The sequence below is a fragment of the Corythoichthys intestinalis genome, chromosome 2 (assembly GCF_030265065.1).
Source record: "Corythoichthys intestinalis isolate RoL2023-P3 chromosome 2, ASM3026506v1, whole genome shotgun sequence".
Lineage (NCBI taxonomy): Eukaryota > Metazoa > Chordata > Actinopteri > Syngnathiformes > Syngnathidae > Corythoichthys > Corythoichthys intestinalis.
Window position 1 is genome coordinate 9914463 of NC_080396.1, and position 1147813 is coordinate 11062275.

At 38.9% G+C, this 1147813-nt stretch overlaps 12 protein-coding genes across 23 annotated transcripts; 5 read left to right on the forward strand and 7 right to left on the reverse strand.

Moving 5' to 3' along the window:
* Positions 1–231: 231 nt before the first annotated feature.
* Positions 232–96174, reverse strand: LOC130912336 (FERM domain-containing protein 4B-like). Of its 3 annotated transcripts, XM_057830360.1 has the most exons (24): positions 95994–96173; positions 73244–73309; positions 67872–67966; positions 67701–67793; positions 64553–64637; positions 62564–62620; positions 62450–62472; positions 57114–57197; positions 56953–57018; positions 53819–53876; positions 53669–53755; positions 41103–41179; positions 40854–40992; positions 40627–40768; positions 34382–34515; positions 29553–29669; positions 22219–22447; positions 20533–20586; positions 20324–20462; positions 20039–20188; positions 15261–16036; positions 9299–9437; positions 7414–7539; positions 232–2410 (listed from the first exon to the last, which is right to left on the reverse strand). In XM_057830360.1, the coding sequence occupies exons 2-23, from the start codon at positions 73307–73309 to the stop codon at positions 7416–7418; spliced, it is 2934 nt and encodes a 977-aa protein (XP_057686343.1). In that variant the 5' UTR covers positions 95994–96173; the 3' UTR covers positions 232–2410; positions 7414–7415. The 3 variants fall into 3 exon arrangements, with proteins under 3 accessions (XP_057686343.1, XP_057686345.1, XP_057686344.1); XM_057830362.1 differs by lacking the exon at positions 20039–20188 and having other exon boundaries at positions 95994–96174; XM_057830361.1 differs by lacking the exon at positions 7414–7539 and having other exon boundaries at positions 95994–96172.
* A 19534-nt stretch (positions 96175–115708) lies between these two features.
* Positions 115709–314338, forward strand: LOC130930795 (microphthalmia-associated transcription factor-like). The gene is given in 10 exon segments (XM_057858946.1): positions 115709–115921; positions 187374–187605; positions 262120–262402; positions 262405–262502; positions 265592–265709; positions 269661–269753; positions 269830–269883; positions 269964–270039; positions 281838–281985; positions 301077–314338. Coding segments are annotated over 10 exon segments (1605 nt in total). The 5' UTR covers positions 115709–115817; the 3' UTR covers positions 301476–314338.
* Positions 314339–318637: 4299 nt separating this feature from the next.
* On the reverse strand, positions 318638–319176 carry mdfic2 (MyoD family inhibitor domain containing 2). The gene is made up of 3 exons (XM_057829802.1): positions 319155–319176; positions 318976–319101; positions 318638–318900 (listed from the first exon to the last, which is right to left on the reverse strand). Exons 1-3 carry the CDS (start codon positions 319174–319176, stop codon positions 318638–318640), a joined length of 411 nt encoding a protein of 136 aa, XP_057685785.1.
* Positions 319177–336279: 17103 nt separating this feature from the next.
* LOC130907570 (forkhead box protein P1-B-like) lies at positions 336280–405814 on the reverse strand. The gene is made up of 16 exons (XM_057822826.1): positions 405707–405814; positions 384574–384714; positions 367257–367394; positions 367089–367178; positions 352211–352322; positions 352022–352130; positions 351796–351900; positions 350269–350356; positions 349984–350061; positions 342137–342329; positions 341967–342043; positions 341795–341896; positions 341589–341716; positions 341416–341458; positions 341180–341343; positions 336280–336643 (listed from the first exon to the last, which is right to left on the reverse strand). The coding sequence occupies exons 2-16, from the start codon at positions 384697–384699 to the stop codon at positions 336487–336489; spliced, it is 1710 nt and encodes a 569-aa protein (XP_057678809.1). The 5' UTR covers positions 384700–384714; positions 405707–405814; the 3' UTR covers positions 336280–336486.
* Positions 405815–414282: 8468 nt separating this feature from the next.
* On the reverse strand, positions 414283–422900 carry LOC130912225 (eukaryotic translation initiation factor 4E type 3-like). Its single transcript, XM_057830146.1, has 7 exons — positions 422372–422900; positions 418384–418456; positions 415711–415805; positions 415559–415619; positions 415409–415475; positions 415159–415314; positions 414283–415079 (listed from the first exon to the last, which is right to left on the reverse strand). The coding sequence occupies exons 1-7, from the start codon at positions 422542–422544 to the stop codon at positions 415033–415035; spliced, it is 672 nt and encodes a 223-aa protein (XP_057686129.1). The 5' UTR covers positions 422545–422900; the 3' UTR covers positions 414283–415032.
* On the forward strand, positions 422880–443424 carry LOC130912224 (serine/threonine-protein phosphatase 4 regulatory subunit 2-like). 2 transcript variants are annotated; one of them, XM_057830144.1, is made up of 9 exons: positions 422880–423042; positions 423542–423623; positions 427539–427709; positions 427850–427943; positions 430361–430398; positions 430476–430550; positions 430674–430826; positions 433808–434091; positions 442407–443424. In XM_057830144.1, exons 1-9 carry the CDS (start codon positions 423009–423011, stop codon positions 442682–442684), a joined length of 1209 nt encoding a protein of 402 aa, XP_057686127.1. In that variant the 5' UTR covers positions 422880–423008; the 3' UTR covers positions 442685–443424. The 2 variants fall into 2 exon arrangements, with proteins under 2 accessions (XP_057686127.1, XP_057686128.1); XM_057830145.1 differs by having other exon boundaries at positions 430677–430826.
* A 7222-nt stretch (positions 443425–450646) lies between these two features.
* Positions 450647–463676, forward strand: guca1b (guanylate cyclase activator 1B). The gene is made up of 4 exons (XM_057830613.1): positions 450647–451037; positions 451120–451269; positions 459508–459622; positions 463227–463676. Exons 1-4 carry the CDS (start codon positions 450834–450836, stop codon positions 463349–463351), a joined length of 594 nt encoding a protein of 197 aa, XP_057686596.1. The 5' UTR covers positions 450647–450833; the 3' UTR covers positions 463352–463676.
* Positions 463677–465688: 2012 nt separating this feature from the next.
* Positions 465689–472945, forward strand: oard1 (O-acyl-ADP-ribose deacylase 1). The gene is made up of 5 exons (XM_057829521.1): positions 465689–466081; positions 466179–466344; positions 466471–466529; positions 470952–471064; positions 472716–472945. The coding sequence occupies exons 1-5, from the start codon at positions 466064–466066 to the stop codon at positions 472861–472863; spliced, it is 504 nt and encodes a 167-aa protein (XP_057685504.1). The 5' UTR covers positions 465689–466063; the 3' UTR covers positions 472864–472945.
* A 12313-nt stretch (positions 472946–485258) lies between these two features.
* Positions 485259–736043, forward strand: LOC130912138 (synaptotagmin-2-like). 3 transcript variants are annotated; one of them, XM_057830001.1, is made up of 11 exons: positions 485259–485415; positions 485500–485556; positions 600264–600331; positions 683638–683856; positions 684167–684327; positions 703847–703984; positions 709517–709684; positions 714797–714964; positions 716425–716542; positions 723319–723452; positions 725945–736043. In XM_057830001.1, the coding sequence occupies exons 4-11, from the start codon at positions 683658–683660 to the stop codon at positions 726158–726160; spliced, it is 1302 nt and encodes a 433-aa protein (XP_057685984.1). In that variant the 5' UTR covers positions 485259–485415; positions 485500–485556; positions 600264–600331; positions 683638–683657; the 3' UTR covers positions 726161–736043. The 3 variants fall into 3 exon arrangements, with proteins under 3 accessions (XP_057685984.1, XP_057685986.1, XP_057685985.1); XM_057830003.1 differs by having other exon boundaries at positions 485260–485415; positions 703856–703984; XM_057830002.1 differs by lacking the exons at positions 485259–485415; positions 485500–485556; positions 600264–600331 and adding an exon at positions 628292–628456.
* A 13107-nt stretch (positions 736044–749150) lies between these two features.
* LOC130908665 (protein phosphatase 1 regulatory subunit 12B-like) lies at positions 749151–841399 on the reverse strand. Of its 2 annotated transcripts, none has more exons than XM_057824351.1 (11): positions 841375–841399; positions 837633–837729; positions 837432–837563; positions 831082–831178; positions 830884–831005; positions 777799–777815; positions 777245–777371; positions 776988–777092; positions 774108–774158; positions 770993–771043; positions 749151–749487 (listed from the first exon to the last, which is right to left on the reverse strand). In XM_057824351.1, the coding sequence occupies exons 1-11, from the start codon at positions 841392–841394 to the stop codon at positions 749401–749403; spliced, it is 906 nt and encodes a 301-aa protein (XP_057680334.1). In that variant the 5' UTR covers positions 841395–841399; the 3' UTR covers positions 749151–749400. The 2 variants fall into 2 exon arrangements, with proteins under 2 accessions (XP_057680334.1, XP_057680327.1); XM_057824344.1 differs by lacking the exon at positions 749151–749487 and adding an exon at positions 757442–759019.
* Positions 841400–846643: 5244 nt separating this feature from the next.
* Positions 846644–876660, reverse strand: zgc:66479 (uncharacterized protein LOC327541 homolog). Of its 3 annotated transcripts, none has more exons than XM_057830031.1 (5): positions 876356–876660; positions 857840–858282; positions 854905–855067; positions 851620–852025; positions 846650–848484 (listed from the first exon to the last, which is right to left on the reverse strand). In XM_057830031.1, exons 1-4 carry the CDS (start codon positions 876635–876637, stop codon positions 851627–851629), a joined length of 1287 nt encoding a protein of 428 aa, XP_057686014.1. In that variant the 5' UTR covers positions 876638–876660; the 3' UTR covers positions 846650–848484; positions 851620–851626. The 3 variants fall into 3 exon arrangements, with proteins under 3 accessions (XP_057686013.1, XP_057686014.1, XP_057686015.1); XM_057830032.1 differs by having other exon boundaries at positions 851583–852025; XM_057830030.1 differs by having other exon boundaries at positions 846644–852025.
* Positions 876661–884772: 8112 nt separating this feature from the next.
* LOC130930273 (immunoglobulin-like and fibronectin type III domain-containing protein 1) lies at positions 884773–945548 on the reverse strand. Of its 4 annotated transcripts, none has more exons than XM_057858129.1 (26): positions 945457–945548; positions 938678–938735; positions 932172–932231; positions 930293–930415; positions 930039–930178; positions 921127–921226; positions 920742–920793; positions 917042–917192; positions 916813–916900; positions 913410–913682; positions 913033–913332; positions 912383–912454; positions 912090–912182; positions 911688–911792; positions 907997–908121; positions 906191–906332; positions 905820–906116; positions 905420–905716; positions 901050–901229; positions 900842–900970; positions 900448–900747; positions 899197–899282; positions 898920–899112; positions 894831–895127; positions 888449–888775; positions 884773–884896 (listed from the first exon to the last, which is right to left on the reverse strand). In XM_057858129.1, the coding sequence occupies exons 2-26, from the start codon at positions 938712–938714 to the stop codon at positions 884892–884894; spliced, it is 3972 nt and encodes a 1323-aa protein (XP_057714112.1). In that variant the 5' UTR covers positions 938715–938735; positions 945457–945548; the 3' UTR covers positions 884773–884891. The 4 variants fall into 4 exon arrangements, with proteins under 4 accessions (XP_057714112.1, XP_057714102.1, XP_057714121.1 ...); XM_057858119.1 differs by having other exon boundaries at positions 945434–945533; XM_057858138.1 differs by lacking the exons at positions 900448–900747; positions 900842–900970; positions 901050–901229 and having other exon boundaries at positions 945434–945533.
* Between the last annotated feature and the right edge of the window lie 202265 nt (positions 945549–1147813).

Genomic DNA, 1147813 nt, shown 5'->3' on the forward strand with positions numbered 1-1147813 from the left:
GCTAGTAGTAGTACTGCTGACCAATTTATTAAAGTCTATGCGGGCCAGACGTTATTGATTTTATGACAGAGGCTGGGGGCCGGATGAAATTTGACCAGGGGCCGCATTTGGCCCCCGGGCCGGACTTTGGACATGTCTGTCTTAAAGCGATCCATGGATAGAAAGACTTGTAGTTTTTCTAAAAGATAAATGTTAGTACAAGTTATAGAAATTTTACATTAAAACCCCTCTTTATGTATTCGTTTTATTAAAATTTGTAAAATTTTCAATCAAAAAATAAATTAGTAGCTTGCCATTGTTGATGTCATTACACCATGCTCACTCCCCAAAGCCATAAAATCATTTGGACCCAAGCGCCAGCAGAGGGCACCAAACAACAAAAAACAGGTAACAAGTAACAAGCGGACATTACACTGCTGTCATTTTAATCTGAGCGGGGCATGTGCGTTAATTGCGTCAAATATTTTAACGAGATTAATTTAAAAAATTAATTACTGCCCGTTAACGTGATAATTTTGACAGCCCTAATATAATATAATAATAAATAATAATAACACTATTAATTAAATAGATAATAACCAAATAACCCTCTCTGGGTTCTTTACAGAAAAAAGCCAGTAAATAAATAGCACTATTTGGGAAAAAAAAAAAATCAAAATTCTCTCTGGTATTGTTCAGGGGGCGAACCAAATGTGGAGGCGGGCCATATTTTGGGGACCCCTGATTTATGGGTTTTCATATTTTAATGAGGATAGCATGCAAACAATGACAGAAGGGGGAAAATAAGTAAGTGAATCCTCTGCCTAAGGAGACTTAAAGATTGAAACCAATTTTTACCAAACAATTTAAGTCAGGTGTGTGCACAATCACTGATGAGTGGTTTAAAGCTGCCCTGCCCACTATAAAACAAACACCTGGTAAGAAGTGTCTTGATGTGCATCATGGCTCGGTCAAAAGAGCTGTCTGAAGGCCTGCGCTCAAGGATTGTTGATTGGTATAAAGCTGGGAAAGGATACAAACCCATCTCTAAATGTCTGGATGTTCATCAATCGACAGTCAGAGAAGTTGTCTACAAATGGAGAAAGTTTGGCACTGTTGGTTCTCTCCCAAGGAGTGGCCGTCCACCAAAGATGATGCCAGGGGTTCAGTGCTGAATAGTCAGAGAGGTAAAAAAGAACCCTAGAGTGTCTGCTAAAGACTTACAGAAATCTCTGGCACAGACCAAAATTCTGGCCAAGAAGGGTGTTCATGGGAGGACTCCACGGAGGAAGCCACTGCTGTCGAAAAAAAACAAAAACATTGTTGCTCGTATAATGTTCGCAAAAAAGGCACTTGGACACTCCACAGAAGTTTTGGCAAAATATTTTGTGGACTGATGAAACCAAAGCTGAATTGTTTGGGAGTAACACACAATGTCATGTGTGGAGGAAAAATGGAACAGCTCACCAACATCAACACCTCATGATTGGGGGCTGTTTTGCTGCCTCAGGGCGTGGACAACTTGCATTCATTAATGGAAGAATGAATTCAAAAGTTTATCAGGATGTTTTGCAGGAAAACCTGAGGCCGTCTGTCAGACAGTTGAAGCTAAAAAGAGGATGAATGCTGCAAAAAGACGATAAGCCAAAACACAGAAGTAAATCAACTTCGGAATGGTTTAACAAGAACAAAATGCACGTTCTGGAGTGGCCAAGTCAAAGTTCAGACTTGAACCCCATTGAGATGCTGTGGCATGACCTAAAGACAGCGATTCATGCCAGACATCCCAGGAATCTGACTGAACTACAGCAGTTTTGTAGAGAAGAATGGGCCAAGATTAGTCCTGATCGATGTGACAGACTGAGCTGCAGCTACAAGACGCATCTGGTTGAAGTTATTTCTGCCAAAGGGGTGCCACAAAATATTAAATGTGATGTTTTACTTACTTATTTTTCCCCCTTCTGTCATTGTTTGCTTACTATAGTCATTAAAATATGAAAACCTGGAAATGTTTGGGTGGTTTTAGTTAACACTGTTTTTCCATCTGTGTGATTTTGACAGAGATCAGATCACATTTGATGGTGATTTATGCAAAGAAATGTGGTAGAAATGAAAGGTTCACATACTTTTTCATACCACTGTTAGACATGAGCTATTTTGTGTTTGCTAGTTTCAATGTCAACAAATTGTTGCCTTCGTATTTCACAAGTCATTAAGGTTGTGCAACATTTTGAAACACAGTCTGTCTCGCCTCTACTGTACAATCCACTGCAATTGAAGGCACCCTGGGATCAGAGTTTAATTTTAGGAGGGAACGCCTAGGTTTGAAACGTCTTCCTCTTCATGCGCTGCTCGCCATGGCTTTTGTGTTCAGAGGATCTGATTCAGTCATCATCATCGGATGCTTGTGTAGCTGCTGCCCAAGTAAGATCTGAAAAAAAGAAATTGGAGTCAAAAATCAAAAGGGTATTCAGTAAATTATCTATTTGGACTGGATGATGAGAGGAATGATAAATAAATGCTGATGGCATGAGAGAGGGATGAGTGGCTGGAGCACCCTATAGACCCTACCCACCGACGTCACAAAATCACGTGCTCGCTGTATGGTTCCGCCCACTTGTCCGTCATTTTGTGTCTGTATTATCAATGGTCTCAATAGATCGAGCAGTTTATAATGCATTTCATGGAAGACCCGGTGCTTTCGGATGCCGTAAACTCACTTGATGCGTTGCATAAAAGGCGTTACGTGGAAAAGCTTCAGTTTATCCATTCGCCAGATCCATATTTGATGCCTAAATCGATGTTTTTCGACCCGCTGTCTCTGCCGTATTTGCCTGACATCTGCTAGCTAGCCTGATATGTACAACTATCTTGTCCACACAAAATCAGCCTATTCTCACGAAAGTTTGAAAAACTTTAAGAGCTTGGAGGCTTATAAATACTTCGTTGCTGGTTGGGTGAAACAGGTCCTCGTCCACGAAAATTCGGCAGGAATCTATCTTGTGCTTGGAAAGGTGAGTTACGAAATTTTCAATTCAAAATCTTTTGTGATTGCTAACATCCACTGTCAAGTCTAATGTATTTCATGTTGTTTGTCAATGGAGTTAGGGCTTTTAATGTTTATATGGTTTAGCGATAGCACTCTCACTACATACATATGTGTATGTTGTCGGCGATTAGCCTAGCAATGATCTTAATTGTGGTTGTCAGCCCAAAACCCTCTAAATATATATTAAATGCATCTTGCCAGATATAAAATGACTACTACATAATCTGTGGTAATCGTTTGGAGCCCAGTTTTCTCGTCGAATTGCAGCAGCCCGTCTCGCTCTCTTCTCTCCGGGTCTCTCGGAATCCGGTAGAACTTCAAGTCTCTCCGTCTTCTCCGTCTATCTTCTGTTATTGCAACCGACCGCCACACACGCCTTCACCCTTTTGATTATTAATGTTAACGAGCAGAAAAACACGTCGTAAATAGGAGGAATGTACATAGCCGTAACAGGGAAACATGATGTGTTGACGGACAATTGGGCGGCACCAGTCAGGAGGAAGGAGTTGTGACATCACGTGGGTAGGGTCTATAGGTTAGTTCAGGATTTTTGACATCAGAGTTCATCTTCGAGTTAGCGAAGGTTTAATTAGTCGGTGGAGTTGATTTCAACAAATTCTGTGTTTTTTTTTTAGTTATTTGTTAGTTTCAGGACTCCAGAGGGGCTAAGCATGTCAATTGGGCCGACTTAGCATGCGCTAGCTTAGCTACCCTGGAGCCCTGAAACTAACAAATAACTTGCAAACTGCACGGAATTTGTTGAAATCAACTCCACTACTAATTAAACCCCTGCTAACTGGAAGATTTAGCCTAATGTCAAAAATTCTGAACTTCCGGTTTATCTCTGGCTGGCATTGACGACGAAAGACGTCAAACAGAGGTTAGTAACAATGTGTTACATTGAGATATTCATTTCGAGTGATGACGTGACTAGCAGCCAGTGTTGTTATTCTTACTTTAAAAAAGTGATTAATTACAATTACAAATTACTCCCAAAAAGTAATTGAGTTAGTAACTCAGTTACCTGAATGTAATAATAATTAGTTACTTGGCAAAGTAACTGGTGTTAGTTCTCATGTTTTGTTTTTTTTTTTCATTTAAAAAAAAAAAACAAAAAAAAAAACAGGTCACACAATGTGAAGTTTAAAGGGTTTTTTTCAGACGATTAGCCCTAGCTCAATTCTTTACCCTAAACTTAGCTAGACACAGGGGTATTGCATACCTGTTAAGTTGTAGAAATTGCAAATAGGGAGATTTCTGTTTGCCAACCCCGATGACGCGCGCGCGACAATCGCTAAGACAAAATGCAACCATTTTTTTTCAAGTTCATTTTGGTCACAACACTTGTGTAAAAATTAACTACACTGTCAAAGAACCTCTTTTTGGTGGCATCAGAGATAGTCTTCAACTTGCTCCATGTATTGTCTGGCATCATGTGATACTGCTATGTTGCCTGTGTCATGCCAGTTCTCCTTGTTCCTGTAATCAACATCTAGGATATCCTCAGCTTTCCTGATCACATCCATTTGCACAAATTTGGACATCAGCTTCCTCAGCAGCCTCTTCATCTCATCAACCATCACTCCAATTAGGGTTTCGTCAGACTAAATCAGCAAGATTAAAAACATTAATTACATCATTTAGAAAATTAATCATATTTGTTTTTAAAAGTATCTTTGTCATGGCAGTTTTTTAATTGAATTGTAACCTAGAATTGAAACTTTATATTTTTTGTTTCAGCACAGTAATAATGATATAATGTAATAAAGTGTATAGTATACACTTTAGCTTTAGCATAATAGCGAATCTAAATGATTAGCACTTACTTCAAGTAAGTAACGATACGCTTTCTCACTTAAAATTCATATATTGTGGGGGTAGGACCGCAGTGGTTTAATATTCCATGATGTTTGATCCACGAAAACACAGAGTAAAGCAGCGACTTCTTCCTCGTCATCGTTCTCCCATCATTAGCTCTAATGCTATTAGCATTAGGCTAGTTAGCTATCGCTGGCAGGTAAGACTTACGGCAATTACGTTGACGAACGTCGTTTTTCCCGAATACTGGAGGCCGACCAGGGTCAGCTCCATCTCTTCCTTCCAAAATAAAGACTTGAACCAGTCTAAAAGCCGGTTTATTAGTGCCAGCATCTTGGGAAGTCGGTGGTGCTTCGCCTCTTCCCTCCCTGTCAGATGTTTGGTTGGGCTTTTCCAGCTCTGAAGGGGAGGGAGGGCAGGGAAGTCGGAGACGGCCAGGCTATTCGTTGTTGGTCACTTTCCGAATTGTGACCAAAATTGTATCGTTACAAAACAGTGACAAACAAAAAAGTAAAAAAAAAATAAAATTGACATTTTTGGAAAATCGGGAAATTTGGCTTTCTAATCGTGAGACGTGAGCATTGGGGTCAAAATCGGGAGTCTCCCGACCAAATCGTGAAACTTAACAGGTCTGGTATTGCGGATATTGCGATAACTAGATAGTAACCTTTGCTATGTTTGGAAGTCATTTAATGTTTTGAATCAACTGTTGACATTGTTAAAATTGCTCCTGATATTGCATTAGTGCCCTTCTGTCTATTTTCGACATGTGAATGTTTTAAAACGGTTTCATCTAGGGCTATCAAACGATTAGAATTTTAAATCTAGATAATCACAGCTTAAAAATTAATCATAATTAATTGCAATTCAAACCATCTCTAAATTAGACCATATTTTTCTGTAAATTATTGTTGGAATGGAAAGATAAGACACAAGGCGGACATAAACATTCAATATACTGTACATAAGTACTGTATTTGTTTATTAAAACAATAAATCCACAAGATGGCATTAACATTATTAACATTCTTTCTGTTAAAGGGATCCACGGATAGAAAGACTTGTAGTTCTTACAAGATAGAATTGAATACAAGGTATAGTAATTTTATATTAAAACTAGGGCTGTCAAACGATTAAAATATTTAATCGGGTTAATTACAGCTTAAAAATGAATTAATCGTAATTAATTGCAATTCAAACCATCTATAAAATATGCCATATTTTTCTGTAAATTATCTGAAGGTGAGAGCATGCGAGAGCAGAATTACAGACGCCATGACTTTAACAAGATATTATCGCGTACTTACCTTGTTTCGATCCCAAAACTCTATGTCGCATGTATCACTGAGTGTCAAGACACAGGTGTGAATGGCCACAGCTGGATTTTTGGGTGATTTTATGGTGAAACATGGTAATATACCATGGGTGGCGATGCAGAAATCGTAGACATCAAGAAATGGTCGAGATGTTCTTTTTCAAATATTTACCCTTTTAAACTTTTTTTCCGTAATTTTCTTTGTATGGATCGATTATATATCATCTAACATATTGGGGAAAATGCGGCAGCAACAAAAAAATATACAATTTAGCGATAGTTATGAGGTAGATATCTGTGAATTTTTTACAGATGCCATTTTTTTCATTGTGACGAAATTTTTGTTTAAAAGTTTAAAATATGCGAGTGAATACTTTTTTTAAAGTGTTTTTTTTTTTGTTTTGTTTTTTTTAAACAAAATATTAGACATCAATTCGAAGCTAAAAATGACAAACATTTTGAATAATAAATATAATTACTTGTTTTCATGGCTGGGTTGAAACAAAAACAGTTGCGTGACGTCTGTAAACGGGGGTTTCCAGGGTAAACTGGGCAAATTAAAAATAGTTCGGGGGCATAATACGCCATGAATCTGCTATGGCAGCATATAGACATATTGTTCTATCAAACACAACAGTTGCTTTGGCTTAAAATACAGCAGTTTCTTTTAAGGAGGAGTGCGAGAGCAGAAACTGCTATTTCAGTCTTGTCTGTGTTTTCCGCCATATCTCAGTGAAACCTGCCATGATGCTCTGCCTGGCCCGGCATCCTACGGGATGCCGTTCCGCAATGACTGTAGAAGCTGTCTCGTCAACTCTATGGCTAATGCTAACGGCGAGCGTAGTCTTAAATTCTCGGTCAACTTTTTATACTTACAGTTCGTGGCGTCCTAATGGGTATAACTAATTGAAAATAATGCAGGCCTTATGCGTTCCTGCTGAGTGTGTATTATCACCAAGTTGGCGTTGTCCTTGTGGATAGACGCTGCAATATGTGCTCGTCTGTCAGTGTTGGTTAGAAATAGTTGAAAACCTTTATTTATTTTGGGAGTATTTTGTTCGTCGACTAAAACTAGACGAAGACAAACACATTTTGAGATGACTAAAATATAACTAAGACTAAGTGTTATTGTCCAGATGACTAAGATGAAAATTAAAAGGGCTGCCAAAAACAACACTGGTGAAAACACTGATGAAGATGGGCAAATGGACACGAGTGGCAAGACGACATGAAGCCACCTGCTTGGTCTCACCCTTAAGTGCTAGAACGGCTGCCTGAAGCTTCGTCCATTCTAACGGCTTCAGTGCCAACCACCTCAACTGACTCACATTTATTAGGCTTTGTGTCAGAGCCCAATACTTTGTTTTCTGGAGGACATCTGTGCACATGAGTATTAAAAGTCAAAAACTGACGGAGGAAGAAAAGTTTGGAATATTATGCTTTCTTTGAGCATTTTTAATTTCTTACTTTGCCATTAAAAAAAAAATACAGTCCCAGACAAAAGTGTTGTCGCTTATCCATTTTGTTGAAACGACTGCTTTTAATTATTTAATTGGTTTAAGAAATGGCTCAGATGAAAGCTAAGGCCTTCCCAAATGATGTTGAATGTACATAAATATATTTGTTTCACTGAAAAAAGATTTATTATTTAATGAAGACATAAAGGTCACATTTTGGCAAGACAAAAGTTTTGTCGCCTACAGAAAGTAGTGTGAAAATTGAACAAAAAATGTATTTCAGATACAAAAATATGTTACATAACATAAGCAAATTAAGTAGTGTTGCTGTAAGATCCAAATTTAATATTTTGTATGACTTCTTGAAGGACTGCATCCATGCGGTTCGACAAGGATTCATACAATTTATTGATGAAGTCATCAGGAACATCAAAGAAAGCAGTCTTGCATGCCTCCCAGAGTTCATCAACATTCTTGGATTTCGTCTTCCATGCTTCCTCTTTCATCCTGTTCATGTCTGGTGACTGGGCTGGCCAGTCCTGGAGGATCTTGATCTTCTTTGCCTTGACGAACTTGAAGTATGCGATGGAGCACCATCCTGCACCATAATTTGTCCCTTTTTATGGTTAGGAATGTAAGAGACAGCTAAGATTTGTTGATATTTCAGACTATTTATGTTTCATTCCACCCTGCAGATCTCTCGCACACGCCCATAATGGATGTAACCCCAGACCATGATTTTGCCACCACCAAACTTCACTGTTTTCTGAGTGAATCTCGAATCCATGCAGGCTCCAGTAGGTCTCCTGCAATATTTGCGGTGACTGTGGTGTAATTCAATGGAAGCTTCATCTGAAAAATCCACCTTTTGCCACAAAACAGTGAAGTTTGGTGGTGGCAAAATGATGGTCTGGGGTTACATCCAGTATGGGGGTGTGCGAGAGATCTGCAGGGTGGAAGGCAACATAAATAGTCTGAAATATCAACAAATCTTAGCTGCCTCTTACATTCCTAACCATAAAAAGGGACAAATTCTGCAGCAGGATGGTGCTCCATCGCATACTTCAAGTTCCTCAAGGCAAAGAAGATCAAGATCCTCCAGGACTGGCCAGCCCAGTCACCAGACATGAACAGGATGAAAGCGGAAGCATGGAAGACGAAACCCAAGAATGTTGATGAACTCAGGGAGGCATGCAAGATTGATGTTCCTGACGACTTCATCAATAAATTGTATGAATCCTTGCCGAACCGCATGGATGCAGTCCTTCAAACCCATGGAAGTCATACAAAATATTACATTTGGGATCCCAAAGCACCACTACTTAATTCGCTTATGTTATGTAACATATTTTTGTATTTGAAGAACATTTTTTGGTCAATTTTCACACTACTTTCTGTAGGCGACAAAACCTTTGTCTTGTCAAAATTTGACCTTTATGTCTTCATTAAATGCTAAATCTTTTTTCAGTGAAACAAATATATTTTTGTACATTCAACATCATTTGGGAGGGTCTTAGCTTTCGTATGAGCCATTTCTGAAACCAATTGAATAATTAAAAGAGAGGTTATTAGCAATTGTTTCTACAAAATGGATAGGTGACAAGACTTTTGTCAGGGACTGTATAATGTAACTTTATTCTCTTAGGTAAACAAACAAAAAAAACCTTTTAAAAACCTCACCTGTTGTGTGTGGGGCTGCGATTATATGGCGATGAAGGAACTGCATGTTGAGAGTATTGTGGTGTGTTGGGTGTGTCGTAGTCACTCAGTCCGACTGCCAGCTGGTTCCGCCAGTTCCCTGCACTCTCCACTGAGGACACTGCAAGTGAGCCCAAAACAAGATTACTTAACAAACTGCATTATAAAGCTGTTTTATTTACTTTTGTTAATTACACTAGGCAACCATATTGAACAAAAATAAAAGTTGTTTTAGGTCTGACAGCTGCTTTTATGTAATTTCCAGGACCCAATCCAAAACTGAAATCACTTTTTATAACATTAAGTTTTTTCTTGCCATCTTACCCACTGACTATATTAATATCACATACACACAACTATCTACAGTTGTGGTCAAAAGTTTACATACACTTGTGAAGAACATAATGTCATGGCTCTCTTGAGTTTCCAGTTATTTCTACAACTCAGATTTTTCTCTAATAGAGTGATTGGAACAGATACTTCTTTGTCACAAAAAACATTCATGAAGTTTGGTTCTTTTATGACTTTATTAAGGGTGAACAGAAAAAAAGTGATCAAATCTGCTGGGTCAAAAATATACATACAGCAGAGCTAATATTTGGTAACATGTCCCTTGGCCATTTTCACTTCAATTAGGCGCTTTTGATAGCCATATACAAGCTTCTGGTTGAATCTTTGACCACTCCTCTTGACAGAATTGGTGCAGTTCAGTTAAATTTGATGGCTTTCGGACATGGACTTGTTTCTTCAGCATTGTCCTTAAGTTCTCAATGGGGTTTAAGTCAGGACTTTGGGAAGGCCATTCAAAAACCTTAATTCTAGCCTGATTTAGCCATTCAATTACCACTTTTGATGTGTGTTTGGGGTCATTGTCCTGTTGGAACACCCAACTGCGCCCAAGACCCAATCTTCGGGCTGATGACGTTAGGTTATCTTGAAGAATTTGAAGGTAATCCTCCTTCTTCATTATCCCATTTACTCTCTGTAAAGCACCAGTTCCATTGGCAGCAAAACAGCCCCAAAGCATAATACTACCACCACCGTGCTTGACGGTAGGCATGGTGTACTTGGGGTTAAAGGCCTCACCTTTTCTCCTCCAAACATATTGCTGGGCATTGTGGCCAAACAGCTCGATTTTTGTTTCGTCTGACCACAGAACTTTCCTCCAGAAGGTCTTATCTTTGTCCATGTGATCAGCAGCAAACTTCAGTCGAGCCTTAAGGTGCCGCTTTTGGAGCAAGGGTTTCCTTCTTGCACGGCAGCCTCTCAATCCATGGAGATGCAAAACACGCTTGACTGTGGACACTGACACCTGTGTTCCAGCAGCTTCTAATTCTTGGCAGATCTGCTTTTTGGTGATTCTCGGTTGAGGCTTCACCCTCCTGACCAATTTCCTCTCAGCAGCAGGTGATAGCTTGCGTTTTCTTCCTGATCGTGGCAGTGACAAAACAGTGCCATGCACTTTATACTTCCAAACAATTGTTTGCACTGTTGCTCTTGGGACCGGCAGCTGCTTTGAAATGGCTCCAAGTGAGTTTCCTGACTTGTTCAAGTCAATGATTTGCTTTTTCAGATCCATGTATGTATATTTTTGACCCAGCAGATTTGATCACTTTTTCTGTTAACCCATAATAAAGTCATAAAAGAACCAAACTTCATGAATGCTTTTTGTGACAAAGAAGCATCTGTTCCAATCACTCTGTCGGAGAAAAATCAGAGTTGTAGAAATAACTGGAAACTCAAGAGAGCCATGACATTATGTTCTTCACAAGTGTATGTAAACTTTTGACCACAACTGTATATCTTTTACAAAAATACAATAATGTTCTATCAACAATGCAGTCATGTCTATCTCGAATATATGTGGTTGCCCATCGTATGCAGTTACAAGACAATAAACATCCCAACCAAACAAATTTTAAATAATCCACATGCAAAATACTAATACTACTACCCTTTATTTGTATTGAGATTTTTTAAAAGTAAAATAATTCTTTAAAATATGTTTAAAAATACCAAATATATCAGGAGTGCATCCTAAGATGGAAAACAATGTCAATGTGCCCATTACAGTGACATGCAAAATACAAAAACATTAAGTTCATATGAGTACGTTCATTTAAATTAAAGCAAGAAAAGTACGCTTGAAAATACAGTGGGGCAAATAAGTATTTAGTCAACCACTAATTGTGCAAGTTCTCCCACTTGAAAATATTAGAGAGGCCTATAATTTTCAACATGGATAAACCTCAACCATGAGAGACAGAATGTGGAAAAAAAACAGAAAATCACATTGTTTGATTTTTAAATAATTTATTTACAAATCATGGTGGAAAATAAATATTTGGTCAATACCAAAAGTTCATCTCAATACTTTGTGATGTACCCTTTGTTGGCAATAACGGAGGCCAGACGTTTTCTGTAACTCTTCACAAGCTTTTCTCACACTGTTGCTGGTATTTTGGCCCATTGTTCCATGCAGATCTCTAGAGCAGTGATGTTTTGGGGGCTGTCGTTCGGCGACACGGACTTTCAACTCCCTCCTCACCCCGTGGCATCAAAATGATAACAAGAACGGTGAGCAAAAATCCCAGAACCACACGGGGGGACCTAGTGAATGACCTACAGAGAGCTGGGACCATAGTAGCAAAGGCTACTATCAGTAACACAATGAGCCGCCAGGGACTGCACTGCCAGACATGTCCCTCTGCTGAAGAAAGTACACGTCCAGGCCCGTCTGCGGTTTGCTAGAGAGCGTTTGGATGATCCCGAAGAGGACTGGAAGAATATGTTATGGTCAGATGAAACCAAAATAGAACTTTTTGGTAGAAACACAGGTTCTCATGTTTGGAGCAAAAAGAATACTGTATTGCACCATACCCACTGTGAAGCATGGGGATGGAAACATCATGCTTTGGGGCTGTTTTTCTGCAAAGGGACCAGGACCACTGATCTGTGTAAAGGAAAGAATGAATGGGGCCATGTTTTGAGACATTTTGAGTGAAAATCTCCTTTCATCAGCAAGGGCATTGAAGATGAGACGTGGCTGGGTCTTTCGGCATGAAAATGATCCCAAACTCACAGCCAGGGCAACAAAGGAGTGGCTTCGGTGGTCCTGGAGTGGCCTAGCCAGTCTCCAGATCTCAACCCCACAGAAAATCTATGGAGGGAGTTGAAAGTCCGTGTTGCCCAACGACAGCCCCAAAACATTACTGCTCTATAGGAGATCTGCATGGAGGAATGGGCCAAAATACCAGCAACAGTGTGTGAAAATCTTGTGAAGAGTTACAGGAAACGTTTGGCCTCCGTTATTGCCAACAAAGGTTACATAACAAAGTATTGAGATGAACTTTTGGTAATGACCAAATACTTATTTTCCACCATGATTTGCAAATAAATTCGTTAAAAATCAAACAATGTGATTTTCTGTTTTTTTCCCCACATTCTGTCTCTCATGGTTGAGGTTTACCCATGTTGACAATTACAGGCCTCTCTAATATTTTCAAGTGGGAGAACTTGCACAATTAGTGGTTGACTAAATACTTATTTGTCCCACTGTATGTTTAAAAATACCCCCCAAAAAAAGAGTTAGGAGTAACAACCCTAAGATGGACTACTTTACCACTATGCCCTTCATATTGACAATAAAAACCCTTTGAAACCTTTTTGACTATTCAGAATCCTTTAAGTCCTCTTAATAATATCATATCAGACAAATTGCTTCAAAAATACAAACACACTTTCACTACTCAATGTAAACATCTATTGATTTTGCACCCAAAAATTAGTTAAAAGCAGCTGCCAGACATAAAACAACAAATAGTATGACTCTGATTTTATTCTTAAAGAGTACACGGAGTCCTCGGGTTAACATGTCCCTGACCTACAACGTCACCCAATAGCAGGCGACTGCATGCCGTATCCGGCCTCAGCTCACCAGATCCGCATAGCAATCACACCCGCTTAACCAGATGTGGCCTGGATCAGCACTATGACTGTCCAAATGATAGGTTACGCACTGTTCCGGGACGGACCGTGCAGACCGGATGCACTCAAACTCTGAGATTTAAGGGTTTACATGTGACGTAAATATTGCGAAGTATAATGCCAGTGCTGTAGCAGCTAATTTCTCCCATTGATTTTTTTTCACAACGTTTCAAAATGCATGCATGGTACGAAAAATACCATAATTGCCTTGAATCTTCGAATGTCAAGGTAACGCTCAGGCACGTGCAGGGGGGCGGAGGCTGCTTGATTTTCAGGTATAAAATACAACAATTATAAGCATAATTACAATGTTATTGTTTTATAACATTTAATGTCATTAATTTATTAATTATTAGGTGCTAGAGTTGTCAAATACAGATAATAATGAAATAATAGTAGGGCTGTCAAACGATTAAAATTTTTAATCGAGTTAATCACAGCTTAAAAATTAATTAATCGTAATTAATCGCAATTCAAACCATCTATATAACATGCCATATTTTTCTGTAAATTATTGTTGGAATGAAAAGATAAGGCACACGACGGATATATATATTCAACATACGGTGCATAAGTACTCTATTTGTTTATTATAACAATAAATTAACAAGATGGCATTAACATTATTAACATTCTCTTAAAGCGATCCATGGATAGAAAAACTTGGAGTTCTTAAAAGATAAATGTTAGTACAAGTTATAGAAATTTTGTATTAAAACCCCTCTTAATGTTTTCGTTTTATTAAAATTTGTAAAATTTTCAATCAAAAAATAAACTAGTAGCTCGCCATTGTTGATTTCATGACAACATGCTCACTCCCCAAACCCATAAAATCATTTGGACCCAAGCGCCAGCAGAGGGCGCCAAACAACAAAAAACAAGTAACAAGCGGACATTACACTGCTGTCATTTTAATCTGAGCGGGGCATGTGCGTTAATTGTGTCAAATATTTTAACATGATAAATTTTTAAAAAATTAATTACTGCCCGTTAACGCGATAATTTTGACAGCCCTAAATAATAATTTTGAAAAAAGTGTGCTGATGGTGGCTCAATGAACATCTGATGCGCTTTGGTGATGAACAACAAGTTGAGGAAGGACGTTTTGATGTAGAAGTTGAAAGAGGAAAAGAGGCAAAGACTGACTGAGTCACAGCCAGAAAGTGTTGATGACAGTGTTGATTTCTATTCCCTATTCCCCCCTCACAATTAAAGTATGTCATAGTTTCAGCCAATTACCAGATGTTGTTGTAAGGTGTATTTAAAAGTTGTTCATCTTTGCATTTATATGGTTCTGTCTCCATTCGAACAATGTCGCAATTCCGCATGAAAACAATGTAGTATTCATGCCAGGCTCTCGGGGGCAGTGCAGATTTACAAGGCGACAGCGAATGATGCACTTTGACCTCCTCAGCCCGGAAGACAACATGCCCGCCTACTCCAAGCAATGGCATTTTCTTTTGTTCAAAAAGGCACAAAAATGGAAAAATTCAACCTACAGTATTTAATGTAAAAATATTATAAACACAGTAAATTAAAGCCGACGTTCCACCATATTTGCTGTTGCAAACGCCCAAAGTGACGTGTACAAGTGCTGACGTTATCGGCGCGGTCCCGCGTCGCGGGAGCTTTTGATATGCATGCGGAGCAAGCCCCCCTCAAGCCCCCGCAATCAAATTCTTCCACTTTGGAGGCAGGATTCCAAGGTTTGCGTCTTTGGTGTATTTAAAACTTGTTCATGTGCCCCTTTTGATCTATGAGCATCTGCCCCTCCATCAGTGTGTATTTTAGTTTTTTTATACAAAGTATTTTGATGTAAATTTCGACATGAACAGCACAATTACGTCACAAGCGTAGGAACGGAACTGGTCTGTAACTCGAGGACAATGTGAGGTAATGAAAGGCGATGTCATTCTGCCTTGATTTATAAACAAACCACTTAAGGAAGTGATCTTACCAGAAGAGAAAGAGGTCGTTCTGCTTGAGTGGCTGAAGGCCGCCGGCATAGTCTGGTAGCCTAAACTGAGCTGAGAGCCGCAGTCAAAGTCATATCCTGCCCTATCTCCTTCCCTCGGTCCACGGTTTCGATGGTACCACCCCCTCAGATGTTCCGCCACCATAGCTTTCTGCATGTTCTTGGCCAAAAGTTCATTTCTGGGTCCCTCACGGCTCCGCGGCGGCCTCACGGTCGCGTAGGGATTCTGGGAAAGACTGTCCTTTCGGTCGGAACCGTAATGCCTGAATCTGTCATGTCCGTGATAGCCGTTCATTTGATACGAGGGGTTCACGTTGTAGTGGCCTTCAATGTCATTCTCGTACACGTAGGCGCCGTTAGCGTAAGGCTCCATGTCTGGACACGGGCAGCCGGAGCCGTAGTAGGCACTCGGTGGATAATGAGCGGAGGTCTCGCAGGCGTAACTACAGCCGGAATGGTGCTGAACAAGGTTGGGCATGCTCCCCGTATTCCCATACACTTCTACGTTGCGGTGGAGACGATGCATGGTGGACGTTCGGGAATCTAATGTACTGTAGTGGGAACTAGCGGGCCCGCAGAAGTCCAGACTGGACTGGCTGGTGTAGGAAGAGCAATCCTCCAACACTTCTGTGCTGTTGCTGCGGTGGCATGGTGACAAGGTGAAGACTGGCTTCTCTGGGTCGGCTTCCTTCCTCAGCTGGGGCTCGGATTCCAAACTTCCGCTACGAGCCCTGAAGCCGTGAGGCATGCCCTCGCACCTGGAAAGAGGACACACCTTGCTAATCATTGCTCATTGTTGTTATTTCGGAAGTAGTGCTGGACGATGTGATGATATGTATTGCCAGAACAAAAGTAAATGATGTAAAGAATTCCTTCAATTGTCACTTTCATCATTTTTTAATTGACGGGTTTTGTAGACTAGAAGTCATCCCTTTTTCTTAGTTTGGCTAGGCCTCCTACTTATACTCAGGTGCGGCTAATATATACAGTGGTATGAAAAAGTATCTGAACCTTTTGTGATTTCTTACATTTCTGCATGAAATCACCATCGAATGTGAGCTGATCTTTGTCAAATTGGCACTTAAGTACCAAATAAGTATTTAGTCAACCACTAATTGTGCAAGTTCTCCCACTTGAAAATATTAGAGAGGCCTGTAATTGTCAACATGGGTAAATCTCAACCATGAGAGACAAAATGTGGAAAAAACCCCCAGAAAAATCACATTGTTTGATTTTTAAAGAATTTATTTGCAAATCATGGTAGAAAATATGTATTTGGTCAATACCAAAAGTTCATCTCAATACTTTGTTATGTACCCTTTGTTGGCAATAACGGAGGCCAAACGTTTTCTGTAACTCTTCACAAGCTTTTCACACACTGTTGCTGTTTTTTTGGCCCATTCCTCCATGCAGATCTCCTCTAGAGCAGTGATGTTTTGGGGCTGTCGTTGGGCAACGCGGACTTTCAACTCCCTCCACAGACTTTCTATGGGGTTGAGATCTGGAGACTGGCTAGGCCACTCCAAGACCTTGAAATGCTTCTTACGAAGCCACTCCTTTGTTGCCCTGGCTGTGTGTTTGGGATCATTGTCATGCCAAAAGACCCAGCCACGTCTCATCTTCAATGCCCTTGCTGATGAAGGAGATTTTCACTCAAAATCTCTCCATACATGGCCCCATTCATTCTTTCCTTTACACAGATCAGTCGTCCTGGTCCCTTTGAAGAAAAACAGCCCCAAAGCATGATGTTTCCACCCCCATGCTTCACAGTGGGTATGGTGTTCTTCGGATGCAATTCAGTATTCTTTCTCCTCCAAACACGAGAACCTGTGTTTCTACCAAAAAAAATCTATTTTGGTTTCATCTGACCATAACATATTCTCCCAGTCCTCTTCTGGATCATCCAAATGCTCTCTCGCGAACCGCAGACGGTTCTGGACGTGTACTTTCTTCAGCAGGGGGACACGTCTGGCAGTGCAGGATTTGAGTCCCTGGCGGCGCATTGTGTTACTGATAGTAGCCTTTGTTACTGTGGTCCCAGCTCTCTGTAGGTCATTCACCATGTGGTTCTGGGATTTTTGCTCACCGTTTTTCTTATCATTTTGACGCCACGGGGGGAGATCTTGCATGGAGCCCCAGATCAAGGGAGATTATCAGTGTTCTTGTATGTCTTCCATTTTCTAATAATTGCTCCCACAGTTGATTTCTTTACACCAAGCGTTTTACCTATTGCAGATTCAGTCTTCCCATCCTGGTGCAGGTCTACAATTTTGTCTTTGGTGTCCTTCGACAGCTCTTTGTTCTTGGCCATAGTAGGGTGAGGAGTGTGACTGACTGAGAGTATGGACAGGTGTCTTTTATACCGATAATGAGTTAAAACAGGTGTGGAGCCTCATGGAGCCTCGTGAGACCTCGTTAGAAGAAGAAGAAGTTAGACCTCTTTCACAGCCAGAAATCTTGCTTGTTTGTAGGTGACCAAATATTTTGCACTCTAATTTGGAAATAAATTCTTTAAAAATCAAACAATGTGATTTTTTTCTTTTTCCACATTCTGTCTCTCATGGTTGAGGTTTACCCATGTTGACAATTACAGTCCTCTCTAATCTTTTCAAGTAGGAGAACTTGCACAACTGGTGGTTGACAAAATACTTATTTGCCCCACTGTATGTATATATACCTCTATATACTGTATATACAGTATATATATATATACATATACTGTATCCTGAATTTTCTTTCGTAACAAGAGGCAATATTTTCCCGTTGAGGCGTGTCTTAACCTGAAAATTTTGTATTTAGAGACGTTTGTAAGTAGAGGTACCACTCTTATTTTGATAAAAAGTTACCAATGTCGCCAGCTGGCGAGTGCCACCTAACTTTAACTGTTACCTCAGTCGGTCCCTACAAAAAAGGTCTAGTAGTCTAATTAGAGCTGCATTTTCATTTTAGTTAATACTTTCAACTTTCAAATGCTATGATTAAAAAAGCCTTTTTGTTTTTCCTGTTGCACTGAACCTGTACCGAACCGTGACCCTTTTACCGAGGTACGTACCCAATCCTGACTTGTATGTACCGTTACACCTCTAGTACTACCCTAATTTTTGGACTATAACCCGCTACTTTTTTCCCTCATTTTGAATCCTGCGGCTTATAGTCCAGTGTGGCTTATTTGTTGATTTATTTGGGTTAATAGGTAACACTTTATTTGACAGCGGCATCATAAGACTGTCATAAGAACATCATAATTATGACATGACACTATCATGGGCATTACTGAATGCTTATGACAGATGTCAATATGTGGCATATTATGTCACTAAATCCATTTATGTCCAGCTCAGATCGTTTACGTCCATTCAAAAGTGAGATAATTTGCTGGATGACACTAACCAACATCTATTATAAGCATTCATTAATGCTTATGACAGTGTCATGTAATAATTATGACTGTCTTATGACAGTATTATGGCACCATTATCCAAGAAAATGTTACCAAATACCATAACTAGCACTTAACCCTTCTGCGCCATCATCTACCATTTTGGTAAATTCGGGGAATTTTATGTTTAAATCAATGCAAAAGCATAAAAAACACAACCTAAAAAAAACACTAGGGGGCTAAAATTTCCCGGGAGTGCGTAAAATGTGCTGAAGTTCCAAATGGCACCATGCTGACGTTTCTAAACCATTGCAGCTGGGAGTTTGAAAAATGTATTACGTAACGTACAAAATTTACCAAAATGGTAGCATAGACTTCTATTATAATTCATATTATTTGATCTATTGTAAACCTGATGTGTAAAAATGCATTTCCCGCGATTACTACATCAATTGCTTCAGTTGTGTCTCAAATGACGTGTGCATGGCAAAAATGTTGCTTCAGAGTTATTAGACCTCTACACCATGAGGGGACGCTACATATTAACTCATGATCGTACTTCGTTGCATTGGGAATGCAGAAAAAAAATGATGTTGTTATTACTTTTTGACTTATTCAAGGCTCTAATTATGCCAAATGGAAAAATATATATATATTATATCCGCCATAATTGGTTTTGGTCATAGCACAATACTGCTTTTATTGTCCATAGAGGGCAAATAATAAAATAAAAAAAATAAAAACAATATGTGTATGGATAGCTCTGACTCCAGTGAACATTTTGAGTGATTGAAAGTAAAAAAATATTCAGAAATGACTTAGATATTACACTTCTAACACATCTACCATTTTGGTAAAATATGTACGTTACGGGTTTTTATATGTTACCACAAGGGTTAATGAAACAACTGGAACAGTAACTGAAGAAATAATTAGCACAGAACATGACTGTTATTTACATCTGTAGCGCCGCCATGCATGCTAGGAGGAATGTTGGATGACAACAGTATTGAGAGCAGGTGGCAGCAGAGGTTGACTGTCTACCCCAAGGAAGCAGTGATGGCCAAATGAAGCTTTTGGTGACAATAAGGCTTTGCAGCCAATTGGTTCAAAGCTTAATGGTGGTTCATTTGGTCTCATGACAGTCTTATGGTGCCATTGTCAAATGAAGTGTTACCAGTTAATGTCTTTTGGTGTAAATATCCCATAATACAATGAGGACAACTGCGGCTTATCTATGAACAAATGCCGTTTTCATGTCAAATTTGATGGCTGGTGGCTTATAGTCGGCAAGCACTAATTGCAACATTAACTAAGGATTTGAATAACTTCAATAAGCAGTATGATGAGGGAAAACAATGTTGGGAAGCCATGACCAAACCTGAGCTGGCTGCTGCTGTAGGCATTGCGGGTCATAGCCGGTGTGGGCGGCATGCTGCGGGGGTCTCTGGGAGGCCTGGGGAGGGTTTTATAGGGGCTACTGTGGGTGGAAGAAACCTCTCTTGGATTGTGGTGGTAGTGAGAAGGCTCTCTAAAGGGTTGTGACAATGTGATTAAAAAGAAAGACAAAAATAATAATGTGTGCAACAGAAAGAGGGCTCAAACACAAATTTAAAAAAAGCAATAAATGTTGAAAATGCGGGTAGCGGGTGGCATCAAGCCTCACCTTTTGTTGTGATTACTTTCTCTTGGAGATGTTTGCCTCTCCGCATCGTATTCCGCCCCCAACGAGCGTAAAGGACTGAATTGAGGGGAGTCTTGCACGGACTGCGAGCGTGGCCTCTGACTGGCACTATCTGAGTCGTCTGAATACAAAAATAGGATGACGCGAAATCATGATCTGAACATGGTAAGAATTTGAAAAGACAAGCTCACCATCTTCCAACGGGAGGCTTGACAGGGAGCTACAGTCGGATTGCATGAATTCATCTGGACCAAGAGAAATATTATAATGAATATAGAATAATCGTAAAACGTTACAGTGGTATGAAAAAGAATGAAGTTTTTGGAATTTTGCACATTTCTGCATAATATTACCATCAAATGTTATATGATCTTTGTCAAAACCACACAGATGAAAAAACAGTCTCTGCTTCAACTAAAACCACCCAAACATTTACAGGTTTTCATATTTTAATGAGGATATTATGCAAAAAATGACAAAAGGGGAAAATAAGTACGTAAACACTTACATTTAATGCAGCAATAACTTCAACCAGGCGCTTCCTGTAGCTACAGATCAATCTGGCACATCGATCAGGACTAATCTTAGCCCCTTCTTCTCTACAAAACCGCTGTAGTTCAGTCAGATTTCTGGGATGTCTGGCAGGAATCGCTGTCTTTAGGTCATGCCACAGCATCTCAATGGGGTTTAAGTCTGTACTTTGACCTGGCCACTCCAGAAAGTGTATTTTGTTCTTCTGAAACCATTCTGAAGTTGATTTACCCCTGTTATTTGGATCATTGTCTTGTTGCAGCATCCATCCTTTTTTTCAGCTTCAACTTTATGACAGACGGCCTCGGGTTTTCCTGAAAAACATCCTGATAAACTTTTGAATTCATTCTTCCATTAATGATTGCGAGTTGTCCAGGCCCTGAGGCAGCAAAACAGCCCCAAATCATGATGCTCCTTCCACCATACTTCACGGTGGGGATGAGATCTTGATGTTCCATTTTTTCTCCACACATGACAATTCAACTTTGGTTTCATCAGTCCACAAAATATTTTGTCAAAACTTCTGTGGAGTGTCCAAGTGCTTTTTTGCGAACATTAAACGAGCAACAATGTTTTTTTTTTTTTCGACAGCGGTGGCTTCCTCTGTGGCGTCCTCCCATGAACACCATTCTTGGCCATTGTCTTACATATGGTTGATGTGTGCACCGAGATATTGGACTGTGCCGGTGATTTTTGTAAGTCTTTAGCAAACACTCTAGAGTTCTTCTTTACATCTCTGAATATTCTGCGCTGAACTCTTGGCATCCTCTTTGGTGGACGGCCACTCCTTGGGAGAGAAGCAATAGTGCCAAACTCTCTCCATTTGTAGACAACTTCTCTGACTGTCGATTCATGAACATCCGGACTTTTAGAGATGGTTTTGTATCCTTTCCCAACTTTATACAAATCAACAATCCTTAATCGCAGGTGTTCAGACAGCTCTTTTGACCAAGCCGTGATGCACAGTAGACAATGCTTCTCATCAAAACAGTTCTTACCAGGTGTGTGTTTTATAGTGGGCAGGGCAGCTTTAAACCACTCTTCAGTGATTGGGCACACACCTGCCTTAAAATGTTTAGTAAATATTGGTTTCAAGTGCTCTTTGAGTCTCCTTAAGCAGAGTGTTCACTTACTTATTTTTTTCCCATTCTGTAATTGTTTGCATGATATCCTCATTAAAATATGAAAATCTATAAATGTTTGGGGGGTTTTAGTTAAAACAGACAATTTTATCTGTATGATTTTGACAAAGATCAGATCACATCTAATGGGGATTTTATGCTGAAATGTGAGAAATTCCAAAAGGTTTAGATACTTTTTCACATTACTGTATTTGAACTTGTTACCTGCAATGATGACTGACGCCCGCTGAGTTGGCCTTTTTCCCTTCTTGATTCGGTAATGATTCATCTCATTCTCAATCTGCTGAAGTTTGTGCATGGCGTCCAAACAGTTTCTCCTTCTTTTCTTCTTGACCGTCTTACACAATTCCGGCTCGTTGGCTAGTTTTTTAGCTGCCTCCACAATCTTCTGCTGGAGGGCAAATCGGCTCTCCAGATTTCTCAGGATAGGATCCTGTAGTTCAAACAACAAAGGAACGGACTGAAAATGCGTGTTCCAATTTTCACCTTATACCGAACCTGGGAATTGTTATTAACCCTTTTAAGCAGGGATAAGGATTTGTCTTTTTTTTCTAAAATGGTTTTACTTCATTCACATTCATATACAAAATATGATTTTAATTCACATAAAAATGCTATTTAATAATGCTATTTAAGATTTTTTAATGCTGTCACAGGCACTTTAGGGGTTCAAAGGGCCCTGTTTTCGTCCACTGACTAAATCTAGGCCAGGCATTGTGTTATAACAGGTTTCCTCCATTTTACAGACTTTATTCCATTTATTTCATCTACTAGCCCTCTATCTAATGCAGTGCTTCTCAATTATTTTCTGTTACGCCCCCCCCCAAGGAAGACGTAAATGTTTCGCGCCCCCCCCAAACTCTGCCGCCACTGTAAATATTATCATCTGTCTATAATATTACTATTATAAGTACGCCTCTGCCTCACATTGTATCCTTTTTTTCTATTAGGGGAAAATAACAGAGATCAACTTATAAAGTATAACTTTATTAACATTGTTTTGTTGTAACAGAAAAGACTTAACGCGCATCAATTGCCTGAAAAAAAAAAAAAAGTCACATCCAAACTGTAAAAATGCACTCAAAGTACCGTAATTTCCTGAATATAACGCGCACTTTTTTCCCCCAAAATCAACTTGTAAAATCATGGTGCGCATTATAAACGGGTACATGGATGGAGACAGAAATATATATATATTACGTATATATATATATAAACCGATTTTTTTTAATTGACATGGCCACGTTGTGTTGAAGAAACATATGCGGCGACCCGTTGCCGACCATTACGGTCCGTGACGTCACCATTTTGTTTCGGTAATACTTCACTCTAATCGGCCGAATGCTTTTGTCTGTGTTAAATTCTGCTTTTTTCACTCTTCATAAAGCACGGAATTTAGTTTCTTGAACTCATTTGAGTCTACGTTTATTGCAGCTCCGCAACTCGGACCATAACAAACGTAACAACACACTTCCTGTGTGTGTCCATCAACTATATCTGTCCGTCGGGAAACTCAAACCCAAATAACAATAGTTCCTATTGTTACTGTCGTGTTGACAGCGATGAGCTCTCACGGATTTCAGACTTAAACGTTCTCACTTTCATTTTACTGTATCAATCCATGGAAGAAACATTTATTCATCATCACGAGCAAGTTATACAGCAGCCTTTAAAAGAAAAGTCACATCTGTTTTGTTTTCTCCTAGATTCTGGTAAGTTGGAGAAGTTGTCAAATATTATTACCGTAAATATTGTCAGTTTATGGTAATGTTTTGAACTACCAATGTGCTATGCCTGTGCTGTGTTTCACCAGTCAGTGAAATGACATTTCTGTATCTGTACACGAGCTCTGTTTTCTTGTTTTCTTCTATTTATTGGTGCTAAAATTAGGGTGCGCGTTATAAACGGGTACAATAATTTTCCCTAGATTTTACAAGTAAATTTGGGGTGCGCATTATACACAGGTGCGCCTTATTATTCGGGAAATTACGGTACATTTTTGACCATTTGATACTGAAAAATAAAATCAGTAAATAATAACAAATTCAAATTGATTAGACACATTAACTCATGAGGACAACATCCCAAAATATTTGACCGAAAAAACAAAACTGAATAGAAGAAGAAAAAAAAAAGTGTCTTTGGACAGAAGGACAGTTATTATTTTCGCTGCTCCCAGTATCACCTCCAGTTTGCAATGATGTGGGGTTATTTTGCACTGAGCATGCTAACAGTGCTCACTGGTTTACTGATATCACACTGACAAAGCGGGACGATTGTTGGCAATTGTTATGACCCTGTGGGTCAATTGTTCTTTTACTGCTTTTTCCACTGTGTGTGTGCGTGAGTTTGGTGGCTAATTGAATGAATTAGGTGCAGGTGCTGCTGATTCAACCACTCCTGATTGGTGACCCCTCATTGGCCAAGGTGTGGACTTCCTGGCCTATTTAAGAAGCCTGCCACCAGCACTCGTCCTCCTCGCCAGCCAGACCAGCATTCAGAAACGCCAGTTCGTGTGTTCGGTTCAGCAGTGATTCCTGTTCGAATAATCTTTGTACATATTGTAAATAGTTGAGCAGTAATGTAGGAGGGAGATGCCTTTTTGTTTTGCACAGTTTTCTCCTGTTTTTGTTGCAAGGAGGTAGGTAAAGGAAATGTCTTTAATTTGACCTTTTTAGTTTTGTTAGGGAAGACAAGGTTTTCATAGATTGTTTTGTTTGTTATTTTGGCGACTGTCTCCCTCTGAGCCAAATAAAGAAACTGCTCTTGACTTTTTTTCGTTTTCACTGGCTTTTCTGGGTGAGGGTTTGACGGGAGGAGCACACCCCATGTTGCGTCCTGAAACCCCTAGACCGGGGCGTAACACAATATTCCGCACGTTTTCGCTGAAAAACAACCAAGCGGCTTATCAATGAGATTAGGGTCTAATGTCTTTAAGTGGCGTCTTAATTGATTTGGCTTCCGGCTGTCCGCTATAATCATTTTTAGACACAGTAAACAGTAGTTTTTCCTCGTCCACCACTGTATTAAATGTCAAAGGCAAATGGCCCGGAAAAAGCGCATTCTCGGCGGCCGAGGGAGAACCGTAGATGAGGGCGGTCGTCGTGACGATCCCAAGTCGAAAATGGCACTTCTCGAGCGGACACGTGAGAACCGGAGAAGACAGTGGGTCGCTGCGTGAGTCCGGCCGGAAAACGGCTTTCGAAAACGGCGCACAGCTCTCCAGCTCTTCATGAGTCTCTTCCGTGAATCCGTGTGCTCTTGCTTACTTCAAAAATACTGTGCGCACTTTGAAAATGAGAGCACCACTGCCACCCACTGAGTGGATGTGCAAGTACACTTTATTCTAGTACGGCAAAAAAAAAAAAAATGTTCCCCGAGGTCACACGCGCCACCCCTGGCATCGCTCTGCACCCCCCCCGGGGGGGCGCGCCCCACTATTTGAGAAGGTACTGATCTAATGAGATGAGAAACTGGTTTGCTCAGTGGAAGGTTGATTTGCACTGGGTATGAGGAAGTACAACAGACCTGCCGTCAGCGTGGACTCAAATTTTGACATATTTGAAGAGGAATTCGCTTAGTGATTAGCTTTCTTACGTAGATATATCAGGTTTAGATTGTTTTTTTTAAAAAATTATTTTCCTTTGTCATGTAATTCTGAAGTGTTCGGTGAATGTACATGTGAAACGCGTGGGGTTCAGTACCTGTAGCAAGGTTAAGAACCACTGACAATCCATTTTGACTGGGAGGAGCTAGAAGTTAACAAATGATCTAGGGCTGTCCCAAATGACTAATTTTCTCCAGATTAGTCAGCCGACTATTTTTACGATTAATTGACTAATCTGATAATAGAGCTGGGAATCTTTGGGCACCTAACGATTCGATTACGATTACGATTCAGATGGTCCGATTCGATTCTAAAACGATTATTGATGCACCCCCCCCCCTTTTTTTTTTTTTTTTTTTAAAATATTTTGTACATTTGTTCCAAAATTGTTCAAAAATACTCTCAGGCTAAACCAAACTACTATTTCAGTATCAAGTTAACATATAGCAGTAAACAAATATACAAAAATAACAGTAAATAAAAAACTCCAGTCCCCATTCTGTATCAGCAGCTTTAAACTACATTCAATTAATTTAATGTTGTGAATCAACCGTTAAAGTTGTTAAAATTGCTCCCGTTAATCCATAATTTCCCTTTTGTCAACTTTCGACATGTGAAAGTTTTAAAACTATTTTAAAGATAGATTCAAGTCAATATTTTACCGATTTAGGAGTATTTTAGATAAAAAGTTAATTAGGTTTGCTTGGAAGGTTCGCTACAACAGCCTTGCAGAGAAGTGTACTGCTTTAAGATGGCGGCCGTTTACTACGTCTGCATCTAGCTTTTTGTAGATGTGCTGCAAACGCTACCGCTACCGTAATGCATCTAGTCTTATATAAATGATATCTACCGTAACATTATGTGGATGACGTACTTTTGTAGCAGCTTCAGGTATGTTGTTGTGTTTTTTTATCTTGTGGCATGAGTTGAGCTAGAGCCGTGAGTTGAGCATTGGCATTACCCGAGAGGCCGGGTAATGAGAAGCATGATGTTTAGCTACTCTCGCTCCGTTGCTCATTGACCGCGCGGCGCGCTGAGTGTGTTGTACTTCCGCTTTACTTGGCATATTTCAATAATCGGAATTTGGATGTTTGTGAATCGTTCTCGAATCTTCCACGGCCGAATCGCGAATAATCTAAGAATCGGAAATTTTGCACACCTCTATCTGATAATTATTATTATTATTATTTTTTTTTTTAAACTAATTTAGCAAAGACACTTTTGTTGACGCTTATTAATTTACAAAACATTTTGGAACACTTAAATTCTTTATTAAAGTACAAATAACCACGTAAATAACAATAATAAATCACAAATAAACAATGAGGTCAAATGCTGATAGCAATAACTAGTGCAAAAGAATGGAATGTAAACAGATTCAGAACACTGACTTTACCTTTCCAACATGATTCAAAACAATTCTTAAAAAAAACAAAAAAACCTAACATTAATATTATAGTATTCTACGATATATAATAGTAACATAATAATTGCCAATCAGATTTTTCTAAAAGGGTGTCATTTTAAAGCTATTTTTAGTGTAGAATCTGAATTCTGAAGTATGTGGGATCAACTCCAGAAATCGTTATTTATATGACGAACATGACGTGCTTTTATTTTGAAATGTTCACCAGACGTATGTTCGCTGAACAGCTTTACACGCCGCAAAAAAAAAACCAAACACTTTTCGTCATTGCATGTAGTGTCAGTAATAGATTTTTACCCCCATTTTTTTGTTTGCAAATGCTGTTAACCAGAGATTTTTCATGTTTGAAGTGTCACCTTTTAACCGCAAGTTTGCGTTTTGGAGAAGACTGCCAATGTTTTATAGCAGGCTAAAGTAGGTTCTTTTTTTCCCCCATTAGCCTCATTTTAGCAATGCTAACGTTCACAGTAGGGCTGCAGCTATCAAATATTTTAGTAATCGAGTAATCGACTGAAAATTCTATCGATTAATCGAGTAATCGGATAAAACATTTTTTTTTAGGAAAAGAGCATATACATGAGAAAAAAAGACATTTAATCCAATATTGAACCATTTTCAGTCAATCAATGTCTTTATTTTCGATGTACATTGTTGAAAACAGCCAACAATTGCATCTAAGATGTGACTAGAAAAAAAAAATCACTGGCTTCACTCAAAAAACCTCAAGATCTTATTTAAAAAAAAAAAAAACATATTTCTTACCTAAAAATGTAATTACGCTTGATAACACACATCACTTGAAAGCTACGTGTTTTCCCCATGTGTTTCAATTTAATTTCCATTTGTGTCAAGCTATTTTTAAGTTTTAGTTAAGTTTTAAGTTAGTCTAAACTGTATGTACTGGTAGGATTTTGAGTTTTTGCAGTGTTCAAAATAAATGTATGATACCTGCTGTATTGGAGCATATTTATTCAGTAATGACTACTGAGCTAAAACTGACAGTTAGCTTTATTATGTTTTAATTTTACACCCTCATCACTCTACAGCGCTGTGTTTTTACAGATTAAATAAAGCCTGTATGTAAGAGACATTAGCCACGCATCGAGAGTGGTCATAATCAATAGAAACCTAGCCCTCCGAAGCGCTAACGTTACGTGAGCGAGACAGTAACGTTATATTTATTAGCGATGAGAAGTCTACTGCTTAAAGATGGCGGCTGTTTACTAACGCTGCCCAGACGCGGCTGAGGCTGTCATTTTGCATCTACTCTTAAATGCATGCGATATCTATGAGACGCATCGGACACTACCTGCTGCCAAACTAGCATCATGCGGGCGTAGTTTTTAGCAACGTTGGTGTAGTTTGTAGCGGCTGTCGGCTGCGGTAAGTTTAAAAAAAAAAAAAATTATTGCTCCTTCCTCTAAGCACGTGACATCAGTGCGTTGTCCCGCATTAAAAGTAGTCCGGGCAAAACGTGATGCTTAGAGCTGGCAAAAGTAAACAATTCCTCGAGGTGAATAAAATTACTCGGATCAGTTTTTATACTCGAGTTACAAGAGTTGCTCGAGTATTAGTTTCAGCTCTAGTTTACAGTGTTTAAAAAAAATGTGTTTCCTTATTTTGTAGCCCTGAACTTTTATTGTACAGCGTGTTGATGACCAATAAACATCTGTGAAATGAACTGGAGTCTCATATGCCATCAACACGCTCTCACAAATGTACGCACACGGCGATAAAACGCAGCCATGAAAATTACCGCCTTCATTTTCATTTACCGTGCGATAAATGGACTCATTGCATATCGCGACAGGTTTAGCAACTTCATTAAAACATGTCGTTAGTTAGTTAGATGGACTTACGATCTGCCAGCTTGTTGTCTCCTGCCGTCTTCCAAAATTACAACTAGGTGACGGCGCTTTAGGTGTTCATTCACAGCCCACGTGCAGCCTGGTATGCAAGCATGGCATTGAAGAGACAGGACACAACAGTGTACCCTCCGATGTTTCGTTGAAATAAGTCAATGTTTTGGCCACTCTAGTGCACTTTTTTTGGCTTTGTGCGGATTTCCCCGCTTGCATACCGAGCGTCCGACATTCTCAACTTTCCACACATATATTTTATTAACCCTTCATTAACCATCAACGGGATGTTGTGCTCGTTGACGCATTTACGTCATCGATGACGTTGACTAGTCGGGACAGCTATAGAATGATCACTTCCAGCTCCTCCCAATTGAAATGGATTGGACGTCTATTCCTGTCAGTAGGTGTTTTTAATATCGATTTCCCTCTTTTTACTCACTAACACGACACATACTCTGTGACCTGAGCTGTGAATGAGTTCCGCTCATGATAACTTTTGAATGGGAGTGCACTGCAGTGACTACTGTCCTTGAAGGGGTTAAAACCAAAAACCTTGCAATGTAGGTGGCTTCAAAATGAAAACTAAAAGACAGATAATTTTGACCAAAGAGAGTTATGTGTATAATTAAAGTGAAACACAGACCTCATTGTAAGGGAAAAGGTCATCCAACTTGAAAGCGGTGCCAACTCGCCGTCTAACCTGTGGTGGCTGTTCATCTGAAGACAAGGGGTACTCCTTGGGCAGTTTGCCAGTAAGTTCCTGCCAACAACAAAAGCTTGAAATGAATGCTGGAACAATCCATCACGCTGCATTTTAATCAAACACTTTGAGACAGACCAGAGGACTTTGGGTTACAGAAACCCACCAGCAAATTCCTTTCGTTAACAAATTCATTCTCTTTAACAATGATGACGATGAATCAACAACTAATTGATGATCAAACTTTTATGATAGCCAGTGGCACCTTTAGAAATTTTTCATAAGGGTAAAATCTCGGGTTGGCACACGAAAACTAAAAACCATAATTTCAGCTTTTGATTATGTTGTTGGAGTAAACAGGCCACTAGAAAACTGTCAGAAAGACTTCAGGACATGCCTATTGATATACTTTGGTTTATTGTGCTATATTTCAAGTTACTTATGATCAGGGGTGAAAGTGGGCCAGAACGGTCAGGAACGCAGTTCCGGTATAAGATTCAGGGCCTGAATGCTGTACATGGTGCTTTGATTCCAAAAATATGACGGCAACTATCAAAACGCTATGTAAAAAAAATGCTAAACTGCCAGACATACATTTCATCTATTTACTAACATCAGATTTACATACAAAAGTGTTAACAACAAGCATAATAAAGTGCTTGTGAAGCGTAATCCGTTTCCACCGTTATTTATTATTTACTTTAATCCACGGACGGCATGGAGGTTTCCCCAGCTGTTGCAGTTATTCAAGTCTGACGATGATGAGTCACGTCAATATGCCAATGCACGCAGCAAAGCAAAACGCCTGGACTCATTTATCCGTTCAGTTGGCTGACATACTGACATGTGATCAGCAGAGATAGTTAGCTCTGATTGGTTCAAATGTTCATGTTTTCTGGGACAGCAAAAAAAAAAAAAAAAAAAAAAATTTATACTGTAGTTTTGCCGTGACCACTGCTGGCCACCTACTGGTGGTGCCATTGGTTATAGCTAATGAACCCTTTAAGAAACATTTTTGACCTAAAAATTGTCCAAATAATTTTTTTTTAATCATAGGATAAAAGTAAATATTTATTCATTTAATTTTAATGAATTGGAAGGTTTTTTAAAAATTTTTTTGTTTATTTAAAAAATATTTCAAATTCCATCCATCCATCCATCCATTATCTTCCGCTTGTTCCGGGGTCGGGTCGCGGGGGCAGCAGCTTTAACAGGGAAGGCCAGACTTCCCTCTCCCCAGCCACTTCAACCAGCTCCTCTGGCGGGATCCCAAGGCGTTCCCAGGCCAGCCGAGAGACATAGTCTCTCCAGCGTGTCCTGGGTCGTCCCCGGGGCCTCCCGCCGGTGGGACATGCCCGGAACACCTCTCCAGGGAGGCGTCCGGGAGGCATCCGAACCAGATGCCCGAGCCACCTCAGCTGGCTCCTCTCTACGCGGAGGAGTAGCGGCTCGACGCCGAGTCCCTCCCGGATGACCGAGCTTCTCACCCTATCTCTAAGGGAGAGCCCGGACACCCTGCGGAGGAAACTCATTTCGGCCGCTTGTATCCGGGATCTAGTTCTTTCGGTCACGACCCAAAGCTCGTGACCATAGGTGAGGGTAGGAACGTAGATCGACTGGTAAATCGAGAGCTCTGCCTTTCGGCTGAGCTCCTTCTTCACCACTACGGACCGGTGCAGAGTCCGCATTACTGCAGACGCCGCACCGATTCGCCTGTCGATCTCCCGCTCCCTCCTACCGTCACTCGTGAACAAGACCCCAAGATACTTGAACTCCTCCACTTGGGGCAGGATCTCATCCCCGACCCGGAGAGGGCAGTCCACCCTTTTCCGACTGAGGACCATGGTCTCGGATTTGGAGGTGCTGATCTTCATCCCAACCGCTTCACACTCAGCTGCGAACCGCTCCAGTGAGAGTTGGAGGTCACGGCTTGATGAAGCCAACAGCACTAAATCATCTGCAAAAAGCAGAGATTCAATGCTGAGGTCACCAAACCGGACCCCCTCAACGCTTCGGCTGCGCCTAGAAATTCTGTCCATAAAAATTATGAACAAAATCGGTGACAAAGGGCAGCCTTGGCGGAGTCCAACCCTCACTGGGAACGAATTCGACTTACTGCCGGCAATGCGGACCAGACTCTGACACCGGTCGTACAGGGACCGAACAGCCCTTACCAAGGGCAATATTTCAAATTAAAACTGTGAAATGTCACTTTTTTATTTTTTTAATCTTACAAAATAGCATATTTTCCGCACTATAAGGCACACCTAAAAACCTTCACATATATGTTTGTGTATGAATTTGTAATTAAGTTTTGAGCTACAGTTTGTGGAGTTACGTGTGATCGCTTTGCTATGAGAGTTGTAAAATGTTAGCATTTGTAGCATTTAAGCTAGCGGACGTACTTTGTAAGGCAAATTAGGCTCATTTAATCTACTATATTTACATATTAATCAGAATAAATGGATTTTTGAACACAAATTATTTTGTGTCAATTGTTTTATTATTAAAAATGTGTGTAATTTTGAACATAAGTGTGCAAATGTGTGTTACAGTGTTGAGTGAAGGAAGTAAAAAGCTTTAGTCGATGACTGTAAAGCTAAACAACTTCACGTTTAATGAGGACAGAACACGTCATATTAATAAAGTAAATTTTAAAATATAATACTGTGAGGTTCAATAAGGTACTGTTTACGCGACAAAAAAAACCCCAAACAAAACAGGCGGATGAGACTCTAGCGTTGTAAAGTCGAAATCGCGGAAATCAAATAAGTCATAACCCGGGACAACCTGTATAGACCCTACTCACATGACGTCACAACCACGCCTCCGCGCCATGTTGTCCGTCTACTTGTCGTGTATACGCATTACCGCTACGTAAATTCCTCCTATTATGGCGTGTTTTTCTGCTTGTTAACAATAATAATCATCATGGTGAAGGCATGTGTGGCGGTTGGTTGCAGTAACAGAGAAGATAGACGGAGAGACTTGAAGTTTTACCGTATTCCGAAAGACCCGGAGAGGAGAGCGAGATGGACTGCTGCAATTCGACGAGAAAACTGGGCTCCAAACTATTACCACGGATTATGTAGTAGTCATTTTATATCTGGTAAGATGCATTTAATATATGTTTAGAGGGTTTTGGGCTGACAACCACAACTAAGATCATTGCGAGGCTAATCGCCGACAACATACAGTTTCAAATTCAAGATGCTTATTTCTTCCACCATCATTACATTTTGAATAATATTTAGGTGGTACCAAGTGAAAGAAGCTGGCCTCGTCTACGGATCATCAGTTAAACAGGTGTGTCCAAACCTTTTGCAAAGGGGGCCAGATTTGGTGTGGTAAAAATGCGGGGGGCTACCTTGGCTGATTTACATAGAACAATATATTTAAACAAATGTTAGCAAGCCCTTCTGTGTGTCACATTTACTTTATTATTTTTTTTCATTAATTCATAATTTCAACAATCTCGCCTTTGTGGCATTCTCTTTCGACACTCGGGCTCTTGCGAAATACTGCTGCTGTGAAATTAAACTAGCTTCTAGTCGCAATAATTTCTCGCTGCGTATCTTCCCTGTAATGTTGTCGTACATGTCAGCGTGTCTTGTTCGGTAATATTATCGCGTCACATCGAACTCTTTGAAAACAGCGATTGTCTCTTTGCAAATGAGGCAGACACAGTTGTTACGTGTTTTATTGAAGCAATAGTCCAATATCCACCTATCCTTGAAGCGTCGGCCATCGCAGTCAACTTTTTTTTTATTGATTGTCACCATTTTAGAAATCACACAGGGTAATGTTGCTTAGAGTGCTGCTCTTAAAGTTTTTCAAACTTTTGTGAGAATAGGCTGATTTTGTGTGGACAAGATAGTTGTAGGTATCAGGGTAGCAGATGTCAGGCAGAGAGGGCGAAGACAGCGGGTCGAAAAATATCGATTTAGGCATCAAATATGGATCTGGCGAATGGACAGACTGAAGCTTTTCCACATAACGCCTTTTATGCAACACATCCAATGTGTTTACAGCATCTGAAAGCACTGGGGCTTCCATGAATTGCTCCATAAACTGAACGACTAATTGAAACCATTGCGAATAGGGCTAAACAGAGACGGACAATATGGCGGCCGGATACAGCGACACGTCATTCTGTGACGTCGGTGAGTCGGGTCTATATGAAAACAGTTTTAAAACAGGCTAATCATTGAAGATGCGCCTTATAGTGCGGAAAATACGGTATTAAAAAAAACAGGGAGAAAAAAACTCATCAATGGCAGCCAATGATTCAAAAATTTAACAAATGCAACAAAGAAAAGGGAAGTGTTAATTTATTATTTAATATGTTTTGAATTAAATACAAGGAAGGAAATGTTCTCTTTTTATTTATTCTTTTTATATTTGGAATAAATCTATTACAAAAAGTGGGGGTCAACTGCCATCAATGGCAGCCAATGAGCATAAAATGTAACAAATGTAATTGAAGAAAAAGGATATTTCAAATATTTTAAATCACTGTTGACCTTTTTATTTCCTTTTTTAATTTGGAAAGAAACTGCTGTCATTAACAGACAATGAGTCAAACATGTAACTTGCAGGAGAAAAAAAAAGGAAAAAATATTTAACATTTGAAAAAAGGTGTAAATTTTCTCTTCTTTTTTAAATTCAAAATAAAAAACAAGTAACAAAAGGGAAAACAATTGTTGTCAATGGCAGTTCAAAATGTAACAGATGCAGCATAAAGGAAATTTGATTCATTAAAAAAATCTCACCGCTTCCCGTAAGCAAATCTTCTTGAGTTCCTTTGTTTTCTTGGCCAGAATATCTTGAATATCTTGCTCCTTCTTTCTCAACTCAGCAAGTTTCTCTTTCTTTTGCTCCTCACTCATTTCAGAGTCAGCGGAACCTTGAAAATGCATAATCATTTTAATTGCATACACTGTGTATGCCCTACAGTCTTTTGAATGAATATGCTACTTAAATCCCTTGATGCCTGAATTTACGTTTAACAAATATGTGTACAGTGGTAATTCTACTTACAAAATGAATTGGTTCTGGAAGTAGTTTTATACAGTGCCCTCCATAATTATTGCATTTATAATAATTATGTGTTTTTTTTTTAGCTTGTAATATATATATATTTCTCTAAATAATATGGGACCTTAATGGAAAAAAAGAGAAAAATCCAACCTTCAATACAAGTGCATTTATTTATTGGGGAAAAAATCCCACATAAAGAAATAATTATTGGACATCAAATAATGTGTGGGTCAGTGATGCTGTAGGGCTGTTTCGCTTCCAGAGGCCCTGGGAACCTTGTTAGGGTGCATGGCATCATGAGTGCTTTGAAATACCAGGACATTTGGAATCAAAATCTGTTGCCCTCTGCCCGAAAGCTGAAGATGGGTCGTCACTGGGTCTTTCAGCAAGACAATGACCCTAAACATATGGCCAAATCTACACAAAAATGGTTCACCAGACACAAAATCAAGCTCCTCCCATGGCCATCTCAGTCCCCAGACCTCAACCCCATTGAAAACCTGTAGGTGAGCTGAAGAGGAGAGTACAGAGGAGAGGATCCAGGTCTCTGGATGATTTAGAGAGATTCTGCAAAGAGGAATGGATGAAGATCCCTCTTTCTGTCTTTTCCCATCTTGTGAAACATTATAGGAGAAGATTAGGTGCTGTTTTGTTGGCAAAAGAGGGTTGTACAAAGTATTAACACCAGGGGTGCTAATAACTGTGACACACATTATTTGATGTCAAATAATTATTGCTTTATGTGGGATTTTTTTCATCACTGAATAAATGCACTTGTATTGAAGGTTGGATTTTTCTCTTTTTTTCCATTAAGGTCCCATATTATTTGAATATAAAAAAATATACACACAGTGTACACAGTGTGTGTGTATATATATATATATATATATATATATATATATATATATATATATATATATATATATATATATAAATACACATGGCAGAAAACACAGACAAGACTGAAAAAGCAGTTTCTGCTCTTGCACTCCTCTTTAAAACAAACTGCTACATTTTAAGCCAAAACAACTGTTGTGTTTGATAGAACAATACTGTATGTGTATATGCTGCCATAGCAGATTCATGGTACATTAAGCCCTCGAACTATTTTTAATTTGTCTGTTTTACTCTAAAAAAACAACCATTTACAGACGTCACGCAACCGCTTTTGTTTCAACCCAGCCATAAAACAAAGGTAATTAATTATATTTATTATTCAAACGTTTGTCGTTTTTAGCTTAGAATCATTAAATGATGTCTCATATTTCGTTTGAAAAAAAAAAAACGACTTTTAAAAAATTATTCAGTCACATATTTTAAACTTTTAAACAAATTATGTCACAGTGAAAAAAATGGCGCCTGTAAAAAAGTCACCGATATCTACCTCATAACTATCGCTTAATTGTATTTTTTTGCTACTGTCGCATTTTCTCTGATATGTTAGATGATAAATAATTGATCTGGACAAAGAAAAACTGAAGAAAAAAAAAGATGTTTAAAAAGGTAAATATATGAAAAACAAAATCTCGACCACTCCTTGATGTCTGCGATTTCTGCATCGTGAGCCTTGTTATATCACCATGTTTCAACCATAAAATCCCCCCAAAATCCAGCTGTTACCATTCACAGCTGTGTCTTGACACTCGGTGAAACATGCTACATGGAGTTTTGGGATCGAAAAGAGGTAAGTGCAAGATAATATCTCGTTAAAATCATGGCGTCTGTAATTCTGCTCTCGCGTGCTCTCACCTCCAGATAGTGTTTTGCTGTTTAAAAAAACAAACAAACAAAAAAAAAGCCCTCCTGTTCAAAATTTTTCTTCCCCCAGAAAATTAAGATTTTAAGCTTTCCAATGATGTATCACTCATGTGGATCTGCAGCTATTGAATATTTTAGTAATCGACTAATCGACTGAAAATCCTATCGATTTATCGAGTAATCGGATAAAACATATATTTTTTAGGTAAAAAGCAATTATAAATATACATGAGAAAACAAGACATTTCATCTAATATTGAACCATTTTCAGTCATTCAGTGTCTTTATTTTCAATGTACATTGTCGGAATCAGCCAACAATTTCCTCTCAGATGTGACTAGAATAAAAAAAAAAAGACCAATTCACTGCTTTTACTCAAAAAACTTTTAGATCTTATAAAATATGCTGTATATGTTTATATATATACATATATATATACATATATATATATATATATATATATATATATATATATATATATATATATATATATATATATATATATATATATATATATATATACGTATATATATATACGTATATATATATATATAATATATTTCTTACATAAAAATGCCATTACGCTTGATAACACACATCACTTAAAAGTTAGGGTTTTTTCCCCACGTGTTTCAATTGAATTTCCATTTGTGTCCTGATACGATTTTGAGTTTTTGCAGTGTTCAAAATAAATGTATTGTAACATATCAGGTTATAATATGGCGGGGATATTTGCATGCGTTCCTGAATGCACCGCATGACGTGCGGGGGTGAGGGAGGTGCGGGAGAGCGAGAGACCTGCCATTCTGCTGTTGTTGTCGTTTCACAAGTTCCCAAAACAATAAATAATTGCAACCTAACGAAGCGGGTGACTCTTTGAAAACGTTACATTATGATACCTGCTGTATTGAGGCACATTAGGGACCAGTGCTACTTGGTGTTTTATCCAGCTATGACTACTGAGCTAAAATTGTCAGTTAGCTTAATCATATTTTCATTTTACGCCATCATCACTCTACAACGCTATGTTTTCACAGATCAAATAAAACCTGTATGTAAGACACGTTAGCCACGCGCAGGGCTAACGTTACGTGAGCAAGTAACATTAATCTTATTTATTAGCGCTGTGAAGTGTACTGCTTTAAGATGAGGGCTGTTTACTAACACCGCTGACTCTGTCATTTCGCATCTAGTTCAACATACATGTGATATCTATGAGATGCATCAGATGCTACCTGCTACCGCGGTAGCATCATGCGGGCTAGTTTTTGGCATTGTCGGCGTAGTTTGTAGCGGCTGTCGGCTGCAGAAAGGTATTTTATATTTTTTTATTGCTTCTACCGATACGCACGTGACATCAGCGCGTTGCCCCGCATTAAAAGTAGTCCGGGCAAAACGTGATGCTTAGAGCTGGCAAAATTAAACGATTCCTCGAGTGAATAAAATTACTCAGAGCAGTTTTTAAACTCGAGTTACTTGAGTTGCTCCAGTATTCGTTTCAGCTCTACACACAAGCATATCGGACAATTTTGAAAGTTGTCCAAATTAGGGGTCTCAGAGCAGAACTTCAAGTCACCTGAGTGTTTTTCCGCCATATTTACATTTTTTTGCTAATAAATATTGAGTAGATCATTAATAGATTCCTCCTTTTTTAATTCATTTTTAAATCAATTTTCCATATTTAAATTTCTTCTTTTTTTTTTAACGATCTTTTTACGATTTTAGTTTAGAATTTTAGATTAAATTCTTCAATTCAGTTTTATATATTCAGCATTTTCTTGATTAATATCATTTTTATATACTTACCATAATTATCAGACTTAAACTGCTACTTTTTTTCCCCTCATTTGGAATCTTGCGGATTATAGTGCAGTGAGGCGTATTTGTTGATTTAGTCGGGATAATAGGTAACACTTTATTTGACAACAGCGTCATAAGACTGTCATAAGACTATCATAATTATGACACTGTCATGGGCATTAATCAATACTTGTGTCAACAATAATCGATGCGGCAATGCATCCCGATGCGGGGCATGGACGATTCGATTCGATGAGGGCAACAAGCCGAATCGATTCAGCGCATTTTAAAATATATAAGACTAATAGCCTAGATCTTGAGCCCGAACCCGACCCAACCCGACCCGAATTTCGGGCCGAGTCGGGCCCAAAATGTCAATGATTTACGTTCGGGTTGGGTCGGGCCGGACTTCTCACTTGCTTTTTTTTTTTTTTTTTAAATAAATATATATTTGTATACTAAGACGATGTATGGATGTTAAACTAAGGAATATTAGTTATAAAAATAAATAAATTGGATAAAACAGAGAGAAGGTGCTTTGGTAATCCCAAAAATGAGCCGCATCTGAGCCAGTGCATTGTTTGCGCACATGAACGCCGTGGCCCCACCCTCCTTTTAATCTTCCCCTCACGCTTTGGCCTCCCTGCGAGTCTGCAACTGCATCCTCGTATTTCCTTTTCGAATTTCGATATAAAGCAGCAAGAGGTGAAAAGCAAACTAAAGACGGGGGGATTGAAAAGGCAAGAATCCACGAGTGGTGTGTGGAAAGGATTTAAATCGATAGTGGAAGATGCTACAGAAAACCGTGTCGGCCTTGCCGAATGCAACAAATGTGGCGCTTTTCTCTCATACGAGAGCAGAAAGACTGGCACCTTGACGCTGAGCAGGCATTTTAAAAACTGTACTGGCCTAAAAGATGATATTTGTCAGACATCGTTATTATCATTTGTTTCGAGGGCTGCACCTCTTCGTGATAAGCAGGACATTGTGGTGTACCTTTAAATCAGGGGTAGGCAAACCGGTCCTCGAGGGCCGCAGTGGGTCCTGGTCTTTGTTCCAACTGATCCAGCACAGAGCTTTTAACCAATTAGGTTTCAATGAAAATAAGAAGCACCTGACTGCAATCAACTGATTGCACTCATAACACACCAGATTGGTGAAAAGGTGTCCTCTTGATGGGTTGCAGCAAAAACCCGCACCCACAGCGGCCCTTTGTGGAATAGTTTGCCCACCCATGCTTTTAATGCTATTATTTTGTTTCAGTGCTCCTTAAGGCAGGTTGTTCTGTTATGTGTTCTAATGAGAGTCATTAAAATAAAGACCGTTGTTTAAAAGTATTTTAGTTTATTTTTGTATATGCAGCTGTTCCTCTCATTGTCATAGAGGCGCGTACTGAGCAAAATATCCCACACAGAAATATATTTAACAAACCTTTCTAGCGTTATTTCGTTGTGTAAATGCATTTATAATGATCAGAAAAATAGGTAGACTATTTAAACATTAAGAAAACTTCCGTTTTTTTCTGCCAACTCGAAGAAATTAAAATAAATGCCTATTGCATTTTGCCGAGGAAATGACGCATGAACTATCCACCTGATAGAACAGACACAAAAATCTAAAAGATATAAATGTTTATTGAATATACATCTTACAGTCTTGTTTAACTGGGAGAATTTGTTACAAAAGACGGGCTTTAATTTGTTATCATTACGTATGCACATGGCATTGTCACAAAAAATGATTTGGTTTCCCCATTTGCATTATTATTCTTATGTTTACCTGTAGAGGAAGCTACTTTATATTCAAAGCAATGCAGGGGGGACGAGGAACCCAAATCTGCTTCCTCAACGGAGTAACGTCACAGACATGCCCAGTTGCAATCGAGAGAGCAGAGAGATAGGACATAACATAACAATGGCTGAAGCGGAGAAAGAGAGAGTGCTACTGTGTGTAAAAAAAAAAAAAAAGAGAAAGCCCTGGTCTCATTCAAAGCACAAATGAAATGCTGTGATCTATTTTTTAAAAAAAATATATATATGAAAGTATACTATTTTCATTTGACTTCAACCAGGAGTGACACAAAAGCCAATAAAAAGTTGTTTAATGTCTGACCGCTTGTGTTGCCACATGATTCACAAAAAATATGCTTTGCTTTAGAATTTTAATGCATCCAAGGCTTTAATGCATCGCGATGCATTGCCGAATCGAACCGAATCGAATCGTGACCCTCTGAATCGAATCGAATCGAGGCCCTCCGAATCTTAATCGAATCGTGAGGGCAGTGCCGATGCACACCTCTATTAATTAATGCTTATGGCAGTTGTCATTAAGTGGCATCCGGCAGATTTTATCACTAACCCCATTAATGGACATCTCTGCTCTTTTATATCCATTCAAAAGTTAGATAAGTTGGACTAACCTGTTGACACCAGACTCCCATTGCTCGCTGTGATCAAGTTATTTTTCAAAATGGACTCTCCCAGTTTGTTTATCTTTCCCCCTGCGTGCTCTGTGAGATCCATCGCGATTTCTTCCAAGCTTTTGGAGGCTCCCAGTTTAGCCTAATGGGAATAGGATGTCGTATCAGAGGTTATTGAATAGATTTTTGGGTGTTTTTGTTGTTGTTATTGTAATACTGACACTCACTTTGCTTTGCTTTCTGTCCAAGTAGAATTGATGTTGGCTAATAGCCATGACCCAAATAGTTTTGATCAAAGAATGGCTCGCATACCAAGTGTGGATGAGGAGACCAGTTTGTCCGAAAGTGCGCTTTGTTACCGCTCTCCTGAATCAGCAAGACATCAGTTGTTAACTCATAGACATCTATCGCCGTCAATGACAGTGAAAGAAATAAACTATATGACTTATTGAAGATAAAATTTGATAAGCGCTCACCTGTGCGGATCGTTAACCTCCACTGCAAATTTTTTCTCCCTGAAGTACAAATTTTCCAGTTGCTTCCACTGATAAAGCTGGTGGTGACAATAAAAAAATGACACATAGGAAAGAGTGTAAAGGCAATTGTATTCGTATGGCTTCATGGTTTGGTGCACGCAGTCAGACGGCGAATATATTTGAGTAAAAAAAAAAAATCATGTAGGAATTAGTCCTCCTCCACTCCAGGGGGTGGTAGAGTTAATGCACATAAACCAACTAAGAACATTACGGGAAAAACAAGACAAACTCACTAATAGGAAAGTTATGGTGAATGTACGAAGTGGGAATTATCAAATACAGTATTACTAACTTTTTTTTAAGTGTATTTTATATTTTCAGATCAGGAAATGTTTATTTTACTCTAGCCCGAGGCTGGAGTCATTGAAACACTGTGTGTGTATTTATTTTTGCAGTATTACAAGAGATGTTTTTTTGGTTTAGGAACAATTTTGCAGGTTTTTTTTGTTGTTGTTGCCAATATAAATAAAGGCAGTCTCCGAGTTACGACGTATCCGACTTACGTGATTTTGACTTTACGACTCAGGAGTCTCGTCCGCCATTTTGTCTCCTGTCGTTAGTTTTATTCATTTATTTTTTTCGTTGCGTAAGCAGTACCTTATTGTACCTCACAGTATCTTTTTTTTTTTTTTTTTACATTATTGTTTTAACTCATTTGCTCCACAAAACGTACAAATATGTTCTATTTTTAATTGTTCCAGTGTCCCAAAGACGTATCTTTTACGTTTTTTTTTCTCAAGTGACATCTCTAGGTTCTGATGCAACTTCGCTCCAAAGCACAATGGTCAAAATCCATTTTAAAGCAATAAAACTGGGCACTGGAGGTCAGTAGCACATTTGGTAAGAAGTAGGACCATGAAACTAAGGCTACGTTCATACTACAGGTCTTAATGCACGAATCCGATTTTTTCGTGTTTTTCCGACTCGAGTGAGGCATTAACTTGACTGTCTGACCGTGACAAGTCGCATAGAACTGGACCATTTCAAATCCGATCTGGGTCACTTTCGTATGTGGTTCAAATCCGATCTGGGCCACATTTTTCCAGACTGTCGCGGCAGTCTGTACTGTCCACTCTCCCAAATCGGATTTCATGCAGCAATTACGTCATCAAATAGCGAGAGAGACGCTACCGTAGCATGCAGCTGTGCGTTATTAGCGCCTAGCTTGCAGTGAACTTGGCTTTTGGGGAAGGGCTGGGCTTGATAACAGTCATAAAAAATAAAAAATGGTTGAGGATAAGCCTGAGAATGCTCAGTTTTCTCTCTGCTCCAAGTGAGCAATATTTCAACATTGCTGACACGGCGGAGAGTCGGGGCAAACTGCCCGTTTGTGTGTGTGACATGCACGGACAGTGCGTGCATGCTATCGATCCATATAAACTTTGAATATAAGCCTAAACGGGGATTATTTATGTCTGTTATTTGTGTCCTCCTTTTGAAAAGCAAAATGATATCCCTGGAATGGCGGATGACAGCCAGCATGTGTGGCCATTTGTTTTGATGCTTCTTGCTCAGCTTGCTCGGCGCGTGTCGGACTGCAAATTACTACGCATGCGTAATACTTGTATGGTCTCAATGGACAAAGGCAGTCTGAACGGGCACGCCAAAAAAACAGATATGACCAAAAAATTGTATTTGTGCATTAAGACTCAGTTAAAATATGCACTAATGTTGATATATTTGGTTTAATGAGTAAAACTGTTAATTTTTGTTGTTTACCTGCAATTAAATCACTTAAAAAAAAAAACAACAACAAAAAAAAAAAACAAGATCAGACATTGAGATGTGACCATTTCTTAATAAAGAGCTGTATATTTAATTGGGGTGGGCTGATATTTTTCACATAACTGTAGATGACTTTGTGCTGAAAAAAAAACCTATTGTTTAATAATTAAAAAAAAAAAAATTAAGCATCTTAAGCAGTTACTCACAATGTTACTCGTTACTTGAGTATTCTTTTCACCAAATACTTTTTCACTTGTACTTGAGTACATTTTTGATGACTATTTTTACTTTTGCTTGAGTAATATTATTTTGAAGTAGTGCTACTTTTACTTGAGTAAAACATTTTGCTACTTTATTCACCTCTGCTCATATATGGAAAAACACTTGTCGAATTAGCTGGGTGAGGCAAAAGTCAGGTGCGGCTTATAGTCCAAAAATTGCACTACTGTATTTATCAGTAATATGGTTAAAATGAATGGAAATATGAATATTTATTGTACTTGGTGGCAAGTTTTACAATGTGCACCCCTAAATTTTCTATTTGCAACTTGCAGAATACAGTTAAAAAAAAAAAAAAAAAGGTCTAGACTGTCGAGTGCCATGTAATTCGCTGCTTATATTTGAGATAAAACGAGGCAATCGTACATTTATATTCGTTAGGAGACAAAACGGCCTTCCTAATGGAACTATAAGTACAAAGATGAGTTTGACACCACTGTTGTAGAAGGATAAAGAACTCATTCACTACCATTTACAGTGATAGACATCAAAATCATAAGGATTGGATTGGCTGGCATTGAGTGATCATGTTTCATTGCCACGGACGACAATAGAAGTCCAAACCAATTTGGCTGGTGGACTGGCCTCAAACACTTGGTCGCTGCCGGCAAAAGCGGATCTTTAGGGGGGGTCTGGGTGGCCGAAAAAGTGTCATTGCATGTAATTGACTTTCCTATATATAGATAAAGTTGTAAAGCAATAAAAACTGCAACAAAAAAGAATGAAATGAACAAAAAAACATTTTTATAATGGTCAAAATGATTTTTCGAGCACCTTAGACAGTCATTTGCTTTGTATATAATTTAAAAATATATATACATTAGAGAAAAAATATTTTTTAAATGATTTTTTTTCTTTGATTGAAAATATATTTTTTTTGATTGAAGCAACTTTTTTGGTGATTGAATGATTTAGACACAAATGTCCTAATCATAATATGGCCCAAACACAAAAAAAGATTGCTTCAGTCAAAGAAATTTTTTTCAATGAAAAATGAAGTGTTCAGATGCAAATTTTTCAATCTCAAATATTTTTTCGCATTCAAAGTTTTTTCTATAATTGAAAATTCTTTTCTCTCTTTTCAAAAATCTTTTTTTGATTGAAGTGATTTTTCTTTTTGAAAATCTATATTTTTTGAAGCAACTTATTTTTTTTGGATTGAATAATAAAGAGAAAAATGTCCTAGCCAAAATGTGTCCCAAAAACAAATCAGCATTACTTCAATCAAAAAGTTTCTTCAATCAAAAAAACTTGACTTCGATCAAAAAAACAAAAACAAAAAAAACAAAAAAACAAAAACAAAAAATCAAGGAAAAATAACTTTCATATGCATTTTTTTTTTGAGTTTCAAATTTATTTTTGCATTCAAGCACATATTTTTTTTGATTGAAGTGACTTTTTTTTGGTTGAAAATCTATATTTTGATTGAAGCAACTTCTTTTTTTTTTTTATTGAAGCATTTTTTGGGGGGGATTAAATAATAAAGACCCAAATCTACCTCCACATGGCTCCGCCCAGGGGATACAATTTTTGACTACATTGGCATAACACTGGCAGGCGTACCAAATTCAATGGATGACGATCTTGGCAAAAAGTATTGCCTAAGCAGCCTGATTTAGAATTCCCCTCAAAAATGATGGGAAACAAAAAATGCTCATTGTCAACTTATTATTTTAAATATTCTTGTAAGGTAATTTTACTGCTGACACTGCGTTTTGGGATCATCAACATATTGTGCCCCCCTGCTCCAAAAGTCAAACTCCGCCTATGACTGCCGACCTTCCCGGTCAAAATGTATTGGACGTTTAGAGCAGCCAATAGGTTAAAACACTCGTGCTAGTTATCATCAGAGCGTGATGTACAACAATTCAGGTGTTCAGAAGAGACGAGACGACCACATTAGACAATCATAGTCATCACTAAATGTTCCATGGCTCACCGACCAGGTGCTTAATGACAACAGACAGATTTCAAGTCATTAGTGACTAAACGTTAAGTCTCGTCGAACGGTGAATGACAAACGAAAGTTGACAGCATGGAAAATATGACACAAAAAAAATACGCTCAGAACTGCATTAAAAATACTATATTGTAAGCGTAAAAAGAATCAAAATTCCACGTCTTACCCCTACAAAACGTCTTTGGCTTGAGGTCCTGTTTGTCGTTATGAAATCCTTTCAGGCCTGACTGTCAACACAAACTACGTCCGCGTCATGTCAGCTCCTGACTTGCCTCCTCAGGTATTCTCATGCATGTTAACGCCCAAAGCCATCCCCTCTTTTCCTTCTGCTGTGAGCAGCGCCCTCCCCTTCACTCCCCTTCAGACACTTGCACAATACAAGCTGTCAAAGTAAAACCGCACCAATGAGTGCATGTCACTAGAATGCATTGTCTTCATGTGACACATATTGCAGTATTTTCACTTCTAATTGTTCCCTTGTGTATGTGTCACTCTTATTTAGTACAGTACGTCTCTGTCTCTTGGCACAAATGTGTCAAAATCAAGGAACTGGGGCCAAATCATGGCCGCCAAGTCATGCCAGCCAAGTCAAGTCTGACAATAGTGGAGATAATGTTGAACTATTTTAGTGCCATAGCAATGACATATCGAGTTATGTGGCTTTTTTCATTGTGCTGTAAACTGAAATGAGTTTCTTACTGGTAGATGTCAATCTATTTGAACTGGGGCTGTGACAATATATCGAAAAGGTGATATATCGCGATACTTTGCGGCCCATATTGGTTATCGATATAATCCCACCAAGAATCGATATATGGTGGAAAACACAGACAAGACTGAAAAAGCAGTTTCTTCTCTTGCACCCCTCTTTAAAATAAATTAGGGCTGCAGCTATCGAATATTTTAGTAATCGAGTATTCGACTGAAAATTCTATCGATTAATCGAGTAATCGGATAGAACATACAGTTGTGGTCAAAAGTTTACATACACTTGTGAAGAACATAAAGTCATGGCTCTCTTGAGTTTCCAGTTATTTCTACAACTTTGAATTTTCTCTGATAGAGTGATTGGAACAGATACTTCTTTGTCACAAAAAAAATTCATGAAGTTTGGTTCTTTTATGACTTTATTATGGGAGAACAGAAAAAAGTGATCAAATCTGCTGGGTCAAAAAATATACATACAGCAGCGCTAATATTTGGTAACATGTCCCTTGGCCATTTTCACTTCAATTAGGCGCTTTTGGTAGCCATCCACAAGCTTCTGGAAAGCTTCTGATTGAATCTTTGACCACTCCTCTTGACAGAAATGGTGCAGTTCAGTTAAATTTGATGGCTTTCTGACATGGACTTGTTTCTTCAGCGCTGTCCACAAGTTTAAGTCAGGACTTTGGGAAGGCCATTCGAAAACCTTAATTCTAGCCTGATTTAGCCATTCCATTACCACTTTTGATGTGTGTTTGGGGTCATTGTCCTGTTGGAACACCCAACTGCGCCCAAGACCCAATCTTTGGGCTGATGACGTTAGGTTATCTTAAAGAATTTGAAGGTAATCCTCCTTCTTCATTATCCCATTTACTCTCTGTAAAGCACCAGTTCCGTTGGCAGCAAAACAGCCCCACAGCATAATACTACCACCACTGTGCTTGACGGTAGGCATGGTGTACTTGGGGTTAAAGGCCTCACCTTTTCTCCTCCAAACATATTGCTGGGCATTGTGGCCAAACAGCTCGATTTTTGTTTCGTCTGACCACAGAACTTTCCTCCAGAAGGTCTTATCTTTGTCCATGTGATCAGCAGCAAACTTCAGTTGAGCCTTAAGGGGCCGCTTTTGGAGCAAGGGCTTCCTTCTTGCACGGCAGCCTCTCAGTCCATGGAGATGCAAAACACGCTTGACTGTGGACACTGACACCTGTGTTCCAGCAGCTTCTAATTCTCGGCAGATCTGCTTTTTGGTGATTCTCGGTTGAATCTTCACCCTCCTGACCAATTTTCTCTCAGCAGCAGGTGATAGCTTGCGTTTTCTTCCTGATCGTGGCAGTGACAAAACAGTGCCATGCACTTTATACTTACAAACAATTGTTTGCACTGTTGCTCTTGGGACCTGCAGCTGCTTTGAAATGGCTCCAAGTGACTTTCCTGACTTGTTCAAGTCAATGATTGTTCAAGTCAATAATCACTCACAAGAAGTTGCTAATTCGTGTTGCTCTATGTATATTTTTGACCCAGCAGATTTGATCACTTTTTCTGTTAACCCATAATAAAGTCATAAAAGAACCAAACTTCATGAATGTTTTTTGTGACAAAGAAGTATCTGTTCCAATCACTCTATCGGAGAAAAATCTGAGTTGTAGAAATAACTGGAAACTCAAGAGAGCCATGACATTATGTTCTTCACAAGTGTATGTAAACTTTTGACCACAACTGTATATTTTATTATGTAAAGAGAAATTATAAATATACAAGAAAAAACAAGACATTTCAACTAATATTGAACCATTTTCAGACAATGTTTTTATTTTCGATGTATATTTTTGAAAACGGCTAACAATTGCATCTCAGATGTGACTAGGAAAAAGAAGAAAAAAAACAAATTCATGGCTTTCACTCAAAAAGCTTCTACTGTAGATCTAATAAAAAGAAATCTTATTTCCTACCTAAAAATGTTATTATGCCTAATAACACACATCACTTAAAAGTTAGGTGTTTTTCCCATGTGTGTCAACTGAATTTCCATTTGTGTCAAGCTATTTTTAAGTTCTAGTTAATCAAGTTTTAAGTTAGTCTAAATTGTAAGTAGGGCTGCAACTATCGATTATTTTAGTAGTCAATGAATCGATTAACTAGTTAGTTCGAATAATTGAGTAATCGGATAGGGAACATGAAAAATTCAAATACCTGAGCTGAGCCTCGAATGGTATATATATATATAAGAAAAAAAGAATAATAAGGCTCTATGTACAACAAAAGAACAATGGCTAACTTACATAGCAAAGGTCCACTAGCTTAAATGCTACAAACGAACATTTTTTTTTTTTTTTTAACAATGCTCTTAACAATTGTTCAGATGCACATTCCAGCAAAAAAAAAAACAGCTAAATAAACCTATAAATTAAATTACGAATGCATTGAAAAAAACATTAGCTCAAACAAAAACTTGGCGTATGTTGGTCTTAACATGGAGCAGCTGGAGTCAGCTATGAGAGACTAGAGGGCAGTGTATCCACCAAAATCTATGAAACTAAATGCAAACACTTTCAAAATAAACATTTACAACGCCACTTTAATTAAACGAATACTCGAAGCAGCAAAATTTAACTCGAATCTTTTTTTCTAATCGAATACTCGAGTTAATCGATTAATCGTTGCAGCACTAAAACAAACGGCTGTATTTTAAGCCAAAATAACTATTGTTTGATAGAACAATATGTCTATATGCTGCAATAGCAGATTCATGTTGCATTAAGCCCCCGAACTATTTTTAATTTGGCCGCTTTACCCTGGAAACCCCTTTTTACAGACGTCGCGCAACCGCTTTTGTTTCAACCCAGCCATAAAAAGAAGGTAAGTAAAATATATTTCTTATTCAAAATGTCTGTCATTTTTAGCTTAGAATCATTCATTGATGTCTAATATTTCGTTTACAAAAAAAAAAAAAAAAACGACTAGAAAATTTTTCACATATTTCAAACTTTTAACCAAATTACGTCACAATGAAAAAATGGTGTCTGTAAGTAAGTCGCGGATATCTACCTCATAACTATGGCTTTTAAATTTTTTTTTTTGTTACTGTCAAATTTCCCCCGATAGGTTAGATGATAAATAATCGATCCAAACAAAGATAATTGGAAAAAAAAGTTTAAAAGGGTAAATATATGACAAAGAAAATCTCGACCACTCCTTGATGTCTGCGAATTTTGCATCACGACCCTTGTTATATGACAATGTTTCAACCATAAAATCCCCCCAAAAAACAGCTGTGGCTATTCACACCTGTGTCTTGACACTCGATGATACATGCTAGTTTTTGGATCAAAACAAGGTAAGGACGCGATAACATCTTGTTAAAATCATGGCGTCTTTAATTCTGCTCTCGCATGCTCTCACCTCCAGTTAGGGTTTTGCTGTTTATTTATTTATTTATTTTTTGGTAAAAATGCCCTCCAGTTTAAAAAGATTGAGATTTTAATCTTTCCAATGATGTATCACACATACATATAGGACCATTTTGAAATTTGGCCAAATTGGGGGTCTCAAAGCGGAACTTCAAGTCACCTGAGTGTTTTCCGCCATATTGTTTTAAAAAAGGTGTCATTGTTTAATTAAAACAGAAAAAATGAACCAACAGGTTGCTACCAAAATCTTCAATTAGAATTGTGTCGACGTAAACCCGCTGGCTGCCATTGACTGATCTTGACATCCAATTTATTTTGACTGGATTGGACGTCGAGTGCCGTCAATGGCACTGAAACCAGAGCATTCACAGCCAGTCTCTTGTGGGCTTTTACAGGTTACTTGAAAGGATTTTTCTGTTTATTACCTTGTAAAGTAAAATATTGTAGAATGATTTCCTAACCCATGTATGGATAATTGTTGTATCGCCATATCGTGAGCCTTGTATCGCAAATCGTATTGTATCATGAGCTACCCAGAGGTTCCCACAGGGTTCTTGCACGATTTTAAGTCAACATTTTTAAATCTTATTTTGAAACAGTACAGTCCCTGAAAAAAGTCTTGTCGCTTATCCTGTTGTAGAAACAATTGCTAATAACTAGGGCTGTCAAACGATTAAATTAATCGAGTTAATTAAGGCTCAAAAATTAATTAATCGTAATTAATCGCAATTCAAACCATCTCTAAAATATGCCCTATTTTTCTGTAAATTATTGTTGGAATGGAAAGATAAGACACAAGATGGATATGTACATTCAACATACGGTACATAAGTACTGCATTTGTTTATTATAACAAATCAACAAGATGGCATTAACATTATTAACATTCTGTTAAAGCGATCCATGGATAGAAAGACTTGTAGTTCTTAAAAGATAAATGTTGGTACAAGTTATAGAAATTTTATATTAAAACCCCTCTTAATGTTTTCGTTTTAATAAAATTTGTAAAATTTTCAATCACAAAATAAACTAGTAGCCCGCAATTGTTGATGTCAATAATTACACAATGCTCATGGGTGCTGAAGCCCATAAAATCAGTCGCACCCAAGCGCCAGCAGAAAGCAACAAAACTCCAAAAAACACAAGTAACAAGTGGACATTGCACTGTGCTGTCATTTTAATCTGTTTGAGCGGGGCATGTGCGTTAATTGCGTCAAATATTTTAACGTGATTAATTAAAAAAAATAATTACCGCCCGTTAACGCGATAATTTTGACAGCCGTACTAATAACCCGACTTTAAATTACAAAATTTGTTTCAGAAATGGCTCATATGAAAGCTAAGACCCTCCCAAATTATGCTGAATGTACAAAAATATATTGGTTTGACCGAAAAAAGATTTATCATTTAATGAAGAAATGAAGGTCAAATTTTGGCAAGACAAAAGTTTTGTCGCCTACAGAAAGTGGTGTGAAAATTGAACAAAAAAATATGTTACATAACATAAGCGAATTAAGTAGTGGTGCTGTGAGATCCAACTTTAATATTTTGTATGACTTCCTTGGGCTTGAAGGACTGCATCCATGCGGTTCCGCAAAGATTCATACAATTTATTGATGAAGTCATCAGGAACATCAAAGAAAGCAGTCTTGCATGCCTCCCAGAGTTCATCAACATTCTTGGGTTTCGTCTTCCATGCTTCCTCTTTCATCCTACCCCAGACATGCTCAATGATGTTCATGTCCAGTGACTGGGCTGGCCAGTCCTGGAGGATCTTCATTGTGTCAGGAATACGCGGACAGGCAGGTGGTGTGGACCCAAATACAGGGAAACAAAAAGCAGCCAGGCAGGTGGTGGTGATCTAAAAAAATGTTTTAATAATAACAAAAACACAAAGTACAACCAAAAGTACTGGGGATCAAAAAGGCAAGGTTCAAACAAAACTTACTTTATCGGAGGGTTGAGTACACGGGGGCTTGGACAGGACCTTGACTTTGACACAGACAATGACGCAACAAGAAGTGAAAAGAAACTGGGAGCTTATATACACACAGAGACGAGGGGTAACGAGACATCCAGGACCAGATGGGGGACACAGAAGGATGCAGATTGTCGGATACTCTAGGAGCAGGCACGACAGGTGAAATCAATGGGTATTCACAGGAACACACTAGGAGGGAACCAACTCAAAACCTAACAGATTGAAGTATGCGATGGAGCACCATCCTGCTGCAGAATTTGTCCCGTTTTATGGTTAGGAATGTAAGAGGCAGCTAAAATTTGTTGATATTTCAGACAATTTATGTTGCCTTCCACTCTGCAGATCTCTCAGGGTGCAGACAATTAAAAAACTGCGTGGCCTTTGCCAAGGCCCTCAGCCTGTCAAAAGGATGGATGCTGGAAAAGTGGCAAAAGGTGGATTTTTCAGATGAATCTTCCAATGAATTACTCCACAGTCGCCGCAAATATTGCAGGAGACCTACGGGAGCCCGCATGGATCCGAGATTCACTCAGAAAACAGTGAAGTTTGGTGGTGGTAAAATCATGGTCTGGGGTTACATCCAGTATGGATGTGTGCGAGAGAGCTGCAGGGTGGAATGCAACGTGAATAGTCTGAAATATCAACAAATCTTAGTTGCCTCTTACATTCCTAACCATAAAAAGGGACAAATTCTGCAACAGGATGGTGCTCCATCGCATACTTCAATCTCTACCTCAAAGTTTCTCAAGGCAAAAAAGAGCAAGGTCCTCAAGGACTGGCCAGTCCAGTCACCAGACATGAACATCATTGAGCATGAGCATGGAAGACGAAACCCAAGAATGTTGATGAACTCTGGGAAGCATACAAGACTGCTTTCTTTGATGTTCCTGATGACTTCATCAATAAATTGTCCTTCAAGCAGTCCTTCAAACCCATGGAAGTCAAACAAAATATTAAATTTGGATCTCACAGCACCAATACTTAATTTTCTTATGTTATGTAACATATTTTTGTATTTGAAGTACATTTTTTGTTCAATTTTCACACTACTTTCTGTAGGCGACAAAACTTTTGTCTTGCCAAAATTTTACCTTTTTGTCTTCGTTAAATGATAAATCTTTTTTCAGTGACACAAATATATTTTTGTACATTCACCATCATTTGGGAGGTTCTTACCTTTCATTATGAGCCATTTCTGAAACCAATTGAATAATTAAAAGTCAGGTTATTAGCAATTGTTTCTACAAAATGGATAAGTGACAAGACTTTTGTCAGGGACTGTATGTAAATATCCCATGCTAAAACATGGACACCTGCGGCTTATCGTCTGGTATTGCAAATATGTGGATTTATTTCTAAAATTTAGTGAAATTTAGCCATTGCACTTTATAATCCGGAAATAACGGTAATTAGTTATACTCTAACGCCATTATTAACAACACTGTCCCCAATACCGATGACGTAATTTTAGTGCCGTATCGGTATCGAAATCAGTGCAACACTATTGACAAAAACGATGAGTTTGAATACACTCGGTTTAGCAAGTTAAACTAGAAACTGCAATTTCTGGAGAAATTACTCTGTGTGTTTGCTCTGTGGTGATACAGATCTTAACCCCGCCCAGGTTGGCTTGGGGACATTTCGGGGACAATATCAGGTCACTTCCTGTTGATTTGGGGACATTTTTTTTTTTTGCCATTGAAAATGAATGGGAAAAAAATTGGACGTCCATGGATGTCAATGGTATTGACTTACATAGGCGTCAATGGAATCCAAGTACATTAGCATCAACAGAATGAAAAAACATGATTAAATGCCATTGGAAATGAATGAAGTTTGGACGTCCATGTACATCAATGGCAGCACCTTCTATAAGTGTCAATGGAAGTGGGGAAGTTTGGGGGACATGTCCTATTGACATCGTGGTCATTTTCTGTTGATTTGGGGAAATTTTGTTTTTTCCCCATTGAAAATGAATGGGAAAAATTTTGGCGTCTTTGGCTGTCAATGGCATCGACTTACATAGGCGTCAATGGAATCCAAGTACATTACCATCAATAGAATGGACAAACATGCCCGCCGTTTGCGGCGCAACGGAAAATTTTTCGGAGCCGTTTGAAAAATTCCCTGCGTCGCGCAAAAATTCCGGACGTGTCGATACTTGAACAGTGCCGATCGGTCAAGCGGTTCGAGCTGCGCGGCGCGCCGAAGGAATCCCATTCAAAAAAAACAAAAACAGAATAACATTATCTGGGTCTTTGAAAAGACCCAGATAAGTATCTGAAATATGCTCCATATTCCACAAAAAAAAAAAAAACAATTTTAGTTTCTTAAGCAATACATTTAATCTGAAGCAGAAAGGATGACTCTTCGCATTGAAAATGTCCTGTTAAGTCATCTCCGCAGACACGCCCATTTGAATAAAGAAGTGTCAGATGATATTTACCTTTCTAGGTTTCAATTTATCCTGTAGATCATACTGGCCAATGCCTTTATAGCTGATCCCAAGCCACCATGGAATCCCTTGTTTATCCTGTTAGTTGGAAAAAAATGTGAGCATCTGTTCAGTTTCCAATATAAGGACATTTACACCTACCTTCACTTCATAATAGTGGACACCATATGTCGGCAAGGATTCCACAAGCGTCAAATACCTACGATGAAAAGTGTTATTAAAACTTTCTAACATCTAGACGTTGGTATTAACACGTTACATTTACTCTGTTACATTTACTTGAGTAAAATTTTGAGAAAAATGTACTTCTACGAGTAGTTTTACTAAGCCATATTATTTACTTTGACGTGAGTAGATTTGCGAAGAAGAAACACTACACTTACTCTGCTACTTTTGGCTACACAAGTCGTTACATTTTTCCTGTTCACTCTCCATATTAGATGTACCTTTTTTTCCAGTGATGCCAACAGTAGCTCTACCAATTTCACATATGAGACTTGGCAACAATAATCACATGACTCCGTTATTCTGTGCTGGCCAAAAGTATTGGCACCCCTGCAATTCTGTCAGATTATGCTTAATTTCTCCCAGAAAATGATTGCAATTACAAATGCTTTGGGAGTAATATCTTCATTTATTTTGCATTCAATGAAAAAACACGAAATAGAATGTAAAAAAAAAAAAAAAAAAAAATCATTATCATTTTACACAAAACTCCAAAAATAGGCCGGACAAAAGTATTACCACCCTTTGAAAAATCATGTGATGTTTCCCTAATTTATGTAATTAACAGCACCTATTACTTACCTGTGGCACATAACAGGTGGTGGCAATAACTACATCACACTTGCAGCCAGTTAAAATGGATTAAAGTTGACTCAACCTGTGTCCTTGTGTGTAACACATTAAGCATGGAGAAAAGAAAGAAGACCAAAAGACTGTCTGAGGACTTGAGAAGCAAAATTGTGAGGAAATATTGGCAATCTCAAGGCTACAAGTCCATCTCCAAAGACCTGAATGTTTCTGTGTTTACCGTGCGCAGTGTCATCAATAAGTGTAAAGCTCATAGCACTGTGGCTAACCTCCCTAGATGTCGACGGAAAAGAAAAACTGACGAGAGATTTCAACGAAAGACTGTGCGAATGGTGGATAAAAAACCTCGACTAACATCCAAACAAGTTCACACTGTCCTGCAGTCAGAGGGTACAACAGTGTCCACCCGTACTATCTGTCGGCGTCTGAATGAACACGAACTCTATGATAGTATAACCAAGAAGACCCCACTTCTGACCCAGAGACATAAAAAAAACCAGGCTGGAGTTTGGCAAAACTTGCCTGAGAAAGCCAAAAACGTTTTGGAAGAATGTTCTCTGGTCACATGAGACAAGAGTCGAGCTTTTTGGCAAAAGGCATCAACATCGAGTTTACAGGGGGGAAAAAAGAAGGCCTTCAAAGAAAAGAACACGGTCCCCACAGTCAAACATGGTGGAGTTGCTTTGCTGCCTCTGGCACTGGACTGCTTGACCGTATGCATGGCATTATAAAGTCTGAAGACGACCAACAAATTTTGCAGCATAATGTAGGGCCCAGTGTGAGAAAGCTGGGTCTCCGTCGTCCGGCAGGACAATAACCCAAAACACACTTCAAAAAGTACTAGAAAATGGCTTGAGAGAAAGCACTAGAGACTTCTAAAGTGACCAGCAATGAGACCAGACCTGAATCCCATAGAACACCTGTGGAGGGATCTGAAAATGGCAGTTTGGAGAAGGCACCCTTCAAATCTCAGAGACCTGGAGCAGTTGGCCAAAGAAGAATGGTCTAAAATTCCACAAAATATTAAATGAGATGGTTCACTTACCGTATTTTCCGGACTACAAGCTGCTACTTTTTTCCCTCAGTTTGGGTCTTGCGGCATGTGCAATGATGCAGCCAATTTGTGTATTTTTCTGACGGCCGCCAGGGGCGCTCGCGCACGGAATGTGGGAGTGAGACACGTGGAATATATGTGTCGAGGAAGACGCTAGTTTGCACTATTACCGGTAGTTTAACTTTGTGCGTTGTGCATGAATAGAGGTGGCGGACCCTAGTCTTTGTGCATGAGTAGAATTGGCAGACCTGCATCATGGAAAATGCTAGAAGAAATTAAATTGGCCATCCGAGTTGTATGGGAAGCTTTGATGACGAGCGGCGAGAGATCGTTTGCCAAGACTCACCGCATGTGAAGAGCAGTTTTTGCACAGGTTTGCCGGGGGAGCCTGGCAGCGTGAAGCGCGAGGAGGACGGCACAGGCTGGGAGTGAATTTGCCTCATTATGGGAGACATTGAAGGTGACAGAGAAGGAGAGACTGAGTAGGTGCGTGGCGAAGTGCATCTGAGTATCTTCATATCCAACACTGAGGGTGAAGACTTCCATGGTTTGAATGCACAGGAGGAAGATGAAGATTGCTAACAAAGACTTTTATGTTTTTATTAACCAGCACAATTAGTGCTGCACCGCCATGCTAATGCTATGTAACTTCCGTGCCGCTGCTATATAACTGCCGTGTTTGCCGGTGCTGTATGGAACGAAAAGTTAAGGTGTGTTATTAAAATTTTGAAAACTGTGTATTTCTTTTTCAATGTCTCTTGTTGCTAAGTGGCCACACGCGGCTTATAGGCAGGAGAGGCTTATGTATGTACAAAATGGTTTTTCCTATAAAAATGTACTGGGTGAGGCTTGTAATCAGGGGCGCCCAATAGTCCAGAAATTACGGTACTTATTTTTCCCCCTTCTGTCATTTTTTTGTATACTATCCTCATTGAAATATGAAAACCTATCATTGTTAGGGATGATTTTAGTTAAAGCAGACACTGTTTTTTCATCTGTGTGATTTTGACAAAGATCAGATCACATTTGATGGGGATTTTATGCAGAAATTTAAGAAATTCCACATGATTCAGATAATTTTTCATATCACTTTAACTGTCAAGGAAGTGGCCCGAAAGTGACTCGGAATGGCCTCCAAAATCAACACTAAGCGACAAAAGTCATCAAAAGTAAGTGAGATTGAAATTTCTGAAGACAAAATAGCACATTGTCATATAACGGCTCCTGTGCGATTCCCATATTGATTCATCTCTAACCGCTGATGGGAAAAGGGATTCCAGCAAGACAAAATGAAAAGAAGGCTTGTGCGCGCGGAGGAGAGTGATTAATGAGCTGAAACCTTTCCAACATTAATTAACGTCTCAAGCGTTTCAACAAATCAATGTTTTATTTTAACTTCAACACTTACTGAACAATGGCCTGTCCTCTGGAGACTCCTCGGAGCTGTTTATAATAGTCAATAACGCGATCTTCACTGTATTTGCATAAAGAAAAGGAAAGTTTATTCAAGTTTAATTTGAAATTCAATTAAAAGTGTACCGCTCTAATCCAGATTAGCTCGAAACATACCAGTAGGCAAGCGATGGATGCTCTTTGAGGACTTTAGTGGGAAGAGTGGGAAGTTTCTTTAAATCAGCTCGAGTGGCCTCATCGCTGTGGAAGACAAGATGAATGAGTTGACTTGGAACATTTTTCTTGAAGGATCATTCATTTCATTTTGATCGATATAATCCAGCATGCTTGCAGGAATTATTGTACACTTGCTTTTCGTGGGGAATAACAATAAATAGTCTTTGGTATCTGGTTGGTAGCCATAAGTGAAGTTTGACTTTTGGGGCGGGGGGGGCACAACATGTTGATGACCCCCGAAACGCAGTGTCAGTAATAAAATTAATTTACAAGAATATTTATAATAATAAATTGACAATGAGCGTTTTTTTGTTTCCCATCATTCTTGAGGGGAATTCTAAATCAGGCTGCTAAGGCAATACTTTTCGCCAAGATCATCATCCGTTGAATATGGAATGCCCCTTGATGTCGTGCCAATGTAGTTACCCCAGTCAAAAATTGTATCTGCTGGGCGGAGCCATATGGAGGTAGATTTGTGTCTTTATTATTCAATCCAAAAAAAGTTGCTTCAATCAAAATATATATTTTCAATTAAAAAAGGGTCGCTTTAATAAAAAAAAAAAAAAAAAAAAAATGTGAGCGCAAAAATAAATTTGAAACACAAAAAAAATGCATGTGAAAGCTATTTTTCCTTGATTTAATTATTTTTTTGATTGGAGTCAAGTTTTTTTTTTTTTTTTTGATTGAAGCAACTTTTTTGATTGAAGTAATGTTGATATATGTTTGGGCCACATTTTGGCTAGGACGTTTTTGTCTTTATGATTCAATCAAAAAATAAGTTGCTTAAAAAATATATATATATTCAAAAAGAAAAATCACTTCAAAAAAAAAAAAAAATTTTCAATCATAGAAAACATTTTTGATTGCGAAAAAATATTTGAGATTGAAAAATTTGCATTTGAACACTTAATTTTTCATTGAAAAAGTTTTCTTTGAAGCTTTTTGTGTCTGGACCATTTATGGGTAGGACATTTGTGACTAAATCATTCAATCCCAAAAAAAGGGAAAAAATCAAAAAGTATTTTCATTCAAAGAAAAAAATCATTTGAAAAATAAAATTATCGTGTCCTAATTTTTTTTCTTTTTTTTCTTCTAATTTTATGCAAAGCAAATTAGGACACGGCAATTTTATTTTTCAAATGATTTTTTTCTTTGAATGAAATGACCGTCTAAGGTGCTAGTCACATGATCTGTTCGAAAAGTAATTTTGACCCACTATAAAAATATATTTTTTTGTTCATTTCATTCATTTTTGTTGCAGTTTTATTTATGTCCGTCAGAAGGGGTCACGTCACGTCATTTTCAAAGTATCGGCATCGGCAAAAAAATATCGGACATGCCTTTTTTTAATATATATATATTTTTTATTTTAATCGTTTTCTAATTGCATTTAACGTTACAGACAAAATGTCTTACACGCATCCAGAGTAGTTTTTGGCTTAAAGTAGGGCTATCAAGTTTATTGCGTTAACGGCGGTAATTAATTTTTTTTAATTAATCACGTTAAATGATTAATGCATGTGCTGCACAACCCACTCACGCATTGTCACGTTCAATCTATAAAAGCACCGTTTTACCTATAGATAGCGCTAAAAGGCAGCATATAATGAGTAGAGAGAATTTTGACAGCCTTTGGAGCCATTTTTTATGTGGCTAAAGCCTTACAATACCTCTCTCCGCAATTAAAAATTAACGTGGGAGGCAATGTGGGGAAGAAAGGTAATAGTTGATCATTTTCTTAACACCCTATCTTCTTTCCCAACACAGAGAAGATATATAAATTGGTGCCCCTACGCACAGTCATGGTTGCACTTCCCATCATGCATTTGGGCTTAAATGGCTGCAGTATCATTTACTGAAAGCGCAGCAAATACACTAGATGGCAATATTTAGTCACAATATACAAAGTCACATTTATCCTTTAAGAATTACAAGTCTTTCTATCCGTGGATCCCTCTCACAGAAAGAATGTTAATACTGTAAATGCCATCTTGAGGATTTATTGTCATAATAAACAAATACAGTGGTACCTCTACATACGATCGCTTCGACACACGAACTTTTCGACATCCGACGTAAAATTTGACTCGCCATTTGTTTCTACATCCGACGACATGCTCGAAATACGACGACAATGGCAGCACCGCAGACGAATGCACGGCGGATTTTCTTGTGTGACAAATCAACACAGGTTTCAGAAAAGGTTGGTACAGGTGGTGAAACAAGGAAAAAGTTGATGCTTACCTTCTAAATGAAGATGCAAATGACAGAAAAATATGAGCGTGGGGTGGGCATCCGTGAAATGGCTCAACAATACATCTCCACGGTCCTCCTCCGACCATCGTTCGCCAGTCTTTATAAGTTAAGCTGACAATTCTTATTGTGGTAACATCTCCAAACAAATCGCCAGCTTCGCCAAGTTTTCATCATTTCTTTCACAACTTATTCAATACAAAACGCCTGCTGTCTGCCGCAATTGACGGTGTTCTCAAGAGAACATTCAAAGTGAAAGTGAAACTCAAGCTCACCGGTCCGTCTCTGGCACGTCAGCCCCGCGGTGCGTTCAGGTACACAAAAAAACGTCCGCCTTATTAGAACCCGATTCGTTATACTATTACAGGAATTATTATTATTCTTTTTATTATATTATTCCAATTTTGATTTATAATTTATTTGTTTTGCTACGTGTAATTGCCATTTGTAATAACACCAGCAGTATTTTTTAAGGATTTAGTGCCGGTTTTTGGGCTGTGGAACGAATTAATGGAATTATAATGTATTCCTATGGGAAAATCCTGCTCGACATACGACCATTTCGACCTACAAACAAGGTCCTGGAACGGATTAACTTCGTATGTAGAGGTACCACTGTACAGTACTTATGTACTGTATGTTGAATGTATATATTCGTCCGAGTTTTATTCGTTTTTTTTCTCAATGCATTGACAAAATGTATATGATTGGGAAAAATTATCGGGAATGATTGGAATTGAATCGGGAGCAACAAAAAAAAAAAAGCAATCAGATTGGGAAATATTGGGATCGGCAGATACTCAAACTAAAATGATCGGGATCGGATCGGGAGCAAAAAAACATGATAGGAACAACCATTGCTTTACAACTTTTATATATAGAGGAAAGTCAATTTCATGCAATGACACTTTTCGGACACCAGAGGGCCCCCCCCCCCCTTAAAATCCATTTATGTTGGTATCTTATATTTTGAATGATTATTTCTTGATCTTTTTATAGATAATCACATCACATATTAACACCTCAGACTGATGCAGTACTTTTCTACACCGATATTGTTAATTTACTCCCGCCATTGAAAGAGAGTGACAGAGTTGCTTTAAAAATGGAAATGTTTTTACGTTGACCACACAGTAACTTGGCCATATCACCACTTAAAACATTGAAATTAGGGAAACACATCAACGACCTTCTAATGACTTTAATGTTATCTATTAAACCAGAAATTGCGATGGTAATTTTGCTGTGATGTTTAGTATATCGGGTCACTTCCTGTTGATTTTGAGGCATTTCGAACTTCCTGTAGACATCGGGTCACTTCTTGTTTTGTTTGGGGCTTTTCAAGTTCACTTCATGTTTATATTAGGAGGTTACTTCCTGTTGCTTTTGAGGCATTTCAGAGTCACTTTTTATTCATTTGGGGGCATTTCAGGGTACTTCCTGCTCATATTGGGTCACTTGGGTCGGAAATCAATAGGAGTGAATGGAAGTTTTTGTGCTATTCAAATGAATGGTGAATACGGCTATTGGAGAGCATTGGGAAATTTGAGCCATTAGAAATGAACGAGTATGTTTTTGACAAATTTTGGCTGAACCGTACGTTTTTGTTTTTTTTTTGTATCGAAAGCTGAATAGAACTTTTGTGCCCTTTAGCGTCCTAAATTTGTTGATGTATAAATTATGTGATATGGACGAAAACAGTAGGGCAGGAAGGATTTTGAAATGTCACTTTTTTCCTCCCCAAAAATACGATCAAACGGTTTTGGCCGTTACGCTTGATAACACACATCACTTAAAAGTTTTTTCCCACGTGTTTAAATTGAATTTCTATTTGTGTCAAGCCATTTTTTAGTTCTAGTTAAGTTTTAAGTTAGTCTAAACTGCAAGTCCTGATAGGATTTTGAGTTTTTGCAGTGTTCAAAATAAATGTATGATACAGGCTGTATTGGAGCACATTAGGGACCAGTGCTACTTGGTGTTTTATCCAGCAATGACTACTGAGCTAAAATTGATAGTTAGCATGATTGAGTTTTTATTTTACACCCTCATCACTCCACAATGCTAGGTTATGTTAAAGCCTGTATGTAAGACACGTTAGCTATGCATCGAAAGTGGTCATAATTAATAGAAACTTAGCCCTCCGCAGGGCTAACGTTACTTGAGCTAGTGGCAGTAATATTAATCTTATTCATTAGCGCTTAGCGCTCTACTGCTTTAAGATGGCGGCTGTTTACTAACGCTGCCCAGACGCGGCCGAGCCTGTCATTTCGCATCTAGTTCAACATACATGTGATCTCTATGAGACTCATCAGACGCTACCTGCTACCAACGTAGCATCGTGCGGGCCAGTATTTAGCCACGTCGGCGTCGTTTGTAGCGGCTGTCAGCAGCAGTAAGTTTTTTTTTTTTTTGCTTCTTCCTCTACGCACATGACATCAGCGCGTTGTCCCGCATGACAGGTAGTCCGAGCTAAACGTGATGCTTAGAGCTGTCAAAATAAAAGATTACTCGAGGTGAATAAAATTACTCGGATCAGTTTTTAAACCCGAGTTACTCGAGTTGCTCGAGTATTCGTTTCAGCTTTAGTTTGCATACTATCCTCATTAAAATATGAAAACCCATAAATGTTTGGGTGGTTTTAGTTTAAGCAGACGCTGTTTTTTCATCTGTGTGATTTTGACAAAGATCAGATCACATTTGATGGTGGTTTTATGCAGAAATGTGAGAAAATCAAAAATGTTCAGATACTTTTTCATACCACAATAACAACTGTATCTGAATTCAAATAGTCTTGAAGCTGCTCGCTCCTTTTTCCTGCCATGCCATGTCTCCCCTTGCATCTGTCAGCACCCTGAGATTCATTAGTAGACGGGCGCGAGTTTCTCATTGCACTATAGTAAGCCTCACATTACATTGCTATTGATTGTTGTTGTCCTTACTCCTGAGAAACAAGTGACCTATTCAGTGTTTTCTCTGAAAGATCACCGTGCTGCGAATAAATGTTGATTGTAACAAGCTTTTACCTTGTGTAGTCTCCTTTAGACTCCTAGTTGATTAAAAACAACAAAAAAGAATGTCTCATTAGCCTTTGTTCTAAATAATTTATCGTTGTTCCAGAAAAGAGTAAAGCAACCAACCTGCAAAGCATTTGCTGCCAACTTGAAGACATTCTCACTCTCAACTTCTATAATTCCCTGAGAGAGAGAGAGAAAAAAACAAGTTAAGATGAACAGTATTACAAAGTCCCACCACACTTAATCTTTTTAGTATCGACTTTAATATCAGCCTGCTCTCAGAATAAACCTGTGTTTTTCTAATGTCTTCCACACATTCCTTCTAATTGAGCGAAAACTGCCTGGTGACTCATCAGTAGGCTTCAGCCAAGTTTTAAGGCTGTTCTCAGTTATTTTCTGTTACGCTCCCTCAAGAAGACATAAATGTTTCGAGCCCCCCCACAACTCTCTGCCGCCATTGTAAATAGTATCACTGTACTAGAAAATTGTTATTATTATACACTGCTGGCCAATAGTATTGGCACCCCTGCAATTTTGTCAGATAATGCTCAATTTCTCACAGAAAATGATAGCAATTACAAATGCTTTGGTAGGAATATCTTCATTGATTTTGCTTGTAATACAAAAACAAAATAGAGAATGGGGGGAAAAAAAATAAATCATTATCATTTTCCACCAAACTCCAAAAAAGAGCTGTGTAATCTTGTATGGCTCAAAAATACTGCGCGCACTCTGAAAATAAGAGCGCCACTGCCACCCACTGAGTGGATGTGAAATTGCACTTTATTCTAGTACGGTAAAAAAAAAAAAGGTTCCCCGAGGTCACAGGCGCTGCCCCTGGCATCGTTCTGCGCCCCCCACAATTTGAGAAGTACTGCACTAGCAACATGTCAGTGTGAAAAGCACAAAATGGGAGGAGCCACATTAACTGACGTAGATGCTGTCAGGAAGTGAAAAATGGGTGAACTCGAGCAAGCATATTTACTGTAGTCCCATGCACCAATGCATTTATTTTTTATTGTTGCGCAAGAAAACAGTGACTTTTCCCTATTTCAAGGAGTACCGGAAACTATAATAAAGAGTTTTACTACTTTTAGTAAAAAGATGAATTGTTTTTTTGTAATTCGTGAACTAAATTTCCACTCAAATCCACAACGAGATATCATTTAGCTTAGCAAGGTTAATAGCAAGGGGAATGTGACAGCTATTTTTCGAGTGTCCCAGAGCTCGCCAAACTTAAAAAAAAAAAAAAAAAAAAAAAGCGCATTTATCAAAGTTTCATCGGCCAGGATTTGTGTGTATCCATCTGTCGAAACAGCCTGATAGCACAGATATCAGTATGCCCGCCCCTCTGCTATCAGATATGTAAAAATAGAACAATTTTGGGCACCACCCCTTAGCGTAAATTCACTCATGACTTTTCGCTTGGTCCCAAATGGCCACCACCGCTCACTTTTGCCGAGAAGCCCCCCTCCCACATACACAATGAATGGGTTGCCACGCATCCTTTCAGCTAGTGTGAAACAGCCTTTGAAGTAGCCAAATATTTTAGTCAACTAAGAGTTGCATTATTTCAAAATGAAATTACTCAAGTAAAAGTAGTCATCCACAAAATGTACTCAAGTACAAGTAAAACAGTAATCCGTGAAAAAATTACTCAGCTAATGAGTAACTGCATACGATGTATGATTATTTTTTTTTAAATGGTATATTGTTTTTTCTCAACACACACATTATCTATATGAGCTGTTATCATAATACTGTACATTAACCTATTGCATGACCATATTAGGCCAAAAAAAAAAAAAAAAAAAATCATTGAATTCCGACTACAAAAGTGGACAGAAATGAAGCATCACCGTCCAAAGAGCACAATTGCAATCCAGTGGAGAAAACATATTTCCTACCATGAAAGTAAAATTACTCTAGTGAAGCCCAAATTAGCAGAGTATGAGTATCGTTCTTCTCAAATCTAAAACTACTCGTAGAAGTACATTTTTCTCAAAAAGTTGTAACGAAATAAGCTCATTACTACCAACCTCTACTCATCAGTGGGCTTCAGCCAATTCTTATTTGTATCACATTCGATGAGAAAAAATACAAACTACTTACGTTATAGACAGCAGATTTTGCATTCAGAAAGAATAACTCCACTGTTATGATGTCCTTGAGCTGGGTTATGTTTTCCACATAAAATCTATGATAGAGAAATGCACAAGGACAAAGCATTTTTTACAGAACTTGCTTTCAATATCAAGGTCTTTTATATATACGCATATGTTTTAGACAAATGGGCTATGAACAATCATAATATTTCTTTTTTTTTAATGCTCAACCATCAACTGTACATGTAATATAGTGATATGAAAAAGTATCTGAACCCTTTAGAATTTCTCACATTTCTGCATAAAATCACCATCAAATATGATCTGATCTTGGTCAAAATCAGACAAATCAAAAAACAGTGTCTGCTTTAACTAAAACCACCCAAACATTTATAGGTTTTCATATCTTATTGAGGATTGTATGCAAAAAATGACAGAATGGGGGAAAATTAAGTAGATGAAAAATCACATTTCATATTTTGTGACCCCGCCTTTGGCAGCAATGACTTCAACCAGACGCTTCCTGTAGCTGCAGATCAGTGTGGCACATCGATCAGCACTAATCGTGGCCCATTTTTCTCCACAAAACTGCTGTAGTTTAGTCATATTCCTGGGATGTCTAGCATGAACTGCTGTCTTTAGGTCATGCCACAGCATCTCAATGGGGTCAATGGGGAGTCTGGACTTACACTTGGCCATTCCAGAATGTGTATTTTGTTCTTCTGAAAACATTCTGAAGTTGATTTGCTTCTTTGTTTTGGATCATTGCCTTGTTGCAGCATCCATCCTCTATCTATCTTCAACTGTCTGACAGACAGCCTCAGGTTTTCCTGCAAAACATCCTGATAAACTTTTGAATTGATTCTTCCATTAATGATTTCAAGTTGTCCAGGCACATCGATCATCGATCAGGACTAATCTTGGCCCATACTTCTCTACAAAACTGCTGTAGTTCAGTCAGATTCCTGGGATGTCTGGCATGAATCGCTGTCTTTAGGTCATGCCACAGCATCTCAATAGGGTTCAAGTCTGGACTTTGACTTAGCCACTCCAGAACATGTATTTTGTTCATCTGAAACCATTCTGAAGTTGATTTACTTCTGTGTTTTGGATCATTGCCTTGTCGCAGCATCCATCCTCTTTTTATCGTCAACTGTCTGACAGACAGCCTTAGGTTTTCCTGCAAAACATCCTGATAAACAATGCAAACAATGACAGAAAGGGAAAAATAAGTCAGTGAACCATCACATTTAATATTTTGTGCCCCCCATCCCATTTGGCAGTAATAACTTCCTGTAGCTGCAGATCAGTCTGGCACATGGATCAAGACTAATCGTGGCCCATTCTTCTCTACTAAACTGCTGTTGGTCAGTCAGATTCCTGGGATGTCTGGTATTTATCGCTGTCTTAAGGTGCCACATGCCACAGCATCTCAATGACTTGAACGTGTTTTTTGTTCTTCTGAAACCATTCTGCAGTTGCTGTACTTCTGTGTTTTGGATCATTGTCTTGTTGCAGTATCCATCATCTTTTTAGCTTCAATTGTCTCACAGACGGCTGAGGTTTTCCTGCAAAACATCCTGATAAACCTTTGAATTCATTCTTCCATTAATGATTGCAAGTTGTCCAGGCCCTGACACCGCAAAACAGCCCTAAATCATGATGATCCCTCCACCATGCTTCACGGTGTGGATGAGGTGTTGATGTTGGTGAGCTGTTCCATTTTTCCTCAACACATGATGTCGTGTGTTACACCCAAACGATTCAACTTTGGTTTCATCAGTCCAGAAAAAAAATTGCCAAACTTCTGTGGAGTGTCCAAGTGTCTTTTTGGGAACAAAAAGGGTTCTTTTTTTACCTCTCTGAGTATTCTGCGCTAAACTCTTGGGGTCATCTTTGGTGGACGGCCACTCCTTGGGAGAGAAGCTACAGTGCCAAACTCTCTGCATTTATAGACAATTTCTCTGACTGTCGATTGATGAACATACACACTTTTAGAGATAGTTTTGTATCCTTTGTCAGTTTTATACAAATCAATAATCCGTGATTGCAGGTCTTCAGACAGCTCTTTTGATTGAGCCATGATGCACATCAGACAATGCTTCTTATTAAGACAATTCTTACCCGGTGTGTGTTTTATAATGGGCAGGGCAGCATTAAACTACTCATCAGTGATTGGGCACACACCTGACTTAAATGTTTGGTGAAAATTGGTTTCAATTGCTCTATAAGTCTCCTTAGGCAGAGGGTTCACCGACTTATTTTTCCCCCTTTTGTCATTGTTTGCATTGTTTCCTCATTAAAATATGAAATCCTATAAATGTTTTGGTGGTTTTAGTTACAGCACCCACTTTTTTTCATCTGTGTGATTTTGACAAAGAGCAGATCCCATTTGATGGTGATTTTATGCAGAAATGTGAGAAATTCCAAAAGGTTCAGATACTTTTTCATACCACTGTTAACTAAGAACAAGTCGTTTATTGACGTCACTGGCAGCCAAGCAAGGTTTTAAAAGGTGCTAATATATTTTTGCTCAATTGTACACAGTTTAGCTCTGTTAGCGATCAGGCTTTACCTTTTTAATAAAACTTAATATGTCTTGCATTTCACATATTCCATTACATTCTGAAAACAGTTGAGAAATATGAAAAATAGATATATAGATTTAATAGGTCTTGCTATGGTCAGAGCCATTACTGGAGCTTAATGGCACAATTTTTGCTGAGTCATGCATAATTGCTAAAATGGGAATAGCAGTGTTATTTAAAACACATTACATGGAAGAAATCAACTAAATATATTTTGGGTTATATTTTGTTTTATATTTGCATTAGTCACTATGACATCAGAGAAAAAAAAGTTGCTTTAGGTTATGCTCAATAGCTACTTGGTACTGCAATTATTGGTAGTCTCGTTTATTGCAGATACAATCTATTTTTGTCATTTATACATTAATGAATTCATTAATTTCCCCCCAAAAATATAATATCAACATTTTGGCAACCAAAATTAATGAAATATTTATAGGGCCCTCTAAATCTACAATGTGGCCCAAGACAAAAGATGAGTTGCTCTTCTATATCTTTATTTTTTCGAAATCCAGTGCTGCACCCTGCTGGAGAGCGTTGGTCAAACATGTAGAGGTTTCATATTACCTGACCAGAAAGTTGAGGGCTATGGAGCCGTGCTTCTTAGAAAAGTCATGATCAAGAACTCTGCGGTCCATCTGCAGCCATTTACACTGGCCACTGGAAAATCAAGCATGGCAAAGTTAACACATCTTATAAAGAACACCATCAATTCATTTTCCAAGAATAGTTACATACTTGTCACTGAAAAAGGCAAGACCGAAGAATTCTTTTTCTTTCAGGTTGAAATGGGAGGAGACCAGGTCGACAAGTTCGTATGACAGCAACTTGGGCTGTGGAGAAAGATTATTCAAAATCAGAGGTATCTTATAGAAAGCTTTAAAAAAAAAAAAAAAAAAAAAAAAAACATTGCTCTTTGTACATTTGTCCTATGACCTTTCTGGCTGAAATAAAGCCAAGAGCACAGTAATAGCACTTTTTTCATTGATTAAACCTATGCCTGCGATTGACAGCGATAGACGTCCAATCCATTTGGATTGCAGGGTTGACTAAACAGCGCTGTCAATGGCATTGAAATACAGTGCCTTGCAAAAGTATTCGGCCCCCTTGAATCTTGCAACCTTTCGCCACATTTCAGGCTTCAAACATAAAGATATGAAATTTAATTTTTTTGTCAAGAATCAACAACAAGTGGGACAAAATCGTGAAGTGGAACAACATTTATTGGATAATTTAAACTTTTTTAACACATAAAAAACTGAAAAGTGGGGCGTGCAATATTATTCGGCCCCCTTACTTTCAGTGCAGCAAACTCACTCCAGAAGTTCAGTGAGGATCTCTGAATGATCCAATGTTGTCCTAAATGACCGATGATGATAAATAGAATCCACCTGTGTGTAATCAAGTCTCCGTATAAATGCACCTGCTCTGTGATAGTCTCAGGGTTCTGTTTAAATTGCAGAGAGCATTATGAAAACCAAGGAAAACACCGGGCAGGTCCGAGATACTGTTGTGGAGAAGTTTAAAGCCGGATTTGGATACAAAAAGATTTCCCAAGCTTTAAACATCTCAAGGAGCACTGTGCAAGCCATCATATTGAAATGGAAGGAGCATCAGACCACTGCAAATCTACCAAGACCCGGCCGTCCTTCCAAACTTTCTTCTCAAACAAGGAGAAAACTGATCAGAGATGCAGCCAAGAGGCCCATGATCACTCTGGATGAACTGCAGAGATCTACAGCTGAGGTGGGAGAGTCTGTCCATAGGACAACAATCGGTCGTACACTGCACAAATCTGGCCTTTATGGAAGAGTGGCAAGAAGAAAGCCATTTCACAAAGATATCCATAAAAAGTCTTGTTTAAAGTTTGCCACAAGCCACCTGGGAGACACACCAAACATGTGGAAGAAGGTGCTCTGGTCAGATGAAACCAAAATTGAACTTTTTGGCCACAATGCAAAACGATATGTTTGGCGTAAAAGCAACACAGCTCATCACCCTGAACACACCATCCCCACTGTCAAACATGGTGATGGCAGCATCATGGTTTGGGCCTGCTTTTCTTCAGCAGGGACAGGGAAGATGTTTAAAATTGACGGGAAGATGGATGCAGCCAAATACAGGAACATTCTGGAAAAAAACCTGTTGGTATCTGCACAAGACCTGAGACTGGGACGGAGATTTATCTTCCAACAGGACAATGATCCAAAACATAAAGCCAAATCTACAATGGAATGGTTCAAAATTAAACGTATCCAGGTGTTAGAATGGCCAAGTCAAAGTCCAGACCTGAATCCAATCGAGAATCTGTGGAAAGAGCTGAAGACTGCTGTTCACAAACACTCTCCATCCAACCTCACTGAGCTCGAGCTGTTTTGCAAGGAAGAATGGGCAAGAATGTCAGTCTCTCGATGTGCAAAACTGATAGAAACATACCCCAAGCGACTTGCAGCTGTAATTGGAGCAAAAGGTGGCGCTACAAAGTATTAACGCAAGGGGGCCGAATAATATTGCACGCCCCACTTTTCAGTTTTTTATTTGTTAAAAAAGTTTAAATTATCCAATAAATTTTGTTCCACTTCACGATTGTGTCCCACTTGTTGTTGATTCTTGACAAAAAATTAAAATTTTATATCTTTATGTTTGAAGCCTGAAATGTGGCGAAAGGTTGCAAGGTTCAAGGGGGCCGAATACTTTTGCAAGGCACTGTATGCATTCACAGCCAGGCCTCCCAGTTTAAGTCTATTGGACGTCTATTGTTTTTTTTTTTTTTTTTTAAAGTGGAAGCCAAAGCGTTATATTTGGGTCACTTCCTTGCAATTTTAGAGTATTTACAGGTCACTTCCTGTACATTTTGGAATATCTCAGTGTAACTTCCTGTGCATTTTGGATAATTTCCTGTTGATTTTTAGGCATTTCCGTGCCACTTCATGTTCATTGGTCATTTCCTGTTGAATTTGGGGCATTTCCAAGTTACTTACTGTTGATTCCTTTTGGTTTCGGGCAATGGTGTAGTAGGTTTTGTCATTGGTACAACATTGGTAAGGACGCTATAACAGCATAACCTGCATGTACACTTGTTCCTGCGGACGGGACATTAATAAAACCAAACAAATTGAGTGAGCGAGCGTTAGGGCTACATTTCTAACGAATATGATAATGCGTTTCCTACGTAAAAAGGTTAAATTGTTATTTTGATGGGAGAACGTTTTTCAAAATAGGGGAATTCCCAGTTGCTTCAGATAAAGGAATTTTACAGTGGTTGTTTTTTGTGTGTTTTGGGGGGAGGCGCGGAGGAGATACTACTTAACCTCATTAGTGGAGTTTGACCTTTACATAAAATATATATAGGCTACAATATGTACAGTGGGGAAAATAAGTTTTTAGTCAACCACTAATTGTGCAAGTTCTCCCACTGTAAAATATTGGAGAGGCCTGTAATTGTCAACATGGGTAAACCTCAATCATGAGAGACAGGATGCGGAAAAAGAAACCCAGAAAATCACATTGTTTGATTTTTAAAGAATTTATTTGCAAATCATGGTCGAAAATAAGTATTTGGTAAACACCAAAGGTTCATCTCAATACTTTGTTATGTACCCTTTGCCGGCAATAACGGCGGCCAAACTTTTTCTGTCTCTTCACAAGCTTTTCACACACTGTTGCTGGTATTTTGGCCCATTTCTCCATGCAGATCTCCTCTAGAGCAGTGATGGTTTGGGGCTGTCGTTGGGCAACACGGACTTTACACTCCCGCCACAGATTTTCTATGGGGTTGAGATCTGGAGACTGGCTAGGCCACTCCAGGACCTTGAAATGCTTCTTACGAAGCCACTCCTTTGTTGCCCTGGCTCTGTGTTTGGGATCATTATAGTGCTGAAAGACCCAGCCACGTCTCATCTTCAATGCCCTTGCTGATGGAAGGAGATTTTCACTCAAAATCTCTCGATACATGGCCCCATTCATTCCTTCATTTACACAGATCAGTTGTCCTGGTCCCTTTGCAGAAAAACAGCCCCAAAGCATGATGTTTCCACCCCCATGCTTCACAGTGGTTATGGTGTTCTGACACCTATACCTGACAGTTGCTTGCAATCCCCCATAAACATAAAATTGGGAGCTTTTGATCTTGTTGAGCTTCTGCAGTCAATTTTATAACTTTTTTTCCATTCTGCACGGTGAGGCAATATATTCATATTTAAATTATAAAATATACATTTCACATTTTTGCATCAATAGAAAATACTTTTACGTTTTACTAGGGCTGTCAAACGATTACAATTTTTAATCAAGTTAATCACAGCTTAAAAATTAATTAATCGTAATTAATCGCAGTTCAAACCGTCTATAAAATATGCCATATTTTTCTGTAAATTATTGTTGGAATGGAAAGATAAGACACAAGACGGATATATACATTCAACATACTGAACATAAGTACTGCATTTTTTTTATTATAACAATAAATCCACAAGATGGCATTAACATTAACATTCTGTTAAAGCGATCCATGGATAGAAAGACTTGTAGCTCTTAAAAGATAAATGTTAGTACAAGTCATTGAAATTTTATATTAAAACCCCTCTTAATGTTTTCGTTTTAGTAAAATTTGTAACATTTTCAATCAAAAAATAAACTAGTAGCCCGCCATTGTTGATGTCAATAATTACACAATGCTCATGGGTGCTGAAGCCCATAAAATCAGTCGCACCCAAGCGCCAGCAGAGAGCGACAAAACTCCCCAAAAAACACACAAGTAACAAGTGGACATTGCACTGTGCTGTCATTTTAATCTGTTTGAGCGGGGCATGTGCGTTAATTGCGTCAAATATTTTCACTGATTTATTTAAAAAAAAAAAAAAAAATTATCACCCGTTAACGCGATAATTTTGACAGCCCTTCTAACAACCTGATTTTTAATTATTTAATTGGTTTCAAAAATGGCTCATATGAAAGCTAAGACCCTCCAAAATGATGTTGAATGTACAAAAATATATAGGTTTGACTGAAAAAAATGTTATCATTTAAGATAAGACACAAGACGGATATATACATACGACATACTGCACATAAGTACTGTATTTGTTTATTATAACAAATCAACAAGATGGCATTAACATTATTAACATTCTGTTAAAGCGATCCATGGATAGAAAGACTTGTAGTTCTTAAAAGATAAATGTTAGTACAAGTTATAGAAATTTTATATTAAAGCCCCTCTTAATGTTTTCGTTTTAATAAAATGTGTAAAATTTTCAATCAAAAAATCAACTAGTAGCTCACCATTGTTGATGTCAATAATTACACAATGCTTATGGTGCTTAAACCCATAAAATCAATCGCACCCAAGCGCCAGCAGAGGGCGACAAAACTTCAAAAAACACAAGTAATAAGTGGCCATGACTTGTGCTGTCATTTTAATCTGTTTGTGCGGGGCATGTGCGTTAATTGCGTCAAATAATTTAATGTGATTAATTAAAAAAATTAATTACCGCCCGTTAACGCGATACTTTTGACAGCCCTACTTTTTACTTGTAAAGTACATTTTAAAGCAAGTACTTTTGTATTTTTACTTGAGTATATATTTTTTCTGAGGTACTTGTACTTTTCCTGAAGTATTTTTCTTACCTGTATCTGTGTAAAAAAAAAAGTACTTCAGTAGTAGAGTACTTCATTCACCACTGCCCCTATTCTAAACCGTTTATTAACTATCAAAATAGAAGACAATTCATTTGCTATTTGATGAGTCAATTAATTGTGGCAGTCCTAGTTAACCTGTCATTGACCACGCTAGATGACTAGTCCATTTTGACCGGGAAGGGCGAATGAACATTCGTTAACTATTTGTAAAAGTAACTTGGCAAACATAATAGCCCTCCGAAGTAAACCCTGCTCTAACCATTCAACTAAATCTTCAACACAGTAACAGTTTTTTTGGGGGGGGGGAATGGCCCCAAACACAGTGAAATAGACAGGAGGTGCGATGAGAGCTAGTGCACAGTTGGGTGTGAATTCTCCACACATGGCTGACCCGGAGCAACCCTCTCAGGTTGCACAATGAGACGTCTTAGTTATTATATAAATATTGACCATCTCCACGTCATTCTTACCTGAACCAGCAGCTCCAACTTCCTGTCATCCAGCAATTGCACTTGACACAGTCTGCCCTCGGTCATCTACAGGTAAAAAAAAAAAAAAGAAATTCCAGCATGAGCAGGGGTTAAAGTGGGTCGGAGCCTCGTTTGTCAAATAAACAAATAATTCAATTCAAACCAATAGTCGTGTCCATTGACTGTATATACAGTGGGGCAAATAAGTATTTAGTCAACCACCAATTGTGCAAGTTCTCCCACTTGAAAATATTAGAGAGGCCTGTAATTGTCAACATGGGTAAACCTCAACCAGGAGAGACAGAATGTGGAGAAAAAAAAAACAGGAAAATCACATTGTTTGATTTTTAAAGAATTATTTCCAAATTAGGGTGGTAAATAAGTATTTGGTCACCTACAAACAAGCAAGATTTCTGGCTGTCAAAGAGGTCTAACTTCTAACGAGGTCTAACGAGGCTCCACTCGTTACCTGTATTAATGGCACCTGTTTTAACTCATTATCGGTATAAAAGACACCTGTTCACAATCTCAGTCAGTCACATTTCCAAACTCCACTATGGCCAAGACCAAAGAGCTTTCGAAGGACACCAGAGACAAAATTGTAGACCTGCACCGGGCCGGGAAGACTGAATCTGCAATAGGTAAAACGCTTGGTGTAAAGAAATCAACTGTGGGAGCAATTATTACAAAATGGAAGACATACAAGACCACTGATAATCTCCCTCGATCTGGGGCTCCATGAAAGTTCTCACCCCAAGGCGTCAAAATGATAACAAGAACAGGGAGCAAAAATCCCAGAACCACATGGGGAGACCTAGTGAATGACCTACAGAGAGCTGGGACCACAGTAACAAAGGCTACTATCAGTAACAAAATGCGCCGCCAGGGACTCAAATCCTGCACTGCCAGACGTGTCCCCCTGCTGAAGAAAGTACACATCCAGGCCCGTCTGCGGTTCGCTAGAGAGCATTTGGATGATCCAGAAGAGGACTGGGAGAATGTGTTATGGTCAGATTAAACCAATATAGAACTGTTTGGTCGAAACCCAGGTTCTCGTGTTTGGAGGAAAAAGAATACTGAATTGCACCATACCCACTGTGAAGCATGTGGGTGGAAACATCATGCTTTGGGGCTGTTTTTCTGCAAAGGGACCAGGACGACTGATCTGTGTAAAGGAAAAAATGAATGGGGCCATGTATCGAGAGATTTTGAGTGAAAATCTCCTTCCATCAGCAAAGGCATTGAAGATGAGACGTGGCTTGGTCTTTCAGCATGACAATGATCCCAAACACACAGCCAGGGCAACAAAGGAATGGCTTCGTAAGAAGCATTTCAAGGTCCTGGAGTGGCCTAGCCAGTCTCCAGATCTCAACCCCATAGAAAATCTGTGGAGGGAGTTGAAAGTCCGTGTTGCCCAACGACAGCCCCAAAACATCTAGAGGAGATCTGCATGGAGGAATGGGCCAAAATACCAGCAACAGTGTGTGAAAAGCTTGTGAAGAGTTACAGAAAATGTTTGGCCTCAGTTATTGCCAACAAAGGGTACATAACAAAGTACTGAGATGAACTTTTGATATTGACCAAATACTTATTTTCCACCATGATTTGCAAATAAATTCTTTAAAAATCAAACAATGTGATTTTCTGTTTTTTTTTTTCCACATTCTGTCTCTCTTGGTTGAGGTTTTCCCGTCTTGACAATTACAGGCCTCTCTAATATTTTCAAGTGGGAGAACTTGCACAATTGGTGGTTGACTAAATACTTATTTGCCCCGCTGCATATGTGTGTGTGTGTGTGTGTGTGTGTGTGTGCGCGTGTGTGTGTGTGTGTGTGTGTGTGTGTGTGTGTGTGTGTGTGTGTGTGTGTGTGTGTGTGTGTGTGTGTGTGAGTGCATACATACATACATACATACATACATACATACAGGGTGGGGCAGAGCAACTTGCTTATTTAAATTTGGCGCCCTGAAGTGACGGTTGCTCTGAGGATGGTAGGGATGGACTTATTTAAGAGGGTGGGGCTTAAAGTTTGGTTCTTAATGTGCGTTATTTATTTTGTGTTTATTTTTCAGGAACCCCAGTGAGCATCATGGAGTGGACGAAGTTGAAACACGCTTTCGCTGCTGAGGCATTTTTTTTAAGCGGTCGCTCAATCGTTCGCAACGCAACGTGCATTCGTAAACATTTCAATATTGCCTCTTGTGGTCATGTTCCTGGCCGGCAGTCGATTGCTTCATGGGTAAACAACTTCAGGGAAACGGGTGATGTAAAGAAAAAGAAACCTGGCCTCCCAAAGCGCCTCACATGCATTTTCACAAGCAATAAATTGCGGGGATTAAGTTCCTGCACCATAGCTAATTTGTAGGGATGAAATATCAATTCTTCATGGAGGATTCATCTCACAGAACGAGCAGACAATCCAAGAGCAGATGCGGTTTAGCGGGCAGACCGTCGGAGAGATCTCAAAACAGATTGTCACACCGTGTTTTGAGGTGTCCTTGCTGTTCGTGGGAGGCCAAGTTTCTTTTTTTACTTTAGTTTTTAGTTTAGTTTGGTAAGTTTTATTTTACACATATCTTCCCAAATTATACAGGTTTCATGTTGTATAAATTTACTAAGGATCGTCTATGTGGTTTGAGTGTCACATGCTTTACATACAAGTTCCATATAAAACATATATGAAGTTTATACATTTTATACATATCTTTTCCATGTGGTAACCACCGAGCATGAGCATAATTTTCAATAAAAATGGGAACAACTGCACAATAGAGAATGAGTTTGAAGTCCAAAAAAGATGAAAACGCTCCAGCTCAAAGTTGCCACTGTGAACTAATACCCAATTTGTAAATGCAATGATCCTTCTTAAAGGGGAAAAAAATTACAAATGTCATGAATGACAATGGAACCATTGTTGAAAAGATTTGTTGCTCTAAGAACCCGGGGAAGGATTTGAGGAATTTTGTACTTCACATTAGGTTTCTTAAGCTTTGATTGAAAAAATATATTTCAATAAGTAAACCTTTCTGTTGAACGTAAAACCTTTCTTTGTGATTCACCAGCAAGTTTTCTAAAGTCAAATGCCTGGAAGTTATTGACCACTGTTGGATTTTGTTCCTTGTAGAACACATTGTGCTGTCAGTTTAATCAAATTGTCAGATGAAACGACAGTGAATTCAACAGGCCAAACCCAAAATATCTTGGAAAAAAGCCACATTTGCAGGATTTAACAGTTCTTTTATCTGACAGAATGAGGCTGATCACCACTTGTCCAGTTCTATCATAGAGACGCGAAGGATTCTCATACCTGGTAAAGTTCTCCAGGGAAAGTGCAGCTGCGGATACATTCTTGACTCATTCTTTCATTGTACTCTTCTTGAGGATGTCAAAAGAGGTCTGGCAAGCCGTTTGTATGCAGGCTTCTAAGATTGTGACAGCTTAGTGGCCAATTCCTATGAATTCAGCGGTGGACTTAACTCATTGGCTGCCATTGATGAAAGTAGATGAACTAGATCTATTCTAGAGATGAACTATTTTAAATTGACCACACAATGACTTAGAAGATTAATTTGCTTTGATTTTTATTTTAAAATTTAAAACTTTTTTTGGGCTGGAACATTTGATTTAATGCGGTCTACATTTCCCCAGACTCTATCTCAGGGGTCAGGAACCTATGGCTCGCGAGCCATATCTGGCTCTTTTGACGAGTGCATCTGGCTCGCTGCCAACCTTTAATCTTAAATGTGGAACTGGTAGGCTCGCTTGACATGAACAAGCAGTGACGGGCTCATGGCGCATTCTCACATCGATCTTGGACACTTCAAACTTACGTTGCAATAATATTCTTCAATTCAGTTCCGATTGGTGGTCGAGGATTGCACAGAGATGGGCATTACAAAGCTCGCCTCGCGCGTTACGTCTCCGCTCCGCCAGCAACGTGGCTATAACATATAGTATCGTCAATAAAAATGCATAGGGGAAAATGTGTACACTAAGTCACACAGGCAGGCGATCGGTTTCACTTTCATGACTTTTTCGCCTGTCAAATTGTTGCCACTTCCAGGAGAGTGAGACTCATGACACTGCTGCCCTGAGAGACTCCACCTTTCTCGGCCACTGTGATGCATACGTCTCGCTGGTTGTGGATTCCACTTCCAGGAAATACTGTATACGCAACCCCAATCCATGTTTCTATTTGTTAGGTTCCAAGTGGTGAGTGCGCAACTGAGCAACGATTGCACCATCTCAAGTGACGATGTTAGGCTTACGTTGTTGTTTTCTCAAGATTTTTATCAATCACAACTCAACGACTTTATAAAATGTATACACACAAACACACACGCTTTATGGCTCTCGTGGAATCACATTTTGAAATATGTTGGGTGTTTTGGCTCTCTCGGTCAAAAAGGTTCCCGACCCCTGCTCTATCTCAAGTGGCCTCTGGATAAATTGAGTTTGAGACTGGAGTTATCCAATATTATCGGGTAGCTGATGATCTTGACCGATAAAAGCATTGTAAAAATGATATCGAATGATAAAGACATTGGTTTTTTATTATAAGTTGAGGGCAAATATCCATATGGCAGTGCTGTCATGTTCACTTATTGCCTGCCTGTGTTTCTGGTGTTTTGACGCTCCCTGCTGGCGCTAGTTGTAATTAGTTTTGAAAAGTTCCAACACTTTCTGCTGACGTCATCATATGTTGATGCGAGCTCATTGTGAATAGAGAGAGCTAAATGGATGAGCTAAAGTCTGCAGCTAATGTACCATAGTAGTTCTTGCCATCTCACCACGTTATTCGTGCCTCACACAAGCATCGCTTGTCAGTTATATTCTTCTTTTGATTTATATCCATGAGGGTTGTGTAGTATATTGAAGATGTGTATACTGTATTTTGTTTTGTTTGCATTTGTGGTGAAATGTGGTTATATTATTTCATAGCTTGCAACTGGCAAGCTGTACTACCAGTTGCTATTCAAATTGACACGTGGCGTCTACTTTGCTTTATTTACTTTATTTCAAGTTATTGACACAATGTTTTGTTGTTTTTCATTTTACAAAGAAGTATCACTGCTCTTGTCAAGAGAAAAATGACCAAAGTAAAGCCAATTTACTTTAAACCGTCTGACTTCTCTTCATAGGCTGATTTGTTCGCTAACTGTCGATTTATGCACCCACATACACACAATGAGGACAAAATAAGTGACTTATTGGCACTTTGCACCTGCAAAAAATTGATGTTTGCACAATGTATTTTGATTTGAACAATAAATATAATGGTGCATACAACGCACTTTTCCATAACTTCAGTTGAAGTTGTTTTCTTATTTTTCTCAGAATGTTTATTTGGAAAACCTTGAAGTTGTTACATTTATCATTATTAAAGCATCCAGTAGGGCATAATACAATTAGCCATGGGCGTCGTCATGGCTAATGGAACATTAGCTACAGTACCCCAATATAAATTTCACCGGTAAAAAAATAAAAAATAAAATAAAATACTTTGGAGTTTTAAGTGTGCATAGCGTAATCTACAGAATGTGCCTATTTAATATGGTCATATTGCTCTATTCACTCCATATTTCTGTCTTTTTGTCCTTAATTCATATGATAATTAATAATAATTCATATTCTTTGTTCCATGTTTAAATCATCATTTTTACGATAGTTTATTATGTTTTGTCATGCCGTCTTGAAACAAACATTGCACCTTCCTCTGTCTAATAGAATTAAAGATATCTGAAAAAGAGGAATTTGGCTTAGACTGTTTTTGCAGTAAAATATTTCTTTTTTTTTTGCCCTCTTTATGACTCATACTTGTGCAATGTGTAAAAAAGAGATGCAAAATGACTGTAAAGGTTTCGAAATGTTGGTCTATGACCGCCTGCAGCAATGCTATTTATGGATGAAACACAAGAGTGGTGCGTACTGGGATTTAAAACTGGTCGATATGCAATCAAAAACACATATAAAACTAATGGTAATCAGGGGGATCCTCATTTAAGATTTGACTAATGAAAAAAGTATAGTCAATTCAACCATAATAAAAGCCAGTTTACCACCAGAGATTTAGATAATTAAGGTTTCAGTCAGAAATGTGCCCTTGTGGCATCATGGGGACTGAAGATAAGGTCTGAAAGGAAAAAAAAAAACTGGAAAATTTAACCTGTCGTTAATAAGGGACACCAGCAAGTCTGATCTGTTTCCACTTTTCATGCATTATTGATGAAGGTTGGTGTTACACAAAAGAGTGTTTTCTTGAAGACACCCAATTACAAAGGAATACATCCTCCCAACGTATTGCAATGCCTGTACATTACAATTCAAGAGAAAATAAAACCAAAGTCTGCTGAGATAGGCTGCAACGCAGGGTCAAGGTATAGAATATAAATGGATGAATGAATACAATGTAATTTTAGGAAATCTGGATACAGGAAGTGTTTGTGCAACTCAGTGAGGAAAAAAATCCAGATTGTTCACAGTAATACAATCCCAGACAAAAGTCTTGCCGCTTGTCCATTTTATAGAAACAATTGTTAATAACCTGACTTTTAATTATTCAATTGGTTTCAGAAATGGCTCATATGAAAGCTAAGACCCTCCCAAATGATGTTGAATGTACAAAAATATATTTGTTTCACTGAAAAAAGAGTTACCATTAAATGAAGACATGAAGGTCAAATTTTGGCAAGACAAAAGTTTTGTCGCCTACAGAAAGTAGTGTTAAAATTGAACTCAAAATCTTGATCTTCTTTGCCTTGAGGAAGTTTGAGGTAGAGATTGAAGTATGTGATGGAGCACCATTCTGCTGCAGAATTTGTCCCTTTTTATGGTTAGGAATGTAAGAGGCAGCTAAGATTTGTTGATATTTCAGACCATTTATGTTGCCTTCCACCCTGCAGATCTCTCGCACACCCCCATACTGGATGTAACCCCAGACCATGATTTTGGTAATGATGTAGTCACTAAACTTAACTGTTTTCTGAGTGAATCTCAGATCCATGCGGGCTCCAGTAGGTCTCCTGCAATATTTGTGGCCACTGTGGTGTAATTCAATGGAAGATTCATCTGAAAAATCCACCTTTTGCCACTTTTCCAGCATCCATCATTTAGACTGGCTGTGGGCCTTGGCAAATGCCACACAGTTTTTTAATTGTCTGCACTCTGAGAGATAAATAGTCTGAATTATCAACAAATCTTAACTGCCTCTTACATTCATAACCATAAAAAGGGACAAATTCTGCAGCAGGATGGTGCTCCATCACATCCTTCAATCTCTACCTCAAAGATCCTCAAGACAAAGAAGATCAAGATCCTCCAGGACTGGCCAGCCCAGTCACCAGACTTGAACATCATTGAGCATGTCTGGGGAAGAGGAAGCATGGAAGACGAAACCAATTAATAAACTCTGGGAGGCATGCAAGACTGCTTTTTTTGATGTTCCTGATGACTTCATCAATAAATTGTATGAATGCTTGCCGAAGCCCATGGAAGTCATACAAAATATTAAATTTGGATCTCACAGCACCACTACTTAACTCGCTTATGTTATGTAACATATTTTTCATATTTGAAGTAGATTTTTTTGTTCATTTTCACACTACTTTGAATAGGCGACAAAACTTTTGTCTTGCCAAAATTTGACCTTAATGTCTTCATTAAATGATAAATCTTTTTTCAGTGAAACAAATATATTTTTGTACATTCAACATCATTTGGAAGGGTCTTAGCTTTCATATAAGCCATTTCTGAAACCAATTAAAAAATTAAAAGTCAGGTTATTAGCAATTGTTTCTACAAAATGGATAAGCGACAAGAGTTTTGTCAGGGACTGTAAATTATGAAAAGTAAAGAATTAAAATTAAACATTGGTTTTGAATTGCAGTTCAATACATTTTTTTTTAAAATGGTACCCTATTGCTGCACAAATCTTTTTTTTTTTTTTTTTTTTTTTTTTAAATATTTCTGCTGTCTTGAAATGTAAAAGCAATGTTAAAAATATAATTTCCATGATATTTTCATGAAAAAACAACAACAACTAATTGATTAAATCGATTAATAAATTAGATGCCAACTTGCTTCACGGTGAATAAGCGACACAGAAAACGAATAAATGTATTCATGCTCAACAGATTATAATGACGCCTTATTTTGCACATGAGATCTAAGAGGCAGAAAAAGGCGAGTGGACACATTGGACCGCGCCATTTATTGGCATATGCTTTAGTAACTCCTTCACAACAAACATAAGTTAGGCCTATCATATATTCAATATACAACAAAAATAATATTCACATCTCTCAAAAAAACAATGTTCACAAAAAGAAAAGCGCTTCAGTCTGTATTAATGAGGACCTATTTGCAAACAGTTAAACAACAATGCAAAGTGAACTGGCATTCTCAATCAAAATAGATATACAAAATACACATAAAACTTAGACTTTGGTCGAAATCTATTTAAACATTTTAGCAACTCGTTTAGCTCAACAAATACACTGGATGGCAATATTTTGTCGGAATATACAAACTATGATGCTGGGAGCCATTATCAGGGGTCTTGTACGTTGTGAAAACAAAACTCAAACGAGCGTAAGATACAATGGACCTGCAGTAAACAGGAAACTACGGTGTCAGTCGAGGGACAAAACGCACTCATTGGCTTAATCTCTAATTCATTTAAAACTTGTCATTGACACCTTGTGGTGTATTTAATTCACTACATTACATGGTTAAAGAGTGACACTGTGGAAGTACGGCAGGGAGCCCATGTGATGTGAGCTCATGTGAGGGGCCTTAAATAACTCGGTGTCAAAAATAACTGGTGACCATTCAGAACTTTACTAACAAAGCCCTGAACATGACTTGTATGGAAGGCACTAGTTCATCACTCTAATTACCTCATTGCTCATGATTTTTTTTTTTTTCTTTATCGTTAACAAGCGCTTTACAAAGGGGCCTTAAATAACTCGTCACAACGCCAACTGGCGACAATTCAGATCCCAACTGACGTTCGCTAACTTTACTAGCAAAGCCCTGTGTGAAAGGCGCTAGTTAGCCCCTCCGCAGTTAGAGCTACCTCGAGTAACTGTGTTCTACGAGGCGGTGAAATATCGAGGACTATCTGAAGTCAGTTATCAAAAAATTAAGCGAATACTTGTGTTATAGACACCATTACAAGCGCAGGAATTGATCGAATGACACGATTGAATGATTTATGAAGATTATTATAGGCCATCACTCAAACTTTTTGCTTTAAGAAGTTAACAATTTTTGACATTAATCCCTTGCCTTGCCGCAATTTCCAACGGGTTCGGTGTTCTGCCAAAATCTGCTACATCGGCGAAACGTCCTACATTAGTTGAATTTGACACCCAAAGTACTAACGTGCGCTCTAAATTTGTTTTGTTTAGATGCATACAGGTATAACGTACTAAAAAAATGCCTGAAGAAAATACTTAAATGTGTTTATATCAAATAATGGATGGTTTAAATTCGCTACGTAACTAATGTGGTCAACCGCTTCAAAGCTAACACAAAAAAACATAATGGTTAAAGGTATTAGAGGGTAATACAACCAAAAAGTATCTTTGAGGCAGTGAAAAGCTTCTAAAAAACGAAATAAAAACAAAAATAGTGAGTACTCGCCGCTTCTAGCCGATGTGCGCATGCGTGCGGATGCTTGCGCAAGCGCGCTGAGCATTGTGTAGGACGTTACTAAGGAATGGCCGAACACCGGGCGAGAAGCTGGGATGGAGAGGGGTTCGGCCTCCTCATTGCTGATTGGTGATAACTGTGCTCCCGTCTCTCACGCTTGTCAGTTATTTGTTGTTACGAGAAGAGAGTGGCAGCGCTAGGTCTAGGTCATAGGACTAGAGCACAGGTGTCAAACCGATTCCAGAAAGGGCCAAGTGGGCGCAGGTTTGCTTTCCAACCAATGAAGAGGACACCTTTTCACCAATCAGATCTTTTACATGCGTAATCAGTTAAACTTTGTCAGGTGCTGCTTGTTTCAGTAGGAAATTCATTGGTTAAACTCTCTGCACGGTATCGGTTGGAACAAGATCCAGCACCCACTTGGCCCTTTCTGGAATCGGTTTGACACCTGTGGACTAGAGTGTAGTTTTGAGTATAACAGAGTTATTATGGAATTGGGTGATTCCACTTGTCCCCATTAGAAGGCACAATAGCGCCCCCAACTCATGTGGTGACTATAAATAGCTGGGCGCACCGCAGATGGTGCCAGTTGTAATTTGTCATCAGCAAAGGTGAGTTGGATAGCATTGATAAGTTGCTATTAGCTTAGCGCCAAAGAGCTAACCATTTTCAAATATTCTTTAGCATGTTGTGGCGAGGCCTGTGAGAGTGACCAGCTCGCATCGTGTGCGTGTGTTATGCAGGTACAATTATTGTTCATTATTATTGTTCATGCCAGTTGTAATTTGTCATCAGCAAAGCATGTTGTGGCGAGGCCTGTGAGAGTGACCAGCTCGCATTGTGTCCGTGTGTTATGCAGACAATAAAAAGTCGAAACCATCCACGTCTCCTGGAACTAAATTAAAACACAACGAGTCCAGGAGTTCGACGCTCCAAATCGCAGCAGACAAAGAAAAAGGGGTTACATTGGTGCCGTGACCCGGATCGGCAGCGAAGGTTTTCGGGGGGTGAGTGTGACGGGTACATGCAGGTCCGCGGGTGTGAGGCGGTGCGTGGAAAAACCTTCCCTCCGATGCCTTCAAGTAGGGACGCTGACGGCTGTGCCGTTGGCTCGGGCTTCTTTGGCGCAGTGGTTAGCATCCCTGCACTGTTGACGTGGAGCGCGTCGTGGAGCGCGTCGTTCAGCGCGCCGTGGCTTCGTGTCCCAGCCTGGTCAGAGAGGTGGGAGCGGATCGCGTCGGGGCGCAGCGCGTTTCAAACCGGTTACATGAGCATGGACTACGTTTTTGAAGTTAACTGTTTCACTCGCTCGTTGACATGCCCCCCCCCCATTTTTTTCTCCTTGGATCTACGTGATTCAGAAGAATGACCCATTTTGATTTCAAAATGGAGAAATTTCGCTGAAAGGTGACAAGTTTGCATGCCTGCACAAAAGTCAAACTCTGCCTATGTTAAAACGAATACATCATGAGGGGTTTTAATATAAAATTGTTATAACTCGTACTAACATTTATCTTTTAAAAACTACATGCCTTTATATCCGTGGTACCCTTTAACTCAATACCTCCCATTGACACAAAAGACGTTTAATTCATTTAAATGGTTAGCGTGAATCAGAGGTTGCGCTAGACTTTTTCGTTGTCTGTCATTTTGACTGACAGGGTCATAAAAATCCGGTCATAATCTATTTTTACCCGTCACTTAAATTTTTAAAATGACTATATGTTGAAGCAGTCACTATATGTATATACACAATAATACAATAATACTTTATAATATAAAGTAACTAAAATTAGTGCAGTCATGGATTACAGTAAGCAGGCCAGTGCTGTGTTTCCATATATATTTTCCTTATATTATGTATATACAGGATATATATATATATTCACCCCCCCCGCCCCCAAGTGCGACCTTCCATGATCCTAATACATTTAATAATAATAAAATATTATATAATTCCATTATATATATATATATATATATATATATATATATATATATATAATATATATATTTAATTTATTATTATTATTAAATAAAAATGCACGTTGATACCACACACATAAAGGCAACTTCTTTTTTTTTTTTTTAATCGTTAGAAAGTTGTATGGACTTACAATCTGCTAGCTTGTTGTTTCCTGTTGTCTTCCGAAATACACCTGGGTGACGGCGCGTCAAGTGTTCGTTCATAGCCGACGTGCTACGGTGGTATGCGAGCTCAGCTTAGCAAAAAGAGTACACACAGTGGTGGCACCCTCCATATTTTCCTTGAAATAATTTCAGGCTCTGGCTAGTCTGGTCCGCTTTTTTGGCTTTACGCCGCTTTCACCGTGTTACCAATTCTGCCCTTCTTGGTAATTGGCGGTGTTTTCAAAAACTCGCCGCAGTGAGGAGTAAACCGGCGATTCACTTGATTCGTTGTCCACTGCATCAGTCCCTCTTTTTTCACCTCTTTTATCAACACCATCGTCGTTTTGGGGCTTTTTGAAGAAACTTCGGACCAGGCCCGGATCTAGGTTTACCCACCAGAGTGGGCACTAAGAAATCTTGAGGGGGCACCCCCAATGCAGGCTTTTTTTTACCCTCTGCATTTCTTTATTTTTTCTTAAATCTAGTCGAATAATTTTCTCCATCTTGTTCTGAGAGTTAACGGCTGGTTAACAGATTAATGCATCAGATTCTTCCACTTACTTTAAGTAAATATCACTCTTGCTACAGTATTTGTTCTTATTAAGGCCATACAACTACAAGTTGGTCATTTTTCACCTAAATCAAGAGAAAAATGGTTTCAAATAATGTTTTGAACAATATCTATTCTTGAATTTAAAAACATTTCTGACAAGTTTTTTAAGCTTATTTTCAGCTAGGTATTTTTCTTATTTCAAGAAATCTAAGTGAGTAAATTTAATTGAAGCACTCGCAGATCATTTCACTTATTTCTAGTATACTTGCACTGAAAACAAGGGAAGCTTTTCTTTTTTTTTGGTTTGGGTTTTGCAGTGCATATGTAATGGTTTCATTGGTACACCGTTTGATTAAACCTTTGTTTTTAAAAACTACTTAAGAAACATTTTGAAAACTTCCAGAATAAGTGTCTGGATTTTATAAGCAAATTTAAATTGCAATATTTAAACGCAGAGGTGGGTAGAGCAGCCAACATTTTTACTCAACTAAGAGTAGTGTTACTTCAAACTAATATTACTCAAGTAACAGTAAAAGTAGTCATCCAAAAAATGTACTCAAGTACAAATAAAAAAGTATGCAGTGAAAAGAATACTCAATTAAGAGTGACATTTTGAGTAACTGCTTATTTTTGTTTAATTTTTTTTTTTTTATTACAATGGTATATGAACCGTTGTTATAATGATACTGCAGGACAATAACACATTACATAACCGCATAAAGCCAAAGAAATACAATAAAAATGTATTCCAATGAGAGGAAAAAAAACATAAACGAGGCATTCTTCGTCCAAAGAGCACGAGTGCCCTCTGGTGGAAAAAAATAGTTCCTAGTTTGAATAGTGAAGAGTTTCTTCATTATTACAATTTAGAAATGAAAAGGAGCATATATCCGGTTATCCTTGGTCAATCAATGCCAAATAAAAACTGGTATAGAGGTTGAAATCCACACTTTTCAGTCCTGTTGAGAGCAGAGCTCAATATAAAATACTTCATTTTTTTACGGTACTAAAGACCACATGATTGAGCAGGCTGGCGTGAAGCTAGGACGGCAAGCTTGCGTCTGATTTGTATAATGGAGTCATGTGATTATTTTTGCGACGTCTCATTGGTGAAATCGGTAGAGCTACTTGGTACTACTACAGCTTTTACAGCTACTCGGCATCGCTGGCAAAAATCCTTTTTTATGTTCTGTCGGGAGGAAAACGGCTGCCCACCCAATAATATGGTATTGGTACAGATATTGTGATATCTTTTTACTTTCTATGACCGAATATTTAGTGTAACGACCCCACAGTATTATTGCTGTTCTATCAGCTTCCTACCGTCAGCGAACGCCTCTGGTACGGATGGGTGTGTGTGGTTGGATGAGTAGGAGTGGGCGGGGTAAGCGGAGGTGTATGTGCCTGGAGGAGAGAGAGGAAGCGCGCGGATAACAAACGAGGTTGGAAAAACAGCTTGTTTAGGTGATTGCTTGTTCGGCGTTGTTGGGGCCAACAGTAACCGTTAATCCTGCTATAAAAAAGTAGGTGAGACCAACTCTCCGTGCGTTCTCTATATCCAGTGCGACGCTACAATAGATATTCCCGACATTTTGATTGGGTGGGCACGACTCACGTCTGGGTGGGCCGTGCCCACCCCGGCCCACCCATACATCCGGCCCCGCTTCGGACACTCAGTTGCCTTGACATTTTTCCGAGTAAGGCCAACGACGTCATGCATCAAGAGAGACATTAGCTAATTAATATGCTCACTCGTCGCCACCCTGTGCTCTGGGGTGTGAATTGCAACCTGTTAAAATGACAGATGGACTTCAGTTTTTTCCGTCACCGTTTTAAAAAACCGGTCAACGACGGAAAATATTCGGTTAACATCTAGCGCCGTCAGTGGCAGCCAATGAGTTAAATAAATGAGGCTGTTCAAGAAACCTTTCTCAAGCACGGAGAGCATATGCAAAATCCACGTATGCAAACCTTAGCTGACATTCGAAGCTACACCTTCACCATGCTGCCTTTTAGTTTTTATGACTAATCAGATATGAAGACATTTTCTACAATCCAATAGATAACGTTGTAGATTGGGGTTATAATGTCATTTATTTTCCTTCTTCAGAAAAAGATCCAGCTGAATATCGGTTCTAGTTGCCATTGGTAATGATAGTGGCCGACGAACTCGGAAGCCTCTGGGTGTTTGTGTTCAAATATTTAGTCTCCACGTGAAGCGAGCGAGTCACAGTACATCATTACCTTGAGGGGGATATGACATCATTTTTATTAGTTTAGTTTGAAATGTAAGACTGTATCATTTGGGCAAATAGAAATATTGGCTTGCATGTCAATGTCACCTTCGCATTTGCTTCATTGGGTTTGCTAAAACACTCTCATGTATTTGTATAGGACAAACAATTTACTGTAGCTGAATGTCATGTCGCCTCTCATGTAAGTTTGACAGCTTGATGACATCATCGACATGAATTCCTCCGCTGTAACTGCACCCCCAATTACACAAAGAGAATTTCTGATGACATCATCTCAAGCCTGACATCAATTTTCTGGATATCACAGGTTTTCAACATGAGAGGGTTTGAACATTATTGACAATATGAGCCATCTAGAGACACATGATCAGAGAGATAATTGAAAATACTTCCGTTTCATTCATCATTAATTGTGCTTTGTAGTGCGCTAGTGTCATGTGTCCAAGGTCTGTCACATGAGCCACCAAGCTCTATCAGCATACAGCATAAGCTAACTCAGGTAACATCCATCCATTCCAACAGTGAATAATTGACCTACACATGTACAAAAGTGTTAATAATTATTATGACAGTGGTACCTCTACTTTCGAAATTAATTGGTTCTAGAAAAAGTTTCGTAACTTGGAAATTCTTTAAGTAGGGACGCATTTTCCATGTAAATGCCCTAATCTGTTCCAAGCCCCCTAAAATTCAGACATAAATATTTTATAATGCATAAAAAATGTATCAAAACATGTAACAAATAAATGTTACAATTAGAAAATCAGAGTTGTGCCATAGACTTCATAATGATATTGACGGGACAGGGGGTGCGGGGCCGATTAATAGGGGGCCTATCTCCGTCAAAGTTGACCAAGTGGAAACACAGACAAAGAGCTTTTTACGTTGAAAATTCTTGTGAATAAATACTTAAATCCCTCAATTCTTTATAGATATTGCCGTAAAACAGTTACGATTCTTGGTTAAAAGCAACAACAACAAAAAAAAAGGCTAGTTAGCATTTATTTATTTTAGGTAAATATGTCGAATGTGCTGCTAGTCTTTAACTCACTGTGGCGCCGCCTTACCACAACAAAGAGCTTTTTACGTTGAAATTCTTGTGAATAAATGCCTAAATCCCTCAATTCTTTATAGTTATGGACGTAAAACAGTCTCAATTCTTTGTTAAAAGAGCAAAGAGCCGGGCAGTTAGCATTTATTTTACGTAAAAATGTCGAATGTGCTGCTAGTCTTTAAGCCACTGTAGCGCCGCCTTATCATCACAAAAAGCTTTTTCTGTTGAAAACTATTGCGAATAAATGCTTAAATCCCTCAATTCTATATAGATATTGGCGTAAAACAGTCTCGACTCTTGGTTAAAAGCAAAAAAAAAAAAAAAAAACGGGCAGTCAGGATTTATTTTAGGTAAATATGTCGGATGTGATGCTAGTCTGTCAGCCAATGTAGCGGCCCCCTTAGTACAACAAAGAGCTTTTTGCGTTGAAAATTCTTGTGAATAAATGCTTAAATCCCTCAATTCTTTATTGATATGGACGTAAAACAGTCTCGATTCTTTGTTAAAAGAGCAAAGTGCCGGGCAGTTAGCATTTATTTTACATAAATATGTTGAATGTGCTGCTAGTCTTTAAGCCACTGTAGCGCCGCCTTATCATCACAAAGAGTTTTTTCCGTTGAAAATTCTTGTGAATAAATGCTTAAATCCCCGAATTCCTTATAGATATGGATGTAAAACAGTCTCGATTCTTGGTTAAAAGCAGAAAAACGGGCAGTGAGCATGTATTTTACGTAAATATGTCGAATATGCGGCAAGTCTTTAAGTCACTGTGGTGCTGCCTTACCACAACAAAGAGCTTTTTACGTTGAAATTCTTGTGAATAAATGCGTAAATCCCTGAATTCTTTATAGATATTGGTGTAAAACAGTCTTGATTCTTGGCTAGAAGCAAAAAAAAAAGAGCAGTTAGCATTTATTTTACGTAAATATGTCGAATGTGTGGCAAGTCTTTAAGTCACTGTGGCCCCGCCTCTTCACGACATAGCGTTTTACGTTGAAATTCTTGTGAATAAATGCTTAAATTCCTGAATTCTTTATAGATATGGACGTAAAACAGTCTCGATTCTTGGTTAAAAGTAAAATAAAAACGGGCAGTTAACATTTATTTGACGTAAATATGTTGAATGTGCTGCTAGTCTTTAACTCACTGTGGCGCCGCCTTACCACAACAAAGAGCTTTTTACGTTGAAAGTCTTGTGAATAAATGCTTAAATCCCTGAATCCTTTATAGATATGGATGTAAACAGTCTCGATTCATTGTTAAAAGAGCAAAGAACCGGGCAGTTTGCATTTATTTTACGTAAATATGTTGAATATGCTGCGGCTGCCTTATGAAAACAAAGAGCTTATTCCGTTGAAAATTCTCGTGAATAAATGCTTAAATCCCCGAATTCTTTAGATATGGACATAAAACAGTCTTGATTCTTGGTTAAAAGCAAAAAAAAAAAAAAAAAAAAAGCGTGCAGTTAGCATTCATTTTACGTAAATATTGCGAACTATGACGCCAGTGCAGTAGTGGCCAATTTCTCCCATTAATTTTTTTTCACAAAGTTTCAAAATGCATGCATGGTACGAAAAATATAATAGCTACTTTGAATCCTCTAAATCACTCCTGAGACAATCCTTCCTGTTTGTATGTGGTACAGCTTTCATACTTTTTCAACCTAAATGTGTTGTTATTAGACTCGCCGTTTGCGTGTGTTTGAGAATAACTCTTCTTGATGTGGATGTGACCCGTCAATATCATTATGAAGTCTATGGTTGTGCATAATGTAAAAACCGAGAATAAAGAATACAAGTTCATACACTCATGTATAGCTGTCGGAACACGACGGGCTAATGAAGAGGACGCTGGGATACACACATACACATCTAGTAGAGGTCCCTCTTAGCCAATTGGATGCTAGGAATGCTAGGCAAGAGCCAATGACAAAGCCGCTATAAGTACCGAATTGGCCCGAATATAAGACAGTGTTTTTTGCATTGAAATAAGACTGAAAAAGAGGGGGTTGTCTTATATTCGCGGTCTTGACATTATACCCATTCACGACGCTAGATGGCGCCAGATATCATTGAAGCGATGTTCTGTCATGACAGATCTCAGCTACTCTCCCCTTTCACGACGCTAGATGGCGCCAGATATCATTGAAGCGATGTTCTGTCATGACAGATCTCAGCTACTCTCAAGTGTAACCAGTTTGCATTATTTTATTGCAATGTTTTTCCTTATTCAGATTTGTTTCAAGACTACCGTTACAGTTAGACTTCACTTTGATGATTAATGCAGTTATTGCAATTTTGTTGTTTTATCACAATAGATTGGTTTATTTACATTTCAAAAACCAGTCAAGCCATTCATTTACGAATGTGATTGCACTTTAGTTTACATATTTAAATGTTCTGATATTAAGATTTGAATGCTTTTTCTCTCAAATATATTGTTATAATCATTTGTTTCGGATGTACTGTAATTATTTTCTGTATAAAAATTAATTTGGTGTTCAAAAAGTCTTTTTTCAAACTTGAGTCTTGAAAAAGAGGGGGTCGTCTTATAATCAGGGCCATCTTTATATTCGGGCCAATACGGTATGTTACGTTCAGTAAAATCTAGGAGCTGCGAGTACCAGCCACACTGTATTTTTGCCTTTCGTATCCTGAAATTTCACTCATAACAAGACGCAATATTTTCCTCTTGAGGCGTGTCTTAACCTGAAAATTCTGTATGTAGAGACATTCGTGAGTAGACGTAAAACTGTACAGTATTTTGCATTGCAATGCATAATATTGTAATGTAACGCCTTTGTTTATTTTTAATAACCATGTTCATGTAAAGAATTCAGTCAATCAATGTTATTATTCTTGCCTCTTCTACCCACGTATGTGGACGCTAGGTCTTGATGGAGTTTAGCTTTTTTTTGTTTTTTTTTGTTTTTTTTTTAAATTACCAAAAATAGTCACTTGCCCTATAAAGTGTTAAGTTCTTATGATTTCCTCCCATATTCCAAAAACATGAATGTTAGGTTCCTAGAAAAACCCATAGGTGTGAATGTAAATGTTTGCATAGTATAAGTTCCCTGTGATTGAATGATGAGCCCTGCCTCTTGCCTAAAGTCAGCTGGGATTGCTCAGTCAAGTTTACTACAACAGTATGTCCTACATAAAAATGTTGGCATTTGCCTTTGTACTCTAAGGGTAGCAATGTACAGTGGGGCAAATAAGTATTTCGTCAAGCACTAATTGTGCAAGTTCTCCCACTTTAAAATATTACAGAGGCCTGTAATTGCCAACATGGGTAAACCTCAACCATGAGAGACAGAATGTGGAAAACCCCCCAGAAAATCACATTGTTTGATTTTTCAAGTATTTATCTGCAAATCATGGTGGAAAATAAGTATTTGGTCAGTACCATAGGTTCATCGCAATACTTTGTTATGTACCCTTTGTTGGCAATAACGGAGGCCAAAGGTTTTCTGTAACTCTTCACAAGCTTTTCACAAACTGTTGCTGGTATTTTGGCCCATTCCTCCATGCAGATCTCCTCTAGAGTAGTGATGTTTTGGGGCTGTCGTTGGGCAACACGAACTTTCAACTCCCTCAACAGATTTTCTATGAGGTTGAGATCTGGAGACTGGCTAGGCCACTCTAGGACCTTGAAATGCTTCTTACGAAGCCACTCCTTTGTTGCCCTGGCTGTTTGTTTGGGATCATTGTCATGCTGAAAGACCCAGCCATGTCTCATCTTCAATGCCCTTGCTGATGGAAGGAGATTTTCACTCAAAATCTCTCGATACATGGCCCCATGCATTCTTTCCTTTACACAGATCAGTCGTCCTGGTCCCTTTGCAGAAAAACAGCCCCAAAACATGATGTTTCCACCCCCATGCTTCACAGTGGGTATGGTGTTCTTCGGATGCAATTCAGTGTTCTTTCTCCTCCAAACATGATAAACTGTGTTTCTTCCAAAAAGTTCTATTTTGGTTTCATCTGACCATAACACATTCTCCCAGTCCTCGTCTGGATCATCCAAATGCTCTATAGCGAACCGCAGACGGGCCTGGACGTGTACTGGCTTCAGCACGGGGACACGTCTGGCAGTGCAGTATTTGTGTCCCTGGCGGCGCATTGTGTTACTGATAGTAGCCTTTGTTACTGTGGTCCCAGCTCTCTGTAGGTCATTCACTAGGTCCCCCCGTGTGGTTCTGGGATTTTTGCTTACCGTTCTTGTTATCATTTTGACGCCACGGGGTGAGATCTTGCATGGAGCCCCAGATCGAGGCAGATTATCAGTGGTCTTGTATGTCTTCCATTTTCTAATAATTGCTTTCTTTAAAATTCTTTAAAAATCAAACAACGTGATTTTGTGTTGTTTTTTCCCACATTCTGTCTCTCATGTTTGAGTTTTACCCATTACAGACCTCTCTAATCTTTTCAAGTGGGAGAACTTGCACAATTGGTTGGTGGTTGACTAAATACTTATTTGCCCCACTGTATTTCCGAGAATCCTGTCTCGGACTGTAATAGTGCAGTTGACTGCTTCTGCTTCTATGAAAGGGGCTGAACCGGGGCCGGATGTATGGGTGGGCCGGGGTGGGCACGGCCCACCCAGACGTGAGTCGTGCCCACCCAATCAAAATGTCGGGAATATCTATTGTAGCGTCGCACTGGATATAGAGAACGCACGGAGAGTTGGTCTCACCTACTTTTTTATAGCAGGATTAACGGTTACTGTTGGCCCCAACTGTTGCCGTCCTAGCTTCACGCCAGCCTGCTCAATCATGTGGTCTTTAGTACCGTAAAAAAATGAAGTATTTTATATTGAGCTCTGCTCTCAACAGGACTGAAAAGTGCGGATTTCAACCTCTATACCAGTTTTTATTTGGCATTGATTGACCAAGGATAACCGGATATATGCTCCTTTTCATTTCTAAATTGTAATAATGAAGAAACTCTTCACTATTCAAACTAGGAACTATTTTTTCCACCAGAGGGCACTCGTGCTCTTTGGACGAAGAATGCCTCGTTTATGTTTTTTTTTTCTCTCATTGGAATACATTTTTATTGTATTTCTTTGGCTTTATGCGGTTATGTAATGTGTTATTGTCCTGCAGTATCATTATAACAACGGTTCATATACCATTGTAATAAAATAAAAAAAATTAAACAAAAATAAGCAGTTACTCAAAATGTCACTCTTAATTGAGTATTCTTTTCACTGCATACTTTTTTATTTGTACTTGAGTACATTTTTTGGATGACTACTTTTACTGTGACTTGAGTAATATTAGTTTGACGTAACACTACTCTTAGTTGAGTAAAAATGTTGGCTGCTCTACCCACCTCTGCGTTTAAATATTGCAATTTAAATTTGCTTATAAAATCCAGACACTTATTCTGGAAGTTTTCAAAATGTTTCTTAAGTAGTTTTTAAAAACAAAGGTTTAATCAAACGGTGTACCAATGAAACCATTACATATGCACTGCAAAACCCAAACCAAAAAAAAGAAAAGCTTTCCTTGTTTTCAGTGCAAATATACTAGAAATAAGTGAAATTATCTGCGAGTGCTTCAATTAAATTTATTCACTTAGATTTCTTGAAATAAGAAAAATACCTAGCTGAAAATAAGCTTAAAAAACTTGTCAGAAATGTTTTTAAATTCAAGAATAGATATTGTTCAAAACATTATTTGAAACCATTTTTCTCTTGATTTAGGTGAAAAATGACCAACTTGTAGTTGTATGGCCTTAATAAGAACAAATACTGTAGCAATAGTGATATTTACTTAAAGTAAGTGGAAGAATCTGATGCATTAATCTGTTAACCAGCCGTTAACTCTCAGAACAAGATGGAGAAAATTATTCGACTAGATTTAAGAAAAAATAAAGAAATGCAGAGGGTAAAAAAAAGCCTGCATTGGGGGTGCCCCCTCAAGATTTCTTAGTGCCCACTTTGGTGGGTAAACCTAGATCCGGGCCTGGGCTGAACGTAGAATTGAAGACATACTGCATAATGACAGTTCTGGCAGTACCAATGACAGCGGTCCGTTCACACTACTGCAGTGGCTCTGTGAACAGCCTGCAGCCTGGTGGAAATAGTAGCTAACAATGACTAACGCATTGATCAGAAGTCCTCCTTTTTTATTTGATTATAAATAGAGCTTGCATCTAATCTTGTCATCTACTCCCCTTTATAGCAGGCCTCGCACGCTGACCAACAAAGATGCACGTGGGAGATAACAGCTAATGTATTGTTTCAACATAGTTTTAGGGTTATTTACAGATCTTCTGACCAGTGCTCCCCAAGGTCCATTTTAGTGATAAATGACACAGGACATCCGCTGCAACAAATGGGAAGAATGGCAAAGTTGGACGTGTGTGTCCAAGAGACAAAAAAGTCTTCCTGTTTATGGTCCCTTTAAATACACTCAGATAGGCTTTTCCTACCAGATATAACATCAGTGGGTCAATGTCTACTTGCACCATACTTTTTTTTTAAAATCAGCAAATAAAAATGCTTTCACCAGAATCACCACCTTTAAACATGATTTGTGTCCAACTGCTACTTTTCTACTTCATATGCATTGCAAAAATTTATGAGTTCATAATTTAACCATCCTCACGTACCCTAAAATGTTCACCGCTTGAATGAGTGCTGCAAAGTGAACCCTGTATGGAACTGATGATTCATCCACCATTTTTAATATTCGCCAAGTCACACTGCCAATATCACTGGATTAAATTACACACTACGTTAAAATTGGCTCAGATATTGCCTTAACATATCCCAATAGTGGCCTATGTGCTTTATCTATCTCTATCTGTAGCACATTGAATGGGGACTAGCCCACCTCAGAGCTACTGAGAGAACAATGAATGTGTCTGTCAAAGTCTATAGGCGGTATCCACCTGTGCTCCCATTTCCAAACACACATGTCGGATAAACACACGCTTTCTCTGTTTTTTCCCCCTTCACTTATAGCCACGCGTGTCTCTCAGGTGAGAAGCCAAACCACGGTTAGGTTGACACGCCGGGGTCTACTTTTTGTCTCATCGAAGCCCGGCACAGAGGCAGCGTGTTTCATTTCCATCTCAATGTATATCTTCTTACCTTGGCGTTTTTATATCCTTATGAGTAGATAAAGCCCAGCCTCCCCCCGCGCACGCCGGTCGCTCCCGATCAGCCGTCTCGCCGGTCGCGATCGCCGTGGATGGGAGTCGCCCCGCAGCCGCTGTCCATTCTCATCCCCCCGGTGTGCTGCTGCCTGTTGGTACTGCTGTACGCGCCTTGTATGAGCCACACGTACCACGCCTTCAACCGCCGCCCGGCTATTATGTGAACAAGCAAAGCATCCTCCCTCCCTCTTCTCTCCTCCCTCCCTCGTGCCCCCTCCTCATCCAGCAGCTGCCGGCCGGTCTGCTTCCCACTCAGTAGCCTCAAGTGAGACGACCTAGTCTACGGAGGGATACATGTGCTCTGCATCCCTCATTATGCAGGATTACCTCTCACATATTATAAACATCATTCAAGGGTTCACAGTTTAAGAAAATTGTTTAGAGTGAGACTGCGTGTGTGTGTTTGTGTGTATACAGTTTTTCCTCTGGGATTTTTTTTCAGCAGCGACAGAAATACATTTTTAATAAACATGTATAGTTATTTTAAATGTATTCTTTTTAATACAGTCCCTGACAAAAGTCTTCTCGCTTATCCATTTTGTAGAAACAATTGCTAATAACCTGACTTTCATGGTCCGATATGAGTTCTTACCAAAAGCGCTACTGCCCTCCAGTGGCCAGTTTTATTGCTTTAAAATGGATTTTGAGCGTTATGCTTTGGAGCTAAGTTGCATCAGAACCTAGAGATGTCTCTTGTGAAAAAAAAACAAACATAAAAGACATATAAATACGTTTTTGGGACACTGAAACAATTAAAAATAGAATGTATTTATACGGTTTTGGGAGCAAATGAGTTAAATACACCACAAGGTGTCAATGACGAGTTTTATATTAACCCTTGAGAGTCGTCGGATGCGCCGGCGCGTCCTCAGCGCACGTTGTCTTTGAAGCGCCCTCACGTTTTAATTACGTCACCCACATGCCGTTGGTTGGTCTCGTTTTAAAGTGCGGAAGTTGCGGTTTACTCTCGTTATTATTTGAAGTCAATCGACCAACTAAAACGTGAGATATTGTCATTTAAGTTTTATAGTTTTATTGCCCTCTCAAAAAAACATTAAAACGCTGCATGGATTGTTTATGTCTATATTTCCATCATTTCTTGTCCTTTTTCAAAACAGAAGCTCCATAAAAAAAACACAAATCAAACGAACCCTTTCGAAGTCACAGTGGAAGCACAAAATGCTTTTTTTTTTTATAAATATAACTGCCGTGCGAGGTTCCACCGAACGACAGGGAGGAGTGTTCTGAAGCAGCGAAGTGGCGAGCGACGGCCGTTTGGATCCAGCGAGCGACTTTGTGTGACTTTGAAAATGAACGGAAAACTAAATTTAGCGCAAGCAATTGTGCTTTTTGATCAACTTGAGGAAGAGGATAGTCCAAATTCGTCATCATTGTCTTCTTCGGAAGAGTCCTCGAGTGAAGATAGTGACGGATTTGAACACGTGGGTGACGCCATCGACGAGCAGAAGTAAGCCAACTCACTTTTTTTTTTTATGCTGAAAAAGTTTCTTTTGAAAGTTTCTTTTGATATTGCAAGGCAAAGTTAATTTTGATGCAATATAAGTTTGTGTTTGTGTATATAATAATAAAATGTGCATATCAGATCAAAGTCGTACGTGCACTGTGTGTATCCCAGGCAGGAATTTATAATTTGTGGTGTTCTTCTTCCTATATGAAGATTAGGGATGTAGCACATATTCAGCTATGGTATTCTTTCTATTGTCATACATATAGATTTCCATTATTATTTATTGCTGTATATATTTTTATTTTATACTTTATTATTTTCATAAATACTGACTTTTTTTTCATGTACATTTATAGTGACAATGAAAGTAAAGTAAAATGAAAATGGAAGGGTGGAAAGAGGACCGACACCCCATGGAAGTGTGGGCTGTGTGATGTAGCCCTGTGTCCAATTCCAGGACGAAACTGCTTTTCGGAGTGGCATGCCTGAAAAAAATTTAACTTGTTTATTGTAAATATTTTTGATTTTTTTCCCCCAGTGTTATATATATATATATATATATATATATATATATATATATTTTTTTTTTTTTTTTCCCCACAATCAGTCTTCTCAATTTGTGTATATAAATGTGTGTTCAAGAAGCTTGATTGTGTGTACATAGTTTTCATCAGGTGATGGGCCGCAATACCTAAACTCATAAAGAGATGGCCTCTAAACACTTTTTGTGTTAGATGGTATATATTTTTTTCACTGTTCTTCACTGTTTGGTCTGCTGTATATAACCTGTTTTGACTAGAGCATGTATAAAGGCAAAAAATGGCTATGGCTATACCTGTTGTTTATGTTGAATTGTCAAATATAAGACTATTTATTCTAAATTTTTTTGGTTGAATGTTCATCCTAACATGTTGAATAAATATTACAAAGTTTCAAAACGGTTCGTTACGCATGTTTGGTTGTCAATTGTACATCAATATTAAAAATTTTGACAAAACGATTTTGGAATTCTTAGTCTTTTTGGGCCCAAAATGATGATTTATAATTGGTCAGTGAAGGAAACAACAGTTTGGACATGAAGTTCAAGGTGTCACAAAAAAAGGGACCAAACCAGGCCATCGTAAACAATTCTTTCTTTGAAATATAAAGGCAACTTCAAAGGCATGCAAAATCAGACAAAATAGGCCCAGACCTTAAAGGGTTAATTAGAGATTAAGCCAATGAGTGTGTTTTGTCCCTCGATTGACGCCGTAGTTTCAGTTTACGGCGGGTCCATTGTATCTTGCGCTCATTTGAGTGTTGTCTTCACAACGTACAAGATAGCTGATAATGGCTCCCAGCATCATAGTTTGTATATTGCGACTAAATATTGCCATCCAGTGTATTTGTTGAGCTAAACGAGTTGCTAATAAGTTTAGAGTTTGGCCAAAGTCTGAGTAAGTTTTATGTGTATTTTGCATATCTGTTTTGATTGTGAATGCCAGTTCGCTTTGCATTGTTGTTTAACTGTTTGCGAATAGGTCCTCATTAATACAGATTGAAACACTTTTCTTTTTGTGAACTTTATTTTTTGGGGAGATATGAATATTATTTTTTTGTATATTCACTATATGGTACTTATGTTTGTTGTGAAGGAGTTACTAAAGCTTATGCCAATATATGGCGCGGTCCATTGAACGCCTGTGTCCACTCGCCTTTCTCTGCCTCTTAGATCTCAATGTGCAAAATAAGGCGTCATTGTAATCTGTTGGGCATGAATACATTTATTCGTTTTCTGTGTCGCTTATTCACCGGGAAGCAAGTTGACATCTAATTTGTTAATCGATTTAATCAATTAGTTGTTTTTTTTTTCTTCATGAAAATATCATGGAAATTATATTTTTAACATTGATTTTACATTTCAAGACAACAGAAATATTAAAAAAAAAAAAAAAAAAAAAAAAAAAAGATTTGTGCAGCAACAGGGTACCATTTAAAAAAAAAAAATTTTTTTATTGAACTGCAATTCAAAACCAATGGTTAATTTTAATTCATTACTTTTCATAATTTACACTCCCTGACAAAAGTCTTGTCACTTATCCATTTTGTAGAAACAGTTGCTAATAACCTGACTTTTAATTATTCAATTGGTTTCAGAAATGTCTCATATGAAAGCTAAGACCCTCCCAAACGATGTTAAATATACGCAAATACATTTGTTTCACTGAAAAAAGATTTATCATTTAATGAAGACATAAGGGTCAAATTTTGGCAAGACAAAAGTTTTGTCGCCAATAGAAAGTAGTGTGAAAAAAATGAAATGAAAAATGAAAAAAAAAAATGTACTTCAAATACAAAAATATGTTACATAACATAAGCGAATTAAGTAGTGGTGCTGTTGCCTGGCATGGCCAGACTGTTCTCCCTGTATTTTTCAAACACTGAGAGAAAAGTCTGGGACCTAGCCCATTAACGGCCTCTCAAGCAGGTACAAAATCAATCGACAAATCAGATTTCTTTATTTGCGTGACGTGTTCTTAACGAGCAACGTCACTCTTGCGCGTCGAAAGTCGTCTCCACAACAACACAGATGGTGAACAGGAGAGCCGAGAATATGTTCCAATCCAAGGTAAAATCAGTTTTAAATTACCAAAAACACATCGACACGAGTCATTGACAACAGTCTGTCTCGCGCTAGCCATGTTGAATAAACTCCGCTATCCTCGTATGATTACTTCCGCGTGCAAGTCCCTCGTCCTGCCCTCGTCGTTTTACTAACGTTACGGCTGCCCGTCGCTGATTGGTCCACTCCGGTGTCTGTTTGCTGTGGCTTGCTCCGCCCTGGAAATTGTATCCGCTGAATGGTGGCCAGACTCAATAGCTGGAACAATGGTGAGTCTGGTGAACCAGGCAAGTGGTGCTGTGAGATCCAAATTTAATATTTTGTATGACTTCCATGGGCTTCGGCAAGGATTCATACAATTTATTGATGATGTCGTCAGGAACATCAAAGAAAGCAGTCTTGCATGCCTCCCAGAGTTCATCAACATTCCTGGGTTCCGTCTTCCATGCTTCCTCTTTCATCCTACCCCAGACATGCTCAATGATCTTCATGTCTGGTGACTGGGCTGGCCAATCCTGAATGATCTTGATCTTCTTTGCCTTGAGGAACTTTGAGGTAGAAATTGAAGTATGCGATGGAGCACCCTCCTGCTGCAGAATTTGTCCCTTTTTATGGTGATTCCGTGGGTTCCTCTGGCTTGATTTTGCAGTTTTAACTTTGTCAACACACTGCTTACTTCAACCGCAAACCCTGTTATTCTTTCTCAACCGTAAGTTCGGAGCAGAAATTATCAACGATGGCGCAGCCCATATTTCACTCAGGAAACTGATAAAGGGAACACTAATGTAACACATTGTAGATATAAATGAATGGAATGGATTTTTCATCAAATACTTTGTTTGATCCATAGTTAAATGTGCTGACAACAAAAATACACAAAAATGATCAATGAAAATCAAATATATCAACCCTCTCGCACACCCCTATACTGGATGTAACCCCAGACCATGATTTTGCCACCACCAAACTTCGTTGTTTTCTGAGTGAATCTCTGGAATCCAGTAGGTTTCCTGCAATATTTGCGGCGACTGTGTTGTAATTCAACGGAAGATTCATCTGAAAAATCCACCTTTTGCCACTTTTCCAGTGTCCATCCTTTTGACAGGCTGTGGGCCTTGGCAAATGCCACACGGTTTTTTTAATTGTCTGCACCCTGAGAGATCAGCAGGGTGGAAGGCAACATAAATAGTCTGAAATATCAACAAATCTTAGCTGCCTCTTACATTCCTAACCATAAAAAGGGACAAATTCTGCAGCAGGATGGTGCTCCATCGCATACTTCAATCTCTACCTCAAAGTTCCTCAAGGCAAAGAAGCTCAAGATCCTCCAGGACTGGCCAGCCCAGTCACCAGACATGAACATCATTGTGCATGTCTGGGGTAGGATGAAAGAGGAAGCATGGAAGACGAAACCCAAGAATGTTGATGAACTCTGTGAGGCATGCAAGACTGCTTTCTTTGATGTTCCTGATGACTTCATCAATAAATTGCCAAACCGCATGGATGCAGTCCTTCAAAACCCATGGAAGTCATACAAAATAGTAAGAGTAGGGTTTCTTTTTCTCAAATCTACTCAAATAAATGTAAACAGTATGGTGTGGGAAACATAGTCTTGGAAGGCAATAAAAGAAAAAAAAAAGGTATGAATAATTCTAAATAAAATGAATTAATTGAAGATTTTTTTTTTTAATCAATTATTTTAATAGTAATACGTGAAAAGGAATACCCTCTCCCTGTAAAGTAATAAAATAAAATTTATATAAATTAATTGAAAAACATTTAACTAAAAAAAAATGGTAATAAATAGAAATTAAATGAAGAAAAAAATAAAATAAATGTATATTTCGCCCTCAGAATTTTATTTATCATTTATTTTTTGTTCTGTTTTCTAAATCTCATGTCACCTCACGACAGCTCAAAGGGAGTGGACGTCTCTTTCCGTTAATAGGTGTTTTCCTCCCTCTTTTACTAACTACCACAGCACCTACTCTGTGATCTGGGCTGGCAATGAATAACCTAAGCTAATGATAACTTTTGAATGGATGTACATTGTAGTGACCACTGTCTTACCACTTATAGTGTATCACAAAAGTGAGTACACCCCTCGCATTTCTGCAGATATTTATCTTTTCATAGGACAACACTGACAAAATGACACTTTGACACAATGAAAAGTAGTCTGTGTGCAGCTAATATAATCAGGTTAATTTATTTTCCCCTCAAAATAACTCAAAATACAGCCATTAATATCTGAACCCCTGGCAACAAAAGTGAGTACGACGCATAGAAACTACTTACATGTCTAAATGTCCAAATTGAGTACTGCTTGTCATTTTTCCACCAAAATGTCATGTGAGTCGTTACAGGAGTGCTGTCAGCATTGCTGCAGAGATTGAAGAGGTGGGGGTCAGCCTGTTATTGCTCAGACCATACGCCGCACTCTACATCGAATTGGTGTGCTTGGCTGTCACCCCAGGAGGAAGCCTCTTCTGTAGACGGTACACAAGAAAGCCCGCTCGTCTCATCAGACCATAGGATATCGTTCCAGTAATCCATGTGCTTTGTTTACATGTCTTCAACATGTGTTCAACTGTTTGCGGGCTTTCTTGTGTACCGTCTTCAGAAGAGGCTTTCTCCTGGGGTGACAGCCATGCACACCAATTTGATAAGGCATATGGCCTGAGCACTAACAGGCTGACCCCCACCTCTTCAATCTCTGCAGCAATGCTGACAGCACTCCTGTAACGAGTCACATGACATTTTGGAGGGAAAATGATAAGCAATACTGAATTTGGACATTTAGACATGTACGTTTTTTCAAAGGGGTGTACTCACTTTTGTTGCCAGGGGTTTAGATATTAATGGTTATATTTTGAGTCATTTTGAGGGGAAAATAAATGAACTGTATTTTATGAACTGCACACAGACTACTTTTCATTGTGTCAAAGTGTCATTTTGTCAGTGTTGTCCCATGAAAAGATATACTTAAATGTCCGCAGAAATGCGAGGGGTTTACTCACTTTTGTGATAGACTGTATTATAATTGATTTTAATTCCTTGAAAAATGTTTTGTTGATATTTGAACAGAAACAGAAACTGAACATCATTTATAATATAAAGAAAATACAAAATACATTGAAAAAGGGTTTAGAAAACAAAACAAAAAAATCACTATTATCAGTGTGGTTGAATGGTGAATCAGAGAAACGCGATAAACCTAACTACCTTTATGTCGTATATCTCCTCTGGGAGACAGGTGCATCACTTAACCAAATACAATACTCGGGCACAGCAGAGCACTGGCAAGCTTGGGGGGAAAAATGTAGCACTTATGTATCATAAAAAGTCATAAATACCACTTTAAACTATATACTGTATGATCCAATCAAAATACAAGTTTCTGTAAAAAGGGACGTTTTTTTAGTTTTTCAGCCATCAGTATTCAAACTCAAAATTGGGACATCTTTTGTTGATCGTCAATTCACCTCTACTCATCCTCGTCGACTTCCATCTCTCCTTCACCTCTTCCTACACTCGTCTGCTCTACTTTTTCTGGACAGAAATGGAGTTGTATCACTATACCTGTTATGCAATTAATCAGTGTTTCTCAACTGGTAGGTTGTGACCTCAAAGTTATTTATGTTGCCTAGGTGGGTTACCTAGGTTACCTCTCTCATTCCTCCTTGCTACGACCAAATGACTTTCTAATACCTGTTTGCAAGAGTAATGCCATTTGAGTCAAATATGAATAAGAAAATAATACAAATTGAAACAGATTACAGGAACTGCAGTAACAAATAAAATGCTGGTAAAACAGCTCGAAATTATGATGGCACACATACAAAATTGTTAGAGGCTTTAGCCCAAAGATAGGCAATTGATTAATACAATTTTAATTCTATTCATTTTGGTCATATAAACAAATGACAATAAATAGCAACAGTATTGATACAGTTCAAATACCACATATCATATCAACACAATATTAGATAAAGCTCTTGAGCGAGAGCCTCTCACTCAAATTGCAATTATCATTGTATTCATAGCCAGCTTGCTAAAAGACGGCAGCTAATCTGCTATTTCAATTTGCGACCAGTGCTCTGTCAAAATGTCTTACATCGGCGAAACGTGCAACATGAGGCGAATTTGACACCCAGAGTGCAGTCCTTGACAAAAGTCTTGTCGCTTATCCATTTTGTAGAAACAATTGCTAATAACCTGACTTCTAATTATTCAATTGGTTTCAGAAATGTCTCATATGAAAGCTAAGACCCTCCCAAATGATGTTGAATGTACAAAAATATATTTGTTTCACTGAAAAAAGATTTGTCATTTAATGAAGACATAAAGGTGAAATTTTGGCAAGACAAAAGTTTTGTCACCTACAGAAAGTAGTGTGAAAATTGAACAAAAATGTACTTCTAATACAAAAATATGTTACAAAACATAAGCGAATTAAGTAGTGGTGCCGTGAGATCCAAATTTAATACTTTGTATGACTTCCCTGGGCTTCAGCAAGGATTCATACAATTTATTGATGAAGTCATCAGGAATATCAAAGAAAGCAGTTTTGCATGCCTCCCAGAGTTCATCAACATTCTTGGATTTCGTCTTCCCTGCTTCCTCTTTCATCCTACCCCAGACATGCTCAATGATGTTCATGTCTGGTGACTGGGCTGGCAAGTCCAGGAGGATCTTGATCTTCTTTGCCTTGGGGAACTTTGAGGTAGAGATGTAATATGCGACGGAGCACCATCCTGCTGCAGAATTTGTCCCTTTTTATGGGTAGGAATGTAAGAGGCAGCTAAGATTTGTTGATATTTCAGCCTATTCATGTCGCCTTCCACCCTGCAGATCTCTCAGGGTGCAGACAATTAAAAAACCCTGTGGCATTTGCCAAGGTCCACAGCCTGTCAAAAGGATGGACGCTGGAAAAGTGGCAGAAGGTGGATTTTTCAGATGAATCTTCCATATAATTACACCACAGTCGCCGCAAATATTGCAAGAGACCTACTGGATTCCGCATGGATCAGAGATTTACTCAGAAAACAGTGAAGTTTGGTGGTGGCAAAATCATGGTCTGGGGTTACATCCAGTATGGGGGTGTGCGAGAGATGTGTAGGGTGGAAGGCAACATAAATAGTCTGAAATATCAACAAATCTTAGCTGCCGCATAGGTTCCTAACCATAAAAAGGGACAAATTCTGCAGCAGGATGGTGCCCCATGGCATACTTCAATCTCTACCTCAAAGTTCCTCAAGGCAAAGACGATCAAGATCCTCCAGGACTGGCCAGCACAGTCACCAGACATGAAGATCTTTGAGCATGTCTGGGGTAGGATGAAAGAGGAAGCATGGAAGACGAAACCCAAGAATGTTGATGAACTCTGGGAGGCATGCAAGACTGCTTTCTTTGATGTTCCTGATGACTTCATCAATAAATTGTATGAAGCCTTGCCGAACCCCATAGATGCAGTCCTTCAAGCCCATGGAAGTCATACAAAATATTAAATTTGGATCTCACAGCACCATTACTTAATTCGCTTATGTTATGTAACATATATCTATATTTGAAGTACATTTTTTGTTCAATTTTCACGCTACTTTCTATAGGCGACAAAACTTGTCTTGCCAAAATTTCACCTTTATGTCTTCATTAATGATCAATCTTTTTTCAGTGAAACAAAAACATTTTTGTACATTCAACATCATTTGAGGGTCTTAGCTTTCATATGAGCCATTTCTGAAACCAACTGAATAATTAAAAGTCAAGTTATTAGCAACCTTTTCTATAAAATGGATATGCGACAAGACTTTTGTCAGAGACTACTATCGTGAGCTCTCAACTTATTTTGTTTGGATGCATACGGGCAGAACGTACAAAAAAAAATGCCTTAAGAAAATTCTCGAATGTAGTTTTATCAAAAAAGGATGGTTTAAATACGCTACGTGGCTACGCTACGTGACTAATGTGGTCAACTGCTTTAAAGATACCACAAAAAAACACAATGGTTAAAAGTATGAGAGGGAAATAAATGCAAAAAGTATTTATAAGGCAACGAAAAGTAATTAAAAACAAAAATAGTGAATACTCGTAGCGTTTAACCGATGTGCAGATGCGTGCGGATGCTTGCGCAAGCGCGTTTGAGCATTTCCAAATTGTCTTTTTTGAGGTATTTTGATGAGTAATGTTACCAGATCCCCTGTTGTTTTGGATGGAGAAAGTGTAAAACAGGAGTCGTGAGTAGAAATGCGGAAGTAAAGCAGAAGTACTTTGGAAAATTGTCTATATAAGGCTCATCTGAGTATAAGGCGCACTGTCTGCTTTTGAGAAAATTCAAGGCTTTCAGCTGCGGAAAATATGGTAATAACAAGGAAGCAAACAAACTACATTGTAACATACAAGTGGAAGTGTCATAAATCCATTGATCCAAAACTTCAAACAGGTTGTTTACACAGCACGCTATAAAGACATACACTTCTTTGTAAAGAAGTAATAGATGAACTAATTATGTGCATGTGGCTTCTGCAAAGTCGTAAACATTCACCAAACAAGAAAATACTGCCAATTAAGATTGCTTCGTTTCACATTGGTTAGTGCTGAAGCTGCTTAAATATACATGACTATCATTTACAATTACTCCAATGGTCATTTCCCTGGTTACGTTGCCGCAATTAAATCAGATAAACTCATTTTGAGCTAATGTACTATAGGTCACATGACAACAAGACTGTACGCAAAAAGCCTTTATGCTGAGTGGGGCTTCCCCGGCTCACCACCCCCTTCATGCTCTTGGCATTGTAATATCAGACATGAATAATTATCTCATTAAAATCCCCCAGAACCATCTGTCCAGTCAGTTTCCTCCTAAAGAACACAAACAAAACAAAAGACCCTCGTTGCCCTCATTAGGAATTTAGGCTTTAAGTACATTCTGGCAAGACAACTTGTTATATTTTTTGATAAATAAATTGAAAAAAAAAAAAGGTATGAATAGTGCGACTATGTACATTACTCGTTTTTAATTATTTTCCAATGCCTCAACAGAAATTATACAGTGGGGCAAATAAGTATTTAGTCAACCACTAATTGTGCAAGTTCTCCCACTTGAAAATATTACAGATGCCTGTAATTGCCAACATGGGTAAACCTCAACCATGAGAGACAGAATGTGAAACCCCCCCCCCCAGAAAATCACATTGTTTGATTTTTCAAGTATTTATCTGCAAATCATGGTGGAAAATAAGTATTTGGTCAGTACCATAGGTTCATCGCAATACTTTGTTATGTACCCTTTGTTGGCAATAACGGAGGCCAAAGGTTTTCTGTAACTCTTCACAAGCTTTTCTCACACTGTTGCTGGTATTTTGGCCCATTACTCCATGCAGCTCCCCTCTAGAGCAGTGATGTTTTGGGGCTGTCTTTGGGCAACATGGACTTTCAACTCCCTCCACAGATTTTCTATGGGGTTGCGATCTGGAGACTGGCTAGGCCACTCCAGGACCTGGAAATGCTTCTTACGAAGCCACTCCTTTGTTGCCCTGGCTCTCATTGTCATGCTGAAAGACCCAGCCACATCTCATCTTCAATGCCCTTGCTGATGGAAGGAGATTTTCACTCAAAATCTCTCAAAACATGGCCCCATTCATTCTTTCCTTTACACAGACCAGCCGTCCTGGTCCCTTTGCAGAAAAACAGCCCCAAAGCATGATGTTTCCACCCCCATGATTCACAGTGGGTATGGTGTTCTTCGGATGCAATTCAGTATTCTGTTAGAACCCACTGCAGGCCTAATGCCTTTTCCTCCTTTTTTCCCCTCCCAGTCGTCAACACTAATTTCACACACTTGTCCTGCACACCTGGTCATTACCTCATCCTCCCAATATAAACACCCACAGCCCTCTAAGCCATTGCGAGTTTGTTAGCCCTCACTGCAACTTACGAGCGTTTCTAGTTACCTTGTCTTGCCAGACTTTTGATACACTTTTTGACCTTGTGGATTTTTGCCTCTAGCCTGCTTCTCGTCTGTGCCTCTGCCTTTTCTCTGTGACCTGAACCCTGCTACAGGACCGGATCTAGACGCATCATGCCTGGGCCGTCGACTTGCTTGAACCCCCCCCCCCCCCCCCGCTCGAACAGCCCTCTGTGCCTCACCAAGAGCCAAGACTTCTTCCTCTAAAAACCATTGTCAATAAATCTGCTTTGAGCACTGCATTATTTGGTCCGTTTGTTCTCTGAGCCCTGTCATATTCTTTCTCCTCCAAACACAATAACCTGTGTTTCTACCAAAAAGTTCTCGTTTAGTTTCAGCTCACCATAACACTTTCTACCAGTCCTCTTCTGGATCATCCAAATGCTCTCCAGCGAACAGCAGACAGGCCTGGACGTGTCCTGGCTTCAGCAGGGGGACACGTCTGGCAGTGCAGTATTAGAGTCCCTGGCGGCGCATTGTGTTACTGATAGTAGCCTTTGTTACTGTGGTCCCAGCTCTCTGTAGGTCATTCACTAGGTCCCCCCATGTGGTTCTGGGATTTTTGCTCACCGTTCTTGTTATCGTTTTGACGCCACGGGGTGAGATCTTGCATGGAACCCCAGATCGAGGGAGATTATCAGTGGTCTTGTATGTCTTCCATTTTCTAATAATTGCTCCCACAGTTGATTTCTTTACACCAAGCGTTTTACCTATTGCAGATTCAGTCTTCCCAGCCTTGTGCAATTTCTAAAGTTTTGATGTCCTCAACAGCTCTTTGGTCTTGGGCATAGTGGAGTTTGGAGTGTGACTGACTGAGCTTGTGGACAGGTGTCTTTTATACCGATAATGAGTTAAAACAGGTGCCATTAATACAGGTAACGAGTGGAGCCTTGTTAAACCTCGTTAGACCTTGTTAGAAGAAGTTAGACCTCTTTGACATTCAGAAATCTTGCTTGTTTGTAGGTGACCAAATACTTATTTTCCACTCTAATTTGGAAATAAATTCTTTAAAAATCAAACAATGTGATTTTCTGTTTTTTTCACATTCTGTCTGTCATGGTTGAGGTTTACCCATGTTGACAATTACAGGCCTCTCTAATCTTTTCAAGTAGGAGAACTCACACAATTAGTGGTTGACTAAATACTTATTTGCCCCACTGTACATGAGCCATTTTGATGATTGTCAGGATGTGGAACTCTACAGTTGGCCAGTCAGCAAAAAATCTGTGGTAAAGTGATCAGCACCGAATCAAAAAAGAACATTCTTAACAGCAAAAGTAGTTCCCAGAAATGTGATGTCTGTTTTGACAGCAAAAAAAAAAAAAAAGAACACTCTCCATCTGTTATCTCATTACCCATTTGTCACTGTTCATTAATACTGTACAAACAGTGTTTATGGGTTGTGTATTTCTCTTGGACTTAATTTGCCTCATGTTTGCATGGGCAATAAGCAGACTTAAACCAGTTGTGCAGGGTGAGATGCAAATATTGATTTTTCATCTCAAGAAGGCAAGCGTCCCGAGTGGCCAATACTGCCACCAAGCGTTCGGTTACCGTCCAAGGCTCAATCCAAACTTTACATGAGATACAACATTGTCATCAGACAGATTTTGTGTTAACAAGTTCTTGGGTCATTTCATTTCTAAGGGTGCCATTTGTGTCCCATTTGAGTCTAAACTAAGTTGTATTTTCACAAAAATTAGACAAATACTCATTCAACTTTGTGTGTGTGTGTGTGTGTGTGTGTGTGTGTGTGTGTATGATCAATGACTGTCTATTATAAATTCAAGGGTATAGGCTTCTAGATTCTAGTTTATTTAATTATTTTCCATGCCGCTTTTCCTCACGAGGGTTGCGGATATTTTATTCTATTTATTTTAGGGCTGTGAAACGATTAAAATTTTTAATCGAGTTAATTACAGCTTAAAAATTAATTCATCGTAATTAATCGCAATTTAAACCATCTATAAAATATGCCATATGTTTCTGTAAATTATTGTTGGAATGGAAAGACACAGGACGGATATATCCATTCAACATACGGTACATAAGTACTGTATTAGTTTATTATAACAATAAATCAACAAGATGGCATTAACATTATTACATTATCTTAAAGTGATCCATGGATAGAAAGACTTGTAGTTCTTAAAAGATTAATGTTATTACAAGTTATAGAAATTTTATATTAAAACCCCTCTTAATGTTTTCGTTTTATTAAAATTTGTAAAATTTTCAATCAAAAAATAAACTAGTAGCTCGCCATTGTTGATGTCATTACACCATGCTCACTCCTCTAACCTATAAAATCATTTGGACCCAAGCGCCAGCAGAGGGCGCCAAACAACAAAAAACAAGTAACAAGCGGACATTACACTGCTGTCATTATAATCTGAGCGAGGTATGTGCGTTAATTGCGTCAAATATTTTAACGTGATTAGTTTAAAAAATTAATTACCGCCCGTTAACGCGATAATTTTGACAGCCCTAATTTATTTCTGTTTATAGGTTGTTCTGAAATTTTGCTATGTCACCAATGTGTTTCATTCAAATTCAGTCTGAAAATAACTGGACTACTTTTTAGCTGACAATCTTTAACTGATGTCTGATATTTTGTTTAAAACAAAAAAAGACTTTGAAAAATTATTAAACAAAGTACGTCACAATGAAAAAAAAAATGGCATCTGTAAAAAAGTCACGGATATCTACCTCATAACTATCGCTAATTGTATTTTTTTTTTTTTTTTTTTTTTTTGCTGTTGCATTTCCCCCAATATGTTAGATGATAAATAATAGATCCAAACAAAGAAAAATTGAAAAAAAAAAAACCTTTATAAGGGTGAATATATGAAAAAGAAAATCTCGACCACTCCTTGATGTCTGCGATTTCTACATCGCGACCCTTGTTATATGACCATGTTTCACCCATAAAATCCCCCCAAAATCCAGCTGTGGCCATTCAAAGGTGTGTCTTGAAACTCAGTGTTACATGCTACATGGAGTTTTTGGATCGATACAAGGTAAGTACACGATAATATCTCGTTAAATTCATGGCATCTGTAATTCTGCTCTTGCGTGCTCTCACCTCCAGATAGGGTTTTGCTGTTTAAAAAACAGTTAAAAAAAACAAAACAAAAACAGACAGACAGAAGGGAAATTATGGAATAACGGGAGCAATTTAAAAAAATTTAACGGTTGATTCACATCATTAAATTAATTGAATGTAGTTTAAAGCTGCTGATACAGAATGGGACTTGACTATTCTATTTAATGTTTTTAACTGTTAACTTGATACTGAAATATTAGTTTGGTTTAGCCCGAGAGGATTTTTGAACAATTTTGAAACTAATGTACGAAACATTAAAAGTGCGGTGAGGGCGGATTGGTAACATCAATAATCCATTTCTAATCGAATCAGAGCCTTTGAATCGTAATCAAATTGTTAGGTGCCAAAAGATTCCCACCTACAGCCATCAGCCAATCAAACGTTCGCATGGGGGGAAAAGTTCAGCAATTGATTCAGCATTCAGACATTCAGCAAGTGAAAAGGGGTCAATGTAAGTCTGAACGTAATGAAAATACAGTAATTCACTTAATAATGGAAGGGTCAACTCTATTTTTACAACCAGGGCCGTTCCTGACCAATTTGGTGCCCTAGGCAACACATTTGTTGGCGCGCCCCTCCCCTCATTTTCACCACATATATTTAAACATTCACACTGAAAAAGCACATTATCTCTTTGTAATTTATTATATAAAAAAAGACAATGAACAAGTGCAGAAATTAAAAGAAAAATGCTGTAATAATTATTTAAAAGTACCAATAAAACCACTTCAAAAACAAATGCATTAAATAAATTACAATTGTTATTACAATATGATTAACACCCACCCACACAAACCTATATAAATACACACAGAACACTTTAAAATGTAACTTTTTTTTCACCTTGACCTATAACAGGATGTACAGAGGTAGAAGGAAAATATTTCAGAAGAGCATTTACAGAGAGAAGAAAGTGGAATGTTACATTACATTAATCCAATAGCTGTTGATTGTGAAACCAGCATGACATAACCGTAATAGCGCCTAAATTCTTGCAGCCTACTGTACCGGTCCACTCTATTGGATCAGGCCACTATCTTTGATGGGCGTAGTTAAAAGAAAATAAATTCTTGAAGCATGGCAACTACACAGCAATATCCAATAATAATGAATAATATATGATAGCAAAAAAATAAATATATTGAATACGTTTTTACATGAACGTGATCGCCATTTTAATGAAATAATGACATTTAATAACACATGTTTGCATTTAAATCCGTGGCACTTTTAGTCCCTCATACTTATACTTACTTATTTACCCCCATATTTAATTTAATTAACCTTGGCACTTTTAGGCAAGGCAAATTTATTTCAAAAGCACCATTTAACACAAGGTAAAAATGGTTCACATCACATGAAAATAAGCGAGACAATTTTAGTCCCCCGTACACTTTGTCCAAATTTCTCTAAAATTGGAGGGGGAGTAAATTTATCTGAAACTAATCCACAGCTGGCTGAATACTGAAAATATTTCTAAAACAACAGCCTGGCTAATAATACAGTATAATTTTGCTTTAGCACTAAGTCATAGAAACTCTATGTAAATAACCGCTAGCTTGCAGTTGCGCTAAGTCTAATTGCTTATGCTGTTGAAAAAAATCATCACAACAAACCTCTGTTTTTCTTCGTCTTTGCTCTCTTCTTTTTCTTCTGACCCAGAAGGCTTTTGTCCTTTTATGTAGTTGACTTGTCTCTCAATTGCGGAGGCTAAATGTTAGGTTTTGTGTTAGTTTTCTCCTAGCGTGACTTGTCCCTGTGATTGCCCATTGATTTCACCTGTTGTCCCTCTTCCTAGTGTATCCTCCAATCTGCATCCTCCTGTGCTCACCTGTTCCTCGTTGTGTCGTTACCTCTTGTCTGTGTGTGTATATAAGCTCCCAGTTTCTTTTCACTCCTTGTTGCGTCATTGTCAATGTCCATGTGCATGTCCGAACCTGTTCTCGTCAGTTTTCTCCAAGCCCTCGTGTTCGTTTCAGTAAGTTTTTAATACCCACATTTTTGTTAGTGACCTGAGTTTTGTTTGCTGCGTTTTTTGGGATCGCCATATTATTTGTTGATACTTTGTTTTTTTGCTTGTCTTAAAGGGTATGTAGCTGCAAAGGGGGTGTGAGACATTAATAGAACCGTTATGTGCCAAGATAACAAATATTGATAAAGTTAACAAAAAAATCAATCACATTAATGAGCAATTATCGAAAATAGATCGAAAATGACGTACATTCCCGAAAGTGTTCCGGAAACAGCCCAATGGGGCGGCGACATCACAACAAGTGATTGACAGTCGAGGCGGAGCCAGGTGCCATTGTTTTTTAACGACGAGAGAGTAGCGTTGGGGTTTGTTTGACCAAAACATCTCAAAAATGGTTCAAAACTCCTGTGCTATGTGGTGTACAAATAGCTATTTATCGGAATATAGTATCCATGAGTTCCCGAACGCGAAAAAAAAAGCTGGACTACGCAGACGATGGGTAAAGTTCGTCCGTGCAAAGAGGGCTAATTTTCTAGACACAGCCTCCGGCACGCTTTTCTGTGGTGCGCATTTTCCACCTGAAAGCTTCTCGAACTATGGACAAGTGAAATCGGATTTTGCTAAAAGATTGCTGCTCAAAGGAGATGCGGTGCCGACCATACATGCGCAGCGACCTAAATGTCCCGAGATATCAAGAAAGAGGATGATGACTAGCAAAGGAGGCTAAGGCTAAGCAAAGGAGGGGAGCAGCCAAGCTCGAAATGGCCAGAGTGAGTACTCTTTTATAATAAAAAAATGTCACGCATTGGATACAGGACTGGACACATGTATACATTATCGTTCGTAAAATATATAGAACAAATCCTCTGATCCCATTCATATTTGTGTCTGTTGGCAGAGCGAAAAGCTATGATAGCGCGATAAATGATAATTATTCAATGCATTCCTTTATTTTGCAGTCACGGTGTATCAGCTTCACAAAAAGAAATGCAAAACAAATCATCGGTGTTTCCCACACGATCTGCTGCCGATGTTTCATCAGTGTCATTGCTCCCTCAATGACCGTTTCATTACGCTGCATTGGCGTTCGTTTGGGCTCAAATTGGTAACCTAAAACACCGATTAAAGCTTCGTAACTCTCCTTGTCACCATTAGATGAACATTCATTACGTCCTTCTACGTCGGATTCGTCGCTGAAACTAGAAACGAAATTGTCTGCCATCATCGCCGCCATTCAGTATTAAAGCACTGAGCCTTTTTCTTGTTGAAGAAACAATTCTGAATTCTCTTTTATTGACAACGAGGGGTGTTTCTTCATGAGGGAACCTGGAATATGTGCAGGACGAACACAATGCATCAGCATAAACAGCTCAAAACACCGCTAATTCTCCCCTCACTAGAAGGAATTCTATCGATGCAGACAGGCGCTGCCCCCCTAGTGGCCGGTGGCACTCTCTTCACTTGTCGTGACGTCACGCACACAATCTGCCAGATCTCGGACGCCGGTCGTTTTAGCTTGACAATCGAGCCAAATTTCTCTCATTTTCTTGTGTGTAATTACACGAAGTGGCATGATATGAATACAAAAGGCATGCGTTTATGGATAAATGATGGAATATTAAAATTTTCCCAGGGCACTACATACCCTTTAATTAAATCATTTTTGCACCGTCTACCTGCCTCGCCTCCGTTTCCCTGCATTTGGGTCAACACACCACCTGCCTGCCCGCGTTTTCCCTGACACCAAAAATAGCACCTTCAGGTACCTCGCTGGTCTGCTGGGTGGTGATTGAGACTAGGGTCTGTGGTGAAATTGTCGCATCACAGGAAAAAGTGAAACGGGCAGAAGGCACACTAGAAAAATTATTTATTATTTAAAGACTTATTATGAACGGGTTTGTTGTTTTTTTGTTTAAATGTTTTGTATATTTTTTTGAATACTGCCATCATCAAATATTATTTGAATATTTTTCTTGACGCCCTTTTGGACGCTGGTGCGCCCTTAGGTGGTTGCCTACCTTGCCTTATGGGTGTGCTTACAACATATTAATAGACATTATCAATTATTATCATTCAATCATTAATAATTATCATCAATTGGAACCATTATATAATTTAAATAAGGTTGCTTAAAAGTTGGTGGGGACAATTTGAGCAGCCTGAAAAGTTGGTAGTGTTATGTCCCTACCGTCTTTATGCAAACCTACGCCCTTGTATATCACCCACCTCTGATTATTAACACAGTAAAATCGATAATTAAATAATAAAATTTAAACATACTGTAATTTTAAAGACTTGAGTGTATGTAAATCTACTTTTGGTCACTTTTATTGTATAACACACAACCATTAGCGTGGCTGAATTTCTGTAAAGTAAAAAATATACGACGTCCGAATACATCCAATCGGACACAAGCTGACATTGACAGCCGCAGTGCATGATGGGGGTTGCAGTTTGCTGGCTTCTGACAGCGCCGGCAGTCAGTGAGCGGCTCCGCGTTGTGGACTACATAGCTCCGGGTGCCGGACAAATACAGTTTGCACTCGCAGCGCTTCACAGGGTCGACGTACGGCGCCGCACAAAGCTGTTTTGACAAGTTCTCCCCCGCTAAAAGTTGTTTTCGTTGTTGTTCTTCAAACATGCAGTCGGAATCGGGAATTGTTCCCGACTTCGAAGATGGAGAGGATTTACACGAGGAACCCAAAACGTACTACGAGCTGAAGAGTCAGCCCTTGAAAAGCAGGTCAGTAGTTATTTGGCACGCTGAGGTGGTTTTGGTGTTTAGGTGATAATGAGGCCGCACAACTCTCGCTAAGTGCTGTTCGGGGCGAGTTATGGGCTTCCCGCTGACACAGAGTGCCTTTCAATGTTGATAGTTTTTTGTCTGGCCGCACGCAGTTATGCAACGTTTGGGTGTTGTCTTGTTAACATCCACTTCAAATATTAGCTCGGGAAGAGCAGACTGGTCCGAGTACCTCAAGATGCCTCACAGCCACATTAGTTAAACATATAGCATTGTAGTGTTTGAAATGTCACCAAATGCAGAATGCAATTAGCTCATTGGCCGCCATTGACAGCTCTAGACGTCCAATTCATTTTGATTGGCATCCCAGTCATAATGAATTGGACCTCTAGCACAGTCAGTGGCGTTAAACATGAGCGTTCGCAGCCAGCACTCCTGGTTTAAAGGATGAGAATTGAGCATGAATCTCCTAACCTGTGCAATAAACTCTCTATGTGGACACAGTGGGGTTCTGTCCTCACTTAGTCTTGCTGTGACAATGGGGTCATGGATAGGGTAATCAGGCAACATTCTGCTGCAAGACGTCACTATTTATCCACAAAATCATTGCTGTCATTACATGGGCATGCAGATATGCTTCACAAGCATCCAAGTTACATCACTGGTTACGTGCCACCCTGGGGGAAACCATGTTTTTCTGACACAAAAACAACTCTCCTTTTAGAAAGCCTCCAAATAGGGAAATTAATTTTTCTCATCAAACTACAAATTTTTAATTTTCATATGAATTACTCACGAATATGGGCCATACTAAATGAGTTGATGGCCACAGAGAGCAAACGTAATTTCTACGTGGAAAAAAGACTGCATCCTAAACAGTTTCGTTAACAAAAAATGGCTAATTTGCATGATAACTTCCCCTGTGCTTTCCGGTTTTTTCAAGTCATGGCTGGACTACACTCTTTTACGAATATAGAATCATGTCAAATGTGTTTTTGTAGATATTCTTTATTTGCAACATGGCTTCGTCCCTCAAATTTGTATGGTCAAATCACGCCAAATTAGAAAAAATAGTGCTGTACGATATGACCCGATATATTAACTAGAGCTGGGAATCTTTGGGCACCTAACGATTCGATTACGATTATGATTCAGAGGCTCCGATTCGATTATAAAACGATTATTGATGCACCCCCCCCTTTAAATTTTTTTTTTTTTTTTTTTTTAATGTTTTGTACATTAGTTCCAAAATTGTTCAAAAATACCCTCAGTCTAAACCAAACTACTATTTCAGTATCAAGTTAACATATAGCAGTAAACAAATATACAAAAATAACAGTAAATAAAAAACTCCAGTCCCCATTCTGTATCAGCAGCTTGAAACTACATTCAATTAATTTAATGTTGTGAATCATTATTTAAAGTTGTTAAAATTGCTCCCTTTATTCCATAATTTCCCTTTTGTCTACTTTCGACATGTGAAAGTTTTAAAACTATTTTAAAGATAGATTCAAGTCAATATTTTACCGATTTAGGAGTATTTTAGATAAAAAGTTAATTAGGTTTGCTTGGAAGGTTCGCTACAGCAGCCTTGCAGGGAAGTGTACTGCTTTAAGATGGCGGCCGTTTACTAACGCCCGCATCTAGCTTTTTGTAGATGTGCTGCTATGGCTACCCAATCTATAATGCATCTAGTCCTATATAAATGATATCTAGCGTAACATTATGTGGATGTACTTTGTAGCAGGTTTTCGGCAGCAGTCAGATATGTTGTTGTTGTTGTTTTTTTTAATCTCGTGGCATGAGTTGAGCTAGAGCCGTGAGTTGAGCATTGGCATTACCCGAGGGGCCGGGTAATGAGAAGCATGATGTTTAGCTACTCTCGCTCCGTTCCTCATTCCGAAGACCGTGCGGCGCGCTGAGTGTGTTGTACTTCCGCTTTACTTGGCATATTTCAATAATCGGAATTTGGATGTTTGTGAATCGTTCTCGAATCTTCCACGGCCGAATCGCGAAGAATCTAAGAATCGGAAATTTTGCACACCTCTAATATTAACGGTGTAACCATGGGCGTAGGTTTGCATTGGGACTAGGGATAAAACACTAACTTTTCAGGATGCTCAAATTGTCCCCACCAACTTTTTAAGCAACCTTATTTGCATTATATAATGACTTCAGTTATATAGGTCATTTAGATTGTCTCCCTACATCAGGGGTCGCCAAACTTTTTCCTGTGAGGGCCACATAACTTTTCCCTTCTCTGATGAGGGGTCGGGGTCAGTTTGTAACAGAAAAAATGTGACGATTGCAGGAGTGCCTAAATGTAAAAAAATATTTGTTTTTCAGAAAGCCACAATCAAATAACCCTTTCTGGAACCTTCACGGAACAAAAGTAAATAAAATAAAATAAATAATATAATATAATAGTAATAACTAATAATAACACTATTAACGAAAGAGATAATAACCAAATAACCCTCTCTGAGTTCCCCAAAAAAGGCCAGGAAATAAATAACACAATTGGGAAAAAAAATTAATAAAAAAATAAAAATGCTTTCTAGTATTGTTCAGGGGGCCGGACCAAATGTGGAGGCGGGCCGTATCTGGCCCACGGGCCGTAGTTTGGGGACCCATGCCCTACATGTTTTAATTGCTGTAACTGACCCCACCATTATTAATTTAATTATTTTCTTATTATTAGAAGTTTTTTTTTTTTCAGCCAGCAGCAGCCACTGTAAGAAATGTAAAAAGACTTCAATGTTGTGGAAGTGGGGAACACACCACTAATTTTACTACTGAAAGTCCAACCTGCCTCAGAGTTAGCATAACATTAAACTGTGTGAACTTGCTAACCTGCAAAACTCTACTAGGAAGCTGCTTCGAGAAAATTGTCCTCCTCTATGTGTTTTCTACTGCTGAAGTGAAATAAACTGAGAAATGTATGTGGTCTTAAAGCATCCCACAGAAGCTTTCATCTTTTTGTTGAGTTTCGCTGTGCTTGTGGACAAAAGCAGTAGTGTTTTACCTGAAGGACAGCTCCATTTTTATTTATTTTTGTTATTGCCTGACAAAGAAGTTTTATTATATTATTATATTTAATTTCTTTAATTAGACAATGTTGAGTGGTCTTAAGACAAATATTGGTATGTATTTTCTTTTTGCATTCCTGTATAGTTAAGAGATGATTAACAAGCTTTTATTTATTGTTTATGGTAATATTATTTTAATGATGTTCAAATAATGCAATTTAAATTTGCTAATAAAATCCAGACATTTTTTCTGGCAGTTTTCAAAATGTTTCTTCGGTGTTTTTGTCAAGTCAATACAGATTTATTTTGCATGTATAATTACAAATGTCCCGACCCCAGCAAAAAGTCTACGTGCAGATAATGCCATATCGTCCCTACCAATGTTGAGCCCAAACCTACGCCCTTGGGTGTAACAGTTCACATATTGAACCGTTTCAGTTTTGCATGATTGGTTTGGTTCACATGGGTACCGTACGGTTTTGTTTTATGCATATTTTTTCCTCATAAAATGTTTTAATAGCACGGGTGAAGCGCTGCGTGTTGAACGGAAGTCCTGTTGGAGCTCCCGCACGTACGCCTTACGTGTTGGACACTCTGAATTAGTAGTTTAGACTTTACCGGCTGTAAAGACCTCGGTGAAGTTGACCACCCATCAGAGGCAAATTTATATAAAAGTGATGTCAATCGTTTGTGCTTCGTTTGTGCTGTAAAAAGTTTTGTTTGTGCTGCTATCCTTCTTAAGATATTTACAATTCTTATATAGGTTAATCTGATCAGGTCGTTTTTAATGCCAATTCAAAAATAAAATGAGTGGGGGGAAAGGTAATATGATTGTTCTACAGTCCCTGACAAAAGTCTTGTTGCTTATCCATTTTGTAGAAACAATTGCTAATAACCTGACTTTTAATTATTCAGTTGGTTTCAGAAATGGCTCATATGAAAGCTAAGACCATCCCAAATGATGCTGAGTGTACAAAAATATATTTGTTTCACTGAAAAAACATTGATCATTTAATGAAGACATAAAAGTCAAATTTTGGCAAGACAAAAGTTTTGTCGCCTACAGAAAGTAGTGTGAAAATTGAACAAAAAATGTACTTCAAATACAAAAAATAAGTTGCATAACATAAGCAAATTAAGTAGTAGTGCCGTGAGATCCAAATTAAATATTTTGTAGGACTTCCATGGGTTTGAAGGACTGCATCCATGCGGTTCGGCAAGGAACCCCAGACCATGATTTTGCCACCACCAAACTTCACTGTTTTCTGAGTGAATCTCGGGTCCATGCGGGCTCCAGTAGGTCTCCTGCAATATTTGCGGCAACAGTCCTGTCATTCAATGGAAGATTCATCTGAATAATCCACCTTTTGCCACAAAACAGTTGTTTGGTAGTGGCAAAATCATGGTCTGAGGTTACATCCAGTATGGGGGTATGCAAGACATCTGCAGGGTGGAAGGCAACATAAATAGTCTGAAATATCAACAAATCTTAGCTGCCTCTTACATTCATAACCATAAAAAGAGACAAAGTCTGCAGCAGGATGGTGCTCCATGGCATACTTCAATCTCTTCCTCAAAGTTCCTCAAGGCAAAGAAGATCAAGATCCTCCAGGACTGGCCAGCCCAGTCACCAGACATGAACAGGATGAAAGAGGAAGCATGGAAGACGAAACCTAAGAATGTTGATGAACTCTGGGAGGCATTCAAGACTGCTTTCTTTGATGTTCGTGATGACTTCATCAATAAATTGAATGAATCCTTGCCGAACCGCATGGATGCAGTCCTTCAAGCCCATGGAATTCATACAAAATATTAAATTTGGATCTCACAGCACCACTACTTAAATCGCTTATGTTATGTAACATAATTTTTTAGGGCTGTCAAAATTATCGCGTTAACGGGCGGTAATTAATTTTTTTAATTAATCACGTTAAAATATTTGACGCAATTAATGCACATGTCCCGCTCAGACAGTATTCTGCCTTTTGGTAAATTTTACAGCAAGGCTTTTTGTGCTAACAGCGAACTCTTGTGGTCGCTTTGCGACATGGTTTATTGTTTTCTTGCCAGTTCAGTATGGCTGCACGACGTCTCGGGCTGACGCCTACGTTGTAATGTTGTGCTTATATGATCCTTGGACAAGATTTGTCTGTGAGTATGGTTGTTGTAAAGAATGTACATATTATGTTAGTAAGCGAAATGTTCTATTTTTTTGTATGAGACGCTTTTTGTTTGTTTAGTGAACCTGTATAGCGTACTAAGCTAACGTTGTTGCTAATGCAATGCTTGTGTACTTTTTGTTGTAGTTTTACGACGGTCTAAAGAGGACAATGGTTTGAGGCCATTTTATTAATAAATCAGATGAAAAAGGAAGAAGTCTGATTATTAAGGCGTCGTTCACTAGCTGTCTAGCTTTGGAAAAAGTAGACGCTTCGGAGTGAGGACAGCATAGACAGATTTAAATGACAGTAGAGTGAAATGCCCACTACAGTCCTTATGTACCGTATGTTGAATGTATATATCCATCTTGTGTCTTATCTTTCCATTCCAACAATTTATTTTACAGAATATATATATATAATTTACAGAAAAATATGGCATATTTTATAGATGGTTTGAATTGCAATTAATTACGATTAATTAATTTCTAAGCTGTAATTAACTCGATTAAAAATTTTAATCGTTTGACAGCCCTAATATTTTTGTATTTGAAGTACATTTTTTGTTCAATTTTCACACTACTTTTTTATAGGCGACAAAACTTTTGTCTTGCCAAAATTTGACCTTTATGCCTTCATTAAATGATAATTCTTTTTTCAGTGAAACAAATATATTTTTGTACATTCAACATCATTTGGGAGGGTCTTAGCTTTCATATGAGCCATTTCTGAAACCAATTGAATAATTAAAAGTCAGGTTATTAGCAATTGTTTCTACCAAATGGATAAGCGACAAGACTTTTGTCAAGGACTGTACAGTACATGCCCATCAATGGCATCCCATTAGAAATTAATAGGAAACGTTTTGGTTAATTTTGGGGGTTCCGTAAGTTTTTGGCAAATTCTGCATAAAACTTTTATGCCCCTTACCGTCCTGGAATTTTTGATGTGTAAATTATGTAATTTGAAAAAAAAAAAAAAAAAAAAAAACATTTTTGGTGCGAAAGGTAATTTTTTGGGGGGGCTTTCAATAGATTCCCTTTGTTGCACGAGAATTCCAGTCATTTCTGTATTTGAACTGTGGTGGTCAGTCAAACGTTTCGGGCTGTCAGCGCGCGGGAATAACAACAAGAACAAGATGATGAAACGGGAATAATAACATTCAGGGATTTTAATTAATTTACTGTTTAATTTATTGATGGGCCTTTGCCTTGCAAAACCCCATCAATAAATTAAACCTAAAACTTTAAACAACCCTTATGCGCCATCATCTACCATTTTGGTAAATTCGGGGAATTTTATGTTTAAATCAATGCAAAAGCATAAAAAACACAACCTGACTGACTCCAGTGAACATTTTGAGTAGTTGAAAGTAAAAAAAATATTCAGAAATGACTTAGTTATCACACCTGTAAAACATTTACCATTTTGGTAAAATATGTACGTTTCAGGGTATTTGCCCCAAAAACTGCTATTGTCAAAAAATGGAAAGGCAGAAAAAAATGATGTTGTTATGACTTTTTGACGTATTCGAGGCTGTAATTATGCCATATGAAATTTTCCAATTCAAATTTGTTTTATATATACAGTGCCTTGCAAAAGTATTCGGCCCCCTTGAACTTTGCAACCTTTCGCCACATTTCAGGCTTCAAACATAAAGATATAAAATTTTAATTTTTTGTCAAGAATCAACAACAAGTGGGACACAATCGTGAAGTGGAACAAAATTTATTGGATAATTTAAACTTTTTTAACAAATAAAAAACTGAAAAGTGGGGCGTGCAATATTATTCGGCCCCCTTGCGTTAATACTTTGTAGCGCCACCTTTTGCTCCAGTTACAGCTGCAAGTCGCTTGGGGTATGTTTCTATCAGTTTTGCACATCGAGAGACTGACATTCTTGCCCATTCTTCCTTGCAAAACAGCTCGAGCTCAGTGAGGTTGGATGGAGAGTGTTTGTAAACAGCAGTCTTCAGCTCTTTCCACAGATTCTCGATTGGATTCAGGTCTGGACTTTGACTTGGCCATTCTAACACCTGGATACTTTTATTTTTGAACCATTCCATTGTAGATTTGGCTTTATGTTTTGGATCATTGTCCTGTTGGACGATAAATCTCCGTCCCAGTCTCAGGTCTTGCGCAGATACCCACAGGTTTTCTTCCAGAATGTTCCTGTATTTGGCTGCATCCATCTTCCCGTCAATTTTAACCATCTTCCCTGTCCCTGCTGAAGAAAAGCAGGCCCAAACCATGATGCTGCCACCACCATGTTTGACAGTGGGGATGGTGTGTTCAGGGTGGTGAGCTGTGTTGCTTTTACGCCAAACATATTGTTTTGCATTGTGGCCAAAAAGTTCAATTTTGGTTTCATCTGACCAGAGCACCTTCTTCCACATGTTTGGTGTGTCTCCCAGGTGGCTTGTGGCAAACTTTAAACGAGACTTTTTATGGATATCTTTGAGAAATGGCTGTCTTCTTGCCACTCTTCCATAAAGGCCAGATTTGTGCAATGTACGACTGATTGTTGTCCTATGGACAGACTCTCCAACCTCAGCTGTAGATCTCTGCAGTTCATCCAGAGTGATCATGGGCCTCTTGGCTGCATCTCTGATCAGTTTTCTCCTTGTTTGAGAAGAAAGTTTGGAAGGACGGCCGGGTCTTGGTAGATTTGCAGTGATCTGATGCTCCTTCCATTTCAATATGATGGCTTGCACAGTGCTCCTTGAGATGTTTAAAGCTTGGGAAATCTTTTTGTATCCAAATCCGGCTTTAAACTTCTCCACAACAGTATCTCGGACCTGCCTGGTGTGTTCTTTGGTTTTCATAATGCTCTCTGCACTTTAAACAGAACCCTGAGACTATCACAGAGCAGGTGCATTTATACGGAGACTTGATTACACCCAGGTGGATTCTATTTATCATCATCGGTCATTTAGGACAACATTGGATCATTCAGAGATCCTCACTGAACTTCTGGAGTGAGTTTGCTGCACTGAAAGTAAAGGGGCCGAATAATATTGCACGTCCCACTTTTCAGTTTTTTATTTGTTAAAAAAGTTTAAATTATCCAATAAATGTTGTTCCACTTCACGATTGTGTCCCACTTGTTGTTGTTTCTTAACAAAAAAATTAAATTTCATATCTTTATGTTTCAAGCCTGAAATGTGGCGAAAGGTTGCAAGATTCAAGGGGGCCGAATACTTTTGCAAGGCACTGTATATGTATCCACTATAATTGGTTTTGGTCAAAGCACAATACTGCTTTTATTGTCCATAGAGGGCAAATAATGAAATAAAAAAATAAAAACAATATGTGCATGGATAGCTCTGACTCCAGTGATCTTTTGAGTGATTGAAAGTAAAAAAAAAAAATTCAGAAATGACTTAGATATTACACTTCTAACACATCTACCATTTTGGTAAAATATATACGTTACGGGTTAGTTTTTATATGTTACCAAAATTAAACAACCCCAAAAAAAAGGTTGTAAAGGAAAATAAAGGCAAATTCAAATAAGTGTATTTTGCTCTAGAAATTTTAGTTATTCATTGTTTTTTGTTTGTATCATAAATCTCTTGTGACCTCACAAAGATGCTTTGGCTGCCATTGACGGCGGTAGACGTCCAAATTCATTTTAACTGGATCATTGGATTGCTTCCAGCCCCTCCCTGTTGAAATGGATTGGACATCTATTTCTGTCAATAGGTGTTTTCAAGATCAGTTTCCCTATTTTACTAACTACCACAACACATAATCCGTGACCTGTGTTAGCAGTGAATGAGTTTCTGTCTTTCGAGTAGCTGTCCACTGTCCCTGAAAGTGTTCAAATCATCACTTTTTGTTCTGTTTTTTTTTGTTCTTTTAGTTGTCTATGTGTGGTCAAAAACTCCACTGTCGAGAAAAACTGCCCATATGCGCTGTCATAACCACTTACCCACTTCTACATATTTAGAGGCAATTTCCTAATTAGTGAAATGGCAATACTTTTTACATACACGTGGAAGTTAATAGTGTCACTTTGTTGTCGGTAGACAAATAGCAGCATGGAACAGAAATGTAGCACAAGAAGACCCGGCAAGCAGGGCATCACAGATAATTTCATCTAATGTCATTTTATTTGGCTCATGTGAGCCCACTTCCTTCTCGGATCACATGACACTAACCCAGCATGAGGACAGTCCGATGATTGTTGAGAGTTGATACAATAAGTTGGAGTGCTCACAGCGACCTGTCAGATACGTTGTGATTGATGCACCTTCTGTGCTGAAAATTTCATCTCACATCATATCTTTCTCCCTTTGTTAGTTTGAGGAAATGTTCTTACACCATCCAGACTTTGTGCTTAAAATAGATGTGACAGCCTGTGGAAGTTGTCTTCTATGCAGTGTAAAAATCATGTTTAAATTTAGCTTCAAATGTGTTATTTCTGAAAAGCAGTGAGGTTGACAGTAAGGTTCTCTGATATGGAAAGGCTTACTTTAAAGGTGCTATGAAATGGTGACCATGTCTTTAAAAAAAGACAAAAAAAGATAACAACACTAAGGCTGCAACAACTAATCGATTAATAAAATAGTTGCCAATGAATTTGACAATCGATTTTTACCGGCAATTATGCGCAGTCCCATTTGGGTCCTTGTTTGTGTGCAACGTGAGGCTGCTCGTGCGTGCCACTGATTAAAACGAGAGAGAGTTTACTGCTACACTCAGGTCGGGTGGCTGAATCAATAATATTATGAAGTGTCAAGAGTTAGATTGTCTTTTGTGTTGTTAGATATAGTATGCCTTACGCCTGAACGATATTAGAAAAACTATCGTTACGATTTTTGGGGCGTTTGCGCTATATTGCGATATTATATTGCAATATTTAAAAAAATTTTTTGAATTTAATTTTAATTTAAAATTTAGCATTGGAAAGAGATACATACAGTATAAGTCATGTTTTTTCACCCCCCCCCCCCCCCCCAAAGTATGATTTTAAAAAATGTATATGGCGGAAAACACTCATGTGACTTGAAGTTCCGCTCTGAGGCCCCCAATTTGGCCAAATTTCAAAATTGTCCTATATGCATGTGTGATACGTACATCTATGGAAAGCTTAAAATCTCAATTTTCTGGGGGACAAATTTTGAACTGGAGGGCCATCCATCCATCCATCCATCCATCCATCCATCCATCCATCCATCCATCCATCCATCCATCCATCCATCCATCCATCCATCCGCTTAGTCCGAGGTCAGGTCGTGGGGTCAGCAGCTTTAGCAGGGAAGCCCAGACTTCCCTCTCCTCAGCCACTTCAGCCAGCTCCTCCCGGGGGATTCCAAGGCTTTCCCAGGCCAGCCAAGCGACATAGTCTCTCCAGCGTGTCCTGGGTCGTCCCCGGGGCCTCCCGCCGGTGGGACATGCCCGGAACACCTCTCCAGGGAGGCGTCCAGGAGGCATCCGAACCAGTTGCCCGAGCCACCTCAACTGGCTCCTCTCAACGCGGAGGAGTAGCGGCTCGACACCGAGCCCCTCCCGGATGACCGGTCTTCTCACCCTATCTCTAAGGGAGAGCCCGGACACCCTTCGGAGGAAACTCATTTCGGTCGCTTGTATCCGGGATCCTGTTCTTTCGGTCATCATAGGTGAGGGTAGGAACATAGATCGACCGGTAAATCGAGAGCTTCACCTTTTTGGCTTAGCTCCTTCTTCACCACAACGGACCGGTGCAGAGTCCGCATCACTGCAGACGCTGCACCGATCCGCCTCTCAATCTCCCGCTCCCTCCTACCCTCACTCGTGAACAAGACCCCAAGATACTTGAACTCCTCCACTTGGGGCAGGATCTCATCCCCGACCCGGAGAGGGCATGCCACCCTTTACCGGCTGAGGACCTTGGTCTTGGATTTGGAGGCGCTGATCTTCATCCCAACCGCTTCACACTTGGCTGCGAACTGCCCCAGTGAGAGTTGGAGGTCACGGCTTGATGAAGCCAACAGCACCACATCATCTGCAAATAAGCAGAGATGCAATGCTGAGGCCACCAAACCGGACACCCCTCAACGCTTCGGCTGCGCCTAGAAATTCTGTCCATAAAAATTATGAACAGAATCGGTGACAAACGGCAGCCTTGGCAGAGTCCAATCCTCACTGGGAACGAATTCGACTTACTGCCAGCAATGCGGACCAAACTCTGACACCGGTCGTACAGGGACCGAACAGCCCTTACCAAGGGGCTCGGTACCCCGTACTCCCAGAGCGCCCTCGACAGGACTCCCCTAGGCACACGGTCGAACGCCTTCTCCAAATCCACAAAACATGTAGACTGGTTGAGCGAACTCCCATGCCCCCTCGAGGATCCTGCCATGGGTGTAGAGCTGGTCCACTGTTCCACGGCTGGGACGAAAACCACACTGCTCCTCCTGAATCCGAGATTCGGCTTCCTGATGGACCCTCTTCACAGAACAGGAGGGCATTTCTAAAAAAAAAAAAAAAAAAAAAATTTTTTTAAACAGCAAAACCCTATCTGGAGGTGAGAGCACGCGAGAGCAGAAATAAAGACGCCATGACTTTAACGTGATATTATCACATACTTACCTTGTTTCGTTCCAAAAACTCCATGTAGCATGTATCACTGAGTGTCAAAACACAGCTGTGAATGGCTACAGTTGTATTTTTGGGGGATTTTATGGCTGAAACATGGTAATATAACAAGGGTGGCGATGCAGAAATCGCAGACATCAAGGAGTGGTTGAGATGTTCTTTTCATATATTTACCCTTTTAAATGTTGTTCTTCAATTTTTCTTTGTTTGGATCGATTATTTATCATCTAAAATATTGGGGAAAATGCAACAGTAACGAAAAAAAATAGCAATAGTCATGAGGCAGATATCCGTGACAATTTTACAGACACCATTTTTTTCATTGTGACGTAATTTGTTTAAAAGTTTAAAATATGCGAGTAAAGTTTTTTGTTTTTGTTTTTTTTTTTTAAACAAAATATTAGACATCAATTAATGATTCTCAGCTAAAAATGACAGACATTTTGAATTCTTAATATAATTAATTACCTACTTTTTATGAATGGGTTGAAACAAAAGCTGTTGTGCGACATCTGTAGATTAAAAATTAAAAATAGTTCTGGGGCTTAATGTGCCATGAATCTGCTAGGGCAGCATAGAGACATATTATTCTTTCACACAACAATTCTTTTGGCTTAAAATAGAGCAGTTTATTTTAAAGAGGGTTGCAAGAACAGAAACTGCTTTTTCAGTCTTGTCTGTGTTTTCCGCCATATATATTATATATCCTTATATATTTTAATAAATGGTTTTTAAACACTATTAATGTAATAATTATGATCCGTTTTAAACATTACTGTCCCACCGAATCATTTTTAAACAAGAATAAAGTACTGTAGTAGAAAAATGCTTGGCTTTATTAAATGCTTCTGTTTACCTACCTTGGCTGTGATTCTTGGAGTGACATGTACAAATGACAAACTCCTCAAGATCACTTCTAGCGTTTATTGCCACAACCTAACATGTCCGGCTGGCTCGAACGTCTCGACACACAGACACATTCATTCCAGCGTGCGCTGAGCGGCTGTCATAAAGTTATGAGAGAAAATCATCCTTTTTTGAACCTTTATGAATCGTAATCAATTCGCCACGTGTCAAATCGCGATGCATTTAATAATCGATTTTTGGGAACTCCCCTAGTTGTAGACTAAAGTTAAGTCAGGAAGCGGTAATAAAATATTATTTTTGAAGGAAATAGTCATCCATGTTGTCTTCATTGTTACTTACAACTAAAACAACTTCAAGTTAAAATGTGAAGGTAATTGAAAAAAGTCATTTATCTGATTAATCGTTTAATTAATCATCCAATTAATTGTTGCCCCAAACCAGGGGTACCCAACCTTTTTCGCACCACGGACCGGTATGATTTGGGTCTTTTTTTTCACGGACCGGTGTTCTGTCAAATTTTGCACCCCTATAAAATTTTGCTCCCAAAGCTTTTGTGGCGGTGAAAAAAGCCCTCTTTTATTTTCAGTTGGACTATCAATGTTATCCAACGGTGCTAAAAAGCTATTTACATCATAAACATAAACGTGCAACACGAACTTAACGACACGGCAAAGTCGTTAAGTGAGTGAGCTGAGTGCAGTTGTTGTGTGCAGCTAACATGGCAAACGTAAGTTAATATTCCTTTCTTTACAGAAAGTTTGTTGTGTGTACTTTGGAATCGCTGCATTCGCGGTCATTTTTAACGTTACGCGCATGCCAAATTTGTCAGAGGACTGGCAATGGGCGGCAGAAAAATACAGCAAATATGAAATAACATTTGTTTTTAGCCCCGTCGTGTTAAGTGCAGGGAAAATACAACTCACCCGCTGAATAAGTGGGAGGCCTGAGCTTGTTTCGTTGAGACGAGATGGTCCCGAGGTGGGAGAGTGAGAGAAGCCCACTTCACAAAGATACGATGTTGGAAATTTTAGCAGTTTTCAGTGTTCTCCTAGCGATGTCAGGATATTCCGAAATGACTTTAATCCAGCTCCTCGGTGGAGTTGTTGTCTCAAATGTACGTTTAAGGTCACCGTGATTTGCGATCTCTACAAGCCGATAATTCTGTTGCACAGACATGCTCGAATCACTCAGTTTATTCACATAGAGGTCACGAATCCACTCCTTCGCAGTTCGTGGGTCTTTAGCGATTGGGAAGTAGCGTAGATTTTGTTTTCTTCGAGGTTGTAGGCTCATCTTCTGGCTCGTCAGGTTCCCTTTTCCCCGTAAAAAATCTGTCCAAAGACGTCCGTTTTTCAGTCACTCTAGTGTTGAGATGTACCGATCCGATATTTGGATCTGATCGGACGCCGATATGGGCAAAAAAATGTGCATCGGTATTGGATCGGAACACGGGAAAAATTCCGATCCAGACTTTCGATCCAGTTTTTTTTTTTTTAAGTCCGGTCTGGGTTTTCCAGCGCACCGATTTAGATAATCCATTCCTGTTTTTGCTTCGGTTTCCCTAAAATCCGGTCCACATTTTACGGCACACCTTCAACACACTACATTTACATTACCGTCTCCCAATTTACCGAGAGACTTTATCGGTAAAAATGTCAGCTGTGTGGGATCATTTCACCTTAAAGGACGACAACGACGAAGAGGCAGAGAGCAACATATGCCACAATAAAGTCAAGCGTAGTGGTAAAGCTGTAAGAAGTTTTAATGCAACCAACCTAATCAAGCATTTAGCGAAATACCACCACAAACAATATGAGGAGTATGTTAAGAAAACCGAAGACAAAAAGAAAGGTCCTACGCAACTAACACTGGCAGAAACTTTTGCTATGCGTGACAAACTGCCACTCGACAGTCCCAAAGCCCAGGGAATAACAAGAGTCATTGCCGAAGAATTCATTCTGGATGACGAGCCATTACCTCACGTGAGTAAAGACGCACCATCCAACACGCGATTCGGCCGCTGAAGATTCGAGAACGATTCACAAACATCCAAATTCCGATTATTGAAATATGTCAAGTAAAGCGGAACTAATACACAGCGCGGTCTTCAGGACGCCATGAGAAACTGACCGCATTGCGTCCCGAAAGTAAACATAACTTGTCTTAGACCCGGGTAATGCCAATGCTCAACTCACGCCTTTAGCTCAACTCATGCCGCTGGAAAAGAAACACAAGAATACCTGACTTCTGCTGACAGCCACAACAAACTATGTCAACGTTGTTTTACTGGAGATAATAGATATCACATGTATATAGAACCAGATGCTACACGACAGACTCGACTGCGTTAGCAACATTGAAGTATTGAAAACCAGATGCGTTAGTAAACAGCCGCCATCTTAAAGCAGAAGACTTCCCTAGTAGGCTGTTGTGAACCTTCCAAGCGAACCTAATTAACTTTTTAGCTAAAATACTCCTAAATCGGCAAAATCTTGACTTGAATCTATCTTCAAAACAATTTTAAAACTTTCACATGTCAAAAGTAGACAGAAGGGAAATTATGGATTAACGGGAGCAATTTTAACTTTAACAGTTGATTCGCAAAATTAAATGAATTGAATGTAGTTTAAAGCTGCTGATACAGAATGGGGACTTGAGTATTTTATTTACTGTTTTAAAATGTTAACTTGATACTGAAATAGTCGTTTATTTAAACCTGAGAGGCTTTTTATACAATTTTTGTAACTAATGCACGAAACATTAAAAGCATCTAATAGCTTGGGGGATTTGTGGGATTTTCCACTGAGGTTGTTGGTGTGTTTTGCTTTTTTAAGACAGTTTACAATATTATTTGCACGTTTTACTGACTGACTATGCCATTTCTGTTTGTTATTTATAATGTTTTGTGTTTGTCACTGAATAAACAGGTCAGTTTCTTGTTACCAAACTCACCTAATTCAGCTGGCTAGTTGTTATCAAGGGTACTAAAACCTTTTTCAACATAACTCTGACAACTAAGTAAGGAGGCTAAATAACTTTAAACTTTAACACATGCTCAGACAGGTCGGTATCGGCCAGTATCGGTATCGGATCGGAAGTGCAAAACAATATCGGTATCGGATCGGAAGTGCAAAAACCTGGATCGGGACATCCCTACTCTAGTGCAGGGCTAATTATTTCCAGGAACAAATGTGATAGGCGAGGACCTACGTCATACGTTATTATCGAGGCCAAGCGCACATAGATATACAAAACAAGATGTGCTGCCAACAGTCCAATCAATGCATTTCTATGATGACCTCCTATCCTGTAGTTGTATATCTAGAGTAGACAGGGATATTGGTGTGTTAAGCGGCACAGGCCAAAGTCAATCGGCCAGAATGCAGTCGTTAATAAATGATTTATTATTTCTGCGCGGCCCGGTACCAAATGCGCCACGGACTGGTACCGGTCTGCGGCCCGGTCGTTGGAGACCCCTGCCCTAGACTACACCAATGTACTGTAATGTTAGTGTTCTGACAAGTTTCAATCAAATGCTGGTAAGGAATTTTTAACGCGCACTCACCCAACACACCCGTGACTCTCGTGAGGATAAGCGAAAGATGGAAAAAAATGAATATTCGTTATTAGATGATACAGTAGGCTAGTGCTTGATTTTGTAGCTCGTCAATCCTGTTCTCAATTATGTGCATTAAAATAACAAATTTAAAGAACAAAGCTAAAACAAAATATCTATACTTGTATAAAAAAATGGAACTTTGTCTGTGTGTGTGTGTGTTTGTACGCTATGGACTTTGAAACTGCTTTGCGAATTTTGACGAAATTTTACACAGTTGTACTTCGTATCTGAGAGTGTTCTTAGATGGGTTTTTTTCTTTGTAGGCCTCCATTTAGTGCAGAAAATTAAGTTGAAACTCGAAAAATGAGCATAGAAAATCCCTCATTGTGGAGGCGACAGCACCATCTCTCTTGCGATAGCAATCGCAGTTGGCTTTCAAACTTCAAGGTTTCATTTACAAATTTTAATTCTGCTGCGATGATACGTTGTGGCTTTGAGTACCCCACAACAAGATGCTGAATTTAGAAAAAAAATGTACAATTTTCAGGAATATTAATAGGGGTTCATTTCGGCTAGATATCTTAATCTCTATAAAGAGTTTGTTTTGTGTGTGTGTTTTTGTTTTATGGACGACAAAACGGCTGGGCAGATTTTGACGAAATTTTACACAGTTGTACATTATAGGTTTGGGAGTGTTCTTGGATGGGCTTGATCTCTGTAGGCATCCATTTAGTGCGGAAAATTAATTCTCAAACTCAAAAAATTGGCATAGAAAAATGCCAATTTTCACTTTTTTCACCGGAGCAAAACCGGGCCATCCATCTAGCATACATTTTTAACAAAAATTATGGGGAAGCCCTGATTTTGACGATTCTTCGATTCTTATGTGACGTTTTAAAGGGATCCTCTATTTTTAAGACAAGTAATTCTTAAAAGATACATGTTAGTATGAGTTATAATAATTTGATATTAAAACCCCTCTTTTTGTTTTAATAAAGTTTGTAAAATTATTTTAAGTGATAGGTCCCCATTCTTGTTACATCGCAGTGCGTCACTGGTCCCGTGGCCGAAATTCCAGCGTGCCACTCGTTAGCTTTCCCAACATGTCATCAGTTCTACCCTTCCTATTTGAACCAGATCTGAAAAGTGAAGAGCAGGACAGCACTGTCGGTCGTTCACAAGACGGGCTTCAGGGAAAAATGCGTGCAGCAAATACCTGATAAGACAAAAGTTGGGCAAAACTGGTGATGCGAGAGAGTAAGTCCGGTTGGGAGCGAGAGTGTATGCTGTCCGGTTTTATTAGCAGATATTCAAGGTAAGCATATTGCGTTTTCAAACTTATCCCAATATAATTATGTAGATTGTTAGCATCCAGAGCTGTCGTGTGCTTTACATACAGTACAGGCCAAAGAGCACACCTTGTGTAATCCATGTCTTGTACATTGTAATGCGTGGTAGCTAGGATACGTGTATAAAAGTACCAAAAAGGGGAGAAGCTTCGACTATGCACATTTATTCACAAAAAAATAATATTTCCACCTTGACCACTCTTCACTCGGGAGCTCAGCAGTAAGCAAACAAGCGTTCCCTGACGAACTCCCAACATTGTTGTGAGGTCCACGTCAGAGTCACTGTCGTCACTGTAGCGTGTCATAGTGCTTTAATTATTTAGTATGATTTGGGGATAACTCCTACCAAGAATAGTCAACATAAAAGATAGCAATAGTAATCCAAATCCGCGTTTTTTACTCACTCGAAGATCCAGGAATTAGACCGATCCCTTGGCAATGTCGCATCCATTGATTCCACAAATTTGACTAGTCCGAAAAGCCGTTGTGGGACTGACGAATCAAAAAATGGACAAATCCGAAACCAATATTGCAGACGTGGTGGGACCGTCAGATCCAGAAAATAGACGGATCCCTTACTTGACTGAGGATCCAGGAAACATGCGCCGGTTGTAACGCGTGGTGGGTAGGGTACGTGCATACAGGGACCAAAAAGGGGGAGAAGCTTCCACTTATGCACATTTATTCACTAAAAATGACTTTTGATCGAAATGCGTAAGACTATGACTGGACTAATACACAATATGCTATTTGTGCGACCCGGGCTGATGGGGGACGGGTTTCCGATAAGCATTTGCTTTTCCCGTCTTCCTTGTCTGTCTTCGTCTTGGTCTTTCCTTCGGGTAAACAAATTCCACACTCTGAAACTGTTAATGATTTTGATGATGATGATGACGATGACAATAAATAAATTCAAATTCATTCAAAAATAATAATTCCACCTTGACCACTCACTTCACTCCCCTTGTTTCCATTTGACTGGAAATTGCATCCAAAAGCAGCACATCGTGGCATTTTACTTCGTGAGTTTAGGCAGCAATAAGCAATTGTTGAATACGCTACACATTTGGAACGATACCAATGACGTCATCACTGCGAGCCCGCAAACCATGGTGCCAACTAACGGTCAAAATAAGGACTAAATATTATAAAATATTGCTGTTGATTTAACATTTTATGTGTTTCTAAAAACATATTTTAGTTCAAGAGAACAATTGTGGTTTATTAGAGCCTACATTTATTTAAGTCAGAGGATCACTTTAACAAACCTTGGCCCCAAAAAGCCAGCACACCATACCGCTATTTTACCATAAATATGAAACATGTGAACTGAAAACCGAACTGCACTTTGCGTCATTTCACTTTAATTAAAACGTTTTAATGAGTTTAAATTACTATTATGAACAATGCCGCTCACCACCCCTGTTACTGTGAATGGGGACAAAGGCGAACAGAGATAACGTGCCAATTTGTTTGCATAATGCGTTACATCCTCAATCTAACAGTCACGGAGCCTCAGGGAGTGACTCGTGGCTTGGAAGCGTGTCTGTCCTTCAACGCTTCTCAAGTGAAAGCGTATCAAGAAATGGCAGGAAGCAGTGCTGTCCTTTCTGTAACAAACGATGGAAGCTATGCAGTGAATGGTCGAAAGTAAATTAAAGGATTAGGTTGTGGAAATTGTAGAAAGAAAGAACGTCTTGAAGACTTGAACATTTATGAATGATTAATATCTACAAAAAATGAGTTGATCAGTAATATTACCAAAAGGTAATGCTTCTTCAGCAAGTAACTATGGAGTTTGGTGTGACAGACCTGTCCAGTCCTTTGGTAAACACAGAACTTCCCCCTACAGCTGTTTGTAAAGTCTCATCTTTTTCCAACAACCATTACATACCCATTTTTTCACACTGCATTGCAACAGTGAGCAAAGCTTTAAAAGTGATTTTTCAGAAAGTATTTCACACTAATTCTTGTCATCTTGGACTGTCTGTTGGAAACCCCATAGCCAGCCAGTGGGACTGTAGCAACTAGGGGTGTGACAAAATATCGAAATGGTGATATATCGTGATACTTTGCATCCCAAAAGGTTAGCGATATGCGCCTGCCAAGAATCGAGATATCGTTTTAAAAAGGTGTCAATGTCTAAAAAATAAAAATAATAAGGAACCAACAAGTTGCTACCAAAATCTACCACCATAATAGTGTCTCAGTTAACTGTAAAGGCCGAGTTATACTTCAGCATCAGACCTGCGCCGTCAAGGAAGACCCGATTTACGACTCTGTGCCGTAGCCTGAGGCGGTCCTATTGATTTTTCAAACCCTAGCATCATGTCAACGCATATGACGTGGCGGAAATGAACTGTGATTGGTTCGCTCAGACTGTTGTTTCCGGTTCAGCACGAAATCACCGCCATTGTAAAACATTATTTTTCTAGACGCAAAAATGGACCAAGCCGACGGAAGTATCATCGAGGAGCAAATCTCGTCAAGACATCATAAAGTTTGCCAAATGGCAAGGTCAGCGATTGAATAAAAAAATGGAAGAACCACCGAGACTTATGTGTTCGGAATCGAGTGGCCACACGAAGCGGTGACCCAGTCGGCCAAAAACTGCCAGCTTTTTATCACTTTATGTCGTATTTTTGGTTGGTGCACTTCATAATTTATTGTGTACATATGTTTGCTGTGAGTCTGTGACTTATTTACGTGTCACACTTCAAGTATATGAAGAATAAAGCACAGATTTGATGTCAAAAGAGTTGTTTTGATCTTTAATTTTCAATAACAGACAGTTCACACACGATACATCATCACTGACTGAAAGTGCCTCGGTGCTTTTTATGATAACGTTAACATCAAGGCTTCCGACGCAGTTTGGGAAGTTCCATAGACGCCAGAAATCTGCCATGGCTTCCCGCTGGCTGGTTGTAGGACACGGCAAATAAATCGGGCTGGATGGCTTTGCAGACCTCGGACAAAATGCTGGACGCTCGACGCCAGTTTGAAGCTAGCCGCCACAGCTAGCTGGTTTTCACCCGAGGCTAGAAGAACTCTACGCGGCATCAAAAGATGGACAGACCGCCTCTAAACCGTCTTCTGCGTCGCCTGCGCCTCAACATTTGTATGATCAACATTTATTCAATGTTTATGAGCTGAAGATCCACATTCAAGCGTTCCAGTTTGCATTGTTTTTTTTTTCTCTGTTAAACTAGACAAGAGGAAGTCAACAAGCATGCCCCAAAACCGTACAAACATAAGACAACACCCCTCGAGTGGCTTGGCGATGAATTACAGAGCAATGCGTCACCTGGCCGGAGAACCATCGAATGTCAAATGACGCCGCAGTCGCTGCGCCGTCACCGCAAAGCGGGAGCATAACTCAGGCTTAAGGCTGCATAGACTGTGCTCGACACCCAATCCATTTAGACTGGGAACGTTCGTTCATTCGAAACCAGAGCATTCACAGTCATTCTGTCTGATTTTTAGGCCATTTACAGGTCATTTGCTGTTCATTTTAGGGCATTCACAGGTCATTTCCTGTTGAGTTTGAGTCACTGCCTATTCATTTGGGTGATTCCCAGGTCACTTCCTGTTCTGTAACTCAAAATATACAGGAAGTGACCCATAAAATACCCCCAAATCAACAGGAAGTAACTGAAAATGAACAGGTAAATGACCTTAAATGGCCCAAAATTACCTCATCGCCTGGCATTGGCTGCCACTACCGGCCATAGACGTTCAATCCGTTTAAAGTGGGAGGGATGGCAGCGAGTTCAACTGGATTGGACGTCTAGTAGTGACAAACACATTCCAATTCACAGCAGAAGCTTGTTTTTCTGTTTATTAGATGTTTTTAGAATATCCTAGAATGATTTCCTATTGATAATCGTTGTATCGCCATATCGTCAAATCATCGTTATCGTGAGCTTTGTATCGCAAATCGTATCGTATCGTGAGGTACTAAGAGGTTCCCACTCCTGGTAAACACACTAGCAAATGTTGTGACCAATAGGGTGGGTTATATTAGAAGAAGTGTACTGTACACAGTAGGAGTGTGACAATATATCGATATGGTTATATACCGCAGGACGTAAGTTTTTTTCCTCTTCGTTGGGGATTTTATGGCTAGTGCGACTTATACTCAGGTGCGACTTATAGTCCGAAAAATACGGTACTTCACAATATTACTCAAGTAAAAGTCATCCAAAAACTCAAGTACAAGTAAAAAAGTATTCAGTTTAAAAAATACTCAAGTAATGAGTAACTGCTTACAATTTTTTAAAACATTTACAGTGCCTTGCAAAAGTATTCGGCCCCCTTGAACCTTGCAACCTTTCGCCACATTTCAGGCTTCAAACATAAAGATATCAAATTTTAATTTTTTGTCAAGAATCAACAACAAGTGGGACACAATCGTGAAGTGGAACAAAATTTATTGGATAATTGAAACTTTTTTAACAAATAAAAAACTGAAAAGTGGGGCGTGCAATATTATTCGGCCCCCTTGCGTTAATACTTTGTAGCGCCACCTTTTGCTCCAGTTACAGCTGCAAGTCGCTTGGGGTATGTTTCTATCAGTTTTGCACATCGAGAGACTGACATTCTTGCCCATTCTTCCTTGCAAAACAGCTCGAGCTCAGTGAGGTTGGATGGAGAGTGTTTGTGAACAGCTCTTTCCACAGATTCTCGATTGGATTCAGGTCTGGACTTTGACTTGGCCATTCTAACACCTGGATACTTTTATTTTTGAACCATTCCATTGTAGATTTGGCTTTATGTTTTGGATCATTGTCCTGTTGGAAGATAAATCTCCGTCCCAGTCTCAGGTCTTGTGCAGATACCAACAGATTTTCTTCCAGAATGTTCCTGTATTTGGCTGCATCCATCTTCCCGTCAATTTTAACCATCTTCCCTGTCCCTGCTGAAGAAAAGCAGGCCCAAACCATGATGCTGCCACCACCATGTTTGACAGTGGGGATGGTGTGTTCAGGGTGATGAGCTGTGTTGCTTTTACGCCAAACATATCGTTTTGCATTGTGGCCAAAAAGTTCAATTTTGGTTTCATCTGACCAGATCACCTTCTTCCACATGTTTGGTGTGTCTCCCAGGTGGCTTGTGGCAAACTTTAAACGAGACTTTTTATGGATATCTTTGAGAAATGGCTTTCTTCTTGCCACTCTTCCATAAAGGCCAGATTTGTGCAGTGTACGACTGATTGTTGTCCTATGGACAGACTCTCCCACCTCAGCTGTAGATCTCTGCAGTTCATCCAGAGTGATCATGGGCCTCTTGGCTGCATCTCTGATCAGTTTTCTCCTTGTTTGAGAAGAAAGTTTGGAAGGACGGCCGGGTCTTGGTAGATTTGCAGTGGTCTGATGCTCCTTCCATTTCAATATGATGGCTTGCACAGTGCTCCTTGAGATGTTTAAAGCTTGGGAAATCTTTTTGTATCCAAATCCGGCTTTAAACTTCTCCACAACAGTATCTCGGACCTGCCTGGTGTGTTCCTTGGTTTTCATAATGCTCTCTGCACTTTAAACAGAACCCTGGGACTATCACAGAGCAGGTGCATTTATACGGAGACTTGATTACACACAGTTGGATTCTATTTATCATCATCGGTCATTTAGGACAACATTGGATCATTCAGAGATCCTCACTGAACTTCTGGAGTGAGTTTGCTGCACTGAAAGTAAAGGGGTCGAATAATATTGCACGCCCCACTTTTCAGTTTTTTATTTGTTCAAAAAGTTTAAATTATCCAATAAATGTTGTTCCACTTCACGATTGTGTCCCACTTGTTGTTGATTCTTGACAAAAAAATGAAATTTCATATCTTTATGTTTGAAGCCTGAAATGTGGCAAAAGGTTGCAAGATTCAAGGGGGCCGAATACTTTTGCAAGGCACTGTATGTAAGTTTTTCTCAGTACAATGTCATCTATATGAATAGTTATTACGGGGTTTCCCCTAGGATTTTTTTGAAGCTGCGGTGGTGGGCTGCATCGGAGTCGGACTGCCTCACCATGTCGTGCCACGGCAAAATTGTGTCATATCATGACATTTTTTTTCACATTTTGCTTCCCAAAAAAAACATAACAAAGATCTGTTTGAAATATTTCATGAGCCAGGCTAATGTTGTAGCTCTCAGGCAAGGCAAGGCAAGGCAAGGCAAATTTATTTATATAGCACAATTCAACACAAGGCAATTCAAAGTGCTTTACATCACATGAAAACCATAAAAATCACATTTAAATCAACACAACGTAAAAACCAAGACAGAAGATCGCATTTAATCACAGAATAAAAATAAATAAATAAAAATAAAACAAAAATAGAAATAAAGCAAAAACTACTACTAATAATAATCATTGAAATCAGCAATGGAGATAAGCACAAGAGGAATAGAAGGCAGGTAGATTGAAATATATAGACAGTTATGGATATGCAGTGCTAAACAAAAGCGTTTTTAGCCCTGATTTAAATGAGCTAACGGTTTGAGCATACTTCAGACCTTCGGGTAACTTGTTCCAGAGGTGAGGAGCATAATAACTAAATGCTGCCTCACCCTGCTTGGTTCTTGTTCTTGGAACATGCAGAAGACCCGTTCCAGACGACCTTAAGGGTCTAGATGTCTCATAGGAATCTAACAAGTCAAGCATGTATTTTGGTCCAAGGCCATTAAGTGTTTTGTAGACGAGCAGTAGTATTTTATAGTCTATCCTTTGACTCACTGGAAGCCAGTGTAGCGATTTCAAAACCGGTGTAATGTGGTCCAGCTTCCTTGTATTTGTGAGGACTCTGGCTGCAGCATTCTGTACTAGCTGCAGCTTCCTGACTGATTTTTTATCAAGACCTGTAAATATACCGTTGCAGTAGTCCAATCTGCTGAAAACGAATGCATGCATAAGTTTTTCCATGTCTTGTTGAGTCAGAAGCCCCTTAATTCTGGTTATATTTTTTAGGTGGTAATAAGCGGATTTAGTGACGGACTTTAGATGGCTATCAAATTTTAGGTCTGAGTCAATAATTACGCCAAGGTTTCTGACTTGATTTGTAGCTGTAAGTGACATTGTGCTAAGTTGGCTGCTTATCTTTGACCTTTCCTTTTTTGGCCCAAAAATGATCACCTCTGTTTTCTCCACATTTAACTGGAGAAAATTCTGGCACATCCATTCATTGATTTGATGAATGCATTTACTCAGGGAGACTAAGGGACTATAATCATGTGGGGACACAGAAATGTACAGTTGTGTGTCATCTGCATAGGCGTGATAGGAGATGTCATACTGTTCCATTATCTGAGCTAACGGAAGCATATAGATGTTAAATAAGAGTGGTCCAAGAATTGACCCTTGAGGGACTCCACACGTGAATTTGGTTCGTTCTGACTGATAATTTCCGATTGACACAAAGAAATCCCTATCATGTAAATAGGATGTGAACCACTGAAGAATAGTGTCAGTAAGCCCTACCCACTGTTCCAATCTGCTGAGTAGTATGTTGTGATCAACCGTGTCAAATGCGGCGCTGAGATCCAATAGTAGCAGAACAGATGATTTGCCTGCATCGGTATTCCGACGAATATCATTTAGGACTTTGATAAGCACGGTCTCGGTGCTGTGTTGTGGCCGAAATCCAGACTGAAATGAGTCAAAAAGATTGTTTTGGATCATAAAAGTCTGGATCTGTTCAAACACAACCCTTTCGATAATTTTCCCCAGGAATGTCAGATTTGATATTGGCCTGTAATTACTAATGGTTGAGGCATCCAGATTAGGTTTTTTTTAGGAGAGGTTTTATTACTGCAGTTTTTAAAGTCTGAGGAAACTCTCCTGTTTGGAGGGAAGTATTTATAATCTGAAGTATGTCTGGGGCTATGCAATGAAAAACAGTTTTGAAAAAGTTTGAAGGAAGGATGTCAAGGCAGCATGTTGTGGGCTTTAGTTTCGACACAATTTCTGTTAAAGTGGCATAGTCCAAGAGGCTAAACTGTCTAAGATTGACGTGGGGGACATGTTGGGAGGCATTTAGTGTAACATTTGTTAATCCGGAGTTGCACACAGTCTGTCTAATCATTAGTACTTTGTGTGTAAAAAATGCTGCGAAATTATTACAGGACACCTCAGATGCCAATTCCTGAGGTATTGATGCTTGTGGGTTTGTCAGTTTGTCAACAACAGAAAATAGTGTGCGAGTATTGTGGGTGTTTCTACTAATGATCTCTGAAAAATATGATTGTCTAGCATTTTTCAGTTCCTGGTTGTATTTGCGAAGACTCTCTTTGTAGATATCATAAAAAACTAGGAGTTTGTTTTTTCGCCATCTGCGTTCTGCTCGTCTACAAACTTGCTTTTGTTTTATAGCTAGTATGGCATTTCTCCAGGGTGACCTCTTCTTTCTTGACAAGGTTTTTGTCTTAATCGGGGCAATAGTGTCCATTACAGTCATCACACCGGAACTGAAACTATTTACAAGTTCTTCCACTGGAGCTATTGTAGGGGTTAATAATGAGGCATAGGCCTGTGTGAATAACGCACATGTGTTATCACTTATGTAACGCTTCCTAATAAACTCTGTTTCCCTTTTCAGAGGATGGACAGGGGTGGTCATTTTAAACATAATGCAGTAGTGATCAGACAGAGCAACATCATTCACTGTGACCTCAGAGATGTTAAGACCTTTGGATATTATTAAGTCCAGTATGTGCCCTCTGTTATGTGTTGGAACTGTGACATGCTGAGATAAACCAAATGTATCCAAAATATTTAAAAGCTCTCTAGCACATCCTTCTTCAGGATTATCAACATGAATGTTAAAGTCACCCACTAAAACAACACAATCAAAGTCCATGCACACGGAAGACAGTATTTTGCTAAACTCATCAAAAAACATTGTGTTATACTTCGGTGGTCTGTAAATTGTTACCAAGGCAGCTCTGCAAGGGCTTTTTAGCTGAATGACAATATACTCAAAGGAATCAAACTGACCACATGAAATATTCGTGCATTGAAAACTGTCCCTGATCAGACTGGCAACCCCACCTCCTTTCTTATGGGTTCTTGGCGCACTAAAGAAATTGAAGTTTGCGGGGGTTGCCTCGATCAGAACTGTCGAACTCTTATCTTGATCTAACCAAGTTTCTGTTAGGAACAACATGTCAAGGTTATGTTTGCAGATAAAATCATTAATTAAGAAAGATTTGCCAGCTAAAGATCTAATATTTAGCAGAGCCAATTGGAGATGCCAGACTGGATTCACTGGTGAGCTTTGGGATTGACATACTATGTTTAACAGGTTGGCAGAATTTATTGAACGTTTTTTATTTCTCACCAGTCTAGCCCTTTTTTTGTTGTTTATCACCACTGGGATTGTTGAGCATACATACTGTACGCCGTAAGGCCCTGGCTTTTGCTGGGACAGAAAAGTCTTTGTAATGTTTTCACAGCCTGGACCCGGTGCACATCATATTGGTGTCGCAAACATGGCTCCCTCCATAGAAGGATAATACCGTGTAGTTCCAGAGTTGTAGTGCTTTGGCTTTGCCCCGAGAGAATTCCAGTGGAGGCTGGTTGGTTTGTTGCCATCTTCCCCTGGCACCTGTCGGGTGTGGCAGGTACAGGGTGGAAGCGAAGACATGAACTTGAGGAGATCAAGAGACTGGTTAACCTTGCTATCTAGACCCATGGAGTCCCAATCAGGTTGACTCATTATTCCATCCAAACTAAGTCGTCGGCGGGGTGGCTTCCGGGACTGTGGGGATTTAGGCCTTGATGAGGCCTTAGCCTGACTGAGTCGGAGGAGTGGTGGCGTCTTGGAGTGTGAGGATTTGGTGCTGGATGGGGCCTTATCCTGGAGTCTGCGGCGTGGTGGCGTCTTGGAGTGTGAGGATTTGGGGCTGGATGGGGCCTTAGCCTGGAGTCGGCGGCATGGTGGCGTCTTGGAGTGCGAGGATTTGGTGCTGGATGGGGCCTCGACAGCAGAGGATTGCACGGTCGGGTCGTTCTCCTCCTGTTGAGCTGATGGAGCCACTTCTTGAGTCTCGTCTGAAGGGGGTCGATCACCTGCTACCAGGGTCTCCTTCCGTTGAGGCAGTGGAGCCTCAGCAGAGGAGGGTTGGTCACAGCCTGGCGGGGCTAGCTTTGTCACTTCCCCTTCAGCGACTATCGGCTCCATTTTTGGAGGAGAGATTGATCCTGCGTGCACACTGTCTGATTCAGCACTCATCCCAGCCATCATGTTTATCCGATGTTTTGGGACAGCTTGCCTCCTTTCCTCGAGATAAGCAGACTGTCTGTGCCTCAAGAGATAAAACATGCTGCTGCTTAGTAACCGCACTCCTGACTTATTTAGGTGAAGGCCATCGTTCTTAAAGAGGTGCCTGCGCCCTGAAAATATGTTGAAATTGTCAATGAAGTACATCGATTGTCCAGCGCATGTTGCTTTGAGCCATTTGTTAAGCATCATCACTCTGCTGAAACTTTCATCCCCCAGCCTGGGCGCGGGTATGGGTCCACTGAAAAACACCTCAGTATTTAAAGTTCCGACTTTGTTTATCAGTTCAGTGAAGTCTTGCTTTAAAAGCTCTGATTTTTGCTTCGCAATATCGAGGGCTCCTGTGTGTATTATCAGACTAGTGGCTGTTGGATGCTGAGCAGCAATGCTCAGGATACGTTCAGAGATAACAGACACCGTAGCTTTGTTTAAACAACATACTCTGGTATTGTTGCTACAAAAGTGTTTCATCCCATTCACAGCAAAGTCGCCCACTATCAGAGTGCGGGGCCCATTGGGTCGCTTTCTCTGTAGCCTGCTAGCACATGCATTAGCATCGTACCTCTCTTTCGAGCTGGGTGTTCCAACTTTCCCTGGGTCAGGAGTCTCGGAGAGTGGCGTAAATCTATTTTCCAGTAGAATTCCAGCAGCTTGAGGCACTTTGCTTTGAGCCTTTGTTGTTGCCTTGATCTGTGATAATTTTCCTTCTGGTGCCGGAGTAGATGACGCATTCTTCTGCAGAGGTGGCCATTCCTTTTCATCGTAAATCTGCCAGTGCTGGGTTCTGCCAGGGTCCCGTTGAGTCTCGATTGTGTTTGTTTGCATTCTATGGGTCCGCTCCCACTCGCTGTTTTGGGAGATCGGCAGAGTGGTTTCATTCCCGAGCTGTCCGTTTACCTCCATATTCACTTCAAGCCGGTAGATTTTTGTTTCCAGTACTGCTATCTTCTGGAGCAGTTTGTGGTAATCATCCATTGACAGGGGAGGCATGTTGCTGCTACTTAGCTTTCGTTAGCCGAATTCCTCAGCTCCGATAAGGCAGACTTGTGTTCCAGTAACGACAAAAAAGCACTTTAAAAGGCTCAAAAATGCTCAAAAAGCCTTTGTTTGAATATAAACATGATTAAAAGATAATTCCAAGACCTCCTGAGTAATTTAGAGGTGTTTAAAAATGATTAAAAAGATGATTGAAGCTTGAGAAGCAGGAGCAAAGCAGAGAGACGTCTGCACAGTTGCGAAGCAGCAAGAAAAGTCAGCTACGGTTCATTTACGTAAAATGCGTAGCTGATTACAGTTACATTAACCTACGTAATAATACGACTTGTGTGTCGTAGCAATAGTATGACTTACATTTCGTAGTCCTTTTTTTTCCCTTTTATTTGGCCCCAATATGTACTACATTAACACAACAATAATAGTACTTCTGTTAATGGACCAATGGCGTAGGTTTGCATAGGGATGTTAGGGACGTAACACTAGGAACTTTTCAGGATGCTCAAATTGTCCCCACCAAATTTTAAGCAACCTTTTTGCATTATATAATGAGTTCAGTTATAGAGGTCATTTAGATTGTCTTCACATATTTAATAAGGATAGAATTTACCCTACCGTTATTAAGTGAATTACTTTCATTATGTTTAGACTTACACTGACACCATTTTTTTCCCTTCAAACGCACGTTTGATTGGCAGATGACTAAATTCCCTTGTTTACAATCTACTAGAAAAAAAGTGGAAATTATCTGCCAGTGCTTTAAGTAAATTTTTATCACACTTATTTTAAGCAAAAAAAAAAAAACAACAAAAAACAAACAAACTTTTTTTCATCAGGAATGTTCTTAATTCACCAAGTGATATTGTTCAAAACATTATTTGAAAGCATTTTTCCCCTTGATTTTGGTGAAAAATGACCAACCTTTAGATGTATAGGCTTAATAAGAACAAATGGTAATATTTACTTAAAGTAAATTGAATATTTTTTTTTTTTAAAACATCTCTTTTGCACGGCGTGGCGACTTTTATTTTTGTGTGGCGGTGCGCCACAATAATTAATGTGTAGGGGAAACCCTTTATGATACTGTACATACTACATGATCATATGAAGCAAAAAAAGGCACATAAATCATCAAATTCCAACTAAAAAAATTTACAGTGATGAAACATCACTCTGCAATAGGAAGTGACTCAAAATGAACTGGAAATGACCTGCAAATGCCCTATATAAACAGAAAGTGACCTATAAATGCCCTTAAAATTGAATATACTGGCTGCAAATGCTTTGGTTTCCAATTACCACTCCCAGTCTAAATGGACTGGGTGTCTAGCGCCGTCAATGGCAGCCATTGAGTTAACAGAGACACTCTTCGAGTAGAAGATTTTGGTAGCAACTTGTTGTACGTTATTTGGTTTTTAAACAGTGATACCTTTTTAAAATGATATATCGATTCTTGGCGGGGGCATATCGTTAACCTTGGTATACAAAATATCACAATATATTCCCATTTGGATATTTTGTCACATCCCTAGTGTGGCAGCAGAGGTTGTCTGTCTGAGCAGTGATAGCTAAATGAAGACGAAATGAATACAAGGAGCATGAGTGCCCTTTAGTTGAGAAAACATACGTGTGTTCTAATTTCGTGGTAAAAAAATATCTCGTTGTCAGTTGTCTATCGGTGCCAAATTATAACTAGGAGAGAGGTTGAAATCCGAGCTTTTGACTAATGTTTAGATTGTTTCATTTTTACCTTGCTTTTAAGATGCCACATGATTGAACGGGCCGGTGTGATCATAAGACTACCCGACTGCAAGCTTTTGTGTGGTCATTTGACTAGGGATGTCCCGATCGCATATTTTTGCACCCGAGTCAGAGTCACCCATAAGCACAAACAACAGTCAGGACCCGCCCCCCCACCTGAAGACTGAGGGAGGCTGCCCTCTCGTCTACTGTGGTAAACCCCAGCGAATAGGCGCCAAGCCAGGGGGCAATAAGTATGTCCACACCTGCTCTGCGCCTCTCACCGTGGGCAACTCCAGAATGGAAGAGAGTCCAACCCCTCTCGAGAGGATTGGTACCAGAACCCAAACTGTATGTGGAGGCAGGTATGACTATATGTAGTTGGAACTTCTCTGCCTCACACACCTGCTCGGGCTTCTTCCCCGCCAGAGAGGTGACATTCCATGTCCCTAGACTTAGCTTTTGTAACTGGGGGTCGGACTGCCAACTCCCTACGCACCTGACCCTTTTGGCCCCTCTCACTGGTGGTGAACCCATGCCTTTTTGGGCTGTGCCCAGCCGGGCCCCATGGGTACAGGCCCGGCCACCAGACATAGTACACTCTCTTGTATGACAATTTACCGTTTGAATGGAAGTTTGTGTTGAAAGCTGTTATATGAATGGGTTTACAGTGTATCACAAAAGTGAGTACACCCCTTGCATTTCTGCAGATATTTAAGTATATCAGTGTTTCCCACAGGATTTTAGGAGACTGTGGTGGGAGGGTCTCTGACCATAGGATTTTTTGAAACTGTGGTGGTGGGCTGCATCGGAGTCAGACAGCCACACCATGTCGTGCCACGGCGATTTTTTTTTTTTTTTCCCATTATTTTTTTCCCCCCAAGAAGAACCATAACAAAGATATATTTGAAATATTTCATTAGCTAGGCTAATGTTATAGCTCTCAGCTACGGTACATGTATGTAAAATGCGTTGCTGATTACAGCTACCGTACCCTATGTAATAATGCGACTTTTTTTCTCGTAGCAATAGTACAACTTACATCTCGTAGTGACTCAGGGTTGGCAACCCAAACTGTTGAAAGAGCCATATTTGACCCCCCCCCCCCCAAAAAAAAAAAAAACTGATACAGTATGTCTGGAGCAGCAAAAAATTAAAAGCCTTGTACAAGCCTTATAATTATCAATACTAGCTATATTAGCCTACTATAAAAATGACTAAGTTGGCTAGAAATACATAATTAGCCTTCATGATTAAATGTTTATTTTCCCTGCAGTGGATCCTATAGCGCACCACGTGACTACCCTGTTGTACGAGGACACCACTAGTTTAACTTCATTACAATATTAATGAATTGAAAGAATGTTTGTATCATGTTTGTCCTCCTAGAAATCCTATTAAAACAGAAAATATATTTCCCTCCCCCATCTTTTTCCATTAAAAAAAAAAAAAAAAGCTCCGAAGCAGCACTAAAGAGCCGCATGCGGCCCAAGAGCCGCGGGATTCAGACCGCCGTCGTAGCCCTCCTTTTTCCTTTTTATTTGACCCTCATAAGTACTACATTACCACAACAATAACAGTCCTTCTGTCAACTGACCCATTTACAGGACTGGGGGAATTCTAATGGCCGTGTAAAGAGTTTTTCTTGATTCGGTGAGAAGGTGAATAGTTTTTTCCCCGTTGTTCGTGAACTAAATTTCCACACAAACGCACATCGAGGTACCATTAACTTAGCAAGGAGAGGTATGAGAGTCATTTTTCGAGTGTCCCAGAGCTCGCGAAATTGGGGGGGGGGGGGGGGGGGCGCATTTATCCAACTCCTGTCTGAAGTTGGCGCGTCGGTGTTGTGCCGAAAAATAGCCACTCCACGCGAAATGTCCCCCCGACGGGAGCGCCCACACGTCACTCGTACAAACAGCCTTTTCTTACCAATCGATGGACACGGAAACGACGTTCTTGTACCGTGAATATGTATCATTTTACTCTGCTTGAACTAATAAATACTTTACTGTGACCAACGCTCTGAAAATAGAGCAAGGCTTTATTTTGGGCCCCGCCTCTCCGCGCAAGTTCAATCAAAGTTTGCTGTCCGTCCAAGACGGCCGTCCACCGCTCACTTTCGCCGAAAAGTCCGATCCAAACTATTGTAATGCCCCGGATATGGGGAAGAAGGAGAGAAGTCTGTATTTGCTTACCCACTTGATTGTGGTAACAATAATAAAGAAAAACAATAACAAAATAACAGCGGGCTGCTAAGACATGCGACCGCTATCTCTCGCTATCTCGCTCGTTCTCCCATTCTTCCTACTCGTTCCCCTTGCGTCTCTTAAATAAATAAATAAATAAAATACTACTCTAAAATGCTGCTTTCGCTCGCGCGGGTGGTAGAGTGGAGTGGGCTACAGCTGTGTAATCGGCTGACTGACGCATCTGATTAGCCCCCCCGGCGTTGGGGGGGTGGGGGGTGTCAAACGAGACTGTGGCGGGCCCAAACGAGACTGTGGCGGGCCGCCACAGTCTCGTTCATTGGTGGGAAACACTGTATATGTTTTCATGGGACAACACTGACAAAATGACACTTTGACACAACGAAAGTAGTCTGTGTGCAGCTTATATAATAATTTATTTTCCCCTCAAAATAACTCAAAATATAGCCATTAATATCTAAACCCCTGGCAACAAAAGTAAGTACACCCCTTAGTGAAAGTTGTTAATATTAACATTCAACATGTCAACTGTCAATATTTTGTGTGGCCACCACTATTATCCAGAACTGCTTTTACTCTCCTGGGCATGGAGTTGACCAGAGTTTCACAGGTTGCCACTGGAATGATCTTCCATTCCTCCATGACAACGTTGCAGAGCTTCTGGATATTTGAGACTTTGCGCACCTCCACCTTCCGCTTGAGGATCCCCCAAAGATGTTCTATTGGGTTCAAGTCTGGAGACATGCTTGGCCAGTCCATCACCTTTACCCTCAGCCTCTTCAGTAAAGCAGTGGTCATCTTGGAGTGTGTTTGGGGTCATTGTCATGCTGGAAAACTGCCCTGCGACCCAGTTTCTGGATGGAGAGGATCATGCTCTGCTGCAGCACAGTACATGTTTCATTCAATGGAATGTAACTCTCTAACACCTGCAGCACTCATGCAGCCCCAGACCATGACATTTCCACCACCATGCTTGACTGTAGGCATGTCACACTTATCTTTGTACTCCTCACCTGGTCGCCGCCACTCATGCTTGAGACCATCGGAACCAAACAAATTAATCTTCGTCTCATCAGACCATAGGACATGGTTCCAGTAATCCATGTGCTTTGTTGACATGTCTTCAGCAAACTGTTTGCGGGCTTTCTTGTGTACCGTGATCAGAAGAGGCTTCCTCCTTGGGTTACAGCCATGCACACTGATTTGATGTAGAATGTGGCGTATGGTCTGAGCACTAACAGGCTGACCCCCCCCCCCCCCCCCCAACCTCTTCAATCTCTCCAGCAATGCTGACAGCACTGCTGCGACGATCTTTCAAAGAAAGCAGTTGGATGTGACGCTCAGCACGTGCGCTCAGCTTCTTTGGACGACCAACCCGAGGCCTGTTCTGAGTGGACCCTTCTCTTTTAAAGCGCTGGATGATCTTAGCCACTGTGCTGCAGCTCAGTTTCAGGGTGTTGGCAATCTTCTTGTAGCCTTGGCCATCTTCACGAAGCGCAACAATAAGTCTTTTAAGATCCTTAGAGAGCTCTTTGCCATGTGTGTGCCATGTTGGAACTTTCAGTGACCAGTATGGGAGAGTGTGAGAGCGGCACTACAAATTTGAACACACCTGTTCGCTATGCACACCTGGACCTAGTAACACTAACGAGTCACATGAAATTTTGGAGTGAAAATGTGCTAATATGTTTCTCCAAAAACAATACAAACAGACACTTAAGACACAGATTAGCATAACTGCTAAATACTGGCTTAGCGCTCTGTGCTAAGTAGTAACGTCCCATCAACAGAGAATACAAACAGTACAATTGGCTTTCTTTACTCACCTCTGAAGAAGGTTTACTGGATCTAAAAAATGTATGAAATAAATGTAGCAGTGAACGCTTGCTTTAATTCGTTGGCAACCAATTTATTAATCGATTTAATCGATTAGGTGTTGCAGCCATAATTTTTTTGGTTTCTTTTGGCGATATCTTTGTACATCTTGTACATTGTTTTCCAATCACGTGATCTGATCGCGGACATCCTTAATCGTTATGCCTCTGGATTGTTTTGTTGCTTGTGGCCCTTAACTCATTCACTGCCATTGACAACAATAGGGGTTAAATATACTGTATTTTCCGCTTCATTTACCATTTACCATTTATAAGGCACACCTAAAAGCCTTCAATTTTCTGAAAAGCCGATAGTGCGCCCTGTAATGCGATACTCCTTATATGATCAGTATTAGGAGTGGGAACCTCTTGGTACCTCATGATACGATACGATTTGTGATACAAAGCTCACGACAACGATGATCTGACGATATGGCGATACAACGATTATCGATACATTGGTCAGGAAGTCATTCTAGGATATTTTACAAAAAACTAACAGAAAAACAAGCTTCTTGTGTGAATTGGAATTAGGTTATCACTAGTAGATGTCCAATCCATTTGAACTGGGAGGGTGGCAGTGAATGAACAAATGTTCATTCACCCCTCCCAGTTCAAACGGATTGAACGTCTATGGCTGTCGGTGGCAGTCAATGCCAGGCAATTAGGTAATTTTGGGCCATTTAAAGTCTCACTGGAACGGCACCAAACAAAAGTTCCAGCATCATCACCTTGTCCAATGCTTGTCTCTTGACACCTTGTCCAATGCAGATTCTTGACAAGGTGATGATGGTGGAACTTTGCTTGTCTCTTGACACCTTGTCCAATGCAGATTCTTGACAAGGTGATGATGGTGGAACTTTTGTTTGGTGCCGTTCTAGTGAGATTTACAAAGATGATTGCCTGAAGAAGACATCAAAATTCCCTTAGTAAACATTGACACCTTTTTAAAACGATATCTCGATTCTTGGCAGGAGCATATCGATAACCTTTTGGGTTACAAAGTATCACGATATATCACCATTTTGTCACACCCCTAATCAGTATTGGGCAATTATGGCACGACATTTCCTTTAGTGCAGCTTCATCTAGTGGATGCATAATGCAACCTCAGCAACTACTACTACTGCACCTTATATTGCGGTGCACCCTATGTATGAAATCAGTTTTAAAATAGGCCGTTCATTGAAGCCTTTAGTGCGTAAAATACGGTATTTGAAATGGGAAGCCTGGCTATATGTGATCATGTTGCACTGCCATTGATGACAATAGATGTCCAATCCAATTTGACTGGGGGGCTGGCAGCGAAAACAATGGCTGCCAACCCTCTCAGTGAAAATGGATTGGATGTCTATTGCCATCAATGGCAGCTAATGAGTTAATACATAAAATAAAAATAAATACATTTTAAAAACAGTGTTTTTCACCCGATTCCGATCTTCTAAAAGTGACTTGATCGGCTCGTTTTTTTATTCACCACTTGTCGACTTACAAAATTGTTACTACAATCGTTTTAAATAAACATTGCAGGTATGCCTGTTTCTTTTGTATATCACTGTATGGTAATATTTGTTAATTTTTATAAAACATGCACCTATTTTAAGTATATTATTTCTTATTTTAAAAGAACATTGATCTATTGTTCAATTTTTGGATTGGATTGAGTGGATTGGAGTTTTGGATTGCGCACCCAAAATTGGTTTTAAAATAGTTTATCAAACCTAAAACAACAAAAATTGTGTTCCCCAGAGAATGCAAGCAACATTTTAGCTCATTGTGCAACAGTGACCTCTGCTGGAAAGAGAAAAAAGTTGCATGATTACGTTATGTGACAGATATAATTCATCTAATTTATTGACGTTTACATATTGTTGCAGTGTTGTTTATGTAATACAATAAAGACTGATACTTTTTCATTTGCGAATATTTTTTCTCTCTCCTTGGACCAGTATAGAAATGAATAAAAACAAAATACAACTAACTGATGCGCTGAATTAAGTTGTAGCTACTTTTAATGTCATTGTGCTATGTATTATGACAAATAATATCAATTCTATTGAGTTCTCTTCGATATTTGTTGTTTAACCTCATTTACCCTCGAGAATGGGAGACACCTGAAGCGTGTACCTTTACAAAGGTGGTGGAGTTTTTGGTTGCCAATTTTTGTAAAAAAAAAAAAAAAAAAAAAATCCTTCTCCAGAAAGACAGCATGTTTGCAATTAAATAGTGAATGAAAGTATCCAGATTTTCATTGGCAGTTTTTAAGGTGCCGTCACCTCAGTTTTGAGCCTGATGCTACAGACATTATTACACAGAGTGGGCTTGCTACATAAGAATTACCTGTAAACATGAAACTGTATTTTAAAGTAAAGTATGATCTTCTGCCTCATGATTTGGTTTTTCGTTATCGATGAATCTTGACAATGACGTTTGTATGTTGACTTACATTTTTGACACAGGTGTATGCACTTGATTTTAAAATGAAGTTCATTCCAACTGATTCAGAATGTCCAACAGACCTGTACAGTAATGTTGTGTTTACGTTGCTTCACTTCCAACCAAATAGCTCATTGTTTGATAGTAGTTTGTCACCTGATTTTGAGCTTGGTTGTCTCCAACCCGATCACGTGATTCGAAATTGGGCAGATATATTATTTATTTTTTCAAAGTAACAAGATACAGGTGGTCCCTGGTTTACGAACGAGTTCCGTTCACACGCTGGACTTTGGGCTGCAGCTATCGATTATTTTAGGAGTCGATTAATCGATGAACTAGTTAGTTCGAATAATCGGATAAGAAACAAAAACAACTAGCCCTGCAAGCAGGACTCAACGGGCCCTCAGGAGTCCTGTGTTTATTTCTCTAAGTTCTTTTCAGTTATTTTTTTTGGGGGGGTCATTAGGTTTTTTTCACTTGAAGTCGAGTTCAGGTAGGGATACATCACATACATGCCTAATATGAAAAAGAATGAACGTTGTATGGGGGAGTTATTAGTCATTTTCTTAATTTGGTGTTTTGTCAAAAAAAATGTCCGACTTTGGCACCCCGTCGACTTTGACACGATGAAAAATACATCATATTGTTTTTTTCCCCTACAGATGAAGTAGCAGAGTGTGAAGCAACAGCCTTAATGAGTCAAAGCAGTTCTTCACTGCTGTCATCAGATGAACCTATTTATCCCTAATATATTTCATTGAAAAGTACATAGTATTTTTTTCTCCCACAGTAGTTTTATCCCTAAAATATGTCATTGAAAAGTACATAGTATTTTTTTTCTCCCACAGAAGAAGTAGCAGAGTGTGAACCCTAAACCCTAACCCTAACACAAAAAAACGCCCCGCACAGGTCGGCCCGTGAATAAAAACTCACCATTTTGATATGTGCAAATTTTTGTGAGTTTTCGAGCTTGTTCAGAACTTCAAATTGGCAATTTTCATTTGCCCTGAAGAAGCCCTAACCCTAAACCCTAACCCCAATCCCCAAATAAGCCCGAATTTGGTACTCCGCCCAGGTCAGGCCTGTGAATGAAAACTCACCATTTTGATAACTTGACATCTCATATGTCTCATGAAGAGTCTCACCAATTTTGACGAGGATCCAACTAACTGCCTCGGCGCAACGGTCTAAAACGTGCATCCTGGTTTTTGACAAAAATGGCATGTTTTTCAATATTCAATCCAAAATACCCGATTTCCTGTTGGGTTTGGAATATGGGTGCAAGAGACTTTTTGAAGCATTTTGGCCCAAGGTATCGACTCCCCAAATTTCATCGCTCTACATTGAAAAAACCTAAATGGAGAGGCCTTTTTTAAAAATTTCAGGGGGCGCCACTGAGGCATTTTTTGACATTTTTCACAACGTTGCCAAATTATCGAAATTTTCGCGAATCCGCATGTTTGTGCAAATTTTGGTGAGTTTTTGAACATGTTAAGACCTCCAAATGGGCCATTTTCATTTGCCATGAAGACAGAATAATAATAATCCTTTGTAGAACAATAGGACCTTTGAACACCATGTTGGTGCTCAGGCCCTAATTAAAATATATGACCTGAGCCTCAAACGGTATAAAAAACATGAATAAATTAGGATACGCGTAAACAAAAGAACAATTGGCTAAATTACATTGCAAAGTTTAGTTTAAATGCTATAAAATGCCAACTTTTTTTTCAAATGCTCTTAACAAATAGTTCAAACACATATTCCCACAAAAAAAAAGCTAAATATACCTTTAAACTAAATTACGAATGCATTAAAAAAATCATCAGCTCAAATAAAAACTTTGCTTATGTTGGTCTTAGCAGGGAGCAGCTGGATTCAGCCATGTGAAATGAGGCAGACTGGACGGCAGTGTATCCACCCAAATCAATGTAACTAAATGCAAACACTTTCAAAACAAACCATTACAACAACACTTTAATTAAACACTCGAAGCAGCAAAAGTTAATTCGAATATTTTTTTTCTAATCGAATACTCGAGTTAATCGATTAATCGTTGCAGCACTACACAGACTACTTTTCATTGTGTCAAAGTTTCATTTTGTCAGTGTTGTCCCATGAAAGATATACTTTAATATCTGCAGAAATGCGAAGGGTGTACTCACTTTTGTGATACACTGTATATGTTTATTTTTTTGGAATACCCTTATACCTCTAGAATATGCTTGTAGCCCTTAACTCCTTTACTGGTATTGACAGTTATAGACATTAAAGTGCATGTGACACGAAAAAGCATGTTTATTTCAAAATACATTTTATTTTATGCTCCTGAATGGTATGGACCGCTTGGATGTGTGTGGAAGCGATCGCTATATTTATTTAGTTTTTTTAATCCCGCGCTGTGAAAATGAGTGACTTCCGGCAACAGTCTCGAGTTGAGAAAGAGGGCACTGTGACGTGTACGGTAGAAGGAGTCCTCTTCACTATACAGCCGTACTGTTGTATGAGAAGAACTAAGGATTCAGCTGATTTTGCGGATTAATACATTTATTTTTCGCATCACGCCAGCCAAACGGCTGCAGAAAAATCTTGGTGTATGAGGGAGAGGCGTGTGCGCCTTTTCGGAGTTTCAAAAGGTTCCTATTCACCGTGGATATTGGCCAAAACAAGCCCTACTACTGTGGGACCATAGGACTTATGAGGAAGTGAGTAAACATCTTGTTTTGTATTTTGTCAAATACTGGGATCATTTTAATACGGAGGTGGCTTGCATTTTGTGACTGACATGCTCCTTGTCGCACATACCCCCGCCGGGCGAGCACTATACTCGCCTTTTCCACTGTTGGTGTGCCCGATGTTCTGTCAAATTTTCCACCCGATCAGAAATTGCGACTTTGTGTTAAAAATAGCCGCGAATACAGCGATTACAAAGTAAATACTACAAACTTTCTTTAGATAAAGGACTACTTACGTTTGATCATTGGATAGGCATGTAAAATGCTCTACTCATGCACATTAGCTGCACGTTGGCTGCAAAACAACTGCAGCCGCCCTCCTCCGGGGAATGAACTGTATATTGCTCTCCGCCGGGCAGTTTGCCGATCAGCGAAGACAATCGACAACCCAGTCGTCATGTCAAAAGTTCCAGGTTAGTTATGTGTGATTTTCCGCTTCGAAGACTTTGAAACATCACTCGGTTCGGGTTAGCATGTCAGCTAGCTGTCACGCCTCTTGGTTTGTTTACATTCTCCGAAGCCGGGGAAGGGAAATGACATAAGTTTGATTTAGGTGTCATAAAATATCGTTCGGGAGGTGCGACAGTAAAGGTGAAGTCGACAGTTTTGACCATTATGGAGTAATTTTGCCATGTCGTCCTGAATAAGTGCATTTTTATTATTTCATATTCCACTTTGCACAAGACTGTTATTTGTCATGACCATGCCATTTATTTAGCAATTGGGGAAAAATACTTGGATAAAAATAATATCTTGTAAAAATATTGAAGTAGAGAGACAGAAACAATGACATTTTGCGGCTCTTTTCGTCGCGTTTTCCTCGTTCGGAATAATTCCCCCTCAATGGGCTGAATAGTAAAACCGATGAGCCCATTCTCCCGCTGACGTCATCCACCTGTAGGGGACGCTAGAGCCCTATAATGGTAGGTGTGGCTAACCGGCAGATTAAAAGACTAATTTCTCGTCATCTGTGCTTTGTTACGTTGTTGTACATAGTCGAATCGTCTCAAAATATGATTCTAATTCACATAATAATGCTATTTAAGACTTTTTTTTCTCATGTCATATGCTCTTTAAAGGGTATGACAACACCTGGGGAAATGCTAATATTCCATCATTTATCCATAAACGCATGCCTTTTGGATTCATATCATGCCACTTCGTGTAATTACACACATCGCAACACCAAGAAAATGATAGAAATTTGGATCGATTGTCAAGCTAAAAGGACCCGCCCAAGAGATCCCGGAAATCTAGCATATTGTGTGCGTGACGTCACGACAAGGAAACAACCGGCTCAGTGCTTCGTACTGAATGGCGGCGATGATGGCGGACAATTTTGTTTCTAATTGCAGCGACGAATCCGACGTAACGAACATTCTTTTAATGGTGACGAGGAGAGTTATGAACCTTTCTTTGGTGTTTTGGGTTATCAATTTGAGCCTAATGAAAGGATCATTGAGGGGAGCAATCACACTGATGAAACACCGGCAACATACAGTATCTTGTGGGAAACACCTAATGGTTCGTTTTGAATTTCTTTTTGTGAAGCTGATACACCTTGACCGCAAAATAATGTAATGTATAGAATAATTATCATTTATTGTGCTATCATAGGTATTTGCTCTGCCAACAGACACAAATATGAATGGGATTAGAGGATTTGTTCGATATATTTTACGAGCGATAATTTATACATGTGTCCAGTCCTATATCCAATGCATGATATTTTTATTATAAAAGAGTACTCACTCTGGCCATTTCGAGCTTGGCTGCTCCGCTCCTTTGGTTAGCCTGGGGTGGTCTCATCAGAGCCAGTCGTCCTCTTTATTGATATCGCGGGACATTTAGGTGGCTGCGAGTGTATGGTGGCTGCTTTCATCAGCAATTTCTTAGCAAAACCTGATTTTATTTGTCCATAGTTCGAATAGCTTTCAGGTGTAAAATGCGCACCACACAAAACCGTGCCGGAGGCCGGGTCTGCAAAATTAGCCCTCTTAGCACGGACGAGATTTACTCATTGTCTGCGTAGTCCAGCTCTTTTTCTCGCGTTCGGGAACTTATGGGTACTACATTGCGACAAATGGCAATTTGTAGACCACATAGTATGACAGGTTTGAACCATTTTAGCGATTTTTTGATAAAACACGAATGCAACTCTCTCGTCGATAAACAACGATGGCACCTGCCTCGACCTTTCGTTTCCTTGTTATGACGTCTCCGCTCCATTCGGCTGTTTCCGGAATACTTTCAGAAATGTTCGTTATTTTTTATCTATTTTCGATAATTGCTCATGAATGTGATTTATTCTTTTGTTAACTTTATTAATATTTGTTATCTTGCCACATAACGGTTCTATTGATATCTCACAGCCCCTTAGTGTTTTAATACCTTTTAAGTCAGGGGTGTCCAAACATTTTGCAAAGGAGGCCAGATTTGGTGTTGTAAAAATGTGGGGGGCCGACCTTGGCTGACGTCCTTTACCTAGACCAATATATTTAAGCAGGGGTGTCCAAACTTTTTGCAAAGGGGGCCAGATTTGGTGTTGTAAAAATGTGGTGGGCCGACCTTGGCTGACGTCCTTTACCTAGACCAATATATTTAAGCAAATTTTAGCAAGCCATTCTGTGTGTCACATTTGCGTTATAATTTTTTTAAACTAATAATTTCAACAATCTCGCAACTAGCCTTTGTGCCGTTCTCTTTCGACTCTCGGGGCTCTTGCAAAATACTGCTGCTGTGAAATTAAACTAGCTTCAAGTTGCTTCAATTTCTCGCTGCGTATCTTCCCTGTAATCTTGTCATACATGTCAGTGTGTCTTTTTTGGTAATATCGCCTCACATTGAACTCTCTAAAAACAGCAACTGTCTCTTTGCAAATGAGGCAGACGTATTTTAGTGAAAAAATAGTCCAATTTCCACCTATCCTTGAAGTGTTGGCCGTTGCAGTCAACTTTCTTTTTTTTGTTGTTGATTGTCGCCATTTTAGAAAATTGGAAGTCAAGGCTCACACGGGGTAATGTTGCATAGAGTACTGCTGCCTTTTAGTGGGTAAATGAGGAGCAGCATTTAGTGTGTAAGCTACTTCATTTTCTGGTAGCAGTACTGCTGACAGATTTATTAAGTCTGTGTGCAGGCCAGACGTTATTGATCTCATGACAGAGGCTGGGGGCCGGATGAAATTTGACCATGGGCCGCATTTGGCCCCCGGGCCGCACTTTGGACATGTCTGCTTTAAGTCCATTTCAACTTGGAAAATCAGCAGCTTGTGATGACATTTCACTGCCTTTCACGGCGATAGATGTTCAATCTAATTTGACTTGGGGATGGCTGACAGCGATAGTTCGAACGTAAAAACAAACAAACAAACAAAAAAAAAAAACTTTTATTTTTACCCGATTTAGATCCTCTGAAAATGATATGATTGGCCCGATTTTCGATCAGGAGATCAGATCCGGGACATCCTTACAAAAAGAGTCCCATGAGAGAGACTGTAGAAATGGATAAACCTTGAATAGAATCTTCTTTGGAGGGTTTTCAATGATTAGCACTGACTACATCCTCCACAACGACCGCTAACCAGCAGAGACTTACATCAGCAGGTGAAACTTTATCTGTGTGTGCTTGGAATCTTTGCTTTGGTGGGTAGAGTGTCATGTGTATTGCGCGCTTCCCCTCAACTCTGAGCTCGGGTGTGCTCGGATGGGGGCCGGTCCTCCGCTCGGTACTCTGCGCGGCGATTGGAGCGCGCGGGCAGGGCCAAGGAGCCTCCCCCTTCTGACACACTTTCAGGGCTGCACCAAGCGCGGCATGACTTTCACTGGGCTCCAAGGGCGGGCGGTGCACCTTCAGGAATAAACAAACAAATATGGAGGCCGTCGGAGTGCAAGTATACAGACCCTGCCCATTTGACCGTGTGTGAGTATGGCGGCACAGCAGCTCCGATATTACAGGCATGTGTTAAAGCAACGGATTTTAAATTCATGTTGCAAAAATGCAGTCAGTTAAGCATGTGCTGTTTGTGTTGAGAAAGATCTCCTCCTCCTGAATCCTTATTAGATGTTTACTGATCACTAATCTGTATACACAAACTTATAAACACAGCAAGGCAAAAGTCTAATGTTTGGATGCTTATTTTTTAGCTGTTGTACTATCACTGCCCAATAGATAGCACCTGTCGTCAGGGGGCTCATATGCCCCCTCTTATAGAAGTTTCCCTCGCATATCACATCCATGGGAAAGCTACAAAAATGCTCTGACAATTCATCTTTTAAACGCTGCAGTTCTTCCTATCATTAATTTGAAAAGGACTGACTCAGCTAATTTCATATTTGAATTTAATCGTCAACCTTGAATTGGATTTACACACAGGTGGGTTGTAAACGCGTTACATTTACTCCATTACATTTATTTGAGTACTTTCAAGATAAGTTTTAGCACGGCATACTTTTTTACTTGATTTGTGAAGAAGAAACACTAATCTTATTCTCCTACTTTGGGCTAAACTAGAGTCGTTACTAGGGATGTCCTGATCTGATCACATGCTCGGAAATGGGCCTGATCGTGCCGTTTTCCAGAGGAACAGAATAGAGTGAAAAGGATGAAATTACCGTATTTTTCAGACTATACGTCGCACCTGAGTATAAGTCGCACCAGCCAAAAAATGCGCAATGAAAAGGGAAAAAAACATATATAGTCGCACCGGAGTAGAAGTTGTATTTTGGGGGGGAAATTTATTTAATAGAATCCAGCACCAAGAACAGACATGTCATCTTGAAAGGCAATTTAAAATTTGCCTGGCACAGCCAGACTATTCTCCCTGTATTTTTCAAACTCTGTGAGAAAGTCTGGGACCCAGCCCATTAACGGCCTCTCTAGCAAGGTACAAAATCAATAGTCCAATCAAATTCGTTTATTTGCGCGACGTGTTCTTAACGAGTAACGTCACTCTTGCGCGCCGAAAGTCGTGTCTACAACAATATATGTTTCAATCCGCGGTAAAACCAGTTTTAAATTACCATAAACACATCGAAACAAGTCATTGACAACAGTCAACATGGCTCACGCTAGCTATGTTGAAGAAACTTCTCCATTCCCGGCTCACGCTAATTACTTGTCGCTTTAACAACGTCACGTCTGCCTGTCGCTGATTGGTCCACTCTGCTGTCTGTCTGCTGTGGCTTGCTCCGCCTTCGGAATTTGACCTGCCGGACGGTCGCCAGACTCTATCGCTGCAACAGCGGTGAGTCTGGTATACCAGGCAAATTTAAAATACAATAGAGAACAACAGGCTGAATAGGTGTACGGTATGCTAACATTAAATGACGCTCGAAGTTAGATCGGGCCTAAAAAATCCAGCCTGACCCGACCAGCACGTGGGTATTAAAGGCCGACGCAAATTAAATTAAAGCCTGTGTTTTGGAACAAATTCTCACAGTTAAACAAGATTGTAAGATGGATATTCGGTAAACATTTATGTCTTTTATACAGTGGGGCAAATAAGTATTCAGTCAACCACCAATTGTGCAAGTTCTCCTCCTTGAAAAGATTAGAGAGGCCTGTAATTGTCAACATGGGTAAACCTCAACCAGGAGAGACAGCATGTGGAGAAAAAAAAAACAAGAAAATCACATTGTTTGATTTTTAAAGAATTTATTTCCAGATTAGAGTGGAAAATAAGTATTTGGTCACCTACAAACAAGCAAGATTTCTGGCTGTCAAAGAGGTCTAACTTCTTCTAACGAGGTCTAACGAGGCTCCACTCGTTACCTGTATTAATGGCACCTGTTTTAACTCATTATCGGCAGTGGCGCCTCTAGAAATTTTTCATAGGGGTGGCCAGACGGGTCCACTTAAAATCTTGGAGTGGCACACCAAAACTAAAAGCCATAATTTCAGGTTTTCATTATATTATTGCATTAAAAAGGTCAGGGGGAAACTATCAGAAAGACTTAAGGACACGGCTACTGATATAGTTTGGTGTATTGTGTAATATTTGATGTTACTAATGATTTAATGTGCATAGTCCATAACTGTCCAGTAAACATTTTGAGTTCCACAACAATTCTGTTTTATTGTGTTATGTATATATTAGGCATAAGGTGTACATTTAACAAAACAAAAAATTACTGGGGAAAAGCAAGTGCTGGCAGATTTGCATTTGGGATGAAATGCATAACTGATGCTACAACAATCTAACGATATACTGGCAAGCGGGGTGGCCAGTGGGGTGGCCAACAAATTTATGATTATCGGTATAAAAGACACCTGTCCAAAATCTCAGTCAGTCACACTCCAAACTCCACTATGGCAAAGACCAAAGAGCTGTCGAAGGACACAAGAGACAAAATTGTAGACCTGCACCAAGCTGGGAAGACTGAATCTGCAATAGGTAAAACACTTGGTGTAAAGAAATCAAAATGGAAGACATACAAGACCACTCATAATCTCCCTCGATCTGGGGCTCCATGCAAGATCTTACCCCATGGCGTCAAAATGATAACAAGAACGGTGAGCAAAAATCCCAGAACCACATGGGGGGACCTAGTGAATGACCTACAGAGAGCTGGGACCACAGTAACAAAGGCTACTATCAGTAACACAATGCGCCGCCAGGGACTCTAATACTGCACTGCCAGACGTGTCCCCCTGCTGAAGAAAGTACACGTCCAGGCCCGTCTGCGGTTCGCTAGAGAGCATTTGGATGATCCAGAAGAGGACTGGGAGAATGTGTTATGGTCAGATGAAACCAAAATAGAACTTTTTGGTAGAGACACAGGTTCTTGTGTTTGGAGGAGAAAGAATACTGAATTGCATCCAAAGAACACCATACCCACTGTGAAGCATGGGGGTGGAAACATCATGCTTTGGGGTTGTTTTTCTGCAAAGGGACCAGGACGACTGATCTGTGTAAAGGAAAGAATGAATGGGGCCATATATCGAGAGATTTTGAGTGAAAATCTCCTTCCATCAGCAAGGGCATTGAATATGAGACGTGAGGAGTGGCTTCATAAGAAGCATTTCATGGTCCTGGAGTGGCCTAGCCAGTCTTCAGATCTCAAACCTGTAGAAAATCTGTGGAGGGAGTTGAAAGTCCGTGTTGCCCAACGGCAGCCCCAAAACATCACTGCTCTAGAGGAGATCTGCATGGAGGAATGGGCCAAAATACCAGCAACAGTGTTTGAAAAGCTTGTGAAGAGTTACAGAATACGTTTGGGCTGTGTTATTGCCAACAAAGGGTACATAACAAAGTACTGAGATGAACTTTTGGTATTGACCAAATACTTATTTTCCACCACAATTCGCAAATAAATTCTTTAAAAATCAAACAATGTGATTTCCTGTTTTTTTCCCCAACCAAATTCTGTCTCTCATGGTTGACATGTTAACATTTACTAGCCTCTCTAATATTTTCAAGTGGGAGAACTTGCACAATTAGTGGTTGACTAAATACTTATTTGCCCCACTGTATATGTAATATAACTTGCCTTTCATATAAAGACATTGTCTAATTTCTACGTAAAATGTCCGTGGACGGAGTGCTCGTAATTAAAAAAAAAATTTTTTTTAAACTTTTGAGTTAAGGCTAGTCGATTATACTCACAAGAATGTCTAAATTTCATAATGTAAATATCATCAGTCATCCAACCAGTTAATAATAATTACTAAAACATACACACATAAAAAAATATATATACATTACTAGAAAGATGTACGTCATTTTCCAAGATTGTAGTCAACATTTAAAAAAAAAATTAGTCATGATGTATAAGGAAAGGTATGTCTGAGAAAATTGCGTTTGTTTTTACCAAAAATGAAACATAAAAATATTTATTGACAACAGAAAAAAAAAATCCAACTAAAAATAAGTCGCTTACATTGTCATATTTAAATTATGGAAAAATACAATTTGTGGCAATAAATGATTATGCCGTGCTTTATAAATGATAATTCAAAAGCATTACACATCAAGGGTAAATCAATTCTACCATTAAATGTTAAAAGCAAACTTTTATGCAAACTGTACTTGGGGGAAGATATTTATTGAGCTACCACGAGAGGGAGCTCGCGTACCACACTTTATGTATCATTTAAATAGCCCAATTACCAAACACAAAACGCTATCAAAATCATGCATGTTTTAGAACTCAGGAGGAAATCGAGGTAATCACATAAAACTCAGGCTGAACCTAAGAACTATGTGGTTGTTGTGCTAACCACTACCTAAAAACATTTTAAAAAATTATACTACTGTAAACTAGATTGAACAAAAGAGGGATCTACACAATGGTAACAAAACTACCAATACATTCAACATTACAATTTTGGATCCAGTGACTTGGATTTAAAAATTGAGAGATGAAAGAAACACAATTACCCTTGCAAACAATAGAATTATGCATTATGAGCTTTAAAGCTGCTTTTTAGATTTTGGATGCAGTACAAAGAAAAATGAAGTAAGCTTAAAACTAAAAGTCTCATTGAAGGTCTTTGTTTAGCTGCAGTTCAGTTAGATGTTACTAATCTAACAATTGATTCGTCAATACAAAATATTCCGTATCCTACCTGTCAATGTTTTTCTTATGAAAAATGGCTAATTATCTTAATACTAACAAACCCTTACACATCTCAAATTGAAGTGTGCATGTGTGTGTGTGTGTAATACACATTAATGTGACTTTGTTTTACAGTTCCTATTTTTTTAAATTAAATTTTAACACAATATTAAATGTGATTGCAACGCACAGTACAAGTAATATGAAGTAAAGTAGAGCTGCAGCTATTGAATATTTTAGTAGTCGATTAATCAATGAACTAGTTAGTTCAAATAATCGAGTACTCTGATCAAGAAGATAAAAAAATTAAATACCTGAGCTTAGCCTCAAACGATTAAAAAAAAACAAAAAAACGAGGATGTAAGTACAAGAAAAAAACAATTTGCTTACTTACATAGCAAAAGTCAGCTAGCATAAATGCTATTAACTCATTCTCTCCCAGCCATTTTCACCAGAGCAAGGCCCTTCGCTCCCGGCCGTTTTTCTGGATTTTGACTGATTTTGCAAGGCCCACAGAAAATTCTGTTCTCTTGCTATATCAACATGGAACCCACCAAAAGAAAGATTACTCTCTTCTTTCAGCAGAAAAAAAAGTAAGTTCATATCTTTTTCAATTCTTTAGAAATCAGCATTAGAAAATAGCTTAGTTTGAGCAATTTTCCAATTTCTGATGAAAAAACGGAGAAAATGAGCTTTTTGTAAACGCATACATTTCAAACATTACTTTCACTTTAACAAAGCTATTTTTGCATCAGTTACATCCCAAACATCTGAATAATGTTTTCCTTTTACAAAATATCATGAACAACCAGACAAATAGCTTTTGATAGCAAAGTAACGATTTACACTTGACTACTGAGAGATGACGCTTTGTCGCCGAGATGACGCTGTTGTCGCCGCGTCAGCCGTGTAAACTTTTCCCTCATCGTTGTCTGTCTCACAAAGATGGATTATTTTTGCCTCTCTTCGGTGTCTGCGCGGTGAGCCACTGCACTGGGGGTCCCACTCGTTTTGCTCGGAAGTCCAGCGCCTGTCCTCCCAGGCGTCCTCTCGGATGTTTTGTTCGGTCGGAGCGTCGCCTGGCATCATGCTGCCGGCGCTCCGACCGTGCTGCCCGGCCGTTCATTGCTGTTGAATCAGGTTGTGGGTCTTTACAAAATGCGCTACTGCCCTCCAGTGGCCAATTTTATTGCTTTAAAATGGGTTTGGAGCCTTGTTTTTTGTTTCTCAGATAGATTGCAAGCTATAGATGCTTCTTGTAAAAAAAAACAAAAAAAAAAACGCAAAAGACGTATAAATATGTTTTTGGGACAATTAAGCATTTAAAAATAGAACGTCTGGGAGCAAATGAGTTAAAGGCTAACTTTTTTTTATTTATTTATTTATTTTTTTTTACAATGCTTTTAAGACATGGTTCAAACACATATTCCCACAAAAAGGCTAAATATACCAATAAACTAAATTACGAAGGCATTAAAAAACTTGCCTGGCACTGCCAGACTGTTCTCCCTATATTTTTCAAACACTGAGATAAAAGTCTGGGACCCAGCCCATTAACGGCCTCTCGAGCAGGTACAAAATCAATCAACAAATCATTCGTTTATTTGCGTGACGTGTTCTTAACGAGCAACGTCACTCATGCGCGTCGGAAGTCGTCTCCACAACAACACAGATGGTGAACAGGAGAGCCGAGAATATGTTCCAATCCACGGTAAAATCAGTTTTAAATGACCAAAAACACATCGACACGAGTCATTGACAACAGTCTGTCTCGCGCTAGCCATGTTGAATAAACTCCGCTCTCCTCGTATGTTTCCTTCCGCGCGTCCCTCGTCCTGCCCTCGTCGCTTTACTAATGTCACGTCTGCCCGTCGCTGATTGGTCCACTCCGCTGTCTGTTTGCTGTGGCTTGCTCAACCCTGGAAATTGTGTCCGCTGAATGGTGGCCATGGTGTACCAGGCAATTTAAAAACATTAGCATTAGCAAGAGGCATAACGGCAATAACTAAAGTGGTGGAAGGAGGCAAGCTGCAGAGTTTTGAAAGATTGAAGCAGAGATTTGGATTGGAAGAGGAGGACAATTATAGATACATACAATTGAAAGACTACTATGACAAAGAGGTCAAGGGTGTAACTGAAAATGAGATTATCAAGGTATTCAAGAAAGTTTATGATGGGAAAAAATGCAAAGTTATTTCTGAACTCTATAAAGCACTCATGTCATGTCAGACACACACATCTCTGTACATTAAAGAAAAATGGGAGAAAGAACTTAAAGCACAAATAACCGAGGGAGAATGGTCAAAGATGTGTGAGACACAGAGCACATCCACTAGCTCCAAGGTTTGGAGAGAATTTAATTGGAAAAATATCGTACGTTTTTTTATAAGTCCTCTGCAAAAGAAAGAAATTATATTCACTCAACAACCATGCTGGAGAGCATGTGGCTATAAGGACGTGGGACACTTGCATATATTCTGGTCTTGCCAGAATATAAAAGAATATTGGAATATAATTTGGAAAGATTTGCGGAAAATAATAGGATATGCTATTCCGAAAACATTCAAGGTGCTTTATTTGGGGAACTTAACTCGGGAAATGATTCAAAAGGAGGATGAGTACCTTGTTAAGGTGTTGCTGACTGCAAGTAAAAAAGCAATCACGAGACTGTGGTGTAAAGTGGATCAGCCAACTGAGGAGCAGTGGATGTGCACGGTGGAAGAGCTATGTGAAATGGAAAGAATTGCGTTTAGATTAAGACTACAAGAAAGTCAATTTGAAGAGAAATGGAAGAAATGGAGAGACTTTAGAAAATAAAAGAGGGCACCAATTTCAAACGATAAACAGGAACTTTGATGTGGACTGGATTATTCAGGAGAGATTGAATGCTGGGCCACGATACTGTAGACTAGTGTTATTTATATTTATTTATTTTTTTTAAATTATTGATTTAACTTTTATATGCATGTTTTTCTTTCTGATTTGTTGGTGTATTTTGCCTAGGTTTGTTGTTTGTCATTTCAATACACTGGGTGTAAATGTGATTTGTTTTGTAAAAGGGAATAAAAAACAAGTGGGAAAAAAAAACATTAGCTCAAACAAAAACAGCTTATGTTGGTCTTAACAGGGGGCAGCTGGATTCAGCCATGTGAAATGAGTTATGTAATATTTACTGTCACCACTAGAAGGTAGTGTATTCACCCAAATCAGTAAAACTAAATGCAACACCTTTTAAGACCATTACAATGCCACTTTTATTAAGCAAATACTCGAAGCAGCAAAATTTAATTTGAATCTATTTTCTAATTGAGTGACTCGAGTCAATCGATTAATCGTTGCAGCACGAAAGTAAAGTTTAATGAAGTATCTGTGAAATTGAATATTCTCTACTACTAAAAAAATCATTCAATTGTTGAGTCTGGAAACAGTTTTCACCAGGTCAGTGAAGTGGTCGGCTTTAGAGAGTGGGACGTTGTGTAAGGGTGCTAAATGGCGATATATCACTTATCCCAAAAGGTTATCGATGTAACCCAAAATATGCCACCAGAATAGCGTTTATGTTAACTCATTGGCCTAAGCCTAAACCAGGGGTCCCCAAACTTTTTCCTGTGAGGGCCACATAACTTTTCCGCCGGGTAGGTTTGTAACAGGAAAAAGTGTGATGATTGCAGGAGTGCCTAAATGTAAAAAAAATGTTGTTTTTCAAAAAGCCACAATCACATTTCTGGATTCTTCACGGAACAAAAGTAAATAAAATAAAATAAAAAATAATACAATAATAACACTATTGATTAAATCGGTAATACCCTCTCTGGGTTCTTCACAGGAAAAAGCCAGGAAATAAATAACACTATTGAAGAAAAAAAAAAAAAAAAGTTCAGTGGGCCGGATCAAATGTGGAGGCGGGCCGGGGGCCGTAGTTTGGGGATCCCTACCCTAAACCCTATTGAACAAATGTTCATTTGCCCCTCCCAGTCAAAATGGATTGACGTCTAGCACCAAAAAACCAACCAAAGCATTCACAGCCAGTCTTTCTCCTGGCTTTGTCATCATTTACAGGTCACCAGAGGTGGGTAGAGTTGCCTGGAATTTTACTCAAGTAAGAGTAGAGTTACTTCAAAATAATATTACTCAAGTAAAAGTAAAAATCGTCACCCAAAAATGTAATCTTGTACAAATAAAAAAGTATTAAGAATTCTCAAAAGAATACGTCGCACCTGAGAGTATAAGTCGTTCTAGCCAAAAAATGTACAATGAAAAGGAAAAATACATGTATAAGTCGCACCGGAGTATAAGTCGCATTTTTGGGGGGAAAATTATTTGATAGAATCCAGCACCAAGAACAGACATGTCATCTTTAAAGGCAATTTAAATTACAAGAGAGAACAACAGGCTGAATAGCTGTACGGTATGCTAACATTACATGACGCTAGAAGTTAGATCAGGCCTAAAAAATCCTGCCCGACCCGACCGGCCCGCGAATATTAAAGCCTGACGCGGCCTGAGCCCGATCAATTACCTTGATTTGCTTGCCTGAGCCCGAGAAAAAAACAGAAATTTTATGTTTTATTTGTGAGGACTCAGGAGAAGGAGGAAATGCGTGGTTGCGTTTTGTGTGATCACGTTTGTGATGATTCCAGTGCAAATATGCATAATAATTAGTGTTGCACCGATACCATTTTTTGGCCCTGATACCGATACCGATACTTGGCTGTGCAGTATCGGCCGATACCATACCGATAACACCCTGATTACATATATATAATTTTTTTTTAAAAAAAAAAGCTACATAATTGGATGTGAAATCATTGCTATCAAGGCTTTGTCAGGCTGTTGCTTACCTTTGCAAAATAGGAAAAAGACTAGTACAAAGTATAATACTAGCCCAACAGTAAGAAAGTAAAAATAAGTTCATAATAATAAACTCTGAATGAACTGAGTAAACTTTTTTTAAACCTCTCAAAGGCCAAACAGTGCAACTTTCATGAAATTATTGTCACATTCTGCTGCTGGTTAGATTGTGTTTTGTTGCTGGGCTGTTAGTGGGGGCGTTCCTGACGTCACACCTGAATCCAATGCGGGCTCATCAACGCAGCATTTAAGCACGGGTGAGCTCAGAGAAGGCTGCCGAGATATTTGCTTTGCTGATCGCCGTTTAACATCTCGCACTATAGTCTCGCTACAGTTGCTTGTTACGCCCCTGCATTGGGTTTTTTCTGGTAGTGTGCTGCACTCATTTGTAACCTCTACCCTGTGCAGGTATTTGAGTGTTTTTATTTTGGCTTTTTGGCTCGCTGCCTATCGTCTTAGTTATTAAATCTTCGAGTTTGTAGTATTGAGCTCCGTCGACCTGCTGTCACGGACTCCTTTTGTTATTTCTACTATCCTGCGATCGCGTGTTATTTTTTGTTTGCAATCATTAAACCCTTGTACTTATCCCCCGCTTGTTGTCCGCTTCGAGGTCCAACCTTGTTTCCGCATTTGCGGACGCTCACAATTATAAGTAATAATAATTGACCACAGCATCCCGTCTCTCTATTAGCCTCGTTTTTTCGGGAGGGGGTGGGTCCCTTATTTCTATTTCGGAAAGGTGGCAACCCTACTTTGGAAACAGTTTCCAAATTACTGCAGCATTTCTTTCAGTAAAAAACAATCAAAGTTAAGTAGACGTAGTGAACTGACCAGAGATTGTTGCACCTGTCCAGCGCCCTTCCTCTGGATAGCAGTCCTGCACTTGCAGGCACAAACTCGTTGTGTTCGTTCACGTTTCATCTTCACATGTTTTATCAGGTTCGAGGTATTGAAACTGGCCGATTTAACTCCACATCTCGAAACTTTCAGGCCGCAAATTTTGCACGCAGCCATTGATTTTAATTGACGGGATTTCTATTTTGAAATATTTCCCGACTGCCGCCATGTCGGCCATGTCATTGGTCAGAAGTGGCTATTGGCCAGTTCTCATTGGTCTGGAGCAGGCCAATAGCGATAGCTATTTGGTGGTCACGTGTCATCACACAACACAGAGACAAAGTGTAGTGAGCGCCAGGAGGAAAAAAAAGGCTGCGGTCAAATGTTATAATAATGGACCGGTAAATGGTATCGGCGCCGTCTTTGTTGGTACTCGCCGATACCGATACCACCATTTTGGGCCGGATCGGCGCCCCCTGCCGATACTAGTATCGGTATCGGTGCATCTTTAATAATAATAACAAATTAAAGCCTGACTTTTGTAACAAATTCTCCCATTTAAACAAGATTGTAAGATGGATATTCAATAAACATGTATATCTTTTCTATTTGCATGTCTGTTCTAACAGGCGGATAGTGGATTTGACATTTATTTGAATCTCCTCGAGTTGGCAGAAAAAAACCGCATGTTTTCTCAATGTTTAAATAGTCTACATTTTTTTAATGATCATTATAAATGCATTTACACAACAAACTAACGCTGGAATAGTTTGTTAAATATATTTCTCGTATGAGACCAAAGCGCCACATTCGTTTACATTCAGCGAAGCCGACACAGTTTTCCGTATAGCGCCTTCAACAATCAATTTGAATCCAGTTGTTTGCTTTTCAATTCCCCTGTCGTTAGTTTGTTTTTCACTCCTATAGCTGCTCCATATCGAAAAGGAAATGCCAGGATGCGCGCGGGAGGGGAGGATTGAAAAGAGAGCGAGGCCAATGCGTTCACATGTGCAGGCATGCAAAGCGCCTTCTCTGTTTTATCCAAATTGTTCATTTTATTTAACATCCATACATCATCTTAGTATAGCTATATGAATACATATTTATTTTTAAAAAAAAGAGAGAGAGAAGTCGGCCCGACCCGACCGTAAATAATCACACATAAGGCGCTCCAGAGTATGACGCACCCTTTGCCAAACTATGAAAAAAACAACAACTGTGACTTATTGTCCGAAAAATACGGTAAATAGTAACATTGTGAGTAACTGCGAACAATGTCTGATTTAAAAAAATGTATATTTGTTTTCGCAGCACAACTTAATTTACATGAACTGTTATTATTATTATTATACTGTACTATAACCTATTACATGACCATATTAGGCCAAAAAGATGACACAAAAATCATTGAATTCAGACCAGAACCAACACTATAAAACATCAACTGTCCAAAGAGCATGAATGCTCTTTAGTGGAGAAACATTGTTACCACTGCTTGGTATAAAGGAGCCATGTGGTTATTGTTGCGACGTCTCATTAGTGAAACTGAAACAGCCACTGTCGACATCTTTGGCAAAAATAAAGTCAATATGTAGACTTAAGATGAAAAGTGTAACGACTAGTGAAGCCCAAAGTAGCGAAGTAAGAGTTCTGTTTCCTCTTCACAAATTTACTCAAGTAAGAGTAAAAAGTATTGAGTTTCAAACTCAATGGTCAGTAACCCGAAATCAAGAGGAAGTGACCTGTAAATGGCCCAAAATTGACTAGAAGAATCAGTAAGGAAGGACCCGAAATGCCTCAAAAATAACTTTATGGCTGCCATTGACGGCCACAGACGTCCATGCTTGTATACATGTTGTCACAAATCGGGTTGCATGTATTCTTCAGGTTGCAATGAGAATGTGGAGTGTTGTGTTTTACATGCTGTCCCTAAATGCACCTTGTGACTTGCTGGAAAGCGAGAGGAAGGGCTGATGTTTTATTTTGATTTGATTGATTACTTTGAAACGATTTCTTTCCGTAGTAAACACTTATCCTCAGTCTATAGTCATTATTTCAATCAACGGGGATGATGGCGACGCATGGTGGTGGAGACTGAAACAACTGTGTCTGATTTACTGTAAATCATATTTCTCATGATTTTGAGGTTCTTTCTACTCCAAGCGTTTTAAGAGTATAAGCGTTTACAGTGACAAAGGATATTCTATTCTATTGGTTTTTCTGTTCTGTTTGACGACCGTGGATTCATAGTAGGGCTGCAGCTATCGAATATTTTAGTAATCGACTGAAAATTCTATCGATTAATCGCGTAATCGGATAAAACATTTTTTTTTAGGTAAAGAGCAATTATAAATATAGATGAGAAAAAAAATACTTTTAATCCAATATTGAACCATTTTCAGTCAATCCATGTCTTAATTTTCGATGTACATTTTTGAAAACAGCCAACAATTGCATCTCAGATGTGACTAGAAAAAGAATTCACTGCTTTCACTCAAAAAACTTCTATCTTATAAAAAAAATATTTCTTACCTTAAAATGTAATTACGCTTGATAACACACATCACTTGAAAGCTACGTGTTTTCCCCACGTGTTTCAACTGAATTTCCATTTGTGTCAAGCTATTTTGAAGTTGTAGTTAAGTTTTAAGTTAGTCTAAACTGTAAGTACTGATAGGATTTTGAGTTTTTGCAGTGTTCAAAATAAATGTATGATACCCGGAAGTAGACATGTGCCGGTTACCGGTTTCACGGTTTACCATGGTGTGAAAACGTCGCGGTTTCAAAACCAATAAAATTTTCTGTCAGACCGTAGTACGGTATTTGCCATTTTTCATGTGTCAAAAATGCAGCCAGAAGTGGCGTGGCGCGGCAGCGCTCACCCCCTCCCGTTTGTTGCTGTGTGTGATAGTGACTATCGGCTAAACAGCCAGCGAACCCTAAACAAATAATCCAGACTTAAGGCGTTCTTTTCTTCAATTTATTGAGCTCTCAAATCGTTGTAAGTGGAATATACAAAATGAATACATTTAAAACGTTGTACAATTGTATTTTTCCATGTGTGAGTAGCTAAACAGATTAGCACTATGAAAAGGTTCGCCAAAAACAAAACACATATTTTCCTTTGAAATTCGATATACAAACTAACTAAAAGCTTATAAAAGACAAATGTTAGCCTAGGCTTAGCTGGGAGAGCAACTTCGTCGAGTGTTACAGCCGCAGAGTGAGAAAACAAGCTTGATTCACTTGAATGAAGGGAAAAAAAGGCATAGCATCAAAGATCGTTAATTGAGGAAAGATGATCTTGCCCTAAGCACAAATCCACGTTCGCTGGATCAAGGAGAGGTCTCACTCCCAATTTTTATTTTTTTTAGGTGAAACCTTTCCACAACAATATTTACATTTTAACTAACTCATACATTTTTAACTAACTTATTAACTTTTGAAATCTTTGTTCTTTCTAACACAAAGGCATGGCATCATGTAGACTAGAGTTGACACAGTGGCTAAAAATGGCGAAACTTCACTTGAGCTTTTCAATCCTCAAAAAAAAAATTATGCAGTATAAATTTTTAAAAATTTTATTCAGAAGAGTTTTTACTTTTTTTATAGAAATTATTTTGTTCTTGCTCTAAAGTTGAGCAACTTGAGCTGTGGCTGTGGGTATAGTCTACGTTATATTTTCATTTTATTTAAAATATTTGTTTTTTTTATTGATAATTTATGTATTTTAACAATACATTCATATTCCAATTTGCAACTATTTTCTGAAAAAACAAATCCTGTTCAATGGAAAAAAGTTATTCATTTTTAACCCATACATCTCAAAATAACACATTTTGGAGCTATAATTGCAATACCGTGATACCGTGAAACCGCGGTATTTTTGCTCACGGTTATCGTACCGTCAAAATCTCATACCGGCACATGCCTACCCGGAAGGCTCTGATGTAGAGATCCTTCCTAGCAAACCTTTTAGCAAAACTTTTTTTTTTTTTTAATCTAAAATGCTCCTAAATCAGCAAAATCTCGACTTAAATCTATCTTTAAACGATGAAACAGTTTTAAAACTTACACATGTTGAAAGTAGACAGAAGGGAACTAATGCAATAACGGGAGCAATTTTAACAACTTTAATGGTTGATTTACAACCTTAAATGACTTTCACACAAAGCAAAGGTTACTATCTAGTTATTGCAATACCCTTGTGTCTAGTTAAGTGGAGGGTCAAGAATTGGGCTTGGGCCAATTGTCCCCAAAACCCTTTAAACTTCACATTGTGTGACCGTTTTTTTTTTTTTTTTTTTGAGATAACGCAATTACTTTTTGGGAGAAGTAATTTGTAACTGTAATTAATTAATTTACTTTTTTAAAGTAAAATTAACAACACTGATCGTGATACTTTGTATCCTAAAAGGTTATCGATATGCTCCTGCCAAGAATCGAGGTATCGTTTTAAAAAGGTGTCAATGTCTAGAAAAAAAAAAGGAAAAAAAAAAAAAAGAACCAACAAGTTGCTACCAAAATCTTACACCATAATAGTGTCTCAGTTAACTCTAAGGCTATATTGACGGGGCTCGACGCCCAATCCATTTAGACTGGGAATGTTCGTTCATTTGAAACCAGATCATTCACAGTCATGCTCTCCGATTTTCAGGGCATTTACAGGTCACTTGCTGTTCATTTTAGGGCATTTACAGGTCATTTTCTGTTGAGTTTGAGTCACTGCCTATTCATTTGGGTGATTCTCAGGTCATTTCCTGTTCTGTAACTCAAAATAAACAGAAAGAGACCCATAAAATACCCCCAAATCAACTGGAAGTAACTGAAAATGAACAGGTAAATGACCTTAAATGGCCTAAAATTACCTCATTGCCTGGCATTGGCTGTCACTGACGGCCATAGACGTTGAATCCGTTTGAAGTGGGAGGGATGGCTGCGAATGAACGAATGTTCATTCGCTGCCACCCTCCCAGTTCAAATGTCTAGTAGTGATAAACTCATTCCAATTCACAGCAGAAGCTTGTTTTTTTGTTTATTAGTTGTTTGTAGAATATCCTAGAATGATTTCCTGACCAATGTATCAATAATCGTTGTATCGTCAGATCATCATTATCGTGAGCTTTGTATCAAGAGGTTCCCACTCCTATTGGTGACCTCAAAATTGTTAAGCCTAATTTCTTAGGGTTTCAAAATTCCAACCTTGAAAACTACTAGCACCATTTACGACACTTATTCCACACATTTAGAGACTGTCCATTCATTTTGATTGATGTTTGAAGATAATTGCTGAAAAAGCTTTTTTTGTTTTGATTTCTGCCCTGATTTTTTTTTTTAGGCAGGTCCATGGATATAGTCATTACACTCATTTAGCATCTGTCAAACTTTGAAGCTACTGATACAAATGCATGAAACGAGTATTGCTTTTGTTGCACCCAGAAGCAGTGCTTTAGGACTAGTGCTGCAACGATTAATCGATTAACTTGAGTATTCGATGAGAAAAAAAATATTCAAATTAAATTTTGCTACTTCGAGTATTCGTTTAATTAAAGTGGCATTCTAATGGTTTGTTTTGAAAGTGTTTGCATTTAGTTTAGTGGATACACTGCCCTCTAGTCTGCCTCATTTCACGTGACTGAATCCAGCTGCTCCTTGTTAAGACCAACATAACCTAAGTTTTTGTTTGAGATAATGTTTTTTTTTATGCATTCGTCTGGGTATATTTAGCCGTTTTTTGTGGGAATATGTGTCTGAACTATTTGTTAAGAACATTGTAAAAAAAAAAAAAAATGTTAGCGTTTTATAGCATTTAAGATAGCGGCCTTTTGCTATGTAAGTTAGCTAAATGTTCTTTTGTTGTACATAGATCCTTATTCTTTTGTTTGTTTTTTTGGAAAAGCGCTATATAAGTATAACACCATTTACCATTTGAGGCTCAGCTCAGGTATTTTTTTTTTTTTTTTTAATTTATTTTTGTTTTATGTTCCTTATCCGATCACTCGATTATTCGAACTAACTGGTTCATCGATTAATCGACTACTAAAATAATCGATAGCTGCAGCCCTATATAGGACACTCAACAAAATAAGCTGCTACTCAGTGTTGCCAAGTTACCATCATTGTCACTAAAATTAGTGACTTTTCCGAACCTTCTCGGAGCTATTAACTTTTTGGGGTTTTCTTGGAGATTTTGGTAGATTCATAGACACCCTTGAGGCAAAATATGCTCACCCTTCCATGCTCATACTGCAATAAAAAAATAGTGCTAACTTAAAGCAACCATTGGCTAATTTAGCCTTTCGGTCCAATGAACTGCTAGTTTTCCAACATAATGGACGGGGATAAAAATCCATATAATTTTGCAATATAGCAAGTGCATTCATATTTAACATTTAATAGGGCACTCATTTAACTTATTTCCTACCATTGACAGCACTAGATGTCCAATCTATTTTGACAGGGAGGGCTGTCAGCCAAGGACGTAGGTTTGCATAGGGACGGTTGTGACAAAACATTACCAACTTTTCAAGAAGCTCAAATTGTCCCCACCAATTTTTTAAGCAACCTTATTTGCGTTATACAATGACTTCAGTTATATAGGTCATTTATATCCTCGTCCTATTGCCTATTGTCGTCCCAGTCGTTTTGCTTGGTCGTCCAGCGCCTGGCATCCAGGCGTCCTCTCAATTGTTTTGTTCGGTCGTCCGCCGCCTGGCATCATGATGCCAGCGCTCTGACCGTTTTGCCCGGCCGTTCATTGCTGTTGAATCGGGTTGCGGGTCTTACCAAATACGCTACTGCCCTCCAGTGGCCAGTTTTATTGCTCTAAAATGGATTTTCAGCTTTGTGCTTTGGAGCTCAGTTGAATAAGAACCCAGAAATGTCTCTTATGGAAAAAAAAACAAAAAAAAAAACGTAAAAGATGTATAAATACGTCTTTGGGACACTGAAACAATTAAAAATAGAACGTATTTATAGGTTTTTGGGAGCAAATGAGATAAATGCATTTAGGGCTGCAGCTATCGAATATTTTAGTAATCGAGTAATCGACTGAAAATTCTATCGATTAATCGAGTAATCGGATAAAACAAATATATTTTTAGGTGAAGAGCAATTATAAATATACATGAGAAAACAAGACATTTCATCTAATGTTGAACCATTTTCAGTCAATCAATGTCTTTATTTTCGATGTATATTGTTGAAAACAGCCAACAATTGCATCTCAGATGTAACTAGAATTTAAAAAAAAAGACTAATTCACTGCTTTCACTCAAAAAACTTTTAGATCTTATTAAAAAAAAAAAAATATATATATATATACAGTGCTGCTCAAAAGTTTGTGAACCCCCTCAACATTTTGGAATTTTCTATTATTTCAACCTGATTTCCTAATCAATCAATTCAGTAGTTTTTTTTTTGTTTTTTTAACAGTTGTGTTGTCGAGACTAAATTAAAAAGAGTTTTCATCAACTGATGTAGGTGCAAAATTGAACTGTTTGGTCACAACCAAAACCGCCATGTCTGGCGAAAAGTCAACACTGCATACCACCAAAAGAACCTTCTCCCAACAGTGAAGCATGGAGGTGGGAATGTCAAGATCTGGGCTTGCTTTTCATCCTCAGGACCTGGACAACTCCACATAGTCCAGGGAATCATGAATTCTGAGGAATATTGTCAAATCCTAGAACATAACCTGACGCCATCTGTTTTGAAGTTAAAGCTTGGCAGAAGGTGGATCATGCAACATGATAATGATCCAAAGCATTCCAGCAATACAACCAAGGAATGGCTGAAAAAGAAGAAGATTCGTGTTCTGGACTGGCCCAGTCAAAGTCCTGACCTAAATCCCATTGAAATGCTGTGGCGGGACCTGAAGCGAGCAGTTCATGCCAGACGCCCATCAAACCTCTCTCAACTGACTGCGTTCTGCAAGGAAGAATGGGCAAAAATCCCCCAAAGTAGATGTGAGAGGCTGATTAGTCACTACAGAAACCGTTTGGTTGAGGTAATCTCTGCAAAAGGAGGCGCAATATCCTATTAACTGAAGGGGTTCACATACTTTTGCACACATGATATCTGAGTTTTTCTTAAATCAACCACTTTTGTTAAATAAAGAATGACAATATAACTATTTCTTTTGTTTCAGTCCATTATTTGGAATGTCAGTATTGTGGATTTGGGTATAACTTAACATTTAATAAGGTTATTTTAGTTTTTTTTACAAAAAATCTGACCATCGCTGTGGGGTTCACAAACTTTCGAGCAGCACTGTATATATATATATAATGTATATATATATATATCTTATCTAAAAATGCCGTTACGCTTGATAACACAAATCACTTAGGATTGATAGGATGAAGTTAGGATTTTTCCCCACGTGTTTCAATTGAATTTCTCTTTGTGTCAAGCCATTTTTAAGTTCGAGTTAAGTTTTAAGTTAGTCTAAACTGTAAGTCCTGATAGGATTTTGAGTTTTTGCAGTGTTCAAAATAAATGTATGATACAGGCGGTATTGGAGCACATTAGGGACCAGTGCTACTTGGTGTTTTATCCAGCAATGCCTACTGAGCTAAAATTGATAGTTAGCATGATTAAGTTTTCATTTTACACCCTCATCACTCCACAATGCTATGTTATGTTAAAGCCTGTATGTAAGACACGTTAGCCACGCATCGACAGTGGTCATAATTAATTGAAACCTAGCCCTCCGCAGGGCTAACGTTACGTGAGCTAGTAGCGACAGTAACGTTAATCTTATCTATTAGCGCTTAGCGCTCCTTATTAGCACTTAGCGCTCTACTGCTTTAAGATGGCGGCTGTTTACTAACGCTGCCCAGACGCGGCCGAGTCTGTCATTTCGCATTTAGTTCAACATACATGTGATCTCTATGAGATGCATCAGACGGTACCTGTACCAACGTGGGATCGTGCGGGCTAGTATTTAGCAACGTCGGCGTCGTTTGTGTCGGCTGTCGGCTGCAGTAAGTTTTTTTTTTTCCCCTTCTTCCTCTCCGCACGTGACAGCGCGTTGTCCCGCATTAAAAGTAGTCCGAGCAAAACGTGATGCTTAGAGCTGTCAAAATAAACGATTACTCGAGGTGAATAAAATTACTCGGATCACTTTTTAAACTCGAGTTACTCGAGTTGCTCGAGTACTCGTTTCAGCTCTAAATGCATTATTGCTCTTGTGAAATGAAAGTGCAATTCTGCATTGCTTGAAAAAACACTTGGGATTTTTTTTTTGTATTTGCATGTGATGCTCTTTTGTTCTAATACCTTTGTTTCTCATCCCCAAAAATGCATTCTGCAACACATTAAATGTTTCTTATCCAATTACTTGATTATTCAAACTTATAGATTTAAGATTTTAATAGATGTTTAAATAATTGATAGCTGCAGCCCGAATCTGAAGTGTTCGTTTATGATAATACTGCAGCCACACTGATGAAGGATAATAAATTTCGAAGCTCAAATTTATCATTACTGTTTTACACTGGTTCATAAAAGTGATTTCTCTGCACCTTATATCTTGTATTTTTGCGCTTATCCAAGCTTCAGTGGGTGTGTCTTCAGACAATGAGATTATATTCATTGCCGAGAGAGAAGGAGGGGAATTATGGTATGTTGAGGGCCCAACACCCACTAAATACACGGCAGAATGAAGCTGTGTTTGACTCTGCCGGCTAATTAGTCCGATTATTGCACAGCTGGATTGGCCAGACATTTTGCTGAGTTTTATCAAAAGGATCACTCACTCCATGTAGGCTTCATCCCGACAACTTCTGCTTCAGCAGAGCCCCTCTATTTTAGGAGCGCAGGACTCTGTCTGGGGAGTAGCCGTCTAGGCTTGAAGAGAGTGGGAAAACTGAAACAGTTCTTGTTCCTCTTTCTTGTTGCTTGATGTTAGTTCTCCTTATCTGTTTCATCATCTTGGAGTGGATTTTAACAAAGATGTGATGTATTTTATAAAGAGCTCAAACCGGAGGTGTCACTATTGTAGAACACAGTAGTGTTGCGCTTATAGATTTTTTTTTGTCCTCCGATACTGAATCCGATACCCGGACATATGTCTTATTGGCCTTTAGCAATACTAGACCGATACCACGTTTCTTGAAAAAAATCTACACATTTTTTTTTCTTTTAATATGAGATTATTATTACGGCTGTCAAACGATTAAAATTTTTAATCGCGGTAATCACAGCTTAAAAATTAATCGTAATTAATCGCAATTCAAACCATCTATAAAATATGCCATATTTTTCTTTAAATTATTGTTGGAATGGAAAGATAAGACACAAGATGGATATATACTGTGGGGAGAACAAGTATTTGATACACTGCCGATTTTGCTGGTTTTCCCACTTGCAAGCCATGTAGAGGTCTGTAATTTGTATCATAAGTTCTCTTCAACTGTGAGGGACGGAATCTAATACAAAAATCCAGAAAATCACATTGTATAATTTTTAAATTATACATTTGTATTTAACTGCATGAAATAAGTATTTGATACATTACCAACTAGTAAATATTTCGGCTCTTAGTTCTTTTTAAGAACCCCTCCTGTTCTCCACTTATTACCGGAAGTAACTGCACCTGTTTGAACTTGTTACCTGTATAAAAGACACCTGTTCACATGCTCAAACAAACAAACTCCAACCTCTCCACAATGGCCAAGACCAAAGAGCTGTGTAAGGACATCAGGGATAAAATAATAGACCTGCACAAGGCTGGGATGGGCTACAGGAAAATAAGCAAGCAGCTTGGTGAGAAGGTAACAGCCAAGGCAACTAAAGAGTGGCTCCGTAAGAAGCATCTTAAGGTCCTGGAGTGGCCTAGCCAGTCACCAGATCTGAACCCGATAGAAAATCTATGGAGGGAGCTGAAAGACCGTGTTGCCCGGCAACAGCCCCGAAACCTGAAGGCTCTGGAGAAGATCTGCATGGAGGAGTGGGCCAAAATCCCTGCTGCAGTGTGTGCAAACCTTGTCAAGGACTACAGGAAACGTTTGGTATCTGTAATAGCAAACAAAGTTTCTGTACCAAATATTAAGTTCGATTTTTGTGAAGTATCAGATACTTATTTCATGCAATTAAATGTAAATTTATTATTTAAAAATCATACAACGTGATTTTGTTTTTTTGTATTAGATTCCGTCCCTTACAGTTGAAGAGAACTTATGATTCAAATTACAGACCTCTACAAGTGGGAAAACCAGCAAAATCGGCAGTGTATCAAATACTTGTTCTCCCGAATGTACATTCAACATACTGTACATAAGTACTGTATTTGTTCATTATAACAATAAACCAACAAGATGGCATTAACATTATTAACATTCTGTTAAAGCGATCCTGGATAGAAAGACTTGAAGTTCTTCAAAGATAAATGTTAGTACAAGTTATAGAAATTTTATATTAAAACCCCTCTTAATGTTTTCGTTTTAATAAAATTTGTAAAATTTTCAATCCGAAAAAAAAAAAAAAATAGTAGCTCACCATTGTTGATGTCAATAATTACACAATGGTCATGGTGCTGAAACCCATAAAATCGGTCACACCCAAGCGCCAGCAGAGGGTGACAAAACACCAAAAAAACACAAGTATCAAGTGGACATGACACTGTGCTGTCATTTTAATCTGTTTGAGCGGGGCATGTGCGTTAAATGCGTCAAATATTTTAACGTGATTAATTTTAAAAAATTAATTACCGCCCGTTAACGCGATAATTTTGACAGCCCTAATTATTATATATCCAAATTGCTGTCATGCCTTGGCCAGACACTGCCTAACATTGCCTGACACTGGCAGCACTAGATGTCCAATCCATTAGGCGTGGGTGGACTAGCAGCGAATGAACGTTCGTTCCACCCTGCGGCTTCAAATGGATTGGACGTCTACAAGTGACAACTATTTGACATACACAACCGAAGGATGATTCAACATCACACGATTGGACGTCGATCATCAACTTTGAGAGGGCGACAAGTGCTGGCTGCCGTCTTGGGTAGGATGTCCAGCGGTGGGAAAATAGATTTCAAAAAATACAATTTGCACAGCATCGGCACAATATTTCTTAGTACTCTCTCCGATACTGATGACGTAATTTTAGTGCCATATCATGCAACACTAGTACACAGGTAGTTAAAATTTTGCGGATTATTGTAATAATACAATTTTAATAATTATTTGATTTATCTGACCATTATCTAACCAGCATTCTTTCATTTCCAGTGGTATGAAAAGGTATCTGATTCTTTTGGAATTTCTCACATTTCTGCGTAAATTTACCATCATATGTGATCTGATCTTTGTCAAAATCACACAGATGAAAAAACAGTGTCTGCTTGAACAAAAACCACCCAAACGTTTATAGGGTTCCATTTTTTAATGAGGATAATATGCAAAAAATGACAGAAGGGGGAAAATAAGTAAGTGAACCATCATATTTAATATCATATCATATCCCCCCCCAACCCCCCCCTGCCCCGTTGGCAGCAATAACTTCAACCAGACGCTTCCTGTAGCTGCAGATCAGTCTGGCACATCGATCAGGACTAATCTTGGCCCATTCTTCTCTACAAAACTGCTGTAGTTCAGTCTGATTCCTGGGATCTCTAGCATGAATCGCTTTCTTCTGGTCATGCCACAGCATCTCAATGGGGTTCAAGTCTTAACTTTGACTTGGCCACTCCAGAACGTGTGTTTTGTTCTTCTGAAACCATTCTGAAGTTGATTTACTAATGTTTTTTTTTTATCATTGTCTTGTTGCAGCATCCATCCTCTTTTTAGCTTCAACTGTCTGACAGACAGCCTCAGGTTTTTCTAAAAAACATCCTGATAAACTTTTGAATTCATTCTTCCATTAATGATTGCAAGTTGTCCAGGCCCTAAGGCAGAAAAACAGCCCCAAAACATGATGCTCCCTCCATCATGCTTCACGGTGGGGATGAGGTGTTGGTGAGCTGTTCCACGTTGTGTGTTACTCCCAAACAATTCAAATTTGGTTTCATCAGTCCACAAAATATTTTGCCAAACTTCTGTGGAGTGCCCAAGTGCCTTTTTGCGAAGATTAAACGAGATTTTATTTTTTTATTAGACAGCAGTGGTTCCCTCAATGGAGTCTTCCCATGAACACCATTCTTGGACATAGTTTTACATATAGCTGATGTGTGCACAAACATATTGGATGGTGCCAGTGATTTCTATCAGTCTTTAGCAGACACTCTAGGGTTGTTTTTTTTTTACCTCTGAGTATTCTGCGCTGAACTCTTGGCCTCATCAATGGTGGACGGCCACTCCTTGGGAGAGAAGCAACAGTGCCAAACTCTCGCCATTTGTAGACAACTTCCCTGACTGTCGATTGATGAACAGCATGCACACGGTCAAGCAGTCCAATGCCAGAGGAAGCAAAGCAACCCCAAAACATCAGGGGACATCCGCCATGTTTGACTGTTGGGAACGTGTTCTTTTCTTTGAAGACCTCATTTTTTTCCCTGTAAACTTGTTAATGCATTTTCCAAAAAGCTCTACTTTTGTCTTATCTGACCAGAGAACATTCTTCCAAAACGTTTTTTGGCTTTCTGAGGTAAGTTTTGGCAAACTCCAGCCTGGCTTTTTTATGTCTCTGGGTCAGAAGTGGGGTATTTCTGGGTGTCCTACTATGGAGTCCCTTATCATTCAGACGCCGACAGATAGTATGATAGTACACCGTTGCACCCTCGGACTGCAGGACAGCTTGAATTTGTTTGGATGTTAGTCGAAGTTGTTTCTCCACCATCCGCACAATCTTTCGTCAAAATCTCTCGTCAATTTTTCTTTTCCGTCCACATCTAGGGAGGTTAGCCACAGTGCCATGGGCTTTACAGTTATTGATGACACTGCGCACGGTAGTCACAGGAACATTCAGGTCTTTGGAGATGGACTTGTAGCCTTGAGATTGCCAATGCTTCCTCAAAGTTTTGCTTCTCAAGTCCTCAGACAGTTCTTTGCTCTTCTTTCTTTTCTCCATGCTCAATGTGGTACACACAAGGACAGGTAGAGGTTGAGTCAACTTTAATCCATTTTAACTAAATTTGCTGCTGAGCCTCCTGAAGCACTCTCTTATCTTAACCGATAAGCGCTCAGGGCCAGCAAGCTCGACTTCCAGTATGGCTCTAAAGAATTTGAAACCTGGAGACTTGGATGAAATAAAATCCTCCTTACAGAAGTTGGAGGTCTCCTTGACTGGCTTGATTCAAAAACAGAATCAAGAAATCGTCAGAGAACTCCAGTTACTTTGCGCTGAAAACGAGAAACTCAAGCAGGCGGTCGAGGAGAGAGATGTTCGCATCAAGAGGCTGGAAATTTTGGCTGACGATCTCGACCCTTTCCGACGCGCAAATGAGCTCATCATTTCTGGATTACAACTGACGCCTAGCCCAGGGGACACAGTGGCGCAACTGGCAATTGCTAAACTGAAAGAGTATGGAATAAACATGGAACCGCTGGACATCCGTCGCTGCCTTCTGCTCCCATCTGGGGGGAGAGGACCGGCGATGGTGCTCATGAAGCTGGCAGACCACAAGACCAAGACTGCCCTGCTAAACCAGCGCCGCCACCAGAAAGGGTCGAAGTTTTTTTTGAATGACAACTTGACTCGCCGAAATGCCGAAATTGCAAGAAACGCACGTCAACTCAAGAAAGCTGGGAAAATAGCCAACACCTGGGTCTCGGATTGCAGGATCCTTGTCAAGACGCAAGATATGAAGATAAAAGCTATCACGAGTCTTGACCAGCTGACTATAATAGCTGGATAACTGTAAATACTACACAGCGGACCAGTATTACAACTCGTAGATGTGGACGGTAAGCTGAAACCTATCAACGGCAGGAGTCTCTACGAGAATCTCGAACACACTAAGGATTATCTACTAAAGATAACAAAGGCTCTGACTTTAATTTGCACGGACATAACATGACACGAATGAATCGGGCATCTAAGGGCGAGGGTGTGTTGCAATTATGATTGACAATCTCCTGGAATGTACTACAATTGAGCTCCTAATCCCCAATTGTAAAAACATAATTATCTGCTGTGTCTACCGAGCTCCTGATTCAAATGTCTAGTACCGTATTTTTCGGACTACAAGTCGCTCCTGAGTATAAGTCGATCCAGCCATAAAATGCCCAACGAAGAGAAAAAAACCATATACAAGTCGCACCGGAGTATAAGTCGAATTTTTGGGGGAAATTTACTTGATAAAATCCAACACATAGAACAGACATGTCATCTTGAAAGGCAATTTAATATAAAAATACAATAGAGAGCAACATGCTAAATAAATGTACAGTGTACAGTGTATGAACAACGAAATGTGAATATACTGTCCTACGTTACGGCTCGGTCCTGGCTATACAGCGAACTCCCAAAAGACAATGCTGGACGTCCGTATAATTTGCTGAATCAATTTGGTCCTCGATAGAAAACAGGGTCGCATCAACGTAAATAAATGATAATTAGGTCCTATTAGTAATAAGTAACAGTTTAGCATGCGTTTGCTATCATTAGCACATCGTTCAAACAACCACACAACTGGCTCTAAGTGTCCGATCGCGGGTGGAAGACACACAACAATAACAGAAAAGATGATACACGCAGGCGTTGCCTCTAGAGATGATTTAAAAGCATAAACAATGAAAGTAGGTTCGCAGCCGTCTATTCTCTCTCGCTAACTCGCCCACTCACTCACTCACTCACTCACTCACTCACTCACTCACTCACTCACTCACTCACTCACTCACTCACTCACTCACTCACTCACTCACTCACTCACTCACTCACTCACTCACTCACTCACTCACTCACTCACTCACTCACTCACTCAGAGTCAGAGCTACGTAGCTGTCCGTCTTCTTCTGGCGTGTGAGCACTCTTCTTCACGTAAACAAGTGCGAGTGCGCCCTTGCGTGGGCGTGAAAGCGCCACAAACTAAATGCATCCATTTCAAGATAAAAAAGTCAATAATACAATTGAACATACACTGCCAAAGGCAGAACGCGAACGTGGCCATAGCTATAAAGAGTTATTCAGATAACTATAGCATAAGAACATGCTAACAACTTTACAAAACCATCAGTGTCACTGCAAAACACCAAAATAACATGTGAAATTATATCATAATGTGTTAATAATTCCACACGTAAGTCGCTCGTGAGTATAAGTCGCACCCCCAGCCAAAATATGAAAAAAAAAAACGCGACTTATAGTCCGAAAAATACGGTATATGGAAAAGATACTGTATAAAACGAATAATAAGCATGTTTTCGTTGTGGAGACATTAATCTTGGGATAAAATATGTACAGCATGTTGTTTGATTTTATACATTCATGTCTGATGAAACTGTTACAGTGACCTTTGTGTGCGCCAATTGTTACAGCTACTCACACCAGCTGTGATAACACATAATCACTTTTGCCACACACATAGCCACAACAAAATGTTCCACAGCAAACAGATGCAAAAATGTCAGGGACATGACTAAGCCATAACCTTGTACGCCCTGAAATTAACTGAGCTGCTTGACTGGACGCTAAGTTACTAAACTCAGATTGTTGATTGTGTTATTGTACAGTTTTGATGTATGTTCCATGCCTGAATGTGCGTCTTTAGTTGTATGGGGGACGGGAAACTGATAAGCATCTGCTTCATCCCGTCCGCCTTCGTCTTCTTCTTCGGTTCCTTTGGGCAAATCATATCACATTTTGTAATTGTCAATGATTGTCAATGATACCGATGATGATGACAATAAAATCCCCCCCCCCAAAAAAACCTGGCTGCAAGTGTGATTTAGTTATTGTCACCACCTGTTATTCGCACAGGTAAGTTAGGCAGGTCAATTACACAAATTAGAGAAGCATCACATGATTTTTCAAAGGATGCCAATACTTTTGTCTGGCCCATATTTGGAGTTTTGTATAAAATGCTAATGAAATTTTTTTTCATCCTCTTTTGTGTTTTTTTCATTGCAAGCAAAAATAAATGAAGATATTCCTACCAAAGCATTTGTAATTACAATCATTTTCTGGGAGAAATTGAGCATTATCTGACACAATTGCAGGGCGTGCCAATACTTTTGGCCAGCACTGTAAGTCAGAAACGAGACTTGGACAAAATTTTGTGGTATAGCAATTTTAGTGTGGCCCCACACCAAGCAACTAAATCCCAGCGGCGTGTGTCCAGTTAATCAATACTGCTAATCTCACACCATCATCTTGCTTGACCTCTCTCCCTTCACTTGACCTCCCCATGCCCTCTCTTTTCATTTTTTAAGATTCTGCTCTTTATTTCACCTTTTCAACCCCTCAGTGCTTTTTTGGCATCGTCTATCCCGCTTTAATCACCTGTTCTCCCCTCCTCTTAGCCCGTCGGAGCGGCGCGATGCTTCCAAGCCTCCACTCAGCTCCTCGGCTACAACTTCGCGCATCCTTCTGCGTCAGCAGCTGATGCGCGAACAGCTTCAGGAGCAGGAGCGGCGGGAACAGAGGCGGCAGCAGGAATCCCAGTACCCGCAAACCACAGCCGCGCAGACCCCCGCCATCAATGTCAGCGTGTCCGCACCGGCCGCTGCCCAGGTGCCCATGGAAGTACTGAAGGTAACACCCTCTCTGGTTCTAGTGCATGATGCTGGAGAATATGACACAAACATAAAGTAGGATTATTCACTGTAATATTTCCATCTCTGGAATCAGCGTGTGTCATTGCAGCAGTCTGAGCTGTATATTTATAGACTGTATTGACTGCGGTGTGTGGACAGACAGGCAATCACGGAATTACTATGAGTGTGCGTAAAAAAAAAAAATAAAAAAAAAACAGGAGTGAGTGAAGTGTGTTAGAATGTGTATATGGGGATTATCTTTCCTGAGAGAATTCCTCTTTAATGCATGCTGTGCTTCCAGCCATTTGGATTTAGCCATCTTTAATCCTATTTGCTCAGCTACATTCACATCTTTTCATAGCTTTGATTCCCTGGCAGTGCGAGGGCCGGGAGACTTAAGTTTTTCTGTACGAGTCGAGCACGTAAAGTTTGAAGGGGACATTTTTTTCTTGGGTAAGTTTTCTGTTTTTCCTTGATGTCTTGGAATTATTGATTGTTTGAATTGATTTTTCACATGATTTTAGCTATTTCTTCATTAATTTTAGGAAGAATCCATTGTTTTTTATGTATGTTTTTATATAATGTATATACTGTGTATATTGGCTACAGTACCAGTGTTATTGCTGAGCGTTGGGGGTATCAAACTCATGTTTACCGTGGGTCACATTGTCGTTAGGGTTTCCTTAGGAGTGTCGTTATCGACCAGTCAACAACTAATCGATAATCAAATGAATTTTTGAACTATTTTGATAGTGGAAGAATCAGTTGGAGACACTGTTGATGTAAAAAGCATCCAAATCCTCTTTTTTTAATTAGTTGTTTTCCGTTGAAAGCAGTGAATGAGTTAAAAACTGCATTTTATGTTTACTCGGGTCATTTTTGTTACGTTTGTGTGACGTCTGTCGATTGCAGCCAGAGTGTTAGTAGCAAATATTCTCTTAAATATTTTTAATTTTTTAATTGTTTCATATTAATGTACTTACATGATTAAATGAAAAATATAATGGGCAAATGAGCAAATGTTATAATTTTTAATGATATAAGGAATAATCTGTTAACATTAAAAAAATATATATATTTGTGATTTTTCATTTTTATTTTATGTATTTACATTTTTAATTTGAAGAAGGGGAATAACTGTTTCAAATGATTTTTTTAATTGATTCTTTGATTTTTCCATTATAATAAAAATGGAAAAACAGTAAATAATCTCTTCATTTTTAAAAAATAATTTATGATTATACACATTTTATTAAAAAAAAAATATATATATATATATATATATTTAAATCATTTATTATACATTTAAAAAAAAGAAGAAAAAACATTATGTGATTGAGGACAACAGACACTTTATCTAAATTCTACTTTATCCATACTGTTACTTACTTATATGGGCCACACAAAATGATGTTGTTGGCCACATCTGCCCCACGTACCTTGAGTTTGGTACTACAGGTGTAGATTCTCTCCTAAATGTCTTTTTTTGTTTGTTTGTTTGTTTTTCATGGTACATTTTCAAATGTACTCAATACTAAACCAGTCAAACGATTTGAACTACCTGCCACTGACAATGACATACGTCCGATTCATTTCAACTGGCCGCTGAATACCGTATTTTTTGCACTACAAGTCGCACCTGAGTATCAGTCGCACCTGAGTATCAGTCGCACCAGCCATAAAGTGCCTAATGAAGAGGGAAAAAAAACATATATAAGTCGCACCGGAGTATAAGTCGCATTTTACTTGATAAAATCCAACAAATAGAACAGATATGTCTTCTTGAAAGGCAATTTAAAATAAAAATACAATAGAGAACATGCTGAATGCTAATGTTATATGATGCATGAACAACAAAATGCGAGCGTGGCCGGTATGTTTATGTAACATGGCTATTAAGAGTTATTCAGATAACTGTAGCATAAAGAACATGCTAACAAGTTTACCAAACCATCAGTGTCACTCCAAAACACAAAAATAAAATGTGAAATGATGTAATAATTAGGGCTGTCAAAATTATCGCGTTAACGGGCGTTAATTAATTTTTTAAATTAATCACGTTAAAATATTTGACGCAATTAACGCACATGCCCCACCCAAACAGATTAAAATGATAGCACCGTTTAGTGTTCGCGTGTTACTTGTTTTTTGGTGTTTGGCGCCCTCTGCTGGCGCTTGGGTCCAACTGATTTTATGTGTTACACCATGAGTGAGCATGGTGTAATTATTGACATCAAGAATTATTTTTTGATTAAAAATTTTACAAATTTTACGAAAAACGAAAACATTAAGAGGGGTTTTAATATAAAATTTCTATAACTTGTTCTAACATTTATCTTTTAAGAACTACAAGTCTTTCTATCCATGGATCGCTTTAAGAGAATGTTAATAATGTTAATGCCATCTTGTTGATTTATTGTTATTATAAACAAATACAGTACTTATGTACCGTAGGTTGAATGTATATATCCGTCTTGTGGCTTATCTTTCCATTTCAACAATAATTTACAGAAAAATATGGCATATTTTATAGATGGTTTGAATTGCGATTAATTACGATTAGTTAATTTTTAAGGGGTAATTAACTCGATTAAAAATTTTAATCGTTTGACAGCCCTAGTAATAATGTGTTAATAATTTCACACATAAGTCACTCCAGAGTATAAGTTGCACCCTCAGCCAAACTATGAAAAAAAAACTGCGACTTATAGTCCGAAAAATACAGTACCTGCCACTGACAATGACATATGTCCGATTCCTTTTAACTGGCTGCTGAGTACTCAGTTCTCATAACTAGAGAGCTCGCAAGTAGCTATAAGAACCATCTTTCGCCAGGCAGTTGTGTTCGCATATGAGTAGGACGCCTGATAAGAACTGCTGTGATGTTGTCGTCTGCGCCAGTTTCCTCGCCACACCAATCAATGGCAAAATAAAACGGCGAAGACAGCTGAACGGAACACAATGAATTATGGAGAACACAGCGGTAATTATTGCCCCTTTGAAGGAAATAGTATGAGAGACAAGAGGTTTAAGCGAAGCTTGAGTCAAAATCATGTTCTAAATGATGATAGTTTATCTTCTTGGTTTCACATGTACCCCTTCTGTGTACTCTATTTCCCCTAATTGTATTGGATTTTTGTGTTCTCTCAGTTTCATCTGCATTTCCGCATTATAATTATGGTAATCATATGCGAAACTGTTATTGCCGATGGGACATTGAATGCACCTTGGTTGTAAAGAAATGAGATAGCTTGTTGCACATGGGAGATAAAGCAAAATAATCGTTTGAAATAATATTGAAAAACAACTTGTCAGTCCCGTGTTTGTCTTTGAGCTGCAAAATACCGTACTTTTCTTACTATAAAGTGCATCGGTGTATAAGGCGCACCTCCAATAAATGGCTTATTTTTAGGACTGTCAAATTTATCACGTTAATGGGTGGTAATCAATTTTTTTAAATTAATCACGTTAACGCATGCGTGGAACGACCCACTCATGTATTGCCGCAAACAGACTACAATGACGCCGTTTTATGTATATTGAGAGCTAAGAGGCAGAGACAAGCGAGTGGAGTGGACACAGGCATTTATTGGGTCTGCATTATTTATTGTCATAAGCTTTGGCATCTTTTTCCACAACAAATAACTATTGTGGCGAGCGACGTGGAGAAGATTGACAGGAGATGATCTTTTTCTTAACACCCTGTATTGAACACAACTCAGAGAAGATATACCATTTGCAGCCACCACTGACAGTCATGGTTGCCCAACTTCCCATCATGCATTTGGGCGGAACAGTTAATTCAATTCAATTCAATTTTATTTGTATAGCCCTGGATCACAACAACGTTGTCTCAAAGGGCTTTGCAGAGGCAATATGATACACAATCAGAAACAGCAAACGAAGCAACAAAGAGGAATAAATAAATTCAAGTCCTGGGTATCCCCCATCCTTAGACCCTCCATGTCGGCAAGGGAAAAATCCAAAAACTGAAGAGTCTTCGGGAGAAAACGAGAAACCTTGGGGAGTACCACCGTCAGGAGAGATCCACTCCCAGGACAGATAGACAGGAAGCCCCAGGACCGCTAATGGGAATTAGCAGGCGAAGTTACAGTCCGTAAAAATGCGGTGGAGTAAAGGAACAAGAAAAGGTCCATCTAGCCAGATGAGACGGGGGTAGCAACAAGGACGTCCATCCAGCTTGGGGTCCGGACAGTCAGGAGGCTGCAGCTGAAAAATAGCCCCTCCCCAGAGGGGAGGGGGGAAAGGGGACACTGGGTGACTAGTGATGAAGAGACTAGACAACTAGATATTAACATTGGAAAATAGAAATAAAGTAAGATAAGTGGTAGGTAGAGTGAGAAAAAGGAGATAGAACTCAGTGGCTGTACTTCCCCCAGCTTTATAGCTTCTAGTGCAGCTTAGACTAAACTTTGAGTCTACTCCGACTTCAACTAGCCTGACCATAAGCTTTGTTGAATAGGAACGTTTTTAATCTAATCATAAATGTGCAGACTGTCTCGACTTCTTTAATATTAGCTGGAAGCTGATTCCATAAAACGGGCTTGGTGGCTAAAGGCTCTAGCTCCGACAGTACTTTTAGAAACCCTGGGAACTACCAGTAGACCTGTATTCTGAGAGCGGAGTGTTCTGTTGGGGCGGTATGGAACCAGAGCATCGGAGAGATAAGATGGCCCCAACCCATTAATGGTCTTAAATGTAAGACGGAGGATTTTAAATTGAATTCTAAACTCGACTGGAAGCCAGTGAAGGGCCTGGAGCACAGGGGTGATGTGCTCTCTTCTATTGGTTCCTGTTAAAAGTCTTGCTGCTGCGTTTTGGACTAGCTGAAGACCTTTTAGAGAACTTTTAGGACAAGCTGCAAGTAGGGAGTTACAGTAATCCAATCTCGATGTAACGAACGCGTGAATTAATTTTTCTGCATCGCTTTTAGATAAAATATTTCTAATTTTGGCTATGTTGCGCAGGTGAAAGAAGGCCGTTCTGCAGGTTTGTTTAATGTGAGCTTTAAACGATAAGTCAGGGTCGAATAAAAGGTTTTTAACTGTGGTGCTGGGGGCTACACTTACATTGTCCAGAGTGACTATCTAGGCAGCTAAATAGTCTCTCACACTTTTCGGGCCTATTATAAGGACTTCTGTCTTTTCAGGATTAAGTAGAAGATAGTTAGTGATCCAGATATTTATATCTCGGACGCAGGTGCTTAGTTTGCGCTCAATGCAAAGAGAACTGGCATTCCCAATCAAAATAGCTATGCAAAATAATATTCAGACTTTGGTCAAACTCTATTCAAACATTTCGTTTAGCTCAACAAATACACTAGATGGCAATATTTAGTCACAATATACAAACTATCAGAGGTCTCGTACGTTGTGAAGTCAACACTCAAATGTAGATTCCTTTCACAGAAAGAATGTTAATAATGTTAATGCCATCTATTGTTACAACAAACAAATATAGTACTTATGTACAGTATGTTGAATGTATATATCCGTCTTGTCTTTTCATTCCAACAATAATTTACAGAAAAATATGGCATATTTTAGAGATGGTTTGAATTGCGATTAATTACGATTAATTTTTAAGCTGTGATTAACTCGATAAAAAATGTTAATCGTTTGACAGCCCTACTTATTTTAAAGCTGTTTTTATATTAAGGGCTCAACGCATTATACAGTAAGGCGCAGTAGTAGTAGCAGTAGTGGTTGGGTTTAAGTCAATTAACCGCACGGTAAATAAAAATGAGGTCAGTGATTTTTCCGGCTGCGATTTATCGCCGCGTGGGTGCATACATGCATGCATACATTTATGTGTGGGTGCGTTTGCGTGCATTCAGCACACGTGCATGTTGAATGCATATGAAACTCCAGTTCCTTTCACAGATATTTATTGGTATCAACACACCTAAGAATTAAAGTTCAGACATACAAAATGAGGAAACAATCTATTATAAACATTGTAAAATGTTAGCATTGCTACATTGAGGCTAATGGAAAAAAGAAAATGTACTAAGAGTGGGAATCTTTGGGTACCTAACGATTCGATTACGATTCAGAAGCCCCGATTCGATGATTTAATGTTTTGTGCATTACTTCCAAAATTGTTCAAAAATCCTCTTGCTAAACCAAACTACTATTTTAGTATCAGGTTACCAGTTAAAAACAATAAATAAAATACTCATGTCCTGATTCTGTATCAGCAGCTTTAAACTACATTCAATTAATTTAATGTTCTGAATCAACCATTAAAGTTGTTAAAATTGCTCTGTCTGCTTTCAACATGTCAAAGTTATGAAACTGTTTCATCATTTAAAGATAAAGTCAAGATTTTGCCGATTTAGGAGAATTTTAGATAAAAAGTAATTAGGTTCGCTACAACACAGCCTTCTAGAGAAGTCTACTGCTTTAACATGGCGGCTGTTTACTAGCGCCGGCAAGTCTGTCATTTCGCATCTAGTTCTTTGTACATGTACTAACGCCGCCGTCGTCTGTCATTTCACATCTAGTTCTACATACATGTGATATCTACCATAGCCGTATGTTGCTATATGTTTGTAGCAAATAGCAACTGGGCGCTGTTTGTAGCGGCTGTCGGCCACATTCGGATATTATTGTTTTTTTTTTATTTTTTTTATCTAGCGCCATGAGTTGAACATGATATTTACTCTCGGCCCATTCCTCATTGCGTCCGTAAGCCACAGTCACCGCACTGACTGTGTTTTATTTCTGCTTTACCTGGTATAATTCAATAATCAGAATTTGGATGTTTGTGAATCGTTCTCGAATCTTCCACGGCCGAATCGTGACTAATCTAAGAATCAGAAATTTCGCACGCCTCTAGAATTAACCAATTTAGCTTGCTATAAAACATTGGCAGTCTTGTCCAAAACACAAACTTAGGGTTAAAAGGTGACACTTCAAACATGAAAACTCGCTGGTTTACAGCATTTGCTAACGGAAAAAAAGGAAAAAATTTATTACTGACACCACATGCATCATGAAAAGAGAAGTGCATTTTTTCCCCCTTTTTTTTTTTTCTTTTTTACTGAGTGTATAGCTTACGGTTAGCGACTTAGCAAACGTACTTCCGGGGAACTTTTCAAAATAAAAGAACGTCATGTTCAGTATGTAAATAAAGATTTCTGGAGTTAAATTCACATACTTGAGATTCTACACTACACTTTCAAATGACACCCATGATGAACATTTTGTTTGGCAATGAATAATTTGACTTCAAACTTGCTAACATGCGCTTTGCAGGACAAGATGACAATCATTTTGGGATCAAATAAACACCTATTGATAGAAAGAAAAAAACTGGCGTTGAGTTTTTCACCTATTTCGTATTCTCCACTTTCTGAAGGGCTAACGTTACGTGAGCATGTGACAGTAACGTTATATTTATTAGCAATGAGAAGTCTACTGCTTAAAGATGGCGGCTGTTTACTAACGCTGTCCAGACGCGGGCGAGTCTGTCATTTTGCATCTAGTCCTAAATGCATGCGATATCTATGAGACGCATCGGACACTACCTGCTACCAAACTAGCATCATGCGGGGGTAGTTTTTAGCAATGTCGGCGTAGTTTGTAGCGGCTGTCAGCTGCGGTAAGTTTTTATTTTATTTTATTGCTTCTTTCTCTACACACGTGACGTCAGCGCGTTGTCCCGCATTAAAAGTAGTCCGGGCAAAACGGGATGCTTAAAGCTGGCAAAATTAAACGATTCCTCGAGGTGAATAAAATTACTCGGATCAGTTTTTAAAGTCGAGTTGCTCGAGTATTCATTTGAATCGTTTCAGCTCTAATTAATATCGCATATCGGGAATAATTTAGGAGACAATGTATTGCCTACTATAATTATTTATAGCCACAGGCCTAATTGGGGTTAGGTTGTGCATCCAATAGATAGCGGCGGGCTAAAGGGAATGTCATACCATGATTAACTAATATTGATCCATAAATAAGGATCATCGGATTATAAGCGGCACTGTCAGCTTTTGAGAAAATGGGAAATTACAGTCATTTCCCATGAATACGTGAATACGTTGAGTGTCTAACGGCGAGACTGGAAGAGCACACAGGTTTATTAAGACTACAGATCCAAAGGCGACATTTCTTCCTGTCATGGAGGAGGAAAGAAGAGCAGACAGTAGAAGACAATAGGGAGGCAACGTGTAAGTGTAATGCAGGGTGACCCACCAAAAAATGGGAACTTTTTAACAATCCAACAAAACCAAGAGTGATGGAAATAGAAATATTTTATTCATCGTAATTGAAACCTTAAAACATGACATTTAAGAAACAATAATGGAATATTAATTTTTTCTGAATAACGTTCTTTCAATGGTTTCCTCCTTTACGTATGCATTCTTGAAATCTGCTGTTGAGATGAGCTAGGATACTGTGAAATTCATGCTAAATTCACCATGGTAACAAAAATGGCACATTGTCTACTTGCTCACGGTCACTATCTCCCAGTGCTGCCGCTTGCTCACCTCTGCCAAGTTGGCTGCAACTCACGACTATTTTTATAATCGAGTAATTGGGCGAATTATTAAATGATTAATCGATTGGATGAATAATTAAATGATTAATCGATTAGTCTGATAAATGTCACTTTCTGCAATTACCTTCAAGTCATTATAGGCCTGTTGTAAGTAACAATGAAGACAAAATGAGAATTAGAATAAGAATTGCTTAGTACACAAATTAGACAAATATCCTGTTCATTCAAATAAAAAAAAGTAGGGCTGTCAAACGATTAAAATTTTAAATCGAGTTAATAACAGCTTAAAAATTAATTGCAATTCAAACCATCTCTAAAATATGACATATTTTTCTGTAAATTATTGTTGAATGGAAAGATGAGACACAAGACGGATATATACATTCAACACACTGTACATAAGTACTGTATTTTGTTTATTATAACAATAAATCCACAAGATGGCATTAACATTATTAACATTCTTTCTGTTAAAGAGATCCACAGATAGAAAGACTTGTAGTTCTTAAAAGATAAATGTTAGTACAAGTTATAGTAATTTTATATTAAAACCCCTCTTAATTTCGTTTTAATAAAATTTGTAAAATTTTCAATCACAAAATAAACTAATAGCTCGCCATTGTTGACGTCGCCAAGCGGTGACATCTCATGGGCTCCCTGCCTTCCTTCCACTGTGTCTTAGTGTTGTATCGGTCGCGAACGATTCGTTCTTTTTGAACGAATTGTTTGGGTGAACGAGACCGAACTAATCACCATCTGCACTGATTCGTTCTATGAAGTTGGTGGCGCTTGTTCGCTGCGTGGGAGGGCGTTGAGCAAGCGGCAGCGTCTTCTGACATCGCACACGACCAATCAGACGCCAGCCTCATCGCGGGCAGGGGAGGGAGCGGAAACAGAATCATGGCGTATGTCACTCATTTCCACGTGTGGCCAATAAGCAGCCAGCGTGCAGGCAGGGGGGAAAGACTGAGTTTTGTCACTTCCCGTTCAGTGATTCGGTCCTCCGGTTCCTGACCTAGCTTGCTGCTAACTTGACTTTCCAGTAATGACTATGCGGTGAACGAGTCATAAAATGAAAGGAAACGACTTTGTCACATATTTGTTAACGTGGAGCCTATCAAATGCTGCTCAAAAAGACAAAAACACCACACAAATCTAGCGAGCATGGTTTAGTGTTCTACTTTTCTCAACAGACTCGGGACTGTGCCTATGACGATATACTATCAAATTTACAGTAATTTAAAACACGCGTAGCTACGAGGCAAGCAAAAGCTGAGCTGCGGTCGCGTGACGGCAGTGAAGCGGGCAGAGAACTGTCACTATATGGAGGCTTCATGGCAGCGATATGTACCTCATATGTGCACAGAAAAAAAATAATATTTAGTATGATCACCATAATACTGATTTGCAATGAAACTGTATATACATGTCAATTTTTTCCGAGTGTTTTTTTTTTTTTTTTTTTTTTTGTGTCAGAGGGTGTCGGTTGGTTTGACAAATTATGTCAATCCGTCCATCATGTGCTACTCAAGCGCCCCAAAAACAAAGCGCGCGGACACGGGAGATGTCGCAATATGTCTACATTTTTCTTAACAGACTAATGAGAGTAGAAAGGCGAAATCATAAAGCAAACAATTATTTCTCGTCAGCATTTGACGATCTGAGATGCGGGGACGACAGGGGAGCTGACCGGATTATTTTATTTATTAATACCAGTGCAAAAATTCAAAACGATCATCTTAATAATAAAAAACAAAAATACAACAGAGCGAGAGGTTAATATGATGTGTTGGCCGTTCCACAATTAGAAATTAAACTTTCGATTTATTTTTATTTTCGTGACAGCAGGCATGCCGCGTTGGCTGTTAGCAGCAGCATTGTATATGTGAGCAAGATCATGCTAAAGAAAGTCCGTGCACCCCCGACCCCAAACCCCGACTTCCCCCTCAAAAGGAAAATGTTTAACCGTGTCCTAATTCGAAATGCAAGCACGAGCCATGACTTTGAGCCCATAGAACTAGGACAGACGACGCGGAAGTTCTCCCTCGCTTTTGCAGCAGCGGGAGGGAGACGAGGCTGTCTCTGAGAGCAGAATGATATCGCCTGTCACTCATTTCTGAAACTACGACGAGTGGTCAATGTGCAAGAGAGGGAGGGACCAAGCAATGTCACTTCCCGTTCAGTTATACTGCGAAGCGGTCTTTGGTGATTCGTTCGGCAACGTCACTTCCCGTTCACTAACCGAACGATTCATTTGGGTGGGGAGGGAGATGAGGGGGGCGAACGATTCGTTGAACGATTCGTTTGAACGAATCGTTTTACTGAACGAACCGGAATGGATTCGTTTACTCAAGTGAACGACAGATCCCGTCACTACTGTGTCTTTAACTACGTAAGGTAGTGATTGAAATACACCACAAGGTGTCAATGCCGAGTTTTAAATTACTTAGAATTAGAATTACTTATTTCTTTTTGTGAACATTATTTTTTTTTTGAGAGATAGGCATATTATTTTTGTTGTGCTTTCACTAAATGATGCTTATGTTTGTTGTGAAGGAGCTTATGCCAATAAATGGCGCGGTCCAATGAACGCCTTTGTCCTCTTGCCTTTCTCTGCCTCTTAGCTCTCAATGTGCAAAAAACGGCGTCACTGTAATCTGTTTGAGGCATTGCATGAGCGGGTCATTCCACACATGCGTTAAATGCGTCAAATATTTTAACGTGTTTAATTAAAAAAATTAATTACCGCCCGTTAGCGCGATAAATATGACAGCACAAAAAAAAAAAGTGCTGCTAATTGACATTTTTTTCTTGTGGGCAAAGTGCTAATATAAATTGTGTCAATGACTCATTTATTTTCCTTAAAAAAACTAAACATCAAAATAGAATGAGGAGGAGGTGGCAGATAGTTTTCGTTATCCAACAGTTGTTCATAAATCCAATCAAAATCAAATTTCAAAGCACACTCTCTTGTATGACAATTTACAGTTTGAATGGGAATTTATTTGCAAATCATGGTGGAAAATAAGTATTTGGTCAATACTCAATACTTTGTTATGTACCGTATTTTTCGGACTACAAGTCGCACCTGAGTATAAGTCGATCCAGCCATAAAATGCCCAACGAAGAGAAAAAAAACATATACAAGTCGCACCGGAGTACAAGTCGAATTTTTGGGGGAAATTTACTTGATAAAATCCAACACATAGAACAGACATGTCATCTTGAAAGGCAATTTAATATAAAAATACAATAGAGAACAACATGCTAAATAAATGTACAGTGTACAGTGCATGAACAACGAAATGTGAATATACTGTCCTACGCTACGGCTCAGTCCTGGCTATCCAGCGAACTCCCAAAAGACAATGCTGGACGTCCGTATAATTTGCTGAATCAATTTGGTCCTCCATAGCAAACAGGTTCGCATCAACGTAAATAAATGATAATTAGGTACTATTACAGTAATAAGTAACAGGTTAGCATGCGTTCGCTATCATTAGCACATCGTTCAAACAACTACACAACTGGCTCTAAGTGTCTGATCGCGGGTGGAAAACACACAACAACAGAAAAGATGATACACGCAGGCGTTGCCTCTGTAGAGATAATTTAAAAGCATAAACAATGAAATTAGGTTCGCAGCCGCCTTTTCTCTCTCGCTAGCCCGCCCACTCACTCAGAGCTACGTAGCTGTCCGTCTTCTTCTGGCGTGTCACGTAAACAAGTGCGAGTGCGCCCTCGCGTGGGCGTGAAAGCGCCACAAACTAAATGCATCCATTTCAAGATAAAAAAGTCAATAATACAATTGAACATACACTGCCAAAGGCAGAACGCGAACGTGGCCATAGCTATAAAGAGTTATTCAGATAACTATAGCATAAGAACATGCTAACAACTTTACAAAACCATCAGTGTCACTGCAAAACACCAAAATAACATGTGAAATTATATCATAATGTGTTAATAATTCCACACATAAGTCGCTCCTGAGTATAAGTCGCACCCCCAGCCAAAATATGAAAAAAAAACGCGACTTATAGTCCGAAAAATACGGTACCCTTTGTCGGCAATAACGGAGGCCAAACGTTTTCTGTAACTCTTCACAAGCTTTGCTGAAAGACCCAGTCCCGTCTCATCTTCAATGCCCTTGCTGATGGAAGGAGATTTTCACTCAAAATGTCTTGATACATACATACATTCATTATTTCCTTTACACAGATCACTCATCCTGGTCCCTTTGCAGAAAAAACAGCCCCAAAGGATGATGTTTCCACCCCCATGCTTCACAATGGGTATGGTGTTCTTCGGATGCAATTCAGTATTCTTTCTCCCTCCAAACAAGAGAACCTGTGTTTCTACCAAAAAGTTCTATTTTGGTTTCATCTGACTATAACACATTCTCCGAGTCCTCTTCTGGATCCTCCAAATGCTCTCTAGCGAACCGCAGACAGGCCTGGACGTGTACTTTCTTCAGCAGGGGGACACATCTGGCAGTGCAGGATTTGAGTCCCTAGCGGTGCATTGGGTTACTGATAGTAGCCTTTGTTCCTGTGGTCACAACTCTCTGTAGATCATTGACTAGGTGCCCTCGTGTGGTTCTGGGATTTTTGCTCACCGTTCTTGTTATTATTTTGACGCCACGGGGTGAGATCTTGCATGGATCCCCAGATCGAGAGAGATTATCAGTGGTCTTGTATTTCTTCCATTTTCTAATAATTGCTCCCACAGTTGATTTCTTTACACCAAGCGTTTTACCTATTGCAGATTCAGTCTTCCCAGCCTGGTGCCGGTCTACAATTTTGTCTCTGGTGTCCTTCGACAGCTCTTTGGTCTTGGCCATAGTGAAGTTTGGAGTGTGACTGACTGAGGTTGTCGACAGGTGTCTTGTATACCGATAATGAGTTAAAACAGGTGCCATTAATACAGGTAACGAGTGGAGCCTCGTTAGACCTTGTTAGAAGAAGTTAGACCTCTTTGACAGCCAGAAATTTTGTTTGTTTGTAGGTGACCAAATACTTATTTTCCACCCTAATTTGGAAATAAATTATTTAAATATCAAACAATGTGATTTTCTATTTTTTTTCCCTCCCACATTCTGTCTCTCATGGTTGAGGTTTACCCATGTTGACAATTACAGGCCTCTCTAATCTTTTCAAGTAGGAGAACTTGCACAATTGGTGGTTGACTAAATGCTTATTTGCCCCACTGTAGACATTAGAGGTGTGCAAAATTTCCGATTCTTAGATTATTCGCGATTCAGCCGTGGAAGATTCGAGAACGATTCACAAACATCCAAATTCCGATTATTGAAATATGCCAAGTAAAGCGGAAGTACAACACACTCAGCGCGCCGCACGGTCAATGAGGAGTGGAGCGAGAGTAGCTAAACATCATGCTTCTCATTACCCGGCCCCTCGGGTAATGCCAATGCTCAACTCACGGCTCTAGCTCAACTCATGCCACGAGATAAAAAAACAACAACATACCTGACTGCTGCCGAAAAGCTGCTACAAAGTACATTCACATAATGTTACTGTAGATATCATTTATATAGGACTAGATGCATTATAGAAAAAGGGAAATTATGGAATAACGGGAGCAATTTTAACAACTTTAACAGTTGATTCACAACATTAAATTAATTGAATGTAGTTTAAAGCTGCTGATACAGAATGGGGACTGGAGTTTTTTATCTACTGTTATTTTTGTATATTTGTTTACTGCTATATGTTAACTTGATACTGAAATAGTAGTTTGGTTTAGCCTGAGAGTATTTTTGAACAATTTTGGAACTAATGTAAAAAACATTTATCAAATAAACTAAAAAAAAAAAAATATATATATATATTTAAAAAGGAGGGGGGTGCATCAACAATCGTTTTATAATCGAATCGGAGCCTCTGAATCGTAATCGTAATCGAATCGTTAGGTGCCCAAAGACTCCCAGCTCTAGTAGACATGTTTTCTTATTTTGTATTTCTGAAATTTCAGCGTATTGATAAGAGAAAGGAACTGGAGTCTCAGCGTTAAAACACAGTTTATCCCCCTCATTTTTAATTGCCTTGCGATAAATGGACTCATTGCATATCGCGACAGGCATAGCAGCTTCAATAAAACATGTCGTTAGTTAGTTAGATGGACTTACTCCTGTAGTCTTCGAAAATTACAACTGGGTGACAGCGTAGGTGTTTATTCACGGCCGACGTGCAGCCAAGCTTGGCATTGAAGAGACAAGACACAGCCGTGTACCCTCTTTTGTTTCTTTGAAATAAGTAAATGTTTTAGACACTCTCGTGCGCTTTTTTGGCTTTGTGCCGCTTTCCCCACTTACATACAGAGCGTCCGACATTCTGAACTATATTTTTTTAACCCTTCATTAACCGTCAACGGGATGTTGTGCTCGTCGACGGATTTACGTCATCGATGACGTCGACTATGTCGACTTGTTGGGACAGCTCTAGTCCCTAGTTCCTACATGTGAGAACACAGCAACTGACGTCATCGGGTTTCAAAGCATTATAGGAACTGCAGATGGTTCCTACAGTGCGAAAGCTCCTAACAGTACTACAAAAGGTGCATTGATTATAGAACGCATCAAAGTTGTATAATCTCACATTGTGCGTTGAGAATGGCCCAAACTCTGGCAGCTATTGAGTAATCTTTGTTGAACTAAATCCACCCACAGCACATTGAGAGATTTCATGGTTGCTTGCTCAGCCACACTTTCATCACCCCTGGATGTGTGTGGCATGGGCCAGCCATGCCGCTCAACTTTCAAGTACAGTATATGGGCCACAAACACTGGTCCTCTCATGCCGCATCAACCTAATCTGCGCAGAGCTTTAGGGCGCCCCCTCCCCAAACCCTCACCGTGTGTACAATATGCCGCGTTGGGGTTATTTTTCTGGTTTGACAAGAGCTTACAGACATTCTTCACTGACTGAAGTTGTCAAATGAAAAGGCCGTTCCAGCTTGGTGCTGTTGAGCTGGGTTAACCTACTCCCCCTGTCTGTGGCTAGATTAGCAAAGGGGTACCAGGCAGAGCTGCTGGACCTCAAAAAAGTGCAAACATTAAGCTCAGATGAGTTTATCTAAAGACTGATTGGACCCTTAATTAACCAAGTGACCTATGACCTCCCGGGGTATAAGCAAGGGATCAGTTTAGGGATCAAGACAAAGGAGAGCACAGCCTTGCCACACACCAAACACTAATTCAGTGAAGAATGCTCGTAATTAGCCCATGCCGCTTTCATTCCACTGCATATTTAAGATTTAAAAATCTTTGAAATGTTTGTAGGATAACTTCCTAAAACGGTGAGATATGATTTCTAGATTTTTTTTTCCTTCCTGGGGATTTATGGAATCACAAAAAGAACAAAGTCCTGTACATTTTCTCTTGGATTATACAGTGAGTAACCCGTGACCCGTATGCTTCAAAAAGTATAGACAAATTGTACACTGACTTCTTGGTAGGAAGATGTATAGAACCTTATAGTGCTGTAAGTGTCAGGCCGAGATGACAAGGCGGACTCAGCTGCAGAGTTCAGGAAAAACTTTATTCTCAAAAACAAAGGTTCTTCAGCTTGCATTTGGGAATGAGGGGGTAAATGGAGGAAAAATACAGGATGACTGTGAACTAGGGCTGTCAAAATTATCGCGTTAACGGGCGTTAATTAATTTTTTAAATTAATCACGTTAAAATATTTGACGCAATTAACGCATGCACTGAATGACCAGCTTGCGCATTGCCTTAAACAGATGACAATGAGGCCGTTTATGGACATTAAGAGTGAAGAGAATGCCACCGGCCGCTTGGGGGCGGCGCCGTTCCATACTAATGTTATTTCTTCTAAACGTGGGAGAATTAGTATTTGTGAGATGTTTATGCTGTATGCACAACGCAATGCAAATTGCTATTTGTTCTCCAAACATATTTTGGTAAGTTTTCTTTCTTTTAGTGGCAATTATGTGTCTCTTGTTGTATTTTGGGTAAGATATGTACAGATATATGTTATACAGCAGGGGTCCCCATCTGCCGGGCCGTGGGCCGGTATCGGTCCGTGGCGCATTTGCGACCGGGCCACAAAGAAAAAATAATTTAATAAAGACCGCATTCTGGCCGAATTAACCCTGTGCCCCTGCTTAACACACCAATATCTCTGTCTACTCTAGATATAATACTACGGGATAGATTACAATGTCGTCATAGAAGTCCATTGATTGGACTGCTAACAGTACATCTTGTTTGTGTATATAATATATCAATGTGCGCTTGTCCTCGATAATAGCGTATTACTAGGCCGCGGCGCAGCACATTTGTTCCCGGAAATAATTAGCCTCCACACGAGCGAAGATAACAGGAAAACAGACGTCTTTGGAAATATTTTTTCCGGCGAAAAGGATATTTTTACGGCAAAAAGGGCACCTGATGAGCCTACAACCTCGAAGACCCACGAACTGCGAAGGTGTGGATTCGTGACCCGTTTGTGAATAAACAGAGAGATCGCAAATGACGGCGACCTTATTAAACGTACATATGAGACAACAACTCTACCGAGGTTCTGGATTAAAGTCATTCTGGAATATCCTGACATCGCGACAAGAGCGTTGAAAACCTTGCTACAATTTCCAACATAGTATCTTTGTGAAGCGGGCTTCTTAATTAATGTTTAACGACAAGGCGAAGTCGTTAATGGTGAGCGCGGTGTGCAGCTGTTGTGTGAAGCTTACATGGCAGGATGAATCTGAGGAGAACTTTTCTACAAGTCCTTCCATGATCAAACGTAAGTTAATATTCCTTTCTTTCAAGAAAGTTTGTTGTGTTTACTTTGGAATCGCTGCATTGGCGCATTTTGCGGCTATGTTTAACGTTACACACATGCGCAGAACCGCATCGTTGGAATTTTGGATGGGTTGCAAAATTTGTCAGAACACCGGTCCGTGAAAAAAAAGACCCAAATAACACCGGTCCATGGTGCAAAAATAGTTGGGGACCCCTGTTATACAGTAAAGGCGAGTGGACACAGGCGTTCTTTGGACTGCGCCGTTTATTGGCATAAGCTTCTCCTTCACAACAAACATAAGTATCGTTTAGTGAAAGCACAACAAAAATAATATTCCTATCTCTCTCTCAAAAAAAAAATAATGTTCACAAAAAGAAAAGCACTTCAGTCTGTAGTAATGAGGCCCTATTCTCACAGTTAAACAACAATGCAAAATGAACTGGCATTCCATATCAAAATAGCTATGCAAAATACATGTAAAACTTAGTCAGACTTTGGTCACTCTATTCTTATTATTGTTATTTTTATTCTTATTATTATTAACTCTACTTTTGATTCAAAATTTTACAAATTTTGTTAAAATGAAAACATGAAGAGGGGTTTTAATATAAAATTACTATAACTTGTAACTATTACATTTGTCTTTTAAAAACTACAAGTCTTTCTATCTGTGGATCACTTTAACATAAAGAATGTTAATAATGCCATTTGTGGATTTATTGTTACAATAAACAAATACAGTACTTATGTACAGTATGTTGTACGTATATATCCGCCTTGTGTCTTATCTTTCCATTCCAACAATAATTTACAGAAAAATATGGCATATTTTATAGATGGTTTGAATTGCGATTAATTGCAATTAATTACGATTATTTAATTTTTAAGCTGTAATTAACTCGATTAAAAATTTTAATCGTTTGACACCCCTACTGTGAACACTAAGAAACAAGACTGACGTGAGCGACATGGGTTGTAAAACACACAAGGAAGACTCGGACAATATACAGGTCCTTCTCAAAAAAATTAGCATATTGTGATAAAGGCCATTATTTTCTGTGATGTACTGATAAACATTAGACTTTCATATATTTTAGGTTCATTACACAGAACTGAAGTAGTTCAAGCCTTTTATTGTTTTAATATTGATGATTTTGGCAAAAAAGTCAAGAAAAACCAAACATCCCTATCTCAAAAAATTTGCATATTTCATCCGACCATTACAAAAAAGTGTTTTTTAATACAAAAAAAGTCAACCTTCAATTAATTATATCAGCTATGCACTCAATACTTGATCGGGAATCCTTTTGCAGAAATGACTGCTTCAATGCGGCGGGGCATGGAGGCAATCAGCCTGTGGCACTGCTGAGGTGTTATGGAGGCCCAGGATGCTTCGATAGCGACCTTAAGCTCATCCACAGTGTTGGGTCTGGTGTCTCTCAACTTCCTCTTCACAATATCCCACAGATTCTCTATGGCAGGGGTGTCCAAACTTTTTGCAAAGGGGGCCAGATTTGGTGTGGTAAAAATGTGGGGGGCCGACCTTGGTTGACATCCTTTACGTGAACAATATATTTAAGCAAATTTTAGCAATGTTATGACCCTTTGGTCATTCTGTGTGTCACATTTGCTTTATTATTATTTTTAATTAATAATATCAACAATCTCGCAACTAGCCTTTGTGGCGTTCTCTTTCGATTCTCGGGTTCTTGTGAAATACTGCTGCTGTGAAATTAAACTAGCTTCAAGTTGCTTTAATTTCTCGCTACGTATCTTCCCTGTAGTCTTGTACATGTCAGCGTCTCTTGTTTGGTAGTATCGTCTCACATAGAACTCTTTAAAAAAAGCGACTGTCTCTTTGCAAATGAGGCAGACACAGTTGTTGCGTATTTTAGTGAAGTAATAGTCCAGTTTCCACCTATCCCTGAAGCGTCGGCCGTCACAGTCAACTTTATTTTTTGTGTTGATTGTCACCATTTTAGAAAATTGGGAGTTAAGGGTCACATGGGGTAATGTTGCTTAGAGTGCTGCTGCCTTTTAGTGGGTAAATGAGGAGCAGCATTTAGTGTGTAAGCTACTTCATATGCTGGTGGCAGTACTGCTAACCAATTTATTAAGTCTGTGTGCGGGCCAGACGTTATTGATTTTATGACAGAGGCTGGGGGCCGGACGAAATTTGACCAGGGGCCGCATTTGGCCCCCGGGCCGGACTTTGGACATGTCTGCTCTATGGGGTTCAGGTCAGGAGAGTTGGCAGGCCAATTGAGCACAGTAATGCCATGGTAAGTAAACCATTTACCAATGGTTTTGGCACTGTGAGCAGATGCCAGGTCGTGCTGAAAAATGAAATCTTCATCTTCATAAAGCTTTTCAGCAGATGAGAGCATGGAGTGCTCCAAAATCTCCTGATAGCTGGCTGCATTGACCCTGCCCTTGATAAAAAAAAACAGTAGACCAACACCAGCTGCTGACATGGCACCCCAGTCCATCACTGACTGTAGGTACTTGACACAGGACTTCAGGCATTTTTGCATTTCCTTCTCCCCAGCCTTCCTCCAAACTCTGGCACTTTGATTTCCGAATGACATGCAAAATTTGCTTTCATCTGAAAAAAGTACTTTGGACCACTGAGCAACAGTGCAGTGCTGCTTCTCTGTAGCCCAGTTCAGGCGCTTCTGCCACTGTTTTAGGTTCAAAAGTGGCTTGACCTGGGGAATGCGGCACCTGTAACCCATTTCCAGCACACGCCTGTGCACGGTGGCTCTGGATGTTTCTACTCCAGACTCACTCCACTGTTTCTGCAGGTCCCCCCATGTCTGGAATCGGCCCTATTCGCTCAGAAATTTCTTTCTGTGTCTTAGCCTCTTGCTTGAGGGTGTGAATGATTGCCTTCTGGACAGTAGTCAGGTCGGCAGTCTTGCCCATGATTGCGGTTATGAGTAATGAACCAGGCTGGGAGTTTTTAAAAGCGTGAGGAATCTTTCGCAGGTGTTTTGAGTAAACCCCCCCCCCCTCCCCCAGGTAAGACTAATGCCCACCCACACCTGGCATCCTGGTAACACCACTGATAATCGTCATTGTTGACGAAAACAACACTTGCTTCCATTGCCTCAAACAGATTACAATACAATGTTTTTGCACATTGAGAGCTAAAAGGCAGTGATATGAGAGTGGACACAGTGGTTAATTGGACCACGCCTTTTATTGGCATAAGCTCTGGCAACTCTTTCGCAACAAACAAAACTATCGTGGAGAGCGACGTGGGGATGAATGACAGGAAATGATCTTTATATTAACACACTTTATTGAACACAACACAGAATACATACCATTTGCAGCCACTACTGACAGTCATGGTTGCCCAACTTCCCATCATGCAATTGAGCGGAACAGTTAAGTCGCTAGAGTATCATTTAGTGAAAGCACAACAAAAATATTCCTTTCGCTCAAAAAAATAATGTTCACAAAAAGAAGAGTTCAATGCAAAGAGAACTGTCATTCCCTGTCAAAATAGCTATGCAAAATACACATAAAACTTACTCAGACTTTGCCTCGGCCAGATCTCTAATTAATTTAAAACTCGCCATTGACACCTTGTGGTGTATTTCAATCACTACCTTACGTAGTTAAAGACACTGTGGAAGAAAGGCAGGGAGCCCATGTGACGTCCCGCTCGGCGACGTCAACAATGGCGAGCTATTACTTTATTTTTTTGATTGAAAATTTTACAAATTTTATTAAAACGAAATCATTAAGAGGGGTTTTAATATAAAATTACTATAACTGGTACTCACATTTATCTTTTAAGAACTACAAGTCTTTCTATCCGTGGATACCTTTAACAGAAAGAATGTTAATAATTAGGCCTGTCAAAAATAACGCGTTAACGGCCATGATTAATCTGGAAATATTAACGCATTAAAAAAAAAAAAAAAAACGCAATGTACCGCTCACACTAAGTTTGGCCACAACTGCCTCCTGTAGTCCCACACACTGATGTTTACATTCTCCGCGCGGCAATGCAGGACAAACTGCAGCCACCCACGATGAGTGAGGATGATGACCCAGGACTGCTTCATGGCAAATTCCGTTTTAAAAAGCTGCCTAATGGAAATCTGGATAAATCCAAAGTTGTGTGCACATACTGCTGTAATGAACTGTCCTTCGATCGAAGCTCAACCAGCCTAAAGTACCACCTTCGGGCAAAGCATATCTTCGCTAGTGTTAGCAATGATGCTAACACTGCGGGAACAAGCCGCAGTCATCAAGCTACACTGGCAGCGTGCGGACTCGGACTTGTCAACAAAAAGAGAACTAGGTTGATTACTGCTATCGCTATTTGGGTAGCCAGAGACTGTAGAGTGTAGACCCATTATCATAGTCAAAGACGAGGGCCTTGAAAATCAAATGACAATAAACAACAACAACCAATGACAAACCACTAGACAGGTACAAGGCAGTGCTAGCATCGACTTATGTCCACTACAGTGGTGATCTGCGCACAGTGGTGCCCTCAGTAAGCTGGCCCACCTTGCAAAAAAAGTATCTGGTCACACCTGCCACAACCGTTCCTTGCGAGAGACTGGTTTCTTTGACAGGGCACATTGTTCAAAAGAAAAGGTCTGCTCTGTTATCTGAAAATGTCAACAAGCTAGTTTGCCTGAGCAGTTGGTTAAAAAAATATAGAGTATGACTGGCTAACTTAAGCAGTGTTTCTAAAAACCTTGACACACAGTTTAGTGCAGGAGTGTCCAAACTTTTTGCAAAGGTGGCCAGATTTGGTGTGGTAAAAATGTGGGGGGCCAACCTTGGCTGACGTCCTTTACGTAGAGCAATATATTTAGGCAAATTTTACCTAGCCATTCTGTGTGCCACATTTACTTTTTTTTTTTTTTTTTAAATCAATAATTTCAACAATCTCACAACTAGCCTTCGGGCTCTTGCAAAATACTGCTGCTGTGAAATTAAACTAGCTTCAAGTTGCTTCAATTTCTCGCTGCCTATCTTCCCTCTAATCTTGTCGTACATGTTAGCGTGTCTTGTTTGGTAATATCGCCTCACATTGAACTATTCAAAAACAGTGACTGTCTCTTTGCAAATGAGGCAGACACAGTTGTTGCGTATTTTAGTGAAGAAATAGTCCAATTTCCACCTATTCTTGAAACGTCTGCCATCGCAGTCAACTTTCTTTTTTTTTGTTGATTGTCGCCATTTTAGAAAATTGGAAGTAAAGAGTCACACGCGGTAATGTTGCTTAGAGTGCTGCTGCCTTTTAGTGGGTAAATGAGGAGCAGCATTTAGTGTGTAAGCTACTTCATATGCTGGTAGCAGTACTGCTGACCAATTTATTAAGTCTGTGTGCGGGCCAGACGTTATTGATTTTATGACAGAGGCTGGGGGCCGGATGAAATTTGACCACGGGCCGCATTTGGCCCCCGGGCCGGACTTTGGACATGTATGGTTTAGAGTGATGTTTTTCAGTTAAGTGAGTGAAAATGTACAGTTTATTTTTTTTATATCTCACACAGCTTTCAGGCCATTTAGTGTAAAACTGCAAATGCTACATTTATTTGTGTGAAATGTTCAATTTAACAGACAAAATGTTGACACATTTTTTGAAACACTAGCTATTGTTACTGTATTGTGCTTGTCTGCTCTTTACATTTTTTCGTTAATTTTGGGTAATATGTCAAACGGTACTTGAGCCACATTGTTAGTCTGAGGCACTTTAATCTGTTAAAGCTCTTTGCTGTATAATACAGAGAATTTATTTTATTTTTTATTTTATACAAGCTGAGTTGTTAAATAAAATTTTAAAACTCTATTTGGGCAAGTATTAATTCATTCACACATCACACATTTCATCTTAAAACAATTTTTAAGTCAATTATAGTATTTTCTAGGGCTGTCAAACGATTAAAATTTTTAATCGAGTTAATTACAGCTTAAAAGTTAATTAATCGTAATTAATCGCAATTCAAACCATCTGTAAAATATGCCATATTTTTCTGTAAATTATATATATTCTGTAAAATAAATTGTTGGAATGGAAAGATAAGACACAAGATGGATATATACAGTGAGAGAACAAGTATTTGATACACTGCCAATGGGAAAATCCATTGGCAGTGTATCAAATACTTGTTCTCTCCACTGTACATTCAACATACGGTACATAAGGACTGTAGTGGGCATTTCACTCTACTGTCATTTAAATCTGTCTATGCTGTCCTCACTCCGAAGCGTCTACTTTTTCCAAAGCTAGACAGCTAGTGAACGACACCTTAATAATCAGACTTCTTCCTTTTTCATCTGATTTATTAATAAAATAGCCTCAAACCATTGTCCTCTTTAGACCGTCATAAAACTACAAAAAAAAGTACACAAGCATTGCATTAGCAACAACGTTAGCTTAGCACGCTATACAGGTTCACTAAACATAAACAAAAAGCGTCTCATACAAAAAATAGAACATTTCGCTTACTAACATAATATGTACATTCTTTACAACAACCATACTTACGGACAAATCTTGTCCAAGGATCATATAAGCACAACATTATCAGCCCGAGACGTCGTGCAGCCATAATGAAGAAAAGAAGAAAATAATAAACCATGTCGCCAAGCGACCACAAGAGTTCGCTGTTGGACAGCGCAAAAAGCCTAGCTGTAAAACTTACCAAAAGGCAGAATACTTTCTGAGCGGGACATGTGCGTTAATTGCGTCAAATATTTTAACGTGATTAATTTTAAAAATTAATTACCGCGCGTTAACGCGATAATTTTGACAGCCCTAGTATTTTCCTATTTTTATTTTCCTGAAGAGCAACTTTATTCATCCCGAGGGAAATGTGGTTAATCATGATTAATCACACAGTTGACGTATGATTAACTAGATTAAAATTTTTATTCGTTTGACAGCACTATTAATAATGTTAATGCCATCTTGTGGATTTATTGTTATGATAAACAAATACTGTACTTATGTACAGTATGTTGAATGTATATGTCTGTCTTTAGTCTTATCTTTCCATTCCAACAATAATTTACAGAAAAATATGGCATATTTTAGAGATGGTTTGAATTGCGATTAATTACGATTAATTAATTTTTAAGCTGTGATTAACTCGATTAAAAATTTTAATCGTTTGACAGCCCTAATTTATTATAATTAATTTAAATATGTACTGAAGATGACTGAAGGTTGCTAATCTCACTATAATCTATTGGTTCTCCTGTTCGAATGCATCCCACACACGTTAGCATATTGCCTGTCACACAAAGTGGTCCATTCTTTTAAACATCCTGCAGGAACATCATGAAATGCCCAAAAGCACACACGTAAAAGAATAAAAAAAAAAATCACACGTCCCCATCCCCTTCAAAATACAACAGTATGCTTTGTGCATGTTTCTCTTAAATGCTTCTGACTTTAAATGTCTTGTGTTACTGATGTCCTGAGGGCCTGCTAAAACTTCTAAACTATCCAAAAAACAAAAACCTGTTTTGTTTGCTGTGGCTGCAGATCAGCTCAGTTAGTGGATTCAAAGAATACATTCAGGCTACGTTCCCACCGCAGGGCGTGATGCCCAATTCAGATTTTTTTTTCTTAATTCCGATATTTTCGTGTAGCCGTTTATATTGCATAAACATTTATGCGACTCGTAATGTGAACGGAATGTGTTCGTGATGTCACACACTTGTGCACTGCAACACATGTGTCACTTTATCACGTGCCGCAGTGTTTACGGAAGCAAATATGGTCCCTTTGGGCTGTCTCAGCCGTCACGCTTTTGTGGCAATTTTGAGGAGGTATTTTTTGCGCCTTTATCAGCCATTGCTCGTCTGCATCTGTTGTTTATTTATCGAACAGCGGTGACCTATTTTACTTGTTGATGACGTAGTACATGGGACAGTGGTACCTCTACTTAAAAAAATGATTAGCTTCTGGAACTAGTCCCATAACTTGAAAATTCTGTAAGCAGAGATGTGTTTTTCATGTAAATACCGTAATCTGCTCCAAGCCTCCCAAAATTCAGATATAAATCTTTTATATTGCATAAAAATGGCAACAATAACATGTAACAATAAAATGTAACAAATACACATTACGTTTATGTATATATATATATACAGTCCATGACAAAAGTCTTGTCGCTTATCCTTTTTGTAGAAACAATTGCTCATAACCTAAATTCATTATTCAATTGGTTTCAGAAATGGCTCATATGAACGCTAAGACCCTCCCAAATGATGTTGAATGTACAGAAATATATTTGTTTCACTGAAAAAAGATTTATCATTTAACGAAGACATAAAGGTCAAATTTTGGCAAGACAAAAGTTTTGTCGCCTACAGAAAGTAGTGTGAAAATTAAGATATATTATACTAGGGCTGTCAAAATTATCGCGTTAACGGGCGGTAATTAATTTTTTAAATTAATCACGTTAAAATATTTGACGCAATGGCGTACCGCACGCTGGCTATTTTTAGACCATGACGTCACATCGTAAAATGGAAGTAAAGCCGAAGTGGGACATTATAGACCCGCCCTCGTATAGACCCAACGTAAAAAGTGCTACTTTTCTCCAGTAATCTTTCAAAAACGAACATGCCGATCACGCATTGCTTTTTTGGAACTTGTAGAAACGACTCTAGACATTACGACACATGAAGGATGTTTTCTTCATACGTTTCCGGAAACCAAAAACTCGAGAGGAAAAAATGTGAAGAACGAATCAACTTGCGCGGACTTTAACACCAGCTCGGCAAATCCATTCACGTTTTATATGCAGTAAACATTATGTTGGGTTGGCATGGTCTTTCAGAGGACAAAGAGGTAAGCTTAAACTTATTTTTTTAGCGTAACGTTGTGCCGTACTGCTTCTGTCTAACAATGAATGACCTAAAAATGATTACCATGATATCTGACTGCCACTGTTACCGTTTCTGTTATATATATATATAAAAAAAAAAACTTTAGTAAGGGGGAAGTGTAAATAAATTATAGGATTAAGATGTGTTATCAATGAAAAAATTTAAAGTGTTCGTTGGCTTTTACTGAGTAGCATTTGCGATCGCTACACAAAGCTAACTAAATTACCCCCAAGAACGGTAAGAGACGTAGGACAACCAGAGGATATATAAGAAAGACTGGGCTGATGGTAAAGGATAGCTTGTTGAAACAGGAGAATGTCATTGTCAGTCGTGTCGATAAAAAAGCTAAAGCTATGCTTAGGTCGGCTTGTTTTTTTTCGTCTTTTTCAGCCTTCGACACTAAAGCCATCTCTTTAACTGAACATTTTTATGTTCTTCCACATCTTTGCCAGTGAATTTGGCACCAGGCACATCATTTTCGGAGAGAATTGGTAGGTTTAACTCTGTAAACATCTCCTTCGTACACGATTTCCATTTATTTCCTATTAGGGACAAACGGTGGCTTGTCCTTACTTAGCAACAGTAGCTAATGTCATGAATATTAATGAGCGGAAGTGACGTGTTGCTTGCAGTACGCCATTAACACACATGCCCCGCTCAAACAGATTAAAATGACAGCAGTGTAATGTACGCTTGTTACTTGTTTTTTGTTGTTTGGCGCCCTCTGCTGTCGCTTGGGTCCAAATGATTTTATGGGTTTGGGGAGTGAGCATGTTGTAATTATTGACATCAACAATGGCGAGCTACTAGTTTATTTTTTGATTGAAAATTTTACAAATTTTAATAAAACGAAAACATTAAGAGGGGTTTTAATATAGAATTTCTATAACTTGTACTAACATTTATCTTTTAAGAACTACAAGTTTTTCTATCCATGGATCGCTTTAAGAGAATGTTAATAATGTTATTGCCATCTTGTTGATTTATTGTTATAATAAAAAAATACAGTACTTATGTAACGTATGTTGAATGTATATATCTGTTTTTTGTCTTATCTTTTCATTCCAACAATAATTTACAGAAAAATATGGCATATTTTATAGATGGTTTGAATTGCAATTAATTACGATTAATTAATTGTTAAGCTGTAATTAACTCGATTAAAAATTTTAATCGTTTGACAGCCCTATATTATACATAAGTGAATGAAGTAGTGGTGCTGTGAGATCCAAATTTAATATTTTGTATGACTTCCATGGGCTTCGGCAAGGATTCATACAATTTATTGATGAAGTCATCGGGAACATCAAAGAAAGCAGTCTTGCATGCCTCCCCGAGTTCATCAACATTTTTGGGTTTCGTCTACCATGCTTCCTCTTACATCCTACCCCAGACATGCTCAATGATGTTCATGTTTGGTGACTGGGCTGGCCAGTCCTGGAGGATTTTGATCTTCTTTGCCTTGAGGAACTTTGAGGTAGAGATTGAAGTATGCGATGGAGCACCATCCTGCTGCAGAATTTGTCCCTTTTTATGGTTAGGAATGTAAGAGGCAGCTAAGATTTGTTGATATTACAGACTATTTATGTTGACTTCCACCCTGCAGATCAGTCGCACACCCCCATACTGGATGTAACCCCAGACCATGAGTTTGCCACCACCAAACTTCACTGTTTTCTGAGTGAATCTCGGGTCAGTGCGGGCTCCAGTAGGTCTCCTGCAATATTTGCGGCGACTGTGGTGTAATTCAATGGAAGATTCATCTGAAAAATCCACCTTTTGCCACTTTTCCAGCGTCCATCCTCTGACAGGCTGTGCGCCTTGGCAAATACCACACGGTTTTTTAAATGTCTGCACCCTGAGAGATATATACAGTATGTATAAATTATAGCTGTCCCAACTAATTGATGTAGTCGATGTCATCAATGATGTAAATGCATCGACGAGCCCAACATCCCATCGACGGTTAATGAAGGGTTGAAAAATTATATGCGTGGAAAGTTGAGAATAACGGACGCTCTGTATACAAGCGGCGAAAGTGGCACAAAGCCAAAAAAGAGCACCAGAGTGGCCAAAACACTGACTTATTTCAACGTAACAAAGGAGGGTTTGTACACTGTCGTGTCCTGTCCCTTCAATGCCAAGCTTGGCTGCACGATGGCCGTGAATTAACACTTAAAGCGCTGTCACCCAGTTGTAATTTTGGAAGACGACAGGAGACAAACAGCCGGCAGATCGTAAGTCCATCTAACTAACTAACAAGTTTTTATTAAAGTCTATTGAAACGTAAATCAACGTCATCATCAACGTAAATAAATGATAATTAGGTGCTCTTATAGCAATGACATAAACAGTTAGCATGCGTTCGCTAGCATTAGCACATCGTTCAAACAACCACACAACTGGCTCTAAGTGTCCGATCGCGGGTGGAAAACACAACAACAACAGAAAAGATGATACACACAGGCGTTGCCTCTGTAGAGATATATTAAAAGCATTAACAATGAACGTAGGTTCGCAGCCGTGTTTCTTTCTCGCTAACTCGCACACTCACTCACAGCTACGTAGCTGTCCGTCTTCTTCTGGCGTGTGAGCGCTCTTCTTCAAGTAAACAAGTGCAAGTGCACCCCCACGTGGGCGTGAAAGCGCCACAAACTAAAAGCATGCATTTCAATATAAAAAAGTCAATAATACAATTGAACACACATTGCCAAAGGCAGAACGCGAACGTGGCCATAGCTCTAAAGAGTTATTCAGATAACTATAGCATATAGAACATGCTAACAAGTTTACCAAACCATCAGTCTCACTCCAAAACACCAAAATAACATGTGAAATGATATCATAATGTGTTAATAATTTCACACATAAGTTGCTCCTGAGTATAAGTCGCACCCCCAGCCAAAATATGGAAAAAAAAAAAAAAAAACGCGACTTATAGTCCGAAAAATACGGTATATATACATATATATATTTGTACTAATAGATTATTGCACAATAAACATAAAATCAAAGTTGTGTATAATTTAAAAAACCAAGAATAGAGCAAAGAGTAAAAGTTAACACTCATGTAAAGCTGTCAGAACACGGGGTTGAATGAAGACGACACTGGGACACATACAGTTGAGGTCCCACTTAGCCAATTGGATGCCAGGAATGCTAGAGAATAGCCAATGGCAGAGCAGCTATAAATATGTTACGGTCAGTAAACTCTGGGCACTGTGATTACCAGCCATACTGTCTTTTTGCCTTTCGTATCCTGAAATTTCTTTGACCCAAATATTTTTATAACCCTTCATTAACTGTCGACACATTTACGTCATCGATGACGTCAACTACGTCAACTAGTCAGGACAGCGCTAGATTTGACCTGCCGTGAAGTCTCTGTTGACAGCCTCTGCAGGTCCTTCGGACTTATTCTTTTATATGTTTCCCTGCAAGTAGGATTTGTCTGGTAATTCTTGGCCTTGGAATCCACAATGAAAATTGTATCTTCTCTCCTTAACCTCAGTCCACATAGTTTTACCAATGATACAGTAAGTGTATTGACAAGACAGGGACATTCCAGTCTCAAGTCTGAATCCCCCCCTAAGGGGCTCCACTAAACCGGCAACTGAATTTTTCATAAGCGTTTATGATACATGAAGACAACTTTGAGGACGGAAATAAACTCGAAAACCTCAAATTCTGATTTTTCCACATTATACGGTATAGTCAATAGACATTTAGTTGGGAACATTTTATTCAAAGGTCAGTTTAAACATTAAATGTAGATGACAGTTTGATCAGTGGGGCATAGCAGCTAAAGGATATTTACTTAAGTGAAACGCTAGTTAAGCTGGAAAACGAAGTACCTACCTGAAATATAGTAAAACCCTTTGAGTTTCATTTGATGATATATGACTAATCTGAAAAATCAATGTTTACTGACAACACAAGGCTCTAGACTGCAAGCAAATGGTTTCCATTTTGCGGCTAAAATTAGAGCTAGTGCGAGTATTTTTTTTCATCTGCCTGCACATGCGTGACCAGTAACATTGCATTTTTTTGGAGGGGGGCTAACAAACGCCTTCATGGTTAAATCCACTAGTTGGCGGAAATGTAACGAGTTGGTTTGCCAAGGGAAAATACCACAGAAGAAAAAGAAGGTGGAGGTGGACGATGTGTGGACTCTGGAGCGGGTTATAATTGGGGTAGCGCAAAAACTTGACAGCACTTGCGAACAATGATGAAAAGGACAATAAGTGACTACTTTCTTTCCAACACAGCCGCCAGCACTGTTTTAAAGGAGGCCGGCGGGGGGAATAAGTCCGACTCAGGGGCTCGACACACAGGAGGAGATGAGCAATGGCCAGTGTTGTCACAGATTACTTGAAAAAATAACTACTAATTACGACTCAAAAGAGTAATCTAGTTACTTTACTGATTACTTTATTGTCAAACTGTTACTTTAAAAATAATTTATCAGTTACTTTTTACCAATTTTTCACCATTTGCCGCCTCAACATAAGAATGACAACAGAAAAATGTTATCGCATGTACAGTGGGGCAAATAAGTATTTAGTCAACCACTAATTGTGCAAGTTCTCCCACTTGAAAATATTAGAGAGGCCTGTAATAGTCAACATGTGTAAACCTCAATCATGAGAGACAGAATGTGAAGAAAAAAAACTAGGGCTGTCAAACGATTAAAATTTTTAATCGAGTTAATTACAGCTTAAAAATTAATTAATCGTAATTAATCGCAATTAATCGCAATTCAAACTATCTATAAAATATGCCATATTTTTCTGTAAATTATTGTTGGAATGGAAAGATAAGACAAGATGGATATATACATTCAACATACGGTACATAAGGACTGTATTTGTTTATTATAACAATAAATCAACAAGATGGCATTAACATTATTGACATTCTTTTAAAGTGATCCATGGATAGAAAGACTTGTAGTTCTTAAAAGATGAATATTAGTACAAGTTATAGAAATGTTATATTAAAACGCCTCTTAATGTTTTCGTTTTAATAAAATTTGTAAAATTTTCAATCAAAAAATAAACTAGTAGCCCTATTCTGTCCTCAATGTGTGTGAGTACACAAATTGACAGATAGCGAACATAAGTTCCAAAAAGAAATCAGACGGTGTGGCAAAGTTGCATGGGCTTTACTGAAGTCATCTCTTTTTGACAGGAGCACATTTCATGTATTTTTGTAAAACTGAAAATAACAAGGCAATGTGTCAATAACTTGCATGAATCACAAAATAACATAAAATGTACACACACGTGTCCATTTGAGCAGTAGCACTAGCCAATTAGCTCACAAGCATCTAACAATGTAACTGCATTTCACCATACATGTGAACAAATTCAAATACACATCATCAATAACTATCTAATGCTCATGAATATAAACAAAGGAGGAATATAACTCACAAGCGATGCATGTATTAGACACAAACAGTGTGATGGGGCTATGAGAACTGCCACATAATACTGGATGCGGACGTTAGCTGGTCTGAATAGCACTGTCTATTAGTGTGAGTTCGTGTCGACATATAATCACGTCAGAAAAGCGCGCCGAAACCCAAATAATCCGCTGCACTGAATCGCCAGCAGAGGGCGACATTACGCCACATCACTAATGCAAGTCACACCCAAGCGCCAGCAGAGGGCGGAAAAACTCCATAAAACACAATTAACAAGTTGGCCTTTCACTGTACTGACATTTAAATCTGTCTGAGCGGGCCTAGTGCGTTAATTGCGTCAAATATTTTAACGTGATTAATTTTAAAAATTAATTAACGCCCGTTAACGCGATAATTTTGACAGCCCTAAAAAAAACAGAAACTCACATTGTTTCATTTTAAAAGAATTTAAATTGTTGGCAATAACGGAGGCCAAACGTTTTCTGTAACTCTTCACAAGCTTTTCACACACTGTTGCTGGTATTTTGGCCCATTCCTCCATGCAGATCTCCTCTAGAGCAGTTATGTTTTGGGGCTGTCGTTGGGCAACACAGACTTTCAACTCCCTCCTCACCCCGTGGCGTTAAAATGATAACAAGAACGGTGAGCAAAAATCCCAGAATCACACAGTGGGACCTAGTGAATGATCTACAGAGAGCTGGGACCACAGTAACAAAGGTTACTATCAGTAACACAATGCGCCGCCAGGGACTCAAATCCTGCACTGTCAAACGTGTCCCCCTGCTGAAGAAAGTACACGTCCAGGCCCGTCTGCGGTTCGCTAAAGAGCATTTGGATGATCCAGAAGAGGACTGGGAGACTGCGTTATGGTCAGATGAAACCAAAATAGAACTTTCTGGTAGAAACACAGGTTCTCCTGTTTGGAGGAGAAAGAATACTGAATTGCACCATGCCCACTGTGAAGCATGGGGGTGGAAACATCATGCTTTGGGGCTGTTTTTCTGCAAAGGGACCCGGACGACTGATCTGTGTAAAGGAAAGAATGAATGGGGCCATGTTTTGAGAGATTTTGAGTTAAAATCTCCTTCCATCAGCAAGGGCATTGAAGATGAGAGGTGGCTGGGTCTTTCAGTATGACAATGACCCCAAACACACAGCCAGGGCAACAATGTAGAGGCTTCATAAGAAGCATTTCAAGGTCCTGGAGTGGCCTAGCCAGTCTCCAGATCTCAACCCCTGAGAAAATCTGTGGAGGGAGTTGAAAGTCCGTGTTGCCCAGCAATAGCCCCAAACATCACTGCACTAGAGGAGATCTGCATGGAGGAATGGGCCAAAATACCAGCAACGGTGTGTGACAAGCTTGTGAAGAGTTACAGAAAACGTTTGGCCTCCGTTATTGCCAACAAAGGGTACAGAACAAAGTGTTGAGATGAACTTTTGGTATTGACCAAATACTTATTTTCCACCATGATTTGCAAATAAATTCTTTAAAAATCTAACGTTGTAATTTTCTGTTTTTTTTTTTTCCACATTCTGTCTCTCATGGTTGAGGTTTACCCATATTGACAATTACAGGCCTCTCTAATATTTTCAAGTGGGAGAACTTGCACAATTAGTGGTTGACTAAATACTTATTTGCCCCACTGTAATTGGCTTTCCAATAATTAAATTTAAAGGGGAAGATCAGAATTTTTCACATAAGGCTTGATTGATTGATTGATTGATTGATTGATTGATTGATTGATTGATTGATTGATTGATTGATTGATTGAATTTATTTCGAAAACATGCATCACATTATGGATATACAAGAATACAAACAAAACATAAGACTCGAAAAGCAGTAGGAAGAAGTAAAAAAAAAAAAAAAAAAAAAAAAAAGAATCCTACCTTTGTCCGCTACATAATCATCAGCAAGAATCAGACAAAACAAATACAATTCACAACAGTTCAATAATGCCTAAAGAACAATGGTTGGCATGAGTCAACTATTTCTCAACATAAATACTATGATTCATTTCTATAATTACAGAATACAAGATCTTTATGTTTTCTCTTAAACACGCTCAAACTAGCATTTTTCTCTAGGTCCTCAATAAGTTTGTTCCACAAGTCCACACCACAAATTGAAGGACAAAAGCTCTTTTTTTGTTGTACGGTGATATTGCTTTTTGAAGTTTAACTCCCCTCTGAGATTATACTAGAGCTGTCCCGACTAGTCGACATAGTCGATGTCATCGATGACGTAAGTCCGTCAATGAGCACAACATCCCGTCGATGGTTAATGAAGGGTTAAAAAAAATATATGCGTGGAAAGTTCAGAATTTCGGACGCTCTGTATGCAAGCGGGGAAAGTGGCACAAAGCCAAAAAAGCGCAGCAGAGTGTCAAAAACATTGACTTATTTCAAAGAAACAAAGGAGGGTACACTCTTGTGTCCTGTCTCTTCAATGCCAAGCTTGGCTGCACGTCGGCCGTGAATAAACACCTAAAGCGCTGTCACCTAGGTTTTAAGTCCATCTAACTAACTAACGACATGTTTTATTGAAGTTGCTAAGCCTGTCGCGATATGCAATGAGTCCATTTAGCGCACGGCAAATAAAAATGAGGGCGGTAATTTTCACGGCTGCGTTTTATGCTGCGTGCGTGCGTGCATACATTGGTGCGTGCGTGCTGATGGCATATGAGACTCCAGTTCCTTTCTCTTATGAACACGCTGTAGAATTAATGTTCAGACATACAAAATAAGAAAACACATCTATATTAAACACTGTAACGTTAGCACTGCTACACTGAGGTGAATGGGGGGGAAAGGCAACCTACTTTAGCCTGCTATAAAACATTGGCAGTCGTCTCGTGAAAGCAAACTTGCGGTTAAAAGGTCACACTTCAAACATGAAAAATCGCTAGTTAACAGCATTTGCAAACGAAAAAAAATATATCACTGACACTACATGCAATGACAAAAGGTGCTTTTTTACGGAGTGTAAAGCTGAAGTTAGCTGTATAGCGAACGTACTTCCGGTGAACATTTCAAAATAAAAGCATGTCATGTTCGTCATATAAATAACGATTTCTGGTGTTAATCCCACATACTTCAGAATTCAGACTCTACTCTAAGAATACCTTTAAAATGACACCCTTTATGAAAAATCTGATTGGCAATGAATAATTATTATTATAATACTATTATATGTAGTACGATACTATAATATTAATGCTAGGTGTTTTTTAAGAATTGTTCTGAATCATGTTGGAAAGGCGAAGTCAGTGATCTGAATCTGTTTACATTCCATTCTTTCGCACTAGTTAATTCTATCAGCAATTGGACTCATTGTTTATTTGTGATTTATTATTGTTATTTACGTTTTTATTTGTACTTTAGTAAATAATTTTAGGGTTCTAAATTTTTTTGTGAATTGATAAGCATCAACAAAAAATTGCTAAATTAGTAAAAAAAAAAAAAAAAAAAAAAAAAATTCTTTTTTAATTATTAGATTAGTCGACTAATCGTAGAAATAGTCGGCTGACTAATCGGGAGAAAATTAGTCGTTTGGGACAGCCCTAGATTATACCCTTCTTGTCAATTTGAAAACAAAACTTGTATATTTCCAGGTAATGCGTTTTTCCGTGCCTTAAACATGATTATCGCCGTTTTGAATTTGACTAGATCCAGGAATTTTAACTGCTTGGATTCCAAGAACAGTCTATTTGTATGTTCAAGGTATTTAGCCTTGTGCACTATTCTTTTTGCCTTTTTTTTTAAGTACCACAAGTGACTGTAAATTGCTGGGATATATATTGCCCCAAACCTCCACACAGTAGCTGAGGTATGGCATTACTAATGAAGAGAACAATATTTTGCGTGCTTTATAACTTAAAAAGAGTTTAGTTTTGTTCAGTAGTCCAACACTCTTTGCCAGTTTTGTTTTTATATTCTTTATTTGTGACTTCCCATTCAACTGTTCATCCAGTATTACACCTAAAAATGTAGTCTCAGTTACTAGCGCAATTTCGCTATTGTCTACAATTATCTTTTCCTCAGTTTTTTTGTGTTTTTATTTCCAAATAAAATATATTTAGGCTTTAATCTTCAAGTTAGCAGAGGTTTGATTAGTCGAGGGAGTTGATTTCAACCACCATTGACTCGCGCTACCTTAGCCCCTCCGGAGCTTCTGCATGGAATTTGTTGAAATCAACTCCACCGACTAATTAAACCCAGCTACCTCGAAGATTAAGCCTAATGTCAAAAATTCTGAATTTCGGTTTAGGGTTAACAGTAGGGGTGTGACAAAATAAATATCGTGATACTTTGTATCCCAAAAGGTTATCGATATCCTCCTGCAAGAATCGAGATATTGTTTTAAAAAGGTGTCAATGTCTATAAAATTAAAAAAAAAAAAAAAGGAACTAACAAGTTGCTACCAAAATCTTCCACCATAATAGTGTCTCAGTTAACTCTAAGGCTGCCTTGACGGTGCTCAACACCCAATCCATTTAGACTGGGAATGTTCGTTCATTCGAAACCAGAACATTCACAGTCATTCTGTCAGATTTTCAGGGCATTTACAGGTCACTTGCTGTTCATTTTAGGGCATTTCCAGGTCATTTCCTGTTGAGTTTGAGTCACTACCTATTCATCTGGGTGATCCCCAGTTCACTTCCTGTTCTGTAACACAAAATAAACAGGAAGTGACCCATAAAACACCCCAAAATCAACAGGAAGTAACTGAAAATCAACAGGTAAATGACCTTAAATGATCCAAAATAACCTCATTGCCTGGCATTGGCTGCCACTGACGGCCATAGACGTTCAATCCTTTTGAAGTGGGAGGGTGGCAGCTAGTTATAAACTCATTCAAATTCACATCAGAAGCTTGTTTTTCTGTTTATTAGTTGTTTATAGAATATCCTAGAATGACTTCCTGACCAATGTATCGATAATCGTTGTATCGCCATATCGTCAGATCATCGTTATCGTGAGCTTTGTATTGCAAACCGTATCGTATCGCTAGGTACCAAGAGGTTCCCACTTCTAATCATAAAGTATATGCTGGTCACTGCTAAAATGATACACTCCTCCATGTTTACAAAGTGTGGCCTGTGGCTATCAATTTCCGGGTTGGCCAGTGTCCTCACAGGTGATTTGTCGATCAATAAATCAGTCTTTGATTGGTTGTAGTGCCCGGTGACAGCGACTGAAATAGAACAAAATTCCTATGTTTATTTCTAAGCAGTATACTGGTTGATGTCAAAATTGATAGGGAACAAAATATACATTCATAAGTTTGTAGGTTTATGCAATGAATGTAGAGCTGTAATGATTAATCGATTAACTCGGGTATTCGATTAGAGAAAAATATTGGAATTAAATTTTGCTGCTTCGAGTATTCGTTTAATTAAAGTGGCGTTGTAATGGTTGATGTTGAAAGTGTTTGCATTTAGTTTTATTGATTTGGATGGATACACTGCCCTCTAGTCTGCCTCATTTCACATGGCTGAATCCAGCTGCTCCGTGTTAAGACCAACATAAGCCAAGTTTTTGTATGAGCTAATGTTTTTTATTTATTTTTTAATGCATTCATAATATAGTTTATAGGTATATTTAGGCGTTTTTTTTTGTGGGGAAATGTGTCTGAACCATTTGTTAAGAACATAGTAAAAAAAAATATATATTTTTTTTAAAAATAGCATTTTATAGCATTTAAGTTAGCGGACTTTTGCTATGTAAGTGAGCCACCATTCTTTTGTTGTACATAGATCCTTTTAAAAAAAAATTCATACTTTTTTATACTATTTTTTCAATATTTTTATAGGTATTTTAATTTTTCATGTTCCTTATCCAATTACTCGATGATTCAAACTAACTAGTTCATCGATTAATCGATTACTAAAATAATCGATCGCTGCAGCCCTAATTTGATGTGAAAGTATTTACCGGTAAATAGTGAAAATTAGAAGAAACCTTTGCATGTCAATTTACAGTGTGCGCCCCTGAATCTTCTGCAACACCAAAACAACTCTGTGGCATAAAGGAAAAAAATAGTCAAGACAAAAATGGCTTCTTTAGGTGGTTTTTACAGTTTCTTTAATTCTCCTAAATGAATGGAAGATGATGTCACACAAAGAATTACGAATAAAACATGGGGGAAAAGTATCAAATTAAATGGTGAATCATACGCGGTGGAAAAATACAAAGTGTAAACAATAAATTCCTACATCCCCTTATCATACTTTTGATAGGAGATTGCAAATGTTTACAAAAAGGAGAACAGGCACTTTGTGAACAAGCCCTAAGACTGTAACAGAACAGCAATAATTGAAAATGTATACCGTAGTTAGACATAATTATATGAAAATGAATGAATCAAGTGCAATGAACAAATACAGTGCCTTGCAAAAGTATTCGGCCCCCTTGAATCTTGCAACCTTTCGCCACATTTCAGGCTTTAAACATAAAGATATCAAATTTAATTTTTTTTGTCAAGAATCAACAACAAGTGTGACACAATCGTGAAGTTGAACAACATTTATTGGATAATTTAAACTTTTTTAACAAATAAAAAACTGAAAAGTGGGGCGTGCAATATTATTCGGCCCCTTTAATTTCAGTGTAGCAAACTCACTCCAGAAGTTCAGTGAGGATCTCTGAATGATCCAATGTTGTCCTAAATGACCGATGATGATAAATAGAATCCACCTGTGTGTAATCAAGTCTCCGTATAAATGCACCTGCTCTGTGATAGTCTCAGGGTTCTGTTTAAAGTGCAGAGAGCATTATGAAAACCAAGGAACACCCCAGGCAGGTCCGAGATACTGTTGTGGAGAAGTTTAAAGCCGGATTTGGATACAAAAAGATTTCCCAAGCTTTAAACATCTCAAGGAGCACTGTGCAAGCCATCATTTTGAAATGGAAGGAGCATCAGACTACTGCAAATCTACCAAGACCCGGCCGTCCTTCCAAACTTTCTTCTCAAACAAGGAGAAAACTGATCAGAGATGCAGCCAAGAGGCCCATGATCACTCTGGACGAACTGCAGAGATCTACAGCTGAGGTGGGAGAGTCTGTCCATAGGACAACAATCAGTCGTACACTGCACAAATCTGGCCTTTATGGAAGAGTGGCAAGAAGAAAGCCATTTCTCAAAGATATCCATAAAAAGTTTAGTCTAAAGTTTGCCACAAGCCACCTGGGAGACACACCAAACATGTGGAAGAAGGTGCTCTGGTCAGATGAAACCAAAATTGAACTTTTTGGCCACAATGCAAAACAATATGTTTGGCGTAAAAGCAACACAGCTCATCACGCTGAACACACCATCCCCACTGTCAAACATGGTGGTGGCAGCATCATGGTTTGGGCCTGCTTTTCTTCAGCAGGGACAGGGAAGATGGTTAAAATTGACGGGAAGATGGATGCAGCCAAATACAGGAACATTCTGGAAGAAAACCTGTTGGTATCTGCACAAGACCTGAGACTGGGACGGAGATTTATCTTCCAACAGAACAATGATCCAAAACATAAAGCCAAATCTACAATGGAATGGTTCAAAAATAAACGTATCCAGGTGTTAGAATGGCCAAGTCAAAGTCCAGACCTGAATCCAATCGAGAATCTGTGGAAAGAGCTGAAGACTGCTGTTCACAAACACTCTCCATCCAACCTCACTGAGCTCGAGCTGTTTTGCAAGGAAGAATGGGCAAGAATGTCAGTCTCTCGATGTGCAAAACTGATAGAAACATACCCCAAGCGACTTGCAGCTGTAATTGGAGCAAAAGGTGGCGCTACAAAGTATTAACGCAAGGGGGCCGAATAATATTGCACGCCCCACTTTTCAGTTTTTTATTTGTTAAAAAAGTTTAAATTATCCAATAAATTTTGTTCCACTTCACGATTGTGTCCCACTTGTTGTTGATTCTTGACAAAAAATTAAAATTTTATATCTTTATGTTTGAAGCCTGAAATGTAGCGAAAGGTTGCAAGGTTCAAGGGGGCCGAATACTTTTGCAAGGCACTGTATACCGTAGTTAGACATAATTATATGAAAATGAATAAATCAAGTGCAATGAACAAATATGTGTAATTACTAGTATATGTGAATAAATGAGAATATATCTACAGGTAAGCATGGTGGAAACATTTATAAATATGCATTGTGGCAAATAACTGCACGTTCAGTTGGTGTGGAACTGTGGCTAAGTGTGTATTTAACACCTTTGGGGTGTAGGGAGAGAAAAAATCCTCAAGGTGATTTAATTAACTCGTGGAAATATGAACCATTATTGACTAAAGTAGGACACATCATCCCTGAAGTTCATTACATTTTTTTCAAGACCGCATTATGTAGTGCGTCGACATGCCTGACCTTTAAAAATTGCGTGCAATACTTTTAATAGTACATCAGTTTGGAATTTACTGAATAGTGTCTCTGTCATTGCTATCGGTGTCTTGGGTTATCAAACTTGTTTTTTTGTAAGTAGTTAACTGAAAAGTGAATCCATCATTTCATTCATTGAGCAGGTCAAAAAACACACCCATTAATATTTAACCATACTTCACAAATTGCTTTTAAAATACTTACACCTACTTCAACCAACTAATGCACTGAATGTAAAGCAGAGCATGAAGCTGACTACTGTTTTCACAGTACTAAAAATTTCAACTCGACATCGATATTCAGAAAAATACTCGCTCCTGGATATAATTTTTGCTACAACATAAACAAAAAAACAAAACAAAACAATGTTAACTCTTTCAGTATTTCTCTATTAGGGGTCATTGTTTTTTGACTCCACCCCAAAATAACCTGAGAATAACCCAAAATCATCAGTAAGTGATTCAAAATCAACAAGATGTGACCAATGAACAGGAAGGTACCCAGAAATACAAAAAACAACTGCCAACATGCCCAGGTCTGGCCGTCTAAGCAAGGTCGGCCTGAGAGCAGACAGCAAGATGCTAAAATAAGTCTCCAAGAACCCTAAAATGTCATCACGGGACCTACAGCAGGCTCTTGCTACTAAGGATGCAACAATACTCTGTTTTATATTGAATCGTTCGATACGCCGTACAAACTCTGCCGCTAGCAGCCCCCCTCCTCCACTCCTCCCCTCCCCCAAACTGCATAAAAGGTGGGAGCTATGACGAACGAGAATCATTACTCGTGAGGAAAGACAGACACTTAAGGAGGCGGCTTGCCGACTTCAATATCGTACAGATCCGTTGTTTGGCAGCATGTTGGGTGAGCTGATATGCTATCCCCATTCGAACATGTTAAACCAGGGGTGTCCAAACTTTTCGCAAACGGGGCCCGATTTGGTGTTGTAAAAATGTGGGGGGCTGACCTTGGCTGCATCCTTTACGTAGAACAATATACATAAGCTTATTTTAGCAAGCATTCTGTGTCACATTTGCTTTATTTTCTTTTAATTAATAATTTCAACAATCTTGCAACTAGCCTTTGTGGCGTTGTCTTTCGACTCTCTGGATTTTGCGAAATACTGCTGCTGAGAAATTAAACTAGCTTCGAGTTGCTTTAATTTCTCGCTGCGTATCTTCCCTGCAATCTTGTCGCACATGTCAGCTTGTCTTGTTTGGTAATATCGCCTCACATTGAACTCTTTAAAAACAGCGACTGTCTCTTTACAAATGAGGCAGACACAGTTGTTGCGTATGTTAGTGAAGAAATAGTCCAATTTCCACCTATACTTGAAGCATCAGCCGTCGCAGTCAACGTTTTTGTTGATTGTTGCCATTTTAGACAATTGGAAGTCAAGGGTCACACAGGGTAATGTTGCTTAGAGTGCTGCTGCCTTTTAGTGGGTAAATGAGGAGCAGCATTTAATGTGTAAGCTTTGTATGCTGGTAGCAGTACTGCTCAGTGCTGACCAATTTATTAAGTCTGTGTGCGGGCCAGACGTTATTGACCTTATGACAGAGGCTGAGGGCCGGATGAAATTTGAACACGTGCTGCATTTGGCCCCCGGGCCGCACTTTGGACATATCTGTGCTAAACAAAGACTGTCTTCACGGACACCTACTTCAAAATCTGCTTATATTGTTGCCGACTTGACTGCTACGAATAACCTTGCTGTGACAAAAGACAGGTTAAGACCGTGGGTCACAGAGAGCTAACTTACGGTTACATGATGAACAATGAGTGGCAAATTAAGAGCGCTGTACTTCAAACTAGTCCTTTTTATGAAAGTCGATTGTCAAATGCTGGTGTTGTGCAGTAATGAGCAGACGTGACTTCTGTTGCGTTTGTTTACTTTTTTTTTTTTTTAATGCTCGACAACACTCGCGCGCACACACTAGATATCATCAGAGAGCTACCTAGATGTGCTACATTAGATCCCATGCCATTGGCTGCGTGAGCCCAGAGTGATCATGGGACGCGTAGTTCATACATCGATTAATTAAAAACCACCATGACTGAATGGAAGTTAAGCTGGCTGAATCAATCCATACCAGTGACTATAGATAATGCTGCAAATATTGTTAATTCACTACGTAACACAGATGGACTCGGACCACAAATGGGATGTTTTTCTCATATGGTAAACATACTTAACTGTATCACTGCATCCCTACTTGCTACTGTTTTAACATTCATGGGAGGTGCGCAAGGGTTAAACCTTTGTTCTCCAAGAAGAACATGAAGGCTAATCTGAAGTTTGCCAGAGTGAATGTAGACAAAGACCAGGACTTCTGGAATAATGTTCTTTGGACAGATGAGTCTAAAATTGAATTATTGGACTCCAGAACAGAGGCGTAAACTAAGCTTGAGAACGATAAACCGATACTACCGGATATCCGGTTTTACCGGTGAGAAATACAGCTGTACAGTAAATTTACCATTTGACAGTAATTAGCCATTAAATATTCAATGAACCGATAGTAGAGATAGAATTCGGCTGTCGTGAGCACAAGAATGGGCTTCTAATGCCTAATTCAATGCATTGCTTAATATGATAATAATGTAGCTTTTACCTCACATGCTGCGTTTGTGTCATTCACCACACACTGCAATTACATTGTGACGGCCGTCGTGGTTGCCTCAACTTCCCATTCATTTCAGCAGAACCGCTAGTTGTCGCCGTCATTACCCGATCGTCACGGGCGTGTCATAACAACACGAGAGCTAACAAAACCACTATAACGCACGCTTTGTAGCGTTTTCTTCACAGCCCAAAACGAAACTAATAGTGGCAACGAAGCAACATGCTAAAACAATGGACAGTTTGCTCACCACGCCAGCGACGTGCAGCGATTGATTTTCAACGCACCCAGGACAACAAAAGTCGGACTTTGAAGTGACGAAGGCAGCTAGATCTGTTCGCATGGGACAGAACTAGTGTGAAGTGTGAAGCGGTACAGAGATCGTGAGTTTTTAACACTGAAAAATAACCCACTACAATGGTGGCAAGGGCGGCATATTGTTTCCATGAAACGCAGTCGACTTAAACATGTGGATCCGTTGATCTTCCTCAAGAAAAATCTGCCCTTCAAAAAAGATATAGACAATGATGAGGAATAAAAAAATGTGGAAGCACAGGCATAAGTGAATGACTTTGCTGTGTATAAGGTTAAAGTAATGATTATAGAACTGTCTGTCTAAAATGCCATGTTTTTATTCTCCCAGTTATACCAATGGTAAAGTATAATTTGTTATTTATTTATGATAACACTAGCAGGTTTAATTCTTTTTTTCTTGAGCTGTTGCATATAATTAATATTTTTTGCTTGTAAGATGTTTACGTTGAAAGTTTGCACTTAAATTACTTACCTATTATGTTAAAAAACACCAGGAAATGCAGTAATTAAATTACTGCACTTTATTGCTGTCCGTCACTGGAGTTTTATTTTATTATCAATCCCATCCAACAAAATGGCGGTCATATAGTAAGCCTTTTTTTTTTCATAAAAAATAAAACATAACACTGGTATGAAATTTTGTTGTTTAATTTTGCTATTAAAAAATGTGGTCTTTTTTATATTTTTAAAATACTGTACGAACACAGACAACAAATGTTTACTATCGTATCGTTTTCACTCTGTATCGAACCGTATAGTTCTTAAACCGTATCGAATCGCTCGGCCTTAAAAATGAATCGTTTTTTAATCGAATCGTAACCTGTGTATCTAGATACATATCGAATCGGATTCATGCCAGATATTCCCAACCCTAGCGTAAACCCAATACAGCATTCCAGGAAAAGAACCTCTTACCAACTGTGAAGTATTGAGGTGGAAGTGTCCTGGTTTGGGGATGCTTTGCTGGAGCAGAACCTGGCCAGCTCACCATCATAGAATCCATCATGGATTCTATTGTGTATCAGAGGGTGCTTGAGGAACGTGAGATTATCTGTGAAAAATTTGAAGCTGAAGCGAAACTGGACCCTGCAACATGACAATGACCCAAAACACACCAGTTAATCCACCATGGACTGCCTGAAAAGGAAGAAATGGAGAGTACTGGAATGGCCGAGTCAAAGCCCAGCTCTTAATCCCATTGAGATGCTGTGGTGTGGCTTGAAAAGCCCTGTACATGCAAGAAACCCTTCAAACATCCCACAGCTGAAAGTATTCTGTGTTGAGGAGTGCGGCAAACTTTCTTCGGACAGATTTCAAAGACTGGTAGATGGCTACAAAAAGCATCTCACTGAAGTTATTTCAACCAAAGGTGGTATGGTGTCCTAACTTTTTCCTCAGTTAGAATATGCATTTTTGTTGATATATTTGGTTCAATGAGTAAAAGAATGTTATTTTTTGTTGTTTACCTGCAGTTAAATCACTTTCTTTTCCAGAAATAGTAAAAGAAGATCAGACATTGATATTCGAACATTTCGAGAGTCGTGCAAAATCAAAGTTACAGTGCCTTGCAAAAGTATTCGGCCCCCTTGAATCTTGCAACCTTTCGCCACATTTCAGGCTTCAAACATAAAGATATGAAATTTAATTTTTTTTGTCAAGAATCAACAACAAGTGGGACACAATCGTGAAGTGGAACAACATTTATTGGATAATTTAAACTTTTTTAACAAATAAAAAACTGAAAAGTGGGGCGTGCAATATTATTCGGCCCCTTTACTTTCAGTGCAGCAAACTCACTCCAGAAGTTCAGTGAGGATCTCTGAATGATCCAATGTTGTCCTAAATGACCGATGATGATAAATAGAATCCACGTGTGTGTAATCAAGTCTCCGTATAAATGCACCTGCTCTGTGATAGTCTCAGGGTTCTGTTTAAAGTGCAGAGAGCATTATGAAAACCAAGGAACACACCAGGCAGGTCCGAGATACTGTTGTGGAGAAGTTTAAAGCCGGATTTGGATACAAAAAGATTTCCCAAGCTTTAAACATCTCAAGGAGCACTGTGCAAGCCATCATATTGAAATGGAAGGAGCATCAGACCACTGTAAATCTACCAAGACCCGGCCGTCCTTCCAAACTTTCTTCTCAAACAAGGAGAAAACTGATCAGAGATGCAGCCAAGAGGCCCATGATCACTCTGGATGAACTGCAGAGATCTACAGCTGAGGTGGGGGAGTCTGTCCGTAGGACAACAATCAGTCGTACACTGCACAAATCTTGTCTTTATGGAAGAGTGGCAAGAAGAAAGCCATTTCTCAAAGATATCCATAAAAAGTCTCGTTTAAAGTTTGCCACAAGCCACCTGGGAGACACACCAAACATGTGGAAGAAGGTGCTCTGGTCAGATGAAACCAAAATTGAACTTTTTGGCCACAATGCAAAACGATATGTTTGGCGTAAAAGCAACACAGCTCATCACCCTGAACACACCATCCCCACTGTCAAACATGGTGGTGGCAGCATCATGGTTTGGGCCTGCTTTTCTTCAGCAGGGACAGGGAAGATGGTTAAAATTGACGGGAAGATGGACGCAGCCAAATACAGGAACATTCTGGAAGAAAACCTGTTGGTATCTGCACAAGACCTGAGACTGGGACGGAGATTTATCTTCCAACAGGACAATGATCCAAAACATAAAGCCAAATCTACAATGGAATGGTTCAAAAATTAACGTAGCCAGGTGTTAGAATGGCCAAGTCAAAGTCCAGACCTGAATCCAATCGAGAATCTGTGGAAAGAGCTGAAGACTGCTGTTCACAAACACTATCCATCCAACCTCATTGAGCTCGAGCTGTTTTGCAAGGAAGAATGGGCAAGAATGTCAGTCTCTCGATGTGCAAAACTGATAGAAACATACCCCAAGCGACTTGCAGCTGTAATTGGAGCAAAAGGTGGCGCTACAAAGTATTAACGCAAGGGGGCCGAATAATATTGCATGCCCCACTTTTCAGTTTTTTATTTGTTAAAAAGTTTAAATTATCCAATAAATTTTGTTCCACTTCACGATTGTGTCCCACTTGTTGTTGATTCTTGACAAAAAATTAAAATTTTATATCTTTATGTTTGAAGCCTGAAATGTGGCGAAAGGTTGCAAGGTTCTAGGGGGCCGAATACTTTTGCAAGGCACTGTACCCCTTGACAACACATTTCCGCTGACCTCGTGGGGCAAAAACAAAGAACTGGGTATCATCAATACTTTTTGCAATCAAATATCATGTCCGAATACAACCACTTTTCATTACTTTTTACCAACCTACTTTTAACATGATAAAAGAGGCGTGGCCGCATTGTTTGGCCTTCTGGATGGAAAGATGTACTTTTTTTCTCTCAAACTGCCTAAATGAAGCGTGAAGAGCATGGTTGTATGCAAATTGGGCAACAAAGACTTATCAACAAAGCATATCAAGCCTATGGCGTCCCCTTAATGCAAAACATGTTGCACCCGGCATGAACGCCAGAAAGCTAGTTTGTCTAAGTGAGGAGATATTATGTACAGTATATGGAAGTAAATCTTGCCACCGGAGTTTGAATTTGAACTACTAACAATGAATCATTTTCATCACTGAATTTCTGACGCTAAACTGTGCATTTAGGCATGTAGACATAGTTTAAGACAATCTCCTGCAGTTCAAACCGAGCATCAGTATGGGGAAGAAATGTGATTTGAGTGACTTTGAACGTAGCATGGTTGTTGGTGCCAGAAGGGCTGGTCTGAGTATTTCAGAAACTGCTGATCTACTGGGATTTTCACGCACAACCATCTCTAGGGTTTACAGAGAATGGTCAGAAAAAGAAAAAATATCCAGTGAGCGGCAGTTCTGTGGGTGGAAATGCCTTGTTGATGCCAGAGGTCAGAGGAGAATGGCCAGACTGGTTCCAGCTGATAGAAAGGCAATAGTGACTCAAATAACCACCCGTTACAACCAAGGTAGGCAGAAGAGCATCTCTGAACGCAAAGTACGTCGAACTTTGAGGCAGATGGGCCACAGGAGCAGAAGACCACGCCGGGTGCCGCTCCTTTCAGCTAAAAACAGGGAATTGAGGCTACAATTTGCACAAGCTCATCGAAATTGGACAATAGAAGATTGGAAAAACGTTGCCTGGTCTGATGAGTCTTGATTTGTGCTGCGACATTCGGATGGTAGGGTCAGAATTTGGCGTCAACAACATGAAAGCATGGATCCATCCTGCCTTGTATCAAAGGTTCAGGCTGGTGGTTGTAGAGTAATGGGGTGGGGAATATTTTCTTGGCACTCTTTGGGCCCCTTGGTACCAATTGAGTATCGTTGGAACGCCACAGCCTACCTGAGTATTGTTGCTGACCATGTCCATCCCTTTATGACCACAATGTACCCAACTTCTGATGGCTACTTTCAGCAGGATAATGCGTCATGTCATGAAGCTGGAATCATCTCAGACTGGTTTCTTGAACATGACAATGAGTTCACTGTACTCAAATGGCATCCACAGTCACTAGATCTCAATCCAACAGAGCATCTTTGGGATGTGGTGGAACGGGAGATTCGCATCATGGATGTGCAGCCGACAAATCTGCACCAGCTGTGTGATGCCATCATGTCAATATGGACCAAACTCTCTGAGGAATGCTTCCAGCACCTTGTTGAATCTATGCCACGAAGAATTGAGGGCAGTTCTGAAGGTAAAAGGGGGTCCAACGCATTACTAGCATGGTGTATCAAATAAAGTGGCCAGTGAGTGTATATATATATATATATATATATATATATATATATATATATATTAGGGCTGTCAAACGATTAAAATTTTTAATCGAGTTAATTACAGCTTAAAAATTAATTAATCGCAATTCAAACCATCTATAAAATATGCCATATTTTTCTGTGAATTATATATATATTCTGTAAAATAAATTGTTGGAATGGAAAGATAAGACACAAGATTGATATATACATTCAACATACGGTACATAAGGACTGTAGTGGGCATTTCACTCTACTGTCATTTAAATCTGTCTATGCTGTCCTCACGCCGAAGCGTCTACTTTTTCCAAAGCTAGACAGCTAGTGAACGACGCCTTAATAATCAGACTTCTTCCTTTTTCATCTGATTTATTAATAAAATGGCCTCAAACCATTGTCCTCTTTAGACCGTCGTAAAGCTACAAAAAAAAGTACACAAGCATTGCATTAGCAACAACGTTAGCTTAGCACGCTATACAGGTTAACTAAACATAAACAATAAGCGTCTCATACAAAAAATAGAACATTTCGCTTATGAACATAATATGTACATTCTTTACAACAATCATACTTACGGACAAATCTTGTTCAAGGATCATATAAGCACAACAGAGACGTCGTGCAGCCATATACGTAGAACTGGCAAGAAAAAAATAAACCATGTCGCAAAGCGACCACAAGAGTTCGCTGTTAGACAGCATAAAAAGCCTTGCTGTAAACCTTACCAAAAGGCAGAATACTGTCTGAATGGGACATGTGCGTTAATTGCGTCAAATATTTTGACGTGATTAATTTTAAAAATTAATTACCGCGCGTTAACGCGTTAATTTTGACAGCCCTAATATATATATATATATATATATATATATATATATATATATATATATATATATATAGGGCTGTCAGAGTTAATTACAGCTTAAAAATTAATTAATTGTAATTAATCACAATTAATCGCAATTCAAACCATCTATAAAATATGCCATATTTTTCTGTAAATTATTGTTGGAATGGAAAGATAGGACACAAGATGGATATATACATTCAACATACAGTACATAAGGACTGTATTTGTTTATTATAACAATAAATCAACAAGATGCCATTAACATTATTAACATTCTGTTAAAGCGATCCATGGATAGAAAGACTTGTAGTTCTTAAAAGAAAAATGTTAGTACAAGTTATAGAAATTTTATATTAAAACCCCTCTTAATGTTTTCATTTTAATAAAATTTGTAAAATTTTCAATCAAAAAATAAACTAGTAGCCCGCCATTGTTGATGTCAATAATTACTTATGGGTGCTGAAGCCTATAAAATCAGTCGCACCCAAGCGCCAGCAGAGGGCGGCAAAACTCCATAAAACACAACAAGTGAGCGTTTCTCTGTACTGTCATTTAAATATGTCTGAGCGGGGCATCTGCATTAATTGCGTCAAATATTTTAACGTGATTAATTAAAAAAAATGAACGCCCATTAACGCGATAAATTGTTACAGCCCTAATACATATATATATATATATATATATATATGTGTGTATATATATATATATATATATATATATATATATATATATATATACAGTATATAATTTTTTTTTTCAATCAAAGAAAAAAATCATTTAAAAAATGAAATTGCCCTCCCCTATTTTTATTTATTTATTTTTTAATTATATGCAAAGCAAATGACTGTCTAAGGTGCTCGTCACATGATCTGTTTAAAAAATAATTTTGACCCATTATAAAAATAGACTTTTTTTTTTTTTTTTTTTTTTTCATTTTTGTTGCAGTTTTATTGCTTTACAACTTTTATAAATGTACATGAAAGTCAATTTCATGCAATGACACTGGCCCCCCCTTAAAATTCGCTTATGGTCACAGGCACTTCAAGTATTTATTGAAAGATGTGTTATATTAAGGATGTGTCGTTCCATTTGGTCCTCCATATGTTGGAAGTCTAACCCAATTTGAATTTATGAACTGGAATGGATTACTTATGAGAATCCGCTGTTTGTTTACGCCTGCTTACACTAGGGCATGCACATTTAAAGGGTCAAGCACAGTTTATTTATTAGGATTAGACTTCTGAACAACATTCAGTCTATTTTCAGGATTAATTTAACAATGTTGGAGTGCTTTCTTTGTTGTGCAAGGCGATTCCAAGATTCTTAAATTTATACAGTTTATTTATTAGTAGTGGACCAGTGAATCAGTCGCAAGATAAAAAAGAACTCATCTAGGTGTTGCAGTAGAGTAAATCCCAAATTGCCATAGGGTTGCTGAACTCATACATAGATGAGCCGTAATTATCCCAATCCCCCACCTCTCCTTCAGTACTGTCGTTTTTACAACCCTGTAATTGCAATTTGCGACCCAAGGTGAGACCTACCTGCAGGACGTGTGTTAACGCACCTCACATGGATGGTATTTGGTATATTGCATGCCAGCTCAAAGAAAAGCATGTTTGTTCTCTCTGGAACACAAAACCTATAAGAGGATACTGATGCGAAAAGACGGATAAATGTTTAATTTGAGGATGTCACCGAATTGATCATGTGATTGGAAATCGAGTCATTGTTGAGAATCGGACTCGGGTAAAAAGATCATGTTTTCCAAATGCATTCATTCATTAGTTGCCATTGAAGGCGAGTTCGATCGCTGCCAGTCCCCCAGTCAAATTTCATTGGATCTCTCTGACTGTGAATGGCAGTGAAACATCATCTATTTCAATGGCATTGACTCAAGTAAGGGCTACAAGCAACAAAATAATCCAGACATTCTGTATGTTGTTCTGTATATACTAGAGAGGTGACCAAATATTTGGTGCTGAAAACAGTTAAAATTACAAATTTGGTTTCTGGTTAAAAGACCAAAAGTTTACCACTGAGTAGTGTAAAGAACTGTAGTCCTCTTGTGATGACGCAATCAAAACACGGCGAGAAGCAACGTTGCTCCTATCGAGTACAGTGCATTTGAGCCCGCATGTGAGTAGTTTGGAGTTTAATCAAGCAAGCTGCATACAAATAAAGTACCCTAATTTTCCGACTATTAGCCGCTACATTTTTCCCTCATTTTGAATCCTGCGGCTTATAGACCCTACTCACATGACGTCACAACCACACCTCCGCGCCATATTGTCCGTCAGCTCGTCGGGTTTAAGCATTACCGCGACGTAAATTCCTCCTATTATGGCGTGTTTTTCTGCTCGTTAACATTAATAATCAAAATGGTGAAGGCGTGTGTGGCGGTTGGTTGCAATAACAGAGAAGATGGACGGAGAGACTTGAAGTTCTATCGTATTCTGAGAGACCCGGAGAGGAGAGCGAGATGGACTGCTGCAATTCGACGAGAAAACTGGGCACCAAACGATCACTACAGATTATGTATTAGTCATTTTATATCTGGTAAGATGCATTTAATATATATTTAGAGGGTTTTGGGCTGACAACCACAATTAAGATCATTGCGAGGCTAATCGCCGACAACATACAGTTTCAAATTCAAGATGCTTATTTCTTCCACCATCATTATTTTTTGAATAATATTTCGCTGGTACCAAGTGAAAGAAGTTAAACAGGTGTGTCCAAACCTTTTGCAAAGGGGGTCAGATTTGGTGTGGTAAAAATGTGGGGGGCTACCTTGGCTGATTTACATAGAACAATATATTTAAACAAATTTTAGCAAGCCCTTCTGTGTGTCACATTTGCTTTATAATTTTTTTAATTCATAATTTCAACAATCTCGTCTTTGTGGCGTTCTCGACACTCGGGCTCTTGCGAAATACTGCTGCTGTGAAATTAAACTAGCTTCAAGTTGCTATAATTTCTCGCTGCGTATCTTCCCTGTAATGTTGTCGTACATGTCAGCGTGTCTTGTTCGGTAATATCATTATCACGTCACATCGAACTCTTTGAAAACTGCGACTGTCTCTTTGCAAATGAGGCAGACACAGTTGTTGCGTGTTTTATTGAAGAAATAGTCCAATATCCACCTATCCTTGAAGCGTCGGCCATCGCAGTCAACTTTTTTTTTTAATTGATTGTCGCCATTTTAGAAAATTGGAAGTAAAGGGTCACACAGGGTAATGTTGCTTAGAGTGCTGCTCTTAAAGTTTTTCAAACTTTCGTAAGAATAGGCTGATTTTATGTGGACAAGATAGTTGTAGATATCAGGGTAGCAGATGTCAGGCAGAGAGGGCGAAGACAGCGGGTCGAAAAATATCGATTTAGGCATCAAATATGGATCTGGCAAATGGATAGACTGAAGCTTTTCCACATAACGCCTTTTATGCAACGAATCCAATGAGTTTACAGCGTCTGAAAGCACTGGGGCTTCCATGAACATCATAATTATGACATGACACTATCATGGGCATTACTGAATGCTTATGACAGATGTCAATATGTGTCATATTGTGTCACTAAGTCCATTTATGTCCAGCTCAGATCTTTTATGTCCATTCAAAAGTGAGATAATTTGCTGGATGACACTTACCGACATCTCTTATAAGTAGGGTTGTTCCGATCATGTTTTTTTGCTCCCGATCCGATCCCGATCGTTTTAGTTTGAGTATCTGCTGATCCCGATATTTCCCGATCCGATTGCTTTTTTTTTTTTTTTTGCTCCCGATTCAATTCCAATCATTCCCGATAATTATTCCCGATCATATACATTTTGGCAATGCATTAAGAAAAAAAATGAATAAAACTCGGACGAATATATACATTCAACATACAGTACATAAGTACTGTATTTGTTTATTATGCCAATAAATCCTCAAGATGGCATTTACATTATTAACATTCTTTCTGTGAGAGGGATCCACGGATAGAAAGACTTGTAATTCTTAAAGGATAAATGTGACTTTGTATATTGTGACTAAATATTGGCATCTACTGTATTTGTTGAGCTTTCAGTAAATGATACTGTAGCCATTTAACTGTTCTGCCCAAATGCATGATGGGAAGTGCAACCATGACTGTGCGTAGTGGCACCAATTGATATATCTTCTCTGTGTTGGGAAATAACATAGGGTGTTAAGAAAAAAGATCGACTACCTTTCTTCCCCACATTGCTTCCCACGATATTTCTAATTGTTTAGAGAGGGATTTTAAGGCTTTAGCCAACTAAAAAAAGGCTCCAAAGACTGCCAAAATTCACTCTACTCATTTTACGCTGCCTTTTAGCTCTATATATAGGTAAAACGGCACCATTATAGATTGAACGCGACAATGCGTGAGTGGTCGTGCATCGCATGCGTTAATTGCGTTAAATATTTTAACGTGATTAATGTTTAAAAAAATCAATTACCGCCAATAACGCGACACATTTGATAGCCCTACTTTAAGCAGACTCTGGATGAGTGTAAGACATTTTGTTTGTAACGTTAAATACAATTAGAAAACGATTTAATTAAAAAATATATATATATTAAAAAAAAGGCATGTCCGATATTTTTTTGCCGATTCCGATACTTTGAAAATGACGTGATCGGACCCGATCGATCGATCAGGACATCTTTAATTATAAGCATTCATTAATGCTTATGACAGTGTCATGTAATAATTATGATTGTCTTATGACAGTATTATGGCACCACTATCCAAGAAAATGTTACCAAATACCATAACTACCAATTAATGAAACAACTGGAACAGTAACTGAAGAAATAATTAGCACAGAATTTACATCTGTAGTGCCGCAATGCATGCTAGGAGGAATGTTGGCTGACAACAGTGTTGACAGCAGGTGGCAGCAGAGGTTGACTGCCAAATGAAGCTTTTAGAAACAATAAGGCTTTGCAGCCAATTGGTTCAAAGCTTAATGGTGGTTCATTTGGTCTCATGACAGTCTTATGATACCATTATCAAATGAAATGTTACCAGTTAATATCTTTTGGTGTAAATATCCCATAATACAATTCGGACAACTGTGGCTTATAGTCTAGTGCGGCTTATCTATGAACAAATGCCGTTTTCATGTCAAATTTGGTGGCAGCTTATAGTCAGGTGCGCCTGATGGTCCAGAAATTACGGTAGTATTTCAATGCATACATGCGCATTTGCTGTGTAGACGGACACAGTTATGGTTTGAACCTAAAAAAAATGCAACAAAAAGTTTCTCAAATGTTTTTTGTGCTATTAGGTGTACTAAATAACATAACAAACGTTTACCAAAATATGACCACCGGAAATCTCAAAATTTCAAGATGGCCGCCGCACGGGCTTTAAAAGATCGTTATTCCTCCATTAATCATCCTAAATAAGTACTTGTGGTCAGTGTTGTCAGCAACGCGTTACTAAGTAACGCGTTACTGTAATCTGATTACTTTCTTCAGTAACGAGTAATCTAACGCGTTCATTTTTCCAAGCCAGTAATCCGATTAAAGTTAGTTTCCCTTGTGCCTGTGCGTTACTATTTTGTTTTTGTCTCATAATGTATGTAGAATGAAGAATACTGTAGTCATGTACGCAGAACATTTCTCATCGGGGGAAAAAAAATGGGTCATTACGTATTACGGTGCTGTCTGAGGCTGAGCGCTGTCTGCCACAGCGGTCAACAACATAGCATTCTGACGAGGCAGCGAGGCTAACAGTGAAAGGCAGGATATATACCGCAAATGGATGCCTTTGCTCACTGGAAATACAGCCATTACTTCACATTTCTGTCCAGTAAAGATGACAAAAATATCTCCGTGCGTTGCAAACTTTACGCTGGCTGAAAATGACTGTCGGTCGCTAAATCAACAAAGAAGCACTTGGAATTACAGTATAACGCGACAAAACTCGAAACAGCCTACAGGTACCAAGACAGCCAGCACTTCTACAGTTTGTAACCAGCCTTTATGCACATTTTATTGTCAGTGTTTGTAACCATAGGCGGAGTTTTACTTTTGTGGGGCTGGGGGTGAAGCATGTTGATGACAAACAAAAGTCAAAAGTTTGGACACACCTAAACATTTTTACGTTTTATATATTTTCATTACTATTGTAAATCCTCTCTGAATACATCAAAACTATGAACGAACACGTGGAATGGCAAAAAAAAGTGAAATAACTGAAAACAGGTTTTATATTCTACATTCTTCAAAGTATCCACCTTTGAGGTGTCGCCAAACTTTTGGCCAATACTGTATATATACATATTAGGGCTGTCAAACGATTAAAATTTTTAATCGAGTTAATTACAGCTTAAAAATTAATTAATCGTAATTAATTGCAATTAATCGCAATTCAAACCGTCTATAAAATATGCCATATTTTTCTGTAAATTATATATATATTCTGTAAAATAATTTGTTGGAATGGAAAGATAAGACACAAGATGGATATATACATTCAACATACGGTACATAAGGACTGTAGTGGGCATTTCACTCTACTGTCATTTAAATCTGTCTATGCTGTCCTCACTCCGAAGCGTCTACTTTTTCCAAAGCTAGACAGCTAGTGAACGACGCCTTAATAATTCTTCTTCCTTTTTCATCTGTTTTATTAATAAAATGTCCTCAAACCATTGTCCTCTTTAGACCGTCGTAAAACTACAGATAAAAGTACACAAGCATTGCATTAGCAACAACGTTAGCTTAGCACGCTATACAGGTTCACTAAACATAAACAAAAAGCGTTTCATACAAAAAATATAACATTTCGCTTACTAACATAATATGTACATTCTTTACAACAACCATACTTACGGACAAATCTTGTCCAAGGGTCACATAAGCACAACATTATCAGCCTGAGATGTCGTGCAGCCATAATGAACTGGTAAGAAAACAATAAACCATGTCGCAAAGCGACCACAAGAGTTCGCTGTTGGACAGCATAAAAAGCCTTGCTGTAAAACTTACCAAAAGGCAGAATACTTTCTGAGCGGGACATGTGCATTAATTGCGTCAAATATTTTAACGTGATTAATTTAAAAAATTAATTACCGCGCGTTAACGCGATAATTTTGACAGCCCTAATACATATATATATAAAACTGTTCAAGCTCAGTTGTTGTTGGTTGCGTTTGAAAGCTTAGGTTTACAGAAATTCTAAATATCCATCTTGTCTCCACAGGTGTAGTTTTGGCTTAGCAAAGCAAAAGCTAGTGTCTTAGGTGCTAGTCGAATGATTTTGACCCATTATGAAATACGTTGTAGGATTCTTATTCATTTCATTACTTTTTGTTGTTTGTTTTATTGCTTTACAACTTTTATGGACAATATTTTAACAGCTAGGTCTTTATTTTAAAGGGGAAGTTCAGAATTTTTGACATTAGGCTTTATCTTGGAGTTAGCGGGGGTTTATTTAGTCGTTGGAGTTGATTTGAACAAATTCCGTGCAGTTTGTCAGTTATTTGTTAGTTTCAGGGCTCCGGGGTGGCTAAGCTAGCGTGAGTCGATGGTGGTTGAAATCAACTCCATCGACTAATTAAACCCCGCTAACTCAAAGATTAAGCCTTATGTGAAAAATTCAATTACATGTGATGACATTTTTTTGTTGTCATTTTTATGTTGAGGCAGCAAAAGGAGAAACATTGGTAAAAAGTAACTGATAAGTTACTTTTAAAATAAAGTAATCGGTAAAGTAACTAGGTTACTTTTTTTTAGGTGTAATCAGTAATCAGTAATTAAATTACTTTTTTAAGTAATCTGTGGCAACACTGCTTGTGGTGTCTATTCCTATGTTTTGGTCAACCAGGAATCAAATTAACTTACATAAAGTATAGAGAAATGATTACAGGTACAACAATGTATTAATATTTGCATTTAAGTTAAAAATTAAGGTTTTCCAATATAACCGGACATTTCCCAATTTTCTACGTCCCATAATTTTCCCAGCATTGGTGAGTTTACTTATACTTCAAATTATGTTAAAGCTTTCAACATTATGTTGGGAAATTAATGTATTATGACTGTGTGGTACAGTGAAATTAGTCAAAACAGGGCCGCCATGAGAAGGCTCAGTACGGCTAACTCCCTATTTTTTTATTAATTTTTTTGTATTTTTTTTTCTGTCATGCTTCTGCATTTGTTTATTTTTTGGTATTTTTTATGTTTTGTTTTTACCCGCACCAGATTTAAAAATCGTCACATTCCCATAGAGATCGATTTTGCGGATTCTCACAATTTTCGACTTGACATGTTCCGCAAGCAGGCATGCATGGCAATCGTGCAGTTGCAGTGGACCATGTGCAGGAGGCTTTCTGGGGCAGCAGTTTTGGGAGCAGAAACCCATTTGCGTCGGTCTGGATGTTTGAACCACCTTTCACAAGTTTTTGGAACGCAGGCTTTTCCTCCATGCATGATATGCGTCATTCCCTGCCACCCAGGGGTTTCTTGCTTGAAGTTTAGCAACATTGGACTTAATATCACTTTTAATAAACCGTGCTGCAAATACTTTTGTTTGGCCCATTTTTGGAGTTTTGTGTAAAATGATTATGATTTAATTTTTGTTTTCATACTATTTTGTGTTTTTTTTTCCATTGCAAGCAAAATAAATGAAGATATTATTACCAAAGCATTTGTAATTCCAATCATTTTCTGGGAGAAAATGAGCATTATCTGACATAATTGCAGGGGTGCCATTGCTTTTGGCCAGCAGTGTATATGATGTTTAGTAGAGGCGTGCAAAATTTCCGATTCTTAGATTATTCGCGATTCGGCCGTGGAAGATTCGAGAACGATTCACAAACATCCAAATTCCGATTATTGAATTATACCAGGTAAAGCAGAACTAAAACACTGTCAGCGCGGTCTTCGGGACGCAATGAGGAACGGACCGAGGGTAAATATCCAACTTCAAGCAGAGGTGGGTAGAGGAGCCAAAAAATTTACACAAGTATGAGTAGCGTTACTTTAAAATAATATTACTCAAGTAAGAGTAAAAGCAGTCATCCAAAAAATCTATTCAAGTGCAAGTACAAAAGGATTTGGTGAAAATAATACTCAAGTAATGAGTAACATCGTGAGTAACTGCTTACAATGTTTTTTTGTTTTTGTTTTTTTTAATCAATGTTATTTTCTCAGCACATAGTTATCTATATGAACTGTTATTATGATACTGTACTATAACCTTGTCAGGGAATGCGCGGGAAGGCAGGTTGTATGGACTCAAAAGCAGTGAAACAAAAAATGCAAGGCAGGAGGCAGTGAACTCAAAAAAACGTTTTAATATTAACTAACAAAAATCACAAAGTTTAAACAAAAGGACTATGGATCAACAAAACTTACGTAAACGGATGGACAGGTACGCGAGGGCTTGGACGGGTCTTGACTTTGGCAAGGACAGACATAGACAATGACGCAACAAGGAGTGACAAGAAACTGGGTCATTATATACGCAGACAAGGGGTAACGAGACGAGGAACAGCTGGGTAACACAGGTGGATGCAGATTGCAGGATACACTGGGAAAACACACACAGGTGAGAGCAATGGATAGTCACAGGGACAAGTCACACTAGGAGAAACCAACACAAAACCTAACAAACCTATTACATAACCAATTCAAGCCAAAGAAATACAAACAAAAAAACGGCGGGGGGGGGGATCAACAGAACTGAAGCATCATTCGTCCAAACAGCATAAGTGCCCTCTAGTGGAGAAAATAGTTCCTAGTTTGAATAGTTGAATAGTGAATAGTTCCTTCATTGTTCCTATTATGAATTTTAAAGGATCATATCTCAAGTTTTCCGAGTTCAGTTGGTTCCAATTAAAAACTGGAAGAGAGGTTGAGTCATGTTAATGCCAGCACTCCATGTCAAATACTTTTTTTAAACTACTTTATTTTTTATTTTTTATTTAAGCGCTTTAAAGACACCACATGATTGAACAGGCCGGTAAAAGCAGTGTTTCTTCTTCACAAATCTACTCAAGTAAAAGTAAAAAGTATGGCTTAGTACAACTACTCTGAGAAGTGACTTTTTTCTAAAAAGTTACTCAGGTAATGCGGTAAAATAACTACTACTAACTAATTACTACCCACCTCTGACTCTAAGCAGCAAAACAGTGCATTACTTTCAATTAATTATACGCACCTGAATGCCACATACTGTGTGTAAAAAAAGTTGTCAGATAGTTTAGGAGGATGCTTGGCGTTAGCACTGGCCTTAATGCGCCATGAAACTGCTATGGCAGCATATAGGCATATTGTTCTATCAAACACAACAGTTCTTTCGGCTTAAAATAAAGCAGTTTATTTTAAAGAGGAGTGCAAGAGCAGAAACTGCTTTTTCAGCCTTCTTTGTGTTTTCTGATGTGTATATATATATATATATATATATATACAGTGCCTTGCAAAAGTATTCGGCCCCCTTGAACCTTGCAATCTTTCGCCACATTTCAGGCTTCAAACATAAAGATATAAAATTTTAATTTTTTGTCAAGAATCAACAACAAGTGGGACACAATCGTGAAGTGGAACAAAATTTATTGGATAATTTAAACTTTTTTAACAAATAAAAAACTGAAAAGTGGGGCGTGCAATATTATTCGGCCCCCTTGCGTTAATACTTTGAAGCGCCACCTTTTGCTCCAATTACAGCTGCAAGTCGCTTGGGGTATGTTTCTATCAGTTTTGCACATCGAGAGACTGACATTCTTGCCCATTCTTCCTTGCAAAACAGCTCGAGCTCAGTGAGGTTGGATGGGGAGTGTTTGTGGACACCAGTCTTCAGCTCTTTCCACAGATTCTCGATTGGATTCAGGTCTGGACTTTGACTTGGCCATTCTAACACCTGGATACGTTTATTTTTGAACCATTCCATTGTAGATTTGGCTTTATGTTTTGGATCATTGTCCTGTTGGAAGATAAATCTCCATCCCAGTCTCAGGTCTTGTGCAGATACCAACAGGTTTTCTTCCAGAATGTTCCTGTATTTGGCTGCATCCATCTTGCCGTCAATTTTAACCATCTTCCCTGTCCCTGCTGAAGAAAAGCAGGCCCAAACCATGATGCTGCCACCACAATGTTTGACAGTGGGGATGGTGTGTTCAGGGTGATGAGCTGTGTTGCTTTTACGCCAAACATATCGTTTTGCATTGTGGCCAAAAAGTTCAATTTTGGTTTCATCTGACCAGAGCACCTTCTTCCACATGTTTGGTGTGTCTCCCAGGTGGCTTGTGGCAAACTTTAAACGAGACTTTTTATGGATATCTTTGAGAAATGGCTTTCTTCTTGCCACTCTTCCATAAAGGCCAGATTTGTGCAGTGTACGACTGATTGTTGTCCTATGGACAGACTCTCCCACCTCAGCTGTAGATCTCTGCAGTTCATCCAGAGTGATCATGGGCCTCTTGGCTGCATCTCTGATCAGTTTTCTCCTTGTTTGAGAAGAAAGTTTGGAAGGACGGCCGGGTCTTGGTAGATTTGCAGTGGTCTGATGCTCCTTCCATTTCAATATGATGGCTTGCACAGTGCTCCTTGAGATGTTTAAAGCTTGGGAAATCTTTTTATATCCAAATCCGGCTTTAAACTTCTCCACAACAGTATCTCGGACCTGCCTGGTGTGTTCCTTGGTTTTCATAATGCTCTCTGCACTTTAAACAGAACCCTGAGACTATCACAGAGCGGGTGCATTTATACGGAGACTTGATTACACACATTTGGATTCTATTTATCATCATCGGTCATTTAGGACAACATTGGATCATTCAGAGATCCTCACTGAACTTCTGGAGTGAGTTTGCTGCACTGAAAGTAAAGGGGCCGAATAATATTGCACGCCCTACTTTTCAGTTTTTTATTTGTTAAAAAAGTTTAAATTATCCAATAAATGTTGTTCCACTTCACGATTGTGTCCCACTTGTTGTTGATTCTTGACAAAAAAATTAGGTTTCATATCTTTATGTTTGAAGCCTGAAATTTGGCGAAAGGTTGCAAGATTCAAGGGGGCCGAATACTTTTGCAAGGCACTGTATATATATATATATATATATATATGGCGGAAAACACTCAGGTGACTTGAAGTTCCGCTCTGAGATCCCCAATTTGACCAACTTTCAAAATTGTCCGATACGCATGTGTGATACATCATTGGAAAGCATAAAATCTCAATTTTCTGGAGGAAGAAAAATTTTGAACTAGAGGGCATTTTTTAAAAAAAAAAAAGTTTTTTAAACAGCAAAACCCTATCTGGAGGTGAGAGCACGCGAGAGCAGAATTACAGACGTCATGATTTTAACGAGATAATATCGCGTACTTACCTTGTTTCGATCCAAAAACTCCATGTAGCATGTATCACTGAGTGTCAAGACACAGCTGTGAATGGCTACAGCTGGATTTTGGGGGGATTTTATGGCTGAAACATGGTCATATAACAAGGGTCGCGACGCAGAAATCACAGACATCAAGGAGTGGTCGAGATGTTCTTTTTCATATATTTACCCTTTTAAACTTTTTTTTCCCAATTTTTTTTGTTTGGATCGATTATTTTTCATCTAACATATCGGGGAAAATGCGACAGTAATAAAAAAAAAAAAAATACAATTAAGCGATAGTTATGAGGTAGATAGCCGTGACTTTTTTACAGACGTCAAATTTTTCATTGTGATGTAATTTCTTTAAAAGTTTAAAATATGCGCGTGAATAATTAAGTCTTTTTTTTTTTTTTTTTTTTTTAACTAAATATTAGACATCAATTAATGATTCTAAGCTAAAAATGACAGACATTTTGAATAAAAAATATAATTACCTTCTTTTTATGGCTAGGTTGAAACAAAAGTGGTTGCGTGACGTCTGTAAACGGGGGTTTTCAGGGTAAAACGGACAAATTAAAAATAGTTTGGGGGCCTATTGAGCCATGAATCTGATATACCAGTATATAGACCCATTGTTCTATCAAACACAAAAGTTGTTTTGGCTTCAAATACAGCAGTTTATTTTCAAGAGGGGTGCAAGAGCAGAAACTGCTTTTTCAGCCTTGTCTGTTTTCCGCCATATATAAAGGTATGTTACATTTTTGCATCAGGAAAAAATACTTTTACTTTTTACTGCAAAGTCAATTTAAAAACAAGTACTTTTGTACCTTGAGTCATTTTTTTTATTACATGCTTGTATTTTTACTCAAGTCTTTTTATTTTGCACCCTTATCTGTTCATTTACTTAAGTAAAAAAAAAGTAAGTACTTCATCCACCACTGGCAACATTATTCCCTTTTTAGAGGAATCCATGATGCGGCCCACCCCCAGACTCTATTTCCAGCGGCAATTTGATAAATTGAGTTAAAGACGCTTGCTTTGTGCTTTCAAAATATATGATTTATTAGTCTTGTGTTTGTAGCCTAAAAATGGTAGCCGGATCCAAAAGTTCAACCCCTGGCCAGGACCCTTTTAGCCAGTTCCTAATCAAAGCAAATATTGTACAGCCATGCCAAAAAGAACAAAAGTTTCACTGGTTGTTGACTGTTTCAGTTTGTACAAAATAACATTCAAAGTTGGACATGGGGGAACTGAGGATATGGAGAAGAAAGGTTGAATAGACTTCACTTTGTCGGCCGTGCTGACACGACCTCACTTGTCGAGCATCTACAGGGTTAAACAACTGGATGGGGCCAAGTAAAAGCCCCAGGCCAGTTTCATCCCAAGAGGTTGCCCTCGCCAAACAAAGGCACTAACTGTTAATGCAGCAGCCACACATCAAGTGATACGCCATAAAGGCATAACTTTAGTTTTTACATGAAACAACACAAATTTGAAAAGGCTCATTGTGTCCGCCGGCATTCTCTAACAAGCATAACTAATGACGGTTTTTTTCTCAGCATTTAAAGACAAGCCGGCAGTGGCTTCCCTCGCAGCCGTCTCACTCTTGAGAAAGGAAGAGTTGTCGGTCCCATCGTAGTTTTATATATTGTTTGGACTCTGAAATTGACATATTCTGCTTCTTAGAGTGGGCGTATTGTAGGATAGGAGTCATAATGCTTGAAATGCTTGGATATCACCCTAATGAGGTATGTTTGGTTTTCATTTTTCTCGTCAATGAGGTTGATGAGAGCTTTTCATTGTAATGAGTGGAAAGGAATACAGCAGCAGAAAAATACTCGGCTGTTTTCCTCCCTTCAGCTAGTTTTCCTCTTTACAACTGTTTTTGTTGATTAGTTGCTTAAGCTTGTTAAAAATAACAACTATATAAGATCACGTTGCTCATACACTGGCTTATCATAATGCTAATAATGATCCTGGACTGGTATATACATCTTGCTTTGTGTTAGCATTTGCCTTTATGCTAACGTTGTTTAGCTCTGTGCGCCGCTGTCACCGATAATATAGGGGCGCGTTTGCTCAATTTCAAGGCGGCAAGCATCGGTTGCGGGTGATTGTCCGATACGACACGATTTGCGATACAAAGCTCACGATAACGATGATCTGACGATATGGCGGTACAACGATTATCGATACATTTGTAGAATATCCTAGAATGATTTTCTTACTAACAACTAATAAACAGAAAAACAAGCTTCTGCTGTGAATTGGAATGAGTTTATCACTAGTAGACGTCCAATCCATTTGAACTGGGAGTGTGGCAGCGAATGAACGGATTGAATGTCTATGGCCGTCAGTGGCAGCCAATGCCAGGCAATGAGTAATTATGAGCCATTTAACTAATTTGCTCCTAAAAACGTATAAATGCGTTTTATTTTTAATTGCTTCAGTGTCCCAAAAACGTATTTATACATCTTTTGCGTATTTTCTTTTTGACAAGAGGCATCTATTGGTTCCTATGTACAGTGGGGCAAATAGGTATTTAGTCAACCACTAATTGTGCAAGTTCTCCCACTTGAAAATATTAGCGAGGCCTGTAATTGTCACCATGGGCAAACCTCAACCATGAGAGACAATGTGGAGAAAAAAAAAAAAACAGAAAATCGCATTGTTTGATTTTTAAAGAATTTATTTGCAAATCATGGTGGAAAATAAGTATTTGGTCAATACCAAAAGTTCACCTCAATACTTTGTTATGTACCCTTTGTTGGCAATAACGGAGGCCAAACGTTTTCTGTAAGTCTTCACAAGCTTTTCACACACTGTTGCTGGTATTTTGGCCCATTCCTCCATGCAGATCTCCTCTAGAGCAGTTATGTGTTGGGGCTGTCGTTGGGCAACAAGGACTTTCAACTTCCTCCACAGATTTTCTATGGGGTTGAGATCTGGAGACTGGCTAAGCCACTCCTTTGTTGCCCTGGCTGTGTGTTTGGGACATTGTCATGCTGAAAGACCCAGCCACGTCTCATCTTCAATGGCCCTGCTGATGGAAGGAGATTTTCGCTCAAAATCTCTCAATACATGGGCCCATTCATTCTTTCCTTGACAGAGATCAGTCGTCCTGGTCCCTTTGCAGAAAAACAGCCCCAAAGCATGATGTTTCCACCCCCATGCTTCACAGTGGGTATGATGTTCTTCGGATGCAATTCAGTATTCTTTCTCCTCCAAACACGTGAACCTGTGTTTCTACCAAAAAGTTCTATTTTGGTTTCATCTGACCATAACACATTCTCCCAGTCCTCTTCTGGATCATCCAAATGCTCTCTAGCGAACCGCAGACGGGCCTGGACATGTACTTTCTTCAGCAGGGGGACACATCTGGCAGTGCAGGATTTGAGTCCCTGGCGGCGCATTGTGTTACTGATAGTAGCCTTTGTTACTGTGGTCCCAGCTCTTCTCCCTGCAGATTCAGTCTTCCCAGCCCGGTGCAGGTCTACAATTTTGTCTCTGGTGTCCTTGGACAGCTCTTTGGTCTTGGTCATAGTGGAGTTTGGAGTGTGACTGACTGAGTTTGTGGACAGGTGTCTTTTATACCGATAATGAGTAAAACAGGTGCCATTAATACAGGTAACTAGTGGAGCTTCGTTAGACCTCGTTAGAAGAAGTTAGACCTCTTTGACAGCCAGAAATCATGCCTGTTTGTAGGTGACCAAATACTTATTTTCCACTCTAATTTGGAAATAAATTCTTTAAAAATCACACAATGTGATTTTCTCTTTTTTTCCCCCACATTCTGTCTCTCATGGTTGAGGTTTACCCATGTTGACAATTACAGGCCTCTCTAATCTTTTCAAGAAGGAGAACTTGCACAATTGGTGGTTGACTAAATACTTATATGCCCCACTTTATCTAAGATACAATGCACAAAGCTCAAAACCCATTTTAAAGCAATAAAACTGGCCACTGGAGGTCAGTCGCGCATTTGGTAAGAACTCATCTCGCGCCAAGAAAAGAAGTGAAGAAAAATAGTCAGGAAACGGAAGTTGGAGGGATATTGTGAAGACGCGTAAGAATTTGAGAAAAATGTGGGGAACGATCGGAAAAAAACCCCATAGAAGAACAGGATTCAACAAAGAAGGATTCAAAAAAATCTATCTTGATGAGACAGACGGTGACATCCACAACAGCGTCAGGTTCCACACGCGTTCTGAGGAGCTCACGTTGCGTGACTCCTTAGCTCGAGATTGAAACCAACGATGAAGATGATCAAAAAAGTGAGACTGATCATGATCCGGACTCATCAGAGCCACCTCATTCAACCGGGAGCAGCCGAGAGCCTTCCCCGTTGTTATGTGCGCAAATAGTTCAAAAGTTCAATAGTTTAGTTATGTGTAAATAAATTGTTATTTTGCGATCAAAAGCTATATTTGTCTTGTTTTTTGTTATTTTGTAGAACGAAAACATATTCAGATGTTTGGGATGTCACATAAGCGAAAAATAGCTGTGTTAAAGTCAAAGTTATGTTTGAAATGTATGCTTTCACAAAAAGCTCAATTTTTCTGTTTTTTTATCAGAAATTGGAAAATTGCTCAAACTAAGCTATTTTCTAATGCTGATTTCTAAAGAATGGAAAAAGATATGAACTTTTTTTTTCTGCTGAAAGAAGAGAGTCCAATCTTTCTTTTGGTGGGTTCCATGTTTATATAGCAATAGAATTTTCTGTGGGCCTTGCAATAGCAGTCAAAATCCAGTAAAACAGCCGGGAGCGAAGGGGGTTGCTCCGGTGAAAATGGCTGGGAGTGAATGAGTTAAGGTCATTTACCTGTTAATTTTCAGTTACTTCCTGTTGATTTTGGGGTATTTTATGGGTCACTTGCTGTTTATTTTGCGTTACAGAACAGGAAGTGACCTGGGAATCACCCAAATGAATAGGCAGTGACTCAAACTCAACAGGAAATGACCTGTAAATGCCTTAAAATGAACAGTAAGTGACCTGGAAATGCTCTGAAAATCGGACAGAATCATAGGCGGAGTTTGACTTTTAGGGCAGCCGGGGCACAACATGTTGATGACCCCGAAACGCAGTGTCAGCAATAAAATTAACTTAAAAGAATATTTATAATAATAAGTTGACAGTGAGCGTTTTTTTCCCCCCCATTATTCTTGAGGGCAATTCTAAATCAGGTTGCTTAGGCAATACTTGTCGCCAAGATCGTCATCCATTGAATATGGTACGCCCGTCGGTGTTATGCCAATGTAGTTACCCCAGTCAAAATTTTGTATCCTCTGGGCGAAGCCATATGGAGGTAGATTTGTGTCTTTATTATTCAACCCCAAAAAATGTCGCTTCAATTAAGAAAAAAAAAATGGGAATGCAAAAATAAATTTGAAACTCAAAAATCAAACAAAAAAAATGCATGTGAAAGCTATTTTTCTTCGACTTTTTTTTTTTTTGGATTGATTGAAGTAATGTTGATTTGTTTTTGGGCCACATTTTAGCTAGGACATTTTTGTTTTTATTATTCAGTCAAAAAATAAGTTGCCTAAAAAAAATATAGATTTTCAGACAGAAAATTTCTTCAATCAAAAAAGAAAAATTTCAATCATCGAAAAGTTTTTGAATACGAAAAAATATTTGAAATTGAAAAATTTGCATTTGAACACTTAATTTTTCATTGAAAAAGTTTTCTTTGATTGAAGTAATTCTTTTTGTGTTTGGGCCATACTATGATTAGGACATTAGTGTCTAAATCATTCAATCCCCCCCAAAAAAGTTGCTTCAATCAAAAAGACTTCAGAATCCAGAGATTTTCGAAAAAAATCATTTAATTTTTTTTTTTTTTTTCCTATTTTGGGGGGGGCGGGGGGGTTGCAAAGCATATGATTTACAGAACAGGAAGTGACCTGGAAATCACCCAATTGAATAGGCAGTGACTCAAACTCAACAGGAAATGACCTGTAAATGCCCTAAAATGAAAAGCTAATGACCTGTGAATGCCCCGAAAATCGGACCGTATGACTGTAGATGCTCTGGTTTTGAATGAACGAACGTTCCCAGTCTAAATGGATTGGGCATCAATGGCAGCCTATTGGTGTTTTTTTTGGTGTTTTTTTTTTTTTTTAATTGACACCTTTTAAAACAATATCTCGATTCTTGACAGGAGCATATAGATAACCTTTTGGGATACGAAGTATCACGATTAAGGGTGTAACGGTACATGTGTTCTTATTGGACCGTTTCGGTACTTTGCGTTCGGTTCGGAACGGGGGCGGACCGAACGAGTTTCTGACGTAATGTAACCCTTACTTTTCGAGGCTGTGAGTCGATCGGGTTACAGTTTCTTTGTGTAGATTATATATACTTCGTCTTCCCTACTATAATGAGGACCAACACGGTAAGAAACCTCAACGGCGCAACAACGTGGCCGCCGCGAGAATGCAGTGAAACGCGGCCGTTAAAGTTAATCAGCGAATGCACACCAGTCGCAGTGCGGACGGTGTTGCGTCCCAGAAGCGGCTCAACGCGATGCACGCGAAAACAACGGCAGAGTTTATTATTTGACGCGAGACACGGCCCTCCTGCGTCAATACTACTAGCTAGCAGACCGGGCAGACCGGAAGTCACTTGTGTAAGAATACAGTGGATCCAGTCGATTTTCAAACTAATATGCAATCGTAACCCACTTTTTTAGTCCATCAAATCTCTTGAGTGGTAGATCAGGGCACAATTGACTTGTCTTTGTTGATTTACAGTTGTCTTCTCTGCTATAATAATAACCAACACGGTCCATATTCAATACAAAACCCTCCTACCACAACAAAACAAGTAGGAACTAATATTCACATAGGAACTAAAGTTATACAACATGAAATATACAATACAAATGAATACATCACATTTGTAAAATACAAACACACAGTAAAATAAATAATAGCCCATTTAAATAAAATAAATTGAAATGAGCTAAAACACCTGCATTTAAATAATAAGAATAATATACAGATCCTGCTTACACAATTAAATTGATTAATTTCTGAGTGGCGCTTTAACTTGAGAAAATCCACCAATAAAGCTTTTGAAAACCGTTCATAAGAAAAAAAAATTGAGGCATTTGATTTGTAAAATACATGTTAAAATCTTTGTCATTGGGATTGCTTTTCTCTTTAGCACAGGACTTTTTTCTTCTTGCTTTCAGAAAGAAAGCTGACCAATACGCGGGGTCTGAAAGGCAAATTGTTGTTGGATTATTATCTTTAAATACCCGCTACTTTTTGAGCAGAATTCTAGCTTTGTATAGGCTACTGTTCCTATTGTTGAAAGCACAAAAGTGTGTAATAATCAACTAGCACATTTATATTTTGCATTTTGTTTTCTTACTGTACCGAAAATGAACCCAACCGTGACCTCAAAACCGAGGTACGTACCGAACCGAGATTTTTGTGTACCGTTACACCCCTAATCGCGATATATGACCATTTCGATATTTTGTCACACCCCTAGTCACTTCCTGTTGATTTTGAGTTACAGAACAAGAAGTGACCTGGGAATCACCCAAATGAATAGGCAGTGACTCAAACTCAACAGGAAATGACCTGTAAATGCCCTGAAAATTGGACAGAATGACTGTGAATGCTCTGCTTCCGAATGAACGAACGTTCCCAGTCTAAATGGATTCGGCGTCGTGCACGGTCAATGCAGCCTTAGAGTTAACTGAGACACTATTACGGTGGAAGATTTTGGTAGCAACTTGTTGGTTTCTTTTTATTTATTTATTATTTTTTTAGACATTGACACCTTTTTAATATGTTATCTCGATTCTTGGCAGGAGCATATCGATAACCTTTTGGGATACAAAGTATCACGATACATCACCATTCCGATATTTACTCAACACCCCTAATTGTCCGTCTTTTTACAATCCCTGCGACTGACTGGCGACCAGTCCTAGATGTAGTCTGCCTTTTACCCAAAATTGGCTTCAGCACCCGGCAATGATCGCAGTCTTTTTCCACAAAAGGCAGAATATTAGTGTTGAACCGATACCATTTTTAACTTCCAATACGGTGTGGTATCGGTCGATACTGTATGGACACCAAGTTTTTAAAACAAAATATAAAAAATATACTCTAAATTGTTATTCTTTTAATACTACATTTCTGCATAGTAATTCTATAATGTCTAGGTGAGACACTGCTTAATAGAGGCGTGCGAAATTTCCGATTCTTAGATTATTCGCGATTCGGCCGTGGAAGATTCGAGAACGATTCACAAATATCCAAATTCCGATTATTGAATTATACCAGGTAAAGCGGAAGTAAAACACAGTCAGCACGGTCTTTGGGACACAATGAGGAACAGACCGAGAGTAAGTATCATGTCCAACTCATGCCGCTAAATAAAAAAACAATCATACCTGACTGCGGCTGACAGCCGCTACAAACAACGCCCAGTTGCTAGTTGCTCCAAACATACGGCTACAGTAGATATCATATATATGTAGAACTAGATGCAAGATGACAGACAACGTCAGTGTTAGAACATGTATTATTGAACAGAGATGTGAAATGACAGGCTTTCCGGCGTAAGTAAACAGCCGCCATCTTAAAGCAGTAGACCTCTCTAGAAGGCTCTGTTGTAGCGAACCAAATTAACTTTTTATCTAAAATACTCCTAAATCGGCAGAATCTTGTCTTGAATCTATCTTTAAATGATGAAATAGTTTTAAAACTTTGACAAAAGTAGACAGAAGGGAAATTATGGAATAACAGGAGCAATTTTAACAACTGTACCAATTGATTCACAACATTAAATTAATTGAATGTAGTTTAAAGCTGCTGATACAGAATGGGGACTGGAGTTTTTTATTTACTGTTATTCTTATATATTTGTATACTGTTATATGTTAACTTGATACTGAAATAGCAGTTTGGTTTAGCCTGAGAGGATTTTTGAACAATTTTGGAACTAATGTACAAAACATTAAAAAAAAAAAAAAAAAAAAAAGGAGAAGCGTGCATCAATAATCGTTTTATAATCGAAACGGAGCCTCTGAATCGTAATCGTAATCGAATCGTTAGGTGTCCAAAGATTCCCAGCTCTACTGCTTAACTCAACGGCTGCTATTAACGGTGCCAGGCGCCCAATCCATTTGAAGTGGAAGGGCTTCAAAATAAACGTTCAGTCGTTGCCATTGTCCCACTTCAAATGGAATGGATGTCTACTAGTGATTTAAATTCACAGCAGAAGGTTGATTAGATGGTTGATTGACCGTCTGTCATCATTTTGGGATAGGGGACAAGCTCTCCTTTTTTTTCGGCGGCATGCGTGGCTTGTGGCCATCTTGGGTTGGGCGACCCAACAAACTAGTTCTCAAAGAGTACATATTGTGCAGCATCGGCACATTAATTCTTAGTACTCCCCGATGAGGTAATTTTAGTGCTGTATAAGTACCGATACTTGTATCGTTTTCGATGCAACACTACAGAATACATGTTTCCCCTCGGATTTTTTGAAGCTGTGGTGGTGGGCTGCATCGGAGTCGGACAGTCTCACCATGTCGTGCCACGGCGAAATTGCCGTGGCATGACATGGTGAGACTGAGACCATATCTGAGACCATATCAATGACAAATGAGATTGTTTTTTCCCCAAGAAGAACCATAACAAAGATCTTTTTGAAATATTTCATTAGCCAGGCTAATGTCGTAGCTGGTTTTCCCCAAGAAGAACCATAACAAAGATCTTTTTGAAATACTTCATTAACCAGGCTAATATCGTAGCTCTCAGCTAAGGTACATGTACGTAAAATGCGTAGCTGATTACAGCTACATTACCCTACATAATAATACGACTTTTTTTCTCGTAGCAATAGTACGACTTACATGTCGTAGTCCTTTTTTTTTCCTTTTATTTGGCCCTAATTTGGAATGAGCTCGACGACAAGCTAAAAGTGTTGAAATCTATCTCTACCTTTAAAGCAATGCTAAAAAGCATTCTGATCAGTAAATATAAAAATTCCAACATACCTAGGTTATATATTCTCCTCTTCTAGGGAACGATCTCCTTTTTGTGTGTGTATTTAGTGTTTAATGTTATTTTTTTTGTCAGTATGTTATTGTATGAGGATACTATAATATGGAGGAGGTGCACGATAATAATCGGTCCAATAATTATCGGTCCGATAATAAGAATTATGACATCATCCCAATAAATCCAATAGCATTATATATTATCGGGCCTATTAATATTAATTTTGGCACTGTATCGGTGAATTTGGACGTGTGCGTTTGTTTCCACTTCTGTTTTGTTACTGTTCTAGAGGCCTTATTTTTCCATCACTGAGTAATTAACTTTACTATGGCAATTAGCAAATGTTAGCATTATACAGTGTTATGTTTACAAGTTATTGAGTGGCCTTTTGGTTATTGATAGGCTTGCTGTCCTATAATTGCCAGGTTAAGAAAGTTGTTTCATGGACCAAGATGACAAAAGTCTCCTCTCCTGTTGCACCAAATGTTTTATCCGCTGACAAAGCACAATACCTGTTGGGTTTATATTTGTTTTAGTTCTGTGCTTAGTGTTCCGGGGAACACATCGTCAATGATATTGACTGATTGTGATTGACTCTAATTTAGGGCTGTCAAACGATTAAAATTTTTAATTGAGTTAATTACAGCTTAAAAATTAATTAATCGCAATTCAAACCATCTATAAAATATGCCATATTTTTCTGTAAATTATTGTTGGAATGGAAAGATAAGAGACAAGACGCATATATACATTCAACATACGGTACATAAGTACTGTATTTGTTTATTATAACAATAAATCAACAAGACGGCATTAACATTATTAACATTCTCTTAAAGCGATCCATAGATAGAAAGACTGTAGTTCTTAAAAGATAAATGTTAGTACAAGTTATAGAAATTTTATGTGAAAACCCCTCTTAATGTTTTCATTTTATTAAAATTTGTAAAATTTTCAATCAAAAAATAAACTAGTGGTTCGCCATTGCTGATGTCAATAATTACACCATGCTCACTCATGGGACTAACCCATAAAATCAGTTGGAGCCAAACGCCAGCAGAGGGCGCCAAACACCAAAAAACAAGTAACAAGCGAACATTACGCTGTACTGTCATTTTAGTCTGTTTGAGCGGGGCATGTGCGTTAATTGTGTCAAATATTTTAACGTAATTTTAAAAATTAATTACCGCCCGTTATCGCGATAATTTTGACAGCCCTACTCTAAATATATTTATTTGAAAAAATTAATATGGGCACTTTATTTGGATTCAAAACTGTTCTTGTCTTTGTTTTGATCATTATAATAATGTTCATGTCATCATGAAAATTCTGGTTAGGTCAAAGGCAAATCTATGCTGAATCCACCACTAGTATTTTTGACCTACAGGTGTTCAAAAACTCAGGTGAATATACATTGAAAAATTATTTACAGTATACATGTATTATAGGTTATCATATCGGTATCGGCCTTAAGTAGCAGGAAGTTATCGATATCGGTATCGGTTTCAAACAGTGGATATCGTGCACCCCTAGCGATAATTCACCCTTCTCACTCTTCTTCCTATATTTAATTCATCTACTGTTTTTGACTGTGTATTATATTGCCTCTGTAAAGCCCTTTGAGACAACCTTGTTGTGATATAGAGCTATACAAATAAAATTGAATTGAATTGAATTCTTATCATTTTTCTTATAATTGTTTTAATGCACGCAGGCTCCTGGCTATAGGCTATGAGTAGCTTCTTAAGGAGACCTGACTCACACATGATCCTAGCTCAGCATTATGAAATGATGTACACTTTGTGAATGTGAATGTGTGTGTGTGTGTGAATAAATTGAAACCGAAATTGATACGTACTACATTACCACAACAATAATAGTCCTTCTGTTAACGGAGCCATTTCAAGGGGTAGGGGGAAAATCTAATAGCCGTGTAAAGAGTTTTTCTAGTTTCGGTGAGAAGGTGAATAGTTGTTTTTAGTTTGTTTTTTCCACATAAATGCACGTCGAGGTATGAGAGTCATTTTTTGAGTGTCCCAGGGCCCGCGAAACTTGGAAAAAAAGCGCATTTATCAAGTTTTCGCCAGGCGTGATTGCGTATATCTGTCCGCTGAAACAGCCTGATAGCACAGATATAAGTACGCCTGCCCCTCTGCTATTGGATGTGTTGTTGACGTTAGCGCGGTGGTGCTCTGAAATAGAGTAAGGCTGTATTTTCGGCCCCGCCTCTCGGCGCAAATTCATCCAAACTTGGCATTCCGTCCAAGATGGTCGTCCACCGCTCACTTTCGCCAAAAAGTCCGGTCCAAAATATTGTAATAGACTAGTATCTTTATCCAAAGAATCTCTATCATATTGTTATAAAACTGCTGATTTACATCCTTGATGTTTAACTATACCTTTGGCCAATAAATCGCTCCAGCTCAACTACTGCATTTTGACTTCTGTCACAGAGTACACATAATTTCACTCTATTGTGCAATTACATAAAATAGTTTTTAATACTCATGCCTGGATAAAAAAAAACTCAACATGAGTGAAATTAAGAAATAAATTAAGCCTGTCACAATATGCAATAAGTCAATTTATCGCACGGTAAATAAAAATGAGGTGGATAATTTTCGATTTGTTATCGTTGCAGGCCTACTCTAAATGAGAGATTTTTCTTCCAGCTGTTTAATAACAAAGCAAAAATAACAAATCTAGTTTTAAGCTCGCATGCAGCTGGTTGTGATTGGGCGCGCTCGGGTGAGGGGTCCCGATGCCGGGATTGGCGGTGTGGCGGCGTAGGGTCGGTTGTCAACGGGCTTACACTCACAAGTGATTCACACAGTGCTGATTTGTGTACACTCTACCCCTCCCAATCACTTAGCTTATAGTCTCCCCCATCCCGCTCCCCTTCTTTCCCTGGTCAACAGGCCCCCCACATGGTGTCAACCGGAAATACATCTAGTTGACGATAGCACCAACATATTAATAGTTAGTGTAGGCGTTCAATGTATTTCCTGTTGTTGCTTTTCTTTCTTTTCTTGTGTTTCTTTTTTTTTTGTTCCCCCATAACTCCTACCCCTCCCAATCACTTAGCTTATAGTCTCCCCCACCCCGCTCCCCTTCTTTCCCTGGTCAACAGGCCCCCCCACATGGTGTCAACCGGAAATACATCTAGTTGACGATAGCACCAACATATTAATAGTTAGTGTAGGCGTTCAATGTATTTCCTGTTGTTGCTTTTCTTTCTTTTCTTGTGTTTCTTTTTTTTTGTTTGTTTCCCCATAACTCCTTCCTGTTCGCTGCCTTGTCATAATAAATGAGTTAGGTTGAATGATCACAACGGGAGTATGTCATACTCTCAATATGAAACATTAAAACTGTTCAGACCAACCGAACACTTAGAATTCCATTCTCTGTGTCAAACAGCTGAACAGGACAGGTTTAAAAAAAAATTTTTTTTTAAAACAACTAATTTTAACAGTGTTATCTACTGTTATTAGACTATGTCTATCCAGTGTATTCCTTTTGAGTTTTAGCTGTATACCTGTCATCCAAACTCATGGATATGCTGTCTTGTTGTGTTTAACAGGTGCAGACTCATTTGGAGAACCCGACCAAGTACCACATCCAGCGCTCCCAGCAGCAGCAGGTCAAACAGTACCTGGGAAAGCTTGGCTCACAGGTATTGAGCTTGCCCTGCCCCAACCAGTCCTCTGACCACGGGGGCATGCCGCCAGGGCCGGGCAACAGCGCCCCTAACAGCCCTATGGCCTTACTGACCCTGAACTCGAACTGCGAGAAAGAGGTTCCTGCTCTTATTCTCTCTATTTCTAATGAACGCCCGAGCATTTACTTGAACGCATCCTTTTGCCTTAGATGGATGATGTCATCGACGACATTATTAGTCTGGAGTCCAGTTACAGTGATGATATCCTTGGCCTAATGGATCCAGGACTTCAAATGGCTAACACGGTATATTCCTAACAGCCCACACTTAAAGTGGACATACTGTCAAGTGAAAAAATTAGGACACCCCATTAAATGTTCAGTTCTTTGTTAAGAAATGATCACATATCAATGTCTGATCTTGTTTTTCTTAATCTCTTGAAAAGAAAGTGATTTAATTGCAGGTAATCAACAAAAATTAACATTGTTTCACTCATTAAACCAAATATATCAACAAAAATGCATATTCTGAGGAAAAAGACACCCTACCACCTATTGGCTAGTGTTCCCCCCTTTGGCTGAAATAATTTCAGTGAGACGCTTTTTGTATCTATCTACCAGTCTTTGACGTCGGTCTGAAGAAAGTTTGCCCCACTCAACGCAGAATACTTCCTGCTGTGAGATGTTTGAGGGGTTAGTCTTTGGTGGATTTACTGGTATGTTTTGGGTCATTGTCATGTTGCAGGGTCCAGTTTCGCTTCAGCTTGAGTTTTTTCACAGATGATCTCACATGTTCTTTAAGCACTCTCTGATACACGATAGAATTCATGGTGGATTCTATGAAAGTGAGCTGGCCAGGTCCTGCAGAAGCAAAGCATTCTCAAACCATGAGACTTCCACCTCCATGCTTCACAGTTAGTATGAGGTTCTTTTCCTGGGTTTACACCAAACTGTTCTGTTTTAGATACATCCTCAGACTTCATAATGATATATGAAGATGATATATTATGAAGTCTATGATACATCTGTCCAAAGAACATTATTCCAGAAATCCTGGTGTAGCACCTCTGCTGTTAGGCAGAGGGTGATGTGGGCTACTGGACCAGTTCTAGGTTTGGGGAGTGGTACATAAAAAAAGAAGGAACCAGAGACGGATGGAACTTGAACACAAAGCCGGCAATTTTAAATACAATAAACAACAAACAATTAACGAATAAATCATGTGCATCAATTCTTAAGATGTACCTGACGAAAATTATTTTTGTTATCTTATTCGTTAATTTTGTGTTAAGAATTATAATAAAATTTATAGCTTCAATCTTTTTTTTTTCTAATTTATGTTCAATTTTCTGACCACTCAGGCTTTCTAAATATTGTGATTATTCTATTTTGTTTAGTTTTAAAGCAAAATCACAATATTAAGCAACTTTCAATTTGTAACACTCCAAATACTATTTGAAGGCACTTTGGATGTTCAAAATTCTTAAAAGAAAGTTCAACATTCAAAATCAAAAATAGAACAATTTAGCTTGTCAGTTAATTGTCCTCTAAGGATCCAATGGGTTTGTGGTGTGTAGGAAGCACACCATTCAGTTCAATCCATTGAAAAGGAAAACAATAATCCAACTCCAGCTGCAACCTTGGTTGTGATGGTAAATCGTTGTTCAGAAGGGAAAATCCAGCTCTTGGGTTGGCTCGCCACTCGGCTCTTACCGAGAATCCTGTTGTCCTTCTTGACGTCGTCGTCGCTCTTTCAATTGGGGGGTCTGAGTTTCAGGAGAAACTCAGTGGCTTTTCCCAAGGGGGAAAAAAACCTGGCCTGTTATCAGGAGAAATAAATTTTAGACATTTGTACAACAAAAAATAATAGTTTTACCCCAGTCTTGCTGTTAGGAAGGCCGCATTTCGAGACCTAAAATGGCGGCTCGAACGTAGCCGTTAGTTGACCGTGGTCCGTTTATCCACAATACGGCACATTTTTCACATCAAATGAGTTTGTCACAAAATAAAATACGTCATCACTTTTTCATTAAAATAAAATACTAACAATGACACTTGCAGCCAATATAATTCTACGTTTTGTAGTATAAGTTGAGGCAGCTGAATGTGCCTATTGCAAGGTAGCTCCGCTAAAACTAACTTCTCAAAATAAGCATTTTAACAAAATTAAACTTACCAAAACGCATCTGGTTAAAGTTTTGAGCCTTCCAAAGGGTTACACCACTCATGTAGTAAGGCTCAGGATCGGCGTTTTGGGAGAAAAAAATTATTTAATTTGTCTCTTTATTAGCGGTAGCTCGTAGCCAACTGCTACGCTTCCCATTGGTCTCCCATTGAGATTCGTGGGTAGGGGAGGGGCTCTCTCACTCTTAGAAAAAACTTTATTAGTGAAAGCAAAAATTCTTAACCTATTGAATATTTATAAATGTTAATTATATAGAAAATTACCATTTTTATCACTTTAATATGCAAATGACTCACTTGTTCGGTAGTTTATTTATTACTTATTTGCTCTTTCTTTTTTTTTTTTTTAAATATAATGTAATTATTTTAACTGGGGTTACATTGGTCTTTGTCTACATTCACTCTCGCAAACTTCAGTCTGACAGTCATGTTCTTCCTGGAGAGCAAAGGTTTTCTCCTTACACACCTCCCATGAAGGTTAAACTTGTGAAGACTCCTTCTGATTCTAGAGGCATGCACTTTCACATCAACAGTAGCAGGACCCTGCTGTAGGCTCGTGATGACATTTTGGGGTTTTTGGAGACTTCTTTTAGCACCTTGGGGTCTGCTCTCTGAGTTGTCACTTGTTTTGAATGTTCTCCTCTTGTAGACTATTTTCCGGACAGTGGAATGGCTGATTTTATATTCTTTTCAGATCTTTTGAAATCCTTTACCAGACTCATAAGCGTCTACAATGTTCTTTCTGAAGGCCTCAGACAGCTCCTTTGAACTTACCATGGTGTTTTCACTCACTTCAACAGTCAGTCACTGTTGAAAGTATTCTGCGCTGACGAGTGGGGCAAACTTTCTTCAGACCGATGTCAAAGACTGGTAGATTGCGACAAAAACTGTCTCACTGAAGTTATTTCAGCAAAAAGGGGTAACACTATTAGGTGGTAGGGTGTCCTAACTTTTTCCTCAGTTAGAATATACATTTTTGTTGATATATTTGGTTTAATGAGTAAAACAATGTTCATTTTTGTTGTTTACCTGCAATTAAATCACTTTCTTTCCCAGAGACAAAGAAAAACAAGATCAGACATTGATATGTGAACATTTCTTTAAAAAAAAAAAACTGAATATTTAATGGGGTGTCCAAAGTTTTTCGTATGACTGTATAAGGTAAAGTAGGAACCATCTTGCCCATTCAGCTTTCTCTTTGTGTGCCACAGATCCCGGTGCCTGCCAACCTCATGGACATGTATGGAAATCAGGGTATGTCACAACAAGGACTGCCTATCAGTAACTCCTGTCCTGCTAACTTGCCCAACATCAAAAGGGAATACTCAGGTAAGAGAGTATACAGTAAGGGTAAGTCGTCACACTGTTATTTTCTTTACCACGGTGTGCAACAAAAGTGGAATACAGTAGTACCTCGAAATACGATCGCATTGACATACGATCCTTTTTTAAAATTATTATTATTATTATTGTACTGATTTGTATTTCTAGTTTATTTGTTTGGCTATGTGTAATTGTGATTTGTATTTGTACCAGCAGTATATATTAAGGATTTAGCTTAGGTTTTTGGGCTGTGGAACGAAATAATCGAATTAGAATGTATTCTTATGGATAAATCCCACTCGACATACGACCATTTCGACTTACAAAGCAGGTCTTGGAATGAATTAAATTCATATGTAGAGGTACCACTGTACTAGGTTTAAAACTACGTAAAAGTATGTATTTTTAAAATATGCTTCATTCAGAAAAGTTATTTATACATCCACTCACTCATTACTCTGATTTAAGCCAACGTTCTTAACAAATGTTAATGTACTGATCTTAACAGTTGTGCTAATGCTGAAGCTAGCATTAGCAAACATGGTAGTTTGGAACAGGTCGTCACAGTCATTTGGGGAAAAGTTTCACACATGACACCATGCCAAAACGTACATTTTTAGTTGTCTTTAGTTCAACCCTTTATAAGTCAAGTGACTATTTTGGATAATTTTCCCCAAAAATAATATGAAATATTATTATATTATTTCCAGTTAATTGTTCTTGTATTTTATTCCATACTGTATTCATATTTTAAAAAAAGATAAGTTCAAGTTTTTTTTTTAATTGCTATTATATATTTTTTTATAAATAGATATTTTTATCAATAAAAATGTTAATAATTTTAATAAAATTAACTCCTTCTGTGCCATTGAAAATGCTAGACATTCAATCATGGGGTTCTTTTTATCCTCCTCCTGAGAATTTTGATTTGTTTACCACTAATAGGGTGACCAAACGTCCTCTTTTGCCCGGACATGTCCACTAAATTCATGAAAATGGCGGGTTATCATTTTTCACGGTACCAATTAGCGTGTGTTGAAATTGGCTAACGCGTTGCACAGAATACTAATGTAACGGGTACACACACAGTGTATCCGTTGAGTGTATCCGTTGTAGCACGTGGAAACCTCCCCACCGATTCCTTCATGTAAGGACGCTAACGGCTGCGCTGTTGGCTCGAGCTTTAATGGCGCAGTGGTTAACGTCCTTGCCTGCCGACTAGATTCGTCGCGGCGCGCGGGTTGTACTGTGCTGCCTGTGACATGTTCCCAGAGTAGTATGAGAAAAAAAGTTGAACTATTACTACGAGAATAAAAGTCGTATTATAACGTAATGTAGCTGAATATGCAGCTACAGTACCTACTTTAGATCGTGCGTTGCCGCCTCCATTAAAATCAGTAAGGTTGAAAGCATCTCGTGTTTTAGAATCGGTTTATAAATAAGGAAATCCTTAATATTTTGCTTTATCTATATCAAATTATGCTCAATAGAAGGATTTATACTAATGCTTCGTCGTAACTCCCAGCGAAGATACATTTACAGTCCCTGACAAAAGTCTTGTCGCTTATCCATTTTGTAGAAACGATTGCTAATAACCTGACTTTTAATTATTCAGTTGGTTTCAGAAATGGCTCATATGAAAGCGAAGACCCTACCAAATGATGTTGAATGAACAAAAATATATTTGTTTCACTGAAAAAAGATTTATCATCTAGTGAAGACATAAAGGTCAAATTTTGGAAAGACAAAAGTTTTGTCGCCTACAGAAATGGTGTGAAAATTGAACAAGAAATGTACTTCAAATACAAAAATCTGTTACATAACATAAGCGAATTAAGTAGTGGTGCTGTGAGATCCAAATTTAATGTTTTGTATGACTTCCATGGGCTTCGGCAAGGATTCATACAATTTATTGATGAAGTCATCAGGAACATCAAAGAAAGCAGTCTTGCATGCCTCCCAGATTAATTCCATGCTTCCTCTTTCATCCTACCCTAGACATGCTCAATGATGTTCATGTCTAGTGACTGGGCTGGCCAGTCCTGGAGGATCTTGATCTTCTTTGCCTTGAGGAACTTTGAGGTAGAGATTGAAGTATGCGATGGAGCACCATCCTGCTGCAGAATTTGTCCCTTTTTATGGTTAGGAATGTAAGAGGCAGCTAAGATTTGTTGATATTTCAGACTATTTATGTTGACTTCCACCCTGCAGATCGCTTGCACACCCCCATACTGGATGTAACCCCAGACCATGATTTTGCCACCACCAAACTTCACTGTTTTCTGAGTGAATCTCTGATCCATGCGGGCTCCAGTAGGTCTCCTTGAATATCTGCGGCGACTGTGGTGTAATTAAATGGAAGATTCATCTGAAAAATCCACCTTTTGCCACTTTTCCAGCGTCCATCCTTTTGACAGGCTGTGGGCCTTGGCAAATGCCAAACGTTTTTTTAATTGTCTGCACCCTGAGAGATAAATAGTCTGAAATATCAACAAATCTTAGCTGCCTCTTTCATTCCTAACCCTAAAAAAGGGACAAATTCTGCAGCAGGATGGTGCTCAATTGCATACTTCAATCTCTACCTCAAAGTTCCTCAAGGCAAAGAAGATCAAGATTCTCCAGGACCGGCCAGCCCAGTCACCAGGCGTGAACAGGATGAAAGAGGAAGCATGGAAGACGAAACCCAAGAATGTTGATGAACTCTGGGAGGCATGCAAGACTGCTTTCTTTGATGTTCCCGATGACTTCATCAATAAATTAAGGCTGTCAAAATTATCGCGTTAACGGGCGGTAATTGATTTTTTGATTAATCATGTTAAAAATGTTGACGCAATTAACGCACATGCCCCACTCAAACAGATTAAAATGACAGCACAGTGTCATGTCCACTTGTTACTTGTGTTTTTAGGTGTTTTGTCGCCCTCTGCTGCCGCTTGGGTGCGACTGATTTTATGGGTTTCAGCACCATGAGCATTGTGTAATTATTGACATCAACAATGGCGAGCTACTAGTTTATTTTTTTTAATGAAAATTTTACAAATTTTATTAAAACGAAAACATTAAGAGGTGTTTTAATATAAAATTTCTATAACTTGTACTAACATTTATCTTTTAAGAACTACAAGTCTTTTTATCCATGGATCGCTTTAACAGAATGTTAACGCCATCTTGTTGATTTATTGCTATAATAAACAAATACAGTACTTATGTACAGTATGTTGTATGTATATATCCGTCTCGTGTCTTATCTTTCCATTCCAACAATAATTTACAGAAAAATATGGCATATTTTATAGATGGTTTGAATTGCGATTAATTAATTTTTAAGCTGTGATTAACTCGATTAAAAGTTTTAATCGTTTGAGAGCCCTACAATAAATTGTATAAATCCTTGCCGAACTGCATGGATGCAGTCCTTCAAGCCCATGGAAGTCATACAAAATATTAAATTTGGATCTCACAGTACCACTCTTAATTGGCTTATGTTATGTAACATAATTTTGTATTTGAAGTACATTTTTTGTTCAATTTTCACACTACTTTCGTAGGCGACAAAACTTTTGTCTTGCCAAAATTTGACCTTTATGTCTTCATTAAATGATAAATCTTTTTTCAGTGAAACAAATGATTTTTTTACATTCAACATCATTTGGGAGGGTCTTAGCTTTCATATGAGCCATTTCTAAAACCATTAGAATAATTAAAAGTCAGGTTATTAGCAATTGTTTCTACAAAATGGATAAGCGAAAAGACTTTTGTCAGGGACTGTACATACGTTTAAAGAGTGTGACAACATACTCTGGTCTCCCAGACATGGAAACATTAATTCTGAGTTCTACTCCCCAGGCAGACAATAATACAGCAGTGTATTATATAGAAATGTAGAACGAGTCAATGAGAACAATTGTATGTGTTCAGTCCATCATGATTCTGAAAACAACTTTATCTGCCATGCAGCGTCACAATCACCGTCCGTAATGCACATGTTGGATAAGTCTGGGTCATGTGGCAAATTCGACAACTATCAGAGGACCGAAGGGTTTCCTGTTGGTACGTGTGATTTGTGACTTGGAACAGTTAGCTCTATCTCATCTGGACACGTAATGACCTTTGTGTTTCCCGGCAGCCGAAGTAAGAGCTCTTGCAAAGGAGAGACAGAAGAAGGACAACCATAACTTGAGTGAGTGTTGCTCTTTGGGTCAAATTTACTCAGACATCAATTGAGGATTATGGTTAACAGAATCTACTTTTTTCTCGCAGTTGAGAGAAGACGACGTTTTAACATCAACGATCGAATTAAGGAACTGGGAACTTTAATTCCAAAGTCAAATGACCCGTAAGTTACTCCTTTTATCTACAAAGGCTTCCGGAGCTGGACTAGTCCCAAAAAGATTTGTACTGCTTGGTAGCAAAAGAGCTCATGGAACCATTATATTATTTTTTTTTTGACAACAAATTATGAAAATTTTATTTTGTTTGCATTTCCTGCACTGATAAAAGGATTATAACCAGAGGTGGGTAGTAACCGGGGGTGAAAGTGGCTAGAATTGGTTGCCGGAACTGCCTGACACAAAGGTTGCCAGAGAGCCAGAATTTTTGTTTTTGTCAAAGAATTTGCATGCCTTTGATGTTGCCTTTATTTTTCAAAAAAAAAAAAAAAAAAAAAAAAAAAAAAAAGGTTCACAATAGCCAGATTGGCTCCCTTTTTTTCAGGACACCATAAAACCTTCATGTCCAAACTGTTGTTTTCTTCACTGACAATTATAATCAACATTTGGACCCTAAAAAGACGACAACAAACAAACAAACAAACAAAAACAAAAAAATCAAAGATTTGTCAAAAGTTGTAATATTGATGTTCTATTGACAGCCAAAAATGCTCAACCAAATATTTTTGAAACATGGTAATATTTATTAAACTTTTTAGGATAAACATTCAACAGAAAAAAATTATATTGAATTGTTTTATATTTGATAATTCAACAAAAACAGCAGGTATGGTCATATGCGGTTTTGTCCTGTCTACATACTATGTTCAAAACAGGTTATATACAGGAGACCAGCAGTGCAAAATGGTGAATATACTATATACTATATACTAGTGCTGTCAAAACTATCGCGTTAATGGGCGGTAATAATTTTTTTTAATTAACCACGTTAAAATATTTGACGCATTTAACGCATGCGCGGAATGACCCGCTCATGCATTGCCTCAAACAGATTACAATGACGCCGTTTTTTGTCCATTGAGAGCTAAAAGGCAGAGAAATGCGAGTGGACATAGGCATTCACTGGACCGCGCCATTTATTGGCATAAGCTTTGGCAACTCTTTCACAACAAACTTTACTATTGTGGCGAGCGACGTGGGGAACAATGACAGAGATGATCTTTTTCTTAACATGCATTATTGAGCACAACGCAGAACATATCCCATTTGCAGCCACCACTGACAGTCATGGTTGCTCAACTTCCCATCATGCATTTGGGCGGAACAGTTAAGTCGCTAAAGTATCATTTAGTGAAAGCACAACAAAAATAATATTCCTATCTCTCAAAAAAATCATGTTCACAAAAAGAAAAGCGCTCAATGAAAAGAGAACTGGCATTCCCAATCAAAATAGCAATGCAAAATACACAAAAAAACCTACGCCGACTTTGCCTTGGCTAGATCTCTAATTAATTCAAAACTCACTGTCAAGTTAAAAAATAGAACCTTAGGTAGACATTTGTAAAATTACCCAAAAAGAAGGAGAGAAGACACTCAGTTTTCTTGGCCAAGGAGAGCAAGGAGGGACTAGACAGTGAAATGCTAGATTACGCTGTTTAGTCACCAAAATTGATCTAAAACTAAACTCCTTGCTCTTTCTTTTATTAGGGGCTTGTCCTAATACAGAAAGGTGCCGCCCTCAAGGGAGGGGGAAAGCAAGCTGGAGACACCCATGTGATTTTGATTGGCTATGTGTGAGCATGTAGGCGGAACTAACTAAATACACGTGTGTAAGCAAGGGCATTTAATTAAAGTGGTCAGAATGACCCAGACACTTCAGTTATGCAACGCTGCGGCCATGGAAGATGTCCTCGAATGGAAGATGTCCTCGAAAGTCTAGACGTAAGATGCTGCAGATGTCCCAGAAGGTCCAGTTATGCAATGTTGCGGCCATGAAGCAAGGCAGTTGTCACCCCGACCCTCTTTAACTCTTTAAACATTACACTACAACCTATTATAGCAAGCAATAATCATTTACTGGTTATATCAATAAGAAAAATATGTATTAGGTATATATGAGCACAAGCAAATATTCAATCAACCCTTGATAATTAACTCAACACTCACCATTGAAACCTTGTGGTGTATTTCAATCACTACCTTACGTAGTTAAAGACACTGTGGAAGAACGGCAGGGGGCCCATGTGACGTCTCGCTCGGCGACGTCAACAATGGTGAGCTGTTAGTTTATTTTTTGATTGAAAATGTTTATTAAATTTTAAAAATGTTATTAAAATTAAAATAATAAACAAATACAGTACTTATGTACATTATGTTGAATGTATATATCCGTCTTGTGTCTTAACTTTCCATTCCAACAATAATTCGTTGTCATATTTTAGAGATGGTTTGAATTGCGATTAATTACGATTAATTGATTTTTAAGCTGTGATTATCTTGATTAAAAATTTTAATCGTTCGACAGCCCTAATATATACAAAAAGAATATACACTACTGGCCAAATGTATTGGCACCCCAGCAATTCTGTCAGATAATGCTCAATTTCTCCCAAAAAAATGATTGCAATTACAAATGCTTTGGTACTAGTATCTTCATTTATTTTGCCTGCAATGAAAAAATAAGAAAGAGAATGGAAAAAAAATTAAATCATTATCATTTTGCACACAACTCCAAATATGGGCCGGACAAAAGTATTGGCACCCTTCTCTAATTTGTATAATTAACAGCAGCTGTTACTTACCTGTGGCACATAACCGGTGGTGGCACTAACTACATCACACTGGCATCCAGTTAAAATGGATTAAAGTTGACTCAACCTCTGTCCTGTCTCCTTGTGTGTACCACATTGAGCATGGAGAAAAGAAAGAAGACCAAAGAACTGTCTTAGGACTTGAGAAGCAAAATTGTGAGGAAGCATGGGCAATATCAAGGCAACAAGTCCATCTCCTCAAGACCTGAATGTTCCTGTGTCTACCATGCAAGTGTAATGTGCTGTAGCGTAGTGGCTAACCTCCCAAGATGTGGACGAAAAAGAAAAATTGACGAGGGATTTCAACAAAAGATTGATAAAGAACCTTGACTAACATCCAAACAAGTTAAAGCTGTCCGAGGGTACAACATTTTCACCCATACTATACGTCGGCATCAGAATGAAAAGGGACTCAATGGTAGGATACCCAGGAAGACCCCACTTATGACCCGAGACATAAAAAAAAAACACGCTGCAGTTTGTCAAAACTTACCTGAGAAAGCCCAAAAAAACGTTTTAGAAGAATGTTCTCTGGTCAGATGAGAGAAGTAGAGCTTTTTAGGAAAAGGCATCAACATAGAGTTTACAGGGGAAAACAAAAAACGAGGCCTTCAAAGAAATACACACTGTCCCCACAGTCAAACATGGCGGAGATTCCCTGATGTTTTGGAGTTGGTTTGCTGCCTCTGGCACTGGACGTCTTGACCGTGTGCATGGCATTATGAAGTCTGAAGACTATCAACAAATTTTGCAGCTTAATGTAGGGCCCAGTGTGAGAAAGCTGGGTCTCCCTCAGAGGTCATGGGTCTTCCTACAGAACAATGACCCAAAATATACTTCAAAAAGCACTAGAAAATGGTTTGAGAGAAACCACTGGACACTTCTAAAGTGGCCAGCAATGAGTCCCATAGAGAGACCTGACCTAGACCTTAATCCCATTGAACACGTATGAGGAGATCTGAAAATGGCAGTTTGGAGAAGGCACCCTTCAAATCTCAGAGACCTGGAGCAGTTGACCAAAGAAGAAAGGTCTAAAATTCCAGCAGAGCATTGTAAGAATCTCATTGACGGACACCGGAAGCGGTTGTTCGCAATTATTTTGTCTAAAGGTTGTGCTACCAAGTATTAGGCTGAGGGTGCCAATACATTTGTCCAGCAGTGTACAGCGGGGCAAATAAGTATTTGCTCAACCACCAATTGTGCAAGTTCTCCTACTTGAAAAGATTACAGAGGCCCCTAATCGTCAACATGGGTGAACCACACGGGTGGGGGGACCTAGTAAATGACCTACACAGAGCTGGGACCACAGTAACAAAGGCTTCTATCAGTAACATAATGCGCTGCCAGGGACTCAAATCCTGCACTGCCAGACGTGTCCCCCTGCTGAAGAAAGTACACGTCCAGGCCCGTCTGCGGTTCGCTAGAGAGCATTTGGATGATTCAGAAGAGGACTGGGAGAATGTTTTATAATCAGATGAAACCAAAATAGAACTTTTTGGTAGAAACACAGGTTCTCGTGTTTGGAGGAAAAAGAATACTGAATTGCATCCGAAGAACACCATACCCACTGTGAATCCTGGGGGTGGAAACATCATGCTTTGGGGCTGCTTTTCTGCAAAGGGACCTGGACGACTGATATGTATAAAAGAAAGAATGAATGGGGCCATGTATCGAGAGATTTTGAGTGAAAATCTCCTTGCATCAGCAAGGGCATTGAAGATGAGAGGTGGCTGGGTCTTTCAGCATGACAATGATCCCAAACACACAGCCAGGGCAACAAAGGAGTGGCTTCGTAAGAAGCATTTCAAGGTCCTGGAGTGGCCTAGCCAGTCTCCAGATCTCAGCCCCATAGAAAATCTGTGAAAATCACTGCTCTAGAGGAGATTTGCATGAAGGAATGGGCCAAAATACCAGCAAAAGTGTGTGAAAAGCTTGTGAAGAGTTACAGAAAACGTTTGGCCTCCGTTATTGCCAACAAAGGGTACATAACAAAGTATTGAGATGAACTTTTGGTATTGACCAAATACTTATTTTCCACCATGATTTGCAAATAAATTCTTTAAAAATCAAACAATGTGATTATCTGTTGTTGTTTTTTCCCCTACATTCTGTCCCTCGTGGTTGAGGTTTACCCATGTTGACAATTACAGGCCTCTGTAATATTTTCAAGTGGGAGAACTTGCACAATTGGTGGTTGACTAAATACTTATTTGCCCCACTGTATGTGCACATAGAAGAATTATAATTTATCGGTCGGAGTGATTGTACATTATAATATTCTCTAGGATACTTATACAATTTATTTTGTTTTGACCAGACAGTCCCCTTACTAAAAATGTAATCACTGCAGTACAAATCAGACAGTCATCATCCATGCCCCCTTTATCCCTCTGCAAGTTTGAAAGAAGCTTTTCTTTCTGCAAAGAAGTCGACCATTGTTTTTTTTCCTCAAACGGATGTGAAATGGGCTTCTTCCAATAAGGCTGCACTGTTCTTGTTTTCCGTAAGCATAACAAATGGGAAACAAAGTAAGTTACACTGATAAAGCAAGCACTAGGCGAGGTAACAACAGTGCCGAATTGATGTCTGAGGGAAATAAAGAGGCCCCCGCAACCACAGGATGTCTCATTTTAGACATGAGCCTGTAATATTGTACGTCACAGCTGTTACAAAAGACCAGAATATTCTAATATCTCATCTTGTGGGTGACATACTGACTTTTCAGTGTCGAACAAATACGGGTTATGTTGGAACATTGTCCAAACAGAAAGCTCTCTAATCTGCTACACACCAGATTATCAATATTGTCTGCTAAATGTCATTAGTATCTGAAATAAATTAATTGGCTACCACTGATGCTGATAGACATTCAATCCATTTGATCTAAGAGGCAAACGTGGGTAGAGTAGCTGATAAATGACTCAAGAAAGAGTAGTGTTACTTCAAAATAATATTACTCAAGTAAAAGTACTCAAACGTTTTACTCAAGTACAAGTTTTTAAAAAGTATTCGGTGAAAACAATAGTCAAATATTGAATTATTGCCTACAATGTCTGAATTTTTATTTTATTTTTTTTAAACGCTGGTATTTTTTTTTTTCTCAGCACAATGTTATCTACAATATATAACTTATTATATATTGTTATACTGTACTGTAACCTATTACAAGACCATACCATTAGTCACCAATTTGTAAAGGCATAAGTCACTATTTGTAAGATTGCCAACGGCCTAGCGTTGAGAGGTATGTGTATCGTTGGAGCATTAAAGTGATCCTCTGATTTAAATACATGTAGGCTCTAATAAACCACAATTGTTCTCTTGTACTAAAATATGTTGTTAGAAACACATAAAATGTTAAATCAATGGCAATACTTTATAATATTTAGTCCATATTTTGACCGTTAGTTGGCGCCATGGTTTGCGGGCTCGCAGTGATGACATAATTGGTATCTTTCCGAATGTGTAGCGTGTTCAACAATTGCTTATTGCTGCCTAAACTCGCGAAGTAAAATGCCACGATGTGCTGCTTTTGGATGCAATTTCCAGTCAAATGGAAAAAAGGGGAGTGAAGTGAGTGGTCAAGGTGGAATTATTATTTTTAGTGACTACATGTGCATAAGTGGAAGCTTCTCCCCCTTTTTGGTCCCTGTATGCATGTATCCTAACCACCACGCGTTACAACTGGCGCCCGAACATTTTTCCTGGATCCTCAGTCAAGTAAGGGTCCCATCGCGTCTGCAATGATGGTTTTGGATCAGTCCATTTATTTTTATTCGTCGGTCCCACAGTGGCTTTTCGGATCAGTCTATTTTGTGGAATCGACGGCCTAATCGCGGCTACGATATTGCCATGGAATCGGTCTAATTCCTGGATCTTCGAGTGAGTAAAAAATGCGAATTTGGATTAGTATTGCTATATTTTTTGTTGACTATTCTTCGTGGGAGTTTTCCCCAGATCATACTAAATAATTAAAGTACTATGGCGCGCTACAGCTACTCCTTGTTGGAGTTCGTCAGGGAATGCGTGTTTGCGTACTGCTGAGCTCCCGAATGAAGAGTGGTCAAGGTGGAAATATTATTATTTGTGAATAAATGTGCATAAGTGGAAGCTTCTCCCCTTTCTGGTACTTTTATACACGTATCCTAGCTACCACGCGTTACAATGTACAAGACCTGGATTACACAAGGTGTGCTCTTTGGCCTGTACTGTATGTAAAGCACACGACAGCTCTGGATGCTAACAATCTACATAATTATATTGGGAAAACGTTTGAAAATGCTATATGCTTACCTTGAATATCTGCTAATAAAACCGGAGTTCCCGAAACCCAACAGCATGCACTCTCGCTCCCAACCGGAGTTCCCAACAAGACTCTCTCGCATCACCAGTTTTGCCCAACTTTTGTCTTATCAGATATTTGCTCAGGCATTTTTCCCTGAAGCTCGTCTTGTGAACGACCGACAGTGCTGTTCTGCTCTTCACTTTTCAGATCTGGTTCAAATAGGAAGGGTAGAACTGACGACATGTTGGGAGAGCTAATGAGTGACAAGCTGGAATTTCGGCATTCGGGGTCAGTGACGTCACGCACTGCGACGTAACAAGACTGGCGACCTATCACTTAAAATAATTTTACAAACTTTATTAAAACAAAAACATTAAGAGGGGTTTTAATATCAAATTATTATAACTCATACTAACATTTATGTTTTAAGAATTACTTGTCTTAAAAATAGAGGATCCCTTTAAAATAGGCTACTCTTCTTTGTAGCAAGTTAGCATGGTTTTCCAACTTGGGAACTCGGATCTCCCGACACACATGAACGCAGCATATCTCCCGAAAGTGCTTCGCGGGATTTTCAATTTATATGCCTATCACAGCCAAAGTTATGCGCATAAAGTACCATAATAAGGAGCATGTGCAGATTGTGTAGTATATGGAGTGAATCGAGTAATAGGACCATATTAAATAGGCAAGGTAAGGCAAATTTATTTATATAGCACAATTCAACACAAGGCAATTCAAAGTGCCTTACATCACATGAAAATCATAAAAATCACATTTAAATCAATACAACGTAAAAACCAAGACAATCAAAATCGGAAATAAAATTATACATAAAAATCGCATTTAATCACAAATAGAATAAAAATAAGTAAATAAAAATAAAACAAAAACTACTACTAATAATAATAATGATTGAAATCAGCAATGGAGATAAGCATAAGAGGAATAGAAAGCAAGTAGATTGAAATATATAGACAGTTATGGATATGCAGTACTAAATAAAAGCGCTTTTAGCCCTGATTTAAAAGAGCTAACAGTTTGAGCATACTTCAGACGTTCAGGTAACTTGTTCCAGAGGTGAGGAGCATAATAACTAAATGCTGCCTCACCCTGCTTGGTTCTTGTTCTTGGAACATGCAGGAGACCGGTTCCAGACGACCTTAGGGGTCTAGATGTCTCATAGGAATCTAACAAATCAAGTATGTATTTTGGTCCAAGGCCATTCAGTGTTTTATAGACGAGCAGGAGTATTTTATAGTCTATCCTTTGACTCACTGGAAGCCAGTGTAGCGATTTCAAAACCGGTGTAATGTGGTCCAGCTTCCTTGTATTTGTGAGGACTCTGGCTGCAGCATTCTGTACTAGCTGCAGCTTCCTGACTGATTTTTTATCAAGACCCGTAAATATACCGTTGCAATAGTCCAATCTGCTGAAAATGAATGCATGCATGTTTCTCCATGTCTTGTTGAGTCAGAAGCCCCTTAATTCTGGTTATATTTTTAGGTGGTAATAAGCAGATTTAGTGACGGACTTTAGATGGCTATCAAATTTTAGGTCTGTGTTAATAATTACGCCAAGGTTTCTGACTTGATTTGTAGCTGTAAGTGACATTGTGCTAAGTTGCCTGCTTATCTTTGACCTTTCCTTTTTTGGCCCAAAATGATCACCTCTGTCTTCTCCACATTTAACTGGAGAAAATTCTGGCACATCCATTCATTGATTTGATGAATGCATTTACTCAGGGAGACTAAGGGACTATAATCATGTGGGGACACAGAAATGTACAGTTGTGTGTCATCTGCATAGGCGTGATAGGAGATGTCATACTGTTCCATTATCTGAGCTAATGGAGGCATATAGATGTTAAATAAGAGTGGTCCAAGAATTGACCCTTGAGGGACTCCACACGTGAATTTGGTTCATTCTGACTTATGGTTTCCGATTGCCACAAAGAAATCCCTATCATGTAAATAGGATGTGAACCACTGAAGAATAGTGTCAGTAAGCCCTACCCACTGTTCCAATCTGCCGAGTAGTATGTCGTGATCAACCGTGTCGAATGCAGCGCTGAGATCCAATAGTAACAGAACAGATGATTTGCCTGCATCGGTATTCCGACGAATATCATTTAGGACTTTGATAAGCACGGTCTCGGTGCTGTGTTGTGGCCGAAATCCAGACTGAAATGAGTTAAAAAGATTGTTTTGCATCATAAATTTCTGGATCTGTTCGAACACAACCCTTTCGATAATTTTCCCCAGGAATGTCAGATTTGATATTGGCCTGTATTTACGATTGGTTGAGGCATCCAGATTAGGTTTTTTTAGGAGAGGTTTTATTACTGCAGTTTTTAAAGTCTCCTGTTTGGAGGGAAGTAGGCACATTTTGTAGATTATGCTGTGTAATCTTAAAACTCCAAAGTATTTTATTTTATTATTTTAGATCAATACTGGGGTACGTGCACCAGTGAAATATGTCTGGCGATACCCATGCTCCATGCCTCCGTTTTTACAGTAAAATTAAAAATGAGCCCAAATTTCAGACTTCTAAAAGGACTAATCCGAGCAACAACAAGAGCAAACATACTCAATTCCCTACTCAGATTAGTCCAGTGTTGTTGTTACTTTAGCAGACTGCAAGGAAATGCTGCTGTGCACTGCCACCTACTGGACAGAAGTAGAAGTACAGTCACTGAATTGTTTATTTCCACCAAAAAGACACATCGATACAGACGGATTTTGAATTGATATTAGAATTGTGTGACGTAATATCGCGATATATCTCAATCATTTTTTTTTTTTTTTTAAACCCCATTTAGTATTGTTACGTACATCTCAATTGGTAAAATGGAGTAATCTGATTATTGTTGCAACGTCTCATTGGTGAAAGCGGTAAATCTATAATAGAGTGCTGGCCAAAAGTATTGGCACCACTGCATTCTATACATTCAACATATGGTACATAAGTACTGTATTTGTTTATTATAACAATAAATCAACAAGATGGCATTAACATTATTAACATTCTATTAAAGCGATCCATGGATAGAAAGACGTGTAGTTCTTAAAAGATACATTTTAGTACAAGTTATAGAAATTTTATATTAAAACCTCTCTTAATGTTATCGTCTTAATAAAATTTGTAAAATTTTCAATCAAAAAATAAACTAGTAGCCCGCCATTGTTGATGTCAATAATTACACAATGCTCATGGGTGCTGAAGCCCATTAAATCAGTCGCACCAGCAGAGGGCGACAAAGCTTCAAAAAACACAAGTAACAAATTGGCATTGCACTGTGCTGTAATTTTAATCTGTTTGAGTGGGGCATGTGTGTTAATTGCGTCAAATATTTTAACGTGATTAATTTTTAAAAATTAATTACCGCCCGTTAACGCGATAATTTTGACAGCCCTAGTAATTATTGACATCAACAATGGCGAGCTACTAGTTTATTTTTTGATTGAAAATTTTACAAATTTTATTAAAAAGAAAACATTAAGAGGGGTTTTAATATAAAATTTCTATAACTTGTACTAACATTTATCTTTTAAGAACTACAAGACTTTCTATCCATGGATCGTTTAACAGAATGTTAATAATGTTAATGCCATCTTGTTGATTTATTGTTATTATAAACAAATACAGTACTTATGTACCGTATGGTGAATGTAGATATCCGTCTTGTGTCTTATCTTTCCATTCCAACAATAATTTACAGAAAAATATGGCATCTTTTATAGATGGTTTGAATTGCGATTAATTACGATTAATTAATTTTTAAGCTGTAATTAACTTGATTAAAAATTTTAATCGTTTGATAGCCCTAGTAAAAAGGAGAAGCCTCATGTGTTACGTCATCGCCCGCGCGGTTTACCTCTGAAACGAAAACTCATTCCTAGCCCGCGGAAAATTTTGAAATTACGACACCTTCTAGACTGTCATTGTTTTGTGATCACTGTTTTTTTTCGTGATCGCAATCAAAACGCATAACACAGGAGCGAGAGTGGAAGGGAGAGCACGCTCTGCTTATACGAGCAGGCGCCGTGTTGTGAATGAAATAAATCTTTATAAAACAACGGAAGCCTGACATCATTACTTTGGATGTTACAATCGATGCTCAGTTGCGCTCTCACCGCTTGGAAAATAACAAATAGAAGGATACGGTCCAGCGCTGAGTATATTTCCTGGAAGCAGCAACCAGGACTGCTTGTGCATAAAAGTGGCGATCCTGGAAGTGGCAACAGTTTTGACGGGCAGAAATGTCTGGGAAAAAAACTGATCGCACGCCTCCTTGACTGGGGCTACCACGCAGGTCACTTTTCAGGGTTTAATTTTCCTCTACGCATTTTCATATACAGTATTCATGTTCGGTCGGCATTGAGTTGGGAGGGGCCAGCTGGCTGATTGGAGACAACTCTGGAGACGAGCTCTGTTAAAAACGCTCATCTCCACCTCATCCGCTATGGGAGGACCCCAAATGGGCACTGAATTGAACCATATTACTGAGACGTAGTTTGAAGGTTCAAGAAATATCTGTGGGAAAAAAACGGAGCAAGAAAGCCTCGTCGTGATCGTCCGCCTCCATTGTTTATGATGCTGTCATGCCGTACTAAAAACAGTGATTACGTCCCGTCCTAAGTATCCGAATGTTGTACGGAAACAGCAGTCCATATTAGGCGGCGTGGCGCGTATGCGGCGGGTAACATTACCCGACTACATTATCCGTCTAACAAATAATCCGGATTAGAGGCATACTAGTGTAGCCGACATGTCGTATAGTCCAACTAATTACACGTTTAAGGCCATTATCCGTCCTAGTGTAGACGTACTCTAAAGCACACGGTTTACTGTTGGTTGTGTTTCACAGGGACATGCGCTGGAACAAGGGCACCATCCTCAAGGCGTCCGTGGACTACATCAGGAAGCTGCAACGCGAGCAACAAAGGGCCAAAGAGCTGGAGAACTGTCAAAGGAGGCTTGAAAATGCCAATCGACATCTCATGTTGAGGATACAGGTACAGAAAGCACCTTGATCTTTTCTTTTTTTATTTGTCTCACGCCCCAAACCAAAAAAACCAGTTAGATAGTCTCAACCTTAAACTCAACATTAATGGCAATCGTCGTCTTGAACTGGGATGGCTGGCAATGAATCATTTGACATCCATCTGTTGATTTCTAGACATGATACAGACCTCGCCTGATTGGTCACATTATGTTGGCTTTCTTGCTTGAAGCAATTCTTGGTACTTCACTACAAAAAAAAAAAAAAAGCCTTGACAGCTTCTATTGAGAGCCACGTGAATACTTGTGGTTAATAGTTTTGTATTTCTTTGTGTGCTTTGAAAATTTCACAAACACTGGCCCGAAGAGCCGCAATGAAAATTCCACTCATGAATTGATGAATTTATCAGTGGGTTTACATCTACATGCTGCTTTAAAGACCAAATTTGAAGTAAGGTTGGCCAACCATGTTTCTGAATAATATCAATGGCTAAACAATTATAAGCATATTTTCGTTATTTTTTTTCACGCAACCCTTCCAGATTCTTTGTTTAACCCATAGCAACGCCCTTGACAACGAAAATGCTTTTCTTCAACAAGCTTTGGAAATCTTCGGAAATTACGTCACACAGAGAACTGCGAGGAAGTCCGCCATAGAACAGTATTATTGTATTGCTTCTCGGTAAGATGCCACGGCGATGTGTGGCGATGTATTGTTCTCAATCTAAAGAAAAGTTGTGTGAGTGGCCAAAGGATAGCAGGGCACGTAAATTGACATGTTTTGTTGGCACGAAGCGAATGAATTTCACGCCATCATCGAGTAGTGTTCTCTTCTACAAACACTTCGAAGATGCCTGCTTCCTCAACCGGTCTGCTTATGATCAAGGATTTGCCAAAAAGTAAGTGTGATTTTTGGATAGATGATGATGACTTTGTCAAAGCAGAGCTGCCAACTGTTGTGGAATGAACAGTAGAAGGTAGCGACGCCAGCCGAAAGGTAACTCGAGGCAAAACCCCGATCGTGCTGCGGATCGAACAGCAGAAGCCAGCGACGCCAGCCGAAAGCTAACTCGTGGCAATCCCCGATCATAGTTGTATTGAGTTCATTTTGCCTACACTTATAAATTCGTCAAAACTTTTCTTTTATCCCAGGGAAGGCAAGGCAAGGCAAATTGATTTATATAGCACAATTCAACACAAGGCAATTCAAAGTGCTTTACATCACATGAAGATCATAAAAATCACATTTAAATCAATACAACGAAAAACCAAGACATTTAAAATAGGAAATAAAATTATACATAAAAACCGCATTTAATCACAAATAGAATAAAAATAGATAAATAAAAATAAAACAAATACTACTACTACTAATAAGAAATCACCAATGGAGATAAGCACAAGAGGAATAGAAAGCAAGTACATTGAAATATATAGACAGTTATGGATATGCAGTGCTAAACAAAAGTGTTTTTAGCCCTGATTTAAAGGAGCTAACAGTTTGAGCATACTTCAGACGTTCAGGTAACTTGTTCCAGAGGTGAGGAGCATAATAACTAAATGCTGCCTCACCCTGCTTGGTTCTTGTTCTTGGAACATGCAGGAGACCGGTTCCAGAAGACCTTAGGGGTCTAGATGTCTCATAGGAATCTAATAAATCAAGCATGTATTTTGGTCCAAGGCCATTAAGTGTTTTGTAGATGAGCAGTAGTATTTTATAGTCTATCCTTTGACTCACTGGAAGCCAGTGTAGTGATTTCAAACCCGGTGTAATGTTGTCCAGCTTCCTTGTATTTGTGAGGACTCTGGCTGCAGCATTCTGTACTAGCTGCAGTTTCCTGACTGATTTTTTATCAAGACCCATAAATATAGCGTTGCAATAGTCCAATCTGCTGAAAATGAGTTTTTCCATGTCTTGTTGAGTCAGAAGCCCCTTAATTCTGGTTATATTTTTTAGGTGGTAATAAGCAGATTTAGTGACGAACTTTAGATGGCTATCAAATTTTAGGTCTGAGTCAATAATTACGCCAAGGTTTCTGACTTGGTTTGTAGCTGTAAGTGACATTGTGCTAAGGTGCCTGCTCATCTTTGACCTTTCCTTTTTTGGCCCAAAAATGATCACTTCTGTCTACAGACACTGTGTAGAAGTGTAGACACTTCTGTCTACACCTACTATTACCTACAGGCAATAGTAGGTGGTTTATCCACCTGACATGCCTCGGCGAACACCCCCGCCCCCATCGGAGGGTCCGAAGGCTGAAGTGCTCGCCGAAACATGTCAGGCAAACAAAAGCCAACGTCACTAGCCTCCATCGCCCACCCCACAACACGATCGGGGATCCGTGAAAACTCTTCTTTTATCCAAAGCAATAGTAGGTGGTTTATCTACCTGACATCCCTCGGTGAACACCCCCGCCCCCGTCAGAGGGTCCGAAGGCGGAGGTGCTCGCAAAAACAAGCCAGGCAAACAAAAGCCAACGTCGCTAGCCTCCACCGTCCACTCCACAACACGATCGGGGATTCGTCAAAACTTTTCTTTTATCCCAGACAATAGTAGGTGGTTTACAGTGCCCTCCATAATTATTAGCACCCCTGGTTAGAATGTGTTTTTTAGCTTCTATTTTTTTTTTTTATTAAAATAATATGGAACCTTAATGGAAAAAAAGAGAAAAATCCAACCTTCAATACAAGTGCATTTATCTAGTGGGGAAAAAATCCCACATAAAGAAATAATTATTTGACATCAAATAATGTGTGTCACAATTATTAGCACCCCTGGTGTTAATACTTTGTACAACCCCCTTTTGCCAACAAAACAAAGTCTGGGGACTGAGATGGCCATGGTAGCAGCTTGATTTTGTGTCTGGTGAACCATTTCTGTGTAGATTTGGCCATATGTTTAGGGTCATTGTCTAGCTGAAAGACCCAGTGACGACCCATCTTCAGCTTTCAGGCAGAGGGCAACAGATTTTGATTTAAAATGTCCTAGTATTTCAAAGCATTCCTGATACCATGAACCCTAACAAGGTTCCCAGGGCCTTTGGAAGCGAAACAGCCCCATAGCATTACTGACCCACCCCCATACTTCACAGTGGGTATGAGGTGCTTTTCAGCATGCGCATCTTTCGTGGCACGCCAGACCCACTTAGAGTGTTTGGCGGCATCTTTCGTGGCACTTAGAGTGTTTGGTTCCAAAAAGCTCAATCTTGGTCTCATCTGACCAAAGCACACGGTCCCAGGCTGGGACAATGACCCTAAACATATGGCCAAATCTACACAGAAATGGTTCACCAGACACAAAATCAAGCTCCTCCAATGGCCATCTCGGTCCCCAGACCTTGTTTTGTTGGCAAAAGGGGGTTGTACAAAGTATTAACACCAGGGGTGCTAATAATTGTGACACACATTATTTGATGTCAAATAATTATTTCTTTATGTGGGATTTTTTCCCCCCACTGAATAAATGCACTCGTATTGAAGGTTGGATTTTTCTCTTTTTTTCCATTAAGGTCCCATATTATTTGAATTAAAAAAAAAATATTAGAAGCTAAAAAACACATCTTAACCAGGGGTGCCAATACTTATGGAGGGCACTGTAATTTACCTGACATGCTTCCAATCATAAAAATAATAACAGCCTATATCTTACCAATCTTGTAATCTCAATGGGTCTTGTCTCCATTCCATCTCAGGTAGTCTGGGCACATTGTTTGCATCCTGATTAGCGTCTGGCTAATACATGTACGGTCCAACATAAAATTCCAACCTCCTCCTCTTCCTCCAACTCTTCAAAAACTTGGATCTCCTCACTTGCGCTCGATCTATCGCTTTTATCGCTGTTTGAATCATTGTTTGAAGGGGCTTTGTAGGGTGGCCGTATGGAGCGCTGCCATCGCTGTTCTTGGTGTGACGCATCACTTCCGGGTTCGTCCCCTTTCAGGCTCGAACTTCGGAAACGCGATTATTTTGTCAAATATACAACATATAAATTATTTTTTTCATGCTTTATTTGTTGGACAATGTTTAATTACGTTAATTGTGACCCTATTTGGCATTTTATGAAATTACTTCACATTTGGTCTTTAAAGAAACAAAAACTATTTCCACTACAGGTGCATCTCATACAATAGAAATGCAAATGCCAATACCGATATCCAAAGCCGATATTTTAGGCTGATACACATTTTTTTAAATTGCTGCAACAGCTTCAAATTTACAATGATGACCTAAGACTGCTATCAAACCTGCACTTTTTATGATTATACACACTCGGCAAGAACAGTACATTATTTTTCAAATAATTAAACCCACGAGGACGTCACGACGAGATATAAACAAGTGAGAGTTTAAGAAGATGCTCGCCATGCTAATGCTAATGTGAATGCTACGCTAATGCCATGAGTTACATTTAGAGTGTCAGGATCCCTCAGTAAACACCTTAAAATGGAAGTTCAAAATTTTTTAAATTTGGCTTAATCTTCGAGTTAGCGGGGGTTTAATTAGTCGGTGGAGTTGATTTCAACAAATTCCGTGCAGTTTGCAAGTTATTTGTTAGTTTCAGGGCTTCGGAGTGGCTAAGCTAGCGTGAGTCAATGTCGCCAACTTAGGATGCCAATGAAAAAACGATACAGATCTACGAACTGATCAGACATAGTCAAATAAATTAAAAACACAGATCATTGTTCCAAAACACACATGCGGCCAAAACAATGTCACACCGAACTGCCGTAATTCATTTCATTCTGCACGACTATTTTTTTAGATGTGTAATACGACCACAATAGAGGGGACTGCTTCGGCCACTCGTGGTCACGCTGCATTCAAGGAAGATGGGAAGTCGGACTTATCCCGCTCAGATGGTACCAGTTGCGACCTCAAAGCGTTCCAAGCGAATGTAAACAGCAAAGATGCCTGATCGAGACTATTTATTTTTATTTTGGCATTCAAAAGAAATTTTGATAGTGGTGGCATTCCAATGATGTTTTTCAAGATCGGAGATTGGAAACTCTGAATTCCCACCTTCCTCAAATGCAGCATCAGTCCGATGAGTTAACTGACGGCCGGCAAAATGTGCATTTAGAGGCTGTGGAAACAGACAGAAGAAATGGGCAAAGGAAGTTTCCACAAATTCCCTATGAAGAACGAGGAACAATAAAAACTGGTTACTTGCTGACATAAATCAGCCGTGAAAAAAACAATGTTATATCACTCCGCCCTGCTCCTGTGCAGAGCTTCTAGATAACAAATGTTGCTGTTCACACTGCAATTTTTGACATGCAATAGTAAATTTTATTAAGTTTATCCTGAGAAGATAGCCAACACTATTGATTGCATGGGAAATCAATGATTTTCATGTATGCATGTGTTCATTTTTATTGCCATGCTAAGATGGCCCAATTGACTCGTGCTAGCTTAGCCACTCTGGAGCCCTGAAACTAACAAATAACTAACAAACTACACAGAATTTGTTGAATTCAAATCCACCAAATCAAGTCTAAGATTAAGCCTGATGTCAAAATCCTGAACTTGAACATTGCATATTCTCTCATGCAAGATAAAAACAATTTTTGAGTATTCACAATACAGGCAAGCCACAAGCTTTCCTGTAGCAAGCTGCCTTCAAGCTGCTGCAGGGTCCTTCAGGGGTCCTACTGTCAGTCAGTTGACCACACAGATGCCTGATCAAAATCCTTTGTTATCAGCTTTTTTTTTTTTGTTTGTTTATCAGCTGATGTCAGAAAATAGTCTACAGTCCCCTGACAAAAGTCTTGTCGCTTATCCATTTTGTAGAAACAATTTCTAATTATTCAACTGGTTTCAGAAATGGCTCATATGAAAGCTAAGATTCTCCCAAATCATATTCGATGTACAAGAATATACTAAACTTCACTGTTTTGTGGCAAAAGGTGGATTTTTCAGATGAATCTTCCATTGAATTATACCACAGTCGCCGCAAATATTGCAGGAGACCTATTGGAGCCCGCATGGATCCGAGATTCACTCAGAAAACTGTGAAGTTTGGTGGTGGCAAAATCATGGTCTGGGGTTACATCCAGTATGGGGGTGTGCGAGAGATCTGCAGGGTGGAAGGCAACATAAATAGTCTGAAATATCAACAAATTTTAGCTGCCTCTTACAATCCTAACCATAAAAAAGGGACAAATTCTGCAGCAGGATGGTGCTCCATCGCATACTTCAATCTCTACCTCAAAGTTCCTCAAGGCAAAGAAGATCAAGATCCTCCAGGACTGGCCAGCCCAGTCACCAGAAATGAACAGGATGAAAGAGGAAGCATTGAAGACGAAACCCAAGAATGTTGATAAACTCTGGGAGGCATGCAAGACTGCTTTCTTTGATGTTCCTGATGACTTCATCAATAAATTGTATGAATCCTTGCCGAACCGCATGGATGCAGTCCTTCAAGCCCATGGAAGTCATACAAAATATTACATTTGGATCTCACAGCGCCGCTACTTAATTCACTTATGTTATGTAACATATTTTTGTATTTGAAGTACCGTAATTTTTAAAGCTGTCCCGATCGATCGGCTCGGGTCCGATCACGTCATTTTCGAAGTATCGGAATCGACAAAAAAATATCGGACATGCCTTTTTTTAATATATATACTTTTTTAATTAAATCGTTTTCTAATGTATTTAACGTTACAGACAAAATATCTTACACTCATCCAGAGTCTTTAGTTTGGGCTTAAAGTAGGGCTATCAAATTTACCGCGTTAACGGCGGTATTTTTTTTTTTTTTAAATTCTTAATCACGTTAAAATATTTCACGCAATTAACGCATGCGCTGCACGACCCACTCACGCATTGTCGCGTTCAAACTATAATAGCGCCGTTTTACCCGTATATAGAGCTAAAAGGCAGCGTAAAATGAGTCGAGTGAATTTTGGCAGTCTTTGGAGCCTTTTTTTAATTAGCTAAAGCCTTACAATCTCTCTATCAACAATTAGAAATATCGTGGGAAGCAATGTGGGAAGAAAGGTAGTAGTTGATCTTTTTCTTAACAACATAGGTCATTTCCCAACGCAGAGAAGATATATGAATTGGTGCCACTACGCACAGTCATGGTTGCACTTCCTAGCATGTATTTGGGCAGAACAGTTAAATGGCTACAGTATCATTTACTGAAAGCTCAACAAATACACTAGATGGCAATATTTAGTCACAATATACAAAGTCACATTTATCCTTTAAGAATTACAAGTCTTTCTATCTGTGGATCCCTCTCCAAGACAGAATGTGAATAATGTAAATACCATCTTGGGGATTTATTGTCATAATAAACAAATACAGTACTTATGTACTGTATGTTGAATGTATATATTCGTCCGAGTTTTATTCATTTTTTTCTTAATGCATTGCCAAAATGTATATGATAGGGGAAAAATTATCGGGAATGATTGGAATTGAATCGGGAGCAAAAAAAAAAAGCAATCCGATCGGGAAATATCGGGATCGGCAGATACTCAAACTAAAACGATCGGGATCGGATCGGGAACAAAAAAACATGATCGGAACAACCCTAGTAATTTTCCATACTGTAAGCCGCCACCCACCAAATTTGGCACGAAAACGACATTTGTACACAGATAAGTCGCACTGGACTATAAGCCGCTGCTGGCTTCACTCTATTATGTGATATTTACACCAAAAGATATTACCCGGTAACATTTTATTTGACAGCGGCATCATACGACTGTCATGAGACCAAATGAACCACCATGAAGCTTTGAACCAATTGGCTTCATTGCTTCAAGAAGCTTCATGTGGCCATCACTGGGCCCTTGGGGGAGACAGTCAACCTCTTCTGTCACCTGCTGTCAACACTGTTGTTGTCCAACATGCGTCCTAGCATGAATTACAGCACTACAGATGTAAATGACAATCAAAATTCATGTTCTGTGCTAATTATTTCTTCAGTTACTGTTCCAGTTTCATTAATAACTAGTTATGTTATTTGGTAACACTTTATTTGACAGTGGCGCCATAAGACTAAGGCAATCATAATTATGACATGACACTGTCATGAGCATTAATGAATGCTTATAACAGATGTCATTTAATGTTATCCGGCAAATTATCTCACATTTGAATGGATGTCAAAGATCCAAGCTGGACATAAATGGAGTTAGCGACATAATTTGACACTTTAATGAGATATGTCATAAGCATTTAGTAATGCCCATGATAGTGTCACGTCATAATTTTGACGGTCTTATGACAGTCTTATGACACCGCTGTCAAATAAAGTGTTACCTATTAACCCAAAACAAATCTACAAATAAGCCGCACTGGACTATGAGCCGCAAGATTCAAAATGAAGGAAAAATGTAGCGGTTTATAGTCCGAAAATTACGGTACATTTTTTGGTTCAATTTTCACACTACTTTCTGTAGGCGACAAAACTTGAGTCTGGCCAAAATTTGACCTTTGTGTCTTCATTAAATGATAAATCTTTTTTCAGTGAAACAAATATACTTTTGTACATTCAACATAATTTGGGAGGGTCTTTGCTTTCATATGAGCCATTTCTAAAACCAATTGAACAATTAAAAGTCAGGTTACGAGCAATTGTTTGTATAAAATGGATAAGCGACAAGACTTTTGTCAGGGACTGTATATATCGGCCCGATAAAGCGGCCAGCCGATATATCGGTCAACCTCTAATGAAAAAGTTTATTTTCCATGAGACATGTCATAATAGTTATACAGCCCGCCAGGCTTATAACGCGCTGGAGGAAACCCTGAGACATTCGTGACACCGAGTGAAACATTTCTAGCTTTCATTTGTTGTAACTTTGAATTCAGAAAATTAGAATATTACAAGAATTGTTGTTTTAAGCAACATTGTTAGGCTTTTGAAAAGTATTGTCATTTCTTTGCATTCAAGACATGTTTATTTTTAGGGCTGTCAAACGATTAAAATTTTTAATCGAGTTAATTACAGCTTAAAAATTAATTAATCGTAATTAATCGCAATTAATCGCAATTCAAACCATCTATAAAATATGCCATATTTTTCTGTTTAATTATTGTTGGAATGGAAAGATAAGACACAAGATGGATATAAACATTAAACATACGGTACATAAGGACTGTATTTGTTTATTATGACAATAAATCAACAAGATGGCATTAATATTATTAACATTCTGTTAAAGCGATCCATGGATAGAAATACTTGTAATTCCTAAAAGATAAATGTTAGTACAAGTTATAGAAATTTTATATTAAAACCCCTCTTAATGTTTTCGTTTTAATAAAATTTGTAAAATTTTCAATTAAAAAATAAACTAGTAGCCCGCCATTGTTGATGTCAATAATTACATACACAATGCTCATGGGTGCTGAAGCCTATAAAAATCAGTCACACCCAAGCGCCAGCAGAGGGCGGCAAAACTCCATAAAACACTATTAACAAGTGGGCATTTCACTGTACTGTCATTTAAATCTGTCTGAGCGGGGCATGTGCGTTAATTGCGTCAAATATTTTAACGTGATTAATTTAAAAAATTAATTACCGCCCGTTAACGCGATAATTTTGACAGCCCTAGTTATTTTGCATAAATTCCTGCATTTTTGGTTCTGGTGTCTCTTGACAACTGTCAATAGATTTTCTATGCGGTTCAGGTCAGGGGAATTTCCAGATAATTGACCTTTCGCAAAAGCGTCGCCCTACTTAGTTACGGTTGCTAAGCCGACAAGCTCCATGACTTCAGTCATATACCGGAGCGTTTTAAGTGATTTATCATGGCACAATACCAGTGGAACATCCTCCAGATTGAGGCAATATGCTTTTAAAAATGCAGGGATAGAGTATTATAGTCGCAACCGAAAATGTTAGGAGTAAAATTGAGTGCAATACTTGTATAAGCAATTTTTTTTCTCATCTAATGCTGACAAAACAAAAGTGTTTCTTTTTAAATAGGTCTCTGCAATGTTTATTCCTCGCAAGTCCATTCCCTGGATTGTTCCATCGGAAATAATTATTCGTGAAATCCTGTCACAAGAAGTACATTGAATCATGTGTGTGAGGCCTCTGACGTGCTGTCTGATACCATTTGAACCATGACAACATTAAAAACGTCACCATTCGTCGCTCTTCTACAAAATATAACACGCTTAGCAAATGTATTCATCACTCTATACATTGCTTTCTGACCGTGCAGTGATATGCATATAATAGGAACTGGGTTGGTTGTCATACGGGTGCGGCTTGCCAGACTTCACTCGCACAAAGAGTAGGGATGTCCCGATCCAGGTTTTTGCACTTCCGATCCGATACCGATAGTTTTGCACTTCCGATCCGATACCGATACTAGCCGATACCGATACCGGCCTATCTGAGCATGTATTAAAGTTTAAAGTTATTTAGCCTCCTTACTAGTGCCTTGCAAAAGTATTCGCCCCCCCTTGAATCTTGCAACCTTTCGCCACATTTCAGGCTTCAAACATAAAGATATGAAATTTAATTTTTTTGTCAAGAATCAACAACAAGTGGGACACAATCGTGAAGTGGAACAACATTTATTGGATAATTTAAACTTTTTTAACAAATAGAAAACTGAAAAGTGGGGCGTGCAATATTATTCGGCCCCTTTACTTTCAGTGCAGCAAACTCACTCCAGAAGTTCAGTGAGGATCTCTGAATGATCCAGTGTTGTCCTAAATGACCGATGATGATAAATAGAATCCACCTGTGTGTAATCAAGTCTCCGTATAAATGCACCTGCTCTGTGATAGTCTCAGGGTTCTGTTTAAAGTGCAGAGAGCATTGTGAAAACCAAGGAACACACCAGGCATGTCCGAGATACTGTTGTGGAGAAGTTTAAAGCCGGATTTGGATACAAAAAGATTTCCCAAGCTTTAAACATCTCAAGGAGCACTGTGCAAGCCATCGTATTGAAATGGAAGGAGCATCAGACCACTGCAAATCTACCAAGACCCGGCCGTCCTTCCAAACTTTCTTCTCAAACAAGGAGAAAACTGATCAGAGATGCAGCCAAGAGGCCCATGATCACTCTGGATGAACTGCAGAGATCTACAGCTGAGGTGGGAGAGTCTGTCCATTGGACAACAATTAGTCGAACACTGCACAAATCTGGCCTTTATGGAAGAGTGGCAAGAAGAAAGCCATTTCTCAAAGATATCCATAAAAAGTCTCGTTTAAAGTTTGCCACAAGCCACCTGGGAGACACACCGCAACCACAACATGGTGGTGGCAGCATCATGGTTTGGGCCTGCTTTTCTTCAGCAGGGACAGGGAAGATGGTTAAAATTGACGGGAGGATGGATGCAGCCAAATACAGGAACATTCTGGAAGAAAACCTGTTGGTATCGGCACAAGACCTGAGACTGGGACGGAGATTTATCTTCCAACAGGACAATGATCCAAAACATAAAGCCAAATCTACAATGGAATGGTTCAAAAATAAACGTATCCAGGTGTTAGAATGGCCAAGTCAAAGTCCAGACCTGAATCCAATCGAGAATCTGTGGAAAGAGCTGAAGACTGCTGTTCACAAACACTCTCCATCCAACCTCACTGAGCTCGAGCTGTTTTGCAAGGAAGAATGGGCAAGAATGTCAGTCTCTCGATGTGCAAAACTGATAGAAACATACCCCAAGCGACTTGCAGCTGTAATTGGAGCAAAAGGTGGCGCTACAAAGTATTAACGCAAGGGGGCCGAATAATATTGCACGCACCACTTTTCAGTTTTTTATTTGTTAAAAAAGTTGAAATTATCCAATAAATTTTGTTCCACTTCACGATTGTGTCCCACTTGTTGTTGATTCTTGACAAAAAATTAAAATTTTATATCTTTATGTTTGAAGCCTGAAATGTGGCGAAAGGTTGCAAGGTTCAAGGGGGCCGAATACTTTTGCAAGGCACTGTAGTTGTCAGACTCATGTTGAAAAGGGTTTTAGTACTCTTGATAACAACTAGCCAGCTGAATTAGGTGAGATGGAATAACACACAATGGTTGGTAACAAGAAACTGACCTGTTTATTCAGTGACAAACACAAAACATTATAAATAAAAAACAGAAATGGCGTAGTCAGTCAGTAAAACGTGCAAATAATATTGTAAACTGTCTTAAAAAAAGCAAAACACACAAACAACCTCAGTGGAAAATCCCACAAACCCACCAAGCTATTAGATGCTTTTAATGTTTCGTGCATTAGGTACAATAATTGTATAAAAAGCCTGTCAGGTTTAAATGAACGACTATTTCAGTATCAAGTTAACATTTTAAAACGGTAAATAAAATACTCAAGTCCACATTCTGTATCAGCAGCTTTAAACTACATTCAATTCATTTAATTTTGCGAATCAACTGTTAAAGTTGTTAAAATTGCTCCCGTTATTCCATAATTTCCCTTCTGTCTACTTTCGACATGTGAAAGTTTGAAAACTGTTTTGAAGATAGATTCAAGTCAAGATTTTGCCGATTTAGGAGTATTTTAGCTAAAAAGTTAATTAGGTTCGCTTGGAAGGTTCACAACAGCCTACTAGGGAAGTCTTCTGCTTTAAGATGGCGGCCGTTTACTAACGCATCTGGTTTTCCATACTTCAATGTCGCTAACGCCGTCGAGTCTGTCATTTTGCATCTAGTTCTATATACATATGATATTATCTACAGTAAAACGATATTGACGTAAATTGTAGCGGCTGTCAGCAGCAGTCAGGTATTCTTGTGTTTTTTATCCAGCGGCATGAGTTGAGCTAAAGCCGTGAGTTGAGCATTGCTATTACCCGGGTCTATGACAAGCATGATGTTTACTCTTGGGACGCAATGCGGTCAGTTTCTCATTGCGTCCCGAAGACCGCGCTGTGTATTAGTTCCACTTTACTCGACATATTTCAGTAATCGGAATTTGGATGTTTGTGAATCGTTCTCGAATCTTCCACGGCCGAATCACTCAAGGATGTAATGACGGCTGGGCGTGTTGTACCGTGGTTCTAAGTGTTGGATGGTGTGTCTTTACTCACGAGAGATAATGGCTCCTCATCCAGAATGAATTCTTCGGCAATGACTCTTGTTATTCCCTGGGCTTTGGGTCTGTCGAGTGCCAGTTTGTCACGCATAGCAAAGGTTTGTGCCAGTGTTAGTTGCGTAGGACCTTTCTTTTTGTCTTCGGTTTTCTTAACATACTCCTTATATTGTATGTGGTGGTATTTCGCTAAATGCTTGATTAGGCTGGTTGTATTAAAACTTCTTACAGCTTTACCACCACGCTTGACTTTATTGCAGCATATGTTTCACTCTGCCTCTTCGTCTTTGTCGTCCTTTAAGGTAAAATGATCCCACACAGCTGACATTTTTACCAATAAAGTCTCTCGGTAAATTGGGAGACGGTAATGTAGTGTGTTGAAGGTGTGCCGTAAAATGCGGACCGGATTTTAGAGAAACCGAAGCAAGAAGTGCAATGGATTATGTAAAGCAGTGCGCTGGAAAACCCGGACCGGACTTTTTAAAAAACTGGATCGGAAGTCTGGATCGGAATTTTTCCGTGTCGGCCGATCTGATACCGATGGGCATTTTTTTTGCCCGTATCGGCATCTGATCAGATCCAAATATCAGATTGGGACATCTCTAACAAAGGGCCACCATTGGTCAGTGCGTCATCTATTGAGGAAATGCAGGCCTTGTAGGGAAAAAATGCAACAATTGCGTGATTTTGTTGTTGTTGTTGTTGTTGGACCATTTCGGCGGCCCAAATTTTTTAAAGTTATCCTCTACCTTAAATACATGTAGGCTTTAATAAACCACAATTGTTCTCTTGTACTAAAATATGTTGTTAGAAACACATAAAATGTTGAATCAATGGCAATATTTTATCATATTTAGTACATGTTTTGACCGATAGTTGGCGCCATGTTTTGCGGGATCGCAGTGATGACGTAAGTGGGATGTTTCCAAATGTGTAGCGTGTACAACAATTGCGTATTGCTGCCTAAACTCGCTTAGTGAAATGCCACGATGTGCTGCTTTTGGATGCAATTTCCAGTCAAATGGTAACAAGTGGAGTGACGTGAGTGGTCAAGGTGGAATTATGATATTTTTGTTTTGTGTGTGAATAAATGTACATAAGTGGAAGCTTCTCCCCTTTTTGGACCCTGTATGCTCGTATCCTTCCTACCACACGTTACAACTGGCGCCCGAACATTTTTCCCGGATCTCAGTCAAGTAAGGGATCCGTCTAATTTCCGGATCTGACGGTCCCACCACGGCTGCAATATTGGTTTCGGATCTGTCTAGTTTCTGAATTCGTCGGTCCCACTGCGGCTTTTCGGATCAGTCTATTTTGTGGATTCCACGGCCTGATCGCGGTTACAACATTGCCATGAGATCGGTCTAATTCCTGGATCTTCGAGTGAGTGAAAAAAAACGCGGATTTGGATTACTATTGCTATCTTTTTTGTTGACTATTCTTCATGGGAGTTTTCCCCAAATCATACCAAATAATTCAAGCACTATGGCACGCTACAGTGACGACAGTGTCTCTGACATGGACCTTACTTTTATGTTAGAGTGACCATATTTTGGTTTCCAAAAAAGAGGACACTCAAGATACTTGAATTTTACTCGAAGTTCACTCAAAGATGTCTATATCAATTTAATATATTTAAAGTGTGCCCCCTCACTCTGGATGGAAAAATCCAGTTTGAAAAAATATATATATACATTGAATGCAGACCCATGGAAATGACAATTGTCCTTGACTAATTGTTATTCCCATTCAATTGATATTCTCGTTCAATGTTCTAGATTGCACACAAACAATAACCGAAGTAAACTGACAAACTATTCAACCAGCATGTTTCCAAACGTAGCAGTTCAAAACTACATTTCCCATAATGCCTAGCATGGTTTAGCTTACTGATAGCTAGCTGAGGCAAAAATCAAACTTTGCTAGAAAATTTTACAATCATCGACAGCGCAACGATGCGACACCAAATAGGATTTTACAGTCAAAGCCCCGGACAGAAGTCAACATTTGCCATTATTTACGTATTTATCGTTAAAAACTTAACAACTGGGCAGGCGTTGTGGCCAAATTGTCAACCCAGTAGATGGCGGTAATGCCTCATGATAGGGGTAAACTGCCAACAAAAACAAGAAGAACTACTCCTTCCCTCCCTTCTAGTAGGAGCCATGTCAACTGCTGCCACCCAGCGGCCGGAGGGATTCTCTTCAAATTGGTCCCGTGAAAAATCATAAAAACCGGACATTTTTATGAATTTATAAAACACGCCCAGACGACGAGGATACTACTTGAAAGTAGGACTTGTCCGGGCAAAAGAGGACGTTTGTTCACCCTATTTTATGTTGGAGTTCGTCTGGGAACGCGTGTGTGCGTACCGCTGAGCTCCCGGGTGACGAGTGGTCGAGGTGAAAATATAATTTTTTTGTGTGAATAAATGTGCATAAGTGGAAGCTTCTCCCCTTTTTGGTACTTTTATGCACATATCCTACCTACCACGTGTTACAATGTACAAGACATGGATTACACTCGATTCCAGGATTTGTTCCCGTCAAACTGTTGGCTTGTACTGTATGTAAAGCATACGACAGCTTTGGACACTAACAATCTACATAATTATACTAGGATAAGTTTGAAAACGCAATATCTTACCTTGAAGACCTGCCAACTAAAACCGGAGTTCTCAACAGCATACACTCTTTCGCTCCGTTATCATTGAGACGCACTTGCAGCGAGTACAACACCAGTTTTGCCCAATTCTTCTCTTATAAGGTACTGTATTTGCTGTTCTCATTTTGCCTTTGCTGCTCGTCTTGTGAACGACCGACAGTGCTGTCCTCCTCTTCACTTTTCCGATCTGGTTCAAATTGGATGGGCAGAACCGACGACATGTTGGGGTAGCTAAGAGTGACACGCTGGAAGTTCGGCCCGGTGACGTCACGCACTGTAACGTAACAAGAATGGCGACCTATCACTTAAAATAATTTTACAAATTCTATTAAAACGAAAACATTAAGAGGGGTTTTAATTAGGGCTGTCAAACGATTAAAATTTTTAATCGAGTTAATTACAGCTTAAAAATTTATTAATCGTGATTAATCGCAATTAATCGCAATTCAAACCATCTATAAAATATGCCATATTTTTCTGTAAATTATATATATATTCTGTAAAATAATTTGTTGGAATGGAAAGATAAGACACAAGATGGATATATACATTCAACATAAGGTACATAAGGACTGTAGTGGGCATTTCACTCTACTGTCATTTAAATCTGTCTATGCTGTCCTCACTCCGAAGCGTTTACTTTTTCCAAAGCTAGACAGCTAGTGAACGACGCCTTAATAATCAGACTTCTTCCTTTTTCATCTGGTTTATTAATAAAATGGCCTCAAACCACTGTCCTCTTAAGACCGTAGTGAAACTACAAAAAAAAGTACACAAACGTTGCATTAGCAACAACGTTAGCTTAGCATGCTACATACAGGTTTACTAAACATAAACAAAAAGCGTCTCATACAAAAAATATAACATTTCGCTTACTAACATAATATGTACATTCTTTACAACAACCATACTCACGGACAAATCTTGTCCAAGGATCATATAAGCACAAAATTACAACGTAGGCGTCAGCCCGAGACATCGTGCAGCCATATTGAACTGGCAAGAAAGCAATTAACCATGTCGCAAAGTGACCACAAGAGTTCGCTGTTAGACAGCACAAAAAGCCTTGCTGTAAAACTTACCAAAAGGCAGAATACTGTCTGAGCGAGACATGTGCGTTAATTGCGTCAAATATTTTAACGTGATTAATTTAAAAAATTAATTACCGCGCGTTAACGCGATAATTTTGACAGCCCTAGTTTTAATATCAAATTATTATACCTCATACTAATATTTATCTTTTAATAATTACTTGTCCTAAAGATCGAGGATCACTTTAAAGTCGATTTCAAAATATTAAGGTCGTCAGCATTGTTTTCATGAGCTACTCAATAGGTTTTTAGTTATGAAATTGATGCCATTTAAAAAGGTTGAGGGCAAAGCTACAGTTCTATTCACATTCTCTAGTAGTGACCCTGTTGTCACTCTTATTTAACATCTATATGCTTCCGTTAGCTCAGATAAAGGAACAGTATGACATCTCCTATCACGCCTATGCAGATGACACACAACTGTACATTTCTGTGTCCCCACATGATTATAGTCCCTTAGTCTCCCTGAGTAAATGCATTCATCAAATCAATGAATGGATGTGCCAGAATTTGGAGAAGACAGAGGTGATCAGTTTTGGGCCAAAAAAGGAAAGGTCAAATATAAGCAGGCAACTTAGCACAATGTCACTTACAGCTACAAATCAAGTCAGAAACCTTGGCGTAATTATTGATTCAGACCTCAAATTTGATAGCCATCTAAAGTCCGTCACCAAATTCGCTTATTACCACCTAAAAAATATAACCAGAAATTGTGTTGAATTGTGCTATATAAATAAATTTGCCTTGCCTTGCCTTGTTGTCTATTAACTCATTCACTCCCAGACATTTTCATTTTCTTGGGAAAATGACAAGCAGTACTCAATTTTGACATTTAGGGATGTAGTTTCTAAGGGGTGTACTCACTTTTGTTGCCAGGGGTTTAGATATTAATGGCTATATTTTGAGTTATTTTGAAGGGAAAAGAAATGAACTCTATTATATAAGCTGCAGACAGACTACTTTTCATTGTGTCAAAGTGTCATTTTGTCAGTGTTGACCCATGAAAAGATATACTGAAATATCTGCAGAAATGCGTGGGGTGTACTCACTTTTGTGATACACTGTATGTGCATGTCTGTCAGTGTTAATTTAAAAATAATTGGAAACTGTTCTTTATTTATTTTTGGAGTAGTTTTTTAATTTTACAGACGAAATTTTTTTTAGTAAACGTCGACTAAAACTACATGAAATTAGTCTTGAGTTTTCGTCATTAAAAACTAGACGAATATGAGCACATTTTGAGATGACTAAGTCTAATACGTAGGGTTATTCCCATTATGTTTTTTTGCTCCCGATCGTTTTAGTTTGAGTATCTGGCGATCCCGATATTTCCCGATCCGATTGCTTTTTTTTTTTGCTCCCGATTCAGTTCCAATCATTACGATAATTTTTCCCGATCATATACATTTTGGCAATGCATTAAGAAAAAAATGAATAAAACTCGGACGAATATATACATTCAACATACATAAGTACTGTATTTGTTTATTATGACAATAAATCCTCAAGATGGCATTTACATTATTAACATTCTTTCTGTGAGAGGGATCCACGGATAGAAAGACTTGTGACTTTGTATGTTGTGACTAAATATTGCCATCTAGCGTATTTGCTGAGCTTTCAGTAAATGATACTGTAGCCATGCTCAAATGCATGATGGGAAGTGGAACCATGACTGTGCGTAGTGCTACCAATTGATATATCTTCTCTGCGTTGGGAAATAACATAAGGTGTTAAGAAAAAGATCAGTTGCTATCTTGCTCCCTACATTGCTTCCCATGATATTTCTAATCGTAGGGAGAGGGATTGTAAGGCTTTAGCCAATTAAAAAAAGGCTCCAAAGGCTGACAAAATTCACTCTACTCATTTTACACTACCTATTAGCTCTCTATATAGGTAAAACGGCGCCATTACAGATTGAGCGCGACAATGCGTGAGTGGGTCGTGCAGCGCATGCAATAATTAATTACCGCCGTTATTGGGATAAATTTAATAACCCCACCTTAATCCTAAACTAAAGACTCTGGATGAGTGTAACATATTATGTCTGTCACGTTAAATACAATTAGAAAACGATTTAATGAAAAAATATATATATTAAAAAAAGGCATGTCCGATATTTTTTTGCCGATTCCGATACTTTGAAAATGACGTGATGCCGATCGATCGGGTCACATCTCTACTAATAAGTATTAACGTCCAAACGACTAAGACGAAAATTAAAAGGGATGCCAAGAACAACACTAGATGGGAAGATATTCATGAAAGAGTGAAAATCATGACAACCCACCCATTCTTTCTCGGTCAACACTTTGTCTGTATGTTGTCCGTAGGAGTTGGAAATGCAGGCCCGCGCTCACGGCTTGGCCGTCACGTCGTCGGCCCTCTGCTCGGCTGACCTGGCGGGCCGTAGGATTAAACAGGAGCCCCCTTTGGAGGACTGTCACCAGGACCTGTACGCACTCCACCCCCGCACGCATCAGCAGCACCACCGCGCCTGCACCCCGGAGAACCCCGGCGTGGCGGAGCGAAACGAAGGTCACCACGATTTCTCCGACGGTCACTACGTTCACGGCAGGCCGGCCTCCAAACTCAACGACATCCTCATGGAAGACAACGTGTCGCCCGTGCGAGGCGGGGACCCTTTGCTCTCCTCCGTTTCGCCGGACGCCTCCAAGGACAGCAGTCGGAAGAGCAGCGTAAGCATGGATGAGCACGAGCAGGGCTGTTAGCGCCCCACACTGGATGATCACGTCCATGCGGCTGCGTTCTGAGCTGCCGTTTTGTTTTTGTTTTTCTCCGTTTACACGTCTTCGGCTTTCTCTTTTTTTTTTATATATTATAATATGTGTCTTTTCAAGTTCTCCTCAGCCTCGGACTGATTTTAAACTCTGTTTTAATCAAAGTTTGATGACAATGAGCTACATTTAGAATTTTTATATATGAAAGAAAACTTTTATCTTAGGGTAGATGCTAAATATGTTGATTCCAAAGAATCTGGGGGAAATCACAAACGAAGGTAGCATACCGCTGCTTTTTTTTTTTTTTAAATCACAAGCAATAATAATAGAAATCTATTACTGTAGTGCTTTACACTCCTTGTGTCTTAGAAGTCGATTGTGCCGATGCCTTATTATGAGATGAGTGTTGTGTCGCTGGAAGTCATCTTCACATTTAAAACTCTTTCTTAACAAATTAAAGAAGTTGTAGATTCAAGCCAATGGATGAATCGAAGAAATTTGTACATAAACTTTCCCACTAACATAGAGATTTCACCATCACACATTTTTGCACCCGAGTCACATGATTTTGAGGATCTACCAATACCAAGTCCCTATCCGATACCTCAGCAATGTATGAGGAGGGGTGTAGGAGCCACATCCAAATTATTATTTTTTTTTTTTTAACTTGAACAAAACTATCCCAACATAATCGTCATATAACAGGTAGTACTTAGTGCAGCAGTGGTTCAAACCAAGTAAAAAAAAAAAAAAAATACAAATCCGTTTTTTTGTTTGTTTTGCAATTCAGTTGTGCAGCAGAAAATATAGTTGCAAAACAAATGAAAATTCAGTTTTACAAACACACTTGTATAAATAATAAAATGTGTTACGTTAGTGTTCCCTTTATTTTTTTTTAAGCAGTGTATGTACTGTATTATACAGTATATTTAGTACAGTACAGGCCAAAAGTTTGGACACACCTTCTCATTTGTGTGTTTTCTTCATTTTCATGACTATTGACATTGTAAATTCTCACTGAAGGTAATAAAACTATGAATAAACACGTGTGGAATTATGTAGTTAGTAGGGCTGTCAAAATTAACGCGTTAACGGGCGGTAAATAAATTTTTGAATTAATCACGTTAAAATATTTAACGCAATTAACGCATGCGCAGAACGACCAACTCAACCATTGCCGCGAACAGACTACAATGGCGCCATTTGAAGTATATTGAGAGCTAAGGGCAGAGACAAGCAAGTGGAGTGGACGCAGGTGTTACCGGCACCCGCCAAGGGGACCGCTGTTATTTTCAATGTGACCGGCATTGTCAGATTGAGCAGTGAGGAAGAAAGTGGTCGAGCGAGAGAGGGAGCGAGAGAGTAGAGAAAATGCGCAGTTAGCGGCAGGCCCAAGTGCTGCTTCCCCACATGCTTTTGTTTTGTTAATAAAAGTGTTCACAAAAAGCAGTCTAACACCTCTCGGTGTTTATATGTTGGCCGCCGTCTTCCTCAGGAGGTAAGAGAAGGAACCGAGCCATCTGACGACAGTGAGCCAACATTAGGGTGACCATATTTTGATTTCCAAAAAAGAGGACACTCAGCCCGGCCTTAAGATACTTGAATTTTACTCGAAGTTCACTCAAGATGCCTTTATCACTTTAATATATTTAAAGTGTGCCCCCTCACTCTGGATTGAAAAATGCATTTTGGAAAAAAAAATAAAATAAAAATAATGCAGACCCATTGAAATGTAGTCTAGTCAATACAATACACATACACACAGTAGGCTATGTGTCAACTAAACATTTGTATAAATTACTATAGCGACAATTTTCCTTGACAAATTCTTATTCCCATTCAATTGATATTCTCATTCAATGTTCTAGATTGCACACAAACAATAACCGAAGTAAACTGACAAACTATTCAACCAGCATGTTTCCAAACGTAGCAGTTCAAAACTACGTTTCCCTTAATGCATAGCGTGGTTTAGCTTACTGATAGTTAGCTGAGGCAAAAATCAAACTTTGCTATAATAGTTTATAATCATCGGCAGCGTAACGATGCGACACCAAACGGGATTTTACAGTCAAAGCTCCGACAGAAGTCAACAGTTGCCATTATATACGTATTTATCGTAAAAAAAAATTAACAACTGGGCAGGCGTTGTGGCCAAAACATCAACCCAGTAGATGGCGGTAATGCTTCATGATGGGGTAAACTGCCAATGAAAAAGAACTACTCCTTCCCTCCCTTCTAGTAGGAATCATGTCAACTGCTGCCACCCAGCAGCTGGAGGGATTCTCTTCAAATTGGTCCCGTGAAAAATCATAAAACCCGCCCAGACGACGAGGATTCTACGTGAAATTAGGACTTGTCCGGGCAAAAGAGGACGTTTGGTCACCCTAGCTAACATGATTCACCGGTCCAATGGGGTCCATAGCACTACCATTATCCTAGCAGGATGAATTGGTAACGCAGACATTTATTGTAGCCGCATTATTTAAAGGGTTACTCAGTTGCATCTCTTCTACATTTGTTATAACTATTGTGGCAAGCAACATGAGGAAGCATGACCAGGGATGATCATTTACTTAACACCATGACTTGTACTCAACACAGAGAAGATATATCCTTTGCAGCAACCACTGTGACTCATGGTTGCTCAAATTCCCATCATGCATTTGGGCAGTTAAGAACATTTAAATCGCTATAGTATCATTTAGTGAAAGAACAACAAAAATAATATTCCTATCTCTCAAAAATAAATAATGTTCACAAAAAGAAAAGTGCTCGATGCAAAGAGATCTGGCATTCCCAATCAAAATGGCTATGCAAAATAATATGCTATTACATTAAGTTTAGCTAAAAAAATACACTAGATGGCAATATTTAGTCACAATATACAAACTATCAAAATTACTATAAGTTGTACTCACATTTATCTTTTATGAATTAAAAGTCTATCCGTGGATCCCTTTCACAGAAAGAATGTTAATGTTAATGCCGTCTTGTGGATTTATTGTTATAATAAACAAACACAGTACTTATGTACAGTATGTTGAATGTATTTATCCGTCTTTTCTTTCCATTCCAACAATAATTTACAGAAAAATATGGCATATTTTAGAGATAGTTTGAATTGCGATTAATTACGATTAATTAATTTTTAAGCTGTGATTAACTCGATTACAAATTTTAATCATTTGACAGCCCTAGTAGTTAGCAAAAAAAAAAAAGTGAAACTGCTAAAACCATGTATAATATTCTATTACATTTGCTCTGATTACTTTATTGCACACTCTTGCTATTCCCTTAATGCACTGGTTCTTAACCTGGGTTCGAGTAAGTGAGGGTTTTGGCGAAGGTAAAGAAGCGCAGAGCCCTATTTTCGTACGCTGATTAAATTCAGGCAAAGTGGCTTTTTAGACGAGGTTTTGGACTGGTTTGCTCCCAATTTAAAGCTGTAATCCATTTCCTTTAAATCCTAGTCCTCAAACTAGGGGTGCACGATATCCATTTTTTGAAACCAATATCAGTAACTTCCTGCTCCTCAAAGCCGATACCGATATCGATAGCTGATAATAAATATATAATTTTTTAAATGTATAACCTGAGTTTTGAACACCTGGAGAGTTTAAAAAAAAAAAAAAAACTAGTGGTGGATTCAACATAGATTTGCCTTTGATCTCACCAGATTTTTCATAATGACATGAACAAAACAGTGCGTTTCACTTATGCACTCCCCAACAGTGAGCTAAAAATTAATGCACTTCCCATAAACCACAAGGCTTTGTCTTTTTTTGCTTTTATGGGAAGGCACTCGTCTTCATATTGTGAAAGTACAACAGAAAAATACACACATTCAATACTCAATATACAACAAACTGCACAATACACTTATACACACAACTGTTTTATGCATAGCATAGCACACTAGCTTGAGCGACTAAAGCAATGGCTGGCTTCTATAACACTACAACTCATTAAGTTCTGTACATATGACCCTTCACCACAGAAGTAAACATATGTTGCACATCCATATGTTATCGTAAACATAAAATACTTACAGACATATATTTCCGAGGCGGAAAAGTAACAGAAAGCATTCACGATTGTCAATGCTGACGCTAGACACCGCAAGGTGTAAGTGAATTAACCAGCTAGACACCGCAATGTGTAAGTGAATGAACCAAACTACTGTAACAAAAAATAGAAGCAGAAAATTATTTTGACCAGCAGGTGGCAGTAATGCCCCGCAAATGGTCAACTGATTTCCCATACTAGTGTGTAAACTGTAAAGCCAGCACAGTACATATTATCGGTCCTATTCATAATGTTATTGGATTTATCGGGATGATGTCATAATTCCTATTATCAGATCGATAATTATCGGACCAATAAATATCGTGGACCAGTACCTCAAACTAATTGGGGGAGGAACTGGTTTGCTCAGTGGAAGGTTGACTCGCACTTGATATGGGGAAATACAACAGACCAATGGGCGGAGTGGTCTCAAACTTGGACCTGTTTATAAAACATGCTGTCAAAATAAGAATTTTGAAAGGGGATTTGCTAAATAATTAGCTTACTAACTTAGATATATTGGTTTTGAATTCGAAAAAGAAATGCTTTATTTTCTAATTCCGAAGGGTTCGGTGAATCCACATGTGAAACTTGTAGGGTTCGGTAGCTTTAGCAAGGTTAAGAACCACTGTCTTAACGAGCTTCAAGAGAGAGTCACCTAAAATGATTTTTGACTTCACAGATTCCACTAATCAACCCTGAGAAGACATACCTGTTACTGTCCCACCGTGCCACCTTCATAATGTGAATTATTTTTAAACAACAACGTAGAAAAATGCTTGTCCTTATTAAATGCTTCATTAAATGAGTCCACTCAAATCCGCTCACGCTGCTCTCTTAACTTACACAATGAGTTGCCACAGCACACTTATGCAGGTTTTAAGATGATTGACACATGCGTGCCTTTGATCATAGAGCTACCAATCTTCTCTGGCAAGATCAAAGCTGCAAACCTGTCAATTATCATTAACTTTAAGTACCAAACACAAGCTGGACAATTTGGCCGCAGGAGGGAAGGTGATAAGCTGTGGCGCTGTACGAGCATGAAGCAGAAAAACATAAATAAATTTTTACATTAAAAACCCAATCCTTTGCACCGGATTCCGATCCTCTGAAAAATGATGCGATCGGCACTGCCTTTTCAGGGTTGATTAGTGGAATTAATTGTTTTATCAATGGGGTTGGGACCTTCATTTGTGTTGCATTGAATGAAGTGTGTCCAAACTTTTGGCCTGTACTGTATATGTATACAGTGGTATGAAAAAGTATCTGAACCTTTTAGAATTTCTCACATTTCTGCATTAAATCACCATCAAATGTGATCTGATGTTCGTCAAAATCACACAGATGTAAAAACAGTGTCTGCTTTAACTAAAACCACCCAAACATTTATAGGTTTTAATATTTCAATGACGATAGCATGCAAACAATGACAGAAGGGGAAAAAATAAGTAAGTGCACCCTGTGCCTAAGGGTATTTAAAGAGCAATTGTAACCAATTTTTTACCAAAAAATTTAAGTCAGGTGTGGGCCCAATCACTGATGAGCTGCCCTACCAACTATAAAACACCTGGCTGTCTGAAGACCTGTGATCGAGGATTGTTGATTTGTATAAAATTGAGAAGGGACACAAAGCCATCTCTAAAAGTCTGGATGTTTATCAATCGACAGTCAGAGAAGTTGTCTACAAATATAGAGAGTTTAGCACTGTTGCATCTCTCCCAAGGAGTGGCTGTCCACCAAAGATGATGCCAAGAGTTCAGCGCAGAATGCACAGACAGGTAAAAAGAACCCTAAAGTGTCTGCTAAAGACTTACAGAAATCACTGGTACACTCCAAAATCTCTGTGTACACATCGACTATATGTAAAGCTATGGCCAAGAATGGTGTTCATGGGAGGACTCCACGGAGAAAGCCACTGCTGTCTAAAAAAACATTGCTGCTTGTTTAATGTTCGCAAAAAGGCACTTGGACTCTTCACAGGCGTTTTGGCAAAATGATTTGTGGACTGATGAAACCAGAGTTGAATTAGTTCTGAGTAACACACAACGTCATGTGTGGAGAAAAAAATGGAACAGCTCACCAACATCAACACCTAATCCCCAACGTGAAGCATGGTGGAGGGAGCATCATGATTTGGGGCTGTATTGCTGCCTCAGGGCCTGGACAACTTCAATCCTTAATGGAAGAAAACATTCAAAAGTTTTATCATGATGTTTTGCAGGAAAACCTGAGGCCACCTGTCAGTCAGTTGAAGTTAAAAAGAGGATGGATGGTGCAACAGGACAATGATCCAAATCAACTTCAGAATGGTTTCAGAAGAACAAAATACACTTTTTGGAGTGGCTTAGTCAAAGTCCAGACTTTAACCCCATTGAGATGCTGTGGCATGACCTAAAGACAGTGATTCATGCCAGACATCCCAGGAATCTGACTGAACTACAGCAGTTTTGTAGAGAAGAATGGGCCAAGATGAGTCCTGATTGATGTACCAGACTGATTTAAAGCTACAGGAAGCATCTGGTTGAAGTTATTGCTGCCAAAGCGGGTGCCACAAAATATTAGAGATGTCACGATCCATCGGCATCCCGATCGATCGTGTCCGATGACGTCATTTTCAAAGTATCGGAATCGGCAAAAAAATATCGGACATGCCTTTTTTTAGTATATATATATTTTTTAATTAAATCGTTTTCTAATTGTATTTAATGTTACAGACATAATATGTTACACTCATCCAGAGTCTTTAGTTTTGGCTTAAGGTAGGGTTATCAAATTTATCCCGATAATGGCGGTAATTAATTTTTTAAAAAATGTATCACGTTAAAAGATTTAACACAATTAATGCATGCGCTGCACGACCCACTCACGCATTGTCGCGCTCAATCTGTAATGGCGCCGTTTTACCTTTATAGAGAGCTAAAAGGCAGCGTAAAATAAGTAGAGTGAATTTTGGAAGCCTTTGGAGTATTATTTTAATTGACTAAAGCCTTACAATCCCTCTCCCTACGATTTGAAATATCGTGAGAAGTAATGTGGGGAAGCAAGGTAGTAACTGATCTTTTTCTTAACAGCTGATGTTATTTCCCAACGCAGAGAAGATATGTCAATTGGTAGCACTACGCACAGTCATGGTTTCACTTCCCATCATGCATTTGGGCATGGCTACAGTATCATTTACTGAAAGCTCAACAAATACACTAGATGGCAATATTTAGTCACAATATACAAAGTCCATTTGTCCTTTAAGAATTACAAGTCTTTCTATCCGTTGATCCCTCTCACAGAAAGAATGTTAATAATGTAAATGCCATCTTGAGGATTTATTGTCATAATAAACAAATACAGTACTTATGTACTGTATGTTGAGTGTATATATTCGTCCGAGTTTTATTCATTTTTTTCTTAATGCATTGCCAAAATGTATATGATCGGGAAAAATTATCGGGAATGATTGGAATTGAATCGGGAGCAAAAAAAAAAAGCAATCGGATCGGGAAATATCGGGAACTGCAGATACTCAAACTAAAACGATCGGGATCAGATCGGGAACAAAAAAACATGATCGGAACAACCCTACAAAATATTAAATGTGATGGTTCACTTGCTTATTTTCCCCTTTCTGTCATTGTTTGCATACTATCCTCATTGAAATCTGAAAACCTATAAATGTTTGGGTCGTTTTAGGTAAAACAGTTTTTTCATCAGTGTGATTTTGACAAAAATCAGATTACATTTGATGGTGATTTTATGGAGAAATGTGAGAAATTCTAAAAGGTTCAGATACTTTTTCATACCACTGTATATGTATATATGTATTTATACATTATGTATATACATTATATAAATTGAAATGTCTGAAAAACCTGATGAAAACTATATTTGCGTTTCTTTTAAATTCACACACTACCATTACCAGATTTTCACATCGAAATTTCTGCTTTGCGAATTACAAGGGTTAATGGAATCGCAACTATTGATAAACAGTTGACCACTTAAAACATTCAAACTAAGACAACACATTAATCTTCCTACTTTTCTAACTGCTTTAATATTATTTCATCATTTAACACTTTGGCACTGAAACACGGTCATTAATTATCAGCCATCCCAGTTAAAATGAGCTTGAATTTCAAAGAAAACAAAACACTGGAATTTCTTCTGTTAATCAAATCATATTTTGTTTTTATTTTTTTGTATCTAGGCATTAAGTCACTATTGTTCTGGTTTCTCTGAACACTTACGCAGTAATGTATAAGATTGCTTGTTTTTAGCCATGTATGACTATTGTGTATTTGATCTCCAGCACTTGTAGCACATTAAGTAAGCATGATTTTGTTCACCTGCCCTGTTACAACCCAAATCTTCATGTTGGTTAACTATGTGCCTGTCGTTCGCGTCTTGACAATATGATCTTTTGAAATCATTTAAGTGCCTTTTAGTGGTTTGTGTTACCCTGCTGACTTAAGAGGAACTGTAGATACTGGCGTTAACTTTGTTTCAGAAATACTGATGTTTCGGGAGAATCTGAAGCTGCTGTATAAAGTTTTTGCAGTGATTAAAAAAAATACCAAAATGGTTGTCGCATGTAGAAGAAGAGCAGATAACATAAAGAAACCAATGACTACTTAGAATGAATAATCCTGGAATGAAGTGATGTACGAGAACATTTTTGAAGAGGGGTGTCCAAACTTTTTTTCTCGGAAAAATTGAAGGATACAAGGGCCAACTTGAAATCCCTCCACATGACACTATATGTTGTCGTATCGTAACGCACTAATATTGTTGTACCGATACAGTATCCGTACCGATACAACGCTAAAACGACGTCTTAGGTATCGTGGAACATTAAAAATAACGTGCCGTTGCTGCACACTTTGTCGTTTTCGAGCGCTAGTTTCCAACTGCTCGTCGCCTTGACCAAGATGGCCGCCAGCTACACACGTTACTGTAAAGAAAAAAACTCTTCTCGCCTTTCCCAAAATGATGATAGACGTGTAGCGTTAAATCATCTTTCTACTGTAAATTGAAACAAGTTCACCACTTATCGTTGTCCAATCCATTTGAAGAGGGAAAGCCGGCAGTGAATGAACGGAAGTTACTTTACATTCAATTAAATTTGCGGTAATTTGGGATTAAAAGAATTGGTCTTTTCCTGCAAAAAAAAATGTATCGGTACAGCATAGACTTCATAATGTATTGAGGGGACACAGCGCCGAAAAATAGGGGGCCTGCTCTGTTGGCGAGGCTGTTAAAGTTGACTGAGTGAAATCACAAAGAGCTTTTTCTGTTGAAAGTTCTTGTGAGTAAATGCTTAAATCCCAGAACTCTTTATAGATATGGATGTAACACAGTCTAGATTCTTGGTTACAAGCAGAAAAAAAAAAACAACGTACAGTTAGCATTTATTATACGTTAATATGTCCAAATACAATGCTAGTCTGTTAGTGAATGTAGCTAGCGGCCGCCTGATGTAAACAGAGCTTTTCCGGTGAAAATTCTTGTGAATAAATGCTTAAATCCCCGAATTCTTTATAAATATGGACGTAAAACAGTCTCGATTCTTGGTTAAAAGCAACAGCAAAAAACGTGCAGTTAGCATACATTTTATGTAAACATGTCGAAGTAAAATGCTAGTCTGTTAGCGAATATAGCTAGCGGCCGCCTGATGTAAACAGAGCTTTTCTGGTGAAAGTTCTTGTGAATAAATGCTTAAATCCCCAAATTCTTTATAGATATGGACGTAAAACAATCTTGATTCTTGGTTAAAAGCAAAAAAAAAACAAAAAAAAAACATGCAGTTAGCATTTATTTTACAGAAATATGTCGAAGTACAATGCTAGTCTGTTAATGAATGTAGCTCGCTCTCCACCTGAGCTTTTCTGGTGAAAATTCTTGTGAATAAATGAGAATAAATCCCCAAACTCTTTATATATATATATGGACGTAAAACAGTCTTGATTCTTGGTTAAAAGCAAAAAAAAAAAAATTCCAGTTAGCATTTATTTTACGTTAACATGTCTAAGTAAAACGCTAGTCTGTTAGTGAATATAGCTAGCGGCCACTTGATGTAAACAGAGCTTTTCTGGTGAAAATTCTTGTGAATAAATGCTTAAATCCCCGAATTCTTTATAGATATGAACGTAAAACAGCCTCGATTCTTGGTTAAAAGCAAGAAAAAAACGTGCAGTTAGCATTTATTTTACGTAAACATGTCGAAGTACAATGCTAGTCTGTTAGTGAATGTAGCTAGCGGCCACCTGATGTAAACAGAGCTTTTCTGGTGAACGTTCTTGTGAATAAATGCTTAAATCCCCGAATTCTTTATAAAAATGGATGTAAAACAGTCTCGATTCTTGGTTAAAAGTAAAAAAAAATGTGCATTTAGCATTTATTTTACGTAAATACTATGATGCCAATGCAGTAGCGGCTAATTTTTTAACAACCTTTCAAAATGCATGTATGGTACGAAAAATATAATAATTACCTTGAATCCTTCCTGTTTGTATGCGGTACAGCTTTTGTACTTTTCCAACAGAAATCCGGCGTTAGATCGCTGCGTGCGTGTGTTTGTGAATAGTTTCTCTTGATGTGGGCGGCCTCCTACTTGAATGGGAGGAGCAGTGCATGACCGATCTGACCCGTCAATACATTATGAAGTCTATAGGTACAGTATAGCCAAAAAAATGGTATCGGTGCAATACTAATTTCAACATGTCAGGTTTTGACATGTGAGCAAATGGAGAGACACTGTTAAAGTGACTAGCGCCATCTGGTGTTGAAGCTGAGAAGCGCAAGATAATGTAGGCTGACTCAAGCTTCTTGTGCCTCATATTTAACGATATTTTCACAATTTGAAGCAGTTTAATAAAAGTTTGGGCACCCCTATTTTAGAAGAATGGCTTTTAATGTATGTGTATCTCTTAAATGTGTATATTTTACACATTATCATCTTATTCAGGCAAATGATTTCTTTAAAAAATGGATGCAATGTGTACAACTTTTTTCTAAATACTTTGTCTAATTGTGCAACAAAGAACTGCACAACAATCGATTGAGGACTATTCTGAAATATGGCAATTTATTATCCTAAAAAGTGCTTTTGTCAAAATGGAGGTCTAATTGAAAGTTGATTTTTACATTCTTGCTAAATGATACATCTCGGCTAAGTTATATTTTCTATATTTCGGACGTTATTTATTTTTGTGTTGAACACATTGAGGTCAATCATCCCCAAAACTAACTTGAATAGCACAATGTTACTTCACTGTTATTTCTGTTTGCCTGAATGTAATTCAAATATACTGTAAAGCCAAAAATGTGCTGCCAGTGTGCCAAAGTTACTGCAATGTAGCTGTAATGTGTGTTACAAGCTGTCAAATGTGCCTGAATTTACACTGAACTCTTTCGGTGGCATTGACGACACTAGACTTCCAATAATGTGTTGTTCAATTGTCATTCTGCTGTGAATTGAAATGAGTTTGTCACTAGTAGGCGTCCAATCCATTTCAAGTGGACTTCAAGAAGCCCTCTTGCTTCAAATGTCAATGGCAGCCCAACAGTTAACAAATATGCATAAAGATTTGGAGGAATACTTAAGTACAGTACATAAAAAGTAAACTGTAAACATAGCTACAAATTATTTTCTTTATTTTCCCTTCAGGCATGACAAATCCAACAACATACAGCATTTATATGTGTTTACAATTAGTTCAACCCGAAAAGAAAAGGGCAGACGGGAGAAGCCGAAGCTTATTGAGACCCGCTCCCAATATACCATAGGACGCAGAAAATATCGTATAACAATTTTTGACATTCAGATTGCGTAGTGATTACAAGGTTTTTTGTTTTATTTTTAATTTAACCATCCCCCTTGATTGTTCATTTTCCCAATAGTCCATTGTCGATCGTGTCCATGTGATTTTTATGTTGATTAGATCCAGTAGATCAGTTCATAATTCAGTTGTTAGTTTATTCAGTTGATTCGATCCAGAGAAAATGAATAATTCATTAAAAGAACATATACAATTTTTCGACTGAAAATTAACAAATCATTCTAAATAATTTAAGTATTTTTTACATTTATTTTGCATATTTTTTTCTATTTTTTTCATCTGTATTCTTCAATTTAATTTGTTATGTATTAGGGCTGTCAAACGATTAAAATTTTGAATCGAGTTAATTAGAGATTAAAAAGTTAATCGCAATTTAAACCATCTATAAAATATGCCATATTTTTCTGTAATTTATTGTTGGAATGAAAAGATAAGACACAAGACGGATATATACATTCAACATACGGTACTTAAGTACTGTATTTGTTTATTATAACAATAAATCAACAAGATGGCATTAACATTATTAACATTCTCTTAAAGCGATCCATGGATAGAAAGACTTGTACTTCTTAAAAGATAAATGTTAGTACAAGTTATAGAAATTTTATATTAAAACCCCTCTTAATGTTTTCGTTTTATTAAAATTTGTAAAATTTTCAATCAAAAAATAAACTAATAGCTCGCCTTTGTTGCTATCAATCAGTTGGACCCAAGCGCCAGCAGAGGGCGCCAAACACCAAAAAACAAGTAACAAGCGGACATTACACTCTGATGTCATTTTAATCTGTTTGAGCGGGGCATGTGCATTATTTGTGTCAAATATTTTAACGTGATTAATTTTAAAAATTAATTACCATCAATGCAATATTTTTGACAGCCCTAGTTGATTCGATCCAGAAGAAAAATAATAATTCATTAAAAGAACATATACAATGTTTTGATTGAAAATTAACGAATCATTCTAAAGAATTTAAGTATTTTTTACATTTATTTTGTATATTTTTTCTATTTTTTCATATGTATTCTTCAATTTAATTTGGTATGTCTATATATATATATATATATATATATATATATATATATATATATATATATATATTTTTTTTTTTTTCAATTATTATTTTCATGTATTTATGTATTCCCCCAGTGTTTTTTTTTTTTTTTTTATGTATATTTGTTTAAAGTAAATTCAGGCATCAAGGTGTTTAAAATTAGTCTTGGTGACCATTTGGACCAGAATGAATGTAAATCATCGGAAAAGTAGATTTAAGTAACTCTTAAATTTGATCATGTTGCAAGTCTAACTAAGCTTTATTTGACAAAACGTTGGCCCTTAGGAATGAAAAGTATTGAGATGACATTTTTTTAAATAAACCTAGCTACCCAGAAATGTGATTCCATTATTAGTGATACAATTTTAACCTATTGGCTGCCATTGACGGCGTTAGACGTCCAAACCTTCTTGACTGGGAGAGTCTGACAGCCATCATTCAATCACTGCAGTCGAATTCGATTGGACGTCTAACACCGTCAATGTCAGTGAAGCATGATCAATAAATGCCAGCCATCCCAGATTAAATGGAATTGATGTCTATCGCTGTCAATGAGTTTTGTGATTTGATGGTACATTTGCATATGAGGCATGAAACATTGTTAGTTATGTTCTTATTATGTCGCAGTTCATACCAATTGCGTTGTTCTCTTCATTTTGTTGAGTGTGGTGAGTTTTACTGTACACACTCCACTCTGTGAACCTGAATTAAATGCAGAAAACATTAAAAAGTGTATTTAAATTGAGGTGTCTTTGTTTTCAATTTACGCAGTATAAAAAAACAACACAATGTCAGCCACATTGAGAACTATTTTCTCCCAATGTGTTGTAATTTAATATACAGTAATGTAACTATTTGCTTTAGCCAAATGTTCGAGCAAATATTCAATCAAATCATTTTTATACAACATTATAAAACATGATATCGTGTGCAGAGGTGGCTAGTTAGGCGTTACATTTACCGTATTTTTTTGGTCTATAAGTCGCAGTTTTTTTTCATAGTTTGGCAGAGGGTGCGTCTTTTACTCTGGAGCGACTTATGTGTGATCATTTACGTTCGGCTCGGGCCAACTTCTCTCTCGCTAGCTTTTTTAAAAATAAATATTAGGGCTGTCAAAATTATCGCGTTAACTGGTGGTAATTATTTTTTTTAATTTATCACGTTAAAATATTTGACGCAATTAACGCACACACCCCACTCAAACAGATTAAAATGACAGCGTCATTTCCATTTGTTACTTGTGTTTTTTGGTGTTTTTCCGCCCTCTGCTGGCGCTTGGATGCGACTGATTTTATGGGTTTCAGCACCATCCATGAGCATTGTGTAATTATTGAACTCAACAATGGCGAGTTACTAGTTTTTTGTTTGAAAATTTTACAAATTTTATTCAAACGAAAACATTGAGGGGTTTTAATATAAAATTTCTATAACTTGTACTAACATTTTTAAGAACTACAAGTCTTTCTATCCATGGATCGCTTTAACATAGCGTTAATAATGTTAATGTCATCTTGTTGATTTATTGTTATAATAAACAAATACAGTACTTATGTACAGTATGTTGAATGTATATATCCGTCTTGTGTCTTATTTTTCCATTCCAACAATAATATACAGAAAAATATGGCATATTTTATAGATGGTTTGAATTGCCATTAATTACGATTAATTAATTTTTAAGCCGTGATTAACTCGATTAAAAAGTTTAATCGTTTGACAGCCCTAATAAATTTATATTCATATATTTATACTAAAACGATGTATGGATGTGAAATAAAATAAATAATTTGGATAATACAGAGAAGGCGCTGTGCATGCCTGCGCACGTGAATGCATTGGCCTCGCTCTCTTTTCAATCTTCCCCTCCCGCGCGCATCCTGGTATTTCCTTTTCGATATGGAGCAGCTATAGGAGTGAAAAACAAACTAAAGACAGGGGAATTGAAAAGCAAACAACTGCGGTAAGAGTGGGATATGGAAAGGATTCAAATTGATTGTTAAAGGTGCTCGACTGAAAACTGTGTCAGCTGCGCTGAATGTAAACGAATGTGGCGCTTTTGGTCTTATACGAGAAATATATTTAACAAACTTTTCCAGCGTTATTTCGTTGTGTAAATGCATTTATAAGGTTCATAAAAATCTGTAGTCCATTTAAACATTGAGAAAACTTTTTTTTTCTGCCTACTCGAGGAGATTAAAATGTCAAATCCACTATCCGCCTGCTAGAACAGACACGCAAATATAAAAGATATAAATGTTTACTGAATATCCATCTTATAGTCTTGTTTAACTGGGAGAATTCGTTATAAAAGACAGGCTTTAATTCTGAGCTGCATTTTGCATCGGCATCATCACGAACGTGATCACACAAAACGCAACCACGCATCGCATCCCCGCATTTCCTCCTTCTCCTGAGTCCTGACTTCTCACAAATAAAACATACAATTTCGTGGGTTTTTTTGGGCTCGTGCCTACAAATAAAACATAAAATTTCCGTTTTTTTCAGGCTCGGGCATGCAAATCAAACGGGCTCGGGCCACGTTGGGCTTTAATACCCGTGGATCGGGCTGGATTTTTTGGGCCCGATCTAACTTCTAGCATCATGTAATGTTAGCATACCGTACACCTATTCAGCCTGTTGTTCTCTATTGTATTTTATATTGCCTTTCAAGATGACATCTCTATTCTTGGTGCTGGATTCTATCAAATAAATTTCCCCCCAAAATGCAACTTATACCCCGGTGCGACTTATATATGTTTTTTTTCCTTTTCATTGTGCATTTTTTGGCTGGTGGGACTTATACTCAGGTGTGACATATAGTCCGAAAAATACGGTACTGTTACATTTACTTGAGTAATTTTTTAGGAAAAAATTACTTCTAAGAGACTTGCTCTGGTTCTTTGGGCTATTAGAGTCATATTTTTCTTCTTTATCCTACATATTAGATTTGACTTTCCAGGGGGATGACTGTGGCCCCTTTGCTGGGCTGCGGGAGGAGAGATGGGGAAGGGCTGCGGCCCTGGGGCAGCTCCTGCCGGTTTTTTCACTCGTCTGCAGGACTCTCACAACTGAAGGGATTCAAGCACAACTAGGTGTAATTAGACACACTCAGAAGTAAAACTCGGTATCAGGATGAGCGAACAGTTAGCATAGAATAGGATATCAGCATACTCAGACTCACAAGGGATTCACACAAATACTGGGTTCTACACCTCACATGGCTGATTTGTGTACACGCCACCCCTCCCAATCACTTATCTTTCTGACCCCCCCTCTTCTTTTTTTCAATGGTCATCAGGCCCCTCACATTGTGTCAACTGGAAATACAACTGGTTAACGATAGCACCAACATATTCATAGTTAGTGTAGGCGCTCTACAGTGGTATGAAAAAGTATCTGAACCTTTTGGAATTTCTCACATTTCTGCATAAACTCACCATCAAATGTGATTTGATCTGTTAAAACCACACAGATGAAAAAACAGTGTCTGCTTTAACTAAAACCACCCAAATATTTATGTTTTCATATTTTAATGAGGATAGAATGCAAACAATGACGGAAGGGGGGGGGGGGGGGGCACAAGTAAGTGAATCATCTGCCTAAGGAGACTTACAGAGTAATTGAAAACAATTTATACCAAAAAAAATAGAGCTGCCAAATTTATTGCGTTAACGGGCGGTAATTAATTTTTTAAATCAAGTTAAAATATTTGACACATCTAACACATGCGCGGAATGACCCATTCATGCATTGCCTCAAACAGATTACAATGATGCCGTTTTTTGTACATTGAGAGCTAAAAGGCAAAGAAAGGCGAGTGGACACAGGCGTTCATTGGACCGCGCTGTTTATTGGCAACACAATCATAAGTATATTTAGTGAAAGCACAACAAAAATAATATTCCTATCACTCAAAAAAATAATGTTCTCAAAAAGAAAAGCGCTTTAATCTGTATTAATGAGGCCCTATTCTCACACAGTTACACAACAATGTAAAGAACTGGCATTCCCAATCAAAATAGCTACGCAAAATACGCATAAAACTTACTCAGACTTTGGTCAAACTCTATTCGAACATTTCGTTTAGCTCAACAAATACACTGGATGGCAATATTTAGTCACAATATAAAACTATCAGAGGTTGAATGGCAATGAATTACTTTCAGTATGTACCTTCTGGCTAATTCAGCTCTCCTCAGCGATAGCAAACTTCAGATACCTCCATGGCCAACTCAAGAAGTTCTGCTGTATCCTGACAGGGGCCGCAGCAGTCCCAGTCCAATTCCAAATTGCAGGTCCAGCACTCCCATCCGTAGTGGTCATTTTCATTGGATGCAGCTATGTGACTCATTGAAGGAAATAAGTGCCCGACAGCCCGATTAAAAGTGTCCACCAGCAGGTGCGTGAGCTCATGGAAGCGACAATGCAGACAAGCCAGCAGAAGTTCTGCGCAGTCCTCTGTGGGTGGGTGAATAAGAAACACCTCAGAGGTTTATTTCAACATTTTAACATGTGCGGCGACATGTACAGTACCCCCTGAAATGGGCTGGTATGAGTCATCAGAAAACACACTGCTGCTGCTTCTCAAACTGTCTGAATGTGCTTCCGAGATACTGGATCCATCCCACGCTCTGTCAGCTTCCTGTCCCAAAGAGCTACCTAACCGTCACCAAAATCAAGTATTAGTGTATATAGTATATACAGTCCCTGACAAAAGACTTGTCGCTTGTCCATTTTGTAGAAACAACTGCTAATAACCTGACTTTTAATTATTCAATTGGTTTCAGAAATGGCTCATATGAAAGCTAAGACCCTCCCAAATGATGTTGAATGTACAAAAATATATTGTTTGACAAAAAAAAAACATTTATCATTGAATGAAGACATAAAGGTCAAATTTTGGCAAGATAAAAGTTTTGTTGCCTACAGAAAGTAGTGTGAAAATTGAACAAAACATGTACTTCAAATACAAAAATATGTTACATAATATAAGTAGTTGTGTTGTGAGATCCAAATTTAATATTTTGTATGACTTCCATGGGCTTGAAGGACTGCATCTGTGCGGTTCGGCAAGGATTCATACAATTTATTGATGAAGTCATCAGGAACATCAAAGAAAGCAGTCTTGCATGCCTCCCAGAGTTCATCAACATTCTTGGGTTTCGACTTCCATGCTCATGCTCAATGGTGTTCATGTCTGATGACTGGGCTGGCCAGTCCTGGAGGATCTTGATCTTCCTGCTGCAGAATTTATCCCTTTTTATGGTTAGGAATGTAAGAGGCAGCTAAGATTTGTTGATACTTCAGACTATTTATGTTGCCTTCCACCCTGCAGATCTATCGCGCACACCCCTATACTGGATGTAAACCCAGACCATGATTTTGCCACCACCAAACTTCACTGTTTTCTGAGTGAATCTCGGATCCTTGCGGACTCCAGTAGGTCTGCTGCAATATTTGCGGCAAATGTGGTGTAATTCAATGGAAGATTCATCTGAAAATTCCACCTTTTGCCACTTTTCCAGCATCCATCCTTTTGACAGGCTGTGGGCCTTGGCAAATGGCACACGGTTTTGTAATTGTCTGCACCCTGAGAGATCTGCAGGGGATCGCTTTAATGATATCTGGCGCCATCTAGCGTCGTGAATTGGTATAACGTCTAGACTGCGAATATAAGACGACCCCCACTTTTTCTGTCTTATTTCAATGCAAAAAAAACACCATCTTATATTCGGGCCAATACGGTATGTAGGTATAAAAACTCAAGCTGCAATATATATATAATATATATATATCCATAGGGCGAGTGGGGTCATGTCTGACATCGATAGTTTGCTTAATTGCCACATGCTTTCTGTTTTTTTCGTGCTTTTCAAAGTTTGGATGGCTGAAATTCTTTGACCCTACATAAAATGCGCTGCTCTTATCGGCGACATTGGGATTCTCACGGCACATTTTGTACCGCATTTCCATGTGAGCATCATTTGCTTCTAGCCATGGTACCTCCTGTAGCCACTTTTCAGCAAAAGTCCTTTTTTTCGGTAGCTCCGGTGACGTCTCTGTCGCCTGTCTGTCTTTTGACGGAGGTGGGGGAACACGGAAGTAATTGCTCAGTGTGGCCTGCCTCTTCGACATTTTGAGAAGTTATTTTCTCGTGTCTGCCGCAAGTGGTCACAGTGGTCAGCCATCGGTACGCAAAAGCGTATGGAAGCTGTTGAGGGCCAGCGCGTTTGTCTACTGGTGACGCAGCACCAGGAGCAACGTGGAGTTCAGCATCTTGCTCAAGGACACTTATATATATATATATATATTGCAATTAGAGTTTTAATCATATATAATCATATATGATTATATATATATATATATATATATATATACATATATATATATATATATATATACATACATATATATATATATATATATACTGAAAAAGTGGGGTCGTCTTATATTCGCGGTCTAGACGTTATATCCATTCACGACGCTAGATGGCGCCAGATATCACACTCAAGTTTAACCAGTTTGCATTATTTTATTGCAATGTTTTTCCATATTCAGATTTGTTTCAAGACTACAGTTACATTTAGACTTCACTTTGATGGTTAATGCACTTATTGCAATTTTGTTGTTTTATCACAATAGATTGGTTTATTTACATTTAAAAACCAGAAGCCATTCATTTACGAATGTGATTGCACTTTAGTTTACATATTTAAATGTTCATATATTAAGATTTGAATGAGGCAGTATGCAGTAAAGTTATCATTAACGATTCAGCTAACTCCCCGTTTAGCCATGTATATTTACAAAACAAAACTCAGAGCTTACATAAACTCACACACCAATTTCCTTTATTATTGTACATCCACCCACATTTCTTAATGCATGCATATTGATTATCGAAGACTTGAGTAAACAAAGGCGGATCATCTTGAAGTGTTCGTTATTTATTATGTAACAGAATGAGTGTGCAAATGAGAAACATTAAAAAAAATTCAAAGGTCTCAAAAAATGCCCTATTGTTCAAAATCTAAATCTGAAATATTAAATATCTAAATCTGAAATATTAAATATATATATTATTACATATCATATTATATTATGTTATATTATATTATATATACAGTATATAATCTTATATTTGAATCTAAATCTTAAATATGAATCAGAAATATGAAATAGAATAAATATATTTCAATCTTCTATCATAAAATATCTACATATTTATCCCATATATCTTGCCAAATATTGCCATGCGATTAAAATGCCATTGCTCAAAATAAATCAAAAATCAAAACAGTACTGCATACTACTGCACTGATCCTAAATTACTAGATTTGATATCCCTAACCTTTAAATTGCCTTTTTTTTTTTTTTTTTTTTTTTTTTTTAAATATATGTAACATAATTGTAATTAATACAAGTTTCAAATTTTAACGCATGCACTGCAATTGACGATTGATGTCAAATCCATTTTAACTGGGATGACTGGCATTGAATGATCATGTTTCAATGGCAGCCCATAAGTTAATTTATGAAATGACACAGGAGCCGTAATGGCAGTTAATTTAATTAATTTCAGAGATGTAAGTGATAATAAGCCAAATTTACTATGTGGTCAATGTAAAAGCAGATCATTTCAAATACAACTCTGGTTTCTCTCGTTGTCAATGGCAGCCAACGAGTTAATTTAACCATGTGTATTTCAGAACATTTTTAGCATTACAGTAGTATTATTCATTCTAATTATTTGAGGGCGTGGAATTATTCACCAAAAGTGAGCATTATAGGTCATGCAAATACACACACTCACACTATACAGTATGATTTTAATTGTAACTTACAACCATTCATTCAAGGCCCAGTACTTTTAGTCAATTAGGAAATTTGGTAAACATACCGAGACACTCAATGTTAGTTTTTTTCAAATGCTCCATAAAATCCATCACAGGAGCGTCTGCAAGAGACTTTGTCATCTGCAGAGAAATAACATTTTATTATTGTGTGTTTGGAATGATATGTATCGGTAATATAAAAAATAGTACCTGTCTTTGGTGCTGATTTGTCCTGCCGATTGTAGACTGCATGGGACTTCTGTGTGGTAAAACGCACATATCTTATCCCCTCCTATTCTACTCGTCCTTATCCATCATCTATTGCCAATCATTACTCACCAATTGGGAGGAGCGTTAATGACGTCAGGAGACACCGGAGACACCATTACATTACTTAGCAAAGAATAATAATAAAATGATTTCAATGTTCTTAATGGATTCATGAACTTCATGGAGTTATAAAAAACAATGGAAATGTTTTATTTAGATTCATATATGAGAGCTGATCTTCACCCCGACCGCTTCACATTTGGCTGCGAACCGCTCCAGTGAGAGTTGGAGATCACGGCGTGATTAAGCCAACAGCACCACATCCAGTGTTGTTGATCTTACTGAAAAAAAGTAATTAATTATAGTTACAAATTACTTCTCCCAAAAAGTAATTGCGTTAGTAACTCAATTACCTGAATGTAAGAGTAATTAGTTACTTGGCAAAGTAATTGGTGATAATTACTTTTTTTTTTTTTCCCTCAAAAAAAAAAAAAAAAAAAAAACATTGGCCACACTATGTGAAGTTTTTTGTGAAGGTTTTTGGTACAATTGGCCCGAGCCCAATTCTTTACCCTAATTTACCCTTTACCCTGAATCAACTGTAAAAAGTTGTTAAAATTGCTCCCATTATTGCATTTGTTCCTTTCTCTCTAATTTCGACATATGAAAGTTTTAAAACTGTTTCATCATTTAAAGATAGATTCAAGTCAAGATTTTGCCGATTTAGAAGTATTTTGGATAAAAAGTTACTTAGGTTCGCTAGGAAGGTTCTCTACAACAGAGCCGTCCTAAAAAGTACTGCTTTAAGATGGCGGCTGTCTACTAACGCATTTAGTGCCATGCAGTGTTGTTAATTTTACTTTAAAAAAGTAATTAATTACAGTTACAAATTACTTCTCCCAAAAAGTAATTGCGTTAGTAACTCAGTTACCTGAATGTAAGAGTAATTAGTTACTTGGCAAAGTAACTAGTGATATATTTTTTTTTCTCAAAAAAAAAAAAAAAAAAAAAAAAACACACACACACGTCACACAATGTGAAGCTTAAAGTGTTTGGGGGACAATTGGCCCTAGCCCAATTCTTTACCCTCCACTTAACTAGACACAAGGGTATTGCGATAACTAGCTAGTAACCTTTGCTATGTGTGGAAGTCATTTAAAGTTGTGAATCAATCGTTAAAGTTGTTAAAATTTCTCCCGTTATTGCATTAGTTCCCTTCTGTCTACTTTAAACATGTGTAAGTTTTAAAACTGTTTCATCATTTAAAGATAGATTTAAGTTAAGATTTTGCCGATTTAGGAGCATTTTAGATTTTAAAAAATTACTTGGGTTCGCTAGGAAGGATCTCTACATCAGGGCCTTCCTGAGAGGTCTACTGCTTTAAGATGGCGGCTGTTTACAAACGCATGTAGTCCTTAAAACATGTTGGCAGTGCAGCAGTGTCTGTCATTTGCATCTAGTTCTATAATATGATATCTACCGTGTCATGTGGGCGTAGTTTGTCGGCTATGGCTGCAGTCAGGTATTATTGGAGCCACCTAGCATCGCGGTTGCAGCGGCGTCTCCCCCACTCCTGCTCTGCTCTCGTCCCCGTGAGTCCGTTTCTCTCAGACTTTTTTTAAATTCAACCAACTTAGTAACGCATAGTAACGCACGCCTTTCCCGCCTCAGTAACGGTAACGGCGTTGCCAAGATGAGAAAAGTAATTAATTAGATTACTCATTACTGAAAAAAATAACGCCGTTAGTAACGCCGTTATATTGTAACGCCGTTATTAACAACACTGACCACATCATCTACAAAAAGCAGAGACGCAGTGCTGAGGCCACCAAACCGGACCCCCTCAACGCTTCGGCTGCACCGAGAAATTCAGTCCATGAAAATTATGAACAGAATCGATGACAAAGGGCAGCCTTGGCGGAGTCCAACCCTTCTTTGGGAACAAATTCGACTTTCTGCCAGCAATGTGACCAGTCATATATATCTTTTCCTTATGTGTTAGGTTCCCTAATTACAGTGGTATGAAAAAGTATCTGAACCTTTTGTAATTTCTCACATTTCTGCATGAAATCACCATTAAATGTGATCTGATCTTGGTCAAAATCACACAGATGAAAAAACTGTCTGCTTTAACTAAAACCACCCAAACATTTACAGGTTTTCATATTTTAATGAGGATAGTATGCAAACAATGACAAAAGGGGGAAAAATAAGTAAGTGAACCATCACATTTAAAGAGCATACGACATGAGAAAAAAAGTCTTAAATAGCGTTATTATGTGAATTAAAATCATATTTTGAGACGATTCGACTATATACAACAATTTAGCAAACCGCAGATGACGAGAAATTAGTCTTTTAATCTGCCGGTTAGCCACGCCTACCATTATAGGGCTCTAGCATCCCCAACAGGTGGATGACGTCAGCGGGAGAATGGGCTCATCGGTTTTACTATTCAGCCCATTGAGGGGGAATTATTCAGAACGAGGAAAACGCGACAAAGAGAGCCGCAAAAAGTCATTGTTTCAGTCTCTCTACTCCAATATTTTTACAGGATATTCTTTTTATCCATGTATTTTTCCCCAATAACTAAATAAATGGCTTGAGAAGGACCAGTCAGCCCGTTGAGGGGGAATTATTCACAACGAGGAAATGCTACAAAGAGAGCTGCAAAATGTCACTGTTTCTGTCTCTCTACTTCAACACCACACCGTCTCAATGGGGTTCAAGTCTGGACTTTGACTTGGCCACCCCAGAACGTGTATTTTGTTCTTCTGAAACCATTCTCTAGTTGATTTACTTCTGTGTTTGGATCATTGTCTTGTTGCAGCATCCACTCTCTTTTTACCTTCAACTGTCTGACAGACAGCCTCAGGTTTTTCTGCAAAACATCCTGATAAACCTATGAATTCATTCTTCCATTAATGATTGCAAGTTGTCCAGGCCCTGAGGCAGAAAAACAGCCCAAAATCATGATGTTTCCTCCACTTCAAGCTTCACGGCGGGGATGAGGTGTTGATGTTGGTGAGCTGTTTCATTTTTTGCTTAACACATGACGTTGTGTGTTACACCGAACAACCCATTCAACTTCGGTTTCATCAGTCCACAAAATATTTTGCCAAAACGTCTGTGGAGTGTCCAAGTGCCTTTTTGCGGACAATAAACTAGAGACAATGTTTTTTTGTTTTTGTTTTGTTTTTTTGAGACAGCAGTGGCTTCCTCGTTGAGTCCTTCCATGACCACAATTCTTGGCCATAGTTTTACATATAGTCGATGTGTGCACAGAGATATTAGACTGGGCCAGTGATTTTCTAAGTCTTTAGCAGACACTCTAGGGTTTTTTTTTTTTACCTCTCTGGGTATTCTGCACTGAACTCTTGGCGTCATCTTTGATGGATGGCCACTCTTTAGGAGAGAAGCAACAGTGCCAAACTCTCTCCGTTTGTAGACAACTTCTCTGATTGTCAATTAATGAACATCCAGACTTTCAGAGATGGTTTTGTATCCTTTTCCCAACTATATACAAATCAACCTTCCTTGCTCGCAAGTCTTCAGACAGCTCTTTTGACCGAGCCATGATGCACATCAATGCTTCTCATAAAGACAATTCTTACCAGGTGTGTTTTTTATCATGGGCAGGGCAGCTTTAAACCACTTATCAGCAGTGTTGTTAATCTTACTTTAAAAAAGTAATTAATTAGAGTTACAATTTACTTCTCCCAAAAAGTTATTGTGTTAGTAACTCAGTTATCTGAATGTAAGAGTAATTAGTTACTTGGCAAAGTAACTGGTGATGATTTCATGGTTTTTTTTCCTAAAAAAAAAAAAAAAAAAAAAAAAAGAAACAGGTCACACAATGTGAAGTTTAAAGGGTTTTTGGGACAATTGGCCCTAGCCCAATTGTTTACCCTAAACTTAAATAGACACAGGGGTATTGCAGATATTACGATAACTAGAGAGTAACCTTTGCTATGTGTGGAAGTCATTTAATGTTGTGAATCAACCATTAAAGTTGTTAAAATTGCTCCCGTTATTGCATTAGTTCCCTTGTGTCTACTTTCGACATGTGTAAGTTTTAAAACAGTTTCATCATTTAAAGATAGATTTAAGTTAAGTTTGGCCCATTTAGGAACATTTTAGATAAAAAGTTACTTAGGTTGGCTAGGAAGGTTCTCTACAACAGAGCCTTCTTGAGAAGTCTACTGCTTTAAGATGGCGGCTGTTTACTAACGCATCTAGTTCTTTATAGATGTTGCTAATGCCGCCGTGTCTATCATTTGCATCTAGTTCTGTATATATGTGATATGTACCGTAGCATCATGTGGGCATAGTTTGTAGGCTATCGGCTACAGTCAGGTATTATTGGAGCCACCTAGCATAGTAGCATCGCGTTTGCTACGGCATCACACTCCCTTGCCTCCTCCCCATTCCTGCTATGCTCTGTCGTCTCCGTGAGTCCGTCTTTCTCAGACTTTTCTCGCGTCAGTCAACCAACATAGTAACGCATAGTAACGTACGCCCTTCCCGCCTCAGTAACGGTAACGGCGTTGCCAAGATGAGAAAAGTAATTGATTAGATTACTCACTACTGAAGAAAATAACGCTGTCAGTAACGCCGTTATATTCTAACGCCATTATTAACAACACTGCTTATCAGTGAGTGGGCAACAGAGGTTGTGCTAGACTTTTTCGTTGTCTGTCATTTTGACTGAAAGGGTCATAAAAATCCGCTCATAATCTATTTTTACCCGTCACTTAAATTTTTAAAATGATGATAATGACATTGTGGTGACCCTTTGTTTGGCATAATTCACTTTCCGTACTTGTGTGTCCATTTGGTCACGTGACAGAGACAGTTAAGAGCCGCGCGCGTTCTGGCTTGAATAGAGAGTTCACAGAGAGCAGCAGAGCTACAGCGGCTGGACACAGCAGTTCGAGCTAACAAGACTCTTAACATTGCATACCGCTTCAACATATTCAATAGTATTTAGTTTTCATTCATTTTAAATAATATTCTGTCCGAACAAGCTTAACAGAGAATCCACACCGTGCCATCACACATCAAGCAGATGAATATGTAACTTTTTCTCCGCAGTGACAAAAACAGCTGACTGTGGCCCCAGTAGGTAGGTAGCCTACCATATGTAGCATATGGAACAATGAAATTAACAGTTCACCTGCTGTGGCCTGAACGTAGTTTCACACCTTCCTCCTGGTGCGCATGGACTTGAATTGCGTGCCCGCTTGTGCAGTCCCTCTTTTTTCACCTCTTTTATCAACACCATCGTCGTTTTGGGGCTTTTTGAAGAAACTTCGGACACTCAGTTGCCTTGACATTTTTCAGAGTAAGGCCAACGACGTCATGCATCAAGAGAGACAATAGCTGATTAATATGCTCACTCGCCACCCTGTGGTCTGAGGTGTGAATTGCAACCTGTCAAAATGACGGATGGACTTCAGTTTTTTCCGTCACCGTTTCAAAAAATCGGTCAACGACGGAAAATATTCGGTTAACGCGACCCCTGGTGGGCACACAGCTGACTTAAATTGTTTGGTAAAAATTGGCTTCAATTGCTCTATAAATCTCCTCAGGCAGAGTGTTCACTTACTTATTTCCCCCCCCCTTCTGTCATTGTTTGCATGCTATCCTCATTAAAATATGAAAACCTATAATTGTTTGGGTGGCTTTAGTTGAAGCAGACACTGTATTTTCATCTATATGATTTTGACAAAGCTCACATTTGATGATGATTTTATGCAGAAATGTGAGAAATTCCAAAAGGTTCAGATACTTTTTCATACCACTGTATTCAGGTTTCCTATTGTAAAATTTACTTAGGATCATATATGTGGTTTGAGTGTCACATGCTTTCCATAGAAGTTCCATATAAAATATATATAAACTTGATAAATTTTATATTAGTGTTGCACCAATACCATTTTTTGGGGCCCGATACCGATACAGATACCTGGCTGTGCAGTATCGGCCGATACCGATACCATTCCGATACCACTCTGTTTGCAATATATATATATATATATATATATATATATATATATATATATACGTATAAGGGATGCAACGATACAGTTAAGTCATGGTTCGGTACGATTTTCGATACAATTCAATAAATTTAATGCTCTGAAACAGAAAATACAACCGTTGATATTATTATTTTATTTAATTTTTTTTGCTAACAAGCAAAAATAGCAGTGCCATCATATAAGCAAAAATAACAGTGCCATCATATAAACAAGCATTTTAGTCTATCATATTTATGTGCTTACTTCTTACTGATTTGAAGAAATTTGGTATATAAGTGCTGAGAACAATCTTTAATGTTAGTAAAGTGGGGCACACTGTTGATTGCTGCAGCTCTCTTAGCAGTGAAATTTACCATATAAGCAAAACATCCTATTTGTGGTCCGAGTCCATCTGTAACATGTACTGAATTAACAGTATTTGCAACATTATCTATAGTCACTGGTATGGATTGATTTGGCCTGCTTAACTTCCATTCAGTCATGGCGGTTTCTAATTCATCAATGTAGTATATGGACTACGCGTCGCTCTGGGCTCGCAGCGAATAGCATGGGATCTAATGTAGCACATCTAGGTTACTATTAGATGATATCTAGTGTGTGCGTGCGAGAGTTGGCATGGGATCTAAGAACATGTCGCTGACCCCGAAACGCAGTGTCAGCAAAAAAAAATAACTTTCAAGAATATATATAATAATAAGTTGACAATTATGGAGGTAGATTTGTGTCTTTAATATTCAATCAAAAAAAAGTTGCTTCAAATAAATTTTAAACAAGTTGCTTCAATCAAAATACTGTATATATTTTCAACCCAAAAAATGTCGCTTCAATTAAAAAAAAAGTGTTTTTATTCAAAAACAAATGTGAAATTAAAAAAAAAACTTTTAAAAAATGGATGTGAAAGCGATTTTTCTTTGATTTTTTTTTTTTTAAAGTCCTTTTTTTTTTTCATTTAAGTAATGTTGATTTGTGTTTGGGCCACATTTTGGCTAGGACATTGTCTTTATTATTCAATCTAAAAATAAGTTGCTTAACAAAATATATAGATTTTCAAAAAGAAAACCACTTCAGTCAAAAAAAGAAAAATTTGAAACAGAAAAAGTTTTGAATGCGAAAAAATATTTGAGATTGAAAATTTTGCATTTGAACACTTAATTTTTCATTGAAAAAGTTTTCTTTGATCTTTTTTGTGCTTGGGCCATATTATGATTAGGACATTTGTGTCTAAATATTTAATCCAAAAAAACTTGCTTCAATCAAAAAAAATATACTGTATATTTTCAATCAAAGAAAAAAAATCTTTAAAAAAAAAAAAAAATTTTTTTGTGAAAATTATATGCAAAGCGAATGACTGTCTATGGCAGGGGTCCCCAAACTACGGCCCGCGGGCCGGATACGGCCCGCAGCCACATTTGGTCCGGCCCCCTGAACAAAACAAAACAAAAAAAAATTGTAAAAAAAAAAAAAAAAAAAAAAAAAAAATTTTTTTTTTTTTTTTTTTTTCTCTCAATAGAGTTATTTATGTCCTGGCTTTTTTCTGTGAAGAACTGAGCAATGGTTATTTGGTTATTATCTATTTAATTAATACAGTATTATTATATTATATTATATTACATGATATTATATTATATTATATTATATTCAGGGGTGCACATAAGTGGTCCGCACATGCGTACTGGACGTAGACAAACGCGCTGGCCCTCAACGGCTTCCATACGCTTTTGCGTACCGATGGCTGACCACTCTATTTGCGGCGGACACGAGAAAATAACTTCTCAAAATGTCGATGAGGCAGGCCACACTGAGTAATTACTTCTGTGTTCCCCCACCCCCGTCAAAAGACAGACAGACGACAGAGACGTCACCGGAGCTACCGAAAAAAAGGACTTTTGCTGAAAAGTGGCTACAGGAGGTACCATGGCTAGAGGCGAATGATGCTCGCACGGAAATGCGGTACAAAATGTGCCGTGAGAATCCCAATGTCGCCGATTAGAGCAACGCATTTTATGTAGGGTCAAAGAATTTCAGCCATCCAAACTTTGAAAAGCACGAAAAAAACAGAGAGCATGTGGCAATTAAGCAAACTATCGATGTCAAACAGGACCCCACTCGCCCTATGGACATGTGGCGGAATAGGGCGGAATAAAGGTAATGAACAGCGACATGCACTGACAAACGTGTTTTTGCTCGCATTTTACAAAGCTAAACATGCACGTTCAATGAGGTCTTATGAGGAGGACATCCCACTTTTAAAAAGGCTTGGAGTTAATGTGGGAGCCGCATAATGCCCTTTATTTTGAATTGGTGCTTTTATGTTTATTTCTTTACATTTCACTTCAAAGTAATGGCAATTTTGTTGTGCCAGTTGATGTTAATCAAGCATTAACTGTTAATATAATTAATCAAAGTTAATTGGCTCTAAGTAAAGCTTGTCATAAATTTATCGCATCAGGTGGGTCGGCTCTCAAGCTCAATGAGGACCAAGTCACATCTCCAGGTCCTCCTCTGAGAACCTGGGCAAAAAAATTATGTGCACCCCTGATGATATGATATGATATGATATTAAGGGCTGTCAAAGTTATCACGTTAACGGGCGGTAATTAATTTTTTTCATTAATCACGTTAAAATATTTGACGCAATTAACGCATATGCCCCGCTCAAACAGATTAAAATGACAGCAGTGTCATGTCCACTTGTTACTTGTGTTTTTTGTCTCCCTCTGCTGGCGCTTGGGTGCGACTGATTTTATGCACCATGAGCATTGTGTAATTCTTGACATCAACAATGGTGAGCTACTAGTTAATTTTTTTGATTGAAAATTTTACCAATTTTATTAAAACGAAAACATTAAGAGGGGTTTTAACATAAAATTTCTATAATTTGTACTAAAATCTATCTTTTAAGAACTACAAGTCTTTCTATCCAGGGATTGCTTTGACAGAATATTAATGTTAATGCCATCTTGTTGATTTATTGTTATAATAAACAAATACAGTACTTATGTACAGTATGTTGAATGTATATATCCGTCTTGTGTCCTATCTTTCCATTCCAACAATAATTTACAGAAAAATAAGGCATATTTTAGAGATGTTTGAATTGCGATTAATTACGATTAATTTTTAAGCTGTGATTAACTCGCTTAAAAATTTTAATAATTTGACAGCCCTAATTATATTATATTATATTATATTATATTATATTATATTATATTATATTATACTATATTATATTATATCATTTTTATTTTATTTACTTTGGTTCCGTGAAGAATCCAGAAAGGGTTATTTGATTGTGGCTTTCTGAAAAACAATACATTTTTACATTTAGGCACTCCTGCAATCGTCACACTTTTTCTGTTACAAACTGACCCCGGCCCCTCATCAGAGAAGAGAAGGGTTATGTGGCCCTCACAGGAAAAAGTTTGGGGACCCCTGGTCTATGGTGCTCGAAAAATAATTTTGACCAATTACAAAAATATATATTTTTTGTTCATTTCATTCACTTTTGTTGTGGTTTTATTGCTTTACAACTTTTATATATATAGGAAAGTCTATTACATGCAATGACAATTTTCGGCCACCAGGTGGGGCCTGGCCCCCCCTTAAAATCCGCTTATGACGACAAAATGCTCGAAATACGACGATTTATGACACCGTCGCAATTTGGTTTCCCGCAAGATGGATGCACGGCAGATTTTCTTGTGAGAGAAATAAACATGGGTCCCGAGAAGGTAAGTGCAGGTGGTGAAAAAAGGAAAAATGTGATGCTTAGCCTTGAAATTAAGATGGAAATGTTAGAAAAATTATCAGCGTGGTGTGTGCGTCAGTCAACTGGGTCGACAATACGGCCAGAATATGTCTACACGCTTGACGGTCCTCCTGCGACCTCCGTTCGCCAGTCTTCATAAGTTAAGGTGACAATTGTTATTATTGTAACATCGGCAAAGAAGCTGCCAGCTTTTTCTGGTTTTTAATCATTTTTCCCAGAAAATGATTGCAATTACAAATGGTTTGGTAGCAATATCGTCATTGATTTTGCTCGCAATGAAAGACACAAAAGAGAATAGGGAAAAAAATTAAATCATCACTTTACACAAAACTGGACCAGACAAAAGTATTGGCACCCTTTGAAAAATCATGTGATGCTTCTCTACTTACCTGTGGCACATAACGGATGGTGGCAATAACTAAATCTCACCTGCAGCTAGTTAAAATGGATTAAAGTTGACTCAACCTCTGTCCTGTGTCCTTGTGTGTACCACATTGAGTATGGAGAAAAGAAAGAAGACCAAATAACTGTCTGAGGACTTGAGAAGCCAAATTGTGAGGAAGCATGGGCAATCTCAAGGCTACAAGTCCATCTCCAAAGACCTGAATGTCCCTGTCTACCGTGCGCAGTGTCATCAATGAGTGTAAAGCCCATGGCACTGTGGCTCCCTAGATGTGGACAGAAAATAAAAATGGATGAGACATTTTGACGAAAGATTGTGCGGATGGTGGATAAAGAACCTAGACTAACATCCAACAAGTTCAAGCTGTCCTGTTGTCTGAGGGTACAACAGTGTCAACCCGTACTATCTGTCGGCGTCTGAATGAAAAGAAATTCTACGTTAGGCTACCCAGGAAGACTCCACTTCTGACCCAGACATAAAAAATCCAGGCTGGAGTTTGCCAAAACTTACCTGAGGAAGCCAAAAATGTTTTGAAAGAATATTCTCTCGTCAGATGAAACAAAAGTAGAGCTTTTTGGGAAAAGGAATGAACATAAGAGTTTACAGGTAAAAAAAGGGGCCTTCACAGAGAAGAATACAGTCCCCACAGTCAAACATGGTGGAGGTCCCTGATGTTTTGGGGTTGCTTTGCTGCCTCTGGCACTGGACTGCTTGAACGTGTGCATGGTATTATGAAGTCTGAAGACTACCAACAAATTCTGCAGCATAATGTAGGGCCCAGTGTGAGAAAGCTGGGTCTCCCTCAGAGGTCATAGGTCTTCCAGCAGGACAATGACCCAAAACACACTTCAAAAAGCACTAGAAAATGGTTTGAGAGAAAGCACTGGAGACTTCTAAAGTGGCCAGCAATGAGTCCAGACCTGAATCCCATAAAACACCTGTGGAGAGATCTGAAAATGGCAGTTTGGAGAAGGCACCCTTCAAATCTCAGAGACCTGGAGCAGTTGCTCAAAGATGAATGGTCTAAAATTCCAACAGAGCATTGTAAGAAACTCATTGATGGATACCGGAAGCGGTTGTTCGCAGTTATTTTGTCTAAAGGTTGTGCTACCAAGCATTACGCTGAGGGTGCCAATACTTTTGTCCGGCCCATTTTGGGAGTTTTGTGTAAAATGATGATTTTTTTTTTTTCATTGCAAGCAAAATAAATGGAGATATTACTACCAAAGCCTTTCTAATTGCAATCATTTTCTGGGAGAAATTGAACATTATCCGACAGAATTGCAGGGGTGCCAATACTTTTGGCCAGCAGTGAATATCAGTTTGGAAGGCTTTCCATTGATGTTCACAATTCCAATGACTTCCATAGATGTCTATATCGTTGACACCTATTCCAAAGACGGCTATATACTGTACATAGATTCCATTGAGGCCAATTTACACTAATGCCATTGACAGCTACAGTGGGGAGAAAAAGTATTTGATACACTGCCGATTTTGCTGGTTTTCCCACTTGCAAGCCATGTAGAGGTCTCTAATTTGTATCATATGTTCTCTTCAACTGTGGGGGACGGAATCTAATACAAAAATCCAGAAAATCACATTGTATAACTTCTAAATAATAAATTTGTATTTAACTGCATGAAATAAGTATTTGAAGCATTACCAACTAGTAAATATTTTGGCTCTTAGTTCTTTTTTAAGAACCCCTCCTGTTCTCCACTCATTACCGGAAGTAACTGCACCAGTTTGAACTTGTTACCTGTATAAAAGACACCTGTTCACACGCTCAAACAAACTCCAACCTCTCCACAATGGCCAAGACCAAAGAGCTGTGGAAAGACATCAGGGATAAAATAATAGACCCGCACAAGGCTGGGATGGGCTACAGGAAAATAAGCAAGCAGCTTGGTGAGAAGGTAACAACTGTTGGAGCAATTATTAGAAAATGGAAGAAGCTGATGGTCAGTCTGCCTCGTTCTGGGGCTCCATGCAAGATCTCACCTCGTGGGGCATCATTGATCATGAGGAAGGTGAGGAATCAGCCCAGAACTACACGGAAGGACCTGGTCAATGACCTGAAGAGAGCTGGAACCACAGTCTCGAAGAAAACCATCGGAAACACATTATGCCGTCATGGATTAAAATCCTACAGCGCATGCAAGGTCCCGCTGCTGAAGCCAGTGCTTGTCCAGACACGTCTGAAGTTTGCCATCTGGATGATCCAGAGGAGCAATGGGAGAAGGTCATGTGGTCGGATGACACCAAAATTGAACTTTTTGGTCTAAACTCGGCTTGTCATGTTTGGAGGAAAAAGAAGGATGAGTACAACCCCAAGAACACCATCCCAACCGTGAAACATGGAGGAGGAAACATCATTTTTTGGGGCTGCTTCTCTGCCAAGGTTACAGGACGACTGCACCGTATTGAGGGGAGGATGGATGGGGCTATGTATCGCCAGATCTTGGCTGACAACCTCCTTCCTTCAGTGAGAGCCCTGAAGATGGGTCGTGGCTGGGTCTTCCAGCATGACAACGACCCAAAGCACACAGCCAAGGCAACTAAAGAGTGGCTCCGTAAGAAGCATCTAAAGGTCCTGGAGTGGCCTGGCCAGTCACCAGATCTGAACCCGATAGAAAATCTATGGAGGGAGCTGAAAGTCCATCTTGCCCGGCAGCAACGCCGAAACCTGAAGGCTCTGGAGATCTGCATGGTGGGGTGGGCCAAAATCCCTGCTGCAGTGTGTGCAAACCTTGTCAAGGACTACAGGAAACGTTTGGTATCTGTAATAGCAGACAAAGGTTTCTGTACCAAATATTAAGTTCGATTTTTGTGATGTATCAAATACTTATTTCATGCAATTAAATGCAAATTTATTATTTAAAAATCATACGTGATTTTCTGGTTTTTTGTATTAGACAGTTGAAGAGAATTTATGATACAAATTACAGACCTCTACATGCTTTGCAAGTGGGAAAACCAGCAAAATCAGCAGTGTATCAAATACTTGTTCTCCCCACTGTATGTACTTCAATTCCATTGACAGGAAGTGATGTAGAAACACCCCCAAATAATTTCAATAGCTCTTTTCCCAAATATTTTCTAATGCACACTATTACAACCCCCCAACCAAAAAAATCCACACAGCTTTGACAGTTATTATGATGAATTTATTCTTCATAGTTGACTTACAGTAAAAGGTATTTCTATATCATCTACTCTTACATGCTCAATTTGATAAAATTCAGCAATGTTTGTGGCGGGGGTGAAAAATACCAACACGTATAAAGACATTCTGTTATCGAATCACCTGATGATATCTATACATACAAATATATGCGATCGCGTAGGCAGTGAACATATCAGGAATCATCTCTCTACAAATGTATATATAATATGGCTAAAATAAAAAATCAACTAGTGTTTGTATTTTGTTTTTGCTTTTAAGTGTGAAGTGCTCCCTATCAGTGTTCCCTTTCCTTTGGCTTCTTCTGCTCCTCGTGCTCATGTTTAAAAAAAAAAAAAAAAAAAAAAATCAACCATGAAAAGACAAGTTTGTGTGATGTCACTTGACTGTACAGAATTAAAAACTTGATTCAAAGAAACCAAACAAAATACTGATAAATAATAAAAGAACTACAAGAGTGTGTTTGGTTATGTGGATGAAGCAGTAGCTTTTGGAACTCTTTTGGAATACGCGGTCACAGATGTCGGACATCGCGGTCAGAGCGAGGGCACGCGGTCCAAACGCAGTCGTTCGGGGCTGCCGTGTTCTTCGTCACGGTTCGTCTCGGGGCTGTGCCCGTGCTCGTCTGTGCTCTCGGGAGATTCGTAAGGGTAATTTTCACTGATTTCCTCGTCCTCCTGCTCCTCTTTGATGCTGCGGGAATACAAGGAAATTATTTGCATTTAGTCGTTTACGACTATTGACAGTGACAGACGTCAGATCCTTTTGAACTGGAATGGCTGGCATGAAATGATCAAGATGTAGTGCCATTTACAGCAGATAGATGTCCAATATGTTTTGACTGGAGGGGCTGGCAGCGATCGTTCGATCATCGTCAGCAATTTTTCAAATATGGGTCAATCCAGAATTGGACATTTTGGCATTAAAAAGTCTTCCATTTTCTAGTTTTCACGTCCTATTCCTTTTAAGGCATTTTCCAATAAAGTTTGTTCATTCGCCCCCCCCAGTCAAAATGGATTGGACTAGTGCCGTAACGATTAATCGATTAACTCCAGTATTCGATTAGAAGAAAAGATTCAAATTAAATTTTGCTGCTTCGAGTATTCGTTTAATTAAAATGGCGTTGTAATGGTTTATTTTCAAAGTGCTGCCAACAAAATATTGAGCTCTGTCGAAACACACCGTTTCAGTAATCTGTAGGAGGCACCACAGACACACATACCTTGTGTTGGCCATGTTATATTTAGAAACAAAGTTTATTTTGAAGCTAAACCAGTTAGGTGTTCAACACTGTGCACGAATGTCGCACTGAAAAAATGGCGCCACACGTCCCTGAAATACCAATTACAGCGATATTAGAAAGAAGCTTGTGTTTCTTCTTTGATATTACCGTTAAATACACAAGCATGACGCTAACTTAATGGGAGATATTTTTTCCACCGGAGATTTGGCTAGCTCTGCCAGTGTTCGACACAAGCTGCAACAAATGGCAGTAACTTTGTTATACCTTAAAATATGAAAAGGATTGAAACCATTACTCACCAAATTCAATATGCTGGCACATGCATTCATCTAAAAAAAAATATTGAGAGTGAGACCTCTCCTCGTCCAGTGAATGTAAATTTGTGCTTAGGGCAAGATCGTCTGTCGTAATTAGCGATCTTTGACGCTATCCTTTTTTCCCACTTCAAGCTTGTTCCTCACTCTGCGGCTGTGAGGCTTAAAACCTCGACGAAGTTGCTCTCCCAGCTAAGCCTAGGCTAACATTAATCTTTTTAAGTTTTGAGTTACTTTATATATTGAGTTTGAAAGGAAAATGTGTTTTGTTTTTGGCGAACTTTTTCATGGTGCTAATCTGTTGACGCTACTCACACATGGAAAAATACTATTGTACAATGTTTTAAATGTATTCATTTTTTATATTTCAGCTACCACGATTTGAGAGCTCAATAAATTGAAGAAAAGTACGCCTTGTGTTTGTTTTTGGTTTCGCTGAAATAGCGTCACTGACAAACACAGCAACAAGGGAAGGGGTGAGCGCTGCCGTGCCATTTTCTGCTGCATTTTTGACACATGAAAAATAATAGCGAATCCTGTACTACGGTGTGACAGATAATTTTAGTGGTTTTGAAACCGCGATGTTTTCATACCATGGTAAACCGTGACACTGGTAACCGTGCCTACTCCGGACCCCCCCCTCTTAAAAAGTTTCTCCTCAGATCTACACAATTCACGTAGGTCACCCTTTTTGACTTCAAAACGGCGGATTTCGCCGAAAGGTGAGAGATTTTCATGCCTGAAGAATGGTAAAAAATTCCAGCAGAGTATTGTAAGAATCTCATTGATGGATATCAGAAGCGGTTGTTTGCAGTCATTCTGTCTAAAGCAGTGGTTCCTTAACCGGTCCTCAAGGACCCCCTGGTTTTTGTTCCTACCGATCGAGCACAAACCGTTTAACCCAGGGGTGTCCAAACTTTTTGCAAAGGGGGCCAGATTTGCTGTGGTAAAAATGTAAGGGGCCGACCTTGGCTGACGTCCTTTACGTAGAACAATATATTTGAAGCAAATTTTAGCAAGCGATTCTGTGTGTCACATTGGCTTTATTATTATTTTTTAATTAATAATTACAACAATCTCACAACCTAGAACCATAGAAAACCTTTTTGAAGGCGAAAAATTATTCGAGATTGAAAAATTTGCATTTGAACTAGGGCTGTCAAACGATTAAAATTTTTAATCGAGTTAATTACAGCTTAAAAATTAATTAATCGTAATTAATCGCAATTAATCGCAATTCAAACCATCTTTAAAATATGCCATATTTTTCTGTAAATTATTGTTGGAATGGAAAGATAAGACAAGATGGATATATACATTCAACATACGGTACATAAGGACTGTATTTGTTTATTATAACAATAAATCAACAAGATGGCATTAACATTATTAACATTCTGTTAAAGTGATCCATGGATAGAAAGACTTGCAGTTCTTAAAAGATGAATATTAGTACAAGTTATAGAAATGTTATATTAAAACGCCTCTTAATGTTTTTGTTTTAATAAAATTTGTAAAATTTTCAATCAAAAAATAAACTAGTAGCCCTATTCTGTCCTCAATGTGTGTGAGTACACAAATTGACAGATAGCGAACATAAGTTCCAAAAAGAAATCAGACGGTGTGGCAAAGTTGCATGGGCTTTACTGAAGTCATCTCTTTTTGACAGGAGCATGTTTCTTGTATTTTTGTAAAACTGAAAATAACAAGGCAATGTGTCAATAACTTGCATAAATCACAAAATAACATAAAATGTACACACACGTGTCCATTTGAGCAGTAGCACTAGCATCTAACAATGTAACTGCATTTCACCATATATGTGAACAAATTCAAATACACATCATCAATAACTATCTAATGCTCATGAATATAAACAAAGGAGGAATATAACTCACAAGCGATGCATGTATTAGACACAAACAGCGTGGTGGGGCTATGAGAACTGCCACTGAATACTGGATGCGGACGTTAGCTGGTCTGAATAGCACTGTCTATTAGTGTGAGTTCGCGTTGACATATAATCACGTCAGAAAAGCGCGCCTAAACCCAAATATTCAGCTGCACTGAATCGCCAGCAGAGGGCGACATTACGCCACATAACATATTCAAGTCACACCCAAGCGCCAGCAGAGGGCGGAAAAACTCCATAAAACACAATTAACAAGTTGGCCTTTCACTGTACTGACATTTAAATCTGTCTGAGCGGGCCTAGTGCGTTAATTGCGTCAAATATTTTAACGTGATTAATTTAAAAAATCAATTAACGCCCGTTAACGCGATAATTTTGACAGCCCTAATTTGAACACTTAATTTTTCATTGAAAGAGTTGTATTTGATTGAAGCAATCGTTTTTGTGTGTGGGCCGTATTATGGGTAAGACATTGTGTCTAAATCAATCCCCCCAAAAAGTTGCTTGAATCAAAAAAATATTTTCATACAAAGAAAAAAATCATTTGAAAAATAAAATTGGCCTCCCCTAAGTTTTGTTGTTGAAAATTATATGCAAAGCAAATGACCATCTACGGTGGTGGTCACATGATCTGTTCGAAAAATAATTTAGTTCCATTCATTTTGGTTGCAGTGTTTTTGCTTTACAACTTTTATGTATATAGGAAAGTCAATTTCATGCAATGATACTTTTCGGTCCGGGGGTGGGTGGGGGGGGGGTGGGGGGGGGGGGGCTGGCCCCCTCTTAAAATCCGCTTATGCTTCAAGTTGCTTCAATTTATTGCTACGTATCTTCCCTGTAATCTTGTCGTACATGTCAGCGTGTCTTGTTTGGTAATATCGCCTCACATTGAACTCTTTAAAAGCAGCGACTGTCTCTTTGCAAATGAGGCAGACACAGTTCTTGCGTATTTGAGAGGAGAAATAGTCCAGTTTCCACCTATCCTTGAAGCGTCGGCTGTCGCAGTCAACTTTCTTTTGTTTGTTGATTGTCGCCATTTTAGAAAATTAGGAGTAAAGGGTCACACGGGGTAATGTTGCTTGGAGTGCTGCTGCCTTTTAGTGGATAAATGAAGAACAGCATTTAGTGTGTAAGCTACTTCATATGCTGGTAGCAGTACTGCTGACCAATTTATTAAGTCTGTCTGCGGGGCAGACGTTATTGATTTTATGACAGAGGCTGAGGGCCGGACGAAATTTGTCCACGGGCCGCATTTGGCCCCCGGGCCGGACTTTGGACATGTCTGGTTTAACCAATGAGGTTTCTGCTAAAACAAGCAGCACCTGACTACAATCAACTGATTACACTTGTAAGACACCAGATTGGTACACATGTGTAGTCCTGGTCTAAAGGTTGTGCTACTAAGTATTAGGCTGAGGGTGTCCATACTTTTGTTCGGCCAATTTTTGGAGTTTTGTGGAAAATAATAATGATTTAATTTTCTTTTTTCATTCTCTTTTGTGTTTTTCATTGCAAGCAAAAATAAATAAAGATATCACTACCAAAGCATTCGTAATTGCTATCATTTTCTGGTAGAAATTGACCAATATCTGACAGAATTGCAGGGGTGTCAATACATTTGGCCAGCACTGTAATATGCCAAAGTGACTGTGTTCAATATAAAAACAGTTCATTTTTAGAGCAGATCAGCCTCGTCTGTCACTGTCAGTCGCAGCCAATGAGTTAATCGGCACTTGTTCAATTAGGTGTGTGGCACATACAAAGCTTGCGGAGGCGATTGCGTCGCACTGCTGTCGCTTTGGTACCCGGACCCATTGGCGAGGGCTCCATTCATCTGCTCTTGAAGAATATGGGGCAGGGAATGCAATGGGATGTTGCCCATCGCACCTGGGTTGTAGAAGGAATTTGAGTCTAGATTTCCAAGCTGCAAAAGGGGTAAAAAATGTCATAATCATCACAGCAAATAAGATGACAATGCCTCGCTGACGCAACCTACCTGGGAAGCAGACCCGGCTAAACTTCTGTTTTTCAAAACAGATCTGTAATTGAAAAGAAAAAAAAGAAAGTCTTAAGGCTCCACGAGTCGTTGACGCCGGCGCTCCCAAAAACATTCGGGCGGAACGTCGGGTCTGAGATGTTGTGGCGTCAACAAGGCATTAGCCAACTCACCCATTACCGGTGGCCTTCTGGGGCCTTCTTCTGTGGAACTCGATCTCGTCCACCGTCCACACGGCACCCTTCACATTCTCCAGGCGAACAAAGCACTTATGGAGGCTCAGGTTGTGTCTCACAGCATTCTGCACAATTCCAGAAAATTCCATTTTCATATGCACACGTGACTGACACAAAATTTGCCCATTATTGTGGCGTCCCACCTTCCATGTGGCTGCATTGCGTCGGAAATAGGCAAAGTTTCTTGTGAACCAGTTGTAGATTTCGTTTAAAGTCAGCTGATTGCGCGGTGATTCGTATATTGCCTAAAGGAAATGGAGGACATTGTTTGAAGTAAACATAAAATGTTACACTCTAATGAAACTCAGCCTTTACCTGTCGTATGAGAGATGCATATGTAAATGGAGGCCTAATTTCCGTGCTCAGGTAGAACTCCTTGTTGTCAACAATATCTGTCGATAGACAACAAGGCTTAAAATTTGAAAGTCTTGCCCTGATTTAATGCGGGTTCACAATGCTCTTTAAAGTGGATGTTACTCATTCACCTTGACTGACTGAGCGGCTGTACCGCCTGCGAACAGGGGTTCCGCTGAAGCCGCCGTTGGGAGTGAGGACCGAGGGGGATTCGGACAGCGGCGTCAAGGGTGTAGATGGCGTCGTGGCGCTCTGGGACAAACTTAAATGAGGACCTTTGGGTGGCGTTGCCTGGGAGAAGGAGATGTTAGGCACAAGGTTCGCCTGCAAAGAAAAACAAATACATTCAATAATATGTACAGCTAAGGGTAGATTTACAGTACACATGGATTAAAGCGGGGGGGGGGGAGTTTGACTCAAACTCTTTGTTTTGTTTTTTTGCCCGACTAAACATGGGAGGGGAGGAGGTAATACTGCCAAGGTGCTAATTCAGTTAAGGTAAAATAATATTTGTTCATTCATTTGACATGTATAATGAAGTTTTTAATCTACCGTATTTTTCGGACTATAAGTCACAGTTTTTTCCCATAGTTTGGCAGAGGGTGCGTCTTATACTCTGGAGCGACTTATGTGTGATTATTTACAGTCGGGTCGGGCCGCCTTCTCTCTCACTAACATTTTTTTAAAAATAATAATATATATTCATATATTTATACTAAAACGATGTATGGATGTTAATAAAATAAATAATTTAGATAACACAGAGAAGGTGCTGTGCATGCCTGCGCATGTGAACGCAGTGGCCCCGCTCTCTTTTCAATCTTCCCCTCAGCGAGCATCGTGGTATTTCCTTTTCGATATGGAGCATCTATAGGACTGAAAAACAAACTAAAGACAGGGGAATTGAAAAGCAAACAACTGTGGTAGGAATGGGATATGGAAAGGATTGAAATTGATTGTTGAAGATGCTATACGGAAAACTGTGTCGGCTTCGCTGAATGTAAACGAATGTGGCGATTTGGTCTCATACGAGAAATATATTTAACAATCTTTTCCAGTGTTATTTCATTGTGTAAATGCAATAATAATGATCATAAAAATATGCAAACTATTTAAACACTGAGAAAACTTGCATTTTTTTCTGCCAACTCGAGGAGATTAAAATAAATGTCAAATCCACTATCCGCATGTTAGAACAGACGCGCAAATATAAAAGATATAAATGTTTACTGAATATCCATCTTACAGTCTTGTTTAACCGGGAGAATTCGTTACAAAAGGCAGGCTTTAATTCGTTATCATTATGCATTTTGCACCGGCATCATCACAAACGTGATCACACAAAACACAACCACGCATCGCACCACCGCATTTCCTCCTTCTCCTGAGTACTCGCAAATAAAACATTAGATTTCGTTTCTTTTCCGGGCTCGGGCAAGCAAATCGAGCTCGTGCTGCGTCGGGCTTTAATACCTGCGGGCTGGTCGGGTCAGGCTGGATATTTTAGGCCCGATCTAACGTCTAGCATCATGTAATGTTAGCATATCGTACACCTTTTCAGCCTGTTGTTCTCTATTGTATTTTAAATTGCCTTTCAAGATGACATGTCTGTTCTTGATGCTGGATTCTATCAAATAAATTTCCCCCCAAAAATGCGACTTAATACTCCGGTGTGACTTATATATGTTTTTTTTTCCTTTTCATTGCGCATTTTTTGGCTGGTGCGACTTATACTCAGGTGTGACGTGTAGTCCAAAAAACACGGTAAATGTATTTCCATAACAATACAATACTTCAATGACTTAATACTGAAATAAACAAGAAAAAGTACTTATGGAGACCAATTGCATCACTAGACTGCTCGCCTTCTATGGCGTTATATTTGTGCCATAATTCTGAGCTAGCAATGGTAGATTTTGAGCACAAAAAAATTGATTTTGAGCACAGAAAAATATATTCAGCAAGCAATTAAAGAATTTGAGCAAGCAATGATAGATTTTGAGCACAGAAAAACATATTGAGCAAAAAAAAAAAAATCTACTCTGTGCCCCATAATTGTGTTTGTATGTTTAGTTTTATCCACTCAATTCACCCCTCCCTCTCTCGCTCAATCTCTCGACCCCTGCGCTCGCCGGTTTGTCAACCAATCAGAGAGCTGGTGGAAATACACTGATTGGCTGTTTGCCTTCCCATTAAGATTACTTGTTACATTAGGTAAAAAGCAAAGGAGACGGATTTGGACGGGAGAAGGATGACTTCTTTGGAAACAAAGCAATAGAACAACAAGTTCCGTAACATGACACAATAATCAAAATAATAAATAATGTCGTACGGTGTTCCCGTAATGTCGGTTGTTGGTTTAGGCGCATCACCTGTACTGCTCCATGAAGTAAAGGAGAACTAACTCATACATGGATGTTTATTATTTTTTTTACTCTAATATATTCGCTTTCTGACTGCGTGAACCGAACTGTAATGCCCATACCGTGACGGTACGGGATGAATACAAATACTGTACGGTAAGCCTGAACGATATATCGTTTAAACATCGCCATCGCGATGTGTGCGTGCGCGATAGTCCCATCGCAAGGACGTGCGATAGTTTTTATTTTTTTTAATCCACATACGCCCTTTGGTCTTGCCAAAGAAGCGGACATCACAGCGCAGCAGCTGTCAATCATCGTTTAACTTGTAAAACCGTTTCTGCAAGGAAGCCGCTTTGGAATGAATGTGTGTGCGTGTGTGGAGACGTTTGAGACATATAAATTAAATGCCAGAAGTGTTCATGAGGAGTTTGTAATTTCTACATGTCCAACAAGAGTCACAGCTAAGGTAGATAAACCGAAGTATTTAATAAAGCCAAGCATTTTTCGACTACAGTACTTTATTCTTGTTCAAAAATGATTTGGTTTAACAGTTATGTTTAAAACTGATCATAATATAAAATAACATTTGAAGTGCTTAAAACCATATATATATATATATATATATATACACACATATATATACATATATATGTATATATTTTTTTTTAAATCATACTTTGGGGAAAAGGTGAGAAAAAAAAACATGCCTTATATGTATCTCTTTCCAATGCTAAATCTGAATAAATACATTGAGCACACACACACAAAAAATATAAAAATTTGGGGGGTGGGGTGCACAACTTCGTGGTTTTTCACTGATTGCGGCGGGTTCTGGTCCCCATTAACTGCGAAAAACAAGGGATCACTGTACACTGGTCATTGAGAGTCTTTCCAAACAGCTATTCAGATCATCTAGTGAAAATTTCTTCCAAAAAAAAAAAAAAAAAATAAAAATATATATATATATATATATATATATATATATATATAATTTTTTTTTTTAATATCGCAATATAATATCGCAAACCCCCCAAAAAATCGCAGCAATAGTTTTTTCCAATATCGTTCAGGCCTACTGTACGGTAATGTTCCGTTCATATTTCAAAGTGTATCATAGACACAGCGTATAGTTGGCCTGGGTTGCTGCAATTTCGTCGCTTTACCCGTACAGTGGATATCAAGCCAGGATCTCCCCCCAGAGCTTTATAAGTCTGGCGGGCCTCCACGCTTTTCTGGCCTCACGCCCAGGCTACAACGAAGCTATAAATGAAATATCTTATTTTTCGGTGACATCTTATTAGAGAAAATGAGCCTCATTTAGCGGGCATAGGACATGTTGCAAGCATTAACTGGAATTCAGTTACTTCTTGTGGAGAAAATCTATTCCATTCATGATACTAGCACTGATTGTGCTTGTCACATGAGAGTCCACTGGATATTAGAGGTGTGACAATATATCGAATGGGGATATATCACAATACTTTGTATCCCAAAAGGTTTTCAATATGCTGCCGTAACCGATAATCGTTTTTAAAAGGTGTCGCTGTTTAAAAAAAGGAGGCAACAGGTTGCTACCAACACTTTCCATAAGAATAGTGTCTAATGTTAGCTCTAGAGCTGTCCCGACTAGTCGACATAGTCGACGTCATCGATGACGTAAATCCGTCGACGAGCACAACATCCCGTCGACGGTTAATGAAGGCTTAAAAAAATATATGCGTGGAAAGTTCAGAATGTCGGATGCTCTGTATGCAAGCGGGGAAAGCGGCACAAAGCCAAAAAAAGCGCACCAGAGTGTCCAAAACATTGACTTATTTCAAAGAAACAAAGGAGGGTACACTCTTCTGTCCTGTCTCTTCAACGCCAAGCTTGGCTTCACGTCGGCCGTGAATAAACACCTCAAGCGCCGTCACCCCGTTGTAAATTTGTTTTTGTTTTTTCATTTTTTGTACACCAGAGGGTGCTGTCGCCTTACTAAATAATGATGTTTCATTGACAATGGGCCTATAAGTGCTATTAGTATTGTTCTTAATGCTAATTGAAAGGTTTATTTCATTTTATGGTTTATTTAATGGTATAGAAAATTATATAAGGTTAAAAGGTCATAAATATATACAGTATATACAGTGATTACACTCAAGGGAGAGATCGTCAATGATAAGGTAACAATTTAAGGTAAAGGCAATTCATATAGGCAATTCATTGATATACAACTAAGGTTTAAAAGAAAAAAAGGTGAAAAGTTTTTGTAAATTTCTAATTGTGTTGTTTTATTTGTGTGCACCAAGGATGGAATAAAAGTTGTAAACCATCAGTTTAAGAGACCATCTTTCCAGTCGGGATGCTGCAAGTTAATTCTATCAGCATTTGAACTCATTGTTTATTTGTGATTTATTATTGTTATTTATGTGTTTATTTGTACTTTAATAAATAATTTAAGTGTTCCAATATGTTTTTTGTGAATTGATAAGCGTCAACAAAAATTTCATCGCTAAAAAAAAATAAATAATAATAATTAATTATTAGATTAGTCGACTAATCGTAAAAATAGTCGGCTGACTAATCGGGAGAAAATTAGTCGTTTGGGACAGCCCTAGTTAGCTCATTGGTTGCCTTTGACTACGCATGTTAATTCACCCCTCCTAGTCAGGATAGAGTGGACATCTAACACCGTCAATGGCATTGAAACCAGAGACCTAAAAGTTAGTCTTCCCGGGGGGCGGGTGGTGGTGCATGTGCAGCTCACTTCTTGTTCATTTTAAGGCATTTACACAGCACTTTATGTTGATTTTGAGTCACTTTCTATTCATTTAGGGATTTCCTAGGTCACGTTCGGTTCAGTGTGTGTGTGTGTGGGGGGGGGGGGGGGGGGGGGACATTCGCAGCTCACTTTCTGTTCATTTTAGGGAAATTACACGCCACTTCTTGCATTTTGATTCACTTTCTATTCATTTCGGGACATTCCCAGGTCACTTTCTGTTCTGTAACCCAAAATCATCAGAAGGTGTCAAGTAAATGCCCATAATCAACAGGAATTGACTCAGAAATGCGCCAAAATCAACAGGAAATGACCTGAAATGCACTTGAAATTGATTGGACGTCCACTAGTGATGAACTCATTCCAATTCACAGCAAATGGGTGAAAATAGCTTGGTTTTCTGTTTATTAGTTGTTTTGTAGACTGTTCTGGAACAGTGGTTCTTAACCTTGCTGTTGATTCACCGAACCCTTCGGAATTAGATAATAAAGCCATTTTTTTTCCAAATTCAAAATCTATATACAGTGCCCTCCACCCCTGGTTAAGATGTGTTTTTAGCTTCAAATATTTTTTTTTATTCAAATAATATGGGACCTTCATGGAAAAAAAGAGAAAAATCCAACCTTCAGTACAAGTGCATTTATTCAGTGGGGAAAAAATCCCACATATAGAAATAATTATTCGACATCAAATAATACATGTCACAATCATTAGCACCTCTGGTGTTAATACTTAGTACAACCCCCTTTTGGCAACAAAACAAAGTCTGGGGATTGAGATGGCCATGGGAGGAGCTTGATTTTGTGTCTGGTGAACCATTTCTGTGTAGATTTGGCCATATGTTTAGGGTCATTGTCTTGCTGAAAGACCCAGTGACGACCCATCTTCAGCTTTCGATTTTGATTTAAAATTTTGGAAGTTTTGGAAATTTTTTCCAGGCTTCAACTGGGACCATGTGCTTTGGTCAGATGAGACCAAGATTGAGCTTTTTGGAACCAAACACTCTAAGTGGGTCTGGCGTGCCACGAAAGATGCGCATGCTGAAAAGCACCTCATACCCACTGTGAAGTATGGGGGTGGGTCAGGGATGCTGTGGGGCTGTTTCGCTTCCAAAGGCCCTGGGAACCTTGTTAGGGTGCATGGTATCATGAATGCTTTGAAATACCAGGACATTTTAAATCAAAATCTGTTGCCCTCTGCCCGAAAGCTGAAGATGGGTCGTCACTGGGTCTTTCAGCAAGACAATGACCCTAAACATATGGCCAAATCTATACAGAAATTGTTCACCAGACACAAAATCAAGCTCCTCCCATGGCCATCTCAATCCCCAGACCTTGTTTTGTTGGCAAAAGGGGGTTGTACAAAGTATTAACACCAGGGGTGCTAATAATTGTGACACACATTATTTGATGTCAAATAATTATTTCTTTATGCTGGATTTTTCCCCCCACTGAATATATGCACTTGTATTGAAGGTTTGATTTTTCCCCTTTTTTCCCCCCATTAAGGTCCCATATTATTTGAATAAAAAAAAAAATATTAGAAGCTAAAAAACACATCTTAACCAGGGGTGCCAATAATTATGGAGGGCACTGTATGTAAGATACCAATCTAAAAATTTAGCAAATTCCCGTTCAAAATTCTTTTCATTTTTACAGCATGTTTTCTAAACATGTCAAAATTTGAGACCATGCTGCCCATTGGTCTGTTGTATTCCCTCATACCAAGTGCGAGTCAACCTTCCACTGAGCAAACCAGTTCTCCCACCCATCATATCGAGGACTAGCAGTCAAAAGAAATGGATTAAGCTTGTAAATTGGGAGCAAACCAGTCCAAAACCTGGTCTAAAAAGCCACTTTGCCTGGATTTAATCAACGTACAAAAACAGGGCTCTGCGTTTCTTTACCTTCACCGAACCCCTTAGACCAGACATGTCCAAAGTCCGGCCCGGGGGCCAAATGCTGCCCTAGGTCAAATTTCATCCGGCCTCCAGCCTCTGTCATAAAATCAATAACGTCTGGCCCGCACACAGACTTAATAAATTGGTCTGCAGTCCTAATACCAGCATATGAAGTAGCGTACACACTAAATTTACCCACTAAAAGTCAGCAGCACTCCAAGTAACATTACCCCTTGTGACCCTTTACTTCCAATTTTCTAAATTGGCGACAATAAACAAAAAAACAACAACTGAGCAACAACTCTGTCTGCCTCATTTGCAAAGAGACAGTCGCTGTTTTTAAGGAGTTCGATGTGAGGCGATATTACCAAACAAGACATGCTGACATGTACGACTATATTACAGGGAAGATTCGCAGCAACTTGAAACTAGTATAATTTCACACCAGCATTATTTTGCAAGAGCCCGAGAGTCGAAAGAGAATGCCACAAAGGCTAGTTGCGAGATTGTTGAAATTACGAATTAAAAAAATAATAAAGCAAATGTGACACACAGAATGGCTTTCTAAAATTTGCTTAAATATATTGTTCTACGTAAACGACATCAGCCAAGGTCGGCCCCCCACATTTTTACCACACCAAATCTGGCCCCCTTTGCAAAAAGTTTGGACACCCCTGCCTTAGACTTACTCACCGAACCCAGGTTAAGAACCACTGTCCTAGAATGATTTGCTGACCCGTGTATCAATAATTGTTGTGTCGCCATATCGTGAGATCATTGTTATCGTGAGCCTTGCATCGCAAATCGGATCATGAGACCAATTTCCTATATATATATATATATATATTAACCCAAAAAAAACTTGCGGGGGGTTTTCTACCACCAGGCTTCACAACTTTTCAAGGGGAAAACTCTGACAGCCTAACATGAACGTGTGAAATGACCAAAACTTACGGGCTGAGCTGCAGCTTTGGGTTCAGATGACTTCAGATGAGCCATCATTGCTTGAAGTCGCTCCTTGTCTTTCTTTAACTATGTTAAAAAAAAAAAAAAAAACAGGAATAAAGGTGGTAACTTCACTGTCTGTGTTATATGACAGAAAGATATAGAGGTACAACTTCCAGGCATGGTGTGAAAACAACATGGCACCACAGCTGTCACCCATGTTCAAAATAGTCAGTGTGAATTTCACTCCACTTGAGTCTGTCTGATTAAAATGATGAATTTGTCAAAACACACCTGTAGTTCCAGCTGCTGAACCACTTGCATCTGCACGCGACACTGGGCGGTGCTCTTGTCGTCAAGTGTGTGCTCGCTGTTCAAATGTCTGCAGAGAAAAAGATTTGAAAACATATTTAAAAGCAGAAAAACATCATGGAAAAGAACTTGTGAAAACTTTCAGTGCCATTGATGATGATCACGTCCAATCAATTTGTTTTTCGCAAGCCAAGGCAAATTCATTGTTATAACGGAAGGTCAGGGATTAACATCTCATGGAAATCAGCAAGACATGATTAAGAAATAAAAACGAGATAAAACGATACATAAATCATTAAGACAGTTACAAAACAAAATGAAAACAGAAAATATGTCTCTCTTCATCCTTCTGCTGTGGATTTCAATCGGTTACAAATAGAATTCTATCCATTTGAACAGGGAGAGAAGGCAGCAAAAGCCATTTCACACGGATTAGATGTCAATCACGGTCAGTTGCAGCCAATGAGTTCAGTGTGAAAATCTGGGTGTTTTTGAGAAAATGGTTTATCTCTTATTACTGTCAATCACAGTGATAGACATCAAATTTGAGCCGCAACGAGTAATCGATTAACTCAAGTAGAGCTGAAACGAATACTCGAGCAACTCGAGTTTAAAAAGTGATCCGAGTAATTTTATTCACCTCGAGTAATCGTTTAATTTTGACAGCTCTAAGCATCACGTTTTGCCCGGACTACTTTTAATGCGGGACAACGCGTTGATGTCACGTGCGTAGAGGAAGAAGCAATAAATGAATAAAATAAATAAATAAAAAACTTACTGCAGCCGACAGCTGCTACAAACGATGGCGACGTTGCTAATAACTAGCCCGCATGATGCTACGGTGGTAGCAGATAGCGTATGATGCGTCTCATAGAGATCACATGTATGTTGAACTAGATGCGAAATGACAGTCAGTGGCATTAGTAAACAGCCACCATCTTAAACCAGTAGACTTCTAATCGCTAACAAATAAGTTTAACGTTACTGTCACTCAGCCACGTAACGTTAGCCCTGCGGAGGGCTAGGTTTCTCTTAATTATGACCACTGTCGATGCATGGCTTACGTGTCTAACATACAGGCTTTATTTAATCTGTGAAAACAGCGCTGTAGAGTGATGAGGGTGTAAAATAAAAACTTAATAATGCTAAATGCCAATTTTAGCTCAGTAGTCATTGCTGGATAAAACACCATGTAGCACTGGTCCCTAATGTGCTCCAATACAGCAGGTATTTATTTTGAACACTGCAAAAACTCAAAATCCTATCAGGACTTACGGTTTAGACTAACTTAAAATTTAACTAGAACTTAAAAATAGCTTGAAAAAAGTACTAAAGTAAAGTTCTAAAGTTGTACAGTATGTCAAAACTCCAAAAGACAAACATATAAAAGAAAAATTAACAACAATCTTACACCATGTTTTGAAGAAACCTCTTAAAACCCCTAAAAAAGCAGTAGCATCACGATGTCTTGCTAGTTGGTCAACATGGCAGCAACAAAACTTGACTCACTTGAGAAATGCCTGAAAGTCTCCAAAGACAGTCTCACAGCCGGGCCATTTGCACATGCCGTTCCCGTAGAGAGGGTGACTACTTGATGAGTTTTCATCCAGCGAACTGCCAAAACAGAACATAACAAGCAGCGTCAGTGATGCATCTCACGATGTGTAACCACAGAAAGCAAAGGCCGAAAGCACAACAGGATGTATAAAAGGCCTCGGTTTAAACAGGAAAGCACCTTTCCTTCCTCTTCAATAGTGCGGGATGGCCGTTGGTCGCAGATTGATGATTGGTTGACTCTCTGGAGTCCCCACCCACGGCTGACGTGCCGCTGCCATTTTCGGAGCCTGAATTATCGCAACGTGACATTAAAATCAGTCTGTCAGACTTTCACGCGTTGGCAGTCGAACAAAAGAATGGGACGTACCGGCAGCGCTAGTTGGGAGCACAGAGAGCAGGCCTTGCCTCTGCAGGTTGAGTAGATGCTGCTGCTGCACTTGAAGAAGCTGCTGTTGGATGGCAATCTGCTGCGCTGTAAGCTAGGGATAAAACAATGCCCGATTTACAAAAGGTTTGCGATCGGGCTGAACAATATTTTTTTTAAAAAAAGGACATTGCGACTCTTGGGGGGTTTGCGATATTCAGTCCCTGACAAAAGTCTTGCCGCTTATCCATTTTGTAGAAAAAATTGCTAATAACTAAAGTTGCACCGATACCGATACCAGTATCGGCAGGGGGCACCGATCTGGCCCCAATTGGTGGTATCGGTATCGACGAGTACCAACATTTAAGGCGCCGATACCATCTACTAGCAACACTTGAACAAAAACGTACTGTCCTCCCCACGTGAGCTAACTTCCCAAATCCCGATGCATGACATATGTGTCTTGTCTCGACATTACCAAACGAAATTAACACCTTCGTCTTCAATATTAAGAATGTAAACTACAACGCATATCCGTGATATTACGCTGCTTATTTGGCAGGACATTCACAAATGATTAGCATGCATAAGCTAACGCCTGCCGTTGTAGAGCCAATGGGATCAGAAAGGTTAAGACCGTGGGAGACTAAGCAAACTCTCATGGTTTCATGATAAACAATGAGTGGCAAATTAAGAGCGCCGTACTTCAAACTCGTCCTGTTTATGAAAGTCGAGTGTCATATGCTGGTGTTGTGCAGTAAAGAGCAGAAGTGACTTCTATGGCCAGAAAACACTCTAGCGGCGCAGCGCGCACACTAGATATCATCAAATAGCAACCTAGATGTCCTATGTTAGATCCCATGCCAACTCTCGCACGCACACACTAGATATCATCTAATAGCAACCTAGATGTGCTACATTAGATCCCATGCCATTCGCTGCGAGCCCAGAGCGACGTGTAGTCCATATACTACATTGATGAATTAGAAACCGCCATGACTGAATGGAAGTTAGGCAGGCCAAATCAATTCATACCAGTGATTATAGATAATATTGCAAATACTGTTAATTCAGTACATGTTACAGATGGACTCGGACCACAAATAGGATGTTTTGCTTATATGGTAAATTTCACTGCTAAGAGAGCTGCAGCAATCAACAGTGTGCCCCACTTTACTAACATTAAAGATTGTTCTCAGCACTTACATACAAAATGTCTTCAGATCAGTAAGAAGTAAGCACATAAATACGATGCACTAAAATGCTTGTTTATATGATGGCACTGTTATTTTTGCTTGTTAGCAAAAAATAAAATATAATAATATTAACAGTTGTATTTTCTGTTTCAGAGCATTAAATGTATTGAATTGTATCGAAAATCGTACCGAACCATGACTTAACTGTATCGTTGCATCCCTTATATGTACACACACATATATATATATATATATATATATATATATATATATATATTTTTTTTTTTTTTGCAAACAGAGTGGTATCAGAATGGTATCGGCCGATACTGCACAGCCAGGTATCTGTATCGGTATCGGGCCCAAAAAATGGTATCGGTCAACACTACTAATAACCTGACTTTTAATTATTCAGTTGGTTTCAGAAATGGCTCATACGAAAGCTAAGACCCTACCAAATGATGTTGAATGTACAAAAATATATTTGTTTCACTGAAAAAAGATTTATCATTTAATGAAGACATAAAGGTCAAATTTTGGAAAGACAAAAGTTTTGTCGCCTACAGAAAGTAGTGTGAAAATTTAACAAAAAATGTACTTCAAATCAGGGGGGAAAGTGGCTAGAATTTGTTGCCGAAATTCCCTGACGTGAAGGTCGCCACGGAGCCAGGATTTAAAAAAATCTATTAATTTATTTTTCTTTCTTTTTTTTTTTTTTTGGGGGGGGGGGGGTCCCAAACCTCTTAAACTACTGAAATGCAAAGAAAACTGTTTTAGCATCATTATTTGTACAACACATACAAAAACTGATTTTTATTCAAAATTGTCTTTTTTCAATGATTTGCAAACCAAAAGTTAACAAAAACAGCAATAACCCCTACCTCCATCTCCTAATTTTTATTTTTAATTTTATATTTATTTTTTTATTTCCTCACATACTAAATGCCAAATCTCAATTTTAACTACTTAAGAACATAGGATGTATATTTAAATTGAAGTTAATGTAAACATTTACTTTTTTTTAAAAAATTTAAAAAATTTTTATAATAAAGACATAAGTAACATACACTCAGAAAAATAAGTACAAATGACTAATATTATGCAGAGGGAAATGGAATTTATTTTGAAGATCGCTCAATTATTGACTTTTTTAAATCCTAAGGAAATGAATAAGTAGCCTAACATAAATGAGCAAATATGCAGTGCCCTCCATAATTATTGGCACCCCTGGTAAAAAATAAAATAAAAAATAAAAATAAAATAGACCCAGACCCACTTAGACCAAAGCACACGGTCCCAGGCTTCAATTGGGACCGTGTGCTTTGGTCAGATGAGACCAAGATTGAGCTTTTTGGAACCAAACACTCTAAGTGGGTCTGACGTGCCACGAAATATGTGCATGCTGAAAAGCACCTCATACCCACTGTGAAGTATTGGGGTGGGTCAGTGATGCTGTGGGGCTGTTTCGCTTCCAGAGGCCCTGGGAACCTTGTTAGGGTGCATGGCATCATGAATGCTTTGAAATACCAGGACATTTTAAATCAAAATCTGTTGCCCTCTGCCCGAAAGCTGAAGATGGGTCGTCACTGGGTCTTTCAGCAAGACAATGACCCTAAACATATGGCCAAATCTACACAGAAATGGCTCACCAGACAAAAAATCAAGCTCCTCCCATGGCAATCTCAGTCCCCAGACCTTGTTTTGTTGGCAAAAGGGGGTTGTACAAAGTATTACCACCTGGGGTGCTAATAATTATGACACACATTATTTGATGTCAAATAATTATTTCTTTATGTGGGTTTTTCCCCACTGAATAAATGCACTTGTATTGAAGGTTGGATTTAACCCTTTTTTTTCCCCATTAAGGTCCCATATTATTTGAATAAAAAGAAAAATATTAGAAGCTAAAAAACACATCTTAACCAGGGGTGCCAATAATTATGGAGGGCACTGTAAGTCCAAAGTGCAAATTGACAGCTAAGATGTTCTGAACCTCCCCATCACAGCAAATAAAACTAAATATGATAAATAAGCCTGCTCAACTCTTTCGTTGCTCTTCGGATTTGGTCCATTTTGTGTTGCATTGCCCTTTTTTGTAACATCAATTAAACTACCCTTTTTTATGCTGTTCCAGAAAACATGCACATTTGAACCAATCAGAGCTAACTATCTCTGTTGATCACATTTCAGTATGTCAGCCAATTGAACGGATAAATGGGTCCAGGCGTTTTGCTTTGCTGCGTGCATTCGCACACTGACGTGAATCATCATCATCAGACTCTGATAACTGCAGCAGCTACACAAGTACTTTATTATGCTTGTTGTTAACACTTGTGTATGTAAATCTGATGTTGGTAGATTGTTTTCTTCTTGGAGATGAAATGCATGTGTGGCAGCTTAGCATTTTTTTTTTTTTCATAGTGTGTTCACAGTTGCCGTCATATTTTCAGAATGAAAGCACCACGTGCCTGAATGCTGAATCTTATACCGGAACTTCACTCCGGCCCTGAATCTTAGACCGGAACTGCGTTCCTGACCGTTCTGGCCCACTTTCACCCCTGCTTCAAATACAAAAATATGTTACATAACATAAGCCAATTAAATAGTGGTGCTGTGAGATCCAAATTTAATATTTTGTATGACTTCCATGGGCTTCGGCAAGGATTCATACAATTTATTGATGAAGTCATCAGGAACATCAAAGAAAGCAGTCTTGCATGCCTTCCAGAGTTCATCAACATTCTTGGGTTTCGTCTTCTATGCTTCCTCTTTCATCAAGTTCATGTCTGGTGACTGGGCTGGCCTGTCCTGGAGGATCTTGATCTCCTTTGCCTTGAGGAACTTTAAGGTAGAGATTGAAGTATGCGATGGAGCACCATCCTGCTGCAGAATTTGTCCCGTTTTATGGTTAGGAATGTACGAAGCAGCTAAGATTTGTTGATATTTCAGGCTATTTATCTCTCAGGGTGCATACAATTAAAAAACTGTGTGGCATTTGCCAAGGCCCACAGCCTGTCAAAAGGATGGACGCTGGAAAAGTGGCAAAAGGTGGATTTTTCAGATGAATCTTCCATTGAATTACACCACAGTCGCCGCAAATATTGCAGGAGACCGACTGGAGTTTGGTGGTGGCAAAATCATGGTCTGGGGTTACATCCAGTATGGGGTGTACGAGAGATCTGCAGGGTGGAAGGCTACATAAATAGTCTGAGATATCACCAAATCATAACTGCCTCGTACATTCCTAACCATAAAAAGGGACAAATTCTGCAGCAGGATGGTGCTCCATCACATACTTCAATCAAGAGCCTCCAGGACTGGCCAGCCCAGTCACCAGACATGAAAATCATTGAGCATGTCTGGGGTAGGATGAAAGAGGAAGCATGGAAGACGAAACCCAAGAATGTTGGTGAACTCTGGGAGGCATGCAAGACTGCCTTCTTTGATGTTCCTGATGACTTCATCAATAAATTGTATGAATCCTTGCCTAAGTCCATGGAAGTCATGCAAAATATTAAATTTGGATCTCACAGCACCACTACTTAATTCGCTTATGTTATGTAACATAATTTTGTATTTGAAGTGCATTTTTTGTCCAATTTTGACTCTGCTTTCTGTCGGCGACAAAACTTTTGTCCTGCCAAAATTTGACCTTTATGTCTTCATTAAATGATAAATCTTTTTTCAGTGAAACAAATGATTTTTTTACATTCAACATCATTTGGGAGGGTCTTGGCTTTCATATTAGCTATTTCTGAAACCAATTGAATAATTAAAAGTCAGGTCATTAGCAATTGTTTCTACAAAATGGATAAGTGACAAGACTTTTGTCAGGGACTGTACTGTATTTTTCTGATTATAAATTGTACCGCACTCCACAAAGCAAAAACACAAACAAAAACAACAACAACAAAAATTCACACTTTAGTACAAATTGTAATTATAGGGGTAATTTTATTTGATCAGTGACCAAGAACATACATTATACATTAAAGGAATTATAATATTCTTGCCTTGGAAAACAGGCACTCCCCCAGCAAGTTTGACAACTTGTGCGAGCCGGAGGCTCTGAATAATGCCTCACTTATAGACATGCTTCTAATTATAGTGTGATGTGATAACAATAAAATGGAGGATAAATAGGTATCTGTCAATGCAACATTTACAGTACTACGGATAGCTATAGACTACACAACACAGCATAACTTGCTTACGAAACTCTCAATCTCACAAACCCATTAAATTCTTCCTCTTCAGTATCATTTATGAACGCATGCACACTAACTTAAGGCCGACTTATACTTCTGCATCAGACCTGCGCCGTCAAGGAAGACCCGTGTTACAACCCTGCGCCGTAGCCTGACGCGGTCCTATTGATTTTTCAAACCCTAGCGTCACGTTAACGCATATGACGAGGCGTGACTGTGATTGGTTCGCTCAGACTTGTTTCCGGTTCAACGCGAAATCACAGTCAAATATTTTTCTACATACAAAAATGGACCAAGCAGACGGGAGTATCATCAAAGAGCAAGTCTCGTGAACACATCATAAAGTTTGCCAAATGGCAAGGTCAGTGATTGAACATTGACATTTTAAATCAAAATCTGTTGCCCTCTGCCCTAAAGCTGAAGATGGGTCGTCACTGGGTCTTTCAGCAAGACAATGATCCTAAACATATGGCCAAATGTACACAGAAATGGTTCACCAGACACAAATTCAAGCTTGTGAAACATTATAGGAGAAGATTAGGTGCTGTTTTGTTGGCAAAAGGGGGTTGTACAAAGTATTAACACCAGGGGTGCTTATAATTGTGACACACATTATTTGATGTCAAATACAGTGCCTTGCAAAAGTATTCGGCCCCCTTGAACCTTGCAACCTTTCGCCACATTTCAGGCTTCAAACATAAAGATATAAAATTTTAATTTTTTGTCAAGAATCAACAACAAGTGGGACACAATCGTGAAGTGGAACAAAATTTATTGGATAATTTAAACTTTTTTATCAAATAAAAAACTGAAAAGTGGGGCGTGCAATATTATTCGGCCCCCTTGCGTTAATACTTTGTAGCGCCACCTTTTGCTCCAATTACGGCTGCAACTCGCTTGGGGTATGTTTCTATCAGTTTTGCACATCGAGAGACTGACATTCTTGCCCATTCTTCCTTGCAAAACAGCTCGAGCTCAGTGAGGTTGGATGGAGAGTGTTTGTGAACAGCAGTCTTCAGCTCTTTCCACAGATTCTCAATTGGATTCAGGTCTGGACTTTGACTTGGCCATTCTAACACCTGGATACGTTTATTTTTGAACCATTCCATTGTAGATTTGGCTTTATGTTTTGGATCATTGTCCTGTTGGAAGATAAATCTCCGTCCCAGTCTCAGGTCTTGTGCAGATACCAACAGGTTTTCTTCCAGAATGTTCCTGTATTTGGCTGCATCCATCTTCCCGTCAATTTTAACCATCTTCCCTGTCCCTGCTGAAGAAAAGCAGACCCAAACCATGATGCTGCCACCACCATGTTTGACAGTGGGGATGGTGTGTTCAGGGTGATGAGCGGTGTTGCTTTTACACCAAACATATCGTTTTGCATTGTGGCCAAAAAGTTCAATTTTGGTTTCATCTGACCAGAGCACCTTCTTCCACATGTTTGGTGTGTCTCCCAGGTGGCTTGTGGCAAACTTTAAACGAGACTTTTTATAGATATCTTTGAGAAATGGCTTTCTTCTTGCCACTCTTCCATAAAGGCCAGATTTGTGCAGTGTACGACTGATTGTTGTCCTATGGACAGACTCTCCCACCTCAGCTGTAGATCTCTGCAGTTCATCCAGAGTGATCATGGGCCTCTTGGCTGCATCTCTGATCAGTTTTCTCCTTGTTTGAGAAGAAAGTTTGGAAGGACGGCTGGGTCTTGGTAGATTTGCAGTGGTCTGATGCTCTTTCCATTTCAATATGATGGCTTGCACAGTGCTCCTTGAGATGTTTAAAGCTTGGGAAATCTTTTTGTATCCAAATCCAGCTTTAAACTTCTCCACAACAGTATCTCGGACCTGCCTGGTGTGTTCCTTGGTTTTCATAATGCTCTCTGCACTTTAAACAGAACCCTGAGACTATCACAGAGCAGGTGCATTTATACGGAGACTTGATTACACACAGGTGGATTCTATTTATCATCATCGGATCATTGGATCATTCAGAGATCCTCACTGAACTTCTGGAGTGAGTTTGCTGCACTGAAAGTAAAGGGGCCGAATAATATTGCACGCCCCACTTTTCAGTTTTTTATTTGTCAAAAAAGTTTAAATTATCCAATAAATGTTGTTCCACTTCACGATTGTGCCCCACTTGTTGTTGATTCTTGACAAAAAAAATTAAATTTCATATCTTTATGTTTGAAGCCTGAAATGTGGCGAAAGGTTGCAAGATTCAAGGGGGCCGAATACTTTTGCAAGGCACTGTATATATATATATATATATATATATATATTAGAAGCTAAAAAACACATCTTAACCAGGGGTACCAATAATTATGGAGGGCACTGTATATGTGTTTACATGCAATTTAGAACCTGTATTTTGAGATCATAGCACGGCAGGTTCAAAGACAGGCACCAGCAGTGATTGCATTGATGCGAAGAGTTTATGCTTAATTTTTTTTAATTGTGTTTTAACAGCACCTGGAAAAATCGACTAATGTGGTTAGAAAACCCCTTTATTGTCAGCATACAATGTGCAAAACAAGCCCTTTTAGAAAGAAACAAAACATTTCCCGCATCCACACACCCACACTTGCTCTCAACCAAGTGCCTCTTGAAACTATGACATTCTGGTAATTGCAGTAATCGTCACAAGTGGCTGATGGACTTTTAATTTAAACATTTTTTTATTTTTATTTCAGAAAGAGTCAAGTGTCAGCCAAATCTGGGTTAGTTACAAATTGCAACTGGAAACATACTGTAACTTTGTGTCATTTCATAAATTCACATTTTTGTATTAAATTTGCTTTAAACCACAATCCATTCCTTTTCTGTAAACTATAAACCACCGTTGTTTATGCTTGTTTGAAACAAGGAAATTTGTAGAACTGTGAGTCGCCGATTCCATGCCAATAAATACAATATTGATTCTTTAAATAACTTCATGATATTTACCAATATTACGTCTACCACGATTTAATTCAATTCCTAGAAACTGGAAGCTTCTTGCAAAGATTTTTTTTTTCTTTATGTTCAGGTGGCCTTACACTACACTTGACTCGGAGGGATAAATAAAGTTTATTGAATTGAATTGAATTTTTCTTCGTCGGGCAACCTTTGGCGCGCGCAACACAGTTGTTTATATGCAGTCCCTGACAAAAGTCTTGTCGCTTATCCATTTTGTAGAAACAATTGCTAATGACCTGACTTTTAATTATTCAATTGGTTTCAGAAATGGCTCATATGAAAGCTAAGACCCTCCCAAATGATGCTGAATGTACAAAAATATATTTGTTTCACTGAAAAAAAGATTTATCATTTAATGAAGACATAAAGGTCAAATTTTGGCAAGACAAAAGTTTTGTCGCCGACAGAAAGTAGTGTCAAAATTGAACAAAAAATGTACTTCAAATACAAAAATATGGTATATAACATAAGCAAATTAAGTAGTGATGACTTCAATGGGCTTGAAGGACTGCATCCATGTGGTCCGGCAAGGATTCATACAATTTATTGATGAAGTCTTTAGGAACATCAAAGAAAGCAGTCTTGCATGCCTCGAAGAGTTCATCAAAATTCTTGGGTTTCGTCCTCCATGCTTCCTCTTTCATCAAGTTCATGTCTGGTGACTGGGCTGGCCAGTCCTGGGGGATCTTGATCTTCTTTGCCTTGAGGTAGAGATTGAAGTATGCGATGGAGCACCATCCATCTGCAGAATTTGTCCCTTTTTATGGTTAGGAATGTAAGAGGCAGCTAAGATTTGTTGATATTTTTGACTACCTTTTTGGACTATAAGGCGCAGCTGACTATGAGCCGCCACCCACCAAATTTGACACGAAAACAGCATTTGTTCATAGATAAGCCGCACTGGACTATAAGCTGCAGCTGTCCTCACTGTATTAAGGGATATTTACCCCAAAAGATATTAACCGGTAACACGTTATTTGACAGCGGCATCGTAAGACCAAATGAACCACCATGAAGCTTTGTATCAATTGGCTGCAAAGCTTCATTTCTCCAAGAAGTCTCAATTGGCCATCACTGCGACACTGAGACAGTCAACCTCTGCTGCCACCTGCTGTCAACACTGTTGTTGTCCAACATGCCTCCTAGCATGCATTGCAGCGCTACAGATGTAAATAATCAAAATTCATGTTTTGTGCTGATTATTTCTTTAGTTACTGTTCCAGTTGGTTCATTAATTGCTCGTTATGGTATTTGGTAACACTTTATTTGACAGTGGCGCCATAAGACTGTCATAAGACAATCATAATTATGACATGACACTTTCATTAGCATTAATGAATGCTTATAACAGATGCCTTTAAGTGTCATCCGGCAAATTATCTCACTTTTGAATGGATCAGGGGTCGCGTTAACCGAATATTTTCCGTCGTTGACCGATTTTTTAAAACGGTGACGGAAAAAACTGAAGTCCATCCGTCATTTTGACCGGTTGCAATTCACACCCCAGACCACAGGGTGGCGAGTGAGCATATTAATTAGCTATAGTCTCTCTTGATGCATGACGTCATTGGCCTTACTCTGAAAAAATGTCAAGGCAACTGAGTGTCCGAAGTTTCTTCAAAAAGCCCCAAAACGACGATGGTGTTGATAAAAGAGGTGAAAAAAACGGACTGCACAAGCGGGCACGCAATTCAAGTCCATGCGCACCAGGAGGAAAGTGTGAGACTACGTTCAGGCCACAGCAGGTCAACTGTTAATTTCATTGCTCCATATGCTACATATGGTAGGCTACCTACCTACTAGGGCCTCAGTGACGTTTCTTATTCTCGCTATATGATTATACAACTTTAACATTTGTTAATAATATGCTCTGTGTGTAGTATCATCCATCGCTTTTCCTTTTTAAATGGGCACTTATAAGCGAACGCAAGAAGTAACAACGGGAACATTTTTAAACAGGCATTTCACGGGAGAGCATTTCGACTCTTCGGCCAATCATATAGCGAGAGCGAGTGGATAGTGAGAGGACCGCGCGCGGCTCTTAAGTGTCTCTGTCACGTGACTGTCGTAGCCGGTGTAGGCGCTTGAACCTACACCGGTAACGCGCTCGGCCAAATGGACACACAAGTACGGAAGGTGCATTATGCCAAACAAAGGGTCACCACAATGTCATTATCATCATTTTAAAAATTTAAGTGACGGGTAAAAATAGATTATGACCGGATTTTTATGACCCTGTCAATCAAAATGACAGACAACGAAAAAGTCTAGCGCAACCTCTGAGCTGGACATAAAGAAAGTTAGACATAATTTCCTGGATAACACTGAATGGCATCTGTCATAACCAATTAGTAATGCCCATGATAGTGTCATAGTTATGACAGTCTTTTTATAGTCCGAAAATTACGGTATTTATGTTGCCTTCCACCCTGCAGATCTCTCAGGGTGCAGACAATTTTAAAAAATGTGTGGCATTTGCCAAGGCCCACAGCCTGTCAAAAGGATGAACGCTGGAATAGTGGCAAAAGGGGGAATTTTCAGATGAATCATCCATTGAATTACACCACAGTCACCGCAAATATTGCAGGAGACCTACTGGAGCCCACATGGATCCGAGATTCACTCAGAAAACAATGAAGTTTGGTGGTGGCAAAATCATGGTCTGGGGTTACATCCAGTATGGGGGTGTGCGAGAGATGGTCACACTGTTATTTTTAACTTATTTTTTAGCGTGACGTTGTGCCGTGCTGCTTCCGTCTGACAATGAAAGACCTGAAAAGAATTAAAATGGTATCTGACTGCCACGGTTACCTTTTCTGTTGTAAAAAAAAAAAAAAAAAAAAAAAAAAAAAAAAAAAAAAAAAACTTTAGTAAGGAGGAAGTGTAAATAAATTATAGAATTAATATTTGTTATTAATGAAAAATGAAAAGTGTTCGTTGGCCGTCACTGAGTAGCATTTACGATCGCTACACAGAACTAACAATATAAATACCCCCAAGAACGGTCATAGACGTAGGACAACCAGAGGATATAATATATAATAAAGACAGGGCTGGTGGTAAAGGATAGCTTGTTGAAACAGGAGAGTGTCGATAAAAAAGCTAAGGCTATGCTTAGGTCGGCTCGTTTTTTTTTTCGTCTTTTTCAGCCTTGGACACTCAAGCCATCTGTTTAACTGAACATTTTAATGTTCTTCCACATCTTTACCAGTGTATTTGGCACCAGGGACATCATTTTCGGACAGAATTGGTAGGTTTAGCTCTGTAAACATCTCCTTCGCACACGATTTTCATTCATTTCCTATTGGGGAAAACGGTAGCGTGTCCCCCCCTTAGCAACAATAGCAAACGTCATGAATATTCATGAGTGGAAGTGACGTGTTGCTTGCGGTACGCCATTCCAGACAGTTGATGCCCTTCGTGAAACCATCTACACCTCTTAGAGCAATGTTCTCACTAGCTTCCTGAAAACACTTGCTTCAAGCATGCCCGAACACATTACGGAGTCCTACTAAGAAAATATTTTGCTCTGGTTCGGAGAGTTTTTTTTGTTGTTATTTTTTTGAGCGATGGTCTTAAACCTTTGATCCACTGATTATCAGCCTATTTCAGTTTCATTGTTTTCAATAAATTGCTTTTTCCAAAGTGCTTTTTGTCACTTTCTTTTGCATGCTGTAGCTCTATTTAAAACCTCATTAAGATCCCAATGTACAAAATGCAAATTATAGCAATTTTTAAACTGTCCTTAATATTTTTGATCAGAACTGTCTTTTCTAGTTTGGTCACATAGCATTACATAAAAAAAAAAAAAAGAAAACAATTACACAATTACCAAAGTAAAGAATGTCAACTTTCCCCCTACATACTCTTTACTTGTGTGGTACTGCTGTGTATGTAAATTAAATATACAGTGGGACAAATTAGTATTTACCAGTCAACCACCAATTGTGCCAGTTCTCCTACTTGAAAAGATTAGAGAGGCCTGTAAATGTCAACATGGGTAAACCTCAACCATGAGAGACAGAATGTGGGAAAAAAAAAACAGAAAATCAATTTTTTTTATTTTTTAAAGAATTTATTTCCAAATTAGAGTGGAAAATAAGTATTTGGTCACCAACAAACAAGCAAGATTTCTGGCTGTCAAAGAGGTCTAACTTCTTCTAACGAGGTCTAACGAGGCTCCACTCGTTACCTGTATTAATGGCACCTGTTTTACTCATTATCGGTATAAAAGACACCTGTCCACAAACTCAGTCAGTCACATTCCAAACTCCACTATGACCAAGACCAAAGAGCTGTCCAAGGACACCAGAGACAAAATTGTAGACCTGCACCGGGCTGGGAAGACTGAATCTGCAATAGATAAAACGCTTGGTGTAAAGAAATCAACTGTGGGAGCAATTATTAGAAAATGGAAGACATACAAGACCACTGATAATCTCCCTCGATCTGGGGGTCCATGCAAGAGCTCACCCCGTGGCGTCAAAATGATAACAAGAACTTTGAGCAAAAATCCCAGAACCACACGAGGGGACCTAGTGAATGACTTACAGAGAGCTGGGACCACAGTAACAAAGGCTACTATCAGTAACACAATGCGCTGCCAGGGACTCAAATCCTGCACTGCCAGACGTGTCCCCCTGCTGAAGAAAGTACACGTCCAGGCCCATCTGCGGTTCGCTAGAGAGCATTTGGATGATCCAGAAGAGGACTGGGAGAATGTGTTATGGTCAGATGAAACCAAAATAGAACTTTTTGGTAGAAACACAGGTTCTCATGTTTGGAGGAGAAAGAATAATGAATTGCATTCGAAGAACATCATACCCACTGTGAAGCATGGGGGTGGAAACATAATGCTTTGGGGCTGTTTTTCTGCGAAGGGACCAGGACGACTGATCTGTGTAAAGGAAAGAATGAATGGGGCCATGTATCAAGAAATTTTGAGTGAAAATCTCCTTCCATCAGCAAGGGCATTGAAGATGAGAGGTGGCTGGGTCTTTCAGCATGACAATGATCCCAGACACACAGCCAGGGCAACAAAGGAGTGGCTTCGTAAGAAGCATTTCAAGGTCCTGGAGTGGCCTAGCCAGTCTCCAGATCTCAACCCCATAGAAAATCTATGGAGGGAGTTGAAAGTCTGTGTTGCCCAACGACAGCCCCAAAACATCATTTCTCTAGAGAAGATCTGCATGGAGGAATAGGCCAAAAAGAGATAGTAATCTCAATGAGACGGCCTGATAAAATAAAGATTTGGGAAAAAAAAAAAAAAAACACCAGCAACAGTGTGTGAAAAGCTTGTGTAGAGTTACAGAAAACGTTTGGCCTCCGTTATTGCCAACAAAGGGTACATAACAAAGTATTGAGATGAACTTTTGGTATTGACCAAATACTTATTTTCCACCATGATTTGCAAATAAATTCTTTAAAAATCAAACAATGCGATTTTCTGTTTTTTTTTTTCTACATTCTGTCTCTCATGGTTGAGGTTTACCCATGTTGACAATTACAGGCCTCTCTAAGGCTAGGTTCATACTACAGGTCTTAATACACAAATCCGATTTTTTGCCATATCTGTTTTTTTGGCGTGCCCGTTCAGACTGCATTTGTCCATATAGACCGTTCAAGTTTCACGCATGCGCACTAATTCGCAGTCCGAGATGCGCTCAGCAAACAGACCCGCATGCACAGAAGCATCAAAACAAATTACACATGCTAGCGCTATTTCATTCCAGGATGATCACATTTTTGTTTCCAAAAAGAGGACACACATAACAGATATTAATAATCCCCGTTTAGTTTTATATTCAAAGTTTATATGGACTGATAGAACGCATACACGTCAAGGCTTTTGTGTGCGTGAAATGACGTGGGTGCGTCAGTTTGCAAAAATGAAATATTGCTCATTCGGCGCACAGATTGAAAATCGAAAATTGTAAGGGTTATCCTTTTCTTCATTTTATTTTTTTATGACTGTGGTCAAGCCCGGTTTGTGCTTAAAAGCAGAGTTCAAGCTAGGCGCTAATGCCTACATCACTGCCGTCCTCCGTGCCTCTTGCTCTTTGTTGACATAATTCCTGCATGAATTCCGATTTGGGAGTCTGACAGTTCAGACCGCCAGCCACATTCTGGAAAAATGTGGCCCAGATCGGATTTGAACCACATACGAAAGTGACATAGATCGGATTTGAAATGGTCCACTACGCGACTTGTCCCGTTCAGACCGTCAAGTTAATGCCTCACTCGAGTCGGAAAAACATAAAACATGAAAAAAATCGGATTCGTGCATTAAGACCTGTAGTATGAACCTAGCCTAATATTTTCAAGTAGGAGAACTTGCACAATTAGTGTTTGACTAAATACTTATTTGCTCCACTGTAAATACTTTCTAAACCGTTGTTTTACTAGATTATGTTAAATGTGCTTATCAAACACTGCGGTGCCACTCTACCCACCACAGCAAGTAAATTCTCGACATTGGGGAAACATCGTACATTAGCATGAAGGTAATGCAAATATGTAAGCTTACCTCCTGGCTAACTATCCCCGCATTCTTCTGTTGGAGCAGCTGCATATTAAGCTGCTCTTGCTGATTTTTGAAGACTTCTTGAATTTGTTGCTGCAGACGTGATGATAAAGCAAGGCTTAGACCAAACAGAAGGTCACACCCATTGAACACAGAAACCAGGGACAGTACCTGGTGCAGCATGAGGGCCTTCTGCTGCTGGAACAAGGCTTGGATCTGCTGAGGGCTGAGGACCTGCTGCTGCGCTACCTGCTGCAGCTGCTGCGGCGCCTCGGCTGGTGGGGTCATCATGGATGACGACGCCGGAATCTGTGACAAAAGGAAAGTTGTGTTAGAATAAGTTGGCCTCAATATGAGTCAAACACTCAATACCTCCTTAAAAACTGTCCATTTAACTCATTCACTCCCAGCCATTTTCACCGGAGCAAGGCCCTTCGCTCCCAGCCGTTTTACTGGATTTTGACTGATTTTGCAACGCCCACAGAAAATTATGTTCTATTGCTATATAAACATGGAACCCACCAAAAGAAAGATTAGACTCTCTTCTTTCAGCAGGAAAAAAAGTAAGTTCATATCTTTTTCCATTCTTTAAAAATCAGCATTAGAAAATAGCTTAGTTTGAGCAATTTTCCAATTTCTAATGAAAAAACAGACAAATTGAGCTTTTTGTGAAAGCATACATTTCAAACATAACTTTGACTTTAACACAGTTACTTTTTGCTTTAGTTACATCCCAAACATCTGAATAATGTTTTCCTTTTACAAAATATCATAAACAACAAGACAAATAGAGCTTTTGATAGCAAAGTAACAATTTATTTACACATAACTCAGGCATGAAAATGGGTCAGGGGTTAAAAAGGTGAGAAGGGTGTGGAGGAAATATGTTCCAGTACACTGTACACCCCAACAAAATATTGAGCTCTGTCGACCCACACTGTGTTTCAGCAGGGCCATGCAGAGACCGGTGGAGGGGCGGGTGCTCGTAGATCAAAAGGGGCACATGAACAAGTATTTAATACACCTTAAAACAACATGACTTCAGTTTTAACCAGCTTTAGATAATAACTGGCTGCGACTGTGACATACTTTAATTGGGAAGGGGCAACAGTGAATAGAAATCAAAACTGTCAACACTTCACTGTCAACTGTCAACAACATCAACACTTTCTGGCTGTGACTCAGTCAGTCTGCCTCTTTTCTTCCTTCAACCTCTGCATCAAAACTTTCTTCATCAACTTGTTCATCTGAGAACAAACCACATCAGATGGTCACTGAGCCACCAACAGCACAGTTTTCTTAAAACTATTATTTCATTATTATCCATACTTAACAACTCTAGCACCTAATGATTAATAAAGCAATGACATAAAAATCTAATAAAAAAATAACATTGTAATTGTGTTTATAATTGTATTTAATACCCGACTATCCTTGCAAACTTGTTCTTACCAGGTCTGCTATTCACCCAGCTGATGAGGTATCCACTGCCTTTAGCAGCCTCATCTAACTCCTTTTTTTATCCCTCAATCTCCCTTCCCTACGACGCATGTCTATGTAATGAAATATAAATATTTAAATAAAACAGACTCCCCGGTGGCTTTTAGTTTTAAAGCTTTCTTAATTTCTTTCTCTCTCAATAACGATGGAGGTAGATGTGTTTTTATTATTCAATCAAAAAACAAAGTTACCTATATCAAAAACAAAGTTGCTTCAATCAAAATACAGTATATACTTTTAATCGCCAAAAAGTCACTTCAATAAAAAAAATGGTTTTTGATTGCAAAAATAAACTTGAGACAAAAAAAGCATTTGAAAACTATTTTTCTTGATTGAAACAAATTTTTCCATTGAAGTAATGTTGTTTTGCGTTTGGGCCACATTTTGGCTAGGACATTTGTGTCTTTATTATTCAATCAAATAAGTTGCTTCAAACAAAAAAATATATATAAAAAGAAAAACTTTGCACATGTGTCAATCACCGTTTACCAAAGCCTGAGAGGGTTTGAGTAGACTCAGTATGAAGCATTTAATAAAGCCAAGCATTTTCTTACTACTTTATTCTTGTTTAAAAATAATTCGGTGGGGCAGTAACATGTTTAAAACTTATCATAATTCTTACATTTTGAAGTGCTTGAAAACCATTTTTAAATGATACTTTGGTGAAAAAAGTGAAAAGACACGTCTTATATATATATATGTATCTTTTTTCCAATGTAAAATCTGAATAAATGCATTGAACACGCACAAAAAAGGAGGGGGGGGGGGGGGGGCGCTACTTCGCGGTTGTCACTTATTGCGGTGGGTTCCGGTCCCCATTAACCGCGAAAAACGAGGGATCCCTGTATTTCTGAAAAGATTTAAGAAGCAGGACTCATTCCCACCACTTGTCGGGCCGGTGTTGTGCCGACACCGGCCGTCAGCTCAAATCCAAGCCGAAAATAACGCGTCTCCGGCGGACGACGGGAGCGATGTGAGGCGCCCCCTCCGTCCGAGAGCATGCCGCTTAATTTGAGTCAACAGTGTGTTTCTTCGTTTATATTACCGCTAAATACACAAGCTTGACGCCAATTTAACGGGAGCTATTTTTTTTCATGGGAGATTTGGCTAGCTCGGCCAGTGTTCAACGCAAGCTGCAACGAATGGCAACTTTTTTATATCGCAAAATGTGAAAACGATTGAAACCATGACTCACCAAATTCAATCTGCTGGCAAATACAGGCAAGTGTGTATGCTGCGCTCTGGTCTGCCCCGGTGTGGATAAGGCCTGCTCTTTGTTTTCGCAGCTTTGCAATGCCACCAAAGGCTCTCCGAGAACTCCATGTACAGTAAGGAGTGCGCGCGTTTGGAATAATGGAACGCAGCTTGGGCCGATGATTGGTTCTCGTCAGCGAAGCATCTAGAAGGATTTGCTGACTGTGTTCTTAAGTGCTCAGTTTACGTACTAAGTTAATCACATGATGATAATAATAATAATAATTAAATAAAACCTCCCGAACCCCCCCCCCCCCCCCCCCCCCAAAAAGAATTTCTCCTCGGAACTACGCAATTCACGTAGGTCGCCCTTTTTGACTTCAAAACGGCGAATTTCGCCGAAAGGTGAGAGATTTTCATGCCTGATAACTAACTGAGAGATGACGCTGTTGCCGCTGCGACAGCAGGGTAAACTTTTTCCTCATCGCTGCCTGTCTCATAAAGATGGATTTTTTTTTTTAGTCTCTACGGAGTCTGCTCGGCGAGCAGCACGTACTCAACGGCATCTTCTGCTGCACTGGTGGTCCTGGTCGTTCTGCTCGGTCATCCAGCGCCTGGCATCCCAGGCGTTCTCTAGGTTGTTCTGCTCGGTCGTCCGCCACCTGGCATCTTTCCGCCAGCACTCCGACCGAGCAGCCCGGCCGTTCGTTGCCGTTGAAACGGGTTGCAGGCCTTACCAAATGCGCTACTGACCTCCAGTGGCCAATTTTATTGCTTTAAAATTGACTTCCAGCTTTGTGCCTTGGAGCTCAGTTGAATCAGAACCCAGGAATGTCTCTTATGAAAAAAAACATAAAAGACGTATAAATACGTCTTTGGGGCAATGAAACAATTAAAAATGGAACGTATTTACAGGTTTTTGGGAGCAAATGAATTAATAAGATTTCTCTTTCATGAATTATTAAGATAAATTTCTCTTTCATTACCTGCCGTGTGTAAAAGTGCAAACTAACACTATTTAATTTGACATCAGAAACTATGACATCACAAACTGAGTATCCACGTATTTTTGTGGTTAAAGTAAATGTCACAGACTTCAACAAATACCTATCATAACGCAGGAAGCAGCAACCACTGTAAGAATGTGTACACATTCTGTCTGACAGAACTTAGATGAATACTTCCAAGCATTCACACAACGAATGAATTTATTATGTGCAATGTGGTTTCTCAAAGACTGAGATAAATTGAAAATTCTTTTTTTTGAAAAGCTAAATAATAAAAACTATAATGACAAAAAGTCAATTCAACAATGCAACTGTGGATCATACTGAATGATGTATGAGCTGGCATGGACTAAGTCACAAAGAGTCATGCCATACAGCATTTATTTGGGTTAAGGTCAAGCGTAATAATGTACAGCTATTTTTGCAGTATCAGATTTGGTCACAAGATCAAATCTGATCCAGTATTCACGTGTTTTTATCACCATCACGATTTTCAGCTATTGCAAATCAAACCACGATAAAACGTCTGCTGTGTGGAATTACTTCTCTACAAAAACTAATGATAGTAACAGAGCATCGTTTAATATTTGTAAACACAGCATATCTTGAACAATACCGGGTCAGTAGAGACCACTGTAATACCAAAAATATAATTTGTCATCTACTGGTTGCATTATATTCACCGGTCTAAAAATATGCGTATGGATTCGGAATTGGATCTGTCTAAAGATATCTTGAAAAAAAGAATCGCTAGCAAAAGTGCCCAAAAGTCTGCTGAGGGTGGAGGGTTTTGTTTCCAAACAATAGTTCTAAATTTTAAAGGCTTTTGTTGTGGATGCTGCCTTCCACCAAATTAATGGAGCAATATATTAGTTTTCAGTAGCTTAGTAATTAGGGATGTCTCGATCCGATCACTTCACCGGAAATCTTGCTGATCTTGCCATTTTTCAGAAGAATCGGAACCCACCCCCATACTTCACAGTGGGTATGAGGTGCTTTTCAGCATGCGCATCTTTCGTGGCACACCAGACCCACTCAGAGTGTTTGGTTCCAAAAAGCTCAATTTTGGTCTCATCTGACCAAAGCACACCGTCCCAGTCAGTGATGCTGTGGGGCTGTTTCGATTAGATTGATTGGATTTATTAGATATCGGGGATATTAGAAGGTTATTTTTCAGCCAGTAGCAACCACTGTAAGAAATGGAAAAAGACATCTATGTTGTGGAAGAGGGGAACACACCACTAATTTTGCTACTGAAAGTCTGACATGCATCAGAGTTAAACATTAAACTGTTTGAACTTGCTAACCAGCAAAACTCGAGTAGGAAGCTGATTAGAGAGAAGGGTCTTTCTGTATGTGTTTTCTACTGCTAACGTTAAATTAACTGTGAGAAATGTAGTGAACCGAGGTCTACTCCCTTCTCCCCAATTTTAAATTTTATTTTATTTATGTGGTCTTAAAGCAGCCCACAGGTGCTTCCATTTTTGGTTCAGTTTGGCTGTGCTTGTGGACAAAAGCAGTAGTGTTTTACCTGAAGGACAGATCCATTTTTATGTTTTTTTTTTTGTTATTCCCTGACAAAGACTTTTTCAGTTATATTTAATTTCTTTATTCAGACAATGTTGAGTGGTCTTAACACAAACGTTTTTTTTTTTTTTAACTCCTGGATCATTAAGAGATGATTAACAAGCTTGTATTTACTTTGTATGTTAATGTAATTCAAGTTATGTTGAAATAATGGCATTTAAATTTGCTCTTAAAATAAAAGTTTTCAAAATGTTTCTTTAGTAGTTTTTGAAAACAAAGGTTTGAATTGAACAGTGTAGGCCAGGGGTGTCCAAACTTTTTGCAAAGGGGGCCAGATTTGGTGTGGTAAAAATGTGGGGGGCCGACCTTGGCTGACGTCCTTTACGTAGAACAATATATTTAAGCAAATTTTAGCAAGCCATTCTGTGCTTCACATTTGCCTTATTATTTTTTTACTGCTGAAACGAGTAATTGATTAACTTGAGTATTCGATTAAAGAAAGATTCGAATTAAATGTTGCTGCTTCGAGTATTCGTTTAATTAAAGTGATACATTGCCCTCTAGTCTGCCTCATTTCACATGGCTGAATCCAGCTGCTCCATGTTAAGCCCAACATAAGCCAAGTTTTTGTTTGAACTAATGTTTGTTTTTGTTTTTTTTTTTCAAAATGCATTCGTAATTTAGCTTATTGGTATATCTAGCAGTTTTTTTGTAGGAATATGTGTCTGAACCATTTGTCAGGAGCATTGTAACAAAAAAAGGCATTAGCATTTTATAACATCTAAGATAGCAGACTTTTGCTATGTAAGTTAGACATTGTTCTTTTGTTGATCCTTTTTTATTTTTTATACCGTTTGTGGCTCAACTCAGGTATTTTAATTTTTCATGTTCCTTATCCGATTACTCAATTATTCGAACTGACTAGTTCATCGATTAATCAACTACTAAAATAATCGATAGCTGCAGTACTAATTTATTTAAAAATTAATAATTTCAACAATCTCGCAACTAGCCTTTGTGGCATTCTCTTTCGACTCTCGGCCTCTTGCAAAATCCTGCTGCTGTAAAATTAAACTAGCTTCAAGTTGCTTCAATTTCTCGCTACGTCATACATGTCGTACGTGTCTTGTTTGGTAGTATCGCCTCACATTGAACTCTTTAAAAACAGCGACCGTCTCTTTGCAAATGAGGCAGACACAGTAGTTGCGTATTTTAGTGAAGAAGTAGTCCAATTTCCACCTATCCTTGAAGCGTCGGCCGTCGCAGTCAACTTTTTTTTTTTTGTTGACTGTTGCCATTTTAGAAAATTGGGAGTAAAGAGTCACACGCATGTTGCTTAGAGTGCTGCTGCCTTTTAGTGGGTAAATGAGGAGCGGCATTTAGTGTGTAAGCTACCTCATATGCTATTAGCAGTACTGCTGACCAATATATTAAGTCTGTGTGCAGGCCAGATGTTAATGATTTTATGACAGGCTGGGGGCCGGATGAAATTTGACCATGGGCCGCATTTGGCCCCCAGGCCGGACTTTGGACATGTCTGGTGTAGGCTGAACCAACACACATGAAAGTTAGTATAAATCTGTACAGATTTGTTTTGCATTGATCATTATGAATGTCCCGTCCCCAGCAAAAAGTGTACATGCAGATTAAACTGTTATATCGTCCCTACCATAGTTGAGGCCAAACGTACGCCCTTGAAACAAAGTCATCTATATTTTTACACCAATTTATCCTTTAGTTTGAAAAGTTTACATTTCTTCTTTGGTTAGTAAAGTGCTATGTACTTAAGTTTAGTTCATAAAGACTACCACCACAACATTGGCATTTCAAAAAAGGAAGTTTTCCTAGCTCACCATATTTTGGTGAACTATTAGACAGACTCGCACACAAAGCAGCACAAAGGAAAATGGGTGTGGTGTCATTCAAAGTGCTGAAAACACAGCGAGAGAGAAAACAAGATGAAACAGTTGAGTAAACATATTACAAATGCACTTGATAAGAATGTCCTTGTTGGTTGGGAGGTGAGGAGTCACACGTGCCTGAACACGCTTGAAAAACATGAAAAGGAACAACAAATAAAATATAAACCAGGCAACTTATTATTAAAGTTGGAGGAAATATGAAGTAAAGTTGTTTTAAAATAGAACTCCCCCCCCCCAAAAAAAATCTATATCACATTTTAGTGTTTAGCCTGGACAACTTAAATATTTGCACAAGAGCCGGTGCTACCTATGTTCCAACTGTACAAATGTTGCTGTTACAAGTTTTGTGTTTAAGTGTGTAAAAAGTTGGTTGACTTTACCCTCTGAGAATGTACACCCATGGTCAAACGTTTTGAGACGCTTGACCATTCAGTAGGAATACAATTTGTCTCAAAACTTTTGACCACGGGTGTATTTCGCTGATAAAAAGTTCATATTTACGGCAGTCATTTCGAAGCTCTTTGTTTGTATGTTCATCTCGACTTAGGTTTATTCAAATAGTGCTTTCTCAATAGCCAGAGCCGAACCAAGGCTCTGTACAGAACACATTGCCTAATTCATTTTTACACACAACACTTCATGGTGAAGTGATTTTTTTGTTGTTGAGATTTTTGAAAATGTATTGAATAAAAAAAACACACTAGGACATCTGCTTTGGTGGTGGATGCAAACCTATTCCAGAGTGCTCGAAACCTCAAAAAAAAAAAAAAAAAAATTTAAATAAATAAATAATTACCGTATTTTCCATACTGTAGTATATTATATATATGGCGGAAAACACAGACAGGGCTGAAAAAGCAATTTCTGCTCTTGCACCCATCTTTAAAATAAACGGCTGTATTTTAAGCCAAAAGAACTGTTGTGTTTGATAGAACAATTTGTCTATTTGCTGCAATAGCAGATTCATGGCGCATTAAGCCCCCAAACTATTTTTAATTTGTCCATTTTACCCTGGAAACCTGCGTTTACAGACATCGCACAACCACTTTTGTTTCAAGCCGGCCACAAAAAGAAGCTCAGAAATTATATTTATTATTCGAAATGGCTGTCATTTTTAGCTTAGAATCATTAATTTATGTCTAATATTTAGTTTAAAAAAAAAAATAAAGACAACAACATATAAATATACTATAAATATTATTCACTCGCATATTTTAAACTTTTAAACAAATTACGTCACAATGAAAAAAATGGTGTCTGTAAAAAGGTCACGGATATCTACCTCATAACTATCGCTTAATTGTATTTTTTTGTTACCATCGCATTTTCCCCAATATTTTAGATGACAAATAATTGACCAAAACAAAGAACAAATTTAAAAGGGTAAATGATGTCTGCGATTACTGCATCGCGACCCTTGTTATATGACCATGTTTCACCCATAAAATCCCCCAAAAATCCGGCTGCCTCCAATCACAGCTGTGTCTTGAAACTCAGTGATACATGCTACATGGAGATTTTGGATCAAAAAGAGGTATGTGATAATATCTCGTTAAAATCGTGGCGTCTTTAATTATGCTCTCGCGTGCTCTCACCTCCAGTTAGGGCTTTGCTGTTTAATTTTTTTTTTTTTTTTTTTTTTTCTTTATATGCCCTCCTGTTCAAAATTTTCCTCCCCCAGAAAATTGAGACTTTAAGCTTTCCAATGATGTATCACACATGCATTTAGGACAACTTTGAAATTGAAATTTGGGGTCTCAGAGCAGAACTTCAAGTCACCCAAGTGTTTTCGGAAATTATATATTTATATATTATATATTAGGGCTGTCAAACGATTAAAAATTTTAATCGAGTTAATTACAGCTTTAAAATTAATTAATCGTAATTAATTCAAACCATCTATAAAATATGCCATATTTTTCTTTAAATTATTGTTGGAATGAAAAGATAAAACACAAGATGGATATATACATTCAACATACGGTACATAAGTGCTTTATTTGTTTATTATAACAATAAATCAACAAGCTGGCAACATTATAACATATTAACATTCTGTTAAAGCGATCCATGGATAGAAAGACTTGTAGTTCTTAAAAGATAAATGTTAGTACAAGTTATAGAAATTTTATATTAAAACCCCCTTTTAATATTTTCGTTTTAATAAAATTTGTAAAATTCTCAATCAAAAAATAAACTAGTAGCCCGCCATTGTTGATGTCAGTAATTACACAATGCTTAAGCCCATAAAATCAGTCGCACCCAAGCGGCAGAAGAGGGCGACAAAACTCCAAAAAACACAAGTAACAAGTTGGCATTGCACTGTGCAGTCATTTTAATCTGTTTGAGCCGGGCATATGTTTTAATTGCGTCAAATATTTTAACGTTAATACTTAAAAAAAAAATACCGCCCGTTAACGCGATAATTTTGACAGCCCTAATATATATATATATATCACACTCACCGGCCACTTTATTAGGTACACCTGTCCAACTGCTCATTAACACTTAATTTCTAATCAGCCAATCACATGGCGGCAACTCACTGCATTTAGGCATGTAGACATGGTTTAAGACAATCTCCTGCAGTTCAAACCGAGCATCAGTATGGGGAAGAAAGGTGATTTGAGTGACTTTGAACGTGGCATGGTTGTTGGTGCCAGAAGGGCTGGTCTGAGTATTTGAGAAACTGCTGATCTACTGGGATTTTCACGCACAACCATCTCTAGGGTTTAGAGAATGGTCCGAAAAAGAAAAAATATCCAGTGAGCGGCGGCAGTTCTGTGGGCGAAAATGCCTTGTTGATGCCAGAGATCAGAGGAGAGCCAGACTGGTGCGAGCTGATAGAAAGGCAACTGTGACTCAAATAACCACCTGTTACAACCAAGGTAGGCAAAAGAGCATCTCTGAACGCACAGTACGTCGAACTTTGTGGCAGATGGGCTACAGCAGCAGAAGACCATGCCGGGTTCCACTCCTTTCAGCTAAGAACAGGAAACTGAGGCTACAATTTGCACAAGCTCATCGAAATTGGACAATACAAGATTGGAAAAACGTTGCCTGGTCTGATGAATCTCGATTTCTGCTGCGACATTCGGATGGTAGGGTCAGAATTTGGCGTCAACAACATGAAAGCATGGATCCGTCCTGCCTTGTATCAATGGTTCAGGCTGGTGGTGGTGGTGTGGGGAATATTTTCTTGGCACTCTTTGGGCCCTTTGGTACCAATTGAGCATCGTTGGAACGCCACAGCTCTACCTGAGTATTGTTGCTGACCATGTCCATCCCTTTATGACCACAATATACCCAACTTCTTATGGCTACTTTCAGCAGGATAATGTGCCATGTCAAAAAGCTGGAATCATCTCAGACTGGTTTCTTGAACATGACAATGAGTTCACTGTACTCAAATGGCCTCCACAGTCACCAGATCTCAATCCAATAGAGCAGCTTTGGGATTTGGTGGAACGAGAGATTCAAATCATGGATGTGCAGCCGACAAATCTGCACCAACTGTGTGATGCCATCATGTCAATATGGACCAAACTCTCTGAGGAATGCTACCAGCACCTTGTTGAATCTATGCCACGAAGAATTGAGGCAGTTCTGAAGGCAAAAGGGGGTCCAACCTGTTACTAGCATGGTGTACCTAATAAAGTGGCTGGTGAGTGTATATATACTGTATATATGGGGAGGTACTGACAAATGTGTTTTTTTTAATTACTTTTTTATTAAGGGAGAGAAAAAAAAAACTATACAAAGCTACCTGACCATGTGTTAAAATGTCCTAAACCTAATAACAGGTTCTGCCACCGTCAGCATCAACAAATGAAATCAATTTTTTTCTACAAATGACAATGTATCTTTTAAACCTCTGTTACGTACAAATCAAGAAAGTTCGACAGAAGAAAATCTTTAAACAATGAAGTGGTGAAACAATTTGGCAATTTTTCATGGCACTACACCCTATAGTTCAAAGATGAATGCAGTTCTGTTAAATCATGAAATTGTTTCGGACCATTTTGGTTCTTTTAAAGCAGCATAAAATGCATTTTGAAAGTTGGGGGCCCCGTAAGATTATGCTACGGGACTGAGAGTCCGACATATATGAAAGAGTGCCATGAACCAGATGAAACATTTGACTACAAGTAATGCCAAAATCCATCAAGCATTTCACAGAACAAAGAACGGTTTGCACTTTATGATCATTCCAACTCACCGTTTTGAATAGAAAGCTGTTTGAAGCCGATTTCTGCTCAAAATCAACCAAACAACAAAAGATGGCTCAAGGGAACTAGAGCGCCATCAAAACAACAACAACAACTGCGACTTAAACAACATCCTCTACCGAGCAGGCAGCAATTTACCAACCCCCACCCCATTCCCTTTCGAGCCTCACCGCTCTGGCAATGTTTGCAGTAAACATAAACAAAGTCATCAAAATTGCACAGAGACTAAATAATGAATAAAAAGCAGGCAGAGCCTGTTTACGAAAACAGAATGCAGGATTCATATTTTAATTAAGGTCTGAACCACAAACAAACATCTCTCTCAGAGGCAGAATCTGTTTAGAGTCGGGTAAACAAACTGACAGAGAATTTCACAGAGGCTGTGGGCTAACAATAACAGACGACGGCCTCCTCGTTTGGCCTTTCTTATGAGTTTCAATGCAGCCGAGGTGGCCACAAAAGCTTTGCAAAAACAGGTCTACCCGACAGACAGACAGACAGAGCTGCTTGGCCCCTCTGTTTTTCTGTGGACACCATCAACACAACAACAGCCTTTGCCTAATCCCCGTTACCATGGCAGCCAGCAAGTCCAAACATCTTGTGTTGTTGTTATTGTTGAGAGTCATACCAGTGAGCAGCGGAGTGTAAACACTGATCTGTTCCTGCAAGACTGGTCTTGTGAACTCCACGATGACTGACAGCAAAACAAAAAAAACACTAAACCCGAATACCAATATGTTCCCCACAATGAGCAAACATCTACGAAACCACCTATGATGTTATGTTACACAACCACATGTGACATAATTGAGCAGACACAAAAATGAAATGTTTGTTAGAAACAGCGTTGCAGTTAAACAGAAGAAAACTGATCAGCTCTATTCCAAAGTCCACCTGGCACGACAGCCAATAAAGGAATAAACAAAGCAACAAAGTTTGCTCTCTGGTACTTGTTTAACGTCAGTCATGTGGGAAAGAAAACAAGAGCAACAAGAAAATACAAATCCATCTCCACCCAAAAAGGATTTTGAGCGCTAACTCCCTTTCAAAATCACAAACTCCTCTCTGTGTTACTTTTCAACAAAAATATAAAACAGTGAGGGGTTCTAGCTTATACTTTCACTCCCAAAAAAAAAACAAAAAATCAATATCTAAAGTGGGACAAATAAGTATTTAGTCAACCACCAATTGTGCAAGTTCTCCTACTTGAAAAGATTAGAGAGGCCTGTAATTGTCAACATGGGTAAACCTCAACCATGAGAGACAGAATGTGGGGGGAAAAAAAGGAAATAACATTGTTTGATTTTTAGAGAATTTATTTCCAAATTAGAGTGGAAAATGAGTATTTGGTCACCTACTAACAAGCAAGATTTCTGAATGTCAAAGAGGTCTAACTTCTTCTAATGAGGCTCCACTCGTTACCTGTATTAATGGCACCTGTTTTAACTCATTATCGGTATAAAAGACACCTATTCACAACCTCAGTCAGTCACACTCCAAACTCCACTATGGCCAAGACCAAAGAGCTGTCGAAGGACACCAGAGACAAAATTGTAGACCTGCACCAGGCTGGGAAGACTGAATCTGCAGTAGGTAAAACGCTTGGTGTAAAGAAATCAACTCTGGGAGCAATCATTAGAAAATGGAAGATATACAAGACCACTGATAATCTCCCTCGATCTGGGGCTCCATGCAAGATCTCACCCCGTGGCGTCAAAATGATAATAAGAATGGTGAGCAAAAATCCCAGAACCACACGGGGGGACCTAGTGAATGACCTACAGAGAGCTGGGACCACAGTAACAAAGGCTACTATCAGTAATACAATGCGCTGCCAGGGACTCAAATCCTGCACTGCCAGACGTGTCCCCTGCTGAGGCCAGTACAAGTCCAGGCCCATCTGAGGTTCGCTAGAGAGCATTTGGATGATCCAGAAGAGGACTGGGAGAATGTGTTATGGTCAGATGAAAACAAAATAGAACTTTTTGGTAGAAACACAGGTTCTCGTGCTTGGAAGAGAAAGAATACTGAATTGCATCCGAAGAACACCATACCCACTGTGAAGAATGGGGGTGGAAACATCATGCTTTGGGGCTGTTTTTTTGCGAACTGATCAGTGTAAAGGAAAGAATGAATGGGGCCATGTATCGAGAGATTTTGAGTGAAAATCTCCTTCCATCAGCAAGGGCATTGAAGATGTCTTTCACCATGACAATGATCCCAAACACACACCAAGGGCAACAAAAGAGTGGCTTCGTAAGAAACATTTCAAGGTCCTGGAGTGGCCTAGCCAGTCTCCAGATCTCAACCCCATAGAAAATCTGTGGATGGAGTTGAAAGTCCGTGTTGCCCAATGACAGCCCCAAAACATCAACTGCTCTAGAGGAGATCTGCATGAATGAATGGGCCAAAATACCAGCAACAGTGTGTGAAAAGCTTGAGAAGAGTTACAGAAAACGTTTGGACTCCGTTATTGCCAACAAAGGGTACATAACAAAGTATTGAGATGAACTTTTGGTATTGACCAAATACTTATTTTCCAGCATGATTTGCAAATAAATTCTTTAAAAATCAAACAATGTGATTTTCTGTTTTTTTTTTTTCTTCCCACATTCTGTCTCTCATGGTTGAGGTTTACCCGTGTTGACAATTACAGGCTTCTAATATTTTCAAGTGGGAGAACTTGCACAATTAGTGGTTGACTAAATACTTATTTGCTCCACTGTATCTATCTATCTATCTATCTATCTATCTATTTACTGTGAGTGGGAACCTCAGGGCACCTCACAATTCGATACGATTCACTATACAAGACTCGCGATTACGATTATCTCACGATATCACGATACAGCGATTATCGATATATTGGTCAGAAATTTGATACATGATATTCTACGATACAAATGCTGAAACAAAAAAAAGATTTTAAAATAGAAAAAAAAAAACTGCTTAAGTCATTTATCAAACAGTGACACCTTTTCTCTGCAACATTGCTTTGAAATCTACCGCAAATTGTGTACCTGCACCATAGGCAGAGTTTGACTTTTGGGGCGGGGGTGGGGGGCGCACAACATGTTGATGACCCCGAAACACAGTGTCAGCAATAAAATTAACTTACAAGAATGTTTTTAATAATAAGTTGAAAATGAGCGTTGTTTCCCATCGTTCTTGAGGGGAATTCTAAATCAGGCTGCTGTAAGGACAGCTATACTTTTCACCAAGATCATCATCCATTGAATATGGTATGCCCGCCGGTGTCGTGCCAATGTAGTTACCCCAGTCAAAAGTTATATCCCCTGGGCGGAGCCATATGGAGGTAGATTTGTGTTATTATTCAATCCCAAAAAAAGTTGCTTCAATCAAAATATATATTTTCAATAAAAAAAAGTCACGTCAATAAAAAAAAAAAAATGTTTGAATGCAAAAATAAATTTGAAACTAAAAACAATGCATTTGAAAGCCATTTTTATTTGATTTTTTTTTTGATTGAAGCAACTTCTTAGATTGAAGTAATGTTGTTTTTTATTTGGGCATCATTTTGGCTAGGACATTTGTGTCTTTATTATTCAATCAAAAATAAGTTGCTTCATACAAATATATATATATATATATATATATATATATATTTTTTTTTTCCCCAAAAGAAAAATCACTTCAATCAAAAAAAGAAAAATTTCAATCATAGAAAAGTTTTGGAATGCGAAAAAATATTTGAGACTCAAAAATTTGCATTTGGACACTTAATTTTTCATTATTGTTCTTATTTTTTTCAGCAATTCTTTTTGTGTTTGGGCCATATTATGAGTTGGACATTTGTGTCTAAATCATTCAATCCCCCAAAAAGTTGCTTCAATCAAAAAAATATATATATATTTTCAATCAAAGAAAAAAAATCATTTGAAAATTAAATTGCCCTACCCTATTTTTTTTTTTTTTTTTGGGGGGGGGGGGGTAATATGCAAAGCAAATGACCGTCTAACGTGCTAGTCATGTGATCTGTTCGAAAAATAAATTTGACCCATTATAAAAATATCGTTTTTTTTTTGTCCATTTCATTCATTTTTGTTGTTTGTTTTCTCGCTTTACAACTTTTATATATAAAGGAAAGTCAATTACAAGCAATGACACTTTTCGGCCACCAGGGGGGCCTGGCCCCCCCTTAAACTCCACTTATGACCTGCACCTATCGCGGAAACAAACCACAACCACTGATATCTCTTGGAGAGATCATAATGAATGGCACCCATAATTTCTTTAAAGTTTTAGATCTTTAAAAAAAAATTTTAAAAAAAACAGTGCTGTAGGTGTCAGTCAGCAGTTGAGCTTGGAGTGGAGCAATGATAAAATTGGTGGGTCTTTTCTTCGTATATGACCTTTGTTGCCAAAAGCTTTGGTTTGAGCACATGCACCATCTGCTTCAGCATTTGAGATGTCAGATTGAGTCAGTCACATTCTTCCTCACCCTACAAACAACAAAATAAAACCAAAAATATTAGCTTCTTAATAGCTTTTGAGTTGAAATTGTGATTTGTTTTTTTTCTTGTGTTGGAAGTATTGAGTGAATTAAAAAACATATGAATTGAATGTATACAAATTAAAAATGCAATAATTACCCATTTTTAATATGTAGGCTACATTATTTATCATGCATATAACCTTATATATAGTATCTTGGAAGCTATTCAAACCATTTTTTATAGCTTATTGTATCAAGATGGCAGTAATAACAGTTTGTGTAGTAAACTAGATGGAAAGTGGTTCTCAAATAATGTCAAATAAATCAGTAAATTCATGTAGGCTTTTTCGATATTCATTTTCATCCAGTTTAGGGTCCTGGTTTATTTTGTATCATTCAACACCGAATGACATCAAAATAATACATGTAAAGTAAAAGATCAATTACATTGCAAAACTTTCTTACCTCAAGTGATGAAAGCAAAGCAGTGAAGAAATCCTTGTCCACTTCGTCACCAGCTGCCAGTGAACCTTATTTTTGTTAGACAATTCTTGCATACAGCAAAGTCCTTAATCACCTTACTTCCTTTCTTGTTGGTGTAAAATTAAAAGTGTGTCCTGAGGTGTTATTTGTAGCAATATTTTTCTCACTTTTTCCTCCACCGTTCTCACGAAGCTTTTTTATTTTTTTTAACCCACTTCTTCTCTAGACGACTCGTGCGCACTTTACCTTCACCGCCACTCTTGAGCGCCCCTAGTGGACTGCCAAGGAATTGCTCAACAAACACAGCTGTTTACAGCATCCATACTCCATTGTATGGCCAATATGTCAAATAAAAGTATCGATACTTGGCGGGAGCATATCGATAACCCATCAGGTTGCAATAATCGCGATATATCGCTGTATCGAGATATTGTCACACTCTTACTATCTACCTTCCACCCATCCATATTCAGATGTGGGTAGTAACAAAGGCTTCAACAACTAATTGATAAATTAGTTGCTAACAAATTTGATAACTAATTTTTGCCGACAGCTATGAGCAGTCCCGTTTGGGTCCTTGTTTGCGTGTAATGTGAGGTTGCACGCACGCCAGTAATTAGATCAAGAGAGAGTGTTCACTGTTAGTGTCGAGAGTTAGATTGTCTTTCGTATTGTTAGATCCAGTGTGTCTTTCAGAGTTGAGTAAATATGGTCATGTAATTGGTTATAGCACAGAATAATAATAACAGTTCATATACAGTAGATGACGTTGTGCTGAGAAAAAAACATACACAATTGTTTAAAAAAAAAAAACAGTGTAAACAGTTGCTCATTACATCAGTATTGTTTTCAACGAATACTTTTTTACTTGTACTTAAGTAATATTTGGGGGATGATTACTTTTACATGAATAATATTATACTGAAGTAATGCTATTCTTGAGTACATTTTTTAGCTACTCCACTTACCTTTGTCTATATCTACCTATATATTCAGCTATCCATCTATTAGACTTGATTTACACTGTTGCACATAGCAATTTTAAGCATGTGCAACGAAAGCACCTCCCAAATTCTCATAATACTTCACGTGTTTACGCAATACTGCTAAATTGGACCCCAGAACAATAAATTTCATGTATTAAAGAGAAAACAACAGGAAAAAACTCACCCTTGGTGACTCTGGGGGTGGAGTATGGCCGCTCCTCAGTCGACTGTCATTTTCAGCATTTTTTCCGTTCTGTGTTCTAACAGCTGGAATGGCGTGGCTAGTTGGTTCTGACCCAGACTCGTGCATCTGGACGTCACTGACCTGAGAAACAAACAAGTGATGTAAATGCAAACAACAGGAAAAAATTTATGGCATAACGGAAAATAAAATTTCAAATGTCATTGTTGAGATTTTTGTAAAAGAAAGATGAAAAATACATTTTAAATAACATATACGGATAATTTAGATGAAGGATTGGCTTCTTAGTTTAAATATTATCAGTTTTAAGGAAGTATTTTAGAATCAACAAAGTGGCCAAGTAAAAAGCGGAAAAAAATAAAAGGAAAACAAAAGTAAACGATAACCTGTTCTAGAGAGTTTGAGGTTTATATTAAATATATACACTCACCGTCCACTTTATTAGGTACACCTGTCGAACTGCTCGTTAACACTTAATTTCTAATCAGCCAATCACATGGCGGCAACTCAGTGCATTTAGGCATGTAGACATGGTTTAAGACAATCTCCTGCAGTTCAAACCGAGCATCAGTATGGGGAAGAAAGATGATTTGAGTGACTTTGAACGTGGCATGGTTGATGGTGCCAGAAGGGCTGGTCTGAGTATTTCAGAAACGGCTGATCTACTGGGATTTTCACGCGCAACCATCTCTAGGGCTTACAGAGAATGGTCCGAAAAAGAAAAAATATCCAGTGAGCGGCAGTTCTGTGGGCGGAAATCCCTTGTTGTTGCCAGAGGTCAGAGGAGAATGGCCAGACTGGTTTGAGCTGATAGAAAGGAAACAGTGACTCAAATAACCACCCGTTACAACCAAGGTAGGCAGAAGAGCATCTCTGAAAGCACAGTACGTCGAACTTTGAGGCAGATGGGCTACAGCAGCAGCCATGTCAAAAAGCTGGAATCATCTCAGACTGGTTTCTTGAACATGACAATGAGTTCACTGTACTCAAATGGCCTCCACAGTCACCAGATCTCAATCCAATAGAGCATCTTTAGGATGTGGTGGAAAGGGAGATTCTCATCATGGATGTGCATGTACAAATCTGCACCAACTGTGTGATGCCATCATGTCAATATGGACCAAACTCTCGGAGGAATGCTTCCCGCACCTTGTTAAATCTATGCCACGAAGAATAGAGGCAGTTCTGAAGGCAAAAGGGGGTCCAACCCGTTATTAGCATGGTGTACCTAATGAAGTGGCTGGTGAGTGTACAGTCCCTGACAAAAGTCTTGCCGCTTATCCAATTTGTCGAAACAATTGCTAATAACTAGGGCAGTCAAACGATTAAAATTTTTAATCGAGTTAATTACAGCTTAAAAATTAATTGATCGCAATTAATCGGAATTCAAACCATCTATAAAATATGCCATATTTTTCTGTAAATTATTGTTGGAATGGAAAGATAAGACACAAGATGGAGATATATATATATATTCAACATACGATACATGAGTACTGTATTTGTTTATTATAACAATAAATCAACAAGATGGCATTAACATTATTAACATTCTCTTAAAGCGATCCATGGATAGAAAGACTTGTAGTTCTTAAAAGATAAATGTTAGTACAATTTATAGAAATTTTATATTAAAACCCCTTTTTAATATTTTCGTTTTAATAAAATTTGTAAAATTTTCAATCAAAAAATAAACTAGGAGCCCGCCATTGTTGATGTCAATAATTAATTACACAATGCTCATGGGTGCTGAAGCCCATAAAATCAGTCGCACCCAAGCGCCAGCAGAGGGAGACAAAACTCCAAAAAACACAAGTAACAAGTGGACATTGCACTGTGCTGTCATTTTAATCTGTTTGAGCGGGGCATGTGCATTAATTGCGTCGAATATTTTAACGTGATTAATTTAAAAAATTAATTACCGCCCGTATTGGTTTCAGAAACGGCTCAAATGAAAGCTAGGACCCTCCCAAATGATGTTGAATTGAATGTACAAAAATATATTTGTTTCACTGAAAAAAAGATTTATCATTTAATGAAGACATAAAGGTCAAATTTTGGCAAGGCAAAAGTTTTGTCGCCTACAGAAAGTAGTGTGAAAATTGAAAAAAAAAGGTACTTCAAATAAAGAAATACGTTACATAACATAAGTAAATTAAGTAGTGGTGCTGTGAGATCCAAATTGAATATTTTGTATGACTTCCATGGGCTTTGGCAAGGATTCATACAATTTATTGATAAAGTCATCAGGAAGATTAAAGAAAGCAGTCTTGCATGCCTCCCAGAGTTCATCAATATTCTTGGGTTTCATCTTCCATGCTTCCTCTTTCTTCCTACCCCAGACATGCTCAATGATGTTAATGTCTGGTGACTGGGCTGGCCAGTCCTGAAGGATCTTGATCTTCTTTGCCTTGGGGAACTTTGAGGTAGAGATTATAGTATGTAATGGAGCACCATCCTGCTGCAGAATTTGTCCCTTTTTATGGTTAGGAAAGTAAGAGGCAGCTAAGATTTGTTGATATTTCAGACTAGTTATGTTGCCTTCCACCCTGCAGATCTCTCCCACACCCCCATAACCAGACCATGATTTTGCCACCACCAAAATTCACTGTTTTCTGAGTGAATCTCGGATCCATGCGGGCTCCAGTAGGTCTCCTACAATATTTGCGGTAACTGTGGTGTAATTCAATGGAAGATTCATCTGAAAAATCCACCTTTAGCCACTTTTCCAGCATCCATCCTTTTGACAGGCTGCGGGCCTTGGCAAATGCCACACGTTTTTTTAATTGTCTGCACCCTGAGAGATCTGCAGGGTGAAAAATCAACAAATCTTAGCTGCCTCTTACATTGCTAACCATAAAAAGGAACAAATTCTGCAGCAGGATGGTGCTCCATCACATACTTCAATCTCTACCTCAAAGTTCCTCAAGGCAAAGAAGATCAAGCTCCTCCAGGACTGGCCAGCCCGGTCACTAGACATGAACATCATTGAGCATGTCTGGGGTAGGATGAAAGAGAAAGCATGGAATACAAAACCCAAGAATGTTGATGAAATCTGGGAGGCATGCAAGACTGCTTTCTTTGATGTTCCTGATTACTTCATCAATAAATTGTATGAATCCTTGCCGTAGCCCATGGAAGTCATGCAAAATATTAAATTTGGATCTCACAGCACCACTACTTAATTCGCTTATGTGATGTAACAAATTTTTGTATTTGAAGTACATTTTTTGTTCAATTTTCACACTACTTTGTGAAGGCGACAAAACTTTTGTCTTGCCAAAATTTGACCTTTATGTCTTCATTAAATGATAAATCTTTTTTCAGTGAAACAAATATATTTTTGTACATTCAAGATCATTTGGGAGGGTCTTAGCTTCCATATGAGCCATTTCTGAAACCAATTGAATAATTAAAAGTCAGGTTATTAGCAATTGTTTCTACAAAATGGATAAGCGACAAGACTTTTGTCAGGGACTGTATATACGTATATACATATATATACGTTTAATATATTTTTGTTTAAGTGACCCCTTCCCCATTAAAAAAAAAAAAAAATCACATTTTTTTGGGTCGTATCATTTTTAAACTTGTTAAATTTTGCCTGTCACAACGCTGCTTACATTTGGTAGCATGTATGTATTCAAATTCAATCATGTTTTTGTATCACTATTCCTTCTGTTCTTTACCTCTCTCTGTCCCTCCTGACCCTTTTCTGTCTAGCTCCAATCTCTGAACTTACAACACAATACAAACAACCACAACCGGAGTACACTAAATTCCCATGTGGCACAATAAAACTGATCCAGCTATTAAAGACACTCAGATTTACCATTCTACAGTATGTGTCCAAGCAGCTGAACAGGACTAAGTTTCACAGTCAATACTTGAAACAGCAGACTGAAATTAAAAAACTCAATATAATACAATTCAATACTATGGAGGTAGATTTGTCTTTCTTATTAAAAAAAAAAAAAAAAAAAACTCACTTCAATCAAAATATATTCAACCAAAAAAAAAAGTCACTTCAATCAAAAAAAAATGTGTTTGAATGCAAAGATAAATCTGAAACTCAAAAAAATGCATTTGAAAACTAATTTTCTTTGGTTTTTTTTTTTCATTTTTTAAATTGAATTCAAGTTTTTTTAATTGAAACAACTTTTTTGATTGAAGTAATGTAGTTTTGCGTTTGGGCTACATTTTGGCTAGGACATTTGTGTCTTTATCAATCAATCAAAAACTAAAGTTGCTTCAAACAAAAAAAAAAAATATTTTCAAAAGAAAAATCACCAATCAAAATTTAAAAAAAAATTCAATAATAGAAAAAAAGTTTTTGAATACGAAAAAATATTTAAGACTCAGAAATTTGCATTTGAACACTTAATTTTTCATTGAAACGGTTCTCTTTGATTGACACATTCCTTTTTGTGTTCGGGCCATATCATGGGTAGGACATTCGTGTCTAAATCATTCAATCCCAGAAAAAGTTGCTTCAATCAAAAAAAAAACAAAAAAACGATTTTCAATCAAAGAAAAACTCGCGAGACGGCTTATTTTATTTAAGTGGAAACTTGCAAATCCCCCATCATATAATAGCTGGCTCAAATAGGTTCTGACTCATTTTAAGCTAGAGAAGATGAGATTCTTACTCTCTTGTAGGCATGTGCCGGTATGAGATTTTGACGGTACGATAACCGTGAGCAAAAATACCGCGGTTTCACGGTATTGCAATTATAGCTCCAAAATTTTGAGATGTATGGGTTTAAAAAAAATAAAAATAAAAACATTTTTTTCCATTGAACAGTTTTTTTTTTTCAGAACATATTTGCAAATTGGAACATCAATATAATGTGAAAATAAACTAACAAAAAATAACAAATATTTTATATAAAATTAAAATAAATAGAACCTAGACTATACCCACAGCCACAGCTCAAGTTGCTCAATATTAGAGCAAGAACAAAATAATTGCTATAAAAAAGTAAAAACACTTCTAAATAAAATTAAAAATATATAGTACTGTATGACTTTTTTTGAGGGGGAGAAGCTGCCATTTTCAGGCACTGTGTCAACTCTCTTCTACATGATGTCATGCCTTTGTGTTAAGAAGAACAAAGAATTCATAAGTTAATAAGTTAGTTAAAGATGTGTAAGTTAGTTTTATAAGTTAGTTAAAATGTAAATATGTTGAGGAAAGGTTTCATCTGAAACAAAAAGTGAGGAGTGAGACATCCTTTCGCAATTAGCGATCTTTGACGCGATCCTTTTTTTTTCCCTCCCTCCTTCATTTAAGCTTGTTTCTCACTCAGCGGCTGTGAGACATGAAACGTCGACGAAGCTGCTCTTAGCTGCTTAGCTTCTGCTGTTAGCCTAGGCCCTAGGCCAACATTCGTCTTTGTACGTTTTAGTTAGTTTGTATATTGAATTTGAAAGGAAAATGTGTGTTTTGTTTTTGGCGACCTTTTTCATGGTGCTACTGCTATCCTGTTGAACCTACTCACATGTGGAAAAATACAATTGTATAACGTTTTAAATGTATTCATTTGTATATTTCACCACGATTTGAGAGCTCAATAAATTGAAGAAAAGTACACCTTGTGTTTGGAGGGTTTGTTTTTGGGTTTGCTGTTTAGAAGAATAGCGTCACTGACACTCACGGCAACAAACGGGAAGGGTGAGCGCTGCCGCACCAAGCCACTTCGGCTGCATTTTGACACATGAAAAATAGCGAATACCATACTAAGGTTTGACGGAAAATTTTAGTGGTTTTGAAACCGCGACGTTTTCACACCACGGTAAACCGTGAAACCGGTAACCGGCACATGTCTACTCTCTAGTAGGGGAAGTACCTTCCTAAAAACCTGGCAGCCCTTTAAAGACTACCTGGATGGACTCACAATTTCCCAAGAAAGCGACTAGAAGACCCCCTCCTTCCCCTTTTATTTCGTTAAATTTAGCTTAGTTTAGTTAATACCTAATTTTATTTCTTCTTCATTACAATATCAATGTTACCTATGGTCTTATTGAACTATGTTTTTTGTGTGTTTTTCTTGGTTGTTATTTTTATTTATTTATTTTTGTTTAAATTTATTTTTATTTGTTTGTGTGTTTGTGTCTTGCGGTGTCTTGTTTCATTAGTGATGTATGCGTGGTCTGTGTAAAATAGATTAATGACCTGCTCACGATACAGCCAATCAAAACTTTGGAATTATGTCAAAAGTCCAAGCGTTTACTTTTTGTTCTTATACCAGATGACCATGAATAAGATTAATCGAACTGTTATTTTTGTTCTGGCTGAGATGTATTGATTGATGTACTTTTACTAAAAAGTTCAAATAAAAAGATGTAAAAAATAAAATAAATAAATAAATTTAAAAAATCGTTTGCAAAAATAAAATTGCCCTACCCCCCAAAGACTATATACAGTGCTGCTCAAAAGTTTGTGAACCCCCTCAACATTTTGGAATTTTCTATTATTTCAACCTGATTTCCTAATCAATCAATTCAGTAGTTTTTTTTTTGTTTTTTTAACAGTTGTGTTGTCGAGACTAAATTAAAAAGAGTTTTCATCAACTGATGTAGGTGCAAAATTGAACTGTTTGGTCACAACCAAAACCGCCATGTCTGGCGAAAAGTCAACACTGCATACCACCAAAAGAACCTTCTCCCAACAGTGAAGCATGGAGGTGGGAATGTCAAGATCTGGGCTTGCTTTTCATCCTCAGGACCTGGACAACTCCACATAGTCCAGGGAATCATGAATTCTGAGGAATATTGTCAAATCCTAGAATATAACCTGACGCCATCTGTTTTGAAGTTAAAGCTTGGCAGAAGGTGGATCATGCAACATGATAATGATCCAAAGCATTCCAGCAATACAACCAAGGAATGGCTGAAAAAGAAGAAGATTCGTGTTCTGGACTGGCCCAGTCAAAGTCCTGACCTAAATCCCATTGAAATGCTGTGGCGGGACCTGAAGCGAGCAGTTCATGCCAGACGCCCATCAAACCTCTCTCAACTGACTGCGTTCTGCAAGGAAGAATGGGCAAAAATCCCCCAAAGTAGATGTGAGAGGCTGATTAGTCACTACAGAAACCGTTTGGTTGAGGTAATCTCTGCAAAAGGAGGCGCAATATCCTATTAACTGAAGGGGTTCACATACTTTTGCACACATGATATCTGAGTTTTTCTTAAATCAACCACTTTTGTTAAATAAAGAATGACAATATAACTATTTCTTTTGTTTCAGTCCATTATTTGGAATGTCAGTATTGTGGATTTGGGTATAACTTAACATTTAATAAGGTTATTTTAGTTTTTTTTACAAAAAATCTGACCATCGCTGTGGGGTTCACAAACTTTCGAGCAGCACTGTATAATACACAATTTGTTTTTGTTTGAAAATATGTATTTTTTAAATATATATATATTTTTTATCCAAGTGTCACTTTTTTTGAAGAGCAAAAAGTTTTAAACTCTTTTTTTTTTTAAGTGCAAAAAGTTTTGAACGCACTTTTTTTTTTTTTTGGGGGGGGGAAAAAGTTCTGAAGGCACTTTTATTTAATTGAATGATTTTGGCACAAAGATCGAACTTCGTCGCTACTTCCGACATGTTTGAGTGACAAGTGACTCCGCCGATGGCGTAAGCCATAAAAGCATGATGAAGCAAGAATAATGGCCACCACTCGTCGGGCCCCAGCCAGCTGTCAGCTCGAGCCCAAGCCAGAAATAGTGCACCTAAGGCGGATGACTTCGAGGCAGCGCTTCAATGATCCAAGAGAAGAGCCTGCTGCTTAATGTGATTCTACACGAGAAACTTCACCCGCTGCCCTGACGTCACGGCTGGCAATCGGGGTCCAACCAGAGTGTTTCAACGTGCCAGTACGGGGGTGTACAGCCCGTATCTTAAGCGACCGGCCTCCGCGCCGGAGCGGGGGGGTGACATCGGGATCTCACCGGAGTGCCCGCGACGACTGACTTGGCTTTTCTTGTCAGTAAAACTAGAGGAGAGCCAATTGGCAAAATGGCATTTAGCTAAAAGCCCACTTCAGCTGTTTTGTTTGGTAAATGAGCAATTACTGGGAAATACTGATTCCTTGCAATTTCTCTAAGAATAGCAACAACAACAAAATCCAAGACTTCCCAGTGTTAAACGCTAGGACATTTCTTTACATACAGTTTGTGGCTTCCAGGTGGGTTTAAGTGAAAATGCTGAGTGTGTATTTTCATTACAAAGTTGGCATTGTCCTTGTAAATGCCACAATATGTGCTCGTCTGTCTATGTCCGGTCCATGACCGGACCACAGCACACCTCTCTGCGGACCCAGAGCAAACGGCACCCCCCCCCACCAAAAAAAACCCAAAAAAATATATATATTATTTGTAGACTTTCCAATCTATCGCTATGCGCTACTATTGTATCGCTAAATTCTGTTTCATTTTTAGTCAAATATCTTCCATGGTCCCACTTCTGTTGTCATCTCTAAGACAACGATGCACTGATTGGCTGAGAGAGCCTGCATGCTGCTAGCAAACTAGAGTGGACAGACCGCAGCAGTTTAAAACACGAGTAGCACCCGGCACTTTGCAATCTGTTAGTTCACATGCCACCAGTAGAAGACCGAATTTAACAAAATGGCATGCTCAAAGTTGACCAAGAGAAGAAAAGTGGACAACGAAAATCGCCGTTTCAATGCGGAATGGACTGACAAACATGCATCCATTTTACCAGCTGCAAGTACCAAACCTGTGTGCGTAATATGCTTAAAGACAGTTGCTCTGATTAAATGTGAAAATGTAAAATGCCATCATGTTAAACAGCACAGCTCTTTTGAAGGTAAGTTTCCTCCTAAATCAGAATTGAGAAGGAAAGAAATTAACAAGTTAAAGCAGTCATATCAAGAGTCAAGCAAGGTTATTGTTAAATCTATGACACAACAACAAATTGCACGGAGTGCTCACTCAGAGAGTCGTGGGTGTTGGCCAATCATAAGAAGCCGTTTCTAATGGAGAAATAATTTTAAAAAGTATGACTGAAGTGATGACAGCAATGGTCAAAGGGAAAGAAAATGAGTGAATGACAACAAAAATGAAATAAATCTCATTCTCAGATTCATCAACCACAAGACGCAGTGAAGTACTGGCTGATGATGCGAGTAAACAGCTTTGTGACCCCCAAATGCCATTTCTCTCATTGAGCAGTGTTTTACAGTTAAAGTTAGTGTCAATAATTGTTATGTTTGCACCTTAATGACAGAGCTTGTCTGTACATGTGAACATGTACTGTACTATTTGCACATGCTTTCTTTTTTGTCCAGCAGTGTTTTACAGTTTCAAAATGTACTGTCAATAGTTATTGTTTGCACCTTAATGACAGATCTAGTCAATTATTTAGTGTACATGTGTAAACATTGTACTTGCATGTATTTTTTGTTGTTGTATTTTTATTTTAAGTCAAGAAAATGTTTTGTCAATTTATTTTTATTTAATCAGAATGTGCACTGTATTTTTGTTTGGTCAAAAGAAAACCACCTTTACCACCTTTGACCAGCCTTGTACTTGACCGACATGAAGAAATGGACCCATGCTTGTATGAAAAAAATAATTGTGGACCTTCAATATTTGTATTTGAGGACCCCTGGTCTATGTTCATTCGAAATTGTTGGAAACCTTTATATTTTTTTGGGACTAAAACTTTTGAATTTTACAGACAAAAACATTTTGAGTAACTGTCGATTAAGACTCGACGAAATTTGTATGAGATTTTTTTTTTTTAAATGACTAAAATATACTATGACTAATACTAATAAGTATTTTCGTCCAAAAGACAGACTAAAGCAAAAATTAAAAGGGCTGCCAAAAACAACACTGGCTGCAACAACTATTCGATTAATAAATTAGTTGCCAACAAATTTGATCATCAATTTTTGCCAGCAGCTATGTCTCATTTGGGTCCTTGTTTGTGTGTCATGTGAGGCTGCGCACACACCAGTGGTTAGAGCTAGAGAGAGAGAGTTCTCTGCTACACTCAGGTTGGGTTGCTATCATAATTGCTTGTAATAATATTACGAAGTGTCGAGAGTTAGACTGTCTTTTGTATTGTGAGATCTAGAGGAGTTCCAAAAAATCGATTATTACATGCATCGCGATTCGACATGTGATGATTCGATTATGATTCAAAAAGGCTAAAAAACAATGATTTTCCCTCATAACTTTATGGCAGCCGCTCGTAGCAGAACGAAATTCTAGACGCGTCTGCCGCCCGGGCACTGTTAATGTGCGCAGGCACGTTATGATGGATGTTGCCGGTTACTGAGAGAAATTTACTTCTTTTTATAAGACTAGAAAATAAATTTGTGTATGAGACAGGCACAGCCAGAAGCGCAATCCGGCGGTCGCGCTTTCGTGCGCAAGTTATTTTTTAGAGCAAGAGGGGAAGAGAGATAGTTCGTTGCTCCTTGTCTTTTAGATGTCCAGCAGTAGTTTTAAGGCATTTCAATTGAAAAATGTCCTGATTGTGTTGCCAAGACCCGTGTGCATCTATAAGAGGTGAGTACACGAACCCTTTTGTACTGTTTAGCCTTTATTGTTGTTGTTTTTGAGATGTTAATAGTTAGCGCCGAGCGCTAAGCTAATTAGCTAACTTGTATTTCATGTGCAGAACGTGTGAAACCATGATTAAGTACAGCGGTGACACTACAAACATGCGAAATAGTACAGAAATCTGTGAAAACAAAGTATAGTGGTTAAAAAAAGTCTTATTTCTAAAGACACTTTGTTTCCAGAAAATGTGGAATTCATTCCACCTGTGTAAATGTTATTGTATCATTGAGAGAAATAAGTACTCCCTTTAAAATGGTTAATGTTTTTGCACTTTCTTGCAACAAAAAATAATAATAATAAAAAGCAGCTTAAGTGCAGCTTTTTGTTGTATGGGCATGTTTGCATCGTTTCTGTTGCATCATTAGGATATTTTAAATAAATAATGGACATAATTTTTTTGGGCTACTGTATTAATTAGTAATGTACGATGCATCGATAATCGTGATAATCGCGATAAAATCGATCATCATCAATACCGCAATCATAGTTCAATAATCGAATCATAGCATCCAGAATCGTAATCGAATCGAATCATGGGGTGCATAAGATGGCACACCCCTAGTGAGATCCAGTGTGTCTCCGTCAGTGGTGAGTAAATGAAGCCAATTGTATTGTTTGTATTTTTTGTTGATGAGACGTTACTACTTAGCACGCTTAGCCCGTTAGCGATTATGCTGATCGGTGTCTTAAGTGGCCGTTTGCATTGTGTTTTGGAGAAGCATTTTAGCACTTGAGTTATAGTTAGATAGTAAAGTTGTCTCATTTATTTATTTATTTTTTTTTATAAAGAAACCACACACATAAAGCCATTCATATAACAGCTTTCAAAACAAACTCCCATTCAAACTGTGAAGAGAGTGTGCTTTGGAATTAGATTTGAATTGTATTTACGAACAACTGTTGGATTATGAAAACGGATTCATTACAGTCTGCCTCCTCCTAATTCGATGTTGTTGTTTAGTCTGTTTAAAGAAAATATATGAGTCATTAATACAAATTAGATTTGCACTTTTCCCACAAGAAAAAAAAAATTCAATAAGCAACACTTTTTATACAGAATATTACCAAAGAAAGTCAATAATAAATTAATATTTTTATGTAAATAATAATATTACCAATGAAAGTCAATCATGAATAAAATACATTATAGACAAATAGGAAATTCCCTCTACAATTGAAGGAATTTTAAAAAAAGTATTACCCTGAATGTGTGCACGCCATGGCCGCTAGGAGCAGTAAGTAGCACTGACAGTAACACATTATTGACAGTAGTAGAAGAATAAAGCCTTCTTTTTCACAGCATAAAAAGAGCAGTGCCTGAGAGTGTTATATTTCATGCCTATAAATGTCCTCAAGGTGATTCTGTGTTAATATTAATTTTAAATACTGTTTTGAGACTTAAAAGCAATGCTAATTTACGTTAATTTGTAAATAGCATATTCTATTGTACATTAGCAGTAAGCAAACGTGTTTTCAGGGAAAAAGGAATGAAGTGTATTTTGAATTTTAATGCACAGTACTTTCTTAGTAATGCATGTGTCTATTTACAGTTCACATGAACTGGAGAATAATAAACAATTTCAAAACTATCAACTAGTGCTGCAACAATTAATCGATTAACTCCAGTATTCGAATAGAAAAAAAAAAGATTCAAATTAAATTTTGCTGCTTCGTGTATTCGTTTAATTATAGTGGCGTTGTAATGGTTAATTTTTAAAGTGTTTGCATTTAGTTTTATTGATTTGGGTGGATACACTGCCCTCTAGTCTACCTCATTTCACATGGCTAAATCCAGCTGCTCCATGTTAAGATTGTTTTTTGTGTAATGTTTTTTTTAATGCATTCGTAAATTAATTTATTGGTATATTTAGCAGTTTTTTGTGCGAATATGTGTGGGAACCATTTGTTAAGAGCATTGTACAAAAAAAGAATAAAAAAAAGCGTTAGCGTTTTTTAGCATCTAAGCTAGCGGACTTTTGCTATGTAAGTTAGCTATTGTTCTTTTCTTGAACATAGATCCTTTATTTTTTAAAAAATATTTTTATAGCGTTTGAGGCTCAGCTCAGGTATTTTAATTTTTCATGTTCCTTATCCGATTACTCGATTATTTGAACTAACTAGTTCATAGATTATTCGACTACTAAAATAATCGATAGCTGCAGCCCTACTATCAAAAATGAACTCTTTTTGAGGAACTGTTTATTATCTGTCCAACTATAGTCTCACTTCCACGATATTTCATCAATAAGCGTGTCACGGCCAGAGGTGGTTAGTAATGCGTTACATTTACTCCGTTACTTTTACTTGAGTAACATTTTGAGGAAAATGTACACTACCGTTCAAAAGTTTGGGGTCCAAGCGACCCCAAACCTTTGAACGGTAGAGTACTTCTAAAAGTAATTTTAACACGCCAAACTTTTTACTTTTACTTGAGTAGATTTGTGAAGAGGAAACATCAATCTTACTCCGCTACTTTGGGCTCCATTAGAGTTGTTAGATTTTTCCTCTTTAATTGCGATATTAGAGATGCCCTCGGTGGTTCTACCAGTTTCACCAATCAGACGTCCAACAATCATCACGACTATGCCAGTCAGACGTAACAATACAGTCTCATGACCAACCACAAGCTTATAGTCGGAAATCCTATGAACATGCCGGCCTGTTTAATTATATGGCGTCTTTAAAACTAGGGGTGTGACAAAATATCAAAATGGTGATATATCGTGATACTTTGTATCCCAAAAGGTTATCGATATGCTCCTGCCAAGAATTCAGATATCGTTTTAAAAAGGTGTCAGAGTCTAAAAAAATAAAATAGAAAGGAACCAACAGGTTGCTACCAAAATCTTCCACCATAACAGTGTATCAGTTAACTCTAAGGCTGCATTGACGGTGCACGATGCCCAATCCATTTAGACTGGGGGTTTTCAGGGCATTTACAGGTCATTTGCGGTTAATTTTAGGGCATTTATAGGTCATTTCCTGTTGAGTTTGAGTCATTGCCTATTCATTTGGGTGATTCCCAGGTCACTTCCTGTTCTGTAACTCAAAATAAACAGGAAGTGACCCATAAAATACCCCAATACCAACAGGAAGTAACTGAACATCAACAGGTAAATGACCTGAAATGGCCCAAAATTACCTCATTGCCTGGCATTGGCTGCCACTGACGGCCATAGACATTCAATCCATTTGAAGTGGAAGGGATGGCAGCGAATGAAAATTTCGTTCATTCGCTGCCACCCTCCCATTTCAAATGGATTGGACGTCTACTAGTGATTCCAATTCTCATTCCAATTCACGGCAGAAGCTTGTTTTTCCGTTTATGAGTTGTTGGTCAGAAAATCATTGTATGATATTCTACAAATGTATCGATCATCGTTGTATCGCCATATCGTCAGATCATCGTTATCGTGAGCTTTGTATCGCAAATTGTATCGTATCGTGAGGTACCAAGAGGTTCAGACTCCTATTTAAAACACTGTAAAAATGAAACTATTTGATATGGAGTCAACATTAGTCGAAAACGGGAATTTCAATATCTCTCCCAATTTTTATTTGGCATCAATGGACCACAGAAAACCACAAGTATGATCATTTTAATTTTATGGTAGGAAATGTTTTCTTTACTAGAGGGCATTCATGCAGTTGGACAGGTGATGTTCACTTCTATAGATTTTTCTCATCAGAATTCAATGAGTTTTTTTTTTTGTATATTTGGGGCCTTATATGGTCATGTAATAGGTTAAAGTACAATGCAGTTTCATTCAATTCAAAACAGTTCATATAAATGACAATGTGCTGAGAAAAAAAAGATACAATGGGAGAAAAAAAAAGATACAATGGTTTAATTAAAAAAAAAAAAACATTGTGAGCAGTTACACATTACTTGAGTACCGCATTTTTCTGACTATAAGTCGCACCTGAGTATAAGTCGCACCAGCCCAAAAATGCGCAATGAAGAGGGGAAAAAAACATAAGTTGCAACAGAGTATAAGTCGAATTTTGGGGGGAAATTTACTTCATAAAATCCAACACATAGAACAGGTATGTCATCTTGAAAGGCAATTTAAAATAAAAATACAATAGAGAACAACATGTTGAATAAGTGCACAGTATGATAATGCTACATGTTGCATGAACAACGAAATGCGAACTTGGCAGGTGTTTTCCGAAATTTCTAGGTTCGCGGTGAATCAGTAACAGGCACACTTTTGCAAAATAGACAATGTTTATTGATTAGAAAATGCAGAATAAATGAGATTTATTGATTCCCACAGGAGCAAGCAGCAAGTATCAACAACAAGCAAAAACAATGGTAACATGACGCTATATTTGAGTTAGTCAATCCCAGAATCCCCGCGTTATCGTTACAGCACAACCAGGTGTTCCTTTAGCAATGAAAATCGCTTACCGTGACAAATGAGCGGAAGCCAACGCTCCTGTAAGGCAGCGAAGGAACAAAGCCAGGCGATCCGTACGTGACCCGCTGGCGGACTTGAATTAAGTAATACTGGGATTGTGTTGTTTGATAAATTAAAGTAATTCTAGGTAAGCCGTAACAGAATAATGATGTTTAAGAAATTGTAGAAATCTGCCAGCGGATTACGTTCGGGTCGTCTGGTTTTGTTCCTTTGCCGCTTCACCGGAGTGTGTTGGCTCCCCGCTCGTTTGTCACGGTAAGCGATTTTCATTTCTAAGGGACATTTTGTTTTGCTGTAGCGGTAACACGGGGATTCTGGGGTTGACAAACTCAAATCTAGCGTCATCGTTGCCATTGTTCTTGTTTTTTGATGTGTGTTCGCTTGCTCCTGTGGGATTCTAATCAATAAATCTCATTTATTCTGCATTTTCTAATCAATAAACATTGTCTATTGAGCAAAAGTGTGCCTGTTACTGATTCACCGCGAACCAGGAAGTTTCGGAAAACAGCCGGCATGTTGACGTAACATAGCTATTAAGAGTTCATCAGATAACTATAGCGTAAAGAAGATGCTAATAACTTTACCGAACCATCAGTGTCCCTCCAAAACACCAAAATAACATGTGAAATGACTTAATAATGTGTCAATAATTTCACACTCCAGAGTATAAGTCGCCCTCCCAGCCAAACTATGAAAAAAAACTGTGACTTATAGTCCGAAAAATACGGTATTCAATTTCCTGAATACTTTTTTAATTGTACTTGAGTATATTTTTTTATATGACTGGTTTTGCTTTTACTTACGCTACTCTTACTTGAGTAAAATTTTTGGCTACTCTACACACCTCTGGTCACGGCTGATCAAGGAAAGCGACATGATTTTTTTCTATTTTCTTTTTTTAAATCTACAATCATAAACACCCCCAGGACTACTTAAGCATGTTTTCGCCATTTTGCATTTTAAACTGTCAGTGAAAATGGACAATTCCATCCATTTGGTGAGAGCCTTGAGAATTTTTGCTTGATTTTATGGCGCACACACAAACAGAACCATCGGGTTAACACCTGTGTTATGAGCTACTCTCCTGAGGGATCACAAAAAAACATCAAATAAAGGAAAAAATGCAACAATATTTATTCACCGTTATCAGAAATCAACATTGTCAGTCACAATCGGCCAGTTTTGAACTAAGAAAACAAACAAACTAAAGTGCAAGTTGCAAAGAGTCTCTGAAACTGGGAGAGGAACATGCTTGGTCTATTTGTTGAATAACTGAGCGCTGCCATGGCTACTGTAAACACAGGGGCCCCGGGTCTGTGTTTATGTGCAAACATATCTTCCTTCTGGAACAATTTACCATTAACCAGGTGGTGCGATAAACGGTCGTGTCAGGTAGTACAATGCACAAGAAGGCTTTTATGTGTACAGCTTGGGAGTGCTTGAGTCGAAGGCTAAGCAGCATAAACAAAAGTAAATAAAGTAGGCAAACAGATAATGTAAGCAGATGGAAAAGCTCAGATGAAACAGCCAGTCTTGCCCGAAGGAGAACGTCAGTATCATAAAAGGTTAGCCAACTTATAAATCACACACTGAAAGCAATGGTTAAATATGCAACAGTCATTTTCAATCACATAATAGATAAATAGGAATTAGTGACAATAAAAGGTTCCCTATTCATTTCAGGTAACAATTAAATCTACGCCAAATTGCTTCGATTGTTGGCCCTAACCTACATGATACGGCTTCAATTCTATCTAATCACTGAGTAGACAAGAAAAGCGCATTTCCTGCATGAGACGTGTCAGAGCTGTATTATGAAATGAATGAAAGGGATATTGCAACAATTGGTAGAAAGCGGGGGGAAAAAGTGAAGTGATTCCTGCAAATGAAAAACCATCCAAAGCGTATCCGGTATTTACAGGGAAGATTTCCATTGTGTTTACTCATGCTTTCAGGATCAGGGTGACTACAAAAGACAAAGAGCCGGTTTCCTGTTGTCATGTCCGAAGACAGGAGTCAACTTTCTCTTTGTAGAACTAAGGATAATAATTTAATGTTTGGGCAATAATAAAAAAAAAAAAAAGAGTTAAGTGTACAGTATTACTGTGGCAAAGCTTTTTGAGGGGAAAAACTCACAGCTAATCAATGTGTGAGGTTAAAAACTTTCTCATGCAAAAACTACCGTATTTTTCAAACTATACGTCGCACCTGAGTATAAGTCGCACCAGCCAAAAAATGCGCAATGAAAAGGAAAAAAATATATACAAGTCGCACCAGAGTATAAGTCGCAGTTTTGGGGGGAAATTCATTTGATAGAATCCAGCACCAAGAACAGAAATGTAATCTTAAAAAGGCAATTTAAAATACAATAGAGAACAACAGGCTGAATAGGTGTACGGTATGCTAACATTACATGATGCTAGAAGTTAGATCGGGCCTAAAAAAATCCAGCCCGACCCGACTGGCCTGCGGGTATTAAACCCCGACGCGGCCCAAGCCCGATCAATTAACTTGATATGCTTGCCTGAGCCCGAAAAAATCCGAAATTGTATATTTTATTTGTAGGCACGAACCCGAAAAAAAATGAAATTTTATGTTTTATTTGTGAGGACTCAGGAGAAGGAGGAAATGCGGGGATGCGATGCATGGTTGTGTTTTGTGTGATCATGTTTGTGACGATGCCGGTGCACATATGCATAATGATAACAAATTAAAGCCTGTCTTTTGTAACGAATTCTCCCAGTTAAACTGTAAGATGGATATTCAATAAACATTTATATCGTTTATATTTGCGTGTCTAACAAGCGGATAGTGGATTTGACATTTATCTTAATCTCCTCGAGTTGGCAGAAAAAAAGCGCAAGTTTTCTCAATGTTTAAATAGTCTACATATTTTTATGATCATTACAAATGCATTTACACAACAAAATAACGCTGGAAAAGTTTTTAAAATATATTTCTCGTATGAGACCAAAGCGCCACATTCGTTTACATTCAGCGAAGCCGACTGTTTTCTGAAATTTCCAGGTTTGCGGTGAATCAGTAACAGGCACACTTTTGCCCAATAGACGATGTTTATTGATTAGAAAATGCAGAATAAATGAGATTTATTGATTATAATCCCACAAGAGCAAGCAAACAAGTATCAACAAATGTCAACGACGACCCTAGACTTGAGCTTGTCAACCCCAAAATCCTCGCGTTAACGTTACAGCAAAACAAAATGTCCCTTTAGCAATGAAAATCGCTTACCGTGACAAGTGAGTGGGAAGCCAGCAACACTCCAGTAAAGCGGCAAAGCGACAAAGCCAGGCGATCCGTACGTGACCCGCTGGCGGACCTCATGGGTCGCCTGGAAATGTCCGGTTTTGTAAGGACACACCCCTCGGAGGTGGAGAGGCCAACTTCCACCCCCGAGCGGCACGGCCCCGTCCAATCACAAACATTTAAGCTACTTTTGGTTCAGCCCTCTTGAAAAAGGGGTTTTCACATGGGACAAATGAGCTGTGCTGCAACAGATGCCAACAAATGGTAAATATTATGGGTGCAAAACAAGTTATCTCTATGGGACCCAGGCGTGTAACTATGGGACCCAGGTGTGTAGTAAAACAATACTATGGTGCAAAATAAGTTATCTCGTGAGATTTTCAAGCGCGTCTCCTAACTATGGGAACAAAGTGAAAAACACAGAAGCAATCATAAATCACAAAAGCATAATCTAATATTTTCCCACATCACTGACAAAGGTTTCCGTATCTTCAACAATCAATTTGAATCCTTTCCATATCCCACTCCTACCACAGTTGTTTGCTTTCAATTCCCCTGTCTTTAGTTTGTTTTTCACTCCTATAGCTGCTCCATATTGAAAAGGAAATACCAGGATGCTCGCCCAGGGGAAGATTGAAAAGAGAGCGAGGCCACTGCGTTTATTTGCGCATGCATGCACAGCGCCTTCTCTGTTTTATCCAAATTATTGTATTTAACATTAGATATCGTTTTAGTATAAATATATTAATATATATGGCGGAAAACACTTAGGTGACTTAAGTTCCGCGCTGAGACCCCCAATTTTGCCAACTTTCAAAATTGTCCGATGTGTGATACATCATTGGAAAGCTTAAAATTTTAAAGCTTTAAAATTTTCTGGGGGAAGAAAAGTTTTGAACAGAAGGGCATTTTTATTAAAAAAAAATGTTTTTTTGGTGAGAGCACGCGAGAGCAGAATTACAGACGCCATGATTTTAATGAGATATTATCACGTACTTACCTTGTTTCGATCCAAAAACTCCATGTAGCATGTATCACTGAGAGTCAAGACACAGCTATGAATGGCCAATGGATTTTTTGGTGATTTTATGGGTGAAACATGGTCATATAACAAGGGTCGCGATGCAGAAATCGCAGACATCAAGGAGTGGTCGAGATGTTCTTTTTCATATATTTACTCTTTTAAATGTTGTTTTTCCATTTTTCTTTGTTTGGATTGTTTATTTATCATCTAACATATCAGAGAAAATGCGATAGTAAAAAAAATAAATACATAAAAAATAAAAAATACAGTTAAGTGATAGCTATGAGGTAAATGGTAAAATACTTTTCCACCTTTCAAGGCGCTCAAAGCGCTTTACACTATTTCGCCATCCACCTACTGGTGACGCAGCACCAGGAGCAACGTGGGGTTCAGTATCTTGCTCAAGGACACTTAGACGAGTTCATCAGGGCGGAGAATCGAACCCACATCCTCTGGTTTGGGGGACAACTACTCTACCACTGAGCCACGGCACCCCAGGTGGCGAAGTAGATATCCAAGACTTTTTTACAGACACCATTTTTTTCATTGCGACGTAATTTTAAACTTTTAAAGTCGTTTTTTTTCAAACGAAATATTAGACATCAATTCATGATTCTAAGCTAAAAATGACATTTTGAATAATAAATATAATTAATTACCTACGTTTTATGGATTGGTTGAAACAAACGCGGTTGCGCGACGTCTGTAAATGGGGTTTTGTGGGTAAAACGGACACATTAAAAATAGTTTGGGGGCCTAATGCGCCATGAATCTGCTATGGTAGCATATAGACATATTGTTCTATCAAACACAACAGTTGTTTTGGCTTAAAATACAGCAGTTTCTTTTAAAGAGGAGTGCAAGAGCAGAAACTGCTTTTTCAGTCTGGTCTGTGTTTTCCGCCATATATATATATATATATATATATATATATATATATATATATATATATATATATATATATATATATATATATTTTATTTTTTTTATTTTTTATTTTTTAATGTTAGCGAGAGAGAAGTCGGCCCGACCCGACCGTAAATAATCCCACGTAAATCGCTCCAGAGTATAAGACGCACCACTCCATGGTATAAAACGCACCCTCTGCCAAACTATGAAAACAAACTGCGACTTATAGTCTGAAAAATACGGTACTTGCAATGCATTTCAAGGTGACAGCATCGCATGTTTTACTGTGTAATGGTTGGAGGGTCGATTCAGTCGTTCTAATCAGTTATGTTTGTTTGTCAACGCTGAACTGTACTGTAGTTCAAGAATCTGTCTCGCAGAAGAATAATGGACCACATTCAGGAAGCTGAGCTAACTTGACTCTGAGGTTATGCCATTTCAGTCACTGTTCGACATGTGAATCAAACTGAATAAACGATAGCAGATGGCAAAAAGGTGTCGCTCACTATTAACAGATGTGGGATTTGTTCGGCATAAAATGAATGGGCTCGACATTCGCCGAGAGCAGCCATTGCAGTAGGTGGTTTCCAGTGAGGACCCCAACATCAAGCTCGTGGTAACATAAGGAAAGAGGAACCGCGAGTTAGCATGTTCGATAGGTGGATGAGCTCGTATTTTAAAGTCTATATTTCCTCCTTTCTAGATAAGGGACGTGTTTGCAGCCCAAACCTAGAGGGTCACAGCAATGTACAACAAAAGCTAGCCGCTAACCGAAAAGGAATCATCTCTCTCCTCGTTTTGCCAACGGTGATATGGCAACGAATATATCGTTTTTATCAACATAAAGATAAAGGTTTATCTGTGAGAGTCTCGATTCATTTTTACTCACCAGTTTATGTACGCGAGGACAATCTTGGGCTCGGTGTGCTGTCGGGAGAATGAACCTCGAAGTGGCTTCGTTGGCGGCGGGGCTAGCCACAAGTTGCTAACAGAGGGCGTGGCTTCGGTAAAAGTAAACAATGGTGACGTCATGTCCACACGCGGGAGCGTCAGAAAAAAATCCCTCATTAAAAAAATAAAATAAATAAAAAATAAAAACCCTCTTTAAATTTAAAATTAATTTTGATACGTTATGTTCTTTTTGTGCAAATGCAGAGGAAACTGTTTCCCATTTGTTTTGGGAATTTACTTACTCTCACATCTTTTTGGGTTGACCTGAACAATTTATCATTTCCAAAGTTGAGCCCTAATTGAAAATAGTTTTTAGACATATTTTGTCGAGAGGAGAGATTTTCTGGGCTATCCAACATTGAAGAACCAGAAATGGATAAAAGATACGTTATGAATCATATTTTAATATTGCCAAAATTTCACATTCACTGTGTAAAATATGCTAATCAAAGACCAAATTTTCATGTTTTTGGGGAAATGTTTTCTTTATATTTGGACGATTAAAGTTCTTCTTTGAACCCCAAGGCTATGAGGACCAAAAGACTTTGCAAACAGTACAGCTTGTGTTAAAAATAACCCCAACTATTTTATTTATTAATTTTGTTGTTGTTGTTGTTGTTGTTGTTGTAAATTTGATGTTTGTATGTGAATTGTTCACCCCATGTCTGTATTTGTGTGAATAAAGTTTGTTTAACAAAGAAAAAAACTCTAAAAATCTCAAAATTAAGAGCACATTTGTTCCCTTCGTAAATTAAGATTATATATAGATAAATACAATCGTATATTTGCAAATGTCAAGCCACGAATGTGTTCGAGTTGACTTCAAGAAGGCGCAAATTACAAGTACAGGGTGGTCTCCCAAAAGACAGCCTTCAAGTTTTGATAGGCGTCATTTCTTGATTTCTTTTTTCGGAATAATAAGAGACTGCAGCTAAAACTAATTTATTTTTAATGATATTCGAAGAGCTGAAAAAATAAATATATTGTGATTAGGCATGTGCCAGTATGAGATTTTTACGGTATAATAACCTTAAGCAAAAATACCACGGTATTGCAATTATAGCTCTAAAATGTGTTATTTTCAGATGTACGGTTAAAAAAAAAAAAAAACTTTTTTCCATTGAACAAGATTGAATTTTTTTCACAACATATTTGCAAATTGGAACATCAACATGAATACGTTAAAATAAAAAAATACAAAAAACAGAAACAACTAAAATATTTTAAAATAATTGAAATAAATATAACTGGTGTTTGCAATCCTATTTATTTATTTATTTATTTATTTTGGGGGGGGGGGGGTCCCAAATACATTTAAGTCTTCATAGACAAGTTTCCTGAGCAAATTATGGGCGACGCCATCTTGGATCATGTCTGCCTCGAACTTCTAGTTCAGAAAAAAACACATTAATTACAGTTGAAGTAAGCAGTGTTTTGACAAAGTTCATTCATTCATTCATTTTCCATGCCGCTTTTTCCTCACGAGGGTCGCGGAGGTGCTGGAGCCTATCCCAGCCAACAACGGGCAGTAGGCAGGGGACACCCTGAACTGGTTGCCAGCCAATCGCAGGGCACAAGGAGACATACAACCATTCACGCACACACTCATACCTACGGACAATTTAGAGTGTTCAATCAGCCTACCATGCATGTTTTTGGGATGTGGGAGGAAACCGGAGTTCCCGGAGGAAACCCACGCAAGCACGGGGAGAACATGCAAACTCCACACAGGAAGGCCGAAGCCCGGGATTGAACTCTTGATCTCAGAACTGTGTGGCAGACATGCTAACCACTCAGCCACCGTGCCGCAGTTTTGACAAAGTTAAAACTGCAAAATTAAAGCAGAGGTACTCACGATGTCTGCCTCGAACTTCCAGTTCAGAAAAAAACAACATGAATTACGGTTGAAGTAAGCAATGTTTCGACAAAGTTAACACTGCAAAATTAAAGCAGAGGAACTCACGGAATCTCCAGAAATGGATTCAGCACGATGTAGATGAGACGTAGACGAGATTGTATGATTGTTCTTATTACTTTGTTGATCATTCGTGGACAAAATTATAACAACCTGTCAGCCTGTGTTGACGTGAGGTATAGATTGATACGCCAGCCACTCGAGTGACCAAAATGAGATGAAATTACACATATTAGATTTGCCGAATGCAGAAGGGCTGACACAGATTTTGGTGTTATAAGGAAATACTACAAGGTATGTACATATTAGCAAAAATAGTATATCATTCTTTTTTATTGCAGATAATGATCACAATAAAAACATTTGGACAACATGATCGCATTTCTTGTTTTATTTTAAAACGATTGGTGCATGTGCAAACAGGTCAATAAATCACAATTTATAAAGTGATTAGAAAAATATTAATGAAGGTTGAGAATATGAGGAATGTGCTATCAGACGGCCGAGCTTAAGGGAGCTAAATTTTAACCCGACATTACAAGACCCTCGGTGGGATTCAGACGGGCTTTCTCCCTCTGTCCTTGGTAACTCCAGCTCCAATAGCATATTTTAAAGTTGCTGCAGTTAAAAAGTTCGTTGTTGGATCTCGGGATCGAGCTGACGGTCCACTGTGAGGCGAACCACCATCTGTCCCAGCCCCTGGCTCTCGGCCGCCCCCGGGACTCGAGCCGTCCATCATCAAAGTACAACGCATGTAGTCTTGATATATGTCCATCAATGTACAAGTTGTCTTCCCTTGCCTAACAGCGTTTTCCGGCTGTAAACAAACGAACAAAAACTTGTAACACTTGGATTTATGCAGTGCCATCCAACACTACTGATTAGCAACAGGCTAACAGAAGCAGTAGTTGTAGTAAAAATTGTGAAACTACATAATTACAATAATCATCGTAATATCAATAGCAAAGGCAACAAGTCGTTTCATGCGGCAGATTTTAGGTTTCATATTTTTGGAGCACATACCTTCCAGAAGACAGCGGCAGCATGACTAACGAACGCCCTGTACCCGCGATACATGTACAGCCTGCAGTTTCGACATCTTCGTCCGGTGTTACCAGCACGCGTGGTTTGTGGTACGGAGCATTGCGGGACTGTCCTGGTTCTACATCCACCTTCATGAAGACAAAATTCCCGTGTTCGTGTATGAGGCCACATCCAACTTTGTGGCTGTGCAGGTACTGGAATGCCTCAGAGCTTCCTGATGGGGTTTCCATCCACTGCCATAGAGTCAATAAAATACGATAATATTTTACTTGTGGTTACTCACGGCCACTTCATTATGTTGTCTTTCCATGTCGAGATGGCTGAAGGATGCCGTTTCACCAAATTGTGGTTTTTCATTGTTTTTAGTGAGTGATGCACCAGCGCCATTGAAGTCAATTGTAAAAAAAAAAAAAAAAAAAAAAAAAAAAATGAAAACGGAAGTTGTAGGCAGACATAAGGAAGTAAAGCGGAAGTACCTCGGAAACTTGTCTATAGGGCACGTGACTATTTTTTGGTCATTTAAAGGGAATTATTCATTTAACCCCATAAAAACCACCCACATAAGTGTACATTCCCATTTTGGGTCATGTAGGCCACAGGCACACTTGTTTACCAAATGTCAGTAGTGTGGCTATAAATGTGTGGCCACATAAATGAATACCAGGTATCAATTTTAATTTTTTTTTGTGCATTAATGTTAATGGAAACTTTCTTTACATTTATTTTTCTTGCTTTGTCATGTACAAAATGAAATGTTTAAATACATACATACATACATACATATATATATACATATATATATATATATATATATATTATACACACACACACATAGTGGTATGAAAAAGTATCTGAACCTTTTGGAATTTCTCACATTTCTGCATAAAATCACCATCAAATGCGAGCTGATCTTTGTCAAAATCACACAGATGAAAAAACAGTGTCTGCTTTAATTAAAACCTCCCAAACATTTATAGGTTTTCATATTTTAATGAGGATAGTATGCAAACAATGAAAGAAGGGGGGAAAATAAGTCAGTGAACCCTCTGCCTAGGTAGACTTAAAGAGCAATTGAAAACAATTTTTACCAAAAATTTTAAGTAATTTGTGTGCCCAATCACTGATGAGTGGGTTAAAGCTGCCCCGCCCATTATAAAACACATCTATGGTTAGAATTATCTTGATGAGATGAATTGTCTGATGTGCATCATGGCTCGGTCAAAAGAGCTGTCTGAAGACCTGCGATCAAGGATTGTTGATTTGTATAAAGCGAGGAAAGGATACAAAACCATCTTTAAAAGTCTGGATGTTCATCAATCGACAGTTAGAGAAGTTGTATACAAAAGAGAGAGTTTGGCACTGTTGCTTCTCTCCCAAGGAGTGGCCGTCCACCAAAGATGACTCCAAGAGTTCAGCGCAGAATACCCAGGGGTAAAAAAAAAAAAAAAAAAAATCTTCTGAACCGCTTATCTTCATGAAGGTGCGGTGGAGCCTATCCAAGCTAACAATAGGCAGGAAGCAGCCAGTCGCAGAGCACATACAGATTTATATATATTGCATATATAAAATCAATACCTAAATTCATAAATTTAGTAAATTAATTTTGAAATGAAAAACAATAAAAACAGCAATAAACTCTGGTTATGGCCCTCAATAACTCAATAATTCCTTTATAATATATATATATATATATATAATTTCGTAGAATTTAAGTCATTGCCTGCCATTGACAATGATGCACGTCCAGTTAATTTAAATTGAGAGGACTGGCAGTGAATGCTCATGTTTTTCAGCTCTAGACGTCCAATTCATTTTGGCTGGGAGGTCTGACAGCCATTAGTCACTGCCAGTCTATTCCAATTGAAATTGATTGGTAATGGCAGCCAATGAGTGCCTTATATAATAATATATATATACCCTCTACAAAATTGTCTTCAGAAAACTCAGCGCGCCTGTGAATTACCAGTAACAGCCACAAGATGGGGACAGAGCCCTTCTCACCATCTCCGTACTGGCAACCACCAACTGAGTCATTTAATACAATTGAAATACAAACGAATCAAGCGCATTCATACGTTTTCTGTAGGTTTATTTATTTATTTTTAACAAATAAAACAGACACATGCAGAGTACATAAGATTCTGGCATTCTTGTTTGCCAGCAAACACAAGGCACTAGTGTGCAAGATCAAAAGTTACAAACTTCAGGGATTTCGAAGTGAAAAGTCAACTGTATGTGTGAAAAGTTTTCCACGAACATGGATGGTGTGCTTTTAATATTTAATTACACAAGAATAAAATCAATCTGATCAAGGCTAGCAAAAATAAAAAATGTTACTGCGTTGAGTAGAAAACCCTTGAGGACCCATTAACAATGTTAATGTGAAACTATGGATTTCATGTGAAACTATGGATTTAATTAGAAGACGGTGGCATTTGCTATTTGCAAGATTTATGATTTCAACACTTTGTGGAATTAGTCCAAAGACTATTTTCTAAATCTTCATGTGTATGTGTGCTCTTTGATAGAGTAGCAACCAGTCCACGGTTTAACCTGCCTATGTTCCCAAAGGCTTCGTCTATACTAGGACGGATAATGGCCTTAAACATTCAATTTATTATACTATATGGCATATCGGCTACCCTTTCAGGTGCGTGGCGTTTATAAACGCATCTTAAAACGTAGTGCAGACAGGTATAAAATATTGTCCAAATTACTAGGCAAAAAAATTATCCGTCAAAGTCGAGACGTATCAGCCATGGGCCTATGCCCATGACTGATTGATGGTGTCCACAAAGTGATGGCTAATATTCAAACATTTTAAAATCAGACATCTAAAATATTTACTCATCATAAAATGACCATTACAATTATACGGGCAGGAGAAAAGAATGGATTTACACTAATAAAGTGAGTCCAAGTTTTGGTTTCACCTTTGTTGTAAACAAAGATCTTCTTGACATCTTCAAAATATTGAAATGTTCAGTTACAGTGCTATTAAAACACCTAAATACAAACATAATATGAACAGCAGTGCTCTGAGTTAGTGTGTTATGTGTATATTGTCAGTTATAGCTAAAAGAGTAAGTAATTGTTTTTGTTGATGCTAGCTAGTAGTTCAATAATATGCTTTTTTTGGTTCCATTTTGTTCATTTCGCATTTAAGTGTGACACGAGGAATAACCAGGGTGTTGGGGGAAAGTATCTGATTACATTTAATTAGATCAAAGATTATTTTTTACTTACCGTATTTTTCGGACTATAAATCGCAGTTTTTTTCCATAGTTTGGCTGAGGGTGCGACTTATACTCAGAAAATTAAAAAATTATGATAGCATTTCACATGTTATTTTGGTGTTTTGGAGTGACACTGATGGTTTGGCAAACTTGTTAGCATGTTCTTTATGCTATAGTTATCTGAATACATCTTAATAGCTATGGCCACGTTCGCGTTCCGCCTTTGGCAATGTGTGTTCAATTGTATTGTTGACTTTTTATATTGAATTGCATGCTTTTAGTTTGTGCCGCTTTCACGCCCAAGTGGGGGCGCATTAGCACTTGTTTACGCGAAGAAAAGCGCTCACACGCCAGAAGAAGACGGACAGCTATGCAGCGTCTGAGCGAGTGAGCGAGAGCGAGAAACACGGCTGCGAACCTACGTTCATTATTTATGCTTCTAAAATATCTCTACAGAGACAACACCTGTGTGTATCATCTTTTCTGTTGATGTTGTGGGTTTTCCACCCGCGATTGGACACTTAGAGCCAGTTGTGTGGTTGTTTGAACAATGTGCTAATGCTAGCGAACGCATGCTAACCGTTTGTGTCATTGCATTATTTACGTTGATGCGAACCAGTTTGGTATCGAGGACGAAATGGATTTGTATTATTTGTATTTGTAGATTCACTCTTCAAATGACGGTGTCATAACGACGACCCAAATAAAGTCAGCAAATTATACGGACGTCTAGCATTGTCATTTGGGAGTTTAGCTCACTGTATAGCCAGGACCGAGCCGTAGCGTCCTGGTGAGGGCAGTGTATTCGCATTTTGTTGTTCATGCATCATGTAACATTACCGTACTGTACACTTACTCAGCATGTTGTTCTCTATTTTATTTTTATTTTAAATTGCCTTTCAAGATGACATATTTGTTCTATGTGTTGGATTTTATCAAGTAAATTTCCCCCAAAAATGCGAATTACAGTGGGGCAAATAAGTATTTAGTCAACCACTAACTGTGCAAGTTCGCTCACTTGAAAATATTAGACAGGCCTGTAATTGTCAACATGGGTAAACCTCCCAACCATGAGAGACAATGTGGGAAAAAAAACCAGAAAATCACCATTTTTGATTTTTAAAGAATTTATTTGCAAATCATGGTGGAAAATAAGTATTTGGTCAATACCAAAAGTTCATCTCAACACTTTATGTACCCTTTGTTGGTAATAACGGAGGCCAAACGTTTTCTGTAACTCTTCACAAGCTTTTCACACACTGTTGCTGGTATTTTGGCCCATTCCTTCATGCAGATCTCCTCTAGAGCAGTGATGTTTTGGGGCTGTCGTTGGGCAACACGGACTTTCAACTCCCTCCTCACCAAGTGGCGTCAATAAGATAACAAGAACGGTGAGCAAAAATCCCATAACCACACGGGGGGACCTAGTGAATGACCTACAGAGAGCTGGGATCATAGTAACAATGGCTACTATCAGTAACACAATGTGCCTCCAGGGACTCAAATCCTGCACTGCTAGACGTGTCCCCCTGCTGAACAAAGTACACGTCCAGGCCCGTCTGCGGTTCGCTAGAGAGCATTTGGATGATCCAAAAGAGGACTGGGAGAATGTGTTATGGTCAGATGAAACCAAAATAGAACTTTTTGGAAGAAACACAGGTTCTTGTGTTTGGAGGAAAAAGAATACTGAATTGCACCACACCTACTGTGAAGCATGGGGGTGGAAACATCATGCTTTGGGGCTGTTTTTCTGCAAAGGGACCAGGACGACTGATCTGTATAAAGGAAAGAATGAATGGGGCCATGTATCGAGAGATTTTGAGTGAAAATCTCCTTCCATCAGCAAGGGCAGTGAAGATGAGACGTGGCTGGGTCTTTCAGCATGACACTGATCCCAAACACACAGCCAGGGCAACAAAGGAGTGGCTTCATAAGAAGATCCTGGAGTGGCCTAGCCAGTCTCCAGATCTCAACCCCATAGAAAATCTGTGGAGGGAGTTGAAAGACCGTGTTGCCCAACGACAGCCCCAAAACATCACTGCTCTAGAGGAGATCTGCATGGAGGTATGGGCCAAAATACCAGCAACAGTGTGTGAAAAGCTTGTGAAGAGTTACAGAAAACATTTGGCCTCCATTATTGCCAACAGAGGGTAAATAACAAAGTATTGAGATGAACTTTTGGTATTGACCAAATACTTATTTTCCACCATGATTTGCAAGTAAATTCTTTAAAAAACAAACAATGTGTTTTTCAGGTTTTTTTTTCACATTTTGTCTCTCATGGTTGAGGTTTACCCATGTTGACAATTACAGGCCTCTCTAATATTTTCAAGTGGGAGAACTTGCACAATTAGTACTTGACTAAATACTTATTTGCCCCACTGTATACTCTGGTGCGACTTATATATGTTTTTTTCCCCCCTTCGTTGGGCATTTTATGGCTGGTGCGACTTATACTCAGGTGAGACTTATAGTCCGAAAAATACGGTATTACAATTATATTTTCATTCACTTTGCAATGCTAGCAATGCTTAGCGAAAGACAGTACAATTAAATGCTCGTCCGTTAGATAAATACAACCCTATGAATCATGGCTTTCTGGAATTAAAACAGATTTTTGTTAAGGCAATAAGGCCCACATTTTATAGAGTGACTTATTTTGGATGTAAAGTAAGAGAGTGTCATCATTATTTCAGTATCTGTGTTTAGTAGCATGTTGTGAAATTGAAAACTTGATTTTGACCCTTAAATACAAAAGATTTAACGGATGTATGACATTTATCGGAGACAAAGACTTAGTTCTGATTGTGTTACAGAAACTTCACTGAAGACTAAAAAAGAAAAATCACATGACTGTAGAGTACACAACCTTCTGCATTTTGGACAGATTTTTGAAAAAAAAAGTACATTATAAAAACACTTCTTTGTTATCAGAAACAAAAGCAATTTTCTCTGATACAGTATCGTTTTCTTGCCATAATATAACAGCAATATTTATGAGGTGATTATGATGAGATTAAACAGCTTCAACTCAACTGTTTCAAAATGTGCTTTAAAGTGCAGAACGTGCTAATATCGTGATCGACCTCCTTCGAAAGCGTGATGCTCCTTATGAGCTGTAATCAAAGCAAACATGAGGATTAAACGCTTTCATAAAATAATTGCAAAAAACGCACAATATAAGGAAATACTCACGTTTGTAAAACACTGCTTTAAATGGCGTCTGTGGAAGGAGCGCATAGATCCTCCCTAAAACTTTGGATTCATCAGCACAGGAGGCATTTCCATTCCACACCTGAACAACATCCTCTCTGTCCCTTACACTTACGCTGACACCAACCACTTCATCTTCTGTGGGTTAAATCAGCCATTGGCAATTGGATGACTATTGATTATTTGACTATGTACTGTACGTTAAAACAGAACTCTTGGAATGATATCTTACCTGCTGCACAATAATCGCTGAACTGTTCCCCAATGGTGGCCAGAAGCAATTCCTTCCACACAGCAGACTGTGAACATGATGAAAAAATGTTTTTAGCTCATGACATTAATGTGAGGGCATGAAATAGTTTTGTTTAGTCACATAACTCACTGTGCATTCTTTTGGTACTTTCAACCGCCAAACACCACCTTTGGAATTACTTTCTTCCTCCCTTTACCGTAACAAGCATACATTATATTATTTTTTTACAACTATACATGAATGTTCAGTTACTCAGTATATTAATCTTTCATTTGACTCACCAAAGTGGTTTTCTTTCACCTCTCATCAGGTGATAGCTGCACCTTAGAGGCAAGATTGCGACATTGGGTATGTTGTTATAAACTCTCCAAAAGTTCTAGAGGAAACAAATCATTTATTATCATTTCCTGTAAAGGAAGTGAAGACAGTGCCATTTGACGGTATGGAAATCACAGCCAGATCCTTTTATTGCCCTGTATCTGTAAAGGATATTGTTAGTGATTCCATAACAGAAAATTTAACTTTTCAAGATTGTAGTGTAATGATGAATTAGTCCTATGTATGATGCTTGTAATTAGGGTTGTCCGATATTATCGAATAACCGATAATATCGGCCGATAAAAGCATTTTAAAATGATATTGGGTAATATCGACATCAGTTTTTCATTATCAGTTTTGGACCAATATGCATATAGCAGAGCTACCATGTCCATTTATTTTCTGTCTGTGTTTTTTCGGCCCTTGCTGGCATTTAGGTGTAATTAAGTTTTTGGAGCTGATCAATATCTGAAAATCGGTAAAAAGTCATTTTCGGAAAACTCAACTTGTAATTATGACGATAAGATATGATTTTCAATACAAGGCTGGCAAGCCAACTTCAACTTGTTCCTCAAAGACAATGACAATATTTCAGTACATTTCTGTAAATAAATACAGCAAATCTATAATATTGCAACATTCTTGTTAACATGTGTCTTTTTTTAAATAACTGGCTACCGTTGACAAGAATGAATGTCCAATTCATTCAAATTACCGTAGTAGAATTGGCTGTGAAGGCTCACCTTTTAGTGCCATTGCGGCCCAAAATGTCCTATCTATTTTGGCTGGGAGGGGCAAACATTTAATACCGACAATGGCAGCCAATGAGTTTACATATTTCTAAAAACGATTTTATCGATTCTTGGCAGAAGCATATCGATAACCCATTGGGATACCAGGTATCTCGATATATCACCGTATCGAATTATTGTTATACAACGGGGAAAATAAGTATTTAGTCAAACACTAATTGTGCAAGTTCTCCCACTTGAAAATATTTGAAAGGCCTGTAATTGTCAACATGGGTAAACCTCAACCATGACAGAGAGAATGTGGGGAAAAAAACAGAAAATGACATTGTTTGATTTTTAAAGAATTTATTTGCAAATCATGGTGGATAATAAGTATTTGGTCAATACCAAAAGTTCATCTCAATACTTTGTTATGTACCCTTTGTTGGCAATAAGGGAGGCCAAACATTTTCTGTAACTCTTCACAAGCTTTTCACACACTGTTGCTGGTATTTTGGCCCATTCCTCCATGCAGATCTCCTCGAGAGCAGTGATGTTTTAGGGCTGTCATTGGGCAACAAGGACTTTCAACTCCCTCCACAGATTTTCTATGGGGTTGACATCTGAAGACTGGCTAGGCCACTCCAGGACCTTGAAATGCTTCTTACGAAGCCACTCCTTTGTTGCCCTGGCTGTGTGTTTGGGATCATTGTCATGCTGAAAGACCCAGCCACGTCTCATCTTCAATGCCCTTGCTGATGGAAGGAGATTTTCACTCAAAATCTCTCGATACATGGCCCCATTCATTCTTTCCTTTACAAAGATCAGTTGTTCTGGTCCCTTTGCAGAAAAACAGCCCCAAAGCCTGATGTTTCCACCCCCATGCTTCACAGTGGGTATGGTGATCTTCAGATGCAATTCAGTATTCTTTCTCCTCCAAAAACGAGGACATGTGTTTCTACCAAAAAGTTCTATTTTGGTTTCATCTGACCATAACGCATTCTCCCAGTCCTCTTCTGGATCATCCAAATGCTCTCTAGCGAACCACAGACGGGCCAGGACGTGTACTGCTTCAGCAGGGGGACACGTCTGGCAGTGCAGAATTTGAGTCCCTGGCAGCGCATTGTGTTACTGATATTAGCCCATGTTACTGTGGTACCAGCTCTCTGTAGGTCATTCACTAGGTCCCCCCCATATGGTTCTGGGATTTTTGCTCACCATTCTTGTTATCATTTTTAACGCCACGGGGTGAGATCTTGCATGGAGCCCCAGATCGAGGGAGATTATTGGTGGTCTTGTATGTCTTCCATTTTCTAATAATTGCTCCCACAGTTGATTTCTTTACACCAAGTGTTTTATCTATTGCAGATTCAGTCTTCCCAGCCTGGTGCAGGTCTACAATTTTGTCTCTCGTGTCCTTCGACAGCTCTTTGTTCTTGGTCATAGTGGAGTTTGGAGTGTGACTGACTGAGCTTGTGGACAGGTGTCTTTTATACCATTAATGAGTTGAAACAGGTGCCATTAATACAGGTAACGAGTGGAGCCTCGTTAGACCTCGTTAGAGAAGTCTTTGACAGCCAGAAATCTTGCTTTTTTTGTAGATGACCAAATACTTATTTTCCACTCTAATTTGGAAATAAATTCTTTAAAAATCAAACAATGTGATTTTCTGTTTGTTTTTTTTCCACATTCTGTCTCTCATGGTTGATGTTTACCCATGTTGACAATTACAGGCCTCTCTAATCTTTTCAAGTAGAGAACTTGCACAATTGGTGGTTGACTAAATACTTATTTGCCCCACTGTATCCCTAATTATGATCTATGATTTTAAATAAACTTCAAATTCTTAAATTTAAGACAGCACAATAGTATAATTCAATTTAAAATATTCAAATTCAGTCTTGCCTGGATGGTCGCCACAGTGTAGATTTTCTTCAGATTGGATTCACATTCAGCTGCTGTAGTTCCTGGTAGAGATCTAACAAAATGGGATAAATAATTGAAATGAATGAATCATGGAAAAAAAAAAAAAACGGCATGGGTGAGTTAACTCAAAGTTAACTCAGATATTCATTTTAATTCCGCATTGACTCATTGTGAATTAATATAGATTAATATTTTACTTAGCAGTTTTAGTTAGTATTTAAAATAAATTGCGCTCAAGACTACTTTTGACTTCATTATTATACAGTGCAGAACGTGATTAATTGCATTTAATCTCACAGGTAATTATTCTAACGGCACGTTAACGCATAGGCTTCCATTGAGGGCAACAGACAACATTTCAAATAAAAGTGTTAATTTCAATTTCAATTCATTGTTACACCGAATGCGATTAATCACACTTAAAATTAGTAATCATTGCCCAGCCCTAAACAAAATAAACAAACAAAAAAAATCTTAATTTTGACCTGTTCTGACCTGTTTACCACGCATTACTTTTGACTTTTACTTGAGTAGACTTGTGAAAACAAAACACTACTCTTATTCCGCTACTTTGGGCTCCACTAGAGTCGTTACATTTTTCCTCCTTACTCTATTACTTAGATTTGACTTTATTTTTGCCAGAGATGCAGACAGTGGCTCTACCAGTTTCACCAATGAGATGTCGCAACATTAATCACATGACTCTATTATACCAATCAGACGTAACAATAGCTACATGACCACAAGCGGATTTGCAGTCGGACGTCATATGATCACACCGGCCTGTTCCATCATGTGGCGACTTTAAAGCGCCGTAAAAATTAAACTGCAGGTCATTCCCGGGTTACAACGTACCCGCTTACGTGATTTCAACTTTACGACGCCGAGTGAGAGAGGGGAAACAAAGACTGCATGCACATTTGTTGCTTGAGAAGCATCCACCGAGGCAACACCTGTATATAACACCTTTTGCACTGTTTATCATTTATTCTAAATTGTGGTTGAATGCTTGGGGTGAATTTATGTGTCTGCTTTTGATGATGTGTGGACGCTAACTGATACATGCTAATCGTTTGAAGATGAAAGTGATTTATTTTCATTTTAGTTTCATTCTGCAAGTGCTGATGTCATGAACAGCTGAATAAAGTCAGCAAACCACACGGACGTCTGACATCGTCATTTTGGAGTTTAGCGCGCTGTATAGCTAGGCCTTAGCTCCAAAGTCTTGGCGAGGACGGTACAATGACGCATAATACATGGTTTTGGAATTGGATAGTTACTTTGAGACCTGGGGGGTATTTAAATGGTTAATTTCGACGTATGTGGAAATTCATCGTAAGCCGGGGACTACCTGTTTTTTAAAGTGTGGATTTGTCTGAACCTTTCTCACAGTTTTTATTTGGCAGCAATTTATTCGACACCGATAGACTCGTTTTCACTTCATAGAAGGAAATGTTTTTTCTCCACTAGAGGGGAGGCTTGCTCTTTGGACGGGTATTGTTTGAATTATTTATTTTTTTGTGGGGGGGGGGGGCTAACATGGTCACGAAATAGGTTATAGTATAGTAAAATAATAACAATAACAGTTCATATAGATGTTGTGCTGGAAAAAGAAACAAAGTGACTCATTAATTGAGTATTCCTTTCACCGGTAACTTGTAATTGAATACATTTTTGGATGACTACTTTTAGTTTTACTTTAGTAATATTATTTTGAAGTAACACTACCGTAATTTTCGCACTATAAGGCGCACCAGACTATAGGCCGCCATCCCCCAAATTTGTCAAGAAAATGACATTTGATTTCATACATAGGCCGCACTGGACTATAAGCCGTAGCTGTCCTCACTGCATTATGAGATATTCACACCAAAAGATATTAACCAGTAACACTTTATTTGACAGCGGCATCATAGGGCTTTCATAAGACCAAATGAATCACCATGAACCTTTGAATCAATTGGCGCAAAGCTTCATTGCTTCAAGAAGCTTCATTTGGCCATCACTGCTCCCTTGAAGGAGACAGTCAACCTCTGCTGCCACCTACTGTCAACACTGTTGTTGTCAAACATGCCTCCTAGCATGCATTGCGGCGCTACAGATGTAAATAACAATCAAAATTCATGTTCTGTGCAAGTTATTTCTTTAGTTACTGTTCCAGTTGTTCCATTAAGTGATAGTTATGGTATTTGGTAACACTTTATTTGACAGTGGCGCCATAAGACTATCATTAGACAATCATAACTATGACATGACACTGTCATTAGCATTAATGAACGCTTATAACATATGTTATTTAGTGTTATCCAGCAAATGATCTCACTTTTGAATGGAGGTAAAAGATCCGAGATGGAAATACATGCAGTTAGTGACGAATTTGCCAGATGACACTAAATGACATCTGTCATAAGCATTCAGTAATGTCCATGATAGTGCTATGTCATGATTATGACGGTCTTATGACGCAGCTGTCAAATAAAGTGTTGCCTATTAATCAGCAAATAAGCCGCACTGGACTATAAACTGCAGGATTCAAAATGAAGGAAAAAATAGCCGCTTATAGTCCGAAAATTACGGTACTCTTACTTGAGTAAAGGTCCTCTAGTACTGGGTACTTTATGTACCTGTGTGCTGCCGATCAAACAGACAGCAGTGAGGTTGGAATCATATGACGAATCAGCAAATAAACAACTGTGACCTCATTAAAGAAAGGAACCCTCTAAAATTCACATGAGGTGGACGATGATGCTTGTGTAACTGTCCTGTGATTCAACTTGAAATTTAATCTGGAAAAACAAGAAGTCGTCTAAGAGGGGCCTAGTGAGGAAAATGACCCACATGTTTTTGTAAGTAGGAGTGGGAACCTCTTTGTACGTCATACGCGATACAAAGCTCACGATAGCGATGATCTGACGATATGGCGATACAACGATTATCGATACATTGGTCTAGGATTTTCTACAAACAACTAATAAACAGAAAAACAAGTGTCTGCTGTGAATTGGAATGAGTTTATCACTAGTAGATGTCCAATCCATTTGAAACGGGAGGGTGGCAGCAGTTCATTCGCTGCCATCCCTCCTACTTCAAATGGATTGAACGTCTATGGCCGTCAGTGGCAGCCAATGCAGCGATGAGGTATTTTTGGGCCATTTAAGGTCATTTAACTGTTAATTTTCAGTTACTTCCTGTTGATTTTGGGGTATTTTACGGGTCACTTCCTGTTTATTTTGAGTTACAGAACAGGAAGTGACTTGGGAATCACCCAAATAAATAGGCAGTGACTCAAACCCAACAGGAAATGACCTGTAAATGCCCTAAAACGAACAGCAAGTGACCTGTAAATGCCCCGAAAATTGGACCGAATGACTGTGAATACTCTGGTTTTGAATGAACGAACGTTCTCAGTCTCAATGGATTGGGCTTCGAGCACCGTCAATGGCAGCCTCAGTTAACTGAGACACTATTATAGTGGAAGATTTTGGTTACAACTTGATGGCTCCTTTTTAAAAAAATTTTTTTTTAACATTGACACGTTTTGAAAACGATATTTAGATTCTTGACAGGAGCATACCGATAACCTTTTGGGATACAAAGTATTACGATATATCGCCATTTCGATATTTCGTCACACCCCGATTTGAAAGGGTCAACAAGTTTGTGGCAAAACTGACATGTCAAATGAGAACTGAATTTAATTTTGTGTGAAATAAGTTTCCGTAGTTAACATTTCTAATGTCAGATCCCCACAAGGAGGTGTGTCATCAATGTAGGTCAAAGAGAAATCAGGTCAGGAAAAACTGCAGTAGGAAATTTTAGTTTGAAGTTATTCTGAATACAATTAATTTGTTTAACAAGTACAAAACGTACGATAAAATACTTTACAACATTACTAGATAGTAGATATCTCTTGATATCAGAATTATGAATTAATAATATAAAATTTAAAATGGAAATAATTCATTACCTATCAAGCCAGAAGGTCCAGGCGGAATGTAAGGGAAAAGTGTCATTTTCTTTGTCGTTAAAGAAGCTTCCCAAATCGGAATCTTGTCCTCGGATGTGAATGTTGGGCTCCAGTAGAGCCACCGGACTTGACGGAGAATTCAAATGTAACGTGGCAGGCATCGGGACTGCCATCGTTTTCCCACGAGGAACTCTTACTTTTCTTGATCAAAGAAATAAGCAGTCGTCTTGTAACGCTGTTTACACTGCAGCTTCTGTGTTACATATGCCCGCTTGCCAGGTGATGGGAAAGTTAACCTGATGATCAGCTGATGACTCACCCGGCCGCTTCACGGCGCTTTCACAACAACAGCAAAACAAAAAACAACAAGAAAAGAAATCTGTGACGCTTGCTGTATGACTAAATAAAACAGACAATTTAACGTCTGACGTCAGCAGAAATCCATACGTAATGTATATAGCTGTTGAAGTTCAGTTCGATAGTATTTATTTGCATTTTTATAATGAGTTACTTCCGTATTTGTGTGACGTCAGTGTAGACATGCGCAGTTTTCACCCGGACTAGCTTTGTTATTTTGCTACAAGCTATTGCTAACTCGCCAGTATAGTATTATTTACTTCCTTTACCAGAGGCAGCGATGGACACCGGGGCGTTATTGGAAGCATTTCAAGGCAAATTTTTCTATTTAATAGAAAGATACATACGGCATTCACGAGAGTTTCTGACATTTTTTGCGCTGCGTTGAACCGTTAATGTTGCTATCTACATGTTGGCAACTTAGCTTGCAAACTAGCAAGTTTATTATCCTGTGCAATTTCAATGTCTTCCTCCTTTGTTTAAGAAAGAAGTAATGAAGTTATGAAGAAAACGTGCAAGTACTGGGAATAACAGTATTGTGTGAAACGTTTTGCTATACATTAACTTTCGTTTGAGCCACTGTAAGTGGTATTTTGACGTAAGAATGTTGTATGTTATGGCGTTTACAGTACGTAGGTGTGTTTGTCTTAATGTCCTGAGACTTGAGAGCTTGAATAAGTCACTCTGTAATACCACAAGTAGAGCAATAATAATCAAACACTCCTTCCAATGTAGCTGGGCTCATCGAAGATGTTTTACTTTGTGTTTTACTTGGAACAAAAACACATTAACTCTTACAAATGCAATTTACAGATTTTGAGAAGAAAGAAAAAAGGGATATCAACCCATTATTGGAACAATTTTTGTGTCATGTGGCCAAGACAGGAGAAGCAATGTGAGTTTTTGTAAATTTTACTTCAATTAACATATAGCCTAGGGATGTCCCGATCTGATCACGTGCCATTTTTCAGTGGATTGGAATCGGGAGACAAGGATTAGGGGTTTTAATTTTAAAGATGTATTTGTTTTTCTGATTCATCCTCGTACAGTGCCACAGCCTCTCACCCTCCCCCCTGCTAAGCAGTGCAGCCAAACTGTCCAGCTTGCCTTTGGTACTTAAAAGTTAACGATGATTGACAGGTCTGAAGCTTTAACCCTTTAAGGCCTGGGCCTATTTTGTCCGATTTTGCATGGCTTTGATGTTGCCTTTGTATTTCAAAGAAAAAATTGTTCTCAATGACCTGGTTGGGTCGGCTTTTTCAGGACACCATAACCTTCATGTCCAAACTGTTGTTTTCTTCACTGATCTGATCTGATCTAGATTTTGCACCCAAAGAGACAATAAAAATCACCACTCTCTTTTATCAAAATTTGTAATATCCATGTCGCATTGACAACCAAACATGCTCAACGAACTGTTTTGAAACTTGATAATATTTATTCAACTTGTTGGGTTAAACATTCAAAGAAAAAAATGAATGAATAGTTTGATAATTCAAAAGAAACAGCAGGCATGGACGTTGGTGTTTTAGTGCTTTTTCAATACTATGGTCAAAACGGATTATATACAGTAGACCCAACAGTGTAAAATAGTGAAGAAACAAGATCTACATACCATCTAACACAATTGCACCCATCAGCTTATGAAAGCATGATACAGTCCCTGACAAAGGTCTTGTCGCTTATCCATTTTGTAGAAACAATTGATAATAACCTGACTTTTAATTTTTCAATTGGTTTCAGAAATGGCTCATATGAAAGTTAAGACCCTCCCAAATGATGTTGAATGTACCAAAATTTATTTGTTTGACTGAAAAAATATTTATCATTTAATGAAGACTTAAAGGTCAAATTTTGGCAAGACAAAAGTTTTGTTGCCGACAGAAAGTAGTATAAAAATTGAACAAAAATGTACTTCAAATTCAAAAATATGTTACATAACATCAGTGAATTAAGTAGTGGTGCTGTGAGATCCAAATTTAATATTGTGTATGACTTCCATGGGCTTTGGCAAGGATTCATACAAATTATTGATGAAATCATCAGGAACATCAAAGAAAGCAGTCTTGCATGCCTCCCAGAGTTCATCAACATTCTTGGGTTTCGTCTTCCTCTTTCATCATACCCCAGACATGCTCTATGATGTTCATGTCTGGTGACTGGGCTGGCCAGTCCTGGAGAATCTTGATCTTCTTTGCCTTGAGAAACTTTGAGGTCGAGATTGAAGTATGCGATGGAGCACCATCCTGCTGCATAATTTGTCCCTTTTTATTGGTTAGGAATGTAAGAGGCAGCTAAGATGTGTTGATATTTCAGACTATTTATCTCCCAGGGTGCAGACAATAAACAAAAAATGTGTGGCAATGTGTGAAAAAAATATATAACAAAAAAAGTATTTTTAAAAAATCTCATCCGCCGACTCATCCAAAGAAAAAGACAAATCTGGCCGATCCTCTTCCTTGCTCGCGCAATCCAACCAGCCATTGCTCGCTATGCTGCCTCTCGTTAGATAGTGCCTCGCTCGGCAATATATTAAAAGTTTTCAGATGACGTTCTTCCTTTGTGACCTCATAATGGCTCCTGGGATATGTAGTTTTTTGTTGTGCTTTACCTTTTCAAAAAGGACAAGAAATTGTGGAAATATGGACATAAACACATGGTCCATGCAGCATGTTGATGTTTATTTTAGGGTTGTCTAAATTATCGCATTAACGGGTGGTAATTAATTTTTTAAATTAATCACGTTAAAATATTTGACGCAATTAACGCACATGCCCCGCTCAAACAGATTAACATGACAGCACAGTGCAATGTCCACTTGTTACTTGTGTTTTTTTTAGGTCTGTCGCCCTCTGCTGGCGCTTGGGTGCAACTGATTTTATGGGCTTCAGTACCCATGAGCATTGTGTAATTATTGACATCAACAATCGCGGGCTATTTATTTTTTGATTGAAAATTTTACAAATTTTATTAAAACGAAAACATTAAGAGGGGTTTTAATTTGGGCTGTCAAATGATTAAAATTTTTAATCGAGTTAATTACAGCTAAAAATTAATTAATCGTAATTAATCGCAATTCAAACCATCTATGAAATATGCCATATTTTTCTGTAAATTATATATATATTCTGTAAAATAAATTGTTGGAATGGAAAGATAAGACACAAGATGGATATATACATTCAACATACGGTACATAAGGACTGTCGTGGGCATTTCACTCTACTGTCATTTAAATCTGTCTATGCTGTCCTCACTCCGAAGCGTCTACTTTTTCCAAAGCTAGACAGCTAGTGAACGACGCCTTAATAATTAGACTTCTTCATTTTTCATCTGATTTATTAATAAAATGGCCTCAAACCATTGTCCTCTTTAGACCGTCGTAAAACTACAAAATAAAAGTACACAAGCATTTCATTAGCAACAACGTTAGCTTAGCACGCTATACAGGTTCACTAAACATACACAAAAAGCGTCTCACACAAAAAATATAACATTTCGCTTACTAACATAATATGTACATTCTTTACAACAACCATACTTACGGACAAATCTTGTCCAAGGATCATATAAGCACTACATTATCAGCCCGAGACGTCGTGCAGCCATAATGAACTGGCAAGAAAAAAATAAACCATGTCGCAAAGCGACCACAAGACTTCGCTGTTGGACAGCAAAAAAAGCCTTGCTGTAAAACGTACCAAAAGGCAGAATACTGTCTGAGCGGGACATGTGCGTTAATTGCGTCAAATATTTTAACGTGATTAATTAAAAAAATTAATTACCGCACGTTAACGCGATAATTTTGACAGCCCTAGTTTTAATATAACATTTCTATAACTTGTACTAACATTTATCTTTTAAGAACTACGAGTCTTACTATCCATGGATCACTTTAACAGAAAGGATGTTAATAATGCCATTTGTGGATTTATTGTTATAATAAACAAATACAGTACTTATGTACAGTATGTTTTATGTATATATCCATCTTGTGTCATCTTTCCATTCCAACAATAATTTACAGAAAAATATGGCATATTTTATAGATGGTTTGAATTGCGATTAATTACGATTAATTTTTAAGCTGTGATTAACTCGATTAAAAATTTTATTCGTTTGACAGCCCTAGTTTATTTATGAGGGCAACAAAACTATAAAACTCAAATGACATGATCTCCCGTTTTACTTTGTCGATTAACTTCAAGTAAAAAGGGGAATGGACCTCAACTTCTGCACTTTCAAACAAGTCCAACCAGTGGCACGTGGGTGACGTAATTGCAGTGTAACGAGGCCTCAAAGATGATAGGTGCGCAGGATGCGTCGACGCATGGGTAAAAGTGTTGCTGCATACATGTCAGGTTTTAATCTTGCCAGAGAAGCTTGATAACTCAACGATCAAAGGCACGAATGGGTTAATCATCGTTTAGGTTGCGTAAGTGTGCTGTGGCAACTCATGTGTAAGTGAGAGGCTGTTCTCAGCAGCGTGAGCGGATTTGAGTGGACTCGCTCAATGAAGCATTGAATAAACACAAGCATTTTTCTACGTTATTCTTGTTTAAAAATAATTGACATTATGAAGGAACTTTTGTTAAAAATAAAAACCGATTTTTCCATTCCCAGATCGGGACTCGTTATCGGCAGATTCTCAAAATCAGGTGACTCGGACTCGGGTGCAAAAATATCTATCGAATAGCGATCGGGACATCCCTCGTATATTTTACTGCCATGTTGGGTGATATTTCACTTTGTTGTGATCAATCTTTTGCGGACTTGATGTTGATGTGACCAAATATCTTCTCTCTCCTAGGATTCCATGGTCACAATTTAAATCCTACTTCATGTTTAAGATGGAGAAAGTCATTGATGATTTTCATTCCTCGACACCTGAGCAGAGAAGCCCGCACAATCCTAATGTAGAGCAGGTTTCTTTCGAGGAGATGAAGAAGAGGATATTAAAAATAGTTGACAGCTTGAATGGGTGAGTCTAAAAATGCTGTAATGTTCAGCTTTTATTCAGACTGATCTGTCTATGCTAGCTAATGAAATGTTTCAAAATTCAGTCTTGATGCTGGTGACTGCCGGTGATTTTCTAAACTTATTTTTTGGTAACTTTTCCAGAATCCCATTCACCATTCAGCGTCTGTGTGAGCTGCTCACTGACCCCAAGCGAAACTATACAGGAACAGATAAGTTTCTCAGGGGTATAGAAAAGGTTAGCAATTCACTGTTAATCGAGTATTAACCCATAAATAGGCCACTCATTTAATTCTTTGGCTGCCACTGAATGTTGAGTCCTCCCAGTTTAAATGAATTGAATGTCTCATTCTACGTACAGTCCCTGACAAGTCTTGTCGCTTATCCATTTTGTAGAAACAATTGCTAATAACCAGACTTTTAATTCAATTGGTTTCAGAAATGGCTCATATGAAAGCTAAGACCCTCCCTAATGATGTTGAATGTACAAAAATATATTTGTTTCACTGAAAAAAGATTTATCATTTAATGAAGACATAAAGGACGAATTTTGGCAAGAGAAAAGTTTTGTCGCCTACAGTGTGAAAATTGAACAAAAAAATGTACTTCAAATACAAAAATATGTTACATAAGCGAATTAAGTAGTGATGCTGTGAGATCCAAATTTAATATTTTGTATGACTTCCATGCATGAAGGACTGCATCCATGCGGTTCGGCAAGGATTCATACAATTTATTGATGAAGTCATCAGGAACATCAAAGAAAGCAGCCTTGCATGCCTCCCATAGTTCATCAACATTCTTGGGTTTCGTCTCCCATGCTTCCTCTTTCATCCTACCCCAGACATGCTCAATGATGCTCATGTCTGGTGACTGGACTGGCCAGTCCTGGAGGATCTTGATCTTGAGATTGAAGTATGCAATGGAGTACCATCCTGCTGCAGAATTTGTCCCTTTTTATGCTTGGAAATGTAAGAGGCAGCTAAGATTCGTTAATATTTCAGACTATTTATGTTGCCTTCCACCCTGAAGATCTCTCGCACACCCCCATACTGGATGTAACCCCAGACCATGATTTTGCCACCACCAAACGTCACTGTTTTCTGAGTGAATCTTGGATCCATGCAGGATCCAGTAGGTCTCCTGCAATATTTGCAGCGACTGTGGTGTAATTCAATGGAAGATTCATCTGAAAAATCCACCTTTTACCACTTTTCCAGCATCCATCCTTTTGACAGGCTGTGGGCCTTGGCAAATGCCACACAGTTTTTTTTTTAATTGTCTGCACGCTGAGGGATCTGCAGGGTGGAAGGCAACATAAATAGTCTGAAATATCAACAAATATTAGCTGCCTCTTACATTCCTAACCATAAAAAGGGACAAATTCTGCAGCAGGATGGTGCTCCATCGCATACTTCAATCTCTACCTCAAAGTTCCTCAAGGCAAAGAAGATCAAGATCCTCCAGGACTGGCCAGCCCAGTCACCAGACATAAACAGCATTGAGCATGTCTGCGGTAGGATGAAAGAGGAAGCATGGAAGAAGAAACCCAAGAATGTTGATGAACTCTGGGAGGCATGCAAGACTGGTTTCTTTGATGTTCCTGATGACTTCATCAATAAATTGTATGAATCCTTGCCCAAACCCATGGATGCAGTCCTTCAAGCCCATGGAAGTCATACAAAATATTAAATTGGATCTCACAGCACCACTACTTAATTCGCTTATGTTATGTAACATATTTTTGTATTTGAAGTACATTTTTTGTACAGTTTTCACACTACTTTCTGGAGGCAACACAACTTTTGTCTTGACAAAATTTCACCTTTATGTCTTCATTAAATGATAAATCTTTTTTCAGTTAAACAAATATATTTTTGTACATACAACATCATTTGGGAGGGTCTTAGCTTTTATATGAGCCATCAGCCATTTCTGAAACCAACCAATAATTAAAAGTCAGGTTGTTAGCAATTGTGTTTTACAAAATGGATAAGCGACAAGACTTTTGTCAGGGACTGTAGTGCAATCAGTTAATTACTTAAGTAAAAAATGAATAAATAATAATAATAATAAAATCAACATCACAGTGTTATTTAGGGCATAACAAGGGTATTTTTGTTATTTTAATTTAGTTTTTATTAACATTTTTTATTTTAGAATTTTGTTTCGTCATTAAAACAATTATTCCTAATTAAAAAATATATGAAAATGAATGAGACCACACCATGTTATAATATATTATGGCCGACATGGCCCAAACTGTGATGTCCACATTTGGATGCCAGTTTTTTTCCTTTTTAATTCCCAAAAAATAGCCACTTGCACTATAAAGGGTTAATGAGTGAATAGCAATGTGCAAACCCAATTCCAAATGAATTTTTTGTGTGTAATGGAAAAGAGCAAAATAAAATGATTATACTCATTTGAACACACCAAAAAGGCCTTTTGATGTTCAAAGAAATATTTTGTTTTTCTTCAAATATCTCGATATTCAATTCGTATCAGCGTTAAATATCATGTCTTTGTACTGTAATATGATTGAATATAGCTGGAAAAGGATTAATTTCTGTTTTTATTGATGTCTTATCCCAACTTCATTAGAACTGGGGTTTATGTAAGATCTTTTTATTCCGCCTTGTTTATGCCTTTCAGAATGTAATGGTGGTCAGCTGTGTCTACCCTCCATCTGAGTAAGTGCAAAAATCTCATGCATCACATTTGTGCTGTGAATTTTCTTTCAAATGACATTTTTTCTATATTACAACAGGAAAAATGGGACATCCAGTTCTAATCGAATGAATGGGGTGATGTTTCCTGGTACTGCTTCTGTACACTCAGACAGGTAGGAGCCCCTATTAGAAGTTCTAACGCACAAAAATGTCCTTAAGTGGCACAGTAGGTTACTTGTAGGAGGAATCTTTTAAGGCCTGTGTGTGAAAGAAATTGATTTTCCATTCCATTCTAGCAGAAATGTGAATGGACCAAGCATGCCAAAACAGCTCAACAGGCCAAAGATTTCTTTGTCTCCATCGACGCTTTCTACCAATGGTCTCCCTGAGTGTGCAGTCAGCAAGGAGCCAGAGCCCACTCCAGAGCAAGAGCCGGCGCGCTGTGTCAGGTGGGGTAAACAGTACTTAAAATTATATAATTAAACACCCTGTAAATTAAAAAACAAAAAAACTATCCAAAAACATGCATTATACGTCATTGTACTGTCATCACCAAGATGTTGGAGCTAAGTCCTAGCTAGACAGTTAGAGAACCTCCGAAATGACGATGTCAGATGTCTGTGTAGTTTGCTGACATTATTTAGCTGCTCATGACATCTACTACTACTAAAATAAAATCAAATTAAATCAGTCTCATTTTCAATGAAAGCAATTCAGATTTGCGTTTACAAGTAGCTGCTGCTACAACAATTACAAGCGATAAGCAAGTTTCAGTTAGCGTCTGCACATCATCAAAAACAGTCACATAAACTCGTCCCTAGTATTCGACCACAATTGAAAACGCACAATAAAAAGTACGAAAGTTGTTACGTGCAGCCATCGCCTCTGAATGCTTCACAAGCAACAAAAGTGCGCGCAGGCTGTCAACTCTGTTACTTTGCTGTGCTCTTCCGCATGTGTGCTTGTGTGAGCTGGCCGTGTGTTTACGTGTGTGGAAGTACTAGCTGCGCTACGCTTCCTGCGCCAAAATCAAAGCATGCTTCACAAAACAAAAGTCAATGTATACAAAAAAAAATTCACGAGACTCTGACGTCGTAAAGTCGAAATCACGTAAGTCGGGTATGTCGTAACCCAGGGACTATCTGCTTTTATGTTTCCCTGTTTCATTCTCATACAGCAGGGGTCCCCAAACTTTTTCCTGTGAGGGCCACATACTGTAACCTTTCCCTTCTCTGATAAAGGGCCTGATCAGTTTGTAACAGAAAAAGTGTGACGATTGCAGGAGTGCCTAAATGTAAAAATTTATTGTTTTTTAGAAAGCCACAATCAAATCACCCTTTCTGGATTCTTCAAAACTAAATTAAAAAATAAATAAGAATATAATATGATATAATAATAAATAATAATAACACTATTAATTAAATAGGTAATAACCAAATAATCCTCTCTGGGTTCTTCACAGAAAAAAGCCAGGAAATAAATAACACTATGGAAAAAAAAAAATTGTTCAGGGGGCCGGACCAAATGTGGATGTGGGCCGTACTTTGGGGACCTCTGTCGTACAGCCTCTCACTCTCCTTCCTGCTGCTTTTTTGGTCAGCAGCGCCCTGGAGTTAGCTATTTAAAGTTAACGATGATTGACAGGTTTGTAGCTTTGATCTTGCCAGGGTATCTTGGTTGCTCTACCATCAGAAGCCCAAATGTGTCAATCATTGTTTAGCTTGTTAAACACTATAGACCCTACTCACGTGACGTCACAGCCACGCCCCCGCGCCATGTTGTCCGTATACTCGTCATGTTAATGCATTAGCGCTTCGTAAATTCCTACTATTATGGCGTGTTTTTCTGCTCGTTAACATTAATAATCAAAATGGTGAAGTTGTGTGTGGCGGTCGGTTGCAAAAACAGAGAAGATAGACGGAGAGACTTGAAGTTTTACCGTATTCCGAGAGACCCGAAGAGGAGACCGAGATTGACTGCTGCAATTCGACGAGAAAACGACGGGCTCCAAACGACTATTACAGATTATGTAGTAGTCATTTTATATCTGGTAAGATGCATTTAATATATATTTAGAGGGTTTTGGGCTGACAACCACAATTAAGATCATTGCTAGGCTAATCGCCGACAACATACACTCAGACGTTGTGAATGAACTACCTGAAAATATATAATTATAAGGGGATAATCAGACAGTTGTCATACAATTAATTTACAATTTCACTATTGAGGTCAAAAGCCAAAAAATAAATTCAACTAGGGACAATCTGGAGTAGTGCTATCGCACTTCATATTTATTACATATTATATATGTATGTAGTGAGATTGCTATCGCTAAACCATATAAACATTAAAAGCCCTAGCTCCATTGACAAACGACATGAAATACATAAGACTTGACAGTGGATGTTAGCAAGAACAAAGATTTTGAATTGAAAATTTCGTAACTCACCTTCCGAGCACAAGATTCCTGCCGAATTTTCATGTACGAGGACCTGTTTCACCCAACCAGCAACGTAGCATTTATAAGCCTCCAAGCTCTTAAAGTTTTTCAAACTTTCGTGAGAATAGGCTGATTTTGTGTGGACAAGATAGTTGTAAATATCAGGATAGCAGATGTCAGGCAAAGACGGCAAACCAGCGGGTCGAAAAACATCGATTTAGGCATCAAATACGGATCTGGCGAATGGATAAACGGAAGCTTTTCCACGTAACGCCTTTTATGCAACGCATCCAATGAGTTTACAGCGTCAGATAACACCGGGGCTTCCATGAATTGCTCTATAACTTGCTCGACTAATTGAAAACAATGAGAATAGGTCTAAAAAATAGGTACAATATGGTGGCCGGAAACAGCGACACGCCCATTTTGTGACGTAGGTGAGTAGGGTCTATAGTACTGTGGCAACTCATTGTGTAAGTGAGAGGCTGTTCTCAGCAGCGTGAATGTCAAAGTATGAGTGGATTTGAGTGGACTCACTCTGATAATGACAAGCATTTTTCATGTTATTGTTTAAAATTAATTCACATTTTAAAGGCGGCATGGTGGGACAGTAACATGTTTAAAGCTTTTTTTTTTCTGCACACTTTTTTTCGGTATCGGGACTCTGTATTGGCAGATTCTCAATCAGGTGACTCGGACTCTGGTGCAAAAATATGCAATCAGGACATCCCTAGTTCTTTGCTCTTCTTTTAATGAAGAAATTGAGTGTATTCAGGACAAAACTTGTATTTAACAAGATAGTCGCTTCCTGGTGATGTTCCATCTGAAGCTCCCGCTTCTTTGCCCTGATTGGCAAATCAGGCAGGACCGTCTTGCTTGTAAGGCTCGTTTTATAGCCTGGTGTGGGGCAAGAAAGGCCTGCGGGGGAATCTTTTTTTTTTATTTTTTAAATTATATAATAATTATTTCGCATTTCTATTTTTTCAGCGCCGACCCTTCACTATTAGGGGGTGATGTCACTCACAGTCGGACAAAGAATCGACACACTGATGAAGAAGAGCTAGAGGACGATTCTGACGCTGAAAAGCACAAGAGCAAGAGGCTAAAGGTCAACGAAAAGCAAGAGGATAACGACACAACCACTGAAAACAAGGAATCCTCATGTAAAGGCACACAGAAATCAGCGGCGAGTGAATCATCAGAAAGCTCATGCAATCAAGAATACAAAAGTGAAACATCTTGTCGCACAAAGTCCATTATAGATGATCCAGGTAGGTGTAAATGATACAATGAGTCGTTCAGACTAAGAAAAACCTGTCCAGTCAAACACATCTGTTCTGGAATGACAGGCAACCTCCGAATTGTTTGCAACTTGCAGTTGTTTAACCTTACAAGCATTTTCAAATTTACCACTCTATGATAGAAGGGAGTCATCGAGTTACGAATGAGTTCTGTACTGTCGATGAAACCCAAATTTTAGAAGTCTGATTTCACCTTTAAAGTTGAAATTTACGTCAAATACTTTGTATAAAGAAACTAAAATACATAATAATATGCTGTGCTTACCATTGCTACTAAGAGGTGGATGGAGAGTTATGCCTGACTCAGACTACAAGATTTCAGCCTGATTCTAGCCAGACAGTTATTACTGTCCTTATTTCTACGTTGCGTGAATGGGAATTTTCGCGGACTTCGACTGTTGGTGTCGTAAGGTCTGTGTCAACACAAAATTACATTCAGTGACGAGCAATTCGTTTTCGCTTGACAGTTTAACGTTGGTCTGAATGCAGCATATCTTTAACGATATTTGTCTGTGTCTCTGTTCTATCTCCATTCTTTTTTTGATGTCAAGCTTCGTTTCCATTAGGGGTGTGACAAAATATCGAAATGGTGATATATCGTGATACTTTGTATCCCAAAACATTATCGATATGCTCCTGTCAAGAATCGAGATATCGTTTTGAAAAGGTCAATGTTTTTTTTTTTTTTTTTTAATTTAAAAAAAAAAAAAAAGAAGAAGAATCAAGTTGCTACCAAAATCTTCCACCATAATAGTGCCTCAGTTAACTCTAAGGCTGCCATTGACAGTGCTCGACGCCCAATCCATTTAGACTGGGAACGTTCGTTCATTCAAAACCAGAGCATTCAGTCATTCGGTCCGATTTTCAGGGAATTTACAAGTCATTTGTTGTTGATTTTAGGGCATTTACAGGTCATTTCCTGTTGAGTTTGAGTCACTGCCTATTCATTTGAGTGATTCCCAGGTCACATCCTGTTCTGTAACTCAAAATACACAGGAAGTGACCCATAAAATACCCCCAAATCAACAGGAAGTAACTGAAAATCAACACGTAAATGACCTTAAATGGCCCAAAATTACCTCATTGCCTGGCATTGGCTGCTACTGATGGCCATAGACGTTCAGTCCGTTTGAAGTGGGAGGGTTCAAATGGATTGGACATCTACTTACTAGTGATAAACTCATTCCAATTCACAGCAGAAACTAAACTTTGTTTATTAGTTGTTTGTAGAAAATCCTAGTATGATTTCCTGACCAATGTATCAATAATCGTTATATCGCCATATCGTCAGACCATCGTTATCATGAGCTTTGTATCGCAAATCGTATCGTATCGTGAGGTACCAAGAGGTTCCCACTCCTAGTTTCCATGGTAATACAGTGGTGGTCCCTCGACATACGATCGCTTCGCTACGCGGTCTTTTCGACATTCGACGTAAAATTTGACTCGCCATTTGTTTCTACATCCGACGACATGCTCTAAATACCTCGATCAATGACAGCACCGCAATTTGTTTTCCAGCAAGACGGCTGCATGGCAGATTTTCTTGTGAGAGAAATCAACATGGGTTCCAACAAAGTTAGTGCAGGTGATGAAAAAAAGGAAAAGGTAATGCTTACCGTTACCATTGACATGAAGACAGGTATGATAGAAATATATGAGCATGAGGTGCGCATCAGTGATATGGCTCACTCAACAATACAGCCGTAAGCGGTCTATGAGGGTCCTCCTCCGCTTGCCGGTCTTTATTAGTTAAGGTGGCAATTATTATTGTGGGAACATCGCCAAAGAAATCGCCAGCTTTGTCAGGTTTCTCTTCATTTATTCCACCAACATCAACGACAGATGCAAAACATTAAAATAAAGAGTGCTGTTCTATTTTATTTCCTATCTCACAGTCACGTCAGCCCAGCGATGCGTTCAGTTACGACAAAAAATGTCCGCCACATTAGAACCCGATTCGTTACATTAGTACAGGTATTATTATTATTATTTATCTTTCTACTATTATATTATTATTCCGATTTTTATTCATAATTTATTTGTTTTGCTCTTTTTGTAATTGCTATTGGCAATAGTAACAGCAGTATTTATTAAGGATTTAGTGTCGGTTTTTGGGCTGTGGAGCGAATTAATGGAATTATAATGTATTCTTATGGGAAAATCCCGCTCGACATACGACCATTTCGACTTACAAACAAGGTACTGGAACGAATTAACTTTGTATGTAGAGGTACCACTGTATATTCTTTTGGACCAGCTAGAAGACCAAGCTTTCTTCTTTGGGGCCATGTTAGCAGGGTTTCCCCTTGGATTTTTTGAAGCTGCGGTGGTAGGCTGCATCGGAGTCAGACCGCCTCACCATGTCGTGCCACAGCAAAATTGCGTCATATTATGACAAATTAATTTTTTCTTTCACATTTTGTTATCCAAGAAGAACCATAACAAAGATCTATTTGAAATATTTCATTAGCCAGGCTAATGTCGTAGCTCTCAGCTACGGTACATGTACGTAAAATGCGTAACTGATTACAGCTACATTACCCTACGCAATAATACGACTTTTTTTTTCTCGTAGCAATAGTACTACTTACATCTCGTAGTCCTTAATGTACTACATTAACACAACAATACTAGTCCTTCTGTTAAAAGACCAATGGTGTAGGTTTTTATAGAGACGTTAGGAACGTAACACTAGGAACTTTTCAGGATGCTCAAATTGTCCCCACCAACTTTTAGGCAACCTTATTTGCATTATATAATGAGTTCAGTTATAGAGGTCATTTAGATTGTCTTCACATATTTTGTTAGGATAGAATTGACCCTACCATTATTAAGTGAATTACTTTCATTATGTTCAGACTTACAATGACACCATTTTTTCCCCCTCAAACGCACGTTTGATTGGCTGATGACTAGTTAAATTCCCTAGTTTTCAATGTAAATCTACTAGAAATAAGTGAAATTATCTGCCAGTGCTTTAAGTAAATTTTACTCAGATTTCTTGAAATAAAACAGCTACGGTATCTGAAAATAATCTTAACACTCTTATTTTAAGCAAAAAGTGAGTATATTTAATCTTAAAAAAGCTTTTTTTCGTCAGAAATGTTCTTTTTTCAAGAAGTGATATTGTTCAGAACATTATTTTAAATCATTTTCCCCCTTTATTTTGGAGAAAAATGACCAACCTTTAAATGTATGGGCTTAATAAGAACAAATGGTAATATTTACCTAAAGTAAATTGAATAATCTGACCCATTAATCTGTTAACTAGTCTTTAACACTCAAAACAAGATGGAAAAAAATATTCGAATATATTTAAGAAAAATCATCAGATTGAAATGTTATAAATTTGCAGTGTGAAAGTTAGTACAAGTCAATACAGATTTATTTTTGCATTGATTACTTAGTCTATCGGTTAATTAGGTTCACATCGGTGAGAAATTAAGCCCTGATCCCCGTTCAACTAATTTTGTTCCCAGCAAAAAGTCTACATGCAGGTTATGCTGTTATAGCATCCCCACCAATATTGAGACCAAACCTACGTCCTTGTAATGGAGCCATTTCAAGGTGTAGGGGGAAATTCTAATTGCCGTGTAAAGAGTTTTACTAGTTTCGGTGAGAAGGTGAATAGTTTTTTTGTTGTTGTTGTTCATGAACTACTTTTCCACACAAACGCACATCGTGGTACCATTTAGCTTAGCAAGGAGAGACATTTTTCGAGTGTCCCAGAGGTCATGAAACTTGGGGAAAAAAAGCGCATTCATTAAGGGTTCGTCAGCCGTGATTGCATATATCCGTCCGCTGTAACCGCCCTGTATTTTCTGCTATTGAATGCGTTGTTGACACATTAGCGCGGCGGCACTCTGACCCACCGCTCGGCGCAAATTCATTCAAACTTGCCTTTCCGTCCGAGACGGCCGTCCACCGCTCACTTTCGCTGAAAAATCCGATCCAAAATACAGTAATGCCCCGGATGAAGGGAAGAAGGACAGGAGTCTTTATTGGCTTAGCCACTTTATTGTGGCAACAATAATAAAGAAAAGGAATAACAAAATAACGGCGGGCTTCTGCGACATGCGACCGTTATCTCCTCCTCGCTTCCCTCTACGTCACAGCTCAACTTTTTAAGGTAGCCCTATATAATTACTGACATTACAATACACAATGAATAGGTTGCCGCTGAACCCTTCACATTAGGCTGCCGTAGTTTGAAACGGCCTTAAAAAAAAAAAAAAAAACTCCTTTGCGCGGCGTGGCGGCTTTATTTTGTTGTGGCGGTGTGCCATAATATTTAATTCGTAGGGGAAACACTGTGTTAGGGTTAAATTATTTCATGTCTAACTTGATAAATCATACAACACAATAATTCCAACAGACTAAAATGTGAAAAAAAGGTCCTCCTGGCACAGAAACACAGACAAGCACTATGCACTAGCTAAGCAAAAAATAGGGCGCTGGGACTAAATGACGGACGAGACACGGGCGTCGTAAAGTCAAAACGTTGTAGGTGGAGGACATCGTAACCAGAGGACCTCCTGTACTTGCCTTTGAAGTATACAGTGGTATCTCGACATACGATCCTTTCAACATCCGACATAAAATTTGACTCGTCATTTGTCCCGACGTATGACGACATGCTCGAAATATGACGATTTATGACAGCGTCGAAATTTAGTAGCCCTTGAATTAAAAAAAAAAAAAAAAAAATGTGGAACCTATACTTTTTAAATGAGGCGATGTCCGAAAGTGAAAGTGATACCACTGTAGCGGACGGTGTGTAGATGTAAAAACACTCTTCGAGAGACAAGAATTAGAGGAGACTACCAACAACAACAACATTTAACACTTCTCTTACATTTCCCCATCACGCCAGTGCACGTCATCACTCTGTGACACCCAAATTGAAACGTAATGCCGACATTAGGCCAGGAAAGGCAGGAAAGTGGTACTGAGCGGGAAAGACTGACCAATAGGACAGCCGAATGAATGGTACCGAGCATGATGGGAAATATTCTGACCAACAGAGCAGCAGGATTTTATGGCGCTGTTTTTACAACTTTTCTGCGAGCGTGAATTATCTATTACAGTCCATATTTTCTTTGGTACGGTGAATAATTTTTCGTAATCTGAAGTGAAAAAGCTTTGACAAACCTTCTGTAATATGAATTTTTCGTCTACCGAAGCTTTCGTATCTCAAGGGTACCACTGTATAGTTATTGTTATTTTAACATTTTCAATTATTTCCTTTAAAAGAAAAAACTCAAATGTTGTTGAAGTTATTTTACCAAGGTTGGTGATCAAGAAGATTCATTGCGCTGCTACGATTAATCGATTAACTCGAGTAATTTGATTAGACAAAAAAGCTTCGAATCAAATTTTGCTTTTGAAAGTGTTGCATTTAGTTTTATTGATTTGAGTGGCTACACTGCCCTCTGGTGGTAACAGTGAATAGGACATAACTCGTCTAACAGCTGAATCCAGCTGCTCCCTGTCAAAGCCAACATAAGGTTGTAAGTTTGAATGTATTTTTTAATGCATTAATTATATAGTTGAGTAGTATATTTAGCAGTTTTCTGTGAGGATATGTGTTTGAACGATTTGTTAAGAGCTTTGCAAGAAAAAAAAAATGTTAGCATTTTATTGCATTTAAGCAAGCGGACTTTAGCTATGCAAGTTAGGCAATTTTTCTTTTGTTGTACTTTGTTTTTTATTTATTTATTTCTATACAGTTTGCTCAGGTATTTTAATTTATTTTAAATGCTCTTGCTCTTTTGAAATGAAAGTGCAATTCTGCATAGTTTGAAGAAACATGCATTTTATTTTGTATTCACATTTAATACCCCTTTGAAAGTGCAATCTTAGCAAGCCAAAATAAATTTTACAGTACTGCAAGCATAAACACTTGATTTTTTGTTTTACATCCCCTAAAATATATTCTGCAACATATTACATATTCGATAATTCAAACTATCTAATCGACAGATTATTCAATTACCTAAATAAGTGATAGCTGCAGCCATAGATTCAACTCTGATTTACCTCAGCATAAAAAAGTGTAAATTAACTTTGAAATCAGAATGTTTTCTTTTTTCCAGGCATGAAAATCACTCACCTATCGGTGAAATTCGCCGTTTTGAAGTCAAAAGGGGTGACCTACGTGAATTGTGTAGATCCGAGGAGAAATTTTTTTTGGGGGGGGGGGGGGGGGGCGTAATTCCATCTAACTAACTAACAACATGTTTTATTGAAGTTGCTAAGCCTGTCGCGATATGCAATGAGTCCATCTGTCACAAGGTAAATAAAAATGAGGGCGATCATTTTCACGGCTGCGTTTTATCACCGCGTGCGTGCATGCATACATTTCTGCGTGCGTGTAAAGAACATATGAGACTCCAGTTCATTTTACAGATGTTTATTGGTAATCAGCACGCCGTAGAATTACAGTTCAGACATACAAAATAATGAAACATGTATATTAAACACTGTAAATGTTAGCATTGCTACATTGAGAAAAAAAAACAACCTACTTTAGCCTGCTATAAAACATTGGCAGTCTTGTCCAAAACGCAAACTTGCGGTTAAAAGGTGACACATCAAAGATTAAAAATCTCTGGTTAACAGCATTTTCAAACGAAAAAATGAAAAGAAAAAAAAAATCTGAGTGACACCACAAGCAATGACGATAAGTGCTTTTTTGCGGAGTGTGAAGCTGTTAGTGGTTTAGCGAACGTACTTCCGGTGAACATTTCAAAATAAAAGAACGCCACGTTCATACATGTAAATACTATAATACTACAGAATTCAGATTTTAAGCTAAGAATAGCTTTAAAATGACACCCTTTTTGAAAAATATGATTGGTAATGAATATTATAATTCTTATAATAGTATTTTATATCGTAGTATACTATAATAATAATTAGAGATGCCGATTGATCGGGTCCGATCACGTCATTTTCAAAGTATCGGAATCGGCAAAAAAATATCGGCTATGCCTTTTTTAATATATGTATATATATTTTAATTAAATCGTTTTCTAATTGTATTTCACGTTATAGACATAATATGTTACACTCATCCAGAGTCTTTAGTTTAGGCTTGAGGTAGGGTTATCAAATTTATCCCGATAACGGCGGTAATTAGTTTTTAAAAAATGTATCACATTAAATATTTAACGCAATCAATGCATGCGTTGCACGACCCACTCACGCATTGTCGCGCTCAAGCTGTAATGGCGCCGTTTTACCCATTAGAGAGATAAAAGGCAGCATAAAATGAGTACACTGAATTTTGGGAGCCTTTGGAGCCTTTTTTTAATAGGCTAAAGCCTTACAATCCCTCTCCTTATGTTTAGAAATATCATGGGAAGCAATGTGGGGGAGCAAGGTAGCAATTGATCTTTTTCTTAACACCTTGTTATTTCTCTACGCAGAGAAGATATATCAATTGGTAGCACTACGCACAGTAATGGTTCCACTTCCCATCATGCATTTGGGTTGAATGGCTGCAGTATCATTTACTGAAAAATCAACAAATACACTAGATGGCAATATGTAGTCACAATATACAAAGTCACAAGTCTTTTCTATCCGTGGATCCCTCTCACACAATGTTAATAATGTAAATACCATCTTGAGGATTTATTGTCATAATAAACAAATACAGTACTTATGTACTGTATGTTGAATGTATATATTCGTCCGAGTTTTATTCATTTTTTTCTTAATGCATTGCCAAAATGTATATGATCGGGAAAAATTATCGGGAATGATTGGAATTGAATCAGGAGCAAAAAAAGCAATCGAATCGTGAAATATCGGGATCGGCGGATACTCAAACTAAAACGATCGGGATCGGATCTGGAGCAAAAACATGATCGGAACAACCCTAATAATAATGCTAGATATATATTTTTTTAATTGTTTTGAATAATGTTGGAAAGGCGAAGTCAGTGTTCTGAATCTGTTTACATTGCATTCTTTTGCACTAGTAAATGCTATCAACATTTGACCTCATTGTTTATGTGTGATTAATTATTGTTATTTACATGTTTATTTGTACTTTAATAAAGAATTTAAGTGTTTTTGTGAATTAATAAGCGTCAACAAAAAATTCATTGCTAAATTAGTAAAAAGTCGACTAATCGTAAAAATAATCTGCTGACTAATCGGGAGAAAATTAGTAGTTTGGGACAGCCCTACTGGAACATATTTGCTCCACACCCTTCTCATCTTTTTAAGCCCTGACCCATTTTCATGCCTGTTTTTACCCCGATCCTTCTCAGGGCCAATTAGTGCACCAACAGAAGCGTGTGGAAAGGAGGCGGATGAGAAGGAGAACTCCTACTGTGACAGCACTGTTCATCAATTGCAGCGACAGCTGAAGGAGAATACGCTCTCTGAGCGTAACACTGGTGAAAGCAGCAGTAGCAGCGATGGAGACCGCCTGCCCAGCGTCAAACTGGCCCTCTCATCTGTCAATTCACCAAACTTGTCAACAGGGGGCGATGCAGACAATTCAAACTGCACAAAGACTAAACTCGAGCCTGGGGAAAGTGACTAAGAATCCTGCTGACATAACTGACTCTTGACTCTGTATACCTCCAAGGGTATACTGTATCACTGTGGAGCGACAAGCTGCAGGATAAGGAGTAATTTTGACTTGGATGTTCCTCACATGAGGAACTTTTGTCCACGTTCAATAGGAGCTGGTTGGTCAAATATCAGCTAGTCGCCAAACTGGATTAAGGAATTTTTTCACTGACAGTATTTTGTTATGTTTTTTTTCTATGGCCCCGACCATCAAGTTCATATCGAACCCCTCATCATGTGAGCTATGTTTAATAACATTGGCATGTATTTCCAAATGATAATTTGCTGAAGTTTTATCCTAATTATAGTCAGATGCACATCTGGCTGCTCCTTAATGAACTTTTTAAAAAATTATTAATTACCACTGCACTTATTAGCACCGGTTCCGTGAAGGACAGTTCAATTGACTGCAGTAAAATCCTTTCAGCATAACTTTCCTTCAGTCCTTCCTTTTAATGGCTTAGTTATGCCATGCCTTGTTTTTGATAACCCTGATTTTTACAGGACTGCACTGGCCTGTATGTGTGTTCATGTCACAAAGTAAAATATCTGAAAAATGACATTTTATTGTATTCATGGAAAGCAATACGTCATGTTCTAAAGTCATTCAAATTTGCAACAACATAACATTTGTGTAATGTATCGAAAGTATTGAACACAAGGAGAACAAAACCCTGACAGAAAAATAAAAATTATTATATTGATAGGCTTAATGGGATTCATTCTAACAATGCCCATACACTAAACACAGTATTGTACAATTTTTTTTCCTCCCAAAAAATGTAAAACAATCAATACATCACAATTCAGAGCGGCGACGGGCGGCTGGGTAGAAATTCCATGCTGTGGTCCCACTGCCCCAAGCCAAGCTCTCCTATTTTAATGCATACATTGCACTCCCCTCCCCTCACAATCCCATCATGGTGCTGGGTAATGGCTGCTAGCCGGGAACCTGGCAGCCATAGTAACAGGGTGGAAGGTAGGTGACGTGGGTCCCACACTTTTTCTCTATGGCGTGGCTCCCGGGGCATGGCCTCCCCACTACCTGGGCTGCTGGCCGCGGGAGTGGGGGGAGGTCGGGGCTGCGATCTCGCGTCACCCCGCAGCGGCTCCTCGGCGTTCTCCTGCCTCTGCTTTCCCCTCTCTTCTCTGAATGGGTATCCCCCTTGCGCTCCGTCGCGGGTCACTGGCTGGGCACCAGTGTATCGGCTAGATGTTGCCTGCTCCAGCGGGTGACCCTGCCCTGCCCTGGGATTGGTGGGTCGCTGGGGGTCCCGTGGCGTGTTGTGCCAGTTGGGGGGCTGCAGCTGTGGCTCCCGGGCCGGGTAGGCGGGGGTGGGCATGGGGTTGGTGGTGCGTCCCCTCTTGCCATCCCTGAAGACTGATTGATGGGTGCGTAGGTGGCCCAGGGGACCACCCTGGATCCCGGGGGGGGTCTCCTTTGCTGGGCTGCAGGAGGAGGGAGGGGCTGCGCTAGTTGGGGGCCGTGGCCCTGGGTCGGCACCCGCGTGGTATCTCCGCTCGTCTGCGTGGCTGTCGAGTGCTTGGTGGCGTGTGGCTGGATATGATTGGCCGCGCTCGGGTGGGGGGTCCCGGTGCCGGGAGTGGCGATGGGGTGGTGTAGGGTCGGTCGCCAACGGGCTTACACTCACAAGGGATTCACACAATTACTGGGTTCTAGATCACAGAGCTGATTTGTGTACACTCTACCTCTTTCAATCACTTAGCTTATAGACTCCCCCACCCCCGTCCCCTTCTTTTCCTGGTCAACAGGCCCCCCACATGGTGTCAACCGGAAATACATCTAGCTGATGATAGCACCAACATATTAATAGTGTAGGTGTTCAATGTATTTCTTGTTGTTGTGTTTCTTTCTTCTCTTGTGTTTCTTTTCTTCTGTTCCCCCATAACCCCTTCCTGTCCGCTGCTTTGTCATAATAAACGAGGTATGTTGAATGATCACAATGGGAGTATGTCATACTCTCAATGTGAAACATTAAAACTGTTCAGACCAACCGGACACTTAGACTTCCATTCTCCGTGTCAAACAGCTGAACAGGACAGGTTTAAAAAAAAATATATATATATTTATATCTACAGAGCGGCAGTGATTTTTCAGTTTTAAGTTTTGAAAATACTCTCAGAACAGTCAAATAGTGTGGGTGTCTAGGAGTGCTGGAGAGGAGGGTCCGTCAGGAAGTCGAATCTCGGATTCAGGAGGAGAAGTGTGGTTTTCGTCTCAGCCGTAGAGCAGTGGACCAGCTCTACACCCTTGGCAGGGTCTTTGACGGTCCATGGGAGTTCGCCCAACTGGTGTACTTGTGTTTTGTGGATTTGGAGAAGGCGTTCGACTGTCCCTCCGGGAGTCCTATTGGGAGTGCTTCGGAAGTACGGTGTACCGAGCTCCTTTGTAAGGGCTTTTCGGTCCCTTCACGACCGGTGTCAGTTTTGTTTGCATGGCCGGCAGTAAGTCGAATTTGTACCAGTGTGGGTTGGACACCACCAAGGTTGCCCTTTGTTACCGAATCTGTTCAAAACTTTTATAGACAAAATTTCTAAGCACAGGCGAAGCGTCGAGGGGTTCCAATTTGGTGGCTTCAGCATTGCATCCCTGCTTTTTGCAGATGATGTGGTGCTGTTGGCTTCGTCAAGCAGTGATCTCCAACTTCTACTGGAGCGGTTTGCAGCGTAGTGTGAAGTGGTCGGGATGAAGATCAGCACCACCTTATCTTCAGTCGGAAAAGGGTGGCATGCCCTCTCCATGTCGAGGATGAGATCCAGTAATCCACAAGAAAGCCCGCAAACAGTTTGCCGAAGACATGTCAACAAAGCACATGGATTACTGGAACCATGTCCTATGATCTGAAGGGACAGGCGAGGTTTCTTGTGTACCGTCTTCAGAAGAGGCTTCCTCCTGGAATGACAGCCATGCACGGCAGTTTGATGTAGAGTGCGGTGTATGGTTTGAGCACTAACAGGCTGACCCCCCACTTCTTCAATCTCTGCAGCAATGCTGATAGCACTCCTGTAACGAGTCACATGATATTTTGGAGGGAAAATGACAAGCAGTACTCAATTTGGACATTTAGGGATGCACGTTTTTTCAAAGGGGTGTACTCACTTTTGTTGCCGGGGGTTGAGATATTAATGGCTATATTTTGAGGGGAAAACAAATTAACTCTATTATATAAGCTGCACACACTACTTTTCATTGTGTCAAAGTGTCATTTTGCCAGTGTTCTCCCATGAAAAGATATACTTCAATATCTGCAGAAATGCGAGGGGTGTACTCACTTTTGTGATACACTGTACATTGCCCTAAACGAATTTCTATCCTTTCCACCACGCGAAATGCCCACGCCGCACACATTGCAAGTTGCTGTTGCTCCCCGTTCGATGGTAAAATATTTCCCCACAGCACATATTTCCACTGTAGCAGCTACCCATTAAGTTCCTGCGTTAGCTTCCAGAACATTGTCCTATATTGAGGCTGTTTACAGTTCGTCTTCCACTTTTTCTGGGAGTGTTGCAGAGTATAAAAATAAAACTTATACATACGGTATTTCGGTTTCTTTTGGCAATGCCATTGGTTTTAGTTTTTACATTACTTTTTAGGTCTTAATTTTTTTAAAATTTCAAATTAAAAACCCAATCCTTTTCACCCGATTGATCTTGGGTCTGGGACATCCCTAACAGTATTATACTAACCAGAGGTGCACATAATTTTTTTGCCCAGGTTCTCAGAGGAGGACCTGGAGATGTGACTTGGTCCTCATTGAGCTTGAGAGCCGACCCGCCTGATGCGATAAATTTATGACTAGTTTACTTAGAGCCAATTAACTTTGATTAATTATATTAACAATTAATGCTTCATTAACATCAACTGGCACAACAAAATTGCCATTACTTTGAAGTGAAATGTAAAGAAATAAAAAGCACCAATTCAAAATAAAGGGCATTATGCGGCTCCCACATTAATTCCAAGCCTTTTAAAAGTGGGATGTCCTCCTCATAAGACCTCATTGAACGTGCATGTTTAGCTTTGTAAAATGCGAGCAAAAACACGTTTGTCAGTGCATGTCGCTGTTCATTACCTTTATTTCGCCACTTGTCCATAGGGCGAGTGGGGTCCTGTTTGACATGGATAGTTTGCTTAATTGCCACATGCTCTCTGTTTTTTTCGTGCTTTTCAAAGTTTGGATGGCTGAAATTCTTTGACCCTACATAAAATGCGCTGCTCTTATCGGCGACATTGGGATTCTCACGGCACATTTAGTACCGCATTTCCGTGCGAGCATCATTTGCTTCTAGCCATGGTACCTCCTGTAGCCACTTTTCAGCAAAAGTCCTTTTTTTCGGTAGCTCCGGTGACGTCTCTGTCGTCTGTCTGTCTTTTGACGGGGGTGGGGGAACACGGAAGTAATTACTCAGTGTGGCCTGCCTCTTCGACATTTTGAGAAGTTATTTTCTCGTGTCCGCCGCAAATATTGGTCAGCCATCGGTACGCAAAAGCGTATGGAAGCCGTTGAGGGCCAGCGCGTTTGTCTACGTCCAGTACGCATGCGCGCATGCGGACCACTTATGTGCACCCCTGATAATAACACTTTATACAGATGACGTGCAGAGGAAAAACAAAATACCATTGTTTGAGAAAAAAAAATCTGACATTGTAAACTGTTACTCATTACTTGAATTTTGTTTTCACCGAATACTTTTTAAAATTTTAACTCGTGTAAAAAATTAATTTCTGCTTTTATTGTGAACTAATGCTGCTCTTATTTTAGTAAAATCTTTGGCTACCCTACCCAGATATTTGAAGATATTTACTGTCAGTAAAGTGAAATTAAAGATGGCCTTGAAACTTCTCAGCTAGGATTGACACACATAACAAGCCTTACATCATCATGGCATATACTTTATACTAGTGATGCACGATGATACATTTTTCAACCGATATCGATAACCGATAATTTCCTGCCCCTTCCACCCGATAACCGATAATGTCACGCTTATAATTCTATTCAACTATATATGTAAAATGTTAAATTATACAATTCAATTCAATTCAATTTTATTTGTATAGCCCTCAATCACAACAGAAGTCTCAAAGGGCTTTACAGAGGCAATATGATACACAATTAGAAATGAAGCAACAAAGATGAATAGATACAGTTCAAGTCCTGGGTATCCCCTATCCTTAAGACCCTCCATGCCGGCAAGGAAAAACTCCAAAAACTCCAGAGTCAAAGATCAAATGTTACTATGCAAAAATGTAATTTAGTGCTATTTTTTTCCACATCAAATGTGAACAAGTAGTAAATTCCAACATCTAAACAATGGCAATGACATTGTGTAATGGTAAGCTTTTGGGCAACAATTACTTAGAGAGTAAACACCCAAGTTGCACAAAAATGCCTTTAAAAGTAAGCCATTCCTAACATATATCACATTACTACACTGCAAAAACACCTCCTTAAAACTAGCAGAATTGGACAAAACTGTTGATTGCGCACATTTGGAGGCTAAATAAAGTATATAATTATCGGATTGCATTATCGGTTGAATTTTGTTTTATCTGGATTATCTGTGTGACGTCATAATTGCCATTATCGGCTGATAATTATCGGGGACCGATATTATCGTGCATCTCTACTATATACAGTTCCTGACAAAAGCTTTGTCGCTTATCCATTTTGTAGAAACAATTGCTAATAACCTGACTTAAATTATTCAATTGGTTTCTTAAATGGCTCATATGAAAGCTAAGACCATCCCAAATGATGTTGAATGTACAAAAATATATTTGTTTCAATGAAAAAATATTTATCATTTAATGAAGGTCAAATTTTGGCAAGACAAAGGCTTTGTCGCCTACAGAAAGTAATGTGAAAAGTGAACAAAGAATGCACTTCAAATACAAAAATATGTTACATAACATAAGCAAATTAAGCAGTGGTGCTGTGAGATCCAAATGTAATATTTTGTATGACTTCCATGGGCTTGAAGGACTGCATCCATGCGGTTCGGCAAGGATTCATACAATTTATTGATGATGTCATCAGGAACGTCAAAGAAAGCAGTCTTGCATGCCTCCCAGAGTTCATCAACATTCTTGGGTTTCATCTTCCATGCTTCCGCTTTCATCCTACCCCAGACATGCTCAATGATGTTCATGTCTGGTGACTGGGCTGGCCAGTCCCGGAGGATCTTTTTCCACTGCAGCAGAGCTCCACGAGACCTGGTCACCTGAAGTCCCTGTGTCAACCAGAACAGTCTGTCGAATTCTGTCTAGACATGGCCTCCATGGTAGAATCAGTGCCGAGAAACCAGCATTAAACAAAAGACAATTTTAAAAAAAACGTGTGGCATTTGCCAAGGCCCACAGCCTGTCAAAAGGATGGACGCTGGAAAAGTGGCTAAAGGTGAATTTTTCAGATGAATCTGTCATTTAATTGCACCACAGTTGCTGTAAAAATTGCAGGAGACATACTGGAGCCCGCATGGATCCGAGATTCACTCAGAAAACTTAAGTTTGGTGGTGGCAAAATCGTGGTCTGGGGTTACATCCAGTATGGTGGTGTGCGAGAGAGCTGCAGGGTGGAAGGCAACATAAATAGTCTTAAATACCAACAAATCTTAGCCGCCTCTTACATTCCTAACCATAAAAAGGGACAAATTCTGCAGCTGGATGGTGCTCCATCGCATACTTCAATCTCGACCTCAAAGTTTCTCAAGGCAAAGAAGATCAAGATCCTCCAGGACTGGCCAGCCCAGTCACCAGACATGAACATCACCAAGCATGTCTGGGGTAGGACGAAAGAGAAAGCATGGAAGACGAAACCCAAGAATGTTGCTGAACTCTGTGAGGCATGCAAGACTGCTTTCTTTGATGTTTCTGATGACTTCATCAATAAATTGTATGAATCCTTGCCGAACCACATGGATGCAAGCCCATGGAAGTCATAGAAAATATTAAATTTGGATCTCGCAGCACCATTACTTAATTCACTTATGTTATGTAACATATTTTTGTATTTGAAGTACATTTTTTGTTCAATTTTCACTCTTTTTCTGTAGGCGACAAAACTTTTGTCTTGCCAAAATTTGACCTTTGTGTCTTTATTAAATGATAAATCTTTTTTTCAGTGAAACAAATATATTTTGGTACATTCAACATCATTTGGGAGGGTCTTAGCTTTCATATGAACCATTTCTGAAACCAATTGAATAATTAAACATCAGGTTATTCGCAATTGTTTCTACAAAATGGATAAGTGACAAGACTTTTGTCAGGGACTGTATTTCACGTACAGGATAATTTTGTGATATTTATGTTAAGATTGGGGCACTCAAAGCACTTTGCAAGACTATGCTTGTTTAAAATTGGCTTCAAATAGTCATTCTTTCTTACATAAACATGTATCAAGTCTATGTGAATGTTGCTTTAGAAAGACTGAAACGTTTATAGAGTGTCAGAGACCTTTACAGACCTGTCGACGAAGCTCTGATTAAATAACCTGACACATGAAGGTCAGCGCTAATGGGGATAACTGGAGACTGAAACCTGGATGAGTCATTCGACTTCCATCTTAGAAAAGATTACCGAAGGGAAGACAACCTTCATTAACAGAATTTGTAATGCCTGCCCACATTTTGTAAGGATTTATAGACAGATTTAGAAAATGATTCCTTTATCCAGGGGCCTAAACTCTGTGCACTCACACTTCTCACAGTTTTCATAAGTGGTCTTTGATACAAAAGTCAAATAGGCGATAAACCTAATGAGAACACAGGGGAAGGAGCTAGCATGTCCTCTCGATAATGTGTAGCCGACTGGTGGAACATGACAATCCTCTCATGATGTGTCTGTGGACCAATTGAGTTTGACAAGTGGACATTTGTAATCCCCTCATGAGAGTCGTAACAACCTTTGTCTCAGCCTGTCATTCAGATGGGATTCCACCACAAGAGGAAGTCTCAACAAAGCAGCCAGCGTGTCATTTCACATAATTTCAGTTGGCTAGTTTACGAACAAACATTGACGTATTTGTAGCCAGGTCAAAGCGTATTACGTGATGTAATTCTCACAGTCTTCGGGGTTTTGCGATAATCTTTCCGCAATGGGTCAGCGATTGAGTGAGGACAGTGATCCAGACAAAGAAATCGATGTGGCTGAGCTGCAGGAATGGTACAAAAAGTTTGTGGTGGAATGTCCAAGCGGAACACTGTTTATGCATGAGTTCAAGAGTTTTTTCGGGGTTGCCGATAACAAGGAGGCTTCGGAGTACATTGAAAGCATGTTTCGGGCCTTTGACAAGAATGGAGTAAGTATCCAACATTTTACACAACTTTTTGAAAGAAAATGAATGCGCAATATGGCTGTTTTTTTGTTGTGTGTTTACACAGGATAACACCATCGACTTTCTCGAGTATGTTGCAGCTTTGAACTTGGTCCTGAGGGGTAAATTGGAGCATAAACTGAAATGGACGTTCAAAATGTATGATAAAGATGGAAGTGGGTGCATTGATAAAACTGAGCTTCTTGAAATCGTGGAGGTAATCTATAATTTGAATCATTCCAAGCTTAATTACAATTTGGAAGTACAGTGCTACCTCTACATACGAATGTAATTCATTCCTGGACCTGGTTTGTAAGTCGAAATGGTCGGGTGGGATTTTCCCATAAGAATAACATAATTCCATTAGTTCGTTCAACAGCCCGAAAAACCTATGCTAAATCCTTCATTAATACTGCAGATACAATAAAAAATAGCAATTACTCATAGCAAAACAAATGAATTATTAATACAAATCAGATTAATAATAATGTAACAAATCGGGATCTAATGTGGCTGTTGCGCAGGCACGCGCAAGGGGGGGGGGGGGGTGCTTGAGCACCTGCCTCTTTGCCCTACATGCCCATAGTGGCCCTTTTGACTGGGCTTTATTCATTAATTTATTTTTTGTGCATATGTGTGTGCTGGCCGACTGCAGGCACGCCACCGAGTACTTTACTTGACACCAAAAACACCTTTAAAAAAAAAAAAAATTAAAAAGCCGTCTGTGTGCAGCTAAGCTGGCGCATAACATGCACGCTGTTCCTCTGTGACCTGGGTGTGTGGTGAGGAGTCTGAGGACATCTGGTGGTTGAAAACAAATGGTGTCACCCTAACACAGTGTTTTTCAACCGGTGTGCCGCGGCCAGTGTTGTCAGTAACGCGTTACCACTGTAATTTGATTACTTTCTTTCAGTAACGAGCAATCTAACGCGTTCATTTTTCCAAGCCAGTAATCTGATTAAAGTTCCTCAGTGCCTGTGCGCTACTATTTTGTCGTTGCCTCATACTGTATGTAGAATGAAGAATACTGTAGTCATGTACGAAGAGCATTTGAATAGAAAATACTGCTCTTGAGTTTGGGAGTGGCATCACATCTCATGTTTTCTCATCGGAAAAAAACGAGTCATGTGTATTACCATGCTGTGTGCGCGCCGTCTGCCACGGCGGTCAACAGCATAGCCTGGCTACCTATCAGGATGCTAACAGTAAAGGAGCCGTAGAGATGCAACAAACGGCTGCATTTGCTCACTGGAGATACAGCCATTACTTCACATATCCGTCCAGTAAAGATGACAAAGATGTCTCCGTGCGTTGCAAACTCTGCGCTGGATCAGAAAGACTGTCGAGCGCTAAAAACTCGACATCCAATTCAACAATAAAGCACTTGGAATTACAGCACAACGCGAAAAAACTCGAAACAAAGCCGACAGGTAACGAGACAGCCACAACTTCTACAGTTTGTAACCAGCCTTTACAATATGTGTAATTATGTACATTTTATATGTTAGAGTTTATAATCATAGGCAGTTTTACATTTGTGGGACTGGGGGAAAAGCATGTTGAAGACTCTGAAACAAAAGTCAAAAGTTTGGACACACTTCATCATTTTTGCGTTTTATATATTTTCACTACTATTGTAAATGCTCACTGAAGACATCAAAACTATGAACGAACATGTGGAATGGCAAAAAAAAGTGAAATAACTGAAAACAGGTTTTGTGTTCTACATTCTTCAAAGTATCCATCTTTGAGGTGTCTACAAACTTTTGGCCAATACTGTATATATATTCACATCTTTACTAGGCATGTGCCGGTATGAGATTCTCACGGTATGGTAACCTTAAGCAAAAATATCACTGTTATTCGGTATCACGGTATTGCAGTTAAAGTTCTAAAACATGTTACTTTGAGATATCTGGGTTAAAAAAAATTTTTTTTTAAAAAACTTATTTCCATTGAACAAGATTTTTATTTTTGAAAACATGTTAGCAAATTAGAACGTAGGTATAATGTTAAGTTAAAATGAATTTAGAAAATAAATATAACGGAAATATTATGAATAAAATTTAAATAAATGGAGTCCTTTAAGTATGCCTACACCCACAGCCACAGCTCAACATTATTACCATCAGAACAAAAATAATTGAATTATTTTCCATAAAAAGCACTTGTGTATAACTCGTATGATATTTACATTATACACACACTTTATTTTCAACACAGACAGTGCCAGAAAGAAATAAACACATTTTACCACCGCTAGACACTCTAAACACGCTGGAGTTAATACTCGTAGCTGGTGGGAAACGTTCATGACATTGTTTACTAACCTTTAATTTTTTATAAATGTGAAATCATATTGGAGGTTTTGCCTCCTCGGCAGGCACCCTACGCAACATTTTACATGTTGGTTGGCCCTCTTCTAAGCCGCTGTCGTCTGTAACTTTTCTGTAGCTGAAGTATTCCCATTCCAGCGATTTCATTTTCTTCGATGGGGGAAAAAGTTCAGGAGTTTCACCTCCTCCAGCCGTCGTGTAGCACGGATGACTCACTGACACAGAGCAACAACCAGTGGGGGAGGGTTGAGCCTTACAGCTGCAAGTGAGGGATTTCTCCATGCATTTTTGGGACATAACGAGTAGCTAATACCTTAGGACGGTATGATGGAAAATTTTTGCGGTTTTGAAACCTTGATGTTTTCATACCACGGTATACCTAGAAACCGGTAATCGGCACATGCCTAATCTTGACACTGTTCGAGTTCAATCAACTGTTCAAGTTGTTGTTGGTCGCATTTGAAAGCTTAGGTTTAAAGAAATTCTAAATATTCTTCTTACCTCCTCTGGTGTAGTTTTGGCTTAGCAAAGCAAAGGATAGTCTCCAAGGTGCTAGTCACATGATCTGTTCGAAAAGCGATTTTGACCCATTATGAAAACTTTACGTTGTAGGATTTTTGTTCATTTCATTAATTTTTGTTGTTTGTTTTATTGCTTGACAACTTTTGTAGACAACATTTTAACGGCTAGGTCTTTATTTGAAAGGGGAAGTTCAGAATTATTTTTTACATTAGGCTTAATCTTGAAGTTAGCGGGGGTTTAATTAGTGGTTGGAGTTGATTTAAACAAATTTCGTGCAGTTTGTCAGTTATTTGTTAGTTTTAGGGCTCCGGAATGGCTATGCTAGGGCGAGTCAATGGTGGTTGAAATCAACTCCATCGACTAATTAAACCCTCGCTTACTCAAAGATTAAGCCTTATGTGAAAAACTCAATTCCACGGGATGACATTTTTCTGTTATTTTTATGTTGAGGCAGCAAAAGGAGAAAAATTGGTAAAAAGTAACTGATAAGTTACTTTTAAAGTAACTTAATTACTCTGATAATAAAGTAATCAGTAAAGTAACTAGATTACTTTTTTGAGGTGAAATCAGTAATCAGTAATTAAATTACTTTTTTAAATAATCCGTGACAACACTGGCCGCGGCACACTAGTGTGCTGTGAGAGATCGTCAGGTGTGCCGCGAAAGTTCTCGGTCGTGTGCAGATGAGCGAGGTATTGCTCGTGTCGCGTTCAAGAACTGCTCGGATTTCTAGCCATCAGCGACCTTACTGTCTGCGACAATGTGGTTGCCTGGTATACCAGACTCACCGCTGTTCCAGTGACCGTCCGGCGGATCAAAATTCGAGGGCGGAGCAAGCCACAGCAAACAGACAGCGAAGTGGACCAATCAGCGACGGGCAGACGTGACGTTGTTAAAGCGACAAGTAATTAGCGTGAGCGGAGAATGGAGAAGTTTATTCAACATGGCTAGTGTGTGCCATGTTGACTGTTGTCAATGACTTGTTTCGATGTGTTTTTGGTCATTTAAAACTGGGTTTTACCGCGGATTGGAACATATTCTCGGCTCTCCCGTTCGCCATCTGTGTTGTTGTAGACACGACTTTCGGCGCGTAAGAGTGACGCTACTCGTTAAGAACACATCACGCAAATAAAAAAATCTGATTGGACGATTGATTTTGTACCTTGCTCAAGAGGCCGTTAATGGGCTGGGTCCCAGACTATTTCTCACAGTGTTAGAAAAATACAGGGAGAATAGTCTGGCTGTGCCAGGCAAACAATGTGGACCCCAGCACGTCTACTGCACATCATGTGATTTGACTTGTCATGTGTCCTTTCTATTTTACCCATATGTGACGACTGTAAATCTTCCCCCTGTGTTTTATTCCAACACATTGTTGAGGACAGCAAGGTGGCTAATGGCTAGAAATCCGAGCAGTTCTTGACTGCGACACGAGCAGCTATCCAACCGCGCTATGGTGCCAAGCAAGTTTAAACATCATCTCCAAACGAAACACCCGTCGCTTCAAAACAAGTCGATGGTCTATTTTGTTCACCTTCGAGAAAACACAGAAAAACAGGCAATTGTTTTTGAGAAAAACTGCAAAGGCAAATGAGAAAGCTCTCAAAGCCAGTTACCTTGTTGCTGAACTTGTTGCTAAATCCAAAAAGGACAACACCGTGACAGAGATTAATACTACCTGCCTGCAAAGCCATTGTTTGCGAGATGCTCAGCCCTGATGCGGTTAAAGACATTGCTCAAGTCCCCCTGTCTGATAATTCTGAGCTTTTTCAAGCCTAACTGCTATAAAAAAGAATAACAACAGAGAAAGACTGAGAGCTATTGAAGAATAGGAATATCGGGAATATCAAGTTTCAGACTGAGTGAGTATGCTTACTGAGAAATTATTTTAGCATTAAATAGAGGCTACTGTACAGAAAATAATTTTGGAACATTTTTGGTTTGTGGTGTGCCGTGAGATTTTTTCCAATGTAAAAACGTGCCGTGACTCAAAAAAGGTTGAAAAACACTGCCCTAATAAACAGTGTTCGGGCTAATACTGTAGTGAAAATTCTTACACTAGATTTATTGTGGGGATTAAAACAAAAAAGTAATTTTCTCATATGGTTTTCTACTTTAATAATGAATTACCCCCCGCCCCAAGGCTACTTCGACCCGTGTGTCTCTACTCTCTATAGACCCTACCCACCGACATCACAAAACCACGTGCTCGCTGTATGGTTCCGCCCCCTTGTCCGTCATTTTGTCTCTGTATTAGCATTGGTTTCAATTGATCGAGGAATTTAAAATGCATTTCATGGAAGACCCGGTGCTTTCGGATGCCGTAAACTCACTGGATGTGTTGCATAAAAGGCGTTATGTGGAAAAGCTTCGTTCTATACAGTCGCCAGATCCATATTTGATGCCCAAATCGATGTTTTTCGACCCACTGTCTTTGCCCTGTCTGCCTGACATCTGCTACGCTGATATTTACAACTATCTTGTCCACACAAAATCAGCCTATTCTCACGAAAGTTTGAAAAACTTTAAGAGCTTGGAGGCTTATAAATACTTCGTTGCTGGTTGGGTGAAACAGGTCCTCGTCCACGAAAATTCGGCAGGAATCTATCTTGTGCTTGGAAAGGTGAGTTACGAAATTTTCAAATCTTTTGTTATTGCTAACATCCACTGTCAAGTCTAATGTATTTCATGTCGTTTGTCAATGGAGTTAGGGCTTTTAATGTTTATATGGTTTAGCGATAGCACTCTCACTACATACATACGTGTATGTTGTCGGCGATTAGCCTAGCAATGATCTTAATTGTGGTTGTCAGCCCAAAACCCTCGAAATATATATTAAATGCATCTTACCAGATATAAAATGACTACTACATAATCTGTGGTAATCGTTTGGAGCCCAGTTTTCTCGTCGAATTGCAGCAGCCCATCTCGCTCTCTTCTCTCCGGGTCTCTCGGAATCCGGGAGAACTTCAAGTCTCTCCGTCTATCTTCTCTGTTATTGCAACCGACCGTCACACACGCCTTCACCATTTTGATTAGTAATGTTAACGAGCAGAAAAACACGTCGTAAATAGGAGGAGCCGTAACAGGGAAACATGATGTGTTGACGGACAATTGGGCGGCACCAGTCAGGAGGAAGGAGTTGTGACGTCACGTGGGTAGGGTCTATAGGCAACCATATTTGTCCATTCTCTTCACAACGTTATCTAGAAAGGTACACATCTTTAAGTTCTCTAATAAAGAAACAATAGTTTTGAAAAAACTGTGCTTATGGTGGCACAGAGAACATCTAATTTGTTTTGTTCTCAGATGAACAACAAGTTGAGTAAGGAAGTTTTGATATAGAAGGAAGATAAGTGGCAAAGACCGAGTCACAGCCAGAACGTGTTGATGACGGTGTTGATTTCTATTCACTGTTCCCCCCTCCAATTAAAGTCTGTCACAGCCAATTACACTGTAAAGCTGGTTAAACTGGAAGTTATTTTGTTGTTAGATGTATTAAATTTTTGTCCATGTGCCCCTCTTGATCTATGATCGCCTGCCCCTCCACCGGTCTCTGCATGGCCCTGCTGTTGTGGTTAGCATACTGTTCCTCAACGCACCGTGTGACTGACGAGGGACGAGAGGAGCAGAAGAATTGGAACTTTTTACTTTCTCTTTTCATGTTCTGTTCTTGTTGGTGTCGGCTCCAGCAGACAGTAGCCGTGTCGTGTTGCACAAGTTCTGAAATACAGTGGGGCAAATAAGTATTTAGCCAACCACCAAATGTGCAAGTTCTCCTACTTGAAAAGATTAAAGAGGCCTGTAATTGTCAACATGGGTAAACCTCAACCATGAGAGACAATGCGGAAAAAAAAACAGAAAATCAAATTGCTTGATTTTTAAAGAATTTATTTCCAAATTAGAGTGAAAAATAAGTATTTGGTCACCTACAAACAAGCATGATTTCTCGCTGTCAAAGGGGTCTAACTTCTTCTAACGAGGTCTAACGAGGCTCGACTCGTTACCTCTATTAAGGGCACCTGTTTTAACTCATTATCGGTATAAAAGGCACCTGTCCACAATTTCTGTCAGTCACACTCTAAACTCCACTATGGCCAAGACCAAAAAGCTGTCGAAGGACACCAGAAACAAAATTGTAGACCTGCACCAAGCTGGGAAGACTGAATCTGCAATAGGTAAAACGCTTTGTGTAAAGAAATCGACTGTGGGAGCAATTATTAGAAAATGAAAGACATACAAGACCACTGATAATCTCCCTCGATCTGGGGCTCCATGCAAGATCTCACCCCGTGGCGTCAAAATGATAACGAGAACAGTGAGCAAAAATCCCAGTACCACACGGGGGGACCTAGTGAATGACCTACAGAGAGCTGGGACCACAGTAACAAAGGCTACTATCAGTAACACAATGCGCCGCCAGGGACTCAAATCCTGCACTGCCAGACGTGTCCCCCTGCTGAAGCCAGTACACGTCCAGGCCCGTCTGAGGTTCGCAAGAGAGCATTTGGATGATCCAGATGAGGACTGGGAGAATGTGTTATGGTTAGATGAAACCAAAATAGACCTTTTTGGTAGAAACACAGGTTCTCGTGTTTGGAGGAGAAAGAATACTGAATTGCATCCGAAGAACATCATACCCTCTGTGAAGCATGGGGGTGGAAACATCATGCTTTGGGGCTGTTTTCTGCGGCGACTGATCTTTGTAAAGGAAAGAATGAATGGGGCCATGTATCGAGAGATTTTGAGTGAAAATCTTCTTCCATCAGCAAGGGCATTGAAGATGAGACGTGGCTGGGTCTTACAGCATGACAATGATCCCAAACACACAGCCAGGGCAACAAAGGAGTGGCTTCATAAGAAGCATTTCAAGGTCTTGGAGTGGTCTAGCCAGTCTCCAGATCTCAACCCTATAGAAAATCTGTGGACGGAGTTGAAAGTCCGTGTTGCCCAACGACAGCCCCAAAACATCACTGCTCTAGAGGAGATCTGCATGGCAGAATGGGCCAAAATACCAGCAACAGTGTGTGAAAAGCTTGTGAAGAGTTACAGAAAACGTTTGGCCTCCGTTATTGCCAACAAAGGGTACATAACAAAGTATTGAGATGAACTTTTGGTATTGACCAAATACTTGTTTTCCACAATGATTTGCAAATAAATTCTTTAAAAATCAAACAATGTAATTTCCCTTTTTTTCCACATTCTCTCATGGTTGAGGTTTACCCATGTTGACAATTACAGGCCTCTCTAATATTTTGAAGTGGGAGAACTTGCACAATTAGTAGTTGACTAAATACTTATTTGCCCCACTCTATACTTAATCCCTGACGTTAGATACGCTATTGATTTAATGTTTTATTTATTGATTTATTTTCACAACAACAAAAATCGACCAAAACACTTTATTCTCCTTAACACCAGGGGGTGCTGCAGCACCCTCAGCACCTCACTTCCCTCGCCACTGCAAGCATGTCGTGATATGTTGAGACAAATGACAAGAGGATGTCGAAAGGATCGTATATTGAGGTGTTCTTATGTCGAGGTACCACTGTATTTCCCTTAAGATTTTTCCTAACATTTTGCCCTTTTACTCCAAGTCTATTTATCGACTGAAGAAAGCCTGTCATGGAGAGCTGGATGATGAGTGCAATCTGCTGACCCCAGACCAAGTAGTGGACCGGATATTTGAGCTGGTTGATGAAAATGGAGACGGTGAGCCTTTGTAACAGTTTTCTGACCATTTGAAGCACTGTGTGGACGATTTAAGACTTCAGCGTTAGCCCTAATGGCTTTCAGGAGTGTTAATGGAAAAGCTCACTTTTTCATCATGTCCCGTGTGTCCTCTGGCCTCTAATGTGGGTGTTAGTTGCACAGTGGTCCTTTTTTTCAACTCGGTCAATGATAAATCTATAACACACAGTCACAAATGAGCAGATGGGTAGAGTAGCCAACAATTATATTCTCAAGCATAGGCAGAGTTTGACTTTTGGGGCAGGGGGGGCACAACATGTTGAATACCCCAAAACGCAGTGTCAGCAATAAAAACAAGAATATTTAAAATAATTAAGTTGACAATGAGTGTTTTTTGTTTACCATCATTCTTGAGGGGAATTCTAAATCAGGCTGCTTAGGCAATACTTTTCGCCAAGATCGTCATCCATTGAATTTGGTACGCCCGCCGGTGTCATGCCAATGTAGTTATCCCAGTCAAAAATTGTATCCCCTCGGCGGAGCCATATGGCGGTAGATTTGTGTCTTTATTATTCAATTAAAAAAAAAGCTGCTTCAATTAAAAAAAAAAAAAAAGTTGCTTCAATCAAAATATATATTTCAACCCAAAAAGTTTCTTCAATAAAAAAAGTGTGTTTTCATGCAAAAATATATTTGATACTCAAAAAACCAAATGAAAAAATGCATGTGAAAGCTATTTTTCTTAATTATTATTATTATTTTTGATTGAAGCAACTTTTTAATTGAAATAATGTGGATTTGTGTTTGGGCCACATTTTGGCTAGTACATTTTTGTCTTTATCATTCAATCAAAAAATAAGTTGCTTAAAAAAAAAAATTTTTTTTCAAAAAGAAAATCACTTCAATCAAAAAAAAAATTTCAATCAAAAAAAAGTTTTTGAATGCGAAAAAATATTTTAGATTTGAAATTTTGCATTGCACTTAATTTTTCATTGAAAAAGTTTTCTTTGAGTGTTTGGGCCATATTATGATTAGGACATTTGTGTCTAAATCATTCAATTCCCCAAAAAGTTGCTTGAATCAACAACAACAACAAAAAAATTAATTAAAGAAAAAAAATTATTTAAAATATTTTTTTCTCTCATATATATATATATATATATATTTTTTTTTAATCATATGCAAATCAAATGATTGTCTAAGGTGCTCGAAAAATTATTTCGACCCATTATAAAAATGTTTTTTGTTCATTTTATTCATTTTTGTTGCAGTTCTATTGCTTTACAAATTTAATGTATAAATGACTTATTTATATGTATATATATATATTATATATAGGAACGTCAATTACATGCAATGACACTTTTCGGCCACTAGGGCCCCTGCACCCCCTTAAAATCAGCTTATGCTCTCAAGTAAGCATCACATTACTTGCAAAGTAAAAGTAGTCATACTCACCCCAAAAAATACTCAAGTGCAAGTAAAACAAGCATTCAGTGAAAAAAATACTCAAGTATTGAGTAACTGCTTACAATGTCTGATTTTTTTAAAAACTCATGTATTCTGTTTTCAGTTTGGGTTAAGCAAAAATCAATGGTCTTTTTTTTCATACGCAAACTTTAAAACGGGTCAGTCTTGACCCGAAAACAATACACTGTAAAGCAGTGTTGTTTTTGTCAACGATGACAATAACAAAAATATTTCGTCAGCAAACAATTTTCTCATGACGATGAAGAGCTAAAAACGTGTCTTGGGAGACTAAAATATAATGAGACGAATGCCAGTTTTCATCTGATGAGACGAGAACGAGATGAAAATCGGCCATAATTTCCATCATAAGTTCACAATGTGTGACATTTTCTTATCATACAGTCCCTGACAAAAGCCTTGTCGCTTATCAATTTTGTAGTAACAATTGCTAATAACCTGAATTTTAATCATTCAATTGGTTTCGGAAATGGCTCATATGAAGGCTAAGACCCTCCCAAATGATGTTGAATATACAAAAATATATTTGTTTCACTGAAAAAAGATTTATCATTTAATGAAGACATGAAGGTCAAATTTTGGCAAGACAAAAGTTTTCTAGCCTACAGAAAGTAGTGTGAAAATTGAACAAAAAATGTACTTCAAATATAAAAATATGTTCCATAACGTAAGCAAATTAAGTTGTGGTGCTGTGAGATCCAAATTTAATATTTTGTATGACTTCCATGGGCTTGAAGGACTGCATCCATGCGGTTCGGCAAGGATTCATTAAAGTCATCAGGAACATCAAAGAAAGCAGTCTTGCATGCCTCCCAGAGTTCATCAACATTCTTGGGTTTTGTCTTCCATGCTTCCTCTTTCATCCTACCCCAGACATGCTCGTTGATGTTCATGTCTGGTGACTGGGATGGCCAGTCCTGGAGGACCTTGATCTTCTTTGCCTTGAGGAACTTTGAGGTAGAGATTGAAGTATGCGATGGAGCACCATCCTGCTGCAAAATTTGTCCCTTTTTATGGCTAGGAATATAAGAGGCAGCTAAGATTTGTTGATATTTCAGACTATTTATGTTGCCTTCAATCCTGCACACCCCCATACTGGATGTAACCCTAGACCATGATTTTGCCACCACCAAATTTCACTGTTTTCTGAGTTAGTCTCGGATCCATGCGGGCTCCAGTAGGTCTCCTGCAATATTTGCAGCGACTGTGGTGTAATTCAATGGAAGAGTCACCTGAAAAATCCACCTTTTGCCACAAAACAGTGAAGTTTGGTGGTGGCAAAATCATGGTCTGGTGTTACATCCAGTATGAGGGTGTGCGAGAGATCTGCAGGGTGGAAGGCAACATAAATAGTCTGAAAAATCAACAAATCTTAGCTGCCTCTTACATTGCTAACCATAAAAAGGGACAAATTCTGTAGCAGGATGGTGCTCCATCGCATACATCAATCTCTACCTCAAAGTTCCTCAAGGCAAAGAAGATCAAGATCCTCCAGGACTGGCCAGCCCAGTCACAAGACATGAACATCATTGAGCATGTCTGGGGTAGGATGAAAGAGCAAGCATGGAAGACGAAACCCAAGAATGTTGATGAAATCTGTGAGGCATGCAAGACTGCTTGTTTTGATGTTCTTGATGACTTCATCAATAAATTGTATGAGTCCTTGCCGAAGCCCATGGAAGTCATACAAAATATTAAATTTGGATCTCACAGCACCACTACTTAATTCACTTATGTTATGTAACATATTTTTGTATTTGAAGTACATTTTTTGTTCAATTTTCACACTACTTTCTGTAGGCGACAAAACTTTTGTCTTTCCAAAATTTGACCTTTATGTCTTCATTAAATGATAAATCTTTTTTCAGTGAAACAAATATATTTTTGTACATTCACCATCATTTGGGAGGGTCTTAGCTTTCATATGAACCATTTCTGAAACCAATTGAATAATTGAAAGTCAGGGTATTAGCAATTGTTTCGACAAAATGGATAAGCGACAAGACTTTTGTCAGGGACTGTACTCTTAGAAGTACATTTTTTCTCAAAAAGTTCCTCAAGTAAATGTAACCGAGTAAACGCAACGCCTTACTACCCACCTCTGCAATCGAGTCAGACTCCCTTCCCCTTTCCTTAGGTGAACTTTCCCTTGACGAATTCATCGATGGCGCACGGAGGGACAAGTGGGTGATGAAGATGCTGAAGATGGATGTCAACCCTGGGGACTGGATCAATGAGCGAAGACGCAGTGTCAACTTCTAATGGCTGAAGAGAGGACTGCTCGTCTTTCAAATGCACGTGTGACACCAATTCTGCTTTGGTTCTCTGAGCTAGCATGAATGTAAATACTGTACAACAGAAGTGACTGTACATACATGATATTATGATGAATAAATAAATAAACAAATTAGATTTATTAATTTGTTTTGGTGCAGATTTTCTTAGCGCACCTAATAGATTGTACAATTTCAGTATAACAAAATGCTTATTTTTTTGCTCTTGAAATGGATATTCCCCACCCCATTTTGTGTTCTTTCAAAGTTCCAATAAATGTGTGCACTGCACAACCAACGATGGTAGAAGAGAATTTGTACATTAACCTATTAATGTGTGAATCATGTTTTTTTTTTTTTTTTTTCCTTAACCTTTACGGGCAGTCATTTAACTCATTGCCTGCCATTGGCATTGCTCGACATCCAGTCCATTTTGACTGGGAAGGGTGAACGAATGAACGTCAATAGCACCGTCAATGGCCCTGACTATTTAAGCATTCACAACCAGTCTTTCCAGTTTATATGAATCGGTCATCTACGCGATGAGTTAAATACTATGAAAACATTTTTGGGAATGTTACTTGGTCCATCAACAGTGTATTTCTGTTTTAATTAGGGCTGTCAAAATTATCGCGTTAACGGGCAGTAATTAATTTTTTAAATTAATCCCGTTAAAATATTTGACGCAATAGCGTACTGCAAGCAACAAGTCACTTCTGCTAATTAATATTCATGATATTAGCTACTGTTGCTAAGTAGGGACAAGCCACCGTTCGTCCCTAATAGGAAATGAATGGGAATCGCGTACGAAGGAGATGTTTACAGAGCTAAACCTACTAATTCTCTCCAAAAATGATGTGCCTGGTGCCAAATTGACTGGCAAAGATGTGGAAGAACATAAAAATGTTCAGTTAAAGAGATGGCTTGAGTGTCGAAGGCTGAAAAAGATGAAAAAAAAAACAAGCCGACCTAAGCATAGCCTTAGCTTTTTTATCGACGCGACTGACAATGACATTCTCCATTGAAGTAATGTTGATTTGTATTTGGGCCACATTTTGGCTAGGACATTTTTGTCTTTATTATTAAATCAAAAAATAAGTTGCCTAAAAATATATATATATATATGTTTAAAAAGAAAAATCACTTCAATAAAAAAAAAAAAAAAAAAAGAAATGTGTTTGAATGTAAAAATAAATTTGAAACTCAACAAAAAGATGCACGTGAAAGCTATTTTTCTTAGATTTTTTTTTTTTTTTTTTTTTGGATTAAAATCGTTTTTTTTTTTTTTTTTTTTTTTTTTAATTGAAGCAACTTTTTTGATTGAAGTAATGTTGATTTGTATTTGGGCCACATTTTGGCTAGGACATTTTTGATCAATCAAAAAAAAAAAAAATTTGCATTTGAACATTTAATTTTTCATTGAAAAAGTTTTCTTTGATTGAAGCAATCCTTTTTGTATTTGGGCCATATTAAGGGTACGACATTTTTATCTCAATAGTTCAATCCCTCAAAAAGTTGTTTCGGTAAAAAAAAAAATATATATATATATATATATATATTTTCAATCAAAGAAAAAAAAACATTAGAAAAATAAAATTGGCCTCCCCTAATATATCTATATATTTTTAAATGAAAATTATGCAAAGCAAATGACAGTCTAAGGTGCTAGTCACATGATCTGTTTGAAAAATAATTTTGACCCATTATAAGAATATATTTTTTGGTTCATTTCATTCATTTTTGTTGCAGGTTTATTGCTTTACAATTTCTATATATATATAGGAAAGTCAATTACATGCAATGACACTTTTCGGCCACCAGGGGGGCCTAGCCCCCCTTAAAATCCGTTTATGGGAAGAAGACGTAAAAAATTAAAAAAAAAAAACCCTTCACTTTAAATATCTTTGGGAGCATGCAGTACGAATAATAACGGTGTTTTTTTTTTTTTTTTGTTCCAGTTTATATGTATCACGAATCCAAGGTTGGTCTTTTATGGTTCATCTGAATGGAGCGACACACTTTTGAGGCCTTTTACGTTGAACGGTTGTTTGATGAGATGAATCAGTAACGTAAATGATATGTGTAATTGATATTTCCTTTTAAATGACGCTTCTTTTCGTTTTGTGTCCGTGACAATTATAGAGGGGCATGTTTTGCTCGTTCCCTCTGTCCAAAAGCCTTCCAGTAAAATGTGTTTGCGTCATTTATTGCTGTGCCGCACATAATACGAAATTAAAGGCGGAAATGTCTTATCTTTTACAAAAAGAAAAATAAATAAATAAAAATAAAGCAGCCGGAAGACTGAGAATAAAATGGCGACTGTAATCTAAAACAGTATTATTTCCTTAGCAGCCCGATGCTAAATAAGTATTCACTCGCGCTAAACTATCAAAATAGTGATTTATAAAATGAATTTTCGTTATCATTCTCGCGAGAGAGAACGACATAAAACGAGACTATGAGCAAAGCAGCAACTCAATCAGAGCCAGTCTTTATCACTACGTTGGCAATTGCCTAATTTTCATGTGTCAAGTGAGAGTCAACTGCAGCTTGCTAGCGGTTTAGAAATCCATGTGAACTGTCACTAGCGTGAAGGACGACACTATTTTTCAGGCGAGTGAATGCAACTCAAATCACTATTTACCACGTGCTGCATTCAGGTGTTTCAAATTCACTGCACGAGAAGTCCTCGCGACCAAGCATGTCTGACAAAACGCAGGTAAATGTTTATTCCTCTTAAACATTTTTCAAGCAGCCTTATATCTGAACTTTATAGAAAAACAGTTCCAATCGAAATGTCGCCTCCTCCTGGTTAGCTCGCGAATGGCAACTGGAGACTGAATTACACCACGGGGGATTTGTTCTCCTGTCCCACGGACGAGACGCTGGCTCACTGCATCAGTGAGGACTGCCGCATGGGGGCAGGCATCGCGGTGATGTTCAAGCGGAGGTTCAGTGGGGTCGAGGAGCTCAAGGGACAGAGTGAGTCAACCCTGTATGCAACATTGTTTTCCTCTTGAGAGGGAGGGATTTGAGAGCAAATTGTCTCACACTTAAAAAAAAAAAAAATGTTCCCCTTCTGAAATTGCCTTTATTTTATCCAACCAGAAAAGCTTGTGGGGCAGTGTGCTGTGCTGAAGAGAGGACAACGTTTTGTGTACTATTTGGTAATTGAAATGTGTTTTTCACTAGTGTTGCACTGATAGCAAGGGCGTAGGTTTGCATAGGTAGGGACAAAACACTTGCAACTTTTCAGGATGCTCAAATTGTCCCCACCGACTTTTAAGCAACCTTATTTGAATTATATAACGTGTTCAGTTATAAAGGTAATTTAGATTGTCTTCCTATATGTTGTAACGATAGAATTGACCCTACTATTATTAAAACCCTTAAAGTGCGTAAAACTAGTGATGGGTCCGTGAGACCTCATTAGGGATCGGAACTGATAGGATTTTTACGATTCCGATTCCATTATCGATATTGCTTAACGATTCGATTCTTTATCGATTCTCTTATCGATTCTAATTTGGGGAAAAAGAAGAACAAACATTTTGATTGGCATCGAGTTTGTTTAATCAGAAGTCACAACCTTACAAACTCGCAACGAGATCAAAATAGGCCCAAAGCCTCAATTTTAACTGTGGCAATAAGTGGCAAATACACAAGAATGTGTAACATTTTACTGAAACATTTATGTAATAGAAATAAAAAATATTGGTATATATTGGCAGATAGGTTGTTGTTCTGCCTTTGGCAATATGTGTTAAAGCAGGGGTCCCCAAACTTTTTCCTGTGAGGGCCAAATAACTTTTCCCTTCTCTGATGAGGGGCCGGGGTCAGTTTGTAACAGAAAAAGTGTGACGATTGCAGAAGAGCATAAATGTAAAAAAATTATTGTTTTTCAGAAAGCCACAATCAAATAACCCTTTTGGATTCTTTATAACAATAATAATAATAATAATTAATAATAAAAACACTATTAATTAAATAGATAATAACCAAATAACCCTCTCTGAATTCTTCAAGGAAAAGGCCAGGAAATAAATAACACGATTGAGGAAAAAAAAATCAAAATGGCCGGACCAAATGTGGAGGCGGGCCGTATTTGGGCCGCGGGCCGCAGTTTGGGGACTTTTGGGTTAACGTGTATTATTTTACCATTACATTGAATTGCATGCCTTTTAGTTTTTGTGGCGCTTACACGCTCAAGTGGGGGCGCCCTTGCGCTTCCTCACGCGAAGAAGAACGCGCTCACGTGAAGAAGAGCGTGCTTACACCCAAAGAAGAAATGCCACATCCAAGTGAGTGAGCGAGTTAGTGAGAGAGGGAAACACTTCTACGAGCCTACGTTCTTTGTTAATGTTAATATCTACAGAGGCAACGCCTGTATGTATCATCTTTTGTGTTGTTGTTGTTGTTGTGTTTCCACTCGCGATCGGACACTTAAATCCAGTTGTGTTGTGGTTTGAACGATGTGCTAATGCTAGCGAACGAATGCTAACCATTTGTTATTACTGTTATTAGCAGCTAATCATCGCTGATTTACATTGATGCAAACCTGTTTGTTATTGGGGACGAAATTGATTTGTTTCATTTCTATTCTTAGTTTCACTCTTCAAGTGATGGTTGAATAAAGTAAGTAAATTATACCAACGTCTTCTGCATCGTCATTTGGGAGTTTAGCTAGCTGTATAGCCAGGACTGAGCCTTAGCCTCTCTGTGAGGACAGCGCAGTCGTATTCCCTCCCGATGCAGTTATCTCCACCTTGCAATGACTGCAAGTCGCTTTGTTGTAATTTTTCCTCATGAAGTGAAGACACACTTTCGAGCGTTTGAACCTACGTGCTGTCATTGTTATGTTTATGGCCGCAATGCTCATGCTTACCCGTCGTAACCTTTCATTTTCACACTCTTTCCTGGTGAAGTGTAGTCAAACTTTGGAGCGAGTGGTTCTTGGCGGCATGCTAGTTTGATGCGTCTGGACGCAATACGCGTCTTTAGGGATCGTTAAAGGGATCGTTAAGGCTTTTTCATTGTGATGTCAAGGCCTCGAAACACTCGGAACCGGTTCCGAATTGGAATCGGATTTCGATTCCCATCCCTACTCATGAAGCGTGTCGACACAGTGACACACTGTATTGACACAGTGTGGATACTGTGTCATTGAATACTGACACCTGCTGGACATAAAAAATCCCTACAGGCAACCCACTTGACAGACTGACACTGAATTGACGACATCGTAAAATCAAATCATTTAAGTCTTTGCATTCATATTGCATTATTCCATATCTTTAAATCATGTGAACATATATTATAATGTGAAAATGTAAGTAATAATGAATGGGTGAATGAGGATGCTTGTGGACTTTTTGTTCTGATAAAATTTTATTCAAAAACATATATATTTTTTTATGTTTAAAATTGAGTTGGTTCCTTTTTTTCATTTATTTATTTTTTTTTAAACAAGCAATTTCACCTGCTGTGGACAACACACACTCGCATGGAACCAACGATGCCAGCATGCACAAGAATTTCTTTGCCAGTTGAAAGAGGTTTGGATAAGATGTCCATTGGCTCCTCCAATATTGAAGACAATCTGCATTGCGTGCCATGTTCGGCTCAGCCATTCATCGTTGCACTTTTGCAATTTCATCTACAGTTGCATCGCCTCCTTGACTCCCCACTTCGTCATCTAAGTGCTACCATAGCCCATCAGAAAAAAAAATTGAAGTGGACAATAAATAAATTTAGGGCTGTCAAACGATTAAAATTTTTAATCGAGTTAATTACAGCTTAAAAATTAATTAATCGTAATTAATCGCAATTAATCGCAATTCAAACCATCTATAAAATATGCCATATTTTTCTGTAAATTATATATATATTCTGTAAAATAAATTGTTGGAATGGAAAGATAAGACACAAGATGGATATAAACATTCAACATACGGTACATAAGGACTGTAGTGGGCATTTCACTCTACTGTCATTTAAATCTGTCAATGCTGTCATCACTCCGAAGCGTCTACTTTTTCCAAAGCTAGACAGCTAGTGAACGACGCCTTAATAATCAGACTTCTTCCTTTTTCATCTGATTTATTAATAAAATGGCCTCAAACCATTGCCCTCTTTAGACCGTCGTAAAACTACAAAAAAAAAAAGTACACAAGCATTGCATTAGCAACAACGTTAGCTTAGCACGCGATACAGGTTCACTAAACATAAACAAAAAGCGTCTCATACAAAAAATAGAACATTTCGCTTACTAGCATAATATGTACATTCTTTACAACAACCATACTTACGGACAAATCTTGTCCAAGGATCGTATAAGCACAACATTACAACGTAGGCGTCAGCCCGAGACGTCGTGCAGCCATATTAAACTGGCATGAAAACAATAAACCATGTTGCAAAGCGACCACAAGAGTTTGCTGTTAGACAGCACAAAAAGCCTTGCTGTAAAACTTACCAAAAGGCAGAATACTGTCTGAGCGGGACATGTGCGTTAATTGCGTCAAATATTTTAACGTGATTAATTAAAAAAAGTTAATTACCGCGCGTTAACGCGATAATTTTGACAGCCCTAAATAAAGTATATCTTAATTACCGATTTCTAATAAATGACCAAAAAAGCTACTGTGGGAAAGTAAAGGAATGGCTCTATACCTGTGTTTATCTTGGGATTATCATAAACTTATCAGAAAGTGGTTAAGCGAACGTACCTACGGTGAACATTTCAAAATAACAGCACGTCATGTTCGTCATATAAATAATGATTTCTGGAGTTAATCCCACATACCTCAGAATTAATATTATAATATGTAGAGTGAATACTACAGAATACAGATTCTACACTAAGAATAGCTTTCAAATGAGACTCTTTATCACAAATATGATTGGCAATGAATAATTATAATTATTATACTACTTTTATATATAGTAGTATACTATTATAATACTGCTAGAATTTTTTTTTAATAATTGTTTTGAATAATGTTGGAAAGGCAAAGTCAGTGTTCTGAATCTGTTTACTTTCCATTCTTTTGCACTACTAAATGCTATCAGCATTTAACCTCATTGTTTGTTTGTGATTAATTATTGTTATTTATATGATTATCTGTACTTTAATAAAAAATTTAAGTGTTCCAAAATGGTTTCGTGAATTAAGAAGCGTCAACAAAAATTTCATTGCTAAATTAGTAAAAAAAAATAAAATAAATAAAATTATTAGATTAGTCGATTAATCGTAAAACTAGTCGGCTGACTAATCAGGAGTAAAATTTGTTGTTTAGGACAGCCCTAGTGTACCGGAACATATTTCCTCCACACCCTTCCCACCTTTTTAACCCCTGACCCATGAAGAGGGCCCCTGGATATGTTCGCCTTAGGCCCCAAAATTGCCAAGTCCGCCACTGGGTAGGGTAAGATGGAAACAAAATCTCGAAGAGTACGTATTGCGCTGTTTTATTTGTCAGTATTTTATGAATCCCTTTATTATTAGTATTGGTATTGGTGCAACACTAGTTGGCACATTTGAGGGTCAGAAAGGTTGATATAATTTTTTTCCTTCTACCAATTTTTAGATCACCAAGAAGAAGGTGAGCCAAAAGCCAACCTATGACAACTTGAGACGGAGCTTGGAGGACATGAGGGAGCACTGTATTAAAAATGGAGTCACCCGGATTTCAATGCCTCGGTTAGAACCCTGCCCCCAAAATACAGTCACTGACAAAAGTGTTGTCGCTTATCCATTTTGTAGAAACAATTGCTAATAACCTGACTTTTAAATATTCAATTGGTTTCAGAAATGCCTCGTATGAAAGCTAAGACCCTCCCAAATGATGTTGAATGTACAAAAATATATTTGTTTCACTGAAAAAAGATTCATCATTTAATGAAGACATAAAGGTCAAATTTTGGCAAGACAAAAGTTTTGTCGCCTACAGAAAGTAATGTGAAAATTGAAAAAAACATACATGACTTCCATGGGCTTGAAGGACTGCATCCATGCAGTTTGGCAAGGATTCATACAGTTTATTGAAGTCATTAGGAACATCAAAGAAAGCAGTCTTGCATGCTTCCCAGAGTTCATCAACATTCTTGGGTTTCGTCTTCCATGCTTCATCTTTCATCCTACCCCAGACATGCTCAATGATGTTCATGTCTGGTAACTGGGCTGACCAGTCCTGGAGGTTTTTGATCTGCTTTGCCTTGAGGAACTTTGAGGTAGAGATTGAAGTATGCAATGGAGCACCATCCTGCTGCAGAATTTGTCCCTTTTTATGGTTAGGAATGTAAGAGGCAGCCAAGATTTGTGGCATCTGTGGATCTGTTTTGTGGCAAAAGGTGGATTTTTCAGATGAATCTCCATTGAATTACACCACAGTCGCCGCAAATATTGCAGGAGACCTACTGGAGCCTGCATGGATCCGAGATTCTCTCAGAAAACAGTGGAGTTTGGTGGCTGCAAAATCATGGTCTGGGGTTACATTTAGTATGGGGGTGTGCAAGAGATCTGCATGGTGGAAGGCAACATAAATCGTCTGAAATATCAACAAATCTTAGCTGCCCTTACATTCCTAACCATAAAAAGGGACAAATTCGCAGCAGGATGTGCTCCATCGCATACTTCAATCTCTACCTCAAAGTTCCTCAAGGCAAAGAAAATCAAGATCCTCCAGGACTGGCCAGCCCAGTCACCAAACATGAACAGGAAGAAAGAGGAAGCATGGAAGACGAAACCCAAGAATGTTTATGAACTCTGGGAGGCATGCAAGACTGCTTTCTTTGATGTTCCTGATGACTTCATCAATAAATTGTATGAATCCTTGCCGAACCATGGAAGTCATACAAAATATTAAATTCGGATCTCACAGCACAACTACTTAATTTGCATATGTTATGCAACATATTTTTGTATTTGAAGTACATTTTTTGTTCAATTTTCACACTACTTTCTGTCGGCGACAAAACTTTTGTCTTGCCAAAATTTGACCTTTATGTCTTCATTAAATGATGAATCTTTTTTCAGCGAAACAAATCTATTTTTTTACATTCAACATCATTTGGGAGGGTCTTAGCTTTAATATGAGGCATTTCTGAAACCAATTGAATAATCAAAAGTCAGGTTATTAGCAATTATTTCTACAAAATGGATAAGCAACACGACTTTTGTCAGGGAATGTATTTAATTTGTTTGGATGGCTACTTTTACATGAGTAGTATTGATTTGATGTAACGCTTACTAGAGTAAATTTTTTTTTTTTTTTGCAACTCTACCCACATCCGGGGATAAGTGTTGAGTGGTGGTGGAAAAAAATAACAGTGTGTCTGTCTCTCCCTTACAGTATTGGCTGTGGCCTGGATCGACTGAAGTGGGAAAGAGTTTCAGAGATATTGGAAGAGACCTTTGCGGCCACGGATATCTCCATCACAATCTACAGCCTCCCTGTAAAAACAGAGACCTTGGTGATGAAGGAAAACACATCCAGATGATTCTTGGAAATGTGTTTTTGCAGTACTTGTGTTTGTTTATCTACATTATTTTACCCTCCTTCATATTAAAGAATAAGTCATCTTTCTTTTTTGCTTTATAATGTTGAAACAAAGGATGGATGGAACTGAAAATTACAAGACAACAAAAACATACAAATTGTAGCTGGGTAATTTCTAAATTAGGTTTCGGAGATCTATTGCCATCAATGGGATCCAAGGGCGTAGGTTTGGTCTCAATATTGGTAGGGACGATATAACAGCACAACCTGCATGTACACTTTTTGCTGGGGACGGGACATTAAGAAGACCAAACAGACTGAATGAACGGTGGTCAGGGCTACATTTGTCACCAATAAGAACCTAATTGATAGGCTAAATGATTAATGCAAAATAAATCTATATCGACTTATAATGTAAATTTTCAGTGTGAAAGTTAGTATAACGTCTTAATCTGATTTTTCTTGAATCTAGTCGAATAATTTTCTTTTTGCTTTGAGTTTTAAAGGCTAGATAATAGATTAATGTGTCAGATTCTTCCAATGACTTCTAGTAAATATTACCTTTTTTTTTTATTAGCCCAAAAATCAAAGTCGTAATTTTTCACCAAATCAAGAAAAAATGCTTTCAAATGTTTTGAACAATATCCATTCTTGAATTAAGAACATTTCCGACAAAAAGTTTTTTTTAAGATTAAATATAGAAGTTTTTTTTTTGCCTAAAATAAGTGTCTTATTTTCAGTTAGGTATTTTTCTTATTTCAAGAAATATGAGTAAAATTTAACTGAAGCACTGGCAGATCATTTCCATTATTTCTAGTAGATCTACACTGAAAACAAGGGAATTTTTTTTTTTTTTTTTTTTTCTCAGTTTTAAGGAGAGGTTTTTGCAGTGCATATGTATTGGTTCAGGTGATAAACCTTTCGATTCAAACCTTTGTTTTCAAATTTTGAAAACTTCCAGAATGTCTGGATTTTCTTAGCAAATTTAAATTGAAATATTTGAACACAAATTTTTATATTAACTAGGGCTGTCAAACGATTAAAATGTTTAATCGAGTTAATCACAGCTTAAAAATTAATAATTTGTAATTCATCGCAATTCAAACCATTATAAAATATGCCATATTTTTCTGTAAATTATTGTTGGAATGGAAAGATAAGACACAAGACGGATATATGCATTCATCATACTGTACATAAGTACTGTATTTGTTATAACAAATCAACAAAATGGCATTAACATTATTAACATTCTGTTAAAGCGATCCATGGATAGAAAGACTTGTAGTTCTTAAAAGACCAATGTTAGTATAAGTTAGAGAAATTTTGTATTAAAACCCCTCAATGTTTTCGTAGTTTGTAAAATTTTCAATCAGAAAATAAACTAATAGCTCGCCATTGTTGAAGTCAATAACTACACAATGCTCATGTTGCTTAAACCCACAAAATCAGTCGTACCCAAGCGCCAGCAGAGGGCGACAAAATACCAAAAAACACAAGTAACAAGTGGTAATGACACTGCTGTCATTTTAATCTGTTTGAGCGGGGCATGTGCGTTAAATGCGTCAAATATTTTAACGTGATTAATTAAAAAAAATATTTACCACCTGTTAACGTGATAATTGTGACAGCCCTAATATTAACATACAAAGAAAAACAAAATTGTTAATCATCTCTTCACTATCCAGGAATGCAAAAAAATAAACATTTGTCTTAATACCACTCAAAATTGTCTAAATTAAATATATATATGTGTGTGTGTGTGTGTGTGTGTGTGTGTGTAAAAAAATGTCTTAGTGAATAACAAAAATAAATAAAAATTGAGCCTTCCTTCAGGGAAAAACACTACTTTTGTCCAAAAGCACAGCCGAACTCAACAAAAAAATGAAAGCTCCTTTGGGCTGCTTTAGGACCACATAAGCGAAATAAAAAGGAAAACTGGGGAGAAGGGTGTAAACCTTGGTTCACTATATTTCTTCCAGCTAAGCAGAGTTTACTATATTTCTCAGTTTAATTACCGTTAACATAGTAGAATACACATACAGGAGGACACTTCTCCTGAAGCAGCTTCCTACTCAGGTTAGCAAGTTCACAGTTTAATGGTAATACTAAACTGTGATGCAGGTCGGACTTTCAGAAGCAAACATGGACTGGTTCATTCAGCAAGTTATAAGGGGGTTAGTGTAAGTTTGAAAATTATTCACTTAATGTTTGGGTCAATTCTATTGTTACAACATATAGGAAGACAATCTAAATGACCTATAGGCCTATAACTGAACACGTTACAGTGCCCTCCATAATTATTGGATTTATAATAATTATGTGTTTTTTAGCTTCTATTTTTTTTCTAAATAATATGGGACCTTAATGGAAAAAAAAGAGATTTTTTTCCCCCTAAATAATATAAGACCTTAATGGAAAAAAAGAGAAAAATCCAACCTTCAATACAAGGGCATTTATTCAGTGGGGAAAAAAATCCCACATAAAGAAATAATTAATTGACATCAAATAATGTGTGTCACAATTATTAGCACCCCTGGTGTTAATACTTTGTACAACACCCTTTTGCCAACAAAACAGCACCTAATCTTCTCCTATAATGTTTCACAAGATGGGAAAAGAAAAAGAGGGATCTTCACCCATTCCTCTTTGCAGAATATCTCTAAATCATCCAAAGACCTGGGTCCTCTCCTCTGTACTCTCGTCTTCAGCTCACCCCACAGGTTTTCTATGGGGTTGAGGTCTGGGGACTGAGATGGCAATGGGAGGAGTTTCATTTTGTGTCTGATGAACCATTTCTGTGTTGATTTAGCATATGTTTAGGGTCATTGTCTTGCTGAAAGACCGAGTGACGACCCATCTTCAGCTTTCGGGCAGAGGGCAACAGATTTAGATTTAAAATGTCCTGGTATTTCAAAGCATTCATGATGCCATGCACCCTAACAAGGTTCCCAGGGCCTTCGGAAGCGAAACAGCCCCACAGCATCACTGACCCACCCCCATACTTTACAGTGGGTATGAAGTGCTGTTTACACGCCAACAAGCTGTTTGGGAGGCATGCACGGAGAAAACCTTTCCTCACTCACAATCATAAACGCAAACGTCTGGAGTTCGCCAAGCTGTATTGGGGCTTCAACTGGGACCGTGTGCTTTGGTCAGATGAGACCAAGATTGAGCTTTTTAGTAACAAACACTCTAAGTGGGTCTGGCGTGCCACGAAAGATGCTCATGCTGAAAAGCACCTCATACCCACTGTGAAGTATGGGGGTGGGTCAGTGATGCTGTGGGGCTGTTTCGCTTCCAAAGGCCCTGGGAACCTTGTTAGGGTGCATGGCATCATGAATGCTTTGAAATACCAGGACATTTTAAATCAAAATCAGTTGCCCTCTGCCCGAAAGCTGAAGCTGGGTCATCACTGGGTCTTTCAGCAAGACAATGACCCTAAACATATGGCCAAATCTACACAGAAATGGTTCACCAGACACAAAATCAAGCTCCTCCCATGGCCATCTCAGTCCCCAGACCTCAACCCCATTGAAAACCTGTGGGGTGAGCTACAGAGGAGAGGACCCAGGTCTCTGGATGATTTAGAGAGATTCTGCAAAGATTATAGGTGAAGATTAGGTGCTGTTTTGTTGGCAAAAGGGGGTTGTACAAAGTATTAACACCAGAGGTGCTCGTAATTGTGACACATTATTTGATGTCAAATAATTATTTCTTTATGTGGGATTTTTTCCCCAATGAATAAATGCACTTGTATTGAAGGTTGGATTTTTCTCTTTTTTTCCATTAAGGTTCCATATTATTTAGAAGAAACTAATATTAGAAGCTAAAAAACACATAATTATTATAAATTCAATAATTATGGAGGGCACTGTAAATGACCTATAGGCCTATAACTGAACACGTTATATAATTCAAATAAGGTTGCTTAAAAGTTGGGACTATTTGAGCATCCTGAAACGTTGCTAGTGTTTTGTCCCTACCGTCCCTATGCGAACCTTGATGGAATCAGTGCAAGAGTTGCATCACATCTCCATTTTTGTCAAGTTTAGGTTGAGACAGAATTGTTTTCTTCAAGGGAAAATGTTTGCTACGGCTATTCTATTGGATTTTATGGGTTGCGATGGTGTATTTAATGATAGTGATTAAATGTCCAATTTATGTCTGTGGTGGTTTTGTTTTTGACTAGCTCACTCTGAGCCCAAATATCAGGTGTCTCTTTATTTGCGCATTGATTTAGCAGGCAGCTTCCATTGTTCAGTGAACAAACATTGCATCCACATCCGTGTGTGGGCATCATTTAACTGCTTATTGTAGCTGCTGCAGATGGCTGAGGTATGATCCATTATTGATCTCCCTGAGCATTGTACTTTCATGCTGCCAGGACACAATGGCGGCACCAGATTGGAGTCAAGAAAAAGGGGCGGGGTCGCGAACGAGGGCTCTTAACTGTTTGTAGGGCACTCATTTAATTCATTGACTGCTGTTCACGGTGCTAGATGTCCAATTCATTTAGACTGGAAGCAGCTGGCAGCAATTATTCCCAGTGAAATTGGATTGGATGCCCTCTGCGGTCAGTGACACTGAAAAATTAGCATTCGCAGACAGTCTTCCCAGTTTAAATGTTTGATTAGTATTCTTCGTCCAACCGGTCGACCTGTGTTTTGCGGATTTGGAGAAGGCATTCGACTGTATCCCTCGGGGAGTCTTGTTGGGGGTGCTTCGGGAGTACAGGGTACGCATAATATTTAACATGACTTTGGACACTTAATGAGAAATCTAGGATTTTACAAATAAACCTTTTGAAATGGTTCAATTTCATTTCTTTAATATACTGCATAGCTTTAACAGAGTGGATGCGTTATGATCAACCACACTCTGTGTACTTCATAAAACAGAAAAAAAAAAAAAAAATCGGATTTCTGTTTTATTTTTATTAGGGCTGTCAAACTTAATTACAGCTTAAAAATTAATTGTAATTAACCGCAATTCAAACCATCTAGAAAATATGCCATATTTTTCTGTAAATTATTCTTGGAATGGAAAGATAAGACACAAGATGGATATATGGCGGAAAACACAGAAAAGACTGAAAAAGCAGTTTCTGCTCTTGCACCCCTCTTTAAAAGAAACTGCTGTATTTTAAGCCGAAACAACTGTTGCGTTTGATAGAACAATATGTCTATATGCTGCCATAGCAGATTCATGGCACCATAAGCCCCCAAACTATTTTCAATTTGTCCATTTTACCCTGAGAACCCCAGTTTACAGACATCGCGCAACCGCTTTTGTTTAAACCCAGCCATAAAATGAAGGTAATTAATTATATTTATTATTCAAAATGTCTGTCATTTTTAGCTTAGAATCATTAATTGATATCTAATAGTCCGTTTAAAAAAGAAAACGACTTTTAAAAAATTATTCACTTGCATATGTTAAACTTTTAAACAAATGACGTCACAATGAAAAAAATGGTGTCTGTAAAAAAGTCACGGATATCCACTTCATAACTATCGCTTAATTGTATTTTTTTTTTTGTTACCGTCGCATTTTCTCCGATATGATTGATGATAAATAATCGATCCAAACAAAGAAAAATTGAAAAATAACGTTTAAAAGGGTAAATACAGTGGGGAGAACAAGTATTTGATACACTGCCGATTTTGCTGGTTTTCCCACATGCAAGCCATGTAGAGGTCTGTAATTTGTATCATAAATTCTCTTCAACTGTGAGGGACGGAATCTAATACAAACATCCAGAAAATCACATTGTATAATTTTAAAATAATAAATTTGTATTTAACTGCATAAAATAAGTATTTGATACATTACCAACTAGTAAATATTTCGGCTCTTAGTTCTTTTTTAAGAACCCCTCCTGTTCTCCACTCATTACCGGAAGTAACTGCACCAGTTTGAACTTGTTACCTGTATAAAAGACACCTGTTCACACGCTCAAACAAACTCCAACCTCTCCACAATGGCCAAGACCAAAGAGCTGTGTAAGGACATCAAGGATAAAAAATAGACCTGCACAAGACTGGGATTGGCTACAGGAAAATAAGCAAGCAGCTTGGTGAGAAGGTAACAACTGCTGGAGCCATTAATAGAAAATGGAAGAAGTTCAAGTTGATGGTCAATCTGCCTCGTTCTGGGGCTCCATGCAAGATCTCACCTCGTGGGGCATCACTGATCATGAGGAAGGTGAGGTATCAGCCCAGAACTACACGGTAGGACCTGGTCAATGACCTGAAGAGAGCTGGAACCACAGTCTCGAAGAAAACCATCGGAAACACATTACACCGTCATGGATTAAAATCCTACAGCGCACGCAAGGTTCCGCTGCTAAAGCCAGTGCATGTCCAGACACGTCTGACGTTTGCCACTGACCATCTGGATGATCCAGAGGAGCAATGGGAGAAGGTCATGTGGTCGGATGAGACCAAAATGGAACTTTTTGGTCTAAACTTGGCTCGTCGTGTTTGGAGGAAAAAGAAGGATGAGTACAACCCCAAGAACACCATCCCAACCGTGAAACATGGAGGAGGAAACATCATTTTTTGGGGCTGCTTCTCTGCCAAGGGTACAGGACAACTGCACCGTATTGAGGGGAGGATGGATGGGGCTATGGATCGCCAGATCTTGGCTGACAACCTCCCTCCTTCAGTGAGAGCCCTGAAGATGGGTCGTGGCTGGGTCTTCCAGCATGACAATGACCCAAAGCACACAGCCAAGGCAACTAAAGAGTGGCTCCGTAAGGAGCATCTTAAGGTCCTGGAGTGGCCTAGCCAGTCACCAGATCTGAAGCCGATAGAAAATCTATGGAGGGAGCTGAAAGTCCGTTTTGCCCGGCAGCAGCCCCGAAACCTGGAGGCTCTGGAGAAGATCTGCATGGAGGAGTGGGCCAAAATCCCTGCTGCAGTGTGTGCAAACCTTGTCAAGGACTACAGGAAACGTTTGGTATCTGTAATAGCAAACAAAGATTTCTGTACCAAATATTAAGTTTGATTTTTGTGATGTATCAAATACTTATTTCATGCAATTAAATGCAAATTTATCATTTAAAAATCATACAACGTTATTTTCTGTTTTTTTGTATTAGATTCCGTCCCTCACAGTTGAAGAGAACTTATGATACAAATTACAGACCTCTACATGCTTTGCAAGTGGGAAAACCAGCAAAATCAGCAGTGTATCAAATACTTGTTCTCCCCACTGTATATGAAAAAAAACATCTCGACCACTCCTTGATGTCTGCGATTTCTGCATCGCGACCCTTGTTATATTACCATGTTTCACCCATAAAATCCCCCCAAAAATCCAGCTGTGGCCATTCACAGCTGTGTCTTGACACTCGGTGATACATGCAACATGAGTTTTTTGGATTGAAACAAGGTAAGTACGTGATAATATCTCATTAAAGTCATGGCGTCCGTAATTCTGCTCTTGCGTGCTCTCACCTCCAGTTCGGGATTTTTTGTTTGTTTTTTTAAAAATGGCCTCCTGCTCAAAATTTTTCTTCCCCCAGAAAATTGAGATTTTAAGCTTTCCACTGATCTATCCCACATGCATATCGGACAATTTAGAGTTTGGCCAAATTGGGGGTCTCAGAGAGGAACTTCAAGTCACCTGAGCGTTTTCCGCCATATACATTCAACACACGGTACATAAGTACTGTATTTGTTTATTATAACAATAAATCAACAAGATGGTATTAACATTATTAACATTTTGTTAAAGCAATCCATTGATAGAAAGACTTGTAGTTCTTAAAAGATAAATGTTAGTACAAGTTATAGAAATTTTATATTAAAACCCCTCTTAATGTTTTCGTTTTAATAAAATTTGTAAAATTTTCAATCAAAAAATAAACTAGTAGCCCGCCATTGTTGATCTCAGGTTCTCCCAAGTTTCACCAGTTTGCAATTTTTTTATTGCAGTGTTTTTCCCTATTCAAATTTTTTTCAAGACTACAGTTAGTTAGATTTCACTTTGATGGCTAATGCAGTTATTGCAATTTTGTTGTTTTATCACAATAGATTTGTTAATGTACATTTCAAGAACCAGAAGCCACTCATTTACGAATGTGATTGCACTTTAGTTTACATATTTAAATGTTCAGATATTAAGATTTGAATGAGGCAAAATAACATGCTTTTTCTCTCAAATACAGTGGGGCAAATAAGTATTTAGTCAACCACTAATTGTGCAAGTTCTCCCATTTGAAAATATTAGAGCGGCCTGTAATTGTCAACATGGGTAAACCTCAACCATAAGAGACAGAATATGAAAAAAAAAAAAAAACCCGCAGAAAATCACTTTTTTTTTTTTAAAGAATTTATTTGCAAATCATGGTGGAAAATAAGTATTTGGTCATTACCAAAAGTTCATCTCAATACTTTGTTATGTACCTTTTGTTGGCAATAACGGAGGCCAAATGTTTTCAGTAACTCTTCACAAGCTTTTCACATACTGTTGCTGGTATTTTGGCCCATTCCTCCATGCAGATCTCCTCTAGAGCAGTGATGTTTTTGGGCTGTCGTTGGACAACACGGACTTTCAACTCCCTCCCGAGATTTTCTATGGGGTTGAGATCTGGAGACAGGCTGGGTCCACTCCAGGACCTTGAAATGCTTCTTTAGAAGCCACTCCTTTGTTGCCCTGGCTGTGTGTTTGGGATCATTGTCATGCTGAAAGACCCAGCTCTGTCTCATCTTCAATGCCCTTGCTGATGGAAGGAGATTTTCACTCAAAATCTCTCGATACACGGCCCCATTCGTTCTTTCTTTTACACAGATCAGCCGTCCTGGTTGCTTTGCAGAAAAACCGCCCCAAAGCATGATGTTTCCACCCCGATGCTTCACAGTGGGTATGGTGTTCTTCGGATGCAATTCAGTATTCTTTCATCCCCAAACACGAGAACCTGTGTTTCTACCAAAAAGTTATATTTTGGTTTCATCTGACCATAACACATTCTCCCAGTCCTCTTCTGGATCATCCAAATGCTCTCTAGCGAACCGCAGACGGGCCTGGACGTTGCGCATTGTGTTACTAATAGTAACCTATGTTACTGTGGTCCCAGATCTCTGTAGGTCATTCACTAGGTCCCCATGTCTGGTTCTGGGAGTTTTGCTCACCGTTCTTGTTATCATTTTGACGCCACGGGGTGAGATCTTGCATGGAGCCCCAGATCGAGGGAGATTATCAGTGGTTTTGTATGTCTTCCATTTTCTAATAATTGCTCCAACAGTTGATTTCTTTACACCAAGCGTTTTACCTATTGCAGATTCAGTCTTCCAAGCCTGGTGCAGGTCTACAATTTTGTCTCTGGTGTCCTTTGACAGCTCTTTGGTCTTGGCCGCAGGTGTCAAACCGATTCCAGAAAGGGCCAAGTGGGTGCTGGATTTTGTTCCAACCGATAACGCGCAGAGAGTTTAACCCTTTAAGGTCTGGGCCTATTTTGTCTGATTTTGCATGCCTTTGAAGTTGCCTTTATATTTCAAAGAAAGAATTGTTTACGATGGCCTGGTTTGGTCCCTTTTTTTGTGACACCTTGAACTTCATGTCCAAACTGTTGTTTCCGTCACTGACCAATTATAAATCATCATTTTGGGCCCAAAAAGACCAAAAATTCCACAATCGTTTTGTCAACATTTTTTAATTTTGATGTCCAATTGACAACCAAACATGCGTAACGAACCGTTTTGAAACTTTGTAATATTTATTCAACATGTTAGGATGAACATTCAACCAAAAAAATTTAGAATAAATAGTCTTATATTTGACAATTCAACATAAACAACACGTATAGCATAGGCGTTTTTTGCCTTTATACATGCTCTAGTCAAAACAGGTTATATACAGCAGACCGAACAGTGAAAAAATATATACCATCTAACACAAAAAGTGTTTAGAGGCCATCTCTTTATGAGTTTAGGTATTGCGGCCCATCACCTGATGAAAACTATGTACACACAATCAAGCTTCTTGAACACACATTTATATACACAAATTGAGAAGACTGATTGTGGGAAAAATGTATATATATATAACATTGGGGGGAAAAAAAGTATTTTCAAAAATATTTACAATAAACAAGTTAAATTTTTTTCAGGCATGCCACTCCGAAAAGCAGTTTCGTCCTGGAATTCAAAACAGGGCGACATCACACAGCCCACACTTCCATGGGGTGTTGGTCTTCTTTCCACCCTTCCATTTTCATTTCACTTTACTTTCATTGTCACTATAAATGTACATGAAAAAAAGTCAGTATTTATGAAAATAATAAAGTATAAAATAAAAATATATACAGCAATAAATAATATTGGAAATCTATATGTATGACAATAGAAAGAATACCATAGCTGAATATGTGCTATATCCCTAATCTTCATATAGAAAGAAGATCACCACAATTATAAATTCCTGCCTTGGATACACACAGTTCACGTACGACTTTGATCTGATATGCACAGTTTATTATTATATACACAAACACACACTTATATTGCATCAAAATTAACTTTGTTTTGCAATATCAAAAGAAACTTTCAAAAGAAACTTTTTCCAGCCTAAAAAAAAAAAGTGAGTTTGCTTACCTCTGCTCGTCGATGGCGTCACCCACGTGTTCAAATACGTCACTATCTTCACTTGAGGACTCTTCCGAAGAAGACGATGATGACGAATTTGGACCATCCTCTTCCTCAAGTTGATCAAATAGCACAATTGCTTGCGCTAAATTTAGTTTTCCGTTCATTCTCAAAGTCACACAAAGTTGCTGCTCGATCCAAACGGCCGTCGGCTCGCCACCTCGCTGCTTCAGAACACTCCTCCCTCGCGTTCGGTGGAACCTCGCATGGCAGTTATATTTATTTAAAAAACGCATTTAGTGCGTCCACTGTGACTTCGAAAGGGTTCGTTTGATTTGTGTTTTTTTCATGGCGCTTCCGTTTTGAAAAAGGACAAGAAATGATGGAAATATAGACACAAACAAATGATCCATGCAGCGTTTTAATGTTTTTTTGAGAGGACAATAAAACTATAAAACTTAAATGACAATATCTCACGTTTTAATTGGTCGATTGACTTCAAATAATAACGAGAGTAAACCGCAACTTCCGCACTTTAAAACGAGACCAACCAACGGCATGTGGGTGACGTGTTTAAAACGTGAGGGCGCTTCAAAGACGATGTGCGCTGAGGACGCGCCGGCGCGTCCTTCGACTCTCAAGGGTTAACCAATGAACTTCCTGCTGAAACAAGCAGCACCTGACAAAGTTTGAATGATTACACATGTAAAAGATCTAATTGGTGAAAAGGTGTCCTCTTCATTGGTTGGAAAGCAAACCTGCACCCACTTGGCCCTTTCTGGAATCGGTTTGACACCTGTGGTCTTGGCCATCGTGGAGTTTGGAGTGTGACTGAATGAGGTTGTGGACAGGTGTCTTTTATGCCGATAATGAGTTAAAACAGGTGCCATTAATACAGGTAACGAGTGGAGCCTCGTTAGACCTCGTTAGAAGAAATCTTGCTTGTTTGTAGGTGACCAAATACTTATTTTCCACTCTAAGATGGAAATAAATTCGTTAAAAATCAAACAATGAGATTTTCTGTTTTTTTTTTTTTTTTCCACATTCTGTCTCTCATGGTTGAGGTTTACCCATGTTGACAATTACAGGCCTCTCTAATCTTTTCAAGTAGAACTTGCACAATTGGTGGTTGACTAAATACTTATTTGCCCCTCTGTATGTTGAAAAAAAGTTTTTTTTTTCTCCGTTTTTTCGTTCGTCAATGGGTCCGCAGAGAGGTGTGCTATGGTCCGGTCGTGGACCGCGGTCCGCTAATTGAGGACCACGGTTGTAAACCCTAGTGTGAGTGAGCAATCTTTACTGGTAGTGACACGCCCACTCTACTGTGGGGCACCTTCAGTAAATAATTCATGGGGAGAAGGCATTCACCGCTGGCAGCCAGGCTCGCTGGATGACTATTTCGGCTTTACTGCAGCCCCCCACCCACCTCCTCCTCCTCCTTGCCTGGCAATCAGGTTGCACACTGCAGCAGAGTTTATAGCTGCAGTGAGCGAGCGCTGGGAAATCTCCCTCCTCATGCTGCGGCTGGTGCCGCTTGACATCCGAATCGGCCCTGTTTCTGCACGTTGCACGCGCTTGTCCCGCGTAAACCCACTCATTCAGCCCACTTGATCTCCGTTGCTTTTTCCTTGCTCATAAAATTGCAGAGCTCAGCATTCTTCCACACACGCGCCAAGGGAAAAAGGGGAAGAAAGAGATGAGCTGGGCGGGAGGTGCCCCCTTCCAACTAATGAACAGAGCTTATGTTATTGAAGAGCAGCTCGGCCAATCAGGAGGCAGTGCAGGCAAAGACAGCAGGGGAAAAAAGCAGCAGAGCGAGTGGGCAAGAGGAAGAAAAAAAAAAAAACTGCAGTGTGTGTAGTTTGTATCCCTCCCCCCTTGAGCAGATCTCTATCAATTTGGGTGCTCCGGTCTCGGGGTGCGCTCTCTCTGTGTGTAGTTAACAGCGAGGCAGAGCTAAGGTGTGTCTTTTAGGACTCATTCTGTCAAAGTGGGAAGAAGAGAAAGTAAGCGGACATTGATTGTTTTTTTTCTCTATCTCAAAGTGTACTGGTGTCTGTGGAGAAGAGCTGTGTCCAGTGGAAAGCAGGCAGCACAAAAAGGTAAGCAGCTGGACTGATTCTTCTTGATGGCTGTATGGTTTTGCACTTTTTAAACTTCATAATTTAATATTGCAGTATACATTATCAGAGGGAGGGGGAAGGTTAGGATGGGACTCCCTTCTAGGCAAGTTTTGGTGCACACGGTTCTCTAGTGCTGCAGTATCCTATTAAATCTTGAGCTCGTTTAAAGCTTGCTTAGATTACAGTAAAGTTTAACATGATACTGACTGTAGACCTGCATGTTCTTCTCGGATCTTTTCGGTAACAAATTCCATGATTGGTTTAACTTAACACTAAACGATTGTTAACATAAGAATGCAGAGTTTTCCAGACCTGAATTTTCACTCTTCTTTAGAAAGCATTTGGGCGTACTTATTGCTTTTCTTGGATTTCTTTGTAAATCTGACCTTCATGGCTAGTCATGACCATGTCATCATGAAGATTTGACACTGTCCAGCAGTGGGCACTGTGTGATTTTGTTCAGACCTTGTCCTGCTGCAGAACTGCAAGAATTGTGTGTTTTGCAGGTTCAGGGTTTAGTTGTTGAGATTCGGGTTAATTCAGTTTACATCCATATCCACCCTATGAGATTGAATTATTTAGCGATGCCTTATCTGGAAGGGATGAGACCAGATCATAAAACCAGGATAAATTTCAGCACCATGGACAGATCATTGTGTAACCAACACTTACAATTTTATCTAGAATAACTATGAGAAATGAATTCAGGAGAACCAGTTCCAACAAACCATTTTTAACCAGCATGAAACTTCAGTTGCCTCAGCACATCCATCTTTCACGTGGACAAAACATTAAATTATTCATGTACCTCTCTCCTTTTCTAGATCACACAACATGTACCCGCATAGTTGCAATTGGTGCATCCAGCTTGAAAACAGCATGACCTGTTTTTGTCTCCTGAATATTCGAGAACCTTCTCACACATGTTCTTCAATTATAAAAAAATATACACTGCAGCAAAATCTATTGAACTTTGCACATTGTAATACCTTACAGCTAATTGTGTTTTGTGCGTGTAAAGTCGCGCGCAAACTCTTGACAAAATATGTCAAACACATAATGACTGCAGCTCTTACCGATTTGACATCTGCAGGGATATAAATCTCGACTTAATGTCATGGTTGAAAAGAAGCGGAGAGGTATCTCCGCAGGATGCAGCTAGCGCACATCACAATGATCATAAAAATCAGCACGCTAATGGAAAATGGCAATGAGTACCCTCACCGATCCCATGCATTTAATAGTTCCTTTGTAAAGATAGTAACCGAGTGCGAGATAGTTGTAAACATGCTCAACCTAAAGCAGCCAAAACGTTGTTTTTCACAAACTTTTGCGCAAAAGTGATTATTCTATGCTCAATAAATGCGTCATATTTTCCAGAGCAACATGAAGGAGAGTGCGTTTGGTCACATTTTGTCCCAGACTGTTTGACAGGAGTAGCGCATCTCAAAAAATAATGGCGAGGTCAGGGTGAAGTCAGCCAGATCGGCTCCAGTTGAGGACACAAAACCTTTTACATCAGAGCAAAAAGAGTCATCACAATACAATTGTATGTGAATAGTTTTTAGCTTCAGCCTTTTATAACAAAATATAACTGGAGCGGACATGGACCAGATGTACTGCAAATTTTGGCCCAAATTCGTAAAATGGATCCCCCCAGTGTCTTTTTAAACAATTGGCAAACTGAGTATGGATTCACTTGCCAGATCAGCAAACAGTTTTGGGCAGAACTGGTCCAAAGTAGCAGAAACGACATTAACGTATGGCCCAAATATGGCACACGTTAACCAATCTGGGCCAGATTTGTATCAAAACAGTCGATTTTGTTCAATGTATCATACTGAAATGGCTTTATAATGCAAATGACTTTTGTCTATTAAAAGCAGCAATAACAACACTTCTTTTTCTTGCCATTTATGATACTGATATATTAATGCACCATAACATTACATAATTGTTTTCTCACAAAATATATTAATTGGAACAAGCAACTCCACATTAAAGATGACCCATTTTTAGACTGTAAACAACGTATTGTATTTGTTAAGGTTCTAGGGTAACGTGGAACCTAAGTGCAGAGAGACAGGAGGCAAACTGGTAATGGTAACAAGAGTTGATTGATGATTAGAGGATGTGGCAGATAGTGTCCGAAGAATCCGGTGGGCAGTTCGGTGATAGAACAGGTTCAGAGCAAGCAAGTACAGGATCTAAGGGAAAAAAACAAAAATGAGCTCAGTATCAGGATTATTTGTTAGCTGAATGCTGGAGTCACAAACTTGTGTAGTTGAGTTGTTGATTTGGCGATGGTGTGAAGCCAAGGACCGGTTTAAGTAAGCTGCTGGTCACTGACACCTGGTCCCATGCTCAACCATCTCTCCAATCCTGCAATCAAGGCAGTGATAAACATACACAAGGATGAGGAGCTCGGCTCAGGAGGCAGCGGCCCTAACAGTATTCCGACATTGAAAAATTTACTGCAATGCTGAGTAAATGCTTTCTCCTTTCATGTGTTGTTCTGCAGCCAACTTTGAATTACTTAACTTTGAGACATGGCAGATCACTTGAATTTTTAACGCTCGATTTGAATAACTTGTTTAACAGTCAAGCAGGGACTTCAAAACTTCAATACCTTAAAGATTTGCCATCCGCCGAGATGCTGTGTCCCCTCTCCTGCGTGTTTAGTCTGCGCAGATGCCTGCCTTTAGGGTTTGCGCTGTTGTGACGTCACACGTCCAACGTTAAAATTTCAGATTTTGAGCACGTTCAGTGTGCATGGTCCGCCCTGGAACAGTGCGTAACTTATCATCCGGACTGTTAGATTAATGATCCCAGCTGCATCTGGCGCACTGACGTTCATCAAGTATGATTGCTATGTGAATCTGGCGAGCTGACGCCGGATCCGGCACACAGTCACCTGCCATTAAGGGAGCTGCTCTAAAAATGATCTGTTTTCACATTGACCACACCAGTGTTGTTTTCGTCAACAATGACGATAACGAAAATAATTTGTTGACGAACAATGTTTTCATCACGATGACGAGACAATAACGAGCTAAAAATGTGTCTTGGGAGACGAAAACATAATGAGACGAATGCCAGTTTTTGTCTGAAGAGACAAAAATGCGACATACCTGTAATTTCCGTCATATGTTCACATTGTGTAACATTTTTATGCGTAGTTAGCCTGCATCATAGCAGTGTTTGGTTGTGTCACTCATGTGACACCCCCCCCCCCCCACCAACTCACCAATGTCCTTGTCTGCCTATTGCTTGTTTTGAAACACACACGGTAAGAATTGTTTTCTTATCATGGTTAGAGGGAATATGCAATGTTGCTTTAGCCTTCGTAGGTCTGCGCAGAGTGATCATCACACACCAAATGTAACTTGTAGCATTAGCATAGCATTCACGTTCGCGTTAGCATTAGGCTAATGCTAACGGCGAGCGTCCTCTTAATCTCTCGTACATCTTATTTTTTTACATATAATCCATGGCGTCCAGGTGGGTACAATTAATTGAAAATAAGTGTGTATTATCACCAAGTTGGCGTTGTCCTTGTAGACGCTACAGTATGCGCTCGTTTGTCAATGTTCATTCGAAACAGTTGGAAACGTTTATTTATTTTTGGAGTAAAACTTTTGAATTTTACAGACGAAAACATTGAGTAAACGTCGACTCGACGAGATTATTCCGAGTTTTCGTCAGGAAAAACTAGACGAAGACACATTATAAAATGACTAAAATATGACTAAGCCTATTAAGTATTATCGTCCTCAAGATGAAGACTGAGACGAACATTTAAAGCGCTGCCAAAAACAACACTTGCACTTACCACTTACAACACCGAAACTCAGGAAATTCTATATGTTACCACTGTACCTGCTTTAAAGGTGCTATGAAATACTGCTGCAAGTGACTTTACAATGATAGCAGACCATATTTTGTACACAAACACAACAACAACAAAAAAAGTCATAGAAAAGGCTTAATTTTAAAATTAGATCCTAATTACTCTTCCTTTCTCACCTTCCTTTGCCCCATCCACTAAAATAATCTCCACACAGAAGATGATGTCACAACCGGAATGAGGTGGAGACTTCTGCTAGCATGCTATGTTCTGTGACTGTCATTCTGTCAACATGTCAACATACTAGCTAGCACTGGAACGCTAGGCATTATCATCAATTCTGGTTGTGACGTCACAACCAGAATTGATGAAAAAAAGAGAAATAAATAGTAAAAAAAAAAAAAAAAACCAGCCAGATTTAAGTGCCAAATTGGTTTTCTGCATGTAAAATTATATTAGTGCAGTAATTTCGTTTTTTGACATGGTCACCATTCCATAGCATTTTTCATAAATTAAAGATTTTGAAGTGAAGCAAGGAAACCACTACTCACATACTGTCCCTGTAGCCATGCCCAAATAATATTCCCCATGCACAAATGGGACAGTAGGCAAGGATGCTTCAATGCAGAATACAAATGATGCCGCTTCTTCGGGTGTTTAGAACATGTTACAAAACAAGGGGGAAATAAGCAATGTGAGAGAGGTTAAAGCAGAAAGGCGAGATAGAATAAAGCCAATGTATGCGGGAGGTATACCGATAGAGACATGTTCAAAGGCAGAGCTGAGAGTGGGTGTGCATGGCGGAGCTCGGAGCACTGCAGTACATTGCAGTGCCCAGCCCCCGCTGCGTGCTCCGCTCGCCATCCGGTTCCATGCACTGAAGAGACCCCTGCAGCAGCAGAGCTGCACAGCATCGCGGACTCCCTGCTGCAGGAATCTCACGAAAAGCACCGCTCAGGTCCATTTTCAAAAACACAATGTTCTTTTATTCCCCTCGTTTTTTTCTCCACTTAGCGCATTGTCATACAGTAAGAGGGAGTAGCCTACGCTCCCTCTCTGTATTATGTAAGCATGTAACACTTTCACCCAATACTATAGCTGAACGATCCCACCTTCCCTGGCCATGTTTTTCTCATTAGCAACATCTGCCTGACAGTTTGCTTTTGTTCCAGAGGTGACATCTTTGCAAACACGGACAGACAAATTATTGAACTGGCTCCAGAAGCTTTCCAAACAACATGGTGCAAATGATCACTGCAAAAAGGATTGGACGTCTGTCGCCGTCAATGGTTTCCAATTAGTTAACGGCCTAGTATATATTAATGTTTACTGATCCAAACAGAGATGGGTAAAGTAGCCAACATTTCCTATCTCTGAGCGAGTAATGTTGACGGCAGCACTCTTTATTATACAAAATTATACTCTATTACAGTCCCTGACAAAATCTTGTCACTTATCCATTTTGTCGAAACAATTGCTAATAACCTGACTTTTAATTATTCAATTAATTTCATAAATGGCTCATATGAAAGCTAAAACCCTCCCAAATGATATTGAACGTACAAAAATATATTTGTTTCACTGAAAAAAGATTTATCATGTAATGACGACATAAAGGTCAAATTTTGGCAAGACAAAAGTTTTGTCGCCTACAGAAAGTAGTGTGAAATTGAACAAAAAATGTACTTCAAATACAAAAAATATGTTACATAATATAAGCGAATTAAGTAGTGGTGCTGTGAGATCCAAATTTTAATATTTTGTACGACTTCCATGGGCTTGAAGGACTGCATCCATGCGGTTCGGCAAGGATTCATACAATTTATTGATGAAGTCATCAGGAACATCAAAGAAAGCAGTCTTGCATGCCTCCCAGAGTTCACCAACATTCTTTGGTTTCGTCTTCCATGCTTCCTCTTCCATCCTGTTCATGTCTGGTGACTGGGCTGGCCAGTCCTGGAGGATCTTGATCTTCTTTGCCTTAAGGAACTTTGAGGTAGAGATTGAAGTATGCGATGGAGCACCATCCTGCTGCAGAATTTGTCCCTTTTTATGGTTAGGAATGTAAGAGGCAGCTAAGATTTGTTTATATTTCAGACTATTTATGTTGCCTTCCACCCTGCAGATCGCTGGCACACCCCCATACTGGATGTAACCCCAGACCAAGATTTTGCCACCACCAAACTACACTGTTTTCTGAGTGAATCTCGGATCCATGCGGGCTCCAGTAGGTCTCCTGCAATATTTGCGGCGACTGTGGTGTAATGCAATGGAAGATTGATCTGAAAAATCCACCTTTTGCCACAAAACAGTGAAGTTTGGTGGTGGCAAAGTCATGCTCTGGGGTTACATCCAGTATGGGGGTATGTGAGAGATCTGCAGGATGGAAGGCAATTTAAATAGTCTGAGATATCAACAAGTCTTGGCTGCCTCTTACGTTCCTAACCATAAAAAGGGACAGATTCTGCAGCAGGTTGGTGCTACATTGCATACTTCAATCAAGATCCTCCAGGACTGGCCAGCCCAGTCACCAGACATGAACAGGATGAAAGAGGAAACATGGAAGACGAAACCCAAGAATGTTGATGAACTCTGGGAGCTTTCAAATGGAGCTTTTTTTGAGATTCAAATATATTTTTGCATTCAAACATTTTTGGATAGATTTTTATATTGAAAATATATATTTTGATTGAAGCAACTTTTTTTTTTTTTTTTTTTTGATCGAGTAATGAAGGCACAAATCTACCTCTATATGGCTCCGCCCAGGGGATACAATTTTTGACTGGGGTAACTACATTGGCACGACACCGGCGGGCGTACCATAGTCAATGGATGACGATCTTGGCGAAAAGTATAGCTGTCCTAAGCAGCCTGATTTAGAATTCCCCTCAAGAATGATGGGGAAACAAAAAAACGCTCATTTTCAATTTATTATTATAAATATTCTTGTAACTTAATTTTATTGCTGACACTGCGTTTTGGGGTCATCAGCATATTGTGCCCCCCCTGCCCCAAAAGTCAAACTCCACCTATGAATAAATGTAACGCGTTACTACTAGGGAGGGGGAACCTTTTGGTACCTCACAATACGATATGATTTGTGATACAAGGATTACGACATGGCGATACAACAATTATCAATACATGGGTCGGATACGATATTCTATAATACAACAAATAAACAGAAAACTGAGCTGTTTTCATCGTTCTGCTGTGAATTTCAATGAGTTTATCATGAGTAGACGCCCAATGTGTCTGAACAAGCAGGGCGGCAGCAACTGAACATTCATTCATTGGCTGTCACCCACCCTACTTAAATAAATTGGACATCTATGGCGCGACATATTCAGCCAATGAGTAAACTTTGGGGCATTTCAGGTCATTTCCTGTTGATTTTGGGGCTTTAACGGGTCACTTCCTTTTGATTTTTAGTTGCTGAACAAAAAGTTACCGCGGTATATCCCTAACTAAATGAATAGGTGATGAACTGGGAAAATCAAAAAATCAACAGGAAGTGACCTATAAATGCCCTAAAATGAACCGTAAATGGCCTGTAAATGCCCCCCAAGACTGCCTGTGAATGACAGTGCTAGACCTCAGATCCATTTTGACCTTGAAGGCCCTCCCAGTCAAAATGAATTGGATATCTAGTGCCGTCAATGGCAGCCAATGAGTTAACATAGACACTAGTCTAATGGAAAATTTTAGTAGCAACCTATTGGTCCCCTTTTTTAAAACAGTGACACCTTTTTAAAACGATTTATCGATTCTTCACGGGAGCAAATGATAAGTTTTTGGAATACAAAGTATCACGATATACTGTATCACCATTTCCATACGTTTTCACACCTCCAGTTACTACCCAACTTAAATATGTCTCGATCACATATTTTTGCACCCAAGTCTGAATCACTTTATTTTGAGGATCGGATGCTATACTTCGGCAATCTATTCTAAGATTCTATCTAAGAGAAAAACAACACTTTCACATGTTAAATATTTCCATACGGCCGACAGCATCACTTTTGCATGATGCTATCTGAGTGTTAACTTCCCCGCAACAGCTCCCAGAACATTCTCCGACTGATCATGTTTACTTCTGCTTCTGCCGTTTCAGGCTGTGTTGTGATGCCTGCCTTAGTAGTATAAAACATATAACATTTTTGTTTCTTTTGCCAATATCCTTGTACATCAGATTTTTTTTGCTTTGTAGCCCATAATAAATGAAGATTAAAGTAAATAAATATAACATGATCTTATTCACCTGATTCCGATCCCAATTTCTGATCGCGTGAAGGGAAGTGTTTGTGTAGTCATGTGACTGTATTGTTACGTCTAGGGTTTTTCCAATCATGTTTTTTTGCTCCCGATCCGATCCCGATCGTTTTAGTTTGAGTATCTGCCGATCCCGATATTTCCCGATCCGATTGCTTTTTTTTGCTCCCGATTCAATTCCAATCATTCCCGATAATGTTTCCCGATCATATACATTTTGGCAATGCATTAAGAGAAAAATGAATAAAACTCGTACGAATATATACATTCAACATACAGTACATAAGTACTGTATTTGTTTATTATGACAATAAATCCTCAAGATGGCATTTACATTATTAACATTCTTTCTGTGAGAGGGATCCACTGATAGAAAGACTTGTAATTCTTAAAAGATAAATGTGACTTTGTATATTGTGACTAAATATTGCCATCTAGTGTATTTGTTGAGCTTTCAGTAAATGATACTGTAGCCATTTAACTGTTCTGCCCAAATGCATGATGGGTTTTTTACAGCAGCTATGGTACTGAAAAAAACGTAACTACTGGATCGATTTCTGATTTTGTGACCAAATCCAATACTGTCTGATACAGCAGGGCCGTGAACGAAAAGTGGTATTTGCTATGTGGCAAAATTGATTTTGCCATGTGGCATTTATTTTTGCCATGTGGCAAAATTGATTTTCCCATGTGGCATTTTTTATGTAATTTGGCAAAATGGATTTTGGCATGTGACATTTTTTTGCCATGTGGCAAAAGGGATTTTGGCATGCGGCATTTTTTTTTCTGGTATGTGGCGAAATGGATTTTGCCATGTGGCATTTTTTGCCATGTGGCAAAATGGATTTTGCCATGTGGCATTTTCTTTTGCCTTGTGGCAAAATAGATTTTGCCATGTGGCATTTTGTTTGCCATGTGTTTTTTTTTTTTGCCATGTAGCAAAATGGATTTTGCCATGCGGCATTTTTTTGCCATGTAGCATTTTTTTTTTCCATGTGGCAAAATTGCTTTTTCCATGTGGCATTTTCTTTTGCCTTGTGGCAAAATAGATTTTGCCATGTGGCATTTTGTTTGCCATTTGGCATTTTTTTGGTATGTGGCAAAAAGGATTTTGGCATGTTAAATTCTTTTTTGCCATGGGCAAAATTGGTTTTGCCATGTGATATTTTTTTGGGTGTATGGTAAAATGTATTTTGGCATGTGGCATTTTTTTTGCCATGCGACATTTTTTTGCCATGTGGCATTTTTTTTTTTTTGCCATGAGGCGAATTTGATTTTTCCAAGTGGCATTGTTTTGCCTTGTGGCAAAATTGATTTTGCCTTGTGGCATTTTTTTGCTATGTAGCAAAATGGATTTTGGCATGTGGCATTTTTTGCCATGTGGTAAAATTGATTTTGCCATGTGGCATTTTTTTGCCATGTGGGATTTTTTTTGCCATGTGGTGAAATTGATTTTTCCATGTGGCATTTTTTTTTTTTGCCTTGTGGCAAAATTGATTTTGCCATGTGGCACTTTGTTTGCCATTTGGAATTCTTTTGGTATGTGGAAAAATTGATTTTGGCATGTGATATTTTTTTGGGTGTGTGGCAAAATTGATTTTGCCATGTGGCATTTTTTTGCCATGTGGGATTTTTTTTGCCATGTGGCGAAATTGATTTTTCCATGTGGCATTTTTTTTTTGCCTTGTGGCAAAATTGATTTTGCCATGTGGCATTCTGTTTGCCATTTGGAATTCTTTTGGTATGTGGAAAAATTGATTTTGGCATGTGATATTTTTTTTGCCATGTGGCAAAATTGGTTTTGCCATGTGATTTTTTTTTGGGTGTGTGGTAAAATGTATTTTGGCATGTGGCATTTTTTTCCCATGTGGCATTTTTTTTGCCATGCGGTATTTTTTTTTCCATGTGGCATTTTATTTTGCCATGTGGCAAAATTTATTATTTCATGTGACATTTACTTTGCCATTTGGCCTTTTTTTTTGGTATGTTTCTAAATGGATTTTGGCATGTGGCATATTTTTTTGCTATGTGGCAAAATTGGTTTTGCCATGTGATATTTTTGTGGGTATGTGGCAAAATGTATTTGGCATGCGGCATTTTTTTCCCCATGTGGCAAAACAGATTTTGCCACGTAGCGTTTTTTTGCCATGTGGCATTTTTTTTGCCATGTGGCAAAATATGTTTTGGCATGTGGCCTTTTTTTTCGCATGTGGTAAATTACCAAATGCCACTTTTCATTTTCGCTGTCTCTCTTACGATACTTCAAAAATAGCAATGAGTATTAATGTTATCATGAGGGAGTGTGCGCAATTTAGGATACTCGTGTTTTCTAAAATATTACTAGCATTGATAAAATGTCTGCCCTCATGCTGGGGTGGGGGGTGCACTTCCAGGAATTTGTAGCTTTTATTTATGCTTTTCTTCACTATTACTCATCGGAAAAGTAAAATTCAGTGTTTTTTCAATTAATTAACAATTAACATTCCGCTGGGATGCACGTGCTAATGATGCTGTCTGTCCCTTTAAGTCCAATTTTGGCAGGACAAGTAACACTTTCTTACTACACACTGTTACACATACAGTACATACAGCCACGCAAACACATGCGTGTTGATGTGAAATGAATCATAATCATGTCAAAGCTCGAGGAAACGGCGGAGAAGCTTGTTTCCGCTTCTATAATCAGCTGCCACGTTTGCATCCAACTGCCTGCCCGGGGGCGGGACCGCGTGAGAGCTTCCCCTCATTATATCTCCTCTCTGGTTTCCCTCTATCTGCTCATGTGACTGGATCACACCGCTTAGTGTGGACTTTTTCTGCTCAGGGTCCAGTCGTGTTTGCCGCCTTTAGAGGTTGCCGCGTCTAACGCGCACTGCCGGAAAGATGTTGTTAAGCGGTATTAAGTACAAGACATCACACTTTGGTTGCCACTGATTTGCACTAAAGCTGAATTATGCTTGAAGAACAGGCAAAAATAGATGCAGAGTTAGTTAGTCCCACCAGAAAGAGGATATGGTGTATAATTTACAGCAGGATTATGTTGACTTTACCGCGTTGAATGAAATGAGAAGTGGCGGAGCATGAACTACCTAAAAGGCCATTTTGGGCCATTTCAGGAATTAAAAACAAACCAAGATTTATGTGACCAATTCTACTCTGTTAAATCTAATAGTGAGATCAGGCATTGCAGCAAATTCAAATGGATGAGATGTCATAATATATGGACAGAGAAGGAGGAACCGGTAGTGTGGGAGAGCTGCAGCAAGGATTCAGAGTGCTGCATTGAGCTGCATAATTAATGTTTAGGGGCGGAGCTACAGGCAGTGATAACTTGCCATGAAGAGCAAGCCGCTGCAATTCCGCTCCAGCGGAACGACGTTGTCGTCTCCTGCTGAAGCCGTGACAGTGCACAGAAAAATATGGATGCCAGACTGGGCAGCTCACGCTGTCTTTATGTCTATGTCCCATCTGCTCCTTCGTGTCTTCAAGCCAGTCACTGAGTGAGCCCAGTATCGCGGTTAAATTCTTCAATTAACTCTGTTAATCATCCTATTTGTACCAACACACTTTCCTGCATGACACATCTGGTGCAACTCATCCAGCTGAGGTGGACCATGAGCTGGGAGGAGGTGTGGCTTGCCTCTGCAGCATAGTGTTATATTTAGTCTTTTTCTTTTACGGAATCTAGGTTGTTGTGTGCTGTTTACAAAAGTGGCTTTAAAAAATTGCACATTCTTGCAAGGAACGATGGTGTCTTCAGGCTCGCTGATGTGCTCAGGTGTACATGCATATGACAAGGAATAATCTTGAATCCTAGTGACTATTTTTGGTTATTAGAAAAATAACAAAACCCCGTAAAGACCTCTCGTTCACCTCTCATATGAAAGCTAAGGCCCTCCCAAATGATGTTGAATGTACAAAAATATATTTGTTTTACTGTAAAAAGATTTATCATTTAATGAAGACATAAAGGTCAAATTTTGGCAAGACAAAAGTTTTGTCGCCTACAGAAAGTAGTGTGAAAATTAAACAAAAAATGTACTTATAAATAATAAACTCTGCCATTCTTTTCGCGTGCGTCGCGTTGAGCCGCTTCTGGGACGCATCTAACGCTCGGCAGCACTGTGACTGGTGTGCATTGGCTGATTGACTCTAATGCCCGTGTTTCACTGCGTTCTCGCGGCGGCCACGTTGTCGCGCCCTTGACGTTTCTGGGTCGTTTTGGTCCTCAGTTATTGTAGAGAAGACGGAGTAAATATAATCTACACAAAGAAACTGTAACCCGATCGACTCACAGCCTCGAAAAGTAAGGGTTATATTTCGTCAGAAACTCGTTCGGTACGCGTCCGTTCCTAACCGAGCACCAAGTACCGAAACGGTTCAATACTATTACATGTACCGTCACACCCAGGGGTGAAAGTGGGCAGGAACGGTCAGGAACGCAGTTCCGGTATAAGATTCAGGGCCGGAACGCAGTTCCGGTATGAGATTCAGAGCCGGAACGCTGTTCCGGTATACGGTGCTTTGATTCCGAAATTATGATGGCAACTGTCAAAACGCTAGGTAAAAAAAAAAAACAACAACAAAAAGTACAAAGCTGCCACCAGTGTTGTTAATCTTACTTTAAAAAAGTAATTAATTACAGTTCCAAATTACTTCTCCCAAAAAGCAATTGCATTAGTAACTCAGTTACCTGAATGTAAGAGTAATTAGTTACTTGGCAAAGTGACTGGTGATAATTTTCATGTTTTTTTTTTTTTTTCCCCTCCAAAAAAAAAAAACATAGGTCACACTATGTGAAGTTTAAAAGTTTTTTGGGACAATTGGCCCTAGCCCAATTCTTTACCCTAATTTACCCTTTACCCTGAATCAACCGTTAAAAGTTGTTAAAATTGCTCCCATTATTGCATTAGTTCCCTTCTATCTACTTTTGACGTGAAGGTTTTAAAACTGTTTCATCATTTAAAGATAGACTCAAGTCAAGATTTTGCCGATTTAGGAGTATTTTAGATAAAAAGTTACTTAGGTTTGCTAGGAAGGTTCTCTGCAACAGAGCCTTCCTAAGAAGTCTACTGCTTTAAGATGGCGGCTGTTTACTAACACATTTAGTTCCTATACTGTACACGTTGTTAATGCCGCCGTGTCTGTCATTTCGCATCTAGTTCTATATCTATGTGACGTCTAACATATCTGCCATATCATGTGGGTGTAGTTTGTAGGCTATCAGCTACAGTCAGGTATTATAGGAGCCACCTAGCATCGCATTTGCTCAGCGTCACAACTTTTTTGCCTCCTCCCCACTCCTGCTCTGCATGACGCTCGGTGAGTCCGTCTCCCTTAGACCTTTCTCGCGTCATTCACCCAATATAGTAACGCACGCCTATCTTATCTCAGTAACCGTAACGGCGTTGCCATGATGAGAAAAGTAATTAATTAGATTACTCACTACTGAAAAAAATAACGCTGTTAGTAACGCCGTTATATTGTAACGCCGTTATTAACAACACTGGCTGCCACACATGCATTTCATCTCCAAGAAGAAAACAAGCCACCAAAATCAGATTTACATACACAAGTGTGAACAGCAAGCATAATACAGTGCTCGTGTAGCGTAATCCTTTCCACCAATATTTATTACCGTAATTTCCCGAATATAAGGCGCACCCGTGTATAATGCGCACCCCAAATTTACTTGTAAAATCTAGGGAAAATTATTGTACCCGTTTATAACGCGCACCCTAATTTTAGCACCAATAAATAGAAGAATACAAGAAAACAGAGCTCGTGTACAGATACAGAGATGTCATTTTACTGACTGGTGAAACACAGCACAAGCATAGCACATTGGTAGTTCAAAACATTACCGTAAACTGACAATATTTACGGTAATAATATGATTTGACAACTTCTCCAACTTACCAGAATCTCGGAGAAAACAAAACAGATGTGACTTTTCTTTTAAAGGCTGCTGTATAACTTGCTCGTTTCCTCATGATGAATAAATGTTTCTTCTTTGGATTGATACGGTAAAATGAAAGTGAGAACGTAAGTCGGAAATCCGTGAGAGCTCATCGCTGTCAACACGACAGTAACAAAAGGAACTATTGTTATTTGGGTTTGAGTTTCCCGAGGGACCGATAAAGTTGACGGACACAGGAAGTGTGTGTCCTTACATTTGTTATGGTCCGAATTGCAGAGCTGCAATAAACGTCGACTCAAATGAGTTCAAGAAACTAAATTCTGTGCTTTATAAAGAGTGAAAAAAGCAGAATTTAACACAGACGAAATCATTCGGCCGATTAGAGTGAAGTATTACCGAAACAAAATGGTGACGTCACGTACCGTAATGGTCGGCAACGGGTCGCCGCATACGCTTCTTCAACACAACGTGGCCGTGTCAATGAAAAAAAATCGGTTTATATATATATGTAATACATATATATTTCTGTCTCCATCCATGTACCCGTTTATAATGCGCACCATGAGTTTACAAGTTGATTTTGGGGGAAAAAAGTGCGCGTTATATTCGGGAAATTACGGTATTTATTTTATTCCAAGGATGGCATATCTTAGCTGTCAATGTGCACTTTGGTTCAATACGCCTTTATGAACCGCGCCTTTTTGGTTTTGCAATTACAGTAATTTATTCCGAACGCTTGTGGAATGAATTGGTCAAACTCTGTGTGCCTGTGTGTGACGTGAAGCGCAGCTGTGGAGAAATTCCCGCCCCGCGAGTAAATGTCCAATCGCTGTCAAGCACCTGTGTAATAGGAGCCGAGTAACGCCCGCTCTCGCTTACGAGCGAGGTGAAAGTGAAACAAGAAAGAAAACAAAAAAAGTTATGGTGAGCGGAGGAGTCGACAGACCGATTTTTGAGGAGGCACCGGCTTCTTTCAAATATGCGGTGTGGCAACATTTCAGTTTCCCCGTGGACTACAATGCAGACGGAGAGAAAATATTGAAGAAAAAAAAAACAATTTGCAAGCATTGCTTAGCGCTTGTTCCCTATGCTAACGGCAACACTTCTAACATAACTTGGGCACCTCAGCCGGCATCACCCACAGACATCGCTTTCTCAGAGCAGGACAACCCCGAAGATGACGCCAGTGAAAACACGCGGGTCTGTAGAAGAGGCGTTCCAAAAGCCTTACAATATCAGGTCAGAAAAACACAAGGAAATAACCCACGCAGTGGAGATGTGCATTGCAAAAGACATGCAACCATATTCCGTGGTTGAAGATGCGGGTTTAGTTAATTTAATTGCAACGCTTGACCCGCGTTATATTGTTCCCTCGCGGACATATTTCACCGACAACATAATCCCCGACATTTATGAAATGGCACGCAAAGCCATCGAAGATGATTTCGCGAAAGCACATAGTTTCGCCCTGACCGCTGATAGTTGGACGTCCCGTGCTACAGAGTGCTACTACCTAACTGTGACGGTCCACTATAATTCATACCTGTCAAGTTGTACGGTTTCGGCGTTATTTGTACAAGTGAGCACTGATTTTTAAATGTGTATGCCGTACGTTACGTTCAAAATCTGCACGTTTTTCGTGCATTGCGTTTTTTTTTTTCATCCGTTTGGATTTGGTCACGCGTTTGGTTTGTAGCAAACGCGATGCTAGGCGGCTCCAATATTTCCTGACTCTGGCCGACATCATACAATCTACGCCTAGATATCTCATGCATATAGAACTACATGCGAAATGACACACGGTAGCGTTAGTAAACAGCCGCCATTTTAGAGCAGTAAACTTCTCCGAAAGGCTCTGTTGTAGTAAACCTTCCGAGCGAACCTAAGCAACTTTTCATCCAAAATACTCCTAAATCGGATTAATCTTGACTTGAGTCTATCTTTAAAGCGTAAACCGTTTTGAAATTTTCACATGTCGAAAGTAGACAGAAGGGAACTACGGCAAAAACGGGAGCAATTTTATCAACTTTAACGGTTGATTCACAACATTAAATGACCTCCAAACATAGCAAAGGTTGCTATGTTTTTGGGTTTGTTTGGGGTTTGTTTTTTTTAATGAAAAAAAACATGAAAGGTATCACCAGTTACTTTGCCAAGTAACTTTTTTACTACTGTGTGTGTATTTCAGTAGTCAGTCACTACACTTGCCAAAGAGCTAAGAGGCATTTTAACAGTCGAAAATGTTTACATTTTAAGTGTTTATTTCATTTTTTTAAAAAGCAAAATAAAGGCAGTAAAAAAAAAAAAAAAAAAAGCAAAACGCAAACCGAAACCGAACCGAACCGAAACCGTGATCCCAAAACCGAGGTTCAAACCGAACCGTGGGCTAACTGAACCGTTGCACCCCTAATATACAGTTGTGGTCAAAAGTTTACATACACTTGTGAAGAACATAATGTCATGGCTCTCTTGAGTTTCCAGTTATTTCTACAACTCTGATTTTTCTCTGATAGAGTGATTGGAACAGATACTTTTTTGTCACAAAAACATTCATGAAGTTTGGTTCTTTTATGACTTTATTATGGGTGAACAGAAAAAAGTGATCAAATCTGCTGGGTCAAAAATATACATACAGCAGCGCTAATAGTTGGTAACATGTCCCTTGGCCATTTTCACTTCAATTAGGTGCTTTTGGTAGCCATCCACAAGCTTCTGGCAAGCTTCTGGTTGAATCTTGGACCACTCCTCTTGACAGAATTGGTGCAGTTCAGGTAAATTTGATGGCTTTCTGACACGGACTTGTTTCTTCAGCATTGTCCACAAGTTCTCAATGGGGTTTAAGTCAGGACTTTGGAAACCTTAATTCTAGCCTGATTTAGCCATTCCATTACCACTTTTGATGTGTGTTTGGGGTCATTGTCCTGTTGGAACACCCAACTGCGCCCAAAACCCAATCTTCGGACTGATGACGTTAGGTTATCTTGAAGAATTTGAAGGTAATCCTCATTCTTCATTATCCCATTTACTCTCTGTAAAGCACCAGTTCCATTGGCAGCAAAACAGCCCCACAGCATAATACTACCACCACCGTGCTTGACGGTAGGCATGGTGTACTTGTGGTTAAAGGCCTCACCTTTTCTCCTCCAAACATATTGTTGGGCATTGTGGCCAAACCGCTCGATTTTTGTTTCGTCTGACCACAGAACTTTCCTCCAGAAGGTCTTATCTTTGTCCATGTGATCAGCAGCAAAGTTCAGTCGAGCATTAAGGTGCCGCTTTTGGAGCAAGGGCTTCCTTCTTGCACGGCAGCCTCTCAGTCCATGGAGATTCAAAACACACTTGACTGTGGGCACTGACACCTGTGTTCCAGCAGCTTCTAATTCTTGGCAGATCTGCTTTATGGGGATTCTCAGTTGAATCTTCACCCTCCTGACCAATTTTCTCTCAGCAGCAGGTGATAGCTTGCGTTTTCTTCCTGATCGTGGCAGTGACAAAACAGTGCCATGCACTTTATACTTACAAACAATTGTTTGCACTGTTGCTCTTGGGACCTGCAGCTGCTTTGAAATGGCTCCAAGTGACTTTCCTGACTTGTTCAAGTCAATGAGTCGCTTTTTTAGATCCTTGTATGTATATTTTTGACCCAGCAGATTTGATCACTTTTTCTGTTAACCCATAATAAAGTCATAAAAGAACCAAACTTCATGAATGTTTTTTATGACAAAGAAGTATCTGTTCCAATCACTCTATCGGAGAAAAATCAGAGTTGTAGAAATAACTGGAAACTCAAGAGTGCCATGACATTATGTTCTTCACAAGTGTATGTAAACTTTTGACCACAACTGTAAGTCTTTTGTACTTATTTTTCTGAATGTATGTTATTTATATCTTTACTATTAAAAAACAACAAAAAGTAAATGTTTACATACATTATCTTCAATTTTGATATACATCCTATGTTATTTAGTGGTTAAAATTGAGATTTGGCATTTAGTATGTGAGGAAATGAGGGAAAATAAAAATTAGGAGATAGATAGCTGTTTTTGTTAACTTTTATTTTGAAAATCATAAAAAAAAAAAAAAAAAAAACATTTTTGAATTAAAATCAGTTTTTGTATGTGTTATAGAAATAACTGACCAAAACAATTTTCTTTGCATTTCAGTAGTTTTGACAAAAAAATAAAAAATAAAAAAAATTCTGGCTCCGTGGCGACCTTCATGTCGGGGAGTTCCGGCAAGAAATTCTAACCACTTTCACCCCTGATTACACCCTTACTACTTACCGTAATTTTCGCACTATAAGGCGTACCTGACTATAAGCCGCCACCCACCAAATTTTGCACGAAAACTGCATATGTTCATAGATAAGCTGCACCGGACTATAAGCCGCAGCTGTCCTCACTGTATTATGGGATATTTATACCAAAAGATATTAACTAGTAACATAAACGGCTCGGACAATGAAAAAATGATACTATTTGACAGCGTCATCACATGACTGTCATAAGACCTAATAAACCACCATGAAGCTTTGAACCAATTGGCTGCAAAGCTGTATTGCTTCAAGAAGCTTCATTTAGCTATCACTGTTCCCTTGTGAGAGACAATCAACCTTTGCTGCCACCTGCTGTCAACACTTGTTGTCCAACATGCATTGCAGCGCTGCAGATATAAATAACGATTAAAATGTATGTTCTCTGCTAATTATTTCTTCAGTTACTGTTCCGCTTGTTTCATCAATTTTTAGTTATGGTATTTGGTAACACTTTATTTGACAGTGGCGCCATAAGACTATCATTAGGCAATCATAATTATGACATAACACTATCATGAGCATCAATGAATGCTTATAACAGATGTCATTTAGTGTTATCTGACAAATTATCTCACTTCTGAATGGATGTTAAAGATCTAAGCTGGAAATAATGGAGTTAGTGACATAATTTGCCGGATGACACCTACTGACATAAGCATTCAGTAATGCCACCGGTAGTGTCATGTCATATTTATGACGGTCTTATGACAGTCATATGACAAATGAAGTAGGGCTGCAGCTATCGAATATTTTAGTAATCGAGTAATCGACTGACAATTCTATCGATTAATCGAGTAATCGGATAAAACAAATATATTTTTAGGTGAAGAGCAATTATAAATATACATGAGAAAACAAGACATTTCATCTAATCTTGAACCATTTTCAGTCAATCAATGTCTTTATTTTCGATGTATATTGTTGAAAACAGCCAACAATTGCATCTCAGATGTAACTAGAATTAAAAAAAAGACAAATTCACTCCTTTCACTCAAAAAACCTTTAGATCTTATTAAAATATATATATATTTATACCTAAAAATGCCATTACGCTTAATAACACACATCACTTAAAAGTTAGGATTTTTTCCCACCTGTTTCAATTGAATTTCTATTTGTGTCAAGCCATTTTTAAGTTCTAGTTAAGTTTTACGCTACTCTAAACTGTAAGTCCTGATAGGATTTTGTGTTTTTGCAGTGTTCAAGATAAATGTATGATACAGGCTGTATTGGAGCACATTAGGGACCAGTGCTACTTGGTGTTTTATCCAGCAATGACTACTAAGCTAAAATTGATAGTTGGCATTATTGAGTTTTTATTTTACACCCTTATCACTCCACAAAGCTATGTTATGTTAAAGCCTGTATGTAAGACACGTTAGCCACGCATCGAAAGTGGTCATAATGAATAGAAACCTAGCCCTCCGCAGGGCTAACATTACGTGAGCTAGTGACTCAGACAGTAACGTTAATCCTATTTTTTAGCGCTTAGCGCTCTTTATTAGCGCTTAGCGCTCTACTGCTTTAAGATGGCCGCTGTTTATTAACGCTGCCCAGACGCGGCCGAGTCTATCATATTGCATCTAGTTCAACATACATGTGAGCTCTATGAGACTCCTCAGATGCTACCTGCTACCAACTTAACATCACGCGGGCTAGTTTTTAGCAACGTCGGCGTAGTTTGGAGCGGCTGTCGGCTGCGGAAATGTTTTTTATATTTTTTTTATTGCGTCTTCCTCTACGCACGTGACGTCAGCGCGTTGTCCCGCATTAAAAGTAATCCGAGCGAAACGTGATGCTTAGAGCTGTCAAAATAAACGATTACTCGAGGTGAATAAAATTACTCGGATCAGTTTTTAAACTCGAGTTACTCGAGTTGCTCGAGTATTCGTTTCAGCTCTAAAATGAAGTGTTACCTATTAACCCAAATAAATCAACAAATAAACCGCACTGGACTATAAGCCGCAGGATTCAAAATGAAGGAAAAAAGTAGTGGCTTATAGTCCGAAATTACGGTAGTATTATTAATATATACTGTACTCTTACTGTGTTATTGTAAATTGGTTAAAAATAAAATGGGGGTGGGGGCAATGATATCGCATATCGCAATAATTTATGAGAGAATTTATCGCCCACTAAAATTTGTTATCGCTACAGGCCTAGTTACTACCCAACTCTGATCGGGATGCATCATTCTCCCCTACGCCACTTAACCGTATCATCACTGCAGATTACGGCTTACCCTCTTCTTTTTCTGTAATGGTGCAACAACATTCATCTATAGTCGATCAATGCTTAAAGACATTCAGGGAAACCTTTTCTGTGTTCAAAGTGAGTTTTAGGGAGCTCTGTGTTTCGACGCAAGGCGTTAAATTTACCCGACAGTTTTTACGTGACAGAACACCATACGTTTTCTGCCAAGAGTGTTGACTCGTTCTGTTCCTGAGAAACCACACACGTCTGAATTGCGCCTTGTTACGTCTCAAGGCCTCTTTGTACGCACAAAAAAGCTGTAATGGCAATGCTTTTAGTCTCTCAAGAGCACTTAGATTAGAAAATTGCCACTGCCAAGATAGGCAGAGATGGACAGAACTGTAGTTTGATAGTGGTTCAAATCAGAGTGCCTCCAAAACTGTTACACTGTAATGTATGTATTAGAATTCATAAATGTAGCAGCGTAAACTGATTCAAGTAATCATTGGCTCAATGTTATCTTTTAAACTGAGCTCGAAAGCGGAACAAAAATACAATTCTGAATGTTTTTTTGTTGTTGTTTTCATCAGCATGTCACAGACTCATTCTTGAACATTAGTTTAAGATGCGGTGTGTGCTCGGCCCCCAGATGTAAGCGATATTTTTTAATGTTGTTTGCTGGGAACCCACAAGCATCTGTGATCTACCTTATGTCGCTTTTATCTGATCTTAAATCAAATGTCTGCACGTCTCCTATTTTTCATTAGTGAACTGCGGTGAGTGCTGCTCTGTACCAGCGATTAGAATAAAAGAATGAATGCTTTTGCTTTTCTATTTCAATGTTTTGAGGCCACTGTGGTGAAGGACACATCATAAAAAAGAAAATGCGGCGTATTTCAGTGCACTTAACTGAATGCAACTACAGTATATATTTTGTGGAAGGACTGAGAGTTGGAAAAATAAAATAAAAACTGAAAGTAAAGTTTAATATAATGAGTAGATTAAGTGACAGTATATACAGTCCCTGACAAAAGTCTTGTCGCTTACCCATTTTGTAGAAACAAATGCTAATAACCTTACTTTTAATTTTTCAATTGGTTTCAGAAATGGCTCATATGAAAGCTAAGACCCTCCCAAATGATGTTGAATGTACAAAAATATGTTTGTTTTACTGAAAAAAGATTTATCATTTAATGAAGACCTATAGGTCAAATTTTGGCAAGACAAAAGTTTTGCCGCCTACGGAAAGTAGTGTGAAAATACAACAAAAATGTGCTTCAAATACAAAAATATTAGGGCTGTCAAAATTATCGCATTAACGGGCGGTAATTAATTTTTTAAATTAATCACGTTAAAATATTTGACGCAATTAACGCACAGACACATTTAAATAACGGTACAGTGAACTGCCCACTTGTTAATTGTGTTTTATGGAGTTTTGCTGCCCTCTGCTGGCGCTCGGGTGCGACTGATTTTATAGGCTCCAGCACCAATGAGCATTGTGTAAGTAATTATTGACATCAACAATGGCGGGCTACTAGTTTATTTTTTGATTGAAAATTTTACAAATTTTATTAAATGGTAAATGGTGGTATACTTGTATTGCAAAACGAAAACATTAAGGGGGTTTTAATATAAAATTTCTATAACTTGTACTAACATTTATCTTTTAAGAACTACAAGTATTTCTATCCATGGATCGCTTTAACAGAATGTTAATAATGTTAATGCCATCTTGTTGATGTATTGTTATAATAAACAAATACAGTCCTTATGTACCGCATGTTGAATGTATATATCCATCTTGTGTCTTATCTTTCCATTCCAACAATAATTTACAGAAAAATATGGCATATTTTAAAGATGGTTTGAATTGCGATTAATTGTGATTAATTACGATTAATTAATCTTTAATTTTTAACTCGATGAAAAATTTTTATCGTCTGACAGCCCTAAAAAATATGTAACATAACATAAGCGAATTAAGTAGTGGTGCTGTGAGATCACATGCGGTTCGGCAAGGATTCATACAATTTATTGATGAAGTCATCAGGAACATCAGAGAAAGCAGTTTTGCATGCCTCCTAGAGTTCATCAACATTCTTGGGTTTCATCTTCCATGCTTCCTCTTTCATCCTACCCCAGGCATGCTCAATGATGTTCATGTCTGGTGACTGGGCTGGCCAGTCCTGGAGGATCTTGATTGAAGTATGCGATGGAGCACCATCCTGCTGCAGAATTTGTCCCTTTTTATGGTTAGGAATGTACGAGGCAGCTAAGATTTGTTGATATTTCAGACTATTTATGTTGCCTTCCACCCTGCAGATCTCTCGCACACCCCCATAGTGGATGTAACCCCAGACCATGATTTTGCCACTCCCAAACTTCCCAGTTTTGTGGCAAAAGGTGGATTTTTTTGATAAATCTTCCATTGAATTACACCACGGTCGCCGCAAACATTACAGGAGACCTACTGTAGCCCAGATGGATCTGAGATTCACTCAGAAAACAGTAGTAGTAACAATTGCTAATAATCTGAATTTTAATCATTCAATTGGTTTCAGAAATGGCTCATATGAAAGCTAAGACCCTCCCAAATGATGTTGAATGTACAAAAATATATTTGTTTCACAGAAAAAAAGATTGATCATTTAATGAAGACATAAAGGTCAAATTTTGGCCAGACAAAAGTTTTGTCGCCTACAGAAAATAGTGTGAAAATTGAACAAAAAATGTACTTCAAATATAAAACTATGTTCCATAACGTAAGCAAATTAAGTAGTGGTGCTGTGAAATCCAAATGTAATATTTTGTATGACTTCCATGGGCTTGAAGGACTGCATCCATGCGGTTCGGCAAGGATTCATACAAGTCATCAGAAACATCAAAGAAAACAGTCTTGCATACCTCCCAGAGTTCATCAACATTCTTGGGTTTCATCTTCCATGCTTCCTCTTTCATCCTACCCCAGACATGCTCAATGATGTTCATGTCTGGTGACTGGGCTGGCCAGTCCTGGAGGACCTTGATCTTCTTTGCCTTGAGGAACTTTGAGGTAGAGATTGAAGTATGCGATGGGGCACCATCCTGCTGCAAAATTTGTCCCTTTTTATGGTTATGAATGTAAGAGGCAGCTAAGATTTGTTAATATTTCAGACTATTTATGTTGGCTTCAATCCTGCACACCCCTGTACTGGATGTAACCCTAGACCGTGATTTTGCCACCACCAAACTTCACTGTTTTCTGAGTGAGTCTCGGATCTATGCGGGCTCCAGTAGGTCTCCTGCAATATTTGCAGCGACTGTGGTGTAATTCAATGGAAGAGTCATCTGAAAAATCCACCCTTTGCCACAAAACAGTGAAGTTTGGTGGTGGCAAAATTATGGTCTGGGGTTACATCCAGTATGGGGGTGTGCGAGAGATCTGCAGGGTGGAAGGCAACATAAATAGTCTGAAATATCAACAAATCTTAGCTGTCTCTTAAATTCCTAACCATAAAAAGGGACAAATTTGCAGCCCAGTCACCAGACATGAACATCATTGAGCATATCTGGGGTAGGATGAAAGAGGAAGCATGGAAGATGAAACCCAAGAATGTTGATGAACTCTAGGAGGCATGCAAGACTGCTTTCTCTGATGTTCCTGATGACTTCATCAATAAATTGTATGAATCCTTGCCGAACCGCATATGATCTCACAGCACCACTACTTAATTCGCTTATGTTATGTTACATATTTTTTAGGGCTGTCAAACGATTAAAATTTTTAATCGAGTTAATTACAGCTTAAAAATTAATTAATCATAATTAATCGCAATTAATCGCAATTCAAACCAACTTTAAAATATGCCATATTTTTCTGTAAATTATTGTCACCAGACATGAACATCATTAAGCATATCTGGGGTAGGATGAAAGAGGAAGCATGGAAGACGAAACCCAAGAATGTTGATGAATTCTCGGAGGCATGAAAGACTGCTTCATCAATAAATTGTATGAATCCTTGCCAAACCGCATGGATGTAGTCCTTCAAGCCCATGGAAGTCATACAAAATATTAAATCTGGATCTTACAGCAACACGACTTAGTTTGCTTATGTTATGTAACATATTTTTGTATTTGAAGTGCATTTTTTGTTCAATTTTCACACTACTTTCTATAGGCGACAAAACTTTTGTCTTGCCAAAATTGGACCTTTATGTCTTCATTAAATGATAAATCTTTTTTCAGTGAAACAAATACATTTTTGTACATTCCACATAGTTTGGGAGGGTCTTAGCTTTCATATGAGCCATTTTTTTCTTCAATTTTTTTTTTTTTTTTTTTAAAACCTGTCCTTTTCAGCTGTTTGACACGGAGAATGGAAGTCTAAGTGCCTGGATGGTCTGAACAGTTTTAATGTTTCACACTGAGAGTCTGACATACTCCCATTGTGATCATTCAACATACCTCGTTTATTATGACAAAGCAGCGAACAGGAAGGGGTTATGGGGGAACAGAAGAAAAGAAACACATATGAGCCATTTCTGAAACCAATTGAATAATTAAAAGTCAGGTTATTAGCAATTTTTTCTACAAAATGGGCAAGCTACAAGACTTTTGTCAGGGACTGTATTTCTAATATAATTTCATAACATTAAATCAGTTCTTTTACTAGCTCCTATCGTTCTCACTATTTTCTCACATTTGTATAATTAAAATACAACGTATGTTCATCTACTTTTCAGATTAAAGTGTTAATTCAGCATTTTTATTTATAATGCTTGATGATCAAATATGAAGTTGATGCTGATCATGGGGATCTAATGCTCATGTTTAGAGAGCGAGAGCTTGCATGCCACCTGGCGGGATGCCGAGGCACTCAGACACACCATGCGAGGGAGAGGCTTTTATGGATTTCGTCGTTTGGTTAAAATTTGGTCGCATAATAAGACTCATTTTCTCGTGACGATGCTCACATCATGAAAAACTGGTAAGTTGAGGTGCTCACATCATGAGGGTCCACTCTATACCTAACAATCCCTTAATTTTGTCGTTATTTGAGTGGTTGGTCCAGTCTTGTACAAATGAGCCGCTGATAAAATTAATGCGGAGTACAGCTGTTGGTGGACTTGGGGAGAGGATACACTGCTGGCCAAAAGTATTGGCATCCCTGCAATTCTGTCAGATAATGCTCAATTTCTCTCACAGAAATTGATTGCAATTACAAATGCTTTGGTAGTAATATCTTCATCTATTTTGCTTGCAATGAAAAAATACAGATGACAGTGGGGGGAAAAAATCATTATCATTTTACACAAAACTCCAAAAATGGGTATTGGCACCCTCAGCCTAATACTTGGTAGCACAACCTCTAGAGAAAATACCTGCGAACAACCGCTTCGGGTACCCAGCAATGAGTTTTTTACAATGCTCTGCTGGAATTTTAGACCATTCTTCTTTGGCCAGCTGCTCCAGGTCTCTGAGAATTGAAGGGTGCCTTCGCCAAACTGCCATTTTCAGATCTCTCCACAGGTGTTCTATGGGATTCAGGTCTGGACTTATTGCTGGCCACTTTAGAAGTTTTCAGTGCTTTCTCTCAAACCATGTTCTAGTGCTTTTTGAAGTGTGTTTTGGGTCATTGTCCTGCTGGAAGACCCATGACCTCTGAGGGAGACCCACCTTTCTCACAGTGGGCCCTACATTATGCTGCAAAATTTTTTGGTCGTCTTCAGACTTCATAATGCCATGCACACAATCAAGCAGTCCAGTGCCAGAGGCAGCAAAGCAACCTCAAAACATCAGGGAACCTCTAACATGTTTGGCTGTGGGGACCGTGTTCTTTTCTTTGAAGGCCTCGTTTTTTTCCTGTTAACTCTATGTTGATGCTTTTTCCCTAAAACGCTCTTCTTTGGTCTCATCTGACCAGAGAACATTCTTTCAAAAACGTTTTCGGTTTTCTCAGGTAAGTTTTGGCAGCCTGGCTTTTTTTTGTCTCTGGGTCAGAAGTAGGGTCTTCCTGGGTATCCTACCAGAGAGTCCCTTTTCATTCAGAGGCCGACGGGTTGACACTGTTGTACCCTCGGACTGCAGGACATCTTGAACTTGTTTGGATGTTAGTCGAGGTTCTTTAATCACCATCCGCACGATCTTTCGTTGAAATCTCTTGCCAATTTTTCTTTTCCGTCCACATCGAGGGAGTTTAGCCACAATGCCGTGGGCTTTATACACTTATTGATGACACTGCGCACGGTAGACACAGGAACATTCAGGTCTTTGGAGATGGAGTTGTACCCTTGAGATTGCCTAGCACTGGGTGCTTTGACAGTGTGCAAGGAGTCATGAAATATGGAGACTATCAAAATGTTTTGGGCCGGAATGTAGAGCAGTGCTTAATTTGTAAATCATAAGGTGCCGGAACGCAAAGTACATATGACAGCGCAGGAATGACGAGACGGGCACAGGTCCCGGAACATACGCAGAAAATGGTGCCGAAGACAACATGCAAATGCCCACTTGTTATGCTGTGAGACTTTTCTTTTTTTGTGATTTTCTGACTCGTTTTGAACCATCTTCCTCTTTTTTGAAAAAAAGACAGTCAATGCAACTCTTTTTGGTGTGTTGAAATACCGTTTGATCCTGGCTTTTTGCTCCCCAGATGCTGCAAATTTCAATTAAAAATTTTTTTTTTCATATGTTAGTGGCGTGATTTGTTGGTCCAGTTTTTCAGTGCATCAACAAATCTCCAAGACTTTCAAATGACGTAAAATTTTTATAAACAATTTTGAAAACAGATTTGTTTTGTAAAATAATTTCTGCATATTGTTATTTTATATTATACTGTAATGTCCGTAACTACGCGTAATATTCTGATATAATGTTTTCCGAGGCACCCTGAAGTGCACTGAATGTTACTGTTGTTTTGGTCACGTGATGCCGGAGTGAGATAGAGAGGCAAAGCCTGCCGAGAGCCACAAGTTCTGTTCGTACTGTTAGCTCCATGTGTTAATAAAGAAACAAAGTTGTCAGCACGTCGTGTGTTCGATACCTTTGTCAACAAAAAACTCAAAACATGACACTATACACGGTCCCTTAAAGAGACGCTGGGATTGGAGAGCTGTGAGTGGTAGGAAGTGAGGGGGAGACAGGCGAGAAGCAAAAGTTCGCGGTCGAACGTGGCGGCAGTCCGCTGTTATTTTGTTTATTGTTTTCGTATTGTTGCCACAATAAATTGGAGAAAGCCATCAACGACTCCTCGCCTTCTTTCCCCCCATTTGGGGCTATTGGAACATTGGTCAGAAAATCATTGTAGGATATTCTAAAAACAACTAATAAACAGAAAAACAGGCGTCTGCTGTGAGTTGGGATGAGTTTATCACTAGTAGACGTCCAATCCGTTTGAAGTGGGAGGGTGGCAGGGAATGAACATTCGTTCATTCCCTGCCGCCCTCCCACTTCAAACGGATTGAACGTCTATGACCGTCAGTAGCAGCCAACGCCAGGCAATGAGGTCATTTTGGGCCATTTAAGGTCATTTACCTGTTGATTTTCAGTTACTTCCTGTTGATTTTGGGGTATTTTTTGGGTCACGTCCTGTTCATTTTGTGCTACAGACCTGAGGATTCACCCAAATGAATAGGCAGTGACTCAAACTCAACAGGAAATGACCTGGAAATGCCCTGAAATGAACAGCAAGTGACCTATAAATGCCCTGAAAATCTGGCAGAATGACTGTCAATGCGGGTTATGAGGAAGGCAAATGACATTCTTGACTGTGCCGATCACCCCCTTCATTGTTCATTTGAGGTTCTCCCTTCAGGCAGGAGATACAGAGTCCCTTGTTTTACATCCAACAGGACAAAGAAGTCCTTTTTATCAAGTGCGATTAGGCTGCTAAATTTGCACAAGTCTCGGACCGAGAGGCAAAGCTGTTCATAGCATTTTTTAAATTGTGGTCTTTGTTATTTTATGTGTATGTGTTATCTGTTGTTGTGTATCTGTGTGCTCACCTGCTGTAAGATAAGTTTCCCTCCTTAGGGGACAATAAACTTGAACTTGAACTTGGTTTCGAATGAACGAACGTTCCCAGTCTAATTGGATTAGGTGTCGAGCACCGTCAAGGCAGCCTTAGAGTTAACTGAGACACTATTATGCTGGAAGATTTTGGTAGCTAGTTTTTTTTTTTTTTTTTAGACATTGACACCTTTTTAAAATGATATCTCGATTGTTGCAGGAGCATATTGATAACCTTTTGGGATACAAAGTATCACAAAATATGTCACCATTTCGATATTTTGTCACACCCCTACTTTCTATACACGAGAGGTGCCGGATCTGCCCAAATATGTCCCGGAACACAGGGACGGCAAACTCAAGAGGTGCCGGATCTTGTTCCGGCAAGATTAAAAATTAACCCCTGATGTAGGGTGTAGTGTAATGTAGGGTATTCATTGGAGGTCATGGGTTGTTCCAACAGGACATTGACCCAAAACATACCTCAAATAGCACCAAGAAATGGTTGGAGACCAGTGCCCAGTGCCAGAAAAAAGAATGAGGCCTACAAAGAAAAGAACACAGTGCCTACAGTCTAGTCAAACATGGTGGCGGTCCAATGATGTTTTGGGGTTGTTTTGCTAACTCTGGCACTGGGTGTCTTGATGTATGTATGTATGTATGTATGTATGTATGTTTGTAGTTCGCAAAAGTAGAGTGTTCCAAATTCCATCTGAGAGGACACGAGACTTGTTTGATACTTATAGGCAGTGTTGGGCACGTTACTTTAAAAAAGTAATTAGTTACATTACTCACTACTTCTTCCAAAAAGTAACTGAGTTAGTAACTGAATTACTCTATAGTAAAAGTAACTAGGTACCAAAGAAAGTAACTATTTCCGTTACTTTAAAAAGAACATGTATGTCAAAGAATTTGACATTTTCTGAGCAGTATTCGAGTCAGTGGAATAGAGAAGAACAGACAGGTAGTTAACTTGTTAGGTGCTTCAGCAGATTTGAATTGCTTACCACAGATGTCGACAAAAGCTTTGCCCCGGGACATAAATTACACATTACATGCAGGTTCTTTCCTTTAATTTCGACAAACTTGAAATAGTGTCTATATCTCCACCTTTTAAAGGACAATTTTTCTTCTGACTGCTCTGCCATCCCGACCCTGTGCATGTTTTGCGTGTGTGTTTGCCGCACGCGCTGTTCCGGTTTGCTTGTGAAATCACCGGCTCTGATTGGCTTACCACGACACATGACTCTAACCAATCACAATCACTTCCATCGCATCTCTCGAGGGGCTGCATTCAGGTAGGCTCGTTTCCCGAAAATTCACGTCACCTTCAAAGCGTCTGCCGTCCTCATGATGGAAGCAGAATTATTGCTGGCTGACAGTGGGAGATGGGAACGAGGTTTAGCATCAGGTGTAGCAAACACAGAAACGTTATCAAACTTTGGAAAGCATTGTCTAATTGAATGAGCAGGGACAAACAGCTTGGAGTCAGAAGTACGTGCGCTATTCTCGAACCTGAACGCAACCCAAGTCTTGGATGACAAATAAACAGAGCAGAGAGTCGACTCGACACGGCTGGTAGTTTCTTCATTTTATTCAGAGTAAGTAACGTACCACTTTTGACCGTCAGTAACGGTAACGGCGTTGTAACGGCGGAAAAAGTAATTAGTTAGATTACCCCGCTACTGAAAAAATAATGCCGTTACGTAACGGCGTTATTTATAACGGCGTTACTCCCAACACTGCTTATAGGAAACAATTGCTTTATGTTATTTCTTCCAAATGATGTGCAACCAAATATTGAGGTGAGGCTGCCAACAGTCTATTTTTTAGGGCTGTCAAACGATTATAATTTTTAATTGAGTTAATCACAGCTTATAAATTTATTAATTGTAATTAATCGCAATTCAAACCATCTCTAAAATATGGATATTTTTCTGTAAATTATTGTTGGAATGGAAAGATAAGACACAAGACGGACATAAACATTCAACATACTGTACATAAGTACTGTATTTGTTTATGATAACAATAAATCCACAAGATTAACATTATTAACATTCTTTCTGTTAGAGGGATCCACGGGTAGAAAGACTTGTAGTTCTTAAAAATGTTAGTACAAGTTATAGAAATTTTATATTAAAACCCCTCTTAAAACCCTTAATGCCAAATGTATCACATTTGATACACCTACAATTTAATGTTTTTAAGACTAATTCAGAATTTTGATATTTCTTTTTGGGGGGAAAAAAAAAAAAAAGAAAAGATGAATGCAAGTCAACACATGCATCTGCAAGTTCCATGAGAAAAAAAAAAGCAGGATTTAGGAAGGGTTATAGATATTAGAGCGCTTATTACATATATTCATTTTGACTTTTGTTTTTACACATTTAAAAATAAAGATTTTATGAGGACCTTGTTTTTCAAATTTTGGGATTCACTGATAATTGCTTCATTTTGCAGGTATTTAAGGGTTCATGTTTTCGTTTTAACCTAATTTGTAAAATTATGGCCAACCATGACTGTCAGTGGTGGCTGCAAATGGTATACAGTATGATCTGTGTTGTGTTCAATTAAGCGTGTTAAGAAAAGGAACGTCTCCTTCTCCGCTTAAATGCATGTTGGGAAGATGGGCAACCCTGACTGTCAGTGGTGGCTGAAAATAATATACAGTATGTTCTGCGTTGTGTTCAATTAGGCGTGTTAAGAAAAAAAAAAAAAACCTTTTCTACTCTGCCCCAAATGTACGATGGGAAGTTGGGCAACCATGACTGTCAGTGGTTGCTGCGAATGGTATACAGTATGTTCTGCATTGTGTTCAATTAGGCGTGTTAAGTAAAAGATTGTCTCCTGCTCCGCCCAAATGCTTGATGGGAATTTGGGCAACCATGACTGTCAGTAGTGGCTGCACATGGTATACAATATGTTTTGTGTTGTGCTCAATTACGCGTGTTAAGTTAAACATCGTCTCTGCCTACACCCAAATGTCCACTCGCATTTCTTTGCCTTATCGCTCTGAATTTGCTAAAACGGTGTCATTGAAAACTGTTTGAGGCAACGCATGAACGGGTTAATTACCGCCCGTTAACGCGATAATTTTGACAGCCCTACTATTTTTGAAATTTTGTCACAAATTTTGTGAATGAATTTGGACTCTTTTCCTCAGCTGTTTTGCGTTTTTCCAATGCACATCCAAGAGATAAACACATTCATACTAAAACCATTTGTAATTGCATTAATTTTGTGAGAATTTCTGTATTTTCATGACTGTACATATGTCATTATGGGGAATGGGAACAAAATGGACAAACTAAGGGCTGTAGTACACAGCCAGCGGGCTCACAGGGGATATAGCCTCGTTCTCCAAGACATGGCTTCTTCCCTAGAAACGACATGGATTTATCCTTCTCTTTGTTGTACCCTGGCATTCCTCAACGATGGCAGCCCGGTACATGTACTAGCTCATCTGAAGGACTGTGCCTCTAACCTTCCTGAGCTTTCTCAGTGTGGGATGAACATCCTGCTCCTAAGTAGAATTGTTTTTATTTTGAATTATTCAATTTCATTTTCCAAGTGTCTATACAACACCTTTTATCAACTACATATGCTTTCTAAAGTGCTCTGTAAAAAAAATTGAGTTGTTTGTTTTGTGCTTGCGGTCCTCTCCCAAATGTTCCGTGGTAAAAATAATCACAAACCACATAAAATAATCACTTTTAATCGCAGCTGCTTCCACTACTTCTACACCTGTTGCCAACCACACGCAAAAATACAATCTGGTAGAGCGAGTGAACACACAATTGAGCGTCTTAGTAAAACAGGCACGCCCACCAACCGTACACACAATCTGTTCGAATGCAAATGCAATTTTTTGCCGGGCTGGGATCTTTGTCTATCAAGCCCTATGGAAACACAGTAATAAAAACATTGGGGTAGATGCTGGATTCTTGTTCCTATTCTTATTTTATTGGCAAGACCTTCTATATGTGGAACGTCACATGACTAAGCCTAGAAAACAAGCCCTAGGTGACATAGGTGATATTCAGAGGTGGGTAGCAACATTTTACATTTACTTGATTACTTTTTTAGAAAAATGTACTAAGAGTAGTTTTACCATGCTGTACTTTTTACCGTAATTTTCGCACTATAAGGCGCACCTAGCTGTAAGCCGCCACCCACCAAATTTGACACGAAAACTTGTATTTCTTCATAGATAAGCTGCACTGGACTATAAGCAACAGCTGTCCTCACGGCATTATTGGATGTTTACACTAGGGCTGTCAAAATTATCGCGTTAACGGGCGGTAATTAATTTTTTAAATTAATCACATTAAAATATTTGACGCATTTCACACACATGCCCCGCTCAAACAGATTAAAATGACAGCACAGTGTCATGTCCATTTGTTACTTGTGTTTTTTGGTGTTTTGTCGCCCTCTGCTGGTGCTTGGGTGCAACTGATTTTATGGGTTTGAGCACCATGAGCATTGTGTAATTATTGACATCAACAATAGCGAGCTACTAGTTTATTTTTGTTTGAAAATTTTACAAATTTTATTAAAACGAAAACATTAAGAGGGGTTTTAATATAAAGTTTCTATAACTTGTACTAACATTTATCTTTTAAGAACTACAAGTCTTTCTATCCATGGATCGATTTAACAGAATGTTAATAATGTTAATGCCATCTTGTTGATTTATTGTTATAATAAACAAATACAGTACTTATATGTACAGTATGTTGAATGTATATATCCGTCTTGTGTCTTATCTTTCCATTCCAACAATAATTTACAGAAAAATATGGCATATTTTATAGATGTTTGAATTGCGATTAATTGTGATTTATTAATTTTTAAGCTGTGATTAACTCGATTAAAATTTTAATCGTTTTCCAGCCCTAATTTTCATCAAAAGATATTAACCGGTAACACTTTATTTGACAGCGCCATCATACGACTGTCATAAGACCAAATGAACCACCAAGAAGCTTTGAACCAATTGCAAATTCATTGCTTCAAGAAGCTTCATTTGGCCATCACTGCTCCCTTGGGGGAGACAGTTAACCTCTGCTGCCACCTGCTGTCAACACTGCTGTTGTCCAACATGCCTCCTAGCATGCATTGCAGCCCTACAGATGTAAATAATAATTCAAATTCATGTTCTGTGCTAATTATTTCCTCAGTTACTGTTCCGGTTGTTTCATTGATTGCTAGTTAGAGTATTTGGCAACATTTTGTTTGACAGTGGCACCATAGGATCATACAGTGGTATGAAAAAGTATCTGAAACTTTTGGAATTTCTCACATTTCTGCATAAAATCACCATCAAATGTGATCTGATCTTTGTCAAAATCACACAGATGAAAAAAACACACTGTCTGCTTTAACTAAAACCAACCAAACATTTATAGGTTGTTATATTTCAATGAGGATAGTATGCAAACATTGACAGAAGGGGGGGAAAATAAGTAAGTGAACCATCACATTTAATATTTTGTGCCCCCCCTTTGGCAGCAATAAGTTTAACCAGACACTTTCAAACTCATGTTCTCTGCTAATTCTTTTTTTAGATAGTAGTATGTTGGTAACACTTTATTTGTCAGTGGTGCCATAAGACAATCTTAATAATGACATGACATTGTCATAAGCATTAATTAATGCTTATAACAGATGTCATTTAGTGTTATTCTGCAAATTATCTCACTTTTAAATAGATGTAAAAGATCCAAGCTTGACATAAATGGAGTTAGTAAAATAATTTACCAGATGACACTTAATGACATCTGTCATGAGCATTCAGTGATGCCAATGATCAGTGTCATTTCATAATTATGACGATCTTATGACAGTCTTACGACGCCTCTGTCAAATAGGTGTTACCTATTAGCCCAAATAAATCAACAGATAAGCCTCATTGGACTATAAACTATACTATAAAAATGGACTATAACTGTAAAAAAAAGTAGCGGTTTTTAGCCCGAAAATTACTAGATTAAAATTAATAGATTTGTATACAAGAAACGCTACTTGTACTCCGTAAATCTGTGCTGTACTTGAGGTTTATAATGCCTTTTGTACCGTTTACTGTGAGTTTTCATTTGTGGTAGAATACTTGGAGTTTTTTTGATTGTTTTCGATTATGTACTGATAGATTCTAATCATTTGTGTGGATTATTATTGCTGTATCAGGACTTAGTTCTAAACGCAAATTTGAATTGTTGTTAATGAAGGTGAAATTGATTTAATTTCATTTTTATTTTAGTTTCATTCTGTAGGTGTTGATTTCATGAGCAGCTAAATAAATTCAGCAAACCACATGGACGTCTGACATCGTCATTTCGGAGCTTAGCTCGCTGCCTAGCGTTGACTTAGGTCCAACGTCTTGACGAGGACAGTACGATGATGTTTTTGGATAGTTATTTTGAGAATTATGTTTGTTTTAGGGGTACTTAAAGGGTCAATTCCGATTTACATGGAAATTCGGGTCACATCGCCAGCATAGGAACAGAAGTCATTCATAAACCGGGGACTACCTGTATAAGATTTTACTTTATTTTTGCAACAGATGTCCACAATGGCTCTACCAGTTTCACCAACAGGATATCGTATTGGAATCGAAGTGATTCATGCCATTCAAGCTATACACAGTTGCATTTGCCTGTGTCTGAAGCTCATGTTAGCCCAGGTATTATACAAGAGTTAGTTGTTTGTTCCAATTAAGTGCGATAATGTCGTTTTGACCGGTGATTACTCAATTAGGTCATCTTGATCAGAGCAGCAAGTATAAACATTTCCTGTTATCAGCAAGTTCAGATGTTCAGGTTACGTTCATGTGCTTGCTTGTTGTACCCTTTATATTCCCGACCTGGAATATATACCATTGTCACACCCCTAATAATCACATCACTCTATTATACCAATCAGACATAACAATACAGTCACATGATCATACACAAGCTTGCAGTCGGAGTTTCTATGATCACACTGGCCTGTTCAATCACGTGATGTCTTTAAAGCTCTGCAAAAAAAGTTTATTTGACATAGAGCGCTACCGTCAAGATTACTCGAAAGCTTGGATTTCAACTGCTCTCACAGTTTGTTTGTTTTTTGGCACTAATAGACAACGGAAAACCAGAGGTACGATCATTTTAATTTCATGGTAGTGAATTTCTTCTCCACTAGAGGGCACTCATGCTCTTTGTTTAATTTCTTCAGATTTTTCTTGTCGAATTTGATGATTTTTGAGTACCTTATTGGCCGGAATACAAGACGGTGTTTTTTGCATTGAAATAAGACTGAAAAAGAGGGGGTTGGCTTACATTCGCGGTCTAGACATTATACCCATTCACGACGCTAGATGGCACCAGATATCATTGAAGTGATGTTCTGTCATGATAGATCTCAGCTACTCTCAAGTTTAACCAGTTTGCATTATTTTATTGCAATGTTTTTCCTTATTCGGTTTTGTTTCAGGACTACAGTTACAGTTAGACTTCACTTTAATGGTTAATGCAGTTATTGCAATTTTGTTGTTTTATCACAATAGATTGGTTTATTTACATTTCAAAAACCAGAAGCCATTCATTTACAAATGTGATTGCACTTTAGTTTACATATTTAAATGTTCAGATATTCAGATTTGAATGAGGCAAAATAACATGCTTTTTCTCTCAAATATATTGTTATAATCATTTATTTTGGATGTACTGTAATTCTGTATAAAATTAATTTGGTGTTCAAAAAGTATTTTGTTTTCAAACTTGAGTCTTAAAAAAGAGAGGGTCGTCTTATAATCAGGGCCGTCTTATATTCGGGCCAATACGGTATTGTTTTGGCCCTAATATGGTTTTGTAATAGAATATAGTACAGTACAGTAATAAAAGCTCAATTAGATTACATTACACCATTAAAAATATATGTATTATTGTTTTTAAAAAATCTGACATTGTAAGAAGTTACTTAATACCTGAGTTTTCTTTTCACTGAATACTTTTTTACTTGTACTTGAGTAAATTTTTTGGATGACTACTTTTACTTCTGCTTGAGTAATATTATTTTCATGTACCACTACTCATACTTGAGTTAAACATTTGGCTACTCTACTCACCTCTGGTGAACGGCTCCTTGTAACTGCTCCCAAGTCAGCTGCCTGTAGAAAATCCGGAAACTCCACATTGCCAATTCTGAATCAACAATATGTCATCATATTGTTTTTTTTTTTTTTTTTTTCAGTTTTTTGGGGGTTCCGAAAATGATAAAATTGAGTACAAGTTATTTCTCTCATTCTATTGCAATATGCTGACAAACTTACTGAGAGCTGATTATGGGCACTGTGATTCGGTTGCAAGTCAATGGTAGGGCACATGCGCAGCCATTCACATGCACATTCACACTGTCATTGAGTGGGAACTGAACAGCTGAAAATCAGCTAAATGTGTCTACTGCAACACCAGCAATGACTCATTTGACAAGTGATGAACCCAACTTGTAGAGATAAGATGCATAGAAAGCAAACATTGTGTGTGGGTGCCCATATATCTACTTTCAGCTGAACTGCAGAAGGGTTTCTAATCATAACATTGAAGTGATGAGTCACTGTAAACCTGAGTTGCTTATTTGTGTCACTGATTTGTTAGCATAATATGCTATTGGCTATCAGATACACTTGATAGGTCTGAGGTTGAGTATTTTGTTTTTGTTTTTTGGAACTTTGCTTTTATTAAACGCACAAAAGAATCATTGACAACATCATCAGGAAGATTATACAAAAGATACATATGTTGGGACCAAAATACATCTTTAATAGTGCCGTCAAATTTATCACGTTAACGGGTGGTAATTAATTTTTTAATTAATCATGTTAAAATATTTGATGCATTAAACGCATGCACGGAATGACCCGCCCATGCATTGCCTCAAACAGATTACAATGACGCCGTTTTTTGTACATTGAGAGCTAAGAGGCAGAGAGAGGCGAGTGGACACAGGCGTTCATTGGACCGTGCCGTTTGTTGGCATAAGGTTCGGGAAGTCCTTCACAACAAACATAAGTATCATTTAGTGAAAGCGCAGCAAAAATAATATTCCTATCCCTCTCAAAAAAAAAGAATTCACAAAAATAAAAGCGCTTCACTCTGTATTAATGAGGCCCTATTCTCACACAGTTAAACAACAATGCAAAGAGAACTGGCATTCCCAATCAAAAAAGCGATGCAAAATACACATAGAACTTACTCAGACTTTGGACAAACTAGTCAAACATTTCGTTTAATAAATAAATACACCGGATGGCAATATTTAGTCCCGATATACAAACTATCAGGGGTCTCATACGTTGTGAAGCCAGCACTTAAATGACCGTGAAGTACAATGGATGGACGAGTAAACAGGGAACTGCGGCGTCAGTCGAGGGACAAAACACACTCATTGGCTTTATTTCGAAGTAATTTAAAACTCGCCATTGACACCTTGTGGTGTATTTCAATCACTACCTCTCGTAGTTAAAGACACTGTGGAAGAACGGCAGGGAGCCCATGTGAAGTCACCGCTCGGCGACGTCAACAATGGCGAGCTAATAGTTTACAAATTTTATTAAACAAAAAACATTACGAGGGGTTTTGATATGAAATTACTATAACTTGTACTAACGTTTATCCTTTAAGAAAGTCTTTCTATCCGTGGATCCCTTTAACAGAAAGAATGTTAATAATGTTAATGCCATCTTGTGAATTTATTGTTATAATAAACAAATACAGTACTTATGTACAGTATGTTGAATGTATACAGTGGGGCAAAAAAGTATTTAGTCAACCACTAATTGTGCAAGTTCTCCCATTTGAAAATATTAGAGAGGGCTGTAATTGTCAACATGGGTAAACCTCAACCATGACAGACAGAATGTGGAAAAAAAAACAGAAAATCACAGTTTGATTTTTAAAGAATTTATTTGCAAATCATGGTGGAAAATAAGTATTTGGTCTATACCAAAAGTTCATCTCAATACTTTGTTATGTACCCTTTGTTGGCAATAACAGAGGCCAAACGTTTTCTGTAACTCTTCACAAGCTTTTCACACACTGTTGCTGGTATTTTGGCCCATTCCTCCATGCAGATCTCCTCTAGAGCAGTGATGTTTTGGGGCTTTCGTTGGACAACACGGACTTTCAACTCCCTCCTCACCCCGTGGCGTCAAAATGATAACAAAAACGGGGAGCAAAAATCCCAGAACCACACGGGGGGACCTAGTGAATGCCCTACAGAAAGCTGGGACCACAGTAACAAAGGCTACTATCAGTAACACAATGCGCCGCAAGGGACTCAAATCCTGCACTGCTAGACGTGTCTCCCTGCTGAAGAAAGTACATGTCCAGGCCCGTTTGCGGTTCGCTAGAGAGCTTTTGGATGATCCAAAAGAGGATTGGGAGAATGTGTTATGGTCAGATGAAAACAAAATAGAACTTTTGGGTTGAAACACAGTTTCTCTTGTTTGGAGGAAGAAGAATACTGAATTGCACCATACCCACTGTGAAGCATGGGGGTGGAAACATCATGCTTTGGGGCTGTTTTTCTGCAAAGGGACCAGGACGACTGATCTGTGTAAAGTCGAGAATGAATGGGGCCATGTATCGAGAGATTTTGAGTGAAAACCTCCTTCCATCAGCATGGGCATTGAAGATGAGACGTGACTGGGTCTTACAGCATGACAATGATCCCAAACACACAGCCAGGGCAACAAAGGAGTGGCTTCATAAGAAGCATTTCAAGGTCCTGGAGTGGCCTAGCCAGTCTCCAGGTCTCAACCCTGTTGAAAATCTGTGGAGGGAGTTGAAAGTCTGTGTTGCCCAACTACAGCCCCAGCTCGAAAGTCGCCTCTTTACATTCACACACCTAAGAGATAAAAAACCCTATTGGAGAGAGTACTACAAAAAGGAACGAATAAAGGGTCGTCACAGCAACAGACAGAGACATGTGGACATGGGCCGTAAAATAAGTATTTCAAAAGGTCTTGAAACTATAATGACCAACCTGAAAAGAACTGGACATATATTAGAAAAATGAGTGACTGTCTATTGCCACTAGCTGGCGCTGTAGGGTTGATGCAAATGACCCCTACAGGCCCCTTCAGAGTATGACTCAACAAGCACGAGATGTTTGGCGCAGATATGTTGTAGTTACAAGTTATGACTGTTCAAAACTTGTGGTGAGACGAAATGGCTTCAGTCATTTTCACTTCTCCTGTTGGACTCTTCTGCTTCAACCACACCTCAGTATTTTTCATCAGGCACCTGAACACATGTCTTATGGCTCCCCTGATGCAGGTTTCAGGTAAATATTTTTTTTTCCTTGGAGGAGGAGCCTGTTTAGTAAAAAAAGGCATTTCCTGTTCCCAATAGGGGGCGCTAGGCCTAATGGGTAATGTTTCAATGCACTCGTGTTAAGGGTGGGATACCACACATACATGCCAGATATGAAAATGATTGAACGTTGTGTCAAGGAGCTATTAGTCTTTTACTGAATTTGTCATTTTGCCGAAAAAATGGCCAACTTAGGTCCACGCCCAGGTCAGACTCGTGAATGAAAACGCACCATTTTGAAAATTTTAGATCTCCTACGTCTCCTGAATAGTCTCACCAATTTTGAAGATGATCCAACTAACTCCCTCTGTGACAAGGTGTCAAATGTGCACCCTGTCAATTGATAAAAATTTCACATTCGATCAAAATACCCAATTTCCTGTTGGGTTTGGAATATGGGTTCAAGAGACTTTTTGGAGCAGTTTTGCACAAGGTATCGACTCCCCAAATTTCATTGCTCTACGTTAAAAAAAACTTAATAGGAAACGCCTTTTTGAAAAATTCAAGGGGGCGCCACTGAGCCCTTTTGTTACATTTTTTTGTAACGTCGCAAGATTATCGAAATCCACGCAAAGCCGCATGTATGTGCAAAATTTGGTGAGTTTTCGTGCATGTTCAGGCCTCCAAATGTAAACTGTACTACAAATGGCTAAAAATTTCACATTCGATCCAAAATACCCGATTTTCTGCTGGATTTGGAAAATGGGTGCAAGAGACTTTTTGGAGCAGTTTTGCATAAGGTATGGACTCCCCGAATTTCATTGTTTTACGTTGAAAAAACCCAATGGGAAAGGCCTTTTTAAAAACTCCTTTCTGTCGCCACTAGTTGGCACTGTAGAGTTGATGCAAATGACCCCTACAAGACCCTTCAGGTTATGACTCTCAACAAGCACGGGAAGTTTGGCGCAGATATGTTGTATATCTGCTGAGTTATGACTGTTCAAAGTTTTTGCGAGGCAAATTGTTGACGGTCATTTTCACTTTCCTCTTTGGACCCCTCCGCTTCAACGAAACCTCAATATTTTTCATCAGACACCTGAACACAGGTCTTAAGGCTCCCCTGATGCTGGTTTGAGGTCAACAGATTTTTTTCCCTTGGAGGAGGAACCTGTCTCGTAAAAAAAGGCATTTCCTGTTCTCACTAGGGGGCGCTAGGCCTGATGGGTAACATTTCAATTCACTCGTGTTAAGGGTGGGATACCGCACATACATGCCAGATATGAAAAAGATTGAACGTTGTGTCAAGGAACTATTAGTCATTTACTGAATTTGTCATTTTGCCGAAAAAATTGCCGACTTTGGCACCACGCCCAGGTCAGACCGGTGAATGAAAACGCACCATTTTGAAAAACTTACGCTCGCATATGTCTCCTGAACATTCTCACCAATTTTGAAGATGATCCAACTAACTCCCTCGGCGAAAAGGTCTCAAATGTGCACCCTGTAAATCGATAAAAATTTCATATTCGATCCAAAATAACCGATTTCCTGTTGGTTTTGGAATATGGGTGTAAATGCTTTTTTGGAGCGGTTTTGGACAAGGTATAGACTCGCCAAATTTCATCACTCTACGCTGACAGACCCTAATGTTATAGGCCAATTTTAAAATTTTAAGGGGGCGCCACTGAGCCATTTTGTTACATTTATTATCGAAATTTACAATTTTCTGCATGTATGTGCAAATTTAGGTGACTTTTTGTGCATGTTCAGGCCTCCAAATTGGCCGTTTTCATTTGCCCTGAAAAAAATAAAATAAATAAATAATAATAATCCTTTGCAGAACAATAGGGCCTTCACACGCTTAGTGCTCGGGCCCTAATTAGTCTTAGTCATATCTTAGTCCTCCCAAAATGTGTTTGTCTTCGTCTAGTTTTTGTTGACTAGGCAAAAACTAGACAAAACTAATTTTGTCTAGTTTTAGTCGACGTTGACTAAAAATGTGTTCGTCTGTAAAATAAACAAAACTCCAAAAATAAATAAATAAAGGTTTCCAACTATTTCGAATGAACATCGACAGCCGAGCACAAGGGCAACAGCAGCGGTGTGTGACGAAGCTGGCGACTTCATTGCCGATGTTACAATAATAACTAGGCCTGCAAGCAGGACTGAACGGGCCCTCGCAATCTAGCGCAACTCGGACGTCATGCAACTCGGATAGTGTGCAGGTCAGGGTGGTGGCAGATCGTCCTCTCTAATCATCTCATTAGAACCTAACATGCGCGAAAGTTGCCTCTTTACATTCACACACCTAAGAGATAAAAACCCCTATTGGACAGAGGACTACAAAAAAGGAGCGAATAAAGGGTCATCACAGCAACAGACAGAGACATGTGCACATGGGCCGTAAAATAAGTATTTTAAAAGGTCTTGAAACTACAATGACCAACCTGAAAAGAACTGGACATATATTTTAAAAAATGAGTGACTTTCTATTGCCACTAGTTGGCGCTGTAGGGTTGATGCAAATGACCCCTACAGGACCCTTCAGACTATGACTCAACAAGCACGATATGTTTGGCGCAGATATGTTGTAGAAGTTATGACTGTTCAAAACTTGTGGTGAGACGAAATGGCTTCAGTCATTTTTACTTCTCCTGTTGGACCCTTCTGCTTCAACCAAACCTCAGTATTTTTCATCAGGCACCTGAACACATGTCGTAAGGCTCCCCTGATGCAGGTTTGAGGTGAATAGATTTTTTTTCCTTGGAGGAGGAGCCTGTTTCGTAAAAAAGGCATTTCCTGTTCCCACTAGGGGGCGCTAGGCCTAATGAGTAATATTTCAATGCACTCGTGTTAAGGGTGGGATGCCGCATATACATGCCAGATATGAAAAAGATTGAACGTTGTTTCAAGGAGCTATTAGTCCTTTACTGAATTTGTCATTTTGCCGAAAAAATGGCCGACTTTGGCACTACGCCCAGGTCAGACCCATGAATGAAAACGCACCATTTTGAAAAGTTTAGATTTCATATGTCTCCTGAATTGTCTAACCAATTTTGAAGATGATCCAACTGATTCCCTCTGTGACAAGGTCTCAAATGTGCACCCTGTTAATTGATAAAAATTTCACATTCGATCCAAAATACCCGATTTCCTGTTGGGTTTGGAATATGGGTGCAAGAGACTTTTTGGAGCAGTTTTGCACAAGGTATCGACTCCCCAAATTTCATTGCTCTACGTTAAAAAAAACCTAATAGGAAACGCCTTTTTGAAAAATTCAAGGGGGCGCCACTGAGCCATTTTGTTACATTTTTTTGTAACATTGCAAGATTATCGAAATCCACACAAAGCCGCATGTATGTGCAAAATTTGGTGAGTTTTCGTGCATGTCCAGGCCTCCAAATGTAAACTGTACTAGAAATGGACAGAAATTTCACATTCGATCCAAAATACCCGATTTTCTGTTGGATTTGGAATATGGGTGCAAGAGGCTTTTTTGAGCAGTTAGGCATAAGGTATCTACTCCCCAAATTTCATTGCTCTACGTTGAAAAAAACCAATAGGAAAGGCCTTTTTTAAAACTCCTTTCTGTCACCACTAGTTGGCACTGTAGAGTTGATGCAAATGACCCCTACAGGACCCTTGAGGGTATGACTCTCAACAAGCATGGGAAGTTTGGCGCAGATATGTTGTATATCTGCTGAGTTATGACTGTTCAAAGTATTTTGCAAGACAAATTGTTGACGATCATTTTCACTTTCATGTTTGGACCCCTCCGCTTCAACGAAACCTCAATATTTTTCATCAGGCACCTGAACACAGGTCTTAAGGCTCCCCTGATGCAGGTTTGAGGTCAACAGATTTTTTTCCCTTGGAGGAGGAACCTGTCTCGTAAAAAAAGGCATTTCCTGTTCTCACTAGGGGGCGCTAGGCCTAATGGGTAATATTTCAATGCACTCGTGTTCAGGCTGGGATACCGCATATACATGGCAGATATGAAAAAGATTGAAAGTTGTGTCAAGGAATTATTAGCCATTTACTGAATTCGGTGTTTTGCCGAAAAAATGGCCGACTTTGGCACCATGCCCAGGTCAGACCCGTGAATGAAAACACACCATTTTAGAAACTTAAGATCTCATATGTCTCCTGAACAGTCTCACCAATTTTGAAGATGATCCAACTAACTCTCTCGGCGAAAAGGTCTCAAATGTGCACCCTGTAAATCGATAAAAATTTCATATTCGATCCAAAATAACCAATTTCCTGTTGGGTTTGGAATATGGGTGCCAATGCTTTTTTGAAGCGGTTTTAGACAAGGTATAGACTCCCCAAATTTCATTGCTCTACGCTGACAAACCCTAATGTTATAGGCCAATTTTAAAATTTCAAGGGGGCGCCACTGAGCCATTTTGTTAAATTTTTTTGCAACGTTGTTAAATTATCCAAATTTACAATTTTCCGCACGTATGTGCAAATTTTGGTGACTTTTCGCGCATGTTCAGGCCTCCAAATTGGCCGTTTTCATTTGCCCTGAAAAAAAAAAAAAAAAAAAAAAAAAAAAAAAAAAATCCTTTGCAAAACAATAGGGCCTTCGCACGCCTAGTGCTCGGGCCCTAATAATTGTCACTTTAACCTATAAAGAATGGCGAATGGAGGTCAGAAGAGGACTGTCGAGATCGTAAATATATTCCATCACATCCATCTTAATTTAAATGGCAAGCGTCAATTTTTTCCTTGTTTTTTACCACCTGCACTAACCTTCTTGTGAACATCTATGTTGGTGCTCAGGCCCTATTGTTCTGCAAAGGATTATTAATATTCTGTCTTCATGGCAAATGAAAATGGCCCATTTGGAGGTCTTAATATGCTCAAAAACTCACCAAAATTTGCACAAACATGCGGATTCGCGAAAATTTTGATAATTTGGCAACGTTATGAAAAAATTAGGGCTGTCAAACGATTAAAATTTTTAATCGAGTTAATTACAGCTTAAAAATTAATTAATCGCAATTAATCGCAATTCAAACCATCTATAAAATATGCCATATTTTTCTGTGAATTATATATATATTCTGTAAAATAAATTGTTGGAATGGAAAGATAAGACATAAGATGGATATATACATTCAACATACGGTACATAAGGACTGTAGTGGGCATTTCACTCTACTGTCATTTAAATCTGTCTATGCTGTCCTCACTCCGAAGCGTCTACTTTTTCCAAAGCTAGACAGCTAGTGAACGACGCCTTAATAATCAGACTTCTTCCTTTTTCATCTGATTTATTAATAAAATGGCCTCAAACCATTATCCTCTTTAGACTGTCGTAAAACTACAAAAAAAAAGTACACAAGCATTGCATTAGCAACAATGTTAGCTTAGCACGCTACACAGGTTCACTAAACATAAACAAAAAGCGTCTCATACAAAAAATATAACATTTCGCTTACTAATATAATATGTACATTCTTTACAACAACCATACTTACGGACACATCTTGTCCAAGGATCATATAACCACAACATTACAACGTAGGCGTCAGCCCGAGACGTGGTGCAGCCATATTGAACTGGCAAGAAAACAATAAACCATGTCGCAAAGCGACCACAAGAGTTCGCTGTTAGACAGCACAAAAAGCCTTGCTGTAAAACTTACCAAAAGGCAGAATACTGTCTGAGCGGGACATGTGCGTTAATTGCGTCAAATATTTTAACGTGATTAATTAAAAAAATTAATTACCGCGAGTTAACGCGATAATTTTGACAGCCCAAGAAAAAATATCAAAAAATGGCTCAGTGGCGCCCCCTGGAATTTTTAAAAAAGGCCTCTCCATTAAGGTTTTTTCAACGTAGAGCGATGAAATTTGGGGAGTCGATACCTTGGGCCAAAATGCCTCAAAAAGTCTCTTGCACCCATATTCCAAACCCAACAGGAAATCGGATATTTTGGATTGAATATTGAAAAACATTCCATTTTTGTGAAAACCAGGGTGCACGTTTGAGACCATTGCGCCGAGGCAGTTAGTTGGATCCTCCTCAAAATTGGTGAGACTCTTCATGAGACATATGAGATGTTAAGTTATCAAAATGGTGAGTTTTCATTCACGGGCCTGACCTGGGCGGAGTACCAAAGTTGGGTTTATTTGGGGATTAGAGTTAGGGTTTAGGGTTAGGGCTTCTTCAGGGCAAATGAAAATGGCCAATATGGAGGCCTGAACATGCTCGAAAACTCACCAAAATTTGCACATATCAAAATGGTAAGTTTTCATTCACGGGCCTGACCTGGGCGGAGTACCAAAGTTGGGTTTATTTGGGGATTAGAGTTAGGGTTTAGGGTTAGGGCTTCTTCAGGGCAAATGAAAATGGCCAATATGGAGGCCTGAACATGCTCGAAAACTCACCAAAATTTGCACATATCAAAATGGTAAGTTTTCATTCACGGGGTCCTGACCTGTGCGGGGCGTTTTGTTTTTTTGTGTTAGGGTTAGGGTTTACGGGTTAGGGCCTAGGGTTCACACTCTGTTACTTCTTCTGTGGGAGAAAAAAATACTATGTACTTTTCAATGAAATATATTAGGGATAAAACTACTTCTTCTGTAGGAGAAAAAATACTATGTACTTTTCAATGAAATATATTAGGGATAAATTGGTTCATCTGATGACAGCAGTGAAGATCTGCTTTGACTCATTAAGGCTGTTGCTTCACACTCTGGTACTTCATCTGTAGGAGAAAAAAAATGATACGATGTATTTTTCATCGTGCCAAAGTCAATGCGGGCCAAAGTCTGAGATTTTTTTGACAAAACACCAAATTCAGAAAATGACTAATAACTCTCCCAGACAACGCTAAATCTTTATCATATTTGGCATGTACGTGATGTATCACAGGCTGAACTCGACTTCATTGAAATATCACCCATTAGGCCTGGCGCCCCATGCTGGGAACAGGAAATGGTCTTTTTTACGAGGCCGACTCCTCCTGGAAGAGAAAAAAACCTAATGACCCCCCCAAAAAAAATCACTGAAAAGAAATTGGAGAAATTGACACAGGCCTCCCGAGGGCCCGTTGAGTCCTGCTTGCAAGGCTAGTTTGGATTGCTATTTCCATCTTTAGTGCTGCAGTGCATGGTAGGAGGCATGTTGGACAACAACAATTTTGACAGCAGGTGGCAGCAGAGGTTGACTGTCTCCCCCAAGGGAGCAGTGATGACCGAATGAAGCTTCCTGAAGCTAAATTTGCAATTGGTTCAACGCTTCATGGTGCTTCATTCGGTTTTATGAGAGTCGTATGATTCAGCTGTCAAATAAAGTGTTACCTGTTAACATCTTTTGGTGTAAGCATCCCATAATACAGTGAGGGCAGCTGTGGCTTATAGACCCTACTCACCCACGTCACAGAATGACGTGTCGCTCTATCCGGCCACCATATTGTCCGTCTCTGTTTAGCCCTATTCTCAATGGTTTCAATTAGTCGTTCAGTTTATAGAGCAATTCATGGAAGCCCCGGTGCTTTTAGACGCTGTAAACTCATTGGATGCGTTGCATAAAAGGCGTTAGCTTCAGTCTATCCATTCGCCAGATCTATATTTGATGCCTAAATCGATATTTTTCGACCTGCTGTCTTCGCCCTCTCTGCCTGACATCTACTACCCTGATATCTACAACTATCTTGTCCACACAAAATCAGCCTATTCTCACGAAAGTTTGAAAAACTTTAAGAGCAGCACTCTAAGCAACATTACCCTGTGTGATTTGTAAAATGGCGACCATCCCCCCCCCAAAAAAAGTTGACTGCGATGGCCGACGCTTCAAGGATAGGTGGATATTGGACTATTTCTTCAATAAAACACGCAACAACTGTGTCTGCCTCATTTGCAAAGAGACAGTCGCCGTTTTCAAAGAGTTCGATGTGATGCAATATTACTAAACAAGACACGCTGACATGTACGACAACATTACAGGGAAGATACGCAGCGAGAAATTATAGCAACTTGAAGCTAGTTTATTTTTTCACAGCAGCAGTATTTCACAAGAGTCTGAGTGTCGAAAGAGAAAGCCACTAAGGCGAGACTGTTGAAATTATGAATTAAAAAAATATAATAAAGCAAATGTGACACACAGAAGGGCTTGCTAAAATTTGTTTAAATATATTGTTCTATGTAAATCAGCCAAGGTAGCCCCCCGCATTTTTACCACACCAAATCTGGCCCCCTTTGCAAAATGTTTGGACACACCTGTTTAACTGATGATCCGTAGACGAGGCCAGCTTCTTTCACTTGGTACCAGTTAAATATTATTCAAAATGTAATGATGGTGGAAGAAATAAGCATCTTGAATTTGAAACTGTATGTTGTCGGCGATTAGCCTCGCAATGATCTTAATTGTGGTTGTCAGCCCAAAACCCTCTAAATATATATTAAATGCATCTTACTAGATATAAAATGACTACTACATAATCCGTGGTAATCGTTTGGAGCCCAGTTTTCTCGTCGAATTGTAGCAGTCCATCTCGCTCTCCTCTCCGGGTCTCTCGGAATACGGTAGAACTTCAAGTCTCTCCGTCTATCTTCTCTGTTATTGCAACCAACCGCCACACACGCCTTCACCATTTTGATTATTAATCTTAACGAGCAGAAAAACACGCCACAATAGGAGGAATTTACGTAGCGGTAATGCATCGACACGACGAGTAGACGGACAATATGGCGCGGAGGCGTGGTTGTGACGTCATGTGAGTAGGGTCTATTGTCCAGTGCGGCTTATCAATGAACAAATGCTGTTTTCGTGTCAAATTTGGTGGGTGGCGGCTTATTGACAGGTGCGCCTTATAGTGCGAAAATTACGGTAAGTAAAAAAAAAGTGAATACTTCATCCACCAATGTCTACTACTCTACCACTGACCCACGCCGTCCCACTAGAATGGCAGCGAACGAACTCTCATTCATTCTCAGTTGAAATGGATTAGACGTCTATCGCCGACAATGGCAGCCTATGAGTTATGGCTCGAATTGGTCAATAATCTTGAATGTATATGTGATTAAATAAAACAACAACAAAAAAACTGTTAAGGACATCACTTTGTTTAATCACACTAAGTGCTTATTAGAATGTTTCTCTTCATTTAATTCTATATACTAACGGCATGGCGTCCAATCATCCTGCCCGCACTTAGGCAAAAGGAAACACAATTAGACAGCTTAACGCTTACTAAGTGAAATAGACAAGACAGAGTGGTAATAACTGCTTCTTATTTGTTGACGAGCAGTTTCAATAATACTTCTCCGCAGCTGCAAACATCCTGAGAGATAATAATGAAGGGGTGAGTTATTAGTTCATTGTCAGACACAGATCATTAGGCAGGTTAGATCAAATCTTCTCGGAGGCACTATGGAGATCTGAGCTACCTGATGGTGTTCTATTAAAGAAGTGAAACACTGTGAAAGCTGAATCCATGGCTCTGCCAAAGATTAGTGGGATGTCAGCCAGCCCTTGGCCTAAGAAAGGAGGTGTTGAATTATTTAATACGGGACATTTTGTCTCAAGAGGAGCTTCAGCCTTGAACACCAATGAAAGGACCGAACAGGAAAATCATTTGTACATTGAGTGCTTGCTTAGTATCGCGATCATTTATTTCCATTACTTTTAAAATGCAAAACAGCCACAGCCAATTATATATTTCAATCCTGTTGGTGAAGGACAGATACAGAAATGCCTCATTTAACTTTTTCCAAATTTGGTTTCAAAAATAGTACAGGTCATAGACTTCATAATGTATTGACTTGACACGGGGATCGGGCCGATAAATAGGGGGCCTGCATTGTTGGCGAGGCCGTCAAAGCTGACCGAGTGAAATCACAGACAAAGAGCTTTTTTCGTTGAAAGTTCTTGTGAATAAATGCTTAAATCCCTGAATTCTTTATAGATATAGATGTAAAAAAGTCTCGATTCTTGGTTAAAAACAGAAAAAAACGTGCAGTTAGCGTTTATTTTATGTAAATATGTTGAAGTACATTGCTAGTCTCTTAGTAAATGTAGCTAGCCGCCTTATGTAAACAGAGCTTTTCCGGTGAAAAGTCTTGTGAATAAATCCTTAAATCCCTGAATTCTTCATAGATATGTACATAAAACAGTCTCGATTGTTGGTTAAAGGCCCCCCAAAAAATGTGCAGTTAGCTTTTATTTTACGTAAATATGTCGATGTACAATGCTAGTCTGCTAGTAAATGTAGCTAGCAGCCACCTGATGTAAACAGAGCTTTTACGGTGAAAATTTTTGTGAATAAATGCTTAAATCCCAGAATTCTTTATAGATATGGAAGTAAAACAGTCTCAATTCTTGGTTAAAAGCAAAAAAAAAAAAAAAAGTGCAGTTAGCATATATTTTATGTAAATATGTCGATGTACAATGCTAGTCTGTTAGTAAATGTAGCTAACGGATGCCTGATGTAAACAGAGCTTTTCCGGTGAAACGTCTTGTGAATAAATGCTTAAATCCTCAAATTCTTTATAGATATGGCAGTAAAACAGTCTCGATTCTTGGTCAAAAGCAAAAAACAAACAAACATGCAGTTAGTATATGTTTTAGGTAAATATGTCGAAGTACAATGCTAGTCTGTTAGTGAATGTAGCTAGCGGCCGCCGGGTGTAAACAGAGCTTTTCCGGTGAAAATTCTTGTGAATAAATGCTTAAAACCTCGAATTCTTTATTGATATGGAAGTAAAACAGTCTCGATTCTTGCTTAAAAGCAGCAACAACAAAAAAAGTGCAGTTAGCATATATTTTACGTAAATATGTCGAAGTACAATGCTAGTCTGTTAGTGAATGTAGCTAGCGGCCGCCTCATGTAAACAGAGCTTTTACGGTGAAAATTCTTGTGAATAAATGCTTAAATCCCCAAATTCTTTATAGATATGGAAGTAAAACAGTCTCGATTCGAGGTTAAAACTAAAAAAAAAAAAGTGCAGTTAGCATATCTTTTATGTAAATATGTCGAAGTACAATGCTAGTCTTTTAATGAATGTAGCTAGCGGTCGCCTGATGTAAACAGACCTTTTACGGTGAAATTTCCTTGTGAATAAATGCTTAAATCCCCGAATTCTTCATAGATATGTTTGTAAAACAGTCTCGATTCTTGGTTAAAAGCCCCCCAAAAACTGCAGTTAGCATTTATTTTACATAAATATGTTGAAGTACAATGCTAGTCTGTTAGTAAATGTAGCTAACGGCTGCCTGATGTAAACAGAGCTTTTCCGGTGAAAATTCTTGTGAATAAATGCTTAAATCCCCGAATTCTTTATAGATATGGAAGTAAAACAGTGTTGATTCTTGGTTAAAAGCAAAAACATCGTGCAGTTAGCAAATACATTTACTTAAATACAGTATGTCGAAGTACAATGCTAGTCTGTAAGTGAATGTAGCTCGCGGCTGCCTTATGTAAACAGAGCTTTTCCGGTGAAATTTCCTTGTGAATAAATGCTTAAATCCCCGAATTCTTCATAGATATGTATGTAAAACAGTCTCGATTTGTGGTTAAAACTAAAAAAAATGTGCAGTTAGCATATCTTTTATGTAAATATGTCGAAGTACAATGCTAGTCTTTTAATGAATGTAGCTAGCGGTCGCCTGATGTAAACAGACCTTTTACGGTGAAATTTCCTTGTGAATAAATGCTTAAATCCCCGGATTCTTCATAGATATGGAAGTAAAACAGTCTCGATTCTTGGTTAAAAGCCCCCCAAAAACTGTGCAGTTAGCGTTTATTTTACGTAAATATGTCGAAGAACATTGCTAGTCTGTTAGTAAATGTAGCTAGCTGCCGCCTGATGCAAACAGAGCTTTTCCGGTGAAAATTCTTGTGAATAAATGCTTAAATCCCCGAATTCTTTATAGATATGGAAGTAAAACAGTCTCGATTCTTGGTTAAAAGCAAAAAAATCGTGCAGTTAGCATATATTTTACGTAAATATGTTGAAGTACAATGCCAGTCTTTCAGTGAATGTAGCTAGCGGCTGCCTGGTGTAAACAGAGCTTTTCCGGTGAAAATTCTTATGAATAAATGCTTAAATCCCCGAATTCTTCATAGTTATGGACATAAAACAGTCTCGATTCATGGTTAAAAGCAAAAAAAAAAAAAAGTGCAGTTAGCATTTATTTTACGTCAATATTGCGAACAATGATGCCAATGCAGTAGCGGCTAATTTCTCCCATTGATTTTTTTTCACAACGTTTCAAAATGCACGCATGGTACGAAAAATATAACGATTACCTTGAATCCTCGAACACATCACTCCTGAGACAATCCTTCCTGTTTGTATACGTTACAGCTTTCGTACTTTTTCAACTGAAATCCGGCGTTAGATCACTGCGTGCATGTGTTTGTGAATACCTCCGATTAGACCCGCCAATACATTATGAAGTCTATGCTTTTTCCAAATATGGTTTGAAATGTACTGCAGGTATTATATATTTATGAAGCACATTTTCTCCTCCAAGATTTCTTCTACACTTGAGTTCTGATTCACATCGGGACTCAACCCAGGCTTAAAGATCAATGTTCCAATGTACTGACAAGCAGCAGATGGTGCTTTATCCGGTGATTTACTGCTGCATAGCCAGAGGTGCACTTCTATTTGGCAGCCTTTCTCCTTCTGAATAACTGAGAAGCCTTGGGTAGACTGTTTTCACATGTTACGGGTGCAAAAGAGTCATGTTTTGTCAAGGATGTATGGTTTTTGACAGTTAAAGCATTAGCCCTCATCTGCTTTGCTTATAAGCCTCTGCTTTCTGATAAATATTAGAAAAGGGAGTGCTTAACTTGTTTCTTGGTCTGCTGCTGCTGCTGCTGCCAAATGAAAAAAATAAAACTCTGTTAGATGAACTAGACCATCGGGTGTTGCAGTTGTTTTTCTCACTGTGATAGCAAGCCAATATTTTGCAAGAGAAATGCTCCCACAGTATAAATTTGGCCAGAAATGGAGGTACTGTGAGTGGAGCACACCCTCCTTAATGTTGTTTACTACAAAAAAAGCAATTTACATTGGACTCTGCCTCGGTTTATAAAGCCTTTTACAATTTTGTTATGCATAGCTATTGTCAGTATGAATTATTAGGACCTTTGGTTTAGAATTAACTCAATTTTAACATTGGTTTATTGTGTTGTCATTGTTAAGACTTGGGAATGTGTCCAAATGCTTCTGTAATTGCATGCCCATCAAATGGTCATTAGCTAATGGTAAATACTCAATTGGGATGGAAAACATTAATTTGGAAACCATGGACACAAATGAATGGTTCTAATCAGTGGTAAATTTGGGATTTGACAGGTATAGGGAGCCCTAAAATTCGGTGTTGCGGCACAGTAGGGAAAATTACGTACATGCATTCTCTAAAAAGAAAGAGAGGCCAAAATAATATGAAAAACAAACATATCACTCTAACGTTGCTAACTAACACAAAGAAACAGCAAAGCAACACGATATTACAGCGACTTGGACAAAGACTAAAGTGAAAACCTAACCTATATAGACACACAGATAAGTAGAGGTGGGAATCTTTGGCCACCTAACGATTCGATTACGATTACAATTCAGAGATGCGATTCGATTATAAATCGATTATTGATTAACACTCCCGCCGCTTTTAACGTTTTGTACATTACTTCCAAAAATTGTTTAAAAATCGTCTCAGGCGAAAACAAACTTCTAGTTCAGTATCAAGTTAACGCTTCAAAATAGTAGATAAAATACTCAAGTCCCCATTCTGTATCAGCAGGTTTAACACTAGAACTACCAAGGGTGGATCAGTTGATACAAATCACTTTTGTTACCAGAGAAGGGTCATCCGTCTCTCATCAGCATATCTTTTGTGAGAATTGAGACCCTCATTAGTTATTCCCATTCACACTCGCAAAACCACAGGGTTGGATTGCTCCAATTAGCATCTTGAGTGTTTGCAAGGCAGGGCTGCCTTGGCTCTGTTAGACAGTGGACCGCTCATGCAGGCAATCGGGCGGACAACCTTTTTACTGTATGTACTGCATACTGAATCTTGTGTTTGCTGTGACAAAACAGCTGTTTAAAGTGCATGTGACACAAAAAAGCATGTTTATTTCATAATACACGAGGTATTTTATGCTCCTGAACGATATGGACCGCTTGGATGTGTGTGGAAGCGATCGCTTTATTCATTTAGTTGTTTGAATCCCGCGCCATGAAAATGAGTGACTTCCGGCTTCGGTCTTGCATTGAGGAGGAGGGTGCTGTGACGTGTACGGGTGACGGCGTCCTCTTCACTGAACAGCCGTACTGTTGTGTATGAGGACTAAGGATTCAGCTGATTTTGCGGATTAATTCGTTTATTTTTCGCATCACACCAGCCAAACGGCTGCAGAAGAATCTTGCTTTATGAGGGAGAGGCGTGTGCGCCTTTTTAGAGTTTCAAAAGGTTCCCATTCACTGTGGATATTGGCCAAGCCCTACTACTGTGGGACCATTGAACTTACGAGGAAGTGAGTAAACATCTTGTTTTGTATTATGTCAAATATTAATACAGCGATTACAAAGTAAACACGACAAACTTACTTTAAATAAAGGACTACTTACGTTTGATCATTGATAGGCATGTAAAAAGCTCTCCTCGTGCACATTAGCTGCACGTTGGCTGCACATAAACTGCAGCTGCCCTCCTCCGGGGAACAAACTGTATTGCTGTCCGCCGGGCGGTTTGCCGATCCGCGAAGACAATCGACAACCCAGTCGTCATGTCAAATAATCCGGGCTAGTTATTTGTGATTTTCCGCTTCGAAGACTTTGAAACATCACTCGGTTTGGGTTAGCATGTCGGCTAGCTGTCACGCCTCTTGGTTTGTTTACATTCTCCGAAACCGGGGAAGGGAAATGACATATTTCCAATTTAGGTGTCATAAAATATTGTTCGGGAGGTGCGACAGTAAAGGTGAAGTCGACAATTTTGACCATTATGGAGTAATTTTGCCATGTCGTCCTGAATAAGTGCATTTTTATTATTTCATATTCCATTTAGCACAAGGCTGTTATTTGTCATGACCATGCGATTTATTTAGCAATTGGGGAAAATACTTGGATATAAAGAATATCCTGTAAAAATATAGAAGTAAAGAGACAAAAAACAATGACATTTTGCAGCTCTCTTCGTCGCGTTTTCCTCGTTCTGAATAATTCCCCCTCAATGGGCTGAATAGTAAAACCGATTAGCCCAGTCACCCGCTGACATCATCCACCTGTTGGGGACGCTAGAGCCCTATAATGGTAGGCGTGGCTAACCGGCAGATTAAAAGACTAATTTCTCGTCATCTGCGCTTTGATAAATTGTTGTATATAGTCGAATCGTCTCAAAATATGATTCTAATTCACATAATAATGCTATTTAAGATTTTTTTTTCTCCTGTCGTATGCTCTTTAAGCTGCTGTGGAAAGTTCTTTGGTCAATGTGTGCTTCAACATAATAAACTGTGAACCTTGAAAACTGAATGATGGACTTGTCAAGACAAAGTAAAGGTGCTTGATGGCATTTGTCCCAGATGTTCTAACACTCAATTTTCTAAAATGTAGACAGTCTGGTTTAGCTACAGTTCATGGAAAAAGTTCTGGATGCTAGTTTTAGTTTCATGCCACATGGCCCTCTCATCATTTTTACACTGAATTAGGAGTGAACAAGTCTGTATTTGCAAATATTTAAAAGATTCTAGTTGCAGCTCTCCAGAGTGAAACCCCCCCCCCCCCCACACACACACACACTTCACACCTAGGCTGCTTGATTGCTTGTTTGAGTGGTCTATTGTTTGACAAAGCAAAGTAATCAGTTTGGTATCGGGGTCATTAGGAGCCTTTCTGGTATTTCTTTATAGCAAAAAAAAAACCCGGGACTTCCAGTGTTAAACTACATTCAATTCATTTAATGTTGTGAATCAACTAGAGCTGAAACGAATACTCGAGCAACTGGAGTAACTCGAGTTTAAAAACTGATCCGAGTAATTTTATTCACCTCGAGGAATAGTTTAATTTTGCCAGCTCTAAGCATCACGTTTTGCCGGGACTACTTTTAATGCGGGACAACGCGCTGACGTCACGTGCGTAGAGGAAGAAGCAAAAAAACAAAACAAAAAAACAAACAAACAAACAAAAACCTTACTGCAGCCGACAGCCGCTACAAACTACGCCGACGTTGCTAAAAACTACGCCCGCATGATGCTAGTGTGGTAGCAGTTAGTGTCCGATGCGTCTCATAGATATCGCATGCATTTAGAACTAGATGCGAAATGACAGACTCGGCCGCGTCTGGGCACGTTTAGTAGACAGCCGCCATCTTTAAGCAGTAGCCCTCTTAGCGGTAATAAATATAACGTTACTGTCACTCGCTTACGTAACATTAGCCCTTCGGAGGGCTAGGTTTCTATTGATTATGACCACTGTCGATGCGTGGCTAACGTGTCTTACATACAGGCTTTATTTAATCTGTTAAAGTAATCTGTTAAGTTAACTGTTAGTTTTAGCTCAGTAGTCATTGCTGAATAAAACAGCAAGTAGCACTGGTCCCTAATGTGCTCCAATACAGCAGGTATCATACATTTATTTTGAACACTGCAAAAACTCAAAATCCTATCAGTACTTACAGTTTAGACTAACTTAAAACTTAACTAGAACTTAAAAATAGCTTGACACAAATGGAAATTCAATTGAAACACGTGGGAAAAACATGTAGCTTTCAAGTGATGTGTGTTATCAAGCGTAATTACATTTTTAGGTAAGAAATATGTTTTATTTGTATTTTTATAAGAACGAGAGGCTTTTTGAGTGAAAGCAGTGAATTTTTTTGTAGTCACATCTGAGATGCAATTGTTGGCTGTTTTCAACAATGTACATCGAAAATAAAGACATCGATTGACTGAAAATGGTTCAATATTGGATTAAATGTCTTTTTTTCTCATGTATATTTATAATTGCTCTTTACTTAAAAAAAAAAAAATGTTTTATCCGATTACTCGATTAATATATAGAATTTTCAGAATTTTACTCGATTACTAAAATATTCGATAGCTGCAGCTCTAGAATCAACCGTTAAAGTTGTTAAAATTGTTCCCGTTATTCCATAATTTCCCTTCTGTCTACTTTCGACATGTCAAAGTTTTAAAACTGTTTCATCATTTAAAGATAGATTCAAGTCAATATTTTGCCGATTTAGGAGTATTTTAGATAAAAAGTTAATAAGGTTCGCTACAACCAGGCCTAGAGAAGTCTACTGCTTTAAGATGACGGCTGTTTAATAATGCCGGCCGAGTCTGTCATTTCGCATCTAGTTCTCTAATACATGTTCTAACACCGCTGTCGTCTGTCATTTTGCATCTAGTTCCACATATTTGCGATATCTACTGTAGCCGTATTTGGCCGTATGTTTGTAGCAACTAGCAACCGGGCGTTGTTTGTAGCGGCTGTCGGCCGCAGTCAGGTATGATTGTTTTTTTTTTTTATCTAGCGGCATGAGTTGAACGTGATGTTTACTCTTGGTCCGTTCCTCATTGCGCCCCGAAGACCGCGCCGACTGTGATTTAGTTCCGCTTTACCTAATATAATTCAATAATCGGAATTTGGATGTTTGTGAATCGTTCTCGAATCTTCCACGGCTGAATCGCGAATAATCTAAGAATCGGAAATTTTGCACGCCTCTACAGATAAGTGAAACAAGATTTTGTTTTTGTCCTCAGTTTTCTTTATGCTCAGGCGTTTTCAACATCACGAGGACATCGGGGACAGTGCCTCTGGATTGGAAGACCGGTGTGGTGGTCCCCCTTTTTGAAGAAGGGGGACTGGAGGGTGTGTTCTAACTGCAGAGGGATCACACTCCTCAGCCTCCCTAGTAAAGTCGATTCAGGGGTGCTGGAGAGGAGGGTCCATCAGGAAGTCGAATCTCGGATTTAGGAGGGGATCACACTCCTCAGCCTCCCCAGTAATGTCTATTCAGGGGTGCTGTAGAGGAGGGTCAATCAGGAAGTTGAATCTCGGATTTAGGAGGAGGAGTGTGGTTTTTGTCCCAGCTGTGGAAGAGTGGACCACCTCTACACCCTTGGCAGGGTCCTCGAGTGTGCATGGGAGTTTGCTCAACCGGTCTACATGTGTTTTGTAGATTTGGAGAAGGCGTTTGACTCAGGGAGTCCTTTGAAGGGGTGCTTCGGGAGTGCGGGGTACTGAGCACCTTGGTACCCCCTGTTCGTTCCATGTACGACCAGTGTCAGAGTTTGTTCCGCGTTGCTGGTAGTAAGTCGACTTCGTTCCCAGTGAGGGTTGGACTTCGCCAAGGCTGCCCTTTGTCACTGTTCATAACTTTTCATGGACATAATTTCTAGGTGCAGCCAGCGCATTGAAGGGGTGTGGTTTGGTGGCATCAGCATGGCATCTCTGCTTTTTGCAGATGATGTGGTGCTGTTGGCTTCATAAAGCCTCGATCTCCAACTCTCACTGAAGTGGTTTGCAGCTGAGTGTGAAATGGTTGGGATGAAGATCAGTGCCTCCAAATGCGAGACCATGGTATTCAGTCGGCTGGCGGGCCTTCCTCGGGTCGGGAATGAGATCCTGCCCCAAGTGGAGGAGTTCAAGTATCTTCAGGTCTTGTTCACGAGTGAGGGCGGAAGGGAGCGGTAGGTCGACAGGTGCATCGCCCGCATCACTGCAGACGCTGCACCGGTCCGTTGTGGTGAAGAAGGAGCTCAGCCAAAAGGTGAAGTCCTCCATTTACCAGTCGATCTAGAGTATGTTCCTAACCTCACCTACAGTATTGTCATGAGCTGTGGGTTGAAGGAATCTGACCTCCTAGCAAGACTGCCAGAATCACGCCAGCCGAACCGCCGGACCTGCGCTGGTGCAGCTCCAGTGACCCGGGCCGGCGAAAAGCCGCCAACCTGGCCAAAAGGCTTAACTCCGCGTGTTCACCTTAGTCTTTGTTATGTCCGTGAGCAGAGAACCCTAAAGCAGGCACGTTAGAAGGCGTGATTAGGAAGTCAAAAAGTTTATTCAATCCAGAGCCGTAGGGTTCTTTGATGTAGAGAGCCTAGGCGAAGGTAACAAAGGACGTGAGGCGTTGGCGAGATCCTAGGAAAGAGCAAGAAAGGTCAATGATCAGATAAGCTCACTCAGAAATATTCAAAACGCGAGAAAGCACTATCAGTGTACTGAAAGAGACGATCCAGCGACGTAGTTGAGCTTTGGCTGGCTTATGTAGGTTGGTGATGGTGATTGCTGACAGCTGCCGTCGCTCCACCCGTCAGGTGCAGGGCCTGTAATTGGATGACAGACACACCTACACACTTGCCCAGCCAGGGGCCTGACAGTCTTAACCCCTTGTACTGACTCCATTTTGAAAGATGGAAAAAGGCTTCGAAGCACAAGCTGACAATTTATTCAGGTCGACAGCAATCATACAGCACAGAGGGACCCAGGCAAGGATCAAAGGTCACCATATCACAAGTCAACAAAAGGTTCCCGAGAAAAAATGACAGTGCTTAGTTAAACATTCAGTCTTTTGAAGGCTCTCGCAGGGCGGGCTGTGGGCAGGAAGAAGGGTGTGTTTAGAATAATCTTCTATCGCAGTTTGGGCTGGTTAGTTCGTGCGTCACAGTTGCTGAGTCACCTTTACTGGGGCAACCGCAGTGCGAGATTTTGTCTTATCAGTCGTGTTATCAGTTGGATATCGGGCGTTCTCCGGTGTTCCTTGTGATGGGACAGGGCGTCGCGCCATTTGTTCTGGACTTTCCGGAAGAACTGATGTGGAGACGTGGGCTTGTAGATGTCTTGCCTTCCACCTGGTAGTCAGCGTCAATCTTGCTCAGTCAGCTGCATGACGCAAACGTTGGGCTTCCGTGATAGGGCATAAGAGATACATGACGCCTTCTTATCTTCTGCTTGTTTTACTTAAACTATGGTATAAGTGCTATTTATTTTATATTGGGTGTGTTAGAGTAATACAATCAGTCAAACAGTAAACACGAGAAAATATACTATTCCCTGTTTGATTATATTAAATGTGTTAGAGTAATACAAACAGTCAATCGGTAAATTCGAGAAAAGATACTATTCCCTTAAGGGTCGTGACCGAAAGAACAAGATCCCGAATCCAAGCGGTCGAAATGAGTGTCCTCCACAGGGTGTCCGGGCTCTCCCTTAGAGATAGGGTGAGAAGCTTGGTCATCCGGGAGGGACTCAGGGTCGAGCCGCTACTCACCCACGTTGAAAGGAGCCAACTGAGGTGGCTCGGGCATCGGGTTCGAATGCCTCCTGGATGCCTCCCTGAAGAGGTGTTCCGGGCACAACCCAGGAAAAGCTGGAGAGACTATGTGTCTTGGCTGGCCTGGGAACGACTTGGGATCCAGCTGGACGAGTTTTTTGACCTAGCTGTGGTGAGGGAAGTCTGGGCTTCCCTGCTAAAGCTGCGGCCTCCGCGACCTGACCCCGGATTATCCAGTAGATAATGAATGGATGGATTTCCTTAATGCTCCTCCATATTTAACAACGCAATTATCAGATATTCACTGAGAATACACAGAAGACACTTAAATTAGGTTTTCGAGTAGTTGTAACATTCATAACATCCCAGCCAGTCAAAACCACAACCTCTACTTTTGAGCTAACTGGTATAACTATTAACATTTGTCCATTAAACAAGGCATATGATCTAAAGCAGCTTCTTATTAGCCTGATGAGTTGTTATATATGTATATATATATATATATATATATATATATATATGGTGGAAAACACAGACAAGGCTGAAAACAGTTTCTGCTCTTGCACCCTTCTTTAAAATAAACTGCTGTATTTTAAGCCCAAAGAACTGTTGTGTTTGATAGAACAATATGTCTGTATGCTGCCATAGAAGATTCATGGCGTATTAAGCCCCCGAACTATTTTTATTTTGTCGGTTTTACCCTGGAAACCCCGGTTTACAGATGTTGCACAACTGCTTTTGTTTCAACCCAGCCATAAAACGAAGGTAATTAATTATATTTATTATTCAAAATGTCTGGCGTTTTTAGCTTAGAATCATTAATTGATGTCTCATACTTCGTTTAAACAAAAAAAAAACACTTAAAAAATTATTCACTCGCATATTATAAACTTTTAAACAAATTATGTCACAATGAAAAAAATGGCGTCTGTAAAAAAGTCACGGATATGTACCTCAAAACTATCGCTTAATTGTATTCTTTTTTTTTTTGGTTACTTTCGCATTTTCTCCGATGTGTTAGATGATAAATATTCGATCCAAACAAAGAAAAACGTTTAGAAGGGTAAATATATGAAAAAGCAAATCTCAACTTGCCTGGTACACCAGACTCACCGCTGTTCCAGCTATTGAGTCTGGCCACCATTCACGTGGATACAATTTCCAGGGCGGAGCAAGCCACAGCAAACAGACAGTGGAGTGGACCAATCAGCGACGGGCAGACGAAACGTTAGTAAAATGACGAAGGAAGGACGAGGGACTTGCGCGCGGATGTAAACATACCAAGAGAGCAGAGTTTATTCAACATGGCTAGCGCGAGACAGACTGTTGTCAATGACTCGTGTCGATGTGTTTTTGGTCATTTAAAACGGATTTTACCGTGGATTGGAACATATTCTCGGCTCTCCCGTTCACCATCTGTGTTGGAGACGACTTTCGACGCACAAGAGTGACGTTGCTCGTTAAGAAGACGTCACGCAAATAAACAAATCTGATTTGTCGACTGATTTTGTACCTGCTCGATAGGCCGTTAATCGGCTGGTTCCCAGACTATACTCTCAGTGTTTGAAAAATACAGCGAGAATAGTCTGGCAGAGCCAGGCAAAATCTCAACCACTCCTTGATGTCTGCGATTTCTGCATCACAAAAATATTACCATGTTTCACACATAAAATCCCCCCAAAAATCCAGCTTTGGCCATTCACAGCTGTGTCTTGACACTCAGTGATACATGCTACGTGGAGTTTTTGGATCAAAACAAGATGCGATAATATCTCGTTAAAGTCATGGCGTCTGTAATTCTGCTCTCGCGTGCTCTCACCTCCAATTAGGGTTTTGCTGGTTAAAAATGTTTTTTTCTTCCCAAAATGCCCTCCTGTTCAAAATTTTTCTTCCCCCAGAAAATGGAGATTTTAAGCTTTCCAATGATGTATCACACATGCATATTGGACAATTTTAAAAGTTGGCCAAATTGGAGGTCTCAGAGCGGAACTTTAAGTCACCCGAGTGTTTTCCGCCATATATATGTACTGTATATACAGCATATAATACATATATTACAGAACTTCTTCATCTAAGTCAATTTATCGTTAATTACTACCTTTGTTTTAATCATCATTTTAGACCGTTTTTAACATACAAACCATAGACGATTCAAACGAACATTGATGGTTTGATAGATAGATCGATAGATGCTGTGTGTTAAAGAGGGCGGGGCCAACAGAGCATCATGCTCTGCTCTGATTTGTTATGCATGTCAGTTCTTATATATGAGAGAGCCATGCAGACTGTGCATGTGAAAATGACATGAAGTGTTAAACACTACCTTTATATACAGTCAATGGGCGCTACTGTCAGTTTGAATTAAATTATTTGCTTGTTTGGTTAAGGAGGCGGAGCTCGGCTCCGGGGTGGCAGAGCTCGACTCCGAGGTGGTGGAGTCGGCTCGGAGGGCCCCCACCCACTTTAATCCCTGGTTCTACTGAGAATTATACTACCATAATTTTCGGCCTACAAGCCGCTACTTTTTTCCCTAATTTTGAATCCTGCGGTTTATAGTCCAGTGCGGCCTATTTGTTGATTTATTTGGGCTAATAGGTAACACTTTATTTGACAGCGGTGTCATAAGACTACCATAAGACCATCATAATTATGACATTACATTATCATGGGCATTAATAAATGCTTATGACAACAAATTATGTCACTAACTCCATTTATGTCCAGCTCGGATCTTTTACATCCATTCAAAAGGGAGATAATTTGCCAGATGGCACAAAATAACATCTGTCATAAACATTATTTAATGCTCATGGCAGTGTCATGTCATAATCATGATGGCGTTATAGCGGCACTGTCAAATAAAGTGTTAACTAATACTATAAATCGCAATTAATGAAACTAAAACAGTAACTGAAGAAATAATTACCACAGAACATGAATTTTGAGTTATTATTTACATCTGTAGCGTGGCAATGCATGCTAGGAGGCATGTTGGATGACAACAGTGTTGACAGCAGGTGGCAGCAGAGGTTGACCATCTACTCCAAGAGAACAATGATGACCAACTGAAGCTTCTTGAAGCTTCCAACAAAGCTTCATGGTGTTTCATTTGGTCTTATGACAGTCTTATGATGCCGCTGTCAAATAAAGTGTTACCGGTTGATATCTTTTGGTGTAAATATCCCATAATACAATGAGGATATATGTGGCTTATAGTCCAGTGAGGCTTATCTATGAACAAATGTCATTTTTATGTCAAATTTGGTGGGTGGCGGCTTAGTCAGGTGCGCCTTTATAGTGCGAAAATTACGGTAATTAGTACGAGTCAAGTGACTCTTGAATGATAATATGTTCATTGATGTATTTTTGTAGCCTAACCGCAATATGCCTATGAAATGTGTGTGTGCCACATTTAAAAGGAATGAGCGGCAACACTTTGATTGGTGGCAAATGGAGTCTGCTGTTATTACGCCATTTTTTATAAGCAGTGGCTTGTGCGTGCCTTCAAAATATTACCCTAATCAAACATAAGTCACAGAGGAAAACAAGGATAGAAGTTTTAATCATCACATGGAATGATTATGACCTTTACTGTGTAATTGTCATTATTTTAGAATGGTTTGGAATAGTAGTGCACTGATAACAATTTTCTGGCCAATCACCGATCAGATTTTTTTGAAAAGCCTTCCCAGCTCATCTTGATTTTTGCTTAACCTGATTGTTTTAAAAAACAATGGCATTCACCTTTAATATTAGAATTAGGCTTGTTTTATTCCAAAACATGGAAAATTACCTGTAGAACAAGACTGTTATTAACTGTAAATACAGTAATTCTCTACACCCCTCCAAAGTGAAAAAATTAAATTTTCTTTTTCAAAACTTAAAAAACAGCAGTATTTACTACGAAACAACCCTCTCTTAGGTCCTACTTGTTTTGTTGTGGTAGGAGGGTTTTGTATTGAACACGGGGCCATGTTGGTTATTATTATAGCAGAGAAGACAGCAGTAAATCAACAAAGAGAAGTCAACTGTGCCCCGATCTACCGCTCAAGAGATCTGATGGACTCAAAAAGTGGGTTACGATTGCATATTAGTTTAAAAATCGACCGGATCCACGGTATTTTTATACGTGTGACTTCCGGTCAGCCTGGTCCTAGCTACCGGTAGTAGTATTGACGCAGGAGGGTCGCGTCTCGCGTCAAATAATAAACTCTGCCGTTCTTTTCGCATGCGTCGTGTTGCGCCGCTTCTGGGATGCGTCAAAGGGCCCAAATACACCAGGTCCGGCTCAGTGTTGACTGCGTGCCACGCAGTACATCCAAAACAGGCAAATCATACCGGCTGCGCACGGCTGCGGTCCGCCAACTCCGTTCCCTCGTGAGCGCTCACGTGATCGCGTGCTATAATGTGGCATTTAAAACAACGAAAAACACACGGAGTCTATACTCATCAGAGAAGCAGAGAGAGAGCAACTTTTTTCTTTGCATATTGATATTTTAGTTATGTCTGTCTCTTAATCCCGGACTGACTGCATCATGTTGAGATCAGGGCTCCGTGTTATGCCCATGGTTGTGTCGGTGGGTTTATATCTTTGTGCACATTTAAAATTTATGGCACATAACATCTCATAGAGCTGTTATAAACAACTGTTAAGCTGTAATATTTATAAAATAGATAGCGAATTATATACTACACGAACTAAAAAACGGCGTACTTGGAATTGGTGTCTCAACACTGCAGATTCCTGTGCCCAGCGCAAACGGTTGGTTTTTCTATGAAAAGTCAAGTACAATGTAGGAAAGAAAGAGAAACGTCTTGAATAGACCATCAGGTCGAAACTTGTGGGTGTCTCTTTATTCTCTTTCGTACTTTTCCCTCTCGACTTTGTATACAAACCGACATTGTGTGTGCGCCGGAGAACGAGAATTTCTGCAGTGGAACCACTTCCAGATACACTGCTTTTTTTTCGCTCAAAGTTGTCAGCACGTCGTGTGTTTGATATCATTGCCAGAAAAACACACATAATAGGACACCTTGCAGCTTCGCTTTTAATGCTGTCCGTATAATAATGATCTGCTGTATCGTATCTCACTTTCCACCTCCATGACGAAACGTTCTTCGTCCACGTTCGCTGGTGTTTAAACCGTGAATAAGCAACTGGGCTGTTACATCCATGCCGAGCTCCGCCCATTTTGTCGGATGCGTGTCCGGGAAAATGGGAAAATAGCCTATACCAGTCAGCGGGCTGCGGCACGCTGGAGATGGTCTGCAGTCAATCCGGAGCACTGACGCGGCCGGTATAGTTTGAACAATAGGATATAATGGGAACGCTCTTTTTTCCCGGAGTCGGACCGGAACCGCAACGATCATGCATCTGGTGTATTTGGGCCCTAACATGCGGTCGCACTGCGACTGGTGTGCATTGGCTGATTGACTTTAACGCCCGCGTTTCACTGCGTTCTTGCAGCGGCCTCGTTGACGTTTCTGGGTTATACTGTCCTACCGTGTTGGTCCTCATTATAGTAGAGAAGACGGAGTAAATATAATCCACAAAAAGAAACTGTCACCCGATCGACTCACAGCCTCGAAAAGTAAGGGTTACATTACATCAGAAACTCGTTCGGTACGCCTCCATTCCGAACCGAGCACCACGTACCGAAACGGTTCAATACAAATACATGTACCGTTGCACCCTTAATATTTTCAATTTTAAAAAGTGCGTTGGAATGCAAAAATAAATTTGAAACTCAAAAAAATGCATTTGAAAACTATTTTTCTTTGAGTTTTTTTCTTTTGATTGAAGTCGTTTTTTTTAAAAAAAAAATATTTTTATTGAAACAGCTTTTTGGATTGAAGTAATGTAGTTTTGCATTTGGGCCTTTATTATATAATCAAAAATAAGTTGCTTCAAACAAAAAAAATATTTTCAAAAGGAAAATCACATCAAAAATAAAAAAATTCTATCATAGAAAAAAAGTTTTTGAATGCGATAAAAAATTTGAGACTCAAAATTTAGCATTTGAAAACTAAATTTTTCTTTTAAATTGTTTTCTTTGATTTAAGCAATCTTTTTTTTTTGTTTGGGCCATATTATGGGTAGGACATTTGTGTCTAAATCTTTCAATCCCAAAAAAAGTTGCTTCAATCAAAAAATAAACTATTTTCAATGAAAGAAAAAAATCAGTTTTAAAAAAGAAAATTGCCCTTCCCTGAAAAAAAAATATATGAAATGACTTTGATGCGAGCCAGTGCTTCTATGATCCGAGAGTACATCTGAGATGCAATTGTTGGAAATACAAAATAAAGACATTGGTTGACTGAAAATGGTTCAATATTAGATGAAATGCCTTGTTTTCTCATGCATATTTATAATTGCTCTTTACCCAAAAAAAAAAAAAAAAAGCTTTATCCGATTTCCCAATTAATCGCTAGAATTTTCAGTCGATTACTCGATTACTAAAATATTCGATAGCTGCAGCCCGACTTTGCAGCATGCATTACAGCCATAAAAATGATACTGGGTTATCGTAAAAACCAACAAGTGCCCTTATATGCAAATATCAAAGATGTCGGGTCTGATCACGTCATTTTCAAAGTATCGAAATCGGCAAAAAAAATATCGGACATGCCTTTTTTATATATTTTATCTAAATTGTTTTCTAATTGTATTTAACGTTACAGACAAAATGTCTTACACTCATCCAGAGTAGTTTTGGCTTAAAGTAAGGCTATCAAATTTATTGCGTTAACAGCGGTAATTAATTTTTTAAAATTAATCACGTTAAATAATTAACGCATGCGCTGCACGACCCACTCACGCATTGTCGCGTTCAATCTATAAAGACCCCGTTTTACGGATAGATAGAGCTAAAAGGCAGCGTATAATGAGTAGAGAGAATTTTGACAGCCTTTGGGGCCATTATTTACGTGGCTAAAGCCTTACAATACCTCTCTCAACAATTAAAAATAACGTGGGAGGCAATCTGGGGAAGAAAGGTAGTAGTTGATCATTTTCTTAACACCCTATGTTCTTTCCCAACGCAGAGAAGATATATCAATTGGTGCCCCTACGCACAGTCATGGTTGCACTTCCCATCATGCATTTGGGCAGAAGTTAAATGGCTGCAGTATCATTTACTGAAAGCTCAACAAATACACTAGATGGCAATATTTAGTCACAATATACAGAGTCACATTTATCCTTTAAGAATTACAAGTCTTTCTATCCGTGGATCCCTCTCACAGAAAGAATTTTAATAATGTAAATGCCATCTTGAGGATTTATTGTCATAATAAACAAATACAGTACTTATGTACTGTATGTTGAATGTATATATTCGTCCAAGTTTTATTCATTTTTTTTCTTAATGCATTGCCAAAATGTATATGATTGGGAAAAATTATCGGGAATGATTGGAATTGAATCGGGAGCTGAATCGGGAGCAAAAAAAAAAAAGCAATCAGATCGGGAAATATCGGGATCGGCAGATACTCAAACTAAAACGATCGGGATCGGATCGGGAGCAAAAAAACATGATCGGAACAACCCTAGCTAATATTGATGACCATGGAGGTCTGCGACCAAATGCTAATGGGCTAATATGGCTAACTGACTCTTGACGCACTTGGCGACTGAGATCGGTTATATTCTTTGTGTTCCGCAGATCCCCAAAATTGATTAAATCTAATCCTGATTCATTGGCCAACTTTTTTAAAGGCGGTTTTGAAAATTGCAGTATAATGGAACTGTCTTGCTTAATGATTTTGGAAGGTATTACTGCAGCTGGTCCTAACAGTAATCATCTTTTAATGTTCCTTTTTAATTTCTTACAATTTACTAAACATTACACCTTTTCCTCAAGGAGACGCGCTTGCTTCAGTCTAGTTAAGAAGTGCTGATCATTATAATCAAATCTCACTTTTCAGCCTGGGACGAAACAAGATTTAGTGTTTGTCATTAATATGAGATGGCAACATTTCACTGTGTTGTATTTTGTGCAGAAACAACTGTTGTGTTTCCCAAAAACATTGATTGCTCTTCTCTTCTCTTTGCTCCACTTCATTGATCTGTGATGCCACGCTCAGATTCCGAGGCTATGGGAGGCCAGGTGATAATACACCAGGGTGTCTGATTGTGGGGGTAGAGCATCCTTAAAGCACAGTCTGATATTTATCACAGATATAACAGCTTATTCCTTACGTGCTGCATTAACTCTGCAGCACTGGACGCGTAACACTAGAAATATCTGCTGCGCATTGCCATATTTTAAAAGTAACTGAAACACTGCTTTTAGCTAAGACAATAAATCATCAGCTGTCAACAGCGGTGTGCTCGAGTTTGAATTTCAATCAGGGAGGGATATGTGAATTAAAATGCATTACATTACCTTTGTGTCCTTTTCCCTTTGCAAGTATGCTTCAGAGGCCATTGCCTAATTTAGGAATTAATGAATACTTAATTGAAAAGTCATCTTGGGCTAGTGTACAGAAGAGATTAGGTACAGTCAGAGGTGGCTAGTGTAGCCAAAAATTTTACTCAAGGAAGAGTGGTGTTACTTCAAAATAATATTACTCAAGTAAAAGTGCAAAAATTCATCCAAAAATTTACTCAAGTACAAGTCAAAAAGTATTATGGGAAAAGAATACTCAAGTAATTTTCTTAGCACAGCATCATCTAAATGAACTGTAATTATTAGGGTTGTTCCGATCGTGTTTTTTTTTGCTCCCGATCCGATCGTTTTAGTTTGAGTATCTGACGATCCCGATATTTCCTGATCCGATTACTTTTTTTTGCTCCCGATTCAATTCCAATAATTCCCAATAATTTTTCCCGATCATATACATTTTGGCAATGCATTAAGAAAAAAATGAATAAAACTCGGACGAATATATACATTCAACATACAGTACATAAGTACTGTATTTGTTTATTATGACAATAAATCCTCAAGATGGCATTTACATTATTAACATTCTTTCTATGAGAGGGATCCACGGATAGAAAGACTTGTAATTCTTAAAGGATAAATGTGACTTTGTATATTGTGACTAAATATTGCCATCTAGTGTATTTGTTGAGCTTTCAGTAAATGATACCGTAGCCATACCCAAATGCATGATGGGAAGTGGAACCATGACTGTGCGTAGTGCTACCAATTGATGTATCATCTCTGCATTGGGAAATAATATAAGGTGTTAAGAAAAAGATCAATTACTACCTTTCTTCCCCACATTGCTTCCCATAATATTTCAAATCGTAGGGAGAGGGATTTTAAGGCTTTAGCCAATTAAAAAAAGGCTCCAAAGGCTGCCAAAATGTACTTTACTCATTTTGCACTGCCTTTTATCTCTCTATATAGGTGAAACGGCGCCATTACAGATTGAGCGCGACAATGCGTGGTTGGGTCGTGCAGCGCATGCATTATTTGCGTTAAATATTTTAACGTGATACTTTAAAAAAAAAATTAATTACCGCCGTTATCGAGATAAATTTGATAACCCTACCTTAAGCCTAAACTGAAGACTCTGGATGAGTGTAACATATTATGTTTGTAACATTAAATACAATTAGAAAACGATTTAATTAAAACAAAATGTATATATACATTAAAAAAAAAGGCATGTCCGATATTTTTTTGCCGATTCCGATACTTTGAAAATGACGTGATCGGGACATCTCTAGTTATTATTATACTGTACTATAACCTATTACATGAGCATAAGAGTCAAACAAACAAACAAAAATTATTGAATTCCGACCGGAAAACTCGACAGAAATGAAAAGTCACCCGTCCAAAGAATATGACTGCCCTCTTGTGGAGAAAACATTTCCTTCTATGAAATGAAGACGATCACATCTCCGGTTTTCCGTGGTCTATTGGCAGAGGCGTGCTAGCGGACAGGTAAGCCAGGCAGTTGCTTGGGCCTTTGACCAATAAAGGGGCTTCTTGGGGCTGCGAAAATGTACTCCACAGAAAAGACAAGAAATGGCCATTTGGAATGACACCACAGTAGCAAACCAACATTTTGCACTTGACGTCATTGGACCACGCATATTTCGTGAAAACTGAAACTGACTTATGTAATCTGAAGTATGGTAGTTTATTTTATTTGACATTTTTTTATACGATTAAATATTTTTCTAATAAAATATTTTACATATATTGTCTGCCAACTTATTTAAAAAAAATAAAGTAGTAACAAATAAATAGTTAAAAGTAAATAAACTAAATAATATAATTTGGGAGAGAGAATGAAATCCGCGCTTTCGATTAATGTTGGCAGCGCTCTATGTGAATTAATCAATTTTTTTCAGATGCCATCTGATTGAACAGGCCGACATGATCATAGGAGTTCGGACTGCAAGCTTCTGTGTGATCATGTGACTGTAATGTAATGACTGATTGGTATAACAGAGTGATATGAGAACCGTAAATTTCGCACTATAAGGAACACCTGACTATAAGCCGCCACCCACCAAAATTGACACGAAAGTGGCATTTGTTCATAGATAAGCCGCACTGGACTATAAGCCGCAGTTGTCCTTACTGTACTATGGGATATTTACACCAAAATGATATTAACCGATAAAACTTTATTTCACAGTGGCATCATAAGACTAAGACGAAATGAACCACCATGAAGTTTTGAACCAATTGGCTGCAAAGCTTCATTGCTTCAAGAAGCTTCATTTGGCCATCACTGCTTCCTTGAGGGAGACAGTCAATCTCTGCTGCCACCTGCTGTCGACACTGTTGTCGTCAATAATGTAAAAAGACGTCAATGTAATGGAGGAGGGGAATACACCACTAATTTTGCGACTGAAAGTCGTACCTACAGTGGGGCAAATAAGTATTTAGTCAACCACTAATTGTGGAAGTTCTCCCTACTTGAAAAGATTAGCGAGGCCTGTAATTGTCAACATGGGTAAACCTCAACCATGAGAGACAGAATGTGGAAAAAAAAAAAAAAAAAAAAACAGAAAATCACATTGTTTGATTTTTAAATAATTTATTTGCAAATCATGGTGGAAAATAAGTATTTGGTCTATACCAAAAGTTCATCTCAATACTTTGTTATGTACACTTTGTTGGCAGTAACGGAGGCCAAAGGTTTTCTGTAACTCTTCAAAAGCTTTTCACACACTGTTGCTGGTATTTTGGCCCATTCCTCCATGCAGATCTCCTCTAGAGCAGTGATGTTTTGGGGCTGTCGTTGGGCAACATGGACTTTCAACTCCCTCCTCACCCTGTGGCGTCAAAATGATAACAAGAAAAGGGAGCAAAAAATCCCAGAACCACACGGAGGGTCCTAGTGAATCCCCTACCTAGAGTTGGGACCACAGTAACAAAGGCTACTATCAGTAACACAATGCGCCGCCAGGGACTCAAATCCTGCACTGCCAGACGTGTCCTCCTGCTAAAGAAAGTATACGTCCAGGCCCGTCTGCGGTTCGCTAGAGAGCATTTGGATGATCCAGAAGAGGACTGGGAGAATATGTTATGGTCAGATGAAACCTAAATAGAACTTTTTGGTAGAAACACAGGTTCTCTTGTTTGGAGGAAAAAGAATACTGAATTGCACCATACCTACTGTGAAGCATGGGGGTGGAAACATCATGCTTTGGGGCTGTTATTCTGCAAAGGGACCAGGACGACTGATCTGTGTAAAGGAAAGAATGAATGGGGCCATGTATCGAGAGATTTTGAGTGAAAATCTCCTTTCATCAGCAAGGGCATTGAAGATGAGACTTGGCTGGGTCTTTCAGCATGACAATGATCCCAAACACACAGCCAAGGCAAAAAAGGAGTGGCTTCGCAAGAGCATTTCAAGGTCCTGGATTGGCCTAGCCAGTTTCCAGGTCTCAACCCCATAGAAAATGTGCGGAAGGAGTTGAAAGTCCGTGTTGCCCAACGACAGCCCCAAAACATCACTGCTCTTGAGGAGATCTGCATGGAGGAATGGGCCAAAATGCCAGCAACAGTATGTGAAAAGTTTGCGAAGAGTTCCAGAAAACGTTTTGCCTCCGTTATTGCCAACAAAGGGTACATATCAAAGTATTGAGATTAACTTTTGGTATTGACCAAATACTTATTTTCCACCATGATTTGCAAATAAATTCTTTAAAAATCAAACAATGTGATTTTCTTTTTTTTTTTTTTCCACATTCTGTTTATCATGGTTGAGGTTTAACCATGTTGACGATTACAGGCCTCTGTAATATTTTCAAGTGGGAGAAGTTGCTCAATTAGTGGTTGACTAAATACTTATTTGCCCCACTGTACATCAGAGTTAGCATAACACTAAACTGTGAATAGTGTATCAATAGGGGGACATGGAAAACACGACAGGAAAAGTGGCTCCGAGGTCCGGATTTAGTGAACCCTGTTATAAGTAGAGATGTCCCGATCGATCGGCATCCCGATCGATCCGGTCCGATCATGTCATTTTCAAAGTATCGGAATCGGCAAAAAAATATCGGACATGCCTTTTTTAAATATAATATAATGTTACACTTATCCAGAGTCTTTAGTTTAGGCTTAAGGTAGGGTTATCAAATTTATCCCGGTAACGGCAGTAATAGTTTTATTTATTTTTTTATTTATCACGTTAAAATATTTAACGCATGTGCTGCACGACCCACTCACACATTGTCGCGTTCAATCTGTAATGGCGCCGCTTTACCTATATATAGAGATAAAAGGCAGCGTAAAATGAGCAGAGTGAATTTTGGCAGCCTGTGGAGCCTTTTTTTTTTTTAATTGGCTAAAGCCTTACAATCCCTCTCCCTAAAATAAGAAATATCGTGGGAAGCAATGTGGGGAAGAAAGGTAGTAATTGATCTTTTTCTTAACACCCTATGTTATTTCCCAACGCAGAGAAGATATATCAATTGGTACCACTACGCACAATCATGGTTGCACTTCCCATCATGCATTTGGGAAGAACAGTTAAATGGCTACAGTATAATTTACTGAAAGCTCAACAAATACACTAGATGGCAATATTTAGTTTGCCTGGTACACCAGACTCACCGCTGTTCCAGCTATCGAGTCTGGCCACCATTCACGTGGATACAATTTCCAGGGCGGAGCAAGCCACAGCAAACAGACAGCGGAGTGGACCAATCAGCGACGGGCAGACGTGACGTTAGTAAAATGATGACATCTCTCAATGACGAGGGAAGGACGAGGGACTTGCGCGCGGAAGTAAACATACGAAGAGAGCGGAGTTTATTCAACATGGCTAGCGCGAGACAGGCTGTTGTCAATGACTCGTGTCGATCTGTTTTTGGTCATTTAAAACGGATTTTACCGTGGATAGGAACATATTCTCGGCTCACCATCTGTGTTGGAGATGACTTTCGACGCGCAAGAGTGACGTTGCTTGTTAAGAACACGTCACGCAAATAAACGAATATGATTTGTCGATTGATTTTGTACCTGCTCGAAAGGCCGCTAATGGGATGGTTCCCAGACTATTTCTCTCAGTGTTTGAAAAATACAGGGAGAATAGTTCTGGCAGAGCCAGGCAAATATTTAGTCACAATATACAAAGTCACATTTATCCTTTAAGAATTACAAGTCTTTCTATCCGTGGATCCCTCTCACAAAAAGAATGTTAATAATGTAAATGCCATCTTGAGGATTTATTGCCATAATAAACAAATACAGTACTTATGTACTGTATGTTGAATGTATATATTCGTCCGAGTTTTATTCATTTTATTCTTAATGCATTGCCAAAATGTATATGATCGGGAAAAATTATCGGGAATGATTGGAATTGAATCGGGAGCAAAAAAAAAAAAAGCAATCGGCTCGCGAAATATCGGGATCGGCAGATACTCAAACTAAACTAACAAACTAATCCCCCCCAAAAGTAACCATTATTTTACATGGCGGAATAACCACAGTTGTCATCATGATAGGAATTAAACAACCTATTAAAGCCACAAGTATTTGTAATTAAATCCAGCATGTTGCGACTCATGCAGTGTGAGAGACAGAAAACCATTTATGCACTGAGACTGACATAATTATACAGCAACAAGAGTCAGTTTTAATGTGGCGCAAGTATAGCTCACCATGAGAGGTGAGCTGTCACCCTCAATTTGCGTTGGACTAGAAGCGCTGTGCTTTTCCAACTTCGGGCCTTGTGATGGATTCCTCTGACAATGTGAAGGTTGAACGATCCCCACGAGTAGACTCTCTTCTCGTCACTTGTGGTTTGTCTTTCGTTTGTCCTACAATACCTTTGACCACATTGCACAGAGCGCTGAAATAACATCTCTCTTACTCCTTGTAGAAGAAAGCATGAAACAAATAATTGTATATTCCGGTACTACGGTGCATAAAAACTTGGGTGAATGTAGATGGCGTCTATTTTGACAGCTATGGTAGCTTGATCGTGTTGAGTCAGCCATTCTGAAAGAAAACATTACTATAATCAATTTGACATTTATTAGAGTATGTTGGGCCCCTGGGCTGTTTGTTGATTTTCTCGCTTGCTTTAGTTACAATGAGATCTAGAAGCTTTAGTTTTGCCTCAAATGCACAAATTTCAGCTGCTCTTTTTTTGTTAGGAAAAAAAAAAGTTTATTACTGGATGAAAAATAAGCTTAGAGGTGGACCGATGTGTAATTTTCAAAGGCCAGAACTAGGGTTGTTCCGATCATGTTTTTTTGCTCCCGATCCAATCGTTTTAGTTTGAGTATCAGCCGATCCCGATATTTCCCGATCCGATTGCCTTTTTTTTTTTTTGCTCCCGATTCAATTCCAATCATTCCCGATCATATACATTTTGGCAATGCATTAAGAAAAAATGAATAAAACTCGGACGAATATGTACATTCAACATACAGTACATAAGTACCGTATTTGTTTATTATGACAATAAATCCTCAAGATGGCATTTACATTATTAAAATTCTTTCTGTGAGAGGGATCCACGGGTAGAAAGACTTGTGACTTTGTATATTGTGACTAAATATTGCCATCTAGTGTATTTGTTGAGCCTTCAGTAAATGATACTGTAGCCATGCCCAAATGCATGATGCGAAGTGGAACCATGACTGTGCATAGTGCTACCAATTGATATATCTTCTCTGCGTTGGGAAATAACATAAGGTGTTAAGAAAAAGAGCAATTGCTACCTTGATTCACCACATTGCTTCCCATGACATTTCTAATCGTAGGGAGAGGGATTGTAAGGCTTTAGCCAATTAAAAAAAAGGCTCCAAAGGCTGCCAAAATTCACTCTACTCATTTTACGCTGCCTTTTATCTGTCTATATAGAGAAAACGGCGCCATTAGATTGAGTGCGACAATGTGTGAGTGAGTCGTGCAGCGCATGCATTCATTTCGTTAAATATTTTAACGTGATACATGTTTAAAAAAAAATTAAATACTGCCGTTATCGTGATAAATTTGATAACCCTACCTTAAGCCTAAAGACTCTGGATGAGTGTAACATATGTCTGTAACGTTAAATACAATAAGAAAACGATTTAATTAAAAAAAAAAAGGCATGGCCGATATTTTTTTGCCGATTCCGATACTTTGAAAATGATGTGATCGGACCCGATCGATCGGGATCTCTAGCCAGAACCTAATTTTAAAAAACGAATTTAGCCGATTGCCGAAGTCTACAGCCGTTTTATGAGGCAGTATTTGAGATCGATATACAGGGTGACCTAAAGAATGGGAATTTTTTAACAATCCAATAAAACCGAGAGTGATGGAAGAAAAATATTTTATTCGTAGTAATTCAAACCTGAAAATATGCCATTTAAGAAACAAATATGGAATCTTCATTTAAAAATGGCGTCCTTTAAATGGCATCCTCCTGCAGGAATGCATTTTTTTCTCTGCTGTATTTTACAGGGTCCCCCCTGAGTGCTTTATAAGCCTAGCGGGACATTAGGTTCTTCTGATTTAAGTATTGATATTTTGGTCTATATATATGGCGGAAAACACTCAGGTGACTTGAATTTCCGCTCTGGGAGTTAAAATCTCAATTTTCTGGGAGAAAAAAAAAATTGTACTGGAGGGCATTAAAAAATTAAAAAAAAAAAAAATTAAACAGCAAAACCCTAACTGGAGGTTAGTGACGCCATGATTTTAACGAAATATTAATGCGTACTTACCTTGTTTTGATCCAAAAACTCCATGTAGCATGTATCATCGAGTGTCAAGACACAGATGTGAATGGACACAGTCGGATTTTTGGGGGATTTTATGGGTGAAACATGGTAATATAACAAGGGTCGCGATGCAGAAATCGCAGACATCAAGGAGTGGTCGAGATGTTCTTTTTCATATATTTACCCTTTTAAATAATTTTTTTTCTTCAATTTTTCTTTGTTTGGATCGATTATTTATCATCTGAAATATCGGGGGAAATGCGACAGTAACAAAAAAATACAATTAAGCAATAGTTATGAGGTAGACATCCGTGACTTTTTTACAGATGCCAATTTTTCCATTGTGACGTAATTTGTTTAAAAGTTTAAAATATGTGAGTGAATAATTTTTTTAATGTCACTTTTTTTTAAAACTAAATATTAGACATCAATTAATGAATCTAAGCTCAAAATGACAGACATTTCGAATAATAAATACGATTACTTACCTTCTTTTTATGGCTAAGTTGAAACAAAAACGGTTGCGCGACTTCTGTAAACGGGGGTTTCCAGGGTAAAACAGACAAATTAAAAATAGTTCGGGGGTATATTGCGCCACGTCTGTAAACAGGGGTCTCGAGGGTAAAACGGACACATTAAAAATAGTTTGGGGGCTTATTGCGCCATGAATTTGCTATGGCAGCATATAGACATATTGTTCTATCGAACACAACAGTTCTTTTAGCTTAAAATACAGCACTTTATTTTAAAGAGGGGTGCAAGAGCAGAAACTGCTTTTTCAGCTTTGTCTGTGTTCCGCCATACACATTTGTATTACTATTTTTTTTTTTAACAATAAAGCACATCACAAACAGGTAAATTTGCAAATAAGTGGTGGTTCTTATTTTTTTGCATAAAAGTAAAAACATGTAGCTGAAGGAAGGCAGTTATTCATTCATGAAAATTCAAAATCATACAATACACAACAAAATGAGTCCACCCTGTTTAAAAAATAAACTTTTCGGTACACAAAAAAATCCCGCCCATCTCATCAGACCAGAGGACATGGTTCCAGTAATCCATCTGCTTTGTTGGCATGTCTTCAGCAAACTGTTTGCGGGCTTTCTTGTGTACCGTCTTCAGAAGAGGCTTCCTCCTGGGGTGACAGTCATGCACACCAATTTCATGTAGAGTGCGGCGTAAGGTCTGAGCACTAACAGGCTGACCCCCCACCTCTTCAATCTCTGAAGCAACGCTGACAGCACTCCTGTAATGAGTCACATGACATTTTGGAGGGAAAATGACAAGCAGTACTCAATTTGGACATTTAAGGATGTACGTAGTTTCTATGGGGTATACTCACTTTTGTTGCCAGGGGTTTAGATATTAATGGCTATATTTTGAGTTATTTTGAGGGAAAAACAAATCAACTCTATTATATAAGCTGCACACAGACTACTTTTCATTGTGTCAAAGTATCATTTTGTCAGTGTTGTCCCATGAAAAGATATACTTAAATATTTGCAGAAATGCGAGGGATGTACTCACTTTTGTGATACACTGTAAATCAATATTGAGCCGTGACAGGGCTCACAGCAACTCTGAGCGCAACTCCATCTGATGGATGCATAACGTAACCCCAGCCGCTACTGGAGCTTCTGTTCCACGTACCTTGTAATGCGGTGTGCCTTATACATGAAAAATATCATTAAAATAGGCCATTCATCGAAGGTGAGCCTTACATTGCAGTGCGCCTTATAGTGCGGAAAATACAGTAGTTTGTTTTATTTAAGATTAACAATTTATTGCATTTGAATGGGTGATGTATTGTCACTACATTAGTGGTTGAATTTGTTAACGAAAAATTGACAATAATATCGCATATCGGCAATAACTTATGAGACAATATATCGGCTACTAAAATGTAGGGGTGTGCCATCTTAGGCACTCCACGATTCAATTTGATTATGATTCAGGGGGCTACGATTCGATTATGGAAAGATGATCACGGTATTGACGATGATCGCGATTGTCGCGATTATCCCGATTCTCGGTGCATCATGCATTACTAATTAATATAGTAGCCAAACAAATTGATGTCAATTATTTATTTAAAATATCCTAATGATTCAACAGGAACGATGGAAACATTTCCGTACAACAAAAAGTTGCACTTAAGCTGCTTATTTATTTTCTACAAGAAAGTGCAAAAACATTAACCATTTTAAAGGGAGTACTTTTTTCTCTCAACAATACAATAAAATTTACACAGGTGGAATGAATTTCACATTTTCTGGAAACTAAGTGTCTTTAGAAATAAGACTTGTTTTAACCAATATACTTTGTTTTCACAGATTTCTGGACTATTTCGCATGTTTGTAGTGTTACCGCTGTGTTTAATCACGGTTTCACACGTTCTTCATATGAAATACACGTTAGCGATTTAGCTAATTAGCTTAACACTCGGCGCTACCTATTAACATCTCAAAAAAAAAAAAAAAAAAAAAACAATAACGGCTAAACAGTACAAGAGGGTTCGTGTACTCCCCTCATATAGATGCACACGGGTCTTAGCAACACACTCAGGACATTTTTCAATTGAAATGTCTAAAAACTACTGCTGGACATCTAAAAGACAAAGAGCAACGAACTATCTTTCTTCCCCTCTTGCTCTAAAAAATAACTTGCGCACAAAAGCGCGACCGCCGGTTCGCGCTTCTGTTTCTGCCTGTCTCATACACAAATTTATTTTCCAGTCTTTTAAAAAGAGTAAATCTCTCTCTGAGTAACCGGCAGCATCCATCATAACGTGCGTGCGCCCGTTGACGGTGCCCAGTGCTGCCCGGGCGGCAGACATGTCTTAAATTTCGTTTTGCTACGAATGGCTGCCATAAAGTTATGAAGGAAAATCATCATTTTTCAACCTTTATGAATCGTAATCGAATCGTCACGTGTCGAATCGCTGTGCATGTAATAATTAGGGCTGTCAAACGATTAAAGTTTTTAATCGAGTTAATCACAGCCTAAAAATTAATTAATCGTAGTTAAACGCAATTCAAACCATCTATAAAATATGCCATTTTTTTCTGTAAATCATTGTTGGAATGGAAAGAGAAGACACAAGACGGATGTATACATTCAACATACTGTACATAAGTACTGTATTTGTTTATTATAACAATAAATCAACAAGATGGCATGAACATTATTAACATTCTGTAAAAGTGATCGATGGATAGAAAGACTTGTAGTTCTTAAAAGATTAATTTTAGTACAAGTTGTAGAAATGTTATATTAAAACCCCTCTTAATGTTTTCGTTTTAATAAAATTTGTAAAATTTTCAATCAAAAAATAACCTAGTAGCTGGCCATTGTTGATGTCAATAATTACACAATGCTCATGGTGCGGAAACCCATGAAATCAGTTGCACCCATGCACCAGCAGAGGGCGACAAAACACCAAAAAAACACAAGTAAAAAGTGGACATGACACTGCTGTCATTTTAATCTGGTTGAGCGGGGCATGTGCGTTAAATGCGTCAGATATTTTAACGTGATTAATTTGAAAAATTAATTACCGCCCGTTAACGCGATAATTTTGACAGCCCTAGTATTAATCGATTTTTTGGAACTCCTCTACTAAAATGTGTTATCGCGACAGGCCCATTCACCATGATAGTATACAGTACGGTTGTTCCGATCATGTTTTTTTGCTCCTGATCCGATCCCGATCGTTTTAGTTTGAGTATCTGCCGATCCCAATATTTCCCGATCCGATCCCGATCGTTTTAGTTTGAGTATCTGCCGATCCCAATATTTCCCGATCCAATTACTTTTTTTTTTTCGCTCCAGATTCAATTCCAATCATTCCCGATAATTTTTCCTGATCATATACATTTTGGCAATGCATTAAGAAAAAAATGAATAAAACTCGGACAAATATTTACATTCAACATACAGTACATAAGTACTGTATTTGTTTATTATGACAATAAATCCTCAAGATGGCATTTACATTATTAACATTCTTTCAGTGAGAGGGATCCACGGATAGAAAGACTTGTAATTCTTAAAGGATAAAATGTGACTGTATATTGTGACTAAATACTACCATCTAGTGTATTTGTTGAGCTTTCAGTAAATGATACTGTAGCCATTTAACTCTTCTGCCCAAATGCATGATGGGAAGTGCAACCATGACTGTGCCTAGTGGTACCAATTGATATATCTTCTCTGCGTTGGGAAATAGGGTGTTAAGAAAAAGATCAATTATTACCTTTCTTCCCCACATTGCTTACCATGATTATTCTAATCATTAGGAGAGGAATTGTAAGGCTTTAGCCAATTAAAAAAAGGCTCCAAAGGCTGCCAAAATTCACTCTACTCATTTCACACTGCCTTTTAGCTCTATATATAGGTAAAACAGCGCCATTACAGATTGAATGCGACAATGCGTGAGTGGATCGTACAGCGCATGCGTTAATTGCGTTAAATATTTTAACGTGATAAATTTTTAAAAAAATTTGATAACCCTACCTTAAATTTGGGATAAATTAAAATAAATAAATTTGATAACCCTACCTTAAGCCTAAACTAAAGACTCTGGATGAGTGTAACATATTATGTATGTAACGTTAAATACAATTAGAAAACGATTTAATTAAACAAATATATATATATATATATATATATATATATTAAAAAATGGCATGTCCGATATTTTTTTGCCGATTCCTATACTTTAAAAATGACGTGATCGGATGCCGATCGACCGGGACATCTCTACTATACAGTAATTGAAAATATATCATATTGTTGCATATTGATGTTGGGTTAGTATATATATTTTTTCATATCGCACAACACAAACACTAGACGTCCAATTAATTTTCACTGTGAGGCAGCGATCATTTTTGTACTTCCATAGCCACTGTACGATGTGTGCAAAAGTCAGACGTTTACTCTTTAGTTTAGTTTGTGTCAGTGCTGTGTGCATCAGCGTACAAAAGAAGAGTCATCAATTGCTGGTTTGTGCTGACTGTAAAAGACTCCCACAGTCAACAATCTGTCATGTTGGCAACTACCATTACACTCTTTAGCTCGTGTATGACACTCTGGTCGACTGTCCAGGCTCACATTACAATTAGTTGGTAGTTTAGTTTTTGTCTCGGATCTCTTTAAATGGGCCTGCAAGTCTACTTTTTGTACATTCAACACACGCAATACTTTCAATAGGCCTTTAATGCTGGACATTAGTCTCCATTTTTGTGTGTGTTATCAGAGGGCTTCTCCTTAAATGTGTTTGCCTGCCTCCACGCTCTATGTTAAACCCCTGCATTGCAGCACTGCCAGTGAGACTTGAGCAGGCACGTTCCTTTTTTTCCCCCTCCAACCCATCGTCGTCACAATAGAGGGATTAAATTTGGGCCACATCCCTCCCGTTCGGAAAGCACCCACTCTCACATGTGCACGTTTCCTAGTGTTCATACGCAACGCTGGAGAGGAGGAACAACACCTGACTCAACCCAACAAGCCTGGCTAGTCTCTTGTGATTTCTACTTTACCTCCCCGTATAAATCCCCTTCGCTGTCGGAGTGGGAGAAACTGTCATAGAGTGCCACGTGTCTTGGAGACAGACACAGACAGAAACAGAGGAAAAGACAACACAAGGGCCCGAGGGGCTTGAGTACTTCAAGTACTGGCTGAGAAGTTGAATAGTAATCTTAGTGAAGAATGGAGTGGCTTGTCATTTAAACATGGTGACTCCCAAAATGTAATTTTGAGAAAAAGCACACATGGCAGAAAGAACAACTGAATGCAATCCATCTAATGTTAATTACGTAGAGCACTAGTGTCAAACTTGTTGGCCAGGGGCCAGATCTGGCCCGCCATGTTGTTTTGTGTGGCCGTTTGAACCTGGTACGCCCAGATAGATAGATAGATAGATAGATAGATAGATTGTATCACAAAAGTGAGTACACCCCTCGCATTTCTGCAGATATTTAAGTATATCTTTTCATGGGACAACACTGACAAAATGACACTTTGACACAATGAAAAGTAGTCTGTGTGCAGCTTACATAATAGAGTTAATTTATTTTCCTATAAAAAAAACTCAAAATATAACCATTAATATCTAAACCCCTGGCAACAAATGTGAGTACACCCCTTAGAAACTACATCCCTAAATGTCCATATTGAGTACTGCTTGTCGTTTTCCCTCCAAAATGTAATGTGACTCCTTACAGGAGTGCTGTCAGCATTGCTGCAGAGATTGAAGAGGTGGGGGGCTCATTCCCTCCACCATGCTTGACTGTAGGCATGACACACTTGTCTTTGTACTCCTCACCTGGTCACTGCCACACATGCTTGAGACCATCGGAACCAAACAAATTAATCTTCCTCTCATCAGACCATAGGACATGGTTCCAGTAATCCAGGTGCCTTGTTGACATGTCTTCAGCAAACTGTTTGCGGGCTTTCTTGTGTACCGTCTTCAGAAGAGGCTTCCTCCTGTGGTGACAGCCATGCACACCAATTTGATGTAGAGTACAGCATATGGTCTGAGCACTAACAGGCTGACCCCCCCACGTCTTCAATCTCTGCAGTAATGCTGACAGCACTCCTGTAACGAGTCACATGACATTTTGGAGGGAAAATGACAAGCACTACTCAATTTGGACATTTAGGGATGTACGTTTTACTAAGGGGTGTACTCACTTTTGTTGCCAGGGGTTTAGATATTAATGGCGGTCTGTTCGATCACGTGGCGTCTTTAAAGCACTGTAAAAAATTAAGTATTTGACATAGAGTGCTGCCATCAACATGACTCGAAAGCGCAGATTCTCACCCAGTTTTCTATTTGGCACCAAATGACCACAGAAAATCGGAGGTGTCATCCTTTTAGGTTTCATAATCGGAAATATATTTTCTCCATTGTAGGGCACTCATGCTCTTTTCATTCGCCAGAATTCAATGAATTTAATTTTTTTCCTTTTCCATAATGTGGGTATGAAATATGTTTGAAATATGTCTTTTTTTTCTTCAAAGTATAATATTAACAGTTCACATAGATAAAAAAAAAATAACATTGTTTTAAAAAATCTACAGTGTATCACAAAAGGGAGTATACCCCTCGCATTTCTGCAGATATTTAAGTATCTTTTCATGGGACAACACTGACAAAATGACACTTTGACTCAATGAAAAGTAGTCCATGTGCAGCTTACATAATAGAGTTAATTTATTTTCCTCTCAAAATAACTCAAAATATAGCCATTAATATCCAAACCCTTCATAACAAAAGTGAGTACACCCCTTAGAAACTACGTACACCCCTAAATGTCCGAATTGAGTACTGCTTGTCATTTTCCCTCCAAAATGTCATGTGACATGTTACAGGAGTGCTGTCAGCATTGCTGCATGGATTGAAGAGGTGGGGGGTCAGCCAGCTAGTGCTCAGACCATATGCCGCACTCTACATCAAATTGGTGTGCATGGCTGTCACCCCAGGAGGAAGCCTCTTCTGAAGATGGTAACACAAGAAAGCCCCCAAACAGTTTGCTGAAGACATGTCAACAAAGCACATGGAATACTCTCACCATGTCTGATGAGACAGGCCGGCTTTCTTGTGTACCAGAGCAAAAGTCCGCTAGCTTAAATGCTATAAAATGCTAACTTTTTTTTTTGTTTTTTTTTTTGACAAAGCTCTTAACAAATCGTTCAAACACATTTCCCCAAAAGATTGCTAATATGTATACAGTCATGTATAAAAATTGAGACACCTTAAGGAAGCCTGTGTGTTTTCCAACATATTTGGTCATATGGATATTAAATATCAATTTTAACAATCTTGAGAGATTCTAGTAATGGAACTACACAATTAAACAGAAAAAAAATAATTTTTATAACTTTCTGTAAAATGTCATTTTAAATAAATGGAATTTCTGTTGAGGAATAAATTAGGACACCCCCACATTGAATCCCAATTAAAATGGCTAAAATCAAACACAGGGGTATCATGGTATCAGGTGCATCTAATTAGAACATCATTACCCAGTGTTTTGAAGGAGGCTGTCCTTATTTAACCTCACATGTAGTTTAATGTGCCCCTAACTGTTGAAGTGAGAGAAAACACCAAGGTGAGATCAAAGGAGCTGTCTGAAGCCTTCAGAAAGGGATTTCAAAAGATCACAAAAGAATACAAAATCAGCAATTCCACTGTCCGGAAAATAGTCTACAAGTGGAGGACATTCAAAACACCTGCCAACATGACCAGGTCTGGTCGTCCAAGCAAGTTCACCCCGAGAGCAGACTGCAAGGATGCTAAAAGAAGTCTCCAAAAACCCTTGAATGTCATCACGGGAACTACAGCAGGGTCTTGCTACTGTTGATGTAAAAGTGCATGCCTCTACAATCAGAAAGAGACCTCACAAGTTAACCTTCTTGGGAGGTGTGAAAGGAGGAAAACTTTGCTCTCCAAGAAGAACATGAAGGCCAATCTGAAGTTTGCCAGAGTGAATTTAGACAAAGACCAAGACTCCTGGAATAATTTTCTTTGGACAGATGAATCTAAAATTTAATTATTTGGAAACCAGAACAGAGGACATGTTTGGCGTAAACCCAATACAGCATTCCAGGAAAAGAACATCATACCAACCGTGAAGCATGGAGAAGTAAGTATCATGGTTTGGGGATGTTTTGCTACAGCAGGACCTGGCCAGCTCATCATCATATAATCTACCATGAATTCTATCGTGTATCAGAGGGTGCTTGAGGAACATGTGAGCTCATATGTGAAAAAATTAAAGCTGAAGTGAAACTGGACCCTGCAACATGACAATGACCCAAAACATACCAGTAAATCCTCCAAGTACTTGCTGAAAAGAAAGAAATGGAGAGTCGTGGAACGGCCGAGTCAAAGCCCAGATCTTAATCCCATTGGGATGCTGTGGGGTGAGATGAAATGGGCTGTGCAAGAAACCCCTCAAACATCTCACAGTTTTAAGTATTCTGCGTTGAGGAGTGGGGGCAAACTCTCTTCAGACCGATGTCAAACACTGGTAAATGGCTACAAAAAGTGTCTCACAATTATTTCAGCCAAATGGGGAAACACCTATTTAGTCAACCACTAATTGTGCAAGTTCTCCCACTTGAAAACGTTAGAGAGGCCTGTAATTGTCAACATGGGTAAACTTCAACCGTGAGAGACAGAATGTGAAAAAAAAAAAAACAGAAACTCACATTGTTTGATTTTTAAAGAATTTATTTGCAAATAATGGTGGAAAATAAGTATTTGGTCAATACCAAAGGTTCATCTCAATACTTTGTTATGTACCCTTTGTTGGCAATACCGGAGGCCAATCGTTTTCTGTAACTCTTCACAAGCTTTTCACACACTGTTGCTGGTATTTTGGCCCATTCCTCCATGCAGATCTCCTCTAGAGCAGTGATGTTTTGGTGCTGTCGTAGGGCAACACGGACTTTCAACTCTGTCCACAGATTTTCTATGGGGTTGAGATCTGGAGACTGGTTAGGCCACTCCAGGACCTTGAGATGGTTCTTACGAAGCCACTCCTTTGTTGCCCTGGCTGTGTGTTTGGGATCATTGTCATACTGAAAGACCCAGCCACGTCTCATCTTCAATGCCCTTGCTGATGGAAGGAGATTTTCACTCAAAATCTCTCGATACATGGCCCCATTCGTTCTTTTCTTTACACAAATCACTCGTCCTGGTCCCTTTGCAGGAAAAACAGCCCCAAAGCATGAATGCAATTCAGTATTCTTTCACCTCCAAACACGAGAACCTGTGTTTCTACCAAAAAGTTCTATTTTGGTTTCATATGACCATAACACATTCTCCCAGTCCTCTTCTGGATCATCCAAATGCTCTCTAGCGAACCGCAGACAGGCCTGGACGTGTACTGGCTTCTGCAGGGGGACACATCTGGCAGTGCAGGATTTGAGTTCCTGGCAGTGCATTGTGTTACTGATAGTATCCTTTGTTCATGTGGTCCCAGCTCTCTGTAGGTCATTCACTAGGTCCCCTTGTGTGGTTCTGGGATTTTTTTCTCACCGTTCATTTTATCATTTTGAAGCCACGGGGTTAGATCTTAAATGGAGCCCAGATCGAGGGAGATTATCAGTGGTCTTGTATGTCTTCCATTTTCTAATAATTGCTCCCACAGTTGATTTCTTTACACCAAGCGTTTTACCTATTGCAGATTCAGTCTTCCCAGCCTGGTGAAGGTCTACAATTTTGTCTCCTTCGACAGCTCTTTGGTCTTGGCCATAGTGGAGTTTGGAGTGTGACTGACTGAGGTTGTGTACAGGTGTCTTTTACACCGATAATGAGTTAAAACAGGTGCTATTAATACAGGTATTGAGTAAAGATGTCCCAATCGATCCGGTCCGATCACGTAATTTTCAAAGTATCGGAATCGGCAAAAAAATATCGGAAATGCGTTTTTTTTATATATATATATTAATTAAATCGTTTTCCAATTGTATTTAACGTTACAGACAAAATGTCTTATACTCATCCAGAGTCTTTAGTTTTGGCTTAAAGTAGGGCTATCAAATTTATCGCGTTAACGGCGGTAATTAAATTTTTTTTTAAATTAATCATGTTAAAATATTTAACGCAATTAACGCATGCGCTGCACGACCCACTCACACATTGTCGCGTTCAATCTATAATGGAGCCGCTTTACCTATATATAGAGCTAAAAGGCAGCGTAAAATGAGTAGAGTGGATTTTGGCAGTCTTTAGAGCCTTTTTTTACATGGCTAAAGCCTTACAATCACTCTCTCAACAATTAGAAATATCGTGGGAAACAATGTGGGGAAGAAAGGTAGTAGCTGATCTTTTTCTTAACACCCTATTTTATTTCCCAACGCAGAGAAGATATATCAATTGGTGCCACTATGCACAGTCATGGTTGCACTTCCCATCATGCATTTGGGCAGAACAGTTAAAAGGCTACAGTATCATTTACTGAAAGCTCAACAAATATTTAGTCACAATATACAAAGTCACATTTATCCACATTCATCCATCACATTTATCTTTCTATCCGTGGATCCCTCTCACAGAAAGAATGTTAATAATGTAAATGCCATCTTGAGGATTTATTGTCATAATAAACAAAAACAGTACTTAAGTACTGTATGTTGAATGTATATATATTCTTCCGAGTTTTATTCATTTTTTTTCTTAATACATTGCTGAAATGTATATGATTGGGAAAAATTATCGGGAATGATTGGAATTGAATCGGGAGCAAAAAAAAAAAAGCAATCGGATCGGGAAATATCGGGATCGGCAGATACTCAAACTAAAACGATCGGGATCGGATCGTGAGCAAAAAAAACATGATCGGAACAACCCTAGTAATGAGTGGAGCCTCGTTAGACCTCGTTAGAAGAAGTTAGACCTCTTTGACAGCCAGAAATCTTGCTTGTTTGTTGGTGACCAAATTCTTATTTTCCACTCTATTTTGGAAATAAATTCTTTAAAAATCAAACAATGTGATTTTCTGTTTTTTTCCCCCACATTCTGTCTCACATGGTTGAGGTTTACCCATGTTGACAATTGCAGGCCTCTCTAATCTTTTCAAGTAGGAGAACTTGCACAATTGGTGGTTGACTAAATACTTATTTGCCCCACTGTAAATCACTTTCTTTTCATGCATAAACAAACATACTAGCTCAAACAAAAGCTTACCTTATGTTGATTTTAACAGGGATATACTGACACTAGAGTGGAGTATAACCACCCATATCAATAAAACTAAAGGCAAACCCTTTCAAAACAAATCATTACAACGCCATTCTAATTAAACGAATCCTAGAAGCAGCAAAATTTGATTAGAAGCTTTTTCCTAATCAAATTACTCAAGTTAATCGATTAATCGTTGCAGCACTAGATTCATTCATTAATCGGTTAATTGCCAATGAGTTGAATAATCTTGACACCTCTGACGTAGATGAAAGCAAAAAAGCATGACAAATGTGGAAGGCGCTGTGTAACGGCTGAAAATGAAGTATAAAAGTTATATTTAACCAACTCTCATCCGTATTTAATTGGATGTTTTCAGCTGCCGATAACATAGTACAGACGGTACCAGGCATGTAATGACTGTAGGATTTTCACAGAACTCAGTAAACAAATTTAGCACCAATTAATGATACACACATAGCTTTCTTTGTGCAACACAACCAAATCTGAATGAATCAAGAAGTAAAATTAAAACTAATTAGAGGAGACATTTTGGGGGCTGTGACTAATATTGTTGTTTTTGCTCGGAAATAACTACTACGTCACTGAAATAATGAGTCAGAAGTAGGATGACCAGCACTGGACTGTGATTTTCAGTGACATTCACAATAACCTAACACTGAACACGTCCTGGATGGTCCATCATTATTCTAACAATTATCGTTACGCTGACTGTAGTAATTAATTGGAGCCCTGTGCTTGTTTTTCTTGAACGAGCCATTGGGAAAATGGGAGACAATGACATCTGAACAGTGTTATAGATGTGTAGTTCACATACATGAGGTTTCTAAAATGAAAGCTCAATTTTCAGTAGCTTATTGGCACTTTCAAAAATGTCATGGCCTTATTTGTGAGCACACCATTTTTGCTGGGAAATAGTAGGCTTTTCCCATTTTTTCGCCCTTTTCCTCTTTGAAAATACGCTTTCCAAAGAAGCATTTTTTCCTTAATGTTTCTCATTTAGGGTCTTCAATTCCATATCGTATCACGTACACGAATGACTGCGACGCGTGGATTGATACCTGTATAAAAGCACGGCGGATGAAGCAGATTTTTCAAAATGAAACTTCTTTCAGACTTTGAAGATCACAGCCTGGTGGTTTCGAGGCAGCTGTTATAGACCACTAAAGTATTTGATCTGGGGTTGCCATGGCAATGTCTGAAAGCTGAAATGAATGTGAACATAAAGTGCTAAGAATGCACACAGGTGATAGTTTTATTTATTAAACTAGATTAGGGATGTTTTGTAGGACTCTTAGACAATATTATCTGATAATTTCCCTAGCAAACACAGTATTGATTATTCATTCACTGGCATTGACAGTGATAGACGTCCAATCCATTTTGACTGGGGGAGGCTGGCAGCTAATGATTGCCCCCAGTCAAAATGGATTGGATGTCTATTGCTGTTAAAGGAGCCGATTTATGAAATAACATTAAAGACGTTACAGCAGTAGGAAAGTGATTTCTGCATCGCAACCCTTGTTATATTACTATGTCACCCATAAAATCCCCCCAAAATCCAGCTGTGGCCATTCACAGCTGTGTCTTGACACTCAGTGATACATGTTACATTGAGTTTTTTGATTGAAACAAGGTAAGAACGCAGTAAAATCTCGTTAAAGTCATGGTCAGTGTTTCGCTGTTTAAAAAAAAATTTTTTTTTTTTTTTTTGAAAGGTGGCCAAATTGGGGAGTTCTTAGAGCGGAGTGTTTTCCGCCATATACATACATATAGATTTCCAATCACATGATCAGATTGGGGGACATCACTCATAATTATTGTTGCGATGTCTCATTAGTTAGGGTGACCAAACGTCCTCTTTTGGCCAGACAAGTCCTAGTTTCACGTAGTATCCTCGTCGTCCGGGCAGGTTTTATAAATTCATAAAAATGTCCGGTTTTTATGATTTTTAACGGGACCAATTTGAAGAGAATTTCTCCGGCCGCTGGGTGGCAGCAGTTGACATGGCTCCTACTAGAAGGGAGGGAAGGAGTAGTTCTTTTTGTTTTTGTTGGCAGTTTACCCCTATCATGAGGCATTACCGCCATCTACTGGGTTGACGATTTGGCCACAACGCCTGCCCAGTTGTTAAGTTTTTAATGATAAATACGTATATAATGGGAACTGTTGTCTTCTGTCGGAGCTTTGACTGTAAAATCCCGTTTGGTGTCGCATCGTTGCGCTGCCGATGATTGTAAACTTTTTTAGCAAAGTTTGATTTTTGCCTCAGCTAGCTATCAGTAAGCTAAACCACACTAGGCATTATGGGAAATGTAGTTTTGAACCGCTACGTTTGGAAACATGCTGGTTGAATAGTTTGTCAGTTTACTTCGGTTATTGTTTGTGTGCAATCTAGAACATTGAATGAGAACATCAATGGAATGGGAATAACAATTTGTCAAGGACAATTGTCGTGGTAGTAATTTATAAAAATGTTTAGTTGGCACATAGCCTACTGTGTGTATGTGTATTGACTGAACTACATTTCCATGAGTCTGCATTATATATAATATATACTGTATATTTTAGTCTTTTTTTTTTTTTTCCAAACTGCATTTTTCCATCCGGAGTGCGTTGGCACACTTTAAATATTTTTAAAGTGATATAGACATCTTTGCGTGAACTTTGAGTAAAATTCAAGTATCTTGAGGCCGGACTGAGTGTCCTCTTTTTTGTAAATCAAAAAATGGTCACCCTACATTAGTGAAACTGGTAAAGCCACTCTGGGCATCTCTGGCATACATAAAATAAATCTAAGGGGCAGTTTACATGGCAACTCTGCGACACGAAGACACAATGACTGAGTTGCGGAATTACCTCGCGTGCATATGGTGTTGGCGAAGGCGGAAGGCAAAGACACAAATTTCCGAATCCTGCCTCCAAAGTGGATCGATTCGATTCGATGGGTCGCAGTGCATTTATATGAATGGAAACCCCCTTCTCACATGGGCGTGTGCAGCGGTGCTATTAAACATTAAAAAAAGCAAATGGCGCAACGTCAGCTTTAATTTTCTGTTTTAATAATATTTTTTAGTTGAAATATACTGAATGTTTCAATTTTTTGTGCCTTTCGGAGCAAAAGAAAGGAGTGGGCGTGCATGTTTTCTTCCAGGCTGAGGAGCTTGGTGGGGTCAAAGTGCATCATTCGCTGTTGCCTTGTAAATCTGCACTGCCCCCTAGGGCCTGGCATGAACACTACATCGTTTTCATGCAGAATTGCGACAATGTTCGAATGGAGATGAAACCATATAAATGCACATTTGAAATTTTTCGTATTCTCGGAGAGTCACCATGTAAACGGCCCCTGATACGTGGAATAAAGAAGAAAGATGTAATGACTAGGGTAGCTCAAGGTAGAGGGGTTAGAGTAGCGCTTCGCTACAAATCACATAAAAGTCAAAAGTATAGCGTGGTAAAACTACTCTTAGGGTTACATTTTTCTCAAAAAGTTACTCAAGTAAATGTAACGGAGTAAATGTGACACGTTACTACCCACTTAGGTATGAGTATGTGCGTGTTTTCCTTAATTTCCCGAATATAACGCGCACTTTTTTTCCCCAAAATCAATTTGTAAAATCATGGTGCGCATTATACACGGGTACAGGGATGGAGACAGAAATATATATATTATATATACATAAAGACCGATTTTTTTTTATTTACACGGCCATGTTGTGTTGAAGAAAACGTATGCGGAGATCCGTTACCGACCATTACGGTACATGACGTCACCATTTTGAATTGGTAATACTTCACTCTGATTGGTCGAATGATTTCGTCTGTGTTAAATTCTGCTTTTTTCACTCTTCATAAAGCACAGAATTTAGTTTCTTGAACTCGTTTGAGTCAACATTTATTGCAACTCGGTAACTCGGACCATAACAAACGTAACACAACACAGACTGTGTCCGTCAATTATATCTTTCCCTCGGGAAACTCAAATCCAAATAACAATAGTTCCTCTTGTTAGTCAACAGTGATGCGCTCGTTCCGATTTCCGACTTCAGTCCCCACTTTTATTTTACGGTATCAATCCATGGAAGAAACATTTATTCATCATGATGAAAGAAACAAGTTATACAGCAGCCTTTAAACAAAAAGTCACATCTGTTTTGTTTTCTCCTGGATTCTGGTAAATTGGAGAAGTTGTCAGATCATATTATTACCGTGCACATTGTCAGTTTACGGTAATGTTTTGAACTACCAATGTGCTATGCTTGTGCTATGTTTCACCAGTCAGTAAAATGACATTTCTGTATCAGTACACGAGCTCTGTTTTCTTGTATTCTTCTATTTATTGGTGACCAATCAGGCCCGGATCTAGGTTTACCCACCAGAGTGGGCACCAAGAAAACTTGAGGGGGCACCCCCAATGCAGGCTTTTTTTTTACCCTCTCCGGGCTTGGGACCAGCGCAAGTAGGACACTGGCTTGTGTCCCGTTGAGGCTGCATTAATTTTTTGGGGGTCTGTTTTTTTGTTTTTTTTTCATTCATCTATCTACTTATTCTCACACTCGGTGTGATGTCACGATGACGTCATCTTGCATAGCAACGTGTCGCCATTTTGAGAAGGAGGCACGCACAGGTAAACTTCCGTAGACAAACGTTGTCTGAAATTCATATATTTCAGCTGTGTTTTGCATCTTTTTTTCATAAAAACGTCTTAAACATGACTTATTATTATCACGAGTCACTGCCGAAAGACGCGAGGAGGCGATACGACTTAAAATTAGTGTGTATTGGCCTGCAAATCTGCCCATACAAAGTCGCAGCTGATAGCTGGATAAACGGTCCAAAGGAATTGCCTGCAGTGGAGTGGACGAACTTTACTCATTGTCTGCGTAGTCCAGCTCTTTTTCTCGCGTTCGGGAACTCATGGGTACTACATTGCGACAAATGGCTATTTGTTAACCACATAGCATGACAGGTTTTAACCATTTTAGCGATTTTTTGATAAAACACCAACGCAACTCTCTCGTCGATAAACAACGATGGCACTTGCCTCGACCTTTTGTTTCCTTGTTATGACGTCTCCGCCCCATTCGGCTGTTTCCGGTGTTCTGCCAAAATATCTACATCGGCGAAACGTCCTACATTAGTCGAATTTGACACCTAAAGTACTACCGTGCGCTCTAAACTTGTTTTGTTTAGATGCATACAGGAATAACGTAATAAAAAAATGCCTGCAGAAAATACTTAAATGTAGTTATATCAAATAAGGACGGTTTAAATACGCTACATGACTAATGTGGTCAATTGCTTCAAAGCTAACACAAAAAAAACACAATGGTTAAAAGTATGAGAGGGTAATACATGCAAAAAGTATCTTTGAGGCAGTGAAAAGGTTCTAAATAACTAAATAAAAACAAAAATAGTGAGTATTCGCCGCTTCTAACCGATGTGCGCATGCGTGTGGATGCATGCGCAAGCGCCCTGAGCATTGTGTAGGACGTTTCGCCGCGTTGTAAGGAATGGCCGAACACCGGAACACTTTCGGAAATGTCCGTCATTTTCGATCTATTTTCGATATTTGCTCATTAATGTGATTGATTTTTTTGTTAACTTTATCAATATTTGTTATCTTGGCACATAACGGTTCTATTGATGTCTCACACCCTCTTTTCGTTTTCATACCCTTTAACACTCAAAAGGGTGAAGCAAAAGAAAACAGACAAAACAACTCAATCAAAATATGCACAATAAATGAAATCGCATATGTACTGCCCTATCTGTAGCAAACTGCATATGAAAATATGAATAAACAATTAGCAGAGCACCCGAGACGCCATTTTGCCGACCTTCTAATTCGTGAGTAATTAGCATATCACAAGTTTCATGCTAAGTGAATCTGTCTCACTTTTTTGCACTGAAATACATACAGTTCACATATTTATGGTTTTAAACACTTTTAAACAATACATACCGGCGATGCAACCTCAAACTTAAGGCAAAGTGGTCACAGAGACCGCGCGAACTGACTGCGGCCGTCGTCGTGTGGTTCTCTACCGAACATCGTCACTTCCGTGTTGCAGTTTCTTTCAAATAAAGTGCGCATGAGATGCAGTAAATTAAGGCGTCCACTAGATGATGCCAATTAGACGTAAAAGCAATAGAACTCATGTATTAAATCACAAAACCCATCAATCTTTTATGCATAACAGAACACCGACATTTTGATTGGGTGGGCACGACTCACGTCTGGGTGGGCACGACTCACGTCTGGGTGGGCAGTGCCCCCCCCGGCCCCCCCATACATCCGGCCCCGGTGCCAGTGTTGTTAATTTTACTTTAAAAAAGTATCTAATTACAATTACTTCTCCCAAAAAGTAATTGCGTTAGTAACTCAGTTACCTCAATGTAAGAGTAATTAGTTACTTGGCAAAGTAACTAGTGATAATTTTCATGCCCCCCCCCAAAAAAAAGTCATTTAAAGTTGTGAATCAACCGTTAAAGTTGTTAAAATTGCTCCCGTTATTGCATTAGTTCTCTTCTGTCTACTTTCAACATGTGTAAGTTTTAAAACTGTTTCATCATTTAAAGATAGATTTAAGTCAAGATTTTGCCGATTTAGGAGCATTTTAGATTTAAAAAAAAAAAAAAAAAAAAAGAAGTTACTTAGGTTCGCTAGGAAGGATCTCTACATCAGAGCCTTCCTGAGAGGTCTACTGCTTTAAGATGGCGGCTGTTTACTAACGCATGTAGTCCTTAAAACATGTTACCAATGCAGCCGTGTCTGGTATTTGCATCTAGTTCTATAATATGTGATATCTACCATATCATGTGGGCGTAGTTTTTAGGCTATGGCTACAGTCAGGTATTATTGGAGCCACCTAGCATCGCGTTTGCAACGGCGTCTTCCCCACTCCTGCTCTGCCCTCTCGTCTCCGTGAGTCCGTCTCCCTCAGACTTTTTTAATTCAACCAACTTAGTAACCCATAGTAATGCAAGCCTTTCCCGCCTCAGTAACGGTAACGGCGTTGCCAAGATGAGAAAAGTAATTAATTAGATTACTCATTACTGAAAAAAATAACGCCTTTAGTATCGCCGTTATATTCTAACACCGTTAATAACAACACTGAATTTGGTGCTAAAATTAGGGTGCGCGTTATACACGGGTACAATGATTTTCCCTAGATTTTACAAGTAAATTTGGGGTGCACGTTATACACGGGTGCGCCTTATATTCGGGAAATTACGGTAGGTTTTTGTTTCACTGTGCCCTGCAATTGGCTGCCCATAGTGAGCTGGGTTGGCTGCAGCACCCCTTGCGACTCTCGTGGGATAAGCGGAATGGAAGATGAATGAATGAATTGGTTTACAACTCCTTCTCATGATTGTGCTTTGGGTGAGCAGTGTTCATTTCAAGTGGCTCAACCTCACACAAGGACTAGTAATGGGTGTCAAGAGCCTTCATTAAATTCCATTTGGTTTCTGCGGTAAATTGCTCCGTCCTTTCTCATCATAAATAGGTAGTGGAACGATCCAATTATGTTAACCAAGCAATTCCATTTTACCTGATTGTATCTGAGAATCAGCAAATCAGAGTCTGTCGTGAAGCCAATTTATGATCTTCCACGACGTGTTTTTGACCTTGTTTTTGTCCTCGTCAGTTGGTATGAGCTTTGTGGGATATTTGTGGTCCCCTTTACTATGTAAAGTAGGTGTATTAGCATATAACATGACAAGTCTTACAATATCTGTCCTGATTATTGTTTTTGTTTACCAAAAGAATGGTGTAAAATCTCCTTTTTTATTTTATTTTTTTATTTTGACCTTTCGATTAAAAAAATACTCCACTCACTGTCAGAATGCTGCAGTGTGAAAGAGCGTTAAAACTGCTGTCACAGCCGATGCTCAGCTGGATGCAAAAGACTCACGCTGACATTTTCACACTCTTTCTCTGGAGGACTGCGGGTATTTCACATGCAGCACTGGAGCCACACCTGTCTTCAGTCTGAAAATTCACTATAACCTATTGCAATTCATAGGAAACATTTTTAGTATTTATAACAAGGTTGCCTTAAACTTCAGCATATTCCCCTGATGAACGTTACTTTTTGTTTCTGTTATCATTATGTTCATTGCTAGTAGCGTCCACTATCTGAGATAATGCTGCAATATCAAACAACAATTCTTCCTGACTGCATCTCTCTATCTCACTAATGCTCTATAAATAGATTGTTGTGTACGTAGTTTTTCTTCCACAACCTCCGGTGATCACAGTTATCATGCAGCTGTAATTCTTCCTGGAGCTTTTTTGTCTTTGTTTTACATTGTTATGCGTCTTTCTTACACAGTATTTCAACATTGCAGTTCTTGTTTCCTTCAGAAGGCTATTATGTCTGCCAACTAGGGCTGTCACGATTAATTGACAACGAACGAATTATCAAATTATTGACTAGGGGTGTGACAAAATATCGAAATGGTGATATATTGTGATACTTTGTATCCCAAAAGGTTATCGATATGCTCCTGCCAAGAATCGAGATATCGTTTTAAAAAGGTGTCAATTTCTAAATAAACTAGAAACTGCAATTTCGGGAGAAATTACACCTTGGTCTTTCCTCTGTGGAGATACAAATCTTAGCCCCACTCAGGTCTATCAATAGAATGGACCATAATGCCAGTCAATGGCACTAAACAAAGTAAAAGCCATTAGAAAAGATTGGGAGAATTGGACGTCCATGGCCGTCAATGGCATCACCCTCCATAAGCGGCAATCCAATCAGGGACATTTGGGGGACACGTCCTAATGATATCTAGTCATTTTCTGTTGATTTGGGGAAAAAAAAAAAATTCCCATTGAAAATGAATGGGAAAAATTTTGGACGTCCATGGACGTCAATGGTATCAATTTACATAAGCGTCAATGGAATCCAAGTACATTGGCATCAATAGAATGAACAAACATGAAGAAATGCCATTGGAAATGAATGGGAAGTTTGGACGTCCGTGGCCGTCAATGGCATCACCCTCCATAAGAGGCAATGCAATCGGGGACATTTGGGGGACACGTCCTATTGATATCTAGTCATTTTCTGTTGATTTGGGGAAAAAAAAAAAATTCCCATTGAAAATGAATGGGAAAAATTTTGGACGTCCATGGACGTCAATGGTATCAACTTAGATAAGCGTCAATGGAATCCAAGTACATTGGCATCAATAGAATGAACAAACATGAAGAAATGCCATTGGGATTTAATGGGAAGTTTGGACGTCCATGAACGTCAATGGCATCACCCTCCATAAGCGGCAATGCAATCGGGGACATTTGGGGGACACGTCCTAATGATATCTAGTCATTTTCTGTTGATTTGGGGAAAAAAAAAAAATTTCCCATTGAAAATGAATGGGAAAAATTTTGGACGTCTATGGACGTCAATGGTATCAACTTACATAAGCGTCAATGGAATCTAAGTACATTGGCATCAATAGAATGAACAAACATGAAAAAATGCCATTGGAATAAATGGGAAGTTTGGACGTCCCTGGACGTCAATGGCATCACCCTCCATAAGCAGCAATGCAATTGGGGACATTTGGGGGACACGTCCTATTGATATCTAGTCATTTTCTGTTGATTTGGGGAAAAAAAAAAATTTCCCATTGAAAATGAATGGGTAAAATTTTGGACGTCCATGGACGTCAATGGCAGCACCCCCCATAAGCGTCAATGGAGTTGGGGACGTTTGGGGTATACGTCCTATTGATATCTGGTCATTTTCTGTTGATTTAGAAAATGTAGTTTTTTCCCCATTGAAAATGAATGGGAAAAATTTTGGACGTCCATGTAAGTCAATGGCGGCACCCTTCATAAGCGTCAATGGAATTGGGGAAGTTTGGGGGACACGTCCTATTGATATCTGGTCATTTTCTGTTGATTTGGGGTAATTTTGTTTTTTCCCCATTGAAAATGAATGGGAAAAATTTTGGACGTCCATGGCCGTCAATGGCATCGACATCCATACAGTCAATTGAATCCAAGTACATTGGCATCAGTAGATTCGACATGCATGGCCGTCAATGGCATCAATGCAATGTAAATTCCATTGGAAATCCCATTGGAAGTGAATGGGACTTTTCCCATTTGAAATGAATGGGATAGTTTTTGGCAAATTTCCAAGGAAGCGTAATTTTTTTCCAAATTCTGTATACAACTTTTATGCCCCTCACCGTCCCGGAATTTTTGATGCCCAAATTATGTGATTTGGTCAAAAATTGTAGGACTAGATACATTTTGAAACTTTTTTTTTTTTTCACGGAAAATTGCCGTTTACGGACGAACGGAAAAATTTTCGGGGCCATTTGTAAAGTTTCCTGTGTCACGCGAAAATTCCGGTCGTGCCGATACTTGAACGGTGCCGATCGGTCTAACGGTTCGGGCTGTGAAGCGCGCGTTTTTTTTCCATTCAAAATGAATAGGAAAGTTTTTGGCAAATTTCCAGGGAACCGTAAATTTTTGCCAAATTCTGTATACAACTTTTATGCCCCTCACCGTCCCGGAATTTTTGATGCCCAAATTATGTGATTTGGTCAAAAATTGTAGGACTAGATACATTTTGAAACTTTTTTTATTTTTCGGAAAATTGCCGTTTACGGGCGAACGGAAAATTTTTCGTGGCGGTTTGAAAAATTCCCATCGTCACGCGAGAATTCCGGTCGTGCCGATACTTCAACGGTGCCGATCGGTGCTACGGTTTGGGCTGTGCGTTGGCTCAAAAAAACGCGGAGAATAAGATGAATAATAATAAGTACAATAAAGTTGTAGAATATCATTACCTTGTTCTTTCCTTTGGAAAGACCAAGGTAATAAATAAATAAATAAGACACAAGTGTCACATAAGTGACACAACCAGACACTGCTATGATGCATGCTAACTGCACATAAAATGTTACACATAGTGAACATGTGACGTAAACTATGGCCCCTTTTCGTCTTGTTCTTGTCTCGTCAGATGAAATCTGTCATTATTTTCGTTGTGTATACCGTAATTTTTGGACTATAAACCGCTACTTTTTTCCTTCATTTTGATACCTGTGGTGTATAGTCCAGCTTATTTGTTGATTTTTTTTTAGGTAACACTTTATTTGACAGCGGTGTCATAAGACTGTCATAAGATCATCAAAATTATGACATGACACTATCATGGACATTACTGAATGCTTATGTCATTAAGTGTCATTATGTCACTCACTCAGTTTTTGTCCATCTTGGATCTTTTGCATCCATTCAAAAGTGAGATCATTTACTGGACAACACTTAATGACATCTGTTATAAGCATTCACGAGTGCTCAGGACAGAGACATGTCATAATTATGATTGTGTAATGACAGTCTTATGGCACCACTGTCAAATAAAGTGATAGCAAATACCATAACTAGCAAATGATGAAACAATTGGAACAGTAACTGTAGAAATATATAGCACAGAACATGACTTTTGATATTTACATCTGTAGCGCTGCAATGCATGCTAAGAGGCATGTTGGATGACAACAGTCAACAGCAGGTGGCGGCAGAGGTTGACTGTCTCCCCCAAGGGATCAGTGATGGCCAAATGAAGCTTCTTGAAGCAATAAAGCTTTGCACTAATTTTTTCAAAGTTTAATGGTGGTTCATTTGGTCTTATGACAGTCGGTCATACTTTTATTTATTTATTTTCCCTTCAGGCATGACAAATCCACAAACATACAGCATTTATATGGGTTTACAATTAATTCAACCCGAAAAGAAAAGGGCTGACGGGAGAAGCCGAAGCTTATTGAAACCTGTCCCCAGTATGCCATATAGGACGCAGAAAATATCGAATATCAATTTTTGATTTTTTGATATGATGCCGCTGTCAAATAGGGTTGTACCGGTTAATATATTTTGGTGTAAATATCCCATGATACAGTGAGGACAGCTGCGGCTTATAGTCCAGTGCGGCTTATCTTTGAACAAATGCCGTTTTCGTGCCAAATTTGGTGGGCTGCGGCTTATAGTCAGGTGCGCCTTATAGTGCGAAAACTAGGGTAGTCTCCCAAAACGCGTTTTTAGCTGCTTATCAATTCGTCATGGTCATGAAAATGAATGTTTTTGTTATTGACATAGTTGATGAAAACGACACTGATATCCACCCAAATCAATACAACTAATTGCAAACACTTTCAAAACAAACCATTACAACTAGAGATGTCATCGATCGGGTCCGATCACGTCATTTTCAAAGTATCGGAATCGGCAAAAAAATATTGGCCATGCCGTTTTTTAATAATTAAATCTTTTTCTAATTGTATTTAACGTTACAGACATAATATGTTACACTTATCCAGAGTCTTTATTTTAGGCTTAAGGTAGGGTTATCAAATTTATCCCAATAACGGTGGTAATTAATTAAAAAAAAAAAATGTACGACGTTACAATATTTAATGCAATTATTGCATGCACTGCACGACCTACTCACGCACTGTCGCGTTCCATCTGTAATGGCGCCGTTTTGCCAATATAGAGACCTAAAAGGCAGTGTAATTTGAATAGAGTGAAATTTGACAGCCTTTGGAGCCTTATTTTAATTGGCTAAAACCTTACAATCCCTCTCCCTTCGATTAGAAATATCATGGGAAGCAATGTAGGGAAGCAAGGTAGCAATTGATCTTTTAACACCTTGAATTATATCCCATCGCAGAGAAGATATATGAATGGCGTACCGCAAGCAACACGTCACTTCCGCTCGTTAATATTCATGACATTAGCTACTGTTGCTAAGTAAGGACAAGCCACCGTTTGTCCCTAATAGGAAATGAAGGGAAATCGTGTACGAAGGAGATGTTTACAGAGTTAAACCTACCAATTCTCTCCGAAAATGATGTGCCTAATGCCAAATTCACTGGCAAAGATGTGGAAGAACATAAAAATGTTCAGTTAAAGAGATGGCTTTAGTGTCGAAGGCTGAAAAAGACGAAAAAAACGAGCCGACCTAAGCATAGCTTTAGTTTTTTCATCGACGCGACTGTCAATGACATTCTCCTGTTTCAACAAGCTATCCTTTACCATCAGCCCTGTCTTTCTTATATATCCTATGGTTGTCCTACGTCTCTTACCGTTCTTGGGGGTAATTTAGTTAGCTTTGTGTAGCGATCGCAAATGCTACTCAGTGACAGCCAAAGAACACTTTAATTTTTTCATTGATAGCACATCTTAATCCTATATTTACACTTCCCCCTTTCTAAAGTTGTTTTTTTATATGTATAACAGAAACGGTAACAGTGGCATAGGATACCATTGTAATTCTTTTCAGGTCATTCATTGTCGGACAGAAGCAGTACGGCACAACGTTACGCTAAAAAAATAAGTTCAAAATATAAAAATGGCTTACCTCTTTGTCCTCTGAAAGACCATGCCAACCCAACATAATGTTTACTGCATATGAAACGTGAATGGATTCGCCGAGCTGGTGTTAAAGTCCGCGCAAGTTGATTCGGTCTTCACATTTTTTCCTCCCGAGTTTTTGGTTTCCGGAAACGTATGAAGAAAACATCCTTCATGTGTCGTCATGTCTAGAGTCGTTTCTACAAGTTCCAAAAAAGCAATGCGTGATCGGCATTTTCGTTTTTGAAAAATTACCGGAGAAAAGTAGCACTTTTTACGTTGGGTCTATGCGAGGGCGGGTCTATAATATCCCACTTCGGCTTTACTTCCGCTTTACGATGCGACGTCATGGTCTAAAAATAGCCTGCTTGCGGTACGCCATTGGTAGCACTACGCACAGTCGTGGTTTCACTTGTCATGGTTTCACTTCCCATCATGCATTGGGCATGGCCTTCAGTATCACTTACTGAAAGCTCAACAAATACACTAGATGGCAATATTTAATCATATACAAAGTCACAAGTCTTTCTATCCGTGGATCCCTCTCACAGAAAGAATGTTAATAATGTAAATGCCATCTTGATTTATTGTCATAATAAACAAATACAGTACTTATGTATTGTATGTTGAATGTATATATCCTTCCGAGTTTTATTCATTTTTTTCTTAATGCATTGCCAAAATGTATATGATTGGGAAAAATTATCGGGAATGATTGGAATTGAATCGGGAGCAAAAAAAAGCAATCGGATCGGGAAATATCGGGATCGGCAGATACTCAAACTAAAACGATCGGGATTGGATCGGGAGCAAAAAAACATGATCGGAACAACCCTAATTAAAACACCACTCTAAATAAACAAATACTCGAAGCAGCAAAGTTTGATTCGAGGTTTTTTTCTAATGGAATTACTCGAGTTAATGGATTAATCGTTGCAGCACTAGTTATAGCGATGACATATAGTACCAATAACTTTACCTACAATGATGATATACAGTCTTATTGCCTCTACTTGCAAGTTAGGAAAGAGAGCTTCTGGCATTAGCTTCTGGCGTTAGCTTCATCTACTTAACAGAACATGAATGCATGCTTGTTTATTTAGCTGGTAGTGATGCTGTATGACCTGACAATTTCTATTTGTTTTTTGGCTTTGGGAAGGGAATAACTGCATTCATACTGATATACTACGTGTCCGATTTAGATATTCCATACGCGTATAACTTCACCATTTTCGATGTCCGTAGCTTGTGAATCCTTTTTGTCTTTTGTAAAACTTTATGGAAGTTGCCAATCTCCAAACCACCAAAACAATCAATTAGGCAATGGGGCATCAGAGAGTTTGGGACATATTCCTTTTATAACGGTTTCTCGGACGTATTATTCGTCGATGGCCGTTTATGATTGAATGTTTATTGTTGTCACTGGCAATTAGTTAATAGTATATACACGTATTCTGTTATTTTTAATTTTTATTTATTTATATTTAAAAAGGAAAAAGAGAATACAGTTATCTGTTTATTTGATTCAAAAATGACGTTTTTTTAAAGAGTTTTTTTGTATTTGTAAATACTCTTTTTGTCGTGGTATAATGTTTATGTTTTTTAATTGATAAACAATCAATGTTGTCCCCTTTAATTTAGAGCTACAAAAACAAGAAACATGACATTGATACATTATTTACTTTTACAGGCCATACAATAACATGTGGCCAGATTTGGCCCCCAGGCTTCGGGTGTGATTGCAAATTTAATAGCTCAATTAAGCTGGTTTTTATTTTGTGTTTTTTTTTTTGTTTGTTTGTTTTTGGCTTTTACAATGATAGACATTTAATCAGAGACCTCAAACATGCAGCTCCAGAGCTGCATGTGGCTCTTTTGATTCCACTGCTGTGAATTTTAAATGAGTTTTTTTTAAGCGAGATAGACATCCAATCCATTTTGAGGATTTCAGGACCGAATGATCGCTGCCACCCCTCCCAGTTAAAACGGATTACACACATTTTGGTGTCAATGGCAGCCAGTGAGTGGATGCTTTCCTAGGATTGGCCATTTTCTGTAGTCATTTTTGGACCACTACATTTTTAATTGTCTGTGACTCCCTTTGGCGTCAAACACAGACGCATAACAGATATCTCAGATTAACATTTTCCTGAAAATGGGTAGTTTTAAAAAGTGATCCTTTCTTTTGCCGTACAAAAATTGAAGTAACTTATCCATCCCCTTGGATATATTTCAAGTGGCAATTAGAATAAAGCAATTAAGCCCAGCGAGTCATGAAATTGAGGGTTTACTGACTGTACAAAATAAATAAATAAATAAATTAGGCCAAGGTTTTGCGGAGGAACAGTTAAATTGGGCTCATCATAAAAAAATTATTCTCCCTGCTGGCGGCAAACAGTTACAAGCAATCAAAATTTAAGACCACTTTAACTGGGCACTGGGCACTTTGGAATGATGTTGTTGGGAACCTGAAAGATATGATAAACTGCATAAAATATTGGACTATAGTTAAAGGAATTTGAACAAAAGTCATGTTCATAGAGTGAGAACCACGTTTTAAACATACAGTATATGCTCCTCTGGCAGTGAAAGATCATTATTTAAAACTGACTGTAACATACAGTCCCTGACAAAGTCTTGTCGCTTATCCATTTTGTAGAAACAATTGCTAATAACCTGACTTTCAATTATTCAATTGGTTTCATAAATGGCTCATATGAAAGCTAAGACCCTCCCAAATGATGTTGAATGTACAAACATATATATTTGTTTCACTGAAAAAAGATTTATCATTTAATGAAGACATAAAGGTCAAATTTTGGCAAGACAAAAAGTTTGTCGCCTATAGAAAGTAGTGTGAAAATTGAACAAAAAATGTACTTCAAATACAAAAATATTTTACATAACATAAGTGAATTAAGTAGTGGTGCTGTGAGATCCAAATTTAATATTTTGTATGACTTCTATGAGCCTCAGCAAGGATTCATATAATTTATTGATGAAGTCATCAGGAACATCAAAGAAAGCAGTCTTGCATGCCCCCCAGAGTTCATCAACATTCTTGGGTTTCGTCTTCCATGCTTCCTCTTTCATCCTACCCCAGACATGCTCAATGATGTTCATGTCTGGTGACTGGGCTGGCCAGTCCTGGAAGATCTTGATCTTTTTTGCCTTGAGAAACTTTGAGGTCGAGATTGAAGTATGCGATGGAGCACCACCCTGCTGCAGAATTTGTCCCTTTTTATGGTTAGTGTTGGCGTTAGCTCTTGACCTCGTACCTTCAACGCCGCGCATTCTTTTTCTGTTCTGGAGGCTTTACTAAAAACGGAGTCGACACACAAATACTGAGAGTCTCAGGGTGCGGTCAAACAATAAACAAATGTTTTAATGAATGAGGCACACACATTACAGCATCTGACTCCAATATATACCTCACCTTTTACAATCTAGTGGGCGTTTACTTTACTTATTCAAACCAGTGATCAACAAGGAACAGTTCTGGGGGATGTCTTGTGACTTCCCCTGCATAGATTAACAAAGACTTGAGTAGATTGAGGGGGGTTCATGTTACACCATTATGGTCTTCAAACGACTAAGATAGCTGAGCTTACTCTTATGATACCAAATGGTATATGTTAAACCTCAGCAGAATGTGAATGTATGATTGCTTTGACTAAGAATAAAAGATACAAGTGATCATATAATATAATATAATATAATATAATATAATATAATATAATATAATATAATATAATATAATATATAAAAGTATATAACATTAGGAATGTAAGAGGCAGATAAGATTTGTTGATATTTCAGACTATTTATCTCTCAGGGTGCAGACAATTAAAAAAACGTGTGACATTTGCCAAGGCACACAGCCTGTCAAAAGGATGGATCTGAGATTTACTCGGAAAACAATGAAGTTTGGTGGTTGCATCATTACCAAATCATGGTCTGGGGTTACATCCAGTATGGGGGTGTGCGAGAGATCTGCAGGATGAAAGGTACCATAAATAGTCTGAAAAATCAACAAATCTTAGCTTCCTCTTACATTCCTAACCATAAAAAGGGACAAATTATGCAGCAGGATGGTGCTCCATCACATACTTCAATCTCTACCTCAAAGTTCCTCAAGGCAAAGAAGATCAAGATCCTCCAGGACTGGCCAGCCCAGTCACCAGACATGAACATCATTGAGCATGTCTGGGGTAGGATGAAAGAGGAAGCATGGAAGACGAAACCCAAGAATGTTGATGAACTCTGGGAGGCATGCAAGACTCCTTTCTTTGATGTTCCTGATGACTTCATCAATAAATTGTATGAATCCTTGCTGAAGCCCATGGAAGTCATACAAAATATTAAATTTGGATCTCACTCCACCACTACTTAATTCACCTACTGTAACATATTTTTGTATTTGAAGTACATTTTTTGTTCAATTTTCACACTACTTTCTGTAGGCGACAAAACTTTTGTCTTGCCAAAATTTGACCTTTATGTCTTCATTAAATGAAACAATCATGTTTTTGTACATTCAACATCATTTGGGAGGGTCTTAGCTTTCATATGAGCCATTTTTGAAACCAATTGAATAATTAAAAGTCAGGTTATTAGCAATTGTTTCTACAAAATGGATAAGCGACAAGACTTTTGTCAGGGACTGTTGCATAACAGCATTACAAAAGTCTTACACTGAATAATACAGTACATTTTACCACTCGCATTGAAGTGCACAAATACACAACAGTGGTGGGCACTTGTCTTTCAATGAGAGGAAGCTCAATGTGTGTCCACCTGTGAGTGCTTTGTGACGTTGGAGGGGCTCAGCATCACCCGCTGTTCGGTAGGGAAATAATTTAGAGTGCCAGTCTCCAAACACAAGCAACTACTGGAGAAAAAAACACCAGAAACAAGCTTGATTTTTTTTGCTTGTTGTTTTTAACAAAGCAAATGTCGCTACGATCATTATGAAAGTTTCCGGTTCAACTCAGATGAACACAATGAAAATCAGTGGTGGAATGTAACGAACTAAAAGTACTTACTGTACTTAAGTACATTTTTGTGTATCTCTATTTTGTGTATGTCATCTTGAAAGGCAATTTAATATAAAAATACAATAGAGAACAACATGCTGAATAAGTACAATGTACAGTGCATGGACAACGAAATGCAGACATACAGTGCCTTGCAAAAGTATTCGGCCCCCTTGAATCTTGACACCTTTCGCCACATATGAAATTTAATTTTTTTCTCAAGAATCAACAACAAGTGGGACACAATCGTGAAGTGGAACAAAATTTATTGGATAATTTAAACTTTTTTAACAAATAAAAAACTGAAAAGTGGGGCGTGCAATATTATTCGGCCCCTTTACTTTCAGCGCAGCAAACTCACTCCAGAAGTTCAGTGAGGATCTCTGAATGATCCAATGTTGTCCTAAATGACCGATGATGATAAATAGAATCCACCTGTGTGTAATCAAGTCTCCGTATAAATGCACCTGCTCTGTGATAGTCTCAGGGTTCTGTTTAAAGTGCAGAGAGCATTATGAAAACCAAGGAACACACCAGGCAGGTCCGAGATACTGTTGTGGAGAAGTTTAAAGCCGGATTTGGATACAAAAAGATTTCCAAAGCTTTAAACATCTCAAGGAGCACTGTGCAAGCCATCATATTGAAATGGAAGGAGCATCAGACCACTGCAAATCTACCAAGACCCGGCCGTCCTTCCAAACTTTCTTCTCAAACAAGGAGAAAACTGATCAGAGATGCAGCCAAGAGGCCCATGATCACTCTGGATGAACTGCAGAGATCTACAGCTGAGGTGGGAGAGTCTGTCCATAGGACAACAATCAGTCGTACACTGCACAAATCTGGCCTTTATGGAAGAGTGGCAAGAAGAAAGCCATTTCTCAAAGATATCATAAAAAGTCTCGTTTAAAGTTTGCCACAAGCCACCTGGGAGACACACCAAACATGTGGAAGAAGGTGCTCTGGTCAGATGAAACCAAAATTGAACTTTTTGGCCACAATGCAAAACGATATGTTTGGCATAAAAGCAACACAGCTCATCACCCTGAACACACCATCCCCACTGTCAAACATGGTGGTGGCAGCATCATGGTTTGGGCCTGCTTTTCTTCAGCAGGGACAGGGAAGATGGTTCAAATTGACGGGAAGATGGATGCAGCCAAATACAGGAACATTCTGGAAGAAAACCTGTTGGTATCTGCTCAACACCTGAGACTGGGACGGAGATTAATCTTCCAACAGGACAATGATCCAAAACATAAAGCCAAATCTACAATGGAATGGTTCAAAAATAAACGTATCCAGGTGTTAGAATGGCCAAGTCAAAGTCCAGACCTGAATCCAATCGAGAATCTGTGGAAAGAGCTGAAGACTGCTGTTCACAAACACTCTCCATCCAACCTCACTGAGTTCGAGCTGTTTTGCAAGGAAGAATGGGCAAGAATGTCAGTCTCTCGATGTGCAAAACTGATAGAAACATACCTCAAGCGACTTGCAGCTGTAATTGGAGCAAAAGGTGGCGCTACAAAGTATTAACGCAAGGGGGCCGAATAATATTGCACGCCCCACTTTTCAGTTTATTTTTAAAAAAAGTTTAAATTATCCAATAAATTTTGTTCCACTTCACGATTGTGTCCCACTTGTTGTTGATTCTTGACAAAAAATTAAAATTTTATATCTTTATGTTTGAAGCCTGAAATGTGGCGAAAGTTTGCAAGGTTCAAGGGGGCCGAATACTTTTGCAAGGCACTGTACTGTCCTCACCAGGACGCTACGGGTCGGTCCTGGCTATGCAGCGAGCTAAACTCCCAAATGACGATGCTGGACGTCCGTATAATTTGCTGAATCAATTTTGTCCACAATACCAATCAAAGTAAATAAATGATAATTAGGTGCTATTACAGCAATGACACAAACAGTTAGCATGTGTTCGCTAGCATTAGCACATCGTTCAAACAACCACACAACTGGCTCTGAGTGTACGATCGCGGGTGGAAAACACACAACAACAACGGAAAAGATGATCCACACAGGCGTTTCCTCTGTAGAGATATTTTACAAGCATAAACAACGAACGTAGGTTTGCAGCCATGTCTCTCTCTCGCTCGCCTACTCGCTCAGACAGAGACGCTGCGTAGCTGTCCGTCTTCTTCGGGCGTGAAAGCGCCACAAACTAAAAGCATGCATTTCAATATGAAAAAGTCAATGATACAATTGAACACACATTGCCAAAGGCTGAACGCGAACGTGGCCATAGCTATTAAGAGTTATTCAGGTAACTATAGCATAAAGAACATGCTAACAAGTTTACCAAACTATCAGTGTCACTCCAAAACAACAAAATAACATGTGAAATTATAACATAATTTGTTAATAATTTCACACATAAGTCTCTCCTGAGTATAAGTCCCAGCCAAACTATGAATAAAAACTGCGACTGATAGTCCGAAAAATTCCGTTAAGTGTTTGAACGATTTTGTAAGACACTTATGAAAAACATTAGCATTTAGTAGCATTTAAGCTAGCGGACCTTTGCTATGCAAGTTAGGTTGATCCGATCTGTTATATTTTCATATCAATTTGAAAAATGTAAACATTTTAACTGTCAATCAACTGTCAAAATGTTTTGTGGAAATTTTTTTAGTCGAAATGTGTACTTGTAGTTGCACTGTTGTGTGTGTTACAGCTTTACAAAAAAATAAAAATGTGGAAAAAGGAAGTCAAGAACTTCTAAGAAATAAATTGTTTTGTTTGCTGTCTGTTTAGCTGACTAAAGACACATTTAGTGAGGACAGAGCAGGCGCATTAAAATGACTTATGAATCGTGGCTGTCTGAGTTTTTCTTTTCTGCTCCCCCCAAATTATTCTAAGACGCATTACAAAAAATGGCATGCGATTACTTGATTAATTGAACGAATTAATCCATCGATTAATCGATCACTTGAAAAATCGATAGCTGCAGCCCTACTAATAATGCCTTTGTATGACTATAATTCTGTGATAGCTTTGTTCAAACTGGGCTAAAAAGCCGTTTTGGTGTCCTTTTTCTCCCCTTATCGGCAGATCCTCAAAATCAAGTGACTCATACTCGGACTCCATTGCAAAATATATGTGATCAGGTCATCCCTATACAGTACACATAAGTAATTTAGATAATGAAGATGATGAATTACTGTCCAGTTTATAATAATGAACACTGGACTGCAAAACTAGATTTTTTTTTTAAGCAAAATAGTTTTTTTAAAAAGTGTTTGCAGACAATTTTGCAAATGCAGAACCATCCACGGTAGTCATTAATATTGCACTAACGTGAAATCAATTGACAATGTTGTGAGCGTCAGTTTAATTGATAGCAGTCAGGACTAACTCACTCGCCCTCTAGTTTGTGATTCATGGATTTATTTTCCAGACAGTGCCACAGCTATCGATATTTTGCTCCTGGTGATAATTACTTTTGGTCTATGAAAGTTACGCTGTGAATTTTTTTTACACTTGTAATTAAGGAGAGTATGAATGAAAGTTTAACTCATTGGCATTCACTGGCAGTGAATTTAGATTTATATTTGATTGTATTTTTTTACTTTTTTCAAATAAAACAAAAAAATGAGAAAAAAACGTATTAAAAAATTATTATAAGATAGTAAATATTTTTTTAATAAAAAGGTAAAAACATGTTTTATTTAAAAAAAGTTAAACAATTAAAAAACGGAAAACATAAATGTAATCTTTACGTTTAAAAAAAATACATAAAATATTTATTTAACATTAAAAACATGAACATTCACTTCCTCCCAGTTCAAATTAATCTTTCTTTACGTTTAAAAAAAATACATAAAATATTTATTTAACATTAAAAACATGAACATTCACTTCTTCCCCAGTTCAAATTAATTGGCAGCCAGCATGACCAATGTCTATCAATGAGTTAAAGTGCTAAAAAAATAAAAAACAAATAATCTACTCTATTGGGGCCGTAAGCAGATTGTATTTCTGTTTATTTATACAAATTGTCAATAATGTTGTGAATATACTATGTTAATATTATAAAAAAATTGTAATATTTATAAATATTTATTTAATTACCATATTTATTAATTTAGGATTGTATTTATGTGGTATGAAAAAGTATCTGAACCTTTTGGAATTTCTCACATTTCTGCATAAAATCATCATCAAATGTGATCTGATCTTTGTCAAAATCACACAGATAAAAATACAGTGTCTGCTTTAAATAAAACCACCCAAACATTTCTAGGTTTTCATATTTTAATGAGGATAGCATCATGCAAACAATTACAGAAGAGGAAAAAATAGGTAAGCGAACCATCTGCCTAAGGAGACTTAAAGAGCAATTGAAACCAATTTTTACCAAACATTTTAAGTCAGGTGTGTGCCCAATCACTGATGAGTGGTTTAAAGCTGCCCTGCCCACTGTAAAACACACACCTGGTAAGAATTGTCTCGATGAGAAGCATTGTCTGTTGTGCATCATGGCTCGGTCAAAGTAGCCGTCCCCCAAAGATGATGCCAAGAGTTCGGCGCAGAATACTCAGAGAGGTAAAAAAGAACCGCAGAGTCTCTGCTAAAGACTTACAGGAACCACTGGCAGAGTCCAATATCTCTGTGCACACATCAACTATACGTGAAACTATAGCCAAGAATGGCGTTCATGGGAGGACTCCATGGAGGAAGCCACTGTTGTCTAAAAAAAACATTGTTGCTCATTTAATGTTCGCAAAAAGGCACTTGGACACGCCACAGACGTTTTGGCAAAATATTTTGTGGACTGATGGCACGAAAGTTGAATTGTTTGGGAGTAACACATAACGTCATGTGTAGAGGAAAAATGGAACAGCTCACCAACATCAACACCTCGTCTCCACCGTGAAGCACGGTGGATGGAGCATCATGATTTGGGGCTGTTTTGCTGCCTCACGGCCTGGAAAACTTGGACTCATTAATGGAAGAATGGAATTCAAAGTTAATCGGGATGTTTGCAAGAAATCCTGAGGCCGTCTGTCAGACAGTTGAAGCTAAAAAAAGGATGGATGCTTTCTTCTCTTGTGCTGCTTTTCTTCTGTCCCCCCATAATCCCTTCCTGTTCGCTGCTTTGTCATAATAAAAAGGTATTTTGAATGATCACAATGGGAGTATATCAGACTCTCAATGTGAAACATTAAAACTGTGCAGACAACCCTGGCACTTAGACTTCCATTCTCTGTGTCAAACAGCTGAACAGGACAGGTTTAAAATAAATAAATAAATAAATAAATAAATAAAAAGAGGATGGATGGCGCAAAAAGACAATGATCCAATACACAGAAGTAAATCAATTTTAGGAAACAAGTTTCAGAAGAAAAAAAATATAGATTCTGGAGTGGCCATTTTAAAGTCCAGACATGAACCCCCTTGAGATGCTACGGCATGACCTAAAGACAGCGATTCTTGCCAGACATAGCAGGAATCTGAGCAGTTTTGTAGAGAAGAATGGGCCAAGATTAGTCCTGATCGATGTGCCAGACTAATGATCTACAGTTACAGGAAGCGTCTGGTTGAAGTTATTGCTACCAAAGGGGAGGGGGATACAAAATATTAAATGTGATAGTTCACTTACCTATTTCCCGCCCTTTGTCATTGTTTGCATACTATCCTAATTAAAATATGAAAACCTATAAATGTTTGGGTGGTTTCAGTGATAGCAGACACTGTTTTTTCATCTGTGTGATTTTGACAAAGTTCAGATCACATTTGATGGTGATTTTATGCAGAAATGTGAGAAATTCAAAAAGGTTTAGATACTTTTTCGTACCACTGTACGTTCTCAGACATCTGTTTCTCTCTGGAATCTGCAATATTTGCACTGTTACATTATAGGATTTTCCACTGTTGGGTAATATCTATGAACAAACTGTTATTTGCACTATCATACCAAGTCTGTCATTGGCTTCCTAGTCTGAGTACTGTAAATTGTAAAATACGCACTGATATATCACCGCTTGATGCTATTCACTTATTCACTTTATTGCCAGTCTTTCTACACTGTAATCTGTGTTTTTACATTAGCCTTATTGTACTTTTACTAGCCTTTTATGTGGTGCAGGTTATGGCGAAGCTTTAAATCTCGTTGACAAAAAAGCTTTCTATTCTATTCTATTCTATTCTATTCTATTCTATTCTATTCTATTCTATTCTATTCTATTCTATTCTATTCTATTCTATTCTATTCTATTCTATACTTGACGTTCAATGGCAGCAATCATACGATTCATTCGATTAATCCATTTTGGAGAAAATTTTATACTTTTAGGTGCGCCTATGCATACGCGGATTTTCAGGGGGGCCATGCCCCCCTGGTGGCCAAAAAGTGTCATTGCAAGTAATTGACTTTCCCATATATATATATATATATATATATATATATATATATATATATATATATATATATATATATATATATATATATATATACATATATATACATATATATATATAAGTTGCAAAGCAATAAAACTGCGACAAAAATTAATGAACAAAATAAAAACATATTTCCATTAAAGATGCACGATAATATCGGTTACCGATAATTATCGGCCGATAATGGCAATTATGACGTCACACCGATAGTAGAGATTTTTAAAAATTCAACCGATAATGCAATCCGATAATTCTATACTTTATTTAGCCTTCAAATGTGTGCAACCGACACAGTTTTGTCGAATTCTGGGCCAGCACCCCAACCCCTCCTAAAGGTATTTTTTGTGCAATTAAGTAATTAATTTGTAAGCATTATGAATATTAATTAATATACAATGATTCGACGTTGGAATTTACTACTTGCTCACATTTGATGTGGAAAAAGTAGCGATAAATTGTATTTTTGCACAGTAACATTTCCTCTTTTTTATAATTTAAATTTGTATATATGTATATCTTTTCAATAGAGTTATCGGCTTGACATTATCGGTTATCAGCTGGATGGAGGAGGTGATTATTGGTTATCGGTATCGGTTGAAAAATGCATTATCGTGCATCACTAATTTCTATAATGGGTCGAAATTATTTTTCGAGCACCTTAGACAGTCATTTGCTTTGCATATAATATAATATTATATATATATATATATATATATATATATATATATATATATATATATATATATATATATATATAATAGAGAAAAAGTTTTTGATTGAAAATATTATTTTTTTGATTGAAGCAACTTTTTGGGGGATTGAATGATTTAGATAGAAGTGTCCTAATCATTATATGGCCCAAACACAAAAAGGATTGCTTCAATCAAAGAAAACTTTTTCAATGAAAAATTAAGTGTTCATATGCAAATTTTTCAATCTCAAATATTTTTTCACATTGAAAAATTTTTTCTGTGATTGAAATTTTTCTTATGTTGATTGAAGTGATTTTTTGTTTTGAAAATCTATATTTTTTGAAGCAACTTATTTTTTTGATTGAATAATAAAGAGAAAAATGTCCTAGCCAAAATGTGGCCCAAACACAAATCAACATTACGTCAATCAAAAAAACAAAAAATAAAAATAATCAAAGAAGAATAGCTGTCACATGCATTTTATTTTTAGTTTTTTGAGTTTCAAATTTATTTTTGCATTCAAACACATTTTTTAATCTTTTTTATTTTTATTGAAGCGACTTTTTTTTGGTTGAAAATATATATTTTGATTAAAGCAACTTTTTTTTATTTTTTTATATTTTTTAATTGAAACTTTTTTTTATATCAAATAATAAATAATAAATAAATAATTTACAGATTTCTTTTTTTTAAATTTAATAATAAAGACACAAATCTACCTCCATATTGCTCCGCCCAGGGGATCCAATTTTTGACTGGGGTAACTACATTGGCACGACACCGGCGGGCGTACCAAATTCCATGGATGACGATTTTCACGAAAAGTATTGTCTTAGCAGCCTGATTTAGAATTCCCCTCAAGAATGATGGGGAAAAAAATGCTCATTGTCAACTTATTATTTTAAATATTCTTGTAAATTAATTTAATTGCTGACACTGCGTTTTGGGGTCATCAACATGTTGTGCCCCCCCTGCCCCAAAAGGCAAACTCCGCCTATACGCCTAAGGTCTTGAAAATACGGTAATCAAGATGAAAAAGTTGTTATAAATGAATAAATCAATGAATAAATTGCTGAGGTATCGGTGAAAATCAGGTGACTTGGACTCAAACTTGGGTAAATATGCAGTCAATGTGTTCATGTAAAACTTTTAAAACGGTCATGAATGTGCATTTTTGAGCTGACACCATCTTTCTTTTGCAGGATATCATCCAGGCAACTTTCTCACTGTGAATACCTCCAGCTACTCCTTCAAGATTCAACATTTGGCTGTAAGTGGCCCACTATCACACATCGTATGTGCATGACTGCTTGGAACCACTGTGTGACAATACAGTGCTGTGCCAACTTTAAAGGTTGTGAGAAAAGTAGTGTCAAGGGTGGGAGGAGGGAGAAATTCTCCACTTCATCAGAGCAGTCCAGTGTCATTGCTGTGACCGTCCTCTTTACGAGGGCACACATCACTGCGCAGTCACAAGCCTCCATCCTTTTCCGAAAGAATGTCATCCATCTTGGTCGTGACAAATATCTGGCCCGCATTTCTGGCCATTCTAGGTGTCAACTAAAAGCATGGCTGAAATAGTTTACACATTTAAGCTGCGTCTGCGTCTATGTGCGTGTGTTGACGTTGTTTAGTATCATGATATGATACAATTTACGATACAAGGTTCGCGATAACGATTTTCACACGATATGACGTTACAATACAACTATTAAACAGAGAAACAAGCTGTTTTCATCCTTTTGCTTTGAATTGAAATAAGTTTATCACTAGTAAACGTCCCATCCGTTTAAATTGGGAGGGTGGCAGCAAATGTACGAATGTTCAAAAGGATTGGACATCTATGGCAGCCAATTAGTTAATTTTAGAGCATTTCATGTCATTTGCTGTTGATTTTTGGTCACTTTGGGGGCATTCCTGGATCACTTCTTGTTGATTTTGACGCATTTACAGGTCAGTTCCTGTTGCTTTTGGGTTACAGAACAGGAGGTAAATGGTGTTATACTTATATAGCGCTTTTCCACCTTTCAAGGCGCTCAAAGCGCTTTACACTATCTCACCAACCACCTACTTGTGACGCAGCACCGGGAGCGACGTTGGGTTCAGTGGCTTGCTCAAGGACACTTAGACGAGTTCATCAGAAAAAGAATTCAACCCATAACCTCTGGGTTGGGGGACAACTACTCTACCACTGAGCCACGCCAGAGGTTGGTAGTAACTAGGGTTGTTCCGATCATGTTTTTTATCTCCCGATCCGATCCCGATCGTTTTAGTTTGAGTATCTGCCGATCCCGATATTTCCCGATCCGATTGCTTTTTTTTTTGCTCCCGATTCAATTCCAATCATTCCCGAAAAATTTTCCCGATCATATACATTTTGGCAATGCATTAAGAAAAAAATGAATAAAACTCGGACGAAAATATACATTCAACATACAGTACATAAGTACTGTATTTGTTTATTATGACAATAAATCCTCAAGATGGCATTTACATTATTAACATTCTTTCTGTGAGAGGGACCCACGGATAGAAAGACTTGTGACTTTGTATATTGTGACTAAATATTGCCATTTAGTGTATTTGTTGAGCTTTCAGTAAATGATACTGCAGCCATTCAACCCAAATGCATGATGGGAAATGGAACCATGACTGTGCGTAGTGGTACCAATTGACATTTCTTCTCTGCGTTGGGAAAATAACATAAGGTGTTAAGAAAAAGCTCAATTGCCACGTTGACTCCCCACATTGCTTCCCATGATATTTCTAATCGTAGGGAGAGGGATTGTAAAGCTTTAGCCTATTAAAAAAAAGCTCCAAAGGCTGGCAAAATTCACGCTACTCATCTTACGCTGCCTTTTATCTCTCTAAATGGGTAAAACGGCGCCATTACAGATGGAGCGCGACAATGCGCAAGTGGGTCTTGCAACGCATGCATTAATTGCATTAAATATTTAAAGTGATACATTTTTAAAAAATGAATTACCGCCGTTATCGGGATAAATTTAATAACCCTACCTTAAGCCTAAACTATAGACTCTGGATGAGTGTAACATATTATGTCTGTAAAGTTAAATACAATTAGAAAACAATTTAATTAAAATATATATATATATATTAAAAAAAAGGCATGGCCGATATTTTTTTGCCGATTACGATATTTTGAAAATGACGTGATCGGACATCTCTCGTAGTAACGCGTTACATTTAGTCCGTTATATTTACTTGAGTAACTTTTTGAGAAAAATGTACTTCTAAGAGTAGTTTTAGTAAGCCATACTTTTTACTTTAACTTGAGTAAATTTGTTAACAAGAAACACTACTCTTACTCCACTACTTTGGGCTGCACTTTTTATATTTTTTCTGTTTATTCTACATAACGTATTATATTTTACTTTTTTTTTTTTTTTTTTTTGCCAGAGATGCCAACAGTGATGCTACCAGTTTCACCAATGAGACTTTGCAACAATAATCACATGATTCCATTATACCAACCAGACTGAAGTAGGGCTGCAGCTATCGATTATTTTAGTAGTCGATTAATCGCTTAACTCCTTAGTTCGAATAATTGAGTAATTGGATAAGGAACATGAAAAATTAAAACAACTGAGCTGAGCCTCAAACGGTATAAAAACTAAATAAATAAGAATCTATGTACAACAATAGAACAATTGGCTAACTTACGTAACAAAATCCGCTAGCTTAAATGCTATAAAATGCTAACTTTTTTTTTCTTAACAGTGCTCTCAGCAAATGGTTCAGACACATATTCACACAATAAATGGCTAAATATACCTATGAACTAAATTACGAATGCATTAAAAACAACATTACCTTAAAGAAAAACTTATCTTATGTCGGTCTTAACATGGAGCAGCTGGATTCAGCCATGTGAAATTAGGCAGACTAGAGGGCAGTGTATCCACCCAAATCAATAAACGTAAATGCAAACACTTTGAAAATAAACCATTGCAACACCAATTTAATTAAACAAATACTCGAAGCAGCATAATTTAATTCGAATCTTTTTTACTCGAGTTAATCGATTAATCGTTGGAGCCCTAGACTGAAGCTTGCTCCTCTATGATCCTGCTGTCCTGTTCGATCACGTGGCGTCTTTGAAGTACCGTAAAAAATTAAGTATTTGACATAGAGTGCTGCCATCAACATGACTCGAAAGCGCAGATTTTCTCCGAGTTTTTATTTGCCACCAAATGACCACAGAAAACCGGAGATGTCGTCCTTGTAGGTTTCATAATCAGAAATATGTTTTCGCCATTATAGGGCACTCATGCTCTATTCTTTTGCCAGAATTCAATGAATTTTAATTTTTTTCTTTCACATAATGTGGCAATGAAATATGTTAGTCTTTTTTTTCTTCAAAGTATAATAATAACAACAGTTCACATTACCATATATGGTATATATGAAATATAACATACCTAATGTTTGGTAAAAAAACAAAAAACAAAAAAAAAACATTTTAATTAGGGCTGTCAAAATTATCGCGTTAACGGGCGGTAATTAATTTTTAAAATTAATGACGTTAAAATATTTGACGCAATTAACGCACATATGCCGCTCAAACAGATTTAAATGTCAGTAGAGTGAAATGCCCACTTGTTAATTGTGTTTTATGGAGTTTTGCCACCCTCTGCTGGCGCTTGGGTGCGACTGATTTTATAGGCTTCAGCACCCATGAGCATTGTGTAAGTAATTATTGACATCAACAATGGCGGGCTACGAGTTTATTTTTTGATTGAAAATTTTAAAAATTTTATTAAAACGAAAACATTAAGAGGGGTTTTAATATAACATTTCTATAACTTGTACTAACATGTATCTTTTAAGAACTACAAGTCTTTCTATCCAAGGATCGCTTTAACAGAATGTTAATCATGTTAATGCCATCTTGTTGATTTATTGTTATAATAAAGAAATACAGTCCTTACGTACCGTATGTTGAATGTATATATCCATCTTGTGTCTTATCTTTCCATTCCAACAATTTATTTTACAGAATATATATATAATTTACAGAAAAATATGGCATATTTTATAGATGGTTTGAATTGCGATTAATTGTGATTAATTACGATTAATTAATTTTTAAGCTGTAATTAACTCGATTAAAAATGTTAATGGTTTGACAGCCCTAATTTTAATGCAAAGATGCAATCTAATTTCTTAATTTCCAGCTCCACATTGAGAAAATACATATTAAGACAGTTTCACTATGAACAAGTGCAGTTTAGTGTAAAACCGGCTTTTGGGTGTGTGTTTCTAACGTCACCTGCACAGTCTAGCACTCAGTTGATTACGCAAAGTCATTTTCATGAGTGATGGAACTGGGCAATGGCAAGCTAATAAACCCCAGCGGACAGCGGATGTGCCAGAAAGGATGGTTGCTGCTTTTGTATTAGCGCTACTACTTTAGTCATTTGCTACATTTCAGTCCAATCTGACTTTTTATTGTTAACATTGATCATGGCTACTTCACTGAATGAGCGCAAATGCCTCAGGGTACTCTTGGTATTAATTTTAAGCACTAGTAGAGATTTGGGGCCTGTTACTGAAAATGGAAGTGTGTGATTCACCTTGCAGTTTGTGAAGAGGAACTGAACTGTCTGGTAATAGAAATAAAAAGCATCGGTATTGCAGTTGCTTTGTTATCTGAATATTACACAATCATCACCTCTTTAGATTCAAATGTGAGCCATATCTGATTTTTGAGACACCCTGCTGATTGAGTGTTGTGGGGAGAATAAGAGACATTTATGAATGCACTTTTTAGCCATTTACTGAATGGTACGAACAGTCATACTCACAAATAGATATTTAGAATACTGGCAAAGGGCTAGGCCCAAAATCTCCTCCCAATATACAGTTTACACATTATGAAACCATTTAATTTCATACTACGACGTTTTCTTTTAGAGTTATGCAGGGCTGAAAGTGGTTAGAATTTTTTGCCGGAACTCCCCGACGTGAAGGTCGCCACGGAGCCAGAAATGTTATTGATTTATTTATTTTTTTTCTTTCAAATTTTTTTTTTTTTTTTTGGGGGGGGGGGGGGGGGGTCAAGCCTCTTAAACTACTGAAATGCAAAAAAAAAATGTTATAGCACTATTTAGCACTAATTGTTATTTCTATAACACGTACAAATACTGATTTTCATTCAAAATTGTATTTTTTTCCCAATGATTTGCAAAATAAAAGTTAACAAAAACAGCAATAACCCCAACCTCCATCTCCTAATTTATATTTTCCCTCATTTCCTCACATTCTAAATACCAAATCTCAGTTTTAAATACTTAAGAACATAGGATATATAATAAAATTGAAGTTAATGTAAACACTTACTTTAAAAAAAAAAAAAAAAAGATGTAAGTAACATACATTAAAGAAAAATAAGTACAAATGACTTATATTATGCAGAGTGAAATGGAATATATTTTGAAGATCGCGTAAACATTGACTTTTTTAAATCATAAGGAAATGAATAAGTATCCTAAGATTTCCTAACATAAATGAACAAATATAAGTCCGAAGTGCACATTGACAGCTAAGATGTTCTGAACCTCCCCATCAGAGCAAAAAAAACTAAATATGATAAATAAGCCTCCTCAACTCTTTCGTTGCTCTTAAAGATTTGATCCATTTTTATGTAGCATTGCTCTTTTTTTGTCGCATCAATTCATCAAGCATTTTTTTAATTTTTTGTTGCTGTTCCAGAAAACATGCACATTTGAACCAGTTAGAGCTAACCATCTCTGCGGATCACATGTCAGTATGTCAGCCAATTGAACGGATAAATGAGTCCAGGCGTTTTGCTTTGCTGCTTGCATTCGCACATTGATGTGACTCATCATCGTCAGACTCGGATAACTGCAGCAGCTGGGGAAACCTCCATGCAGTCCGTGGAATAAAGTCAATAATAAATATTGGTGAAAACAGATTACGCTACACAAGAACTTTATTATGCTTGTTGTTAACACTTGTGTATGAAAAACTGATGTTGGTAGATTGTTTTCTTCTTGGAGCTGAAATGCATGTGTGGCAGCTTAGCATTTTTTTTTTTTTTTAAAATAGCGTTTTGACAATTGCTGTCATATTTTCGGAATCAAAGCACAGTATACCGCAACAGCATTCCAGCCCTAAATCTTATACCGGAACTGCGTTCTGGCCCTGAATCTTATACCGGAACTGCGTTCCTGACCGTTCTGGCCCACTTTCACCCCTGGTCTTATGTTGTTCGATTAATCTATCAATTAGTTTGAATAATCGAGTAATCAGATTAGGAGCGTTTAATGCATTGCAGAATAAATTTTTGGAAATGTAAAACAAAGGCTTGCTAAGACCGCCCTTTCAAGAGAGCATTAAATGCAAATACGAAATAAAATTCCCTTGTGTTTTTTTCAAACGATGCAGATTTGCGCTTTCATTAATGCAATGAATGCTAGTTTAGCCTCAAATTACATAAAAAATTAATAAATGAAGATGGAAGTACAAAGAACAATTGGCTAACTTAGCAAAAGTCCGCTAGCTTAAATGCTATAAATTGTTTTTTGAGCCTGTCCTTGAGGATGTTTAGAGGTCTGCTGAGGCATCGGGAGGAGTAGATGTCCATCAGGGAGAGGAGAGGATTATCTAAAGTTAGACTTAAAAGGCTCTTCTGTAGTTGCAGTAAGCGTCTTCTTTTAACAACAAGTTGGTTTGTGCCTGAAATTAACTAGTTTTCGCACAAACGAAACCTACGGAGCCCCCCCGGGTGCCAGGATAGAAAAAATAAAAAAATCATAGCTAATCTGTACCCACAGTTTACTAATCAGTGGGTACAGTTTAGTCATCTGTACCCACAGTTTACTAAACTGTACCCACAGATTACTAAACAGTGCCCACAGTTTACTAATCTGTGCCCACAATTTAGGAATGACCCGGAAACAGTAGTCACCAATGTTTGGCGGGGACTCCGAGTCCAAACGCCGAGGGACTGACCGACCAAACATCTGCACCATTTGCCCTCGGCGAACAAAGGGGTTTTAAAAGGCAACTATTGCACATTTTCTTTGGTAGGTGTCTTTCAGGTGTCATCAATCAATATGGCATGTTGTGTTTGCACATTTTCTGTGCTGCTGTCGCGTCCGTGCGTGCTTAATTCAAGTCGTGTTCATTTGTCAGTTTGCTATTTTTTGTAGCCGCATTAGCGGCTACTAACACACAACATGCCATATTGATTGATGACACCTGAAAATGTAGACGGCTACCAAAGAAAATGTGCAATAGTTACATTTTGAAACCCCTTTGTTCGCCGAGGGCAAAAGGTGCAGGTGCTTGCTTGGTCGGTCCCTCTGCGTTTGGAGTCCTCACCAAACATTGGTGACTACAGTTTCCGGGTCATTGCTAAACTGTGGGTACAGATTAGTAATCTGTGGGTACAGTTTAGTTATCTGTGGGTACAGATTAGTAAACTGTGGATACAGTTTAGTAAACTGTGGGTACAGTTTAGTAAACTGTGGGTACAGATTAGTAATCTGTGGGTACAGTTTAGTAAACTTTGGGTACAGATTAGCTATGATTTTTTTGTTTTTTCTACCCTGGCTCCCGGGGGGCTCCGTACCTACTCCGTACCCGAGCAACCACCTGCACCTATGGAGCCCCCCGTAGGTGGGTACAGATTAGTAAACTGTGGGTACAGTTTAGTAAACTGTGGGTACAGATTAGTAATCTGTGGGTACAGTTTAGTAAACTTTGGGTACAGATTAGCTATGATTTTTTTGTTTTTTTCTACCCTGGCACCCGGGGGGCTCCGTACCTACTCCGTACCCGAGCAACCACCTGCACCTACAGAGCCCCCCGTAGGTGAGTACAGATTAGTAAACTGTGGGTACAGTTTAGTAAACTTTGGGTACAGATTGCTAAACTGTGGGTACAGTTTAGTAAACTTTGGGTACAGATTGCTAAACTGTGGGTACAGATTGCTAAACTGTGGGTACAGATTAGCTATGATTTAAAAAAAAATTTCTACCCTGGCACCCGGGGGGCTCCGTAGGTGCAGGTGCTTGCTCGGTCGGTCGGTCCCTCAGCGTTTGGAGTCCCCGCCAAACATTGGTGACTACAGTTTCCGGGTCATTGCTAAACTGTGGGTACTGATTAGTAATCTGTGGGTACAGTTTAGTAATCTGTGGATACAGATGAGTAAACTGTGGGTACAGTTTAGTAAACTTTGGGTACAGATTGCTAAACTGTGGGTACAGTTTAGTAAACTGTGGGTACAGATTCGTCATCTGTGGGTGCAGATTAGCTATGATTTTTTTTTTTTTTTCCTACCCTGGCACCCGGGGGGCTCCGTAGAAACCTAACTAGCTAACTAGCTAAGAGTGTGTTTGGGGAACAGAATACACACAGAGCTGTTGTCAAAATAGATTGGACGTCTAGTACAGTCAATGCCAACCAATAAGTTAAATGAGTGCCCTATTAAACACGATTTTGGAAATTGCCAAATGCAAAATAAGACATCACAACCAGTGAAAGTATTGCATTGTTGCACCTCCTCATATCTTTAGCATCAACACATGCGGAGAGGCACATCTAATCCGGTATTGCTATCTGGTTCCCATACCCCAGTGTAGCATTCACTGAAGAGTTCCCGCTGCAACAACGCTTCACTGCTTCATACTTAGCCAATCCATCTTGAGAGTTGAGTCGATAACAGTAGATTCTGTTGTCTGTCTGGGTATTTGTGCTCTGTGTCCTTAACCACGATACAAATCAAAATCTATTTTCTCTAACATTCCTACTACTGCGCTCGACACTCAAATTTTATATTGAGGGTCAAAGCACCGACTCAGGTTGGTAAAACAGCACAGTTGAAACACAGTATTGCTTGTGATGTTCGGCAGAATGGCAAATGTCACGGTATTACAGTAGCTTCCATTTGATGTGAGCCCAACGCGATTAGTCTTCACAACACGTATGCCTTATAAAATATGTATTCCAACTTGCACTGAACCTCGGGAGGCTTGGCCTGCTTAGTTCAACGTGAGTTTCTCTTACTGCTCACACAATAAAATGCCACTCACAGCACTCGCTGATAACATTATTTGCTTCCTGTGGCCAAAATCAGTGGTACAGATCTATATCATAGCATTCACAATGGTCATGACATACAGTTATTACTATCAGTCTATGAGTTAGGTTGATATCATCCCCTGGGAAACGCGCCACCGCTGATTTGTTAGGGTTTTCCCAGCATGCCCGAGATGCTGTTGGATCAATAGCATCTTTCCTGCACAGACCTTTCTGTATGTGTTCATGCTACAGGAATCTAAAGCCTTTTGCTATGTGCAAGCAAGTGCACGAACTCATTCAGCCGACGGACTATCTTTCACACACTGAACAAAAATATTAACCCAGCTCTTGGGTTTTTACTCCCAATTTTGAAAAGCTGGATTCAAAGACTTATTTTGTAAGGGCAGTTTTTCCTGTAAAGTCCACATTATAGAGCCACACCAATCAGATTTAATAGAAATTTAGAGCAATAAAAAATAAACTACACCTGGAGGGGTACAGCTCCCCACATTTTGATATCGGATATTTACATAGGAATATGTTACGGTCCCCAATTTTGGCAAATGTAACCATTAAAAAATTGGAAAGAAAACCACTGGACTCCTTCAAAAGAACCAAGATCTGGTTCAGGTATCTTGACAAGGCATTGATTAAGATAAAGGCTGACAAAGTAGTTTATTTTATTTTTTTAACATATCAACTGTTCGGACAGAAACATCTGTTTTCTTCAGGAAGATATCAAGAATTTGTCATTAAAGATTTTTGGATTGCACGTTGTGGTAGAGCCGGAATACCGAAAATTTACCGTTACCGAAATTCTTTGTTTTTGAACATGTCGGTAAATTCGGTAATTCAATAAAACAAGAAAATATAATCTTCTCATCCCGCTTCGACTCTGTGTTGTTCGGCTATGTTCGTTCCCCTTTAAGAAAGCAGTCAGTGTGCTTATGTATGAAGTCACGTGGTTATCAGGAAATCAAACAAACAGAAGCCCGGTAGGCTAACGCTAGCGGCTAATGCTATAACCAAACAGGATGGAGTGTGGTTTAAGGGAGCTTCGCCAAACTTTCACCTGACATTAAGAAGACTCTTGGCGGATGGGCTTTCACTGTCCTCCCTGGTTCTAATGATTTCAGGAGAGGGTGCTTTCTACTGGTAGCCAGGCCACAGGCTAACGCTACCGGCTAACGCTACAAATGAACGTGATGGAGTCAGATAGCGGCTCTAACCTTGTCGAAACGGCTGAAATTAATGAGTGGATTGGGCACGGACTGCATCTAGCAATTAGTATGTTGCGTAATTTTGTATCTCTGTGTGTGATTTCTCTTATAGCTTTTATGATGGTAAAGCATTCAGCATAAAGTACAATAAAACAATGAAACCTATTATATGACCATTTAATGGCCGAAGCTATTTTTCTGTATGTGCTTGCTGTAGTCTGTGTCATTACTGCCATCGTAAAATCTAAACTGTTTCATTGGCATAAGAGCAATATAGCTTTAATTTGTGTGTGTCTTAGTGGCGGGTGCATGTGTGCGTGCATGTGTTGAAAAATGCTCTGGGAAAAACAAATGTGAAACCTTGAAGTAAACACTTGTGTAGAGTAATTATGTCATAGCAGCTATTAACAATACAGTAAGTTGTCTGTTTGAAGTGTACTGTTCAAGCTGAAAGTCATTTGTGTTACAATGACATGTTTGCAAGTCATACAAGCTGTTATAAATGTTCATACTTGAATTCTTATCGTTTACAATAAATTTTTATATACTTAATGTTTAGACTGCATGTACAATTGTTAAATATGTTCAATTGAAAGCTGGTAAATAAATCAATTAGAAACGGTTAATTTTTATTTCATGCATTGATTCAGATTTTCAAATTATATTACAGTCCGCTTGGGCGAATTTATCGTCATTTATCGTTATCGAGGTAAATCTGCTCAATTTACTGTGATACGCACTCAAGGCCATATCGCCCAGCCCTACGCTGTGGTCAGGGCTGAATAGAACTTTGACTTTCATCACCCACTAGAACACAAAGAAGAGGTTTAGGAATTTCGACTAATTTCTCTACCGACCAGTCTCAGATTTTTATTTGTGACTCGTCTATAAGCAAGAAAATTTGCAGTTTAATACACATATTAAATAAAAATTTTAAAATGTGCAGGTTTTGTGTATTTATAAGCTATACTAGCCCAAACTTTCAGGACAATTTGTTTATTTAAATTCTATTGATGGAACAAAAACTGACTGAATAAAGGTAAACAATTGAAGGAGAAATACATTCCTAATCTGTTCGCTAAATTTTCCCCAAAGAGGCAGAGGCGCGAAGACCAAAGCCCCTTTCAGACTTATATCCCGATAAATTTCCATGTAATGTACTGCAGGATTTACACGTGTCATGGCTGTCAGACATGCGGAGATGTACCGGGAATTACCCAGGTTGGACACTTTCAGACTTGTCCTGTGTTGGCAACTTGGCACTCTCTGTGTGTGGAGGGTGAGAGACGGGATTTTATAACCCGGACATTACGTCATTTTTGGCGACATCGGAAACAATCTACTGTCTCTAATCTAATCTTTGATCAATTCTCAACTACGTTCTTTTATTGACTCATCTAACATACTTCAGCCGCAATAGTCTTGTTCTCGCCCAGATCAGAGTACAATTGCGGCTACAGTTTCTGTCCTAAATAATATCGTCTCCTTTCTTGATAATAAACAGTTCTGTGCTGCTCTTTTCATTGATCTTTCAAAAGCATTCGATACCGTTAATCATAAAATTCTACTTCATAAACTGCAGGCCATAGGTTTAGATGTTAATGCCCTCAACTGGTTTAAGTCCTACCTTACAGACAGAATACAAACTGTTGCTGCTGACGGTGTTTAATCAGGTCCACTTACTATTAAAAATGGGGTGACACACGGGTCTGTCCTTGGACCACTCCTTTTTACATTATACATTAATAATATTATTCTTCCTAATCAATATTGTAATGTCCACTTTTTTGCTGATGATTGTATTCTATATGCGCCTGGTTCTCTAGCTCTGACTTATTTACAGACTGCTTTTGATTATTTACAAATATCTAATCACAGATTAGTTTTAAAAGCTGAAAAAACTAAATACATGGTTTTCTCCACTTCCACCATTACTGACAATGACTTACCCGGAATCAAATCCCTAAATGGTACTCAAATTACTCTCACTGATTCATACAAATACTTAGGAATTTGGATTGACAGTAACTTATCATTCAAAATAGGGTTGTTCCGATCATGTTTTTTTGCTCCCGATCCGATCGTTTTAGTTTGAGCATCTGCCGTTCCCGATATTTCCTGATACAATTGCTTTTTTTTTTGCTCCCGATTCAATTCCAATCATTCCCGATAATTTTTCCCGATCATATACATTTTGGCAATGCATTAAGAAAAAAATGAATAAAAATCGGACGAATATATACATTCAACGTACAGTACATAAGTACTGTATTTGTTTATTATGACAATAAATCCTCAAGATGGCATTTACATTATTAAAATTCTTTCTGTGAGAGGGATCCACGGATAGAAAGACTTGTAATTCTTAAAGGATAAATGTGACTTTGTATATTGTGACTAAATATTGCCATCTAGTGTATTTTTTGAGCTTTCAGTAAATGATACTGCAGCCATTTAACTGTTCCGCCCAAATGCATGATGGGAAGTGCAACCATGACTGTGTAAAGTGGCACCAATTGATGTATCTTCTCTGCGTTGGGAAATAACATAGGGTGTTAAGAAAAAGATCAACTACTACCTTTCTTCCCCACATTGCTTTCTCACGATATTTCTAGTTGTTGAGAGAGGGATTGTAAGGCTTTGGCCAATTAAAAAAAGCCTCTAAAGGCTGCCAAAATTCACTCAATTTACGCTGCCTTTAAGCTCTATATATAGGTAAAATGGCACCATTATAGATTGAGCGCGACATTTCGTGAGTGTGTCGTGCAGCGCATGCGTTGATTGCGTTAAATACTTTAACGTGATTAGTTTAAAAAAAATTAGTTACCGCCGTTAACGCGATAAATTTGATAACCCTACTTTAAGCCAAAACTAAAGATTCTGGATGAGTGTGAGACATTTTGTCTGTAACGTTCATACAATTAGAAAACGATTTAATTAAAATATATATATATTTTTAATAAAGACATATCCGATATTTTTTTGCCGATTCCGATACTTTGAAAATGACGTGATCAAAACTCGTATTCATCATCTAATCCGTAAATTTGAATTTAAACCTAGCTTCCTGTATAGAATCAAAGGCTGTCTGTCAACATCTCACCGAAAAACCATTGTATTATCTTCTTTTGTTTCTGTTCTTGATTATGGGGACATCCTGTACTGTCATGCAGCTCCATCAACTCCATCAATAAAGATTAAATAAAATTTAAAAAAATAAAATAAACAAAATAAACCACACATTTCCAAAGATAGACCATGGGCTGTCTCTTCCTCGGTTCTAAGATTCAGTAGCAAATTAATTTTGTTATGTTTTCAGTTTAATTTTGCTATCTTTTCAGTTTGCCATGTTAACAATTGCGATGTCTGTTTACCGGTTTTCATTTTACTGCGAAGAAAGAGAAAAACGTACCTGCGATGATTTTTACGTCATCGGCCTTCGCACTGTGACCGTGGAATTAACCGGCTGCTTTCATGCATGCCGTGTCACCGTGAAGTCCCGGACATTATATTAGGATGCGACCGGTTAATGTCCGTGTCAGTCGACCCGGGAAATTGCTTTCGAACATGGGGGTTACCCGTTTAAATTTTGGGACTTAACCGGAGTTCATGGTATGTCTGAAAGGCGTTCAAGTCGATGCATGATGCTGCGTTTAACCGACCAGTAAAATACAAAGAGTTTAATTATGAAAAGTGTTTTTAATAACGGCATTACTAACGGTCTTATATTCTTCAGTAGTGAGTAATCTAATTACTTACTTTTCTCATCTTGGCAACGCCGTTACCGTTACTGAGGCGGGAAAGGCGTGCGTTACTATACGTTACTATGTTGGTTGACTGATGCGAGAAAAGTCTGTGGGAGACGAACTCACCGAGATGAGAGAGCAGAGCAGGAGTCGGGATGCTACTATGCTAGGTGGCTCCAATAATACCTGACTGTAGCCGATTGCCTACAAACTACGCGCACATGATGCTATGGTAGATATCACATATATACAGAACTAGATGCAAATGACAGACACGGCGGCATTAGCAACATGTAAAAAGAACTAGATGCGTTAGTAAACAGCCGCCATCTTAAAGCAGAAGACTTCTCAGGAAGGCTCTGTTGTAGAGAACCTTCCTAGCGAACCTAAGTAACTTTTCTATCAAAATGCTCCTAAATCGGCAAAACTTGACTTACATTAAATCTGTTTTTAAATGATGAAACAGTTTTAAAACTTACACATGTCGAAAGTAGACACAAGGGAACTAATGCAATAACGGGAGCAATTTTAACAACTTTAACGGTTGATTCACAACATTAAATGACTTCCTCACATAGCAAAGGTTACTATCTAGTTATCGCAATACCCATGTGTCTAGTTAAGTTTAGGGTACAGAATTGGGCTGGGGCCAATTGTCCTAAAAACCCTTTAAACTTCACATTGTGTGACCTGTTTTTTTTTTTTTTTTAGATTATTTTTTATTTTTTATTAAAAAAAAACAAAACAAAAACAAAAAAAAAACATGAAAATTATCACCAGTTACTTTGCCAAGTAACTAATTACTCTTACATTCAGGTAACTGAGTTACTAACGCAATTACTTTTTTGGAGAAGTAATTTCTTACTGTAATTAATTACTTTTTTAAAGTAAGATTAACAACACTGATTATGAATAAGCGGTTAAACGATTACACGACTAGTCGTGCACATCCCTAATCAGTTCCCTTAAAGATAGAGCCGAGTAAATTCCAATCAATGACAGTGGAATACAAAAGGAGCAGACTTCGGTTAGGAAAGCTCTTTCTACAGGTAAGTGCGGCTATCCAATCTAGGCCTTTGTCAAATCTACTAAAAGAAGAAAAGCCACGACACCTGAGGCTTGAGGACAGAAAAACAATGGAATGAGGGGGTTACCATAGCAGTTGATTTCTCATAGTAACTCAAAGGATTTACCCCAATCATGATGTACCGATGTGTTTGAAACTCACTTACACTCTTAAACAAAATATCCCCAAGAACAAAATCCCCAAAAACTCTTCTTCGACTCTAGTATCAGTGGTTCATTTCCATCTCAAGTAGAGACATTCCTCGGATTGCAATCATGGTCAAACTCTGGATTGAGAGATTTACTGTAATGTTGTAAAATAAGTTTTCTTAAGAAATCAAAATATCAAAGGCCAGCTCATTCATTGGAAAGAGCGGATCAGACAACCTGTTACGCCACAAGGCACGTGAACAACTGATTGGTATAATAATGGATAATTGAAAATTGTGTACAGATCCCTGAAACATGGGGTTGTGCATTATCAGGCTGCAATGTGAGGTGATGGTCATGGATGAATAGCCCAACTATGGGGTTTAGGATCTTGGCATGCTTATATCTGTGCAGTCAAAATACAATGAATGAAATTCACCTCTGTTTAGAGTGGAACAACGGAATTTAGGAAGTTCTGTTTGGTACCGCCGGCCCTAACTGGGTTGTCCCTCCCAATCCCCGACTATTGGCAACCCTATCTCTGTTCATTGCCAATTACATACTGTACATATGGATGTCCATACTTTAATCCCAACCCCACCACAGGCCTCTCAATCCACAGCGGAGACATCAGCAAACAGCTATTCAAACAATGTCATTGATACGCTCTAACATCTGCCCCTACTTGGCGTTGAAACCACCTTCATTGACAGCAATGTTGCACAGTCCTCAGTGGTAATGCTAACGTAGGATTAACAACAGCCAAGTTTTTTGCGTTTTTTAACTTTGTGTAATAGTCTACTCGCCGACTGTCCAGTTAGCTTAGCCGTTGTAGCGTCGTGTGCTCCACATTAGTTCCCGGCTTCGGCTGCTAGCTTTCACTTGCCAAGTTGTGGTCCAGCTTCTCAGGTCTTACAGTCTCTGACAAAAGTCTTGCCGCTTATCCATTTTGTAGAAACAATTGCTAATAACCTGACTTTTAATTATTCAATTGGTTTCAGAAATTGCTCAGACCCTCCCAAATGATGTTGAATATGTACAAAAATATATTTTTTTCACTGAAAAAAGATTTATCATTTAATGAAGACATAAAGGTCAAATTTTGGCAAGACAAAAGTTTTGTCGCCTACAGAAAGTAGTGTGAAAATTGAACAAAAAATGTACTTCAAATACAAAAATATGTCACATAACATAAGCAAATTAAGTAGTCGTGCTGTGAGATCCAAATTTAATATTTTGTATGACTTCCATGGGCTTGAAGGACTGCATCCATGCGGTTCGGCGAGGATTCATACAATTTATGGATGAAGTCATCAGGAACATCAAAGAACGCATTCTTGCATGCCTCCCAGAGTTCATCAACATTCTTGGGTTTCTTCTTCCATGCTTCGTCTTTCATTCTACCCCTGACATGCTCAATTATGTTCATGTCTGTTGACTGGGCTGGCCAGTCCTGGAGGATCTTGATCTTCTTTGCCTTGAGGAACTTTGAGGGAGAGATTGAAGTATGCGATGGAGCACCATCCTGCTGCAGAATTTGTCCCTTTTCATGGTTAGGAATGTAAGAGGCAGCTAAGATTTGTTGATATTTCAGACTATTTATGTTGCCTTCCACCCTGCAGATCTCTCAGGGTGCAGACAATTAAAAAAACGTGTGGCATTTGCCAAGGCCCAAAGCCTGTCAAAAGGATGGACACTGGAAAAGTGGCAAAAAGTAGATTTTTCAGATGAATCTTCCACTGAATTACACTAGAGTCGCCGCAAATATTGCAGGACACCTACTGGAGCCTGCATGGATCTGAGATTCACTCAGAAAACAGTGAAGTTTTGTAGTGGCAAAATCATGGTCTGGGGTTACATCCAGTATGGGGGTGTGCAAGAGATCTGCAGGGTGGAAGGCAACATAAAAAAAACAAACAAAAACAAAACAAAAAAAAAACAACAACCTGTCACTCTTTAATTTTGTAAGGTAGTGATTTAAATACGCCACAAAGTGTCAATGGCGAGTTTCAAATTAATTAGGGATCAAGCCAATGAGTACGTTATGTCCTTTCACTGATGCTGTAGTTTTCCTTTAATCCACAGTGGGTGTAGGCTGAGAGAATTGGGGGTAGACACAGCTTAGGCCGCGCCGTTTATTGGCATAAACTTCGGCAACTCCGTCACAACAAACATAAGTATCATATCATGAAAATACAACAAAAATAATCATTTCTCTCAAACAATAATGTTCACAAAAAGAAATCTCACACAGTTAAACAAAAATGCAAAGAGAACTGTTCACAAATTCACAATCAAAATAGATATGCAAGATACACATAAACCTTACTCAGACTTTGGTCACACTCTATTCAAACATTTTAGCAACTCGTTTAGCTCAACAAATACACTGGATGGCACAATTTAGTCACAATATACAAACTATGATGCTGGGAGCCATTATCAGGAGTCTTGTTTGTTGTGACGACAAAACTCAAATGAACGTAGATTACAATGGACCCGCACTAAACAGAAAACTACGGCGTCAGTTGAGGGACAAAACGCCCTCATTGGCTTGATTTCTTATTAATCTAAAACTCGCCATTGACCCCTTGTGGTTTATTTAAATCACTACCTTAAAGTTAAAGAGTGGCACTGTGGTGTACGGCAGTGTGGCCATGTGACGTCACCGCCCTTCTACGTCAACAACAATGGCGAGCTACTAGTTTATTTTTCTATTTAAAATTTTACAAATTACCGTATCGCCCCGATTATGAGACAGTGTTTTTGCATTGAAATAGGACTGAAAAAGAGGGGTTCGTCTTATATTCGCGGTCTAGACATTATACCCATTTACGACGCTAGATGGCGCCAGATATAATTGAAGCAATGTTCTGTCATGAATAGATCTCAACTATTCTCAAGTTTAACCAGTTTGCATTATTTTATTGCAATGTTTTTCCTTATTCAGATTTGTTTCAAGACTACAGTTACAGTTAGACTTCACTTTGATGGTTAATACAGTTATTGCAATTTTGTTATTTTTATCAAAATAGATTGGTTTATTTCCATTTCAAAAACCAGAAGCCATTGATTTACGAATGTGATTGCACTTTAGTTGACATATTTAAATGTTCAGATATTAATATTTGAACGAGGCAAAATAACATGCTTTTTCTCTCAAATATATTTTTATAATCATTTGTTTCGGATGTACTGTTATTTTCTGTATAAAAATTAATTTGGTGTTCAAAAAGTCTTTTTTCAAATGTGAGTCTTGAAAAAGAGGGGGTCGTCTTATAATCAGGGCCGTCTTATATTCGGGTCAATACGGTATATTAAAACGAAAAAAATTAAGAGGGTTTATAATATCAAAATTTTTATAACTGGTACTAACCTTAATCTTTTAAGAACTACATGTCTTTCCATCCGTGGTACCCTTTAAAAATAATCAAACATGACTTTCTTAACAACACCTGGCCCCTACAAAGAGAAATTCAATATGGCCCATGGGCAAGAGATATATTAGTTTCCACGATCTGCAGTTATATGTTTGGAAATTACAAAAAGCTTTTCCTTTCTAAGTGATTATGATTTCATTGATTTCTGGCCTAAGTGCCCATTTCTGACCAATAAGGAAGGTGATTCACTAAAGGGACAATGATCATGCCCGGTGACACAGTGTTCCACCCCAAGTGGAAGCTAATGAGTGTGTCACGTTGTGTCATTAGGCCAACAGATTTATACAGTCACATGTCCTATCCACAGTAACAGAAAAAGTGGCATTTGGCTGATTGTACTGCTTGAGTCTCAATATTTAAAGATTTTCAACTTTAAAAGCCAGACTCTTTTCTTTTATGAAAAAAATAACAAAATGCCCATAATATGAGCTTGTTGTTTGATTGTATCCATACAAAAGCTGCTTTATATGCACCATTTACCCTGTTTACATTTGTGCTGTGCTTGTGAATTCAAACTCTAATGACTAATGTAGTGCAAGTCCAAACATGATACAGATAAATGTGTGAAGACAGCAGGAAACCGACTGATTCTGTGGTAAGCAGTCAGCAAATGACTGTCTTCTTCATATCTTATTATCTCAGTGTCATTTAATTGAACTCCTTTTATCCAGTGCCTCCATTCATTTCCAACTGCACATTCAACTCCCACAAAAATGTTTCCATTCAAACCTCTTGATTAACTTAGACCTGCAAAAAAACCACAAAAAAACAAAACAAATCCCTGTTCACCGTCATTATGCATCACCATAATTTGAGATTATCATTATCGTTAGTACTGTATCGCAAATCATATCGTATCATACCCTAGTTAGAAGTATTTCCAAAAAACATGTTTCTTAATGTTAATTGAAATACTGCAGCCAGTTAACAAATAATTGAAGCGCAGTTCGTACATACGGCTCCTTTAATATAGCAAAGTTACTCTGTGCTCAGTGTAAAACTGTTCATTTTCCAGTTCATTTTAAAACCAGGCAAGGCAAGGCAAATATACAGTATTTTTACTATAAAGTACTGTAAGGTAATTCAAGGTGTTATACATCACATAAATAAACAAAAACACCAATAATATGATACATAAAAATGACATTGAAGCATCAAGACAGTTAAAACAATAACAATAAAAAAAAAGATATAGAAATAACACCAAAAATATGAATTAAAAGCCAAAGTCATCTGACTTGAAATGTGAAGTACCGTATTTTCCTCACTATAAGGCTCATCGGCGTATAAGACGCACCTTTAATAAATACCGTAATTATTGCACTATAAGGAGCACCTGACTATAAGGCGCTATCCACCAAATTTGGCACGAAAACGACATTTGTTCATAAATAAGCCGCGCTGGACTATAAGCCGCAGCTGTCCTCACTGTATTCTGGGATATTTACACCAAAAGATATTAACTGGTAAAACTTTATTTGACAGCAGTATCATACGACTGTCATAAGACCAAATGAACCACCATGAAACAATGAAGCTTTGCAGCCAAAGATTCATTTCCTCAAGAAGCTTCAATTGGCCATCACTGCTCCCTTGGGGGAGACATTCAACCTCTGCTGCCACCTGCTGTAAACACTATTGTTGTCCAGCCTGCCTCCTGGCATGCATTGCAGCGCTACTTATGTAAATAACAATCAAAATTCATGTTCTGTGCGAATTATTTCTTCAGTTACTGTTCTAGTTGTTTCATTAATTGCTAGTTATGGTATTTGGTAACACTTTATTTGACAGTGGCGCCATAAGACTCATTAAACAATCATAACTATGACATGACACTGTCATGAGCATTAATTAATGCTTATAACAGATGTCATTTAGTGTTATCTGGCAAATTGTCACACTTTTGAATGGATGTAAGCCAAGCTGGACATAAATGGATGACACTTAATGACATAAGCATTCAGTAATGCCCATTATAGTGTCATGTCAAAATTATGACAGTCTTATGACAGTGTTATGACGACACTGTCAAATAAAGTGTTACCTATTAACCCAAATAAATCAACAAATAAACCGCATTGGACTATAAGCCGCAGGATTCAAAATGAGGAAAAAAAGTAGCGGCTTTTAGTCCGGAAATTACGGTAGTCTATTTTAAAACTGTTTTCATATATAGGGCGCACTGCATTATAAGGCGCAGTATTAGTAGAGGTAATGGCTGCGTTATGCATCCAGTACATGGAGCTAATGTCAATCCATAAGTAGACAATATTGATCCATATACAAGGTGACCCCCCCCCTAAAAAATAAAAAAAACAGGAACTTTTAACTCATTCACTCCTTGCCATTTTCACCGGAGCAAGGCCCTTCGCTCCCAGCCGTTTTACTGGATTTTGACTGATTTTGCAAGGCCCACAGAAAATTCTATTGCTACATAAACATGGAACCCACCAAAAGAAAGATTTGACTTTTGACTTTTTCTTTCAGCAGGACAAAAAAAGTAAGTTCATATCTTTTTCCATTGTTTAGACATCAGCATTAGAAAATTGCTTAGTTTGAGCAATTTTCCAATTTCTGATGAAAAAACTGAGAAATTGAGCTTTTTGTGAAAGCATACATTTCAAACATAACTTTGACTTTAACACGGCTATTTTTTGCTTTAGCTACATCCCAAACATCTTCCTTTTACAAAATAACAAACAACAAGACAAATTGAGATTTTAAAAGCAAAGTAACAATTTATTTACACATAACTAACTGAGAGATGATGCGGTTGTCTCCGCGACAGACGGGTAAACTTTTCCGTCATCCCCGCCTGTCTCATAAAGATGGATTTTTTTGAGTCTCTGTGCGGACTCAACGGCATCTTCCGCTGCCCTGGTGGTCCCGGTTGTTCTGCTCGATCGTCCAGCGCCTGGCATCCCGGGCGTCCTCTCGGTTGTTCTGCTTGGTCGTCAGCTGCCTGGCATCCTTCCATCAGCGCTCTGACAATGCGGCTCCGCCGTTCGTTGCTGTTGAATCGGGTTGCGGGTCTTACCAAATGCACTACTGCCCTCCAGTGCCCAGTTTTATTGCTTTAAAATGGATTTTCACCTTCATGCTTTGGAGCTTAGTTGAATCAGAACCCAGAGATGTCTCTTATGAAAGAAAAAAAAAAAACGTATGAGACGTATAAATACGTCTTTGGGACACTGAAACTATTAAAAATAGAACAAATTTATTCCTTTTTAGGAGCAAATGAGTTAAGAAACATTGATGGAATTTTCACTTTTTAAGAAACGTCCTTCAAACGGCGTCCTCCTGTACAAATGCATTCTTGAAATCTGCTGTTGAGATTCCTCAGATTCATCATCTGAGCTGTAATACAGTGAATTTCATCCTGAATTCACAATGGCTACTAAAATGGCACATTGTTTACTTGCTCAAGGTCAATTTCTCGCAGTGCTGCCACTTGCTCATGTGTGTCAATTAGTGCTGCAACAATTAATCAATTAAATCGAGTAATCCTATAAGAATAGAGATTGGAATTACATTTTGCTGCCTTGAGTATTCGTTTAATTAAAGTGGTGTTTTAATGGTTTGTTTTGAAAGTGTTTGCATTTACTTTTATTGATTTGTGTGGATACACGGTCCTATGGAGGCAACAGTGAATGTGACATAACTCATTTCACATGGCTGAACCCAGCTGCTCCCTGTTAAGACCAACATAAGCTAAGTTTTTGTTTGAGCTAATGTTATTTTTGATGCATTTGTAATTTAGTTTATAGGTATATATAGTTTTTTTTTTTTTTTTTTTTTTTTTTTTTTTAGCGTTTTTGTTTTTGTTTTTGTGGGAATATGTCTATGTGTCTGAACTGTTTGTTAAGAGCAATGTAAAAAATGTTAGCATATTATAGCATTTAAGCTAGTGGAATTTTGCTATGTAAGTTAGCCAATTGTTTTTTGCTGTACTTAGATTCTCGTTTATTGATTTTTTTTTCATACAGTTTGAGGCTCAGCTCAGGCATTTTAATTTTTTATGGTCCTTATCTGATTACTCGATTATTTGAACTATTTCATCGATTAATCAACTACTAAAACAATCGATAGCTGCAGCCCAAGTGTTAATGCGCCCAAAAATCCCGTTTTTTTTTTTTTTTTTTTTTTTAAGTGGTCAACAGCCGATTTCAAGAATGCATTCATGCAGGATGACACTATTTAAAAGAGTACATTTTAAAATAATATTCTATAATTGTTTCTAAAATTGCATGTTTTAAGGTTGCAATTACTATGAATAAAATATTTTTATTCCATCACTCTTGGTTTTATTGGATTGTTAAGTTGCTTTGGCTCACCCTGTGGTTGTAATTGTAGTAACTATATGCGCTTACAGCATTACTCTTGCAAATGGATATTAGAAAGTTATTTGCTCGCAGCAAGGATAAATCTGCAAGGAGAAATGAGAGGGGTAAGCTAGGTAACCCACCTATGCAACATAAAACAAGTTTAGGCCACAACCTACCAGTTGAGAAACACTGAATAATAATTACATAACAGTTACAGTGATTTATCCCCATTTCTGTCCAACGTAGAGCAGCAGAATGTAGAAAGAGGTGAAGGAGAACTGGAAGTTGATGAGCATGAGCAGAGGTGAATCGACTATCAACAAGGGATATGGCAATTCTGATTTTGAATACTGATGGCTGAAAAACAAAAAATGTCACTTTTTTACAGAAACATGTATTTTGGTTTGATTATACAGGTCCTTCTAAAAAAATTAGCATATTGTGATAAAGTTCCTTTTTTTCTGTAATGTACTGATAAACATTAGACCTTCGTATATTTTAAGATTCATTATACATGACTGAAGTAGTCCAAGCCTTTTATTGTTTTAAAGTGATCCTCTAACTTAAATACATGTAGGCTCTAATAAACCACAATTGTTCTCTTGTACTAAAATATGTTGTTAGAAACACATAAAATGTTAAATCAATGGCAATATTTTATAATATTTAGTCCATATTTTGACCGTTAGTTGGCGCCATGTTTGCATGTATCCTACCCACCACGCGTTACAACTAGCGCCCAAACATTTTTCCTGGATCCTCAGTCAAGTAAGGGATCCGTCTATTTTCTGGATCTAATGGTCCCACTGCGTCTGCAATATTGGTTTCGGATCTGTCCATTTTTTTGATTCGTCGGTCCCACAGCGGCTTTTCGGATCAGTCTATTTTGTGGAATCGACGGCCTAATTGTTGCCTGGCACGGCCAGACTTTTCTCCCTGTGTTTTTCAAACACTGAGAGTATAGTCTGGGACCCAGCCCATTAACGGCCTCTCGAGCAAGTACAAAATCAATCGACAAATCAGATTTGTGTATTTGCGTGACGTGTACTTAACGAGCAACGTCACTCTTCCGCGTCGGAAGTCGTCTCCGCAACAACACAGATGGCGAACAGGAGAGCCGAGAATATGTTCCAATCCACGGTAAAATGTTTTAAATTACCAAAAACACATCGACACAACTCATTGACAACAGTCTGTCTCGCGCGAGCCATGTTGAATAAACTCCGCTCTCCTCGTATGTTTACCTCCGCGCGCAAGTCCCTCGTCCCGCCCGTCGCTGATTGGTCCACTCCGCTGTCTGTTTGGTGTGGCTTGCTCCGCCCCTGGAAATTTTATCCGCTTAATGGTGGCCAGACTCAATAGCTGGAACAGCGGTGAGTCTGGAGTACCAGGCTAGCCTAATCGCGGCTGCGACATTGCCATGGTATCGGTCTAATTCCTGGATCTTCGAGTGAGTAAAAAACACGGATTTGGATTACTATTGCTATCTTTTTTGTTGACTATTCTTCGTGGGAGTTTTCCCCAAATCATTCTAAATAATTAAAGCACTATGGCACGCTACAGTGACGACAGTGACTCTGACGTGGACCTTACAACAATGTTGGGAGTTCGTCAGGGAACGCGTGTTTGCGTACTGCTGAGCTCCCGAGTGAAGAGTGGTCAAGGTGGAAATATTATTTTTTGTGAATAAATGTGCATAAGTGGAAGCTTCTCCCCTTTTTGGTACTTTTATACACATATCCTAGCTACCACGTGTTACAATGTACAAGACATGGGTTACACAAGGTGTGCTCTTTGGCCTGTACTGTATGTAAAGCACACGACAGCTCTGGATGCTAACAATCTACATAATCATATTGAGATAAGTTTGAAAACGCAATATGCTTACCTTGAATATCTGCTAATAAAACCGGAGTTCCCAACAGCATACACTCTCGCTCCCAACCGGAGTTCCCAACAGCACTCTCTCGCATCACCAGTTTTGCCCAACTTTTGTCGTATCAGGTATTTGCTGAACGCATTTTTCCCTGAAGCTCGTCTTGTGAACGACCGACAGTGCTGTTCTGCTCTTCACTTTTCAGATCTGGTTCAAATAGGAGGGGTAGAACTGACGACATGTTGGGAAACCTAACGAGTGACACGCTGGAATTTCGGCAACGGGACCAGTGACGTCACGCACTGCGACGTAACAAGAATGGCGACCTATCACTTTTAATATTATATAAATAAATAATATTTATAAAATAAATTTTAATTATAGTTTTAAATATAATTTTACAAACTTTATTAAAACAAAACATTAAGAGGAGTTTTAATACCAACTTATTATAACTCACACTAACATTTATATTTTAAGAATTACTTGTCTGAAAAACAGAGAATCCCTTTAATATTGATGATTTTGGCAAAAAAGTCAAGAAAAAACAAAAATCCCTATCTTAAAAAAATTGCATATTTCAACCGGCCAATACAAAAAAGTGTTTTTTTAATACAAAAAAAGTCAACCTTCAATTAATTATATCAGCTATGCACTCAATACTTGGTCGGGAATCCTTTTGCAGAAATGACTGCTTCAATGCGGCGTGGCATGGAGGCAATCAGCCTGTGGCACTGATGAGGTGTTGTGGAGGATGGCTCATCCACAGTGTTTGGTCTGGTGTCTTTCAACTCCCTATTCACAATATCCCACAGATTCTCTATGGGGTTCAGGTCAGGAGAGTTGGCAGGCCAATCGAGCACAGTAATGCCATGGTCAGTAATCCATTTACCAGTGGTTTTGGCACTGGGAGCAGGTGCCAGGTCGTGCTGAAAAATGAAATCTTCATCTCCATTAAGCTTTTCAGCAGATGGAAGCATGAAGTGCTCCAAAATATCCTGATAGCTAGCTTCATTGAAAAGCCTCAGGAATATTTCGCAGGGGTTTTGAGTTAATTCGTTGATTCAGATGATTAGGTTAGCAGCTTCTTTAGAGTACCTTTTCATGATATGCTAATTTTTTGAGATAGGGATTTTTGTTTTTTTCTGGACTTTTTCGCCAAAATCATCAATATCAAAACAATAAAAGGCTTGAACTACTTCAGTTGTGCGTAATGAATCTAAAATATAGGAAAGTCTAATGTTTATCAGTACATTACAGAAAATAAGGAACTTTATCACAATATGCTATTTTTTAGAAGGACCTGTATATGGTTTAAAACATTATTTCTGGACTTTTTATGATAGATACAGTGGGGCAAATAAGTATTTAGTCAACCACTAATTGTGCAAGTTCTGCCACTTGAAAATATTAGAGAGGCCTGTAATTGTCAACATAGGTAAACCTCAACCATGAGAGACAGAATGTGGAAAAAAACCCAGAAAATCACATTGTTTGATTTTTAATGAATTTATTTGCAAATCATGGTGGAAAAAGGTATTTGGTCAATACCAAAAGTTCATCTCAATACTTTGTTATGTACCCCTTGTTGGCAATAACGGAGGCCAAACGTTTTCTGTAACTCTTCACAAGCTTTTCACACACTGTTGCTGGTATTTTGGCCCATTCCTCCACGCAGATCTCCTCTAGAGCAGTGATGTTTTGGGGCTGTCGTTGGGCAACACAGAGTTTCAACTCCCTCCACAGATTTTCTATGGGGTTGAGACCTGGAGACTGGCTAGGCCACTCCAGGACCTTGAAATGCTTGTTATGAAGCCACTCCTTTGTTGCCCTGACTGTTTGTTTGGGATCATTGTCATGCTGAAAGACCCAGCCACGTCTCATCTTCAATGCCCTTGCTGATGGAAGGAGATTTTCACCCAAAATCTCTCGATACATGGCCCCATTCATTCTTTCCTTGACACAGATCAGTCGTCCTGGTCCCTTTGCAGAAAAACAGCCCCAAAGCATCACGTTTCCACCCCCATGCTTCACAGTGGGTATGGTGCAATTCAGTATTCTTTCTCCTCCAAACAAGAGAACCTGTGTTTTAACCCAAAAAGTTCTATTTTGGTTTCATCTGACCATAACACATTCTCCCAGTCCTCTTCTGGATCATATAAATGCTCTTTAGCGAACTGCAGATGGGCCTGGACGTGTACTTTCTTCAGCAGGGGGACACGTCTGGCAGTGCAGGATTTGAGTCCCTGGTGGCGCATTGTGTTACTGTGGTCCCAGCTCTCAAGTAGGGCATTAACTAGGTCCTCCTGTGTGGTTCTGGGATTTTTGCTCCCCGTTCTTGTTATCATTTTGACGCCACGGGGTGAGGAGGGAGTTGAAAGTCCGTGTTGCCCAGCGACAGCCCCAAACCATCACTGCTCTAGAGGAGATCTGCATGGAGGAATGGGCCAAAATACCAGCAACAGTGTGTGAAAAGCTTGTGAAGGGTTACAGAAAACGTTTGGACTCCGTTATTGCCAACAAAGGGTACATAACAAAGTATTGAGATGAACTTTTGGTATAGACCAAATACTTATTTTCCACCATGATTTGCAAATAAATTCTTTAAAAATCAAACAATGTGCTTTTCTGTTTTTTTCCCTTCCCACATTCTGTCTCTCATTGTTGAGGTTTACCCATGTTGATAATTACAGGCCTCTCTAATATTTTCAAGTGGGAGAACTTGCACAATTAGTGGTTGACTAAATACGTATTTGGCCCACTGTAAGTGCTATAAAAAGAATTTGCTCACCCGCCGGTGCGCCGCTGTGCCCCAGACTTTTGTTAGGTCTAGTGAAGCCCCTGCGGATCGGTACTTTGTATCGGCAGATCCTCCAAATCATGTGACTCGGAATTGAACTTAGGTGCAAAAATATGTGGTGGGGACAACTCTAAAGTTGATTTATTTGGGGGCTGGGGGATTTAAATGTCATAGTATTTAAATGACTACCCTATAAACGGTTAGGCTGATGCTCTCACAACCACAATGACAATTGAGCAAGTAACACTCTGACCGTAGGCACGTGAATGCATTCGGGTTGCCCGCACGCTATTGACGGGGACGCAGAGTGCTGCATACAGCACCTTGTGAGCAGCATCGCAAATCAGCTGAGTACCGAGCACTGGAGAGGAGGGAGGGAGGGATGGAAAGAGAGTGTGGGGAAGGGAGCGGGGGAAGTGGAGAGGAGGTTGGGGTGGGGGATCCATGAAAGAGATAGAAAGAGGAGGAGGGGACTGAAAGAAACAGAGGTGGGGGTAGTCGGAAGACCGTGTGTAGAGGGGAGGGGGGCAAGTCGTGGTGCAGTGGAAACATTGTGAACAGGACTGCAGTCGCTGGTACTGATGGGAGAGCGGTCTGGGGACATTTACAGTATAAGGCGTTGTATCATTAACCCTAAGTGCCTCTTTGGTGAATGGGATAGCCAGTTGTGGAGAACGGGATTACGGAATCACATCCTTGCTGGTAAGGGTGTGTTAACTCTCTTAGCATTGCGTGAATGCTTCCTCTCTGAGGAGTCTGGTGTACAGTTCACGGCTTTTAAGGGATGGTTGGCTACAGCTCTGCATTCTCTACTTGATGTTGTACCTTTTTCTTGCCTAGCATATCGTGCAAACTTTAGCACAGTAGGTGGATGACACGCCTCTTTTACGAAGAGCGTCCTGCTGACAGATGATCCTCTTGGCATGAGAAGAGAATTATAGCATTTCTTAATAACTGCTTGATTAGTGAGAGATGTGGAGCCAAGTGGAGCCAAAGGACGGATGCGAAGATAATTCATCTCTGCTGAATTTTGCTATTATGTACATAGCACACATAGGAGGAATGTGCGCTTACGCTTGTAAGTAGTCAGGAGGCTGACAGTAGTGCTGAAGAGGGGAGAACAAGAGGTGGGATTTCATAAAGTGCTGCAGGATGCTCTTTTTGTCCCCTCACTGTCTCCCACGGGACATATAGTACTGAGGTGACAGTACCAAGGACAAAGCCTATCTTGGGCTGCTTGTAATTTCACATTAGGCTTTTCATTAGAAGAGATTTTAATGAATTAGAATATGATTCATTGCTACATTAACAGCGATGGATGAACCAGAGTTGCTTTACATTGACCACACAGTAACTTGTCAAATGGCCACTTTCAACACTGTCAACTAGGGAAACAGACCAACAACTTTCCTACTGTTGTAACGGGTTAACATACAGTGTATCACAAAAGTGAGTACACCCCTCGAATTTCTGCAGATGTTTAAGTATGTCTTTTCATGGGACAACACTGACAAAATGACACGGTAACACTTTACAATAAGGGTCCCTTAATTAACATTAGTTAATGCATTTTTAGACCATAACTAATGTTTAAGTAATATTAAAATAATTAATATAATTGCTTATATAACATTTATTAATACATTAATTAACATGAGTTAGTGCATTAGTTAATGCATAAACAGACAGTAACTAATGGTTTGGTAAAATTAAAAATATATATAGGCCTATATAGGGTTAGGGTTTGTTAACTTTAGCATTTATAATTTCTTAGTTAAGGGACACATGTGCTACACTTTACAATGAGGGTCCAAAAAGCATTCAGTAATGGTTACTAAAGGTTAAGGGGGGGCAACTTAAGCATTTATAATTTCATAGTTAAGGGACACATACGCTACACTTTACAGTAAGGGTCCAAAAAGCATTCAGTAATGGTTAATAAAGGTTAAGGGGGGGAATTTAAACATTTATCATTTCTTAGTTAAGGGACACATGTGCTACACTTTACAATAGGGGCCAAAAAACATTCAGTTAATTAAGGTTAAGTAATACTTATGAGGTACGTTCACTTGAAATAATACCATACTTAAGGTTAGGTTAGCAGCACCCGAGGACTCACAGAGCATTGTTTCTCATTTTTAAATAACATAATCACTTACTAATTCCAGTATACATTATAACCAGGGGTGCACAGAAGTGGTCCGCATGCGCGCATGCGTACTGGACGTAGACAAATGCGCTGGCCCTCAACGGCTTCCATACGCTTTTGCGTACCGATGGCTGACCACTGTATTTGCGGCGGACACGAGAAAATCACTTCTCAAAATGTCAAAGAGGCAGGCCCCACTGAGTAATTATTTCCGTGTTCCTCCACCTCCGTCAAAAAACAGACAGACGACAGAGACGTCACCGGAGCGACCGAAAAAAAGGACTTTTGCTGAAAAGTGGCTGCATGGCTAGAAGCAAATGATGCTCGCACGGAAATGTGGTATAAATTTGCCGTGAGAATCCCAATGCCGCTGATAAGAGCAGAGCATTTTATGTAGGTTCAAAGAATTTCAGCCATCCAATCTTTGAAAAGCACGAAAAAACAGAGCATGTGGCAATTAAGCAAACTATCGATGTCAGACAGGACCCCACTCGCCCTATGGACAAGTGGAGGAATAAAGTTAATGAAGAACAGCGCCTTGCACTGACAAACGTGTTTTTGCTCGCATTTCAAAAAGCTAAACATGCATGTTCAATGAGCTCTTATGAGGAGGACATCACACTTTTACAAAGGCTTGGAGTTAATGTGGGAGGCAAAAAAAATATACGCACCCCTGTTTATTTCTTTACATTTAGCTTCGAAGTAATGGCAATTTTGTTGTGCCAGTTGATAATCAAGCATTAATTGTTAATATAATTCATTAAAGGTAATTGGCTCTAAGTAAAGCTTGTCATAATTTTATTGCATCAGGCGGGTCGGCTCTCAAGCTCAATGAGGACCAAGTCACATCTCCAGGTCCTCCTCTGAGAACCTGGGCAAAAAAAAAAAAAAAAATGTACACCCCTGATTATAACTATTTATTAATGCAGTAATGTATATGTGAATTAATGTTAAGTAATGTATTATATATATTATATATTATAACCTAACCTTAAGTATGGTCATAAGCATCAGCTTGTTAGTACTCAGACCATACGCCGTACTCTACATCAAATTGGTGTGCATGGCTAGTCACTCCAGGAGGAAGCCTCTTCTGAAGACGGTACACAATAAAGCCCGCAAACAGTTTGCTGAAGACATGTCAACAAAGCACATGGATTATAGGAACCATGTCCTATGGTCTGATTGTCAGGAAGAACGGGCAGGCAGGTTGTGTGGACCCAAATGCAGGGAAAAGTAAGCAGGGAGGCAGACCGGCAGTGCAAAATGATTTAATTAAGGCTAACAAAAAACAAAGTATCAACCAATATTGTGGGGATCCAAAAAAGACAGAAACAAACAAAACTCAGGTCACTAACAAAAGGCTTGATATCAAAAACTTACGTCGAGGAACACAAGGACTTGGACGGAGAAAACTTGAGAACACTGACGAGCACATGGGGATTGACATAGACTTTGACGATGACGCAACAAGGAGTGAAAAGAAACTGGGTGCTTATATACACACACATGCAGACAAGGGGGTAACGAGACAACAAGGAACAGGTGGGTAATACAGAAATCAATGGGTAATCACAGGGACAAGTCACACTATGAAAAAACCAACACAAAACCTAACACTGATGAGACGAAGATTAATTTTTTTGGTTCCGATGGTCTCAAGCATGTGTAGCGGCGACCAGGTGAGGAGTATAAAGATAAATGTGTCATCCCTACAGTCAAGCATGGTGGTGGGAATGACCCCCCCCCCCCCCACCCCCCCACCTCTTCAATCTTTGGAGGCATTCATTTTGGAGGGAAAATGACAAGCAGTATTCAATTTGGACATTTAGAGATGTAGTTTCTAAGGGGTGTACTCACTTTTGTTGCCAGGGGTTTAGATATTAATGGCTATATTTTGCGTTATTTTGAGGGGAAAGTAAATGAACTCTATTATATAAGCTGCACACAGACTACTTTTCATTGTGTCATTTTGTCAGTGTTGTCCCATGAAAAGATATATTTAAATATCTGCAGAAATGCGAGGTGTGTACTCACTTTTGTGATACACTGTATTTTCCTAATTGACTTTGCTGCTAGTCTGTACTAATCAAAATGAATTGAATGTCCATCGTCGTCAATGGCCCTGAAACATGACCATCCTTTGGCATTAAATGAGTTGATGTCAGTTTCTATAAATAACTAGGTAGTGTTATTTAAAGCCCGCAAGGTCTAAACACAGTCTCTTCAAAGAGAATACGGCAAATTAGTTTTGTTCTGATGTAACATTTTAAAATGCAATATCTCCTAGCTTTGGTCTGGTCCCAGAGCGTCTCGTGTGGAAATTATCGGAGGCACTCAATGGAGTGGTCACATGATCACTCAACTTTCTAAAACATAGTAAACAATGAGACAGCGGATTACATTTTGAGTGTATACAGCATATGTTTACCTCTGCAGTAGAAAGGACCGGAGGGCCATTTGATGCTGAGCTCTCTGGCTCTAAAACATTCAGGCAGGCTCATTAAGTGTGAACCGCAGGCTGCCACATCCTGTGGCTCTTGCACAGACAAATACTCTGCGAGTCTCTCATGCTACCCCAGAAAAAGCAGGATGCTTTGAAGTACACCAATCTTATTTCTGTGTTCAATTGCCGAGAAGTCAGCTGGAGACCAAATGATTGGTCCTCTCCAGGAATAAGGAAAAAAAAGAAAAGCACATGTTAAACTAGAAAATCCAATTTCTTTAGAAATTGCGATGGTAGCTGTGCTTCTGCAAGTAAAACCCTTTGGGGTCGCGTCCTGCTGATTTCAGGTCACTTCCTGTTGATTTGGGGACATTTCAGGGTCACTTCCTGGTGATGTCATGTCACTTCCTATTGATTTTGGGACATTTCAGGGTCACTTCCTGTTGATATCGGGTCATTTCATATCGAACGTACATAGCGGTCAATGGAATCAACTTACATATGCGTCAATGGAATTCAAGTACTGATGTCATCAATTCAATGGACATACAATGGTATGAAAAAGGATCCGAACCTTTTGGAATTTCTCAAATTTCCGCATGAAATCACCATCAAATGTGATCTGATCGTTGTCAAAATCCCACAGATGAAAAAAATAGTGTCTGCTTTAACTATAACCACCCAAACATTTAGAGGTTTTCATATTTTAATGAGGATAGTTGAAATTAAATGAAATGTTTATTGTCATCGTCATCGGTATCATCAGTTACAAAATGTGGAATAATTTGCCCAAAGAACGACAGAATCTTCAACAGTCACAAAATATGGAATACTTTGCCCGAAGAGACCGATGACAGACAAAGGCAGACGGGAAAAAGCATATGCTTATCAATACCCATCCTCCTACAGCCCGGGATGCACAGTCTAGCATGGTAGAGTTGTACATATCACATTACATAAGTTTTTATTTTCCGTTTTTATTTTTTTTTTGTTTTTGTCCTTTTTGCAAACAATGTAAAGAATGACAGAAGGGGGATAAATAAATAAGTGAACCATCACATTTAATATTTTGTGCCCCCCCTTTGGCAGCAGTAACTTCAACCAGACGCTTTCTGTTGCTGCAGATTAGTCTGGCACATCGATCAGGATTACCGTATTTTTCGGACTACAAGTCGCACCTGAGTATAAGTCGCACAAGCCATAAAATGCCCAACAAAGAGAAAAAAAAAACATATATAAGTCGCACCGGAGTATAAGTCACATTTTTGGGGGAAATTTACTTGATAAAATCCAACACATAGAAGAGATATGTCATCTTGAAAGGCAATTTAATATAAAAATACAATAGAGAACAACATGCTGAATAAATGTACAGTGTACAGTGCATGAACAACGAAATACGAATATACTGTCCGCACCAGGACGCTACCGCTCGGTCCTAGCTATATACAGCGAACTCCCAAAAGACAATGCTGGACGTCCGCATAATTTGCTGAATCAATTTGGTCCTCGATAGCAAACAGGTTCGCATCAACGTAAAGAAATGATAATTAGGTACTATTATAGCAATAACGTAACAGGTTAGCATGCGTTCGCTAACATTAGCACACTGTTCAAACAACCACACAACTGGCTCTACGTGTCCGATCGCGGGTGGAAAACACACAACAACAACAGAAAAGATGATACACGCAGGCGTTGCCTCTGTAGAGATATTTTAAAAGCATAAACAATGAACGTAGGTTCGCAGCCGTCTTTCTCTCTCGCTAACTCGCCCACTCACTCACTCAGAGCTACGTAGCTGTCCGTCTTCTTCTGGCGTGCGAGCGCTCTTCTTCACGTAAACAAGTGCGAGTGCGCTCCCAAGTGGGTGTGAAAGCGCCACAAACTAAATGCATCCATTTCAATATAAAAAAGTCAATAATACAATTGAACATACATTGCCAAAGGCAGAACGCGAACGTGGCCATAGCTATTAAGAGTTATTCAGATAACTATAGCATGCTAACAAGTTTACAAAACCATCAGTCCAAAACATCAAAATAACATGTGAAATTATATCATAATGTGTTAATAATTTCACACATAAGTCGCTCCTGAGTATAAGTCGCACCCCCAACCAAAATATGAAAAAAAAAAACGCGACTTATAGTCCTAAAAATACGGTAATCTTGGCCCAATCATCTCTAGAAAACTGCTGTAGTTCAGTCAGATTCCTGGGATGTCTGGAATGAATCGCTGTATTTAGGTCATGCCACAGCATCTCAATGGGGTTCAAGTCTAGACTTTGACTTGGCCACTCCAGACCGTGTATTTTGTTTTTCTGAAACAATTCTGAAGTTGATTTTCCTCTGTGTTTTGGATCATTGTCTTGTTGCAGCGTCCATCCTCTTTTTAGCTTCAACTGTCTGAGAGACGGCCTCAGCTTTTCCTGCAAAACATCCTGTTAAACTTTTGAATTCATTCTTCAATTAATGATAGCAAATTGTCCAGGCCCTAAGGCAGCAAAACAGCCCCAAATCATGATGCTCCCTCCACCATGCTTCACAGTGGGGACGAGGTGTTGATGTTGGTGAGCTGTTCCATTTTTCCTCCACACATGACGTTGTGTGTTACTCCCAAACAATTCAACTTTCGTGCCATCAGTCCACAAAATATTTTGCCAAAACTTCTGTGGAGTGTCTAAGTGCCTTTTTGCGAACATTAAATGAGCAACAATGTTTTTTTTTTTTTTTTTTTTAGACAGCAGTGGCTTCCTCCATGGAGTCCTCCCATGAACACCATTCTTGGCAATTAGTTATACATATAGTTGATGTGTGCACAGAGATATTGGGCTCTGCCAGTGGTTTCTGTAAGTCTTTAGCAGACACTCTGCGGTTCTTTTTACCTCTCTGAGTTTTCTGCGCTGAACTCTTGGCATCTTCTTTGGTGGACGGCTACATTGACCGAGCCATGATGCACAACAGACAATGCTTCTCATCAAGACAATTCTTACCAGGTGTGTGTTTTATAGTGGGCAGGGCAGCTTTAAACCACTCATTGGTGATTGGGCACACAACTGACTAAAAATGTTTGGTAAAAATTGGTTTCAATTGCTCTTTAAGTCTCCTTAGGCAGATGGTTCGCTTACTTATTTTTTCCTCTTCTGTAATTGTTTGCATGCTATCCTCATTAAAATATGAAAACCTAGAAATGTTTGGGTGGTTTTAGTTAAAGCAGACATTGTATTTTCATCTGTGTGATTTTGACAAAGATCAGATCACATTTGATGATGATTTTATGCAGAAATGTGAGAAATTCCAAAAGGTTCAGATACTTTTTCATACCACATAAATACAATCCTAAATTAATAATATGGTAATTAAATAAATATTTATAAATATTACAATTTTTATAATTTTTACATAGTGTATTAACAACATTATTGACAATTTATATAAATAAACAGAAATACAATCTGCTTATGGCCCCAATAGAGTAGATATTTTATTCTTAATTTTTTTAGCACTTTAACTCATTGATAGACATTGGTCATGCTAGCTGCCAATTAATTTGAACTGGGGAGAAAGTGAATGTTCATGTTTTTAATGTTAAATAAATATTTTATGTATTTTTTTTAAAATGTAAAGAAAGATTACATATATGTTTTCCATTTTTGAATTGTTTAACTTTTCTTAATAAAACATGTTTGACCCTTTTATTAAAAAATATTTACTATCTATTGTCATACTAATAGTAATAATTACAGTTTTTTTTTTCAAATACAAAATATTTTGCCAAAACTTCTGTGGAGTGTCCAAGTGCCTTTTTGCGAACACTAAACCAGCAACAATATTTTTTTTAAACAGCAGTGGCTTCCTCCGTGGAGTCCTCCCATGAACACCATTCTTGGCCATAGTTTTACATAAAGTTGATGAATGCACAGAGGTATTGGACTGTGCCAGTGATTTCTGTAAGTCTTTAGCAGACACTCTAGGGTTCTTTTGTACTTTTCTGAGTATTCTGCTGAGTAGAGAGCTAAAACGGCAGTGAAATGTGAGTGGACACAGACATTTATTGGACCACACCTTTTATTGGCATAAGCTTTGGCAACTTTTTCACAACAAACATATCTATTGTGGTGAGCGACGTGGGGAAGAAAGGTAGGAAATGATCTTTTTCTTAACACCCTGTGTTGAACACAACGCAGAGAAGATATACCATTTGCAGCCACCACTGACAGTCATGGTTGCCCAACTTCCCATCATGCATTTGGGCGGAATAGTTAAGTCGCTACAGTATCATTTAGTGAAAGCACAACAAAAATAATATTCCTATCTCCCATCCAAAAAATAATGTTCACAAAAAGAAAAGCACTCAATGCAAAGAGAACTGGCATTCACAATCAAAATAGCTATGCAAAATACACATAAAACTTACTCAGACTTTGCCTTGTCCAGATCTCTAATTAATTTAAAACTCGCCATTGACACCTTTTGGTGTATTTCAATCACTACCTTACGTAGATAAAAACAATGTGGAGGAACGGCAGGGAGCCCATGTGACGTCCCGCTCGGCGACGTCAACAATGGCAAGCTATTAGTTTATGTTTTGATTGAAAATTTTTACAAATTTCATTAAAATTAAAACATTAAAGGGGTTTTAATATAAAATTACTGTAACTTGTACTCACATTTATCTTTTAAGAACTACAAGTCTTCTGTGGATCCCTTTAACAGAAAGAATGTTATTATTATGTTAATGCCATCTTGTTGATTTATTGTTATGATAAACAAGTAGTACAGTACAATACAGTACTTATGTACAGTATGTTGAATGTATATGTCCATCTTGTGTCTTATCTTTCAGTTCCAACAATAATTTCCAGAAAAATATGGCATATTTTAGAGATGGTTTGAATTGCGATTAAGTACGATTAATTTTTAAGCCGTGATTACCTCGATTGAAAATTTTAATCGTTTAACAGCCCTACTTTTAACCAAGAATCTGTGATGTACTTCCTTGATCTAAGTACATGTAAGGCCGAGACTTGAATGGAACAACACTTCTTTATTCAGTGTGCTTCTCAGCATATATGTCACAGAGACATAACAGAGATTCCCTTTTATACTGTAATACCACACCCACAGGAAGTGCACACTATGGCAACGGCAGTGTGACATAAATATGTCACAGAATCAACACTGTTTTACGTCCATATCTATAAAGAATTCAGATATTTAGGAATTTATTCACAAGAATTTTCAACGGAAAAAGCTCTTTGTGGTGATAAGGTGGCGCTACAGTGACCTAAACACTAGCAGCTTATTTGACATATTTACGTAAAATAAATTCTACCTGCAGGTTTTTTTTAATTTTTTTTTTTGCTTTCAACCAAGAATTGAGACTGTTTCACATCCATATCTATAAAGAATTCAGGGATTTGAGCATTTATTCGCAAGAATTTCAACGTAAAAAGCTCTTTGTGGTAAAAGGCGGTGCCACAATGACTGAAAGACTAGCAGCACATTTGACATATTTATGGAAAATAAATGCTAACTGCCTGTTTTTTTTTTTTTTTTTTGCTTTTAACCAAGAATCGAGACTGTTTTACGTCCATATCTATGAGGAATTCAGGGATTTAATAAGAATTTCAATGTAAAAAGCTCTTTGTATTGACAAGGCGGCGCCACAATGACTTAAAGACTAGCAGCATATTCGACATATTTACGTCAAATAAATGCTAGCTGCCTGTTTTTTTTGTTCTGTTTTACGTCCATATCTATAAGGAATTCAGGGATTTAATAAGAATTTCAAGAGTCAAGATTGTTTCACATCCATATCTATAAAGAATTCAGGGATTTAAGCATTTATTCGCAAGAATTTCAACGTAAAAAGCTCTTTGTGGTAAACAGCGGTGCCACAATGACTTAAAGACTAGCAGCACATTCGACATATTTACGTAAAATAAATGCTAACTGCCAGTTTTTTTTTCTGTTTTACGTCCATATCTATAAGGAATTCAGGGATTTGATAAGAATTTCAATGTAAAAAGCTCTTTGTGGTGACAAGGCGGCGCCACAATGACTTAAAGACTAGCAGCATATTCGACATATTTACGTCAAATAAATGCTAGCTGCCTGTTTTTTTTGTTCTGTTTTACGTCCATATCTATAAGGAATTCAGGGATTTAATAAGAATTTCAAGAGTCGAGATTGTTTCACATCCATATCTATAAAGAATTCAGGGATTTAAGCATTTATTCGCAAGAATTTCAACGTAAAAAGCTCTTTGTGGTAAACAGCGGTGCCACAATGACTTAAAGACTAGCAGCACATTCGACATATTTACGTAAAATAAATGCTAACTGCCAGTTTTTTTTTTGTTTTACGTCCATATCTATAAGGAATTCAGGGATTTGATAAGAATTTTAACGTAAAAAGCCCTTTGTGGTGACAAGGCGGCGCCACAATGACTAAAGACTAGCAGCATATTCGACATATTTACGTCAAATAAATGCTAGCTGCACGTTTTTTTTTTTTTTTGCTTTTAACCAAGGGTCGAGACTGTTTCACATCCATATCTATAAAGAATTCAGGGATTTAAGCATTTATTCGCAAGAATTTCAACGTAAAAAGCTCTTTGTGGTAAAAGGCGGTGCCACAATGACTGAAAGACTAGCAGCACATTTGACATATTTATGGAAAATAAATGCTAACTGCCCGTTTTTTTTTTTTGCTTTTAACCAAGAATCGAGACTGTTTTACGTCCATATCTATAAGGAATTCAGGGATTTAATAAGAATTTCAACGTGAAAACTCTTTGTGCTGACAAGGCGGCGCCACAATGACTTAAAGACTAGCAGCATATTCGACATATTTACGTAAAATAAATGCTAACTGCCCGTTTTTTTTTTTTTTTGTTTTGTTTTTTTTTGCTTTTAACAAAGAATCAAGACTGTTTTACGTCCATATCTATAAAGAATTCAGAGATTTAGGAATTTATTCACAAAAATTTTCAACGGAAAAAGCTCTTTGTGGTGATAAGGTGGTGCTACAGTGACCTAAACACTAGCAGATTATTTGACATATTTAAGTAAAATAAATGCTACCTGCATGGTTTTTTTTTGTTTTTTTTTGCTTCCAACCAAGAATTGAGACTGTTTCATATCCATATCTATTAAGAATTCAGGGATTTAAGCATTTATTCGCAAGAATTTCAACGTAAAAAGCTCTTTGTGGTAAAAGGCGGTGCCACAATGACTGAAAGACTAGCAGCACCTTTGACATATTTATGGAAAATAAATGCTAACTGCCCGTTTTTTTTTTTTTTTTTTTGCTTTTAACCAAGAATCGAGACTGTTTTAAGTCCATATCTATAAGGAATTCAGGGATTTAATAAGAATTTCAACATAAAAAGCTCTTTGTGCTGACAAGGCGGCGCCACAATGACTTAGACTAGCAGCATATTCGACATATTTACGTAAAATAAATGCTAAATGCTTTTTTTTTTTGGCTTTTAACCACGAATTGAGACTGTTTTACGTCCATATCTATAAAGAATTCAGGGATTTAAGCATATACAGTATTCACAAGAATTTTCAATGGGTGTGTTTCTACTCGGTCAGCTTTGATGGAGATAGGCCCCCTATTATTCGGCCCCGTGTCCCGTCAATATCCTTATGAAGTCTACAGTTAATAACTGACGGTACTGTATCGTATTGTGCGGGGTGCTCCAATGAGATTTCATGTTTTGCTACAGATCAAAATTTGAATTGAGATCTGAACTTTGTAGCTTACTCGACAAAAGTTGAATTTCTGCCCCGACTTCAAATCCATCCAGCAACCGCCAAGCCATATCAATACAGTGTACATATATAGTGCTTTACATATAATACAGTATACACGTACATGTACTGCATTATACAAAACAAATATTTATGAAATAACACTAAAGCCATTATACCGCAGGAAGATGATTGATCTCTTTCCTTAGTTTCAGTGTAATAACTTGGATAATACTGTATGTCAGCGTTACAGTGTGGAAAATGTAAAAACATTTCATTTTTAAAGCAGATCTTGTCCATCTATCACCATCAATGGCAGTCATTGAGTTAACGTTGAAAGTGAGAGAATATACTCGCGTGTGACAATCGAGCTATTTATTTATTCATACCCGGAGCTTCTCAAAAGATGTTGATTACACAATCATCATTGTGTATTGCCAAAGTTATGAAGCTCAGAAAGACTAGATTTGAATTGAATTTATTGTCATTGTCATTTGTCATCATCATCATCACATCAACATCATCATCATCATCATCAGCATTAAATCATGTAATAAGGGAAGAAATGAAAGGAAGAAAAAAAGATAAAAAATATTGTTTCTCCAAGAAGATGAAAAGAGACATGACAAAGGGAACGGAAAAAAAGCCAAAGCTTATCGGGACCCGTCCCCCTTCCACCAAGGTCGCACAAGCAACAGCTCATGATCAGTCCAATGACAGTCTAGCGCCTATTGTTCAAAAAGTCATTAATTTGCATGGCGATTTCACAATTAAATTTATGTAACTTCAATTAGTCCATGTCCTTGATTGGTGAGTGGTGACAGCTAGGGGTGTTGTGGAGGCCCGCCTGAGTTGCGTCCACGTGGATTTGTTGTCAGCATCCCCTTAGGAGTTTAGTCATCGTCATCTCTGGCCCGGTTGGCACGAGCGAATCTCTCTTGATCACGCAGCTCCACGTCAATCTTTGCGGCCAGTCGTGTGGCAGCGTCGCTTAGCATCGCCTGTTCCTTCATTAACTGGGCCAACTGGTCGCCGTTGCGTCGAACAATCTCAGCTGCGTCGTGGAGTTCGTTTTTCATCCTGATCGAGAAGCGACGAACCCAGAGAGCAGCCAGTAGCATCAGGAAGGCAAGCGCCAGCAGTGTGCCAAAGATGTACACATCTTCAGCGTCTTCTATCAGGAGGGACGTTAGGCATAGCGGTCTCCATTTACCCCAAGCGTCCTCCACATATCCAGACGTGAAGGTGGTGACCGGGCAAGGTCTTTGTCCAGAGGAGGGTCGCATAGTAGAGAATATTCCATCCATTGAACTCAGGGCCCAGTTAACCAGTTCCATAATTTCCTCCAGAGGAAGCTCAGCTTGTACGTTGCAGAAGCAGAGTCCGTAATGTGATTTAGATGCGGGGCGCGTCCCAGATTGTTATATCATCACTAGTTGTCCCTGGCCTTAAGCCTGGTTTGGTGTGAGGACATTCTTATCTGTATAGTGTGTGCTGTTATTGTTATGTCTGGGCAATGTACTGGCTTATTTTGCTTTTCTTATACATTATTTTGAAGAAGTGTAATGAGTTTATATTCGTTAGTGCTGCATCACATGTATTCCATAGTCGAGCCCCAGTGTTTACAACGGAAAAAGTTTTCATTTTAGTCCTAATGGACTGGTAGGAAAAAGTTCGGGATACTCTCAGATTGTAGGAGGATTCTTTAATGCAGAATAAAGCTTGCAAATTTGCTGGAAGACTGTATGTGTTGGCTTTATACATCATTTGAGCGATTTTGTAGTCGACCAAGTCATGAAACTTCAGCGTTTTGGACTTGATGAAAAGCTCGTTGGTGTGTGCTCTGTAGGAAGCTCCATGAATAATTCTAATGACTTTCTTTTGGAGAACACAGAGTGGGTTGAGGTGCGTTTCATAAGTTCGTCCCCAGATCTCCAAGCAGTAACTGAAATGTGGAAGGACGAGTGCGCAGTATAGGGTTTGGAGAGCCCTCGTGTCTAGCATGTTTTGTGCTCTATAGAGAATTGAGATGCTCCGAGCAATTTTGTTTCTCAGTCTATCTATATGAGGCTTCCAGTTTAGGCGTTGATCAATAATTATGCCTAGCACTTTGTGCTGTTGTACCCTTTGTATCTCTACATTATTTATTAGTATCTTTAGGTTCGGATCCAAATTTTTTCTTCCAAATACTATGTATTTAGTTTTCTCGAGGTTAAGAGTTAATTTGTTTGCATCGAACCATTTTTGCAATCTAGCTAATTCCACATTTATTTGTTTAAATAGACTCTGGGGGTCTTTTCCGGAACAGAAGATGTTTGTGTCATCCGCAAAAAGCACCATTTTTAGATTAGAAGCTAGATGCAGGTCATTTATGTATAGGATGAAAAGTTTCGGCCCCAGGACGGAGCCCTGGGGCACTCCACATGTAATTGGACGAGTTGTTGATCTGCACCCTTCATATGATACATATTGCCAGCGCCTCTCCAGATAGCTTCTTATCCAATTTAGAGCGTTGCCTCTCAAACCGAGTCTCTGTAGTTTGTCCAGTAGGATGTCGTGGTTGACTGTATCGAAGGCTTTTTTCAAGTCTAGGAAGATTCCCACAGAGTATTTTTTTTGGTCGAGAGCACCCGTAATCAGTTCCATTGACTCAGCTAGGGCCTGCACAGTGGAATGGTTTTTTCTAAATCCATATTGACTGTCGTATAATAAATGATGCTTTGTTATGAATTTGTCAAGTCGGTTGTTAAAAAGCTTTTCAAGTATTTTAGAAAGTTGGGGGAGGATGGAAATAGGTCTGTAGTTGTTGAGCTCATGTGGGTTCCCGCCTTTGAATATTGGTATAACTTTAGCAATTTTCATTTCATCAGGGAAAATTCCTGATTCAAAAGATAGGTTGAAGATATGGGTTATTGGTAGCAGAATTTCATTATGGATGCTTTTGATGATTTTCATATCAATTTCATGAAAGTCAGTAGAGTTTTTGTTTTCGCATTGCATAATCAAACTCTTTACCTCAGTTGGGAGAATTGGTTCAAGAAACATTGATTTTAAAATGGGGTCAGGGTTCATATGTGTATCAACCGGGGGGATTTTTTTTGCCAGGTTGGAGCCCACGGTTGCAAAGAATTCGTTGAATTTGTTTGCAATCTCAGTTTTGTTTCTCATTTGACTGTTTTCCCCGTAGAAGAACTCAGGATAAGAGCTACCTGACTCCCTGTTTCTTCTTATGATATCATTTAGAATTTTCCATAGTTTGGAGGTGTAGTTTTTATTGTCTTCCAGTAAGTTGCAATAGTATTGTTTTTTACAGGAACGCAAAATGGAGTTGAGTTTGTTTCGGTACTTTTTGAATTTGTTTTCATTTTCTGTTGTCCTGTTTGAGATGAACTCCCTGTACAGCCTGGTCCTTTTGAGGCAGGAATTGATAAGAGACTTCGTTAACCAAGGCTTGTTTATAGCTTTTCTCACAGGAAACTGCTTGACCGGGCAGCACTTATCATAGAGGTGTTGGATTGTATTCAGAAGGTACTGATAAGCAGTATTCACATCTGTTGCATTGTACACATCATCCCATTTGTGGTTCAAAAGTTCTTTTTTCATGTTTTCAATATTTGATTCACTTCTCAGTCTTCTGTATACAATCTTGGTTTTATTTGCGCAGGAATAGCTTAAAGGGAATTCAGTAAAGATAGGCAAATGGTCTGTAATATCACAGATTAGCAGGCCACTTTGAGTCTGCTCTAAAATGTTTGTGAAAATATTATCAATGAGAGTCGCGCAGTGTGCCGTTATACGGGTTGGTTGCGTAATCAGGGGCCGTAGGCCTTGAGAATACATGGATGCAACAAAGTTATCTATGTGAGGATTTTTTTTGGGATTCAGGATGTCCAGATTCATGTCCCCACAGCAAATCACATGCTTATTGTTCATTTTAGACAGTATGCCTTCCATGTGCTGAGTAAAAAGTTGTACATTTGAGTCAGGTGCACGATAAACACAACAGATGGTAATGCTTTTACAGTTAGGTATACTTAGCTCAATTGATACACATTCCATCAAATCTTCGATAGCGATTGACCTGTCTTGCAGGACATCAAAGTTGAACACATTTCTGATAAAAATTGCAACACCCCCACCTCCCTTAGCTGTCCGATTTACTTGTGCTACGTTGTATCCAAGCAAGTTGAGGTCAAGTCCTTTGTTATCATTAAGCCATGTTTCGGAGACGGCGATAACATCAAACTTATTCTTGAAGCTTTGTAGATACTCATCGATGCTTTCCATATTTTTGTAAAGACTCCTGGCGTTGAAATGGATTAGTTTTAGCTTGCCGTCATTATCCATAGAGTTGTTGTATTGGTCTTTACACGGCTGCTGTACTTGTGTTTCCATCAATTCAGTTTCCAAGCCGTGTAGGTGTCCGTTCAGCATTTTCTGGGACACGTTATGCGTGAATTGGCATTTCATTGAAATCCATTCAGTGTCATGTTTACCCCAGCCTATTCTAAGAGTAGTTTGACTAAGCCATACAGTACTTTTTACTTTTACTTGAGTAGATTTGTGAAGAAGAAACACTACTCTTACTCCGCTACTTTGGGCTACACTTGTCGTTTCATTTTTAATAAGTAAATAAGTATTTAGTCAACCACTAATTGTGCAAGTTCTCCACTTGAAAATATTAGAGAGGCCTGTAATTGTCAACATGGGTAAACCTCAACCATGAGAGACAGAATGTGGAAAAAAAAAAAAGAAAATCACATTATTTGATTTTTAAAGAATTTATTTGCAAATCATGGTGAAAAGTAAGTATTTGGTCAATACCAAAAGTTCACCTCAATACTTTCTTATGTACCCTTTGTTGGCAATAACGGAGGCCAAATGTTTTCTGTAACTCTTCACAAGCTTTTCAGACACTGTTGCTGGTATTTTGGCCCATTCCTCCATGCAGATCTCCTCTAGAGCAGTGATGTTTTGGGGCTGTCGTTGGGCAACACGGACTTTCAACTCCCTCCACAGATTTTCTATGGGGTTGAGATCTGGAGACTGGTTAGGCTACTCCAGGACCTTGAAATGCTTCTTACCAAGCCACTCCTTTGTTGCCCTGGCTGTGTGTTTGGGATCATTGTCATGCTGAAAGACCCAGCCACGTCTCATCTTCAATGCCCCTGCTGATGGAAGGAGATTTTCACTCAAAATCTCTCGATACATGGCCCCATTCATTTTTTCCTTTGCACAGATCAGTCGTCCTGGTCCCTTAGCAGAAAAACAGCCCCAAAGCATGATGTTTCCACTCCAATGCTTCACAGTGGGTATGGTGCAATTCAGTATTCTTTCTCCTCCAAACACGAGAACCTGTGTTTCTACCAAAAAGTTCTATTTTGGTTTCATCTGACCATAACACATTCTCCCAGTCCTCTTCTGGATCATCCAGATGCTCTCTAGCGAACCGCAGACGGGCCTGGACGTGTACTTTCTCAGCAGGGGGACACGTGTGGCAGTGCAGGATTTGAGTCCCTGGCGGCGCATTGTGTTACTGATAGTAGCCTTTGTTACTGTGGTCCCAGCTCTCTGTAGGTCCTTCACTAGGTCCCCCCGTGTGGTTCTGGGATTTTTGCTCACCGTTCTTGTTTTCATTTTGACACCACAGGGTTAGGAGGGAGTTCAGCGCTGTAGAGTGATGAGGGTGTAAAATTCAAACATAATAAAGCTAACTGTCAGTTTTAGCTCAAGAGTCATTGCTGAATAAAACACCAAGTAGCACTAGTCCCTAATGTGCTCCCATACAGCAGGTATCATACATTTATTTTGAACATTGCAAAAACTCAAAATCCTATCAGTACTTACAGTTTAGACTAATTTAAAACTTAACTAGACCTTAAAAATAGCTTGACACAAACGGAAATTCAATTCAAACACGTTGGGAAAAACACGTAGCGTTCAAGTGATGTGTGTTATCAAGCGTAATTACATTTTTAGGGAAGAAATATGTTTTCTTTTTTTATAAGAGCTAAAAGTTTTTTGAGTGAAAGGACTGAATTTTCTTTTGTAGTCACATCTAAGATGCAATTGTTGGCTGTTTTCAACAATATACATCGGAAAAAAAAGACATTGATTGACTGAAAATGGTTCAATATTGGATTAAATGTCTTTTTTTTCTCATGTATATTTATGATTGCTCCTTACCTAAAAAAAAAAAAAAGTTTTATCCGAATTTTCAGTCGATTACTCGATTACTAAAATATTCGATAGCTGCAGCCCTACATGAGTGTATTACCTTTTATTCTTTATTCTTGTTTTTTTTTTTTACATTTATGGACAACTCTGATTTATGTTTATTGTGCAATAATCTACTTGTAACATGTATTTCATACATGCTTTGATGCATTTTATGCATTATAAAAGACTTATGTCTGAATTATGCGAGGCTTGGAGCAGATTAGGGCATTCACATGGAAAACACGTCTCTATTTACAGAATTTTCAAGTTAAGAAACTACTCCCAGAACCAATAATTTCGTAAGTATAGGTACCACTATACATGAGGAAACCAATCCTCATTTGCAATACAGCTCCCTCACTCTCTTTTGTTTGTCCGTAAAAAAGTTTAAAACATTTTTTTCCCTTCCTGTCATCTCCACTAGTTGCCTGGCAACTGCTACAGACCAAAATAATAGTCTCTATAAACTTTATACAGTATTATAAAGAAAGGATGTCATTTTTTATTGGTGAATTTAAAAAGTTCTTTTTATGTAATTCATGGGTTATTCACCAAAGTGTCACAGTCACTTAGGACTTTCATTGATCACTCTCTCTATATTTGAGTCACCATGAGGCTTATCTGCAATGCTGACTTGTCCCTGTCCTTGCTGCATTCCCCCTGCACAGTTTACATGCAGATTGGTTCAGTATAACAGTGACAGAATGATTAATCGACCTATCATGGGACAGAGAGAGGGGTTGCGCCGAGGGCCGGTGGGAGGATGTATGGCAACTGGCTGTAAATGAATCTAGCATCTCCTCATTCAGCATTCAAACCCAGGCGCCTCCCATAGAATCCCTCCTGATAAAAGCTGAGTCACATTGAGCTGCAGGTGAGAGTAAGCGTTGTTTTATCTGCACGAGCACGTTTGTAAATAAGCCTCTTCGGACCACCCTCCGGGTCAGCACACAGCAAGATATACGAGGGTGAGGCGTTCCTCTAACTCTCTCTAGTGAGGTGATATGTAAGGCACCTTTGTGACACCCTTATCTTGGCTGCTGCCCTCAGATCGGTGCTGCCACTGGCAGGGTTTCCTGAACTAATTGCATTATGTTGACACAGCTGCCACACTGAATCATGCTCACAATCTTTTCTTGTGGATTGTTGTTCTTTTTTGTCTGCTGTGCTCGCATCTTGAATGTATAGCTACAAGCCTGAGGGAAGTATGGGGGCGTGTTGCCCAAGTGAAATCCTCAACCTGAATGGTTTCATAAGCTCTGATGCTGACTGTGTTGCAGATCATCTGCTGAGTAAAGAAGCAACCCATACTCTTATGTTGTTATGTTACAGGACAGAATTGGGTTTTAGGGGACAAGGAAAGATAAAACACAGGGTATGGTGATGCAGAACATGATTGAATATACAGTGTGTATATAGCACCTAGCTCAGGGGTCTGCAACCCAAAGTGTTAAAAAAGCCATATTCAGCCAAAATAGCAAAAAACAAATATGTCTGGAGCAGCAAAAAAACAAAAGCCTTATGTAAGTATTATAATGAAGGCAACACATGTTGTATGTAGGGCTGTCAAACGATTAAAATCTTTAATCGAGTTAATGACAGCATGAAAATTAATTAATCGTAATTAATTGCAATCAAACCATCTCTAAAATATTCCATAGTTTTCTGTAAATTATTGTTGGAATGGAAAGATAAGACACAAGACGGATATATACATTCAACATACTGTACAGAAGTACTGTATTTGTTTATTATAACAATAAATCCACAAGATGGCATAACATTATTAACATTCTTTCTGTTAAAGGGATCCACGGATAAAAAGACTTACATTTCTTAAAAGAGAAATGTTAGTACAAGTTATAGTAATTTTATATTAAAACCCCTCTTAAGGTTTTCGTTTTAATGAAATTTGTAAAATTCTCAGTCAAAAAATAAACTAGTAGCTTGCCATTGTTGACGTTGCCGAGCGGCAGCGTTGTCACAGATTACTTGAAAAAGTAATTTAATTACTGATTACGCCTCAAAAAAGTAATCTAGTTACTTTACTGATTACTTCATTATCAAATTAACTAAGTTACTTTAAAAGTAATCTGTCAGTTACTTTTTACCCATTTTTCTCCCTTTGCCGCCTCAACATAAGAATGACAAACAGAAAAATGTCTTCACATGTAATTGACTTTCCGATGATTGAATTTAAAGGGGAATATCAGAATTTCGCGCTAGCTTAGCCACTCAGGAGCCCTGAAACTAGCAAATATCTGACAAACTGCTTGGAATTTATTGAAATCAACTCCACCGACCAATTAAACCCCGCTAACTCTAAGATTAAGCCTAATGTCAAAACTTCTGAATTTCGGCTTATGGTTAACAGCATATCAGTGCCAAAGTAAAACAATGCAAACTGACTGCACAAAATTGCAAAGGTGGTGGGCGCGGATGAGCGTCCACAACCCGGAAGTAGTCCTCTCAACACACACGCGGTCAATTTGGCCACAAAACGTGGCGTCAACTAAGCACTTTAAACTCAGTCGGACACACACGGATACAACACATCCCACAGATGCTAAACGAACACATCACCTCACGGCATAAATGTGCAACACGCATATGATGTAAACAAAACTTGCCAACTTGGAGTGATGGCTGCCCGTCGTTGCTACAGCAAAGCTACAAGACATGCATGCGCATGTAGGAAGTCCAACCTTTTGCTGATACCCTCCAGAATGAAGGAAAAATCCTCACCATCATTCATGGATATCCGCAGATCAACATTCCCTCGCAACGTTTCAACACTCGGCTCCAATGTCCACCCGCCTGGCCCACGCCTTCAGTCCCACAACACATGTGACATGAGACCAAAACAGGAAATAGCTAAGAGGTTATCATGGAAACACGTACCGGGAACCTTTCATTTTAGCATTTTCTATTCAAAATGCTCTTCGTACATGACTACAATAATCTTCATTTTACATACGTAATGAGGCAATGAAAAAATAGTAACGCAGAGACACTAAGGAAACTAATTTAAATCAGATTACTGGTGTAGAAAAATGAACGCGTTAGATTACTTGTTACTGAAAAAAGTAACCAGATTACAGTAACGCGTTACTAACTCACGCATTACTGACAACACTGCCGAGCGGTGACATCACAGCCGTTCTTCCACAGTGTCTTTAACTACGTAAGGTAGTGATTGAAATACACCACAAAGTGTCAATGGTGAGTTTTGAATCACTTAGAAATCAAGCCAATGAGTGTTTTGTCCCTCGACTGACGCCGTAGCTTCCTGTTTTTGTTGTTGTTTTTTTTTAGACTGGGTCTATTGTGATTCACGTTAATTTGAGTGCTCGGTTAACAACGTACGAGACCACTGATAGTTTGTATATTGTGAATAAATATTGCCATCCAGTGTATTTGTTGAGCTAAACGAAATGTTTGAATAGAGTTTGACCAAAGTCTGAGTACGTTTTATGTGTATTTTGCATAGCTATTTTGATTGGGAATGCCAGCTTTTCTTTTTGTGAACATTATTTTTTTTTTTTTTAGAGATAGGAATATTATTTTTGTCGTGCTTTCATACTTATGTTTGTTGTGAAGGAGTTGCCAATAAACGGCGCGGTCCAATGAACGCCTGTGTCCACTGCCTTTCTCTGCCTCTTAGCTCTCAATGAGCAAAAATTGAGGCAATGCGTGAGCGGGTGATTCCGCGCATGTGTTAAATGCGTCAAATATTTTAACGTGATTAATTAAAAAAATTAATTACCGCCCGTTAACGCGATATATTTGACAGCACTACCTGTATGTACTGTATCTACAGTATACTGTATTAGCCTACTATCAAAATGACTACGTTTTGCTATAAATGCAACAGCCGAACGAAGTGGTGCTCCGCTGCTTAACGCTTCCGTGCGCCAACCGGGAGGGCTGATATTCCGCGCGTTCACTCCCTTTGTACTGACTCCATGTTCCAAAAGTTTGAAGAAGACTCACCGAAAAGCAGGTTGACAATTTATTCGTCGACAATGGTCAAAAAACAAGGCAAAAACAGACGACGGAGGAACAATGCTAAATCCAAAACAAGGCTACATGGAAAGGTTTCCGAGCAGCGAATCTGTGTTATCTCAGTGTCCAGTGTTTTTCAAGTCCGTGGTGGAGTAGGTCGGGCCGAAGGTGTGGCTGCTTGTTGTTTCGGGACCATCACTCTGTGGCCGGTTTTGGGCGGTTAGGTTCGTGCGTGGATGGGACGTGGTTGCCACAGCGACCGACACTGGTCTTGACGTCCCAAGCGCCTGCTATCAACTTTGTTATCCGGGCTGGCTCTACTTGTTTTAGGACAAAGCGCACCCTATTCTTTGTCCTTGCAGAACTGACTGCAAGAGTTTATGCGTCATTCTTGTGCGTCAAGCTCGTGACGCACTCGTTGGGCTTCTATGATAAGATGATGTTGTGTATCTATTCTGCTTTTCATAAAACTATGGTGTGCTATTTATTTTATATTAGATGTGTTAGAGTAGTGCGGTCCTACAGTAAATATGAGAAATGATACTATTCCCTGATTAATTTTATTACGTGTGTTCGAGTAATGCAAACATTTAGACGGTGCCTACGAGAAACGGTACCATTTTTACTTTTCCCCCTCATGAGCCCCGATAAGGTGATTCACTTTACTGCGTTATGGAGGGCACTGTATATGACTGAACACATTATATAATGCAAATAAGGTTGCTTAAAAGTTGGTAGGGACAATTTGAGCATTCTGTAAAGTTGGTAGTGTTTTGTCGCTACCGTCCCTTTGCAAACCTACGCCCTTGCTTACAAGCATTGTTTTATGAACGATTCTCTACTAAATGATATCTGTACTCCGATCGAATTCCCATTTCAGAAAAACCCAAGATACAGAATCTGTACTAATTGCTAAACAATGCGAAACGCCCAGTTATGAAACAGCAGGATAATAACTTCGGATTGACTGAAACAGCATTACAGTGGAGAACAACCAACAATGCACACAGCAAAAGGTCGATGAATTGTCTAGGGAGAAAATGATAGAACAGCTACACAGGAAGTACATACCTGCAAAGCAGTATGATAGAATATTAAATATTCATAACAGTGCAATGTTGTTTGCCTTATTTTGCTCCAGAGAGTACTGACTTTTATGTGTTTTGAGAAATACACAATTAAAAGTCTCAAAATTGCAATTTTCCCCTAACAGTTTAGCTCTGCTAAGAGAGTATTAAAAAGGCACAAATAAGCAGAAATACTGTAGGTGGCTTTGCAAAAGATTAAATCAATTAGAAAGAAGAAAATTCAACACACTTGTGGAGTTATAATTTCAATACAATCATTCATGAACTCTTGACACCTTAGTTTATAAGGCTTCAACCGGCAAGTCTCTATCAAGGTCTGAAAAGTCTTCAACAGTTAAGTTACCTTGAGTCAAGCTTTTTCCAACCTCCAAGCTGTCGGCTTCTTTCAACTGAAAGTATTTACACTCAATGTGATTTTCAAGGTTTAATTTGTCATATTGCAGTAATTCTTGAAGCGTGACTGCAGAAGTCTTTGGTTATGTTGCTTCGCTCCAGATATTGACTCTGGCACAGGATTTGCACCATGTGCTATTTAGAATTTGCCAGGTCTTTTGTCAGTTTTTGGCTATCTCTACTGAATCAACAAAAGAGACGTTTTTAACTACAGCTGATTACCTTGCATTGTGGCATTATTTCACGTAAATGGTGACTAAAATGAAATGGTGAAATGCGTTTCAGTTCATTATTGCAGTAGTCCTAACGTGCATATAAATCCATTCTGCTCAGACCAGAATCCTCACATTTTTTCAACCTTGACTAGTAGAAAACAAGAGCATCAGCATCTCCCTGTAATCCTATTAGAACGTGCCAAAATGAAACCATTGGGACTTTGGGAGTTCCAAAACCATTTCAGCAAGAGTGCATTATTATTGAGTAGTCGCATAAGTTCAGAAACAAAGCTTTGAATGATCTGTAATAATGTCAACTCTCACGATTGCATCAGTAGCCGCTTTCGCACTGTAGGAACTAGGGGTGCAACGGTTCACTTAGCCCACGGTTCGGTTTGAACCTCGGTTTTTGGATCACGGTTTCGGTTTGCTTTTTTTTTTTTTTTTTTTTTTTTTTTAAACTGCCTTTATTTTGCTTTTAAGAAAATGAAATTAACACTTAAAATGTAAACATGTTCGACTGTTAAAATGCCTCTTGGCTCTCTGGCGAGTTTAGTGACTGACTACTGAAATTTACACATAGTAGTAGAAAAGGCTACGTTCATACTACAGGTCTTAATGCACAAATCCGATTTTTTTGTCATATCTGTTTTTTGGCGTGCCCATTCAGACTGCCTTTGTCCATTGAGACCATTCAAGTATTACGCATGCGCACTAATTCGCAGTCCGACACGCGCTGAGCAAGACAACCCGCATGCGCAGAAGCATCAAAACAAATGACCACACATGCTGGCTGTCATCCGTCATTCCAAGGATATCATATTTTGCTTTTCAAAAGGAGGACACAAATAACAGACATAAATAATCCCTGTTTAGGCTTATATTCAAAGTTTATATGGCTCAATAGCATGCACGCACTCTCCGTGCATGTCACACACACATACGGGCAGTTTGCCCCGACTCTCGGCCGTGTAGGCAATGTTGAAATATTGCTCACTTGGAGCAGAGAGAAAACTGAGCATTCTCAGGCTTATCCTCAACCCATTTTTATTTTTTATGACTGTTGTCAAGCCCAGCCCTTCCCCAAAAGCCGTGTTCACTGCAAGCTAGGCGCTAATAACGCACAGCTGCATCGCAACGGTAGCGTCTCTCTCGCTATTTGATGACGTAATTGCTGCATGAAATCCGATTTGGGAGAGTGGACAGTACAGACCGCCGCGACAGTCTGGAAAAACGTGCCCCAGATCGGATTTGAACCACATACGAAAGTGACCTAGATCGGATTTGAAATGGTCCAGTTCTATGCGACTTGTCACGTTCAGACCGTCAAGTTAATGTCTCACTCGATTTGGAAAAACACGAAAAAATCGGATTCGTGCATTAAGACCTGTAGTATGAACGTAGCCAAAGTAACTTGGCAAAGTAACTGATGTTACTTACCTGTCATGTTTTTTTTTTTTTTCCATTTTTTTCCCCCCAAAAAAACAAAACAACTTGTTTGGAGGTCATTTAATGTTCTGAATCAACTGTTAAAGTTGATAAAATTGCTCCCGTTTTTGCATTAGTTCCCTTCTGTCTACTTTTGACATGTGAACATTTTTAATCTGTTTCATCATTTAAAGATAGACTCAAGTCAAGATTTTGCCAATTTAGGAGTATTTTAGATAAAAAGTTATTTAAGTTCACTAGGAGGATTCACTACAACAAAGCCTTTCTGAGAAGTTTACTGCTCTAAAATGGCGGCTGTTTACTAACGCTACCGAGTCTGTCATTTCACATGTAGTTCTATTTGCATGAGATATCTAGGCGTAGGTTGTAGGCTGTCGACTACAGTCAGGAAATATTGGAGCCACCTAGCCTAGCATCGCGTTTGCTACAGCGTCACAACAAACACTGTTCCCTCTCCGTGCCCCTGACTTTTCTCGCGTCATTCGACCAATGTGGAATTTTTTTTTCTCCCTAATACTTTGCCGAGGTATCGGATCGGTACTCGTTTTCGATAGATCCTCAAAATTAGGTGGCTCGGACTCAAACTCGGCTGCAAAAATATGTGATCACTAATTAATTTTCACAAAATAAATAAAAACGTAATATAAAATGACCCATATTGTGATACTTTTTTCCATATTGCACAGCACTTTCAGAACAATTAAATTCATTGTTTTAGTTAATTAAAAAACATTCTTTCCTCTGGGATGCACATAACAAAGGCATTGTCTGTCCCCTTAAGTATGTTCACGCAGTTTAAATGAATTCAAATTGACTTTTGAGCTCTATTCAGAGAGGTCAGATATTATTGGGATTATGTAGTGGAGCCCCTTTTTATTTGAATTTGATGCATGAAATGTCCATTAAATGATAGCAGCAGGTTTATGCAGCTTCACACCCAAAATAGCTCAATGAAATTTGGATAAAAGCTTCTCAGCATAAAAAAATCAAACACAAAATTAAAACCTACACATGAAGATCCTACGATGATGCGCCAAGCTCTTTGATTCTGTGAATTAAGTGATAAACTGTAGTCTCTAAGCCTCAGCAGTCACAGTGTATCACAAAAGTGAGTACACCCCTCGCATTTCTGCAGATTTTTAAGTATACGTATGTTTTCATGGGACAACACTGACAAAATGACACTTTGAAACAATGAAATGTAGGCTGTGTGCAGCTTAAAAAATAGAGTTAATTTATTAACTCTTAATTAACTTAATCAAATAACTCAAAATATAGCCATTAATATCTAAACCCCTGGCAACAAAAGTGAGTACACCCCTTAGAAATTACGCACATCCCTAAATGTCCAAATTATTTAAGTACTGCTTGTTATTTTCCCTCCATAATGTCATGTGACCAGTGGCGCCACCAAGGGGTGGCCACGGCCCCCCCTATAAATTTGTTGGCCACCCCACTGACCACCCCGCTTGCCAGTATATCGTTAGATTGTTGTAGCATCAGTTATGCATTTCATCCCAAGTGCAAATCTGCCAGCACCTGCTTTTCCCCAGTAATTATTTTGTTTTGTTAAATGTACACCTTATGGCTAATATATGGCGGAAAACACTCAGGTGACTTGAAGTTCCGCTCTGGGACCCCCAATTTAGCCAACTTTCAAAATTGTCCGATATGCATGTGTGATACATCATTGGAAAGCTTAACATCTCAATTTTCTGGGGGAAGATTTTTTTTTAGCAGCAGGGCATTTAAAAAAAAAAAAAAAATGTAAACAGCAAAACCCTATCTGGAGGTGAGAGCACGCGAGAACAGAATTACAGACGCCATGGCTTTGACGAGATATTATCGTGTACCTACTTTGTTTCGATCCAAAAACTCCATGTAGCATGTATCACTGAGTGTCAAGCCACAGCTGTGAATGGCCACAGCTGGATTTTTTGGGGATTTTATGGGTGAAACATGGTGATATAACAAGGGTCGCGATGCAGAAATCGCAGACATCAAGGAGTGGTCGAGATTTTCTTTTTCATATATTTACCCTTTTAAACGTTTTTTTCAACTTTTTTGTGTTTGGATCAATGATTTTTCATCTAACATATCGGAGAAAATGCGACAGTAACAAAAACAAAAAATACAATTAAGCGATAGTTATGAGGTAGATATCCATGACTTTTTTACAGACACCATTTTTTTCATTGTGACATAATTTGTTTAAAATTTAAAATATGTGAGTGAATAATTTTTCAAAGTCTTTTTTTTTTTTTTTAAATGAAATATGAGACATGAATGAATGATTCTAAGCTAAAAACGACTGACATTTTGAATAATAAATAAAATTAATTACTTTTGTTTTATGGCTGGGTTGAAACAAAATTGCTTTTTTTTTGCTCCCGATTCAATTCCAATCATTCCCGATAGCTTTTTCCCGATCATACACATTTTGGCAATGCATTAAGAAAAAAATGAATAAAACTCGGACGAATATATACATTCAACATACAGTACATAAGTACTGTATTTGTTTAATATGACAATAAATCCTCAAGATGGCATTTACATTATTCACATTCTTTCTGTGAGAGGGATCCACGGTCAGAAAGACTCGTGACTTTGTATATTGTGACTAAATATTGCCATCTAGTGTATTTGTTGAGCTTTCAGTAAATGATACTGTAGCCATGCCCAAATGCATGATGGGAAGTGGAACCATGACTGTGCGTAGTGCTACCAATTGATATATCTCCTCTGCGTTGGGAAACAACATAAGGTGTTAAGATAAAGATCAGTTGCTACCTTGCTTCCCCACATTGCTTCCCATGATATTTCTAATCATAGGGAGAGGGATTGTAAGGCTTTAGCCAATTAAAAAAAGGCTCCAAAGGCTGCCAAAAATTCACTCTACTCATTTCACGCTGCCTTTTATCTCTCTATATAGGTAAGACGGCGCTATTACAGATTGAGCTCGACAATGCGTGGGTGGGTCGTGCAGCGCATGCATTAATTGCGTTTAATATTTTAACGTGATACATTTTTTAAAAAATTAATTACTGCCGTTACCGGGATAAATTTGATAACCCTACCTTAAGCCTAAACTAAAGACTCTGGATGAGTGTAACATATTATGTTTGTAACGTTAAATGCAATTAGAAAACAATTTAATAATAAAAAAAAACATATATATATATATATATATATATATATATATATATATATATATATATATATAAAAAAGGCATGGCCGATATTTTTTTGCCGATTCCGATACTTTGAAAATGACGTGATCGGACATCTCTAGTAGCCGTGTCCTTAACTCTTTCTGATAGTTTTCCCCTGACCTTTTTACTGCAATAATATAATGAAAACCTGAAATTGTGGTTTTTAGTTTTGGTGTGCCACCCCAAGATTTTAAATGACTCCATCTGGCCACCCCTATGAAAAATTTCCGGAGGCGCCACCGCATGTGAGTCGTTACAGGAGTGCTGTCAGCATTGCTGCAGAGATTGAAGAGGTGGGGGGTCAGCCTGTTAGTGCTCAGACCATACACCGCACTCTAGATAAAATTGGTGTGCATAGCTGTCACCCCAGGAGGAAGCCTCTCTGAAGACGGTACACAAGAAAGCCTGCAAACAGTTTGGTGAAGACATGTCAACAAAGCACATGGATTACTGGAACCATGTCCTATGGTCTGATGAGACGGGCAGGCTTTCTTGTGTACCATCTTCAGAAGAGGATTCCCCCTGGGGTGACTGCAATGCACACCAATTTGATGTAGAGTACAGCGTATTGTCTAAGCAATAACAGGCTGACCCCCCACCTCTTCAATCTCTGCAGCAATGCTGACAGCACTCCTGTAAAGAGTCATATGACATTTTAGAGGGAAAATGACAAGCAGTACTCAATCTGGACATTTAGGGATGTACGTAGTTCCCATGCGGTGTACTCACTTTTGTTGTCAGGGGTTTAGATATTAATGGCTATAGTTTGAGTTATTTTGAGGGGAAAATAAATGAACTCTATTATATAAGCTGCACACAGACTACTTTTCATTGTGTCAAAGTGTCATTTTGTCTGTGTTGTCCCATGAAAAGATATACTTAAATATCTGCAGAAATGTGAGTGGTGTACTCACTTTTGTGATACACTGTATATGATTGAGACGAGGAAGAAATGTAGGTGTACAGGCAGTTGATGCGAAGGCCACGCACTACACCCACAAATAACCAACTAATGTCACAGATGGCAAGAGCCTCGGTGTGGGCTGAGTGATTTCAGCAGGTCACATTACGCAGATTGCGCTTTATCTTTGAGTACCCGCTCGTCTGGTGACCTGTGACAGCCGAGCAGCCGTTGCCGTTGTCTTCCTTTGAATGCGGCAACCTTTTCACACAGCCTAATATTCAATAGTTAATTTGCCGCCCCACTGCTCCTGAGTGTTGCCCTCAGCTGCAGGCACATGAGTCCTATGACCAGTCTTCTCCTTGTTGACAGAATCCATTTGGAAAGTGAGGATTTAAGGGCTTTTATGTTTTGAAGGGATGGAAATTTAAGATTGCATTTAAACACACAGAGGCATGCTCATTAATGTGTACACAGAGAGAGAGATTGGCTACTTGCAGACAGCTGCGTGTAGCAGTGTCGAGGGAAGTTGTCAGGGTCGGGGAAACAAAGGACAAATAGTTAATTAATTGCCGTGCGGGGTACTTGTTGTTGTGTAATAGAACAGCTGCATGATTTGAGCTCTCCCTCCTTGGGTTGTTTTCTCTTTGCGTTTCCAACTGAGACGCTAATAGGCAGAGGTGGGTAGTAATGCGTAGGCGTGTCGCGATAACAAATTTTTTTAGGCGATACTGTGCTGGCCAAAAGTATTGGCACAAGGGTTGTTCCGATCATGTTTTTTGGTCCCGATCCGATCCCGATCGTTTTGGTTTGAGTATCTGCCGATCCTGATATTTCCCGATCCGATTGCTTTTTTTTGCTCCCAATTCAATTCCAATCATTCCCGATAATTTTTCCCGTTCATATACATTTTGGCAATGCATTAAGAAAAAATGAATAAAACTCGGACGAATATATACATTCAACATACAGTACATAAGTACTGTATTTGTTTATTATGACAATAAATCCTCAAGATGGCATTTACATTATTAACATTCTTTCTGTGAGAGGGATCCACCGATAGAAAGACTTGTGACTTTGTACATTGTGACTAAATATTGCCATCCAGTGTATTTGTTGAGCTTTCAGTAAATGATACTGCAGCCATTCAACCCAAATGCATGATGGGAAGTGGAACCATGTCTGTGCGTAGTGCTACCAATTAATATATCTTCTCTGCATTGGGAAATAACATAAGGTGTTAAGAAAAAGATCAATTGCTACCTTGCTTCCGCACATTGCTTCCCATGAGATTTCTAATCGTAGGGAGAGGGATTGTAAGGCTTTAGCCAATTAAAATAAGGCTCCAAAGGCTGCCAAAATTCACTCTACTCATTTTACGCTGCCTTTTAGCTCTCTATATAGGCAAAACGGCGCCATTACAGATGGAGCGCGACAGTGTGTGAGTGGGTCGTCCAGCACATGCATTAATTGCGTTAAATATTTTAACGTGATACATATTTTTTTAAATTAATTACCGCCGTTCTAAGGATAAATTTGATAACCCTACCTTAAGCCTAAAGACTCTGGATAAGTGTAACATATTATGTCTGGAACATTAAATACAATTAGAAAACGATTTAATTAAAAAAATATATATATATTAAAAAAAGGCATGGCCGATATTTTTTTGCCCATTCCGATACTCTGAAAATGACGAGATCGGACCTGATCGATCGGGATCGGGACATCTCTAATTGGCACCCCTGCAAATCTGTCAGATCACTCAATTTCTCCCAGAAAATGATTGCAGTTACAAATGCTTTGGAAGTAACATCTTCATTTATTTTGTTTGCGATGAAAAAAACACAAAAGAGAATGAAAAAAAAATTAAATCATTATCATTTTACACAAGAGGTAGCAACGCAAAGGTTAAAACTTAGAACACATCAGTACCACGTGAATGGGATACCATATGCGCTGCCCAGACTGCCGTTAGTACTACATCCAGTTTTCTTTGGGTGGGCAGAGCGTATCCGTGGGTGTCATTTAGCTAATTGTCAGTTGGCATATCATCACAAATGTTATGAAAATATTTTATAAAGGTTGAAATGTTCCCTAGCGTTGCTTTAAAGTGCCTGTGACACGAAAAATCATGTTTATTTCATAATACACACGGCATTTTATGCTCCTGAATGAAATGGACCGCTTGGATGTGTGTGGAAGCAATCACTATATTTATTTAGTTTTTTAAAATCCCGCACCATGACAATGAGTGACTTCCGGCAACAGTCTCGAGTTGAGAAAGAGGGCGCTGTGACGTGTACGGAGGAAGGAGTCCTCTTCACTATACAGCCGTACTGTTGTATCAGAAGGACTGATTCAGCTGATTTTGCGGATTAATAAGTCTATTTTTTGCATCACGCCAGCCAAGCGGCTGCAGAAAAATCTTGCTCTACGAGGGAGAGGCGTGTGTGCCTTTTTGGGGTTTCAAAAGGTTCCCATTCACCGGTGGATATTGGCCAAAACAAGCCCTACTACTGTGGGACCATGGGACTTACGAGAAAGTGAGTAAACATTGTGTTATGTATTATATCAGATAATGGGATTGTTTTAATATGTACTGTAGGTGGCTTGCATTTTGTGGCTGAAATGCATGCGGGGCGGCTATTTTTCGGCACAACAGCTTGTGCACTATATTCGGTTTATTGTGCTCATGTGCCCGGTGTTCTGTCAAATTTTCCGACTACAAACTTTCTTTAAATAAAGGACGACTTACGTTTGATCATGGATAGGGATGTAAAAAGCTCTCCTCATACACATTAGCTGCACATGTTAGCAGCACAACAACTGCAGCCGCCCTCCTCCACTGAGTCTCTATGTTTACGACTTCGCCGTGTAGTAAAGCATTATTTTGCCATATTCATGTTGACAACTTGCCAGCTACACGCTTTTCCGACGTCGGCCAGTTTGTTCAACGGTCATTGTCCAGCTGCTTCCACGGCGAGCTCTCCTGTCCGTAGTAGCAGTGGAACGAGCTGTAAATTGCTTTTCGCCGGGCGGTTTGCCCATCGGCGAAGACAATCGACAACTTAGTCGTCATGTGAAATGGTCTTGGCTAGTTATGTGTGATTTTCCGCTTCGGAGACTTTGAAACATCACTCGGTTCGGGTTAGCATGTTGGCTAGCTGTCACGCCTCTTGGTTTGTTTACATTTTCCGAAGCCAGGTCAGGGAAATGACAAAAGCCTGACTAACTACGGTGGCATAAAATATCGTTCGGGAGGTGCGAAAGTAAAGGTGAAGTCGACAGTTTTGACCATTATGGAGTAATTTTGCCATGCCGTCTTGAATAAATGCATTTTAATTATTTCATATTCCATTTAGCACAAGACTGTTATTTGTCATGACCATGCCATTTATTTAGCTATTGGGGAAAAATACTTGGATAAAAATAATATTATGTAAAAATATTGGAGTAGAGAGACTGAAACAAGGACATTTTGCGGCGCTCTTCGTCACGTTTTTCTCGTTCTGAATAATTCCCCCTCAACAGGCTGACTGGTCCTTCTCAAGCCATTTATTTAGCTATTGGGGAAAAAAATACTTGGATAAAAAGAATATCTTGTAAAAATATTAAGGGTGTAACGGTACATGTATTTGTATTGAACCGTTTCGGTACGTGGTCCTCGGTTCGGTACGGGGGCGTACCGAACGAGTTTCTGACGTAATGTAAAGTGCTGTCAAATTTAGCGCGTTAACGGGCGGTAATTAATTTTTTGAATTAATCACGTTAAAATATTTGACGCATTTAACGCAAGCGCGGAATGCCCGCTCATGCATCCCATAATCCCACTGTTACGTCCCACGGACGGCTGCTAAGGGCGTAACATAAACGAGCCACTCACACAAGTTGCAAGTGGACACAAATTACTTCACACAAGTCGAACTCGCAATGAACAAAATATACAAAATGCGGAAGAAGCTGGATTCAGCGTAAGCCCAGGCCAAAACAACAAACAAAATGAAACTACACTTGAGCCCCACCCGCTAAGTGAACCCTGATCGTAAAAAAGAAAAAACAATACAGCCACTACCCTGGCTTCTACACTAAACAAAAACAATCCAATAACAAATGAACACAAAATACCTCACCGAAAAAGCGGGAGTGTAACAAAATAGCGATCAAATGCACAGGTGAATGAATGGCGAGCAAACAGCTGGCGAGGAGGTACGCGGCACGTATGCTGTCAAATGCGAAGTTGCGAACTCTGAGTGTTGACTGTAAAATGACGAGCGGTCAGATGACTTTTGTTAATGCTGCCTTTATTTGGTTAACAAAACTCAGGCACAATACAACACACACGCGGGTATGCAAGCTCAAACAACGGCCTAATAGTATTACCCAGAGCCGTATTATTGTGTATCGGATTAGCTGCCGTAAAGCAAGTGGCGTTATTGCCGCAAATGTAAACAAAGCGCTGCATAATGGATACATGTCAGACAGCGGCTAGTTCGGGTGGCCCGTCAGCGGCGGTGACGTCGTCTGCCTGTCCGGCGTCAATCAGAGTACGCCACGTTGGGAGGGGAGGCAGCCAGCTGGTGGACGCGCGATCAGATGACTGACAGTCTCAAAAAAGATAATAATTAACGGCCAGGGCCGTCGCACCGCTCAGAAGTGCAGTGTGCAGCGTGGGTAACGGTTAAACGTGGAAGATGGTTGGCCCTCTGGGTGGGGAATTCATATTAAAAAACAATATAGATGGAACAAGTCTTCACTTCAGTGTTGCAACTGTTCAGTTTTGCACATCAGATATTTATTTTAAAGAAAAAGTCTTAGCCAAAGTTATTTTTATTTGATTTTTCATAATATCGCATTTCAGAATATTGCATTTTCTATTTTTGAGCAGAATTCCAGCTTTGTGTAGGCTAATGTTCCTATTGTTGAAAGCACAAAAGTGTCTAATAAACAACTAGCACATTTATATTTTGCATTTTGTTTTCTTACTGTACCGAAAATGAACCGAACCGTGACCTCAAAACCGAGGTACGTACCGAACCGAGATTTTTGTGTACCGTTACACCCCTAAAAAATATTGGAGTAGGGAGACTGAAACAATGACATTTTGCAGCACTCTTCGTCGCGTTTTTCTCGTTGTGAATCATTCCCCCTTAATGGGCTGCATACTAAATCAGATGAAATCGTGACTCCGCTGACGTCATCCACCTGTTGGGGGCGCTAGAGCACTATAATGGTAGGCGTGGCTAACCAGCAAATTAAAAGGCTAATTTCTCGTCATCTGTGCTTTGCTAAATTGTTGTATATAGTCGAATCGTCTCAAAATATGATTCTAATTCACATAATAATCCTATTTAAAACTTTTTTTCTCCTGTCGTACGCACTTTAAACATGTAAAACGTCAATAGAAAGTATCACACAATTTTTCCGATATGATATCGTACAGCACCACTTTCAGGTAAATTAATTGAAATAATGTGCAAATGCACTTTTTACTCCATTTTTTTTTCATTGAAAGAGAAAATGTTTGTCTATGCTTGTTGCTTCAGGAAGTGCTGTAATATGCGAGACAGTTATGAAGTTATGATAGCAACAATATCGGTAACAAAATTGGTCATTTGCCAATAATTATTCATAATGTGACAGTATCAGTGTCTTTACTTTTGTTCTATCTACTCGAATACGATTTTACTCAAAGCACTATCTCAATGTTGGTCTGCCTCTTTTCAACCAACCGCAGTGTCGCTGCAACACTTTGATGGATGGCGATGAGATTTTATACAGATGTTCACAGAGCTCAGAGGATCCATCATAATCACTCTGGAGATTCTCTGACATTTCCTCCAGCACTGATCATTAGGTTAACATTTTCAGATTTTACAGAACGTCACATTTAGCAGAATAATATTTTTGTAACCTTGTTTTATCTTCTAAAGAACCGCAATGAACACAATTTTTATGATTCTTTATGTGTTAATGTGCTTGTGGATTGAAGGGGAGGAATACTGGAGCAAGCTATATTTGGAGTCCCTTGGCTGTACAAACGTAGTGTAGGCGAATGTTCATCTTTCAGCGCCATTGACGGCGCTAGCAAGGGTTAAAGTCCTTTGTCGTAATGACGGAAATCCGTTCGCAGGGGGCGCTAGAGGTCAACCACGACATTGAAGCAGATCGAGGGTAGACAGGGAAATTGGGGTGCTACTAGGGGTGTGACAAAATATCGAAATGGTGATATATCGTGATACTTTGTATCCCAAAAGGTTATCGATATGCTCCTGCCAAGAATCGAGATATCGTTTTAAAAATGTGTCAATGTCTAAAAAAAAACATAAAAAGGAACCAACAAGTTGCAAACAAAATCTTCCACCATAATAGTGTCTCAGTTAACTCTAAGGCTGCATTGACGGTGCACAACGCCCAATCCATTTAGACTGGGAACGTTCGTTCATTCGAAACCAGAGCATTCACAGTCATTCTGTCTGATTTTTAGGGCATTTACAGGTCACTTGCGGTTCATTTTAGGGCATTTACAGGTCATTTCCTGTTAATTTTTACTCACTGCCTATTCATTTGGGTGATTCCCAGGTCACTTCCTGGTCTGTAACGCAAAGTAAACAGGAAGTGACCCATAAAATACTCCAAAATTAACAGGAAGTAACTGAAAATCAACAGGTACAGTGCCATGCAAAAGTATTCGGCCTCCTTGAACCTTGCAACCTTTCGCCACATTTCAGGCATCAAACATAAAGATATAAAATTTTCATTTTTTGTCAAGAATCAACAACAAGTGGGACACAATCGTGAAGTGGAACAAAATTTATTGGATAATTTAAACTTTTTTAACAAATAAAAAACTGAAAAGTGTGGCGTGCAATATTATTCGGCCCCCTTGCGTTAATACTTTGTAGCGCCACCTTTTGCTCCAATTACAGCTGCAAGTCGCTTGGGGTATGTTTCTATCAGTTTTGCACATCGAGAGACTGACATTCTTGCCCATTCTTCCTTGCAAAACAGCTCGAGCTCAGTGAGGTTGGATGGAGAGTGTTTGTGAACAGCAGTCTTCAGCTCTTTCCACAGATTCTCGATTGGATTCAGGTCTGGACTTTGACTTGGCCATTCTAACACCTGGATACGTTTATTTTTGAACCATTCCATTGTAGATTTGGCTTTATGTTTTGGATCATTGTCCTGTTGGAAGATAAATCTCCGTCCTAGTCTCAGGTCTTGTGCAGATACCAACAGGTTTTCTTCCAGAATGTTCCTGTATTTGGCTGCATCCATCTTCCCGTCAATTTTAACCATCTTCCCTGCGCCTGCTGAAGAAAAGCAGGCCCAAACCATGATGCTGCCACCACTATGTTTGACAGTGGGGATGGTGTGTTCAGGGTGATGAGCTGTGTTGCTTTTACGCCAAACATATCGTTTTGCATTGTGGCCAAAAAGTTCAATTTTGGTTTCATCTGACCAGAGCACCTTCTTCCACATGTTTGGTGTGTCTCCCAGGTGGCTTGTGGCAAACTTTAAACGAGACTTTTTATGGATATCTTTGAGAAATGGCTTTCTTCTTGCCACTCTTCCATTAAGGCCAGATTTGTGCAGTGTACGACTGATTGTTGTCCTATGGACAGACTCTCCCACCTCAGCTGTAGATCTCTGCAGTTCATCCAGAGTGATCATGGGCCTCTTGGCTGCATCTCTGATCAGTTTTCTCCTTGTTTGAGAAGAAAGTTTGGAAGGACGGCCGGGTCTTGGTAGATTTGCAGTGGTCTGATGCTCCTTCCATTTCAATATGATGGCTTGCACAGTGCTCCTTGAGATGTTTAAAGCTTGGGAAATCTTTTTGTATCCAAATCCGGCTTTAAACTTCTCCACAACAGTATCTCGGACCTGCCTGGTGTGTTCCTTGGTTTTCATAATGCTCTCTGCAATTTAAACGGAACCCTGAGACTATCACAGAGCAGGTGCATTTATACGGAGACTTGATTACACACAGGTGGATTCTATTTATCATCATCGGTCATTTAGGACAACATTGGATCATTCAGAGATCCTCACTGAACTTCTGGAGTGAGTTTGCTGCACTGAAAGTAAAGGGGCCGAATAATATTGCACGCCCCACTTTCCAGTTTTTTATTTGTTAAAAAAGTTTAAATTATCCAATAAATGTTGTTCCACTTCACGATTGTGTCCCACTTGTTGTTGATTCTTGACAAAAAAATTAAATTTCATATCTTCATGTTTGAAGCCTGAAATGTGGCGAAAGGTTGCAAGATTCAAGGGGGCCGAATACTTTTGCAAGGCACTGTAAATGACCTTAAATGGCCCAAAATGACCTCATTGCCTGGTATTGGTTACCACTGACGGCCATAGATGTTCAATCCGTTTGAAGTGGGAGGGATGGCCACCCTCCCAGTTCAAATGGATTGGACGTCTACTAGTGATAAACTCATTCCAATTCACAGCTTTTTTTTCTGTTTATTATTTGTTTGTAGAATATCCTAGAATGAATTTCCTGCCCAATGTATCGATAATCGTTGTATCGCCATATCATCAGATCATCGTTATCGTGAGCTTTGTATCGCAAATCGTATCGTATCGTGAGGTACCAAGAGGTTCCCACTCCTAGGTGCTACTATTCTCTACAGCAGCTCAAGCATTAGTGATGGTTACAGTTGTTGTTGAATCCTCATATTAGGTTTGTTGTACTCAAAATAAATACATACAAAAACCCAGAAAAGCCCCTCATCAAAACCGGGGGAAAAAAACACACAAAAACGTGGAAAATCTTGAAAAATCACCCAAAAAACAATAAAATGCAAAAAACTGCAATGAAAGGCAAAAAATCTGCAGAAACGGAAAATCCCTCCTCTCACCCACTCCTGCAAAAAATAGAAGAAACACCAACTACAAAACTACGGCAAAAAATTGCCAAAACTGAAAAATTTAAAAAGTTTGGTCGGGATCGGGTCTAGGAGGCACGTTGATGGTTTGGAGAACATTATAATTGCAATTACATCGGTTTGGTCTACAGTGGTTAAGTTATTTAATATTTTAGGAGGGGTTTATAGGAGATTCTGAATTTTCAGTCTGCACTTTATCAGACCTAATAGTTGGAAGTAATTCATTCATTTGATTTCTAATAGTTGAGATTTTATTGTTAAAACATTTTAGGAAGTCATCACAGTTAAGGGTGGTTGGGATATAAGGTTCTATTTAGGGCTGTCCCAAAAGACTAATTTCCTCCTGATTAGTCAGCCGACTATTTTTACGATTAGTCGACTAATAAAAAAAAAAATTTTTTTTTTACTACTTTAATAATGACATTTTTTTAAGCTTATTAATTCACAAAACCCATTTTGGAAAACCTAAATTCTTTATTAACGTATAAATAAATAACATAAATATCAATACTAAATCACAAACAATGAGGTCAAATGATGCTGGCATTAACTAGTGCAAAAAAAATGTAAACACTGAGACCTCACCTCTTTAACAGGAGTCAAAACAATTCTTACTCTTTTTGTGGTACGTCATTGTCTATATTGTTCTAAATGATAAAATGAATTGCAATGTCCCGGACAACCATTTTCAGAATACTTTGTGTGAGTTCAGAAGCTTTTTCTGGTGTGCATTCCGCATTTTTGGGGGAGGGGAAAAACTGTTCAACTTTTGTTTGTTTTAACCTGAAAATAGATAAAGTAGAGGGCACGCTGAAATATTACCACAACTATTTTGAATGAGAGGCACACATACTCACAGTAACAAAAATTAAATATATAGTATTAATTTTATAGTATACTGCTATATGTATATACACTGTGATACTTTATAATATAAAGTAACTAACATTAGTGCAGTCATGGATTACAGTAAGCAGGCCAGTGCCGTTTCCATATATATTTTTATTATATTATGTATACAGTGCCTTACAAAAGTATTCGGCCCCCTTGAATCTTGCAACCTTTCGCCACATTTCAGGCTTCAAACATAGAGATATGAAATTAAATTTTTTTGTCAAGAATCAACAACAAGTGGGACACAATCGTGAAGTGGAACAACATTTATTGGATAATTTAAACTTTTTTAACAAATATAAAACTGAAAAGTGGGGCGTGCAATATTATTCGGCCCCTTTACTTTCAGTGCAGTAAACTCACTCCAGAAGTTCAGTGAGGATCTCTGAATGATCCAATGTTGTCCTAAATGACCGATGATGATAAATAGAATCCAAATGTGTGTAATCAAGTCTCCGTATAAATGCACCTGCTCTGTGATAGTCTCAGGGTTCTGTTTAAAGTGCAGAGAGCATTATGAAAACCAAGGAACACACCAGGCAGGTCCGAGATACTGTTGTGGAGAGGTTTAAAGCCGGATTTGGATACAAAAAGATTTCCCAAGCTTTAAACATCTCAAGGAGCACTGTGCAAGCCATCATATTGAAATGGAAGGAGCATCAGACCACTGTAAATCTACCAAGACCCAGCCGTCCTTCCAAACTTTCTTCTCAAACAAGGAGAAAACTGATCAGAGATGCAGCCAAGAGGCCCATGATCATTCTGGATGAACTGCAGAGATCTACAGCTGAGGTGGGAGAGTCTGTCCATAGGACAACAATCAGTCGTACACTGCACAAATCTGGCCTTTATGGAAGAGTGGCAAGAAGAAAGCCATTTCTCAAAGATATCCATAAAAAGTCTCGTTTAAAGTTTGCCACAAGCCACCTGGGAGACACACCAAACATGTGGAAGAAGGTGCTCTGGTCAGATGAAACCAAAATTGAACTTTTTGGCCACAATGCAAAACGATATGTTTGGCGTAAAAGCAACACAGCTCATCACCCTGAACACACCATCCCCACTGTCAAACATGGTGGTGGCAGCATCATGGTTTGGGCCTGCTTTTCTTCAGCAGGGACAGGGAAGATGGTTAAAATTGACGGGAAGATGGATGCAGCCAAATACAGGAACATTCTGGAAGAAAACCTGTTGGTATCTGCACAAGACCTGAGACTGGGACGGAGATTTATCTTCCAACAGGACAATGATCCAAAACATAAAGCCAAATCTTCAATGGAATGGTTCAAAAATAAACGTATCCAGGTGTTAGAATGGCCAAGTCAAAGTCCAGACCTGAATCCAATCGAGAATCTGTGGAAAGAGCTGAAGACTACTGTTCACAAACATTCTCCATCCAACCTCACTGAGCTCGAGATGTTTTGCAAGAAAGAATGGGCAAAAATGTCAATCTCTCGATGTGCAAAACTGATAGAAACATATCCCAAGCGACTTGCAGCTGTAATCGGAGCAAAAGGTGGCGCTACAAAGTATTAACGCAAGGGGGCCGAATAATATTGCACGCCCCACTTTTCAGTTTTTTATTTGTTAAAAAAGTTTAAATTATCCAATAAATGTTGTTCCACTTCACGATTGTGTCCCACTTGTTGTTGATTCTTGACAAAAAATTGAAATTTTATATCTTTATGTTTGAAGCCTGAAATGTGGCGAAAGGTTGCAAGGTTCAAGGGGGCCGAATACTTTTGCAAGGCACTGTATACAGGATGTATGTATATATTTTCCCCAAGTGGAAGCTTCCATGATCCTAATAAATTTAATAATTAAAAAAAAAAAAGAAAAAAAAAAAGAAATATATATATATATATATATATATATATATATATATATATATGTATATACATGTATATAAATTATTTTATTAAATAAAAATGCACGTTGATATAACGAACATAAAGGTAACTTCCATTTTAAAAAATCGTTAGAAAGTTGTATGGACTTACAATCCGTTAGCTTCTTGTTTCTTGTTGTCTTCGAAAATTATACTTGGGTGACGGCGCTTCAAGTGTTCGTTCATAGCCGACGTGCTACCGTGGTATGCGAGCTCAGCTTGGCAAAGAGTACACACAGTGGCACCCTCCATATTTTCCTTGAAATTATTCGAGGCTCTGGCTATTAAAGTCCGCTTTTTTTCGCTTTATGCCACTTTCACGTGTCACCAGTTCTGCCCTTTTTGGTAATTGGCGGTGTTTTCAACTCCTCGCTGTAGTAAGGAGTGAACCGGTGATTCACTTGGTTCGTTGTCGTCGGTTCGTCCGATTTCCTCCTCAGGAAGGCAGCGGCGTGCATAAAAACACCGAGAGGCGTCGGATAGCTCTTTACGGATACTTTTATTGACCAAAACAAAAACGTAGGAGATGCAACCACTGAACTCCGTGCTACCCGCGCACTTCCCCAACTCACCGATCTCACTCCCTCTCTCTCGCTCGCTCACTTTCTTCCTCTATGCTCAATCTGACAATGCCGGTCACATTGAAATAACAGCGGCCCCCTTGGGGGTGTTAGTAACAACCGCTTGCATCGCGAGCGCCCGCCATTCTAAACTTTATCTGCATGTAATTTTTTTTAACCCGTCATTACCCGTCGACGGTATGTCTTGCCCGTCGACGCATTTACGTCATCGATGACGTCGAAAACGTCGACTAGTCGGGACAGCTCTAGTTCTATTGAGCTGTGACTGTTTGTAAGCCTTGCTACAGTGCTGAACAGAAACCTAGGATTATTCTTGTGTTCATCTATTAAGGATGAGTAATATCTGGTTTTAGTCTTACGCAAGGCCTGTTTATAGGTCACCAAACTGTGTTTCCAGGCAGGAGAGAGTGTGCTCTGTGTTGGAACGGCGCCAAAGTCTTTCTAATTTACGTGCCGATTTTTTAAGAGAACGTGTTCGTTTTTGTTTAGCCAAAACTACACCTGAGGAGGCAAGATGGATATTTAGTTTTTGTTTTTTTAAACCTAAGCTTTCAAAACCTTCAATAACAACTGAGCTTGAACCGAGGATTGAACACGAACACTGCGTTTTAGGGTCATCAACCCCGTCTATGGCGAAGGAGTGAATTAGCATTCGCCTCTCCCCTGCCAAAAATGGATTTGACAATTAGCGCCGTCAATGGCAGCCAATGAGTTAAGCAAACATTAACACTGCTTCCCATAGCTAGGAAATTTGAATGTTTTCATCAATCAAAAAAGCTATTTAAATTGTAAATTTTCCACATTTGCTACTAAAAGCTGTTTGTTATGGCTATAAAACCTTGTCTGTGTCCTCTATCCGTCCTCGCTGTCGCCCTCCGAGCAGTGGAGATTAATGGTTGAGCATATATTCGTAAATGTTAACACAAATGGTCTGGCCTGGCTAGATTCCGAGTAACAAGAAATACGTTGTCATGAGTAGAATTTAACTAGTGTTGCACCGATACCATTTTTTGGCCCCGATACCGATACCTGGCTGTGCAGTATCGGCCGATACCAATACCATACCGATACCACCCCGTTTATATATATATATATATATATATATATATTTTTTTTTTTCTTAATTTTTTTTTTGTTTTCCAAAGAGCTACATAATTGGATGTGAAATCATTGCTAGAAAAAGTACACTAAACCCTAGAAGACAATAGTTGAATAAACCTTTGGCTCTCAATGGCCAAAATAGTGCTAAATTTGTGAAATTAATAAAACATGTATAATACTAGCCCAACAGTAAGAAAGTAAAAATAAATTCATAATAATAAACTCTGAATGAACTGAATAAACTTTTTTAAACCTCTCCAAGTCCAAACAGTGCAACTTTCATGAAATTATTGTCACATTCTGCTGCTGGTTAGATTGTGTTTTGTTGCTGGGCGTGGGGGCGTGGCACTTGAATCCAATGCAGGCTCATCAACGCAGCATTTAAGCACGGGTGATCTCAGAAAAGGCTGCCGAGATATTTGCCTTGCTGATCGCTATTTGACATCTGGCACAATAATCTCGCTACATTTGCTTGTTATGCCCCTGCATTGGGTTTTTCTGTTAGTGTGCTGCTCTCGTTTGTAACCGCTGCCTATCGTCTTAGTTTGTCCGTCGACCTGCTGTCACGGACTCCTTTTGTTATTTCTACTATCCTGCGATCGCGTGTTATTTTTTGTTTGCAATCATTAAACCCTTTTATGGATCCGCTTGTTGTCTGCTTCGAGGTTCAACCTTGTTTCCGCATTTGCGGACATTAACAATTATAAGTAACAATAATTGACCACAGGATCCCGTCTCTCCTTTTTTTCAGGAGGTGGGAGTCCCTTATTTCTATTTCTGAAAGGTGGTAACAATACTTTGGAAACACTTCCCAAATTACTGCGGCATTTCTTTCAGTAAAAGACAATAAAAGTAAAGTAGACGAAGTGAACTGACCAGAGATTGTTGGTCCGGTCCAGCGGCCTTCTTCCTCTGGATAGCAGTCCTGCTCTTGCAGGCTCAAACTCGTTGTGTTCGTTCACGTTTTGTCTTCAAATGTTTTATCAAGTTCGAGGTATTGAAACTGGCCGATTTAACTCCACATCTCCAAACTTTCAGGCCGCAAATCTTGCATGCAGCCATTGATTTTAATCGACGGGATTTCTATTTGGAAATATTTCCCGACCGCCCGCCGCCATATTTCCTGGTTTGTTTTTCGTCCATATGAAAAAGCCCCCTTTTGATTGGTCAGGAGTGGCTATTGGCCCGCTCTCATTGGTCTGGAGCAGGCCAATAGCGATAGCTGCTTGGTGTTCACGTGTCATCACACAACACAGAGACAGAGTGTAGTGAGCGCCAGGAAGAGAAAAAGGCTGTGGTCAAATGTTTTAATAATGGACCGGTAAATGGTATCGGCGCCGTCTTTGTTGGTACTCGCCGATACCGATACCACCATTTCGGGCCGGATCGGCGCCCCCTGCCGATACTAGTATCGGTATCGGTGCATCTTTAAATTTAACTAGCCTGGTACTCCAGACTCACCGCTGTTCCAGCTATTGATTCTGGCCACCATTAAGCGCATAAAATTTCCAGGGCGGAGCAAGCCACAGCAAACAGACAGCGGAGTGGACCAATCAGCGACGGGCGGGACGAGGGACTTGCGCGTGGAAGTAAACATACGAGGAGAGCGGAGTTTATTCAACATGGCTAGCGCGAGACAGACTGTTGTCAATGACTTGTGTCGATGTGTTTCTGGTCATTTAAAACTGATTTTACCGTGGATTGGAACATATGCTCGGCTCTCCTGTTCGCCATCTGTGTTGTTGTGGAGACGACTTCCGACGCGGAAGAGTGACGTTGCTCGTTAAGAACACGTCACGCAAATAAACGAATCTGATTTGACGATTGATTTTGTACCTGCTCGAGAGGCCGTTAATGGGCTGGGTCCCAGACTATTCTCTCAGTATTTAAAAAATACAGGGAGAACAGTCTGGCCGTGCCAGGCAACAATTTAACTAAAGTACAGTGTATCACAAAAGTGAGTACACCCCTTGCATTTCTGCAGATATTTAAGTATATCTTTTCATGGGACAACACTGACAAAATGACACTTTGACACAATGAAAAGTAGTCTGTGTGACACCGCTCTCAAACCTTTTTTGGATATAAGGTGGGAACTTTCTGTTCAATTGGGTTGTTTGCTGTGGGGGAGGAGAGTGATGGTGCCACAGTCATTGCGTGCTAAAATGCTTGTGCAACTGCATGCAGGTCACAGTGGTATTGTTAAAATGAAACAAATGGCGAGAAGTTATTTTTGGTGGCCAGGATTAGATAAACAGATCGAAGAGACGGTAAAAAGTTGTTCATCTTGCCAGAAGATTCGCAACAATCCACCTGCAGCCCCACTTCATCCTTGGGATTTTCCTCAGGACCCTTGGCACCGCATTCATAATGACTTTGCGGGGCCTTTTGAAAATCAAATGTTTCTGGTTGCTATCAATGCCCATAGTAAGTGGCCAGAGGTAGCTATCATGAAATCAACCACATCGGAAAAGGCAATTGAGAAGTTAGGGGAGATGTTTAGTCGTTTCGGAGCCCCTGCACAACTCGTCTCAGACAATGGGCCCCGATTTGTGTCAAAAGAAATGGTTGAATTTCTGCAAGCCAATGGGGTTAAACACATTAAGTCGGCTCCCTATCACCAACGGCTTGGCAGAGAGGTTTGTGCAGACCCTCAAACATGCTCTCAAAGCATCACAAGGGCAAAGTACACCTTATCAGAGACTACACGAATTTGTCCTCAAATACCGAACATCTGAGCACGCAACTACCAAAGTATCGCCAGCGAGCCTCATGTTTTCTCGAGAGATACGAACTGGCATGGATCTTCTGAAACCACCAACCCTGAGCGAGATTGTTCAAATGGATCAACAGAAGCAAGTCAAGTACACAGACCTGCATTCCAAGAACCGAGTTTTTGCACCTGGTGACTCTGTTATGGCCCGGAGTTACCAGAGTAAGGAAAAGTGGGCCCCTGCAACCATCATTGCTCAAACTGGACCTGTTTCCTACACAGTTCAGACAGCTGATGGTGTTTGGCATCGCCATGTGGATCAATTGTTGGGAACAACAGACACTACTCCAGAACTGTCTATTGATTGTGATGATGCTAGCAGTGTAATTATACCAGAAATGTCTAGCATGTGTGTCAAAAATACCAGAAATGTCTAGCTAACCGGATGTGTCAAACCCAAACAATCCTGCTGTAATTGTGTCTAATTCAACCAATGCACAAACGGAACCTGAAACGGTGTCGGAACCTGTTTCCACAAGTGGAAAATCGGAAGTGACTGTTGAACGTCGTTATCCTGCATGCGACAGGCGACCGCCTGATAGATTGGATTTATAAGTAATAAGTAATGAGGGAAAAACAGAAGGTATTTTTGTGTTTATTTCTGGGACATGTTATGTAAGGGTGGAGGAGATGTGACATATTTATGTCACACTGCTGTTGCCATAGTGTGCACTTCCTGTGGGTGTGGTATTAGAGTATAAAAGGGAATCTCTGTGACATATATGCTGAGAAGCACACTGAATTTTCCATTCAAGTCTCGGCCTTACATGTACTTAGATCGAGGAAGTACATAACAAACTTGAATGGAACAACACTTCTTTATTCAGTGTGCTTCTCAGCAGATATGTCACAGAGACATAACAGAGATTCCCTTTTATACTGTAATACCACACCCACAGGAAGCGCACACTATCGCAACAGCAGTGTTTCATAGATATGTCACATCTCCTCCCCCCTTATATAACATGTCCCAGAAATAAACACAAAAATACCTTCTGTTTTTCCCTCATTACTTATTACTTATAAATCCAATCTATCAGGCGGTCGCCTGTCGCGTGCAGGATAACGACGTTCAACAGTCACTTCCGATTTTCCACTTGTGGAAACAGGTTCCGATACCGTTTCAGGTTCCGTTTGTGCATTGGTTGAATTAGACACAATTACAACAGGATTGTTTGGGTTTGACACATCCGGTAAGCTAGACATTTCTGGTATTTTTGACACATCCGGTAAGCTAGACATTTCTGGTATAATTACACTGCTAGCATCATCACAATCAATAGACAGTTCTGGAGTAGTGTCTGTTGTTCCCAACAATTGATCCACATGGCGACGCCAAACACTATAAGCTGTCTGAACTGTGTAGGAAACAGGCCCAGTTTGAGCAATGATGGTGGCAGGGGCCCACTTTTCCTTACTCTGGTAACTCCGGGCCATAACAGAGTCACCAGGTGCAAAAACTCGGTTCTTGGAATGCAGGTCTGTGTACTTGACTTGCTTCCGTTGATCCATTTGAACAATCTCACTCAGGGTTGGTGGTTTCAGAAGATCCATGCCAGTTTGTATCTCTCGAGAAAACATGAGGCTCGCTGGCGATACTTTGGTAGTTGCGTGCAGAGATGTTCGGTATTTGAGGAGAAATTCGTGTAGTCTCTGATGGAGTGTACTTTGCCCTTGTGATGCTTTGAGAGCATGTTTGAGGGTCTGCACAAACCTCTCTGCCAAGCCGTTGGTTGCCGGGTGATAGGGAGATTAATGTGTTGAACCCCATTGGCTTGCAGAAATTCAACCATTTTTTTTGACACAAATTGGGGCCCATTGTCTGAGACGAGATGTGCAGGGGCTCCGAAACGACTAAACATCTCCCCTAACTTCTCAATTGCCTTTTCCGATGTGGTTGATTTCATGATAGCTACCTCTGGCCACTTACTATGGGCATCGATAGCAACCAGAAACATTCGATTTTCAAAAGGCCCCCTTAAAGTCAATATGAATGCGGTGCCAAGGGTCCTGAGGAAAATCCCAAGGATGAAGTGGGGCTGCAGGTGGATTGTTGCGAATCTTCTGGCAAGATGAACAACTTTTTACCCTCTCTTTGATCTGTTTATCTAATCCTGGCCACCAAAAATAACTTCTCGCCATTTGTTGCATTTGAACAATACCACTGTGACCTGCATGCAGTTGCGCAAGCATTTTAGCACGCAATGACTGTGGCACAATCACTCTCCTGTGGGTGTGGTATTACAGTATATAAGGGAATCTCTGTTATGTCTCTGTGACATATATGCTGAGAAGCACACTGAATAAAGAAGTGTTGTTCCATTCAAGTCTCGGCCTTACATGTACTTAGATCAAGGAAGTACATAACAAAACTCTTAACTACGTACATCCCTAAATGTCCAAATTGAGTACTGAAAAGGTGCGGGGTCAGCCTGTTAGTGCTCAGACCATACGCCGCACTCTACATCAAATTGGTGTGCATGACTGTCACCCCAGGAGGAAGCCTCTTCTGAAGACGGTACACAAGAAAGCCCACATAGGATATGATTTCAGTAATCCATGTGCTTTGTTGACATGTCTTCAGCAAATTGTTTGCGGGCTTTCTTGTGTACCGTCTTCAGAAGAGGCTTCCTCCTGGGGTGACAGCCATGCACACCAATTTGATGTAGAGTGCAGCGTATGGTCTGAGCACTAACCGGCTGACCCCCCACCTCTTCAATCCTTTGCAGCAATGCTGCAAATAAAGCATTTGGATGTGACGCTCAGCATGTGCGCTCAGCTTGTTTGCATGACCAACCCGATGCCTGTTCTGAGTGGACCCTGCTCTTTTAAAACGCTGGATGAGCCTAGCCACTGTGCTGCAGCTCATTTTTAGGGTGTTGGCAATCTTCTTGTAGCCTTGGCCATCTTCATGTAGTGCAATTATACATCTTTTAAGATCCTCAGAGAGTTCTTTGCCATGTGGTGCCATGTTGGAACTTTCAGTGACCAGTATGAGAGAGTTTGAGAGCTGCACTACAAATTTGAACACACCTGCTCCTGATGCACACCTGGACCTAGGAACACTAACGCAGTACTTCTCAAATAGTGGGGCGGACCCTCCCAATTTTTATACATTTTTGTCATACTAGAATAAAGTGTAATTGCACATCCACTCAGTGGGTGGCAGTGCCACTCTCATTTTCAGCATGTGCGCAGTATTTTTGAACAAAACAAGAGCACACAGCAAAGAGCTCTGGAGATATGAAAAGCTTAGACAAGGAAATATGACGAAGCATCTGTAGCATTTAGCTTTTGGCTTTGACTTTTAGTACAGTGGGAGACGAGGAAAAAACAGACCGTTTACTTTCGCAGCGGACAGCAGGAATTATTTTTTTTCAGCAACTGCCAAATATTGCCAACAATCCTCCCGCTTTGTTAGTGTTACATCAGTAAACCAGCAAGCACTGTCAGCATTATATAAGGTGGCATACCAAGCTGCTCAGTGCAAAATGACCCCACACCATAGCAAAGGAGCTGATACTGCCTGCAGCAAAAATAAAAACTGTCCCTCTTTTCAATGACACTGTCCATTGTTGTATTCATTTCTGTTTTTTCGGTCTAATTGTTTGACATATTGTCCAAATGAGTTAATTTTGCTAATCAATTTGAATTTATTATTATTTATTGATTCTATTAAATTTTATTTTTTAGCATCATAAAACAGTCAACAAATGTATCAGGTGTATTTTTACAAAATGGATGTGTCTGGTTTTTTTTTTTTTACACTTTATTGTAAGTTGATCTATATATATATTTTTAATATTAAAAAGAACACAATGTTATGCAGAGTTGTACTTATAAGAATAATTTTATATACAAATGATACTACAGTATATTTACAGTGGTGGCAGAGAGTTGGGGGGGCGCGGAACGTTTACGTCTTCCTGGGGTGGGCGTAACAGAAAATAATTGAGAAGCACTGCACTAACGAGTAACATGACATTTTGGAGGGAAAATGGCAAGCAGTACTCAATTTGGACATTTAGGGATGTAGTTTCAAAGGGGTGTACTCACATTTGTTGCCAGGAGTTTAGATATTAATGGCTATATTTTGAGTTATTTTGAGGGGAAAATGATTTAACTCTATTATATAAGCTGCACAGAGACTACTTTTCATTGTGTCGAAGTGTCATTTTGTCAGTGTTGTCCCATGAAAAGATACACTTAAATATCTGCAGAAATGCGAGGGGTGTACTCACTTTTGTGATACACTGTATATTAGGAGTGGGAACCTCTTGGTACCTCACGATACGATACAATTTGCGATACAAAGCTCACGATAACGATGATCTGACGATATGGCGATACAACAATTATCGATATATTGGTCAGGAAATCATTCTAGGATATTCTACAAACAACTAGGTGTGAATTGGAATTAGTTTATCATCTAGTAGACGTCCAATCCATTTGAACTGGGAGGGTGGCAGCGAATGAAAGGTTCGTTCATTCGCTGCCATCCCTCCCACTTCAAACGGATTGAACGTCTATGGAGGTCAGTGGCAGTCAATGCCAGGCAATTAGGTAATTTTGGGCCATTAAAGTCTCACTGGAACAGCACCAAACAAAATGTCCAGCATCATCACCTTGTCCAATTCAGATTTTTTACTCTTGACACCTAGTCCAATGCAGGTTCTTGACTTTTGACAAGGTGATGATGCTGGAGCTTTTGTTTGGTGCCGTTCCAGTGAGATTTACACTTCAATAAATTCACAAGTTTACATGGAAATTTTAGACGGCTTTCTTATCCCTTCAATTGAAAATATTGTTTGTCGTTGGCCCCAAATTGATGAAGAATACTCATCAAGTCCATGCCTCAGAGACTGTAAGCTGTCATAAAAGCCAGAGGTGGTGCTATGAAATACTAGAGATGTGTTTTGATTGTTATTTCTTTGTTTGTTTCTCATGATTCCATATTTTTTTCCTCAGAATGGAGTCATTCCATATACAGTATATTTCCCTGAACTTGCGCTATAAAAGTAACATTTACTGACCACCACAATGTTTTCTCTTCATTTCTTTTAGTGTTTCTGAATGCTAAAGAGTTGCACTTTTGAACTAATTCATTATTTTTTCAAGCATTTTACCTGAGTTTGTTCTACATGATAAAATGTCTGAGTGCTCGTCCGAGATTGGTGATTGCATACTTTTTGCTAGGGGTTGTATTATGGTGGAAGATTTTGGTAACAACTTGTTGGTTCCTTTTTTTTTTCCTATTTTTTTTTTTTTTTTTAATTAAAACAGTGACACCTTTTTAAAACGATATCTCGATTCTTGGCAGGAGCATATCGATAACCTTTTGGGATACAAAGTATCACGATATATCACCATTTCCATATTTTGTCACACCCCTACTGTATATATTTTATACTTCCTTCAGGTAATATGTCAGCAGCACTGTTCGTGATAACAGCAGGACAAGTGATTTTAAGGACATACAGTTTACTGTACTGAGGTGACCGTGACGTGCGCTTATCCTTCTCATTGTCAGACTCATACTGAATAATTCATGTCTGGCAATAATTGAAGGCTGAAACTTGAGAAGTGGCAGCTAAGAAATGGGAAAATTCTGCTTGCCTATCATATCGCCATTACGTTAATAAAATCAATAAGAGTCGACTCTTGTTATTCTTGTCATTCCTTGCTGTTCGCGCCCAATCTGTCATCAGTTTTCCTGCAGCTGCACTTGTCACACAGTGATTTCTGGAACTGATAAGAGCTCTGATTGAGCATTTGTTTGGTGTGTGGAAACATGATGGCAAAATGGTGTGTGGCTTTTTTTCTCCTAACACCTTCCTGGTCAGGCACAATTGGCTTGATCATTAGGCGACAAAAGAAAAAAAGAAGAAGAAAAAATGGCATAATAGTGATGTACAACTGAGAGTTGATGTCATTTCTTATAAATATCGTCGCCAAGTGAACTCAGATCACTGCCCACTGACCTCACTGCCTTGTGAAATATGTTGGAACGAGTGCAGTGCTAGACTGTTGAACAGACTGCCATAGTCAATCACTGCAGATACTATGACGTTTCTGTTAGTCAAAACGGGTGGGGATGGTAGGAGCAGAGGGTTCAGGGAAGTAGAACTGCTTCATCACGCATTGTAAAATTTCTCAATGTATCTTTATACTTATTAATATAGTAACAGCATTGACCTCAATCCTTTTAAGCATTAATTAAGACAACCTACATCAGGAAGGGTTTTTATTACTCTTCAGGCTGTATGACCTGTGTTTGAGCATTACATGATGAAATATATTTTTAATAAAACTGTGAACAATTAAATGCATCACGTGTTTTGATATTTTAACACACTGTAACACCTTTAAATTAATTAAAATACATTGACTCCATTACAAAGCATGAATATCTGCATATGTAATAAATGTACTGTTAAGATTGTAGAGCACTGTTAATATACAGTGGGGCAAATAAGTATTTAGTCAACCACTAATTGTGCAAGTTCTCTCACATGAAAATATTAGAGAGGCCTGTAATTGTTAACATGGGTGAACCTCAACCATGAATGAACAGAATGTGGAAAAATATCCGAGAAAATCACATTGTTTGATTTTTAAAGAATTTATTTGCAAATCAAGGTGGAAAAGAAGTATTTGGTCAATACCAAAAGTTCATCTCAATACTTTGTTATGTACCCCTTGTTGGCAATAACAGAGGTCAAATGTTTTCTGTACCTCTTCACAAGCTTTTCACACACTGTTGCTGGTATTTTGGCCCATTCCTCCATGCAGATCTCCTCTAGAGCAGTGATGTTTTGGGACTGTCGTTGGGCAACACGGACTTTCAACTCCCTCCACAGATTTTCTGTGGGGTTGAGATCTGGAGACTGGCTAGGCCACTCCAGGACCTTGAAATGCTTCTTACGAAGCCAGTCCTTTGTTGCCCTGGCTGCGTGTTTGGGATCATTGTCATGCTGAAAGACCCAGCCACGTCTCATCTTCAATGCCCTTGCTATTTTCACTCAAAATCTCTCGATACATGGCCCCAATCATTCTTCCCTTTACACAGATCAGTCGTCCTGGTCCCTTTGCAGAAAAACAGCCCCAAAGCATGATGTTTCCACCGCCATGCTTCACAGTGGGTATGGTGTTCTTTGGATGCAATTCAGTATTCTTTCTCCTCCAAACACGAGAACCTGTGTTTCTACCAAAAAGTTCTGGCTAGATCTCTAATTAATTTAAAACTCGCCATTGACACCTTGTGGTGTATTTTCAATCACTACTTTACTTATCTTTCCATTCCAACAATAATTTACAGAAAAATATGGCATATTTTAGAGATGGTTTGAATTGCAATTAATTACGATTAATTAATTTTTAAGCTGTGATTAACTCGATTAAAAATTTTAATCGCTTGACAGCCCTAGTTTTGGGTCATTGTCATGTTTCAGGGTCCAGTTTCGCTTCAGATTTAATTTTTTTTCACAGATGATCTCACATGTTCCTCAAGCACCCTCTGATACAGGATAGAATTCAAGGTGGATTCTTTGATGGTGAGCTGGCCAGGTCCTGCTGTAGATAAGCATCCCCAAACCATGACATTTCCACCTCCATGCTTCACAGTTGGTATGAGGTTCTTTTCCTGGGTTTACGGCAAACCTGTCCTCTGTTCTGGTGTCCAAATAATTCAGTTTTAGATTCATATGTCCAAAGAACATTATTCCAGAAGGGCTTTGTCTACATTCACTCTGGCAAACTTCAGTCTGGCCTTCATGTTCTTCTTGGAGAGCAAAGGTTTCCTCCTTGCAATCCTACAATGAAGGTTAAACTTGTGAAGTCTCTTTCGGATTGTAGAGGCATACACTTTCACATCAACAGTGGCAAGAGTCTGCTGTAGGTCCCGTGATGACATTTTAGGGTTTTTGGAGACTTCTTTTAGCATCTTGCAGTCTGCTCTCGGGGTGAACTTGCTCAGACGGCCAGGCATGGGCATGTTGGCAGGTGTTTTGAATGTACTCCACTTGTAGACTATTTTCAGGACAGTGGAATTGCAGATTTTATGTCCTTTTGAGATCTTTAGAAATCCCTTACCAGACTCATAAACGTCTACAATCTTCTTTCTGAATGCCTCAGACAGCTCCTTTGATATCGCCATAGTGTTTTTTCCTCACTTCAACAGACAGTCACTGTTGAAAGCATTCTGTGTTAAGGAGTGGGGCAAACATTCTTCAGAACGATGTCAAAGAGTGGTAGATGGCGACAAAAAGCATTTCACTGAAGTTATTTCAGTGATGGGGGTAACACTAGTTATTAGGTGCTAGGGTGTCCTAACTTTTTCCTCAGTTAGAATATGCATTTTTGTTGATACTGTATGTATAGTTGGTTCAATGAGTGAAACAATGTTCATGTATGTTGTTTACTTGCAATTAAATCACTTTCAAGATCAGACATTGATATGTGAACATTTCTTAACAAAGAACTGAATATTTAATGGGATGTCCTAATTTTTTCACATGACTGTATGTCCAGTTACTGAAAATATTAACGATTATCGAAAATAAAATACCACCTCAGCAAGATTTTCCTCCCCTCCAATGTTTAGTCTTGGCAATGTTCAAGAAGGTAAAAAAAGGCATTGGTAAAAAAAAATTAGGGCTGTCAAACGATTAAAATTTTTAATCGAGTTAATTACAGCTTAAAAATTAATTAACCGTAATTAATCGCAATTCAAACCATCTATAAAATATGCCATATTTTTCTGTAAACTATTGTTGGAATGGAAAGATAAGACACAAGACGGATATATACATTCAACATACTGTACATAAGTACTGGATTTGTTTATTATAACAATAAATCCACAAGATGGCATTAACATTATTAACATTCGTTTCAAGCGATCCATGGATAGAAAGACTTGTAGTTCTTAAAAGATAAATGTTAGTACAAGTTATAGAAATTTTGGTAACACTTTATAATAACTATCCGTTTTACTAGTTAATAGATCATTAGTAAACTGTTGATAAATGATTTATTGTTGATTTGTGAAGTATTTGTTAACAGTTTGTTAAGCATTTACAGGGTTTTCAATATGGTTGACCCCATTCTAAATGCCCATGCTAGTTGATGGACCTTAATAAAACTATATACACTTTATGTTGAAGGTCATAAGTTTTATCGGTTAAATATACAAAGAAAAGTACAAATATTTGTTGGTTCTATGGCAGATTTTCATAAATGTGCAACATGAGCGCTGCCTGCAAAATGCCTTATCAAAATGCCTTTTCTTCTGAAGTGAACGGCATTTCTTAACCTAAAAAGATAGAAATGCCAAATGTTACACACAAAAACTTGAAACGTTTCTACACAAACTGTTTCAGGTTAAGAACACCCTGTAAATGCTTAACAAACTGTTAACAAATACTTCACAAATCAATAATAAATCATTTATCAACAGTTTACTAATGATCTATTAACTAGTAAAACGGATAGTCATCATAAAGTGTTACCGAAATTTTATATTGAAACCCCTCTTAATGTTTTCGTTTTATTAAAATTTGTAAAATTTTCAATCAAAAAATAAACTAGTAGCCCTCCATTGTTGATGTCAATGATTACACAATGCTTATGGGTCGCACCCAAGCGCCAGCAGAGGGCTACAAAACTCCAAAAAACACAAGTAACAAGTGGAGATTACACTGTGCTGTCATTTTAATCTGTTTGAGCGGGGGATGTGCGTTAATTGCGTCAAATATAACGTGATTAATTAAAAAAAAAAATTACTACCCGTTAATGCGATAATTCTGACAGCCCTAAAAAAATATATATAAGAGTTTCAGTCAAATCATTTTTTTTTTCCACTTTAATTTCCACTTTCCACGTGTTTTTTCTTTTACAGGGACTGTGTGTGCAGCCTAAATGGTTAAGTGGAACTTGTTCAAGCACCAGACAACGCCCATGGTCGCCGCTGCCAAGCCAACAGGGGCCAGTGCCTTGACTGTGACTCCTGCCCCTGTTGCACTCGTCTCTGCGGACAACTCCACCGAGCCGGTCAGCAAGAACGATGCCTTTGACGAGATCAAAAACAAGTTTCTGAATGAAATCGATAAGATCCCACGTGAGTACCCGACCGACTTCCAATCAACTTGTGATGACGAAGTCGGCGTTTTGGAATTGGATTTTGTGCTTTTGCTGCAGGCATCGGCCGCCTCATAACGACTTTATTCAGTATTGATCACTGGCTGCCCCCCCTAATGGCACAGAAATCTAATTTTCTCCAATCTAATCGCCTCTTACTAAATATATTTGGCCCAGAGCATGACATGGACCAGGTTAAATGAGTGGTCGGTCAAATGTCAAAGTATTTGTTTCTTTGCTTGCGGGCAAGGAATGTTTCACCTACACGTATATTTGTTGACTATCCTCAGTGCCATCCTGGGCCATCATTGCCATTGCTGTGGTCGCTGCTTTGCTTATTCTAACTTGCTGCTTCTGCATCGTCAAGAAATGTTGTTGCAAGAAGAAGAAGAACAAGAAGGGCAAGAAAGGGAAGGGTGACATGGGGATGAAGAACCTCAAAGGAGGAGAGGTATGTGACACTGGGAGAATTTGGAGGATTTGACTCATTTTAAACAGGTTCATAACTGCTTCAATGTGTATTATATAGGGGCATGCATTTGTTTTTAGGTCAAACAGGTTTGTTTTTCACATTAGGACCTGAGTGAGGATATGCTTCTGTCAGCTTTATAAGTGATTGAAAGAAACTTTTTGGATTTTATACCGGTGTTTTGCCAAAATTTCCTAAATCGGCGAAACCTTCTACACATAAGCGGAGTTTGGGTTGGGGGGGGGGGGGGGGGGGGGGGGGCTAATTGACTTTCCTAAATATAAAAAATTTGTAAAGCAATAAAAAAAATCAACAAAAATGAATGAAATGAACAAAAAACAATATTTTTAAAATGGCTCCAAATGATTTTTCGAACAGATCATGTTAGACGGTCATTTGCTTTGCATATTATTTAAAGAAAAAAAAAAAAATAGGGGAGGGCGATTTTATTTTTCAAATGATTATTTTCTTTGATTGAAAATATTTAAAATAATAAATATAACTTTTTGAAGGATTAAATGATTGCGACACAAATGTCGTACACTTAATATGGCACAAACACAAAAAGGATTGCTTCAATCAGAGAAAACTTTTTCAATGAAAAATTAAGTGTTCACATGCAAATTTTTCAATCTCAAATACTTTTTTCTTTGTTTGAAAATATATATTTTTTGATTGGAGCAACTTTTTGGGGGATTGAATGATTTAGACACAAATGTCACACAAAAGGGATTGCTAAAATCAAAGAAAACTTTTTAAATGAAAAATTAAGTGTTCAAATGCAAATATTTGATTCTCAAATATTTTTTCGCATTCATTCATTCGCATTTTCTTTTTTTGATTAAGTGATTTTTCTTTTGAAAATATATATTTTTTGTTTGAAGCAACTTATTTTTTGATTGAATAATAAAGACACAAATGTCCTAGCCAAAATGTGGCCCATACGCAAAACAACATCACTTCAATCAAAAAAGTTGCTTTAACCCCCCAAAAATTGACTTCAATACAAAAAAAATGAAAGAAAAATAGCTTTCAAATGCATTTTTTTTTGTTGAGTTTTTTAAGTTTCTAATTTATTTTTACATTCAAAGACATTTTTTTGATTGAAGTGAATTTAAAAAAATATATATATATTTTTTGATTGAAGCAACTTTTTGGGGGGGGATCGAATAATGAAGGCATAAAATCTACCTCCATATGACTCCGTCCAGGGGATACAATTTTTGCCTGGGGTAAATACATTGGCACGACACCGGCGGGTGGACCATATTCAATGAATGACGATCAAAGCGAAAAGTATAGCTGTCCTAAGCAGCCTGATTTAGAATTCCCCTCAAGAATGATGGGAAACAAAAAAAAAAAAAAAAAACGCTCATTTTCAACTTATTATTATAAATATTCTTGTAAGTTAATTTTATTGCTGACACTGCGTTTTAGGGTCATCCACATGTCGTGCCCCCCCCCCGCCCCAAAAGTCAAACTCCGCCTATAGTTCTACATTAGTCAAATTTGACACCCAAAGTTCTACCGTGAGATCTAAACGTGTTTTGTTTATATGCATACAGGCAGAACGTACGAAAAAATGCCTTAAGAAAATACTTAAATGTAGTTATATCAAATAAGGACAGGTTAAATACGCTAAGTGACTAATGTGGTCAACTGCTTCAAAGCTAACACAAAAAAACACAATGGTTAAAAGTATTAGAGGGTATTACCATAGGCGGAGTTTGACTTTGGGGCAGGGGGGCCCAACATGTTGATGACCCCGAAACGCAGTGTCAGCAATAAAATTAACTTACAAGAATATTTATAATAATAAGTTGACAATGAGTGTTTTTTTGTTTCCCATCATTCTTGAGGGGAATTCTAAATCATGCTGCTTAGGACAGCTATACTTTTCACCAAGATTGTCATTCATTGAGTATGGTACGCCCGCCGGTGTCGTGCCAATGTAGTTACCACCGTTAAAAATTTTATCCCCTGAGTGGAGCCATATAGAGGTAGATTTGTGTCTTTATTATTCAATCAAAAACAAGTTGCTTCAATCAAAATATATATTGTCAACCAAAAAAAAAAAAAATCGCTTCAATAAAAAAAAAAAAAAAAAAAAGTGTTTGAATGTAAAAATAAATTAGAAAGTCAAAAAACTGCCCAAACATGCACGTGAAAGCTATTTTTCTTTGATTTTTTTCCTGTTTTTTTTTAATGAAGTCATTTGTGTTTGGGCCACATTTTGGCTAGGACATTTTTTTCCTGTATTATTCAATCAAAAAAAAAGTTGCTTAAAAAAATATATGTTTAAAAAGAAAAATCACTTCAATCAAAAAAAGAAAAATTTCAATCATACAAAAAGTTTTTGAATGCGAAAAAGTATTTGAGATTGAAAAATTTGCATTTGAACACTTAATTTTTCATTGAAAAAGTTTTCTTTGATTGAAGCAATCCTTTTTGTGTTTGGGCCATATTAAGTGTAGGACATTTGTGTATCAATCATTTAATCATTCAAAAAGTTATATTTATTATATTAAATATTTTCAATCAAAGAATATAATCATTTGAAAAAAAAATTGCCCTCCCCTAATATATTTTTTTAATGAAAATTATATGCAAAGCAAATGAGCATCTAAGGTGCTAGTCACATGATCTGTTCGAAAAATAATTTTGACCCATCATAAAAGTTTTTTTTTTTTGTTCATTTCATTTTTGTTGCAGTTTTATTGCTTTACTATTTTTATATATATATAGGAAAGTCAATTACATGCAATGACACTTTTCGGGCACCAGGGGGGGCTTGGCCCCCCTTTAAAATCCGCTTATGGGTAATACATGCAAAAAGTATCTTTGAGGCAATGAAAAGGTTCTTAAAAAAAAATAAAAACAAAAATAGTGAGTACTCGTCGCTTCTAACCGATGTGCGCATACGTGCGGACGCTTGCGCAAGTGCGCTGAGCATTGTGTAGGACGTTTCGCCGCGTAGTAAGGAATGGCCGAACACCGGTTCACAAATATGACATTTTAACACTTGTACAAAGTTGATAAAGAGTATTGCAAAGTTGTTTCTTAAACTTGATTGGTAAATGCTATTCATTCATTTAAAAAAGAAAATGACATCACAGCAGAGGTGAGTAGTAATGCGTTATATTTACTTGAGTTACTTTTTGAGAAAAAAGTACTTCTAAGAGTCGTGTTACTAAGCACAATACTGTAAAATATGATAAATTGGCTTTACTTAAAATAAAATTGAAAACTGGCTTTCCTCTTTATTCTACATATTAGATTTAACTTTTTTTTTTCCCAGCGATGCCAACAATAGCTCTGCCAGTTTCACCAATGAGACGTCACAACAATAATCCCATGACTCCATTATACCAATCAGACTCAAGCTTGCTGTACTATGATCAGGCTGGCCTCGTCAATCACGTGGAATCTTTAAAGCACAGTAAAAAATGAAGTATTTGACATGGAGCGCTGCCCTCAACAAGACTCGAAAACGCAGATTTTAACCTCTCTCACAGTTTTTATTTGGCACTGATTTACCTCGGAAAACTGGAGATATGATCCTTTTCATTTCATAACAGGAACTATGAAGGATCTATTCAACGATTTAAACTAGGAACTACTAGAGGGCAGTAATGCCCTTTGGATGAATGATGCTTCAGTTTTGCAGATTTTTTTTCTCGTATTTCTTTGGCTTAATTCTGTAATGTAATAGTTTATAGTACAGTATAATAATAACAGTACATCTTTGTGCTGAGAAAGAAAATCCCATTAAAAAAAAGATTAAATAACGTAAGAAGTTACTTACAATGTGACTCATTACTTGAATATTCTTTTCACCAAATACTTTTTTATATGTATTTCAGCACATTTTTGGATGAGTACTTTTACTGTTACTAAAGTAATATTATTTTTAGGGCTGTCAAACGATTAAACTTTTTAATCGAGTTAATTACAGCTTAAAAATTAATTAATCATAATTAATCGCAATTAATCGCAATTCAAACCATCTATAAAATATGCCATATTTTTCTGTGAATTACATATATATTCTGTAAAATAAATTGTTGGAATGGAAAGATAAGACACAAGATGGATATATATATATTCAACATTCAGTACATAAGGACTGTAGTGGGCATTTCACTCTACTGTCATTTAAATCTGTCTATGCTGTCCTCACTCCGAAGCGTCTACTTTTTCCAAAGCTAGACAGCTAGTGAACGACGCCTTAATAATCAGACTTCTTCCTTTTTCATCTGATTTATTAATAAAATGGCCTCAAAACATTGTCCTCTTTAGACCGTAGTAAAACTACAAAAAAACAGTACACAAGCATTGCATTAGCAACAACGTTAGCTTAGCACGCTATACACAGCAGGTTCACTAAACATAAACAAAAAGCGTCTCATACAAAAAATATAACATTTCGCTTACTAACATAATATGTACATTCTTTACAACAACCATACTTACGGACAAATCTTGTCCAAGGATCATATAAGCACAACATTACAACGTAGGCGTCAGCCCGAGACGTCGTGCAGTCATATTGAACTGGCAAGAAAGCAATAAACCATGTCGCAAAGCGACCACAAGAGTTCGCTGTTAGACAGCACAATAAACCTTGCTGTAAAACATACCAAAAGGCAGAATACTGTCTGAGCGGGACATGTGCGTTAATTGCGTCAAATATTTTAACGTGATTAATTAAAAAAATTAATTACCGCGCGTTAACGCGATAATTTTGACAGCCCTAATTATTCTGAAATAACGCTACTCTTACTTGAGGAACATTTTTGGCTACTCTACCCCCCTCTGCATTACAGTATTTCAACTCCCATTGATATGTCACTTTGTTTGGACTGAGGTTAATAGTTTTATTATTATCACGCCGGCCTGTTCAATCACATGGCGTCTTTAAAGCACCATAAAAAATAAACTATTTGACATAGAGCTGTTGTACACATTACTTGGAAGCAAGGATTTCAATCCCTCTCCCAGTTTTTATTTGATTCTGTTGATAGGACCATTTTAAATTCACAGAAGGAAATGTGTTTTCTCCACTAGAGGGCACTCACACTATTATGACCTAGGCCTGTTCAATCACGTGGCGTCTTCAAAGCACCATAAAAAACAAACAATTTCACACAGAGCGCTGCCGTCAACATCTCCCATCTCTCTCCCATTTTCTTATTTAATACCGATAGACTACGGAAAATCAGATATGATCTTTTTACATTTACGGTAGGAAATGTGTTTTCTCCACTAGAGAGCACTCATTCTCTTTGAACAGGTGATATTTAATTTTTCTAGATTTTTCTAATTCCATTATTTTTGTGTATTTTTTTGGGCCCAATGTGGTCACGTAATAGGTTATAGTACATTATAATAATAGTACTTCCTATAGATGTTGTTGTACTGAGAAAAAAAATATACGATTGTAAAAAAAAAAAAATAATAACATTGACAAGAGTTAGTCATTATTTGATTATGCATTTCACCGATACTTCTTTACTTGTACTTCAGTACATTTTTTAGGATGACTACTACATTTACTTGACTCATATTATTTTGAAGTAATGTTTTGACAAGTGAAATTCCCCTGAATTGGTCAGGCTTCTTACTACTTTTAAACATTTTAACTAGTGCTGTCAAATTTATCGCGTATCGCAGATTATAATGACGCCGTTTTTGCACATTGAGAGCTAAGAGGCAGAGAAAAGCGAGTGGACATAGGCGTTCATTGGACCGCACCGTTTATTGGCATAACCTTCGGCAACTCCTTCAACAACAAACATAAGTATTGTGGCGAGTGACGTAGGGAAGAGTGACAGGAGATGATCTTTTTTGCTTAACACGCTTAATTTAACACAACGCAGAAAATATACCATTTGCAGCCACCACTGACAGTCATGGTTGCCCAACTTCCCATCATGCATTTGGGCGGAACAGTTAAGTCGCTACAGTATAATTTAGTGAAAGCAAAACAAAATAATATTCCTATCACTCAAAAAAAATAATGTTCACAAAAAGAAAAGTGCTCAATGCAAAGAGAATTGGCATTCCCAATCAAATTAGCTATGCAAAATACACATAAAATTTATTCAGACTTTGGTCAAACTCTATTCAAACATATCCTTTAGCTCAACAAATACACTGGATGGCAATATTTAGTCACAATATATAAACTATCAGAGGTCTCGTACGTTGTGGAGTCAACACTCAAATGAACGTAAGGTACAATGAATCCGGAAACTACGGCGTCAGCTGAGCGGAAAAACACACTCGTTGGCTAGATCTCTAATTAATTTAAAACTCGTCATTGAAACCTTGTGGTGTATTTCAATCACTACCTTACGTAGTTAAAGACACTTTGGAAGAACGGCAGGGAGCCCATGTGACGTCCCACTCGGCGACGTCAACAATGGGGAGCTACTAGTTTATTTTTTGATTAAAAATTTTACAAATATTATTAAAACGAAAACATTAAGAGGGGTTTTAAATATAAAATTACTATAACTTGTACTAACATTTATCTTTTAAGAACTACAAGTCTTTCTATCCGTGGATCCCTTTGACAGAAAGAATGTTAATAATGTTAATGCCAATCTTGTGGATTTATTGTTATAATAAACAAATACAGTACTTATGTACAGTATTTGGAATGTATATATCAGTCTTGTGGTGGACTGCAGCTATCGAATATTTTAGTAGTCAATTAATCGATGCACTAGTTGGTTCGAATAATCGAGTAATCGGATAAGGAACATGAAAAATTAAAATACCTGAGCTGAGGCTCAAACGGCATAATGAGGATCTATGTACAACGAAAGAACAGTTGGCTAACTTACATAGAAAAATTCCACTAGCTTAAATGCTATAAAATGCAAATTTTTTTTTTACAATGCTCTTAACAAATGGTTCAGACACATATTCCCACATAAAATGGCTAAATATACTTTAACCTCAATTCTGAATGCATTAAAAAACATTAGCTCAAACAAAAACTTACATTGGTCTTAACAGGGAGCAGTTGGATTCAGCCCTGTGAAAAGAGGCAGACCAGAGGGCAGCGTATCCACCCTAATCAATAAAGCTAGATGCCATCACTTTCAAAATAAACCATTACAACGCCACTTTAATTAAACGAATACTCGAAGCAACAAAATTTAGTTTGAATAATTTTTTCTAATCGAATACTCGAGTTAATAGTTTAATTGTTGCAGCAATAGTCTTGTGCCTTATCTTTACATACTCAACAATAAAATTTACAGAAAAATATGGCATATTTTAGAGATGGTTTGAATTGCAATTAATTACGATTAATTGAAATTTTAAGCTGTGATTAACTTGATTAAACATTTTAGTCATTTGACAGCCCTAATTTTAATGAGGATTTATGTACAACAAAAGAACAATTGGCTAACTTACATAGAAAAAGTCCACTAGCTAAATGCTATAAAATGCAAAAAAAAAAATTTTTTTACAATGCTCTTAACAAATGGTTCAGACACATATTCCCACAAAAAACGGCTAAATATACCTATAACCTCAATTCTGAATGCATTAAAAAACATTAGCTCAAACAAAAACTTAGCTTACGTTGGTCTTAACAGGGAGCAGTTGGATTCAGCCCTGTGAAAAGAGGCAGACCAGAGGGCAGTGTATCCACCCTAATCAATAAAGCTAGATGCCATCACTTTCAAAATAAACCATTACAACACCACTTTAATTAAACGAATACTCGAAGCAACAAAATTTAATTTGAATAATTTTTTCTAATCGAATACTCAATTTAATCGATCAATCGTTGCAGCACTAGTCTTGTGCCTTATCTTTACATCCCAACAATAATTTACAGAAAAATATGGCATATTTTAGAGATGGTTTGAATTGCAATTAATTACGATTAATTGAATTTTAAGCTGTGATTAACTCCATTAAAAATTTTAATCATTTGACAGCCTTAATTTTAACATAAGTGATGAAGAAAAACTCTATCCAATAGTTTTGCAATCCCTGGTCACATGTTTGTTACTACTCTTTGAACTACAGTGTACAGTTGCTGATGAGTAAAGGCTTTATTCAATGGCCTTGTAACCAGGTCAGTGTATTCTCCATAGATGAAAAAATATACGAGTCGTACCAACCATGATCATGTTTTATTTTTCTCTCTTCTTTTGTTATGTGATGTATTTGTCATGTATGTTATTGTTTCTCTGTCTTTTTCTCTTCCTCTCTCTCTTCCTCACTTGTGCTCTGGGATTTGAGTGGAAAATGACATGTCCTATCTAAACAGCTCAGCCCCCAATAATGCTTTCTCACCCTTTGAAGAGTGATTATAAAAATAGCTTTCAGAACAATTGTTCTTGCGCAGGTCTTCTAATTATTTTTTTTTTTTTTACACGCCTCAGTGATGATTTGACGACTCATTCAGTCTTCTAAAAGAGAAGTTATTTTAAGGCACAATGGATCTGCCGCGCAAGATATGATTGTGCTAATGAGGAGGTTGGCCTATCTGTCATTTTCCTCCCTCCCTAAAGTGTAGCTGACTGCATTTGCTGTGATTACCCTTCTTTGGTGTCTGCTGTGAGTTCAATCTCTTCCTTTGTCTCTGCTCTCCTCCTTCCTGCTTTGTGTCTTATATGTGCTCCGTGTATCTTGACTGTGGTGGACTTCTCTGCCTACGGTAGGTCTGATAGCACGCGGCGCCCCTCTCTGGCCGCTCTGAGTAAGCGCAGACTAGTGCAGAGGGGGGGGCTTTGGGGGCGGGCTGGGCTTGAAGGGATGGATTGCAGTGATGATGTCAATGAGTGCTATGGCTTCCTTAGTCCTTTGCAAGCTTAGGTGCTGCCGGTGCTTGAGGAATCTTTGGGAGCAATTAAGCTGCTTCGCAAAATCCACTGATCTGACATGCCGCACCAATTGCTATGTCTTGATGTAGAGATGGTTCTCTTAAGAAATGTGACCCCTGACAAAGACCCGTTTTTTTTTAATGCAAATGGTTTGAAATGAACATGAAACCCTTCCTTTGATTGAGCTTTTTGAATGACTAGTGCACTCAGCAATTCACTAGTGATCACTAACATGCATGTGCAAGGGCTAAGCTGGATCATGTCAGACAATGGCAACCCACCAGTGAACTTTGGGCTTGTTTCCACCATCATGGCACCAATTCAAAAGATGATCAGCAACAATGAATTCCTCTGAATTCTACTCACTGGCGTCCCACTTGTGCAAACACGCTCAGAGATCCACGACAGACCAGACTTGTTTGTTTTGTATCTCTTGACAAAGGCCAGCGAACGCCCTTGCAGTAGGTAACATTGAATGGCCACAACTTGACTTGAGAGTAACTTTCCTGGACGACCCATGCTGCTGATATACGAGGTGACAGATGAGAGAGAGACGGTGTACCTGAATGTTTGCCCGAAACGTGCCGTCCGTACAAACCTGATTTCAGTTCATCCTAAGAAACGCAGTTACTATATCTGTTTCTTCTTGATATTCAACCCGTGTGGAGCAAAAGGGCATTCATCCAGACATACCGTGTCTTTATCCCTCCCCAAAAAAACTAAAAAATCTTAAGGCAGTATGATGAGTTCAGACATTTTTGGTCCTGACAAAAATGTGCCTTTTTCAAACTGCCCGTGTCAAGCTACAAGGTAATTCATCTACGTCGGCCATCAGAAAGAAACATCCCCTGCATTTTCTGGCCTGGCATGTTTGAATGAAATGCATTGACCACAACCAAAGTAGAGAATGCCACAAATAAGGACAATCATTTGAGTTTACAAGAGGGCGAGTTGTCAAGCATGCAAGCTAGACCGCATGCAAACAAGACAAGTGAAGAAAAAATAAGTGGCGTGAAAATGTGTGTGTGTTTTATCTGTGTATGCGCCCTGTTCCAGCTCACCTCTTTCAGCTGACCAGAGAGTAGCTGGACCGTCTGATTTTTTATGAAGACATCCGTGTTTTCTCAAGATGACAGCCATAGGAAAGTCAGCAAAACTCTACTTGAATCTAAACTGAAAGGACAATTTAAGAGCAAACTGCTAAAGCTCGTAGAATAGGAGGTATGCGGAAAATTGGATGAAATGTGGTATATTCTCCCATTTGCACTTAAGTCATTTTTTTAAACACCTGGCTTGCGCACTTTCAAGGTTATCCTATCCAGACTGAGCGTAAACCCTTTAAATCAGTGGTCCCCAACCACCTTGCTGCTGACCGGTACCGGTCCGTGGCGCATTTGCTACCGGGCCGCAGAGAAATAAATAATTTATTGACGACTGCAATCTGGCCTGTGGCTCTTGACTAGGCATGTGCCGGTTACCGGTTTCATGGTTTACCGTGGTGTGAAAACGTCGCGGTTTCAAAACCTCTAAAATTTTCCGTCAAACCTTAGTACGGTATTCGCTATTTTTGTGTGTCAAAAATGCAGCCAGAAGTGGCTTGGCGCGGCAGCACTCACCCCCTTCCGGTATGATTTCACTTCCCATCATGCATTGGGGCATGGCTGCAGTATCATTTACTGAAAGCTCAACAAATACACTAGATGGCAATATTTAATCACAATATACAAAGCCACAAGTCTTTCTATCCGTGGATCCCTCTCACAGAAAGAATGTTAATAATGTAAATACCATCTTGAGGATTAATTGCCATAATAAAAAAATACAGTACTTATGTACTGTATGTTGAATGCATATATTTGTCCGAGTTTTATTCATTTTTCTCTTAATGCATTGCCAAAATGTATATGATGGGGAAAAATTATCAGGAATGATTGGAATTGAATCGGGAGCAAAAAAAAAGCAATCGGATCAGGAAATATCGGGATCAGCAGATACTCAAACTAAAACGATCGGGATCGGATCGGGAGCAAAAAAAAACTTGATCGGAACAACCCTAGAAAAAAGGGATGCGTCAAAGATCGCTAATTGCGAAAGATGATCTTGCCCTAAGCACAAATCCACGTTCACTGGATCAAGGAGAGGTCTTACTCCCAATGTTTTTGTTTTAGATGAAACATTTCCTCAACAATATTTACATTTAACTTATACATTTTTAACTAACTTATTGATTTATGAATTCTTTGTGTTCTTTTTAACACAAAGGCATGACATCATGTAGACTAGAGTTGACACAGTGGCTGAAAATGGCGAAACTTCACTTGAGCTTTTCCACCCTCAAAAAAACAAACAAAAAAGTCATGCAGTATAAATTTTCAAAAATTGTATTCAGAAGTGTTTTTACTTTTTTATAGAAATTATTTTGTTCTTGCTCTAATCTTGAGCAACTTGAGCTGTGGCTGTGGGTGTAGTCTATAAGTTATATTTAATTTAATTTTATTCATAATATTTGATTTTTTTTATTGATAACTTATTTATTTTAAGAATATATTCGTGTTACAATTTGCAACTATGTTCTGGAAAAAAAAAAAAATCCTGTTCAATGGAAAAAAAGTTATTTTTTTTTAACCCATCCATCTCAAAATAACCCATTTTGGAGCTATAATTGCCAAACCGTGATACCGTGAAACCACGGTATTTTTGCTCACGGTTATCGTATCGTCAAAATCTCATACCGGCACATGGCTACTCTTGACACATCAATATCCCTGTCTACGATATAGACTTGTAAAGATTTGTATTGGTCGCCATCGAGTGGTTGGCCACAATTACTGGGGTGTTGGCACACCTATAGCAGCCCAGTGCCAGTCTATGTAAACAGCAACTTTAGCTGCAGTTGGTTGTGTGCTGCAGGCGGAAACGTCTTTGGACAGCTTTTTTACGGGGAAAAGGCCACCTGCTGAGCCAGAAGAGGAGCCTAAAACCAAGTCCATTGTGCATAATATGTGGCTAAAAGCTAGCAAACAAGGTAACAAAAGCGAATGCACTGAGAGTAGGGATGGGAATCGAAATCCGATCCCAATTTCGAACCAGTTCCTAGTGTTTCGAGGCCTCAACATCACAATGAAAAAGCCTTAAGGATCCCTTTAAGGATTCCTAAAGACGCATATTGCATCGTGACTGTCTTGTTGTCCAGACGCATCAAACTAGCATGGCGGCAAGAACCACTCGCCCCAAAGTTTGGCTACACTTCACCAGGAAAGAGGGTGAAAATGAAAGGTTATGATAGTTTAGCACAAGCATTGCCGCCGTAAACATAACAATGATAGCACATAGGTTCAAACGCACGAAAGTGTGTCTTCACTTCACGAGGAAAAATTACAACAAAGCGACTTGCAGTCATTGCAAGGTGGAGATAACTGCATCGGGAGGGAATAGACTGCACTGTCCTCACCGAGACGCTAAGGCTCAGTCCTGGCTATACAGCTACTGTAGCTAAACTCCCAAATAACGATGCAGAAGACGTTGGTATAATTTGCTGACTTTATTCAACCATCACTTGAAGAGTGAAACTAAAAATAGAAATGAAAAAATCAATTTCGTCCCCAATAACAAACAGGTTTGCATCAACGTAAATCAGTGAATATTAGCTGCTAATACAGTAATAACAAACGGTTAGCATGCGTTTGCTAGCATTAGCACATCGTTCAGACCACTACACAACTGGATTTAAGTGTCCGATCGCGAATGGAAACACACAACAACAACACAAAAGATGATACATACAGGCGTTGCCTCTGTAGATATTTTACAAACATTAACAAAGAACGTAGGCTCATTGCAGTGTTTCACTTTCTCACTAACTCGCTCACTCGCTTGGATGCGGGACTTCTACTTCGCGTGTAAGCACGCTCTTCTTCTCGTGAGCGCGTTCTTCTTCGCATGAGGAAGCACAAGGGCGCCCCCACTTGAGCGTGAAAGCACCATAAAAACTAAAAGGCATGTATTTCAATATAATGGTAAATAATACACTTTAACAGAGGGGTCCCTAAACTACGGCCCGCGGCTCCACATTTGGTCCGGCCCCCTGAACAATATGCAACAATAACAAACAACAATAACAAAATGCCAGAGGGCATTTTGAATTTTTTTTTTTTTTTCTCTCTCAGTAGTGTTATTTATTTCCTGGCCTTTTTCTGTGAATAACTCAGAGAGGGTTATTTAGTTATTATCTATTTAATTAATACTGCTATTATTATTTATTATATTATATTATTATTTTAACTTTATTTACTTTTGATCCGTGAAGAATCCACAGAGGGTTATTTGATTGTGGCTTTCTGAAAAACAATATTTTTTTTACATTTACGCACTCCTGCAATCATCACAGTTTTTCTGTTACAAACTGACCCCGGCCTCTCATCAGAGACGGGAAAAGTTATGTGGCCCTCACAGAAAAAAACTTTGGGGACCCCTGCTTTAACACATATTGCCAAAGGCAGAACAACGACCTATATGCCAATATATACCAATATTTTTTATTTCTATTAGAAAAATGTTTCAGGAAAATGTTACACATTCTTGTGCATTTGCCACTTATTGCCACAGTTAACATTGAGGCTTTCGGCCTCCTTTGACCTCGTTGTGAGTTTTTAAGGTTGTGACTTCTGATTAAACAAACCTGATGCCAATCAAAATGTTTGTTCTTCTTTTTCCCCAAATTAGAATCGATAAGAAAATCGATAAAAAATCGAATCGTTAAGCAATATCGATAATGGAATAGGAATCGTAAAAATCGTATCAATTCCCATCCCTACTCATTATGCTTGCCACCACGAATATTTGTCGACAAGTTTTAGGAGAGGCCACTGTTAAAAAAAGGTTGATTCAGTGTATGGTGAGTGACATTTTGCCTGCACTTAATATTTGTTTTTAGCCTCGACGAGTTATATTTACTGTCATTTTCTGCCACATATTGCCAATCCGTGAAAAAAAAGGCCCACATTACTCTGGTCCTGTTTTCCGAAATTTCCAGGTTCGCGGTGAATCAATAAAGGCAGACTTTTGCTCAATAGACGATGTTTATCAATTAGAAAATGCAGAATAAATTAGATTTATTGATTACAATCCCACAAGAACAAGCAACAAGTATCAAAAACAAGCAAAAACAATGGTAACGTGACGCTAGATTTGAGTTTGTCAATCCCAGAATCCCTGCGTTATCGTTACAGCACAACTAGTTGTCCCCTTAGCAATGAAAATCGCTTACCGTGACAAATTAGCCGGGAGCCAAAACACCGCGGCAGAGCGGCAAAGGAACAAAGCCAGGCGATCCGTACGTGACCCCTGGCGGACTTCACGGGTCACCCGGAAATGTCCACTTTTGTAAAGACGCTCCCCTCGGAGGTGGAGAGGCCAACTTCCGCCCCCGGGCGGCGCGTCCCCGTCCGATGACACACATTAAAGCTACTTTTGGTTCAGCCCCATTGAAAAAGGACTTTTCACATGGGACAAATGAGCTGTGCTGCAACAGATGCAACAAATGGTAAATATTATGGGTGCAAAACAAGTTATCTCATGAGATTCCCTCCTAGCTATGGAACTCAGGCGCGTACTATGGTGCAAAACAAGTTATCTCGTGAGATTCCCTACTCAAGCACGTCTCCTAAGTATGGGATTAAGGTGAAAAACAATAGATGTTGTTACAATCTATGTCACAGAAGCAATCATACATCACAAAGGCATAATGTAATATTTTCCCCCATCATTCCGCCCTTTGACCCAGATTGAATTTATCATTAGGCATAATGTGCTAATTCACTTCGGGTCACATAATATTTTCTCCATCAGGTCCGTGGTGCAAAAAAGGGTGGGGACCACTGTTTTTAAATCACATACGTTAAAGTCACAGGCGGCAGGCCAGATGTGGCCCAAGTAAATCAGGCCCTCGTGATGACATGTATTTAAGACGGGAACCGGCCCGCACCTCACAGCTGCCCGCTGTTGGTTTGCACACGCCAAAACTACATTACCAACAATGCAAAGGTTGCCGCTACTTCAAAACAGCGCCGCTTGCAGCTAGCAGGCTTCGGCTTCATTGCTGATGAGGAGTCCGAGGGGTTAAAAGCAAGGGCAGTTCTAGGATTTCTCTGAAACAGGAGCCATAGACTTCATAATGACATTGACAGGACATGGGGCGCGGGGCCGATTAATAGGGGGCCTGCATTGTTGGCGTAGTGCTTTTTTCGTTGAAAATTCTTGTGAATAAATGCTTAAATCCCTGAATTTTTAATAGATATGAATGTATTCTTGGTTAAAGGCAAAAAAAAAAAAACGTGGAGTTAGCATGTATTTTTCGTAAATAGGTCGATGTACAATGCTCGCCTGTTAGTCAATGCGGCGGCCGACTTACAACAAAGAGCTTTTTAGGTTGAAAATTCTTGTGGACACATGCTTACATCCCTGAATTCTATATAGATATGGACGTAAAACAGTCTCGATTCTTGGTTAAAAGCAACAACAAAAAAATCATGCAGTTAGCAAATTTTACGTAAATATGTCGAAGTACGATGCTAGTCTGTTAGTAAATGTGGCGGCTGCCATATGTAAACAGAGCTTTTCCTGTGAAAATTCTTGTGAATAAATGCTTAAATCCCTGAATTCTATATAGATATGGACGTAAAACAGTCTTGATTCTTAGTTAAAAGAGCAAAAAAACGGGCACTTAGCATTTATTTTACGCAAATATGTCCAAGAATGATGCTAGTCTGTTAAACAATGTGGCGGCAGACTTATAACAAAGAGCTTTTTACGTCTAATATTCATGTGAAAAAAACGGAAAATATGATAATTACCTTGGATCCTCGAACAAATCACTCCTCAGACAATCCTTCCTGTTTGTATACAGTACAGCTTTCGTACTTTTCAACCTAAATCCGGCGTTGGATCACTGCATGTGTCACTTCGACCGACTGTGAATAACTGACGCGGATTGTGGGATGGCCCCCTACTTGAAGGCGTGGCGCAGTGAAGGTCGAATCTGACCCATCAATATCATTATGAAGTTTATTCAGGGGCCAAGAAGGGGCAACATGTAACCCTCAGGGGCCAAGTGTCACTGCCATTTTTGTTCAGTGTTTGTTTTGTTCAGCAAGGCAATTAGCAGATTATCCTGCATGTGGTGGTAAAAACATCTTTGCGCAGGGGAGCTGGAAGTCACTTACAGCAGGGGGTGCTGAGTATCTGTTTTAGTTTTTCCCATCCAAAAACAGCCGTTTCGGTCCAAATTTGTCATGCTCGTGCTTTTCTCCATATAAGGTCTGCACAATGTTTACGTACTACTACTAGGTTACTACAAAAACAGCGCTTTTTTTCACTTATTGCTAATACTACTGCGCCTTATAATTCGGTGTCCCCTACATATGAAAACGTTTTTAAAGTTGGCCATTCTCTGAAAGTGCGTCTTATACTCCGATGCTCCTTATACTGCGGAAAATACGGTAACTATATATTTTGCATCAACCGATGATTTAATAAAGGTCACCACCGTGGCAGTGGAGCGCGTAGACAACTGAGCTAACCCTGGCTGACTGCCCCTTTGCCATTATGCTTTTTTGAAGGCGTCCGAAATAAGGCAAAGGTTGAGTTCCACAAAGCATATAGATTCTATTTCAGTTTACGCAGAATTTTAAGTATGGAACACAAGCTTGATAATGCAAGTGAATTACACTTATTCAATCAAGTTCACATTATTAACTTATAGTATTTTCCGCACTACAAGATGCACCTAAAAGCCTTCAGTTTTCTCAAAAACTGACAGTGCGCCTTATAATCCGGTGCGCTTTATATTTGGATCAACATTGGTTAATCATGGCATGAAATTCCCTTCAGCGCAGCACCATCTACTGGATGCATAATGCAACCCCAACCACTACTACTGCTACTGCGCCTCATAATGCGGTGCGCTCTATACAGATAGTCCCCGGATTACGAATGAGTTCTGTTCCTACGCTGGCGACGTAACCTGAATTTCCGCGTAAATCGGAATTAACCCTTTAAGTGCCCTTAAATCCCCCCTAAATCTCAAAATAACTGTCCAAAAACATCTATTATACATCAAAATTAATTATATAAAGCACAAAATAAGAAAGAGTTATTACTTCCCTCTGGTAACACTGATCTCACCATAGTTATTCTTACAACTGACATTTGTTAATTTGCCACCGTCAAACTATGAACACACTATTAGAAAATAAAATACAACAATGACAAAGACTGTACAATAATCAATGGCTGCACAATAATATCGAGGGAAATAAGGCCAAAATCTTGGGCAATTCAACAAGGAAACGGCAGCTATAGTGGCACCGGTTCAGCGGTGAAAACGAACGCTGCTCAATAAGCTAGAGGGCTAATAGCGAGCTAACGGGGGGGGGTTTCGCCGCGCACGCGCCGTTTACCATTCCTCTGACTTCTTGAAATGTCAACTGGTGCTAAACCCCGCTTCTCAATGTGAAAGCAACGCTCGAAATTGACATAAAATAACGCAAGAGTGACGTCAAAGGATTTCGAGTGCAACAATAGAAAGCGGACCGCACATACACTGCAGTATAATGAAATACCAGATATGCATAGCAATTATGGTGAGGGTCAACCATTTAAAATAATTAAACGTAATAAATATCATAATTAAGTGAAAAATAATATACAGTACTTATCATCAATGCTGAGAAGTGGCAGACGAGACTGTTACGTGACTAAAATAAATTAATTAATCAATCAATTAAAAAAACATCAGTGAAGAGAAAAACAGCGGACGAGACACGTGTCGTAAAGTCGAAATCATGTAAGTCGGGTACGTCGTAACCCGGGGACTACCTGTATATGATTAAATAGGCTATTCATTCAGGGTGCACCTGATACTCTGATGTGCCCTATAGTGCGGAAAATACGGTAATTAGTTAGGAATACTAAAAGCTGCAAGAATTGCAATACTGTATATCATTCAATAAAATAATGTGATTCGGACAAAATAATTACATGAAATAATTCTGAATTAGCATTAACACTCTAATGTTGGTGGAACAGTATTTGCCAGACAAGCTAGCGGCTAACTGATGCAAGCAGCACGTGCGCCGCTAACGTTCACTAAAAACCGAAAAGCTGTATGTATTTAAATGTTGAAAATGTGTAAAATGCCTTCTCCATTAATCTACTAAATACCGCAAATTACACTTTAGAATATAATTCCAATTAAAACATACGTAGCATAGCGTGGCTATCGACTTTTGGTTTTAAAAATTGGTCTTAACACATTTCACACAAAACTGTTGGCCTTTAATTTGAATACCAACTTGAAGATATAGGTATTTGCAACTCACCAAATTTTTTTTGAGAAATTATCTTGCTTTGTTGTGCTGACTAATATTATTGCTTTGAATGTCAATATTACATTTTCAAGTTTTACCAACATAAATTGCAGTTTTTGCAGTGTAGGGGTTTTGTGTTTCGTGCCTGCCATTCCATAGCTCAGTATCCTGTGTAACCTTCCTAAGGTTACACTGCTGGCGCTGAAGTATTTTTGCCAATTAATATGATATATTAAGCTGACGTCTGGTCGTTGTAAAGTAGTAGGGACACTTTACAGCCGTATTGGGCAGTCATTGAATATAGACAGCCCAGGTGTTCGCCGCAATAACAACCGCACGGTCAACGATGGCTGCGTAACAGACGGTCAGAGCATTGAAGCGACTCAAATGCAGCCCTTGGGGTGCGCAAGAGAAAAGGCACTAGTCTTTTGGAGACTGCGATTGAGCTGGGAATTGAATAGGAACTCATCTAAGGTTTGCTCTGACCGGAATGCGTGAATTATGACTGTTCTTAAGTCACACGCTTAAGTCGATGGGAGAATCAGCACAGCCCTAAAAGTAAAGAACGCATGCATAGGAGAGCACATCTCTATGTGAGGAAGTCAGAAGATAAACGGACATCAGTAATGATGGCTTACCTTGAGGTCGACCTCTTTTGTCAAACAGCCTTCAGGAATCATGTATGGATTCACTGCATCAACTGTTTGGCTTTACCTCATTGATTTGTCCTTAAGTGCCTCTCTGAAACGGAGCTCTGCCTTTTGTGACAGATTGGACCAATAACGCGTTTTAAATGCAATAAATACACTGCCATTATTTTCCAAATTCATTTAGGAATAAAACTGGGCTATAATGTTCTTTTACACATCACATTTAGCCAGTTAGCTACTTCATAATTGCTTAACTAGACCATTTCCATGTAAAGGTTTTATATGTTCCCTACCTGTATTAACACGGTGCATACTGTTTTCTAGGTCAGGACAACCTCTTTGCCTCATTTTTAAATAGTTGTCAGGAAATAATCCCCCCAAAATCAAACGAGCTAACTAGCCAACAGCAAATGGTGTCATCCAAGAAATAGTGAAATCAAGTCAGGTTGCAACCGTGGTCATCGATGAACAGATTGCACTAGTAACACCTGTATGTGCGGGGTAAGTGACAGGTAGGTGCTGTGACTAACCCGACTGCTGCTGGCCAAGGGTTGTTGATCAGCACAATTTGAGAATTAAAAACATCTGCTGACTATTCCCTCTGCTGCCTTCCACCCCTCTGTCTTTGCAGAAACAACAGGACGACGATGACGAGGAAGATGATGTTGAACCCGGACTCACTGGAGATGAGAAAGAAGAGGAGGTGAAGGAGAAAGAGAAGCTTGGAAAGCTGCAGTACTCCATTGATTATGACTTTCAGGAAAACAAGGCAAGATTCCATATTTTTCTTAGCAGACCCTTACCTGATCAAAATATCCTATGTAGAGCTCCAGCTCTACAGTCCCTGACAAAAGTCTTGTTGCTTGTCCATTTTGTAGAAACAATTGCTAATAACCTGACTTTTAATTATTCAGTTGTTTTCAGAAATGGCTCATATGAAAGTTAAGACCCTCCCAAATGATGTTGAATGTACAAAAACATATTTGTTTCACTGAAAAAAGATTTATCATTTAATGAAGACAAATGTTTTGTCGTCTACAGAAAGTAGTGTGAAAATTGAACAAAAAAATCTACTTCAAATACAAAAATATGTTACATAACATAATCGAATTAAGTAGTGGTCCTGTGAGATCCAAATTTAATACTTTGTATGACTTCCATGGGCTCCGGCAAAGATTCATACAATTTATTGATGAAGTCATCAGGAACATCAAAGAAAGCAGTCTTGCATGCCTCCCAGAGTTCATCAGCATTCTTGGGTTTCGTCTTCCATGCTTCCTCTTTCATCCTACCCCAGACATGCTCAATGATGTTCATGTCTCTGTGACTGGGCTGGCCAGTCCTGGAGGATCTTGATCTTTTTTGCCTTGAGGAACTTTGAGTTGGAGATTGAAGTATGCGATGGAGCACCATCCTGCTGCAGAATTTGTCCTTTTTGATGGTTAGGAATGTAAGAGGCAGCTAAGATTTGTTGATATTTCAGACTAGTTATGTTGCCTTCCACCCTGCAGATCTCTCGCACACCCCCATACTGGATGTAACCCCAGACCATGATTTTGGTAATGATGTAACCACCAAACTTCACTGTTTTCTGAATGAATCTCGGATCCAGGCGGGCTCCAGTAGGTCTCCTGCAATATTTGTGGTGACTGTACTGCAATTCAATGGAAGATTCATCTGAAAAATCCACCTTTTGCCACTTTTCCAGCGTCCATCCTTTTGACAGGCTGTGGGCCTTGGCAAATGCCACATGGTTTTTTAATTGTCTGCACCCTGAGAGATAAATAGTCTGAAATATCGACAAATCTTAGCTGCCTCTTACATTCCTAACTATAAAAAGGGACAAATTCTGCAGCAGGATGGTGCTCCATCGCATACTTCAATCTGTACCTCAGAGTTCCTCAAGGCAAAGAAGATCAAGATCCTCCAGGACTGGCCAGCCCAGTCACCAGACATGAACATCATTAAGCATGTCTGGGGTAGGATGAAAGGGGAAGAATGGAAGACGAAATCCTAGAATGTTGATGAACTCTGGGAGGCATGCAAGACTGCTTTCTTTGATGTTTCTGATGACTTCATCAATAAATTGAATGAATCCTTACCGAAGCCCATGGAAGTCATACAAAATATTAAATTTGGATCTCACAGCACCACTACTTATTTCACTTATGTTGTGTAACATATTTTTGTATTTGAAGTACATTTTTTGTTCAATTTTCTCACTACTTTCTGTAGGCGACAGAACTTTTGTCTTGCCAAAATTTGACCTTTATGTCTTCATTAAATGATAAATCTTTTTTCAGTGAAACAAATATATTTTTGTATATTTAACATCATTTGGGAGGGTCTTAGCTTTCATATGAGCCATTTCTGAAACCAATTGAATGATTAAAAGTCAGGTAATTTGTAATTGTTTCTATAAAATGGATAAGCGATAAGACTTTTGTCAGGGACTGTAGGTTATTTATGTAATTTTTAATCTATCTATCCAAAATTGCACTTTCAAAAGAGGAATAAATACAAAATCAAAACCTGAAAAAAAAAAAAACACGGGCAGCCAGAGTTTATAATTCATTGATCATTTTGATAAGCCTGCTCTGCCCTCACTAGATGTGACGTTGTTCAGTTAGACAGACTGCAAACATGAGAAATTGTCGTCCTTAGCTTGACTTCCTTCGCTTTTTCCACATTTAGATTTTTTTGTAAAGCTTTAACACAAACACATGTACAAGTATGAGCAAAATGGCACACATTTAGACAAATGACACTTAACACATAACAATTGAAGTTTAAATGACTAATTAGTCGTATTAATATGTAAATTTAGAAGGTTGAATTAATCGAACTTGCATAGCAAAAGTCCGCTAGTTAGGTATTTCGGACGAAATTTCATTTTTCATCAAAAGCCATCATGTAATACAGTGGTATGAAAAAGTATCTGAACCGTTTGGAAGTTCTTACATTTCTGTATTAAATCACCATCAAATGTGATCTGGTCTTTGTCAAAATCATACAGATGAAAAAACAGTGCCTGCTTTAGCTAAAAACACCCAAACATTTATAGGTTTTCATATTTTAATGGGGTTAACATGCAAACACTGACAGAAGGGGGGAAATAAGTAAGTGAACCCTCTGCCTAAGGAGGCTTAAAGAGCAATTGAGATAATTTGAGTCAGGTGTGTGCCCAATCACTGATGAGTGGTTTAAAGCTGCCCTGCCCACTATAAAACACACACCTGTTAAGAATTGTCTTGATGAGAAGCATTGTCTGATGTGCATCATGGCTTGGTCGAAAGAGCTGTCTGAAGACCTGCGATCAAGGATTTTTGATTTGTATAAAGCTGGGAAAGGATACAAAACCAACTCTACAAGTCTGGATGTTCATCAATCACCAGTCATAGAAGTTGTCTACAAATGGAGAGAGTTTGGCACTGTTGCTTCTCTCAAGGAGTGGCCGTCCACCAAAGATGACGGCAAGAGTTCCGCGCAGAATTCTCAGAGATATAACAAAAAGGACCCTAGAGTGTCTACTAAAGACTTACAGAAATCACTGGCACAGTCCAATATCTCTGTGCACACATCAACTATATGTAAAACTATGGCCAAGAATAGTGTTCATGAGAGGACTCCACAGAGGAAGCCCCTGCTGTCTAAAAAAAACCCACTGTTGCTTGTTTAATGTTCGCAAAAACACTTGGACACTCCACAGAGGTTTTGGCAAACTACAGGGTGTCCATAAAGTCTCTTCACCATTTCAAAAATTTGTGAAAAATGCAATTGATTAAATATTTTATTCAGATTTGTTCTATTGTATTCAGTGTTTATTAAAGTTTTTTTATTACACTGCATCACTCGCCTAAAGCGAAGGATTATTGATGCCATTGCCACAATTGATGAGGCCATGCTACAGCGAACATGGCAAGAAATCGAGTACCGTCTTGATGTGCTTCGTACAACTAATGGTGCCCATGTAGAAATGTATTTAAAGAGGTGAAAAGAAAAAAAAAACAACTTCAATAAACGCTGAATACAATTGAACAAATCTGAATACAATATCTAATCAATTACATTTTTAATAAATTTTTGAAATGGTAAAGAGACCCTGTATTTTGTGGACTGTTGAAACCAAAGTTGAATTGTTTGGGAGTAACACACAACGTCATGTGTGGAGAAAAAATGGAACAGCTCACCAACAACACCGTCTGGTTGAAGTTATTGCTGCCAAAAGGGAGGGCACAAAATATTAAATGTGATGGTTCACTTACTTATTTTACCCCCTTCTGTCATTTGAAAGCACAATGTCATGTATGACAATTTATAGTGTGAATGAGAGTTTGTGTTGAAAGGAGACTCTAAGCTGTTTTATTAATGGGCTTATATGTGTGTGTTTTCTTGAAAAAAGAAATGAGACTTTACTGTCTAACAATAACTCAAGTGCTAATTAGGGCTGGGCGATATGGCCTTAAGTACGTATCACGATAAAGTTTGCAGATTTACCTCGATAACGATAAATCATGATAAATTCGCCCAAGTGGACTGTTATATAATTTGAAAATTTGAATCAATGCATGGAATACAAATTAACCGTTTCTCGTTGAATTTATTTACCAGCTTTCAATTTTAACAACTGCACATGCAGTCTAAACATTAAGTATTAAAAATCTTGTAAACAATAAGAATTCTAGTGTGAACATTTATAACAGTTTGTATGACTTGAAAAATGTACAACATTATAAAAATCAATATGACGACTGTGCAAACATGTCATTCTAACACAAATGACTTGCAGCTTTAACAGTACACTTCAGACAACTTATTGTTAATGGCTGCTGTGACATAATTATTCAACACAAGTGTTTACGTCAAGGTTTCAGGTTTTTTTTTTTTTTTCCCCGAAACATTTTTTAATACATGCACCCCCCACACAGAGACAACCAGATTAAAGCTGTATTGCTCTGATGCCAATGAAACATTTAAGGTTTTATGATGGCAGAATAAAGCAAACACATACAGGAAAAATAGCTGTGGCCATTAAACTGTCATATTATGTATAGGCTTCACTGTTGGATTATACTTTACGCTGAGTGTTTTACCATCATGAAAGCTTTCAGAGAAATCACACAGAGATGCCAAATAACGCGACATAATAATTGCTACATGAAGTCCGTGCCCAGTCTACTCATTAATTTCAGCCGTTTCGACAAGGTTAGAGCCGCTAACCGACTCCATCACGTTCATTTGTAGCCGCTGTTAGCCACTAGCGTTAGCCTGTGGCTTGGCTACCAGAAGAAAGCACTGAAAGCATCCTCTCCTGATATCGTAAGAACCAGGGAGGACAGCGGGTGAAAGCCCGTCTGGAACCCGCCAAGAGTTTACTTAATGTCAGGTGAAAGTTTGGCGAAGCTAACTTAAGCCCGACTCTATCCAGTTTCTTGTAGCGTTAGCCGCTAGCGTTAGCCTACCGGGCTTCTGTTTGTTTGGCTTCCTGAAAACCACGAGACTCCATACGTAAGCACACTGACTGCTTTCTTAAAGGGGAATGAACATAGCCGAACAACACACAGTCAAAGTGGGATGAAAAGACTATATTTTCTTGTTTTATTAAATTACCAAATTTACCGACATGGTCAAAATGACGTCGGTCATCTTGTAGAATTTCGGTAACGGTAAATTTTCGGTTTACCGCTCTGCTCTAGTGCTAATATGGTATTTCAAAACACAATACAAATGGGCACTTAAGACACTGATTAGCATAAATGCTAACTAGCTTAGCGCTCTGTGCTAAGTACTAACATCTCATCAACAAAGAATACAAACAATACAATTGGCTTCATTTACTAACCTCTGATGGAGGCACACTGGGTCTAACAACATGAAAGACAATCTAACTCTCGACACTGTAATATTATTGATTCAGCAAACCAACTTGAGTGTAGCAGTGAACTCTCTCTCGTCATAATCATTGGCCTAATTAAGTATCAAATTTGTTGGCAACTAATTTATTAATCAATTTCATCGGTTAGATGTTGCAGCCTGACTTACATGAAATGAATTTTTTTGTGTACAGAAGCTTTCGTATCTCCAAGTACAACTGTAAAATACTTTCAAGACAAAACATCACAACGCTACTCTGATTAAACGAATCAATGAATGAGCAAAATTGAATTTGAAGCATTTTCTTAATCGAATTACTTTATTTAATCGATTAATCATTGCAACACCACTATGATCTAAAACTCTTAAAGATCCGGATGTTCATTGATCCTGATTTTTTTTTTATCATATGTATTTCATGCTCTAGCTAACTGTGGGAATCTTGCAAGCTGCTGATCTCCTGTCTATGGACAGTGGTGGAACCTCTGACCCCTATGTCAAGGTCTTTGTCTTACCTGACAAGAAGAAGAAGTTTGACACAAAGGTTCACAAGAAAACCCTCAACCCAGTCTTTAATGAGACTTTTATCTTCAAGGTAAGGCTTGTCTCTTTGTACTCATTACTATTTTAAAAAATGGTGTCAGGGTCGTGATCTGGCTTTGCTTTCTGTCGAGAGTTTATTGCCTGCTTAGATCCTTTGCTCCAACACTTTCATCCAGTGGCTATAAAAGGTTGCAGACATTTTTGAAGGTGGCCGCCAAGGGGAATGTGGGCGAGAATCAAATTAAGGGAGAGGACCACCTTTGGTTCCTGCTGACACAGCTCGATGAATTCGCCACAATTTAAACAGCTTGTCAAAGTCAGGCCAGCTTTACTGAAGCATTGTGTTAGCCAGGCACATAGACTTCAAAATGACATTGACGGGGCGCGGGGCCGATTAATAGGGGGCCTATCTCCGTCAAAGCTGACCGAATGGAAACCCAGACAGACAAAGAGCTTTTTATGTTGAAAATTCTTGTGAATAAATGCTTAAATCCCTGAATTCTTTATAGATTTGCACGTTAAACAGTCTTTGTTAAAAGAACAGAGAACCAGGCAATTAGCATTTATTTTGCGTAAATATTTTGAATGTGCTGCTAGTCTTTAAGCCACTGTAGCGCCGCCTTATCACCACAAAGAGCGTTTTCCATTGAAAATTCATGTGGATAAATGCTAAAATCCCTGAATTCTTTATAGATATGCACATTAAACAATCTCGATTCTTTGTTAAAAGAACAAAGAACCAGACAGTTAGCATTTATTTTGCTTGAATATTTCGAATGCGCTGCTAGTCTTTAAGCCACTGTAGCGCCGCCTTATCAGCACAAAGAGCTTTTTCCGTTGAAAATTCACGTGAATAAATGCTTAAATCCCTGAATTCTTTATAGACCTGGACGTAAAACAGTCTCGATTTTCTGTTAAAAGAGCAAAGAACTGGGCAGTTAGCATTTATTTTTGCACAAATATTTCGAATGTGCTGCTAGTCTTTAAGCCACTGTAGCGCCGCCTTATCATCACAAAGAGCTTTTTTCGATGAACATTCTTGTGAATAAATGCTTAAATCCCTGAATTCTTTATAGATATGCACGTTAAACAGTCTCGATTCTTTGTTAAAAGAACAGAGAACCAGGCAGTTAGCATTTATTTTTGCACAAATATTTCGAATGTGCTGCTAGTCTTTAAGCCACTGTAGCGCCGCCTCATCATCACAAAGAGCTTTTTTCGTTGAAAATTCTTGTGAATAAATGCTTAAATCTAGAGCTGAAACGAATACTCGAGCAACTCGAGTAACTCGAGTTTAAAAACTGATCCGAGTAATTTTATTCACCTCGAGGAATCGTTTAATCTTGCTCTAAGCATCACGTTTTGCCTGGACTACTTTTTAATGCGGGACAACGCGCTGATGTCACGTGCGGAGAGGAAGAAGCAATTAAAAAAATACCCTACTGCAGCCGACAGCCACTACAAACTACGCCGACGTTGCTAAAAACTAGCCCGCATGATTCTACGGTAGTAGCAGGTACCGTCTGAATCGTCTCATAGATATCACGTGTATGTTGAACTAGATGCGACGAAATGACAGAGTCAGCGGCATTAGTAAACAGCCGCCATCTTAAAGCAGTAGACCTCTCAGAGCTAATAAATATGATTAACGTTACTGTCACTCGCTCACTTAACGTTAGCCCTGCGGAGGGCTAGGTTTCTATTAATTTTGACCACTGTCGATGCGTGGCTAGCGTGTCTTACATACAGGCTTCATTTACTCTGTGAAAACATAGCGCTGTAGAGTAATGAGGGTGTAAAATAAAAACCTAATAATGCTAACTGTCAATTTTAGCTCAGTAGTCATTGTTAGATAAAACACCAAGTAGCACTGGTCCCTAATGTGCTCCAATACAGCAGGTATCATACTGTACTGTTGAAAAAGAGTCACCCGCTTCATTAGGTTGCAATTATTTATTTTTGGGGGGAACTTGTGGAACAACCAACACACGACTGCTGTCTGCGCAGCCGACGCACCCACACCTGCAAAAAGGACAACAACAACAGGAATGCACGTTTCTCGCTCTCCCGCACCTCCCTCACCTCCGCACGTCGCGCGGTGCATTCAGGAACGCATGCAAATATCCCCGCCATTTATAACCTGATATGTTACAATACATTTATTTTGGACACTGCAAAAACTCAAAATCCTATCAGGATTTACAGTTTAGATTAACTTAAAACTTAACTAGAACTTAGAAATAGCTTGAGACAAATGGAAATTCAATTGAAACACGTGGGAAAAACACCTAACTTTTAAGTGATGTGTGTTATCAAGCGTAATGGCATTTTTAGGTAAGAAATATATAAGAATGTTTTTATAAGATCTAAAAGTTTTTTGAGTGAAAGCAGTGAATTAGTCTTGTTTTTTATTCTAGTCACATCTGACATACAATTGTTGGCTGTTTTCAACAATGTACATCAAAAATTGATTGACTGAAAGTGGTTCGATATTAGATGAAATGTCTTATTTTCTCATGTATATTTATAATTGCTCTTTACCTAAAAAAAAAAAAAATGTTTTATCTGATTACTCGATTAATCGATAGAATTTTCAGTCGATTACTCGATTACTAAAATATTCGATAGCTGCAGCCCTACTTAAATCCCTCAATTATTTATAGATATGGACGTAAAACAGTCTTGATTCTCTTAAAAGAGCAAAGAACCGGGCAGTTAGCATTTATTATATGTAAATATGTCAAATGTCCTGCGGCCGCCTAATGAAAACGAAGAGCTTTTTCCATTGAAAATTCTTGTGAATAAATGCCTGATTCTTTATAAGACGTAAAACTGTCTCGATTCTTAGTTAAAATAAAAAATTTTTAAAACGTGCAGTTAGCATTTATTTTACATAAACATTACGAACTATGATGCCAATGCCGTAGAGGCTAATTTCTCCCATTGATTATTTTCACAACGTTTCAAAATGCATGCATAGTATGAAAAATATAATAATTACCTTGAATCCTAGAACAAATCACTCCTGAGACAATCCTTCCTGTTTGCTTGTGGTACAGCTGTCGTGCTTTTCAACCTAAATCCTGCGTTAGATCACTGCGTGTGTTTGAGAATAACTCCTCTTGATGTGGGCAGGCCCCCTACTTAACCCCTTAATGCCTAAATTTATTTCCAGTAATTAAAAAAATGTTTTGGGTGTGTTTTTACCTTCAAATAGATGGTAAATTAAACTGAAATTGATCATTTGAATATAGCCAATAAAATAGGCATACACTTCAGTATGATGCCGATTAGCGACAACAGGCAATTAAGTAAAACAAATGGCAAAAAAGGCACATGTTCCCATCTTAGGTCTGAACACTTTTATTGATACATCTTTTTTCACTACTTGTGAAATTTAGAAAAGGAATTATTGTTTCTGTTTAAGCACAGATGTACATTGCACTTTTCACATTTGAAAACGCTCTGTCCCTTACAGTTTGGGAGTTTGCAACGTTGCCGCGTATTTTGAGCATTCGGCACAATGTTACCACTGGCTCCTATGTATGGTTGGCTTGGTACCGGATCTATTTTCCCTGTGAATACATCAAATGAGTGCACCAGACCTCTTGTGTCGCGAAGCACAAAATTTTTTTATCCCCATTTGTATGGCTTTTAGGGGATGTATTGGTTTAGGCTCAATCTGACCTTGAAAGGAACCATTTGCTCATCTACACACAACATTTGGTCCTAAGGGAGAGCTTGAAATTTGGGGAGAAGTGTGTCAATTAGTCATTAATTTTGTAAAGCTTTGTTGGGTGCCATGTTGTCACATAAATGAAGTGTTTCATTTCTTCCCATCTGTCTCGGGTCATGACATTTGCTACTATCGGAAATGGAGTTATACTGGACCAGTACAACATGAACAACTTTTGCAGAGTTCTGCTGTTTTACAGTTCTCCAAGGTATCCTGTTTCTTTTCGATGTAGTAGCTCTTGCAGGTGCAGCACTGATGTTTGGAAGTGGATGAGGCGGCCCATCAGCATCTGCCCTCACTTTCACTGAGAGCACTCTCATCACTCTCCACAGGAGGAGTTTTGGTCCGATGTCCTTGCTTAGCGTAAAAAGCCGCTGCGTCCATTTGTATATCTGCAGAAAAATAAGGAACAGAAATTACGGTTAGGATTTCAAAATAAAATGTGTTGAAAACCATCAACATACATATTCTTCTGTTTGATAGTTATCAGCACATGCTGTGTTCATTTTTCATTAGAGAAAAAAATCAATAGCAGTTACATTGTTTATGCAACACGTTATGTTTGTTATGTCTACAGATGATAAGTGTGGCAATGTCTAAATAAAACGTGTCTAAAAGCGGAATGACATGGAGTCACACGTGTGCACCGTTGCATACAAAGGATGTGTTCATTTTTTTGTTCTACAGAAAAATAATCACTACAAATGCCCTTTTTTATGCAACGCATTACTTTTGTAATGTTTACAGATGATAACGAGAGTGATAGTTTATACACAAAAAGCGTGCGAGTGTTGCAAACCGCCGACAAACAGCGCATTTACGTTTGCGGGGTGGGGCTTTTCCTTTGATGCTGGCTGTGGCGTAAAAGCGACAAAGCAAAATCATCAAAGCGCTTCAAAAATACGCGTCATAGAAACTATCTCCTCGTGTTAGCGACACAAGTACACAATAAGACGGTAAATATTTTTTTATTTCAGCTTACTTACCTTGAATCGGACGAATTTGTCAAGTAGGTGACGAGAGGTTGGACGTGACTCACAACTTGAACATCGCGGTCCGGGAAAAGGATGTGGTGTCTTTTCTGGTCGGACCCGACTGAAACTAATGCTTGAAGTAGGTTCCTAGGCATGTGTTTGCAATAAATCGACCGGCAGTGAACAAAGACGGTATTTTGGCCGCATTTTGAGCGTAAACACTTTTGATGCCGAATCGCCACATACGGCATTAAGGGGTTAAAGGCGTGGCGCAGTGCATGACGGATGTGACCTGTCAATATCATTATGAGGTTTATGCCAGGCATTTGTAAAGTGTAGACCGAAGTCACAGCTAATGTTGTTCTGCTCTGTCTAGGTAATGATTTGTGAAAGCGTGCAGTAAATCTGGACTTGGCAGTAAATGACAAAATTGGGATTGGATTGTGTTTTGCAGATTCCATTCCAAGAGATGGGGGGAAAGACTCTGGTTATGTCTGTCTATGACTTTGATCGTTTCTCAAAACATGACGTCATTGGCGAGATTAGAATACCCATGAACACCCTTGACCTGGCGAAACCAATTGAAGAGTGGCGTGACTTGGACAGCGCGGACCAAGAAGAGGTAATAGAGCTGAGAAAGAAAGTGCTAGCTTGCATCTTTTTTATAAAATGTACAGTACCTTCTGATTTTATAGCTTCCTGTGGTTAAGCCTTGCTACTGTATATTTAAAGGGGAAGTTCAGGATTTTTGACATTTGGCTTAATCTTCGAGTTAGCAAAGGTTTATTAGTTGGTGGAGTTGATTTCAACAAATTCCATTTCGTTTGCAAGTTATTTGTTAGTGAAGGCTCTGGAGTGGCTAACCTAGCGCGAGTCAATGTCACCATTATAGAATGGCAATAAAAAAAAAAATGATATAGATCTACGAACAGATCCAACATAGTCAAATAAATTCAAAACATAGATCATTGTTTCAAAACACCCATGCGGCCAAAACAATGTCACACCAAACTGCGGTAATTCATTTCATTCTGCAGGACTTTTAATTTTTTTAATGCATAATACGACCCCAATAGAGAGGAGTGCGGTCATTTGTTCTCACGCTGCATTCGAGGAAGGTGGGAAGTCAGACTTATCCCGCTTGGAGTGTACCAGTTGCGACCTTAAACCATTCCAGGCGAATGTAAACCGCAAAGATGGCTGATCGCCACAAGCTGTTTTATATTTTGGCCTTCAAAAGACATTTTGACCTCCAGCAAACCTAAATTCTAATAAGCGATCAAATAGTGGAGGCATACTAATGATATTTTTCCAGATCAGAGGTTGGAAACTCTGACTTCCTACCTTCTTCGAATGAGGCATCAGTCCCTGAGTTAACTGTCAGCCGGCAACATGACAAAATGTGCATTTAGAGGCTGTGGGAACATACGGAAGAAAACAGGCAAAGGAAATTTTCCACAAATTCCATACGAAGAACGAGGAAAAATCTAAACTGGTCACTTGCTGCTGGCTACTACATGAAAAACCAGCGGTGGAAAAAAAAAACCAATGTGATATCACTCCGCCCTGCTCCTCTGCAGAGCTTCTGGATTACAAATGTTGCTGGTCATACTGCAATTATTGATATGCAATGGTAAGTTTTAATAACTTTATCCTGAAAACGTAGCCAACACTATTGATTGCATTGGTCATCGATGATTTTCATGTGTGCATATGTTGTTTTGTATTGGCATGCTTTAATAGTGCCATTGACTTGCGCTAGCTTAGCCACTCCGGAGCCCTGAAACGAACAAATAACTACGAAACGAAATGGAATTTGTTGAAATCAACCCTACCAACTAACTACCTCGAAGATTACGCCTAACGTAAAAAATCCTGAACTTCCAAAGAAGGGTAGATGTTCACTCCAATTTACGCTGCATTCAGGCACCAAAATGAACAGCATAGTTTTCTAATGTAATGATCAAAAAACTTATTATCTAAAACACATTTGTGTCTATCAATACTAATGAGGATTCCTGTTAATTTTCAAGATCTTGGCATCTGAATTGAACTTTCTCTCACTTTCCATTTTAAAAACAGCCGGAGAAGCTTGGTGACATTTGCATCTCTCTTCGTTATGTTCCAACTGCTGGTAAACTCACAATCTGTATTCTGGAAGCCAAGAACCTGAAGAAAATGGATGTTGGAGGCCTTTCAGGTTTGTAAACTCACTTTCAGCAGAGTAAAATTTAACCAGTATAGTTGTATTTGACTGTTTTCAGAGAATGTACTGGTAAAAAAATGTTCAATGCTAAAAGAACCACATTCAAATATATTCTTACTGTACTTGCTCAAATGTCCGTAGTTTGATGTAAAGGATTCATAGTTGTTGAGGCACAAAAATGTATTCACACTTACTGTTTTATGCACCATAAAGAGCATTGCAGCCAGCATGCGGTCGAGAAAGCTAGCTCATTAGCCAGGTAGCGGACTGGTGGCGGGCGAGGCGGTTGTCAACGCCCGCACCTCATGTTCTGTGTGGAGCTACAAAACTGTAGACCGAATTACACCAAACAATTCAACATATAAGAGAATATATATTTTTCAGTTTGTAAACATAGCTTGCTAGCTAACTGCATACTATAGTTGTAGTAATCTTTAGTTGGTCACGTCCGATGGTGTGTATGTAGTAAATGTTCACCAATGCCAACGCAGACAGAAATGCCCCAAAATGGTGGTGTCAAGCAGCCTTGTGGGTTAACGCCAGTCAACCAGTCTCACAGAGGTTCGCTTTGGACTTTTTGGCTCATAACGAAGTTAATTACAGGCACTTTTGGAAGAAAATACATTATGGAACCTCCACCCACTATTGAAAAAATAAGCTCCTTAATGTTGATTTCGAATTTTATTAGCAATATCGAGGTGACACACCAGTACAACTTAGCACTGGCTACATAGACTTGGTTAAGACCGCAGGTCTTCATGCACAATTCCGATATTTCGTCATAACTGTTTTTTTAATGCGCCCGTATATACTGCCGTTTTCCATTGAGCCCTTTCAAGTATTACGCATGTGCACTAACTCACATCCAACACCTGCTGAGCAAACTGACCCGCATGCACAGAAGCATCAAAACAAATGACTACATTAAGATGACCACTTTTATGAGGTCAAAATGGAAGACATATTTAAAATAATAATAATACATCAGAGTTGCGGTGTATTTTTATCAACAATAACGTTTTGCACGGTTTATAGATCATATTTGTGTAACTAAATACCATTTGGCCTGAATATAAGATAGCCCTGATTATAAGACACTAACTTTACAGAGTGAAGCATTGCTATCAATTCAAGAACACATACTATCACATATGACTAATACAGATAACACATGGCAGGCATAAGACAAAGACATAGATGAACTTACAGAAATACAGTGTGTCACAAAAGTGAGTACACCCCTCACATTTCTGCAGATATTTAAGTATATCTTTTCATCGGACAACACTGACAAAATGACACTTTGACACAATGAAAAGTAGTCTGTGTGAAGCTTATATAATAGGGTTGATTTATTTTCCCCTCAAAATAACTCAAAATATAGCCGTTAATAGCTAAACACCTGGCAACAAAAGTGAGTACACCCCTTAGAAACGACATCCCTAAATGTCCAAATTGAGTACTGCTTGTCATTTTCCCTCCAAAATGTCATGTGACTCGTTCGTGTTACTAGGTCCAGGTGTGCATAGGGAGCAGGTGTGTTCAAATTTGTCGTCATCGTCTAAAAACTTTTAAAATTTTAGTCCATGAGTTAATAAAAGGTTTCCAACAATTGCGAATGAACTTTGACAGACGAGCACAAAATTGTAGAGTCTACAAGGACATCAACATCTTCATTATGGCATTAGACACTCAGCAGGAAAAAAAAAATCACATGATTCGCCTGGAATCCACGAACTGTATGTAAAAAGTTTCCCAAGATTTAAGCAGACACACACCGAGTCAAGAGCTAAATGCTAATGCTATTGCTAATGCTACAAGTTAGTTTAGTGTGTGATGATCACTCAGCACAGACCTTTAAAGGCTAAAGCAACATGGCATAGCCAAGATAAGAAAACAAAACTTACCAAGCAGCACCTGACACATGTTTCACAAAAGGAGCCTGGGGGGTCGGGGGGAGGCGCAGCACATCACATGAGTGACACGACCAAACACTGCTAAAATGCGTGAAAATAAGGTGAATTTTTGTCTCGTTCTCGTCTCGTAAGACGACAGCTGGCATCCATCTCGTTATGTTTTAGTCTCCGAAGACATGCTTTCAGCTGGTCATCGTGACGTCATTGTCATGAAAAAGTTGTTCGTTGACGAAATATTTTCGTTATCATCATCGATGACGAAAACACCACCGTGTTGAAGTGAAGTTTTTAACAAATTAGGCACCTTTGTTTGCATCTGCGTAATCTGTTGAGATAGGGATATGCTGTTGGCTAGCTAGATTTGATTCCATCCTGAAAATAAATATTCCTGACAGATAGTCGGCAGTTGTGACAGTTTCAGTGTGAGTATGTGCACTTTATGCAGTGAAATACGGAGGAATGAAGCAAGGGGTTTGGATTAAGACTTCAGGCTGGCATGGTCATTTGTCAAATGTGAGTGCACCCATGTCACACAGAGAAGAGGGATGGGGTTGACATTGCTGACATTGACAGTCAACGTCTGGACAGTGTCTATGCAATGCTGTGGCTGCTTTAGAGCTCGTTGTCGCAGCGTGGAAAAGCCCCATGACAACCTGATGGGATAAAAGGTATTCCAGCCACCGGAGGTGCAGATATACTGTAATTTAAAGCCAAAACTAGGTGTAAGAAATATGCTAGAGTACAGGAAACATCTATTTTTCTGGTGATATTAAGTGTATCTGATTGAAAGTAGATTTGGTTTCAATACTTCCAGCAGACATGCTTGAAGCGGAGAAAAAGGCTGATTTTTTCATGGTTTTTAAAGCCTAACTTTACATATGTGTTGATTTTTAAAATTTTTTTGATTTAATTCTTATTCGACTCTCTGATCAGTGGGGTGTCAAATTTAGAAGACTTTTTATTTTCACTTTACAAGTATTTTTTTGTGGAACTTTATTTACCGTATTGGCCCGAATATAAGACGGCCCTGATAATTAGACGACCCCCTCTTTTTCAAGACTCAAGTTTGAAAAAAAGACTTTTTGAACACCAAATTCATTTTTATACAGAAAATAATTACTGTACATCTGGAAAAAAATGATTATAACAATATGTTTTAGAGAAAAAACATGCTATTTTGCCTCATTCAAATCTTAATATCTGAACATTTAAATATGTAAACTAAAGTGCAATCACATTCGTAAATGAATGGCTTCTGGTTTTTGAAATGTAAATAAACCAATCTATTGTGATAAAACAACAAAATTGCAATAACTGCATTAACCACCAAAATGAAGTCTAACTGTAACTGTACTCTTGAAATAAATCTGAATCAGGTAAAACATTGCAATAAAATAATGCAAACTGGTTAAACTTGAGAGTACCTGAGATCTGTCATGACAGAACATCGCGTCAATGATATCTGGCGCCATCTAGCGTCGTGAATGGGTATAATGTCTAGACCGCGAATATAAGACGACCCACAGTTTTTCAGTCTTATTTCAATGCAAAAAACCCTGTCTTTATTCGGGCCAATACTGTATTATCTCACTAGCAGTATGGCGTTGCTCGGGTTTGTGTAACATGAACGCAGTACAACCAAATGGCCTAAGATACATTTATTAAGGAAATAATAATTACAAGCTGTCCGGCCAGTGCAAATATTCACGAGTGCCCCAGGTGTCTTCGAGAAGATCTGCTACGAAGTCTGAACTCATTCACTTTTTGTTATTTTCAATGCGAACAGGCAGGCCCCCATGTTAACCCATGAAATGGCTCACAAGAAAATGGGATTTTATCCGGTCAGAAACACAAAATGATACAGAAATGAATGCGCCAAGTACAGTAAACAAACATATGGTAACAAATATCTTTACAGTGCACAAATATGGCGACCCCTGACAAGTGTAGGCACCAGTGGTCTAAAACACCAATTTGACAGTGAGAGATAATTTGTCTTTTGAGCATTAAAAACAGACCATAGTCCTTTCAGGCCGCTAGGGCATAAATATTCATTGCTGTGTGCTTTTTCGTCACGTTATGAAACAAATAAGTGAGTGAGTTTCCATTCTTTCTCTGTTGACGCATGGTAATGTTACATGAAACACATTAAAATCCTTTTTTCCACTTGTCGTTTGTTCTACTGGGTCAGTTATGCTTAACAAAGACACTGGGAACGGGACAAGCACTTTTAATTGTCGTGTGTCAAGCTGCACACGTACGTATTCAAATAACCCACATTTAGGGATTTATACCCCTACATCATGTTCTCTTTTTGAGCCAACAAGCGGAGCCGTATGAGACTGAATAAATTTTGGTATATCCACTGACTACTTCTCATTGTTGTGGCCTCCGAGGGTTGAACATTTTCGGCTTTGTTGCGCATCAACTACGGTATCAGCAATTGACAGAGGTGGATAGAGTGGCTCAAAAATATACTCAAGTAAGAGTCACATTAGTTCAAAATAATATTACTACAGTAAAAATAAAAAAAATCTTAACTCACGCACTCTTCACTTTGCACTGTATATATTTTTTACCTTGGGCATCTTTACACACTCATTCAGGTCTTATGAGAGAGTCAGAACGGGGCCTTACAGTCCTCCTTGATTTTTAACTCGTCATACAATGAATATGTGGGTGGCTGGGGCCAGTTTTGATGTGAAAGTTGCCTCGCCACTGCTGGCCCAGCCACAGGGGGCCATTCCCGCACCTCTTTTAACACACGACATAAATGATACTCCACGGGGGAGCTACGACGTGGGGCAGTGGGATGTGCGGCTGGGAAGAAATTCCATGTTATGGTTACGGTTTAATTTTCTTAAGCAAAAATACAGTCCCTGACAAAAGTCTTGTCGCTTATCCATTTTGTAGAAACAATTGCTAATAACCTGACTTTTAATTATTCCATTGGTTTCAGAAATGGCTCATATGAAAGCTAAGACCCTCCCAAATGATGTTGAATGTACAAAAATATATGTTTCACTGACAAAAGAGTTATCGTTTAATGAAGACATATAGGTCAAATTTTGGCAAGACAAAAGTTTTGTCGCCTACAGAAAGTAGTGTGAAAATTGAACAATAAATGTACTTTCAAAATATGTTACATAACATAAGTGAATTAAGTAGTGGTGCTGTGAGATCCAAATTTAATATTTCGTATGACTTTCATGGGCTTGACGGACTGCATCCATGCGGTTCGTCAAGGATTCATACAAGTCATCAGGAACATCAAAGAAAGCAGTCTTGCATGCCTCCCAGAGTTCATCAACATTCTTGGGTTTCGTCTTTCATGCTTCCTCTTTCATCTTACCCCAGACATGCTCAATGATGTTCATGTCTGGTGACTGGGCTGGCCAGTCCTGGAGGATCTTGATCTTCTTTGCCTTGAGGATCTTTGAGGTACAGATTGAAGTATGCGATGGAGCACCATTCTGCCGCAGAATTTGTCCCTTTTTATGGTTAGAAATGTAAGAGTCAGCTAAGATTTGTTGATATTTCAGACTATTTATGTTGCCTTCCACCCTGCAGATCTATCGCACACCCCCATACTGGATGTATCCCCAGACCATGATTTTGGAACCACCAAACTTCACTGTTTACTGAGTGAATCACGGATCCATGTGGGCTCCAGTAGGTTTCCTGTAATATTTGCAGCGACTGTAGTGTAATTCAATGGCAGATTCATCTGAAAATCCACCTTTTGCCACTTTTCCATCATCCATCCTATTGACAGGCTATAGGCCTTGGCAAATGCCACACGTTTTTTTAATTGCACCCTGAGAGATCTACAGGTTGGAAGGCAACATAAATAGTCTGAAATATCAACAAATCTTAGCTGCCTCTTACATTTCTAACCATAAAAAGGGACAAATTCTGCAGCAGGATGGTGCTCCATCGCATACTTCAATCTCTACCTCAAAGTTCCTCAAGGCAAACACGATCAAGATCCTCCAGGACTGGCCAGCTCAGTCACCAGACATGAACATCATTGAGCATGTCTGGGGTTCTGATGAAAGAGGAAGCATGGAAGACGAAACCCAAGAATGTTGATGAACTCTGGGAGGCATGCAAGACTGCTTTCTTTGTTGTTCCTGATGACTTAATCAATAAATGTATGAATCCTTGCCGAACCGCATGGATGCAGTCCTTCAAGTCCATGGCAATGATACAAATATTACATTTGGATCTCACAGCACCACTACTTAATTCGCTTATGTTATGTGACATATTTATGTATTTGAAGTACATTTTTGTTCAATTTTTGCTCTACTTTCCTAGGCGACAAAACTTTTGTCTTGCCAAAATTTGACCTTTATGTCTTCATTAAATGATAAATGTTTTTTCAGTGAAACAAATATATTTTTGTACATTCAACATCACTCTGGAGGGTCTTAGCTTTCATATGAGCCATTTCTGAAACCAATTGAATAATTAAAAGTCAGGTTATTGGTAATTGTTTCTACAAATGGATAAGCGACAAAACCTTTGTCAGGGACTGTACATAAAGACAACCTGTTTGTGAAAAATATGCCATTTAATTTAGATCTATTGGCCTTTTAAGGTACCAAAATCATGTTCTTTTAAAACACTTTTACAAAACAAGTGCTTTAAGTTTTTTATTTATTTATTTATTTATTTATTTATTTTTTTTTTTGAAATTTACAAGCTCATGTGCAGATTGCACTGCCTACCATGCACAACCGAGCACCTCCGGCCCCACCCCAACTTCAACTGTGGCGCCATCTGTTGATAATTTACAACAGTGCATCCCTTGCAGGCATTTGGTGGCTCATTGTTCTCTCTGCCTTTCAGATCCCTATGTGAAGATTAATCTGCTGCAGAATGGAAAGAGGCTGAAGAAGAAGAAGACAACAGTTAAGAAGAACACATTGAATCCTTACTATAACGAGTCGTTCAGCTTTGAGATTCCTCTTGAACAAATGCAGGTAAGAAAAGGCGCCGATTGTTTAAATCGTTTACTGCTATTGAACGTGATCAAATCCAGTTGAACTGGGATGGCTGGCAAAGAATCATCGTGTTTTAGTCCCAGTGACATAGCAAACTGGGTTAAAGCCAATAGAACAGTGGAAAGGTTATTGATCCGTTTCCTTAGTTTCAGCAGAGGTGGGTAGAGTAGCCAAATATTTTACTCAAGTACTCAAGTTTTTACTCAAGAGTAGCATTACTTCAAAAAAATATTACTCAAGTAAAAGTAAAAGTAGTCACCCAAAACATGTACTCAAGTATTAGGAAAAAAAAGTAATCGTTGAAAAGAATACTCAAGTTAGGAGTAACATTGTAACTGCTTACAATGTTTGATTTGTTTTTTAAACAATGGTATATTTTTTCAGTTATCAATACAAACTGTTATTATTATACTGGATGGATTACATAACCACATCAAGCCAAAGGGGTAAAAAAAATGTAGTGCGTAACCTATCATTTGGACTGTCATAGTGCTGATCCGGGCCGCATCCGGCGCACTGACGTTAAGCGGGTGTGATTACTATGCGGATCTGGCGAGCTGCGGCTGGATCCGGCATGTTGTCGCCTGCTATTGGGGTTGCTATGATCCATGACATCTGATGTTGCTCACAGTGGTCCTCACTGTGCTCAGGGAGCTTGTTTGTCTGCTCAGACACATGAAAATTTAGAGTGAATATTGCCCCCAGCCAAACTGGATTGGACGTACAGTGGGGCAAATAAGTGTTTAGTCAACCACTAATTGTGCAAGTTCTCCCACTTGAAAGTATTAGAGAGGCCTGTAATTGTCAACATGGGTAGACCTCAACCATTAAAGACAGAATGTGGAAAAAACGCAGAAAATCACATTGTTTGATTTTTAAAGAATTTATTTGCAAATCATGGTGGAAAATAAGTATTTGGTCAATACCAAAAGTTCATCTCAATACTTTGTTATGTACCCTTTGTTGGCAATAACAGAAGCCAAATGTTTTCTGTAACTCTTCACAAGCTTTTCACACACTGTTGCTGGTATTTTGGCCTATTCCTCCATGCAGATCTCCTCTAGAGCAGTGACGTTTTGGGGATGTCGGTGGGCAACACGGACTTTCAACTTCCTCCTCAGATTTTCTATGGGGTTGACATCTGGAGACTGGCTCGGCCACTCCAGGACCTTGAAATGCTTCTTACGAAGCCACTCCTTTGTTGCCGTGGCTGTGTGTTTGGGATCATTGTCATGCTGAAAGACCCAGCAACGTCTCATCTTCAATGCCCTTGGTGATGGAAGGAGATTTTCACCAAAATCTCTCGATACATGGCCCCATTCATTCTTTCATTTACACAGATCAGTCATCCTGGTCCCTTTACAGAAAAACAGCCCCAAAGCATGATGTTTCCACCCCCATGCTTCACAGTGGGTATGGTGTTCTTCGGATGCAATTCAGTATTCTTTCTCCTCCAAACACGGGAATCTGTGTTTCTAACAAAAAGTTCTATTTTGGTTTCATCTGACCATAACACATTCTACCAGTCCTCTTCTGGATCATCCAAATTCTCTGTAGCGAATTTGGCCTGGACGTGTACTTTCTTCAGCAAGGGGACTCGTCTGGCAGTGCAGGATTTGAATCCCTGGCAGCGCATTGTGTTACTAATAGTAGCCTTTGTTACTGTGGTCCCAGCTCAGTGTAAGTCATTCACTGGGTCCCCCCGTGTGGTTCTGGGATTTTTGCTCACCGTTCTTGTTATCGTTTTGACGCCACGGGGTGAGATCTTGCATGGAGTCCCAGATCGAGGGAGATTATCAGTGGTCTTGTATGTCTTCCATTTTCTAATAATTGCTCCCACAGTTGATTTCTTTACACCAATCGTTTTACCTATTGCAGACTCAGTCTTCCCAGCCTGGTGCAGGTCTACTATGTTATCTCTGGTGTCCTTCGACAGCTCTTTGGTCTTGGCCATTGTGGAGTTTGGAGTGTGACTGACTGAGGTTGTGGACAGGTGTCTTTTATACCATTAATGAGTTAAAACAGGTGCCATTAATACAGGTAACGAGTGGAGCTTCGTTAGACCTCGTTAGAAGAAGTTAGACCTCTTTGACAGCCCGAAATCTTGCTTGTTTGTAGGTGACCAAATACTTATTTTCCACTCTAATTTGGAAATAAATTCTTTAAAAATCAAACAATATGATCTTGTTTTTTTTCTACATTCTGTCTCTCATGGTTGAGGTTTACCTATGTTGATAATTACAGGCCTCTCTAATCTTTTCAAGTAGTCGAACTAGTACAATTGGTGGATGACTAAATACTTATTTGCCCCACTGTATATCACTGTCAATAGCAGCCAATGACTTAAATTGGTGACTTCTAGTCCCTCCAGTAGATAAGTGAATTTTGCGTAGGACTTTACATGATTATGCAATAATTCCGGTTTTGTTTTTACATGGCTGTGACGGACTCTCCTGCCTTTTTCCCACCAGAAAATCCAAGCTGTGATCACAGTACTGGATTACGACAAAATCGGTAAGAACGATGCCATCGGGAAGATATGGGTGGGCAGCAAGTCCACCGGAGCCGGGCTGAAACACTGGTCCGACATGTTGGCCAACCCCCGACGTCCCATCGCCCAGTGGCATCCATTGCAGCCAGAGGAGGAGGTGGATGGTGCCCTCGCAGCTTTGGCCGCCAAGAAGTAAACTCCAACGCATTCCCAGACTACCCACACCTTTCCGATCAGGTCCACAGATCCCACGTCAATGTATATTCCAGCCCCAAATGTACACCCCGCCCCCACCAGCTTTCAAAAATTCATAGATCCAGTTCATCATGATGCCAAATAGAGCTTAATGAAAGCATCATGTTATATAAAATCATGTCATTGAGGAAAAAAAAAGTAGACGACGAGTTACGGGATGGACTGTTGTTTTCCTTTAGATCTATTTTTGTATTAGGATTGTGGTTCTGTTCCTGAGAAAACAGCGTCGACTTTGAAGACCAGTTAGAGCGCTAAACGGGAATCTGGCAAACGAGGGAGTAAAAACATCCATTCATCGACGTACATTATATCGTACCTTTCCCTTTAGTGACACAGTCTGCTTAGTTTAATGCTTAATAATAAAAATGCTTTATACTGCCATATAATAGAAGAATAACACAAGCAGGTCCATTCCTTAGGTGTATTGTACACCACGCTCCACACCTGCCACTTATATTACCCGACCATTCTGTTAGGTTAACGTACATTCCTAGAGTTGGGTAGCAAGTAGTGGTAGGCACATATCCACTTACCCACAGACACACTGCCTTTTCGATTAGTTCAACTTTCACCCATCGTCTCAGGAATACTGAGAGGAGACTCCACGCCTTTTTTTCTACACGGGTTGTTATGATCAAAACACGGTGAGAGAGAAATCACTCGATCGCTTTTCAGGAAGGCTGTTTCGGTAGATGGATTTTCGGTCTCAAAAACGAGGGGAAAATGTCTTCTTTTGTGTGTCTTTGACTGTGCGAAATATCAATTCATGGCACTATCAAAGTGGCGACAACGACTAAGACCTGACCGCTACCGCCAATGACGTGACATTTACAGTACGATGTGTCGGTTGTCACTGCCTGCAGTCCACCGCCTCCCATCCCAAAGCCGCTGTATCTCATTCGTTCAGTGCTACTGCCATTAGTCATGGACTCCAACACAAAGGTTCCACCGCTGTACCGTCCTACAGTCATAAAGGAGACAAGCCTTCCAAGTATCAAAATAAGCAATTTTCAACTACCAGGGACGCCTTCCGCTTAGTGTTGTTATTCTCGTTTCTCACTGTCTTTTGTTTTTATTGACGCCCTTATTTAATCATTTTAATTCCTCAAGCACTTTAACTCCAATCATCCAAACATTTTTCAAAATCAGAGCTTTAATTATTCGTTTTACAAAGAATTATTTCATGTGATATTTGATTGTGTTTATTTTTTGCCTCAGATTTCAGATTGTTTGGGCGTTTTTTTTTTTTTTTTTTTCAAAGATAACTGATTCACGCGTGTTTCATACACAGTGGACCAAACAGCGGAATTTAATTGCACTAACGAGGAAATTTTCTGTATTTAAACACTCTTGAACTTTTAACCCTTTATAGGGCACGTGAGTATTTTCGGTAATCAAAACTAAAACCCAATAAAGACATGGAGTCCATATACATGAACATAAGATTTTATGTTGTCGCTAGGCCTCAATTATGATATTACAACAGTTATAAAATATATAATATGTATAATTATTATGAATCTTTATTGTGTTTTTAGGGGTGGGACTCGATTTAACAGAAATATTAAATAAAGGCTTTATAATTAATTAAGCTTGATGAATTGCAGTAATTTGCCAGAAAAATGTAATTTTTTTTCTCTTTTTTTTTTTAATTTGAAATGATTTCAGTGTACGATTTAATCAAGTAATATATAAAGCAGAGACTTCATAATATTATTGACGCGGCGCGGGGCCGATTAATAGGGGGCCTGCATTGTTGGTGTGGCCGTCAAAGCTGACCAAGTAGAATCACAGATAAGGAGCTTTTTTCGTTGAAAATTATTGTGAATTAATGTTTAAATCCCTGAATTCTTTACAAATATGGACGTAAAACAGTCTCGATTCTTGGTTAAAAGCAAAAAAAACAAAAACAACGTGCAGTTAGCATTTATTTTACGTAAATATGTCGAATTATGATGCTAGTCTGTTAACCAATTTGGCGGCCGCCATATGTAAACAGAACTTTTCCAATGAAAATTATTGTGAATGAATGCTTAAATCCCTGAAGTCCTTATAAATATGGACGTAAAACAGTCTTGATTCTTGGTTAAAGGCAAAAAAAAAAAAAAAAAAACGTGCAGTTAGCTTTTATTTTACGTAAATATGTCGAATGATGATGCTAGTCTGTTAGTCAATGTGGCGGCCGCCATATATGAAGAGAGGTTTTTTCTTTAAAAATTCTTGTGAATAAATTCTTACATCCCTGAAGTCTTTATAGATATGGGCATAAAACAGTCTCAATTCTTGGTTGAAAGCAAAAAAAAACAACGTGCATTTAGCATTTATTATACATAAATATGTCGAATTATCATGCTAGTCTGTTAGTCAATGTGGCAGCCGCCATATGTAAAGAGAGGTTTTTTTCGTTAAAAATTCTTGTGAATAAATTCTTAAATCCCTGAAGTCTTTATAGATATGGACATAAAACAGTCTCGATTCTTGGTTAAAAGCAAAACAAAACAAAAAAAAGTGCAGTTAGCATTTATTTTACCTAAATATGTCGAAGAATGATGCTAGTCCATAGCGGTTAATTTCTCATTCTCCATTGATATATATATTTTTTTTAAACATTTCAAAATTCCTGCATGGTACAAAAAAATTATAATAATTACCTTGAATCCTCGAACAAATCACTCCTGAGACAATCCTTTCTGTTTGTATGTGGTACAGCTTTCATACTTTTTCAACCTCAATCCAGCGCTGGATCACTGAATGCGTTGACTAACTGCGACCGATTGCGAATAACTGAAACGGAATTTAGGAGAGCCCCCTACTTGAAACCGTTGCGCAGTGGCTGATGGAGGTGACCCGTCAATACAATTATGAAGTCTATGATACACAGTAGGGCTTGCAGCTGTCAGTAATCAATTAATCTATCAATTAATTTGTCCGAATAATCAAGTAATCGGATTAGGAACATTTAATGCATTGCAGAATAAATTTTAGGAGATGTAAAACAAAGGCTTGCTAAGCTTGCACTTTCAAAAGAGCATTAAATGCAAATACAAAATAAAATTCCCAAGTGTTTTTTTTCAAACTATGTAGAGTTGCACTTTTTTTTCACAAGAGCAATAAATGCATTTAAAAATAAATTAAAGTACCTGAGCCTAGCTCAAACCGTGTAAATTACAAACATCAAAGAACAATTGGCTTAGTTGCATAGCAAAAGTCCGCTTGGTTAAATGCTATAAAATGCTATCATTTTATTTTCATAATGCTCTTAACAAATCGGTCAAATTTAGCACAAAAAACTGCTAAATATACCTAAAATAAAATAAAATAAATGAAATAAATTACGAATGCATTAACAATCATATGAGTTCAAAGAAAAACTCACAACCTTATGTTGGTGATTAACATGTGTTAATTTTTTTAACTCGTTAAATAATCTCTAAATCATCATCGTAAATAACGTATTTAAATCCCACCCCAAATTTTTTTTTTTTTTTTTAATTATATACTTTTTCTGGAGTTAATATAATCATAAATTAATAAAATGTCAATAAAATCAAAATGAATATAAACAGAAATACACTCTTGTTATGGCCCCTAATAACACTCTGAAATATACAGGTAGTCCCTGGGTTATGACGTACCCATCTTATGTGATTTAGACCTTACGACGCCAGTGTCGTCAGCTATTTTGTCTCCAGTGTTTTTTTTTGTTTTTTTTTTCTTCGCATAAACAGTACCTAGTTCCCATTGTCGTCCTTCATGTCAGCATCCCCTCCTCCCCCAGCAGAGGGAGCCGAGAGATCCGCTGTCAAGTTCCACTTCGATGTTCTCATGCCGCTGCTGCTCCCCCCCCCAGCGCCGAGTCCTCTTGCGAGTCCCGATCTGATTTTTTGAGTTCGGAAGGGTGGGCTCACGTTAAGAGAGGCTACGCTGACAACTTGAGTGGCCATGATATCCCCCCTTCTTTAAGGCGACTCACGAGTAAAGCTCGAATAGTCAGTGAATATAACGACATTTAACACAACGTACCTAACAGTATTTTTTTTACTTAATTTTATTAATATGATGGATAACACATGTTGTTGGATAGTTATTTTGAGATTTAGGGGGTATTTAGGTGTACTTAAAGGGTTAATTCCGACTTTCGCGGAAATTCGCGTTACATCGTCGGAGTAGGAACGGAACTTGTTCATAAACCGGGGACTACCTGCATATATATATATATATATATATATATATATATATTTGTTTTAATTCATTTACATTTTACCGTATTTAACTCACCTGCCTTTGACAACGATGGACATCCAATTCATTTAAGCTGGAAGGACTGGCTGTTAGAATGCTCACTGCCAGCTCTCCCAGTCTAAGGGGCATGGTGACGCTCCGAGAATACGACACATTTCATGTTTGCATTTACATGGTTCCGTCTCCATTCGAACGATGTTGCAATTCCGGGTGAAAACGATATTCATGCCAGGCCCTAGGGGGCAGTGCAGGTTTACAAGGGACAGCCAATGGTGTACTTCCTTGGCAACAACCTCCTCAGCTCGGAAGCAAACGAACTCACTTGAAGCAAGGGCGCCCATGCACTTCCTTCTTTTGCTCCAAAAGGCACAAAAACGCGAACATAAAATATATTTAAATTAGGGCTGTCAAACGATTAAAATTTTTAATCGAGTTAATTACAGCTTAAAAATTAATTAATCGTAATTAATCGCAATTCAAACCATCTATAAAATATGCCATATTTTTCTGTAAATTATTGTTGGAATGGAAAGATAAGACAAGACAGATATATACATTCAACATACTGTACATAAGTACTGTATTTGTTTATTATAACAATAAATCAACAAGATCGCATTATTAACATTCTGTTAAAGTGACCCATGGATAGAAAGACTTGTAGTTCTTAAAAGATAAATGTTAGTACAAGTTATAGAAATTTTATATCAAAACCCCTCTTAATTTTTCATTTTAATAAAATTTGTAAAATTCTCATTCAAAAAATAAACTAGTAGCTCGCCATTGTTGATGTCAATAATTACACAATGCTCATGGTGCTGAAACCCATGAAATCAGTCGAACCCAAGCGCCAGCAGAGGGCGACAAAACGCCAAAAAACACAAGTAACAAGTGGACATTACACTGTGCTGTCATTTTAATCTGTTTGAGCGGGGCACATGCGTTAAATGCGTCAAATATTTTAACGTGATTAATTAAAAAAAAACAATTATCGCCCGTTAATGCGATAATTTTGACAGCCCTAATTTAAAATACTATAAAAACAGTCAATTAAAGCCGACGTTTCACCATGTGTGCTGTTTTGAATGTTAGGTTCTTTTCTCGCCGTCACTGTGTAAACACAATTGTTGCGTCTTGGTGTCGTAGCACGGCCTCCCTATGGATTAGACGTCTAGCACCGTCAATGGCAGCCAACTAGTAAAACACGTGCCCTATAAAGGCTTAAATTGAACAGGCGTCATCTCATGGTTACAGCATCGAACATCATATATCTGCGCCAGTGCTCAGAGCAAAAACTACCACTTGACTGTGCTTTGTCAATGTGAATCAAATGCAATTTGGAATTGATAATCATTTTTTAAAAGATCCAATAATAATAATTCATCATTTTTTTTTTGTGTTGACAACACTAAAAAAAAAAGGCGACATGGAAGCAATCAAGCAACCCGTTGGTGTAATTTTGCCTATATACATAGTTCCTCCACGTTGATACTGCATGTTTATACAAAATACTGTACATAAGAGCATGTTTTAGAGATGGAGCAAAAATATCTCGTGTACTTAAATGGGTGTCAATTGTCATTTTATTAACACAATGAAAGGGTTAAAAAAAAAGAAACTGTATATTTTCTATATGAAACAAATATGTATTTATTTTCCATGAGGGTCATTGGAGAGAATGTCATCCAGATGTTAGAGTAATACTACTGCTAATTATTAGGAACCTTTCCACGCCTGAAATTCTTAAGCAAGTGTGTCGTCCAGTACAGTGCGTGACTTCATGTAGGATAAAAATATAGCCGCATGCTCGCTATTTAACTCCTTGTGGTCTGAGTAATTTCATTTGCGTTTGTTCATTTATTGAAAGAAACAAATTGCCATGTATATTGTTTATGTGAACGCTACGTTGTCATTGTTTTGAATATCATTTTCTTTTGTTTTTTTATGAATCAAGGGTCTCCAAGTCTTCTCAGATATTCTAAATTATCACAAAAGCAAAATCAAAAGCTGTATTATAGTGTTTGTGCCAATGTTGATCCAGAATAAAGTCATGTCTGGGTTATTTCTTCCGACGGGGCCAAAATAATGTACAATTCTATTCCCGCAAACTCAAACGACTTGGAATTTACCCTCATTTGCTTACTTTTTACTTATTACGTGTATTTAAATGACCTTAAGACCTTCACAGCTATGTGTCTTTAACTGTGTTTATTATACAATATATGTAGAGAAGTTAAATGATAAAACTAAAGCCATAAAACTCAAGCACTAACTCTTTAGAGCTCAGCTGAGTATATACATTTATTCTATTCAAAAAATGTTGTTTTTCTTGGCCAGAGTCTTGACATTCCGTTTAGAGGTTTTACAGGAATGTGAGCGTCATTTTTCTTAAAGCAGATGTATGTGCTTTGAGTGATATTTTTTTTCCGAAGTATGGTAGAGTGTATTATTTATCAGTGTCTCATCACAGAAAGTTTATGATAACCCTTCCTAAACGACATACAGAGAGCATTCTGTACTTCAGATAAGTGTAATTTATACAACAAAACTGAGGTGTCTGCTTTTTAGCTTAGCGTATTTGTGATTACTCAACAAAACGAAATGGTTTCGAAACCGAGAACAAATTGCTACAGCAGATTTTAGAATGCTGGCTTGCTTTTCAAACATGTAAACTAAAACAGCTAACGTTGAATTAAGAGATGTTTCTAGCTCAATGCTGTAGGCTGGTAGCTAGTTAGACAGACTCAGGCTTAGCATAGCAGAAGTTTTATGACCGTGGCTCATAAGGGTGTAACGGTACATGTATTTGTATTGAACCGTTTCGGTACGTGGTGCTCGGTTCGGAACGAAGGCGTCATGTAACTAGGGCTGTCAAACGATTAAAAATTTTAATCAAGTTAATTACAGCTTAAAAATTAATCAATTGTAATTAATCGCAATTCAAACCTCTATAAAATATGCTATATTTTTCTGTAAATTATTGTTGGAATGAAAAGATAATAGGGTTGTTCCGATCATGTTTTTTTGCTCCCGATCCGATCCCGATCGTTTTAGTTAGAGTATCTGCCGATCCCGATATTTCCCGATCCGATTGCTTTTTTTTGCTCCCGATTCAATTCCAATCATTCCCGATTCCCGAAAAATGAATAAAACTCGGACGAATATATACATTCAACATACAGTACATAAGTACTGTATTTGTTTATTATGACAATAAATCCTCAAGATGGCATTTACATTATTAACATTCTTTCTGTGAGAGGGATCCACGGATAGAAAGACTTGTAATTCTTAAAGGATAAATGTGACTTTGTATATTGTGACTAAATATTGCCATCTAGTGTATTGAGCTTTCAGTAAATGATACTGTAGCCATTTAACTGTTGTGCCCAAATGCATGATGGGAAGTGCACCCATGACTGTGCGTAGTGGTACCAATTGATATATCTTCTCTGCGTTGGGAATTAACAAATGGTGTTAAGAAAAAGATCAATTACGACCTTTACGGCCCTCCTGCGTCAATACTACTAGCTAGGATCGGGCCGGAAGTCACTCGTGTAAAAATACGGTGGATCCGGTCGATTTTCAAACTAATATAGGATCGGAACCCACTTTTTGAGTCCATCAGATCTCTTGAGTGGTAGATCGGGGCACAGTTGACTTGTCTTTGTTGATTTACTGCTGCTGCTCTCTGCTATAATAATAACCAACACGGCCCCGTGTTCAATACAAAACCCTTCGACCACAACAAAACAAGTAGGAACTAATATTCACATAGGAACTAAAGTTATACAACATAAAATATACAATATAAATGAATACTACATCACATTTGTAAAATATAAACACAAATTAATAGACCATTTAAATAAAATAAATTGAAATGAGCTAAAACACCTGTAATTAAATAATAAGATTAATACACAGATCCTTTTTACACAATTAAATTTATTAATTTCTGTGTGGCACTTTAACTTGAGAAAATCCACCAATAAAGCTTTTGAAAACCGTTCATAAGAAAAAAGATAATTCATTGAGGCATTTCATTTGTAAAATATATGTTAAAATCTGTGTCATTGGGATTGCTTTTCTCTTTAGCACAGGACTTCTTTTTTCTTCTTTCTTTCAGAAAGAAAGCTGACCAATACGCGGGGTCTGAAAGGCAAATTGTTGTTGGATTATCTTTATATACCCGCTACTTTTTAAGCAGAATTCTAGCTTTGTATAGGCTAATGTTCCTATTGTTGAAAGCACAAAGGTGTGTAATAAACAACTAGCACATTTATAATTTGCATTTTGTTTTCTTACTGTAACGAAAATGAACCGAACCGCGACCTCAAAACCGAGGTACGTACCGAACCGAGATTTTTGTGTACCGTTACACCCCTAGTGGCTCATGATTAAAGAAAATATTGTTGATGTAAAAACATTTACAACTCTTCATGGGAGGTTAGCTTAGCATAAATGAATCAAAACCTTTTTATACTGCCAAAATGCTAGCAATGAAATTTCACTACGTGTCTAGTTCTAGCTTGTAGCCTATGCTAATTTGAGTAGAAATGCTTGAATGTGTTTCGGAAAGACTGCCATTCCCATCTAACTCTCCTGATTTCTCAGAGCCAGACTGCGAAATGTGTGAGATGAGGAAAAAAAAAGCATAAGTGACTACAGATACAAGCACATTGATGACATTTTTACTCTTTCCTGTTGTCATGATTGAAGAGGCTCTTTGGGCGTAAGAGAAAGGATTGTGTTTGGAATTGAAGTAACAACCTTATTTCGCAGGCCAAACTTCAACATTCATTCCAAAATGTGCATCTTCATTCAAATGTTGCTCACTTCCACTGTGTGCACAACTGTTTTACATATTTCAATTCTGGGATTTAAAAAGGGAAACCACCCACCAATTTTTAACACAATCTCATTGCTGACTTGTTTTTTCTTTTTAGTTGGTTTAGTTTTGCTGTTCTAAAATGTGCAACAATTTTCCCCCTTCTGTGATGTATTCAAATGTAGAATGTCTGTGTGCATCATTTGTCTACCTGAATGTTGCCTTTATATTTGTCTCTCTGTCCTGTGTAAATCATCAGTCATTCCGAAGAAGCGAGCGCGTGGAGTTCTTCCCCAAATCCTGCTTTTGCTGTGCGTAAAGAATGCTGGCCTTCATGTTTACAACATGGACATAGTGTATACTGCCAATTTCTCATACCCGACCCCTTTTCGAATGCTTGTACCTCTCATTCCAGATGTTTTCTTCCTTTTCTTTCTCTTCCTCATCCTCTTTGAAAGCATTGGATCGGAGGACAGTCAGGTTGTGTCCTCTAGCTGTGTTTCTTCGTGTCTTGTGTCGTGGTGCGTGTGTTCATGTCAGTACTTGTGCCTACTGTGGATCGCATGCTTTAGCCCTTGACTGGACACAAACGTTGCTCACAAACTCCTCTTGACCCTTATGTGGACAAATGTCGGGGATCCTTATAACATTATCAAGGGAGCCAAATAACTTATTACAGATTTATCATATGTGTTACCAGTTCTGTAAGAAAACAAAAACAAATAGGAAATAAAGACCTTTTAATTACAAAGTTGTTTGGTGTCCAGTATGTGGTATGCGTGGTACACATGTACTAATTAGTAGGGTTGTTCCGATCATGTTTTTTTTGCTCCCGATCCGATCCCGATCGTTTTAGTTTGAGTATCTGCCGATCCCGATATTTCCCGATCCGATTGCTTTTTTTTTTTTGCTCCCGATTCAATTCCAATCATTCCCGATCATTTTTCCCGATCATATACATTTTGGCAATGCATTAAGAAAAAAATGAATAAAACTTGGAAGAATATATACATTCAACATACAGTACATAAGTACTGTATTTGTTTATTATGACAATAAATCCTCAAGATGGCATTTACATTATTAACATTCTTTCTGTGAGAGGGATCCACAGATAGAAAGACTTGTAATTCTTAAAGGATAAATGTGACCTTGTATATTGTGACTAAATATTGCCATCTAGTGTATTTGTTGAGCTTTCAGTAAATGATACTGCAGCCATTTAACTTCTGCCCAAATGCATGATGGGAAGTGCAACCATGACTGTGCGTAGTGGTACCAATTGATATATCTTCTCTGCGTTGGGAAATAAAATAGGGTGTTAAGAAAAAGATCAGCTACTACCTTTCTTCCCCACATTGCTTCCCGCGATATTTCTAATTGTTGAGAGAGGGATTGTAAAGCTTTAGCCATTTACACAAAAGCTTCAAAGGCTGCCAAAATTCTCTCGCATTAATTGCGTTAAATATTTAAAAGTAATTACCGCCGTTAACACGATAAATTTGATAGCCCTAGTTTAAGCCAAAACTAAAGACTCTGGATGAGTGCAAGAGATTTTGTCTGTAACGTTAAATACATTTAGAAAACGATTTAATTAAAAAAAAAAAAAATATATATATATATATATATATATATATTAAAAAAAGGCATGACCGATATTTTTTGCCGATTCCGATACTTTGAAAATGACGTAATCGGACCCGATCGATCAGTGATCGATCGGGACATCTCTGCTAATTAGGGCTGTCAAACGATTAAAATTTAAGTTCATCACAGCTTAAAAATTAATTAATCATAATTAATCGCAATTCAAACCATCTATATAATATGCCATATTTTTCTGTAGATTATTGCTGGAATGGAAAGATAAGACACAAGACGGATATATACATTCAACATACTGTACATAAGTACTGTCTTGTTTATTATAACAATAAATCAACAAGATGGCGTTAACATTATTAACATTCTGTGAGAGGGATCCACGGTTAGAAAGACTTGTGACTTTGTATATTGTGACTAAATATTGCGATCTAGTGTATTTGTTGAGCTTTCAGTAAATGATACTGTAGCCATTTAACTGTTCTGCCCAAATGCATGATGGGAAGTGCACCCATGACTGTGCGTAGTGACACCAATTGATATATCTTCTCTGCGTTGAGAAATAACATATGGTGTTAGGAAAAAGATCAACTACTACCTTTCTTCCCCACATTGCCTCCCACGATATTTCAAATTGTTGAGAGAGGGATTGTAAGGCTTTAGCCATTTTTAAAAAAAAAGCTTCAAAGGCTGCCAAAATTCTCTCTACTCATTTACCGTTGCCTTTTAACTCTATGTATACGTACAACGGTGCCATTATAGATTGAACGCGACAATGCGTGAGTGAGTAGTGCAGCGCATGCATTTATTGCGTTAAATATTTAAAAGTAATTACCGCCGTTAACACGATAAATTTGATAGCCCTAGTTTAAGCCAAAACTAAAGACTCTGGATGAGTGTAAGACATTTTGTCTGTAACGTTAAATACAATTAGTAAACGATTAACCCGTTAATTTTGACAGCCCTAGTTCTAATATTTAAAGTGCTTATGACAGGATGAAAAAAAAAATCTTAAATAGCATTATTATGTGAATTAGAATAATATTTTGAGACGATTCGACTATTCACAAAAATTTAGCAAAGCGTAGATGATCAGAAATTAGTCTTTTAATCTGCCGTTTAGCCATCCCTGTCATTAAAGTGACGTCGGCAGGGTCACAATTTCAGCTGATTTAGAATTCAGCCCACTGAGAGGGAAGATTCAGAACAAGGAAAATACGACAGATAACTGCAAAATGTCATTGTTTCTGTCTCTCTACTTCAATATTTTTTTTACAGGATATTATTTTTATCCAAGTATGTTTCCCTAACTGCTAAATAAATGGCATGGTCATGACAAAAAACAGTCTTGTGCTAAGTGGAATATGAAACTTTAAAAATGCATTTATTCAGTACGACATGGCAAAATTACTCCATAATGGTCAAAACTGACTACTTCTTGCACCTCCCGAATGATATTTTATGCCACCGGAGTTAGTCCAGCTTTTGTCATTTCCCTGCCCCAGCTTTGGAGAGCGTAAACAAACCAGGAGGCGTGAGAGTTAAACAAGATGCTAATCCGAACCAAGCGGCGTTTCCAGGTCTTATTCTCACCTTTCAAAGCTAAAAATCAAACAAACTACAACTACGGATCATGTCACACGGCGGCTGGGTTGTCGATTGTCTTCGCTGATCGGCAACCCCCCGGCAGCGAGCAAGTGACAGCTTGTCGTTCCCCTGCTGCGGGTCGTAGAGCTCGTTTTCCGGGGAAGCTGCTGGAGAATGACCGCCGACGTCGGAAAAGCGCGTAGCTGCCCGAGCCCAACCTGAGGATTGTGGTCTTTTGCCGGTGTTCTGCCAAATTCTGCACCCTTATAATATTTAGCTCCCAACGCTGTTGTGGCTGTGAATAAGCCCTCTTTTACATTCAGTTGGACTCTCAATGTTATTCACAGAGAGCGGCGTGCAGTTGTTGTGTGCAGCTAACCTGGCAGGATCTGTCTGAGGAGAACTTTTCTACGTGTCCGTCCATGATCAAACGTAATATTCCTTCATTTAAAGAAAGTTTGCGGTGTTTACTTTGTAATCGCTGTACTTGCGGCCATTTTTAACAAAGTTGCAAGTTTTTATGGGGTGCAAAATTTGATAGAACACCTATCCATGACCCTGCACTAGTTGAATGGTAAAATTCACTCACATAAACAATTGGTTCATTCAACTAGTTTTAATGACTTGTGTGGATATACCAAAATTGTGCATACCAATCATTTGATACAGTACATTTAGATATAAAACATTGCATTCTGTCCTGTAGCTCCACAGAATATAGCTTCAGTATGTAAACCTTTTTAACAGAAAAAAGGTTAAGCATTAGTTCATGAGCGGTTCATTTGGATCCCTACTGTGAAAAATGTCTCTTTAAAACAGAAACCCATTCTCTATCTTCAGATATATTTGAAAGAACTTCCGATAGCTTGGCTAACATGATTGATAAAAAGCCGATTCTTGTTTTGAATTCTAAACAACATTATGACATACACACAACTAAATATTGAACTGCAGCAGGGAAAGTTTATGCGAATCCTGCTAATAACGGAAGAACAAGGGAACTGACTGGTTCACGGTGAGTATGCACAAAGAAAATAGTAACACAAATGGCTCACATGTTGACAACTGCAATGCATCCTCCAAAAGTGTCCCTTAATATTGTGCTACACATTTAATATCAACATATCAACTGTAACATAAAACATAAATTTTCTGGTCCTCTTGGTGATTTGGGTTTTTATCTGACAGTATAACAGCTGCGTGCATCTGAAACGAAGATCAAGCAAACAAAGAAAATACCGTATTTTCCGCACTATAAGGAGCACCGCGTTATAAGGCTCACCTTCTATTTTAAAATGTTTTCCATATATAAGGCACACCACATTACAGTGGGACAAATAAGTATTTGGTCAACCACCAATTGTGCAAGTTTTCCTACTTGAAAAGATTAGAGAGGCCTGTAATTGTCAACATGGCTAAACCTCAACCATGAGAGACAGAATGTGGAAAAAAAACAGAAAATCGCATTGTTTGATTTTTAAAGAATTTATTTCCAAATTAGAGTGGAAAATAAGTATTTGGTCACCTACAAACAAGCAAGATTTCTGGCTGTCAAAGAGGTCTAACCTCTTCTAACGAGGACTAACGAGGCTCCACTCATTACCTGTATTAATGGCACCTGTTTTAACTCATTATCTGTATAAAAGACACCTGTCCACGATCTCAGTCAGACACACTCCAAACTCCACTATGCCCAAGACCAAAGAGCTGTCGAAGGACACCAGAGACAAAATTGTAGAAATGCACCAGGCTTGGGAGACTGATTTGGAATAGGTAAAATGCTTGGTGTAAAGAAATCAACTGTGGGAGCAATTATTAGAAAATGGAAGACATACAAGACCAGTGATAATCTCCCTCGATCTAAGGCTCCATGCAAGATCTCACCCCGTGGCGTCAAAATGATAACAAGAACGGTGAGCAAAAATCCCAGAACCACACGAGGGGACCTACTGAATGACCTACAGAGAGCTGGGACCACAATAACAAAGGTTACTATCAGTAACACAATGCGCCGCCAGGGACCCAAATCCTGCACTCCCAGACATGTCCCACAACTGAAGAAAGTACACGTCCAGGCCCATCTGCGGTTTGCTAGAGAGCATTTGGATGGTCCAGAAGAGGACTGGGAGAATGTGTTATGGTCAGATGAAACCAAAATAGAACTTTTTGGTAGAAACACAGGTTCTCGTGTTTGGAGGAGAAAGAATACTGAACTGCATCCGAAGAACACCATACCCACTGTGAAGCATCATGCTTTGGGGATGCTTTTCTGCAAAGGGACCAGGATGACTGATCTGTGTAAAGGAAAGAATGAATGGTGCCATGTATCGAGAGATTTTGAGTGAAAATCTCCTTCCATCAGCAAGGGCATTGAAGATGAGACGTTGCTGGGTCTTTCAGCATGACAATGATCCCAAACACACAGCCAGGGCTACAAAGGAGTGGCTTCGTAGGAAGTATTTCAAGGTCCTGGAGTGCCCTAGCCAGTTTCCAGATCTCAACCCCAAAGAAAATCTGTGGAGGGAGTTGAAAGTCCGTGTTGCCCAACGACAGCCCCAAAACATCACTGCTCTAAAGGATATCTGCATGGAGGAATGGGCCAAAATACCAGCAACAGTGTGTGAAAAGCTTGTGAAGAGTTGCAGAAAATGTTTGACCTCCGTTATTGCCAACAAAGGGTACATAACAAAGTATTGAGATGAACTTTTGGTACTGACCAAATACGTATTTTCCACCATGATTTGCAAATAAATTCTTTAAAAATCAAACATTGTGATTTCCCCCCCCCCCCCACCCCCCACATTCTGCCTCTCATGGTTGAGGTTTACCCATGTTGACAATTACAGGCCTCTCTAATATTTTCAAGTGGGAGAACTTGCACAATTAGTGGTTGACTAAATACTTATTTGCCCCTCTGTATAAGGTGCATAGAATAGACGCTACAGTAGAGACTGGGGTTACATTATGCATCCATTAGATGGAGATGCGCTCGGAGTTGCTGTGAAACCTGTTGCGGCTTAATATTTATCCATATATAAGGCGCATCGGATTATAAGACGCACTGTCGGCCTTTGAGAAAATTTAAGGCTTTTAGGTGCGCCTTTTAGTCCGGAAAATACGGTACATAAATAAATAAATATACAATAAATATTTTTATTTGTAGAAATCTCGCACTGCTGAAGAAGGAAAAAAATTGTCAAATTACCATTGGAATGGCTGAAAATAGAATATGGAAAACGTGATGCTCACTCATAACTCTCTAATTGTAGCTAAATCTTTCTGATGATGCTTTAACTGTTAGCAATGTTTCATAAATGCATCAGTCTAAACAGGAAAAATTATCTAAAAGAATATATTTTTTTAGAAAGCTTAAGTTTCAGTAGCATTTTTCACACTTTGACAAAGTGAATATTCAGTAAAATTAGGGTTGCCAACTCCCTGTAAAAAAAAAAGGGGACACCTCATTGTTAGAGCCGGCTGGCCGGCACCATAACTGCCATCCTTTACATATTTCTATGTATATGAAAAGTGATATTTTATATTACAATCATAATAATTTTACTCAAAAGTAAATTACCGTAGGTTTGGGACAATAAGCCGCTACTTTTTCACCTCATCTTAAATCCTGCGGCTGATAGTCCAGTGTGGCTTATTTGTTGATTTATTTGGGTTAATAGGTAACACTCTATTTGACACTGGCGTCATAAGACTATCATAAGACCGTTATAATTATGACATGGCATTGTGACGGGCTTTAATGAATGCTTATGGCATATCTTTTACATCCATTCAAAAATAAGACAATTTACCGGATGACACTAAATGACATTTGTCATAAGCTTTCATCAATGCTCATGACAGTGTCATGTTATAAATATGAGGGTCTAATGACAGTTTTATGACTCCCCTGTCAAATAAAGTGTTACCGGTTAGTATCTTTTGGTATAAATATCCCATAATACAGTGACGAAAGCGTCATTGCTTCAAAAAGCTTCATTTGGCCATCACTGCTCCCTTGGGGTAGACACTCAACCTCTGGTGCCACCTGCTGTCAACACTGTTGTTGTCCAACATGCCTCTTAGCATACGTTGCAGCGCTACAGATGTAAATAACTATCAAAATTAATGTTCTGTGCTAATTATTTCTTCAGTTACTGTTCCAGTTGTTTCATCAATTGCTAGTGATGATATTTGGTAACACTTTATTTGTCAGTGGCAGCATAAGACTGTCATTAGACTATCATAATTATGACATGGGACCGGTGTTGTTAATCTTACTTTAAAAAAGTAATTAATTACAGTTACAGATTACTTCTCCCAAAAAGTAACCTGAATGTAAGAGTAATTGGTTACTTGGCAAAGTAACTGAGTTCACTTTTCATGATTTTTTTTTTCCCATTTAAAAAAAAAAAAACAAAAAAAAAAACAGTTCACACTATGTGCAGTTCAAATGGATTTTGGGTTAAAAATATAATTTAAAAAGATATGATACAATTTGTGAAAATTGAGTACACAAAGAAAAACATGAAAACAAATGATCATCACTTTAAACATGATTTTTTTTCTCTCTCGCTTAACTCAAACCTCTTATCTCCCACACTCTAATGCTGTCTTATGTTAACGACAGTACCTCGACGAATGAGGTGACCGGGATTTCATATTGTCATTGTTCCGTCAGCTCATTGGTCAAAAAGCAGGTGGGGAAATGCGTTTCCCTGCATATTTTAATAAAGCACAATACCCATAGGCGGAGTTTGACTTTTGGGGCAGGGGTGGCAAAACATGATGATGACCCCGAACGCAGTGTCAGCAATAAAATTAACTTACAAGAATATTTATAATAATAAGTTGAAAATGAGCATTTTTTTCCCATCATTCATGAGGGGAATTCCAAATCAGGCTGCTTAGGCTATACTTTTCGCCAAGATTGTCATATGGTATGCCCACCGGTGTCGTGCCAATGTAGTTACCCCAGTCAAAAATTGTATCCCCTGGGTGGAGACACTGCCCTGCACTGATTTGCTTGATTTGCGTGTTTTGGTGATGTAGTTATCTACGAGGTTTTAAAACAAAACAAAAAACTTTTTTTCTGTCGTATAACGTAACATACGTATTGAATGTAAAAAAAGGCAATGTTTCACTGTTTTACTCGTAGGATGACCTATAACTATTATTACTGTAATTCAAGTCCTGTGTGGAGTTTCTCCAGTTTAATAAATGTCGATGTCCAAAATATATAACTGTGGTTCTTTTCTGGATTCAATTAATTGTTTAAGTTGACGTAACTCATAATTAATGTGTGTGTGTGAGTGTGTGCGCTCCCCAATTTTTGACGGGAGTAACTACAGTGTATCACAAAAGTGAGAACACCCCTCGCATTTCTGCAGATATTTCACAGTATCTTTTCATGGGACATCACTGACAAAATGACACTTTGACACAGTGAAAAGCAGTGTTGTTAATAACGGCGTTACAATATAACGGCGTTACTAACGGCGTTATTTTTTTCAGTAATGAGTAATCTAATTAATTACTTTTCTCATCTTGGCAACGCCGTTACCGTTACTGAGGCGGGAAAGGCGTGCGTTACTATGCGTTACTAAGTTGGTTGAATAAAAAAAAGTCTGAGAGAAACGGACTCACGGGGACGAGAGCAGAGCAAAGCAGGAGTGGGGAAGACGCAGTTCCAACCGCGATGCTAGGTGGCTCCAATAATACCTGACTGCAGCCATAGCCGACAAACTACGCCCACATGACACGGTAGATATCATATTATAGAACTAGATGCAAATGACAGACACTGCTGCACTGCCAACATGTTTTAAGGACTACATGCGTTTGTAAACAGACGCCATCTTAAAGCAGTAGACCTCTCAGGAAGGCCCTGATGTAGAGATCCTTCCTAGCGAACCTAAGTAATTTTTTAAAATCTAAAATGCTCCTAAATCGGCAAAATCTTAACTTAAATCTATCTTTAAATGATGAAACAGTTTTAAAACTTACACATGTTTAAAGTAGACAGAAGGCAACTAATGCAATAACGGGAGAAATTTTAACAACTTTAACGATTGATTCACAACTTTAAATGACTTCCACACATAGCAAAGGTTACTAGCTAGTTATCGCAATACCCTTGTGTCTAGTTAAGTGGAGGGTAAAGAATTGGGCTAGGGCCAATTGTCCCCCAAACACTTTAAGCTTCACATTGTGTGACCTGTGTGTTTTTTTTTTTGAGAAAAAAAAATATCACTAGTTACTTTGCCAAGTAACTAATTACTCTTACATTCAGGTAACTGAGTTACTAACGCAATTACTTTTTGGGAGAAGTAATTTGTAACGGTAATTAATTACTTTTTTAAAGTAAAATTAACAACACTGCATGGCACTAAATGCGTTAGTAGACAGCCGCCATCTTAAAGCAGTAGACTTTTTAGGACGGCTCTGTTGTAGAGAACCTTCCTAGCGAACCTAAGTAACTTTTTATCTAAAATACTTCTAAATCGGCAAAATCTTGACTTGAATCTATCTTTAAATGATGAAACAGTTTTAAAACTTTCATATGTCGAAAGTCGAGAGAAGGGAAGAAATGCAATAATGGGAGCAATTTTAACAACTTTTAACAGTTGATCCAGGGTAAAGGGTAAATTAGGGTAAAGAATTGGGCTCGGGCCAATTGTACCAAAAACCTTCACAAAAAACTTCACATAGTGTGGCCAATGTTTTTTTTTTTTTTTTTGAGGGGAAAAAAAAAAAAGTAATTATCACCAATTACTTTGCCAAGTAACTAATTACTCTTACATTCAGGTAATTGAGTTACTAACGCAATTACTTTTTGGGAGAAGTAATTTGTAACTATAATTAATTACTTTTTTTCAGTAAGATTAACAACACTGGTGAAAAGTATTCTAGGTGCAGCTTATATAATAGAGTTCATTTATTTTCCCCTCAAAATATAGCCATTATTATCTAAACCCCTGGCAACAAAAGTGAGTACAACCCTTTGAAAAAACGTACATCCCTAAATGTCCAAATTGAGTACTGCTTGTCATTTTCCATCCAAAATGTCATGTGACTCGTTACAGGAGTGCTGTCAGCATTGCTGCAGAGATTGAAGAGGTGGGGGGGTCAGCCTGTTAGTGCTCAGACAATACGCCGCATTTTACATCAAATTGGTGTGCATGGCTGTCACCACAGGGGGAAGCCTCTTCTGAAGACGGTACACAAGAAAGCCCGCAAACAGTTTGCTGAAGACATGTCAACAAAGCACATGGATTACTAGAACCATATCCTATGGTCTGATGAGACGGGCAGGCTTTCTTGTGTACTGTCTTCAGAACTTAAATATCTGCAGAAATACGAGGGGTGTACTTACTTTTGTGATACCCTGTACATTCGGAAGACACCGGTAGTGGCTCTGTTGTACAATTAGCTTTCTTTAGTGGGGCAAATTGAAACTCAGCTCACCATTTGACAGTAGTCTCTAGCGTTTCATGGTCCGCATTTTCAATCTTTGGTTCTTGCTCAGTTGCTGTCCCTTTTGAAAGCTTAGGTTTGAAAAAAATGACATGTATCCATCTTGCCTCTTCGGTCCTCGGGTGGTTTTGGCTAAGCAAAGCAAATGACTGTCTAAGGCAGGGGTGGGCAAACCGGTCCTCGAGGGCCGGAGTGGGTCCTGGTCCTTGTTCCAACTGATTCAGCATAGACAGTTTAACCAATGAGGTGTCAGTGGAAACAAGAAGCACCTGACTGCAATCAACTGATTGCACTTGTAAGAAACCAGATTGGTGAAAGGTTGTCCTCATGATGAGTATGAACAAAAACCTGCACCCACTGCGGCCCTTTGTGGAATAGTTTGCCCACCCCTGGTCTAAGGCATGGGTGTCCAAACCTGTCCTCAAGGGCCGCTGTGGGTCTTGGTTTTTGTTCCTACCAATCAAGCACAGGCAGTTTAACCAACTAAGTTTGTGCTAAAACAAGCAGCACCTGACTGCAATCAACTGATTACACTTGTGAGATACCAGATTGGTGAAAGGTTGTCCTCATGATGGGTTTGAACAAAAACCCGCACCCACTGCGGCCTTGTGTGGAATAGTTTGGACACCACTGGTCTAAGGTGTAGTCACACAATCTGTTCAAAAAATATTTTGGCCCATTATAATTTTTTTTTGTTCATATCATGAGCAAGATACTGAACCCCACATTGCTCCTGGTGCTGCGTCACCAGTAGGTGGATGGTGAGATAGTGTAAAGCGCTTTGAGCGCCTTGAAAGGTGGAAAAGCGCTATATAAGTATAACACCATTTACCATTTACCATTCATTTTTGTTGTTTTATTGCTTTACAACTTTTCTAGACAATATTTTAATGGAAAATTCTTAATTTTAAAATCATATACTGTATGGGAAAGTCAATTACATGCAATGACACTTTTAGGCCACCGGGGGAGGGGGCTGGCCCCCCTGTCCACCCCTGAAAATCCGCTTATGACCACACCTGTATTCTTTCGTTCTACAAATAAGACACTATTTTCAAATTTGTTGATAATAAAGCACAAAGCGCGTCCCTTAAAAGCTCTTATAAGTATAACACCATTTACCATTGTTGTTTCTGAATACTGGACGATTCTGTTTTTCAAGGGACAGTTGGCAACTCTAAGTACAATGCTTTCATCTCACGTCAACTTGTGTTTCCAAAAGTTTAATTGCTTCTTTGTGTGTGCCAAAGCAATAAGAGAAACAACCATTGAATGTTATAAATTCTGTATGTTGTTAGGTATATGCTCCAATGTCCGTTGTCTATTATTGTTATTCTTCTATGGCCATTCTGCAATAGTAACCAAGGATCTAGTTAAGTTTTTCCATTATGAATCAAACAAACATTATTTTCTGTAGTGCACATTACAGTAATGCTGTGAAAAGTTGAGGTATCTCCATGCAGTCATCAGATAGACATCTAAATAATTAACTCATTGGCTGCCATTGGGGGTAATTGACGAAGCAGATCTGCTTTAAAAATCAACTGTTTTACATTGACCACACAGTAACTTTGGCATATTACCACTTACAACAATGGAACTAATAAAGGATCTCAACAACTTCTCTACTGTTGTCACTCTTTTAATGTTATTTCATAGATGAACTTACAGTGGGGCAAATAAGTATTTAGTCAACCACCAATTGTGCAAGTTCTCCTACTTTAAAAGATTAGAGAGGCCTGTAATTGTCATCATGAGTAAACCTCAACCATGAGAGACAATGTGGGAAAAAAACAGAAAATCACATTTTTGATTTTTGAAGAATGTATTTCCAAATTAGAGTGGAAAGTAAGTACTTGGTCACCTACAAACAAGCAAGATTTCTGGCTGTCAAAGAGGTATAACTTCTTCTAACGAGGTCTAATGAGGCTCCACTTGTTACCTGTATTAATGTCACCTGTTTTAGCTCCTTATCGGTATAAAAGACACCTGTCCACAACCTCAGTCAGACACACTCCAAACTCCACAATGGCCAAGACCAAAGAGCTGTCGAAGGACACCACAGACAAAATTGTAGACCTGCACCAGGCTGGGAAGACTGAATCTGCAATAGGTAAAACGCTTGGTGTAAAGAAATCAACTGTGGTAGCAATTATTAGAAAATGGAAGACATACAAGACCACTGATTGACTCCCTCGATCTGGGGCTCCATGCAAGATCTCACCCCGTGGCGTCAAAATGATAACAAAAACAGTGAGCAAAAATCCCAGAACCACACGGGGGGACCTAGTGAATGACCTCCAGAGAGCTGGGACCACAGTAACAAAGGCTACTATCAGTAACACAATGCGCCGCCAAGGATTCAAATCCTGCACTGCCAGACATGTCCCCCAGCTGAAGAAAGTACATGTCCAGGCCAGTCTGCGGTTCGCTAGAGAGCATTTGGATGATCAAGAAGATGACTGGGAGAATGTGTTATGGTCAGATGAAACCAAAATAGAACTTTTTGGTAAAAAAACAGGTTCTTGTGTTTGGAGGAGAAAGAATACTGAATTGCATCCGAAGAACACCATACCCACTGTGAAGCATGGGGGTGGAAACATCATGCTTTGGGGCTGTTTTTCTGCAAAGGGACCAGGACGACTGATCTGTGTAAAGTAAAGAATGAATGGGGTCATGTATCGAGAGATTTTGAGTGAAATTCTCCTTCCATTCGCATGGGCATTGAAGATGAGACGTGGCTGGGTCTTTCAGCATGATAATGATCCCAAACACACAGCCAGGGCAACAAAGGAGTGGCTTCGTAAGAAGCATTTCAAGGTCCTAGAGTGGCCTAGCCAGTCTCCAGATCTTAACCCCATAGAAAATCTGTGGAGGGAGTTCAAAGTCCGTGTTGCCCAATGACAGCCCCAAAACATCACTGCTCTAGAGGAGATCTGCATGGAGGAATGGGCCAAAATACCAGCAACAGTGTGTTAAAAGCTTATGAAGAATCACAGAAAACGTTTGGCCTCCGTTATTGCCAACAAAGTATTGAGATGAACTTTTGGTATTGACCAAATACTTATTTTCCAGCATGATTTGCAAATAAATTCTTTGAAAATCAAACAATGTGATTTTCTGTTTTTTTTCCACATTCTGTCTCTTATGGTTGAGGTTTACCCATGTTGAAAATTACAGGCCTCGCTAATATTTTCAAGTGGGAGGACTTGCACAATGAGTGGTTGACTAAATACTTATTTGCCCCACTGTATTAGCTGGCATTGACGGTGAGAGACGTCCAATCCAATCGATGGATTGGAAGTCCCTCACTGACAATAGCACTTAAACACGATCATTTATTGCCAGCCGGGTTCAAATGGATTTGACACCTATCACTGTCAGTGGCAGGTGTTTATTATGCTACATATCCAATAATCTTAATACAAATGGGTTGTGGCATCCTTTTATTTAGACAGTTTGCTGATGACCCGAATGAGAGCGCCGTTCTCATCCTTTAACCTCTGGTTGTCCGTCTTGAGCTCTGTTAAGACCTGGGAAAGTGGATGCAAGCAATGAAGTCAGAAAATCACACTTGCATGGAGAATGACAATGACGCGGATTGTGAAATGCAAAGGCGCTGATGTTGCAGTCACACAAAAAGAAACAGTCACAACAATTTCAAGTGAAATTTAGAGCCAAGCGACATGGACATGCTTCATTGTACACGAGCATGCAGTGAGGAGGAATTTGTGAGAACAAGGTCAAAGAGAGAAGCAAAAAGATATCGCAAAATCTAGGTCGTGTCCCTCACTTGGAGCAATGACTAAAAATAAACAGCCTCTTTGTCGAAATATTTCCTCTCCGCTGGAGATACACAATATCCTTGTGTTCTCTCTGAGACACGTCACTGAAACTGGTCAAATGAGCAAAGCGGTGCAGCGTAATCTCTCATATTTTCAATGTCCTGGGAAGTTTCACATGTGGGCCATAATCCAAAACCCATAGCTTAAAGGTTGTTAAAATTTTTTTACATTTTTCAGGTCATAAAGGAATCGTGACACAATGGTTTCTGGAATGGATATCTTGTGCAAAGATTTCCAATCAGGACCACTTTTGCGTGTGTAACCAGTGTGTCAGCCCCGCCCCGCGTTCCGCTCCCACCAGGCCGGGACGCGAACCCGCGCGCCACGACGTTTCCACTCGGCAGGCAAGGACGGTAACCACTGCGCCAATAAAGCCAGAGCCAACGGCATAGCCGTTAGCGTCCGTACATGAAGGAATCAGCAGGGAGGTTTCTACGCCCCACAACGGACCTGCGTGTATCCGTTACACTCACCCCCCGAAACCTTCGCTGCCGATCCGGGTCACGGCACCAATGTAACCGGTGTGTCAGTGCCGCCCCGCGTTCCACTCCCACCTCTGACCAGGCCGGGACGCAAACCCGCGGGCCACGACGTTTCTACTCGGCAGGCAAGGACGGTAACCACTGCGCCAATAAAGCCCAAGCCAAAAGCGCAACCGTTAGCGTCCTTACATGAAGAAATCGGAAGGGAGGTTTCCACACTCCACAACGGAACTGCGTGTACCCGTCACACTCACTTCCCGAAACCTTCGCTGCCGATCCGGGTCACGGCACCAATGTAACCGGTGTGTCAGTGCCGCTCCCACCTCTGACCAGGCCGGGACGCGAACCCGCGCGCCACGATGTTTCCACTCGGCAGGCAAGGACGGTAACCACTGCGCCAATAAAGCTCAAGCCAACAGCTCAGCCGTCAGCGTCCTTACATGAAGAAATCGGAAGGGAGGTTTCCACACTCCACAACGGACCTGCGTGTACCCGTTACACTTACCCCCCAAAACCTTCGCTGCCGATCCGGGTCACGGCACCAATGTAACTGGTGTGTCAGCGCCGCCCCGCGTTCCACTCCCACCTCTGACCAGGCCGGGACGCGAACCCGCGCGCCACGACGTTTGCACTCGGCAGGCAAGGACAATAACCACTGCGCCAATAAACGCCGCTGCCGTTAATGTCTTTACATGAAGGAATCGGCAGGGAGGTTTCCACGCTCCTCAACGGACCTGTGTGTACCCGTTACACATGCCATTATGGTGATTCTAGGGTAGTAGTTGTACACACATAATGCTATATTTTATTACCATTACTGACAGTGTTGTCAGTAACGTGTTAGTTAGTAACGCGTTGCTGTAATCTGATTACTTTTTTTAGTAACAAGTAATCTAACGCGTTCATTTTTCTACACCAGTAATCTGATTAGTTTCCTTAGTGTCTCTGTGTTACTATTTTTTCATTGCCTTATAACGTATGTAGAATGAAGAATATTGTAGTCATGTACGAAGAGCATTTTGAATGGAAAATGCTCAAATAAAAGTTTCCCGGTACGTGTTTCCATGACAACCTCTTAGCTATTTCCTGTTTTGGTCTCGCGTCAAGTGTTGTGGGACTGAGGCGGGTGGACATTCGCGCCAAATGTTGAGACGTTGCGAGGGAATGTTGATCTGTGGATATCCATGAGTGAAGGTGAGTATATTCCTTCATTCTGGAGAGTATCAGCAAAAGGTTTGACCCCCTACATGCGCGTCCGTTTCGTAGCTTTGCCGTAGCAACGACGGGCAGTCATTGCTTCAAGTTGGCAAGCTTTGTTTACATCATATGCGTGTTGCACATTCATGCCGTGAGGTGATGTGTTCGTTTAGCATCTGTGGGATGTGATGTAAGTCCGACTGAGTGCAAAGTGCTTAGTTGCCGCCACGTTTTGTGGCCAAATTGACCGCATGTGTGTTGAGAGGAGTACTTCCGGGTTTTGCCCGCGCATCCGCGCCCGCCACCACCTTTGTGTTTATTGCACTGTACAATCCACTTGTGTGTTGTTGATTATTGTGCCGTCAGTTTCCATTGTTATACATTGGCACTGATATGCTGTTAACCATAACCCGAAATTCAGAAGTTTTGACATTAGGCTTAATCTTAGAGTTAGCGAGGTTTAATTGGTCGGTGGAGTTGATTTCAACAAATTCCAAGCAGTTTGTCAGATATTTCTTAGTTTCAGGGCTCCGGAGGGGCTAAGCTAGCGCGAAATTCTGATATTCCCCTTTAAATTCAATCATTGGAAAGTCAATTACATGTGATGACATTTTTCTGTTGTCATTCTTATGTTGAGGCGGCAAAGGGAGAAAAATGGGTAAAAAGTAAGTGATAGATTACTTTTGAAGTAACTTAGTTACTTTGATGATGAAGTAATCAGTAAAGTAACTAGATTACTTTTTCGAGGCGTAATCAGTAATCAGTAATTAAATTACTTTTTCAAGTAATCTGTGACAACACTGATTACTGAGGATGTGAAGTGGCACATTACTATAATTTGGTTAAATGAAGTGTGAGTTGTCAACAGTTGATTTTGTCACACATTAGCTGCCTCCTACCTGGAGAGCAGCGCGAAAGGGGGTGGAGGGAATGGGGTGGTGATGCCGTTGCAAACCTAATGATGATTGGCTATGTGGACGGATCATGCGCTGCTTCATTGCATCCTCTGTCCAATACAAAAAGACAGTGATAATGGCGACGGGCCAAGAAATTTCAATGTTCCCAAAATTGAAGTATATGTATTATTGTTACTTGATGAAATATTCAAGGATAGTGTTTTGCTTATTGTGCAGTAGATCTAACATACAGTTTCAGATATTTGCACTGGTTCATGGTCAGTTTATGTTTGTGTTTTCTTAACAGACTAATATATTTGATCCAAATGAATACAAAATGTTCTAAACTACTGTATATAGTGTTTTTATTCTTCAGTCAGTTAATATAAACATCTTTGATTTGAAAGATGTATAATGTACATACATTTCGGACTATAAATCGCTACTTTTTTTCTTCATTTTGAATCCTGCGGCTTATAGTCCAGTGCGGCTTATTTGTTGATTTATTTGGGTTAATAGGTAACACTTTATTTGACAGCGGCTTCAAAAGACAGTGTAATCTCATGATTATGACGGTCTTTTGACAATCATGGGCATTACTGAATACTTATGACAGATGTCATTAAGTGTCATCCAGCAAACTATGTTACTAACTCCATTCATGTCCAGCTTGGATCTTTTACAGCCATTGAAAAGTGAGATAATTTGCCAGATAACAATTATGATTGTCTAATGACAGTCATATGGTACCACTGTCAAATAAAGTGTTACCAAATACCATAACTAGCAATTAATGAAACAAGTGGAACAGTAACTGAAGAAATAATTAGCACAGAACATGAATTTGGATTGTTATTTACATCTGTAGCGCTGCAATGCATGCTAGGAAGCAAGTTGGACAACAACAGTGTTGACAGCAGGTGGCAGCAGAGGTTGACTGTCTCCCCCAAGGAAGCATTAATGGACAAATGAAGCGTCTTGAAGCAATGAAGCTTTGCAGCCATTTGGTTCATCGTGGTTCATTTGGTCTTATGACAGTTGTATGATGCCACTGTCAAATGAAGTGTTTCCGGGTAATATCTTTTGAGGTAAATATCCCATAATACAGTTAGGAGAGCTGCGGCTTATAGTCCAGTGCGGCTTATCTGTGAACAAATGCCATTTTCGAACCAAATTTGGTGGGTGGCGGGTTATAGTCAGGTGCGCCTTATAGTGCAAAAATTACAGTAATTACGTGTAGAGAATGAAAAGTAACGTCAATTACTTTGCTGAGTAACTAATTACAGTGGTACCTGGACATACGATCGCTTCGACACACGATCTTTTCGACATCCGACGTAAAATTTGACTTGTCATTTGTTTCTACATCCGACGACGAGCTCGAAATACAACGACATGACAGCGCCAAAGACGGACGCATGGCGGATTTTATTGTGGGAGAAATCAACACAGGTTCCAAAAAGGTTAGTACGGGTGGTAAAAAAAGGAAAGGTGACGCTTACCATTGAAATGAATATGGAAATGATAGAAAAATATGAGCGTGGGGTACGCATCCATGAACTGGCTCAACAATACAGCAGTAGAATGGCTACGAGCTCCACGATCCTCGTTTTGCCAGTCTTTATAAGTTAAAGGGACAATTATTATTGTGGTAAATGCGCCAAAGAAATCGCTAGCTTTCAGGTTTTTCCTAATTTCTTTCAGAACTTGTACAACACAACTCGCCGACTGTCCGCCGCAGTTGACGGTGTTCTCAACAAAACATTAAAAGTGAAAGTACACTCTCAACCGCACCGCTCCCTCTGTCGGTCTCGTCAGCGAAGTGGTGCATTCAAGTACAGCACACGCAAAACACGTCCGCCACATTAAAACCGATTTGTTACGTTACTACAGGAATTATGATTATTATTATTTTATTATTCCACGTTTTATTAACTCATTCACGCCCAGTCATTTCAACCTCCTTTGATCCCGGCCATTTTACTGGATTTTGACTGATTTTGCAAGGCCCACAGTCATTCACTCCCAATCATTTCAACCTCCTTTGATCCCGGCCGTTTTACTGGATTTTGACTGATTTTGCAAGGCCCACAGAAAATTCTGTTCTATTGCTATGTAAACATGGAACCAACCAAAAGAAAGATTAAACTCTCTTCTTTCAGCAGGAAAAAAAAAGATTGTTCATATCTTTTTCCATTCTTTAGAAATCAGCATTAGAAAATAGCTTAGTTTGAGCAATTTTGCTATTTCTGATGGAAAAAACAGAGAAATTGAGCATTTTGTAAAAGCATACATGTCAAACATAACTTTAACACAGCTAATTTTTGCTTTTGTGGCATCCCAAACATCTGAATAATGTTTTCCTTCTACAAAATAACATTAACAACAAGAAAAAATAGAGCTTTGATAGGAAAGTAACAATTTATATACATATAACTAAACTATTGAACTGAGAGATGACGCTGTTGTGGCCGCGACAGCCTGGGTAAACTTTTCCCTCATTGCCGCCTGCCTCATCAAGATGGATTATTTTGAGTCTTTCTTTTGTGGTGACCACTGCCTCGTGGCGGATTTCGCCTGGGGATTTGTGTGGGGCATGTTGTGTTCCTGGGGGGGAACTGGTTTGGCCGTGCGCTTTTCAGGCTGAGTCGCGGAACACTGGAGGGTAGCGGGGGATGCGAGCGGCCGAGCACGGCGGCGCGGGCTCTGCTCGGCGAGCAGCACGGACTCAACGGCATCGTCCGCTGCACTGGTGGTCCCAGTCATTCTGCTCGTCGTCCAGTGCCTGGCATCCTGGACGTCCTCCTGGTCGTTGCACTTGGTCGTTCGTCGCCTAGTGTCCCGGATGTCCTCCCGGTCGCCCTGCTCGGACTTCCCTCGCCTAGCGTCCTCCTGGTCGTCCAGTCAGTCGTCTTCCGCCGGCATCCCGGCTGTGCGGCCCAGCCGTTCGTTCCGTTGAATCGGGTTGCGGGTCTTATCAAATACTGCCATTTTTATTGCTTTAAAATGGATTTTTAGCATTGTGCTTTGGAGCTAAGTTGCATCAGAACCTAGAGATGTCTCTTGTGAAAAAAAAACGTAACAGACGTATAAATACATCTTTGGGACACTGAAATAATTAAAAATAGAACGGATTTATACATTTTGGGGAGCAAATGAGTTAATAATTTATTTGTTTTCCTAAGTGTAATTTCCATTTGTAATAGTACCAGCAGTATTTATTAAGGATTTAGTGTAGGTTTTCAGGCTGTGAAACGAATTAATGGAATTATAATGTATTCTTATGGGGAAATCCTGCTCGACATACGATCACTTCAACTTACAAACACGGTCCTGGAACGAATTAACTTCGTATGTAGAGGTACCACTGTACTCTTACAATGAGGCAACTGAGTTACTAACTCAATTATTTTTTGGGAGAAATAGTTTATAACTGTTACAAATTACTTTTTAAAGTAAGATTAACACTGGTAACTGTAAACTTCAAAATCAAAAGTCACTCTTGAATTATTTCTCGAGTTAAGAGGCAAACAAACATTCTAGTTAAGAATTCAAAAAAACCGAGGCACTCAAGAAGTACAAAAAATAAAAAGCCTTTATTCAGTCATGGCTTAGTGCAAATTTAAAAAAAATGCCGACATGTTTCGGCCGTGCAGGCCTTCATCAAGACAGACAGTGACTCTGCTCAGACCACCTCTTAAAACTGGTGGACAATTTTAAATTCAGCATATCCAGGTGAACTCTCTTCGTTGATTGGGGTCAAAGGGCAGATCAATTAGGAACTTCAGAGGAGAAAAAAAAAAAAAAAATTAAAAAAAAAAAAACATGGCAATGAGCATAATACAAGGCGCCCCAATATTTTACAAAAAAGTAGACAAGTCCAATTCACCATTTAGACCAGGATATTGGGTCGCTTTTAGTGTGTATATCCAAAAAGATTCTCTCTGTAAGAGCATTTTCAATCTATCTCCACCTCTTATGGAGTTTTCAATGTGGTCAATGCCAGAAATCTTTAAAGAATCGCAACTGCCATGATTAGCTTCTTTATAATGTAGAGCCATAGGATATAATGGATTAACAGTTCTTATGGCATGTTTGTGTTCAGCCAATCTTGCCTTCAATTTGCGTTTAGTTAATTAGTTTAGTTAGTTAATTAGTTAGTGAACTGTTGATCCATTATATCCTATGGCTCTACATTATAAAGAAGCTAATCATGGCAGTCTCCTTGTCTCCTTTTTTGTAAAATATTGGGGCGCCTTGTATTATGCTCATTGTCCTGTTTTTTTTTTTTTTTTTTTTTTTTTTTTTTCTCTTCTTCTCTGAATCTCCTAATTGATCTGCCCTTTGACCCCAATCAGGCGAAGAGAGTTCACCTGGATATGCTGAATTTACAATTGTCCACCAGTTTTAAGAGGTGGTCTGAGCAGAGTCACTGTCTGTCTTGATGAAGGCCTGCACGGCCGAAACATGTCGGGATTTTTTAAAATTTGCACTAAGCCATGACTGAATAAAGGCTTTTTATTTTTTGTACTTCTTGAGTGCCTCGGTTTTTTTGAATTCTTAGCTTTTTTTATCCCTGCACCGAAGAGCACCAGAAGAGTACTATGTACACCCAGCAGCACTCCATGCACCTCTTGTCATACTAAACATTCTAGTTGTCATTCCTGGAGAGTAATATGACTACGTACATACAGTAGGACCAGGGAGGTGGCATGTTGTAGCACGCGACCACTCACAAATGTCAAGGACCCTATTTGTCTATCATGACATCATCGGGTCACCACAAGTTTGTTTCACTAGCACCTGCCTCACTCACTCAGTTCAGCAGTGGTCGCCTAGAAGAGGTGACACATTAACACTGTTCAAATTTCACGACGTAAGGAGGCAAAACATATCCACGACCATTATCTTTGACTGGGAGCAAAGTGGCTCATGGGTTAGTAAAGTATTCAGAATCTCGGCTCAGGCCTTTTTATTTATAATGGGCATGTCTGTTCTGTGCGTGGATTTTTATCAGGTACTCTCACCTGATCTCATATTAAAAAAAAAAAAAAAAAAAAAAAAAAAAAAAAACATTCATGCTAAATTATGGTTCTCCTTAGGTGTGAATATGAGTGTGAATGGTTTCTTTTTCTATATGTGCACTCCAATTGGCTGGCGACCAGTCTCTGGCCTAAATTCAGCTCTAAGCTAGAGCTCACCTCTTAGTGAGGGAAAATGGGTGGGTGAGTGTGTTAGCGGTGTACCTCTCCTTGATGTCTGCGATTTCTGCATCGCGACCCTTGTTATATTACCATGTTTCACCCGTAAAATCCCCCAAAAATCCAGCTTTGGCCATTCACAGCTGTGTTTTGACACTCAGTGATACATGCGACATGGAGTTTTTGGATCGAAACAAGGCAAGGACGCGATAATATCTCGTTAAAGTCATGGCGTCTATAATTCTTCTCTCGCGTGCTCTTACCTCAGTATTTCTCAAATAGTGGGGCGGGCCCCCCCAGGGGGGCGCATGCGACCTTGGTGAACATACTTTTTTGCCGTACTAGAATAAAGTGTAATTGCATATCCACTCAGTGGGTGGTAGTGCCGCTCTCATTTTCAGCGTATGAGCAATATTTTTAACGAAACATGAGCACACAGCAAAAAACGCTGGAGATATGAAAAGATAAGACAAGGAAATATGAAGAAGAGTATGTAGCATTTGGCTTTGACTTTTAGTACAGTGGGAGAGGGGATAGATCAGTCTGTTTACTTTGTTAAAAATGTTCGCAGTGGACGGCAGGAATATTTTTTGTTCAGTGAAAACGTGCCGAATATTGCCAACAATCCTCCCGCTTTGTCAGTGTTACACCAGTAACCCAGCAAGCACTGTCAGCATCATTAAAGGTGGCATACCAAGTTGCTCAGTGCAAAATAACCCCACACCATAAGAAAGGAGCTGATACTGCCTGCAGCAAAAAAAAAAAAAAAAATACACTGTCTCTCTGTCCAATAACATTGTCGTTTTTGTTCTATTCTTTTTTTTTTTTTTTTTTCAGTCTAATTGTTTTTCATATTGTCCTTGTGGGTTCATGTTGCTAATCAATTTGAATTTATTATTGTGTATTGATTTTATTAAATTTAATTTTTCCGTATCAAACTGTCAAAAATGTATCTATATTTTTTATATATATTTTTTATATTTTTACAGTATGGATGTGTTATTTTTTTCTTTACACTTTATTGTAAGTTGATCAATATTACTTTCTTCTTTAATATTAAAAAGAAAACAATGTTATGCAGAGGTGTACTTACGTACATGATATTGATACTAGAGCAAGTTTTAAAACTTATTAAGTTATTAAAGCAAAAGAGATAAAAATAGAGTAATATGCAAAGGAAAGGAAGGAGGTAGATTATGCGGTGGTGTGCACACCTGCCTGAAAGGAACATAGCAGAGGAAGGGCCTGTAGAGGCACCATAAGGAGTGTTATATTGCTGAGAAAGGGAATGAAAGGAGGTCAGGTGAGTTCAGAGGTCCTCTGTCTCCGGTATGGAGGCCGTCTCAGAGAGGCGGGCGAGGGCACGCAGCAAAGCTCTGTTCTCGGCCAGGAGGCGCTCGTTGACGCTCCGCAAGGTTTGTGCCTGAGCCAGAGCGGGGAAAGTCTGCACAGAGGAGGAGAAAGATACAGAGGGGGGAAGACAGAAAAAGAAGCATGCAAGAGGACACGTGTGCAAAGAAAACACCGAGGGACGCCAAATCAAAAATCTTCAGGGGCTTCCGAAAAAATAGGATGAAAAAAAAAAAACATCACACAAGCAATGCGATTTGTGAAGGAAGATAGAAATAAAAGTGGCTGTGTGCATGCTAAAAGTGATATTAAATGTTAATTGAAAACGACAAACAAAAATTGGGTTTGTTTATATCTGAAGTCTTTTTTTTTTTTTTTTACAATCTTTTACCTTTGTTTGACATATTGTTCCACAGATTGGAGGGAATTCCTGACAGTACTTGACTCAGTCACACATAGCTAACACACCAATTTCAGACACAAATGCGGTCGAGGATGAGGAATAGGGAAGACATCTGGCTGCTTTTTACAACACTGAAATACAATTATATAAGTGATTTAAAGCAATGCCCTTGCTTCAGATTTAACAGGTCATGCATATAATGTTCATTTTCTGAACAAGTGCTCTTGGCATGGTGGTGGAGCTCGGTGAAAAGGTAGTGTGATGAGAATTCTTGATGCTATGTGTCATTATTATCTTAATTGTGCAAAGGTGAGCTTGTGTATTTAAGTTTCAACTTAATTCAAGAAAAAACTAATATACAGAAGTATTTGGCTAAGAGTTTTCATGATTTCCTCTTTGTACATACACCACCACCATGAATTTAAATTTGATTCAAGTGTAGCAAAACTGCCTATAACATTTATTACATATTTATTTGTTGGAAATATGATCTTATACCATTGTTAATCATAATTATTCATACAGTTTTAAGAAAAGGGCGATTGTAATAGATTTTTAAATACTATCTAATATAGAAGTTAAGATAATGCGTAGTCATAGGCTATAAACTATGCATTGCTACACGTGATGATATCGCTAGTGGATATGAAGGTTCACGACGGAGTATTTACACTGCAAAAACACACTTCCTTAAAACTAGTTAAATTCCCTTGTTATTTGTGTAAATCTACTAGAAATAAGTGGCCAGTGCTTCAAGTTTGTCAGAAATGTTCCTAATTCAAGAAGAGATACTGTCAAAACATTATGTGAAAGCAAATTTTTCTTGATTTAGGTGAATATTTTTAGTTTAGATATATGGGTTTAATAAGAACAAATAAATAATTAAAAATAAATATAAAAATAAATAGTATAACTTGTTTTTCTATCATAGTAATACTAAGAGTAACTATTAGTACGAGAATAAAGTGGTATTATCACGTACATCTGATGTAGCTGAAATAGCGACTACGTACTGCATTTTAGAATGGGATCACAAATAAGAATATCCCTAATCTTTTGGCTTATCTACATCAAATTCAAGTCAATGGATGGATTTATACTAATACTTCGTTTCACCAATCACCAAGGAGCTGCAGTTTCTCGGACTGACCCCACTCCCTTTCATGCTCCTCTCATCAGCCCCCTCTCCATGTTTACCCTTCCATTCAATCCCGGCTATCTTTGACATCATCACCAAATCCAAACCCACCCCCTGTCATTTTGATCCTCTTCCCACTGCCCTCATCAAAACTTGTCTTCCCTCAATTGTCCCCCTCATCACTACTATTATTCATTCCTCATTCATATCCGGTACAGTTCCTCCAGCTCTCAAAACTGCTTCCATAACACCCATTCTGAAGAAACCCAACCTCGATCCCACCAATTTCAATAACCTCCGCCCCATCTCCAATTTACCTTTCATTTCCAAAATTCTTGAAAAAAACATTACATCCCAACTCCATAACCACCAAATTACCAATGACATTTACGAGCAGTTTCAATCCGGTCCTCCTCCACAACACTGAAACAGCCTTTCTTAAGATTACAAACGACCTCCTCATAGCATCCGACTCTGGTCTATTATCAATCCTTGTCCTTCTCGATCTCACTGCCGCCTTCGACACCATTTCCCACACAATCCTTCTCGACCGGCTCTCCTCCCTTGGTATCACCCAAACACCCCTTTCCTGGTTCACTTCCTACCTGTCCGACCGCACACAATTTGTCAAATTCGACCCCAAAAAAATCCAAATCCCTCCCTGTCCCTGGTGGCGTGCCCCAGGGTTCTGTCCTGGAGCCGCGCCTCTTTATCATTTACATTCTCCCCCTCGGTTTCATCTTCTGCAAACACAACATTCACTTCCATTGTTATGGGGATGACACTCAGCTCCACATTTCCTAAAAACCAACCTCCTCCCTTCCACCTTCCTCCTTCACCCGCTGTTTAGATGACATTAACTCTTGGTTCTCCTCCAACTTCCTCCTACTCGACAGCTCAAAATCACAAGTCCTCCTAGTTGGAACCACCGCCATGCTCTCTAATGTCAATAAGTTCTCTATTAGAGTCAACAATGTACCGATCTCTCCTTCTACTCAGGTTGAGAGTCTAGTTGTCATCCTCGACAGCACGCCCTCCTTCCGGTCACATATCGGCATCACCAGATCAGCCTACTTCCACCTTTGCAATACTTCTCGTCTCCTCCCTTCTCTCACCCGCCATATCGCTTCCACCCTGGTCTGTAGTCTAATAACCTCCCGGCTTGATTAATGTAACTCATTGCTCTTTAGTCTCCCAAACAAGTCCCTCCAAAAACTGCAGCTCCTCCAGAACTCAGCAGCACGCCTCATCACTCGGACCCCCACCACACACCACATCACCCCCATTCTCCGTCAACTTCACTGGCTTTCAGTCAAACAAAGACTCAATTACAAGATCCTCATCATTACCTCCAAAGCACTCCATGGCTTGGCCCCTCCCTACCTTTGCAATCTACTGTATTTAAACAATCCACCATGTCCACTTCGGTTTTCCACTATCCTCCGCCTTTCCGTCCCCCGTGTCTGTCTCTCCACCTTTGGTTCCAGAGCTTTTAGTCAATGTGCCCCCCAGCTCTGGAACTCCCTACCCAGTGATCTTTGCAGTATATCTACCCTTTCACTTTTCAACAGGGGTGCCGTATAGGGGTGAAAAGTGATATGGATTCTAAGGGCCCATGCCCTGATGGGGCCCACAAAGAAAATTAGAACATTAAGTAATTGTTTGCAAATTTAAATATTAATCATTATTTTAATAGGAATAAAACAAAGGGTTTCTTTTTCTTGTTTTGTTTTTGGCAAAAAGTAAACACCCAGAGAGCATATGTATTGCCAGCCCCAAGCCCCCCCCGTATTTTCATTAAATGGCTTGGTCCGCCCTTACATCGTTCAGACCGGGAGCAGCAGTGCACATTTACACCAGTCAATGACTCGGAATGCGCGATACTGCAGAAATGTTTTCAAAACAAAAATCGGGTTATCAAAAGAGGAAAGAAAAGAAAGCAAAACAGGAGAGGGGTAGAAAAGGCCAACAGGATGTGACAAAGTACTTCATAAAGGAAGGTTGGTGTCTTGTGTCAGTGTAGTGCTGAAAATTAACCTGTTATCTTAGCCCGCTAAAGCCCCGTCAGGAACCTCGCAATGTCTAATACAAAGCTCCGAAGCAAGATCCCAGCTCACTCCATAAGAAATACGGGATTTTCCCGGCCTCAATGAGCGACATTCACCTATTCAAAAACATGAATTCCAAATAATGACGGCAGTTTTTGGTATCCTACACAAGTTGAAAGTTAGTGTGGAAATGTTCTTTTTTAAAATCGGCTTGAATCCAGTTTGTCAAGAATTTATTGAATTTAAGTTTGTCATCAATTGAATTTAGTTTGTTAACAAGGGACCTCGCTTCAGAGCTGTAGCCTATAGTGGAGAGCGCAAGTTTCCAGATGGGGCTGAGCCTACTCCATAATGAAATACTGTAATTGTTTGCTAGCTAGTGTTTGCTCCACTTTTAGCTTACATGTAATCAGTACAGCAGGCAAACCCTTAGCAAGCTCTTCATACTAAAACAGTTGTACACTGTATACTGTAATGTATAGTGTAGTATAGTTAAAACAAAACATTTATTCTAAGTCATTCATTATGGTATTTGCTTTGAGAATATTTCTAATAGAATTATATTTAGATTGTAAAAGATGGCCTTCAATACATTTCTTATAGATGATATCAGTCTATTCATTATTGCTCTATACGCTATATGTTGACATAAATATATTTTCATCTTAAATTAATACAGAAAATGCACAAATTAGTGTGTAAAGATTCACCAGAATGCAGGAAATTACGTAGTTGATACTCTAAATGTGTGTGTGTGTCCCCCTGCACTGGTGGTGGGGCCCAAAGTGATATCTTTTCATGGGGCCCAAAATCCCTAGCAGCGCCCCTGTTTTTCAAATCCAGACTCAAAACATACCTGTTTCCTCTTTCTTACCCACCATGATCCCTAGCTGTGTTATATCTTTACGTCTCTTTATCATGCTTTTAATCTTTTTTATGATTGTTTTGTTAGTGCTGTGATTCCATCTCTCTTGTGAGGCGTCTTTGTGTGGCTTGAAAAGCACTCTAGAAACAAAATGTTTTATTATTATTAAAGTAGCTAACTTAAGTAGTTTTACGTTCGTAACGTAATAGTGAATTAACGTAACAGTGAATTGAAACAGTAATGTGCATTTTGTGAGCCTAGAGGCCTATATAATATTTTAGAATCTGTTTCATAAATACGGAAAACCTTTATCTTTTGGCTCATTTACATCAAATAATCAATGGAAGGATTCATCCTAATATTTCATCTTAGCTCGCAGCTAAGGTAAGCTAACTTACGTACATTTCGTAGCAGCTAATTCAGCTACATTATCGATATGTAATAAAACAACTTTATTCTTGTACTAATAGGAGGCTACTACTTTTTCCTCTGTACTAATAGTACAACTATGTAGCTAGCCAGGGCCAGCCTGAGGGACAATTATTTGTGTGTTGGGTACTAGTATAACCAGTGTTGTTAATAACGGCATTAAAATATAACGGCGTTACTAATGGCGTTATTTTTTTCAGTAGTGGGTAATCTAATTAATTACTTTTCTCATCTTGGCAACGCCGTTACCGTTACTGAGGACGGAAAGGCATGCGTTACTATGCGTTATTATATTGGTCAAAAAGTCTGAGGGAGACGGACTCACCGAGACGACAGAGCAGAGCAGGAGAGGGGAGGAGGCAAAGTTGTGACACCGAGCAAACGCGATGCTAGGTAGCTCCAATAATACATGTTGTAGCCGATAGCCTACAAACTACGCCCGCATGTTATGGTAGATATGGTAGACATGGTAGATATCACATGTACTGTATATAGATATAACTAGATGCAAAATGACAGACATGGCACTACATGCGTTAGTAGACAGCCGCCATCTTAAAGCAGTAGACTTTTTAGGACGGCTCTGTTGTAGAGAACCTTCCTAGCGAACCTAAGTAACTTTTTATCTAAAATACTTCTAAATCGGCAAAATCTTGACTTGAATCTATCTTTAAATGATGAAACAGTTTTAAAACTTTCATATGTCAAAAGTAGAGAGAAGGGAATTAATGCAATAGTTGACTCAGGGTAAAGGGTAAATTAGGGTAAAGAATTGGGCTCAGGCCAACTGTACCAGAAACCTTCACAAAAAACTTCACATAGTGTGGCCAATGTTTTTTTTTTTTGAGGAAAAAAAAAGTAATTATCACCAATTACTTTGCCAAGTAACTAATTACTCTTACATTCAGGTAATTGAGTTACTAACGCAATTACTTTTTGGGAGAAGTAATTTGTAACTATAATTAATTACTTTTTTTTCAGTAAGATTAACAACACTGAGTAAACACCATTTGCCATTTCTCTGCTCAGATTCAGCCTATTGCTACTAATTTACGTAATCTTTTGTGGCCAAGAGAGTACATTTTTCCAAAGGAAGACACAAGTAGAGAGCCACAAATAGGCAATAACTGGAATTATATCTGTCCATGCCTGGAATATCATTTTTTTAGGGTAACTAACAAACAAACTGGTGAAATTTTAAAGATCAGGTAGCATTAATAAAATGAATTTTAAAAAGTCATACATTGGTATGAAAAAGTATCTGAACCTTTTGGAATTTCTCACATTTCTGCATAAAGTCACCATCAAATGTGATCTGATCTTTTTCAAAATCACACAGATGAAAAAACAATGTCTGCATTAACTAAAACCACCCAATCATTTACAGGTTTTCATGTTTTAATGAGAATAGTATGCAAGCAATGACAGGAGGGGGCAAACTAAGTAAGTGAACTATCACATGTAATATTTTGTGCCCCCCACCCTCTATGGCATCAATAACTTCAACCAGACGCTTCCTGTAGCTGCAGACCAGTCCATCATATTGATCAGGACTAATCTTGGCCCATTCTTATCTGCAAAACTGCTATAGTTTCGTCAGATTCCTGGGATGTCTGGCATGAATCGCTGTCTTTAGGTCATGCCACAGCATCTCAATGGGGTTCAAGTCTGGACATTGACTTGGCCACACCAGAAAGTGTATTTTGTTATTTTGAAACCATTCTGAAGTTGATTTACTTCTGTGTTTTGGATTCAATTTCAACTGTCTGTCAAATGGCCTCAGGTTTTCCTGCAAAACATTTGAAGTTGGACTTCCATGAATGATTGCATGTTGACCAGGCCCTGAGGCAGCAAAAAAGCCCCAAATCATGACACTCCCTCCACCATGCTTCACGGTGGGGATGAGGTGTTGATGTTGGGGAGCTGTTCTATTTTTCCTCCACACATGACATTGTGTGTTACTCCCAAACCAACTTTGGTTTCCTCAGTCCACAAAATGTTTTGCTACGACTTCTGTGGCGTGTCCAAGTGCCTTTATGTGAACATTAAACGAGCAAAACAGTTTTTTTTTTTTTAGACAGTAGTGACTTCCTCCGTGGAGTCCTTCAATGAACACCGTTCTTGGCCATAGTTTTACATATGGTTGATGTTTGCACAGAGATATTGGACTGCGCCACTGATTTATGTAAGTCCTTAGCAGACACTCTAGGGTTCTTTTTAACCTCTCTGAGTATTCTGCGCTGAACTCTTGGTGTCATCTTTAGTGGTCGGCCACTCCTTGGAAAAGAAGCAACAGTGCCAAACTCTCTCCATTTGTAGACAACTTCTCTGACTGTCGATTGATGTAAATTCAGACGTTTAGAGATGGCTTTGTATCCTTTCCAAGCTTTATAAAAATCCACTAGCCTTGATCGCAGACAGCTCTTTTGACCGAGCCATGATGCACATCAGACAATGCTTCTCATCAAGACAATTCTATCTAGGTGTGTGTTTTATAGTGGGCAGGGCAGCTTTAAACCACTCATCAACAATGTTGGGAATAACGCCGTTACATAACGGTGTAATTTTTTCAGTAACGGGGTAATCTAACTATTTTTTCCGCCGTTACAACGCTGTTACCGTTACTGACGGTCAAAAGCGGTGCGTTACTTACTTTGAATGAAACTACCAGCCGTAGCGAGACTACTCTGCTCTGTTTATTTGTCATCCAAGACTTGGGGTGCGTTCAGGTTCATGGCAATGAAAATAGCAAACACAGATAGCCTACCTTTGCAAGAACGATGGAGTTGCCGTTTGATACGGTCATAATATGCAGGTCCTGCACCCATCCGCAGCAAAACTGCTCGTAGCTTTGTAGCGTTTTGTAAATTCTGAATCGCTGATGAGTTTAGTAACATACACCAAACAATAAATACAGCAGAATGTCCATTTCGCCTAATGTTGGAAGCCCGTTGACATCTTTACTCCGTTTGTCTTCGGCATGCTTGAAGAGTCAACATTGTTCACATCCTTAAGTTTGATCACATATCTGTTCTTAGCCTTAGTAACGAGTTTGTCTCTTTATCGAACTGGTAAGTTAAAGTTTAATGTCCCGCGAGCCGGACCTGCTTCTAATATGGCTGCGTTGTTGTTAAATCTCACGTGATCCCCCATTCAGTGACGTAAACGCTCAAGCCTAATAGTGCACGTACTTCAGAGCTGGTGTTTTCACACACAAACCGGAACAGCGCGTGCGGCAAACACACACACGCAAAACAGATGCAGAGGGATATGATGGCAGAGCATTCAGAGGAAAATTTGTCCTTTACGAGATGGCGGTATAAACACTATTTCAAGAAAGAACGTGCTTGTGAAATGTAATTTATGTCCCGGGGCAAAGCTTTTGTCGACATCTGTGGTGAGCAATTCAAATCTTGTTATTTTTGTTGCACTTCAAGTATAGGATAAATCTGTTGCTGGTGAGGTGCAATAAATATTACAAGGTTTTATAGCACAACTACCTGTCTGTTCTTCTCTATTCAACTGACTCGAATACTGCTCAGAAAATTTCAAATTCTTTGACATCCAACAACTTCTTTTTAAAGTAAGGGAAATAGTTACTTTCCCTGGTAACTAGTTACTTTTACTATAGTGTAATTCAGTTACTAACTCAGTTACTTTTTGGAAGAAGTAGTGAATAACTATAACTAATTACTTTTTTAAAGTAACGTGCCCAACACTGCTCATCAGTGATTGGGCACACACCTGAATTAAATTGTTTGGTAAAAATTGGTTTCAATTGCTGTTTAAGTCTCATTAGGGAAAAGGTTCACTTACTTATTTTTCCCCCATCTGTCATTGTTTGCATGCTATCCTCATTAAAATGTGAAAACCTATAAATGTTTGGGTGGTTTTAGTTTAAGTAGACACTTTTTTTTTTTTTTTTCTCGACAAAGATCAAATTTTGACATTTGATGGTGATTTTATGCAGAAATGTAAGAAATTCCAAAAAGTTCAGATAACTTTTCATCCCACTGTTTTCATGTTGAAAATAATATGAAGCCACTCCAAATTTGGAATTTTTCGTCTAAAATAGCTTTAATTGCGAAATGCTAAATGTCATGTTTTTGTGAAACACTGTAATCACGCAGTCATATTAAATCCATTTTGGTAGTGTAGAGAATTATGATCACATCACCCAAACCTGGTCTTCCCAAATACCTACCAACTGTATGCTCCAAAACAAGAAGTTGTACTTTTAATGAGTGTAAGTGTAAAAGGCTGACTGGGAGACCTGAGGCTGTGAAATAGCGGTGAGGTTTGTGCTCATATTTTCGAACTGATTAAGAAACGTGTCAAAATGTGTAAACATGCCCCAGTCTTTAAGAGAACACAATCACATCAGGTGACGAGCTAGTGTCGCTTTTCACCTCAGGAATTATGGCGACCACTCACCATCCCCACATCATTCAGGGCTGGTACCCACAGCGGAAACGCAGTGGGGGGTCCTGCTAAGGGAACCATGACAATATGCATGTCAAACATCTTATGCTAGCCTACTCGAAAAAAAAATCTGAATGCTTCAAAGCCCTGTCAATTGATTGTGCTTGTGAGTTATATCATATTTGACCTCTGCACAGTCCAAAAATGCATCAGTGCTATCTTGCACCATTTGTAACAGCCTGTGGAAACTGCACAGGCGTACAGTCACTGCTGCACTGTGTCTCTTTCTGAAATGGAACACACAGTGCAGAGCAGGAATGTCTCACAAAAGCAGGTCTTTTGCTATTGGACCAAGTTTGGTATTCAACTAGAACTAGGTCACAACATCAACCCCATCAGTGGGATAAGCGGAGCAGTGGCGTAGACTTCTTCGCCTGACAGGAAGTGACCCAGCAGAGCACTGTGGCTAATGAGCCTGAAGCGTTCACCTTTTCTCTCCTTGACTTCAAAGCCACCTGGCCAAATGTGGGCATCTCATTTATAAGAGCTGTTACCATGACTGCCTCACTGTGTCCAGTGTTCAAATCTTGGCTTATTCCTGAGTAGTGTTAGCATGTTCTCCCTGTGCTAAACTTGTTCCAACATTCAAAACATACATTATGTTAATCAGTGGTGGATGAAGTAGTCACTTTTTTTTTTTTCTACTGAAGTAGATATACGTCCAAAAAGATTACTTCAGTAAAAGTACAAGTATGTTAGAAAAAATTTACTCAAGTACAAAAGTACAGTGCTTTGCAAAAGTATTCGGCCACCTTGAACCTTGCAACCTTTCGCCACATTTCAGGCTTCAAACATAAAGATATAAAATTTTAATTATTTGTCAAGAATCAACAACAAGTGGGACACAATCGTGAAGTGGAACAAAATTTATTCGATAATTTAAACTTTTTTAACAAATAAAAAACTGAAAAGTGGGGCGTGCAATATTATTCGGCCCCCTTGCGTTAATACTTTGTAGCGCCACCTTTTGCTCCGATTACAGCCGCAAGTCGCTTGGGGTATGTTTCTATCAATTTTGCACATCGAGAGACTGACATTCTTGCCCATTCTTCCTTGCAAAACAGCTCGAGCTCAGTGAGGTTGGATGGAGAGTGTTTGTGAACAGCAGTCTTCAGCTCTTTCCACAGATTCTCGATTGGATTCAGGTCTGGACTTTGACTTGGCCATTCTAACACCTAGATACGTTTATTTTTTAACCATTCCATTGTAGATTTGGCTTTATGTTTTGGATCATTGTCCTGTTGGAAGATAAATCTCAGTCCCAATCTCAGGTCTTGTGCAGATACCAACAGGTTTTCTTCCAGAATGTTCCTGTATTTGGCTGCATCCATCTTGCCGTCAATTTTAACCATCTTCCCTGTCCCTGCTGAAGAAAAGCAGGCCCAAACCATGATGCTGCCACCACCATGTTTGACAGTGGGGATGGTGTGTTCAGGGTGATGAGCTGTGTTGCTTTTACGCCAAACATATCGTTTTGCATTGTGGCCAAAAAGTTCAATTTTGGTTTCATCTGACCAGAGCACCTTCTTCCACATGTTTGGTGTGTCTCCCAGGTGGCTTGTGGCAAACTTTAAACGAGACTTTTTATGGATATCTTTGAGAAATGGCTTTCTTCTTGCCACTCTTCCATAAAGGCCAGATTTGTGCAGTGTACGACTGATTGTTGTCCTATGGACAGACTCTCCCACCTCAGCTGTAGATCTCTGCAGTTCATCCAGAGTGATCATGGGCCTCTTGGCTGCATCTCTGATCAGTTTTCTCCTTGTTTGAGAAGAAAGTTTGGAAGGACGGCCGGGTCTTAGTAGATTTGCAGTGGTCTGATGCTCCTTCCATTTCAATACGATGGCTTGCACAGTGCTCCTTGAGATGTTTAAAGCTTGGGAAATCTTTTTGTATCCAAATCCGGCTTTAAACTTCTCCACAACAGTATCTCGGACCTGCCTGGTGTGTTCCTTGGTTTTCATAATGCTCTCTGCACTTTAAACAGAACCCTGAGACTATCACAGAGCAGGTGCATTTATACGGAGACTTGATTACACACAGGTGGATTCTATTTATCATCATCGGTCATTTAGGACAACATTGGATCATTCAGAGATCCTCACTGAACTTCTGGAGTGAGTTTGCTGCACTGAAAGTAAAGGGGCCGAATAATATTGCACGCCCCACTTTTCAGTTTTTTATTTGTTAAAAAAGTTTAAATTATCCAATAAATGTTGTTCCACTTCACGATTGTGTCCCACTTGTTGTTGATTCTTGACAAAAAAATTAAATTTCATATCTTTATGTTTGAAGCCTGAAATGTGGCGAAAGGTTGCAAGATTCAAGGGGGCCGAATACTTTTGCAAGGCACTGTACAGATACCTGCTGTAAAATGTAGTTAAGTAAAAAGTACCACTTCATATTTGTACTCAAACATGTACTTAAGTACTTCGACTTTGTTACATTCCACCACTGATGTTAATTAAGACTACAAATTGTCCATAAAGTGTGAATCTGAGAATGAATGGTCGTTGGTTTATTTGTGACAGACTGGCGACCAGTCTAGGAAGCAGCTCCTACGTTACCCTCATGAGGATCAGCGGCATAGAAAATGAAAAAAGTGTGTTTTGCTTAAAGATCCCATTGTATCATTGTAGAAGACACCACAAAAAAAAAAAATCCATTAAGAGCAAAACATGCAAAGATTTACATGAACTGACCTTCATTTCCTCTTCCATGCCAGACACTCGTTTTTCAAGGGCCTGTTTTTCCTGCAGACAAGGTAATAAACAAATTTGTGTCCGAAGAATTAAGAACTAATTTTACTCATTGTGGCAAAGGAGAATGGTGGAGATAAATTAGGGTTGCCAAGGCCCTGAAAAAAAGATAAGGGACATCTCATTGGTGCAGCCGGTCCTGATAGCCGTCTTAATTACCGTATTGGTCCGAATATAAGACGGTGTTTTTTGCATTGAAATAAGACTGAAAAAGTGGGGGTAATCTTATATTCGCGGTCTAGACATTATACCAACTCACGACGCTAGATGGCGCCAGATATCATTGAAGCGATGTTCTATCATGAGAGATCTCAGCTACTCTGATGTTTAACCAATTTGCATTATTTTATTGCAATGTTTTTCCTTATTCAGATTTATTTCAAGACTAGTTACATTTAGACTTCACTTTGATGGTTAATGCAGTTACTGCAATTTTGTTGTTTTATCACAATAGATTGGTTTATTTACATTTCAAAAACCAGAAGCCATTCATTTACGAATGTGATTGCACTTTAGTTTACATATTTCAATGTTCAGATATTAAGATTTGAATGAGGCAAAATAACATGCTTTTCTTCTCAAATATATTGTTATAATCATTTGTTTCAGATGTACTGTAATTATTTTCTGTATAAAAATTAATTTGGTGTTCAAAAAGTCTTTTTTCAGACTTGAGTTTTGAAAAAGAGGGGGTCGTCTTATAATCAGGGCCGTCTTATATTCGGGCCAATACGGTACATTACTACTACCTCTCCACTTGCTGCATACCCTTGAAACCAGATATATCCAAAGTCCGGCCCGGGGGCCAAATGCGGCCCTCGGTCGAATTTCATCCGGCCCCCAGCCTCTGTCATAATAATCATTAACATCTGGCCCGCATAGACTTAATATATTGGTCAGCAGTACTGCTACCAGCATATGAAGTAGCTTACACACTAAATGCTGCTCCTCATTTACCCAATAAAAGGCAGCAGCACTCTAAGCAACATTACCCCGTGTGATCCTTTATTCCCAATTTTCTAAAATGGCGACAATCAACAAAAACTGTTGACTGCGACGGCCGACGCTTCAGGAATAGGTGGAAATTGGACTATTTCTTCACTAAAATACGCAACAGCTGTGTCTGCCTCATTTGCAAAGAGACAGTGCACTGTTTTTAAATAGTTCAATGTTAGCCGATATTAACAGAGGCGATATTACCAAACAAGACACGCTGACATGTACGAAAAGATTACAGGGAAGAAGTGAGAAATTGAAGCAACTTGAAGCTAGATTAATTTTACAGCAGCGTTATTACATTATTGCATTACATATAACAGCAGTATTTCGCAAGAGCTCGAGAGTCAAAAGAAAACGCCACAAAGGCTTGTTGCGAGATTGTTGAAATTATTAATTTAAAAAATTAGGGCTGCAGCTATTCATTATTTTAGTAGTCGATTAATCGATGAACTAGTTAGTTAGAATAATCGAGTAATCGGATAAGGAACATGAAAAATTAAAATACCTGAGCTGAGCCTCAAACGGTATAAAAAATTAAGGATTGACAAAAGAACAATGGCTAACTTACATAGCAAATGTCTGCTAGCTTAAATGCTATAAAATATTATTGTTTTTTTTTTTTTTTTTTTTTTTTTTTTACAATGCTCTTGACAAATGGTTCAGACACATATTCCCACAAAAAAAACCTGCTAAATCTACCAATACACTAAATTACGAATGCATTAAAAAAAATTTAAAAAATTAAAAAAAAAGCTCAAACAAAAACTTGGCTTATGTTGGTTTTAACATGGAGCAGCTGGATTCATGGAGCAGCCAGATTCATCCATGTGAAATGAGGCAGACTAGAGGGCAGTGTATCACTTTAATTAAACGAATACTCGAAGCAGCAAAATTTAATTTGAATCTTTTTTCTTTAATCAAATACTGGAGTTAATCGATTCATCATTTCAGCACAAAAAAAAAAAAAAATAAATAAATAAAGCAAATGTGACACACAGAATGGCTTGCTAACATTTCCCTAAATATATTGTTCTACGTAAAGGATGTCAGCCAAGGTCGGCCCTCCACATTTTTACCACACCAAATCTGTCCCTCCTTGCAAAAAGTTTGGACACCCCTGCTCTAAACTGTTTTTGTATATTAGCCTTTCTGTACTTTTGTCTTATCGTCCAAGGTCCCGTCCCAAGAGCATGAGTGCCCTCCAATGTCTAATGTGCACATACGAAAGTATAAAAAAAATTCTATCAAATTAAAACGATAAAGACATTTTTTATTTTTTTTTTTTTTAATTTAACCTGTCCTGTTCAGCTGCTTAGACACAGAGAATAGGAATCTGAAACTCATTATGGTCTGACAAGTTTTAATGCATCACATGGGAGTTTGATATACAGGTAGTCCCTGGGTGGATTTACGTGATTCCAACTTTACGACGCCTGAGTTTTCAGTTGTTTTTTGTTTTTTTGTTTTTCTAGTTGCGTGACCAGTACCTTATTGTTCCTCGACATATCTTATTTTCTATTTTACTCTATGAATATGACGTGTTCCGTCCTCATTAAACGTGAAGTTGCTCATCTTGACGACAGACAGCAAACAAGGCAGTTGTGGTTTTTGAAGCTTTTTAGTTCTTTCACTTTTGACAATTTGTAAAGCTGTAACACACATATAGTATGTACACTTATGTTCAAAACGACACACATTTTAACATAAAACACAAAAACACTAGTCTGATCAATATGTAAATTCAGTAGATTAAATTAGCCTAATTTGCCTAACAAAAGTCGGCTTGCTTAAATGGTAGAAATGTTAATGTATTTACTTTACTAAAGTAGGAGAGGCAGGGAATACGTTTGCCTGCATAATCTCAAAAAGCACCATGCCAATACAATTATTTGGTTCAATATATCTTACATTATATACTTACACTATCATATTTTCAAGTTTCAAAGCCCATCCCTCTTAAGCTCAATACGGTATGCTTCTTTTGAATACGGGACGTTTCCGTTTGAAGGGACGGTTGGCAACCCTAAATAAAATACATGAAGTATCAACAAAGACATACCTTTTTCTCTGATTCAAGCATAGTCGATTTCTCTTCTAGTCTTTCTTGACTCTAAAAATAAGAGTGTTACTTCATTATCACATGATGGATGAGAGGGGAGAAAAAAGTACAATGCATGCAGTACCTACTAATTAATATACTGTACGTTGCTTTTAGTGTATTGAACAAAGTAAAGATCAAAAATGCCAAACTGACCCTTCCATACTTATAATACTTCACAAAAAAATTCTGTATTTGGCCATTTGAGGAAGTTTGGACACCATTGATTTAAGTCAAGGAAACAATGATTAAAGGGATAAACAAGAGATTAATCATATGCAAATAAAATGGAGGGACACAATTTCATTGTAACAGCAGAGAAAATCATAAATAAAAGCCAATCAATCCTGCAGTAGGCGAAATACAGTGATCCTCGCTACTTCGCGCTTCAAACTTCGTGCCCTCAGTCCATTGCGGATTTTTTTTCATTAAAAAAAAAAAAAAAAAACTGGAGTTGCTTATTAAAGTTAACAATGATTGCTAGACCTTGATGTTTGATCTTGCGAGAGAAGCTAACATGAAAGCGTCGCATGCGTCAATCATCGTTTAACTTGTTAAACAGTTTGCTGTGGAAATTCATTGTGTGTAAGTGAGCAACTCACTCAAAGATGCATTTAATAAAGTCAAACATTTTTCTGCGTTATTCTTGTTAGAAAATAATTCGGCGGGACAGTAACATGTTTAAAACTTATAATTATTACATATGAAGTGATTAAATACCATTTATATGTATATATATATATATATATATATATATATATATATACACACACTCTTCTGCCACTTTATTAGGTACACCATGCTAGTAACGGGTTGGACCCCCTTTTGCCTTCAGAACTGCCTCAATTCTTCGTGGCATAGTTTCAACAAGGTGCTGGAAGCATTCCTCAGAGAGTTTGGTGCATATTGACATGATGGCATCACACAGTTGGTGCAGATTTGTTGGCTGCACATCCATGATGCCAATCTCCCGTTCCACCACATCCCAAAGATGCTCTATTGGATTGAGATCTGGTGACTGTGGAGGCCATTTGAGTACAGTGAACTCATTTTCATGTTCAAGAAACCAGTCTGAGATGATTCCAGCTTTATGACATGGCGCATTATCCTGCTGAAAGTAGCCATCAGAAGTTGGGTACATTGTGGTCATAAAGGGATGGAGATGGTGAGCAACAATACTCAGGTAGGCTGTGGCGTTCCGACAATGCTAAATTGGTATCAAGAGGCCCAAAGAGTGCCAAGAAAATATTCCCCACACCATTACTCCACAACCACCAGCCTGAACCGTTGATACAAGGCAGGATGGATCCATGCTTTCATGTTGTTGACGCCAAATTCTGAAACCATCCGAATGTCGCAGCAGAAATTGAGACTCATCAGACCAGGCAACGTTTTTCCAATCTTCTATTGTCCAATATCGATAGGCTTCAGTTTCCTGTTCTTAGCTGAAAGGAGTGGCACCCGGCGTGGTCTTTTGCTGCTGTAGCCCATCTGCCTCAAAGTTCGACGGTACTGTGCGTTCAGAGATGCTCTTCTGCCTACCTTGGTTGTAACGGGTGGTTATTTGAGTCTCTGTTGCCTTTCTATCAGCTCAAACCAGTCTGGCCATTCTCCTCTGACCTCTGGCATCAACAAGGCATTTCCGCCCACAGAACTTCCGCTCACTGGATATTTTTTCTTTTTCGGACCATTCTCTGTAAACCCTAGAGATAGTTGTGCGTGAAAATCCCAGTAGATCAGCAGTTTCTGAAATACTCAGACCAGCCCTTCTGACACCAACAACCATGCCACGTTCAAATCACTCAAATCACCATCTGTGTGATGCCATCATGTCAATATGGACCAAACTCTCTGAGTAATGCTTCCAGCACCTGGTTGAATCTATGCCACGAAGAACTGTGGAAGTTCTGAAGGCAAAAGGGGGTCCAATCCGTTACAAGCATGGTGTACCTAATAAAGTGGCCGGTGAATGTATGTATCCATCAAAAAACATTGTAGAAATGCAAGTCCCTATGGCAGCAGTGCTGTTTGACCCAGCCTCCGCCTAGTTTTTGCTCAGCAAAAACAATTTTCTAACCCCCTTAAGACTTGCTAACAGTAAACATAAAGCAACAAGAGTTTGACCCATTAATCAGCACCAGGAAGGTGAAAAAAATGTAACTATAATTGATTAACTGTTTTTTTCCAAGCAGAGACGAGGCGGGGTCCTGATAAAACAGCACTGCTGCAGGCGGGGGCTGCGCGTGGACGTGGACAGACGCGTGTTTGTGAAAGAGTGTTCGACCCAAACATTCTCTATTGAGTGAATAAAAAGGGCTTTCCTGGGCAGTTTCAATTAAAATGTCAGATCTCTGTGGACAGTGTATGGAGCTGAAAAGTATTTAAAATTAACATGAAAAATTCTGTACAGTACCTTTAAACATTATTTTCTGCATTATCAGAGGTCTAAGAGACGTGTGGTTTGCATACTTAAAGAGACAGTAAAGTCATTTTCCAATATTTTGAACTTTTTCATGCATATGATAGGTTGAAATAAGAGTGTGCCCTGTGTTTTATTTGATTGCAATCGTGTTTGCAAGTTAATTCGTTCTGCCAACAGCAGGTTTCGAATTTGATGTCACCTCACACCGTGCCTTATTATGCAAGTACCTTCCCTTGAATAACATTCTTGGCCATTTCAAAGCAAATTGTCATTCAAACAGGTAAAATGGCATCCAATCTTATAAAAAATAATGTGAAAAAATAACAGTTTAGTGCCACTTTAAATACGATGTACAGTACAGCCATACTTCACATGAAGGTCATTTACAGGGTTTTCTCACTTAAAAGATTTTCACTCACGTGAGCCAGTTTATCTAGTTGGGAACGAATATTGACAAGTTCTTGTTTGCTGTCCTGCAACCTGGATTTGAGACGTTCATTCTCCTGTAGTGCCTCTCCATACATCTAATAGAGAAGTTATATAACATATATGAACCATTTGTTAAATACAAACCATAACAAAGACTTCAGTTTTTGTTTTTTTTTTACATTGTATTTAAATCTTAGAAGTATCAAGTAACACAACTTTGAGAGCTCCATATATCATTAAGTTTTACTTTCTTATAATCTTTGCTTGTGGTGTCTTGGTCCTGCTTGTTGAAAGAACCTAGCCTGGTCTCCCTCCGAGTGTAGGAACTGGTGATGCCCAGTCTGTCAGGCACATTCTCGCCACTGGAGTCAAATCTGTAAGAAGCAGATCACAATTAGGCAATGCTACTTCAGTGAGTGTTTAGCACAAGCAACTTTGGTAGTTAATTTCAAATGCATGCGACATTCCTTTGAGGGAGTAATGTTTTAAATTAGTACTGTATACAGTCCCTGACAAAAGTCTTGTCGCTTATCAATTTTGTAGAAACAATTGCTAATAACCTGACGTTTAATTTTTCAATTGGTTTCAGAAATGGCTCATATGAAAGCTAAGACCCTCCCAAATAATGTTGGATGTACAAAAATATATTTGTTTCACTGAAAAAAAGATTTATCATTTAATGAAGACATAAAGGTCAAATTTTGGCAAGACGAAATTTTGTCGCCTACAGAAAGTACTTTTGATGAGTGGCTACAATCAGGGTTAACAACATAATTTTGTAAATGTCGGAAAAATATTTACCTTGACAGTCTGTCATGCTGAAAAACAAAGAACAAACATTTCAGTTGTGGATCATTAAGAACACTGGAAACAATTAAGTGTGGTTCAAACCAGATGCATGTGTTATTTAATGTTAGATCAAGAAGAAATATTTTCCATTCTGATAATAACCTCCAGGTAAATTCATCAGCATCCTTAAGGGAATTCAGCAAAGTTCGCAAAGGTCAAACATTGCTTTTAGCCGCTTGACCTCCCACTGCTTCGATTGCGTGACGATTACATCATCACATCAAGAGTCAAGCTCTTGAATATGAGATAGTAGAAATATCCAGGAATGGCTTCAAACGAGTGTGATCCCATGTTGAATTCATTTCCTCTTTCCTCGCACTTTCATGCCTGTAGATAAGTTGAATGTTTTCATTGATGACTGTTTTATGAATGTTCACATCTTCAAAAATGCGTCAAGTAAACGGATGTTCTGACTATCCACTGCTGGACAGAAAAAGCTTGTGAAACTGACCCGTGTGGATGTTTACAACTATTTAACAGATCCCTGATCTGTTTGCAATTTCTGCTGCAGACCTATGTATTTTTTCATTACTGATCCAAACACCCTGGTTTGAAATAAATGGTAACAAGACAGCAATGACAGCAAATTCCTCGCAGGGAGCAAAATCAATGTTTAGCGCAAAAGAGATAACATTTATTCACGTGTTTAGGACTATATGTGGTAGGTGTCAAAGGAGCTTTTCGTACGCATGTGTTTACACTACTGAGCCAACGCTGCGTGTCCTTATGTGGTCATGTGTTTGAAGAGAGCTGACCAAACACAGGCCTGCAGCCCTCCTGAGAGCCCACACACGCTAAATTTTTCAATGTCGGACAAAAGAAAATCATTGACGTGATTTAGGCCATGTCCAAAAATGTTATTAAAGTTTATTTGTAACCAGAAGAGAACACTTATTGGCTTCAGACAGGATATGTTTTCATTCTAAAGCCCAACTGAAAACAATAGATACCGTATTTTTCTGACTATAAGTCACAGTTTTTTTCATAGTTTGGCTGGGGATGCGACTTATACTCTGGAGCGACTTATGTGTAAAATTATTAACACATTATTATATCATTTTACATGTTATTTTGGTGTTTTGGAGTGACACTAATGGTTTGGTGAACTATTTAGCATGTTCTTTATGCTATAGTTATCTGAATAACTCTTAATAGCTACAGTGGGGCAAATAAGTATTTAGTCAACCACCAATTGCGTAAGTTCTCCTACATGAAAAAATTAGAGAGGCCTGTAATTGTCAACATGGGTAAACCTCAACCATGATAGACAGAATGTGGGGAAAAAAACTGACAATCACATTGTTTGATTTTTAAAGAATTTAGTTCCAAATTAGAGTGGAAAATAAGTATTTGGTCACCTACAAACAAGCAAGATTTCTGGCTGTCAAAGAGGTCTAACTTCTTCTAACGAGGTATAACGAGGCTCCACTCGTTACCTGTATTAATGGCACCTGTTTTAACTCATTATGGGTATGAAAGACACCTGTCCACAAGCTCAGTCAGTCACACTCCAAACTCCACTATGGCCAAGACCAAAGAGCTGTCGAAGGACACCAGAGACAAAATTGTAGACCTGCACCAGGCTGGGAAGACTGAATCTGCAATAGGTAAAACGCTTGGTGTAAAAAAATCAACTGTACTTATTACTCAACTTTTTCAAATTATTCAACTGAAATTATTAGAAAATGGAAGACATACAAGACCACATCCAGGCCCGTCTGCGGTTCGCTGGAGAGCATTTGGATGATCCAGAAGAGGACTGGGAGAATGTTTTCTGGTCAGATGAAACCAAAATAGAACTTTTTGGTAGAAACACAGCTTCTCGTGTTTGGAGGAGAAAGAATACTGAATTGCATCCGAAGAACACCAAACCCACTGTGAAGCATGGGGGAGGAAACATCATGCTTTGGGGCCAGGAGAACTGATCTGTGTAAAGGAAAGAATGAATAAGGCAATTTATCGAGAGATTTTGAGTGAAAATCTCCTTCCATCAGCAAAGGCATAGAAGATGAGACGTGGCTGGGTCTTTCAGCATGACAATAATTCCAAACACACAGCCAGGGCAACAAAGGAGTGGCTTTGTAAGAAGCATATCAAGGTCCTGGAGTGGCCTAGCCAGTCTCCAGATCTCAACCCCATAGAAAATCAGTGGAGGGAATTGAAAGTCCGTGTTGCCCAACGACAGATCCAAAACATCTTTGCTCTAGAGGAGATCCGCATGGAGGAATGGGACAAAATACCAGCAACAGTGTTTGATAAGCATGTGAAGAGTTACAGAAAGCGTTTGGCCTCTGTTATTGCCAACAAAGGGTACATAACAAAGTATTGAGATGAACGTTTGGTATTGACCAAATACTTATTTTCCATCATGATTTGCAAATAAATTCTTTAAAAATCAAACAATGTGATTTTCTGTTTTTTTTTTCTCCACATTCTGTCTCTCATGGTTGAGGTTTACCCATGTTGACAATTACAGGCCACTCTAATATTTTCAAGTGGGAAAACTTGCAAAATTAGTGGTTGACAAAATACTTATTTGCCCCATTGTATGTTACGTTAACATACCGCCCACGTTCGCATTTCGTTGTTCATGCATCATGTAACATTATCATACTGTACACTTAATCAGCATTTGTTCTCTATTGTATTTTTATTTTAAATTGCCTTTTAAGATGACATATCTGTTCTACGTGTTGGATTTTATCAAGTAAATTTCCCCCAAAAATGCGACTTATACTCCGGTGCGACTTGTATGTTTTTTTTTCCTCTTCATTGCGCATTTTTGGGCTGGTGCGACTTAAACTCAGGTGCGATTTATAATCCAAAAAATACGGTATGTAAAATGATGTAGTCTTTTGCAATATCACAATGAATATAATAAATGTTTTATGAAGTACTATAGCACATGACTTTAAATGATAGTAGACAGTATTTTGGACACAAATCCATGTAAAAAAAGAGCTTCGTTTTTACCGGCTCACACATAGTCAATTTAATCACGCGCTGAAGCGCAACAGACAGCCGACACGATGACACGAGTTTGACCAGATAGGCAGAGAAGATGGTTGAAATGATCTTTCCGCGAAAGGTTACAGGATTAAAATTGTAATATTACAAGACTAAAGTCATTTTTTTACTTATTTTTACATTAAGTGAACCAGAGATTGTTAGGTTTCACTTTGGCGACATAAGGTCTGTATCACCACAGAACTACTTTTAGAGTAATATAAGAGGAAAAAATATCGAGAAGTTGTTTGGGGTTATCCGGACGGCAATTTTTAGTGACGTTACGATCGGTGGGGACACAAAACAGCATTTGGAGGTGGCCGCAGCGCGACGATAAAATGCCGGGAATCTGAACGCAGCATAAAAATGAAATTCCATTCTAATTAAACTTCCTTTCTCAGATGCCTTGGCCCCACCCACAAAACAAATATCCAAAGAGAAAATGAAGTCACAACCAAATGAGCTGTAGAGTTTTGCAGTCTAGACTGCTAGCAAACTATATACATTGGTATGAAAAAGTATCTGAAAATTTTGGAATTTCTGACATTACTGCATTAAAATCATCATCAAATGTGATCTGATCTTTGTCAAAATCACACAGATGACAAAACAGTGTCTGATTTAACTAAAACAACCCAAACATTTATAGGTTTTCATATTTTTATAAGGATAGTATGCAAACAATGACAGAAGGGGGCAAATTAAGTAAGTGAACCATAAAATTTAATATTTTGTGGTCCCACCTTTGGCAGCAGTAACTTCAACCAGATGCTTTCTGTAGCTGCATATCAGTCTGGCACATCGATCAGGACTAATCTTGGCCCATTTTTCTCTACAAAACTGCTGTAGTTCAGTCAGATTCCTGGGATGTCTGGAATGAATCGCTGTCTTTAGGTCATGCCAGAGCCTCTCAATGGGGTTCAAGTCTGGACTTTGACTTGGCCACTCCAGAACGTGTATTTTTTTTCTTCTGAAACCATTCTGAAGTTGATTTACTTCTATGTTTTGGATCATTGTCTTGTTGCAGCTCTTTTTAGCTTCAACTATCAGACAGACAGCCCCAGGTTTTCCTGCAAAACATCTTAATAAACTTTTGAATTTATTCTTTAATGAATGATTGCAAGTTTTCCAGGCCCTGAGGCAGCAAAACAGCCGCAAATCATGATGCTCCCTCCAATATGCTTCACGGTGGGGATGAGGTGTTGATGTTGGTGAGCTGTTCCATTTTTCGTCCACACATGACCTTGTGTGTTACTCCCAAACAATTCAACTTTGGTTTCATCAGTCCAAAAAATATTTTGCCAAAACTTCTGTGGGGTGTCCAAGTGTCTTTTTGCGAACATTAAACGAGCAACAATGTTTTTATAGACAGAAGTGGCTTTCTCTGTGGAGTCATCCCATGAACACCATTCTTGGCCATAGTTTTACATATATTTGAAGTGTGCACAGAGGTATTGGACCGTGCCACTGATATCTGTAAGTCTTTAGCAGACACGCTTGGGTTCTTTTTTACCTCTGAGTATTTTGCGCTGAACTCTTGGCCTCATCTTTGGTGGACGGCCACTCCTTGGGAGAAACGCAACAGTGCTAAACTCTCTCCATTTGAAGACAACTTCTCTTATTGTCGATTGATGAAAATCCAGACTTTCAGAGATAGTTTTATATCCTTTCCCAGCTTTATAGACAGACAGCTTGTTTGACCAAGCCATGATGCACATCAGATAATGCTTCTCATCAAGACAATTCTGACCAGGTGAGTGTTTTATAGTGGGTAGGGCAGCTTTAAACCATTAATCGGTGATTGGGTACACACCTGACTTAAAATGTTTGGTAAAAATTGGTTTCAATTGCTCTTAAAGTCTCCTTAGGCAGAGGGTTTACTTACTTATTTTTCCCACTTCTGTCATTATTTGCATGCTATCCTCATTAAAATATGAAAACCTATTAATCTTTGGGTAGCTTTAGTTAAAGCAGAAAGTATTTTTTCATCTGTGTGATTTTGACAAAGATCAGATCACATTTGACGGGGATTTTATGCAGAAATGTGATAAATTCCAAAATGTTCAGTTACTTTTTTATACCACTGAATATCTACAGTGCCTTGCAAAAGTATTCGGCCCCCTTGAACCTTGCAACCTTTTGCCACATTTCAGGCTTCAAACATAAAGATATAAAATTTTAATTTTTTGTCAAGAATCAACAACAAGTGGGACACAATCGTGAAGTGGAACAAAATTTATTGGATAATTTAAACTTTTTTAACAAATAAAAAACTGAAAAGTGGGGCGTGCAATATTATTCGGCCCCCTTGCGTTAATACTTTGTAGCGCCACCTTTTGCTCCAATTACAGCTGCAAGTCGCTTGGGGTATGTTTCTATCAGTTTTGCACATCAAGAGACTGACATTCTTGCCCATTCTTCCTTGCAAAACAGCTCGAGCTCAGTGAGGTCGGATGGAGAGTGTTTGTGAACAGCAGTCTTCAGCTCTTTCCACAGATTCTCGATTGGATTCAGGTCTGGACTTTGACTTGGCCATTCTAACACCTGGATACGTTTATTTTTGAACCATTCCATTGTAGATTTGGCTTAATGTTTTGGATCATTGTCCTGTTGGAAGATAAATCTCCGTCCCAGTCTCAGGTCTTGTGCAGATACCAACAGGTTTTCTTCCAGAATGTTCCTGTATTTGGCTGCATCCATCTTCCTGTCAATTTTAACCATCTTCCCTGTCCCTGCTGAAGAAAAGCAGGCCCAAACCATGATGCTGCCACCACCATGTTTGACAGTGGGGATGGTGTGTTCAGGGTGATGAGCTGTGTTGCTTTTACGCCAAACATATCGTTTTGCATTGTGGCCAAAAAATTCAATTTTGGTTTCATCTGACCAGAGCACCTTCTTCCACATGTTTGGTGTGTCTCCCAGGTGGCTTGTGGCAAACTTTAAACAAGACTTTTTATGGATATCTTTGAGAAATGGCTTTCTTCTTGCCACTCTTCCATAAAGGCCAGATTTGTGCAGTGTACGACTGATTGTTGTCCTATGGACAGACTCTCCCACCTCAGCTGTAGATCTCTGCAGTTCATCCAGAGTGATCATGGGCCTCTTGGCTGCATCTCTGATCAGTTTTCTCCTTGTTTGAGAAGAAAGTTTGGAAGGACGGCCGGGTCTTGGTAGACTTGCAGTTCCATTTCAATATGATGGCTTGCACAGTGCTCCTTGAGATGTTTAAAGCTTGGGAAATCTTTTTGTATCCAAATCCGGCTTTAAACTTCTCCACAACAGTATCTCGGACCTGACTGGTGTGTTCCTTGGTTTTCATAATGCTCTTTGCACTTTAAACAGAACCCTGAGACTATCACAGAGCAGGTGCATTTATACGGAGACTTGATTACACACAGCTGGATTCTATTTATCATCATCGGTCATTTAGGACAACATTGGATCATTCAGAGATCCTCACTGAACTTCTGGAGTGAGTTTGCTGCACTGAAAGTAAAGGGGCCGAATAATATTGCACGCCCCACTTTTCAGTTTTTTATTTGTTAAAAAAGTTTAAATTATCCAATAAATGTTGTTCCACTTCACGATTGTGTCCCACTTGTTGTTGATTCTTGACAAAAAAATTAAATTTCATATCTTTATGTTTGAAGCCTGAAATGTGGCGAAAGGTTGCAAGATTCAAGGGGGCCGAATACTTTTGCAAGGCACTGTATATATAGGCTTTCTATTCTCTTGTTGCCATGTGACTGTACTGTCATTCTGTCAGCATGAATTAGCTAGCAGAACACTGGAACTCGAGAAATTCTCATCAATTCTTATTGTGATGTCACAACAAGAATTGCTGAAAAAAGTGAGCATTACCTGATGCATTGTTTTGGGTGGAATAACTATGAAATGGTAAATAAAAACAGCCAGATTTGAGTGCCAAAATGGTTTTCTCCATGTAAACTTACATTAGAGCAATCATTTTTTGACATGGTCAATGTTTTATCGCACCTTTAAAATGAATCCATAGGTACGTATGTAAGCATTTATAAGAGAAGTGTCCACGTTATGGCAACAATTAGCGCAAGGATGAGCAGCAAGCTAAAATACTGACGAAATATACTCAAGTTTCGTGCACATTCCCAAAACACGCTTCTTGGCTTCTAAATTGTCCTTAAGCATAAATGCAAGCGTGATTGTGTTTTTTTTGTGTTAACTTACTAGCAGCCATTTATGGTGATAGATGAACCTGATCAGCTATAAATAAAATGCAGTATTTTTCATTGATTGCACAGTTACTTTGGCATATTAGCATTGAAAGCACTGAAACCAAGGAAACAGATCAACAATGATGTAACTGCTTTAAAGGTACAGAGCACTTCAAAACATGACTGAACTTATGTAAATTTCCATCTACAAAACAATTCACTCAATTTTCACTGTCTTTTTACCTGTTCGTGGTTATGCCATTCAAAAGACTTGATCAGGGAACGCCTACATTTTTGGGGCGAGTCTGGCCGTGACATCACAACCAAAATTGTGCCTAGCTCTGTGCTATAGGCTCACTGGACAAAATACAGAAGGGTCACATGGCAACGACAGAAAAGAAAACCTATGGGTAGCACATTTGCAGAACGCCAAAATCTGGAGCTCGTTCTGGTTGTGACGATATTTCCAGTTTGGAGATTTTCACATCTCCTGTCATTATTGAACCTTTTCAGTCAAATTTTTTTCGATGGTTTTGTGTCAAAAAAATGATTTTAGAACCATTTCCTGTAGTACATTAGTGTAAAACTCATCTTTGTTATGCGCTACATTGGGTTGTCTTCTTTATGTCTACCAACTATATGGAGGACCAAATGGGGCAGAATGAAGTACATAAATACATCTTTAAAGAAATACTTTAATGTGTTATTAATTAATTAAAATTAGAAAGAAAAAAAAAAGTAAGAGAGTCATTAAATGTGTCATTACATTCATTAAAATACCAGTTCATTTAATGTAAAAACACTGATTTCACCATTAATTGCATTATTTTGCCCCACTGTAGATATACAGTGGTATAAAAAAGTAACTGAACCTTTTGGAATTTATCACATTTCTGCATAAAATCCAAATATGATCTGATCTTTGTCAAAATCACAAGATGAAAAAATAGTGTCTGCTTTTTTTTTTTTTTTTTTTTTAAATTAAATGGACTACGATTTTAATGACAAATTTAATTTCACTTTTATTTATCTAATACCCATTTTTGTTAATTAAGGGGCAGAATGAAAATATCTAAATACATCTTTAAATAAATACTTTAATGTGTCATTAATTAATTCAAATTCGAATTAAATATATAAAAGTGTCATTAAATGTGCCATTATATCATTATATGGCTGAAAACACTTAGGTGACTTGAAGTTCTGCTCTGAGACCCCCAATTTGTCCAAACTTCAAATTGTACGATATGCACGTGTGATTCATCTTTGGAAATCTTAAAATGTCAATTTTCTGGAGGAAGAAAAATTTTGAGCAAGAGTGCATTAAAAAAAATAATAATAAAATTTTAAACCGCAAAACGTGTACCGTATTTTTCGGACTATAAGTCGCACCTGAGTATAAGTCGCACCAGCCATAAAATGCCCAACGAAGAGGAAAAAAACATGTATAAGTCGCACTGGAGTATTCGTCCCATTTTGGAGGGAAATTTACTTGATAAAATCCATCACATAGAACAGATATGTCATCTTTAAAGGCAATTTAAAATAAAAATAGAATAGAGAACAACATGCTGAATAAGTGTACAGTACGATAATGTTAAATGATGTATGAACAACGAAATGCGAACGTGGGCGGTATGTTAACGTAGCAGGGCTATTAAGAGTTATTCAGATAACTTTAGCATTAAGAACATGCTAACAAGTTTACCAAACCATCAGTGTCACTCCAAAACACCAAAATAACATGTGAAATTATATAACAATGTGGTAATAATTTCACACATAAGTCGCTCCAGAGTATAAGTCACACCCCCAGCCGAACTATGACAACAACTGCAACTTATAGTCCGAAAAATACGGTACTTACCTTGTTTCGATCCAAAAACTCCATGTACTGTGTATATATATACATATATATATATTAAAAAAACAAAAAACAAAACTGCCCTGTATAGCTACACTGTAAAAAATTGCTGTAAATTTACGGCCAATTTTGAAAACTAAAATACCGTTTTTGTGTTAAACAGTTTATTACTGTAGTTAGCAATGCATTGTGGGTTACCAGCATTAAAGCAACAAGACAAATGCTGTAAACGGTATGTTAATGTTTCAATTACATGACACTACCGTATTTTTTGGAAACTGAGTTTTGACTGGGAATTTGGAGCATGGTCAGAAATCTGACATCTTTTACATTGTGGCAATATAGACTGTGTTTTTTGCCAATTTAAATTAAAATAACTAGACACCACAAATAATTTGCCATCAAATCCTGGAGGACATAATTAGCCATAATTTGAATGTTGGAGAATCTTCAGAGGGTGACTTTAGATGACATTTGCTGCTCCTCAGTGCTTGTACTTCAACTTATATTGGGATTTATGTGTACCAATTTATAAACGGTGAGTTAATTAAGTCTTACTCAACTAAAGTTCTGAGGATTGCTGGACAGCGATATACTGGACTGTCTCAGAAAATTAGAATACACAATATTCTAATTTTTTGAGACAGTCCTGTGTATATATACAGGACTGTCTCAGGAAATTAGAATACACAATATTCTAATTTCCTGACTGTCTCAGGAAATTAGAATACACAATATTCTAATTTCCTGACTGTCTCAGGAAATTAGAATATTGTGTATTCTAATTTCCTGAGACAGTCCTGTATATATACACAGGACTGTCTCAAAAAATTAGAATATTGTGTATTCTAATTTTCTGAGACAGTCCAGTATAATATTGATGTTAATTCCTCTGGAGTGCCAGTAGAGGGCAGTTTTCTATTGTTTTGCAAAAGAAGAAGTGAGCGGTTAAAAAGGCAAAATCCGAGTGTCTCATATGTATCCAACAGTGGAGTTACAATATGACAAAATGTATTTTTAATTATTTCTCTATTTATATTATTATTTATTTAATAAATTTATTATATTTATTTTTTGATTGTTAGTAGTTTTAAATTTTGACGTTGCAAATAATAAATAAATGCATTAGCGTTAGCTGTAGCGGATGATGTATGGGAGTTGAGCCTCAGACTAAAACACAATCACATCGACGCAAACACCAGACTGGATGTTTTGTTGGCCTATAGGCTATATTATTATATTATCTGACGTCGCCTCCATTCTATTCTACTCATATGTTATATGTTTCTTGTTGTATCCCCACTCTAATCTAAACTGGCCCTTCTCCAAAAATTGTTGTATTCCATCACCCTGAAGGCTGATTTACAGTATGCTTCTGTGTAGCGGCGACGGCGGACCTACGCCATTAACGCAGACCTGATTATGACCCTACACCTGACGTGCACCTCCAAAAAGTCCTGACTACACATCACGTCAACGCGCTTGACGTGAACGTCGAAGGACTGTGATTGGTCCGCTCAGAACATTGTTTCCGGTTCAGCACAACAACATCATTTTCAAACATTCGCAAATGACTTCTGTGTCGCCTACGCTTTAACATTTGTAGTGACAACATTTGTTGTTTAATATTAATCAGCTGCAGCTGCTAACGCACACGTTTCATCTCCATTGCCATTGCTGTCAATGACCAGTGGAAAATAAAGGAATTCGACAAGAGTCCCCCAAAACCACACCAAGACAAAGCCACACCAATCTAGTGGTTTGGCGGTGAATTACAGTGGAGACGTCACTGGCTGCGACAAACTTTGTCCCCACATCACACATGAGACCAATGTTTACATTTGGAGTAAATTAGACAGGTGCTTTTTTGCTTCAATTTTTTTTTTCTTTTTACAAACTCTTACTTCTTCATATTGAAGAACATGCGAAGAATGGGAGTATTATGGACAATGATTTTTCACGCATTGTAAAGTCAAACCCTGATAAACATTAAAAAAAAAAAACATTGAGCAGACAACCAGGGCGTGAACTGGAAAATCACCGGCATGCAAGCACTATGGAAACGATGCACAGCTGGAAGAGATTGGCCAATCAACCCATGAGCAACACAGAGCTATAAAAGCAAGAAAGGAAGATGGCAGCCTGGTTTGGCTATTGACACTTGCAGTCCTGTGGAGCTGGAGACGTTGGCGAAAGATAAGCTGAGAGGCAGCCGGTAAGCAGCAGAATTAAAAGATGAAATGTGCCAGCAGCGGCCATTAGCACATGGCTTGACTCACCGGTGGAAATGTTTGGACAATTGTGGTATATTGTTTAGGGGTAATTTGGGATTTGTCCTTGACCGATCACCACTTCTGACCCAGCCTGTCCTGCCTGACCCGACTACGCCAGAGTTCCAGCCCAATCAACTTGCTCAGCCTGTCCTGCTTGACCAGACTATGCCAGCACTCCATTGAGCTCAACCTGTCCTGCTTGACCCGATTACGGCAGATCTCCAGCCTGCTCAGCCTGACCTACACGACCCGACCACCATCGCTCTAGTTCCTGTCCGTTTTCACTGCCTGCCAACACCATGAAATAAAACCTGTTCTGTTTCGCACCTGACATCAGCATTTTTTTCTGTACTAGATGGAAATATATGCAGTCATAGGCTGTAAAGTCATTTTCCCAAATACCGTTAAAACACAGTATATCGTTAAAAACGCAGCGCACTGCAGCTCCTCAGTTGCCTGCTCTTTACTGTGACTTCTGGTAATACAGGAATGTACAGTTTTTCCTGGATTAGACTACTACTGTTAAATATTTTTACATTACCAAGACAGTAAAATAAGTCTGGTAATGGCAATCCTGCTGATGGACTTTTACTGTATTTTCTATAAATACAGGAATCAACCGTTTTTCTGGATTACGGACTATTACTGTGAAACATTTTTATATTACCAAGACTGTAAAATAACAGTCTGGTAATGGCAATCCTGCTGACAGACTTTTATTGTATTTTCTATAAATACAGCAATCAACAGTTTTTCTGGATAACGGACTATTACTGTGAAACATTTTTACATTACCAAGAATGTAAAATAACAGTATATAAATGGCAACCCTGCTGCCAGCTCTTTACCGTTATTTTACACTGAAATTTTTTACAGTGTACTTAGACACTAAGAATAGGAATCTTGAGTGGCCTTACTGTCTGAACAGCTGTGGTTTAAACAGAACTCACACATATAACATACAACGCCTAGCAAAAAGTATGGAGTCACCAGTCTTGGACGAGCACTCAGTGAGACAATTTAATATGTAGAACAAACTCAGATAAAAAGCTTGAAAAATTAATGAATTAGTTCAAAAGTACAGCTCTTTAGCATTCAGAAACACTAAAAGAAATGAATTAAAAAAAAACATTGTGGTGGTCGGTAAATGTTAATTTTATAGAGCAAGTGAAGGGAAATATATATGGAATCACTCCATTCTGAGGAAAAAAATACGGAATCATGAGGAACAAAGAAATAACAATCAAAACAGATCTCTAGTATTTAGTAGCACCACCTCTGGCTTTTGTGACAGCTTGCAGTATCTGAGGCATGGACTTGATGAGTAGTCTTCATCAACTCATCATCAAGGACTGAGGGAATTTGATGACTTCTTCAAGCAGTCATCTTTGTAAATCTCACTGGAACAGCACCACACAAAAGTTCCAGCATCATCACCTTGTCAAGAGTCAAGAATCTGCATTGGACAAGGTTTCAAGAGTCAAGAATCTGCACTGTTCCAGTGAGATTTACAAAGATGAATGCCTGAAGAAGCCATCAAAATTCCCCCAGTCCTTAATGATATGGGGCTGCATGCCAGGCAAAGGCACTGGGTAGATGGCTAAGGTTAAATCTTCAATAAATGCACAGGTTTACACTGAAATTTCAGACAGCTTTCTTATCCCTTCAATTGAAAATATGTTTGTAATTTTTCAAGATGACAATGCATCATGCCACAGAGCTAAAACTGTTAAAGCATTGCTTGGAGAAAGACTCATCCAGTCAATGTCATGGCCTGCAAATAGCCCAGATCTCAACCCTATTGAAAACCTGTGGTGGAAATTGAAAAAAATGGTCCACAGCAAGGCTCCGACCTGCCAGGATGATATGGCAACTGCAATGAAAGAGAGTTGCCCCCAAAATGATGAAGTATACTCATCAGGTCCATGCCTCAGAGACTGCAAGCTGTCATAAAAGCCAGAGGTGGTGCTACTAAATACTAGAGATGTGTTTTGATTGTTATTCCTTTGTTTGTTTCTCATGATTCCATATTTTTTTCTTCAGAATGAAGTAATTCCATATATATTTCCCTGCACTTGCTCTATAAAATTAACATTTACTGACCACCACAATATTTTTTTATTCATTTCTTCTAGTGTTTCTGAATGCCAAAGAGTTGCACTTTTGAACCAATTCATTATTTTTTTCAAGCTTTTTATCAGAGTTTGTTCTACATGATAAAATGTCTGAGTGAGTGCTTGTCCGACACTGGTGATTCCATACCTTTTGCTAGGGGTTGACGGGTTGTAGTACACATCTCTTGAACATTGTCTTTTTCATTTTAAGTTGGCCAAATGAATTACCGTATTGGCCTGAATATACGACGGCCCTGATTATAAGACGACCCCGTCTTTTTCAAGACTCAAGTTTGAAAAAAGACTTTTTGAACACCAAATTAATTTCTATACAGAAAATAATTACAGTAGATCTGAAACAAATGATTATAACAAAATATTTGAGCGAAAAAGTATGTTATTTTGCCTCATTCAAATCTTAATATCTGAACATTTAAATATGTAAACTAAAGTGCAATCACATTCGTAAATGAATGGCTTCTGGTTTTTGAAATGTAAATAAACCAATCTATTGTGATAAAACAACAAAATTGCAATAACTGCATTAACCATCAAAGTGAAGTCTAACTGTAGGCTTGAAACAAATCTGAATAAGGAAAAACTGCAATAAAATAATGCAAACTGGTTAAACTTGAGAGTAGCTGAGATCTATCATGACAGAACATCGCTTCAATGATATCTGGAGCCATCTAGCGTCGTGAATGGGTATAATGTCTAGACCGCGAATTTAAGACGACCCCCACTTTTTCAGTCTTATTTCAATGCAAAAAACACCGTCTTATATTCAGGCCAATACGGTATATTAAAAGTAAACCAATTTGATTCTGTGACGGCCCCTGGCCGTTTAATGGTTAATTTTCTGAGATTCTTCCAGTCAGCTGATCGTCGCCTCCACCAGCTGGCTGCTTCCCCTCCCACGGTGACGGAAGCTGATCGACGCAGGACGGACTGACGACGTCGCCGCTGCTGATTGGCCAAGAAAAAGGCGCCAAGCTTCATAAACCTGCCGCTGTCAACGTTCTAGGAGGTCGCAATTTGGCAGCATTCTGTCGCGTTCCTCCTCGCTAGCTGTTTGCTCGCCATTCACGCTCGTTTGCATTTTGATCGCTAGTTTGATACACTCCCGCTTTTTCGGTGAGGTCTTTTGTGTTTATTCGTTATTGGATCGTTTTTGTTCACCACTGTAAATAAGAGCACTGAAGCAAGTAAGGGTAAGTCGCCATTTCTGTTCAACCCGTTTTCTCCTGTTTTGTATAGAGTAGGCAGTTAGGTTAGACGCTGTCTCTCTTTGTTCCTTTTACATGACCAGGGTTTAGTTAGCGGGTGGGGTTTAAGTGTAGCTCCTTTTGTTTGTTGCTTTGGCCTGGGCTTACCCTGAAGTCACGCTTCCTCGGCATTTTGTACATATTCATTGCGAGTTTGATTATTGTGTAAATAAATTTGTGTCCACTTGTACAGTTGTGTGGCTTATTTTATGTTACGCCTTTCGCGAGCCATCTTTGGCACGTAACAGATTCCTTTAATGAGCTATGTACCGTAATTTTCGGACAATAAGGCGCACTTCACTATAAGCCGGCACCCACCAAATTTGACACAAAAATGGCATTTGTTGAAAAATAAGCCGCATCAGACTATAAGCAGGAACTATCCTCACTGTTTTATGGGATAATTACACCCAAAGATATTAACCCGTAGCACTTTATTTGACAGCGGCATCATAAGACTGTCATAATTATGACATGACACTGTCATGAGCATGAATGAATGCTTATGACACAGGTCATTTAGTGTCATCTGGCAAATGATCTCACTTTTGAATGGGTGTAAAAAACCTGAGCTGGACGTAAATGGAGTTAGTGACAAAAATTGCCAATGACAGTGTCATGTTGTAATTATGACGGTCTTATGACAGTCTTAGGATGCCGCTGTCAAATAAAGCATTACCTATTAACACAAATGACGGTAACTTCCTATGTTCTAAGTAGGCATGTGCCGGTTACCAGTTTCATGGTTTACCGTGGTATGAAAACGTCACGGTTTCAAAACCACTAAAATTTTCAGTCATACCGTAGTACGGTATTAGCTATTTTTTATGTCCCAAAAATGCAGCGAGAAATACGTGGCTTGGAGCAGCAGCGCTCACCCTTCCCCTGCGGTTGTTGCTCTTTCCTGTGTCTGTCGGTGACACTACACCTGAGCTTTTCCCCCCACAAAAAAGACAAAGTCGCTAGTATGGTAGTACTTGCGCTACTGAAAAGAAACAGACGGCCACGGCTTAGAGGAGGAAGGACAAACAACATGCTTTCTGAGGGTGGTTGCCAGGGGAAGTAACACCTCCAACATTTTACATTTACGTGACCATCATCCATTACTTTATACAATATTTAAGGTACGTAAACGCTGTCATGAACGTTTCCCACCAGCAGGGCCAGCCCAGGCCATTTGGGGGCCCTAGGCAAAATAATGCAAAGGGGCCCATATTTTTGGCCCACCATTTCGTCACAGTGTACTGTGAAACCCATACATGCAATCCAACCCATACGTCCATATTTTGTATATTAATGAGATTTCGTTGCACTGCATACTTCAAACTTCTCACCCCAAATGATTGTCAGTACTTAGAGTAGATAGCGCCAAACCTTTTTCTAAAAGAGGAAAGAAAAGTTAAGGAAGAACTTTTATTTTTTTTTTTAAAGCTTGTAATCAAGTATCAAAACTCACAAAAGTCAAATAAAGCAAACTGTAGTAAACAAAATAGAATATGAATTAAACAATTGCCAGATTGGGGCCCCCCTAGTGGTCAGGGGCCTTAAGCAGCTGCATAGTCTGCCTATAGGCTGGGCCAGCCCTGCCCACCAGCTACGAGAGTTCACTCCAGCATGTTTAGTGTGTCTAGCGATGGTTTCACAAATTCTCTAACGTAAGCATGTTAATGAGGCGGATAACGTGGCTAGTTAGCGTGCCAAGATGACTAACTAGTTTCCTCTACCATTAGGCTACTTTTGTAAAGTCTTCCGCTATTGTAAACATCAGTTCAAAATAACCTTTTCATAATACAGCCTGTGGTGTTTTTCTTTCTGTCGACTTTCTGTGTTGAGAGAGGGTGTGTGTGTGTGTGTATAATGGGTAAATAAAGATACGAGTCATACACACGCACTCTGTCTCTTATACTCTCGCTCTCCATTAATATTAGACGTGCACGATAATTATCGGTTCAATAATTATCGGTCTATTAATAGGAATTATGACGTCATCCCAATAAATCCAATAACATTATTTATCGGCCCAATAATATACTGTATAATGTTTTTGCCACTGTGTCGGTGGATTGGGATGTGTGCGTTTTTTTCCACTCCTGTTTTGCCATTATACAAAGCTTTGTTACTGTTCTAGAGGCCGTATTTTTCCATCACTGAGTTATAAACCTCACTATGGCAATTAGCAAATTTTTGCATTTTACAGTGTTAGTTATAAGTTAGTAAGTTATTGATAGGCCTATTGGTTATTGATAGGCTTGCTGTCCTATAATTGCCTGGTTGAGAAAGTCGTTTTATAGGCCAAGACCACAAAAGTCTCCTCTCCTGTTGCCTCAAATGTTTTTATCTGATGACAAAACACAATACCTGTAGGGTTTATGTTTTAGTTCAGTGCTCATTGTTCAGGGAACACATCTTCAATGACATTGACTAATTGATTGTGATTGACTCAAATTATGTTTATTTGAAAAAATAAATATGGGCACTTTATTTTAGGTAAATACTTCTTGTCTTTGTTTTAGTTCATCATAATAATGTTCACGTCATCATGAAAATTCTGGTTAGGTCAAAGGCAAATCTATGCTGAATCCACCACTATTATTTTTGACTTACAGTATAGGTGTTCGAAAGGTGAATATACATTTAAAAATATAAATATTATTATCGGTTAACGTATCAGTATCGGCCTTGAGGAGCAGGAAGTTATCGATATCGGTTTCAAAAAATGGATATCGTGCACCCCTAATTAATATTCAACTAATTAATATTAATAGTAGTAGTGGTATGTGTTTTACATAAAATCAATTTGATCCTATACTGTATTGTTTAAGTCCAGTTCTATATTACCAAGGGTTGTTGTTCTAATGTTGAGCAACTTGAGCTGTAGCTGTGGGTTAAGTGTATAAGATTTTTTTCTATTTGTTTCAATTTTGTTTAAAATATTTCAGTTATTTGTTTTTTTGTTATGTATTTATTTTAACATTATATTCATGTTGATGTTCCAATTTACAAATCTGTTGTGGGAAAAAAAAAAAATCTGTTCAATGGAAACAAGTAGCACATTTTAGAGCTATAATTGTAATACCGTGAAACCGCGGTATTTTTGCTTAAGGTTATCATACCGCCAAAATCTCATACTGGCACATGCCTAGTTGTAAGGCAGGGGTGTCCAAACTTTTTGCAAAGGGGGCCAGATTTGGTGTGGTAAAAATGTGGGGGGCCGACCTTGGCTGACGTCCTTTACGTAGAACAATATATTTAAGCAAATTTTAGTAAGCCGCTCTGTGTGTCACATTTGCTTTATTATAGGGTTGCAGCTATGGAATATTTTAGTAGTTGATTAATCGATGGACTAGTTTGTTCGAATAATCGAGTAATCGGATAAGGAACATGAAAAATTAAAACCTGAGCTGAGCCTCAAACGATATAATTTTTTTTTAAATGAGGATCTGTGTACAACAAAAGAACAATTGGCTAACTTGGATAGAAAAAAGTCTGCTAGCTTAAATGCTATAAATGCTAAAGTTTTTTTTTTTTTTTTTTTTTTTTTACAATGCTCTTAACAAGTGGTTCAGACACATATTCCCACAAAAAACGGCTAAATGTACCTACAAACTAAATCAAGAATGCATTGTATCCACCCTCATCAGTAAAATTAAATGCAAACACTTTTAAAATCAACCATTACAATGCCACTTCAATTAAACGAATACTCGAAGCCACAAAATTTAGTTAGAATATTTTTTTCTAATCGAATACTCGAGTTAATCGATTAATCGTTGCAGATCTATTTTATTTTTTTTTAAATGAATAATTTCAACAATTTTGCAACTAGCCTTTGTGGCGTTCTCTTTCGACTCTCGGGCTCTTGCGAAATACTGCTGCTGTGAAATTAAACTAGCTTCCTTTCGACTCTCGGGCTCTTGCGAAATACTGCTGCTGTCAAATTAAACTAGCTTCAAGTTGCTTCAATTTCTCGCTACAAATCTACCCTGTAATCTTGTCGTACATATCAGTGTGTCTTGTTTGGTAATATCGCCTCATATTGAACTCTTTAAAAACAGCGACTGTCTCTTTCCAAATGAGGCAGACACAGTTGTTGTGTATTTTAGTGACGAAATAGTCCAGTTTCCATCTATCCTTGAAGCGCCAGCCGTTGCAGTCAACTTTTTGTTGTTGTTGATTGTCGCCATTTTAGAAAATTGGGAGTAAAGGGTCACTTGTGGTAATGTTGCTTAGAGTGCTGCTCCCTTTTAGTGGGTAAATGGGAGCAGCATTTAGTGTGTAAGCTACTTCATATGCTTGTAGCAGTACTGCTGACCAATTTATTAAGTCTGTGTGCGGGCCAGACGTTATTGATTTTATGACAGAGGCTGGGGGCCGGATGAAATCTGACCATGGGCCGCATTTGGCCCCCGGGCCGTACTTTGGACATGTCTGTTCTAAGGTTTTGAACAAGCGTGATACTGGTGTGTGGCCTCAACGTACACATCTGATGTTGCTCACAGTTGTCCTCAGTGTGCTCAGGGAGCTTTTGCGTATGCTCAGACACATGAAAAATTAGAGGGAACGTTGGTCGAAACCCGTGGACTACCTGTACTGTAAATATTCCAAATTTACAATGTATTTTATCAGTTTTAATATATTTTTTAAAATAATTATTAAATAAGAACAACAAAATAGCAAACATTCACTATTTTTTTAAACATTTAAAAAAATGTGTTCAGTTATTCGTGGAAACTTTGCAAGAGTAATTATTATCTGATTTCTGTAATCCTTGATCTTTCATTGTGCACCATAAAAATTTAATTTCACAACAAATCATGACATTGATGCACATGGTTTTCTTTTCCAGGCCACACAAAATGGCACTGCTGGCTGGATCATTGCAGTATGTTATAACACCTTTAATATTATAGTTAATATGCACCCTGCGATGATCTGGCAACCAGTCTAGTTATGCATCATTGAAGATGAAAGGCAAGGTTTTCCTACACTCTTGGTCTACAATCACAGTCTGTGGTAGCTTTATGATTTTACAGGAGCAAACAAGCTCTGTAGTTTGATGCCTCTGTCTCTTTAACAGTCACACAGATGCACCGAAGTAAACACAGTAGTCCACTGAGAATAGTCCGCTTAGAGTGAGGAAAATAACAGGAAATTGCAGAAGGAAAGTTCTTTTTTTCCGCAAACTGATTTCAGCTGAGATGACGCTTTAATAAACTAATTTGGTGCCTCGCGAGGGGCGCATTGTACATATAACGATGGAGCAGTGGGAGAAAATCTGAAAATAAATGTACTGTGAATGTGCCATGGTAAAAAAGCAAAGCTTGTAGCACTTCAGTATTTCATTAAAGACACAAATCCTTTGCAGAGAATTTTGGCCTTCAGGTGTTATGAAGATTTAGCCTGAATTTTTACTTGCAATCCCCCGGCTAGTGCATTAATCCATCGTTAAAACTTTGAGGCTAACTGACGCTTTCTTCGGCTTTACCGAGGAAACTGACGCTGCGGGTTGATTGGATTTGAAGAGACAAATCAACAAACACCTCGTGCAGGTTGAAAAATGAGTTTTGAGTGTGGCTGAGGAAAGGAAAGCTGTATGTATTTTCTCAGGAAGGAAGGTTCTTACTCGAAAGCTTTTGTCTGTAGGGGATGGAGACGATGGCGGTGAGTCGGTGACTGACCTCCTGGTACGAGTCAAGTCTTTGGTGCGAGGGAAGTAGGATGACATCTCCCTCCTACGGTTTCCCTTAGCCCCAGATAACAGATGCCGAGATTCTCTTAAGCACTGGAGCCCATGCTGGCGCTCCAGGGAATCCTTAGGGAAAACAGGTGTGAGAGCTGTGGCCCACTTTGGGTAAACTTTCTGTCCCTTGTCTTCTTCCGAGCATTCGCGGTGATTAAATATCTAGATGAAAATGCCAACTTTCAACAAAGACTCAATCTCGCATTTTCTTTAGTCTCTGCACACATATGGCTGTGATGTATAAAAAGGCCCAAAAGAAAGCAGCCAAAGGTTCTTCCTGTGCTGCCTATGCCTGTGATCCCACAAAGTTACACTCCCTCTTCATCGGCTGTTTTCTCTCTCTATCTCGCTCTCCCCTCCTCTTTCTTTCACGGCTCATTCGCCGTCCCAACCCTTCTCTCCGCTTTGCTTCTCCCCCAAGCTTTCGGTGGCATCCCGCCAGAAGCGCCGAACGGGGACGCGTCACCCAGGCCTAAAATTGTCCATTTAAGCACGGGACTGCACAGAGGAGGCGGAGCACACAGAAATTCTGTAGTTTTCATCTAGGAAAACCAAGAAGGTCACCTAAGGAAATGCCAGGAGTTGATAAGCCACTCCGGGCTACCTGGCAGGTGAGGGAGATGAATTACAAAGTCAAATTTAACTCCTTTGCTGCTGATGACAGCAGTTGACACACAATCAGTGGCGCCTCCAGAAATTTTTCATAGGGGTGGCCAGGTAGGGCCACTTAAAATCTTGGGTGGCCAAAACTAAAAGCAATAATTTCAGGTTTTCATTATATTATTGCAGTAAAAAGGTCAGGAGAAAACTATCAGAAAGACTTAAGGACAAGGCTACTGATATACTTTGGTGTATTGTGTAATATTTGATGTTACGAATGATTTAATGTGCATAAACTGTCCAGTCAACATTTTGAGTTCCACAGCAATTCAGTTTTATTGTATTATGTATATATTAGGCATAAGGTGTACATTTAACTAGGGCTGTCAAACGATTAAAATTTTTAATTGAGTTAATCACAGCTTAAAAATTAATTAATCGTAATTAATCGCAGTTCAAACCATCTCTAAAATATGCCATATTTTTCTGTAAATTATTGTTGGAATGGAAAGATAAGACAAGACGGATATATACATTCAACATACTGTGCATAAGAACTGTATTTGTTTATTATAACAATAAATCCACAAGATGGCAAACATTATTAACATTCTTTCTGTGAAAGGGATCCACCGATAGAAAGACTTGTAATTCTTAAAGGGATCCTCTATTTTTAAGACAAGTAATTCTCAAAAGATAAATGTTAGTATGAGTTATAATAATTTGATATTAAAACCCCTCTTAATTTTTTTTGTTTTAATAAAGTTTGTAAAATTATTTTAAGTGATAGGTCGCCATTCTTGTTATGTCGCAGTGCGTGACGTCACTGGTCCCATTGCCGAAATTCCAGCGTGTCACTCGTTAGCTTTCCCAACATGTCGTCAGTTCTGCCCTTCCTATTTGAACCAGATCTGAAAAGTGAAGAGCAGGACAGCACTGTCGGTCGTTCACAAGACGAACTTCAGGGAAAAATGCGTGCAGCAAATACCTGATAAGACAAAAGTTGGGCAAAACTTTTGATGCCAGAGTGTATGCTGTCCGGTTTTATTAGCAGATATTCAAGGTAAGCCTATTGCGTTTTCAAACTTATCCCAATATAATTATGTAGATTGTTAGCATCCAGAGCTGTCGTGTGCTTCACATACAGTACAGGCCAAAGAGCACACCTCGTGTAATCCATGTCTTGTACATTGTAACGCATGGTAGCTAGGATACGTGTATAAAAGTACCAAAAAGGGGAGAAGCTTCCACTATGCACATTTATTCACAAAAAAATAATATTTCCACCTTGACCACTCTTCACTCGGGAGCTCAGCAGTAAGCAAACAGGCGTTCCCTGAACTCCAACATCGTTGTGAGGTCCACGTCACTGTCGTCACTGTAGCGTGCCATAGTGCTTTAATTATTTAGTATGATTTGGGGAAAACTCCCACGAAGAATAGTCAACATAAAAGATAGCAATAGTAAACCAAATCCGCGTTTTTTACTCACTCGAAGATCCAGGAATTAGACCGATCCCATGGCAATGTCGCAGCCACCGATTCCACAAAATAGACGGATCCGAAAAGCCGCTGTGGGACCGACGAATCAAAAAAATGGACAGATCCGAAACCAATATTGCAGACGTGGTGGAACCGTCGGATCCAGAAAATAGACGGATCCCTTATTTGACTGAGGATCCAGGAAAAATGTTCGGGCGCCAGTTGTAACGCGTGGTGGGTAGGGTACGTGCATACAGGGACCAAAAAAGAGAAGAAGCTTCCACTTGTGCACATTTATTCACCAAAAGTAATAATTCCACCTTGACCACTCACTTCACTCCCCTTGTTTCCATTTGACTGGAAATTGCATCCAAAAGCAGCACATCGTGGCATTTTCACGAGTTAAGGCAGCAATAAGCAATTGTTGAACATGCTAAACATTTTGAAAGATCCCAATTACGTCATCACTGCGAGCCCGCAAACCATGGCGCAAACTAACGGTCAAAATATGGACTAAATATTATAAAATATTGCCATTGATCTAACATTTTATGTGTTTCTAACAACATATTTTAGTAAAAGAGGACAATTGTGGCTTATTAGAGCCTACATGTATTTAAGTTAGAGGATCACTTTAAAAGATAAATGTGAGTTTGTATATTGTGACTAAATATTGCCAGCTAGTGTATTTGTTGAGCTTTCAGTAAATGATACTGTAGCGACTTAACTGTTCTACCCAAATGCATGATGGGAAGTGGTGCAACCATGACTTTGTGTGGTGGCTGCAAATGTTATATCTTCTCTGCGCTGGATACACTACAGGTGTTAAGAAAAAGATCAACTCCGCTACCCACAATGTTTATAGTTGCTGTGGGAGAGATGACAAAGCTTTTGCCAATTAAAAGCACGGCCCCAATGAATGCTTTTATCTACTCCACTCACTTGACACTGCCTCTTATCTCTGTATAGAAGTAAAACTGCGCCATTGTAGGCTGTTTGCGGCAATGCGTGAATGAGTTGTACTGCGAATGCATTAATTGTGATAAATATTTTCAAGTGATTAATCAAAAAAATTATTTACCGCCCTTTAATGCGATAAATTTGACAGCCCTACATTTAACAAAACAAAATATAACGATATACTGGCAAGCGGGTTGGCCAGTTGGGTGGCCAACCAATTTATAGGGGTGGCCGTGGCCACCCCTGGCCACCCCCTGGTGGCGCCATTGCACACAATCCATTTGAAGCTCAACTCATTCGCTGCAAACACTCCCAATTCAGATGGATTGGACATCTACTAGTGAGAGACTTAAATTCACAACAGAAAAAAAGTTTCGGACTGTGAAAGAATATTCTGAATATTTGAAGCTAGTGAAATACTGGAAATTAGAGGTCGACCGATATATCAGCTGGCCGATATATCGGGCTGATATATAGACTTTTTTTCCAACAGCAGCCATAAGCCATCAGATTTTTAAAAAATCGGCTTGAATCCAGTTTGTGTAGAATTTATTGAATTTAGTTTGTCATCAATTGAATAGTTTGTTAACAAGGGACCTCGCTTCGGAGCTGTAGCATATAGTGGAGATCGTGAATTTCCAGATGAGGCTGTCTAATCCATAATGAAATACTGTAATTGTTTGCTAGCTAGTGTTTGCTCCACTTTTAGCTTATATTTAATCAGTACAGCAGGCAAACCCTTAGCAAGCTCTTCATACTAAAACATTTGTATACTGTATACTGTAATGTATACTGTAGTAAAGTTCAAACAAAACATTTATTCTATGTCATTCATTATGGTATTTGCTTTGAGAATATTTCGAATAAAAAAATCTTTAGATTGTAAAAGATGGCCTTCAGTACATTTCATATAGATATCAGTCTATTCATTATTGCTCTATACCAGGGGTGGGCAAACTATTCCACAAAGGGCCGCAGTGGGTGCGGGTTTTTGTTCATACTCATCATGAGGACAACTTTTCACCAATCTGGTTTCTTACAAGTGCAATCAGTTGATTGCAGTCAGGTGCTTCTTGTTTCCACTGAAACCTCATTGGTTGAACTGTCTGTGCTGAATCAGTTGGAACAAAGACCAGGACCCACTGCGGCCCTCGAGGACCGATTTGCCCACCGCTGCTCTATACGCTGTATCTTTACATATAGATATTTTCATCTTAAATTAATGCAGAAAATGCACAAATTAGTGTGTAAAGATTCACCAGAATGCAGGAAATTACGTAGATGCTCTAAATGTGTATGTGTTTCCCGGCAATGGTGGTGGGGCCCAAAGTGATATCTTCTCATGGGGCCCAAAATCCCTGGCAGCACCCCTGAGTTGACATCTTAAAACAGTAGACTTCTCAGACAGGCTCTGTTGTAGCGAACCTAAGGTGAGTCACTTTTTATCCAAAATACTCCTAACTCGGCAAAATCTTGACTTGAATCTATCTTTAAATGTTGAAACTGTTCCAAAACTTTCACATGTCAAAAGTAGACAGGAGGGAAATAAAGCAATAATGCAATAACAGGAGCAATTTTAACAACTTTAACGGTTTATTCACAATTCTAAATGACTTCCAAACATAGCAAAGGTTACAATGTAGTTATCGCAATATCCGCAATACCCCTGTGTCTAGTTAAGTTTAGGGTAAAGAATTGGGGTATGGGCTATTGTCCCTAAAACCGTTTGAACTTCACATAGTACAGTTAACGAATTCTTTTTTGCCACCATACCAACAGCAGGCGTGGTTTGGAGGGGGTGTAGTTTGTATAGTGGCTGACGGGTGCAGGCTTCTAAAGGATGCTTCAGGCTTGCCTGTTTTGTAATTATTTTAAGATTTGTTTTTATCATGCATGAGAGAGTTTGCAAAATTGCTTTAGCCTTTTAAGGTGTTTACCGAATGATCCTCACACTCTAAATGTAAATGGTAGCGTTAGAGTAGCATTCGCGTAAGCATTAGCTATAGCATGGCAAGCGTCCTCTCCAATGCGCTTTCACTTGTTTACATCTCGTCGTGACATCCTGGTGGCTTTAATTATTTGAAAATGTGCTGTTCTTGAGTGTGTATAATCTTAAAAAGAAGTGCTGCATTTATTGGTTTGGCAGGACTAGACCGAATTAATTATTTAGCGCTCAGGTCATCATTGAAAATTTAAGCTGTTTAAGCAATGTTTTGCTTTTAAATTGCCTTCCATAATCTAACCAAAAACGTTTTGGAATAATGTTCTCTAGTCAGCTGAGACAAAAGTAGAGCGTTTTGGAAAACGGCATCAACATACAGTTTACAGGAAAAAATAAGAGGCCTTCAAAGAAAAGAACACGGTCCCCACAGTCAAGCATCGTGGAGGTTCCCTGATGTTTTGGGGTTGCTTTGCTTCCTCTAGCACTGGACTGCTTGACTGTGTGCATGGCATTATGAAGTCTGAAGACTACCAACAAATTTTGCAGCATAATGTAGAGCCCAGTGTGAGAAAGCTGGGTCTCCCTCAGAGGTCAAGGGTCTCCCAGCAGGACAATGACTCAAAACACACTTCAAAAAGCACTAGAAAATGGTTTGAGAGAAAGCACTGGAAACTTTTAAAGCGGCCAGCAATTAGTCCAGACCTGAATCCCATAGAACACCTGTGGAGAAATCTAAAAAAGGAAGTTTGGAGAAGGCACCCTTCAAATCTCAGAGACCTGGAGCACTTGGCCAAAGAAAATTGGCTAAAATTCCAGCAGAGCATTGTATGAAACTCATTGATGGATACCGGAAGCAGTTGTGCACAGTTATTTTGTCTAAAGGTTGTGCAAGTATTAGGCTGAGGGGGCCAAAACTTTTGTCCGGCCCATTTTTGGAGTTTTGTGTAAAATGATAATGATTTACTTTTTTTTTTTTTTTCTTTTGTCTTTTTTCATTGCAAGCAAAATAAATCAAGATTTCACTATCAAATCATTTGTAATCATTTTCTGGGAGAAATTGAGCATTATCTAACAGAATTGCAGGGGTGTCAATACATTTGGCCAGCAGTGTCTGTTATCTATTTTTTAATAACCTTTAATTTAAAGGTGCACAATGTAGGATTGATGGCCAAAAATGGTACTGCAACTAGATCAAATATAGGTAGTCCCCGGGTTACGAACAAGTTCCGTTCCTACCCATATGGAAAACAAAAAGAACAAACATGAAAAAAATGTCCTTTTAGGAATAGTTTTACCACACTGTACTATTTTACTGGATTTATGATGAAAAAACACTACTCTTACTCTGCTACTTTGAGCTACACTAGAGTTGTTACATTTTTCCCTCTACATTCTACATTTTACTTTTACACATTTTACTACACATGACTCCATTATACCAATCAGAAGTAATAATGTATTCGCATGACCACACACAAAAGTCCCATGATCATGCTGGCCTGTTCAATCATGTGGTGTCCACATAGAAAAAATAAAATAAAATAAATGAATAAATAAATAAACAATTTCACATAGACCGTTGCTGTCACCACCACCTGAAAGTGCGGATTTCGTCCCTCTCCCAGTATTTATCTGGCACCAATAGACCACGAAAAAAAAAAAACAGATTTGATCGCTTTAATTTAATGATAGGAAATATGTTTTTTTTTCTCCACTAGAGAGCACTCTTGCTCTTTGAACTGGTGATTTTTCCATTTCTGTAGATTTGGCTAGTCGGATTTTTTTTTTTTTTTTTTAAAATTTTATTGGCCGAATTAACAGTGCATATAGATGGCATTGTGCCAATTTAAAATATACCATTGTTTTTTTGTTTTTTTTTTAAATCAGAAATTGTAAGCAGTTACTCATTACTTGAGTATTCTTTTCAGCGAGTACTTATTTACTTTTACGTGATTTAATTTTTTGGATGACTTTTTCCTTTACTTGACTATGACTTCCTTCCTGTCAAATTGCGATATTGTATTTTGCCGCATGAGTTATACAAAGCGATGCAAGTTAAAATAATTTGTTCTGATTTGGTAGACACTGTCAAAAAATATGAGCTACTGAGGGCGGCATAGGTTTACTGTGAAATAAGACAAACCTAATTTATTGACTATGTCAACAGCTCCATTTGTAGATAAGATCCAATTACCAGAATCACTTGGCAAAAGCAATATATTTTGAGCATTATTTTTATGATTATGGATATAGTATAGAATCAGTGTACACATTGTTGTGCAATAATTTGCCATAAACAAGGTCACATTATTATCTTTTATGGCTCAATAAGAAGGAATAATTAAATCATTGGCTGCCATTGACAGCGATAGACGTCCAATTAATTTGAAGTCTGAGGGCTGGCAGCCAATGATCAAGCACTCATGAGCTGCCAACCTGCCAGTTCAAATGGGATTGGACGTTTACTATTGATAAACACATTTAAATTCAAAGCAGAAGGGGAATGTCAGGAAAACCGGGCAGGCAGGTGGTGTGGACCCAAACGCAGGGAAACAAAAGGGCAGCAAGGCAGGTGGCGGTGAACTCAAAAAACGTTTTAATAATAACTAACAAAAACACAAAGTACAACCAAAAGTACTGGGGATCAAAAAGGCAAGGTTCAAACAAAACTTACTTTATCGGAGGGACTAATACACGAGTGCTTGGACAGGACTTCGACATCGACATTGACAATGATGCAACAAGGAGTGAAAAGGAGTGTGTATATAAGATTCCGGCTTATATACACATAGACAAGGGGTAACGACACAACGAGGAACAGGTGAGCACAGGAGGATGCAGGTTGGAAAATACACTAGGAGCAGGAACAACAGGTGAAATCAATGGGCAATCACAGGGACAAGTCACACTAGCACACTAGGAGAAAACAAACACAAAACCTAACAGGGAAAAAAAAGCCACATGATTGGACATATATGATCGTCAATGGTGGTGAACTTTGATTCCCAAGTCTGACTGTGGTACCTTTAAAACTAGGGTTTGAAACAAATATTTTTGTTATAGCAGTATGCCATAAGGGGTAAACCCTTAAATGTCAATGTATTCCATTCAACACACTCTGGCACACACATGCTCTCGCTCACAGTTTGCAAGAGCTTGAATCATTGCTGTCTTCCATATATAGTGAGGTTTCCTCGCTAACATACTTTTCCTCTGTTCAGGACAAACTGATGAACTGGAAAGATAAGCCATAACAATGCATAATAATGGAGGCAATAGAGCTATTGCTTCTCCACAACCATCCACACCATTGCATAAAAGTGTGGACTTATAATTTGTCGCGATTGAATTTCCAAATCTGACTAACAGTGATGGTATTCGTTATGTATACAGAGAGTGAAGAAGACTGGCAGTGGTGCAGATTATTAAATGTTGCAGCTGGAGCTTCCTTTGGAGGGCCATCATGTTTGCCCACTAGATGCTGCCGCGATGAATTGTCATATTGACAACTATTTTGACAGTAGATGAATAATTTTGTGACAGTGGCTATATTTAGATGGACAAAATTTCCTTAATCTAAACAGTTTTCGTATCAGTTCTGTTTTCGTCAATGAGGACGATAACGAAAATATTTCGTTGACGAACAATTTTTTTCATGAATATGACGAGAGGATAATGAGCTAAAAACTTAAAACATAACAAGGTTAATGCCAGTTTCCGTCCGATCAGATGAGAACGATACGAAAATGTCACGTTTACAATGTGTCACTTTTATGTGTAGTTAGCCTGCATCTTAGCAGTGTATGGTTGTGTCACTCATGTGATGTGCCGTGCCCTGACCCATCCCACCTCACCCACTCACCTGTGTCCTCTCCAGTTTTCAGGCTTTCTTGTTTTTGAAAAACATGGTAAAATAGGTTTTCTTATCTTGGCAAGTCAGAATATGAATGCTGCTTTAGCCTTTAAAGGTCTGTGCCAAGTGATCATCACAAACTAAATGTAATTCATAGCGTTAGCTGAGCATTTGCGTCAGGGGCGTTACTGGGGGGCAGTGCCCACCCACGGACACGCTCTGCCCACCCAAAGAAAACTGGATGTAGTACTAACGGCTGTCTGGGCACCGCATACGATATCCCATTCATATAGTCCTGATGTGTTCTAAGTTTTAACCTTTGCATTGTTACCTCCTATTTCACCTTAAAAAAAAAGACAAAATGAAATGAAATGTTGGTTTTGTTCCTAGGGGGCGCTACACACATATACGCATATTTTAATTTTAATTTTTCAAAGTTTTCACCAGTGTTCACCTGGCTGTTGAGTTTGGTGAGTTTCGAAGCATTGTGAGGGTGTCAAAGTAGGGCTCAAATCGTCAACGGGACAAAGAATGATTGCTAGGGGGCGCTACATACTGTATTTGGAATTTGTCTTTTCACGGTATCAAAGATTGCACCTGTCTTGACCTGCCTGCCGATTTTGGTGCATTTTGAAGCATTCTAAGGGGGTCAAATTGAGCTCAAAGGGGCTGCGGAACAAAGAATAACTATAATCATAATAATAAAACCTGCATGTCCATAATGCACAGTTATGGATGTGTTCTAAGTCAAATAAAATCAAATCAACTTTTATTTCTTTAGACCAAATCACAACAACAGTTATCTCAAGGAGAAAACAAAACATGTTTTAAGGTGCAGTATTTCGGCCACAACACAGCACCGAGACCGTGCTTATCAAAGTCCTAAATGATATTCGTCGGAATACCGATGCAGGCAAATCATCTGTTCTGCTACTATTGGATCTCAGCGCCGCATTTGACACGGTTGATCACAACATACTACTCAGCAGATTGGAACAGTGGGTAGGGCTTACTGACACTATTCTTCAGTGGTTCACATCCTATTTACATGATGGGGATTTCTTTGTGTCAATCGGAAACTATCAATCAGAACGAACCAAATTCACGTGTGGAGTCCCTCAAGGGTCAATTCTTGGACCACTCTTATTTAACATCTATAAGCTTCCGTTAGCTCAGATAATGGAACAGTATGACATCTCCTATCACGCCTACGCGGATGACACACAACTGTACATTTCTGTGTCCCCACATGATTATAGTCCCTTAGTCTCCCTGAGTAAATGCATTCATCAAATCAATGAATGGATGTGCCAGAATTTTCTTCAGTTAAATGTGGAGAAGACAGAGGTGATCATTTTTGGGTCAAAAAAAGAAAAGGTCAAAGATAAGCAGCCAACTTAGCTCAATGTCACTTACAGCTACAAATCAAGTCAGAAATCTTGGCTTAATTAATAATTAATAATTAACTCAGACCTAAAATTTGATAGCCATCTAAAGTCCGTCACTAAATCCGCTTATTACCACCTAAAAAATATAACCAGAATTAAGGGGCTTCTGACTCAACAAGACATGGAAAAACTTATGCATGCATTCATTTTCAGCAGATTGGACTATTGCAACGGTATATTTACAGGTCTTGATAAAAAAATCAGTCAGGAAGCTGCAGCTAGTACAGAATGCTGCAGCCAGAGTCCTCACAAATACAAGGAAGCTGGACCACATTGCACCGGTTTTGAAATCGCTACACTGGCTTCCAGTGAGTCAAAGGATAGACTATAAAATACTACTGCTCGTCTACAAAACACTTAATGTCCTTGGACCAAAATACATGCTTGACTTGTTAGATTCCTATGAGACATCTAGACCCCTAAGGTCGTCTGGAACCGGTCTTCTGCATGTTCCAAGAACAAGAACCAAGCAGGGTGAGGCAGCATTTAGTTATTATGCTCCTCACCTCTGGAACAAGTTACCCGAACGTCTGAAGTATGCTCAAACTGTTAGCTCTTTTAAATCAGGGCTAAAAACACTTTTGTTTAGCACTGCATATCCATAACTGTCTATATATTTCAATCTACCTGCTTTCTATTCCTCTTGTGCTTATCTCCATTGCTGATTTCAATTACTATTATTAGTAGTAGTTTTTGTTTTATTTTTATTATTGTTTTATTTTTATTTATTTATTTTTATTCCGTGATTAAATGCGATCTTTTGTCTTGGTTTTTACGTTGTGTTGATTTTGATGTGATTTTTATGATCTTCATGTGATGTATAGCACTTTGAATTGCCTTGTGTTGAATTGTGCTATATAAATCAATTTGCCTTGCCTTGCCTTGCAGTAGCCCTAAGCTGGATTTCGACCTAATTGAGCATTGAAGCTTTTTTATTTATTCATTTTTTGCCCCCTCCCCGCAGGTAAGACTAATGTCCACCCACACCTGGCATCCTGGTAACGCCACTGATTCGCGTTAGGATTAGGACAGTGCTAACATCGAGCGTCCTCTTAAACTCTCGAACAACATTTTTACATCCAGTTTGTGGCATTTAGGTATGTAAAATTAATTGAAAATAGTGTACTGTTTTCCTGCTGAGTGTGTACGTTACAATATGTGCTCGTTTGTCAATGTTCATTTGAAATTGTTAGAGACCTTTATTTATTTATGGACTAAAACTTTTTGATTTTACATGCGAAAACATTTTGAGGAAATTAGTTTTCGTCAACAAAAAGTTAACTAAGACAAACACGTTTTGAAATGACTAAATATGACTAAGACTAATAAAGTGGTATGAAAAAGTATTGGAACCTCATCGAATTTCTCACATTTCTGCATAAAATCACCATCAAATGTGATCTGATCTTTGTCAAAATCACACAGATGAAAAAACAGTGTCTACTTTAACTATGACCATCCAAGCATTTATAGGTTTCATATTTTAATGAGGATAGTAAGCAAACAATGACAGAAGGGGGAAAATTAAGTAAGTGAACCCTCATATTTAATATTTTGTGCCCCCCAGAAGCGATAACTTCAACCAGACGCTTCCTTTAGCTGAAAATCAGTCTGGCACATCAATTAGGACTAATCTTGGCCCATTCTTCTCTACACAACTGCTGAAGTTCAGTCAGATTTCTGGGATAACTGGCATTAATCGCTGTCTTTAGGTCATGCCACAGCATCTCAATGGGGTTCAAGTCTGGACTTTGACTTGGCCACTCCAGAACATGTTTTTTGTTTTTCTGAAAGCATTCTGAAGTTGATTTACTTCTAAGTTTTGGATCATTGTCTTGTTGCAGCATCCATCCTCTTTTTAGCTTCAACTGTCTGATAGATGGCCTCAGGTTTTCCTGCAAACCATCCTGATAAACTTTTGAATTCATTTTTCCATTGATGATTGCAAGTATTCCAGGCCCTGAGGTAGCAAAACAGCCCCAAATCATGATGCTCCCTCCACCATGCTTTATGGTGGGGATTCGTTGTTTGGTGAACTGTTCCATTTTTTTATCCAGACATGACGTTTTGTGTTACTCACAAGCAATTCAACTTTGGTTTCATCAGTTCACAAAATATTTTGCCAAAACTTCTGTGAAGTGTCCAATTGACTTTTTGCAGACATTAAATGAGCAGCAATGTGTTTTTTTAGATAGCAATGGCTTCCTTCGTGTAGTCCTCCCATGAACACCAGTCTTGGCCATAGTTTCACATATAGTTGATCTGTGCACAGAGATAATGGACTGTGCCAGTGATTTCTGTAAGTCTTTAGCAGACACTCTAGGGTTCATTTTTACCTCTCGGCGTATTCTGCACTGAACTCTTGGCGTCATATTTGGTGGACGGCCACTCTTTGGGAGAGTAGCAACAGTGCCAAACTCTCTCCATTTGTAGTCAACTTCTCTTACTGTCGATTGATGAACAGCCAAACTTTTAGAGATGGTTTTGTATCCTTTCCTAGCTTTTTACAAATTAACAGTCCTTGATCGCAGGTCTTCATAAAGGTCTTTTGACCGAGCCATGATGCACATCAGACAATGCTTCTCACCAAGACATTTCTTCCATGGTGTGTGTTTTATAGTGGGCAGGGCAGCTTTAAACCACTAATCAGTAATTGGGCACACACCTGATTTAAAATGTTTGGTAAAAATTGGTTTCAATTGCACTTTAAGACTCCTTGGGCAGAGGGTTCACTTACTTATTCCCCCCCCCCTTCTGTCATTGTTTGCATGCTATCCTTACTGAAATATAAAAACCTATAAATGTTTGGGTGGTTTTAGTTAGAGCAGACACTATTTTCATCTATGTGATTTTGACAAAGATCAGATTACATTTGATGGTGATTTTATGCAGAAACGTGAAAAATTCCAAAAGGTTCAGTTACTTTTTCATACCATTGTACACACTGTATATTATATATATATGGTCAGTATTCAAAGAAAGAACCAGAAAATTGATTGTCTGCTCAGTTTTATTTAAAACTGTGCAGAATGGAAAAAAGCAATAAAATTGACTGCACTGTAAACACAAGTTTAACAATCTCAGAAACTCCAAAACCTTGCACAAATGGCAGATTGCAAGCAACTATCAGGTGCATAACGCCACCTACTTTACGTGATTGCGGTGGTTTTTGCTGGTCAATATCTTGTTCACCTGCCTAATCTTGCTTGAACTCGTGTTGCTGCCCCCAGTGTTCAGTTACCGTATAGTTGCACGGGGCTTATCAATTATATCGGAGGCATGAAAACAAAACTATCAATTCACAAAGAGAGAAAAAATAACAAACAAACAAAAAGTAACGTGTAACGTAGGCGACAATTTGAAAAGTAGTGGAGTAAAAAGTACAGATACTTGCTGTAAAATGTAGCAAAGTAAAAGTAAAAAGTACCACTTCATATTTGTACTCAAATCAATCAAAAAAAATCAAATCAAGTGTAGATACACAAAAATGTACTGTAATGTGCTTTTCCTCACGAGGGTCGCGGATGTGCTGGAGCCTATCCCAGCTAACTATGGGCAGTAGGCAAGGCGTATAAATACGTTCTATTTTTATTTGTTTCAGTGTCCCAAAGACGTATACGTCTTTTACGTTTTTTTTTTTTTTTTTTTATAAAAGACATCTCTGGGTCCTGATTCAACTGAGCTTAAAAGCACAAAGGTGAAAATCTATTTTAAAACAATAAAACTGGCCACTGGAGGGCAGTAGCGAATTTGGTAAGACCCGCAACCCGATTCAACGGCAACGAACGGCCGGGCTCGTACGATCGGAGCGCCCGCGGAATGATGCCAGGCGGCGGACGACCGAGCAGAACAACCGAGAGGACGCCCGGGATGCCAGGCGCTGGATGACCGAGCAGAACGACCGGGACCACCAGTGCAGCGGAAGATGGCGTTGAGTCCGTGCTGCTCGCCGAGCAGACTCCGCAGGGACTCAAAAAAATTCATCTTTATGAGACAGGCAGCGATGAGGGAAAAGTTAACCCGGCTGTCGCGGCGACAACAGCGTCATCTTGGCGACAACAGCGTCATCTCTGAGTTAGTTATGTGTAAATTAATTGTTACTTTGCTATCAAAAGCTCTATTTGTCTTGTACTTTATGATATTTTGTAAAAGGAAAACATTATTCAGATGTTTGGGATGTAACTAAAGCAAAAAATAGCTGTGTTAAAGTTGAATGTTTGAAATGTATGCTTTCACAAAAAGCTCAATTTCACTGTTTTTTCATCAGAAATTGCAAAATCGCTCAAACGAAGCTATTTTCTAATGCTGATTTCTAAAGAATGGAAAAAAGATATGAACTTACTTTTTTTCCTGCTGAAAAAAAAAGAGTCTAATCTTTCTTTTGGTGGGTTCCATATTTATATAGCAATAGAACAGAATTTTCTGTGGGCCTTGCAAAATCAGTCAAAATGCAGTAAAACGGCCGGGAGCAAAGGGCCTTGCTCTGGTGAAAATAGCTGGGAGTGAATGAGTTAAGTACAGTAACTAACTACTTTTACTTGATTACTAGGGGTGTAACGGTACACAAAAATCTCGGTTCGGTACGTACCTCGGTTTTGAGGTCACGGTTCGGTTCATTTTCGGTACAGTAAGAAAACAAAATGCAAAATATAAATGTGCTAGTTGTTTATTACACACTTTTGTGCTTTCAACAATAGGAACATTAGCCTATACAAAGCTAGAATCCTGCTCAAAAAGTAGCGGGTATATAAAGATAATCCAACAACAATTTGCCTTTCAGACCCCGCGTATTGGTCAGCTTTCTTTCTGAAAGAAAGAAGAAAAAAGAAGTCCTGTGCTAAAGAGAAAAGCAATCCCAATGACAAAGATTTTAACATTTATTTTATAAATAAAATGCCTCAATGAAACATTTTTTTTCTAATGAACGGTTTTCAAAAGCTTTATTGGTGGATTTTCTCAAGTTAAAGCGCCACACAGAAATTAATCAATTTAATTGTGTAAGCAAGACGTGTGTATTATTCTTATTATTTAATTACAGGTGTTTTAGCTCATTTCAATTTATTTTATTTAAATGGGCTATTATTCATTTTATTATGTGTTTATATTTTATAAATGTGATGTAGTTTTCATTTATATTGGATATTCTATGTTGTATAACTTTAGTTCCTATGTGAAGATTAGTTCCTACTTGTTTTGTTGTGGTAGGAGGGTTTTTATTGAACACGGGGCCGTGTTGGGTATTATTATTAAAGATGCACCGATACCGATACTAGTATCGGCAGGGGGCGCCGATCCGGCCCGAAATGGTGGTATCGGTATCAGGGAGTACCAACAAAGACGGCGCCGATACCATTTACCGGTCCATTATGACAACATTTGACCGCAGCCTTTTTTTTTTCTCCTGGCGCTCACTACACTCTGTCTCTGTGTTGTGTGATGACACATGAACACCAAGCAGCTATCGCTATTGGCCTGCTCCAGACCAATGAGAACGGGCCAGTAGCCACTCCTGACCAATGACAAGGCCGCTTTTTCATATGGAGGAAAAACAAACCAGGAGAAACGGCGGCGGTCGGGAGGTATTTCAAAATAGAAATCCCGTTGATTAAAATCAATGGCTGCATGCAAGATTTGCGGCCTGAAAGTTTTGAGATGTGGAGTTAAATCGGCCAATTTCAATACCTCGAACCTGATAAAACATGTGAAGACGAAACGTGAACGAACACAACGAGTTTGTGCCTGCAAGTGCAGGACTGCTATCCAGAGGAAGGGCGCTGGACAGGTGCAACAATCTCTGGTCAGTTCACTACGTCTACTTAACTTTTATTGTCTTTTACTGAAAGAAATGCCGTAGTAATTTTGGAACTTTTTCCAAAGTAGGGTTATCACCTTTCAGAAAAAGAAATAAGGGACTCCCCCCTCCCGAAAAAAGGAGGCTAATAGAGAGACAGGATGCTGTGGTCAATTATTAATACTTATAATTGCTAGCGTCCGCAAATGCGGAAACAAGGTTGGACCTCGAAAAGGACAACAAGCGGGGGATACGTACAAGGGTTTAATGATTGCAAACAAAAAATAACACGCGATCGCGTGATAGTAGAAATAACAAAAGGAGTCCGTGACAGCAGGTCGACGGAGCTCAATACTACAAACTCGAAGATTTAATAACTAAGACGATAGGCAGGGAGCCAAAAAGCCAAAATAAAAACACTCAAATACCTGCACAGGGTAGAGGTTACAAACGAGTGCAGCACACGAACAGAAAAAACCCAATGCAGGGGCGTAACAAGAAAATGTAGCGAGACTATAGTGCGAGATGTCAAATGGCGATCAGCAAAGCAAATATCTCGGCAGCCTTCTCTGAGATCTCCCGTGCTTAAATGCTGCGTTGATGAGCCTGCATTGGTTTCAGGTGCAACGTCAGGAATGCCCCCACTAACAGCCCAGCAACAAAATACAATCTAACCAGCAGCAGAATGTGACAATAATTTCATGAAAGTTGCACTGTTTGGCCTTTGCGAGGTTTAAAAAAGTTTATTCAGTTCATTCAGAGTTTATTATTATGAACTTATTTTTACTTTCTTACTGTTGGGCTAGTATTATACTTTGTACTAGTCTTTTTCTTATTTTGCAAAAAAAAAAATATATATATATATATTTATATATATATATAAACGGGGTGGTATCGGTATGGTATCGGTGTCGGCCGATACTGCACAGCCAAGTATCGGTATCGGGGCCAAAAAATGGTATCGGTGCAACACTAATTATTATAGCTGAGAAGACAGCAGTAAATCAACAAAGACAAGTCAACTGTGCCCTGATCCACCACTTAAGAGATCTGATGGACTCAAAAAGTAGGTTACGATTGCATATTAGTTTGAAAATCGACCCGATCCACCGTATTTTTACGAGTGACTTCCGGTCTGCTAGCTAGTAGTATTGACGCAGGAGGGCCGCATCTCGCGTCAAATAATAAACTCTGCCGTTCTTCCTGTTCCTCCCGTTCTTCCCTCCGTTTCACTGCGTTCTCGCGGCGGCCACGTTGTCGCGCCGTTGAAGTTTCTTTACTGTCCTACCGTGTTGGTCCTCATTATTGTAGAGAAGAAGGAGTAAATACAATCTACACAAAGAAACTGTAACCCGATCCGACTCAGAGCCTCGAAAAGGGTGACATTATGTCAGAAACTCGTTCGGTACGCCTCCGTTCCGAACCGAGCACCAAGTACCGAAACGGTTCAATACGAATACATGTACCATTACACCCTTATTGGTTACATTCCACCATTGGAACAGGGGCACCTCAGGGGCCATTTAAATTAGAGGTGGGGCCAGTGCCCCTTTGGCCCTACTCCTAAAACAGTTACCGGGAATACACAAATTTCATTTAAAATTTGTTTTCGCAAGAAACATGAAGTACATAATTTAGTTTCGCAGGCCAGATATCGCCCCTGGGCCATTATTTTGACACCACTGACAAGTACAAACTTGCATTCTCATGTATTCCAAGCCACAGACACGTCATGAGCAATGTGATAGAGTCAAATTCACAATGTACAAGATTTCATAAGATCATCTCCAGCTTGATACATGAGCTGTACAAGCATAACCGTGCCTCTACTGAACACCTCAAAGGTGACGAGATCACAGCGCTGAATCCATCTGCACCTGTCCTGGTCTTTGTTACACTAAAGCTATGTGGAAAATCTGTTGGGAGCATAAGCGGAGGCAAACAGAGGTTGGCACTGGTGACGGATAGCCGGCAACTCTACTGATGAAGCCCGGCTGTGATTATCGCAGCTAGATATAGTCTTCTCGGTAATGCTGAGAGACTCATGTTACCACCGCCTGATTTCTGTTTCTGATGCCACCGTGGATAACAGCTGATCTTCTGCCCTGAGGTCAGCTCCCGAGGAAAAATCGCATCCCTTTTATACTGCAAGGACATTTATAATATGCTCTTTGACACAATGCTGCAAGAGTCATCCCTCAACGCATGCAGCTAGTGGGAGGAATCAGCACCGGCGTTCCGTGTCAAAGTTCACCCGCATGGCGCAGTATCAGCTAAGAAGGTAAAAGCAGGGAGGCAATCCCTCTGATTCGAAGGCTCAGACTACGCTGAGAGCGCCTGTATTTTGCCCAATATGGTATGGAATGCTGAGACACTTCAGCCATGTGATGTGAAGAAGAAAAGTCACTTAGAGGGAGGGGAGCAGAGTCCTCTGTGAGATGCTAAGTTGAAAGCACAGCCACTTCACGGCTACGATTGCAGAGCATCTTCAAATGTTGCATCACAGACGAGAGCTTAGTCGCTTTGAAGAACAGATGCCTTTCGGCCGGCGGTGGAACCGGGACGAGAATTTGGAAAGGAGACCATAATGAAAATGTCATGCCGTGATACGATAATGAACTTGGTAGAAGCATATTGTTTAAGGCTGACGAGTAGATATCGGTTTTACATCATTCATTAAAAGTCAAGTATGCCATTAAATCATTTCTTCCCTAGGGCCTTCAATCTCGTTTGTATTGATGAATTGTGTGTTATCTGGGTTTGGCGAGTAAAAGTCCTATAACGCTCTCTAGTGGTAATAGTGGGAAGAAAGCACAAACATGGACAAAAAGGTTGTGATTTCAAGCGTGTCAAGGGCGTAGGTTTGCATAGGGACGGTAGGGACAAAACACTACCAACTTTTCAGGATGCTCAAATTGTCCCCACCAACTTTTAAGCAAGCTTATTTGCATTATATAATGACTAGTTATATGCAGTGTTGAGCACGTTACTTTAAAAAAGTAATTAGTTACATTAGTCTCTACATCTTCCAAAAAGTAACTGAGTTAGTAACTGAATTACTCTATAGCAAAAGTAACTAGTTACCAGGAAAAGTAACTATTTCCGTTACTTTAAAAAGAACTTGTTGTATGTCAAAGAATTTGAAATTTTCTGAGCAGTATTCGAGTCAGTGGAATAGAGCAGAACAGACAGGTAGTTAACTTGTTAGATGCTTCAGCAGATTTGAATTGCTTACCACAGATGTCGACAAAAGCTTTGCCCCGGGACATAAATTACACATTACATGCAGGTTCTTTACTTTAATTTCGACAAACTTGAAATAGTGTCTATATCTCCACCTCTTAAAGGACAATTTTTCCTCTGAATACTCTGCCCTGTGCATCTGTTTTGCGTGTGTGTGTTTGCTGCACGCGCTGTTCCGGTTTGCTTGTGAAATCACTGGCTCTGATTGGCTTACCACGACACATGACTCTAACCCTCAGCCAATCACAATCACTTCCATCGCATCTCTCGAGGGGCAGCATTCAGGTAGGCTCGTTTCCCGACAATTCACGTCACCTTCAAAGCGTCTGCCGTCCTCAAGATGGAAGCAGAATTATCGCTGGCTGACAGTGGGAGATGGGAACGAGGCTAGCATCATGTGTAGCAAAAACAGAAACGTTACCAAACTTTGGAAAGCATTGTCTAATTGAATGAGCAAGGACAAACAGCTTGGAGTCAGAAGTACGTGCGCTATTCTCAAACCTGAACGCACCCCAAGTCTTGGATGACAAATCAACAGAGCAGAGAGTCGACTCGACACGACTGGTAGTTTCTTCAATTTATTCAGAGTAAGTAACGCACCGCTTTTGACCGTCAGTAACGGCGTTGTAACGGCGGAAAAAGTAATTAGATTACTCCGTTACTGAAAAAATAACGTCGTTACGTAACGGCGTTATTTTTTCAGTTCATAGTTCAGTTTATACCGGCATTACTCCCAACACTGGTTATATGTCATTTAGATTTTCTTCCCATATGTTTTAATTAGGGTTGTTATGACCATGTTTTTTTGCTCCTGATCCGATCCCGATCGTTTTAGTTTGAGTATCTGCCGATCCATATATTTCCTGATCCGATTGCTTTTTTTTGCTCCCGATTCAATTCCAATCATTCCCGATAATTTTTCCCGATCATATACATTTTGGCAATGCATTAAGAAAAATATGAATAAAACTTGGACGAACATATACATTCTACATACACCACATAAGTACTGTATTTGTTTATTATGACAATAAATCCTCAAGATGGCATTTACATTATTAACGTTCTTTCTGTGAGAGGGATTCACGGATAGAAAGACTTGTGACTTTGTATATTGTGACTAAATATTGCCATCTAGTGTATTTGTTGAGCTTTCAGTAAATGATACTGTTGCCATGCCCAAATGCATGATGGGAAGTGGAACCATGACTGTGTGTAGTGCTACCAATTGATATATCTTCAGAAAAAGATCAAATGCTACCTTGCTTCCCCACATTGCTTCCCATGATATTTCTAATCGTAGGGAGAGGGATTGTAAGGCTTTAGCCAATTAAAAAAAGGCTCCAAAGGCTGCCAAAATTCACTCTACTAGTGACGGGATCTGTCGTTCACTTGAGTAAACGAATCCATTCCGGTTCGTTCAGTAAAAAGATTCGTTCAAACAAATCGTTCAACGAATCGTTCGCCCCCCTCATCTCCCTCCCCGCCCAAACGAATCGTTCGGTTACTGAACGGGAAGTGACGTTGCCGAACGAATCGCCAAAGACCGCTTCGCAATATAACTGAACGGGAAGTGACATTGCTTGGTCCCTCCCTCTCTTGCACACAGGCACCGCTCATCGTAGTTTCAGAAATGAGTGACAGGCGGTATCATTCTGCTTTCACAGACAGCCTCGTCTCCCTCCTGCTGCTGCAAAAGCGAGGGAGAACTTACGCGTCGTCTGTCCTAGTTCTATGGGCTCAAAGTCATGGCTCGTGCTTGCATTTCGATTTAGGACACGGTTAAACATTTTCCTTTTGTGGGGGGAGCGGGGGGTTTGGGTCGGGGGCGCACGGACTTTCTTTAGCATGTTCTTGATCACATATACAATGCTGTCGCTACCAGCCAACGCAGCATGCTTGCTGTCACGAAAATAAAAATAAATCGAAAGTTTAATTTCTAAATATGGAACGACCAACACATCATATTTACCTCTCGCTCTGTTGTATTTTGTTTTTATGCTCATCACTATTATTTTAGGTCACTATTGTTAAAACTGAAGTGTAAATAGCTAGTTGTCAAATGTGCTGCTCTGAAATAAAAACAATACTACATTTTGATATTCGACAGTTTAATTGCAAATCAGTATTAAGATGATCGTATTGAATTTTTGCACTGGTATTAACAAATAAAATAATCCGGTCAGCTCCCCTGTCGCCCCCTCATCTCAGCTCGTCAAATGCTGACGAGAAATAATTGTTTGCTCTTTACGATGTTGCCTTTCTACTCTCATTAGTCTGTTAAGAAAAATGTAGACATATTGCGACATCTCCCGTGTCCGCGTGCGTTGTTTTTGAGTAGCACATGATGGACGGATGGACATAATTTGTCAAATCAACCAACACCCGACACGCTGACACGAAAAAATAAATAAATAAAACAGTCGGAAAAAATTGACATGTATATACAGTTTCATTGCAAATCAGTATTATGGTGATAATACTAAATATTTTTTCTGTGCGCATATGAGGTAAATATCGCTGCCATGAAGCCTCCATATAGTGACCGTTCTCTGCCCCCTTCACTGCCGTGAGTGCCGTCACGCGACCTCAGCTCACTTTTGCTTGCCTCGTAGCTACCCGTGTTTTTTTTTTTTTTTTTTTAGCTACCCGTGTTTTAACTACTGTAAATTTGATAGTATGTTGTCAGTCATAGGTAGTCCCGAGTCTGTTGAGAAAAGTAGTACACTAAACCATTCTCGCTAGATTTGTGTGGTGTTTTGTCTGTTTGAGCAGCATTTGATAGGCTCCACATTAACAAATATGTGACAAAGTCATTTCCTTCCATTTTTTGACTCGTTCACCGCATTACTGGAAAGTCAAGTTAGCAGCAAGCTAGGTCAGGAACCGGAGGACCGAGTCACTGAACGGGAAGTGACATAACTCAGTCTTGCCCCCTTGCGTGCACGCTGGCTGCTTATTGGCTACACGTGGAAGTGAGTGACAGACGCCCTGATTCTGTTTCCGCTCCCTCCCCTGCCCGCGATGAGGCTGGCGTCTGATTGGTCGTGTGTGATGTCAGAAGACGCTGCCGCTTGCTCAACGCCCTCCCACGCAGCAAACAAGCCCTAACTTCATAGAACGAATCAGTGCAGATGGTGATTAGTTCGGTCTCGTTCACCCAAACAATTCGTTCAAAAAGACCGAATCGTTCGCGACCGATACAACACTACACTCTACTCATTTTACGCTGCCTTTTATCTCTCTATCAGAGGTTGCGCTAGACATTTTCGTTGTCTGTCATTTTGACTGACAGGGTCATAAAAATCCGGTCATAATCTATTTTTACCCGTCACTTAAATCTTTAAAATGATAATGATGACATATTCAATAGTATTTAGTTTTCATTCATTTTTAATTAATATTGTAACACTTGCTTGGCGGCGAAAAATTAGACACGGAAGTCGATGTATTTTTCTCCCTCTTTTTACTCTGCTTACCGCCAACAACACCAACACAACAACAACTCCGCCCCCAAAGAAAAAGAGGCAACTATATAGACCCCAATCACCAACGTCACACAATGATCTTAATTGTGGTTGTCAGCCCAAAATCTTCTAAATATATATTATATGCATTTTACCAGATATAAAATGACTACTACATAGTCTGTGGTGATCGTTTGGTGCCCAGATTTCTTGTCGAATTACAGCAGTCCATCTCGCTCTCCTCTTCGAGTCTCTCAGAATACGGTAGAACTTCAAGTCTCTCCGTCTATCTTCTCTGTTACTGCAACCAACCGCCACACACGCCTTCACCATTTTGATAATTAATGTTAACGAGCAGAAAAACATGCCGTAATAGGAGCGGTAGCGGTAATGTGTAAACACGATGAGCTGACAGAAAATATGGTGGCTCCAGTCAGGGGGGCGGAGTTGTGACGTCATGTGATTGGGGTCTATACACAGGCGGCAATTTAGTCCACCAATTGGATGACGCGCTGGCACACCGGGTGCACCAATAAGAACCTCGCGTTGATGTGTCAATCACGGTGCCGCCGCCAGACCCTGGTTACGCTACAATATTGTGACAGAGTAGCCAACGACGTCATGCATTAAGAGAGACAATAGCTAATTAATATGCTCACTCGCCACCCTGTGGTCTGGGGTGTGAATTGCAACCTGTCAAAATGACGGACGGACTTCAGTTTTTTCCGTCACCGTTTTAAAAAAACGGTCAACGACGGAAAATATTCGGTTAACGCGACCCCTGCTCTCTATATAGGCAAAACGGCGCCATTACAGATTTAGCGCGACAATGCGTGAGTGAGTCATGCAGTGCATGCATTAATTGCGTTAAATATTTTAACGTGATTTAAAAAAAAAATTTTTTTAAATTGATTACCGCCGTTACCGGGATAAATTTGATAACCCTACCTTAAGCCTAAACTAAAGACTCTGGATGAGTGTAACATATTATGTCTGTAACGTTAAATACAATTAGAATACAATTTAATAAAAAATATATATATATATATTAAAAAAAGGCATGGCCGATATTTTTTTGCCGATTCCGATTCTTTGAAAATGACGTGATCGGACCCGATCGATCGGCATCCCGGCATCTCTAGTTTTAATTGTTGTACTTGACCCCACCATTATTAAGTGAATTATTTTCATTATGTTCAGAATTACATGTACCTCTTTTCACTTGCTGAATGTGCCGGTCAGTTCTTTTCCCTCCTAAATACTTACTTGATTGGCTGATGACTTGACCCCCCCCAACAAACAAACACACACACACATTAGCTATCAGGGATATTGGAAGTTTTTTTCAGCCATTAGCAGCCACTATAAGAAATTTAAAAAGACATCGATATTGTGGACTAGGGATGGGAATTGATAAGATTTTTCCGATTCCGATTCCATTATCGATATTGCTTAACGATTCGATTCTTTATCGATTCTCTTATTGATTCTAATTTGGACTAATGGACTGTATGAGGTTCTGGGTTCAATATGTTTTATGGCTCATTCGCCTCGGGGTGTCGGTTAGTACACAAGGAGCGGAGAGTGGAGTTGGTCTTTGGCACTTTTAATCCAACTTGGCAACAGGCACAAATATATGCAGGCAATGGCACTTGATATGAGAATCACTCAATGAGCAGGTGGGAGCATGCGTGGAAAAATGTTGATGTATTTGAATGTGTGTGAAAGACTGCAATGTGAGGATATGTGTGTTTCTGAAAGGAATGAAAATTAGTGCTGATGCAATAAACAATGCAAATTGACTGTAAAGCAGCCAATAACACATATACATGACTCGCAGTGTAATGAACACAAAGAGGGGGGATATTTGCGAGCAGTGTTGGGCACATTACTTTAAAAAAGTAATTAGTTATAGTTACTTACTACTTCTTCCAAAAAGTAACTGAGTTAGTAACTGAATTACTCGATAGTAAAAGTAACAAGTTACCAGGGAAGGTAACTATGTCCGTTACTTTAAAAAGAAGTTGTTGTACGTCAAATAATTTGAAATTTTCTGAGCAGTATTCGAGTCAGTTGAATAGAGAAGAACAGACTGGTAGTTGAGTTATAGAACCTTGCAATATTTATTGCACCTCACCAGTCACCAGCAACAGATTTATCCTACACTTGAAATGCAACAAAAATAAACAGATTTGAATTGCTTACCACAGATGTCGACAAAAGCTTTGCCCCGGGACATAAATTACACTTTACATGCACATTCTTTCCTTTAATTTGGACCAACTTGAAATAGTGTTAATACCTCCACCGCGTAAAGAAAAAATGTTCCTCTAAATGCTCTGCCATCATATCCCTCTGCATCTGTTTTCCATGTGTGTGTTTACCACACGCACTGTTCCGGTTTTTGTGTGAAAACACCGGCTTTTTTTTTTTTTTTTTTAAACAAACTTTATTAACAACAAAAACACATGTACAAACACAGGGCGAGAAAATTCACATATAAACAACCGGTGTTGTGCCGAAAAATAGCCGCCCCGCGTGAAATGTCCCCCTTGACGGGAACGCTTATTTATAACGCTTTATTGAGCGTTTATTTGATTGATTTCTTTATTTATTTTATTATTGAGCGCCCACACGTCACTCGTACAGCTTTTTCTTACCAATCGATGGACATGGAAACGATTTTTTTGTACCGTGAATATATGTATTATTTTACTCTGCTTGAACTAATAAATGTCATACCTGTGTGATTGTCATTGAGATATGGTCGTGAAAACCTGTAGACTAATACATTTCTGTTCAAAGATGGTTATGTGGCCCAGTCCACGATTTGTTACTAAAATAAAGTACTAGTATTTTGTCTAATGTATTTATTCAAAACTGATTTTACAGTGGTAAATCCATTACCGTAATGCATCCATGAAAACATTTGATGTTTTCACCTCAATAAAGCGTTAAGCGTTCCCGTCAGGGGGGACATTTCATGCGGGGCGGCTATTTTTTGGCACAACACCGGCTCTGAAGTACGTGCGCTGCTCGAGCATTTACGTCACAGAATGGGGGATCACGTGAGATTTGACAACAACGCAGCCATTTTGGAAGCAGGTCTGGGTAGCGGGACTTTAAACTTTAACCTGCCAGTTCGATAAAGAGACAAACTCGTTACTAAGGCGAAGAACAGATACGTGATCAAACTTAAAGATGTGAACAATGTTGACCCTTATGAATAAGCCGAAGACAAATGCAGTAAAGATGTCGACGGGCTTCCACAATTACGCAAAATGGACATTCTGCTGTATTTATTGTTTGGTGTATGTTACTAAACTCATCAGCGATTCCGAAATTACAAATCGCTACAAAGCTACGAACAGTTTTGCTGCGGATGGGTGCAGGACCTGCAGATTATGACCGTATCAAACGGCAACTCCATTGTTCTTGCAAAGGTAGGCTATGTGTGTTTACTATTTTCATTGCCATGAACCTGAACGCACCCCAAGTCTTGGATGACAAATAAACAGAGCACAGTAGACTCGCTACGGCTGGTAGTTTCTTCAATTTATTCAAAGTAAGTAACGCACCACTTTTGGCCGTCAGTAACGGTAACGGTGTTGTAACAGCGGAAAAAATGATTAGATTACCTCGTTACTGAAAAAATAATGCCGTTATGTAACGGCGTTATTTATAACGGCATTATTCCCAACACTGGTTATATGTCATTTACAGTAGATTGTCTTCCCATATGTTTTAATTGTTGTAATTGACCCCACCATTATTAAGTGAATTATTTTCATCATGTTCAGAATTACATGTATCTTGTATCATGTATCTTTTCACTTGCCGAATGTGCCGGTAGGCCTGTCGCGATAACAAATTTTAGTGTGCGATAATTTATCTCATAAATTATTGTGACATGCGATATTATTGCGCCCCCCCAATTTTTTTAAAACCAATTTTCAATAACACAGTGAGAATACAGTATATATTAATAGACCAAGTACACCCATTTAAACGCTGTAAATATTTACTCTTAAATTCAAAAAGACTTTTTAAGAAATCACAACTAAAAACAATAGACCATGCCTCTTAAGTAAGAGACAACAATATTGATACCGCACAGAAACACAGAATAAATAAAATGTGTTTTTCAACAAAAAGAAAAAAATTGCACTTAATAACTTAAGCATTTAGGCAAATGAAAACTTTTCCCGTCATAGCTTCTGCAATAGTGTTCCATAGGGATGCAACGATACAGTTAAGTCACGGTTCGCTACGATTTTTGATACAGGGGACACGATTTTCGATCCGATTCAATACATTTAATGCTCTTAATTTGCCACTCAATGTCAAAGCGAGGTTGTTCGTAGCAGCTAAGTCGGTAACAATGTTTTGGCGGACTTCGTTGTAAATATCTGGCGTTGTGCCGAAAAATAGCCGCCCCGCGTGAAATGTCACTCCTGACGGGAGCGCCCACACGTCAACAACGCCGGCGCGCCGTAGATGGTCCGCAGTCACTCCGGAGCACTGACGCGGCCGGTATACGTTGAACAATAGGTTATAATGGGAATGATTGGCTGGAACGAAGATGCATTTTGCGCAGTTGGTAACAAGGAATCCGAACTTTTAACAGCACGTTTGCCGCATGCGCGCACGCACGTGCATGCTAGGCGATAAATCACAGCGGAAAAATTACCGCCTTCATTTTTGTTTATCGTGCGATAAATGGAATTATTGCATATTGCGACAGGCTTATGTGCCGGTCAATTCTTTTCCCTCCTAAACACTTACTTGATTGGCTGATGACTTGACCCCCCCCCCCCCAACAAACAAACACACACACATTAGATATCAGGGATATTCAATGGCGCCACCAGGGGGTGGCCAGGTGTGGCCACAGCCCCCCCTATAAATTTGTTGGCCACCCCGCTTGCCAGTATACCGTTAGATTGTTGTAGCATCAGTTATGCATTTCATTCCAAATGCACAGCCAGGAAAGCCGCTGCTCTTCACCTTCACAGTAGTCCCCCCGTCCCGCCTCCGCTGCTGTTGCACGCTCCGACAGCATTGGTTTGGTGCTAGCGACAAGGTAGCGCAATTATTCGATGGGCAGCTTATTTCGGTGAATGCCACAAAAGTAAAGAGAGAAGACGAAGAAGACTACAAGTATATAAGTCAGAATACCTTTGTAAAAGAAGAAGGGGAAGTACAGTATGTGCCATCGTAACCAGGGCCGGCCCAGCTTATACGCAGGCTATGCAGCTGCTTAGGGCCCCTGACCACTTGGGGGCCCTGAATCTGGCAATTGTTTAATTTATATTCTATTTTGCTTAGTACAGTTTGCTTTATTTGACTTTTTTGAGTTTTGATACTTGATTACAAGCTTAAAAAAAATAAAAGTTCTTCCTCAATTTCTTTCTTTCCTGTTTTAGAAAAAGGTTTGGCCCTATCTACTGTAAGTACTGACAATCATTTGGGGTGAGAAGTTTGAAGTATGCAGTGCAACAAAATCTGATTAATATACAAAATATGGACGTATGGGTTGGATTGCATGTATGGGTTTCACAGTACACTGTGACGAAATGGTGGGCCAAAAATATGGGCCCCTTTGCATTATTTTGCTTAGGGCCCCAAAATGGCCTGGGCCGGCCCTGATCCTAACATGTGCTTTTTAAGAGCTAAATTGTGCTGTTACACACCTGTTAGAGCAGTTTTTTGAAGTGGTTTCGACTTGTGTAACTGAGTTACGTAGCTAACGCTATCTGCTGCTGGTCAATTTTCAGATGATGAAGAGAAAGTCAACAGACATTGCTTCTTATTTTAAGAAGAAAATTAGCACAGGAGGAGAGAAAGAAACAACAGGGGAGCAACAGAGGCTTAGTGAGGAGGAGAAATTGTGCAAAATAGCACCTACAGTACGTTACCTGTGAGCACTGCATCCTATGAGCGCAGTTTTTCTAAGCTCAAGTTAATCAAAACTGCCTTGAGAAGTACCATGACTGATAAGCGTTTAAGCAATTTGGTGGTGCTAAGTGTTGAATCACGAAGGGCTAGGGCTTGATGACTGTTTGGATGCGTTTGCCAAAAACATAGCAAGAGGCGAATAAAACTGTTCTGAAGCATACTGATAGCCTGGTCATCAAAATCAAAGAATATTGATCCCTTTTGGCAAGCTCTTTTTGTTATTTTTTTGTTCAGTATTGTTCAGTATTTGTTCAGACAATTCAGTAATTATTTTTGCGTTACATGAAACAACGATATGAGTGTATATTGCACATACGGTATAGACCCTACTCACGTGACGTCACAACTCCGCCCTCCTGACTGGTGCCGCCCAATTGTCCGTCAACACATCGTGTTTACCTGTTACGGCTACGTACATTCCTCCTATTTACGGCGTGTTTTTCTGCTCGTTAACATTAATAATCAAAATGGTGAAGGCGTGTGTGGCGGTCGGTTGCAATAACAGAGAAGATAGACGGAGAGACTTGAAGTTCTACCAGATTCCGAGAGACCCGGAGAGGAGAGAACGAGATGGGCTGTTGCAATTCGACGAGAAAACTGGGCTCCAAACGATTACCACAAATTATGTAGTAGTCATTTTATATCTGGTAAGATGCATTTAATATATATTTAGAGGGTTTGGGGCTGACAACCACAATTAAGATCATTGCTAGGCTAATCGCCGACAACATACACGTATGTATGTAGTGAGAGTGTTATCGCTAAACCATATAAACATTAAAAGCCCTAGCTCCATTGACAAATGACATGAAATACATTGGACTTGACAGTGGATGTTAGCAAGAACAAAAGATTTTGAATTGAAAATTTCGTAATTCACCTTTCCAAGCACAAGATAGAATTCCTGCCGAATTTTCGTGGACGAGGACCTGTTTCATCCAACCAGCAACGAAGTATTTATAAGCCTCCAAGCTCTTAAAGTTTTTCAAACTTTCGTGAGAATAGGCTGATTTTGTGTGGACAAGATAGTTTTAAATATTAGGGTAGCTAGCAGATGTCAGGCAATACGTCGAAGACAGCGGGTCGAAAAACATCGATTTAGGCATCAAATATGGATCTGGCGAATGGATAAACTGACGCTTTTCCACATAACGCCTTTTATGCAACGCATCAAGTGAGTTTACGGCATCCGAAAGCACCGGGTCTTCCATGAAATGCATTATAAATTGCTCGATCAATTGAGACCATTGATAATACAGACACAAAATGATGGACAAGGGGGCGGAACAATACAGCGATCACGGGATTTTGTGACGTTGGTGGGTAGGGTCTATAGCTTGCAATCTGTTGATCCCTGTTGGGAAGTACTTTTTATGTTTTGTTTATTCAGTAATAATTATTTTCGGGTCACATTAACATTATGTTGGGCAATATCCAGTTAAGATATGATTGCCTCTGTACTTGCTTGTATTTGTATCTGCCAGCACCTGCTTTTCCTCAGTAATTTTTTTGTATTGTTAAATGTACACCTTATGCCTAATATATACATACAGTGCCTTGCAAAAGTATTCGGCCCACTTGAACCTTGCAACCTTTCGCCACATTTCAGGCTTCAAACATAAAGATATAAAATTAAAAAATTTTGTCAAGAATCAACAACAAGTGGGACACAATCGTGAAGTGGAACAAAATTTATTGGATAATTTAAACTTTTTTAACAAATAAAAAACTGAAAAGTGGGGCGTGCAATATTATTCGGCCCCCTTGCGTTAATACTTTGTAGCGCCACCTTTTGCTCCAATTACAGCTGCAAGTCGCTTGGGGTATGTTTCTATCAGTTTTGCACATCGAGAGACTGACATTCTTGCCCATTCTTCCTTGCAAAACAGCTCGAGCTCAGTGAGGTTGGATGGAGAGTGTTTGTGAACAGCAGTCTTCAGCTCTTTCCACAGATTCTCGATTGGATTCAGGTCTGGACTTTGACTTGGCCATTCTAACACCTGGATACGTTTATTTTTTAACCATTCCATTGTAGATTTGGCTTTATGTTTTGGATCATTGTCCTGTTGGAAGATAAATCTCCGTCCCAGTCTCAGGTCTTGTGCAGATACCAACAGGTTTTCTTCCAGAATGTTCCTGTATTTGGCTGCATCCATCTTCCCGTCAATTTTAACCATCTTCCCTGTCCCTGCTGAAGAAAAGCAGGCCCAAACCATGATGCTGCCACCACCATGTTTGACAGTGGGGACGGTGTGTTCAGGGTGATGAGCTGTGTTGCTTTTATGCCAAACATATCGTTTTGCATTGTGGCCAAAAAGTTCCATTTTGGTTTCATCTGACCAGAGCACCTTCTTCCACATGTTTGGTGTGTCTCCCAGGTGGCTTGTGGCAAACTTTAAACGAGACTTTTTATGAATATCTTTGAGAAACGGCTTTCTTCTTGCCACTCTTCCATAAAGGCCAGATTTGTGCAGTGTACGACTGATTGTTGTCCTATGGACAGACTCTCCCACCTCAGCTGTAGATCTCTGCAGTTCATCCAGAGTGATCATGGGCCTCTTGGCTGCATCTCTGATCAGTTTTCTCCTTGTTTGAGAAGAAAGTTTGGAAGGACGGCCGGGTCTTGGTAGATTTGCAGTGGTCTGATGCTCCTTCCATTTCAATATGATGGCTTGCACAGTGCTCCTTGAGATGTTGAAAGCTTGGGAAATCTTTTTGTATCCAAATCCGGCTTTAAACTTCTCCACAACAGTATCTCGGACCTGCCTGGTGTGTTCCTTGGTTTTCATATTGCTCTCTGCACTTTAAACAGAACCCTGAGACTATCACAGAGCAGGTGCATTTATACGGAGACTTGATTACACACAGGTGGATTCTATTTATCATCATCGGTCATTTAGGACAACATTAGATCATTCAGAGATCCTCACTGAACTTCTGGAGTGAGTTTGCTGCACTGAAAGTAAAGGGGCCGAATAATATTGCACGCCCCACTTTTCAGTTTTTTATTTGTTAAAAAAGTTTAAATTATCCAATAAATGTTGTTCCACTTCACGATTGTGTCCCACTTGTTGTTGATTCTTGACAAAAAAATTAAATTTCATCTCTTTATGTTTGAAGCCTGAAATGTGGCGAAAGGTTGCAAGATTCAAGGCGGCCGAATACTTTTGCAAGGCACTGTAACACAATAAAACAGAATTGCTGCGGAACTCAAAATGTTGACTGGACAGTTATGGACTATGCACATTAAATCATTAGTAACATCAAATATTACACATTACACCAAAGTACATCAGTAGCCGTGTCCTTAAATCTTTTCCCTTAGTTTTCCCTTAACCTTTTTACTGCAATAATATAATGAGAACCTGAAATTATGGCTTTTAGTGTTTGTGTGCCACCCCAAGATTTTAAGTGGCCCCATCTGGCCACCCCTATGAAAAATTTCTGGAGGCGCCACTGGGGATATTCGAAGTTATTTCAGCCAAAATGGTGTCATTGTAATCTGTTTGAGGCAATGCATGAGCGAGTCATTCCGCGTATGTGTTAAATGCGTCAAATATTTTAACGTGATTAATTAAAAAAAATTAATTACCGCCCGTTAAAGCAATAAATTTAACAGCACTATTTTTTTTAAATCCTACATTGTAAACAGTTGGTCACAATGTTACTCATTACTTGATTATACTTTTCAATAAATACTTTTACTTGTAGTTTAGTAAATTTTTGGGAGACTACTTTTACTTGAGTAATATTATTAAGAAGTAACACTACTCTTACTTGAGTAAAAGTTTTGGCTACACTACCCACCTTTGCTTGGCAAACTCAAATGATCGTCATACCTCTGAAAACGCACGGTCTGATTCATCCCATCCACGTTGTCTGCTCCTGGGTTTTGTAACTGTGAACTGCTCTTCTTCCTCAAGGAGGTTCTGATTTTCATCCATCCACTTTCTTCCACCAGCTGTACAAATGAGGTTTCATCTACCGTAAATAAACGTGATGTCTTTTTGATAGGGAGTAACAATAAGAAATCTGACCTCTAATGGCGTTTGTGTCTGTAATAGTGGACGAAGGCCAACAGCAGGCTTCTGTATACTCAGCAACACTTTGTAACTTGGATCTGATGTTCCCCTGCTGGGTGATTACAACGCTTTCATCTTGTATAGCAATGCAATGTTTACTAAAATCAAACCTTAAAGGAGCAATATGTAAGGCTGATGGCCAAATATGCGACTGGAACAAGGCTCAAAATATTAAAGCACACAACATCCCCATACTTCCGAGATACAGTGGGGCAAATAAGTATTTCGTCAACCACTAATTGTGTATGTTCTCCCACTTGAAAAGATTAGAGAGGCCTGTAATTGTCAACATGGGTAAACCTCAACCATGAGAGACAGAATGTGGGAAAAAAAAAACGAAAATCACATAGTTTGATTTTTAAAGAATTTATTTGCAAATCATGGTGGAAAATAAGTATTTGGTCTATACCAAAAGTTCATCTCAATACTTTGTTATGTACCCTTTGTTGGTAATAACGGAGGCCAAAGGTTCTCTGTAACTCTTCACAAGCTTTTCACACACTGTTGCTGGTATTTTGGGCCATTCCTCCATGCAGATCTCCTCTGGAGCAGTAATGTTTTGGGGCTGTCGTTACGCAACACGGACTTTCAACTCCTTCCTCACCCCGTGGCGTCAAAATGATAACAAGAATGGTGATCAAAAATCCCAGAACCACACGGGGGAGCTAGTGAATGACCTACAGGGAGCTGGGACCACAGTAACAAAGGCTACGATCAGTAACACAATGCGCCGCAAGCAACTCAAATCCTGCACTGCTAGACGTGTCCCCCTGCTAAAGAAAGTACATGTCCAGGCCCGTCTGCGGTTCGCTAGAGAGCATTTGGATGATCCAGAAGAGGACTGGGAAAATGTGTTATGGTCGGATGAGACCAAAATAGAACTTTTTGGTAGAAACACAGGTTCTCGTGTATGGAGGAAAAAGAATATTAAATTGCACCATACCCACTGTGAAGCATGGGGGTGGAAACATCATGCTTTGGGGCTGTTTTTTTGCAAAGGGACCAGTACGACTGATCTGTGTCAAGGGAAAAATGAATGGGGCCATGTATCGAGAGATTTTGAGTGAAAATATCCTTCCATCAGCAAGGGCATTGAAGATGAGACTTGGCTGGGTCTTTCAGCATGACAATGATCCCAAACACACAGCCAGGGCAACAAAGGAGTGGCTTCGTAAGAAGCATTTCAAGGTCCTGGAGTGGCCTCGCCAGTCTCCAGATCTCAACCCCATAGAAAATCTGTGGAGGGAGTTTAAAGTCCATGTTGCCCAACGACAGCCCCAAAACATCACTGCTCTAGAGGAAATCCGCATGGAGGAATGGCCCAAAATACCAGCAACAGTGTGTGAAAAGCTTGTGAAGAGTTACAGAAAACGTTTGGCCTCCGTTATTGCCAACAAAGGGTACATAACAAAGTATTGAGATGAACTTTTGGTATTGACCAAATAGTTATTTTTCACCATGATTTTCAAATAAATTCTTTAAAAATCAAACAATGTGATATGCTGTTTTTTTCCCCACATTCTGTCTCTCATGGTTAAGGTTTACCCATGTTGACAATTACAGGTCTCTCTAATCTTTTCAAGTGGGAGAACTTGCACAATTAGTGGTTGACTAAATACTTATTTGCCCCACTCTAAGTGCTTCGCATTGGAGAATCAAGCTGCGTTATCATACCAATGTTGCATTTCAATCAGACACTAAAAAACAGGCCCGGATCTAGGTTTACCCACCAGAGTGGGCACTAAGAAATCTTAAGGGGGCACCCCCAATGCAGGCTTTTTTTTTTTTACCTTCTGCATTTCTCCGGGCTTGGAACCGGCGCAGGTAGGACACTAGCTTGTGTTCCATTGAGGCTGCATTAATATTTTTGGGGTTTATTTGTTTTTTTGTTTTTTTTTTTCATTCATCTATTTACTTATTCTCGCAGTCGGCGTGATGTCACGATTACATCATCTCACATAGCAACATGTTGCCATTTTGAGATGGGGGCACGCACAGGTAAACATCCGTGGACAAACATCTGAAATTCATATATTTCAGCTCTGTTTTGCGTGTTTTTTTTTCATAAAAACGTCTTAAACATGACTTATTATTATCACGAGTCACTCCCGACAGATGCGAAGAGGCGATACAACTTAAAATTAGCGTGTATTGGCCTGAAAATCTGCCCATACAAAGTCGCAGCTGATAGCTGGATAAACAATCCAAACGAATTGCCTGCAGTAGAGTTCAGAAACATCTACAACTACCTCATAAAGTCACCCAGTAAGTTGACCTTTATCAATTACGTGTAATATGTACAGTGTGGAACTAAGAAAACTGGTAGTACTGTATATACGGAGTGATTATTTCTGCCATAACCGGTAATTCGCATCCAAGCGTTATTTAGCCGTGAACACGTCACGGCAAAATAACCAATTCCCACCAGGCCAATAATATACCGATTGACCGATCAGAGCAATTCATGGCAAAAGAAAAATAACGCTTTACGAGTTGTCGGTTACGGTAATAATAAACACTGCCTAGTCTATTGAATCCTTGCAGCTAATTGGGGCAAAAAAAAAAAATCGATTAAAGTTTACTCACCAGTAATAAAATGTCGGTTGCAAACGTAAATGTGCCTGGATTTAGGTTCCCACTGGCGAGAATGGTCCACAGAACCGTCTTCTTTTACTGTTCCTCGATTGATTGCTTTCAGCCTTTTGCTTGTCCTTTTCTTCTCACGAGGAAGAATGAAGAACTTCAAATGCAGCTCCGAACTCTTCCTTGTGTTACAACCCGCAACACAACAACTTTTAGTCATTCCAACGGAAAAAAAGACCGCAAATAAGACAAAAGTTCAACGCGTTTGTACTACAATGCACGACAGAGCAACTGCTTGTGACTCGTGTTTTGCCCCCATTTCAATATGGCGACGCTTTGTTGTGGCTGGTGACGTCATTAATGCCTGGATGTCCGACTGCGAGAATGTGTCTGGAGGAGAGAGAGGAAGCGTGCGTGGATAACAAACGAGGTTGGAAAAACAGCTTGTTTTGGTGATTGCTTGTTCGGTGTGGTTGCGGCCAACAGTAACCGTTAGTGGTGTCAACAATAATCGATGCGGCGATGCATCCCGATGCGGGGCATGGACGATTCGATTCGATGCGGGCAACAAGCCGAATCGATTCAGCGCATTTTAAAATATATAAGTATGTTCAAAAATCTTCCCTGCGCAATTCCGGTGATGCAACGGATTTGGTTTCCCCATTTGTATTATTATTCTCATGTTTCATTTTTTTACACACCATATAACTCTGGTCAAGTTTCCCACCAACCTCGTAGATGCCAAAATGTCTCCAGATGTCTGCTTTCAATGTCTTAGGTGCATCAATAATCTTTCTCGCTTCCTCTTTCTCCGCTTCAGCCATTGTTATGTTATGTCCTATCTCTTAGAGGTTAGATCTTGTGCCCGAACCAGACCCCCAAAAAGTTTAGCATTCACGTTCGGGTCGGGTCGGGCCACCGCGGCGACTAATAAATCATAAAAAAAAAAAAAAAAGGGATAAAACCGAGAGCAGGCTCTCTGTATTGTGCATTTGCTTGTGCACGCACATGGACGCTGTGGCACCGGCCGCTTTTTATTCTCCTCCCGCTGTGGCGCTTGCGATTCGTTACGAAAGACACTTTTATTTATGCACCAAAGGCAACACAAATGTGATCCTTTTTTAATCTTCTCCTCTGTGTGCCTGCAAAACCGCATGTTTTTTTTTTTTTTTTTTTTTTTTTTTATATTAAAATTTCCCGGCGTTATTTCGTTGTGTAAATGCTTTTATAATGATCATAAAAATATGAAGACTATTTAAACATTAAGAAAACTTGTTTTTTTCTGACAACTGAGAATTCGTTACGAAGGACACTTTTATTTATGCACACAAAGGCAACATAAATGTGATCCTTTTAAATCTTCTCCTCTGTGTGTCTGCAAAACAGTTTTTTATTTATTTTTTTATTTTTTATTTTTTATATTAAACTTCCCAGTGTTATTTCGTTGTGTAAATGCTTTTATAATGATCATAAAAATATGTAGACTATTTAAACATTAAGAAAACTTGTGTTTTTTTTCTGCCAACTCGAAGAAATGAAAATAAATTGCTGCTGCTGTGTTTTTTTTCCCGCGTCACTCAAAAAAAAAAAAAAAAAAAAACAAATTCGGGTTTTTCGGGCTGGGCCTGCAAATCTCGTTAATCGATCGGGCTCGGGCCGGGTCGGGCTTCAATACCAGAGGGCCGTGTCGGGTTGGGCTGGATTTTTTAGGCCCGATCTAACCTCTATTGCACATATATAGTGGGCTAGGTCTACATTTTACTTTTGTTCTACATTGCAATTTAGTTGAGTTTTTGTTTGCAACTGAACTGATCCCTGGATTGATATTGCGATAAAAATGCTGCTGCACTACAATATTTTCTTTGTCGTTTTCTTTAATATTTACTTGAATATTTTTATTAATGGGTCGTTGTGACTAAAATACAGTGACTGTTATTACTGATTTTGCACAGGAGTTCAGATGTTACACTGTGTGAAAGGCTGCTACTGTGTGTATAAAAAAAAAAAAGAGAAAGCCCTGGTCTCATTCAAAGAACTAATTAAATGCTGTGATCTGTTTTTTTTTTTTTTTTTAATTTACTGTAAATATATATATATATATATATATATATGAAAGTATTTTTATTTGACTTCAACCAGGAGTGACACAAGAGCAAATAAAAAGTTGTTTAATGTCTGACCGCTTGTGTTGCCTCATGATTCACGAAAAATATGCTTTGCTTTAGAATTTTAACTCTATCATATAAGCTGCACACAGACTACTTTTCATTGTGTCAAAGTGTCATTTTGTCAGTGTTGTCCCATGAAAAGATATATTTAAATATCTGCAGAAATGCGAGGGGTGTACTCACTTTTGTGATACACTGTATCTCGTAATTGGTTGATTGGGTGGGACTTCCGTTGTAAACAGAGACTCAAAAAGGGGTCGGCAATCAACTTTTAAATGGGAACATAGACTTTATAATATACTGACGTGACACATTCCCCATTCACTGCGTCACGCCTTCCCGAAGGGGGCCGTCCCACACTCTGCTTCATTTATTAGCAGTCGGTCACATGGAGCAATCTAACGCTGGATTTACAGTCGGTTGAAAAAGTACGAAAGCTGTACCGCATACAAACAGGAAGGATTGTCTCAGGAGTGATTTATTCGAGGATTCAAGGTAATTATTATATTTTTCATACCATGCATGCATTTTGAAACGTGGTGAAAAAAATCAATGGGAGAAATTAGCCGCTACGGCATTGGCATCATACTTCGCAATAATAGAATATAAGAATTGAGGCTGTTTTACGCCTATATCTATATATAATTCAGGGATTTAAGCATTTATTCACAAGAATTTTCAATGGACAAAGCCCTTTGTTTACATATGGCGACCGCTAATTTGCTTACTGACTAGCATCATAGTTCGCAATATTTACGTAAAATAAATGCTAACTGCATGTTTTTTTGTTTTTTTGTTCCTTTTAACCAAGAATCGAGACTGTTTTACATCCATATCTAAAAAGAATTCAGGCATTTAAGCATTTATTCACAAGAATTTTCAACAGAAAAAGCTCTTTGTTTATATATGGCGGCCGATAATTTGCTTACTGACTAGCATCATAGTTCGTAATATTTCCATAAAGTAAATGCTAACTGCATGGTTTTTTTTTTGGCTTTTAACCAAGAATCGAGGCTATTTTACATCCATATCTATAAAGAATTCAGGCATTTAAGCATTTATTCACAAGAATTTTCAACAGAAAAAGCTCTTTGTTTATATATGGCGGCCGCTAATTTGCTTACTGACTAGCATCATAGTTCGTAATATTTCCGTAAAGTAAATGCTAACTGCATGTTTTTTTTTGGCTTTTAACCAAGAATCGAGGCCGTTTTATGTCCATATCTATAAAGAATTCAGGGATTTAAGCATTTATTCAGAAAAAATTTCAATGGTAAAAGTCTGTGTTTGCACTCGGTCAGCTTTGACGGAGATAGACCCCCTAAGTATCGGGCCCGCGCCCCATTTCCCGTCAATACATTTATGATGGGAAAATTTCAGTTTAACCATTGAGAACCATATTCGAAGCATTTCCCCCCAAAATATGTTTTTTTCATTTCTGTTGAAATATTAAGGCCATTCATTGAATAACCGGAGTGTAAATCTTACATATTGCTCATTTAAAGTTAACAATTCATATAGTTAAAAACATAACTTTTTGATGGTATCACCAACCTCATCTGTGTTGCTCCACCTTGGGCTAATTTTGGTTTCGGTTGCTCGGTCCTCCACATTTCCATCAAATAGGGATTCCTCTGAGCGGCTGTTGAGTTTCTGTGCATCTTTCAGGTCTGTCAGAGTTACACCCTGCATAGAATTCACTCATCCTCATGAATCAAACAGAGTCGAGCGATGTTGCCTTGGATCATTAGTTACCTGCGTTGACCTGCGGGTTTGTCTGGCATGACGTGATTTGGCTCTCCTCTGAGACTCCGCTTCTTCATCCCTGACAGGTGCCAGATAAAGTCTGGAACTAGAATAGCCAAACATACTTTTTTGGGGTTTGTTTTTAAACCAACATTGAACTTCCCTGTTGTATGTCAACTAGTCAGGTCCATAAATATTGGTACATTCGAATAAATCTCATCTTTTAGGTTTTGAGACCACAACATTGAATTTGACATCAATCAAAACGTGTAAATGCAGACTTTCAGCTTTAATTTTGGTCCAAATAAGGTTACAACAATATATATATATATACATATATATATATACATATATACAGTGGGGCAAATAAGTATTTAGTCAACCACCAACTGTGCAAGTTGTCCTACTTGAAAGGATTAGAGAGGCCTGTAATTGTCAAGATGGGTAGACAGAATGTGGAAAAAAATTGAAAATCACATTGATTTTTTAAAAGAATTTAATTTATTTATAAGTTAGAGTGCAAAATAAGTATTTGGTCACCTACAAACAAGCAAGATTTCTGGCTGTCAAAAAGATCTAACTTCTTCTAACGAGGTCTAACGAGGCTCCACTTGTTTCCTGTATTAATGGCACCTGTTTTAACTCATCGGTATAAAAGACACCTGTCCACAATCTCAGTCAGTCACACTCCAAACTCCACTATGGCCAAGACCAAAGAGCTGTCGAAGGACACCAGAGACAAAATTGTAGACCTGCACCAGGCTGGGAAGACTGAGTCTGCAATAGGTAAAACTCTTGGTGTAAAGAAATCAACTGTGGAAGCAGTTATTAGAAAATGGAAGACATACAAGACCACTGACAATCTCCCTCGATCTGGGGCTCCGTGCAAGATCTCACCTCATGGCGTCAAAATGATAACAAGAACGGTGAGCAAAAATCCCAGAACCACCTAGTGAATGACCTACAGAGAGCTGGGACCACAGTAACAAAGGCTACTATCAGTAACACAATGCGCCGCCAGGGACTCAAATCCTGCACTGCCAGATGTGTCACCCTGCTGAAGAAAGTACACGTCCAGGCCCGTCTGCGGTTCGCTAGAGAGCATTTGGATGATCCCGGAGAGGACTGGGAGAATGTGTTATGGTCAGATGAAACCAAAATAGAACGTTTTGGTAGAAACACAGGTTCTCGTGTTTGGAGGAGAAAGAATACTGAATTGCATCCGAAGAACACCATACCCACTGTGAAGCATGGGGGTGGAAACATCATGCTTTGGGGCTGTTTTTCTGCAAAATGACCAGGACGACCGATTTGTGTAAAGGAAAGAATGAATGGGGCTATGTATCGAGAGATTTTGAATGAAAATCTCCTTCCATCAGCAAGGGCATTGAAGATGAGGCGTGGCTGGGTCTTTTAGCATGACAATGCCACTAAACACACAGCCAAGGCAACAAAGGAGTGGCATCGTAAGAAGCATTTCAAGGTCCTGGAGTGGCCTAGCCAGTCTCCAGATCTCAACCCCATAGAAAATCTGTGGAGGGAGTTGAAAGTCCGTGTTGCCCAACGACAGCCCCAAAACATCACTGCCCTAGAAGAGATCTGCATGGAGGAATGGGCCAAAATACCAGCAACAGTGTGTGAAAAGCTTGTGAAGAGTTACAGAAAATGTTTGGCCTCCGTTATTGCCAACAAAGGGTACATAACAAAGTATTGAGATGAACTTTTGGTATTGACCAAATACTTATTTTCCAACATGATTTGCAAATAAATTCTTTAAAAATCAAACAATGTGATTTTCTGTTTTTTTTTCCACATTCTGTCTCTCATGGTTGAGGTTTTCCCATGTTGAATATTACAGGCCTCTCTAATATTTTCAAGTGGGAGAACTTGCACAATTAGTGGCTGACTAAATACTTATTTGCGCCACTGTAGCTGGCGACCATCTTGGGTGAGGCGAGAGGCGGTTGAAAATTAGATCTTGAAATGTACATTTTCTATTATATTTTTACTACTCACCGATTGACGTCATTTTAATGCCGTATCAATAATAATATTGGTTTCGGTGCAACATTAATCACATAAGTTGTTAATTTACTTTATCCACTCAATTACTTTTGTTCTCCTGAAATGATGGTGTTATCTTACAAATATTGCAGACAAACAAATCTTGTCTCATAATTATTAGTACAAATTATAAAATCAACTACATTGGGAAATTGTTTATCAGATTGAAAGTTAATCACTAATGAGTCTTCAAATCCTTACTTAGGTGCCATTTGAATGTCAATGCGCTCTAATTTAAAGTGTATGGTCAAAAATCACAGCCACACATATGTTTCTGCCATTTAAAATGAAAGTAAAATTTGGACGTGCAGAGCCGTCAGTGGCATGGACTTGTATGGCCTGCAAAACAGCCATATACCCCAAAAAATGCCATATACACACCCACAAATCAAAATGCATTTTGCCACATACGAAAAAAAAAAGACACATGGCGAAAAAAAATGCCACATGGCAAAAAAGAAAAAAAAAACGACATGGCAAAAAAAAAAAAAAAAAAAAATGCCACATGGACAAATTTTTTTTGCATCATGGCAAAAAAAATGCCACATGGCAAAAACTTTATACCACATGGCAAACATTTTTGCATTATAGCAACAAAAAAAAATGCCACATGGCAAAAAAAAAAATGCCACATGGCCAAATATTTTACATGGCAAAAAAAAAAAAAATGCCACATGGCAAAAACTTTTTGCCACGTGGCAAACATTTTTGCATCATAAAAAATGCCACATGGCAAAAAAATGCCACATGGCAAAAAATGTTGCCACATGGTAAAAAAAAAAAACAAAAAAAACAAAAAACAAAAAAAACCCCGACATGGCAAAAAATTTTTGCCACATGGCAAAAAAAAAAAAAAAAAAAATGCCACATGGCAAAAAATGTTAGCATCATGGCAAAAAAATGCCACATGGCAAAAAATGTTGCCACATGGCAAAAAAAAATGCCACATGGCCAAAAAATTTTGCCACATGGCAAAAAAAAAAAAAAAAAATGCCACATGGCAAAAGCTTTTTGCCATGTGGCAAAATTTTTTTGCATCATGGCAAAATCCATTTTGCCTCATGACAATACCACTTTTGGTTGTCGCTGTCTCTCAATCCTTATTGGTGGCACCGCGGAGGAAACTAGCTGAGTAATCAACTTCAGGGAGGAGGTTTAGGTTTCTCCACCTCACCCTGTGTTTAGCTTTAAAAGCCTGTTGTAGTCTCTTCATCAAAATCGACAAATTAGTCAGCAGCGCACTCTGCTGTATCTACAGTGTAAAGCAACAGTGGATATGGGCTGACATGACTATGCACATTGTTAGGTTGGATAAAGCCTAAAATGTTGTAAAGGAAGTAGCTTTTGCTCCATTACCTGTTTAAATGCTGTCAATAATTCACATTTCATCATATAACTTGAATAAAAAAATTAGCTGTCACAGGGGAAAAAAAGTGACACTTGCGCTACTCTAAATTGTACTACAAAACCACAATCATGCAGCTCATAGAGGGAACATAATCTCACTTCCTGTGCAGTAGTAATAGCATCACATGGCATTTGTTAAACAGGCTATCAGCACCTACAAGTTCAAGTGGATTTGGAACTTAAAACAAACAAGAACAACAAAAAACACACATATCATATATACTTAGATGAATACTTAAATAATTCAGAAAAAAATAATCAGCTCAGTAACGTAACGTACCTGGGCACCAAAGCATGCATGATTCCAGCAGATGGTCAGAAAGTGAAGCACTGCAGCAATAATGAAAGGGGAGAGGCTGAGAGAGAGAGAGGAGAGATGGATGGAAACATAATAGGATGCATGGAGGATAAAGGAAGGGTATACGGGTTACAGAAAATCAATCACTTCTCATTTTTTTGTCTGATTCACGTACACACTTAACTGCGACAAGCAGCAAATGTCAATTCGTCATCTAGATTTCATTTCATCAAATAATAAATTGTATTACTGTATTATTAAAGTCAGTTCACACATACGTGTGCAAGTTTGAGAAAAAAGGGGTTGTTCTTCTTTAGCTGCAATTTACCGAAAGCTTATTGATTTCTGTTGGAAGGGAGGGCGTTAAGCTTAGAGTCACATCTGTCAAGTGAGACTATCATTCAGAACAAATAACAACTGTGGAATACAAAAAAAATGAGTGTCGTAGAAGATGGAATAATGGAAAAAATGTTGTTTTTCACTACATTTGTTTAATTGTATCTGCAGTACTGAATCATTAAGTTGCTGCTTTACTTGCTTAAATTGTCATCCAGTCTTATCAATAAAAATTCTAGGAAATTCTAGAAATTGCAAGGAGATGCTGCTTTAATGGCTGACTTCCCGTCGAGTTACAGAAAATTCATATTTATTTTGTGGCTTTATAAATTTTATTGGCTGTCATTGACGATGGTAGATGATCAATCAGTGTTGAATGAGAGGGGGCGAATTTGCCCCTCCTAGTCAACATGGATTGTACGTCTAGCACGTCAGGGGCAGACAACGAGTGCCCAGGACGACAAAAACTAAAATATCAATGAATTTTTCAATTTTTTGGGTGACTTTTTTTTTTTTTTCCTGTTTTTTGTTTGTTTTTTCCTTCAGTTTTTTAAGGTTTTGCCCTTTTTGTTTTGGTATTTTTGTGGTTTTGCCATTTTTTCTCCGCTGTTTTTCCAGTTTGCCATTTTTAAATTTATTGAAATAAATAAATAAATTATGGTTTTGCGATTTTTTTGCCTTTTTACGTTTTTTTTTTTTTGCATTTCCCATGAATTTTTTTCTCGAGATCTTTTGTGATTTTCGGGGTTTTTTTTTTTTTTTTTTGGAATTAGGGCTTTTTTTGGGTCACTTTGTGCTCATCTCTGTAGGTTTTGGGGCTTTTGGATCAATTTTCCTATTGGGAATGAATGTAGCCATTTCAAATAAATGGGGATGTTTTTTGTCAAACACTGATGGAGTTGCACGTTTTGGGAAAATCCGAATGCAACTATTGTTTACCTTTATTTCCTCAATTATCTAGACATGTAAATTAAGTGAATTGGACCAAAAATGTAGGACAAGATACCTTTTGAAATGTCAAGGTTTTTGCTCTTGGAAATGAATAGGGTTTTTTTCTTATGTCAAAAAACCTGCGATTTGCCACAATGTTTGGCGAGAAATCGAAAGAGACCATGAGTGAATTTTTGGAACGTTCTGACGTCGGAACGGTGAAAACCGGTCAAACCAAAAAAAAAAAAAAAAAATGCTGTATGTAGGGAGCTTCATTCAAAACCTTTCTCCACACTAGAGTAGCCTGTTTTTCAGGGTTTTATTGTGTTTGCTTTTATTTTGTTTTTCTTTGCTGTAATGTGATTTAGTGTGATGCATTGTTCCCCCCCCCTCAATTTTATTGTATTCTCCTGCCTATTATTATCTGCTATTATTTTACCTTGTTGTAGAGCACTTTAAAGACCTTTCAGGTTTTTTTAACAGGGCTATACGGTATTTGAATTTGAGCTTTGACAAAACAAGGTCTGGGGACTGAGATGGCCATGGGAGGAGCTTGATTTTGTGTCTGGTGAACCATTTTTGTGTAGATTTGGCCATATGTTTAGGGTCACTGTCTTGCTGAAAGACCCAGTGACGACCCATCTTCATCTTTCAGCATATGCAGTTGAAGCCGGTGACCGTTTGCTTTGGTCAGATGAGACCAAGGTTGAGCTTTTTGGCAACAAACACTCTAAGTGGGTCTGGTGTGCCACGAAAGATGTGCATGCTGAAAAGCACCTCATACCCACTGTGAAGTATGGGGGCTGATCAGTGATGCTGTGGGGCTGTTTCGCTTCCAAAGGCCCTGGGAACCTTGTTAGGGTGCATGGCATGATGAATGCTCTGAAATACCAGGACATTTTAAATCAAAATCTGTTGCCCTCTGCCCGAAAGCTGAAGATGGGTCGTCACTGGGTCTTTCAGCAAGACAATGACCCTAAACATATGGCCAAATCTATACAGAAATGGTTCACCAGACACAAAATCAATCTCCTCCCATGGCAATCTCAGTCCCCAGACCTTGTTTTGTTGGCAAAAGGGGGTTGTACAAAATATTAACACCAGGGGTGCTAATAATTGTGGCACACATTATTTGATGTCAAATAATTATTTCTTTGTGTGGGATTTTTTCCCCACTGAATAAATGCACTTGTATTGAAGGTTGATTTTTCTCTTTTTTTCCCCATTAATGTCCCATATTATTTGAATTAAAAAAAAATATTAGAAGCTAAAAAACACATCTTAACCAGGGGTGCCAATAATTATGGAGGGCACTGTATATGTCCTGTGATTGGCAGTAACTATTTACCTGCCTCTTAAAGTAAGCTGGAATAAAACATGGTCAACAAAATCACAAGAAAAAGGACACCGTCACTTCAAAAAAAAAAAAGATTTTATTTAAAAACAATGTGAACATTACTCTTATTTCTTTTGATTTCTGGGTAAACTGTACAGCAGTGCATAAAACAAATACTGTACTGTAGTACAGTAACCAGTGTGTGAAACATTTTTTTCTAGAACAAGGGTCAGCAACATTTAACACTCATTTGACCCAGTTTCCACAAAAAAAGATACTGGGAGCCGCACGCAATAAGCAGAATTAGTGCTCACTGTTTATATTCCCAGAACACTGATGCAAGTCATGAATTCACCAACTATGTAATGTGTGTGCCTGTGAATAGCGCAAAGACTTATGGGTTCAGCTTCCGAATCACAACACTGACTTTATATAGTTGGTGAAAACAGTGAGACTGACTTGATCTGCCTACTAAAGGGAAGTTAAACTAATTGTTAAATCTCGCAAGCATAAGAAAAAATATTAATCAAATATTAATATATTTAATATATAACTAAACTACATTTGAGGGCTTAAAGAGCCAAATGCTGCCCTGGAGCCGCGTGTTGCTGACCCCTGCTCTAGAGCATTCACCAAAATCACAGCTTTTTCTGCATTGCATAGTTGTTGACATTGTTTTTCCTTAAAAAATTCTTGAAATTACTGCAGTCCAATTCTCCCTAACGAGCTCCAGTGCCTTGCGATTACTCTGCAGCTCAATGTGAATTATGTTTGTATAATAGTTATCACACATACTTACAGTATATAAGCAACAAACACATATCAGGAGAACACTTTGTCCCTGAGAAGGCTACTAAAATTAGCTGATTAAATTCCAATTCATTTTTTTCAATATGATATATTTTGTCATGTAAAAAAGACATTTTCATTTTTTATGCACTTAAACTAATCACAAACACCAATATAAGTCGGTGGCAGCTGTGCTGTACTGAAAACTACAAAAAAGAAAAAAAAAATTAAAAAAACAAACAAAAAAAAACTACCCACAATTACCATATTTTCCGCACTATATGGTGCATCGGAGAATAAGGCGCGCCTTCAATGAATGGCCTATTTTAAAACTGTTTTACATACAGTGCCTTGCAAAAGTGTTCGGCCCCCTTGAATCTTACAACCTTTCGCCACATTTCAGGCTTCAAACAAAGATATGAAATTTAATTTTTTTGTCAAGAATCAACAACAAGTGGGACACAATCGTGAAGTGGAACAACATTTATTGGATAATTTAAACTTTTTTAACAAATAAAAAACTGAAAAGTGGGGTGTGCAATATTATTCGGCCCCTTTACTTTCAGTGCAGCAAACTCACTCCAGAAGTTCAGTGAGGATCTCTGAATGATCCAATGTTGTCCTAAATGACCGATGATGATAAATAGAATCCACCTGTGTGTAATCAAGTCTCCGTATAAATGCACCTGCTCTGTGATAGTCTCAGGGTTCTGTTTAAAGTGCAGAGAGCATTATGAAAACCAAGGAACACACCAGGCAGGTCCGAGATACTGTTGTGGAGAAGTTTAAAGCCAGATTTGGATACAAAAAGATTTCCCAAGCTTTAAACATCTCAAGGAGCACTGTGCAAGTCATCATATTGAAATGGAAGGAGCATCAGACCACTGCAAATCTACCAAGACCCGGCCGTCCTTCCAAACTTTCTTCTCAAACAAGGAGAAAACTGATCAGAGATGCAGCCAAGAGGCCCATGATCACTCTGGATGAACTGCAGAGATCTACAGCTGAGGTGGGAGAGTCTGTCCATAGGACAACAATCAGTCGTACACTGCACAAATCTGGCCTTTATGGAAGACTGGCAAGAAGAAAGCCATTTCTCAAAGATACCCATAAGAAGTCTCGTTTAAAGTTTGCCACAAGCCACCGGGGAGACACACCAAACATGTGGAAGAAGGTGCTCTGGTCAGATGAAACCAAAATTGAACTTTTTGACCACAATGCAAAACGATATGTTTGGCGTAAAAGCAACACAGCTCATCACCCTGAACACACCATCCCCACTGTCAAACATGGTGGTGGCAGCATCATGGTTTGGGCCTGCTTTTCTTCAGCAGGGACACGGAAGATGGTTAAAATTGACGGGAAGATGGATGCAGCCAAATACAGGAACATTCTGGAAGAAAACCTGTTGGTATCTGCACAAGACCTGAGACTGGGACGGAGATTTATCTTCCAACAGGAAAATGATCCAAAACATAAAGCCAAATCTACAATGGAATGGTTCAAAAATAAACGTATCCAGGTGTTAGAAAGGCCAAGTCAAAGTCCAGACCTGAATCCAATCGAGAATCTATGGAAAGAGCTGAAGACTGCTGTTCACAAACACTCTCCATCCACCCTCACTGAGCTCGAGCTGTTTTGCAAGGAAGAATGGGCAAGAATGTCAGTTTCTCGATGTGCAAAACTGATAGAAACATACCCCAAGCGACTTGCAGCTGTAATTGGAGCAAAAGGTCGCGCTACAAAGTATTAACGCAAGGGGGCCGAATAATATTGCACGCCCCACTTTTCAGTTTTTTATTTGTTAAAAAAGTTTAAATTATCCAATAAATTTTGTTCCATTTCACGATTGTGTCCCACTTGTTGTTGATTCTTGACAAAAAATTAAAAATTGTATATCTTTATGTTTGAAGCCTGAAATGTGGCGAAAGGTTGCAAGGTTCAAGGAGGCCGAATACTTTTGCAAGGCACTGTATATAGCAGGGGTCCCCAAACGTTTTCCCGTGAACTTTTTCCTTCTCTGATGAGGGGCCGGGTCAGTTTGTAACAGAAAAAGTGACGATTGCAGGAGTGCCTAAATGTAAAAAAGTATTGTTTTTCAGAAAGCCACAATCAAATAACCCTTTCTGAATTCTTCATGGAACAAAAGTAAATAAAATAAAAATGATAATATAATATGTTATATAGGGCTGTCAAAATTGTTGCGTTAACGGGCAGTAATTAATTTTCTATATTATCATTTAATTATAATTAAAATATTTCACGCATTTAACGCACATGCCCCACTCAAACAGATTAAAATGACAGCACAGTGTCATGTCTATTTGTTACTTGTGTTTTTTAGTGTTTTGTCACCCTCTGCTGGCGCTTGGGAGCGACTGATTTTATGGGTTTCAGCACCATGAGCATTGTGTAATTATTGACATCAACAATGGCGGGCTACTAGTTTATTTTTTGTTTGAAAATTTTACAAATTTTATTAAAAAACGAAAACATTAAGAGGGGTTTTAATATAAAGTTTCTATAACTTGTACTAACATTTATCTTTTAAGAACTACAAGTCTTTCTACCCATGGATCGCTTTAACAGAATGTGAATAATGTTAATGCTATCTTGTTGATTTATTGTTTTAGTAAACAAATACAGTACTTATGTACAGTATGTTGAATGTATATATCCGTCTTGTGTCTTATCTTTCCATTTTAAGAATAGTTTACAGAAAAATATGGCATATTTTATAGATGGTTTGAATTGCGATTAATTACGATTAATTAATTTTTAAGCTGTGATTACCTTGATTAAAAGTTTTAATCGTTTGACAGCCCAAAATAAAATATATTACATTATAGTAAATAATAATAACACTATTAATTAAATAGATAATAACCAAATAACCCTCTCTGGGTTCTTCACAGAAAAAAGCCAGGAAATAAATAACACTATTGGGTAAAAAAAAAAAAAAAAAGAAAATTGTTCAGGGGGCCTGACCAAATGTGGAGGCGGGCCGTATCCGCCCGCGGGCCGTAGTTTTGGGACCCCTGTTAAAAATGGTGCACCGCATTATAAGACACAGCAGTAGGAGTAGTGGTTGGGCTTGCGTTATGCATCCATTAGATGGTGCTGTGGTAAACGTAAGGTCATGCCATGATTAACCAATATTGATCCATATATAAGGCGCGTCGGATTATAAGGCGCACTGTCTACTTTTGAGAAAATTGAAGGCTTTTAGGTGCGCCTTATTGTGTGGAAAATACGGTACGTAAAGATTGACTACACATTTTTAATTAAGCCAATTATGACACAGTTGTTTCTTTTTCAATTTTCCCAAGCTTAACAGTTAAAGACTTTCTTTCATTTGTCTCCTCACACAATCAGAGGGCAGACATAGGAAGCCATGTTTTTTACATCCAAGAGCAAGACAATGCTATTTATTGTGCAGACAGTGCACAAGTCAGATATCAAAGGAAGTGGAAAATACTCAGTTGAAAGACAGAAAGGCGTTCACTGAATAAGGCTTTGGAGTTTTGTGAGCTTATTGTGAGATAAACCTGAAATCTTAAGTTTTGTAGCTGAATTTGCCAACTAGCTTTCTTTCAGAGAGCACCCTTGTCAACTAATGTATGCTGCACACAGCGCAAGCACTGAAGCCTCTACTGAATTTTTGTCATACTGTCACTGGAGACTGAAGGAGTTCTTCCCCACTGGTGGAACACAAAAAGAAGGAGATATATTAGCAGTGAAGCGATGCTGCAATCAATCACTTTGACTAGTTTAAATAAGGTTACTATCAGAGGTGGGTAGATTAGTCAAAAATTTGACTCAAGTAAGATTACCGTTACTTTAAAATAATATTACTCAAGTAAAAGTAGTTACCCCCCCCCCCCAAAAAAAGTAAAAAAAAAAAAAAAGAGTAATCAATGAAAAGAATACTCAAGCAATGAGTAACTTTTGAGCAATTTTGTTGTATTATCACAATAGATTGGTTTATTTACATTTCAAAAACCAGAAGGCATCCATTTACTAATGTGATTGCACTTTAGTTTACATATTTAAATGTTCAGATATTAAGATTTGAATGAGGCGAAATAACATGCTTTTTCTGTCAAATATATTGTTATAATCATTTGTTTCGGATGTACTGTAATAATTTTTTGTATAAAAATTAATTTGTTGTTCAAAAAGTATTTTTAGGGCCCAAGCACTAAGCGTGCGAAGGCCCTATTGTTTTGTAAAGGATTTTTTTTTTTTTTTTTTTTTTTTTTTTTTCAGGGCAAATGAAAACGGCCAATTTGGAGGCCTGAACATGCACGAAAAGTCACCAAAATTTGCACATACGTGCGGAAAATTGTACATTTTGATAATTTTGCAACTTTGCAAAAATATGTAACAAAATGGCTCAGTGGCGCCCCCTTGAAATTTAAAAATTGGCCTATAACATTAGGGTCTGTCAGCGTAGAGCGACAAAATTTGGGGAGTCTATACCTTGTCCATAACCGCTCCAAAAAAGCATTTACACCCATATTCCAAACCCAACAGGAAATCGGTTATTTTGGATCGAATATGAAATTTTTATCGATTTACAGGGTGCACATTTGAGACCTTTTCGCCGAGGGAGTTAGTTGGATCATCTTCAAAATTGGTGAGACTGTTCAGGAGACATATAAGATCTTAAGTTTTTAAAATGGTGCGTTTTCATTCACGGGTCTGACCTGGGCGTGGTCCCAAAGTTGGCCATTTTTTCGGCAAAATGACAAATTCAGTAAAAGACTAATAGCTCCTTGACACAACGTTCAATCTTTTTCATATCTGGCATGTATGTGCGGGATCCCACCCTTAACACGAGTGCATTGAAACATTACCCATTAGGCCTAGCGCCCCCTAGTGGGAACAGGAAATGCCTTTTTTTACTAAACAGGCTCCTCCTCCAAGGAAAAAATATATTCACCTGAAACCTGCATCGGGGAGCCATAAGACATGTGTTTAGGTGCCTGATGAAAAATACTGAGGTTTGGTTGAAGCAGAAGAGTCCAACAGGAGAAGTGAAAATGAGTGAAGCCATTTCGTCTCACCACAAGTTTTGAACAGTCATAATTTCTACAAAATATCTGCGCCAAACATCTCGTGATGGTTGAGTCATACTCTGAAGGGTCCTGTAGGGGTCATTTGCATCAACCCTACAGCGCCAACTAGGGGCAATAGAAAGTCACTCATTTTTCTAATATATGTCCAGTTCTTTTCAGGTTGGTCATTGTAGTTTCAAGACCTTTTGAAATACTTATTTTACGACCCATGTCCACATGTCTCTGTCTGTTGCCGTGACGACCCTTTATTCGCTCCTTTTTTGTAGTAGTCTCTCCAATAGGGGTTTTTAGCTCTTAGGTGTGTGAATGTAAAGAGGCGACTTTCGAGCATGTTAGGTTCTAATGAGATGATTAGAGAGGACGATCTGCCACCACCCTGACCTGCACACTGTCTGAGTTGCGAGACGTCCGAGTTGCGCTAGATTGCGAGGGCCCATTCAGTCCTGCTTGCAGGCCTAGTTTCAAAATTGAGTCTTGAAAAAGAGATGGCCGTCTTATAATCAGGGCCGTCTTAGGCTACGTTCATACTACAGGTCTTAATGCACGAATCCGATTTTTTCGTGTTTTTCCGACTCGAGTGAGGCATTAACTTGACGGTCTGAACGTGACAAGTCGCATAGAGCCTGACCATTTAAAATCCGATCTGGGTCACTTTCGTATGTGGTTCAAATCCGATCTGGGCCACATTTTTCCAGACTGTCGCGGCGGTCTGTACTGTCCAGTCTCTCAAATCGGAATTCATGCAGCAATTACGTCATCAAAAAGCGAGAGAGACGCCATGGTAGCAGTGCAGCTGTGCGTTATTAGCGCCTAGCTTGCCTTGAACACGGCTTTTTAGGAATGTTCGGACTTGACAACAGTCATAAAGAAAAATAAAAATGGGTTGAGGATAAGCCTGAGAATGATCGGTTTTTTGTCTGCTCCATATAAGCAATATTTCAACATTGCTTACACGGCCGAGAGTCGGGGCAAACTGCGCTTATGTGTGTGACATGCACGGACAGTGCGTGCATGCTATCGATCCATATACTTTGAATATAAACCTAAACTGGGATTATTTATGTCTGTTATTTGTGTCCTCTTTTTAAAAAGCAAAATATGATATCCCTGGAATGACGGATGACAACATGTGTGGTTTTTTGTTTTGATGCTTCTTCGCATGCGGGTCATCTTGCTCAGCGCGTGTCGGACTGCGAATTAGTGCGCATGCGTAGTACTTGAAAGGTCTCAATAGACAAAGGCAGTCTGAACGGGCACGCCAAAAAAACAGATATGACAAAAAAATCGGATTTGTGCATTAAGACCTGTAGTATGAACGTAGCCTTATATTCGGGCCAATACGGTAGTTTATTGATTACGGTGCGTTGAATACGCCACATGATTGATCAGTCCAGCATGATCATAGGACTTCCGACTGCAAGATTGTGTTTGGTCATGTCACTGTATTTTTATGTGTGACTGGTATAATGGAGCCATTTAGTTATTGTTGCGACGTCTCATTGTTGAAACAGGCAGAGTCATTGTGGGCATCTCTGGCAAAACTAAGGTAAAAAATGTAGAATAAACAAGAAAAATGTAACGACTAGTGTAGCCCATAATTGCGGAAAACATATAGCGTTTCTTCCTCACCAATCTATTCAAGTAAAAGTGAACAGTATGGTGTCGTTAAAAAAAAAAAAGTAAACATAACAGACAAAATGTAGCACGTTATAACCCACCTCTGGTGACTATCATTTGCTTTTCTTATTTTCTCACATTTGTCTTAGTGTTCTCCTTCATTGCCAATCTCTGATTCTTCCAATTCGCCTTGCTCAGCAGCCATTATTCTCTCATTATCATCAAAATACTCTTCCTCTGGTTTGGCATCGCCCTCATCTTGCAGTAACTCCCCCAAAAACTCTTCGTCACTAAAAATCTTTCCCAGATCTGGCTCCTCCCCTTCTGAGAGCTTAGCATGGGTTTCCACAGTTTCTGGAGAGGACAGTGTTTCTGTCTGCTCAGTGTAAGCCTCTTCATCAGATTTTTCCTCTAGTGGTTGAGATGAGTCCGACTTTTCTGCTAATTCCTTGTCTGAAACGGCAACCTCTTCCTCGACAATAGGAGCTGGCTTTCCTTCTGCTTGCTGCATGGGTGCTGATGCATCCTCAACATCTCCTATCAGCTTCAAGAAAAGAAAATTCATGGTGTAAAGCCAGTATTCTTTGGAGGACCACAGCTACCAAAATTGAAAATAAATGAATACAGGCGATCCCCGGGTTACAAACGAGTTCCGTTCTTACGCTGGCGACGTAACCCGGATTTCCGCATAAATCAAAATGAACCCTTTAAGTTCCCCTAAATTTCAAAATAACTATCCAATAAGTCCAAAAGTATTGTATATGGTTTTATGATGGAGGATACAATGCCCTCTGGTGGCAGTGTTGGGTCTGACTGGACTGTCGCCTTGTATGACCGAGGAGAGTGACATACTCTTCTGACAAGGACAAAGGACAGCTGCGCTCTGATTTGACCCACACAATGTTGTAAGTTGTTTCAACTAATATATGCTTGTGTATGCATTTGTAATTAAGCTTAGAGCTACAGTCTGTGGAGTTATGTGTGAGCGATTTGCTATGAGAATTCTAAATACGTTAGCATTCATAGCATTTAAGCTAGCGACTTTTGTTAGGCAAATTAGTCTAATCTTAACTACTAAATTTACAGACTGACCAGATTATATGAAGGTTTGAACACCGATTGTTTTGTGTCAAGTGTTTTATTGTTAAAATGTGTGTTGTTTTGTACATACGTGTACGAAGGAAGTAAAAGCTTCATTAACCACAATTGGCTTGTTTACGGTCTGTCAACCTGAACAACTTTGCGTTTATCAGGGTGACCAAACGTCCTCTTTTGCCCGGATACGTCCTACTTTCACGTAGTATCCTCGTCGTCCGGGCGGGTTTCATAAATTCATAAAAATGTCCGGTTTTTATGATTTTTCACAGGACCAATTTGAAGAGAATCCCTCCGGCCACTGCGTGGCAGTGCCTGCCTGCAATGACATGGCTCCTAGTAGTAGGGAGGGAAGGAGTATTTTTTTTTTTTGTTGGCAGCTTACCCCTATCATGAGGCATTACCGCCATCTACTGGGTTGGCGATTTGGCCACAACGCCTGCCCAGTTGTTAAGTTTTTTACGATAAATACGTATATAATGGCAACTGTTGACTTATGTCGGAGCTATGACTGTAAAATCCCTTTTGGTGTCGAATCGTTGCGCTGCCGATGATTGTAAACTTTTATAGCAAAGTTTGATTTTTGCATCAGCTAGCTATCAGTAAAACCACGCTAGGCATTATGGGAAACGTAGTTTTCAACTGCTACATTTAGAAACATGCTGGTTGAATAGTTTGTCACCTTATTTCGGTTATTGTTTGTGTGCAATCTAGAACATTGAATGAGAATATCAAATGAATGGGATTAACAATTAGTCAAGGACAATTGTCATTTCCATGGGTCTGCATTCTATGTATATATTATGTATATATATTTTTTTTCAAACTGGATTTTTCCATCCAGAGTGAGGGGGCACACTTTAAATATATTAAATATATGATATATCTTTGAGTGAACTTCGACTAAAATTCAAGTATCTTGAGGCCGGGCTGAGTGTCCTCTTTTTTGGAATTCAAAATATGGTCACCCTAGTGTTCATTAAGGACAGAACACATCGTATTACTAAAGTAAAAAATAAGATACTGTGAGGTAAAATAAGGTATTGTTTACGCGACTATAAAAAAATAAGACACTGTGAGGTTAAATAAGGTATTGTTTACGCGACTATAAAAAAAAATAAAAAAAGGGACAAAATGGCAGACAAGACTCCGGCGTTGTAAAGTCAAAATCACGTAAGTCAAGTACGTCTTAACCCGGGGACTACCTGTAAATGAATAAATAAATAAAAGTGAAAATAACGTGTGCCCTGAGTTGGGTTGAAATGTTTAGCAATTGGTTAATTATGTAATAGATGCTAATGCTACATAGGTGCTAACAGATAGCGCTATGCAAACATGGACGCTATTTGCTTACGGTATTGACCAAGATTAATTGTAAATGCAACGTGAGCGCTGTGTTTAACCTGCTGTGAGATGGAGCTCCTTGACTGGACACTTAGCTCATTGGACAAAATATTTTCTACAATGAGACCCACACCAAACCAACGGACAATATTGCGAAATGCCATGGCAATCAATGACATTTTGAAAGATATATGAGCAAAAAAATGGACTATGCAACACTAACATGCTAGACTGTGCGTCCCGGGCTGTTGGGGGACGGGTATCGATAAGCATTAGCTTTTTTCCCCGTCTTCCTTTGTCTGTCATCGTCTTTTTTCGGGCAAATTATTCCATATTCTGTGTCAATGTTTCTCCTTTCTGGCCAAACCATCCCACACTCTGTAACTGTCAATAATACTGATGATGATGATGACAATGACAATAAATTCATTCATAAATGCTAACCGCTAACGCTAACCGTCTGCAACAACTGGCAGTGGCCATTCAGATTTTGTGATGAAAAGCTTGTTACCAGTTCTTTCCTTTTTTTTTTTTTTTTTTTTTTAAACTATAATGTGTACAGGCAGGCTAGTCAATGGCTTGCATTTCAATTGTTTAATAAGTTAATAGTTCGAAGCACTTAGGACCGCACCCTCATTTGAACAATATTTCTATCTGCATGTTTACGTTGACAATAAAATGAGAGGGCAAAGCGCTTTCATACATACATACTTTATTATCATATGCTTACTGTATGTTCATTAATATTATGTTTATTTTATATACAAAACTTTAAGAAACATTGAATACGATAAAACAAACTTGAAAAAAAAATCCTATAAATTGCATGTGTAACACATTTTTTTAATGGTAAAGAGACTTTTTGGACACCCTGTATAACTCCACAAAACAAAATGGCTTTGAACTACAACTAACCTAACTTATAATCATATAAACCTATCATGTAACCACTATCAATCATCAGACTGTTTTGTTTCGTGTTACCTGCGTAACCTGCAATTGCAGGTTGTCCAGTTGAGCTTTGAGTTGAGCGTGAAGGCTATGGCTGACTGAGTTCTGCTCCTGGACACTCATTTGAAGTGCACTGATCTGTTCTTCTACATCAGCCTGCTTGAACTCCTCGGATTGTTCTTTCAGCAACGTTTCTCTGAGAATGAAGCAAGATAATGCATGTTTGTTTGTTTGTTTTTACTTCCTATGAACAAAATGTGTTGAGTATTCAGTGTAAAAATCATAACTGCATACTAAAGCATGTTTAACAAATACTCAGGCAGTGGTGGAATGTAACGTAGTAAATTAAACTACTTTTTACTTCTAAAGTAAATTTTAAATCAAGTACTTTTGTAATTTTGCTTCAGTATTTTTTAGATAATTGTTCTTTTACTTAAAAAAAAAAAAAGTGAAAACTTTTTTGATTGATTGATTGAACACGTTTATTTCGAATACTTAATACATAGGTACCGATAATTGGTGACAATAATGAAAAAAAAAAGAAAAAACAAAATATGAGTGTTCGAAAAGGAGTGAGAAGTAAAAACTTATTTATTCCCACCCCCTTGTCCTTAAGTCCTGACATATGAGTTCCATTCCTTACATTTAAATATATACATTCTTGTTTAACACATATACAATCTCACCATATAACCCTGCATATGACCTATACACAAGTGTTGCAAAAGCCCAGTCCATTAAACAGCCCAGAAAACATAAATAAATTAATAAATGACAGCAATGTCCCATATCACAATAACCACAACACCCTAGTTATTATCCATATTTCCATCATCCTTATATCTTTTGAAAATCATATCTTTATACAGTTTCTTAAATTGTTCAATATTTATACATTGTTTTAAATCAACACGAAATTTCTTCAGTAGTCTCACCACATACTGATATGCAAAAACTTTTCCTTGTTGTCCGAGATCTGGGTTCTTTGAAGTCCCAATATCCCCGTAAATTGTAACTTTTTTCGTAGTTTGTAAACAACTGCTGAATATTCTGAGGTAATAGATTTCTTATAGCTTTGAACATTATTTGTGCTGTTTGGTATTGTACGATATCCGAAAGCTTGAGCAATTTTGACTTATGAAATAGTGTGTTTGTATGATCCTAATAACCAGCTTTGTGTATGATCCGTAATGCTCTTTTCTGCAGTACATTTACTGAATATAGCGAAGTTTTGTAATTATTGCCCCATACTTCGGCACTGTAATGCAAGTCAAGAGAGACTAGTGAACCATATAGAGTGCGGAGTGATTTGGAATCTAATGCCCACTTTGCTTTATTTATTATTGCAATATTCCTTGAAATTTTGCCCTGTATGTGTTTGATATGTTGTTGCCAGTTAAATTTTTCATCAATAATTACCCCCAAAAACCTGATTTCATGTACTCTCACAATTTCTATCCCATCTACTATTATCTTCAAATGTGCATCGTTTTTACAGTTCCCAAATAATATTATTTTTGTCTTCTCTAAATTTAATGATAATTTATTATTACCAAACAATATTTTTAATTTGTTCATTTTTATTATTATTCCCCCCTGCAATTGTAATATGTTATCCCCTGAGTGAAAAATATTTGTGTCATCAGCAAACAGCACAAACTGCAGTAGCGTGGAAACCTTGCACATATCATTTACCATATTTTTCGGACTATAAGTCGCAGTTTTTTTTCATACTTTGGCTCGGAGTGCGACTTATACTCAGGAGCGACTTATGTATGAAATTATTAACACATTATTATATCAGTTCTCATGTTATTTGGGGGTTTTGCAGTGACACTGATGGTTTGGTAAACTTGTAAGCATGTTATTTATGCTATAGTTATCAGAATAACTCTTACTAACTATGTTACGTTAACATACCGGCCACGTTTGCATTTGGTTGCTCATGCATCATGTAACACTGTCATACTGTACACTTATTCAACATGTTGTTCTCTATTGTATTTTTATTTTAAATTGCCTTTCAAGATGACATATCTGTTCTATGTGTTGGATTTGATCAAGTAAATTTCCCCCTAAAATGCGACTTATACTCAGGTGCGACTTATATATGTTTTTTTCCTCTTCGTTGGGCATTTTATGGCTGGTGCGACTTATACTCAGGTGCGACTTATAGTCCGAAAAATACGGTATATACAAAAGAAAGAATTTGGGGCCCAATACTGACCCCTGTGGGACACCACACACAACATCCAAACATGATGAGGAATTCTTACCTAATTTGACAAACTGCTGCCTCCCCCCTAAAATAACTTTTTACCCATTCGAGCACTATTCCTCTAATGCCATATTGTTGGAGTTTATTAAGTAATATCTCACGATTAATTGTTTTGAATGCCTTCTTTAGGTCTAAAAATACTCCAGCAGCATATTTCTTGTGATCTATAGCATTTGTTATTGATTCTATTGCTTCTATTATTGCCAGAGTTGTTGACCTGTTTGACCTAAACCCATACTGATTTTCAGCAAGGATGTTGTGTTTTTCTAGGAATGAGTCTAGTCTATTGCTGAAAAGTTTTTCAAATATTTTTGAAAATTGAGGTAATAGAGATACAGGTCTAAAATTCGTAAAGGAATGCTTGTTCCCAGTTTTGAATATTGGTATTACCTTGACTATCTTCATTTTATTTGGAAACTTACCAGTCTGAAACAACAAATTACATATGTTTGTTAATGGTTTAGAGATGGCCTCAATCATCTTTTTCACTAAAATTAAAACTAAACTAAAACTTCATCCGCCACTGTACTCAGGGTCTGTGTTGTTATAGATTGGCATATTCTCACAATGTGAACAACTTAAAGCAACACAGAGCTGCAGCTAGTGGGGATTTGACTAAGCAAACATAATGTTATGGGTCAGAGGAGGGGAGGTATTTCCCCTCCAGCACAAAAAGCGGATTTCTCCAACCTGACAGTTGCCATCTCGCTCTGGTACGACTTCAGCTGGACCTCCAGGCCTATCAGCTGTGCAGTCTGCTCCTTCAGAGTCGCAGCATCACCCAGAATGGATTCTACTTCTTCCAGGCGCTCCATTACGGTTTGAACCTCCTTAGATAAATTGGCGCCCGAAGCAGTGAGGCGCTCCACCAGGAGCCCGACCCCCTCAAGCTCTTCTGCCTTCCCCTGAAGCCTTGCCTCCAGCTGGTTTATCTGCTCTGCAGAAACAGTAGTCTGCTGGATCTCAGCCAGGCGGGATTTCATCTCTGTGTGGAGTGATAGCAACTGTGCAGGGAGGTCCAATGTTTTGAGCTGTAATGCTGTAGCAAAGGCCTCATCGACCTGTTTGTGGGCCGAAGTATAAGACGCTTCTAGAGCATTGAGGCGACTTTCTACATCACTTGAAATGTGCACCTGCAACGAGAAGTTAAAGCGCTATCAATTCTGGGCGGGAGATTCACTCCTACTTCATCCAAACCAGTACAGAATCCAATGAGGCTTAGGGAACAAGCAAGCATATTACTCGTGCTAGAACGAATAATTGATTAAATTGAGTAATTTGATTAGAAAAAAGCTTCAAATTCAATGTTGCTGCTTTGATGATTCGTTTAATTAGAGTGGCAGTGTAATGGTTTGTTTTAGCTTTGTACAGTATTATTCGGACTATAAGTCACAGTTTTTATCCATAGTTTGGCAAAGGGTGCGTCTTATACTCTGGGGCGATTTATGTGTGATTATTTACGGTCGGGTCGGGGCGACTTCTCTCTCGCTAACTTTTTTAAAAATATAACTATATTCATATACTTATACTAAAACAATGTATGGATGTAATAAATATAATAAATAATTTGGATAAAACAGAGAATTTAGAATTTATTTCAGCCTTTAGAAAGGAGTTCGTAAAATTCATATGGAACAACAGAAAATCTAGATTGAGATTAACACTGCTGTACCTCCCATTTGACCAAGGGGGCTTCAAATGCCCCAACCTGAATTGGTACTATCTAGCAGCCCAACTGAGATCCATTATGTTTTATTTTTTTGAACAAAGACCCTCCATGTAGGGTCGAAATGGAGTCACGTGGTCTTAAGTTGCCGGTGTTTTTATATCTATACTCTGATTTGAAAAAAAGGTTGCTCAAGCAGACCAAAAACCCAATCCTGAAAAACATGATAAAAATATGGCATTAAATAAAAGAATGTTTACAAGAACCAAATACGTTATCCCAGTTTAGCCCAGTCTGGGGAAATAATTTGTTCGTTCCAGGGAGAGCGGACGCTATATTTAAGTTGTGGCACTCAAAGGGACTTAAAACAACTAATGACTTTTATATTTCTGACACCAATGTTATGATGTCGTTTGATCAATTACGATTGAAATTTGGGCTAGATAGGAAACATTTTTTTAAATACTTGCAACTCAGGAGTTTTATTAAAACGATCTCCTTAAACCGCCTCTCTCCCTCTTAGAAGATTTAATGACTAAAGACATCCTTGGGAGAGGGGCTATCTCGAGGTGGTATACAACTTTAACGTGTAACTCTCCTGAAAACTCAAAGGACAAAATGAGGGCATGAAGTCATAATTTGGTTGAGGATATAACAGAAAAGGATTGGGCTTAGTTGTGTGTGAATGCTCAAACTAAATGCATGAACGCAAGGCTGAGACTTAGGGCCCAAGTACACCGCATGCGTGATCGTTGCGTTTCCCGTCCGACTCCGGTAAAAAATAGCAAAAAAAAAAAGCAAACCAGCGTATCTGGAAGTGGTTCCACTGCAGAAATTCTCGTGCCCCGCGCACAAACAATCTCGGTTTGTATAAAGAGTCGAGGGGGAAAAGTACGAAAGAGAAAAAAAGAGACACCCACAAATTTCGACCTGGTGGTCTATTCAAGACGTTTCTCTTTCTTTCCTACATTTCACTTGACTATTCATAGAAAAAACAACAGTTTGCGCTGGGCACATGAATCTGCAGTGTTGAGACACCAATTTCAAGTACGCTGTTTTTTTAGTCCGTGTCGTATATAATTCGCTATCCATTTTATAAATATGACAGATTATTTATCAGTTGTTTATAACAACTCTATGAGATGTTATGTGCCATAAATTTTAGATGTGCACAAAGATATAAACGCACCGACACAACCAAGGGCATAATAGCCCCCCTGCACGGAGCCCTGATCTCAACATGATGCAGTCAATCTGGAATTAAGAGAGAGACACAACTAAAATATTGTAGCGTCGCCGGTGTTGTGCCGACCGGGCTGTCATCGGTGGGTTAATTTATGCACCAACGCGGGGCTGTCATTGGTGTGCTGGTGCACCAGCCCGACGCTCCGATTGGTGGACTAGATAGCGTCAGTGTAAATACAGTGGGGAGAACAAGTATTTGTTACACTGACAATGGGAAAACCCATTGGCAGTGTATCAATACTTGTTCTCCCCACTGTAGTTGTTGTTTTTGCATTGGTGAGGTGGCGGGAAGTTAATAAAGAAAAAGAGGAAAAAGGCGTTGAAGCTCGTGTGTTGTTTTCGCGGCCAAACTTCCGCTTAGCAAACGTTACAATTACAATATGCAAGGACAAAAATGTGCTCTCTCTCTGCTTCTCTGATGAGTACATACTACAGACTCCGTGTGTTTGTCGTTGTTTTAAATGGCACATTATCACGCGCGATCACGCGAGAGCTCACGAGGGGACGGAGTTGGCGGACCGCAGCCGTGCAGCAGCCGGTATGATTTGCCTGTTTTTGATGGATTGCGCGGCACGCAGTCAACACTGAACCGGACCGGAACCGCAATGATCACGCATGCAGTGTACTTGGGCCTTTATTCAATATAAGTGGATAATGCGAACATACATAACACCTGTAGAACTAATGAGATATAATAAAAACATTCCTGATACCTGCTTTAAATACAAGAGAAAAAGGTACCCTAAAGGCACGAGGTAAAAAAGATGTTGGAGGAAGTGATTTTAAAAGACATTCCAATTGGACCAAAGTTTTTTTTCCTTGGGACTGTTTCCAGAAGAACATAATTTTAGCAAACATGAACAGACACTTATTAATCTTGGTTTAACAATGGCGAAGAAATACATTGCACTGGTATGGAAATCGAATTGTGGACCCTCTACCAAACAGTGGATGAATCACATGTTGTCAATAATGCCTCTAGAACGCATGACATACATTTTGAAGGGCAAACAACAGACTTTTGAGGAGATGTGGACACCTTTTATGAGTTATGTCAAAAAGAGGAAACTAACATGAGGGCCACTGGATCAAACTGTGAACTGTGATTCTGTGTTATGGAGGATAAAAGGGGAAGAAGGAGGAGGAAGAAAAAAAAAAAAGAGGTGAAGCTGGAGCTTAATAATGGTAGAGGAACAATTGCTTGTTCGTTTTTTTTTTGTTTTTTTTGTTGTTGTTTTTTTTTTTTTGTGTGTTCTGGTGTGTTTTTTGTGGTATTGTTTTTGACGGTGTGAATTATTTGTTGGAAAATCAATAAAAAATACAGAGGGAAAAAAAAAACAGAGAAGGCGCTGTGCATGCCTGCGCACGTGAACCCAGTGGCCCCGCTCTTTTTTCAATCTTCCATGCCCACCCCGAGCATCCTGGTATTTCCTTTTCGATATGGAGCAGCTATAGGAGTGAAAAAAAAACTAAAGGGAGGGGAATTGAAAAGCAAACAACCGCGGTAGGAGTAGGATTTGGAAAGGATTCAAATTCATTGTTGAAGTTGCTATACGGAAACCTGTGTCGGCTGCGCAGAATGTAAACGTATGTGGCGCTTTGGCCTCATAGGAGAAATGTATTTAACAAACTTTTTTAGCGTTGTTTCGTTGTGTAAATGCATTTCTAATGACCATAAAAATATGTAGACTATTTAATAAACACTGAGAAAACTCGAGTTTTTTTTCTGCAAACTCGAGGAGATTAAAATAAATGTAAAATCCACTATCCGCCAGTTAGAACAGAAACGCAAATATAAAAGATATAAATGCTTATTGAATATTCATCTTACAGTCTTGTTTAACTGGGAGAATTCATTACAAAAGACAGGCTTTAATTTGTTATCATTATGCATATATGCACCGGCATCGTCACAAACGTGATCACACAAAATGCAACCACGCATCGCATCCCCGCATTTCCTCCTTCTCTTGAGTTCTCACAAATAAAACATAAAATTTCTTTTTTCGGGCTTGTGCCTACAGGTAAAATATAACATTTCGGGTTTTTTCGGGCGTATAGTGCGAAAAATACGGGATAGTTTTATTGATTTGGAAGGATACATTTCTCTCTGGCGGCAGCATTGATTATGACATAACTTGTATAACATGGCTGAATCCAGCTGCTCCTCGTTAAGGCCAACATAAGGCTGTACGTTTTTGTTTGAGCTAGTGATGTACACTAATACATTTTTCAACCGATACCGATAATTTCTTCCTCGTTCCAGCCGATGACCGATAATGTCACACCGATAATTCCATTAAAAGATATATGTAAAATTTTAAACCATACACAAGTGCAAAAAAAGAATTTATTGCTCTTTTTTTCCACATCAAATGTGAACAAGTAGTAAATGCCAACATTTTAACAATGACATATTGTCTGACATTGTGTAATGGTAAAATTTGGGCAACAATTACTGCCAGAGTAAATACCTAAGTTGCACAAAAATGCGTTTAAAAGTAAGCCATTCCTAACATATATAACATTACTACACTGCAAAAACACACCTCCTTAAAACTAGTTAAATTCCCTTGTTCTCAATGTAAATCTATTAGAAATAAGTGAAATTATCTGCCAGCGCTTCAAACAGGGGTGAAAGTGGGCCAGAACGGTCAGGAACGCAGTTCCGGTATAAGATTCAGGTCAGGAATGCAGTTCCGGTAAAAGATTCAGGACCGGAACGCTGTTCCGCTATACACGTTGCTTTGATTCCGACAATATGATGGCAACTGTCAAAACGCTATGTAAAAAAAAATTTTTAAAAAATACAAAGCTGCCACACATGCATTTCATCTTCAAGAAGAAAACAATCTACCAACATCAGATTTACATACACAAGTGTTAACAAGAAGCATAATAAAGGGCTTGTGTAGCGCAATCAGTTTCCACTGATATTTATTACCGTATTTGCCCGAATATAAGACGGCCCTGATTATAAGACGAACCCCTCTTTTTCAAGACTTAAGTTTGAAAAAAGACTTTTTGAACACCAAATTATTTTTTATACAGAAAATAATTACAGTACATCTGAAACAAATGATTATAACAACATACTTGAGAGAAAAAAAGCATGTTATTTTGCCTCATTCAAATCTTAATATCTGAACATTTTAACATGTAAACTAAAGTGCAATCACATTCGTAAATGAATGGCTTCTGGTTTATGAAAGGTAAATAAACAAATCTATTGTGATAAAACAACAAAATTGCAATAACTGCATTAACCATCAAAGTGAAGTCTAACTGTAACTGTAGTCCTGAAACAAATCTGAATAAGGAAAAACATTGCAATACAATAATGCAAACTGGTTAAACTTGAGAGTAGCTGAGATCTGTCATGACAGAACATCGCTTCAATGATATCTGGCGCCATCTAGCGTCGTGAATGGGTATAATGTCTAGACCGCGAATATAAGACGACCCCCACTTTTCAGTCTTATTTCAATGCAAAAAAAACACCGTCTTATATTCGGGCCAATACAGTAAATGTGCCGTGGTTACATTGGCCTTTGCTATATCATTAACAAAGTTGCCACTGCATTCATACTGCAAAGTAGGGATGTCCCGATCCAGGTTTTTGCACTTCCGATCCGATACCGATAGTGTTTTGCACTTCCTATCCGATACCGATACTGGCCGATACCGATACCGGCCTATCTGAGCATGTGTTAAAGTTTAAAGTTATTTAGCCTCCTTACTTAGTTGTCAGACTCATGTTGAAAAAGGTTTTAGTACTCTTGATAACAACTAGCCAGCTGAATTAGGCGAGTTTGAATAACACACAACGGTTGGTAACAAGAAACTCAGAAATGGCATAGTCAGTCAGTAAAATGTGCAAATAATATTGTAAACTGTCCTAAAAAAGCAAAACACACCAACAACCTCAGTGGAAAATCCCACAAACCCCCCAAGCTATTAGATGCTTTTAATGTTTCGTGCATTATTACAAAAATTGTATAAAAAGCCTCTCAGTTTTAAATAAACGATTATTTCAGTATCAAGTTAACATTTTAAAACAGTAAATAAAATACGCAAGTCCCCATTCTGTATCAACAGCTTTAAACTACATTCAATTCATTAAATTTTGCGAATCAACTGTTAAAGTTGTTAAAATTGCTCCCGTTATTCCATAATTTCCCTTTCGACATGTGAAAGTTTTAAAACTGTTTTGAAGATAGATTCAAGTCATGATTTTGCCGATTTAGGAGTATTTTAGATTAAAAGTTAATTAGGTTCGCTTGCAAGGTTCACAATAGCCTACTAGGGAAGTCTCCTGCTTTAAGATGGCGGCTGTTTACTAACACAACTAGTTTTCAATCCTTCAATGTTGCTAACGACGTTGAGTCTGTCATCTTGCATCTAGTTCTATATACATATGATATCTATTATCTACAGTAAAATGATGTTGACGTAGTTTGTAGCGGCTGTCAGCAGCAGTCAGGTATTCTTGTGTTTTCTATCCAGAGGCATGAGTTGAGCTAAAGCCGTGAGTTGAGCATTGGCATTACCCGGGTCAATGGCAAGCATGATGTTTACTCTCGGGATGCAATGCGGTCCGTTTCTCATTGCGTCCCGAAGACCGCGCTGTGTATTAGTTCCGCTTTACTTGACATATTTCAATAATCGGAAATTGGATGTTTGTGAATCGTTCTCGAATCTTCCACTGCCGAATCGCTCAAGGATGTAATGACGGCTGGGCATGTTGTACCGTGGTTCTAAGTGTTGGATGGTGCGTCTTTACTCACGAGAGATAATGGCTCGTCATCCAGCATGAATTCTTCGGCAATGACTCTTGTTATTCCCTGGGCTTTGGGACTGTCGAGTGCCAATTTGTCACGCATAGCAAAAGTTTCTGCCAGTGTTAGTTGCGTAGGACCTTTCTTTTTGTCTTCGGTTTTCTCAACATACACCTTATATTGTTTGTGGTGGTATTTCGCTAAATGCTTGATTAGGTTGGTTGTATTAAAACTTCTTACAGCTTTACCACCACGCTTGACTTTATTGTGGCATATGTTGCACTCTGCCTCTTCGTCTTTGTCGTCCTTTAAGGTGAAATGATCCCACACAGCTGACATTTTTAATGATAAAGTCTCTCGGTAAATTGGGAGACGGTAATGTAAATAGTGTGTTGAAGGTGTGCCGTAAAATGCGGACTGGATTTTAGGGGAACCGAAGCAAAAACTGGAATGGATTATGCAAATCGGTGCGCTGGAAAACCCGGACCGGACTTTAAAAAAAAAACTGGATCGGAAGTCTGGATCGGAATTTTTCTGTTTTGGCTGATCCGATACCGATGCGCATTTTTTTGCCCATATCGGCGTCCGATCCAAATATCGGATCGGGACATCTCTACTGCAAAGCTACAGTGACTGAATCCATCCTATTTGATCAGCAGTTAGTTTGAGCCTCTTTCTCTTTGAAGTCCATTCATTATTAATTTATTAGTGTTATTGTTTATACTCAAGAGTTTAGTCAGGGTGCTGGAGCCCATTCCAGCTGACTATGGGCAAGAGGTGGGGGACACTGGAAACCTTTTGACAGCCAAACGCAGTCCGGGTTCGAACCTTTCGTCATAGAAATGTGAGGCGATTCACTAACCAGTGACCCACCATGCTACCAGACTTGAAGTCCAAATTTGACTTTTTCTATAATGTGGCCATGTGCTACATTTCTGACTTCCAGAACATTGAAATGGCTCAGTTAATTCTTGTTTGTTAAGCTTTCAGATGGAGCCAGTGCACAGCACCTGCCCTTGTGTCAGAGTATCACTTAAACCACAGACTATATTTAGCCTCGCACATTACGGATCCAGTTTGTGATTATTAATAATATCATTTATTTTCACCCTGTATGTGCCGGTAGTGTAGCTACCACGTGACCATAGACACAGTCCATTAGGGTTGTGACAATGTATCGATATGGCTATATATCACAATACTTTGTAGCACAATAGATTATCGATATGCTCCCGCCAAGAATTGATATATCGTTTTAAAAATATGTCACTGTTTAATAAGGGACTTAACAACCAAAATGTTCCATTAGACCAAAAAAATGCACAAGAATAGTAGCTATGTTAACTCATTGGCTGCCACTGAAAGTGCTAAATGTCTAATTAATTTTGCCTGGAAGGGGCAAATTAACGAGTGTTTTGTGACAATGTGCCCAAGCCCAATTCTGTACCCTAAATTTAACTAGACACAGGGGTATTGCGGATATTGCGATAACTAGATTGTAACCTTTGCTATGTTTGGAAGTCATTTAATGTTGTGAATCAACCGTTGAAGTTGTTAAAATTCCTCCTGTTATTGCATTATTTCCCTTCCGTCTACTTTCGACATGAGAAAGAAAACTTCATCATTTAAAGATAGATTCAAGTCAAGATGTTGCCGATTTAGAAGTATTTTAGATAAAAAAGTTACTTAAGTTCGCAAGGAAGGTTCACTACAACAGAGCCTTCCTGATAAGTCTTCTGCTTTAACATGGTGCCTGTTTACTAAAGTCGGCGAGTCTGTCATTTCGCATCTAGTTATATATACAGTCCCTGACAAAAGTCTTGTCGCTTGTCCTTTTGTAGAAACAATTGCTAATAACTAGGGCTGTCAAACGATTAAAAATTTTAATCGAGTTAATTACAGCTTAAAAATTAATTAATCGTAATTAATCGCAATTCAAACCATCTATAAAATGCCATATTTTTCTGTAAATTATTGTTGGAATGGAAAGATAAGACAAGATGGATATATACATTCAACATACAGTACATAAGTACTGTATTTAATTATTATAACAATAAATCAACAAGATGGCATTAACATTATTAACATTCTATTAAAGCGATCCATGGATAGAAAGACTTGTAGTTCTTAAAAGATAAATGTTAGTACAAGTTAGAAATTTTATATTAAAACCCCTCTTAATGTTTTCGTGTTGATAAAATTTGTAAAATTTTCAATCAAAAAATAAACTAGTAGCCAGTCATTGTTCATGTCAATAATTACACAATGCTCATGGGTGCTTAAGCCCATAAAATCAGTTGCACCCAAGCGCCAGCAGAGGGCGACAAAACTCCAAAAAACACAAGTAACAAGTGTACATTGCTGTCATTTTAATCTGTTTGAGCGGGGCATGTGCGTTAATTGCATCAAATATTTTAACGTGAAGAATTAATTACCGCCTGTTACCACGATAATTTTGACAGCTCTACTAATAACCTGACTTTTAATTATTCAATTGGTTTCAGAAATGGCTTATATGAAAGCTAAGACCCTCCCAAATGATGTTGAATGTACAAAAATATATTTGTTTCACTGAAAAAAGATTTATCATTTAATGAAGACATTAAGGTCAAATTTTGGCAAGACAAAGGTTTTGTCGCCTACAGAAAGTAGTGTGAAAATTAAACAAAAAATGTACTTCAAATACAAAAATATGTTACATAACATAAGTGAATTAAGTCGTGGTGCTGTGAGATGCAAATTTAATATTTTGTATGACTTCCATGGGCTTGAAGGACTGCATCCATGCGGTTCAGCAAAGATTCTGTCAGGCCGAGACAACGAGGCGGACTCAGCTGCGGAGGTTCAGGCAAAACTATTATTTAGAAAACAGAGGTTGTTCCGCTGACATGCGGGGATGAGGGAAAATACCAACATAAAGCGCCCCAAATGCAGGAATAAATCAGGGCAACCACGATCAAAAGTTCAAACAAAAAGTCACTCCAAAAGGGAGGAAAGGCAAAAACACAAAACGCTCCAAATGGAGGAAAAAGTCAAGATGGCTAGAATAAACAAATGTTCAAACACAAAGCGCTCCAAATGGAGGATAATATGCAGGATAACTATGATAGACTACGGCGAGAGGCTGATGTGGCTGACCTGGGAAGAAAGACACTTCTGCACAAGTCAAGGGAAACCAGGGCATTATATACACACAAGGTAATAGGGAACAGGTGGAAACAATAGGTGATTAGGTGACAAGAGGAAGGGCAAGTACGCAACTATGAAGAGGGTGAAGCCTTCAAAATAAAACAGGAAGCGACGTGGCATGACAGAACCCCACCCCCCCACCCCACCCCACTAGGACCGGCTGCCACGACCTCGGGGTCGCACCGCCAAAAGTCTCTTGACTTTATAGGCAGGGCCGCCGTCGATGTCCAGAGGAGGTGGAGAGGGTGGCGTAGGCACCATGGAGCTCTCCACCACAGGCTTGACTTGGCTGACATGGAAAGTGGGGTGGACCCTCAGGAAGCGTGGAAGACGTAGGCGCACCGCTCCTGGGAATACAAGCTTGTATACGGGAAACGGACCCACGAAACAGAGGGCCAACTTCCGGCAGGTGGCCCGGAGGGGAATGTTTCGGGTGCTTAGCCACACTCGCTGTCTCGCCTGATAGGCGGGTGCTGGGCGTCAGTCTGCAGCCTTCTTGACTCGATCTCCTTGACGGATGAGGACTTGGCGAGCTGCTTCCCAGATGTGTCAGCTACGGTGGACCAAGGCATGGGCAGACGCGACAAAGGCGGATCGTAGCCATGGATGCACTTGAAGGGTGACATACCTGTGGCTGAGGTCGGAATCGTATTGTGGGAGTATTCCACCCAGACCAGGTGGTTGCTCCATGTGGATGGGTTCAGGGATACCCAACCACCGGAGGCCGGTCTCCAACTGTTGGTTGAGGCGCTCGGTCTGGCTGTTGGACTCCGGATGGTGTCCCGACGTGAGGCTAGCCCTTGGCTCGAATGAGACGGCAAAACTCCATCCAAAAGGGTGACACAAGCTTCACTGTTTTCTGAGTGAATCTCGGATCCATGCGGGCTCCAGTAGGTCTCCTGTAATATTTGCGGCGATTGTGGTGTAATTCAATGAAGGATTCATCTGAAAAATCCACCTTTTGCCACAAACAGTGAAGTTTGGTGGTGGCAAAATCATGGTCTGGGGTTACATCCAGTATGGGGGTGTGTGAGAGATCTGCAGGGTGGAAGGCAACATAAATAGTCTGAAATATCAACAAATCTTAGCTGCCTCTTACATTCCTAACCATAAAATGGGACAAATTCTGCAACAGGATGGCGCTCCATCGCATACTTTAATTAAGATCCTCTAGGACTGGCCAGCCCAGTCACCAGACATGAACATCATTGAGCATGTCTGGGGTAGGATGAAAGAGGAAGCATGGAAGGCGAAACCCAAGAATGTTGATGAACTCTGGGAGACATGCAAGACTGCTTTCTTTGATGTTCCTGATGACGTCATCAATAAATTGTATGAATCCTTGCCGAACCACATAGATGCAGTCCTTCAAGCCAATGGAAGTCATACAAAAATTTGGATCTCACAGCACCACTACTTCATTCGCTTATGTTATGTAACATTTTTTTGTTCAATTTTCACACTACTTTCTGTAGGCAACAAAACTTTTGTCTTGCCAAAATTTGACCTTAATGTCTTCATTAAATGATAAATCTTTTGTTAGGGACTGCACATGTGATATCTACCGTAGCATTATGCGGGCGTAGTTTGTTGCAACGTGGGCATAGTTTGTAGCAACTGGGCATTGTTGTAGTGGCTGTCGGCCGCAGTCAGGAATTATTGCACAATCTGCTTGGGGGGCCTGTGCTTGACAGTGACGTTCGGTTATTCTCGCGACATGATTGGCCGAAGAGTGCACGGCCAGAGCTGTGCTCTCCTGTAAAATGTCTGTTTAAAAGGGTGACAGTTGTTCTTGAGAGTATTAGTTAAGCATTCGCTTAAAAGTGCCTGTTTGAAAATGCGAATGTAAAGCGATTGATGATATCACACACAGAGATGATTATTAGCAATTAAATGTGAAGTTAAAAAAGAGCAAACGTGTGCGCACAGCTGTTTCTCAGACATTAAATATCAGTGCCCATCACTGTCCATTTTTAAAACTAGTTTTTTTAGAAAATCAGTTTTAATCCCTGCGTCAGACTCAACCCTTTCAATGTCTTATGGCTTTTTATTTTATATTTTGTTAATGTATCTTTTTTTTTTGCTTGCTTGCTTTTAACATCAGTACTGATGTTGTATGTTCCTTTCTTTAAATAATGAACATTTTCTTCATATAAATTGTCCATTATTGACACGATAGAAAAACCAACCCCAACACTTTTGCTGCATTTGAGGAAGGTGGGAAGTCGCACTCATCCCACTCGGATGGTACCAGTTGCGACCTCAAAGCGTTCCAAGCGAATGTAAACAACAAAAATGGTTGATAGTGGCAATTTGTCCTTTTTTATTTTGGCCAATAAAAGATATTTTGACCTCCAGCAAACCTGCCTTTTCATTAGCGATCGAAAGGTGGGAGGAAAAACTTGCGGTCGAGACGAATTGCACTCACTGTAACTGCCTCCTTTAGTTGCATCCTTGCTGAAAGGCAATTTAAAAAATATCAGTTGATTAAGCTAATTTACTGTATGACAAAAAATTAGGGCTGTCAAACAATTACAATTTTTAATCGAGTTAATTACATCTTAAAAATTAATTAATTGTAATTAATCGCAATTAATCGCAATTCAAACCATCTATAAAATATGCCATATTTTTCTGTAAATTATATGTATATTCTGTAAAATAAATTGTTGGAATGGAAAGATAAGACACAAGATGGATATATACATTCAACCTACGGTACATAAGGACTGTAGTGGGCATTTCACTCTACTGTCATTTAAATCTGTCTATGCTGTCCTCACTCCGAAGCGTCTACTTTTTCCAAAGCTAGACAGCTAGTGAACGACGCCTTAATAATCAGGCTTCTTCCTTTTTCATCTGATTTATTAATAAAATGGCCTCAAACCATTGTCCTCTTTAGACCGTTGTAAAACTACAAAAAAAAAGTACACAAGCATTGCATTAGCAACAACATTAGCTTAGCACGCTATACAGGTTCACTAAACATAAACAAAAAGCGTCTCATACAAAAAATGTAACATTTCACTTACTAACATAATATGTACATTCTTTACAACAACCATACTTACGGACAAATCTTGTCCAAGGATCATATAAGCACAATATTACAACGTAGGCGTCAGCCCGAGACGTCGTGCAGCCATATTGAAGTGGCAAGAACACAATAAACCATGTCGCAAAGCGACCACAAGAGTTCGCTGTTAGACAGCAAAAAAAGCCTTGCTGTAAAACTTACCAAAAGGCAGAATACTGTCTGAGCGGGACGTGTGCGTTAATTGCGTCAAATATTTTAACGTGATTAATTTAAAAAATTAATTACCCCGCGTTAACGTGATAATTTTGACAGCCCTACAAAAAATACATGGCGCCTCAAACTAACTCAATTTATCTTCATTATTGTGTCAACAAGACGTTGTCCTGAGCACCATTTTGTTGAGTGACGTCAGATTAAAGCAACTTTGAACCTTCCTAGCGAACCTAGGTAACTTTTTTATTTAAAATACTCCTAAATTGGCAAAATCTTGACTTAAATCTATCTTTAAATGATGGAACAGTTTTAAAACTTTCACATGCCGAAAGTAGACAGAAGGGAACTAATGCAAAAATGGGAGCAATTTTAACAACTTTAACGGTTGATTCACAACATTAAATGACTTCCAAACATAGCAAACGTTACCTTTTCTTTTTTTTTTTTAAAAAAAAAAAAAAAACATGAAAAGTAACACCAGTTACTTTGCCAAGTAACTAAATACTCTTACATTCAGGTAATTGAGTTACTAACTCAATAATTTTTTGGGAGAAGTAATTTGTAACTTTAATTAATTACTTTTTAAAAGTAAGATTAACAACACTGGTCATAAAGATGAAGTCTGCAGAATGAAAAGTGACGAAAGCGGAGATTTTATTCTGCCAATTTTTTGCCGAACACAATTTGCCCGCAACTATTGGTGATCACTTCTCAGAATTAGCAAAAGATAGGTTCCCTGACTCAAAGATTGCATCGGTAAGTTACTTTTATCAATTGACCTTTTTAGTTTATAATTGGACACGCTAACAAACTACCTTCAAATCAAACTGAATTGCGAGCTGAAGTGCAGCCATCAAAAGACATGATAGAAATTGCCAATAGTGCTACTTACGATTATAACAAAAGTCACTGTTAAATTTTAGTAATCATGATGAAGCTGAAGATATTATTCTTTGATTGCACCAGGTTATATGTCACAATATTACCAATAAATTCATATTATTTTAAAAATCGAGTTTTATTTTTGTTTCATATTGCACGCTATAGAAAATGTTGTAAGCTTAGTCATCAATTTATAAGGGCATACATCACTATTTGTAAGATTGCCAACGGCCTCGGGTTGACAGGTATGGGTTCCCACCATAGGCGGACTTTGACTTTTGGGGCAGGGGTGGGCACAACATGTTGATGACCCCGAAACGTAGTGTCAGCAATAAAATTAACTTACAAGAATATTTATAATAATAAATTGACAATGAGTGTTTTTTGTTTCCCATCATTCTTGAGGGGAATTCTAAATCAGGCTGCTTAGGCAATACTTTTCGCCAAGATCGCCATCCATTAAATATGGTACGCCCGCCGGTGTCGTGCCAATGTAGTTTCCCCAGTCAAAAATTGTATCCCCAGGGCGGAGCCATATGTGGGTAGATTTGTGTCTTTAGTACTCAATCAAAAAAAAGTTGCTTCAATAAAAAAACAAGTAGCTTCAATCAAAATATATATTTTTAACAAAAAAAAATCTCACTTCAATCAAAAAAAATGTTTGAATGCATAAATAAATTTGAAACTCAAAAACTGTACAAACAAAAACTTGACTTCAATCCAAAAAAAAAAAAAAAATGCATGTGAAAGCTATTTTTCTTTGATTTTTTTTTTTTTTGTTAATGTTGATTTGTGTTTGGGACACATTTTGGCTAGGACATTTTTGTCTTTTTTATTCAATAAAAAAACAAGTAGCTTCAATCAAAATATATATTTTTAACAAAAAAAAAATCTCACTTCAATCAAAAAAAATGTTTGAATGCATAAATAAATTTGAAACTCAAAAACTGTACAAACAAAAACTTGACTTCAATCCAAAAAAAAAAAAAATGCATGTGAAAGCTATTTTTCTTTGATTTTTTTTTTTTTTTGTTAATGTTGATTTGTGTTTGGGACACATTTTGGCTAGGACATTTTTGTCTTTTTTATTCAATAAAAAAACAAGTTGCTTCAAAAAAATATATTTTCAAAAAGAAAAATCACTTCAATCAAAAAAAGAAAAATTTCAATCATAAAAAAGTTTTTGAATGCGAAAAAATATATGAGATTGAAAAATTTGCATTTAAACACTTAATTTTTTTTTAAAGTGTTCTTTAAGTTTTCTTTGATTGAAGCAATCCTTTTTGTGTTTGGGCCATATTATGGGTAGGACATTTGTGTCTAAATCATTCAATCCCCCAAAAAGTTCAATCAAAAAAAATATTTTCAATCTAAGAAAAAAATCATTTGAAAAATAAAATTGCCCTCCTCTAATATAGATTTGAAAATTCTATGCAAAGAAAATGACCGTCTAAGGTGCTAGTCACATGATCTGTTCGAAAAATAATTTGACCCATCATAAAAATATATTTTTTTGTTCATTTCATTCATTTTTGTAACAGTTTTATTGCTTTACAACTATATATATATATACATGTATATATAGTAGGGCTGTCAAAATTATTGCGTTAATGGGCGGTAATTAATTTTTTTGATTAATCACATTAAAATATTTGACGCAATTAACGCACATGCCCCGCTCAAACAGATTAAAATGACAGTACAGTGTAATGTCTGCTAGTTACTTGTTTTTTAGTGTTTGGCGCCCTCTGCTGGCGCTTGGGTCCAACTGATTTTATGGGTTAGTACCATGGGTGAGCATGGTGTAATTATTGACATTAACAATGGCGAGCAGCTACTTTATTTTTTGATTGAAAATTTTACAAATTTTAATAAAAGGAAAACATTAAGAGGGGTTTTAATATAAAATTTCTATAACATGTACTAACATTTATCTTTTAAGAACTACAAGTCTTTCTATCCATGGATCGCTTTAAGAGAATGTTAATAATGTTAATGCCATCTTGTTCATTTATTGTTATAATAAACAAATACAGTACTTATGTACAATATGTTGAATGTATATATCCGTCTTGTGTCTTAACTTTTCATTCCAACAATAATTTACAGAAAAATATGGCATATTTTATGGATGGTTTGAATTGCGATTAATTACGATTAATTAATTTTTAAGCTGTAATTAACTCGATTAAAAATTTTAATCGTTTGACAGCCCTAATTTTTACAGATTGGATGTGACTTTTTTTTTTTTTTTTAATTCAGGCAAAGTGATGCACTTTGTCTTTTCTATACTTTATTGCAAGTTGAGCTATATATTTTTTCTTTAATATTAAAAAGGACACAGTATTATGCAGAGGTATACTTATATTAATAATTTATGATATGATACAAATGCAAAATGATACAAATTACAGTGGCGGCAGAAAGTTGTGGGGGGGGCAAACGTTTACATCTTCCTGGGGGGGGCGTAACGGAAAATAATTGAGAAGCACTGGTCTAAATCATTCAGTCCCCAAAAAAGTTGCTTCAATCAAAAAAATATTTTTAATCTAAGAAAAAGACATTTGAAAAATAAAATTGCCCTCCCTAATATATATATATATATATATATATATATATATATATATATATATATATATATATATATATATATATGTATGTATTAGGGCTGTCAAACGATTAAAATTTTTAATCGAGTTAATTACAGCTTAAAATTAATTAATCACAATTAATCGCAATTCAAACCATCTCTAAAATATGCCATATTTTTATGTAAATTATTGTTGGAATGGAAAGATAAGACACACGACGTATATATACATACGACATACTGAACATCCGTACTGTATTTGTTTATTGTAACAATAAATCCACAAATGGCATTATTAACATTCTTTCTGTTAAAGTGATCCACGGATAGAAAGACTTGTAGTTCTTAAACGATAAATGTTATAGTTACAAGTTATAGTAATTTTATATTAAAACCCCTCTTCATTTTTCGTTTTAATTAAATTTGTAAAATTTTCAATCAAAAGTAGAGTTAATATAATAATAATAAGAATAAAAATAACAATAACAATAAGAAAAATAGAGTGAAAAGTTTTACGTGTATTTTGCATAGCTATTTTGGTATGGAATGCCAGTTCATTTTGCATTGTTGTTTAACTGTGTGTCAGAATAGGGTCTCATTACTATAGACTGAAGTGCTTTTCTTTTTGTGAACATTATTTTTTTTTTTGAGAGAGATAGGAATATTATTTTTGTTGTGCTTTCACTAAACGATACTTATGTTTGTTGTGAAGGAGAAGCTTATGCCAATAAACGCCGCGGTCCAAAGAACGCCTGTGTCCACTCGCCTTTACTGTATAACATATACAGTGGGGAGAACAAGTATTTGATACACTGCCAATTGGCAGTGTATCAAATACTTGTTCTCCCCACTGTATCTGTACATATCTTACCCAAAATAAAACAAGAGACACATAATTGCCACTAAAAGAAAGAAAACTTACCGAAATATGTGTGGAGCACAAATAGCAAGTTGCATTGCATTGTGAATACAGCATAAACGTCTCACAACTACTAATTCCCCCACGTTTAGAGGACCTAACATGAGTATGGAACGGCGCTGCCCCCAAGCGGCCGGTGGCATTCACTTCACTCTTAATGTCCATAAACGGCCTCATTGTAATGTTTGAGGCAATATGCCAGCGGGTCATTCATTGCATGTGTTAATTGCGTCAAATATCTTAACGTGATTAATTAAAAAAAAAAAAATTAACGCCCGTTAACGCGATCATTTTGACAGCTCTCTATGCAAAGAAAACGACCGTCTAAGGTGCTAGTCACATGATCTGTTCGAAAAATAATTTTGACCCATCATAAATTTTTTGTTGTTGTTGTTCCTTTCATTCATTATTGTAGCAGTTTTACTGCTTTACAACTTTTCTATATATACTGCATATATAAAGGAAAGTCAATTACATGCAATGAGACTTTTGGGCTAGGCCCCGCTTAAATTCAGCTTATGGTTCCCACACATACTTTCTATATTAAACTGGAGTGACTGACCAAGTCAGAGGGTCATGACGAGGCTTGCCTACTTGCAAGTGGCAGCGTGCAAAATACAACCTCGATTGTGCCAAGGACTCAAATCTCTAGTCGGTTTCACTGCATTGACACGAAGTTCTTACCTTATCACTCGTCTGTCGCATGGTCTCCTGAGACGCCTGGAGTTTAACCACCTTCATCTGCAGGCCTGTAACAGTGTCTGTCAATTGGGTCAAAGTTTGGTGCTGCTGGTAGCAGAACCATGCTGAAGTGGCACCGCCGACTACAACAACGAGGAGTCCCAGAAACAATACAAGCGTGTAGCTGCTTCCTCCGGTTCGAACTTCGGATTCCACAATCTCACTTTTGACATGGTCCTCTTCGTGTTTATGATTGCTTTTCCCCTTCCGATGCTTGGCCGTCATTGTGCCCACGCAAAAGGACACGATGTTCCGGGGAGAGAGAGAAAGAGAGAGAGAGAGCGCAGGAGGAGGCGTGGCGGGTCACATGCACTGCTTTGGGACTGGGATGAGGGAAAGTAGAGGAGGCGTGGACAGTAGTAGATGAATTTAAGGTAGTCCATTCACGAAGCGTTATGGGGTCCACGCGTGGTGAAAAGCTCCTGGGGCTTGAGGCTATTTTTTACTGACGGATGACATCCGAGATGAATGCGCACACACACGTTGTCACGCAGCATGCTCGCAGTTCGTTCTATTTCCATTAGCGTGTCATGTTATGACCCTGTGTAAACCCCTTGGTAACTGCGAAGGTTTCTTCAAGTATTTCACTATGGAACCCCAAAATAGTCATAATTAACCCTTAGATGCACAAGTTACTGGACCCTACACTCTTCCGTAAGTGGGTCAAAAATGACCCATGTTAGAACCAGTGTGTTTTGATCATGGGTGAAAGTGGTTAGAAGAAAAACTACTGAAGGCAAGGCAAGGCAAATGTATTTATATAGCACAATTCAACACAAGGCAATTCAAAGTGCTTTACATCACATGAAGATCATAAAAATCACATTTAAATCAACACAACGTAGAAACGAAGACAAAAGATCGCATTTAATCACAGAATAAAAATAAATAAAATAAAAATAAAACAAAAACTACTACAAATAATAATAATTGAAATCAGCAATGGAGATAAAAACAAGAGGAATAGAAAGCAGGTAGATTGAAATATATAGACAGTTATAGATATGCAGTGCTAAACAAAAGCGTTTTTAGCCCTGATTTAAAAGAGCTAACAGTTTGAGCATACTTCAGACGTTCGGGTAACTTGTTCCAGAGGTGAGGAGCATAATAACTAAATGCTGCCTCACCCTGCTTGGTTCTTGTTCTTGGAACATGCAGAAGACCGGTTCCAGACGACCTTAGGGGTCTAGATGTCTCATAGGACTCTAACAAGTCAAGCATGTATTTTGGTCCAAGGCCATTAAGTGTTTTGTAGACGAGCAGTAGTATTTTATACCAGCTGCAACTTCCTGACTGACCAGAGCACCTTCTTCCACATGTTTGGTGTGTCTCCCAGGTGGCTTGTGGCAAACTTTAAACGAGACTTTTTATGGATATCTTTGAGAAATGGCTTTCTTCTTGCCACTCTTCCATAAAGGCCAGATTTGTGCAGTGGACGACTGATTGTTGTCCTATGGACAGACTCTCCCACCTCAGCTGTAGATCTCTGCAGTTCATCCAGAGTGATCATGGGCCTCTTGGCTGCATCTCTGATCAGTTTTCTCCTTGTTTGAGAAGAAAGTTTGGAAGGACGGCCGGGTCTTGGTAGATTTGCAGTGGTCTGATGCTCCTTCCATTTCAATATGATGGCTTGCACAGTGCTTCTTGAGATGTTTAAAGCTTGGGAAATCTTTTTGTATCCAAATCTGGCTTTAAACTTCTCCACAACAGTATCTCGGACCTGCCTGGTGTGTTCCTTGGTTTTCATAATGCTCTCTGCACTTTAAACAGAACCCTGAGACTATCACAGAGCAGGTGCATTTATACGGAGACTTGATTACACACAGGTGGATTCTATTCATCATCATCGGTCATTTAGGACAACATTGGATCATTCAGAGATCCTCACTGAACTTCTGGAGATAGTTTGCTGCACTGAAAGTAAAGGGGCCGAATAATATTGCACGCCCCACTTTTCAGTTTTTTATTTGTTAAAAAAGTTTAAATTATCCAATAAATGTTGTTCCACTTCACGATTGTGTCCCACTTGTTATTGATTCTTGACAAAAAAATTAAATTTCATATCTTTATGTTTGAAGCCTGAAATGTGGCGAAAGGTTGCAAGATTCAAGGGGGCCGAATACTTTTGCAAGGCACTGTATATCTATATACAGTACATGTGATATCTACCATATCTACCATAACATGCGGGCGTAGTTTGTAGGCTATCGGCTACAACATGTATTATTGGAGCTACCTAGCATCGCGTTTGTCCGGCGTCACAACTTTCTTGCCTCCTCCCCACTCCTGCTCTGCTATGTCGTCTCGGTGAGTCCGTCTCCCTCAGACTTTTCGACCAATATAGTAACGCATAGTAACGCATGCCTTTCTGTCCTCAGTAACAGTAACGGCGTTGCCAAGATGAGAAAAGTAATTAATTAGATTACCCACTACTGAAAAAAATAACGGCGTTACTAACGGCGTTATATTGTAACGCCGTTATTAACAACACTGGTCAACACCTGGGGAAACGCTAATATTCCATCATTTATCCATAAACGCATGCCTTTTGGATTCATTTCTTGCCAATTTGTGTAATTACACACATCGCAACACCAACCAAATGATAGAAATTTGGATCGATTGTCAAGCTACAAGGACCCTAGCAAGGAATCTAGCATATTGTGTGCGTGACGTCACTACAAGGAAACAACCGGCTCAGTGCTTAGTACTGAATGGCGGCGATGATAGCGGACAATTTTGTTTCTAGTTGCAGCGACGAATCCGACGTAACAAACATTCTTCTAATGGTGACGAGGAGAGTTATGAACCTTTCTTTGGTGTTTTGGGTTATCAATTTGAGCCCAAACGAAAGCCAATGCAGCCTAATGAAAGGATCATTGAGAGGAGCAATCACACTGATGAAACACCGGCAACAGCATGTGGGGAAACACCGAATGGTTTGTTTTGCATTTCTTTTTGTGAAGCTGATACACCGTGACCGCAAAATAATGTAATGTATTATCATTTATTGTGCTATCGTAGGTTGTCCCTCTGCCAACAGACACAAATATGAATGGGATTCGAGGATTTGTTCTATATATTTTATGAGCGATAATTTATACATGTGTCCAGTCCTATATCCAATGCGTGATATGTTTTTATTATAAAAGAGTACTCACTCTGGCCATTTCGAGCTTGGCTGATCCGCTCCTTTGGTTAGCCTGGGGTGGTCTCATCAGAGCCAGTCGTCCTCTTTCTTGATCTCTCGGGACACTTAGGTGGCTGCGCGTTTTTGGTGGCTGCTTTCATCAGCAATTTCTTCGCAAAACCTGATTTCATTTGTCCATAGTTCGAATAGCTTTCAGGTGTAAAATGCGCACCACACAAAACCGTGCCGGAGGCTGGGTCTGCAAACTTAGCCCTCTTAGCACGGACGAACTTTACTCATTGTCTGCGTTGTCCAGCTCTTTTTCTCGCGTTCGGGAACTCATGGGTACTACATTGCGACAAATGGCTATTTGTAGACCACATAGCAGGACAGGTTTGACCCATTTTAGCGATTTTTTGATAAAACACGAACGCAACTTGTCGGTAAACAACGATGGAACCTGCCTCGACCTTTCGTTTCCTTGTAATGACGTCTCCGCCCCTTTCGGCTGCTTCCGGAATACTTTCGGAAATGTTCGTAATTTTCGATCTATTTTCGATAATTGCTCATGTATGCGATTTATTTTTTTGTTAACTTTATTAATATTTGTTATCTTGCCACATAACGGTTCTATTGATATCTCACAGCCCCTTAGTGTTTTAATACCCTTTAACAAAAACAGCTATAACCCCAACCACCATCTCCTAATTCCCCCCCCCCCCTCATTTCCACATACTAAATCCCAAATCTCAGTTTTAACTACTTAAAAACATAGGATGTATATTAAAATTGAAGATACTGGTGTTTTTTAATAATAAGGATATAAGTAACATACATTCAGAAAAATAAGTACAAATTACTTATATTAGTGAAATGGAATATAATTTGAAGATCACGCAAACATTTTATCATAAGGAAATGAATAAGTAGCCTAACATAAATGAACAAATATAAGTCCAAAGTGCACATTGACAGCTAAAATGTTCTGAACCTCCCCATCAGAGCAAATAAAACTAAATATGATAAATTAGCCACCTTAACTCTTTCCTTGCTCTTTAAGATTTGATCCATTTTCTGTTGCATTGCCCTTTTTTTTGGGCTGTTTCAGACAAACATGCGCATTTGAACCAATCAGAGCTAACTATCTCTGGTGATCACATGTTAGTATGTCAGCCAATTGAACGGATAAATGAGTCCAGGCGTTTTGCTTTGCTGCGTGCATTCGCAAATTGACGTGACTCGTCATCGTCAGACTCGGATAACTGCAGCAGCTGGGGAAACCTCCATGCCGTCCGTGGAATAAAATCAGTAATAAATATCGGAGGAAATGGATTACCCAACACAAGCACTTTATTATGCTTGTTGTTAACACTTGTGTATACACAAGTGTGTACACTTGTATACACAATCTACTAACATCAGATTTACACGTATGTAAATCTGATGTTGGTAGATTGGTTTCTTCTTGGAGATGAAATGCATGTGTGGCAGCTTTGTATTTTTTTGTTTTTACATAGCGTTTTGACAGTTGCTGGCATATTTTCGGAATCAAAGCACCGTATACCGGAACTGCGTTCCGGCCCAGAATCTTATACCGGAACGGCGTTCCAGTCCTGAATCTTATACCGGAACTGCGTTCCTGACCGTTCCCGCCCACTTTCACCCCTGGTTTTGATGCCATTTTGGTGAAGAATAATCACTTGTATATTAATTAAGTATTACATTTAGGGCGACACAAGAATGATTTCATGCTTGAAATATCTTTATGATTCAATTATCATTTTTTGAAAAAAAAAGAAAAAGAAAAGCCAACAACAACAACAACAAAAATGAAGAGCAATAGACTTTATCCTTTCTTGTATTTGATCATCAATGATGGAGAGCACTCCATGCATCTTTTTGGTGAGACAGTGGTGCTAAGCCCTTGTGGAGGCACTGACCGATTTCTTAGTATATTGGGAGGTAATTCGCTCTAGTAAAAGGCCTACCAACTCATTCTGTTGGCCATGATTTGGACACTTTCTTCTTCAGAGGACACATTAGTGGAATCTTATGAGTCAGATTGATCCTGTTTAGTTGGATTTCCAGGTGGACAACTGCCACCTGGACAATAGTCTGGGTCCTCATAATCAGAAATTTCGGACACTTGAGTCCAACCCCGTCACTGCCTCTCCATCATCCACCATCTGTAGGACCATTTCAGCAGTAAATCTAGCAGCTATGACATTTTGGATAAGGAAACATAAGAGTAATGTTTTCAATAGATCAATATATAGCTGTATAAATAAATATATACACACTCACACACAAACACACTATATATACAGTAATGTTAGCTAACTTAGGCTAGGTTCATACCGCAGGTCTTTATGCATGAATCAGATTTATTTTGTGCTGATTTTTTCGTGTTTTTCTGACTCGACTGAACGGGAAAAGTTGCATAAAAGTGGAACATTTCAAATTCGATCCAGGTTACTTTCGTATGTGGTTAAAATCCCATCTGGGCCATATTTTTCCAGAATGTGGCTGCGGTCTGAACTGTCAAGTCCCCCAAATTGGAATTCATGCTGTAATTACCATCAGGAAAGAGCGAGAGAGACAGGGTGCTATGGTAGCGGTGCAGCTGTGCATTAGCGTTAGTGCCTAGCTTGAACGCGGCTTTTGGGGAAGGAGCGGGCTTGACAACATTCATTCATTCATTTTCCATGCCGCTTATTCCTCACGAGGGTTGCGGAGGTGCTGGAGCCTATCCCAGCTAACTTCGGGCAGTAGGCAGGGGACACCCTGAATTGGTTGCCAGCCAATCGCAGGGCACAAGGAGACACACAACCATTCACGCACACACTCACACCTATGGACAATTTAGAGTGTTCAATCAGCCTACCATGCATGTTTTTGGGATGTGGGAGGAAACCGGAGTTCCCGGAGGAAACCCACGCAGGCACGGGGAGAACATGCAAACTCCACACAGGAAGGCCGAAGCCCGGGATTGAACCCTTGATCTCAGAACTGTGAGGCAGACGTGCTAACCACTCAGCCACCGTGCCGCCGCTTGACAACAGTCATAAAAAAATAAAATGTTTTCTCTCTGCTCCAAATGAGGAATATTTCAAGATTGCTTACACAGCTAGGTGTCGGGGCAAACTGTCTGTCCATACGTGTGCGTGTCATGAATTGTCATTTGTTTTGATGCTCCTGCGTATGCGGGCCAGTTTGCTCAGCGCATCTCGGACTGTGAATTTGTGCTTATGTGTTATACTTGAACAGACTCAATGGACAAAGGGAGTCTGAACGGGCACGCCAAAAAAACAGATATGACAAAAAATCAGAATTGTGCATTAGGACCTGCGATATGAACCTAACCTTAGTTAGCTGGCTAGATATGAAGTAGGTTAATTTGTTGATAAATAATAATAAAAAGAGTGATGAAAGACACACACAAAATACTATATGAACATAATACTTACAGTACACGTATCAGCTCTTGCTGTGTAAAATGATCTTCTTAAGGGATGTCACTTTTTACATACCTAGTCTGTGTGGTCCACGGTAAATTTATTCCTGACAGCCAAAGTTGATAAGAATGAAAGATTCCCATTGGATTTCATAGAAAATGCATGTGGGTCTTTTTTGACCCACTTGTGGAAGCTTAGGGTAGTAATACAAAAATGACAATTTCTTCAAATGTATAAAAAGTTCATCAAAAATTTGAATGGCATTATATCAAAAACATGTTTTTTGACGAATACTTGGAATATAAATTGATAACATTTTTTCATTCCGAAGATATTTCAAGAAAACAACCTCACTGGGTCATTTGTGACCCACTTATGCATCTTAAAAATATGCTTTGAAATAAATACCATTTTAGCACAAAGCTACAAGCTACAAGCATTAAATCAACAAATCAAGTCAGAAATCTTGGCGTAATTATTGATTATTACGGAAAATTGGATAGCCATCTAAAGTCCGTCACTAAATCTGCTTATTACCACCTAAAAAAATATAGCCACAATTAAGGGGCTTCTGATGCAACAAGACATGGAAAAACTTATGCATGCATTCATTTTGAGAAGATTGGACTACTGTAACGGTATATTTACAGGTCTTGATAAAAAATCAGTCAGGAAGCTGCAGCTAGTACAAAATGCTGCAGCCAGAGTCCTCACAAATACAAGGAAACTAGATCACATTACACCGGTTTTGAAATCGTTACACTGGCTTCCAGTGAGTGAAAGGATAGACTTTAAAATACTACTGCTCGTCTACAAAAAACTTAATGGCCTTGGACCAAAATACATGCTTGATTTGTTACATTCCTATGAAACATCTAGACCCCTAAGGTTGTCTGGAACCGGTCTCCTGTATGCTCCAAGAACAAGAACCAAGCAGAGTGAGGCAGCATTTAGTTATTATGCTCTCACCTCTGGAACAAGTTACCTGAAGGTCTGAAGCATGCTCAAACTGTTAGCTCATTTAAATCAGGGCTAAAAACACTTTTGTTTAGCATAGCGTATCCATAACAGTCTATACGGTGGGGCAAATAAGTATTTAGTCAACCACTAATTGCGCAAGTTCTCTCACTTGAAAACATTAGAGAGGCCTGTAATTGTCAACATGGGTAAACCTCAACCATGACAGACAGAATGTGGAAAAAAAAAAACAGAAAATCACATTGTTTGATTTTTAAATAATTTATTTGCAAATCATGGTGGAAAATAAGTATTTGGTCAATACCAAAAGTTCATCTAAATACTTTGTTATGTACCCTTTGTTGGCAATAATGGAGGCCAAACGTTTACACCTCAAGAAATTTATTTAGGTAACAAGGCTAAGCTGATATTTTAAAGTATTCTTAAATTGTATTTATAACATTTCACTGATTCAGTAGAAATCTCCATATAAATGTTGGCTTTTAGTCTCGTCTAATAAAGACAGGCAAAGGTGTAACTTCTGCTGCAAATCAGATTACAAAACAATTTAGTCACTACACAAAAAACTGGCAAATAAAATATTTATTTCAGGTTTTCGTAGCAAATCAAAACAATAATGTAATGCAACTGATGGATAATATCCAAGCAGCAAAACTACATAAACAAAAACATCACTTTGCCATCTTAATATAACTGCGTAAGTCATTTTTCTCCAGGTTTTCAGGAAAAACACAAATGTAACATTTTTATGTTTTTTTTGTTAAATTTCCAAACAATTTAGACATTTGTTTGTTTGGAAAAAAAAAAAAAAAAAAAAAAAAAAAAAAACAGGCAGTTATTATAAGAGGGTGATGATCCGGGAGTTTTAACCATAAAAAAACACAGGGGGAAAAAATCCTGGTTGTCCACCTAGTCTTCATTCTATATGGGAGACAGAAACAGATTTTTCATCATTAACTATTTCCTAGGCATTTAATGAAATGACACAGATGATAATACTTTAATAATGTTATTTTTTGATGATATCAAAACAGGCCCATGTATCATGTCTGACATGCTTCCGTTAAAATCCCCCAAGAATTGACCTTTCGCAAATCTCCGATCCCCCCTTAGTTACGGTTGCTAGGCCGACAAACTTCGTCTCTCCAGGGTCTCTCACAGATTTATGTGAGAGGAATACTAGCGCAACATCCCCTAAATTGGGGAAAAAGGGTTCACAATATTTAGTGGAGGGTTTTATTGAAAATGTAAAATTCGTCTTCTTCTTTATGGCAGTTGGCCATCTCAAAACCACCAAATCAATCAATTAGGCATTGTGGCATATGAGAGTTTGTTGTCATGCTCCTTTAACAATGATCTCTAGGACATATTATTGGTTGGGCGATGGCTGTTTAGGTGTTTAGCTAGTTTGTGAAAGGTCAATTGATTACCGCAGTACACTTACTGCCCTATTTTTAATAGGGGTGCATGATATCCATTTTTTGAAACCAATACCGATATCGATAACTTCCTGCTCCTCAAAGTCGATACCAATATCGATAACCAATAATAAATATATCATTTTTTTAATGTTTACTCACCGGAGTTTTTGAACACCTGGAGGTTTAAAAATAATAATAATGGTGGATTCAACATAGATTTGCCTTTGACCTCACCAGAATTTTCATATGACATGAACATTATTACAATGAACAAAACAAAGACAAGAACAGTCTTGACTTAGTAAATACAGTGCCTTGCAAAAGTATTCGGCCCTCTTGAATCTTGCAACCTTTTGCCACATTTCAGGCTTCAAACATAAATATATGAAATTTAATTTCTTTGTCAAGAATCAACAACAAGTGGAACAACATTTATTGGATAATTTAAACTTTTTTAACAGATAAAAAACTGAAAAGTGGGGCGTGCAATATTATTCGGCCCCTTTACTTTCAGTGCAGCAAACTCACTCCAGAAGTTCAGTGAGGATCTCTGAATGATCCAATGTTGTCCTAAATGACCGATGATGATAAATAGAATCCACCTGTGTGTAATCAAGTCTCCGTATAAATGCACCTGCTCTGTGATAGTCTCAGGGTTCTGTTTAAAGTGCAGAGAGCATTATGAAAACCAAGGAACACACCAGGCAGGTCCGAGATACTGTTGTGGAGAAGTTTAAAGCCGGATTTGGATACAAAAAGATTTCCCAAGCTTTAAACATCTCAAGGAGCACTGTACAAGCCATCATATTGAAATGGAAGGAGCATCAGACCACTGCAAATCTACCAAGACCCGGCCGTCCTTCCAAACTTTCTTCTCAAACAAGGAGAAAACTGATCAGAGATGCAGCCAAGAGGCCCATGATCACTCTGGGTGAACTGCAGAGATCTCCAGCTGAGGTGGGAGAGTCTGTCCATAGGACAACAATCAGTCGTACACCGCACAAATCTGGCCTTTATGGAAGAGTGGCAAGAAGAAAGCCATTTCTCAAAGATATCCATAAAAAGTCTCGTTTAAAGTTTGCCACAAGCCACCTGGGAGACACACCAAACATGTGGAAGAAGGTGCTCTGGTCAGATGAAACCAAAATTGAACTTTTTGGCCACAATGCAAAACAATGTTTGGCGTAAAAGCAACACAGCTAATCACCCTGAACACACCATCCCCACTGTCAAACATGGTGGTGGCAGCATCATGGTTTGGGCCTGCTTTTCTTCAGCAGGGACAGGGAAGATGGTTAAAATTGACGGGAAGATGGATGCAGCCGAATACAGGAACATTCTGGAAGAAAACCTGTTGGTATCTGCACAAGACCTGAGACTGGGACGGAGATTTATCTTCCAACAGGACAATGATCCAAAACGTAAAGCCAAATCTACAATGGAATGGTTCAAAAATAAACGTATCCAGGTGCTAGAATGGCCAAGTCAAAGTCCAGACCTGAATCCAATCCAGAATCTGTGGAAAGAGCTGAAGACTGCTGCTCACAAACACTCTCCATCCAACCTCACTGAGCTTGAGCTGTTTTGCAAGGAAGAATGGGCAAGAATGTCAGTCTCTCGATGTGCAAAACTGATAGAAACATACCCCAAGCGACTTGCAGCTGTAATTGGAGCAAAAGGTGGCGCTACAAAGTATTAACGCAAGGGGGGCGAATAAAATTGCACGCCCCACTTTTCAGTTTTTTATTTGTTAGAAAAGTTTAAATTATCCAATAAATTTTGTTCCACTTCACGATTGTGTCTCACTTGTTGTTGATTCTTGACAAAAAATTAAAATTTTATATCTTTATGTTTGAAGCCTGAAATGTGGCGAAAGGTTGCAAGGTTCAAGGGGGCCGAATACTTTTGCAAGGCACTGTAAATAAAGTGCCAATATTTATTTTTTCAAATACATATAATTTGAGTCAATCACAATCAATTAGTCAGTATAATTGAAGATGTGTTTCCTGGACAATGAGCACTGAACTAAAACATAAACCTAACAGGTATTGTGCTTTGTCATCAGATAAAAATATTTGGTGCTACAGGAGACTGTTGTGGTCTTGGTCCATGAAACAACTTTCTTAACCTGGGAGACAGGTTAGGACAGCAAGCCTATCAATAACCAAAAGGCCTCTCACTAATTTACTAACTTATAACTAAAGCTGTAAAATGCACACATTTTTTAGTAAGGTTTATCACTCATTCCTCATAACAAAAATATGGTAGAACAAAAAGGATTAATGGCTTGCCTTATAATAATCAATATAAACGGCAGTAAGTGAACCCATATTCAATAAAGTATGAGGTTTCTTCTCTGCATAGTATTAAATCGTACCAAGGATGCTGACAGGACTAATATTACACGACAACTATTATATGTATGTATGTGTAGCATAGCACACTAGCTTGAGCTACTAGCCTTAAGCATTGACTGGCCTCTATAACACAACAACTTATGAAGTTCTGTACATACGTATGACCCTTCACCACCAAAGTAAACATATATTGCACATCCATATGTTATAGTAAACAAATACTTACAGACATATATTTCTTAGGCGGAAACATAAATAAAGCATTCACAATTGTCAATGCTACCGCTAGACACAGCACTGTGTAAAATGAGTTTGTGGGCCAAATTATAGATGCAGCGAATTATTCTGACCGGCAGGTGGCGGCAATGCCCCGCAAATGGTCAACTGATTTCCCATCCAGCACAGTACATATTATCGGTCCTATTAATATTGTTATTGGATTTATTGGGATGACGTTATAATTCCTATTATCGGACCGATAATTATCGTACCAATAATTATCATGCACCAGTAATTTTTATAGCATTCTTGAAATGAAACATTTCATATTTTACTGTATTGGTTTGGGGGAATTTGTCCAAACATAATGAACCAGCGCTTATCTGGCCCCTTTTACTTTTTGACAACTGGAGAAGGGCTTGCATCACAATAATAAACTGCTTTCATCCGGAAATTTAAGATTCAACACCTCTTACCTCTGACACTTAGCATAGTGGAACATTCGGATCGACCCACGGTGTTCTCTGCTGTGACTGTGTACTTTCCCACATCTTTAGGGCCAACACTGAGAATCAGCATAGAGCAAACTCCACAGGTGTTGGAGATGTAATAGTTGGTGTCGGTGTTCAGGCAGACGTGATTTCGGTACCACGTGATACGAGGTTTGGGGTTTCCTGTCACAGCGCAGCTCATGTAGCATTCGTAGCCTTTTGGTGCTGCATGTAGCTTCAAAGGTACAATGAAATCCGGAGCACATCGCAGGTCTGGTTCTTCTCTGTTCGGTAGGATCAGTGAAAGCTTTTCTGCAAAAGTAAGGTTTTGTGAATCATGAACATGAAGTCAAGCTTTGAGGTTTGTTATTTGCATTTAATTCTTTCAGTGTCCTTGACGATTCTAGACAACCAATAATGTGGCTTCTTTCATTATTTTGCTGTGAATTTTAAATGTGTTTAACACTAATAGACGTCCAATCCATTGAAGCATTCTTTCATTTGCTGCCAACCTCCAAGTGCAAATGAACTGGATGTCTAGTGCCGTCAATGGCAGCCAATGACTTAACATTGGTTGTATTCAGGGATTGGTTGAGTAGCCAAAAATTAAGTAAGAGTAGTGTTACTTCAAAATAATATTAAAAAAGTAAAAGTAGTCAACCAAAAAATAGGAAAATAAGTATTATGTTAAAAGAATACTCAAGTAATGAATAACTGTTTACAATGAAAAAAAAAAAAAAAAAAAACTAGGGCTGTCAAACGATTAGAATTTTTAATCGAGTTAATCACAGCTTAAAAATTAATTAATCATAATTAATCGCAATTCCAACCATTTCTAAAATATGCCATATTACTCTCTAAATTATAGTTGGAATGGAAAGATAAGACACAAGACGGATATATACATTCAACATACTGTACATAAGTACTGTATTTGTTTATTATAACAATAAATCCACAAAATGGCATTAACATTATTAACGTTCATTCTGTTAAAGGGATCCACGGATAGAAAGACTTGTAGTTCTTAAAAGATAAATGTGAGTACAAGTTAGAGTAATTTTATACGATCGGGTCCGATCACGTCATTTTCAAAGTATCGGAATCGGCAAAAAAATATCGGACATGCCTTTTTTTAATATATATATATATATTTTTTATTTAAATCGTTTTCTAATTGTATTTAACGTTACAGACAAAATGTCTTACACTCATCCAGAGTAGTTTTGGCTTAAAGTAGGGCTATCAAATTTATTGCATTAACGGCGGTAATTTTTTTTTTTTTTCAATTAATCACATTAAGTAATAAACTTATTACTTCAATCTATAAAGACGCCGTTTTACCTATAGATAGCGCTAAAAGGTAGCGAATAATGAGTAGAGAGAATTTTGAAAGCCTTTGGAGCCATCTTTTATGTTATGCAATACCTCTCTCAGCAATTAAAAATAACGTGGGAGGCAATGTGGGGAGGAAAGGTAGTAGTTGATCATTTTCGTAACAGCCTATGTTCTTTCCCAACGCAGAGAAGATATATTAATTGGTGCCCCTACACACAGTCATGGTTGCACTTCCCATCATGCATTTGGGCAGAAGTTAAATGGCTGCAGTATCATTTACTGAAAGCTCAACAAATACACTAGATGGCAATATTTAGTCACAATATACAAAGTCACATTTATACTTTAAAAATTACAAGTCTTTCTATCCGTGGATCCCTCTCACAGAAGATGTTAATAATGTAAATGCCATCTTGAGGATTTATTGTCATAATAAACAAATACAGTACTTATGTACTGTATGTTGAATGTATATATTCGTCCGAGTTTTATTCATTTTTTTCTTAATGCATTGACAAAATGTATATGATCAGGAAAAATTATCGGGAATGATTGGAATCTAATCGGGAGCAAAAAAAAAAGCAATCGGATCGGGAAATATCGGGATCGGCAGATACTCAAACTAAAACGATCGGATCGGGAGCAAAAAACATGATCGGAACAACCATAATCAAAACCTCTCTTAATGTTTTCGTTTCAATAAGATTTGTAAAACTTTCTATTAAAAAATAAACTAATAGCTCGCCATTGTTGACTTCGCCGAGCGGGACATAACATGGGCTCCCTGCCGTTCTTCAACAGTGTCTTTAACTACGTAGGGTAGTGATTGAAATACACCACAAGGTGTCAATGGCGAGTTTTAAATTAATTAGAGATCTAGCCAACGAGTGCATTTTGCCCCTCGACTGATGCCGTAGTTTCCGGGTGTTTTTTGCATTGCTACTTTGATTGGGAATGCCAGTTCTCTTTGCATTGACCGCTTTTCTTTTTGTGAACATTTCTTTTTTTTTTTGAGAGAGATAGCAATATTATTTTTGTTGTGCTTTCACTAAATGATACTGTAGCAACTTAACCGTTCCGCCCACATGCATGATGGGAAGTTGGGCAACCATGACTATCAGCGGTGGCTGCAAATGGTATATGTTCTGCGTTGTGCACAATGAAGCGTGTTGAGAAAAAGATCATCTCCTGTCATTCTTCCCCACGTCGGTTGCCACACTAGTTATATTTGTTGTGAGAAAGTTGCCAAAGCTTATGCCAATAAACGGCGCGGTCCAATGAACGCCTATGTCCACTTGCATTTTTCTGCCTCTTAGCTCTCAATATGCAAAAAAACGGCGTCATTGTAATCTGTTTGAGGCAATGCATGAGCGGGTCATTCCGCGCATGCGGTAAATGCTGCAAATACTTTAACGTAATTTAAAAAATTAAATACCGCCCATTAACGCGATAAATTTCACAGCACTAAAAAAATCATTAAGCAATGGTATATTTTTTCCCCAGTACAACGCCATGTTTATGAACTCTAATTATTATACTGTACAATAACCTATCACATGACCACATTCGGCCAAAAAATACAAAAAAATCATCGAATTGAGACTAGAAAAAACTACAGAAATGAAACATCACCCGTTGAAAGATCATGGTTGCCCTCTAGTGGAGATACCTTTCCTACCATGAAATTAAAACGATCATATCTCCAGTTTTCCGTGGTCTATCGGTGCCAAATAAAAACTGTGAGAGAGCGTGAAATCTGCACTTTCGGGTAGTGTTGACAGCAGATCTCTGTCTCATTTTGTATTTTACGGTGCTTTAAAGACACGACGTGATTGATCTCAGCACCCATCAAATTGTTCCAAGAAGCACTACTACATGCGCTTGGCCACAATGTCCCAGAGAGGGTTATCACAGGTCAAATGTCCATCAATATGAGCTACTCTGATGTTGTTGCTTTTGGAGTTGCTGCAAGTAATATGTCCTAATAAATAAAGTAATAAGTGTATTTATTTGATAGTGCCTTTTGACCACTAACCCATGAAGCAATTACATATGCATGAAAACATCGAAATACAATATTGATGATATTTCGAGGTAACGACTGCGCTCCAGTTATGCTGCTGGGAACAAGGGGCAGCTTATTTCAACTGACACAACCTCCAACTGCAAGCATGTGTGTGGTCATGTAACTACTGTATATTGCCTCTCCTGCTTTCTGACCCACAGACCAATGGCAATCCCGCTCATCTCATTGGTCTAGGTCAGACATGTCCAAAGTCCGGCCCGGGGACCAAATGCGGCCCGTGGTCAAATTTCATCCGGCCCCCAGTCTCTGTCATGAAATCAATAATGTCTAGCCCGCACACAGACCTAATAAATTGGTCAGCAGTACTGCTACCAGCATATGAAGTAGCTTACACACTAAATGCTGCTTCTCATTTACCCACTAAAAGGCAGCAGCACTCTAAGCAACATTACCCCGCGTGACATTTTACTCCCAATCTTCAAAAATGGCGACAATCAACAACAAAAAAACAGCCGGCGCTTCAAGGATAGGTGGAAATTGGACTATTTCTTCCCTAAAATATGCAAAAACTGTGCCTCATTTGCGAAGAGACAGTCGCTGTTTTTAATGAATTCAATGTGAGGCGATATTACCAAACAAGACACGCTGACATATACGACAAGATTACAGGGAAGATACGCAGCGAGAAATTGAAGCAACTTGAAGCTAGTTTAATTTCACAGCAGCAAGATACCGAGAGTCGAACGCCACAAAGGCTAGTTGCGAGATTGTTGAAATTATTCATCTAAAAAAATAGTAATAAAGCAAATGTGACACACAGAATGGCTTGCTAAAATTTGCTTAAATATATTATTCTACGTAAAGGACGTCAGCTAAGGCCGGCCCCCCACATTTTTACCACACCAAATCTGGCCCCCTTTGCAAAAAGTTTGGACACCCCTGGTCTAGGTGGTTCTACAGTGTGCCATGAGGAAAAAAAGAAAACAATATAAGATTGTGGGAGATTAGAGGTTTGAGGGAAGCATGAGTAAAAAGCATGTTCAAAATGATGATCATTTGTTTTCCTACTCTTCTCTGTGTACTTTTTCACTATTTGTATTATTTTTTTGTGTTCTGTCATCTGAACCTTTTGTAATTTCTCACATTCCTGCATAAAATCACCATCATATGTGATCGGATCTTTGTCAAAATCACACAGATGAAAAAACTGTCTGCTTTAACTAAAACCACCCAAACATTTATAGGTTTTCATATTTTAATGAGGATAGTATGCAAACAATGACAGAAGGGGGGGGGGGGGATAAGTAAGTGAACCATCACATTTAATATTTTGTGGCCACCCCTTTGGCAGCAATAACTTCAACCAGACGCGTCCAGTAGCTGCACATCAGTCTGGCACATCGATCAGGACTAATCTTGGCCCATTCTTCTCTACAAAACTGCTGTAGTTCAGTCAGATTACTGGGATGTCTGGCATGAATCGCTGTCTTTAGGTCATGCCACAGCATCTCAATGTGGTTCAAGTCTGGACAATGACTTGGCCACTCCACAATGTGTATTTTGTTCTTCTGAAACCATTCTGAAGTTGATTTACTTCTGTGTTTAGGATCATTATCTTGTTGCAGCATCCATCCTCTTTTTAGCTTCAACTGTCTGACAGATGGCCTCAGGTTTTCCTGCAAAACATCCTGATAATTTTTAAAATTCATTCTTCCATTAATGATTGCAAGTTGTCCAGGCCCCGAGGCAGGAAACAGCCCCAAATCATGATGCTCCCTACACCATGCTTCACAATGGAGATGAGGTGTTGATGTTGGTGAGCTGTTCCATTTTTCCTCCACACATGACATTGTGTGTTGCTCCAAAACAATTTAACTTTGGTTTAATCAGTCCACAAAAATTTTGCCAAAACGTCTGAGGAGTGTCCACGTGCCTTTTTGCGAACATTAAACGAACAGCAATGTCTTTTTAGACAGCAGTGGCTTCCTCTTTGGAGTCCTCCCATGAACATAATTCTTGGTCATAGTTTTACATATTGTTGATATTTGCACAGATATTGGACTGTGGTAGTGATTTCTGTAAGTCATTAGCAGACACTCTAGGATTCTTTTTTTACCTCTCTGAGTATTCTGCACTGAACTCTTGGCGTCGCCTCCTTGGGAGAGAAGTAACAGTGCCAAACCCTCTCCATTTGTAGACAACTTCTCTGACTGTCGACTGATGAACATCAAGACTTTCAGAGATGGTTTTGTATCCTTTCCCAGCTTTATACAAATCAACAATCCTTAATCGATGGTCGTCAGACAGCTCTTTTCACCAAGCCATGATGCACATCAGAGAATGCTTCTCATCAAGACATTTCTTACCAGGGGTGTGTTTTATAGTGGGCAGGGCAGCTTTAAACCACTCATCAATGATTGGGCACACACACCTGACTTAAAATTTTTGGTAAAAACTGGTTTCAATAGCACTTTAAATCCCCTTAAACAAAGGGTTAACTTACTCATTTTTTTCCCCCTTCTGTCATTGTTTGCATGCTATCCTCATTAAAATAGGAAAACCTATACATGTTAGGGTGGTTTTAGTTAAAGCAGACACTATTTTCATCTGTGAGATTTTGACATAGATCAGATCACATTTGATGGTGATTTTATGCAGAAATGTGACAAATTACAAAAGGTTCAGATACTTTTTCATACCACTGTATCACTCAAATATGAACCTTTTAGTTTTGAGTAAAATTATCATATTATAATTTAAATGATCACTTTTCACATACAAATAAAATAAAGGGTGATGGTTAACGGGCCAGCCGACTCTACCAATGAGGTGTCCCTTATTATTTGCTTTTTTTAGATAGTTGGCAACCCTAGTAGTGTGTTTCCTTCACAAATCAACTGAAGTAAAAGTAAACAGTATGGTGTTCTAAGACTAGTCTGGAAGTATATTTTTCTTCAAAGGTTACTCAAGTAAAAGTAACAGCGTTTTTTATAATAGACAAACCTTTCTTTTTCCCCACCGCCCAGGTGGCTGACTCGGAGGGTGCCGACACACCCATGTCATTCTTGGCATAGACCCGGAAATGGTACTCCCTCCCGTGCATGATATTGCAGACAGTGAACTTGTTATTGAAGAGTCTGTCGGCCACTGTGGTCCATGTATGTTTGGTCGAGTCCAGTTTGGAAATTGTGTAATGTAGCCTGTCATCAAGCTTCTCATCGGGAGAAGGTTGCCAAGTCACTTGCACTGTGCCAGGCACGTTCTCCTCTATTTCCACAGGTCCAGGAGGCTTAGGATCATCTGCAAGCACAGATCAACAAAAAAAACAAACTTACAGTGTATCACTAAAGTGAGTACACCCCTCGCATTTCTGCAGATATTTAAGTATATTTTTTCAATGGACAACGCTGACAAAATGATATTTCGACACAATGAAAAGTAGTCTGTGTGCAGCTTATATGATAGAGTTAATTTATTTTCCCCCCAAAATAACTCAAAATGTAGCCATTAATATCTAAACCCCGGCAACAAAAGTGTGTACACCCCTTAGTGAAAGTTGTCAATATTAACATACAACATGTCAACTGTCAATATTTTGTGTGCCCACCACTATTATCCAGAACTGCCTTTACTGTCCTGGGCATGGAGTTGACTAGAGCTTCACAGGTTGCCACTGGAATGCTCTTCCAGTCCTCCATAACGACGTTGAGGAGCTGCCGGATATTTGAGACCTTTAGATCACCTTTACCCTCAGCCTCTTCAGTAAATCAGTGGTCATCTTGGAGGTGTGTTTGGCATCATTGTCATGCTGGAACACTGCCCTGCGACCCAGTTTCTGGAGGGAGGGGATCATGCTCTGCTGCAGTATTTCACAGTACATGTTGGAGTTCATGTTTCCCTCAATGGAATGTAACTCTCCAACACCTGCAGCACTCATGCAGCCACAGACCATGACATTCCCACCACCATGCTTGACTGTAGGTATGACTCACTTATCTTTGTACTCCTCACCTGGTCGCCATCACACATGCTTGAGACCATCGGAACCAAACAAATTAATCTTCGTCTCATCAGACCATAGGACATGGTTCCAGTAATCCATGTGCTTTGTTGACACGTCTTCAGCAAACGTTTTGCGGGCTTTCTTGTGTACAGTCTTCAGAAGAGGCTTCCTCCAGGGGTGACAGCCATGCACAACAATTTGATGTAGAGTGCGGCGTATCGTCTGAGCACTAACAGACTGACCCCCCACCTCTTCAATCTCCGCAGCACGTGCGCTCAGCTTCTTTGGACGACCAAAGAACCCCAAGCCTGTTCTGAGTGGACCCTGCTCTTTTAAAATGCTGGATGATCTTTGCCACTGTGCTGCAGCTCAGTTTCAGGGTGATGGCAATCTTCTTGTAGCCTTGGCCATCTTCATGTAGCGCAACAATACGTCTTTTAAGATCCTCAGAGAGTTCTTTGCCATGTGGTGGCAGAACTTCGTTCTCAGTAACCTAGGTCTACTGGTAGTTCCCAGGGTCTCTAAAAGTACAGTAGGAGCTAGAGCCTTTAGCTACCAAGCTCCTGTCTTATTGAATCAGCTTCCAGCTAGTATTAAAGAAGCCGACACAGTCTGTACATTTAAGATTAGACTAAAAACGTTCCTATTTGAAAAAGCTTATGGTCAGGCTAGTTGAAATCGGACAAGACTCACAGTTCAGTCTAAGCTGCACTAGAAGCTATAATGCTGGGGGAAGTACAGTCACAGAGTCCTATCCCCTGTTTCTCACTCTACCTACCACTTCTCTTTACTTTATTTCTCTTTTCTAATTCTAATATCTAGTTGACTAGTCTCTTCATCACTCAGCACTCCTGCGATGATTTTTCAAAGAAAGCACTTGGATGTGACGCTCAGCATGTGCGCTCAGCTTCTTTGGACGACCAACCCGAGGCCTGTTCTGAGTGGACCCTGCTCTTTTAAAACGCTGGATGATGGAATGGAATTGGAATTTTATTGCCATCATCATCGGTATCATTGACAATCACAAAATGTGATATGATTTGCCCACAACCGAAGAAGAAGACAAAGGCGGACGGAATGAAGCATATGTTTATCAGTTTCCCGTCCCCCATACAATCAAAGACGCACATTCAGGCATGGAACATACATCAAAACTGTACAATAAGTCAATCAACAATCTGGGTTTAGTAACTTAGCGTCCAGTCAAGCAGCTCGATTAATTTCAGGGCGTACAGGGTTATGGCCCTGTCATGTCCCTGACATTTTTGCATCTGCTTGCTGTGGAATGTTTTGTTGTGGCTATGTGTGTGGCAAAAGTGATTATGTGTTATCTCAGCTGGTGTGGGCAGCGACTCAAAATGCTTTTCTTATAAGTCTCTTAAAAGGATACATTGCTAAGGTGTACATGGTGATCACTGTAACAGTTTCATCAGACATGAATGTATGAGGAAAATCAAACAACATGTTGTACATATTTTATCCCAAGATTAATGTCTCCTCAATGAAAAGCATGCCTATTATTCGTTTTATACAGTATCTTTTCCATATACTCAGTAAACTAGACGTTTGAATCAGGAGCTCGGTTGACACAGCAGATAATTATGTTTTCACAATTGGGGATAAGGAGCTCAATTGTAATACATTCCAGGAGATTGTCAATCATAATTGCAACACCCACTCCCCCTTAGATGCCCGATTCATTTGTGTCATGTTATATCTGTGCAAATTAAAGTCAGAGCCTTTGTTATCTTTAGTAGATAATCCTTAATAATTTTCAAGTGAGCTCAGTTGGTCAAGACTCGTAATAGCTTTAATCTTCATATCTTGCGTCTTGACAAGGATCCTGCAATCCGAGACCTAGGTGTTGGCTATTTCCCCAGCTTTCTTGAGATGACGTGCTTTTCTTGCAATTTCGGCATTTCGGCGGGTCAAATTGTCATTCAAAAAAATCTTCGACCCTTTCAGATGGCGGCGCTGGTTAAGCAGGGCAGTCTTGGTCTTGTGGTCTGCCAGCTTCATGAGCACCGACGCCGGTCCTCTCCCCCCAGATGGGAGCAGAAAGCAGCGACGAATGTCCAGCGGTTCCATGTTTATTCCATACTCTTTCAGCTTAGCAATTGCCAGTTGCGCCACTGGGTCACCTGAGCTAGGCGTCAGTTGTAATCCAGAAATGATGAGCTCATTTGCGCGTCGGCGCTGATCGAGATCGTCAGCCAAAATTTCCAACCTCTTCATGCGAACATCTCTCTCCTCGACCGCCTGCTTGAGTTTGTCGTTTTCAGCGAGAATTGACTGGAGCTCTTTGACGATTTCTTGATTCCGGTTTTGAATCAAGCCAGTCAAGGAGACCTCCAACTTCTGTATGGAGGATTTTATTTCTTCCAAGTCTCCAGGTTTCAAATTCTTTGGAGCCATACTGGAAGTCGGGCTTGCTGGCCCTGAGCGCTTATCGGTTAAGATAAGAGAGTGCTTCAGGAGCTCTGAGTGCGACTGTACACGGTGAAGTCTGTACACGGAATGATCTCACCCACTGTGCTGCAGCTCAGTTTCAGGGTGGTGGCAATCTTCTTGTAGCCTTGGCCATCTTCATATAGCACAACAATACGTCTTAAGATCCACAGAGTTCTTTGCCATGTGGTGCCATGTTGGAACTTTCAATGAACAGTATGAGACAGTGTGAGAGCTGCACTAAAAATCTGAACACACATGCTCCCTATGCACACCTGGACGTAGTATCACTAACGAGTCACATGACATTTTTTGAGGGAAAATGACAAGTAGTACTCAATTTGGACATTTAGGGATGTAGTTTCTCAGGGGTGTACTCACTTTTGTTGCCAGGGGTTTAGATATAAATGGCTATATTTTGAGTTATTTTGAGGGGGAAATAAATTAACTCTATTGTATAAGCTGCACACAGACTACTTTTCAATGTGTCAAAGTGTCATTTTGTCAGTGTTGTTCCATGAAAAGATATTCTTAAATATCTGCAGAAATGTGAGAGGTGTACTCACTTTTATGATACACTGTACATTGATGTTAAAAGAAAAGCTGTCTGTGTGCTGCATTCAGCATGTTCCTTTTTTTACCTGTGACCCTGACTTCCGTACTGAAGGTCTCTTGTCCAGCCAAATTTTTCACCAAAATAGAGTAAATACCAGAATCAGAGCGCTCAGACAAAGGGATCAACATCTGTGAAGCGCCGTCTGAGTTGCTAACAGTGACTCGCTTCGGTACAGGCCCATTGTCCTTGAGCCACATGATATCCGGTGGTGGGGAAGCCTTTAAAAAGTGGAATTAGACATATTATGTTGACTTGAATATTCAAATTGAAAGTCTATGATGCATACAAAGATTGAATCTCACCTCAAAGTTTATGGTTACCCTGACAGAGTTTCCTGCCCTCACCACCATGAATGTTTTCATCTTTTTGTTTGTGAATTTTGGTCTCACTAAAAAGACAAAAATCACATGTCTCGCTAATAATGAAGAAGACAGTTAAATAAACTACAGTCAAAGCTAAAAATAAATATACACATGAATAGGGATGTCGTTTTTCGAAGCTCTGAATCAGGTGAAAAAGATTGGGTTTTAAAAATGCATATATTTTATTTTAAATATTTACTCATTGGCTGCCATTGACTGCGATTGGTGTCTGGGCTGAGCTGGGTTGGAAGCAATCAGCAGTGAAACATGATCACTCAGGATCAAATAAATTTAATGTTTATCGCAGTCAATGTCAGTGAGTGGCTGAAGGACTATATGCAATAAAATAATCTAGAGGTACGATGAAGGATGTCCCCGATCTGATCATGTGATCGGAATCCGAATCGGGCTCGAACGGAAACTGGTGTAAAAGATTGTTTTTTAAAAAAATATTTTTAACAACACAAAAAATTGTGATCCACAGTCACATTCAGTAATTCAACAAATATCTTTTTACTAGGGCTGTCATACGATTAAAATTTTTATTCGAGTTAATTACAGCTTAAAAATTAATTAATCATAATTAATCGCAATTCAAACCATCTATAAAATATGTCATATTTTTCTGTAAATTATCATTGGAATGGAAAGATAAGACACAAGATGGATATATACATTCAACATACGGCACATAAGTACTGTATTTGTTTATTATAACAATAAATCAACAAGATGGCATTAACATTATTAACATTCTCTTAAAGCGATCCATGGATAGAAAGACTTGTAGTTCTTAAAAGATAAATGTTAGTACAAGTTATAGAAATTTTATATTAAAACCCCTCTTAATGTTTTCGTTTTATTAAAATTTGTAAAATTTTCAATCAAAAAATAAACTAGTACCTCGCTATTGTTGATGTCAATAATTACACCATGCTCACTCATGGTACTAACCCATTAAATCAGTTGGACCCAAGCGCCAGCAGAGGGCGCCAAACACCAAAAAACAAGTAACAAGCGGGCTTTACACTGTACTGTCATTTTAATCTGTTTGAGGGGGGCATGTGCGTTAATTGCATCAAATATTCTAACGTGATTCATTAAAAAAATTAATTACCGCCCGTTAACGCGATAATTTTGACAGCCTAGTTTTTATATGAACATTCATTCCTAGTTATAAATAAAGAATACCTAGAGGTGGCATCGCAAGAACATAGTTTGGTAGCTCCTCTATTTCGCCTTCTCCTCCATCATTGGTTGCAATCACTCTGACCCAGTACATATCCATCGCCCTCAGGCCTTTAGCCGTGTAAGTGGTGGTGATGGTGAAAATTCGTGACCATTCTAGGCACTGCGCATTCCTTATCTCAACAAAATATCCTTTAGCTTCATCCTGTATGTCAGGTTTATCCTGAGGTTTGGTCCAGGTCAAGACAAAGTGGTTGTAAGATGTTTCTGCTACTTTTAAGCCAATAACTTTACCAGGGGGTTCTGGGGATAAAAAGATACATGTCGCTGTATTAAAACGAATAGAAGAGAAATCTGAATGTGAAGTTCACAGATTCCTTTCAATTGACAAACTTACTTTTGGGATCTCGTGCGAAAACAAAGTCACATGGGTTGCTAAATTCCCCAGGTCCTGAAAGGTTCACAGCCAAAACTCTGAATTCGTATTCCATACCTGTCACAACATCCTTCACGGAACATTTCTTTTCTGGAAATACAACCACGTGATTATATAGTCTGCATTTAAAAAATGTACAACTTCTATATAATGAAAAATGAAAACATACCTTTTATTGGCTCATTTGAAGCATTGACCACGGTCCAGAGATTACTTCCTTTTTTGCGTTTCTCAACAATATAGCCAAGAATTTGTGAGCCTCCTGTATTACTTGGTGCAGTCCAAGTAAGGTTAATGCAGTCGTCAAAGGCACTGACAACCTTAGGAGGTGCCGGGGCACTAGGGAAGGCTATGGTAGACAATACGTGCTAATGATTAAGATGAGAGTACAACATAACGGTACTTAACATTTTTTGTGCAGATTTCTGGTAGGCTATTCCATCCATCTATGCATTGAATCATTCCAGTTCTTATGATTATGAGTTTTTCAAATCGGTCAGGTATTAAAAGCAAATTAAATGAATTAGTAATTCGAATGCTTCTTGTAATTATTTTGTTTGGCAGCAGAGGGTGCTGCTATACTGTTCAATGTTTTAACCCTCACACATTGCTCACTTTTCAAAATTGCGTTGTTGTCAACTCTATGAAGTAATTTTGCCTGTTTCTGTGTCACTACACTATCACTGTCTTTGAGAAACAGAAGTGTTGTTCAAACTCATGGTGAGTGTGTTCTAACCACCTCTGGTAGTTGTGCTATTTAGTAAGTTCTGCATTCATTTACAAAAATTAACTTTTGTGTTGCATTAGCATGTCTTCCCCTGACTTTTTTGTTGTTGTTTATTTCCACTTTTCTCCTCGAGTAGTCTCCACAGTACTAACCCACCTTACCACTCCCCTTTTTGGTGACTTGACCAATGACGCAGAAAAGGGGTGAGAGTTTACGGTTAAAGTTTAGCTTTAGGGTTAGAAATAGAAGCAGAACCTTGTTGGATTTTGTATTGTGTTTTGGTACATGTCTTGCTGGTACAAGAAATAAAAATATACTGGATTTCTTAGCAGATATACAAATATGTTGGTGCTATCGTCAGCTAGATGTATTTCCGGTTGACACCATGTGGGGTCTGTTGACCAGGGAAAGAGGGGGACGGGGGTGGGGGAGTCTATAAGCTAAGTGATTGAAAGGGGTAGAGTGTACACAAATCAGCTCTGTGACCTTGAAGCCGCCCCACCGCCAATCCCGGCACCGGGACCCCCCACCCGAGCGGGCACGCGAGCCGTGCCAAGCGCGCGACAGCTACGCAGACAAACGGAGACGTCACGCGGGCGCCAACCCAGGGCCACGGCCCCCACCCAGCTAGCCCTTGGTAGTTCAGCGCGGCCCATCCCTCCTCCCACAGCCCAGCAAAGGAGCCATCGCCCCCCGCCCCCCCGGGGATCCAAGGTGGTCCCCCGGGTCACCCACGCACCCATAAACCGGACTTCAGGGATGGCAAGAGGGGATGCACCACCAACCCCATATCCACCCACCCGGCCCACGAGCCACAGCCGCAGCCCCCCAACCGGCACGGCACGCCACAGGAGGGCACACCAAGCCCAGGTCAGGGCAGGGTCCCCCGCCGGAGCAGGCAGCATCCATCCCTGGCGCCCAGCCAGTGACCCACGGCGGAGCACAGGGCGGATACCCAGTCAGAGAAGAGAGGGGAAGGCGAAGGAGGCAGGACGACGCCGAGGAGTAGCCGGGGCGACCCGACATCGGAGCCCCGACCTGCCCCCACCCCTGCGGCCGGCAGCCCAGGCAGAGGGGAGGCAACACCCCGGGAGCCACGCCATAGAGAAAAAGTGCGGGACCCAGCTACCACCCACCACTGTGGCTGCCAGGTTCCCGGCTGGCAGCCATTACCCAGCACCGTGATGGGATTGTGAGGGGAGGGTAGTGCAATGTATGCGTTAAAATAGGAGAGCTTGGCTTAGGGCAGCGGGACCGCAGCATGGAATTTCTACCAAGCCGTCCGCCCCACCGCCCTTTGTCGGAGCTCTCCTGTGGAGTATGATGTGTGTAGTGCGTTAAAAAAGGTGCAGGGATGGTGGGGCCTGATGTGAGGCGGTAACCGTGAGGCAGCTCCCCCCAACAGGTCCCAACCATCCCACAACCTCAGAGTGTAATGCATTAAAAACGGTGGAGCCGGGCCGGGACTGTATGGCCCCTTCCCAACTCTCCCTGGAGAAATGAATGAGTATGGAAGTGCCAGGGTGAAAGTGCCGAAGTGAGAAGTGCGTGAGTTAAGAGGCAGGCTCCCGCGGGCGTGGCCCCGTCCACCGGAACCACCGGCCGCATGGCGGGAGAAGCGCCAGGGCCCCGATCAACCCTCGCCCCATACCACCCCTCCCCCAGCCGCCCGAGCAACCACCCCGCACCCTGAGCAGGCGCTATGCCAAGCGCCGGAGACCACTCCCCATCTTCAGACTGCGTATTTATGTTGCCTTACACCCTGCAGATCTCTCGCACACCCCCATACTGGATGTAACCCCAGACCATGATTTTACCACCACCAAACTTCACTGTTTTCTGAGTGAATCTCGGATCCATGCGGACTCCAGTAGGTCTCCTGCAATATTTGCGGTGACTGTGGTGTAATTCAATGGAAGATTCATCTGAAAAATCCACCTTTTGCCACTTTTCCAGCATCCATCCTTGTGACAGGCTGTGGGCCTTGGCAAATGCCACACGGTTTTTTAATTGTCTGCACCCTGTCAGATAAATAATCTGAAATATCAACAAATCTTAGCTGCCGCTTACATTCCTAACCATAAAAAGGGACAAATTCTGCAGCAGGATGGTGCTCCATCGCATACTTCAATCTCTACCTCAAAGTTCCTCAAGGCAAAGAAGATCAAGATCCTCCAGGACTGGCCAGCCCAGTCACCAGACAAGAACAGGGTGAAAGAGGAAGCATGGATGATGAAACCCAAGAATGTTGATGAACTCTGGGAGGCATGCAAGACTGCTTTCTTTGATGTTCCTGATGACTTATTCAATAAATTGTATGAAACCTTTGCCGAACCGCATGGATGCAGTCCTTCAAGCCCATGGAAGTCATACTAAATATTAAATTTGGATCACACAGCACCACTACTTAATTCACTTATGTTATGTAACATATTTTGTATTTGAAGGACATTTTTTGTTCAATTTTCACACTTTCTGTAGGCGACAAAACTTTTGTCTTGCCAAAATTTGATCTTTATGTCTTCATTAAATGATAAATCTTTTTTCAGTGAAACAAATATTTGGGAGGGTCTTAGCTTTCATATGAGCCATTTCTGAAACCAATTGAACAATTAAAAGTCAGGTTATTAGTAGAGATGTCCCGATCAATCGGGTCCGATCACGTCATTTTCAAAGTATCGGAATCAGTAAAAAAAATATCGGACATGCCTTTTTTAAATATATATATATATTTTAATTAAATTGTTTTCTAAATGTATTTAACGTGACTGACATACTGTGTTTACACTCTTCCAGAGTCTTTAGTTTAAGCTTAAGGTAGGGTTATCAAATGTATCGTGTTAACGGCGAGAATTAATATTTTTTACATTTATCATGTTACAATATTTAACGCAATTAACGCATGCGCTGCACGACCCACTCACGCATTGTCGCATTCAATCTATAATGGCGCCGTTTAACCCATACAGTATATAGAACTTAAAGGCAGCGTATAATGAGTAGAGTGAATTTTGGCAGCTTTTGGAGCCTTTATTTAATGGCTAAAGCCTTACTATCCCTCTCCCAATGATTAGAATAATTGTGGGAAGCAATGTGGGGAAGAAAAGTAGTAGTTGATCTTTTTCTTAACACCTTAATGTTATTTCCCAACGCAGAGAAGATATATCAATGGGTACCACGACGTGTCACAACGCACAGTCTTGGTTGCACTTCCCATCATGCATTTGGGCAGAAGTTAAATGGCTACAGTATCATTTACTGAAAGCTCAACAAATACACTAGATGGCAATATTTAGTCACAATATACAAAGTCACATTCATCCTTTAAGAATTACAAGTCTTTCTATCCGTGGATCCCTCTCACAGAAAGAATGTTAATAATGTAAATGCCATCTTGAGGATTTATTGTCATAATAAACAAATACAGTACGTATGTTGAATGTATATATTCGTCCGAGTTTTATTCATTTTTTTCTTAATGCATTGCCAAAATGTATATGATCGGGAAAAATTATCGGGAATGATTGGAATTAAATCGGGAGCAAAAAAAAAAAGCAATCGGATCGGGAAATATCGGGATCGGCAGATACTCAAACTAAAACGATCGGGATCGGATCGGGAGCAAAAAAACATGATTGGAACAACCCTAGTTATTAGCAATTGTTCCTACAAAATGTAGTCAGGGACTGTACATTCATCATACGAGAGCCTTCACATTACAAGCTTGGTCGTGCAAAACATTGTGCTCGTATCATGAGAGTCCACTGAGCAGTAATTTTAAGAGGTTTTTATGTCAACCAATGAAGCCTCACCAAGTATGCCAGCTTGCAGGTCTTCAGTCTCCATCACTTCACTCACACCCTCTGAGGTTAAAGCTCGGATTCTGTAGCAGTACTTGCGCCCACGGTCCACATCTGTGTCGCGGTAGAAAGGCACACCCGGAATCTCCCCTATTTTCTTCCAAGTATTTCTTCCAATCTGTTGCCGCTCCATGATGTAGTTGATGACAGGTGAACCACCGTCGTCCTTAGGAGGCCTCCATTTAAATTCAATGCAAGTTGCTGAACTAAGTGTTATCTCTGCGGGACCTAGTGGGGTAGTGGGTTTGTCTGAAACAAACAAAATGGCATGTTCTTTAATAAAGTGTCTAACTTGTGAGATTAAAGAGAAATCAGTAGACTCGTCATGTGTTTGACTGAATCATTGACTCACCAAGCACAATGAGCTGTGTTATTGCCTCAGTGGTGCCATGCTCATTTTTTAGCTTAATCTTGATCTCTCCTGAGTCCCTCCTCTGGCATCTGCTCAACAGCAGGCGGCTGTGATTGGTCGCTTTTTCTATCCTGGTGCTGCTGGCGTCATCGTGAAGCTCCTCTCCCTCTCTGTACCATTGGATCTTAATGGGCTCGAAGCCGAGAAAATTTAATTTAAAGACTGCATTGTGCCCTACTTTAATTCTCAAGGGCTCTGTGAATGCACTGAGGTCTTCTGGGTCAAACCTTGGAGGATCTGTACAGAGAACATTTCAGTCAGAAAGTTATACTGCATTGATATGAAACTTGAATGTGTTTGCTTTCTCAAACCTTTAACGTTGACCGTCGCCTCTGTCTTACGGTTGTCTGCCTCAAAACGATATTTCCCAGAGTACTCCTCTTGGCATTTCATTATGAACAGTTTATGAATTGCACCTTCTTTAGATATAATAAATGTGTCATCAGTGATGATCTGATGGGAAAGGTGACAGATTTAAACAAAATTAAGCATTTACTGATCGAATTACGTACAGTCCCTGACAGAAGTCTTGTTGCTCATCCATTTTGTAGAAACAATTGCTAATAACCTGACTTTGAATAATTCAAATGGATTAGGAAATGGATCATATGAAAGCTAAGACCCTCCCAAATGATGTTGAATGTACAAAAATATATTTGTTTCAATGAAAAAAGATTTATCATTTAATGAAGACATAAAGGTCAAATTTTGGCAAGACAAAAGTTTTGTTGCCAACAGAAAGTAGTGTGAAAATTGAACAAAAAATGTACATAAGCTAATTAAGTATTGGTGCTGTGAGATCCAAATTTAATATTTTGTATGACATCCATGGGCTTAGGCACAGATTCATACAATTTATTGATGAAGTCATCAGGAACATCAAAAAAAGCAGTCTTGCATGCCTCCCAAAGTTCATCAACATTCTTGGGTTTCGTCTTCCATGCTTCCTCTTTCATCCTACCCCAGACATGCTCAGTGATGTTCATGTCTGGTAACTGGGCTGGCCAGTCCTGGAGGATCTTGATCTTCTTTGCCTTGAGGAACTTTGAAGTAGAGATTGAAGTATGCGATGGAGCACCATCCTGCTGAAGAATTTGTCCCTTTTTATGGTTAGGAATGTAAGAGGCTGCTAAGATTTGTTGATATATCAGACTATTTATCTCTTAGGGTGCAAACAATTTAAAAAAAAACTGTGTGGCATTTGCAAAGGCCCACAGCCTGTCAAAAGGATGGACACTGGAAAAGTGGCAAAAGTTGGATTTTTCAGTTGAATCTTCCATTGAATTACACCACAGTCGCCACAAATATTGCAGGAGACTTACTGGAGCCCGCATCGATTCGAGATTAACTCAGAAATCAGTGAAGCTTGGTGGTTACATCATTACCAAAATCATGGTCTGGGGTTACATCCAGTATTGGGGTGTGAGAGATCTGCAGGGTGGAAGGCAACATAAATAGTCTGAAATGGATGGTGCTCCATCGCATACTTCAATCTCTACCTCAAAGTCCCTCAAGGCAAAGAAGACCAAGATCCTCCAGGACTGGCCAGCCCAGTCACCAGACACGAACAGGACGAAAGAGGAAGCATGGAAGACGAAACCCAATAATGTTGATGAACTCTGGGAGGCATGCAAAACTGCTTTCTTTGATGTTCCTGATGACTTCATCAATAAATTGTATGAATCCTTGCCGAAGCCCATGGAAGTCATACAAAATATTAAATTTGGATCTCACAGCACCACTACTTAATTTGCTTATGTTATGTAACATATTTTTGTATTTGAAGTATTTTTTTGTTCAATTTTCACACACTTTCTGTAGGCGACAAAACTTTTGTATTGCCAAAATTTGACCTTTATGTCTTCATTAAATGATAAATGTTTTTTCAGTGAAACAAATATGTTTTTCTACTTTCAACATCATTTGGGAGGGTCTTAGCTTTCATATGAGCCATTTCTGAGACCAATTGAATAATTAAAAGCCAGGTTATTAGCAATTGTTTCCACAAAATTGATAACCGACAAGACTTTTGTCAGGGACTGTATTCCAGGATGGATAAGGTTTAATTTAAGACAACGCTTAACATTGAACACACTAGACAATACTCTATGTCCAACCTGCACACCATCTCGGAACCAGACTCCCTCGCAGTCTTCCTTGCTGAGCTTACAAGTTAGCTCTGCATTCTCACCGATAATGGCATTGATGTCAGACAATCCCCAGATGAACTGAACCCCTGGATCTAATATAAGGAACAATGATTGATGGATTTAAAATAGCATCTGAAAGTTAGGACAAAACTTCATTAGCTCATTCATGTTTTTACTTTTCTGAATACATTCAGTCTGGTGCTAATGAATGGATTTTTAAAGGTAATTTATTTTCATTTAAGATTGCCAAATTTCATTGCAGTACAAGGATAACACATGCCTTAGCACACTGCAAAGGAGTCTTAATATATGAGTGGGTCAACGTCGGTATTTAGCAAACACAGTCAGTCATAATCACCAGTGTTGTTTTTGGCAGCCCTTTTCATTTTCGTCTTAGTCTTTTGGATGAAACTTGTTAGTTACCTTGATGAATCTATGCCACGAAGAATTGAGGCAGTTCTGAAGGCAAAAGGGGGTCCAACCCGTTACTAGCATGGTGTACCTAATAAAGTGGCCGGTGAGTGTATGTTAATATATTTATTAGGGCTGTCAAATTTATCACGTTAACGGGCGGTAATTAACTTTTAAATTAATCACGTTAAAATATTTAACGCACTTAACACATGCGTGGGACGACCCGCTCATGCATTGCCGCAAACAGACTACAAGGGTGCCGTTTTATGTATATTGAGAGCTAAGAGGCAGAGACAAGCAAGAGGAGTGGACTCAGGCAGTCATTGGGGCCGCACTATTTATTTGCATAAGCTTTGGCATCTCTTCCACATCAATTATAACTATTGTGGCTCTCTTTTCAATCTTCCCTTCCCGCGCCCTGCAGTGCCCTCCGTGAGCACGCTAGTATTTCCTTTTCGATATGGAGCAGCTATAAGAGTGAAAACCAAACTAAAGACAGGGGAATTGAAAAGCAAACAACTGCGGTAGGAGTGGGATATGGAAAGGATTCAAATTGATTGTTGAAGGTGCTATACGGAAACCTGTGTCGGCTTCGCTGAATGCAAACGAATGTGGCACTTTGGTCTCATATGAGTGTAAATGCATTTATAATGATAATAAAAATATGCAGACTATTTAAACATTGAGAAAACTCGCGTTTTTTTCTGCCAACTCTGCCTGTTAGAACAGACACGTAAATATAAAGGATATAAATGTTTATTGAATATCCATCTTACAGTCTTGTTTAACTGGGAGAATTCGTTACAAAAGACAGCCTTTAATTTGTTATCATTATGCATATATATACACTTGCATCGTCACAAACGTGATCACACAAAACGCAAACCACGCATCGCATCCCCGCATTTCCTCTTTCTCCTGAGTCCTCACAAATAAAACATAACATTTCGGGGTTTTTTTTGACTCGTACCTACAAATAAAACATAAAATTTTGTTTTTTTCCGGGCTCGGCCAAGCAAATCAAGTTAATTGATCGGGCTCGGGCAGCGTCGGGCTTTAATACCGCGAGCCGGTCGGGTCGGGCTGGATTTTTTAGGCCCGATCTAACTTCTAGCGTCATGTAATGTTAGCATACTGTACACCTATTCAGCCTGTTGTTCTCTATTGTATTTAGGGCTGCAGCTATTTTAGTAATCGAGTAATCGACTGAAAACTATCGATTAATCGAGCAATCGGATAAAACTTTTTTTTTTTTTTTTAGGTAAAGAGCAATTATAAATATACAGTTCATGAGGAAAAAAAGACATTTAATCCAATATTGAATCATTTTCAGTCAATCAATGTCTTTATTTTTGATGTACATTGTTGAAAACAGCCAACAATTGCATCTAAGATGTGAATAGGAAAAAAAATTCACTGCTTTCACTCAAAAAACTTATAGATCTTATTAAAAAAAACATTTCTTACCTAAAAATGTAATTACGCTTAATAACACACATCACTTGAAAGCTACGTGTTTTTCATACGTGTTTCAATTTAATTTTCATTTTTGTCAAGCTATTTTTAACTTCTAGTTAAGTTTTAAGTTAGTCTAAACTGTAAGTACTGATAGGATTTTGAGTTTTTGCAGTGTTCAAAATAAATGTATGATACCTGCTGTATTGGAGCACATTAGGGACCAGTGCTACTTGGTGTTTTATTCAGCAATGACTACTGAGCTAAAACTGACAGTTAGCTTTATTATGTTTTAATTTTACACCCTCACCACTCTACAGCGCTGTGTTTTTACAGATTGAATAAAGCCTGTATGTAAGACACGTTAGCCACGCATCGACAGTGGACATAATCAATAGAAACCTAGCCCTCTGAAGGGCTAATGTTACGTGAGCGAGTGACAGTAACGTTATATTTATTAGCGATGAGAAGTCTACTGCTTAAAGATGGCGGCTGTTTACTATCACTGCCCAGACGCGGCCGAGTCTGTCATTTCGCATCTAGTCCTAAATACATGCGATATCTATGAGACGCATCGGACACTACCTGCTACCACACTAGCATCATGCGGGCGTAGTTTTTAGCAACGTTGGCGTAGTTTGTAGAGGCTGTCGGCTGCGGTAAGTTTTAAAAAAAAATTTTTTTATTGCTTCGTCCTCTACGCACGTGACATCAGAGCGTTGTCCCGCATTAAAAGTAGTCCGGGCAAAACATGATGCTTCGAGCTGGCAAAATTAAACCATTCCTCGAGGTGAATAAAATTACTCGGATCAGTTTTTAAACTCGAGTTACTCGAGTTGCTCGAGTATTCGTTTCAGCTCTAATTGTATTTTAAATTGCCTTTCAAGATGACATGTCTGTTCATGGTGCTAGATTCTATCAAATACATTTCCCCCAAAAATGTGACTTATGTTTTTTTTCCTTTTCATTCCGCATTTTTTGGCTGGTGTGACTTATACACAGGTGCGACGTATAGTTTGAAAAACACGGTAAGCGTGTGTGTGTGTGCAGCACGTCACATGAGTGACACGGCCAAACACTGCAAGGATGGATGCGTGCTAACTACACATAAAATAAGCAAACGTCTCACATAGTAAACTTAGGACGGAAACTATGGCAAATTTTCATCTCATTCTCGTCAAATGACCCCTGACATATGTCTCGTTATGTTTTAGTCTCCAGAGACACATTTTTAGCTCGTCATCGTCATGAAAAAAAAGACAAAATATTTTCGTTATCGTCATTGAAAACACTGATCGTCACAAAAAAAAATGTGATCTGTACTATTATCAACAAGTTTAACTGTCAATAATGAAAGTGGTTCTTTCCAAAAACAGCCAAATTTTATCAAGAGTCACCCAAATTTTATTAACTCGCCCAAAGCATTTTTCTCCTGTCCTGAGTCTCTGAAAAAAGACTGCAACAATGCGATGCTCCTTTAATAAAGTATATCATACCTGATTCCATACCTGATGACTAATTCTGTCTGGAAGACTAGCATTTCAAGGATACGAAACTTAACAATACATTTGGACTTGGTGTATGTCTGCTGGATCAGAAGATAAAAGCCTTTTGCCAAGAAAAGCTTCTTTTGTGTAATACGTACAGTATTTAGTGACTGACTTTCATGGGTCATGAATGTTTCTATGCCCTAAAACAGTTCTAATAGAGGAGGGAAAAATATACATAAATAGCTTTAACCGAAGCAACTTCTGGCTTTATGTCCTTTAATGCTTGATTGAATATTTACCAATGACTTTGTCTTCGATCAGCGGACCAATTCTTTTACGCCTCGGTTGTGTAGCAAACCCAGTCACTTCTTCATTCTCGCTGTCTTCATTAAATAAGCTGTCATCTATAAAGACAAAACAGTATATTGAACTCTACTCAGAATTAAGGAAACTGTATATCCCATCCAGTCTTAACAGCTTCTTTAGCAAAAGAATACTCAATTATGAGTAATACAGTATATTTGGGTATTAATATTTGTCTGAACATTGTTTCACAGGGGTTAGAGTAGCTATTTTTAAGTACATCAATGTCTCATAAGTTGACATTAATACTCTACAGACACTGAATATACTACTAAAGTAAGGATATAAATAGTTCTTAAACTTGAATCATCCGCAGCTGTTTTTGCGAACAAACTTACATTTTTTCTTTTTTAGCGTATTCACATCATCACATGCGTTGGCACCGTCTGCACAGAAAAGCGTATTCACATCATCACATGCGTTGGCACCGTCTGCACAGAAAAGCAACACAAAAGTAATGCTTTAATTGACTTGTCCTGTTAATGAGAATTTTCACAATAGTCATATTTTCTGTTGCAGGAATTCTCAACTGGTTGGTCGGGACTCGGGTAAAGGTGGGTGATAGACATGTTTCTGGTGGGTTGCGAACAGAAAGTAGAATATTACATATAATACTTGTTAGTGTTTTTACCTTGTCCTGCATTAGCCGTCTCTTCTTCCATCTGGTTTCCAGCATCACTGTCCTCTGTTACATCTGATTTTTCTGTTACAAAATTTGACAGCAACTGGTTTTAGCAATATGGTAACAAGGCTTTGATGATATCGTGATAAATTATAGGCTTTAGAGACCATACAGTGTTTCCCACCAATGAACGAGACTGGCGGCCCGCCACAGTCTCGTTTGCCCCCCCAACGCCGGGAGAAAAAAAAAAAAAAAAAAACATATAAATATATATATATATATATATATCGAGTGTCTAGCATCATCAATGGCACTGAAAGAGTTTTTTCGAAAGTCACAAAGAGCCACAGCAGAAGGACAATAAAGCCACATAATGCTCCGGAGCCGCAAGTTGTCGACCCGCTGGTCAAAATGATCAATAAAGCTACAAAATGTGCATTATAATAATGTAATATTGCTGTCGTTTTTTTTTTTTTTTTTTTTTTTAATCATCTTTTTAATAATCTCATGATGATAAGTCATGTCCAGTACTTATTTTTTTATTTTTTTTTGTGCTTTCTGGTGAAAATTTAAAAAAATACAAGTAACTTTGGCCATTATTTTAGAAGGGTGGCAGTGTGATACATATCTTTCGTAGTGTAAATTCAAATGGTACTTACCCCCTGTTGATGGTGAAAGTACGTTGAGCATTGAAGTGATAATGTTGCTGTTATCGTTAGCATCGTGTACGTCACTTCCACTGTATTGGACGGGTCCAGTCAGGGAAATGATTTCACCATCTTCTCCATAAGTGGTTAATGTTTTCTGCTCCGTCAGTTCCCCGGCGTCATGTTTTGCTTTCACAGCTTCCAAAATCATCTCCATTTCTTCTTGGTTTTTCTTTTGCTGCTGTCTGACCACCTCCTCAAGGTCTATCCCTGCTCCTTCAGTTTTCTTCTTACCTGCTGCTTTGAGGTCAGCTTGAGGCAAAATAAGCGATATACACAATCACAACTAAGAAAAAAGAACATAGTCCATTTCTAGTTGAGGTAGTTACCTTCTACATCTAATGGAGCTGTGCATGAGGCATTTCCAGCCACTGCTGAGTAGTCACCTTTGTCTTCATCTGAGCAGTTCTGAATCTGCAACCTGTGGATCATTTTGTGATCTGACACAGTTATTTTATATTTTTCACCATCTTCTAGCACATTGCCTTTGCTCATCCATGTAATCTCAGGCAGTGGGTGGGTCAGCACACATTCAAACAATGCAGTGTCTTTTTCTTCTGTTATTGCCTCTTGAAGTTTGACAACAAAGTCCAGATTAGGAACTGAAGAAACAAACAAACAAACAAAAAAAAAAAAGCATGGTATAATTAGGTAGGACAACCAAGCTGTCAAGAATACTGCTAGAACTACGAAGGACCAAATGGGACAGAAAGAAATATATAAAGGTGGGTTGCATATTTAAAATTATATACCGTATTGACCCGACTATAAGACGGCCCTGATTATAAGACGACCCCCTCTTTTTCAAGACTCAAGTTTGAAAAAAGACTTTAAAAGAATGTAGAATAACTAAGAAAATAACTAATTTTAACTTGTAAAACAAAACAAAAAAACTTGTACTTCCAAATTTTGCGTTGTGAAATAAACATGAAAAAAACACAATGTTGTTTTTTTCCGTTTGCAAGTGATTTTTTTGTTCTACAGGTGTTTTTTTTTCTTTGCTACAGGTTAAAAACCACCAATTACAAGTGCATTTTCAGAGACAAAAGTCACTTGTAACCACAGACGAAAAAAAAACTACTTGTACATCCATATGTTGTGTTGTTAAACACAAGCACAAAACATTATCCGAATGGTGGTTAAACAATGAGAACGGGAAAAAAAATCACAGGGTAGTAATTTGTTCTGCAAGTGTTTTTTGTTTGTCTGCAAGTGATTTTTTCCTCTGTGGGTTGAAAACCCTCTAGTTGCAAGTGCACAAATTATGTCTCACCCTTGTCGCGTTTTGTGAGACAAATGTCACTCATAGTTGGGCAACCATGACTGTTAGTAGTCGCTTTGGCAGCGACTTAAGCCAATAAGAGGCGCGGTCCAATGAACGCCTGTGTCCACTGGCATTTCTCTTTTCGCTCTCAATGTGCTAAAACGGCATCATTGAAAACTTTTTGAGGCAACGCATGAACGGGTCATTCCGTGCATGCGTTAATTGCGTCAAATATTTTAACGTTGGATCAATAAAAAATAATTAATTACTGTCCGTTAACGCGATAAATTTGACAGCCCTACAGCCAACATATTCACATAAGCACCAATCCTACCAAGTCCAGTTCCTTCCCACACACAAACTGCCAGTGGAGAAAGAAGTGCACCTTTCAAAACAGTTGTCATATGTGCAATGTGATGTTTTTGAATCGTTTTTAGAGCATTTTTCTTTTAATTTCTCCACTTGTTTGTTGTTGTTGTTTTTATATAATAAATTACAAAGAGAAAATGCGCTTTTCAGTGTGAGTGTTTAAATATTTTATGGTGAAAATAGCTGGGGATGGGGGGGCAGCAAATATGTTGCCTACGGTACCAAATTGGTCAGGAACGGCCCTGCCTCCTAGCGTTCATTACAGCACTACAAGTGTAACTAACAATCAAAATTCATGTTCTTTGCTAATTATGCCTTCAATTACTGTTCCGGTTATTTCATAAATTATTAGTTATGGTATTTTGTAAAACTTTTGACAGTGGTGGCATAAGACTGTCATAAGACAATCATAATTATGACATGACACTGCCATGACCAATGACAGATGTCATTTAGTGTCGTCCGGTAAATTATCTCACTATTGAATGGATGTAAAAAATCTGAGCTGGACATAAATGGAGTTAGTTACATGATGGCCCCCTGGTGGCCGAAAAGTCTCATTGCATGTAATTGACATTCTATATATATATAAAAGTTACAAAAATGCAACAAAAATTAATGGAAATGAACAAAAAAAAATTGTTTTTATAATGGGTCAAAATTATTTTTCGAACAGATCATGTGACTAGCAAATTAGACGGTCATTTTCTTTGCATATAATTAAAAAAAAAAAAAAATTAGGGAAGGGCAATTTTATTTTTCAAATGATTTTTTTTCTTTGATTAAAAATATTGTTTTCTGATTGAATCAACTTGTTTGGGGATTAAGTGATTTAGACACACATTCCCTACTCATTTGTCCCAAACACAAAAAGGATTGCTTCAAAGAAAACGTTTTCAATGAAAAATTAAGTGTTCAAATGCAAATTTTTCAATCTCAAATATTTTTTCGCAATCAAAAACTTTTTCCACGATTGAAATTTTTCTTTTTTTTTTGATGAAGTGATTTTTTTTTTTTTTTGAACATGTACATTTTTTTGAAGCAACTTATTTTTAGATTTGAATAATAAAGACAAAAATGTCCTAGCCAAAATGTGGCCCAAAATCAAAAAAGTTGCTTCAATGGAAAAAAAAAACTTGACTTCAATCAAAAAAAAAAAAAAAAAAAAAAAAAAAAAACAATCAAGAAAAATAGCTATCACATGCATTTTTTTTTATTTTTTTTTTTTGATTGAATCAACTTTTTTTTAGGTTGAAAATATATATTTTGATTGAAGCAACTTTTTTGATTGAATAATAACGACACAAATCTACCTCCATATGGCTCCACCTAGTGGATACAATTTTTGACTGGGGTAACTACATTGGCACGACACCGGCGTGCGTACCATATTCAATGGATGACGATCTTGGCGAAAAGTATTGCCTAAGAATCCTGATTTAGAATTCCCCTCAAGAATGATGGGAAACAAAAAACGCTCAGTGTCAACTTATTATTATAAATATTCTTGTAAGTTAATTTTATTGCTGACACTGCATTTCGGGGTCATCAACATGTTGTGCCCCCCCCTGCCCCAAAAGTCAAACTCCGCCTATGGTCATGAGCAAGTATTAATTCTCATGGAAGTGTCATGTCATAATTATGATGGTCTTATGGCAGTCCTATGATGCCACTGTGAAATAAAGTGTTACCTATTAACCCAAATAAATCCACAAATAGGCCGCACTAGACTATAAGCCACAGGGTTCAAAATGAAGGAAAAAAGTAGCGGTATTTATAGTATATACAAATAAAGTTACACTCTTAAGTAGATTTGTCTTTTTTTCCCCCATAAGTAATATTTATCTCATTGGCTGCTATTGATGACGAGAGACCAATTTGTCCAAGAGTCAAATTGTTTAAAATGCGAGGCCTGACTGTGAATGCTCATTTTTTAGTGCTGTTGAAGGCGCTAGATGTCCAATCCATTTAAAATACGACTCCTCCAGTCCAAATGGATTGGATGTCTAGCGCCATCAAAGGCAACTAATAAATTAAATGAGTTCCCCATAAAGGGTTAATGGTTCAGTCATCACTTATTCCGTGGACCGTCAACATACTTGTGAGGTTTTCAGCATCAGTTGCGTTTCCACCATTTATAAGTCCATTTTTCATTAGAATTTCTTCATCAGGAGGACTCATTCCCTTCTGTTGGAGACAAAAACAAATTGATTGGAAAAATGCCATTAAACAAAATACAAATAACTGTCGTTTAAGCAATAATACCATCATGGATTAATCTATGAAGAGCTGGAAGTCAGTTGGAATGCAACCTAGTTGATTTCACACCTGGTATTTTAGCGCTCGTTGCCTCTCCTCCATTTTCAAGTGCATCAAATGCATGTCTGTTGTCCCTAATCCGTCGTAGTCCCTCTGCAGAGTGTCTCGGTATCTTTCATCTCTTTCTTTGGTTTTCTCTGTCTGGTTTTCTTCGAAAATGCTAAAGATAGTTGAAATATTATTTAATATACCACTGAAAACCTGCCACTAAAGATCCCACATACAAGGTGTGTCAAAAAAGGTCCAACATATGTTGCCCCAAAGACATATAAGTGTGTCATTTTCTTAATTCAGTTTGTGAAGTGAATGTTGTAGGATGACAATTCAAAGGCCAAATGTGAAGTAAGGTTGGCCAACCATGTTTTTGAATAATATCAATGGCTAAACAATTATAAGTAGGGTTGTTCCGATTATGTTTTTTTTGCTCCCGATCGTGTTAGTTTGAGTATCTGCTGATCCCGATATTTCCCAATCCGATTGCTTTTTTTTGCTCCCGATTCAATTCCAATCATTCCCGATAATTTTTCCCGATCATATACATTTTGGCAATGCATTAAGAAAAAAATGAATAAAACTTGGACGAATATATACATTCAACATACAGTACATAAGTACTGTATTTGTTTATTATGACAATAAATGCTCAAGATGGCATTTACATTATTAACATTCTTTTTGTGAGAGGGATCCACGGATAGAGAGACTTGTGACTTTGTATATTGTGACTAAATATTGCCATCTAGTGTATTTGTTGAGCTTTCAGTAAATGATACTGTAGCCATGCCCAAATGCATGATGGGAAGTGCAACCATGACTGTGCGTAGTGCTACCAATTGATATATCTTCTCTGCGTTGGGAAATAACAAGGTGTTAAGAAAAAGATCAATTGCTACCTTGCTTCCCCACTTTGCTTCCCATGATATTTCTAATCATAGGGAGAGATTGCATACCTGTTAAGTTGTAGAAATTGCAAATAGGGAGATTTCTGTTTGCCAACCCCGATGACGCGCGCGCGCGCGACAATCGCTAAGACAAAATGCAACCATTTTTTTTCAAGTTCATTTTGGTCACAACACTTGTGTAAACATTAACTACACTGTCAAAGAACCTCTTTTTGGTGGCATCAGAGATAGTCTTCAACTTGCTCCATGTATTGTCTGGCATCATGTGATACTGCTATGTTGCCTGTGTCATGCCAGTTCTCCTTGTTCCTGTAATCAACATCTAGGATATCCTCAGCTTTCCTGATCACATCCATTTGCACAAATTTGGACATCAGCTTCCTCAGCAGCCTCTTCATCTCATCAACCATCACTCCAATTAGGGTTTTGTCAGACTAAATCAGCAAGATTAAAAACATTAATTACATCATTTAGAAAATTAATCATATTTGTTTTTAAAAGTATCTTTGTCATGGCAGTTTTTTAATTGAATTGTAACCTAGAATTGAAACTTTATATTTTTTGTTTCAGCACAGTAATAATGATATAATGTAATAAAGTGTATAGTATACACTTTAGCTTTAGCATAATAGCGAATCTAAATGATTAAACTTCAAGTAAGTAACGATATGCTTTCTCACTTAAATTCATATATTGTGGGGGTAGGACCGCAGTGGTTTAATATTCCATCATGTTTGATCCACGAAAACACAGAGTATAGCAGCGACTTCTTCCTCATCGTTCTCCCATCATTAGCTCTAATGCTATTAGCATTAGGCTAGTTAGCTATCGCTGACAGGTAAGACTTACGGCAATTACGTTGACGAACATCGTTTTTCCCGAATACTGGAGGCCGACCAGGGTCAGCTCCATCTCTTCCTTCCAAAATAAAGACTTGAACCAGTCTAAAAGCCGGTTTATTAGTGCCAGCATCTTGGGAAGTCGGTGGTGCTTCGCCTCTTCCCTCCCTGTCAGATGATTGGTTGGGCTTTTCCAGCTCTGAAGGGGAGTGAGGGCAGGGAAGTCGGAGACGGCCAGGCTATTCGTTGTTGGTCACTTTCCGAATCGGGCCGAATGGTACCGTTACAAAAAGGTGACAAACAAAAACGTAAAAAAAAAAAAAAAGAATTGACATTTTTGGAAAATCGGGAGATTTGGCTTTCTAATCGTGAGGCGTGAGCATTGGGGTCAAAATCGGGAGTCTCCCGACCAAATCGTGAAACTTAACAGGTATGGGATTGTAAGGCTTTAGCCAATTAAAAAAAGGCTCCAATGGCTGCCAAAATTCACTCTACTCAATTTACGCTGCCATTTATCTCTCTATATAGGTAAAATGGAGCCATTACAGATTGAACGCGACAATGCGTGAGTGGATCGTGCAGTGCATGCATTAATTGCATTAAATATTTTAACGTGATACATTTTTACAAAAAATAATTACCGCCGTTATCGGGATAAATTTGATAACCCTACCTTAAGCCTAAACTAAAGACTCTGGATGAGTGTAACATATTATGTCTGTAACGTTAAATACAATTAGAAAATGATTTAATTAAAAAAATATTTATATATTAAAAAAAGGCATAGCTGATATTTTTTTGCCGATTCCGATACTTTGAAAATGACGTGATCGGACCCGATCGATTGGCATCCCGAACGATCGGACATCTCTAACGATAAGCATATTTTCGTTATTTTTTTAACGCAACCCTTCCAGATTCTTTGTTTAACCCATAGCAACACCCTTGACAACGAAAATGCTTTTCTTCGACAATCTTTGGAAATCTTCGGAATTGACGTCACACCGAGAACTGCGAGGGAAGTCCGCCATACACACAGGATTGTTGCATTGCTTCTCGGTAAGATGCCACGGCGGTGTGTGGCGATGTATTGTTCTCAATCCAAAGAAAAGTTGTATGAGTGGCTGAAGGATAGCAGGGCATGTAAATGGACATCTTTTGTTCGCACTAAGCGAATGAATTTCACGCCATCATCGAGTAGTGTTCTCTGCTGCAAACACTTCGAAGATGCCTGCTTCCTCAACCGGTCTGCTTATGAAGAAGGATTTGCCAAAAAGTAAGTGTGATTTTTGGATAGATGACTGATGACTTTGTCAAAGCAGAGCTGCCAACTGTTGTGGAATGAACAGTAGAAGCTAGTGACGTTAGCCGAAAGCTAACTCGTGGCAATCCCCGATCATAGTTGTTGTTGCGTTCGCTAGGTTAACCGTGTTTAAATTGTGCGTCATCTACGATCCTGTCCGAAAGGGTTAATCGACTGCCAATCGGGAAAAGGTGTGGATGTGCATATAAGCGGGTCGGCGTCGCGGTAATTCACGGTCACGTTGCAGTAAGAGACACACACCGCCGGTGAGTTTGTGCACATTTATTTGTATTTGTATTATGTATTTCCACCTTCATGCTTCAAGCATTGCATTTGTACGATTCGGCGTTTCTTTCACGGTGATCGCTTGATAGCCTTCTAGTTTGTGTTTTACGTACAAGAGCCGCTGACAGGTGACAAGTGTTGCTTTTAATGTCTGGCAGCGAATCATGATGTAAGAGGCGAGGGGGTGAGATGAGCAAGAAGCAAAACTTTGCGGTCGAATGTGGCAATACGTCTGCTCTCAACACAACTTTCATTTTTGAAATGCTGGAATAATCCTTCTAGCAGGGAATGAAGTGATGAAAGCAAAAACCCAAAGGGTGGTTATTACAAAGTTGCAGATGGGATTCTGCAACTTTTCTGACACACCATTGTCATCTTACTTTGAATTCGTCTTTCTCAGCATTTTTCTGAAATCCGATGGATCGGTTACATCTAGGAGCAGAAAAATTAATAAGGACAAAAAAATAAATACCTTGTATGCTGTTGAAAAAAAAACTTTTACAGTATAATACTGGTTTATCGACATATAAAAACGGCACAGTGCTTTGGTAAGCATACATATCTTTACGGTACAGTTTTGTTTTTAACTGTAAATCATGGCGGTAATTCAATGTCTAATAGCTTGACAGCACTTTAAAAAAAAATGTAAACAGTGTAAGTACAGTAATTGGATTCTGTAAATAAATAAGGACGGGAAATACACAGAGAAATTATCTAAAACTAAAAACTGTTAATGCTTGAGAAAGTAAAACATAAATAACTTACGGTCTGTTACATTTAGTGTTGTAGAGCAAATAGCTTTTCCGTAGTCATTCACAGCAATGCATTTGTACGTGTCTTCATCTTCACCCGTTACTGCCCGGACCTAGATAAACACATACTTTAACATGATGCAAAGTAAAATGTCAGATTTTTAATGTTTTGCACAAGGGCGTAGGTTTGCATAGGGACGGCAGGGACAAAACACAACTAACACTAACTTTCCAGGTAGCTCAAATTGTCCCCACCAACTTTTAAGCAACCTTATTTGCATTAGATAATGTGTTCAGTTAGGTCATTTACATTGTCTTCCCATATGTTTTAACAATAGAATTGACCTTACCATTATCAAGTGAATTATTTCCCTTATTTTTAAACTTACATTTACCCCTTTTTCACTTGCTGAATGTGCCAATTTATGTTTTTTTTTTTTTCCTCAAACGCACATTTGATTGGCTGATGACTTGATCCCCCCCCCCCCCCCCCCCACACACACACACACACACACAACCATACACAACTTTCACAGTACAGAATTACCTTACATGGGAGGGATATTAGACGTTTTTTGGCCAGCAGCCCGCTGTAAGTAATGTAAAACGCAATTGTTGTAAAACCCACCAATAATTTCGCTATTGAAAGTCGGACCTGCATCACAGTTTAGCACAGGGGTTGCGTTAACCGAATATTTTCCGTCGTTGACCGGTTTTTTAAAACGGTGAAGGAAAAAATTGACGTCCATCTGTCATTTTGACAGGTTGCAATTCACACCCCAGACCACAGGGTGGCGAGTGAGCATATTAATTAGCTATTGTCTCTCTTGATGCATGACGTCGTTGGCCTTACTCGGAAAAATGTCAAGGCAACTGAGTGTTTGCCTGGCACGGCCAGACTGTTCTCCCTGTATTTTTCAAACACTGAGAGAAAAGTCTGGGACCCAGCCCATTATCGGCCTCTCGGGTAGGAACAAAATCAATCGACAAATCAGATTCGTTTATTTGCGTGACGTGTTCTTCACGAGCAACGTCACTCTTGCGCGCCAAAAGCCGTCTCTACAACAACACGGATGGCGAACGGGAGAGCCAAGAATATGTTCCAATCCGCGGTAAATTCAGTTTTAAATGAGCTAAATACATCGACACGGCACATTGACAACAGTCTGTCTCGCGCTAGCCATGTTGAATAAACTCCGCTCTCCTCGTATGTTTACTTCCGCGCGCAAGTCCCTCGTCCTGCCCTCATCGCTTTGCTAACGGCACGTCCGCCCGTCGCTGATTGGTGCACTCCGCTGTCTGTTTGGCTCTTGTTAAGCTTGTTCGGACAGAATATTAAAAAAAATGAATGAAAACTAAATACTATTGAATATGTCATTATTATCATTTTTAAAATGCAAGTGACGGGTAAAAATGGATTATGACCGGATTTATATGACACTGTCAGTCAAAATGACAGACAACAAAAAAGTCTAGCGCAACCTCTGGTTTAGCATTACATCAAACTGTGTGAACTTGCTAACGGAGTAGGAAGCTGCTTAGGAGAAGTGTCCTTCTGTATGTGTTTTCTACTATGTTAACTAGAGCTGGGAATCTTTGGGCACCAAACGATTCGATTACGATTACGATTCAGAGGCTCCAATTCGATTATAAAACGATTATTGATGCACCCCCCTCCTTTTTTTTTTTTTTTTTTTTTTTTTTTTAATAAAGTTTTGTACATTAGTTCCAAAATTGTTCAAAAATACTCTCAGGCTAAACCAAACTACTATTTCAGTATCAAGTTAACATATAGCAGTAAACAAATATACAAAAATAACATTAAATAAAAAAAACTCCAGTCCCCATTCTGTATCAGCAGCTTTAAACTACATTCAATTAATTTAATGTTGTGAATCAACCGTTAAAGTTGTTAAAATTGCTCCCGTTATTCCATAATTTCCCTTTTGTCTACTTTTGACATGTGAAAGTTTTAAAACTATTTTAAAGATAGATTCAAGTCAATATTTTACCGATTTAGGAGTATTTTAGATAAAAAGTTAATTAGGTTTGCTTGGAAGGTTCGCTACCACAGCATTGCAGGGAAGTTTACTGCTTTAAGATGGCGGCCGTTTACTAACGCCCGCATCTAGCTTTTTGCAGATGTGCTGCTACCGAGTCTATAATCCATCTAGTCCTATATAAATGATATCTACCGTAACATTATGTAGCTTAGCTATACTTGTAGCAGCTTTTCGGCAGCAGGCAGGTATGTTGTTGTGTTTTTTTATCTCGTGGCATGAGTTGAGCTAGAGCCGTGAGTTGAGTGTTGGCATTACCCGAGGGGCCGGTTAATGAGAAGCATAATGTTTAGCTACTCCCGCTACGTTCCGTCCCGAAGCCCGCGCGGCGCGCTGAGTGTGTTCCACATTACTTGGCATATTTCAATAATCGGAATTTGGATGTTTGTGAATCGTTCTCGAATCTTCCACAGCCGAATCGCGAATAATCTAAGAATCGGAAATTTTGCACACCTCTAATGTTAACGTTAACTAAACTGTGAGAAATATAGTGAACTCTGCTCAGCTGTAAGAAATTTAGTGTATCAAGGTTTAACCCCTTCTCCCTAGTTTTCATTTTTATTTTGCTTATGTGGTCTTTAGCAGCCCAAAGGAGCTTTCTTTTTTTTTTTTTTTTTTCTTTTTTTTTTTTTTTAAAACCTGTCCTGTTCAGCTGTTTGACACAGAGAATGGAAGTCTAAGTGCCCGGATTCTGAACAGTTTTAATGTTTCACATTGAGAGTCTGACATACTCCCATTGTGATCATTCAAAATACCTTTTTATTATGACAAAGCAGCGAACAGGAAGGGATTATGGGGGGACAGAAGAAAAGAAATACAAGAGAAGAAGGAAAAGAAACACATACACAAACAACAACTAGAAATACGTTGAACATCTAAACTAGTTACTAATATGCTGGTGCTATCGTCAGCGAGATGTATTTCCGGTTTACACCATGTGGGGGCCTATTGGCCAGTGAAAGAGGAGAATGGGGGTGGGGGTGTCTATAAGCTAAGTGATTGAAAGGGGTAGAGTGTACACAAATCAGTTCTGTGATCTAGAACCCAGTAATCGTGTGAATCTCTTATGAGTGTAAGCCCGTTGACGACCAACCCTACGCCGCCGCATCGCCAATCCCGGCACCGGGAGCCCCAACCAGAGCATGCCCTACCACATCCAGCAGCACGCAGGCCCCACCGGGCGCGCGACAGCCACGCAGACGGGCGGAGAAGCCGCGCGGGCGCCAACCCAGGGCCACGGTGCCCACCCAGCCAGCCCGGGGAGGGAGGGCTGGCGGGGGGGCGGGGGGGTGTGGGGCCATGCGCAGCCCATCCCTCCTCCCGCAGCCCAGCAAAGGAGCCATCGTCCCCCCCCCGGGACCCAGGGTGGTCCCCCGGGCCACCCGCGCACCCATCAACCGGACTTCAGGGATGGCAGGAGGGGACGCATCACCAACCCCCCGCCTACACCTACCCCCACCCGCCCACCCGGGCCACGAGCCACAGCCGCAGCCCCCCAACCGGCATGACACGCCACGGGACCCCCAGCGGCCCACCAAGCCCCAGGCAAGGCAGGGTCCCCCGCCGGTGCAGGCGACACCCCGCCGATACACCGGCGCCCAGCCAGCGACCCGTGACGGAGCGCAGGGCGGATGCCCAGCCAGAGAAGAGAGGGCAAGGCGGAGTCAGGAGAATGCCCAGGAACTGCCACGGGGCGATGCAAGATCGGAGACCCGACCCCCCAACCTACTCCCGCGGCCGGCAGCCGAGGCAGAGGGGAGGCCACACCCCAGGAGCCACGCCATATACAAAAAGTGTGGGACCCACCTACCACCCTATTACTGTGGCTGCCAGGTTCCCGACTGGCAGCCATAGCCCAGCACCGTGATGGGGGTGTGAGGGGAGGGTAGTGCAATGTATGCATTAAAATAGGAGAGCTTGGCTTGGGGCAGTGGGACCGCAGCATGGAGCTTCTGCCCAGCCGCCCGTCCCACCGCCCTTTGCCAGAGCCCTCCTGTGGAGTATGATGTGTGGTGCATTTAAAAAAGGTGCAGAGATGGCGGGGCCTGTGGTGAGGAGGCAGCCGTGAGGTGCCCCCACCCCCAACAGGTCCCAACCATCCCACAACCTCGGTGTGTGGTGCATTAAAAACAGGGGGGAGCCGGGCCGGGACTGTAAAGCCCCGTCCCAACTCTCCCCCAGTATGAGCATGTAAGTGCCAGGGTGAAAAATATTTACAGTGCCGAAGTGAGAAGTGCGTGAGTTAAGAGGCAGGCTCCCGCGGGCGTGCCCCCGTCCACCAGAACCACCGGCCGCAGGGCGGAAGAGGCGTCAGGGCCCCGATCAATCCCCGCCCCAGACCACCCACGGCGCCTCCGCGACCGCCCCCCCCCCCCCCCACCCACCGAGCACCCACCCCGCACTCCGAGCAGGCGCCACACCAAGCGCCGGCGACCAGGGGAGGTCCACCCCACCGGCAAGGGAAAGCAAGCCTCACCCAAGGCCCCGCGGGCCCCAAGAGGCCCCGCCAACGACCCCGCCGGCCGGAGGGCAGCAGCGGCCGCCGCGGCCCAGGGAGGCGAACAGGGCCGGAAGCAGACCAAGGGGACGGAAGCGCGCCCCCCACAACCCACCCCCGGGCCATGAGGGGCGCGCGGCATGACACCAGAGGGCACCTCCACGGCACCCGGTACAGGGAGACGCGGCTCCGGCCGGGCGGACCTGGGAGGGAACCATGGCTGCCGCATGCACCCCCTGGCCCCCACCCCGGCCGGCCGGGGAAGGGCCGCGGCCCCGGATCGGCACCCGCGCGGCCCCCCCACCCGCCCACGACACCAGCGCGCGCCCGACGGGACCCCCGCACAGCCAGACGCAACAAGACAAGCCCCGGCCCTGTTTGTGTTTGGCTGTGCTTGTGGACATAAGCAATAGTGTTGCTCAATTTTTATTTATTTTTGTTATTCCCTGACTAAGAAGATTTTTTCTTGTATTTAATTTATTTAGACAGGCAATTTTGAATGGTATTAATATTTATTTATTTATTTATTTATTTTTTGCATTCCTGGATACTCATTATGATTACCAAGTTTATATTTCTTGTGAATGTTATTTTTTTATTTATTTATTTTTTTTTTTTTTTGCATTTCTGGATATTTATTATGATTAACAAGTTTATATTTCTTGTGTATGTTAATATAATTTGTGTTTAAAACTTCAAACAATGCAATTTAAATTTCCTAATAAAAAACAGATATTTATTCTGCAAGTTTTCAAAATGTTACTTTAATAGTTTTTGAAAACAAAGGTTTGAATCAAACGGTGTATCACCTGAACCAATACATATGCACTGCAAAAACCCACCTCCTTAAAAACTGAAAATGAATAAATAAATAAATTAATTAATTAAATTCCCTTGTTTTCAGTGTTAATCTACTAGAAATAAGTGGAATTATCTGCCAGTGCTTCAAGTATATTTTACTCTGATTTCTTGAAATAAGAAAAATAGCTAGCTGAAAATAAGCTTAACAGACTTATTTTAAGCAAAAGGTTTGTATATTTAATCTTAAAAAAAAAAAAACAAAAAAAAAACGTGTGTGTCAGAAATGTTCTTAATTCAATGATACAACTAGCTAAGGATAGCACCAACATATTCATAGTTAGTGTAGGCCACTGGTGTCAAACTGACTCCACAAAGGGCCAAGTGGGTGCAGGTTTTCTTTCCAACCATTGAAGAGGACACCTTTTGACCAATCTGATCTCTTACATGGGTAATCAGTTAAACTTTGTCAGGTGCTACTTGTTTCAACAGAAAATTCATTGGTTAAACTGTTTGCACGGTATTGGTTGGAACAAAATCCAGCACCCACTTGGCCCCTTGTGGAACTGGTTTGATACCTATGGTGTAGGCGTTCAATGTATTTGTTGTTTTTTTTTTTTGCTTTTCCTGTCTCTCCCCTTCTTTTTCTCTGTTCCCCCATAATCCCTTTCTGTTCGCTGCTTTCTCCTAATAAACGAGGTTCATTGAATGATCACAATGGGCGTATGTCATACTCCCATGTGATATATTTAAACTGTTTTGACCAATCGGACACTCAGATCTCCATTCTCTGTGTCAAGCAGCTGAACAGGACAGGTTAAAGAAAAAAAAAAAAAAAGGAAATGTTCTTAATTCAAGAATAGATATCGTTCAAAACATTATTTGAAAGCATTTTTTTCTTGATTTAGGTGATAAATGACCAACTTTTAGATGTATAGGCTTAATAAGAACAAATGCAGGCATGAAAATGGGTCAGGGGTTAAAAAGGTGAGAAGGGTGTGGAGGAAATATGTTCCAGTACACTGTACACCCCAACAAAATATTGAGCTCTGTCGACCCACACTGTGTTTCAGCAGGGCCGTGCAGAGACCGGTGGAGGGGCGGGTGCTCGTAGATCAAAAGGGGCACATGAACAAGTATTTAATACACCTTAAAACAACATAACTTCAATTTTAACCAGCTTTAGATAATAATTGGCTGCGACTGTGACATACTTTAATTGGGAGGGGGCAACAGTGAATAGAAATCAAAACTGTCATCCACACTTTCTGGCTGTGACTCAGTCAGTCTAGCTCTTTTCTTCCTTCAACCTCTGCATCAAAACTTCCTTCCTCAACTTGTTCATCTGAGAACAAACCACATCAGATGGTCACTGAGCCACCAACAGCACAGTTTTCTCAAAACTATTATTTCATTATTAACAACTCTAGCACCTAATGATTAATAAAGCAATAACATAAAATCTTATAGAAAAATAACATTGTAATGTGTTTATAATTGTATTTAATACCCAACTATCCTTGCAAACCTGTTCTTACCAGGTCTGCTATTCACCCAGCTGATGAGGTATCCGCTGCCTTTAGCAGCCTCATCCAACTCCTTTTTTTATCCCTCAATCTCCTTTCCCTACGAGGCATGTCTATGTAATGAAATATAAATATAAAAAAAAACAAAAAACAAAAACAGACTCCCCGGTGGCTTTTAGTTTTAAAGCTTTCTTAATTTCTTTCTCTCTCAATAACGATGGAGGTAGATTTGTTTTTATTATTCAATCAAAAAACAAAGTTACTTCTATCAAAAACAAAGTTGCTTCAATCAAAATACAGTTATACTTTTAATCCCAAAAGTCACTTCAATTAAAAAAATGTTTTTGATTGCAAAATAAATTTGAGACAAAAAAAGCATTTGAAAACTATTTTTCTTGATTGAAACAAATTTTTCCATTGAAGTAATGTTGTTTTGCGTTTGGGCCACATTTTGGCTAGGACATTTGTGTTTTTATTATTCAATCAAATAAGTTGCTTCAAACAAAAAATATATATAAAAAGAAAAACTTTGCACATGTGTCAATCACCGTTTAACAAAGCCTGAGAGGGTTTGAGTAGACTCAGTATGAAGCATTTTCTTACTACTTTATTCTTGTTTAAAAATAATTCGGTGGGGCAGTAACATGTTTAAAACTTATCATAATTCTTACATTTTGAAGTGCTTGAAAACCATTTATACATGATACTTTGGTGAAAAAAGTGAAAAAACATGTCTTATATACATGTATCTTTTTTCCAATGTAAAATCTGAATTAATACATTGAACACACACCCAAAAAATGGGGGGGGGGGGGGGGGGCTACTTCGCGGTTTTCACTTATTGCGGTGGGTTCTGGTCCCCATTAACCGCGAAAAACGAGGGATCCCTGTATTTCTGAAAAGCTGTTAGAAGCAAGAGTCATTCCCACCACTCGTCGGGCCGGTGTTGTGCCGACACCGGCCGTCAGCTCAAGTCCCAGCCGAAAATAACGCGTCTAAGGCGGACGACGGGAGCGATGCGATGCGAGGCGACCCCTCAATCCGAGAGCATGCCGCTTAATTTGACTCAACAGTGTGTTTCTTCGTTTATATTACCGCTAAATACACAAGCTTGACGCCAATTTAACGGGAGCTTTTTTTTTTCATGGGAGATTTGGCTAGCTCTGGCAGTGTTCAACGCAAGCTGCAACGAATGGCATTAACTTTTTTATATCGCAAAATGTGAAAACGATTGAAACCATTGCTCACCAAATTCAATCTGCTGGCAAATACAGGCAAGTGTGTATGCTGCGCTCTGGTCTTCCCCGGTGTGGATAAGGCCTGCTTTTTTGTTTTCGCAGCTTTGCAATGCAACCAAAGGCTCGCCGAGCACTCCTTGTTTCACGTAAGGAGTGCGCGCGTTTGGAATAATGGCCCGCAGCTTGGGCCAATGATTGGTTCTCGTCAGCGAAGCATCTAGAAGGATTTGCTGACTGTCACTTTTTTAAAGAACCGATCAGTTTACGTACTAAGTTAATCACATGATGATAATAATAATTTAATAAAACCTCCCGACCCCCACCCCCCCCAAAAAGAATTTCTCCTCGGATCTACGCAATTCACGTCGGTCCCCCTTTTTGACTTCAAAACGGCGAATTTCGCCGAAAGGTGAGAGATTTTCATGCCTGCAAATGGTAATATTTACTAAAAGAAAGTGGAAGAATCTGATGCATTAATCTGTTAACTAGCCTTTAAGACTATAAACAAGATGAAAATTATTCAACTAGATTTAAGAAAAATTATCAGATTAAGACGTTATACTGTAAATTTGCAGCGTGAAAGTTAGTTTTGGTCAATACAGATGTATTTTGTATCAATCATCAAGCCTATCAATTAATTAGATTCTTATTGGAGAGAAATGTAGCCCTGACTGTCTTTCACCCAATCTGTTTAGTCTTATTAATGTCCCGTCCCAAGCAAAATGTGTATATGCAGGTTATGCGGTTATATCGTCCCTACCAACCTTGAGACCAAACCTACGCCCTTGGTTTTACGATTTATTTACCTCCAGTATATACTCCCCAGTTGAGTCGTCGTATTTAGTCTGATATTTTTGCTTGTCCGAAATGCTGCCTCTTACTCGCTTCCATGTCACTTGAGGTTTGGGCTCTGCTGTTACCAAAGCCTTAAAAACACCCAATTTCCCTATTGGATGTGCAGGAATGTTAAGTCTTTTTCTTTTGTCACGTTAAGAAGTACATTTTTAATGATGGAACGTAACTATAAAGAATGATTTTGTTAGAAAATCTAGAAACTTACCTTCTTGGACATTTACTTGGTTTACTTTACGTTTGAAATCTGGGACGCTCTTCCCCTCTGGTATGTTCAATGTATATTGTGTGATGATCACCCCAGGAATTTTCGATCTTCTCCGGATTGCAGCTGAAAGACAGGATCTACATGGTTACCCTGCTCAAAGCGCTTTACATTAGCAGACATTTACCCTGTCATGCACACATTCGTAGACCAATGGTGCTGTTGCCATACAAGGAGCTGCCAACCCATTGGGGGCAAATTGGGGTTCAGTCCCTTGCCCAAGGGCTCTTCGAAATTCGGCAGTCGTAGCAGCAGGGGTGAAAGACGGCCGGAACGGCCCGGACTGCCCTTCCTTCATTAGTTTCTGACCCGAAAAAGTGTGTGTTGGTGTAGGTATTTCTGGTTAAATTTGGAGGTACTGTTTGTTTAGTTATATGTTTAGCGATTGGCTATGAGAGAAGTGTAAATACGATAGCATTTGTAGCATCTAAACTAGCGAACTTTAATATGCAGATTGGGCTGATTTGATTTAGTAAATTTACTGGGGCTGTCAAAATTATCGCATTAACGGGCGGTAATTAATTTTTTAAATTAATCACGTTAAAATATTTGACGCAATTAACGCACATGTCCCGCTCAGACAGACTTAAATGACAGTACAGTGAAATGCCCACATGTTAATTGTGTTTTGTGGAGTTTTGCCGCCCTTTGCTGGCGCTTGGGTGCGACTGATTTTATAGGCTTCAGCACCCATGAGCATTGTGTAAGTAATTATTGACATCAACAATGGCGGGCTACTAGTTTATTTTTTGATTGAAAATTTTACAAATTTTATTAAAACGAAAACGTTAAGGGGGTTTTAATATAAAATTTGGACTAACATTTATCTTTTAAGAACTACAAGTCTTTCTATCCATGGATCACTTTAACAGAATGTTGATAATGTTAATGCCATCTTGTTGATTTTTTGTTATAATAAACACAGTCCTTATGTACCGTATGTTGAATGTATGTATCCATCTTGTGTCTTATCTTTCCATTCCAACAATAATTTACAGAAAAATATGGCATATTTTATAGATGGTTTGAATTGCGATTAATTGCGATTAATTACGATTAATTAATTTTTAAGCTGTAATTAACTCGATTAAAATTTTTAATCGTTTGACAGCCCTAAAATTTACATATTGATTGTACTGGAAGAACGTTTCATGTAGCCTATATTTTAATTCTTTAAAGAAGAAACGAAAATTAAACGTTTACATTAGCTTCAATTTTAATGTACATCCAATGTTCTGAAATAGTTAAAAATTAGGTTTTGCATTTAGGAAATGTGTGTGTGTGTGTGTGGGGGGTGGATTAGGAGATGGGGGTTGAGGGTACTGCTGTTTTTGTTAATTTTTATTTTGCAAATTATTGCAAAAATACAATTTTGAATGAAAAACATTTTTTGTTTGTATGTGTAATAGTTTGCAGTTTTACCTGCATTTCAGTGGTTTTGGGAGGTTTGACCACCCAAAAAAATAAAAAAAATAAATAATCTGGCTCGGTCGGGAAATTCTAGCCACTTTCTCTCCTGCGCAGGGAATCGAACCACTGACCTTTCAGTCCCAAGACAACTCGACCTACCAAATGCGCTTATGTTCATCCAACAAGATGATTTTTTTGAGTGTATGCCTCATTACAATTAGGTTGCAGGAAGTGTAATAAAGTATCCAATGCATGCTCGCACGACCTGTTGCGTCTTTTTATTGTGTGATATAGGTATAACCATGCATAAAGCAGTTTTCTTTGTATTTCAGAGATTTTAGGAGGTCCCCCCCCCCCCCCCCCCCCAAGCGTCCAAGAGCTTCTCATACAGTTATGGAGCATGTTATTTTACCTGACTTGTTGCCAGCTTTCTCGTTGAAATGTTGAATGTACTGGTGAACAAGGGAAAAACCTGTGGAATAAAACCAGACAGTGAAGTTAGTTTTTTTTGTTGTTGTTGTTTTTTGACTGCAATATGTAAAGTGAAACAAAACTAAAATAACCAAGGGAATTCTTGCGTGATTGTACGAGCAGAAGATCTATTTTGTCTTGAAAAGACATCGATATAGAGTATTAACCCTTAGATGCATAAGTGGGTCAAAAATGACTCGGTGAGGTTGTTTTCTTGAAATATCTTTGGAATGAAAAATTGTGATCAATTCATATTCCAGGTACTCCTAAAAAAACATGTTTTTGATATTATGCCATTCAAATTTTTGATGAACTTTTTATACATTTGAAGAAATTGTTATTTTTGTATTACTACCCTAAGCTTCCATAAGTGGGTCAAAAATAGACCCACATGCATTTTCTAAGGAATCCAATGAGAATCTTTCATTCTTATCAGCTTTGGCTGTCAGGAATAAATTTACCGTGGACCACACAGACTAAGTATGTAAAAAGTTGCAAAAAAGCGGCAAAGGGGGTGTGAGACATCAATAAAACCGTTATGTGCCAAGATAACAAATATTGATAAAGTTAACAAAAAAATCAATCACATTAATGAGCAATTATCGAAAACAGATCGAAAATGACGAACATTCCCGAAAGTGTTCCGGAAACAGCCGAATGGGGCGGCGACGTCACGACAAGTGATTGACAGTCGAGGCGGAGCCAGGTGCCATTGTTTTTTAACGACGAGAGAGTAGCGTTGGGGTTTGTTTGACGAAAACATCTCAAAAATGGTTCAAAACTGCTGTGCTATGTGGTGTACAAATAGTTATTTATCTGAATATAGTACCCATGGGTTCCCGAACGCGAAAAAAAAAGCTGGACTACGCAGACGATGGGTAAAGTTCGTCCGTGCAAAGAGGGCTAATTTTCTAGACACAGCCTCCGGCACGCTTTTCTGGGGTGCGCATTTTTCCACCTGAAAGCTTCTCGAACTATGGACAAGTGAAATCAGATTTTGCTAAAAGATTGCTGCTCAAAGGAGATGAGGTGCCGACCATACACGTGCAGCGACCTAAATGTCCTGAGATCTTAAGAAAAAGGATGATGACTAGCAAAGGAGGCTAAGGAAAGGAGGGGAGCAGCCAAGCTCGAAATGGCCAGAGTGAGTACTCTTTTATAATTAAAAAAATATCACGCATTGGATACAGGACTGGACACATGTATACATTATCGTTCGTAAAATATATAGAACAAGTCCTCTGATCCCATTCATATTTGTGTCTGTTGGCAGAGCGAAAAGCTATGATAGCGCAATAAATGATAATTATTCTATGCATTCCTTTATTTTGCAGTCACAGTGTATCAGCTTCACAAAAAGAAATGCAAAACAAGTCATTGGTGTTTCCCACACGATCTGCTGCCGATGTTTCATCAGTGTCATTGCTCCCCTGAATGACCGTTTCATTACGCTGCATTGGCGTTGGTTTGGGCTCAAATTGATAACCTAAAACACCGATTAAAGCTTCGTAACTCTCCTCGTCACCATTAGATGAACATTGGTTACGTCCTTCTACGTCGGATTCGTCGCTGAAACTAGAAACGAAATTGTCTGCCATCATCGCCGCCATTCAGTATTAAAGCACTGAGCCTTTTTCTTGTTGAAGAAACAATTCTGAATTCTCTTTTATTGACAACGAGGGGTGTTTCTTCATGAGGGAACCTGGAATATGCGCAGGACGAACACAATGCATCAGCATAAACAGCTCAAAACACCCCTAATTCTCCCCTCACTAGAAGGAATTCTATTGATGCAGACAGGCGCTGCCCCCCTAGTGGCCGGTGGGACTCTCTTCACTTGTCGTGACGTCACGCACACAATCTGCCAGATCTCGGGCGCCGGTCGTTTTAGCTTGACAAGACAAGGCATGCGTTTATTGATAAATGATGGAATATTAAAATTTTCCCAGGGCACTACATCATGCCCTTTAAGAAGATTATTTTACACTGCAAGAGCTGATACGTGTACTGTAAGTATTATGTCCATATAGTATTTTGTGTGTGTGTCTTTCATGACTCTTTATTATTATGTATCAACAAATTAACCTAATTCATAACTAGCTAGCTAACTAAGACTAGGTTTATACCGCAGGTCCTAATGCACAATTCTGATTTTTTGTCATATCTGTTTTTTTTGGCGTACCCGTTCATACTACCTTTGTCCATTGAGCCTGTTCAAGTATCACACATGCGCTCTAATTCGCAGTCCGAGATGCGCTGAGCAAACTGGCCCGCATGCGCAGGAGCATTGGAGAAGAGAGAAAACCAAGCATTATCAGGCTAATTCTCAACCCATTTAATTTTTTTATGACTGTTGTCAAGCCCGCTCCTTCCCCAAAAGCCGTGTTCAAGCTAGGCGCTAACGCTAATGCACAGCTGCAGCGCTACCGTAGCACCCTGTCTCTCTCGATCTTTGCTGATGTTAATTGCTGCATGAATTCCAATTTGGGGGACTTGACAGTTAGGACCGCAGACACATTCTGGAAAAATGTGGCCCGGATGGGATTGTAACCACATACGAAAGTGACCTGGATCGAAACACGAAAAAATCGGATGTGTGCTAGATTTACAGCTAAAATGGTCCAACAGATTTTGGATGATAGAGAAGTAGTGACGGGGTTGGACTCAAGTGTCCGAAATTTCTGATGATGAGGATAGGCTTGCCACCCGTCCCTTGAAATACGGAATCGTTCCGTAATTGGAAATTAAAAGTTGCGTTCCGTATTGAGCCAATACAGAACGCTGTTTATTCCGTATTTCACAATTGTTCCATGGAAGACCTCACGCGACCCGCTGGTCCGGCGGCGGGGAGTGGCGGGCAGAGGTGCGCCCAGCCCATGCACATCTGTCACACACAAACGCACACTTGCGCTCATGAGTGACCACTGATCCAACAATAATGAACAAAAAGGGCAGGAGATATTAAAGACAGCAAGATAGTTATCTGCCTGCCCGCTGCTGTCTGCCCTGCACTGACTGCGCCCCACTTCCGGGTTCGTTGCCGAGTTACCTCGCTCGCTCTGCTCAGTGCAATGCCCGCGCGTTTTCAAAACAAAGATGTCTTCTTCAACAGAAGCTCAGGACACGCCACCTCGTCCTCAAAAGGGGAAACATCTCCAAAAAATAGACTGGGCTCGATAGAGTCACTGATGATGATTATAAAGCGAACTGCAAGGCAGGCAGGAAAGTTTTTGCTGTGTCTCACAGAGGTGTAAAACAGCATGCTGCAGGGGACCGCCACAAACGGAATATAAGATCCGAGAAGAGCCTTCGTCACAATTCTTTGTACCTGAAACATCCCCTGAGCTTGATTTGGTATTTTATGGACGAGTCAGCTGCTGGAACTGTAGCTCTCCTGGAACATTCCCTTAAGAAATTGCCTTGTCAATGGATCACGTGACTGGATTCAGTGCCGACAACACAAATATTAATTACAATATTCACAACTTGGCTTTCACTAACCTGCAGAAAAAAAACAAAACAATGTGCTGCAAGGAAACTGCCATGCCCGCATAGTGCACAATTTAGTTTTCACATCTAAAAATAGATACATTTCTATTAATTTTTGGAGTTTTGGGGATGCCGCTTTTTATCGCCCGTAAGGCTTTGGACGCGAGGGGGGCGTCCCTTATTTCTATTTCTGAAAGGTGGCAACCCTAGATGAGGACCCAGACTATTGTCCAGGTGGCAGAGGCCGTTGTCCACCTGGAAATCCAACTGAACAGGATCAGTCCGACTCATAAGATTCCACTTATGTGTCCTCTGAAGAAGAAAGTGTCCAAATCATGGCCAACAGAATGAGTTGGAATTACCTCCCACCCAGGGCAGAACACAGAACCACATTATCCTCAGAAATCGGTCAGTGTCTCCACAAGGGCGTAGCACGGCTGTCTCACCAAAAATATGCATGGGAGCTCTTCATCATTGATGATAAAATACAAGGAAGGATGAAGTCTGTTGCTGTTCTGTTTTTTTTCTTTTTTTTTTTTTTTTTTTCGAAAAATGTTAATCATAAAGATATTTCAAGCATGAAATCATTCTTCTGTGGCCCTAAATATCATACTAATTAATATACAAGTGATTATTCTTCACCAAAATGGCATAAAAACACATTGGTTCTAATATGGGTCATTTTTGACCCACTTATGGAAGAGTGTAGGGTCCAGTAACTTGTGCATTTTAGGGTTAAGCCAGTGATAGCGAAATGTGGTGTGAGTAAAGAGACAGGAAGTGGAAGTCAGTCAAGCGCAACATGGAAAAAGATCATAGAGGTTTAAACAAATTGAAGCGCTGGAAGGGTCACAGTAAAGGGCAGTTGGCAGGCAACCTTAATCCTGGGATGTTTTCTTCTCATTGTCCGTTTATTGTTAAAGCCTGGGAGTGAAGACTCCAGTCAGCTGGCAAAAAAGCCTGCCAGCTCAGGGAAACACTTGCATGAATAGCAGCACAGGTGCTGGCCTCATTATCATATGGATGGAGGGGGTGTTAATTTTGCTGCAGAATTCAGTTCATATTTAAACTACAGATTTACAGATTCATTTTCATACTTCTGAGCTAATCCCAGGGTTAGGGTTAGGGGTTGTAAATAACATTTTATGCTTCCAACAACACACAAATGGTGAAAGCCTTACCTTGGCAAGGTTATTGTTCAATATAACAATATAAACCCAGTCATTGGACATCTTCATTACCACACATTGAATATAGAGTCTCGTTAGAATACATCAGTGGACTGTTTGCTTAAAGTGCATGTGACACGAAAAAGCATGTTTATTTCATAATACACGTGGTATTTTATGCTCCTGAATGATATGGATTGCTTGGATGTGTGTGGAAGCGATCGCTATATTTATTTAGTTTTTTTTAATCCCGCGCCATGAAAATGAGTGACTCCCGGCTTCGGTCTTGCATTGAGGAGGAGGGCGCTGTGACGTGTACGGGAGAAGGCGTCCTCTTCACTAAACAGCCGTACTGTTGTGTATGAGGACTAAGGATTCAGCTGATTTTGCGGATTAATACGTATATTTTTCGCATCACGCCAGCCAAATGGCTGCAGAAAAATCTTGCTTCATGAGGGAGAGGCGCGTGCGCCATTTTGGAGTTTCAAAAGGTTCCCATTCACCGTGGATATTGGCCAAGCCCTACTACTGTGGGACCATTGGACTTACGAGGAAGTGAGTAAACATCTTGTTTTGTATTATGTCAAATATTAATACAGCGATTACAAAGTAAAAACTACAAACTTTCTTTAAATAAAGGACTACTTACGTTTGATCATTGTTAAATGTAAAAAGCTCTCCTGCACATTCGCTGGACGTTAGCTGCACAACAACTGCAGCCGCCCTTCTCCGGGGAACGGAATGTAAATTGCTCTCCGCCGGGCGGTTTGCCGATCCACGAAGACAATCGACAACCCAGTCGTCATGTCAAATAATCCGGGCTAGTTATGTGTGATTTTCCACTTCGAAGACTTTGAAACATCACTCGGTTCGGGTTAGCATGTCGGCTAGCTGTCACACTTCTTGGTTTGTTTACATTCTCCGAAGCTGGGGAAGGGAAATGACATGTCCGATTTAGGTGTCATAAAATATCGTTCGGGAGGTGCGACAGTAAAGGTGAAGTCGACAGTTTTGACCATTATGGAGTAATTTTGCCATGTTGTCCTGAATAAGTGCATTTTTATTATTTCATATTCCATTTAGCACAAGATTGTTATTTGTCATGACCATGCCATGTATTTAGCAATTGGGGAAAATACTTGGATAAAAAGAATATCCTGTAAAAATATTGAAGTAAAGAGACAGAAACAATGACATTTTGCCGCTCTCTTCATCGCGTTTTCCTTGTTGTGAATAGTTCCCCCTCGACGGGCTGACTGGTCCTTCTCAAGCCATTTATTTAGCTATTGGGGAAAAATACTTGGATAAAAAGAATATCCTGTAAAAACATTGGAGTAGAGAGACTGAAACAATGACATTTTGCGGCTCTCTTCGTCGCGTTTTCCTCGTTCTGAATAATTCCCCCTCAATGGGCTGAATAGTAAAACCGATGAGCCCATTCTCCCGCCGACGTCATCCACCTGTTGGGAACGCTAGAGCCCTATAATGGTAGGCGTGGCTAACCGGCAGATTAAAAAACTAATTTCTCGTCATCTGCGCTTTGCTAAATTGTTGTATATAGTCGAATCGTCTCAAAATATGATTCTAATTCACATAATAATGCTATTTAAGACTTTTTTTCTTCTGTCGTATGCTCTTTAAGTTGCAAAAGTGAGTGTGAAGCCGATTAAATAATAAAAAGATGCAATGTTTATGCTGCATTAATCATGATCATACAGTAATTAATCATTTGTCACACAGTGGGCCACGATGTCACCCAAAAAGAGAAGTGAAGAGTTTCTACACTTACAGACTTTGCGTCCGGAGCCTTTTGGACGTTTTGACATTTTGCCAAGACTGGAACAACCCTGTAAAAATGATCGCAAGGAATTCACATACTTTGGATCATAGCAAGTTGCATGGCTTATTAAAAGAAGGAAATTACAGCAGCAATTTTCATTAGTTTACTTATTGATCTGGCCCACTTAAAACGAAAACACAAAAATCTTGTTGTTCATGAGATGTGTACTATGTATATGTGAGAGTCCTGCTTTAACCATAGGAAGAGTCCTGCTTTGGCCTGGGTAAGGTCCAGTTATGGCATTGGTGAGTTATTAAATAAAACATCATGAACAACCACAATTGAAGTATATCAAACTCCCACATTAAAATTGTTCAGACAATAAGGACACTCAAGATTCCTATTCACTCATACCCCTTATAATCAGGTGTGCCTTATGTATGAAAATAAACTTGTTCATTTGTGGTGTGCCATATAAAGTGAGGAAAATAAGTATTTGGACTCCCTGTGATTTTGGAAGTTCTTCCACTGGGAAATTATAGGCAGGTTTGAAATTTTTACGGTATCTAAAAAAAAAAAAAAAATCCCGAAGTCACAGTGTATGATTTTTTTAAAACAATTTATTTGTATTATACTGCTGCAAATAAGTATTTGAACACCTAATAATATCAATGTTAATATTTGGTACAGAAGCCTTCCGATCGATCGGGTCCGATCACGTCATTTTCAAAGTATCGGAATCGGCAAAAAAATATCGGACATGCCTTTTTTTTTATATAAACAGTGGGGAGAACAAGTATTTGATACAGTCAATGGGAAAACCCATTGGCAGTGTATCAAATACTTGTTCTCCCCACTGTATATATTTTTTAATTAAATCGTTTTCTAATTGTATTTAACGTTACAGGCATAATATGTTACACTTATCCAGAGTATTTAGTTTAGGCTTAAGGTAGGGTTATGAAATTTATCCCGTTAACAGCGGTAATTAATTTTTTAAAAAAATTTATCACGTTAAAATATTTAACGCAATTAACGCATGCGCTGCACGACCTTCTCACGCATTGTCGCGTTCAATCTGTAATGGCGCCGTTTTACCTATATATAGAGCTAAAAGGCAGCGTAAAATGAGTAGAGTGAATTCTGGCAGCCTTTGGAGCCTTGTTTTAATTGGCTAAAGCCTTACAATCCCTCTCCCTTCGATTAGAAATATTGTGGGAAGCAATGTGGGGAAGAAAGGTAGTAATTGATCTTTTTCTTAACACCCTATGTTATTTCCCAACGCAGAGAAGATACATCAATTGGTACCACTACGCACAGTCATGGTTGCACTTTCCATCATGCATTTGGGCCGAAGTTAAATGGCTACAGTATCATTTACTGAAAACTCAACAAATAAACTAGATGGCAATATTTAGTCACAATATACAAAGTCACATTTATCCTTTAAGAATTACAAGTCTTTCTATCCGTGGATCCCTCTCACAGAAAAAATGTTAATAATGTAAATGCCATCTTGAGGACTTATTGTCATAATAAAGAAATACAGGACTTATGTGCTGTATGTTGAATGTATATATTCGTCAGAGTTTTATTCATTTTTTTCTTAATGCATTGCCAAAATGTATATGATCGGGAAAAATTATCGGGAATGATTGGAATTGAATCGGGAGCAAAAAAAAAAACATGATCAGAACAACCCTAATTATAACAATACATTTGAGGGAAAAAGCATGTTATTTTGCCTCATTCAAATCTTAATATGTGAACATTTAAATAAGTAAACTAAAGTGCAATCACATTTGTAAATGAATGGCTTCTGGTTTTTGAAATGTAAATAAACCAATCTATTGTGATAAGACAACAAAATTGCAATAACTGCATTAACCATCAAAGTGAAGTCTAACTAACTGTAGTCTTGAAACAAATCTGAATAAGGAAAAACATTGCAATAAAATAATGTAAACCGGTTCAACTTGAGAGTAGCTGAGATCTGTCATGACAGAACATCGCTTTAATGATATCTGGCGCTAACTAGCGTCGTGAATAGGTATAATGTCTAGACCGCGAATATACGACGACCCCCTCTTTTTCAGTCTTATTTCAATGCAAAAAACACTGTCTTATATTCGGGCCAATACGGTAATTGCTCCAACAGTGGATCTTATATCACCAAGCTTCTTGGCAATTGCCCCGTAACCCTTTCCAGCCTTGTAGAGGTCTGAAATTCTGTCTCTCGTGTCTTTGGACAGCTCTTTGGTGTTGACCATGTTAGTAATTGGAGTAATCCTGACTGTGGACCAGGGGTCGCGTTAACCGAATATTTTCCGTCGTTGACCGGTTTTTTTAAATGGTGACGGAAAAAACTGAAGTCCATCCGTCATTTTGACAGGTTGCAATTCACACCCCAGGGTGGCGAGTGAGCATATTAATTAGCTATTGTCTCTCTTGATGCATGACATCGTCGGCCTTACTCGGAAAAATGTCAAGGCAACTGAGCGTCCGAACTAAGGCTACGTTCATACTACAGGTCTTAATGCACGAATCCGATTTTTTCGTGTTTTTCCGACTCGAGTGAGGCATTAATTTGACGGTCTGAACGTGACAAGTCGCATAGAACGGGACCATTTCAAATCCGATCTGGGTCACTTTCGTATGTGGTCTAAATCCGATCTGGGCCACAATTTTTCAGACTGTTGCGGCGGTCTGTACTGTCCAGTCCCGCAAATCAGATTTAATGCAGCAATTACGTCATCAAAAAGCGAGAGACGGTACGGTAGCTACGGTAGCGATGCAGCTGTGCGTTATTAGCGCCTAGCTTGCCTTGAACACGGCTTTTTAGGAAGGGTCGGACTTGACAACAGTCATAAAAAAATAAAAATAGGTTTGAGGATAAGCCTGAGAATGATCGGTTTTCTCTCTGCTCCATATAAGCAATATTTCAACATTGCTTACACGGCCGGTGAGTCGGGGCAAACTGCTCATGTGTGTGTGACATGCACGAACAGTGCGTGCATGCTATCGATCCATATACTTTGAATGTAAGCCTAAACGGGGATTATATATGCCTGTTATTTGTGTCCTCTTTTTAACAGCAAGAAGCCTATGGCTACGTTCATACTACAGGTCTGAATGCACAAATCTGATTTTTTTGTCATATCTGTTTTTTTGGCGTGCCCGTTCAGACTGCCTTTGTCCATTGAGACCATTCAAGTATTATGCATGCACACTAATTCGCAGTCCGACATGCACTGAGCAAGACGACCCGCATGCGCAGAAGCATCAAAACAAATGACCACACATGCTGGCTGTCATCCGTCATTCCAGGGATATCCTATTTTGCTTATTAAAAAGAGGACACAAATAACAGGCATAAATAATCCCTGTACAGGTTTATATTCAAAGTATATGGATCGATAGCATGCACGCACTGTTCGTGCATGTCACACACATATACGAGCAGTTTGCCCCGACTCTCGGCCGTGTAAGCAATGTTGAAATATTGCAAATATGGAGCAGACAGAAAACCGATCATTCTCAGGCTTATCCTCAACCCATTTTTATTTTTTTTTATGACTGTTGTCAAGTCCGACCCTTCCTAAAAAGCCGTGTTCAAGGCAAGCTAGGCGCTAATAACGCACAGCTGCTTGGTGTGTGGTGGCGCGGTGTGGATTCTCTGTTAAGCTTGTTCGGACAGAATATTAATTAAAGATGAATGAAAACGAAATACTATTGAATATGTCATTATTAACATTTTAAAAATGTAAGTGACGGGTAAAAATAGATTATGACCGGATTTTTATGACCCTGTCAGTCAAAATGACAGACAACAAAAAAGTCTAGCGCAACCTCTGCTGTGGACAGGTGTTTATATGCAGCTAACCGGCTCACACAAATCCAGAAGTCAGACTCAAAAACTCTACCTCCACTCTACTTATTCATTAGACTTTTTAAAGGCGACTAACAAGTCTTTGAGTCTCACAATTCTAGCTTACAGACATGTGTTCGAATACTTTGCAGCAGTATAATACATATAAATAAATTGCTTAAAAAAAATCATATACTAAGATTTCTGGATTTTGTTTTTTCTTTAGATTGTCTCTCACAGTGGACAAGCACCTACCATGAAAATTTCAACCCCGCCCATCATTTCTAAGTGGGAGAACTTGCGAAATCGCAGGGTGTTCATATTCTTACTTTCCTCACTGTAATTGGGTGCACCTTATAGTCCAAAAATACAGTTGAAGTGTCATTCAAATTTTCATTTTAAGTACGGAGATGAGATGGACCAACAGCTGTGCTTGTTAATATGCATGTGATGTGACAGAAGGTAATCTCATGAACTGATCATCCACGAAGACTTTCAATGCAAGATGCAAACAATGTTGTCATATTTAAGATGTAACAGAAAAACTAATATACATCAAGTATGCGCTCATAGAGAGGAAAAGTATTCTCTCTTCTCTCCAGCTATAGTTAGCAATGACCAGGTGGTGATTTCACGTGGTGACACAGAGTCTGACTGCACACTGTTGTCACTTGGAGAGTTCCATTCCAAGAAGTCATGCTTACAATCAGATGCTTTCACAGTGCTAATAATGGCAAGTCACTAGCCATTATTATCATTGTTAATTTTCTTGCATCGTATTTAGAATATGATGTGAATTTTATTGTTACGTGTAACGCACAATGACAGTAAAGAGAGTAAATAATTATATCCCATATTAATGATGATGTTGATGTGATAATATAGTAACAATTGGACCGCACAAATGAACTCAAAGAGTGTATGGAGTCAATATTTTAGAATAGATTGATGCAAAGATGTAGCATGATGTAACATTTTTAGCTTATATGGCATAGTGTTCTATGTACTGGGCTTATACTAATATTGGATATTTAAATATAATCTAATTTTATTTAGTTTTGCTCTGATGAGAGTCTTTAATTTCAGTACGTTTAAGTTAGTCTTTGTTTTTCTTAACACAAAATACCAGGGTTGTTCCGATCATGTTTTTTTGCTCCCGATCCGATCCCGATTGTTTTAGCGTGAGTATCTGCCGATCCCAATATTTCCCGATCCGATTGCTTTTTTTGCTCCCGATTCAATTCCAATCATTCCCGATAATTTTTCCCGATTATATACATTTTGGCAATGCATTAAGAAAAAAAAAAAAAAAAAAACTCGGACGAATATATACATAAGTACTGCATTTGTTTATTATGACAATAAATCCTCAAGATGGCATTTACATTATTAACATTCTTTCTGTGAGAGGGATACACGGATAGAAAGACTTGTGACTTTGTATATTGTGACTAAATATTGCCATCTAGTGTATTTGTTGAGCTTTCAATAAATGATACTGTAGCCATGCCCAATGCATGATGGGAAGTGGAACCATGACAAGTGAAACCACGACTGTGCGTAGTGCTACCAATTCATATATCTTTTCTGCGATGGGATATAATTCAAGGTGTTCAGAAAAAGATCTTTTGCTACCTTGCTTCCCCACTTTGCTTCCCGTGATATTTCTAATCGTAGGAAGAGGGATTGTAAGGCTGTAGCCAATTAAAAGAAGGCTCCTAAGCCCGCCAAAATTCACTCTACTCCTTTAACGCTGCCTTTTAGCTCTCTATATTGGCAAAACGTCGCCATTACAGATGGAGCGTGACAATGCGTGAGTGGGTCGTGCAGCACATGCATTAATTGCATTAAATATTTTAACGTGATACATTTAAAAAAAAAAATTAATTACCACCGTTATCGGGGTAAATTTGATAACACTACCTTAAGCCTAAACTAAAAACTCTGGATAAGTGTAACATATTATGTCTGTAACGTTAATTCCAATTAGAAAACGATTCAATTAAAATATATATATATACAGTATATATTAAAAAAAGGCATGGCCGATATTTTTTTGCCGATTCCGATACTTTGAAAATGACTTGATCGGACCCGATCGATCGGGACATCTCTACTCGTAGCGTTAGCATAGCATTCGCGTTCAACACCATGCTATGCGCATGTTAGCGTTAGGCTAATGCTAATGGCAAGCGTCGTCTTAAACTCTCGGACAAGTTTTTTTTTTACATACAGTTCGCGGCATCCGGGTGGGTATAATTAATTGAAAATAATATACAGCTTTCCTGCCGAGTGTGTATTATCACCAGGTTGACGTTGTTAGACGCTGCAAGATATGCTCGTATGCCAATGTACATTCGAAATAGAGAGTAATTTTTTTTAAACTTTACAGACGAAAACATTTTTAGTTAACGTCGACCAAAACTAGACGAAATTAGTCTTGAGTTTTCGTCAACAAAAACTAGACAAAGACAAACACATTTTAAAATGACTAAAATATGACTAAGACTAATAAGCATTATCGTCCAAAAGACAAAGACTAAAACGAAAATTAAAAGGCCAGCCAAAAACAACACTGATATTAACAGTTATTCAAATAACTACTATAGTCTAAACAACTTAAATACTACAAAATCCATTACAGTTTTTATATTCAGTATCCGATAGGCACACCGAGAGTGCCCTTTCACAGCTGTCACTTTGAAAAAAAAAATAGACATATGTGTCACACCTGAGTATAAGTTGCGGGCCCAACCAAACTATGAAAAAAATGTGTGATTTATAGTCCAGTAAATACGATATTGATTCGATTTGTTGTCCTCCTCTAAGATATATTTCCTATAAAACACCAAGACAACTGTATAAAGACAATGCTGTCCCATTGTCTGTCAATTTACCTTCTTAGAGCTTATCCACTCACCCTCTGAGACTGACACTGAGATGGGTTAAAAGGTGTGATATAAGTTGTTCTTCCTGTTCGCTCTCAGTGGACGTTAAATCCTTTGGGAAAACAATTTGGCAGGCCGGCACCAAGTCACTCTGTCAAGGAGAAGCTTCCTCTGTTTGAGCTTAGGGATGCTCGGCGCGGGTGACTTGTTATTAAGGGCCAGTGGGGCGGGGGTGAGGTAGGGGAGTCAGATGAGGTAAGGTGAGAAAAACTAGCAGGAGGTGGGAGGAGAAGGGAGGGCTACCAATGACAAATTAGTAGTATGGTTTATAATTGGCTTATGGGGTTATTGATGGCACTAGAAGGTTAATCAATTTTATGTCAAGTCCAGAAGTGGGTAAAGCTGCCATAAATTATATTCAAGTAAGTGTAGTGTTATTTCTAGGGGTGTCAAACGATTAAAAATTTTAATCAAGTTAATTACAGCTTAAAAATTAATTAATCGTAATTAATCGCAATTCAAACCATCTATAAAATATGCCATATTTTACTGTAAATTATTTTTGGAATGAAAAGATAAGACACAAGATGGATATATACATTCAACATACGGTACATAAGTACTGTATTTGTTTATTATAACAATAAATCAACTAGATGGCATTACCATTATTAACTTTCTGTTAAAGCGATCCATGGATAGAAAGACTAAATGTTAGTACAAGTTATAGAAATTTTAGATTAAAACCCCTCTTAATGTTTTCGTTTTAATAAAATTTGTAAAATTTTCAATCAAAAAATAAACTAGTAGCCCGCCATTGTTGATGTTAAAAATTACTTACACAATACAATGCTCATGGATGCTGAAGCCTATAAAATCAGTTGCACCCAAGCGCCAGCAGAGGGCGGCAAACCTCCGAAAATACAACAAGTACACATTTCACAGTGCTGTCATTTGAATCTGTTTGAGCGGGGCATTTGTGCGTTAATTGCGTCAAATATTTTAACGTGATTAATTTAAAAAAATAATTAATGCCCGTTAACGCAATAATTTTGACAGCCCTATTTAATATTACTCAAGTAAAAGTCGTTATCCGTAAAATTTACTCAAGTACAAGTAAAAAAACTGAAAAAAGAATACTCAAGTTATGAGTACCGTAATTCTCGGACTATAAGCCGCTACTTATTTCCCACACTTTGAATCCTGCGGTTTATAGTCCAGTGCGGCATATTTGTTGATTTATTTGGGTTGATAGATAGCATTTTATTTGACAACGGCGTCATAAGACTGTCATAAGACAGTCAAAATTATTACACTATCATGGGCATCACTGAATGTTGATCATGGTGTTGTCCTTGTAGACAATACAATATAGCTTACAGTGGTACCTTGACATACGATCGCTTTGACACACTTTTTTCGACATCCGACGTAAAATTTGACTCACCATTTGTTTCTATATTCGACGACATGCTCGAATTAAGACAATCTTGGACAGTCACAGTTTCTTGTTTTCCCGCAAGACGGACGCAAGGCAGATTTTCTTGTGAGGAATCAACATGGGTTCCAACAATGTTAGTGCAGGTGGTGAAAAAAAGGAAAAAGGTGAGGCTTACCATGGAAATTAAGATGGAAATCTGCACATCCGTGAACTGGCTCTACAATATGGCCGTAGAATGTCTCCTATTTCAACGGTCCTCCTCTGACCTCTGTTCGCCAGTGTCAGGAATATGCGGGCAGACAGGTTGTGTGGACCCAAAAGCAGGAAAAAGGACGCGAGGCAGAAGGGCGGTGCAAAAGGTTTTAATTAATGCCAACAAAAAACAAAGTACCAACAAAATGACTGGGGTATCCAAAAACTCTTAACAAACAAAAGTCGGGCTGACAAATAAACTTACTTTCGAAGCAGGGCGAGTAACACGAGGAACTGGGGGGAGAGAAACGCAGGCATGAACGTGGACCAGTGCATTGACAATGACGCAACAAGGAATAAAAAGAAACTGGGAGCTTATATACACACACGCAGACAAGGGGTAACGAGAGAACGAGGAACAGGTGAGCACAGGAGGATGCCAGTTCAGAGATAAACTAGGAGAAGGCAAAACAGGTGAAATGAATAGGCAATCACGGGGACACACTAGGAGGAAACCAACACAAAACCTAACAGCCAGTCTTTATAAGTTAAGGTGACAATTATAATTGTGGTAGCATTGGCAAGGATGCTTCGTCAGGTTTTTAATCATTTATTCCAGAACTTGTGCAGCACAACATGCCCTCTGTCCTCGGCAATATACGCCAAAAACAAGACGACATTAAAAGTGAAACTAAAATCTCTGCCACACGTCACTAGCGCGGTGCGTTCAGGTACAGTACGCAAAACACGTCCGCCACATTAGAACCAGATTCGTTACATTATTACAGGAATTGTTATGGCTATTATGTTATCATTCTGATTTTTATGTAATAATTTCTTTGTTTTGCTTTTTGAAATTGCCATTTGCAATAGTAACAGCAGTATTTAAGGATTTAGTGTAGGTTTACGTGCTGTGGACCGAATTAATGGAATTATAATGTATTCTTATGGGAAAATCCTGCTTGACATACAACCATTTCGGCTTACAATCAAGGTCCTGGAACGACTTAACTTCGTATGTAGAGGTACCACTGTAATAGTAATTCGGTTTTTTTTTATTACCAAAAATAGTCACTTACCCTAAACTTTTCTTGAATGACGCACCCATGAACCTTGTGCGATGTTTTTATTAATCAAAACAACTAGAGCAAAGACAAATGAAGCATTAGATTGAGAGTCTCACCTGCATATTGAAAAATATAGGGGGCAAATAAGTATTTAGTCAACCATCAATTGTGCAAGTTCTTCTAGTTGAAAAGATAAGAGGCCTGTAATTGTCAACATGGGTAAACCTCGACCATGAGAGACAAAATGTGGAAACAAAAAAAAAAATAAAATACAATAAACAGAAAATCACATTGATTGATTTTAAAAGAATTTATTTTCAAATAAGAGTGGAAAATAAGTATTTGGTCACCTACAAACAAGCAAGATTTCTGGCTGTTGAAGAGGTCTAACTTCTTCTAACGACGTCTAACGAGGCTCCACTTGTTACCTGTATTAATGGCACCTGTTTTAACTCATTATCGGTATAAAAGACACCTGTCCGCAATCTCAGTCAGTCACACTCCAAACTCACACTATGGCCAAGACCAAAGAGCTGTCGAAGGACACCAGAGACAAAATCGTAGACCTGCACCAGGCTGGGAAGACTAAATCTGCAATAGGTAAAACTCTTGGTGTAAAGAAATCAACTGTGGGAGCAATTATTAGAAAATGGAAGACATACAAGACCACTGATAATCTCCCTCGATCTGGGGCTTCATGCAAGATCTCACCCCGTGGCGTCAAAATGATAACAAGAACGGTGAGCAAAAATCTAGGAACTACATGGGGGGACCTAGTGAATGACCTACAGAGAGTTGGGACCACATTAACAAAGGCTACTATCAGTAACACAACGCACCGCCAGGGACTCAAATCCTGCACTGCCAGATGTGTCCCCCTGCTGAAGCCAGTGCACGTCCAGGCCCGTCTGCGGTTCGCTAGAGAGCATTTGGATGATCCAGAAGTGGACTGGGAGAATGTGTTATGGTCAGATGAAACCAAAATAGAAGTTTTTGGTAGAAACACAGGTTCTCGTGTTTGGAGGAGAAAGAATACTGAATTGCATCTGAAGAACACCATACCCACTGTGACGCATGGGGGTGGAAACATCATGATTTGGGGCTGTTTTTCTGCAAAGGGACCAGGACGACTGATCTGTGTAAAGCAGACATGTCCAAAGTCCGGCCCGGGGGCCAAATGCGGCCCGTGATCAAATTTCATCCGGCCCCCAGCCTCTGTCATAAAATCAATAAAGTCTGGCCCGCACACACGTAATAAATTGGTCAGCAGTACAGGTACCAGCATATGAAGTAGCTTACACACTAAATGCTGCACCTCATTGACCCACTAAAAGGCAGCAGCACTCTAAGCAACATTACCCCGTGTGATCCTTTACCTCCAATATTTTAAATAGCGACAATCAACAAAAAAAGTTGACTGTGATGGCCGACGCTTCAAGGATAGGTGGATATTGGAGTATTTCTTCACTAAAATACACAACAACTGAGTCTGCCTCATTTGCAAAGAGACAGTCACTGTTTTTAAAGAGTTCAAAATGTGAGGCAAAATTACCAAACGAGACAGGCTGACATGTTCGACCAGATTACAGGGAAGATACGCAGCGAGAAATTGAAGCAACTTGAAGCTAGTTTAATTTCACAGCAGCAGTATATTGCAAGAGGCCGAGAGTCGAAAGAGAACCCGACCGAATGGGTTGCTAAAATTTGCTTAAATATATTGTTCTACGTAAAGGACGTCAACCAAGGTCGGCCCCCCACATTTTTACCACACCAAATCTGGCCCCCTTTGCAATAAGTTTGGACACCCCTGGTGTAAAGCAAAGAATGAATGGGGCCATGTATTGAGAGATTATAAGTGAAAATCTCCTTCCATCAGCAAGGGCATTGAAGATGAGACGTGGCTGGGTCTTTCAGCAAGACAATGGTCCCAAACCCACAGCCAGGGCAACAAAGGAGTGGCTTCGTAAGAAGCATTTCAAGGTCCTGGAGTGTCCTAGCCAGTCTCCGGATCTCAACCCAATCGAAAATCTGTGGAGGGAGGTGAAAGTCCGTGTTGCCCAACGACAGCCCCAAAACATCACTGCTCTAGAGGAGATCTGCATGGAGGAATGGGCCAGAATATCAGAAACAGTGTGTGAAAAGCTTTCGAAGAGTTACAGATAATGTTTGGCCTCCGTTATTGCCAAAAAAGGGTACATAACAAAGTATTGAGATAAACTTTTGGTATTGACCAAATACTTATTTTCCACCATGATTTGCAAATAAATTATTTAAAAATCAAACAATGTGATTTACTGTTTTTTTTTTTTCCACATTCTGTCTCTCGTGGTTGAGGTTTACCCATGTTGACGGTTACAGGCCTCTCTAAAATTTTCAAGTGGGAGAACTTGCACAATTGGTGGTTGACTAAATACTTATTTGCCCCACTGTACTTTGCTGAGTAACTAATTACTCTTACAATGAGGTAACAGTTACTAACTGAATCACTTTTTGGGAGAAGTCATTTGTAACTGTAACTAATTACTTTTTTAAAGTAAGATTAACAACATTGAGAATAAAGAGGAAACATGTAAAGACTCGTTTGCAGGTCAAGGGTAGCATCTTGAGAGTAGTGTTTTTTTCTTTACAAATCTACTCAAATAAAAAGTACGGCTACTCTTAGAAGTACATCTTTCTCCAAAAGTTACCCAAGTAAATGTAACTGAGTAAACGTTATTACCCTCTGGTTGAGACTGATTCAGATATCATAAATATTGAAATCAGAGTAAAAATTTGCATAAAGTTCCATCAACGTATCTAGTCATTCTTTTTGTAGAGTAAAATTGGTTAATTCTAAGTGACTAATTCCAAATTATGACCTTGACGTTCGACTCCCAGGTAACTTGGCATAAGTGCGCGTTGTTTGTTGCTATTTGTGTGGACCTTAGCACTCATAATAAAATGCAGCTGTATGTCTTGCACCTCATTCAACTTGAAGGTGGTATGATCTCCAGACAAATTCACAGTTGGAGCCCGAATCCGCCCCCTCGCAAAGGAAGATCAAACATTCTGAACAAAGCTCTAATGCCCTTGTCTTGTATTACAATGTATGACATAATCAAGGTTATGGCATTTATGTGGGAGAAGCTCTACTCATGACTTCAGGAAGGAAAGATCAAATGAAGAACAGGACAACATTTGTGTTTCCAAGGTCAAGTGCCTGGATGACTGTTACATTCACGACATTCTAATTCAATGTGTGTATTCAGTGTGTGATGCTAGGAAAATGTAAAGCGCCAATTATAGCAATAGTGACAGCTCATTCGAAGACTTTGTTTTTTCAGTTGCTGATCAAATTTCTTCATGGGAGGCGACTATATTTAATTCCTGTGATATGTCCTCTCCTTGGAAACTTGTTTGTTTTTCTGACACATTAGCAACGTGGCCCTAGCTGTGAAGTATAGCAGCCTGTTGGCTGCTAAGTGCTGAATCCATTTTGCCATCAAGTGAGATGTACACTAGCATTTTTTGTACAACCTCTCATTTTTTTTGCAGGTCAAAAATGTCCATTACTTTCGTTATTGTTTTGAGTCGTCTTGACTCAAACTAAAGCTAAAACGGTGGAGTCGTAGCTTGCTAATATGTGAAACACAAGTGCTGGCAAACACCTACTGTCACCCATTATCTGACAACTGCTGGTATATTTCTGCTAGTGTTGGGAATCTCTGGCATGAAGCCGATTCGATATGTATCTAGATACACAGGTTACGATTTGATTAAAAAACGATACATTTTTAAGGCCGACCGATTCGATACGATGTAAGAACGATACGGTTCAATAGAGTGAAAACAATACGATAGTAAATATTTGTTGTGTGTGCTTGTACAGTATTTTAAACATATAAAAAGACCACATTTCTAATATAGCAAAATTAAACAACAAAATTTCATACCAATGTTATGTTTTATTTTTTTATGAAAAAAAAAAAAGGCTTACTATATGACCGTCATTTTGTTGGATGGGATTGATAATAAAATAAAACTCCAGTGGCGGACAACAATAAAGTGCAGTAATTCAATTACTGTATTTCCTGGTGTTTTTAACACAAGAGGTAAGTAATTTAAGCGTAAACTTTCAACGTAAACATCTTAAAAACAAAAAAACATTAATTATATGCAGCAGCTCTACAAAAAAAAAAAAAAGAATTGAACCTGCTAGTGTTATCATAAATAAATAATAAATTATTCTTTACGACCGGTATAATTGGGGGAATAAAAACATGTCATTTTAGACAGACAGGTCAATAATCATTACTTTAACCTAATACACAGCAAAGTCATTCACTTATGCCTGTGCTTCCTCATTTTTTATTCCTCATCACTGTCCATATATTTTTTGAAGGGCAGATTTTTCTTGAGGAAGATCAACTAATCCACATGTTCATGTTTAAGTAGACTGCGTTTCGTGGAAACAAAATGCTGCCCTTTCCACCATTGTAGTGGGTTATTTTTCAGGGTTAAAAACTCACAATCTCTGTAAAATCAATCGCTGCACGTCCCTGGCGTCGGTGATCACACTGTCCATTGTTTTAGCATGTTGCTTCGTTGCCACTATTAGTTTCGTTGTGGGCTGTGAAGAAATTGCTACGGAGTGTGCGTTACAGTGGTTTCGTTAGCTCTCGCGTTGTTATGACACGCCCGTGACGATCAGGTAATGACCGCAACTAGTAGCGGTTCATGAAATGCATGGGAAGTTGAGGCAACCACGACTGTGAGTAGTGCTTGTCCATATTATATCATGCGTGCGGTCTCGATCTAAGTGCGCTGTGTGGTGAATGACAAGCGCAGCATGTGAAGTAAAAGCTAAATTATTATCATATTAAGCAATGCATTGAACTAGGCATTAGAAGCCGATTCTTGTGCTCGCGATAGCCGAATTCTTTTTTTTTTTTTTTTTTTTAAACCTGTCCTGTTCAGCTGTTTGACACAGAGAATGGAAGTCTAAGTGCCCAGATTCTGAACAGTTTTAATGTTTCACATTGAGAGTCTGACATACTCCCATTGTGATCATTCAAAATACCTTTTTATTATGACAAAGCAGCGAACAGGAAGGGATTATGGGGGGACAGAAGAAAAGAAATACAAGAGAAGAAGGAAAAGAAACACATACACAAACAACAACTAGATATACATTGAACATCTAAACTAGTTACTAATATGCTGGTGCTATCGTCAGCGAGATGTATTTCCGGTTTACACCATGTGGGGGCCTATTGGCCAGTGAAAGAGGAGAATGGGGGTGGGGGTGTCTATAAGCCTATAAGCTAAGTGATTGAAAGGGGTAGAGTGTGCACAAATCAGTTCTGTGATCTAGAACCCAGTAATCGTGTGAATCTCTTACGAGTAAGCCCGTTGGCGACCAACCCTACGCCGCCGCATCGCCAATCCCGGCACCGGGACCCCCGACCCGAGAATGCCCTACCACATCCAGCAGCACGCAGGCCCCACCGGGCGCGCGACAGCCACGCAGACGGGCGGAGAAGCGATAGCCGAATTCTATCTCTACTATCGGTTCATCGAATATTTAATGGGTAATTCCTGTCGAATGGTAACTTTACTATCGATACATCTGTATCTCTCACCTGTAAAACCGGATATCAGGTCGTATCGGTTTATCGTTCTCAAGCTTAATTTCTCCATTGCAGGGTCGAAATTGTATCACTCATGCTTTAAAAACACTTTCTTCTCCTCAGATAAGACAACAGTGGAGTGTAAGAGAAATTTTAATTCATACTGTATGTCTCAACACATTTATCATGTGCATCACAGTATGATTTTGTTTTTTTTTTAACAAATTAAAACAAAAAAAACCCACACACACACACAATTATTTTTTCCGATGTACAATAGTGGCGAAAAAGGCAAAAAAACACCAGTATTTCCAGGAAGAGTCCACCTGCCAAGGGGGCAGACATTTTATCAATGGTGGTACTATTTTAACAAATCAAATGCGAGTATCTCAGATGAGATACACTCATTCTCGTTATATCATTATTACTCATTATCAGAGTTGGAGTTAGTTACATGTTTTTTTGTTTTTGTTTTTTTAATATATTTTACACAATACATATTGCTCTCAAAAACTGTAATGCCTTATCCCATCCTTATCCCTTTCCCATTGGCAGTTCTCCCCACTGTAGGTATACAGTCCCTGACAAGTCTTGTCGCTTATCCATTTTGTAAAAACAATTGCTAATAACCTGACTTTTAATTATTCAATTGCTTTCAGAAATGGCTCATATGAAAGCTAAGACCCTCCCAAATTATGTTGAATGTACAAAAATATACTGTATTTGTTTCACTGAAAAATGATTTATCATTTAATGAAAACATTAAATGTCAAATTTGGCAAGAAATTGAACAAAAAATGTACTTCAAATACAAAAATATTCTACGTAACTAAAGATGTCCCGATCGATTGGATCCGATCACGTCATTTTCAAAGTATCGGAATCGGCAAAAAAATATCGGACATGCATTTTTTTAATATATATATTTTTTTAATTAAATCGTTTTCTAATTGTATTTAACGTTACAGACAAAATGTCTTACACTCATCCAGAGTCTAGTTTTGGCTTAAAGTAGGGCTATCAAGTTTTGAGGAACAACACCAAATAAGGAGAATGAATGAATGAATGCATGAATGAAATTTGTTGTCATCATCATCGGTATCATTGACAATCATTGACAATTACAAAATGTGATATGATTTGCCCGAAGGAACCGAAGAAGAAGACAAAGGCAGACGGGAGGAAGCATATGCTTATCAGTTTCCCGTCCCCCTTACAACTAAAGACGCACATTCAGACATGGTACATACATCAGATGGCCACAAAACTGTACAATAACACAATCAACAATCTGGGTTTAGTAACTCAGCGTCCAGTCAAGCAGCTCGATTAATTTCAGGGCGTATAAGGTTATGGCTTTGTCATGTCCCTGACATTTTTGCATCTGTTTGCTGTGGGAACATTTTGTTGTGGCTATGTGTGTGGCAATAGTGATTATGTGTTATCACAGCTGGTGTGAGTAGCGACTCTTGTAGAGACTAGCCATGTGCCGGTATGAGATTTTCACGGTACGATAACCGTGAGCAAAAATACCACGGTTTCACGGTATCACGGTATTGCAATTATAGCTCCAACATTTTGAGATGTATGGGTTTAAAAAAAAAAAAAAAAAAAAAAATCCATTTAACAGGATTTTTTCAAAACATATTTGCAAATTGGAACATGAATATAATGTGAAAATAAATAAATTAACAAAAAATAACAAATATTATATAAAATTAAAATAAATAGAACCTAGACTATACCCACAGCCACAGCTCAAGTTGCTCAATATTAGAGTAAGAACAAAATAATTGCTATAAAAAGTAAAAACACTTCTAAATAAAATTAAAAATATATACTGTATGACTTTTTTTTGAGGGGGGAAGCTCAAGTGAAGTTTCGCCATTTTCAGCCACTGTGTCAACTCCAGTCTACGTGATGCCATGCCTTTGTGTTAAAAAGAACAAAGAATTCATAAGTTAATAAGTTAGTTAAAAATGTATAAGTTAGTTTTATAAATTAGTTAAAATGTAAATATTGTTGAGGATTGGTTTCATCTAAAAAAAAAAAAAAAACAATTAGCGATCTTTGACGCGATTCTTTTTCTTTCCCCCCTGCATTCAAGCTTTTCTCTCACTCAGCGGCTGTGAGACATAAAAGAAGCTGCTCTCCCAGTTTAGCCTAGGCTAACATTCGTCTTTGTAAGTTTTAGTTAGTTTGTATATTGAATTTGAAAGGAAAATGTGTGTTTTGTTTTTGGCGAACTTTTTAATGAAGCTACTGCTATCCTGTTGAACCTTATCACATGTGGAAAAATACAATTGTAAAGCGTTTTAAATGTATTTATTTGTATATTTCACCACGATTTGAGAGCTCAATAAATTGAAGAAAAGTACGCCTTGTGTTTGGAGGATTTGTTTTTGGGTTTGCTGGCTGTTTAGTGACACTCACGGCAACAAACAGGAAGGGGTGAGCGGTGCCGCACCAAGCCACTTCGGCTGCATTTTGGCACATAAAAAATAGCGAATACCGTACTAAGGTATGACGGAAAATTTTAGTGGTTTTGAAACCGCGACGTTTTCACACCACGGTAAACCTAGTAGAGACTCCTGCCGTTAATTAAGTTTCAGCTTACCGTCCACATCCACGAGTTGTTATACTGGTCCGCTGTGTAGTATTTACAGTTATCCAGCTATTGTAAAAGTTGAGGTCCAGAAGTGTGGTTTCAGATGTCATCATTAATTTTCAAGTGAGGTCAGCTGGTCAAGACTCGTGATAGCTTTAATGTTCATATCTTGCATCTTGACAAGGATCCTGCAATCCGAGACCCAGGTGTTGGCTATTTTCCCAGCTTTCTTGAGTTGACGTACTTTTCTTGCAATTTCGGCATTTCGGCGAGTCAAGTTGTCATTCAAAAAAATCTTCGACCCTTTCAGGTGGCGGCGCTGGTTAAGCAGGGCAGTCTTGGTCTTGTGGTCTGCCAGCTTCATGAGCACCGTCGCCGGTCCTCTCCCTCCAGATGGAAGCAGAAAGCAGCGGCGGATGTCCAGCGGTTCCATGTTTATTCCATACTCTTTCAGCTTAGCAATTGCCAGTTGCGCCACTGTGTCACCTGGGCTAGGCGTCAGTTGTAGAAGCAGTTAGTGCTGACTCACTCTGAACTAACCAATTATCGCGCACCACATACCCGCTGTTATGACATGTTTCTGACCATGTGACTTTGTAAATAAAAAGGCTGGGCGCGCTTCAACAGGTGGGAAGACTTTTGCGAGGCCTAGCTTCTCATCTGCCGACACCCAGTGTGCACGTTAAAACCTTGAGACTCGAGTGGTTTCTGACTGCAAATGTTTTTATCCCGATGAGGTGGGAGGTTTTTCTCCTTGTGACTGTCATTTGAATAGAATACTCTAGGTGTTTTATTTCCTGACACTTGATAAATTGGTCAGCACAGCAGTACTGCTACCAGCATATAAAGTAGCTTACACACTAAATGCTGCTCCTCATTTACCCACTAAAAGGCAGCAGCACTCTAAGCAACATTACCCCATGTGACCCTTTACTCCCAATTTTCTAAAATGGCGACAATCAACAAAAAAAAAAAAAAAGAAAGATGACTGCGACGGCCGACGCTTCAAGGATAGGTGGAAATTGGACTATTTCTTCTCTAAAATACGCAACAACTGTGTCTGCCTCATTTGCTGCTTTTAAAGAGTTCAATGTGAGGCGATATTACTAAACAAGACAAGCTGACATGTACGACAAGATTACAAGGAAGATATTTAGCGATAAATTGAAGCAACTTGAAGCTAGTTTAATTTCACAGCAGCAGTATTTCGCAAGAGCCCGAAATTCGAAAGAGTATGCCACAAAGGCTAGTTGCGAGATTGTTGAAATTATTAATTAAAAAAAATAATAAAGCAAATGTGACACACAGAATGGCTTGCTAAAATTTGCTGAAATATATTGGTCTACGTAAAGGCCCCCCCACATTTTTACCACACCCCCTTTGCAAAAAGTTCGGACCCCCCTGAGTTAGAGAAACTTCAGTTTGCCTTCACATTTATGGACTGGTATTTTCGAACAGTACCAGTATAAGTATGGTTAATAATTGTGGTTATAGATACAATACATTTCATTCTTCCCACAGAGTAGCCATAGAAGCTACAAACAAATGGCCCTCAATGATGCCAGTGTCCTCCCATCCTTGTCCATCCACGTGCAGTATACCTCTAATTCATCTTAATAGCCTGTGGAGTGAGCTTGATCCCAAATAAACCAGCTGTATTAAGAATTAAACCCCTTTGGCTCGCTCTCCTTATATTGATGAAATGTCATGCTCCATAGCTTTCATTCCAGTTACGAGGAACCATAGAGTGAAACCAAAGAGGTGCTAACTCGACTCCCTGGCCTGCCTCCCTCTTTAGATTGCTCTGTGGAAGGAACCTTATCAGAGCATCAGCTGAGGCCTTGTCAGTCACTCATAAACAAGGAGTAAAGATAGCCATAGCTGGCCTTCACCAGCAATAAATCTGAAACCCCAGCCATTAAATGATCAGAAATAACTAATCAAACTATTTTCCATTTTATGTCTGCATAATAGAGAGGTCGTGATTTACTGTTTCACTGATGGCCAACATTTATTTTGCCAGTTAAAAACGATGCCGCAGGTGGGTAGTAGAGGTGGGAATCTTTGGGCACCTAACGATTCGATTACGATTCAGAGGCTACGATTCGATTATAAATCAATTATTGATGACACCCCGTCCACCCCCCCGCTATTAGCTGCTTTGTTTTGTACATTAGCTACAAAATCTGTTAAAAAAAAAAAAAAAAAAAGCCTCACAGGCTTAAATAAACGACTATTTCAGTATATTAAAAACAATAAATAATATACTCAAATCCCCATTCTGTATCAGCAGCTTTAAACTACATTCAATTAATTCAATCTTGTGAATCAATTGTTAAAGTTGTTAAAATTGCTCCCGTTATTCCATAATTTCCCTTTTGTCTACTTTCGACATGTGAAAGTTTTAAAACTATTTTAAAGTTAGATTCAAGTCAATATTTTACCGATTTAGGAGTATTTTAGATCAAAAGTTAATTAGGTTCGCTTGGAAGGTTCGCTACAACAGCCTTGCAGGGAAGTCTACTGCTTTAAAGGGATCCTCTATTTTTAAGACAAGTAATTCTTAAAAGATAAATGTTAGTATGAGTTATAATAATTTGATATTAAAACCCCTCTTAATGTTTCTGTTTTAATAAAGTTTGTAAAATTATTTTAAGTGATAGGTCGCCATTCTTGTTACGTCGCAGTGCATGACGTCACTGGTCCCGTTGCCGAAATTCCCGCGTGTCACTCGTTAGCTTTCCCAACATGTCGTTAGTTCTACCCTTCCTATTTGAACCAGATCTGAAAAGTGAAGAGCAGGACAGCATTGTCGGTCGTTCACAAGACGAGCTTCAGGGAAAAATGCGTGCAGCAAATACCTGATAAGACAAAAGTTGGGCAAAACTGGTGATGCGAGAGAATGCTGTTGGGAAGTCCGGTTGGGAGCGAGAGTGTATGTTGTCCGGTTTTATTGGCAGATATTCAAGGTAAGCATATTGCGTTTTCAAACTTATCCCAATATAATTATGTAGATTGTTAGCATCCAGAGCTGTCGTGTGCTTTACATACAGTACAGGCCAAAGAGCACACCTTGTGTAATCCATGTCTTGTACATTGTAACGCGTGGTAGCTAGGATATGTGTATAAAAGTATCAAAAAGGGGAGCAGTTTCCACTATGCACATTTATTCACAAAGAAATAATATTTCCACCTTGACCACTCTTCACTCGGGAGCTCAGCAGTACGCAAACACGTGTTCCCTGACGAACTCCCAACATTGTTGTGAGGTCCACGTCAGAGTCACTGTCGTCACTGTAGCGTGCCATAGTGCTTTAATTGTTTAGTATGATTTGGGGAAAACTCCCACGAAGAATAGTCAACATAAAAGATAGCAATAGTAATCCAAATCCACGTTTTTTACTCACTTGAAGATCCAGGAATTAGACCGATCCCATGGCAATGTCGCAGCCGCATCAGACCGTCGATTCCACAAAATAGACTGATCCGAAAAGCTGCTGTTTGGGACCGACGAATCAAAAAAATGGACAGATCCAAAACCAATATTGCAGACGCGGTGGGACCTTCGGATCCAGAAAATAGATGGATCCCTTACTTGACTGAGGATCCAGGAAAAATGTTCGGCTGCCAGTTGTAACGCGTGGTGGGTAGGATACGTGCATACAGGGACCAAAAAGGGGAAGAAGCTTCCACTTATGCACATTTATTCACTAAAAATAATAATTCCACCTTGACCACTCACTCCACTCCCGTTGTTTGCATTTGACTGGAAATTGCATCCAAAAGCAGCACATCGTGACATTTTACTTCGCGAGTTTAGGCAGCAATAAGCAATTGTTGAACACGCTACACATTTGGAAAGATACCAATTACATCATCACTGCGAGCCTGCAAACCATGGCGCCAACTAACGGTCAAAATATGGACTAAATATTAAAAATATTGCCATTGATTTAACATTTTATGCGTTTCTAACAACATATTTTAGTACAAGAGAACAATTGTGTTTTATTAAAGCCTACATGTATTTAAGTTAGAGGATCACTTTAAGATGCCGGCCGTTTACTAACGCCCGCATCTAGCTTTCCGTACATGTGCTGCCAATGCCACCGAGTCTATTTTGCATCTAGTCCTATATAAATATGATCTACCGTAACATTATGTGGACGTACTTTGTAGCAGCTGTCGGCAGCAGCCAGGTATGTTGTTGTTGTTTTTTTTTTTATCTCGCGGCATGAGTTGAGCTAGAGCCGTGAGTTGAGCATTGGCATTACCCGAGGGGCCAGGTAATGACAAGCATGATGTTTAGCTACTCTCGCTCCGTTCCTCATTGCGTTCCGAAGACCGCGCTGAGTGTGTTTTACTTCCGCTTTACTTGACATATTTCAATAATCGGAATTTGGATGTTTGTGAATCGTTCTCGAATCTTCCACGGCCGAATAATCTAAGAATCGGAAATTTCGCACACCTCTAGTGGGTAGAGTTCCCGAAATTTTACTCAAGTAAGAGTAGCGTTACTTCTAAATAATATTACTCATGCAAAAGCAAAAGTAATCATCCAAAACATGTATTCAAGTACAAGTAAAAGTATTCGGTGAAGTTAATACTCCACTAATGAGTAACTGTTTACAATGTCTGATCAGAATAGTTTGCCCACCACTGATATAAGGCCAAAAAAATACACAAAAATCATCAAATTTCGGCTACAAAAACTTACTGAAATCAAACATCACCCTTCCAAATGGCATGATTGCGCTATAATGGAGAAAAAATTTCCTACCATGAAATGAAAAGTATCATATCTCCGATTTTCCGTGGTCTATCGGTGGCAAATAAAAACTGGGAGACACTTTGAAATCAGTGCTTTCGAGTAATGTTGACAGCAGCACTCGATGTGAAACAGAGTGATCCCTTGCTACCGGGGCGCGGGAAGTGGGGTGCTGAGGGTGCTGCAGAGTTTTTTGGGGGGTTTTTTTGGATCGATTATTTATCATCTAACAAATGCAACAGTAACAAAAAAACAAAAACAAAAAACAATTAAGCGATAGTTATGAGGTAGATATCCGTGAGTTTTTGGCAGACGCTAATTTTTTCATTGTGACGTAATTTGTTTAAAAGTTTAAAATATGCGAGTGAATAATTTTTTAAAGTTTTTTTTTTTTTTTTTTTTTTTTAAACGAAATACTAGACATCAATTAATGATTGTAAGATAATAATGACAGACATTTTGATTACTTACCTTCTTTTTATGGCTGGGTTGGAACAAAAGCCGTTGCGCGACGTCTGTAAACGGGGGTTTCCAGGGTAAAAGAGACAAATTAAAAATAGTTCGGGGGCTTGATGCGCCATGAATCTGCTATGGCAGCATAAAGAAATATTGTTCTATCAAACACAACAGTTCTTTTGGCTTAAAATACAACATTTTATTTTAAAGAGGAGTGCAAGAACAGAACTGCTTTTTCAGTCTTGTCTGTGTTTTCCGCCATATGTTGAAACATTTTTTTTTTTTTGACAATTGTGAAGACTGATTATGTAATCTAGTATTGCATTGTGTAGTTTCCCTCCGTTCTCCTTGCAAGCTGTTCAAAAAGTTGAGTGCGTTCTCTCCTTAATTTGGGTAATATTTATAAATGTCCTCCTAAGGTTTTGTGCTTGAACTTGACAAATAACACCACCTGCTGTGAGAGGCTGTTTCTCCAGCACATCAAGGACAGCCTTCCCCCCACAGTCGACCCTCACCAGTTGGCATTCCGGGCTAACAGATCCACAGAGGACGCCATCACCACAGCTCTGTACGCTGTGCTGAGTCACCTAGAACAGCAGCAGAGCTATGCCAGGATGCTCTTGGTGGATTATAGTTCTGCATTTAACACCAGCATCCTGGATATTCTCATTACATAGCTGGACATCCTGCCACCCCCCCCCCCCCCCCCACCCCCTCACAAGCTTCTGGATTAAGGACTTCTTGTCCAACAGACCCCAGACTGTGAGACTTGTTCCCCACCATTCTTCCCCCGCACGCTGAGCACTGGCTCACCACAGGGCTCTGTGTTGAGCCCCCTCCTGTACTGTCTCTACACCTACGACTGCAGTCCAATCCACAGGAGCAACACCATTGTCAAGTTTGCTGATGACACCTCAGTGGTTGGACTGATCTCACAGGGAGATGAGGCAGCCTACAGAGAGGAAGTCCACAAACATCTCAGCCTGGTTCTCAGACAACAACCTGGCCCTGAACAACACCAAAACCAAACAGGTCATCATGGACTTCAGGAGAAACAGTACCGATCCACCGCCACTGTACATCAACGGCGAATGTGTGGAGAGGGTCCACACCTTCAGGTTCCTCGGAGTCCAGATCTCAGATGACCTCTCATGGACAGCAAACATAACAGCTATCATAAAGAAGGCTCAGCAGCATCTGCACTTCCTGCAAATCCTCAGGAAGAACAAGCAGGATAGGAAGCTGCTGCTGGCCTTCTACCACTCATCCATTGATAGCCTGCTAACATGCTGCATTTCCACCTGGTACGGGCACTGCACTGCCACAGACAGGGAGAGGCTTCAGAGGACAGTCAAGGCAGCGGAGATGATCATTGGCTGTCATCTCCCCTCCGTGATGGACATCTACTCCTCCTGGTGCCTCAGCAGGGCTGTAAACATAATCAAGGACAGCTCACATCCTGGTTTAAGCTGTTTGACCTGCTCCCCTTTGGGAGACGCTATAGGTGTGTAAAAGCAAGAACAAACAAACGGAGGAACAGTTTCTTTGCTCAAGCCATCTCCACCCCGAACTGCCACATGTAACACCACATCACCCAATGTCCAATATTCATTCACATGCAATATCCTATGTACAATACTTACTTACGTGCAATACTCAGTGCCTTCACTGTTAAACTGCTGCTACTTCACTTCTATTCACACATATTCTATGTGCAATACTTATTCACGTGCAACATTAATGGGCAATATTCAATGCCTTCACTGTCAACTGCTGTTACTTCACTTCAATTATTTGCACTGCCTAAACAGAGGACTACCTAATACTCATTTTATATTTATTTAGATTTTATGGTTTTATACTTGCAAGTCACTTTTGAGATTTTTACTTGTCCTGTACTGTAAAGGGAGATGCTCCACAATTTTATTGTATAACTGTATAATGGCAATAGAGGTCTGGTCTATTCTATTCTATTTTATTCTATTCCGACACCATGCATGCTACAGGGTCATGTTGGATAAGGCGCTATTGGAACGGAAAAGTTAACTGTTGACAGAGGAGACGTTAACATGGCACAGAAACGATCTAGCGATTATTTTCTTTACACAATGAGCGAAATTTTCTAAAATCAATTCACGGTCAGAATGAAGGTGATTATGATAGTTTATAATAGTACCCAGCGGGGTAAGGTTAGCTGCAGATTTAGACCGTGCAGAACTTCAAATGGCTTGCATTGTAGCCATTAGAGCTGGGAATCTTTGGGCACCTAACGATTCGATTACGATTACGATTCAGAGGCTCCGATTCAATTATAAAACGATTATTGATGCACCCCCCTCGTTTTTTGTCTCTCTCTCTCTTTTTTTTTTTAATGTTTTGTACTTTAGTTCCAAAATTGTTCAAAAATACTCTACTACTACTACCACTACTACTATTTCAGTATCAAGTTAACATATAGCAGTAAACAAATATACAAAAATAACATTAAATTAAAAAAACTCCAGTCGCCATTCTGTATCAGCAGCTTTAAACTACATTCAATTAATTTAATGTTGTGAATCAACCGTTAAATTTGTTAAAATTGCTCCCGTTATTCCATAATTTCCCTTTTGTTTACTTTTGACATGTGAAAGTTTTAAAACTATTTTAAAGATAGATTCAAGTCGATATTTTACCGATTAATGAGTATTTTAGAAAAAAAGTTAATTAGGTTTGCTTGGAAGGTTCGCCACAACAGCTTTGCAGGGAAGTGTACTGCTTTAAGATGGCGGCCGTTTATTACGCCCGCATCTAGCTTTTTGTAGATGTGCTGCTAACACTACCAAATCTATATAGCATCTAGTCCTATATAAATGATATCCACCGTAACATTATATGGATGTACTTTGAAGCAGCTTTTCGGCAGCAGTCAGGTATGTTGTTGTGTTTTTTTATCTCGTTGCATGAGTTGAGCTAGAGCCGTGAGTTGAGCATTGGCATTACCCGAGGGGCCGGGTAATGGGAAGCATGATGTTTAGCTACTCTCGCTCCGTTCTGTCCCGAAGACCGCGTGGCGCGCTGTGTGTTGTGTACTTCCGCTTTACTTCGCATATTTTAATAATCGGAATTTGGATGTTTGTGAATCGTTCTCGAATCTTCCACGGCCGAATCGCGAATAATCTAAGAATCGGAAATTTTGCACACCTCTAGTTATTAGTATGCAAATTTTTTGTGGGAGTGTCAATAACCAAAGCCTTATTTTTCTGTCTACCGAATGCATTTTATTTTTTAATTCACAATCACTTCCGGTTAGGCTTATTTTGCTGTATTTCCTGTTTCAAGTGTTTTGCAATGTTTGTAGTTGAAGGCGGGCGAAAAGGAGTGACAGCGACTGTGAGAGTTTTTGTTGTATTCTAGCGGCCCCTCTGGAAGAGGCAAAGCTCCAGGGGTGGGATAAAATAAGTTGGGGTTTTTTCCCACTCCCTTTAAATAAATAAGTAAATAATTATTTCGAATTATACTGTATTTTTGTTTATTTTGTACAACTCGAAATAAAAAACCATCATCCTCATAAGAACATTCTGGATGGAAAACTGGTAAATCTGTGTCTTATGTACTGTAAAACAATGCAGCATTTGTGTACTATGTATTTGTTTGGTACGGAAAACACAGACAAGGCTGAAAAAGCAGTTTCTGCTCTTGCACTCCTCTTTAAAATAAACTGCTGTATTTTAAGCCAAAAGAACTGTTGTGTGAACAATATGTCTATATGCTGCCATAGCAGATTCATGGCGGATTAATTGGTCCCTTTTACCCCGGAAACCCCCGTTTACAGACGTCGCGCAACCGCTTTTGTTTCAATCCAGCCATAAAAAGAAGGTGAGTAATTATTATTTATTAATCAAAACGTCTGCCATTTTTATCTTATCAATAAATTATTATTGAAGTATAATAAATTAGCGGGTAAATATGTTTGTAAACCACAGACTCAAGGCATGAATATAACGGCGTAGTGATACTGTACATTTAGTGATGAGGCCCTAGCCATGTATTAATCATCTAGCCATGTTATATTGTGAAAAATGCACGGCAACTGAGCAATCGGAGAGCTTCTTTAAACTCACCCGTGATTATAATACCGTATTGGCCTGAATATAAGACTGCCCTGATTATAAGACGACCCCCTCTTTTTCCAGACTCAAGTTTGAAAAAAGACTTTTTGAACACCAAATTAATTTTTATACAGAAAATAATTACAGTACATCCGAAACAAATGACTATAACAACTAGGGTTGTTCCGATCATGTTCTTTTGCTCCCGATCCGATCCCGATCGTTTTAGTTTGAGTATCTGCCGATCCCGATTATTTCCCGATCCGATTGCTTTTTTTGCTCCCGATTCAATTCTAATCATTCCCGATAATTTTTCCGGATCATATACATTTTGGCAATGCATTAAGAAAAAAATGAATAAAACTCGGACTTATATATACATTCAACATACAGTACATAAGTACTGTATTTGTTTAATATGACAATAAATCCTCAAGATGGCATTTACATTATTAACATTCTTTCTGTGAGAGGGATCCACGGATAGAAAGACTTGTGACTTTGTATATTGTGACTAAATATTGCCATCTAGTGTATTTGTTGCGCTTTCAGTAAATGATACTGCAGCCATTCAACCCAAATGCATGATGGGAAGTGGAACCATGACTGTGCGTAGTGCTACCAATTGATATATTTTCTCCGCGTTGGGAAATAACAAAGTGTTAAGTAAAAGATCAATTGCTACCTTGCTTCCCTACATTGCTTCCCATGATAATTTAAATCGTAGGGAGGGGGATTGTAAGGCTTTAGCCTATTAAAAAATGGCTCCGGAGGCTGGAAAAATTCACCCTACTCATTTTAAGCTGCCTTTTATCTCTCTAAAAGGGGTAAAACAGCGCCATTACAGATTGAGCGCGACAATGCGTGCGTGGGTCGTGCAATGCATGCATTAATCGCATTAAATATTTAACGTGATACATTTTTAAAAAATTAATTACTGCCGTAATCGGGATAAATTTGATAACCCTACCTTAAGCCTAAACTAAAGACTCTGGATAAGTGTAACATGTTATGTCTGTAACGCTAAATACAATTAGAAAACGATTTAATTAAAAAAAATATATATATTAAAAAAAGGCATGGCCGATATTTTGCCGATTCCGATACTTTGAAAATGACATGATCGGACCCGATCGATCGGTATCAACATCTCTAATAACAATATATTTGCGAGAAAAAGCATGTTATTTTGCCTCATTCAAATCTTAATATCTGAACATTAATAGATGTAAACTAAAGTGCAATCACATTCGTAAATGAATGGCTTCTGGTTTTTGAAATGTAAATAAACCATTCTATTGTGCTAAAACAACAAAATTTCAATAACTGCATTAACCATCAAAGTGAAGTCTAACTGTAACCATAGTCTTTAAACAAATCTGAATAAGGAAAAGCTGCAATAAAATAATGCAAACTGGTTAAACTTGAGAGTAGCTGAGATCTGTCATGACAGAACATCGCTTCAATAATTTCTGGCGCCATCTAGCGTCGTGAATGGGTATAATGTCTAGACCACGAATATAAGACGACCCCCTCTTTTTCAGTCTATTTTCAATGCAAAAAAAAACACCGTCTTATATTCGGGCCAATACGGTAATAACAGGAGATTAGCGTTATTTATTGTAATCTCAGACTTTTAAAAAAAATATATATATATATGTTTTACAAGTTAGACCTGTTGAGAAACTAATGGCCGACTGTGTACTGTAAGTCCCACCAGTGGTTATGTGGGCAATTGCCTGTGCTGTGCAGAGTATAGCCTAAATAATTGTAGATTGTTGTCACAATATTTATACCATGGATATTATCTGAAATTGAGGCTTGTAAGTCCCACAGCATAGCAAGTGGGCATTTGCGTGTTGCTTTCAGCACCATTTTCTGCGTGCGTTCCGGGACCTGTGCCCGTCGCGTCATCCTTGCGCTGTCATATATACTTTACGTTCCGGCACCTTATGATTTACAAATTAAGCGTTGCAGATAAGGGAGTGTGAACTAGTGACAATTCGGGTTGAACGAATGGTATGTGAGGTCAAGGGTGTGGAAATTGTGTCAAGTGATTTTTGCGTGTAAACAATCGTGAAAAATTGTATTATTTTCTCAACGCCAAACTGAGTCATACTGTAGCAATCCAAGGACAGTAGGTGTTTCAAGTCTGCTTTGGATTGTGCAGTGAGCCAGTGGCAGGTTCATGCGTGCTCAAGGCCTAATGATGCAGAAAAGGTGTGAAGGATGGTTGGTGTTGTCCATTCCCAGTGCTGCACTAGTCCATACTCCCGGTAATATGGCGGTTTGGGAAACTCATCATGCAACCTGACAAGGATGCACTACAGAACCCAAATGCTCGACAGTTCAATCCAAATAAAGATTTACTTTCCAGTTCATAAAGTTCAAAAAAGGAAGTTAACAAAGATTCACAGCATAGGCTGGACATTAATCAACAAAAATTCACAGCAACAGCTGGACATCAATCAACTGAGTAGATTTCACTAGAAACAAAAAAGGCATTGGTTCAAAAACATGAAGCTTTCTCAAAAAGGGTCTTGCACAAGGACATGGCGTAGGACGTGGCAGGATAGCAGACAAACCGAGACTGGGCAAGGTTAGAAGCAGGCTATTTATACAAAGGGCCACAGGTGGACGCAATCAGCCTGATTGGCAAGGGCAGGAAGTAAAGTTAACTCTAGGAGGCACGCCACTACCAAAATAAAAGAATCTGACATGAATCAACACAAAACATTAACAAGACGTCCGAGACGTGACACAACCTAAACAATATTTGATTTTAGAGTCATGAGTGACAGGTAAACACAGTAAATGGCTCATATTTTTTTAACTAAAATACACAAGGATATCAAATAAACATTTTAAGACTCATCTGAAATTCATTCTCTTTATTGAACTTTTTTTTTCTTTTTCCAAACAATACAGGTAAGCACATAGTTGAGTGAAAAGCAGTTTTGGCTGCTTTTCCTCTTGAGTCCACTTGATGGCAGTAGATTTCCTCTAATTGCAATTCCGGTCAGGGAAGGGCAATATCTGTGTGTCATGCAACATGCAGATAAACCCATTTGACAACTGATTAAAAGACACCTACTTCCTTATTGAACTCAAGAAAAGAATGTAATTTAAGGGCCTTTCTGTGGACCGGTGAAATCCAACGTGTTTGCCTGGTGCATTCTACTTATATTTAGAACTCAGCAAAACAAGTCATTATCACAGCAAAACCCCATAATATCACCAAATGAATATTTATTAGTAATAACCTTTCTCCTAGGATTGCAGGCTATTTTGAGGTCAGTTAATATGTAGGCCTGTCGCAATAACAAATTTTAGTGTGCGATAATTTATCTCATAAATTATTGCGATATGCGATATTGCGCCCCCCCCCCATTTTGTTTTTTTAAACCAATTTAAAATAACACAGTGAGAATACAGTATGTATTAATAGATCAAATCCACCCATTTAAACGTGATAAATATTTTCTCTTAAATTCAAAAATACTTTTTAAGAAATCACAACTAAAAACAATAGACCATGCCTCTTAAGTAAAAGACAACTATATTAGTACCGCACAGAAACACAGAATAAATAAAATGTGTTTTTCAAGCAAAAAAAAAAAAAAAATTGCACTTAATAACTTAAGCATTTAGGCAAATGAAAACTTTTCCCCTCATAGCTTCTGCTATGGCGTTCCATAGGGATGCAACGATACAGTTAAGTCACAGTTCGGTACGATTTTCGATACGGGGGACACGATTTTCGATCCGATTCAATACATTTAATGCTCTGAAAAAAAATATATACATTTTTTTTGTTTCTTTTTTTTTTTTTTTTTTTTTGCTAACGAGCAAAAATTAAATTACCATCATATAAACATGCATTTTAGTGCATAATATTTATGTGCTTACTTCTTACTGATCTGAAGAATTTTTGTATAAAAGTGCCGAGAACAATCTCTACTGTTTGTAAAGTGAGGCGGGGCACACTGTTGATTACTACAGCTCTATTAGCAGCTAGGTTTACTATATGAGCAAGACATCCTATTTGTGGTCCAAATCCATCTGTGTCACGTACTGAATTAACAATATTTGCAGCATTATCTATAGTCACTGGTATGGATTGATTTGGCCTTCTTAACTTCCATTTAGTCATGGCGGTTTATAATTCATCGATGTAGTGTATGGACTACGTGTCCCATAATCACTCTGGGCTCACGTAGCCAATGCCATGGGACGTAGCACATCTAGTTTGCTATTTCATGATATCTAGTGTGTGCGCCCATTAAAAAAGTTAGCAAACGCCACTGAAATCACGTCTGCTCATTGCTGCACAACACCAGCATATGACAATCGACTTTCATAAACAATATGAGTTTGAAGCACAGCGCTCTTAATTTCCCACTCAATGTTCATCATATCCATTCAGCTGTCTGTTGTCAAAGCGAGGTTGTTCGTAGCAGCCAAGTCGGTAACAATGTTTTGGAAGACTTCGTTGTAAATATCCGGGGTTATGCCGAAAAATAGCCGCCCTGCGTGAAATGTCACCCCTGACGGAGCGCCCACACGCCAACAACACCGGCACGCCGGAGATCGTCCGCAGTCAATCCGGAGCACTGAGGCGGCCGGTGTTCTGTATACGTTGAACAATAGGATATAATGGGAACAATTGGCCCGGGCGCTATATTTTGCCGGACTGGAAAGAAGATGCATTTTGCGTAGTTGGTAACAAGGAATCCGAACTTTTAACAGCATGTCTGCCGCACGCGCGCACGCACGTGCACGCGAGGCGATAAATCGCAGCTGCAAAATTACGGCCTTCATTTTTATTTATCGTGCGATAAATGGAATTATTGCATATTGCGACAGGCTTATTAATAGCATTTTTTTTTTCATTTTGCAGGATATGAGAAAAGCACTATATGCTGGTACGCTCAGGCAATTTCTGTGTAATCAATGAAAACGGCTTGTCTGTGTAGCAAGACGGTAATTTTGTCACGGTATTTCAGCCATTCTATGTCACCTGGTGGTAACCTTGCACTTCTGCCAGGCAACGTTATAGCATAGCTAGTATATGGAGCTATCTAATTAAGCTAGCTATTGAATTTTTAGAAATTCTTAATATTTGATGTGAAAAAACACATTTTTTAAGGCTTAAACATACTCAAAAGCTCAACAAATTGCATGCTCCTCTGGCTTTGGGGAAAATGTTGATCTTTTAAAGCGGAAATAAGAAGTAAGGTTGGCCAACCATGTTTTTGAATAATATCGATGATATTTTCGTTTTTTTTTTTAACGCAACCCTTCCAGATTCCTTGTTTAACCCATAGCAACGCCCTTGACAACGAAAATGCTTTTCTTCGGCAATCTTCGGAAATGACGTCACACCTAGAAGTGCGAGGGAAGTCCGCCATTAAACAGTATTGTTTGTTGCATTGTTTCTCGGTAAGATGAAACAATCGGTGGTGTGTGGCGATGTTTTGTTCTCACTCTAACGAAAAGTTGTTTGAGTGGCCAAAGGACAGCTGGGCACGTAAATGGACATCTTTCGTTCTCACGAAGCGAATGAATTTCACGCCATCATCGAGTAGTGTTCTCTGCTACAAACACTTTGAAGATGCCCGCTTCCTTAACCGGTCTGCTTATGATCAAGGATTTGCCAAAAAGTGTGATTTTTGGATAGATGACTGATGACTTTGTCAAAGCAGAGCTGCCAACTGTTGTGGAGTGTACAGTAGAAGCTAGCGACGTTAGCCGAAAGCCAACTCGTGGCAATCCCCGATCATAGTTGTTGTTGTGTTCGCTAGGTTAAGCGTGTTTAAATTGTGCGTCATCTACGATCTTGTCCGAAAGGGTTAATCCACTGTCAATTGGGAAAGGGGTGTGGATGTGCATATAAGCGGGTCGGGGTCGCGGTAATTCACGGTCACGCTGCCGTAAGAGACACACACCGCCGGTGAGTTTGTGCACATTTATTTGTATTTGTATTATGTATTTCCACCTTCATCCTTCAAGCATTGCATTGCATTTGTACGGTTCGGCGTTTCTTTCACGGTGATCGCTTGATAGCCTTCTATTTGTGTTTTACGAGAGCCGCTGAAAGGTGACAACTAGCGTGTTGGCATTGAGTCAATCTCGGAGTGAATCAGCGAGCGGCTGAAGTCACGCAGTGAATCATGGGAAATGTAGTCTCGGGACAACACTGAAGTGGTGCTTTGTAATCTGTTCGCTTGTGTGAAAAAACTACATTTCCTCACGCCATTAGACGCCACTTCCTGCCGAGAGCCCCAAGCTGTGTTTGTAGTGTTAGCTCCATGTGTTAATAAAGAAACAAAGTTGTCAGCACGTCGTGTGTTTGATACCTTTGTCAACAAAAAGCTCATAACAAGACACTATGCACGATCCGTTTAAGAGACACTAGGACTGGAAGTAATAGTAGCTGGTAGTACGAGGCGAGGCAGAGATGAGCGAGAAGCAAAACTTCGCGGTCGAATGTGGCGGCAGTCCGCTATTATTTTGTTTTCTTATTGTTGCCACAATAAAGTGGAGAAAGCCATCAACGACTCATCTCCTTCTTTCCCCCCAACATTTTTATATTATTATTTTATATGCACGAGATCTGCCGGATCTGCCAAAATGAACATGAAGTCTGGTTATTATTTTTTTAAACAATGTCATCAGATAGACAAAAACATAAAATTATGTGCAAATGCCTACATCTTCAAATCATGAAATAACAGTCTATACCTTACCAATCTTGTAATCTCGATGGGTCTTGTCTCCATTCCATGTCAGGTAGTCTAGGCACATTGTTTGCATACTGATTAGCGTCTGGCTAATACATGTTAGGTCCAACATAAAATTCCAAGCTCCTCTTCTTCCTCCAACTCCTCAAAAACTTGGATCTCCTCCCTTGCGCTCGATCTATCGCTTATATCGCTGTTTGAATCATTGTTTGAAGGGCTTTGTATGGCGGCCGTATGTATGGAGCGCTGCCATCGCTGTTCTTGGTGTGACGTATCACTTCCGGCTTCGTCCCCTTTCAGGCTCGAACTTTGGAAACGCGATTATTTTGTCAAATATACAACATATAAATTATTTTTTCATGCCTTATTTGTTGGACAATGTTTAATTACTTTAATTGTGACCCTATTTGGCATGTTATGAAATTACTTCACATTTCTGCTTTAAAGGTCAATGACATAAAACGGCCCTATTTCGCCCCTTAAGATAAGCCCGAAATCGGTACTCTTGACCGGTGGTTCCAAAAATTAGGAGGCATGTGTCTATGTCCTAAAATGAGCAGGAAGTGAGATATGGATTTTTTGTTGTTGCTTAATTTTGACCAATTTGGCACATTTTCTGGGGTCAAACCTTTGCCACTTTTCTCTTGTGTTTTCATCCAATTTACTTCAAATTTGGCCTGCATTATCGGCCAATTGTAAGATCAGTTCTTTATCTTTGTTTGGGTTGCCACGGCCAGGGGCGCTGGAAATCACTCACAGCAGGGGGGGCTGCCCATCCAAAAACAGCTGTTACAGTCCAAATTTGTCATGCCCGCGCATTTTCTCTATACTATCTACTTGACAAAAAAAATTAAATTTCATATCTTTATGTTTGAAGCTTGAAATGTGGCGAAAGGTTGCAAGATTCAAGGGGGGCGAATACTTTTGCAAGGCACTGTACATGCTTGATTTGTTAGATTCCTATCAGACATCTAGACCCCTAAGGTCGTCTGGAACCAGTCTCTTGCATGTTCCAAGAACTAGAACCAAGCAGGGTGAGGCAGCATTTAGTTATTATGCTCCTCACCTCTGGAACAAGTTACCTGAAGGTCTGAAGTATGCTCAAACTGTTAGCTCCTTTAAATCAGGGCTAAAAACGCTTTTGTTTAGCACCGCATATCCATAACGGTCTATATATTTCAATCTACTTGCTTTCTATTCCTCTTGTGCTTATCTCCATTGCTGATTTCAATTATTATTAGTGGTAGTAGTTTTTGTTTTATTTATTTATTTTATTCTGTTTGTGGTTAAATGCAATTTTTATGTATAATTTTATTTCCTATTTTGATTGTCTTGGTTTTTACGTTGTATTGATTTAAATGTGATTTTTAGGATCTTCATGTGATGTAAAGCACTTTGAATTGCCTTGTGTTGAATTGTGCTATATAAATAAATTTGCCTTGCCTTGCCTTTAAAGTCAAAATGAGGCTCAGTAGTGTGCGTGGCCTCCGCGTGCCTGTATGACCTCCCTATAATGCCTAGGTGTGCTCCTAATGAGACGATGAAGTTTCCAACTTTCTTGTGAAGCGTCTTTGTGTGGCATGAAAAGCGCTCTAGAAAATAAATGTATTATTATTAGGGTTGTTCATGTATTTTTGCTCCCGATCCGACCCGATCGTTTTAGTCTGAGTATCTGCCGATCCCGATATTTCCCGATCCGATTACTTTTTTTTGCTCCCGATTCAATTCCAATCATTCCCGATAATTTTTTCCGATCACATACATTTTGGCAATGCATTAAGAAAAAAATGAATAAAACTCGGACGAATATATACATTCAACATACAGTGCATAAGTACTGTATTTGTTTATTATGACAATAAATCCTCAAGGTGGCATTTACATTATTAACATTCTTTCTGTGAGAGGGATCCACAGATAGAAAGACTTGTGACTATGTATATTGTTACTAAATATTGCCATCTAGTGTATTTGTGTAGCTTTCAGTAAATGATACTGCAGCCATGCCCCAATGCATGACGGGAAGTGGAACCATGATGGGAAGTGGAACCATGACTGTGCGTCGTGCTACCAATGGATATATCTTCTCTGCCTTGGGAGATAATTTAAGGTGTTAAGACAAAGATCTCTTGCCACCTTGTATCCCCACATTGCTTCCCATGATATTTCTAATCATAGGGAGAGGGATTGCAAGGCTTTAGTCAATTGAAGAAAGGCCCCAAAGGCTGCCAAAATTCACTCTACTCATGAAGCGCTGCCTTTTATCTCTCTATGTAGGTAAAACGGCGTCATTACAGATTGAGCGCAACAATGAGTGAGAGGGTCGTGCAGCGCATACATTAATTGCGTTAATTGTTTTAACGTGATACATTTTTTAATAAATTGCAGCTGTTATCGGGATATTAAAAAAACCCTACCTTAAGCCTAAACTAAAAACTCTGGATGAGTGTAACTTATTGTCTGTAACGTTAAATAAAATTAGAAAACTATTTGATTAAAATATATATATATATTTAAAAAAGGCATGGCCGATATTTTTTTGCCGATTCCGATAGTTTGAAAATGACGTGATCGGACCCGATCAATCGGGACATCTCTAATTAATATAATTAATTATTTTTATTATTATTATTATCATTATTAAATTGGTAGAGCCATTTTGGGCTTCTCTGGACAAAAATAGCGGAGTAAGAGAAGTGTTTGTCCCTTACAAATTTACTGAAGTAAAAAAACAAAAACAAAAAAAAAATGGTGTGGAAAAACTAGTCTTAAAAGTACATTTTTCTCAAAATGTTACCCAAGTAAATTTAAAGGAGTAAATCTAACACATTACTACTAGCTACAGTTTCTGGACTGTTTTCCCGTGGGGGTGGGGGGGAGTCTGAGCTTTTGTTTACAGCTATTAGTGAGGACAATGTGATTACAGGGCCTATCCTTGCTGTCATAATGTCACTGACACTAAAAGATATCGGGACAAGATAGGTTATCTCGATCTTATCATTAAGTGCTAAACTGTACTTAGTTGAGGCTTAATGCGCCTTAATTGTAGAAGCATTGTGTTGATTCATCACTCCTGGTTCATTCACTTGGGCAATTCAGGATTTTGTATAATATAATGGTCCTATCAGTAATATCAAATCATTGTTGGAAATAAGTGCTAAAGAGTGAATTGATAAATGAACTCATTGGTCGCCATTGACAATGATAGAAGATCCAGTTGAACCAGGAGGGCTGGCAGTGAATGATCATGTTTTAATGAGAATAATTTGCCCATTACCCCCTTTTCCTGTGTCACCCAAACACTCTCAGTGGCTGAAACAAGCTAACTCTCTTCACCATTCACATTTATTAGAAAACAGACGTTTTTTTTAATTGGGCAAGCTACATTGGAGACAAGCACAGGCTTGTGTGGTCACAGCACCTGGGGCAGTGGGCCGTTTTGCCACGGGTGGGCTTGTGTTTCCACCAACAGGATTAGGCACTTATTAGTCGGTTCTTGGATTTAAGATTGCAATCTGCTCCAGCTACAATGCCACAGAATTTCACAACTAACTGTTCGCCATGACAAACCCGACAATTAGGCAAGCCAAGGCCAGGCAAATTTATTTGTATAGCACAATTTAACACATGCTAATTCAAAGCACTTTACGTCACATTAAAAACGGCTACACACAATTGAAAAACAAAATCAGCCAATCATAATAGGAAATAGGTATAAAAACACTAATAAAATAACCCCTGCAAGCAGGATTGAACAGGCCCTCGCGCTCACAGTTTGGCGCAACTTGGACGTCTGTTCTAATTGGGCCAATTCGATAAAGTGTGCCAAATTCTGTGGCTCTGTAAGATGCCTAAGTCCCTGAAAAATATACTTCCTCTTAATAGCAAACAAAGGGTGGTCACGGCAACAGACAGAGAAATGTGGACAAGGGCCTTAAAATGTAGCATTATAAAAGGCCTTCAAACTACAATGATTAACCTGAAAAGAAGTGGACATATATAAGTAAAATGAGTGACTTTCTGTTGCCTTTAGATGGCGCTACAGAGTTGATGCTAATGACCCATACAGGACCCTTCAGGGTATGACTATCAACAAGCACTGGACGTTTGGTGCAGATATGTTGTATATATATGTTGTTCCCACTACGGGGCGCCAGGCCTAATGGGTAGTATTTCAATGCAGTCATGTTCAGGCCGGGATACCGCCGATGCATGCCAGATATGTAAAAAAATTCACCTTGTATTAAGAAGTTATTAGTAATTTACTGAATTTCTCGCATGTTGCCAAAAAAAAAAACGCCCGACTTTGGTACCTCGCCCAGGTCAGGCTCATGAATGAAAACTTACCATTTTGATAACTTAACATCTCATATGTCCCATGGACAGTCGCACCAACTTTCAGGAGGATCCAACCAACTGCCTAGGCACAATGGTCTCAAACATGCACACTGTTTATCAACTAAAATTGCATGTTTTTTAACATTCAATCCAAAATACTCGATTTCATGTTGGGCTTGGAATATGGGTGCAAGAGACTTTTTGGAGTACTTTTGCACAAGGTATCAACTCAGCAAATTTCATCGCTCCACTTTGAAAAAACCCAGACGGAGAGCCTTTTTGAAAATTTAAAGGGGGCGTCACTGAGCCATTTTGTTAAATTTTTTTGCAATGTCGCAAAATTATCGGAATTTAGCCTCGTGTATGTGCAAGTTTTGGTGAGTTTTCAAGCATGTTCAGGCCTTTGAATTGGCCATTTTCATTTGCTATGAAGAAGAAATAATAATCCTTTACATTCCGAAATTAAATAAATGCATACTTTAATAAGTAAATATGTCATTTAAATGTATTTATTCATTTGTAAATAAAGACTGGTCACTATTTCTTGTCAATGTAGCAGCACACCAGATATGGAAGTGTAGCCTATTGTTAAATTTTGGTATAAACGAGATAAACTACTAACAATGAGATATTTATGATGGCGTTAGGCTAATTATAGTTGGTTCCTCTCTACAGTTTTAGCAGGTCTGACGCCCAGTGCGTGTCTGTGGGCCACTTTGATAATGGTGCGATTGGATCATGTATACACTGACAAAATGAGGTCATCCATCATTGACAAACAATAGCTAATTGACAGACACACTGTCAAAAGTGTTTTTTATTTTCTATCAGTTTGTCACTTTATTTTACTCAGAAAACTTTAAAAGGATGCTTCATTCCTAATGCATTGTCCACTAGTAACCACTTGATGGCGCTCAAAAGCCATAGTTTGAGCAACTTGTGCTGGCCTGAAATAAGTATCCCTGTGGTTAGCAGGCCTGTCTCATTCACAGTTCTAGGGTTTGGGGTTGTAAATATTCGGATTCGGCCTGCAAGTGCCAAATTTACATGTTTCTTGTGTTCGCTTGGGTATTCTATGCAAGGGCGTAGGTTTGGTATCAACATTGGCAGGGACCATATAACAGCATAACCTGCATGTACCCTTTTTGTTGGGGACGGGACATTAATACGACCAAACAGATTGAGTGAACGGGTGAATATGAACGTAATTAATTGATAGGCTAAATGATCAATGCAAAATAAATCTGTATTGACTTATAATTACTTTCATATGTAGGCTATTAGTTTAAGTGATACACCGATTCAAACCTTTGTTTTCAAAAACTACTAAAGAAACATTTTGAAAACTTCCAGAAAAAATGTCTGGATTTCATTAGCAAATTTAATCACAATATTTTAACATAACTTAAATTATATAGCATAAACCAGTAGAGGTGTGCGAAATTTCCGATTCTTAGATTATTCGCGATTCGGCCGTGGAAGATTCGAGAACGATTCACAAACATCCAAATTCCAATTATTGAAATATGTCAAGTAAAGCGGAAGTAAAACACACTCAGCGCGCCGCGTGGTCTTCGGGACGCAATGAGGAACGGAGCGAGAGTAGCTAAACGTCATGCTTGTCATTACCTGGCCCCTCGGGTAATGCCAATGCTCAACTCACGGCTCTAGCTCAACTCATGCCGCGAGATAAAAAAAAAAAACAACAACATACCTGGCTGCTGCCGACAGCTGCTACAAAGTACGTCCACATAATGTTACGGTAGATCATATTTATATAGGACTAGATGCAAAATAGACTCGATGGCGTTGGCAGCTCATGTACGGAAAGCTAGATGCGGGCGCCGCCATCTTAAAGCAGTAGACTTACCTGCAAGGCTGTTGTAACGAACCTTCCAAGTGAACCTAATTAACTTTTTATCTAAAATACTCCTAAATCGGTAAAATATTGACTTGAATCTATCTTTAAAATAGTTTTAAAACTTTCACATGTCGAAAGTAGACAAAAGGGAAATTATGGAATTATGGGAGCAATTTTAACAACTTTAACGGTTGATTCACAACATTAAATTAATTGAATGTAGTTTAAAGCTGCTGATACAGAATGAGGATTTGAGTATATTACTTATTGTTTTTAACTGTTAACTTGATACTGAAATAGTCGTTTATTTAAGCCTGTGAGTTTGTTTGTTTTTTTTACAGTTTTTGTAACTAATGTACAAAACATTAAAAGCAGCTAATAGCGGGGGGGGTCATCAATAATCGATTTATAATCAAATCATAGCCTCTGAATCGTAATCGAATCGTTAGGTGCCCAAAGATTCCCACCTCTATAAACCAGTGTTTTTCAACCGGTGTGCCACGCCAGGTGTGCCGCAAGAAATTTTCCAATATTGCATTTTTTGTTTTGTGTTTTTACGTTGTCGTGTGGAGTTGCAGTAGGATGGAAGGAGTAGGTAGAAGGTTTCAGTTTCGCTCGTGTGAAAATGAGCGAGATATTGCCCGTGTCGCGTTCAAGAACTGCTCGAATTTCTAGCCACCAGTCACCTTGCTGTCCGCGACAATGTAGACCCCAGCACGACGATTGTTCATCATTTAATTAGACTCGTCAAGTGTCGATATAAACGAAAGTGTCCTTTCCATTTCATCCATATGAGATGATCATCAATCCTCCCCCTGTTTTATTCCAACACATTGTCGAGGACATCAAGGTAGCTGCAGGTTGGAAATCCGAGCAGTTCTTGAACGCGACACAAGCAGCTATCCAAAGGGCCATGGCAAGCAAGCTTAAACTTCATGTCCAAACGGAACACCTGTCGCTTCAAAACAAGTGGATGGACTATTTTGTTTGTTTCTTCTTGAAAACACAGAAACAGGCTACTTTTTTGAGAAAAAGTACAAACGTAAATGAGAGAACCAGCAAAGCATTTTTGCTGAACATGTTGCTGAAATCAAAAAGTCCCACACTGACAGAGACATTAATGTTAACTGCCTACAAAGCCATTGTCAGCGAGGTGCTCGGCCCTGATGTGCTTAAAGACATTGCTCGAGTCCTCCTGTCTGATAATTCTGAACTTTCAAGCCTAACTGCTATAAAAGATAAAAACAGAAAGAAACAGAGTTGTTAAAAAAGAGCTTTGTGTGAGTCTTTCTTCAATCCCTCCCAGAATATCGGCTTTTTGTTCATCTAAACAGGCTCAAGTTGCACACTAAGTACAAATATTGAAAAATTATTTTAGAATTACATACTGTATACTGTACAGAAAGTAATTTTGGAACATTTTTGGTCTGTGGTGTGCCGCGAGATTTTTTCCAATGTAAAAATGTGACGTGACTCAAAAAAGATTGAAAAACACTGACAGAAAAAATGAATACAAACTTGTTAATATTCTCTTGTTAGGGATTTCTTTGTGTCAATCGGAAACCATCAGTCAGAACGAACCAAATTCACGTGTGGAGTCCCTCAAGGGTCAATTCTGGGACCACTTATTTAACATCTATATGCTTCCCCTAGCTCAGATTATGGAACAGAATGACATCTCCTATCACACCAATGCAGATGACACACAACTCTATATTTATGTGTCCCCACATATATTATAGTCCCTAAGTCTCCCTGAGCAAATGCATTCATCAAATGGATGAATGCATGTACCAGAATTTTCTCAAGGTAAATGTGGAGAAGACAGAAGTGATCATTTTTGGGCCAAAAAAGGAAAGGTCAAAGATATGCAGGCACCTTAGCACAATGTCACTTACAGCTACAAATCAAGTCAGAAATCCAGGCGTAATTATTGACTCAGACCTAAAATTTGATAGCCATCTAAAGTCCGTCGCTAAATCTGCTTATTACCAGCTAAAAAATGTAGTCAGAATGAAGGGGCTTCAGACTCAACAAGACATGGAAAAACTTATGCATGCATTCCTTTTCAGTAGATTGGACTATTGCAACGGTATATTTACAGGTCTTGATAAAAATCTGTCCGGTTTTGAAATTGTTACACTCGCTTCCAGTGAGTCAAAGGATAGACTATAAAATACTATTGCTCGTCTACAAAACACTTAATGGCCTTGGACCAAAATACATGCTTGATTTCTTAGATTTCTATGAAATATCTAGACCCCTAAGGTCGTCTGGAACCAGTCTCCTGTATGTTCCAAGAACAAGAACCAAGCAGGGTGAGGCAGCATTTAATGATTATGCTCCTCACCTCTGGAACAAGTTACCTGAAGGTCTGAAGTATGCTCAGACTGTTAGCTCCTTTAAATTACGGCTAAAAACGCTTTTGTTTAGCACAGCATGTCCATAACTGCCTACATATTTCAAGTTGTTTGCTTTCTATTCCTCTTGTGCTTTATCTCCATTGTTTATTTTTTATTAATATAATAATTATTTTTATTCTATTCGTGACTAAACGCGATTTTTATGTATAATTTTATTTCCTGTTTCGATTGTGTTTGTTTTTACGTTCTATTGATTTAATGTGATTTTTATGATCTTCATGTGATGTAAAGTACTTTGAATTGCCTTGTGTTGAATTGTGCTTTAGAGCATATGGAGCCTTACTTTAGTAAAAACACTATTGCTTTTGTATACAAGCACAGCCAAACTCATCAAAAAAATGAAAGCTACAGTGGCTGCTGCTGGCCGAAAAAAACTTCTAATATCCTTCCCCTTTGAAGGGGGCAGAGGAGGCGGCTTGTTGTCGACATGTTGTATATCTATCGGGATTCTAAGTGCATGTGTGTGTGTGTGGAGGTGGAGGGGGGGGCAAGTCATCAGTCAATCAAACGTGTATGAGTGAATAAAAATTACATTCAGCAATTGAAAAGGGATAAATGTAAGTCTGAACATAATTAAAATGGGGCTGTCAAATGTATCGCGTTAACGGGCGGCAATTAATTTTTAAAATTAATCACGTTAAAATATTTAACGCATTTACCGCATGCGTGGAACGGCCCACTCACGCATTGCCACAAACAGACTACAATGGCGCCGTTTTACGTATACTGGGAACTAAGAGGCAGAGACAAGCGAGTGGAGTGGACGTAGGCATTCTTTGGGGCTGTGCTATTTATTGGCAAAAGCTCTGGCATCTCTTCCACAACAATTATAACTATTGTGGCGAGCGACGTGCAGAAGAATGACAGATGATCTTTTTCTTAACACCCTGTGTTGAACGTAACGCAGAGAAGATATACCATTTGCAGCCACCAATGACAGTCATGGTTGCCCAACTTCCCATCATGCATTTGGGCGGAACAGTTAAGTCGCTACAGTATCATTTACTGAAATCACAAAAAAAATAATATTTCTATCTCTCCAAAAATATAATGCTCACAAAAAAGAAGAGCGCTCAATGCAAAGAGAACTGGCATTCCCAATCAAAATAGCTATGCAAAATAATACTCAAGACTTGGTCAAACTCTATTCAAACATTTCGTTTAGCTCAACAAATACACTAGATGGCAATATTTAGTCACAATATACAAACTCACATTTATCTTTTAAGAATTACAAGTCTTTCTATCCGTGGATCCCTTTCAAACAAAGAATGTTAATAATGTTAATGCCGTCTTGTGGATTTATTGTTATAATAAACAAATACAGTACTTATGTACAGTATGTTGAATGTATATATCCGTCTTGTCTTATCTTTCCATTCCAACAATAATTTACAGAAAAATATGGCATATTTAAGAGGTGGTTTGAATTACGATTAATTACGATTAATGGTTTTTTAAGCTGTGATTAACTCGATTAAAATTTTTAATCGTTTGACAGCCATAAATTAAAATAATTCAGTTAATAATGGTTGGGTCACTTTTGCCCTGACGACATACGAGAAGACAATCTAAATCAGCAATAATCAGCTCTCATGTCGGTAAAACTATATCATAATATAGGGATTATTTCTAATTAAATATGTTTAAAAGACGTATAGAGTACATGAAATAAATTATTTTAAATCATTTATTTTAATTAACAATTAATAATTAAATCGATGATTCATTTTCAAACATACCCCCCCTGAAAAAAATGTGCCAATTTTAAGAGGGAAAATTAAAAAAATATACATATTTTGTTAAATTTGTAGTGTGGTTGTGAATTACGGCATATATTTTTGTTAGACCATTATGCATGGGAATGTTTTCAATGGATAAAGTTGGGTGATCTTACTTAATCCCGCTGTGACCCTATCTCTCTTTGACCTGGGCACAGGTCTAATCTACCATAATAACTTCCAACACCTGTGGCTGCAGACGAGTAGAGAGGTTAAAGCTGCACAAAGTTCTTTTATTTTCCAAACGTCCAAATGAGTGTCATTGAATTGAAAAACACAATATTGACAAAAAGGATCATTTCAGTCCCACAGAGTCATGACATTAATACATTTTGATAGGAGGCAGTAACTGGTGTGAATGATTTTATTTGGTTTATATTTGCTCTATGACTAAATAGCGACCAGTCAACTGAGTACATCACAATTTGTTGAATGGAAGGAGAAAACCTGGACCAACTATATATCATGCTATAGACTTCATAATGATATTGACGGGTCGGATTCAACCTTCACTTCACCACGCCTTCAAGTAGGGGGCCATCCCAGAATCTGCTTCAGTGATCCGCAGTCGGTCGCAGCGGCACATGCAGCGATCCAACGCCGGATTTATGTTGAAAAAGTACGAAAGCTGTACCGCATACAAACAGGAAGGATTGTCTCAGGAGTGGTTTGTTCGAAGATTCAAGGTAATTATTATATTTTTCCTTTTTTCAAAAGAATTTGCAACATAAAACGCTCTTTGTTGTAAGGCTGCCGCTAGATTATCTGACAGACTAGCATTGTTCTTTGACATATTTACGTAAAATAAATGCTAACTGCACAGGTTTTTTTGCTTTTAACCAAGAATCGAGACTCTTTTACGTCCATATCTATAGAGGAATTCAGGGATTTAGGCATTTATTCACAAGAATTTTCACCGGAAAAGCTCTGTTTACATATGGCGGCAGCCACATTGACTGACAGAGTAGCATCGTACTTCGACATATTTACGTAAAATAAATGCTAACTGCCCTTTTTTTTTGCTTTCAAACAAGAATCGAGACTGTTTTATGTCCTTATCTATAAAGAATTCAGGGATTTAAGCATTTATTCACAAGAATTTTCAACGAAAAAGGCTCTGTCTGTGATTCCACTCGGTCAGCTTTGACGGCCACCCCTACAATGCAGGCCCCCTGTTAATCAGCCTCGTGCCCCATGTCCCGTCAATATCATTATGAAGTCTATGATCGCGTGCTACTCTATCAGCAATTTAGGTACACTGGGGCTTGCAAAAGTAAAAAAAACATTATTCTTGCCATTTGACCTTTTGAATTTCAAATTTAGTGGCATTATTTAAATAATGCCACTAAATTTGAAATTAAAAAGGTCAAAACCTTATTTCAAACAATAACACTTTTCTGGCATGCATATTTAATTAGATGATTTGTAATTTGTAGTCATATTAATTTTAATCTGATTTGCTTCTGAATCTATGGTTATTTTCACAACACAGACTGATTTAATTTTATTATTTTCTTTTTTGTTTTCCGAGTGCGTTTTTCCATAGTGGACGTTCAAGTGTCACACATAAGTACAAGCTTGCAGTTCATCATGCGCTGAGCCAAATTGATAGGCATGCGCAGTAGCTTGAAAACAAGATGTCACAAGTAGTCTAAGCACATCATGAGTTCATCGCCATGCCCATTATTTAGCTAATTGTACAATAAAATGGATGTTATCCATCCCACTTAGCTGATTGGAGTTTTTACCCTCCTTGAATCGAGCTTTAAGGATTTAAGGATAACTCAATTAATAAAAATGAATTTATGAATTGTTTCTGAACCCGATACATACATGAACAACAAAGAAACACTGCAAGAAAATTTATGATTAAAGACAAGCATCGAAGGAACAGATTGCTTCATTGTTTTGAGACCTTCGCACCACACGCACACCACGTGCTGAAGTCAATCGGTGTGCCTCCCCTGCTTCCTTCCACGTCGTCATCAGGCATACAACCGCAACGTTCCACATTAACTGCATGGTGTCAGAGTATTTTTAGGCCGTCAGATGGCGGCTTGAGATTCAGCCTGCCTCCTCTGGCCTTGAGGCGGGCTGACTCCTGACATCAGCACAAACAATTCAGCCCATTTTCCCCACTTTCTTCCTTGAAGTAGAACAGTTGCAGTGATTGTAAGGCACATCGAGCGCGACGTGCTGATGTGTGACACGATGTCACACGCTTGAGCCCGGGTGAGAGCTCACCCCTGACTCGCCCTCACTGGATCTGGACGCTTTATCAGCTGGGTGCAACGACAGGCTAAAACTGTTTCATTATTTTGCTCTGGGCAACACTATATCATCAGTAACTGTTTGAGAGTGAAAAAGCTGACTTAACTGTGAATTACAGCTAGTTTGAGGCATTCCACGACCACATTTGTTCAACACTAATAAAATGTGGGACACCATTTATCCGTTCATGTGCTTTTGTGTTTGTCCTCCTTGGAGCTATCCCAGCTTGTACTGTGGTTGAACCTTGATGGTGTCTGTCTAAATGGGAATGTGTGCATTTAAAGGGTTTAAAATTATTCAGGGATATTTCATTCACATTTATACATCACTTTTAACTCATTCACTCTCAGCCATTTTCACCGGTGCAACCCCCTTCGCTCCCGGCCGTTTTACTGGATTTTGGCTGATTTTGCAAGGACCACAGAAAATTCTGTTCTATTGCAATATAAACATGGAACCCACCAAAAGAAAGATTAGACTCTCTTCTTTCAGCAGGATAAAAAGTAAGTTCATATGTTTTTCCATTCTTTAGAAATCAGCATTAGAAATTAACTGAGTTTGAGCAATTTTCCAATTTCTGATGAAAAAACAGAGAAATTGAGCTTTTTGCAAAAGCACAGATTTCAAATATAACTTTGACTTTAACACAGCTATTTTTTTGTTTTTGTGACATCCCAAACATCTGAATAATGTTTTCCTTCTACAAAATAACATAACAAGACAAATAGAGCTTTTGATAGCAAAGTAACAATTTATTTACACATAACTAAACTATTGAACTGAGAGATGATGCCGTTGTGGCTGCGACAGCCTTGCCTGGAATACCAGACTTACCGCTGCTCCAGCAATTGAGTCTGGCGACCGTCCGGCGGATCAAATTCAGAGGGTGGAGCAAGCCACAGCAAACAGACAGTGGAGTGGACCAATCAGCGACGGGCAGACGTGACGTTGTTATAGCGACGCGTAATTCACGTGAGCGGAGAATGGAGACGTTTATTCAACATGGCTAGCGCGAGCCATGTTGATTGTTGTCAATGACTTGTGTCGATGTGTTTTTGGTAATTTAAAACTGGTTTTACCGCGGATTGGAACATATTCTCGGCTCTCCCGTTCGCCATCTGTGTTGTTGTAGAGACGACTTTCGGCGCGCAAGAGTGACGTTACTTGTTAAGAACACGTCACGTAATTAAATGAATCTGATTGGACGATTGATTTTGTACTTGTTCGAGCGGCCGTTAATAGGATGGGTCCCAGACTATTTCTCACAATGTTTGAAAAATACAGGGAAAATAGTCTGGCCGTGCCAGGCAAGCGACAGCCGGGGTAAACTTTTCTCTCATCGCGGCCTGTCTCATCAAGATGGATTTTTTTGAGTCTTTCTTTTGTGGTGACCACTGCCTCGTGACGGAGTTCCCCTGGGGAACTTGAGAGGGGCATGTCGTGTTCCTGGGGGGGAACTGGTTTGGCCGTGCGTGTTTCCAGCTGAGTCGCGGGACACTGGAGGGTGCGGGGGACGCGAGCGGCTGAGCACGGCGGCGCGGGCTCTGCTCGGCGAGCAGCACGGACTCAACAGCATCATCGCTGCACTGGTGGTCCCGGTCGTTCTGCTCGGTCGTCCGCCGCCTGGCATTCTGGACGTTGTCCTGGTCGTCGCACTTAGTCGTTCATCGCCTGGCATCCCGGACGTCCTCCCGGTCGTCCTGCTTGGACTTCCCGCGCCTGGCGTCCTGGACGTCCATTCGGTCGTCTTTCGCCGGTGCCCCGGCCGTGCGGCCCCGCCGTTCGTTCCGTTGAATTGGGTTGCGGGTCTTACCAAATGCGCTACTACCCTCCAGTGGCCAGTTTTATTGCTTTAAAATGGATTTTCAGCATTGTGCTTTGGAGCTATGTTGCATCAGAACCTAGAGATGTTTCTTGTGAAAAAAAACGTAAAAGACGTATAAATACGTCTTTGGGACACTGAAACAATAAAAAATAGAACACATTTATAAGTTTTTGGGAGCAAATGAGTTAAAATAATCCCTAAACACAAGTCGGTTCCTTCCGACAGACTAGTTTGTTATTGTGTAATTATTGAAAAATGTTCCTTTCTAGATGTTTGTTAATAATTACACTGCTTGCTCTCAACAGAGTGGAACATAAGCTGAAGCCTTTCATCAAAAAGGAATAGCATTACTTCACACTTTTAAAATTTTCGTCAATATGGATTCATCAACTCATGTCACAATAATATGGCCAGTGTCTTCAATTTTGTTTTTCACTGCTTTTCATGATTGTGAATTGGTTTCTGCATTTGGTATTTTTGTGACAACCACTTTTTTTTTTTTTTTTTTAAATTTTTTTTTTGACATTTTGGCCCATATTTTTTCCCTTATAAATACAGTTAGTCCAAAGTTTACGAATGAGTTCTGTCCCTACGCTGGTGATGTAACCCAGATTTCCACGTAAATTGGAATTAACCTTTTAAAAACCTCAAAACACCCTCTAAATTAAAAAGGAAAAAAAATACAAAAACATGCATAGTGTCCTTGCCAAGACATTGGAGCTCAGTCCAATCGAGACAGTGAGCTAAACTCGAAATGACGATGTCAGACATTCGTGTGGTTTGCTGACTTAATTCAGCTGCTCATGACATCAACACTTGCAGAATGAAACTAAAATAAAATGAAATTAAATCAGTCTCATCTTCAATAACAGCAATTTTGAATTTCCGTTTATAAGTAGCTACTAATACAGCAATATCAATCCACACAAACAATTAGCATGTATCAGTTAGCGTCCGCACATCATCAAAAACAATTACATAAACTCGCTCCAAGTATTCGACCACAATTGAAAACGTACCATAAACAGTAAAAAGGGGTTATATACAGCCGTCGCCTTCACAAGTTCACAACCAACAAATGTGCGCGCAGGCTGTCACCTCTTCTCTTGGATCGCCTGGGCTTAAATACAGTCTTGATGAGCTTGAATTGGCTGCAGGTACGATGTCGGCCAAGAGGCCAACCCGGGATAAATTAAGCCAATTTACCACATACAGCAAGATTTATACCCTGGACATTTCCCCATGCGTGAAAGCCATGACACAGCTAAATCCCACATCACCTTACACAGGAATTTACCGGGTTATAAGTCTGAAAGGGGCGTAAGTAAAAAATGTATTTTATTTTGTATGGAGACCCTAAAGGGACATCAACAGAAATAAAATAAATTCAAACCATCTGTTGAGCACCAGATTTTAGGCTATGTGGGGCGCACCAGATTGTTTCTAGTGTGCACCAGAATTAATTGGTAAACATTAGCATTATATAGCATTTAGCTAGCGAACTTTTGCTATGCAAGTTAGGCAATTCTTCTTTTGTAATTTATTTATCTTTTTTTTTTTTTTTTTTTTTTTTTTCATATCGTTTGAGGCTAAGCTCAGGCGCACATCGGACACCAGCAGTTTCAGCATGCTAAAAATAATAATACAGGATTTAGTTGAGCTTTACCTCAAGCTTGGACTAAACTCGCGCCTGAGTTTAGCCTCAAACAATATAAAAAAGTAAATAAATGAGGATCTAATTACAACAAAAGAACAACTGGCTAACTTGCACAGCAAAAGTCCGCTATCTTAAAGGGTATTATAATACTAAGGGGCTGTGAGATATCAATAGAACCGTTATGTGGCAAGATAACAAATATTAATAAAGTTAACAAACAAATAAATCAACATTCATGAGCAATTATCGAAAATAGATCGAAAATTACGAACATTACCAAAAGTATTCTGGAAACAGCCGAATGGGGCGGAGACGTCACAACAAGGAAACAAAAGGTCAAGGCAGGTGCCATCGTTGTTTATCGACGAGAGAGTTGCGTTCGTGTTTTATCAAAAAATCGCTAAAATGGTTCAAACCTGTCATGCTATGTGGTGTACAAATAGCCATTTGTCGCAATGTAGTACCCATGAGTTCCCGAACGTGAGAAAAAGAGCTGGACTACGCAGACAATGAGTAAAGTTCGTCCGTGCTAAGAGGGCTAATTTTGCAGACCCAGACCCAGGTTTTGTGTGGTGCGCATTTTACACCTGAAAGCTATTCTAATTATGGACAAATGAAATCAGGTTTTGCTAAGACATTGCTGATGAAAGCAGATGCGGTGCCCACCATACAGGCGCAGCCACCTAAAAGTCCCGAGATATCAAGAAAGAGGACGATGACTGGCTCTGATGAGACCACCCCAGGCTAACCAAAGGAGCGGAGAAGCCAAGCTCCAAATGGTCAGAGTGAGTACTCTTTTATAATAAAAAAACATATCACGCATTGGATATAGGACTGGACACATGTATAAATTATCGCTCGTAAAATATATAGAACAAATCCTCTAATCCCATTCATATTTATGTCTGTTGGCAGAGCGAAAACCTATGATAGCACAATAAATGATAATTATTCTATACATTATTTTGCGGTCACGGTGTATCAGCTTCACAAAAAGAAATGCAAAACAAACCATTTGGTGTTTCCCCACACGATATGTTGCCGGTGTTGCATCAGTGTGATTGCTCCCCTCAATGATCCTTTCATTATAGCTGCATTGGCTTTCGTTTGCACTCAAATTGATAAGCCAAAACACCAAAGAAAGGTTCATAACTCTCCTCGTCATCATTAGAAGAATGTTCGTTTCGTCGGATTCGTCGCTGCAACTAGAAACAAAATTGTCCGCCATCATCGCCGCCATTCAGTACTAAGCAGTGAGCCGTTTGTTTCCTTGTTGTGACATCACGCACACAATATGCTAGATTTCCGGGATCTTGGGGCCGGGTCCTTTTAGCTTCACAATTGATCCAAATTTCTAGCATTTTCTTGGTGTTGCGATGTGTGTAATTACACGAAGTGCCATGATAGGAATCCAAAAGGCATGCGTTTATGGATAAATGATGGAATATTAGCATTTCCCCAGGTGTTGTAATACCCTTTAAATGCTATATAATGCTAATGTTTTCCAGATTGTTTCTGGCGCACACCAGATAGTTTCTAGAGCGCACCACATACTATCTTGTGCACACCAGATGGTTTAAAACTATTTTATTTCTGCCGATGTCCCTTTATAAGCTGAGTAATTTTGCTAAAAGATAATTTTTGCATAAAATTTCTTTCCTTGAGAATGCCCGCCATTCTTTTGTTCAGACATACTTCTGTTTACCCATGGTTAAACATACGGTGAGCCATGAGACAAGTCATTCTTCTCTTAGTGGACTTGACAGGTTAATAAGTTATCTGAAAACAAAAGTGTGACAACCCCTCAGCTGCAAACTGAACGACGGGCTTCCTTTATTCAGCCCGGGTTATCAGGGACTTGTCGATCAATAGGAAATGTTATGGCCAATCACATTGCAATGCTGCTACTCAACGTGTCAACAGCAAAACACACATGCAAGTAGCGCTGCATCGATTACTCGATAAACTGGAGTATTCGATTAGAAAAAAAAATTTTGAATCAAATTTTGTTGCTTCGAGTATTCTTTCATTAAAGTGGCTTTGTAATAGTTTATTTTGAAGGGTTTGCATTTAGTTTGATTGATTAGGGCAGATACGCTGCCCTCTGGTCTGCCTCTTTTCACATGGCTGAATCCAACTGCTCCCTGTTAAGAACATAAGCTAAGTTTTTGTTTGAGCAAATGTTTTTTTAATGCATTCATAATTTAGTTTATAAGTATATTTAGCTGTTTTTTGTGGCAATGTGTGTCTCAACCATTTGTTAAGAGCATTGAAAAAAAAAAAAAACTTTAGCATTTTATAGCATTTAAGCTAGCGGACTTTTTCTATGTAAGTTAGCCAATTGTTCTTTTGTTTTACATAGACCCTCATTTAAAAAAAGAAAAATTATACCGTTTAGGCTCAGCTCAGGTATTTCAATTTTTCATGTTCCTTATCTGATTACTCGATTATACGAACTAACTAGTCCATCGATTAATCGACTACTAAAATGTTCGATAGCCGCAGCCCTACATGCAAGTTTGCACTTTAGTCTTATAGCACCATTTTGGTGTCTTAATGAACTAAGGCTGCGTTCAGACTGCAAGCATATCTGCAGTCTGAATGCAGCCATAGCGGGGGGGGGGGGGGGGGGGGGGGGGTCTGACCACATTGCAAATGCGATGGCGATTGGCAAGGTGGGAACGATTAATTGAAAATAATGTTCTGTTTTCCTGCTGAGTGTGTATTATCATCACCAAGTTGGCGTTGACCTTGTAGACACTACAATGTAATGACTTGTTTTTTTTAATTACCAAAAATAGTCCCTTGCCCTAAACTTTTATGGAATTACATATCCATGAACCTTTAATCAAGACAACTAGAGCAAAGATAGGAGAGGCAGGAGAGCTTCACCTGCATATTGAAAAATATATCTATAGTGTATCACAACAGTGAGTACACACCCTCGCACGCATGTCTGCAGGTATTTAGGTACTGTGTATATATATATACATATACAGTGGGGCAAATAAGTATTTAGTCAACCACTAATTGTGCAAGTTCTCCCACTTGAAAATATTAGAGAGGCCTGCAATTGTCAACATGGGTAAACCTCAACCATGAGAGACAGAATGTGGAAAAAGATAAAACCAGAAAATCACATAGTTTGATTTTTAAAGAATTTATTTGCAAATCATGGTGGAAAATAAGTATTTGGTCGATACCAAAAGTTCATCTCAATACTTTGTTATGTACCCTTTTTTTGGCAATAACGGAGGCCAAACGTTTTCTGTAACTCTTCACAAGCTTTTCACACACTGTTGCTGGTATTTTGGCCCATTCCTCCATGCAGATCTCCTCTAGAGCCGAGATGTTTTGGGGCTGTCGTTGGGCAAAACGGACTTTCAACTCCCTCCTCACCCCGTGGCATCAAAATGATAACAAGAACAGTGAGCAAAAATCCCAGAACCACACGGGGGGACCTAGTGAATGACCTACAGAGAGCTGGTACCACAGTAACAAAGGCTACTATCAGTAACACAATGCGCCGCCGGGGACTCAAATCTTGCACTGCCAGACGTGTCCTCCTGCTGAAGAAAGTACACGTCCAGGCCCATCCAGCATTTGGATGATCCAGAAGAGGACTGGGAAAATTTGTTATGGTCAGATGAAACCAAAATAGAACTTTTTGGTAGAAACACAGGTTCTCTTGTTTAGAGGAAAAAGAATACTGAATTGCACCATACCGACTGTGAAGCATGGGGGTGGAAAGATCATGCTTTGGGGCTGTTTTCTGCAAAGGGACCTGGACGACTGATCTGTGTAAAGGAAAGAATGAATGGGGCCATGTATCGAGAGATTTTGAGTGAAAATCTCCTTCCATCAGCAAGGGCACTGAAGTTGAGACGTGGCTGGAACTCTCAGCATGACAATGATCCCAAACACACAGCCAGGGCTACAAAGGAGTGGCTTCGTAAGATGCATTTCAAGGTCCTGGAGTGGCCTAGCCAGTCTCCAGATCTCAACCCCATAGTGTCATATTTGTGTGTGTTCTCAGTTCTTTTTTCTTTATGCAGCACCTGATTGAGCCAGACTGGCGGGGTAATGCGACACACCTGTGCTTGATTAGGAAAGCTCAGTATTTAAGGAAGCCTGTCACAATCTGCAAGTGTCGGACTATTGCTTGCTATTTGCCTTGCTTACCGCCTGTGTGTTCATCGTCAGCCTTCGAGTTTCCCGACGTTCTACGGTCGTATTTTTGTTTGGTCATCTTTACTTTAGTGCTCTTTTGGGCTTTGTAGTTAGATTCTTGTACTCTGTTATATTCATGCATTCTAGCGTGCTCTCTTAGTTATACTTTGTTAAACTCGCATTTCTCGCGTGCTCCCTTTGTTGTACTTTATTATACTCGCGTTTATTGGTGTGCTCCCTTTGTTGTACTTTATTATACTCGTGTTTATTGGCGTGCTCTCTCAGTTTGTTATACTCGCATTTTTAGCGTGCTCCCTTTGTTGTACTTATTAAATACAAACATTAGCTCTACCTGATCTCCTGGTCTGTTTTTGGGATCCACATCAACGGCTTGCCGTTCATAACACATAGAAAATCTGTGGAGGGAGTTGAAAGTCCGTGTTGCCCAACGACAGCCCCAAAACATCACTGCTCTAGAGGAGATCTGTATGGAGGAATGGGCCAAAATACGAGCAACAGTGTGTGAAAAGCTTGTGAAGAGTTACAGAAAACGTTTGGCCTCCGTTATTGCCAACAAAGGGTACATAACAAAGTACTGAGATGAACGTTTGCTGTTGACCAAATACTTATTTTCCACCATGATTTGCAAATAAATTATTTAAAAATCAAACAATGTGATTTTCAGTTTTTTTTTTTCTCCCACATTCTGTCTCTCATGGTTGAGGTTTAACCATGTTGACAATTACAGGCCTCTCTAATATGTTCAAGTGGGAGAACTTGCACAATTAGTGGTTGACTAAATACTTATTTGCCCCACTGTATATATATAAAACATAGAAAAAATGTATTTTCAAAAATATTGACAATAAATTACTTTAGTTCAATTTTTTTTCAGGCATGCCACCCTGCCTTGAACAGGACACAGCGCTACGTCACACAGCCCACTCTTTCGCTGTTTGTGCAACGCTGCCACTTCTCACTCACCGACTTATCCGAAGAAAACAGCAACAAATCTGGCCCATCTGCTTCCTCGACTAACTAATGCATTAGCTTTCATTAGATTTAGTTTCCAGTTCATTCCGCACGTTTCAAAGTCGTTCACTCAATCCAACCGGCCGTCTCTCGCTACCACGCCTCCCTCTCCTTAGGATGCGCCTTGCTTGGCAATTTATTAAAAATGTTCACTTTACGTCTGTACTTCATGACTTCACAATGGCTCCTGGGATATGGCGGAAAACACTCAGGTGACTTGAAGTTCCGCTCTGAGACCCCCAATTTAGCCAACTTTCAAAATTGTTTGATATGCATGTGTGATACATCATTGGAAAGCTTAAAATCTCAATTTTATGGGGGAATACAAATTTTGAACAGGAGGGCATTTAAAAAAAAAAAGTTTTTTAAACAGCAAAACCCCATCTGGAGGCGAGAACACGCGAGAGCAGGATTACAGATGCCATGACTTTAACGAGATATTATCGTGTGCTTACCTTGTTTTGATCCAAAAACTCCATGTAGCATGTATCACTGAGTGTCAAGACACAGCTGTGAATGGCCACAGCTGGATTTTTGGGGGACTTTATGGGTGGAACGTGGTAATTTAACAGGGGTCGCGATGCAGAAATCGCAGACATCAAGGAGTAGTCGAGAGTTTCTTTTTCATATATTTACCCTTTTAAACTTTTTTTTCCATTTTTTTTTTTTGTTTGGGTCGATTATTTATCATCTAAAATATTGGAGAAAATGCGACAGTAACAAAAAAAAAATACAATTCAGGGATAGTTATAAGGTAGATATCCGTGACTTTTTTACAGACCCCATCTTTTTCATTGTGACATAATTTGTTTAAAAGTTTAAAATATGCGAGTGAATAATTTTTTAAAGTCGTTTTTTTTTTAGCGAAATATGAGACATCAATTAATGATTATATGCTACAAACGACAGACATTTTGAATAATTAATATAATTAATTATCTTTGTTTTACGGCTGGGTTGAAACAAAAGCGGTTGCGCGACATCTGTAAACGGGGGTTTTCGGGGTAAAACGGACAAATTAAAAATAGTTCGGGGTCTTCATGCGCCATGAATCTGCTATGGCAGCATACAGACATGTTGTACTATCAAACACAACAGTTGTTTTGGCTTCAAATACAGCAGTTTCTTTTAAAGAGGAGTGCAAGAGCAGAAACTGCTTTTTCAGTCTTGTCTGTTTTCCGCCATATGTAGTTTTTGTGGTGCTTTCAGTTTTAAAAAAGGACAACAAATAATAGAAATGTGGACATAAACACATGGTCCATGTAGCATTTTGAGGGCAATCAAACTATGAAACTCAAATGACATTATCTCCTGTTTTACTTGGTCGATTGACTTCAAGTAAAAACAGGCGTGGACCTCTACTTCCACACTTTCAAATGAGACTGCCAGCCGCACGTTGGTGAAGTAATTACAGCGTGACGAGGCTTCAAAGATGATATGCGTAACCGTGTCGCTGCCAACACGTCGGGTGTTAAATGGTTAACTTACAGTATTCATTGCACATTTCTGTGTGCATTTTTTTCAGTGTGCATGGGTGGGGTTGGGCCCCAGGGATTTCTTGCTTGGAGCTCCAAGAGACCCGAGCAACTCCACTGTTCATAGTTTTTCTGAGTCTTCAAATGGATCATTACCCGGAGCTGACCCCTACTTTCACTCTGTAAATTCGCAACTTTGTCATAATTTCTGTGTAAATACACAGTTCCTCATCTGCTCAATAAGTGCTTTCCTGTGCTGTGCCCTTGCTGCCCTCCTGATGTGACTCAGGCGTTTTGTGAGCGTAGGCGTTGTCTGCATCAACAGCGGGCAAAATGACTGTACAAGGGCACAGACATTCTCTATGAACTCAAGAGACAACCACTGTTTGACCCATTTGTGGTTCAACGGCCTGTTATTTCCTCTTGCACGCAGCGACATCTTGTTGATCAGGTGGTTGGTTTTATTTCCTCTTCGGTGGAGGTCTAGAAGCACTGAAAGGCAACTAAATTAACAAGACCACTCAAGTCGGTTCTGGCCTCTGCCTACTGCGGGTGTGCAAGTATATGCAACAATATGGTCGCTCCCTTACGAGTGCTCGTCTTGTTCTTAGGGGAGTGCTGCTCTCCAAGAAAAGAGACTCTTCACTTGTGCGGTGCTATAGGCCAAATGAAGTGTTAAAGAAAAGAGGCAAGTTGGAGCTTATTTACTTGTTGGTTGCCATAACATAGAGGCCGTTAAGTAGCATTGGCTGATGTGCTCACTCTTGTTAAACGAGGCACAACAAAAAGCAAACGGTCAGAGGTCGTCATTACCGATGTCGTCAGCGCCCCAAACCTCTCAGGGATCCGACCTTTTCACTCTGCACAATAATCAGCCCTTGTAGAGGGGCTGATGTTAAACTGACACAAAGAGTGCTGTCAAGCCATGCAGTGATTGCAAATCTCTACTTTGCAGTTAGCAATGTATATCATAAATACGGGAACTAAATAAAACAAGTGCAAAGTAGTATCAAGAATTTATTACTTTTCTAGGCAATGTGGACTTGCTCAACGAGACGAAAAACTGCAATAATGTGGGCCCGTGGTTCCTTATTCATTTTGTCAGAGGCAGCATCACTTTGACGGATGGCTTCTTTTTGCAGTATTTTGCAAGAATACTCACTTGCACATAAAGTCCCTGACAAACGTCTTGTCGCTTATCCATTTTGTGGAACAATTGCTAATAACTTTTGCCACTTTTCCAGCGTCCATCCTTTTGACAGGCTGTGGGCCTTGGCAAATGCCACACAGTTTTTTAATTGTCTAAACCCTGAGAGATAAATAGTCTGAAACATCAACGAATCTTAGCTGCCTCTTACATTCCTAACCATAAAAAGGGACAAATTCTGCAGCAGGATAGTGCTCCATCACATACCTCAATCTCTATCACAAAGTTCCTCAAGGAAAAGAAGATCAATATCCTCCAGGACTGGCCAGCCCAGTCACCCGACATGAACATCATTGAACATGTCTGGGGTAGGATGAAAGAGGAAGCATGGAAGACGAAACCCAAGAATGTTGATGAACACTGGGAGGCTTCCATGACTGCTTTCTTTGATGTTCCTGATGATGTCATCAATAAATTGTATGAATCCGAAGCCCATGGAAGTCATACAAAATATTAAATTTGGATCTCACAGCACCACTATTTAATTCGCTTATGTTCTGTAACATATTTTTGTTTTTGAAGTACATTTTTTGTTCAATTTTCACACTACTTTCTGTCGGCGACAAAACTTTTATCTTACCAAAATTTGACCTTTATGTCTTCATTAAATGATAAATCTTTTTTCAGTGAAACAAATATATTTTTGTACATTCAACATCATTTGGGAGGATCTTAGCTTTCATATGAGCCATTTCTGAAACCAATTGAATAATTAAAAGTCAGGTTATTAGCAATTGTTTCTACAAAATGGATAAGCGACAAGACTTTTGTCAGGGACTGTAGATGTGTATCTTTTTTATTTTTTATACTTGGGAAAACCACCAGTGCAGGTGATAGTGCTATTAGGAAACCCTGGAAACCAAGGGCGTAGGTTTGCATAGGGACGGTAGGGACAAAACACTTCCAACTTTTCAGGATTTTCAAATTGTCCCCACTAAATTTTAGCAACCTTATTTGCGTTATGACTTCAGTTGTATAGGTCATTTACATTGTCTTCACATATGTTATAATTGTTGTACTTGACCCCATCATTATTAATTATTTTCATTATGTTCAGACCAACATGTACCTCTTTTCACTTGCTGAATGTGCCGGTCCATTTTTTTTCTCCTAAAGGCACATTTGATTGGCCCGCACAGTGACAGACATTACATATTAGGGATATTAGAAGTTTTTTTCAGCCAGCATTAGCAGCCACTGTACGAAATGTAAAAAGACGTCAATGTTGTGGAAGTGGGGAACACACCACTAATTTGGCTACTGAAACCTGCATCAGAGTTAGCATAACATTAAATTGTGTGAACTTGCTAACCTGCAAAACTCGGGTAAGAAGCTGCTTAGAACAGGAGTCCCTAACCTTTTTGCACCATGGACTGGTGTGATTTGGGTCTTTTTTTCAAGGACCGGTGTTCTGTCAAATTTTGCACCGTTATAAAATTTTTCTCCCAAAGTTTTTGTGGCGGTGAAAAAGCCCTCTTTTATATTCAGTTGGACTCTTTTCTACATGTCCGACCATGATCAAACGTAAGTTAATATTATTTTCTTTAAAGAAAGTTCGTAGTGTTTACTTTGGAATCGCTGCATTCGAGGCCTTTTTTATTGTTACGCGCATGCAAAATTTATCACAACACCGGCAATGTGCGGCAGAAAAACTCAGCAAATATAAAATAACATTTGTTTTTAGCCCCGTCGTGCTAAGTGCAGGGAAAATATAACTCACCCGCTGAATCAGTGGGAGGCCTGACCTACGTCATACGTTATTATCGAGGACATCGTCGTTGACAAAAACCACAATGCTATCAACCCAAGTCAGCTGGTAAAAAGAAATTTGGATCCCCACGGCTACATCAAATGTTATGACTGATGAAACTGGGTCAAGAGGGTCAACCCAGACCCTACATACTTGAGTAAATAACAATTTTAATTAAGCAGAGTGCGGACTGCATGGAAAGTTACCCCCCCTCTCTAAGCATGAGAAAATGCCAGATTGTATTGAAAACCTCCATCTTCTATCCTTTGCCACAACTCTCCCAGCTCTCATGCTGTGCTGCAATATAACTTGAGAAGGGGGCACAGAGCCCAGCGCCGTCAGTGGGTATATTATATTAGAAGGTGTGGCATGGCCGTGCAATATTACTAAATACTAGCTGCCACTTTGGCGTTGCTGAGGAGAAACACTTGCTTTTGTTAGGTGGGGAGTAGGGATTTCTCAGTGGGTTGTGGTTGATTAAAAGGTTTTCAGCACAGTGGTGGGTGAGGGTGCCCAACTGCTTGCATAACATATATTACAACGATCAGCTGGGGCTGGAACATGTTCCCACAACTATCACAAAATGATTTTGTCAGCATGTGGCAAGGTAGAGGTCTTATTAAGATGAGCTCTCCCTTAAAGTGCGTATGACACCAAAAAGCATGTTTATTTCATATTTCACGCGGTGTTTTGTACTCCTGAATGAAATGGACTGGTTGGATCATGGATGTGTGTGGAAGCGATCGTTTTGTATATGGCGGAAAACACAAACAAGACTGAAAAAGCAGTTTCTGCTCTTGCACTCCTCTTTAAAAGAAACTGTTGTATTTTAAGTCAAAACAACTGTTGTGTTTGATAGAACAATATGTGTATATGCTGCCATAGCAGATTCATCGCACATTCAGCCCCCGAACTGTTTTTAATTTGTCCGTTATACCCTGGAAACCCCCGTTTACAGACGTTGCGCAACCGCTTTTGTTTCAACCCAGCCATTAAACGAAGGTAATTAATCATATTTATTATTCAAAATGTCTGTCTTTTTAGCTTAGAATCATTAGTGGATGTCTAATATTTTGTTTGTAAAAAAAAAAAAAAAAAAAACTTTAAAAAATTATTCACTCGCATTTTAAACTTTTAAACAAATTACGTCACAATGAAAAAAATGGCGTCTGTAAAAAAGTCACGGATATCTACCTCGTAACTATCGCTTAATTGTATTTTTTTTTTGTTATTGTTGCATTTTCTCCGACATGTTAGATGATAAATAATGGATCTAAACAAAGAAATATTGAAAAAAAAATTAAAACAGTAAATATATGAAAAAGAACATCTCGACCACTCCTTGATGTCTGCGATTTCTGCATCACGGCCCTTGTTATATGACCATGTTTCACCTATAAAATCCCCCCAAAATCCAGCTGTGGCCATTCACAGCTGTGTCTTGATACTCAGTGATACATGCCACTACCGGTGTCGGCACATTTGTTTATGCTTCACCAGAACAACTAAAAAGCTCACATTATGATTCGAAGTCGGACATGTACAGCATTGGGATGCTCTCTCTTGAGCTGTTCCAGCCCTTTGGAACAGAGATGGAGCGAGTCCGGACGCTCAGTGACCTGAGACAGGGCAAAATACCGGAATCCTTTAGCAACAGATGGCCTGTCCTTGCCAATTACATCTTGAAGTTGACGAACATGGAGCCCAGTATACGGCCAACAGCCAGTGAGCTTCTGCAGAGTGAACTTTTCTGCAATAAAGATGTGGTAATCTATGGTTTGCAGAAAAAGGTCGAAGAACAAGAAGAAGAAATCCTTCATCTGAGGAAACAAATACAGCGGCTCCAAAGTTTCATGGGACTTTTGGATCGAAACGTCTTAAAGCAGGGGTGTCCAAACCAGTCCTCAAGGGCCGCTGTGGGTCCTAGTTTTTGCTCCTACTAATCGAGCACAGAGAGTTTAACCAAGGAAGTTTCTGCTAAAACGAGCAACACTTGACTGCAAAAAAAACTGATTACATTTATAGTATTGGCACCCCTGCAATTCTGTGAGATAATGCTCAATAACGCACAGCTGCACCACTACCGTGGCGTCTCTCTCGCTTTTTGATGACGTAATTGCTGCATGAATTCCGATTTGAGAGACTGGACAGTACAGACCGCCGCGACAGTCTGGAAAAATGTGGCCCAGATTGGATTTGAACCACATACGAAAGTGACCCAGATCGGATTTGAAATGGTCCAGTTCTATGCGACTTGTCACGTTCAGACCGTCAAGTTAATGCCTCATTCGAGTCGGAAAAACACGAAAAAATTGGATTCGTGCATTAAGACCTGTAGTATGAACGAGGCCATAGTGCCTTTTCAAATTGCTGCTTTTTACAAGCACTACCGTTGTTCGGCCATTCCTTACTACGCGGCGAAACGTCTACACAACGCTCAGCGCACTTGCGCAAGCATCCACATACATGCGCACATCGGTCAGAGGTGGCGAGCACTCACTATTTTGTTTTTATTTAGTTTTTTAGAACCTTTTCATTGCCTCAAAAATACTTTTTGCATGTATTACCATCTCATACTTTTAACCATTGTGTTTTTTTTGTGTTAGCTTTGAAGCAGTTGACCACAATAGTCACGTCGCGTATTTAAACCGTCGTTATTTGGTATAACTGCATTTAAGTATTTCCTCAAGGCATTTTTAGTACGTTCTGCCTGTATGCACCCAAACAAAACAAGTTTAGCGCGCACGGGAGTACTTTGGGTGTCAAATTTGACTAATGTAGGATGTTTCGCTGATGTAGCAGATTTTGGCAGAACACCGTCTCTGAACAGATGAGGCTTAGCGGTTTTGTGCTGCTGCCGCCAGGTAAAATTAACAAAAATGTGTGTCTACTCCTCCTTAAACACTGTTTTCTGCATCAATCTTGCGTAGTTTTGAGCACGCCATTTGCCGTACCTTTTCGCCTCTTCCTCCAACTTCATTCGGCTCAGTTTTTGGCTGTTACTCCGCGGAGTCTGGAAAGCAAGTGTGAGACATGCTGTTCTAAAAATAACTTTCAAATGCTTCACTCCCATTGGCTGGCTCACGCGCGTCACCGCTAAGGTTTTTGTTTGTTGCCCATCCGCTCTGCAAAGCCGCAGGGAATAAAAAGGATTTTTTTTGTTGCAACGTGTATTAGTCCGGACAGCTTGAGATCCGGTCCATACGGCCTGGGGTTCGGGCTCGGTTCCGTGACCTCTGCCTTAGTTGAAACATATTACTTTTTGTAATTTTCTATTTTAACTCCTATTCAATTGTAGTTATCAAGTTTTCAGGGTCATCTGACTCCATTCTGTAGGCCAAAAACATGTTGGATTTTGCATTGTTAAAAACAGCTTCTAGGCAATTGGAAAGCATTTATTACCTCTGCTTTCACTTGGATCCCACCAAACCCCCTCACCTCAGGCCAGATTGTTGCTTTTACTCATGCTGTTTCACCTTTCTTTTCTTTCTTTCCAGCAATGTAAAGAAGCTAGTCCCTGCAGAGAGGGTTTCGCAGGTGAGAGCGGCTCGAGGACCAGATCCCCTGCTGGGTTGCGACACGTGCACACACACTGCCCTTTTCTGTGCGTGGAAAGAGAAAAATCTCTTCAAGAATGTAATAGCTGTGTTTTGCATGAGTGAAATAACACACATCTCATTTTTGAGCATAAGGATTACTTGTGTATTGGATTCTATAATAAAAATGGAACCTCTCCATGACAGAAGCGACAAGCATTGCAGTGTTCATTAAGTTTGATCAGCAAAATAGAAAATGACAGGAGACGATAACGGAACCACCACTCATTTAAACCACAACAATAAAATGTTTCCTCTAGATAAAGGATAACAGGCACAGAAAAAGTTGTAGCGATTTAGCAAGCAGCTAGGTTAACAGTCTACAATACATCTTAGAGCAGTGGTTCTTACCCTTTGTTCGATTGAACCCCAACGGGTTCGGTGAGTCAGTCTAAGGCAGGGGTGTCCAAACTTTTTCCAACGGGGGCCAGATATGGTGTGGCAAAAATGTGGGGGGCCGACCTTGGCTGACGTCCTTTACCTAGAACAATATATTTAAGCAAATTTTAGCAAGCCATTCTGTGTGTCACATTTGCTTTATTTATTTATTTATTTTTAATTAATTATTTAGACTGTTGGGCTCTTGCGAAATACTGCTGCTGTAAAATTAAACTAGCTTCAATTTGCTTCAATTTCTTCCTACGTATCTTCCCTGTAATCATGTCATACATGTCAACGTGTCTTGTTTGGTAATATCGCCTCACATTGAACTAGTGCTGCAACGATTAATGGATTAACTCGAGTATTCGATTAGAAAAAAAATATTTGAATTAAATTTTGTTGCTTCAAGTATTCGTTTAATTAAAGTGGCGTTGTAATGGTGATTGATGAATTGATTAGGGTGAATACACTGCCCTCTGGTCTGCGTCTTTTCACATGGCTGAATCCAACTGCTCCCTGTTAAGACCAACCTAAGCTTAGTTTTTGTTTGAGCTAATATTTTTTTAATGCATTCATAATTGAGTTTATAGGTATATTCAGTCTTTTTTTTTGTGAGAATATGTGTCTGAAACATTTGTTAAGAGCACTGTCAAAAAAACAAACTTTAGCATTATATAGCATTTAAGCTAGCGGACTTTTTTTATGTAGGTTAGCCAATTGTTATTTTGTTGGACATAGATTCTCATTTTTTAACATTTTTTTCAGCTCAGCTTTTTTAATTTTTCATGTTCCTTATCTGATTACTCGATTATTCGAACTAACTAGTCCATCGATTAATCGACTACAAAAATATTCGATAGCTGCAGCCCTACATTGAACGCTTTAAAAACAGCGAGTGTCTCTTTGCAAATGACACAGACACAGTTGTTGCGTATTTTAGTGAGAAAATTGTCCAATCCACCTATCTTTGACGCGTCGGCCGTCACAGTCAACTTTCTTGTTGAGTGTCACCATTCTAGAAAATTGGGAGTAAAGGGTAATGTTGCTTAGAGTGCTGCTTCCTTTTAGTGGGTAAATGAGGAGCAGCATTTAGTGTGTAAGCTACTTCATATGCTGGTAGCAGTACTGCTGACCAATTTATTAAGTCTATGTGCGGCCCAGACGTTATTGATTTTATGACAGAGGCTGGGGGCCGGATAAAATTTGACCACGGGCCGCATTTGGCCCCCGGGCCGGACCTTGGACATGTCTGGTGTAAGGGGTTCAGCAAAGGTTAAGATACGCAGTGCCCTATTTTTAGACGCTGACTAAATCTAGGCAAAGTGGCGTCTTAGACCAGGTTTTGGACTGGTAGTCCCCAATTTACGGGCTTTATTCCAATTCTTTCAGCTTCTGGTCCTCTAGTTGATGGGCAGATAAACTGGTTTGCTCAGTGGAAGGTTGACTCTCACTTGGTATGAAGAAGTACAACAGACCTATGGGTAATGTGCGCTGCGTTGACATAACCATTGTGTCACATTTTATGCCAGGAAAATAGTATGTGACGCAAGGATGCGATAGAACGAGAAAATCGACATGAAAATAAAAAAAAAAACAGTGCGAAACGAATCGTGTTTTTCATTTTCAAATTTGAAAAGCAAATCAAAATGCAAAATTATTTGTTTTAAATTAACACTTTTTATTGGATTTGTGAGAAGATTCTTTTTTTTTTTTTTTTTTTAACATAATGACTGTGAACAAATTCATTAAATTTGATATCATTTGAGATGTAAATATGACATGTTTACATGCAACTCAGCAGGTTTAATGTTGAACAATATAAGATATATTCCTCCAAATCTGAATGAAAAATTCTACGATATGCGCATTGGACAGTCTCTGTTTAGTGGTCTGATGATGCTTCAAGCATAAACATAATCACTTAAATTTTGACCTGTTTAAAAACATGCCGTCTTAATGAGAAGAAATTTGAATGGAAATTCACTTAGGTTTTAGCTGGTTAGCTTTGATAAATGAATTTTGAGGTTGAAAAAAATATATATTTCAAATTCCAAGGGGTTCAGTTAGTGCACGTGTGAAACTCTTGGGGTTCGGTACCTTTAGCAAAGTTAAGAACCACTGGGACATTCTTTCATAACTTGGCACTCCAAAGGTTAAACCAACTACATATAACAGATGATTAGGTGTAATTTAGTTCCACAACTGCTTAAAATCAATTTAGGGCCTCTGCCCCTCCAGCCAGATTCAACGCTGCCACCAGAGGGTAGTGTATCCTCCATCATTAAACAAAATACAATACTTTTAGAGTTTTTGGATAGTTGTTTTGAGATTTAAGGGTACTTAAAGGGTTGTTTCTGATTTACGCGGAAATTCAGGTAATGTCGCCAGTTTAGGAATAGAATTCAGCGTTCATAACCCGGGGACTATCTGTACTGTATTTGTTTAATTTTTTAAATGGAAAAAAAATCCGCAACGGACTGAGGGTGCAAAGTTGGAAGCGCGAAGTAGTGAGGGCTCACTGTATTAAGATTTTAATCTTGTAATATTACGACTTCAATCTCTTAATGTTACAACTGTTTTCTCATAATTTTGTGACTATTTTGTCATAGTATTAGGGGCTAGTGCTTTTGGAGGATTCAAGGTAATTGTGATATTTTTCGTACCATGCATGCATTTTGAAAAGTTGTCAAAAAAATCCATGGGAGAAATTAGTCGCTACCGCATTGGCATTATAGTTCACAATATTTACGTAAAATAAATGCTAACTGCACGTTTTTTTGTTCTTTTTTTTTTTTTGCTTTGACCAAGAATCGAGACCGTTTTACATCCATATCTATAAAGAATTTGGGGATTTAAACATTTATTTACAGGAATTTTCACTGGAGAAGCTCTGTTTACACAAGGCAGCCACTTCCTACATTCACTAACAGACTAGCATTGTACTTCGACATATTTATGTAAAATAAATGCGAACTGCACTTTTTGGGGGGGGCTTTTTACCAAGAATCGAGACTGTTTTACGTCCATATCTAAGAAGAATTCGGGGATTTAAGCATTTATTCACAAAAATTTTCACTAGAATAAGCTCTGTTTACATAGGGTGGCTGCTAGCTACATTTACCATTACTAACAGACTAGCATTGTACTTCGACATATTTACGTAAAATGAATGCTAACTACAGTTATTTTTTGCTTTTAACCAAGAATTGAGACTGTTTTACGTCCATATCTATAAAGTATTTGGGGACTTAAGCATTTATTCACAAGAATTTTCACCGGAAAAGCTCTGTTTACATAGGGCGGCTGCTAGCTACATTTACTAACAGACTAGCATTGAACTTCGACATATTTACGTAAAATAAATGCTAACTGCATGTTTTTTTTGTGTTTTTTTTTTTTGCTTTTAACCAAGAATTGAGACTGTTTTACTTCCATATCTATAAAGAATTCAGTGATTTAAGCATTTATTCACAGTAATTTTCACTGGAAAAGCTATGTTTACATTAGGGGGCCACTACCTACATTCACTAACAAACTAGCATTGTACTTTGACATATTTACGTAAAATAAATGCGAACTGTACGTTTTTTGGGGGGGAGAGGGGGCTTTTAACAAAGAATCGAGACCGTTTTACGTCCATATCTATAAACAATTCGGGGATTTAAGCATTTATTTACAAGAATTTTCACTAGAATAAGCTCTGTTTACATGGGGCGGCTGCTAGCTACATTTACCATTACTAGCAGACTAGCATTGTACTTCGACATATTTATGTAAAATGAATGCTAACTGCAGTTTTTTTTTTTCTTTTTCTTTTAACAAAGAATCGAGACCGTTTTACGTACATATCTATAAAGAATTTGGGGATTTAAGCAATTATTCACAAGAATTTTCACCGGAAAAGCTCTGTTTACATAGGGCGGCTTCTAGCTACATTTACTAACAGACTAGCATTGAACTTCGACATATTTACGTAAAATAAATGCTCAATGCACGTTTTTTTTTTTTTTGTTTGTTTTTTTGCTTTTAACCAAGAATTGAGACTGTTTTACGTCCATATCTATAAAGTATTTGGGGATTTAAGCATTTATTCACAAGAATTTTCACCGGAAGAGCTCTGTTTACATAGGGCGGCTGCTAGCTACATTTACTAACAGACTAGCATTGAACTTTGACATATTTACGTAAAATAAATGCTCACTGCACATTTTTTTTTTTTTGCTTTTAACCAAGAATTGAGACTGTTTTACGTCCATATCTATAAAGTATTTGGGGATTTAAGCATTTATTCACAATAAGCACTGTTTTTAATAGAGTAGCTGCTAGCTACATTTACTAACAGACTAGCATTGAACTTCGACATATTTACGTAAAATAAATGTTAACTGCAGGGTTTTTTTTTGTATTTTTTTTCCACTTGTTTTTTATTCCCTTTTACAAAACCAATCACACTTGCACCCAGTGTATCGGAATGACAAACAACAAACCAAGGCAAGATACACCAACAAATCAGAAAGAAAAACATGCATATATAAGTTAAATAAATAATAATAAATAAAAATAACTCTAGTCTACAGTATCGTGGCCCAGCCTTCAATCTCTCCTGAATAATCCAGTCCACATCAAAGTTCTTGTTTATCGTTTGAAATTGGTGCCCTCTTTTATTTTCTAAAGTCTCTCCATTTCTTCCATTTCTCTTCAAATTGACTTTCTTGTAGTCTTAATCTAAACGTAATTCTTTCCATTTCACATAGCTCTTCCACCGTGCACATCCACTGCTCCTCAGTTGGCTGATCCACTTTACACCACAGTCTGGTGATTGCTTTTTTACTTGCTGTCAGCAACACCTTAACAACAGGGTTTTTTTTTTTTTTTTTTTGCTTTTAACCAAGAATTGAGACTTTTTTACTTCCATATCTATAAAGAATTCAGTGATTTTAGCCTTTATTCACAACAATTTTCAACGAAAAAAGCTCTTTTTCAGTCCACTCGGTCAGCTTTGACAGCCTCGCCAACAATACAGGCTCCCTGTTTAACAGCCCTGCTCCCCGCGCCCCGTTTCCCCTCAATACATTATGAACTCTATGCTGGATTGTTCAAAAATCTAAAGGATGTCCTGCAAAATATCCCCCAATTCTGAAACGGTGTGTATTCATGTAAATAGGCAGAGGTCCTATGGCTCAATGACAACAGACAAAATGCTTATTGAATGACAAAGTATATACTGTAAGTTATACGGTCACACAATAAGCGCCTATGCTTTTAAGTCACTTATCCATATCAGTTAGAAATACATATTTCGAGTGAGCAAAAAAACTTTAGGCAGGGACGTAAGTCCCCCATCCCCATGTGCATGTCTTCTTTGTGAACTTTATTTTACCAAACTGCCTCCTAGTAAGCCACCATGCCACAAGCCACTCCCGAGTATGAAATCTGCTTTTATATTCCTGGTAATAGCTGAGGGACAGTTTACTGTGGCAAGGCGACAGACACAAGTCTCAGCCGCTTCCCGCTGTTTCCTGCTTCACTGGCAAGCTATTTCAGAGGTTATTGATGTGTGTGCTCACTGGGAGCATTGAAAACAACTACCCTGCTGCAACAGGTTACAAGTCCGACTTCCCACTCATTAGGCTCTAACTGATTGTAATCCGGCCTTTGAGAAGTGGTGCCCCGCAATGGGGGTGTTCTGCACATATGAGCGCCCCCACTGTCCCTTGTGCTTGTCCACCTCACTCAGCAGCAGGGTCGCGAGTACACACACAATTGGCCCTCTCAGATGTAATCATTAAAGCGGGCGGGAGAGCATGGGCTCTTTTATACCTCAAGCTTCTGTGGACCAGCTTGAAACCAGGCACAGTGGTCATACTGCCGAGCCAGTGGGAGAGCCCCATCCTGGGCCGGCTATTGTTGGCCTCACCCTTCAACTGGCGACCTGCGGTTCTGGTTGCACCAGTTAGATTTGTATGCCAAGGTCTTGCACTAAAGCCGACCAGGCAGGGGTGCTGGGTCAATATTGGTTTTGAATGCTTGAGGAAAAAATGTCAAAATGTTAAATTCTATTGATGTCCTCCCACTGGTATTTGTTTCTGTTGCTAAGAAAAAAGCCTAGTGGGCCATTAGTGTAAACAGGGCTTTGTCTTTGGGCTCAGCTTCCAGCAGGAGGCTTATACGACAATGGCCGCAGATAGGTCTGATTTGACACCAGAACGACCGAGCTGTGGAGGTGTAGTCGAATTTACAATTGGGAAACGTGGAGTAAAAATAAACACAAAAATGTTTTGCAGCACAATAATGCTTATATTCACCTTTTTTTAAATTTGATTTTACTTTGCATACTTTTTATGATACTTTTATATAGAGATGTCAGATAATTACTTTTTAACCGATAATCAATATCTCTATATTGTCCAACAAAATCAGATACCGATATCGAACGCCCTCCTTACCCCGTGGTGTCAAAATGATGACAAGAATGGTGAGCAAAAATCCCAGAACCACACGGGGGGACCTAGTAAATGACCTACAGAGAGCTGGGACTACAGTAACAAAGGACTTCAATCCTGCACTGTCAGACGTGTCCCCCTGCTGAAGAAAGTACATGTCCAGGCTCGTCTGCGGTTCGCTAGAGAGCATTTGGATGATCCAGAAGAGGACTGGGAGAATGTGTTATGGTCAGATGAAACCAAAATAGAACCTTTTGGTAGAAACACAGGTTCTCGTGTTTGGCGGAAAAAGAATACAGAATTGCACCATACCCACTGTGAAGCATGGGGGTGGAAACATCATCCTTTGGGGCTGTTTTTCTGCAAAGGGACCAGAACGACTGATCTGTGTAAAGGAAAGAATGAATAGGGCCATGTATCGAGAGATTTTAAGTGAAAATCTCCTTCCATCAGCGAGGGCATTGAAGATGAGACGTGGCTGGGTCTTTCAGCATGACAATGATCCCAAACACACAGCCAGGGCAACAAAGGAGTGGCTTCGTAAGAAGCATTTCAAGGTCCTCGAGTGGCCTAGCCAGTCTCCAGATCTCAACCCCATAGAAAATCAGTGGAGGAATGGGCCAAAATACCAGCAACAGTGTGTGAAAAGCTTGTGAAGAGTTACAGAAAACGTTTGGCCTCTGTTATTGCCAACCAAGGGTACATAACAAAGTATTGAGATGAACTTTTGGTATTGACCAAATACTTATTTTTTACTTATAATAAATTCTTTAAAAATCCAACAATGTGATTTTCTGGGGTTTTTTCCATATTCTGTCTCTCATGGTTGATGTTTACCCATGTTGACAATTACAGGCCTCTCTCGTATTTTCAAGTGGGAGAACTTGCACAATTAGTGGTTGACTAAATACTTATTTGCCCCACTGTATGTAGTTGTGGATATCTACTGGTCAATAAGCATAACTGCTGTGCTGAACTGTTACCAGCCCTTGTACAAAGGCTGAAGGCTTCTACATTAATTTTGGAGGCGAAGTGCATATTGACCCAAAACCGTAGTCGGTATTATCCGATGACACTTCAAACATGAAAACTTGCTGGTTAACAGCATTTGCATATGATGCAAAAAAAGAAAAATTAAATTGAAGACAAGTTTTTTTGTTTTTGTTTTGTTTTTTTGTTACAGTAACTGTAAAGCTTACAGTTAATGGCTTAACGAACATACTTCCGGTGACCATTTCCAAATAGCACATCATTTTCAGCATGTAAATAAAGATTTCTGGAGTTAATCTCACATACTGTAAGTCACATTCTATGCTAAGAATAGCTTTTAAAATGACACCATTATGAATAATGTGATTGGCATTGAACAATTTGGCTCCTAATTTGCTGACATGTTGCAGGAAAAGAACACATTTGACGGGCTCTAATTGACAGAGAACAAAAATGGGGTTCGGTTTCTCCTTTATTTTATATTCTGCACTTAGCTAGCTTCCAAATGACTCATTATATATTGTCCTTTTTTCTAAATATCATTTTTAATATAGTTAGTTTTATTTAAGAATAACGAATGATTGCATTTGAATGGGCGATTTCTCAGGATGTACAGTCTATCAGAAAAGTGAGTACACCCCTCGCATTTCTGCAGATATTTAAGTATATCTTTTCATGAGACAACACTGACAAAATGACACAATGAAAAGTAGTCTGTGTGCAGCTTATATAAAAGAGTTAATTTATTTTCCCCTGAAAAAACTCAAAATATAGCCATTAAAATCTAAACCCCTGGCAACAAAAGTGAGTACACCCCTTAGAAACTACATTCCTAAATGTCCAAATTGAGTACTGCTTGTCATTTTCCCTCCAAAATGTCATGTGACTCATTACAGGAGTGCTGTCAGCATTGCTGCAGTGATTGAAGAGGTGGGGGGTCAGCCTATTAGTGCTCAGCCCATACGCCGCACTCTACATCAAATTGGTGTGCACGGCTGTCACCCCAGGAGGAACCCCCTTCTGACAACGGTACACAAGATAGGGTCATTTTGGAGGGAAAATGACAAGCAGTTTGGACATTTAGGGATGTTTTTATTTACTAAGGGGTGTACTCACTTTTGTTGCCAGGGGTTTAGATATTAATGGCTATATTTTGAGTTATTTTGAGGGGAAAATAAAATTAACTCTATTATATAAGCTGCACAGATTACTTTTTATTGTGTCAAAGTGTCATTTTGTCAATGTTGTCCCATGAAAATATATTCTTAAATATCTGCAGAAATGTGAGGGGTGCATTCACTTTTTTGATACACTGTATGGTCACAACATAAGTGGTTGAATTGGTTAAACAAAATTACAATAATATCGCATATCGGCAATAATTTTTTACACAGTACAACGTCTACTAAAATTTGTTGTCCCGACAGGCCTAACTGCAAGATAAAACTTTCTATTAAATAATTCTTGGAAAACAGTTGGAACTCTTGAGAAACAGACTACATCTCCCAAGCACATGAAAATGTAACATGGTCTGAGGAACGGATGTACAGTCCCTGACAAAAGTCTTGTCGCTTATCCATTTTGTAGAAACATTTGCTAATAACCTGACTTTTAATTATTCAGTTGGTTTCACAAATGGCTTATATGAAAGCTAAGACCCTCCCAAATGATGTTGAATGTACAAAAATATATTTGTTTCACAGAAAAAAGATTTATCATTTAATGAAAACATAAAGGTCAAATTTTGGCAAGATAAACGTTTTTTCGCCTACAGAAAGTAGTGTGAAAATTGAACTAATATAAAAATATGTTCCATAACATAAGTGAATTAAGTAATGGAGCTGTGAGATCCAAATGTAATATTTTGTATGACTTCCATGGGCTTCGGCAAGGATTCCTACAATTTATTGATGAAGTCATCCGGAACATCAAAGAAAACAGTCTTGCATGCCTCCCAGAGTTCATCAACATTCTTGGGTTTCATCTTCCATGCTTCCTCTTTCATCCTACCCCAGACATGCTCAATGATATACATGTCCGGGAGGATCTTAATCTTCTTTGCCTTGAGGAACTTTGAGGTAGAGATTGAAGTATGCGATGGAACACCATCCTGCTGCAGAATTTGTCCCTTTTTACAGTTAGGAATGTAAGAGGCAGCTAAGATTTGTTGATATTTCAGACTATTTATGTTGCCTTCCACCTTGCAGATCTCTCGCACACCCCCATACTGGATGTAACCCCAGACCATGATTTTGCCACCACCAAACTGGCTGGCCAGTCCTGGAGGATCTTGATCTTTTTCCACTGCAGCAGAGCTCCACGAGACCTGGTCACCTGAAGTCCCTGTGTCAACCAGAACAGTCTGTCGAATTCTGTCCAGAAATGGCCTCCATGGTCGAATCAGTGCACAGAAACCAGCATTAAACAAAGACAATTAAAAAACCGTGTGCCATTTGCCAAGGTCCACAGCCTTTCAAAAGGAAGGACGTTGGAAAAGTGGCAAAAGGTGGATTTTTCAGATAAATCTTCCGTTGAATTCCACCACAGTCACTGCAAATATTGCTGGAGACCTACTGGAGCCCGCATGGATCTGAGATTCACTCAGAAAGCAGTAAAGTTTGATGGTGGCAAAATCATGGTCTGGGGTTACATCCAGTATGAGGGTGTGCGAGAGATCTGCAGGGTGGAAGGCAACATAAATAGTCTGGAATATCAACAAATCGTAGCTGCCTCTTACATTCCTAACCATAAAAAGGGACAAATTCTGCAGCAGGATGGTGCTCCATCACATACTTCAAGCTCTACCTCAAAGTTCCTCAAGGCAAAGAAGATCTTGATCCTCCAGGACTGGCCAGCCCAGTCACCAGACATGAACAGGATGAAGGAGGAAGCATGGAAGACGAAACCCAAGAATGCTGATGAACTCTGGGAGGCATGCAAGACTGCTTTCTTTGATGTTCCTGATGACTTAATCAATAAATTGTATGAATCCTTGCCGAAGCGCATGGATGCAGTCCTTCAAGCCCATGGAAGTCATACAAAATATTGAATTTGGATCTCACAGCACCACTACTTAATTTGCTTATGTTATGTAACAACTAAAAGTCAGGTTATTAACAATTGTTTCTACAAAATGGATAAGCTACAAGATTTTTGTCAGGGACTGTAGAACCTTTGGTCATAATCAGGGGTGCACATAATTGGTTCGCATGCGCGCATGCGTACTGGACGTAGACAAAGGCGCTGGCCCTCAACGGCTTCCATACGCTTTTGCGTACCGATGGCTGACCACTGTATTTGCGGCGGACACGAGAAAATAACTTCTCAAAATGTCGAAGAGGCAAGCCACACTGAGTAATTACTTCCGTGTTCCCCCACCCCCGTCAAAAGACAGACAGACGACAGAGACGTCACCGGAGCTACCGAAAAAAAGGACTTTTGCTGAAAAATGGCTACAGGAGGTACCATGGCTAGAAGCAAATGATGCTCGCACGGAAATGCGGTACAAAATGTGCCGTGAGAATCCCAATGTCCCTGATAAGAGCAGCGCATTTAATGTAGGGTCAAAGAATTTCAGCCATCCAAACTTTGAAAAGCACGAAAAAAACAGAGCGCATGTGGCAATTAAGCAAACTATCGATGTCAAACAGGACCCCACTTGCCCAATGGACAAGTGGCAGAATAGGGCGGAATAAAGGTAATGAACAGCGACATGCACTGACAAACGTGTTTTTGCTCGCATTTTACAAAGCTAAACATGCACGTTCAATGAGGTCTTAAGAGGAAGACATCCCACTTTTAAAAAGGCTTGGAGTTAATGTGGGAGCCGCATAATGCCCTTTATTTTGAATTGGTGCTTTTTATTTCTTTACATTTCACATCAAAGTAATGGCAATTTTGTTGTGGAAGTTGATGTTCATTAATTGTTAAAATAATGAATTAAAGTTAATTGGCTCTAACTAAAGCTTGTCATAAATTTATCGCATCAGGCGGGTCGGCTCTCATGCTCAATGAGGACCAAGTCACATCTCCAGGTCCTCCTCTGAGAACCTGGGCAAAAAAATTATGTGCACCCCTGGTCATAATACCAAAAGTTATTAGTGCAAATAATTATTTATTTTTAAAAATGACAAAATCCCGATATATGAACATTTATGCACTGTGGTGTTTCAGTCCCTATGGCAAAGAGAAACAATGTGAGAGGATATTATTTTAAAAAAATAAGTTGAACATTTGTCCCCAATCCTTTTCTGTACCCCTGCAAATAATGACATTTACTTTTGTGAATTAAGTCACTTATCACTGTCTTGTGGTAAAGAGAGAGAATGAGAAGCTTTTTTATTTTTATAGTGGGGGACCCCTCTTCCCCACCCTGCTGCTCTGTCCTGTCTCATTCAGCCATTCAGGAGTATGTGATTCTTTTAAAAAGGGCTTCAATTAAAACAAAGCCATAAAGCCGTCCTGACTGTTTTTACACCCTCGTCTCTATGCTTTCTTCTTGGTTCCTCCCTGTTTTCTTGTCCTCTTTTCCCCTCCAAAATTTTATTAGGTGGCAGGCTATTGTGCGGTCACAACAAGTCACTTTCTTCATTGCCAGACAGGGCAGGAACATGGACATTCTGATGTAAAGGCATGTAAAGGTCTGTAATGCTTCCAGTGAAAATAATTTAATGAAAGGAGACGATAAATATTAGTATTGTCGCTTCGAAATTAACTTAATGACTTTAAAGTAATCTAATGCTGTTGTGACCCCTGTGTGTTATTGTTTATAATTGCTATCGGATTACTGAGCAAGCTTAAGCACGAAAAAATAGGCAAGTGCTTTAGTCACACATTGCTGCAAGATGTCACAGCTCTTGTTAATGGCATTGTCTTTTACTATGGACGCTTTGGCCAAGGAAAGCAGAGGAAAGACTCAGTTAAGACTATTTGAAGGTATTTGATCAAGTGATTTGCCAATGTTGTCTTAAATAGTTGCTTAAACTTTACCACGGATAGAAAGACATGTAATTCTTAAAAGATAAATGTTAGTACGAGTTTAAATAATTTTATATTAAAACTAGGGCTGTCAAACGATTACAATTTTTAATCGAGTTAATTACAGCTTAAAAACGAATTATTCGTAATTAATCACAATCAGTGTTGGGAGTAACGCCGTTATAAATAACGCCATTACGTAACGGCATAATTTTTTTCAGTAACGGGGTAATCTAACGAATTACTTTTCCCGCCGTTACGCCGTTACCGTTACTGACAGTCAAAAGCGCTGCGTTACTTACTCTGAATAAATTGAAGAAACTACCAGCCGTGTCGAGTCGACTCTCTGCTCCAAGACTTGGGGTGCGTTCAGGTTCGAGAATAGCGCACGTACTTCTGACTCCAAGCTGTTTGTCCCTGCTCGTTCAATTAGACAATGCTTTCCAAAGTTTGGTAACGTTTCTGTGTTTGCTACAACTGATGCTAGCCTCGCTCCCATCTCCCACTGTCAGCCAGCAATAATTCTGCTTCCATCTTGAGGACGGCAGACGCTTTGAAGGTGACGTGAATTGTCGGGAAACGAGCCTACCTGAATGCAGCCCCTCGAGAGATGCAATGGAAGTGATTGTGATTGGCTGAGGGTTAGAGTCATGTGTCGTGGTATGCCAATCAGAGCCGATGATTTCACGAGCAAACCAGAACAGCGCGTGCGGCAAACACACACACGCAAAACAGATGCACAGGGTCGGGATGGCAGAGCAGTCAGAAGAAAAATTGTCCTTTAAGAGGTGGAGATATAGACACTATTTCAAATTTGTCGAAATTAAAGGAAAGAACCTGCATGTAATATGTAATTTACTGTATGTCCCGGGGCAAAGCTTTTGTCGACATCTGTGGTAAGCAATTCAAATTTGCTGAAGCACCTAACAAGTCAACTACCTGTCTGTTCTTCTCTATTCCACTGACTCGAATACTGATCAGAAAATTTCAAATTCTTTGACATACAACAACTTCTTTTTAAAGTAACGGAAATAGTTACTTTCCCTGGTAACTGGTTACTTTTACTAAAGAGTAATTCAGTTACTAACTCAGTTACTTTTTGGAAGAAGTAGTGAGTAATGTAACTAGTTACTTTTTTAAAGTAACGTGCCCAACACTGATCACAATTAATCGCAATTCATACCATCTATAAAATATGCCATATTTTTCTGTAAATTATTGTTGGAATGGAAAGATAAGACACAAGATGGATATATACATTCAACATACGGTACATAAGGACTATTTGTTTATTATAACAAGAAATCAACAAGATGGCATTAACATTAACATTCTGTTAAAGCGATACATGGATAGAAAGACTTGTAGTTCTTAAAAGAAAAATGTTAGTACAAGTTAGAGAAATTTTATATTAAAACCCCTCTAAATTTTTTCGTTTTAATAAAATTTGTAAAATTTTCACTCAAAAAATAAACTAGTAGCCCACCATTGTTAATGTCAATAATTACTTACACAATGCTCATGGATGCTGAAGCCTATAAAATCAGTCGCACCCAAGCGCCAGCAAAGGCCGGCAAAACTCCATAAAACACAACAAGTGAGCATTTCACTGTGGACTGTCATTTAAATCTCTCTGAGCGGGGCATCTGCGTTAATTGCGTCAAATATTTTAACGTGATTAATTTAAAAAATTAATTAACGCCCGTTAACGCGATAATTTTGACAGCCCTAAGTAAAACCCGTTAATGTTTTTGTTTTCATAAAATTTGTAAAATTAGTTTACCTAGTAGGTCTCCATTGTTGTTGACGACGCAATGCACTCTGTGCGGTGACATCACTGGCAGTGTTGTTAAGCTTACTTTAAAAAAGTAATTAATTATAGTTACAAATTACTTTTCCCAAAAAATAATTGCCTTAGTAACTCAGTTACCCGAATGTAAGACTAATTAGTTACTTGGCAAAGTAACTGGTGATAATTTTCATGTTTTGTTTTGTTTTTTCCTCAAAAAAAGAAGAAAAAAAAAACTTAGGTCACACAATGTGAAGTGTAAAAGGTTTTTGGGACAGTTGGCTCTAGCCCAATTCTTTACCCTAATTTACCCTTTACCCTGAATCAACCGTTAAAAGTTGTTAAAATTGCTCCCATTAGCATTAGCTCCCTTCTGTCTACTTTTGACATGTGGAAGTTTTAAAACTGTTTCATCATCTAGATTCAAGTCAAGATTTTGCCGATTTAGGAGTATTTTAGATAAAAAGTTACTTAGGTTCGCTAGGAAGGTTCTCTACAACAGAGCCTTCCTAAGAAGTCTACTGCTTTAAGATGGCGGCTGTTTACTAACGCATCTAGTTCCTATACTGTACATGTTGCTAACGCCCCCGTGTCTGTCATTTCGCATCTAGTTCTATATATGTGTGATATCTACCATGTCTACCATATCTACCATATCATGTGGGCGTAGTTTGTAGGCTATCGGCTACAGTCAGGTATTATTGGAGCCACCTAGCATCGCGTTTGCTCGGCGTCACAACTTTTTTGCCGCCTCCCCGCTCCTGCTCTGCTCTGTCGTCTCGGTGAGTCCGTCTGCCTCAGACTTTTATTGCGTCATTCAACCAATATAGAAACACATAGTAACCCACGCCTTTCCATCCTCAGTAACGGTAACGGCGTTGTCAAGATGAGAAAAGTAATTAATTAGATTACTCACTACTGAAAAAAATAACGCCGTTAGTAACGCTGTTATATTCTAAACGCTCGAGCCTAAGCGCACGTACTCCAGAACCGGTGTTTTCACACACAAACCCGAACATCGCGTGCGGCAAACACACACACACGCAAAACAGATGCAGAGGGATATGATGGCAAAGCATTCAGAGGAAAATTTGTCCCTTACGAGGTGGAGGTATAAACACTATTTCAAGTTGGTCGAAATTAAAGGAAAGAACCTGCATGTAAAGTGTAATTTATGTCCCGGGGCAAAGCTTTTATCGACATCTGTAGTGAGCAATTCAAATCTGTTTATTTTTGTTGCACTTCAAGGTTAGGATAAATCTGTTGCTGGTGAGGTGCAATAAATATTACAAGGTTCTATAATGCAACTACCTGTCTGTTCTTCTCTATTCAACTGACTAGAATACTGCTCAGAAAATTTCAAATTCTTTGACATACACAACTTCTTTTTAAAGTAACGGAAATAGTTACTTTCCCTGGTAACTAGTTACTTTTACTATAGAGTAATTCAGTTAGTAACTCAGATACTTTTGGAAGAAGTAGTAAGTAACTATAACTAATTACTTTTTTAAAGTAACGTGCCCAACATTGGTTGCAGCCCTATTAGACAGGCAAGCGGCTTGCTGTAGGTCTGTCTCAGGAAGTCACCACTGTGCGTTTGTATCAACGATGTCCCGATCCAGGTTTTTGCACTTCCGATCTGATACCGATATTGTTTTGCACTTCCGATCCGATACCGATACTGGCTGATACCGACCTATCTGAGCATGTGTTAAAGTTATTTAGCCTCCTTACTTAGTTGTCAGACTCATGTTGAAAAAGGTTTTAGTACTCTTGATAACATCTAGCCAGCTGAATTAGGTGAGTTTGAATAACACACAACGGTTGGTAACAAGAAACTGACCTGTTTATTCAGTGACAAACACAAAACATTATAAATAACAAACAGAAACGGCATAGTCAGTCAGTAAAACGCGCAAATAATATTGTAAACTGTCTAAAGAAAAGCAAAACACACCAACAACCTCAGTGGAAAATCCCATAAATCCCCCAAGCTATTAGATGCTTTTAATGTTTCGTGCATTAGTTACAAAAATTGTGTAAGAAGCCTCTCAGGTTTAAATAAACAACTATTTCAGTATCAAGTTAACATTTTAAAACAGTAAATAATCTGTATCAGCAGCTTTAAACTACATTCAATTCATTTAATTTTGCGAATCAACTGTTAAAGTTGTTAAAATTGCTCCCGTTATTCCATAATTTCCCTTCTGTCTACTTTTGACATTTGAAAGTTTTAAAACTGTTTTGAAGATAGAGTTCAAGTCAAGATTTTGCCGATTTAGGAGTATTTTAGATAAAAAGTTAATTAGGTTCGCTTGGGAGGTTCACAACAGCCTACTAGGGAAGTCTTCTGCTTTAAGATGGCGGCTGTTTACTAACGCATCTGGTTTTCAATACTTCAATGTTGCTAACGCAGTCGAGTCTGTCGTGTTGTATCTAGTTCTATGTACATATGATATATATTATCTCCAGTATAACGACGTTGACGTAGTTTGTAGCGACTGTCAGCAGCAGTCAGGTATTCTTGTGATTTTTTATCCAGCGGCATGAGTTGAGCTAAAGCCGTGAGTTGAGCATTGGCATTACCCGGGTCTATGACAACCATTATGTTTACTTTCGGGACGCAATGCGGTCCGTTTCTCATTGCGTCCCGAAGACCGCGCTGTGTATTAGTTCCGCTTTACTTGACATATTTCAATAATCGGAATTTGGATGTTTGTGAATCGTTCGTGAATCTTCCACGGCCGAATCGCTCAAGGATGTAATGACGGCTGGGTATGTTGTACCATGGTTCTAAGTGTTGGATGGTGCGTCTTTACTTACGTGAGTTAATGGCTCGTCATCCAGAATGAATTCTTCGGCAATGACTCTTGTTATTCCCTGTTATTCATCGAGTGCCAGTTTATCACGCATAGCAAAAGTTTCTGCCAGTTTTAGTTGCGTAGGACCTTTCTTTTTGTCTTCGGTTTTCTTAACATATTCCTCATATTGTTTGTGGTGGTATTTTGCTAAATGCTTGATTAGGTTGGTTGTATTAAAACTTCTTACAGCTTTACCACTACGCTTGACTTTATTGTGGCATATGTTGCACTCTGCATCTTTATCTTTGTCGTTCTTTAAGGAAATGATCCCACACAGCTGACATTTTTACCGATAAAGTCTCTCGGTAAATTGGGAGACGGTAATGTAAATGTAGTGTGTTGAAGGTGTGCCGTAAAATGCGGACCGGATTTTAAGCAAACCGAAGCCAAAACTGGAATGGATTAAGTAAATCGGTGTGCTGGAAAACCCGAACCGGACTTAAAAAAAAAAAAAAAAAAACGGATCGGAAGTCTGGATCGGAATTTTTCCGTGTTCCGATCTGATACCGATGCGCATTTTTTTGCCCATATCGGCCTCTGATCCGATCCAAATATCGGATCGGGACATCTCTAGTTTGTCTGCGTGCTAAAGAAACACTCTCGTGGCAAAAAGGAAAGCATATGATGTTATGAGCGCAGCTTCTATATTAATTACTCACTGCTGCAGCTCACACAACTAGCAACCTAAAATTCCCTTTAGTAATGTTGACTTTGTATGAACATATTTGCACACTGTAAATCGCTTGAGCCCGTAGTTAGAGCCTCAGCAAACAACTCTTTGTGTCTGCTGTAAGGCAAAGAACAAAAGGATGGCAAAATCGTAATAAAGTGCACAGTGACATTTGTAGGACCGAACCTTGAGAGGAGAAATAGATCATGTTCCTCTCCAAGGCTACTGCTGCCGGGGATACATTGTTGACTACATCCCGGTGAGAGGAAGTTGTAAAAATAGCCCAAACTTGAAGATTAGTTACTGCTTCGAGGAATTATTTGTTGAGTGAAAGCCTTTCTCACATGGCCAAAAAAAATCATCAATGTCCAAATAATACTCATTTTGGATTTACATACTATGTTTCCTCTTTCAATAGGCACTCCAACATAATATCACTCAGAATCAATGTGTTTTAGGGCATTTGACAATTCTCTGTGTATAATCTTCCAGAGTGCACATCCTCCTCACTAAGGCAAAACCAACCAAACAGCATGACTAAGCACTTAATGTCAATTTGCAATTATTTTAGGTGACCCAAGACCAATGTTCCTTCGAAGCCGTGGCGTGTGCAATCACGCACTGCTTGCACATACTCAGTAAGGTTGTTCCGATCATGTTTTTTTGCTCCTGATCCGATCCCGATTTTAGTTTGAGTATCTGCCGATCCCGATATTTCCCGATCCGATTGCTTTTTTTTTTGCTCCCGATTTAATTCCAATCATTCCCGATAATTTTTCCTGATCATATACATTTTGGCAATGCATTAAGAAAAAAATGAATAAAACTCGGACGAATATATACGTTCAACATACAGTACATAAGTACTGTATTTGTTTATTATGACAATAAATCCTCAAGATGGCATTTACATTATTAACATTCTTTCTGTGAGAGGGATCCACGGATAGAAAGACTTGTGACTTTGTATATTGTGACTAAATATTGCCATTGAGTGTATTTGTTGAGCTTTCAGTAAATGATACTGTAGCCATGCCCAATTGCATGATGGGAAGTGGAACTATGACTGTGCGTAGTGGTACCAATTGATATATTTTCTCTGCGTTGTGAAATAACATAGGGTGTTAAGAAAAAGATCAATTACTACCTTTCTTCCCCACATTGCTTCCCACGATATTTCTAATCGTAGGGAGAGGGATTGTAAGGCTTTAGCCAATTAAACTCACTCTACTCATTTTACGCTGCCTTTCAGCTCTATATATAGGTAAAACGGCGCCATTACAGATTGAGCGCGACAATGCGTGAGTGGGTTGTGCAGCGCATGCGTTAATTGCGTTAAATATTTTAACTAGGGCTGTCAAACGATTAAAAATTTTAATCGAGTTAATTACAGCTTAAAAATTAATTAATCGTAATTAATCGCAATTAATCGCAATTCAAACCATCAATAAAATATGCCATTTTTTTCTGTAAATTATTGTTGGATTGGAAAGATAAGATACAAGATGGATATATACATTCAAAATACAGTACATAAGGACTATTTGTTTATTATAACAATAAATCAACAAGATGGCATTAACATTATTAACATTCTGTTAAAGCGATCCATGGATAGAAAGACTTGTAGCTCTTAAAATAAAAATGTTAGTACAAGTTATAGAAATGTTATATTAAAACCCCTCTTAATGTCGTTTTAATAAAATTTGTAAAATTGTCAATTAAAAAATAAACTAGTTGCCCGCCATTGTTGATGTCAATAATTACTTACACAATGCTCATGGGTGCTGAAGCCTATAAAATCAGTCGCACCCAAGCGCCAGCAGAGGGCGGCAAAACTCCATAAAACACAATTAACAAGCAGTTCACTGTACTGTCATTTAAATCTGTCTGAGCGGGGGGAGTGCGTTAATTGCGTCAAATATTTTAACGTGATTAATTAAAAAAATTAATTAACGCCCGTTAACACGATAATTTGGACAGCCCTAATTTTAACGTGATACATTTTTTTAAAAATTAATTACCGCCGTTATCGGGATAAATTTGATAACCCCACCTTAAGCCTAAACTAAAGACTCTGGATGATTGTAACATATTATGTCTGTAACGTTAAATACAATTAGAAAACGATTTAATTAAAAAATATATATGTATTAAAAAAAGGCACGTCTGATATTTTTTTGCCAATTCCGATACTTTGAAAATGACATGATCGGACCCGATCTCTAATAAGAACACAAAAATACACTCAATACCCGCATAAGGTAGAGGATCATAAAACAAAAGCGACTGACAAAAAATCTAACAAATACACAGCGACTTTAAAGTACTAGGTGTTGAATGGGGGCCACCAAGCTAATATCTCGTCACCGTTTTCTTGATTCGCCGGCGCTTATATATACTACTTTTAATTACCTGGAATTACCTGCAGGTGCAACGTTGGGATAGCTCCCACAGCCGGCTCTGTAACAAAACAAAATCTGACTAGCAGCAGAATGTAACTCTCTCTTTGCCTTGTTTCGCTAAGTCCCTCAGTCACCCACTGGGGGCATACGAGCATCGCGCTTCAACAAAATCCCCCATCTACCCACCTGCTGCTCGCTCTTGTTGTCTCAGGTCATACAATTTTGTATTGAAGGGCATTCTAATAATTTGTGCTTACAAGTGAACATTAACCATGTCCTCCAGGAAAATACCAAGCAGCAGAAAGAAATACAGGGTGAAGTTTGAGTGTGGCGTCTTAGGTATAGCGAGGAAAACCTAGACCACTGTGCAACACTGTATGAAGCAAGATAAACCTATTATACTCTCAGAGAAATGAAATACACATCTCCATATATTTCAGATCATCATGTGCACAAGCAGCTTAGATGCCCCCAGTCAGCTGACAACTAATGAGACAAGGCATCAATAAGCTACTGTTGCTTGAATGACGCAGCTCATGGTTAATCAACTGATGCAAGGTTGTCTCCAGTTTGCTGCCAGCAATGATTGATTACAGACCTTTCAGTTACTAATCGGGGCAACAAAGAGGGTCTGTATTTGTTCCACTCTCCCCTCAACCTCATTTACAGTCACGAGTGAAATCACATATATCTTCAACTTGTATGTACAAAACTAATGGCACGGTGGTTGAGTGGTTAGCATGTCCGCCTCAACGTTCTGAGATCAATTTTTCAATCCCAGGCTCCCGCCTTCCTCTGTGGAGTTTGCATGTTCTCCCCGTGCCTAAATGGGTTTTCTCAGGGGTCTCCGGTTTAAAAAAGAAAATCACATTGTTTAATTTTTAAAGAATTTATTTAACAATCATGGTGGAAAATAAGTATTTGGTCAATACCAAAAACTAATCTCAATAATTTGTTATGTACCCTTTGTTGGCAATAACGGAGGCCAAATATTTTCTGTAACTCTTCACAAGCTTTTCACACACTGTTTCTGGTATTTTGGCTCATTCCTCCATGCAGATCTCCTCTAGAGCAGTGATGTTTTGGGGCTGTCATTGGGCAACACGGACTTTCAACTGCCTTCGCAGATTTTCTATTGGGTTGAGATCTGTAGACTGGTTAGGCCACTCCAGGACCTTGAAATGGTTCCTACGAAGCCACTCCTTTGTTGCCCTGGCTGTGTGTTTGGGATTATGGTCATGCTGAAAGACCCAGCCACATCTCATCTTCAATGCCCTTGCTGATGGAAGGAGATTTTCACTCAAAATCTCTCGATACATGGCCGCATTCATTCTGTCCTTTACACAGAACAGTCGTCCTGGTCCCTTTGCAGAAAAACAGCCCCAAAGCATGATGTTTCCACCCTCATGCTTCACAGTGGGTATGGTGCAATTCAGTATTCTTTTTCCTCCAAACACGAGAACCTGAGTTTCTACCAAAAAGTTCTATTTTGGTTTCATTTGACCATAACACATTGTCCCAGTCCTCTTCTGGATCATCCAAATGCTCTCTTCTAACCGCAGACGGGCCTGGACGTGTACTTTCTTCAGCAGGGGGATACGTCTGGCAGTGCAGGATTTGAGTCCCTGGCGGCACACGGTCGTTCCAGCTTTCTGTAGGTCATTCACTAGGTCCCCCCGTGTGGTTCTGGGATTTTTGCTCACTGTTCTTGTTATCATTTTGATGCCACGGGGTGAGGAGGGAGTTGAAAGTCCGTGTTGCCCAACGACAGCCCCAAAACATCACCGCTCTAGAGGAGATCGGCATGGAGGAATGGGCCAAAATACCAGCAACAGTGTGTGAAAAGCTTGTGAAGAGTTACAGAACACGTTTGGACTCCGTTATTGTCAACAAAGGGTAAATAAAGTATTGAGATGAACTTTTTATATTGACCAAATACTTATTTTCCACCATGATTTGCAAATAAATTCTTTGAAAATCAAACAATGTGATTTTCTGGTTTTTTTTTTCACATTCTGTCTCTCATGGTTGAGGTTTACCCATGTTGACAATTACAGTCCTCTCTGATATTTTCAAATGGGAGAACTTGCACAATTATTGGTTGACTAAATACTTATTTGCCCACTGTATGTGTGTGTGCATGAATGGTTGTATGTCTCATTATCCGCTGCGATTGACTGGCACCCAATTCAGGGTGTTCAATTCAATTCAATTCAATTCAATTTTATTTGTATAGCCCTCCATCGCTTTGTATAGCCCTCCTCCTACTGCCCGTAGTTTGCTGGGATATGCTCCACCACCTACGTGACCCAGGTAAGGAAAAGTGGCATAGAAAATGAATGAATGTATAAAACTTTGTGGTAATGTCCAGTTTTGACAAAGCGGCATCTCAGTAATTCAGACAAAAAATAGTATTTTCACTGACAAAATCCTGTAGAAAGATCTTTTTTTGACGTCATTGTTCATGTTTCACATTGCATCATGGTAGCATGATGCAAGAAACACCGTATTAAACCTGAATTCCCATTGTTTTGCACTTGTGTAGGAGGTTTGAGCGAGGTTGTGTGGTTGGTCGCATGCTCCGTTTGGGGCCTGATAAAAAGTTAAGAAATTGCTTCGGGCGGTCAGGAGATTGTGTGTGCCTGCCATTTAACCACATATTTTAAAAATCTTTACAACGAGAGCAGATTTTGGAAATTTGTGGTAAAATTATGAAAGAACATGATTTTTTAAGATTATAAAACGAGATTCACGAGGACAGCTCTATTACTGGTCTCATTTATCAACGGAAATGCTATAGTTTCCAATTTCATCATTTTGTCAAATTTTGACTGAGGGGCACTGTTGAACTGACTGGCTCCATCTAGTGTTGAAGCTAAGAGGTCCAAGAGAATGTAGGCTCAACTCAAGCTTCTTGTGCGGGCCATAATCAATGATATTTTCATATTTTGTGTTGGGCCAATAATATCTGGGCTGTGGTTTGGACACACCTACACACCATTGGTGCATAGGCGGAGTTTGACTTTTGGGCCGGGGGGCACAACATGTTTATGATCCCCAAAACGCAGTGTCAGCACTAAAATTACCTTAAAAGAATATACATCATAATAAGTTGAAAATGAGTGTTTTTTGTTTCCCATCATTCTTGAGGGGAATTCTAAATCAGGCTGCTTATGACAGCTATACTTTTCGCCAAGATCGTCATCCATTGAATATGGTACCTGTGTCATGCCAATGTAGTTACCCCAGTCAAAATTTGTATCCCTGGGCGGAGCCATATAGAGGTAGATTTGTTTCTTCATTATTCGATCAAAAAAATGTGTCTGAATGCAAAAATAAATTTGAAACTTTTTTTTGTTTTTTTTTTGATTGAAGCAACTTTTATGATTGAAGTAATGTTTTGCGTTTGGGCCATATTTTGCTAGGACATTGGAGTTTTTATTATTCAAACAAAAAATATATATTTTCAAATGAAAAATCACTTCAATCACAAAAAAAAAGACATTTCATAGAAAAAAAGTTTTTGAATGTGAAAAAATATTTGAGACTCAAATATTTACATTTGAACACTTTTAATTCAAACCATTTTCTTTGATTTTAGCAATCCTTTTCATGTTTGGGCCATAGTATGGGTAGGACATTTGTGTCTAAATCATACAATTCCCCAAAAAAGTTGCTTCAATCAAAAATATACTGTATATATATATATATATATATAATTTTCAAACAAAGAAAAAAATCACTTGAAAAATAAAATTGCCCTCCCCTATGTTTTTTTTAAAATGATATTCAAAGCAAATGACTGTCTAAGGTGCTGGTCATATGATCTGTTCGAAAAATTATTTTGACCAATAATAAAAATTTCTTTTTTTGTTGTTGTTTGCTTTATTGCTTTACAACTTTTAGATATATATAGGAAAGTCAATTACACGCAATGACACTTTTCAGCCACCAGGGAGAACTCCACTTTTGCATTGGTGACCGTTTTGTTCGTTTATTTTTCAATAGGGTTGTAAAATAGAAAATGAACTGGAAAATTGCTCACAGTGTTTATTTCAACTAAAGTGAAGAACGTGAAGAACAAGGAAAAGGAAAAAGTTCCCACACTCTTTCTTCCTTGTTTACTTTTTCATTTTTTCTAACCTGCCGAAATGTAAAGCAGCAAACCAGTTATGAATGACGTTTGCTTGCATGTGTGTGTGTGGGGGTGTGTGTGAGAGAGACTTGTGTAACTCACCTGGAGGTAAGTATTTTTTTTGTTTTGCCCTCATTCAGAGAGCGGCCGGTGCGGCGAGCCCCTCCCTGTGGCAGCACCGTTTCCCAGGTGGGAGAAAAGAGACATGGGAGGAGAATTCTCACCACTCTCCCTAACCGTTCTCACAACACTTGATTGGTAGAACATTGCGTCATGGCTGAAATGTGACTCTTCTTAAGCAGTCTAGGCAGGTGCATTAGGCCGCAGGTCTCAGGGAGCGTGCCTGTCTGTTTGCTAGACTCTAGGACAAACAAGAAGAGCAGGAAGAGAAGGGCTTATGGGCAAGTTTCACTTAGCTTTGTCATGCCTTCAGACTCTTGACTTTGTGCACCTTTTTCATTGTTAAAAAAAAAAAAACTAGTTGCTGTACTTGTTGTCACTTGTGCAGTTTTATGAAAGGAAGGCCATGCGCACTCTGTCTGTCTGTCATCAAATTGAAGTACAAAAATCGAAAATAAAATAACTGTATTTTTCAGACTATAAGTTGCAGTTTTTTTCATAGTTTGGCCAGGTTGCGACTTATACTCAGGGGAGACTTATATGTGAAATTATTAACATATTGTGATATCATTTCACATGTTATTTTGGTGTTTTGGAGTGACACTAATGGTTTGGTAAACTTGTTAGCATGTTCTTTATGCTATAGACCCCACTCACATGACGTCACAACCACGCCTCCTCGCCATATTGTCCGTCAGCTCGTCGTGTTTACGCTTTACCGCTACGTAAATTCCTCCTATTATGGCGTGTTTTTCTGCTCGTTAACATTAATAATCAAAATGGTGAAGGCGTGTGTAGCGGTTGGTTGCAGTAACAGAGAAGATAGACGTAGAGACTTGAGGTTCTACGGTTTTCCGAGAGACCCGAGAGGAGAGCGAGATGGACTGCTGCAATTCGACGAGAAAACTGGGCACCAAACGATCACCACAGATTATGTAGTAGTCATTTTATATCTGGTAAAATGCATTTAATATATATTTAGAGGGTTTTGGGCTGACAACCACAATTAAGATCATTGCGAGGCTAATCACCGACAACATACAGTTTCAAATTCAAGATGCTTATTTCTTCCACCATCATTATTTTTTTAATAATATTTAGCTGGTAACAAGTGAAAGAAGCTGGCCTCGTCTATGGATCATTAGTTAATCTGGGGTGTCCAAACTTTTTGCAAAGGGGGCCAGATTTGGTGTGGTAAAAACGTGGGGGGCTACCTTGGCTGATTTACGTAGAACAATACATTTAAAGAAATTTTAGCAAGCCCTTCTGTGTGTCACATTTGCTTTATTATTATTTTTTTTAATTCATAATTTCAACAATCTCGCCTTTGTGGCATTCTCTTTCGACACTCGGGCTCTTGCGAAATACTGCTGCTGTGAAATTAAACTAGCTTCAAGTTGCTTTCATTTCTCGCTGCGTATCTTCCCTGTAATGTTGTCGTACATGTCAGCATGTCTTGTTTGGTAATATCGTGTCACATCGAACTCTTTGAAAACAGCGACTGTCTCTTTGCAAATGAGGCAGACACAGTTGTTGCCTATTTTATTGAAGAAATAGTCCAATATCCACCTATCCTTGAAGCGTCGGCCATCGCAGTCAACTTTTTTTTTTATTGATTGTCGCCATTTTAGAAAATTGGAAGTAAAGGGTCACACGGGGTAATGTTATTTAGAGTGCTGCTCTTAAAGTTGTTCAAAGTTTCGTGAGAATTGGCTGAGTTTCTGTGGACAAGATAATTGTAGATATCAGGGTAGCAGATGTCAGGCAGAGACCGCAAAGACAGCGGGTCGAAAAGTATCGATTTAGGCATCAAATATGGATCTGGCGAATGGATCGACCGAAGCTTTTCCACATAACGCCTTTTATGCAACACATCCAATGAGTTTACAGCGTCTGAAAGCACCGGGGCTTCCATGAATTGCACTATAAATTGCACGATAAATTGAGACCATTGAGACCATTGAGAATACGGACACACAATGACGGACAATATGGCGGCACAATACAGCAACACGTCATTGTGTGATGTTGGTGAGTGGGGTCTATAGTTATCTGAATAACTCTTAATAGCTATGGCCACGTTTGCTTTCTGCCTTTGGCAATGTGTGTTCAATTGTATTATTGACTTTTTTATATTGAAATGCATGCTTTTAGTTGGTGGCGCTTTCACGCCCACGTGGGGGCTCACTTGCACTTACTTGTTTACGTGAAGAAGAGCGCTCTCACACCAGAAGAAGACCGACAGCTACGTTGCTCTGAGTGAGTGGGCGAATTAGGGAGAGAGAAACACGGCTGCGAACCTATGTTCATTGTTTATGCTTGTAAAATATCTCTACAGAGGCAACACCTGTGTGTATCATCTTTTCTGTTGTTTTGTGGTGTGTTTTCCACCCGCGATCGGACACTTGGACCCAGTTGTGTGGTTGTTTGAATGATGTGCTAATGCTAGCGAACGCATGCTAACCGTTTTTGTCATTGCTGTTAAAGCACCTAATTATCATTTATTTACATCGATGCGGACCTGTTTGGTATCGAGGACGAAATTGATTCAGCAAATTATACAGACGTCCAGCATCGTCATTTGGGAGTTTAGCCCGTTGAATAGCCAGGACCGAGCCGTAGCGTCCTGGTGAGGACAGTATATTCGCATTTCGTTGTTCATGCACTGTACACTGTACACTTATTCAGCATATTGTTCTCTATTGTATTTTTATATTATATTGCCTTTGAAGATGACATGTCTGTTCTATGTGTTGGATTTTATCAAGTAAATTTCCCCCCAAAATGCGACTTATATGTTTTTTTCTCTTTGTTGGGCATTTTATGGCTGGTGCGACTTGTAGAAAAATACGGTAATTGTTTACTTTAAAAATGTACAAAACGAACAGCTTTGTCAGTAGTCTACTAACCTAATGCTTACATCATGTAATATTTTCTGTGAAACAGCATAGATGGGCTAACACAAATTGGCATCCAAGTGTAGATGTTTCAGTCACTATTAATCATCAAAATATATATATGGCGGAAAACACTCAGGTGACTTGAAGTTCCGCTCTGAGACCACCAATTTGGCCAAATTTCTAAATTGTACAATATGCATGTGTGATACATCATTGGAAAGCTTAAAATCTCAATTTTCTGGGGGAAGAAAAATTTTGAACAGGAGGGCATTCAAAAAAAAAAAAACAATTTAAACAGCAAAACCCTATCTGGAGATGAGCACGTGAGAGCAGAATTGCAGACGCCACGACTTTAACGAGATATTATCGCATACCTACCTTGTTTCGATCCAAAAACTCCATGTAGCATGTATCACCGAGTGTCAAGACACAGCTGTGAATGGCCACGACTGGATTTTTAAAAAATTTTACGGGTGAAACATGGGAACATAACAAGGGTCGCGACGCAGAAATCGCAGACATGAAGGAGTGGTCGAGATATTCTTTTTCATATATTTACCCTTTTAAACATTAAAAAAAAATTTTTTTTCTTTGTTTGGATCGATTATTATCATCTAACGTATCGGAGAAAATGCGACAGTAACAAAAAAAATACAATTAGCGATATTTATGAGGTAGATATCCGTGAGTTTTTTACAGACGCCATTTTTTCATTGTGACGTAATTTGTTTAAAAGTTTAAAATATGCAAGTGAATAATTTTTTCTGGTTGTTTTTTTTTAAAATTTTTTCTTTTTATAAAAACGAAATATAAGACATCAATGAATGATTCTAAGCTAAAAATGACAGACATTTTGAATAATAAATATAATTAATTACCTTGGTTTTATGGCTGGGTTGAAACAAAAGCGGTTGCGCGACGTCTGTAAAACGAGGGTTATCAGGGTAAAACGGACAAATTAAAAATAGTTAGGGGGCTTAATGCTCCATGAATCTGCTATTCCAGCATATAGATATATTGTTCTATCAATCCCAACAGTTGTTTTGGCTTAAAATACAGCAGTTTCTTTTACAGAGGGGTGCAAGAGCAGAAACTGCTTTTTCAAACAGAGCAGCAATATTTAGATTTTTTTTCATCTTAGCTGACACTGACACTGTATTATTCTAAAGAGGCATCACCTTCTTCTTGCTTTGAAGTACGCAATATAGCGGTGGAAGACAGCCAATAAGAAAATAAGACATACATCAAATTATTTTCACACTTCACATAGCTAGCCAGTAGCAAAAGTTATTTTTACCTCCAAATCTCACTCAGTTTGTTGTTCGTGGTCATGACAGGGTTGTTTAACCTACTTAAAAAAAGTAATTAGTTACTGTTACAAATAACTGCTCCTAAAGTCATTACTTTAGACGTTACTTTTCATGTTCTACACGTATCTACACATATTTTACTTTCGATAATATCTTTCACCTAAAAGATGTTTATATTAACCTTTTATACCGAACGTTTCGGCGGCGACAAAATTACGCATATCATCTTTGACGCCTCATCACGGTGTAATTACGTCACCCACATGCCGCTGGTTGGTTTCATTTGAAAGTGCGGAAGTTGAGGGCTGCCCAGTTTTACTTGAAGTCAATCAACCAAGTAAAACGGGAGATAATGTCATTTGAGTTTTATAGCTTAGTTGCACTCATAAATAAGCATTAAAACGCTGTTTGGACCATGTGTTTATGTCCATATTTCCATCATTTCTTGTCCTTTTTCAAAACCGAAAGCACCACGAAAGACTAAATATTCAAGGAGCCATTGTGAGTTAAAGAAGGCCGGAAGTAATGTGATCACATTTTTATATCACTTTTAACTCATTCACTCCCAGCCATTTTCACCAGAGCAAGGCCCTTCGCTCCCTGCCGTTTTACTGGATTATGACTGATTTTGCAAGGCCTACAGAAAATTCCGTTCTATTGCTATATAAACATAGAACCCACCAAAAGAAAGATTAGACTCGCTTCTTTCAGCAGAAGAAAAGTAAGTTCATATCTTTTTCCATTCTTTAGAAATAAGCATTAGAAAATAGCTTAGTTTGACCAATATTCCGATTTCTGATGAAAAAACAGAGAAAATGAGCTTTTTGTAAACGCATACATTTCAAACATAACTTTGACTTTAACACAGATATTTTTTGCTTTTGTGACATCCCAAACATCTGAATAATGTTTTCCTTCTACAATATAACATAAAAAACAAGACAAATAGAGCTTTTGATAGCAAAGAAACAATTTATTTGCACATGGCTGGACTGTTGGGCCAGGAAATGGCGCTGTTGTGGCCGCTGCGACAGCCGGGGTAAACTTTTCCCTCATCACCACCTGTCTCATCAAGATGGATTTTTTTTTAATCTTTCTTTTGTGGTGACCACTGCCTCCTGGAAGAGTTCGCCTGGGGAGCTTATGTGGGGCATGTTGTGTTCCTGGGGGGGAACTGGTTTGGCCGTGCGCGTTTCCGGCTGAGTCGCGGGACACTGGAGGGTAGCGGGGGACCCGAGCGGCCGAGCACGGCGGCGGGGGGTCTGCTCGGCGAGCAGCACGGACTCAACGGCATCGTCCACTGCACTGGTGGTCCCGGTCGTTCTGCTCGGTCGTCCACCACCTGGCGTCCCGGGCGTCCTCCCGGTTGTTCTGCTCTTTCGTCCGCCGCGTGGCATCATGGACGTCCTCCTGGTTGTCGCGCTTGGTCGTTCGTCGCCTGGCATCCCGGACGTCCTCCCAGTCGTCCTGCCCGGACTTCCCACGCCTGGCCTCCTGGATGTCCTCCTGGTCTTCCATTTGGTCGTCTTCGGCCGACGCCCTGGCCATGCGGCTCGGCCGTTCGTTCTGTTGAATCGGGTTGCGAGTCTTACCAAATGCTTTACTGCCCTCCAATGGCCAGTTTTATTGCTTTAAAATGGATTTTCAGCATTGTGCTTTGGAGCTAATTTGCATCAGAACCTAGAGATGTCTCTTGTGAAAAAAAACGTAAAAGACATATAAATACAGTGGGGAGAACAAGTATTTGATACACTGCCGATTTTGCTGGTTTTCCCACTTGCAAGCCATGTAGAGGTTTGTAATTTGTATCATAAGTTCTCTTCAACTGTGAGGGACGGAATCTAATACAAAAATCCAGAAAATCACATTGTATAATTTTTAAATAATACATTTGTATTTAACTGCATGAAATAAGTATTTGATACATTGCCAACTATTGAATATTTCGGGTCTTAGTTCTTTTTTAAGAACCCCTCCTGTTCTCCACTCATTACCGGAAGTAACTGCACCTGTTTGAACTTGTTACCTGTATAAAAGACACCTGTTCACATGCTCAAACAAACAAACAAACTCCAACCTCTCCACAATGGCCAAGACCAAAGAGCTGTGTAAGGACATCAGGTATAAAATAATAGACCTGCACAAGGCTGAGATGGGCTACAGGAAAATAAGCAAGCAGCTTGGTGAGAAGGTAACAACTGTTGGAACGATTATTAGAAAATGGAAGAAGTTCAAGTTGACGGTCAATCTGCCTCGTTCTGGGGCTCTATGCAAGATCTCACCTCGTGGGGCATCACTGATCATGAGGAAGGTGAGGGATCAGCCCAGAACTACACAGCAGGACCTGGTCAATGATCTGAAGAGAGCTGGAACCACAGTCTCGAAGAAAACCATCGGAAACACATTACGCCGTCATGGATTAAAATCCTACAGGGCACGCAAGGTCCCGCTGCTGAAGCCAGTGCATGTCCAGACACGTCTGAAGTTTGCCACTGACCATCTGGATGATCCAGAGGAGCAATGGGAGAAGGTCATGTGGTTGAATAAGACCAAAATTGAACTTTTTGGTCTAAACTCGGCTCGTCGTGTTGGGAGGGAAAAGAAGGATGAGTACAACCCCAAGAACACCATCCTAACCGTGAAACATGGAGGAGGAAACATCATTTTTTTGGGGCTGCTTCTCTGCCAAGGGTACAGGACGACTGCACCTTATTGAGGGGAGGATGGATGGGGCTATGTATCGCCAGATCTTGGCTGACAACCTCCTTCCTTCAGTGAGAGCCCTGAAGATGGGTCGTGGCTGGGTCTTCCAGCATGACAACGACCCAAAACACACAGCCAAGGCAACTAAAGAGTGGCTCCGTAAGAAACATCTTAAGGTCGTGGAGTGGCCTAGCTAGTCACCAGATCTGAACCCGATAGAAAATCTATGGAGGGAGCTGAAAGTCCGTGTTGCCCGGCAGCAGCCCCGAAACCTGAAGGCTCTGGAGAAGATCTGCATGGAGGAGTGGGCCAAAATCCCTGCTGCAGTGTGTGCAAACCTTGTCAAGGACTTCAGGAAACGTTTGGTATCTGTAATAGCAAACAAAGGTTTCTGTACCAAATATTAAGTTCAATTTTTGTGATGTATCAAATACTTATTTCATGCAATTTTTTGCAAATTCGTTATTTAAAAATCATACATCATGAAAAATCATTTCTGTTTTTTTGTATTAGATTCCGTCCCTCACAGTTGAAGAGAACTTATGATACAAATTACAGACCTCTACATGCTTTGCAAGTGGGAAATCCAGCAAAATCGACAGTGTATCAAATACTTGTTCTCCCCACTGTACGTCTTTGGGACTCTGAAACAATTAAAAATATTTATACGTTTTTGGGAGCAAATGAGTTAATTGGGAACTTATTGTTCCCTGTAGGGTCATACTTATCCAGTAGAGGGGATGCGCCCTCTTCAGGTGTGCTTATCATGTATCTGGGCTGATAAGACGCTTGGGGAACCGCCATGTAGTTGTAGTTCAATTTGAACTTGTTACATCAGAAAATAATCCAATTCATTATGTCAGTCAGACATTGTTTAGAAAATGTTTTGCTTCTCAACATGCCTCAACAAAAACTTTATTTCATAACAAAAAAGTTAAGAAATAATCAAATAAAAAGAAACAATTTAACTTTTTAACATCTGGTGAGAGTTCAATCAATGTTTTATATAAATTGTTCCAAATCACAACTGAAATTGTGCCCACATCTGTGTTTGATGCTAGACTGGATCGGCCGTGTAACTAACACTAAACTTTTTATCATTTAGAAAGGTCAATATTAGGTGGGAGGTTCAAGAAGTCAGTCATGCATTATCGCTCTCTTTATCCCTGAATAGAGAGGAGGTGCACCAAGATATGCATGAGCGTGTTGTGCACCTGTACACACTGCAAACTCTTGGGCTGCTTCCCAAAGTAGCTCTTATCACAAGACCTCATGTCAACACAGTAACCTGACAGCTGACTTCCTCTTAACTGGTTTAAGGTACAGTCTTGTCAGTCATACAGGGTAATTAAAAAAGAATGCTCCTAATTCATGATCGAATATTTTGTAAGTAAATGTATGAATCAAAATGAGGGAGTGGGTGCTTGAAAAATTAGATTTCTCAATTTTCTATTATGTCACGTCACGCTGCTAAAAGTTTGTTTTTTTGTTATCTTTCTTTTATTAAATATTTAATCATGAAACAGGGTCATTCTTTTTTAATCACCCAGTATAATAAATCATTTTTGAACTAGTTTTTTTTGGATGGGGGCTTCTGAATATTCTAAAGTCCCTTAAATAGTTTGCGGGCTTTTATTTATTTATTTTTTTAATCTTTGTTACCAGTTGTGTGAAAAATGAGCACCTGGTGGATCTTTGTGAAAAATGCTAGGTACCGTATTTTTCGGACTATAAGTTGCAGTTTTGTTCCATAGTTTGGCTGGGGGTGCGACTTATACTCAGGAGCGACTTATGTGTGAAATTATTAACACATTATGATATCATTTCACATGTTATTTTCGTGTTTTGGAGTGACACTATTGGGTTGGTAAACTTGTTAGCATGTTCTTTATGCTATAGTTATCTGAATAACTCTTAATAGCTATGGCCACGTTCGTGTTCTGCCTTTGGCAATGTGTGTTCAATTGTATTATTGACTTTTTTTTATATTGAAATGCATGCTTATAGTTTGTGGTGCTTTCACGCCCACGTGTGGGCGCACTCGCACTTGTTTACGTGAAGAAGAGCGCTCACACGCCAGAAGAAGACCGACAGATACGTAGCGCTGAGTGAGTGGGCGAGTTAGCGAGAGAGAAACACGGCTGCGGACCTACGTTCATTGTTTATGCTTGTAAAATATCTCTAGAGGCAACGCCTGTGTGTGTCATCTTTTCTGTTGTTGTTGTTGTTGTGTGTTTTCCACCCGCGATCGGACACTTAGAGCAAGTTGTGTGGTTGTTTGAACATAGGCTTGCCACCCATCCCTTGAAATGCGGAATCATTCCGTAATTGGGAATTAAAAGTTGCGTTTTGTATTGAACCAATACGAAACACAGTTTATTCCGTATTTCACAATTGTCCCATGGGGCGACCCCGCGCGACCCGCGGCTCCGGCGGCGGGGAGGGGCGGGCGGCGGTGCGCCCAGCCCATGCACGTCTGGCACACACAAACACACACCTGCGCTCATGAGTGAATACTGAGCCAACAATAATACGTATAAACCGAAACAAAAAGGGCAGGAGATATTAAAGACAGCAAGATAGTTATCTGCCTGCCCGCTGCTGTCTGCCCTGCACTGCGCTCCACTTCCGGGTTCGTTGCCTAGTTACCTCGCTCGCTCTGCTCAGTGCACCGCCCCACGCGTTTTCAAAACAAAGATGTCTTCAACACCAGACGCTCAGGACACCCCACCTCATCCTCAAAAGAGGAAACGTTTCCAAAAAAATAGACTGGAGTGGGAAGAGGGTAACCCGTGGCTCGATAGAGTCACTGATGATGATTATAAAGCGAACTGCAAGGCAGGCAGGAAAGTTTTTGCAGTGTCTCACGGAGGTGTAAAACAGCATGTTGCAGGGGACCTCCACAAACAGAATATAAGATCCCAGAAGAGCCTTCCTCACAATTCTTTGTACCTGAGACATCCCCTGAGCTTGATTTGGTATGTTATTATGCTCTTGTTAATGGATAACATATAGGCTATATTTATATTTACCTTCATACATCTTGCATTGATAGGAGCATAGTTAGGCTATCTCAGTTGCTACTATAGGAATGTTGATTTTTTTTTTTTTTTTTGAACCATGCATTTATTATCAATCAATATGGAATGACAAAATTAAAGCAATAATTTGACATCATCCCACTCGTACCCTCTAAATTACTGCGGCTGAGGTGACACAGGTATAGCACACAGTAAAATGTGACCAGAGCTACAATAGTGCTGACTGTGGACACATGCTCAATCAGAAGATTTTTATGTGATTCCAAAATGGTGAAGAAAATGACTTTGGGGAGAACAAAGCAAGAGGTACTGTTGAAACAAGTCCTGGGTCCAAAGGCAGTGGGTGATGTGCTCAAGACCTTAACGTCACCCATCCCATTCTCCATACAGACCGATGCTTCGAATAAATTGAGCAGGAAGATGTTTCCCCTTGCTGTCCAGTACTTCAGTCCAGAGTCTGGGGTCACCAACAAAATGCTGGACTTCATAGAGAATGCAGACGAGTCAGCTGCTAGAATTGTAGCTCTCCTGGAGCATTCCCTTAAGAAATTTGGCTTGTCAGTGGGTCACGTGACCGGATTCAGTGCCGACAACACAAATGTTAATTACGATATGCACAACTTCGTTTTCACTAACCTGCAGAAACAAACCTGCAAGGGAACTGCCATGCCCACATAGTGCACAATGCAGTTTTTCCTCATCTAAAAATAGATGCATTTCTATGCATTTTAGGAGTTTTGGGGATGCCCCTTTTTTTTTCGCCCGTAAGGCTTTGGGCGCGAGGGGGGCGTCCCTTATTTTTATTTCTGAAAGATGGCAACCCCATTTGAACCATGTGCTAATGCTAGCGAACGCATGCTAACCGTTTTTGTCATTGCTGTAAAAGCACCTAATTATTATTTATTTACGTTGACGCGAACCTGTTTAGTATCGAGGATGAAATTGATTCAGCAAATTATACGGACGTCCAGCATCGTCATTTCAGAGTTTAGCCCGCTGAATAGCCAGGACCGAGCCGTAGCGTCCTGGTGAGGAAAGTATATTTATTCAGCATGTTGTTCTCTATTGTATTTTTATATTAAAGTGCCTTTGAAGATGACATGTCTGTTCTATGTGTTGGATTTTATCAAGTAAATTTGCCCCAAAAATGCGACTTATACTCCGGTGCGACTTATATGTTTTTTTTTTTCTTCGTTGGGCATTTTATGGCTGGTGCGATTTATACTCAGTTGAGACTTGCAGTCCAAAAATTACTGTACTTCGACATACGATCCTTTCGAAATCCGACGTAAAATTTGACTCATTGTTTGTCTCGACATATGACGACATGCTCGAAATAAGATGATTTATGACAGCGTCGCTATTTCTTTGTTTTCCTGCAAGACGGCTGCACGGCGGATTTTCTTGTGAGAGATATCAACATGGGTCCCAAGAAGTTTAGTGAAGGTGATAAAAAAGGGAAAAAGGTGACGCCCACCATTGAAATTAAGATGGAAATGATGGAATATGTCTATGCTACTGATGGTTGCTCCTCCAGCCTCCGCTTGCCAGTCTTTATAAGTCAAGGTGACAATTATTATTATTGTAACATCGGCAAAGACATTTTAAATCATTTATTTAAGAACTTTTGCAACACAACATGGCTACTGTCCACCATAGCCGACGCCAACAACAACAGAACATGACAACTGAAAGTGAAAACTCTAACGCTAACTCTTACTCTCTCGTCAGTCTGTTCAGTAGCAACATGCAAAACACAAGACCACATTAGAACCCGATTTATGAATGTAAAAAAATATATTGTCCATGCATTTAAGAGGATGCTCGCGATGCTAAAGTTAATGCTAATGCTAATGTGACGAGTTACATTTATTGTGTGATGATCATTCAGCACAAACATTTAAAGGCAAAAGCAGTACTTCTCAAATACAGTGGGGCAAATAAGCATTTAGTTAACCACTAATTGTGCAAGTTCTCCCACTTGAAAATATTAGAGAGGCCTGTAATTGTCAACATGGGTAAACCTCAACCATGAGAGACAGAATGTAGGGGGGAAAAAAAAAAATCACATTGATTTTTAAACAACATTTATTTGCAAATCATGGTGGAAAATAAGTATTTGGTCAATACCAAAATTTCATCTCAATACTTTGTTAAGTACCCTTTGTTGGCAATAACGGAGGCCAAAGGTTTTCTGTAACTCTTCACAAGCTTTTCACACACTGTTGCTGGTATTTTGGCCCATTCCTCCATGCAGATTTCCTCTAGAGCAGTGATGTTTTGGGGCTGTCGTTGGGCAACACGGACTTTAAACTCCCTCTATTTCCATCCCTCTTTTCTATGGGGTTGAGATCTGGAGACTGGCTAGGCCACTCCAGGACCTTGAAATGCTTCTTACGAAGCCACTCCTTTGTTGCCCTGGCTGTGTGTTTGGGATCTTTGTCATGCTGAAAGACCCAGCCACGTCTCATCTTCAATGCCCTTGCTGATGGAAGGAGATTTTCACTCAAAATCTCTCGATACATGGCCCCATTCATTCTTTCCTTTACACAGATAAGTCGTCCGGGTCCCTTTGCAGAAAAACAGCCCCAAAGCATGATGTTTCCACCCCAATGCTTCACAGTGGGTATGGTGCAATTCAGTATTCTTTCTCCTCCAAACAGGAGAACCTGTGTTTCTACCAAAATGTTTCATCTGACCATAACACATTCTCCCAGGCACATTGTGTTACTGATAGTAGCCTTTATTACTGTGTTCCCAGCTCTCTGTGGGTCATTCACTAGGTCCCCCCGTGTGGTTCTGGGATTTTTGCTCACCGTTCTTGTTATCATTTTGACGCCACTTGGTGAGGAGGGAGTTGAAAATCCGTGTTGCCCAACAACAGCCCCAAAACATCACTGCTCTAGAGGAAATCTGCTTGGAGGAATGGGCCAAAATGCCAGCAACAGTGTCTGAAAAGCTTTTGAAGAGTAACAGAAAACGTTTGGCCTCAGTTATTTCCAACAAAGGGTACATAACAAAGTATTGAGATGAACTTTTGGTATTGACCAAATACTTATTTTCCACATTGATTTGCAAATAAATTCTTTAAAAATCAAACAATGCGCTTTTCTGGTTGTTTTTTTTCCACATTCTGTCTCTCATGGTTGAGGTTTACACATGTTGACAATTACAGGCCTCTCTAATATTTTCAAGTGGGAGAACTTGCACAATTAGTGGTTGACTAAATACTTATTTGCCCCACTGTAGTTGGGCAAAGCGATTTCGTCGTGAGGGGGGTGCATGTGTCCTAGGGGAACATACTTTTTTGCTGTGCTAGAATATGGTGTAATTGCACATCCACTCAGTGGGTGGCACTGGTGATCTCATTTTCTGAGTGTGTGTAGTATTTTTGAACCAAACAACAGCACACAGTAACGAGCAAAGACATATGAAGATCTAAGACAAGGAAATATGACAACACGTAGGTAGTGTTTGGCTTCACTTGTAATACAATGGGGGACGAGGAAAGACCCGTATGTTTACTTTGTCTAAAAATGTTGACAGCGGACAGCATGAAGCCAAATCAATTAAGAAGTCACTTCAAGACATTAGACTCCAAACACATTGATAAGCCGCTTGATTTTTTTCAGCGAAAATGTGCCGAATATTGCCAACAATCGTCCCACTTTGTGAATGTTACATTAATAAACCAGCAAGCACTGTTAGCATCATATAAGGTGGCATACCAAGTTGCTCTGTGCAAAATAACCGCACACCATAGCAAAGAAGCTGATTCTGCCTGCAGCAAAAACAAAAACCGTCCCTCATTCCAGTGACAATGTCATTTTTGTTCAATTAATTTTTCTTTTTTGTCAAATTGTTTAGCATATTGTACTCTGAATTAATGTAGCTAACCAATTTGAATTTATTATTTATTGATTTTATTAAATTTTATGTTTCAGTATCAATTTATCTAAAAATGTACCTGAAAGTGTATGTCTACAGTTTGGATGTGGCTTTTTCTTTCTTTTTTTTTTAATTAAGGCAAATTCAAACACAATCCCATCACGGTGCTCGGTAATGGCTGTCAGTCGGGGACCTGGCAGCCACAGTAATAGGGTGGTAGGTGGGTCCTGCACTTTTTCTATATGGCGTGGCTCCCGGGGCGTGGCCTCCCCTCTGCCTGGGCTGCCGGCCGCGTCGCCCCGCGGCAGCTCCTTGGTGTTCTCTTGCCTCCGCCTTCCCCTCTCTTCTCTGCCTGGGTATCCGGCCTGCGCACCGGCGGGGGTCGCTGGCTGGATGTTGCCTGCTCCGGTGGGGGGCCCTGCCCTGGGCTTGGTGTATCGCTGGGGGTCCCACGATGTGCCATGCCGGTTGGGGGGCTGCGGCTTTGGCTCGTGGACCGGGTGGGCTGACGGGGGTGGGGGTTGGTGGTGCGTCCCCTCTTCCCATCCCGAAAGGCCGGTTAATAGGGGCGCGCCGTGGCCCTGGGGCGGCCCCCGCGCGGTGTCTCCGCTCGTCTGGGTGGCTATTGCATGTTTGATGGGATTGGCGCTTGGCTGTGATTGGGCGCGCTTGGGTGGGTGAGCTCAGATTGGCGATGGGGCGGTGTGGGATGGGTTGCCAACGGGCTCAAACTCACAAGAGAATCACACGATCAGAGGGCTGATTTGTGTACACTCCACCCCTCACAGTCACTTATCTTCTAGACCTCCCCCCTCTCTTTCCCTGGTTAACAGGCCCCCCACATGGTGTCAACCGAAAATACATCTAGCCGACGATAGCACCAACATATTCATACTTAGTGTAGGCGTTCAATGTATTTCTTGTTGTTGTTTGTGTTTCTTCTGTCTCTCTCCTTATTTTCTTCTGTTTTCCTAACCCCTTCCTGTTCGCTGCTCTGTCTTAATTAATGAGACATGTTGAATGATCACAATGGGAGTGGGTCATACTTCAATGAAACCCTAACCCTGAAACATTAAAACTGTTCAGACTTCCATTCTCCGTGTCAAACAGCTGAACAGGACAGTTTAAAAAAATAATAATAATAAGGAAAATTGATTGATTTTCTGTTCAAAACAAAAACAATGAGGTGTAGTTATAATAATTTTATAGACAAATGACACTATTTACAGTGGAAACACAGAGTTGGGGGGGAGGGGGCGCGAAATGTTTACGTCTTCCTGAGGGGGTACCATAATAGAAAATAATTGAAAATCAAATCTTACTATGTGTTTCCAAACAAGCAAGATGGAGGCAACCTAGCTTGAAACCAAGGGTGTAGGTTTGGTCTTAATATTGGTAGGGACAATATAACAGCAAAACCTGCATGTACACTTTTTGCTGGGGACGGGACATTAATAAGGCCAAACATATATGGTGAATAGGGGTCAGGGCTACATTTCTCACCAATACGAACCCTATTTATTTGATAGGCTAAATGATTAATGCAAAATAAATCTGTATTGACCTATACTTTCACACTTCAAATTTATAATGTCTTAATCTGATTAAAAAAAAAATAAAAATAATAATCTAGTCAAATAATTTTCTCCATCTTTTTTGGAGTGTTAAAGGGTAGTTAACAGATTGATGCGTCAGATTCTTCCACTTACTTTAAGTAAATATTACTATTTGTTCTTATTGAGCACATACATCTAAAAGTTGGTCATTTTTCACATAAATCAAGAAAAAAATTCTTTCAAATAATGTTTTGAACAATATTCTTGAATTAAGAACATTTTTGACAGACAGGTTTTTCTTTTAACATATACATATACAAATATACAAACTTTTTGCTTATAATAAGTCAGTTAAGCTTATTTTCAGCTAGCTGTTTTTCTTATTTCAAGAAATCTCAGTGAGTAAAATTGACTTGAAGCACTGTAGCAGTAGCAAAATTAGTGGAGTGTTCCCTACCTCCACAACATTGAAGTTTTTTTTTACATTACTAACAGAGGCTGCTGCTGGCGGAAAAAAACTTCTCACATCCCACGTCTTTGAAGGGAGCGAAGGAGGTGGCATGTTGTATTTCTTTCGGGCTGTGAATGGGTGTGTGTGTGTGTGTGTGTGTGTGTGTGTGTGTGTGTGTGTGTGTGGAGGGGGGTGTTCAAGTCATCAGCCAATCAATCGTGTGTTTGAGGGGAAAAATGAACTGGCACATTCAGCGAGTGAAAAGGGGTCAGTGTAAGTCTGAACAACATGAAAGTACTGTAATTCACTTTATAATGTTAGGATCAATTCTATCCTTCCAACATATAGGAAGACAATCTAAATGACCTATATAACTGAAGTCATTAAATAATGCAAATAAGGTTGCTTAAAAGTTGGTGGGGATAATTTGAGCATCCTGAAAAGTTGGTAGTGTTATGTCCCTACCGTCCCTAGGCAAACCTATGCCCTTGCTTGAAACACATCCTAAACTCCGGTGAGAAGAGTGAGGGAGAGGTCTCACATGGGTGACAAACACTGCTACAATGAAGGATGACATACTCCACGTACAATATGAAAATGTCACGTATTGTTAATTTATGACAGAAAAAATGTTGCGTTTTCGTCTTGTCAGATGAAAGCTGGCTTATGTTCTATTTAGGGCTGTCAAACAATTAAAATGTTTAATGGAGTTAATTACAGCTTAAAAATTAATTAATCGTAATTAATCGCAATTCAAACCATCTCTAAAATATGCCATATTTTTCTGTAAATTATTGTTGAAATGGAAAGATAAGACACAAGATGGATATATACATTCAACATACAGTACATAAGGACTGTATTTGTTTATTATAACAATAAATCAACAAGATGGCATTAACATTATTAACATTCTGTTAAAGCGATCCATGGATAGAAAGACTTGTATTTCTTAAAAGAAAAATGTTAGTACAAGTTATAGAAATTTTATATTAAAACCCCTCTTAATGTTTTCGTTTTAATAACATTTGTAAAATTTTCAATAAAAAAATAAACTAGTAGCCCGCCATTGTTGATGTCAATAATTACTTACACAATGCTCATGGGTGCTGAAGCCTATAAAATCAGTCGCACCCAAGCGCCAGCAGAGGGCGGCAAAACTCCATAAAACACAATTAACAAGTGAGCGTTTCACTGTACCGTCATTTAAATCTGTCTGAGCGGGGCATCTGCGTTAATTGCGTCAAATATTTTAACGTGATTTATTTAAAAAATTAATTAACGCCCGTTAACGCGATAATTTTGACAGCCCTAGTTCTATTATGTTCTAGTCTCCCAAGGCACGTTTTTAGCTCGTCATCATCATGAAATATTTTCACACATATTTTCACAGAAATATTTTCATTATCGACATTGTTGACGAAAACAACAATGGAATTGATCGTCATAACGTCCTGCCACCGACTCATCCACACACATAGCCCTCGAAGGCACCTCATATGTCAACCTCATTTTGACACCACGACAAATTTGCAGGTTCACCTATCATTACTGTACTAGAAAAAGCTCTATTTTGAGTGTGACAAAACGGGTGTTAGTTATATTGTAAGATAGTAAACTGTGATTAAATTATTACTTTACCACTTGTGACATAAGTACATTAACTGAGCTTCCATACAATTTGTAGACTAAATATAGCATAGACCTTTGTGCGAATGATTAATTGGGCACGTGTGTGTGAGGCAGGCCGCCCTTCCCTGTTAATGTGTGTCAGTCTGCATGCAAGGCAACCAGCCGGCAGTGTGCCTGATGGCTGGAACCACGTGTGAGTGTGCATGTGCTCATGTGTGTGTGTGCGCAGCTGCTGACGGGACCTGTCACTATCAGGCCTACACATCTCTGGCACTGTCTGTGTTGATACTCTGCCTGAGGGCGAACGAGTGTGAAGAGGTTGAGGAGAGCAGCAGTTTCCCACGGCTGCTGCTCTCCGCCTCAGCCCTGCCTCTGCATTCCTGGGCTGCCAGCGCTCTGTAAATGTTTGGACAGCCTTGAACAAATAACACACCTTGAAAGGCGCAAGCGCAGGCACTCTCTGCACACCCCTTCTCTTCTTCTGCCTTCTTAAGCTCATATGGGCCACCCACCCCCATCCCCAGCCGACAAACTACCTCCCTTGCGGCTACTCGTCATCCTACTGCCACTTCAACTTTCCCAGCGTCACTCCATGCACAAGACCTGTTCGTGCGATGCACTTGCTTATACAAACAGGCGCACACCTGTGCATATAATTACAAAGAGCTGGTGCTTGTAGAGAACTACACTACATAATACACTTAATAGTCCTTTAGTTCCATACAGGAAACAACCAGCTCTTTGCAAACCTTACCAGTTGCAATGCAAATATTACACAAAGTTGGAGGGAAAAAAAACAAATGCAGGTTTAAAAGTTTAGAGTTGAGGATGGATTTATTATACACTTGAGTAGAAACATAGACTTCCTAATGTATTGACGGGACACGGGGCGAGGGGCCAATTCATAGGGGCCTACAGTATCTCTGTCAAAGATGACCAAGTGGAAACACAGACAAAGAGTTTTTCTGGTGAAAATTCTTGTGAATAACTGCTTAAATCCCTGAATTCTTTATAGATATGGACGTAAAACAGTCTCGATTCTTGGTTAAAAAAAAAAAAAAAAAAAAAAGTGCCGGTAAAATTTATGCCGCCATATGTAAACAAAGAACTTTTTCTGCTGAAAATTCTTGTGAATAAATGCTTAAATCCCTGAATTCTGTATAGATATGGACTTAAAACAGTCTCGATTCTTGGTTAAAAGAGCAAAGAACAGGGCAGGTAGCATTTATTTTACAGAAATATGTCGAATGTGCTGCGGCCGCCTCATGAAAACAAAGAGCATTTTCCATTGAAAATTCTTGTGAATAAATGCTTAAATCCCTGAATTCTATATAGATATGGTTGTAAAACAGTCTCAATTCTTGGTTAAAAGCAAAAAAAAAAAAAACATGCAGGTAGCATTTTTTTAATGTAAATATTCAGAACTATGAAGCTAGTCAGTAAGGATATTAGCGGCCCCCATATGTAGACAAAGACCTTTTTACGTTAAAAATACCTGTGAATAAATGCTTAAATCCCTGAATTCTTAATAGATATGGATGTAAAACAGTCTCGATCCTTGGTTAAAAGCAAAAAAAAAAAAAAAGTGCAGGTAGCATTTATTTTAGATAAATATTGCAAACTATGAGGCTAGTCAGAAAGGAAATTCGCGGCCGCAATATATAAACAAAGAGCTTTTTCCGGTAAAAATTAATGTGAATAATGCTTAAATCCCTGAATTCTTTATAGATATAGATGTAAAACAGTCTCGATTCTTGGTCAAAAGCAAAAAAAAATAAAAAAAAAAACGTGCAGGTAGCATTTATTTTACGTAAATATTGCGAACTATGAGGCTAGTCAGTAAAGAAATTCGCGGCCGCCATATGTAAACAAAGACCTTTTTCCGTTGAAAATTCTTGTGAATAAATGCTTAAAACCCTGTATTCTTTATAAATCTGGATGTGAAACAGTCTCGAGTCTTGGTTAAAAGCAAAAAAAAAAAAAAAAAAACGTGCGGTTAGCAGTTATTTTACGTAAATATTGCGAAGTATAATGCCAACGCTGTCGCGGCTAATTTCGCCTATTAGTTTTTTTCACAATGTTTCAAAATACATGCATTGTGCGAAAAATATAACAATTACCTTGAATCCTCAAACAAATCACTCCTGTGACAATCCTTCCTGTTTGTATGCGGTACAGCATTTGTACTTTTTCAACCTAAATCCGGTGTTGGATCCCTGCATGTGTTGACTAACTGCGACCGACTGCGAATAACTGAAGCGCACTGTAGGACAGCCCCCTACTTGAAGGCGTTGCGCAGTGGCTGACGTGTGTGACCCGTCAATACAATTATAAAGTCTATGGTAGAACTTTAAACAGTTTAGCAGAAATGATGACTACCGTAATTTCCCGAATATAACGTGCACTTTTTTCCCCCCAAAATCAACTTGTAAAATCATGGTGCGCATTATAAACGGGTGCATGGATGGAGACAGAAATATATATACATATTACTACATATATATATCAACCGATTTTTTTTTTTCATTGCCACGTTGTGTTGAAGAAACGTATGCGGCGACCCGTTGCCGACCATTACGGTACGTGACGTCACCATTTTGTTTCGGTAATACTTCACTCTAATCTGCCAAATGATTTCATCTGTGTTAAATTCTGCTTTTTTCACTCTTCATAAAGCACAGAATTTAGTTCCTTGAACACATTTGAGTCAACGTTTATTGCAGCTCCGCAACTTGGACCATAACAAACGTAAGCACACAGACTTCCTGTGTCCGTCAACTATATCTGTCCCTCGGGAAACTCAAACCCAAATAACAATAGTTCCTATTTTTACTGTCGTGTCGACAGCGATGAGCTCTCACGGATTTCCGACTTACGTTCTCACTTTCATTTTACCGTATCAATCCATGGAAGAAACATTTATTCATCATGATGAAACGAGCAAGTTATACAGCAGCCCTTAAGAGAAAAGTCCCATCTGTTTTGTTTTCTTCTAGATTCTGGTAAGTTGGAGAAGTTGTCAAATCATATTATTATCGTGAATATTGTCAGTTTATGGTAATGTTTTGAACTACCAATGTGCTATGCTTGTGCTGTGTTTCACCAGTCAGTAAAATGACATTTCTGTATCTGTACATGAGCTCTGCTTTCTTGTATTCTTCTATTTATTGGTGCTAATATTATGGTGCGCGTTACAAACGGGTACAATAATTTCCCCTAGATTTTACAAGTAAATTTGGGGTGTGCATTATACACGGGTGTGCCTTATATTCGGGAAATTACGGTACTTTACTTGGTCACAAGTTTTTTTCTTTGTAAAGAAAAAAAAAAAAAACATAAAATCCTGCTATATTTGAGACTGTGCTTCTTACACTGCAAATTTATAATGTCCTAATCAGATTATTTTTCTTAAATCTAGTCAAATAATTTTCTCCGTCTTGTTTTGAGTGTAAGAGTAGTTAACAGATTATTGCGTCAGATTAATCCACTTACTTTAAATAAATTTTACTATTTGTTGTTATTCAGCCCATACATCTAAAAATTGGTAATTTTTCAAACATAAATCAACACATATTTGCTTTTCAAATAATGTTTTCAGCAATATCTATTCTTGAATTAAGAACATTTGACATTTCAAAGCTTTTTTTTTTTTAACATAAATATACACAAATTTGCTTTCAAATAATGTTTTCAACAATATCTATTCTTGAATTAAGAACATTTGATATTTAAAAGCTTTGAAAAAAAAAAAAAAAAAAAAGATTAAATATACTAATTTGTTGCTTAAAATAAGTCTTAGGTTCATTTTCAGCTTTTTTTATTTCAATAAATCCAAGCGAGTAAAATTTACTTAAAGCACTGGCAGATAAGTTCACTTATTTCTAGTAGATCTGTACCAAAAACAAGGGAATTTAACTACCGTAGTTTTAAGGGGGTGTGTTTTTTGGAGTGTGCACCACCTTTAAAAAAAAAAACAAAAAAAAAAACCTCAAACAGTGGTTAACAGCAAACCAGACCTGTTCCACATGTAAATTTATTGTCTTTTTATCTTTTATGTGCACTTGTGTATAACTGTTTTATTTATTTGCATACTCTGTTTGTTATTTGTATATCCTAGACCTGCCTTAGGACAACGGATGTGAATTGGCAGCTATGCTAACTTGGGCATATTTACATTGATGCTTTAGGCTGACATGTTGATTAATGTGCAATGTCCTAATCAAATAAACAAACAAATAAAATAAACATATAGCAGATAGCTATTTCTATTGCTACGGATGAGTTAAAGCCCATCCCAGCCAACGCGTTTTACACAAATGGACAATTTAGTCTTCTGTGAATCTATAATGTAATTTTTTTCAATTTATTTATTTATTTTAACCAGTTAACCAGTGTTAGGGAAAGTTCATTTTCTACATGAACTAGTTCAAATTGCAGTTCACGAACTTTAAAATGAACTGTTCATAGTTCATCATTCAAAAATTTGCACCAAAATTCATGGTTTCAAAAAGAAAATGAACTTTTGTAGGTTTTTTTTGTAGTTCTTTCTTCCCCCCCAATTATTGTTGCAAGCTATAATTGACAAAGTTGATATTAGAACCACAGGGAGCAATTATTTTATCCACTTAATCATTGAAACTGTGTCAGATTCATCTTCATATTCAATTTCAAATCTGTGTCGGTACTGACTGTTTGTAAAACTCACTTAAAAGTAGGCACTGGGCTGGTGTTCTGTCTGATTTTGTACCCCATCAGAAATTGGAAATATGCTGTTCTGCACATGTGCGTAACGTTACAAACGGCCTGGTAATGCAGCGATTTTGAAATAAACACCAAAAACTAGAGATGTCCCGATCGATCGGGATGCCGATCGATCGGGTCCGATCACGTCATTTTCAAATTATCGGTATCGGCAAAAAAATATCGGCCATGCCTTTTTTTAATATATATATGTATATATATATATATATATATATATATATATATATATATATATATATATATATATATATATATATATATATATATATATATATATATATATTTTTTTTTTTTTTTTTTTTTTTTTTAATGAAATCGTTTTCTAATTATATTTAACGTTACAGCCATAATATGTTACACTCATCCAGTCTTTAGTTTAGGCTTAAGGTAGGGTTATCAAATTTATCCTAATAACGGCAGTAATTAATTAAAAAAATATATATATCGAGTTAAAATATTTAACTCAATTAATGCATGCGCTACACGATCCACTCATGCATTTTCGCTCTCAATCTGTAATGGCGCCGTTTTACCTATATAGAGAGATAAAAGGCAGCGCAAAATGAGTAGAGTGAATTTTGGCAGCCTTTGGAGCCTTTTTTTAATTGGCTAAAGCCTTACAATCCCTCTCCCTACGATTAGAAATAGCATGGGAAGCAATGTGGGGAAACAAGGAAGCAACTGATCTTTTTCTTAACACCTTATGTCATTTCCCAACGCAGAGAAGATATATCAATTGGTAGCACTGCGCACAGTCATGGTTCCACTTCCCATCATGGGCATGGCTACAGTATCATTTACTGAAAGCTCAACAAATACACTAGATGGCAATATTTAGTCACAATATACAAAGTCACAAGTCTTTCTATCCGTGGATCCCTCTCACAGAAAGAATGTTAATAATGTAAATGCCATCTTGAGGATTTATTGTCATAATAAACAAATACAGTACTTATGTACTGTATGTTGAATGTACAGTGCCTTGTAAAAGTATTCGGCCCCCTTGAACCTTGCAACCTTTCGCCACATTTCAGGCTTCAAACATAAAGATATAACATTTTAATTTTTTGTCAAGAATCAACAACAAGTGGGACACAATCATGAAGTGGAACAAAATTTATTGGATAATTTAAACTTTTTTAACAAATAAAAAACTGAAAAGTGGGGCGTGCAATATTATTCGGCCCCCTTGCGTTAATACTTTGTAGCGCCACCTTTTGCTCGCTTGGGGTATGTTTCTATCAGTTTTGTACATCGAGAGACTGACATTCTTGCCCATTCTTCCTTGCAAAACAGCTCGAGCTCAGTGAGGTTGGATGGAGAGTGTTTGTGAACAGCAGTCTTCAGCTCTTTCCACAGATTCTCGATTGGATTCAGGTCTGGACTTTGACTTGGCCATTCTAACACCTGGATACGTTTATTTTTTAACCATTCCATTGTAGATTTGGCTTTATGTTTTGGATCATTGTCCTGTTGGAAGATAAATCTCCGTCCCAGTCTCAGGTCTTGTGCAGATACCAACAGGTTTTCTTCCAGAATGTTCCTGTATTTGGCTGCATCCATCTTCCCGTCAATTTTAACCATCTTCCCTGTCCCAGCTGAAAAAAAGCAGGCCAAAACCATGATGCTGCCACCACCATGTTTGACAGTGGGGATGGTGTGTTCAGGGTGATGAGCTGTGTTGCTTTTACGCCAAACATATCGTTTTGCATTGTGGCCAAAACGTTCAATTTTGGTTTCATCTGACCAAAGCACCTTCTTCCACATGTTTGGTGTGTCTCCCAGGTGGCTTGTGGCAAACTTTAAACGAGACTTTTTATGGGTATCTTTGAGAAATGGCTTTCTTCTTGCCACTCTTCCATAAAGGCCAGATTTGTGCAGTGTACGACTGATTGTTGTCCTATGGACAGACTCTCCCACCTCAGCTGTATATCTCTGCAGTTCATCCAGAGTGATCATGGGCCTCTTGGCTGCATCTCTGATCAGTTTTCTCCTTGTTTGAGAAGAAAGTTTGGAAGGACGGCCGGGTCTTGGTAGATTTGCAGTGGTCTGATGCGCCTTCCATTTCAATATGATGGCTTGCACAGTGCTCCTTGAGATGTTTAAAGCTTGGGAAATCTTTTTGTATCCAAATCCGGCTTTAAACTTCTCCACAACAGTATCTCAGACCTGCCTGGTGTGTTCCTTGTTTTTCAAAATGCTCTCTGCACTTTAAACAGAACCCTGAGACTATCACAGAGCAGGTGCATTTATACGGAGACTTGATTACACACAGGTGGATTCTATTTATCATCATCGGTCATTTAGGACAACATTGGATCATTCAGAGATCCTCACTGAACTTCTGGAGTGAGTTTGTTGCACTGAAAGTAAAGGGGCCGAATAATATTGCACGCCCCACTTTTCAGTTTTTTATTTGTTAAAAAAGTTAAAATTATCCAATAAATGTTGTTCCACTTCACAATTGTGTCCCACTTGTTGTTGATTCTTGACAAAAAAATTAAATTTCATATCTTTATGTTTGAAGCCTGAAATGTGGCGAAAGGTTGCAAGGTTCAAGGGGGCCGAATACTTTTGCAAGGCACTGTATATATTCGTCCAAGTTTTATTCATTTTTTTCTTAATGCATTGCCAAAATGTATATGATCGGGAAAAATTATCGGGATTGATTGGAATTGAATCGGGAGCAAAAAAAAAAAACAATTGGATCGGGAAATATCAGGATCGGCAGATACTCAAACTAAAACGATCGGGATCGGATCGGTAGCAAAAAAAACATGATCGGAACAACCCTACCAAAAACTTTCAATCAATAAAGGAATTATGTACTTACGTTTGGAAATGGACGCACACGAAGGAAAGTTCCGAGGCTTCCCCATGCCGTTAAAGTGCCTGCGACACGAAAAAGCATGTTTATTTCATAATACACGCAGTATTTTATGCTCCTGAATGATATGGACCGCTTGGATGTGTGTCGAAGCGATCTCTATATTTATTTAGGTTTTTGAATCCCGCGCCATGAAAATGACTGGCTTCCGGCAACAGTCTCGAGTTGAGAAAGAGGGCGCTGTGACGTGTAGGGAGGAAGGAGTCCTCTTCACTATACAGCTGTACTGTTGTATGAGAAGAACTAAGTATTCAGATGATTTTGCGGATTAATACGTTTATTTTTCGCATCACGCCAGCCAAACAGCTGCAGAAAAATCTTGCTGTATGAGGGAGAGGCGTGTGCGCCTTTTTGGAGTTTCAAAAGGTTCCCATTCACCGGTGGATATTTGCCAAAACAAGCCCTACTACTGTGGGACCATGGGACTTACGAGAACGTGAGTAAACATCTTGTTTTGTACTATGTCAAATACTGGCGAATCACACGTGCATATCGGACAATTTTGAAATTTGGCCAAATTGGGGGTCTCAGAGCGGAACTTCAAGTCAACTCAGTGTTTTCTGCCATATATAAAAACAATTATCCAGTAGATTTAGAAAAAATAGATCGTGGTTATACTTTAAAAATATATATTTACAAAGTGCATATCTGAGCGTTGTTAAATAATCAGAGTTATCACAGTTTTTTTCAGATTCTGCTGTATGTAAAAAAAAAAAAAATTCAAAGCATTTCATCACAATTTCAGACTCGCTAAGTAGTTTTTGTCAGCATTGTATTTTTTAACCAGGGCTGTAAATTTAGGATAAAAAGGCGAATCCTGAACAATTTCCCACACAGTCAGCCACACGTGCGCGCTGATGAATTCTGCCAGCAGCTGGAGTTCAGAGTAAATCCCCAAACTTCCACTGCGCTCCCCCAGAAGCAGCCAGTCAACGGCAGCTCTGTTTTCTTGCTGGGGGCCCTCGGGGTGCATATTTCTCTAATTTGGCTTTTCTGCTCAGCACTTTTTACAGCTGTGATGACATTTGGGTGTCGCCCCCTTTTTTCTCACGGTCTCCTGCCAACGCCACTCCAGCCACTGGTCATCTGCCAAGGCTGAGGTCTGTGTTTCAAACCCTTATTATTAATATCCATACACATCATTTCCTGTCTATTTAAAATCCATTAAAGTAAAGCTGCTAGTTGACTGTCAAAGACTTTTCTAAACTGATTAAAAAACATGGTGGTGGGATGGTAGAGTTGAGCCATGTTTGAGCAGATTTAATCCATTTTATCTGCAACATAATATATTATGTATGCGGTCTCATTATGGCATGTTGCAACCTATAATATGGCAACATTCAGTTATGGTTTCCTACAACAATTAACATATACAGTGGGGCAAATAAGTATTTAGTCAACCACTAATTGTGCAAGTTCTCCCACTTGAAAATATTAGAGAGGCCTGTAATTTTCAACATGGGTAAACCTCAACCATGAGAGACAAAATGTGGGAAAAAAATCAGAAAATCACATTGTTTGATTTTTAAAGAATTTATGTGCAAATCATGGTGAAAAATAAGTATTTGGTCAATACCAAAAGTTCATCTCAATACTTTGTTATGTCTTCATTAAATGATAAATATTTTTTCAGTGAAACAAATATATTTTTGTACATTCAACATCATTTGGGAGGGTCTTAGCTTTCATATGAGCCATTTCTGAAGCCAATTGAATAATTGAAAGTCAGGTTATTAGTAAGGCTGTCAAACGATTAAAATTTTTAATCGAGTTAATTACACTTAAAAAGTATTTAATCGTAATTAATCGCAATTCAAACCATCTATAAAATATGCCATATTTTTCTGTAAATTTTTGTTGGAATGGAAAGATAAGACACGAGATGGATATATACATTCAACATACGGTACATAAGTACAGTATTTGTTTATTATTACAATAAATCAACAAGATGGCATTAACATTATTAACATTCTCTGAAAGCGATCCATGGATAGAAAGACTTGTAGTTCTTAAAAGATAAATGTTAGTACAAGTTACAGAATTTTTATATTAAAACCCTCTTAATGTTTTCCTTTTATTAAAATTTGTAAAATTTTCAAACAAAAAATAAACTAGTAGCTCACCATTCTTGATGTCAATAATTACACCATGCTCTGTCATGGTGTAACACATAAAATCAGTTGGACCCAAAAAACGAGTAACAAGCGGACTTTACACTATTCTGTCATTTTAATCTGTTTGAGCAGGGCATTTGCGTTAATTGCGTCAAATATTTTAACATGATTAATTTAAAAAATTTATTACCGCCTGTTAACGCGATAATTTTGACAGCCCTAGTTATTAGCAATTGCTTCTACAAAATGGATAATCGACAAGACTTTTGTCAGGGACTGTATATATAATTATCATAAAAATCCTCACTGACACCAGTATTTAATTAATGGCAGTAAATGTCAAATTGCCTGGAGCTATTTTTTTTTTCATCAGTGCCAACTGGGGTGGTCTTTTAGGGTGGCACTTGCCACCCCATGCCAGCCTGGTGGATCCGCCTCTGGTGTAAAGAGAAAAGCCATTGTTCAATTAGCAGCTGTATTTTTTGAAGGTTCCTCCCACGGAAAAGGTCTCAATTGGATCTATCCCAGATTTATTTGTGTAATATATCCATAGCGAATGTATCGAACAATCAATCTTACGTCCCAGGTGAGCAAAATACCGAATTTTAAAGGGGAAATGTAAACTAAGGTTGGCCAACCATGTTTTTGAATAATATCAATGGCTAAACAATTATAAGCATATTTTCATTATTTTTTTTGTAACGAAACGCTTCCAGATTGTTTGTTTAACCCATAGCAACGCCCCTGACAACGAAAATGCTTTTCTTCGGCAATCTTCGGAAATCTTCGGAAATTACGTCACACCGGGAAGTGCGAGAAAGTCCGCCATAGAACAGTATTGTTTGTTGCATTGCTTCTCGGTAAGAGACCACGGCGGTGTGTGGCGATGTTGTTGTTGTATTCGCTAGTGTTACATCCCAAGGACGGCTCGTGAAGGGCGTAACATAAAACAAGCCACACAATTTCACAAGTGGCACAAAATTTACACAACAAACTCGTAATTAATATGGTAAAGGTGTTATACTTATATAGCGCTTTTCCACCTTTCAAGGCAATATGTACAAAATGTAGATGAAGCGCAGCTTCAGGGTAAGCCCAGGCCAAACAAACAAAAGGAATCTACACTTGAACCCCAACCGCTAACTAAACCCTGATCATGAAAAAGAACGAAGAAAAGACAGCCACTACCCTAGCTTCTTACGCTAAAAAAAACAGGAGAAAACGGGTTGAACAGAAATGGCGACATACCCCTTCTTGCTTCAGTGCTCTTATTTACAGTGGTGAACAAAAACGATCCAATAATGAATAAACACAAAAGACCTCACTGAAAAAGCGGGAGTGTATCAGACTAGCGATCAAATGCAAACGAGTGTGAATGCCGAGCTAAGAGCTGTGAGGAGGACCGCGGCAGAATGCTGTCAAATGTGAACGTTGACAGCTCAAGTCCCGCAGTGAATCATGGGAAATGTAGTCTCGGGACAACACTGAAGAAAACTACATTTCCTCACGCCATTAGACGCCACTTCCTGCCGATAGCCCCAGGAAGTAGTAGACAGCGAGACAGCGAGACAGATGAGCGACAAGAAAAACTTCGTGGTCGAATGTGGCGGCAGTCCGCTATTATTTTGTTTTCTTATTGTTGCCACAATAAAGTGGAGAAAGCCAGCAACGACTCATCTCCTCCCCCCCCCCAACGTTTTTATAGTTTGAAAAAAGACTTTTTGAACACCAAATTAATTTTTATACAGAAAATAATTACAATACATCTGAAACAAATGATTATAATATATTTGAGAGAAAAGGCATTTAATTTCGCATTCAAAACTTAATATCTGAACTATCTAAGTCTTGAAACACATCGGAAGAAGGAAAAACACTGCAATAAAATAATGCAAACAGTCATGACAGAACATTACTCCTCACAAAAATCCTCTGCCTCGCTATGCTCCGTGTCACTGTCCTCACTCCCATCCTCTGGCTCCGCTGGTTCCTCCCATAGCACGTCATCCTCACTGCCATCCAGAGCATTGATATTGTCAAATTGTCGCGAAGTTTCTCCATTTTCGGTTATCTCTTCTATTACCGGTGTAGGTTCACTATCCTATTCCCCTCACTATCCACCCGCTCTCGCTATATGATTGGCCAAAGAGTCGAAATGCTCTCCCGTGATTGGCTGAAGAGTCGAAATGCTCTCCTGTGAAATGCCTGTTTAAAAATGTTCCCCTTGTTACTTCTTGCGTTGGCTTAAAAGTGCTCATTTAAAAAGGAAAATCGATGGATGCTGCTACACACAGAGCGTCTTATTAACAAATGCTAAAGTTGTATATTCATATAGCGAGAATAAGGAACGTCACTGACAAGCGCAGGCGCCCGCGAGTGGATAGTGAGGGGAATAGGATAGTGCGCCTCCACCTGTATTTTCTTCTCTTTTCCTTCTTACCACTTTCTTCTTCGTGTCAGGGGTTCGCTTTGGCCGCCGGAGTCGCGTTCAGCATTCGATTCATTGATGACTGGCGCCATCCAGCGTCGTGAATGAGTATATGTCTAGGCCGCAGTTTTTTTTTTTTTTTGTTTGTTTTTTTTAGGCCGCAGTTATAAGACGTCCCCCAGGTTTTCATTCTTACTTTAATGCAAAAAACACCGTCTTATATTCGGGCCAATACGGTATTATTTGATATGCATGAGCGCTGCCGGATCTGCCAAAGTGAACATGCAGTCAGATTATTATTTTTTTAAACAATGTCATCAGATAGACAAAAACATAAAATTATGTGCAAATGCCTGCATCTTCAAATCATGAAAATAATAACAGCCTATATCTTACCAATCTTGTAATCTCGATGGGTCTTGTCTCCATTCGATGTCAGGTAGTCTAGGCACATTGTTTGCATCCTGATTAGCGTCTGGCTACAACATAAAATTCCAACCTCCTCCTCCTCTTCCTCCAACTCTTCAAAAACTTGGGTCTCCTCACTTGCGCTTGATCTATCACTTATATCGCTGTTTGAAGCATTGTTTGAAGGGCTTTGTAGGGCGGCCGTATGGAGCGCTCCCATCGCTGTTCTCGGTGTGACGTATCACTTCCGGGTTCGTCCCCTTTCAGGCTCAAACTTCGGGAATGCGATTATTTTGTCAAATATACAACATATAAATTATTTTTTCATGCTTTATTTGTTGGACAATGTTTAATTACTTTAATTGTGACCCTATCTGGCATGTTATGAAAGTACTTCACATTACAGCTTTAAGGGAATGTGATTGCTGAGGGGCACGGTGGATTACTTATTAGCCTGTCCACCTCACAGTTCTGAGATCAAGGGTTGGAATTCTAGCAAAGTCTAGTAGCTTTGAGATCGATCAAAAACAACAGTAATTGATTGGTGAATGGTGGGATTGGGTTTCCAAACAGGGGATAAACACCAAAATTAAAGAGTGATCAGAGCTTTTTTGCCCCGGGGTGCGTGTGAGCTGTGACTCCCAACAATCACATTCCGCCCTTCTGAACAGACTTCATGATTTTTTTTTTTTAATGCTTGATGACCAAAAGTAAGAAGAGAGTGAATGTCTTTTCTCTTAAAGGAGTGATACTTATGGGTGTTCTCCCACATTGCGCCTTGTTTGCATGTTCTCAGCTGTCCCCCCCACACACCCTGGCCGGAAACCCAGGCCCAGCTGCCGTCCATTACACCAGGAATGTATCCTGGGGTCAGATGCCAGGATGGTGGTGGCACATTAATAACAGAGCAGCCACACTGGCCCGGCTGCATGAACGTTAGTGATGGGGTGAACCTGAGTCCTTCCTATCCTCCACTCATCACTCCTCCTGACTGGTTGGACAGCAGCTGTTCAGCTCTCGGATTCCCAACGTCAGGAAGTGTGTCATCATGGCTTGTGTGTGCTCTTGAGGTGGGGAAATCATAGGGTCACTGGCTGATAAATTTGTCAGCCATGTTAATGTGTGTATCACTTGTTCTTTCGTTTTCCCATAGACTTCATAATTATATTGACGGGACACACTCCCCAGACACTGCGCCAACGCCTTTAAGTAGGGGGCCATCACACAGTCTGCTTCAGTCGGTCAAAGTCGGTCGCAGTTATTCTCAAACACATGCAGCGATCCAACGTCGGATTTAGGTTGAAAAAGTACAAAAGCTGTACCGCATACAAACAGGAAGGACTGTTTCAGGAGTGATTCTTTCGAGGATTCAAGGTAATTGTTAAATTTTTCGTACCATGCATGCATTTTGAAACGTTGTGAAAAAAATTAATGGGAGGAATTATCCACTACGGCACTGGCATCATAATTCGCAATATTTACGTAAAATAAATGCTAACTGCCCGTTTTTTTTTTGCTTTTAACCAAGAATCAAGACTGTTTTACGTTCATATATATATAGAATTCAGGGATTCAAGCATTTATTCACAATAATTTTCAACGTAAAAAGCTCTTTGTGGCGATAAGACTAGCAGCACATTCGACATATTTACGTAAAATAAATGCTAGCTGCCTGTTTTTTTTTTGCTTTTAACCAAGAATTGAGACTGTTATATGTCCATATCTATAAAGAATTCAGGGATTTAAGCTTTTATTCACAAGCATTTTCAACGTAAAAAGCTCTTTGTCTGTGTTTCCACTCGGTCAGCTTTGCCGGAGAGAGGCCCAACGCCCCGTGTCCTGTCACCAAATGTGTCATGTCAGCGTTTTTTTCTCCTCTTGATTGATCTTAATACCAAAGTTCCAAATTACAGAGGTGGACAAACATTGGACATGATTTAAAAATTCATACATTTAACTTCCGCTAGTCAAGGAAAAAGTGGGTTTCATCTATAATGATCAGCATCTCTGGTCAGCACAATGTAGTTAGAGTTTATACAGCTGTCTGAAAAATTATCTGAACGTTTCGGAATTTCTAACATTTCTGCATAAAATTACCATCAAATGTGATTTGATCTTTGTCAAAATCATACAGATGAAAATACAGTGTTTGCTTTAACTAAACCACCCAAACATGATGAGTGGTTTAAAGCTTTAAAACACACACCTGGTAAGAATTGTCTTGATGAGAAGCATTGTCGAATGTGCATCATGGCTCGGTCCAAAGAGCTGTCTGAAGACCTGCGATCAAGGATTGTTGATTTGTATAAAGCTGGGAAAGCACAAAAAAAACATCTCTAAAAGTTTGGATGTTCATCAATCGACAGTCAGAGAATTTTCTACAAATGGAGAGAGTTTGGCACTGCTGCTTCTCTCCCAAGGAGTGGCCGTCCACCAAAGATGACGGCAAGAGTTCAGCAACGAATAATTAGAGAGGTAAAAAAATGAACCCTAGAGTGTCTGTTCGTGGGAGGACTTCACGGGGGAAGCCACTGCTGTCTTAAAAAAACATTGCTACTTGTTTAATGTTCGCATAAAGGCACTTGGACACTAAAAAGACGTTTTGGTAAAATATTTTGTGGACTGTTGAAACCAAAGTTGAATTGTTTGTGAGTAACACACAATGTCATGTGTGGAGGAAAAATGGAACAGCTCACCAACATCAACACCTCATCCGCATCGTGAAGCATGGTGGAGGGAGCATCATGATTTGGGGCTGTTTTGCTACCTCAGGGCCCGGACAACTTGCAATCATTAATGGAAGAAAGAATTCAAAGGTTTATGAGGATGTTTTGCAGGAAATCCTGAGGCCGTCTGTCAGAAAGTTAAAGGGATCCTCTATTTTTAAGACAAGTAATTCTTAAAAGATAAATGTTAGTATGAGTTATAATAATTTGATATTAAAACCCCTCTTCGTGTTTTTGTTTTAATAAAATTTGTAAAATTATTTTAAGTAACAGGTCGCCATTCTTGTTACGTCGCAGTGCGTGACGTCACTGGTCCCATTGCCGAAATTCCAGCGTGTCACTCGTTAGCTTTCCCAACATGTCGTCAGTTCTACCCTTCCCATTTGAACCAGATCTGAAAAGTGAAGAGAACTGTCGGTCGTTCACAAGACGAGCTTCAGGGAAAAATGCGTGCAGCATATACCTGATGAGACAAAAGTCAAGAGTCCTGTTGGGAAGTCCGGTTGGGAGCGAGAGTGTATGCTGTCCGGTTTTATCAGCAGATATTCAAGGTAAGCATATTGCGTTTTCATACTTATCCCAATATAATTATGTAGATTGTTAGCATCCAGAGCTGTCGTGTGCTTTACATACAGTACAGGCCAAAGAGCACACCTTGTGTAATCCATGTCTTGTACATTGTAACGCGTGGTAGCTAGGATATGTGTATAAAAGTACCAAAAAGGGGAGAAGCTTCCACTATGCACATTTATTCACAAAAAAATAATATTCACCTTGACCACTCTTCAGTCGGGAGCTCAGCAGTACGCAAACACGCGTTCCCTGACGAACTCCCAACATTGTTGTAAGGTCCACGTCAGAGTCACTGTCGTCACTGTAGCGTGCCATAGTGCTTTAATTGTTTAGTATGATTTGGGGAAAACTCCCACGAAGAATAGTCAACATAAAAGATAGCAATCGTAATCCAAATCCGCGTTAAAATTAAAAAAAATAAATTAAAAAAAATTTATAATGCTCTTAACAAATGGTTCATACTAGGGCTGTCAAACGATTAAAATTTTTAATCGAGTTAATTACAGCTTAAAAATTAATTAATCGTAATTAATCGCAATTCAAACCATCTCTAAAATATGCCATATTTTTTCTGTAAATTATTGTTGGAATGGAAAGATAAGACACAAAATGGATATATACATACAACATACTGTACATAAGTGCTGTATTTGTTTATTATAACAATAAATCCACAAATGGCATTATTAACATTCTTTCTGTTTAAGTGATCCACGGATAGTAAGACTTGTAGTTCATAAAACATAAATGTTATAGTTACTAGTTATAGTAATTTTATATTAAAACCCCTCTTCATATTTTCGTTTTAATAAAATTTGCACAATTTTCAATCAAAAGTAGAGGTAATATAATAATAAGAAGAATAAAAATAACAATAATAAGAATTGAGTGACCAAACTCTGAGTAATGCCAGTTCACTTTGCATTGTTGTTTAGCTGTGTGAAAATAGGGCCTCATTACTATAGACTGAAGTGCTTTTCTTTTTGTGAACATTATTTTTTTTTGAGAGATAGCAATATTATTTTTGTTGTGCTTTCACTAAATGATACTTCTGTTTGTTGTGAAGGAGTTGCAGAAGCTTATGCCAATAAACGGCGCAGCCCAATGAACGCCTGTGTCCACTCGCCTTTATAACAGATATACTGTATCTCTGTGCATGTCATACCCAAAATACAACAAGAGACACATAATTGCCACTAAAAGAAAGCAAACTTATCGAAATATGTGTGGAGCAAAAAGCAACTGCATAAACGTCTCACAACTACTAATTATCCCACTATTAGAAGGAATAACATTAGTATTGAACGGCCCTGCGCTGCCCCCAAGCGGCCGGTGGCATTCTCTTCACTCTTAATGTGCATAAACGGCCTCATTGAAATCTGCTTGAGGCAATGCGAGAGCGGCTCATTCAGTGCATGCGTTAATTGCGTCAAATATTTTAACGTGATTAATTTAAAAAATTCATTAACGCCCGTTAACGCGATAATTTTGACAGCCAGCCCTAGTTCATACACATATTCCCACAAAAAACGGCTAAATATACCTATAAACTAAATTAAGAATGCATTAAAAAACATGAGCTCAAACAAAAACTGAGTTTACGTTGGTCTTTACAGGCAGACCAGAGGGCAGTGTATCCACCCTCATCAATAAAACTAAATGCAAACACTTTCAAAATAAACCATTACAATGCCACTTTAATTAAACGAATACTCGAAGCAACAAAATTTAATTTGAATATATTTTTCTAATCGAATAATCGAGTTTATCGATTAATCTTTGCAGCACTAATACTATCCTCATTAAAATATGAAAACCTATAAATGTTTGGGTGGTTTTAGTAAAAGCAGACAGTTTTTTCATCTGTGTGATTTTGACAAAGATCTGATCACGTAGGATTGTGATTTTATGCATAAATGTGAGAAATTTCAAAGGGTTCAGATACTTTTTCATACTACTCTATTTTATGTTTCTTGCTGTGTGGTAGGCCTACATATTAAGTGCAAAGTGATCCAAGTTATATTGCAGTGTAGAGGTTATGAGATATTTATATCTAGTTTTGGGGTATTTTTTTTGTAGAATTGTGAAATGATAGGGTTGGTATTAATGGGTGAACTGTGATATATAATATTCTTAGAAGTCCATGATTGTTTGGGCTTCGTTGAAAGTGGCTTGATTGGCGGTCTTTAAGGACGCCACTCGTGGCGCTCTATGATCTACAAAGTGTGTTACAAACACAAAGATGGTGGATGGCTGATTTTCCATCTTTGCTCAACCTATTGAGGCATGAAGCACCTGGGCGGATCATTTTAGCTCTAATGGTATGTCCTGGCAACAAAACAACCCAATAGGTACTTGAAGTTTTTTAAGCCTGGTACTAATTGCAACATCGGACAAAAAAAAACCCCAAACTTAATTGGCTTCTTTTCTTCCTTCATCCTATGTGCATCCATTCAATAATGAGATGGAGGCAAACAAAACCCACAGTCTCCTTGACCTAAACCACTGAGTAGGTCATCTTACAACTGTAGTTGGATCGTGGACACATAGCAAAGAATCTTTGGACTCGCTGCGATAGACATACAATGGTGCATTATGGGAAAACATGAATGTAATTTATTTGATTTGCTCAGATAAAGGGTGACCTAATAAACAACTTTTTAACAATCCAATAAAACCAAGAGTGATGGAAGTAAAATATTTCATTCATCGTAATTGAAACCTTTAAACATGTCATTTAAGAAGCAATGATTGAATTTTAAAATTTTTGAAATGACATTCTTTAAATGACATCCTTGAATGTCATAACACATTCTCCCAGTCCTCTTCAGGATCATCCAAATGCTCTCTAGCGAACCGCAGACGTGCCTGGACGTGTACTTTCTTTAGCAGGGGAACACGTCTAGCAGTGCAGGATTTGAGTCCCTGGCGGCGCATTGTGTTACTAATAGCCTTTGTTACTGTGGTCCCAGCTCCTTGTAGGTCATTCACTAGGTCCCCCCGTGTGGTTCTGGGATTTTTGCTCACCGTTCTTGTTATCATTTTGACGCCACGGGGTGAAGAGGGAGTTGAAAGTCCGGTTTGCCCAACGACAGCCCCAAAACATCACTGCTCTAGAGGAGATCTGCATGGAGGAATGGGCCAAAATACCAGCAACAATGTCTGAAAAGCTTGTGAAGAGTTACAGAAAACGTTTGGCCTCCGTTATTGCCAACAAAGGGTACATAACAAAATATTGAGATGAACTTTTGGTATTGACCAAATACTTATTTTTTTCACCATGATTTGAAAAGAAATTCTTTAAAAATCAAACAATGTGATTTTCTGGGTTTTTTTTTTCACATTCTGTCTCTCCTGGTTGAAGTTTACCCATGTTGACAATTACAGGCCTCTCTAATATTTTCAAGTGGGAGAACTATTAGAACAATTAGTGGTTGACTAAATACTGATTTGCCCCACTGTACATAGATGTAAATAAAATGTACGGTACATAAATATGTTGATTCTTACAAAAAGATGCTTATAACAAGATTAAAAAAATCTGCGATGTGCTGAGGGCATGAAGGTTGAGCCGCGAAGTGGTGAGGGATGTACTTGGTAATGTGTGAAAGACCACACAATCCAAGACCAGCACTCACCAAGACATACCTGTACTTAACTCTTTACATATGTATTTATTTATTTATTTAAAAAATAAAAATAAAAAGACAGGTGGGGAGACCCCCCAAAAAAGTGACTAACGCAAACAAGTGGGATAGTTAATACATTTCTTTTTCTTCTTCTCTTGGTATTTATAATAATGATAAAAAGCGGACATGTAGCTCTCAATCACTCATTGGAATTTAACAGATTCCATTCACAGAGGGAACAAGCGGAAAAGCTGTGTATGTGTGTGTGTTTGGAGCATATTGTGTCCACCGTGTGGGACCGTCTTTTCACCCAGCTCCCCTCACATTGCTGCTTCTAATCTCTGACCCCCATCAAGAAGACACATTCAGAGTCCATCAAACAGATGAGCTACTGCACAGGCAGCCAAGCACCGCTGGGTGAGACCCATGGGAAACACTCTCTTAATTGTCCCCCCAACCTTTTTTAAAGAACATTAAGCAGCATTATCTGACCATGAGCCTTTCTTCGCGGAGCTCCCGTCTAGAGAGTGCTACAGCAGCCCACTCACCCGACAGGCCATTAAAGCTGACAGGTCTTTGTGAAGAACACACACACACGCAGACACAAGCTACCAGGAAAGCGCAGCCAGTGAAACCATGCTTTAAAAACACGAAGGAAGAGGTGGGGGTAAACCCAACAGGTTAGCTGGTCATTTGTCTGGTTTGCATCAAGCCCACCTTGTTGGTGGACTTGCCTAAGAGCCTCAGATCCATTAAGGTTTATTTAGTCCCATTGGAGACCCTCAGTAGACAACTCACCAAAGTCCCGCATTCATGAGCATTGCAGGAGTAGAGACGCCCTCCAGAATAAGTGATGTCATGTGATTGTTCAAAAAAAGTTTTAGTTTTTTACCCCCCAAAAAATTAACTACGATGCATCTGTAATTTACAATAGCCATTTCAAAAATGCTGTTTTCTGCATTTTCCATTGTCATTTTTGTGTAAGCAAATTTTGAAAGAACTAAAACCAGTGCAAGAGCATATTTTATTCTGGCTTGGTATATTGCGGGAAACACAGACAACACTGAAAAAGCAGTTTCTGCTCTTGCACCCTTCTTTAAAATAAACTGCTGTATTTTAAGACAAAGAACTGTTTTGTTTGATAGAACAATATGTCTATATGCTGCAATAGCAGATTCATGGTGAATTAAGCCCCCAAACGATTTTTAATTTGTCCGTTTTACCCTGGAAAGCCCTGTTTTGCAGACGTCGCGCAACCGCTTTTGTTTCAACCTAGCCATAAAAAGAAGGTAAGTTATTGTATTTATTATTCGATATTGCTGTCATTTTTTGCTTAGAATCATTAATTGATGTCTAATATCTAGTTAAAAAAAAGAAAAAATGACTTTAAAAATTATTCCCTCGCATATTTTAAGTTTTTAAACAAATTACGTCACAATGAAAAAATTGGTGTCTCTAGCAAAGTCACGGATATCTACCTCGTAATTAGCGCTTCATTTTATTTTTTTTTCATTACTGTTGCATTTTCCCCAATATTTTAGATGATAAATATTCGATCCAAACAAAGAAATTTTTTTAAAATAATGTTTAAAAGGATAAATGTATGAAAAAGAAAATCTCGACCACTCCACATTCTGCGATTTCTGCATCACGACCCTTGTAATATCATCATGTTTCACCCATAAAATCCTCAAAAAATCCGGCTGTGGCCATTCAAAACTGTGTCTTGACAGTTGGTGATACATGCTACATGGAGTTTTTGGATCAAAATAAGATAAGTACGCAATAATATCTCGATAAAATCGTGGCGTCTTTAATTCTGCTCTCGTGTGCTGTCGCCTTCAGTTGGGGTTTTGCTGTTTAAATTTTCTTTTTTTTTTTAAATGCCCTCCTGTTCAAAATGTTTCTTCCCCCAGAAAATTGAGATTTTAAGCTTTCCAATGATGTATCACACATGCATATCGGACAATTTTGAAAGTTGGCCAAATTAGGGGTCTCAGAGTGGAACTTCATGTCACCTGAGTGTTTTCCGCCATATACCAATTTTTTTCTTTTTAAGTGATTTTTTTTTTTTTAAATCATATCTTCCTTGAAGTTCATATTCAACTAAAAAAATACTTTAATTTTAATCAAAGAAGTGCTTGGCATGTATAGTCTGCGTGGTTTGTTGCAGTGTGGCTGCTGAGCGGACATGGACAGTGGACCTAATGGTGTAAGCAAGAAGGCAGGATGAGGCAAACAGGAGTCTCCAGTCTGGAGCTGGTGCAAAACTCAAAAACTTCCTTCCACACTGAAGCTAAACAGGGGCACTTATATATAATGTTGCACAGATAACAGTATCGACAGGGGGTGCCGATTTGGCCCGAAATCGTGGTATTGGTATCGGCGAGTACCAACAGATAGGGTGCCAATACCATTTACTGTCATCACTTGAACACAGCTGTACTGTCCTCACCAAGACGCTACGGCTCAGTCCTAGCTATACAGCGAGCTAAACTCCCAAATATACAGGACATCGGTATGATTTTTTGATTTTATTTTGCCGTTGATCCTAACGTCATAACTTGAAGAATGAAACTAAAAATAGAAATGAAACAAACAACTTCGTCCTCAGTGACAAACATGTTTGCAACAACGCAAATCTGCGATGATTAGCTGCTAATACAGTTATGACATTCACAAACGGTTAGCATGCGTCCGCACATCATCCAAACAACTACACAATTGGCTTTAAGTGTCAGATCGCGAGTGGAACCACACAACAACAATATATAAGACGATACACACAGGTGTTGCCTCTGTAGATATTTTACAAGCATCGAAAATGCACATAGGCTCGCAGCTGTGTTTTCCTCTCTCACTAGCTCCCTCACTCGCTCGGATGATCTCTCTTTATTGTCATTATACAGTTGTACAATGAAATTGTGGAGCATCTCCCTTTACAGTGCAAGATAAGTTAAAATCTTAAAAGTGACTTGCAAGTATATAGTACAAAATCTAAATAAATATAGATATAAAATGTGTATGAGGAGAGGTGTATGATAGAGGGACGGGATGCTTTGATCAATTATTATTAAATTGTTATTATTATTTGTCACCCATGCCAGGTATGCAATAAAAAATTCTACTGGATTCAATTTGTATTAGTCTTTTTCCTGTTTCTCAAAGGTATGCAGCAGCCTGACAAAGCCATTATAACAATGATTTCACATCCAAGTATGTAGCTCTTCATATAAACAGTATTATATACAGTATATGGCGGAAAACACTCAGGTGACTTGAAGTTCCGCTCTGAGACCCCCAATTTGGTCAAATTTCTAAAATTGTCCGATATGCATGTGTGATACATCATTGGAAAGCTAAAAATCTCAATTTTCTGGGGGAGGAAAAATTTTGAACAGCAGGGCATTTAAAAAAAAAAAAAAAAAAAATTTAAACAGCAAAACCCTAACTGGAGGTGAGAGCACATGAGAGCATAATTAAAGACGCCATGATTTTAACGAGATATTATCTCGTACTTACCTCTTTTCTATCCAAAAACTCCATGTAGCATATATCAACGAGTGTAAAGACACAGCTGTGAATGGCCACAGCCGGATTTTTTGCATATTTTATGGGTGAAGCATGGTTATATAACAAGGGTCGCGATGCAGAAATCGCAGACATCAAGGAGTGGTCGAGATTTTCTTTTTTAGTATATTTACCCATTTAAACTTTTTTTTTCAATTTTTCTTTGATTGGATCGATTATTTATCAAGTGCTATACAAGTATAACACCATTTACCATTTACCATCTAACATATCAGAGAAAATGCGACAGTAACAAACAAAAAAAATACAATTACGCGATATTAATGAGGTAGATATCCGAGACTTTTTTAAAGACACCATTTCTTTAATTGTGATGTAATTTGTTTAAAAGTATAAAATATGCGAGTGAATAATTTTTTTAAGTAGTTTTTTTTTTTTTTTTTTTTTTTTTTTTTTTTTTTAAGGTTTTCAGGGTAAAACGGACAAATTAAAAATAATTTGGGGGGCTTATTGCGCCATGAATCTGCTATGGCAGCATATAGACATATTGTTCTATCAAACGCAACAGTTCTTTTGGCTAAAAATACAGCAGTTTATTTTAAAGAGGGGTGCAAGAGCAGGAACTGCTTTTTCAGTCTTGTCTGTTTTTTCCGCCATATATACACTCACCGACCACTTTATTAGGTACACCTGTCCAACTGCTACTTAACACTTAATTTCTAATCAGCCAATCACATTGCGGCAACTCAGAGCTTTTAGGCATGTAGACATGGTTTAAGACAATCTCCTGCAGTTCAAACCGAGCATCAGTATGGGGAAGAAAGGTAATTTGAGTGACTTTGAACGTGGCATGGTTGTTGGTGCCAGAAGGGCTGGTCTGAGTATTTCAGAAACTGCTGATTTACTGGGATTTTCACGCACAACCATCTCTAGGGTTTACAGAGAATGGTCCGAAAAAGACAAAATATCCAGTCAGCGGCAGTTCTGTGAGCGGAAATGCCTTGTTGATGCCAGAGGTCAGAGGAGAATGGCCAGAATGGTTCGAGCTGATAGAAAGGCAACAGTGACTCAAATGACCACCCGTTACAACCAAGGTAGGCAGAAGAGCATCTCTGAACGCACAGTACGTCAAACTTTGAGGCAGATGGGCTACAGCATTAGAAGACCACGCCGGGTGCCATTCCTTTCAGCTAAGAACAGGAAACTGAGGCTACAATTTGCAGAAGCTCATCGAAATTGGACAATAGAAGATTGGAAAAACGTTGCCTGGTCTGATGAGTCTCGATTTCTGCTGCGACATTCGGATGGTCGGGTCAGAATTTGGCGTCAACAACATGAAAGCATCGATCCATCCTGCCTTGTATCAACGGTTCAGGTTAGTGGTGGTGGTGTAATGGTGTGGGGAATATTTTCTTGGCACTCTTTTGGCCCCTTGGTACCAAGTGAGCATCGTTGGAACGCCACAGCCTACCTGAGTATTGTTGCTGACCATATCCATCCCTTTATGACCACAATGTACCCAACTTCTGATGGCTACTTTCAGCAGGATAATGCGCCATGTCATAAAGCTGGAATCATCTCAGACTGGTTTCTTGAATATGACAATGAGTTCACTGTATTCAAATGGCCTCCACAGTCACCAGATCTCAATCCAATAGGATGTGGTGGAACGGGAGATTCACATCATGGATGTGCAGCCAACAAATCTGCACCAACTGTGTGATGCCATCATGTCAATATGGACAAAACTCTCAGAAGAATGCTTCCAGCACCTTGTTGAATCAATGCCACGAAGAATTGAGGCAGTTCTGAAGGCAAAAGGGGGTCCAACCTGTTACTAGCATGGTGTACCTAATAAGGTGGCCCGTGAGTATATATATATATATATATATATATATATATTATAGATTTTGCCGATATAGGAGTATTTTATATAAGAAGTTACTTAGGTTTGCTAGAAAGGTTCACTACAACAGAGCCTTTCTGAGAAGTCTACTGCTTTAAAATGGCGGCTGTTTACTAACGCCTCCGAGTCTGTCATTTCGCATGCAGTTCTATATACAGTCAGGAAATATTGGAGCCGCCTAGCATCACGTTTGCTACAGCGTCAGAACAAACACTCTTCTCTCTCCGTGTCTCTGACTTTTCTCGGGTCATTCAACCAACGTAGTGACGCATAGTAACGCACATTGTCTCGTTGCCGAAACGGTGATAAAATCCGAACGGAGAAAAAAAACGTAATGCACGAAAAACGTATAGATTTTGAACGTATGGCATACACATTTAAAAATCAGTGCTCACTTGTACAAATTACGCCGAAACCGTACAACTTGACAGGTATGATAGACAGACAAAGGGGTAACAAGATGATGAGGATCAGGTAGGTGATAGGAGAGCCATCTGATTGGCAGACACAAAAGAAGCAAGCAGCAACAGGTGAATTCAATAGACTGATACCAAGGAACTAGAACACAGAAGAACAAGCAAAATATCAAACCAACTCAAAACACCGATCATTACAGGCTTCTTATTGTGCAACTTCGTACAATCTGGCTTTCTGACTGACCTCTGTTTTAGTCTTATTTTGTACAAATTGTTCCATTTTAAATACTGGAGTCCAACGTTCACCCGGTATTATGCTGTACAAATAATGTTTTTAGTAAATGCATGCCAATATAAAAGAATTATTTGTCACAAAGGTTAAAAAAAAATGAATTTAACCGGTGTTAACAGGAAATGTACACGCAACAGACAAAAAGTTGTTTTTTTCTTTTTTTTTTCTTTTTTTATGTACATAATCAAATATGTTGTGTGACCAACATATGAGGTTATGTTGTTAATTTTTTATTGTACATAATTATGTCGTGTGAGCAGGATATGAGGTTATGTTGCTCACACAACATAGTTAACTATGTACATTAACCCTTGAGAGTCGAAGGACGCGCCGGCGCGTCCTTGGCGCACGTCGTCTTTGAAGCGCCCTCACGTTTTAATTACGTCACCCACATGCCGTTGGTTGGTCTCGTTTTAAAGTGCGGAAGTTGCGGTTTACTCTCGTTATTATTCGAAGTCAATCGACCAACTAAAACGTGAGATATTGTCATTTAAGTTTTATAGTTTTATTGTCCTCTCAAAAAAACATTAAAACGCTGCATGGATCATTTGTTTATGTCTATATTTCCATCATTTCTTGTCCTTTTTCAAAACAGAAGCTCCATGAAAAAAAACACAAATCAAACGAACCCTTTCGAAGTCACAGTGGAAGCACAAAATGCGTCTTTTTTTTTTATAAATATAACTGCCGTGCGAGGTTCCACCGAACGAGAGGGAGGAGTGTTCTGAAGCAGCGAGGTGACGAGTGACGGCCGTTTGGATCGAGCAGCGACTTTGTGTGACTTTGAGAATGAACGGAAAACTAAATTTAGCGCAAGCAATTGTGCTTTTTGATCAACTTGAGGAAGAGGATGGTCCAAATTCGTCGTCATCGTCTTCTTCGGAAGAGTCCTCGAGTGAAGATAGTGACGGATTTGAACACGTGGGTGACGCCATCGACGAGCGGAGGTAAGCCAACTCACTTTTTTTTTTTATGCTGAAAAAGTTTCTTTTGAAAGTTTCTTTTGATATTGCAAGACAAAGTTAATGTTGATGCAATATAAGTGTGTGTTTGTGTATATAATAATGTGCATATCAGATCAAAGTCGTAAGTGCACTGTGTGTATCCCAGGCAGGAATTTATAATTTGTGGTGTTCTTCTTTCTATATGAAGATTAGGGATGTAGCACATATTCAGCTATGGTATTCTTTCTATTGTCATACATATAGATTTCTATTATTATTTATTGCTGTATATATTTTTATTTTATACTTTATTATTTTCATAAATACTGACTTTTTTCATGTACATTTATAGTGAAAATAAAAGTAAAGTGAAATGAAAATGGAAGGGTGGAAAGAGGACCGACACCCCATGGAAGTGTGGGCTGTGTGATGTCGCCCTATGTCTAATTCCAGGACGAAACTGCTTTTCGGAGTGGCATGCCTGAACATTTTTTAACTTGTTTATTGTAAATATTTTTGAAAATACTTTTTCCCCCAATGTTATATATATATATATTTTTTTCCCACAGTCAGTCTTCTCAATTTGTGTATATAAATGAGTGTTCAAGAAGCTTGATTGTGTGTACATAGTTTTCATCAGGTGATGGGCCGCAATACCTAAACTCATAAAGAGATGGCCTCTAAACACTTTTTGTGTTAGATGGTATTTTTTCACTGTTCTTCACTGTTTGGTCTGCTGTATATAACCTGTTTTGACTAGAGCATGTATAAAGGCAAAAAACGCCTATGGCTATACCTGTTGTTTATGTTGAATTGTCAAATATAAGACTATTTATTCAAAATTTTTTGGGTTGAATTTTCATCCTAACATGTTGAATAAATATTACAAAGTTTCAAAACGGTTCGTTACGCATGTTTGGTTGTCAACTGGACATCAATATTAAAAATTTTAACAAAACGATTTTGGAATTTTTGGTCTTTTTGGGCCCAAAATGATGATTTATAATTGGTCAGTGAAGGAAACAACAGTTTGGACATGAAGTTCAAGGTGTCACAAAAAAAGGGACCAAACCAGGCCATTGTAAACAATTCTTTCTTTGAAATATAAAGGCAACTTCAAAGGCATGCAAAATCAGACAAAATAGGCCCAGACCTTAAAGGGTTAAACAAAAAAAAAAACAAAAAAACTTTTTTTTTTTTTTTTTTATGCCACGAGCTACCGACACTCGCATTACTATCGACGTAATGGGCACCCACGCTTCACGACATACAAAACTTATTATTTAGTGATGCTAGTGCATTTTTTTTTACTATCCTGTCCTAGCCAATACCATTCCTCTCCCGAGACCTGGCCTGGACTAATCATAGGAAAGGTTAACTACTTTATCCAATAAAATACTAACTAATTATTTATAAATATTAGGGCTGTCAAAATTATCACGTTAACGGGCGGTAATTAAGTTTTTAAATTAATCTAGTTAAAATATTTGACGCAATTAATGCACATGCCCCGCTCAAACAGATTAAAATGACAGCACAGGGTCATGTGCAGTCATGTTACTTGTGTTTTTTGGAGTATTGTCGCCCTCTGCTGGCGCTTGGGTGCGACTGATTTTATGACCATGAGAATTGTGTAATTATTGACGTCAACAATAGCGACCTCGTAGTTTATTTTTTGATTGAAAATTTTACAAATTTTATGAAAACGAAAACATTAAGAGGGGTTTTAATATAAAATGTCTATAACTTGTACTAACATTTATCTTTTAAGAACTACAAGTCTTTCTGTCCATGGATCGCTTTAACAGAGTGTTAATAATGTTAATGCCATCTTGTAATAAACAAATACAGTACTTATGTACTGTATGTTGAATGTACAGTGGGGAGAACAAGTATATATCCGTCTTGTGTCTTATCTTTCCATTCCAACAATAATTCACAGAAAAATATGGCATATTTTATAGATGGTTTGAATTGACATTAATTACTAGGGTTGTTCCGATCATGTTTTTTGCTCCCGATCCGATCGTTTTAGTTTGAGTGTCTGCCGATCCCGATATTTCCCGATCCGGTTGCTGTTTTATGCTCCCGATTCAATTCCAATCATTCCCGATAATTTTTAAAAGTACTGTATTTGTTTATCATGACAATAAATCCTCAAGATGGCATTTACATTATTAACATTCTTTCTGTGAGAGGAATCCACAGATAGAAAGACTTGTAATTCTTAAAGGATAAATGTGACTTAGTATATTGTGACTAAATATTGCCATCTAGTGTATTTGTTGAGCTTTCAGTAAATGATACTGTAGCCATTTAACTTCTGCCCAAATGCATGATGGGAAGTGCAACCATGACCGTGCGTAGTGGTACCAATTGATATATTTTCTCTGCGTTGGGAAATAACATAGGGTGTTAAGAAAAAGATCAATTACTACCTTTCTTCCCCACATTGCTTCCCACGATATTTCTAATTGTAGGGACAGGGATTGTAAGGCTTTAGCCAATTAAAAAAAGGCTCCAAAGGCTGCCAAAATTCACTCTACTCATAAAACGCTGCCTTTTAGCTCTATATATAGGTAAAACAGCGCCATTACAGATTGAATGCAATAATGCGTGAGTGAGTCGTGCAGCGCATGCGTTAATTGCGTTAAATATTTTAACGTGATTAATTTTTTTTAAATAAAAGGAATTACCGCCGTTAACGGGATAAATTTGATAACCCTACCGTAAGCCTAAACTAAAGACTCTGGATGAGTGTAACATATTATGTCTGTAATGTTAAATACAATTAGAAAACGATTTAATTAAAAAATGTATATATTAAAAAAAGGCATGTCCGGTATTTTTTTGCCAATTCCGATACTTTGAAAATGAAGTGATCGGATCCGATCCATCCCGATCGATCGGGACATCTCTATTAATTACGATTAATTTTTAAGCTGTGGTTAACCCGATTAAAAATTTTAAACGTTTGACAGCCCTAATAATTTTTTTTTTTTTGTTTTAAGTTTTTTTTTTTTTTTTTAATATTTTCACGTTTGTAAGCGCTACTGCTTCATCTAAAAAATAAAAATATCATTAAATCACATACTAAATGTTTTGACACTAAAATGCCCAAACGCTACCTAAAGTGTCAATTTGATTCAACCTAAATGATCACTTTAGCTACAGGTGTGAAACATGTTCAGGCTGGTGCTAAGCTTCTGCACGCTTGTTGCTCAAGGACCTAAGCTCACCTCAAAGCTTTGAATTAACAGATTTGGTGCGAATGGATGAAACGGAAGATTTGAGTTTTATTTGCCTTTCAGGTCAGGTCAGCTATTTTGCAGCTTGTCAAAAGTGATAAAAATAAAAGCCCTGTAAATTTAACTGATTTAACTTAACGTGCTTCACACATCTGTTCACCTTAAACACACCGGCAGCATTTTAAACACATTTACTCGCAGATGTGGGATTGTCTGCTCTTTTGCCATACGATTTGCTCCTTCATTTCACTCATTATATGTGAAAACTGCTCTCTGTGACCTTATGACATCATTACTCACAAACGTGGCTAAATGCGCTCCATTATTGCGCCTTGGAAATGGCATATGTTGCATAGAATGGGCCAGCTATTAATCAAAAGCGGTTAGGCGCTAAATAGGCAGCCCTCGGATGAGAAAGCTCCGCCCCTTATCCAAATAGCTGATGTATTTCCAATCGACACGAAATTTTAAAAAATGAAATCTTCACATGATTTTTCTGTGAAAGAAATTTCAAGTGCAGGTTTGTGAATTTAGGGACGCAAAACGCTTATGCGTGTGCCTTGATGGTGTAGAATAGACGAAGTCTTCTTGTCGGTGACACAAAGGCGTTGCTGTGCAATCAGCTCGGTGTAAAATCGCCGCTCTGTGATCCGCACAAAGGCGCACAAAAGCAGGGGCTGGTGGCTGGGGTGGGATGGCGGCAACACAGCTGTGAGCAGAGCCTACACAGCTCGCTTCAATATGGGCCCTCCTCACATCTGTAGCAGCTTGGCCCCGACTTCCGCTCGCCCCCGCGCACAATGGAGGCCCTCGGCAGACTCCTTTTGTTGCAAACTTTATTCACAGTCCCTTTTTAGCCTCAATCTTAAATATTTCATTAGACCTCCTTCTCCGAGCTTCCTTTCATTCACTCGCATTTTCAAGAGCAGTGCACTTTACCCCCTTTTGCTTGAAGTGACGCCCCCAAGGGCAACAAAGCTTTCTTCCTAAACTGTTTATACCTGAATGTTATACAAAAACAAGCGCTACTTTAAATGCCGGACAAGCAATACGGGTCGTGGGAATTGTCTATGAAGTGAGGAGAAAACAATTTAGGCATATTACAGTAAATAAAAACTCCATAAACTCGTTGGAATCACAATCTTTGCAATGTTCTCTGACGTTTTGGTCTTTATGTTTACCTTCAAAATGACTTAGCAAAGTGTTTTAGAGTAGCCAACTATGCATATACGGTGGAATTACAAAGTATCTGAACCTTTTGGAATTTCTCACATTTCTTCATAAAATCACCATCAAATGTGATCTGATCTTTGTCAAAATCACACAGATGAAAAGACAGTGTCTGCCTTAACTAAAACAACCCAAAAATTTATAGGTTTTCATATTTTGATGAGGATAGTATGCAAACAATGACAGAAGGGTGGGAAAATGAGTAAGTGAACCATCACATTTAATATTTTGTGCCCTCCCCTTGGCAGGAATATCTTCAACCAGACACTTCCTGTAGCTGGAAATCAGTCTGGCACATCGATCATGATTAATATTTGCCCATTCTTCTCTACAAAACTGATGTAGTTCAGTCAGATTCCTATGATGTCTGGCATGAGTAGCTGTCTTTAGATCATGCCTCAGCATCTGTTTTCCGAAATTTCTAGGTTCGCGGTGAATCAGTAACAGGCATGCTTTTTCTCAATAGACGATGTTTATTGATTAGAAAATGCAGAATAAATTAGACGCTAGATTTGAGTTTGTCAACCCCAGAATCCCCACGCTACGTTACAGCACAACCAAGTGTCCCCTAGCAATGAAAATTGCTTACCGTGACAAATGTGTGGGAAGCCAGCAACACTCCAGCAGAGCAGCAAAGGAACAAAGACAGGCGATCCGTACGTGACCCCTGGCGGACTTCCTTTGCCGCTCTGCCGGAGTGTTGCTGGCTTCCCACTCATTTGTCACGGTAAGCGATTTTCATTGCTAGAGGACACTTGGTGTTGCTGTGTTGCTGTAATGTAGCGTGGGGATTCTGGGGTTAACAAACTCAAATCTAGCGTCATCGTTGACATTTGTTATGCTTGATTTTGATACTTGTTGCTTGCTCTTGTAGGATGTAATCAATGAATCTCATTTATTCTGAAGTTTCTAATCAATAAACATCGTCCATTGAGCAAAAGTGTGCCTGTTACTGATTCACCGCGAACCTGGAAATTTCGGAAAACAGCATCTCAATGGGGTTCAAGTCTGGACTTTGACTTGGCCACTCCAGAACGTGTACTTTGTTCTTCTAAAACTATTCTGAAGTTGATTTACTTCTGTGTTTTGGATCATTGCCTTGTTGCAGCATCCATCCTCTTTTTAGCTTCAACTGTCTGACAGACAGCCTCAGCTTTTCCTGAAAAACATCCTGATAAACCTTTGAATTCATTCTTCCATTAATGATTGCAAGTTGTCCAGGCCCTGAGGCAGCAAAACAGCCCCAAATCATGATGCTCCCTCCACCATGCTTCGCGGTGGGGATGAAGTGTTGATGTTGGTGATCTGTTCCATTTTTCCTCCACACATGACGTTCTGTGTTACTCCCAAACAATTCAACTTTGGTTTCATCAGCCCACAAAATATTTTGCCAAAACTTCTGTGGAGTGTCCAAGTGCCATTTTGCGAACATTAAACGAGCAACAATGTTATTTTAAATTGCAGTGGCTTCCTCTGTGGAGTCCTCCCATGAACACCATCCTTGGCCATAGTTTTACATATACTTGATGTGTGCACTGAGATATTGGACTCTGCCAGTGATTTCTGTAAGTCTATAGCAGACACTCTAGGGTTCTTTTTTACCTCTATGAGTATTCTGTGCTGAACTCTTGCCGTCATCTTTGGTGGATGGCCACTCCATGGGAGAGAGGCAACAGTGCCAAACTCTCTCCATTTGTAGACAACTTCTCTGACTGTCGATTGATGAACATCCAGAATTTTAGAGATGGTTTTGTATCCTTTCCCAGCTTTGTACAAATCAACAATCCTTGATCGCTGGTCTTAAGACAGCTCTTTTGACCGAGGCATGATGCACATCAGACAGTGCTTCTCATCAAGAAGATTCTTACCAGGTGTGTGTTTTAAAGTGGGCAGGGCAGCTTTAAACCACTCATCAGTGATTGGGCACAGACCTGACTTAAATTGTTTGGTAAAAATGGTTTCAATTGCTCTTTAAGTCTCCTTAGGCAGATGGTGTACTTACTTACTTTTAGCCCTTCTCTCATTGTTTGCATGCTATCCTCATTAAAATATGAAAACCTATAAATGTTTGGGTGGCTTAAAGCAGACACTGTTTTTACTTCTGTGTGATTTTGACAAAGATCAGATCACATTTGATGGTGATTTTATGCAGTAATGTGACAAATTCCAAAAGGTTCAGATACTTTTTCATTCCACTGTACCTGTCGACTGTATTCAGATTTTTGGAATTTGAGTGACTTGTGTCTTGTTATGTTCATTTTTCAGGAAGTGCAAAAATGCTGTTTTATAAATCTGAAAATGGGGAGCCAAATACCGTATTTTTCGGACTATAAGTCGCACATTTATTTGGCTTTTACTCTGGAGCGACTTATGTGTGAAATTGTTACCACATTATTATATCATTTCACATGTTATTTTCACACTAAATCGCAAGATGATGGTTGGTATGTTATGCTATACTTATCTGAGTAACTCTAATTAGCTATGATGCGTTAGCATATCGTACACTTATTCAGCCGATTGTTGTCTATTCTATTTTATTTTTTTAAATTGCCTTTCAAGATGACATGTCTGTTTTCGGTGTTTCCCAACGCAGAGAAGATATCTCAATTGGTGCCACTACGCACAGTCATGGTTGTACTTCCCATCATGCATTTGGGCAAAACAGTTAAATGGCTACAGTATCATTTACTGAAAGCTCAACAAACACACTAGATGGCAATATTTAGTCACAATATACAAAGTCACATTTATCCTTTAAGAATTACAAGTCTTTCTATCCATGGATCCCTCTCACAGAAAGAATGTTAATAATGTAAATGCCATCTTGATGATTTATTGTCATAATAAACAAATACAGTACTTATGTACCGTATGTTGAATGTATATATTCGTCCGAGTTTTATTCATTTTTTTCTTAATGCATTGCCAAAATGTATATGATCGGGAAAAATGATCGGGAATGATTGGAATTGAATCGGGAGCAAAAAAACAAAAAAAAAGCAATCGGATCGGGAAATATTGGGACAGGCAGATACTCAAACTAAAACGATCGGGATCGGATCGGGAGCAAAAAAACATGATCGGAACAACCCTACTTACAATATTTTACCTTTAATATTGTAGTTTTATTTTGTAAGAGTTTTGTTTGAACTTGAGGATATTTTTCACCAAATTCCTGCATTTTCCACAAATGCCGTTGACCAACAATCTCATGTTTTAAAAATTCAAATATATTCACGACATAAAGACACATAAGCAACATTGAGTGTAATGATGAAGTGTTAAGCCACAAGCTGCTCCCTTGTTCGGGAGGGCCGCAAGTAGAAAACACTCATCTAAATATTAAACACTTCTTACTAACTTTTCAGGCTCTGCCACAACTTCTGTCACCGTGCATAAAAAGAGCTGAAAAGTATTTGTCTTTATGCTAAGCTTGATTGGCCTGAGCCACAAAGAGCGGCTTTTGTTGAAAAGGCAGAAAGGGGGGGTTGATTTATCCAACACTTAAAGAGAGCCTTATGAATAATTCAGTGTTATCATTCAACTGGATGTACGATTATTATGTTTTTCTTCTCTCTTCACACGTGAGGGATCTCAAGAAGATGGGTGGTATCGTGCGGGGGCACTTAAAGGGAAGTAGTGCGACCACAAGGACAAAACAAGAAAGGCTGCTGTGCACTCACTCTGCTGTCAGCTTGATAAATTTAATGTGTCACCAATTAAAAACTCGTTGCCATTCTTAAATTCAGCACAGGCCTTGTTAACCGCGGCCCAGCAGGGAGTACGCAGGCTGAACCGCGGCCTGTGCGACCAGCGGCTCAATAATGGCGGATCTGCTTTCCCATCCTTTTAAAACCACCGCCCTTCTCTTTGGCATGTAAATAAGACATTCATTCGGCAGCACTTTTCCAATAGAAAAAAATGACCGTCGATGTCTGATTTTTTTTTCCTCCGCAGAAAACAAAGAATTCTATAGTTTCCGATTTTTATTCAAAAACAACCTTTTTGGGCCTTTTCTTCTAGAACATTCTTATGGTAATAGTGTTGACTCAACTTTGGGCAATGTCGCTATACAAGGCATATGAACCCTAGCAGGAGTCCATTAGAGAAATACCATTTAGCGAGCTGTTTCTGTGAGAAAGTCAAATGTTTGAGGGGCTTTTTTGTGCTGCTTGAGACGAGGGTCCTGGAAGAGCAGCAGGAGGCCTTTTGGGAGCTTGGGTGAAACGAAAGGCCTCATAGCTCTGAGATACTTCACAGCTGAAGTCAGAAGTGTTGCAAAAGCAGAAAGGCAGCTTTTCTCAAACAATGTCCATTTTCTTGTCACCCGTGACTACTTTGCTATTTAGCATCTGTGACGCAGCTTAAGTATGTGGAGTACAAGGCTGTCAGCAAAGGCATTTGTGCACAAGCATCACTGATCTCTATGTATTTCTCCCCAATAGAAAAAGTAGAATTCCAGGGATAGACCTCAGTGCAGTGTTGTTTTCGTCAATAATGACGGTAACGAAAATATTTCGTCGATGAACACAAGGGCATAGGTTTGGTCTCAACTAGGGTTGTTGCGATCATGTTTTTTTGCTCCTGATCCGATCCTGATTGTTTTAGTTTGAGTATCTGCCGATCCTGATATTTCCCGATCCGATTGCTTTTTTTTTGCTCCCGATTCAATTCCAATCATTCCCGATCATTTTTCCCGATCATATACATTTTGGCAATGCATTAAGAAAAAAATGAATAAATCTCGGACGAATATATACATTCAACATACAGTACATAAGTACTGTATTAGTTTATTATGACAATAAATCCTCAAGATGGCATTTACATTATTAACATTCTTTCTGTGAGATGGATCCACGGATAGAAAGACTTGCAATTCTTAAAGGATAAATGTGACTTTGTATATTGTGACTAAATATTGCCATCTAGTGTATTTGTTGAGCCTTCAGTAAATGATACTGTAGCTATTTAACAGTTTTGCCCAAATGCATGATGGGAAGTGCAACCATTACCCCTTTCCCACTGGCCAAAAAACCCGTGTCAACCCGCTAACAATCGGCTTTTGGTGGCAGTGGGAAAGGTGCAGCGACCCGCTTCGACCCATGTCAATCAACCCGCCAAGCGACCCGCGTTAAAATCACCTCGGCTCTGATCGCCATGCAGTGTGAAAGCAAAACCCCGGGTCAACAGTCAACACGCTAATCTACGTGATGACGTAGGCTAGTACGTGATGCGTCATAACAAAAAACAAAAACCATGTGCTCTAGCCCGGGGGATCCACATACAGCGAACAGTCGGTGTAGCAGCGTTAGCAATAGCCATAACAGATGAAACAAAGGATCTTCTCCTCCTTCTGTGACGTACACGACTCCTTTCAATTTCAAGCCAAAATTCACGTCGCCTACGTTGCCTCAGCACAAGCAGAGTGTTGATCCTTTGCTGCATTTCGACCATTTTGAGGGCAGTAAAAAGCATGAAAACAGAGAACACAAACGGAAAGGAAGCTTCTATGTTGCTTTGCATTGTTTACTTCCTTGAACTGAATGAATTCGGTCACACTTGTCGAAGCGCATCTTAGCGTGGTGACGTCACGAACCTTACGCACGGCTGGGGAGGGGTTGGGGGTTAGACGGGTGGGAAAAAAAAAAAAAGACACGGCTTTTTTTTTGTCAATGGGAAAGGTGCCAAATGCCAATTGCTAGCAGGTTGCATCAGCTTGGAAAAACGTGCGTTGACCCACTAGTTTCAGTGGGAAAGGGGTACATGACTGTGCGTAGTGGCACCAATAGATATACAGTGCCTTGCAAAAGTATTCGGCCCCCTTGAATCTTGCAACCTTTCGCCACATTTCAGGCTTCAAACATAAAGATATGAAATTTAATTTTTTGGTCAAGAATCAACAACAAGTGGGACACAATCGTGAAGTGGAACAGCATTTATTGGATAATTTAAACTTTTTTAACAAATAAAAAACTGAAAAGTGGGTCGTGCAATATTATTCGGCCCCTTTACTTTCAGTGCAGCAAACTCACTCCAGAAGTTCAGTGAGGATCTCTGAATGATCCACTGTTGTCCTAAATGACCGATGATGATAAATAGAATCCACCTGTGTGTAATCAAGTCTCCGTATAAATGCACCTGCTCTGTGATAGTCTCAGGGTTCTGTTTAAAGTGCAGAGAGCATTATGAAAACCAAGGAACACACCAGGCAGGTCCGAGATACTGTTGTGGAGAAGTTTAAAGCCGGATTTGGTTACAAAAAGATTTCCCGAGCTTTAAACATCTCAAGGAGCACTGTGCAAGCCATCATATTGAAATGGAAGGAGCATCAGACCACTGCAAATCTACCAAGACCCGGCCGTCCTTCCAAACTTTCTTCTCAAACAAGGAGAAAACTGATCAGAGATGCAGCAAGAGGCCCATGATCACTCTGGATGAACTGCAGAGATCTACAGCTGAGGTGGGAGAGTCTGTCCATAGGACAACAATCAGTCGTACACTGCACAAATCTGGCCTTTATGGAAGAGTGGCAAGAAGAAAGCCATTTCTCAAAGATATCCATAAAAAGTCTCGTTTAAAGTTTGCCACAAGCCACCTGGGAGACACACCAAACATGTGGAAGAAGGTGCTCTGGTCAGATGAAACCAAAATTGAACTTTTTGGCCACAATGCAAAACGATATGTTTGGCATAAAAGCAACACAGCTCATCACCTTGAACACACCATCCCCACTGTCAAACATGGTGGTGGCAGCATCATGGTTTGGGCCTTCTTTTCTTCAGCAGGGACAGGGAAGATGGTTAAAATTGAGGGGAAGATGGATGCAGCCAAATACAGGAACATTCTGGAAGAAAACCTGTTGGTATCTGCACAAGACCTTAGACTGGGATGGAGATTTATCTTCCAACAGGACAATGATCCAAAACATAAAGCCAAATATACAATGGAATGGTTAAAAAATAAATGTATCCAGGTGTTAGAATGGCCAAGTCAAAGTCCAGACCTGAATCCAATCGAGAATCTGTGGAAAGAGCTGAAGACTGCTGTTCACAAACACTCTCCATCCAACCTCACTGAGCTCGAGCTGTTTTGAAAGGAAGAATGGGCAAGAATGTCAGTCTCTCGATGTGCAAAACTGATAGAAACACACCCCAAGCGACTTGCAGCTGTAATTGGAGCAAAAGGTGGCGCTACAAAGTATTAATGCAAGGGGGTCGAATAATATTGCACGCACCACTTTTCAGTTTTTTATTTGTTAAAAAAGTTTAAATTATCCAATAAATTTTGTTCCACTTCACAATTGTGTCCCACTTGTTGTTGATTCTTGACAAAAAATTAAAATTTTATATCTTTATGTTTGAAGCCTGAAATCTGGCGAAATGTGGCGAAAGGTTGCAAGGTTCAAGGGGACCGAAACTTTTGCAAGGCACTGTATCTTCTCTGCATTGGGAAATAACATAGGGTGTTAAGAAAAAGATCAACTACTACCTTTCTTCCCCACATTGCTTCCCACGATATTTCGAATTGTTGAGAGAGGGATTGTAAGGCTTTAGCCATTTAAAAAAAGGCTCCAAAGACTGCCAAAATTCACTCTCTTCATTGTTCGCTGCCATTTAGCTCTATATATAGGTAATAGCTCTATATATAGACCCTACTCACCAACGTCACAGAATGACGTGTCGCTGTATCCGGCCGCCATATTGTCCGTCATTGTTTATCCGTATTCTCAATGGTTTCAATTTGTCGTGCAATTTTTAGTGCAATTCATGGAAGCCCCGGTGCTTTCAGACACTGTTAACTCATTGGATTCTTTGCATAAAAGGCGTTTTGTGGAAAAGCTTCAGTCTATCCATTCGCCAGATCCATATTTGATGCCTAAATCGATATTTTTCGACCCGCTGTCTTCGCCCTCTCTGCCTGACATCTGCTTCCCTGATATCTACAACTATCTTGTCCGCACAAAATCAGCCTATTCTCACGAAAGTTTGAAAAACTTTAAGAGCAGCACTCTAAGCAACATTACCCCGTGTGACCCTTTACTTCCAATTTTCTAAAATGGCGACAATCCATAAAAAAAAAGTTGACTGCGATGGCCGACGCTTCAAGGATAGGTGGATATTGGACTATTTCTTCAATAAAACACGCAACGACTGTGTCTGCCTCATTTGCAAAGAGACAGTCGCTGTTTTTAAAGAGTTCAATATGAGGCGATATTACCAAACAAGACACCCTGACATGTACGACAAGATTACAGGGTAGATACGTAGCGAGAAATTGAAGCAACTTGAAGCTAGTTTTATTTCACAGCAGCAGTATTTCGCAAGAGCCCGAGTGTCGAAAGAGAACGCCACAAAGACGAGACTGTTGAAATTATGAATTATAAAAAATAATAAAGCAAATGTGACACATAGAAGGGCTTGCTAAAATTTGTTTAAATATATTGTTCTATGTAAATCAGCCAAGGTAGCCCCCCGCATTTTTACCACACCAAATCTGGCCCCCTTTGCAAAAGGTTTGGACACACCTGTTTAACTGATGATCCGTAGATGAGGCCAGCTTCTTTCACTTGGTACCAGCTAAATATTATTCAAAATGTAATGATGGTGGAAGAAATAAGCATCTTGAATTTGAAACTGTATGTTGTCGGCGATTAGCCTCGCAATGATCTTAATTGTGGTTGTCAGCCCAAAACCCTCTAAATATATATTAAATGCGTCTTATTAGATATAAAATGACTACTACATAATCTGTGGTGATCGTTTGGTGCCCAGTTTTCTCGTCGAATTGCAGCAGTCCATCTCGCTCTCCTCTCTGGGTCACTCGGAATACGGTAGAACTTCAAGTCTCTCCATCTATCTTCTCTGTTACTGCAACCAACCGCCACACACGCCTTAACCATTATGATTATTAATGTTAACGAGCAGCAAAACACGTCATAATAGGAGGAATTTACGTAGCGGTAATGCGTAAACATGACGACCTGACGGACAATATGGCGCGGAGATGTGGTTGTGACGTCATGTGAGTGGGGTCTATAGGTAATACGCCGCCATTATAGATTGAACGCGACAATGCGTGAGTGGGTCGTGCAGTGCATGCGTTAATTGCGTTAAATATTTTAACGTGATTAATTTTTTAAAAATTAATTACCTCCGTTAACGCAATAAGTTTGATAGAAAGACTCTGGATGAGTGAAAGACATTTTGTCTGTAACGTTGAATACAATTAGAAAACGATTTAATTAAAAAATATATATATACATATATATATATATATATATATATATATATTTTTTTTTTTTTTTTTTAAAAAAGCATGTCCGATATTGTTTTGCCGATTCTGATACTTTGAAAATGACGTGATCGGACCCGATGGATCGGCATCGCAATCAATCGGGACATCTTTAGTCTCAACATTGGTAGGGACGCTATAACAGCATAACCTGCATATACACTTTTTGCTGGGGATGGGACATTTAATAAGACTAAACAGAGTGGGTGAACAGGGGTCAAGGCTACATTTCTCATAAATATGCTGATGTGTTGCCAACGTAAAAATGAAAAAAAAAGTTAAAATTGCTCTTTTCAAAGGAGAAAATGGGGGAAATCCCCCCTTTCTTCATATAAACTTTAAATTTACAGTGGTTGTGTTTTTGTGTGTGCTATTTTTTTTATTTTTTTTTAAAGAAATGTCTGCATATGTTGGCAATAAAATTATTTTCAAATGAATGATGGAGAAAATAAATATATTTTGAATAATGAATAAATGCACAGTTGAATTAACGTTAACGGCAGAAAACACAGTTCAGGGGGACACTTATCTCTAAGCTGCTTTCTACTCGAGTTTTGCAGGTTAGTTCACACAGTTTAATGTTATGCTAACTGTGATGCAGGTTGGACTTTCAGTAGCAAAATTAGTGGCGTGTTTCCCACCTCCACAACATTGACGTCTACTTACGTCTACCGTACTTAAAAAAAATGCTAATATCCCTCGTTTTTGAAGGGGATGGAGGAGATATGTTGACATGTATTTCTGTCGGGGTTGTGTGAGTGTGCGTGTTTGTTTGTTCTAGTCATCTGTCAATCAAACGTGCATTTGAGGGGAAAAAATGGACCGGCACATTCAGCAAGTGAAAAGGGGTAAATGTAAGTCTGAACATAATGAAAATACAGTAATTCACTTAATAATGGAAGGGTCAATTCTATTCTTACGACATATGGTAAGACATTATAAATTATTATCATTAATAATTAGCGTAAATTATAAACATTATATAATTCAAATAGAGTTGCTTAAAAGTTGGTGGGGACAATTTGAGCATCCTGAAAAGTTGGTAGTGTTATGTCCCTAACGTCCCCATTGCAAACCTTCGCCCTTGGATGAACAATTTATTCATGACGATGACGAGCTAAAAACGTGTCTTGGGAGACTAGAACTTAACGAGACAAATGCCAGTTTTCGTCTGACGAGACCAAAATGCGACATCTTTTCTGTCATATGTTCACAATGGTGACTAGAGGTGCAACAATTAATCGATTAATCGATAACTAATCGATTAGCAAATTATTAACTATTAAACTATTATACTAAACTATTTTGATAACCAATTAATCGTTTGGGACCTTCTTCACCTTAAACTTTCCTAAATTCTTGAAATTATAACATATACAGTATATAACTTCTCAATTGTAAATATTATCAGATTTCCTCATTATATTTTTGTGAAGTCAAAGTACCACATGAAAACAATCATCTTTTACTTTGGAGAACAATTCACATTTTTGCCAATTGTCAGACATCTTACTATCTAAACTAGATTCTTAATGAGGCTGCAACAACTAATCGATTGAAATAGATGAATAAATCAGTTTCATTAGATTTAAATTAAATTCATTAGAATGTTATAATCAAAGTTTGCCGGCAGCTATGAGCAGTCCCGTATGGGTCCTTGATTGTGTGTAATGTGTGGCCATTGATGAGCGCATTAGAGAGAGAGTTCACCGCTACACTCAGGTTGGGTTGCTGAATCAACAATATTACGAAATGTCGAGAGTTAGATTCGCTTTTGTGTTGTTACATACACAGAGCTAAGCTAGTTAGCGATGATGCTAATCAGTGCCCTAAGCGTCTGTCTGTATTGTGTTTAGGAGAAGCATATAAACGCTTGAGTTATTGTTAGATAATAAAGTTAATAGTAAATGTCTTTTTATGAAAAAAAAAACATATAAAACCATTCATATAACAACTTGAAGTCTCAAAACAAACTCCCATTAAAACTGTAAATTGTCATACAAGTGAGTGTGCTTTGAAATTGGATTTTGTCTTCAGTGTTACTTATTAATTAATTGAAAAAAGTGACTTTTATCAGATTAATCATTTAAATAATTGGCTGATTAATCGATTATAAAAATAATTGTTAGTTGCAACCCTAATGTTGACATTTTCATATTGTGCGTGAAGTGCGTCAGCTTGCATCGTAGCAGTGTTTGGGCCGTGTCACTCATGTGAGATGTGCTGCGTCTCTCTCTCGCTCTCCTTACCGGAGTTTAGGATGTGTTTCAAGCTACACTGCCCCCCATCTTTCTTGTTTGGAAACAAATGGTAAGATTTGTTATCTTGGAAAGAGAGAATACGCAATGTTGCTTTAGCATTTAAAGGTCTGTGCTGAGTGATCATCACACATTAAATGTAACTCGTGGCATTAGCATAGCATTCGTATTAGCAATAGTATCAACTTTAACATTACGAGCGTCTTCTTAAATGCTCTGACTTTTTTTCACATACAGTTCGTGGCTTCTTGGTGACTTTAATTGAAAATAATGTACATTATGTACACAGTATGTACAGTACAGTATGTGCTTGTCTGTCTATGTTCATTCGAAATTGTTGGGAATCTTTATTTAAGGACTACAACTGTTGAAATTTACAGACGAAAACATTTTGAGTGAATAAAACTAGATGAAATTTGTATGACATATCGTTGACTAAAACTTGACGAAGATGAATGCATTTTGAAAAGACTAAAATATGGCTAAAAAGTCTAAGTCTAAAAAGTATTTTCGTCCAAAACACTAAGACAAAAATTAAAAGGGCTGCAAAAAAGCTCTTCCAGGTTTAAAGGAAATGCAATAAATGGTATGCAATGACTTAGGTTTAGGGTTTAGAGTTTAGGGTTTGAAAAAAATCTGCTTTAGAGTGTTACTTGGGATCGTAACCAGTGTGTATTTGTTTATATTTGTTTTAATGTAATTAATTAATCAATTTTATTAATTTATATATTTTTTAAAATATAATAATGATTAATAATTCTAAAAACAAATAATAATATTTTTTAACACTTGCTCTATAAAGGGTAAAGGTCTTAACTGCCAACATTTGAATAGCTTCACACAGTAGTGACTACTATACCTGAAAGGGTTAAAAACGTCTTTAACATGAATAAACAGCAGTTAAAGGTTGCATGTGACTAAATAATTTGCTCAAGGGCAAACAGTAAACTAACTGTATATCCAAAGCTATTGGGTAATCTTCTGTTTTTTGTTTTTTTTTGGGGGGGGGTTGTGGTTAATGATTAGATATTTTTGAAAAATAAGTTGCCAAACAAACCTAGTCTAGTATTTCATAGTATTTAAAAGCAAATAATAGTGGAATAGCGTACCTCACGAATGCTATTTTATACCTAAAGGCTCCGTGACGTCACCATTATAAACCGGAAGGGGTTCAACATAGAAGCACGTTAGCATACAACCGATGCTAGTACTGCTTATTTTCTGCCGGTAATCTTTCAAAAAAAGAACATGCCGAGTAAACACTGCTGCTTTGGAACTTGTAAAAACGGCGCTAGACATTATGACATATGAAGGATGTATTTATACGTTTCCCATATGTATGAACAATAGGTCAACTTGTGTGAACGTCCAAAAGACCAGTTTAACGCCAGCAAGGTGAAGCCCTTCACTTTCATATACAGTAAACATTTTGTTGGGGGCCATGGTCCTACACATGACAATGCTGATCCATTGCCTGCCACAGCCTACCCGAAAGATTTTTCAAAGATTTTCCAATGCAGATTCTTGACTCTTGACACCTTGTCCAATGCAGATTCTTGATTCTTGACAAGGTGATGATGCTGGAACTTTTGTTTGGTGCTGTTCTAGTGAGATTTACAAAGATGACTGCCTGAAGAAGACATCAAAATTCCCTCAGTCCTTGATGATATGGGGCTGCATCTCAGGCAAAGGCACTGTGGTTAAATCTTCAATAAATGAACAAGTTTACATTGAAAATTTAAAAAGCTTTCTTATCCCTTCAATTGAAAATATGTTTGTCATTTTCCAAGATGACAATGCATCATGCCACAGAGCTGAAACTGTTAAAGCATTCCTTGGAGCAAGACTCATCCAGTCAATGTCATGGCCTGCAAATAGCCCAGATCTCAACCCTATTGATAACCTGTCGTGCAAATTGAAAAAAAATGGTCCACAGCAAGGCTCCGACGTGCAAGGATGATCTGACAACTGCAATCAAAGAGAGTTGGCACCAAATTGATGAAGAATACTCATCAAGTCCATGCTTAAGAGACTGCAAGCTGTCATAAAAGCCAGAGGTGGTGCTACTAAATACGAGATGTGTTTTGATTGTTATTTCTTTGTTTGTTTCTCATGATTCCATGTATATTTCCCTGCACTTGGCCCAAAAAAATAACATTTACTGACCACCACAATGCTTTTTATTCATTTCTTTTAGTGTTTCTGAATGCTAAAGAGTTGCACTTTTGAACTACATGATAAAATGTCTGAGTGAGTGCTCGTCCGAGACTGGTGATTCCATACTTTTTGCAAGGGTTGTATAATATATAAGAAAGACTGGGCATATGGTGGTAAAGGATAGCTTGTTGAAACAGGAGAATGTCATTGTCAGTGGCGTAAGACAATGCACACAAGTAAAAGGTGTCGATAAAAAAGCTACCTCTGGATCAGGTCGGCATTTTCCCGTCTTTTCAGCCCTTGACACTCAAACCATCTCTTTAACTGAACATTTACATGTTCTTCCACATCTTTACCAGTGAATTTGGCATCAGGGACATCATTTTCGGACAGAATTGGTGTGTTAAGCTCAGTAAATATCTCATTCGTACACTACAGGGTGACCCAAAAAAAAGTTTACACTGCCATAATACAACTTAAATGCCATGTTTCTTCAGCTTAGAATTAGAATTTAATCACAAATTATACATTATTGTAAAGAACATGTACAGTACACTCTATTTTTCAATGTGTCCTCCCTTAAGTGTCACAACAGCCTCCAGGCGCCTGCGGAACACTTGACAGGTCTTCTTTATGTAGGATGCTGTCATCTTTTCCCAAGATCTAACAATGGACCTCTCCAAGGCTGCCACAGAAGTTTGTGGCTTCTTACAGGCACTGTCCTCCACAGTTGCCCATATGCTATAATCCAGGGGATTGAGATCTGGACTCTGGGGTGGCCACATATCACCTTGTCAATCAACTTTTTGGTCCGCACAGATCACCACTTCCAGACCCAGGTTTTCGTGAGGCTGTTCCAGTATCTTTCAGCTTCTTTTTAACTTTGTAGACTGCACATCTGGATATTCTCAGATTTGCTGCAATCTCAGTAGGTGTCAGACCGGCACGCAGCAATTCAGGTACAGCTAAAGTTTTCTTCATTTTTAGCAGAAGCACAGGAATTGTAGAGACGAGAGATTACCAGCTGCATTGAGTGACCTTAATGAATCACTTAAGCATGACAACCTATTTAGATATGTTTCAATGGCTTTTAAACAAGCAGTCAACTGAGTGTAAACTTTTTTTTGGGTCACCCTGTATTTACATGCATCTAGCATAAGAGACAAACACGAGTTTGACCCTTCTAGCAACAGTTGCTAGCATCATGAATATTAATTAGCAAATGTGACGTGTTTCGTGCTATTGTTCCTGAAAGTAGGACATTAGGATTTTTTTTTTTTTTTTTTTTTTACATAAAAGGAACTTGGTTATCTAGGAGACATTAAAGCCTTCATTAAGAATGAAGTGTACACAAATCCACCCTCCCTTTTCCCTCCTCTGCTCACTCATTATGGCCCTCACACTGCACTTAATTGAATTAATTGAATTAGACATAGCAGCTTGTTTCGGCATTGTGCGCTGGCATGAGAATCGGCAGAGAAGAGAATCATGGGCAACACTTGTCAGGAGATCTGAGAGTTTTTGGAAGTTCTTTGGCGTGGAATGGACCCCCCTCCCGCCACCCCCGAACCACAAACTACCAGTGTCACGTCCTTGTGTGCCGGCTGTGTGCCAAGTAGAGTGAGCACCAAACAGGGTCGGGTTTTCCCTTCACTTACCCTGACACTCTATACATGCCAGGGGCAGACTTGAACTTATTTGTGATAGTAGCATAATTTTTCTCCAGAACCAAATTTAGGCAAGTTTTTTTTGTATAGCACAATTTAACACAAGGCAATTCAAAGTGCTTTACATCATCACATGAAGATCCACAGGGATAAAACGATTGGTAAAAATTACATTAAATCATAGAAAACGTTAAAAACAAAGACAATTGAAATAGTAAATCGAAATAAAACTACAAAATGAATACAAACAAACAAAAACAACCAAAACGGGAAATAAAATGATACATAAAAATGACATTAAATCATCAAGAGCATTAAAAAACAATTTAAATCGGAAACAAATAAAACCAAAAAATAATAATACAAAGCATATAACTTTAAATTTAGTAAATAACACACAAAAACACATCCGTAACCCAATCACAAATTCTACTGTATAAAAGCAAAGCAAATTTATTTGTATAGCACAATTCAGTACAAGGCAATTCAAAGTGTTTTGCACCAGATGAAGATCCCCAAACACAGATAAAATGATTCGTAAAAATGACATTAAATAAAAAAGAAAGTTAAAAACAAAGACAATTGAAACAGGAGTAAAATTATACATAAAAATCACACTAAATCATCAAAACATCAACAACTTTAGAGGTCTAGATGCTTCATAGTGGTCAAACAAATCAAGCATGTATTTTGGTCCATGGTCATTAAGTGTTTTGCAGAGAAGCAGTAGCATTTTATAGTCTATCCTTTGCCTCAGTGGAAGCCAGTGTATCGATTTCATAACTGGTGTAATATTGTCTAGTTTCCTTGTATTTTTTAGGACTCTGGCAGCAGCATTATGTACTAGCTGCAGCTTCCTGACTGATTTTTTATCAAGACCTGTAAATATACTGTAATAATAGTCCAATCTACTGAAAATGAATGCATGCATAAGGTTTTCCATGTCTTGTTGAGTCAGAAGCCCCTTAATTCTGGATATATTTTTTAGGCGGTAATAAGCAGATTTAGTGACGGACTTTAGATGGCTATCAAATTTTAGGTCTGAGTCAATAATTACGCCAAGATTTCTGACTTGATTTGTAGCTTAAGTGACATTGTACTAAGGTGCCTGCTTATCTTTGACCTTTCCTTTTTTGGACCAAAAATGATCACTTTTGTCTTCTCCACATTATCTGGAGAAATAACTGGCACATTTATTGATTTGGTGAATGCATTTAATCAGGGAGACTAAGTGACTATAATCATGTAGGGACACAGAAATATAGAGTTGTGTGTCATCTTTATAGGTGTGATAGGATATGTCATACTGTTCCATTATCTGAGCTAACGGAAGCATATAGATGTTAAAAAAGAGTGGTCCAAGAATTGACCCTTGAGGGACTCCACACGTGAATTTGGTTCGTTTTGACTGATAGTTTCAGATTGACACAAAGAAATCCCTATCATGTAAAAAAGATGTGAACTACTGAAGAACAGTGTCAGTGAGCCCTACCCATTGTTCCAATCTGCTGAAAAAAAACCACTGAATGAAGGCTGTATGTATCTACTCTGTTAAAAATATATATGTTCAGTACAAAATGTAATTTCTGCAGAAATTACGTGTGGTTGCTTTGCTGTCTCCCATGGGTCACTTCCTGTAGACTTTTGGGGAATTTTTGGTTACTTCTATGTGAACACATTGGTTGCCATTGACGGCCTTAGACGTCCAATCCTTTTTGACTGGGAGGAGACAAATGAGTATTTTTAATTTCGGGTCATTCCCTTGTAAATCTTCAGGTATTTAGGGTCACTTCCTGTTGAATTTGCATCACTTTGGACCATTCTGGGGTCACTTTATGTACATTTAGAATAATTTCCTGTTGATTCCTCTGCTTTTTGGGTAACTTCCTGGAGATTCTGGGACTTTTTCCAGGTGACTTGTTGTTGATATTGGGTCATTTTCTTCCGTATTGGAAATGTATAGGGCCATTGGAAATAAAGGGGGATGTTTTTGTCAAATTTTGGTGAAACTGTGAACTCCATGACCACTAAGTCAAAGTGTGTGAGTTGTAAAGCGTGCCGAAAAGTGGACCGGAAAAAAAAAAAAAAAAAAAAAAAAAAAAACGAATATTATATGCAGGGAGCTTTGCTTTGCAAAACATCGCCACTATTACAAGTTGCAACACTGTTAAAAGTGCACAACAACATTGCCCTTTCTGTGGATAATGGAAACCCAGCGATCCTTGTTTTACTAGACCTCACAGCAGCATTCAATACAGTCGACCATACAGTCCTTGTATCTCATTTAGAACACTTTATAGGTATCTGTGGTAACGCTCTACAATGGAATTTACTTCTCTGTCTTGCACAATGTTGTCAATCTTACTTTAAAATAGTAATTATTTCAGTTACAAATGACTTCCCCCCAAAAGTAATTGAGTTAGTAACTCAGTTACCTGAATGTAAGAGTAATTAGTTACTTTGTTAAGTAACTGGCGTTACCGTTCATGGTTTTTTTTTTCATTCAAAAAAAAAACAAAAAAAAAAACAGCATAGTAACCTTTGCTATGTTTGGAAGTCAATTAATGTTGTCAATCAATCATTAATGGTGTTAAAAATGCACCCGTTATCTCATTAGTTCCCCTCCTTCTACTTTCGACATGTGATAGTTTTAAAACGGTTTCATCATTTAAAGGTAAAATTAAGTCAAGATTTTGCGGATTTAGGAGTATTTTACATAAAAAGTTACTTAGGTTCGCTAGGAAGTTTCTCTACAACAGAGAATTCTCGAGAAGTCTACTGCTTTAAGATGGTGGCTGTTTACCAACGCCGGTGAGTCTATCATTTGGTATCTAGTTCTCTATACATGTGCTAACGCCGCCGTGTCTGTCATTTCGCATCTAGTTCTTTATAAATGTGTTATCTACCGGAGCATCATGTGGGCATAGTTTGTAAGCTATCGGCTACAGTCAGGTATTATTGGAGTCCCCTAGCATCGCGTTTGCAATGGTGTCACAACTCCCTTCCCTCCTCCCTACTCCCGCTCTGCTCTCTCGTCCCCGTGAGTCCGTGTCTTTCAGACTTTTCTTGCGTCACTCAACCAACATAGTAACACATAGTAACACACGTTGCCCAGATGAGAAAAGTAATTAATTAGATTACTCACTACTGAAAAAAATTAGTAGTAACGCCGTTATACTCTAATGCCGTTATTAACAACACTGGTCTTGCGGGGTGCCACAAGGCTCTATTTTAGGGCCTGCTCTGTTTGCACTTTATCTCCTACCTTTAGGATCAATTATTAAATTTTTATTTGTAAAGGGCTATACAAAATAAATTTGATTGAAGTTATCTGATGAATCTGCATCAGACTGCTAAATGCTGCTCAAAAAGGGAACCACAATACATGGCAACTCTGGCCATAGGTGGAGTTTGACTTTGGGGGCAGGGGGTGGGGGGGGCAACATGTTGATGACCCCGAAACGCAGTGTGAGCAAAAAAAATTTACTTACAATAATATTTATTATAATAATAAGTTGAAAATGAGCGGTTTTTGTCATTTTGTCATCATTCTTGAGGGGAATTCCAAATCGGGCTGCATAGGCTATACTTCTCGCCAAGATCATCATTCATTTAATATGGTACGGCCAGCGGTGTCTTGCTAATGTAGTTACCCCAGTCAAAAATTGTATCCCCTGGGGTGGAGCCACTGTGCTGTACTGATTTGCTCGATTTCCGTGTTTTGGTGATGTAGTTATCCATTAAGTTTTAAAACATTGCACATCTATTAAAATAACTTGTGTCGAATAAGGAAACATGCGTACTGAATGTAAAAAAGGCAATGTTTCACTGTTTTACTCATTGGATGACCTATAACTGTTATTACTGTAATTCAAGTCCTGTATGGAGTTTCTCCAGTTTAATAAACGTCGATGTCCAAAATATATAGCTGTGTTTCTTTTCTGGCTTCAATTCATTGTTTAAGTCGACATAATTCATAACTAATGTGTGTGTGTGTGGGGGGGGGGGTGCGTGTGTGTGTGTGTGTGTGTGTGCGCTCCCGTAGCCAGCGGACACACTTTTCGACGTGGGTAACTACATTGGCAAGACACCGGTGGCGGCTCTGTTGTACAATTAGCGTCTTTAGTGGGGAAAATTGAAACACCGCTCACCATTTGGACGGTGGTCTCTAACGTTTCATGGTCCAAATTTTCAATCCTTGGTTCTTGCTCAGCAGTTGATGTCGCTTTTGAAAGCTTAGGTTTGAAAAAAATGATGTACATCCATCTAGCCTCTTCGGTCCTTGGGTGGTTTTGGCAAAGCAAATGACGGTCTAAGGCAGGGGTGTCCAAACCTTTTGCACAGGGGGCCAAATTTGGTGTGTTAAAATGTGGGGGGCTGACCTTGGCTGACGACCTTTACGTAGAACAATATATTTAAGCAAATTTTAGCAAGCCATTTTGTGTGTCACATATGCTTCTTTATTTTTTTTAATTACGTAATAATTTCAACAATCTCGCAATTTGCGTTGTGGCGTTCTCTTTCGACTCTCCGGCTTTTGCGAAATACTGCTGCTGTGAATTATCTTCAAGTTGCTTCAATTTCTCGCTGCGTATCTTCCCTGTAATCTTGTACATGTAAGCGTGTCTTGTTTGGTAATATCGCCTCACATTGAACTCTTTAAAAACAGCGACTGTTTCTTAGCAAATGAGACGGACACAGTTGTTGCGTATTTTAGTGAAGAAATAGTCCAATTTCCACCTATCCTTGAGGTGTCGGCCTTTCGCAGTGAATTTTTTTTGTTGATTGTCGCCATTTTAAGAAAATTGGGAGTAAAGGGTCACACGGGGTAATGTTGCTTAGAGTGCTGCTGCCTTTTAGTGGGTAAATGAGAAGCAGCATTTAGTGTGTAAGCCACTTCATATGCTGGTGGCAGTACTACTAACCAATTTATTAAGTCTGTGTGCGGGCCAGATATATTGGTTTTATGACTGTGGCTGGGGGCCGGATGAAATTTGACCATGGGCCGCATTTGGCCCCTGGGCCGGACTTTGGACATGTCTGGTCTAAGGTGATAGTCTAATTTTGACCGATTATAAAATATCTTTTTTTGTTCATTAAATTCATTTTGTTGTTTGTTTTATTGCTTTACAACTTTTATAGACAATATTTTTCCGGAAAATTCTTAATTTTAAACTCATATACTGTATAGACCTCAATCACGTGACGTCACAACTCCCCTGACTGGTGCCGCCATATTGTCCGTCAGCTCATCATGTTTACATATTACCGCTGCGTACATTCCTCCTATTACTGCTTGTTTTTCTGCTTGTCTAAGGAATCACCGCCTAGTAAACGAACCCAAAAACCTTCCTGACAATCGTTAACATTGATTAATCAAAATGGTGAAGGCATGTGTGGCAGTTGGTTGCAGGTACAGAGAAGATAAACGGTCATTTTAGTAGTTGCTGTGTGCCCATTGTTAAAAGGGCAAATCTCTAAAGCAGCACGGTTTGTTTATCTCAGTCCATGATGCGTTTGTGTCGACAGCCGTTAGACAGCGGCGAAAACATCAATATGATGCCAACACGATCACAGACATCATCAGACGGAGCTCGTCGCCACGGTCACGCAGCAAGAAGGTGAGCGCAACAACAGGTGTTATGCCGAAAGACAGCCGCCCTGCGTGAAATGTCCCCCCTGACGGGAGGGCCCAGACGGAAACGACTTTCTTGTGCCGTGAATATGTATTATTTTACTCTGCTTGAACTAATAAATGTAATACCTGTGTGATTGTCATTTGGATATTGTCGTGAAAACCTGTAGACTGGTACATTTACATTATGTTCAAAGATGGTTACGTGGCCAAGTCCACGATTTGTTACTAAAATACAGTACTAATATTTTGTGTAATTTAATGATTTAAAACTAATCTTACAGTCGTAAATCCATTACTGTAATGCGACCATGAAAACATTTGATGTTTTCACGTCATTAAAGTATTATGAATAAGCGCTCCCGTCAGGGGGGACATTTCATGCGGGGCAGCTATTTTTCGGCACACCCCGTTGTTGATCAAGTTTCATTTTACAATCGTGACAACGGTGACGCTCAGCTGACCAAATGTCGGTTTATATTCGGGCCGGTGCCGATTTTGGGTACCCAACTACCTGACATAAACTGGAGTATGATTGGAAATTTTGTGGTCTCAGGACGAGCTCTGACGCACAGGACGGGACCGGACGGCAGGAAACATCCGTTTGGGCATCAAATATGGATCTGGCGACTGGATCGAGCGAAGCTTTTCCGAATAACGGCTTTTATGCAACTCATCCAATGCGTTTACAGCGTCTGAAAGCACCGGGGCTTCCATAATTTGCAAGTGATTCCACCTTTAGAAACTAAGATTGTGTGACGTTGGTGATTGGGGTCTATAGACCCTACCCACGTGACGTCACAACCCCTTCCTCCTGACTGGTGCCGCCCAATTGTCCGTCAACACATCATGTTTCCCTGTTACGGCTACGTACATTCCTCCTATTTACGACGTGCTTTTCTGCTCGTTAACATTAATAATCAAAATGGTGAAGGCGTGTGTGGCGGTCGGTTGCAATAACAGAGAAGATAGACGGAGAAGACGGAGAGACTTGAAGTTTTACCGGATTCCGAGAGACCCGGAGAGAAGAGAGCGAGCTGGGCTGCTGCAATTCGACGAGAAAACTGGGCTCCAAACGACCACAGATTATGTAGTAGTCATTTTATATCTGGTAAGATGCATTTAATATATATTTAGAGGGTTTTGGGCTGACAACCACAATTAAGATCATTGCTAGGCCAATCGCCGACAACATACACGTATGTATGTAGTGAGAGTGCTATCGCTAAACCATATAAACATTAAAAGCCCCAACTCCATTGACAAACGACATGAAATACATTAGACTTGACAGTGGATGTTAGCAATAACAAAAGATTTTGAATTGAAAATTTCGTAACTCACCTTTCCAAGCACAAGATAGATTCCTGCCGAATTTTCGTGGACGAGGACCTGTTTCACCCAACCAGCAACGAAGTATTTATAAGCCTCCAAGCTCTTAAAGTTTTTCAGACTTTCGTGAGAAGAGGCTGATTTTGTGTGGACAAGATAGTTGTACAGTTCAGGGTAGCTAGCAGATGTCAGGCAGAGAGGGCGGAGACAGCGGGTCGAAAAACATCGATTTAGGCATCAAATATGGATCTGGCGAATGGATAAACTGAAGCTTTTCCACATGACGCCTTTTATGCAACGCATCAAGTGAGTTTACGGCATCCGAAAGCACCGGGTCTTCCATGAAATGCACTATAAATTGCTCGATCAATTGAGACCATTGATAATACAGACACAAAATGACGGACAAGTGGGCGGAACCATATAGCGAGCACGTGATTTTGTGATGTCGGTGGGTAGGGTCTATAGGAAAGTCAGTTACATGCAATGACACTTTTCGGCCAGCCCTCCCTGAAAATCCGCTTATGACTCTGGCTCTGGTGTAAAATGAAAATTCCGTTTTTCTGTTCTGTCAAATTAAATGACACAGTTCTAATATAACCTGATTTCATCGCATTTACTTGCAGATACTTGATTTAGTTATGTGATTTTTCTGCTCACTTGTATTTCTCTGTGTCTGTCTATGAAACAAGCCAGCTGCTTTGGACACCTAACTGTGCTAATTTAACCCTTTGACTTCCTTTTGCAACCTCGCTGGTGCTCAATTGAGAGTCAAGAGTGTGTCATTAAAGATTTTTTTTTCTCTCTCTCTCTTGTCTAAGAAGCCTACTCTAATGTGATTGGCCTTTTCCATTTATCCTCACGGCCTGTAAATGGAGGTGCTACAGGAGGATTCCTAGGTTCTGTCACTACATAACACCACCTCCCTAACCCTGGGGGTCAGGGCCAGATTGACACCCTAACCCGCAGCCCTGATCCTCCTTCAGCCTCTTTAGAGGTGCACCCGGCCGTCAGTAATACGGCCCGCGCTTTATTCATTTGGAGATCAGCCGAGCTGAAAAGATAAGCTGTGAATAATTGGAGCCCAAAGACCACGGAGAATCTGATGGGATATTTGAGTCTTTAACTTTTTCTCGCCCTTCTTCTCTTTATGCTCCTCCTATAGGCCAAGGACAGGCCTTGTTAGGCTCAGGCAGCCAGATGGGCGAAAGAGGAGTGGGATGATCTGTGAAGCCTTTTAGGAGAGGGGTGACACCAGCTCTAGAGACCTGTCACTCACATGCAGGCTGCTCAATGTGTAGCTTAATGCATCCTCCACAGCCACCAGCGGACAAGCAGCAGCTCTGTGCGGACACCAGACTTCAAGACAGTCTGTGCCTGCCTGCTTCCCTTTCACACGTCTTCATGGCCTCTGTCATTTGGGCTGATTCCAAAAGAGCGTTCAGTGCTGCCAAAACAAATAAACGTGAATAGCAAAAAAAGCTATTCCAGTTCCAGTATAAACATTCTCAGAAGTGTACAACACACAACAAAAAACATTCTCTTGCAATAGTTAAGACTACAATTAGTATTTCAATGTAGATTTCCAGATATTTAGATCAGAGTTGTCCGATAATTACTTTTTAACTGATAACTGATATCCTGATCAGAGGTGGGAATATTTGGGTACCTAACGATTCGATTACGATTACGATTCAAAGGCTCCGATTCGATTATAAATCGATTATTGATGTCACCCAAACCCCCCCTTTTAATGTTTTCTGTAGGGTTGTTCCGGTCATGTTTGTTTGCTCCCGATCCGATCCCAATCGTTTTAGTTTGAGTATCTGCCGATCCCGATATTTCCCGATCTGATTGCTTTTTTTTGCTCCCGATTCAATTCCAATCATTCCCGATAATTTTTTCCGATCATATACATTTTGCCAATAAATTAAGAAAAAAATGAATAAAACTCGGACAAATATATACATTCAACATACAGTACATAAGTACTGTATTTGTTTATTATGACAATAAATCCTCAAGATGGCATTTACATTATTAACATTCTTTCTGTGAGAGGGATCCACGGATAGAAAGACTTGTGACTTTGTATACTGTGACTAAATATTGCCATCTAGTGTATTTGTTGAGCTTTCGGTAAAGGATACTGTAGTCATGCCCAAATGCATGATGGGAAGTGGAACCATGACTGTGCGTAATGTTACCAATTGATATATCTTCTCTGCGTTGGCAAATAACATAAGGTGATATGATAAAGATCAATTGCTACCTTGCTTCCCCACATTGCTTCTCATGATATTTCTAATCGTAGGGAGAGGGATTGTAAGGTTTTAACCAATTAAAAAAAGGCTCCAAAGGGTGCCAAAATTCACTCTACTCATTTCACGCTGCCTTTTATCTCTATATATAGGTACAGTAAAACGGCGCCATTACTGATTGAGCGCGACAATGCGTGAGTGGGTCGTGCAGCGCATGCATTAATTGCGTTAAATATTTTAACGCGATACATTAAAAAAAAAAAAAATTACCGCCATTATTAGGATAAATTTGATAACCCTACCTTAAGCCTAAACTAAAGACTCTGGAAGAGTGAAACATATTATGTATGTAACGTTAAATACAATTAGAAAACGATTTTAAAAAATATATATATATTAAAAAAAGGCATGGCCGATATTTTTTTGCCGATTCCGATACTTTGAAAATGACGTGATCGGACCCGATCAATCGGGACATCTCTAGTTAAAAACATTAAAGAAAATACTCAAGTCCCCATTCTGTATCAGCAGCTTTAGACTACATTCAATTAATTTAATGATGTGAATCAACCGTTAAAGTGGATAAAATTGCTACCGTTATTCCATAATTTCCCTTCTACCTTAGTTTTAAAACTGTTTCATTATTAAAAGATAGATTCAAGTCAAGATTTTGCTGATTTAGGAGTATTACAGATAAAAAGTTAATTAGGTTCACTACAACAGAGCCTTCTAGAGAAGTCTACTGCTTTAAGATGGCGGCTGTTTACAACGCGGCAACTACTAAACGGCAAGCATGTTGTTTCGCATCTAGTTCTTTTAATATGTTCTAACACCGCAGTCGTCTGTCATTTAGCATCTAGTTCTGCATATATGTGATATCTACTATAGCCGTATGTGGTCGTATGTTTGTAGCAACTAGCAACTGGGCGTTGTTTGAACCAGCTGTCGGCCGCAGTCAGGTTTTTTTTTTTTTTTTATCATGTTATTTGCTCTCGGTCCGTTCCTCATTGTGTCCTGAAGACCACGCTGACTGTGTTTTAGTTCTGCTTTACATGGTATGATTCAATAATCGGAATTTGGATGTTTGTGAATCGTTCTCGAATCTTCCATTGCTGAATCGCGAAAAATCCAAGAATTGGAAATTTCGCCCGCCTCTAATCCTGATATTGTCCAACTCCAAAAATCTGATATCAAACTGATATGTGGTTGAGGACTTAAAGTGGAAGTTCAGAATTTTCGAATTTAGGGGCAGTTTACATGGCGACTCTGCGGCACAAAGACGCAAAGACTGCGTTGCGGAGTGGCCTCGCGTGCATATGGTGTCGGCGAAGACGAAAAATTCTGAATCCTGCCTCCAAAGTGGAACGATTCGATTGTGGGGGATTGAGGGGGGCTTGCTCCGCATGCATATCAAAGGCTCCCGCGGCGCGAGACCGCGCCGATAACGTCAGCATTCATACACGTCATATTGGGTGTGCGCAGCGGTGCTACTAAACATTAAAAACAGCAAATATGGCAGAATGTTGGATTTCATTTACTGTTTTAATAATATTTTTTAAATTAAATATGTTGAATGTTCCCATTTTTGTGCCCTTTTGTACAAATGAAAAATGCCATTGCTTCGAGTGGGCGGGCATATTTTTTTCCGGGCTGAGGAACTTTGGTGGGGTCAAAGTGCATCATTCGCTGTTGCCTTGTAAATCTGCACTGCCCCCTAGGGCCTGGGATGAATACTACATTGTCTTCATGCGGAATTGCGACATTGTTCCAATGGAGCCGGGCCCATATAAGTGCAAATTTGAAATTTTTCGTATTCTCGGAGAGTCACCATGTAAACAGCCCCTTAGACTTAAGCTTTGAGTTAGCGGGGGTTTAATTTGTCGGTGGAGTTGATATCAACAAATTCCGTGCAGCTTGTTAGTTATTTATTAACTTCAGGGCTCCGAAGTGGCTAAGCTAGCGCGAGTCAATGGTGCCTCCTAGCATGCCAAAAAAAAAAAAAAAACGATAATAACATATCTGACATAGTGAAATAAATTCAAAATGCTGATCCAAATTCAAAATACCAATGCGGCCAAAACAATGTCACACCACACTGCCATAATTCATTTATTTCTGCGCGACTATGTTTTTTTTAGATGCGTAATGCTACCACAATAGAGAGGAGCGCTTTGGCCATTCGTGCTCATGCTACATTCGGGGAAGGTGGGAAGTCGGACTTATCCCACTCGGATGGTAGCAGTTGCGACCTCAAAACGTTACAAGTGTTTTTTTTTTTATTATTCTGGCCTCCAAGAGACACGTTGACCTCCAGCAAACGTGCTTTGACATAAGCAATCAAATAGTAGAGTAAAAAGTACGATTAAAGTAAATAGACCACACTGTAGACTGCCTTCTTTAGTTTTACTATTGACAGTCGGTTTTTTGACGGGCAGCGCATTTTGTCGAGTGACGTCTGATTGAAGTGACTCGCGAAGTCGGGGTACTTTTTTTCGCGACTAAGGCTTCCCAGTTTGGGTGACATTCCAATGATATTTTTCCTGGACGGAGGTTGGAAAACTCCAACTTCCCACCTTCCTCGAATGCAGCATCAGTTTATGGAGTCTTGACTGAAGAATGGCAGCAAAGTGAAACGTGCATTTAGAGGCTGTGGAATCAGACAGAAGAAATGCAAAGGGAAAATGAGAGTTTTCACAAATTCCCTATGAAGAACGAGGAACAATACATACTTGCTGCTGGCTATGACATAAACACACCGGTGGTTACCTACAGAGCTTCTGGATTACAAATGTTGCTGTTCATACTACAGTTGTTGACATGCATTTGTAAGTTTTAACAAGGGCCTAGGTTCTCAATATTGGTAGGGACCATATAACATCATAACCTGCATGTACACTTTTGGCTTTGGACAGGACATTAATAAGACCACACAGATTGGGTGAATGGGGTTCAGGGCAACATTTTTCAAGAATATGAACCTAATTAATTCGTAGGCTAAATGATCAATGCAAAATAAATCTGTATAGACCTATACTAACTTTTATGTGTATTAGCTCAGGTGATACACCGTTCGAGTCAAACCTTTGTTTTCAAAAACTACTAAAGAAACTTCCAGAATAAATGTCTGGATTTTTTAGCAGATTTAAACTGCAATTATTGAACATAAATTACAGTGTATGACGAAAGTGAGTACACCCCTCGCATTTCTGCAGATATTTAAGTATATCTTTTCATGGGACAACACTGACAAAATGACACTTTGACGCAATGAAAAGAAGTCTGTGTGCAGTTTATATGATAGAGTTCATTTATTTTACCCTCAAAATATAGCCATTAATATCTAAACCCCTGGCAACAAAAGTGGGTACACCCCTATGAAAAAACGTACATCCCTAAATGTCCAAATTGAGTACTGCTTGTCATTTTCCCTCCAAATTGTCATGTGACTCGTTACAGGAGTGCTGTCAGCATTGCTGAAGAGATTGAAGAGGTGGGGTGGTCAGCCTCTTTTTGCTCAGACCATATCATCAAATTGGTGTGCATGGCTGTCACCCCAGGAGGAAGCCTCTTCTGAAGACGGTACACAAGAAAGCCTGCAGGTCTCATCAGACCATAGGACATGGTTCCAGTCATCCATGTGCTTTGTTGACATGTCTTCAGCAAACTGTTTGCGTGCTTTCCGCAAACCAGTGTCAATGTTATCCAAAATCATTTTGAAATGCTCTTTTCGGCTGATATTATCGGCTAACCGATGATATCGGACAGTTGATTTAGATAAATAAAAACAAATTTTGACAATTCAAAGACAGTTTTAATTATTAAAGAAAAAAAGTGTGTTGTGTAATTTTGCCTACTATCAAATTTGACTGGAACTTTGCTAATCTACTGTATTGGCCCAAATATAAGACTTTTTCAAGACTCAAGTTTGAAAAAAGACTTTTTGAACACCAATTAATTTTTGTACAGAAAATAATTACAGTACATCTGAAACAAATGATTATAACAATAAATTTGAGAGAAAAAGCATGTTATTTTGCCTCATTCAAATCTTAATATCTGAACATTTAAATACAGTGCCTTGCAAAAGTATTCGGCCCCCTTGAACCTTGCAACCTTTCGCCACATTTCAGGCTTCAAACATAAAGATATAAAATTTTAATTTTTTGTCAAGAATCAAAAACAAGTGGGACACAATCGTGAAGTGGAACAAAATTTATTGGATAATTTAAACTTTTTTAACAAATAAAAAACTGAAAAGTGGGGCGTGCAATATTATTCGGCCCCCTTGCGTTAATACTTTGTAGCGCCACCTTTTGCTCCAATTACAGCTGCAAGTCGCTTGGGGTATGTTTCTATCAGTTTTGCACATCGAGAGACTGACATTCTTGCCCATTCTTCCTGGCAAAACAGCTCGAGCTCAGTGAGGTTGGATGGAGAGTGTTTGTGAACAGCAGTCTTCAGCTCTTTCCACAGATTCTCGATTTGATTCAGGTCTGGACTTTAACTTGGTCATTCTAACACCTGGATATGTTTATTTTTAAACCATTCCATTGTAGATTTGGCTTTATGTTTTGGATCATTGTCCTGTTGGAAGATAAATCTCCATCCCAGTCTCAGGTCTTGTGCAGATACCAACAGGTTTTCTTCCAAAATGTTCCTGTATTTGGCTGCATCCATCTTCCCGTCAATTTTAACCATCTTCCCTGTCCCTGCTGAAGAAAAGCAGGCCCAAACCATGATGCTGCCACCACCATGTTTGACAGTGGGGATGGTGTGTTCAGGGTGATGAGCTGTGTTGCTTTTACGCCAAACATATCGTTTTGCATTGTGGCCAAAAAGTTCCATTTTGGTTTCATCTGACCAGAGCACCTTCTTCCACATGTTTGGTGTGTCTCCCAGGTGGCTTGTGGCAAACTTTAAATGAGACTTTTTATGGATATCTTTGAGAAATGGCTTTCTTCTTGCCACTCTTCCATAAAGGCCAGATTTGTGCAGTGTACTTCTGATTGTTGTCCTATGGACAGACTCTCCCACCTCAGCTGTAGATCTCCGCAGTTCATCCAGAGTGATCATGGGCCTCTTGGCTGCATCTCTGATCAGTTTTCTCCTTGTTTGAGAAGAAAGTTTGGAAGAATGGCCGGGTCTTGGTAGATTTGCAGTGGTCTGATGCTCCTTCCATTTCAATATGATGGCTTGCACAGTGCTCCTTGAGATGTTTAAAGCTTGGGAAATCTTTTTGTATCCAAATCCAGCTTTAAACTTCTCCACAACAGTACCTCGGACCTGCCTGGTGTGTTCCTTGGTTTTCATAATGCTCACTGCACTTTAAACAGAACCCTGAGACTATCACAGAGCAGGTGCATTTATACGGAGACTTGATTACACACAGGTGGATTCTATTTATCATCATCGGTCATTTAGGACAACATTGGATCATTCAGAGATCCTCACTGAACTTCTGGAGTGAGTTTGCTGCACTGAAAGTAAAGGGGCCGAATAATATTGCATGCCCCACTTTTCAGTTTTTTATTTGTTAAAAAAGTTTAAATTATCCAATAAATGTTGTTCCACTTCACGATTGTGTCCCACTTGTTGTTGATTCTTGACAAAAAAACAAAAAGAATTTCCCTACATCACATATTTAGTTTAATATACTTTTAAGCTACTTTTATGGCCCTCTGAAGACATGAATGAGCTCCTCATAACCCTGAACAAGAAATGTCAGCCTGAATGGTTTCAAGAATAAACTGTTGATGCACAGCCTTCCTCCCTGTTGATACAGACACAAGAGACAGTGCATTAATAGAGCAGTCAAATCCCTCTGGGAGGTGAGCCATACATGGAAACAAAGTTACATGTAAATGAGTGCGTTTGCCCTTCTGTCTTTGGCTCTTAATCATCCCTTTGTCAATTTAGCGTTCACAGTCTCATGGTTAGCTGCACTGTATGACATAAGCTCACCAATAGGGAGGCAGCTGCTTTACTGGTACCGTAGGTTCACAGGTCAGCTTGGGTCCAGGCCAATAAAAAAACTTACGCAGCGCTCAGTCTGACACAAAAGAAACACTTTTACAGTACCAAGAGTGAATGCAGCCTCCCGAGGACCGTGTGCACACAGGATCACACGCACACATTCTTCTGTATCCTATCACACGTCTACTGTATTTCCATACTGACACGCTCGGCGGAACAACAAACAAAATGTGCAACAATGCAGTATTGTCTGTTCCATAACGACTGCTGTTGTCAGATCGAGAGCTGTTAATGAGTGATAATAATGTCGGAGGTATGTGTCCGTTCAGGAGCTGTGTGGGAACTACTGATTGAGCAGGTTTATTTGTTTGTCTTAAGTATTACATTTAGTGCCAACCTGCGCATGACCTCAAACTGTGGGACACTCCAACACATTTTCAACCATTAAATCAGGAGAATCTTTTTTCTCAGGCCCAATAGTACATTTCTTCCTGACGTGAAAATGATGCAATTCTTTAACAAAAACTAAATATCCAATCTCTGTTTTGTAACAAGGGTAAAACAACAACAATAACATATTTTGCAACACTTAGTTTGATCAAGAAAGAATTTTTGTGCAATGGGAATCTGGTTCACATTTTGTAAGCAGGAAATGCATTAAAAATAGGGTTGTTCCGATCATGTTTTTTTTGCTCCCGATCCGATCCCGATCGTTTTAGTTTGAGTATCTGCCGATCCCGATATTTCCCGATCCGATTGCTTTTTTTTTTGCTCCCGATTCAATTCCAATCATTCTCGATAATTTTTCCCGATCATATACATTTTGGCAATGCATTAAGAAAAAAATGAATAAAACTCGGACGAATTTATACATTCAACATACAGTACATAAGTACTGTATTTGTTTATTATGACAATAAATCCTCAAGATGGCATTTACATTATTAACATTCTTTCTGTGAGAGGGATCCACGTGTAGAAAGACTTGTGACTTTGTATATTGTGACTAAATATTGTCATCTAGTGTATTTGTTGAGCTTTCAGTAAATGATACTGTAGCCATGCCCAAATGCATGATGGGTGGATGTAACACGCCTTTAGCAACAATGACTGTGCGTAGTGCTACCAATTGATATATCTTCTCTGCGTTGGGAAATAACATAGGGTGTTAAGGAAAAGATCAATTGCTACCTTGCTTCCCACGATATTTCTACTCGTATGGAGAGGGATTTTAAGGCTTTAGCCAATTAAAAAAAGGCTCCAAAGGCTGCCAAAATTAACTCTACTCATTTTACGCTGCCTTTTATCTCTCTATATCGGTAAGACGGCGCCATTACAGATTGAGCGCGACAATGCGTGGGTGGGTCGTGCAGTGCATGCATTAATTGCATTAATTACCGCCGTTATCGGGATAAATTTGATAACCCTACCTTAAGCCTAAACTAAAGATTCTGGATGAGTGTAACATATTATGGTTTTAATGTTAAATACAATTAGAAAACGATTTAATTAAAATATATATTTATATATATTTAAAAAAAGGCATGGCCGATATTTTTTTGCCGATTCCAATACTTTGAAAATGACGTGATCGGACATCTCTACTTAAAACTTTACTAGATTTTATAGCTTGACACAAGTGGAAATTCAATTGAAAAACATGGGGAAAACACCTAACTTTTAAGTGATGTGTGGTATCAAGCGTAATGACGTTTTTAGGTAAGAAATATATATATATATATTTTTATAAGCTCTAAAAGCTCTAAAAAATATTAAATTTGGCTCTTACTGCACCACTTATTAATTCACTTATGTTATGTAACATATTTTTGTATTTGAAGTACATTTTTTGTTCGATTTTCACGCTACTTTCTGTAGGCGACAAAACTTTTGTCTTACCAAAATGTGACCTTTATGTCTTCATTAAATGAGAAATCTTTTGTCAGTGAAACAAATAATATTTTTGTACATTCAACATCATTTGGGAGGGTCTTATCTTTCATATGAGCCATTTCTGAAACCAATTAAATTATTAAAAGTCAGGTTATTAGCAATTATTTCTACAAAATGGATAAGCAACAAGACTTTTGTCAGGGACTGTATTGACTGGACTACATTTCAATGGGTCTGCATTATATTATATATTTTTTTATATCATTATTTAATTCCATTTTTTTTCCTTTTTTTTTTTCGTTTATATTGTTTGATTATTTTCTAGGAGTAATAACACCTGTTGAATAACCTCTGATAATTTAATTTTTTTTCATTCCGATTTTTTTATTTTTCATAAAACAGAATATTTCTATCCAGACGGATTTTAAAAAATTATAATAATCTCGTTAGATATATTACCGAGATATAGGCATCTTTGAGTGGCCTTTTAGTAAAATTCAAGTATCTCAAGGCCGGGACGAGTGTCATCTTTTCTGGAAATCAAAATATGGCCACCCTATCCTATTAGCATTGAAAATGAAGAAAAGAAAATGTTGACAATAGATAAATGCATCTGGCTGCGCACCAGTATTTTAAGTTCTTGATCACTCTTTCACAAAATTGTGAAAAAAATCTCTTGACTCAAAAGACGTGAGGTGAGCACAGGTGGCACCAACCAACTTGCCTGACACCTCTACTACCGATTGCCCAATGTCGGGTCAATCCGGAGCGGAATGTACCGACTCATTCATAATTTCCTTCCACAAAAACTTGCCTTGCTTACCTTACAAAGGACTCACTTGTGCTTAATCATCTTTATCTATCATCAGACAGTGAGTGAGTAATAAACAGGCGATCCACAGGCATCTTAAGTGACCTGTTGTAATAAATCAATGTGGGTTTGTAAGTCTCTTCATTTAAACAATAGCCATGGGAATAAAAAGCCATTAAGATGACATGTGAATTGGCAAACAAACTGTTTAATTTGTGTCAGCTGTGGGAGCAGCCCAAATTTACATCTGATTGGAGTTTAATGGCCCATGGCCTGCTTTGGCTGCACAGTCTCCTTGGTGACCAAGCTTTCTCGACATTTCCAACGCTCAATGTCTTCTTTTTTCAACCATTTGAAATGCTTCAAATGTGGCTGGGGGCTTGTATGTATCAATTTGTTTCTGTTGCCGGGCCCACTCTAGCCCCGCAATGAATATATGGGCCATTGAATCTTTCCACACAATGACCACAGCTGATGCGGTTGCCACAGAGACACGCCCACACAAAGGCTCGGAATGATGACATATGGTCCGAGCCTGCCCAGGCCCTGGACCCCCAAAAGGCTGACTGCATTGATAGACAAAACCTCGCGTTAGCCATTTATCTGTGCCTACTCATTTCATGGTAAGATACACTTTTTATCAAGTTTCCAGAGCCCCCCGCACAAGGAGTTAACGGCTGGTGAAAAAGCCGCCGTGTAAAGTTGGGGAATTCATCATGAAGTGATGAACAAAGGCTTTTTTCCCACCTGCTAATACATTATTTTGCAGATCAGAGCCCTTTCCTTTCAACATAAAGACAGTAAATGGATAAAAGATTTAAATATATAGAATAGCTTTAATTCTTAATTCTAATCCAATGCTAATTCTGATCTGTAGATTGTCTGTTGTGCTGGATCGGAAGTCTGCAAAGGGCAGAAAGCCTCCCAGATACCGTATTGGCCCGAAAATAAGACGACCCCCTCTTTTTCAAGACTCAAGATTGAAAAAAGACTTTTTGAACACCAAATTATTTTTTATACAGAAAATAATTACAGTACATCTGAAACAAATGTTTATAACAATATATTTAATGAAAAATCATGTAATTTTGCCTCATTCAAATCTTAAACATCAGAACATTCAAATATGTAAACTAAAATGCAATCAAATTCGTAAATGAATGGCTTCTGGTTTTTGAAGTGTATATAAACCAATCTATTGTGATAAAACAACAAAATCGCAATAACTGCATTAACTATCAAAGTGAAGTCTAACTGTAACTGTCATCTTGAAACAAATATGAATAGGGAAAAACTTTGCAATAAAATGCAAACTGGTTAAACCTGAGAGCAGCTGAGATCTGTCATGACAGAACATTACTCCTCAAGTTCAGCATTCGATTCAATGATATCTGGCGCCATCTAGCGTCTTCAATAGGTATAATGTCTAGACCCCGAATGTAAGACAACTCCCACTTTTTCAGTCTTATTTCAATGCAAAAAATGACCGTCTTATATTCGGGCCAATACGGTACTACAAGATTACTGCCGATATCCCAAGACCAAATTTACATGGATTTTGATGAAGGATTTGGTCGTAGCTCATTACCAGGTAGAGCACTTAAAAAAAAAAACAAATAAAACTCACGCCCAGCATCGAGCCCGTCATCCGCCTTTTTCAGGCTTACGCCATTGGTGTAGCCACTTGTCAATCAAACATTTCTGACCAATAGCAAAGTGAAAAAAAAGGTAGTTCAAATCTTTTTCCACTTCATTGAAATAAAAAAGGTAGTTCAAAACTTTTTTAACAACAATCAAAAAAAAAAAAAAAAAAAAGGTACCGTAAATGTCGGACTATAAGCCGCTATTCTTTTCCCTCATTTTGAATCCTGTGGTTTATAGTCCAGTGCGGCTTATTTGTTGATTTATTTGGGTTAATAGGTAATACTTTATTTGACAGCAACGTCATAAGACTGCCACAAGACAGTCATAATTATGACACCATAGTGGGCATTAATGAATGCTTATGACAGATGACTCCATAATGGGCATTAATGAATGCTTATGACAAATGTCATTAAGTTTCATCGGGCAAATTATGTCACTAACTCCATTTATGTCCAACTCGGATCTTTTACATCCATTCAAAATAGAGATAATTTGCCGGATGACACAAAATGATATCTGTCATAAGCATTCATTAATGCTCATGGCAGTGTCATGTCATAATTATGATGGTCTTATGACAGTCTGATGGCGCCAATGTCAAATGCAGTGTTACCAAATTCCATAACTAGCAATTAATTAATTAACAACTAGAACAGTAACTGAAGAAATAATTAGCACAGAACATACATTTTAACCCTTAAATACCTGTAACATGAAGCAATCATCAGATAATCCCCAAATTTGAAAAATAAGGTCCTAATGAAACCTTTTTTTCAAATTTGTAAAAAGAAAAGTCAAAATGAATATGTGTAATAAGCGCTCTGATATCTATAACCCTTTGTTTTCAAAAAGAATTGTCAAAATTCTGAATTAGTCTCAAAATCCTGAAATTTTAGGTGTATCAAATGTGATACGTTTGGCAATAAAGGGTTAATTTATTATTTACATCTGTAGCACTGCAATGCATGCTACGAGGAATGTTGGACGACAACAGTGTTGACAGCAGGTGACAACATAGATTGACTGTCTCCCACAAGAGAACAGTGATGGCCAAATTAAACTTCTTGAAGCAATGAAGGTTTGCAGCCAATTGGTTTAAAGCTTCATGGTGGTTCATTTGGCCTTATGAAGCTCTTATGATGTTGCTGTCAAATATACTGTTACCGGTTGATAGCTTTTGGTGAAAATATCCGATAATACAGTTAGGACAGCTGCGGCTTATAGTCTAGTGCGGCTTATCTATGAAGAAATTCTGTTTTCGTGTCAAATTTGGTGGGTGGTGGTTTATAGTCAGGTGCGCCTTATAGTGTGAAAATTACGGTAGATCAAAACTTGTTCCACTTCAAACAAAAAAATATTTTTTCAAATAAATATAATTAAAAAATACAGTGCCTTGCAAAAGTATTCGGTCCCCTTGAATCTTGCAACCTTTCGCCACATTTCAGGCTTCAAACATAAAGATATGAAATTTAATTTTTTTGTCAAGAATCAACAACAAGTGGGACACAATCGTGAAGTGGAACAACATTTATTGGATAATTTAAACTTTTTTAACAAATAAAAAACTGAAAAGTGGGGCGTGCAATATTATTCGGCCCCTTTACTTTCAGTGCAGCCAACTCTCTCCAGAAGTTCAGTGAGGATCTCTGAATGATCCAATGTTGTCCTAAATGACCGATGATGATAAATAGAATCCATCTGTGTGTAATCAAGTCTCCATATAAATGCACCTGCTCTGTGATAGTCTCAGGGTTCTGTTTAAAGTGCAGAGAGCATTATGAAAACCAAGGAACACACCAGGCAGGTCCGAGATACTGTTGTGGAGAAGTTTAAAGCCGGATTTGGATACAAAAAGATTTCCCAAGCTTTAAACATCTCAAGGAGCACTGTGCAAGCCATCATATTGAAATGGAAGGAGCATCAGACCACTGTAAATCTACCAAGACCCGGCCGTCCTTCCAAACTTTCTTCTCAAACAAGGAGAAAACTGATCAGAGATGCAGCCAAGAGGCCCATGATCACTCTGGATGAACTGCAGAGATCTACAGCTGAAGTGGGAGAGTCTGTCCATAGGACAACAATCAGTCGTACACTGCACAAATCTGGCCTTTATGGAAGAGTGGCAAGAAGAAAGCCATTTCTCAAAGATATCCATGAAAAGTCTCATTTAAAGTTTGCCACAAGGCACCTGGGAGACACACCAAACATGTGGAAGAAGGTGTTCTGGTCAGATGAAACCAAAATTGAACTTTTTGGCCACAATGCAAAACGATATGTTTGGCGTAAAAGCAACACAGCTCATCACCCTGAACACACCATCCCCACTGTCAAACATGGTGGTGGCAGCATCATGGTTTGGGCCTGCTTTTCTTCAGCAGGGACAGGGAAGATGGTTAAAATTGACGGGAAGATGGATGCAGCCAAATACAGGAACATTCTGGAAGAAAACCTGTTGGTATCTGCACAAGACCTGAGACTGGGACGGAGATTTATCTTCCAACACGACAATGATCCAAAACATAAAGCCAAATCTACAATGGAATGGTTCAAAAATAAACGTATCCTGGTGTTAGAATGGCCAAGTCAAAGTCCAGACCTGAATCCAATCGAGAATCTGTGGAAAGAGCTGAAGACTGCTGTTCACAAACACTCTCCATCCAACCTCACTGAGCTCGAGCTGTTTTGCAAGGAAGAATGGGCAAGAATGTCAGTCTCTCGATGTGCAAAACTGATAGAAACATACCCCAAGCGACTTGCAGCTGTAATTGGAGCAAAAGGTGGCGCTACAAAGTATTAACGCAAGGGGGCCGAATAATATTGCACGCCCCACTTTTCAGTTTTTTATTTGTTAAAAAAGTTTAAATTATCCAATAAATTTTGTTCCACTTCACGATTGTGTCCCACTTGTTGTTGATTCTTGACAAAAAATTAAAATTTTATATCTTTATGTTTGAAGCCTGAAATCTGGCGAAAGGTTGCAAGGTTCAAGGGGGCCGAATACTTTTGCAAGGCACTGTATATATTTTTGGGTGGTTTTAGTTAAAGCAGACACTGTATTTTCATCTGTGTGATTTTGACAAAGATCAGATCACATTTGATGGTGATTATATGCAGAAATTTAAGAAATCCCAAAAGGTTCAGATACTTTTTCATACCACTCAGGTTGATGCAACTTAAACTGTTGGTGCAATTTATTGACAATTTGATTGTTTCCTTAAACATGCAGTAAAAACGCAGGTCAGAAATTTGCAGATTCATAAGAAACACAAGATGTGACAAGTTGACAAGTTATGCTAGGAGTCGTGCCAAAGATCAACGCGATTACCACGCATGCTGAAAGACTGTCTCGTGCTGATTTAGGTTTGTGAAGGCTGTGGTTTTGTTCAGAGACTTAAAGGAGGATGGAGAGTGGAGTTAGGCTACATTCAAATGTTTCTAGTAGATTTAAAGCATATCTCCCGTTTAAGTTGGTAACACAGATTTCATCGATTTTTAGCGCTTGTTTTAATTTTTGTCAGAAAGGCTGGTAAACTGTGGACTTGTTTTCATTAAATAAACATATATGGAGAAAAAAATAATCTTTTACAACAAATTCATAGTCTTTAGTCAACCAAAAATGTATGTTTTGGTAATATGGAAGGAAATTAAAACAACTCATTATAATCATAGGTAATCTTTGATCATTTGAGTACACAGAAAGTTTTTAATAATGGCTGTAGAATTATTTGAAAACAGTAGCATGAGACCTTCTGTAAAAATAAAAAATAAAAAACCTAAATAGAACTAAGAAACTGCTAAATGTCTATACGTTAACGTGAGAGTAAACTATTTACTGTGACGCACGATAAAGACCTTGTGATTACCAGCTTGAAGATAAAATGGAGATAATAACAAAGAAGTGTAATTGTTTGAGTGTAAATCCCCGCAGGCAGGAGAAGGTCTGATTCCATTAGTAAGTTAAGTAGTGTGTGAAAAAACATTCAAAAGTTGAGCGGCTTCATGCCTCACAACTAAGCAATGTGGTGATGTCATAGTACCTTTGTATGTTAGAAACGTTGGGATGCCCCTACAGGAGACGGAAACTATTGATTTAAACCTCGGCTGCTCGACTTTCACCCACACATCATGCACACACTAAAGGAGCTCCTATTATTTTAACTTTGTTACATCTAAACAACAGGGATATTTAAAAAATAAATAAATAAATAAATAAATAAATGGCTAGTAGATCTATCTGCAACCAATTGTGCAAGTTCTCCTACTTGAAAAGATTAGAGAGGCCTGTAATTGTCAACATGGGTAAACCTCAACCATTAGAGACAGAATGTGGGGAAAAAAAAAAAAACAGAAAATCACATTGTTTGATTTTTAAAGAATTTATTTACAAATTAGAGTGGAAAATAAGAATTTGGTCACCTACAAAAAAGCAAGATTTCTGGCTGTCAAAGAGGTCTAACTTCTTCTAACGAGGTCTAACGAAGCTCCAGTCGTTACCTGCATTAATGGCACCTCATTATCGGTATAAAAGACACATGTCCACAAGCTCAGTCAGTCACACTCCAAAATCCACGATGGCCAAGACCAAAGAGCTGTCGAAAGACCCCAGAGACAAAGTTGTAGACCTGCACCAGGCTGGTAAGACTGAATCTGCAATAGGTAAAACACTTGGTGTAAAGCAGGCATGACCAAAGTCCGGCCCGGGGGCAAATTGCGGCCCATGGTCAAATTTCATCCGGCCCCCAGTCCCTGTCATAAAATCAATAACGTCTGGCCCACACACAGACTTAATAAATCAGTCAGCAGTACTGCTACCAGCATAAGAAGTAACCTACACACTAAATGCTGCTCCTCATTTACCCAGTAAAAGGCAGCAGCACTCTAACATTACCCCTTGTGACCCTTTACTTCCAATTTAGTAAAATGGCGACAATCAACATAAAATAGAAAGTTGACTGTGACAGCCGACGCTTCAAGAATAGGTGGAAATTGGACTATTTCTTCACTAAAATACACAACAACTGCATCTGCCTCATTTGCAAAGAGACAGTCGCGATTTTTAAAGAGTTCAATGTGAGGCGATATTACCAAACAAGACACGCTGACATGTACAACAAGATTACAGAGAAGATACTCAGCGAGAAATTGAAGCAACTTGAAGCTAGTTTAATTTCACAGCAGCAGTATTTCGCAAGAGCCCAAGAGCCGAAAGAGAACGCCACAAAGGCTAATTGCGAGATTGTTGAAATTATTAATTACATAAAATAATAAAGCAAATGTGACACACAGAATGGCTTGCTAAAATTTGCTTAAATATATTGTTCTACGTAAAGCATGTCAGCCAAGGTCAGCCCCCCACATTTTTACCACACCAAATCTGGCCCCCTTTGCAAAAAGTTTGGACACCCCTGGTGTAAAGAAAGCAACTGTGGGAGCAATTATTAGAAAATGGAAGACATACAAGACCACTGATAATCTCCCTCGATCTGGGGCTCCATGCAAGATCTTACCCCATGGCGTCAAAATGATAATAAGAACGGTGAGCAAAAATCCAATAAAAACCACACGGGGGGACCTAGTGAATGACCTACAGAGAACTGGGACCACAGTAACAAAGGCTACTATTGGTAAGGCAATGCACCGCCAAGGACTCAAATCCTGCACTGCCAGACGTGTCCCTCTGCTCAAGAAAGTACACGTCCAGGCCCGTCTACGGTTCGCTAGAGAGCATTTGGATGATCCAGAGGAGGACTGGGAGAATGTGTTATGGTCAGATAACACCAAAATAAAACTTTTTGGTAGAAACGCAGGTTCTCGTGTTTGGAGGAGAAAGAATACTGAATTACATCTGAAGAACACCATACCCACTGTGAAGCATCATGCTTTGGGGATGCTTTTCTGCAAAGGGACCAGGACGACTGATCTGGGTAAAGGAAAGAATGAATGGGGCCATGTATCGACAGATTTTGAGTGAAAATCTCCTTCCATCAGCAAGGGCATTGAAGATGAGATGTGGCTGGGTCTTTCAGCATGACAATGATCACAAACACACAGCCAGGGCAACAAAGGAGTGGCTTCGTAAGAAGCATTTCAAGGTCCTGGAGTGGCCTAGCCAAAATCTGTGGAGGGAGTTGAAAGTCCGTGTTGCCCAACGACAGCCCCAAAACATCGCTGCTCTAGAGGAGATCTGCATGGAGGAATGGGCCAAAATACCAGCAACAGTGTGTGAAAAGCTTGTGAAGAGTTACAGAAAACGTTTGGCCTCCATTATTGCCAACAAAGGGTACATAACAAAGTATTGAGATGAACTTTTGGTATTGACCAAATACTTATGTTCCACCATGATTTGCAAATAAATTCTTTAAAAATCAAACAATGTGATTTTCTGGGTTTTTATCGACATTCTGTCTCTCATGGTTGAGGTTTACCCGTGTTGACAATTACAGGCCTCTGTAATATTTTCAATTGGGAGAACTTGCACAATTAGTGGTTGACTAAATACTTATTTGCCCCATTGTATATAGATACAGTCGGGCAGTGTACATACGCAGTTAATTCTTTCTAGGACCTTGTTTGTAAGTAGAAATGGTCGTATATCGAGCAGGATTTCCCATAAGAATACATTATAATTCCATTAATTCGTTCCACAGCCCGAAAACCTACACTAAGTCCTTAATAAATACTGCTGTTACTATTACAAATGGCAATTACACATAGCAAAACAAAATAAATTATGAATAAAAAACAAAATAATAAAATAATTATAATAATAATTCCTGTAATAATGTAACGAATCGGGTTCTAATGTGGCGGAGGTGTTTTGCGTGCTGCACCTGAATGCACCATACAGAGAGAACGGTGTGGTTGAGATTTTACGTTCTGATTTATTGTTTTGTTGCTGCCGTCAACTGGGGCGGAAAGTGGGTGTGTTGTGTTGCACAAGTTCTAAAATAAATGATAAAAACCTAACGAAGCTGGCAATTTCTATGGCAAATTTATCACAATAATAATTGTCACCTTAAATTATAAAAACTGGCGAGCGGAGGTCGGAGAAAGACCCTCGAGATCGTAGACATTCTACGGCCGTATTGTTGAGCCAGTTCACTAATGCGCAGCCCACGTTCATATTTCTCTATCTTCCCATCTTCATTTCAATGGTAAGCATCACCTTTTTCATTTTTCACCACCTGCACTAACCTTCTTGGAACCTGGGTTGATATCTCCCACAAGAAAATCCGCCGTGCGTAATAAATACATTAAATAAAAAATGATAAACTTATTGTTATTACTATCTGTCAGAACTGGGCATTACTATCTATGTAAAGGCTTTTTTTTTCATTTGTTTTTCTGATCTTCCAAGTTTGCCCACTAACGCTAGCTAGCTAGCTACAACTTAACGAGCTAACAGCTCTGAACAATCTTGGCAATCAAAACGAAAAAAAAAAAGGTTTTAAAGTAGAACCAATTTAGGGTCCTGATTCATTTTTATTAAACTCGATGTTAACCTTTGGGGATACATAAACACAGACATTACAGCAAAAGGTCACCCATCAGTGTCATGTGACGTCAACTAAGGTGACAGGGTGAGAGGGATCCGGAAGAAGACTTCACTTGTGATTTGATCCAGAGGTGACAGGCCCTTCTACATATGACCCGTCTATTTCTTCATCTAACCCCATTCACCCAGCCGCCTGTCCGCTCCATTGATAGGTCTCAGGGGGAGGGGCCTCTAGGAGACGATTTCCCTGAGAGGTCAGAGACCCCCAGGTGGCTTGCTGAAACTCAATGAAAGACTTCAGTTAGAGGTAAGGAACGTGCTGGAGATGTCAAACTGGAAATTTGCCACAAAATGTGGGCAAGACACCATCTCCATGGAGCAGGCATCAAGTATGACGTGCACTTGTTGCTACAACAAAGCCTTTCTTTAATGCCACCCAACATATGCACATCATCTGAGACCATGTGAGCTGACACGTGTACTGCAACATTACTTAGAGGTCTCTTGAATTCACACACAGGTTAAAAATACCCACAAGGCAGGAAATCCCCTCTTCTGCATTGGACCTGCACTACAAAGACGCTGGAACAATGAGCCTCTCCCAACTAAGAATCCTCCCAGACAATATAGGAAGACTTAGGCATTACAGAGTTGTTTTCCCCGGACAGACTGTTGTGTCTGGAAGTGGAAACCTCTGACCGCCACCGCTGATTCATGGCAAAAAGCCACATTTGAAAGAATGCACTGCACCTTGAAATAAACACATCTACTTGTATCTGTTGCTACAAAAAGCCAAAGGTTGTTGTCCCAGTCCGCTACATTTGGGGTCAGTTAGCATCTGAACGGCTCTTTCCCAAATCTCTGTGAATCAGATTTTGATTATTTCGAGACATGAGGAAAGATTCAACCTAGAATCCTCACAAATTGGGAGTTTCACAAATGTGACAGTTTTAGATCAAAGATTACATTGATGATTCATGGTAATTCACTGTTAGTCCTTCCACGTTTGCAAACAATTCGGTCCATGACAAATCTCAGAGGTCATATTTAACTGGCCAAAAATCCATTGAGAGCAATTGCATTACTTGGATTGATGGTGAAGTGAAGCTTAAACTAGAACTACAGTGTATCACAAAAGTGAGTACACCCCTCTCATTTCTGCACATATTTAAGTATATCTTTTCATGGACAACACTGACAAAATGACACTTTGACGCAATGAAAAGTATTCTATGTGCATTTTATATAATAGAGTTAATTTATTTTCCCTTCAAAATAACTCAAAATATAGCCATTAATATCTAAACCCCTGGCAATAAAAGTGAGTACACCGCATAGAAACAACATACATACGTAAATGTCCAAATTGAGTACTGCTTGTCATTTTCCGTCCAAAATGTCAGGTGACTCGTTATACAGTAGGAGTGTTGTCAGCATTGCTGCAGAGATTGAAGTGGTGGTGGATCAGCCTGTTAATGCTCAGACCATATGCCGCAGTCTACATCAAATTGGTGTGCATGGCTGTCACCCCAGGAGGAAGCCTCCTCTGAAGATGGTACACAAGAAAGCCCACCCGTCTAATCAGACCATAGGACATGGTTCCAGTAATCCATGTGCTTTGTTGACATGTCTTCAGCAAACTGTTTGCAGGCTTTCTTGTGTACCGTCTTCAGAAGAGGCTTCCTCCTGGGGTGACAGCCATGCATACCAATTTGATGTAGAGTACGGCATATGGTCTGAGCACTAACAGGCCGACCCTCCACCTCTTCAATCTCTGGAGCAATGCTGACAGCACTCCTGTAACGAGTCACATGATATTTTGGAGGGAAAATAACAAGCAGTACTCAATTTGGACATTTAGGGATGTACCTAGTTTCTAAGGGGTGCACTCACTTTTGTTGCCAGGGGTTTAGATATTAATGGCTATATTTTGAGTTATTTTGAGGGGAAAATAAATCAACTATATTATATAAGCTGCAAAATTGCACATTGCAAAAAAAATGCCAAATAGCAAAAAATGTTGGCACCTGGCAAAAAAAAAAAAAAAAAAAAGCCACATGGCAAAAAAAAAAACAAAAACGCAACATGGCAAAAAAAAATGTCGCATGGCGAAAATGTTTTGCCAAATGGCAAAAATAATGCCACATGGCAAAAAATGGCAAAAAAGTTTGCCATGTGGCATTCTTTTTTTGCAAAGTGGCGGAAATTTTTTGCCATATGACCAAAAAAAAAATGCCACATGTCAAAAAAATTTTGCCACATTGCAAAAAAAAAATGCCACATGGCAAAAAAATGTTGGCACAGGGCAAAAAAAAATTGCCACATGGCAAAAGAAAAAAACTCCACATGCCAAAAAAAATGCCGCATGGCAAAATGTTTTGCCACACGGCAAAAAAAAATGCCACATGGCAAAAACTACTTTTGGTTTTCGGCCATGCTTACTTTTTTTGTATCGGATGATTTATTAATTGAATAGGACGGTAGTGAGAAAATGTGAGAAATAAGAGCACAATAATCAACAATAAACCATTATCAAGCCGGTAAAACCCTCTTTGTGTCACTTTGACGGGTGAGTCATTTATGAAACAAAACCCACGAATGTGTTACAGTATCATCAAGGCCACCAGAAATCTGCTATGGCTTCCCACTGGCTGGTTGTAGGACAGAGGAAAAAATCGGGCTGGAGGGCTGTCTACAATGGTTTGCAGACCTCGGAAAAACAGTGCTGAACATCACTTTGAAGCTAGTCGCCACAGCTTGCTGGCTTCCACCCGAGGCTAGAAGTCTCTGTGCGGCATCAACAGTCAGACAGACCACCTCCGAAACCGTCTTCTGCGTCGCCTGTGCCTCAACATTTGTATGATCAACATTTGTTGTTCAAGATGAGCTGAAGATCTACATTCAAGCGTACCACCACCGTTGGAATTATTGTCTAACCGGAAGAAAATGAGAGGAAGTCGACAAGAGTCCCCCAAAATTATACAAACACATCGCCACACCCCTCTATTGGCTTCGCGGTGAATTATAGAGCAAAGCATTCCCTTGCCGCAGAACTATCTAATGCTCATTGACGCCGCAGTCGCTTTGCTGTCATTTTCATTCAGCACCTGATTGAGCCAGATGGGCGGGGCCATGCAACACACCTGTGATGCATTAAGAACTCTCAATATTTAAGGACGCCTATCACCATCTGCAAGTGTCGGACTATTGCTTGCTTACTTGCTTTGCTTACCACTGTGTGTGCCTCATCATCTTCGTGCTTTCTGATGTTTCTATGGCTGTGTCCTAGTTTGATCATTTTTTGATCACTGTGTAATCAGATTTTTGTACTTTGTTATATTCACATTTTCTAGCGTACTGACTTAGTTGTACTTTGCTATACTCGCGTTTTACTACCGTGCACCCTTTGTTGTGCTTATAAAATACAAACATTCACTTTTTCTGGTCTCCAGGTCTGTGATTTGGATCCACATCAACACTTAGCCGTTAATAACAGGTAGTCCCCGGGTTTAGAATGAGTTCCGTTCCTACGCTGACGACGTAACCATAATATCCAGGTAAATCGGAATTAACCCTTTAAGTTCCCCCTAAATCTCAAAATAACGATCCAAAAACATGTATTATACGTCACATTAACTCATTCACTCCCAGCCATTTTCACCGGAGCATGTAATGTTTTCGTTCTACAAAATAAAATAAACAACAAGACAAATAGAGCTTTTGATCGCAAGGTAACAATTTATTTACACATAACTAAACTATTGAACTGTTGAACTATTTGCACACATACAACGGGTAAGGCTCTCGGCTGTTCCCGGTTGAATGAGGTGGCTTCCAGTAAACTGATGAGTCCGGATCAAGATCGGTGTCACCTTTTTCATCATCTTCATCGTTGGTTTCAACCTCGGGCTCAGGAGTAAACGTGAGCTCCGCAGAACACGTGTGGAACCTGACGCTGTTATGGCCGTCACCGTCTGTCTCATCAAGATTGATTGTTTTTGAATCGTTCTATGACGATGGTTTCGTTTTCTTTTCAAAACACTCCTCCAGTGTCGTTTGCCGTTTTTTAATCGATCGTTCTCCACATTTTTCTCAAATTCTCATGCGTCTTCACAAGATCCCTCCAACTTCCATTTCCTGACTATTTTTCTTCACTTCCTTTCTTGGCCCGAGATGACTTCTTACAAAATGTGCTGCTGCCCTCCAGTTGCCAGTTTTATTGCTTTAAAATGAGTTTTGAGCATTGTGCATTGCAGTTAAGGTGCAACAGAACCTAGTCAAAAAAAAAAAAAAAAAAGTAAAATATTTATACTGTAATTTTCGCACTATAAGGCGCACCTGATTATAAGCCGCCACCTACCAAATGTGACAGGAAAACGGCATTTGTTCACAGATAAGCCACACTGGACTATAAACCGCAGCTGTCCTCCTTGTATTATGGGATATTTACACGAAAAGATAATAACCGATAACACTTCATTAGATAGCGGCATCATACGATGGTCAGAAGACCAAATGAACCACCATGAAGCTTTGAACCACTTGTTTGCAAAGCTTCATTGCTTCAAGAAGCTTCATTTGGCCATCACTGCTCCCTTGGGGGAGACAGTCAATCTTTTATGCCACCTGCTGTCAACACTGTTATTGTCCAACATGCCTCCTAGCATGCATTGCAGCGCAACAGATGTAAATAACAATTAAAATACATTCTTAAATGTTCTGTACTAATTATTTTTCAAATACTGTTCCTGTTCTTTAATTAATTGCTAGTTACGGTATTTGGTAACACTTTATTTGACAGTGGCGCCATAAGACTGTCATTAGACAATTAGACATATAATTATGACATGACATTGTCATGAGCATTAAGAAATGCTTATAACAGTTATCATTTAGTTTTATTCGGCAAATTATCTCCATTTGAATGGATTTAAAAGATCCAAGCTGGACATAAATGGAGTTGGTAACATAATTTGCTGGATGACACTTAATGACATCTGTCATAAGCATTCAGTAATGCCCATGATAGTCTCATGTCATAACTATGACGGTGTTATGACACTCTTATGACGCCGTTGTCAAATAAAGTGTTACCAAATGCCATAACAAGCAATTAATGAAACTGGAACAGTAAATGCATAAATAATTAGCACAGAACATGAATTTTGATTGTTACTTACATCTGTAGTGCTGCAATGCATGCTAGGAGGCATATGTTGCCAATTAACACAAATAAATCAACAAATAAGCCGCACTGGACTATAAGCCGCAGGATTCAAAATGAACGAAAAAAGTAGCAGCTTATAGTCCGGAAATTACAATAAATACGTTTTTGGGACACTGAAACAATTAAAAATAGAACGTATTTATACATTTTTGGGAGCAAATGAGTTGATAAAATAAAGTAAGAAAATAAGACACTGTACTAATGTACTTATCATCAATGCTGAGAGATGTTACTGTTACGAGACAAAAAAAAAAAAATGTTTTTAAACGACTGAAGACTAGAACCCCTTTCAGGCTTTTACCCTTCTAAATTCCCGTGTAATGTGATGCAGGATTTACCCGTGTAATGCTTTCAGACATGGGTTGATGTACCGGCAATTACCTGTGATGATGGATGATGGACTGTCTCTTCCTCGGCTCTAAGATCCAGTAGCAATTTCATTTCATTGTGTTTTCAGTTTAGTTTTGCTTTTTCCTGTTTGCCACGTTGATAAATGCGATGTTTGTTTACCGCTTTTCGTCTTACAGGGAAGAAAGAGGAATTGACCATCGGCCCGCCATCATGTTTACGTTACCAGCCTTCGCGTTGTGACCTGGGAATTAACCGGGTGCTTTCATAAATGTCGCATCCAACTTAAGTCCCGGACATTATACTGGGATGCGACCCTGTTAATGTCCGTGTCACCTCCGTGTCAGACGACTCGGGTTAAAATGGCGGACGAGACTCCAGCATCGTAAAGTTGGGTACATCGTAATCCAGGGACTGCCTGTATTTAAAAAGAAATAGAGGGAATACTTGGGAGTGGTCATGGGGGCAGTTTACATGGCGACTCTGCAACACGAAGACGCAGTGACTGTGTTGCGGAGTGGCCTCGTGTTCGTATGGTGTCGGCGAAGACGGAAGGCAAAGACTAGGGGTGCACGATATCAATTTTTTGAAACCGATACCGATATCGATAACTTCCTGCTCCTCAAAGCCGATACCAATATCGATAACCGATAATAAATATGTAATTTTTTAATGTATATTCACCCGAGTTTTTGAACACCTGGAGGTTTAAAAAAAATCATAATAGTGGATTCAACATAGATTTGTCTTTGATCTCACCAGAATTTTCATAATGACATGAACATTATTATAATGAACAAAACAAAGACAAGAACAGTCTTGACTTCAAATAAAGTGCCAATATTTATTTTTTCAATATATATAATTTGAGTCAATCACAATCAATTAGTCAATATAATTGAAGATGTGTTTCCTGAACAATGAGCACTGAACTAAAACATAAACCCAACAGGTATTGTGCTTTGTCATCAGATAAAAATATTCAGTGCTACAGGAGACTGTTGTGGTCTTGGTCCATGAAACAACTTTCTTAACCTGAGAGACAGGTTAGGACAGCAAGCCTATCAATAACCAAAAGGCCTCTCAATAACTTACTAACTTATAACTAACACTGTAAACATTATATAGTAAGGTGTATCACTCATTCCTCATAACAAAAATATGGTAGAACAAAAAGGATTAATGGCTTGCCTTATAATAATCAATATAAACGGCAGTGAGTGAACCCATATTCAATAAAGTATGAGGTTTATTCTCTGCATGGTATAAAATGCTACCAAGCATGCTGACAGGACTAACATTACACGACAACTATTATATGTATGTATAGCAGAGCATAGTAGCTTGAGCTACTAGCCTTAAGCATTGGCTGGCTTCTATAACACAATAACTTATGAAGTTCTGTACATATGACCCTTCACCACCGAAGTAAACATATATTGCACATCCATATATTATAGTAAACATAAATACTTACAGACATATACAGTATTTCCGAGACGGAAACGCAACAGAAAGCATTCACGATTGTCAATGCTAACGCTAGACACAGCACTGTGTAAAGTGAATGAGTTTGTGGGCCAAATTATAGACGCAGGGAATTATTCTGACCGGCAAGTGGCAGCAATGCCCCGCAAATGGTCCACTGATTTCCCAGCCAGCGAGCACAGTTCACACTGTATTATCGGTCCTATTAATTATGTTATTGGATTTATTGGGATGACGTCATAATTCCTATTATCGGACCGATAATCATCAGACCAAGAATTATCGTGCACCAGTAGCAAAGATGCAAACCTTGGAATCCTGCCTCCAAAGTGGAAGAATTGGATTGCAGGGGCTTGAGGGGGGCTTCCTCCGCATGCATATCATAAACTCCCGCAGCGCGGGACCGCGCCGATAATGTCAGCACTCGTACACGTCACATTGGGCGTGCGCAGCGGTGCTACTAAACAATAAAAACAGCAAATATGGCGGGACGTCGGCTTTAATTTACTGTTTTTAGTAATATTTTTTTTTAAATATGTTGAATGTTTCCATTTTTGTGCCTTTTTGAACAAAAGAAAATGCCATTGCTTGGAGTGGGTGGGCATGTTGTCATACGGCAAAAAAAAATGCCACATGGCAAAAAAATGGCGAAAAAAAATTGCCATGTGGCATTGTTTTTTTATTTTGCCACATGGCATAAAAAAAAAGCCACACGCCAACATTTTTGCCGCATGGCAAAAAAATGCCAAATGGCAAAAAAAAAATTGCCACATGGCAAAAAAAAATGCCACACAGCAAAATATTTTGCCACATAACAAAAAAACGCCACATGGCAAAAAAATGACAAAAAATAATTTTCCATGTTGCATTGTTTTTTTGCAATGTGGCAAAAAAAATTGCCACATGGCAAAAAATGCCGCATTGCAAAAAAAATGCCACATGGCAAAAAAATTTTGCCACGTGGCAAAAAAAAAATGCCACATGGCAAAAAAAAAAAAAATCCACATGGCAAAAAAAAAAAGCCGCATGGCAAAAATGCCGCATGGCAAAAAAAATTTACCACATGGCAAAAACCACTTTTGGTTTTCGGCCCTGCTGTGCTTTTTTTGTATCGGATGATGCATGATGATGCATTCCACCATTTGATATACAAAATTGATTATGTTTTGGCCTTTCGGCTAATTTACGTCACATTACCCTAATTGTACATTTGATCAATTGTTGGCACAGTCTATGCTAAACATCAACAATGTGTGCAAAATACTAAAGTGAAAGAGAACACACAATACATTTTAGTTCTTTTTTTTTGCTTGCTTTCTTGATCGATTTATTAGCTACAGGCAGTGCTGTGCATTTTGCTTCATAGTGCAGTTTGGAGCTACTTGGAATGTCAACTGAATGAGGATCCAATAAGGCAACACCTTCCACTTGATTGACAGCCTTACAAAGGCAATGGAGCAGAGTGATTTGTCAATGGGTACAAATCAACACAAAGAGGTATTGATTGGCAGGCGAGAAAGGATTGCAGGACAAAGACTGAGGCTGCGGGAGCTCAGCCGAGTGATCAATACTGTGAGTTCAGCACGAAGGAGCCATCCCACTTTGTGTTGATACAGTCAGAGGCGCAGAAAAGATCAGCTTTTGTACAGGCGCAAAGGTGCTGTCAGTCAGCACGCGGCCACACGGCAGGGGGGTGACCTTGTGTGCTCCGGACAAATATACAGACGTAAACCATGACGCACGGATCAGGCGTTTCCAGACACATTCAGGGAAGGCAGAGCCAAGATAGACTGATTCTCAACAGTTCACACATTATTCAAACTCTTGTTTTATGTTAAGTAATCCATTCCTGTTTTCCCTTTTCATATCTTACCTATTCGGTTTTCATCTCCAATGGCTCTCGTACACCCTGTTACTTGTGTCAACTAGTCAGTACCCTCCAGTTTTTACTGGGTGATAGCTTATCGCAGGGGTCTCCAAACTGGGCTTCAAGGGCTGCTGCGGGTCCTGGTTTTTGTTCCTACCTATCGAGCACAGACCGTTTAACCAATGAGCTTTCTGCTAAAACAATCAGCATCTGACTGCACTCAAACGATAACACTTGTAAGACACCAGATTGGTGAAAAAGTGTTGTCTTGTTTTGTTGGAATGAAACTCCGCACCCACAACGGCCCTATGTGGAATAGTTTGGACACCCCTGGTCAATCGGGTCACCACACAAGTAGTTTTTGTTGGTCTGCTTGTGACAACTAACTTTGAACATATATTCCGCCATTATTTGTAAACTTATCGTCTTTAATTTTGGTAGCTATGTAGCATTGATCAGTATCTATCGATCCTCAGAGCCGGAGTTTTTATTTTTTGAGTGACAGCGAGAACCAAAATCAATCAATCAATCAATCAAATTTATTTATATAGCCCTTTACAAAAACCCGAAAGGCCCTCAAAGTGCTTTACAACAAAACATGGCTCAAGATAAATAAAAGGCAGGAAAATATTATACAATGACATTTAAAAAATAAAGTAAAACAAAGAGCGCATCACAATAAAAGTCCAGCAAGTAAAACAATAAAACCGATAAAATCGAAAAACATTAAAAAAAAGTCCTTAAGCTAATAAAACCAGGCTATCCTAATCTTTGTAAAAGGCGAGTCTAAAAAGGTGCGTTTTTAGCCGAGACTTAAAAAGACCTACATCCGTGGTGGTGCGGATTTCGGAGGGAAGGCTGTTCCACAGCCTGGGGGCAGCAACCGCAAAGGATCGGTCTCCCCAATGTTTAAGTTTTGACCTCGGAACATCTAAAAAAAGCTGGCCGGTCGAGCGAAGAGTTCTGCCAGAGTTACGAAAAGTTAAAATTTCCGACAGATATGATGGAGCCTGGCCATAAATAGAATTAAAAACAAACAGTAAAAGTTTGAAATCAATTCTAAAATGGACTGGAAGCCAGTGGAGTGATGATAGCACGGGGGTAATATGCTCACGTCTAGGTGTACCTGTTAAAAATCGAGCAGCAGCATTTTGAACAAGTTGCAGCCGAGAAATCGAGGACTTGGGTAGGCCAACATAAAGTGCATTGCAGTAGTCCAGCCTTGAACTTATAAAAGCGTGAATTGCTTTTTCAAGGTCGTGGCGACTAAGAAAAGGCTTCACTTTGGCTAAGAGACGGAGCTGGAAAAAACTTGCTCTTACAACAGAACTAATCTGCTTTTCAAAGTTAAGCCTGCTATCGAATATCACTCCGAGATTTTTAACGTGCGTCTTAAAAATGTCAGCCGGAGCACCAGAGTTGGGCTCAAGGGCTTTCATCATGGAAGGTGTGCCAAAAGTAATAAATTCAGTTTTGCTCTCGTTAAGGTGTAAAAAGTTTTGTGCAAGCCACTGCTTCACATCAGATATGCACTCCATCAATTTAGCAAGAGCAGTTTTTTTGTTAGGTCTCAGGGGCAGATAAAGCTGCAGGTCATCAGCATAAAAATGAAAAGTGATATTATGTTTTTTTATAATTGATCCTAAAGGTAGGAGATAAAGCGCAAAAAGAACAGGCCCTAAAATAGAGCCTTGCGGTACCCCGCAAGACAGAGAAGATTGTGAGGAGGAAAATTCCCCAATCATTACCGAGAATGTTCTATGTTGTAAATACGATTTAAACCATTTTAAAGCGTTACCACGGATACCTATGAAATGTTCTAAACGAGATACAAGGACTGAATGGTCAACTGTATCGAATGCTGCTGTGAGGTCCAGTAAAACAAGGATAGCCGGGTTTCCATTATCCACAGAAAGAGCAATGTCGTTATGAACTTTTAACAATGCTGACAATGCAAAAGTTGTATTTGCCATGCGGCAAAAAAAAATTGCCATGTAGCATTTTTTTTTTGCCATGTGGCAAAAACATTTTGCTATTTGGCATTTATTTTTTGCCATGTGGCAAAAAAAATTTTGCCATGTGGCATTTTTTGTGCCATATGGAATTTTTTTTTGCCACATGACAAAAAAATTTTGCCACATGGCAAAAGCAAAAAATTCTTACCACATGGCAAAAAAAATGCCACATGGCAATTTTTTTTTGCCACATGGCAAAAAAATGACAAATGGCAAAAAAAAAAAAGCGACATGGCAAAAAAAATGCCACGTGGCAAAAAAATGTTGCCACTTGACAAAAAAAAGCCACAAGGCAAAAAAATGGCAAAAACAATTTGCCATGTGGCATTGTTTTTTTGCCACAATGCAAAAAAATGCCACCACATGGAAAACAATTTTTGCCACGAGGCAAAAAAAAAAAAAAAAACGCCACATGGCAAAAAATATGCCGCATGGCAAAACGTTTTTTGCCACACGACAAAAAAAAAAACGCCACATGGCAAAAAAATTGCCCAAAAAAAAATTTGCCATATGACATTGTTTTTTTTGCAATGTGGCAAAAAAAAAAAAAAAAAAAACGCCACGTGGCAAAAAAAAAAAAAAATCCGCATGGCAAAAATTTTTTGCCACATGGCAAAAAAATGTTGCCACTTGAGAAAAAAATGTTGCCACTTGACAAAAAAAAACGCCACATGGCAAAAAAAAATGGCAAAATTAATTTGGCATGTGGCATTGTTTTTTTGCCACATTGCAAAAAAATGCCACATGGAAAGCAATTTTTGCTACGTGGCAAAAAAAAAAAAATGCCACATGGCAAAAAAAAAAAAAAAAAAAACTCCACATGGCAAAAAAAAAAAAAATGCTGCATGGCAAAAAAAATTTGCCACATGGCAAAAACCACTTTTGATTTTCGGCCCTGCTGTGCTTTTTTTGTATCGGATGATTTATTTATTGAATAGGACTATAGTGAGAAAATGGGAGAAATAGGAGCACAATAATTAACAATAAACCATTACCAAGATGGTAAAACCCCCTTTGTGTCACTTTGACAGGTGAGTCATTTGTGAAACAAAACCTACGAATGTGTTATCGTTGCCAAACATCCGAAATGAAGCAAGTTCCCGGGAGGTGAGCAGCATGCAGACATACTTTGCCCCAGACATTAACAGAGGGAGGGAATCCCCTGTGAAAGGACTGAGACTGACACTAATATGCGAGACAGTGTGTGAATGTGTTTCTGTGCACGCCTGTACTCCCGGCGCTTATCATGGCTCCATGTATTCATCATGAGGCCCAGTCTCGTAAGTAGACTGTGACCGGAGGTGACTGGTCGTGTGAGAAGGGTGATTCATCCTCTGAATATCAAAATGCACAAACACACGTATACGCATGGCATTGTTTACTTTTTAGAACCCATTCATCAAGTATCTTTAAAAGGCTGTTTGCTGTTTGACCCTGAAGAAAATAATGAATTATTTGATTTTTCATATTATGTGACCCTTGACTTGTTGAAGCGGAGATACTGTAAATAGGTGTGAATATTATAAATACCCTTCCTTGCTTACATTCCATGAATATATTAGCATCGGTAATCGTATCGTTTCTGAACTGAACAGCAGGACAGTCTTAAAATGGTAAAACTGGTTAATGGAGAACACTTATATAGTACATTTGTCTACATGTTTTTGCTGTGTCCCTCGCGCTTTACATAAGCTTACATTTGCCCATTCATACACCAATGGTGCTGCCAATGCACAAGGGGCAAATTAGGGTTCAGTACCTCGCAAAACTGTAAGTAAAAAAAATTGTCCGAGTTTAAGAGGAGCATTAGCCTAATTATAACGTGAATGCTAAAGGGAATAGCATCCTTTCCCATATTTACTATTTGACTGTTTGTATAGCTCTAACACACCCAATAAAAAATAAATAGCATTTAAATCAGAGTTTAAGAAAACAAGTACAATATATTTGAAGTATGAGTAGTTGAACTTGGAGTGATTGGAATTTGTAGCGCCAAGAAAACGGGCACATAAGGGCATAACAACTACAGGATGCCTGCTGACTATGAAAGCCCAACGCGCGCGTCATGTAGCTGACTGAGCAAGATTGACGCTGATGGAGCGAGACAAACAAGTGATGGCTAAGACATCTACAAGCCCACGTCTGGACCACCAAATCCCGCCATCAACTCTTCTGGCGGCCAACAATGGACAGTCCTGAACAATGGCGGGACATCCTGTCTTGCCACAAGGAATGCCTGATAACAAGAAGACTCCACGGCTGAGAGTTTGAACACGCAGTGCTCTTTTTGTGCTGAAGCTGACAAAATCTCCAACTTTGGTTGCCTTGGTAACAGTGACACACGGACTCCTCTGCCCAATCTGCAACACGCGTTACATTTAGTGTGTGTGATGATCACTCAGCACAGACTTTTAAAGGCTAAAGCAACATTAAATATTGTCTCTGGCCAAGAAAATTCTTACAGTGTGTGCAAGCCTGCGTGGAGCCTTGAGACAACACACTGGTGAGTCAGGAGGAAGGGGGCTCAGCAAGTCACATGTGACACAACCAGAAAGTGGTAAAATGCTTACCTGGCACATCCAGACCGTTCTCCCTATATTTTTTAAACACCGGGAGAACAGTCTGGGACCCAGCTCCGCATTGACCTCTCGACCCCGAATGAAAGTAACTGTGCAATCAGATTCGTTTATTTGCGTGACGTGTTCTTAACGAGTAACGTCACTCTTTCGCGTCGGAAGTAATCTCCACAACAACACAGATGGCGAACAGGAGTGCCGAGAATACATAGGCGGAGTTTGACTTTTGGGGCAGGGGGGCACAACATGTTGATGACCCCAAAACGCAGTGTCAGCTATAAAATTAACTTACAAGAATATTTACAATAATACAAAAGTTGACAATGAGCGTTTTTTTGTTTCCCATCATTCTTGGGGGGAATTCTAAATCAGGTTTCTCAGGCAATACTTTTCGCCAAGATCGTAAACCATTGAATTTGGTACGCCCGCCAGTATCGTGCCAATGTAGTTACCCCAGTCAAAAATTGTATCCCCGGGGCAGAGCCATATGGAGGTAGATTTGTGTCTTTATTATTCAATCAAGAAAACGTTGCTTAAATTAAAAAAAAAAAATTAAAGTTGCTTCAATCAAAATATATATTCTCAACCCATAAAAAGGTCACTTCAATAAAATTAAAAAAAAAAATGTGTTTGAATGCAAAAATAAAATTGAAACTTAAAAAACTCAAAAAATGCATGTGAAAGCTATTTTTCTTTGATTTTTTTTTTTTTTTTTTTTTTTTTTTTTGATTGAAGCAACTTCTTCATTGAAGTAATGTTGATTTATGTTTGAGCCACATTTGGGCTAGGACATTTTTCTCTTTATTATTCAATCAAAAAATAAGTTGCTTCAAAAAATTTATAGATATTCGAAAAGAAAATCACTTCAATCCAAAAAAGAAAAATTTTAATCACAGAAAAAGGTTTTTGAAAGCGAAAAAATTTGCATTTGAACACTTAATTTTTCATTGAAAAAGTTTTCTTTGATTGAAGCAATCCTTTTTGTGTTTGGGCCATATTATGATTAGGACATTTGTTTCTAAATCATTTAATCCGCAAAAAAGTTGCTTCAATTTCAATCAAAGAATCACATTGTTTGATTTTTAAAGAATGTATTTGCAAATTATGTGGAAAATATGTATTTGGTCAATACCAAAAGTTCATCTCAATACTTTGTTATGTACCCTTTGTTGGCAATAACGGAGGTCAAACGTTTTCTGTAACTCTTCACAAGCTTTTCACACAGTGTTGCTGTTATTTTGGCCCATCCTCCATGCAGATCTCCTCTAGAGCAGTAATGTTTTGGGGCTGTCGTTGGGCAATACGGACTTTCAACTCCCTCCACAGATTTTCTATGGGGTTGAGATCTGGAGACTGGCTAGGACACTCCAGGACCTTGAAATGCTTCTTACGAAGCCACTCCTCTGTTGCCCTTGCTGTGTGTTTGGGATCATTGTCATGCTGAAAGACCCAGCCACATCTCATCTTCAATGCCCTTGCTGATGGAAGGAGATTTTCACTAAAAATCTCCCGATACATGGCCCCATGCATTCTTTCCTTTACAAAGATCAGTCGTCCTGGTCCCTTTGGAGAAAAACAGCCCCAAAGCATGATGTTTCCACCCCCATGCCACAGTGGGTATGGTGTTCTTTGGATGCAATTCAGTATTCTTTCTCCTCCAAACATGAGAACCTGTGTTTCTACCAAAACGTTCTATTTTGGTTTCATCTGAACATAACACATTCTCCAAGTCCTCTTCTGGATCATCCAAATGCTCTCTAGTGAACCGCTGACGGGCCTGGACGTGTACTTTCTTCAGCAGGGGGACACGTCTGGCAGTGAAGGATTTGAGTCCCTGGTGGCGCATTGTGTTACTGATAGTAGCCTTTATTACTGTGGTCCCAGCTCTCTGTAGGTCATTCACTAGGTCTCCCCGTGTGGTTCTGGGATTTTTGCTCACCGTTCTTGTTATCATTTTGACGCCACGGGTTGAGATCTTGCATGGAGCCCCAGATCGAGGGAGATTATCAGTGGTATTGTATGTCTGCCATTTTCCAATAATTGCTCCCACAGCTGATTTCTTTACACCAAGCGTTTTACCTATTGCAGATTCAGTCTTCCCAGCCTGGTGCAGGCCTACAATTTTGTCTCTGGTGCCCTTCGACAGCTCTTTGGTCTTGGCCATAGTGGAGTTAGGAGTGTGACTGACTGAGATTGTGGACAGGTGTCTTTTATACTGATAATGAGTTAAAACAGATGCCATTAATACAGGTGACGAGTGGAGCCTCGTTAGACCTCTTTAGAAGAAGTTAGACCTCTTTGACAGCCAGAAAGCATGCTTGTTTGTAGGTGACCAAATACTTATTTTCCACTCTAATTTGGAAATAAATTCTTTAAAAATCAAACAATGTGATTTTCTGGTTTTTTTTTTTTTTTTTTTGACATTCTGTCACTCATGTTTGAGGTTTACCCATGTTGACAATTACAGGCCTCTGTAATCTTTTCAAGTAGGAGAACTTGCACAATTGGTGGATGACTAAATACTTATTTGCCTCACTGTAAGTTTTACATTATGTAAAGACATCAAGTACGCTGCCGTGTAGTCATCTGATTGCTACTGCACCAGCCTTTATGTCTGAAGCAAAGCATTACCGATTGTATTCAGGCAATGGCACGCAATGGAAATGATCTGGAATTGTGACTTGTTTGCTAGGTGATAGATTACTCTGTAATGTTGGAGTAAGCTGAACTAGCAGATTCTGTTGATACATAAGTGTTAACTGCCTAAACACCATCACATTACCAGATTTTAGGGCAGGTCTGAAAGGGGTTCATGTCCGTTTCCTGAACCCTACTCATGTTGATCCAAGGCAGTGCTCCACAACTTCTCCCCTGACTGTGATTTGTTCTCCAGGTATTCGTTTTTCTGTTATTTTATCTTGAGGTCACGCTGGTCACTGTTAATCTGTAACAAATATGTCTTTTTTTGCATATGTGTGCGGTTTTCAGATACTTGTGTGAGGTTGTCGGCAAAATCCAGGTCTTCAAGCCGGGCAAACAAGGTTCACTGGATTCCTGCCCATTGACTTTCAGTTGTTCTTCTCATGCTCCAGTCAATGGCGAGAAGGATCAAGAATCAAAGAAGAAAGCAAACCTCACCGCAGCCCTAGTGTGATGGCCAGTGTTGTAGGTAACGCGTTAGTTAGTAACGCGTTACTGTAATTTGATTACTTTTTTCAGTAACGAGTAATCTAACGCGTTCATTTTTCTACACCAGTAATCTGATTAAAGTTTCCTTAGTGTCTCTGTGTTACTATTTTTTCATTGCCTTATAACGTATGTAGAATGAAGAATATTGTAGTCATGTACGAAGAGCATTTTGAATGGAAAATGCTCAAATAAAAGTTTCCCGGTACGTGTTTCCATGACAACCTCTTAGCTATTTCCTGTTTTGGTCTCGCGTCAAGTGTTGTGGGACTGAGGCGGGTGGACATTCGCGCCAAATGTTGAGACGTTGCGAGGGAATGTTGATCTGTGGATATCCATGAATGAAGGTGAGTATTTTTCCTTCATTCTGGAGGGTATCAGCAAAAGGTGGACCCCCTACATGCATGGCCGTTTCGTAGCTTTGCCGTAGCAACGACGGGCAGTCATCGCTCCAAGTTAGCAAGCTTTGTTTACATCATATGCGTGTTGCACATTTATGCCGTGAGGTGATGTGTTCGTTTAGCATCGGTGGGATGTGTTGTAAGTCCGATTGAGTGTAAAGTGCTTAGCTGCCGCCACGTTTTGTGGCCAAATTGACCACATGTGTGTTGAGAGGAGTACTTCCGGGTTGTTAATGTGCACGGCTGCACGGGCATCCGCGCCCGCCATCACCATTGTGTTTATTGCACTGTACAATCCACTTATGTGTTATTGATTTTTGTGCCGTCAGTTTGCATTGTTTTACATCGGCACTGATATGCTGTTAACCATTACTCGAATTCAGAAGTTTTGACATTAGGCTTAATCTTAGAGTTAGCGGGGTTTAATTGGTCGGTGGAGTTGATTCAAACAAATTCCAAGCAGTTTGTCAGATATTTGTTAGTTTCAGGGCTCCGGAGTTGCTAAGCTAGCGCGAAATTCTGATATTCCCCTTTAAATTCAATCATCGGAAAATCAATTACATGTGTGATTTTTCTGTTGTCATTCTTATGTTGAGGTGGCAAAGGGAGAAAAATGGGTAAAAAGTAACTGATAGATTACTTTTAAAGTAACTTAGTTACTTTGATAATGAAGTAATCAGTAAAGTAACTAGATTACTTTTTTGAGGCGTAATCTGTAATCAGTAATTAAATTACTTTTTCAAGTAATCTGTGACAACACTGGTGATGGCAAAGGTGTCTGACATTTTGACTTTTAAATTACCTGCCTGTTGAAGTCTTGACACGTTATTTACTGGCTTGATGATCTTAGATAATAGGCCATAGAAGTACATACCAGTTTTCCATTATTTCCTGTTTCAATCTCTTAAAATAATCAGGTGTCTGCGTGAATGCGAGTGGGTGAATGCATAAAAGTGTGTGTACCCAGCTGTAATACTTGGCAACATTTATTTGGCGAAGGCCCAACCACTTATTGACACTTGTCTTCTTTGCCTCCTGCATGACAATCTGGGCAATGAAACCACAAGTGGAGCACACACTGTTCAACAGTTGCTACAAGAACAACAAAAGAAGAGACAAAGAGTGTTTACCTTCCCAGGGTATGAAAAAAGAGGAGTGGGGAAAAAAGAAAGCAAACCTAGGTCCCACTGCAGTTGCACAGGCGTGCACGCACACGCAAACACACACACAGGGTATAGTCTACGAAATGAAACCAGTCACCAGAACATCCTGTTTGACAGACAATGCCCATCATCACCCTCCTCCCAGAGTGCTAAAGAGACAGTGTGGCTGTCACCACCTAATTAGCCGCAATCCAGAACCAAACTCATGGCCTTAGCTATCCGGGATGGATTTTAAAGGAACGGAAACATTTATTATAACACCCTGAGTTTCCAGAATTTTAAATCAAATACAAAAACTGGAGACTAAGGTTGTTCCAATCATGTTTTTTTGCTCCTGATCCGATCCCGATCGTTTTAGTTTGAGTATCTGCCGATCCCGATATTTCCCGATCCGATTGCTTTTTTTTTTTTGCTCCCGATTCAATTCTAATCATTTCCGATAATTTTTCCCGATCATATACATTTTGGCAATGCATTAAGAAAAAAATGAATAGAACTCGGACGAATATATACATTCAACATACAGTACATAAGTACTGTATTTGTTTATTATAGGGCTGTCAAACGATAAAAATTTTTAATCGAGTTAATTACAGGTTAAAAATTAATTAATCGTAATTAATCGCAATTAATCGCAATTCAAACCATCTATAAAATATGCCATATTTTTCTGTAAATTATATATATATTCTGTAAAATAAATTGTTGGAATGGAAAGATAAGACACAGGATGAATATATACATTCAACATACGGTACAGGACTGTAGTGGGCATTTCACTCTACTGTCATTTAAATCTGTCTATGCTGTCCTCACTCCGAAGCGTCTACTTTTTCCAAAGCTAGTGAACGACGCCTTAATAATCAGACTTCTTCCTTTTTCATCTGATTTATTCATAAAATGGCCTCAAACCATTGTCCTCTTTAGACCGTAGTGAAACTACAAGAAAAAAGTACACAAGCATTGCATTAGCAACAACGTTAGCTTAGCACGCGATACAGGTTCACTAAACATAAACAAAAAGCGTCTCATACAAAAAATATAACATTTCGCTTACTAACATAATATGTACATTCTTTACAACAACCATACTTACGACAAATCTTGTCCAAGGATCATATAAGCACAACATTACAACGTAGGCGTCAGCCCGAGACGTCGTGCAGCCATATTGAACTGGCAAGAAAGCAATAAACCATGTCGCAAAGCGACCACAAGAGTTCGCTGTTAGACAGCACAAAAACCTTTCTGTAAAACTTATCAAAAGGCAGAATACTGTCTGAGCGGGACATGTGCGTTAATTGCGTCAAATATTTTAACGTGATTAATTTTAAAAATTAATTACCGCGCGATTAATTAACGCGATAATTTTGACAGCCCTAGTTTATTATGACAATAAATCCTCAAGATGGCATTTACATCATTAACATTCTTTCTGTGAGAGGGATCCACGGATAGAAAGACTTGTAATTCTTAAAGGATAAGTGTGACTCTGTATATTGTGACTAAATATTGCCATCTAGTGTATTTGTTGTTTGTTGAGCAGACCCACTTAAAGCGTTTGTTGCCAAAAAGCTCAATCTTGGTCTCACACAAAAATACACATGGTCCCAGGCTTCAACTGGGACCGTGTGCTTTGGTCAGATGAGATCAAGATTGAGCTTTTTAGGGCTGGCGTGCCACGAAAGATGTGCATGCTGAAAAGCACCTCATACCCACTGTGAAGTATGCGGGTGGGTCAGTGATGCTGTGGGGCTGTTTCGCTTCCAAAGGCCCTGGGAACCTTGTTAGGGTGCATGGCATCATGAATGCTTTGAAATACCAGGACATTTTAAATCAAAATCTGTTGCCCTCTGCCCGAAAGCTGAAGATGGGTCGTCACTGGGTCTTTCAGCAAGACAAGGACCCTAAACATATGGCCAAATCTACACAGAAATGGTTCACCAGACACAAAATTAAGCTCCTCCCATGGCCATCTCAGTCCCCAGACCTTGTTTTGTTGACAAAAGGGGGTTGTACAAAGTATTAACACCAGGGGTGCTAATAATTGTGACACACATTATTTGATGTCAAATAATTTTATTCTTTATGTGGGATTTTTTCCCCACTGAATGAATGCACTTGTATTGAAGGTTGGATTTTTCTCTTCTTTTCCATTAAGGTCCCATATTATTTGAATTAAAAAAAATATTAGAAGCGAAAAAACACATCTTTTTCAGGGATGCCAATAATTATGGAGGGCACTGTATTCAGGATTTAGTGTAGGTTTTGGAGCTGTGGAAGAATTTATGGAATTACAATGTATTCTAATGGGAAAATCCTGCTCGACGTACGACCATTTCGACTTACAAAGTCCTGGAACAAATTAATCCCATATGGAGAAGTACCACTGTATACGGAATGATTCAAATGTGTTAGGCTGTTGTTTTATTCTGTTTTTGAAATGAAATTAAATGAAATATTCATTGTCATCATCATCAGTATCATTGACAATTACAAAATCTGATATGATTTGCCCGAAGGAAGAAAGAACCGAAGAAAGACAAGGGCAGACGGGAGAAGCATATGCTTATCATTTTCCCGTCCTCCATGCAGCTAAAGACGCACAATCAAACATGGTAGAGTTGCTTACATCACATAACATGAGCTTTTTTTTTTTCACATGATTATATTCCCAAACGTTATTAATTTCATTGCACTTAAAGAGCATACGACAGGAGAAAAAAAGTCTTAAATAGCATTAGTATGTGAATTAAATTCACATTTTGAGACGATTTGACTATATAAAACAATTTGACAAAGCGCAGATGACGAGAAATTAGTCTTTTAATCTGCCGGTTAGCCACGCCTACCATTATAGGGCTCTAGCGTCCCCAAAAGGTGGATGACGTCAGCGGGTGACTGGGCTCATCGGTTTTACTATTCTGCCCATTGAGGGGAAATTATTCAGAACAAGGAAAACGCGACGAAGAGAGCCGCAAAATGTCATTGTTTCAGTCTCTCTACTCCAATATTTTTACAGGATATTCTTTTTATCCAAGTATTTTTCCCCAATAGCTAAATAAATGGCTTGAGAAGGACCAGTCAGCCCGTCGAGGGGGAACTATTCACATCGAGGAAAACGCGACGAAGAGAGCTGTAAAATGTCATTGTTTCTGTCTCTTTACTTCAATATTATACACAGGATATTCTTTTTATCCAAGTATTTCCCCCAATTGCTAAATAAATGGCATAGTCATGACAAATAACAGTCTTGTGCTAAATGGAATATGAAATAATAAAAATGCACTTATTCAGGACGACATGGCAAAATTACTCCATAATAGTCAAAACTGTCGACTTCACCTTTACTGTCGCACCTCCCGAACAATATTTTATAACAATTAAATTGGACATACAGTGCCTTGCAAAAGTATTCGGCCCCCTTGAACCTTGCAACCTTTCGCCACATTTCAGGCTTCAAACATAAAGATATCATATTTTAATTTTTTGTCAAGAATCAACAACAAGTGGGACACAATCGTGAAGCGGAACAAAATTTATTGGATAATTTAAACTTTTTTAACAAATAAAAAACTGAAAAGTGGGGCGTGGAATATTCGGCCCCCTTGCGTTAATACTTTGTAGCGCCACCTTTTGCTCCAATTACAGCTGCAAGTCGCTTGGGGTATGTTTCTATCAGTTTTGCACATCGAGAGACTGACATTCTTGCCCATTCTTCCTTGCAAAACAGCTCGAGCTAAGTGAGGTTGGATGGAGAGTGTTTGTGAACAGCAGTCTTCAGCTCTTTCCACAGATTCTGGATTGGATTCAGGTCTGGACTTTGACTTGGCCATTCTAACACCTGGATACGTTTATTTTTTAACCATTCCATAGTAGATTTGGCTTTATGTTTTGGATCATTGTCCTGTTGGAAGATAAATCTCCGTCCCAGTCTCAGGTCTTGTGCAGATACCAACAGGTTTTCTTCCAGAATGTTCCTGTATTTGGCTGCATCCATCTTCCCGTCAATTTTAACCATCTTCCCTGTCCCTGCTGAAGAAAAGCAGGCCCAAACCATGATGCTGCCACCACCATGTTTGACAGTGGGGATGGTGTGTTCAGGGTGATGAGCTGTGTTGCTTTTACGCCAAACATATCGTTTTGCATTGTGGCCAAAAAGTTCAATTTTGGTTTCATCTGACCAGAGCACCTTCCTCTACATGTTTGGTGTGTCTCCCAGGTGGCTTGTGGCAAACTTTAAACAAGACTTTTTATGGATATCTTTGAGAAATGGCTTTCTTCTTGCCACTCTTCCATAAAGGCCAGATTTGTGCAGTGTACGACTGATTGTTGTCCTTTGGACAGACTCTCCCACCTCAGCTGTAGATCTCTGCAGTTCATCCAGAGTGATCATGGGCCTCTTGGCTGCATCTCTGATCAGTGTTCTCCTTGTTTGAGAAGAAAGTTTGGAAGGACGGCCCGGTCTTGGTAGATTTGCAGTGGTCTGATGCTCCTTCCATTTCAATATGATGGCTTGCACAGTGCTCCTTGAGATGTTTAAAGCTTGGGAAATCTTTTTGTATCCAAATCCGGCTTTAAACTTCTCCACAACAGTATCTCGGACCTGCCTGGTGTGTTCCTTGGTTTTCATAATGCTCTCTGCACTTTAACCAGAACCCTGAGACTATCACAGAGCAGGTGCATTTATACGGAGACTTGATTACACACAGGTGGATTCTATTTATCATCATCGGTCATTTAGGACAATATTGAATCATTCAGAGATCCTCACTGAACTTCTGGAGTGAGTTTGCTGCACTGAAAGTAAAGGGGCCGAATAATATTGCACGCCCCACTTTTCAATTTTTTTTTTGTTAAAAAAGTTTCAATTATCCAATAAATGTTGTTCCACTTCACGATTGTGTCCCACTTGTTGTTGATTCTTGACAAAAAAATTAAATTTCATATCTTTATGTTTGAAGCCTGAAATGTGGCGAAAGGTTGCAAGATTCAAGGGGGCCGAATACTTTTGCAAGGCACTGTATGTCATTTCCCTTCCCCGGCTTCGGAGAATGTAAACAAACCAAGAGGCGTGACAGCTAGCCGACATGCTACCCCGAACCGAATGATGTTTCAAAGTCTTCGAAGCGGAAAATCACACATAACTAGCCCGGATTATTTGACATGACAATTGGGTTTTCGATTGTCATTGCGGATCGGCAAACCGCCCGGCGGAGAGCAATTCACAGTTCGTTCCCCGGAGGAGGGCGGCTGCAGTTGTTGTGCAGCTAACGTGCAGCTAACGTGCATGAGAGAGCTTTTTACATGCCTATCAATGATCAAACGTAAGTAGTCCTTTATCTAAAGAAAGTTTGTAGTGTTTACTTTGTAATCGCTGTATTCGTATTTGACATAATATAAAACAAGATGTTTACTCACTTCCTCGTAAGTCCAATGGTCCCACAGTAGTAGGGCTTGTTTTGGCCAATATCCACGGTGAATGGGAACCTTTTGAAACTCCAAAAAGGCGCACACGCCTCTCCCTCATAAAGCAAGATTTTTCTGCAGCCGTTTGGCTGGCGTGATGCGAAAGATAAACATATTAATCCGCAAAATCAGCTGAATCCTTCGTCCTCATACACAACAGTACGGGTGTTTAGTGAAGCGGACGCCTTCACCCGTACACGTCACAGCGCCCACCTCCTCAATGCAAGACCGAAGCCGGAAGTCACTCATTTTCATGGCGCGGGATTAAAAAAACTAAATAAATATAGCGATCACTTACACACACATCCAAGCGGTCCATATCATTCAGGAGCATAAAATACCGTGTGTATTATGAAATAAACATGCTTTTTCGTGTCACATGCACTTTAAGCAATGTTGTCGTTAGTGTGAGTCCCTTAAGGTGTTGGACGGACATGGCCATTTCTTAGAAGTAGGCCGCATTGTTGAGAAAATTCTGTCCAGTGAACTTAGCGTCGAGTCAAGCAGCTCCATTGCGGTTGTTGAGATCACACAGCAGTCTCGAGCACAAGTAGATAAGCAGATATTTTACCCCAATTATAAAATTTAATATGCAGTGGCGCCACCAGGGGGTGGCCAGGAGTGGCCACGGCCACCCCTATAAATTGGTTGGCCACCCCACTGGCCACCCCGCTTACCAGTATATCGTTAGATTGTTGCTGCATCAGTTATGCATTTCATCCCAAATGAATGCATTTGTTTTGTTTTGTTAAATGTAGGGCTGTCAAATTTATCGTGTTAACGGGCGGTAAACAAATTTTTAAAACTAACCACGTGAAAATATTCATCGCAATTAACGCATTCGCGGTACGACTCATTCACGCACTGCCACAAACAGCCTACAATGGCGCCGTTTTACTTATATAAAGAGATAAGAGGCAGAGTGGAGTAGATACAAGCATTCATTGGGGCCGTGCTTTTAATTGGCAAAAGCTTTGTCATCTCTCCCACAGCAACTATAAATATTTGTGGGAAGCGTCGTGAGGAAAAATGACAGGATTTGATCTTTTTCTTAACACCCTGTAGTGTACCCAACGCAGAGAAGATATAGGATTTGCAGCCACCACACACAGTCATGGTTGCACCACTTCCCATCATGCATTTGGGCAGAACAGTTAAGTCGCTACAGTATCATTTACTGAAAGCTCAACAAATACACTAGATGGCAATATTTAGTCACAATATACAAACTCACATTTATCCTTTAAGAATTATAAGTCTTTCTATCCGTGGATCCCTTTCACCGAAAGAATGTTAATAATGTTAATGCCATCTTGTGGATTTATTGTTATAATAAACAAATATAGTACTTATGTACAGTATGTTGAATGTACATATCCGTCTTGTCTTATCTTTCCATTCCAACAATAATTTACACAAAAATACGGCATATTTTAGAGATGTTTGAATTGCGATTCATTACTATTAATTAATTTTTAAGCTGTGATTAACTCGATTAAAATTGTAATAGTTTGACAGCCCTAGTTACAGTGGGGAGAACAAGTATTTGATACACTGCCAAATTGTTTTCCCATTGACTGTGTATCAAATACTTGTTCTCCCTACTGTAAATGTACACCTTATACCTAATATACAGTATATATAACGCAATAAAACAGAATTGTTGTGGAACTCAAAATGTTGACTGGACAGTGATGGATTATGCACATTAAACCATTAGTAACATCAAATATTACACAATACACCAAAGTATATCAGTATCCGTGTCCTTAAGACTTTCTGATAGTTTACCCCTGACCTTTTTACTGCAATAATATAATGAAAACCTGAAATTATGGCTTTTAGTTTTGGCCACCCCAAGATTTTAAATGGCCCCATCTGGCCACCCCTATGAAAAATTTCTGGAGGCGCCACTGTTTATATGGCATTTCAGTAGTGCATTTACATGGAAAACGCATCTCTACTTATGAATTTTTTAGGTTACGAGACATCAGAACTGTATTACGGTGGAGGTTTGTACTTTACATTGTGACATTCTAGTAATAAATATTAACAGAGTGATTGTTTTCCATTCAAAAATCATTTAACTGGTGTTCTGACTCTAAGGTCATGAATTCATCACAGCTAAAAGCTGTTTAATTTTCACATTGCCGACATGGGAGTGCCATTAGCTAAGTATTTATCTCTAGGACTTATCACTGCAGCAGTCAGGAACTAAAATAGAATAACAGCTGCGCATACTGCAAGGGATAGCAGGGGTGACTGCTTGGTAGCTAAATACATAATTCAAGCATGCTTAGGCTCCTTCAAGACCAGCATGGAGTCTCCAAGATGACGCGTGCCAAGAGGGACTTTCTTTGCTGGAATCTGCACCATTCGCAACGGCTGCGGGCCTCGTGCACTGAAAGGGGAGAAGCTGCTGAAAAGCCAAACCTGACGTCAGGCACACGCTGTGGAGCCAACTGGTGGGAAAAAACAGAGCCCAAGTGGCAAAATACTCCGTGATATTTGATCAGCTTGATGTGACAGGCCACCCGGGATAACCTCCACGTTAAACACTGTCAGGTTACAAACATAAGGACAAGAAAATGTGGCGTGATTAGTGATGTTACTAACAAATAAAGTAAAATGTTCCTCTTATTTTCCAGCTACCTTGTGACTGTGAATGAATGAGTAACCTTCCTATGTTTTAATAGGCAGTAATTTTAGCAGATCAGTGGCCAGACCATAGGTGGGGTTTGACTTCTGGGCCAGGGGGGGCACAACATGTTTATGATCCCTAAAACGCAGTGTCAGCAATAAAATTACCTTAAAACAATATACATCATAATAAGTTGAAAATGAGTGTTTTTTTTGTTTCCCATCATTCTAAATCAGGCTGCTTAGGACAGCTATACTTTTCGCCAAGCTCTTCATCCAGTGAATATGGTACCTGTGTCATGCCAATGTAGTTACCCCAGTCAAAAATTGTATCCCCTGGGCGGAGCCATACAGAGGTAGATTTGTGTCTTCATTATTCGATCAAAAAAATGTGTCTGAATGCAAAAATAAATCTGAAACTCCAAAAAAATTCATTTGAAAGTTTTTTTTTGTTTTTGTTTTTTTTGTTTTGTTTTTTTGATTGAAGCAACTTTTATGATTGAAATAATGTTGTTTTACGTTTGGGCCATATTTTGCTAGGACATTTGAGTCTTTATTATTCAATCAAAAAAAAGTTGCTTCAAACAAAAAATATATATTTTAAAATGAAAAATCACTTCAATCAAAAAAAGACAAATTTCATAGAAAAAAAGTTTTTGAATGCGAAAAAATATTTGAGGCTCAAATATTTGCATTTGAACATTTAGTTTTTAATTCAAAACGTTTTCTTTGATTTTAGCAATCCTTTTCGTGTTTGGGCCATATTATGGGTAGGACATTTGGTTCTAAATCTTTCACTCCCCAAAAAAGTTGCTTCAATCAAAAAAATATATATTTTTTTTCAAACAAAGAAAAAAATCATTTGAAAAATAAAATTGCCCTCCCCTATTTTTTTTTAAATAATGACCGTCTAAGGTGCTAGTCATATGATCTGTTCGAAAAATTAATTTGACCAATTATAAGAATTTCTTTTTTTTTGTTCATTTCATTCATTTTTGTTGTTGTCTTTATTGCTTTACAACTTTTATACTGGTATATATAGGGAAGACAATTACATGCAATGACACTTTTCGGCCACCGGTGGGGGGGGCCTGGCCCCCATGGCCCACCCTTAAACTCCGCTTATGGGCCAGACTACTTTCAAATTCCAGTTAAAAGTCAAAGGGATGCACAAAGGTACACTTCACGTAGTTGTAATATCCCTTCAGATTGTTACAAATGATACTAATGCAAGAAATAGAAAAAAGTTACCAACCTAAAGTTACATTAGATCACTTGAATATCATACACATCACTTACACTCATGTTAAGTACTCATAAAAACAAACCTAATGATCTAATGCTACTTACCTAATGATAACGCATACAACAAAGGTTCATATCACAGTTTAGTCAGGATATTTCGGGTTGTGTCCTGTTAAAATCGCTTACATGGAGGAGTAAACTCCACTTAAACTTAAAAATTAAACATAGTTTTCTAAATTAATAATTACTTTTAAGCAGTTTAGTTACTTGTATAATCAAGTTCTCAGTAAAGTAACTAAGCAACTTTTTAAATCAATTGATTAACGTCCGAAGTTAGTTTTTCAAAGCAACTGCGGCAACCCTGGAAGTGATGAAGATTAAGTTACCTCAAAGAGTATTGCTTGCAAACATATCACACCAAGGGAGAGGAATCAAATTGTACTTCCTTGAGCTTCGACAGCTTTTTAACATGTCACCACTAGCCCCCTATCCCTATCTCCTCTTCCATATCTGCCTACGTCCAAACCCCGAAAACAGGTGCAAAGAGACCTGTCCAGAACACACACAGACTGGCACTTGGACACATTTCCCCGCTGTTGCTTGCGTTCCGCCCTCCTTTTCCTCAGGAGAATGTGCTACCGAAGCATGCAGAACATTTACTACAGCATATGTCGATTCTCGGAGCCGTAACGTCTTCACATTAAGCCAAAGTGCCCTATTTTCGCATGTCATGCAGATGCACTCCGGTGTACAAGAACTAATTGTTTTGTTTTGTTTTTTTCTCAGGCCAGTGGAGCGCATGCTGTACGTGTTTTGGAATTTGGCAGATTAGTCTGCCCTAAGATAGTCATACCGCCAATGTGAGGTTGTGTCGTAGTACAGTGGGGCAAATAAGTATTTAGTCAACCACTACTTGTGCAAGTTCTCCCACTTGAAAATATTAGAGAGGCCTGTAATTGTCAACATGGGTAAACCTCAACCATGAGAGACAGAATGTGGAGAAAAAAAACAGGCAATCACATTGTTTTGATTTTTAAATAATTTATTTGCAAATCATGGTGGAAAATAAGTATTTGATCAATACCAAAAGTTTAGCTCAAAACTTTGTTATGTACCCTTTGTTGGCAATAACATACGCCAAACATTTTCTGTAACTCTTCACAAGGTTTTCACACACTGTTACTGGTATTTTGGCCCATTCCTCCATGCAGATCTCCTCTAGAGCAGTGATGTTTTGGGGCTGTCGTTGGGCAACACAAACTTTCAACTCCCTCCACACATTTTCTATGGGGTTGAGATCTAGAGACTGGCTAGGCCACTCCAGGACCTTGAAATGCTTCTTACGAAGCCACTCCTTTGTTGCCCTGGCTGTGTTGTTGGGATCATTGTCATGCTGAAAGACCTAGCCACGTCTCATCTTCAATGCCCTTGCTGATGGAAGGAGATTTTCACAAAAAATCTCTCGATACATGGCCCCATTCATTCTTTCCTTTACACAGATCAGTCGTCCTGGTCCCTTTGCAGAAAAACAGCCCTAAAGCATGATGTTTCCACCCTCATGCTTCACAGTGGGTATGGTGCAATTCAGTATCCTTTCTCCTCCAAAAACGAGAACCTGTGTTTCTAACAAAAAAGTTGTATTTTGGTTTCATCTGACCATAACACATTCTCCCAGTCCTCTTCTGGATCAGCCAAATGCTCTCTAGCGAACCGCAGACGGGCCTGGACATGTACTTTCTTCAGCAGGGGGACACGTCTAGCGTGCAGGATTTGAGTCCCTGGCGGCGCATTGTCTTACTGATAGTAGCCTTTGTTACTGTGGTCCCAGCTCTCTGTAGGTCATTCACTAGGTCCCTCCGTGTGGTTGTGGAATTTTTGCTCGCCGTTCTTGTTATCATTTTGACGCCACGGGGTGAGATCTTGCATGGAGCCCCAGATCGAGGGAGATTATCAGTGGTCTTGTATGTCTTCCATTTTCTAATAATTGCTCCCACAGTGGATTTCTTTACACCAAGTTTTTTACCTATTGCAGATTCAGTCTTCCCAGTGTATCACAAAAGTGAGTACACCCCTCGCATTTCTGCAGATATTTAAGTATATCTTTTCATGGGACAACACAGACAAAATGACACTTTGAGACAATGAAAAGTAGTCTGTGTGCAGCTTATATAATACAGTTAATTTTATTTTCCCCTCAAAATAACTCAAAATATAGCCATTAATATCTAAACCCCTGGCAAGAAAAGTTAGTACACCGCATGGAAACTACGTACATCCCTAAATGTGCAAATTGAGTACTGCTTGTCATTTTCCCTCCAAAATGTCATGTGACTCGTTACAGGAGTGCTGTCAGCATTGCTGCAGAGATTGAAGTAGTGGGGTGTCCGCCTGTTAGTGCTCAGGCTGTCACCCCAGGAGGAAACTCTTCTGAAGACGGTACACAAGAAAGCCCGCAAACAGTTTGCTGAAGACATGTCAACAAGGCAAATGGATTACTGGAACCATTTCCTATCGTCTGATGAGACGGGTGGCATAAAATGTGGTTCGGGAGGTGCGACAGTAAAGGAGAAGTCGACAGTTTTGACCATGATGGAGTAATTTTGACATGTCGTACTGAATAAATGCATAC

Coding starts and splice junctions, on each gene's coding strand:
- LOC130912225 (XM_057830146.1), bottom strand. CDS start 422,544: ATGGCAGTCCCGATGCCTGCCACGTTACATTTGAATTCTCCGTCAAGT. Junction 415,806..418,383: donor ACACTGTGGCGACCATCCAG/GCAAGACTGAAT, acceptor TGTTTCCTCTAG/AACTTTTGGAGAGTTTATAA. Junction 415,476..415,558: donor AAGTACCAAAAGAATGCACA/GTGAGTTATGTG, acceptor TCATGTTCACAG/TCTGCTGTGTGGAAGGAATT.
- oard1 (XM_057829521.1), top strand. Junction 466,345..466,470: donor CGAGGAGCTCAAGGGACAGA/GTGAGTCAACCC, acceptor TTATCCAACCAG/AAAAGCTTGTGGGGCAGTGT. Junction 471,065..472,715: donor ACCCGGATTTCAATGCCTCG/GTTAGAACCCTG, acceptor TCTCCCTTACAG/TATTGGCTGTGGCCTGGATC.
- guca1b (XM_057830613.1), top strand. CDS start 450,834: ATGGGTCAGCGATTGAGTGAGGACAGTGATCCAGACAAAGAAATCGAT. Junction 451,038..451,119: donor GGGCCTTTGACAAGAATGGA/GTAAGTATCCAA, acceptor GTGTTTACACAG/GATAACACCATCGACTTTCT. Junction 459,623..463,226: donor GGTTGATGAAAATGGAGACG/GTGAGCCTTTGT, acceptor CCCTTTCCTTAG/GTGAACTTTCCCTTGACGAA.
- mdfic2 (XM_057829802.1), bottom strand. CDS start 319,176: ATGGACAAGCGACAAGTCTTTT. Junction 319,102..319,154: donor GGACAAGCGACAAGTCTTTT/GTCAGGGACTGT, acceptor GGTGACGGTTAG/GTAGCTCTTTGGGACAGGAA. Junction 318,901..318,975: donor ATACCAGCCCATTTCAGGGG/GTACTGTACATG, acceptor ACCCACCCACAG/AGGACTGCGCAGAACTTCTG.
- LOC130912336 (XM_057830360.1), bottom strand. CDS start 73,309: ATGACCGAGGGCAGACTGTGTCAAGTGCAATTGCTGGATGACAGGAAG. Junction 62,473..62,563: donor TGGCAGCAAATGCTTTGCAG/GTTGGTTGCTTT, acceptor TTAATCAACTAG/GAGTCTAAAGGAGACTACAC. Junction 57,198..62,449: donor TCTAAAGGAGACTACACAAG/GTAAAAGCTTGT, acceptor TGTCTTCCACAG/CGATGAGGCCACTCGAGCTG.
- LOC130912224 (XM_057830144.1), top strand. CDS start 423,009: ATGGACACCGGGGCGTTATTGGAAGCATTTCAAG. Junction 423,624..427,538: donor GCCAAGACAGGAGAAGCAAT/GTGAGTTTTTGT, acceptor TCTCTCTCCTAG/GATTCCATGGTCACAATTTA. Junction 427,710..427,849: donor ATAGTTGACAGCTTGAATGG/GTGAGTCTAAAA, acceptor TAACTTTTCCAG/AATCCCATTCACCATTCAGC.
- LOC130912138 (XM_057830001.1), top strand. CDS start 683,658: ATGGTTAAGTGGAACTTGTTCAAGCACCAGACAACGCCCATGGTCGCC. Junction 684,328..703,846: donor AGAACCTCAAAGGAGGAGAG/GTATGTGACACT, acceptor CTGTCTTTGCAG/AAACAACAGGACGACGATGA. Junction 714,965..716,424: donor ACAGCGCGGACCAAGAAGAG/GTAATAGAGCTG, acceptor TTTTAAAAACAG/CCGGAGAAGCTTGGTGACAT.
- LOC130908665 (XM_057824344.1), bottom strand. CDS start 841,394: ATGCATGCTTTGGTGCCCAG. Junction 774,159..776,987: donor AACTAGATAAACTGGCTCAC/GTGAGTGAAAAT, acceptor TCTTATTTTTAG/AGTCAAGAAAGACTAGAAGA. Junction 771,044..774,107: donor TGCTTGAATCAGAGAAAAAG/GTATGTCTTTGT, acceptor CCTTGTCTGCAG/GAAAAACAGGCCCTTGAAAA.
- LOC130930273 (XM_057858129.1), bottom strand. CDS start 938,714: ATGTCAAAACGTCCAAAAGGCTCCGGACGCAAAGTCT. Junction 920,794..921,126: donor AACACTAAATGTAACAGACC/GTAAGTTATTTA, acceptor TTCTGCTCCTAG/ATGTAACCGATCCATCGGAT. Junction 900,971..901,049: donor TTCAAATGAGCCAATAAAAG/GTATGTTTTCAT, acceptor TTGTATTTCCAG/AAAAGAAATGTTCCGTGAAG.
- zgc:66479 (XM_057830030.1), bottom strand. CDS start 876,637: ATGACGGCCAAGCATCGGAAGGGGAAAAGCAATCATAAACACGAAGAG. Junction 858,283..876,355: donor TGCGACAGACGAGTGATAAG/GTAAGAACTTCG, acceptor TTCTCGTTGCAG/GTGCACATTTCAAGTGATGT. Junction 855,068..857,839: donor AGCGAGATGGCAACTGTCAG/GTTGGAGAAATC, acceptor CTTCATTCTCAG/AGAAACGTTGCTGAAAGAAC.
- LOC130907570 (XM_057822826.1), bottom strand. CDS start 384,699: ATGCACGAGTCTGGGTCAGAACCAACTAGCCACGCCATTCCAGCTGTT. Junction 350,357..351,795: donor GACTTTCAGGCATTTCTCAA/GTGAGTCAAGTT, acceptor TTTTCTCTGCAG/ACATTTGAACAGCGAGCACA. Junction 341,459..341,588: donor CAGAAGGCCACCGGTAATGG/GTGAGTTGGCTA, acceptor TTTCAATTACAG/ATCTGTTTTGAAAAACAGAA.